Source organism: Lissotriton vulgaris, chromosome 2_1 (genome assembly GCF_964263255.1).
Source record: "Lissotriton vulgaris chromosome 2_1, aLisVul1.2, whole genome shotgun sequence".
Lineage (NCBI taxonomy): Eukaryota > Metazoa > Chordata > Amphibia > Caudata > Salamandridae > Lissotriton > Lissotriton vulgaris.
This window is the reverse complement of record NC_141687.1, coordinates 1,004,352,427-1,005,505,859: the sequence shown is the minus strand read 5'-3', so window position 1 is coordinate 1,005,505,859 and position 1,153,433 is coordinate 1,004,352,427. Positions and strand designations below refer to the sequence as shown.

Genomic DNA, 1,153,433 nt, shown 5'->3' with positions numbered 1-1,153,433 from the left:
ATTATATTCACCCAAATTCATCACTGAGCATAGCTTTTGACCATGCGCAGGAGATGAATGGATGCAAGGCCTTGCCTGTGTCGAACTTGCTCCAACCCCCAGCAAGTGACCAACACCCGCAGGCTGGCCGTAGCCGCATGCGCCATATTGCTGGCCAACTCCCAGTCATGCAGCCCCCATATACACCAACCTCACATTTTCTTATTCTTCATGGTACAATAGTAGTTATGTGGCACCTCTGCATAAGTGGCACTCCAAGGGACTGTGCATGAACCCATCAGTGGGCGCAATAGAGGTCTTAGAGGCCTTGTTTCGGTGGTCAGGAGGGACCGTGAATCATGCAACAAAGTCAACTTTTTAAATTCTTTCCTCAGAGAGGCCCTTTTGGGACCCACAACAATCAGGGGGTGCTCTCCCTTTCCCTTATGACGCTTTCATTCTTATTTTATCAAGGAACACATATTCCTATGAGATTTAAAAGGGGAGATGTTACTTTTTCACACTCTAGCTTTTTGTGTATAATGCCATTGACAGCAACGATTTCCCAGGCCTTTTCTTCGTCAAGTGTTCTTTTCGTCTGTTTCAGCATTGGCTCACAATCAGCTGGACGAAGAAGTCATTTTCTGCCAAACATGTAAATTAATCATGGGCTTCAGTTACAGTACCACTAGCTGTTTGTCATTCGGGAAAATAATGGTTTATCAATAACGAATCAATGAAGATGTGTAACGTATTAGTTTACGGCCCTTCATCATCCTATTTTCTTCAATGGCCTGTGGGCTTAGTGTTCAGTGCTCAAGGAATCGATTGCAATTGGGAGTGATCATTCAACCCCGCGTTGAGAGCTGTCAGTTGTGCTTCTTGCTACAACTTTATCCTTGTTTAATAATATTGATCTCCAACAGACAACTGAAAAGCTAGGCACTAGAGCGGCATCGTTTTGCAAGAAGTATATGCATGTCCTATTGTCGCCAAGAACGACTTTCAGTGAAAATTTAAAAAAAATTTGAATAAAGTGTTAGTTTTAGCCCTACCTGTTAGAAAGGGGAAATGACAGGGAAACAAAAGAGTTTTAGGATTTTTTTACATAAGAGATTGTCATGTTAAACACTATTTAATTTGTTTGATGACTGATAAATCGCTTTAGGATGTACAGTTTATAAAATACTTTAGATGTGCTCGTGCCTTTAAAACAGACCGCAGTGCTTATTTACAAAGAAATGACGGAGCGTGGCGTTAGCCCTCTTGGCTGAATGCCGAACTCCGCCACTTCTGAAATGCAGGGCTGCACCGTATTTACAACAATACGGTGTAGCCCGTCATTTCCACCTGTGCTGGTGCTAATTTTCAGCTGACTAGAGCCAACCATGGCACCATTGCACAATGCCTGCATTGTGGGGAATGATTGTTTATGTGCAGGAATGTGTCCCTTTCTGCAAATAAACAATCTTAAATGGTGATTTGTAACTTCTGTGTGCTGCACAAACTTCTATATGAGCTGCTTGTGCAGCACACATAGAAGTTGCAACTCTTCATTTTTAAAATGATTGTGTGCAGGAAAGGACACCTTCCGGTACATGAAATATGATGCATATGGTTTTACTGTTTTTTGTGTGCTGCACATAAAAACAGAAAAAACTATAAAAAATAAAGTATTTCTCCTTGTTGCACCCCTTTAAGACCAGGTTCACCCTGGTCTTAATTTTGGTGCTGTACCATATTTATGCCACTCTTGTAAATATAGGGTAGTGTCAAAATCAATGGGTGTTGTGGCAGAATGCCCACTGCAACACAGATTGTCCACCCCTTTCATGCTAAATATAGCGTGAAAGGGTGCCTTGTTTACAGAGCAGCATTATGCCATGTTAAGTGGCTTAACGCTGCCTTGTAAATAAGGCCAAGCTTGTATCGTCACAACAACGTAAAAAAGTGACATTCTAGTGGTGATAGGGGCTTGTAAATATGTCCCCTTATTCTTAGGTCAATGGTAATTCTGAGACAGTCATTTTGCACACAGATCTGCTGATAGATACCACAATATTCGGTAATCCTGAGATGTAGAATTAACACTGAATTCCTCCAGGTTTTACCAAGAAAATGTGTCGCTGGGAACACCTGTGGTAATTTTGCATGCTGTAAGACTGCACATGGTATTTCTTTGTCAATTGTTTTCCCGCCCAGCATTTAGCTCCCATTACAGGCTAAATGTGAAATTACAAGATGCTTTTAGGGCTCGAGAACAATGCCGGCCAGACCAGAGTCCGTCCAACATCGTTTGGGAACTGGAACCAAACGACCTCCTGTTGTTGGTTCCAGCCCAGCAAGTAAGATACAACCGAACCCAGTTCGGTCGTAATCCTGTACTTTACAATGGAAGCATGTATTTCAAATGGAATGCAGGTGCAGGGATCAACAGGGGGCACAATAAGTGCCCCCTAGGCTGACATTTGGCAGCCTTGCACCCATTGGGGCCCTCCTGGGCACCCTTAAAGGCAGATTCCCAAAGTCCTTCTGTGTCGGATAGGTTGTCACAGAAAGGCTGTGGGAATCTGCCATTGTAATCCCTCACCCAGAAAGAGCCGGCCGAGGGATTACTGAAGGCTTTCCAAATGGCAGACGGGCTCTCCCAACCCATCGGAGGCCATTCGGAAATCCTATTCAGATTCTCTTCCAAATGACCCCATCAAAATGGGTCAGTCGGAAAGGAATCTGACCAGCCGATTATGATGCGGGGGAATTAGAACTGTGGCGAAGGGGTTAAGTCACAATTCTGAAAATGCCACTTTTAGAAAATTACCATTTTCTTGCCCTAAATTGTTCATGCCAGCAGCCTGTTCCAGAGTCACATGACTATGTGTAATTGGTCTTTGTGTATTCCTCCCAGACAGCCACACAATAGAGGGTCTTGGTGTTAGTAGGTTAGGCATCCGGACTTGATGCAGGGTTGCAGAGCTGCCACATGTCACATTTTCATTTTAAAGACTCTGCCTCAGCTCACACACAACATTTTTTTAATTAACTTATTGTTCCTTGAGACAGACTGGGACCAGGCCAGGGAGGCAGGAAATCCCAGTCACCTGTGTAGTGGAAAGACTCCAGATATTTCTCACGCTTAAAATTGATCAACCGGTCTAAACATGGGACCCTTAAACCCACTCTTCAGTACACTCCTGGACCTATGGATACTACAGAAGAATGCCTGCACAGTTGATCTGCAGCGCTAGACCTGCAACTGGACCTGCCTGAGGCTTGCCTTGCACCCTTTATCCCAAGCTGAAGTAACTTCAAGGGTCAGCTGAGAGACTCCCTGTTCTGACCAATAGGGACACAACAAGCTCTAGAGGCCTCTCTGCAGCTGCTCAGCTGATCCTGCTGCGCTGAACCTGTCTGAACCTGAAACTAGCCTTGCCTGAGCCCTGTTGGGCTCTGCTGGAGTGAGTTTCAGATGTCTAGGAGGTGCCCCTCAAGTCCTGGACCCTTGGTGTGGCATCAGTTGAGTTCCTCCTAACGGAAAAAGAAAAATCTAGACATTGTGGGCTGTCGCGACTGCGAACAGGCCCATTCGCACCAAGATGTTGCCACCTGCGCCGACTGCTAACGCAAAGCCCTGGTAACCCCGACTCTTCTTGTTACAGTGACCACCGGAAACATCAGATATGCACTTCACGCGAAGCATCTACAACCCACGGTGACCGCCAATATGAATCGCCATCAACAACCTTTCATGTCACCCAACAGGATCTTTGCGCTACAGCGATGACAATCCGGTACACCTGGCATGCTCTTCCTGCTACAGCAACAGCCATCAGTGACACTCTCCCTAATCTCCACGGTCTCCTCCACCATGAACAGAACTCTTCACACTAGATTTACCAGGTAACTTATTCAGCTGTACTAACCTGTCCATGTTTCCAACCAATGCTCCATTGCGGTTGGCTTGAACTTGTGACTATCACAGAGGTACGCACAACTACATACCAGCGAGTGGCACTTTGTGCTTTTAGATATACTTGTCTGCAATCTTTGAAATTGCATATTTCTGGTTCTACCAATTGGATTTTTGTCATTTTGGTGTCAAATATTTATTACATTCAACCCTATTTTTCTAAATTAGCATGGAATTCTTCTTAAGTTTTGTTCTCAGTTTATTACAGTTTGAGTGCTACATAAATACTAGACATATTGCCTCTAAGTTAAGCCAGACTACTTTTTTGCCAAGCTACCAGAGGGTTAAGCACAAGCACAGGTTAATTAAGTGGCTTTTTGTGGTTCACCATGACAAGAACTGTTGCTGTTGCTTCATTAGAGTTTCACCGCCCTCAATCAACAACCCAATTTCATACTGGATGGGTTATGGTATGGGGGTTCTATAGATATGGAGAACCCAAGAGTCGCCTAGGAGTGCATCACATGAAACTGCCGCACTCATAGAAAGCACTGGGTTAGGTCACTTGTGTATTTACTTAAAACAAAGTTCCACCCTCTACTCATTTAGTAATGTCTGCCTGTGAGAAAATCATCCTTTTGGCCCTGATCACCCCCATTTTTTCACTGACGCTGTTTGTAACTGACACTGATTGTGCCATGGGCTCTGCTAACCAGGTCCAAGACCAGTGCTCTGATTAAAGGGTATATGGCGATAATGAGTAATTACAGTTGTTACTGACAACCCACATGTAAGTCCCTAGTATATGGTAGGTCATGTTGGTTTAGAGGCCCAGCAGAGTTAAGCCACTTAAGTGTGCACCGTTGTATTGCCTGATGTCATTTTAAAAGTAGGGTCCTTTGCAAGTTTATTTTCAATTGAAATTATGTGAAAATTTGACATTGAATTTAAAGGTACTTCCAACATACTAAACTACCCTATTTTTACATTTAGGACACTAATATGGCACTTTACAACTCATGTGTTACAACGCGTGTCATTATAACACATTTTTTACTTTGCAAAATCCATTACAACTCATGTCGTTACAATGCATAATCCATAACAACACAATTACTATTCTAACTCCGCCGGGGCGTTACTTTAGGGAATGTTTTGTAATAGATTATGCAATGTAATGACATGCGTTGTAATGGATTTCGCATTGTAAAACATTTGCTGTAATGACATGTGCTGTAATGCATGCGTTTCCCATAGGACACCCCTAGGGTCTCCCCTTGGTGCCCCCATGGTAAGGTGCATGTAAAATTAGGCAGGGACATTTAAAAAATATATTTTGCATGCCTTTGTGAGGGAAAAACTACCAATTTTGTTTTTCCCCATTGTGACATAACTATTGACAGGAGTGAGCTAAAATATTATTTCAAGGACTTAAGAGATTAGTAATGATAACTCCAACAACATGCCACTGTGGAATGTATCACAAGTAAAACAGAAAATAAATTATAGATCTTTCTTTTCTGTGTGCCAACATCCAGCCTTCTAGTAGCCTTTCCTGATCAGCCAGCCCTTGAATTGCTTTGCCAAATTGCTCTGATGAGGTAATAACTGGCCTGCATAGACCCCAAGAATACCTGGTGGGGGAGAGCTGCAGCTGCAGAGAACAGGCCGGGAAGGGGGATGGGTAAACAAATTGGCCTTCATAGAGGGCAGGACAGTAAGGATGCAAGCCAGGCCTGCCACCTCTTCATGTACCCACCAGCCAGCTGAAAGCCACAGAATAGAATTTACAGAAGGCCTGAAAGGGGAGTGTTAAGGGAAATAAGCAACATCAGTAGGTTGGCTTAACCGGATCTTAACCCTAAGGAGAAAGTTTTTCCATCTTAAATTTTAAAGTACAGTGCTTTGTGGGACAAGAATATGCCTCACTTTTGAGGAAGCAGTCATGTTTTCTGTGGCAACCTTAACGTCATTGGTTAGGGGTGCCCCCCTACTTGTTTCTCCAGAACACTGGATAATTATGGGAGGGCTGCATAGCACCTCAGATCGCCTGCCTGAAACTACAACAAGAAGGGCTTCCCTGCTGGAACTCTGGCCTGCACCAAGAGAACAGTACTCTGAATGACTGCACCTGGTACAAACTAAGGAACTACAGCCCCAAGGACTTTGCCTTGCTTCAAAAAGAGGAGTGGATTCCCTGAAAGCAACAGATTATAAGAGCTCCACCTGCATCATCTCAAGCAGGAAAAACCCAGTTGACCACCTACAGCTAGACTTTTAAGGATTTGGCCAGGTGCATTGTGGGGACTGTAGTACAAACTTCTGAGAAGCAACTCAGAGAATCTGGAACCTTGGATGTTGTTTGTGGATCCTTTGAACACCCAAAAGGAACTTTATGAAACACCTCCTTAAGTTTGGAGAACTTTTGAGAACTTTTGTGAAAAAGCTCCACAAGTGGACCGAGCCATTGATGAGAGTAAAACCCCCAACGTCGAACTGCGGCTCGGATTGGATTTCAGATTCATCTGATAAAAAGCTCTGGAACGCAAGACATCCAGGATTTCACTGAGGCCTCGCCAATTCCAAGCCGCTGCCATTTATTTAAATCCTGGCCTGACAAAGTATCCCACTCGACAACGAGAGAAAAAGTTCCAGAAAAAAGACTAAGGGGCACATTACGAGTAGGAGGGAACGTCCGCATGGACTGCGGCGTTCCCTCCTGTGCAATTAGGATGTGACCGCCATCCTGGCGGTCACATCCTCTATGTTTAACATTGCGGCGGGTGCAGCTTCAAGCTGCACCCGCTGCAATGTTAAAAATGCATACATTGCATTTGTATGCAGAAAGCGGCAGGCACCGGGCGGTGCCTGCCGATTTCTGCATACAAATGCAGGGGGGTACCATAGGTACCCCCCATGTGCACCCCACACCCTCCTTCCCCAAGGGGGCTCGCTACGGGCCCCCGAGGTGAAGATCCTATGCTTTTCCACGGCGGAGAACCCGCCACGTTAAAAGCATTTTTTGCAAGCCATCCTAATATGTCTGGCGGTGTCTGAGAGACACCGCCACCATATTAGGGCCTTTCCGCCGCGGTTGTAAGCCAACCGAGGCGGAAAAGCGGCGGACTGAAACCAAGACCCACCAGCCATCCTAATGTGGGGTTGGGTCTTTGGTGGGTCCGCAGAAGGTTTTCCACATCCTCCGGGCCCGCGGTGGCTTCCGCCGGCCCAGAGGATGCGGAAAATCCAAGATCATAATCGGCCCCTAAGTGTGAAAGTAAAAACTTTACTGGGCCTTACTGATCAGAGTATCTGACCCATGCTCCATTACTGTCGGCCTTAAACTTTGACTTTGTCCCGGTCAGGAGTGACCAGAAGTCCCAAGTTGGCGCCTTTCGTTTTAGGCACCGTAAAGCATATATTCTTTACAAATTCATATCTCCAGTTCCCTACATTGGATTTTATTTGTATTGGTGTCATTTAAATTATAATCATATTTCCGATTTGTATAGATAGTTTGTGGATTTGTGTTGTTCTTTTTACATGTTTTATATACCTGCCTCCTAAATTAAGCTTGCCTGCTCACAGTCAGATACTAAGGGAGGATCAAGGGAATAATTTATGTGGAACTTGTCTGGCCCATATATTTTGATAGTACCCTTATTGATAGTAGTAGGTGCATTCTTACTCCTACTAATAAACCACCTTCCAACACTGTCAAAGTTCAGTCTGGACGCGCCTGCATTACAGACTGCTCTCTGCATGGTTAGAGCTCCCACAATGCTGTGGGTGTTCTTAAAGGTCAATAGCCTTTGAGGGGGTGAGAAAGTGCCCATGAGGGTAGAAGCCACCACTGAATGTCTACGTTCATGGTGGCATGAAACACCCATGTCATGCAGAGATTGTCCAGTAAAAACAAAGATAGAGCTATCTCTACCAAACTGCTTTCATTGGAATTGATTTCCTTTGGTCTGCAAGACAAAGACCATTTACTAACCTCTTATCATTTTTTCTAAGCCTTAGGGATGATCTGCTTTTCTTCTCCTTTATGGTATATCTTTTGGAAAGTTAAGTACAGGTTTGTCAATGTTTGTAAGAATTCAATTCATGCTCCTGCAATATTACATGTGGCTAAACCATAGGAAGCCTTGTTGTTTAACTCTATGTCCATCCAGCCATTGACTCCATTCTTCCACCCATCCATCTACACATCCACCTGTCCATCCTTTCGCCTGTCCATCTGGCCACCATTAACCAATTTATCTCAATGGTCAATGGAAAAATAACTTTGTGTAATTTCTCTAGGCTTGTGATCCTTTCTAAATATGGTTCTTGGAAGGTTGTCTTGATGAATTTTACCGAGGTCTAGCTAGCGCTGGAACTTACAACTACTATAGCTTTGTAGGGAGACACAACAAAAGCAATGCTGCCACAATATAATCCTGAGCTGAGAGGATTTAAAAGCTGTTGTTTTCATTGTAACATAGGGGATGAATCTCAACTTTTTTGTATTTTGAAATTTCCAAGTAGAGACCTAACTGTACACTTAAGAGCCTCCATCCCCTCAAAGTGAGAAATGGAGACTCCTATGACATCATTTACTAGTGTAAACTTACTGTTGTCAACTTTCAACCTGCTTGTGGGGATCTCCACCACTGATACGGAGACCTCTCTATAGGAAAATATATAAAGACATTTAATATTTTTTTATTTTAAAGAAAAAGTAACCAAAAATAAAAATGTAAATCAATTTTAGACAAAGGCTATTGACTCAGAACTGTTTAAAGTAAAAGATACAATGTATTATCTCCTGAAACTAACTTTGCATTAAATTGTAAATTCATTTAAATGTATGAATTATATTTTAAATATTCAATATTTTTTAACCAATACTGTAAAATTTAAAACACCAACCTTAATTAACAGTTATAATTGTATTGAATTTGTAAGAAACCTGGTTATACGTTAGGTTTTTAATTCAATTTACTAATCTAGACTTTTAAACTGAGGCAAAATATCACTTTATGTGATATTTAAGTGGATCATTAAATAAAAGCAAATATAGCACCTGTAATACTTGTTTTTTTTAATGTAAAACATTGTTGATATACAGTCATACATTAAATGTAGAATTTATTTTACATTATTTCCTATACAGTGTTGCAGCCTGCCTCAATGGCTTTCTATAGGAGTGGTTATGGGATGAGCTGGAGAACATTTAAACCTGTTTTTTCACTATTAGTACTGTAGTCGAATTAGAAGTGTATTTTGTTAAAAGCAATTATCTTACAGTGTGTTTTGTATAAGTATCTGCCTCCATAATCCATCTTTAAACTTCCCTAAACCCACCCATGTTCTCGTTATGTTTCCCCAATTTTCCACCATTCCCACTTCTCCCTACCACATTTACTACTAAATCATATACTTAGGTGTGCGGAAAGCTCCGCCACTGGGGCACACCCCTCCAAACAAAAAAGATAAGAGTAGTGGAGGTGGAGATTTCCAACCATAGGTTTGTGAATTGCATTTAGTAGTATGTAAACGAGTACTCCTGTAGTAATACTTTGCGTATTCCATAAGTCTTCTTGCGACTTAGTGTGTGCCAGTGTGACTTAGTGTGTGCCAGCATCCTTTGTGGAACCCCAATATTTATTTTGCTTTTGACTTTTAGAAGTTTATTTTGTTTAATTTAGGTTGGAATTGTTTCAAAAAGAGTGGGGTTTATTTACAAGCCTATTGAGACATCATTGCATCACTTTTTTTGTTGCACCAGCGTCGCAGTGCGCCTGCCCATATTTGCAAGGCTAAGTCACCCTGAGTGACATTTAATGGCCTTGTAAATATGGGCCCCTCTCTTGCATTACTCTGCGTGAAAGGGGCATTTAATGGGTGTTGCTGTGGGTGTTACCATGCAACATCCATGGAACCTGAAACATTCCGAGATGTACAAAGTGTTGTAAACCTGTGAATGCCTCAGAATCCTATGTCTCCCCAGGGGAGGCATAGGAGTGGCCCAAAGAGGAGAAATACTTTTATTTCTCCTGATTTTTTGCTCTATCATTGTGTGATGCATTCTGCAGGACACATAAAAGGAGCAAAATGACATTAACAATTGCATTACAATTGTAAAGGAAGGTGTCCCTTTCTGCACAACAACAATCATCCCTGCAATGCAGGCACCCTTGCAAAGTGTCTGCATTAGCACACAGCTGCTGGTTGTGCGCCGACACAGGGGAGGACAGGAATGTGCAAAATCTTGTAGATACAATGTATTCCTGCTCTTTTATTTTGATGCACGGCAATGCAGAAGTAAGGCTTGCTGCGCTGCAGTACATCAAAATATAGTAAACGAGGCCCAGTGTTGTCTTATTAAATAAAATCTTATAATCTGAATGGGAGAGTGAAAGTGATGTCAATGAAGGTTTTGGCATTTTATCATTGCAATGCAACTATAAAGGCTGTTTAAGACTGTGCACGCCCTTAAGAATTGGGAGCATGGTATGTCTTCAAACTTTCCTACATAGAATTTTGGCCTTGTGACCACATTGTTACTAGTGAGTAAAACTGATAAACAGGTGCTTTGCTGGGTCTGATGTTATGACTGATTATAAGAATGCAATATGGCTACAAAAGGGCTCTTCAGATGTTTTTAATTTGAATCAGAATTGCACCGAAGGAGAAGTGGAGAAGTGTGGCTCAGGGGTTTAGAGGCGGCAGACCCGGAAGCTGGGATCGGTCCTGGACCAGGGTTCAATTCCCCGCCTCGGCGGGTCTTGGGCTCAAAAAATTCCACGGACTCGATAATTCTCGCTCCGGTGCCTTCTCAACTCATGGGTTCACACTCTGCGACTCTGGGCAATAGCTCGCTTAATCTCCACAACGGCCCCTCGCGGCGGGATGCCTGGCTTTCACCTTGTGGATACCCTGCCGGGGTTATCTCACAGGGGAATACCAGGACGGGTTCCCTAAGCAAGCGCCGGGAAACCCTTTGTGGGTAGCTGTGCGCTATATAAGCTCAAATATAAGCTCAAATACATTTACATTTACCGAAGAAAATTTGGGAAGTCTTCTTTTCGTTTCTTGTGATAATCACTAACCGTCTCATTTCTTTCATATTTGCTTGCATTTATATACTGTGGGTGTTCATACGAAAATGAAAAAAGCATCTTGAGTTGGCTGCAGACATTTTTCTTTGCCTCCTTTATTTGTAAATCATTTTTGTAAAACTTTTTTGAAAAATACCCTAAGGGCAAATCTCTGTCTGTATACATAATTGACATCTTATGTGATTAAATGGACTAGGAGTAATTTCATTATCCACAAACGGATCATACCTATTTCCACTGCACATGCACGCGCAGAGTAAACAGATAATAGTTTTCCTAATTTACTTGTAGACCAGAAATTAGGCAAAAAGGTGCAACCATATCGCTATAACGGGAGCCAGGCTGACCACTGATTTCTCCAAATACAGTACTGCCCTATTACTTACCTGTAATCTTCATTATTCTTGGGCCTGTTGTCCTCGTCCCTTTCCTTACTAATTAGAGATGAACATCTCCTCAACAGAAAAAAGAACAAGAGAATGCGGGGACACCTAACCACACTCCCTCTCACTGGGAGTACATAAGCAGTATCTACCCAGCATTCCACATGAACTACCGAGCCACCAACAGGAAGGCTGACCATCTGGGAGAGAGAGAGGGGCGTAAGGAATGGGACGAGGACAATGGGACCAGGAATAATGAAGATTACGGTAAGTAATAGGGCATTACCCCAGTGGTTCCTCCAGGCACCGTCCCATTCCTTACTAATTGAAGCATACCAAAGCCAGGAACCCGCCCTTCGGAACTCCGAAGAACATCAAGGACAATACACCAAAAAACAGCATCCCAAGTGAAGCAAATGGGAGAACCATAGGAAAAAAACACAGACAGGAACACACAACAACCTGCAATGCTCCAACCAAACAACAGAGTTGAATCTCCAAAAAACAAGCAAGAGACAACCGAGAAGAACAAAACAAGGAGTCGCCACCCAAAGGGCAGACAACCCACACCAGGAACACCCCCGAACTAACCTCAGAGGAGGAGAACCCAACAAGAAAGGACCAGAGACTGTTCCCATCCGAAGGACAGCAGAGGGGCCACCCACAGAAGAAGATCCAAGGTGACCAGACACACCAAGAAGCCAGGGCGACACCAACAGGGACACAAGACCACCAGCCAAGGACAAAAAAGAGGCAAACCACAGAGACTCAAGCCCAAAGGGAACCCACAGAGGGGCCAAAGCAACCAAGCCCCCCAAAACAACCACCAAAAGGGGGCCGAGAAGAGGAGGAAGAATACCCAGGGCATGAAGCAATAAAGCGCCCAAGGCCAGGAACATCCCCCAGCACCAGAGAGCCAGCAGCAGAAACGACAGAGAGCGACCCCCAGCAGACAAGTGAAGAATGCCCAAAATCTCGGGAAGAACCCACAACAACCCGACCAGAAAGCAGAGGGGAAGCAAGGAGAGATTAAAAAGGCCCATCCAAAGCAGGAGACAAAGGTCAAACATGACCAAGCACAGGACCAACCCCAACACACCTGGGGAGGTCCACAGTAGACCAGCCCAGTAAAAAACAGGAAGGGAGGGAGCAGCGACCAATTGCAAGACCCCCACCTGACAGTCCCGGCCACCAGATAGCCCATAGGGCAAGAGGAGGACCAGGCCCTACGGCAGGAATGCCCAGCACCAAATACAGCATAGACATGGACAACAGCCCAGACCACCCAAACCGGGAGGAGGATTCGGGGCACAGGGACAGGCCAACAGGCCAGGACCGAGGTAACCATCCCAAATGTAGGAGACACCGGGACACAAACCCTGCACTCTGCCCAACAAAGGCAAGGGAGAGGCCAGAATCCCAACCACCACCAACAGAACGTTGCCCAAGAAAGAGCAAGGGGCGAACCAAAGGCAAACTTGAACCAGACCAGAGTACAGAACCAAGAGCAAGGTGAGGCAAAAACCCCAAGACCACCGAGACCAGGGGAACCCAAAGATCAAACAGGGCCAACAGGAAAGATGCTGCTCCAAACAACCCAAACCAAGGGCTACACCCACAAACACAAACCTAGAGGCTGGCCACAGGCAAGAAACCCAGGAGCGTGGAAAATCAATCCACAAGCCGCCGGAGAGGAACCCGGAACACAGAAGGGAGGAAACCCCCAACTGAACCACAGTCAAGCAACCGGCCCAGAGGGCAAAGGACAACACCAAGGAACCACCCCAAGCAAGTCCAAAGACCAGGAGCAGAAGGGCAAAAACAGGCGAGACAAACAGGGCGGTCAACAGTGCAACCACCACGACCCCGAAACCCCTAACCACCAAGGGCACAGAGAAAGGAACATGAACCAGCTACAACCAGGCAACACAGGGAACTCAAAGTGGCAGGAAGACAAGGATGCAGCCAAGCAGCCCACACTGGCATGCCAATGCAATGGCCCGGTCTGCACCAGGGGAAGGTAGGCACAGAGGAAAGTCCAGAGGACAGGGCAACAAGGCTGGCACAGAACCCATCAATACCAGGCATGTGACATCGAACCACCAAGGGGCCGAAAGATCACAAAAAAGGCAGAAAAGGCACCACCAGCAATTCACACACAAGCAAAACAGGGTAAAACAATGAGGCAGCAAGGTCAATACAGACAGAGGCAAAGCCAAGGCCCCACCACGAGACCGGCAACATCACAACCCAAGGAGGAACGAGCCCAGAGAATCCAATAGCGCACAACCTACCGAGGGGGAACAGATCCAAAAAAAGACAGGGCAGAAACCAGATGGCAGCAGACCCAACAAAAACAGAGCCACCAAAAGACCCAGAAAGACCAGAGATGTCAAAGGCACAAAACCAGCCCGAACCAGAATGCCCCGGCCTGAAAACTAAGCAGGAAGGCACGCAGGAAAACTATAGGACCAAGCCCAAACAAGAGAAACAGAATCAAGCCAACACCGCAGGCACCCACAAAACCAGGCCAACGGCAACCCGGCACACCAGGGACATCTCGAGCACAGCCCCCATGACACCACAGCCCCGGGGCCGTGGCAAAACCAGGACAGAAAACAGATGCAGCCCAGAAATGGGGAGCAGGGCTGCCAAGAGGGAAAAAATGCCACATGGCACACACCCCAGGGTGGGCAGACACCACACCACACTGGCTGCCACACCAACACCCTCATCAGCCAGGTAGAAGCAACAGGGGAGAAACAAAAATGCTGCGGAGGCAGATGCGAAGAACGACCAAAAACCCACGGCTCCCACAGGCGGCAAATGAACCAACAGCAGGGAGGCAGAGGACCCCCACAAATGGCTAAGGCACCCAGAAATGCGCGAAAGAGGGGAGAAGGAAACTGTAATATGGCACCCACCAGCCAGCCCAAAGCTACCCACAACCCTGCTCCGGGCAATAGGCATTATGTTGGGAACTAATGCTATAAAGTCCCAGAATACCACGTTGTTTTTATTGTGCGCTAAAAAAATGGTAATTAATGGCGAAAGATGCATTAATGCATAATACATTGCATATTGTTGGATGAATGAAAACAGAATACTACATATCGGATGTTCTCTCTTATTCTTCTGGTATCGGCTTATATTTTTAAAATAATTTCCTCAGAGAATATAGAAATTTGTCATGTACATATGTAATCCTCTGCCTTATTTGTGAAGAAAAGAGAGTGTAACTTTGTTTTTCTTTGAAGGCCTACTAATTTAGACAGAGGGAGAGTTACACATGGAATTTTGATGCCAATTAAATGTGCTGCAATTAACAAGCGGGCTGTGGGCCTGTGTCTTTTGTTTTAGCTAATCTCTCTGCTCCATTTTACAGCCAGGAATAATGCCTTCATTGTAGAAGCCAAAAATCTTTTCATCTTGCAGAATGGACAATTTTCTGTAATTCCTGCGCCTATCAGTTATTACTAGTATGCAACCTGCGACCCAGCCAATGAGTTATTAACAGGTCTAGAAAGCCATAGAAACTGTGGAAAAAGGCAGCATAAATTAAGCTCGCACAGACACTAAAACACACAACACAGTTTCAGTGGACTTCCTCACTTTCAGGTTTCCTAAAGCACTTTCAAGATAGAGGCAGCAAAAATAAAGCAGCGGCCTGGTTATGTGTTGTTCAGTCTAATCTTCAAGTGAGATGGGCACCTCATCCAACTGTCTCTTTGGTGAAATGATGAACCCTAATTTTTTAAATCAATTTTAGAACCCTCTAGGGACGCATTGTAAATGATCCCAATATGATGTGCCTAGATTTAAAAAATATGTCCAATATTATTTTTTTATGAACAAAATGTAATTTATTATACAATTCTATTTAAGTGAAGGAATTATAAATGAAAAGATTTGTGGGGCATATTATCAAGGGGGTTTATCTCCGCTTTTTTGGCTTTAAAAGCCAAGAAAGCGGAGATAAAATTATCTCCCTATTACCAAGCTGTCGCTAACACCAGTTAGTGACAGCTAATAGGAGATAGCGACCATCTTGGGCCCCGCTTTGCATGTCAGTGATATTTATCACTAATGACATGCAAAGTGGGCGTGCCAAGATGTTAGCGACTGGAAACAGTCCCTAACATCGCTATCTCCTATTACCAACTTTTGGAGATATTCGCGCTAAGCGCGAATATCTCCAAAAGCTAACACCTGCCCTGAGCAGTTCTTAGCTATGTTATCCAATGGGAGGTGGATAACATGGCTAAGAGCATTTGCTCGATAATGCATGAATATCGCTGACTTTTCAGCGATATTCATGCATTGCGGCCGTTTTTTATCGCATTTGCGATAAACCTTGCTAATAGCAAGGTTTATCTGCGATAAAAATTGCCGATTTGCGGCGATAATTTTTGTCTCTAAACAAGTTAGAGACAAAAATTATCGCTAGTTGTCGGTAATATGCCCCTGTATTCCTCTTAATTCATCCACTCACATTCCGACATAGGCTCCCATCTCATTCATATACTGTATACATCACTTTACTCCCAAATACAAACATCTTAATACAACTTCATTAACTTCAAATATTAATTTGTGAAACAGCGGGAGCGCTTTTAAAAATGTTGACACTACCTTTTGTGGAATTATATCCTTCAAATCTACCTTCTTCAGGACGCTAACAGATTAGGGGCCAGATGTACAACCATAGCATTTTGCGACTCACAAGTTGCGCTCAATTGCGAGTCGCAATTTGCGACTCCCAAAATGTTATGTACAACAGTGTCTTAGACACTGTTTGCGATTCCCAATGGGGTCGTAAATTGCATGCCTCATGAATATTAATGAGGCACTCGCAATTTGCGACCCCATTGGGAATGTCTGGCCCTCCCAGGGATTGTGGCCTGGTGGGCTCAGCAGACCTCCATCTCTGGGACTGCTTTTAAATAAAGCATTTTTTTTCAAAATGCATCCCGTTTTCCTTAAATTAAAACGGGATGCAGTTAAAAAAAGGAAAAATAGACATTTTTGTTTCATTTTTTAAGGGCAAATAGTGGTTCCTGGGACCACTGCCTTGTATATCATGACAATGGATGCCAGCCACTGATCTCATCTCTGGGTAGCATACCGATCAACTTGCTTTCACAGTACATTTCAAAGAGGTGGGTGCATTGCCACCTTGGTTGCTGTTATTTTAAGGAGTTCCACAGGGATACCATTGGGACCTCCAGCCTTCCCTGAGTGATTGATGAGTATGGCGGCTGTAACCTCCTTGACTTCGATGTCGCTGTCCAGCAATTGCTGGTCATCTGGGGTTAGAGTAGGGAGTTGTATTTCGATTATTTTGTTCCGTACGTCCTCCATAGTAACTGCCGCCCCTGGTGACTAGAGTTGCATGCAATATTCTGCAAACCCATCAGCTATATGTTGCAGATCGCACAAACAGTGCCCATTCTGGTCATATATTTCTCTGAAACAGCAGCCCTCCCTTTCCTTCCTGTCCAGCTATTCTAGGAACTTACTGGCTCTGTTTCCCTGCTCATAGATTTTGAGCAGTGTGGCTTTGTGTTTAAGCCTGTCAGTTTTGTTGGCTAGATCCTTAAACTCTTTACATTTAAGTTCTAGAATGTGATTCTCTCGGTTGTCTCGTAACGTGTGTTCCCTAGCCAGGATGTTTTGCTCCAGTTCGATAAGTTGCCGGTCCCTCTCCACCACAGTTTTTTTATTATTTTATCTAGAAGTAAGAGCAGATTAAATTAGTGGAAATGTATTAATTGGTTGTAAGTCACAAATATCCACAAAAAATTTGTGAAACATAAATATTGTAACAAAAACACTGGCAACCATAATATCAAATTTCGTAAACCCCTATATAAATAATGAAAATATTGACTAAAAAAATAATGTTGTTCAAAACATCAGAAAATCACCAGTATCAAAAACCAAAAAATACTGTCTGTCAAAATATTTAGAAAACATTAAAACAAACATGAACAACAAAAACATAAATAACCAATATATTAGTATAGATATAAAATACAATAAGTATCCAGTATACTCAAATTCTGGAAGAAATGGGAATACAAACAAACAGACGCATAGCTACGGGATTTAAAAAGAAATCCAAATTTTGCCCTGCCCTTCACCCAGGAAACAAGATCGATATATTCCCTGACCTAGTGATGGGAGATCTAGATAAAATGCAAAACAACGCAAACCAAACAAATCGGGAAAATCTGACTAAGAAAGAACGCTTGGCAATACAAAACCTCAAGAACAATAACACCATTGAGATCAAACCTGCCGACAAAGGCAGAAACATAATTGTGATGGAGAAACATCATTACATAGAGGAGGCCATGCGACAATTAAGTGAAACGAAGAATTATAAATTCTTACAGAAGAATCCCATTCACAACCTCATGATGGATCTAAGCAAGAAACTGGATTTGTGGTAGAATTAGGGACTGTTAACGGAAGACGAGAACACATTCTTAATGGTTGACAACCCAATCATTCCAACCATTTACTTTCTTCTGAAAGTCCATAAGACATTGAAAAAGCCACCAGGACGGCCCGTTATTTCTAGTTGTGGGAGCCTGTATGAGAACATCTCAACTTACGTAGACTATTTAAAAGCTCCAATCGTTCCAATGCTTAGTTCCTACATAAAGGACACTGGCGATTTTTTGCGCATACTGATGAACACCGAGTGGCAACCAACGTATTTGCTACTAACAATCGACGAGCAAGAACATTCAAAGATGCTAATCGAGATGATACTGATGTGCTTATATAACAACGTATTTCTCTTTAACAAAAAGATCTATGCACAGTGTTGTGGAACAGCCATGGGAGTTTCCTTCTCTCCAAGCTATGCTAATCTCATGATGGGGTGGTGGGAGAGGAGCATAGCTTGGAGAGAAGAAAACGACCATTACATGGCAAACGTAGCACTATGGCTGCGTTTTATCGATGACTTGTTACTATTGTGAAAAGGAACAGAATCAGAGTTTCAAACCTTCTTTTCAATTCTGAATACTAATGATGTGGCCCTAAAATTTACATGCACAGTAAGTGCAAAGGAAATAGAGTTTTTAGACACCAAGGTCTATGTCAAGGACAACAAAATACAAACACTCATCCACAGAAAGAAAACAGCAATGAATAGACTGCTACATGGACTGAGCTTTCACTCTCAAAAGTTTAAAAAGAACATACCGTACGGCAAACTGTTACGGAATAAAAGAAACTGCTCAGAGGATCTAGAAATGGAAAAGAAATTTGCAGAAACCAAAATGCGTTTCCTAAAGCGTGGATACAAGCACACAGATGTACACACAGGTGAAGCCAAGGCAAGGAAGAAAACTAGAGCAGAAACATTACTGAGCAAAGAAGAAAGAGCAGACCATAAGAGAGTTGAAAGAGAGACCCAAGAAACCAGCAACATGAATGACAAAAAAGCATCAAAAGATGAACAGCCGCGAATGATAATAACCTTCAGTAAAGAAAGTTATAAAATTGAAAAGATACTCATGAAATATCGGCATGTACTCCAAAAAGATCCTGATATTGGAAACAATATAGGAGAACGCCCATTAGTCTCATACCGGAGAGCACCAAATCTTTCAGACCATCTGGTGCAAAGTCATTTTGAAATTAAAATACCTGAATCCTGGCTCTATAAAAGAACTAAAGGCTTCACAAAAGCATGACGTGCAAAGCCTGCAAAATAGGCCGCAACATAAAAAATCTCAAAGATCCAAAGGGAAAGAACTTTGAAACCATGGACAATATAACTTGTGAGTCATCCTTTGTGGTGTATATGCTGCAATGCTGTTGTGGTAAACAATACATCGGGAGCACAGTATGTCCCCTAAAGAAACGAATATTGGAGCACACTAGTGCAATGCAAAATGGGGACTACACGTATGCAATGGCCAAACACATCACTACCCATCAAGGAAAAACATGGCTAGATGTCAACTATTTTGGTCTGGCGATTATACCACACCAAGAACAAGGTAGGAATCATATTCAAAAGCTGAGAAGTTAATAATGAGATTCAGAACAAAGAAACCATAAGGTTTAAACAGGGATTAGGAGATGTACGTCATCCACCTATAGGAAATAGACTGTTGACAATATACGGACGAGTCATATTCCCAACTAAGACTGTACCTTCCTGGGTTGAAGATAGGAAGAGAGGAAAAAGATATAAGAGGACATTCTAATCCACAAGGATTATTAAAAAATATGGACATGCTATAAAGACTTCCTTCCTAAAGTGATCTATTAGTGAATATCAAAAACTCTCCTTCTAAGTGCACAATTGTATAAAATTGATATGTTACCAACTGCTGAACGGCATAAATAGAGATCGATAAAAACATACAATCCAGAGGGTGGTAAATGCACGGCGGGGGCCAAGGGCACTCAGCCCTAGAGATGCCAACAGACACTCAGTCAACAATTACTAACACGATCAATGTAAAAGCTACTGCGATATTGATCAATGTATTCATGGTGCCGCCATGACTGTAGTAAACGGTATTCATTGAACTTTAGAGAAGCGCGAAGTGTAATGTAATAATTATTCAACCCCGCTGTCTGACATTACCACCAACAGGACACACTAGTGAGTGAATATGGCCGCTCAATAAAGTTTATTGAAATATTTAAACATGCACTACATGGCCCACAATGCACCACAATAACCATTAGGGTGCAGCAATATAAAGAGAGAAAGGGAAAAGGGACAATTGTGTAACATTGACGTGAAAAGGAACTACTGGTCGAAACGCGTAGGAGTTTATCACTATCTGAAATAAACCGGTGTGCCGCGACAATTCTTTTTGTGTGGAATAAAATGCAAGACAGTGTCCTGGTCTCGACACGAGCACCGATTGAAATGTGCTCCCCATGCTACAGGACAATTTGAGTGAAAAAAAATAAAATATATATATATATATATATATATATATATATATATATATATATATATATATATATATATATATATATATATATATATATATATATATATATATCTCCTACTGGCAGTCGCCAGTAGGTATATATAGTTAGGATTTTTTCCCTATGGGATTTCTGAAAATTCTATGTCTAATAACTTTGGTGTTTGTGGACGGAATCGGCTGAAATTTTCAGGAAAATTGCACATTTTGTTTCTGAGCAGCTCCTGGAAATTTGGTAGGATCGAGAGACAAGAGGAGACCAAAACAAAGGGGGAAATGAAGGAAAGAGGGCAAGGTAGACCCCTTCTGACCCCATAGGATTGATGAGGGGGATATTATAAAGCCACGCGGGGCCAAAAAAAAAAAAAAATCTGATTTTTTCGCCGTAGAGACGCGTCTTGGTACGCGAACCGGGCAGCTAACCGGACAGCTAACCGGGAAGCTAACCGGCAGTGTAACGGGAGTCTGAGGAGTAGCTGATTGGCTGTCAACATTGTAAACAGTCCGGAGCGGCCGCCATCTTGTCTCTCGGTAGGATCGAGAGACAAGAGGTGGAAAACAAAATGGTGTAAATGAATGAAAGGAGTAAGGCAGACCCCTCCTGAACCCCTAGGATTGATGAGGGGGCTATTAAAGTTCCCTGCGGGGCAAAAGAAAAAAAAAATGCGATTTTTCGCGGTAAAGGTGCTTCCTGGTACGTTAACCGGGCAGCTAACCGGCAGCGTAACGGGAGTCCGACATATTGTGTTTTTTGAACGTTTGTGATATGTGCACGTGTGGATTTTGTCTAATTAAGGTTAAAAAAAATATATATATCTTTAAGCGTGTTCTGGCACGCTTACGTTTTGGGTTTGGTTTGCGCTGCAGAGACGATACATCACGGTTATGCGATGCATCATGAGGCGTCTCACGGGCTACGTGATACGTCACTTAATAAAGAATATATTTTACAGCTATAGATATTAGCTTTTAAAAAAACAATGAAATTCACAGAAAAAACCATAGGTTATAGACCATATATAGTTAGGAATTTGCATTTACAAAACCTTGAAAATTCACTGAAAAAACCATAGGTTATAGACCATATATAGTTAGGGATTAGCATTTAAAAAACCTTATTTTATTTGCACAAAACCATTGAAATTCCATATATAGTTAGTTGCACTAACTATATATCGCGGACCCGCAATCCACTGCTAATGATGTCACATATTACATCATTCATGACATGGTCAGTGACATCACTGATGACATCACTGATGACATCTCAAATGACATCACTGATGACATCACTGACATCTCATTTGACATTACTGATTACATCACTGATGATATCATTTATGTGATAATACATCTTCAGACTCTAATATAACCTTAGATACACTCAGTGTAAACAGGCACTCACAGACTGTCACACATCCATGGAGTTACTCACACACCTAGTCAGTCATGCAAAGAATCAATCACATCTCCATTTCCTCAACTATACAGTTATACACACCTTACTTATTCAAACATATAGTAACACATATTTACTCTCTTATACAATCCTTGATACAAGTTCACAATGATTCATACAGCCACTCACACATTCACTGGCTCTTATGTTCAGTTATTTATATATGTCAACTCTCACATGGAGTGTGTTTTACATATGTACTTACTTTGACATGTAGCACTGAGATATCCATTCACTCACCAATATACTCATGCACACAGTCAACTGTCCATACAGCTGTTTCTACATGCACTTTTGAACCCATACACCTAGGGAATCAACTGCTCACACATCTATGCACAGAGTTATACACCTCCCAGCCACCCACACACATACTCAGTCTCCCATACAAATACTTGGGCAACCATTCAATAACCCATATAGTTACTGATATAGCTACTGATTTAAACATGCAGCAGTTTACAGATCAACATAAATAATGATTGCCAAATTAAGACACTTTAATCACTAACCCATACACTCAGTGAGACACATTTAATCATTCTCTCACACAGTCAGTCATGCACCTACTAAATCCTTCATCCAGACACTTATACATCCACTCATTCTTCAATATGTAAGACATATTTTAACTTTACAGAAACATACAGTCACTGGGTGTTGTCATCAGTGATGTCATCAGTGATGTCATCAGTGATGTCATTTGAGATGTCATCAGTGATGTCATCAGTGATGTCACTGACCATGTCATGAATGATGTAATATGTGACATCATTAGCAGTGGATTGCGGGTCCGCGATATATAGTTAGTGCAACTAACTATATATGGAATTTCAATGGTTTTGTGCAAATAAAATAAGGTTTTTTAAATGCTAATCCCTAACTATATATGGTCTATAACCTATGGTTTTTTCAGTGAATTTTCAAGGTTTTGTAAATGCAAATTCCTAACTATATATGGTCTATAACCTATGGTTTTTTCTGTGAATATATATATATATATACATATATATAGATATATATATATACTACTCATACCAGAATGCCCGGGGTGTGCCCACGCCCTTGGTCACAATGTGAACATTTAAAAAGACAATTGGAGCTACGTGCAGCGAATTTCCATTGCCTCTGAAGAAATGCGCTCTGCGCATGAAACGCGTCAGGCACCTTCATTCATTTAGTAAACACCTCTTCCCAGTGCCTTGCAGCTTGCTCCAATTAAACACAGATTTGAACTTTCCTGCGAGTGGCTTCTCTGAATTTCTGGGCAAGTTATTTTTGGATGTGAAACCGGCCGGCCCTGGTTGGAGAGAAGCCCAACCATGACCTTATGGACCTGTGCAGCGTCTTGGGATGCAGCATATTTAGGGGCAGGAAGGTCGTGTGGAGGAAGTTATAATGTGCATCACGCTGCGGTTTGAAGTCTTCCTAGCCCACTGGGGTTTTAAGCTTTTGAATCTATTTCGCCATCACGAGCAATTTAATCAAGCTAAAAAATGAACGACTCATACCAGAATGCCCGGGGTGTGCCCACGCCCTTGGTCACAAGGTGAACATTTAAAAAGACAATTGGAGCTACGTGCAGCGAATTTCCATTGCCTCTGAAGAAATGCGCTCTGCGCATGAAACGCGTCAGGCACCTTCATTCATTTAGTGAACACCTCTTCCCAGCGCCTTGCAGCTTGTTCCAATTAAACACAGATTTGAACTTTCCTTCGAGTGGCTTCTCTGAATTTCTGGGCAAGTTATTTTTGGATGTGAAACCGGCCGGCCCTGGTCGGAGAGAAGCCCAACCATGACCTTATGGACCTGTGCAGCGTCTTGGGATGCAGCATATTTAGGGGCAGGAAGGTCGTGTGGAGGAAGTTATACTGTGCATCACGCTGCGGTTTGAAGTCTTCCTAGCCCACTGGGGTTTTAAGCTTTTGAATCTATTTCGCCATCACGAGCAATTTAATCAAGCTGAAAAATGAACTACTCATACCAGAATGCCCGGGGTGTGCCCACGCCCTTGGTCACGAGGTGAACATTTAAAAAGACAATTGGAGCTACGTGCAGCGAATTTCCATTGCCTCTGAAGAAATGCGCTCTGCGCATGAAACGCGTCAGGCACCTTCATTCATTTAGTGAACACCTCTTCCCAGCGCTTTGCAGCTTGCTCCAATTAAACACGGATTTGTACTTTCCTGCGAGTGGCTTCTCTGAATTTCTGGGCAAGTTATTTTTGGATATATATATATATATATATATATATATATATATATATATATATATATATATATATATATATATATATATATATATATATATATATATATATATATATATATATATATATATATATATATATATAATATAACAACCAAGTCCTTGAAAAGCACGAAGTCCTTGAAAAGCACGAAGTAGGGCAAAACTCCACCCGGCGCTTTGAAGCCAGGAACGGACCGCAACAAAATGTAAATTCTTAATTTTTTATTTTCCTCCAACATGACGCGTTTTAACCAGGTTGCCCCGGCCTTGATCACATGACATGCTTAGAGAACCCACACCCACACAATGTTGCTTTGAAGAGTGGCGGGAACGGAAGACGATTATGCTGTCTCACTGCGATTTAAGGTCAGTTACATACAGTAGAGAGTACGAAATAGATGTTACTTTAGCGGTTTTCTTTAGCGTTTTTTTTGGATACATAGACTTGAGTTAGTGCTGATAGGAAATATGGTTTTTGTCTTTTATCATTTCTACAGTATATGAAAGCTGGAATAACTCCCACGTACTAGTCAAGTATTGGCACAACACGACACGTAAGTGCAGAGTAAATGACCATTTTGGTCGTTACGGACACGGGCTAATAAGGTTACACTCTGGTGCTAGCGGTAACACATACACGTTCTTCTAGAATTGTTCCGTGACATATGCGTGATTGCTGAATATTGTGTTTTGACCCATTGGAGATACACACACGTTATTTATGGTTTGCGTTTCATTTTTCATTTATAGAATTGATTCCCTGCTGAAGGGCAGGACACACATGCCCGAAATGCATTGGATTTTAACCACTATTGTGTCGTTGATGCAAATATGAATAAATATGAATAAATTGAATTCATCATCAAAATAATGTACCATAAGATATAAAGAGACAAGAGTTACCACAATAAAGGAAATTACTTAAAATTTTATGGTTTGGAATCCTCATTCACACCGAGGAGAGAAGGTGTGCCCAAAGGGATGTCTGTAGTGCACTACTACAGACACTGGTTGTGATTTACATTGAAATTACTCCCAACAGTTAATAGAGATAGAGAACAGACTTTACAAATAAAGTGCTGAATAAATAACACACAATATTATTTGCGTTCATTGTTACATTATCGAATCCGATATATATATATCACAAGAAATAAACAATTTTAGAGTAAACACCTGGGGGCCCATTATGATAATGGGCGGATCGCCACCACCCATATGGTGGTGCCGATCTGCCCACCAATGTAAATGTAAATGTAAATGTACAGGCATTTATATAGCGCACTACTTACCCGGAGGGTCCCAAGGCGCTTCGACCGCTGCGAAACCCTTCCTGGCCTCCCTGAGAGATGGTCCCTTAATGGGTATCTCCAGGGTGAGACCAGGCATCCCCGGCGGTCTGGTGGGGCCGTTAGTGAAGATGAGGCAAGCTAATGCCCAGAGTTGCCGAGTGTGAACGCTGATCAGAGTGGGCACCGAGGTGAGAGAATTATCGAGTCCGCTGACCCTGGTCCAGAAACCTGCCGCGCCGGGAATCGAACCCTGGTCCCGGGCCGTCCGCTGCTCTCGGGTCTGACACCTCTAACCAGTGAGCCACACTACTTCACACACCAAAAACCTCTGCCCGCCTCTAATTTCCCCCCTGCCACATTACCATGGCGGGGAGCATCCCGGCGAATGGGAAAATCAGTTAATATGGTGGCGGTGTCTGGCAAACACCGCCATCCATATTTGTATGCAGGCGGGGACATGCCTTTCCGTGGTGGCAACGCTGCCACGGAAAGGCATGCAGGTTTTTGACATTCAGGGCCTGTAGCGGGCCCCCAGGGATTCTGGGGGGTGAGGGGAGCACATGAGAAGTACCTGCGGTCCCAATTACCGATAGGATGGGGGGCGGACAGAGTCCGCCCGCCATCCTAATGTGCCCCTAGATGTTAAAGCAAAAAAGAAGCAATATTAAGGTAAAGCAACTTTAGTTTCTAATGCCAAAACAATCCAAAAGCAAGATGTAAGTGGAGTAACATCAATAGCATCAATATTCAGTGGAGAAACAGCTCAGCAAGGGTCAGTTGTAAAACAGCAAACATGTGTTTTGTGACTTCTGGCACTTTTTCAAGGCTGTAATGACATAAAAGATAGATCAGCATCATCGTATATATAGTGCCACTTTTTCTTCAACAATATTATGTGAGACATGATACAGTCAGGTGTTTTTAATATAGTACTTATCATATTATAACATTGTAAAATAATACTTAATACCTAACCATGAATGCATTTTTAACATGCATCAGAATCTAACCATTACACAAAAGATAAATCAATTTTCTCCATTTATTTGTGGAGGAGAAAGATAACCTGCTATCATATAAGAATATTTCACTGGTACATATATTAATATGATGAAGCCATATATTAACAAAGTCACAAGAATCATATCTTTACATTATTTTAAATGTTTTTATCCAAGAACCTATTTTTTCCCTTAACTGTTGATATGTCATTGATTTAATCTTTTAAACAACTGCTAGGTCCAAATCGTCAAGAAAAATCAGCATGAGGGGTGATACCACCAAAAATCCTGATAAGCATTTGAAAAACTATAAATACTTAGAGACTCAAAGTAATATTAGTTGATCAGTCTCACCTTAATAATTCAACTCACAGAACCCAAAGAGAATCCCAAAAGAACATGAACTAAGTGTACAAAAATGCAAAATAATTTAAGTCAGGAGACCTACATTTTAAACAATAGCTAATGAAATTAATTGGGAACCATTCCAAAGATACATACTTTCATCACTGTAAGACATCATTAAAAGAAAAAAGCAATACCAAATAATACATGCACATGCATTATTAAGCTCAATTAAACCCTGTGAGCAAAGCGAAAAATAACATAGGCTTACATTTTTATTAAATCTTTTGCGGTTCCCCTCTAAAAATGTAGTTCCAATATCACAAATTTGAACTTCACTCATGATAAGGTGAAAGTCTCTAGAAGATAAAAGCCCTTAAGTAATCAATCCACATGAATTATTCAGTTCACTGTAAGCAAGAAATCCCCCATAATCATAAGTATACCATCAAAATCTTATGGAATCTGCCATGGATAGAAGAAAGGAGATTAGAAAGCCCTCATAGTAAAGCTTCCTTTACTTCCACCAACTCTATTTGAGAAGGGAATGTCGTCATCAAATAGCCTTGTGTTGAATCGCGGTGAGGATTTCTACGTTCGAACGTAGTCTTGGAAAGGAAAGTCAAAAATCTCCTAAGGGACGAGGAACGGAGCTGTAACGCAAAACAGTTCCACGAAGTTGGATACCCATTTCGCTAAGGACTGCTTAAACAAATGTTCTGCCCCTGAGAAGGAAGTAGTGGGAGGAGTTATGAAGTCAATCTGACGGGTGATGGACCTCGTACGGATAGGCAAGCAAGCTGGTCCCAGTCTCCTCCTAGTGGTAATAGTAGTTTTTTGCTAAAAATTTCCAAGCCCACCCACTTTTGAAATGTGCGTATCTGGGCACATTCAGCACCATATCCAAGGATCCAGGACTGAAGATCCTCCACTCACTCAGGCTGGGTCCAGGTACAGGTTCAAGATGTAGAAAGCCTATTGGGCCCCATTGGTTCTGAACAGAAGTCCAGAAAACTAGCCCTTGTGAGTCATTGACTAGGTCCTGGGACACTTGAAGATCCAGTCCTTGTCCCCAGGTAGAAGGTAGCAGAGCAGGAGTATAATCATGTTAGCAATTTAGCAGGGCAGCAGTCCAGCAGAGTGGTAGTCCTCCCAGCAGCTCAGCAGCCTTTCTTCATGGCAGAGTGTCCACAGATCAAAGAAGTGTACTGAAGAGTTGGTGTGTGAGGTCCCACTTTTATACCCTCGATCTCTGATTCTGGAAGATGGAAGAAGGTTATAGAAAGTGGCTTTGAAGTGCATGGAGTTTAATGACTCCCCTGCCCTTGTTCTAAGCTGACTGCAGTGGCAATGTGATGTTGTTAAGCTTTTTGGGGCACATGCATCAAAGGAAATAGCATTTGCAAACGGTGCGAATCGCAAAATTTGGCCGGTTGCGAATGCAATTCCCATTTTTGGGATGCATTAACATTTTTTTAATTTTTGCAATTTAAGAAATCGCAAAATTGCGATTTCTTAAATTGTGATTGCATATAAGGAATCTCAAATTGAGATTCCTTAAATGCAATGCATCAAACTCTAAAAAATTGCGAATTCCCAAATAAGGGGAGCAAATTACCATGAAGTTGACCTTCATGGTAATTTGCGAAAACTTCAAAAAATGCACTAAAGTGCGTTTTTCAAAGTTCCATTTTACACACACACATGGCCTTCGGGCATGTGAGTGTGCAAAATGTACTTCTAAGCAGATTTCAGGGGTGCAACAGGGTGTCCTTTGGACACCCCTGCACCCTTGAAATAGCATTCTCAATTTGCGAATTTGTAATGGTGAATTGCAAATTAAGAATGTCTTTCCATTCATTTCTATTGGCCTCTAGGCCCATAGGAATGGATGGGGGGTATTCCTTAATTGCGATCCTCAATTAGAGAATCGCAATTAAGGAATTTTAAGAAATCGCTATTTTTATAGCGATTTCTTGATGCATTGCAGTTTGCAATTCCTTAATTGCGATTCCTTATTTTTCGCAATTAAGGAATAGCAAAATGCAATATTGATGCATGTGCCCACTTGTGTGTAGGCAGAGCACAGGCTAGTCAGTTGCAATTGGGGCTGTGCTCAGCTACATTCCTCTATCCTACCAGCAGATGGCCTATTCAGGCACACCTAATCCCTCTATTGTGTTAAAGTCTGGGAGGAAAGCATAAAGTCTAAATGTCAGTTACACCCAGTCATGTGACCCATGCCAAGCAGGAAAGGACTATGGGCAGACAAAAATGGCAACTTTCTAGAAGGGGTGTTTTTAAAATTGTAATCAAACACCCGACTTTACCATTAAAAAGGTTTTAACATTGCAATTTGATAGATACCAAACATGATATATCTACCTGCTCCAAATTGGAAATTGCAGTTAAGCAAATGTAATAAGGAAACCCAATGTTATCATGTGGGAGAGTTGGTCCTCACAATATTGAAAAAGCAAATGTGGGAATTTTTTACTACTAGGACATCCAAAACATAAAAGTACACGTCCAAACTTTTAATTACACAGCACCCTGCCCTATGGGCTACCTAGTTCCTACCTTAGGGATGACTTATATGTAATAAACGGGTATTTCAAGGCTTGGCAAGGGGATTTTAATGCCAAATCGATATTTCAATTTTAAAACTGCATTCAAGGGTCAGTGGCTGGCCTGGGATATGTTTTGAAGTTCTACTTAAACGGGTGTCAAAATAGGTGCTGCATACCCACTAGTATCATTTAAGTTACCACCCTGGGTATATGGAATACCATTCTACGAGGGTATTACAAGTGAATGAAATATGCCAATTGGGTATAAGCCAATGTAATAATGTTTGAGGTGAGTGAGCACAAGCACGTTAGCACTGGGTAGCAGAGGTAACATGCTCGGAGTCCTATGGCCAACACAAATTCAGCACAGAGTCTGAACTACTGACGGTTAGGGAGGAGTTAGAGGAGATACTAGATGAGGGTGGGTCAACTGCTATCTTCCTACTTGATCTCAGCACAGCATTTGGCACTGTAGTTCACACTATCCTAAAAGGAAAGTAGAAATTCATGGCAAAGCCATGGACTGGCTTGCCTCTTTCTTGGAGAACAGAACCTTCCAAGTGATGGAGAGGGGCTGTTTCTCTGACCACCTCCCAATCGCATTTGGCATCCCTCAGGGCTCATCCCTCAGCCCTACCCTATGTAATATCTATGTACGACAGCTTGCCAATGCAGTATAGGAATTTGGCATATCAGTCATGTCATATGCTGACGCCATCCAGCTGGTAGTGTCTCTGACAATCGGCTCCAATCCAAGCAATAATCAGCTGACCCACTGTCTTGGGAAAGTGGTAAACTAAATGTCTAACAGCAGTTTGAAGCTGTATGGTGGGAAAACAGAGCTTATGCTACTGGGAAATCTGGCCAAACATGCACCCCTGAGACAGTAGCCCAACTTTTTGGGAGACCCACCTATCCCTAAACCAGCTATAAAAAACTTGGGAGTCTGACTGGAGGACACGCTTAAAATGGCCTATCAATATAGGAAGCTATAGGAGTTTGCTTCTCGCTTCTCAAAATGTTAAGGAACACTATTGAAGTGATTCCTGTGCACCTGAAGAAAACTGTGATTCAGTCCCTTTTAATCTCACGCTTGGATTATGGCAACGCGCTGTATCTAGGCTCGCCTAAGTATGTAACAAAGAGACTCCAAGTGGTACAGAACATGGCTGCTAGACTCTTATTAAAAATCCCCAACCGCGTATCCACCAAAGAACCACTCAAACAGCTACATTGCTTGACCATTGACGCCCGAGTCACGTTTAAAACCCTCTTTATGGTACATAGGACCATCAATATTAAAGGTCCTGTAAAGCTAGGAAATTGATATCTATGTACACCCCAACCAGACACCTCAGATCCTCCTAACATCAGCTCCTAAAGACAACCAGAGTCAAAAAGGCTAGATGGAGTGGCAGATCATTTACCCATCTGGTACTAAAGCTCTCCCACTTGAAATCAGAGCCCTACCAAATGAAACCTCCTTCAGGAAAAACTTAAAGACCTGACTGTTTCCCCACTAAGTACTCGTAGGCTCATTGCTGTACTAACAGAACCTCTCTAGCGCTGAGAAGCCTTCGAGCAGCTATGCACTCAACAAATCATAAATATAAACATAAATAAATTTAGCAAAAATGGAGCAGGTGAGGCAAAATATTTGGGGTAAGACCATCCTATAGCTGACAGGTCTAACAACTATTAACTGCATTTTAAATGGCAATAATGATTTAAAATATATTAAATCATATTATAATTATTTTTTCTCAGGGTTGAAATAAAAAATACATTCACACAAAGTAAAATAATAATATTTTTATTATTCATAAATTAAGATTAAGAGTTATGTGTATGAATCATTAAAGCTATTTAATTATATTTAATTAATTGTTACAAAAGAGTGATTAAAATATTTGTATTGTTACAGTTTATTTATTTATATTTCTAACAAGTTTAAATAATGTATTGAAATTTAATTTAACAATATTTTCAATGAAAAATTCCAGTGTCTGGCTACATTTATTTCTATGGAGGGGGCTCCAGTACCAAGGGTTAACCATGTGTGGTGCTAGATTTACTAATGTATTTTTTTTGTAGTAATTTATACTTGGAGGTTAGACTCCACTCCCTTTTTCAGGGAGTAGATACATGTAAGTCTAGACTTTTATGTAACTTTACACTCAGATTTCAGCTGTAAAGCTGCTCAAAAGTGTAAGTAAATTTACAAATGTATATTACTTACAGGTGTAATTTACATTTGGGAATAGCACCAATTGAGTTCAGACATTGGGCTTTGCATTCAACTATGAGATTGTATTAGGTGGAATAGTTTGTAAATGACTTAAAAATACTTACAAAAGAATCGAGGTTGAAGAGGCCATGTTCTTGTCAAGATAACAGCAAGGTGAAAAGTTAAACTAAGGAGTATGACGGCTGTGCATTTCATAAATGTTTGAGTACTCTTGAGGGATAAGTGAGAAAAGACCCATAGTTAAAAGGTGCTGCTCTGTTTTTAACTTTGCTTGAATCCTAATATTCTTTCGGTTGTGAGCAATACATGTGGGACTTCCTGAGCTGTGCACTTTGGCTATGTTGGGAAAAGTTACACCATTGCCCTTAGTGTGTGTTCTACAGTTTGAGAGCATGTTAATGGAGATGTAGCATAAGTGTTGGACTAGTACATTTGACTGGGTAATATCTAAGACGTAGTCTTTAGTACCACCATGCAGGAATTCTCTTATCCACCTAAGAAATCACATCAGAACAAGAAAGATATTAATATGCTCCAGAAACTAATAAACAAGATGGCACAAATCACTATAAATACCTCACAGGCAATTGAAAAAATCGAGGAGTTGACGTCGAGCATTCACGCCAAGGTCACGCACATCCAAAACGTTGTAAATTGTTCACAAAAAAAGAATAACGAAACGGTCTGGCAGCTGAAACATAATGACAACCGACCGAATAGGACAAAACCATTATCAAAAGAGGAAACTCTGGCCTTAACCCGATCGTATGAAATACTGGACCACGAGAGAGAGGAAAGAATCAAAATAGTACCACTCGACCCTAACAGAACATCGAGAAAGAATGATAGAACATCTAACCCCCACAATCTACAACAGATACAGTTCACAGCAACAGAGAATAAGATTGGCGACCTTAGCAACAAAGAAAAACCTCTGACATGTCTACTACTCAACTGTCGGTCGGCAACCAAACATTCCTCGGACATAGCTGACCTCATCATTAACAAGGACATTGATATAGCAGTCCTTACTGAAACATGGCTTACGGAATCCTCATCCCCTTCCATGGATCTCCTAGTACCACCCCAATACAACATTTTGAGACTTGATAGACCCATAAAGTTAGGAGGAGGTATAGCCTGCATTCACAGATCTGATATTGAGGTCAAACAAATCCTAACCGACCCTCTAGAATCCAGCGAATACCTAGGTCTTAATATAAGAACAACTAACAACCAAAGATGCAACCTGGACTCTTTCTACCATCCACCAGGAGACAGCGCAAAGTTTACAGAGGAGCTAATGGAGATCATAACGACCAACTCCAACGACGGCGCTAACAACATATTTCTTGGTGATTTCAACTTACATTGGGAGGACCACAACGACAAACTGGTCAAATCGCTGAAACACTTCCTTGATGAACTGAACCTTACTCAACTATGCACACAACCCACTCATTCAAAAGGAGCGACGTTAGACTGGATTATCTCACGAAACAAAGAGACATCAATCCTCTCTATAACACCATGTGACTGGTCGGATCATCATGCCATAACATTCGTGATACCTATAATGGTAAAAGGCATGACCAGACAACCCCTCAAGACCAAAAAATGGGTTAGAGACACAAGAGATGCAAACTTAAAGCTACTAGTTGAAAGCTGTGAAAGAGACCTAAAACCGCATAACAACCTGCATAATGTGAACGAGCTGACCGACCACTACATAACAACGGTCGAAAATATTGTCAACAACACCATGCCCCTAAAACTGAAAAATATCTTGGAGAAGACAAAAAATCCATGGTTTAATGAATCACTAAATGAAGAAAGGCGCAAATTGAGAATGGCCAAAAGAAAATGGAGACAACACCCTTCATCCCCAGAGCTGAAAGCACTCAGAAAAATTAGAGGCCAATATAACAAAAAGATCATCAACTCAAAACAAGAATTCATACGGTCAGAACTGGACAGTGCCAAAAACAGACCACGGAAACTCTTTGAAATCCTAAAGCAAGAATCAAACAAACTAGCCAAATCAGTCCATGAGAACTCCAAAACACCGCTAAATTGTGAAGAATTTTCTACATTTTTCACAGAGAAGGCAAAATCGCTAGAAGTAGAGCTCAAAAACGCTGTGGCAAACCTTCCCATAGATCCAATGCCTACGAGAGATACTGCTACGACAACGGAGAGTATCATGACAAAAAACGAGGCAAGGTGGGATAGGTTCGAACTATATGACCAGCACAGTATCGCCAAAACGCTTTCCGAAATAAAGCCAAACAACCACTACCAAGACCCATTACCTGCAAAATGTGTAAAAGAAATCAATTACGTTTTGGTTCCAATATGGACTGAAATTATAAATGCTTCACTATCACAAGGGGTCCTCCCAGACTGCCTGAAAACAGGTCAAGTTGCTCCCATAATCAAAAAACCCTCAGCAGATAGATCAGACCCAAACAACTTTCGCCCAGTGACCAACATCCCGCTACTGGCCAAACTAATTGAGAAATGCGTTCAGAACCAACTAAGCCGACACATCACCAAGTTCTCATTGCTCGATGAATGCCAATCAGGATTCAGAGCAGGGCACAGCACTGAAACAGCGATCCTCCATATTGTCGATGATGCTCTACAGGCACTTGACCAAAACAAAGCATGTCTACTGATTCTCCTAGATCTGTCCTTGGCCTTCGACACGGTAAATCACGAAGCTCTATTGACCAGGCTACGGGACAGGATGGGTCTGTCAGGAACCGTGCTGGAATGGTTTATCTCTTTTCTACAGAACAGGGCACAGCGATTCCTGGTCAACCAGTCTATCTCACCCCCATGCCCTATTTCAATTGGAGTCCCTCAAGGATCATCATTATCCCCAGATCTGTTTAACCTTTACGTCGAACCGCTCACAGAAATTCTCCAAAAATCACAGATATCCTATCACATGTATGCAGACGACACGCAAATATACTTAAAGATCTCTTCCCTAAAAGACATGGAGCTAATGAACGAGACTCTAAAAATGGCTCTACAATGGCTAACCACCAACCAGCTGAAGTTGAACGCCCACAAAACAGAATTTCTACTAATCGCACCAGCTAGGAGCCATACGGAAATAAAGGAATGGACGAAAGTAGTGACTGCGCTAAACTGCACCCCAACACTAATCAAGTCAGCGAAATCGCTAGGAATCACTCTCAACGAGAATCTGGACATGAAAGCCCATATCAACTCAATGGCTAAAAATGCCCGGTTCCACCTGAACTACTTAAGAAAATTGAAACCATTCATCTCGGAAGCGGATCTCAAATTAGCAATCCAATCCTTAGTTATCTCAAGGATTGAATATGGCTGCACCACCTTAGCGGGACTACCAAAATTGTCCACAGCGCCATTGAAAGCATGCCTAAACGCTGCGGCAAGAATTATCACCGGATCAAGAAAATACGATCATATATCGCCACACTTGAAAGCTTTAAGCTGGTTACCCTATGAAGCGAGAATCCAAATGAAGATGGCATGTATCACCCATAAAGCGCTACACCACAACACCCCAAGATACCTAGCGAAGAAAATCCAGCTATCGGGAGGTAATCGACCAGCGAGGAGTACTGAGGAATTCCTACTACAGCCAGCCCTTTTCCACAAGAAAAAAACCTATGACAGAGCGTTCTCAGGATCTGCCCCCAGAATATGGAACTCACTCCCTCCTAACATCAGGAAGATCCAAAATGTGGCATCATTTAAGCGAGAAGTGAAGAGCTTTCTGTTGAAGAAATACACTACCTAGAATAGAACATTCACGATCTGATAATGACCTAACTGTCAGACTTGCTTATTCATTTTACTTAAGAGAGAAATACACTCACCATTGACTATCAACGCTAACTGCACACATGATATTGTATATTTATCATCTACCTCATATTTGTTGTCCGTATAACTGTCGTATATATATGTCTTTCTCATATGCCTTCTATGTTAAGCGCTCTGATACCCACGGGTCTTGTTCGCGCTATACAAAACTTTATAATAAATAAATAAATAAATAAATAAATAAATGAATAAATAAACTATCTTGAAACATTACTTTTCTTGGCTTTCCATCCAGTCCGGAGCATTCAAATGTATACTCTTTCAAATGATAGCTCAATTATACCTGGGTTGCCTCTTACAGAAAAGTGTTATTTAATGTCCTTCCTCTGTTCAATGAGGTCATGTCATGTCTGTGTGTGGAATTAAGTTAGGCATTGCTAATAACCCTATATCAAGACTGCTTTTTAAAGAGACAGACGGACGTCTGAAGGTAAGGAGGATGTCTCTTTGATAGTTCCTACCTAAATGAGACAGTTTGGCTTCCATCTTGTTTGCTAAAGTCTTTTACATCTAGGTAGTTTATTGCCAATTTACTGACCTGTATCTTACATTTTCTAACTATGCTTGTTATCACAATCATGGACATCATTTTCTACACAGAGCCAATACTCAGCGTGCATAGTTTTATTATACCCAATGGGATAATTGTCCGACTCCCCCCACAAGGGAATTCTAAAACGCATAAAAGACAAATTCATGTAATTTACAGGTTGTGACACTTCAGACCTAATGTCATACTATTTTCAATTAGTTCTAACCCACCGAAGAAATATATGCTTACACAGACCAAACTCATATATACAGCTTCATTTCTTAACCAAGGAGTGCTTAAAGGGTATGATTCTTGAAACAATGCACATACTTTGAAATCAATTTGGGTAACAAAATCTTGGCAGGTTCAGGGAAAGGAAACCTTCTTTCGAGCCTGAATAATTTCCACACAAATGATCTTGTTGAATGACACCATCCAGCAGACAACGTATCTGGGTTTGGCATAAATTAAAGAAATGAATGCCCCAACAATACCCTCTTTTGCCTGTTTTGAAAACTTGCGTGTTGCAGAATGCTACATTTAATGCCACCTTTTCAGGTCCTAATTGGTGACTAATATGGCCAGTATACACTAATGTTTGTCATGCTCATTTTCTTAACTTCACACCTGGGTTCAATTCATACAAACCTTATCCCCGATTCCCTCAATCACCACATTCTAGTATTATTACCACCTATTCGTGGTTGGAACACTCCGCAATGTCTGCTTTGAAACAACTTCTTTCTCTTTTGTCCGAAGACATGAATTTATCAGACTTTTTTCTAAAAAATGTATTTATGCTACCTATACAGAAATGTGGAAAATATCCCAGATGGAAGCTGCTGCATATTTAAGACAAATTGTCCAAGCTAATTTGGATATGCTTGCTGTTGTTGATAATAATATTAGTACGTTGCCTTCTCATATTTACAATTTACAATACATTGCGTCCTCTGTTATCGATATCATGCAAAGTGACATGTCAACATTGTATCATGGGTAAAGTCAGCTTAGATCTATTATTCAGTTTAACTGGACTCCTCAAACACTTAAAACTGGGGATGTAACATGGGACTACTTGAACTGCAGTCATTTATTCCTCCTCTTTAGTTTAACATAGCTCATGATGATGAACGATGCAACATACACAATGCGCATTTGGAGAAATTCAAACAACTTCCATTTACTATAACTGAAACACCTTGGGGTGCATGGTTGATACACAGCGTTATTTCTTTGCCTATCTCAACATTTCAGTTCACAGCTTGCATGAAACATTTTCCTGTTGGTAGATATGAACCCCTTGGGAAGAGCTTCATTCATGAATTATGGTCACTTCCCTTTACATATAATTGTGAATGTGCCAGGAAGGAAATGTTTCTTACTGGAGAAGAATGAGACTTTTTTGTTATTTAATAAGAATTCCAGTCTGCGCAATTCTTCTTATACATTTCTTTCAAATGGGAGTTATTTAATGCTTAGCAATCAAGATTGCTGTGGAATGTGAGCTGGAGCTGGAGCTGGAGTCTCCTATATTTTGTCAGTTTCCCAGCTCGTCAATTGTAGCAACAATGTCTTGTTTTCCCCTCAGCATGGGATTGTAGATAGTTTTTGTGGCCTTCCATTCCAACTTTGAAGGCAGACTTCAACAAGCTAAACAGACTCAAAGCATTATTGTTTGAACATGAGGTAGCTCTCACATCTTCTCACAAACCCTTCAAATTACATGCGGCAGAGCTTCTACTGAAATACAGTCATTGTTAAATACAAACCTTCCCCGTCTTTTTTCAGCGAAGTCTAATATGGCCGGTCTCAAACTTTTTTATAGTAGTCGGATCTGGCCTTGTCAATTCATTCCAAACTGTCTTTTGAATAATACTAGCATTAACCATTACATTTTTTCCAGTGTATTCGAAGCATTTTGGCTGCTGTTATTCCTTGTTTGCAGCATTCTCATCCTATTTCTACTTTTCCACAATGGATTTTACGTTATGCGGGCCCTCTGGAACTACAACTGCTCCAACCTTATCGTGTGCATATGCTTCCGATTTTTTTAATATTTCTACAAAAGCTTTACTGGTCCTGTGTACATCTCATCTTCCACTGCCTCTAGTGCCCCTTCGAACGGGCACTGGATAGTTGCCTAACTTTGCCGATACTCACTGTCTTGAACATTGAAATGCTAATGAGTCCCTAAGTGACCCATTTTCAACTCTGTCCCTTGGATTTGCAACTTCTTCATAAAGCAAGGTTTGAGCCATTCACTTTGGAGTTAATATGTTCATCCCCACATGGTTCACGGAATACAGGCTCTACTAACACGGATGCAGGTTGACCAGTAAGTATTCAAGCATTGGCTGGGACTGAGAATCATGTCTGTTTTTGTGGAACTTGTGACTTCGACTATTAATCAATCGTCATTTGAGGAGTCAGACTCCTTTATGGAGTCCCTGGCCTTTGATTGGTGAGTATTATTACACCTAACAAAAGGTTCAGGAAGAGAGGTCAAATGGATTATCTAACTTTATTCATACAGTTAAAACAAAATGGAAAGAAGAAGCCTATATATACTTTAATTCAGAGAAGAATTTTATCATTTTCAAAAACAGTTGTAGTGTATTACATATATTAAAAGTTAAAAAGGAACAATTGCGCTCAAGACAAAAATGTTGGTGAACAAAAAAAAACATATCACAAACCAAACACGTGGCTTAACAAAAAACATTACATGTGTAAAGGAACAACACAAACAAGAATAATGAGTCCTTCAAAAATGATGTCCACAAGAAGCGTTGTCGGCGTTTCGACCGCTGAATTTTGTACGGTCATCATCAGGACTTGAGTTCGCTTGAGCATTACACAGCTGTACAACAGAAATATTAAAATGTGTACATTATCACATTAAGTGATGCAGGCTTCTTCAAAGGAAAAGACTAGAAAGAGCGCCCAGTGGCTAGACACAGAGAGAATTAAAAAAGGAAAGGGAGAGATAGAGCTACCACCACACCTATTGTGGTTCCATCAACCAACAAAACAATGAAAAAAATCACCTTTATAAAAGAAGACTGGCCAATCACAAATTGATGGCTGTCAATATAGTTCCAGCTCTGTATTGGGACAAAAATAACAATCAATCACACTACGCCAATTAAATAAGGCGAGAATGGATTAAAAAAATCACACCACCAAAAATAAGTGGTTCACTTACTGTAGAAAACAAATTTTCAAAGCGACAAACCGTGTCCACAAATTTCAGTTCAATCAATAGATGGCGTCCAAAATCCACCAACTAATACACCAAATTAATCGGCTGAAAACAGAGAAAGCAAAATTGGTAATAAATCTCCCACCCGAAATAAGGAAAGAGAATAAGTCATAAAAGTAATGAACCAAAAGTACTCATTCAAAGAACCAACCATTGCCCATAAAGGAGTAAGTCAAGTTCCAACTATGTTTCAGCAATGTTCAAAAATCATGTGCCACCCAAACAATTGCTCAATAACCACCCAAATGTTGTCGATGGCAATTAGGCTAAAAAACAATGCATATGGGGTATTGCACCAGTTTTTAAAAATTGCAATAGTCAGCAACCAACCCAACATAGAATGATACTAGACAGGTCTCAACCAATAAGTTCTAAAAAACGGGAGACAAAACTTTCCGGAAAACATTATACAAATCTTGTGAGCCCAATAAAGCATTACACAAACATTTTTTGTGAGCCCAATAAAGAAAAAAGAAATTACAAAGAAAATGCCCTGTAAAATGGTGAATCTACCACGCCCACATGTGCGCATATAACAGATGTTATGCGGTATCATGCGGTTTACATTTTTGAAGCACCCTTATCATAAGGATCCGTGCATGGTTGAAAAACGTCCCCGCATGAGAAAGCTTACCGGTGTAAATGTGCAGCAAACGCCTAGGGACCCGAAGTAGCCTCAATGGAATGCTAACCGTGAGGTTGGAAAGCAGTCCTTCAAATAGAGGTAAACGAGGGACCAAAACAGTAGCGTTCACTACGTCTATGGGTGCCATTTTGGAAAGGGAGAACCTCACGAATACACTACTGGGGTCTCCAAGGACAGTAACAAAACCTAATCGGTTAAATTTCTCCTAACATATTACAACGCCAATGAGATTATAGACCACAACGGATATGTGTTGCAACGCCAATGGAATGGAGAATACGCGAGTGCATACAGTGACAATTAATGTGCCACCAACTACGTCACGAACACGTGTCAATAAAGATAATAATGTATCATGGACACGTGTCTGTAAAAATGGGAATATTAAATCCCGCTGAGTTGAAATGTCAGAAAAAGGTAGGTGTAGTAAAGGGCGAGTGATTTTCTTTTGAACAGGTCTAGGTACAAAAAATAAATAAAACAGCCACAAGTACATAGTTTGACAGTATCATACAGAACGAAGTATATGCATCGTACAGGAAAATCGAAGCAGAATCTCACGTATTGAACAATGTACATACAGCATATCATTACGTAAAAGACAGAATATATATGATATTAGATTCATATATTGTGCCCAGTGTATGAAAGTTCAGTATACATCATCCTCGATAGATTAAACTACTAGTTGTAACAGTATATAAGTGTAACAACATATAAGCAGCCTGTAGACTACTGGTAACTATACAACATCCAAAATACAGTATTGAAGTCTAATCTATCAAAGACAGAATACAGTACTTCAATCTCAACAGCTGGTTATAACCGAGTGACACTCCTCCCTAGAATTAAGACCCAAGTTAATGCTGTTACTGCGAAGCATCCAATGGCATTCAGTCTTATTCAAAATGTTGGCAATGCTGCCGCCCTGTTCCGGGACTTGTGCACTTCGATAACTTGCCAGCGCATATCTCCGGGGGCATGGTTAAGCTCTAAATAATGTGCTACCAGGGGTGCATTTTCTGTTTGGCAACGGATTCTGCTTTTATGTTGCCCAAGTCGTGTTTTAATCTTTTGAGTCATTCGAACGATATAAATCAGGTCACAGGAGCACCAAATTGCATACACAACGTTAGACGTGTTGTAGTTTGAAAAATTGCGCAGGCCATGCTTACTGTTTCCATGAACCAACTGTTTTGTATCCATACTGGACCCACACGTGAGGCAGCCACCACACTTGTAGTGTCCAACAATTTTGTTTAGACCCCACATTGATGTTAGGTTTGAACTTTCAGGCCGAGGCAAAGCCGCTCGGACCAGATGGTCACGGAGGTTTTTGCAACGTTTGAAAGAAAATAGCGGCAGCTCTTGCGTGATCCCTGTAGCCACAACTAAGGGCCAGTGTCTCTTAATAATCGCAGAGATTTGGTTACTGCGAGTACCAAATGTAGTCACACATGGTATGCGAGTCATTGGTTTCATAGTTTTAGACTCAGCAATAAGTCACGGTGGTTATACCATGCTCGTTTCATAGAGCGCTTGATCAATTTACGTGGATACCCACGCTGCTGCAATTTTTTGGATAGGGTCTCTGCCTCACGGAAATAATCATCTTTAAAGAAACAATTTCTACGAATACGTAGAAATTGTCCGAAGGGAAGGCCGTCCCTAAGCCCTCTCGGATGGTTACTAGAATACTCTAAAAGAGTATGACGGGCCGTAGGTTTGGAGAACAATCTGGTGGACAGCTTCCCCTTGTGTGAAAAAATGGTAAAATCCAAAAAGTCCACATGACTGTTACTTGAGTTGGATGTAAATTTGAGCTAATTGGAACACAAATTCAACCAAATCAAAAACCTGTCTAAAGAGTGCTCAGTCCCAGTCCAAATGAAAAAAATATCATCAATGTAGCGTCGTTAATGGCGAACGCTATCAAAAAAAGGGTTATTGTTACAGTAAAAAATGAAAAGTTTTTCAAAGTCGTCCACAAACAAAATAGCAAAATTGGGGGCATAAAAAGCCCCCATTGAAGTGCCCTTAATCTGTAAATGCAAACACAACAGGTGATGGACCGAATGTGGATCAATGTCACACACTCAACCCAGTCCAAAGATCTGGGCCCAAATCCATCGTTATTTTGCACTCCACACCACCCTGCCTTAGACAATGGCGATATGCAAATCAGCTCTGACCCTGTGCCCCATGGGAACAGTCCAGTCCGAACTACAAAAGCCATGTCCTTCCCAGAACGGAATCAAGCATCCGAGGACCGGACCGGTTTCGAGGTAACACCTCTCATCAGCCCGGCTAGCTTGACTCCAGTGGTGTGGAGTGCCTGGGACCCACGTCTGGGCATCCCCAGCGCACTTAGGGCGGAATATGCAAACACAACAGGTGATGGACCGAATGTGGATCAATGTCACACACTCAACCCAGTCCAAAGATCTGGGCCCAAATCCATCGTTATTTTGCACTCCACACCACCCTGGGTTAGACAATGGCGATATGCAAATCAGCTTTGACCCTGTGCCCCATGGGAACAGTCCAGTCCGAACTACAAAAGCCATGTCCTTCCCAGAACGGAATCAAGCATCCGAGGACCGGACCGGTTTCGAGGTAACACCTCTCATCAGCCCGGCTAGCTTGACTCCAGTGGTGTGGAGTGCCTGGGACCCACGTCTGGGCAACCCCAGCGCACTTAGGGCGGAATATGCAAACACAACAGGTGATGGACCGAATGTGGATCAATGTCACACACTCAACCCAGTCCAAAGATCTGGGCCCAAATCCATCGTTATTTTGCACTCCACACCACCCTGGGTTAGACAATGGCGATATGCAAATCAGCTCTGACCCTGTGCCCCATGGGAACAGTCCAGTCCGAACTACAAAAGCCATGTCCTACCCAGAACGGAATCAAGCATCCGAGGACCGGACCGGTTTCGAGGTAACACCTCTGATCAGCCCGGCTAGCTTGACTCCAGTGGTGTGGAGTGCCTGGGACCCACGTCTGGGCATCCCCAGCGCACTTAGGGCGGAATATGCAAACACAACAGGTGATGGACCGAATGTGGATCAATGTCACACACTCAACCCAGTCCAAAGATCTGGGCCCAAATCCATCGTTATTTTGCACTCCACACCACCCTGGGTTAGACAATGGCGATATGCAAATCAGCTCTGACCCTGTGCCCCATGGGAACAGTCCAGTCCGAACTACAAAAGCCATGTCCTTCCCAGAACGGAATCAAGCATCCAAGGACCGGACCGGTTTCGAGGTAACACCTCTCATCAGCCCGGCTAGCTTGACTCCAGTGGTGTGGAGTGCCTGGGACCCACGTCTGGGCATCCCCAGCGCACTTAGGGCGGAATATGCAAACACAACAGGTGATGGACCGAATGTGGATCAATGTCACACACTCAACCCAGTCCAAAGATCTGGGCCCAAATCCATCGTTATTTTGCACTCCACACCACCCTGGGTTAGACAATGGCGATATGCAAATCAGCTCTGACCCTGTGCCCCATGGGAACAGTCCAGTCCGAACTACAAAAGCCATGTCCTTCCCAGAAAGGAATCAAGCATCCGAGGACCGGACCGGTTTCGAGGTAACACCTCTCATCAGCCCGGCTAGCTTGACTCCAGTGGTGTGGAGTGCCTGGGAACCACGTCTGGGCATCCCCAGCGCACTTAGGGCGGAATATGCAAACACAACAGGTGATGGACCGAATGTGGATCAATGTCACACACTCAACCCAGTCCAAAGATCTGGGCCAAATCCATTGTTATTTTGCACTCCACACCACCCTGGGTTAGACAATGGCGATATGCAAATCAGCTCTGACCCTGTGCCCCATGGGAACAGTCCAGGCCGAACTACAAAAGCCATGTCCTTCCCAGAACGGAATCAAGCATCCGAGGACCGGACCGGTTTCGAGGTAACACCTCTCATCAGCCCAGCTAGCTTGACTCCAGTGGTGTGGAGTGCCTGGGACCCACGTCTGGGCATCCCCAGCGCACTTAGGGCGGAATATGCAAACACAACAGGTGATGGACCGAATGTGGATCAATGTCACACACTCAACCCAGTCCAAAGATCTGGGCCCAAATCCATCGTTATTTTGCACTCCACACCACCCTGGGTTAGACAATGGCGATATGCAAATCAGCTCTGACCCTGTGCCCCATGGGAACAGTCCAGTCCGAACTACAAAAGCCATGCCCTTCAAAGAACGGAATCAAGCATCCGAGGACCGGACCGGTTTCGAGGTAACACCTCTCATCAGCCCGGCTAGCTTGACTCCAGTGGTGTGGAGTGCCTGTGACATTGATCCACATTCGGTCCATCACCTGTTGTGTTTGCATATTCCGCCCTAAGTGCGCTGGGGATGCCCAGACGTGGGTCCCAGGCACTCCACACCACTGGAGTCAAGCTAGCCGGGCTGATGAGAGGTGTTACTTCGAAACCGGTCCAGTCCTCGGATGCTTGATTCCGTTCTGGGAAGGACATGGCTTTTGTAGTTCGGACTGGACTGTTCCCATGGGGCACAGGGTCAGAGCTGATTTGCATATTGCCATTGCCTAACCCAGGGTGGTGTGGAGTGCAAAAAACGATGGATTTGGGCCCAGATCTTTGGACTGGGTTGAGTGTGTGACATTGATCCACATTCGGTCCATCACCTGTTGTGTTTGCATATTCCGCCCTAAGTGCGCTGGGGATGCCCAGACGTGGGTCCCAGGCACTCCACACCACTGGAGTCAAGCTAGCCGGGCTGATGAGAAGTGTTACCTCGAAACCGGTGCGGTCCTCTGATGCTTGATTCCGTTCTGGGAAGGACATGGCTTTTGTAGTTCGGACTGGACTGTTCCCATGGGGCACAGAGTCAGAGCTGATTTGCATATCGCCATTGTCTAACCCAGGGTGGTGTGGAGTGCAAAAAAACGATGGATTTGGGCCCAGATCTTTGGACTGGGCTGAGTGTGTGACATTGATCCACATTCGGTCCATCACCTGTTGTGTTTGCTTAATCTGTAAATAACATTGTCCATCAAACTCAAAATAATTCCTGGTCAATGATATCTTCAAAAGGTCAATGATAAAGTCAGTCGGTACTGGCATCGGAGCAATCCGCGTATCCAAGACCCTACGGATCACCTCAATCCCTTCCAATTGGGGAATGTTGGTGTATAAGGACTCAAGGTCCATACACACCAACAACTCGGTTACACGGCAAAATTGCATTACTGTCAGCTGGGAGTTAATGTCGCCACTATCACGCACATAGCTGCGGGTAGCGCAAGCGAAATCCTTAATGAATACATCAATGTACTTACATAATGGCTCCAGGACCAACCCACATCCAGAGACAATGAGTCGGCCTGGAGGATTTAAAACACTCTCATGCACTTTCGGGAGTTTGTAAAGTACAGGTGTCCGTGGTGTTTTAGCATTGAGAAATGCAAATTCTTTCTGAGTTAGAAAACCATTGGTTTTGGCTGCTGTAGTGATAGTAGCAATCATGTGTTGAATATCAGACAGGGGATTCGTTTTTAAAAATTGATAGTGATTGATGTTATTAAGTTATCGCTTTATTTTAGTCTTATAGTCGGTCTTAGAGTGCACAACCATCCCACCGCTCTTGTCGGCAGGCTTAATTATAACATCCTGATTAAGTTTCAACTTAACTAATGCCTGTCTTTCGATTAAAGAGATGTTATAAGGAATGTATTCGAAGTTTTTATTCAAAGCTGAAACCTCATTCAAAACCATGGATTCAAAGGCCAGCAATTCAATAGGTACTTGATTTGTGGGAGAATTAAGAACAGAGGGAGGCCTCAATCCAGAGAAGCTCTCAACCATATTGGTGTTTTTGTCCCGAAAAAAGGCTTTGATGCGCAAGTTCCTAAAAAATTGCAAAAGCTCCAACTGAGTATCAAACAGACAAGTTTTCTCAGTAGGCACAAAACTTAGACCCTTAGATAGAAGTGAAACCTCAGCAGAAGACAGCAAGTGTTCAGAAAGATTGAAAACCGGGATGGCATCAACAGAGGGGCAATCCTATTCTATTGTTGAGGGGGTACCCACTGGTAAAACTTCCTGCGGGTCTGTCTCTCCCCTGATTGAAAATTCCAGTGTTGTATTTGAGGATTGGGTTGTGGTGTTCGGGTTTTGAATCTGCCTCTTCCCCTCCCTCGTTGTTCTAAAAAAGGGGGTGGAGGAGGATAGTTTAAGTTTGAAGGACCAGAACGGGAACTAGTCCCAGGGTCACCCTCATCACCAGAGCTAGCTGATGAATCAGAGAATGTAACTCCAATGTTTCTTTTGAAATGTCCCCATGTCGGATAATTGTCTGAATATTGTTGTCTGGGATGGGAAAAAAATGTGTATTGTACATATGGATGAAAACGAATTTGGTCAAAATTAGCAATGTCCTTTGCATTTTATTGGTTTTCTTAGTCCGTTCAATATATTCAAACTCAGCAATAGATTTAGTTACTTTTTCAAGGGCTGCCTTAGCCCTGTGCCTAACCACATTTCCTTCACATAGTCGTTTCTCTAGATCTGCTATAATTTCCAACTCTCTTTTGCTATGTTCAAGAGCTGTATCAATGCCATGCACCAGCCAGTGGCGGGAGCATGTCACACTGATATGGCTAAAGCCATTGCGGAATTTTGGGTCATTGGTAAATATTACAGGCACATTTAGGGCCTGTATTCCCATAGGTATGACATCTTTTTTGAGGTATTCTGTCATCATTAAAGCATGTAGTGTAGTACGCACATGTTTTTTAGGGCATTGCTCCAATTCATCTAGCAATGCTTGTCCTTCATTTAGAACAGGTATTACCACTGCTGAGCCCAGCAGCGAAGGACCATTCTTGATCCGTGAGATATACTCCTCCGAGTAAGTCGGAGAATCGATATTTGCCATTTTTTTTAGACAAATACCCAGGCAAAAAGCCCTCACAACCAACCACCTGTACTTAAATCATTACAAAAGGGGGTGGTAATGGACGGAGCATCTGAACCAATCAAACTCTCACACCCAGTCAAAAGATCTGGGTTTAATCCATCACCGTTCTTTAGCCCACTCTGCCACCCCAGTTCAGACATGGCTATATGCAAATCAGTCTGACCCTGTGCCTCATGGGAACAGTCCAGCCCGAACTGCCAAGCCATGCCTTCTCTGGACCGGAAACAAGCTTCCGAGGACTGGTTTCTGGCATTCCAGCCGTCTTCAGCCCGGCTTGCTTGAATCCAGTGGCGAAGTGAGCAAGGGACTCACGTCTGAGCATACCCTGCACACTTATGGCGGCCAAAAGCGGTACAAAAGGGGGTGGTAATGGACGGAGCATCTGAACCAATCAAACACTCACACCCAGTCAAAAGATCTGGGTTTAATCCATCACCGTTCTTTAGCCCACTCTGCCACCCTAGTTCAGACATGGCTATATGCAAATCAGTCTGACCCTGTGCCTCATGGGAACAGTCCAGCCCGAACTGCCAAGCCGTGCCTTCCCTGGACCGGAAACAAGCTTCCGAGGACCGGTTTCTGGCATTCCAGCCGTCTTCAGCCCGGCTTGCTTGAATCCAGTAGCAAAGTGAGCAAGGGAATCACGTCTGAGCATACACTGCCACACTTATGGCGGCCAAAAGCGGTACAAAAGGGGGTGGTAATGGACGGAGCATCTGAACCAATCAAACACTCACACCCAGTCAAAAGATCTGGGTTTAATCCATCACCGTTCTTTAGCCCACTCTGCCACCCCAGTTCAGACATGGCTATATGCAAATCAGTCTGACCCTGTGCCTCATGAGAACAGTCCAGCCCGAACTGCCAAGCCATGCCTTCCCTGGACCGGAAACAAGCTTCCTAGGACCGGTTTTTGGCATTCCAGCCGTCTTCAGCCCGGCTTGCTTGAATCTAGTGGCAAAGTGAGCAAGGGACTCACGTCTGAACATACCCTGCCACACTTATGGCGGCCAAAAGTGGTACAAAAGGGGGTGGTAATGGACGGAGCATCTGAACGGTGATGGATTAAACCCAGATCTCTTGACTGGGTGTGAGTGTTTGATTGATTCAGATGCTCCGTCCATCACCACCCCCTTTTGTACTTAAATCAATAGCAAACCACAGGGGCTGTCCAACAACCCTGAACCAGGGACAGACCATTATTGCACCAAAAGGTTCAGGAAGAGAGGTCAAATGGATTATCTAACTTCATTCATACAGGTAAAACAAAATGGAAAGAAGAAGCCTATATATACATTAATTCAGAGACAAATTTTATCAATTTCAAAAACAGTTGTAGTTTATTACATACATTAAAAGTTAAAATGGAACAATTGCGCTCAAGACAAAAATGTTGGTGAACAAAAAAACAAACATATCACAAACCAAACACGTGGCTTAACAAAAAACATTACATGTGTGAAGGAACAACACAAACAAGAATAATGTGTCCTTCAAAAATTGATTGGTGAGTGACACAATGGATGCCTCCGAAGCAGCATGGTTCGACTCTTTTTCTAAATTGACAAATCCTTTTTTAAGATTTGAAATACGGCTTTGATCAGCTATGTTTTGAGTTTGTTTATCTTTTAGTTACATATAGTGCTTTTTATCATGCTATTTTCTTGACCAAAGGGAGGGTGTTGTGTCATTCTGGCATGGCTCATTACCGTTTTTCCAATGTTAGCGTAACTGTACATTGTAGGCTGCTTTTATTTTGCACACTTTACTACATAACATGCTTGCCTTTGTGACACATTGTATTTTCACACAGAACCTGCACCTATTTTCATATTTTATTCTTTTCCTGGGATTTACTCTGAACAAACTAGACAAGGTCAGACAGCAATGTCTGGGCATCCCCAGCGCACTTAGGGCGGAATATGCAAACACAACAGGTGATGGACCGAATGTGGATCAATGTCACACACTCAACCCAGTCCAAAGATCTGGGCCCAAATCCATCGTTATTTTGCACTCCACACCACCCTGGGTTAGACAATGGCGATATGCAAATCAGCTCTGACCCTGTGCCCCATGGGAACAGTCCAGTCCGAACTACAAAAGCCATGTCCTTCCCAGAACGGAATCAAGCATCCAAGGACCGGACCGGTTTCGAGGTAACACCTCTCATCAGCCCGGCTAGCTTGACTCCAGTGGTGTGGAGTGCCTGGGACCCACGTCTGGGCATCCCCAGCGCACTTAGGGCGGAATATGCAAACACAACAGGTGATGGACCGAATGTGGATCAATGTCACACACTCAACCCAGTCCAAAGATCTGGGCCCAAATCCATCGTTATTTTGCACTTCACACCACCCTGGGTTAGACAATGGCGATATGCAAATCAGCTCTGACCCTGTGCCCCATGGGAACAGTCCAGTCCGAACTACAAAAGCCATGTCCTTCCCAGAAAGGAATCAAGCATCCGAGGACCGGACCGGTTTCGAGGTAACACCTCTCATCAGCCCGGCTAGCTTGACTCCAGTGGTGTGGAGTGCCTGGGACCCACGTCTGGGCATCCCCAGCGCACTTAGGGCGGAATATGCAAACACAACAGGTGATGGACCGAATGTGGATCAATGTCACACACTCAACCCAGTCCAAAGATCTGGGCCAAATCCATTGTTATTTTGCACTCCACACCACCCTGGGTTAGACAATGGCGATATGCAAATCAGCTCTGACCCTGTGCCCCATGGAAACAGTCCAGGCCGAACTACAAAAGCCATGTCCTTCCCAGAACGGAATCAAGCATCCGAGGGCCGGACCGGTTTCGAGGTAACACCTCTCATCAGCCCAGCTAGCTTGACTCCAGTGGTGTGGAGTGCCTGGGACCCACGTCTTGGCATCCCCAGCGCACTTAGGGCGGAATATGCAAACACAACAGGTGATGGACCGAATGTGGATCAATGTCACACACTCAACCCAGTCCAAAGATCTGGGCCCAAATCCATCGTTATTTTGCACTCCACACCACCCTGGGTTAGACAATGGCGATATGCAAATCAGCTCTGACCCTGTGCCCCATGGGAACAGTCCAGTCCGAACTACAAAAGCCATGCCCTTCCCAGAACGGAATCAAGCATCCGAGGACCGGACCGGTTTCGAGGTAACACCTCTCATCAGCCCGGCTAGCTTGACTCCAGTGGTGTGGAGTGCCTGTGACATTGATCCACATTCGGTCCATCACCTGTTGTGTTTGCATATTCCGCCCTAAGTGCGCTGGGGATGCCCAGACGTGGGTCCCAGGCACTCCACACCACTGGAGTCAAGCTAGCCGGGCTGATGAGAGGTGTTACTTCGAAACCGGTCCAGTCCTCGGATGCTTGATTCCGTTCTGGGAAGGACATGGCTTTTGTAGTTCGGACTGGACTGTTCCCATGGGGCACAGGGTCAGAGCTGATTTGCATATTGCCATTGCCTAACCCAGGGTGGTGTGGAGTGCAAAAAACGATGGATTTGGGCCCAGATCTTTGGACTGGGTTGAGTGTGTGACATTGATCTACATTCGGTCCATCACCTGTTGTGTTTGCATATTCCGCCCTAAGTGCGCTGGGGATGCCCAGACGTGGGTCCCAGGCACTCCACACCACTGGAGTCAAGCTAGCCGGGCTGATGAGAAGTGTTACCTCGAAACCGGTGCGGTCCTCTGATGCTTGATTCCGTTCTGGGAAGGACATGGCTTTTGTAGTTCGGACTGGACTGTTCCCATGGGGCACAGAGTCAGAGCTGATTTGCATATCGCCATTGTCTAACCCAGGGTGGTGTGGAGTGCAAAAAAACGATGGATTTGGGCCCAGATCTTTGGACTGGGCTGAGTGTGTGACATTGATCCACATTCGGTCCATCACCTGTTGTGTTTGCTTAATCTGTAAATAACATTGTCCATCAAACTCAAAATAATTCCTGGTCAATGATATCTTCAAAAGGTCAATGATAAAGTCAGTCGGTACTGGCATCGGAGCAATCTGCGTATCCAAGACCCTACGGATCACCTCAATCCCTTCCAATTGGGGAATGTTGGTGTATAAGGACTCAAGGTCCATACACACCAACAACTCGGTTACACGGCAAAATTGCATTACTGTCAGCTGGGAGTTAATGTCGCCACTATCACGCACATAGCTGCGGGTAGCGCAAGCGAAATCCTTAATGAATACATCAATGTACTTACATAATGGCTCCAGGACCAACCCACATCCAGAGACAATGAGTCGGCCTGGAGGATTTAAAACACTCTCATGCACTTTCGGGAGTTTGTAAAGTACAGGTGTCCGTGGTGTTTTAGCATTGAGAAATGCAAATTCTTTCTGAGTTAGAAAACCATTGGTTTTGGCTGCTGTAGTGATAGTAGCAATCATGTGTTGAATATCAGACAGGGGATTCGTTTTTAAAAATTGATAGTGATTGATGTTATTAAGTTATCGCTTTATTTTAGTCTTATAGTCGGTCTTAGAGTGCACAACCATCCCACCGCTCTTGTCGGCAGGCTTAATTATAACATCCTGATTAAGTTTCAACTTAACTAATGCCTGTCTTTCGATTAAAGAGATGTTATAAGGAATGTATTCGAAGTTTTTATTCAAAGCTGAAACCTCATTCAAAACCATGGATTCAAAGGCCAGCAATTCAATAGGTACTTGATTTGTGGGAGAATTAAGAACAGAGGGAGGCCTCAATCCAGAGAAGCTCTCAACCATATTGGTGTTTTTGTCCCGAAAAAAGGCTTTGATGCGCAAGTTCCTAAAAAATTGCAAAAGCTCCAACTGAGTATCAAACAGACAAGTTTTCTCAGTAGGCACAAAACTTAGACCCTTAGATAGAAGTGAAACCTCAGCAGAAGACAGCAAGTGTTCAGAAAGATTGAAAACCGGGATGGCATCAACAGAGGGGCAATCCTATTCTATTGTTGAGGGGGTACCCACTGGTAAAACTTCCTGCGGGTCTGTCTCTCCCCTGATTGAAAATTCCAGTGTTGTATTTGAGGATTGGGTTGTGGTGTTCGGGTTTTGAATCTGCCTCTTCCCCTCCCCCGTTGTTCTAAAAAAGGGGGTGGAGGAGGATAGTTTAAGTTTGAAGGACCAGAACGGGAACTAGTCCCAGGGTCACCCTCATCACCAGAGCTAGCTGATGAATCAGAGAATGTAACTCCAATGTTTCTTTTGAAATGTCCCCATGTCGGATAATTGTCTGAATATTGTTGTCTGGGATGGGAAAAAAATGTGTATTGTACATATGGATGAAAACGAATTTGGTCAAAATTAGCAATGTCCTTTGCATTTTATTGGTTTTCTTAGTCCGTTCAATATATTCAAACTCAGCAATAGATTTAGTTACTTTTTCAAGGGCTGCCTTAGCCCTGTGCCTAACCACATTTCCTTCACATAGTCGTTTCTCTAGATCTGCTATAATTTCCAACTCTCTTTTGCTATGTTCAAGAGCTGTATCAATGCCATGCACCAGCCAGTGGCGGGAGCATGTCACACTGATATGGCTAAAGCCATTGCGGAATTTTGGGTCATTGGTAAATACTACAGGCACATTTAGGGCCTGTATTCCCATAGGTATGACATCTTTTTTGAGGTATTCTGTCATCATTAAAGCATGTAGTGTAGTACGCACATGTTTTTTACGGCATTGCTCCAATTCATCTAGCAATGCTTGTCCTTCATTTAGAACAGGTATTACCACTGCTGAGCCCAGCAGCGAAGGACCATTCTTGATCCGTGAGATATACTCCTCCGAGTAAGTCGGAGAATCGATATTTGCCATTTTTTTTAGACAAATACCCAGGCAAAAAGCCCTCACAACCAACCACCTGTACTTAAATCATTACAAAAGGGGGTGGTAATGGACGGAGCATCTGAACCAATCAAACTCTCACACCCAGTCAAAAGATCTGGGTTTAATCCATCACCGTTCTTTAGCCCACTCTGCCACCCCAGTTCAGACATGGCTATATGCAAATCAGTCTGACCCTGTGCCTCATGGGAACAGTCCAGCCCGAACTGCCAAGCCATGCCTTCTCTGGACCGGAAACAAGCTTCCGAGGACTGGTTTCTGGCATTCCAGCCGTCTTCAGCCCGGCTTGCTTGAATCCAGTGGCGAAGTGAGCAAGGGACTCACGTCTGAGCATACCCTGCACACTTATGGCGGCCAAAAGCGGTACAAAAGGGGGTGGTAATGGACGGAGCATCTGAACCAATCAAACACTCACACCCAGTCAAAAGATCTGGGTTTAATCCATCACCGTTCTTTAGCCCACTCTGCCACCCTAGTTCAGACATGGCTATATGCAAATCAGTCTGACCCTGTGCCTCATGGGAACAGTCCAGCCCGAACTGCCAAGCCGTGCCTTCCCTGGACCGGAAACAAGCTTCCGAGGACCGGTTTCTGGCATTCCAGCCGTCTTCAGCCCGGCTTGCTTGAATCCAGTAGCAAAGTGAGCAAGGGAATCACGTCTGAGCATACACTGCCACACTTATGGCGGCCAAAAGCGGTACAAAAGGGGGTGGTAATGGACGGAGCATCTGAACCAATCAAACACTCACACCCAGTCAAAAGATCTGGGTTTAATCCATCACCGTTCTTTAGCCCACTCTGCCACCCCAGTTCAGACATGGCTATATGCAAATCAGTCTGACCCTGTGCCTCATGAGAACAGTCCAGCCCGAACTGCCAAGCCATGCCTTCCCTGGACCGGAAACAAGCTTCCTAGGACCGGTTTTTGGCATTCCAGCCGTCTTCAGCCCGGCTTGCTTGAATCTAGTGGCAAAGTGAGCAAGGGACTCACGTCTGAACATACCCTGCCACACTTATGGCGGCCAAAAGTGGTACAAAAGGGGGTGGTAATGGACGGAGCATCTGAACGGTGATGGATTAAACCCAGATCTCTTGACTGGGTGTGAGTGTTTGATTGATTCAGATGCTCCGTCCATCACCACCCCCTTTTGTACTTAAATCAATAGCAAACCACAGGGGCTGTCCAACAACCCTGAACCAGGGACAGACCATTATTACACCAAAAGGTTCAGGAAGAGAGGTCAAATGGATTATCTAACTTCATTCATACAGGTAAAACAAAATGGAAAGAAGAAGCCTATATATACATTAATTCAGAGACAAATTTTATCAATTTCAAAAACAGTTGTAGTTTATTACATACATTAAAAGTTAAAATGGAACAATTGCGCTCAAGACAAAAATGTTGGTGAACAAAAAAACAAACATATCACAAACCAAACACGTGGCTTAACAAAAAACATTACATGTGTGAAGGAACAACACAAACACAGCGACGGCTCGTGGAGGGAGTTACGGTGGGGCAGGAGGGCGGGGAGGGGGAGGGGCAGGGTGGAGGTTGCTAAAAACCGGCATATGGATAATTGCAGGTAAGTAAACAATTTAATTAATAAAACGAATTTCGTAGCTCGCACTGCAATGCATTTTGCGATGCAAGGCGCGCTACGAAATTCGTTTGATTAATTAAATTGTTTACTTACCTGCAATTATCCATATGCCGGTTTTTAGCAACCTCCACCCTGCCCCTCCCCCTCCCCGCCCTCCTGCCCCACCGTAACTCCCTCCACGAGCCGTCGCTGCACAAACAAGAATAATGTGTCCTTCAAAAATTGATTGGTGAGTGACACAATGGATGCCTCCGAAGCAGCATGGTTCGACTCTTTTTCTAAATTGACAAATCCTTTTTTAAGATTTGAAATACGGCTTTGATCAGCTATGTTTTGAGTTTGTTTATCTTTTAGTTACATATAGTGCTTTTTATCATGCTATTTTCTTGACCAAAGGGAGGGTGTTGTGTCATTCTGGCATGGCTCATTACCGTTTTTCCAATGTTAGCCTAACTGTACATTGTAGGCTGCTTTTATTTTGCACACTTTACTACATAACATGCTTGCCTTTGTGACACATTGTATTTTCACACAGAACCTGCACCTATTTTCATATTTTATTCTTTTCCTGGGATTTACTCTGAACAAACTAGACAAGGTCAGACAGCAATGCCCTTTTATATTCTCTCTGGTCAGACACTAGCACTTAGACATAGAAAGAGAACGCAGCTGCTGTTTGTGAGCACACGTCTTGTCATATAACTGAGGGCAAGGGTTCTAAAACATACACACACTGGGCAAAGGTTCTGAAGCAAGAGTGCTGGGTCAGATGAGATGTAGAACATCCACCTTTGTATGCTATGGTATGGGGTGCGCCACTAATCCCAGAAATATATGATATATAATAATTTAGATTCAATAGAAATTGGTAGGGGGTAGGCTAATCTGTTTTATAACATGACAGGGCTTTTTAAGGTATATGGTTTGTTAAACATGCTAACGATATTTTTGGTATTCATTTGTTTTCTAATTGTGGTGCAAGGTTGCAGTCTATAGCACGATAGTTTAAATAAATATTGTAAATATCCTTTGTGTCACTTGCTTATCTTATTGTGGCTAGGTACAAGTGGGAGAACAAAAGGGTGTATCCTGTTACCGTGATCCCTGGGAGGATCGAGAGTGTTGTCTTCTGGGGTGCCAAGTCACTTGTTTCTCTGGAAAGGTTAGGAGAGCAAGTGAAGCACTTTGGGTAGTCAGACTCGGGCTCATAGATACTGTGGTGTATGGCAACTAGGTCCATTGATGCAGATGTTTTATGGTCCCAAGAATAGTTCTGTTCCTCATCAGAATCCCTGCAAATGTTTCTATTATCATTTCCAAAAGTGAAAACAAGTCTTTGGTAAGTTCACATTTGTCAATGATGATACTATGTACAAATGACAGTCCCTTGGTGAGGAGATCTTGCTCCGGTGATGCAATGCCCTGCCATATATTTACAGAGCAGCATTAAACCACTTTGCACGGCATAACGCTCCTTTGTAAATATAGCACCCTGTGACTCAGATATCTGTGTGAAAGGGGCTTGCAATGGGTGTTGCTGTGGGCATTTCACTGCAACACCCATTGCTTTTTTAAGCTGCCCCAGATTTACAAGGATGTGTCAATCTAAGGCAGCGCTTAAAACTAATGTCACTGAAAAGCAGGCGTTAAAGTGGTGCAATGAGGAGAAATACTTGTATTTCTCCTAGTTTTTGCTATTTCTATGTGTGTAGCATTCTGCAGCACAGATAGAAGGAGCAAATCACCTGTAATGATTGTTTGTGTGCCAGGAATGTGTCCCTTCCAGCACATAAACAATCATCCCTGCAACACAGACACCCATGCAACATGTTGCAGGGGGGCCTGTGTTGCAGGGATGATTCCCTACAACGCAAGCTCCCTTGTACCATGGCACAAGGGTGTCTGTGTTGGTGCTAGACAGCTTTTTGTAGGTCGGTGCAAAGGTAAAAATAGGGTGTGCTGTATAATTGTGAATTCGTGGGATCCCTGCGGTTTTGAAATGATGCAGGTCGGCACTGCTAAATTGCTTGTAGCACCATGCTGCACCATTTCTTTATGAATATGCTACATATTCTTTTGATTGCAGACAATACAATGATATCAAAAGGAGTAGGTGTGATGCTGACTTCAATTGTGAAAGGATTTTACATGTTATTCAGGGGGAAATTTGATATAAAAAATAAAAAAGAACAGGTCAAAATATATTGACATTCTCATGAGATGAGGAAAAGAGATGACAGTAGCTGCCTATTGTAAATATTTCGATGTGGAGATATTATTAATAAGAAAGGAGCAATTGGGCTCTTAATTATGTTAAATAATACAAAGCATGGACTAATACATGGAATTGCATTAGGTAAATTAAATTGTAATTTAGAGGAAATTTGCTGAAAGTACCTTCAGAGATTTGGAAAGCAAATGTGGAAGTTAGACTTATCTCAGCAATTACTGGAAAGTCGTCCTTGTAAGAACTTGGATGAGCGGCTAGATGTATGTACAACTAGTCACAATACTGTGAATAGCAAGGACCCCCTGGGTAGTAACAATCTATAGACTCCTAGGGCAGGGTAGTAACATATGTGAGAAAAATCCTAGGACGTCTAGGTATATGAGTGTACAAATAAGACAGGCCAGTTATCAAGAAGGAATAGTAGGGAAAAATTAGAGGAGTTATATAAAACGTATATTTTTATTTTGTATATTTAAAAATCATATTAGAAATGACAGGGGGTCAAACCAATATGACGGGTTTTAAAATCGCTTTGTCAAAATTACATACAATAGTCACAATGAATAAACATAAAATTCATAGTACATAAAATAATGGAATATATTAACAAAAGCATACAAATAATCACATCAAAGATAAAACAAGCATAAGAACTCGACGCGCGTTTCGGCAGGGGACCGCCTTCTTCAGGAGACACAATTTTAATTCAAAGGTGGACATCTATCCATGCAGCAAAAACACCCAAGGGGGGTCTTCATACAAACGTGATGTGTATATGGAATGGGTAATAGTAGTGGGATTCCTTATGATTCCATGAACGAAGGATACATATTGCTGACGAAGTTATTCATTAAGTAAACACTTGATAACCATGTTCGAGGTGTCCCAGACAACAGGTACCGTAAAAACACTATAGCTAGAGCCTACATTAGATGGTAGACTTGATGCTTGAAACAAGGTCGCTGTTGATGGCACCTTGTCTCGTTGGAAGTTTAACAGGCTCTTGGTGTATCCTAAAACGAAGTAGCGCCTGTGTTCAATGAAAATTAGAATGGTGGCTTTAAAATCGCGCCTTGTGATGTGGAAATATAAAACACTCGTAATGGAGTTGAATGCTGGCGGACAGCAAGATGTAGCTGCTTCGTCTTCCGGCGTGTAGGGGCTCGTCCTCCCTGGCGATACAATGTAGGGAGGACGAGCCCCTACACGCCGGAAGACGAAGCAGCTACATCTTGCTGTCCGCCAGCATTCAACTCCATTACGAGTGTTTTATATTTCCACATCACAAGGCGCGATTTTAAAGCCACCATTCTAATTTTCATTGAACACAGGCGCTACTTCGTTTTAGGATACACCAAGAGCCTGTTAAACTTCCAACGAGACAAGGTGCCATCAACAGCGACCTTGTTTCAAGCATCAAGTCTACCATCTAATGTAGGCTCTAGCTATAGTGTTTTTACGGTACCTGTTGTCTGGGACACCTCGAACATGGTTATCAAGTGTTTACTTAATGAATAACTTCGTCAGCAATATGTATCCTTCGTTCATGGAATCATAAGGAATCCCACTACTATTACCCATTCCATATACACATCACGTTTGTATGAAGACCCCCCTTGGGTGTTTTTGCTGCATGGATAGATGTCCACCTTTGAATTAAAATTGTGTCTCCTGAAGAAGGCGGTCCCCTGCCGAAACGCGCGTCGAGTTCTTATGCTTGTTTTATCTTTGATGTGATTATTTGTATGCTTTTGTTAATATATTCCATTATTTTATGTACTATGAATTTTATGTTTATTCATTGTGACTATTGTATGTAATTTTGACAAAGCGATTTTAAAACCCGTCATATTGGTTTGACCCCCTGTCATTTCTAATATGATTTTTAAATATACAAAATAAAAATATACGTTTTATATAACTCCTCTAATTTTTCCCTACTATTCCTTCTTGATAACTGGCCTGTCTTATTTGTACACTCATATACCTAGACGTCCTAGGATTTTTCTCACATATGCAACTAGTCACAATATACTGGTCGCAATTTGCAACCAGTATTTTTGCATGAAGTGTGGTAATTTGCAAAGCAACTTAAGTACTAATAGGTCAGTTTGCGAATTGCCAATTTGTAGTGGGTCGCAGTTTGACTTGCATCATGAATATAAATACGGTAAGTAAAAAATTGTGACCCACTACAAATCGCAGCCATCACAGGGATGGTGGCCAGATGAGGTTAGTAGACCACCATGTCTGTGATTGCTTTTAAATAAAGCTGTTTTTGTTTTCTTTCAATGCAACCTGGTGTCCTTACAGAAAACCAGATGCATTTAACTGAAAAGTTTAAATTTTCATATTTTAAGAGTAAGCAGGACTGTCAAAAAAAAAAATTCAACATGTAGGAAAGGCAAGGGGTCCTTTGGGGAACCCTAATCATTTGCGAATGACTTACCACCTCCTTTGGCAAGGTTTTAAAATATAACTTTTTTGAAACCGGAATTCAGCCGCAAAACATTCTGTATTTGGAAGGTGCGCCCTAAACACGCCAATATCAAATATCGAATCAATATTTGGTCGCAAACCAAAATTATCATTCGATAATGTGTTTCCAAATAGTAATTTGTGTTTTATACATCATAAACAGCCTTTTTGTTGCAAGAAATGAACCTATAAAAAGACCTCTAAAAATACCTATTGGAAAAGCTGCATTAACAGTCATTGTGAAAAAGAAGATGGCGTATAAGGCCTGGAACGAACCGTATAGAATCTGTGATCAATTGACTAAAACTGCATGCTCCAGAATTCTCGCTTAGCCCGGGATCGCATTAGAAATTGAAGGCTTGGAAAAAAAGAAAATATATTTAGCACATTACACAATATATACATTAATATAATCACGGTTTCAGAAAATAACGATTGCAACTGTTTAAAGGTAATATAGCCCACGATGAAAGGTGTAATGAGAAGGACAAAGAAAGAGAATTGTGGATGCTACACAATGAGGACAAGAATTAGGAACTGGTTTTTACTAAAATATTAATGAATTAAAGTAATGGAAGAGATCTTGTGAGGAAACGTAAACACATATGAATTAATCCATTGAGGGTGGTGGTTGGGAGTGGAAATAGCAAAATAATCTAGAGAAGTATGCAAATGCAACCACCCCCTCAGCCCCAAAGTAACTAATGTTCTATTGCTAGGATGTCACAATCAAACAAAATAAGTGTATGATCAGGCACCACGATATGGTCATATTAAAATATTTGGACATGTATTTGAACAAGCAATGATTCTGATGTTTAATTATTTGAAGGAAATATTCTAGAAAAGTAGAACTTGTAAATTCTCACTGTGTGCAAATAATAATTTCGTGTAATAGAGTACTACAGTCTAAAATAAATATCCTTTTATATCCTGTTGAAGTGACAATAAAATCTGGCATTGCATAAATATCTACTTTAACTCGCTGTTGTCCTACGCTCGGGAAAAAGTGGCACACATTAAATTACACAAAAACTACAAAGTAGTGTAGGAATTAAATATTTAACTTGTATATCTCAATAATGCTTTTACAAATTATATCAGATATCTTTGCAGAGGGTAGGAATAAAAATTCTAAGCTTCAGTAAGCAGCACTATGATAGATGTAGGTTTCTGTTACCTTCTAGGCAAGACAATATGCTCACAGAACAAAATATGTTTCAAGTCTTTAGCTACTAAGCGCTGCCATGAATACTGTATATAATTGCAATCATTCCAGTACTTGTTTCGCCTCAGGTTATTGTTCCACAATTCTATCAAGAGATGTAGTAGATCTATTTCGGTGATATTCAAAGCTAGGAAGCAGCAGCTAGTAATTGTTAATGCATTTTGTTAAGATAAATATCTGAGCTCAGAGCTGGACTGCGCTTTATCGAGAAGGCAAAAAAGCTTTGTCTGGCAACTCGTTTTAGTTCCAATAGCGCCACCTTGTGGTACAATCTTTTTAACCTCCGCAATGCACTCGCCACAAAAAATCGACAGATTCTATTTGTAGAAAACAAATAGGAAAGTGCAGCTCATAGTCAAAGCTCGCGAAAAATGAATTTATCGAGTCGTCCGGCAGACAAATAACTCGATGAATCCGACGCTCCTATTTTTAAACGCCACAGGAGCATGTTTAAGACGTGTGAAAGAGTCCTAGTGTAGATTTTGCTAATATTTGCGAGACATATTTATAGTGACAACATAAATATGAAGGCATGCAATATGTATGTTAAGAGTGGTGTGAAAACAGCCTGAGTGTGTTACATTTAATATTGCATTAAACGACATTTGGCTCTATGTACCCAGCAGTAATTATGATTTCATACGCCTAGAGCTAGATTGACGTGCACATCCACCACATACGATCATAGGCATATGTTGATGATACAATTGCATAATTAACTTAGTGTAGTTTCATGCGAGGTAGTGAATTTCGATCTCCTATCTTCGCTTTTCTTACTTTGAAAATTGATAATAATCACATCTCTAGAGGACACAAAAAATATCTCCTAAGCGTCCTCATAGAAATTGGTGGAGCACGAGCAGTGATGTAAATTGGCAGTGCTCCCACCCCGCCAAACTCGCCGTTCCTCGCCTCTGTTTAGGGTTGGGGAAAGTGCTTGGTTTACACCTGCCAAGTCTCAGTTGGTTCTCCCAGCATTAACCCTTGACCTGGAGGCCTGTATGCTTCCGGGCCAACACTTCACAGTCGTCCTCACCCCACGCTCTTCAGGACATGGGTTCTATCACTCTTTAATCCAACCTGGAGCCACACACGGAAAAATGTTGGGTGTGGACGCTCAGCAACATCAGTGCCTGCATCTTTGTCATACCTTTTTAAAAACAATCATTGGCAAAGCTCATAGGTGTAGCTTATAGCTGAAAGTACCCGTATGCCACATGCATGCAGCCACTCGTCCATTCATCCATGCGATTAAAAGCACACTATCCAAGAACTCAGTCACTCATCCTTGCATTAGTGCATCAATTCATCCAAATACTGGCGTGTTTCTCACTCACACAAAATCACCAACCATTGATAATGCACTTTAAGATATCAGTCAGACATCTGAGTTTAGTGACTACTAGTTTGTGAGGAACCTGAGAGGTCTTTTGGAAGTTCTACTGCCAGAGTGCTGCCACTAATCTCTGACTGCTAGTCTTTGGGTTTTTTGATAGTGCTGTCAGGAGTGTGTGGCTACTAGTCTTTGAGGGGAGTGAGAGTGCTTGGGTATTTTACACCGTAAATAAACACTTTCAAAGTTCCCCTTCTTTAATGACTCAGACCATAACAGAAGAAACTTAGGGGCATATTATCAAGGGGGTTTATCTCCACTTTCTTTGCTTTAAAAGCCAAGAAAGCGGAGATAAAATTATTTCCCTATTACCTAGCTGTCGCTAACACCAGTTAGCGACAGCTAGTAGGAGATAGCGACCATCTTGGGCCCCACTTTGCATGTCAGTGATATTTATCACTAATGACATGCAAAGTGGGCGTGCCAAGATGTTAGCAACTGAAAACAGTCGCTAACATCGCTATCTCCTATTACCAACTTTTGGAGATATTCGCGCTAAGCGCGAATATCTCCAAAAGCTAACACCTGCCCTGAGCAGTTCTTAGCCATGTTATCCAATGGGAGGTGGATAACATGGCTAAGAGCATTAGCTCGGTAATGCATGAATATCGCTGACTTTTCAGCGATATTCATGCATTGCGGCGATTTTTATCGCATTTGCGATAAACCTTGGTAATACCAAGGTTTATTTGCGGTAAAGTCGCCGCAGCTCAGCGTTAAATTTTTGTCTCTAACCAAGCAATAGCGATAATTATCGCTATTGCTTGGTAATATGCCCCCCTGTGTGCTTGCCTAAGGATGGACAAGTCTCACTCTTGAAACAGCCCTTGTGCAATCACTCCCAAGTGAAGTGTTCTTCCTCCAGTTGTGAGCCTTGACAGTTTGCTTTCCCTAATGAGGCTGCCCAATGTTTGGGTGGGGCATGAATAACCCAGGCTCACTATCTACCTTTAAGAACCCTTACTCGGTGACAGCTGGCAAGCAGATGCGCCCATCTACTTCCTTGGACGGACACTGACCGCCAGCGGCACGTGCACACTTTGCTGTGCTTACTGTTGCCCACAGGCACCAATAAGGTAAGTCTATAGAGTGTCAGGTACAGGTGGCGCAAGGGGCTTGCAAATAAGTCCCCAAATCTTTATTGCTTGCTGAAACTCAGATTCGGATTCAGAAAAGGCTTTCTTCGATTGATTAATAAACAAACATAAAAGCAAACAATTAAAAATACATAAAACAATTCATATGTTAAAATTCGCTACACATATTACATAGATTCCAATTCAAAATAAAACAATATTAAACTTACAAAAGCCCTCATTTCATTAAAGAAGAAACAATTAGATAAGCACATATTTCCTTAGGCTCAAGACTTTTTTCAGGAAAATTGTTATCCTTAGAACACTGTTCCCGTTGTCTAAGAATTGTGTAATGCCAAAAAGGCAGGACCACATTGACGGAGCCCATACTGTTTTAATATAGGTATCAGAAGCAGACTCCTTGCAGCGGATTCAAATTTACAAAAAAGAATAACATGAATCGTTGATTGAGGGGAAATATGATCACAGGGGCAAAGCTGGAGGTCTCGAGACCAGTCATTCATATTGATTGTAGGAAAAGTGACTAGTCTATGGAAGACCCACAACCTAAATTGAGTTAATAAGAACCTATCATGTGCACCAGAAACAAAAGTTAAATAGGGTTGAATATTAAAAGTAGTTAAAACCAACTGGTTGTGCAGGACGGTGGGCTTTAAAATCTCAGGTGACATTCTAAAGGTATCCAGCAGCAAAAATCCCTCTTTTCTTAATTTCTTTCTTGTTATTGCCCCAATAGTGGTAGGATTAGTAAAATACTCTAAATGGCCGAAACGTTTTTAAAAATTGTAAACATATCTTAGCTATGGTATCCTCATTACACCTTCCAAATTTCAAATATCTAAAAGAATTTCTCTGTTCAGTTTGGCCTCCTCTTTGGTCCAGAGCCTGTGCCATAATAGCCCAGGCTCCAGTCTGATTTGATCGCTCCAGCCTAATTAGATCAGAGATAAAGGAGAGTTCTAACTCTGCATGACCAATGCATGCTGAGGTACCCCTCGGGACAGATAGGATGTATTTTAAGAAGGAATTTTCTACTCTCTGAATTGGGAGGAGGTCAGCAAACCCCACTCCCATAAACTGCAGCAGAAACACACTTTGCCTTATAAATTTTAAGCTCCTCAGGGGGTCTTTTACCCAGTTTCCTGGCAAAGGCAGTTAGGGCAGATGTAGTACGCAAAAGTACCAATTTTTTTGCTGCTAAAGCTTGTACCCAGGCATCATTGTGGGCAAAAAGAATGCCCAAATATGAACATTTCTTTGTAGCCCTAATCTTTGGTCCAGCAACAAACATGTCTCTATATTTCTAGATGCCCTTACCACAGCGCATAATAAAAGTTTCGGATGAGTTTACCCTTAAACCTAAATCTTTCATAAAAAGGGAAAAAGGATCTAAAACACGCTGAAGGCCCACTTGTGTGCGGGACATCAGCACAGTCGGTGTCATCTGCGTACAAGAGGGCTGGAATTGGGCGACCAGCCGCTTGAGGAAAGTCTTGTTTGTTTTTAAGGGGATCCTCTCCAAGTCCATTTATATACAAATTAAAAAGGAACTGAGCCAGAACAAAACCCTGCCTGACTCTGCTCCTAATCGAATAAGCAGCCAAACGCTCGCCCTTCAGGCCACAACGCACATCTGCCTTGGAATCACTATAAAAACGCTTATGAAAATAAATAATATTTGCATCAACCTCCAAAACGTCCAAAAATAGCCATAGTTTGTGTGGACCACACAGTCAAAAGCGGCTGCGAGATCCACAAATGATAAAAATAGGTTCCCTTTCCTAGCCCTCGTGTATTTCCCTACCAGGAGAGAGAGATTCAGACCCTGCGCTACAGTCCCCACACCAGCCCGAAAGCTGTACTGCAGGTCCGACAAAACAGAGTTCTCATCAGCCAAATCCTGAAGACGTTCCAATATAACTCTTCCCGCTACCTTCGTTATAGCATCCAGCGGAGAAATTGGCCTGTAGCACCCCGGGTCTTGCCAGTCCCCCTTTTTAAAGATGGGCACAATAGTAGAGTCCAGTCAAGAGGGTAGAAAATCAGTACTACAGCTAGCATTTACCACCTGCACCAGTAGGTGCCCCCACAGATAAATGTTTGACAAACATATCTACAGGGACCCCATCCGGTCCAGGAGCCGTACCACACTGGTTTGCATGAAGGGCCCTCTCCACTTCCTCTAAAGGAAACATTAATCCCTCATAATATTGAGGATGATTTCAGCCGTGAGCCTCCTGGGGGCAATTATCCATCATAACAGAAATTCCCTCGCAAATATACACCTCAGCAAAGTGTTTTATCCACTGTTCCTCAATTATGGCTATCTCAATCGTCGGGCCGGGCTCTCTAGATAAAAATGGTGCCCTAATTGCCTTCCAAAAAGCTACACTATCCTTGGCTACTGAAGCTGAATGCAATGCCTACCATGCCTACTTCTTCATTATAGTTTTCCTGTCCCTTAATGCCTGTCTGCATGCCCCTCTAGCTCTCCTTATATCTAGGATGTTTCTCGGATGTGGTGCAGTTCTTTTTATAACTGAGAATATGCTTGAGTACACCTCGAATCAAACCACCCGTTCTGAAATCTATCACTCTCTTTGCTAGTGTATATTAGCAGGGGCAGCTTTTTCACTCAGACATGTCTCTTTGTCTGATTTACATTTACCCACCACTAATTTGATCAACGCTCCTTCATCTACCAAAGCCCAACGAAGGGAGTATCCATTAGTGCTCCGAATGGCTATAATCTCTAGCAAGTGGTCATGTTTACTAGATCTAAAAATGTTACTAGAGGGTAATGTAGTGGTCAAACAGAGAGGAAAATGATCGCTGAGTGAATTCACGGAGACGTAAAAGGAGTGGAGGCTTTGTGCATGATTACTGGATACTAAGACATAGTCAATGGTGGAACAAAATCCCCTACCATTAAATGTCCAAGGCAGGGGGGCAGGTATTGGGCACAGTTAATTTACAAAGCCCAAATCAATACTAAGAATAAGCTTATTTAGCTGCTCCCCCAAAACAGCATGACTAAAATGGGATGAGCATGCTCCTTCTTCTCGTAGGGCTCAGCATAAATTATCCTCAGCATTCTCACATAGCGTACAATTAAAGTCCCCAGCCAGAATTAACATTATGTCTTTCGTCTTGCTTTTACCTAGTAATTTCGATTCTGACATATTTTTAATAGCAGTTCCAACTAGTCCTGGGGGTATATTATTATAGAAATTAACCAAAGCTATGGAGGATATTGTATCTAAGTCCAGTCAAACTAGTTGATGATAATCCCACCACAATTGGGTATTTAGCTTAGAGCGAATTCAAGCAATATTCCATGAGACAATATTACAAAGAGGAAATTTGGCCGCAGCAGAGTGATTTTGAGGGAGGATCACTGCCCCTGGTAAACCCTCATTTGAATGTACAAATAAAGGCAAAACATTTGGTAAATGTAAATGTGTGTGTCTTGTAAAGCGCACTGCTACCCGGAGGCGTCCTGGCGCTATAGACAGCTGGGGAACCCGTCCTGGCTTTCCCTGTGAGATGTTCCCTCCTGGGTATCTCCAAGGTGAAACCAGGCATCCCCGGCGTTTGTGGGGGGCCGTTGTGGAGATGAGGCAAGCTAATGCCCAGAGTTGCCGAGTGTGATCCCTGGTCAGAGTAGGCACCGAGGCGAGAATTATCGAGTCAGCTGACCCTGGTTCACGACCCTGCTGCGTCGGGGATTGAACCCTGGTCCGGGGCCGTCCTCTGTTTCCGGGTCTGCCGTCTCTAACCAGTGAGCCACACCACTCCATATGCCCAGGGAACCGTTCAGAGCCTAATTTTTTAAATCTATAAACACTTGTGCCCCATCACTCCCACTTTCAGCAGAAACCTTGTTTGAATGTCTAGATGGAAAATGAACATTTGCAATGCCATGAGGATCAGACTCAATCTCCATCCTCAAATCCCTAGACCCACAAGGCTCATCTCTGTCACTTCCGGCAAAATATTTGGCGGCAACCTCATCATTACCCATTAAGATCAATCCTGGATTGTCCCCATTGTCATGCATGCAGGTTACACAATTATAATGGGCTGATGTCCCAGAATAAAGTCAATCACTGCCTTCCAAAGAACTTAGAGCATCAAAATGATTGTAAACTGGGATAGAGTATCTAAACTACCTAATTTCCATGTAATTATCTCCTGCAAACATAGCACCTTGATTTTTTAAGGGGTCTGGTGGTCGATAAAGGATCCCAGTGGTAATATATTTATATAATTGGGATTAACAGGCCCTTTATAGCCCCTCTCTAGGATTGTGCGCACCAAAAGTGGCGACCTGAAAGTTATTACAAAGCAATCTCCACGTAGTGATTTAACAGAAGGGCCAACCCCACCGATCCTTCGAACCATTTTAATGTCTGAAAAAAGGGGATTTTTTAAACCAGTTTTCGAGGTCAAAGGTTGTAGTGAACTATTCCTTAAGGTTGACCAGTGTTCAAAGGCGTTATGAGATGGCGGGGGACATTTGCCGAAACAACCGTGTACGGGGTCGCTACTGGAGGTAAGTTTAAATTTTGCAATGGACTATGGAAATGATCTTTATGTTCCTGATAATTTATACCGGTTGCTACCACGTCTTTGCTTCCACCTTTCATCCCAACAGTCTGTGCTCCTCTTTCTATGCCAGCAGCGTTTTTAAAGATTAATGTTGTGGTACCATCCTTATGTTGCATTTGTCCAGTACCAGTGGAACTAAAAGATAGTCCAACACCAGAACGTTCCACCCTGCTAGTTAACCCCTTCGATGCTCATGACGAGCTCAGCTCGTCATGAGGCACAGTGGAGCTGTGCTGATGACGAGCTGAGCTCGTCATGAAAAAGGGACTTTTAAATAATTCAGCACTGGAGGAAAATTGCTCTAGCAGCCAGAGCAAACACTTGGGTTAGTGCTAACTTCCTGTACAGCTGCATGTTTATTACAATCCAACTCCTCCACTTTAGCTAGCCTGGCTTCTACAGTAGTTATTTTTAAAATGATGCATTCCAAGAGGGTTGACATCATTATCTCTAGTCTACCCCAGAAGTTCCCATCTGGCATACTATCAACAGGCTTATCTGGCTCGTTCTGTTTGGCAGAACTTACTGGTCCCGGAGTGGCTTCACACATGCCAGTTGCGATTTTCACTTTCTTCCCAATAATTATCAGAGCCGGCTTACTCTGCTTTTGGGTGTTTTTGCCTTTTTTCTTTTTCTGGGGGTTTTACAGTGTGTCCTGGCCTGTGTTTACGTTTGGCCTTTTGCCCTCTAGTGATAACTTTAGACCTGGCTGGACTAGATTCAGAAGATAAGGAGGAAATTGTGTCTATAGCTTGCTGTATCACGACTTGTGCTGGAGTGCTAGTCAGTTAAGGGGATGTCTCATTATTAGCCACCACACTGGATTCCAAAAGTGCGGGGGTCAGGGAAAGTCTTCTCTGAGGAGGTGGATGTGGAGGTTCTAAAGACAAAGTTAGTTCTGTGCGCTGTATTTCATGTATGAGGACCGATTCTGCCCTCTGTAAGAAAGCATCTAAGGTCCCTACAGCGGTCCGACCTTTTACTATTTTGAGGCGTATTCATATTTGACAGTACCTAAGTACAAAATATATATTCAAGACAGCATAAACAAGTAAATGTATATTTACGATCCCAGGACCACAGTCTTTGGGGGGTTGCCCAGCCCTGCCTCTAACTGTCTCTGATGGGCTCAGACGGGCCCATCTTGGCCCAGTCTTTCCCCGGGCACCACCCATGCACGTCCCGCGCTGCGTGGGGCAAGGCGGCGCTTTAAAGCGCAATGATGATGCCTCCCCTTGCAGCAGCTGTGGCAGATAAGTAGAGGGCGGTGCACCCTGGAACAGCTAGTCCCGCCAGGGTGATGTGGCAGGGAAAAAAGCCTCCACTCACAATGCCAATACCCCAGGCTCGGGGAAAGTCCCACACGGAGAGAACAAACAGCAGCCTGTCAGCAGGAAAGGGCAATAAAGGATATCCAAGGTGTCCCATGCTGTGTGGGGCAAGGCGGGGCTTTAAAGCGCGATGATGACACCTCCCCTTGCAGCAGCTGTGACAGATACGTAGAGGGCGGTGCACCCTGGGACAGTGAGTCCCACCAGGGTGATGTGGCAGTGAAAAACACCTCCACTCACAATGCTGATACCCCAGACGCGGGGTGATTCCCACACGGAGAGAACAAACAGCAGCCTGACAGCATGAAAGTAGGAAAGGGCAATAAAGGATTTCCAACTCTCTCCAATCCATTCATGCTTCAGGGCTCTGTCTCCAGCAACACATAAAATTTGCATCAATGTCTAGCATTTGATCTCCTTGATGGATTCCCGACCCAGTGAACTAACTTACCTTATCCCCCCACATGCATGCAGATATATTGCCATTGTACATCCATGTGCATCACAGTTAGCTTGATGAGATCAACTGGTTTTCCACCAGACAGGATCACTATGCTGAACATATGCCAGAGAGAACATATGCTAGCAGGCATTGAAGACTGTTGCACGTTTGCATTGTACAAGCAAACACAATTATTAATCGAAGACCCCAATTACGGCTGTAAATACATAACACTGTCACTGATGTACATGAGGAAAACCAGAATACTTTAATTTCATTATTTGTTTTACCCCTGGGGTCATACAAAAAATACAAATCAAACAGAATACAAATATTACAGTACTCAGAGCAAATATTACAAAAATAAAAGTGCAAAGCATTAGCGTACATATTCCATGTATTGACTATGGACTCTCCAACACTCTTCTATGTATAGATATTTTAAGACTCTAAAAGGGGCAATGAGGTGTAATCAGTTTCCATTCCAGGTAAATTTAAAAGGCCACCTTCTTAAATAGAGGTTCCCAATCATTTCAAAGGCAAAGGAGTAATGCCTCGCTACACTTCCTCGTATTGTAAGTTTAAAACAATGATTGAAGGGTCTCTCCAAATTTCAAAACTGCATGACAGATGTTGTTAACTGGATGGAGGACAACTGCCTGAAGATCAACATGGACAAGACAGAGGTACTGATTTCCAGAAACAAAAGCTTCCCATGGGTGGCATCCTGGTGGCCCTCAGTACTCGGACCTACTCCTAACCCCGCTGTCTACGCTAGGAACCTAGGCATCATTCTGGACAACAAGTGTACCATAAGGACTCAGGTCAGCTCCATCTCCTCTTCCTGCTTCTTCATCCACCTCATGCTTCATAAGATATTCAAATGGCTACCCCAAAGCCCAAAATGCAACATCAACCAAGCCCTCATCTCCAGCTGACTGCACGATGGCAGCGCTCTCTAAACAGGAATTGCAGCTCACCTCCACCAACAACTACAGACCATAGAGAACACCACAGCCAAACTTGTCCTGGACATCCCTAGATGAACCCACATCATCCCCTACCTCAGGGAACTCTACTGGCTCCCTGTAAAAAAAGATGTCAGTTCAAGCTCCTTGCCCATGCATACAAGGCCCTACACAACTTCAGGCCCACCTGCTTGAACCACAGCTTGAACTTCCATCATCTCACCTGACACCTCTGCTCCACGTCCATTTCTCCAACCCTAACCCCCGCATCTGACATTGCAGATGCAGAGGTCGCTCCTTCTCCTACCTACCTGTGAAGACTTAGAACAAGCTACTCTTTCTCTATCATCTACAGACCTCCCCATCTCTTCCAGAGTTCAAAAATTCCCTTTAGACCTGGCTATTTGGCTAATCAACTGGCCCTTGCCAGTGCCTGGATATCCTCACGGGTGATAAGAAGCACTCTATAAATCTACTGATTGATTGACTGATTGACTTCTTGTCTCTAGAGTATAGGATCATAAAGCATAAAATGGGCACAGTCTCTTGGCCTCCCAGCTTGCACTTAAACAATTTAAATCCCATCACTTTGTGTTTTTGTTATACAGTTCCCAGTGTAAAGGCTCTGCTATAGTGTTTGTCAAAGAGTGCACAAAGAAAAACACCTTCCTGCCCTTTTGGCATGGGGTCATACCTTCCAAATCTCCTTCATACAGCAGGTGACACAGCGTTTATGTAAACAGTGTCACAATCAGTCATGAGCGGAGGAATTACGTTTTATGTGACAGTACATAACAGCTGCCCAATCAAATCTCATAACGATCATATAGGTGCAAGAGCCAAAGTCCTGGGCCACTTTACTATTAGTTCCAAACTGTGTATCAAGAAAAGTAACCCCCATGATTTTTAGGTAGTGAGGCAGAGCAGAAGAAGGCTTACCAAGGAAGATGGTGGGTTAGAAAACCAGAGCTCTTCAAAGCACACAAAAACACTTGGTAAATAAATTCTCCTGCCTGTCCTATTCCTTTTAAAAATAAAAGTAAAATAATTCGCACACAACTGAAAACGAAACTTAAAATAAAAATGTACACAATTAAATCCAGTTCTCACTAGACGTTACTGAACTAGGGATATCTGCAAGAAGGCCTCTCAATTTTTAACAGTACAAACTCCTTTCTATTGTGTTGGTCACAGAGTTCACAATATAAAACCCTTTCCTTCACCTTTATAAGAGTTCATAATGTAAAAGTCAATCCTTATTTATTGCATTTGTTAGAAGGTTCACAATGCAAATCCCTTTCCATGTTGTTTTTAAGAGACTACACAATTAAACAAACGTTCCTTACTGTATTTGTCACTAGTTTACATCAGGCAAAACCCCTCTTACTGCATTTGGCAAGGGGTCTGCATTATCAATATTTCTATCAAGTTCATCACAGACCGAACTTCTTTCTAGGGGGGCTAACACAACTGTTGAAATGGGAAAGATCAACACTCAAAGCTCAACTAGTGTATCAAGCAGAGTAAGCACGTTAATCCTGCCTCAACAGCACATATCCCTGGGGTTTAGTCTTACAGTAAATATTTCCAAGGAGCATATCCATCTTTATGCCTATAACTACCATTAGCAATTCCCACCAGTTTATAATTGCCCTATGTCTGTAATGCTACTCAGCCTACATCATATTCAAACTGCATGACACAACAACTGTGTGTTTAGGCATGGAAAACTGTGTACTTTCCACAACTATGGCCTAGACCAAAAAGCACTTATAATTGCTTAGTTACTGTTGTACCTTGTGTTGCAAAACTATTACAACTAACTCCCCTATTTTAATTGATGAGTTAGGAGGTACATCCACGCTGTGCCACTTTTAAAATTGCCTAATCCCTTATGTAAAACAACAGTTGTGAGACGACTAACAACACACACCCATGTGTCAGACTCAGACAAAAGAAAAAAGTGTGTGTGAGCGAGATGGCACCTCACGGGCACACCACCGACGTGAACCTGGCAGGAACTCACCAGGGAGAGGATCCAAGTGAAAAGGAAAAGTTACCTGTGTCAGAGAGAGATTTGCAGCCACACTGTTTCGTGTCCCATGAAGCCCATCATGCACTGTAAAGGATGAGTGAGTGCCGCAGAGTAATAAAGGTTCAGCAACTTCTCCTCCACAGCAGCGATGATAAATCTGTGTGTGTCTTCATGCACAAAACAAAAAGTCAAGTAGCGCAAGTGCGTCCAAAACAAGAGAAAGAGAAGATGCACTAACCAGCTCTGACGCGTCAGTCATTAGCTGTAAATGAGTAAAGCGAAAAGAAACCAAATTTCCATCTTTTCACTGCGCACCTAATTGGCATGGAAGCGTACCTTTTGTGTTGCATCTCAAGGCCATGACAGTTATTTTAATATGTGGCTTATCTGTGTGAAAAGCGGCCAAAGCTTGATTGCTTTGTTCTCTGGTCACTGCCAGTCTATGTCCACCGCACAGCATAAATTGTTAGCAGTAAAGTAAACAAGCGCGCGCCTCGGCAGCAGGGGAGGAGGCATGCGCAATGTCCTTGCGGGAGCTTGCGACCATACGGTGCCACCAGAGCTCCCGCAAGGAAATCTCCTAACGTGCACGAGTTGGCATTGCAAGCAATGCAACGCGTGCTCGTCTTTGCTGAAAAAGCAGTGCCAATAGCATTAGGTCTCTCCTAACCAGTGCATGCGCGCTGTATAGGCGAGACCTAAAAACGAAAAACCGACAAGGGAGAAAACCAGGAAAACAAAGGGAAACTTTTTGACAAAAGAGGCAAATCAGGGGAAAATGTACAAGCAAAGAAGCTGAGCCACAGGTGATTATGAGGAAAGGTCACTAAAGTAGGGCATAACGCACCCATCTCACACTAGCACACCAAAATCACAACCTACCTGCACCTGCTAAACTACCATAAAGAGAAAATATCGCCTCATACATTGCACGCTCTCACGCAGGTATGCAAATTAATGATTCTCCTACTTTCCATATGCAGTGGACATTATTGATGCTTGTATCACTCTTCCAATAGATTGTATTACTTTGATAGTAATTCACTTTAAAGAGGTCACACGAAAAAAAAATTCTTGTAAACTTACATATTATTTTAAAGTCTCCTATAACACAATGCTACATCAACTTTTGCATTGCTGAGTTGCTCTCATACAAAATAAAATGCAACAGCGTATCTCACAATAGTTAAACATCAAATATATCATAAGGCCTACCTATGATTTTAACAAATCGTGATACTCAAAGCATTATACCATGTTACAAATGTTTGAGGTTGTTTCTGCCAACAGTATTGTTCTTATGATGCAATTACTCAGGGGATTATTGTCACATGTTTGTCTGTGGTGAAAGCACTAGGATTTTCAACAGTCTTGTAGCTGTATTTCTCACAAGGCTTTTGACTGTTGCACATTATAAGTAAAATGTAGTTTTCACCTCAAAATCAAGATTTGAAATAACTGTCCTTTCACAAGCTTCAGATGTTTATCGACATCTTAAACTCTAACGTGACCTTCTGTACGGTTCCTTTGCGTCCGTGAACCACCCATTAATTGTAGGATAAACTCACATACCAACTCACATACCAAAACCGTTGTGAGATAAAATGACCTCCCGATAGGAGGCAACATATGCGACATGCCATGAATGAGGGAAGGTAAAGAAAAAGAAAACTGGTTGGTTTTTGGACTATTTCCTTGTCTGTATTGTCATTTTTCAGAGTTCTTCACTGCTTTTCATGTTTATTACTAATTAATAGGTCTTTCTGCTGCATGTTTTGTTATATCCCTATATTTGAACTTTTTAGGTCTCCTTGTGAGAAATTTAGTAGGTGGTTTAAAAGTGCTACCCAGATAGGCCACCAGCGAGCGACATGCACAGCACTGTTTCCCATCGCGCGCGCGCGCGTGTGCACAACTCGCATCACCACTCACAGTTTTTTTTCTATTTCATTTTGCGGTCGCGCGGCTTTACTTTTACGGCCGCGCAGCCAAAGCGTGTTTTTGAAGCAGCTCAGCCTAAGTAACTATGCTTTAGAAGAGCACGCAAATGACAGGCTCTAAGTTCAACAGGTTTGTCTTTGAATGCACATACATAACAACATAACAACACAAAGTTAACAGAAAGTGAAGTGCATGGGTGCCATGAGAAATGGGACCCACTAAGTCATTCCACAAGTCTGATATGCTGTCAGACATGCCACGAAGCAATCAAGTTAGCAAAAGTGTGCGAATAGAACCATGGTCACATAGAAACCGGACACTGAATGTGCGTGCATTCTATAAATGCTAGAAGTGCTTATGTATCACTGGATTGGTGGATATGCGACCCAGAAGTGTCCAAATTAAGGATAAACGACATCGATATAAGATCAACAACTGACGAATGGTGCTAGATTTATGTTATGTCTAAGCAGTGGACACGTGGACTAATGGATCATATCTGCTATAAAGACGGAAGCACCTCTTTACTCGTCACAGGAACACAGGTAAACGTTTTAACTATTGAAATCTCTGGCTAGAGTACAGCTGATGCTCTTCTTGCAGCAACTGTTTTAACCTGACAGGTGGCAGATCAAGAACTATTTGCCCTTACTACAATTTTTGGTGGGCTACGGACTGCTAGTGATGACGTGGGTGTTTTCTTTGTGGTGATTATACTCCCAGTTTGTCTCGATTTATTAAGCAGCTACTTTAAAGAAACATATTACTTGCTCATAACAAAACTGGGCTCTGTTTAGATATCATATTAGACAGTGTCAAGTTACAAAAAATGTAGGTGTGGTTTAAAGTACCCTTTTTGTTTTTGCTTTTTCCTGGGTTCAGGGAGGTGACATTACTATCTCTCTGGTTTCCAGGTCATAAAGTTGTCAGTTTACCTTTCTTAATGGAAAACTAAACATTCTGGTCTGAGGGGGATACCTGCTGTTGGACGAAAATCCTATGTGTGTGTGTTGGTTTCAGTGTAATGTGGTTTTGGTTTTAAAACAGTGTTTTGGCTATTTGAAAACAAGCATTGGCATAGCCAATAGGTCTCGCCTTTGGGGCCTTATAAGTATTTAGTTATGCAGCACAATATCCTTCCTGCAACAGCATTAATTGTTGCATGGCTAAACACTTATAAGGTCCCAAACGCGAGACCTATTGGCTATGTCAATGCTTGTTTTTCATTAGTGTTATTATGTAGCCGTGGTAGACCAGGATAGGGGTTCGGGTAGGTCTACCCCTGACATCCCAAACAAGGAAATATTTTTTCTCCAGGAGAAATTAGAGCACTTTCTTTTTGAATGCTCAAACACCTCCCCTGGTTGTTGGAGTAAGACAAGAACAGGTCTGGAAAGGATGTTCTCCTTCTGAAGTTTAGTGTCGGTGTGAGGCTTGCGTATGGGTGTGAGATAGCCCTAGCTAGAGTTGCTTTAATCCAGGGGTAAACCTGCTATGCTGGGAGACAGACCTAGTGAGCCACCTTGGAATGGATGTGGGTGCACCTCCAGGTAAGGAGTAGAAATGTGATTCTCATGAGAGTCTTTTCTTTTGTGGCACTGAATAGTTATTGCTGTATTTTCAAGGAATAGGGCGGCTTATGCCGTATACTAATTTTGCTCACAAGTGCTCTCAAAACTGAACATATGGATCCACTTATAAATGGTTCAGAGCTCATGACAGGAAATCAGAGAGATAATGGCACAACTTTGAGATAAAGTGTGGAATATTCACTAAAGTATAGAAGGTCAGACTGGTGAGGAGATGATCTGTAAGACCATAGGACAGTGTTTCCACTCAGCAGACAGCTTGCAACCCCCAACTTGGGCTGTTATAGTACAACACTCAAGCCGTACCTCTGTGCATGCTAGATCTACCACTCACATTTGTGCAGCCTTCACCACTCGTTAAAATGTGTGGATTCAGCCTAGATCAAGATTTACCAAGGGGGGAGATCTCCCTTGAAGGGTAAGACAGTCAGAGGTCACATTTGGAGGAATTCCTACAGATATACAAGCACAGCGCAGACCAGTGTGCTGGGCTGCTAAAATATTTGTTCTTTAGCACAATATTTTTGATTCCAGGGTCAGACTGTGATAGAAAATAGACCCCGAATCCAAATTAAAAGTGGCCCCTGTTGGTAAATTAGATCAATAAAAAAGTACCCCATGCTTGCAAATTGGGGAAAATCTGAACTCGTAAAGACATTATGTATGAGTCTTTTGCAATGTAGGGAAGGCTGCATGGATTGAAGCTCGCTGCAGGCAATGTCCTATACGCCAGTCTGGCCCTGGATTAAGCTATGGCAAGCATTTCGGCCCTTGAGAGGCTTTCGATGATCATATTCTTCCGTACTGTAAAGTTTATTTGTGTTCAATTAAATTCCAATTTGTATTTATGACTCTTCCATTGCTTCTTCATATTCATTGTGATTCTAATACCTTTTTTCTTTCTTTCTTTCTTTCTTTCTTTCTTTCTTTCTTTCTTTCTTTCTTTCTTTCTTTCTTTCTTTCTTTCTTTCTTTCTTCCTCTTTCCTTTGTATTTGGATGTATCTAACACTATGATGAGCCTAATTTAGCACATAGCAGACAGTCCACAATACCACTGGGAGATGGTGGCCCCACCTTTTCTAAAACAACAATTGATGGACAGAATGCAGAACAATGTCATACATTCACCCCAGTACAGAGAACTGGGCCTAAATTCATCATTTTGTTTGCTCACCATGCCATTCCAGTTTTAACCCAGCCGTATACAACTCAGTCTTGACCCTGTGCCCAATGGGAACAGTCCAGCCCAAACTGCCAGGCCTGATCCTCCCTGGAATGGAAACAAGCATCCTGGCTAGGACCGGTTTCGGGGTTTCACTCCTCTTCATCCAGGATAGCTTGATTCCAGTGGCATAGGGAGCACGGGACCCCCGTCAGGGCATACCCGTCCCATTCGGGGTGACAAATGCGAAAACTACAATTGATGGACAGAATGCAGAACAATGTCATACATTGACCCCAATACAGAGATCTGGGCCTAAATCCATCGGTTTTTTTTCATCCTGCCAACACAGTATGAACCCAGCCATATGCAAATCAGTATTGACCCTGTGCCCAATGGGAACAGTCCAGCCCGAACTGCCAGGCCAGGTCCTCACCGGACTGACAACATTCATCCTAGGACCTGTTTCGGGGTTTCGCCCCTCTTCAGCCAGGAAAGCTTAACTTCAGTGGCATGGAGAGCACGGGACCCCCAACAGCTAACTGCATGTAATACTTAGAGATCCCTGGCATTGTGGTTGGGATTGTTCTCTAAAAGTGGTACTCCTCACCTACTGGAAGGACTTGTGGAGAACATGAAATGTCAAACAGATCAGGCAGCCTGTTCTGCATTATTTTTGTTTAATGTAAACAAATGCAAAACAAGATGGGATCTCTATCAAGTCCACATGGCGATTACTGTTTATTTTTCCTATCACGAAATGCAATGGTAGACCGAGGGTGGGATATTTATGCCTGAAATCCTATCTTAAATAGGTCTGAACCTCTGACATTTTAGACCCAACAACCTTGTTGCGGATGGTTCAGCCCGCTTATGCCCAATCAGATTAAAATGGTTCCTTAGCCAGGCATATAAGATGCTTTGGTGAGGCCGGGGCCAACTCATTTTATTGGGCCCTTTTTTGTATCCCATTACATTTGCAAAATGTAATTTTAGGAAACATGTACAGTGGGTATAGGCCTATAGGGTAACCCGAGTGTTTTGTGCTATCTAGTGGTGTTGCAGCGTTTGCTTCATCAAGAAGGATGGCCCAGGCCTGCTTTTATTGTTACAAATATGCTTTGTAACACGAGCACAGGCCCAAACTTACAGGGATGCAGCTTCAGTATTTTACAAATAAACATAAGATGTTTTCGGATAAAAGACATCATGTTCAAGTGAATACTTCACAATAAGAACACCAATGTTTTTTTTTATTTTTTGTTTTTTTGTATTTGGTTTTTGAACGTTAAAACACAAATGTTTAAACCCAAATCCTGTTCCATCGTTCTCCAGTGTGTAAACATAGAAACTCTACATTAAAGGTTAGTTTCCCATTCATAGTACAAATCCCAGGAACTATGAATCATGATTTCCATGCCAGGTCATAAAACCACAACCTGATTATCAGAAAAGCAATTGCGCATAAAAAAATGGTAAAGGTTATGGCAGGTAAAAAAATGTTTACATTCGTACTCCAATCAAAATGAGTGCACATTGCAGTGATTCAACAGGCACTGACAGTAACTTCTTTAACATTGTCTAAAATATATAGAAAGGGATGTTCTGATGATATAATGTCAGATTGCATTCAAAAGCTCCTCCATAAACGGGAAATAAGGAACATGATTTAAAACGAGTTCAATTTGTCTATCTCCCTTAATCTGCAGCCGTTCCAGGATGTCTGGCGGCATGATGCATGGTTCTCCGGAAACACATTCTTCACAAGGCAAAATCAAGGCATTCTGATACAATGCTGGCAGGCATACCAGCTCTGAGACTTAGATATATCCGGAAGTGATTCCTATTGTCTGGTTCTCTAAATATTTTCATACTCGATAATGTATTTAAGTTATACAATAGCGATTCGCTATAAATCAAAAAAAGCAACCTTCACACCGTTTGAAAAAAAGCCCACAGGAGAGCTGTACCATTCAGTGACAATTCGGTTTCAGTCTGGTAAGCAAAGCCCTGTGAAAGTCCTTCGCGTTATGCTTTGTTGTCGGTGTAATTATGTGTACCGAAAACAAGAATGGGAGCTGCAAGCTATTGTATCTAGCTGCACGGGTTGTTGCTGGCAGCGTTTGTGTTTCCTTTCAAGGCAACTCCGGCGATTCTTGGCATGCCATCATGTGTTACTAATGGGTTTGCGTGACTGACTGCGGCAAATCTGTTATATAAAAGGCTGAAGCTTCGCTGCTAAATAGTCAGGAAATATTAACTGAAAAGTGGGCACTTAAAAAGGTCCCACTGGCAGCGTTTGTCTGCGCTTTTCCTCTAAGGCGAGAATAAACAACGTGTTAAATAACGCGGACGGTTTGTCACTACAGCTAACGCGCATATCACAATGTTTTTTTTAACTCAGTTATGGCAAAAAGTTACCATCAGTGTTAGCATGAATACAGATTTATGTAAGACAAGTTATCAGAACCTGATTCTATTGAAAACAAAAAAAATATTATTTTCCTGCTATTCAATCGAGTAGTCCAAGGTTAGCCATGAAATTAAATAATTACATGTATATACTACTTGTTATCAATACTGAAGACAAACTATTTTATTCCATCCAGATGCAGGAGACAGGCAAAAGGTAGCTGTGTGTGGAATTTATAATTTAAAAATGTTTGTGTTTTTCATCAAAGAATTTCTTTGTATCTGGTCCAAAAATAATTGACACACGTGGTATTAGTAACTTAATATTATGGTGGCAGGTTTTATATAACCATATAAGTAATTCAATAAAAAAGTTTTGATGTGTACAAATTATGGCCTCATCTCTCAAGGAAGCCAGTCACTGAAGAATGTAACAAACATGACGCACATAATACGATCCTTCTGCTGATGTTTAAGACACAGCATTTAAACTGACATAAAAGGAGCAACAATATGTATTATTTATTGACAATAACCACACGAAACTAAGGAAGTGACAGTTGATCATGTGCATAATGAAGGATGTTATTGGCTCGAAACCTCAATCCTTAGGCAACTTTCTGGCAAACGAGGATCTTGGCCACTAAATCCCCATGAAGATTATATGATACCCTTGGCACAAAAAGAAACCATTTATTACTGAGACTGCAAGAAACTGCCGGAGATACTTCATTGATTTTTATTTCAGAAAGAGACACATTTTTAATCCGTAACATCCACATTATATGCGACCAAGTGCACATGCCATGACTGAATAGTGTACTGTCCGCACGTTTAAGATTAACATATTTTAATAACATTCAAAACGTGTTAGCTTAGTTTGCCTCTTTTGCTCTTTGGAGCCAGACTACCTGTACCACAATCCTTTTGTGCTGAGAGGCAGGGGCTGAAACGAGCAGGGCGCTTATCTTCAGCTCGAGGACTCCATTGCGCCGGATGCGCCTGGACGAAGACCAAGCCAGGAGCGTGTCCATCTACATCCGTCATCTCCAGGAAGGGGCTGGACTTGGCCACCCTCTTTTATTTTGTATTTTTCATCTTAGTGGATTTACTGATTCTCTTTATTGACTGTGAATAATTCTGTTTTTACAACTAGGTGGACAACTGTAGGTTCTGTCCTGAAGCGTTCTGTATAAGGATTTTCCAAAGAAACTGCTCTGACTGAGAGAAGGTTGTCAATGAAAGGGGCTGGCACCACTTCTGACGGCAACTATAGTGCAACTGCTGAGTCTTGTGCTTCTGTAGACAAGGACAGTTTATATTTGACATAGAATCAGCCCCTTCATAGGAGTTTGTTATCTACAGTTAATACAACCTCATCCTCTAATGAACCACCAGTCAAAAAGAAAAAAGTGATGAAACTTTATTGAGGGGTGCTGCGGCATTGTAGAGGTTTCGAGAGCGTATGAATGTTCTGTGTGTTAGGTTTGAATTCATAATAAAAACAATTCTTAAACTCCTTTGAGATCAGTTGAACAAAATAAAAACAATTTTGGCAGCATCTACCATTTTTACAACCACCTGTGACTCGCCCATTGCTCCAGAGGGTGTTCTCCCTGATTCCCCTGTGGTTGAGAGTAGTGACTCTGTTTTGTCTCGAGGTGCACAGCAGATGGTTTATGAGAATTCTATCAACCCTTCTACCCTGTGTCCCCTCCCTCGCCCCAGTTGTTAAATACGCCGTTAGTTGGCCCAATGAATGTTGATGTTAGGTCAGGGTATGTGGTTGGCTCTGGTAATTCCACCAAGCAGGCTTCTTTGAAGGGCGATACCGCTTTGAAGTTGGCAATATTGAGCCCAGCCACTTCTGCTTTGTTCATATGTAATGCACCTGGCCAACGTTCCAAAAATAAAATGAATTAAAGAGGAGACAAGTGATCAGTTAATATTGAAAATGTTACACTGGCTTTGCAAGTGTATACGATTCAGTATTGCGAAAAGCAATCTACTAATAATGGTCAGTCGGGCCATCGCTAAAGGCTCTAAATGGGGATTGCATTGCTGTCAACTTGAGAACTCCTGAGATAGTGCGCATCTCGTTAGCTATGCCTCGTTTTGCATTTTCAGAGGGTTCTTGAATTCTTCTGCTGCATTTAGGTTCTTTTTTAAGCCTCCTATGTGGTACTTTCTATATATCCTGGTAGGATTTTCCCACCAAGTCCAAGTTTGAGCTCTTTCCAACCAGCATATAGTCTCCGTACCTTGCCTCTTTCGAATTGGTTTGTGGTACTTGACAGGTTAGCAGGGGCTGATTTACTTATACATTTGTCTGGTGTCACATGGCTCCCAAGTGTAATAGGTGCAATTGTTGATGTATTAGAGGTGGCACATAATCTTACCAGTAAGGGATCTGAGCTTTGTCTAGTTTCCTATTTTGGAATGTTGCTGAGAATCACTGTAAACTGTCTGAGCCAGACTGGATTTCTCTGCTAAGGAAATATAAGTTTTTAATCCTGCAGAAAACCTGGGCTTTTAGCCCTATTCAGTGCAATGGGGTTTCCAGTTACTCCATGCCTGCGGTTCCCTCAACTTTTGGGCGCCCAAAAGGTGACTTATCAATATGCGTCAAGCTAGGGTTACAGTGCAATTTGTTCCATTGGATTTTAGTAGCTCTGTGGTTCCAGTTCTGCAAGTAATTGATTCACAAAAGGTTTATTTTTTCATAGTTAATTTGTAGAAAAATGACTCTACTAGTACCATCATCAACCATTTTGCATCTCTTTTTAAGATATTTGACAGTCTGATGACCAGGTACAAGCCACCTTTGTCTGAGTAAATGTCAATACATGTTATGATTTTAATGCTATATGTAATATCTGTACCAACAAGTAAGTTGCCCATTGTTCCGATTCTTTCATTATGCAGGGCTCTTCTGATTGCAAGGGTGTTGAGATAGGGGTAAATTGATGTTTTTAAATCGAAGATTGATTTTTGGGCCCCATTACTTATTAATGTATTCAACAATCTCGCTATAGCTGAACTTCCACCTTCAGGGTCAAATTCGATAATTGTCCTGTTCACTCTGGTCCCACATGCTACAGACCTACTTCCTTCATCAATTCAACAGTTAAAATCTTAGGTGAGTTAATATTAACAGAATTCGGGAATGAGCACATAACAACAACATCATGTCTCCTTGCCAATATGGGTCTAGAGCGGAAGTCTTAAATCTATGGGTCGCCACCCCCAGTGGGGCCGTGGAGTACTGGGAAGGGGGTCGCTCATTTCCAGGCCCCAACCACTGCCTGGTATACAAAACATGTGCTATTCCTTTTGGACAAAGACAACCATGATCGAAAAAATACTTCAGCCGCAGTAAATTAAGTGTCGTTTGCTGTAAAACAAAGAGGCCCAGCAGACAGGTAAAACAATCCTTCAAACAAGCCTTCTTTCCAGGGTGCCTACTTGCCTGAATGAGATGCAAATGTGTGCTAGGAGTTAATCTGCAAATGTAAAGAATGCTTGGGAGGGGTTCTGGCTATAATTGCTTGAATCACTCCAAGCATTGAGATGGCAAAGATGTGTTTTTTTTTTTTGCATGGTGGTTAACAATTGGGATGTGAAGTGTGTGCTTATAATCATAACTGTATTAACACAACGTTTAGTAGCCCTGAGAAGGGGTTGAGGGACAGTTATGCAAAATTAAAATGCATTACTTTTGGTCTGATATTACTCAAATCTACATTTTTGAAGCTCCATTTTATCCTAAAACTATCTGCACAGTTAGTAGCAGTCTATGTTATAACGTGTGTAAGGCAAGTATAAAATATTGACTTACACATTCACAGTGCTTTCTGTCACCGGCTGTGACCTCACTAAAACAAGTCACTCTTCTCCACTGCACCAACCAAATTTAATTATGTGGCTCTCTGGTTAAACACAGACCTCTGCAGTGCATTAAATAAAAGAGGCTTCATAATGTACTATATAGTGCATTTCCCACTGAGTAACAACGTTTTACATTTATTTTTCATTTAAGCTACCCATGGTTTTATATATTTAGCTACCTGATGTTGAAAGACCTACAAAATAAACAAAATATTTTGGGGCTGATTTATGAGAGGCTTGCGCCCCCGGAGTGTCACATTTTTTGAAGCTTCGACGTCACAAGTGTCTAAATCATATCTATGAGGAGAGGCAAAGTCACCCTGCATGGCTTTGCATGGCCTCATAGATATGGAATAGGAGAAAGCAGCGCAAGTTGCTGCATTGCCTTACTCTATTTCAAGTTGGCATTCTATTGGCATTGCGGTGGGTGTCCCCATGCAACACCCATGGATTTTCACGTTGCCCCAGATTTGAAAACCATGTAAACGTCGGGCAGCGCCAAAACCTTATGCCTCCCCACAACAGGCGTAATGAGGAGAAATGTTTTAATTTCTCCTAATTTTTTCCTCTTTCCATGTGTGCTGCATTCTGCAGCGCACATAGAAAGGGGAAACCCCCTCTCAGGATTGTTTTTGTATAGGAAGGTGCCCCTTACTGCACAAAAACAATCCTGCCTATGTTAGCACTAGGCAGCAATTTGTGCACCAACGCAGAGAGAAAAAATATGAATGCAATATATTTATTAAACAAGGGGCATTCCTGCCTTCTCACATTGGTGAAGGGCAACGCAGCAAGAAGACTTGTGGCGCTGCCCTACGCTAATGCCTCCTAAATGAGGCATGTTATTTTTAACCACACCTTTGGCCACGCTCACTAACCTTTGGTCTGCTAAACATTGTTTAATTTATTTCCCCATTGTAAAAATGATTTGCTGCGGGAATTGATACATTTATGGTTGTTGATAGTTGCATCAGCGGCCAGTTCAGGTAAACGTGTTCTGGTGGGGCAGGGAGGGAAGTCGACAGATGACGGAATAGGTACCTATTCCATCATCCGTCGCCCCCCCCTTCCGCACCCTGCCACGCCCCACCGCACTTACCTGAGCCGGTAATCGCTGGATAGTTGGCAATGATGCGGAGGACCAAGTTCTATACATTTTTGTCAGGAGGGGTCCTTACACCTGAAACTTTTTGACAGGTGGTCTCGACATCAAAAATTTTGAAGACCTCTGGTCTAGAGAAAGAATAGGCACAACGGACCAGTACCTAAATTTACATCTGCTGGCCTTTATGGACTTGTCCTCAGCTTTTGATAAGATAATTTGTGCCAAGTTATGGATCCTCATTTTAGAGAAAGGGTTAGATGCATCTCTCCGAAACTTTCTAGTAATCGTGTCAGCTAGTATTAGATTTGGCCTTAATAGGAACCTCTCTGAACGGTTCACATTGAGTCAGTCAGGAGTGTGTTTTAGCCCTTCTTCTGTTTATTCTGTACATAAACAAACTATTTGAAAGGAGCTACTCAAGATGTTACTCGTGTTAATTCCACCCCATACCTGTACTTCTATACACAGATGATGCTGTTCTGCTTTCCCAAACTCCTAATGCTTTACTTTTGCCTGTTTAGATCCTTTTAAGATTTTATGATGGAACTTGATTTTTCTACAACTTTTCTAAGTCACATAACATGGCTTGTGGTCCTAAACGTCATCTGTTGCATACCCTTTGCATCAATGATAATACACTTGTCAGTGTGGTTGGTTTCCCCTATCTGAGGCTTATGCTCGAGTCTTGTGGTTTCTGGGCTAGAAATGTTTTATAGCGTTATGCAACATTTTCTCAGGCTGTGAGCTCACCTTTTAATGGTTGTCTGCTAGTTAGGTGGTAAGCCTATCCCGTCCCTTTTAGAGATTTATGCATAACAATGCATTCTCACTGCAAGCTTTGGGTGTGGGATATGGAGCTTTGCAGATTGTTGCGAACTTCAAACAAAGGAGAATAGATTTTGCAAGGGTCTTCTTTCTCTTCTGCATTTCTATTCCAAATGTCTTGTGTCACGAGGAGCTCTCCTTACCTTACTTTGAGGATCACATTAAGATTACGGCTATTGGTATGGAATCATTCCTGGGGCACTTTGAATCATGCTATAATTAATTCTTTCTTAAGTTGTGAGCATGGCTAGAACATTCAATGGTTAAAATTTGTTAAGCACAATGTAAGTGATCTAGGCAGATCCTCCTTATTCAATAACCCAGCATCAATATGTAAAGAAGACAAAATGAGTGTTAAACAATTGGTTCTGGATGGTGTTGTATTCAGAATAAAGGTGTGGAATTGAGTAATCCACTCGTTCAGCAATACGCTATCCTAAAAACTAATATTGGCACAGAGTCCTTTGTGTGTGATAGCTGAGCGGGTCTTGTTACTGAAGCTTAAAGCAGGTATTATTTGTTATTTATTTTCCTTCCCATTGGGCCATTTTTGTACATTAGCTGGAATGAAGTGTGCTTATGAAGGTGTCTCTGCACAATCTCTCCTGCACTTTACATGTTTTTGTAAATTTGAGTGTTTAGAATATGATTTTTATTGCTACTTTTAAAGGCACATACATTTTAACAATGTGGAGTAGTTCTGCTTCTTACAGATGTTGCTCATTGACGATGTGTATTCTAGAATGGAATGTTTTCTAAAATCTTCTGTTTTTTTACAGGAAATGTATGAATTTATAGATATATGTATTTTTTATAACATGTACGCATAGCATACTGCTTGAATTTCGCTATGAAGATAACCATTCTATTATGGAGGAAAACATTGTAAATAAATGAAAAGGTCTCTTTTATCTGATGAATGAGTGCTGTTACAATATTACATAACTCTAACACTCAGTCTGAAATATAGGGCTGGATACATGTTTGACACTATCTTCAAACGTAGGAAAACTTAACTGAAAACAATTGTTTAATTCCGGAAATTTTGTCCTCACCATTCAGACTAAGATAGTAATGGGTAAGAATGACATATTATTTCAGGATTAAAACAGCCAATTTGATTTTTTTTGTCATGAAATTACATGTTTTTATATGGAAATCATGATGAAGAAAAATAAAATATTATTTCCCAGCCTAAAAAGTAACAGTTTGGGAACCAAACCACCCGGTTAGGTGAATATGTGAGGCAATCTATGGCAAACTTTGATAGTAGTTGTAAGAAATTGGGTTGTTATTTAAGGGGGTGGAAGCCCTACTCAGGCAACCACAACAATGACCATCACTCAGATGGTGTGTCTGGATGCTCGGGGGCTGGATATAGATCAGTGCAGGGAGAGCAAGCAGATTGTTAGTGAGGAGGGAGGGGGAAAAAGGAAGTCGGGAGGGGGTTGTGGGAAAACCACATGACAGACATTCATGTGTAGTCGCTCTCAGAATAAGCAGCTGTGCATCACCCGCCTACCTGCGCCTCACCCCTCAACTAATAAAAAAGAATTCTTACACCAACACACTGAATATATTTATTAATAAAGTCAAATTCGTTTTTTTTTTCCTGTGGGTTTTTTGTCCTAGCTGTGACCCTTTAATGTAGAGACCTGCGGCTGTTCACACTTATAATTTTTGATGGGTGGTAACTTGTTACTAGGAGGCATTGCCTTTGCCTCAGGCATTCCTGAAGGGCACTCAACAGACATATGTCATGTTACATCTTTGACTGATTGTCACATCCATACTTCCATGGGCTCTGCAGGACTCAGGATTCTGCCACGTCACTGGTATCAGAATTTCATCAATAGTTCTTAGAGAATTTGGCACTTACCAGACCTTAGCGCTTGGGTCTACAGATCTCCCAGTAGTCTTATAAACGTCCCACCCTTTTTTGTGAATCTTGCTAAGTTGCAATACTGTTTTAGATGTAATCAGGAGCAAATTAAAGTTGGCTGTTTGATTAGTTGCCCATGACCTGCTTTGCCTTGGTGACCAGTTATGATGCCTGCTTGAAGTTCCATGATGCCTTATCGCAACCTTTAAGAACCTGTTTGAATGTCCTGGCATGCAGTATTCTACTAAACACGCTGTATGTGACTTTTTTTGTAAGAAACAATGGATATATTGACGTATGTGCCTCATTTTTGCCAATTGGCTTTTGAAACAACATGGGTTGATAACACTCAATGCGTGTGTTTTGATGTGGATTAAGAGAAGAGAAAAAGGATGAAATAGTTTAATCTTAGCATCATACTTCTTTTACAGCCAGACTATATTAGTTCAACACTTTTAACTGCACATTAATTACCAGAAGGAGCAGGTTTTAATGGGCTATTTGGCTTTTCCAAAGGTGTTATTAACTGGAAAATCTGAGAACTCAACAAAGTCATTGTCTTAAGAAAATCTTATTCAAATAGGATTTGTAAGGGGGCCCCTGTCTCAGAATGAAAAAAAGGCTGTCCACCTAAGGCTCTGCTATGCTTGTATTATAAGGGTGTAAGACATCCCTTACTATACTACCTCAAAATACCTTTGCAGAGGCCTGGAGAATTACAATTTCACATGTCTAATACTGAAAATCATCTGCTCCTTTTGGTCAACTAAAATAAGAACTGTTGACGGAAATGTTGTTAATACCTGTGCCTTGCTAGATATCCTATCTTATTGAATGTCTATTGAACAGCATTGGACCCACAGGAATGATGTTCTAAAGAAGTTAAAGAATACTTGAACCTTGTCTTTCTGTATATTTTGGGCACATTTACACTCTAACTGAGAAAGAGAAGGAAGTCTTAAGAGGTTATTTACAAGAGTACCTGCACAGTAGTTTGAAAGATCCACATTTTGGTGTGATTGCCTCTCACAAGTCTGCTGTCGTCATTATAATTCCTTGGTTAAAGAGATTAATCCTTATGTAAATTTATCACCTTGCACCACATCTCTATCATGATAAATGCACTTCATCAAAATGTAATGATCGCTCTCAGACAAAATAGAAGATGCTATTTCCAACTTCATAGTGGCAATTTGTGTTCTATGCCAACCATCAAAATGTTTTTTCTTCATTGTTCTCTAAACTAGAGGCTAGTGTACTGCAACCGCATAGGGAGTTTGAGTGTGTTATTCCAGTTTAACCTGGTTCTTCAGCCCCTTTTGGGAACATTGATTTTAGGATTTTTAGAGCACTTTTATGCCATGGGTCATCTTGGCACTAGCCTGTGATCAAAGTGGTGCACAATTACTTAAAATAAAGACAAGAGGGCAGATTTATGATAACTGGCGCATCCCCAGGGATGCACCAGTTATTTTGCGCCGCTGCTCCGCCACCCATGGTGCGCCGCATTTACAAAGCGACGCACCATGGGGCAAAAACGGCACAGATGCGTGACGCATCTGTGCCGTAAAGGTGGCGCATTGCTGGAGTTGCATCGCAAGCGCGACGCAGCTCCAGCAAGGCTCGAGGGTGCCCCATATTTACAATGCTGCGTCAAGACCTACGCCTGCTTCAAGCAGGCGCAGGGTTTTGACGCAGCATTGGCCTGAAAGTGACTGAGTGCAATCTTATAGATTTCACTCAGCCACTTTTGCGAGGCGCACCTGCCCCGGAACGCCCACCCTGCGCCGGAACGCCCACAAGTGGCGCAGGGCTTTACAATGTGACGCTTCTGCCTAGATGCGTCACGTTGTAAATGGGTCGTAGGGATGCGCCACGTTTACGCCGCAGTTGCGTGACGCAAACGTGGCGCATTCCCAACATAAATCTGCCCCAAGATTTCTTTTTCTGGAAGTCAAGAGGGTAGGGGCGGTTTTTATAACATGGGTCAGATCGTTCAATTGTAATGCAGTGCCTCTGATAAACATTCCACCTACGCAAGACTCTAACTTATGGGGGGAACAATTAACACCATGCGCGCTACACGTTTTCCCGCTGTGCGCTGAGTTTTTTAAAAACCCGCGGTTCATGACGAGCTCAGCTCGTCATGAGCGTACTACAGGCGTAACTCATGACGAGAGCTCGTCATGAGCGTTGAAGGGGTTAAATTGTTTGCAGAGCTGGATCGAAGGGATCTGCTTTGGGTATACCATATGAAATTCTTTTTCAAATAGTCAGGGCCTATTCCAGTTAAAGCTTTGAATGCTATTCACAGTGTTGTAAAAGTGGTGCGCCTCTTCATAGGGAGGCAAGGAAGCTCATTCAGAGCCTGAGTTGCAGAGTGGAATTTAGGTAGATTTAATAGCATTTCTAGCTGCTGAGTTTTGCACAGTCGTCAACTTGGATAACAACCTCTTTTGTAAATTTAGATAGAGTCTATTGCAGTAGTCTAAGCAAGAAATGACTAATTCAGTGACTACTGTCTTCAATAACTCAAACAGATTTAGGTGACCAATTTTCTTTATGGTTTTTAAAGCAGAGAAAGATGAGGAAATTACTGTATTAACCTAGTTTGTAAAGTTGAGACAATCGTCCTGAGTATCACCTAGATTTGTAACTTTTCCAGTAGGGAGTGGGAGTGTTCCCACTTCTTGCAGCCACTAGGAGGCAGATCAGAAGGATGCGTTGTATCCGAACAGCATCACTTCTGTCTTTGCTGAATTTAATTTAAGGCAGTTTTGGCACATCCAATCACTAACTGAGGACATGCAGTTTCGGAAAAATTCGTCTAAGACCTGATTGGTACTTGAAAGAGACACCACAATTTCGGTGTTGTCAGCGTAGGCTGCTCTCAAAAACCCAAATGATTTAATTAGTGCAGACAAAGGGGTGACACTTATATTTAATAGGGATGGACTTAGCAATGAGTCCTGTGGAACACCACAGGACAAGATATATGGTTACCAAGTGAAATTGCCGTGGGTCACCGATTGAACCCTTTTAGCTAGAAAGGACCAAAGCAAGGCTAAGGCTGGGTCTTTAACCCCTTCGCTGCGGGAGTTATTCCCCCACTGTGCTGCGGGGGGAGGGGGCGCACACAGCGCCCGCATGCTCATGACGAGCTGAGCTCGTCATGAGCTACAGTGCTCCTGTGCTCATGACGAGCTCAGCTCGTCACAGGTGCATTGGCTCCATGGAACGTTCAGAACAGCGGGGAAATTCTCCCCGCACCTGAGCGTTCCACGACGAGCTGAGCTCGTCATGAGCACCGGAGCACCCCACGGCTCATGACGAGCTCAGCTCGTCATGAGCATGGGAGGGGTTAATACCTAGCTTCCCCAATCGGGTGACCAAACATGTATGATTGGTTGTGTTGAAAGCTGCAAACAGGTCCAACAAGGCAAGCGCCACTCTGTCGCACCCTGTCCAGAATTAAACTGATTTCCTCAGAGGCCACGATAAGGGCTGTCTCCGTTCCTTGGCTACTTCAGAAACTGAACTGAATTACATCCAAATGATCATTCAGTTTAATAAATGATGAGAGCTGTGAATTCATAGCCCTTTCAATCAGTTTGGCTGGAAAGGGAAACCTTGATATAGTTCTATAACTGTTAGTGTGAAGAGGATCTAGATTTGGTTTCTTTATAAGTGTAACGACTGAGGCCTGTTTCCAATGCTTGGGAAATTTACCTGTACAGAACATAGTGTTGGACATTTTTGTTCAATGTCCAGCAATGATATTCGGTGAAACCTGGATAATGGTGGGTGGGTTATGATCTAATGGAGTTCTCGACTTGGTGGCAAGAATTAACTGCCTAACTTGCTCCGTTGACAGACTAGTACATTCTCTAAAGGAGCTAGGACTATCGCTAACTTAAGAATCAATGTTCAGAGACTGCTTACAAACTTAGCTATGGTCAGAAAGCCATCAAAAATGGCTTGAAACTTCATTTGGAAAATAATTGCCAAGGCATTACAGAAATCCTGATGGCCTCTAATAGAATTAGCAACTGGGGTGGTGGTCAGGTTAGTGACATTACAAAAATTCTCTTTAGTGGAATTTTTAGCTCGTTCAGCCTTTTTACCCTCTTACTGAGAAAGAGGTGGCAGTCTTAAGAGTTATTTACAAGAGAATCTGCAAATTAGTTTGATTGTTTGTTCTTAATAACCTGATTAGACACCTTTACTTTTTTGTACCAAAGAAAGATAGAAACATAACACCTTATATTGACTATAGAGGGTTAAACAAGATCACAGCTGAGGATAGATATCCTTTTGCCCATTTTCAAAGACAATTTTCAGTCTGTTCATGGAGCATTAGTTTTCACCAATTGGGATTTGCAGTGAGCACATAATCTGTTGTGCATTAAGAAAGGTAATAGGTACAGGACAGATTTCTTAAGCATGTTTGGGTGTTATGAATATTGGGTAATGCTGTTTGGATTGAGCAGTTCTCCTCTTATTTTTCAGCGCGTTCTACACCTAATGTCTTCTGATAAGCTAAATCAATTTGTCTTGCTGTAACCGGATTATATTTTGTGGTACTCTAAAACATTTATGGAACACAAAAAAGATGTGAGCATGGTATGGGATAAGCTCCAACAAAAGAAATTTAAAGTTTAACCAAAGAAACATAAGTTTGAAAACAAAGACATTGATGATCTGGGAACTATTTTATTTGTGCTACTGGCTTGGCTATCCACCCTTTAAGAAATAATCTGCTACTCTTGATTGGGCATCTCCTACAACTATTAAAGCACCACATACAATAGAAAAAGTTCATTGTGAAGACATATGTTTCAGAAAAAGCTATTGCAGCAGTTTTTGTTCAGAAATTAGAAGACAATGGAACAGAACATCCAGCAGTCTACTTATCTCATATCTTGTCAGAATCTGAATGAAGGTCCTCAGTTCTTGCAATGGAGTTTTTGGCTATGAAGATGGCATATAGTGAAGGAACTCTTCAACAGCTATAAATGTAGTTTCAAATGTATGTGTAAAGAAATACATTTTTGGTGGGGTCTAAAGAAAATTTTAAACATTTTGAGATTCATACTGACTACTGGAATTTACATTAACTAAGAAACTTCCAATACAGAAACGGTCATCAAGCATGATGAGCATCCTTATTTGAACAATATTATTTTATTATCACTTATATTTTGGAAAGAGTAAAGATGGTGCAAAAACTAATAAACCAAAGAGACTTGGCAGATCTTCATTTGACAACTACTTTAGTTTGGTGTAAGTAACTATAGCTCAGTCAACAACCTACTTTCACTTCTATTAGGTAAATATAGGTTTATGTAATGAGGATATATCATCACCCAGCCATTTCTGGTTCATAGAGGAGTTAAGACTACTTTGAATTCCATTTTACATCCCTTTTGGAGTCCAACTGGACATTTGAATGTACAAGAATATGCCTGTGCCATCCCGAATAATGTTCAATATAAATGCTTGCATTCCAAGCTATTTGGATTTTTGAAGACTGTACTGAATGCACCTGAAACATGATGTAGAATCTCAACTGATTTTATTACTGATTTTTCTCCTTCTGTAGAAATTTGTTTGCTAATGATTAAAGTGATATGGTGACAATGATAGAAATGTGACACAAAATAAAGTAATATGGTCTTCATACATTATGCATGGCTCTTATAATGAATAGGCCACCTAGAAAAAAACACAAGTGTTAAGTGTGCCTATTATTTTCAAATCAAATCAAAATAGTCTTTATTCGATATTTTTCAATCATAAAAGACAAATTCATCCCCCACCCCATAGATAATGAGATCCACAATTAATTAATCGTTACAACTATATCTAAAAAGAGCTTACTAGCTTATTCATAATTACAAAAGATTAAATATATCACATTTAAAAAGTTAAAACAGTATTAAAAAGGTAATTCATTCAATGCTAAGTACATCGGTTTCTCAATACATTTTGCAAAATCGGATAGCAGCATATAACAACTGGCCTTGGGGTTAATCCAAACTCATTTTACGGGCGCGAATTATCCACATCCAGTGTAAGAATTTAGACATGGCTATAACAACTGGCTGAGAAGTATCAGTTCTTAAAATCCTAATGGCCTCGCTAGCAGTTTTGAGGCCTAACTGAACACAAATCGGTTTAAGCCACGATTTTCTTGGTACATTATATTCAGGGCAGGCAAACAATACGTGCCCTATGTTTTCCCTTTGGTCAGGGCAAAAATGGCACACCGAACTTTGGTTCCCACGCCATTTTGCAATTAAAGTGTTTAGTGGTAGTGTCCCCACCCTCATTTGATGATACTTCTTCCGGTCCCCTGGAATAGTAATCCAGTCCCAGTAGGGTTCTAGGGCCGGTACGTGATTGAGCTCTAAGAAATCGGTGGTAAAGGATGATTCAATATGACATCCAAAAGTCTTAGCCTCAGCCATGTTCCAATACAGATCACAAAGTATTTTCTTGGGTGGGAAGACATTCCTCACAGGGTCATCCCATAGTGGAGATAGGCCCATAGCCATATAAATTGGTTTAACCTCCCGCATCCACTGGATTTTGTGAGATTTATCCGAATCTCTAACCTTGAGGAAGCCCTGGGCATACTGCAGGAGTTCCGGGGTTACCCATAATCTCCTCCAGTAGGCAACTGATCTATATTTTGCCATATCCTCAAAGCTATGAGATCCCAGATCGTAATGGAGGGGTATCAAGGGAGTGGATACTGGTAAGCCAGTGATGTTACGAAAAAATTTGTTTTGGGCAACCGTCAACTTAGTGAGGTTGCTGGTCCCCCAGAGTTCTGCCCCATAAAGGACCGCTGCTCCCACCTTTGCATTGTGAATCTTTAAAACAGGAGTGATAGGCCTAGTATGTGATGAATAAAATTCCTTGGTGAGTGCTCCTGCCAATTGTGCATGCCTCGTAACCAGCTGATTGGTGTGCTGTTTCCAATCTAATTTGAAAGACAGGGTAATGCCCAAGTAATTAAAAACTTGGGTCTGTTCTAATTGGACCCCGTCCATGACCACCTTCCCTCTCACATATTTCCGTTTGTGCAGAACCATGAACTTTGTTTTGGCTGTATTAATAACAAGGCCATGATCTGCACAGAACACTTCAAAGACTCCAATAGCCTTCTGGAGCCCCTGTTGTGTCTTTGATATTACAGAGTATCATCCGCAAACATCAACAGGGGGATCAGTTTTCCGGCCAACTTGGGTGCGTCGGTCGGTTGTTGTTCGAAATAACTGATCACCCTGTTGATGTACAGCGAGAAGAGGGTTGGGGCTAGTACACAGCCTTGGCGTACTCCCCTTGCAATAGGAAATTTGTCGGTTACGCTACCCTGCTGGATCCAACGGACTTGGGCAAAATTATTCTCGTGCAATCTAATTAAGAGAGATAAAATTTCATTTGGGATGCCCTGTTCTTGTAAAGCTTTCCACAACTTAGCACGAGGGACCAAGTCAAATGCTGATTTGAGATCAACAAAGGCTGCAAACAGCATACCCCCCCCAAGTAGCACTACCCTCCAGTATATTAAGACAAATCTAAAAACTTGATCAATAGTGCTAGTATGACAACGAAACCCTGCCTGTAATGGTGAATGAATATCTTGCTCGTCTATCCAGGCATGGATACGTTGCAATACAAGCCTCGCCACTACCTTTTGAATGCATGCAATAAGGCTGATAGGCCTATAATTTCCTGGGTCCGAGCTTTCCCCTTTTTTAAAGATTGGGATAATCTCGGCTCCCTTCCAGGTCTCAGGAATAGGTGAGCCCCTTGCGATGCCATTGGCTAGCAGCTGGATATAGGTTGCCCAGAGGTCCTTGTCATGCATGAATAGATCAGCAGGGACCGAATCTAGGCCTGGGGCCCTCGCTTTTGGGATGTTATGTAAAGTTTTTAGGACATCAGCTTTAGTGAAGAATAGATAGTTAATACTCAGATTTATATCCAAGGGTGTTTCGCAACCATCTTCTTCAATGTCCTCCAAAGCAAACTGGGACGCATAGTAGGAAACCCAAGCATTTGGTAACACATGATTCGTGGGTTCTCCTCTTTTAGCCCCCCTTCCCCAATTAACAATATCCCAGAAAGTGGACATGGATCTTTCTTTGCTGGCTCTCAGGAGGTCATTCCAGTAGCCATCATCCCATTCGCTTTTTGCCCTGATTTGTGTTTTTTTGTACATGACACGGGCATCCTTTATCTTCACTATATCTTTTGTCTTTACTGCCTCTGACAAGGCCCTGTAAGCAACCCTGCAGGATTTGTCATACCATTGATCCTCCTTCCTTGCTGGCCTGCTCTGTCTCTTGGTGAACTTTTTAACAAAGAAGGATCTCAATTTACTAAAAAACACGTTGTGGATCTTACTAACGTTTGATACCGGAGCCTCCGCAGCGGAGTTACTCCTTAGATCTGTAATAGCCTGGGTAGTTAAGTCCCTCATAGCTGCAACACTCTCTTCATTTGTTACACAGTTTGACCATCTGATACGTCTGTAATCATTAGAAAGGGAAATTTGCACATTATCCCTTTGTACTTCGCTATTAGATAGATCAAACAACCTGAATAACAAAACTAGTGGGTCATGGTCACTTTCGGCCCGTGGCTCTATCCACATATCGACAAGACTAGACCAATTCTCCTTATTAATAAGAATATAGTCAATGCGACTATGTGACATACCGCTATTAAAAGTAGGGGCACCCTGTGTATCAGAACCCGTTCTTCCATTAGTGGCCCGCAACCCATGCTCCACACATAAAACTTTTATTTGCAATGCGGCCTCTGACCACTTTTTTATAGGTGGTAGAGACAGCTGAGGGATTTCCCAGATACAGTCTTCTTCCAATGTGAGGTCTATATCATAATTATCTAGGGGTTCAAAACAACAGTTAAAATCACCTGCAACAATAACGTTGCCGTTCAAACAATGTTGCTTAAAAAGAATATCTAATTGATCGATTGCCTCAGTGGCTTTACCCCTTGAATAAATGTTAAAGATATAAAGATCTTTACACTGGTGTCCCTGGAGTTTGAGTAGCAAAATATCAGGGGTATTTGTAACCAACTGGACAACAGAGTACCCACTATTCTGTTTTACCCATGTCACCAGTCCCCCCTTTGACCTGCCCCGTGAGCTCGGAATAGCCGAGATATAAAAGTATAGATAACCTTGCTTCGGTTCTGGGGTTTCCTGCCTAGTTTCCTGGAGAAGGATTGTTGGAATTAGGTAGCCTGACCTAGGGCAAGACTAGCACATCAGAGGCACAGTGTAAAGGTTGCAGACCACCCAAAAGTAACTTCACGCAATAGCACTCAAAAAGAAAAACACTACACCAAAATTATGTGAAAATACGTACTGCTTTATGTAAAAATAATATTCTCTCTGTTGTCAAATTTAAGTATCTCACATGTAATTAGCTCAAAAACATTTCAGATCACTTTTAGGTTCAGCAGTTACACTCTTTAAATTACTAGCAGATTATCACTTTGGCTTTAAAACAGTTACTATATTCCTGAACTCCTATCACACTTTTGCAGTAGGATACACTGTACTGTAGAGTCAATCAGGCTAGATATTACCCCGCTAGAATCTTGGGAGAGAACTACGACTCCCTATAAGCAAAAGCAAATATCACCACAGTTTTAGCATTCTTTCAAGCAGGGTCACTGGCATTAGGAATCTACATTAACAGTATCTTTCAGTACATTCAAAAGTCCTGTAACCAGTGGTTCTATTTTTCAGGAATTAACTTATCTCAGGGTTTAGTAACAAGAATACATCTAGTCAGTTCAAGGTTGACCACATCTGATTTCAGTAATGAACTCCAGATTATCCCTTAGCTTAGTTATCAAACAGGAGGCTTTGTATTGGGCTTAAACTCTCAAGCTACTCCCTTCACCAACTCCCTTTGCAGGAGGACACAAGAACTGACCACTGTATCTCCCGGTAGGCTTGAGCACCACTCAATTGGGTGAAAGTCGCTTCCCCACTGAACTACCTCCTTACTTGTATTCCGATGGTCTGGCCCTTCTAGGAAGACGAGTGGTGAAGGCTACACAACAGATTGACTAGGCCCAATCCTGGCAAGTCTCACCGGCCCTCAGGGCACCTCCTCTCCTCCCTCTCGCTCAAGCCAGCTCCTCTGGCGGTGCCCGAGCGGAGGAAGGACTTTGCCCGCTTCCCCTGTCAGCAGTCGGCCCTTTTATCTCTCCCCTCTCGCTCGCGCCGGTCTCCCTGTGTGGCGCTCGAGCGAGGGGAAGATTTCTTCACGATTACCGCTGTAACCTGGCAGAAGGCGGGACTCTCTCTCCGAGTCTCCCGCGGCAGCCGGCGCTTCTCCTCAACACTCGGCGGGGGACGCGCTGATCTCTTGCACATGCGCGAGGCGCTCCTACTTGCTTCCCAGGGGACGCGCTGATCTCCGGGTCATGCGCGAAGCTTTTCCTCGCTCTCACCTCCCGCCTCCTCGGATCCGGCTCCGCCTCACGGAGCCCGGCGGCTCAACGGGGCATGCGCGGAGAACTAGTGTCTCTCCCACAGAGACCGCGCTGATCGTGCTGCGCCGCGTTTCTTCACCGCTCCTCACCTCAGGCTTGCAGATGCAGGTCAGAATCAGCGCCGCCTCACCCCACGTCAATCCGGGGCGAAAATACGTCACGTTGCCCACCAGCCTCAGCTTCCCCAGCGCTATCGCGACGGCCCAGAGCCAAGACAGCACGCTCTCTTGCCGCCTGCGTTCTCTCAGCCCTCAACACTTCAGGTAGGAAGGGGGTCTCGGTGGGGTCGTTATGACAGCAGTTAAGCAGGACGTTTTGTACAATTCGGGGACAGGGGCTCAAGGGTTAGCCCCACTCTGCCGGGGATTCTTACAGCAACAGTCTCTTTAGAATCCTAGGGCTGGGCAGAGGACTGCACACCGCAGCATTGCAGTCTCCTTCTCCTAAAGTCTTCCCCTTTCTGATTGAGCAAAGGGGCAAGCCAGGCGCCCAGGGTCTCCAGTAACTTCCCACAGCGGGGCCAGGACAAGTAACCAAAAGGGGAGTTATGGGCTGGGCCAAATAGACAGCTTCCAAGTCCAGGAGGTCAATCCAGAGTCCAACCTTCTCCCACCCTTAGCCACCACCTGTCCTCCAGCTGACTTCCACAGGTAGACAAAATGGCTACCCTGCATTCCGCCTTATATAGGCTGCCCTTCAGTGGTCCAGAATGGACCAGAAGGTTCTGGAATGCCCTATGTTAGGCTATGGCCAAGTTCTGTTGGTGACAGTTGGGGCAGTTGGTGGCCACCATTTTAGGTGGTGCCAACTTTCCTGTCAGAACAGGCCTCTGGGCCTGAGGTAAAATATTATGAGGGGAGAAGAAAACACCTATCCCCCTGACCAACACCTACAAAAAGTCAGTAGACACAAAAATTAACAAGGGTATGAGGGGCAAAAAGGGGACAAAATAAATAAAAATTAGGAGGGACTTCGCCAAAAAGTCAGACAGGTCTAACACGCGTCCCCCCCAGCTGAAAGTGGGGAGAACTACCCAACCCCTTGGGAGTCCTCATCACTAAGGCGGAAATACCTGGAGAGACCGTCTGCATTGGCGTGGTCCACTCCAGGCCGATGTTCCACCCGGAAGTCCATTCCCTGTAGGGAGATGGACCACCTCAACAACTTGGGATTTTCCCCCTTCATCTGCATCAGCCAACGAAGGGGTCGGTGGTCAGTCTGAACCAGGAAGTGCGAGCCAAAGAGGTATGGCCGCAGCTTCTTCAGAGCCCACACCACCGCAAAAGCTTCCCTCTCAATGGCACTCCACTTCTGTTCCCGGGGAAGCAGCCTCCTGGATAAGAAGACTACAGGTTGATCCAGGCCCTCTTCATTGAGTTGCGATAGCACTGCCCCAATGCCATGCTCTGATGCATCCGTTTGGACAATGAACTCCTTGGAGAAGTCTGGGGCCCTCAGGACCGGTGCCGCACACATTGCCTGTTTCAACTTTTCAAAGGCTTGCTGACAAGCCTTTGTCCAAACTACCCGTCGAGGTTGTTTCTTGGAGGTGAGCTCTGTGAGGGGCGCTACAATAGTGCCATACCCCTTCACAAAGCGACGGTAGTAACCTGTGAGGCCCAGGAAAGCTCGGACCTCAGTCTGTGTCTTGGGGGGTTCCCAGGCCATGATTGCCTCAATCTTCGCCTGCAGGGGCTGCACAGTCCCCCTACCCACCAAGTGTCCAAGGTACACAACCGACCCCTGCCCAATCTGGCATTTGCTGGCTTTGATGGTCAATCCAGCTTGTCTCAGGGCCTGGAGAACGGCCTGCAAATGCTGCAGATGGTCCTCCCAGCTGCTACTGAAGACAGCAATGTCATCCAGGTAGGCAGCAGAGAAACTCTCTAATCCAGAGAGGACCTGGTTCACCAGCCGCTGAAATGTGGCAGGGGCGTTCTTGAGCCCAAAGGGCATCACACAGAACTGGTAGTGTCCCTCAGGCGTGGAGAAGGCTGACCTTTCCCTTGCTCCATCTGTCAAGGAGATCTGCCAGTACCCAGAAGTGAGGTCAAAGGTACTCAGATATTGGGCAGCTCCTAGCCGGTCAATCAATTCATCCGCCCTAGGGATCGGATGAGCATCAGTCCTTGTCACTGAATTCAGTCCTCGGTAATCCACACAGAACCTCAGTTCAGGTGTGGTGCCTGGTGGTGCGGCTTTTGGCACGAGCACCACCGGACTGGACCAAGGGCTGTTGGAAGGTTCAATTACTCCCAGCTCTAGCATCTTGGCAACTTCTCCATGTATGCTAGCCTTCACCTTGTCAGACAGCCGGTAGGTCTTGGACTTCACTGGTGGGCTGTCTCCTGTGTCCACATCATGGGTACACAGGTGGGTCCTTCCCGGGACAAGGGAGAACAACGAAGAGTACTGCTCCAGTATCTGGCGGCAGTCCTCCCGTTGCTCAGGAGTGAGAGTAGGAGAGAGATTCACTCCCTCCACTGACCCATCCTTCTCTTGGGATGAAAAGAGATCTGGGAGAGGTTCGCTTTCTGCTTCCTCTCCCCCGTCAGTCACCATCATCAGCATGACTTCGGGCCTCTCATGGTGGGGCTTGAGTCTGTTGGCGTGTAGCACCCGTAGGGGCTGTCGAGGGGTCTTAAGGTCCACCAGGTATGTGGCCTTACCCTTCTTTTCCAACACCTCAAAGGGGCCTGTCCAGCGATCCTGGAGGGCGCTAAGCTCTCCAGGTTCCATCACCCACACTTTCTGTCCAGGCTCCAGTTCCACCGGGTGAGCGTTGTGGTCGTACCACTCCTTCATGACTGCCTGGCTGGCCTCCAAGTTGTCAGAAGCTTGCTTCCACAACTTCGCCATTTGGCTCCTGAAGGCCAGCATGTAGCTCACCACATCCTGGGGGGGTTTTCTGGGAGATTTCTCCCAACCATCCTTCACCAGGCTGAGAGGACCGCGTACAGGGTGCCCATACAGAAGCTCAAAGGGGCTGAAGCCCACTCCCTTCTGGGGCACTTCCCTGTAGGAGAAAAGTAAACAGGGCAGGAGGACATCCCATTTCCTCCGCAGGCTCTCGGGCAGACTTCTGATCATGCCCTTCAAGGTCTTATTGAACCTCTCAACCAGTCCATTTGACTGGGGGTGATAAGGAGTGGTGAACCGGTAGGTCACTCCACACTCCTTCCACATTGCCCGCATGTAAGCTGACAGGAAGTTGGTCCCCCTGTCGGACACAACTTCCTTGGGAAATCCCACTCGGGTAAAGATTCCCATTAGGGCTCTTGCCACTACAGGTGCAGTGACTGTCCTCAGAGGTATTGCCTCTGGGTACCGTGTGGCATGATCCACCAGGACCAGGATAAACCTGTGACCAGCTGCTGTCGGTGGATCCAAAGGCCCTACAATGTCGATGCCCACCCTCTCAAAGGGGGTGCTAACGACTGGAAGTGGTTCCAGGGGAGCCTTTAGCTTCACCCCTGTTTTCCCACTGGCCTGGCAGGTTACACAAGTCCTACAGTATGTGTTGGACGCCGCTTTCATCTGAGGCCAGTAAAAGTGGAGAACAAGCCGTGCAAAGGTCTTGTCCTGGCCTAAGTGTCCTGCCAGGGGTATGGCATGAGCCAGTTCCAAAAGAAAGGCTCTGTACTGTTGCGGGACTACCAAGGCCCTCGATGAACCAGGCGAGGGTACCTTGGGTTCACTGTAGAGGAGTCCATCCTCCCAGTAAATATGGTAATGTCCCGTAACATCACCTGCTGCTTGGGCTTCAGCCTGTCGCCTCAGTCCCTCAAGGGTGGGGCACTCCCTCTGCCCCTTACAGAATTCCTCTCTGGTAGGACCTCCCTCCACATGCCACTCCGTAGGGATGGGCAAATCCTCCAGAGAGTCTACTTCCCCCTCCACGGACTCCTGGTCCACCACCGCAGGTGGCCGATCTGTCTCATGGGGTGTGGAAGCCGGAGCAGGCTTTCTCTGTCTCCGGGTCTGTCCCTTCTTAGCAGCGGGTTGGGCCATTGTTCCAGGCTCCAACCCAGGCGAACTCCCTCTCCGGGCAGTCGCAGACCGTGTGCTGACACAGGCCCAGTCAGGTGTACCCAGCATCGCAGAATGCGTCCGGTATTCCACCTCTCTCCAAGTATTGTGTTCCATGTCATTCCCCAACAGACAATCGACTGGCACGGCAGGGCTTACGGCAACTCGAAGTGAACCTGCAACCCCCTCCCACTCAAAGGGAACCTCAGCCACTGGATAGTGGCCCATTCTGCCGTCAGCCATCGCGGCGGGGTGGAGTACATTAGGAACAACCTGCTCTGGGGACACCAGCTGACTTCTCACCATAGTCATGCTGGCTCCTGTATCCCTCAGAGCCTCCCCTCTCTGGCCATTGATGGTAACCCATTGCCCATACTTTGTAGTATTTGGGGGCACCTGGATCTTTGGCACCATCTCCCGCTCTCCCAGGGACACTAAGGTGACACCCGCCCACTCACCCCCCTTATCTAAGGGCAACTCCTCCCCGAGCGCTACACTAGCTACTCCCGGTGACTTTCCTCCGGTGGGAGGGGGTGGTCTCTTTGGGCATCTGACATCTCCCTTATAATGTCCAACGCCACCGCATTCAAAACAGTGGAGAACCCTGGGCTGCTGGCTCTGGCCAGGATGAGGGTTCCGGGGCGGGTTTGCCCTAGGGGTGAAACCTGCTCCCTTCCCTTGGAAGTTATTTTGGGGACCTTTAGAGAACTCTTTCTTTTTCTCCCCCCCTCTTTCTTCTGGGGGGCGCCCTGTCCGGCTTTTTGAGATTCCCCTCCAGTCCCCTTGGTGGACACCCGGGTACTTGTCCAGATGTCCGCCTCCTCTGCAAGCTTCCGGGGATTGGTCAGCTTGCTGTCTACCAGGTGTTGGCGCAGCTCGGGAAAACATTTCTCGAGGAGGTGTTCTCTCAAAAACAGATCATACAGCCCCTCATAATCTTTTACCTCACTGCCCTTGACCCAACCCTCTAAAGCCTTTCTGGCGTAATCAAGGAAGTCCACCCAGTTCTGAGTTCCCATCTTGTGGCTCCCCCTAAACTTCTGTCGGTACCTTTCTGGGGTGAGCCCGAACTTCCTCAATAACGCCAGCTTCATGGTGGGGTAGTTTGTCTGTTCCTCTGGCTCCAGGGCCAACAAAGTGTCCCGACCAGCAGGAGGCATGTACTTGTACAAACTACCCCCCCAGTGCTTCTCCTGCACCCCATGAACCTTCAAAGAAACCTCATAAGCGGCCAGCCACTTAGCAACATCATCCCCCTGACTGAAGCTCGCTATCAGGTCCTTTGGGATATAGGGTTTGGTCTCCCTGGCTGACTCTTTCAGTTCGCTGCCACCATTCCTAACAGGAGAGGACCCCCGTTGTAGACTTTGGAGCTCCAGTTCCTTTAGCCTAAACTCATGGACCATCCTCCTCTCCTCTTTCTCCTGTTCCAACTTAGCCAGCTCCCACTTTAGTTGTCTCCTCTCCCTCCTGTCGGTGAGCTCAGCTTCTGTTAGGCTTCTCCCAGAAATGCTACTGCCCTTTCTGGAATAGGACACTGGTCCGGTGAGCAAGTTTTCCCCCTCATGGTGGAATAACTCCTCCACCCCCCCTTCTGTGCCCTGGTCAACCTCTTCATCCTCCTCCTTTGTCTCTTGGTGTGCCTCCACCCAGGCCCTAAGGCTAGTCTGGAGCTCCCCCTTCCTAGCACCATGCTTGAAAAAGACCCCCATCTGCTGGCAGAACATTCTCAATTGGGGCACAGAATAGACTTCCAGGTTTTCCACCGCAAACTCCATGGTGAATCTGGCAAACCTGAATACACACCAGAAATTTCAGAGGGGTGAGGGTAACCTAAAACCAACTCCACCCACCACCAGGAATAAATTTAGAAAAAACAAAAAGACTAATTGGGAGGGCCGCAAGGAGAAAACTCCTGGTGTAGGTTGGGTGTATTACGCCAAATTACTAGTAAGTAGCTGCAACCAAGTCCGCAATCCCACCGCTAGGCACATCAGAGGCACAGTGTAAAGGTTGCAGACCACCCAAAAGTAACTTCACGCAATAGCACTCAAAAAGAAAAACACTACACCAAAATTATGTGAAAATACGTACTGCTTTATGTAAAAATAATATTCTCTCCGTTGTCAAATTTAAGTATCTCACATGTAATTAGCTCAAAAACATTTCAGATCACTTTTAGGTTCAGCAGTTACACTCTTTAAATTACTAGCAGATTATCACTTTGGCTTTAAAACAGTTACTATATTCCTGAACTCCTATCACACTTTTGCAGTAGGATACACTGTACTGTAGAGTCAATCAGGCTAGATATTACCCCGCTAGAATCTTGGGAGAGAACTACGACTCCCTATAAGCAAAAGCAAATATCATCACAGTTTTAGCATTCTTTCAAGCAGGGTCACTGGCATTAGGAATCTACATTAACAGTATCTTTCAGTACATTCAAAAGTCCTGTAACCAGTGGTTCTATTTTTCAGGAATTAACTTATCTCAGGGTTTAGTAACAAGAATACATCTAGTCAGTTCAAGGTTGACCACATCTGATTTCAGTAATGAACTCCAGATTATCCCTTAGCTTAGTTATCAAACAGGAGGCTTTGTATTGGGCTTAAACTCTCAAGCTACTCCCTTCACCAACTCCCTTTGCAGGAGGACACAAGAACTGACCACTGTATCTCCCGGTAGGCTTGAGCACCACTCAATTGGGTGAAAGTCGCTTCCCCACTGAACTACCTCCTTACTTGTATTCCAATGGTCTGGCCCTTCTAGGAAGACGAGTGGTGAAGGCTACACAACAGATTGACTAGGCCCAATCCTGGCAAGGCTCACCGGCCCTCAGGGCACCTCCTCTCCTCCCTCTCGCTCAAGCCAGCTCCTCTGGCGGTGCCCGAGCGGAGGAAGGACTTTGCCCGCTTCCCCTGTCAGCAGTCGGCCCTTTTATCTCTCCCCTCTCGCTCGCGCCGGTCTCCCTGTGTGGCGCTCGAGCGAGGGGAAGATTTCTTCACGATTACCGCTGTAACCTGGCAGAAGGCGGGACTCTCTCTCCGAGTCTCCCGCGGCAGCCGGCGCTTCTCCTCAACACTCGGTGGGGGATGCGCTGATCTCTTGCACATGCGCGAGGCGCTCCTACTTGCTTCCCAGGGGACGCGCTGATCTCCGGGTCATGCGCGAAGCTTTTCCTCGCTCTCACCTCCCGCCTCCTCGGATCCGGCTCCGCCTCACGGAGCCCGGCGGCTCAACGGGGCATGCGCGGAGAACTAGTGTCTCTCCCACAGAGACCGCGCTGATCGTGCTGCGCCGCGTTTCTTCACCGCTCCTCACCTCAGGCTTGCAGATGCAGGTCAGAATCAGCGCCGCCTCACCCCACGTCAATCCGGGGCGAAAATACGTCACGTTGCCCACCAGCCTCAGCTTCCCCAGCGCTATCGCGACGGCCCAGAGCCAAGACAGCACGCTCTCTTGCTGCCTGCGTTCTCTCAGCCCTCAACACTTCAGGTAGGAAGGGGGTCTCGGTGGGGTCGTTATGACAGCAGTTAAGCAGGACGTTTTGTACAATTCGGGGACAGGGGCTCAAGGGTTAGCCCCACTCTGCCGGGGATTCTTACAGCAACAGTCTCTTTAGAATCCTAGGGCTGGGCAGAGGACTGCACACCGCAGCATTGCAGTCTCCTTCTCCTAAAGTCTTCCCCTTTCTGATTGAGCAAAGGGGCAAGCCAGGCGCCCAGGGTCTCCAGTAACTTCCCACAGCGGGGCCAGGACAAGTAACCAAAAGGGGAGTTATGGGCTGGGCCAAATAGACAGCTTCCAAGTCCAGGAGGTCAATCCAGAGTCCAACCTTCTCCCACCCTTAGCCACCACCTGTCCTCCAGCTGACTTCCACAGGTAGACAAAATGGCTACCCTGCATTCCGCCTTATATAGGCTGCCCTTCAGTGGTCCAGAATGGACCAGAAGGTTCTGGAATGCCCTATGTTAGGCTATGGCCAAGTTCTGTTGGTGACAGTTGGGGCAGTTGGTGGCCACCATTTTAGGTGGTGCCAACTTTCCTGTCAGAACAGGCCTCTGGGCCTGAGGTAAAATATTATGAGGGGAGAAGAAAACACCTATCCCCCTGACCAACACCTACAAAAAGTCAGTAGACACAAAAATTAACAAGGGTATGAGGGGCAAAAAGGGGACAAAATAAATAAAAATTAGGAGGGACTTCGCCAAAAAGTCAGACAGGTCTAACAAGGATTATATCCTTTGTATCCAGAAAAGCTAGCCAGTCCAGGGATATAATTTTGCTTTTCAGACCAGCAACATTCCATGACACCAGGGTAAAATGAGCAGCAACATTGACATTAGGTTCTTCCAAGCTGGTAATTTGGCTAACCCTATGATTTTGAGGTGGAATAATTTCGTTCATGCAATTCTCAGTTACCACCAAGTTAAAAGATGTTTTGACATTTTCATTAATATTGTTATTAGATTCAGGTGGGTCATAGAGATCATTATTTTCGTATGTAACCTCCAAATTACTTTGTATACTCATTAGATTTGTCTGGTGTGTGGAAATATCGTTTTTCGTGGTATTCAACTAATCTATAACAACTCCCACTTGATATTCGCCCGGTGGGATAGAGCATGCAATGTTATTTCCCCTCTTAAGTCAATCACACTCATTTAGCCCTGATAGGGCCTCATATCTATTTCCCAAAGGCAAACCCCATTCGTTAGCTGGAGCCATTATTCCTCGTCTGTTTCTTACAGTGTCCCATAGTAGGCCCGGGGTCTTAGGGAATGTTACGTTTTGTTGTTCACCATAAAAAAATTTTAAGTGAGGGGAACAACAGTCCCATTTCTTTTTTGTGGCGGAAGTATATTGATCAATACATTGGGTAGAACAGCCGGATGGGAAAAAGTCACCGCTACACAGTCTCCTTTGAACCTTTTTGGTCTGTTCCTAATCCAGGTAACCCTTTTCACTGCCTTAATTTCGCCCGCTAGTTGCTGTTTCCCTCCAGGGGCCATCTGCATATTCCCTGTTAGCCAATGCAGCGCCTTACTGGACAATGAAGCTGGAGTTTCCAGTTGGCCTGTCGTCAAGGGTGGAACATTAGCCAACACCAGTACCACGGGAGAGGCTTCTTCTATAAATTGAAGGGGATCTGTTTCTTGGTGTAGTGCAGGCATAATATTTGGTATTACTAAACCACCATCCATTACGGCAGGGTGATTGGTAAGGCTTGATTGAACCTGAGCCGGGTGGATAGCTGGCATCGAGCCGCCCCCCCCCTCCATTGTTGTGCTCCCAGCATTTTCTTCAGTTACTTGGGCTACTTTTGTCACAAGTATTGCCAATTTATCAACCTCGTCCACTGCCTTAGTCTGGATCGCGCCCATTTTTTTTATTTCAGCGGTTAATTTATCAATCTTGGCGACCAGGGGCTTGATGATAGTTTTGATTTTAGAATCTATCATATCGGCTATCTTGAGAAGCAGTTCATCGTCCATAATGCATTTTGCACTATCAGCCCCATACTCCGTGCTTCTGGCCTTAGTTTTCCCTGGGGGAGATGCCCTTTTCTTCCTTAATCCTGATCGTAATCCTACTCGTTTTGGCTGAGTCTTTCTGGAGGTTCTGACAGGTCGAGTTTCCTCTTCATTTTCAATAAGTAAAATAAAAATACATCTCATTTTGTAGTCCACATTTGCTGTGAAGCACAGTGCTTTTGCATATAGACTCATGTTGAACATCACCAATTTGCTTTCCCTTTTATGTGTACTTAATCTAATCTAATTCCATATTATGAATTGTTAGGGCCTTGAGAAATCCTGGGGCTTTCAAGCCATAAGGGGGTGAAACACATGTTGACTGAGCATCAATACCCCCATGTAGAATGAATGCTGTAAATGTAAACTACATCAAAGGAAAACTGAATCTGTGACCATAACAATAAAAAGAAAAATAGAACGAAGTATAAGTAACTCAATTTCACGTGAAAGTTTTATCTAAAAATGTGTTGTGGCTGAACAACATACTAGAGAACATACTTAAACACATCTTTACCCTTCCTACTATGGTAGTCACTACACGTTAAGAAGAATAGGTGAGACATTTACAGCATGTAAAAAATACCATTTCCCTGGAGTGAGGCATTCACCACATTTTGTGAATACCACCGAGTCTGACATTTTAACTTGCAAATGAGACATACCATGCAGAACGCATGTATTTTACATTCTGAATTCCACGTGTTTTGCCCTTTTAACAGACATTTTCCACAAATACAGTATGAGAGGTGTTTTAACTAGGTAAAATTTTAAGGGTGTGATAATCATCGCACAACTCGTAATTCTGATCCACGTGGAAACACATTTGCACAGCGATCGGAATTCGCCCTGCACTTGTAATCATGGTCTGGACATTGTAAATAAGACAGCAATGTACGGCCACAAATTCAGCATTCTGATTAGTTCCTAGCTGGTCAATGTCTATCCCGGAGATTTATAGCTAGTATATGAGACAGGCCTAATCATTGTTTCAACCACTTATCACTATGCCTTCTTCCCATAACAGCTGCCTGTGAACATCACAATGTTCTAATAAAGTGGTTGAATATTCATCTACCTCACAGAATGTGTCCCACTGAGAGATATATTGCTTTAGAATCATTCACTTACTTGAGTAGACAAATGGAATAAACGTCCTTGAAAGCATTTCTTTGCATTTGTTTGTAATACATATTTGAAATATTTAGAGTCTATGACAATTGTGTAGCCCATGACAGTTTTCACTGTGTTCTATACCATGAGCCTTGTTTTTCTATCTGGTTTAAATTTGACCTATTTTGGAATGTGTTTTGATTAATAAACCTTTGCAGCAGTTGTTATACCATGCAGAGCAATATTTGTTATAAACAATAAATATATATTTATTGTTGATTTTTATTATTCCTATTATTTAATTCAAATTAAAAATTATTAGGAAGCCGTGCTCATTCATGCAGCCAGATACAACTACTGACAAGAAGAAATGTGAAATACAAAAAAATATAATGTTAAATGTCAAGACAGCAACTCAGTCGGTGGGTCTCAAACCCACTATAGTATAGTTACACCATCTCTTACACAGGAAATGGGTAGGCAATTCCGAATTGAGCAGGCAAACCTAGATGACCAAGAGCTTAACTTTTCTGCTGAGCAAGTTTGTAAAGCCATTGAATTAAGAAGACAAGATGGTGCACCATGTCTGAATAGAATTCCACAAGCCTTGTACAAGGTAAATCTGGCTTTTTTGGCAGAATGCTTGTCCGTAATTTTCAACAGTGCACTCCAACTACAAAAAGGTCCGGGTAAGGGGTAGTTTGACAAGGTAAGGGGTAGTTTGACATGGACCAGAACCTCATCACGTTACAAGACATTGAGGTAAAACTCTTTGCAGACACTCTTCTAGTGGAACTCTCAAGGGGGGTGGAGGAAAAACAAATGATCCCTCTCAATCAAACAGGATTTCTCCGAGGCCTTGGACGGCGACAAATATTCTAGCGCTGTCAGTACTTATTGTTAAATACAAGTCAAACAAGCAACCAATTTATTTGTGCTTTGTGGACAATGCCTTATTCTTTGTCAATAGTTATTTCACCTGGGTATACCCCCTACTTCTAAAAACAATTTAGCTGCTGTATTCAGATATCTAGGTAAGGGTGAAAATAGGGGATGGCTTTTTCCTCTCTATGAAAATGTAATGCTCCCAGGGTCTGAAGCAAAGACGCATTCTAAAACATACTTGTTTAATCTGTTTATGGGGGATTTGAATCACTGACAGAATATCGACGACCAGAATATCGATGACAGAAATATCAGCCCCGAAACATCGATGTCCTGAATATCGAAGTCCTATCTACATAATGGTAAGTACAAAAATATCGACAAAAATAATATTGTTGTTAAAAATATCGTTAAAAATATTGTTTTTTAATGTTCAAAAAATAATGTAAAATAAATTAAATAATACATATTTTAAAATAAACATTGTTAGAATTCTTTGAAAATGTTTAAAATTATAACTAATACATATAGGGGCCAAATCCGATTCGGTAAAATACCCTCCGAATAGCCGTATAAATCGTATGCAGAACCGCACCCGTACGTACGATGTAGTACAATGTGTACCCAAAGTAGTTCTCTGTACGAATCGTACGGAAGACCGTACAACTCACCAATCCATACGAATTGCATTCGGAACGCGCAGTACGCAATGTCCATACGGATCGAAGCTGCATTTTCCCACCCAGCAAGTACGAATCATATCGACAACACTCCGTACGACTCTTTTTGTACGGGAGCTTAAAACGTCTGTAAAAGCAGATTTCGCCTCAAAAAGCGTACGAAACGCCCCCCCCCCCGGGTACAGTGCATATACCCCATGATTGCAGGGGTACGGTGCATCGGGTTATGGGGCGTACACCCCTGGATTTTATGGGTACGGTGCGTATGTCCCCATGCGTAAACCCCATGATCGTAGGCGTACGGACCATAGGGGTACGGTTCGTACACCCCAAGGTCGTAGGTGTACGGTGCCTACACCCCGTGCGTACGTCGTTGATTTTAGGGGTACGATTGCTCATACGCGACGTTTACTGTACGAATCGCGTACTCATTCCCCGGTCCGGATCGTACTTGGCGGGTCATACAGCATTTTTACGGATCGTACGGTTCACTGTGCGGGTCAATGTCGTGCGGATTTCCCCTTCATTTTCGTACAGTTCTCCATGACTCAGTCGTATTTTCTCTAAACGGATCGTACTACAGGATTCGGACGGATTTGTACGGAAACGGCTACGAATACGAATCATCGTACCGATTCGTTTCCCGAATCGGAATCGACCCCATAATGCAAAAATAAATTAGATACATGTATATAAAATATAATATATATTTACTTAATAATATTAATAAATAATTATTTTAGTAAATTATAAATTGTGACAAACATATTAAAATGTATGAATAAATATATATACATATACACCAATACAAAAAAATAAAAATAAAATATATAATAAAATAAATTATTAAAATATTTTTAATCTTTAAAAAAATACATTTTACACTACATTAAGTGAAACAGTAGGTAAAATATTGGATAGCAGAGGGGATAACATTACTATTCCCAATCCACAGATGCAACAGTAGGGAAAGTGTTGGATAGCGTAGGGGTAAAAATTACTATTCCCACTCAAGAGAGTGCAACATTAGGGAAAATGTTGGATAGCGTAGGAATAAAAATTACTATTCCCACTCCAGTAAGTGCAATAGTAGGGAATGTGTTGGATACCCAAGGGGTAAAATTACTATTCCCACTTCAGAGAGTGCCACACTAGGGAAAGTGTTGGATAGCATAGGGGTAAAAGTTACTATTCCCACTCCAGAGAGTGCAACAGTAGGGAAAGCGTTGGATAGCGTAGGAATAAAAATTACTATTCCCACTCCAGTAAGTGCAACAGTAGGGAAAGTGTTCTATAGCGTAGGAATACAAATTACTATTCCCACTCCAGTGAGTGTAACAGTAGGGAAAGTTTTTGATAGCTTAGAGGTAACAATTACTATTCCCACTCCAGAGAGTGCAACAGTAGGGAAAGTGTTAGATAGCGTAGGAAAAACAATTACTATTCCCACTCCAGAAAGTGCAACAGTAGGGAAAGTGTTGGATAGCTCAGGGGTAAAAATTACTATTCCCACTCCAGAGAGTGCAACATTAGGGAAAATGTTGGATAACATAGAAATAGAGATTACTCTTCCCACTCAGTAAGTGTAACAGTAGGGAAAGTGCTGGATAGCGGAGGGGTAAAAATGACTATTCCTACTCCAGAGAGTACAACAGTAGGGAAAGTGTTGGATAGCATAGGGGTAACAATTACTATTCCTCATCCAGAGAGTGCAACAGTAGGGAAAGTGCTGGATAGCATAGGTATAAAAATTACTATTCCCACTCCAGAGAGTGCAACAGTAGGGAAAGTGTTGGATAGCGGAGGAGTAAAAATTACTATTCCCACTCCAGTGAGTGCAACAGAAGGGAAAGAATTGGATAGGGGTGGGGTATAAATCACTATTCCCTCTCCAGTGAGTGCAACAGTAGGGAAAGTGTTGGATAGCAGAGGGTTAAAATTAATATTTCCTAAAAATTAAATTAAAAAAAGACAAAATAGCAACTACAATACAAAAATTTCTAACTACAAAAAAAATATAAAATGCTAAAAAATCCCACAACATACAAAAATAATTATTCATTTGAAATGACTAAAAACTAAATACAAACAATAATTTATAAAAGTTTAAAAACAACATTTTTCAAACAAATAACTATCTTTAAAAAAAATATATTTTAATAAAAAAAGTTTATTAATATTTTTGAAATAAATTACTTCACACCGTATTCCCCTGTAAACACACAAACAACTCATACAAATTTCACAGAATTAACATATTTACCAATTAAATGTTTACAATTTTCAAACAATTAATAATTAAATAATGTTAAATAAATTAACATAAAAACAACTATAAAATAGAAATATAAAATAAATAAAAAAGAATAATTACTTTATTTAAATTAAATTACTTCCCACCCTATTCCCCTATGAATCTATAACACACTTCTTAACAAAATTAAAATATTACCATAATTAACAATTTAGGGGGTCATTAGGATGGCGGGCAGACTTTGTTCACCCGCCATCCTACCGTGGAATGGGACAGCCCGCCATTGGTGCGGGGGTCCCGTTTGTGACATTAGGATGCGCCCGCCACACTGGCAGGCACATCGTGCACTTCAATGCACAACATGGCAGGAACCACACGGTGCCTGCCATGTTGTGCATCTAACTGCAGGAGTGTACCATAGGTACCTCTCATGTGCACCCCCACCCCCCAGAATCCCTGGGGGCCTGCTACGGGCCCCCAATGGCGAAAACCACCTCAACGCCGCCACGGAAAGGCATGTCCCCGCTGCAATGCTAATATGGATGGCTGCTTTCCCGCCTGGTCAACTCTTCGACTTGGCGGAAAAACGGCGGACGGTCTTTCGGTCCGCCGGGGTCCCCCCGGCCATGGTAATGTGGCGGAGGGAATTCTAGACGGCCAGAGGTTTTTTAGCGGGTGGATCACTACCGCCATATGGGCGATGGCGATCCGCACGCTAACATAATGACCCCCTTAGTAATCATTAATGAATTAATAACCAATTAATAATTAATTACTAAATTAATTAAAAATACAAATAAATAAGATGTAACAATTACTTTACTATATTTAATTCCCACCCTATTTACCTATAAACCCACAACCCGCTAATAAAAAATAATGTAAATATCAATTAATAAAAATATTAACCAATTAATAAATATTTACAAATGAATTCATTATAAATACTAATAAATAAAAATGTAAAATCTCTTTACTATAATTACATTACTTACCACCCTATTCCCCTATGAACCCACAACCCACACCTAAAATAAATAACCCATTTATTATAATTATCAATTAATAAATTAAAAACATTATTAACAAATGAATAATTAATTAATAAATATGTATAAATACTAATAAATAAAACGCAATAATTACTTTATTATCATTACATTACTTCCCACCCTATTCCCCTATAAAACCACAACCCACTCCTAAAAAAATAACACAGATAATAAAATTATCTAATAATTAAATGATAATAATTAATAACCAATTATTAATTATTTACTAATACAATAATTATAAATACTAATAAATAGAAATTAATAATTACTTTATACTAAGGAAATTACTACCCACCCTATTCCCCTATAAACCCACAACCCGGTACAGAACTAACATATGCAAAAATTATTTAACATACAATTCATTATAGCTAGAAATATAACACATGCATTAATACAAATTGCTATACTTATACAAAAAAATTCCATCACATACTTTAAACAAACATACCAAAATACAAAACACTAATATAAATATCTATATTATTGACAACTCTATTTTTACTAACGATATTACTGTCTTCAATATTCAAAAAAATGATATTTCTTACCTTACTGTCGATATTCTGTACCACAATATTCTTGATGTCAATATTCTTGTACCTCGATCTTTAAAATCTCTATATTATTGTACATCGAATAAAAATATGATATTCTGTCTGTTTACCGGCAGATTTGACACAAAGAACGCACATCCCCCTAAGATGGGAGATAAGCATATCCAAACCTTTACTATGATGTGATTCTTTTGAGCCAAACTAAAATCGGTTTAACAATGCCATATTGACAGATTATGACATTATTCATTAGTCAATAGCTTGGTGATTATTGAAAAGAAAACTAGGATCATGGAAATGAGCAATAGGTTTCAGAAAAAGCATAAATGGTTCCTACAAGGCCAACAACTGGAACAGATCAAAACATACAGATAATTGGGAGTAGTAATCGATGACAGGAAATCCTTCAACAGTAAAAACATGACCTGCAGAGGAAGGGAAACATGCTACTCCTTGCATTTGACACACTACAAAGGTCATTGGGTTGTCCAAGCTACCTACCATTGCTGAAAGTGATATCTGCAAACTATTACCGAATATCACCTATGGAAGTGAAGCTATGAGTGGTAGAGATGCTTCAAGTTTAAATATTACTCTCTCCAAGAGATTCCAATAGCTTTTTTGTCTCCCCCATAATATGTTGCTGGCACAGATAAGGCTAGAGTTTGGCCTAGCAAATCAAACTTTTGCTAGAAAAGCAACAAATATTAAAGTATGGAATAGAATAAAGTCAAATGTTTCAAATCAGCTATGCCGAGTTCACTGGCAAGAATTACAAACAAACGCAAACACCCCATCAAGTGAGTACCTAGAAGCGGCGATTACAAATCTGGCGGTGTGTCCACTATGGGAAATGTCCGTGCCATTAAAGTCTTTTGAAAAAGCTATCAACGCTCTGATGGAAAAAACGTAATTGCTAAAAGAGCCTCTCACGCGGATCTCATTCATGGAAAGATACGAAATGTATACAAAACCCTCAAACCGCTGGCATATTTAGTAACAGGATGGGCCAGACATCTAAAAGATGATTTAATCAGGCTGCGGGTTGGCATGCTGCCTGGTCTTATCCAGATGAGGCCTTGGATTCAGAATATAAAAACTACTCACTATAGACTGTGTAAAACTGGGTAGGAAAACATTATTCATTTGGCCTGTATCTGCCCGGCACTACTGAAATTAAGACCAAGGTTGTTAAAAATATCCTGTAATCAGCAGGTCATACATGCTGGTAAGATGTAATTGCATGCTTTGTCTTTGGACACCCCTCTGAACTGTAATTTTACAATGTTTTTATAACCAGTAGCGAAAAAACTGGAAATTCACAAGATTATGTTGATCTAAATATGCCTTTAGAAATTAACTCTGTATTTATAAATGGCCATAGTTTTCTTGCCCTTACCATTGGAAAGAGGGATATAGCCCAGTTGGGGAAGGGAACTTTGCTGCCGACGATAGGGAAGTGGCGGAAAGAGATACATAAATGTAAGGGTGCAGATATGGCAGTGTTTCAAGCGAGGGGCTGCCCCCAAAAACATAGAAAGATATGGTCTTGGTGGGCTAGATACCGTGGCATTGATCTCTCTCCTCTTCCTTCGCAATCCCAAGGAACTGCCTCATGAGGAACTTGTGAGCCAAAATGTATGTTGCATCGTTTCCTTTTCTTGGACATATATGTGTACTGAATTTTGCTTGCCGATGCGGGTGGGGTGGGAATGTCTGCCTACAGTTCATAGTTTGTTTTCTTTTGTTTTGTATACAAGGTGTATCCATTGATATTTCCATTGCTGCTAATTCTTTGATATTCTGCTATGAAGTGGATTATGTCCGGCTCTCTCCAAAGTGGTACTTGAAAAATTTAATAAAAGAAGTTTTTTTTTAAATGACCTTAGTTAATAGCAAGTACATTAGTACTGTGAAGATTTCTAAATTTTTCCAAGATGTTTTAGACCTTTTTATTGTTGCCTTCTAGTACTATTTGTGACTTTTATAATAGATAATTGCAAAAACAACAAGTGATGGACCGAATGTGGATCAATGTCACACATTCCCCCAGTCAAAAGATCTGGGCCCAAATCCATCGTTTTTTTGCACTCCACACCACCCTGGGTTAGACAATGGCGATATGCAAATCAGCTCTGACCCTGTTGCCCCATGGGAACAGTCCAGTCCGAACTACAAAAGCCATGTCCTTCCCAGAACGGAATCAAGCATCCGAGGACCGAACCGGTTTCGAGGTAACACCTCTCATCAGCCCGGCTAGCTTGACTCCAAGTGGTGTGGAGTGCCTGGGACCCACGTCTGGGCATCCCCAGCGCACTTAGGGCGGCAATTGCAAAAACATTAAACGCTGTGTGACCCTGTGCACATCTACACTACATTTTTGGTCAACGGTTTTATCTCTACAGCCTGTACTAAGCCTTCTTCAACTTCAAGTCCCCGGCATCCTGTGCTCATCTACACTACGCATATTGGACTCTGTCCTACATCTACAGCGTGTGCTACTTTCATATCAACTTCTCAGTTTGAAAATTCTTCTTCTTCACTCTGGTGCACTCCCTGGCACACACTCTTCGACCCTGATGCATACAACTACATTGCGGCATGAATTGGAATCATTCTGCTGTCTACGCTGTGTGACCCTGTGCACATCTACACTACATTTTTGGTCAACGGTTTTATCTCTACAGCCTGTACTAAGCCTTCTTCAACTTCAAGTCACCTGTCTTTTCAACCACTACTTCAAAGCTGTGGAAAGAGGATGTGGTCCTGGCAGGTCTGTGTCCATTTTACATTATCCAGTATGGGAGTTACAAGAGTCCGACCAGGAACTGTGTGGATTACTGTGATATATTGCACTCTCTACATTGAGTGATCCTGCTTTAATGTATCTGGAATCGTACCAGAATTGACTTCTGCGCCAGGTCACTTTGTATATCCGAGGAAGGGTTGGTCTTAATTTGTAAGCTGTTTGATATTTTACCATTCTACCATCGACTTTATTGACTATGCGTTTGTGCCTTTAACTCTGTCTATTTGCCGGTGGACAGAGAGCACCGTTTACTGTGTATGCACATTCATATTGTGGTGAGTTGTAATTCCCTTCATAGTCTATTGCAAACCGCAAGTACATTAACCGTTTCAACAGTTATTCTGCCTCAGTTTACTTGCAGCCTCATCTTACCTCAGACTGGATGATGCGCGCCTCCCTTCAGAATCCACATTGACATCATGCAGCTCTTCGCGGAAGCACTGGCATTTTTCCACAGTTTGGCGCACCTACGGGTGGTGAGCCATCCGGACTTGCGCAACATGTGTGCTTCTCCTCAGCGATCTGCAGAGTTCTCTTCGACGTCGAGGGAGCACTCTGTGATGACATGTCCTTTGTTAGTGCATTACTAAGTATCTTTGTTCGGCGCACCTTTGCGCTGTGAACCTCCCTGAACCGCGTCTTATATGTGCTCCATTATTTTGTTGTCATCTGGTTAAACTCTTAGTTTTCTACTGAGCAAGTTTAACTGTCATTAAAAAGGAATGCGGGCAGCATTAAATTAAGGATGCTGAAGGTTAAGGCACTCCTAGCCTTCAATACAATTCAAAGTGCTCCTCTTCAGCAAGTCTTTGTACAAAAAAGATTGCCAACCTCACATTTCTTATCTCCTCGCAATTGAGGAAAACAAACTAGAATTACTCTTATAGTTTGTTTGGTATATCCACTTCATACCTTTTTATTTTTTATTTCATTATTTTTAGATCTTTCTTGTTTGAAAAAAACACAAAAACACATTTAACACTTTCTGCATGCATTCACTGTACCAATACATATACATTCCACATTACATACAAATACACTTCACATTTCACAATGACTTTTGTCAACATTAAATTCGTATTCACAAAATGATCTCTGATTAGATTTAAAACCAAAGGACAAAGTAAACACTATAGCATTTATCATTCAATATACATCAACTTGATATGTTTCCATTTTAAATGCCATTCAGTAATCAGCAATTGAATGCGTTTCTGTTTTAAATGCCGACGTGTTTCAAACCCAATTTCATCACTTTGTGGGTTCCCATCAGGGCTCTGTCTCTTTTGTTTATCTACAAAGTGTATATAAAACAAAAAGGATTCTGTTTTAGTCCTCAATTATACTTTTCAGTTATTTCCCCTCTTTGCCCCTCCATTCGCCTATGTCACTACTTTTACCTGTATTCCAGCGTTTCGCCGGTCAACTGTTGTACGATTCGCTCACTACCTCGTCTGTGTCTTTATCTACAATGTAAGTTATATACATGAAGACTTTTGTTTATACTTCATTAGTAAGCTCAGGGACTCGTTTGCAAAAGCACTGCTAAAGCATTCCTCTTGAGATATTTGTCTTCGTGTTGGCACCCTTATCAGTTGTCTATCTCTCTCCTTTTCTGTTCAGCAGCTGTAATCAATAAAACCGAGTGATTTAATATTTGTTCCCCTCTGTTTTATTCAAACAATTCTCCTGTTCTTCTAGCAGTTTAAGAGACATACCTGTTCTCGAGTAGGTGCGTTCGTGCGCAGGGTGCTACACGTCTCAACTTGAGGTAGTTGACTGTATTTTGCCTGCAAGTTATAGAGATTCCATCACCTGGGTGTCGGTATCTTTTATTTTACTGCTCGCATTTATTTACATCTGAGAGGGCATACCTGTTTTGTTTCTTACGCGGTCCAGCGCTGAGTGCTTGGCGCGTCTACCAAAAGCTCATTCGGCTTCCTCACTTTGGGATCATCGTCTCTAGCAGTTTCCTGTGTACACAGTACCCAATTTTAGTCTAACAGTCTAGTTCGTTGGTCACAAGTTACCTAGTCATGTCATGCGTGTTACCTGTCTCTCTTGTGCCGGTTGTCGATCCGCCAATTCCTTTGACATCGCGGCCATCTTTCAGTGTGTTTTTTATATGTTTGGCATTATTTGGTAAACGGCGGCAATCTTTTAACGTGCAATTTTTATTTTCAAACCTATAAGTCAGCTAGCCCAACGGCCATCTTTTAACATAGAATTCCGCTCGTATGTTGGTTATTTACCTTATACACTTGGCTATTAGAACAGCTTGGTTAGGTTTTTGATGTTATGGCACCCATTTTTAGTTGTTTGTAATTGCTACATTAAATATTGGCATTAATTTTGAATATGATTTGAACGGCACATTGTTCTAATTAGAGTCTCGAAACTTCAGACAGAGTATTAAATCCAGTTAGGGCACTGTTACATTTTAAAATCAAATACGCTTCTTTATGCAACAACAACTTCTCTGTATCTGTGGAGCATTTTAGCTGGTTGACATTACACAGGACTGACCATCTGAAGTAATTTTCCCCATGTTGTTTGTCAACAAAGTGTTCCACCATAGGGGCTGATGTCACTTTGTTTTTAATGCGGGACCTATGCTGTGTTATTCGTACATTTACTTGCTGGTTAGTCTTACCGATGTAAATTTTTGAACACCGGCGAATTACAACATACACAACATTGCGTGTCCGACAATTTGAGAATCCCACATGTTTCCATTTAGTGTTGGCATGTTGGAATTCTTTTCCCTCTATTGTGTTGGCACAGGACACACAGTTGCCACACTTGTGGTGTCCTTCGATGGGTTTCATCCCCCATTGTGATAGTAAATCGCTCTTTGGTTTGGGCAAAGCTATTTCTGCACGCACAATATTTTGGCCAATGCTTCTGTTTTTCCTGTAGGCAAACAGTGGGCGAGGAAATGGGCATTCTAAGTTCTCAAGAAGGTGTCAGTTTTTTAGGAACATTTGTCTGAACTTATGAGTGTCGGGGCCATATGTAGTCACACAGACTAGTCCATTTAGTTCTTGTTTTTCTTTTACTTCTAGTAAACACTCTCGTGGGGTGAAGCGGGCCCTCTTATAGGAATGCTTCAACATTTTCCGTGGATAGCCTCTATTTACCATTTCCCCACAGAATGTTTCTGCGTAATGGTCATAGTCTCCTATCTGCGTGCAATTCCTCCTGATCCGGAGTAGTTGGCCGTATGGCAAATTTGCCTTTAAACTCCTGGGATGTGCACTGCGATGGTGTAATATTGTGTTTTTGTCGCTTTTCTTTTTATGTAGTGAAGATTGCAGACAGCCCTCCACGCATGTAATTTGTACATCTTAGAATGTCATTCTTGTACAGCTCGACTCGATGGAAAATTTAATGTCTGGATGTTTTGAATTGAGCCACTCATGGAACTGCATCAACTCTGCGTGGCTCCCCTGCCACAGGAGCCACACGTCGTCGATGTAGCGTAGCCACTGTATTATGTGCCCCTTGTGTGGATTGTTGTTGTCCACAAATTTTCTCTCATACTCGGCCATGAACAATACTGCCATCTCCGGGGCATAAGGACATCCCATAGCTGTCCCTTTTGTTTGCATAAAGAACTGGTCATTAAATCTGAAGTAATTCTTCCTCAAAGCGACTTCTGCTAGTCAGCAGCATTTTTGGGTCCTTCGCCATTCAGCACATGAGCTGATAAGTGCTGAGAACTTCCTATTAGGAGCGCACGCACGTACTCTCAGTGTGCCCGTTTTTAGACATTATTTCACTTCAGGCTAACTAAGTTCTGCAGTGACATTTTATAGGTGTTAGCCTATCTACTGTTTATATGCATGTTCCCAACCATCGGTGCTTTAGAGGTTTCTAATCATTGTCAGTTAATTACCAGTTTATCTATGCTTTTCAGCGTGCCCACTCCTGCATGCCACACCGGACTTTGGCGACACGCTCGCCCTTTACTCTAGTCATAAAGTGTATTTTTTGATGTGCTCTGTAATTTTGCATTTTGTCTGTGTGGCATTTTGTGCATTTTATTACAGGAGCTGTCTTTATTCACCCATATTATTAAGGGGGTATATTGCCGAGTTTTGCTAGTCTCATCTTACGCACTAGGACTGTTGGCACTTATTTTCAGGAGTTCACTTTTCATTTTAAGATGTACATTTTACACTTCCTTACTAGGGGGATGTATGATGGGTGTTCCACTCATTTTCTTACCTTACTCCTGTCTTTTGGGTCACATCCCTGTTTACTCATTACATTGCGATACACATTCTTGGTTACAGTGTGTAATTAGTATTTGTTATTCCTCATATTCTGCTCTACACAGGGAAGGGCATGGACAAGATATGTTTATGTTTATACGATTTGTTGAGCGCATGACTACCCTTGGGCAGCTCAGCGCTAATAAAGAAGTTTAGCAAGAGTGGGTAACTAGTCTTGTGGGAAAAGCCAGGTCTTAAGTTTTTTCCTGAACTGTGCTTCTTCTTGGGTGGATCGAATGTCAGGATCTAGGCTGTTCCAAAGCTTAGGTATCAGATGGGAGAAAGACCTTCCACCCCATCTAGCTCTTTTAATTACAGTGTTCTTCATGAGAAACTTTGAACTTGACCTGAGCTGTCGTTGTGGTGTGTAGTGAGTGACCAGGTTTTGAATGAGTGCCGGACCTCTTCCGTGCATGTCATGATAGGCCAGATTGAGGGATTTAAATTTGATTCTGGCTTGAGCCGGAAGCCAGTGTAATTCCTTCAGTCTTGATTTAATTGATTGACGTCTGGGTACATTCAATAGTAGCCGTGCTGCTGCGTTTTGAACAACTTGAAAATGGTTGATTACATATTTCGGGGAACCAAAAAAGAGGGAGTTGCGTAGTCCAGCCTTGAGCCCACCAGGGCCTGACCACTGTTCTCCTTCCGTCTTCTGGGAGTAGGGGCATAATCTTCCTAAGCAGACGTAATGCCCCAAAGCAGGTGTCAGATAGCTTTTTGGTCTGTGTCTTCATTGTGGGATTTTGATCTAGCCACATGCCGAGGTTTTTTATGACAGGTTTGGGCGAAGGCGGTGATCCCCAACTGATAGGCCATGGAATATCCATGTGAGGGTTAAGGTTGTTACCCAGAATCATCAGTTCTGTTTTGCTGCCATTTAACTTAAGTTTACAGTCTGCCATCCAAGATCTGATTTTCTCGAGGCAGGGGACAAGCTGTCGATGATCAGAGTTAAGGGTGTCTGAGATTCAAAAGACTAATTGTGTATAATCCGCGTATGACACGACGGAGATACCAAATTCTTGGATGATAAGGGCTAATGGACTGAGGTAAATATTAAAAAGGCTAGGGCTCAGGGATGTGCCCTGAGGCACTCCCCAGGGTGCTGGGAAAGGGTCTGACTTGAACCTAGCCTCCTCACATTAAAAGGACCTGTCACTCAAAAAGGAGGCCACCCATTCTTTAGCTGTTCCGCTAATGCCCACCTTTTCCAGTCTCTGGATCAGCACTGTGTGGTCTACCGTATCGAATGCAGCGTCTAAATCGAGGAGCACCACAGCGGCCATTTTTCCTTGTTCTACGGTGGCTTTGAGTTTTTCAGTGACTACTAACAGTGCTGACTCTGAACCCCATCTGTGTCTGATGGATGACATTGTTGTTCTCGAGAAAGGTGGAGATTGCGGCATTTACGTACATTTGCCTACATAGGCCACTCACGGTTTCCACCCTTACAAAGGGCACCGTTCCATACGGTTTTAACCCTCACACAGGGCTCCATCTTATGGGTTACAGTCCCATTTACTTTTACACTGTCACCCTCACAAAGGGCGTCTTATGGGTCACAGTCCCATTTTACATTTACATATTACCCTTACACAGGGCACATTTTATGGGTCTAATACCCATTTACATTTACACAGTCTCCCTACATAGGGCAGCATAAGGGGTACAGTCCCATTCACAGTGCTCCTCACACTCTTGCGCAAGAGTAGAGGACGGTCATGGGTTTTAGTCCCATTGGCTGACATTGTCTATTTACATTCAGTAATTTTGCTGATTTGTAAAATGCAATGTTACACTTACATCGTATTGTTATTGTCTATTGAAAATAGGGAGAAGTATTAGTTATACTGTATGTATCTACTTTGCCTCGTCTCTGTTTTCCTTTTCGTCCAGCTTTCCTTGTGGTGTCATTTTTATTTTCATCCTTGGTTTCTGGATCTACACTGCTTGTTGTCTTTTGTCTCCAGCCTTTCCTAGTTTTCTTTTCCTTCCCTGTTCAGGAGGAAATCCGTTACTCCCTCTTTCCTGTGGCTGCAGTAGAGGCTAGTATCCGCTTGCGTCATGCCTTCTTCTTTCTTCCCTTCCTGCCTGCCTGCCAGTGGGTGTGTTGGGGGGTTAGTGTCTGTGTTCTTTTGCCCCTTGTTATTTCCGTCTTCATGTTACTTGTTTTTTCCTCACACCTTTTTTATGTCCTTTAGTCTGGGTTATCTCTATCAGTTTCCGCCTAACTCTTCTCTTCCTTCTCTGCTTCTTCCTCCTCATTTTCTTCCACCTGTTTCTTCGCGCTGCTTTGCTCACTCCTTTCCTTGATATTGTTTCTGTTCCTCTGCTGTTCTTCCTTGTTAGCTCTTCCTTGGTTCTCTCTCGCTATTTGTTATTCACTTATTGGTTTAATGCTTCTGTTAGAACGACAGGGGATATGTAGTATCCAGCATATTATATTGTAAGGTGTTTTACCAGCCCTGCTCAGCCAGTGCCTGAGCTCTGACTCATTGGAATTTTGGAGTCTGAAGATGCTTCGGAATGTTGAGACTGTGAGAGGCAGAGTGACAGTTGGTCATGGGCTGTGCAGCAGAGAGGCAGCTCCTGGTGGGGCTCTGATCTACCACATATCTACCTGATGTTCTGTACCTTACAACTTGTTATCTTTATAAATAAATCATCGTGAATTACTACCTTTCTGAGTGGACCTCCTTCTCCACACAGTTATCAGCGCAATTCCCCGCATTTGCTCTCCGCTTCTGCTCTAATATGTTAAAGTACATACGCTTCATCGCTCAGGCACATGGTAACAGTGCTACACTTCCAGAAATATGACTCCCTGGCTCTCAAGCTCTTATTAAATCCTCTAAATTGAAATCCTTGTCCTGGGTTCATACTCTGCAAATCATTGCCACATTTGTAGTATTTGAATGAGGCAGGATTGAGTTAAAGGTTGTAATATTTATATTTAATTCATATAATATGGCCCACAAGAGGAACGCAGGCAAAACAGTGGATGTGACTCCTCTTGAACAATATTCCTTCTCCCCTCAATATTCCACACCATTCTATAAATACCCCAAACCATGACAAATGAACATTCTATACATTCTAAACTCATTTATTTGCCAATACAACAATGGGTATCAGAGGTTCAAGCCACATAGCTGATATACTGAACTCTACACTAATCTCTTGCCCCACAAGTCTCCAGCCAAAGACATTTGGAGCACCTCAAGATCTTTCTTCTGTTACTGACACATAGGATACAGGGGTGATGAGGGTCCTAAATGACTGGGTTAACTCCACCAGAGTAGTTTGTGAATCACTGAGGTTGAAGCAGGTGCATTCACAATATTCCTCACATACTATATTACGGTATTTCTGTGTATGCTCGGCAGATTTAACCTTTATTTGTCAATATAAGAGATGAAAGGGTAGTGGGTTTTCACAGTTTCTATTGGGGAGAAACAGTAATATGTTTATGGCATGTAATTGATGTATTACCACATTTATGTACTTGCTTGTCTTGTCTTTCTTGTATGGATATGTAATGTTTTTGTATTGTGTTACATATATACAGTCGAAAAGTATTAAAAAACAATTATGGGAATGCAGGAACACAGCTTGCACTCCTCTGGGCACTGCCCACTGCTTGCACCATAGCTATCTGGGTTGAGCAGAGGTTCTCTCAGAACTGTGACCTAAAAAGAATGACTTTATTGAGTTGGTAGGGGTGCCCAGCCCGAAGGTAATAACCCTATTCTGACCAGTGTTCTACTGTAGCTTCTCCATGATGTTCTAAACAACCTCTGCATTGCTACATTCTATGTTGTAGATAAAAGTCAAATGCAAAAAGAACAATTGATGGACAGAATGCTTCAAAATTTAAAACATTCATCCCAGTACAGAGTGGTGGGCCTAAATGTTTGCTCCCCATGCCATTCCACTTCAGACCCAGCCATAGGCAAATCAGTCTTTACCCTGTTCCACATGGGAATAGTCCATCCCGAACTGCAAGCCAGGTGAACCCTTGTCTGGAAACAAGCATCCAGGGACCGTTTTGTGACATCACCCCTCATTAGCCAGGCTTACTTGACTCCAGTGGCATGGAGAGCATGGAACCCGCGTCTAAGCATACCTGTTCCTGTTCGGGGTGACAAATGGAAAAAGCACAATTGATAGACAGAATGCTGCACAATGTCAAACATTCACCCCAGTACAGAGATCTGGGCCTAAATCCATTGTTTTTTTGGCTCCCCATGCTCAGACCCAGGCATATGCAAATCAGTCTTGACCCTGATTCCCATGGGAACAGTCCAGCTCGAGCTGCCCGTCAAGGTCCTCCTTACACTTGAAACAAACATCCTGGGACTGGGTTTGGGCCATCACCCCTCATCAGCCAGGTTAGCTTGACTCCAGTGATATGGAGAGCCCGTCACCCACATCTGGGCATAACCGTCCCACTCGGGGTTACCAATGCAAAAAGAACTATTGATGGACAGAATGCTGCACAATGTCAAACATTCATCTCAGTACAGAGATCTGGGCCTAAATCCATCATTTTTTTGATCCCCATGCCATTTCAGTTCAGACTCAGCCATATGCAAATCAGTCTTGACCGTCTTCCGCAGGGAAACAGTCCAGTTCAAACTGCAAAGTGAGCTAAAGAAGGATGATGGATTTAACTCAGATCTCTGACCGGGGGTGAGTGTCTGAAAAGTTTCACCGCTCTGTCCATCATCTCCTTCTGTTTGCTTTGTTCGACCTAAGTTGGCAGGTTATACTCAGACATGAATCCCTTGCTCACTTTGCCATTACATTCAAGCTAGCCTGGCTAATGAGGGGTGGTACCCTGAAACGGATTGGTGTCAGTACAACGCAGATTTTTACGTCGCATTCCGTTACAACGGAATTTTTACAACGCAGGATCCATTACATCAGATGCCATTACAACGCATGGCATTACATAGCAGATGGTATTACAACGCATGGCATTACATCGTAAGTATAGGTAAGTATACCTTTTTTTTTAAAATGTTATTAAGTTAATTTAATTAATTTAATTTAATTAATTTAATTAAAATACATTTTAAAATAGCCATTAATTTAATTTAATAAAATAATATCTATTTAATAAATGTAATTTTAATAAAAAAAGGAAATAATTTAATGTAATTAAAAAAATAAAATTAACTTAATGTACATATTTTTATAATTGAAATTAAATTAAATTAATTGAAATAATTTATTTTATTTAAATCATTTAATTTAAAAATGTAATTAATGTAATAAAATTAATTTAATTCATTAAATATATTTTAATTAATTTAAAAATGGTAAATATAATTTAATTAACCCAAAACACAAACCTACCCCTGAACCCTAAAAACACCCCTGTACCCAAAAACCCAAACCCTGCCCTAAAGCCTAAAAACACCCCTGTACCCCAAAACCCCAACCCTGCCCTAAAACCTAAAAACACCCCTGTACCCCAAAACCCAAACCCTGCCCTAAAACCTAAAAACACCCCTGTACCCCAAAACCCAAACCCTGCCCTAAAACCTAAAAACACCCCTGTACCCCAAAACCCAAACCCTGCCCTAAAACCTAAAAACACCCCTGTACCCCAAAACTCAAACCTTGCCCTAAAACCTAAAAACACCCCTGTACCCCAAAACCCAAACCCTGCCCTAAAACCTAAAAACACCCCTGTACCCCAAAACCCAAACCCTGCCCTAAAACCTAAAAACACCCCTGTACCCCAAAACCCAAACCCTGCCCTAAAACCTAAAAACACCCCTGTACCCCAAAACCCAAACCCTGCCCTAAAACCTAAAAACACCCCTGTACCCCAAAACCCAAACCCTGCCCTAAAACCTAAAAACACCCCTGTACCCCAAAACCCAAACCCTGCCCTAAAACCTAAAAACACCCCTGTACCCCAAAACCCAAACCCTGCCCTAAAACCTAAAAATACCCAAACACCCCAAAACATATACCTCAGTACCCCAAAACATATACTCCAATACTCATACTTATTTAAAAAATTACTTAAATTAATATATTTAATTTATAATATTTAACAATGTAGTGTAGATGTGCACAATGAAATAAAAAATAAAAAGGTATGAAGTGGATATACCAAACAAACTATAAGAGTAATTCTAGTTTGTTTTCCTCAATTGCGAGGAGATAAGAAATGTGAGGTTGGCAATCTTTTTTGTACAAAGACTTGCTGAAGAGGAGCACTTTGAATTGTATTGAAGGCTAGGAGTGCCTTAACCTTCAGCATCCTTAATTTAATGCTGCCCGCATTCCTTTTTAATGACAGTTAAACTTGCTCAGTAGAAAACTAAGAGTTTAACCAGATGACAACAAAATAATGGAGCACATATAAGACGCGGTTCAGGGAGGTTCACAGCGCAAAGGTGCGCCGAACAAAGATACTTAGTAATGCACTAACAAAGGACATGTCATCACAGAGTGCTCCCTCGACGTCGAAGAGAACTCTGCAGATCGCTGAGGAGAAGCACACATGTTGCGCAAGTCCGGATGGCTCACCACCCGTAGGTGCGCCAAACTGTGGAAAAATGCCAGTGCTTCCGCGAAGAGCTGCATGATGTCAATGTGGATTCTGAAGGGAGGCGCGCATCATCCAGTCTGAGGTAAGATGAGGCTGCAAGTAAACTGAGGCAGAATAACTGTTGAAACGGTTAATGTACTTGCGGTTTGCAATAGACTATGAAGGGAATTACAACTCACCACAATATGAATGTGCATACACAGTAAACGGTGCTCTCTGTCCACAGGCAAATAGACAGAGTTAAAGGCACAAACGCATAGTCAATAAAGTCGATGGTAGAATGGTAAAATATCAAACAGCTTACAAATTAAGACCAACCCTTCCTCGGATATACAAAGTGACCTGGCGCAGAAGTCAATTCTGGTACGATTCCAGATACATTAAAGCAGGATCACTCAATGTAGAGAGTGCAATATATCACAGTAATCCACACAGTTCCTGGTCGGACTCTTGTAACTCCCATACTGGATAATGTAAAATGGACACCGACCTGCCAGGACCACATCCTCTTTCCACAGCTTTGAAGTAGTGGTTGAAAAGACAGGTGACTTGAAGTTGAAGAAGGCTTAGTACAGGCTGTAGAGATAAAACCGTTGACCAAAAATGTAGTGTAGATGTGCACAGGGTCACACAGCGTAGACAGCAGAATGATTCCAATTCATGCCGCAATGTAGTTGTATGCATCAGGGTCGAAGAGTGTGTGCCAGGGAGTGCACCAGAGTGAAGAAGAAGAATTTTCAAACTGAGAAGTTGATATGAAAGTAGCACACGCTGTAGATGTAGGACAGAGTCCAATATGCGTAGTGTAGATGAGCACAGGATGCCGGGGAAAGGGCTGGCCGATGGTGAGGCCACTGGTGGGGCTTAATGGCATAGTGCTTAAAGCTTACTTGTTTCTTGATGTCTTCTTTTCTTCCTTTGTAGTAGTTGTTTCTTCCTTGTTGGTTATCTTTGTAGTTCTTTGTTAAATACGTCTGTTTCTTTTTCTGAGAAATTACCATCTTGTGGATGCCTCCTCTGAGAATTGTGGTAGTTGCCACTTTTGTTTCTGTAAATTTCGTCATCACCAGGTCCACTTGTTAATCAGGTACCTGAGATTTGCTTGTAGCTATAGGTTCTTCGTCACCTCGTTGTCAAAATATGTGGTGAAGGAGGTCCACTCAGAAAGGTAGTAATTCACGATAATTTATTCATAAAGATAACAAGTTGTAAGGTACAGAACATCAGGTAGATATGTGGAAGATCAGAGCCCCACCAGGAGCTGCCTGTCTGCTGCTCAGCCCATGACCAACTGTCACTCTGCCACTCACAGTCCCAACATTCCAAGGCATCTTCAGACTCCAACATTCCAATGAGACTAGGCTCAGGCACTGGCTGAGCAGGGCTGGTAAAACGCCTTACAATATAATATGCAGGATACTACAAACTGTTTCAAATTTACAATTGAAATTGGCAGGCTTGTGACTTGTTGAAGCACCCTTAGACTAGAGGCCGTTTGCTTTGTTGGCTCATGGCAGCGTTGATAATAGAGGGGTGCTGAGCAAAGCGTTACGCACTATACCCTCGTGCCGAGGCTGCAATCAGTACTCGAGACGACGCTCTTGGAGTTGTGAGAGGCACACTTGTGTCTATGATGTCATTGCGCTACATTGTTAATTAACTAGAACATATCTAGTCAGGACAGTTTTCAAAGGAAAGTGACCTACACTGACCAATGAGAGTGAATCTAGGTTTCCGGCTGGCTGGGACGCATCGAAACCCATCTGTCCTAGATAGGATGAGTATAATACACATGTCCGATAACCTGTGCTCAACTTTGGGTAGCTTGGCACCGAGCAGTCAGGCTTATCCTCAGGGCCCAAGTGTAAAGTATTGGTACAACACCACCCTTAAAACACACTTCATACGCCACAAAAACACTGCTCTTGGCATTACACACACACACACATTGAAATTAAAATGAGGTACACACTGTATATATACTTTACAGGTATTTGCAATTGTCGAACTTTCCCATTAGCAGCAGAATGGCATGAATATATATGGCCTAATCCAAGGTATTTGTCCAACACAACATTCCCCAATATTGTATACCTTCAACAGCTGCAATGGTTAAGCAATCACAGGTCTTTCACTACAACTCGTGATCCAGCCCCAAAATCACTCCACTACACCAGCCAACGATACGTGTTGTCCTTGCTGGTGCCACATTGAGTAGATTGTTGGAACCACCTAAAATGGAAAGCAACTGTTAGTTTCAACTATTCGGATTAGGCGGCCAGGTACCCAGCAGCACCTGCACAAATGCAGAATCGCTATTCCCCTATAGACAAAAGGTTGTGATCCAGGAAGCTGGTGCACTTCCAAGTCTGGAGAAATGTTTCCCCTCAAGTGGAGGTGCGAGCTGCTGTAGCTCCCGACAGCCAGCCGTAGCTGCCCACAAGGCACATTGAAAACCTTCGGGCCCTGTTACGATGTTCTCCACAGCACAGTACCTTGTGGCATGGGTGCAGGGAGAGGGAGACAGCGACATTGGACAGAGGTCATGATGTCAGACACTGTCATCCTCCTGATCTGGAGGTCGAAAACAGTCTCAGTTCCTAACTCAGATCCCCCAACACCCCTCGGTCACCACATGCTCCGAAGTGCAAGCTAGCATGGGTCCCATGGTTGCAAGTACATGTTTCTAGGACTCTGCAAGCCTCCCCCACACTAATTAAACTCCTCATGTCCCGTCACCTCAGGTGGGCTGCTGATCCTTTATGAGCACACTACTCTGCAAAGTGTGATGATATGTACACCGAGACGGTCCTTGTCCAAACCGGCAATCACTTACATCTGATTCCGCCACACACTGCGCGGTCCTTATGATCTTGTGGAAAAGGGGAGATCCTTTGTGTCCCTGGGATCTTGTGGACCGGAGGCCAGCTGACTGGCCCTTGGAAAGTACTTAGGGACCCAGGCACTTAGCATCAGGCCAACAATGTCCAGGCAAAATCCACTAAGTGATAGTCCCCTTCCTGAAGCACAACAAGCTCCAGGCCACCATGAGTCTACGGATAATCCAGTTGCAGTCCCTCCTGTCCTAAAGATTCCTCTTGTTGATGTCTGAGTGTCAAACCTGAATAGTATGTTTCCCAATCCAAAAGTGTCTCTAACTTGTGAGGGGACAGCCCAAGTAGTTATACCCACAATGGTCTTTGAAGATGCAATCTGTTCAAAAGGCCACCTTTGAAATGCACAGACATACTTTTAATGTTGTCCTGTCTGCCATTCCACCCTGGGAGATTTGATCACTATCTTTAGTGGGGCCAAGACCCCACCCCTGGGAATGGAGGACCCAATTCCACCTTGGGTTGAACTTAGGCTTTGTGCAGATCTAAGATCATTAAATTAAAACATCATAGTGGATTGTCATCCTTTTCCTAAAATACAGAGGATGCCTAACTCAGTAGTTCAAATACTTTTCTATAACTGATTTTAAATCTGAGTCTCTCCAGGTGAAATTGTCTGAGAGTTCAAAAGATTTAACCACTTTTATTGCAGCTTTTGGAGCATATCGTTATGTCTGTCTACTTCTTGGTCTGGCATCAGCTGGCAGTGTGTTTCAAAAGTGAATGGATCATCTTCTAGAGAGAATGCAAGGTGTTCAAATCTTTCGAGATGATATTATGATTCATGCTAAAATAATGACATTTTGGATAAGGTATTGGAGATACCTGAAAATAGAGATATGACTGTCAATAAATCTAAATGGCTTATCACGAGTTTGGCGGTCTGTGGACTGCTGTACCCACAGTCATGGTCCGAACACAAGAGCTTGGAAGCCCATCCCCTGTATTACGAGATGGGTGCGTTGCATTTTGAAAGACTGTGGCTGAACCGCTGACACCACCAGCCCACCTCAGATCGCCGGAATCACGGTCGGGGAAAAGCAGATGCCATAGGGTGATACGGGAGATTTTCACTGCCGTCTGTATTACGAGTTTGCTTTTTAGCGAGCAGACCACAGTGGCGGGAGCGCTAGTTTCAAGTCAGCAGAAACAAAGGATTTGTGGTGCGTAATCACCTCTTTCCGGTATTTTTGATCAGAGTTCAACATGGATCCCTTTCTTCAGGGCCCCCCTTCACAGCAGCGTCTTCACCCTAAGGATTATGACCGTGTTTGTGGCGATATACAGGTGAGTCCTTTTTGTACCATCTACCGATTGCCTGGACTGCCCACATATGGGTCAGACTCCGGCAATGGGTAGGTGATATTTTTCCACATGTCTCATGCATATGTGGGCATCCAACACAAATGCAGTCAATTGCTCACGCAGGCATTGATACATATGGAAAAGTAATCACCACTGCCACAAGATCCCCGCAGCCAATCTGCAGGCACTGCAGTAAACTATAATATGACATTCAGAAAACCGCTAGGGCTGTTGTCTACTAGAGTCCGTGCTGTTTGGGTGGTCAGACCACCAAACTTGTAATGAGGCCTTAGTGTACATTTTTGCAAACAACTGTAGAATATTTGGGACTTACAGTGTCTGCTGCAGGTATCATACCTAAAGCTGATTTAGTAAAACATATTCGGAACAAAGATTCTTTAAGGTCATTGCTTGGCATGAGTGAATGTTATGCCTGTTTTATTCAAAGTTATGTAATTTTGGTTGAACCATTAAGGAGATTACTTAAAAAGAAAACTAAATTTGAATGGAGTACAGAACAAGAGAAAGCTTTCCAGGACATCAAACAAGCTATCCTATATTCCTACTGACCGACATCACGCAACAACTTCCAACTGAATACCCCTTGCAATGGGAAGGTGGCCCAGTTTGCAACCTGGACATTTGGCTCAGTCGTGACACGGAAGAGAATTGGAGTTCAAACTACAGGCGAGTCATGACTTTGCTGGAAGACAGACTACCCATGTGATCTAAATTACTCCTATCCCTGACTGGTCATATTGCAATAGCAAAGATGATCATACTTCCCAATCTATTCGCTAACATCCCACTCCCGCTTACGACTCAATTCTTCAAATGGCTAATATCTAATATGATTACCCTATTATGGGTGGGTAAACAACCAAGAGTCTCCTGGGACCTACTTTCCCTTGCACTCACACAAGGCAGAATGGGAGCACTGGACATGCCATTATATGCTTATTGCACCCAGGTCCAATATCTACATTGCTGGCTGTATCCTCCTCCTTTTCAATCACATCTGGCTATTGGGACAGGCCGAGCAGCCCCATGTCTGCTATTGACAACATTCTACTGCTGCTTTAAAGCTCCAGGAAGGAGATTGACACTGTTGAATTCGCCCGTTAGGCGTGGGAGGGTCTCAGAATGAGGGCAAAGCTCCTGCTTCTATACGCTTCCTCCATCCGTTTGATCAACAACCCCCAGCTGCTGTTGCACCTGGATAAAGGAGCTGCTTCATCTACGCATAAATTTAAGCTGAAATTATTCTCTGACCTCTACTCTAACGGGCAGTCTCTCTCATCTTTCCAGTCTACCATGTCTCTACCCCTCTTGCTTTTGGACACCCTTCTATACTACCAACTCAAGGCTACGTGTTGCACACTGCCAAATACTTTTCCTGCTCTACCCCCGGTCCTCCTTGCATTGGATTATGTACTTTCCACCCCTTCCCCACCTAATTTGATAAAGTACCTTTACAATAATATTCAAAGTTCTTCCCCAATCACTGGGCCCGATTCACAGAACTAACTTAAGACAAAATCCTATACTTACTACTTTTGGTATTCACAGAAGTTAGGATTTTGTCTTAAGTTTGTCTTAAGACAGACTTAAGTTAGGAATCTGTCTTAAGTCTGTCTTAAGCTTGTCTTAAGACAAACTTAAGATAAAATCCTAACTTCTGTGAATACCAAAAGTAGTAAGTTTAGGATTTTGTCTTAAGTTAGTTCTGTGAATCGGCCCCACTATTCCTTGGGCTGGGGTACTATGAGAATCTGACACTGACCCGGCTATCACTGATGCACAATGGTCCTATTGCTGCCGAGAAATAAAACTTCTCTCCCCGAATTACCGATTGAGATAAATTCACTTCCAATTTTTTGCATTGCACATATCACACCCCCAATAATTATCCGAATGGGTTTAGTCTCTGACCCACGCTGTGTATGCTGAATTTCACCACAGGCTTCATTCCTTCACCCTTCATGGCAGTGCACAGATGTGTCTTTTGTGTGTGTGGGGGGGGTGCTAACCCATGTTCCATTAGTCACTGGTCACAAAGTCCCATACTCTCCTCTGATAGGACTATTGGGAAACATCAAAGATGTCCCTGGCACACACTGATGACTCTTTGCCATGCTGCTCTTGCCGGCCAAACGTAAAGTGACAATACACTGGGGTAGGAAACCTGCTCCCACTATCAATGCATAGATACATGATGTTACACACTGCCAAAAACTATCTTTTGAGGCTTTATGCCACTTTATTCTCCTCCCCAAGACTCCTACACCAGCCTCAATCACATGATTAGACAGTCTGGGTTGGCAAGGTTCTGTACACACCCCCTTAATAGACTGTAGGATGTGGGCCTTTCCCCTTTGCCAACCTTGTGCTCCGGGGCCTAGTAGCTCCTCACTCCGATATATTTTTGCACTGTCGTCACTATCTATAATGTGTCTGCAACAAGGTTTAACATTCAGAAATTTAAGTAATTGACAATGTAAAATGCTTCAACATAAATTGTACAATGTGGCAATGCCCCTGGTACCTGTCCCTCCGGCCCCCTGCCAATCTATTTACCTTCCTTCGGATACAGACACTGTTGTTGTACTGTTTATAATGATAAATGATAATGAAAAGATATATTTAAAAAACAAGCCACCCTAAAAGCACCTGCACGTAAGACATATAATTCCAACAGAAGTAAATATATAATCACAGTAGATGCCTGTGGCATAGGCTTAGGAGCTGTTTTTAGCAAGGTGAATGGTGGCAAAGAATACACTATAGCCCTTATTTCAAGAGGGTTAAAAGATGCAGAAAAATGATACAGTACTATTGAACGAGAAGTTTTGACAGGGTGTTGGCTGTGGAAAAATGTAAGAGCTATTTGAGGGGGCAAAGTTTGGAAATAATAACTGATCATAAACCACTACTGTTTATGTTTGATGGTTGTGGTAAAGGAACTGCAACTGGCTCTTCGAGGTTGATCTGGTTGATGTCAAGATTACAAGAGTATAATTTTCTAGTTAGACATATTTCCGCAGGCATGAACAAAAGGGCTGATTGATTATCTAGATCACCAATTGCGGATTTGGATGAACATCTTAATATGTCTTACCAGGAGTGTGTTGTGTCAGTAGTTGATGCCACTAATGATTGTGAGGGGTCTATTTCTAATGATGAATGGTTAGGAATGTTGTTTTGAATCCGATTAAAGAGTATGTGGTGAATGGATGGCTAGTGGCCACAAATCAGGAATCTGAATAATATATTAAAAGGTTAAATACAACTAACTAATGAACTGACCATTGAGGGAGAATTACTCATGAGATATGATGTATTGTACCACCTCGTATACTAAGGAAACAATTGATGAAGTTCGCTCATGAAGGACACCCAGGAGCTACAGCTAACAAAAGACTTTTGAGGAAACTATACTGGTGACTGGGAATCAACTCCGAAGTTGAATCAAGTATTGATAGATGTGTGGAGTGTGTGAGATCAGAAAAGCATTGGAAGACCTCAAAAGAGGACGTGCAATTAGTTGCTGTCCCAGATGGACCTTGGGTGAAATTAAGTAATGAGTTTGCTGGTCCTTTTAGGTCTTTGAATGAGTATATGCATTTTTATTAGTACTAACTGAGTACTACTCAAAATGGGTGCACTATGAGTTTGGCTCTAGTTTAATCTCCAATATTATTATTGATTTTTTACAAAGAATTTCTGCTATTGATGATATTCCACGAATTGTAGTATCAGATAATGGTACTAAATTGACTTTGAAAAAAAATGGCAACATTTCTACACAAAACAGGAAAAAACATCAATGTTTAGTAAAAAGAGATAATAGATTTTTAAAGGAAGGTAATCAAATGGCTTTATACAGATCAACAAGAGAGAGAGGACTAGATAAGCTAGCCTGTATCCCCAGTTTATATATATCAATCAATAAAGGCTAGCTAGTTTAAGGGAAATATTTTAGAGACTCAGGTACGTCAGCAGTAACAATATGTGGAAAAAACACTGTTTTCCTTTGAAAGCCCTCACCCACCGACCTAGTCGGTGGAATGCTTCATCATCGGGCCCACCACAGTGGCACCGAATGTGCCCCGGGTGTGCTTCAACGCCAGGTGACTGCGGAGCTGGTATTTTGCTGAGTGTGCAGTGAAGGGGTGTGAAGGTGAGAAATTAAAATGCTATCCAGGAGGTCCCAGCACCCGAGGGTTTAGCAATATTTAATAAACTGGGCCTCTGTTAGCAGGTTAAAAAGGCAATAGGACGTTTTAAGGGAGAGTTACAATGACCTCCAGCGTCCAGTGTGGTCTACATGTTTCAGCCAGTGCCTTTTGTTGTAAGCTGGCTTTCCTCAGGACCAAAAAGAAGTGTGAAAGGTGCAAAATTATAATAAACTATATTTTAAGTGAGTGTTGTTATTTTCTCTATGTGTCGCGCACGCTAAGGCGCTGTAACTGTTAGAGGGGGATTCCCTCAAGCTTTTCTACACAGAACACATAGGACAGAGACAAGACGTACAAGGAAGAGTCATGTTAGGGTTGCATAAAGTAAAAGAACCACTTTTTGCCGGCTTATAAGGTGGTGTTCGACCTATATGCGGCTATGGTGAGCTCATGGGGGCTCCATAGAGCTTGTGAGGGTATATTAAACCGTTAGTGAGGGGTGGTGGGCTAAAAACGAAATCACAAGGTGAGGTACAGGAAAGTATTGGTACTAGATCCTCACTCTGTTATTTCTATGTAAAAAGCCTCATGGGTCGCCTGGCAGAGAAAGAGACCCTGTAGGGATAAAAATGAGATATGCAAGGCTTTCTAACCTGTAGGGAGAGAAGGTGCTTACCCCAATTGCAGGATTAGAGGGTTACTCACGAGTAGTTCGGTCTGGTTCCTCCTGGGACCTATTCGTCCATCCGCGGCACCCGAAATGCAGTGAATGGGCCGCATTGTATGTCTTTTTATACTCTTTTCGTAATCTATTTCACCTGGTTAAAATAGAAAGAGAAGGAGGTATGCGCGTAGATCGCCATGTCATGCTGCGGCGGTCTGCTCATGTGCAGGGAAGCAGCGTGTGGGATCGCGCATGCGCGGAAACGTGGTGCGCGTCAGAGCGCATGTGCAGGGACGGGTCTCCTCTGCGCATGCGCGGTGCGTCGCCGCGTCTGTTGACAACGCGAGCGCTGGGCAATGTAAACAGCCTGTTAGTGAACAGGTGTGTGCGGGCGCTGAGTGTGCGCTAGCAAGCGGGTCAGAATGAACAAAGTATTGGGCCACTGTGTGGAGATATGGGTAATGCCCATCTGTGCTTAGTATGTACTAAGTGGAAAGGGATCACTGTTGGAGAGAGAGGGTCAGGAAGGGCGCTCATGCATGGGAGCAGAGACACCAGTTTTAAACCATATGGAGTGGTATGGACGTAAAAGCTCACATAGTGTGCCAGGTGCTGCTGGGTCGGTTTGTTGAATCGGACCGGGGAGGTTTTCATTGGCTCATAGACAGAGCTGTATTAGTGGACATGCTGTGGTTATACAGTTAGGCTATTCCATGGAATGGCATCGTTCAGGCCATGGATGTGTGTGGCTAAGCGGTAAATCCAACGCTGTTCTTTTTGTAGGAGGACTCTCTCATCTTTGGCATTGTCAAATTTCTCAATGACAGTCCAGGAGAAGTCATTAGGTGTGTGGTTGTGGGTCAGGAAGTGATCTGTGAGTTTACTGATATTTTTCCCACATCTTATTGTACTCCTGTGTTCAGTCATTCTTGTGCGTACCTTGCGAGTAGTCATGCCGATGTATCTCAGGCCGCATCTGCAAGTTATCAGGTAGACCAAGTTGGTAGAGTTGCAGTTAGTGAAATTTCGCTGCGTCCAGGTTTTGCCAGGTTCCAAATTGAGTGTTTTTGACGGAGATGTAAGGTGGCATACGCTGCAGTTATTGCAGGGTTGGTGTCCGGTAATTTTGGGCAGGCCCCATGCATTGACAATTGTGTTGTCTCTGTTCTGATTGGTCGTGCGTGGCCTGGTGTTAACCAGTTGGTCTCTTAGGTTGGTGGCCCTTTTGTAAGCAAAACGCGGTTTTTCCCATTGTCTGGTGCCTGAGTTGATAATTCTCCAATTCCGTTGTATAATGTTTGAAATTTGGTTCGATGCTGTGTTGTACGTTGTTACACAGGTAAGGACTGGTTCTTCCTCAGGTTTGTCGTAGTTTTCCAGGAGGGCCTCCCGGTTTTGGTTCCTTGCTCTTTTGCGGGTTTGGTTTATTATCCTGGTAGGGTAACCACGGTCCCTGAGTTTGTGTACCAGGTCATTGGACTGTTGTTTATAGTCCTTGATATTACTGCAATTGCGCCTGATACGCAGAAACTGCCCGTAGGGCAAGTTTTCCCTCAGGTGTCGAGGGTGAAAGCTGTCAAATCTGAGCAGTGAGTTTCTTGCTGTGGGTTTGTAGTAGGTGGTGGTGGTAAGTTTCCCATTCTCAGGTTTGATGTTCAGGTCCAGGAAGGGTAGTTCAGTGGCACTGCTGGTGCACGTGAAGCGTAAGTAGGGGTCTAGTTGGTTGACCCAGAGCATGAAATTATCCAATGATTCTTGGTTTCCTTTCCATATTAAGAGTATATCGTCGATATACCGGCGCCACATTCGTATGTTGGCAGAGAAAGGGTTGGTGGGTTGTTGTACGTGAGTGTCTTCAAAGTGGGCCACATACAATCCTGCCACACTCGGGGCAAAAACACTGCCCATAGACGTTCCATTCGTCTGCAAGTAGTACGTGCCTTCATATTCGAAATAGTTCTCTTTGAGAGCCAGAGCAGCGCAGTCTAAGATGAAGCTTCGGGGGGTGTTGTATTCCCAAGGGCTTGTCATTAGGACATCATGTAACACTTGAAGTGTAGCGTCTTGTGGTAGGCTAGTATATAGACTTTCTATGTCTAGTCCTGCCATGAGTTCTGTGGTGGGGTCAAAATCAAGTTCTTGAATCACACTTAGTAGGTGTTTGGTGTCTTTTATGTAAGAGGGGGTCTTTTGGACGAGTGGGTTTAAGAAGAAATCACAGAACCGAGATAAGGGCTCTAAGAGTGACTTGATCCCCGATACGATGGGTCTCCCGGGTGGTGGGGAGATACCCTTATGTATCTTGGGGACCGTGTAGAAGTAAGGGGTCTTTATTTCTTTGGGACAAAGGTAGTCCGCCTCTTGTTTAGAGATGTGTTCGTTGTCTTTAGCATTGGTGACCAGTTGGTTGATGGTGACTTGAAGTTGTTCAGTTGGGTCTTTGGTAAGGCGTTTGTAGTTCCTAGTGTCACTGAGGAGCCTCTTACATTCGAGGTCGTAGTCTGTTTTATTCATCAGGACTATTCCTCCGCCTTTATCAGCTGGTTTGATCACCAGGGTGGGGTCACTTTGTAGGCGTTGGATGGTACTTCTATCTTTGTTGGATAGGTTGTTGAAGGTGTCCTTTTGTTGGAGGTTTTGTATATCGGTGTAGACTGCCTGTTCGAACGTCAGGATTTCGACCGGGATGCTACCCGGTGGGGGGGTGAAGGTGGATTTCATTCTCAGGCCTGTCTCATTTGGCGTGCCTGTTGTCTCCGATATGATGTTATCCTTTTTCTCAAAGAAAGCTTTTAGTTTAAGTTTTCTGAAGAACTCGGCAAGTTCAACATGTAATTTGAACATGTCTAGCCTGGGTGTGGGGACAAATGAAAGGCCTTTGTTGAGTACTTCCGTTTCTTCTGTGGTTAACTGTGTGTCTGATAGGTTGAACACCAGTGGGTGTTGGGGTGTTATTAGCTGGTTCCCGGTTGTTCCCTGGTTTTGTTTCTTGTGTTGGCGCTCACAGGTTCTTCCTCTGGGGTCCATTGGACGTGTCCCGAGTTCCGTCTCTTGCCCCGGCCTCTTCTGCCCTGGGATAAAAAAGGATACCGTGGGTTTTGGTTCCCTTGAAAAAACGGCATGTTGCCTTGGGGATACATGTGTGGGTATCCGAAATAAGGAGGTGGGAAGTGGCCTAGAAGGGGCGGTGGTGGCCCGTAATTTTGGTTTTGGGGGCCTTGCCATGGTTGTTGCCAATGTTGTCCCCGTCTGCCTCTTCCTCTTGATGTATTGGATCCTGTGCTGGAGTTGCTTGAGGTGCTTGAGACGGAGCTGTTGTCCGAATTATCAAAAGTTTTTTTGGGGGGGGGTGTAGTCGTCCTCCGAGTACGGGTAAGTTTTAGAATAGCTGAATCTCTTCAGATCTTTCTCGAATTTCTTTATTTTAGTCTGAGTTAGGTAATCTTTATATTCTGCTATTTCGCGGTTTTGGTCCTCGAGTTTCTTCTTAAAACCCGTTATGGTGGTTTTGAAATGGGACTCCGTTGCTTGAATTTCTATCATGATTGCATCTGATAGGCGTTTGGCAGTCTTGATGATTAAGACTAGCCAGTCCCTAGTACAGTGCCAGGCGATCTGGGCCCAGTCTTTACGAAATGCTGCGTCGTCCAGGAAGATCCTGGGGGCATTGGTGACTAGAAGGCCGGTAGGAGCTGTATTCGTGCGTAAATATTGTGCCAGAATGACCCCATGCAGAACAGTCCGGATCCTGTTCCTCTTTTTCTCCGTAAGTGAATCCCAGTCCGTTGTTTGTGCTACAGTGGCAGGGATATTGAAGTCTGCCAGGAGTGAGGGGTCAGCTAGAATCTCGCTGATATCCTCAGCAGTGTAAGTAAGGCCAATATTTTCGGCCATGTTGGAGGGTAGAGAGCTCTCACAGCTGCGCGCTGCTTAGTGGTATACAGATCAACAAGAGAGAGAGGACTAGATAAGCTAGCCTGTATCCCCAGTTTATATATATCAATCAATAAAGGCTAGCTAGTTTAAGGGAAATATTTTAGAGACTCAGGTACGTCAGCAGTAACAATATGTGGAAAAAACACTGTTTTCCTTTGAAAGCCCTCACCCACCGACCTAGTCGGTGGCATGCTTCATCATCGGGCCCACCACAGTGGCACCGAATGTGCCCCGGGTGTGCTTCAACGCCAGGTGACTGCGGAGCTGGTATTTTGCTGAGTGTGCAGTGAAGGGGTGTGAAGGTGAGAAATTAAAATGCTATCCAGGAGGTCCCAGCACCCGAGGGTTTAGCAATATTTAATAAACTGGGCCTCTGTTAGCAGGTTAAAAAGGCAATAGGACGTTTTAAGGGAGAGTTACAATGACCTCCAGCGTCCAGTGTGGTCTACATGTTTCAGCCAGTGCCTTTTGTTGTAAGCTGGCTTTCCTCAGGACCAAAAAGAAGTGTGAAAGGTGCAAAATTATAATAAACTATATTTTAAGTGAGTGTTGTTATTTTCTCTATGTGTCGCGCACGCTAAGGCGCTGTAACTGTTAGAGGGGGATTCCATCAAGCTTTTCTACACAGAACACATAGGACAGAGACAAGACGTACAAGGAAGAGTCATGTTAGGGTTGCATAAAGTAAAAGAACCACTTTTTGCCGGCTTATAAGGTGGTGTTCGACCTATATGCGGCTATGGTGAGCTCATGGGGGCTCCATAGAGCTTGTGAGGGTATATTAAACCGTTAGTGAGGGGTGGTGGGCTAAAAACGAAATCAGGACACCTTCAACAACCTATCCAACAAAGATAGAAGTACCATCCAACGCCTACAAAGTGACCCCACCCTGGTGATCAAACCAGCTGATAAAGGCGGAGGAATAGTCCTGATGAATAAAACAGACTACGACCTCGAATGTAAGAGGCTCCTCAGTGACACTAGGAACTACAAACGCCTTACCAAAGACCCAACTGAACAACTTCAAGTCACCATCAACCAACTGGTCACCAATGCTAAAGACAACGAACACATCTCTAAACAAGAGGCGGACTACCTTTGTCCCAAAGAAATAAAGACCCCTTACTTCTACACGGTCCCCAAGATACATAAGGGTATCTCCCCACCACCCGGGAGACCCATCGTATCGGGGATCAAGTCACTCTTAGAGCCCTTATCTCGGTTCTGTGATTTCTTCTTAAACCCACTCGTCCAAAAGACCCCCTCTTACATAAAAGACACCAAACACCTACTAAGTGTGATTCAAGAACTTGATTTTGACCCCACCACAGAACTCATGGCAGGACTAGACATAGAAAGTCTATATACTAGCCTACCACAAGACGCTACACTTCAAGTGTTACATGATGTCCTAATGACAAGCCCTTGGGAATACAACACCCCCCGAAGCTTCATCTTAGACTGCGCTGCTCTGGCTCTCAAAGAGAACTATTTCGAATATGAAGGCACGTACTACTTGCAGACGAATGGAACGTCTATGGGCAGTGTTTTTGCCCCGAGTGTGGCAGGATTGTATGTGGCCCACTTTGAAGACACTCACGTACAACAACCCACCAACCCTTTCTCTGCCAACATACGAATGTGGCGCCGGTGTATCGACGATATACTCTTAATATGGAAAGGAAACCAAGAATCATTGGATAATTTCATGCTCTGGGTCAACCAACTAGACCCCTACTTACGCTTCACGTGCACCAGCAGTGCCACTGAACTACCCTTCCTGGACCTGAACATCAAACCTGAGAATGGGAAACTTACCACCACCACCTACTACAAACCCACAGCAAGAAACTCACTGCTCAGATTTGACAGCTTTCACCCTCGACACCTGAGGGAAAGCTTGCCCTACGGGCAGTTTCTGCGTATCAGGCGCAATTGCAGTAATATCAAGGACTATAAACAACAGTCCAATGACCTGGTACACAAACTCAGGGACCGTGGTTACCCTACCAGGATAATAAACCAAACCCGCAAAAGAGCAAGGAACCAAAACCGGGAGGCCCTCCTGGAAAACTACGACAAACCTGAGGAAGAACCAGTCCTTACCTGTGTAACAACGTACAACACAGCATCGAACCAAATTTCAAACATTATACAACGGAATTGGAGAATTATCAACTCAGGCACCAGACAATGGGAAAAACCGCGTTTTGCTTACAAAAGGGCCACCAACCTAAGAGACCAACTGGTTAACACCAGGCCACGCACGACCAATCAGAACAGAGACAACACAATTGTCAATGCATGGGGCCTGCCCAAAATTACCGGACACCAACCCTGCAATAACTGCAGCGTATGCCACCTTACATCTCCGTCAAAAACACTCAATTTGGAACCTGGCAAAACCTGGACGCAGCGAAATTTCACTAACTGCAACTCTACCAACTTGGTCTACCTGATAACTTGCAGATGCGGCCTGAGATACATCGGCATGACTACTCGCAAGGTACGCACAAGAATGACTGAACACAGGAGTACAATAAGATGTGGGAAAAATATCGGTAAACTCACAGATCACTTCCTGACCCACAACCACACACCTAATGACTTCTCCTGGACTGTCATTGAGAAATTTGACAATGCCAAAGATGAGAGATTCCTCCTACAAAAAGAACAGCGTTGGATTTACCGCTTAGCCACACACATCCATGGCCTGAACGATGCCATTCCATGGAATAGCCTAACTGTATAACCACAGCATGTCCACTAATACAGCTCTGTCTATGAGCCAATGAAAACCTCCCCGGTCCGATTCAACAAACCGACCCAGCAGCACCTGGCACACTATGTGAGCTTTTACGTCCATACCACTCCATATGGCTTAAAACTGGTGTCTCTGCTCCCATGCATGAGCGCCCTTCCTGACCCTCTCTCTCCAACAGTGATCCCTTTCCACTTAGTACATACTAAGCACAGATGGGCATTACCCATATCTCCACACAGTGGCCCAATACTTTGTTCATTCTGACCCGCTTGCTAGCGCACACTCAGCGCCCGCACACACCTGTTCACTAACAGGCTGTTTACATTGCCCAGCGCTCGCGTTGTCAACAGACGCGGCGACGCACCGCGCATGCGCAGAGGAGACCCGTCCCTGCACATGCGCTCTGACGCGCACCACGTTTCCGCGCATGCGCGATCCCACACGCTGCTTCCCTGCACATGAGCAGACCGCCGCAGCATGACATGGCGATCTACGCGCATACCTCCTTCTCTTTCTATTTTAACCAGGTGAAATAGATTACGAAAAGAGTATAAAAAGACATACAATGCGGCCCATTCACTGCATTTCGGGCGCCGCGGATGGACGAATAGGTCCCAGGAGGAACCAGACCGAACTACTCGTGAGTAACCCTCTAATCCTGCAATTGGGGTAAGCACCTTCTCTCCCTACAGGTTAGAAAGCCTTGCATATCTCATTTTTATCCCTACAGGGTCTCTTTCTCTGCCAGGCGACCCATGAGGCTTTTTACATAGAAATAACAGAGTGAGGATCTAGTACCAATACTTTCCTGTACCTCACCTTGTGATTTCGTTTTTAGCCCACCACCCCTCACTAACGGTTTAATATACCCTCACAAGCTCTATGGAGCCCCCATGAGCTCACCATAGCCGCATATAGGTCGAACACCACCTTATAAGCCGGCAAAAAGTGGTTCTTTTACTTTATGCAACCCTAACATGACTCTTCCTTGTACGTCTTGTCTCTGTCCTATGTGTTCTGTGTAGAAAAGCTTGAGGGAATCCCCCTCTAACAGTTACAGCGCCTTAGCGTGTGCGACACATAGAGAAAATAACAACACTCACTTAAAATATAGTTTATTATAATTTTGCACCTTTCACACTTCTTTTTGGTCCTGAGGAAAGCCAGCTTACAACAAAAGGCACTGGCTGAAACATGTAGACCACACTGGACGCTGGAGGTCATTGTAACTCTCCCTTAAAACGTCCTATTGCCTTTTTAACCTGCTAACAGAGGCCCAGTTTATTAAATATTGCTAAACCCTCGGGTGCTGGGACCTCCTGGATAGCATTTTAATTTCTCACCTTCACACCCCTTCACTGCACACTCAGCAAAATACCAGCTCCGCAGTCACCTGGCGTTGAAGCACACCCGGGGCACATTCGGTGCCACTGTGGTGGGCCCGATGATGAAGCATGCCACCGACTAGGTCGGTGGGTGAGGGCTTTCAAAGGAAAACAGTGTTTTTTCCACATATTGTTACTGCTGACGTACCTGAGTCTCTAAAATATTTCCCTTAAACTTGCTAGCCTTTATTGATTGATATAATCAAATGGCTTTAGCATCCAATGTATGTGTCAAAGATTTTTTGAGACAAAAGATTATCAGTTATAACAATACTCCACATTCGGTTGCAGGTTCTCCCCCTTTCTTTTTGATGAGAGAAATAGAAGGGTGTACATTATTAACACCAAAGATGATGAGATGTAGAAAACATAATAGTGTGACTGAAACTGAGGACACTAAGCTAAAGAAAACATTAGGAAAAAACAAAAGAAAGGCAAAGCATTCTATGATAAATTACACAGAACAAAATATAAGCAATTCTCAAGAGCAGATTAGGTATTGGTTAGAAAACCTAGTCAAGTACAAAAATCTGTGTATTCTTCTCCAAAATGGGTTATGAAAGTATCATAAAGTGCAGTTTTATTGAAGAATAAGACATGGTGGGATGAGGGTGCACTAGTGCTGTTTGAATAGGGCCAAGAAATGTTTTCAATAACAAACAAAGAGAAGACAGCAGTAATTATTTTCATGATTTAAACAATGGTATTGTAAACCTATATTATGCACAAAACAACATTGGAAAAAGAAATGAATTTATTGAAGGAACTTAGGATGTATTTGGAAATGAAAACTATGAAAATTATTTGTTTGAAACTGACATACACACAGGCACACATGAATGTTAGTGATGATAAGAATGGTGATTTACAGAATGAACTTGTGAACACAGACATTCAAACAAGGATGAAAGTTGTTATTTCTGAGAAATTTATGGATTATATTCTATATTAAGAATTGTAATATATGCTTATTAGATTTGAAAGTTGCTTTTTTGTGGGGGGTTTTAAAGGAAAGGAGGTGTAATGGTGAGTAAATGAGTTTAGAATGTATAGAACATTCATCTTTATAAAGGGGTTTGAAATGTGGTTAGGGATATTTATGTGTTGTAGACTATTGAAGGGAGAAGAAATATTGTTCAAGAAGAGTCTCCCCCACTGTTTTGCCTTGCGTTCCTCTTGTGGGCCTTATATTAAATTATATGAATTAAATATAAATATTAAAATATTTTACTGAATCCTGCCTCACTGGAATACTACACCCATCCCAGTATTGCAATTCAGGGATCAAAGATCAGTTTGTGCCTTTTCATATATGATAAAGCAGTGATGTCCCCAATTGTCCGCATTTGGCCAAATCCACATTCTGCCGCACTCCGAATTTATGTAAATTTTCAGAGTGTAATATGGCCTATGCAGAAATATATAGTCAATCATATGCAATCTACTAGGGCTGTAACTGTAAAGATCACGGTTATGACTAAAATATCAGGGGCCAGATGTAGGAGCCCTAATACCGGTCGGTAACGGCCGAATTCAGCTGTTACCGACCGGTATTAGGGTTTTCAGATGTAGGGGGCCTATATTTTACCGATTCTGTAAATTTACTGAATCGGTAAATTTACAGAATCGGTAAAATAGTGAATCGGTATATTTACCGATTCGGTAAATCCACATGTAGGTGGCACTCCTAAGAGTGCCACAGGCCCTTAAGAATCGGTATTTTACCACCCAATCCTATTGGGTGGTAAAATACCGAATTCAGGTGTGCATGCACATCTGTGCATGCACACCTGTGCAATGTGACACACAGACATGCCCTTAGGGCATGTCTGTGTGCCACATGGCACACAAGTCCGGAATTGGGGGTGCTAGAGGGTGTCAAAGTGACACCCCCTGCACCCTAGCAGGATTCAGTATTTACTGATTCGGTAAATACTGAATCGGTATTGCCCATTGATTCCTATGGGCTTCATGGCACATAGGAGTCAATGGGCAATACCGATTCGGTAAATACCGAATCCTACTGATTCGGTAATTCTTAAATTCGAATTACCTACATCTCCCCCCTTCCTATTTACCGACTCTTAAATACCGAATCGGTAAAATTCGGTATTTAAGAGTCGGTAAATAGGAATTACCTACATCTGGCCCCAGAAGTTTAATCTGAGAACAATAATGTTGCTTTTCTCCCTGCAATTGCTGTTAATTTTGTAAACATGCAATATTCTTCACGTGAAATAACATGTATAAGATTTGTTGAATTTGCTGGAAAAGTCTGTCTTCTATGTACACTGGTGTTCATGGTCACGTGGTGTATTATTTAAAAAACAGAAAATGTTTGGCAAAATTCACTTGGACTAGGAGCACAGCGCTCCGAAATGCGTGGAGTTTTTCCTGGCTGTATTTCACACACTTGAAATGCAATTTGGGCCACGGTGTGTTTGTTCGAAAGAACTTGGTGCACATTTTTTAAGGAGGTGTAGGGGTTCGCTACCCCGCCGTGGAACGCAATTTACAAGAGGCTTGGGATTTAGTGGTAACTAAGTGATGGATATATATATATATATATATATATATATATATATATATATATATATTACCAGTTCACATCCTTTGAGAAACCGGGACCCTCGGACTGCGGTGCAAACCAGGGTCAAAGGCACCCTGTTTGTATTCTCCTTCACCACACGCTGACAAACGTGTAAATGCACTCGACCTCCAAGCAATATTCACCATTAAATTAGGCCATCCAGCAAAGTTCGTAAGTATATTCTTTTATTCCAGCATGGAACACAGTTCATAGAACTAAACCCCCAACGCGTTTCAGCGACAACTCGCCTTGGTCCGGGGTTTAGTTCTATGAACTGTGTTCCATGCTGGAATAAAAGAATATACTTACGAACTTTGCTGGATGGCCTAATTTAATGGTGAATATTGCTTGGAGGTCGAGTGCATTTACACGTTTGTCAGCGTGTGGTGAAGGAGAATATATATATATATATATATATATATATATATATATATATATATATATATATATATACTAGCAGCCCATCCAGACCTTGTCCGGGAGCATTCAGGCTTCCCCTACCCCCGCCTGCCCCGACTTTGGCAAGCAGCCCGTGCCCCCACCCGCCCCGCCCCCCGCCTGCCCCGACCCCCACCTGCCCTGACATTGCCTTTCCTCAGCCGATCTGTTTTCCTGCCTGGCCCGACCCCCACCTGGCCTGAGTCAATGGAGGTCGGACAGTACTACTTGCAAAATGTTCCACCCGTCACCCTGTAACTCCTCGTCCCCCGCCTGGCCCGACACCCGCCTGCCCCGACATTGTCCCCGGAGCCTTACCTCAGCCGCCGCTCCTTAGTTCACCACTCCTCGCCGCTCTGCTCCTCACCACCTGTGTTGTTGTAACTCCCCGTCCCCCACCTGGCCCGACACCCGCCAGCCCCGACATTGTCCCCGGAGCCTTACCTCAGCCACCGCTCCTCAGTTCACCGCTCCTCGCCGCTCTGCTACTCACCGCCTGTCCGCCGCCGCTCCTCCCCCGCGCCATGTCCCCTCTCCGCAGCTAGCACCACCGCTGGCCTGTCCGCTGCTCCTCAGGTCACCGCTCCTCCCCCGCGCCATGTCCTCCGCTCCTCGGACGCCGCTCATCCCAGTGCTCCTGACGTGAGCATGCACGTCGCGGCCGGCGCTACTTTGGAGGGACTACTTTTTTTTTTAATATAAATTTTGTAAATATTGTTTATTTTTTAAATGTATAAAGCCGATGTCCTTCTGCTTGCCCTGACGTTTTCAAACATGTATTGGGTGTTTGGATTGGTGGTGTACTTTTCGAGTTTACCTGGCTCAAAGGACACAGTTCTCTCTTTATAATAGTAGTATATATATATATATATATATATATATATATATATATATATATATATATATATATATATATATATATATATATATATATATATATATATATATTACCTACTGGCGGTCGCCAGTAGGTATATATAGTTAGGATTTTTTCTCTATGGGATTTTTGAAAATTCTATGTCTAATAACTTTGGCGTTTGTGGACGGAATTGGCTGAAATTTTCAGTAAAATGGAACATTTTGTTTCTGAGCAGCCCCTGACAATTTGGGGGGGTTTCATCAAGGGGGGGCCGAGAAAAAAGGGGGGTCCCAAAACACGTTTTTCCCATGTTAATTTCCATAGGGCGGTTGGCCTCACTTTTAGCTCGAACGGCTGAATGGATTTGCACGAAACTTGGCAAAATTGTAGGGACTGTTAGCCCGATGTGCCTTTGCTAGGTCTCAATATATGTGCTCCAGTGGATTTTGAGTAATTTAGGTTAAAAAAAAGATATATATCTGGGCGGAGCCTAACCACACATCTGATCTGATTGGCTGTCAGCACTTCATCCAAGAAGTGTTGGCAGCCATCTTGGGACCAATATACATGATAGCACCTCATTAAAAAGCATTGTAGTTAATAGAGGGTTTTAGGACTTTAGTTACATTATAAATCATTTGTTGATGGTACCATACTCGTTTTAGGAATTGTGGTGGGTTCTAAGGTGATTTTACCATGTGAAAAAACCTTCTGCTGTGATATCATGAATATTGTTTGAAAGAAAACTAATATCTCATGATTTTCCCACAGTGGTTTGGAAGGGGATCTATAAGCTAAACTGAAAGCATATTTTCTGTAAATTCACATTATCTTTCTCAGTCATGTGAAAATGAAGTCTGACATTCTCAGTAAAACATGTACATCCAACAAGGACAGAGACTGTCAGTTGATTCCTTTGTGTTCTACTGCAGCCTCCTAGAGTGTTCTAAAGAACAACTAGAGCGCTAACAGTCCTACTTATTACAAAGGTATGGCACACCTGAAGCCATCTTGATTGGAATAAAGTGGTAACTCTTAAAACATTTAATTTAAAAAGAAACAACATGAGGGGGTATATTTTGCCATAGAAAGTATGATTAGTGCTGCAGAATGAAAAATTAGGGCACATTTTGAGTGACTTCTCAAATCCTTTTCTATTTCATTAAAACATTCTGACATGCAGTCTCCCAAAATGGCCACCAGAGACAAAAGAGCCCAAATGTAGCCCAAATATCACCCAGATGTAGCCCAAGTATAGCCCAATGACAGAATGTCCCAGAGTGTTCTAAAGAACAACTAGAGCGCTAACAGTCCTACTTATTACAAAGGTATGGCACACCTGAAGCCATCTTGATTGGAATAAAGTGGTAACTCTTAAAACATTTAATTTAAAAAGAAACAACATGAGGGGGTATATTTTGCCATAGAAAGTATGATTAGTGCTGCAGAATGAAAAATTAGGGCACATTTTGAGTGACTTCTCAAATCCTTTTCTATTTCATTAAAACATTCTGACATGCAGTCTCCCAAAATGGCCACCAGAGACAAAAGAGCCCAAATGTAGCCCAAATATCACCCAGATGTAGCCCAAGTATAGCCCAATGACAGAATGTCCCAGAGTGTTCTAAAGAACAACTAGAGCGCTAACAGTCCTACTTATTACAAAGGTATAGCACACCTGGAGCCATTGTGCTGGGAATAAAGTGGTAACTCTTAAAACATTTAATTTAAAAAGGAACAAAATGAGGGCGTATATTATGCAATAGAAGGTATTATTAGTGCTGCAGAAAGAAAAATTAGGGCACATTTTGAGTGACTTTTCAAATCCTCTTCTATTTCATTAAAAAATTCTGACATGCAGTCTCCCAAAATGGCCACCAGAGACAAAAGAGCCCAAATGTAGCCCAAATATCACCCAGATGTAGCCCAAGTATAGCCCAATGACAGAATGTCCCAGAGTGTTCTAAAGAACAACTAGAGCGCTAACAGTCCTACTTATTACAAAGGTATGGCACACCTGAAGCCATCTTGATTGGAATAAAGTGGTAACTCTTAAAACATTTAATTTAAAAAGGAACAAAATGAGGGGGTATATTTTGCCATATGAATTATGATTAGTGCTGCAGAAAGAAAAATTAGGGCACATTTTGAGTGACTTCTCAAACCCTCTTCAATTTCATTAAAAAATTCTGACATACAGTTTCCCAAGATGGCCACCAGAGACAAAAGAGCCTAAATGAAGCCCAAATATCACCCAGATGTACCCCAAGTATAGCCCAATGACAGAATGTCCCAGAGTGTTCTAAAGAACAACTAGAGCGCTAACAGTCTTACTTATGACAAAAGTATGGCACACCAGAAGCCATCTTGATTGGAATGAAGTGGTAAGTCTGAAAACACTCAATTTAAAAAGGAACAACATGAGGGGGTTAATTTTGCCATAGAAAGTATGATTAGTGCTTCAGAAAGATAAATTAGGGATCATTTTGAGTGACTTCTCAAATCCTCTTCTATTTCATTAAAAAAATTCTGACATGCAGACTGAAACATGCACTTTGAATACCAGCAGCAGACGTCCCTGGTGAGCAGTAGCTTTACTACAGTGATCTAATGTGCAACTAGAGTGCTAACATTCAGAATTCATGGCAAATGTGTGACACATCTGAATGCCTTCTTGATGGAACCAAAGTAAACAAGCATTGAAAATGCAATAGATCTCGCCCTCGTTTAAGTTAAAGCCATTCTGTTTGTAATGAGGTGGCTTTTTAGCTTTGATTTTATTAGTGTTTTTTCAACTTTCATGTAAATAACATGCATCTGTATGCATATAAGTATATGTATGCATGCATTTATGTTTGTATTTATATAGATATACAGATGATATATGTTTATATATGTATGTATATATATATATATTCACTGAAAAAACCATATATAGTTAGGAATTAGCATTTACAAAACCTTGAAAATTCACTGTAGTCATGCACCTACTAAATCCTTCATCCCGACACTTATACATCCACTCATTCTTCAATATGTAAGACATATTTTAACTTTACAGAAACATACAGTCACTGGATGTTGTCATCAGTGATGTCATCAGTGATGTCATTTGAGATGTCATCAGTGATGTCATCAGTGATGTCACTGACCATGTCATGAATGATGTAATATGTGACATCATCAGCAGTGGATTGCGGGTGCGCGATATATAGTTAGTGCAACTAACTATATATGGAATTTCAATGGTTTTGTGTGAGTAAAATAAGGTTTTGTAAATGCGAATTCCTAACTATATATGGTCTATAACCTATGGTTATTTCAGTGAATTTTCAAGGTTTTGTAAATGCTAATTCCTAACTATATATGGTCTATAACCTATGGTTTTTTCAGTGAATATATATATATATATATATATATATATATATATATATATATATATATATATATATATATATATATATATATATATATATATGTATATATATAAAACCAAGATTCAGGAGCTAGTATGGAGTCCACCATATCTGCTGATGGTGCTGGATATTACCAGCTTATACACCTGTATAGAACATGGGCACGGCCTGGAGGCAATCAGACATTTTCTAGAACATCGCCAGATGAGATTTGCTAAACATAATGAAATGATTCTTGAATTCATAGAATTTTGTCTAACTCACAATATCTTTCTATTTGAAGACCAACTGTACATTCAAAGGTCCGGTACGGCGATGGGCACCTGCTTCGCTCCCAGCTACGCGAACTTGTTCGTAGGCTGGTGGGAGGAGCAGGTGCCCAGGAGCTGTGAGGTTGGACAAGATAGAGGGGAGGCAGTATGCTGGCATCGTTACATCGACGATCTATTTATCGTCTGGAACAGTGGGACAAACACAGCAGAGGAATTTATCAGGGTACTTAACAACAATGACCTAAACTTGCATTTCTCAGGTTCAATTAGTCCGGTGGCAGCAGAGTACTTGGGCCTGAGGGTGTTTGTCGAGGGGGACCATCTGCACACTGCCCTCTACAGGAAAGAAACTGCTGGCAATTCAACACTCTTTGCCAGCAGTAGTCACCCTCCCCAGCTCATAAGGAGCATTCCTTATGGAGAACTTCTTAGGCTCCAAAGGAATTGCTCAAGGGATTCAGATTTCGAGGCGGCTGCCTCAGAATGTTTAGCGCGCTTTTCTATCAGGGGTTATGGTGAGGAACTTCTAAACAAAACATTGAAGAAGGTAAGAAAGATCCACAGGGCAACATTATTGACTACCGATAATCAAGAAGGTGGTCGTGAGAAAAAAGCAGTCGCCCACAAAGGGAAGTTTAGACTGATCACTCCCTACTCATCAGGTGCTAATGATCTCAGAGCAATGCTACATAAGAACTGGCATATATTGCAAACGGACAGCATACTGAAGGAAGATCTACCTGCATATCCTCTATTAACATTCAGTAGAGCAAGATCATTAGGAGACATGCTGGTCTCCATTCACTTGGAGAAACCCGCACCCAAAACCAATACCTTAAAAGGGATGAAGGGATTCTTTCCCTGCGGGCACTGTAAAGCCTGTGCCGGCAGCAGAAGAGTGCTGTCGTATACCATACCCGACACAGGGAGAACATTGCCCATTAAGAAATTCATAACCTGCAGCTCCGAGTTTGTAGTATACTGTTCACTCTGCCCCTGTGGCCTTCGCTACATCGACAGTACAATCAAGGAGCTCAAACTGAGGATATTGGAGCACCTGCGGGCAATCGAAAAGGCGGATCCTGCCTATCCGGTTGCCCAGCATTTCGCAGAAGAGCATGGCATGGATCGTGATAAACTCCAATTCTTTGGGTTGGACATTGCCCCACCCAATGTTAGAGGAGGCGACCGCCTGAGACCGCGACCGCCTGAGAAGGCTCTGCAGGTTAGAATCGAGGTACATCATAGACCTCTCCACCAAACATCCTAGAGGACTCATAGTGAATGTTATAATCATGATGGGACATCCTGAACATAGGACATTAGCCGATCCACAGCTTTATTTTCTGTCAAAATCTTGTGACATTTTTTAAAGTAATATACCCTCCTAACATGAATACGAAGTAGATCAGTGGACGTTAAGTCCTTTTTCGTATGTGGAATAATGTTTGACACAGACATTCCAAGATGGCGCTCATGTTGATGTTTGAGGGGTCAGTCCTATGTTGATGCCATTGATTGTAAAAAACTTTATCAACATGTTGATCTTGAGTCACAATTGACACACTGACGAAGGCTCACGCCGAAACACGTCTGTGCGGTTTTCCCCTAATAAATCCTACCGAGACTTCATAACCCCTCCTTGAGTGCTGCATCTTTTCTTGGAAATACGAAAAGTTTGAGCGCAACATATATATATATCCCTCCAGTAGTTGTTGAGAAAATTGAATTTGAGCAAATTATATATCTATTTGTGCTCAACATTCTATTGGGAATAACTTTGGCGCCGATTGAGGAATCTGTGTGTAAATTTTCCAGAATTTTGGCTCCGCTGCTTCCCTGAAAGTTTTAGGGGGATTCGTCAAGCGGGGGCCGAAAGGGGGGTCCCAAAACGTGTTTTCCCCATGTTAATTTCCATAGGGACCTTTAGACATGGCTACAGCCCGAACGGCTGAATGGAATTACACCAAACTTGACAAAATGGTAGGGCTTGGTATGCAGATGTGCCTTTGCTATGTTTGGTGAAAATCCCTCCAGTAGTTCTTTAGAAAATTGAATTTGAAAGTTTTCAAATGGCATTTTCAATGGGACCTTTAGACATGGCTACAGCCCGAACGGCTGAACGGAATTACACCAAACTTGGCAAAATGGTAGGGACAGGTATGCAGTAGTGCCTTTTCTATATTTGGTGAAAATCCCTCCAGTAGTTGTTGAGAAAATTGAATTTGAGCAAATTATATATCTATATGCGCTCACCGTACGCATACCAAGCGGGTTTCTGATTGGCTGGCAGTCGACTGTCAACATTCCAAACCAGGAAGTGTTGGCCACCATCTTGTTTTTCAGGAGAACTGATGCACAAGAGAGGCCAAAACAAAAGTGGAAAACACGAAAAGGGGGCAGTGCAGAGAACCCCCAACCCTCTAGCCCTTCTCAGGGGGTCCCAAAAGGACCCCCAAGGGCAAAAAAATAAAAAGAAATTTCGAAAAAATCACGGGGTACACGCACCGTAAGCGTACGGTACGCGTACTGTGCGCGTACCCCGCAATTTTAAAAAATATATATTTTTTTTGCACTTGGTGGTCCTTCTGGGACACCCTGAGAAGGGCTAGGGGGTCAGGGGGTCTCAACCCTGCCCCCTTTTCGCGTTTTCCACTCTTGTTTTGTGCTGTCTTGTGCCTCACTTCTCCTGAGAAACAATATGGCTGCTCAGGTGGTCCCAGAAGGATAATAACATATATAAACGTTATCCGCTAATAGAATTAGAATTTACAAAACCTTTGAAATTTATTGAAAAAAAATATAGGTTTCACGCCTGATATAGTTAGGAATTAGCATTTAAAAAACCTTGCAAATTCACTGAAAAAACCATAGGTTTCAAGCCTTATATAGTTAGGAATTAGCATTTAAAAAACCTTGCAAATTCACTTAAAAAAACATAGGTTTCAGGCCTTATATAGTTAGGAATTAGCATTTAAAAAACCTTGCAAATTAACTTAAAAAACCATAGGTTTCAGGCCTTATATAGTCAGGAATTAGCATTTTAAAAACCTTGCAAATTCACGTAAAAAACCATAGGTTTCAGGCCTTATATAGTTAGGAATTAGCATTTAAAAAACCATTGAAATTACTCCTATATAGTTAGTTGTACTAACTATATTTCGCGCACCCGCAATCCACTGCTGATGATGTCACATATTACATCATTCATGAAATGGTCAGTGACATCACTGATGACATCACTGATGACATCTCAAATGACATCACTGATGACATCACTGATGACATCTCATTTGACATCACTGATCACATCACTGATGATATCAATAATGTGATAATACGATGCACCTCCTCACACTCTAATATAACCTTTGATACACCCAGTGTTAAATACAGACTACCATTCTTGAAACCATTGACACACCAATACCAGTTACTACATACGCACTCACTGATTCCTAGGTCTACACACACATTCACTCATTCACCCATAGAATCACTCATACATACAGTCACTCATCAATACAACACTATCATATGCACTCATACACCTATACAGACACTCACACACTGCCACTCATCCATGGAGTTACTCACACACCTAGTCAGTCATGCAAAGAATCAATCACACTTCCATTTCCTCAACTATACAGTTATACACACAACACCTTACTTATTCAAACATATACTAACACATACTTACTCTCTTATACAATCTCTGATACAAGTACACAATGATCCATACAGCCACTCACACATTCACTGGCTCTCATGTATAGTCATTTATATATGCCAACTCTCACATGCACTGTGTTTTACATATGTACTTACTTGGACATGTAGCACTGAGATATCCATTCACTCACCAACACACCCATGCACACAGTCAACCGCCCATATAGCTGTTTCCACATGCACTCTTGAACTCATACACCTAGTGAATCAACTGCTCACACATCTATGCACAGAGTCACACACCTCCGATCCACCCACACACACATTCAGTCTCCCATTCAAATACTTGGGCAACCAAACAATAACCCATATAGCCACTCATATAGCTACTGATCAACACATGCAACAGCTTACACAACAACAGACATACTGATGCACACATTCAGACAGTTTAGTCACTAACCCATGCATTTAGTAGGACACATTTAATCACTCACTCATACAGTCAGTCACGCACCTACTAAATCCTTCATCCAGACACTTATACATCCACTCATTCTTCAATATGTAAAACATATTTAAACTTTACCGAAACACACAGTCAACTTTTTTCTGCTCTCCAACTTTTTTAGATTTAAACTTTTTATGTTCTTTTTTCTCATTAGTTCCACCTAGCTCCTTGTGAATTTTTTCACAATGCAGTTTAGAGAACTGTTCTGGAAAAACGCTCACGTGATTTAAGTGCAGCTGAAAATAAATTGACAATCCATGACAGCCTATTGGATTGCAACATTTTCAAACCATTCTAAAGCAGCACCCATATGCGAAAAACTGATATTTTAGTCAATTAGATCTGCCTTCCTACATTCAGTAGATTTGTCCACATTCAGGGTTTTCAAACACAGTAGTTCACATATACATCAAAATAAACCTCTGAAGTTCATTTGACACCATTTTGAAACAGAAATAAGCTAAAAACTACTGAATGGATTCACACCCACCATTACATTATCCTATAAGTAAAGCTTTACCTTGGGTGATGTTTGTAGTAATTCTTCAGAGCATTGCCTATTCTGGACGAAATATGAAATAAAAAAATAAAAAAACTAAGCAGCATGGGTCGTGGGACTGCTAAATTTAATGCAGATTCGATTAATGAGCTTTTGCTACTAACAAATCGAATAGCCTGTTTTAAATAAAAGTTGCCACATAAAATGTGTGCACAGGCATCCTTTTCAATATAGTACTCACCTTAGCTAATGTATGCCTTTTCGTAGAATTATGATAACGAGAGACTAGCCGCGAGACTTTACTCTATTTGTCATACATTATTTGCACTGCTCTCTGCTCAAGAAACGCCAGCATCAGATATCAATGCCCTGCCAGGCTCAGTTTTCCTGTGATTACCCGTCTTGTGATCAGAGATCACATCAGCTGCTGAGTAGTAGAAATGAAGTTGATTAAAATTCTGCCTTTCTGCACAAAAATGTCTCTATTGTAAGACAAGCATCTGTAATCCTTTGTAACAGCAGCTATGGCACCAAAGGTAAAAATCAAACACCACATGCCTTTCATAATTCTCGATCCACTATCTTTTAAAAAATATATATATTTCAGCAAAACGTGCACTTCATATATTACCTATTCGGGGAATTTGCTTCGTTTTTAAATAGTTTTGCCCTGTTTCTTTGTCATCTCTTTATATATATTCAAAAATGAATGAATATTATACAGCTCATGCTAGATTGATGGGGGAGAAAGCTGAACGCCTTCATTTTCTAACAGAGACTGTGACCGGCAGAAAGCAGTGAGAAATATTTAACCCAAACTTCCCAGATAATCTGTCATATCCTCTCTCTAAAAGGACAGCCTCGTGGGGTAGAAAGAGATCCGAGAACAATCCCCCTTTACCAGCACCCCTTGTCCTCTACTGGACTACTCAACAATAACCTCTCAAAACAGCAAGACTCTGCATCAACATTATTCCACTCCACCCCCAATCAATACAACTGCAGTTCAAGAGCCATGTAACATATAGTGAGCACTGGAAGTGTTCAATAAATACAAGTCTCTAAAACAGCGTCGGGTTTTTGGAGCCACGTCATAAAATATTTTTGTCTGGTGCTATTTCATGTCCTTGGTTGTTGGAGAACTCAGGTACATATTACCAAGGGTAGCAATATTGAATTATCGCCGGTTTAGCTGCCGTTTTCGGCCACTAAGCGGCGATAATTCCATCGCTTTATTACCAAATTGCATGTCAGCAATATTTATCGCTAATGACATGCAAAGTGGGCGCTCCCAACCTGTTAGCGACTGAAATAGTCGCTAACCTCGCTATCTCCTATTACCAACACAGGCGTAGCGATGGAAATATTCCTGCTATCGCCAAAAACTGACACCTGCTCTGACCAGTTCTTAGCCATGTTATCCAATGGGAGGTGGATAACATGGCTAAGAGCATTTGGTCGCTAATGCATGAATATCGCTGATTTTTCAGCGATATTCATGCATTTCGCATGATTTTTATCGCTTTTGAGATAAACCTTAATAATAGCAAGGTATCTCAGCGATAAAAATTGTCGAAGCGGGGCGATAAAATTATTGCCGCTAACCCTGCTTAGCGATAAATATCACTATTTTTTGGTAATATGCCCCGAAGTCCTTTGTACACATACCCTTGCCACAGTATCATGAACGCTGGTTTCTGTAGGGGATATGTGACAAGAATGCTTGTGCATGTTTCTTTGTATACCAATCTGTTACGGTGTTAATGTGTCATGTTCTGTGCTACTGTGTTTTTCTGCTAAAATCTTACAATGCCATGCTGTTATATTGTATTGTGGTTATTGTGTTTCATTCTATTTCGATTGTATTGCTGTGCTGTTCCTTGTTGTGTTTTAAGGTTGTTTTTATTTTGACATGTGTATGTTACAGTGATATATTGTTTACTTCAGAAAGGACAACAAATGCGTCTATGTTCCCACTTAAAAGCAGCACTAGCCTTTTGAGATTATATGGCAAACTCCCAATTACCACAGATAAAGGAGGTAAAATCGCACTGCTGTAGCTCTTCGACTATTTGAGATACCAGTCATCCCAAAAAGTGGCAGAAACTGTCACATAATTGAGCTGTCCTATTGCTCACAGTATGTAGCATGGCCCTGCATGTGTTTATTAGTTAAAGAGCAGAAGCAGCAATAATTTACTGCTTTTCTCAGTGGTGATTAGCTGTTTTTCACTAGTCCTTCATTGAATGTGCTGTTCTAGGCTGGAAATATAGGAGCTTCTTTTGATAAATCTAAAGTAAATTCAGAGAACAACAAGACACAATAGCAAAAAAAAACTATCGATACGAAAATGCATCAAAAATGTAACATGGCACAGTACAACAAAACTGTCATAACAGAATGCAAGACAACAACCACAGTCCACCACAACTGTAACACAAAGAACTAATGCAGCGCAACAACAAAACATCTAAAAAAAATCATTGCACCAACAAAATGCAACATGGCGTATGTGTACAAGGATCCTTTTTGCATATTATCACCTCTTCAAATCTGCTTTCTTAATACAATGGTACAAATTATTTCCATTAAGCAATTGCTTAATTACCACCTAAGAGAGTTAGGGCCTGATTACGAGTGGAAACTCTATTTATATAGTCTGATAAATAACAAAACCATATTATATAGTATACCCAAATCCTCACAACAAGGCTAACATAATTACTCCCTTAATAGCTTCAGTCAAAAATGTTTGGTAATACGGCAATGTATTGTTAGAAGCTCTTCAGCTCTGTGCTAGATTTGCTTCTCCCCACACGAGCATGTAAAGGTTCAAGTAAACCAAGGACAATTCTTTCTTCAATAGAACAGAGATACCTGACTGTCCTCTGGAAGTGAAGTAGCCTAACATGGGTCCCATTATCAGAATTGTGGGAAAGCTGTACTTTCAGCTTCAGTTGCGTCATCAATTCAACTTCATTCTTTTACCAAGGAATATTTTTAGCTTTTTTTTAGAGATATAGATAGAGACCCATTAAGAGTATTATAAAAACAGATGCAGTTGGAATCCAGGTATGTAATGGGCCTAGAGTGGTTTAGACCAATATAATATACTATTAAAATGTTTTAAATTATAGAAGGGCAGATGTGCCACCTCATGTTCCAACTTGAATATAGAAAGATAGAAGTAACTTTGTCAGATGTCATATGCTACACATTTCATTCTAATTTCTTTGGACAAAATGTAAAAAAGTGAGGTTCTATCTTGATGTCATGTTTTCCATTAACTCTCAAGCCAAAATACATTTGAGGCATTCAGCATTGTCAATTCACAAAAATGGCAGTGGTAATGGAAGTTACATTACAAGCCCTTTGACATCACAGGAAAAACACTACAGGACCTTTGACCCTGATGACATTACAGGAGTTCCAAACCGCTACTACAGGAGAATGCTGCCTTGGCAAAACTATGCTTTGTGCAGGGGGCACCCATTTCATCCTAGAGGCTCAACCATTATGAGTTAGTTTATATAACTATCAATGTATACCCAAGTACAACAATAGTAGGGCCATATTCCTTCTAAAAGGCCCAGTTACAGCTTCAAATGTTCTAACACAATCCTATGATCTTGCACAATCATATGCCAAGACAGATCCTTATTAATCTATACATAATGATCACATGCCCAGACAATGCAATCCTTTGCCCTGACAAACACTTAATTGTGTAAGCATAGATTGAAATACATATACGCACTATTATCATTTGTCCTGGCAAAACCCAACATTCCCTGTCACTTCCTAAACATAGTCTTTATATACCAAAGTGGAACCCTAAATGTACTGTAAAGACCAAACTCAACACATATTCACAAACCCAGCATGTAGTGGGTGCAAAGATTCACCAGGGTGCAAGATCAGCAAGTCCTCGATAACCAATGTTTTGTGCATCATTATTTGCTCACGACGCTGCATTTCCTGCCACTTTTATGTGTAATCTTCAACTTCGGCACATTTCATCATTTGTAGATGACTCTTAATGTGAAAAAACAAATATCATAATGTATTTTCGAAGCAAGCTGTACATGATGTCTGAAGGCTTTTTCAAGCAAAATGTACATTTTGCAAAGTGGGCTCCACCCATGTAATCCCCCTTGATTTTTTGATGTGAGTTCCTGGTTGGACTTGTGAGCGAGTCTCACCGTCTGAGTCTCACCCTTGGTGAATTTATGATATAGGGAATGTGTCTGCCTTTTTAATAAGAGGCAACTGCAGTACAGCTAAGTTAAGAGGCTCTGGGACGGTTACATGTGCACATGTGTGGGCCCCAACTTAGTGTACCGTCTTGCACCGCCTATCATCTGCACACAGTTAGGCTGTCAAAGAAGGGACCCTTCAAGGATTGATGCTGACCTAGGGTAGGGTTTATAATGTGAGTGAGCATTGGTGGTATAGGTCTGTAGTGCTTTCTGAATTGCTTAAACTGTATTACAATCAATAGAAAAAATGTGCACTGAAATACAGTTTTGTCCCCCTTAGGCATACAGAGTTTAGAGAGATATCAAAATAAGGGTAATCATGCACAAAAAGTGTAAATCCTCAACCCGCTACATCATATATGCACTTCCTATGATTCTTTAAGAACTTTCATATTTCCCTGGCTCAGCTTTACCCCCTTACTGAGCCAAGTTAATGTATCTGCTGCCCGGCAGGAGGATCAAAGCTTCCCCACAAAATTGTGCCAATAACAGTGTTTGACCCAGTTCCTGGGAAAGAAAAAGGTGGGGAGGAAGACTTGCATCTCATAATTAGCCTCTAACACTGCACCTAGGCTGGGACAGCAAGGGCCACAGAAATAAAAGAAGGCGGTCCAAATGTCTGAAGCTAAACAAAGTTGGGGCTCCCCTTTGAAGCTTTGGTAAGAAGGTATTAGGCAGTTCTGTCAGATAAGGATGAGCTGAGGCACTCAGGGAAGCTCTTTTTGTAGAAAACATGAAGTCTCCATATTGGATTGTCCCTAAATGCTCTACAGGAGGAATGGCACAGGGGTGGAGTGATGATACGGCACTCTAGAATTGTCGAGGGGCATCTGCCTTTCAGAACTTTGTACCCCCACTTAAAAACCCCTGCACAAGGGAAAGACTGATGAGAAGACATCGGACACGGAAGTAACAATGGCAAATCAATACCAAACTAAAAGGAGAAGTCACCTTATACCAATACAAGGATGAACTGAAGGTCTTTAACTCCAGCTTATCCCCCGGAATAAGAGGAGTCTTTCCTGGATCCATTTACCACCTGAGGGAGATTTTAGGGAACAGACTTGCTGGAAGACCCTGGAGGATTACTTTCTGGCTTCTGTGGACTCGCCCCTGACTCCACTGCTGACTCATTGGTGCCCTGCTAGATGGCCAGGAGGCCATGGAACATGAGGAGTGGAGCAGCAAGGGTGTTCTCCTTGTTTGCTGTGGAGGGGCTGTGGAAGAAGCCTCCCCAGAAGGAGAGAGCCTCAGAAGCTCAAGCAGGGAACAGCTCTGGCACAGGAAGCAATGAGCTTAAGCTCTCCCTGAAAATAGTCCCTTAGAGACGCAAAAGGCCAGAAAGAAATGCCCCTGGTGGCTAGAGAGGACCACCTATATAAAAGAGAAACTTGTAACTTAGTTGATGCATGCAAAATTATGAGAATGCTTTATCACTGCATTCTACACATTCTCAAGTTGCTTAAAATTCATCTCTTCCAAGCTCTCCTGATATTTGGTCTCCAAATGTCTCCTTTCTCTCTCCTTCTACCATATCATATTCACTGTTCTAAATTATAGTTTTTGTTTACTATTCTTTCTTTTTATGCCCTAGATTTGGTCGCTGGAAAGATCTTTAGCAGTTTGGTTTTAGACAGACTTCTTTGCAACTCTCCATATTGTCTCTTCCCTTTCCTCACTTTCTCACTCTCCCTTCCCCCCACTACTTTTCTCTCTCCTTTCTCTCCTCTCCTAATGTGTTGCTGATTGTCTGATTTAATGTGTAATTGTTGATCTTTCTCTGTTATACTGTTGAACCACATTGTTCCACTTCCTTTCGTCTCTCCTGTCCTCTCCTCCCACATCCTCCCTCTATTTATGTCTCTCCTGCTCTCCTCTGTCAATGTATTGAGACTGGACTATTTTGTCTGATACCCGATGGAGCTACTTGGTTTAGCTATAGGGGAGATGGGCTGTGCATTCCCTCCTTGGTCGTCACCTACCCAGTCGGTTTTTAGACAGACTTCTTTTCGTCTCTCCTTATGGTCTCTTCCCTTATCCTCCCCCTCTCACCTCCCCTGCCCCTCCACTACTTCTCTCTCCTTTCTCTCCCCTCCTAATTGAATTGCCTATTTTTTGATATATTCTGTAATGAGTGAATTTGTTCTGCTACATCGTTGATTGTCGATTCTCATGTAAAGCGCTCTGATACCTTAGGGTCCAGCCAGCGCTATATAAAACTCTTTAAATAAAATAAAATAAATAAATAAAATGTATATAAATATTTGTATTAAACCAAAGATATAAAATTCATTACTGAAGGTAGGTTGCACTAAAACAAGCAGATGTAACCTTTGAGGTTTCTATGTTTATCTGACCATGCTGATGTTTGTTCTATCTGTATTTTAAGAGATTTGATTATTATTTATGATGGGGAACTTCCCACTTCAAGGAATAACCACAAATCTTGTCAGGGTGAACCCTTAAAGTCACTAAATTAACCTGAGCTGAACACCTTGGTAGCAATGGCACAGAGCATTTAGGCTGAACTTTGGGCAATGTGTAAATTAGATAAACTGTACCAAAACCGTGGGTCTAATATCCCACAATAAAGATCCCTAACAGAATTTGAAAATAGAGTAAAATGTAATAAATAAAATAATGAAAATTACAATGATCCAATAATATGAAGCGGGGATATGATTTTTTTAAAGATTAAGGAAACATAGAAACAAAGAGCACAAAGGGACAAGGATAGTCAGTGGTCTCAGTACACCTGAATCTAGGTGCGGATTTAGGCCAACTGCAATGGAGTTGGGGTGGGATACATCAACCAGGTTTTACCCAGTCGGAGCTTTTATCTTGGGACTTAGGGCCTGATTTAGATCGTGGTGGGACTCCCGTCATTCTTCGTGGCGGTGCCTACAGTTACTCTGTCAAGCTGACGGATTTTCACCCATGCTATTTAGATGTGTACTGGCTGATCCTCCATCCGCGTTGACAGAGTGTTTTCCATTGTGTAATCAGCTCTGTTGCTGCTGTGGACTCCTTTGCTAGCTAACATTACTCTGTCGCCAACAGGGTGGTGGGATTGCGCTGAGCCAATTTAGATTTCTCAGTTGTACTAGCATTGTCCTAGCAGTGGTTTCCAGATTGAGGGATTCTGTCGTGGAACACCTTCAACATTGCACTCTTCCTGTGGTTTTTGAATGGATGCTAGCATCACACACTGGATGTATTTTTGCTAATTATTTTCACCTGCATACCACTCTATAAATCACATTCTATTTCAGACCATGATCCTTCACCATTCGACTGCAACAGAACATTGTTCCTGAGAACTTTCTCATTGGTCAGGTTATTTATTGCTTTCTCTGTTTCTTGTTAATTTTTTTATTTTTTATTTATCGTTTAGGTATTAAATATATTTAAGCTAGTTATTTGATAATGGCAGGCAGGAGAAATCCCCATTTTACTGAAGGAGGAATGTCAGTCATGGTGGATGACATTATTAGAGTAGATCCACAATTGTTTGGAGCCCAAGTACAAAATGCAACTGTAGGTCAGAAAAGGCAAATGTGGGTCAGAATAATTGACAGAGTGAATGCTGTAGCAAGCAACCTGCACACACATGAGGACATTAGGAAGCGGTGGATCAACCTGTGGAGAAGTGTGCATTCCCTGGCCTCCAAGCGTCCACTGAAGGCCCAGAGGACTGGTGGTGGTCCTCCCTTTACAACTTTATCCCTGGGAGGAGAAGGTAAGTTATACTTTTGAGCGTATCACTAACCCCAAATGTTGTTTTTGCTTTTAATTTAGCTGATGCTAATGTGTTTTGCACCTTTTGTAAACATTTACACTTATATATTATTTATTGTTATGTAGTATTATTGTTGTTTTCCTTATTTTACAAATTGTTAGTATGTGTTGTCAATATGTGTGTTTTTCTTCACATTTTATTTTTTGTTTTTGCCTTGTTTGTTTGTTAGAATGTATTTTGTTGTATTTAAGATTACAGGTTTTAATCACCATTAAATTTCACAAGATGATATGGTGCATGTAAGTGTTTTTTCATCTAATGACATATTTTATATATATGTCATATTTTGTACATGTCTGTTCATTTTTAAGCATATTTTTAATAAGTATTTTTAACTTATAGTTTTGCAAGTGTTATTATTGTTGAAATGACTACAGCTACCATGAGGATTTGTTTTAGTTTTGTTAAAATGTCTGTAGTTTATGCTATGTTTTGAAATGTTTTGTCATTTAAGTTTGTATGTTGTAATTTTCTTGTTATTTTATTGAATTGATATTGTTTCACAAATCAAAGTATGTTGACTTAAACATTTTAATGAATGTTATTTTGTATGCTGAATATAAGTTGATTTAAAAAAAAATACTTTCCAATATTCATATGATGACTAATGCTACTTATACTTATAAGTTGTTTAACTTTCACACTTGTACTCTGCTAGGTCTTGGATTGGTTTATTTCACATTTCTCCTCTCTACTGTCTTATGTTGAATTTTTGGTATATTTTATGTATACTTTCTCATTTTTATTTTATTTCATGACATTACCTGCTTTTGTGAAGTCTTTTTGTGTGTAATATAGACTGTTTTTGTAATTTATGATAATACTACTGAAAGGTATAATCATTAAATTATTTGTCTTTTTCCTGGTGGGTTGCTTGATGTTTTGCTTCAGACTCATTTAATGTATAACTCAGAATTTTTAAATATTGTTTTTGTTATTTATAATAGGTCTAACACCCACCGAGAGTACGTGGACAATCATCTGCCACTGTTACTGATGATTCCTCCATTCCACACCAGGAACACGCCTCCAGGGAGAAATCCACTTCTGCAAATCCAGATGATGAGGAGCAGGCTGGACCATCAGGTCTTCCTGGGCAGACAGGTCCATTGAGTCTCACTTGGCCCACACCTACATCTCCCACCTCAGCTGTTACCACACCTTGTCTGCTGGATATCGCCACTTCCTGTGCCCAAAGGAACATCATGCCAATCTTGTGCTCCCCACTCCTGGCTGCAGTTGATCCAACGCCACCACCATCTCCAGTTCAGCCTGGACCCAGTGGGATTGTTAGGGTATGTACCATGGACATGGCTCTGCCCCACACTGTATATTAGTCTATGTTCTCATTGTAAGGCCTTTGTCCTTTTCATTGAATAAGGAAATATTGTTTATAAGCTAAGAAGAAATATGATTTGTTGCCTTTATCTTTATTTTTTATAAATCATGCTGATTCATATTCACAACGAACCCTGTACAAAAGTAAAACGTACGCTGAGCAGTTTGCATGTGTTTGAACACAGCACCTCGATTACATAGCCAACACATTGTCAAAATCTTGTTGCTGAGTCATTTATGCCACGTGTTTTCTCCCCAACCTACCTGATGACCCACCCACTCGAGAGCCTATAAAAGACTCATACGCCCAAATAGACGTGCTTGCGCTAGTTTCCTAATCTTCCTTACCTGATCTCCAGCGAGGCTCCTGCAGTGCGTCTTCCGGATTCCCTGTGAGGCTTTGATTCCCAGCAGTGCGTCTTCGTGCAGAGCTCATCTCCGACCTTCCCTTCAGTACCGGAAGCGTCCTGTATTTCCTTGGCAACCCTCTGACGCCGCATTTCTCCTTCCTGTTCCTGGTTTCGGTGATTACCGATCATCAGCAAAAGAAAGAACAACATAGATAAATTAGGTAAGACATTTCCAATTTCAGTTTCAGCAAGAAAAAGTTAGTGTGCATTCAAAAGACAGGCATTAAGAACTTGTCCAAGGTGCACATTATTTATCTAAATATTCCTGCACAGAAAACAGGGAATCATTTTCTTGATGAAAAGGAACTTTGTCTGCAAAACAAGGAACATAAAAAGACTTTTAAAATAAGGAACCTTTTGCAGAGAGTACTTATTTGAATATTTAAGATAGTATTTAGGAAATCTCATAAGACTGAATTGAAATAATGTTTTGTAAGTGGACAATTAAGAAGAGTTATGAGAACTCTTGGGAGTGCTGTTTTGTATTAAATAACCTCATGCTATTCCCACAGAACGTATTTAAGAAAGATATTACTCATACCAGTGTTCTAAAGAAAAAAGGAGAGAAGTTAAATGTTGTGAAAAAGACGCAATTAATAGAAAAAAGTATTTTTTGGATGTTACGCAAATCACATAAGTATGCAATTAAAAGAATATAGTAAATTAGGTTAATGTTGTATTATTGAATATAGATGTCTGATTACTACAAGAGGTCATCATTATAGAAGTAGTAAGAAAAGGATCTCAAGCAGAGAGGGAGAGTCGGGTAGACTTGATCTTCAAGCAGTGGAGTGTTTCTTTTGTTTCTTTTTTATTTTGTCCCATTTTTCCCGTTTTCTTGGAGATCTATTCTAGGCAAACTGTAATTTGTAAACGGTTTAGGCTGGTATAGATTTTTAGGGGGATTAGAGAACTGTCATTTCATCTCTCAAGTTGAACCACCTGGATTTCAGGTGAGGATGAGGGACAATGGCTCAAAGGCACAGGGTAGTGGGAGTAGGGTTAGTGGGAGGGAACCTGTGGGCCAGAAAAGTGAGGACACTGGATTCATTGTCACCGAGGCCACCATTGGTCAAGTCTTGGGATTCCTCAATCAGTCACAAGACACAATGAGGCAGGTCCTTGCAGAGCTCTGTGAGATGAATCAGTTGCAGAGGGAGCCCAATGTTAAAATGGAAAATCTCAACTCAAATTTGAGCTCACTGACTTGGGTGCTGCAGGATTGTTTGACATATATGTGCAGGAATTTTACAGCAACATCTTACCCTTTCTGTGGTCCAACAACATCTGGGCATACTACATGTGCCTCAGCCATGGAAATGGTGGCCCTGCCACAAGAGGAAACACCGGCACCCACCTCAGTCCCTGAAACTGTTGATCTACCAGTCTCCCTCAAGATGGGCCACTCATACGAACCAGCAGGAGAGGATGGCAAGACCTCCACCACCACCAGAAAGAGACTCAGAACCTAATTTCCTCCAGTGTGTGATTAGCATTCACTCTGTGGACTATTTTCTGGACTCATTTACTTGGCCTGGGCGTAGGACTATGCTACGCTCGCGGAGTGTGCGTAGTTTGTACTGCTACGCGAATTGCACGTAGCACAGTGCAAAAGCACGTAACGTTGCATAGCGGGCATTTTTTGCTTGCTCGCGGCCCTCAACATCAAGTTGGCGACCACTAGTGAGCAAAATCAACATCCCAGCGAGACTTTTTCCTTGTTCGCGATCACCAACATCAAGTTGCCGATCGCGAGCTTGGAAAATAAACCTCCTGGCAAGATTCTCAACGCGGGGAGGTCAGGTTTCTCATTGCGAGTGGTCGCGTACCAGTCGAGCGGCAAAAAATGACCACTTGCACTGTGCACAATGCCGTTTGCAATGATTGCACAGTGCAGACAAGCATCCGGCACTGTGCAATCAGTGCAAACAGCATTTCCCCACCGCACTACGCAGGTCGTAGCTTATGTACTGCGAAGTCCACTTTGCGTAGCTACGCGTAGCGCTACTACTCAAACTGCGCCCAGGGTTAACAATTACCACTTTTGAAGCCAGTTGTATTTTGTAAATGGGATTTCAAACAATTTTGGCACTTAAATAATTATTTTATTCACCATGATAGAATTTTTTTTGTTTGATTTTTTGGTTTTCATCTCGTTCTATTTAATTTTGTTTTGTTGAATTAAATAAATATTACAAATTCAAAGACTAGTGTTGTATTTCTTTTCTCAATTTGGTCCATTTCTTTGTTTTGTCATACATTTTGAAAAAATGTAAATTTAAAAAAAAATTTATTCATGAATAAACTATATGCAGGTAATGCTTTCCACAATATTATTAGGAATGACAATAAAGAACAAAAACACAAATTAAAAAGCATTATTTTATTAAATTGGAATGAACTTTTTTTTATATTTTTGCAAATGCATTAGAATCCACGCATAATCCAAAAACTTCAAGCTATATTTTCAATTACAGTTATAGACCTTGCCACCATTTAACCGAGAATAAGGCTAATGCAATCTTAAAAACTTAAATTCAGTCACTGTGCAAGTTATGTATATCCACAGTGTGTTTGTGTCTTTAACAGGATCAACCAAGGTTCCCTTTGTACTTATATTACTGCAAATGTCACAACTTTGAAATGTACAAATGAAGATGACTTGGTGAAGGAATCTAACACTGATTAAAACAATAATATATATTTTTTATTACATTACAACAGAACATAAACAATGTAAATAAACAAAGTAGTTAATGTGTCAAAACTTTGATCAGCAAATATCTTTGCCCTGGTGTGTCCTTAACTTGCCCTGTCTTAAAAATAACTAGCACAGACTTGTATACTCATTTAATTAAATGTTGGTTTAAAATGTAATGTAATAATATGTAAACATATACTATATATACTCTATATATACCACTATCTTCTTCATTTGGCATTTCAGCATCCTCACCATTGGCTTATCATGGATTCCTTCCTCTGCAAAGTACGGGATGTTCCATCTAAGGGCTATGGTATGTAATGTGCAGCATGCCGTGGTGATTTTGCATACCTTATCAGGTGAGTGGAGGAGGGATCCACCAGTCTTATCCAGACATCGAAATCTAGACTTTAGGAGCCCAAAAGCCAGCTTCACTGTCCTCTTTGTTCTTTCATGAGCCCACTGAATCGACTTCCACTAGCATTGTTGGATTCCTCAGAGGTGCTAACAACCATGGTGGGTTAGGATAAACAGTCTCCTGTATGAAAAAAATAAAATGAGCAAAACAATGTAATAATATTTAATTAAACTTGAAATCAGCTAAAACATTTATTGACAGATTGTACTGACCTACAAGCTAGGCCCTTCCAGGTCCAAGTTGTGACATTTGCAGGGGTACCAAACAGGCAAAAGTGTTATTTGTTTCAGGTGTGATGGCCCGTTACAATTGTGAAGCATGGTATGCTTCCCCATTACAAGTGACATAGCATAAAATGCACTTATGGTTATGATACAGTGGTTGTTCCAAACTTTACATTCATGAGTTAGTATTATCAACAAAAAATTGTAAACATTTGAGCCAAAATGACTAAAATCATAAGATTAAACAATCAAAATGTTGTTAATAAAAACTATTTAATTTATGTTAAATTGACAGTTTAGCATAATGTCTGACTCATTCACAAATGCGCATGTAAGCTTGTCTGTTTCTTGAAAAATGAATTCAATGGCCATACATTTTTGAAAAATCAGACAGGATTGGGAACACATTAGTGTCAGAGTAACACATACATTATTGTTATGTCCTCTGTTATTTCCAGATAATGAATCAATAAATAACAAGTACTTTATGGGACTTTTTCAGATGGAATCTTCCACAAATGAAACATATTTTTGTCCAACTTATTCCAAGGTCAATATTTTATAATGCACTTGAAATTTGATGGGTCCAAATTCTGTCACGCATATGTTGGAGTATCCCATTTGCCAAACTCTAAATTAGGTACAGAAAATGGTCCATTAGAAATATTTTAAATGCATTAAAGTAAATTGTTTTACCTTGTAAATTGCATTTAGATGTTTTATTTTAAGAATAAAAAAGGAATCAATGTATTAAAAATGTACTGTAATTTTGTGACATTTTTTGACTTAAATGAAAGCCAGAATATGTTTTTTTTTCCAAAATGGTAAAACAAACTAAAAATTAACTACAATATTTTGGATAGAAAACTATTTTTAATATCTTTATTAAAGTGTATTAAAATATACCAAGCTCTATGCTTTTACTTATGCAGTAGAAGTAATTTAAAACTAAAAAAAATAATATTTTTGGATTTCTCCAACAGCTTAGTAAATACATACGGTCTGAAACATTAAAAAGCAACGAAGTACTGAATCAAGAAAATACATTTTTCAATTTAAAAAATACTTAAGTTACCCTTAAGTTAATTGAAGTATGTTTTACCATTGTAAAATGCCCAAACAATAAAAACAAGCTTTCAGTTTACACAAACTTGGTGCAATATTGCCCAAACAATAAAAACAAGCTTTCAGTTTGTACAAACTTGGTGCAATATTGCAGTAAATATTAACACTGTGCGACTTCAGCAAGGGAGGAAGAACAGGAAGGTGAAATTAACATTTCAGAACTGCCCTTACTTTAAAACTAGCAGACTATGGAGTCACAACTAGGGGTGGGACAGTAATTTTCGTGGTTGAGGCACACAAATCATTCAGAACAGAGGTATTCTAATCATGGGTTAACTCCCTTTTTTGGATGTACGCACAAATGCATTTCATTCTTACACTGAAGATGAAACACCAGAAGAATACTGTCCATATGAGGACATTGAAGTTCCACTCACCTAGCAGGAGCATATAAACTGGTTTAAAAGTGCCCTCCCATGGATGTATGACGGTACGACGCATACCGTCATAACGCATGCTTTTGCAACGCGTCTTTAACAATGCAAGTAGTTACAACGACTTGCGTTGGGGGGCTGATAGTGAATAGTATAATTTACTATTCTAACACCAGTCCCCGTGGATTCTCGGGAAGGTGTTGGAATAGCAAATATACTATTCTTTATCCTGTAGCGCCCTCCAGCGCAAGTCGTGGTTACAACTTGCGTTTGTAACGGACGCGTTCTAAAAGTACTGCGGAGTTAAATCCGCGTTGAAAATGATGTTCTCCCCCTCCAACACACAAAAGAAAAAGTGAGACTCAGGCTGCTCGAAAGAGACAGAGCAACTTGGCCAGTCCTAGCGGCTTATACACTGCATCCAGATACTGATTCAATGTCAGTAGCAGACTTACATCCACTTCATGAAGAAATAATAAAACTGTACAGAAACCTGACACAATTCGTGATGAGAACACTCAACTGCAACTAAAATTATTCCGCAAACTCTACATGCAGTTATGGGCAAAATGCCCACTAGATGTGAGCAAATGCCATTTTGGATAGCTCAGAAAACAACACAGTTAGAGGCAGTGTTCCCACACATAAGCCCTCAAGTAAAACAGAGAATGCTAACAATATGCTTGCCAATGGGGATAGCTCCTCCTGGGGTAGAGCTTTCACTGCCATATATACCAGAACTCATGGTATCCCTTCAATAGCAGTAATACCAGATGTATTAAGGAAAATACAGAATGAGTGTGGAGCAGAACCAGGTCTGAATTTAGGGATGGACTTGTTAGGAATTTTTGTCCCGATATCAACTATTATATTAGCAACCATAAAAGGGGAGGTAGAAGCAGTGGAAGTACGCCAGCGCCTGAGACATTTCTCTCCTTTACAACAGGAATGTGAATAACCTACAATTAGCGAAGATACCCATGCCGAATTAGGTAGAGATACTTTGGGAGCTAGAGCAACAAAACCTCAACTTATGAGTGGTCCTGAAAAAGATAACACCAAATAAGCACCTGATTCTTCAAGAAGAAATGGGATAATAATAATAAAAAGCAAAAGAATAGACAAAATAGGTCACAATCCAGGAGTGGGTCTCCTCAACAGGAGCCCTTCGAAAGGAGATACAACCTTAGGAATAGAGATAACATAAAAAAACAGACAGGTATCAGGATACTGATACACATTCCTCTCATTCCTTTCATGGTTCACTAAGAAACTCCAAGAGGAAAGCAGGGTCAGAACACAGACAAGAAGAGCATACAAAGTCCAGAGACAGGCAACACACTTCAGACTATGCTTCCAAAAAAGAAGAAAAATCAAAATCAAAACCTCAATAAAAAAAAAAAAGAAAGTAGCAGGTCTTAAAGTTAGACATGCCCAGAATTCAGAAAACTCAACTTCTGAATGTGGAATGGGATCTGATGATGCTAGGCAGCGCAGCAGAAGTAACAATAGCTTGCCAGACCCTGATGGAATCTCTGGTGACAGCAGAGTTGAATGAACATATTACGGTGGAGGCATCTGATACAAGGGTAAGTGTCCCACGTAGGTTACATGAAATAACACTCCAAATGGAGGGGAACAAACCCAGAAAAATCAAAGGTATCTTTTGGGAGAATTTAACTTATGGATATGACATTCTTGTGGCAGAAAAATATTGGCTACCTGAAATTGTTATGGAGTGCCCAAAGGGAAAAACAGTAGTTTTACCAGCTTTTTCTGACTGCTCCAGTATACTTAAAACATTCATATGCTTTGGAGTCAGCAGCAGAACTCGCTCCAGCATTATATTAAGCATGGGCGTAAAATTCGTTCCGCTAGTGAATTTTGCGGATTTTCCGCAATTTCGCGATCGGCGAATCGCGCTAAATCTCGGCAAAATACACGAATCAGCAAGCGGGACGAATTTTGCTCAGGGAGCACTTACAGGGTTACAGCAGGTGCCCAAGTTGAAGCTAATTTCTTTGTAACAATTTACAAAATGGTTACAAAGAAATTAACTTCAACTTGGGCACCTGCTGTAACCCTGTAAGTGCTTCCTGAGTGGCGCCTTGTGGCCTACTTGCAACTATTCTCTGACCCTGCTCTGACCCTCGAAGCAGGGTCAGAGAATAGTTACAATCAGGCAACGAGGCTCCTGTCACTAAAATTAAACCTCAGCAGGAAGCACATACAGATAAATAAAGCAGGTGCCCGAGTTGAAGCTCAAATTCAGTAACTCATTATAATAAGCCCAAGAATCTAGTGAGCACGGTCGATGCTAGGCAGGTGTGCTTCTCCCCAGAACTACTGTCTACAATTAGCTGTAATCCGTGATGGAGCTCTAGGCATCCACGAGTTTCTCAAGCGCAAGCCCCCTGTACTTCCAGTGACCAGGAGGCTGCTTTCTCCTCATCTGCTGTGCTGATCGGCCTCTGACATTTATAAACAAGAGGCATGTGAACTCGCACAGAAGCCCGGCCCCACACACACTAGGCTATGCAACCTCTTCCCGCCCTTTCACCCACTGTGATAGTCAGCTCACTCGAGGGACCTCGGCGCCTATGGGCGCGGTGGCAAAGTTACAGACACACTGGGTCACTGGAGACAACTCTTCTGGGCCTTTACACAGCTGTAGTGCAGGAAAAGCACAATACATTTACCCAACGAGGTAGCACCTACTGCTTTCTCCTCATTTGCTGCTCTGATCGGATTCTGACCCTTTATAAACAAGAGGCATGTGAACTCGCACAGAGGCCCGGCCCCACACACAGTAGGCTATGCAACCTCTTCCCGCCCTTTCCCCCACTGTGATGGACAGCTCACTCGAGGGACCTCAGTGCCTATGGGAGCGGTGGCAAAGTTACAGACACACGGGGTCACTGGAGACAACTCTTCTGGGCCTTTACACAGCTGTAGTGCAGGAAAAGCAGAATATGTTTACCCAACGAGGTAGCACTTACTACTTTTCCCTCATTTGCTGCTCTGATTGGACTCTGACCCTTTATAAACAAGAGCAATATGAACTCGCACAGAAGCTCAGCCCTACACAAACTAGGCTATGCAACCTCTTCCCTCCCTTTCCCCCACTGTGATGGACAGCTCACTCGAGGGACCTCAGCGCCTATGGGCGCGGTGGCAAAGTCACAGACACACATGGTGACTTGCCACTCTTCTGGGCCTTTACGCAGCTCTAGTGTAGGAAAAGCACGATACATTTATCCAACGAGGTAGCACTTACTGATTAGCCAGTAGAAAGTACTCCAGCAAAGTATGGTGCAAATCGCAAAAAATCCACGATTTCGCAGGAAAGTCCACGAATTTGCAGATTTGTTTGCAATTTCACGCGAATTGGCGGACCGCTGATTCGCAAAATTCGCCCATACTTACATTATATTGCAACCATGTTGGGTGGGATGGTGAGTCACCTCACCATGTAATCCCAGTAAAAACTACTCCAACTCCACAGAGACAGTACTCAATAAAACAAGGAGCAAAAAAACAGGTCAGGGAAATCAACAGGTGACTGAAACTTGCACCTCTTCAATGAATAATCCTTTGATTCCTGTAATGAAACTCAATAATTCATACCGTCTAGTTTTAGACTACAGACATCTGAGCACATGCACTAAAACATTTGCAGGACAGAATGCACACAGAGCCGCATTAATGAATAATATTATGCGGAAAAAATACAAAACAACACCAGATATCTCAAATGGATTTTTCTGCCAACATACAGTGCCTGAAAGTAGATATTTGACAGCATTCTCAGCGACAATTTCTGAAACTCCCTCAAGGGTATATGAATAACCCTGGGATCTTCTTCGGCATTGTCCTTTGTAGTCTGCATTTATCTGATGGATGATGATTTAAAGGATCACTTGACCAGGGTGAGCAACATCATTTTGGGGTTCACCTCTGAGGGCTACCATCCTAAGAGGCAGTCACATAGCTAAATGTTCCAAATACTAAAGCTTTACATCCGCAATGAATACAATGGGCTAACTCTCTCACTGCAACAGGTGTAGATTACAAATTTGACTCTACACTTTAACGCAAGAATTTCTATAATGTGAACAAGAATATTCTCTCCTGAATGAAATAATGCCTCTAGATCGCTATGAATATATCATTTACACTGACGGATCTGCTCAGCCGGCCATAGGAAGTAAACAACAATACAGCGCCGCATGTGCGATTGTGAAGGGTCGTATGCAGTAAGGCAAGTTCCATCTTAGCAGTACGAAGACAGAGTCTCTAGGAGACTGCCCGGCACAGCTGGTAGAATGAAAAGCACTGTTACTGGCACTGATAAATACGGATTGAGAATTTCCCACACTGATTGTGTGCGATTCATTTTACTGTGTCCAATCATACAATAAATATCTCCACTACTGAGGTCAGAATGGGTTTAAAGACTCAAAAGGTTGCACAATCAAGCATAAATCACTGTGGGAATAGGCAGCTGAGTTGAACAACGAACTACCAAGAGCTCACGTGATACACACGCTGAGTCATCAACGTGCTGTTGTTCACGTTGAAGGGAATGCCTTGGCTGATGAACTGCAAAAGGGCAAGTATGAACTGCTGCGGCAGCTGTAATCACTTGCTCTAAAACGAGAATAGACTGAGAAATAATGGTAGCTGTCATTGCTTCACGCAACAACTTAGCTGTACCAAAGACATTTCCACTCAAGTACTCCTACAAGTTAGATGCAAGTTAGATGCAGTGGGGGATAGAATGTTAGAAGATCAGTTCTGTCGTCACTGGTGCAGTTTCCTGGCAGGAGATGGAGACAGCAGCATTCTTGAAGGCAGACCAGGCCCATTCAGGTGAAAGGGAATCTCCTCCCCCTACTCTAAATGCAGCCCAGGTCTATTCAGCCCAGTCCTGACTCATCAGACTTCTGGAGTCACTGCCCCTCTCCAGCCCCTGTCATACAAAAGCCAGACATGCAATACACAAACCTAGCAGAGGCACACTGGATGGTTATGCACGAAAATACCTACTTTCTAAAAGTGGTTTGTCACATACAATGTACCCTGCCCACAGAGGTACCTTAGGCATACCTTAGGAGTGACTAATACGTAGAAAAGGTAAAGGTTAGGGACTGGCAAGTGTGTGCACTTGCCAAGTCTACATGGCAGTCCCAGACTGCACACAGGCTCTGCAATGGCAGGCCAGAGTTACATTTTACTGGCTGCATCTGTGGGTGGCACAGTCAGTGCTGCATCCCACTAGCTAATTTGCAAACAAAACAGGTGATGGACCGAATGTGGATCAATGTCACACATTCACCCCAGTCCAAAGATCTGGGCCCAAATCCATCGTTTTTTTGCACTCCACACCACCCTGGGTGTAGACAATGGCGATATGCAAATCAGCTCTGACCCTGTGCCCCATGGGAACAGTCCAGTCCGAACTACAAAAGCCATGTCCTTCCCAGAACGGAATCAAGCATTCGAGGACCGAACCAGTTTTGAGGTAACACCTCTCATCAGCCCGGCTAGCTTGACTCCAGTGGTGTGGAGTGCCTGGGACCCACGTCTGGGCAAACCACACCACTGGAGTCAAGCTAGCCGGGCTGATGAGAGGTGTTACCTCGAAACCGGTCCGGTCCTCGGATGCTTGATTCCGTTCTGGGAAGGACATGGCTTTTGTAGTTCGGACTGGACTGTTCCCATGGGGCACAGGGTCAGAGCTGATTTGCATATCGCCATTGTCTAACCAAGGGTGGTGTGGAGTGCAAAAAAACGATGGATTTGGGCCCAGATCTTTGGACTGGGGTGAATGTGTGACATTGATCCACATTCTGTCCATCACCTGTTTTGTTTGCAATTGCCGCCATAAGTGCGCTGGGGATGCTCAGACGTGGGTCCCAGGCACTCCACCCCACTGGAGTCAAGCTAGCCGGGCTGATGAGAGGTGTTACCTCGAAACCGGTCCGGTCCTCGGATGCTTGATTCCGTTCTGGGAAGGACATGGCTTTTGTAGTTCGGACTGGACTGTTCCCATGGGGCATAGGGTCAGAGCTGATTTGCATATCGCCATTGTCTAACCCAGGGTGGTGTGGAGTGCAAAAAAACGATGGATTTGGGCCCAGATCTTTGGACTGGGGTGAATGTGTGACATTGATCCACATTCTGTCCATCACCTGTTTTGTTTGCAATTGCCGCCATAAGTGCGCTGGGGATGCTCAGACGTGGGTCCCAGGCACTCCACACCACTGGAGTCAAGCTAGCCGGGCTGATGAGAGGTGTTACCTCGAAACCGGTCCGTGCCTCGGATGCTTGATTCAGTTCTGGGCAGGACATGGCTTTTGTAGTTTGGACTGGACTGTTCCCATGGGGCACAGGGTCAGAGCTGATTTGCATATCGCCATTGTCTAACCCAGGGTGGTGTGGAGTGCAAAAAAACGATGGATTTGGGCCCAGATCTTTGGACTGGGGTGAATGTGTGACATTGATCCACATTCTGTCCATCACCTGTTTTGTTTGCAATTGCCACCATAAGTGCGCTGGGGATGCTCAGACGTGGGTCCCAGGCACTCCACCCCACTGGAGTCAAGCTAGCCGGGCTGATGAGAGGTGTTACCTCGAAACCGGTCCGGTCCTCGGATGCTTGATTCCGTTCTGGGAAGGACATGGCTTTTGTAGTTCGGACTGGACTGTTCCCATGGGGCACAGGGTCAGAGCTGATTTGCATATCGCCATTGTCTAACCCAGGGTGGTGTGGAGTGCAAAAAAACGATGGATTTGGGCCCAGATCTTTGGACTGGGGTGAATGTGTGACATTGATCCACATTCTGTTCATCACCTGTTTTGTTTGCAATTGCATCCCACTAGCAGCATTTGATATACAGTTCCTGGGCACACACAGTGTACTATACTAGGGTTTGACAAGTAAATCAAATATGCCAATCATGTAATCACTAATCCATAACAACAATTTAGAAAGGGAGCACTTACACATTGCATATTGGCATTGAACAGCAGTGGCAAAGTGCCCAAAGCATCTAGACAAGCAAAACGGAGTCCAACACACAACAAAAATACAGGGGGTTAAGGCAAGAATGCAGGGGAAACCCACACCAATGGTGCCAGGTCTAACATAGAGTAATACTAAACATGGATTGCAGATTAGGCTTAATGCTAACTTCACATGAGCGTCTGGGTTCTTCACATGCAGGAGTTACCGCAACAGTTTATTTACTGAAATGCAATTGGTGGCCAGGACTAACTAAACAGACAAAAGAATTTGTCTTAAAGTGCGACATCTGTCTGCAGATGAAGGGTTCCACTGTAGCACGTCCAGCACAGACACCATTATTGATATCAGACAGACCACTCGCTTGTGTCTATTTGGACCATTGCAGCCCCCTACAATCAGATGGGGCTTACAAGTATATCTTGGTGGCAGTGGATTCATGCTCTAGATTCCTGTGGGCTTGGCCTCAGCGCTTTAAGACTTAAAAGGAAGCCATGGGAAGTTTTGAAGTAGCTCTCCGGTAGTACTCTCCATATCATCCCGAGGGTAATTCGGTCATAGAGAAGAAACACTGGGACTTAAGCAATCTTTAACAGCAAGGGTATTAAGTTCGGGTGGTAGTTGGGTCAATCACTTATATGGGGTCCGAAGGGCTCTCAACAATATGCCAAGAAATTCTCTAGGAATGTCACTCCTTACGAAGTCCTATGTGGGATGACAATGTGGGTACCTGATCTCGATTAGGAAAGCACAGTGGCGGATGAAAAACCTTTTGACATCAGTGTTAGACAATGCTCCCAATGACTGACCACAAGTTCAGCACATCAATCCCTGTTGCAATAGATATATTGTCCTTTGCATCTACTTCTGGCACTCGCTGCCGTTGAGCACCATTGGAATCCAGAAAGAGCAAGATACTTTGGAATGGAAGGTGTACCAGAAATCAAGTTGGGATAGCAAGTTTAGTCCACTATCCTTCTTTATTTATAACTGAATTAAAATCACCCACCAGCCAATGCGATTCATTATTTTTGCATAAGGAACTTCATCAGGGCTTGGTCTATCTAGTAGAGTATTCACAAAGATCCTTAGTGGTCGTGGTAGTGGTATTGTTACCTTTTGACATCAATAAACGTTTGGCTGTTTTATAGGATCTCAGTGAATTCCGGGTACTACAAAGCAACAAAAAAGAAAAGAGATTCATCTCCATTGATCTGATCAAACCACACTATGTGGCTGATACTGAATAGTATGCCTTGTGGACTTCTGGGTAGCCGATGTTCTCCTCTCCCTACCATACAGGAAGTTCAGACAGAAAGACTCATAACATTTGCGGACTCACCAATACAAAGTAATGAACTTACCAACAATGAAATGGAACTCGTTCCTGTTGAAACAAAACATCAAAACACAAATGAAAGACAAGTATCAGTTTGGCCGACTACCGATATCTATATCAATATTTCTATATAAGAGATGACTTGCAGTTCAACAAAACCTGCTGAGTTACCAAAGATAGATCAAACTGCATCTGACTACTTAATCGATTATGATACCTTCTCTCTAGATCCCAGTGAACCTGAATCAATGCCAGCTCCAGTTTCCCGTAAAAAACAACTTCACAATTTCTAGATTTTTCTGAAAAAGTATTTTCTAATTTCACTATGGCTACAACTCTAGATAATAACTATAATATGTTTTTTTCAATTCTGGATTGGCCTAGTGGCATTCTTTTGCTTGCTCATGAATGGGAACTTTCTCCCAGAATGCTCTGCAGTTTCAAATGTGAACTTGGTCTGAAACCTCATATTGTCATCTCATCGTGAACAAAGAGACCTGTAATTCGTGAACATTACAGCTGTTCCAATTCCTGAGGGTAAAGTGTGTTCAAGGTTGATTATGATATATTTGGTCCCACAGTACTTTCAAAAATACCTCATGTATTTAAAATGTCTTTAAATGATATTGTTACCTCCAGTACATTTTCTGATGCTTGGAATTTTGAAACTGTAAATAAGATGTTGTCTGATTTAGAACAATTGGCTGCATTTTCAAACATTGAAATGTTAGAGGACACAACTGTTTTCGACAGTATGTACTGTTACAAACTTTATGGTCAGCACTTCTTACATAAATCCAGTTAGCCACGTTATGATTTTACATACCACCAATGGGAACATTGCCCAACATCTCCAAAAGGTAGTTCAGGAACATTTGCACAGAAGTTTTAATATTTTTTTAGGGTTTAACACTTCAAACCCGACCTCATATTACTATAAGGTTGCACCTACAACTGCACAGAAAAATATGCTAACAAACACCAAACAGATTTACTCTGCATCCTTTATTTCCCAACTGTGTGAACAGTGCTCCGACTTATGGAAGGACACTATAGACAAAATCAGTCTGGGGTTCTAAGGAATGGTAAGTTCAGGGAACAGAGGCACTATTTCGAGCATGCCTCATTCCCCAGCAAATTATCTTTCTGAAAAACAATGTGCAGCAGATTTCCTGTCTTGGACTAGCCAAGATCAAAGATTTGAACACACCTCGGATTCCCTCACCTACACACTTTGAGGGGTGGAAAAGTGGGGTGGCACTTTGAGGGGTGGCAAAACTATACAACACATGGTGGAGATACCGTAGATGACATTATACATGCAGTTTCGTGCAATGGAAGGGATGGTTAGTTTGGCCTACAGACACAAATAGATGCCAGCCAAGAATCTGGGGTACTAATGAAGGGTTTAGTATCCATAGGCCATGTCCAACGCTATGCACAAAGAGAAGATCCGGGGGTAGTGACTTCATACAGTGTTGGGAAGTTATGCCACGACTGGCTCAAAACCTCAACATTGTCACAGGTGAAACAGCACTTGTCCTAACTATGAGAAGACATGAATTTAAGGGACTTTTTATTAGGCCCCAGAAAACCGTGTCAGAATTTATTTTTATATGCTGTTTATAAAGAAATTTGGAAAATCTTTAAAGAGGAAGCTGCGGAGAGACTTGGTAAATTGACAAAATTAACCTAGAAAAGGCCTTAGCGGTTGTTGATAATGTTATGACCACATTGACATCCAGGATTTATTCACTGGGAGGCATTGTATCTTCTGCTATAGAGTAAGTAAAAGTTTAAAAGTGCTCGAATGGCAAGGCATCTTGGGGCTGGAGAGCAAAGGAGAAAAATGTGGAGCTCAGAAAATCAGATCTTACTGATTTCGAAAAAGCCAAGTTTTCAGTATCCCCCGAATTTTGGCTGGACTGGCTGGAATCTGATGTGTAAAGGCAGCTTGAGAGCTAGATATGAGAGGAATCTACCTCCCCATTTAGCTTTCTTAATTTCAGGGATGTTTACCAGTGCTTAATTGGCTTATCTTAGTGAGCGTCAAGGGGTGTACCATTGGAATAATTTATGGTATTCCGTTGGACTGCCTCCATAAAAGGTTTTATGGATCAGACACAATGCCTTGAATTCTATCAGCTCTTTAGCTGGAAGACAAAGGAGGTTTCTGATAGCACTTGAAATTCGGTTGATTTTAGGGATATTAAGTAAGGAATGGGCTGCCGCAGTCTGCAGGGATTGCAGTTGGGTTAGCTGCCGTTTATCAACCCCAAGGTAAAGGGCATTACAATAGTCGATCCGAGACAATACAAGTGCCACCACAACAGTCTTCCTCAATTCCATTGGGAGAAACGGTAGAACCTTTTCCATTATCTTTAGTGTGAAGTAGCAGGCTGAAGTGACCTGATTAATCTGAACTGAGAAGCTAAGCTGTGTGTCACAAACAATGCCCAGGTTTCTAACTTTCCCCGCTCGTGTAGGACAAACTCCTGCTGTTGCTGAACACCATGCAGAGTGCCATACGGGAGCACCAGTACCAAACTCCATGACTTCAGATATACTAGAACAGGATTTGTCCATATTAAAACACGGATAGTCTCAGTTACATACCATTATGTTGTTGAGCTGGGCACTTCAATCATTGTGTTCAGGTTATGTGTCTTGGTGATTTTATCAACAGTACGCCCGTGTTCCCTGCATATAATATGACTAACAAGCAAATAACAATGGCACAAAGAGAAGCAAAGTATACAATGCTGTGTATTGAAAAACTAGACAAATTACCTTTAGAGGATGTAGCCTTATGGCTAGAGTGGTCAAAGCTGGGGAACCAGGTAGGCATGGGCGGAAAATCCGTTCCGCTCGCGGATTTTGCGGATTTTCGGGAAATCCGCAATCCGCGAGATTTGCGAATTTCCTGCAAAATCCGCAAATCCGCGAGCAGCGGATTTTGCTCGCACTGCTCGCACTGTTCGCGTGAGTTCGCGCCCCGCGAATAAGTGCGAAATTGCAGAAATACGATCTAAGCAAAACTGAAAGTAACTACTTACCAGGTTCAAAAGTTCAGGCACATCATTAGTAGCCATTTCCTGTAGTGCTTCCTGAGGGGCCCCTCCAGAGTTCAGTTGCCAGTTGAAACTTATTATGTGACCCTGCTCTGAACCTCAGAATAGTTACACATATGCCACAAAGGTCATGAATTACAGCTAAGGGAGACAAGCAGGAGCCAGGCTGGAAGTTAAAATCCATTAATCAGCCCCTAATTCATTATTGTCAGTTGGGGCAGGGCAGGTGTTGTAACTAATTTTGCAACAATGAAAGCACTTAGCAAGTGCAAAAGATCACTAATCAGGGCGCACTAAGGAAGCAGGTGCCAGCTAAAAAAATATTCTGTGACACATTAATCAGCCCCAAATTAATTCAGGTCACTTGAGGCAGGGAAGGTGTGCTTTGCTTTGCCGAAAATAATGTACACTGGACAACCAGAGGGTGTGGTGATGAAACAGAGGGTGGCATGGGTGGGCCAGAGGGTGGCATGAGTAGTCAGAGAGTGGCAGTGGTGACAGAGAGTGGCAGTGATGAAGAAGAGTGTCCCAAACAGGTTGGACACGTAGAAACAACAAGTTTGCAAAACTTGCGACCCGACAGGTAAGTTCGCAAATTGCGAAATTGTAAAAACCCCTCGCGAACTGGCAGAAACACGGGCGAACACAAAAAAAAAAAAATCCGCAAATTCGCGGGAATTCGCGGATTTTGCGGATTGCGAATCCGCAAATCCGCAAAATTCGCGAACGCGAGATCCGCAAAATTCGCTCATGCTTAGAACCAGGTTCGAGTCTCGGCAATGACGCTCAACATCCTGTGATTCTGGGCAAATCACTTAATCTCCCCTAGTCTAACAAAAAAATATGAATGTGTCCTCATGTAAAAAAACTGGTGCTATGTAAAGCACTCTGATACCAGATATCTTCGGGTCTAGTTTGCGCTATATAAAACTATTTAAAAAAAAATAAACTGTGGCAGAATCTTCATCCACAGAATGGTTAATTTGTGACCATATAACATTACCATTCACAACTTTCCAGTTTCAGTATTGCCTAGAACAACAACAGGCTGGCAGATATGAAGAAATGGGTATGGAATTCATCAAGGAATCTTGGGATGTTCCTTATGGATTTCGATTCAGGAGTGGGGACATGGAAGTGTTTCTAAGCGGTACAGACTGGGAAAACTCCTTGAGTGGGTCGCTCATCTGCCAGGATTTCATGCTTCACAGGGTATGTAACTGTTCAGTTGCAAACTTATCCTGTCATTTGAAGGGTTCCCTAGCTGCGGTGATTAATCCAATGATCAGGCTGTTCTCGAATGGGGAATAGGACACGATACAATGCAAACATTTACAACGCATGCCTTTACAACGCAGTATTTACATCGCAACATCCATTACAATGCATGATTTTACAATGCATGCCATCACAATGCATTAGAAACTACATTTACACGTATTCCATTATAACGCATACCATTACAATGCATAATACTTTAGGGCAACAGTAGGGTAAGTGTTGGCTAGTGTAGGGGTAAAAATTACTATTCCCACTCCAGTGAGAGCAATGGTAGGGTAAGTGTTGGATAGTGAAGGGGTAAAAATTACTAATCCCACTCCAGTAAGTGCAACAGTAGGGTAAGTGTTGGATAGTGTAGGGATAAAAATTACTATCCCCCAATACTTACCTTATATTGCATTGTAATGGCATGCGTTGTAGGGATATGCGTTGTAATGGTATGCGTTGTACTGACATGCATTGTAATGGCTGCGTTGTAATGGCATGCGATGTAAAGGCAGTTGTGTTGTAGTAATGACTGCTTTGTAAATGTAGTGAGTTGTAATGACTGTGTTGTAATGGTTGTTTCCCTCGAATGAGAGTTTCTTGATGCTAAATGATCAAGGTTGTTGTGAAATGCTTCCGAGCATCGCATATCTTGTCACTGTAGGTTCCAGGGTTAAGTGCTGTATGCAAGTTTTGTTTCCGCCGACCCACACAGTCAGAGAGGTGCCGTTATGGCCTTTGTTGATGGTTTTCTTCATACGTTCTGATACTCTGAGCTGATTGAAAGCCATGCTTCAACAGAAAACTGTTCCCTTAACCTCCGCCCAAGAGATTTTTAATCTCCAGGTCTCAAAGTCCTCAGCTGAGATACAGGCACTTGTATGAACAAACTGCCTTTTCTTTAACATGTCTGATATGAAGGGTATAGTACACCCATTTAAGACCATATGTTCTGGATTGTTAAGCACCTTTCAGACAGTCTTTGGAGTGATTCCAGCATTCATACACTCCGTATTCGTAAGCATTTTTGGAGGACGTCTGCTGATCCTGTTTCTAATAGCAGGAATCCTGGTTTTAATTTTTCTGCTACGCAGTGGTCGTCCCAGTCACCAAGGAGATGGAAAAAATGCTCTTGGAGTGCCAATACCGTGATCCCATGGTACTCCATCAGGGCACACCTCGCCTTCGGGAACTGAGCAAGTCTTGGTTCCTATCATTTTGACCAGTCTGGAATGACTGGGTTCTGCCTGTTCTCAAATGCCTATTCTGCTGACAAGAATGCATGTTGAATCTCTGTCTAACACTACCATAGGTTGCGCTACTGGATGTGGATGCTTTACTGGACCCATTAAAAGCCCATGCATTGCTGTGTCCTCAGCGTATTCCCATGTTAATTTCTGCATTCTTGGAGCCATCATGGGATGCTTCATCTCCTGTTGGCACAGAGACCGGCTCCTCTACTGGCACACAAGTCATGGATACCTGCAGGCTTCCCCAGCATCAGCCGTGGGCACTACAGAAGATCCTCTGTGCTCAATTGACCTGATCTGTGAGGTGTTGCAGGGATAGTTGTCTGTAATGGCAAGCAGCAGTGATGTTGCATCTCCCACACAGGACACATAAACATTTGACTCATCGTGTGCTGGGGAAAAAGTGGTATTTTTCAAAACAAAAACACTTTTTATCTTCTCTTGCTGAAAAGCATGGTTTTCAGGCACTCATAGTGGTTTGGACTGTATATTCGAACATACTTTAATGGACTTATATGGCTTCTGATAGATGTTTTAGCATTTTTATGCATTTTTCTTTTTCTAATAGACTTGTTAGTTGCCTGCACATCTTTTAAAAATACATTATTAGACCTTTGTAGTATGTAATCCAGTCGCATGAGGAGTGGGTGTTATATTTCATACCGGTACCCAGATAAAGGCTCAGGTTATGAATATTCCTTTCAACTACATTTCCCCTGCCATTACACTATATAACGGTTCTTAGCACTGACCTTTTACCTAGTTACGGTAATACCTAAATGACCTGGAATTTCCTCCGAAAACTAGCCTCATTCATTATGCATGAGGATTCTTGGAATCTCAGCAGGACTACCATCTCCTGCATAATAACTATGTATAAGGGTCATTCATTCCATCATCCTAGTCTGACATGACACAGCAATGTATATCCCCAGAGGGTACAGCTGTGGGTATATAAACACCATATCTTTGCTGAGACAGGCAAAAGAGAAAAAGGGCTTCCATGTTGACACACTAACGCTAGACGCTGAGGTTTCTGCAAGCAAACATTCCAGTTCGCAGTGGTCTGACATCCCTTGCGGGTTGTCCATCTTGAGACCAAGATGGGGTCCCACAGTCTCTCAATTCAGGTAATGGGGTAGGCCTAATCATAGGGGGATTCTTGTCTCTACACCTAAATACATCTAGTTAGGGTTGCATCGTTGGAGTACGCATTATTACTGTCATGTATTTTTACACTTGCCTGTATTCATTGTTTTAGCACTATGGTAGGAATCTACCATCGTTTTACTCTATTGGTGCTTACAATCATTTATATCTGTTTCTGTCTTATGGTTGTTTCAGTGCACCTATTTCACATTAGAATAAATGCTTATTGAAAACATCCTCAGCATTTATTCTGTGTATTTCTTTGATACATAGTAAGCACAAGTGATTGAGCGAAAAGTACTGTACAATTTCCATGATCCCTGATGGTACAGAGTTGTCATGTTCGATAGTTGCCAAAAGCTATTCTCTCCTTTGTAAGAGGGGTTTATAGTGGCACTGGGAGCTAGCTGATATACAGGCTAACATACTCGGTGGGGGTAACCAATAAGACGTAGGGGCCCCCTGGGAGCTAACCAGGGGCAGACAAGCAGGGGAGAACAGAAACTACCAAGCACAAAATACTCGGTGGGGGTGCCAGGAATCAGACTGGACACCAATCCTGCAGTGTATGTTGTCTAAACGCGCAGATCCTGTATAGGTTTATAGGAACTACACGACACCACCACTATGAGAAGGTCATCATTTTTTGCCCTGATCACCCCCGTTTATTTGACTGATACTGGTGGTAACTGACTCTGACTGTGCCTTGTGCTCTACTCACCAGGACCAGTGCTCTGTATAAAAGGTATATGGTAATTAGGTGTAATTACAATTGGGACTGACAAACCTACCTGTAAGTTTCTAGATTTAATGCACTCTAGTGTGTACTGCTGTGTTGCATGCTGTCATTTTAAAAGTTGGCCCTGCTTCGCAAGCTGCTTGTAAATTGATATTATATGCAAATTCGACTTTGGATTTAAAGGTACTTCCAAAGTATTAAACAACATTATTTTTACAAATAAGTCACCCCTAAGTTCTATCCTAGGTGCCCCCAGGGTAAGGTGCGATGTGAAAACAAGCAGGATCTTCTTAAAATATATTTTTTTATATCCATGTGTGGGAAAAACTACCAATTTCGTATGTCCAAATTGTAGCTCCATAGGCTGGCATGGGATTACTATAATAAAGTATAACTATTGACAGGAGTAAGATAAAATAATATTTCAAGGACGTAAAAGATTATAATGACAAGTCCAACAACTTGCCACTGTTGGAGTGTTCATGACTAATACAGAACATAAGTTATAGAACTTTCTTTCCTGTGAGCCAAAATCCGGCTGTCTGGGAGCCCCTCCCGATTGGCCAGCCTTAACAGGCTTAGCCAAATTGCTATGATGAGGTGATAAGTGGCATGCACAAAGACAATGGATATCTGATTGGGGAAATCTGCAGCTGCAGAGTACAGGCTAGGAAGGGGGCTGGGTAAACAAACTTGTCTTCAAAGAGAGAAGGAAAGTAAGGTATTGATCTGAGCCTAACCCCTTTTCCTATACCCCCAAGTCAGATAGAATTTTGAGAAGTTATGGAAAGGGAGTGTTAAGGAAAATGAAACACACCATTAGTTTGGCTTAGCTTAACCCCAAGGAGAAAGTCTCTCCATCTCTAAATGTACAGTGCATTGTGGGACAATATTATGCCACACTTTGGAGGAAGCTGTCCTACATTTGGCTGGCACCATGTACCACATTGGGCAGTGCCCCCCCCCCAATTGTCTCCCCTGAACACTAGATAAATATGTGAGAGATGAATAGCAACTCAGATCCCCTGCCTGGAACTACAAGAAGAAGTAGGACTGCCTTGCTGGAACCTAGCCTGTACCAAGAGGACTGTACTCTGAATGACTGCACCTACTGAACACTAAGGAACTACCCTAAGGAATCTGCTGTGCTTCAAAAAGAGAAGGAGTGGATTCCCTGAAAGCAACAGGTTAAGAGCTCTACCTGCATCAACCCCAGCAAGAATAACCCAGCTGATCACCTTCAGCTGGACTTTAAAGGATTTGGTCAGGTGCATTTTGGGAACCGTAGTCCCAACTTCTGAGGAGCAACTCAGAAACTCTGAAATCTTGGAGTTTTGTTGTTGGTACCTTGAACCCTCAAGTGGAACTTCAGGAAGAAGTTCTAGAAGTTTGGAGGAACTTTTGGAAAAGCTCTATAAACTGATCGACCTGACGTCGACACTCAAGCCGACTATGTCAAATAGCGACTCTGCCTGGATTTCAGATTCATTCTGCTATAAGCTCCGGAGCTCAGGACTTCCAGGGTTTCACTGAGGCTGTGAGTAAATCCAAGCTACCATCATCAATCTGATTCGTGGCCTGACAAAGTACCTCACTTAACAACAAGAGAAAAAGCTCCAGAAAAACAACCAAGTCTGTAGGTAAAAACTTGACTGGGCAGTCCGTTGCGGTCAGATTTAAACTTTGACTTAGTCCAGGTCAGGCCTGACCAGATGTCCCAAGTTGGTGCTTTTCATTTGTAGGCACTATAAAGCATAAATCCTTAAAAAATTCATATCCACGATTCCCAACATTGGATTTTATTTGTTTGGGTGTAAATGTAATCATAAAAATGCTTCCTATTTTCATACATTGGTTGTGGATGTATACTGTGTGTTGTGTCTTACTTATTTAATGTATTGGTGCTTTTACATGCTTTACACCCCTGTCTCCTAAGTTAAGCCTGCCTCCTCGCCGCAAGCTACTAAGGTATTGAGACCTTGACTAGGCCTTACATTGTGTTTGTGGCCTTATTGCTAGTGGTAGGTGTTTACATACCTCTACTAACAATCTACCTTCCAACCACCACCCAGAGACACAGCTCCATGCTCCCTCTTGATGCCCCCCTCAGTTGGGCAAACCCAGACCCCTAAATGGGTTGTGGTCTCCTTTGCCACAGGCACCTCACAGCTGACCCTGTCACCCTGGCTGCACTGAGTGAGGAGTCTATTGACCTATTACACAGCATCTCTGTAGGCCAGACTGTAATACTGAATGAGATCCAGGAGCTCACCTGCCAAATGCAATAAAGGGTTGCATTTCTGAAGGACATTCAAAGGTCAACGTCTGGCATGCAGATATTGTGTGCCAAAGCAGCAGCCTCCTCAATCACCCAAGCCTCCCAACCAACCCAACCTTCTGACTCAACTCCTTCAACCCAAAGCCAAACTCTCACCCCAATCCCAAGCTTTCTCATTTCTTTGCAGGCACCCACTACATCAGACTCATTCAGCGCAATCACACACACACCCACATAAACACAAAAACACAAAGGCTAATAAACAAACATACAAAAAACATACACATACTACTGAAACTACACCCACAAGCACCACAAGTACAATATCCACAACCACCACAGCCATCACCACATACACCAAAACCATCACTACATCCACAACTACTATTACACCCTCAACAATGGCAACAAGCACAAACATGACAACCACCACTACACCCCACAAGTACTACCTCCACACCCACTACCACACCCACACGCACCACAGCCACCACCACACCCACAACTACCACCTCACCCACAAGCACCACAACCACACAAACGACCACAATAACACACTCATCAAAACTAACACACTCACACAAAAAACACCTACACACAAAACATCACCAACCAAAAGCAAATGCACACACTCACCAGAGTATATGAAAACACAGACAAAAAAACACATTCACAAAAAAACATTCATAACAAACACCAGACCCACAGGCAACTGCCAAACATACAGACCCAGCATGTCACCCACTCCAGCAACCTCTACCTCCAAAAGTCAATCCTCAACCATTCCTCCTGCCCTTACTCCTCCTTCCAAATTCCAGTCTTATATGTCCTTAACCTCTACCAAACCTAAACCCACCCCTCCCAAGTAAAACCGCATGAGGTACCTGCTCTGTGTTCAATAAATGCCCTTTCTTGAGTAGGTTTCTCTTTGGACTATGTTTAGGAGGTAAGATATGGGCAACAAAGCCACAGGGCGTTATTATGGGAAACCCTTGTCTCCTTTTTCAAATAAAAGTTAATGAGAGAAGTATCTAATTTATAAATGCTTTATTTTTATTTTGCAAAGCTTGTCCTAACATTATTATTTATTACCAGTTCATTGATTATTAAAAATGTTAATGATGAACATGTGAAATACACATTCTTACTTACATTTTTTACAGAAATCACTAAAGTTTTTTTAAATGACACATTTGTAAAGTACAAATATTAGTAAAAAAAATACATAATAACATTAAAACTTTGGTGCAAGCATTCATCATGATAATGGACACCTACATCATAAAAAGAATAGCATCTGCATTACACCTTTAAAAAAAAGACAATTAAAATACAGAAAATTCACCAGATAAGGGGAACATTTAAATAAATAAATAAATACATAAAATGACTTAAATTTAGAACAAAGAATGATTTTACATTTATGTTACCTTGTGAAGTGAAAGTACTAAATTATATTACATTTAAATTATTCAAAACTTGTGTAACGCCTATGTTTATAAATTGATAGTTCGCGAAAAGTTATTAAGCACACCTTTATGAACTAATTATGAATTTTGATTAATGTCAAATTTTGTGTAAGTATCCATTACCATAAAGGAATCTTGCACCAAATTGGAAAAAAAAAGAATACAACAAGTGTGTTTCTTTAAATGTCTTAAACCACAGCATTACACACATGCATTACACATTAGAAAAAATTGCTGTAAAAGAAATTTTAAAAAACTCAAGTCTAGAGCAAATGTAAATAGACAGTTCAAAAGAAAACAAGCAAAAAAAACCTAATCTTCAATTCTGGCGACAACAGGTTATATATGCATTACACCTTAAAAAAAAAAGACAATTAAAATACAGAAAATGCACTAGTTAAGGGGACATTTTAAATAAATAAATAAATACATTAAATGATTTAAATTTAGAACAAAGAATGATTTTACATTTTTTTTAAAACATGTTACCTTGTGCAGTGCAAGTACTAAATTTTATTAAATTGAAATTATTCAAAATTGTGTACCGCCTATGTTTATAAATTGATAGTTCACGAAAAGTTATTAAACACACCTGTAGGAACTAATTATGAATTGATTAATGTCAAATTTTGTGTAAGTATTCATTATCATAAAGGAATCTTGCACCAAATTAGGAAAAAAAATAAAACAGGTGTGTTTCTTTAAATTTCTTAAACAACAGCATTACACACATGCATTACACATTATAAAAAATTGATGTAAAGGAAATTTTAAAAAATACGAGGGCAGAGCAAATGTAAATAGACAGTTCAAAAGGAAACAAGCAAAAAAAACATTACCTTCAATTCCGGCGACAACAGGGTATATTTGCGTTATAGTCAATTAGCAGCAGCAAAGGTAGGACCTGAACGATCGGGTTCATGACAGAAAGGGAAGTGGAAAAAGAAAAAAAGATACGTTTCTACATTATATCCCTTCAAAACTGCCAACTCAGGTGTGGAGGTTTACCAGCTACAGTTAAATCAAAGGGAAAGCACAATCTGATTGGCCCGGCGGAAATATTTCGCTGAACTCCCTCTGACAGCCTCTTTTGTATATTGTGCCATTAACATTACACTCTATTTGGCATTTACTTTCACTTACACAAACCTGCTTACACATACATGTATATTCACACACTGCCTTTTACATTGTAGTGTAGTTCCTATTTTCCCAATAGGCTCTGCGCATTGGAATAACATAAACAGCAGTGTAGACGTAGGACTTAGGTCATCTAGGTCTCTACTGACTATGTTAAACTTAATTTAGATTTGCCAGCTAGCTCAGAGGTCACTAGAAACTTTCTCGAATGAACAAGGAGGAGTGAACTTCCCTGATTAGACAAGAAGAGATTCAGTTTCTGACAACCGCATAAACATGACAACTTTGCTCCCTCAGAATAAAGAGTGTATCTCTAGAGTCGTGTGAAAACAATAGACGGCTATTTCACTCAGTCAATCGTGCATTCTTAGTTTCAACAGAGTGCAGAGAAATAGAGAGACAGGCGTTTTCAATAAAAGGTGTTATTTTATTGAGCAGTCTTCTTTCTCATGCAAGAGAAATGAACTGCCACAATTGCAATACTTATTATAAAGTAAAGTGCGTCCAGTAAAAGTAGTATTATGAAATAATACTGTAAAAGCATTAATATGGTTTCTTAGCCATATGATACTTAAAATGGATAAAATATATAAAATATATACATACATAAAAACATTGACTAACAGACTAAACTGGTACTTCTAAGATACGCCTACCCCAGTGTACCTGACCTAAGCCTAATACGTGGGAAGGAGTAAGTAAGTAGCAGTTTTAAGTTAAAGTTATTTTTTTTTGCCAAGGATAGGAATCAAGAATTCTCTCTAAGGTTTTAATCAGCTCCGTACTTTGGTTATAGAATGAAGGAGGTCTTGTAGCTCGCTTCTCAGGACTCTATCTCCCAGCAACCCGCGAGGGTAACTCGGGTGCACCGGAGCTGGATTTTCTCGGCGTGAGGCTCCAGTGCGTCAAAAAGGGAGGGGCGGCTTCCTTCGGCTCTGGCAACAGCTGGGCTCTTGGACAAGTAGAACGTCGCTCTGCTCCCCACCACCATGTGTTTGCTTAAGGCAACGATGGTATATTTATACCTGAAAAGGTGTCGGGTTTGACGTAAGGTTGGACATAAGATGTCATTGAGAACTAACAGTTCTTGCTGGACTCTAGGAGTTCTTGTGCAAATCAAAACAAAAGCAGGAGGGGTATTCCCGGGCTGCTGGAGACTTGGTTTGTTTAAAGAACGCGTTGTGCTTTCTAGGAGTCTATGGGAGTAGCCTTGCCGTGCTTTGGACTGCATGGGCTATTACTAAATATGGATCTGATTCTTATGCCTTTATAAGGGTACTATTTATTAAAACCAAATAAGGGCATGAATTGGGAATGCCGAATTAGGGTCCTAGATAGAAATACAACAACATGAATACACTCTCACCCACAAGCAAGCCAATAAACATACATTTAAACTATTTCTTACTTACCTTATCTGCCGTATGAGTTCATATTCCTGGTAATTGTACACCATATTTTATTACACAAATAAAGAATAATATTATTCACTATTTGTTTAATAATACAATTGTAAAAAAAAAGACAACAAAGAGGAGCCTCAACTGATGTCCATTAGGATGACCTGCCCCTGTGTATCATGCACTAATCATGTCACCTCTGAGGCCAGGTGTTAAAAGGCAGTGCAAGAGGTCACATGGGGCTGTTCAGGGGTCATAGCTGCGACCACTAAAGGACGTCCTGGAAGTCAGATAGAGGCTAGGCGAGGTCCTGCTGAAACCTCTGGTTGTGATGGGAAAATCTCAGGCAGGAGAAATAAACATTTTGGGCCCAGAGAAGTCCTCTTACCAGCCAGATATTTTTAAAGCCTTCATCTGGTCAGTATCAATACTTTTGGACTTAGGGTCTCATTATGATGTCATACAGAAACTTTCCGCCCGACTCCGTCTTGGAGTTGGAATCGACCAACTTGTGGTCGGCGGTTCTGCCCGACCAAATACAATGCAAATGAACACTGTCCGGTCAGATTCCCATTGACTTCCATGGCTTCCATGGGAGCCTGTGCTCCTATGGGTAAATGAGGCGTGTGGGAAAAACCCTGCACCGGGTTGCCGGAAACCCATTGTGTCTGTCACGCAATGCATGGTTTTACAGTGGGGTCCCTTAGGTACCTCCTCGCCCCAAACCGGAGGCTGCAGGATGAAGGGGGCCTGCCAGGGGCCCCCAAATTCAGTTTCCGACAGCCTTTTCGTGTTGGACAGGTCAATTCAGAAAAACTGTTGGGAACCGGCATCGTAATCGCTTAGTTGGAAACGCTGTCCGCAGAGCTGTACGATGCAGTTCAGACCAACATGAATTCTCCAATAGCCGGTTGAAACCGATTCAGAAAGACCGTGAGGTTTACAATCCGACCACCAACATCATATACGCTCAGGTGAATTGTAAACTGACCGAGTCGGTCGGAAGGATTTCGACACGCTCTACGGGGATATGACTGTCAGGCCTTCCACCCCAACATTGTAAGGAGGCCCTTGGTGTCTTTTTTGGAGCTTGAAATACTCCAGCGGGACAAGTTGGCTGGTTGCATGCAATGATGGGTTCCACAAAACCGGATACCTTCTTGCACAGGGTCCACTGAATCAGATTTGCTGCTGCAGAGAAGCTTCAAGCAGAAGAAATCAGTTTTTTTAGCAGAGAGAAATCCTGCCTTGGGCCTATTGCCTTTGGTGGTTTATTCAGGTCATCAGGAGGTCTGGAAATCAACCAAGTTTGTGGGTCCCAGATTTTCTGGGGTGGAAGGAGACATTCAGGTGGAAACAGCCAAGGGTCCCAGAACCTTAGGAACAATCCTTTGAGGTCAGGAATCACTCCAGCAGAGGCCAGTGGTAGGGTCTGGGTCAGGTCCAGTTGGTACTAGTCAGCTGGGCACTTCAGGTAAAAGGCCTCTTTTAGATTGTTGTGGCCCTGTAGCTAAACAGGAGGTCAGCCATCTGATGCTTAGGGCCTCACTTATGAGGTTTTGGCTCAGCACCGTGCAGCAAGGATCCTTGCTGTGCTGCCCTGCATCAAAAGAAAAGGGCAGGGATATGCAGTATCTATGAGCTACAGAGCAGTACTGTCCTTTCCCCTGCCCTGGTAGACAATGGACTGCCATGCACCATTGCAGGCACCCTTGCCCCATGGTGCAAGCATGTATGTGTTCTAGGGGTGATTGTGTTGTGAAGGAAGGGACACCTTCCTGCACAGAACAATCACAAAAGGTGTTTTCCTCTTTCTATGTGTACTGCAGAATGCAGCACAAATAGAAATAGGAAAAATCGAGGATAAATAAGGAAATTCTCAGTGCACAAAACACCTCCCCACATCCAAGTCATTTTCTCCACTCTAGGAGCAGTTTTCACACTTCATCAGAGGTAATCCTGGCTGGGCTACTTCTAGAAAGATAATTTAAATTAGAAATTAGCTTTCATAAGCTTCAAGCACAGACAAGGTAACTTTCTAAAAGTTATTTTTCCTTAATATATATTAAAAATCCAACTTCACTATTGAGTTGGGCTATTAATAAATATTGAAAAGAGTAGTTTTACCATGTTTATAGTTGTTAACAACCCAGAGATAACAGAATCAAAATTCAACCTTGCTTCCCCGGGTTTTTTTTCTATGGGTCAACCAGAGCCTCCTTACAGTGAAAATAACTATTAGGTCCTTGACAATGTAGGGATATGGTGACGTTAATTTTCTGCATGTCCCACTTTTAAATACCACTCACCCTACCTTATAGGATAAAGGGCATATATGGAGGTTACTTGTTGAAAATGGTTATTTTAACAGGCCCCAATGCAGGTTTTACACTGTTGCCCAGGTCTAATTTCATGAAGCTGTTGAAAAGGAGGAAATGATTTGTAGACCCTTGAAGGCTTCTTACTTTTATGCTGTAGGGCTTTAATGAGAAAAGTGGAGCTTGATGACATTTGTTCTGTCAAGTAAGTAGGATGAGGTCTAAGTGAGAGTGGCACCGTCTATGCCGGATTCCAGATTTGTGTGTCATGATTGATTGTGTCAAAGGCAGCTGAAAAGTTCAAAAGAAGTAGGGCAGCAACTTCAATCTGGTCTACTGTGTTTTTAAGGCCATCTTAGATGGATTCATGTGACATGTGGGAAAAGGCTGCTCTTTCTATATGTGTACCCTTGATTGTTCTGTTAGCTATATTTCTGCACTTGCTATACCTATATGAAAGTGGTAATAGATAGAGAAATTAATCATATTTTTCCATATATTTTTAAAAAAGGTTATGGAGTACTGCAGTACAACTTAGGGAGTACTATGAAACTTAAACAAAAAAGAGCCCAGGTTCTGGTATTAACCTGGACTACTATGGGAATTCACAAGGGCATATTATCAAGCCCATTATCGCCGCTCTAGCGGCAGTTTCCTGCCGATAAAAGCGGCAATAATGTATCACCCTTTCTTGATAATATGACCCATTGTTTCATAATTTCATCAATACCAGGTAAAACAATCCATAAATAACAGCTATAAGTATAGGTACCTTCGGCTGGCCACTGCCCACAAACAGGAGGCAAGGAAATAACACACAGAGGAATATGGAACCATCTTGGGACTCGTCCAGAATTGTTTTCTTTTAAAAGGGGGGCAAGGCAAAAATACCCTGGCCCCCAGGGCCTTCTGGGGAGGGTTCCACAGGGACCCCGCAGGGACACAAAAACATGTTCTTTCTCAAATTTTTGGCAGGATCTGCTGTTCTCGACAAAACGATTTTTAAAATGAACCGCAGACTTCCAAGCTTCATTAAAAATCAGCCCCCGGGTGGGCCAGGTCTCAGGGGCATTTGTAAAAAAAAAGGAGGGGGCATATAGACCCCTCCCATCTGGGGGAATAATAATGCCCCAGGGAACCCCACCTTAAGGGGTCTTTTTGATTTATAGACCGGGGGCCTCCCCCACCTTCCAACAGGTGGGGGAGCTCCCTGTGACAACATGTCACAAAATACTGGGGGGGCCACTTGGACCCTCCCATGTCCCGGGGGCCACCATTTCCTGAGGTCAACTTATTTTATAAAGATGGGAGGGGCAACGCAGCCCCTCCTTCCAGGCCGTTTCCAGCCCGGGGACCGCCACACCTCAGAGCTGCCTCCTGCTATGTCCAGGGGTGCCCACCCCTGGAATGTGCTGCTTATAACCTTACATATTACATCACGCATGACATGGTCAGTGACATCAATGGTGACATCTCAAATGACATAACTGATGACATCATCCACAGAATCTGACGAACCCACTCACACTCCAATATAACCTTTCATATACTCCAACTTCTACACTAACATTCTCAAAAACATTGACACACCCATATCAGTACTTACACACCCACTCACTGATTCATTGGTCTGTACACGCATCTACTCGGTCACCTAAACAGCCACTCATACACCAACTCGCTCACTAATACAGCTGATGATATATCTACTCATACAACCATACAGCCACTGGCACACTGTCAGTCACACACAGAGCTACTCACACATCTCACTCACTCATAGAATCAATCACACACAGCCACTTACTCAACAATACAGTTATGCACACACACCCACTCACTTATTCATACAGGACCCAATTCACAGAATTAACTTAAGACAAAATCCTAAACGTACTACTTTTGGTATTCACAGAATGCACTTACTACTTTTGGTATTCACAGAATGGATTTACGACTACTAACTGTACGTCCGCACTCGGGCCGGAAATTCCGGCCCGGAGGCGGAGCTTCCGACTTGGAGGTGGAGCTTCCGGCCTAGAGGCGGAGCTTCTGCCCTGGAGGTGGAGCTTCCTGCTCAGAGGTAGGGATTTAGTCCGGCCCGAGTGCAGACGTAAAGTTAGTAGTCGTAAATCCATTCCGTGAATACCAAAAGTAGTAAGTGCATTCTGTGAATACCAAAAGTAGTAAGTGCATTCTGTGAATACCAAAAGTAGTAAGTTTAGGATTTTGTCTTAAGTTAGTTCTGGGAATCTGGCCCTCTGATACTAATATGTACTCACTCACCTATACAATCACTGACACAAGCATATACTTACCCATGTAGCCACTCTCATGATCAATCTCTCACACAGTCACTCGTATACTCCAACATTCACCTATACTGCCTTTCACGTATGCAATTACTCACCCATATACCACTGACACAGGCGTACACACACTCAGTCACCCATATAGCATTTACTTATACAGCCACTTAGACCCCAACTGACAGACTGATAAAGACATTCACACAACCTAGTCCCTCAACCATACATTCACTGAGACACTTAATCACTCACGTATACAGTCAGTCATGCACCCACTTAATCATCCATACAGGCACTCATACACCCTCTGGTTCACCAATACACATTGGTATATATATTTAACAATCATTAGTCAGTCACAGTCACTGGATGATGTCATGAGTTAAGCTATTTGAGATGTCATCAGTGATGACTATAACGTCCCCATTTATTATTTATATATAGTGGTGATAGGTAGGGGATAACAATAAAACCTGCTATTTAACTATGTCTAAGGCCCTAACCCAAAACACAGCCATAGCATAGTGTGGCAAAAACAACGTCTGCCTTTTACGTTTGTAAAAGCAGTCATTAGCCAGTCATATACTGCATCCCTAAGGGCCTGATTTATCATTTAATTGTTTTGCCCTTGCTTCACGCATGGTACGACAATGGCAACGCAATACTTAATTCACATTTATCAAGTAACTCAAGCCCACCAAGTGCAGCCCCGCGTTGCTTGGTAATTATGAAGTAATGCAAGGTAGAGCAAGTTGCTGCTTTGCTTAACTCTGCGCTGGAAAGTTTCTCCATGCATGGACCATGGGTGTTCCCATGCCTGGATTTTGGCATATTCACAGATTTACAAAGACTGATAAGCCTTATTCCCACGGATGCTCAATGAGGTGAACTACATTATTTCTCCTTGTTGCTTCCTCTTTCTAAGTGTGTTGCATTCTGCAGCAGACTTAGAAACAGAAAAAATCCTATAAGGATTGTTTTTATGCAGAAAGGAGTTCCTTCCTATACAAATACAATCCTGCATGCAACACAGGCACACTTTCTACATGGCACCAGGGTGCCTGCATTGGTACTAGGCAGCCACAAGTGCGCACACACAAGAAGAACATTTGACTGCACCATATCTTGATAGATGTGATGCATTCCTGCCCTCCCTGTCACACAGCGCAGACATTTAAATAAAACAGCCCCAGTGACATAATTTTAACACTACTTAACCATGTTAGAGCTACTGCAAAAAACGAGCTTTTCTAACTCATATTCTACATTCCTGACAAACTTTCATCTAGATCCGTTCAGCAATTTTCACATAATTACAGTTTAAAGTATACTCTATGACACTCCACTGTACAACATGACACTCCAATCTATGACACACCACTCCACTCTACGATAGTCCACCCAACTGTATGACAGTCCCTGCCACTCCACTCTATGACATGCGGCTCCACTTCATGACATGCCAGTGAACTCTATGACATGCCATTCCACTCTACACTAATACACTCTACACCCCTCAGCTGTATGCCACTCTGCTCTCTGCTGTTCCACTGTATGCTACTCCCCTTTGTACCATCCCACACTATTCCACTTCACTCTATGCCACTCCACTTTATGCAATCCTCTGTATGGTATTTTACTCCATGTCACTCTACTCTATGCAAATCCACTCAACGCAACTCCACCTTACACCACTACACTCTTTGCCACTCCACTGTATGCCACTCCAATTTACCCCACTCCAGTCTACGCTATTCCACTTTATGCCACTGTAGTCTATGCCACTCCACTGTAAACTATTCAACTCTACACCAATCCTCTCTATGCTACTTCACTGTATACCACTCCACTTTATGTCACTCCACTCTAGACCACACCACTGTACACCACTCCACTCTACCCTATAACTATTGCATGCCACTCCACTCTATGCAACTCCACTCTGTGCTATTCCTCTCTACAGCACTCCACTCTACTATATGACATGATAATTGACTCTACCCCACTCCAGTCTATGCCACTCTACTGTACACCACTTCACCCTACTCTATGACACGCTACTCCACCACACTCTATGACTCTCCACTGTATAATACGACATGCTACTTTACTCCATTCAAGTCATCACCATTACAGTATACACTATTCAACTGTATGCCACACCACTTCATGCCTCTCCACTCTTTGAAACTCCCCTCTACTCCACTCTATGCCACTTTACTGAATTCAATTCTACTCTACGGCACTCAAATCTACTTCACTCTGCTGTATGCCATTCCGCCATTCCACTCTACACCACTCAACTCAATGTTATTCCACTGTACACAACTCCACTCTACGCCCCTTCACTCCATGCCACTTTACTGTATGCCACTGCAATCTATGCTATTCCCCTTTATACCACTCTAATCTATGCCTCTCTACTGTATGTCACTTCACCCTATGACACTTCTGTCTACGCTGCTCCGCTCTACGCTATTCTACTCTACATCAATCCACTCTATGCCCCTCTACTTTATGCCACTCCACTATATGCCACTCCTCTGTATGCCACTCCACTCTATGTTATTTACTTTATGCCACTCCACTCTATGCCACTTTACTCTTTGCCACTCTATTCTATCCTATTCGAATGTACACACTCTACTCCATGCAACTCTACTGTATAACACTCTACTCCACTCCACACCAGTCTACACACTGGGCAATACTCCATTCAAAGATACTGCACTCAATGACAGTCCTTTGAATAGCAGACCAATGTATGACACTAAACTGCTCGAGACTCCACTCTACATCAGTCCACTCCACTCGATGACACTCCACTGTACTATATAGCATGTCACTTTACTCTACGCCACTCCACTCTACAAGACCCCACTCCAGTATATGCCCCCACTCCAGTATATGCCCCTCAACTCAACAGCAATCTACTCCACTCTTTAGCAGCCTGTGACATTCTACTCAACAACACTACACTCAATGACACTTCACTCAAAGGCACTCCTATGAATAACACACCACTGCATGACACAATGCTGTACAACAGTTCAATCAATCAATCAATCAATCACTTAGGTCATACTTGTAAAGCGCAGCTTGCCACCCAAGAGAGTATCCAGGTGCTTGCTGCAGGTATTAGTTGATGAGACAGTCTTGAGCCTCTTCCTGAACTGGGACAGCCAGGGTGCTGTGCGAAGGTGGAGTGGGAGGGTGTTTCAGGCTTTGGCTGCAAGATGGGAGATGGAGCATCCTCATGAGCGGCAGCAGCTTGTGTGAGGTTGAGGTGTGCGGAACAGTGGTTCCTGGAAGGTCTGTGGAAATGCAGACTTAGTTTATGTAGCCTGGTACTTAGTTGTGGAGGGCTTTTTAGGCATGTGTCAGGAGCTCAAATTGGCATCTCTTCTGGACCGGGAGCAAGTGGAGGTCCTTCAGGTACTGGGTAATGTGGGTTCTTTCGGGCGGGTTGAGGATCAGTCTGGCGGCTGCTTTCTGGATTGTCTGAAGTCTTTGCATGAGTTTGGTGGGGGCTTGCAACACCCTCTTCCTGGTGCTGATGGGGAGCCACTTGAAAACGTTGCGGAAGATGTGGAAGAAGGCTGAGAAGACAGCGTTGACCTGAAGTTTCATGGACAATTCACTGTCAAAGATTATGCTGAGGTTTTAGGCCTGGTCTTTTGGTGTGGGGTGGGTCTGATTTCCGACGGCTCCCAGGAGTCATTCCAGAGGGTGGTGTGTCTGCCGAAGATCAGAACTTCAGTTTTGTCTGTGTTGAAATTCAGGCAGTTGTCCTTCATCCAGACTGAAATGTTCTTAATGCAGTTGTGTAGTTGGTCTTTGTGGGGTGAGAGGACACCCTGTGAGTCATCGGCATAGGAGATAATGTTGATGTTGTGCGATCTGATGATGTCTGCAGGTGGTAACATTTAGATGATGGTGCTTGCCTTGCAAAGTGAAATGAGGGAGGCAGACTCTCTGGGTGCGCCCCATGAGAAAGAATGCCATCCATCTGAGCGCACCATCTGTGATTCCAATCTGGGATAGTCAATAAGTGCATCTCTGGTGGGAGATGGGTTTGTAGGCTATGCAGAGGTAAAGCAGGATTAGGGCTGCTGATTCTGCCCTGTCGAGTAGGGTGAGGATATCGTCTGGTGTGGCACTTAGAGCTTTCTCTGTGCTGTGATTGGCTCTGAAGCCTGATTGGGAAGGGTCCAGTAGGTTGTTTCTCTCCAGGTGTTCAGTGAGTAGGAGGTTGATGGCCTTCTCCAGGACTTTGGTGGGGATCAGGAGCAGTGAGTAGTTCTGGAGCTCGCTGGGTCTGCATAGGGCTTTTTGAGGAGGGGTCTGACCTCCAAATGTTTCCAGGCATCAGAAAAGGTGTTTATGGTTACAGATGCTGGTGTTGGCATGGGTCGGTGGGTGCTCCAGAGTGGATGGAGTTGTTGTGCTCAGAGTGCTGATTTCTTCCCATGCGGTGAGCGGGTGGTCGTCTGTGGTCAGCTATGGTGGTCAGTGGGATGGTAAGGAGGTCAGAGAGTTGGGGATTGAAGTTTCTATAGATGGTTGCTCTCTTGTTTTGGAAGAGTTAAGCAAGTGCATCGTAAAGTTCCTGTGAGAAGGTCGACTGAGATTTCAGTGGCTGACAGGCAGGTGAACTCTCTAACGATGGTGAAGAGTTTCTTGGCTTGGTTGGCACTTGGCCTCTTTTTTACATCTTTAATCTGGCAGTGGTAGTCTTTTTGGGCAAATTGGAAGGTGGCTTGGTCGGTGTGGTTCCTGCTTGTGTGCCATCTTCTCTCCAGTTGTTTGAAATTGTGTTTTGATATGCTGAGTTCCAGGGTATACCAACTGGCTTCTTTGGAGGGTCCATGAGTTTTGGCTGGTTTGGTTGGAGTGACTCAGTTGCCAAGGCTGGTGATCCAGTCGTTGAAGTTCTGTTCTGACTGATCCAGGTTGGTGGTGACGTTGGGTTGTGTGGTGCTGAGGATGTAGGTCCATTGTTGCTGAGTGACCTTGGTCCGGCTGTGGAAGGGGGTGCTTTGGTGGTTGGGTTGGTGCTAGGGGGTCCGGCAAGGGTGAAGTGTTTGATGGAGTACTCTGACCAAGTGAGTTCTGAGGTGTGGCTGTATCTTATTCTTCTGCTGGACATGAATATGGGGTCCAGTGTATGTCCTTCTTGGTGTGTATGGTCTGTGACCAGCTGCTGGAGGCCGATGTTGTCCAATCTTTCCAGGAGGATCGTGGAGTTAGTGTCAGTGAAGTCATCCAGGTGGATGTCGATGTCTCCAAGAAAGACATATTCAGATTCCATGGCCAGCAGGGTGATGATTTGATCGATGGCGTCGCTGAAGCTGGTTTTTGGACCTGCTGGTCTATAAGTGAGGGTGACTTAGTTGGTGATGTTATCCTCGGTGTGGAGCTGGAAGTTCATGTGTTCCATGATCGAATTGGCTTTGTAATCAGTGATGGTACAGGTGATTCCTTGTGTATGATAGTGATGCCGCCTCTGTGTCTATTGGTGATGGGTATTGCAGTGGCGATGTTCAAGGGTCAATACGGGGGGAGCCAGGTCTCTGTAATAAAAGTCATTTAGAGAGCCAGGGTGGAGATGTTGTCCAGACTTCAGTGGCATGTTTGCAGAGCTATCTGGCATTGATCAGGAGGCAGCTGAATTGTTCATGGGAGGTCTCAGCCTCCGCAGCTGGTGTAGTTCTAGTTGCTCCGATGGTAGTTGGTACTAGTTGGAGGGGAACCTACTGCATGAAAAGTTCCACTAGGACTGAGGCGATGTGAGGCAACAGTAGTTGTTGCATCTGGGATCCAGAGCATGTAGTTCTAAGAAGGAGTACCTTTGGGAGTGTGGAGGGCCGTGGTTCCTGGTGCTGGAATGGTCCACTCTATGACAGTCCACTCCTATCTCATTACACTGGACTATACACTATCCTACACTCCAAGCTACCACTCTCCACTGTACTCCACTCTATGGCAATCCACTGCAGAACACTCTTATCCACTCTATTCAACTACACAACACCCTACTCGATGTCACCTAACTCAACGCCACTCCACTCCAAAAGCTAAGCACGGTTCGCTTGATCAAAGGCTGAGGTAAAATCCATGAAGCTCAAAGAGAGTGTACCCTTTTTTACCATGGTATACATCTGCATTATTAGATACAAGTTCAGGCTCTGGTCGATGGTACTAGGACTAGGGCTGAACCCACACTGTAAATCAGTCTGTGAGTGGGTAGGTGAGTGGCTGTGTGGTTGTGTGATTGGGTGTGTGAATGGTTTTGTGGGTCTGTCAGTGGGTGTGTGAGTGGTTGTATGGGTGTGTGAGTGGATATGTGGATCTGTGAGTGGGTGTGTGAGTGGTTTTGTGGTTCTGTGAGTGAGTGTCTATACAGATTTTTGAGTGTGTGAGTTGGTGTATGTATCAACATTCCATGCTACACCACTCACCTAAAGTCCAGGTGGTTCCGATGGTGCAATCCTGAATCCCCTCTCTAGCAGAGCACTAACCTCAGCTTAAGATGATAGACTCTGCATTCACATCAGTACCAGAGGAGAAGGGGGTAAAATGGAATTGACGAGAGAGAGAGACATGGAACATGTTTCATTTCACCTGGTCGCGGCACAACTGCATCACCACTGATCACTGCTCATCTGCTTTAGCACCTTAGGATGTTGCACAGATACTGTACTGGCCATTGGTAAATGAAAAATCACGATTAACTCTGGCCTCCCATGAATGTACTCATGTTATACATTGGTCTAAAATTGTCTGTATCACACCACTAAATGCACAGGGTATCACCTAGCAACATAATATTAGGAACCTCTGGAGCAGCTGAATTGTCTGCCATATCATAGAACACTTTCTTGAATTATGACCATGAACAAGGAAACATGGATAAATAATGACATCATCACAAGTTGCATAATAATAATGTGAGTCATTTTTCAATGTTTTAAACAGTTCCAAACTTATACAAAAAACCTCTGAACTTCAAAGTGTGTCGTTCTGTAGCATTGGCGACAGTGTTTTTTGTGTGCTTTTATCATGCGAATCTCTGTGCGCTTGCGCTAGCGCTAGCATAATAATGTCACAAATCACAAACTGCCTCTTTGTGAGTCTCTGCAGCACTAACAATAGTGCTATAATGCCAACACAATGCATTTGCGTCATGCGAGTCTCTGAGGCGCTAAGGTTTATGATTATGCAGGCGGTGCGCAGCTCTTTGCATTTGCATCAAATCTTGTTAACATAGTATTGTTCTTTGTCCCATTTCTTTTGCAGGAAGCAGAAGGTCATGAAGACTCAAAGGCCGACGGTGCTGCCGATCAAGGAGAGAGGAAGAAGTTGTTGAATGGAAATCACTGAGTGAGCCAGGAGCAGGTAAGTGGGGCAAGATATGACAAGACCAAGCACTGCTGTGCATGTGGAAAGGGCTGTTATAGCCATGTCTACACATGGCGGCCAGAAGCAAATGAGGCAGTTGGAGCAGGTGCTCAAGTTGCTTGGTGTGGTAAGGCAAGGGGGTAAGAACATGCTGGTGTGCGCTTATGCAAGCCACATGTAAACACAATGTGCCTTTCTAGATTGTGCAGAGTTCTGTTTCAGTGCAACCACTGCCACTGGGGATATTTTACAGAAACAGTGAATCACAAATACATTATTCATTGTAAACCTACCACTGCCACCAGGGAAATGTATGGCAATACAAACTAATGTATAAATCATGAAACCTCAGTGAAGAACTTCACAAACCTTTGGAGGGGTCATTCTTTAATAAACCAAGGACCCGGTTGTCCAAGCTTCTAAGTGCACACGTTGCACACTATAGGAGCATATAGTGGTGAGAGTTGGAACCTTGACAGTGTAAGTGGGTTTGTGAGTGTGGGTGTGTAGATGGCTGGGTGAGATTGTGAGTGGGTGTCTAATTGGATGAGTGAGCCGCTCTATAGGGCTGTGAGTGCCTGTATGGATGTGTGAGTGGTTGTGTGGGCGTGTAAGTAGATATGGAAGTGTATGAGTGGGTGTGTGAGTGGATGTGTTGGTCTGTGAGTGGGTATGTGAATGGTTTTAAGGGTCTGTGAACAAGTGTGTGAGCAGCTGTATGAGTGTGTGGCTGTGTAAGTGGGTTTGTGAGTGGCTGTATAGGTCTATGAGTGAGTGTGTGAGTGGTTTTGTGGGTCTGTGAGTGGGTATGTTAGTTACTCTATGGGTGTGTGAGTGAGTATGAGTGTGGTTGTGTGGCTGTGTAAGTGAGTGTTTGAGTGAGTGTCTAAGTAGGTGTGTGGGTCTCTAAGTGGGTGTATGTGATTTTATTGGGGGTCTGAATCCAAAGACCCACTGCAGAGCACACAGGGTTTACGCTGACCACTGTGGTAGATCTGCAGATCCTTGTGCACTCAAAAAAAAGATTTTTGGGACTATTTCTTGCTCATGAGGGGCCCCTGACTGACCCCTCCATGAGACTCAGCGGGTCAGGGCACATCTATTTACTATCACATTTACATTTTAATTTCTCCTCTTGGAAACAAGTCTGGTGGCTACACAGATCTGATGTGGTGGATGTGTGTCTCTAGATATAATTACATATTTTAATTTAGCAACTTTAAAACTACTGAAAAGAATTACACCAAATTACAAAAAGCACTCTTTATGGACCATGATCTACCTTTCTACCAAATTTGGTGTACTTCCATTCAGCGGTTCGGGCTAAGGTTTTTTCTAAAATCCCTACTGGAAATTGCAAAGGAAAACATGTTTTGGGACACCCCTTTTTCTCAGCCACCACTTGACAGATCACCCCAAGGAATGGTGCCCCTGGGCCAGAAAAGGCCTGCTGAAGGGGATCACATTACTCCCCTCCCCTAAACAAATATGCTGAGCCTCAGAGGATGTGGTTCATGGGGCCAAAATAAGCGGGAACCCAGGGAATCAGGTCCCCGGTACTGAAATTGACCTGGGGAGGGGATGCGTGCCCCCTCCCAATTTGGATGCCTTTGAGGGGTTAGCCACAGAGTCTGGTAGCTGACCTGGCCTTGTGGCAAACCCCCAGCATCACACAGCCGAATGCCATGCACAACGTGGTGTTAGGTACATGCAGGGGTTGGCCGCAGGTGCCCTAAGGTAACTATACCTCACGCCCTCACCCTGTAACCTTCTATTTCCTAACTATAACATACCTGTAACCTTTGTTTTCATAAGTGAATTTCTATATTTTTTCAACAAGTAGTTGCGTTTGAAAAGTGGTGGAGAAAGGGGGCGCGGTCTCTGACCAACTCTCAAGAATCCTACTATGTCAGACTTACTGAAGGTAACAAGAGGGCTTCTTGGCCCACAAGAATCCTTTGCATCCAAGAGGACTCTCTTAACCCGCAGTGCACCAGGGGCATGTTTGCAGAGTGGTAGAGAAAGGGGGCATGGCCTCCGAACACCTCTCAACAATTCATATGTATGGCACTTATTGGAGGTAGTAGGAGAGCTTGTTGGCTGTCAAAGACCCACAGAATCCATCGGGACTTTATCCCCCAACCAGCAAGGTGCTAGGAGGCGTGTTTGCAGAGTAATGGAGAAAGGTGATGTGGTCTCTGAAGACCTTTCAGCAAACCCAATGTGTGGGACTTAGTGGAGGTAAAAGGAGGGCTTTTTGGCTCCCAAGGACCCTCTGGAGACAAGAAGACATAATCCTCCAACCAGCACAGCATCAGGAGGTCGTTTGCAGAGTGGTGGAGAAAGGGCATGTGACATCTGAAGTCCTATCAGCAATAGAGCTTGTTGGTACTTACTGGAGGTAACAGGAGAGCTTGTAGGTTCCCAGGGACAGTCAGCATACAAGGGGACTTCCTCCACCAACCAGTTGTGCACCAGAAGGTGCGTTTGCAGATTAGCAGAGAAAGAGAGCAGGCATCTGATGACCTCTCAGCAATCCAACTGTGTGGGACACACTGGTGGTAACAGATGAGGTTCTTGGTCCCAAATGCCCTCAGAATCCAAGGGGACTTCATCCCTTAACCTATAGTGCATCAGGAGGCCCCTTCTTAGGGGTGACAACAATAGAGGTTCTTGGCCCCCAACAACCCTCAGCAGCCAAAGGGACTTGATATCCCAAACAGCAGTGTGCTTGGAGGCCCCTTTGCAGAGAGGTTGAGAAAGGGGGTGGGACCTCTGATGAGTTCACAGCAACCCCACTGTAGGGGAATTACTTGTGGCAACAATAGGGATTCTTGGCCCCCAATAACCCTCAGCAGTTAAGGGGGCTTCATCCTCCAACCAATAGTGCACAAGGAGGTCCCTTTGCAGAGTGGATAAGAAAGGGTGAGAGGCCTCCAATGAGGTCTTAGCAACCCTGCTGTGGGGGACTTACTTGTGGCAACAATGGTGGTGCTTGGCCCCCAACAAACTTCAGCAGCCCAGGGGACAAAGGGGGCAGGGCCTCTGATAAGTTGCATCAGGATTCGCAGTTCCACAAGGTATCACGCTGATCACTGCGAGGGATCCACGGATTCCTGCGTGTTGAGAAAAAAAAACATTTATGAGTCTCCTTGGGACCCCCATAGCGCACAAATGGGGTCAAGGGATCTGTACCTTGCCCCCTTTATTCAATTTGCTCAGAGATCTTCAGCCCCGAGGACCTAATCCCGACAAACAAAATGGCATCTGCAACTTTTCTCTGAAGGTGTGGCTAGCCAATCAGGACTTTACTTTGGCGCATTAATCCGCAAATAACCGTGAGCGGATCAGCAGATGATTCACATGCCTATATATACAATTTGTTTTCAGTTAGTATCTCTAAAACTAATGAACAAATTTACACCAAATCACATCTGTAGAACAAAATCCATCTTTCAGACAAATTTTGTGTAATTCCTTCCATTAGTTTGGGCTGCAGTCATTCTCAAAACTCCTTTAGGAATTAACATGAGGAAAATCTGTTTAGAAACCTTCCCTTTTTCTCGGTCCCCACATCATGGATCACGTTGAAACTTTCTAGACTGCACCTGAAGTGAGCGTTGAATTCTTGGGGCGAAATTACGTGAAGCTTTGTCAACTGGTGCCAAAGATATAGGCAACCAAAAAAAAGCTTTTTAATAGCAATGATGTCCTAACTATAGACAGCTACTGGCGACCGCTAGTAGTTAATATGAATATGTATATTACCTACTGGCAGTCGCCAGTAGGTAGTTATAGTTTTTGTGTTTCCAATATCTTTGGCACCGTTCAACGGATCTTCGCGAAATTTTCAAGGACAATGGGGTGGTCTGGTCAGCTACTGTACTGAAAGATTCGGGGTGGTTTGTGAAGCGGGGGCCGAGACAAAAGTGGGGTCAAAAAATACATTTTTCCCATGTTATTTCCATAGGTAACTTTAGACAAAGCTACAGCCCGAACTGCTGAATGGAATTACACCAAATATGGCAGAAAGGTAGCTCTTGGTTCAGAAAGAGCCATTTTCATAACCTTTTCCATGCTCATGACGAGCTGAGCTCGTCATGAGGCACAGTGTGCTCCGGTGCTCATGACGAGCTCAGCTCGTCATGGGCCGTGGAACGCTCAGGTGCGGGGAGAATTCCAGTGCTGTGCTGAGCGTTCCACGGGAGCCAATGCACCTGTGACGAGCTGAGCTGGTCATGAGCACAGGAGCACTGTAGCTCATGACGAGCTTAGCTCGTCATGAGCATGCGGGCGTTGTGCGTGCCCTCTTCCCCCCCAGCACAGCGGGGGAATTACCCCCGCAGCGAAGGGGTTAAATGATGTAAATCCGATCAGTAGTTCCTGAGAAATTAAAAAAGAAAAGTTTCGATATCTGAGCACGGAGGAGGAGTCATTAACCCTCCCGGGCATGAGCTTCACTGCGATAGGCTGTCAACACTCCAAACCAGGAAGTGTTGGCAGCCATCTTGTGACTCTGTAGAACCAAGTCACAAGAAAACAATGAAAAAAATGTTTAAAGACCAGAAAAGGAGGCACGGTTGAAACACCCTGACCCTCTGGGCCTGCTCAGGGGGTACCACAAGGACCCCCAGGGCCCAAAAAAGCAGCTGGGTGTGCAAATCCTGCCGATAAAATTTAAAAAAACGAAGCGCAGGCTACTGCGCTTCGTTATTATTGAGCCTCTGGGGGGGTCAGATCCCGGGGGCATGTGCCAAAGAAATAGCAGGGGCCACGGGGCCCCCACAGCCCCAGGGATCGCCACCTACCCGGGGCTTTATTTATGGTTTGCGGGGGCATGCTGTCCCCCGCAGCCCCGGGGAACAACACCTCCCCTGGCTCTCCTGTTTTGAAAAAAATAAACCTGTGTGGGGGGCTCAAACCCCCCCACATGTCCTGGGGACCGATACCTCCCTGGGGCTTTATTTTACTTTTGTGGGAGGGGGGTGCACGCAGCCCCCCCGCAGCCCCATGGACCGAAACCTCCCCATTGATGTTGTTTTTGAAAAAGAAGAACCTGTGTGGGGGGCTCAAGCACATGACATGCTCCTGGGACCACCACCTCCCCGGTGCACTAAGCATGCAAATACTTTGTCCGTTACGGACCCTGAACCCCGGGGACCACCACCTCCCCGGGATTTTGAACACATTGGGGGGAGCCGCCATCCAGGAGCCCTTGATGGCCCTGGGGACCGATACCCCCCAGGGCCGGCTCCTACAGTGTCCTGGGGTGCCCACCCTGGGACACTGCTGTTTGCTATGGCAAGGCGGGAGCTGTGCGGCTCCCGCCCTGCCATAGAAAACCCTGCTTTGCTTCATCGGGGCTACCCGCTATCGCTACAATAAAGCAAAACAGAATTGCTTTTCCACAAGGGGAGCTGCATGTCAGCAGCTCTCCTTGTGGAAAAGCAATGCTAGCTCCCGCAGGAGGTGGGAAACCGGCGGGAACATAGAGGAATTGGGGCTCCCCCCACGGTCCCCCCTGGAGAAGCCAGGCCACGGGGGATTGGGTCCCCGTAGTAAGGATTGGGTTCGGAGGGGGCCATGCGGCCCCCCTCCTCCTCAAAAAAATAAATAAATAACAAACAAAAAATGAAAACAGCAGGCCGGCTCCAGGGGATCATGTCCCCACGGCCCCAATTGGCCTGTGGAGGGGAGCCACGCTGTCCCCCTCCGAAAAATAAAAATAAAACAGATGGCCAGGCCCTGGGGGATGGGGTCCCCAGGGCCAGGAGTGGCCTGGGAGGGGGGTCATGTGGCCCCCTGTCCCCTCAAAAAATAAATAAATAACAAAAACAAATTTTCAAAACGGCAGGCCTCAGGGATGGGGTCCCCAGGGCCATAATTGACCCTTGGAGGGGGGCCACGCGCCCCCCCCTCTGCATAATTTAAAAAAAAAACAAGGGTACCAGGCCCTGGCATATGGGGTCCTCTGGGCAAAAGTGGCCCAAGGACTGGGGCCACGAGGCCCACCTCCCACATTTAAAAAAAAAAGAAACTGGCAAATTGCCAGAGGCCCCGCCCTCTCTCTGCACCACTGTGCAAACGTTCCCTGTGTCGCGTTTTAAGGTGGAAATTAGTTCCCCTTGAATCCTTAAAGTCCCTGGGGGCCAACTAGCCCACCAGGTACCTCCAGTACACGCCACAGGGCTGTGTTGAAGAGAGGTGGTCCGAGGCCACTCCCCATTTTACACCTCTCTGCAACGCAGCTGTGTGGCGCTTACTGGAGGTACCTAGCGGGCTAATTGGACCCAGGGACCTCAGGATTTAAGGGGACTGGTATTGGTGGGTCGATGGTTTCGAAAGTGGTAGTCTGTATTTTATAGTGGGTGTATCAAAGGTTGTATTAAAGTGTGAGGAGGTGCATCAGATTTTCATGTGGATGATGTCATCATTGATGTCATCAGTGATGTCACTGACCATGCCATGAATGATGTAATATGTGACGTCATCAGCAGTGCATTGAGGGGGCTCGAGTTATAGTAAACTGAACTAACTATAACGGTGGAATTTCTCTGCTTTTGCACAAGTAAAATGTCCAACTAACTATAACGTCAATGAAACCTATGTTTTTTCAGTGAATTCTGAAGGTTTTTTAAATGCTAATTTCCATCTATAAAGTGCCTGAAACCTATGGTTTTTTCAGTGAATACATATATGGATACAGATATAGATACAGATGTAGATGTAGATTTAGATATAGATATATTGATATAGATATAAATATAAATATAGACATGGATATAGATGTAGATTACAGAGTGGCACTCGCCACTGGGTAGTTATACTTAGGACCACTTGTTCCGTAGGAAAATAATTTTTGGGTTTGTTGATAACATTGGAAGCATTTAAAAAATCTCCATGAAACTTTTAAAAAAAATTCCACTCAACCTCCGTTCCTTCGCGTAAAGTTTCGAGATTATCCATCAAGTGGATGCTGAGAAAACAGGAGGGTCCAAAAACACATTTTCCCCATTAATTTATCCATAAGAAAATTAGACAAATCTACAGCTAAAACAGCTAAATAAAATTACACCAAATTTTGCAGAAAGCTGGATCTTGCTCCAAAAAGTGAGCTTGTTGTGATTTGGTCTAATTTCATTGAGTAATTGTAAAAAAATTAAGGCTCAAAAGCTTTGCATATTTCACACTGATGAAGATCTGCAGATCCGTTCTCCCAACTCCATGTCGTGATTGGCTGGCCCAAACTGAAGGAGAAGTTTCAGCCACCACATAAGGACTTGGGGACTCAGTCCGTATTCATAAAAAATAAAAGAAAATATGATATGAAGGGGCAGGGTAGGGGTATCCTGAACCTCTGTTCCTTTTTTTGGGGAGGTCCCAGTGGAACCCTGGGGTCAAACAAAAAAACACTTTTTTTCTGTTGGGCTCCATGAATCTGCTGATCAATCGCAATACTCAGGGCAATTCCCCTGGATTCCGCGGTGCACCTAATGCAACGCCACACACAGCATTGGACATCGTACTTTACGTTTTAGAAAAAATAGAAATTCACTGGAAAAAAACAAAGTTTATAGTGACCTCATAATTAGGAATTGTAACAATATCTTACTAGAATAATCTAAAAAAAAATTGAAATTCACTCAAAAAACAAATGATAAAGTGACGTTATAGTTAGGAGAAAATGTAAGTTAAAACATGATGAACAAAACCACCCCTCCATACAGTGTTGGTTTCATGGGCAGTTCCTGCATGAGGGCACAAGTGGTGGAGCCCCACCAATCTTGGAGAAAGGCGAAGGAGATTGAAAGAATGGTATGAGGCACATATACTGTTCAGTCTAGAATTAGCAGTGCAGTATAGCCGGTAACTAACACAATTCAGGTTTCATTACTGGTTGCTAGGACATCTGGATATAATAAGTATGAAGTGTTTTATGATTTAATTGATTGTATTTTATTGTAATGTCTTTTATGACTTGTGTTGCAATAAAGACTTATTGACTGACTGACTGACTAACACGCTGCACATGCGAGGGGGACGACGTCAATATCGCCCAAATCCCACATGTGCAGTGTAAGTCTGTGAGGCAGAGGTAAGGGCAATCAGGCACTAACTAAAGTAGCAGTTTTTCCAGGGCTTCGGTCAAGTACTCGGCTTGCCCGGATCTGTTACGTAGTTAAGAACATTCTTCTAGGATATTGTCTCTTCTCTGACTGACGCACCCAAGATGGTGTGAGCCTATAAGAATAGAAGGCGGGGTTTTCATGTATCACTTCCTAATCATTGCTGGAGGATTTTGCTTCCTGTTCTTCCTTCGATCTTGACTCGATCTTCTGCAGCGTAACACCAGTTGAATAGAATCCAAGCAAAGTTAACAAATGAGCGCATCTAAAATTTCTATTCCTACTTGGGAATGGAAGCTGTGTTCTTGTCATTAATGATTATTTAATGAGGGTGCTGCGGCTGACTTAAGTACGATATCAGTTGCGCACTGAGTAAACCAAAGTGTGAGGATAAACATAGGGCGGGAAGACTATTTTATCTGTGACTCGGGAAGGGAAACAGGTGTTTCTGTGCTTTGTGAGGTTATTGTGAGAGGCTTGCTGAAGTGTTCCATACTCAGGGTTACCGCTGAACACAAAGTGCAGCAACATAAAAAGATAGACAAAGAGCCCATAGCCAATTTAAGCTGTTTAAGTGTCCCAGCACTTTGTCAAGCTTACTTTTAGCTCAGTAAAAAGTTTGATTAAATACAATGCCGGTTGTAGGTGAAGTCTGATGTAATAAACGGAACTAAGGGGCATATTACCAAGGGCCTTTTCGCTGCTTTAGCGGGACTTTTTCCCGCTAAAGCTTCAAAAATTTCATCGCCCAATTACCAAGCTGTCGCTAACAGCAGTTAGCGACAGCTTGTAGGTGATAGCTAGCATTTTGGGGCTCGCTTTGCATGTCAGCGATAATTATCGCTAATGACATGCAAAGTGGGCGTGCCAAAATGTTAGCAACTAAAAACCGTCGCTAACATCGCTATCGCCTATTACCTACAAAGGCGAAGCGATGGAAATATTTGTGCTAAACACGAATATCTCCAAAAGCTAACGCCTGCTAATACCAGTTCTTAGCCATGTTATCCAATGGGAGGTGGATAACATGGCTTAGAGCTGTTTCACGCTAATGCTTGAATATCGCTGTATTGTCAGTGATATTCACGCATTTCACCTGATTTTTATCGCTTTTGAGATAAACCTTGCTAATAGCAAGTTATCTCAGCTATAAAAATCGGTGAAGCGCGGCGATAATAATTTTGCCGCTAACCCTATTTAGCGTTAAATATCGTTGTTTGTAGGTAATATGCCCCTAAGTTTGTTGCGCATGTTTTTAAATCAACCTTCCTGATTAATAGAGGCTGACATACTAGTAAACAAAAAGGCTGAAAAATCTTTGCCGTCAGTGTGATTTTGATTAAGAGAATCTCTTGAAAAATGCAAACAAAACTTCAATGCAGTGAAAGCTCAACACTTCAAATAGCAAAAAGATGCCATAAAAATGGCTTGCATGGCAAGCTTATAATTGGAAAAAGTGTGTACCTCGTGAACGCTGTGCAGTTGTATCAGCGTCACGTATGGAGATATTGCGTCCCGCGGGCCGGAGCGGATGCTGCACAGCTGTACTCTGTCACCAGGTGAGCTGCTACAAACTGAGAATGAATCTGCATACAGCTGAGTAGAATCATCTGTGTCATCGCAAGAGATATTGTAAACCGAGGACCAGCGTGCATGTTGTAAAGTTGATCAGTGCCATGGGGTGAGATATTACAAAGTAAAGATCTGTGTTTATGCTGTTGAGTGGCATCAGGTGAGATACTGAATACCAGTATGCATGGTGCTACCCTGGAAGCGTATAATGAGGGACATTCTAGAATGAATTCTAGAATGATCACAAGTGTACAAGCTCTGGCCGTATATCACGAGGTATGATATTCTAAAAATTGTAGACTGCTATTCATGCGGTAGGGCTGAATCATGAGGTGAGATTTCTGGAAACTGAGGACTTGTGTTGCATAGTGCTGCCCAGGAAGCATATAATGAGGGAAAAATCCTAGAATGAGTATAAGTGTGCATACTCTGGATGTCTATAACGAGGTGAGATATTCTGTGAAATTAACAATGGTGTGCATAATTCTGGGGTGTGAATAACTTAATGAGTGAGGGGGGAGTTGTGTGAAAGCACTGGGTGAGTGGTGTGCCTTTGTGAGTGCAGGAAGAGTGGTATGCTTTGGTGACTGTAAGGCGAGCGAGCAATGTGCATCTGTGAGTGCAGAGTAAGCAGAGCAAAGGGAGAGTAATGTGTCTGTGTGAGTTCCGGGTGAGTGATATTTCTGTGTGAGTGCAGCTTGAGTGTAGTGGCTGTGAGAGGGCAGCTTGAATGATGTGTCTGTGAGCTCTGGGTGAGTGGTGTGTCTGTGAGCTCCGGGTGAGTGGTGTGTTTGTGAGTTCAGAGTGAGTGGTGTGTGAGTGCAGGGAGAGGGGCGTTTTGATTCAAGCTCGCTCACACTTTATACACAAAGCTTTCTGCCCACCACTTTCAAAATGCACGAGCCGCCACTGGTTGTCTTGCATGATGTAATTTCAGATGTTGCATTGATGTTATCAAAAATGTCATACAAGATATCAAGAGTGATCTAATACGTGAAATCATAAGCAGTGCATCACAAGGGTTCAAGTTATAGTCAATTCATCCCGATTACTATAATTGGTGAAATTCAGTGTTTTTGTTAATTTAAAACAGTATGATGTAACTGACATTTTCACCTAATCATAACGTCCCTTTAAGTTTGATTTTTTCAATGGATATAGATATAATATCAAAAGTATGTAATTGAAGTGTTATTTTATTTCCCTGCCTCCATTGTCTTCTATTGAACTGTGCTGCAGTGTCTGTCAGTGGGTATGTGTGGTGCTTGGCTTACTCCAAAGAAGGGATGATATACATTTACACCTTGTTTGTGTTCCTCTCGAATTCCCTCATTTTTCCCTAAACCCCTCCCATTTATTAGTAAATATTTCCCATTTTTTAGCCACGGGCCCTTGCAACATGTACTGCTGAAGAGCACATCTACCTGTAATGCACTCTGCCACTGAGGTAAAGTTCTCCACACTGACAAGACAGGAGAGGCGGAGGTATTTCCCCATACGAGCCTCATTTGTGTGACCTAATTTAAAGGTTGTTTATGTGCACTGCATTTTGGAATATAGCAACAAAAAAAAAGCTCTAGCTGGTCTGCGCATAAGACATATATAATGTTTTCACAATTCCTTTCTCAAGAATCATAGATACCTGTCAACGTGAATTCAATCACAGTACAATTTCCGAAAAACTATTTTCCTCAGAAAGCCCACCTGTGAGTCAACACAATGCTGATAGCTTACTGTACATTATGCAGTTGGCCATTCTCATCTAATACCTTTTTAATGCAGTTTTCCCATTCGGAAATACTATTTTTCACCGCCATATGTCCATATGGGTCCTGCACGTATGCTGAAACTTGTTTTGATTGGCATATTTTCAGGCACCATCTCATACATGCTTGCATTTCTGTGTTGTCCTCCTCCGCTTGTTGACTTTCTGTTGGCTGCTGATGAAAAACCAACTTCTTAATAAAATTCATTTGCTATTACTCGTACCCTTTCCTCCCCTCTAATTTCTCGTACCCCAGAGGTACACTCCTAGCTTCTTTTAATATGTTGTAATTAGTGTATTTGAGGGAAGTTAGCAGCTAACATTTCATTTATAACATCTCCAAACAGAACTTCAATGCATTGCAAGAAAAAAAACATGTTTTATTAGGAGTTCAACGTGCAATACACAAATATTGTATTTTTGTACATGGCGCTTTAATCGACAGTGCATCAACTTAGCATATGTTGTTCCCTCCACACCAGTGAGCGCTCTTTAAGCCTATATTCTCTTGTTACATTTCAAATACTCTAAGAGTTAAATGTCCAGCGCGCTATAATGGAAACAATATTTTTGTCAAAAAACAGCTACAGCATCTCTAATCATTTTTGTCCAGCATATTATAATTTTAATTAGTCATCTCCCTTATTATTCAGTAAAAATATTCCTGACGGAAACAAATTATATTCGTAACATATTTCACACGGCGTATCAAATATGCTAAAGGTTTTCTTTCATTATTTATAAGATGGTGCGCTGTCTCGCTGCTGAAAATGAGGTAGCCTTTAATGTAAAATGGTGCAAGCAATGCAGAGGAATGAAATAAAATCAGATATTCCCTAATGATACTTAAAAATAGACATTTTTGTTGCTGTTACATACAGCATGTTCCATCTTTTAAGATTTAATAGCTCTCATGTGGTTTAATGGAGAATTACTTTCAGTAATTGATTATTAAAATTTAAAATTGCTAACCATCTTCATTATTAGTTGAGCGAATATGTTATCCTTGTAATTAAAAAAGCTTGAGACTTTCATCCTGTTGACAGAATTGTCAAACAGCCTCCAAATTAATACTCAATGGTTACAAGATGCTTGCATGAAAAATGTAGCTCGCAAGTAATTTGATGATGAAAATGCACATCAGCCACAGGAAATGAGCAGAAACACTGCACATGAATACGCTAATCTGACAGTCGACTTCCATGTTAATTCATCCATTTCAGTTTTTACTTCTAAAGCTAGGCTTATTCAGACGTACTCAAAGGAGTGGTAGCTTTTTAAGGCGCTTTACATGTTTTATTTTTTTAGTTCTATAAAGATTTTTATTGTAAGACGTTTTAATTGAAAAACAAAGTGGAGATCATAGTGTTCAGCAGTAGACTGGAAGCAATTAGAGTGAGCAGACTTACAACGAGCTTAAAAATTATATATTAGGGTTAAACATCCTAGCCTCTGTTACTTCCCAAGCCTGGATTTTTCCTTACTCCCAGGACCTGAGTGAGATTTCTCAGAGTAGTTGCTCCTAACTCCTATCTTACAAGTCTAACACTGAAGAATTCCCAGCCCCGATCCACAATGGCAGAAGTAAGGCAGGAGTAAACTTGGCTTTGTTTTGGAATTCAGGACCAACCCGGGAGCACTACAATGTTAAATCATTGTGGCAGAGGCCCGTATGTGAAACTTACGGATTTTCATGCGCAATACATAATTATTCGCAGGCCTGACTCTGAAAGCCTTTTTCTTCCACAAATAAGCAGATAGTATTGCTACAATTTCCTAAGTAAGTCACACCTAGGTTCGGTGTAAGAGCAAATTCCTACATACAATTTGTTGTGAATTGGTCCTACAAATTCCTGAGTAATTCACACCCTTAAAGGAGTAAAGCACAACTACTATCAGTAAAATCTTTGTGATTGTGTCTAGAGAGGCCATTTCCAAGACCTTTCCACTTCATTGCCTTAAGAGTTCTCCTGGTTGGCATACCACCACCGAGGATGGCATCGTCATACCAGTCATTCATATATGAATAATCCGAAACGATTAATACCTGTAGGTGGATCTACATTATCCATTAGTGATAGTAATTATCTCCACCCCGTAATTACAGAGGGCAGTAGCGGTGGTAATTCCATGGTGAGGGGGAAACTGAGCAAATACTGGCCACTGTGAGTGGGCCTCTAAACTGTAAAGGAAGTGTCCCTTAGAAAGTGAACAGTACAGACAGAACAAGACAGGCAAGGAATTACCGGAATTACACTAGATTGAGTAAAACTGTTATTTTAGAACCTGATTTAAACGTTTGTGGATGTGATGGATGTACCTTGCACCTTATTGCAAAGAGTCCTAGGATATACTGGACTCTAAATAAGGCAGATCGGCTGTCCGTCATGTTTGTAATGGAGTAACCTACCCTCCAGGCTCTAAATCAGGCCATCTGTCTACAAATCGAGAATACGTTCCTTCTAATCATCCAGTGTCATAGGACCTTTTGCTTTACCTCACAATTGTTCCCATTTCCTCAAGCACTCAAGAGTTATATGTGTCTATACAGTAATGACAAACAAATCCATTGGTGTCTCAGTAACAACCTATATTTATTTTTGTATTTGCTTTTTTATGAGACTGTACAAACTGGTAAGGCAATAACATCAAGAAGTGAGTTAACCATACCCCACAACTATATAAAAAGAAACTCTCTGCCTCAACAAAAAAAACATGATCTTAGTGGTTGACATTCTCCATAGCTGGAACCCCGATGTTCCTAGCTCAAACTGTTAGAACATACCCTCTAAGAAATAGAAATCTCTGATGTTGATCCTCAGATCTATCTATTTTATATTAGCATTAACTAATTCATTGATTATGGTACCACACTCATGGGTATGCTCCACTAGACAGTAACATTTGTGTACCACATCTAACGAATATAACTGATCAGACAATCCACATGTATGTTGGACTACAGGAGGAAACTTTGTATTGACTAAACAATGTGCAGCTTGTAAAGATCCAAATCATTCTTGTGCACCTTAGTTTACATGGTAACATGCGACCAGCGTCAAATATGTTCTAACTGGTTGTTAGCGATAATAGCATCATGGTAAATGTAGGATTAGGAGCTAAAGACCCACAAGATTAAGAAATCACGTGCCTTTTAAAGACCAATCACCAAAGATTAGGTTTGAATTTATTGATTGCTTTGAACTTATTTGCCTTTTGTAAACAGCATAAATATGGACATAAATGAGGAGAACACTAAAATAAAAATGAGAAACATATTGGTAGATGATATGAACTGGAGAAAGGAGTTGAGAAGAGGAGATTCAAAGGGGGATTTTGAACCTATGCAAGACAAAAAAAGGCATTCAAATCAAATGCCTTGCTCAAACCTAAAGGACTCTATACGTACCTAATTTACCCTAATAATCTTCGGCTGACTAGAAGCAAAAATCAATGGCAAACATTTTGATGTCAGATATTCACCGAAGACTTCATGTTCATATTCTGCTTTCATGATAATACATATAAGTGCTCATAGCCAATGCTATTTGGAGCTAACACCGCATACTCACTGAATAGTAAGTGTGGTCCACAACCAGATACCAGATCAAACAGAGAAAGGGCAATGGTTATCAATTAATGTCACTATGTCAGATGGTTCAAAGTAAAGCACATTATAAAGATGTTGATACACTATGTGGAGACGATTTAGGGCAGTGCATAATATGTGCAATAATAGAAGGTCAGTATTTGCATGGAGGGAGAAAGGATGGACGTACGAATCAGAATGCACTTATGAGTTGTTTTTTTCATTTCTGCCTATTGGCGTAAATGTCAAAATTCAACTGGCTTGGAAGATCAGCTGGAATGGCATCATCATTTGAAATTTGGCATTCAATCGATGTTCCTATTTGTTTCACAATGGCATTGCCAATCCATTGAGGAAGCCTATCGGAATTTAATGAAGTTGCATTGAAAACAATCACAACCAGCGAGTGGGAGGCTCTAATGAAAGCTTGGTATAGCTGTATATAAGCATGCATTAAAGTAGGAGAATAAGAAATCATCATTTAAATGACCTAGCAGACATCTAAGGAGGTAAAACAAATAAGCTTTAATTCAGACTTTATTGGTGAGCCAGCAATGTTTTACGGTATACATATTTATATATTGTAGAGAATGGTGAGCTCCAAATCTGTTGATGTTTGGCTTTTCTCCAGGAAAAATAACATACTCTATGCACAAGGGCAGGCAAATCGATTAGATATTCAATTTCCTGGACCTATAAAGAAAGTAAAATGGTAAAATATGGGCAATAATATTAGGATTGCAACCATCAAAAAGAAAGCAGTTCCATTATGAAGCTTAGTAAACTGTAAAAATTAAACCTATGAGTGGACAATCAAAAGAACTCTATTAAAGAAACTGTCAAGATACATTCAAATGAGCTACTGTCAATGAAGATCCAGAGAAATAAGATTCCAATTATTGGGATCCCCATTGTAGCAACAATTAATGAAGACCTAGAAACTATTTGTGATTAAATTTATTTGGGAACATGTAAAAACAATGCCATCTTCAGTTGACTTGAAAATAAACTTTGGGAAATTTATTGAGATCCATCTTATGATAGACAAAAATATTGTTCTCACTCAAGAAAGATCCAATTAAATATTCGCCATATTCTGTGAAGAATCTGCTATCAGCGAAAAAACTGATCAAAGACAATGGGATTAATACTTGTATACAAACCATGGGTATGGAACATATTTTTAATGCCTTTCTAGATTGAAGGATCTGATCAATGCTCCTTCTAAATTAGTTTTTTTCTAAAGCAGAAACAAGGAAGCTACTTGAAATGCTTTCTATGCAAAAGCAAATGTAGATCAATTAAACACACTGGAGGATAAAGGTATAGCTACAGAAACAAATTGGTGTTGCCTGAGGAGGATGAGGATGATAGGTAAAGTCAACTTTTATTGATCAGAGAGGAAAAATAATTTAGTAAGGTGCACACGGTTTCACAAATTGGGGAAAAGAGAAAAGATTGAGTTCATACAGAATAGTGGGTATATGAAGATCATACAAACCGTCTTTAATTTAAGTATATGGGCTTAGAATGTGTTGCTGAGTGAATAATAAAATCTGTAATTGTACTCCAGTCTGTGCAATTAAGGAATTAATATGTTATCACCACAGTATTGCCTAACCAGGACCAGTGATATGCCGAAACACACTTAGAATACAGTAAAAACACCTACACATTTATTTGTTTGTATAGCACCTGAATCGACCCCGAAGGTGTATCTCTGCACTTTGGATGGGCAATACGCTAAGGTGCACTTTGTATTCGTGCACCCCTATGATGGTCATGACCTTCCTCATAAGGCCCTAGTACATAGTAGGGCAGGGGGGTTAAAACTACATTTAAGACCCTAATTTATAATAGAGATTGGCAGTTTAGAGGCCAGCAGCAATTTTCTGCACTTGAATGTGTGCACTACTGAGGCCTGAGGTCAGTTTAAAAGCAGCCCTGTGTTGCGGGACTTAAACATTTACATTTGTGTCCAAACTTGACTTTGGTTTTTGGGGCAATTAAATATGATATCCAACATATTTTGACATATTAGGTACCCCCAGGGATCTAACCTTCGACTTCTTGCGAAGACGAGCCCCTATGCCATTGCAATAGTTCTGTATTCCGGACCTTTGCCGTTGCCACTGGAGGAGAACGCTGTATCCCTCCCGCTCCTTTTGACCGTGAATTGCACCAACCCAGCCCACCTACATTCGCATCATCGCCCACCTTCCTCAATGGGAACTTCAAGGCAAATTGTTGGAGGTGGTCGATGAGTACAAATATCATTTTATTTTTTTATTTTTATTTATTTCTTTATTTCGGCCACTTGGCCATAAAAGACACACATATATACATGCATAAAACAGAGGATCATAACTATGTACATACACAAGTGTTTTAAAAAGGAATTGTCTCTTAAAATACAAAATTCATTTCCGGCATCCTCATTAAAAAAACACCAAGTGCTTCATTTCATTTTGCAACTGGAATCTAGGCATATACAGGGTTACTACTCAGAGTACCTGACCAAATTTCCTGCGAACAATATACACAGAATAAAGGAACCTACTGATACTAAATACAATAGACTGGGAAGTATTGGATTTAATAATCCTATATGCCGTGATACAAGATCTTGTTCCTAGGAGGTTGCACATGGGTTTGATCCATCTCTTTCGCGCTTTCGAGTATGCTTTACATATAAACAGCATGTGGACCTCATTCTCCGTCCAAGAATCTAAACACATAGGACATTTCCCATATGTAACATTTGGACATTCCAGTTTCCTCTTAGACCAACGTTCTATATTGGAATTCAGCATGAGATTCCCATACCTGAATTTCAAAAATGGAGACTTCGCGAGGGGAGGCTCTATTTCGTCTAAGAAGACTTCAAAGGAAGGTTCATCTTTAAAGGTTAAGAATTCTTGGATTAAGGACCCAGTTCTATTTTCATTCACTAACCTGTTAGTTGTATAGGACCAGAAGGCTCGTTTCACCATAGATTTGGCGAATGGTGGTAAGTTATCTGGATTCTCCCACAGCTGAGGCAAGCCCAGAATTGAAAGCCATTTTTTAATATGTCTGAGCCATAAAATGGAATGAAAAGAATCTAGATCCAATATCTCTCGAAGGCCATTCCTATAGTCAAATAGTTCTGAGGTAGACCATATCCTTATCCAGAACATTAACGGTCTAATGGTAGTAAGATTATCAGTTCTTTTAAAATTCAAATCAAGTTGAAGAGGGATCAGCGGTGTACTAGTGGGAACCCTTGCAATTGTTCTCATACATTTATTATCCAGACCGTGGAAACTATCCCTTGCCCAAAGTCCCCATATCTCAGCCCCGTAAAGGGCGGCAGATTGGATTTTAAATTTGAAGAGTTCAAGCACAGGAGTCACACTCTTACTTGTACTAGCATTAAGTTTGCTAATAACTGGCTTGACATTATGGGCATACGACACCTTGCTTTTCTCAATTTGGGCCTTCCATGTTAGATTTGAGTTGAGTACAACTCCCAAATAGGAAAAGTTGTCAACAGTTCCTAAAATTTGACCATTTAGAGTCAGGGTCCCTCTATCCGGTTTACTGGGATTCAATGCCATACACTTAGTTTTGTCAACGTTTATCCCTAATCCTTTCTTCACACAATAGCTACTGAATGAGTTAAGGAGTGCCTGGAGGCCTTTCTTGGTTTGGGATATTAAGATGGTGTCATCCGCGAAAAGCAACGCAGGCACCCTTTCTCCGTTAAGCTGAGGTGAGTCATTGGTACAGCCATTCAAATGATCAGGGATATCGTTAACAAATAATGAAAATAGGGTGGGGGCCAAGACGCATCCTTGACGGACACCACGCTCAATTGGAATATTACGCGTCAGTTCACCATTTGGGCCCCACCTAATGTTGGCATGATTCCTAGCATGTAGCTCGACTATTTGAACCAGAAGACACCCTGGCAGACCGGCTTCACTTAGGGATCTCCAGAGTAGGTTGCGAGGGACAAGGTCAAATGCCGCTCTCAGATCTACGAAAGCTACGTACAAATGACCTTTCCTAATGTGTACATATTTCCAATATATACAACAGAATCTGAAGACCTGGTCTATAGTACTGGTCTTGCTCCTAAAACCGGCTCGAAACTTTGAAAGTATTGTTTCTTCCTCCAGCCAGTCTTTTATCCGAAATAATAAATGTTTGGCATAGAGTTTTTGCAGGGTGTCCATTAGACTAATTGGTCTATAGTTCAAAGGCACAGATCTATTTCCCTTTTTAAAAATTAAAACAACTTCTGCTGCGCGCCAGCTATCGGGAAATTGACAATTATTAGATAAAGCATTGAACAAACGGTTTATATATGGAGCCCAAACTTCAATTTCATGTTTGTACAAATCGCCCGGTATTTTGTCGGGGCCAGGAGCTTTGCTATTTTTTAGTTCACTGATTGCCCTTTTCGTTTCATCTAGTGTGAAATCAAGACATTCAATCGGTGAAGGCAACCATGGAATCTCATCGACACCACTATCGTATTGTTTATAAAGAGATGTGAAGTGTGTCACCTAAGTCAATTCATCTAAAAAAATGTCCTTCACAGCTCTACCTGCGTGTCCCTCATTTGCAACCAGCCTCCAAAAACCAACATTGTCCTTAGTTTTGGCAGCAGCCAGCATATCCTCCCAGATCGACTCTTCCCATAACTTTTTTGAAGTCCTTTGGACATGCTTATATGCTTCCCTTGCGAGTCTGACATCATCCTTTGATTTATTTTTAATAGCAAACAGGAGCTCCTTCTTAGCCAGCCTACATGAATGGTCATACCATAGTTTACCATGACATCCCACTCTTACATTGTGTTGCTTTTTCTTTGGCATTTTGGACAGACAGGTTTTTAACTCATCAAAGAAAATCTTGTGTAATGCAATAAAATGATCATAACGGTCGGGTAAGAAGGGTTGACCAACTATAGGCCCGAACATTGTGCCAAAAAGTGAATAAACCAATGCTAAGGCCTTACCTTGGGCTAGAATGTACGGCCATTTTAATGCACGTCTGTTATTATTAACATGTACCTGCTCACACAATTTAGGGTTAGAAGCCTCAATAGAAGTTGAAGCAGAGGTGTCACTAAACATGAGTGCATCAATATAAAGTTCAAGGGGATAGTGGTCACTCTCATCCCTGTTTGCCACCTTAAGATCAACCATAAAATGCCAGATACTTAATGAGACAAGTATGAAGTCCAGGTTACTTTCGGACTTCGCAAAAGTTGGCTGTTTTGTTAAGTCAGAGGGAGACGGCCGTTACATGCTCTGAGACCATGATCTGCAGTTAACCTCATTATTTGGACAGCCAGAGCAGAGCATTTAACACAGTTTGAAGTCTCAAGCTGGGGAATGTTATATGCTTGATCTTTGTCCTCAAAGACATCAAGAAGCCCTAAAACGGGTTCAAAATTGCAGTTTAGGTCGCCACCCAGAATCAAAGGGACATCACCAACCACCCTCTTCAAGAAGCCATCCAAGGTTTCCAGAGTAGGAGAGACTTTGAAATGACCAAGGGGTCTATTATAAACATTAATAATGTAACATTCATCCCCATTCAGATTTACAATTTTTAATGCGAGAATGTCAGGGGTTCCTGTATCTATTAATTCGACCTTTCAATGAAATTTTGACCCATATGATCAATCCCCCAGACGGCCTCCCCCTATTAGACTGGACTGCCTCTGTACCAAAGGTTTTATATCCTATCCTGTGGGGAATATCCATCGCCCATGTCTCTTGCAATAAACAGAAATCGCTGGAGTCAACATAATCAGCCCAATCTGGGTCCATCAGATTTTTGTTGACTCCTGCAATATTCCATGACAAAACAAGTAACGGTGGTATAGCCCCATTACCAGGACGAATGGAGTCATCAATGGCCAGCACTGGTTCCACCGGAGGATTTACACCATCTAGCAGCAAGTCACCTACAATTTGGCTCTCAGGTTGAGAGACCAGAACCCCTGCTACAATGTTGGTTTCATCACCAAGACAACCCTCATCGACTCCGTAACACTGTAGGTTCGCTACTGTAATACTTTCCTTATTCTGGGAATCCCACGTTTTACAATTATTTTTGGCTCCCTCTCTCTCATTCTGTAGTTTCTTACTATTTCTGTCTCTAGGGAGGATATTCCCATCACCGGGTGAACAGTAGGTGCCATGTGACTTAGAAGTGCAATTTAGCGAGGTCTCAAGTCAGTCGATTCCATCTAAGCTGCTAAACCTATTGAAAGTGGGAATTCCATTCCACACATTTCGAACACCCTGTCTACCCAAATCGGGGGCATAACCGGAGTGATGTTTAACAGTATTCCAATTGGCCCCGTAGTTGGGGGGCCTCGTGGGGGGTAGAAAAAAGATAAGGGCCTAGCTTCAATAGATGAAGTGCCTGTATATGATTTCCATGTGCATATCTGTTGGGCACTATGGGGTTCCTCAAATGAAATAACGATACAGTCACCCGGAATTGATTTGACTATAGGACCGACCCAAGGTACCCTGCGAACCATAAGGATTCTACTTTTCATATGGTTCGGAACAGGTTTGTTTGAATTTAACCAGTAAATTACATTGTTTTTAAAGGATAGAAAATTTTCTTCAAGTTGATTGTCTATTTCAGGCACCCCAGTAAGAACAACAACGTAGGGACTGGCATCAGGGGGCAGATCTATGTATCCTCCCTTAAAGTTGTCATAAGCATAGGGTGTTTGGTAACTATGTTTGTACGTTCTGTTTGCAGAGGATCTATCAGCCAGGGACTTATTTAGACCCAGAGTAGTGTGTGCAAGAGGAAGTATGTCAACTGAAGACTTTTTTGGGCCGGGGGCTTTGGGAGCAGGGGAATAAGTGTCGACAACATTTGCTATCTGTGATTTCTTGCTTTGTACAGGACCCTTCAAAGGTGGTTTACTAGCAGAGTTAGCAATTGGCGGATTCAAAGGTGTGGCATTGGGATTTACTGCAATACTCGTTATCGGGTTTGCATTTATGTTTTTTACTACACCCTTTTTTGGGTGCTGTATGCTAGATGGATTTGTTTTTAAGGATATCAAAGGGGTAATGGCTGGGGCCAGTGTGGAGATTGCAGGTACGTCACTACCATTAAGGCTTAAGCTGGATAGGGTGATAATACTTTTTTCCACCTCAAGTAGCTGATTTTCAATGCAGGTTAGCTTAACTTCTAGCGGCCTGAGGAGTTTTTTAAGTGTCTCCCATACAAGTTTCAGAAACTCTTCTTTACCCCCCTCTGGCTCAACCATGGATGTGGAAGTTTTCTCGCCCTCGACAACGGGGTGGTCAACTCTTAAATCTAGGTTTAACGCTTCTATGTTATCATTACTAGTAGGTGTTTGCACGATTGGAAGCGTCTTGTCAGACTTGCTAGCTACAATAGTTGATTGTGAGCCCCCCCCCCCCCTGTAAGGCACTGGCTTGTGGCTACTTTTGCCTTTTTCCTGGCATACACAGCCATATTTTTCTGTTTTCTCTTTTGTTTGGGTATTGCCTTGGTGTCTCCCTGGTTATTCTTAGAATCTGCTTTCCTTTGGGCTTTCTCCCCCTTAACATCCTCCACTAGTGAATCCGAGATAGTTATGTTTTCAGATACACTTCTAATAGATAATTTATGTGAGGGATCTAAGTTAAAGTTAACAAAGGAGGCTGTTTCCTCAGGAAGAGGATGCACTTCGGCCAGAGTAATAATAGGTATGGGGCCGGTAGTGCGCTCAGGAGTTTTCGGAGAGGCAATGCTACCTAACGATGATTTTTTCTTAATGCTATGTCTATGGTCTGCCTTCTAGCTGCCTCCAACTCCAGGGACACTCAATGCTGTAGTTTTGTAATCTCATTGTCAATGGTTATGTTAGTCCTTGTGATAAAGTCGTCCAGGGTCCCTGTAACCTTTTTCACGGGCTTTGTGGACCTACTCCGAGTTTCACACAAGGACGTCATATTGTGAGAACTTAGGGATGATAAGAGCACAGTAGAACTGGATACCGTGGCTATAGCGCTCAGCCAAACGGCCAAGAGAGGTGGCCCGGTCCTGTCTTACTCGGTCTGTAACGGCCTGAAACGGCCCGCTCTTTGCCCGGTCTTCGCCCCGAGCTGCGTCCCGCGCTGCGGGAGATTAGGCCTTTGATATAGGGGGCGTTGAGGGTGGTGGGCGGGACAACAGGGAGAGCTGACCGGAAGCTGCCACTCGGTCACGCAGGGACTCCTGGGCAATGGAGTCCCCGCTACGCTCGCAGCCCCGCTGTTTGCCTCGACCCTTTTCCGCCGTCAATCTTCTCCCTCCAGGTCCGAAGTGCAGCCCCTCACGAAAGCTGGCGATGCGGCACCCGCGAAGCGGGTGCGGCGAGGTCCGGTGACAAGAAAACAGGCAAGTTCTCCTGTAGGCGATTGCTCCTGGTAATCACAGTCTTGAAATGATCCCACAGAACCTAGCAGGATAGAGGTTTATAAAGCCCTCCAGTGGGCGGTGGGCGGGACAACAGGGAGAGCGGACCGGAAGCTGCCACTCGGTCACGCAGGGACTCCTGGGCAATGGAGTCCCTGCTACGCTCGCAGCCCCGCTTTTTGCCTCGACCCTTTTCGCCGTCAATCTTCTCCCTCCAGGTCCGAAGTGCAGCCCCTCACGAAAGCTGGCGATGCAGCACCCGCGAAGCGGGTGCGGCGAGGTCCGGTGACAAGAAAACAGGCAAGTTCTCCTGTAGGCGATTGCTCCTGGTAATCACAGTCTTGAAATGATCCCACGGAAACTAGCAGGATAGAGGTTTAAAAAGCCCTCCAGTGGGCAGTGGGCGGGACAACAGGAAGAGCGGCCCGGAAGCTGCCACTCGGTCACGCAGGGACTCCTGGGCAATGGAGTCCCTGCCACGCTCGCAGCCCCGCTGTTTGCCTCGACCCTTTTCCGCAGTCAATCTTCTCCCTCCAGGTCCGAAGTGCAGCCCCTCACGAAAGCTGGCGATGCGGCACCCACCAAGCGGGTGCGGCGAGGTCCGGTGACAAGAAAACAGGCAAGTTCTCCTGTAGGTGATTGCTCCTGGTAATCACAGTCTTGAAATGATCCCACAGAACCTAGCAGGATAGAGGTTTAAAAAGCCCTCCAGTGGGCGGTGGGCGGGACAACAGGGAGAGCGGACCGGAAGCTGCCACTCGGTCACGCAGGGACTCCTGGGCAATGGAGTCCCCGCTACGCTCGCAGCCCCGCTGTTTGCCTCGACCCTTTTCCGCCGCGAATCTTCTCCCTCCAGGTCCGAAGTGCAGCCCCTCACGAAAGCTGGCGATGCGGCACCCGCCAAGTGGGTGCGGCGAGGTCCGGTGACAAGAAAACAGGCAAGTTCTCCTGTAGGCGATTGCCCCTGGTAATCACAGTCTTGCAATTATCCCACAGAACCTAGCAGGATAGAGGTTTAAAAAGCCCTCCAGTGGGTGGTGGGCGGGACAACAGGGAGAGCGGACCGGAAGCTGCCACTCGGTCACGCAGGGACTCCTGGGCAATGGAGTCCCCGCTGCGCTCGCAGCCCCACTGTTTGCCTCGACCCTTTTCCGCCGTCAATCTTCTCCCTCCAGGTCCGAAGTGTAGCCCCTCACGAAAGCTGGCGATGCGGCACCCGCGAAGCGGGTGCGGCGAGGTCCGGTGACAAGAAAACAGGCAAGTTCTCCTGTAGGCGATTGCTCCTGGTAATCACAGTCTTGAAATGATCCCACGGAACCTAGCAGGATAGAGGTTTAAAAAGCCCTCCAGTGGGCGGTGGGCGGGACAACAGGGAGAGCGGACCGGAAGCTGCCACTCGGTCACGCAGGGACTCCTGGGCAATGGAGTCCCCGCTACGCTCGCAGCCCCGCTGTTTGCCTCGACCCTTTTCCGCCGTCAATCTTCTCCCTCCAGGTCCGAAGTGCAGCCCCTCACGAAAGCTGGCGATGCGGCACCCGCGAAGCGGGTGCGACGAGGTCCGGTGACAAGAAAACAGGCAAGTTCTCCTGTAGGCGATTGCTCCTGGTAATCACAGTCTTGAAACATCATGGGTTCCTTTGGACAACACAAAGCAAGTATTAGAACAAAAGGGAATGCACTAGCAGTAGCCCTAAAAAGAATCAAGCAGACAATCACAGGCCCTGATCCATCGCCTCTTCTAGAAGTCCTTCGAGCAAAATTGCTTTACTACCATCACCCATGGAAGCGAATGCATGAGAGGAAGAGACAAAACAGTTCTGGATAAAGCAGTGTTGATATCAATTGTATTAATTTTTAACCTCCCTCAATACGTCTCTCCAGCCCAGCTAAGATTAGAATTTGGCCTCCAAAAACAGCAAGTAGCAGGGAAGGGGGCTTACTAAAGTGTTGGTACAAACTAAAGGGAGCAGAGAACAGTTCTATGAACTCATACTTATGGAAAGAGATTAACAAAGATAATCCAGCTGTAGTCTATCTACAATCGGCAATAAACCACCTAGCCCTGCAAGAGCTTTGGGAGATCAATGGCCCACAGAATACCTTTAAGCAATTAGTAAACAAAACAGTAAAGTTATTGTCTTTGGAAGAAGACAAATCTACCCTATCCAAAAGAGCACACGGGTGGTTTGTCATCCAGAGTTACACAAGAGCCGCACCGCAATCCTACTTGGGAACAGGATTGTCAAAGATTGCGAATGAATCATATCTGAAACTGAGAATGGGATTTTTACCGGTCAACTAGCAACTTCCACCTTGACAAAGGTTAGACACAATTATAAACTGTAATATCTGCGGCGAATCCAAAGACGATATCCTCCATTTGCTGTGCAGCTGCAGAGGCTTAGATAAAGAGCGCAAACTGCTATTAAAACCAGCAAGGAACGTGAGAGGGATCCGAACCCGCCGGCAAGCATTAAAAGCCTGTTTTGATGGAAGTGACATCCAATTAGCATGCAGATTGGTGAAATTTGTTAATTTTGCAAAAGCAATGTCAATTTTAACTGTAACATAACAGATCAAACACAGAGATCTGGTTTTAAAAGGTTGAAGCCGCAACTCTAAAAACTGTGGTTCTAACTGGAAATCGCAATCAAAAACCACGGAAGCACAATGCAGGGCACTGCACTACGGACACAAACAATAATTATAACAGTTAAATCAGGAGTTTTTTATTTGGTTTTACCCTAGCCAACTGTTCGATAAAACGTGTGATGTATAATGAACTGTTCCTATTGTAATGTACATTGAGGTTCTTCTAACAAATGTATTGGTACATGTGACCTAATTTAAATGTACTATTTTGCAAAGATTTTAATTAATCATGCAATAAAGATTTTACTTTACATTCGCATCAGGTTGGTCACATATTTTGTTGTTTTCCACGAGATACCTTGACTCTGTTTATCTGAATTTTATTACGATCGTTGCGAAGGGCCCCCTGGGGGTACCCCGGCTTCACCTGGATCCATTCTCTTCCCAGGACTGAACGCAGGCACTGAGATCTGCCCTCCCTTTTCCGACCTCAAGGCTTCGGATGTCTCCCTCGTCCAGCCATTACCACCCCTAGCATCTCCGGTATCCTTTCCTGTCACTTTCCCGAATTATCTCCAGACGGAATGGTGACTGGAGCTTTACTTTACTGAGCTGATATCTAAGAAAAGTGTACTCTTGATATCCTGGTTGAGTGTGACAAACCTTTCTCCCTCTGCCTGATTTTTCCCAACCCAGTGCTCATTCCCAGATTTTTATTGTTTCCAGTGCCCTGAGGAAGGTGATGGCTACTTGCTAGCCCAGCACTGAAACGCACGTCGGCACAGTGCAAGCCAGAAACCTTTGGGCCCCCAACTTCTAACAGCACTTATTAGGTGCACCAGTGCCCTGTACATTTTGCGGGATTCTGTCTTTTGAATATATTATCTGTATATAATCTGTTCTTTTGTGATTATTGCGAGAGTGTGATCTGTATGAATGCTTAGATTGGTGGAAATATACATCTATGTTTTTGTCTTTTAGGTCTTTTATAAATGTTTAGAGCTCTTTTGTCAAGTCAAGTCAAGTCAGGAATTTATATAGCGCACTACATACCCAGAGGGTCTCAAGGCGCTTAGGGAGGGGAGGAGGAATTACTTGTCAAATATCCACGTTTTAAGTTGCTTTCTGAATGCTAGGTGGTTCTGGGTAAGGCGAAGGTAAGTGGGGAGTGAGTTCCATGTTTTAGCAGCCAGGTATGAGAAGGATCTGCCTCCCATGGTGGTCTTGTTGATGCGAGGTACAGTGGCGAGGGCTTGGCTGGAAGAACGTAGTTGGCGGGAGGGGGTGTAGAAGGACAGTCGTGAGTTGAGGCATTCTGGTCCGATGTCGTAGAGTGATTTGTGTGCGTGGGTTAGCAGTCGGAAAGTGATCCTCTTATTGACGGGTAGCCAGTGGAGGTCTTTCAAGTGGCCAGAGATGTGTTCGTTGCGCGGGATGTCTAGTATGATCCTGGCTGAGGCGTTTTGGATTCGTTGGAGTTTCTTCTGGAGTTTAGCTGTAGTACCTGCGTAGAGGGTGTTTCCGTAGTCCAGTCGGCTCGTGACCAGAGCATGGGTGACTGTTTTTCTGGTTTCGGTGGGGATCCAGCGAAATGTTTTTTTGAGCATGCGGAGAATGTTGAAGCAGGATGAGGATACGGCGCTGACTTGTCTGTTCATTGAGAGTGAAGAGTCCAGGATAACGCCTAGGTTCCGTGCGTGGTCTGTCGGGATGGGTGCCTTTTCAAGGGCTTCCGGCCACCAAGAGTCGTCCCATGCAGAGGGGGATGTACCTAAGATGAGGACTTCTGTTTTATCTGAGTTCAGTTTCAAACGGCTGTGTTTCATCCAATCGGCTACTTCTTTCATTCCTTCGTGTAGGTTAGTTTTGGCGGTGCTAGGGTCATTGGTGAGTGATAGGATCAGTTGAGTGTCATCCGCGTAGGAGATGATGTTGAGGTTGTGTTGGCGTGCGATGGCCGCGAGGGGGCTCATGTATACGTTGAAGAGGGTGGGACTGAGTGAGGATCCTTGTGGTACGCCACAGATGACTCCAGTGGCCTCAGACTTGAATGGTGGAAGGCGGACTCTCTGGGTTCTTCCGGAGAGGAACGAGGTGATCCATTCAAGTGCTTTTCCTTGTATTCCGATGTTTCTGAGGCGTTGTAAAAGGGTGCTGTGGCAGACTGTGTCGAAGGCTGCAGAGAGGTCGAGGAGGATGAGGGCGACTGTGTCTCCATTGTCCAGTAGAGTTCGAATGTCGTCTGTTGCTGCGATGAGGGCGGTCTCAGTGCTGTGTTTTGCTCGGAAGCCAGATTGTGAGGAGTTGAGGGATTTGTTGGCTTCGAGGAAAGCGGCGAGCTGGTTGTTGACAGCTTTCTCGATTACTTTGGCCGGGAATGGAAGGAGCGAGATGGGGCGGTAATTTTTGAGTTCGGTGGGGTCCGCTGTGGGTTTTTTCAGAAGGGCGGTGAGTTCAGCGTGTTTCCAGCTTTCCGGGAAGGTGGCGGAGTTGAAGGAGCAGTTGATGACATCTCGGAGGTGCGGTGCTATGACGGAGTCTGCTTTGTTGAAGATGTGGTGAGGACATGGGTCTGTGGGGGATCCTGAGTGGAGGGAGTTCATCAGGCGGGTGGTGTCCTCAGTGGAGATTGGGTTCCAGTCGTTGAGGGTGTTCAAGGGGGGAGAATGTTCAGCATATGGTTGGGTGGGTTGGTCTCCGGGTTGGTTGTCGAAGCTGTTGTGGATGTCTGCAATTTTGTTGTGGAAGAATGAGGCTAGGGAGTCGCAGAGGGCTTGAGAGGGGGTGATGTCGTTGGAGTTGGCTGAGGGATTGGTAAATTCCTTGACGATGTTGAAAAGTTCCTTGCTGTTGTGGGCGTTGTTGTCAAGTCGATCCTTGAATGCTGTTTTCTTGGCCTTTCGGATTAGTTGGTGGTGTGTGCGGGTGGCGTTTTTGAAGGCGTCCTTGGTGCTAGTGGTTGGGTCTTTTTTCCAGGCCTTTTCAAGGGAGCGGCAGAGTTTCTTGGACTTCTTAAGATCATTGTTGAACCATGAAGCCTTCTTGCTGCCAGGTTTGTTTTGACGTTTTTTCAGTGGTGCTAAGGTGTCGGCGGTGTTGGATAACCATAGGGTGAAGTTGGCGGCGGCTTGGTCTGGGTTAGAAGAGTGGGCTGGGGTGTTTAGAAGGAGCGATGAGGAGATCTGGTCGATGGTGATTTTGTTCCAGTTTCTTTGCAGAGTTGGTTGGAGGTGGTTGATGGGTTTTGGCTTGTTGTAGGTGAAGTGAACGCAGCTGTGGTCAGTCCAGAGGAGATCCGTAGTGTGGCTGAAGGAGACATGATTGCTGGAGGTGAAGATGGGGTCGAGTGTGTGACCTGCGATGTGGGTGGGGGAAGTGACCAGTTGTTTGAGTCCGAGGCTGGCGAGGTTGTCCAAGAGGGTGGTGGTGTTGCGGTCGTTGATCTTTTCAAGGTGAAAGTTGAGATCTCCCAGAAGGATGTAGTCTTTGGACGGGAGTGCGTGTGGAGTGATGAAGTCCGTGATGTCTTCACTGAATTTTGCGCGGGGTCCTGGTGGTCTGTAGAGGAGGGTGCCTCTGAGTGTGGTCTTGGGGTCGATGTGGATCTGGAAGTGAAGGTGTTCGGAGTTGGCGAGGTTGGCGTCAGAGCTGGTTGAGATGCGGATTGATTTCTTATGGACGATAGCGATTCCTCCTCCTGTGTGGCCGGTACGGTCCTTGCGAATGATCTTATAGTCTTCAGGGATGGCAATGGTGATGTCTGGGGCAGAGGAAGCGTTCATCCATGTTTCCGTTAGGAAGGCGACGTCCGGAGAGATGGTGTCTAGTAGATTCCATAGGTCAATGGCGTGCCTGTGGACCGATCGGGTGTTGAGCAGGATGCATTGTAGGTGGTTGGGGTCGGGAATCTGTGGTGTGGTCGCAGCGGAGATGTTGTCGGTGCCGATGAATTTGCAGGAGTAGCAAGAGAAAGGTCCATGGGTGTGGCCAGGAGCGGCTTGGACGCAGGTGGGGGCGCGACCGGGGTTAAGGGCTAGGAGGGTGGCGGCATCGTAGGTAATGTGGGAGGGGTGGGCATTACGAGGAGCAGGGGGTCTGGCGCTGGGCGCGGTCCAGGCGCGGACGGGCGTAGACGGGCTTACCTTTGGCGCACCTTCGGCGCAAATGGGGCGCGATCGCTGCGCGCGGGAACTCCTGTCATATATGGATAGTGGAGGGGGAGGGGCGAGGGCGTCTCAGCTGGGAGGCGGGGCGGGCTAGGGACTACGACAACAACAAACAAAATGGTGGCGGAGGGGGGGAGTACAGTAAACGTGCAGCAAACAGAGTCAAAACAGCGGAAATAGCACCCAGAATTTCAGGCAAAGCTAAGCGGCGATCAGGCAGGCAGCAGGCAGAAACAACAGTGCAGAAATGAATGCAGAGCGGCACAGTGCGCAAACAGGCTGAAATCGGCAATTTTATCTATTAACTGCAAGTAGAGCTAGGCGGCGATCAGGCAAGCAGCAGGCAGCAAATGATTATGCAGTAATGCGAAGCAGAGAGGCACAACGATACCAATATCTTCGAGGGACACAGGGGAGCGACCACTCAACTCGGGGGAGAGGAGCGAGTATTCATTTGTCTATTTAGATATCCTTACAAGTCCAAATATATTTGTTTTGATTGTATAGCATAAACACATTGTTGTGTATGTTGTTTGCTCTGTAAACTGTTACTTTAAATTTAAATAAATGTATCTCTATCATTCATATATTTATATCCTTGTCTTTTGCATTTTTTTTTCCGTTTATCCTGTGTATTTGGTTCTCCCCTGAATCCAGTGAATCCACTTTCCTTCCCCACCTTCGGGGGTGGACCTGTTACCCACAGGGACTCCCCTTGGTGTCCCTACGGTGATGGGTCAGGTACTTATAAGGAGGACTCTTATAAAATAGGTAATATATGCCCTGGGGGTAGTAAAATTGCCCATTTCACTTCTCTCAGTGTAGTAAAGTGCGTCCCAAAATAGACTTTTATGCTAGGAACACCTTGGAGTGAGAATCTGCAATATCTTTACATATTCAGAACCCCTAAAATCTCCCCTAGATGTTCCAGCGGTGGGGATGTATATATATGAAGGGTCAATAAGTTATTCATTAATAACTAACACTAGGCTTTACAGAAAAAATCATTTAAGAACTTGGGAGAATGGTATTGATGAATCCAAAAATATGCTATTGTTAAATTTATCAGAACATGTAAAGAAAATTAATTATAAGACTTTCTTGTCTGTAAGCCAAAATGTAGCCTTCCAGTGGTCTGCTCTGCTTGGTCAGAGTTAAGTGGATTAGCCAGCCTGCTTTACTGAATTGCTAAGTGGCACGTCGGGTGAGGAGCCATTCTGGGAGGAGAGGGTTCTACTGCATAGGGATGCCAGAGCAAGGGGGAAGGGTCGTAAACCATGAGCTTCAAAGGCCCAGGGGGAAAGGCAAAGAAAGCCAGAGCCATCTATGCCCACCCCTAAGAACCGAGGCAGATAGCAGGCTTAAGGAAGGAATGTGCAGATGCCAGGGGGAGAGAGACAATGGAGATGAGCCATTCTGTAGGCTGGTTTAGCCGGCTCTTGCCTCTCTGCTGAGACTTGTTATGTTATGTTATGTTACCTGTTTTGTAAAGCGCAAACAGCTGCCCCAGCAACGGGGCGTCCCGGCGCTAGAACCATAACACAACCAGCTGACAACGAAAGAGGGACCTACGGGGAGGGAAAGAGATGGGTTTTGATCGATCTGCGGAAAGCTAACAAATTATCCATGCATCGGATGTGGAGAGGGAGGGAGTTCCATAACTTGGCCCCCAGTAGTTTGAAAGAGCGCCCTCCGATGCGACAGAACTTTGTATGGGGTATCAAGGCTAGGTGTTGCCCCATGGACCGGAGATTCCGTTTGGGATTATAGGGGGTCAGCAACGAACGGAGGAGCTCTGGACCTTCATTCTTCAAGATTTTAAAGGCAAATATGAGGGCCTTGAACTGGATGCGGGCTTCCATGGGCAGCCAATGTAGTCTGTAAATGGTCGCTCTCACTGAGCACCTTCTTGGAAGACCTACTATAGCTCTTGCCGCCGAATTCTGGATTCGTTGGAATCTTTTTATCTCAGCTTTGTTTGCTCCTAACAGCAGGACACTCGCGTAGTCCAGCCTGGACAAGATGGTAGATTGTACGATGAGTTGTCGTGTCTTGGAGTCGAAGTAGCCTAAGATGGGGTAGAGACTTCTCAGTAGGCCAATGCAAGTTGCGGCAACTTTTTTGGTGTGCGACTGGAAGCTAAGAGTCGAGTCCAGCCACACTCCTAGATTTTTTACTAAATTTTTTGGAGGGGGTGCTGGGCCCAGCGATTGGGGCCACCAGAGATCGTTCCAGTTGTTGCTGTTTTTCCCCATTATCAGCACCTCGGTTTTGCCACCGTTAAGTTGGAGGCAGTTTGCTGTCATCCATTTAGCGACAGCAGTCAGTCCATCCCTGAAATTGGTGGCATCAGGAGAGGGGGCCTAACTAAGGCTGATGACCAACTGAGTGTCGTCAGCGTACGACACCATTGTGAGGCCCCATGTCTTAGCAACCTCCGCCAAGGGTTGCATATATAAGTTAAACAGGGAGGGACTGAGGGCAGAGCCCTGTGGGACTCCTTGTCCTATATCTTGGGGTTGAGAGATAAACGGAGGGGCAGATACCCTGAATGATCTGTTGGTTAAAAATGATCGGAACCATTGAAGCGCCGAGTCTACGATCCCTATGTTTTCAAGGCGTTTTAGTAGAATGGCATGGGAGACCGTATCAAAGGCCGCGCTGAGATCGAGCAGTATCAGCGCGGCACTTTTGCCGGTGTCCATCATTTCCCGTAAGCTTTCCGTGGAGATGAGGAGCGCGGATTCCGTACTATGGCCCGGCCTGAACCCGTGCTGAGAGGGGTCCAGGATGTTATTTTTCGCCATATGCTCACTGAGTATTTTATTCGCGTGTGCTTCCGCTAGTTTAGCGACCCATGGAAGCAGTGAAACGGGCCGGTAATTCTCCGGTTTAGAGGGGTCTAGGGAGGGTTTTTTTTATAATCGGAGTTACCCAAGCCTGTTTCCAGCAGGTGGGTACCGTGGCCGTAGCAAATGAGAGATTAAGGATTACGGTTAAGGATGGGAGGAAGAATTCCAAGGCTCCTAGAAAGTGAATTGGTCTCATCGGGTCTGTGGGTGCACCCGATTTCACCTTCCTACAGAGTTTGGTGAGTTCTTCACCGGAGATAGCGGGTAGGCATGTGAGCCTGACGTCTCCGAAGGTGGCGTTGGGAGGGCTGATGTCCTCTGGACTGTCCTGGGTGAAGGTGTTGTATATTTTCTTCACTTCATCTGTGAAGAAGGTAGCTAGGTCTTCACATTGCTGCGTGGAGGTGATGTGAGCAGCCGGCTTACCCCCGTTTTGTAATTTTTGCACGATTTGGAAAATAGTTTTCGTGGGGTTTGAGCTAGCTTTTATTTCAGTAGCATAGAAGGCAGCACGGGCTGCCCGAATTGCCTTGTGGTATGATTTCAGAGTAGCCAAGTATACGATTTTGTCCTCCTGCTTATATTCCTTCCTCCATTGCCGTTCCGTTTTTTTGCAGGCTTTCCTCATTGTTTTGAGGTTCTCGTCATACCAGGGGTTGGAAGGAGTATTTCGCCCTTTAGTCCACTTGGTTGGTATAATGGCGTCCAGTCCCTTGGTGATCCAGTCCTGGAAAGACGCATAAGATTTTTCTATGTCGTTTATGTTCTCCAGGGTAGGTCGCCCTAGGCTGGCCGCAAGGTCACATTGTTGGAGTTTGTGCCAAGGTCGCTTTAGACAGGAGGTGGGTGGTTTTTTTACAGGAGGGGAGTTATTCGGAATAGAGAAGGTTACTAGCGAGTGATCAGTCCAGGCCATGGGTTTAGGGTCGTCAGCTCTGGCCTCGGGAATGTTAGTGAATACCGGATCAAGCAAGTGTCCCGCTACATGTGTGGGGGATTGGACGAGCTGGGTTAGTTGCAAGGCAGCTAGGTCCGCTACAAAGTTGCTGATTTTAGCATCCGACAAAATGTCTAAGTGGAGATTGAGATCTCCTAGAATCGTGAAGTTAGCCGAGCCAGTGATCAAGGCATGCGTTACTTCAATGAGCTCTTCCGTGAAATTAGTAGAGGGCCCCGGGGGTCTATAGATAAAAAGGCCCGAGAAAGTGCAATGGGGGCTCGTGGAAATTTTGAAGCGGGCGCATTCGCAGTCCGCAATACTTTCATTTTGAAAGGAGCAGGTAAAGGGGGATCTATAGATGGCTGCAATGCCACCTCCTCTTGAGTCTCTATTGATGCACATCATAGAGAACCCGTCCGGTATTGCTAGATTGCCATATTGACTTTTTGAGAAATAGTGCCACACTTTGGAGGAAATGGTCATGCTTAGGGGTGGTGACCTGCACCTCATTGAACAGAGGTGCCCTCCTGTTTGCTCCCAGAGAACACAGAATAGATATCTGAGAGGTGCAGGGGCTCTCAGATCTGCTGCTTGAAACTACAGAACAAGGAGGCACTATGCTGGAAGTTTGATTTGCACCAACCAGACCCTGCACTCTGACTCACTGTGCCTGCTTCACAATCTGGAACTACAGCCCTGTTGATCAAACCTGCTTCCAAAGTACTTTAGAGTGGAATCCCTGCAAGCATGGGCCATAATCGCCAAGACACATCAGCCAGAGATGCTTCCAGTGAATTTGTAAGGGTTTTGTACAAGTGGATTGTTGGAATTGAAGTCCCAAATGTTCAAGGACCATCTTGGAGCTTCCACACACTTGGAGTACGTTTTCAACACTTTGGGACCCTCAATGGAACTTCAGGAAAAAATTCCAAAAGTTTGAAGATGTTTGGAGCAACTTTGAAAAAAAGCTCAATGAGTGGACCGGCTCAATCTGGCCTGCCAAGCATGCAACACTCAGCCAGTCTGCCCTCCAGGTTCAACTTGCTAAAAAGCTCCAAAGGTCAGACTTCCAGAGTTTTACCGGGAGCTGGTCAAAACCAAGCCGGCCAATCCTCACCCAATCCAGCCTGGTGAAGAGCATTGAGGGGACCCGCTTGACAAAGCCCCCTAAACGTTTCTAAGTCCAAAGGTAGAAGACCAACTATGAGAATCAAGCCGCCCACCTTCAAACGCGAGCCTGCCTGGATCTTTGGTTCCTCCTGCTGAAAAGCTCTGGTGGTCTGACTTTCATAGGTTTGACCGGGAGCTCATGGCTAGGCAATCCGGCAAACCCTCAACGGATCTGGACTGGCGAAGAGCTTTGAGGGACCCCAGGAGAAAAAGATCCAGAAAAAGTTATCAAACTTACCAAGGCCTACCATGAGGGGTAGCCGCGCAGGTCTCCATCACAATTGGCCTGAAACTTTGACTTTGTCCCAGTCTAGCGCGACCACATGTCCCAATAGGCGCTATAGGTTTACATGTGCTATATATAGTGCTAAATCTTTAAAAATTCATATCTCTACATTCATATCCCACATTGGATTTGTTTTTGGTGTCTTTTTGAAGATAAAATGTTTTCCTATTGCTATAAATTAGTGTTGGATTTTTATTGTGTATTGTGTCTTAATTATTTACTGATCTGGTGTTTTAACTGCTTTACATACCTGTCTCTGAAGTTAAGCCTGCCTGCTCACAGCCAAACTACCAATGATTGAGCATGGGAATAATTTCCTGAGACCTATTATGAGCCCGAGACTGTGCTAGTAGCCTTATCACCAGTGGTAAATATATATTTACCACTACTAATAATCCACTTTCCAACATACAGGAAATTCATTTTCCGTTTAAACTTATTTAATTAGAGGAGAAGAACTGGGCTAACATTATTTCTGCCTCCAAATAAGAAACTAGATTAGGAGATTTGGCGATTAGGAAGACTCTACAGCATGTGAGATAATTAAATCGGATTTGATGGAAAGATGAGTGGATGTTCTGCTTAGTATAAGTGTAACAGTGACACTTTGAAACATTTAGGAAGGCATTACTGATGATCCTTCTACATACCAGAGGAAAATATTACAAAATAGCAGAAATGAGAGTGCTGTATAATATTGCTGGTGACTCGAATGTAGTACTAGAGTCTTTCAATCATTCTATCAAAAGATTTTCCGAACCTCACCCAAAATTAAGAGAAACGTACTAATGATAGCAGGGTCACTCTAGAGGCTAAATATCTAGGCATCAATATTAGATTGCTACCTCAACAGTTAGTTATGGCAAACTGGTCAGATATATTAGGATCAGTTAAAAGTCAACTAGAGAAAATTGAATGTCTACATCTATCATTGGTTGGGAGACATAATGTCTTAAAAATGACTATTCTACCGAAAGTTTTATATTATTTTCGAGCAATACCATTGGAAATACCTACACTACAATTGAGGAAATGGCAATCTATAACTGATCGATTTTTATGGAGTGGGAAATCATCGCGGAGAGCATTCAAATATATGACATTACCAATTTTAAGGGGGGGTTGGGGAGTCCCGAATTTTGCACTATATTATTTGGCATGCCTTATGCAAAATGTTAAATATTTTTCAATAGGCGGAACTCCACCTACATTTGAAAGCCCTGATATTTTTTCTCTTCTATTAGGCCCACAATCTTGGCAAATGCTACTCCGTTTTATAGAACCTAGTTACTATAAAAGAACCAGATTTAAACTTATAATGTCCGCCTTTAAAGCATGGCGTTCTATACGGAAGCTCATTTCACTGGGACGTATCAATTTTTATACTCCGTGCAACTCTATAGAGTTGCTCCCGTTAACATTCAGGGATCGTATTATGGTTATATGGCGGGAAAAGGGTATAATAGCCATTGGTGACATGGTTAAAAATGGTACAATCGCTTCATTCCAGGAGCTAAGAGATGAATACAGCCTTTCTAAATATGACTTCTTTAAGTATTTGCAAATACGGAACTTTATTTATACACATCCAAAAATTGTACCACTCTGTCCTAATGAATTTATGGAAATACTCAGAAAGCCAACACGCATAGGGATGATTTACAACTATCTGTTAAATTTACAGCAGGATGATACGGAAAAGCAGGTATCAAAATGGTGTATGAGATTAGGTACATCTGTAGTACCTTTTCAAGAATCAATATGTATGGCCGATAAAATTATTTTATCTGCTAATCTATATTCACAGCATTATAAAACTTTGTTTAATCTCTATCATACACCACTTAAAATGCTCAAATGGAGTAATACAAACAATGGGAAATGTTATAGATGTCAATGTGATCTGGCAGATATTATACATATATTTTCAGACTGCCTTATATTAAAACCGTTTTTTGTATCAATAGAAACCTTTCTAAGACACATTACAAAATGCGATGTTACAATTTCTAGAGAGATGATTATTTTTGGATTATCAAATGATAATGAACTGTTTCTAGGTTATCAGGAAAACAGATATATTATATTCATGGCCATGTCTGTAGCTCGCCTTTGTATATCATCAATGTGGCTAAAACCTGACGCACCTACATATGAAATGTGGCGAGCAAAGTTTTATAATATTTTTTATTTAGAATTTAAATTATATCGCATTAAATCAATTACGAAAAAGAGAAGAGGATACAAAATGTGGCAGACTTTGATAGATTATTTGGATCACTAGCTATTATTATTCATGCATTAAATAAGACAAAGCTGCTGTTCAGACTGTATTTATGTGATGTTGAAATCACTTTCTATTGTTTTTATGTTGAATATGTTAATCACTAAGATGAAATATTGATATGTTTATTTTTTCTATATATGGCTTTGAAATGAATCAATAAAGAAATTTAAAAAAAAACTAAATTAAGAGAAACACAGTTTTTAAATTTGATTGAAACAGATAGAAGACTAAGGAGCTAATTCAGAGCTTGGCAAATAGATATTTCAACACAAATTTGATGGGTAATGCAAAAAAAGTGGACAAAAAGAAATATATGTCATTGAATTGTAAATAATAAATCCACAGTAAATATGCAGTACACAATAAAAAACATATTTGTTTATGCCACCTTTTTAATGATTATATATATGTTTTTTATTGTGTACTGCATATTTACTGTGGATTTATTATTTACAATTCAATGACATATATTTCTTTTAAATTACATGATTTCAATTATGTACTTGTTTGTGATTAATTCTTTTAACTTGGTCAATAATAAAAACTAAATTTAGACCTACTCATATAATTTTTTCTTATACATCTATTTTATTATTACACAAAATGTTTGTAGTTTAAGTGCCTTGGTTGTTATTTTTCATGCTATTAATCCCTGACCTAGGACTTGTAGTATCAATTCTTTCAGAGGGTCCTTGATATTTTCACACAAAGAAGAGCAGCAGCAATGCAGGAAACTTTTCTAAGCTGGTACTAGTGGAGAACACCATGGGTCTGGTCTTAGGTAGGCAGCGGGGTTATTTAATTTATTGCCCTAATGCAATACATGCAAAGGTATTGCTGCTGTGCATAGCTGACTAGCTGTGCCTGTAGCAGGGTAGTGTCACCTCCACCAGAGGGCTGGGCACAGGCCACAGAAGGAAAATGCTTGTCTGAGTCTTGTGCCAGGGACATAAAGAATGGCTAACAAAAAAGATAACAAACTTAAAACCCCATGCATGATTGTAAAATGTGTAGCCATCTTAACTTTCACTATCAGCCAGGTCTGCCTCTTCCAACCTCTACCCGACTGCCCCCACCTCCGTGCCACCAGCAGCGACTGAGCATGTGGGGCTGGGATTGAAGCCCTAGGCGCCAGCCCAATCTGCCCCCCCCCCCCCCATTGACCTGGTGAGAGACTGTGCAGTGCCTCCAAAAGCGCCCCATGGCTCTGTAAAGTGGCAGCAAGGATGGCTTCCTTGCTGCTTCACTTTGGAGGAGTTTGATTGGGTCAGGAAAGTTTAGGAAGGGTCCAAATTGATGACACGAAGATGCAAGAAGGTTTCTGTGCATGGAAAGCTTGATTTTAGGAGGGATTCCCGCTTTCAGTGAGTCTAGAAGTGTAAATAAGAAGTGCTAGAATCACATAGTGAAATGGCCAGGGACTACCGAACATCCCCCTCCCCCGCCTTGTGTTGAACCACCATTTATTAAAGATTGACATGAGAGGGATTTCTTTTGGAGGCTGGAGTCGTACAACCCCAGGCCGTATTTATTAAACCATAAAATCAAATACAAAATTAAATAAACAATATTTACACATTTTTACACAGAAAACGTAGCCTGATATTTGATTACAATTAATGTATACAGATATCAGCAGGATAACCTTAACATACTTGTAGTACAAGGTATTTCCTAACCGATTCTAACATCTGAACCATAATCATACATTAATTACTTTTCTGTGTATCCTATTTGGGCCTACGGCAAGGTCGCTAACTGGTATCAGATTCTTATCAATTAACCACGCCCTCCCGTAGGAGTGCGCATGCGCAGAGGACACGTTTACCGTGAGGATACTTCCCCCGGTTACCCCGTACTCTCTATTAACTCTATTAAAGGGGGCCCTTGCACTCTGCGCTGTTTATTGACGTCATTGTGCACGTGCGGTGTGACCAACCAGCCTAAATAAAACCTGACTCCCCCCTCGCCCGCACCCATCCAGCCAATCGGCTGTCCTGCCCTTGGAGTTCTAGGAGAGACCACTTGTCCCTTCCCTTGGGCGACCCCATTCAAGAATGGCCCCGCCCTCTAAGGATCTTAAATATACTGCTCACCCATCATGAACTTACAGCCACAGACCAGCATAGTTGACCGAATTTCTGGCCCCCCCTACCCTCCTGCACCGAAAGGTCATACCCTGCCCTTAAAACTAACTAGCCAAGCCATTATATTTTCCAACAGGATTTCACTAACTAGTCAGGTGGACCCGTCTTTTAAGAAGAACGGCTCTCGCCTGACACTCCCATGTGCGATGTTTTGTAGCTGAGGAGACCTAAACAATTTCCCTATTATATTGTTGATCCTCCTTACTGAGTGATGCAATGCTTTCACAGATTCTCCTCCACTTATATCTTGGTACCATCTGAGACCAAAGTATGGTGCAGCCCTGGCATGCCCTAGCTAACCAGCCCACTTCAGAGATTATGTCCTCCATCAAGCCCCTTCTTCCCAGATTCACCAGACCGTTCCCACCCAAATGCAAGATAACCATAGTGGGTGGTGGACTGTGTCTACACAACAGATCTGTAATGAAAACCCTGAACTGACTGAGGCAGAGACCCCCTTTACCATGGAAAGAAACCGTGAAACCATCCTGCTCAGCTCTGTGTCTGTAATTACCTGAAAGAAAAACAGATTTCATATGCCTTACATAAGAATGACCAATGACCCAAACAACATGCGCTCCCTTGTCCCATGGATGTGCCCGTCGTTGTAAAGTATCTTGCTGGTGATGCTCCGACGGCAGTTTCCCCCCTGCATGACAGGTTTGAGAAACTGAAATTTAAGCAGACAAACAGGACAGGCATCAGCAGAAAATGCATTGCCACCCTCACAACATGTGTAACCGCACATAGCGTTTATAACAATTGGAGGACCACCTCACAATTCTCTTCACTCTGTTGCTGTGCAACCCTCTAGCTGTTGCTTCTATGTCAGCCCCTAATCTGAATGAATGAGTCCCAAATTCCTTTGGATCCAAACCTATCCTGTCTATTGCCATGGCCAATACCCTTTTAAATTGGAACCTGGTAAGAGGGGTACTGTCAGAATGCATTAGTAATGCTCCCCCTGTCGCACTATTCTGCTGTCGGAGGAAGGCTTCTAGATGCATCACTGGGCAGCATGGATTATCCTGTGCGCAGTGAAGTACTATCCTTTTGCCACTGGCTTCCTGATCAGTCTTGGATTTTAATGGTTATTAGCAAAGTGTCGCCCAGTATCCTTGTATGCTCCAGCTGGAGCCCACCTTGCACATCCTGCTTATTGCGCGCCACCAGTTCCCCCACACAAAATGCTCCATAAAAGGCCAGTGAAAAGGGGGCTTTGAATAGCAATGCCTCCCCTGTTGAACTGCAAATGCCACCAAGGGCTGCTAGCAGTGATGTCTGCCGCTCTAAGCCAATCGAGCATCTTGTGTCCGGAGCAGCCCCCTGGAGGCGCCGCCACCCCTTCAGTGCCTTCCTCACAATGAAACTATTAGTGGGGTACCTGCTGTCCTTGATTTACGCGAAGAAAGAAACCGCAGCCACACGTCGCCTGGCTGTTGCCGCAGAGCACACTCCTTTATTCAAAGTGTCTAAATACTTAAAGAATGCCCCTGACTCATGCCAGCTATCCGCCCAATCCCACCCCAGAAAAGCACTGTAAGACCAAAACGCCCCTTCATAAGCCTTCCTGGTCCTGGGTGCTAGGCTAGCTGCCACGAGGTTCTGTAGCTGGGGCACCAATCTGCCAGCGTACTTCCTGGCAGAGTGTTGGTGTCACCTCAGCAGAGGGTGGTATTCCTGAAAACCTGCATCTTGAAGTGAGAGAGTGCGTCAGCAGCATTATTCAGCACCCCCAGGGACATGTTTAGCCTTAAACTGTATGTTCAACTTCATATACAACAGCACTATTTCTTTCAACAGGCAGAGGATCATTTTACACCGTGCAGCCTGCTGGTTGATCCATTCGACCACTGTCATGTTGTCTGACCATAAAATCACAGATTGATTACGCAAATGATTAGGCCAAACAGTCAGTGTAAGCCAGATCGGAAAGAGTTCCAGAAAACCGATTTTGGCTGTCACCAACCACCCACCAAGCCGGCCAATGTTGTGCCATCCATTCATTGCCAAGTATGGCACCAAATCCCACACTGCCCGCAGTATCAGTCCATAAACATAACTCCACGGAAGTGGTAGGGGGACAGGGCCACACTACCCTGTCGTTGAAACCCTCCAGCAATGCAATCCAAATCTGCATGTCCTGGCGAACCTCAGACGACAGTCTTGTGTGATGGTGTTTTTCCTGGAGGTCTGTCATGGCCTGTGAGATGGAGCGGGAGAATGGTCGTGCCATAGGTATGACCCTTAGTGCAAAGTTTAACTGACCCACTGTCTGTTGTAGCTGATGCAAGGTTACCTTATCCTTTGCCAAACATTGCTGGAGTGCTGCTCTAAATTTGACAATTTTTCCTTAGGTAACCAGAAACACCCCTGTACAGAGTCCAACTCAATTCCTAAAAATTCTATTGTGGTTGCTGGACCCACTGTCTTCCCCGGCGCCAGAGGAACCCCGAAAGTACGCATGAGCACGCAAAATTCCTGCAATGCCCAGGCACATTCCCGGGGGCCGCCAACCCCAGAAGGAGAAAGTCATCCAGATAATGCATGACGTATTGGTGCCCTGTCGTCTGTCTCAAAACCAATTCCAGAAATGAACTGAATTTTTCAAAGTAAGCGCAGGAAACAGAGCAACCCATGGGCTTGCAGATATCCATGTAGAATTTGTCCTGAAATGTAAAGCCTAGGAGGTGGTGATCTAGAGATGTACAGGCAGCAGCCGGAAGGCGGACTCAAAATCTGATTTGGCAAGCACGGCCCCGGGTCCCAGAACCCTCAGCATATCTACAGCCTTGTCAAAAGAGGCATATTTCATGCTACAGATTTCTTTATTGATGGCGTCATTTAATGAATTGCGTCTAGGGGCTGACAGATTATGAATCAACCTGAACTCCCCTTCCTCCTTCTTTGGGACCATCCCCAGGGACGAACAAACAACATTGTATACAGGGATGTTATCAAAAGGACCAGCTATTCTGCCCAGGCGTAGTTGTTTTGCAATTTTTGCTGCTGCTACCTCTGGATTGGTCCATACAGAATGCTGATTTTTACACTCAGGTGTCCTGGTGTAGTCAAATGCAGGAAACCTAAAACCATACAAAAAACCTTCTTGTAAAATTCTAGCCGTGGCATGATCTGGGTACTGGTTTAACCAAGGAGTCATAGCCATAACGTCAATGGGTGAGGGTGTTACCAATTGTGTGTTATCCTCACTCCTGTTTCTTCTTTCCCCTATGTCCAGATTATTTGAGGCATTTTGATTCTGGGTGAGAAGGGTGATTACATATGGAGCATGTGTGCCTGAATTTTCAAGTGCCTTGGGCCCTGGTGCATGTCCGTCTATTAAAATCCCAACATGTTCCTTTCCATCCCCCACCGCTCCCTGGACTAGTGGCCGTGCCCGAGGTTTGTGGTGGCCAAAAGGGCTGAGACGCTTGGAAAGTGTGACCCTTGTTCAAATTTTTAACTGCATTGCCCGGCTGCCCTGGCCTAAACTGACCTAACCACGAGATTGTGTTGACCCAGTCCCAGGAAAGTGATAACTCAATCGCCTTGGCCTTCCTGAAATTCATTTCATAATCCTTCCACCCTACGCCCCCATATTTATCATGAGTCATAGTAACCCTGCTCTGGTAACAAGCCATTTCTGCTTGCAGATTAGGCGAACGCTCAACTATTATTGCCATAAATACAGAGAAGGCCCTAATCCAGTTGCTCAAAGTCTCCTCCACCCTGAACCTTAACATTTCAACGCGCCATTCACTAGGAAGCATCCAATCTTTCTGCTTCTTTGCATACTCCATTTCCCTGTCATCCACAAGTAAGGAGAACATATTGATGTAAGCACCAGACAATACCAATTCCTTCACTTTGCGTGTTACATGCCTGGCCAAATGTACCATTCTAGTGGGCAGCATCCCCGCGCCCAGCAATGGCAATGACACTTCCTTACCTATTGCCCCAACTCCAGCTGGCTCCCTCATCTTGTCTTTTTCATTGCTGCTCGCCTGTACCGCTGGTTGAGGTAGAAATGAAGTACTTGGCCCTTTGCCTGGCATCCCGCTTGGAGCTGCAATAATCCTTGCAACCATCCTCTGTGCCTCCGCTAACGGGTTCTCCCCTACTTCCGTTACTCCCACCGAAGTTGGCAACATCCCCCCCTTCCTAGCCAAGGGAGAACTGCTGCTATCTGCGCAGCTAGCTCCTGTGGTACCTGGTCAACACTTGCTGGTGCTGTGACGGGAATGAGGACCACTGGTTTCAGAACTGGTATCACTTGGCTAGGTATGGGCACCACAGGAATTGACGTAGGGACCACTGGGATTGATGCGGGAGCCACCGGACTTGGGGTAGGCGCCAGTGGGGTAGGAGCGGTGACCAGTGGGACACTTGCAGGGATCCCTGGTATTGGTGTAGGTCTCACTGGAACTCCTGAGGGAATCTCCTCTAAAGGCTGACACGGCACAGGTGTTTTGTCCTGATTCTTCCCCTTCTTGGGCCTAGCCCACCTGGGGAGTGGGTACAATTCCCCCCTGGGCTTTGGGGGCACTATGGTTCACTTAAGCCTGTCTGCTGCCCCACTCTGCCCATCTTCTCTTTCTCTGAGAACTGCAAGGCCCTGACTCATTTGCTCAACCTTATCCCATCTCCTATCCATTGTCGCCATCCTATGCACCATTGATTCCAACATATGTTCCATGCGGGAACGCTTTGCGCCACATTTACTGGCCATAACTCTGAGCAAAATTGCAACGTAACTTCTGCACTGATAGGCTATAACAATGCAAACACAATGTTATCTGTCACAGAGAACCTCCTCACAATGTTTGCCTGACCTAGAAACCCGTCCAGGTCCTTACCTGAGCACAGTTGGGGTACTCAAACCGGCCGTAAGCACCTCGCCACTGGGACCGCGCCACACCAGCTACCCTGGGTGTTGGCCAAATAATTCCAAGCCCGGCGGCCCACAGAAGCAGTGAAGGGCAGGCCTGCCTGTGACCTCAGATGACCAAGAAGAAACGCCCTGCGTCTCCTTTGATGCGCCACTGCCGAGAGTCTGTGCAAACGTGAATCCTGTAATTATATCAACTGATCGTTATCTGACTGATCCCTCAACAAAAATTTATTAAATCAATGGGGCAACTACCTGAAGCCACAGACACACTGCCTTATCAAACAAAACATGTATCTCAAAACAGCATTTAGTTCATACACTCCAGAATGCACTGCCCCAATAGTCTTTAACAAGGCATACAGCAATGGATGACTTTGTCACCCAAAAAGCGATCTTATTGTGCCCCAAGAAAAAACCTTATCCCGACTGCCCTCCCAACGATGCTCAAATGATTGGCAATGTGATGCAACCCAATGCCTTTTTAAATGTAACATAAAGTCTCAAATGTAGCAAAAAATGGACACTGAGTTTGTTGCCAGAGAGCCTCTTACACAAACCACCCAATTAGCTGCATGCCAGTGCCTTCGCGCTGTAATACTGCCCAAAAACACCTCTGTGTCTTTTACCGCCCTTTGGCCCCCACAACCCCCCCTCGCGGTACCTGCACAGAGCGTAGCACTCAATTCCGTCCTCCGCGCTACAGACCAAGCACTCGCAAGCTTGTGCCCTTTCGCTACCAGGCAGGACCAGCTCCAGAGTAAAGCTCCCGATATCGGTGCCTTCTTGCGAAGCAGAATCGCCTGCTGTGTGCTTAAGCCCTCCGCTGCACGGACTCCCACCACACCCTGTAGGGGGATAAAAAAACAAAACATGCAGCACCAACACTTCTTCTGGGGGCGATCCTCACGAAAACTAAGGAATCGCCTGCTGCTCCCCCGATGCTCCTGAGCCCGGCACGAGACAACAACCTGGACAGACAGAAATAAAGGGAAAAAGATTACAGCCTCCTAGAGGCTCGGTGGGGCAGATCGTGGAGCGCAGGGAAAAAAAAGGCTGACTCCCGTGCTCCCCGGCCTTTTAACCCCCCCTACAGGCCAGGCCAGTTCTAACCTCTGCTCCCCAGTGACCATCACTTTGGAGCCCTATGGCCAATCCCTGATGAGGCGCGCCCACCGCGTCATAATGACGTGGCGGGGCGCACCCCACCATGGAGAGCAGGCGGGGGAAGGAGAACCGCCAACCCCGTCTTTCTCTGAGGATGTTCCTCTCTGAACTCCATTGTGAACATGAGCATTCCTGAGCTACACTGCATTTCGAGGCAACAAGCTCTCATGGCTCCCAAACATCCTTAGGCCAGTCAGAGGAGCTGATGATATCTGAAGTAGAGCAATGCTGTAAGCAATATAAAATTAGAGATGGGCACTGGTAGACCTACAGTCAGGTCTGGAGTGGAGTATCACTCCAGAGCGGGACGCACAGCTTGATCCTTCATTCATAAAATGTACCACAATGGAATCCATTTTAATCGATTTTATTCTAAATTATTCTATATTTTCAACCAATTAATTTCTTTTTATCACATCACATGAAAGGCATTTATGTACTTGAAATCTTCTAATGCTGCAGATATGCCCATCCAGGCTTTTTTCTGGAGCACGAGGCGTACGTTCATTCTCTTCAGCAGTTAATCTTTAACACCCAATACATTTCAAGCTTTTTATAGCCCTTCGTCAGGAGGTCAATACAAATTTTAAAAAAATCATTATTAGACTTTGTATTCAGACCTCAATGCATTAAATATGTCTAATAATGCATTGTTTTTTTAAAAACACAGATCCCTCAAGCAACGTTTTCCCCCTAGGGGCCAGATATAGGTAATCCTAATTTACAGATTCTAAAATACCGAATTTTACCGATTCGGTATTTTAGAATCGGTAAATGCTATGTAGGAAATAATTCGGTAAGTATTACCGAATCGGTATTTACTGACTCGGTAATTCCCATTTATTCCTATGGGCCTGAAGGGATTTACCGAATCGGTAAATACCGATTCAGTAACGTCGGAACACATTCAAGAGTGGCAGGGTGTCACATTGACACCCTCTTGCACCCCTGAATCGTGCATATGTGCACATGTGGCACACATATATGCCCTAAGGGCATGTATGTCTGCCACATAACACTTTTGGAAATGCACAAAAATGCTTTTCCAAAGGTTTTCGATATTTATCAACAACTTTTAGTTGGTGGTAAATACTGAATCCTTAACTATGCAATTCACTCATTTGAGTACTCCCTACATTGCAGATTCAGTAATTTATCGATTTGGTATTTTAAGGAATCGGTAATTTACTGATTCCTTAAAATACCGATTCAGTAAATTACCGAATCTGTAAATTGGCCACCCACATCCCAAAAGCCTAATACCAGTCTGTAACGGCTGAAAATTGGTAATTTTGGCCGTTACCGGGCAGTATTAGGCTACCTACATCTGGCCCTAAATGCGTGAATACACGCTGCAAACAGTTGCCCAAACAAGCCTTTCCCATATTACATAACCCTCCCCAATTGGTATTTGACGCTGTTTAAAGTTAATCGAGACCCCTATGCAGAACCTCATCTATAATCTCCCATACCTTTATCATCCGACAGTGAAACCGCCTTCCCAATTCCATCTCTCCTTACACAAAGGAGTACTACACTCCCTACTGCCTTCTCACTTATCAGCTCGTGTGGCATAACCCCGCCTCTCCTAATCAGCCAATTACGTTGTCGGGCGCATAACTAACCTTATTCCTACAAATCCCATAACGCACTGCTTAGACTGCCTCGTACACACCTGTTAAATATAAGACCTATGTTTATTGACGACATTGACTCACTCATTATTACTAAAACCTACCCAGGCAACCCAAATACCCCACCCACAGGCAGATGTCAATAGACGCCGTTTCAGAAATATGACGCTTGCTTTTAAGCATGAAACTTTCACTACAGTGTGTATCATATATTGACAATGCTTATATTCTTGAACAGGATTAAGCTTATCCACCGTCCAAGCCAAAATCGTCCATCATGTTTATAACAAATGTAGTTCACAAGCTCCTACTGCTGAAATGAAATATGATGTTTCTGTCTCCCATTTGATGTTTTCACCTTTATCTTGTTTTGCTGCTAATCCGTGGGTGCCACTAGTCAAACAGGCAGAAACAAGTGCAATACTCAGCAAAGGGTGACCATGTGCACACCAGTTTCTTCCAGATATTTCTCCTGAGTTTTGCTCCTTAATTGAACATTTAGCTCGCAGCCCGGCCACGTGGTCTGCCCTGGTTCCACGTTGCTTTAATACTATCAGATCTGGAGTGGAGCATCACTCCAGAGCTGGAAGAAACTGATGTGGGCACAGTCACCCTTTTTCTGATCACTGGTAAACCTAGTGTTTGCTGTACTCCACACTCCAAGGGCAGAGTTGCAAATCTCCGCAAACTCACCCACCCCTATTTTTATGTTCTTTTAATTTTTCAAACAGTTATTTTGTTAGTTCAAAATGAATTTGCAGCACCAATTTCATTGGAAAAATAAAAAATCCATTAATGGACTAAAAAATGGGATAACATCTAATCATAATGGAATATCAGCAAGCTTTGGAAATACCTAAACAAATATATCTGTATACCATTGCAAACACTCTGCAAAGATATTTGTGAGTTTGGGACTATTCCAAGCTCTTAGAAAGGAGCTGGTCTTGCAATATTTTTAAAACCTAAGAACGATCTCATGTTTGTTTAATGTACACCTATTTCCTTATTGAAAAGTCAAGTTTAAGTCAATATACTTACAGGAAGCTTACAAAATATTCTGCATCAGTTGTTTACAGAGTTCAACAAAGCTTCATAAAATTGTGGAGCATTGTAAAGAAAGTTACAGGGGTATTAGCAAATAAAGACTATGCGGATGTTACTTCTGCATCATCAGTGGTAATCTTAGCATATGCTGATGCAATTTGATTTAGAATGCAGTGAGTATTTGTGGAACATTTTGCTACATTTTAAATTCCAAAAGACTTTGTGAAAGTCTAGTCCAGGCTTTGCATGAATAATCATTCATTTCTTATAGTTAATGGACAACAGAGTGAATGTATCTCAAAAAATAAAGTGATACGATCTCTACAAGGTCTCCACTCTTGTTTTCGATATTTATAGAACCACTTGCTTTGTCCTTAGCATATAATCAAGAAATTCCTGGATATTAGTTTAGGGAGAAATTTCAAAAGGTTAAATTACATACAGATGGTGTTTTGGTTATAATGTCGTTGACAAAAATATGAAATAATTATACAATTTTGGTAAATGTTTTGGCTATAAAAATTTTGCAGGCAAGGCAGAGCTGATGGCCTGGAATATAGATGAAAAGCTAGAAAATAACTTTTAACAATTGAAATACAGAAGAAATTAGATATTGTGTGTACACATTTCACAGAAAACTCAAGACGTTTATCAAATAAACTATTGGAGCAAATGCTCAGAGATCAAGAATCATGATCTCTAATTATCAATAGTGAGTGGAATTACTTCAATGAACATGAATATTTCACCAACATTACTATTTTTAGTTTTAGTATCTTCTAAGTTCAATATATCTTTATTCAGCAGTAAAACATAATTCTTTTTTAATGTAAAAACAAATTCTATATATACACCTGGGGCCGTATTATGGAGAGCGCCCCTAGGGGTGCAAAGGTTGGTTAATAGATTTTTATAGAAGTTACAAATCACCATTATTGATTGTTAATGTGCAGAAAGGGACACCTTCCTGCACATGAACCAGCATTCCCTGCAAAGCAGGCACCCTTGGCACTATGGTGCAAGGGTACATGCGTTCGCGTTAGGCAGGTAAATTTAGTACCAGCACTGGGGAAAACACAAGGGTGCACCACTTTCTTGTAAATACGGTTCATTCCTGCATTTTGAAACTGTCAGATCGCTGCAGTAGCAATTTTGGCTTAACTCCGCACTCTGGCAGTTTTCTTGTAACTATGCCCCTATTTTCTGTGCTATGCCTATGTGGGGATACTTGTAGAGTGCACTGTTACCCCAAAGAGTGTCCTGGTGCTGAAGCTGAGTGGTAGTAGCATGAAAGAAAGCTTAGGGGCAAGAGAAAAGCCAGGTTTTCAGTTTTTTTCTAAACAAGGGTGTGGATTCAATGCTTCTCAGATGGAGAGGCATTTTGTTCCAGTGGAAAGGCCCCAGGAAAGAGAGAGATTTACCTCCCAACCGTGACTTATTAAAACCGGGGACATAGGCGAAGAGCATATCGGAGTAGTGCAGATTTCTACGAGGAGTGTAGAAAAAATCCTACGTTTAAGGTAACCTGGTCTTTCCATGTATACAGCTTTCTATGTGACGAGCAAAGTTAAAAGAATTATTCTTTTCCTTACAGGGAGTCAGTGCATGCTCCTCAGAAGGTGGGACACATGCGCATTTCGCAGGAGATCAAAGATGTACGGGCTGCTGAATTCTGGACAAGCTGAAGCCTGTCCAGCAAAAAGCTAGGCATGCCAAGTTAGAGGCCGTTCCCATAACCCAGAATGGATATAATCAGAGCTTGAATCACCTGTAGTCTAGCAGCGCTGGGCAGAGCAAAACAGGTGCCTACTACTGCATTAACTTGAGCGTGGAATAGCAGCTGGTCGTCCAATTTAAACCCCAGATTTTTCACCAACCAAGGCTGTTCGCTGAATGGGCAGGAGCGTCTGCTTGCCAAATGTATGACGTTACAACTCATACATTTACAATGCATGCCTTTACAACACAGTTTTTAGATCGCAACATCCTTTACAATGCATTCTTTTACATAGTTTGCCATTACATCGCATTTACAGAAACAACCTTTACAACGCATTTCATTACTTCGCATTATACCTTTACAGCACATACCATTACAATGCATACCATTACGCTGTATTAAGGAACGTGTTGGACAGTATATGGGAAATAATTACTATTCTAACTCCAGTGAGTGCAACAGTAGGGTAAGTGTTGGATAGTGTAGGGGTAAAACTTACTATTCTAACTCCAGTGAGTGCCAAAGTAGGGTAAGTGTTGGATAGTGTAGGAGTATAAATTACTATTCTAACTCCGGTAAGTGCAACAGTAGGGTAAGTATCGGATTGTGTAAGGGTACTATGCGTGGTAGTGGTATGCGTTGTAATGACATACATTGTAATGACATGCGTTGTAGTGACATGCAATGTAATGGCTGTGTTGTAATGACATGCAATGTAAAGAATGTTATGATGTAATGAATACATTGTAAAGGTTGTTTCCCCCACTGGCCAGAAGACCTGTAAAGGAGTATCCATCGCTTTGCCTAAAAAGGGTAGCTCTGTCTTACCAGCATTACATTTCAGCTGGTTAGAGGCCAGCCAACCGAAGACAACTGAGAGGCAAGAACTGATAAATGTACCCCGACAAGGCTCATTAGCCTTCCATGTAAACAATAGCTGGGTGTCGTCTGCATAGGACAGGATTTTGGCCCCCAGTGATTCAGCCACCTTGCCTAAAAGAGTGAGGTAAATGTTAAACAGGGTCGGGCTCAAAGCCGAACCCTGTGGAACCCCCACCTTCAGTGAAGGGGTGGCACCAGACCTCTTGCCCCCTCCCCTCTAGAAAATATGCCAGTCATTTCCAAGCCAAACGCCTCATGCCAATCGTGTGGAGCCAGGTCAGGAGGATCTGGTGCAACACCGTAACAAGGGAGGCCGACAGATCTAACAAGATCAACAACACCTTCTCGCCTGCCTCCTGACTCAGCCAGATAGAATCCACCACATCTAACAGAGCTGTTTCTGTGCTGTGGTTAGGGCGAAAGCCCAACTGGCTGGGGTGAAGTAGGCCTTTCTTTTTCAGAAAGGACGATAGCTGCTTGTTCACATGTTTTTCCAGAAGCTTTGAAAAGGCTGGAAGCAGGGAGATCGGCCTGTAGTTGGCCGGATTAGAGGGATTAGCTTGGGCCTTTTTTAACAGTGGAATGACCTTAGTCTGTTTCCATTTAGTGGGGACCGAGGCATCTGAGAGGGAGGCATTCAATAGCTGATTCATGTGAGAGTTAATTGCCTCTGCTCCTAATGCTAGAATGGAGGTGGGCCGGATCCAATAGAAAGCCAGATTTGAGGCATTGTAGCACCCTTAAAGAATATTCCAAAGAGATGGTGTCAAAAGAATTCAGGGGACATAATTCCTTAGTAGAGGGTACAATGTCTTTGAGAATTTCTTGAATATTGTCCCCTTCTGAGGCCAGCCCTGATATACCAAGATCCACCGCAGGTGGAGGGAGACTGTTTTCATGTCAAAAGAGGCCAGCGTCTTCACCATCCCTTAGAGTTAGGCTCTATAGTGGAGCCTACTTCTGGCATTGAAAAAGGCCCTCACGATATTTAAAGATCTCTCTCGAATGATTGCCTGCCTTTACGGTTTCTGGCCTCGGAAATATTATTTTTTGCTATTTTAATTTCTATATAATTGTTACCTAGCTCTGCCTTATAGCCTGCTTTGGCCGCTGGATAGTAGTTTGTCTTCCATAGCCTCTCTTTGCGTTTACATGCCAGTTTAAAGTTTTTTTAAGGATGGGGTAAACCAGAGACTGGGTACTTTTGACCGAGACTGTTTGGTGCCGCTTTCTGCAGTCAGAGAGTGACAAGCGGACTGAATCCAGTCCTCAATTAGCCCTACATCAATGTTAATCTCGCCAGTCAGAGAAGGACTAGTGGCATTGAGCTTATTGATCAGTAGGTCTGATTTAATTTTGCCACGAGCACTGACCGCACAGGGAAAATTACTCTCTTTAAAAGGAATATTACTAAATGTTAGCCACCTGAACCTAATGAGAAATTGATCAGACCAGACCAAAGGCACGGGAGGGTCAACATCAAGGGGGATAGATGTAAATATTTGGTCCGACGTATGTCTGGCAAAATGAGTCGGGCATTAGTGGAAGGCATAAGGCCCATGGCTGTGCAGCTCTCCATCAGTGTATGGCTATCCGTTAGCTGATCACGATCCATGTGTAAATTAAAATCTCCCATCAGAACACAATGTCCGTACATCAGGACCAAAGGGGATACCATTTCACAAACAGCCGAGACGGATCCAGCTGCTGTGCCCGGTGGTCTATATATGAGGCCCCTAGAAATTGATTGTTTAGAAGAAAAAGCTAAGGTAAAACCCAATATCTCTTCCATCTCCAGGTTCACCTGGGGTAGCTGGGTCAGGGTATAGCAGTCTACAAATATAATAGCTATCCCAAAATACCTGCCCCCATTTCTGCACAATTTTATAACCCTCATGGATGGCTGTCCAAATATTGGGACCCGAAGACTTGGTAAGCCAGGAGTCTGTAACAAACAGAGCATCCAGGTCTTCCTCTCCAAGGAGGTTGTATATATCAATGGCATGCTTAGCTAGAGAGTGTGCATTTATAAGTGCCGCCTTTAGTGACGGAGCCTGCTCTGAGTAGTATCAGGGCCTGATTTTACTTTTTTTGATGAAAAAATTGCAGGAGGTACATCCGTTTACATAGAGACCTAAGGTGTCCATACTCAGGGGTGTACAGCTGGAGAAAGCATTGAACAAATTAAATTGTTGGGAAGTATTAGTCTGGCTGTGCTTACCTAATTTGCACTTTTGGGCATTGTGACTGGTACTGGTGGCTTCCAGAATGCTGACAGGTGCAGACGGGCTTGCCTTTGGCGCATCAGCAGCTTGCCTTTGGCGTCCCGGTGGCACGCCCACTGCGCGCGTCTGTGCAGCGGCCCGGTTTAAATGCATTAGCCTGATTTGAAAAGCTAGAGCACACTCTAGCAAGATGGCCACTCTAGCTATCCCTGGAGGAGAAATAACAGCCACCCACCAAACTCCTGCATCGAGCTCAGGGAAGGCGGGCTGCAAAAGTAAGTGTAGCTTAAGTGCGTGTAGTGCAAAATCACAATTCAGATTCAATTTCTGAAATTACAATTGCTATAAAAAACATACCGCCAATCCCACTGTCGTTGATAACAGTACCAAAGGAAAACAGAAGCAAGTAACATTTTTAAAAGCAAGGTGAAAAAAACAAGAGGTTCAGCGCATAACACACGCTGCTAACATTTCAGCAGCCTAGACCATGCAGCGGCCCTATCTAAATGCATTAGCCTTATTAGAAAAGCTAGAGTGCACACTAGCAAGATGGCCACTCTAGCTGTCCCTGGAGGAGAAATGGCAGCCACCCACCAAACACTAGAAATGGCAGGAAGGATGATCCCCACCAAACTCCCGCAACCAGCTCAGGGAAGGTGGGCTGCAAAATTAAGTGTTGCTTAAGCGCAAGTAGTGCGAGTTGTACTTTAAAGAGTTTCTGATTTTGAGTAGCCCCAGATACCGGTCTCATATGAGCCCACAGGTGAACACTTACTTTTATGAATAGTGAATAAATCAATGACTGCATCCTAATTGCTTCCACGGGACCCCTGCCCTTATGGTGGGCGGTCCCACTTCCTGATAGGGTGCCGCCCGCCATCCTAACGACCCCCCTAGTCTCTTAAATTAATCATGGGTTACCAGGTCAAGGACGAATTGAATAAAAAGCCTAAATAGTTAAAAGTTTTTGTTCTAACCAACCTTGACACCTTCAGCCTATTGTTCTTAATCTTTGTTTTGGCTGGGCCGCTTGTCATTACAAAGGTTTCGGTATGATTGACTTTAAGATCTAAACATTCCGTGAAGAAGGAAAAAGAGTTCAATAGGGTTTGAAGGCTGTTTGCAGTTCTTGTGATGAGCACCGGTTCATCTGCATGCAATACAATCGGGACATAGCGGCTACCCATCTTTGGCATATCAGAGCCTGAATCAAGTACACTCAGTCACCGCAGCCTTGCATCTGCTTGAATCCCATGCTTCACCTCAATGCTAGATTTTGCATTGCATGTCCTCATCGACGGTATCCTCAATGATGATGCAGGACCTCACATCGCAACCTCAGCACACCTTGGAACCAACATATGGCTGTGGCTGTGCGATGCATCTTCAATGTGGATCCTCGCAACAATCCCCAAACCAGGATTTAGAGTACTTTGTTTCAATTGGCCTCACTGGGTCCTTGTAGCCAGCCCTTCCTTCATCGCAGTCAGCCTGAACTTGTGACTGTGCCCTGGTCAGGCATTACCAGATATCCACAGTTGTCGCTTTGTGCTTTTTTGCGCTATTTTCACCAATATTTTTAAACTTGAATATTGATTGATTTTTGCTCATTTTGGTTTTGTTTTATTAATGAAAAATTACTCTATTTTTCCAACTTGGCGTGTGATCCTTCTTGTGAGATGTTTTTCACTTTATTACTGTTTGAATTATTGCACAAATACTTTAGGCGTTGCTTCTAAGTTAAGTCAGACTTCTTTGTGCCAAGCTACCAGAGGGTTGATTATTGATTAATATAGGGTTGGTTTGTGACTCATCTTTACCAGTATTGTCATTGCTGCTTGGCCAGGGCTCACTCCCCAGTCAATCAACAACCCGATTTCGTACAGCTCCCTATAGAGTCATATGGAAGCCAGCCCACCACTGGAAACATTCTTTGGTGAGCAAGGATGGCCAATGATGAAGCATGACTCCCAGAGTGTTTTGGAATTAAGCATGAGCGAATTTTGCGGATCTCGCGTTCGCGAATTTTGCGGATTTGCGGATTCGCAATCCGCAAAATCCGCGAATTTGCGGATTTTTTTTTTGTGTGTTCGCCCGTGTTTCTGCCAGTTCGCGAGGGTTTTGTACACTTTCGCAAATTGCGAACTTACCTGTCGGGTCGCAAGTTTCGCGAACTTGTTGTTTCTACGTGTCCAGCCTGTTTGGGACACTCTTCTTCATCACTGCCACTCTCTGTCACCACTGCCACTCTCTGACTACTCATGCCACCCTCTGGCCCACCCATGCCACCCTCTGTTTCATCACCACACCCTCTGGTTGTCCAGTGTACATTATTTTCGGAAAAGCAAAGCACACCTTCCCTGCCTCAAGTGACCTGAATTAATTTGGGGCTGATTAATGTGTCACAGAATATTTTTTTAGCTGGCACCTGCTTCCTTAGTGCGCCCTGATTAGTGATCTTTTGCACTTGCTAAGTGCTTTCATTGTTGAAAAATTAGTTACAACACCTGCCCTGCCCCAACTGACAATAATGAATTAGGGGCTGACTAATGGATTTTAACTTCCAGCCTGGCTCCTGCTTGTCTCCCTTAGCTGTAATTCAGGACCTTTGTGGCATATGTGTAACTATTCTGAGGTTCAGAGCAGGGTCACATAATAGTTTCAACTTGCAACCGAACTCTGGAGGGGCCCCTCAGGAAGCACTACAGGAAATGGCTACTAATGATGAGCCTGAACTTTTGAACCTGGTAAGTAGTTACTTTCAGTTTTGCTAAAATCGTATTTCTGCAATTTTGCACTTATTCGCGGGGCGCGAACTCACGCGAACAGTGCGAGCAGTGCGAGCAAAATCCGCTGCTCGCGGATTTGCGGATTTTGCGGGAGATTCGCAAATCTCGCGGATTGCGGATTTCCCGAAAATCCGCAAAATCCGCGAGCGGAACGGATTTTCCGCCCATGCCTATTTGGAATGTGGTTTATTAGCAGGTGTAGGTAGGGACCAACCACCAGTAGTAAGGACGAAATCAAAATATACGGCCCAATCAGTGGCTCAATAAATGATTCCCTTGCTCAGCCATTGGTAGCTGGCTTCGAGCAGGCAGGCTTAACTTAGAGGACAGGTTTTTAAAGCTTTTAAAAAAGACCAATTCATTAAAAAAGTAAGGCACAACGCACAATAAAAATCCAACACCAATTTATAAAAATGATACCAAAAAGACAAGTATCCGAATTAAGGAACAGGAAATATGAACTTTTAAAGATTAAATATTTTCTAATGCCTAAAAACAAAAAGAACAAATCTGGGACAGACTGTCACGCTTGACCAGGACAAAGTCAAAGTTTGAGGCTGACCGCAATAGAGCGCTGGTCGGATACACTAAGAGACCGACTATGATGTCTGTCGGAAAGGCTCAGAATGGCAATCAGTTTCACTTATCCCGTGTCGGAACCCATGTTTCCGACCAACTCGGAATCATTTCAACCAACCAATTACAATAGAAGGTAACTGTTTGGTCAGTCCGAATCGGATCTGACCAGCATTTGGAGAGTCCGAGTCGGTCAAAGACGAATCATACAGCTCCATAGATTGCGTTCTACCCAACCAATTACGATGATGGACTGACTTTGGTGGCCTGTTGCAGGCTCCCTCCACCTGGAGGCCTCCGGTTGGGGCCCATGGGGGTACCTATGGGTCCCCTCTTTACAACTATTCACCGTGTGGCAGGCACCATGGAGTGCCTGCACTGGGTGCAAGGTTATCCGCAAACACCCCTTTCTTCAATTAGACCATGTGTTGATGGTCGGAGCACAGCTCCCATTGAAGTCAATGCGAGTCCGGCCGACCTGTGTTCGGAACCACTGTAATGGGTTGTTCGGACTTCCCTAACCCGAGTCGGTCAGAAACGATTCCAAAAACGGAGTCAGGACATCGTAATGAGGCCCCAATCATTCAGCTACGGTCATGTTTTTACCCTCGGACGTAGTCATTTTTCTGTAACTTTTTCTCTTGATGTAAAGTGATGCACCTCGTCAGGTTGGGTTTCGAGTCAGTAATGGCAGCTTGGTTCATCGCCAGACCTCCCTGAATTCTTAGAAGTCTTGAGCTCAGTAAATTTCAGCAGGATGACCCTGAAATCCAGGCAGAATCGCGGTTCGATGACGGCGGCTTGACCCTCGATGAAGTGTCTGTCAACTTGCGAAGCTTTTTTCTGGCAATTATACAAACTGCTCCAAACTTCCAGGAGCTCTCAGCTGCTCCTTGGGATATTGGGATTGTGCTTCCCACAATACACCAGACCGCATCCTTAAAAGCTGGACGCCATTCTGCTAAGTACCTCTCGGTGGAGACAATGGCGGTGGAGCTCTTTTAACGTGGTGCTTTAAGGGAGTCCTCTCCTTCAACTTTCCAAGCTTGGCAAAGTCTTTTTTGGGTGGAAGACCAATGTGTGCAGCAGGCGCAGTCCTTTTGAGTGCAGTTTGCTCTAGTGCAGTCCAAGGGTCCAGCAGAGCAGTCCTCCTTCTTCTGGTAGTTTCAAGGCACGGATCGTAGGTGCTGGGCAGCTCTCCCATATTTTTCCAGTGTTCCTGAGTGGCATGCAGGGAGGAAACCCTGACCAGTGGTGTACAGGGTGAAACCCAGAAGTATGACAACTTCCTTTAATGTGTGGCATATTCTTGTCCCAGAAAGCCCTTTTCCTTTAAAATTCAAAATGGAGAAACTTTTTCCTAGAGTATAGGATCTAACTAAGGCAACCTACTGTTGTGGCTAAGTTTCCCTAACACTCCCCTTCCAGCCCCTCTACTAATTCTATTACTGGGGCTCCTTTCTATCTGGGGTGCAGGAAGTAGGGGCGAGCCTGTGTCTTTTTCTAGCTGTCATTCCCTTTTTGAAGACCAGTTTGATTGCCCAGCCCCCTTCCTGCCTTTTAGTTTGCAGCTTGCAGGTCTCTTTTCACCAGATGTCCTTTGTCTCCAAACAGGCCACGTCACACTCATCAGAGCAATTTGGCTCAGCCTGCCAATTTATGGCAAACCTGAAGAGGCTGCTGAAACGCTGGATTTTGGCTCATCCGAAAGCAAGTTCTAAAAGTTATTTTCTATTATAGCTATAATCTAACCTTGGCAAGCTGTTAGATTTATTCTAACTATCAGTTTAAGTCTTTGAATTATATTTTAGCTTACTCCTGTCAATAGATATACTTTATTTAAGTATTTCCATGTTAGCCTATAGAGCCAATGCATTAGAATGAGGAACACCGAAATTGTCAGTTTTTCCCTCACCAGGGAACTTAAAACATCTTTTATAATGTATCTGCTTATGGTTACAAGACACTCTATCCCTGGGGCAGTTAGGTGGGACTTTAAGGGTGACTTATGTCATAATAAGGCAGTTTAGGAATTTGGAAGTACCTTTCCAAAGTAATTTCAAAAGCAGCCTGTAAAGCAGGCTGACTTTAAAATGACGTGAGAAAGAACAGGAGTGGGACCATAAACCACGTTGGGATTGGGTATAGAATTTACATAAGAAACAATATCCCAACCGGTATCAGTTTAAGACAGTTTAACCATGTATGCAAACAGCATTACATAAGTACGAAACAAGGAGACTCGATTGATTTATATAAGGCTTGTAATTCACCAATTCTTAAAAGCAGTTGCACATGGAAATACAGTTAAAGCAGCACTGTACAGAGAGAATCATGTGACAACCCGGAGGCACTTGGTGAATAGTGATATATACAAGTAATAAAAAGTGACGACGCAAGTGATGAAAGTGAACAGCGTGAACGGCGCAAGGTGACCAATATATGCTGGGATGGGCGAAGTGCTCCACCGCGCCAGCGAGTCGCGTCTTCGTCCTGTGATTTACCCCATGACAGCAGCCTTGAGTCATACAGGCGCTGTATTCTCCCACCGTAGATGCCCATCCAAGCATCTATCAAGATGAGCTTTAATTGATGACGCGCTCGGACCCACGAGCCACGCGTCCCTCTTCACCAATTAGCTACCCCTGGAGCACTTGCCATCCCGGCCAGCTCCACAGGCACCTGGCATAGTAGGCGGTGCCTCTCTAGCACCCAGGAACTACGACAACCCCGTTCTGAAGACGATCCCGAATAACGAGGATCGAAACACCGTTGACATCACAGCACAATTATTTGGCGTATTTCATGCGTTTGGCTCAAAAATATGGAAAATTATGATTGCGATTCGTCTCAGTTGTCACTCATTGAGCCACCACTGTACATATATTGGTCACCTTGCGCCGTTCACGCTGTTCACTTTCATCACTTTCGTCGTCCCTTTTTATTACTTGTAAATATCACTATTCACCAAGTGCCTCCGGGTTGTCACATGATTCTCTCTGAACAGTGCTGCTTTAACTGTATTTCCATGTGCAACTACTTTTAGGAATTGGCGAATTACAAGCCTTATATAAATCAGTCGAGTCTCCATGTTTCGTACTTATGTAATGCTGTTTGCATACATCGTTAAACTGTCTTAAACTGATACCGGTTGGGATATTGTTTCCTATGTACAGACTTTAAAATGACAGCAGGCAACACAGCAGGGGACACTTAAGTGCATTAAATCTACTGAGCCTCTAGACCTACATGCCTACCATATACTAGGGACTTATAGGTATGTTCTCAGTACAAATTGTAATGATAGCTAATTTCCATTATTTTTAATTACAGCACAGGCCCTGGGTCTGTTTCGCAGAGCCCAGGAAACAATCAGAGTCGGAAAACCGGCATCTAGTAGTCAAAATGAAAGCAAAAAGTGGGGGGACACTGCTAAAATCCCTTGTTTCTCTCAGAGTCTGTGAGGCCATACCTTTCAATTTCTTGAATTGACTTCCAGAGTACACACCATTAGGAAGTACAAAACAAAATATGAATACTACTGATGAAAATTACAAACAAGTATACACAAAATTATTGTACCATCCCGATTATGAAGAAAACAAGTCCATGTTACTTTTTACAGAACTGCTAATTCAATCATTACACTAGCAATACCAATATGAATCTACAGACACACACTGGCATGCCCTAATATTGATTAGGCTCAGATGTACTTATAACCTATAACCAAGTTATACAAATATGCTACATATCACCTTATCAAAGACACGTTCACATTTGGAGATTCACATGTGACAGTTACCTTACATGAACCTCCGGTATATTGGCATCACTTTGTGACTGAGAACAAGTGTTGAAAATAGCGCTGGACTACAAGAGCCAAGATGCCTTTCAGAGAACCACGCCCAGGGGCGGGTATATATTTGATGGTGCGGACATTTGAACTTTGCATACATTACCTGCCGACATTAAGGCTGCAGAAGAAGGGACATGAGGCTCCCGAAACGCGTCCAGCGTAAGAAACTTTGATGTCAGAGCCCGTTGTAACCTGTGTTTGCAGGCTGCCAGTAACATTTTGAAAACAGATTGTTTCCTTGAGTGGCTTCCTCCAAGCGGTGCAACCCTGCCATGTTTTGGATTTATAACGGCCGGCCACGGTTATAATGCGTAACCTTTGGACATAAGGCCCATTTACAATTAAGGGCTGAGTGTCCTACGTCCCCACTGTATGTTCTGACCCATAACCTGTGTATAATTATAGTCATTGGCTGTGTGTTCCCATTGTCAACAATATAAATCAGTTTCTAGAAACAGCTATTTGCAAGTACATTTCTGTTTCTTTTGGAAAGACATTTATATAATAAATGTTCAGGCATTAGCAAGATTGTCAATTTGTACGTTTTTATAAATGAACATAAAGTTCTTCATCGACATTGAGGCCAGCCGGCTGCTTGGTTCTGAACCTCATGATTAGTTTCGATTCCAATCGTCTCAGTTTTTGTATACGGTTTCCCCCTCTTTCGTGCTGTTGGATACTTGCAAGTCCAAAGTATTTTACGTCCAGCCAAGTTTTTGTTTCATGGTTGGTCATATGTTTCGCAATGGCATAAGAATGATCGCCATTCTGAATTGCACGAATATGTTGAAGTATTCTAGTCTTGAGGGAACACGTCGTGCTTCCAATATAAGATTTGCCGCAGAAACATTGCAGCATATAAACGACGAACGATGACTCACAGGTTATACTCGTCCTAATTACGAAGTTTTTCCCTTCAGGGTCCTTTAAGTTCTTGATATTTCGTCCAATCTTGCACGCCTTGCAGATTGCACATTTGCTGAATCCTCGTTTTCTCATGTCCAGCCAGGATTCTGGTTTCTTCATTTCAAAATGACTTAGAGTTAAGTGATCTGCGAGATTGGGCGCTCTTTTGTATGAGATCAAAGGATGGTCTCCTAAGAACATGCCTATGTCCGGATCTTTCCGCAGTACATGCCAAAATTTCATCAAGGCTTTTTGTATTTTGTAGCTTTCTTTGCTGAAAGTCATTATCATCCGTGGTTGTTCATCTTTTTTGTTTGATTTTTGTGAAGATTCTTCTGTGGATTGGTTTATAGAATGTGTTTTGTTTATAAGCGTGTCCGCTCTTGTTTTCATTCTGGCTTTTGTTTCACATATATTGAGATCTGTTGTTTTGTATCCTCTCTGTTTGAAGCGTTCTTTTGTTTCTTTGAATTTCTTCTCCATTTCAGTATCCTCCGAGCAGTTTCTTTTCATCCGTAGAATGCTCTTTTTTAACTTTTGGGGGTGAAAACTCAAGCCATGGAGAAGGCTGTTAGTCGCAGTTTCTTTCCTATGGACAGTGGTTTGAATTTTCTCATTGGCTATGTAGACCTTTGTGCCCAGGAATACTATCTCCTTTGCGCTGATAGTATATGTAAATTTCAACCCCACTTGGTTATCATTGAGGATATTGAAGAATGTTTGGAATTCTGCTTCAGTACCTCTCCACAGGAGGAAGAGATCATCGATGAATCGTAGCCAAAGAGCCACTTTGGCCATATGATGATCGTTTTCTTCTCTCCAAGCCACGCTTCTCTCCCATCATCCCATGGTGAGATTAGCGTAGCTTGGAGAGAAGGAAACTCCCATCGCCGTACCACAGCATTCTTCATAGAAGATTTTATTGAAAAGAAATACGTTATTATGCAGGCACATTGAGATCATTTCCATGATCATTTTTTAATGTTCTCTCCGGGTGATGGGTTGTTGGCCAAGGAAGTAGTTAATCGCTTTCAATCCGATGTCATGATTTATAGATGTATATAGCGATATCACATTGATCGTCACCAACAGGTAATCTGTTTGCCATTCAGTTTCCATCAGGATTCGTAAGAAATCGCCCGTATCTTTTATATAAGAACTTAGAGTAGGTGCAATTGGAGCTATGAAGTAGTCCACGTAACTTGAAACATTTTCATAAAGACTGCTACAACTTGAGATTATCGGGCGTCCTGGAGGTTTATTGAGGGTCTTGTGCACTTTCGGTAGAAAGTAAATGGTCGGAGTGATCGGATTCTCGACCATTAAAAATGTCTTTTCTACATCCGTTATCAAGCCTTGTCGACACCAAGCGTTCAATTTCATTTCTAAGTTCTTATATAAAAGATACGGGCGATTTCTTACGAATCCTGATGGATTATATAAAACATATTTATTTTTCAGAAAGACACACATTCACTGGATGGTGTCATCAGTGATGTCATGAGTGATGTCACTGACCATGTCATGAGTGATGTAATATGTGACATCATCAGCAGTGCATTGCACGCGCAAGTTATAGTGAGTCCAACTAACTATAACGTGGGAATTTCAATGGTTTTATGTCGGTAAAATTTCCAGCTTACTATAACTGGTGTGAAACCTATGGCTTTTTCAGTGAATTTAATAGGTTTTTTAAATGCTGATTCCTAACTATAACTGGTGTGAAACCTATGGTTTTGTTCAGTGAATTTAATAGTTTTTTGAAATGCTAATTCCTAACTATAACTGGTGTGAAACCTATGGTTTTTTCAGTGAATTTCATAGGTTTTTAATAGCAAATCTCTATAGGTATGAAATGTAATATTTTTTATTACGAATTTTATATTGTATAATTATGTAATATATATATATATTTTTTTTTTGCCCCGGTGCGCTCCCGGGGCGCGTACCGATGCGCTCACCGGTAAGCGCAGTGCTTTTGCGCGCCCCGGGGCGCGTACCGGTGAGCTTCCCGTTAGCGCTATTGCCGCGAACGAAAACAACATCGGGACGTATTGCGTAGTCGCGTGATGCGTCATATGACGCACAGCGTAAGAGCACCCGGAAGCACTCGAGCGCATACGATCGTGAAATGTCCTGACGCGCTTACGCTACGCGCCCCGGGGCGCGTAGCGTAAGCGCGTCGGGTCATGTGACATGAAAATAACACTTTTCATTGGTTCACAACACTTTTGATTTCCAAATGATGAAAGCCCTGCTCATGTGACTTGAAAATAACACTTTTCATTGGTTCACAACACTTTTGGTTTCCAAATGAGGAAAGCCCTGGTCATGTGACTTGAAAATAACACTTTTCATTGGTCCAGAACAGTTTTTTTTCCAAATGATGAAAGCCCCCACCTTTTTTCCTTATTCTGACTTTGTCCTTTGAGTGAGGAAGACCTGTTTGAAGATCTGTCTCTAATCTTTTCTACTTTAAGATGGCTACAATAGCAGCAGCAGCTGGTTCATCTGCCCCACCACCACCACCATCAAAAAGATCACCAGAAGATCACATTGGTGGTCAAGAAGAAGAGGAGGAGGATGATGAAGAGGAGGGACAGACAAGGCATTTCCTGCCTGAAGTTAATCAGCCCTACAAACCAAAAGAGCACTTCGTATGGCAGTTCTACAAAATCCCAAGGGGTTTCCAAAAAGTCAATGCTGCGAAAGTAACTTGTCTGATTTGTGATGCTGAGCTGTCCAGGGGGAACCCGAACAAAAAATATTCCTTTGGGAATCATACCATGATTCGGCACATGATCCGTTGGCACCCAATCAACTATTCTGCTGCAGAGGTAAGGGACCTCTGCAGTAAGCTACCCCCATCAACATCTACACCCTCAACATCGAAAGAACCAACTCCATCGGGTTCAGAGGCAACAGAGACAATGCCTATCATACAACCAAAATTTAAGATTTTAAAATCATGTGCAAATATTGTGGAAAGTTAATTTGCTATTGTGAGCAAAGTATAAAACTTATCATCTGTGCTGGGGATAACCATAAGTGCCCAAAAAATCCCTAATTGTTCCTGTTTTTTTTTTGCTCCTGTTAAGCCATTTACAATTCCCTGTTTTTTGTTTCTCCCCATAAAAAATACAAAAACAATATAAAACTGTTCAGAAAACCCCAAAAAAGTAAAAATTGTTCAAAAAAATATAAAACAACAAAAAGAAGAAAAAAAACAGTTCTTTTTAGAACTACCTCCAATTTTTAAAAATAGACTACATTTTTTATAAACTCTGTCATTCTTTTTTCCCCATGGTACGCTCCCCGGTACGCTCCCCGGTGCACGTACCGGGCGCACCCCCGCGCAAATCGAAAAAAAAGTAATTTTTTTTGCCCCGCGGGGCCCTTTTATGGCCCCCACGTCAATCCTAGGGGGTCAGGGGGGGTCTACCCTGCCCCCTTTTGGTCATTTCTCCCTTTGTTTTTGCCACCTCTTGTGTCTCGATCCTACCGAGACACAAGATGGCGGCCGCTCTCGGGTGTCTGTTTACAGACACCCGAGAACCTATCAGCTTTCTGCGCGCGAACTCGCGTTGCGCGCTGGTACGCTCCCCGGTGCGCGTACCGGGGCGCGCTTACAGATATATATATATTTTTTAACCTAAATTACTCAAAATCCTCTGGAGCACATTTCTTGATACCTAGCAAAGGCACATCGGACTACCAGTCCCTACAATTTTGCTAAGTTTGGTGAAAATCCATTCAGCCATTCGGGCTAAAAGTGAGGTCGACCGCCCTATGGAAATTAACATGGGGAAAACACGTTTTGGGACCCCCCTTTTATCTCGGCCCCCGCTTCACGAATCCCCCCAAACTTTCAAGGAAGGACCAGAGCGCCGCGAGGCAAATTTGAGGACATTTTCAGGCAGATTCCTCAACCGGCGCCAAAGTTATTCACAATAGAATGTTGAGAATTTGCATTGAAAATAATCATAACTATAACTACCTACTGGCGACTGCCAGTAGGTAATATATATATATATATATATATATATATATATATATATATATATATATATATATATATATATATATATATATATATATATATATATATATATATATATATATATATATATATAAAACCAAATCCTGGGTTGAATAAAGCAAACTCCTTCACCAGGAATGGACCACCACAAAAGGTTTTAAGTTCAGTGCAATTTATTGAAGCCTTCTCACAACATGATGCGTTTCAGCCGGGTTGCCCCGGCCTTGATCACAATATACATATATATATATATATATATATATATATATATATATATATATATATATATATATATATATATATATATATATATATGTATACATATATATATATATATATATATATATATATATATATATATATATATATATATATATATATATATATATATATATATATATATATATATATATATAGTCAAGGTACATATATGTGGAGTTATATGAAGTAAAATTCAGCTTACCTATTGAAACTTACCTTCACAATACTTGTGTCCTCGATATTCATGAAACAATGGTTTTATTTATTTATTTATTTATAGGTTTATATAGCCCTGGAATCGACTCCCGGAGGAGTATCTCTGCGCTTAATTCGCCTAGTAGATAGAGAGTAATGCTCTCAGGATTTAAAGGAGGAGCTACATTTGAAACAAGAAAGTTTTCAGCAATTTCCTAAATGCCAAACGGATTCGCACAAAGCCTAAGGGTGTCGGGTAGTGTGTTCCAAAGATGTGGGCCCAGGTAGGAAAGAGCCTTTCTGCCCAGTCTAGCCCTTCTAATTGGGGGGATTTGAAGTAGGGACTGTTTGCTGGAGCGGAGAGCGCGTGTTGGATTGTAGGGAACAAACTTTTCCGCCAAATACGTGGACCCCAAGTTGCGTTTTCCCTTGTGGATGATACAACAGGTTTTGAATTTGACTCGTTGTCGAATCGGTAACCAATGAAGCTGGTCCAGTAGGGGGCGAGAGGTAAATCTGGGAGGGGCATTCAAAACCAGCCTTGCGGCGGTGTTTTGAACCACCTGGAGACTACTGAGTAAACTGTCGTTGGCAGATATAAGTAACCCGTTACAATAGTCCAGGCGACTGAGCAACAGGGCCTGAACAAGGGTTTTCTAGAGGAGTCTGGTAGTAACGGAAACACTCTTCTGAGTAGTCCAATTACGTGGAAATAGGACCCGGCTGTTTGATTTACGTGTTCTTTTAGGGACAGGCCTTGATCGAGCCGGACACCCAGGTTCTTCACAACCTGCTTAGGGCTGGGGACGTGGCCGAGGTCTAAAGGCCACCAGTCCGGGGTCCACAGCAGGGTTTCCTCCCCAAAGAGCATTACATCAGTTTTCCCTAAATTGCACTGCAGGAAATTCATGGCTATCCATTGAGATACAGACCTCATACCCTCTGAAAAGGACTGTTTAACTGCCATAGTTAGTGTCTGGAAAGGGAAGAGAAGCTGAGTGTCATCAGCATATGACACAGGAATGAATCCATAAGATCTCATAAGGTCCGCCAGGGGGGCCAAGTATATATTAAAAAGTGTGGGGCTCAAGCACGAACCCTGTGGCACCCCCTTGGTAACCTCCACAGGTGCAGAACGGAAGGAACCCATACTAACACTCTGTGTGCGGCCAGATAAAAAACTCTGCATCCAGGATAGTGCTGAATCCCCTACCCCCACCTCCATCAGGCGACTGAGCAAGATGTTGTGCGATATCGTGTTGAATGCTGCGGATAGGTCCAATAGCACTAGAATCATAGAGCTCCCTTTATCCTGCGACATTCTGATGGTGTCAGTCACAGAGAGGAGCGCTGATTTTATGCTATAGTTGGGCCTGAAACCGTAATGGGAATGATCCAAGCCCTCAGTTGACTCAATGAAGTTCGACAAATGAGTGTTGACGTGTTTTGCTCAAGTGCTGGAGGAGAGATATGGTTCGGAGGTTAGATCATTCAGGCCAAGGGATGGTGGAGTTTTTACAGATGGGTCTCACCAGAGCTTTCTTCCACTCCCGTGGTACCTCACCTTCGGAAAGAGAGAGGTTAACCAAGAATTCGACCAAGGGACCGAGTGACTTGCCCAAAAGTGGAATCATTTTGGCAGGGATAAGGTCTGAGGGAGATCCTGTCTTAATTTGACCAATTAGCGTCTCTATGTCGCTTGGACTGGTAGCTGGAAATGCCGTAAGCAAGATACGCCTTGATATTTGCCTGATGTTGAAATTTGAAATATTTTGATGAACTTTGATATGAAATAATATAAAATGCAACGCAAATCATGAATAACCTCAAATAAAACACGATCTAAGAGAACATTGAATGAAAGTGTTTTTCTGATCCAAGAGAACACAACCAAAGTGTGTGCCAACTAGGGATGACACCAGATACCATCTGGTCTCACTTATCTCGTAAGCAAGATAGAGTCAGTGGCCTTGGAACTCTGTGGTGACACAAAAGGGCAACACATAGGGCTATTTGTCTTGATAATTTTATCGTAGATCATCTCTATTTTGTTAGTAAGAAATTGAGGAATGTCATGACATAATTGTTGGGACAGCAAGTCAAGACTCTCACAAGCCGTGGGTTTGGTGAAGGAGTGAAGGATCCGGTACAGCACCTTGGAGGAGTTGCCTGCCCCAGTTAATTGAGTGGCGATATGGTTTTTCCATGCCAGTCTAATTGTTTTATGATATATAGACAGGGCAGTATGGTAGTCACTTTTGTCTTTCTCCAAGTGAGATTTCCTCCAGGCCTTTTCTAACTTTCTACAAGCCTGCTTGTAGGAGCGTAGTTGATCAGTGTACCAAACTTCTTGACAGGGTGCGGGACGCTGTCTACATAATTTCATGGGAGCTAAGAAGTCAACCCCGGTGGAGATGGCAAGATTATACTTGGATAAGGCCAGCTCGATGTTATCAGAGGCTGTAATACGGGGCTCGACTAATGCCTCCTGGAAAGAGTCTGATGACACTTTGTACCACTGTCTGTGCAGGAAAGGAGGGGATGGGGACCGTTTACTGGGTTTGTCCATGCCAAGTATGGAAAATTCCATAACAAAATGGTCGGACCAGTTCACTGCGTGGGAGGGCTACATACAATCTTGGAGGAATTACAGAAGCTCATGTCCAATGTACGGCCAACAGAGTGAGGTGGACCCTTATTGTGTGGTATTAGTCCTAGTAGAGATAAATCGGCTAAAGAGGACTGAGTTTAAGGGTTATCAGGTAGATCACCATGCACATTAAAATCTCCTAACAATAGGAAGTTGTTTTCGGATTTAAAGTGCGGGCCAGTACTTCGACTAAGGAGATTGCAAAATTGGTGCTTGGGCCCGGTGGGCGGTAGACCAGCGCCCCATACCAGCAGGCCTTTGAGGGGTATTGATCCTAAAGACCATTACTTCCATACTAGCAGTGCTCCTTTGATCCAGTATGGAGACAGTAATCCCATTTTTATAAATAATGGCGATACCGCCTTCAGTTTTAACAGGTCTGTCTAGCCTCACCATCTTAAATCCCTCTGGAATACCCTGGGTGATTGCAGGGACCGAGTGGGGTTTCAGCCAAGTCTCTGTCAGGAAGCACAGTGGGGCTGAACAGTGGAAATGAGATCCCATACTTCAGTATGATGTTTAGGCAGAGATCGAGTGTTACATAAAAGGTTCTTCCACCCATTCAGCGGGTGTGTAACCTCCGTGAGAGATGTTGCAGGTTGACTGATACAGGAGGCCTGAAACCGACAATGTCTACAAGAGATCAGACCTTCTAGGCATGGCCAGCTTTCAGGGGCACAGCCTGTCTGCAAGCTTAGTAACTCCTGAGTGGAGTAGAGTAGCTAACACGACAGTCTGTTTTACTGTCCCTAGAAAAAAGGACAGAATGGACAGAGTCCATGGCCCCAGGCCCCGTCCAGTCGCGGACGGGTGCAGACGGGCTTCTCTTTGGCTTGTCTTCGGCGCGTCTTCGGTGCGTAGACGGTGCTCCCCCTGCGCGAACACTGCGCGCTCGTAGATCCGCGAGGGCTAAATAGCCCTTGAGTTCCTGAGACTAGAGCACTAACCGCTCCAGTGGTAGGGCGGAAGTACCTGGCTCTCCCTGTCCCGCCCTCCGCGCAATGGTACTGGCTACCCCGTCGGACCGGGGCAGGCAGGAGCAGACACTGAGCCCAGGCTTCCTTGTCAAGTGTCAGCTAAGTGCCAGGCCCCCCCTTAATTATTTCCGTATGGCACAACTAAAAGGTTTTTCAAATACAAGCAGTGGTCACAAAAAATTACACTTTAAAAAGTTCCAAGTTTTAAAATGTAGCAGCAGCGAGTGGAGCTCTTAGACTCTACCTGAGGCGAGAAGCAGATCGGGAGAAACACTGCCATAAGAAAAAGATTGGCAGACACTGAAAGTCCCAGGGGGCCATCTGCAAAGGGATGGAGGAGGGAGGTCCTACGATGGGCGAACTATGAAGGGGATGTACGAATGTAACAATCCAGAAGCGTGCAAGGGTCCTTGTAAGCTGCCAGGGCATGGGAGACTCTGGCAGTAATTTTGAAGCATCCTGACTCCCCCTCTTGCGAGGAGGCGTGGGATACTCCCTGATGCTGTACCTACTCTACTACTTCCTGTTGCGCACTCCGTCCTACAGCCATGCGGTTTGCCCCCAGAATACGGCACTGGAAGGAAGTTGGCAAGACTAGAATAAGTGAATCAAAATAGGTTACCACCCCACACTATTAGTATGTTGCGTCTCTTACGGGGACATTAACCTCAGTCATGGCACACCTAGAGGGAGAGAGGAGAGCCTGGGAAGGCATCTAATTAGATTGTTTCAGTTGGAATTGCAATTAGGCTTGGGCGTAGTTCATAGAATTTTGCTACTCAGAACTTGGCGTAGTTACAAAAAAACTACGCGAAGTTCCGCGAGTGGCGGAGTGCATTGAGATCTGCAGTTTGTGCTGGTATTCCTGCCTCTCGGGTAGAAATTCTACCCAAGCGGCATCTCACGCTCACAAACTTACCATTCGCGAGCAGGGAGAAAATTTCGCTGCACATCGGGAAGCAGAGTTTTCTGCATTCTGCAAGCTCCACGAAGTGCGGAGTGCAGAAAACTCTGCAAACTCCGCGAACGAAGCAAAGTTCATTGCCCAGGCCTAATTGCAATGTGTCCTGTAGAAAAGATTTACTTGGTTGTAGACAGACGGATACCTTCATATGTATCTACATCCTGTTATATAAGATATGCAATCATGAAAGGATTATCACCTCCTTATACTTTGTTTAGCATATAGGAAAACAACCCAGTCCCTGGGAATGTTGCAGCCCCATATGCACAGTTGATTGATTGCATACTGTCTCATTGTTAACATGCCATGGGTTTGTAATCAATTACATTTGTTTTAAAAAAATATATAGTTTGGAACATGATATTTCTGTTTCCAATATTATGCCTAAATACTTAGTTGACACAGGACCCAGGCTAAGGGTGGCTACAGTTGTTGAGGGTGCTAGGCCACAGGAGATGTGTAGGGTCAGTGTTGTAGGTAATGGGGACAGGAGTTGGATCTACCTGGTGTTGTGAGGGAGGGGGAGCAACATAGGATATTGGCCACACAAACCGGATGAGCCAGACTTTTTTTCTAGAAGGTAATCATAGGCAGGAGTTTTAATCCCACCGATGGTTTCAGATCTTCTGTCCTCAGGCAGAGTGGCCAATGCAGATGATGATGTTTCATATCTGGTTGTTTGACCTTTGAGTAAAAAAAATACAGGGGCATATTCACAAGGACCGGCAATATCTATCGCAAACGCCAGTTAGCAGCAGTTTTTTTAACGCCACCTAACCCTGAAAACTATCGCCATTTTAGCGGCGAATTAGCAAGCCGTCACTACATGGTGATAGTATCACGGTGGTGAAAACTGCCGCTAACATCAGCGTGATGGCAATAGGAAATCTGGCGTTAGCGAGCGAAAACTACTGATAGGCTCATTAGCGGCAGAAAAACTCACGTCAGTCAGCCCAATGTGAGTTTTTTTGCCTCTAATGTAAAAAATAGTCTTTTAGTCAACATCCAATAGAAAATATGCATAAAAACCAAGAAGATGCAAAATTGAACAGCCAGGGCCAAGTGCACCACACATCAACAACCCCTGCAAGCCACACAACATCCAGGATGAACTGGATGAGAGCCAGGATGTCTCGATGGACCTGAGTCTGGAACCTGGATGCCTCTCTGGACCTGCTTCTTGAGCCTGGATGCCTCACTGGACCTGCTTCTGTAGCCTGGATGCCTCGTTGGACCTGCATCTGAAGCCTGGAAACCTCGCTAGAACTACTTCTGGAGTTGGGATGCCTCGCTGGAACTGCGTCTAGAGCCTGAATGCCTTGCTGAACCTGTGTTTGGAGCCAGGATGCCTCTCTGGACTTGCATCTGGAGCCTCCATGCCTCGCTTGACCTGTGTCTGGAGCCTCCAGGCCTCGCTGGACCTGAGTCTGGAGCCTGGATGCCTCGCTGGACCTGCATCTGGAGCCTGTAAGCCTCGCTGGACCTTCGTCTGGAGCCTGCATGCCTCACTGGACCGGCATATGGATTCTGGAGTGGGATGCGGAGGAGCTGTGGAGTCCATGAGCGGTAGACATTGAGGTGCAACGATCGCCTGTACCTGGTGGTGAAGTCTGGCAGGTCCTATGAAGAACCGTTAATGACCTGTGAGAGTAGACCACTTGCGTATCTTGGAGCGTTTAATAGTAGAGGTGCTCCTGCACCCCACCGTAGGGAGTTCTGCATCGCATACTATGATCCAGCACTATGCCGGGGTGCACGGAGAATATTACCAACAGTGGATGCCGCCTCTCTGTATCACAGGCAGGATGATGTTAAGCTGGCCGAACGCTATGGAGGGTGAGGCCCCTGAGCTGCACCGTACTTGTGTGGTGGGAGTTCTGCAACTTCATGCCTAAGTGGCCCTGCTGCATCAACTGCATCAGGAGGTTCATCAGCGGACTTGGCAGTAACTGCTGTACCCAGGCTTGTAAAATCCCACCTGGCATGCATGGAGAACGTGCCCACCCCGAATCTGTGATTCTATTCCGTAGCCTTTTCCTCCACAGGGAATCACAACGCGGTCAACTACAGCGTTGTGATTCTGCATACCATTACTCCGCAAGTCGCAACAACGACTTGCGAAGGGGGGGTGCTGGATGTTGGAATAGTATAATTTACTATTCCAACTCCAGTCTGTGCGGACTCTAGGGAAGGTGTTGGATTTTAAAACCAACACCTCCCCCCCGCAAGTTGTTGTTCCGACTTGCAGAGTAATGGTATGTGGAATCACAATGCGGTCATTGTAACAACCGCGTTGTGATTCCCTGCGTTAAAATGTTTTTGGGGTAAGCGTTGTTTACCAACCACCCCTCCAGCCTCTGGCTGCATGCCTTGTCACGTTGCCATTTACCAATCCCACCGCAGCATCACAGCATTGTGATTGGCTCAGGGGAGGGAGCCTGGCGGCCTACTTCCTGTTCCAGGTTGCAGACGCAGGAGAGCAGGAGCAACAAAGACACAGGACCCTGCTTTGAGGAAAGACTTCCGTTCTTAAAATATTTACAACATCCGCTTACACACACACACCCCCGTCCACGCCCCATCCAGTGTTCTTTGTGGCATTTACCACCTCCCAGTTGTCCACACCCCCTCAGCACTTCTCAATGGTAGCAGCTGTGCACCCATGTGCAGCGGGCGTACCACTTGTGTGCCAAAGGTATATGCATAGTTACGACGCATGCCATTACATGGCATTCCATTCCAATACATACTAATACTAGGCATATTGCAACAGTAGGGAAGGTGTTGCATAGCAGGGTCATAAAAATAACTATTCCCACTTCAGTAATTGCACCCAAAAAACTATCCTTTGTACCCCCAACCAAACCGTGAACCCAAAAATTCCGTTTTGAGCCCCAAAAACACACCGCAATTTCCATATTTTATCCCAGAACACACCCCAATATTCATATTTTACCCCACAATTCAACTGAATTCCCTGATCAGACATCCGAAGCCCATACCTACCCCAAAAACTTTTAATGATCCCATTACTGACCTCACAATGAATTGTAAACAAATGCAATGTAAAGGCACATGGGTTGTCGGAGTTTTGCTGTTAATGATATACTGCCTGCATTGTAATGGTCGTCTCCCGTGCCAAATGCAACCCATAGGCTACACCATTTGAGTCCGTCTGCCTCCGGACCACACTCAGCACCAAGGAGCCTTCCTCTTGGACACTCCTCCGATACGCTGGCACCCTCATCACCATCAACCCTGGACACCACCTCGCCTACCAGGCTTTACCTATGCTCCGGAAGGGACATCGCCATCGCCATCACTGATGAATGCAGTATCTCCCCCAAGGAGCACCCTGACCATCAAGGAGGAAGCATTGCCATCACCTTCCAAAGCACACTTCAACTGACCATGCATTCTAATGACCCAAGGGTGACCATGGACCACCTCAAGTCCCAGATATGGACCAAGCCCAAGTACATCCTCTTTGGCACCTTCACGTGCAGCCCCACAGGCCATGGCCCCCCATTCTCCAATACCATTGTAGACCTCATTGTACCCCAGGGTCTCCAATCCAGTGATGACATCCTACTTGGTGAACTCAAGTTCCACCTGGACAACCCCAATGACCAGAACATCACCCCCTCCTGGAGAAGGTCCCCTACATCAGACGCAAGCAGCAAGTCACCTCAACAAGTCACATAGCAGGACACACGGTCAAATACATAACCTCTGCCAGCGAGAACTTCAACTACAGCCACAACACTGTACTATCCAGGACAGACCATCATTGATAAAATCATGTCTTCACCTTGCCCACTGGACGCCACCGCCATCATCCCTCGAAGCTGGATCAAGGACACCGAAGAAGGTCTCGGCGCCTTCCTCCGCACCAACACACCACCGCAGCGCGCAACCACCACCGATGGATCTCCAACAGCTCCGACATTTGGGCACCCCTGCTGAACGGCATTGCGTCAGTGCATTCCGTCCCTTCTTCTTGGAACTGCGCATGCGCGGGAACCTGCGCGTGCATGCACAGGCTCCCACGCATGCCCAGTTCCCGGAAGAAGGCGCGATGGACAAGGAGGCGCCCGCGATAAGGTAAGTTTTATTTAAATCTTATTTCAGGCTTTTTAATGTAATTTAATACTGCAGGCGGGAGGCGGGCAGCAGGCGGGCGTCGCGTAATGGAACTATGCGGAGAGGCACGGAGATTTGTTCAATCTCCTTGCCCGTCCGCGTAAGTTCCTTACGCGACTTCCGTCCACCCCTAGTTTTAATCTTTATGCATGCAGTGGAAGTGCTTCAGTACAGCTATTTCATTTTATTGTATTTATGAATCTATATTTGACCAATTAAGAAAATTGTGAGTCAGACAGTTGAACTTTATAGTGGTTTAGAGAGACTTGAGAAACCTTTTCAAGATAAATAATGTAATATAATCATTAAATGAATACACCCTGAATTCTAACAGGAAGAAATTATTAATTGTTATGTATGCTTATAATAGCAACAAGAAATAGGGTTAGTACTTATACCAAACTGATAAACATGGTTGTATGACGATACATCGCATAGTAATACAACGCGTGTCATTACAATCTGGGTATTACTACGCGATATCAATTTCAACGACATGCCATTAAATTGCATACTATTACCTCAAGTCTACCTTTACCACGCATGCCATTACAATGTAAAGGCATGTGTGGTAAAGCTATACTCGTAGTTAAAGTTTGCAAGGTAACTGACAACGCTACACCTACACAACACACTACTCCCACCCCTACACTACCCCTAACCCTAAAACATTAGTACACTTCAACACTATCCACTCTTCTCCCACCCCTACACTACCACTAACCCTCAAACACTACTACACTACAACATTACCCCCACCCCTACACTACCCTAAACCCTAAAACACTACTACACTACAACACTACCCACACTACTTCCACCCCTACACTACCCTAAACCCTAAAACACTACTACACTATAACACTTCCCACACTACTCCCACCCCTACACTACACTAAACCCTAAAACACTACAACACTACACTAAACACTAAAACACTTCACTACACAAACACTACTATACTACACTAAAACCTACAACACTACACTACCCTAAACCCTAAAACACTACAGTACACAAACACTACAACACTACCCTAAACCCTAAACTCTAAAACACTACACTATACTAAACCCTAAAGCACTATACTACACAAACACCGCTACAGTACCCTAAACCCTAAAACACTACACTACCCTAAACCCTAAAACACTACACAAACACTACAACACTACCATAAACCCTAAAACACTACACCACACACACACTACTACACTACCCTAAACCCTAAAATACTACACTAAACCCTAAAACAGTACACTACACAAACGCTACTACACTACCCTAAACCCTAAAACACTACACTACCCTAAAACCTAAAACACTACACTACACAAACACGACTACACTACCATAAAACCTAAATCACTACACTACACAAATACTACTACACTACCCTAAACCCTAAATCACTACACTGCACAAACACTACCACACTACCCTAAAACCTAAATCCCTACAACAGTACCCTAAACCCTAATACTCTACACGGAACAAACACTACAACACTACACTGCACTACAAAAAAACACTCAAACATAAAAAAACACACAAATGTGAGAACACTACTTTTACACCTCACTCCTCTGTGTGTCTCTGTTGTGGGTGCTCCAGGCCAGAGACTGACCTGCTGTGAGGGCATTACACAAATACTGTGTCTGGAGATTAATTAAAGATGGACATTTGAAGAAAGAACCATCCTACTGCAATATATTTGTACGCTAAGTAGTGCGATTCTGCATTGTGATGAACTGTCAATAATTACTATATGATTAGGGCTCCCGGTTTTATGGTATTTGTTTTTTACATTTCCATCTGTATTTATCCATATTTATTTTTGTCAACTTTGTCAGTATTTATCCATATTTATGAAGGGTTTTGCGAAACAAGAAAGCTAAAACTGGTATATGTCCACATTTATTAAACCAGTAAATATGCAGTTATGCTAGAATGGCTGCCAGGTTTCAGTGATATGAATACCCGTAGAAGATAAATCAATGCACCTGTATGAAAACATACACATTTTAGTGTCAGCATTGTGCATATCTACTGCTGTTTGAGCCTCTGTACTAAAACTTTCTTCTTTAGCCTCCGTACCTATCAATCCACATCGTTACTGGCCTGACAGTCATGCCAAAGTGTATTAAGAATCACTCAAAAAGCACCCAATTTCCGTTTTTATCCACATTTAAAAATAAGTACAGACAAGAACCAAAATGGTTTTCTGTCTGTATGTATCTGTAAAAACCAGTAAAAACGGAAAACAGGGAGCCTTGTATATGATTCACAAAAAACAAAGAATCAGCAAATTCTGTTAAAGATTTGCGAATGCTCAATAAAAATAAATGATTGCTGTGAAAACAACGCATAATCCACAGGAATTAACGTTTCTTTGGTGCAAATAGGCTTGTAGACTGCCATCTTAAATAAGATAGTACGAGGAATGCCATATCACCCTGTGAATTGTCTGCAGTATTCATCCAAATCTGCTTTCTTGATACAATGAGCAGCGCAGAAAATAAGCGCTGTATGAGAACTCTGCTAATGTATTGATACCTAGATACTAGGGCATATTCAGGAAAGAATTTCAAGAACATCTTGTGAAGCAATTCTCAAAAATGCATAGTTGGGAACTGCTTTACTGGAAGATTGAGGTTGTGAGCGGTAGCCCCTCTTGGACAGAGTAGTTCTGTACTTATACATACTAATTTATACGTAATAACGCTTGTACGGTTGTTGAGAGCCACTACTGCTCCCATTTTTTCATTTCTGGAATTGTAAACACACTTTAGCTGTAAGAGTATGCAATACATACACTACAAATCAAGACAGAAGCATTTTTTTAAAACTCTTTGTTTGCATTGGTACTGGGACAGCATTTCATGGAGTATTTAAGATGTGCAATGTTTTATCTCTTAAATAGTTCAGGAATGGGCTAGTGCAGATTAGGAAACAAGGCATTTGCCTGTATCTCAACAAGGGCATAGCCGAGCATAATTATCGAAGCAGCAGTTTACTTACCTTGTTTGGAAGTACTCTAGACAGGTACATCAACTGTGAATCTCCTGCTGAGTAGATAAACAGTCGTGACCTGCCCCCATCAATGAACCTAGACAGGCTGAAAGGTAACACCGTGACAGCGTTAAGATGACCACATGTCCTGTATTTCTAGTGATGTAAGGTAATTAATTCTGAAGTCCATTGTCTGCTACAGAACACTTGTGTAAATAGATTGAAAATAGTGAACACATTTTGATTGGAGAAGAGGGGTAGAACAGCTCTAGGTTTTTGTCTGTAAGAGGGCCCGAAGCAGTTTGGCGCTACCCTAATTATCTCATCTTCCACAACAATTAGCTAATTTTATGAGAACCTGGCTTGTCTTCTTCCAGTCTCTTTTGGTTTTTGTAGTAACTGGCTGTGCCCCTGCTGCCTCTTGTGAGTGGAAAATGTATTGTCAGGTTTGAGAGGTGACTTTTGTAGTGGGAGCAGCAAGTAGTTTGGTAAGTTGATTTAGAGCATGTGTGTGTAAATGTTCACAGATGCATCTGCCTTCACTGGCCTCCATCCTGAGAGCCCTTCCTTACAACTCTGATGGCAGAGAACTGCAAATGGATCCCTGACAGAATCTTGCAAATAAAAATATTGTGTTAACAGAATACGGTGTCAAAAATATTGAGGACCAAAATATTAAGAAGGTGAGTGCAAATAGGTAAGCATAGATTTACTATTCTTAACTCCACAGTTACGTACCTTGAAGATATTTATATCTTCAAGGTAGGTAGATGTGTAGTTGTATTACCTACTGGCGGTTGCCAGTAGGTAGTTATAGGTAGGACCTACTTTCCATAGGAAATCCACAACATTCTATTTGGAATAACTTTGGCGCTGGTGGATGAATCTTCGTGAATTTCTACAAGAAAATGGCCCGCTCCGCTCCGTCCCTGAAAGTTTGGGAGTGATTCATCAAGTGGGGGCCAAAAAAAAAGGGGGGTCTCAAAACATGTTTACCCCATGCAACTTTCAATAGGGACCTTTAGCCAGGGTCTACAGCCCGAACTGCTGAACGGAATTACACCAAATTTGGCAAAAAGGTAGAGTTCGGTTCACAGATTGTGCTTTTTGTTAAATGATGTAAACCGTTCAGCAGTTCTTGAGAAAATCAAAAGTAAAATCATAGTGATATCTAGAGACGAAGTACCGTACTTTGTACTGTGCTCTGTACCTTCCCGAGCACGAGCTGTATGCTGATTGGCTGTCAACTGTCTGTCAACACTCCAAACCAGGAAGTGTTGGCAGCCATCTTGTGGCTCGGTAGAACCGAGGCACAAGAAAGCAGTGAAACAAATGTGCAAAACATGCAAAGGGGGCAGGGTAGAAACACCCTGATCCCCCTGGCCTGCTCAGGGGGTCCCACAAGGACCCCCAAGGCCAAATAATATGTATTTATTTTTTTAAATCGCGGGCTACGAAGTACCGTACTCTGTACCTTCCTGAGCGCATACTGGAGGTTCCTGGTGGGCTAGTTGGCCCCCAGGGACCTGCAGTATGCAAGGGGAATTAGTTCCTCCTCTGCAAACACGCCAGGGGGCTGCGTTGCAGAGAGGTGTAATGAAGTCCATTTTTACACCTCTCTGCAACGCAGCCCCCTGGCGCATACTGGAGGTTTCTGGTGGGCTAGTTGGCCCCCAAGGACCCTCTGTATGCAAGGGGACTTAATCCCCCAACTTAGAACGTGCTACAGGGCGCGTTTGCACAGTATTGAAGGTAGGGGGGGCTTGAGGTGATCTGAGTGCCAACATGTGGTGCGTTTTAAGTTGGGGAATTCATTCCTCTTCAATCCAGAGGTCCCCTAGGGGGCAATTAGTCCAACAGGTATCTCCAGTTAGCGCCACAGAGCTGTGTTGCAGAGTATTGTTAAAAGGGGCCGTGCCCTCTGAACACCTCTCTGCAACACAGCTCCTGGCGCATACTGGAGGTACCTGGTGGGCTAGTTGGCTCACAGGGGACCTCAGGATTGAAGAGGAATAATTTCCCCAATCTAAAACGCGCCACAGGGCATGTTTGCACACATGTTACCTCAGGCCCCGCCCCTTCCTTCACTATTGAGCAAAATATTCCTGTAAAATCAGCCAAACTACGAATTCCGATTTACTCACCTGTTATCACAAGAAACCTCAGTGCTGCATCTTTGAGCGCACTACTGACCCTGAAAAGTGATTCTAACCATACTTACAGTAACTTGAATTTCCTTCCATGGGCTAACATTGACTGGTTTCTAGGTGTGAGCGCAAAATCCGTTCCGCTCGCGGATTTTGCGGATTTTCGGTAAATCTGCAATGCACGAACTCCCGTGAATTTACCAAAAATCCACAAATCCGCGAGTGGCGGATCCGGGGGGCAAAAGTTCAATCCTTCAAGCTTGAACTTGTTGTAACTATTTTAGGATGGCGCCGGCAAGCTGCCAGCGCCATCCTAAAATAGTTACTAAGTTAGCTTCAACAGGAAGCACTAATACATAAAATAAAGCAGGTGCTCGAGCACATTTGAGATGTCATCAGTGATGGCATGAGTGATGTCACTGACCATGTCATGAGTGATGTAATATGTGACGTCATCAGCAGTACATTGCGGGCACGCGAGTTATAGTTAGCTGAACTAACTATAACGGGGGAATTTCAATGGTTTTGTATGAGTGAAATGTCCAGCTAACTATAACATGTGTAAAACCTATGTTTTTTTCAGTGAATTTGCAAGGTTTTTTAAATGCTAATTCCTAACTATAACGTGGCTGAAACCTATGGTTTTTTCAGTGAATATAGGTAAACTTTGCTTACCTACAGAAGCACACCTTCACTATATTTTTTTCCTCAATATTCTTGACCCAATATTTTGCTCCACAATATGTTTGTTTCCAATATTCTGTCTAAACACCACTGGAAATATTGCAAATACTTACACACCAGTAAGTAACTTTATTAACTGAGCGATTACTTAAAATCTTTACAGTATAAAACACATAAACAACACCCCCCACCCAAGGTACCCTTCCCCCAGTAAAAACCCAATGCTCAGCTTTAAAATAGCACCGTGGCTGCGCAGGCTCTATTTACTACTTTGTGTCCGTTAAAACTTCAATTAAAAGATTTGTTATTTTTTATTTTTTTATTAAAATGATGAGTTAGCACCGTTTCTCATCTGTGCACCTCCAAGGATCAAATAGTTGTATAAGAGTCCAACAGGGTTGTTCTCTTCATAATGCTAATTGTCATTAAGATAAATTCTTAACGAGCCCCTTGTCCGGCCCCAAGTTGGATTTCTGATTCCAGTGATTCCAGTGTGCCTTGGAAGAAATCCCTAAACTAGGTGATGATTAACAGGGTTAGGGCACCAGATAATTTTCATTGCAGAATGACAGGACCCCTGAGTTCTGTGGCCTTTTGATGGAAATCAAGTGCAATTCTAACTTGATGAATAAACGTGCCAACCCTGGCAAGTAAACAAGTTGTGGTTTCTGAGAAGCACCAGTCTGAGGCCTCTCTGCAAGTTCTGAAGCCCATGTTTTTAGGGCCGGGCGCAGCAGATAATGACGTTCGCTTGCCAGCTTTGAACAGCAGCATAAAAGGTGTAGCCAAGATTCTCTGTGGTAGTTGCATAACCGGCAGGAGATGGTACTGTCAGTTCGTGCCCATTTTGGGTTAAAATCCAAAATCTTAAGGGCCAGGAGGCGCAAATACAGAATTTTCTTTCTTGCTTGAGTTGAAAGTGAATCTTGCAAATATGGTTGAAGTTTGCCAGGAGTATATGACTTGTCCAGGGCCAATGTGAGAGGGTTGTAACAGAGTGATGACCGATCCAGTTCAAACGAGATGGTGTGGACTTGGCGCTTTACAGCTTGGGCCCAGGCAGAATAAGGAATTTCCTGAAGGGGCATGCTCTTTCCCTCGATTTTCAATAGGTCTATTGCTTGTTCCAACTTGGAGTTCCATGGGGAGCCCGCTACTCTGAAAATCATTTTTAGAAAGTGTTTAAGATTATTTTCAGAGACTTTCAGTACTCTGAAGTAGTATTTTATTAGGTCCCCCTGTAGTACCAACTCTGGGCGGTTCAACCCTATTTCCAGCCTTAGCCTGGTGTTCCTTGCGTGTCTGGGAGCTTGTAGCACAGTCTTGTAAGCTTTCATCTGGGCCGCATTGATGACTTTGTCAAGTGCTCCTGGGAAGGCTAAGTGACCATACATGATAGCGGGAATCAGTTTTGCCCTAAGTACAGTCAACATGGGTTCTATTGATGGACTAACTAAGCAATGGCTTAGACGTCTAAAAGACAGGATTATTTTGTTAATTCTCGGTGTAGGATGTGGCTGTCCTGATTCGGTGCTCACCCACAGACCATGTTGCTTGTTTTTTGTGAGGGTATTCACCAAAGATTACTATCTTGGTCTTGCCCTCATTAATCCATAGACTATTTTCCTTGTTGTATATTGCAAGACTATTTAATGCTCTTTGGGGCCCCACCCTGGTGTGGTCCATGACCACCGTATCGTCCGCATACTGGAGAGTTCCCAGGGCCAACTTCCCCAATCTCGGAGGTACTAAGTTGGCGTCTTTCAGGGCTTGCCCCATGTCTGCTGTGTACAAGTTGGAGAGTAGGGGGGCCAAAACACAACCCTGCTTTAGTCTGGTATTAGTTTCAATTCTTGATGTTGCGATTGTTGGACTTAATTTGACCTGGACCCATGTCCCCTCATAGAGGGTTTTTATAGCTTTTAGCAGGGTTTGAGGGATCCCCCAAGATTTGGTTTTACCCATAACCGTCTTCGATTGACTTGGTCAAAGGCAGTGGAATAGTCTATGAAGCAGCAAAACAGGGGCAGCTTGTTCCTCAAAATGGCTTGCTTCGAGAAGTAGGAGAGCGCTATGATATTGTCCATGGTGGAGCTATTGGCCCTAAAGCCAGTCTGAAAAGGCGGGAGAATGCCGTTCTTGTCCACCCAGGCCTCTAGGTCCCTTAGTAATAGGTGGGCATATACCTTGTCTTCTATATCAAGAAGGGCTATGAGCCTGTAGTTAGCCAGGTTTGAGTGGTCTCCCTTCTTATGTATTGGAAATAAGACCAAGCCTTTCCAGGATGTTGGTAAGATTGCTGTGGAGAATGAATGATTGTATCGCGGGGTAAGTGTGGATGTAAAAAAAGCAGGGGCAGTTTTGAAGACCTGGGCGGGAATACCTTTTGGGCCAGGGGCCCCATCTGTTCTTGTAGCCCTAATGTACCTTACAGTCTCCTCCTCTGTATAACTGACGGGCTGACTGGGCATTGTAATATCTTTCAGCGCGCTCTGAGATTTAATGGTTACAGCTGCCACCTGCGACCACTCTGAAATGAGAGAGTCCATCTTATTTACTCCACAGGTGTACAGACCCTTCACATACTGTTCCCACACATTGCCTGCAACACTATCCTCCTTGCGCTGGCTTCCAGAGCTCAGACTGTTTATGTATCGCCATAGCTTGCTATTGTCTTTTTCTTTAATTAGGGAGAACACTTTAAGCCAGTTCTTTTCTACCCACTGTCTTTTCAACTCCCAGACTTTCTTCTTATAAGTGGCTCGCAAGGCAGGGATGGAGGGCATCTGTGACAAGTAGATGCCTTTCTTTTTTGCCTTGATTGCCTTGTTAAGGACTTGTTTGCTTTGTGTCAGGCTCCACGCTTTTTGATGTTCTGCCCTGTATTGATTTTGACTGCTTCTTGGTTGGTTGGTGTTACCCAAGTTCTTCTGTAAATCCATTATCAGTATTTCCCAAAAATGTGTGATGTTCTTTATGTCTTGCGTCTTTAGTTCTGCCTCCCTTTTGGCTACATAATCCGACAGGCTATGACTGAGGTTGGCCGTCCATTTATTCTTTTGAGGACTAGATGATGTTCATCGCCTGTGGTTGCTCTGATTATTTCCTGGGCTTCCACCTGTTCCCACGCCAGATTAAAGGAGGTGCAGAGAGGCCTGTGGTTGCTTTCGTCTCTATCGTCCACAGTGAAGTCACATAATTTATGGGCCAGCCCTTCATTGATGAGAATATAGTCAATGATGGAGACATTCCTGAAGGTCAGTTTAGCGATCCATGAGTGATGGTTGATTTTTTTGTCCCATGAGTGGATTGTAAGTTAAAGTTTGTGAGAAGTGAAATCAGTGGGCCCGAATTCTTCCCTTGGGGTGCGACAGGGGTCTGACCCAGACCTCTTGTGTTGAAGTCTCCCGCAATTATCATGTTATGATACTTACACACCATATCATTGTTGATGAAGTTGTATCTGTCGACGGTGGACAGTGGGACCAACAGCAAAGAGCTAAGAATCAGCCAATGGCCTTTACTCTGTGATGACAGATGATGGTCCCTCAAGCCAAACTGTAAATACAGAGGATGGAAATCCATCAGTCTGATGGACAGATCAGTCCTTCAGTGATAGAGAAATGACATCCATCAAGCTACACATCAGACCTTAAGTCAGAAAGTAAAAACTCTGAAAAGGTGACTTTTGGGCCGTATTCAGCTGTTATTGGTTGGTTTACTCTGTCACAATGATGATGGATATACCGTCAACCGAAAAATAAATCCCATGGGATATAATGGGATTTATATTTTGGTGGACAGGATATCCGTCACCGTTGTGATGAAGTAACAAATCCGCCAAGATCTAGAGCAGGTCCAAAGTAAGAAAGCAAAACTTTGACCGGGATGACACTGCCCCACTCCATTGAATTAAGCCTGTAATTGCACCTCCATCCCAGTCAACAGTGAGCATGAACTTCTGATTAGCTTGTTACTGTTTGTTGGTACTTTGTGCCCAAAAACATTTAAAAGAAAAATCCTATCTCCATTCCCTCTTATTTGATTCCATTCATTTTGTAGTAATTTTTCTTATTAGATATTTTTCTTTATTGGGTGTTGGATTTTGATGTGTTGTGTTTTGGCTTTTTTAATTGCGTTGGTACTGCTAAATACTTTACACACTTTCTCTAAGTTAAGGCTATCTGCTAAGTGCCACACCTGCTAGGATTTGAGCCCACGTTTATTTACTGAGCTTATACATTGATCATGATAAGATTTTTGACTTGAGAAGGACTCATATCTTCCCTAACTAAAGGCCAATTTTCTTGCAGGACTCAAACTCAGATGGCAAATATTTGTGGATATATTATTGTTCAGTAACAGCTTCCTTAGTACAGTGTTTCCTCTTTCCATTAGCTAGGAGTTGTGCATTCTGTAAAAATAAAAATGGACTGAAATTCAATATGTATTACATTGAATTTAGAATTCTGTATATTCACTGTTGCTGTGAGCATGCACCTAAAAAAGTGCAATCAGATCTATGTGCACTGTAAATATTCATGCCCTTGTCTCTTTATGGCAGTCACAACTAGTTTGTGTCTGTCATTTTGCTTCAGGACAAAAGACTGTAACTGAGATTTGGCAAAATATTAGTAACCCATTCCTAAATAAGCTAAATAAGCAGATGTGCATTTTCCATGAACCTCCACTCTCCTCATCACCACTGGCTTCTAGCCGTCAACCCACATATATTTTAAATGTCAATGTGACATTACAGTTAATTGGGATCTCAAGAATAAAAAATAGAATCAATACTCAAACAACATACTGCGTGTAACTTGGCCTAACATACTCACCTCTGTAAAAAGGTTTGAGGAACCAATTATAGTGTTTTGGCTTTTGGGAGATTGTCAATATGAGCAACATCCATTACATGCAACTTCTAAGTTCTACTTGACTTTTCTGCCCAGAATAGCCAGTTGCAGTTCATCAATTCACAACCTCACTATGCAATGCTCTGCTCCAAAGGGAATACACACAATAGTCGGAAAAAGTAGAGGGCTGGTCTTCTAGCACTGTTTAGAGAAATGGATCACAAAGGAGGGCGTTTCCAAACCAAGTGCCTCTGGTCAGCAAGACTTCATGGAATATTGACATCAGAAGGCGTTTTCTTCCCATTTGAGGGGCCTCTGTACACTTCCATGGGAAGAAAAACTCTCTAGCTACCATTCTCAACACTGCTTTCTCAAAATGTAGAAAAAATATCGCTCTAAGTGAATGCGGGTGCCTCTAAATGAGGGACTGCATGACTCTGCACATTGGTTTAGAATCACCCACCAATGACGTGCCCTTTTAAGAACCCTTGTTGGCCTGCAGGTACTTCAGAACTTGCTTTGAACAAGGAAATGAAGATTGGTCTCTTTCATTCTGAAAAAAGCCCAAAAGCCCTGTAACTGTCTTACAAGAGATAGGGAGAGATGTTGTTATACCTCTACCTTATATTTCTGCACCTAGGACGTTTTCCATAACTGGACTCGTGACCTTCCTGGTCTCCTCTACTGGACAATTTGGAATTGTCTCTGTAGGCAAAATGATTTGGTGGAATGAGTTTGCTTCAGGAACCTAAGTGGAGGGAAGCAGGAAAGAACCTGGATACAAAGCAAAAAGGTGAACCAAATGAACTTTGATCCTCGTGGATTGTGTGCTGAAAATCCGAATCCGAAGATAAGCGAGTTTGGATTAAAAGTTTCTATGAAGCAAAAAACGAGTTCTATTGTTCGGCAAGCAAGTATTTATGAACGACTTGTGTAGGGATCTGAAAGGAAACAGCAATCCATCAAAGTAGAAGGTAATAGCATAACCATTCACATAGAACTAGGAAAGATGTGGAACTTACCCTGAATCATTTGAAGAACGATAAATCTCTGAAAACGTTTTGGTAATCTCTCAACAGAGGAGCTGTGTGTGCCAAATCAACGTAATTAAGTATGACCCAGGTCTTTTTGGTGAACTAAAGACTTTCACAAGAACAAGTTTGCGAATATGCAGACTTCTAACTTTCTCTTATCATCGCAGATGGTCTTTCTAACCCACCATGGGAAATCAAATTCTTTAGATACTTAGGGGCATATTTACAAGGGCAACGTGCTACCGAAGCGTCACTTTTTCTGATTCTGATACTGTGGTGGTGCAATGCCCTGCTCCAGATTTACAAAGTGGCACTAAGCCACTTTGCAGGCTTGATGCCGCTTTATAAATATGGCCCGCCTCACCGCATAGGGGTGTGCAATGGGTGTTGCAGTGGACATTACCACGCAACACCCCATTGCCTTTTGGCACAGCCTGGATTTACAAGGATCTGTAAATCTAATGCAGCAGCAAAAATTAACAGCTTTCAAAAGGAGGCATTAGAGTGGCGCAACGAGGAGAAAACCTTTTATTTTTCCTTGGTTTTTGCACTTTCTATGTGTGCAGCATTCTGCAGCCCACGTAGAAGAGCAAAATGCCATTATTGATTGTTATTGAGCACGAAGATATCCCAATCATCCCTGCAACGCAGGCACCCTTGCACCATGGTGCAGGGGTGCTTTTGCTGTTGATGGGTAGCTTTTTTAGGACCTGGGCAAGGGAAAACACAGGGGTGTGCTTTATTCTTATAAATACAGTGCATCCCTACATTTTTTAAATGATGCAGTGCGGCACAGCTAAATTGCTTGCAGCACCACACCATTTCATACCTCTGTTTGGGATTGGTACATGGAGGGCTTCTTCAAAAAATCTGCAGATATGCTGTCCTCCAACCATCTTTAGAGCATCTCAAAGACTCATTTACAGTATACCTTCTGGCTCGCTTTTTTCTGTTTGTGAACACCTTGGAAGAACAATGTTACCCAAATACTGGGGAAAATGTTGCATTGTAAGAAATGGTATTAATAATTAGGGGGATCAGAGGCTACAACAAGTATTAAGGCCACAAGCTAGTTATGGCAAAACACAGTTTCAATAATTTAAAGCTGGGCTAAACCCCTTGTACCTATGGAGGAGAGCAGACAAGCTTACCAGGGGAAAATGTCTGAAATATTTAGCAGTAACAAAACAGCTTTAACGCCAAAAGACAACAAATACCAACATAAATTTAGTACTGAGAACTAGGGTTATGATTTTTTAGATATTAAATGAAAAGGCACATAGAAAAAAGTGTCAATCAGTAGTCGATGTTGATGATTGAGACCATGGCCCAATTCCAGACTGACCGTGATGGGGTTCTGCAGGTTGACTATATCAAGCAGGTTTGTCCAGGTCAAATATTTTGCCTTCGACTTAGTCTCTGAAATAGGAGTCAAAATTGTTCAGCTAGACAGAGTTGCAGGTTGTATCTCCTTTCAAAGTAGGAAAGCGAATGGACGAGGTCCTGCTGAAGCTATACTTTCTGTCAGGAAAAGCTGAGAATGAGAGAAATTCAAATTTAGCAGACACCAAAGTCCTTGCATTGGGTGGATACCTTTTGCACGTTGACCAAGCCCTAATGTTTGCTTTCAGAATTAGGGACATATTTACAAGCCCCTATCACCACCAAGTGACGTTGTGATGGTGATAGGGGCTTTGCCTTATTTACAAGGCAACGTTAAGCCACTCAACATGGCTTAACGCTACCTTGTAAATAATTTCCTCTTTCACGCTACACTTAGCTTGAAATAGGCGGGAAATGGGTGTTGTGGTGGGTGTTCCACTTCAACACCCATTGATTTTGACGCTGCCCCACATGTACAAGAGCAGCATAAATAGGGGCAGCACCAAATTTATGACCAGGGAAAACCTGTCTTAAACAGGCGAAATGAGGAGAAATGTTTATTTCTCATCGTTTTTGCTGCTTCCATCTGTGTTGCCTTGGGCAGCAAACATAGAAACAGAAAAAAAACACTAATGAAGGCTTATGTGCAGGAAAGACCACCTTTTTTTTAAAATTATTGTTTATGTGCAGGAAGGCAGCACACATGGACGTTACAAAACAGCATTTAAAGATAGTTTATGCGCAGGAAAGCGGACCTTCCTGTATATAAAGACTCTTCCCCTCAACACAAATACCTTTGCACTATGGTGTAAGGGTGCCTGTGTTGGCATGAGGCAGTTTAATTTAGTGTCAGTGAGACAGTGTGCACAGGGTCCACTTCTAGGCATACCCATCCCACTCCAAATGGAACAGACCATCCCAAACTGAGGTGGCGTGTTGAGTGAAAAATTATGGATTGGGATCAGCCCGAGCAATTGCCAGTGGTGGAGATTAATTAAAGCATTCAAGCCATCGCTTCATTTCCTTCAATGATTTAAGTTGCAGCAGTCACTGATCTTGAAAAGCTCTAAAATAACTGAAGTACTCTAGTCACAAAAGTAAACTCAGTTGTAAATGTCAGTTTATGACCAAATGCACCTGTTTTAAGCCTGCCACAAATTTGTGCATGAGTGCAGAGTTCTCTCCACTCATGAATCTCATTCAAGGAATTGGAATATCAGCGTGTGGTGGTCTGAATATTTTCAAACACGTACAAACACTTATGTTTGTGGGTGCTCACAAACTTCTCTCAATACCCTTTCCACCCTGGAAATGGTAGGAGATTTACTTCAGGCAAGAGTTGATAAAAATACCTCACAGGATTGGTAAGGTAAATGGATGAATCTCGGATTTGCTGGGTCAGTCGGTAAAGTAGTTTTGCAATGGGGAAACATATTTTTCCTGTGGTGGAAACAGATATGGCTTTGCACTGGGGATCTTATTCCCACTGTGTAGATGTATTGCCTATAGAGAAAGCTGCACAATAGGATATAATCCAGATGGATAAATTATAAGGCCGTCCCAGAAGTACGTTTAGAGGTCAGCAACTGGTACAGCTGTCCGGGCATAATTCTGTAAATATTTATGAAGTCCAAGAAGTTGGAAAATATATGTGCAGACAGTGGTGGATATCTCCACCCCTAATTTTATCACTTTCTTTTTTTCAATCGGCCCATTGAGAATAAACATTACAAAGACAATTAAATAAAAAAGCCATTTCTTTCTTTTATTCAAAATGGGAGATGTTAAAAGAAAATAGAAAAATCCAGAGATAATCTTAGGGCTAGGAATTTGAAAATACAAATTTTGCCTGCTGTTAAAAGTATAAGTTAAGATCCTGTTTGCTTAAAAAATCTTACTTATGTATTAAAGTATATTGGAAACGTGAATGTTAGTTTTGTTTTATTTGTTGTCTTAAAGTGCTCCATATCAAAATTTTGCCACAATCGTCGCACTCACACTACACATTTTTTATACAACTGCTTAGAAATAATACAAACTGTTATGATCCTTATGCGCATGTGAAAATGAATTGTTATTTCTAGTAACAACACAATCCTTGAAATTGCATTACCCAAACGGTACTCACGATAATATCACAAATTTAGCTCTCAATGGGAAATAATATTCCAACCCAGGCCCAGATTTACAAAGGTTTTGCCTCAGGTTTGCATTCCTTTTTTAATGGAGACCTGATGCGCAGTTTTTTCCAGGATTTTCAAACCAACACAAATTCATATTTGTGTTGGTTTGTACCTAAAAAGTAACTTAACTCTATGTCAAGGGAGTGTTCCAAGGGTAGTACATGGGTGTTCCCGTACTATAAACCCATGGTTTTTTATCCAAAACTCTATCTACTATATATACTATAGTACACAGGTTTTTGCACCAATAATTAACGCCATGCAAAAACAGGTATTAAAAGAAGAAAAGCTTTTATTCCAACTTTTTCTGACTTTTCATGTGTGCTGCACTGTGCAGCACACATACAACATAGAAAAAGTTAAGACTAAGTATAGTGTTTTGTATTGGAAATGGTGTATGTTCAGTACAAAACCTATGCTTGTTTCACACAGACATCTTTGGTGTGTGTGTGTGTGGGTGGGTTTGTGTGTGTGTGTGCCACTCAGCAGCATACTTCTGTGCTGGCACTAGTGAGAGGGGGGGAGAATGTCATACCTCTGTAGATATGTTGCTGTCCTGTCTCTAACCTCTCTTGCAATGCAGTGCAGCAACTTTGGGTGCTGCGTTATTTTGCATCACAGTTTTGTAAATTTCCCCCACAGAGTTTCCACATTCAGCTGACAAGAGTTAGAGAAGGTTTTTTCTAATGCTAACAGGCATGCCATATTCGTGGGGTGGAATGATCCAGTCAAGTGGTATTACTATATTTTGATATGCAGTAATTTCTCTTTTCATAAATATAAAAATAATGTCAAATGCATGAAAGTTGGTTTATCACTCAGTCAGCACAACAGTTTATACAAATGAGGGCAACAAGAAACCAAACAAATAACATTTTAGTTTTGGAAAAGGAAACACATTGGGGCAAATTCACAAGCCCCTATCACCCCCACAACACCACTTTCGGTGACTTTGTGACGGCGATACAGGCCTCGCCTTATTCACAAGGCATTGTTAAGCCACTTAACACGGCTTATTGCTGCCTTGTGACTAAGGCACCCTTTCACGCTGTATTTAGCATGAAAAGGGCGTGCAGTGGGTGTTGCAGGTGGCGTTCCACCACAACATCCATTGATTATGACGCTGCCCCATATTTACGAGGGCAGTATAAAAAGGAGGCAGCGCCAAAATTAAGACCAGCAAAATCCTTGTTTTAAACAGGAGAAACGAGGAGAAATGCTTTATTACTCCTCGTTTTTGCTTTTCCCATGTGTGCTGCCTTGTGCAGCACACATGGAATAAGCAAATTGCCACAGTTTGTGTATGTGTAGGAAGGTGTCCCTTCCTGTACATAAACAAACCTTTTTTTTAAATGCCAATCTGTCACTTTCATGTGTGCTGCATAAAGCAGCACACATGAAAGTGAGAGAATTGCATTTAGGATTATTTATGTGCAGCAAGGGACACCTTACTACACATACACAATCCTCCCCTGCACATAGACACCCTTGCAGTCTGGTGCAAGGGTGCTGCTTTGGTGCTAAGTTGTTGAACTTAGAGCCATCGCAGGGGGAAACGCAAGGCTGCACCATATCCTTGTGAATATGGTGCAGCCTTGCGTCTCCGAAGTGGCGGAGAGAGGCGTTAAACCAACAAGGCTAACGCCTCTCTCCGCCACTTCCTTGTGCATATCCCCCATTGTCTATACTCAATGTGATACCTTTAAACAAAGGACATTCGATTGCTGGTGAAACTCTAAGACTATTTTCAAGTAGGTCAGCATGTTCTGTGGAGTCTTACTTGCAAGCTGTCTTTTCCTAGGAAAGAGTAACAACAGATTTCGTTCATGTGGCAGCTGGTTAGGTGTCCTATATCAATTGCCGGGGCATATCTTCTGAAGTGATGCTGAGGGGGCAAACACATGGCATTTGAGGGTTAATTAGCTTTAGGCTGACTATCACATTTGCATATTTTGAATCTTCATATTGAAAGGATTTGTTTCTCCTTTTCAACGACTTTTCTTAAGTGGGTTTACATGATGAAGTCAATTCTTCATTACAGCGGTGTAACGCAAAATGCTGGCCCCCACCCTAAACAAAATTTGGTAAGGGATCTCAGAGACTGCCATAACCTGCAAATATTCAAAATCATTTCGCCTAATGGGGTCTCATGAATGGAGGGGGCGCCTGCACCGCAGAGGCTTCCGGCACGTGCATTACCTCCTGCTTCATTATTGATAAGACTAACTATGACAGAAATATGAAAAGATTGCAATGCAATAACAGTAAATCCTGAGATTGAATTAAGAGAACGATAAAGGGGAATAAACCAGACGTTGAAACTGACAAAGCAGTAAAGCATTCCAACTGAATTGAGAATTATGTTTTGATCCTATCAGAGTATTATGAGTAGGCACATTGGCACAACTTAAAAAGCACAGACTGAAGATGTAAGTATGTTTATGAATATCTCTGATGACAAGGAAACTGTGTAAAATGAGCATTAAATTCAATATCAAGGTGAGGGGATAGCACCATACTGTATATAGCATTTAAAATATTAAATCTATCATTAACAAAAGTGTAAAGGGTGTTCTGTTGTTGTATGCAGGTAAATGTATTGTGTCATCTAAAGAATCTGGTGAAATACTGTTGCTTTTTTTCGAAATAGAAGAGAAAACCATAAGGATGTGATAAGGGAATAGTCGCTGCGGACTGAGAACAGACATGGAAAGAAAAATAAGTTTGAAACGAGGAAAATGCCTTCCTTGATGAATTATGTAAAGGATGTCGGGTGGCCATTAAATTCTCTACATAAATGATTGATAGCCACAAGGAAAGACAACGAGTCTATTGTGAAGCTTGTTATAAATGTGAAGAAAGGAACAATATATCGGTTTTGTTTTAGTTATAGTTATCAGTGCGTGTTAAGAAGATTCGACTGCACAATGTATATGTCGTTAATTCAGAATCTTCGCTGTTCTTGTCCATACTGGTCGAATGATTTTATAATTTGTTGTCACCTGGAATCGGACGTTAAATTCTGCCTTTAAGTTTTCTAAGAGTAGCACATTTCCTTTATCCACAGGCTTTCCTATACAGTATCTTTATATGTTTTACACTAAGTTAACCTTACCTGCTACATCTGTGAACAAAATGTCACCATTAAAAGTGAAAGCAGAACAAGGACATTCGCTGGTCCTGGAGACATCGCTGAATGGCTCCCAAAGCCTACTGTACACTGCTACTTTACACAATATGTATACTGCAAAATAGTAAAGAAAAGTTAAAGAAATAGAGGTTGGGTTTTAAAACAAACAAGCAAAGTAATGAGTAGGAAGACTCTGAGACTGCTTAAGGATTAGAGAAAAGGGACGCTTATATCGTACACTCCTGACTGCCTCCACTCCAGAGAAAGTTGTGTGCAATTGGTAAGGTTCTAGTCATTACCAATAGCTGGGATTTTCGAAGAAACCTACCTACAGCAGGCCCGGACAGTACTAGATTGGACAAGTGCAAATAATGTATTGTGTAGTTATTGTATATGCATATAAAACCATAAGAACACATCAACAGTAACACAGAATAACAAATTATAAAACATATACATGAAAAAGTTAAAATATATTCTCAAAAGAGTTTATCAACAGTAACTGAAATCAAAGATGTGTCCTGTGGCCTACATTACAGAAGCTCAAAAGCTAGTTAGTCAAACAGGGTGCCAACAATACTATATAAACACTCCCTTGGAGGGTTAACGCTAATTCCTTAAATTTATTGGCGACTGGCCATCCGTTAATCAGAAAATTATGGTTTATCAACAACTATATCAAACAGTACAAATAAAGGGTAGAAACATTTCCCCCATAGGGGCAGTAGCGTGGAACATGGGCCCAAGATCTGGGCTGGGTATCACTTTATAGTAGCATAGCCTACAGGCAGTTTCCACTTCACAGCAAAATCTGATTAAGATAAAACTCAATCGGAAGAAAAGCAGTGTATATTTAACGTATGCTGAAGCATATAGGTAAGACTGTCTATGGTTTTTTTTTATAACTGTTAATCACAAGCCAAGCATGGTTTTTCTTTACAAAGACCACCAGATCAATTGTCCCTTAATAACAGATTTTCAGATCGTAAATAGGGGAAGGTTGTTCTCCCAGATCTCCAATAAAGATAGTATTTCTGTTCGAAGACAGGCATAAAAAAAAATCCACCAAGACCTTTGAGCTGATGGGCACCTTCAAATGCTCCCTTTAATACCAGAGACTTTAGGTTGCCATTTTTTGCGGATCTTATAATATAATTTGATATAAGCCACCATCAATACTATTGACCCTTTGAACATCCTAAATTCTAGTTTCCTCTCTGCTTGAGAGGTTACCCTATGTAAATTTAGTAGGGCCCTAAATGGTCTTAAGGACTCTGCTCCATAGGGCGTTGTAGACAAATGTTTTGATTCACTTACAGACAGAAATGGTTCTAGGAGGGATTTGCCATTCTCTAAGCCAGGATGCACTGACCATAGTGTAGAGAGTGGGCCTATGTCTTCTCAGCTGCCAAATGATCGTGGTGGATGCTTCTTTCCTCCAGGTATACTATAAGGTATTATTAGCATACAACTCGCTCAACCTTTGTACAATTTAGGTTCCTTTTTTCGTACTTGTTCTTGATGTGTTTCCCAGATATTATTATCGAATTTTTGTCTACGATGACAAGCGTTATTCTTGTCACAGTCCAAGGCTTAATAGGTTTCTGTAGCCCAATACCCATTCTGCCCAGAAGCCCAAGTCAATCAGCATTTTTTTACAATGTTTTTCTTTGATAGGCCACCTTTGTGAAGTGTGAAATTGTATATCTGAGTGAACTATCTAATTCTGCTAAGAACAGAGCGAATAAAGGTGGCGAAAACAAACAGCCCTGCTTCAGACAACAGGTTGTTAGAATAGATACTCTATGCCTAATTTCATTGTGTAGGTGTATACACGTTGAATGACCCTAAAATGGTGTTCAGGGATGTGTCAGGCCAACAACTGGGACCTAAGTAAACTTCTGACTACCATAGCCAATGCTGAGCTAAAGTCTACAATTCTAACACATATTGGTGTTTTTGTTTGAATCGCCTCATCAACTAAAATAGAAAGTGGCTAGATGTTATTCTGAGTGCCTGAAATGGATTGAAAACCTGTCTGATTGAAATTACCACACATTTTTCAGGAGGTTGAAAGCTCTAGCACCACCTTTGCAAATAAAATAGGGTTCAATACTCAGGAGTCAACTTTAGCTAAACTTTTTGGTGCCTGAAAGTAACCCATTTTTAAATGAAGGATGAAGCAACAACCCTTGCCAGGATTTCTGAAATAGACCGTATATGCATACACAGTTGAAGAATACCTTCCCACAAATCTGACTCATACTTAAAATGGCAATTGGGGAGGCAGGCCATTGAGACCCAGTGGGGTTTTGCTCTATTATCTGTTAATGACCTTTACCTCACATGCGACATTAGAATCGAAGTAATCCGCATTATGGACAATGTGTGCCATCCAATTTTCACGGATACATTATTATTACTGATATTACTATCATTTATTTCCTTTTATTAATAATTGCCAACATTGTCCCGTTTTTCATTCATCTTTGCTTGCTTGCACTCCTTTTGTAGCATTCACATCTTATGACCAATGACGAGAAATTCTATATTTTCTATATACGTTTTCAATTTTCCTTCAATGTTTGAATATATAAACCGATGAATGGGGGAGTTCTCCTGAATAAAAAGTATTCTTTGAAGCTGCAATGCAGCAGTTTAACTGCATTGCTATGTGTTTCCAACTAACAAAACTTTAATTGCATACCTGTCAATCCGCCATTGAGCCTGATATAATAGAAGTTTCCTTTTTGCTCCTTGATTCCCTTCCACTGTCGAGGCCGACCATACACTCATTCTGAGGGGAAGCCTGACTTACTGTTTGCTTTTGTAATGTTAAACGTTGGAGGAAAATGGTGAATTTCCTAATCTTTGTGAATCTGAAACGCATCTAAATAACCAGGTAACTGCAAAATGCAAAAATATTAGTCCAACAAAATATTTCTATTGATAGTTGTGAGTAAGATATGAGTATAATGTAGACTAGGAAATCCTGTCTTTGTTATCTTGATGAAGTACAGGCAGATGGTGTTTCTGAGCTATGGTGGGTGATGGAACTTGTGCTTGTAGCTGTAAGCTCTGAATGTGACTATTTAGAACGTCTTCAAATATGATCTTATTCTTCTTCAAACTCATATTGATGAATTTATCTAAGGTGAGGGTGACTTTTACAATTAAAATATATATATAACATGGGCTGTTATATATGTAATGGTAGTGTGAAAGTTGTAGTGGGTGTATGAAAGGTTACACAGGGGTGTGAGTGGGTGCGTCGGAGATTCAGTGGATTATGAAATCAGTGATGTCATTTGAGATGTCATCAGTGATGTCACTGACCATGTCATGAGTGATGTAATATGTGAGGTCATAAGCAGTGCATTGTGGGGGCGCTAGTTAGCTCAGCTAACTGTAACCGAAAACTGAGCTTAACTATAGCGTCCCTGTAACATTTGTTTTTTTCTGTGAACATATATATTCCCTGTAACCATTCGTTTTTTGTGAATATATATATATATATATATATATATATATATATATATATATATATATATATATATATATATGACCCCAACACTCACCTAAACTGCCTTTCACATATGCAGTTACTCACCCATATACCACTAACACATCCATTCACTCACTGACACAGTCCTACACACCGTCACTCACCCCTGCACAGACGCACTCACAAGCCCATATAGCTACTGATTCACCCACTCACTCATCCATGCAGGGTGTCACACACTTCCTTATCTACCATACAGACACTCGTACACCGATACACCTATACAGGTATTCAGACAACCAATCAGTAACCTATATAGCCACTCATGTACCTACTCACCAACCCATGAGCCACTTACACACCAGCTGAAAGACTGATACAGACATTCATGCAAATTATAGTCACTCACCCATACATTCACTGAGACACATATAATCACTTACTTATACAGTCATTCATGCACCCACAAAATCATCCATATAGGCACTCATACACCCACTGATTCATCAATACACCTTGGTGTAAAAATATTTGACACTCATAAACTTTTTAGAAACACTCACATTCACCAAATGATGGCATCAGTGATGTCATTTGAGATGTCATGAGTGATGTCATCAGTGATGTCTTGACCATGTCATCAGTGATGTCACTGACCATGCCATGAGTGGTGTAATATGTGAGGTAATAAGCAGTGCATTATAGGGGCGCAAGTTATAGTTAGTTCAGCTAACTATAACTACTGAATTTCTCTGGTTTTGTGCATGTGAAATCTGAGCCTAACTATGACAACCCTGTAACTTTTGTTTTTTTCAGTGAATTTCCTCGTGTTTTTATCCTATTTCCTAACTATAACAACCCTGTAACCTTTGGGGTTTTCATTGAATTTCTAAGGTTTTTTAAATGCTAATTCCTAACTGAAATTTACCTGTAACGTTTGTTTTTCTTCAGTGAATTTCCATGTTTTTGAAGTAGCAATGCTGTTTGCAGAATGGTGTGGAAAGGCGGCTGGCCTCTGACCAGCACTCAGGATTCCTGCTGTGTAGGATCAGTAGGGCTTCTTGGTCCCCAAGGACCTTTAGCATCCAAAATAATTTTATTTGCCAACCAGCAGTGAGCCTGGATATGAGTTTGCAGAGTGGTGCAGAAAGGGGGCATGGCCTTTGAAACCTCTTACCAAACTGACTGTGTGGGACTTGCTGGAGGTGACAGGAGGGATAGTTCCCCCCAAATACCATCAATAGCCAAGGGGGCTTCATCTCCCAACTAGTAACATGCCAGGATGCATGTTTGCAGAGTGGTAGAGAAAGGGCATCCTTGAATATTGCACAGGTCCTGCCTGTATGATTCTATGACTGTTATTGCCTAGGACACACTGTGAATACCGGGTGTTTTTAACAAAGTGTAAAACACATATATACACATATTTTACATAAGGTTTCAGAGTTGCTATTTAGTACGATATTAATGTAATGCTTCACTTTGTATTCATTTGATGAAATAACTAAATCAAAAAGGCATTATCCTTCTTCACAGCAATACCAGAGGTCACAATGACATCAGTAGTCATGACTACAAATGACAGAGCGTAAAACAGATATATAGTCTTTACACAAAGTTTGAGTCTAGCTGTTTAGTAACATATTGGTATAACTTTATTTTAACAACTCATTTATAAAAAAGAACATTTTCAAAAAATAACTCAACATCTGAACTCACGAATAGAACATAACTACAAACACACATCAAAGTACCCATTGGTATCCACAGTCATGGGGAATTAAAACCTGCTGCAAAACTATTGCAATGCACAATCTGCAAACATCACATGACCAGAAAAGAAAGGAATATAACTGAATAATATACTTTCAGTAAAATGAATTTGAAGTATACACTCACTCCTCCTTCTTGAATCTTCGGATTCCAGTGCTTTATTGTGAGCAAGTGGTAGATTTTGGCTGGAGACTTTTTTGGACTCATGTGGGACAACGTTCATGCCATATCATCTGAAAACCTATTATAAATAACATCTCCAACTGCTTATCATGCTGTGGGAAGTTGGAGGACCATCTACATCAGGGCAGCAGCAACAATTCCCAGCCAGAATGTCCCTTCAGAGGTACAGACTAACAACAGATATGGCTCCAGAGTTTTCAAGAATGGGCACGAATAGGATGGACTGTAGTGTTGTTATAAGAGCAGGTGAGCAGTGTGTTACAGCTATTCGCAATGCTGCAAAAATCATACTTGCTAATTTTTTTCTCCTTTTACATTTTTTGCACACTTCTCAGGGCACATTTATTGAATTCCTTCTGTCTCAGTTGCCATTTTTTGTACCATAAAAAAGAACAACATTTTCTTTTAAACTTTATAAAACCACAAAAAAACAAAAACAAAACAGAGAATCATGTCACCCTGAAATAGAGGTATGTCATTGAATAATACACATTTCAACTAAAAGAATAAGAAGAACACACTCATTTATCTATCTAGAACATTGTTTAATAAGAGTTCACAGTGAGCAGCAAGAAGGCAATGGAAAGCGGAAGAACCCTCCACTTTGATAGCAGCCACAACAAAACCGAAGCAGAGAGCCAATTCAAAAGTGCAATCTCAACTTCAAGATTTGGATCCACAGTTTTCCCTGATGCCATCATACTGCATGGATTGTGGAGTTGTAGTGAGTACTGGAGAGCAGTCCATAACAGCTCTTCACAATGCTGCAAAGAATAATGAATGTTGACTTTTTGTTTTGTTTTTGGCCCTTCATAGTTTTTCTACATTAGCAGGCATTTTATTATCATACACAATGGGTGTCCTATATCTATGTGGCAAATTCACAAATGTAATCTGAAACAAAAGTCTAACTGTACAACTTCTGTTATTCACAGAGATCATTTACTAGTCATATCTTTAAGTCCGCAGTCGAGCTGGAATCGCCGCACCCGAGCCGTACTCTCCGCACCCGGCCATACTCTAAAGCTCGGGCCATACTTTCTGACTCAGGCTGTGCTCTCCCTTCAGCCGGATGTGGTGTAATCAATGGGCCACAATGCAATTTTAACAAAAGGGAACATTAGGAACGTGTAATATATGGTAGAGGAGGTCATGAGAATCAGTTTAGGCAGGGAAAAGGGTGAGGCAAAACACTACATTATATGTGTTTAATAGATGATTTTGTCCTCTTACAAGTAGCACTTTTTTCTTTCAGCACCTTTTCTACATTTTGCCCCCTTTGTCACTCATTTATGCAGAGATACAGGAGTTGCTTCTGTTGCTTTTTTGTCTGACCTTTTGTAGGCATTCTAACTGTGTGTAGGTATGCATATATTGTTCTGTAATAAAAGGGTATTATGACCCTAGCCAACATACAAACTACTTAACTACTGACTTATACTTAATACAAAAACTGTTTTTATGGTATGTTGCAGTTTTAAATCTGCAGATTAACCTGGCTATATTACTACATGCACTTACTTCAAAATAGCAAACCCAAAGCAAAACACAAAAGTTATTTATTAGTTACCTTTTAACATATTAGCACCTTGTCCTACAACAAAGTGGCACCATATCTCACTTCCAACTTATACATGGTGAAAGACTAGTTTATCCCTTCTGTATTAAACTTTAAAATGAAGGCAAGGAAGTGTATTTACAAGCCCCATGCGACAAAGCATCACTTTTTTGACACACCAATGCATAGTGTGATGATCCATATTTTCAAGACCACGTAAAGCCACTCTGCGTATCTTTTTGTGGCCTTGTAAATACAAGCCCTTTTCACGCAGCACTTTGCATCAAAGAAGCATGTCATGGGAGTTGCTGTGTTGTTACCATGCAACAACCATGCATTTTGCCACATTCCCAGATTGACAAAGATTCGTACACCTGGGAATGCATCAGAATTCAATGCCTCCCCAAGGGAGGTGTAGGGAGGCACAACAAGGAGCTATACTGTTATTTCTCCTCATTTGTTCCTATTTCTATGTGTGCTGTGTTCTGCAGCACACATAAAAAGAGGAAAACACCTCTTGTCATTGTAATTGTTCAGGAAGGTGTGCCTTCCTTAACAAAACAATTTATCCCTGAAACACAGGCACCCTTGCACCAAGGTGAAAGGGTGCCTCCATTGCAGCATGGCAGCCAGTTGTGCACCAGTGGAGAGCACAGGGCTCCTTCATATTGTTGTAAATATGATGTATCCCTGTGCTTTGAAAGTAATGCAGCACAGCAAAATGGCTTGCATTACCCTAGTGTAGAAGTACATATAGTGTCTCAACACTGTGAATCCAAAAACACAACAGAAGAGTTTTTTGCATGCCTCTCTATCACTGTCTCACTGTTGTATTTAGTATCTCAGTCATTTTGTACTTAACTGTATTTGAATTTTGAGAAACACTGCATATACAAATCTGCACATTAATCTATATTCAACCATATAGCTTACTAATTTGTCTGAGTACTTGCAAAGAGTGTTTGACAGGTTGCATACATAATTCCCCACATGGTTCTAAAAGACTACATATACCTCAGTAAAACCTGTAAATACATGGGTTTGTGGTTGAATACATCAATACTACCTGGATGATTGAATGAGTGCACATGTAGTGCCTAGGTGATTCTGTGTTGATACAAGAAGGGCCTAGTTGATTCCCTGACTATTTCATAACTCCATGGGCCATTCCATATCTGAATACTAAATGCCAGTGTGTTTGCATGAGTATACCACTAGTATCTGGGTGTTTGAATGAGTTCATGAGTAGAGCCTAAATGATTAGACAAGTGCGTGACTAATGCTTCAATAATTCAATACTTCAATAATAATTCAATACATGAATAGAAACTAGTGGGATTATTAAATAAGTGCAACTCTGGTGCCTGGATGATTTCAACAGTGCATACCTAGTATATAGGTGATTTATAGAGTGCATGGATAGTGCATATATATTTGTTTAAGTCCATGCATTGCACCTAGCCTACTGAATAAGTGCAGTAATAGTGTCAGAGATTGGATGCTGCCTATTTGTTTTTGGTTTAGTGAACAGGTAGTGCCTAGATGTTTAGATAACTACATCGATAGTACCTGGTTTAATTGAATAAGTGTGTCAATAGTGCCTGGCTAATTAGATGAGTGCATGACAAGTGTCTGAGTGACTGCTTGAGTCTATTGTGAAAGCTTGAGAGATTGGAAGAAAGTAAGTTACTGCTGTGGTGATTGTATTAGTACAAGACTAGAGCAAGACTATTGCCTCAGTAATTAAATCACTGCATAGGTACTGGATGGGTTTACAACAATGGAACTCTCCAAGTAATTAGATGAGTGCATGAGTGGTGCCTGAGTGTTTCATAAGTGCACGTTTGTTCCTCAGTATTTCAATAACTGCATGGGTTGTAAGTGGGTGCTTAGATGCTGCATAGGTTCTGTGCAAATGTTATAATGATGGTATAGTTACAGCCTTGTTAATTGTACAAGTGATTAGTTAGTACCTAGGTGATTAGATGAATATAGATGGAGTGCCTGCATACTTCAATGACTACATAATTTCTGCCCACCTGATTGCATGAGTTCATGTGTAGTGTCTGGGTATTTGAATAACTCCATGGATTGTAAATCACTGATTTGATGAAAACCTGATTGGGTGATTGTATGTGTGTCTGAATATTGCCTGACTGGCAGTGGAAGTACCTTCGATGCTGTTAGATACATAATGGTTGGAAGCACTTGCAGTCGTCTGTTAAGGCTCGTGAGGAATCAGCCCATTGTTGGTGCCTCAACCACTCCACGGGGAGATTGATCTCCGTGGCATACCTGCCTGAAACCCAACCCTGCCAGAAACGTAATCACCGTTCAAGTTGCCCGTTTAAATTGGGACTATCCGGTTCCTCCGCGGATAACGACTGCCCCCTACTCCCTGCCACCGGCCGGCACCCACTGTGTGCGCCTCGCCCAATGCTACTATCATGGCTAGGAATGATTAGGCTTTACTCAATCCTGATGATGATCCCTGTAACTATGTAATGGGATTGAAACGCCGTCGACAACTTCTACACCATATACTCTGTTGTGTATCTGTTACTATATTTCAAGTAATGGTGTAAATGTGAATTCTGTTATTGCTATATGCACAGAAAACAAAAGCTTTTGCCTAAAAACCTTTCTCTACCTTCTATCCACTCCGCTAACCATGACAATTTGTAAACGTCTGGGCACAGGCTTGTGCCCATCTCCAAGAAATTGTTGAAGGTATCTCCTAATATTGTGGTTCTAAATTAAATATTAGACCTCTGCCCGGCTGGGCAAGTCAATTTACAATATAGTTTCCATTGTGTCTATATTTACCTTTTGACTATATGCCTCCTTGCATAGGACCGCTGTTGTCTTTACTCATATGTTCCCCGAGGTCCTGTGCTGACTCGATTGGGTGCCCTTGTTGTTTTTTATAATTTCTCTAGAATCATAAGTTGCTTTATTACTGAGTGTGCACATGCATCAGTAAGTTTATAAAAGGAAAACAACATTTTTAAATTTTACAAAGCACAAAACCTTTTGTGAATGGCATACCTACATAATTTCTCAAATACTTCTGCTTCTAAAGCATATATTCAGCATATCTCAAACAAAAGTTACACTTGAAATGAAGCTAGCAAAAGAACTCTCAAGGCATTCTGCACTATTAATCCTCCACAATTTTGAACAAACCATGTTTAAAGAAAAAGCACTACCCACACCACATACAAGAAATTTTCATCACCCTTACTGAACATAGTTCACCATATAAACAGATTTCTTAATAGATGTACACCTTCAAGTCATCTTTCCGAAAACATATAACTCTCTGCATCTTTAAGTAAACTCAAGCTTCCCACTGTCTTTATATGTACCATCTGAGCATATGCAAAAGTCATTTAAGTTAAAAACCACATTGACAAACGCTTCCCAATACATACCTTACAAAGTATTATGTCTTTCTAATTATATACAAGTGGACAACATGTTCTCATCTTTTACTTCTCACTACACCATTCCTGTTTAATAATGTTACTAAAAGTACTACCACTCCCAGAATGCAAATAACAGATGTATCTATTCTACACATGATGTTTAGACATTTAAAACAAGCTTAGTTCCTCATTGAAACTTTCCACAATGCTATACAGTTATTTTCCAATAAAATATACAATGTACGAAAAAGGCACCAATTCATTTTTCTCTTACTTCCCAAAATATTCACCACTAACCTCTTAAACACATACCCTCTAATAGATACAGTTCTTCTCATATACTCTTTCACATCACCATGATACTCTTTTTTATGAAACTCCCATATACATCTTCATTTCTGTGGTAGTTAGTTTCAAGGATTAAAAAGGTATGTACAAATCAGTGAATTGAGTTTGAAGATTATATTGTTGTTTTTGCTCTCTGTAGGTACTTCTGACACTTTTGGAATTTGTAAAAACTAAGCACGGGAATGGTACACCACTGTCATAGAAGGCAACTCTAAAATGGCAACCTCTACAACTTTCCACTCTATCATCATGAGAAATGCAGCAAATGAAATCATGTCTTTCATGTTCGACTACTGCATCTCCACTTCTGAATGGTTAGCATCATGATCATCGCAGAGAAATCACAATAAGAAAACAGGAGTTCAAACGTATGTCCAGGTTCATTTTCTGAAATTTGTCTCAAGCGCCTTGAGACCCTATGGGTAAGTAGTGCGCTATATAAATGCCGAACTTGAACTTGAACTTACATAGTCCTGAGTTGGAAATTAAAACTTGTAGTTACTTAAATTGTGTCATCACTGCTAAACTTAAAAAAATAATGTTCTGTCTCTTTAACACCCTTCCCCCAATGCACTCTTAGGTTAGTGTACCTAGCAACCAAGTGGAACCAGTGGGTCACAAGTTCACAGCACATTCTAGAAGGAACATGCTGCTTCTAAATAAGATACTGCAGGCGTACTTTACTCTACAGATTCAAAAGCATATCTCTGGCTGTTTTACATTTGCATTTTTAAACAACAGCCAATAATAAGACTTCTTGGTAAAGCATCCAACACACTACCTAATTCTTATCACTTTCATGCTGACAGCATCCAATGAAATATATATTTAAAAAAATACAAAATCTCCATTTTAACGGCTTTTCCTTTGAAAAACTACCTCATACAGCTCTAGACTTCTCCTGACTACTATTGCTCCTTCATTTCAAAATGCTTAGAGTATGCATTGTGGGCCACAGCTATATCTATTGGGCTAAAGAGGCTGCACAAAAGAGAGCTATTGACAGGGACTTGGGTTTGCCAAATGTGCAGATTACTTGGTTTGGCCTGAGAGGGTTAAAGTTTCATCAGTTGCTGGTTTTCGTTAAATCCATTTTGGATTCCCAATCTCCTCACCTCATGATTGTGCACTGCACTGGCTATGACCTAGGCACATTGACCGGGATGGGGCTGGAAATCCTAATGAAAGAAAACTTTGCAAAACTGATGTTGCTTTTCTCTTACACTGTCTTGGGGTACTCTAATAAATGCCAAAGACAGAAATGGAAGTGGTCAAATCAATTCTGTCCACAGCTTGACAAAGCCAGGAAACATGATAATGAAACATGCATGGAACTTATAGAAATGATGGAGTGCACTTTACAGATGAAGGCAACAGGCTGTTTCTAAGTAACCTGAAACTCTGTATCAGGTCTTATGTATAGCAGCCATATACACACAACCAACAAAATAGCTCTTGTCAGGGCAACCCTAGTACCCAAAATGTTGTGCCTTTTTTGTAAAAGGTTTTTTGTTTCCTTTAGTTTTTGACAATCTTCTCTAAAGTCATGTTTTTGTAGAGAGTTTCTATAAAAACCATCCCTAAAACCTATTTTCTGTTTTCGCAGTGACGCTGGAGATCGCAATGATGTCAGTAATCATGATTCTCTCAGACACATCACAAAAACAGAATCAAAAGGAGACATTCAATGACTACCAACCCATCCAAAAATATTATGTAAAAAAAATCAATTCGGAACATTGCACTACACATATTACCATATACATAGTTATTTCAAAGCATGTTTAAACTCATATTTTTGCACTAAGTTTTTTAAAAAGACATCTTTTGTACCTATTTTCGCTGTTTGCGGTTATTCAGGACTTCGTGATGACATTGTTAACAGTGATGATCGAGCTTTTTTTCCATAAAGTGAAAACACATATGTGCACACATATTACAGCATTTTACACACTAGGAGTTTATTATTGTACACTTCAAACTCATGTTTTTCTAGTGTATTTCTAAAACAACCATCTCTAAAACATGTTTTACGTTTTCACAGTGAGGCCGGAGATTGCGATTACGTCAGTAATCGTGATCTCTGTGGTTACGTCGCGAAAGCGGAAAGCAAAAGCAGATACTCAATAGCAACCGCCACATTAAAAAATTATAGTAATATAATTAATGGTAACCATCGCAGTTGATAACTCACTATATAAATAGCTCTATAAAAACATTTGTCAAAATCTCTATAACAATGCATATTATAGATTCACTGATATATTATTTTATATTTCCACCAATATTCACAACATCATCGGTAGTCGCAATCTCCCTGTGACGGTACATGGGTGGGTTGCACTGGCAGTCATGACTTTGATGCGAATATCTTGCGGAATAAAAAAAATCTATTTTGGACACGTAACTTGTGTCAAGTAACACGCCCATTTCTCAACCATAGGGTTAGAGTATATCCACCCTGACCACTTATGTGGACTTTCACACAAATTTTCAGCCCCAGGAACCATTTCTGATAGATAAAATGGCGGCTGTAACTGTCTGCTCAGGTTGCGTCCAGCCAATCAGAGCAATTCCGTTGGTGCGTGCATTCGCAAATGCTAACGAAACTGTCTCGAAATATCCACGGTCAGAGATATCACTATAATTTTTGGCTTAAATTTTGCAAAAACAACTGAACAGATTTACACCAAATTTGGTGGAAGTCCATTCAGCGGTTTGGGCTGTAGGTGTGGCTAAAGTATCCTATGGGAATTACCATTACAAACGTAACCTTATATCACGCCACAAATTCTCAGTCCCCACTGCACAGATCACCCGTAAACTTTCCACGACAACCAGAACCTACATTGGTACTTTTTTGGAAAAATTTAATGAAGATTGGTCAAACAACGCCAAGGTTATAGGCAAGTCAAAAAATGCTTTTTCTATGGAAACTAGGTTCTAACTATAACTACCTACTAGACACTGCCAGTAGGTAATTTATATATAATATATATATATATATATATCTTTCACATATGTAGGTACTCACTCATACACCACTGACACATCCATTCACTCACCAACACAGCCATACACACACCCAGTCACCTATGCAGCCCTTCTCTCACACACTCTCTAACTCATTCGCCCACTGACTCACCAACTCATGCATCCATGTAGGTACTCACACACCCTCTCACCCACCCACGCAGACACTTATATACCCATGCAGGTACTCAGATAACCAATCAATCACCCATACAGACACTCATGCACCCACTCACCAAACCATACAGCCACTTAGATAACCAACTAACAGACTGATACAGCCATTCCCACAACCTAGCCACTCAGCTATACATTCACTGAGACACCTAATCACTGAGTTATATAGTCAGTCACCCACACACTGGATCATCAATACAGGCACTCATACCCCTACCGATTCATCAATACACCTTGGTATATATATTTAACATAGCAGACACAAGGAAATATGGATGGAGTGCTGAAACTTTTCAGATACTCACCCACAGTCACAGATCTGGATTGAATCCATCATCCTTCTTAATCTCACTTCGCACTTCAGTCTAGACACAGCTATATGCAAATCAGTCTTGTCCCTGTGCCTCATGAGAACAGCTCAGATCGAACTGTCAAACCTGTACATAGCACGGTTCGGCCGAACCGAGTTTATTCAAAACACATATACATTCTGACATCAATTATGTTGTGTATAGTGAGATAGAAAGTGGTAGCAGACCCCCAAGTGTGTAGTCAGCCAAGACAAAGGAAAAATTGAAGGAAGTGAAAAAATGGAAATAAGCTAAAGAAGTGATTGACTGATACACATGTGAGACAGCAAATTCAGGTACAAACAGTCATGGATACAATAGTGCAATAATTGTGTCTACTAAAAGCGAGAAACTTTGTCAGACTCTATACTCATGTTGACTCCGTTTCGACCCTTTTAGAATAATAGGGTCTCATCAGAACTGAAGATACCAGGGGTCTAGGGAAAAAAAGAGCAGTGTGAGGGAGCATTTCTGAGAGTGAAAGAGACAACGAGTTTGGTGAGGAGAGCAAGAAGCAGCAAAATTACAAAGACCATCACTTTAGATCAATTGGAAATTAGGGAAGAACTGATAAGGTGATGAAAATAGTTTTTTGTGTAAATGCAAATTTTGAGTTCCAAACAAAGTAAAGCTTGTGTGACATACCCTTGAGCTTGAAATATCTTTTTCATTTAGAGTTGATACAGCTCAGGTCCATGAAAGCCTGCGGTCCTCATTGTCTTTCAATGCTTTTAGGAAACAGAGATTTCTCTTCAATCTCAGTTGCTTCACTTAAAGCTTAACTCCACTCCATGAAAGTCTATAGTTCCCATTGTGGTTCAGTGCTATCACCACACAGGGTATGCTTCCAAAAACAGCTGTTAATTATTAGGGGTGGGCATAACTTGTATAATTCTGTGTAGCATAATCTCGCAGATTTGCCTAGGAAATCTGCAATATTATTCTTCAATTTTACAAGAAGAGTAACTCTGCGTTTAATGCTATTTCTTAACCAACAATGCCCCTTCGTGCCCATTGTGGGCTAAGAAATAGTGCTAAACAGAACAGAACACAAATTATGAGTGCGAGCAGCCTCGCACTCACAATTTGTGTTCACTAAATGTGGTCTGGGACTGGATTTCCTCAAACTTACTACCGTATTTAGCGCTACTTTCTTAGTGCAAAACATACACTAGCGTCCAAAATGGATGCACTTGTGCATTTTGCGCTAGGAAACAGCGCAGAACACAAAAGTGAGTGAGCAGCTGCTCGCACTCGCTAAATTTTCTCTGGTGATAAACATTTTTCCCCCAAATTATTCTTTATTACACAAGCAGGAGTAATCACTTAATTATCGGTATTTCCATGTCAAAGAATAACATGGAAATACTGAAATTATTCTGATTACTCCAGCATAATCCAAATCATTGGGCTTCAACTATGGTAGTTTTTCTAATTAACATTACCGCCATGTGTGAGTTACTACCAAGACAAGCTCCTTTCCTGTAGACTTGACTCAACTTCATAAAGTCCATTGCCGTTCTGTAAGAGCCACATTTAATAGGATAAAGGCGATATGGTTCAATACATATAACTGAAGAGCAGCAAACTTGATACCAATTCACTGGGAATCACAGGTCTTCTAGACCTTTTACAATGCTGACCTAGAGACATGTAGATCACTCTCAACTTCTATCCACAAGCCTCTAATTCAGGCAATGAACAGAAGTTTCTTAATCCTGCAGAGTCTTGGTAAATTACTTCAGCATCAATGGGACTTCCGTTATCATATTACTGGCCTTGTATCTATCTACTCATGGAGTCAAAATGCCAAATTCACACATAGATGTCAAATTCAATGTCATTCAAAATCTCTAAATGTAAGGGTGATGAAATAAAATGTATAGTGTAAAATTAAAATCAGTAAACAATATTACAGATTAGAAAATACATGATATGAAAATGTAGACATCCATCAGCAAAACATATTTAAACTCATCGGGGACAATTCACAAACATATTTATGAGTATATGAAAAAGCCCTACCAGATTACTGTTTCAATTACTCATAAATACCCTTGCATTTAAAAGCTGAAACTTTGAAATATCTGTTAAGTGTTGCGCTTAGTTAGATGTATGATTCTTCCATAAAAATTAAGAATTCTTTGAATTACAACATTCAAGGAGGTCATCATCAAACCTATTTATCCTCTTCCCTCCATCATAACCAGCATGATGTAGGATTCAGCATCAGTTCGAAATATATTAAACATGTTAAAATACCACAGTTTGACACCACCACTACACTGTTCATGCCACTCTGACCATAAAATTGTCTATGCTCTGAATAGGATATGAGATGCAGTCTCTGAGGGTCGTTTTGCCTTCTTTGTGCAAGTGTTGGTACCTTGTCTTAGTCTTTTGGGATATAGTGCTCATTTGTGTTGATGTGCGGACGTTATTATACATGAACATATGGGGGCCTGTCCTGTTTTTTGATACAACCTCACCATCAGTTCATAAACAATTTTTCACTTTTCAAGAACAGGCAGACATGCTTGTCAGTCAAAGTAAGAATTACTACTTGGGATCTGTAGGATTGTTAATGTTATTACCACCTAGGGCCTGATTATGACGTCAGTCAGAAAGCCTCCGACCGCTGGTCAGAGGCTTTCGGACAGACATGGTAGTTTTAAAGTCCGATCGCCTTATTGTGATGATGGTGGTCGGAATTACAACCAGCCGTGGACTCCGACGTGGTTCTTGAGCCCGTTGGCCAGTTGTAAAGCCTTCGTAATCGTTTAAGGACGGCGTTTTAGCCGTCAGGATTATGGTGGCGATTTTGGAAAGCCAGTGCCTTTATAGCCTTTCCAACATGGATTGGCTATGGGAAACTGACTTTGGGGGCCACTAGGAGGGTCCCAAGCCCCACTGGCCCTCCGCATTTGGCCCTGGGGGGGCACCACTTCAATGCACTTTATGCAGGCACCATGAGGCCAGCCTCACGGTGCAGAGATGTTTCAATACTTCAATTTTTCAATGGGCACCTATGCTGCGGGCGGCTTCATCTCAACGCACAAGCTATCATTGAAAATTGGAAGTTTGCAAGCGCACCATGTGCGGTCGCATCCTAGTTGTGTGGTCAGAATCTTTGACCTTTTGCAGTTGCTTCCACGAAATGATGTTGGTCGGAGGAAACTCTGACTTACATCATAATGAGAGCCATAGACTATATCTTTTAGTTCTTTTTGTGAACGGTCCATGCAAATCAAAATATAGATGTGAAGGAGGGTAACCTAACAAGAACTCTAACCGTGCTCTTTGCTTTCTTGCCGTACGAGTAAAAAGTGACAATATCATTTTAGAACCAGAAAAGGCTCTAAAGTTAGTTCCTGAGAAATGTGGCAAAACTGCCCATTACAATGTTATTGTATTCAAATTATAGAGTGCTGAATAGGAGTAACTACAAACTTACCTTCACAATATTGTGGTAATTGATATTTGGCGAATGGTTTATCAACAGGGAGGGATGAGGAATTGATGTGTCCGTTTCTTTCCCCAGGGTAAGTATTCAAGTTTATCAAAAAGTGAAAATGGACACTTGTTACACTTTTCAACCTTAGATTTAAGGAAGAAGAGTACCCTAAAAAAACTCAATGCTGATTGGAGTGCGGTATATATGGTTCATCCGCCCCGCATTGTAGTTATGGCAGTTATCATAGGGTTTTCTTCAGTGTGTTAACTGCCAGCCTCATCCAGAGGCACCTCTGGTTTCAAGTGCAGTGTCCAGAGATTTGAGGGTTTCCCCACTTATAACGTGCAAAACAAAAAGTGCAGAATAATATTGTAAAAATTAGAAAAGAATCCCAGTGGTTTATTAAGGGGTAAATTCCCAATAGAATAAAATGGTGTTATACTTGAAACAGACCGAGTTACTGGGTCTGTAGGTATTGTTATGGATTTGTCGACATGTTTCAGCTCCTTAGGCCCTAGGGGTCTGTGGAGCTTTCGTCAGGACTTACAAACAAGTAGATATACTCACACAATTTGTGCAGTATCGTATTCCAATGAAATTTATTTCAAGGTAGAATCAGATCTCCAAATTCTGAAAAGAAATGTTATGGTAAATACGAACAACTATAGTTTGGTGTTCAGTACAGAGTGGGGAATATTATCCTTATGTGGAGTAGGTCTATTTTCTATTCTGTTACATATAAGGAAAGGAAGGTTACAGGGCAGAATTGTTCTGTTCTTGTGTAGGTCTGAATTGCGATATAGGCATATATATAACATTCAGCATGTACATCCTAAGCTGTATAGAAAGGTTTCTATAGTTAATCATGGGCGATAATGTAAGATGAAGCGCTCCTCGAGTAAGTTCTTATACCTCTTAGGGCACTACATGTCTGGGTTTTAGTCAGTTGTTACCACAAAAATTATACATAACATTCAGCATGCACATCCTAAGCTGTATAGAAAGGTTTCTGTAGTTAATCATGGGCGATAATGTAAGATGAAGCGCTCCTCGAGTGGGTTCTTATACCTCTTAAGGTGCTACATGTCTGGGTTTTAGTCAGTTGTTACCACAAAAATTAGGGTAGGGGCTTATTTAAGTATATACGGTAATGCAGACTCTCATGAGAAAGCGCTGAGCGAAGTAGGCATCCCGTATTTAAAGAATTTTGCTCCCGCCCATGTTAAGACACGCAGTTCAGCTCACCACGTTTAACTACGATTAAGAAAGTCCTACCTGAATTTGTAGGACTCGTTGGTTGCTTCGGGGGAATCACTTCCTTAAGCGCAGAGCTAGCATAAATGAAAGGGGAGTCCGGCATTAAATAAACACATGCACAGCGTCTTACCAGATATATGAAGATCTCACCCGGCGCCATTACCCGCGTGTGGATAGTTTTCCGACTGGTGCTGGCTCTGCCCCCGGATACCGGATGCATGCCGGTTGCTCAGATTTAAAGGGGCCTGGATTGAGCGAACGTCTGAGATTAAAGGAGCCTTGTATATGGATGGGTGACGGTACAACGCGAACCGCCACAACGCGTGCTGTTACAACGCGTCCCTTACAACGCAAGTCGTTACCACGACTTGCGTTGGGGGAGCGGATATCAAATAGTATAATTTACTATTCTAACACCAGTCCCCGTGGACACTAGGGAAGGTGTTGGAATAGTAAATTTACTATTTTTAATCTTCTAGCGCCCTCCAGCGCAAGTCGTGGTAACGACTTGCGTTGTTACGGATGCGTCGTAACAGCACCGCGTTGAAACCTCCGCGTTGTAACGGATGTTTCCCTTGTATATATTTCATGTATCCGGCAATTTGATTATGAATTGAATTTGAATTTAAAATACTTACAAAGCGCTGCGTTCACCATACGGTTTCTTGGCGCTATGGAGGCAAAATTAGCAGAGGAGGGCAATAGAAACTGATTCAGTGAGAGGGAGCACTGAGGACAATTTAAAGCGGGAAAGCCTGATTGAATAAAAAGGTTTTGAGGCCTTTACGGAAAAGAGAATAGTGCTTGGCCGACCGAAGGTGGTCGGGGAGGGAATTCCAAAAAGTGGGTGCCAAGAATGAGAAGTTGGCCCCTCCCCACTTTTTGCGCTTGTAGCGGGGTACCTGCAAAAGAGATTGGTAGGATGAGCGAAGCTCTCTGGCAGGGACATACTCCCTTATCAAAGAGGAAATGAAGGCGGGAGCTGAGCCCTGGCGTGCCTGGAAGACGATGCAGCCAGTTTTAAAAAGGGATCGCTCCCTGACAGGTAGCCAGTGAAGCGCCTTCAATAACGGAGTTGAGTGGTGGGAGCGGGAAAGGCCGTACACTAGTCGGGCCGCCTGGTTTTGAACCAGTTGGAGCTTTCGTAAGCTGTAAGCTGGAATGCCGTTGTACAGGGCATTGGCGTAGTCCAGCCGGGAGATCACTAAGGCGGACATGACCAGTTTAAGTGCCAGGGGAGAAAAGAAACGGGAAACAGTGCGGATAGTGCGAACTGCCTTAACTATTGTTATTAAAGATTGAATTCACTCAAAAAGGTGCAATTTGATCGGGAAAAAATTCGATTTACATATATCGTGATGGTGCCCCAGTCATTTAGGAGCCGTTTTTTTTCTCTTTGGAATGTGTTAATTGCTGTAAATGCATTATTAACTGTGCAGTTACACTGTCAGTGAGCAAAGTGATGCCATGAAATGTTCTCATTAAGGCCATGTTCATGGGTGCGCAATCGGTTCACCCACCTCTGCTCCTTTTCATACAATATTTTTTCTGCATTCTGAGATTTATCCATCAGCATCTCTATCACTGTCCAGTGAATTTCATCGCAAGAGTGGTTCATTTCTATGAAGCGGGAGCATAGTTTGGTGGTATTCTTTTTCAGTCTGATGTTACTTTTGTGCTCACTTATCCTTGTTTTTATTTTGCGCCATGTCATTCCTATATATCGCTTTTGACAGGGGCAGCTCACCATGTAGATAACATGGGAAGAGTTGCAGGTGGTATGTTGTTTTTGTGTCCATACAAGAGTTTCCGATAATTGCAGTGTTTTGGAGGCTGAGGTGGGTTTACATGCAACACACATCCCACAGGGGTAATGTCCTGTTATAGGTGTCATTGTTATATTTCTCATTATGGTCGCTGGTCTGTTTTTAGGGGGGCGAGTGTGCACCAAAGCGTCTTTTAGGTTCTTGGATCTTCGGTTAGCAAATCTCGGTTTTGGCCAATCAAATTTACCAGTATTGAGAATTTGCCAGTTTTTATTTATCAGTTTTTGTACGGCATATGTGGCTGGATTGAAAGTCGTCACACAAGTGGTGAGATCTTGTATAGGTTCTTTTTGGTAGGGTTGTAGCAGGCATTCTCTCTGTTGGTTGTTGGCTCTTTTTCTACAATTTCTGATTGTTTTTTCAGTGTAGTCTCTATTTCTCAATTTTATACTGAGTTCTTCTGCTTGGATCTTATAATCTTCTTTTTTACTACAATTTCTTTTAAGCCGCAGAAATTAGCTATAAGGTAAGTTATCTCTGAGTGGTTTTGGATGATAACTTTTGTACGATAGAAGGCTGTTCTTGGCCGTAGGCTTTGTGTAGGTCTTGGTTTGTAGGCTGTTGTTTTCATTGAAGATCGTGAGGTCTAAGAAATCCAGTTTGATGTTGTTAGAAGTATACGTAAATTTCAGCCAGGGGTCCAAACTGTTGAGCCAGACTATGAACTGGGTTAGATCTTTTGCAATGTCCCAAATCAATAAGATGTCATCAATATATCTCTTCCAGTATATTATACTGGATGAGTATGGATTCGTTTCATTGAGGACATATTGGTTTTCGAATTGGCTGACATACAGTCCTGCCACCGAAGGCGCAAAAGCGCTGCCCATGGATGTTTCATGGACTTGTATGTACAGTTCGCCGTCATATTCGAAAAAGTTCTTTTTTAATGCCAATTTACAGCACTCGAGGATGAAGTGCCTAGGGGTGTTATAGTCCCATTCTTTCATGTAAAGGGCATCTTCCAACATTTGGATAGTCTCATCCTGTGGTAGGCTGGTGAACAATGATTCAACATCTAACCCAACCAAAAGCATTGTATTTGGGTCAAATGGGGTATCCGTTATTTGTGACAAAAGGTCCCTGGTGTCTTTAATATAGGTTTGAGTTTTTTGAACCATTGGCTTGAGGTATTCGTCAGCGAATTTTGATAATGGCTCGAGGATCGACCCTATCCTGGAGACTATAGGTCGTCCCGGGGGTGGTGACCTATTTTTATGGGTTTTTGGGAGGGAATAGAAATACAGAGTTTTTGGTTTCTTAGCAACAAGGAATTCAGCTTCTTTTTTGGATATCCACATCTTTGTCTCCGCTTCATACACCATTATTGAGATAGTGTTTTGTAATCTTTCTGTGGGATCTATAGTGATCCTTTTGTAGAATCTTGTGTCCGACAGAAGGGTGAGGCATTGTTGATTGTAACCTGTTTTATTCAGGATTACAATGCTTCCGCCCTTATCGGCAGGTTTGATCACGATTTCCGCATTTTTCTGTAGTGCCTCCATTGCCAGCCGTTCCTTTTTGGTGAGATTCTGGTAGGTTCTGTTTTTAGTTGTTTCTATTGCATCCACATCTTTCAGTAGGGCTTGTTCAAAAGTATGTAATTCTGGAGGGACACTGAATGCGGGTGGATTAAAGGTAGACTTTCTCCGTAGTGTGGTGTCTCCTTCCTTAGTCAGGCTTGGACTGTTTGAGAAAAAAGCTTTTAGTTTCAATGTCCTGCAAAACTCGGATAACTCACACTTGAGTTTGAAGGTATCTGTTTTGGGAGTTGGTACAAACCCCAATCCTTTGTTCAGGATGGTAATTTGGTCTTCCGATAATTCTGTATCGGAAAGATTGACAATCAGCGATTGGTCTTGCTGGTTGACGGTTGGGCTGCTGCCATACTCCGCGTTTGTACGTTCCTTTGTTGGTCGCGCCATGTTAGAGACTTTCGTTTGCCTCGGGGTTGATTGTGGCCCCTGGATAAAAAAGGCTGCTCCTGTTGGTGTGGATTTTGTTGTCCTGTCAAATGCTGGTCTCCTGTGTGAGGTATCTGTTGCATCCCTTGATTGAAAGGGTCCATCCAACCTCCATATTGTGGGATGAACGGCTGGTAGTAGGGTATATTGTAAGACGGGTGGTATGGTCGTTGCCATCTATTCCCCCTTCTTGGCCGTTGATATCTAAAGTTGTTGTGGCCTCTTTTTGGGGTGTAGTCATCGGAACTGTAAGATGAGTTATTTGAGGAATTTTTACCTATAGATTCATCATCTGTGGTCTGTTCCGGTAGGGTGTAGTCATCCTTTGAATAGGGGTGCATCTTCTCCTGACTGAACTTTTTTAAGTCTTTTCCAAGTTTTTGGAGTTTACTTCGCATGATGAACTCTTTAGTTTCTTCCATCTCTTTGGTTATTTCATCCAGTCTTTTTTTGTATACCAATGGGTGGATTCCTTTCCTTAACTCATTTTCGCACTCTTGGATTTCTGCCAAAAGGGCTTCTGAGAGACGTTTGGCTGTCTTAATAATCAATACCAGATAGTCTAGGGTACACTTCCAAGAGATGGAAGACCAGTCTTTACGGAATACTAAATCATGCAAAAAGATTTGTGGTGCATTGCTGACCCACAATCCTCTAGGCGCTGTTTTTGACCTCAGATATTCGGTCATGATTATCCCATGTATGGCGGTTCGTATTTGGTCTCGTTTCTTTTCAGTCAATGTCTCCCAATCATCTGTCTTGGCCAGTGCTTCTGTAAGATCTGTGTTGTGTAAAAGTGGTTGGGCTGCCAAGATTTCATCTATGTCGCTAGCATCAAAACTTAGTCCTGTATTTCCTTCCATGTTTCCTTATTTTTGCGCAGAATTTTCTTAAGAACTACTTGTTCAGATGAATCCCGCAGCTGTGCGCTGCTTTCATAATGGTTTATCAACAGGGAGGGATGAGGAATTGATGTGTCCGTTTCTTTCCCCAGGGTAAGTATTCAAGTTTATCAAAAAGTGAAAATGGACACTTGTTACACTTTTCAACCTTAGGTTTAAGGAAGAAGAGTACCCTCAAAAAACTCAATGCTGATTGGAGTGTGGTATATATGGTTCATCCGCCCCGCATTGTAGTTATGGCAGTTATCATAGGGTTTTCTTCAGTGTGTTAACTGCCAGCCTCATCCAGAGGCACCTCTGGTTTCAAGTGCAGTGTCCAGAGATTTGAGGGTTTCCCCACTTATAACGTGCAAAACAAAAAGTGCAGAATAATATTGTAAAAATTGGAAAAGAATCCCAGTGGTTTATTAAGGGGTAAATTCCCAATAGAATAAAATGGTGTTATACTTGAAACAGACCGAGTTACTGGGTCTGTAGGTATTGTTATGGATTTGTCGACATGTTTCAGCTCCTTAGGCCCTAGGGGTCTGTGAAGCTTTCGTCAGGACTTACGAACAAGTAGATGTACTCACACAATTTGTGCAGTATCGTATTCCAATGAAATTTATTTCATGGTGGAATCAGCTCTCCAAATTCTTAAAAGAAATGTTATGTTAAATACGAACAACTATAGTTTGGTGTTCAGTACAGAGTGGGGAATATTATCCTTATGTGGAGTAGGTCTATTTTCTTTTCTGTTACATATAAGGAAAGGAAGGTTACAGGGCAGAATTGTTCTGTTCTTGTGTAGGTCTGAATAGCGATATAGGCATATATATAACATTCAGCATGCACATCCTAAGCTGTATAGAAAGGTTTCTATAGTTAATCATGGGCGATAATGTAAGATGAAGCGCTCCTCGAGTAAGTTCTTATACCTCTTAGGGCGCTACATGTCTGGGTTTTAGTCAGTTGTTACCACAAAAATTATACATAACATTCAGCATGCACATCCTAAGCTGTATAGAAAGGTTTCTGTAGTTAATCATGGGCGATAATGTAAGATGAAGCGCTCCTCGAGTGGGTTCTTATACCTCTTAAGGCGCTACATGTCTGGGTTTTAGTCAGTTGTTACCACAAAAATTAGGGTAGGGGCTTATTTAAGTGTATACGGTAATGCAGACTCTCATGAGAAAGCGCTGAGTGAAATAGGCATTCCGTATTTAAAGAATTTTGCTCCCGCCCATGTTAAGACACGCAGTTCAGCTCACCACGTTTAACTGCGATTAAGAAAGTCCTACCTGAGTTTGTAGGACTCGTTGGTTGCTTCGGGGGAATCACTTCCTTAAGCACAGAGCTAGCATAAATGAAGAGGGAGTCCGGCATTAAATAAACACATGCACAGCGTCTTACCAGATATATGAAGATCTCACCCGGCGCCATTACCCGTGTGTGGATAGTTTTCCGACTGGTGCTGGCTCTGCCCCCGGATACCGGATGCATACCGGTTCCTCAGATTTAAAGGGGCCCGGATTGAGCGAGCGTCTGAGATTAAAGGAGCCTTGTATATATTTCATGTATCCGGCGATTTGATTATGAACTGTCTTAACTATTGTTATTAAAGATTGACTTCACTCAAAAAGGGGCAATTAGATCGGGAAAAAATTCGATTTACATATATCGTGATGGTGCCCCAGTCATTTAGGAGCCGTTTTTTTCTCTTTGGAATGTGTTAATTGCTGTAAATGCATTATTAACTGTGCAGTTACACTGTCAGTGAGCAAAGTGATGCCATGAAATGTTCTCATTAAGGCCATGTTCATGGGTGCGCAATCGGTTCACCCACCTCTGCTCCTTTTCATACAATATTTTTTCTGCATTCTGAGATTTATCCATCAGCATCTCTATCACTGTCCAGTGAATTTCATCGCAAGAGTGGTTCATTTCTATGAAGTGGGAGCATAGTTTGGTGGTATTCTTTTTCAGTCTGATGTTACTTTTGTGCTCACTTATCCTTGTTTTTATTTTGCGACATGTCGTTCCTATATATCGCTTTTGACAGGGGCAGCTCACCATGTAGATAACATGGGAAGAGTTGCAGGTGGTATGTTGTTTTTGTGTCCATACAAGAGTTTCCGATAATTGCAGTGTTTTGGAGGCTGAGGTGGTTTTACATGCAACACACATCCCACAGGGGTAATGTCCTGTTATAGGTGTCATTGTTATATTTCTCATTATGGTCGCTGGTCTGTTTTTAGGGGGGCGAGTGTGCACCAAAGCGTCTTTTAGGTTCTTGGATCTTCGGGTGGCAAATCTCGGTTTTGGCCAATCAAATTTACCAGTATTGAGAATGTGCCAGTTTTTGTTTATCAGTTTTATTACGGCATATGTGGCTGGATTGAAAGTCGTCACACAAGTGGTGAGATCTTGTATAGGTTCTTTTTGGTAGGTTTGTAGCAGGCATTCTCTCTGTTGTTTGTTGGCTCTTTTTCTACAATTTCTGATTGTTTTTTCAGTGTAGTCTCTATTTCTCAATTTTATACTGAGTTCTTCTGCTTGGATCTTATAATCTTCTTTTTTACTACAATTTCTTTTAAGCCGCAGAAATTGGCTATAAGGTAAGTTATCTCTGAGTGGTTTTGGATGATAACTTTTGTACGATAGAAGGCTGTTCTTGGCCGTAGGCTTTGTATAGGTCTTGGTTTGTAGGCTGTTGTTTTCATTGAAGATCGTGAGGTCTAAGAAATCCAGTTTGATTTTGCTAGAAGTATACGTAAATTTCAGTCAGGGGTCCAAACTGTTGAGCCAGACTATGAACTGGGTTAGATCTTTTGCAATGTCCCAAATCAATAAGATGTCATCAATATATCTCTTACTAGTATACTTCTAGCAACATCAAACTGGATTTCTTAGACCTCACGATCTTCAATGAAAACAACAGCCTACAAACCAAGACCTACACAAAGCCTACGGCCAAGAACAGCCTTCTATTGTACAAAAGTTATCATCCAAAACCACTCAGACATAACTTACCTTATAGCCAATTTCTGCGGCTTAAAAGAAATTGTAGTAAAAAAGAAGATTATAAGATCCAAGCAGAAGAACTCAGTATAAAATTGAGAAATAGAGACTACACTGAAAAAACAATAAGAAATTGTAGATAAAGAGCCAACAACCAACAGAGAGAATGCCTGCTACAAACCTACCAAAAAGAACCTATACAAGATCTCACCACTTGTGTGACGACTTTCAATCCAGCCACATATGCCGTACAAAAACTGATAAACAAAAACTGGCACATTCTCAATACTGGTAAATTTGATTGGCCAAAACCGAGATTTGCCAACCGAAGATCCAAGAACCTAAAAGACGCTTTGGTGCACACTCGCCCCCCTAAAAACAGACCAGCGACCATAATGAGAAATATAACAATGACACCTATAACAGGACATTACCCCTGTGGGATGTGTGTTGCATGTAAAACCACCTCAGCCTCCAAAACACTGCAATTATCAGAAACTCTTGTATGGACACAAAAACAACACACCACCTGCAACTCTTCCCATGTTATCTACATGGTGAGCTGCCCCTGTCAAAAGCGATATATAGGAATGACATGTCGCAAAATAAAAACAAGGATAAGTGAGCACAAAAGTAACATCAGACTGAAAAATAATACCACCAAACTATGCTCCCACTTCATAGAAATGAACCACTCTTGCGATGAAATTCACTGGACAGTGATAGAGATGCTGATGGATAAATCTCAGAATGCAGAAAAAATATTGTATGAAAAGGAGCAGAGGTGGGTGAACCGATTGCGCACCCATGAACATGGCCTTAATGAGAACATTTCATGGCATCACTTTGCTCACTGACAGTGTAACTGCACAGTTAATAATGCATTTACGGCAATTAACACATTCCAAAGAGAAAAAAAACGGCTCCTAAATGACTGGGGCACCATCACGATATATGTAAATCGAATTTTTTCCCGATCAAATTGCACCTTTTTGAGTGAAGTCAATCTTTAATAACAATAGGTAAGGCAGTTCATAATCAAATCGCCTGATACATGAAATATATACAAGGCTCCTTTAATCTCAGACGCTCGCTCAATCCAGGCCCCTTTAAATCTGAGCAACCGGCATGCATCCGGTATCCGGGGGCAGAGCCAGCACCAGTCGGAAAACTATCCACACGCGGTTAATGGCGCCGGGTGAGATCTTCATATATCTGGTAAGACGCTGTGCATGTGTTTATTTAACGCCGGACTCCCTCTTCATTTATGCTAGCTCTGCGCTTAAGGAAGTGATTCCCCCGAAGCAACCAACGAGTCTTACTTATTCAGGTAGGACTTTCTTAATCGTAATAAAACGTGGTGAGCTGAACTGCGTGTCTTAACATGGGCGGGAGCAAAATTCTTTTAATACGGGATGCCTATTTCGCTCAGCGCTTTCTCATGAGAGTCTGCATTACCGTATATACTTAAATAAGCCCCTACCCTAATTTTTGTGGTAACAACTGACTAAAACCCAGACATGTAGCGCCTTAAGAGGTATAAGAACCCACTCGAGGAGCGCTTCATCTTACATTATCGCCCATGATTAACTACAGAAACCTTTCTATACAGCTTAGGATGTGCATGCTGAATGTTATGTATAATTTTTGTGGTAACAACTGACTAAAACCCAGACATGTAGCGCCCTAAGAGGTATAAGAACTTACTCGAGGAGCGCTTCATCTTACATTATCGCCCATGATTAACTATAGAAACCTTTCTATACAGCTTAGGATGTGCATGCTGAATGTTATATATATGCCTATATCGCAATTCAGACCTACACAAGAACAGAACAATTCTGCCCTGTAACCTTCCTTTCCTTATATGTAACAGAATAGAAAATAGACCTACTCCACATAAGGATAATATTCCCCACTATGTACTGAACACCAAACTATAGTTGTTCGTATTTAACATAACATTTCTTTTCAGAATTTGGAGAACTGATTCTACCTTGAAATAAATTTCATTGGAATACGATACTGCACAAATTGTGTGAGTACATCTACTTGTTCGTAAGTCCTGACGAAAGCTCCACAGACCCCTAGGGCCTAAGGAGCTGAAACATGTTGACAAATCCATAACAATACCTACAGACCCAGTAACTCGGTCTGTTTCAAGTATAACACCATTTTATTCTATTGGGAATTTACCCCTTAATAAACCACTGGGATTCTTTTCCAAGTTTTACAATATTATTCTGCACTTTTTGTTTTGCACGTTATAAGTGGGGAAACCCTCAAATCTCTGGACACTGCACTTGAAACCAGAGGTGCCTCTGGATGAGGCTGGCAGTTAACACACTGAAGAAAACCCTATGATAACTGCCATAACTACAATGCGGGGCGGATGAACCATATATACCGCACTCCAATCAGCATTGAGTTTTTTGAGGCTACTCTTCTTCCTTAAACCTAAGGTTGAAAAGTGTAACAAGTGTCCATTTTCACTTTTTGATAAACTTGAATTGATATTTGGCCACAATAATTTGTTAGGTCGATATTAACAGCTTGATATTCTTGATATTGTGGTAGAAAACCCCTAGCAGTAAATACTAAGTGGTATTTTACTAATTGAAAGGTGAACTGAGAAGTATTTAGATTTGTCCTATTTATGTTACACTGGATATTAAAGGGATGATATACAGTAGGGTGGAACATTCTTACATTACTGCAGAAAAGGTGGAAGAAAAAAAGGAAGAAATGGCAGGTCTGAATTTTGAGAACAAGTGTTGTGGATAAAACAGGATGTCTGACGTTACAACGCATGCTTTTACCACGCATGCCTTTACAATCCATAGTGCTTTGGGGCGCTGGATAGTGAATAGTTTAATTTACTATTCCAACTCCAGTCCCCGTGGATAGTAGGGAAGGTGTTGGATAGTACATTAAACCTATTCCCTATCCTAGAGCGCCCCCCAGCGCAATGCGTTGTAATGGTTTGCGTTGTAAAAGTTGCGTCGTAATGGTAGTGCGTTGTAAAAGTTTTGTTGTAAAGGTTGTTTACCGATAAAACAATATTAAATAACGATACAAGAATGGTTAAGAATGGTTCGGTAAGACTGATACAAAGAGAGCAATACCATACCATTTGAAGTAATCTGATTTAGACAGCAATTCAGGAATCGTATAAAAGATTGGAAACAAACCGTTCACGTCCTTAACAGCGAGCAACTGATAACTGCAATTTAATCAGTGGATCCCAATTAAATCCGAAGTTCGTATTCAGTGCCACAAATGATAAAGACGCTTATTAGATGCTCAATTATGTCCTTTTGAAAAATGGGAAAGAATAATCCCCCTACATGGTCATGAGTTACATAGAATACAGATAAATAATTTGAGACAAATGCGTATTTATCAACTATTTAACGACATCTAAAACCGTAGGCCTGAATAACTGGGTGAATCTAACATAAATATGAATACTCTTGGTTGGTCTAATTTCTGAGGCCATGTGGAAGGTGGTCATGAAGAATTGCAACTGTGTCACAAAAAAGGACCTTTATTTACAAAAGGGTGAGCAAGAAAATCATTGCCCTTTCAGGCTGGTTTTATAACAGAGAATTACAGGCAACCCCAAGAATGATTTTCAATACATGCTTGTCTCTCCAAAAAAGTATTTCAAATTATTTTCAACCACTCCCATAATTTCTGTCACAATATGTTTTTTTTCTTCAGGAAGGCCCCTTTATTGGCGGGAAAACCTTTGTGTTTCCCAGGCACATGAAAAAGCAATTTCACTGCTTATACCAATTGCCTCCTAAGGGGCAGATGTATCAAAGGGGGTTACCCATTCTGTGTCTATGTGCAAATACTGTAGTACATATGGCGCTAAGTTATTTGCATTGAAACAAACTTCACTTGCCTACCCTTTTCAATTCCTCTAAAGGGACAAACCTCCCTGTCAAGTCATTTACTATACTACCAAAAGATGTACATTGTGAACTGAAAAGCTCTTAGACACTTGCGATATCTCTATACTGTTAGCACTGACTGCATAAAATGTAGCATTGCCACCACAGACCTTGATAAGGCGTAGCTAAATTTACAGTTTGTGGCCTCTAAAAGCATTGTTCATTGGTCATTAGGATGATTCTGGAAGTTGTACCCAGGAAAATTTGTTTTGTGAAAAGAGGTTTAAGGGTCCTTAAAAACATTTGAGCCTAGGAATCCATGCAAGTAGCCATGTGATGAACATTGCATATCATGGCATTATGCACCCACTCGGAACATGAAATAAATCAATATGTTTCCTCTCTTGTTCTAATCATCCTCATAGTCACTCTTGACACATCAAATTTTACGATAGGGTTCCAATGCCTGTTTTTCACTGAATGAGCTTTAAATTGGGAGTGAGCTGTCAATAAATAAAAATTTAAAGAGACCTTACAAATTCGAAGACACTTGGGGGCAAAAGTGTCAGTTTAAGTCATAGTTTATGGCCTTCTTCAGAAAAAGCAGGTCATTTATTACATCTCCATAATATGGCACAGAAGCAAGCAATATCATATTTTCAATAATATTAGTTTGTCATAACATTGTAAACAAAGGTGTGCAAAGGTCAATGAGCTATGTGTGTGCTTGTTTTTGCCATCACTGTTTGTGGTATATGTATTGTTTTTTTATCTCTTTGGTGTGTCACTTTAAAAAGATGGTGCAGTGTTAGAAGATGTTTCTATTGGAATCCCTCCAAAAACTCTCAGATGTCTGAGCTGGATTATGCAGCACGTTGGCTGAAGCAAACTCTCAAGTCTTATTTCAAGCATTGTGGATAGATCCTGTGTACAGTTATTGCGCAGAACACAAAAAACTAAATGAGTAGTTACTATACTTTATGTTTAACTAAAGAATTGTGAGAAAATTGATTATTGGCTTACTCAGATGTAAGCCATGACCAAGCAACATCCACAATCCCTGACAGCGTGAACCAGAAAAGTCAGTAAACAAACCTGTGCTTTACATTCGGTAACTTGGCACAAAATGCAGAGATTTTAAGATAGAGGTAATGTGTAAAGTGCAGCACACAAACAGTAATAAAGTGAAAAGACAACACAAGAAAACTTCCACACTTATTTTCAAAAATTGAGTAAACTTAAATAAATGATTTGACACCAAAATGACAAAAATCCAATAGGTAGAACCATAGTTATAAATGATTTAACTTTTTATAAAAATTACCGCTTAAAACATCAAAACGCCAACCATAGACATCGAGTCACATGAGAGCAGGTCAAAGTCCAAAAATATGGCCTGCCCCGATGGAGTGAGGTTGGATACAACAAGTGGATTGGATCCCATCAGCTCCTACCTTCTGATTTGGAGCAAGTTAAAAAAAATTATCTGAGAAGGTAAAATTCAACAGAGCAAGGCTGCAGGTGGTGTTCAAGGAGGAGGCATTGTTGTCAAGGAGCCTTAGGTCAAACCTGTGGTACAGATTTCTACATCAAAAATTTCCAGCAGGACAAGGCAGGAGACTGTAGCCAAAGACAGTTCCAGGGGCTCAGATACTGCCTTCGTGAAGGACCACTGAACAGGAATTTTTGATGCGGAGAAGAACATAGTAGTAGCAGCTTTGAAATTAGTCCCTCTAGGAGTCGCTAAAATCAAGGGATTGGTGGCCTGATGAGATCAGCAGACCACCATGTCTGTGATTGCTTTTCAATAAAGCAAATTATTATTTTTTTGTAAAGGAACCCGTTTTCCTTAAAGGAAAATTAGATGCTTTACAAAATTAAAAATTAAAAGTTTTCTTTTAATTTTTTTAAGATCAGGCAGTGGTCTGTGGGACCACTGCCTGCTCTTAAAATTGTTTTACAAACATTCACAAAGGGGGAAGGGTCCCTTGGGGACCCCTTCTTATTTGCGAATGGGTTACCACCTACTTGAAGTAGGTGGTAAAATACGAATGTTTTGCGTCTGCAATTGCGGTCACAAAACATTCATACATACCAATGCGATTCGGTATTAGGAAGAGAGCCCTAAACAAGCCCCTTCCTAATTCCAAATCGCAAACCCATTTTGCATGTTATCCAATTGCAAAATTAGGTTTGCTGCATCGGAAAAGCAATTTTTGCAAAAAAGCTGGATACATCTGCCCCCAGGAGTTCAGGACTCAGTCACACTGGTTTCTAGTTGCGGGTTTAAGATGGTGGGAGCCTGTGGCTCTGAACAGTAGGACAGTAAACTAGCCCTTGGAGTCACTCTGGTAGTCCTGGGTTCAGGTGAAGATGGAGGGCTCAACTGCAGGGCTGGTCTCTGGAAGTGCAAGGCAATCTCCAGGCAGCAAAGCAGTCCTTGCAGGTACAGCAAGGCAGTGTTGCAGAGTGCACAGCAGGTCACAGCAGTAGGCAGCCCTTGAAAGTCATACCACAGGTTCAGAACGTGAACTGAAGAGTGGGTCTGAGGGCTCTATTCTTATACCCATTGCCTCCATTGAAGTTGGTAAGTGTTTCTAGAGGTTTCTATTTGACGTGCTTTGAATTCCCAAACTTCCTTGCCCTGGCTCCAAGCTGGCTACAGTAACAATGTGAAGAGGATAAGCCCTTTGTGTGAAGGCAGAGCACAGCCTATTCAGTTGCAAATGGGGCTGTGCCCAGCTCCGTCCCCACATCCTGCCAGCAGATGGCCCATTTAGACACACCTATTCCCTCTATTGTTTGACTGTCTGGGAGGAATTAACAAAATCTGTCAGCTACACCCAATCATGTGTCGAAAAATGATGACTTGTTAAGTATTCTACACCACTGTACAAGGGACTTCTAATTAAATTAAATATATATAATGGGCCTATCAGGAGTAAACCACTTTGACCATGCTTAGGGAAGTGACCACAAGCACTTTAGCACTGGTCAGCAGTGGTAAAGGACACAGAGTCGGAAGGCTAACAAAAATTAAGTTCAACAGAAAATGGAGGCAAGTAAGAAAAAGGTTTGGGGATGACCCTGCAGAGAGGGTCAGGTTCAACAAGCACCCAGAGGGTCAGGTTCAACAAACACCCATAAGGCTAGAGAAGCAGTTTTACTACATTAATTGTATGCTTTGGTTATAGTTTTTGGCCTATCTACAGCATTGTTTTGAGTATAAGCGGTCATGGGGGCAGAAGCAAAACGATTCCACCATTTGCATGAGGCCAACTCTCAAATGCAAATGAGGGAACAACCTCACAAGATTGCCCTGGCACTACATGAGTGGAGATGCAAACGGTTTTACAAAATGGGCTGCACAACCGTCTACAGCTCCATCTGTGAACTAAAGTGCCTCAGCAGTGTACAATGTAGGTGCACAGGCCCGTTACACCCCTAGGGCACTGCTAGCCCCAGGTGAGCCACTGTGACCAGTAATGAGTTGCAAGAGGTTTTAAATGAATTTGTAGAATTATTGTGTTACTTGTGAGGCACTGATGATCCCAATGTGTTTTTCAGAGCTTCAGAAATGTATTCAAAACAGTGTATTGCTCTTGTAATATCCGCACATATTTCCATGTCACATGCACACTTCATTGGTTCTGCATGCATAGCTTACTTTTGAGTTTATGGTACAATTCCACACATTGTTCTTGCTTCTTAGTAGAAATGATATTTCAAGTTGCTGTCCATCTTCAAACCTCATTATACATATTTACGAGATCACAGTCAATTGGCAAATTTGTAATTTCATTTTCATTTGCACTATTTCATTTTATACAAATCTTAAGTCTTTACAGTACTGTAATATTTAATCGAAATATCTGGTATTAGAAATGGTGTTCCGATGGCTCTCTTAATAGCTGATTTCATGTGAATCTACAGGATGATTTTCAGCAATTATTAATCATTTACCAGATTTCCATTTTAGTCTTCAAATCGACTTCATAGCACATCTTTAAACTGTCATCCTAATTGGTGCAAGGCAAATAAATAATATATCTGTCAAGTAAAATAGGCAGGATTTTCAAAGGTGTGTTAAAAAAATAAGAGGCATGTATAATGTGGCCTTGTCTGATAACAAAGATTTACTCATGGTTCAATGCTGACACCCAGAGGCCATAATTTACAAGGATGAAATACATTGTATTTGCATTCAAAAGACCATTTGTTCTCTATCACATTAACAAAAACAAAGCATATCATATTAAACGGTATTTAAAATGTATATATTCATAATCAATGTACTTGGCTTGGTCTCTATATTGGTCAGTCTCTGTGCTGCAAAATTAATTACATGCATTTAATAATTATGGATGTAATATAAATCACAGCCGTGATAAGTTGTTGTAATGGTGAAAATATGGAAATGTTGACGAAATTATGATAAAAAATCGAATGAAGAAAGAGCACAATGGTACAGGTGCCATTACTAGCAACTGACTAATGCGGGAATGTACTGTTTAAAGCATGGTTGTCTTTCAAAAGATATGAAGCATGGATACAATTTGTATAAGGTTTGTGTTTTCTAGTCCATTGCACCTTTTTTGGGGTTCAAGAATTCTAAATGGAATATTTAGATATTAATAGGCTCAGTACACTCAAAACCCCTCACCAAAATTAAATAGGCAAAAATGAGCAAATAGAAATGGGGTTGGGAAGTAAGAGTGACAGAAAGAACCAACAAAGCACTGCACTGAATTTCCATATAATTATATTTCAGCATCCCTTTTGGGCGTTGACATATAGGAAGCACTGAGAAACTCATTAGGTTTGCTAGTGTGGTATAGTCCATGCAGACATATGCACACGCAGTGTGCAAGTGTGCAGACACACAACACCTCACCAACACAACTAAAGCCCTTTTTGCAAAGCCTACATAGATATAGGCATCGATGTACACGAACAAACATACAGGCATCACTGAACATAGAAAGTCAGCATAACGTTGTACAGAAGGGAGCACATTATGATGTACATTGGAAAACATGAATTGTTGGGTAACGCGGGTACAAAGGGTGATGTTTAGCATGGGAGCACAGAGTTATGTGCACCATAGGAGCGAAGGGTGATATGCATTAGGAGAGCACTTCTTATGACGCCAATCTAACGCCTGGTTTTGAATAGAGTTAGATTTCAGCGCTGCCTCAGATTTATAGATCCTTGTAAAGGGGACCAATGAGCCCCCCAGACATCCCCTTGCCGGCGGGTGCAGTGAAATACTGCCCTGCCTGCAAGGGGATCTCTAATCCTCTTTATACGTGCAGGCGGGTTGCCGCCTGCACTGTGAAGAGACGGAGCGGCCTCAGAGCAGCTGCCCGTTTATTCATATGAATGGCAGGCCAGCACGAGTTTGTGGCTACACTCAGGGCAGTGCAGTCATCATAATATGGCACAATTTCCTTCATTGTATTGGGTGCACCTTTTAAAAGGTGAGCTCAGCGCAATGAAAGAAAATGTGCCGAATGTATAATGCCTCTTGGTGGCTGGTATTCAATGTCCCACAATGCACCCGCACAGTCCATGAAAAATCCACCTGCAACCTGCTCAGCTGGGGGGATCCTCTCTTTGGCTTTGTAACCGACTTCTTCCAGCTCTGTTGCACCTGTTGCTGATCATGGAGTTCACTCCAGTGCTTCCAAAGTGCAAGCCTTCTATGGAGCATTCCAAGGGTCCAGCAGGGCAGTCCTTCTTCCTCTTTTTTCTAGGTAGTGTTCCGAGAAGTTCCAACAGCTCGCCCAAATTTAGCCTTCATTTCGGATTTCAAAAAGAGGAGGGCACCCCAACCAATAGGGGTAAATTTACCCCCTCTGTTATGACCACGTTCTGCAAATTGTAGCTTATATTTGATTCTGAATGCACTATATTCATAAAACTCTAAATGGAGTAAGTCTCTCGTTGGTGTGTGTGTCTGTGTAACCCAACCCAAACTCCTCTTCCAGCCCCTCTCCTAATAGTATTAGGGGGGCTCCTATCTGGCTGGGGATCACGGAAGTGGGAGCTAGCCTGTGCCCTGTGAAATCTGTTCTCCTGTCTTTGAAGTCCAGCTTATCTCCCCGCCCCCTTCCTTTACTAGGCTTCTCCAAGAAGCAAATCTCTTCCCACCAAATGGCTGTATTGTTTCAGCCCCAGGCCTCTTCACACCTGCTCAGGGAGCAGCTTGGTTCACGTTGTCAAAGGCTAACCAATCAGAAGAGGCTTCTGAAAGGACTTCTGTAGGTAACTTTAGGATAATACGTTCTAAAACTACTTTCCTGTAATAGTTGTCATACCTCTGACCTTGGCACATTTTGGATTTATTGTAACCATTATATTGATACTTTGAATGAAATTGCTAGCTAGATCCCAAGCAAAGATAGACTATATTATTTTAATAACATCTTTCCATGTTAGCCTATGGGACTAGACACACTACAATAGGGAAAAACAACTTTGGATATTTATTTATCCCTACATTGGCATACAAAACATATTTTATATTGTCCGTGCATTTTGTAACAATGCGGCCTACCCTAGGGAGACCTAGGGTTCACCTCAGGGGTGACTTCTAAGTAATAAAAAGGTAGTTTTGAACTTTGGAAATACTTTTGATTCCAAAGTCGAATTTCAAAATATTTTATTGTAAAACTAGCCTGCATGGTCAGCCTGGCTTTAAAATGATACCAGATACCACAGCAGTTCACACTTTAGTGCATAAAGTTCACTGAGGTCCCTTAATTGACATTCCCCACCATATACTAGAGACTTAGAGGTAGGTTGTCTTTGCCGATTAGAATTATACCAATTGCTATATACCTTTAGAAGACAAACCACTGACCCTGGGCCTGGTTATGCAGAGCCTGGCACACTTTCAGAGACAATAACCACCAGCATCAGTCAAAGAAATTTGGGTGATCAGGTCAAACAGGATGACTTTCCTACAATTTTGAGGAGATTGCACAAGCACTGTAGCACTGGTTAGGATGGAAACCACACAGTGCCAACAAAAAGAGGTAATCAAAGTAAGGGAATGAAAGCAAGACTTTGGAGGAGTACCACACCAAAGATGTCAGATCAAACATGGGACACATGACTATGTTGGAATGGGAAAATATGATGTCAATGAATACCATGAAATGTGCAGACCCAGCAACAGCAATACCAATAAATACAATGTCAATGTATGCCATAAAATGTGCCCACATAGCCATGTCATTGCCCATCAACACAATTCCAATATGTGCCATAACCAGTGCCAACACAACAGTGTTGATACCAGCAGTAACAATGTCAATGTTTGCCATAATCCATGCAAGGATGCTAATGTTGTTACCATTATAAACAATGTTGATTTCCGCTATGACCTAGGCAATAATAACAGTGTCAATATCAATAAAGACAATGTTGATGTATGCTATGACAACTATACGCACAATGTTGAGAAGGTCAATAAATATGTTCCCAGTAATTGCCATATTATTTTCAGAAGTTCCAATGAACTTGTATCATTGCTGTTGGATTCACCCAAGCTGACCTCCCCATCAACCAGAGTCAGAGGTACATGGTCATTCAGGTCCTACGACCCGCACACACTCCTACAGAATGACAGGTCAAAGGTGGAGGTTTGCCTTAACCCAAAGACAAACGCGCACACAGGGAAAACTGTGATCCATTCAACAGATAGATAGTTACAGCACAAACAGGTCTGAGGAAATTAGCTTCAATAAAACACATTTGGTCAAGGGCTTGTGTAGTGAGGGGCGACCTCTGCTTGCGCACATTGCTATGTTAGCATAAGCTTATAAGAAGTTAAATGCCATTTTGCCCTTTTGCCGCTTTTGCCCACGACAATGCAGGTAGCTGTTGTTGTAAGTTTGCATGAATATCTTCATGAGAATGGCTTGTTTTCAACATCTCTAGACTTACACCGCAACCTTAGTCTGCACAGTGAGTGCTAAAGCCTCCAAGGTTATCAAAACAAATGTAAGGTGTTATTTGGGCTGATTGGCTCACGCTTAGACACAACATACACACAGCTGCAGTTAACTGAAATTCTGGAGCCTTAAATATGGCACTGTATACATGATTTGAGGCACTTGGAAGAATTCTGTTTCCAGAGAGACAGAGAGCTTTTGCAGATCCTGATGTGATTCACTCCTGCTGATCTTGGAGCTGTGGGGTCCCCTATTCAAGCCTAAGAGACCTTCTATATTTTATAAAACTCTGGGGCATATTACCAACAACTAGCGATAATTTTTGTCTCTAACTTGTTTAGAGACAAAAATTATCGCCGCACATCGGCGATTTTTATCGCAGATAAACCTTGCTATTAGCAAGGTTTATCGCAAATGCGATAAAAAACGGCCGCAATGCATGAATATCGCTGAAAAGTCAGCGATATTCATGCATTATCGAGCAAATGCTCTTAGCCATGTTATCCACCTCCCATTGGATAACATGGCTAAGAACTGCTCAGGGCAGGTGTTAGCTTTTGGAGATATTCGCGCTTAGCGCGAATATCTCCAAAAGTTGGTAATAGGAGATAGCGATGTTAGGGACTGTTTCCAGTCGCTAACATCTTGGCACGCCCACTTTGCATGTCATTAGTGATAAATATCACTAACATGCAAAGCGGGGCCCAAGATGGTCGCTATCTCCTATTAGCTGTCACTAACTGGTGTTAGCGACAGCTTGGTAATAGGGAGATAATTTTATCTCCGCTTTCTTGGCTTTTAAAGCCAAAAAAGCGGAGATAAACCCCCTTGATAATATGCCCCACAGTTCCTAGCTAGGGAGGGTGGCATACAAGGCGCTATAAGACCTGTTTCCACCATCATTATAATATGATTTCTCCTTTTGTGTTTTATGGAATTGTAACAATGCTGATCATATTATTATCTTCTCTACTGTGTTGATATGGCTGACGTTGACATCCCACAGCATAGTAGGGTGGCCGTCTGTAACCATTTGCAGACGTATGGCGTCACTGTGGATGGCTTGGCAGTCGTTACTGTGGTGAGTGCTGAAGCAGCTTACCCGTTTGAGCTTTTCTACTCATGGGTTACCGGTTGATGCTGGTACCGGTTTGTTTCACATTCATACTCCCACAGTCGTGCCTCTACTTTACACCTCGTATAGCACACTGGAGATCCCTATTAATGCTTGACAGCATCGCGTTTGGTTTGATGGCGCCCTTCCCCAATCTTTAACGGTGGTTCGGTTAGGCCCTTTGTCTATTCCCGGGGCCACGTGGCTGCTTTTGGCCAGTTTCACACCGCATCCGCATTATCAACAAGTCACTATAGAAGAGTTGCGTGTGCTCTATACCTCTTTGGTTAGAGTGCACTGGGCTTTAGTGCAATATGTAACACGCAACGTCCAGGCGGGGGCACCTAGTGCTGCGGTGCCTACAGTTGGACCGGTCAGGATAAAAATGAATCCTGTCATGGTGAATTTGGTTATGGGCAAGCGGCCCTAAGATAAGGATGATGTGGCTTTCTGGCTTGCTGAGAAATTTGACCAACTGGAAGCAGTGTTTGCAGAAAGTCTTAATACCGGAGGTTCCTGATTGTGAAACCTGGGGTAAGATTTTTGCGGCAGTATATTCTAAGTGCTTCGGCACTTTGTCTATGGCTGTTCTACCCTCCGTCATTAAGCGTGTCCAGGATGAACACGGAGCGGAGGCGGCTGTTGAATTGGGAATGAGACTTGTGGGAGTGTTTGACGTAGTTTCCGGTCTAGTCCTTGCTAATGTCAAGGGTGATGCGGTGAGCTTCCAGGTGTCTATTGCTTTGCACGATGTCCCTGATGCCGATAAGCCCCGGCAGTTGCCGAAAATTATTGCGGCTTCTTATGAGACCATTGGCCGGAATAGTCTGGGTGTTAAGCCTTTTGTGAAGACAGCGCAGAAGCAAACTCAGTAGCAGAAGTCTAATAAAGACGACCGCTTTGATTTTTCAAAGCATTGGAATAAGAATAAGAAACAGAGGAAAAGGCAACAGAAACAGGGGTCAGTTCCTTCTTCACCAATACCTGTGTCTACTGAGCACACATATGATTTGCGTGACCGCGCTACTATTAAGTCACCTGATCGTTTCCAGTTTCCTGATCAACGTTCTCTTCGCTCTTTGCAGGATACATCGGTCTCACCAACCGGTGGAGGAGACGGCGGCAAAGGTCGGGGTGCCCAGCAAAGCCGTGGGCAGCCCCGCCAGACTGACAGTATAGGCAAGAAAGACGACTCTCAACGTCTTCGACCCCAGTTTCAGAAAAAGAAAGTTGCTGCTTTAACAGCGAGATATGCCATGGATAGTGAGAACACAGCTTCGTAATCTGACATGGGCGCTGACGCTGTTAGACAGCGGAAATTACTGTAGTGCGGGAAGCATTGCGTCCATTTCTGAAGGTGACAGCAACTAACAAGTTTGTTGCTGTTGACACAGCTGACACTAGAGTGGCTCCACCTGAACGACTCTATGAAATTGTCCTTTTAATTGAAGGCGACATACAACGTACTATAAAAGGGGTATTTTGGGAAAATATTACGACTACCTAAGACATTTTGTTAGCGGAAGTAGATTGGCCACCGCCTTTCGTTCTAGCTGCTCCGCACGGTGAGGAGGTAATCCTCTCTGCTTTTGCACATACTGTGCCAGTGAAGCAGGACCTGCATATTGCAGAAGAGTGGGCTAAGGTGCTTGCACCGGCAGTGTACCATACTCAATGTGGATGAGGCGAATTTTCTCCCAGACATGAGATTCCATTATGGTCTATGCCACAGCCTCAACCCCAATACCCCATGCGACGTGAAGCAAAAGCTCCCGTGGTAGAAATCCTTGAAAAATTGGAATATCAAAGTGTGATGAAAAACGTGTGTGTCTCCGATGTATAATCCGCTTTTTACTGTGACCAAGCCTGATGGTTCGTACCCTTTGGTATTGGATTACTGGCACTTAAACTTCAATTGTCGCACCTGCGCGGTACAAAATACTCACAGTTCTGCCCTTGTGGATAGTCCTGTGCGCAAAAGGTTTAAGACCACACTTGACATATCCGATGGCATTTTTAGCCATAACCTGTCCTCTGTTAGTAGTGAATGGACAGCTTTTACCTGTGACGGCAAACATAAACAGTTCTGAAGATTAGTTATGGGTTATAAGAACAGTCTTGGCGTCTTTGCCGCCCGCATAGTCTCCCTTTTGGAGAGGCTTGACCCTGATGCATGCTCGTATGTGGATGACATTTATCTCACAGACGACGAATTGTGGACGCATCTGTGTCGCATGACCGCACCATTTGTATGTTTGCGGACTTTGGTTACAAATTTAACTTTGCAAAGTCACACATTGTAGAGTACACAGTGTTGTTCTTGGGCTATGAGCTCAACAATGAAGGTCGAGGTTTGGCACCTCACTTCCTGGAGAAATGCGCTCAATTGCGCGTTCCTACAACTCTGAAGAAACTACAATCTTTACTGGGTTTTTTAAACTTCAGGCGTACTTACATTCCCGATTAGGCCCAGCGTTTCAAGCCGCTTCATGCCTTGGTAAAACCTACTTTCTCCATATCTTGCTGGCTGCCTGAACATTAAGCAATTTTGCAATCTTTGCAGTCTGATCTTCTTGAATCTAAATTCTTACAGACCCGTGACAACCACACCAACCTGGTAATAAGAATTGTGCCTGGGGCAGTGGGTTTCACGTACCTGACTTTTAATGAGAGTGACACAGTCACTATCGCTTACAAGTCACACTTGTACACTTCGGCTGAAATGTGATTTTCTTCTGTGGAAAAAGTGTTGACTGCGGTGCAGATGGTGATTCTGAAAGAAAGTGCACTGTCGCAGGGGAAACGCATGTTGGTTGTTACACTGTATCCTGCCTTGGAGGCAGTGACGAAAGCTAGTGTACCTAATTTGAAAGCTTTACCCCCACGATGGATACAATGGGCCACATCTTTGATGTCTCCGGATGTCACCTTTATTTTTGATTCCTCTTTGCAGACTCAAGAGTTCTTGCAGTATGAATTTGTTCATCCTGTTCTCTGACCATGCGCCCGCTGAAGGATTTCCATTGTATCATTTACACAGACGGATCGGTGCAACCGGCGACGGGGTCTAAACATGCTTATTCAGCGGCCTGCACAATAGTGGCTGGTACCATGATGAATGGAGAGTTCAAGTCAGATGTTGTGCATATACAGACATTAGGGGACTGTACCGCCCAATTGGCAGAGCTCCGTGCTCTGGTGCTTGCACTGGAGTACGCCGATCCTAGTGTGACTACTCTTATTGTAAGCAACTCTTACTACTGTGTACAGTCTTACAACGACAACTTGTTCTTTTGGACTCAGAATGACTATTGTGATTCCAAAGGTAGCCCAATTAAACACAAAATGCTTTGGGTTCAAGTGGCTGAGCTTAAAGAACGGCTCCCACTTGTGTTTGTAATTCATACTCTTGGTCACCAATGCATGGGGGTATACGCTGTTGGTAACGGTCTTGCTGATGAAGCACCGAAGACAGCAATTGCGACATACTTAGTAGCAGCAGTAACACGTTCCAAAAGTAAGATTGATGATGACATCTTGGCAGCTATTGCCGCAATTGAGAAGAGCAGTAATCACCCGAAAGGTTTCCCTTCTAAATACTCTTATCATTTAAGTCCTAATAAAGTTCCCTATGTGAGAATTAACAACATTGGTGACAGGTTGATTCCCAACGCGGACCACAGGCAGGCTTTGATAACAGCGGCTCATGAGGGTGTGCCTCGGCTCATGCCGGCGTGTCAGCTACTGTATCTCTCCTACAACAACGTTACTGGTGGCGCGGATTGTACAAACAGACGCATGATTATGTCATTCATTGTGACATATGCCAGCAGAATAAACCTTCAACTGCTGCGCGCCCGCCCCAGACACAGTTGTACATATCTAATGAACCACTTGGGTGTGTTTATTTAGATCACTGCAGTTCTTTCTTCTCAGATACTGCATATAAGTAAATCTTAGTTGCAGTAGACTTGTGCACACGATTTGCTTGGGTGTGGCCACAAAGAAGTGCTGATGCCCGCACTGTCATCAGGGATTTCATTCGGGCCAGGGTCCAGCGTTCGCCTCTAAGGCGTACAAGGATGCCATGGTTTTATTGGGGTTCCAAGTCAAATTTTCGTCTCCATACAGGCCTGAGGGCAATAGTGTTGTGGATCGGATGAACCATAATAATAATAATAATAAAAACATTTATTGAGCGCCTGGTTACACAGAGAAACAGTGCGTCCCCGCGCTATGAATGCAATCCGTCAGTACTCCCAAAACAAATCAAGCAGAGGGGGAAAGGAAGAAGGGAATTACAATCACTAGACTTTGGGGAACAGATATGTTTTCAATTTCAGCCTGAACCGTAGTTCAGATGGTTCCATCCTAAGTTCAATAGGAAGTTCGTTCCAGTATTTACTGTCTAGGAACGTAAAAGACCGCCCTCCCATCCACGCTCTGCAGATACGGGGCACCACCAACTGCATGCTGCCCATGGATCTAAGCAATCGTTTGGGACGGTATATAGTCAGCATATTTTGAAGATAGACAGGGCCGCGGCCATGTGCTATACGGTGGGTGATGCACATGGTTTGAAACCGAACGTGTTCCTGCATGGGAAGCCAGTGCAAGGTTTGTAATGCTCGCTTCCCAGAGGACTTCCTGGGTAGGTTCAAAACCAAACAAGCCGCCGCATTCTGGACACATTGGAGTTGGTTTAGGCCCTTTTTACTGATTCCACAGAGAAGTGAGTTCCCATAATCGAGATGGGAGGTAACTAAGGCATGTACCAGGGTTTTCCGCGATTTGATGGGAAGAAGATCTAGAATTTTGCGGAGAACCTTTAGTATGCCATAGCATTTCCCGGCTACCATTCCAACATGTTGGGAGTAGGAGACGGCGGCAAAGGTCGGGGTGCCCAGCAAAGCCGTGGGCAGCCCCGCCAGACTGACAGTATAGGCAAGAAAGACGACTCTCAACGTCTTCGACCCCAGTTTCAGAAAAAGAAAGTTGCTGCTTTAACAGCGAGATATGCCATGGATAGTGAGAACACAGCTTCGTAATCTGACATGGGCGCTGACGCTGTTAGACAGCGGAAATTACTGTAGTGCAGGAAGCATTGCGTCCATTTCTGAAGGTGACAGCAACTAACAAGTTTGTTGCTGTTGACACAGCTGACACTAGAGTGGCTCCACCTGAACGACTCTATGAAATTGTCCTTTTAATTGAAGGCGACATACAACGTACTATAAAAGGGGTATTTTGGGAAAATATGATGACTACCTAAGACATTTTGTTAGCGGAAGTAGATTGGCCACCGCCTTTCGTTCTAGCTGCTCCGCACGGTGAGGAGGTAATCCTCCCTGCTTTTGCACATACTGTGCCAGTGAAGCAGGACCTGCATATTGCAGAAGAGTGGGCTAAGGTGCTTGCACCGGCAGTGTACCATACTCAATGTGGATGAGGCGAATTTTCTCCCAGACATGAGATTCCATTATGGTCTATGCCACAGCCTCAACCCCAATACCCCATGCGACGTGAAGCAAAAGCTCCCGTGGTAGAAATCCTTGAAAAATTGGAATATCAAAGTGTGATGAAAAACGTGTGTGTCTCCGATGTATAATCCGCTTTTTACTGTGACCAAGCCTGATGGTTCGTACCCTTTGGTATTGGATTACTGGCACTTAAACTTCAATTGTCGCACCTGCGCGGTACAAAATACTCACAGTTCTGCCCTTGTGGATAGTCCTGTGCGCAAAAGGTTTAAGACCACACTTGACATATCCGATGGCATTTTTAGCCATAACCTGTCCTCTGTTAGTAGTGAATGGACAGCTTTTACCTGTGACGGCAAACATAAACAGTTCTGAAGATTAGTTATGGGTTATAAGAACAGTCTTGGCGTCTTTGCCGCCCGCATAGTCTCCCTTTTGGAGAGGCTTGACCCTGATGCATGCTCGTATGTGGATGACATTTATCTCACAGACGACGAATTGTGGACGCATCTGTGTCGCATGACCGCACCATTTGTATGTTTGCGGACTTTGGTTACAAATTTAACTTTGCAAAGTCACACATTGTAGAGTACACAGTGTTATTCTTGGGCTATGAGCTCAACAATGAAGGTCGAGGTTTGGCACCTCACTTCCTGGAGAAATGCGCTCAATTGCGCGTTCCTACAACTCTGAAGAAACTACAATCTTTACTGGGTTTTTTAAACTTCAGGCGTACTTACATTCCCGATTAGGCCCAGCGTTTCAAGCCGCTTCATGCCTTGGTAAAACCTACTTTCTCCATATCTTGCTGGCTGCCTGAACATTAAGCAATTTTGCAATCTTTGCAGTCTGATCTTCTTGAATCTAAATTCTTACAGACCCGTGACAACCACACCAACCTGGTAATAAGAATTGTGCCTGGGGCAGTGGGTTTCACGTACCTGACTTTTAATGAGAGTGACACAGTCACTATCGCTTACAAGTCACACTTGTACACTTCGGCTGAAATGTGATTTTCTTCTGTGGAAAAAGTGTTGACTGCGGTGCAGATGGTGATTCTGAAAGAAAGTGCACTGTCGCAGGGGAAACGCATGTTGGTTGTTACACTGTATCCTGCCTTGGAGGCAGTGACGAAAGCTAGTGTACCTAATTTGAAAGCTTTACCCCCACGATGGATACAATGGGCCACATCTTTGATGTCTCCGGATGTCACCTTTATTTTTGATTCCTCTTTGCAGACTCAAGAGTTCTTGCAGTATGAATTTGTTCATCCTGTTCTCTGACCATGCGCCCGCTGAAGGATTTCCATTGTATCATTTACACAGACGGATCGGTGCAACCGGCGACGGGGTCTAAACATGCTTATTCAGCGGCCTGCACAATAGTGGCTGGTACCATGATGAATGGAGAGTTCAAGTCAGATGTTGTGCATATACAGACATTAGGGGACTGTACCGCCCAATTGGCAGAGCTCCGTGCTCTGGTGCTTGCACTGGAGTACGCCGATCCTAGTGTGACTACTCTTATTGTAAGCAACTCTTACTACTGTGTACAGTCTTACAACGACAACTTGTTCTTTTGGACTCAGAATGACTATTGTGATTCCAAAGGTAGCCCAATTAAACACAAAATGCTTTGGGTTCAAGTGGCTGAGCTTAAAGAACGGCTCCCACTTGTGTTTGTAATTCATACTCTTGGTCACCAATGCATGGGGGTATACGCTGTTGGTAACAGTCTTGCTGATGAAGCACCGAAGACAGCAATTGCGACATACTTAGTAGCAGCAGTAACACGTTCCAAAAGTAAGATTGATGATGACATCTTGGCAGCTATTGCCGCAATTGAGAAGAGCAGTAATCACCCGAAAGGTTTCCCTTCTAAATACTCTTATCATTTAAGTCCTAATAAAGTTCCCTATGTGAGAATTAACAACATTGGTGACAGGTTGATTCCCAACGCGGACCACAGGCAGGCTTTGATAACAGCGGCTCATGAGGGTGTGCCTCGGCTCATGCCGGCGTGTCAGCTACTGTATCTCTCCTACAACAACGTTACTGGTGGCGCGGATTGTACAAACAGACGCATGATTATGTCATTCATTGTGACATATGCCAGCAGAATAAACCTTCAACTGCTACGCGCCCGCCCCAGACACAGTTGTACATATCTAATGAACCACTTGGGTGTGTTTATTTAGATCACTGCAGTTCTTTCTTCTCAGATACTGCGTATAAGTAAATCTTAGTTGCAGTAGACTTGTGCACACGATTTGCTTGGGTGTGGCCACAAAGAAGTACTGATGCCCGCACTGTCATCAGGGATTTCATTCGGGCCAGGGTCCAGCGTTCGCCTCTAAGGCGTACAAGGATGCCATGGTTTTATTGGGGTTCCAAGTCAAATTTTCGTCTCCATACAGGCCTGAGGGCAATAGTGTTGTGGATCGGATGAACCATAATAATAATAATAATAAAAACATTTATTGAGCGCCTGGTTACACAGAGAAACAGTGCGTCCCCGCGCTATGAATGCAATCCGTCAGTACTCCCAAAACAAATCAAGCAGAGGGGGAAAGGAAGAAGGGAATTACAATCACTAGACTTTGGGGAACAGATATGTCTTCAATTTCAGCCTGAACCGTAGTTCAGATGGTTCCATCCTAATTTTCAATAGGAAGTTCGTTCCAGTATTTACTGTCTAGGAACGTAAAAGACCGCCCTCCCATCCACGCTCTGCAGATACGGGGCACCACCAACTGCATGCTGCCCATGGATCTAAGCAATCGTTTGGGACGGTATATAGTCAGCATATTTTGAAGATAGACAGGGCCGCGGCCATGTGCTATACGGTGGGTGATGCACATGGTTTGAAACCGAACGTGTTCCTGCATGGGAAGCCAGTGCAAGGTTTGTAATGCTCGCTTCCCAGAGGACTTCCTGGGTAGGTTCAAAACCAAATGAGCCGCCGCATTCTGGACACATTGGAGTTGGTTTAGGCCCTTTTTACTGATTCCACAGAGAAGTGAGTTCCCATAATCGAGATGGGAGGTAACTAAGGCATGTACCAGGGTTTTCCGCGATTTGATGGGAAGAAGATCTAGAATTTTGCGGAGAACCTTTAGTATGCCATAGCATTTCCCGGCTACCATTCCAACATGTTGGGAGTATAAAAGATTGTAATCCAGACAGACACCCATGTTTTTCACCGTATCAGAGGGAGATGGCATATTACCCAAATCCGCTGGCCACCAAGCTGATGTCCAGATCGAGGGAGACAAACCAATAATTAAAAGTTCTGTCTTGTTCCCGTTGAGGCGCAAACAGTTATTCTTCATCCAGCCAGCAAGTTCCACAAGACAAGCAGAGAGATTCTCGGCTGCCTCAACTGGATTATGAGATAAGGTGACCACCAGTTGAGTGTCATCCGCGTATGACACAATATCCACCCCATAAGGTTCTACCATGCGTGCCAGGGGCTCCATGTAAAGATTGAACAACGTAGGGCTCAATATAGAGCCCTGTGGAACCCCTTGCCTGAGAGAACGAGGTGTGGATTTGAATGGGGGCAGTGCACTTGAAATTTCCTGTCAGCTAAAAAGGAGCACATCCATTCATAGGCTGGGCCGGCTATCTCTATCTCACTTAAGCGAGCAAGGAGCCCTGAGGTCGATACGGTGTCAAATGCCGCACTCAGGTCTAATAGTATCAAAGCAGCTGTATGTCCCTCATCTACTTTGCTACAGAGCAATTCAGTGGAAAACAGAAGGGCAGTCTCCGTAGAGTGCTGCGCCCTAAAACCCGATTGGAAGGCATGAAGAAGGAGATTATCCTCCACAAAGGTGACTAGTTGGTTATTAACCAATTTCTCCACCACTTTGGCGCAGAAAGGTAGGAGGGAAATGGGGCGGAGATTATCCAACTGAGTCATACTCATATTGGCTTTTTTTTATGGGCACAACCTGGGCCTGTTTCCATTCCTCAAGCACGAAACTTTCTTGAAAGCACAGAGTCGCCAGATTGCCTATATAATCACTCAAAAGAGGTAGATGACTTCTGAGGATCTTAGCAGGGGCGACATCCATAGGAGATCCAGAATGGATACCCATAATTATTTTATCAACTCCTTCCGTGGAGGGACCTTAAATTCCATGAGACGGCCAGTTTTCATAGGCCCATGGCAGGTCTCCCCCGCCGAGATGTCTTCGGCTGAGCTCTGCTGAAAAGATTCATAGATCTTCTCCACTTTGCTCACAAAGTGGTCAGCAATGGCTTCGCGCAACTCAATGGAAAGAGGATCTTTTATCATTGTTGCCGTAAGAGAAGTTAACTCCTTATAGATTAGGAAAAGCTCTTTGGAGAAGTTATCAGATAAATCAATCCTCTCTTTTATATAATACCTCTTAGCCTTTCTTATCAGACTATGGTATTCCCTCAGACTGCTCCTATAGGCTTCTTTGCGGACAGGGTCGTAGTCTTTCCGCCAGAGGCGTTCTAGGACCTTACATTTAGCCTTAGTTGTGCGCAAATCCTCGCTGAACCATGGAGCTGATCTAGCTCCGTGCACTGAGGCTGTATGTGTCCAAGGGGCCACCTTATCTAGAGCCTTAGCTACCCAGTCTTCATAGTCCTTCCAAGCTACCATGAGAGTCTTGCTGAGCGGAGGGGATTCCTCGCTTAAAGTAGAATCAAATACCTCATGGCGGAATTTTCTCCAATCCCTACGCTTGGGTAAGGGGGATCGCTTGGGTTTTTCCTCTCTAGACATACCCAAGACAGTGAATGGAATTAGATAATGGTCAGACCATACTATCCTAATAGGGGGGAGCGCTCTAATATCATCCCAATTAGAAAGGATGGGATTGAGAAGATGCCCTGCTTGATGGGTAGGCCTTACATTAGACAATCTAATCATCAGGGCTTTGAAGGAGGTAATTACAGTTTGTGCCTCAGTGCAGTTTACATCCTCAAAATGCAGGTTGAGATCCCCTACTATGAGGAGTTTACTGTACCGTAGGGCTGGCTGAGTCACCGTTTCCAGAAGACTTTCAGCAAATTGTGAAGATCCCCCTGGAGGGCGATAAATAAGATAGCCCTTGATGGTACACTCAGGGGAAGCTTTGATGGAAAATAAGCCTGCTTCACAATTGCTGATATTTACTTGCTCCAAGGAGCACTCAATTTCCATTTTATAAACAATGGCAATACCGCCCCCTCTTTGAATTCCTCTGTCGTTTCTTAATAGGCCGTATGTTGAGGGAAGGGCCTCCAGAATATCGGGAGCAGAGGCCTCATCTAACCAGGTCTCCGTAAGAAACAGCAAATCTGGTTGATAGTCGACAAGGATATCCAAAATGTTCAAACTATGTTTTTTAAAAGAGAGGCAATTCAATAAAAACATGGCAAGTTGATCAGTCCCACTCACAGTCTCTGAGTCGGTGAATGGGTGAAAATGGCACTCCCTACACTCTCGAGGCATAAAATCAGGCATCATCTTATGAGTACATACGGCTCTAGGACTAGGGCGTAGACAAATTAATTCATCATGGGAGTATCGCAAGTCTCTTACATGCTCACTAGCAACAGAAACAGAGGTACTGGCCCCTGACCGCGTCCAGTTGCGGACGGGCGCAGACTGGCTTGCCTTCGGCGCGCACTCGGCGCGGCCGCTGTGCGGCCGCTGGCTCATCCTCCTAAATAGGGGTAGGTCAGCAAAAAACTAGAGCGATAACCCAAGCGCTGGTGAGTCAGGAAGTGGTGGGTTCCTCACCCTCCGCTCAAACGCCCACAATGGACGCGGCGGAACGGGCGGGATCAGGGAGCAGGTAGGGATTATAAAATTAAGAGCAAAGCAAGCTCGCACCAAATATTACATTTAGTATTTTTAAAATTGCATACACATTTAAAAACGTTACAATCTGACTAGCAATTTCATACAAAAAATGGCCCAAATTGCAGCGTGAGTCTCCCCTTAACCCCCTCGCACTGAGACTGTCCCCAGAGATTAACCAACGGCAGTAACTGTCCCTGCCACGGACAGCATAACATTCACCATGACTTAAATCAATCCTTGACAGCTAAGGTTTTGGGTACAGGCCAGAACTGGCTAGTCCATCTCTATAGCGTACAGCGTGCATTAATTAATCTCCCTAAAAGGTCTCTGGTTGGGTGGACCCCATACGAAATGCTCTTTGGCATCAAAATTTTTGTTCCGGACCTTGAGGGTCTAGACATGGTAGTGTCTGCCGCATCCTTTGATGTAGATGAACATTCTAATGTTTTACAGAACCTACAAAAGACCAGAGACAGTCTTGCAAAGGAACATTTTCCCTCCACATCTGATGCTGTTCTTAAGATTCCGGTAGTTGGCTGGCTACCCCGAGTTGGTGATCTGGTCAGTGAAAAGGTGGAGAACAAGAAGAAGTTTGGCCCTTCATATCGAGCACCTGTTCCTGTACTTGGCGTGCAGGGTACAAGAACAGTCATTTTACCACCACTTCCTAGTCGCAAGGAAAACAGGTACATCGCCATTGACAATGTCAAATTACAGTGAGTGCCCGATTCTTCTTAGTATGACACCTGTGGTCTCTTGTCCAGCGATGCTGAGAAATTCTGTTTTGGCTTTGGCTAGTAACACCGACCCTGGCGTTGCCATCGAGATACCTACAGTTACAAATTCTTTTTTGAGTTCACCGGCTGGTGATCCCCTTGATGTTACTGAGTATACTTACCTTACAGACTTGTCAATGCCTGATTTGCAAACATCTGCAGTTAACCAGTCACGCTTTTCATTTGACACTGACTCGACCACATCAAAGTCACCCTTAAAGATTTCTATTTTTGCTGTTTGTTTTAAGAAACATTTTTTGATACCCCCTTGAATTTACATTTGGCTGGTGCTTTTCTCAAATTTTTTATTCATGTCTATTGGATTTGTGGCATATTTTTTCCGCTTTGTGAACTTTCATTATGTTAAAGAAAGATCTACAATTAGACTTATTTATGGAACTTTTGTACCCGACTCCTCATCTCACATCATGAAGAGGAGCCAGACTTTCGTTAATATCACTGCTTGGCCCGTATTAGATGGGATTGTATGGGATGCTGTCAGATTTCATATCCACGGCCTTATTAATGTTCCCAATGTACTACGTGTCTCAATCGGGGATGTGGATAAACAAAATATACGCTCTGATGATTGGGATGTCCAAGCCTTAGAGGCTCAGTTTTCTGATTTGAAATATTATGCTGCTTTTGATGCTGACGATTTGTATTTAGACTCTGCAAATTATGCTGATTTATTCTGTTACCAGCACTGTTGCAATCATTTTCTACACAAAGCAAACACATTTAGAAATGTGGTTAATTATACACAATGGGAACATTGTCCCGCTCCCTTGAGGGAAGCTCAAAGACTCTTTTGAAAAAGTTTACATATTTTACTGATTTTAATCAATCTAATCCTGACGCATTTTATTTTAAGATGACTGGCAAGTCCTCTTCCCAAGTTATGTTATGTTATGGTATGAGCTTTTGTATTGCGCACAGCTGCCCCAGCTAAGGGGCGTCCTGGCGCATGGCAAGAAAAAAGCAACACCTACAGGGAACATAACAGCAAAGGGGACAAAGGCAAATTATTCAAACAGAAAAGTTTTTAAAGTTTTACGGAAAGCTAAAAGATCAACGAGCAACCGCATCTCAACAGGAAGAGAATTCCAAAGCTCGGCCGCTCTAACCCTAAAAGAGCGGCCGCCAACCCGACACAGCCTGTATCGGGGAATCACCGTAAGAGCTTGACCCAGGGATCTCAAGGACCGGGTAGGCACATACCAAGTCAAAAGGTTCGCAAGAATTTGAGGACTCCCACCCCTCAGAATCTTGAACGCCTGACACAGCACTTTAAACTGGATTCTTGCCCTGATGGGCAACCAGTGCAGGGATCTCAATGTGCCGGAGACGGAACAGGTTCGAGGTAGGCCAACAATGGCTCTCGCCGCGGCATTCTGAACGCGTTGGAGGCGAGTGACCTCCCCCACGTTAGCCCCTACCAGGAGCGAGCTGGCATAGTCCAGGCGAGATAGCACTGTAGCCTGGACTATCAGCTGCCTGGTGTGATGGTCAAAGAACTTCAAAACAGGGCGCAGCGACTGTAGTATGCCAAAGCAACAGGCCGCGGTTTTCTTCGTATGGCCCACAAAGCTGAGGGAGGGATCCATCCATACTCCAAGGTTCTTCAGTTCTGTGAAACCTGGGGGCATCCCGGTCCGCATCCCCGCTGATCGTAACCGCTAGCTGAGTGTCGTCGGCATATGAGACCATGGTCATGCCCCATTGCTTGACGACCTCAGCCAGCGGTCTCGCGTAGAGATTGAACAACGTGGGACTCAGCGAGGAGCCTTGCGGCACCCCCTGTTTCAAAGGATGGAATTGGGACTGGAACGGTGGGATGGCAACGCTAAAGAAACGATCGTCTAAGAAGGACCGGAACCATTGGAGAGCCAAACCACTCAGACCAATCTCCTCCAGGCGATGCAATAGGATGGGATGCGAGACAGTATCAAATGCGGCGCTCAGATCTAATAAGACAAGCGCCGCTGTCTGCCCCGCATCCATCACCATGCGAAGATGTTCGGCCATGGAGAGAAGGGCGGTCTCCGTGCTGTGCCCGGCACGGAACCCGTTCTGGGTGGGATCCAAGATGTTAGCATGGATGAGGTGGGCCGAAAGAACTTTGTTGACGTGGGCCTCCAACACCTTGGTCGGCCACGGGAGCAAGGAGATGGGCCGATCATTTTCAGGTTTCTCTGGATCCAGGGAGGGTTTCTTTAAGATGGGAGAAACCACCGCCCGCTTCCAGCTAGCAGGTACCGTGCCTGACTCCAGCGAGATATTAATCAAGGAGTGTACCGCGGTCCGGCCCACGAACGCCTGATCTCTGAAAACAGTCGGTCTGAGCGGATCAGCGGGGGACCCTGATTTAACCTGCTGAGCCAGGAGGTCAAACCCCTCGGATGTCAATGGGGGCAGCACGTGCAAAGAGGTACCTCCATAGATGTTAATCGGAGACTCAACTGGAGGCCCTGTGTAAGGGAACGTCTTATAGATGTTTTGGACCTTCTCCAGAAAAAACTAAGCAAGAGCCTCACAGTGAGTGGTCGAGCCAGTCGTCGGAGTACAGGCTCGCTTTGCTAGAAGATCTTTCATCACTTTAAAGATGGTTTTGGAGGGGTTAGAGCTGTTACCGAATTCAGCGGCATAGTAGGCTGCCCGCGCTCGACAAACAGCCCGATGGTAAGTTTTGACAACGGCGAGATATATAGCTTTTTTACCGTTATCGTACACCTTCCGCCAAGCTCTCTCCGCTCGCCGACAACTACCCTTGAGTGTACGTAAGGCGCCATCGTACCACGGACTTGTGTCCCTGGAGCTGATCTTACGAGCGGTGATAGGAATAAGAGCGTCAAGCGCCTTGGAGATCCAGGAGCAGAACCTATCGTAGCCTGTGTCAACATCGACCAAAGGTTCTAAAGGCTCCGCGGCGAGGACACAGTGTAAGTCCTCTAGCCGTAATTTACTCCAATGCCGACTCGCGACCAACTTAGCAGGGGGAGTAGTAATCACTCCCGGCAAGGGGGTACAGATGGCAACCAAAGAGTGATCCGACCAGCCAAGGGGAGTGACGGCCGTGACAGAAGCGTCTGCCAAGTTTGTAAAAAACGGGTCTAGAGTATGGCCGCCTGTCTGAGTAGGCTGCCGAACCAATTGCACAAGCTGAAGGGCCTCCAAGTCAGCAAGGAGACCGCTAACAGTAGAGATGCTCGGGTTATCAAAGTGTAAGTTGAGGTCTCCCAGGATGGAAAAGTTGGGGCAGCCTACCGCGAGAGAGCTGACCACGTCGGGGAAGGCAGCTCTAAACGCCACATCGCTCCCAGGGGGGCGATAGACCACCATCCCCGAGAGTGAAAAATGTGGGGTGACCAGAATCTTGAATACCGCACTTTCACATCCCGCAATAGTCAGCTCCGACCAATTACAAGTGAAGCTGGAACGCATAGCAAGAGCGATGCCCCCTCCCCTAGTAGATCGATTCAGGGTAAAGACAGAAAAGTCAGAGGGGAACGCCAAATTGATGATAGCCGCATCGTCGTCCTTCAGCCACGTCTCTGTAATGGCCACGATGTCCGGGGCCTCCTGCTGTATCAGGTCGTATACGTCCTGATAATGTTGTACCAGAGACCTAGCATTAAGACTATAGATGCGAAGGGCATGCTCAGGGCGATTGCTGCAGAGTGCAGCCGTTGAATTTTCCTGTACGATCGAGGTGGGAGGATCAAGAGTCCACCTGCCGCACTCACAATGATACGGGCCGACCAAAGGGTGTATAGGAGGAAGGCTGCAACTTAACGTCGAGCGTCCTATGTCCCGCAGAGTTTCACTAGTGTACACAAACATGGCAGGGAGAGCCGCGATCACCACAGAAGAACAGCAGGTGCCCCCTGAGCCCTGCGCGCCCGGCGCGTCCTCAGCGCGGACGGGCGCAGACGGGCAGGACTCAGGCACGACTCCGGCTAAGCGATGGCGTCCCACTGCGCGTTCCCGCTGCGCGGGAAAGGACGACTTTAAATAGGCGCGTCGAATGGCACCACGAGCGAAAAGACGCTCCAAGATGGCGCCCGTCTAACAAGCTACCCAGCCCAAGGCAAGATGGCGCCCACCGATCCAACCCCGGGACCCGGACCCGCCAAACGGCGGTGCTTTAACCTTTTAAATGCAAGTAAGAGGGCAAGGGCTATACCCAAGTGCAGACGCCTAAAAGCAGGGGACAATGCAAATAAAGATAAATAAAATGGAAAACAGGTAGATTAAAAATGCAGCGCGGCCACAGCGCGACCTGCATGAAGCCAAATCCTTGACCAAATGAAAAAGTCAAGGTCCGCCTTAAATAGGCGCGTCGAATGGCACCACGAGCGAAAAGACGCTCCAAGATGGCGCCCGTCTAACAAGCTACCCAGCCCAAGGCAAGATGGCGCCCACCGATCCAACCCCGGGACCCGGACCCGTAGGTAAGTTAGACTTACCTACACAAAATTACTGTATTCTAAGCCCTGTATTGACCAATTGGCTATAAGGGGCAATGAGCTGTAGAAAGACACTGTTAAATCTGTTTGGGATTCCAAAGGCTGGCAAGTACAAGACACTTAGGCTTTGCATCGTGCATGTCTCATCACGCACCATATGTTGTTTCTGAATTCCACTATTTCACAAACCACCTACTATGGATTGGCTATGTCTAAAAAATGGAAATGCTCCTTCTATTACTGATTTGGGAAAATACCCTACATGGTACAATCCCAGCGATAAGTCCCTTGCTGAGTTACAGTCTCTAATGACAAATTCCTCCTTTACTATTTCCAGTTTGGATTCCTGAGGTTGGATGTTATGGTAAAAAAAATGTATGTCAACGTTGGCTCAAACATTCAACCTTAGCGTCAGTTAAACTCCATTTGTCCAAATTGACTGATGATGTCGATCAGAATGATTTTGTTAAAGGCCCTGCAGGTGGCAGGTCGAAAAGATTTATTAATGGTTTATATGCTGTTTACAATGGAGTTTGAAAGCTGTAGCAAATAGAAGCGATTCAGAAAAGGGTGTGGTGATGAACAGAGTGTCGGAATTAAGCAGACCACTCTTACCCAGTCCAAAGATCAGGGCTTGATCCATCACCGTTATTTATCTCACTGCACCATCCCAGCTCAGAACCTGGCTATATGCAAATCAGTCTGTCCCTGGCCCAGTGCATCATGGGAACAGTATATGAAACTAACAAACTTAAGGGTCTAGATTGAGAATCTAATTGTGATCTCTTGTCAGTTCTCCTGATGTCTCATTGAGTACATCAAGGAGGAGATATATCACTCATTGAATAAACAGACCAAATCACCAAAATATGGGCCACTTGTGATTGTCAAACTTACTTAGGATTCCCATCAAAGACTTGTATGGATCAATATTTTCATCTGGTAATCCTGCCAGGGTATCGTGCCTCTTGATCATTGAGACATTAAAATACCCTCATGGTCGGCTTGGGGTAACGACCCACAATCACTTTGTTGTACCATATGACGTTGATCTGATGGAAAAAGTGCAGTGCACAAATAATAATGAAAGTGGTGATTAAAAAAGGATAGGGAACTTACTACAAGGACTATTTATTCAACATAAGCCCCTTCCACTCTAAAAACCAGAACAGTGCAAAACATTAATCGCAGTACAAACAAATAGCTGCGAGAGAGCCAACATGTTTCAGCCTATCATGGAAAGGGACCTTAGGCTTTCGTCAGGGCCTCTGTTCTATGGAAATGCTACTGCCTATTAGTGACTGAATGTGTGAAAAATAATTATAAAAAACACACAAGTGAAACATCAACAGTAAAGGATATGATTCTCCTTCCACTGTCTGAATTCCTCCTTGGCACCTGGTGTATGGATTATATCTGGTAAAGACAAACAAACAAATGGACCCAAATGAGTCGACATGGTCTGTCTGATACTGTCTTATCTGTAGTCTTTTATTATGAAATCAATACTCACCCAGTGTGCCCGGGGAAAGGACCTCACCTCTTCCTGGACCTGGCTCAGGATATGGGAGACCCCGCTCTGTAAGAACAAAGTAACCCCGCACTTACGCTGGGCAGAGATAGCTTAAAATAACTTACTCTGTCCTGTAACTGTGCTAGGGTAAACTAATCAATTGAACCCAGAGCAAACCTGCTAGTGTACACCCGTCTCAAATCAGGCCCCACCATACCCCCGCACCCTGGATAAGTGCTTGCAGTAAAGGAGTTCCAACAATCTCATCACTCTAGTGCCATGTAACTTAACTAGTCTCTCAGTTATATCAGAACCCATTCGTTTTCATTAAGCATCCCCTTAATATTCCCCATTGACATTCCTAGTTGTTTAGACGTAGGAACATCCAGGAAAGCAAAAGGGACATGAAGGTTAGCCCACTTAGTCTCTGTGCCTACCTGTCCGTCGTTGTCTCGATCAGAATCTGAGTCAGGGGGAGGCACAGGACTATCGTGTAAGCTCCCATATGAGTGGTTGAATCACAGCATGGACATCCAATCGGAGTAGGCATATATATTTTTTGATATATTTTTTGATATATATGACCACGTGACGACCTGGTGAGTAGCGATCAGGTAAACTCATTGAACTACACATATTGCGGAATAGATGTCACACTGTAGTTCCACATGTGATCTCGCGAGACTACGCGAGTCTGAGACCAAGGAAGCGATCTGTCCAATATCGGAGAGTGTGGGTGGCTTAAACGTGTTGGGTGCTTTGACGCAATGTTGATCACTAGAAGATAATTGAGGGTGGAACACCGATATTTCCACTTGGGATTGAGAAACAGTAATCCCTAAGTTGCTTTCCACCAATTGGATGTCCATGCTGTGATTCAACCACTCATATTGGAGCTTACACGATAGTCCTGTGCCTCCCCCTGACTCAGATTCTGATCGAGACAACGACGGACAGGTAGGCACAGAGACTAAGTGGGCTAACCTTCATGTCCCTTTTGCTTTCCTGGATGTTCCTACGTCTAAACAACTAGGAATGTCAATGGGGAATATTAAGGGGATGCTTAATGAAAACAAATGGGTTCTGATATAACTGAGAGACTAGTTAAGTTACATGGCACTAGAGTGATGAGATTGTTGGAACTCCTTTACTGCAAGCACTTATCCAGGGTGCGGGGGTGTGGTGGGGCCTGATTTGAGATGGGTGTACACTAGCAGGTTTGCTCTGGGTTCAATTGATTAGTTTACCCTAGCACTGTTACAGGACAGAGTAAGTTATTTTAAGCTATCTCTGCCCAGGGTAAGTGCGGGGTTACTTTGTTCTTACAGAGCGGGGTCTCCCATATCCTGAGCCAGGTCCAGGAAGAGGTGAGGTCCTTTCCCCGGGCACACTGGGTGAGTATTGATTTCATAATAAAAGACTACAGATAAGACAGTATCAGACAGACCATGTCGACTCATTTGGGTCCATTTGTTTGTTTGTCTTTACCAGATATAATCCATACACCAGGTGCCAAGGAGGAATTCAGACAGTGGAAGGAGAATCATATCCTTTACTGTTGATGTTTCACTTGTGTGTTTTTTATAATTATTTTTCACACATTCAGTCACTAATAGGCAGTAGCATTTCCATAGAACAGAGGCCCTGACGAAAGCCTAAGGTCCCTTTCCATGATAGGCTGAAACATGTTGGCTCTCTCGCAGCTATTTGTTTGTACTGCGATTAATGTTTTGCACTGTTCTGGTTTTTAGAGTGGAAGGGGCTTATGTTGAATAAATAGTCCTTGTAGTAAGTTCCCTATCCTTTTTTAATCACCACTTTCATTATTATTTGTGCACTGCACTTTTTCCATCAGATCAACGTCATATGGTACAACAAAGTGATTGTGGGTCGTTACCCCAAGCCGACCATGAGGGTATTTTAATGTCTCAATGATCAAGAGGCACGATACCCTGGCAGGATTACCAGATGAAAATATTGATCCATACAAGTCATTGATGGGAATCCTAAGTAAGATTGCCAATCACAAGTGGCCCATATTTTGGTGATTTGGTCTGTTTATTCAATGAGTGATATATCTCCTCCTTGATGTACTCAATGAGACATCAGGAGAACTGACAAGAGATCACAATTAGATTCTCAATCTAGACCCTTAAGTTTGTTAGTTTCATATACTGTTCCTTTGGGGGATAAAACTTAGGCTAGGTCTTTAAATATCCCTCTAGCCCTCCATTACCGTTGTGTTATTTTTTCATCATGGGAACAGGGCAGACTAAACTACCAAGCCAATTCTTCACCAGAAAGGAGACAAGCTACCGGGGACCGGTTTCTGGCATTTCAGCCGTCTTCGGCCCGGCTTGCTTGAATCCTGATGGTGCAGTGAGAAAGGGACTCATGTCTGAGTATACCCTGCCACACCTATAGTGGCCAAAAACGATTCAGAAAAGCGGGTGGTGATGAACAGAGTGTCTGAATTAAGCAGACCACTCTTACCCAGTCCAAAGATCAGGGCTTGATCCATCACCGTTATTTATCTCACTGCACCATCCCAGCTCAGAACCTGGCTATATGCAAATCAGTCTGTCCCTGGCCCAGTGCATCATGGGAACAGGGCAGACTAAACTACCAAGCCAATTCTTCACCAGAAAGGAGACAAGCTACCGGGGACCGGTTTCTGGCATTTCAGCCGTCTTCTGCCCGGCTTGCTTGAATCCTGATGGTGCAGTGAGAAAGGGACTCATGTCTGAATATACCCTGCCACACCTATAGTGGCCAAAAACGATTCAGAAAAGGGGGTGGTGATGAACAGAGTGTCTGAATTAAGCAGACCACTTTTACCCAGTCCAAAGATCAGGGCTTGATCCATCACCGTTATTTATCTCACTGCACCATCCCAGCTCAGAACCTGGCTATATGCAAATCAGTCTGTCCCTGGCCCAGTGCATTATGGGAACAGGGCAGACTAACCTACCAAGCCAATTCTTCACCAGAAAGGAGACAAGCTACCGGGGACCGGTTTCTGGCATTTCAGCCGTCTTCGGCCCGGCTTGCTTGAATCCTGATGGTGCAGTGAGAAAGGGACTCATGTCTGAGTATACCCTGCCACACCTATAGTGGCCAAAAACGATTCAGAAAAGGGGGTGGTGATGAACAGAGTGTCTGAATTAAGCAGACCACTCTTACCCAGTCCAAAGATCAGGGCTTGATCCATCACCGTTATTTATCTCACTGCACCATCCCAGCTCAGAACCTGGCTATATGCAAATCAGTCGGTCCCTGGCCCAGTGCATCATGGGAACAGGGCAGACTAAACTACCAAGCCAATTCTTCACCAGAGAGGAGACAAGCTACCGGGGACCGGTTTCTGGCATTTCAGCCGTCTTCGGCCCGGCTTGCTTGAATCCTGATGGTGCAGTGAGAAAGGGACTCATGTCTGAGTATACCCTGCCACACCTATAGTGGCCAAAAACGATTCAGAAAAGGGGGTGGTGATGAACAGAGTGTCTGAATTAAGCAGACCACTCTTACCCAGTCCAAAGATCAGGGCTTGATCCATCACCGTTATTTATCTCACTGCACCATCCCAGCTCAGAACCTGGCTATATGCAAATCAGTCTGTCCCTGGCCCAGTGCATCATGGGAACAGGGCAGACTAAACTACCAAGCCAATTCTTCACCAGAAAGGAGACAAGCTACCGGGGACCGGTTTCTGGCATTTCAGCCGTCTTCGGCCCGGCTTGCTTGAATCCTGATGGTGCAGTGAGAAAGGGACTCATGTCTGAGTATACCCTGCCACACCTATAGTGGCCAAAAACGATTCAGAAAAGGGGGTGGTGATGAACAGAGTGTCTGAATTAAGCAGACCACTCTTACCCAGTCCAAAGATCAGGGCTTGATCCATCACCGTTATTTATCTCACTGCACCATCCCAGCTCAGAACCTGGCTTTATGCAAATCAGTCTGTCCCTGGCCCAGTGCATCATGGGAACAGGGCAGACTAAACTACCAAGCCAATTCTTCACCAGAAAGGAGACAAGCTACCGGGGACCGGTTTCTGGCATTTCAGCCGTCTTCGACCCGGCTTGCTTGAATCCTGATGGTGCAGTGAGAAAGGGACTCATGTCTGAGTATACCCTGCCACACCTATAGTGGCCAAAAACGATTCAGAAAAGGGGGTGGTGATGAATAGAGTGTCTGAATTAAGCAGACCACTCTTACCCAGTCCAAAGATCAGGGCTTGATCCATCACCGTTATTTATCTCACTGCACCATCCCAGCTCAGAACCTGGCTATATGCAAATAGAAGCTGCATCTAGATCACGTGCTGTCGACCAGGCCAATTTAGAAAAAGTACTTGCAGTTGTTGATAACAGTATTAACACCCTTTCTTCCCAAATTTACACATTGGATAATATTTTTTAATCTGTTGTTGATATAGTGCAGGATGATGTATTCGTTTTGTATCATGGTCAAATTCAATTACGTTCCATCATGCAATTTGCTTGGACACTACAAACATTGAAGGCTGGTAAAGTTCCTTGGGACTACATGAACACTTCTTCTCTATTTTCACCTTTTAATTTGACTGTTAAGCAACAATTTATGTCTATGAAGGATGCTACGTATTCCCTTTTGCATATTGAAAAACTGGAACCTTTACCATTTTCTGTGGCAGAATATAATTCAGCTATATGGCTCATTCATGGGTTAATAACGTTGCCTTTTCCCTTATTCAAATTCGATTCATGTATGAAGTACTATGCCATTGGCAGATATGAACCTTTGGGAAGTGCCTTTCTCCATGAAGTTTGGTCACTACCATTCACCTATTGGTGCCGGATGTATGACATTACAACGCATGCTTTTACCACGCATGCCTTTACAACGCGTTTTTACAACGCAAACCTTTACAACGCATAGCGCTTTGGGGTGCTGGATAGTGAATAGTTTAATTTACTATTCCAACTCCAGTCCCCGTGGACACTAGGGAAGGTGTTGGATAGTAAATTAAACGTATTCCCTATCCTAGAGCACCCCCCAGCGCAATGCATTATAATGGTTTGCGTTGTAAAAGTTGCGTTGTAAAGATGCTGCGTGGTAAAAATTGCGTTGTAAAGGATGTTTCCCATAGGTGCCTGAGGGAGGGTAAAGAAGTTTATTTGAAGGGTGAGGATTGCACTTTAACACCTGATCATTCATTAGTCTGCAGGAACATCCAATTGCACAGCTTTTGTAATTCAGACGCCCCGAATTTAGCCTGCATTTTAAAGGGAAATCTTGTACGGGCTATATCTTCGACTTTCACATTGTTAGCAAACAGTAGTTACTAGCTTTTAAATAATGAAGATTGCTGTGGTATGCTGGCAGGCATACCGTACATTGCGACTGTTTCCCAACGTGTAGTCTGTTGCAAAAATGTGCTATTCTCTCCTCCGCATTGGAATCTCGATGTATCCATCTGGCCTTCTATTCGGACCTTGAAAGCAGAGTTCAACAAGATGAGTCGAATAAGGGCTCTTTTGTCTCAAAAAGAAGTCGCCCTTACATCTGCGCATGAAACATTTGTCCTTCATGTGGCAAACACTCGCACCGAGATGCATGCCCTTTCAAATACTGATCTCCCCCTGCATTTTGGGGCTTTGATTCACATTATATTCAATGACTCGTCAACGACAGGCTTGGGGCAGTTTTTTAAATTAGTAAGTTCTGGCCTTGTGACCTCATTCCAAACTATTTTTGGTGTGATACCGTTAATTCTTGCTTTGGCTGCCGGTGTACTGCTGTTAATTTGCTTGCTCAAAAATGGTTGCACATTCTGTGCCACACGACAAGTTGCCCCGGCTGCTGCAACTTCGTAACCGGATGCTTGAATACTATGGAGCGCTACTGTTAAAAAGAGGTTCAGACACTGGATGGGTTGAAGTTAAGTTTTAATAGTGAAAACATCACCAACAGCTCTCCAAGTCACAGCTAACTCCTCCAGGCTCCAAGGCTCCAGTGCCATTGGAATGACCAGGAGTAGAACCAAATGAACTAGTAAAAGAATGCAACTATGTCATAACATAAGTAGAAAGAAACACGCATATGTACATTACAACACATCCCCATTACTATAGAAAAAGGAGAAACAAGGAGAGAATAAAAGCAAAAACAAAAACTAATCATTGAAGCATGAGGAACACACCTGAAAAGGAAACAAAAAGGTAAAGCAAACTAAACATAGTCTCTGAAACGAGTAGGAGCTTGATGAGTTCTCTGAGGAAACCTTCTAAAAGGGACAACACCATGAGCATCAGGAGGGGCGGAGGGACAGGAAGAAACCACATGGGAAGAAGAAGAAGAATCCCCAGGAGAGAACTTAACAAGCCTAGACATGCTCCATTTACAACCATTTTGCAAGGTAACAACATTGTTGTGAATCTTGGTAATCCTGAAAGGACCCATGAAGAACCTTTTTTAGAAAATCTTGGTTTTTTAACAAGGACCCAATCTCCCACACTCCACAACATAGGTTTGGTAGAATTCTTCAGATCATAACGCTCTTTGTACCTTTGTTGGTGAGAAAGAATTCTATCCCCCACACTTCCCCTATCCAAGGGAAGAGAAGATTGAAGAGGAAGCCAAGGGGGGTTCAATTTAGAAGAGGCTTGCCTACCTCGTAGTAGAAAAAATGGAGAAGACTTCGTCGCCAGTGTTAAAAAGAGGTTAAGACACTGGATGGGTTGAAGTTAAGTTTTAATAGTGAAAGTTAAGTTTTAATAGTGAAAACATCACCAACAGCTCTCCAAGTCACAGCTAACTCCTCCAGGCTCCAAGGCTCCGGTGCCATTGGAATGACCAGGAGTAGAACCAAATGAACTAGTAAAAGAATGCAACTATGTCATAACATAAGTAGAAAGAAACAAGCATATGTACATTACAACACATACCTCTGGCTACATTGAGTGTGGTGTATGGATTATCTTTCCGGTTTTCGTACTTTACATGCGTGCATCCTATCTTCCATAGCCTGGATTGCAGTTTTGAATGGGCTCTGGATTTTTACCTCTGCAATACGGTGTCTCCTAATCCGGATTTTGATCTACTAATGAGTCCCTTAGTTGCTCATGAACTAGACTGTTCTGGTATCGGGATTATGGCCTGCGCAGCGGCTCATGGAGTCCTAGGTAATTGGAATATATGGACTGCAGCCCATGACTTTCTGGCACGCAGTTATCTCCAAGAACACCCGAGTTGTCCTCTGATGGTGCTAGAGGCTCCAGCTGTTGAAGAGCATGAGTGTTCTTTTCCATTACTGAATTGGGTGGCTGAAATGTTCACTGATGATAACAACGACTTCCTATTGGAGGCGGTTGCAACATGCTGTGCCTATACGCTGTTGGATTGAAGTGACATATTTTTTCTACTTCATAGACACGTACTGGACTCATGATTTGTTTCTTTTTCATTTTTTCATTCTACGCATTACATGTGTTCGACACTGTACAACCCTGTTAGGTTTTGATTTTCTGTGGTTACTAATTCAGATTTTTTCTCCCTATTATCCAGTTTGGCAAAATTTTGAACTTGGTTCTGTCTCATTCGAACTTGAACTCTGCGTTCTAAAATTGCCCCCCTTCATGTGCATTTTCCAATCAATTGAGGGTGTAGTGAGGGCAGACCTCTGCTTGCGCAAATAGCTATAGCATAAGCCTATTAGAAGTTAAACACCATTTTGCCCTTTTGCCGCTTTTGCACATGACACTGATGCCCAGCATTCCTGAGAGTAACCTAAGTTGGATGTTCTGGGTTGTCTAATCATTGGTTACTTTGCTATAGGACGAAGAGCCAATGTGACACTGATGGTATTCGGTTAGGGGTTCTAGGTACTAAGAAGAGTTTTTTGGTCCACCACAATTCCCTGAGGTCCTGGTTCTCTATGCGCAGTTCTGTGTATGAGCAGAATCCCTTCAACACTTGCAATCCCCAAAAATAGTGCAAAGTTAGAGGCAATATGTAAAAAGGAACAGTCAGCCAATTAGGACAATTTGATAATTACTACTATATTGTGTATTTTTTAATTTTAAATGATTTTTTATGTGGATTTTATGTACTGTTTTAATTAGATTTGATTTGTTATGTCATTCTTCTCCAACATATTAGAGTTGGTACATACTATACAATAAAATATGCTGTACTTTTGACATTGGATTCTGTTTTTTGTTGAGCCCTCCATGCAGTATGGTTATTATTATCCTATAATTGCCTAGGAAATATATGTTTTTCACATTGTAGCCAATTAGGACTTGACATGCACCACCACACACAGAGATCACATGCTCCTCATGCCATACATCTGGACACATACACACTTGGCAACACTAGCTCTCCCTGAGTTCGAGAGCCATCTGTGTCCTGTATCCCTATCTGATACCCACACTTGTTAATTTATGACTGACTTGCATTTCAGGAATGCAGAAATTACTTTATTGTACCTCACAAAATGTATATATTGCCAGCCAAATCGTTGTACATGGAGAGACTTTCCTCAAAAACATTCTGTTGAGACTCTCCCAGATGCTGGATTTAATTAAACCACATTTTTTTTGGTCCTCATTCTGCCAATTCTCTTGTTGGCAATACTCCATTCCCAACAGTGCCCATATTTTCTCCTGACTGCTTGGATCACACGCTATATGAAATTGGTTTATAGATATGATATTCTTCTTACACTCCGATGAAAGGGGGGGGAATCCTGATTTCCAAGACCTGCAAATCTCCCGTCTTCCCAATAAATTCACATAAAAAATAAATCTTGAAATAAGATTATTAGGTCGAATGACACAGTCCTGACATAAACCCAAAAATATAAGTAAAAGGCTTACCTTCACTTGTATGCCTGTTACTTCCGTAAAAAATGTACACACCTCAATCCAATAGTTTGTGATCTTGGTGCATGTCAAAAACATGTGCATGTCCTCTGCCAGGGGGTAAATACAGCTTGGGCATGCATACTGTGTTCCTGAAAATTTTGATAATTTTGCTGGGGACCAATATACCCTATAGACAGTAAAAAGATGGTTATGTTAAAAAAAAAAGGGTTTTACTATCTCCCGGAGCATTGCGAATGAACCAATCCAAGCCTCACTTAGGTTTAGGTTGGCTACATCGTCTCCCCAGAGCCTATGGATGTTTTTATCCAATTCATTGTCCCCCTCTGCCACAGTACGATACCACAGAGAGACCTCCTTTTTAATAGCGCCAAATTTTATCACCTGATCCAACCAGGAATCCTCTTCTTCCTCATCCCAAGCTTTTTGTATCCACCATGCGGAAACTTGATAGTACTTTAATCTAGTTAATTGGCCCTTTGTGAATAGACCCAAAGTTTCCCAGCTAACCAACGCTGACTCTAACTTAAGATCCCCCCCATCAGGAAATCCCCACAGTTTTCAGAGGAAGACTAGGCTGATCATTTAAAAACTCTGGGGTTCCTGGTGAATCCCATATCGGCGCCATAGAGGAATAGTACGGAACTCCTAGTTTTTTCCAAATGAAAACCCACATTATCAATGCCCCCCAAAAAATCTTCAGTCTCACTTTTTTTTTAAACTTTGGGTCTCCATATTTAAATAGAAACTGATCTTGTCCTTCCCTCAGTCTGTTCAACATTGCCCCATTCCTAGTGATGACCCATCGACTTTATTTAACAACATACGAAAGTTCTGAAATAAATGCATACCAATATATCGTCAGATCAGGAAGAGCCAGCCCCCCCTTCTCCAACCACCTCCTTAGCTTTTTCCAGGATATCCGGGGACCCTTTGAAGACCAGATAAAACTGTCTATTTTCCCCTGCAATTTAGCAATCTCTCCTTCATCAAACGGTAAGGGTATAGAATTAAAAAGGAAAGTAACCTTTGGGAGAGCAATCATTTTAATGAGATTTACCCTGCCATATGGGCTTAGGGGTAGATTCGCCTATCTAACCAACAATCTCCCGACCTCCTGACTTATCTTCCTCCAGTTGACAGTAGGCATCTCCACTAGTTTCTGTGTGATTATTATACTCAAGTTGTGCATATGTGATTTCACCCCCGGGGTTTGCCTTGGCTGATTCCATTCCATAACTTCTTTCTTTTCTCTGTTTATCTTGTACCCAAATATCTTCCCAAAGGATTCCGCCTTAGCCATTAAGTTAGAGATAGCCATCTCAGGGTTGACAGTATAAAGTATAAGATCATCTGCATATGGGGCTAATTTTGCCACTAAGCCTGCAAACCTAAACGGAAAAATGGTATCATCATTTCTAATCCAGGACGCTAACGGTTCAATATAAAGACTGAATAAAAGCAGGGACAGGGGGCACCCCTTCCTAGTTCCCTTCGTTATATTGAACCAGTCTGATAGCTCCTTGTTAACCAGAACCCTGGCTCCAGGCAAACAGTATAGGTGTTGGACTGCCCTTATAATGTTCTCAGGGAACCCAAAGATCTTTAGAGCCTCCCAGAGATAGGGAAAATGAACTTGATCGAAAGCCTTAGCGCCGTCAACTGACACGACTGTTACGGGTAAATTATAGGCTTCCGTCAAGTCAATGACCCCGAGCATCCCGAAAGGGAATTCATTGAGCTGTCTCCTGGGGATAAATCCTCTCTGATCTTGGTGTATAACCCTTTTATTAATCCTAGCAACCCTAGCAGCCAATATCTCTGAAAAACCTTATAATCAGTGTTCAAAAGCGATATTGGCAATAGGAATCTACTGCCAGGGGATCCTTGTTGGGTTTCAGAATCAGAGTTACTGGGACTTCTGCCCAAGACAGCTGAGAATTTTCCCCTTCTAGCAGTACAGTGTTAAATAGACCTTTCAGCACTGGTACAATACAGTCCAGAAGGCTAAGATTTATCTCCACCCGAAAGCCATTCGGGGCCGGCTGCCTTCCCCCTGTCCATCTTTATCAGCTGAGCTCGGACTTCATCCTCTATTATCTCAGCCATTAGGGTCATCCTTTGCTCCTCGTTTAATTTCGGGAGTTTGATTTTCTTCAGCCAAACCTCTATATTCTCTTTCCCTGGGGAGATGTCTTCTTTATATAGCTGACTCATATACCTACAGGCTTCCAAGCCAATTTTAAAGTTGGTATCTAATATGGCTCCTGTTTCACCATCTCTTCAACTGCCTATTAACTTTTGGGATTTATCTACTTTAGCTTTCCAAGCTAAAAGTGAGCCAATCTTCTCCCCATATGCGAAGTGTTGTAATTTACTGACCCTCTATCTTTCCTCAAAAACATTCTGTTGAGACTCTCCCAGATGCTGGGTTTAATTAAACCAACTTTTGCCAAACATCTCTTGTCTTTTCAATCCTTTAAAGTAAATTGATATCTGAGCAACATTCTGGCAAGCCAGCCAGGAGGGATTGCTTTATCTAGCCCAACTGCTGCCGAAGTTTCTGCTGAATCCGCAGGGCGTTACAAGGAAGGATCAACCCAAACAAAGCCACTGGGACCTGGGTAAGTAGTGTTACAGTAAGAGGGGTCCCGGACAGAAAGGACAGAAATATTAATGGGTCAAAAGAAAATTAAGTAAATACAATAGATTTGAGCGAGTACAATGTTGTTTAATCACAGAGTACTCAACCGCTGATTACTTTACATTTGCAAAGAGGCATCACTCTGTAAACATTAGTGCCCAAGAAGGTAAGGGTATTAGGAAGGGAAAAGTGAAGTGGTAGGAAGTGTGATTGGGTTAGGAGAGTGATACATGTAAAACATAGTCATTTATAAATGAACAACATTTAATTTGGCTTCACCGGGGAGCCAGACACCAATATCAAAAATGATCGTAGTGTTACAGAAGACCAGACATCAGAAAAAACAGCAGTACAATCTCTGCTGGCGGTAGACGCTGGTACGGGGAATGATAGTCTACGTTCCGACCCTGGATATTGTAAGATGGCTATTTCTTTACAGGCGGGTCTTCATCAGGACGGTAGAAACAAAGGGGGGTGGCAGTTGGGCAAGTACCTATTGAAGAGCATATAAAAACACAAAATTAGAAGCGTCCGCATGGGATCGTGGTAAGTAGGTGGAGAGCAAGAGAATAAAATAATTTAAAATGGGGGATGTGGCAAATTACAGGATTTAAACTGGTAATGGTGGAATGTGAACTAACACCAATGTGGGCGTACCTAAGACAAGATGAGTAATGGTTTAAAAGAACAACAACCAGGTTACAAAGCATTGTGTGATCCCAAAAAACAACACCAAGGCAGAACTCCCAGACACACTCAGGAGACAAAGACTCAATCACACAAGGAATACGCAAACTTACTAGTTGTCTCATTCACTGCTCATAGGTAGTCAACGGGGCTACCGGGAAAACAGGAGGGTGGTATGGTCCACGGGGGGGAATGAAAAAAGCCTCATATTACTGGGAATTGCAAAAAACCCAGTTGATGGACAGAATGCAGAACAATGTCTTACATTCACCCCAGTACAAAGATCTGGGCCTAAATCCATCGTTTGTTTGCTCTCCACACCACCCTAGGTCAGACAATGACTATATGGAAATCAGCCTTGACCCTGTGCCTCATGGGAACAGTCCAGCCCGAACTACCAAGCCATGTCTTTCCTAGACCGGAATCAAGCATCCAAGGACCGGTTTCTGTCTATCAGACTTCTTTAGCCTGGATAGACATTGTTCTGCAGGCCTGGGGTGAATGTAAGACATTGTTCTGCATTCTGTCCATCAACTGTGTTTTTTGCAATTTTCACCCCGAGAGGGCTGGGTATGCTCAGACGTGAGTCCCAGGCACTCCACATCACTGGAGTCAAGCTATCCAGGCTGAAGAAGGCTGATAGCCAGAAACCGGTCCTTGGATGCTTGATTCCGGTCTAGGAAAGACATGGCTTGGTAGTTCGGGCTGGACTGTTCCCATGAGGCACAGGGTCAAGGCTGATTTGCATATAGCCATTGCCTGACCTAGGGTGGTGTGGAGTGCAAAAAATGATGAATTTAGGCCCAGATCTTTGCACTGGGGTGAATGTAAGACATTGTTCTGCATTCTGTCCATCAACTGGGTTTTTTGCAATTCCCAGTAATATGAGGCTTTTTTCATTCCCCCCCGTGGAAATAGCCCTCCTACACTATCCAGGGTCGAAACGTAGACTATCATTCCCCGTACCAGCGTCTACCCCCAGCGCAGATTGTACTGCTGTTTTTTCTGATGTCTGGTCTTCTGTAACACTATGATCATTTTTGATATTGATGTCTGGCTCCCAGGTGAAGCCAAATAAAATTGTGTTCATTTATAAATGAGTATGTTTTACATGTATCACGCTTCTAACCCAATCACACTTCCTACCACTTCACGTTACCCTTCCCAATCCCCTTACCTTCTTGGGCACTAATGTTTACTAAGTGATGCCTCTATGCAAATGTAAAGTAATCTGCGGTTGAGTACTCTGTGATTAAACAACATTGTGTTCGCTCAAATCTATTGTATTTACTTTATTTTCTTTTGATCCATTAATATTTCTGTCCTTTAAATCCGCAGGGCAGACTCCATCTGGAGGTCACCATCACAAGATTAAGAGACTACATCTGATCTGAGGTCACCATCACAAGATTAAGAGACTACATCTGATCTTAAGTTCCAGCATGTGGTGTATAGTAAACTAAGACAAGCGCTTAGAACATGTTTCCCTAGACGCACGCACGCACCCCCCACGCCCCCCCCCAAACTCACCGGGCTCTTTTAGCGTGTTCCGTGCACCCGCGTAGCTAGGGGGAGGGGGGTTTAGGGTCGGTCTGTTCAAATGCTATTCTGGTGATTAGTGTCTCTGACGTGACCTTACGCTGCGTCACGTGAGTGCTGTATCTGCGCTTCTCCTGGAGATGAGTATTTCCCGTTCTGTGCATGAATATACTCTTAGTTCTACAAAAAGTATTGTTTATAGTGCATTGTGTACATAGAGCAAGCTGCATACTTTTCTAGCCTATACGTCACAATCGCTTCCCTTCTGCCTGGGAGTTTATTAGAACCAGAATTTCAGAAGACATCACTGCAAGGAGTCTTTGATTAGGAAAGCCATCTTCCCTGTTCAGCGGAGAATAATATCTGTGCATCATGGAGACGAGGTTAGTTATGAGGTTTACGATTTTCTGAACGATTGCGAACAAAAAATTCCGATTGGAGGAGTTCTGTGCTATTCCGTACCTCCTGTTGTCGCCCCAGCCTGACACCTACCTCTCCACATCCTGCCCAAGTTATGTTCCAGATTCAGAACTCTAACGTTTCCCAGTCCTATTATTCGTTGGATTCTGGGACGATTCTATAATTAAATAAACTGGAATACAGATCCCAGAATCCAAAGTAAAAAAAAAAAAAGATAAGCCACTCGTGCGTGGGTCATGTTGTTTTACCGAAACATGTCAATTTACAGAGAACTCTTCTTGGCCCCCATACTTGGAAATGCTCCTTTAACCCTGGGCTTCCGCAATCGCGTATTCCTGGGGCCGCCACTATTGTTATATGACCAGGGCGGTTATATTTTTATGTGAAAGCAGAAAGCAAGTAAAAAGGCAGAATACGATCCCTTTTAAAAAAACATCAAAGTCGAGAAGAAAACACTACAGAAGTGTTTAAGAGCTTTCCCAGAATGTTTAATAAAGCGGACAGGGGCAGAATTGCCAAGCTAACCAAGAATCCCCTGCGATTTTAAAGCAATTCTTAACCAGGTACCTATGCCTTGCCTTTTTACAAACTAAAGACCTGGAAAGGTCGGTATTTTTTCCCCTGAGAATGTGAAGATCTAACACTGACAACCAGAAACCCATTACTTCTGTTCTTCACCCCTCTTTCTTGTTACAGTCTTACAAGTCAGGATTTTGGAAGCATTACAGCCAGGTCCGGCCAAAAGGAAATAATGACACAGGGAGCTGCAATCACACGTGACATTTTTAATGAATATTGGCATTATACAGCAACCAAATTGGAGAACTAATGAAGCAGAGGAAGAAGCAATGCCCAAGGCACCTGCCCCAAAACAAACAACCGAATCTGTCAGTTGAAACTGACACTGGTGTGTGGGAGTCTTGAACAGACATGAAATGGGCAGATCGGTTGACACTAGATGACACAGTGTCACACACATCCAAGTAATGGGAAACGGCATAGGATTAACAGCCTTATACATTGGGAGGAGATGTAGCTTAATGGCCGGAGCTCAGAGAGCTGCCGATTTAGAATTTTGGGAACCAGGTGCGTGTCTTGACATTGGTTGAACATCCGCCCCACAGCTTTGCAGTTGCAGATTCAGAGTGCAGATTCAGAGTGCAGATGCAGAGTGCAGATTGTGAGTGCAGAGTGCAGATTGTGAGTGCAGATGCAGAGTGCAGATTGTGAGTGCAGAGTGCAGATTGTGAGTGCAGAGTGCAGATTGTGAGTACAGAGTGCAGATTGTGAGTACAGAGTGCAGAGTGCAGATTCAGAGTGCAGAGTGCAGATTCAGAGTGCCGAGTGCAGGTGCCGAGTGCAGGTTCAGAGTGCAGATTGTGAGTGCAGATTGTGAGTGCAGATTGTGAGTGCAGATTGTGAGTGCAGATTCAGAGTGCAGATTCAGAGTGCAGATTCAGAGTGCAGATTGTGAGTGCAGATTGTGAGTGCAGATTGTGAGTGCAGATTCAGAGTGCAGATTCAGAGTGCAGATTCAGAGTGCAGATTCAGAGTACAGATTCAGAGTGCAGATTGCAGATTCAGAGTGCAGGGTGCAGAGTGCAGATTCAGAGTGCAGATTCAGAGTGCAGATTCAGAGTGCAGATTGTGAGTGCAGATTGTGAGTGCAGATTGTGAGTGCAGATTGTGAGTGCAGATTGTGAGTGCAGATTCAGAGTGCAGATTCAGAGTGCAGATTCAGAGTGCAGATTCAGAGTGCAGATTCAGAGTGCAGATTCAGGGTGCAGATTCAGAGTGCAGATTCAGAGTGCAGATTCAGAGTGCAGAGTGCAGATTGTGAGTGCAAAGTGCAGATTGTGAGTGCAAAGTGCAGATTGTGAGTACAGAGTGCAGATTCAGAGTGCAGAGTGCAGATTGTGAGTGCAACGTGCAGATTGTGAGTGCAAAGTACAGATTGTGAGTACAGAGTGCAGATTCAGAGTGCAGAGTGCAGATTCAGAGTGCAGGGTGCAGAGTGCAGATTCAGAGTGCAGATTCAGAGTGCAGATTCAGAGTGCAGAGTGCAGATTCAGAGTGCAGATTCAGAGTGCAGATTCAGAGTGCAGAGTGCAGATTCAGAGTGCAGAGTGCAGATTGTGAGTGCAGATTGTGAGTGCAGAGTGCAGATTGTGAGTGCAAAGTGCAGATTGTGAGTACAGAGTGCAGATTCAGAGTGCAGAGTGCAGATTGTGAGTGCAAAGTGCAGATTGTGAGTGCAAAGTGCAGATTGTGAGTACAGAGTGCAGATTCAGAGTGCAGAGTGCAGATTCAGAGTGCAGGGTGCAGAGTGCAGATTCAGAGTGCAGATTCAGAGTGCAGATTCAGAGTGCAGATTCAAAGTGCAGAGTGCAGATTCAGAGTGCAGATTCAGAGTGCAGAGTGCAGATTCAGAGTGCAGAGTGCAGATTCAGAGTGCAGAGTGCAGATTCAGAGTGCAGAGTGCAGATTGTGAGTGCAGAGTGCAGATTCAGAGTGCAGAGTGCAGATTCAGAGTGCAGATTCAGAGTGCAGATTCAGAGTGCAGATTCAGAGTGCAGATTCAGGATGCAGATTCAGAGTGCAGATTCAGAGTGCAGATGCAGAGTGCAGATTGTGAGTGCAGAGTGCAGATTGTGAGTGCAGAGTGCAGATTGTGAGTGCAGATTGCAGATTGTGAGTACAGAGTGCAGAGTGCAGATTCAGAGTGCAGAGTGCAGATTCAGAGTGCCGAGTGCAGGTGCCGAGTGCAGGTTCAGAGTGCAGATTGTGAGTGCAGATTGTGAGTGCAGATTGTGAGTGCAGATTCAGAGTGCAGATTCAGAGTGCAGATTCAGAGTGCAGATTGTGAGTGCAGATTGTGAGTGCAGATTGTGAGTGCAGATTGTGAGTGCAGATTCAGAGTGCAGATTCAGAGTGCAGATTCAGAGTACAGATTCAGAGTGCAGATTGCAGATTCAGAGTGCAGGGTGCAGAGTGCAGATTCAGAGTGCAGATTCAGAGTGCAGATTCAGAGTGCAGATTCAGAGTGCAGATTCAGAGTGCAGATTGTGAGTGCAGATTGTGAGTGCAGATTGTGAGTGCAGATTCAGAGTGCAGATTCAGAGTGCAGATTCAGAGTGCAGATTCAGAGTGCAGATTCAGAGTGCAGATTCAGAGTGCAGATTCAGGGTGCAGATTCAGAGTGCAGATTCAGAGTGCAGATTCAGAGTGCAGAGTGCAGATTGTGAGTGCAAAGTGCAGATTGTGAGTGCAAAGTGCAGATTGTGAGTACAGAGTGCAGATTCAGAGTGCAGAGTGCAGATTGTGAGTGCAAAGTGCAGATTGTGAGTGCAAAGTGCAGATTGTGAGTACAGAGTGCAGATTCAGAGTGCAGAGTGCAGATTCAGAGTGCAGGGTGCAGAGTGCAGATTCAGAGTGCAGATTCAGAGTGCAGATTCAGAGTGCAGAGTGCAGATTCAGAGTGCAGATTCAGAGTGCAGATTCAGAGTGCAGAGTGCAGATTCAGAGTGCAGAGTGCAGATTGTGAGTGCAGAGTGCAGATTGTGAGTGCAAAGTGCAGATTGTGAGTACAGAGTGCAGATTCAGAGTGCAGAGTGCAGATTGTGAGTGCAAAGTGCAGATTGTGAGTGCAAAGTGCAGATTGTGAGTACAGAGTGCAGATTCAGAGTGCAGAGTGCAGATTCAGAGTGCAGGGTGCAGAGTGCAGATTCAGAGTGCAGATTCAGAGTGCAGATTCAGAGTGCAGAGTGCAGATTCAGAGTGCAGATTCAGAGTGCAGAGTGCAGATTCAGAGTGCAGAGTGCAGATTCAGAGTGCAGAGTGCAGATTCAGAGTGCAGAGTGCAGATTGTGAGTGCAGAGTGCAGATTCAGAGTACAGAGTGCAGATTCAGAGTGCAGATTCAGAGTGCAGATTCAGAGTGCAGATTCAGAGTGCAGATTCAGGATGCAGATTCAGAGTGCAGATTCAGAGTGCAGATTCAGAGTGCAGATTCAGAGTGCAGATGCAGAGTGCAGATTCAGAGTGCAGATGCAGAGTGCAGATTGTGAGTGCAGAGTGCAGATTGTGAGTGCAGATTGTGAGCGCAGAGTGCAGATTCAGAGTGCAGATTCAGAGTGCAGATTCAGAGTGCAGATTCAGAGTGCAGAGTGCAGATTCAGAGTGCAGATTCAGAGTGCAGATTCAGAGTGCAGAGTGCAGATTCAGAGTGCAGATTCAGAGTGCAGATTCAGAGTGCAGATTCAGAGTGCAGATTCAGAGCGCAGATTCAGAGTGCAGAGTGCAGATTCAGAGTGCAGATTCAGAGTGCAGATTCAGAGTGCAGATTCAGAGTGCAGATTCAGAGTGCAGAGTGCAGATTCAGAGTGCAGATTCAGAGTGCAGATTCAGAGTGCAGATTCAGAGTGCAGAGTGCAGATTCAGAGTGCAGATTCAGAGTGCAGAGTGCAGATTCAGAGTGCAGAGTGCAGATTGTGAGTGCAGAGTGCAGATTGTGAGTGCAGATTCAGAGTGCAGATTGTGAGTGCAGATTGTGAGTGCAGAGTGCAGATTGTGAGTGCAAAGTGCAGATTGTGAGTACAGAGTGCAGATTCAGAGTGCAGATTGTGAGTGCAAAGTGCAGATTGTGAGTGCAAAGTGCAGATTGTGAGTACAGAGTGCAGATTCAGAGTGCAGATTCAGAGTGCAGGGTGCAGAGTGCAGATTCAGAGTGCAGATTCAGAGTGCAGAGTGCAGATTCAGAGTGCAGATTCAGAGTGCAGAGTGCAGATTCAGAGTGCAGAGTGCAGATTCAGAGTGCAGATTCAGAGTGCAGATTCAGAGTGCAGATTCAGAGTGCAGATTCAGAGTGCAGATTCAGAGTGCAGAGTGCAGATTCAGAGTGCAGAGTGCAGATTCAGAGTGCAGATTGCAGATTCAGAGTGCAGATTCAGAGTGCAGATTCAGAGTGCAGATTCAGAGTGCAGAGTGCAGATTCAGAGTGCAGATTCAGAGTGCAGATTCAGAGTGCAGATTCAGAGTGCAGATTCAGAGTGCAGAGTGCAGATTCAGAGTGCAGATTCAGAGTGCAGAGTGCAGACTCAGAGTGCAGATTCAGAGTGCAGATTCAGAGTGCAGATTCAGAGTGCAGAGTGCAGATTCAGAGTGCAGATTCAGAGTGCAGAGTGCAGATTCAGAGTGCAGAGTGCAGATTCAGAGTGCAGAGTGCAGATTGTGAGTGCAGAGTGCAGATTGTGAGTGCAGATTCAGAGTGCAGATTCAGAGTGCAGAGTGCAGATTCAGAGTGCAGAGTGCAGATTGTGAGTGCAGAGTGCAGATTGTGAGTGCAGATTCAGAGTGCAGATTGTGAGTGTAGATTGTGAGTGCAGAGTGCAGATTGTGAGTGCAAAGTGCAGATTGTGAGTACAGAGTGCAGATTCAGAGTGCAGATTGTGAGTGCAAAGTGCAGATTGTAAGTGCAAAGTGCAGATTGTGAGTACAGAGTGCAGATTCAGAGTGCAGAGTGCAGATTCAGAGTGCAGGGTGCAGAGTGCAGATTCAGAGTGCAGATTCAGAGTGCACAGTGCAGATTCAGAGTGCAGATTCAGAGTGCAGAGTGCAGATTCAGAGTGCAGAGTGCAGATTCAGAGTGCAGATTCAGAGTGCAGATTGTGAGTGCAGAGTGCAGATTCAGAGTGCAGAGTGCAGATTGTGAGTGCAGAGTGCAGATTCAGAGTGCAGAGTGCAGATTCAGAGTGCAGAGTGCAGATTCAGAGTGCAGATTCAGAGTGCAGATTGTGAGTGCAGAGTGCAGATTCAGAGTGCAGAGTGCAGATTGTGAGTGCAGAGTGCAGATTCAGAGTGCAGAGTGCAGATTCAGAGTGCAGAGTGCAGATTCAGAATGCAGATTCAGAGTGCAGATTCAGAGTGCAGATTCAGAGTGCAGATTCAGAGTGCAGAGTGCAGATTGTGAGTGCAGAGTGCAGATTGTGAGTGCAGATTCAGAGTGCAGATTGTGAGTGCAGATTGTGAGTGCAGAGTGCAGATTGTGAGTTTAAAGTGCAGATTGTGAGTACAGAGTGCAGATTCAGAGTGCAGATTGTGAGTGCAAAGTGCAGATTGTGAGTGCAAAGTGCAGATTGTGAGTACAGAGTGCAGATTCATAGTGCAGAGTGCAGATTCAGAGTGCAGGGTGCAGAGTGCAGATTCAGAGTGCAGATTCAGAGTGCAGAGTGCAGATTCAGAGTGCAGATTCAGAGTGCAGAGTGCAGATTCAGAGTGCAGAGTGCAGATTCAGAGTGCAGATTCAGAGTGCAGATTGTGAGTGCAGAGTGCAGATTCAGAGTGCAGATTCAGAGTGCAGATTGTGAGTGCAGAGTGCAGATTCAGAGTGCAGAGTGCAGATTCAGAGTGCAGAGTGCAGATTCAGAGTGCAGATTCAGAGTGCAGATTCAGAGTGCAGAGTGCAGATTCAGAGTGCAGATTCAGAGTGCAGAGTGCAGATTCAGAGTGCAGAGTGCAGATTCAGAGTGCAGATTCAGAGTGCAGAGTGCAGATTGTGAGTGCAGAGTGCAGATTGTGGGTGCAGATTCAGAGTGCAGATTGTGAGTGCAGATTGTGAGTGCAGAGTGCAGATTGTGAGTGCAAAGTGCAGATTGTGAGTACAGAGTGCAGATTCAGAGTGCAGATTGTGAGTGCAAAGTGCAGATTGTGAGTGCAAAGTGCAGATTGTGAGTACAGAGTGCAGATTCAGAGTGCAGAGTGCAGATTCAGAGTGCAGGGTGCAGAGTGCAGATTCAGAGTGCAGATTCAGAGTGCAGAGTGCAGATTCAGAGTGCAGATTCAGAGTGCAGAGTGCAGATTCAGAGTGCAGAGTGCAGATTCAGAGTGCAGATTCAGAGTGCAGATTCAGAGTGCAGATTCAGAGTGCAGATTGTGAGTGCAGAGTGCAGATTCAGAGTGCAGAGTGCAGATTGTGAGTGCAGATTCAGAGTGCAGATTCAGAGTGCAGAGTGCAGAGTGCAGAGTGCAGATTGTGAGTGCAAAGTGCAGATTGTGAGTACAGAGTGCAGATTCAGAGTGCAGAGTGCAGATTCAGAGTGCAGGGTGCAGAGTGCAGATTCAGAGTGCAGATTCAGAGTGCAGAGTGCAGATTCAGAGTGCAGAGTGCAGATTCAGAGTGCAGAGTGCAGATTCAGAGTGCAGAGTGCAGATTCAGAGTGCAGATTCAGAGTGCAGAGTGCAGATTCAGAGTGCAGATTCAGAGTGCAGAGTGCAGATTCAGAGTGCAGAGTGCAGATTGTGAGTGCAGAGTGCAGATTCAGAGTGCAGAGTGCAGAGTGCAGATTGTGAGTGCAGAGTGCAGATTGTGAGTGCAGATTGTGAGCGCAGAGTGCAGATTGTGAGTGCAGATTGTGAGCGCAGAGTGCAGATTCAGAGTGCAGATTCAGAGTGCAGATTCAGAGTGCAGATTCAGAGTGCAGATTCAGAGTGCAGAGTGCAGATTCAGAGTGCAGATTCAGAGTGCAGATTCAGAGTGCAGATTCAGAGTGCAGATTCAGAGTGCAGAGTGCAGAGTGCAGAGTGCAGATTCAAAGTGCAGATGCAGAGTGCAGTTAAAATGTTGCTAGGCTAGGGCTTTAAAGACACCCCAAACGTGGAAAAGACTGCTGTTTTTCTTTGGTTTTGTCCAATCTTGTCCATACGGTCACGCCTAGTATTTTTTTGCAACTATCTTTTCTCCTAAAACATTAAAATGCAGGATTGCTGAGGGGCCTCCCCTGTCAGTCCTCGTGGTTGTTTTTTGTGAAGCCCCTGCAAGAAATGGCCATAAAACAATTGGCTGTTTCAGTTGTCTAGAAACACCACAGATTCTACTTGACCTGGGCGTGCTCCATGACTTGCAAGTGGAAGTTCACAGACAACTACATAAAAAAAAGCATTTGCAATGCAATAGGTCTCGCATTTGCGAGAGTTTAACCTATTGGCATTGTAAATGACAATGCCTTTTATTTATGTTTTAAAAACCAACACATAAATAAAAGACATTGCCATTTACAATGCCAATAGCTCAAACTCTAACAACTGCGAGACCTATTGCATTGTAAATGCTTGTTGATTTTCCATTTTAAGCATTCATTGATGTTGCAATGCTGTTATATTTTGCAGTATGCTTCATGTTTGAATGTAATGACATGTTAATTAGTCTATGCTTTATGAAATAATAACCAATTTTTTTCCAGATCAGAATTTCACATTTGCTAGTTTACTGCTACAAATCAACTCATACTGCTCTTAACTAACAATTGCATTGTGTTACAGGTCGTTACTATTTCATTGCATATGTATTTTGTTTAGTGTTGAATGTCCTTTTTCTCATGCATTGATTTTGTATTTAGCTCAATACCAGCAGATTGTTTTTGGTACCACCATGTGTTCACTGTTACCCAAAATTAGAGTAGAATTTAATTACATTACAATTCACGAATATTTAAATAATCTTTAGACAATCCAAATTTGCTAAGTTCTGAAAACAAGTACCCTAATCCATCATAGAGACTCCACTAAGCCAAATTTAAGCAAAATTCCCCAACCAGGCTTGGAAAATAGAGAGGCGCTGCCATGAGTGGTATAATCATACCAAAGACTACGAATTTCCCTTGCCTGGGGGGTAACATTCAACACCAACATCATAGAAAGTACCAAAACGTACATTCAGGCCTCACATGTGGGCCAAAAAAGCAATACGAAAATAGCCTTGTTAAGACTATGGGCTGGCCGCAGGTTGGCCTCTACACACCACATATACAACCCCAGGGCTAGCACCATCAGAAAGGAAGGCTCTGATTCCTCTGACTCCCATAGTGAGGACGGAAGCATAGGGTAGAGCCCGCACATACAGGGGAAAGGCAGGGTGTGCACACCAAGGATCATCCACTAACTTAAAGACACTCTCACCCCACTGACAGCCCAGGACAACCCTGAGGAGGGCCCTTGGTCACAATGCTAATAAATGAGAGACCATACTACTTCCTGGTGGATACAGGTGTGGCACGATCATGCTTATGGGAAGGAGTAGACCCTATATCCAAGATCACCATCCAAGTGCAGGGAATCCCAAGGTCTTTACGCAAGGATCCCCATACAGAACCCCTCAAGCTGGAAGTAGGAGGGAAGAAGATTAGGGAACAGCTTTTGTACTATTCATCCTCCCCCAACTAACAAATTGGGGTGGGGCCTATTGTCCAAATGTCCATCCAGTTCACTGAAGATGGAACTATAGCCTTTTCTTCCTTTGGAGCCTCCCCTCTAGGGCACAAACCAGCAACTTCCTCCCATACCAAGGGAACGCCAGCCAGAGTGAACCTGGACCGTCGAACGCCTGTCAAGAGGGTAGTCCTGGACTATACAGGAAACCTCTAAGAGTTATATAAACTAGCGCAGCAGTGGACTAGCCTTGCACACCACCTCTTTCTAGAAGTGGGCAAAAGAGTAAAAGGTAGAATGCACATTGAAGAGGAGACCCACAATTGCAACAACCACAGGCCCACTACACCCAGTGGATAAGTGGAAATGGGGGTAGCAACCAGACCATGCAAACCCCTGAGCCTACCCTGTCCAGACTTTGTCACCACCCTGGCACCACCTCAAGGGAGGAATGGGTACAAGCCAGGCGGTGCCGTTACAAAAGTTATGTTACCCACACTCGCAGCCCCCTCCCTATCACCAAGCGTAGCACCCAGGTGAGTGACCGCAGTAAGAAATATGGCATCCCCGACTGGCAGAGTGACATCCGAAGGAGATTTCCCCACCTACCACATGGGAAAGATTCAATGGTCTAGGATAGACAGGCTGCTGACAGCTTCTCCTATGCCTGGGCACCATTAGAGTGACCCTGAAACAGGCTAAAGGCCCCAGAAAGAGACCGACACAATCACATACATACAAGGGGTGTCCAGCTGGGTAGGGACTCAACCACAGGCTCCCAGAGGGTTCCAACTGAGTACTTGTACCAGAAAGCCAAAAGGCTGGCAAACACCAAATGTTCAAGAATGCCACTATTGTCACTGAAGAAATCACAAGGCTGACTATTTTCATCTAGAAATGTACCACAAACAAAATAGATTATTACCAAGGTAGTTCGCACAGAATACCTACCCACCAAAAAAAACCTAGAACAAGCCAAGTATGCAGTATATCCAAGACTGCAGTACAGCACCCACTCCATACCCACCCCAGAATGCTCACTATAACAATAATGGCTAGTGATACAGCAGTAGGAAAGACTTTACTTACACACAAGGCAACCTCAGGGTGGCCGTACTATGTTGACTGGGAATCCACACTGGAGTTCAACATCCGGATGCCCGCGAGGGCCCAGGGCCCCCACTGCTGTTGATCCTCCGGGGAGGGATTGGCTGACCACACCCCCGGGTGAGGACCTTCTGATGAGTGATCATGGCAGCCCCCAGCTGGTACATAGAAGCAGGCACACAGGCCCCTTTGTCCAATTCACTAGAGCATGCCCCAATTTAAAGGACTTCAATACCTTTTTACCCCCCTCCAAAATTGATGCCCTCCTAGAGTTCCAAAAGGAGGTGGATGCTCCAGTGATGAAAGCCAGGGTTTCCACAGACTTGGGAGAAGGGGATTGAGAAGACCAGAGAGCCTAATCAGCCATGCCCAAAACGGACCCCTAGTCAATAGACAAATCCACCTGGGCAATCTGCCAGTTCAGTTCACTTACTCGGCACGTCCCAGCTGCACACCTGACCCCATGGATGCCAAGCATTCTGCCTCCTCCTCCTCTCCCCAGATATTTTCAAACATCCAAAATGTCAGCTTATTGGAACATGCCCCTCCAAAGCAGCAGGAGTAGCGTACCATCAAATAAGAAGCCCCTGATTCCCATTCAGGGTAACAGCTCATAAATATCCCAGATTTTGGAATGAGGGTCTTCATCAATGGCCCTCGCAGCCCACGCACCGGTGCAGGGATAGGCTCACCAACTGGGGCCCGGCTGGCCAAATGATATTTACTGGGCCTCATGAAAGTAAGAGGCCCTATCCCATTCATAGTCGCATCCAGGTCACAGGAGCCACAGAATGTCTTCCCAGCGATCACAAGACCCCATTCCAATAAATTCATTAATGCCATCTCCAACATTACCAATGAGATACCTGACCCTTGCCAAAGAAAAAACACTGCAAACAAACAGCAGTTACAGCAATTTTCCATAGGTCCCTATGGGGGTCCACACACAACCTTCCAATCACCTCAGGTGTACTTTACTAAAATTAGCAACAGCCAAAAACACAGGTAACTGCCAACCAGGACCCAGAAAAAACAGCCTAAAAACAGCCCAAAAATTATTGATTCTTCCAGAAGGAGTGTGTAACCCAGGATCTCTGCCTAATTAGAGAAAAACCTTGTTCAACGCCATGTGCAGAGACCCAAGGGATGACTATGTGGCAACGAAAACATTAGCCTAAAATCCAAACATCCACTTAACTTCAAAATTGCATGCATCACATGCAGAACAAAAAAACACCGCTGCCCCGATATAAACATAACACCTTTAAATGGAGCTGCCCACAGGAAATGAGTACTTTCCCCACCACAGCTAGGAGAGGGGGAACCCAAAAATACAAAGAGCATTAAAACTGTTTAAAACTCACCATTTGCCGTAAAAATGTAACACTTCCTTTTCAGTACCCCATTTGGAAAACGTAGTTCACAGTTGAACCATTGAGTGCATCAGTAAAATGTTAATGCTGATATTTTTCAGACTACTGCCTAATGATGTATTTGTTCTGAACTAACATACATCCCAAGGCTCTTAACCTACAGGTCTGTGATCGAACTGAAAGTGCACCAACCCTGCCCTGGCCCGCCATTCCCTCAATTAAAACTTTCAAAAGGGCTTTCTTTCACAAAGTCAATCACTCATGTAATACAAGATGCATTGACTTTTGCAACACCCTTCGAGAGATATGTTTTGCAATGCACAAAGACAAGACACCGCCGGGCATCCAGAAGACAGACACCTCAACGGAAGACGACCCAACAGCCTACAGATGCTTATTAAGTTGTGCCTTGTTGTATTGCTGTACAGGCTCTATTTAGCCGGGATGCTCTTGAGCTCCTCCAGAGCTAGATGATGCCTTATCCCATAGACTCTACTTTCTTGCAACACATGCACAGTGACCTCTCTCACCTCACATACACCTGCACTGAAACAAACACTAGTATTCCTCACACACTACACAGCACACTCCTACACCTGGTAGTAACACATGGCTCCCGTAGGCACTCAAACTACAAACTGGTCCCTTATACCCTATACCGTAGGTAAAGACAGCTTTACCTATCCCAGGAGATATCCCCTGAAAGAGCAAAACACCTCATCCGTCTGTACTTATGTAGGATCAGGGCAAAGATCCAACCCAATAGATTAGAACCCTGTAAGACACTAGTAAGCATCACCTGGTATGTTACCAACCCCGCTGCACTGTATCTCTTCACCGAGCCTAGTGACATCCAATCTGAGGTAGACAGGATGGGCAGAAAGGGCACTATAAAGCAGGACACTTTTTTGCCCCGGGACGTCTTAGAAAAGAGGATCCAGGAGTTAGCAAGACCACCACACCAGTGCACAAATACATCCACTCCCGCCTCTGTCTGCAGTCCCAGGGTGGCCATTAACATCTTTGGAGCCACCTCTTTAAAGACAAGTGGGCCCGAACATGGAATTCCAGTGCAGGGCTGCTCATCTTAATCACGTGGGGGAAATGAGTTCCACGGGAGGGGGTCCAATGCTAGCAAAGACACCCCATTCTGAGAAATATGGGATAGGGAGATTAATTATATAGTTACACATGGTTGGAGGTAAAGGGGCAACCCCTAATTGTTTGGAAAATTACACTGAACTCTTTATGTTTAAGAGGCAAAGGAACCATAACGTTGAGCAATAATGAGAACTGTGGAGTGATACTACACATACCGGACCTGCAATGGGGCATCTCCACGTTAATGGATTTCTACTGGCAATGTGGCAACCTTGCCTACAGCCAGATCATTGCCAGATGGTGTGGCCTTTGCACCCTTGTGACCATACAGACCCAAACCCTTGTAATCCATGGAGAAGATCTTTCCGAGCTGAGGTATCGCTACATCAGTTACAGAGGAAAACAACTCTTTTAGATCTGGCTCAAAGGAGAACCACTGATTGTTTTGGCTGGGCTCAGTACAAGGGCACTCCAGAAAAATGTTGACTGTTCACAGAAACTCAAGTATAAGCCAGAGGGTAAATACCCTTCTTCATCATGCAAAAGCTCGCTGGTTATAAATAACCAGGTGGTAGATGATCAAGATGATCAACAATACTGAGCCTGGCCCAAATGCTGTCAAGGAAGAACTAAGAGCTCTCCACTTTATGTAAATGCAACATAGGTACATGTTGGACTTGATGACCACAATGGAGGGTGGGGTGTGAGCCAAGATTGTTGCTTCCTGTTGCACTTGTTTTTACCAGAAATGAAATGGACAATGGGAAATTACCTCGTGCCATCCGAGAACTGCACTTTCTGAAAGCCAACATGAAGAAGGAGGGAAGTGCCCCAGAGCAGGACTGGTTGCATAGTATCTTTTCGTGGATCCCTCTATGAGTGTCCAAACTATTAATGTCACTAATGCCAGTTTTTATTATTGTACATCTGTTATGTGATTTCCTTCAAGTGGGGGTTTTGTGCTGTAAAAATGAAGTCCTCAAATTCAGTGGTATGCACATGGCTAAGGAAAAGGAAAAAGACATTAAGGGGAAAAGAACCTTAGCAAGTGTACAAAATTCAAACTGCCATGCTTACCACTATTCGACAACACAATTGTATATTTTGATTTAAGAAAATATATTTTTCAGTTTTTATTCCATTTATTAAAAGGTGAACCTTGGTGTATACTTTATATTATTGAAAATATCAATTCATTTTCATACATTGTGCAGCATTATTATGTCCATGAAGAGCAGTATATTTCCAATTCACATTTATAAGTTTTCTTTTAACCTTGTACTGTACATATACATGTCAACATAATACAAAATCAAAGAATGAGAGAAGCAAATTGCAGAGCTTAGGTATTCTAAATGGTTGAGAAAGCTGGTGGTAGGGAAAATATATAGATGCACATCATCTTTTGGTTTGCCTGTAATTACTTATCAAATATGTCCTTTATTTTACACTGTATGTGCTTTTGTGGTGTTTATAATTGTGCCAAAGCATATACAGTGCATGATAAAGGACATTTTTACAACTCTTATATTTTAAATTTTTTAAAAATGTCTCAATTTTTTCTGTCTTCTTTTTCTCACATTCTTTTGGTTTAAGGATACTTTGGGAACTACTTTTAACAAATAACCCTATTATCTATTCACACCATACACATTGTTGTATAGCCATTCCTTAGATTGCACCTTCCTAAACCCCACTCTATTAAACTAGTTAAGTTTGGATGATCTTTTTACTGACGCCAATATTTGATAAGTAATTATGGGCAAACCAAAATATAATGTGCATCTATTTGTTTTTCCTTTGTATCTTGTGTTCCATGCAGCAAATGTTATGAAGGCCCCCTGATGAAGGCATTTCAGCCAAAACGCACATAGTGTGTTTAACCTAGAGCCAGCTTTCTCATCCATTTAGCATACCTAAGCTCTGGATCTCGCCTCTCTCAGTCTTTGATATTGTGTTATGTTGAAATGCATATGTACTGTACAAGGTTAAAAGAAAACTGATAAATGTGAAATGAAAATATACTGCTCTTCATGGACATAATAATGCTGCACAATGTATGAAAATGAATTGATATTTCAACTTTTGATAAATGGAATAAAAACATTCTTATATCAAAATATACAAGCGTGTTGTTGAATAGTGGTAAGCATGGCAGATTTATCTGCAATATGTAATTATTGGTTTGCCTGTATATAGTTTGAATTTTGTACACTTGCTAAGGTTCTTTTCCCCTTTGTGCTAGTTAATCCCTACGCTTGGCAAGTATTCAAATAATATAACTTTTATGACATACAAGGAAGATAGAGTAGTTGAGGAAACAACTAGATGGAGGAGTGTTGAAATGGGTAAATATGATGTCAATGAATACCATGATATGTGTAGACCCAACAATGTTAATACCAAGAAATGCTATGTCAAAGTATGCCATAAACCATGCCGCCTAACCACGTCAATGCCATCAATACAATGTCAGTATATGCCATTACCTGTACCTGCACAACCGTGTTGATACTGACAATATTGATTTCAATGAAAGCCATATTCCATGCATGAATGACAATGTTGTTACCAGTAGAAACAATGTTGATGTACGCTATGACCTAGGGAAGTTTAACGGTGTCAATATCAGTAAAGACAAGGTTGATGTATGCTATGACAACTGTCTGCACAATGTTGAGAAGGTCAATAAAAATTATACCATGGATTGCCATATTATTTTCAGGAGTTCCAATGAACTCGTATCTTGCTGACAGATTCACCAAGGCGATCTCCCCTTCAAACCCTGAGTCAGAGATATGTGATCAGCCAGGTCCATCGATTCCCACTCACGCCGATCAAAACACAGCTCACAGGTGGGGTCTCTCTTAACCCAAAGACAAACCTGCACCCAGGGAAAACCCTGATCTATTCAACAGATAGATAGTTGCACCACAAACAGGTCAGTGGAAATTGGCCCCAATGAAACATGTAGATAGGACACTCAGACAGGACATGCACACCACACGTGATCAAGCGGTCTTCATGCCGGACGTCTAGACACATACACACTGACCGACACCAGCTCTCCTCAAGGTCAAGAGCTATCTCTGTCCTGATCTGATGCCCACACTTGTTAATTTATGACTGAGATTCTTTTCAATAATACAGAAATAACTTTCCTGTACCCCACAAAATGTATGTAATGTCATCCAAAACTTTGTACACAGAGATACTATCCTCAAACGCATTCTGTCGAGACTCACCTGGCCGCTGTGTTCATTTAAACCAACTTGTTCCTGTTTGGGGGATTTTTTTGTCCTCATTTACCGCCCATCTCACTTTGAGTGTGGTTTTCCAGCCTGTCCGTACTCACACTCAGCGAACTGAGAGGCATAGGTGGCTAGGGATTTATCCTCGGCCCCCTACCAGCACCAAGACTGGCTGGTATATGCACTCAAAAATCCACTGAGATATCTCTATTTCGTAAGCTTCTTGAGCTAGATGACCTATCTTGAAAACTCCCCCCAACCGCTGGGAGTAGTTCGAACCTGGCCATAGAGACTTCAGGTAGCATAATCGGACCCCAGAGGTAGAAAAAAAAAAAACTCCAGGTCTCATCGTGATTTTAAGATATTCCAAAAACTTGTCTTCTTTTGACTGCCTGTTCTTAGTAAGTCCAACTTCGAAGTCGCCAGGAGCGAAGATTGCCATTCAAAGAAGGAAGGAGGGATAGAAATCTGTCCACTTTATGCAGATTTGCCTCCTAGCCAGGAGTACAGCATAAAAGAGTAAAGATCTTGCTTGTCCTTTGACATTATCTTGAAGACCGAAGAAAACTAGGGAAAAGTCCAAAATAACCAGGGTGCTAATTAGGTCGGACATATATTTGCCGAAGCTATCTCAAAAGGAGGCCAATGCAGGGCATTCTTTAAACATATGGATGTCCGAAGCTAGTGCCAGACCGCATTTCTTACAACTTACAGGCTGCTCTTTGTTGATTTTTGATAGCTTCAGTGAGGTAAAATAAACCCTTTGGATAGTATATAGATGGTTTCTTTTTAGCCATGCAGGCTTTACTATATCATATAACAGATTACAAGAAGTTAGCCACAGGGTATCAAGCTCTTGTTCTGGCAAGACACTCCCCCACATATCTTGCGCAAGTTTAAACTCTCCGTCCACTGCCTCCAACACTGCCTGATACCAAAAGGAGACTTATTTTTTCCCTTGTGGTCTGGACAGGAGATTAAACTCTAAATCGGTGCCTACCCCTAATAAGCAGCCTCTAGTAGTCTGTGACTGAGCCTGAACCCAGCTAGCCAGCTGGAGGTATTTAAACCTAGATAAACCTGTCCCAACCCTCTCCCTGAGTTGTTCCCATGTTAATAGTGTACCTTCTATGAACACGTCCCCCCAAACTGCCAGGCCCGATTCCCTTAAAGGGGCTGCCAAGCTATCTCTCAGACATTCTGGACTCCTGGGTGAATCCCACATCGGAGCCTTGTTAGAAAAATAACCCAAAGAGGCAGCCTTCCTTAAATCTGCCCAAGATTTTGCAAAGCCCTGGAGCACCTTTAGCCTAACCTTCTTGAAAAATTTAACATCCCCAAACTTAAACAAAAAGCCCTCCACCGATAAATGCTCCCCCCGAAGCATTGCTAAAAACATCCCTCCTATCCCAGTATTGGCCCGCATTTTTAAAAGCATCCGGGCATGAGAAAATTGGAATGCCCAAACGTAAAATTGAATGGCAGGTAAAGCCAGACCCCCCCTTCTCTCTATGACGCCTCAGCTTTTTCCAGGCCAATCTCGCATATTTATAAACCCCACACAAAAGAATTCATCTCCCTCTGAATTTTATCAATTAATATTTTATCAAAGTGCAGAGGAATACAATTAAAAAGAAAAGAGATTTTAGGGAGTATCGTGGAGTGGAGAAGTGTGGCTCAATGATTAGAGCGGCATACCCTGATGCAGAGGTCTAGCCCGGGACCAGGGTTCAATTCCCCACCTCGGCGGGTCTTGGGCTCAAAATTCCACGGACCTGATAATTCTCGTCTCGGTGCCTATTCCAATCATGGAGTCCCACTCTGCAACTCTGGGCAATAGCTTGCTTAATCTCCACAATGGCCCCCACAATGCTAAAAGGATGCCTGGCCTCCACCTTGGGGGTGCCCAGGAGTGGACGCCTCACAGGGAAAGCCAGGATGGGTACCACAGCTGTATTCCTACAAGTGCCTTGAGACCCTTGCGGGTGAGTAGTGCGCTATACAAGTATCAATTTACATTTATCGTCATTTTAGTCAGATTGGCCCTACCAATAATTAAGAGGGGTAGAGAAGTCCAGGTGCGCATCAGTTTTACACATTCTCTCGACATTGCCATCAGATTTGTTTCCGCAATCTTAGCTATATCTTGGACTATTTTAACTCCCAGATATCTCATAGTAGAACTTATTTGATACTGTTGCCACGTGGTTTCAGACCATAACCTCAGTTTTGGTCGCGTTGACTTCGTACCCCAAAACCAAACCAAAATCTTGGGCTTGACTAATAACCGCTGGAAAGGCCCTGTCATGGTCAGCCGTAAGAATTAAGATGTCATCGGCATAGAGGCCTACCTTCCTCTCCCATACCTAAAAGATTGAATGTTAATATTCTCCTTTAGCTGATGGGCAAATGGCTCGATATACAGATCAAAAAGGAGAGGGGAGAGTGGGCAGCCCTGTCCAGTGCCCCTAGATATATTAAAGGGTCCCGTGAGACCACCATTTACCAGCAGCCTAGCTGAAGGGCTCCAATAGATGGATTGTACGGTGCAACAGAACTTCTCACCGAGATTAAATTTCTTCAAGGCCTCCGACAGGTACAACCAATTTACTCTGTGGAAGGCGGACACTAGATCTATTGCCCCAATAGGATCGTAAGTTAAATGTGATAACTGTCGTTCCGTTACAAAGCCCTTCTGATCTTGGTGCAGGACATCCCCCACCACTGTACCCAGTTGAGCTGCCATTATAGATGTAAGGATTTTATAGTCAGCGCAGAGTAGGGAACTCATCGTGAGCCTTACCAGTGTGGAGGTGATGCGTAGATTCTCGGCCTGCGGGCCCGTTGCAGTGCGCAAGATGGCACCTTGAAGCAATGCTACGATCCGGTTCCGATGCGTGAAGATGGCGCCCTTGATGCGGCGATGCGATGATGATGACGCCCTGGCAGCCTTGCGATGACTCTGTACTTTGGAGCCGCGACAGGCCCTGCGACACGCCTCTCAGGTGATGCGATGGCGACTCTTTCCATGGCGTCACACTTTTACGGTGATGCGACAGCAGGCAGCTTCGATGAACACACGCTTATAGGGAGATGCGATGAAGGCCTGCTTCTCCGGCATTGCGATGATTTCAGCTGCGACGGCGACACGCTTCTTCTTGATGCGTCGCGCTTCCAGCTCCCAGCAGCACTGACTGGAGTCAGAATTCCCAGCAAGGAAATTCAGGAGGGAGCTGGAGGTGAAGTCTTTTGTCCCTGAGACTTCAGCAAGAGGCAAGCACAATTCAAGCTCTTGGAGAATATTCTGTAGATAAAAGCCCCTGCAAAGTTCCTTCTCCTTTCCCTTGGCAATGAAGCAACCACTGCAGGCCAACCCAGCAAACAGCACACTGGCAGAGGGGCAGTCAAACTCCTGCAGCTTCCTTGGTTCTTCTCCTTGGCAGAAAGGTTTCTTGTTTCAGAAGTGATATAATTTCTTGGGATCAGGGTCCCAATATTTATACCCAAAATCCTTTGTTCTCTGAAGGCAGAGAGGCCTCTGCCTAGTCCAAACCAGTTCCTGAGCACTTTGTTTACATGACTCTCTTCTTCTTTTCACTGTGCAGGGCAGAGACATCAGACAAACCACAGGGGGTGGAGCCAGCATTTTAGAGGGAAGGCCCAGCCCTATTCAGGTCCCAGGTGCAACTCCTCCCTCCCATCTCTCTATTCACCACTGGGCTGCCCCAGCCTGTCTCCTGGAATACCCCAGCCCTGTCACTCACAAACCCAGACAAGGAATACACAACCCAGCAGAGGCAGGCCTGGATAGTTAGGCAAGAAAATACCTACTTTCTAAAAGTGGTATTTTCAAACACAGAATATTAAAACCATTTTTACTAAAAGATGTATTTTACTATTCTGAGTTCAGGCATACTAAATTCTTATTTCTACAGCATTCCCTGAGTCAGTTAGGATTATAAGAATGTAATAATCTAACTGCCCATTCTGACCTATGAGAACAGGTAGCCTTCAATAGTGAAAAACGAAAATGGCTGTAATTCACTATAAGAACATGCTACACACATCAGAGCATGTCCTACCTAATACTTACAACACACTCTGCCCTTGGACCTACCATAGGGGTGTCTAATATGAAGCAAAGGGAAGGTTTAGGGACTGGCAAGTGGGTACACTTGGCCAGGTCGACATGGCAGTGCTAGACTGCACACAGGCCTTGCTATGGCAGGTCTGAGACACACTTTACAAGCTGCTTCTTTGGGTGGAACAACCAGTGCTGCAAGCCCACCAGCAGCATTTGATTTACAAGCCCTGGGCACACATGGTGCACTGTACTAGGGGCTGACAGGTAAATCAAATAACCCAATCATGGAATAACCAATTAGTACATTAATTTAACATAGGGAGCACTTGCACTGTGGAACTGATTAGCTGTGGCACAGTGCCCAAAGCATAAACCCAGCAAAAACATATCAAAACAGAGGAGGCAATCCGTCAAAATGAAAGGGAGACTCATGCCAATGATGCCAGGTCTAACACTACTTGTCTGGGCTGCTACTGGCTTGGATACGCTATTGTACAGCGGGTGGCTGTCCTAGGCATTGTGGGCAGGAGGGCATCTTCATCCATACTCTCTGGGGTTGTCCGTCTGTCCAACAATACTGGGCGGCTGTGGTGGGGTGCATGGAAGAAGTGTTGGTGCAGAAGATAGACTGCAATATTAAGCTGGCTATCTTGAGCGCCTGGGACCTAACAGACCTGAACTCCAAGGAGCGTATATGGGTAACTTTGTGATTGACGGTGGCTAAGTGAAATATTGTGCGACTGTGGAGGGCAGAGGACCCGCCACGACTAGTTGATTGGGGCAAAGACATGGACTGGTGCATGATCACTGAAAAGACTGTATATGAAGCCAGAGGGTGTCCCACCAAATGGACGCAGATCTGGGAGAACTGGAATGACTATAGGTGAGGGTTATGTGAGCCCCCGCACACGAGGGACGCTGCTGTTGCATTAGGTCTGAACACAATGGAACTGTGATTATTCTATCATATTTTGCACTTACTGTGTTTAATGTCTATCCCGCCTCATGAGTATGTTGCTTTCATCTATGTATGTTATTTTTCTTGATTGTCATACCTTGATTTCAATAAAAAGAGTTATTAAAAAAAATGTCTGGCTATGGCTTCCAACCCTGCCCACTGGTGAATTTTGATTTGGACCAGAGCAAAGTACCATATCTTTTCAACCTGCAAATTGACAGTGGCAGCTATTAAATTCAGATTTGTCCACTGCTGGGCTTTCATGCCAAAACAGGTTCAGCATCAGTAGTTTGACTACATATCCATCTTTAAGAGATCCTGACCAACTACAGTTTTGGACTTTACCCAACTAAAAGAACGTTTCAGAAACTAAGTCCAAAAGTTCAATCTTTAACCAAGAGGACCCACTTGGTATATCCAACAACTGATCCATTGCAGTCAGATGAAATCACACCTAGGCTCTGGTCAATCATGACATATATTTTGACTTTTTAGTTGCATTTTACATTTTCTTGTATTTTTCTCAAATATTTCAAATAAATCATATCTTAGTGTCCCCAATCTATTTTGATTATCTTGGTGTCATTTTGCTCATTAAACCTTTCTCTATTTTTAAACTGGTTCTTCACTTTAACATGATTTGTACTGCACTATAGTGTATTAACTTTGCATGCAGTTCTCTTGTGTATGCCTGCTGCTTGTGCCATAGTTACCAGAGAGTCCGTAAATATTCTTTCAGAACTGTGTTTTGCTCTTACCATAGTGGGTTTATTGCGTTGGTTAGTGTACCCCCTCCTAATTTAATAAACTCTTTCCTGAATGCAGGCCCTAAACAATTTATTTAAGGTCCCATCAGTCAAAGGTTACCTGCGCTCAGATACTGTAATGAGATAGACAATATTCCTACATACTTAATAGGCACATGAGTGCACTTGAATGTGCTCATTGTTCACACTGAACCAGTGCAAACGACCTTACTTTAGAAGGTGGGCACTGGTGGTCAACGCCATTTTAGTAGAACTTGCATACATAACTTTAATTGCTACAGCTGTATTTCCTCTCACTGCTAACCATGCCTTCAAGTTGTGCCCATCTATGCCATGCAAAGCCTCGTTCTCACCTTTGTTCTGTATGAGGTAGAGGGTTGTTGCACATTCAGCCAAGATTGTAGATCTTGCACTTGTGAAGCACCATTAATTCGGTCTCTCACCCTGATTTCCTTTGGTGCCCTTTGCATGAATACATATACATTTATGTTTTTTCTCCTTTTGGATAGTTTCATGTTTATTGGGGGGTGTGGGTATATTTTTGTTGCCTGATACTGTGATTCCCAGTTTAACATTCGCAGAGTTTGGCTGGGAAGTACCTATGCTTGACAAGAAGCAGGGAGCGCATCTAGACTGGACTACATACAATTGCCCCAGGTGTCAGAGATAAGGGAGACATATCTCTGCTTCGCATCTTGGGTGGAAGACTGTCTTAATTCAACAAACTATTCAAGTTATACACTTCTAGTGCACTTCCAACATTTATGGACTGTGAAATCTGATTGAGTTTAATTAGAACTTTGAGACAAGTGACAGTGCCTTCCATAACACCCTGGTGGAGAAGTGTGGCTCAGGGGTTAGAGGCGGCAGACCCGGAAGCTGAGATCGGCCCTGGACCAGGGTTCTATTCCCCGCCTCCACGGGGCTTGGGCTCAATAATTCCACGGACTCGATAATTCTCGCTCCGGTGCCTACTCGATACACGGGTTCACACTCTGCGACTCTGGGCAATAGCTTGCTTAATCTCCACAACGGCCCCTCGCGGCGGGATGCCTGGCTTTCACCTTGTGGATACCCTGCCGGGGTTATCTCACAGGGGAATACCAGGACGGGTTCCCTAAGCAAGCGCTTAGATGCCTGCGATGTGGGTGGTTTGCGCTATATAAATACATGTACATTTACATCTGAAGCCCCAACTTGAACACTGCTTCTTTGGTTCCCAGTGTTCAGGATGCGAAACCATAAGATGCAAAACCACATGACACGTTCTCTGCAATTTTTCATTTCACCAAGCCCTATATTGATCTCACTCATGCATCAATACCCAAATGTGATCCTTTTTTATGTTAATGGTGCTTCCCTAAGAAATGACCGTGGCTCACTAATGACTGGATCCAAATGCACCATATGCACTTTGCATGTAGTAAAGAATCAATGTTTTCCTCAATGCACTCTGATCAAGTGACTGAATTTGCCGCTTTCACACATGCCTGCCTTCTCCTTGCCCAAAGCCCAAAAAATTGTTGCGATAGTTATAGACTATGCTTTTGGAGCAGCCCATGATTTTGAATCCCTGAATACAACTTGGTTTCCTTACTTCTGCAGAGACCCCTATCAAGAACAGTGCATACGTTCAATGATTACTTGGTGCATTTTTCTTGCCCTCTTTACTTACAATTTTTAAGCATGTTGCACACAAACTGTTTCAAGTTGAGGGATTTAGAGTGAAGGGTTTTGCTGATAAATGCTAATAAATGGTGCACTGTGTATGATCTTCAAAGTGTATGTTTCTCAATCTTTTGAGTCTGCTAATCCTACCTTAAAAGATTTGCCTGAATTTCAGAAATGTGCGTCTGAGGCTGAGAAGTAGGCTTTAACCCCTTCGATGCTGATGACGAGCTCAGCTCGCCATCAGCCACGGGGGGCGTGTGCGGATGACGAGCTGAGCTCGTCATCTAACGCGGCTTTTCAAAAAAAGCCGCGTAGGGGAAAAATCACAGCAGCAGCGATGCGGTTAATAAAACAGGACTTTGAAAGATATCCGGACGGAGAGTAAGAGTAGGAATGGCATGATTCTTACCCAATGATTTGCTTATTTTTTTCCTTCCGGTGCCCAACAACATTGACTCTTGTATCACTTGCCAATCTCACAACATTAAGACGGGAGCCAAAACCTCTCCCTCTGTCCACAGACCTCCAAGTGGCCCTTTTTTCCACAGTCACATGTACTTCATCCAAATGCCCAAATGATGTACATACTTGTTTTTGCCTGTATGCTATCTGGATGGATTAGAATCCTCCCTATATGCCCATGCTGATGTGACTACAGTTGCAAAAAGGCTCATAAGGGATTTAATTCCTAATTTTGGGGTCGCCTTTCATGTAGGAAATGACCAGGATATCCATACTGTGTCTGCTTTTGTTCAAGGACTGTGCAAAGCTTTAGGAATTAAAGCATACAAAAAGTAATGGATAAAATGTTTGAATTAATCTCAGCCACTTTTTTTTTTAAATTACTCGGGCCGCATCACAGTCCATTATTATTTTACACACACCAAGCTACCTCAGTTTGGACCCAGCCATATGCAAATCAGTCTTGACCCTGCTCCAGTAAGAACAGTCCAGCCCGAACTGCCAGGCTACGTCGTCCTTGTACCAGAATACCTTTAGTTGAGCGCAAAGGGATCCCTGTATTACTCTATGCTGACGATGCTGTTCTCATATCTAGAACAGCAATCGGTCTGCAGAAATTATTAAATTCCTTTTATAAATTTATGGAGTCACGTGGCCTAAGTATAAATAATTCCAAGTCCTACGTCATGAAAACAGGAAAGGGTACCCGGAAAACAGATTCCTTTAGCATAAATGGGGAGAAAATCCCATCAACTAACTCCTTCTCATACCTTGGGGTCCTGCTAGACCATAAACTATTGTGGGGCCCAGCAGTCTCTAAAAAGAAGGGCGAAACAACAAGGGTTAATGCGGCCATTCTTGGCTTTGCAAAAAAAATCGGCAATTGCCCTATGGCCGCATTACTTAAATTGTATCAGGCAAAAAGTGTTGCTGTCGCCTGCTATGGGAGTGAGCTCTGGGGCTATCGCAAGATTAAAGACCTAGAGGTTACAGAAAATAACTTCCTAAAAAAGACTCTGAGGCTGCCAAGGGGTATTGGGAACTATTCTATACATGAGGAGCTGGGGATCCCCTATTTAGGCGATAGAATAGCAGCAAATCCTGTTTTGTGTTGGTTGAATTGTTGGCTTAACACTGACATCCCACTAACACATGCTATATTGAAAGAAACTTTACAGCTAGACGGGAGGTTCAAAGTACCATGGGTGAAGTACATAAAGGATTGTTTAACGGCAATTGGTCGCCCGGACCTGTTTCATGCTCCAAACTCAATTACAAAATCTGATGTTATTTCTGTCAAGAACGCTATATTATTGTTAAGATGTACTGACAGAGAAGAGGTTGAGATACAGAAGGTTAGTGTAAGGAAACACCTTTATTATTAAAAACATGCCCACAAATGGAACCTTACCTGACATGGCCCATGACTAGCTATGAACGGTTTTTGCTAATAAGGTTCCGTTTTGATCTATATCATCTTCTACTGGCAGTACCAAGTGGGGCACAACGGGGTGCAGTGTTGCCAGCTTGTGGCTGCGACGGAAAGTCTCCTCAAGATCTGGCACACTTTCCTTTCATCTGCCCCTATTATTCCATCCCACGGAAATTATATCTTAAACCGTGCCTTAAAAAATTGAGTTTTGCACAAATTAAACCTGCACTTTACTATTTACAACTACTGAATAGCGATTGTACATTATTTGTCTGTAACTTTTTTTAAAAAGCCATCTGTTTTAGGAAAAGTATGGATGGTTAATTATGCTGCAAATGTTTTAGGTGCCTTTTTAAGAATACAGTTATTTATGTTTTTAACTAAATATTGCTCATGCCCATTGTGTCTGACGTACCACCCTTTTTCTTTGTACTGTATACTGTGTCATCTTTATTTGCCATATGAAATGAATTGTTTGTAATGTTTTTAAATGTGTACTTAAAACTGTACTTTTATGATTGTAAAATCTACAATCGAATAAAGGTTTTTTGATTTGATTTACCTGTTTTACTCTTATTATGGTTCATCATTCAGTGTAGCTTGGTTCCAGTATGCACATCCAATCCCATACCCATCCCACAGTGCTGCAGTGACATTCTCAGTGTTCTGATGCTTGATTGAACGCTAGAGAGCAGCAGTGAGCCGCCAGAACGAGCGGAGAGCAGAGCAGAGAGCAGTCACAGCACAAGCAAAGCGGCGGGCAGGTCGACGAGCGAACGCCATCACCTTCGCCAAACCCAGCAGCACGGCGTGCAAGGCCCTGCGCAAAGCCCTGCTCAAGCCGATTGTCCCGTTACTGATAGAGGGGCCCAGCAGCCAGCCAGCCACGGCAGAGCCACGGTAGATTGCAAGGAGTGCAAGGAGGGTGCCGCATCTACCCTGCCGTATCGCCGCTGAATCGCTGCCCAAGTCTGCTGCAAGGCTCCCACTCCCGCTACGCAGAACTGTAACCCACCCGCAGCCATCTCGCAGCACCTGCACCCCAGCCCCGGAGAAAGTGGTGAGTGGCAGCAAAGCGGTCAGAGCATTGCTACGCTCTCGTAGACTGCAGCCTGCTGTGTCTGCTTGCCTCTCGTCTGTAGCTCCTGCGGTGCCTACGTTGTGTGCCGGAGAGAGCAGAGCAGAGAGCTGTGCGTGCTGCCAGATTGTCCCTGAGAGCAGAGTGGAGTAGTGTGGAAGGGGTCACGGCACAGGGCGGAGTAGAGGCGCGCAGTGTGGTGTCTACTGCCTTCAACAGGCCCGGGAATCAGCAGCGGCAACCGGCAAACCGAGACCAGTGGAAACGCCGTGGAGAGAACCGTGAAAAACATGAAAAACGAAAACCCCGCAATTTCAGCAACTCCGCCACTTTTGATAATCCCCCAGCCACAGCGCAGCAAGCAAGAATACGTGGGAGGGGGAGACCCAACCAAAGGAGAAAAAAGTAAATTCGGACAGTTGGTTAACTAACCCCCCCCCCATTCAGGGGACTCAGCCCACAACCCAGCACAGCCCAGCAAAGCCGTTGACCACCAAAACCACCTCTTCCAGAGAGACAACGTCACTATATCATTGTTCTTTGACATGAGGCGACACCGGCTTCCGAAGATTCGCACCAATTTTAAAAGTTGTTTCACTGATTTCCTCCAGAGCTCGGCAAAATCATCTCTCTGTCACTTCCTTGGCCTTGTAGAAATAACATCCAGAGGAGTCCGTGCACAAGTCTCTTTTGTCTGAGCCACAGTCCATTCAAAAGTATAGCTTTCCATGGAAAAGTTCCAATATGACTGAGCTTGGCTCTGACTCTGCTCACGTACAGGCCAACCAATATTCTCCAGTACTAGTACTAGGCCTCAAGCCTTTCTCTCGGGCTAGTATTTAAACAAACACAAAAAGTTGATTAATTCAGGTAAAATAAACACTTCTGTTACCCACCCGACCATTGCTAATAATTAACCCATTAATAAATGACATCTAGCAGAAACAAACAAATAAAGCAGCACATAAAATATCTACCATTCTTCATATAGTCCAGCTTTAAGTTTCTGAAAGAGTAAAAAGATGAGATTAAATAATACACGGACAGACAATCACAACATAGGACAAACATATAAGCACATATAATAAAAGCACATGCCATAAATGATCAGCCGCATATTAGTAGTGACAAAGATAATAGGAAGAACATGACTAACAAAACAATATTAATCATGTGTTACAAAACAGACTCGTAAATGCAACAAGAGCACATATCATTAGTTCCCGCGTGTTCGAGTGTGTGGTGCAATCTTATACTAAGTTGGATTAATTAAACAAATCATGCAACAATCCATTAATAGATTAATTCATGTTACAGGGAATGGATTTCACGAGTCAGAATAAAACAATTTCTGAAGCTTGCTCCATCACAGCGCCAGTTGCACCAGACCGGGTCCGGGTCCGGGCGGGACCGGCGGTACTGAGCGGTATCGGGCTGCAACAGGCACACACCCGGACTAAGCCGGTGAGTGGTGTGTTGGCGCGCGGGGTGCGCGGGGGGGTGCTAAAGGACTAGCGCTTCTGCCACTGAGTCAGCAAAACCACGGTCAGTGTGCACTCTAAGCTTCCCCAGCTTTCCCTAGTTTCTACCTTCCACCGTTGTCGGCCGTTTTGCAACCTAGGGTCAATAGCCCAACATGAGATCTGGTAAGATCCGAGGGAGCCAAACGAATAAGGGAGGGCCAAATAAGCGGAAACAAAATTCTAAACCAACTAAGGGGGAGATTGAGGCTCAAACAGATATGTTTACAGCTATAGTGAAGAGCCCCTTACTAGAAATAATCGACCAAACAGTCACAAGTGAGTCAACGGATCCAATACAGGTCCAAACTGCCACAAACAAACAAATAAGAAACACGTTGATGAATAAGGAAGGGGGAAATAAAATGAACATAACTTTGGTTCAGCCTAAAATTTACACAAAATTCTGCTTTCTAAAGAATCCAGGGGACGTTTTATTCTCAAAGATCAACAAAATATCAGGCCTTCAATCACCTCTTGAACCATTCCAATCAACCCTGCACCACCATCCCAGCGATAAGCAGCCCGGACCGGACGACAGCTATAGTAAAAGCATCAGTAACAGCAGAGGAGACAAAAGTATAACATCTATAACATCACCCCAAAAAACATCAACACCTCAGCGCAACAACATCAAATCGGGGCAAAAACCTGAGATGACAGGCACCCCGGCAGGACGGAAAATGATTATAGACGCCAATTTAATACAAGTACACCGGCCCAATGAAGCCATGGACATGTTGCCACCAAACTTGGAGGAGCACATCTTTAACACCAACAGCAACAACGTCAGCACGAGCAATGAATTCGGCCATGAGAGCATAAGCAACAACAATGAAGTGGGCATGAGGAAAGAGGAAACTGTAACCGTACCAGCACGGTCAACAGAGATGGAACCCTCATTAGTAGTCCTAGACAAAATAAACAACGAACCGACACCAGTACCCAAGGCGTCAGAAGGGACGCGAAACAAAGACGTAAGCCAGAAGATTCGCACCCCAGAGGTGATCGAAATCTCTTCTTACCTAAAGAATGAGGAGAGGGAGGAACTCATAGTGGCTTACCCCAAAGACCTGAGTATAAGCAGGACGGCCAGTGAGACATCAAAATGTAGAATGGCCCACTTGCAGGCAAATATAGCAGGAATGGAGGGGTCAGAAATAGCGCAAACCATCAAAGTACCGCCCGCGTCTCAAGAAGCAGGGCTTAAAGAGAGTCATGGAAACCAGGATGCAACTCCAGCTCAAGCCAGGCAAGAAAGCGCTTGGCCCAGTCTCCTCAATACTGTACAACTCCTGGTGGATGCAGCACATTACCAGTCGGAGAAAATGGACGCCCAATTAACGTTGCTAGACACGCTGGCAGTATTCGTAGTTGCAATAGATGGGAAGCTGGGCACGTGAAATTCGCTTCTTCAGAGTAAATTTAACCAACTTGGGGATACCAAAAGGAGAAATGACATTGAGTGTGAATGCGGCCCAATCATTGACAAGATGGCCACCGTGCAAACATTAATGTCAGACTTATGTGGACATCTTAAACGATCTGCGGAATATAGCCAGAAGACAAGCACAGACGTACTGGGTTGCCCAAAATCAAATGGACTCGGCAAAGTGACTTCTGCACAAGCAGGGGCGGCCGAGGCTGACACCACCCTCAGCAAGGACACTGCAGCCAAACGGTATGATACAACATCGATGATTTGTGGCCATGATCACCCCAGGACGAAAGAGGTAACCCATGACACAGGGGAGAACAGGATGGAGCCAAACACGCCTCTATCAGCAGGCGTCGAAGACGACGCTGTCACAAACCAGAAATAAAACGCCAAACAGAGGCGTGCGAAAAAACGCAAAGGGAGAAAACATAAGCTCTGCTCTAAACGTGAAGGCTTTAGGCAACTCTTTGGGCAAACTAAGATTGCAGAACAAAGCATGAGCAACCTGGTGGAAGCAACATCATCAAATCGTGATCACGATGAAAGGAGCGGCACATCAGAAGATAAAGCCCAACCAGCAAATAAAAGTACAGTGAAAACAGTAGCTGAGTCACAAAGAAATCAAGCTGCTTTGCCCCAACACTCTGGGTTCATCACTTCATCGGCTGACCCTGGGTCACAGAACTTGCAAACGCATAACATCCAGCCTTGTAAAAAAACCATGGGAAGCCCAAAAGCTTTTATAAGCTCAATGGGAGAAAAAACAGGAAGACAAGATCTAGGACTCACTGAAAACCAAATATCAGCCATCACCAAAGAAACCGTGTCAACTTATCTACAGGTGGAACAGTCAATGTCAACAATTGCCCCCGTAGCCCCGATTTCAAACACGCAGCATCTACGCTGCGAAACCTCTGGTCAGACCGTATGTGCAAGGGATCAAACCTTAGCATGGGAGTACAACCGAGTGGGCTACCGGGCACCAGCAAATATAATAAGTAATACGAAGCGGACAGCTACACTAAATACGGACAACGTATCTGGAGGTGCTACCAATCAAGGGGAAGTTTCGGATGCCACATGGTTCACCCCAGATTTTACTTCCAAAGGAAGTCACGACATCCTTAATAGAGGCAACATCTTGCGATTATTGGCCCACATCCCTTCACTGTCATTTGTGGCAAGCTCTGACCTGAAGTCTATTGAATTTATAGCTGCGGAAGGCACAAGAAAAGAGGCGACGAAGGTGACTTGGGCTTCGGCAGACCTGGCACAAAAGATCCTAACGGAATCCGAGACCTTTAAAAACTGGGGCATCATGTTGCAGCCCTTTACAAAGCCACGATACCCGGATGTATTGTGCTCTGAGAGAAGCCTGAACCTGAGGGAGCACACAGAAGGCAGTAAAATCTCGCTTCTCAGGGGTGCTGTTGTTGCCAAGCTGTACCGGCTGGTAATGGGTTCATCGAACGCACTCTCGGGGAACGACATGGAGGACAAGCTCCAAACGGGTGGCAGGAACAAAGACGGTTTGTGAGAACAATAACAAACAGCAATTGACAAGTGGAGCTGAGAACAACGGAGCATCCACAGGATCAACTGCGTTTATGTTCCTGGAATATAAATGGCCAAGCATCCAAAATGCTTGACTTGGACTTCATAACTTATATTCGATCCTTTGACTTAATTGCGCTACAAGAAACCTGGCTTGCCGAGCCCCCGCACCTTCAGGGGTACCTACGCTTTTTCTCTGGCGCAAAGAGCTTAGCCAAGTATGGGCACTTAAGAGGAGGCTTGGCAATATATGTAGCTACAACTAGCTTTGTGATGGCTAAAGAAACCAGGCCCTCGGCGACAGCGGCACTCGCAGTTAACCTGACTCTGACAACAGGCCCAGGCAAAACAACTAATAACTGCATCCTGGTCAATGCTTATATTCACCCTAAAGGAAAGAAAAAAGCAGCGGAGGACTTATATGCATTCATAGAAGAGTGCATTACGGGGGAAAAAACAGTGAACCTAGTACTCACTGGGGATTTCAACCTCAATCTCATGGGAACAACACAAGAGGAGGACACCATGGCACAAAATACATTCTGGGCCCTTCCACAACAAGGAAAGGCACAAACAGCCAAACAATCAAAACTGGGAAAGAAGGTACTCGAGGCATTAGAAAACTTCAACATCAGGGCACTAAATGGCAGGTTTGCAGGAGATAACCCGCCAGCCTCAACCTTTCACTAAAGAAATGTGAACAGCACACTAGATTATACCTTTATGTCACTTCCACTTTTCCAACACATAATATCCTATCGGATAGGGAACCAAACAGATAGCGATCACTGCCCTCAGGAAATCACTATGGACATTGCTAAACCAACTTACGAGCGCTCGACGGCTCCCAAAGAGTCCATTTATACCGTAAACTTTAGAAATATTAAGTATTCGGCCGCAACGGGTGAAATTTTGATTGGACTGGCAAAACAACATTATATGGAGCGTACAGGCCCCAATGAAGTAGCGAAATGGGTGCAGTTCACTACCACCCTGGGGCAATATGCAACAAAGCCCAAAGCGTGCATAAGGACAAACAAGCTGGGTACCCTTCCCCAAGCTTACAGGGGGAAAATTACAGAAATGAAATACTCAATCTCTAAATTAATGAGAGCAGCACAGCTGAACCATAATAACAAAAGGATGCTGGATCAACTCTCTAAATTAAAAGCTGCATTGAAGAAACTAAAATGGGAAGCAAACAGAACAAAAGAGGAACAACTTTGGGCAACACTTCATGAGGACATAAAAAAGAATGACGGTGCAAGGTTCTGGAAAACAATAAATTCATTAACGCATCCTGCAAAAATGGAGATCACATCAAACATTACAGAGGCAACTTGGGCAGTTTATCTCGATAACCACTTTAACCGAGATCTGTCGGCTAATCAGAATATGAGCAAACCTATTCCCGGACAAGCCTATGATGTTGGCAATAGGCTACAAAGGTGCCCAATCGACCAGGACACGGTGGGGGACACAGATCAAATATTATTGCAACCTAAAACTAAGCGGCAAATAAAGAAAGGAAGAAGGGAAGGTGCGCCGGGTCCAAACGGGATCCCGCCCGTCCTTTTCAAACAAGATATGGTCTATTGGGCAGAGGCACTTGAACCCCTTTTTCGGGAGATCAGGCACACTAACATCTTGCCAGACACTTGAAAGGGCTCTATCATTGCCCCCATATATAAAGCAGGGGACAGAGGCCTTCCTCAAAATTATCGGCTAGTTGCCCTAATTGATAATGATGCAAAGTATTTTGCAGGACTAGTACTGGAAGAACTAAAGGCATGGGCCACGAGGAAATCTCTTATACCTGTTAATCAAACAGGCTTCGTCAAGGCAGTGGGGACAACAACAAACATATTGACTATGGGTATGCTTATAGATAAGGCTGAGATGAAAAAACTGCCCCTGCACCTCTGCTACATTGATTATAAAGCGGCATTCGACAACATCAACCGCAAACTACTATGGACAAAACTAAATGACTGGGGCATCCCAAAAGTTTTGTTGGAGCTGTTAATTAATCTACATACAGATACTTGGATTCAGATTAAGGTGGGGGATGGCTCAATGCTGTCAAGGCGGATACAAACTAACAACGGCCTTAAGCAGGGTTGTGTGTTGGCCCCCACACTGTTCAACCTGTTTCTGGGGGACTTGGTGCCCCTATTAAACAACTGTAATTCAAACTCGCCAAAATTAGGAGGCCTCAATCTACCATGCCTCCTATATGCAGACGACTTGGTGCTAATAAGCCATACAAGAGTAGGGCTCCAAAACCTCCTAAATACGACCCAGAGATATTCTGAGTCAAATGACTTAACAGCGAATCTTGAGAAAACGCAAACAATGACAATCAGTAAGAACAAAAAAAAGAAAGTCTTCTCGTGGTTCTGGAATAACACCCGCATTAAAGACACCTCGTCGTACAAATATATAGGTGTGAATATAGACAGTGGCGGCCAATTCAGCGCACAAAGAGCTAGTATAAGAGGCAAAGGCCTCGCTCTGGCAATCGCCTTAAAAACATTAAACAACAACCTCTCCGGCCCTTCTCTGACTCCTTTACTACATGTCATACGCGCCGAACTGTTACCAACACTAACTTATGGGAGTGAGGCTCACCGAGGCAGAGATGCCATAACACTTGATAGTACAATCGTGTCAGCATATAGAATCATCTTCAGCCTCCCAAAGCGATCCTCCCCAGCACAGATTAGATTGGAGTTTGGAATTCAGTCACAGCTTTTGGCACGACAGGGGGCATATATCTGCTCATGGGATAAAGTAAGAAAAACGACCGAAGGAACGCTGAATGAATATTTATGGAAAGAGCTTGAGCATACCCAAAACTCACCAGCTGCAAAATACCTGGCAAAAAGCATAGTAAACACCGGGCTGGCAGAGCTCTGGGCGTCCCCCGTGGATCACAAATCACTCAATAAACTGGTAAAGAAATCGATCAAGCTACAGTCATGGGTCCAGGATAAAGCCATCCTATCAAAAAGATCTCACGCATGGATGGTATTAAATACATACCAGACACAAGCCGCCCAGCCTTATCTCGGTCTAGGTTACGCCAAAAAAACCAAACTGTCTTTCTTAAGATACAGACTGGGCCTGCTACCATGCATTCAACATCTTCCTCACTGGCTGAGATCGGAAGCAGGAACACTATGCAGGCTATGTGGCATCGGGGTAGAAGATATGCTGCACCTGCTATGCTCGTGTGAGGAACTGCAAGAAGAAAGGAAGCGCCTGCTGAAACGCCATTTTATTCTATAGGGGGTACGCACACGAAGGAGCGCAGTGCTAACCTGCTTCTCAGCACAGGACCCTCAGCTGAGCTGCAGCTTCGTGAAATTTTTAAAAGCAGTGGAAAAAAAATTACTAAAAATTGTTCCATGAAAAATCCACAAAATAGGACATCTGTTTTAACTTACATTGTGGAACCATCTATGTTGCAAATTTAATGAATTTTATGGAAAACATGAATAGACTAGCAGGCCTACAAACTGGATGGGAAGTACAGTACGGCCCAATGTAGGCGGCCTGCAAACAAAATCACTTTTTATGCTGAATTGTTTAAGCTTATCTTACTATAGTACAGCATTGATCTTAAACGCATGTCTTTTATGCAGCATTTTAATTTTAATTTCTTTATTGTGTTATTGTATCGCATTGGTTTTAATTAAATGTGCAATAAACTATAAACTGAAACTGAAACTGAAACATCCCCATCCCACTTAGGACGTAACACTGAAATATACAAAAAAAAGTGATGGATGAACTGCTTGAACTAATATTTTCCACTGATAATTACTCAGGACTGCATCCCAGTCCATCATTATTTTGCACACCATGCCACCTCAGTTTGAACCCAGCCATGTGCAAATCAGTCTTGACACTGCTGCAAAAGGAGCATGTCAGCCTCTACTGCCAGGCCAGGTACTCCCTGAGCCAGAACACAAGCAACCCAAGACAGTCTTCACTCTCCATAGGGCCCATTAGTTGGGTATAGTTTGGTTCCAGTCGAACAGTATGCACAGGACCCACATCGGGCATACCTATCCCACTTAGGGCATCACACTGAAGTATACAAAACAGTGATGGATAGAATGCTTGAATTAATCTAAGCCACTGGCAATTACTAGGGTTGCATCCCAGTTTATCGCTATTTTGCGCATCATGCCACCTTAGTTGGACCCACCCATATGCAAATCAGTTTTGACCCTGCTTCAATTGGAATAGTCCAGTCCAAACTGCACTGAACCATAACAAAAGCTACACAAGCCCAGGTTTGCTCTTATTAGGACTCATCAGGCAGGTATAGCTTGGTTCCAGTGTCACATTGTGCACAGGAAACACATCTGGGCAACTCATCCCACGTAGGGTGTCCCGCTGAAGTAAACAAAAAAGTATATGCAAGACATAGAAAAGATCTTCAACATTGTTTTGCTATTTGGATGTCATCAATGAGATACAGATTGAGATTTTAGACACAGGGAGACTCAGTAGATATTACCAATTTGTAATGAAGGTGTAGAATGCAACAGTTCTAAAACACCAATATTCTTCTATTGTCTATTCATTATTACATTATTTTTTCATTCGGCTGCACCATTACATACTGGTCTGCACCATACTTAAATGGGTCCAATCTCACTCTAACTAATGAAGCTAGTTCAATTCCCCTCTAAAAGATAAAACAAGGAACATCTTGCTTGTAGTTCTACTTAACTGAGCTGTATCCTTCATCTTCAGCATCCAGACTTGCTGAGGAAGTACAGTTGCATAGTTACAACTAACTCTAGGATGTGCATATTGGCTGGTAGTGTAATCATCTGTATGGCCAATCCTTCATTATTATCATGCTAAGAGACAAAGGCCCATTCATAGGTTCTGAAGCAATGCCACCCTCCCCCTTCCCAACAATTTTGTCCTGCTCTCTCTTTTTTCCACTCGTGGATCAAACAGTCTGTTAGTCTACTTGAAGCTTTCTTTGATGTTTGCTTTCACAAGTGAGATAAAAGCCAATACTTTGCTGCACATGGGGTGTATTTCAAATGATACATGGATAGTGAAGAGATGCACTCCTTTGTTCTCTGGTAATTAATTATTCAACAATACTTATAATGTCCACTTTCAACTTTGTCGGCGTGCTAGCTCTCCGCGCTCCGCCCATTTGCGCTGCAAACAAGTGAAAACACAAGGGAAGCGAGTTCCGGTCCCCATAGAGCTGCGCAAGCCTATTATAATGAATTTAATGAATTAAATTCTGAATCAACCTTTTCATTATGTATTTCAAATGAACCACAGTCATGTTCAAGTACCAATACTTATCCATCAAATCAAGCAATTCTGATTGTAGACTGAAGGAATACACCTTTTTATGGTATATATTTAACAGAAAGGGGATATTTCACTTTTCCCAAACTATGCATGCAGTACCCAAAAAATGAAGTGCAGCCCCCTTACCTCCTACCTGGTCTGCAGAGTGCAGGGCTCTACAGGTAGTGTGCTACACAGTGTACGTACCCTTACACTCTGTGAAGGGTGAATAGTTTACATGGAGGACAGGGTGAAGGTCTAGCCCTAGCAAATGCTGTGATTCCTCTGAAGCTTATCGTTTTCCTCCACTTATATGTGGCAACCTGAATGTGCTTTAAAGCTGGGCACCCAACCTTCAATATATTGAGATGTTTAGTGGGCTGGAGTATCTAAATCTTCTGCACAACAGACAGGATTCAGTCAAACACAATACTTAAGTTTCCCTTTCGCATTCCTGCAAGGTGCTGAGTACTGCTCAACACTGAAGGCCTTCCCCTAGCTGATACCATCTTCTACCCATGAAAAATCATGGAATGATACACCCTGCTCTCAAAGTAATCGTTTTGACATCTTAAAGCTAGCCCACCTTTTAGTTGGGCCTCAATTACCACCAGTGCATTCAATCCTGAAATCCTGAAATTAAGTTGATTTTTAACTCCCAACTGCTAGATCCTTACTGATTTTGTTAATCAACCACCAATATGTTTTGTCAGAATTTAAAAAAAAAATCTTTTTATTGGAAAGACCAGCTCCATAACATTGCACATCGGTCAGCATCGGAGGTTTATTGACAATTGCGAACAGAATCAATCATAGAATTGCTGTAAATAATTGGACCTACATACCTAGGCCAGGCCCCGAACAGACATTGATGTAACAGCAAAGGCGCCCCAATTACCACAGGAACAAGGCAGACCACCTTCAAATCATCATCCACAGTTCGCCCCTCCCGTCCCTCCGAATCCATATTGTGTCCATCGTGATACACAGTAGCCCGAGTGGCTCAAAGTAGGCAGTGACACAGAACATCATCATATACAGTGCATTCAAGAAATAAAGATCTGCACCCATATTTTGCATTAATCAAGTGCAGACACAGACTGGGAATCCATCAAATCTCCCCTGTACCTCCCCCATGCCGCCCATATTTTCTCCCATTTCTTGGGGCAACCTCAGCTGTTATAGATAACTTTCTCAGCCCGTTGGCACCAGTCTAGATCTCGCTCCCACTCTTCCACCGTTGGCAAAAGATCACTTCCACATAACCTTGCTATGTTTCTCCTGGCCACCATACTCGCCAGAGCCAGCCATATGTTGTCCCATTTCGGCCAAGTGATGTCGCTTGTCACCCCCAAAACATGCGTTTTGTCCGAATTTTAAGCATTTAGCTGGACACGTACCCATACAGGCTTAGACTCAGTTGTTCTGACCTGAACCAGGGTTAACAAGAAACTAGGGAAAATGGCAAACATCTCACAGCAAGCTTGATTTATTACACACTTGTCTGCCACACCTCTTCACCATCGGCTGCTTATTGCAAATAAACATAATTGAATACCTGAGAGCCTACAAAGGTTTTTGAAGACACATAAAACCCTTTCCGTTAAACTTAAAACAGGTCCCCTCCATCCCTTTAATTTAATGGTGATCACAGAACAGGCGAGGCCCCTGGGGATAGTCAGGTACATTGACTTCATGACAGAGCAGCAATTTGTATGGACACGCGACATTAATGCAAATTGATGAGGCTGTGGCTTTGCTGAGTTCACTCCTACTCTTTTCATTTATCCAAGCCACTACATAGGAACAAACAGACACCTTTGAAACCAAGTTCACTGTTTCATGAATTCTCTTTAATCTTCACAAAAGATAGTTGTGCGGATATAGCAAATTACTGAATTACACAAATGCAATTTATGCTGTATTTATACACAGTATTAAAACACACACAGCATATCTCAAATTTAATTAATTGGTAGAGGGGAACAAATTTCAGTAGATCTGTGATTTACTCGAGTTATTGCTATACATTTCTATTTTTTGAGTGCAGCAATGACCAACTTAGGTTTAAGCAGGCCAAATCCATGCCAGGCACATAGATGTCAGCGGTGATGCCGAGATTATGGCACCCAGACGGTGGGGTGTGGGTCAAGCCATCTCTATACTGGCAGCAGCTAAATTACAGGTCACCCACTCTGGATAAATTAAAAAACACAGATTCCCGGCACGGTTTACTCTTGTGGGAGGGGTGCCGCTTGGAGGGATTGGGTAAGAAAGATTAGAGGATATGCGGGACATGGGAAAGAGAGAGGAAATGTATGAATGAAAAGGAAAGGTTAAATTAGGAAGGAGGTGATAAGAATGATCAAATGAGACAGAGAAGAGCAAGAGAAACAGGCAAGAAATAAGGTTGCCAGGAAAAGAACAGAAGGAAAGAGAAGGACGATAGCAAGAGGAGAGAAGAGAAATGACAGAGAAGGAGATCGGGAGCACAGGTAGATTAAGCAGGGGATGCAGGAGAGAAGGGTAGGATGCTAATTGTAGAGAGAGGAAACAAGAAAATTGAAGGAAAGAGGAATCGGAAGTTAGAGGCGAGGTCTTAAGGGAGAAGTGTGGCTCAATGGTTAGAGCGGCAGACCCTGATGCAGAAGTCTAGCCCGGGGCCAGGGTTCAATTCCCCACCTCGGCGGGTCTTGGACTCAAAATTCCACGGACCTGATCATTCTCACCCCGGTGCCTATTCCAATCATGGTGTCCCACTCTGCAACTCTGGGCAATAGCTTGCTTAATCTCCACAACGCCCCCACAATGCTAAGGATGCCTGGCCTCCACCTTGGGGGTGACCAGGAGTGGACGCCTCACAGGGAAAGCCAGGATGGGTTCCACAGCGGTATTCGCACAAGTGTCTTGAGACCCTTGAGGGTGAGTAGTGTGCTATTCAAGTATCCATTTACATTTACAAGGGGAGTAAGAAAAGATAAGAGAGAGAAAGGGAGGAGCAGAGAAGGGCGATCTTGAGGCAGGAAAGGAAGAATGAGGTATGAAATGAAATATGCAGGAGAGAGGGAAAAGCAATTGGAATGTAGAACGTGAAGACATGTCGCCGTCATTAGTGCAATAGATGTCCACTACAACCCAATTAAAGTTGTCTTTTATTCACGACCAAGGGTGCAGGGGTCTGAATTTACATTTGCATGTTACCCTTGATAGGCAGCACCCAACATAATAAAGATTTTTGAATAATAAGAACATAGATGGAAATATTTACATTGCTACTGGTTTTACCTTGAAAATCGTACGTGAATTCTTTTGTTTTGAACCTAAGAAGGACACATCTGATTTACTGTTTCACAACAGATTTCTGAAGCTGATCAGTAAAGGTAATACTTGACTCTAAAAGACCTTTTCAGTGCAGGATGTGATGCAAACACATTCCATTTGTGGTCCTCCAAAGCTGGCGTCACAGTTACTAACTACAATATATGTAACGTTTCCTAGAACTTTAATATTATTTTAGGATGTTGGTCACTAGTTTAGGGAAAAATGCATTTTGGTTAAAATGTTGTCCGAGAACAGTGATGTTTTAACTTGCAAGGCAACACTCCTTTGTTGAGCTGGTAGAATTCCACAAGCTGGATGAGATCAGAAAATCTTGTGTGGCCTTCGTCCAGTGTGTATAACCGTTCACCAGCGTCATCCAGCTGTTATTGAGAGAGAAGGCAATGGTGAATCATATGTTGATATTGCAAACAGCGTAATTAAGTATTTCTTATGATTAAGAGGCAATTTAGAGAAGATAAAAAAATTGTTATCTTTTAATTCAAGCTCTATTTACAGTTAAAAAACTTGAATTTGGGGCACAAAAATTAAATTTGTATAAGTAAATTTCTCCATACTACATACCATGGAAAGGAACACAGCATTACCATGAGACAGAAATACTAAGCTACTGATCCACAATGGTCTGTCTGTGTGTAGGTAGGACTTCCTCCATAAATATTGGTTCCTTCTTTCTGAGTTACATAAAGAAAGCCACAGAAACATGAAAATAAGCTTTATGGGCTTGGCCACGAAGGCTAAATGTCATATTTTGCTGTTTGACGACTGTTCAAACTGAAGAAGAATGGGCAGCCGTGTATGATGGCCGCAGCCTAGAGGAGCTCCAGGACTACCGAGAAGTCCTCCAGCAATCTGTCAACTAATCCGCACTGAAAACCAACCCCAAAGCCTGAAATCCCAAACCGGAACATGGGGAGCATCCACCAACCACACTTGAAGGCAGGAATATTGCCTCCGCACTCCCCCAGAGACGCGAAAACTGTGAGGCCTACCTGCCTGACTGCAGCAGCGGCCTCGATTAGCATGGCAACCCAGCGCAGCAGCGCCTGGATCGCGGTGGCCACATCCGGAACGGCAAGTGGCCAAGTGAAAACACAAGGGAAGCGAGTTCCGGTCCCCATAGAGCTGCGCAAGCCTATTATAATGAATTTAATGAATTAAATTCTGAATCAACCTTTTCATTATGTATTTCAAATGAACCACAGTCATGTTCAAGTACCAATACTTATCCATCAAATCAAGCAATTCTGATTGTAGACTGAAGGAATACACCTTTTTATGGTATATATTTAACAGAAAGGGGATATTTCACTTTTCCCAAACTATGCATGCAGTACCCAAAAAATGAAGTGCAGCCCCCTTACCTCCTACCTGGTCTGCAGAGTGCAGGGCTCTACAGGTAGTGTGCTACACAGTGTACGTACCCTTACACTCTGTGAAGGGTGAATAGTTTACATGGAGGACAGGGTGAAGGTCTAGCCCTAGCAAATGCTGTGATTCCTCTGAAGCTTATCGTTTTCCTCCACTTATATGTGGCAACCTGAATGTGCTTTAAAGCTGGGCACCCAACCTTCAATATATTGAGATGTTTAGTGGGCTGGAGTATCTAAATCTTCTGCACAACAGACAGGATTCAGTCAAACACAATACTTAAGTTTCCCTTTCGCATTCCTGCAAGGTGCTGAGTACTGCTCAACACTGAAGGCCTTCCCCTAGCTGATACCATCTTCTACCCATGAAAAATCATGGAATGATACACCCTGCTCTCAAAGTAATCGTTTTGACATCTTAAAGCTAGCCCACCTTTTAGTTGGGCCTCAATTACCACCAGTGCATTCAATCCTGAAATCCTGAAATTAAGTTGATTTTTAACTCCCAACTGCTAGATCCTTACTGATTTTGTTAATCAACCACCAATATGTTTTGTCAGAATTTAAAAAAAAAATCTTTTTATTGGAAAGACCAGCTCCATAACATTGCACATCGGTCAGCATCGGAGGTTTATTGACAATTGCGAACAGAATCAATCATAGAATTGCTGTAAATAATTGGACCTACATACCTAGGCCAGGCCCCGAACAGACATTGATGTAACAGCAAAGGCGCCCCAATTACCACAGGAACAAGGCAGACCACCTTCAAATCATCATCCACAGTTCGCCCCTCCCGTCCCTCCGAATCCATATTGTGTCCATCGTGATACACAGTAGCCCGAGTGGCTCAAAGTAGGCAGTGACACAGAACATCATCATATACAGTGCATTCAAGAAATAAAGATCTGCACCCATATTTTGCATTAATCAAGTGCAGACACAGACTGGGAATCCATCAAATCTCCCCTGTACCTCCCCCATGCCGCCCATATTTTCTCCCATTTCTTGGGGCAACCTCAGCTGTTATAGATAACTTTCTCAGCCCGTTGGCACCAGTCTAGATCTCGCTCCCACTCTTCCACCGTTGGCAAAAGATCACTTCCACATAACCTTGCTATGTTTCTCCTGGCCACCATACTCGCCAGAGCCAGCCATATGTTGTCCCATTTCGGTCAAGTGATGTCGCTTGTCACCCCCAAAACATGCGTTTTGTCCGAATTTTAAGCATTTAGCTGGACACGTACCCATACAGGCTTAGACTCAGTTGTTCTGACCTGAACCAGGGTTAACAAGAAACTAGGGAAAATGGCAAACATCTCACAGCAAGCTTGATTTATTACACACTTGTCTGCCACACCTCTTCACCATCGGCTGCTTATTGCAAATAAACATAATTGAATACCTGAGAGCCTACAAAGGTTTTTGAAGACACATAAAACCCTTTCCGTTAAACTTAAAACAGGTCCCCTCCATCCCTTTAATTTAATGGTGATCACAGAACAGGCGAGGCCCCTGGGGATAGTCAGGTACATTGACTTCATGACAGAGCAGCAATTTGTATGGACACGCGACATTAATGCAAATTGATGAGGCTGTGGCTTTGCTGAGTTCACTCCTACTCTTTTCATTTATCCAAGCCACTACATAGGAACAAACAGACACCTTTGAAACCAAGTTCACTGTTTCATGAATTCTCTTTAATCTTCACAAAAGATAGTTGTGCGGATATAGCAAATTACTGAATTACACAAATGCAATTTATGCTGTATTTATACACAGTATTAAAACACACACAGCATATCTCAAATTTAATTAATTGGTAGAGGGGAACAAATTTCAGTAGATCTGTGATTTACTCGAGTTATTGCTATACATTTCTATTTTTTGAGTGCAGCAATGACCAACTTAGGTTTAAGCAGGCCAAATCCATGCCAGGCACATAGATGTCAGCGGTGATGCCGAGATTATGGCACCCAGACGGTGGGGTGTGGGTCAAGCCATCTCTATACTGGCAGCAGCTAAATTACAGGTCACCCACTCTGGATAAATTAAAAAACACAGATTCCCGGCACGGTTTACTCTTGTGGGAGGGGTGCCGCTTGGAGGGATTGGGTAAGAAAGATTAGAGGATATGCGGGACATGGGAAAGAGAGAGGAAATGTATGAATGAAAAGGAAAGGTTAAATTAGGAAGGAGGTGATAAGAATGATCAAATGAGACAGAGAAGAGCAAGAGAAACAGGCAAGAAATAAGGTTGCCAGGAAAAGAACAAAAGGAAAGAGAAGGACGATAGCAAGAGGAGAGAAGAGAAATGACAGAGAAGGAGATCGGGAGCACAGGTAGATTAAGCAGGGGATGCAGGAGAGAAGGGTAGGATGCTAATTGTAGAGAGAGGAAACAAGAAAATTGAAGGAAAGAGGAATCGGAAGTTAGAGGCGAGGTCTTAAGGGAGAAGTGTGGCTCAATGGTTAGAGCGGCAGACCCTGATGCAGAAGTCTAGCCCGGGGCCAGGGTTCAATTCCCCACCTCGGCGGGTCTTGGACTCAAAATTCCACGGACCTGATCATTCTCACCCCGGTGCCTATTCCAATCATGGTGTCCCACTCTGCAACTCTGGGCAATAGCTTGCTTAATCTCCACAACGCCCCCACAATGCTAAGGATGCCTGGCCTCCACCTTGGGGGTGACCAGGAGTGGACGCCTCACAGGGAAAGCCAGGATGGGTTCCACAGCGGTATTCGCACAAGTGTCTTGAGACCCTTGAGGGTGAGTAGTGTGCTATTCAAGTATCCATTTACATTTACAAGGGGAGTAAGAAAAGATAAGAGAGAGAAAGGGAGGAGCAGAGAAGGGCGATCTTGAGGCAGGAAAGGAAGAATGAGGTATGAAATGAAATATGCAGGAGAGAGGGAAAAGCAATTGGAATGTAGAACGTGAAGACATGTCGCCATCATTAGTGCAATAGATGTCCACTACAACCCAATTAAAGTTGTCTTTTATTCACGACCAAGGGTGCAGGGGTCTGAATTTACATTTGCATGTTACCCTTGATAGGCAGCACCCAACATAATAAAGATTTTTGAATAATAAGAACATAGATGGAAATATTTACATTGCTACTGGTTTTACCTTGAAAATCGTACGTGAATTCTTTTGTTTTGAACCTAAGAAGGACACATCTGATTTACTGTTTCACAACAGATTTCTGAAGCTGATCAGTAAAGGTAATACTTGACTCTAAAAGACCTTTTCAGTGCAGGATGTGATGCAAACACATTCCATTTGTGGTCCTCCAAAGCTGGCGTCACAGTTACTAACTACAATATATGTAACGTTTCCTAGAACTTTAATATTATTTTAGGATGTTGGTCACTAGTTTAGGGAAAAATGCATTTTGGTTAAAATGTTGTCCGAGAACAGTGATGTTTTAACTTGCAAGGCAACACTCCTTTGTTGAGCTGGTAGAATTCCACAAGCTGGATGAGATCAGAAAATCTTGTGTGGCCTTCGTCCAGTGTGTATAACCGTTCACCAGCGTCATCCAGCTGTTATTGAGAGAGAAGGCAATGGTGAATCATATGTTGATATTGCAAACAGCGTAATTAAGTATTTCTTATGATTAAGAGGCAATTTAGAGAAGATAAAAAAATTGTTATCTTTTAATTCAAGCTCTATTTACAGTTAAAAAACTTGAATTTGGGGCACAAAAATTAAATTTGTATAAGTAAATTTCTCCATACTACATACCATGGAAAGGAACACAGCATTACCATGAGACAGAAATACTAAGCTACTGATCCACAATGGTCTGTCTGTGTGTAGGTAGGACTTCCTCCATAAATATTGGTTCCTTCTTTCTGAGTTACATAAAGAAAGCCACAGAAACATGAAAATAAGCTTTATGGGCTTGGCCACGAAGGCTAAATGTCATATTTTGCTGTTTGACGACTGTTCAAACTGAAGAAGAATGGGCAGCCGTGTATGATGGCCGCAGCCTAGAGGAGCTCCAGGACTACCGAGAAGTCCTCCAGCAATCTGTCAACTAATCCGCACTGAAAACCAACCCCAAAGCCTGAAATCCCAAACCGGAACATGGGGAGCATCCACCAACCACACTTGAAGGCAGGAATATTGCCTCTGCACTCCCCCAGAGACGCGAAAACTGTGAGGCCTAGCTGCCTGACTGCAGCAGCGGCCTCGATTAGCATGGCAACCCAGCGCAGCAGCGCCTGGATCGCGGTGGCCACATCCGGAACGGCAGGTGGCGCAATTCGCAAGGAACAACCCAACAGCAGCAGGTGGCCCTGCCTACATAGTGCCCCGAGGACAGTGTGGGCCCTGACGCCTCTCCGGGATGGCAAGACAAAGAAAGATCGGCGGCGGTGGAAAACCCGCGTCAGAGTGACCGGGTGCGGGCAGACTACCACCGTCCTCGCATAGAGGTACCCAGGGCGGACCCAGGGGGGCACCATTCTTAGCCACCAATAGAGCGGATCAACAGATTGAACAGGTGCAAAGCGCGGAACTAGGAGAAAGGCCATCGCTGCACACGTGGGCGCAGGGAGGCCCTGAGCTTGCAGGCAGCGCGCAAGCACCTTGGTGCATCACCATTTGAGTTCCCAGCTACGAGCAACACAAGTATACTGGCGGGAAAGATCCTGCCGCGGTGCCCGCACCCAGACATGACAAATTGAGGAGACTTTAATCACCACGGGGCACCACGCCCGTGGGCCTAGCCACGGGCCTACACTACTGTCCCCCCACTGTCGCCGTTCACACTGCATAGCGGGAAAACCGAAAGGCCGAGTGTGACGCACAATCACACGGCAGGCAGTATCGAGTATTGCTCTGCACTCCGACTAGGCACCCCTTGCCCGTCAATCGTACACTAATGGGGTGCAGAGGCCAGCGCGCAACCCAGCAGATTAAGATAGACAAGTATGCTTATTCTAAAGACTTTCCGGCCCTGCCTGATAAGACTGCCTCCAATGAAAAGGTCCCCACGCAGGAGGGCCAGCCAGAAGTCACATTACAGGACATTATGTCCGCCCTCACCAGTGTCCAGACAACAGTGGGATCAATCTCGGCGGACATCTCCTTCCTTCGTGCTGACCTTCAGAAAATGGCCACAAGAGTTACAGAGGTAGAAAACGTAACGACGTCCCTTGTTAAAGATACTACCACTTTTCAACGGAAAGTCAGTCAACTAGAAGTGGAAAACAGGCTAATGGCTGCGAAGCTGGGTGACCAAGAAGGACGCTCTCGGCGCAATAATGTCAGGATTACGGGCATTCCGGAAAGCAAAGGGGGACCAGCAACGGACCTGTACATTGAAGAGCTCATCAAGACAAGGCTTCAGCCGGGAGGACTATCCAGTTTTTTCTTGGTCGAGAGGGTGCACAGAGTACTGGGGGGCAGGCCCAAGCCAGGGGCTCCCTCAAGACCCGTGCTGGCTCGCATTTTTAACTTTTGCAACCGTGATGCCATTATACAGATGGCGCGGGAGGCCCCACCGCTGCGCATTGTGAACTCAGTGGTATCATTTTTCCCTGATTACACATCCACAGTCACCAGGAAGAGAAGGAGCTTCCTTGAGGTGAAAAAAGAACTCAGGTGCAGAGAAATCACCTACTCTATGTTGTTCCCGGTAAAACTGCGGGTAGTGGCAGACGGCAAAACCTGGGGGCATATTACCAAGAAATAGCGATAATTATCGCTATTGCTTGGTTAGCGGGAAAAAAATATCGCCGAGCACCGAGGATTTTTACCGCTGAGATACCTTGATATTATCAAGGTTTATCTTAAAAGCGGTAAAAATCCTGCGAAATGCATGAATATCGCTGAAAAATCAGCGATATTCATGCATTATCGTGACAATGCTCTTAGCCATGTTATCCACCTTCCATTGGATAACATGGCTAATAACTGCTTTTAGCAGGCGTTAGCTTTTGGAGATATTCGCGCTTAGCGCGAATTTTTCCAAAAGTTGTTAATAGGAGTTAGAGATGTTAGCAACTGTTTTCAGTCGCTAACATCTTGGCACGCCCACTTTGCATGTCATTAGCGATAATTATTGCTGACATGCAAAGTGGGCCCCTAAATGCCCGCTATCGCCTACAAGCTGTCGCTAACTGGTGTTAGCGACAGCTTGGTAATAGGGCGATAAAATTATCGCCGCATTAGCGGGAAAAAGTCCTGCTAATGCAGCGATAATGCTCTTGGTAATATGCCCCCTGGTTCTTTGTTGTGCCTGAGGAGCCACATGACTGGCTGGAGGACTTGCAGCAGGTGGGAAGCTTGAGACGGACTGTGAGACAACAACAAAGACGTCCACTAAGGGAGACCTCACCAAGCAAGAGAGAGGATGGCGGGGAACAGGACCCACCACAGGAGAAGGCTGGAAGATGAGAAAGGGCCACATCCAGAATTGAAGGTCGCACAACAACAGAGGGACTTGCTGGGAGAGGACGGCGAGACTTGAGGTCCAAATGAACAGCACCACAAAACTGAACCAGGCCGGCTGGCTCTGGTTCAGTGCTATAAGGGATATACGTTGGTACACGTACTGTTATGTACTATATATGTTGGGGGCAGTGGGGGACTTCGAGGGACATCTCGGACTTCACCTCCCGCGCACAAGTACTGTTCATGGCATTGAAGGACTCTGCACTGTTGGGGTGGCGGGTAGTTGGGAATCCAACTTGCAGGGGAGCAGGGAGGCGGGTGGAGGGAGGGGTGCAGTTCAAGTTCGATTTCATTAATTTTAAGTTATTTACAAATGAATATTCACAGCTGATGCAACTTGCCATAAGGACGGTGCCACACATAGTCAAAACCTCACGGTTCCCATGTCAACCGATCACTCACAGAGTCAGGAGACTGTAAGGGATAGCCCTTCAAGTTCACAGCCTAAAGACCCGCACACACTGAGTTCCCCACTAAAGGTAATATCCTGGAATGTATATGGCCTGTGAAACAAAATAAAGAGGGGATTAGTATTACAATACCTCAAGAGACACACCCCATTAGTCGCCTTCATCCAATTATTCCACCTGGTCGGCACGGCCACTTAGGCGTTGGATAGATGGGGGTTTAAAATTGCTGTCCACTCTGACTTTGCTGCGGGTTCCAGAGAGGTGGGGATCCTGATCAGGAAAAGCTGCCCTATAGTAATAACCAAGACATGGACAGACGATCAGGGGTACTTTGCAGCACTCTCCTGTCAATGGGAAGGGCGACCATACAATCTTGTAATGGTATATATTCCTACGGCGCTTCACAGTCTCGCCCTCCCGGCCCTTGGTAAGTTTCTGTTGGCACTAGCGCCCGGGGAGTTGATCACATGGGGCGATTTTAATGCCACAATAGACGCTGCACTAGACAGACACCCACATAGGGAACAGGGGACGACCTCATCACCCTTCCGTGAATTCCTGGATGCGCTCAGGCTGGTGGACGTGTGGCGCGCACAATATCGCGAAGTACACGAGTACATCTACCACTCAGGGGCACACAATAGCCTATCGCAAATTGATTATATATTTACTTCTCCACAAGTATGGGGAAAATATTAGAGATCAAATAACTCCCTAGAGGTATCTCTGACCATGCCCCCATGTACATGACATATACATTGCACCTCATGGGGGGACAAGGCGGGCAGGCTCTTAGCCTGGTTAGATAAAAAAGAACGGGCCATTCGTTGGGTGGCACAGCTCCATCTTCCCTCAGGGGAGACACTAACAGATCCAAACAACATAGTCACATCATTTGCACACCACTATGAAACAGTATATACCCCCGTAGCAACGACTTCTGTAGAAGAAAATATGGCCTATATCAAAGACATACGTCTGCCAACATTGGTATCACAAGACATTCAGGCGTTGGAGGCTACCTTACGGTGGATGAAATCACTGCAGCCATTAAAGGGCTTCAGTCAGGGAAGGCACTGGGTCCCAACGGTATTCCTATAGAACTTTATAAAAAAGAGCTTGACATGTTGGCACCCCACTTGTTGAGAATGTATGAGGCCAGCCTAGAAATAGGAATACTCCCTAAAGACCAGCGAGTAGCAACACTTATCACGATTCCAAAACCAGGGAAGCCCCCAAAGGAGTGTGCCTCCTACCGTCCAATTTCGCTTTTTAACGCAGAGGCGAAAATGCTTGCAAAAGTACTGGCAGCCAGGCTACAGTCCCACCATATGACCCTGATACATCCCAACCAATCCGCTTCATGTCGGGTAGAAACACGGCAATGAACCTCCGGAGACTTTATGATGTGTTAGCCAGAATACCCACCATCCAGGAAGATGCGTCATTCGCTCTTTGAATGTCAGTATGGCCTTTGACTGAGTTGAATGGCCCTTCCTTTTCGCGGTACTGCAGCACTTTGGTTTTGGGCCCAAATTCTGTGCCTGCATTAGGTTGCTCTACACACGACCACTGACGCAAGTGGTAGTCAATGGACGGCTCTCAGAGGAATTTCCTTTGGGGAGTGGAACCAGGTAATGGGGCCCCCTATCCCCTCTCCTATTTGCTTTAGTGCTTGAACCCTTGACAGCATGAATAAGGTGGGATCCAGTAATATGTGGGTTAAGGTGGACAGAGGGTTGGGAAGACCGTATTTGCATCTTCGCATATGATATCTTGATATATATGGCAAACCCGAAGGTCCCTCATCTGCCTGCTTGACATCTGCGAGGCCTACGGCAGAGTCTCCGGTTACACCATTAACTGGTCGAAATCGGTGTTATGCATACTTAAGTGTCCCCCTCCACGTTTGCCCCGGGGCGTGGAGATATTGCCAGCGGATAATGGATTTAAATACCTCATCTGCCTGCTTGACATCTGCGAGACCTACGGCAGAGTCTCCGGCTACACCATTAACTGGTCGAAATCGGTGTTATACATACTTAAGGGTCCTCCTCCACGTTTGCCCCGGGCGTGGAGATATTGCCAGCGGTGATAGATTTAAATACCTAGGCATACATATCACGCCACACCCCACACGATTTTACGAGCGCAATCTCCTGCCCCCACTGAAGAGACTCTGCAGTGATGTGAAATGGTGGCACTCCCTGTCGCTGACTCTACTGGGGAGAGAGCGGCCCTGTTCAAGATGATGGCTCTACCCAGGTTTTCATATGCACTGCAAAACACCCCAGTCCCTGTCCCAAACTCCTACTTCAAGTCAATTGAGGCAGAGGTGGAACACCTCCTTTGGGGGGGAAGCCCCCACGGATAGCGATGTGTAAACTTACACGGAGTGGGTATGAAGGGGGAATTGTCCTTCCCAGCATTCAATTATATTATTGGGCCTTGCAGCTTATAGTGATCAATCAATGGTTCCATGCTCAGCAAGAGGAACCAGCATTGCGTATGGACAGGCACACTCTAGGCACTGATGGAATCATGGGTGCCCTGTATGATGAAACTCGGAAACAAGTACTGATTGGCACCATGGTACTCACCGTACATGTCTGGTTTGTGGCACAGAGAGCGCTTGGTTGGGAGGGAGTGATAACACAAGGTAACACACCCCTAGGTTGGGTAAGCTGCGCACCAGTAAAGGTTTCTCCCGTTGGGATCAAATAGGCATTCCCATGGTGGGGGACCTATGGAAAAAGGGGGGAGTAGTCACTTTTACACAGCTGCAAGCAACATACCAGATGGTAGGGACAGAGCACTACAGATACATTCGAATAAAACACGCACTAACAAAAGCCATACCTCCGGGAATTAACCTCCCTGAGTCCTTGCCACTCGAATATCGACTATTGATGGACCACCTCACCAAAAAGGCAATCTCTTTGACCTATCGCAAATTGGTCAATAACCAAAACGATCCCACTCACAATCTCAGAGAGAAGTGGCAAGCCGAGGTGGGTGAGATGGATGACCAAGACTAGCAGGAGGCCCGGGCGTCCCCGCGTGAGGTGGCAATCCCATCCAGACTAAAGCTCATGCTACTTAAAATATTGCACAGAGCATATTACACAAGGACCACATTTTACAAAATAGGGAGGGCGGATTCACTGCGTTGTCTTAAAGGGGGCGGAGAAGCGGGCTCCTTTTATCATACACTATGAGACTGTCCCCACATCACTTTGTACTGGAGGGCAGTAATGGATACGATCACTCTAGTGAGTGGCTTTGATGTCTCCCCGGAACACAAGGAGATGACTACTCAATGTGTGGGAGCCAACAGACCTCAACCACCTGGAGCAGAGCTGGGCGACCATGTGTATTGCACTAGCAAAACAGAATTTTGCTCAACAATGGGGGGCACAGACTGGCCCCTCCCATCAACAGTGGTGTCGTGAATTAGACAGCGCAATGGTAGCAGAGAAAACAGTGTTTGTTCATAGAGGGTGTCCACGAAAATGAAGGAGAGTGTGGGGCAAATGGAATACATATCGAGGGAATGTGTGCGCCCTTCCTCCAGAGGTATCAGATCTGGAACTGAGCGAATGACAAACGCAATGGATGCACTATTGGGGACGATTTTAAGTACTGTACGGTTAATGGGCAGGAGCATTATAGAGGAACGGATTTGTACATATGTAGTGTTCTGTGTTGCACTGGTGTGGATAACGTTAGATGTTATAAGGGGCAGGATACACATGATTGTCATCGGCTGTGATTTGATGCAAATGTTAATAAAAAAATTACAAAAAAGAAACTGAAGAAGAATGTATTGTATAAATGTATGATGGTCAATCGTGAACAATGCTTTGTTTAAGCCAAAATGCCTATATGTGTTCACTTTTGGAGTAAAAATATATTAAATGAATGTAGACCATTTCTCGAGAGACAGTACATCTTGCATGGAGTGAGTGGTTTAGAAGATTTTATGCGGTGAAGGCAGTCCCATTACTTACAGGGTACCAACAAAGGTTTGGAATCAGCTGGCAACTGCTGTTTGGTCACCAAACTACTGTTGGTGCTGCACTCCTCCCCCCTTAAAAGGTGATGTGGCCCTGGGGAATGGGGGCCCAGAACCTTCAGAAGCCCACGCACCCCTCCCCTAAACAATCTATTGCAGCATCCCTATGGGCACTGGACCACCCCAAGGGGGCTTTAAAAAGGGTGATAGCCTGATTTGTTTTTCAAAAAAAGGTACCACTGATCTACATATTGTCTGCAAATTCACTGCAAAATCTTTTGAGAAATAAATCTTTTTGGCCACAGGGCTATCCCTACCCTCACACCATGTATATGTTTATACTCATTGTCAAGACAGGGGCCTGAGTTCCCCAAGTCCTAAAATGGCTGCCATCATATTTTTTTCATGTGGTGGTAGCCCATCAAATCTTATTTCTAGATCTGACAGCTCCACGAAACCTCAGTGGCGTGGTATACATATATATATATATACATTTTGAACCTTAATTTCTCAAAAAATATGAAATAGATTTGCATCAAATAAAAAAGCATGCTTTCTGGACTAAGATGTAGCTTTATGTCAAATTTTGTATAATTCTGTTGAATTATTTAGGCTGTGTCAGTGTCTAATTTTCCTATGGCAAAATGGATTGCTGAAAAACCGTTTTGAGAACCCCCTTGTTCTTGTCTTGCTTGCCAACCCACCCCAAAGCTGTCCAGGAAGGAGTTGACATGGATGAACATTTTTGGAAATACATTTTCTGTCATTGTTGCACACTTTTTATATTTATTGTTTATCAGTTTTTTTTTTCAGTCTTGAAAAATTGCTTATTTGGTCAAGCGTGCGTTGGTTGTAAAAAAGGCCGTAGAAGAGGATAAATCTGAAATTTGTATATTTTTTATGCAGATGTATTAAACAGCATCTCCTCATGCTTATCTTTTTGATGAACTGAGTTAATTTGATAATAAATATATACAATGATAATATATATTGTATCCCTCATCACCTTCCAATCTATAAATATTTGTGGTTAAATCATATAGGTGCCATAGAGGGTGACTAGGGTTTATAGTGGTGTAGTTCCATTCAGTTTTTCTTGGTCTACATTCATACACACACACATATATATATATATTTGTGCTTGCCTTCACACCAGGCAAGATGGCATCCAGGCTAGCAAAAACATCTTTCACAAAATATCTACCTCCTTGGTAGAAAAAAGTTGGCACTCTAGAAGGACATTTTCTCCAATCTTTTTAATGTGGCACACAAATAAAACCACAGTTGTGTGTTTTGTCAGTCACTGCCTATTTCAAACTGGAAGCTTGTAGCACAATGAATTCACTTCATATGTATCCCACAAACAACAAGTGAAGAAAGACAATGCCAAACAGTGATTCAACTAAGTGCAAACAAACAAGTATGGAATACATATTCTCAACCAAATCTTAAAACCGAGTTCACATTTCTACGAAAAACAATGTTGTCTGTGTGCTATGACACAATTTTTGCTTAAGCTTAACAAACAATTGGCATATGTAATTCATGTCATCAGACAAAATGGGCTCTTCCACCAAAGCCATGTATGTGCAAATGTCTGTCATTCCCAAATGAGCCGGTGTGTGAATAGTTGTGTGGTTGTGTAAGTGGGTGTGTGAGTATGTGATGGGTGTGTCAGTGTGTGTGTGGCTGGCTGTGTGGTTGTCGGAGTAGCTGTGTGGGTGTGTGAGTGGCTGGATGAAGTGTGAGAGGTTTTGAATGTCTGTGAGTGGGTGTGTGAGAGGCTCTGTGGATGAGTGAGTGGGTGTGTGAGTGGTTATGTGGGTGTGTGAGTTGTGTGGGTGTGTAAGTGGTTGTGTGTGTGGGGTGTGAAAGCTGTGTGGGTCTGTGACTGGGTGTGTGAGTGGTGTTGAGGGTCTGTGAGTGGGTGTGTGAGTGGTTGTGTGGGTGTGGGAGTGGTTCAATCTGCACCTGAATCTGGGAGGATCCGCAAGGATCTGGGTAGGATCTGCAGATCATCATGAAAAAAGGGGTTTTGGACAATTTCTTACCCATGAAGACCCCTCCACTATTCCCATAAAATCAGGGTACCTCTACCCTGACATCTTCTTTCACTTTTTAACGTTATTTTCCCCACTGGGAACCGAGTCCCGATGAACAAAATGGCAACCACAGCTTTCTCCAAGGTTACCACCAGCCAATCACAGCATTGCTGTTGGTGTGTGGATTTACGAATGCAAGGAGGATCCAAAGAGGATCTGCGGAGGATCTGCATCCCTAGATACACAAATTTGGATTTCAGTTAATATCTCACAAACTCACTGTACGGATTTACATCAAATCACAAAAAGTTTGCTTTCTATGCCAAGATCTACGATTCTATCAAATTTGGTGTAATTCTGTGGCCTGGTGGCTTAGTGTCCATGTAGGGACCTGTCTTTGACCTCATGGTCACAGGTTCAAATTCTGGCAGGTCCACACAGCCTTTCATCCCTCTAAGGTTGATAAAATGAGTATCATTGAGTTGGGTAACAATTAACATCTGTTATTCAGCACCAAGCTACCCTTGGGTAGACTTGTGCTCTACAAATACATATGTTATGTTATATATATTTACATATTAATTATTACAACTAAAATGAAAAATGTCAAACATTTGATAATCAACACATTATCTTAATAAACACAAAAATAATTAAACATATAAAATCAAACGCACTATGAAAAATACATACCATATAACACAAATATTAGTACATACAGCAATATTTTCTAATTGTAATATTTTTTTAAGACACTATTAAAAACAACACTTAAAGTGATATTCTTACTTTTGATATTCCTGTTGACAATATTGTTGTCATCCTGATATTCGTGTCACAATATTTTTGTATCACGATATTGTTTATTCAAGTCAAGTCAAAAGAAGTCTTTATTTCATCACAAAAGACATACTACACAAATCAATCGTAAAAACAATTCAGTCTATAATTGTTGTGGGCCCTTTCATTTCAACAGGCTGATAGAGGCACCAGTTTGCTTTCCAGAGGTTGGTAAAGACACTACTTCAATGATTCTTTCCTCTTCAAGTTGCACATTTGTCATCTATAAGTTCTTTCTTGACAAATCAATTCTTGGAAATGGAGATATGCAGCACTGAAAAAAGGGATTAAAGTAAACAGCATGTTTGCCGTGTGGATCTAATACTTTGTGAAGATGTACTCTTTGAAGGCCATGCTCGTTCACTGCAGCTTGGCATTTGTATCCAGATAAGGAGAAACTTGTTGGCTAAACCAGTGACTTCATCATTAACATTCCAGAATGCTTCTTCCACCATCCGCAAATAGGCATGCATCACGTGCAGCAATGCAATTACTTGGGTCAAGGTACAATCTTCCTTGCTGACATCTTGCATCAAATTATCAAAGGGTGTGAGCCTTTTAACCAGGCATTCTATTAGCCTTCATTTGCCAACATCCATTGACGTGGATCATAAATCCATGCTGAACATAGATATGATGGTGCTTTCATTTTTTGTGAGTGCCAGAACTGACAATAATGCCACCACAAGTTATGTCTGGCAAGGTATGATGCTTTGCAGTGACCTAATAATATTCTCCACTTCCTTCTGTCAAGCAGAGGTTATAGTTGGCACAGACTGCATGGTATGAGCAGGGACACCAATCCTTTTTAGGTGCTGTTTTCATAGGATTGTTTGCTTATCATATTTGTTAATTGGCCCCTCAGCACCTGACCTCTCACAAGGCACTGCTTTGTGGCAATCTGTGCAGCCTGCAATAAATTTAACTTGTTATGGCCAAAGGCAGAGTTTACTTTTACTTAGGTCAGGCTGGGAATCTGTTGGGGGCTAAAATAGTTTTTTTGGTGGGAATTTATAGAAACGGCAGCAAGTGGTGATGATACATGAGATGGTTGAAGAGAAGTGATTTGCACTTTCACAGAGCCACTCTCATCATGGATAATCACTGATTAATTTTCCTCTCTGCTAACTAGGCATTCTGGAACCTTCTTTTTGCATGGTATCTGTTGTGTGACTCAGTGGTAAACTTCATATTACCTTCATCTGAAGGGGGGCTCAGAAAAGATGGGGGAGTGGTCCTTCCTTCCCTCAGAGGAGATGATGAAGACAATGTGTCCGAAGTATGAGCAAGATCAGCATCCTCCTGTGCAGCAATCTCAACTTCCTGCACTGCTCCTAGCACAGGAAGATCATCTTTAGAAGGCTCTTGTTCCTGTTGAGATTCCTATGAAGTTTTGGTTTGCTCAGACAATCCCATTTAAGACACACTGGTCTCAACTGTGACTGCAGCCATTGCAGCACTAAGAGACAACTTTGGTTCTGGACCTGGTGGTGCAATTGTGAATCCAATGTCTTCCTTTCTAGAAGCGGGTGCATCGATTATACTGCATTCTGCAGCTTGAAGGAAAAAAGAAGCAGCCTTAATGCCAGAGGTGGCAACAGACTTCTCCTCACTGGCTGCTTTATTCCAACAAACCCGTTTCCTGCAAGCCATTTTCTTCACTTCTTGTTGGTAAGCAATAGGATTAGTACTTAGTGGAGAGGTCTCTGGACTTCAGAGGCAGCTAATTCACAGAATTGCCACCATCTCAATCTCAACCACCTGCAGGTAATACAAAATAAGAAAGAAGACAGCCAGACTTGGCCAATATAGTGAATGAAATAAAATACATAATAAAGTGTAATAAAAATATACCCATGAGTAAACTTATTGTTTTGTTAGATGAGGTACCACTAAAAACAAAAGTAAATGGAAAGCGACATACATAATAAATATGTGGTGTCCTGAGAGGATCATGGGAATCCAGAGAAGCTGTTAAATGAATAAAAATAGTAACCATGTCCAGAAAGCCCAATCAAAATATAAATACATATAAAAATATAAAAAAAGAAAATATGTGTAAAAAAAAGAAAATGAGCAGAAAATATATGTGGTCTCTTACAGGGCCATAACATACAATGCTCCCAGCTGAAGCGTTTTAAAAGTGCCAGACAATGGATAATAATAAAAAATCAGAAATACTCACTGTTTTCTCAGAAAAGTAGCAAGAATAAGGCTTGACAAGACAGAGTGCATGGAGAACAAAGACAAAATGGCCGCCTGTGAGACAGAGAGAGATAGACACACACACACACACACACACACACACAGTAGTTTCACAAATGGTGTACGAGAACATGGCAAGTAAGGAGGCATGGACAACAAAGACAAAATGGTTGCCTATATGACACACACATGTTTTACAAAATGGTGGATGGGGTCATGGTAAGTAAAGAGTAGGCATGGAAAACAAAGACAAAACCATCATCAATGAGTCACACACAGATTTAATCAAATGGCATGTGAACATTTGGCAAGGAAAGATGACGTATAGAGAACAAATAGAACAGGATTGCCTGGCATGAAGCCCCTTCTTTTGCTTCCACCAATGAATACAGGCAGCACTGGAGGAATATGATTGCACAAATATATATCCAATTTATGCCTGGTGTTATTCAGATGCCTATACAACATCTCTAGAAAAGCAGTAATGAGAATGTAAAAAATCAAATATGATAAAATCTTTAACAACACATCAGCATACCAACTGCCAGAAAATCATTTAAATTGAACTTTAAATATGGCCCTGACAAAAAGTCCTAGTTAAAAATTTCCCTAGCCCAAAAACCTTTGAGCATCGTTCTTGTGATAATTTTTTCAGTTTGATGGAATTTTGTTTGTGTGATATTGCATAGTATTTGGCATTAAGAGTCACAGCTGTAACATGAAATACAAGGAAGTATGCAAGAGTACATTATAGCCAAGAACATGCTTTCTCATCAATGCCATGATTAACACTGCTTCATTGGCTGGTGTTGAACCATCAAACAATTCTTCTTTTACAATAGCACTCCAATGGCAGAATTATCTGGGTGCAGTTGAAGAAAACAAAAATACCTTGCCACCCACAGCCTTCATGATTGTTCCATCCATCTGATTCCAGTAGCTTGCATTCCCCATGGTCGAATATATGCCCTCACAGTATGTGAAGAAGACAAACTGAATAAGCACATTGAAGATTCCTTTGCTAATGGATTTATTAGGCACTTCACATTCCACGCTGTGGTACCTTTCTTCTTCATTCCTTATCCTTAAATAGAATTGAGATCAACTTCAACAAGCATAATGGCTCGCCAAGTAGAATGTTTGAGGTGCTTACTACCTGGTATGGCTAGAGAAGGGAATGTATGGAAAACTGCTTTCAACTCCATTCATCTACTAAGAATATTTTGCAGTGCCATTGAACTTAGCACTGCATCATCTGCATCTGAGAGAGAATGAATCACAGTTAAAGACTTTTGCACATAGATGTCATTCCTAGAAGGGTCAAAGAGCCTAGCTGTAACAATGAGTCACTGTCAACATTGGATGTGGCTCACACAAAAGAAAAGGGGGGGATATCCTTTTTCCTTAGTCCCCTCACTCACAGGAATTTCCTCACGGTGACATGCTTCATCATAGGGGCTTCCCAACCCGCTGCGGGTTGAGGCGTGCTGCGACTTGCGCCACTACGTAGGAGCACTTTTAATTGAGGACTATGTGTGGTTTCATGTGAAAAGGGAAGTGAGTGGAGTGGTGTGAGTTAAAAATATCATACTAGTGGGTGGAAAAGACTTTATTCGTGCTCCTAGTAGATATATTAAAAATGGGGTGATTCTCTAGGTGAGCTGGTTCACTTATGAAACCGGGACCCTAGTAAAAAGCCAACTAGTTTCGAGCTGTACCCCTCAGCTCTTCTTCAGGACGTCACAGGGTCCAGCCCTGTGAGTACCACTCCAAAAAGTGAATAGTATGCCTACCAATGAGCTTTTCCTAATAATATTTATACATACGACTCTTCTGTAATTCAGTGTTAAAGTGCAGACCCTAGACATCTGCCAGGTCTCTTCCTATTTCACTGTAAACTAGATGAGCAGGTAAATGTGCATATTTGCTCCGTTATGTGGCGCTCGTGAATATGAGTTTTACATGGATAGCCTCATGCTTTACTGATCCGCGCTAAACTAACAATCAACCATTTAACATTTACAGATGGTTCCCGCGGACCTCTTTTATCCCTTGTAAGATCCAGAGGCCCATTAGAGCCTTAAAAAACGCATGTTAACCCCTGTTGTACGTCTGTTTCTTGTGTATGTATTACCTATAGGCACTGCACTAATTACGGGTCTGTGTGTATATATGTATATAGTTTCTTTGTCTTTCCGCACTCGAGCTCCTCAATTTCAGGAAAACACGAGGGTTAAGCGGTGCATGAGGCTATCCATGTAAAATGGTGTCTTTTAACATATATTCCTTTCCTCATCGCTGTCGAAAGTCGACGTCAAGATCCCCACAACGTCGTAGGCGATCAACGTCGAGACCAACATCGAGGAGGGGACGGCGTTCCCAAAGCAGATCACCGCGCACATCGACGCCAAAGGTGACACAGACCTCATCAAGGCATTCAACGTCGAGGGAAAAAGTTGCAGAGGCCACTGAAAAGGCCCAGCACAAGTCAACGTCGAGTTCCCGATCAACGTCAAGAGCCCAGTCATCATCACCAGGGCTGCATATTGTGCAGATTTCTCCAGAGAGATCTCCTAAAGCTGGCGAGCAGAGGGCCTACGGTCTGTCGCCCCGATGGCTGGAGGGTGTCAGAGCAGGTGACCGCAGAAGTCCGGGCTCGGACTATTCTTGGACATACTCACTTCCAGAACCTCTCTGGATAGAAGTGCTCCTGCAATGCCTTCAAAGTACCCCCCTCAGATGACCAAGATCTCCTTCCACGCGCAGATCATGGTCCAGGGGTCATCACTGCTTGCATCACAAACGTCCACATATGATGGAGACGCAGGAGATCGTCCACCTGGTCTTCTTCCACAAGGTCTTCTGTTCAGGACCATTTGCCTACCTTCTCATCGCCCTCACCATCAAGAGTGTCTCTGATCGATGACATCAGAACTTTCTCTGACGTACTTGGTAGAGGATTGAAGAAGCTGAATATCACCTTGCAAACTGTAATCCCTATGTCGATTATTTTTGACACATTGCCCATCGTACAGCTCCTCGACCGCTGCTACCTCTGGTGCCAGGTTTTTTAGAACCAGCTATGGCCACGTTCCTCACCCCTGCCACAGTGGGGTCAGTACCATCGAGGATCTCTAAAAAGTACAAGGCTCTAGCTGAAGATCCCTTGTTTCTTAAGTCTGATCCGCCAGCAGATTCCGTCATTGTGGCAGCCGCCATGAGATCACACTCTGCATCCTCATCAGCTGCAGTCTCTCCTGAAAAGGACAGTAAGCAGATGGACTCTTATGGCAGGAAAATGTGCAGTACTTCTGCATCATCTATGAAGACTGCAAGTGCCATAGCCCCCCTCGGGCGATATGACCAATCTCTTTGGTACTCTCTGGTATACTTTACGGACAAGCTCCCCAAAGAGGATTGGCAGGACTTCCATGAGATCCTACAGGAGGGGGTCTAGTAGCCAATCAAGTCATCAGCGGAGCAGCGGACGCCTCAGATCTCGCCACTCATGGCTACTCACATGGAATCTGTTCGAGGCGCTCAGCTTGGTTACGCCTCACAGGTCTCAAGCAGGATGCACAGAAGAAGATCCTTAATCTACCTTTTAACGGATCCTCCTTATTCAGGGCTCATGCCGATGAGGAGATGAATAAGATGAAGGCTGAGCTGGATAGGGTAAAAGCAATTGGGCTGGAGAAATGGAAGGAGTTCCGCAAACGTTTTTCATCAGAACGACAAACGTTCCTTCCAACAGAGGGTTCAAACCCTTCAATGGTCATCCCAGAACCAACAGAGGTCTCAATTCCAGCAGAAACATCCTGGTAGAGGAAGGGGGAACAACAAGCAACAACAGTCCTCCTCCAAGCAGCCTCCCAAGCAGTGAGGCATTGCTTCCTCCACACCCGTTTGCCACTCCGGTAGGAGGGAGTATCGTTTTTCACCTGGAAGAGTGGGAAACCATTACAAAAGACAAATGGGTGCTGAATATTGTGCAGCATGGTTACTTGCTGAAGTTCATATCTCTCCCCCGCAAGTGCCCCCCCAATTGAAGTGCCTTCCTCAACAACACAATCTGCTACTATGAAGCGAAGGTCTACCCTCCTCTCCAAAAGGCCATAGAGGAGGTCCCACTTCACCAGAAAAACCAGGGGGTATACTCATGGTACTTCCTGGCCCAAAAATGAGGAGTAGCCAAAGAGTACAGACCTATCCTCGACCTGCGCCTGCTGAACAGGTTTATAAGGAAAGAGAAATTTTGAATGCTAGCCCTGCACGAGATTTTCCCACATCTTCACCAGGGAGACTGGATGTGTGCCATCGACCTGCAGGACGCCTACTTTCACTTTCCTGTTTCTGTGAAAATTCCTCAGATTCCAGATTTCTCGCCAGCACTACCAGTACCGAGTACTTCTGTTCAGGCTCAAATCCGCTCCCTGGATGTTCTCCAAGTGCATGGCGGTGGTGGCTGCCTTCCTCCGCAGGCGGAAGAGACGACTGGCTCCTCAAGAGTTCCACACCTGCACTACTCCAGAGCCATCTCTCTTACTGTCTCAATCTGCTGCATTCCCTGGGGTTACAAGTCAACTACAAGAAGTCAGTGCTCAACCCCACACAACTTGTGTGGAGAAGTGTGGCTCAATGGTTAGAGCGTGCAGATCTCAATGCAGAGCTCTGGCCAGGGACCAGGGTTCGATTCCTGCCCCGGCGGGTCTTGGGCTTATTAATTCCCCTGACCGGATATTCTCGCCTCAGTGCCTATTCTGATCATGGGTCCCACGCTGCAACTCTGGGCAATAGCTTGCTTAGTCTCCGCAACGGCCCCCACAACGCGAGGGATGCCTGGTCTGCACCATGGGGGTGCCCAGGAGTGGACACTTCACAGGGAAAGCCAGGAAGGGTTCCCTTGCGGTATTCGTACAAGCGCCGGGAAACCCACAGCGGGTAGCTGTGCGCTATACAAGTACAAAAACATTTACATTTACATTTATCTGGGCGCTTCCCTGGACTCCGCAAGGGCAAGCGTGTGTCCTTCGGAGGAAAGGTTGTCATCAATGCTGATCAAGTGCCGCACTCTTCTCAGCTCTACACGTCCCACAGCAAGGCAGGTGTCCTCACTGCTGGGATCAATGGCCTCATGCATATGCATTGTGCCCAAGGCAAGACTTCACATGCGTCCTCTACAACACTCCCTTGAAGATCAATGGACACAGAGGTCAGGGCGTTGGGATGATTAAGTCTCTCTTCCTCAGACTGCCTAGGACTCCTTCAAGTGGTGGATGAAACGCTCACATCTTCTACAAGGGGTTCCTTTTCATCAGGCTCCTCCGACCCAGACAGTGGTCACAGATGCCTCTCTGTAGGGTTGGGGAGCTCACATGGACCAGCTTCAGGTACAAGGTCTCTGGTCCGAGACAGAGAGAAGTTATCACATCAACTTCTTGGAACTAAGGGCAGTCCATCTTGCGCTCAAGTCGCTGTACCCATCCCTACAGTCCAGATCCATTCAAATTTAGACAGACAACACAACAACAATGTTCTATCTGAACAAGCAGGGAGGCACCAGGTCATGGGTCCTGTCTCTGGAGGCCCAGACCATGTGGAAGTGGCTTCTGGAGAGGAGTCTCATGATCGTAGCCGTTCATCTTCCAGGAACTTTGAATGTGCAGGCAGATGTTCTCAGCAGAGACTTCCTAGAAGCGCACAACTGGGTGCTCAAGGAAGAGGTCAATCAGGACGTCTTTCGGCAATGGGGGCTGCCAGATATCGACCTGTTCACAGACGCAGCAAATACAAAATGTCCCGTCTCGCGTCCAGATTCCCTCAGCAAGGGTCTCAGGGGAATGCACTTTCGATCAGCTGGTCGCAATCATTGCTGTGTGCTTTTCCTCCACTCCCTCTGATCCTGGTGTTCATACAGAAGTTCTACAGGACCAACACCTGAATGATCCTAATAGCACCAGAGTGGCCAGTGGTGGTATCCGGATATCCTACAACTGTCAGAAGCTCCACACCGGAGGCTGCCCTGCCGACTGGACTTGCTGACCAAGAATGAGGGGAGAGTATTTCATCCCAACCTCCCATCTCTGAGATTGACTGCTTGGCTCCTGAAGTCATCCAGTACGGACATCTAGACCTCTCTGCCGACTGCATGCACATTCTCAGGGAAGCAAAGAGACCCTCCACCAGAAAGACTTCTGCTTTCAGGTGGAAGAGATTCTACCTGTAGTGTAAAGACAACGTTTTTGATCAGACCAAGGGTCAGGAGCAAATGATCCTCCCCTACTTACTGTACTTGGCGAAGTCAGGCCTGAAATACCCCTCCATCAGGGTCCACCTGGCTCCTATTACAGCTTACAGGTAGTCTCCTACCCAGACTTCTTTTTTACAAATGCCAGTAGTAAAGGATTTTCGAGAGGGACTCAGGAAGGTATACCCACCAGTGAGATCCCCTTCTCCACCTTGTGAACTTAACATTGTCCTTACTTTACTAATGAGTGCTCCTTCCGAGACTATTCATAAGGCGTCTTTGCAGCATTTAACCTGGAAGGCTGCATTTTTAGTAGCCATCACTTCCGCCCGCAAGGTGAGTGAGATTCAGGCGCTGTGCTGCAAGGAACCTTACACTGTGTTTCATGCCAATAGAGTGGTGCTGCGTACACAACCAAGCTTCCTTCATAAGGTAGTCTCGGATTTTCACCATCAATCAAGTTATTACTCTGCCCACTTTCTTTCCTCAACCATCTACTCCCCCGGAGAGATCATTACACTCTTTAGACCTCCTTACCTGGCCAAAACTCTTACGCTTAGGAAATCTGACCGACTCATTGTCAACTACGGCTCCACAAACACCAGTCTAGCAGCATCTAAAAGATCTATTTCTTGATGGATCTTCTCTTGTATAGCTTTATCCTACCAGTTAGCTAACAAGAACTTTCAAGGCCGACCTAAAGCACACTCTACCAGAGGGAAAGCTTCTACCACAGCTCTCCTTCGCAACATTCCTATGTCTAAAATCTGCAAGGCAGCGACATGGCGTTCAGTGCATACCTTCACACGCCATTACTGTCTAGATTTTGACGCTCAAACTGATTCCCAGGTTGGGCAGGCTTCATTAAGGAATTTGTTTGCCATAATTGCAATGTGAATATGATGTTTTTCCATGTTCTGTATACTCTATTGCTCGCCCGCGAGACTTTGGGTATGGGCTTGCTACTCTATTCATAGATTATGACTATTGATGAGTATCCCCTGGATGAAAAGGATTAGTTAGTTACCTGTAATCCTAGTTCTCATCCAGGAGTATACTCATCAAAGTCATAAGTGACCCTCCCTCCTCCCCGGACGAGCATTATTGGAGTTGTTTTTAATGTTAATTGCATGTCTACTCAGGTGTCTCTACATAGTACACCGTCAAAAAGAACTGACCTAAATGTCACCTGTGGTGCATCATGGGACCAGGGGGTCTCCTGCAGGTCTTAAAGGCATGGTACCCTAACCCTTGAATGCCTTAAAGGCAAGGTGTCAGTTTTTTCTTTGTTTTCATTGCTCTGCTATGCAGCCTACAGGCAACTGCCTGTAATTACAAGCTTTCCTTAAGGCAATAAAGCATTGTTGTATGACAATTTATCACTGCTTCCTCTGTTCCTTATTGGTTAGGAGGGTATTCTTTTTTACAATGCAAACCTATGTAATTTCGGCAGTTTTGCCATGTTGGAAACCTTCTAGGCTGCATGTATATGTTTTCACATAATATATATACACATATGTAAAATATATATATATATATATATATTCCACCGATTGCAGGTACCCAAATTGAGTGAGACCACACGAGAAACTTATCTCCGTTATTTTATTGACTGCCTGCTGACATACAATCTCAGCTGCTTTCTCTCGTCAATTCATCTGCTGGACGCGTTTCGGGACCCAGTCCCTTCTTCGGCAGCATTTAGTTTGTTGAAGATCGCAGCGCATGAACACGCACTACCTGCTTTAGTGCCTGCCTCCTGGGCGTGGCACCGCGTTGCCTGCTGGATACTGTAGTGCGCAACTTGATCCCCTGTTTGGGTGCGCTATGCAGTCTTCTGAATGCAAACATAAAATCCCCAGTGGGTCGAGATACAGTCCTGCTGACCTTGTATGCCCCGCTCTGTGTTAGTCAATCCGGACGGGCGGGCCACCTCCTGCACACGGTGCCAGCTCCGTTCTCGTTCCCAGAGTGGAACGCCCCTTGGCGCTGTCTGGGAGCCAGGTTACTGTGGCGGGTCTCACTCACGACCGAGGCCAGCCGTTACTATTCCACCGATTGCAGGTACCCAAATTGAGTGAGACCACACGAGAAACTTATCTCCGTTATTTTATTGACTGCCTGCTGACATACAATCTCAGCTGCTTTCTCTCGTCAATTCATCTGCTGGACGCGTTTCGGGACCCAGTCCCTTCTTCGGCAGCATTTAGTTTGTTGAAGATCGCAGCGCATGAACACGCACTACCTGCTTTAGTGCCTGCCTCCTGGGCGTGGCACCGCGTTGCCTGCTGGATACTGTAGTGCGCAACTTGATCCCCTGTTTGGGTGCGCTATGCAGTCTTCTGAATGCAAACATAAAATCCCCAGTGGGTCGAGATACAGTCCTGCTGACCTTGTATGCCCCGCCCTGTGTTAGTCAATCCGGATGGGCGGGCCACCTCCTGCACACGGTGCCAGCTCCGTTATCGTTCCCAGAGTGGAACACCCCTTGGCGCTGTCTGGGAGCCAGGTTACTGTGGCGGGTCTCACTCACGACCGAGGCCAGCCGTTACTATTCCACCGATTGCAGGTACCCAAATTGAGTGAGACCACACGAGAAACTTATCTCCGTTATTTTATTGACTGCCTGCTGACATACAATCTCAGCTGCTTTCTCTCGTCAATTCATCTGCTGGACGCGTTTCGGGACCCAGTCCCTTCTTCGGCAGCATTTAGTTTGTTGAAGATCGCAGCGCATGAACACGCACTACCTGCTTTAGTGCCTGCCTCCTGGGCGTGGCACCGCGTTGCCTGCTGGATACTGTAGTGCGCAACTTGATCCCCTGTTTGGGTGCGCTATGCAGTCTTCTGAATGCAAACATAAAATCCCCAGTGGGTCGAGATACAGTCCTGCTGACCTTGTATGCCCCGCTCTGTGTTAGTCAATCCGGACGGGCGGGCCACCTCCTGCACACGGTGCCAGCTCCGTTCTCGTTCCCAGAGTGGAACGCCCCTTGGCGCTGTCTGGGAGCCAGGTTACTGTGGCGGGTCTCACTCACGACCGAGGCCAGCCGTTACTATTCCACCGATTGCAGGTACCCAAATTGAGTGAGACCACACGAGAAACTTATCTCCGTTATTTTATTGACTGCCTGCTGACATACAATCTCAGCTGCTTTCTCTCGTCAATTCATCTGCTGGACGCGTTTCGGGACCCAGTCCCTTCTTCGGCAGCATTTAGTTTGTTGAAGATCGCAGCGCATGAACACGCACTACCTGCTTTAGTGCCTGCCTCCTGGGCGTGGCACCGCGTTGCCTGCTGGATACTGTAGTGCGCAACTTGATCCCCTGTTTGGGTGCGCTATGCAGTCTTCTGAATGCAAACATAAAATCCCCAGTGGGTCGAGATACAGTCCTGCTGACCTTGTATGCCCCGCTCTGTGTTAGTCAATCCGGACGGGCGGGCCACCTCCTGCACACGGTGCCAGCTCCGTTCTCGTTCCCAGATTGGAACGCCCCTTGGCGCTGTCTGGGAGCCAGGTTACTGTGGCGGGTCTCACTCACGACCGAGGCCAGCCGTTACTATTCCACCGATTGCAGGTACCCAAATTGAGTGAGACCACACGAGAAACTTATCTCCGTTATTTTATTGACTGCCTGCTGACATACAATCTCAGCTGCTTTCTCTCGTCAATTCATCTGCTGGACGCGTTTCGGGAGGTCAGCAGGACTGTATCTCGACCCACTGGGGATTTTATGTTTGCATTCAGAAGACTGCATAGCGCACCCAAACAGGGGATCAAGTTGCACTACAGTATCCAGCAGGCAACGCGGTGCCACGCCCAGGAGGCAGGCACTAAAGCAGGTAGTGCGTGTTCATGCGCTGCGATCTTCAACAAACTAAATGCTGCCGAAGAAGGGACTGGGTCCCGAAACGCGTCCAGCAGATGAATTGACGAGAGAAAGCAGCTGAGATTGCATGTCAGCAGGCAGTCAATAAAATAACGGAGATACGTTTCTCGTGTGGTCTCACTCAATTTGTGTACCTGCAATCGGTGGAATAGTAACGGCTGGCCTCGGTCGTGAGTGAGACCCGCCACAGTAACCTGGCTCCCAGACAGCGCCAAGGGGCGTTCCACTCTGGGAACGAGAACGGAGCTGGCACCGTGTGCAGGAGGTGGCCCGCCCGTCCGGATTGACTAACACAGAGCGGTGCATACAAGGTCAGCAGGACTGTATCTCGACCCACTGGGGATTTTATGTTTGCATTCAGAAGACTGCATAGCGCACCCAAACAGGGGATCAAGTTGCGCACTACAGTATCCAGCAGGCAACGCGGTGCCACGCCCAGGAGGCAGGCACTAAAGCAGGTAGTGCGTGTTCATGCGCTGCGATCTTCAACAAACTAAATGCTGCCGAAGAAGGGACTGGGTCCCGAAACGCGTCCAGCAGATGAATTGACGAGAGAAAGCAGCTGAGATTGCATGTCAGCAGGCAGTCAATAAAATAACGGAGATAAGATTCTCGTGTGGTCTCACTCAATTTGGGTACCTGCAATCGGTGGAATAGTAACGGCTGGCCTCGGTCGTGAGTGAGACCCGCCACAGTAACCTGGCTCCCAGACAGCGCCAAGGGGCGTTCCACTCTGGGAACGAGAACGGAGCTGGCACCGTGTGCAGGAGGTGGCCCGCCCGTCCGGATTGACTAACACAGAGCGGGGCATACATGGTCAGCAGGACTGTATCTCGACCCACTGGGGATTTTATGTTTGCATTCAGAAGACTGCATAGCGCACCCAAACAGGGGATCAAGTTGCGCACTACAGTATCCAGCAGGCAACGCGGTGCCACGCCCAGGAGGCAGGCACTAAAGCAGGTAGTGCGTGTTCATGCGCTGCGATCTTCAACAAACTAAATGCTGCCGAAGAAGGGACTGGGTCCCGAAACGCGTCCAGCAGATGAATTGACGAGAGAAAGCAGCTGAGATTGCATGTCAGCAGGCAGTCAATAAAATAACGGAGATAAGTTTCTCGTGTGGTCTCACTCAATTTGGGTACCTGCAATCGGTGGAATAGTAACGGCTGGCCTCGGTCGTGAGTGAGACCCGCCACAGTAACCTGGCTCCCAGACAGCGCCAAGGGGCGTTCCACTCTGGGAACGAGAACGGAGCTGGCACCGTGTGCAGGAGGTGGCCCGCCCGTCCGGATTGACTAACACAGAGCGGGGCATACAAGGTCAGCAGGACTGTATCTCGACCCACTGGGGATTTTATGTTTGCATTCAGAAGACTGCATAGCGCACCCAAACAGGGGATCAAGTTGCGCACTACAGTATCCAGCAGGCAACGCGGTGCCACGCCCAGGAGGCAGGCACTAAAGCAGGTAGTGCGTGTTCATGCGCTGCGATCTTCAACAAACTAAATGCTGCCGAAGAAGGGACTGGGTCCCGAAACGCGTCCAGCAGATGAATTGACGAGAGAAAGCAGCTGAGATTGCATGTCAGCAGGCAGTCAATAAAATAACGGAGATAAGTTTCTCGTGTGGTCTCACTCAATTTGGGTACCTGCAATCGGTGGAATAGTAACGGCTGGCCTCGGTCGTGAGTGAGACCCGCCACAGTAACCTGGCTCCCAGACAGCGCCAAGGGGCGTTCCACTCTGGGAACGAGAACGGAGCTGGCACCGTGTGCAGGAGGTGGCCCGCCCGTCCGGATTGACTAACACAGAGCGGGGCATACAAGGTCAGCAGGACTGTATCTCGACCCACTGGGGATTTTATGTTTGCATTCAGAAGACTGCATAGCGCACCCAAACAGGGGATCAAGTTGCGCACTACAGTATCCAGCAGGCAACGCGGTGCCACGCCCAGGAGGCAGGCACTAAAGCAGGTAGTGCGTGTTCATGCGCTGCGATCTTCAACAAACTAAATGCTGCCGAAGAAGGGACTGGGTCCCGAAACGCGTCCAGCAGATGAATTGACGAGAGAAAGCAGCTGAGATTGCATGTCAGCAGGCAGTCAATAAAATAACGGAGATAAGTTTCTCGTGTGGTCTCACTCAATTTGGGTACCTGCAATCGGTGGAATATATATATATATATACATATATATATATATATATATATAAATATATATATAAATTTATATTTACATTTTTTTATATATATATATATATATATATATATATATATATATATTACCTACTGGCGGTTGCCAGTAGGTAGTTATAGTTAGGATCTATTTTCCATAGGAAATCCGCAACATTCTATTGGGAATAACTTTGGCGCCGGTGGACGAATCTTCGCGAATTTCTCCAAGAAAATGGCCCGCTCCGCTCCACTCCTTCCCTGAAAGTTTGGGGGGGATTAGTCAAGCTTGGGCCGAGATAAAAGGGGGGTCCCAAAACGTGTTTTCCCCATTTTAATTTCCATAGGGCAGTCGACTTCACTTTTAGCCTGAACGGCTGAATGGATTTCCACCAAACTTGACAAAATTGTAGGGACTGGTAGCCCGATGTGCCTTTGCTATTTCTCAAGATATGTGCTCCAGTGGATTTTGAGTAATTTAGGTTCAAAAAAATATATATATCTATGGTAGCGCCCCGGTACGCACACCGGGGCGCATACCGGGCGCGCTACGCGACTTGCGTGTGGAAAGCTGATTGGATCTCGGGTGTCTGTAAACATTCGAAACAGTCTGGAGCGGCCGCCATCTTGTCTCTCGGTAAAATCGAGACACAAGAGGTGGCAAAAACAAAGGGGGAATTGACCATAATGGGGCAGGGTAGATCCCCCCTGAACCCCTAGGTTTGATGTGGGGGCCATAAAAGGGACCCGCGGGGTCAAGAAAAAAAAAAAAACGATTTTTGCTGTGGGGGCGGGAGCGCCCGGTACGCGCACCAGGGAGCACACCAGGGAGCGTACCATGGGGAAAAAAGAATGACAGAATTTGCAAAAATTGTATGTTTATTAATTGTTCGTTTTTTTATTTTTTTATTATTAAGTACCAACATGCAGAGTCTAAAATTTAATATACACCGTCTCCTTTGTAGATACCTTGCATGTTGGTATACAAGTTATTGTGGTATATGGAATTCATACCATAGTCTGTCAGGAAAGCAGAAACAACATGGAGGAAGGAGATGTTAAAGAGATGTTAAATACACATTGGAGATAATATAGTGGGAGAAAGGAAGTAACTATGAGCAAACTTACTATGTAACACAAAAAAGTTGCACAGTATACTATAAGTCTCACTTTATATTATAAACATTTTGGAAATACTTGATGAATTACATATTAAAATGAATAATGGCTCGAACAATTTTTGATTATTAAATATAAATTTATTTTTCTGATTCTTTTTCAAAATTTAATAAAACTTCTAACAATATATTGTCGGGAATGTCCTCATTTTCATTTTGTGATTCTATTGATTCCACACACTGAACTAATTGTTGGTCCAGAGAGTCATCCATAAAATCAAAGTTATCATTCTCAGCAATTTTTTCTTCAGGGTTGCTGTTCAAAACAATTTCGAAAGAAATATTCTGTTCTCCTTCCATTTTGTTGCTGTAAATTGCATAAAAAATAAATATATCAGTAGAGATAGGGCACTGTTGGGTTTAAGTTCAGACAGGTACTTGTGAGTTTTTAACAGTGAAGTTATCTTTGGGCAGTGTATGGTTTCAGGCAGGAAGTAGAACTATTACAAAGTGCCTGTGATGAAGCCTAAGTAAATTCATAATTATATCAGAGAAGCCTAACTCAATTCATAATTATAACAGAGAAGCCTATCTCAATCTCTAACTCTTACAGAGGGACAGTATATAACTATCTGAAAACGTTAAACCAAATTAATTTAAAGTGCATAACACAGTTTTCCTTTCAAATTAACAACTTACCTATTTCAAAGTAGTTGAAGTTTTCTGTCAAAATTCTTTCCAAATGTACCTTAGGTAGTGTTAGTCAAAATGGCTGTGTTTCCCTCTTATTTTTCATATATATTCATGTACTTAACCAATCAAATGTCAGCACATAAAAGTACAAAATGTAAGTATCATTTTAATTGGTTGAAAATTCAAACAGTTTCATATGTGTTTTTGTCATGTAATTTACCTCAGGATATTTAGACAGGGCTACAGCCCAAATGGCTCAATGGAATACCACCAAATTTGGGTAAATGGTAGGGACTGCTATCTAGTAGGGCCTATTCTATATTTGGTGTAAGTGTCTCCAGTGGTTTTTATGTAAATTACTTTCCCACATTTTTTTGGTGAGCACTACCCGGTGCGCTCCCCAGTACGCTCACCGGGAGTGCTACGCAAGTCCACCATTTTGTGTTTCTGTAGAATTGAGACGCAAGATGGAGGTCAAACAACGTTGGGAATGTGTAGAAGGGGGCACGGTAGACACTTCCTGACCCTCTAGGTTTTCTGAGGGGAGTTTAGGAGGGGCATATATGCCAAAATAAAAAAAAAATTAAATTTCGCGGGGGGAGCGCCCGGTACGCGTATTGGGAGGGCTCAAAGGCAAAAAAATTTAAAAAAATAAAAACCATGAACAATATATATTAAAAAAAATAGTATTACATAAATATACAATATAGGATTCATTTTAGAAAATATTACATTTCATAGCTATAGAAATTTGCTATTAAAAAACCTATGAAATTCACTGAAAAAACCATAGGTTTCACACCAGTTATAGTTAGGAATTAGCATTTAAAAAACCTTTTAAATTCACTGAAAAAAGCATAGGTTTCACACCAGTTATAGTTAGGAATTAGCATTTAAAAAAACTATTAAATTCACTGAAAAAACCATAGGTTTCACACCAGTTATAGTTAGCTGGAAATTTTACTGACATAAAACCCATGAAATTCCACGTTATAGTTAGTTGGACTCACTATAACTTGCGCGTGTAATGCACTGCTGATGACATCACATATTACATCACTCATGACATGGTCAGTGACATCACTCATGACATCACTGATGACACTATCCTTGTGACAGAGTGACAGACCTCCTTTCACTGTAAAGTAACCCTTGAAACATATATTCAAAAATAGAAACTAACATTTTCAAAAAAGTGGATATACCCATACCAGTTACAACAACCAATTCAGTAATTCCACCATCTATATACACATCCACTCATTCACCAACAGTTCTATATAGTCACTCATACATATACTCACTCATCATATGTAGTGATACACCTATACATCCTGTTACACACAGACAGTCATCAAAAAGTTACTCACACACATATTCACACATGCAAATAAACTAATAAACATCCATGTATTTACATATACAGATATACACACACTACCACCTTACTTCTAAGGAAACGTACACATACTTACTCTCTTAAACAATCACTTATAGAAACACATACTTATTTAAACAGGAACTGTTTCAATCTCTCACTCTCACATATACTGACTTATATATATCAATACTCACATAAACTAGATTAAAACATATGTAGTTACTGATAAAGACACTAGTGAGGCAGTCATTCACTCACTAACACACACATATACACACTCATCCACCCATACAGTCCTGCACATATGCTGTCTTCAAAAAACATATAAACAGTGAGTCAGTCATTGATGCATCTATATGCTAAGTAACACCCCCACCAAACCATACAGACACTCATACTGATACTAAAAAAAATCTAATAACCCATATACACACACATGTAGCTACTCACCAACCCATGTAGCCATTTATACACAAAGTGAAACACTGATACAAACATTTAAATATTTAAACATTACTCGCTAATATATGTATTCACTAAGATACACTTAATAAGTCAGTTATCCAATCATTTTTTTTTTAAAACATTCATTAAGACAATAATTTAAACATTTCTTTTTCCATCGACCTTTACATATACGTATATAAAACATATTTATTTTTCAGAAAGAAACACATTCACTGGATGGTGTCATGAGTGATGTCATGAGTGATGTCACTGACCATGTCATGAGTGATGTAATATGTGATGTCATCAGCAGTGCATTACACGCGCAAGTTATAGTGAGTCCAACTAACTATAACGTGGAATTTCATTGGTTTTATGTCAGTATTCATCCCGCTATTTTTATGACTGCTTTGCTCATAGAAACTTTTCTACAGTTATTCAAAAAAGAACAACAAAAATTGTCTGAGTAGAAGGAGCTTCTTATCTATTTACTACTAAAATACTGAGGGCAGATTTACAAGCCCCTTGTGTCACTTTTGCGCCGCCATTGTGTCAGCGGTGACATAAAAGTTGCAGCCCATTTACAACGTGACATATCTAGGGAGATGTGTCACGTTGTAAAGCCCTGCATCACATTATACCTGCACCAGGTATAATGTATGCAGGGTGGGCGTTCCCATGCTAAAAGCCAAGTGGAACTGGCGCAGTGAAATTTACAAGATTTGACTGCGTCACTCTACTCCTTCACTGCATCAAAATCCGTACGCCTGCTCAGACCAGGCGTAAGGATTGACACAGGGCATTTTACATGGGATCTACCTATGTTTTCTGGCGCATTGCAGGAGTTGTGTCACTTTTATGACAAGCTTCAACAATGCTTCACTTTTACTCCAACAGATGCGTCAGAATTTCTGACGCATCTGTAATTCCTTGCGCCATGGTGCACTGTATTGTAAATACAGTGCATTCATGGTGGCGCAAGGACATTTGGAGGTGACGCAAGGAAACTGAAGCATCAATGCAGATGCGTGAGTTCCTTGTAAATCTGCCCCTAAAGGAGCAAACATCAAACTAGAATATTGAAAGAAAGGTTTACCTTAAGGTGACATTACAGTCTATAAGAATGAGAAAGTGTTCCAGATAAAGACAGAAGGTTCAGGGGTGACCTCAGCAGGTGAAGACTCTTGATTGAACCAGGTTTGGGCATTGGAGAAATGGAATCTGGGATTCATTCAAATGAAATTCTTCATAAGAAGAAAAGTTCGAATGCAATTCCTATGTGGATGTTACACTTTCTCATTGCATTCACCGGTGAAAAGGAGTCACAGTCAACAACCTCTTACTGAGTTGTGGCACTCGTGGATATATTTCTAAAAATATTTTTTTCACTTACAAGTTGCACTAATTCTTGCTATTGGCTTCTTGGAGACCCTTGAGACGAAATGATTAAAGCCCTTGCACTAACCGCATAATGATTAGAGGACAGAACCCAATGATGGCTTTATTCTTTGTGGTAACCGAGTAAGGGAACAGCCTGATTCTAGAAATAATAATTTAATCCTGCAAAGCTCTCGTAGGCAACAAAGCACTTGGCACGCACAGTTGCATGTTAAATAAAACAATGGCGGACGATGGTGGCCCTCAGTTGACTTTTTTATCCAAAAATCTGGCCATGTGCTTTTTATCTGCTTTCATGATTCTCTCTGGCTTAGAAATATTTTTCAAAATGTTCAAATTAGAATCATGTGTTGTACTCTAATTCCAAAAGGTACGCAACCTTTTGTACAAATTCATTAATGCCACTGGCAATTAAGAAATCATAAGATTATTATGTTTTTTGGCTTTTACGAGGGTCTTTGAGCGCTGGCTTAGTTCACAGAGGTATTAGCTAGCAGAGTGTCACTTTATTTTCTTTGAGAATATGCTATGTTTCATCCTATAACAGGGTTTGTCCGCTCCTAGGCCCTCCATCTTTGTTGACAGGCTAAACCGAGTCATCCTCTAACAAAAGTATACAGGATATAGATTCAGCTTTACTCGGCCAGAATCTAAACTGAGAGATGGAGGGGGGATACTGAATACAGTAAAACTGTAAACAAGTAGGTTGACTACACCAATCTTTTTACTGCCGATGCGATAGGAATAAGAGAGTAAATATTCATGCAGCCAACATTTTCAATAGGAACACAATTGGTGTATTAGGCATGTTGCAAAACCAGCATCCCAATCAGGGGAGAGAGTACGCCTCTTGCCAAATATCACTCTTGCAGTGACATTTGGAAAAACCATATTAACTTATATGCAAAATGGGCTGAGTAAAAAAGATACCTCTATAATATATGTTAAATGTGTCAGCGGATTTATACATTTTAAGAGTGTTTTTCATATTGCAAGATATTAGAGCCTTTCCTGGAAAGAGATATAATGAGAATCTCCAACGGTCTTATAAAAGTGTTTATTGATTAACAATCAAGGGAATGAATTATAGTGAAGGGTTAGCTCGCTCAAAGTTACTTGTAGAAGCAGTCTAAATGACACTGCTTACTCCCTCTCTGCCGTTCTCCAACTTTTTCAGTGCTCTCCAGTGCTTAATTTGTGCCAGTGGTTGTCGGTCGGCACATATATTAGGTCCCTAGGACCTTGCAGCTTTTCTTGTGGGTACAGTACTCTTTGTTTTCTGTACCCCGCGGAAGCTCTGGGTGCCTGAGGTGCCGTGCGGCTCTGTGTGCTTGACCACTTTGTTGCCCTCCACCCAGAAAGATCAGTTTTTGTCTGTGGTTGCTGACCACGTCTGGTCCAAGAACTAACAGAAAACAAGAAGCGGAAATATGAGGAAGAGAAGGGAAAGAAAAGGAAAGGCAGGAGCAGAAAAGTGAAAGTATGTAGGAAAGAGAAGGAATGCAAGAGGGAAGGAAAATAAGAGAAGGTTTTGTAGAGAAATAATAAGGGCAAAAAGGGAAAAACTGCAGAGAGAATGGGAAATAAGAGAAGGAAGGATAAAAGCAAAGAAGATGAGAAAAATGAGAAATAGAAGACAAGATGAAAGAAGGTGAACGAAGGGAAAGTAGGAAGAAAGAATGATAATGACTCACCAAGGACAGAAGACATGGAGAAAGGGAAGGAGGAAGAAAGCGTGGGTGAAACGAGAAAGTAATTAAACAAACGATGAAAGAGTAAATAGCGCAAGAAATTAAGATGTTCATACATTAAATGAACAGGTGAAGTAGGTAGAGCAGGGATCATCAAGTGAAGGAGGGGACTGCAAAACAAAAAAGCAGAGGGGCTGTACAGGACATGAGAGTGTTGTAAATAGAAGTCCTGAGCCGGATGTATTATTATGGTTTCTTTATTAAAGATAGTTGCAAGTCAAGTCTTCAAGATGGTAATAATAAAAGACCCACCAGGAGTGACCTCCTTGTCACTCAGCCTGCCTGGTGCCAACTGTCAGTAGAGACCAGGGCAAGCCCCCACCACTCCATGATGTCACCAAAGGTTCTAGTGGTGACATCATGTGGGTGACAATGAAAACCCACAGACAGAAAATAGGCAGGCTAAATATAACACATCTCCTTTCTTTAGGGAAATCAAAAAGATGAATAAGAATAAGTAAGATTAGCTTCAGTGTACACATCCATATAAAAGTACACAGTACATTCCAAAAATAGACCATTGAAAATAACGTACACATGGATATAAAAGTACACAACACATTCAAAAGATAGAGCATTAAGATATCAATAGCACTACCTTACATCTTAAGGTAATCAGTAACAAGTCCCAAAGGTAATAACTAACAAATGTCAAACACAACTATTCCCAAGTCCCATCCCCTTTCCTTGGGAAACACAAACACAAATTGATTTTGTGATAAAATGAAGTCCGCATTGCTCTGTAACGGGTACAACTCAGCCCGTGAACCACACCTTGGAGTACATATTGCTCCGCCACCAAATAAGTCAGGGTACTCACCACCCCTAAAACTAAATTTGGAGTACACTTTACTCTATCACGGAGTACATCTAACCCCGCAAACCACCTCTTGGAGTACATATTGCTCCGCCCCCAAATATGTAATGGGGTACTCACCATCCTCTAAACTAAAATCGGAGCACACTCTGCACCGTAACGGGGTACAACTCTCCCCGTGAACCACCTCTTGGAGTACACATTGCTCCCTCCCAAAATATGTAATGGGGTACTCACAACTCTTAAAACTAAAAAAAAAAGGAGCAGCACACTGTGCACCGTAATGGGGTACAACTCTCCCCGTGAACCATACCTTGGAGTAGCAATTGCTCCGCCCCCAAATATGTAATGGGGTACACTCCGTCTCCAAACAATTGATGGGGAACTCACCACCCCTGAACTAATTCAAATACCAGGGCACACAACATCCTAAGAACCACAACTCCATAACTAGGACACATATAGTCCCATGCACCTCACCCCGTGAACCTAAAACAATTTGAGCATTTAGCTTCCATCTCAAAAATAAAATAAAAACATCAAGGTATCTCTTTGAATTCAAACTTGAATATACCCAGCTATAATAAACACATCACCCCAAAAGTACACAACTTCACGCCACCCCCAGGACACAAAATTGCGGCACTCATCACTCTCTTGCCACTCACCACACCTGAAATTTACTGCATGAAATTAAACAGCAATGTCTACTATTGATTCACCATTGACCCCACACGGACAACAAGACAAACATTACATTGACCAGCAAAGTATTGCAAGAGAAAGTCTTGTACCCGGTGAGCGGTCTCTCACCCGAGGTAAGCATTGAACTGGGAATAGCTGCTCTGCAAAAGCTTCAAACGCCAGTATCCCATGTAGCAGTAGAGATGCAAAGTACCTTTTCTTTGAACCCCTGTATTGTCCAAAACGAACAGCCTCCAATCTTAACGGCATGGCCCAAAAACTGCTTGAATCGTGCAGAAAAAGGGCACCATCTGCCAGTTCTCTCAGCAGCAACCAACCAATCAAATAACCAAAAGTTTCATATAAACCCCAAAGGCTCGTTTCCTTGGTGATGCTCCCAACAAAGGCTCCTCCGTAATGCGACATCAGCCCAAGATGGCTGCACGCATCCTGCGTCACACCGGGTGGCTCTAGGGACGCCTCTGCAACCAAACGTGCAAGTGCAGCACAGGGAGGAATCACTACGTCACAGCTGAAACGCGAAGGTAGGTTTCTCACGTTCCTCGTGCACCTCTCTTTCAAACATGAAGGTGATAGTTAAGCATTTATGGCGCACTCGGCATTGCGCAGTTGAAATTAAGTTGGTTTAATAAACAAGAACCAAGTATTGTATGACTTGTTTTCCGCATGACCCCGCTCAGCCTCTGAAACACAGCCGTCGGATTTCTACTCATTCAAGCTCACTGCTCACGATCCCAACGGCCTCTTAACAACAGCACTGTGAATTAGTTTAGATGCTTGTCCTTCAGCATATCAAACTTTGCCTCTTACGCTCGATCACAGGCAGCGATCACAGTCTATAATAGCAGACCAAAAGCGCATGCTGAGTTCACCGCACCTCCACCTCCCAATCACTAGTAAAATGAAGGGTAGGACCTTGACAGTAGAGGAAGTGTGCTGTGCCTTGTGTTTAAAGTAGGTAGTGTCTGCCTATGAAACATATTGGGCACCTGCATCAATTTTTCTCTTTTACAAATAAAGCACTAGTGGTTTTCCTGAATGTTTGATCTCTTTTTTTACCCTGAGGTTAGGTAAGAGATGCAGAAGCTTTGGAACTCTCTTTTGGTTGTTTCCCCAACATATACATATATGCCTCTGCAGTTTAAAATCTTGCTCTGATTGTAGGTACACAGGGTGTAGATTTACTAAGATTTTGCGATGTGTTTGCATCACAAAAGGGACTCAAATCAGTGCAAAATCTTTTTTTCCCTATTTACTTTCCAGTGCTAGACTTGTTTAGCGCTGGAAAAAATGGAAAAGTAATGGGAAGCAGCGCAAAGTGCTGCTTCGCATCACTTTGCACCATGGGGATGTACAAAGGGCTGAGCGTGGGCGTTCTCATGCAACCACCCAAGGTTTCTCACACTTAACCCAATTTACTAAATGAAGTAGATTGGGTTTAGCATGAGAACACTGCACCCTTTTCAAGTAGGCACACATAAAGAGAAATGCTTTCATTTCTCCTTCCATTTCCTGATTTGCATGTGTGCTGCACTTTGCAGCACACATAAAAAGTGGGAAAAACTTAGTATTGTGTCTGGGCATCGGACTTTGTACTGAGGGTTACCTTTCCTGTACAAAAGCTATGCTAGACTAATGCACACAGCCTAGCGCTATGGTGCCGAGGTGTATGTGTGGTGCACAGCAGGTGTAATCAGCACTGGCGCAAGAGACAGAGGAGGAGAGAGCCATATCGCTGAAGATATGGTCCTCTCCTGCTCCCTCCCCGTCGCGCAACGCAGCGCAGCCTCGTGGGGGCTGCGCTGAATGATTTTTTTGTAAATCTCCCCCTCAGACTGAAACTGAGACTGTGTGCCCAATTGTGATGCAAATCATGGGAGTCACAGGCAGGAAGAATCCAACAATGGCCCCACCCTCTGTGATAAAGCTCATTGGGCACCAAGGATAATGAATCTGAGGTAGAACTTTATGCTTTTAAAAAACAAACTCTCACTTTGTGAATGTGCATCTGAGAAAAACCATAATGCTGTCTGGTCCACTTTACCACAATTACATGGTGGGGTGGGCCAGGCAGCATTAAGCATTGTTAGCAAAAGTGTATCAGTCAATGACAGATCACTGCAAGGGCTGCTGAGAAGCCTAAACTGGGCAGACAGGATGTGGCTGCTCTTAATGCAGTTTCTACGCCTGATCAGTCACTTGGCAGTCAGTACGTGGTGGTATTGATTCTCAGAGAAATTTATATTTTTTTCTTACGACATGCAACTGATAAAGTTCAATAAACTGTAAAAATATGTTACATAAAAGAAGAAAAATGTTAAAACCCGTCGGAATACTAATGCATTGAAGAAAAGGACTTGATGTTGTTCTCATATACATTTGAAAGATCTTTTAAGCATTCTAGATAACATTCCAATCAAAGCAACAAAAAACTGAGCTTACTTGTATGAAGATATTACTGATGAATGAAGTTGATGGTGAGCATGTTGAGTAAGTGTTTCTCCTGTCCCCATATAACTCATTTACAGCTTGAAACATCAAAAAGTGACTTAGGGTGTATGAAAATTCTACTTAAAGTCATCTTTGTTACGTTATGGTTGATATGTTGTAGTTTATATATAGCGCTTGATTATTGCATCTGGTATTGTTAGACCTGTCAGCCCGAAGGTGGTCTTCCCCAAAAAATGTTGCCTGATTGCCTCCAATTTTACTGAATTGTTGCTTCTATTGCCCTTAAGTTTCTGTGCGCTTGCCCATTGCTAACCAATGTTAAAGCGTGTGTTCTCATGGTCCTAAACATGGTTTGATTGGCATATCCACAATTGGTATATTTCATTTATTTACAAATCTCTAGTAATGTGCCCTACTTGTGCCCAGCGCCTATACATTAAAAGCTACTAGTGGGCATGCAGCAATTATTGTGCAACCCACTTAAGTAGCTCTCTAAACCTGTCTCAGGCCTGCCATTCCAGAGCCTGTGTGTGCACATTAAACTGCCATGTCATACCGGACCTGCATCATTTAAATCCAGAACCCAAAGTGCCTCCTGATCTGAAGCATCAGGGAGACAACAGGCTTCCAACTACCTTGAATCTGCACCTGGGCTCGGCCATCTGTGAGTCTTCCCTGCCAAGTGGTACCACCCAAGTCCTGGACACTTGCAAGTAGGCCTATTTTGCTTACTATAGCGTCCTCCCTGGCTAGATAGCCTGCAAAATGAACACACCACACACAGAGTTCAAAAGTCTTTATTCACCAGCATGCAATGTTAAACTGAGCTTCTCTTTATCTCCTAACCAGTAATGACCACATCTTATTACCTCCCCAAAATGGTTACATACATCTCTAATTGAGTCCGCCCAGAATTGTGGGGTCCTTATGCTCATTGTCTTAAGATATTACAATTGCAAGCCAAACTGACGCATCTTATCTGCTGAGTGGCGCACCCTTGAGCTGAATCGATGCGTCTCCTCAACTAAGCCGCCCAACAGCGAGCAGAACAGTTTCATTGCCCCTGCGTTGATTGGGCCCAGTGCATAAGGCCCACATCACCTTGCATCTTTTGAACTGATGCATCGCAGACAGTGCAGTACATCTCTGACCCAGGTCCTCGCATCCCTCGTCGACTGCAGCTTGATGATGATGCTAACCTCCACATAGTAGCTTCACAGCTCGTTGGAACTAACGCATCACCTCAGCTGCGCACTGCATTCTCAATGCTAGGACTTTACATCGCAAGCCCTGTTGACAAGATCCTCGATGTCTATGCAAAAGAACCCCGCTCCAAAGCCTTACCACATCTCAGAACTGGCGCATTGCTACAGCTGCATGAGGCTTCTTCGCATCAATGCTCTGTAACCAGGTTTTAAGGTATTTTGATCAGTGGGCCTACCCTAGTCCCTGTAGCTGATCCACGCTCCATCACAGTCAACCTGAACTTGTGACTTGGTGTGGGATCGTTTTTGTGGTATATTCACAGTTTTTCTGTTTGAAGGGTTGCACAAATACTTTACACATTGCCTCCAATCTTAGCCTGACTGTTCTGTGCCAAGCTACCACAGGGTGAGCAGAGGCTAATTTAGGGTTTGACTGCCTCGTACCCTGACTAGGATTGTGATGCTGTTTGATCAGGGCTCACACCCCAGTCAACCAGTAACCCATTTTCTAACAGGTATCTTGGTACTTATACTGATAGCTTGTCTTAATAAGCCTGAGGAATTAAAGACATCCTGAGTCAGGCAGGGTATCCTGACTACCTGATAAAGATCAAAGTTTTAGTTCTTTTCTGGAGAGTTCGATCATTCAGGAAGGTATTAACTTTGGAAGGAATTATGACAGGTTATCTGTCTGATATTGGGAGACTAAATAGCACAAACCAGCACCAACCCTGACATGAATTGTTAATTGATTTTCAAAAAGAAAATATTTAGCTGCAAGAAACATAAATCTACAAAACAGAGAAATAGTAGAGAAGGCTTCCACCATCCTGTGAATGGAATAAGATAAACAGGATGCAACTGTATACCTATATTGTTATGACCTTTACAACAGGTAGGGCTTTGCAAATTAAAACAAGCAAAAAGTCTAGTTTAATATTTGTAGAGTGTGTATATAGTGATTACCCCATGTAATTTATCTACTGTGATACATTTTGCACTGTGATTTGTAATACCAAAGGCAATGTTTTCAATGCAAAGCAACACATTGATTCAGGGTGAAAATTAGGGGTGGGCGGTGAGCTCCGGTCTGCCAGCAGAGTTTGTGGAGTTTGCCCACTCCATGATCAACTTGAAGCATGAAGTTTGACAAAACTCCGCCAAACAACAGACAGAGTGGAGTGTACCAGCACGCGCCCACAGGAATCAGGGTTATTGCAGCCCTTTTGGGGAGACAACATTTCCCCCTCCTCCAATAGAAAAATATATCCCCCCAGAACCTAGCCCACGAGGGGGGCAGAAAGAAAAGAAAGTGCAGGAAAATGTGCTTGTTTTTTTTTGTTGCTGCAGATTCTTCGAGAACTTGTTTCAGCATTTGGCTCCATGCAGGGTTCCTGTGGGACTTCAACCTCAGACCTCGGCAATAAGGGTATTCGTAAACTTTCCTGTTCTGTTTTTTTCTCCATTTGTGGGGGGACTTTGGCTGAGTCCCGAGTCGGCTGCCATCACTTCCTAGTTGAAGTGTTGGCAGCCAATCAGATTTCATCATGAGATCTGTCATATCCATGGAGGCTCCACATCCCTAGATATACATAGATCTTTTTTCTTCAATAACTCCAAAACCTTTAAACAGACTTGCACAAACTTACAAAAAGACAACTTTCTGCATCAATCTTTCAGCCAAATTTGGTGTAATTCTGTTCAGTGGTTGTAGTCAAGTTCAAAATCCCTATGGGAAATTGGATAGAGAAAATGCTTTTTAGGACCCCCCACTTTTTCTCAGACCCCACTTGATGAATCACCTCAAAACTTTCCAAACAGCAGCTGAAGCAAGTGGTAAACTAGTTTTTAAAATTTCGTGAAGATTTGTCAAATGGCGCCAAAGTTATTAGCATAGCTAAAAAACTTTTATTATGTTCACATGGTCCTAACCTTAACTACCTACTGGCAATCACCAGTAGGTAGTTATACTTAGGACCATGTTCCTATAGAAAAAGTGTTTTTTGACTTGCCTGTATCTTTGGTGTCATTTGAATAATCTTCACCAAATGTTCAATAAAAAAGTGTCATAGTGAGCCTTGTTGTGCATGGAAAGTTTCAGGGTCATCCGTCAAGTGGGGGGCTGAGAAAAAGGGAGGTGAACAAAAATATGGTTTACCCTTAATTCCCATAGGAGTTATGAACATGACTACATCTCATACCATTCAACGGAATTACAACAAATTTGGCAGAAAGTAAAATTTTGGTTCGCAGATCACTCTTCCAGTTATTTATTCATTCAGTAGTTGTTGAGGAATTTAAGGGAAAGCATATAAGGATGACTGGGTGAAGCCTAAGCACAGATCTAATGGTGATATCTGCACTTCAAACAGAAAGTGCTGTCAAACATTTTGGGACCAATATACACGATAGCTCCTCATTGAAATACATTGCAGTGATTGTCAGGTGTTGAGGGTCACAAAAAGGAGAAATAATGTATTGCTTGTACCATACTAATTTCAGGAACTGTGGTGTGTTCCAAGGTGTTTTTGCACTGTGAAAAAGCCTTCTGCTTAGGGTACATCAATCATGTTTTGGAGAAAACTGTTTTCTCATGATTTTCTGATAGAGGTTATGGAAGGTATACCAGAAAAGCTAAAGTTAGTGCATAGCTCCATAATAAATAAGTATCCCAAGATGACCACCAGAGAGAAAAGAGCTGAAATGTATTACAAATATCACCCACATATAGCCCAATGTCAGAAGTGTACAAAACACCTACTCATATTGGGCTCCATCATAAAAGTGGATGAAAAAAGGTACTAAGGGGCAGATTTACAAGCCCCTTGCGCCACTTTTGCATCATTTGTAACAAGGGGAAAATGACGCAATAGTGGTGCAAGGAGCTTGTAAATCTGCCCCCAACAATTCAGGAATGGAGTGACAAAATAAAAAACATTTATGATATGTTTTTATTTGCTGCCTTCCACACTATCAGAGGGAACAACGTTGAAAATGTTGCCCTTAATGGTTGCTTTGTGTGAGAGTGGTGTGCCATTCTTATGCTTGGTTTGTACATTTCCTGACAGTATTATATCTATCTGATAAGACCAAAAAATAATATTTGATCAATGAGCTCAATTTTCAGGTATGTGAATTACATTTAATTTGGAGAAAAACATGATTGAAAAGATGTATGTGAGAATGTTATAAGAGAGTATACATTTTATTTAGAAAATATTGGAACTATATGAGGTGCTGTATGAGTGGTGTTGTGAGTGACTTTGTATGTTGAATAACAGGTGAGTAAGACTCTTTATGAGTGTATGAGAATTTATATTTATAGTTTTTCTGATTTGCAGACCAGATGTGTGAGAAGTTGGTTCACAATCTGTTACTTTGAATTAGTATGTTGTACACTTGCTGTTTACTACATGGTGTATTTGGTAGTGAGAAAACTGTAGATTAAGAGTTACATTTTTAGTTATGAAGGCATTAGATTTGGAAATATTTACGTGTTTATATGCGGTGTTGTTCTCAAAGAGTGCTTTTCTTTGAATTCTCGCTAGTGTGGTTCTGTTACTCTGCTCTGTCACACAGCTACAGAAACAAATATGCATGCAGTCACCTACCCAGAAACTACTTGTGCATGCAGCAAATTCAAACATAGTTGCAGTCACATCTATATTGCTCTCTTTTCTGTAACACAGGCACTGAGGTATTTTTTTATAACCCTTCCATAGATATGTAGCAAGCCACAGAGATACTAAAATAGACAATCACAATCCGCCACATTTACTTAAAGGTCTCATGGCACTGCTTCAGGTGTACTCCTAAAATTCCTCAGATATGTTGGCAAGTACTGGGACAACCTTCTCATTCATTTAGAGAATGACTCTCCCAAACATGGGCGATGCTTGGTAGTACAGGTAGTACAGGTCCTGTGTGTGCACTTTGGTTTATAGCTTAAATTGCCATGAAAAAGCTGTTTGTCAAGTCTTATTCCCAGTTTTTGCATGCTGGGTTGTGCTTAAAAGATGGGAGATGTTCTTTTCAGTTCACGAAGTTACTTTCCCCTTTGCTAAGTAGTACATAGAGTAGGGGGTCTCTAAAGCAACTGATGTACATGTTCAGAAAAAAATAAAGCCTCTGCTTCAGCTTTTGAGACAGCTATAGAAGCACATATAGATTCAGTCACTAACCAGAAACTATTTATACATGCACCAGACTCAAAGGTAGTTGCAATCACACCTACGTAGCTCTGATTTGCCTAACATAGACACAGACAGATTTCTGCACCCACTTACATGCACATTTCCACAGCCATAGCTCTATTACAACAGGTAGTTACATACCATCACATTCAAGTAAACATCTCATGGAACTGATAGAGGTGTATTTGTATATTCCCTCAGATATGTAGGCAAGTACTGACATAATCTTCTCAACCATGCAAAGAAATGGTATTTCAAAATCAGTGATGGCTACTAGTACAGGACCTATTTGTGCACTATCACTGAAAGCTTCACTTGGCACATTATAGGTGGTTCTGAAGATTCAAACCCACGTTTTAGTACACTTCTAAGATATGCTATACGTATGCCATAAAGGATGCTGTTTTGTGCTCAAGAGATTGACAGATGTCCTTTGAGTTGAATATTGTTACTTGAGCACTTGTATGCCCCTATGCGAAGTACTACTTTGAGTATGGCATCCCTAGAACAATTGATATAGATGTTCACAAAAGCATAGAGCCTCCTTTTCTGTTTCAGAGACTGCTACAGAAGCACTTATACATTCAGTCACTCATCAGAAACTATTTTTGCATGCTGCAGACTCCAAGGTAGTTGCAGTGACACCTACATATCTATCTATTGCCTAACACAGGCACTTAAGTATTTATGGAGCCACGTACGTAGACATTTAGGCAGTCATGGAGGTTTTATAGCAGGTAGTTACATACCAGCACATTTACTTAAAAATTCATATCACTGATCAAGTTGTACTACTACACTCTTTGATATATGTAGGTAGGTACTGACATAACCTTCTCAACCATGTTCAGAAATAGTCCCTCAAACGTGGGTGATGGTTAATAGTGCAGACCCTGGTTGTGCTCTCCAACAGCAAGCTTTACATGGCATGGTAAAGGTATTTCTCAGCCCTTTCAAAAACCCATGTACCCATTCACTGACCCACTTAGGTACTCATGCACCCACTTAGACATGTACCTAAATAGTCAGAGACTGGGTGTGTGATGCACCCAATCACACACCCAGTGAGGCAATCACACTCTCAGTTAATCAGTTAAACACTAATTTTCAATGTGTTACACGTAGGAAATAGATTTTTTTTAAACTTAGAAAACCAAAGGATACAGGGCTACTAAAGTTACGAAATGGAATTTAAAAAACCTTAGAAATTGACTGAAAAAAACAAAGGTTACAGGGACATTATAGTTAGGAAATTGAATTAAAAAAAAAGTATAAATTCACCAAAAAAACAAAGGTTAGAGGGAAGCTATATTTAGCACACATTTCTCTCATACGAAACCAGTAAATTACAGCATTTATAGTTAAACGACCTAACTATGACTTACGTCCCCATAAAACACTGCGTATGACCTCACATATTACATCACTCATGACATGGTCATTGACTTCACTGATGACATCTCAAATTACATCACCCAGTAGCTGTTAAATATATATCCCTTACTATAAATTATATACTAAGATACTACAAAACTTATAGTATGTGCCTTACTAAAGATTAATACTATTTGTAACACATATTATGCAAGTGGCTGTATGACTATGTGTATCTATGTGTTAGTAGATGTCTGAGTAGCTCTATGGGTGTGTGAGTGGTTGTATGAGTGAGTGAGTGGCTGAGTGGATGGCTGTAAGGATGAGTGAGTGACTGACTGTGTTTATGGCTTTGTGGGTGAGTGATTGAGTGTGTCAGTTGTGTATGGCTGAGTAAGTGAGTATTGGAGAGGTTATATAGGTGAGTGATAGGATGGGTAAGTAGCTGTATGAATAAGTGAGTGGGTGTGTAAGTGGTATATGGATGAGTGTGTGGATGTGCGAGTGACTGTATGAGTGATTGAGTAAATATGAGAGTAGCTGTATGGGTGAGTGTGTGCTTGTGTCAGTGACTGTATAGGTGAGTGAGGACATGTGTTAGTATCTGTATGGGTGACTGACTCAGTGTGTGAGTGGCATTGTGGATGACTGAGTGGGTGTGTGATTGTCCGTATGACTTTATGGCTGGATGTGAGTGAGTGGGTGTATGAGTTGCTGTGTGTGTGAGTTAGTGGTTGAGCTGCACATGCAGCTCCCTGGATCTCAAAGCAATTTGTCTGCTTTCTTGCTCGCTTCACAAAGAGCAGTGAAACAGACACATGCTTCGCTTTCAGCAAGCAAGAGCATTTTCTGCTTTCACTTGCTAAATGTGGACCAGTGTGGACCGATGTTTGCTAGGGCTTGGCAGGAATGGTGCCCCCACTAAACCATAGCAAACTGCAATGTCCTGGGGTTAGGTACCTTGGGACATTGCTGGAGCTGGCCCAAGGGGGGTGGCTTGCCGAAGAACTACCTAGAGCTCCGGGGGGGCGTGCGCCCCCCCTCCTTTCTTTCATGATACCCAAGGAGGTGGTGGTACCCAGGGCCTTGGGTCCACAACAGACCCCCTTAATTACTGTGAAACCAAAGGGGATGATGGATGGAGTGTTAAACATTGCAAGCACTCACCCCCAGTCAACTGATCTGGGTTTAATCCATCATCATTCTTTAGCTCACTCTGCCACCCCAGTTCAGACATGGCCATGTGCAAACCAGTTTGACCCAGTGCCTCATGGGAACAGTACAGCCCAAACTGCCAAGCAATGTCTTCCCTGGACTGGAAACAAGCATCCTGGGACCGGTTTCTGGCTAATCAGCGGTCATCAGCCAGACTAGCTTGAATCCAGTGGCAAAGTGAGCAAGGGACCCACGTCTGGGCATACCCTGCCAACTTAGGGCGAACAAAGCAAAACCAAAGGGGATGATGGACGGAGTGTTGAACATTGCAAGCACTCACCCCCAGTCAATTGATCTGGGTTTAATCCATCAGCATTCTTTAGCTCACTCCGCCACCCCAGTTCAGACATGGCCATATGCAAATCAGTCTGACCCTGTGCCTCATGGGAACAGTTCAGCACGTGCTCTCCATGCCACTGGAATTAAGCTGTCCTGGCTGAAGAGGGGTGAAACCCCGAAACTGGTCTTAGGATGCTTGTTTCCAGTCCAGAGAGGACCTGGCTTGGCAGTTCTGGCTGGACTGTTACCATGAGGCACAGGGTCAAGACTGATTTGCATATGGCTGGGTTCAAACTGGAATGGCATGGTGAGCAAAAAAATGATGGATTTAGGCCCAGATCTCTGTACTGGGGTGAATGCATGACATTGTTCTGCATTCTGTCCATCAATAGTTCTTTCTGCATTTGTCACCCCAAGTGGGACGGGTATGCTCAGACGTGGGTCCTGTGCTCTCCATGCCACTGGAATGAAGCTATCCTTGCTGAAGAAGGGTGAAACCCCAAAACCGGTCCTAGGATGCTTGTTTCCAGTCCAGGGAGGACCTGGCCTGGCAGTTCGAGCTGCATTATTCCCATTGGGCGCAGGGTCAAGACTGATTTTCATATGGCTGGGTCCAAACTGGAATAGCATGGTGAGCAAAAAAACTATGGATTTAGGCCCATATCTCTGTACAAAGGTGGATGTATGACATTATTCTGCATTCTGCCCATCAACTGTTGTTTTTGGTCTTAATTATTTGATTTGTGCACCAAGGTGGTGGTCCCTGGGGCTGTGGGAGAGATCATGGGCCTCACGCACATTTTGGTTTAATAATGTATGTGCCCAGGGAGGTGGTGCTCCTTGGGCAGCAGGGGAGGCTAGAGGGCCTTCCCCACATTTCTTTTAAAAGAATCAGTGTGCCCCAGGGACATGACAGTCCCCGGGGTAGCGGGAATCTGGGTGGGCCACATCGAGATTCCTATTCTTAAGTGCCCTAGTGATGAGGCAGGCCCCAGGGCAGCCGGGGTGGCCAAGCGGGACCTCCGCATTTCTAGTATTGAATGCCCTGGGGAGGTGGTGGTCCATGGGGCTTGGTGTAAGCCTAACAGGGGGCCCCATGAGCCCCTTCCTTCATTTTGTTCATGCCCCGGGATTTGGTCAACCAAGGGGCTGTGAGTCCACCTGTAAATTCACCGCAAAATTGACATTGAAAAAAATACTTTTTTCTCCCACCATATCTAGGTTGTCAAGGTATTCCTACCAATCCCCCCTTTTCATAAGCTTTAACTTGTTTTAGGACTTTTAAGATGATGGTCAACAATTCCTGGTTGAAGTGTTGGCAGCCAATTAAATTTTAGAAGGATCTGCAAGTCCACTGCAAAGATATCCACATCTCTTTTTTTAAAACCTTTATTATCTTTGAAACTACTGAACAGATTTACACCAAATCACAACAAATTGGCTTTCTGGACCAACATCTAATGTTCTTCCAAATTTGGTGTAATTCCATTCAGCAGTTCGACCTGTAGTCGTGTTCAAGAAATGAAAAATCCCCATAAAAATAACATGGGTAAAATGCGTTTTGGGCCCCCCTTTTCTCTTAGCAAACATATGACGGTTTCATGATTTTTCCTATGGAAACTTTGGTCCCAACTATAACTGTGAATAAATTAACTTTGTTCCCCCTCTGCAAACGCACCAGGCGGCTGCGTTGCAGAGAGGTGTAATTAGGCCACACCTCTTTTTACAACTCTCTGCAAGGCAGCCCCCTGGCGCACCCTGGAGGTTCCTGACCCCCTAGGCCTGCTCATGGGGTTCCACAAGTACCCCAAGGCCTTCATGCGTAGGGTACGCGTACCCTGCTGATCCCAAAAACAATTAAGGCACCATTCTGCAAACGCGCCCCCAGGAATGTTTGCAGAGGGGGAAATAATTCCCCTTGAATACTGGGGTTCCCTGGGGCCAAGTAGCCCACCAGGAACCTCCAGTATGCGCCAGGGGGCTGCCTTGCAGAGACGTGTAAAGAGGCCAGTCCCCTTTTTAGACCTCTCTGCAACCCAGCACCCTGGAGCATATTGGAGGTTCCTGGTGGGCCAGTTGACCCCCAGGGACCCCCAGTATTCAAGGGGAATTAGTTCCCCCTCTGCAAACGCGCCAGGGGGCTGTGTTGCAGAGATGTGTAAAGAGGCCACACCCCTTTTTACACCTCTCTGCAACGCAGCCCCCTGGCGCATACTGGAGGTTCCTGGTGGGCTAGTTAGCCCCCAGGGATCCCCAGTATTCAAGGGGAATTAGTTCCCCTCTGCAAACGTGCCAGGGGGCTGTCTTGCAGAAACATATAAAGAGGCCACGCCCCTTTTTACACCTGTCTGCAAGGCAGCCCCCTGGTGCATACTGGAGGTTCCAGACCCCCTAGGCCTGCTCAGGGGGTCCCACAAGGACACCCAAGGCCTAAACATTATTTATTTATTTATTTTAAATCATGGGATACACGTACGCTGCCCATCCCCCAAAAAATAAAGGCACCACTCTGCAAATGCGCCCCCTGGCGCGTTTGGAGAGGGGGAACTAATTCCCCTTGAATACTGGGGGTCCCTAGGGGCCAAGTAACCCACCAGGAACCTCCAGTATGCGCCAGGGGGCTGCCTTGCAGAGATGTGTAAAGAGGCCACGCCCCTTTTTACACCTGGTGGGATAGTTGGCCCACAGGGACCCCAGTATTCAAGGGGAATTCGTTCCCCCTCTGAAAATGTGCCAGGGGGCTGCCTTGCAGAGACGTGTAAAGAGGTGTCATCAGTGATGTCATGAGTGATGTCACTGATCATGTCGTGAGTGATGTAATATGTGACGTCTGCCCTGTTCCCATGATGCACTGGGCCAGGGACAGACTGATTTGCATATAGCCAGGTTCTGAGCTGGGATGGGGCAGTGAGATAAATAACGGTGATGGATCAAGCCCTGATCTTTGGACTGGGTAAGAGTGGTCTGTTTAACTCAGACACTCTGTTCATCACCACCCCCTTTTTGTAAATCGTAATATGTGACGTCATCAGCAGTGCATTGTGGGCGCGCAAGTTATAGTTAGCTGAACTAACTATAACGAGGGAATTTAAATGGTTTTGTATGAGTGAAATGTCCAGCTAACTATAACATGTATGAAACCTATGTTTTTTTCAATGAATTTCTATGTTTTTTTAAGTGCTAATTCCTAACTATAACATGTGTGAAACCTATGTTTTTTTCAATGATTAAATATATATATATATATATATATATATATATATATATATATATATATATATATATATATATATATATATATATATATATATATATATATATTACCTACTGGCGGTCGCCAGTAGATAGTTATAGTTAGGATTGGTTACCATAGGAAATTCTGAACATTCTATTGGGAATAACTTTGGCGCCGATTGAGGGATCCGCCTGTAATTTTCCTTAAAATGGTCTCGCTGCGCTCCACTCCTTCCCTGAAAGCTTCGGGGGGATTCGTGAAGTGGGGCTGAGAAAAAAAGGGGGTCCCAAAACGTGTTTTCTCCATGTTAATTTCCATAGGACGGTCTGACAAGTCTACAGCCCGAACCGCTGAACGGAATTATGCCAAACTTGGCAAAATTGTAGGGACTGGTACGCAGATGTGCCTTTGCTATGTTTGGTGAAAATTGCTCCAGTGGTTTTTATGAAAATTAGGTTAAAAAACACATATATATCTATAGGTGCGCTGCCGGCGCTCCCCGATGTGCGTACCGGGGAGCGCACACGGCGCGCTACGGGAGTGTGCGAGCGAAAGCTGGTTGGCTGTCGGGTGTCTGTCAACATTCTAAACAGTCCGGAGAGTCCGCCATCTTGTGTCTCGGTAGAATCGAGACACAAGAGGTGAAAAATGAAAGGGGGATATAATTAAAAGGGGGCAGAGTAGACACCCTCTCACCCCCTAGGTTTTCTGAGGGGGGCCTTGAAGGACCATGAAGGGCTAAAAAACTTTTTATTTTTTTATTTTTGCGGGGTGAGCACTGGCGGCGCTCCCCGGTACGCTCTCCCGTAAGCGGACCCTGAGTGCCCACGGGGAAAAAGAGTGTAAAAAAAATAGAGAAAAAAAAATGTTGAGTGTTTAGAGGAAAGTGAGGCATTGCTGGAGTGTGACAAAAAAATGATGCAACTCCAGCAATGCATCCTTTCAAATGGGGCCGGGCTCATGTGAAAGGGCCGGCATCAGTCTTACGCCTGCTGTGAAACAGGCGCAAGATTTGGACGCAACAGCGTCATAAAAGTGACACAGTGATATCTCTCAGATTTCACTGCGTCACCTCTACAACCCTTTCTTGCGTCTATACACCCCTTTTGTATATATTACACCTGACGTAGGTATAATGTGGCGCAGGGGTTTACAAAGTGACGCATCTACCTAGATGCGTTACTTTGTAAATATGACTCAATAAGGTGCATTTTTAACAGCACTGGTGCGTCACAAAAAGTGACGTACCGGTGGCGTAAAAGTGACACATGGCCTCATAAATGAGGCCTTCAATCTTCTACTCATGCGTCATATTAATTATATGACGCATTATGTCGTAAGTACTTACAGGTACGTCAGTATTTCAGACGTATCTGTAAGCGCAAAAGTGATGCATTGCTGGAGTGTGTCACAAAAATGATGCAACTCCAGCAATGCATCCTTTCACATGGGGCCAGGCCCATGTAAAAGGGCCTGTATCAGTCTTACGCCTGCTGTGAAACAGGCGCAAGATTTGGATGCAACAGCGTCATAAAAGTGACGCAGTGATATCTCATAGATTTCACTGCATCACCTCTACAACCCTTTCTTGCGTCAATACACCCCTTTTGTATACATTACACCTGACGTAGGTATAATGTGGCGCAGGGGTTTACAAAGTGACGCATCTACCTAGATGCGTCACTTTGTAAATATGACTCAATAAGGTGCATTTTTAACAGCACTGGTGCGTCACAAAAAGTGACGTACCGGTGGCGTAAAAGTGACGCATGGCCTCATAAATGAGGCCTTCAGTCTTCTACTCATGCTTCATATTAAATATATGATGCATTATGTTGTAAGTACTTACACATACGTCAGTATTTCAGATGTATCTGTAAGCGCAAAAGTGATGCATTGCTGGAGTGTGTCACAAAAATGATGTAACTTCAGCAATGCATCCTTTCACATGGGGCCAGGCCCATGTGAAAGGGCCTGCATCAGTCTTACGCCTGCTGTGAAACAGGCGCAAGATTTGGACGCAACCGCATCACAAAAGTGACACAGTGATATCTCATAGATTGCACTGCGTCACCTCTACGACCCTTTCTTGCGTCAATACGTCCCTTTTGCATACATTACACCTGACGTAGGTATAATGTGGCGCAGGGGTTTACAAAGTGACGCATCTACCTAGATGCGTCCCTTTGTAAATATGATTCAATAAGGTGTATTTTTAACAGCACTGGTGCGTCACAAAAAGTGACGTACAGGTGGCGTAAAAGTGACGCATGGTCTCATAAATGAGGCCTTCAGTCTTCTACTCATGCGTCATATTAATTATATGATGCATTATGTCGCAAGTACTTACAGACGTCAGTATTTCATACGTATCTGTAAGCGCAAAAGTGATGCATTTCTGGAGTGTGTCACAAAAATGATGCAACTCCAGCAATGCATCCTTTCACATGGGTACAGGCCCATGTGAAAGGGCCTGCATCAGTCTTATGCCTGCTGTGAAACAGGCGCAAGATTTGGACGCAACAGCGTCATAAAAGTGATGCAGTGATATCTCATAGATTTCACTGCGTCACCTCTACGACCCTTTCTTGCGTCAATACGTCCCTTTTGCATACATTACACCTGACGTAGGTATAATGTGGCACAGGGGTTTACAAAGTGACGCATCTACCTAGATGCGTCACTTTGTAAATATGACTCAATAAGGTGCATTTTTAACAGCACTGGTGCGTCACAAAAAGTGAGTACCGGTGGCGTAAAAGTGACGCATGACCTCATAAATGAGGCCTTCAGTCTTCTACTCATGCATCATATTAAATATATGACGTATTATGTCGCAAGTACTAACAGATACGCCAGTATTTCAGACGTATCTGTAAGCACAAAAGTGATGCATTGCTGGAGTGTGTCACAAAAATGATGCAACTCCAGCAATGCATCTTTTCTTACCCTTTTCTACATTTTCTTTGAATATCCACATTCCCCATGTTCACTCTCCTTCTCCTTACTTTCCTTCCCAACACTCACTTTCTTTCAGTCCCCCTACTTCACTTCTTTTCTCCTCTCATACCTTTCTGTTCTTTCTTACTCATTTTGCTCTCCTTTATCAATGTACTCCACTTCACTTATTATTTTTCATTTAAGCTCTTTGATGAGAATTGGAGGTAGTTCTGAAAAGAACTTTTTTTTTTCTTCTTTTTTCTTTTTTTAGAACAAAAACAAAAACAGGGAATGGAAACTGCTCAACAGGAGCAAAAAAAAAAATGTTGGGCTGGTAACGGCAGCGATGGTTTTCCAATGCTCGAACCATGAGCAGAGCACTTTGCTCCCCATAGCAAAGTAGCTGATCACAGTCTCTGCATTTAAGGACACCTTTGTTAAATGCAGGCTGAATGTTCGGAACCAGCTCTTGTGTTCTGTCCCTCACCGATGTTGTTGTTCTTCCGGTTGATGTAGAGGCCTCATCACTGGGAACCTCTTGTGCCAGAGCCCTGACACTTTCCGGGGCAAAATTCTGGGGGTGCCTCCTCTCCACTTGGCGAATCATTGTGGAGTTACCAAAATAATATTTTTTAGTGGGGTCACCCCGTGACAGGACTGTGTGACAGATCCTGCACCCCACTTTTGGAGCATTTACCTTCTTCTGGTCATCAGGTATAGAAAAACATTTCCAGATGAAATGTTCTTTCACCTTCGGCTGAGGAGGCTCTTCATCGATGAAATCATTGGTGTCATCTTCACTGCTGGATGGTCTGGCAGCCATGATAATCCAAGCTATCCAACAAAGAACCGAGAGCAAAAAGGCAGGTCTTGCAGTCACAAAAGTGAAAGAAGAAGTGAAGGAAATGGGTGGGGATTTCATTCTTTGTAAAAAAAACTGCTAGCAACCAATGAAAAGTGTTATTTTAAGGTCACATGACTTGCCGCGCTTACGCTGCGTGCACCGAAGCGCTTCCGGGGGCGCTTACGCGGCGCGAACGTAGGCGCTTTCGGGGCACATACGAGGCGCAAACGAAGGCGCTTCCGGGGGCGCTTACGCGGCGCGCCTAAGTGACGTTTTGATAGTTTCACGGAAATGCTAAATCATTTTCATTTCGTAAATCAAAAATACTGCTTTTATATGTATGGTACTAAATGTCTTGCGTTATTATTTACTTTTCATTCATATTTTTTTACACAAACGCAGAAGTAGCTCTCTGGGTGCGCTCTCCGGAGAGCTTACTGGTGCGCGCACCCAGAGCGCCCCAGGAAAAAATGATTAAAAAAAAAAAAACAACATTTAAAGAGTATTGTTATTATAAAAAAAAAAATATTAATACTTACACAAAACAGCAAATAAAAAAAATAAAAATCATAGGTTACAAACTCGATATAGAAAGGAATTAGCATTTAAAAAACCATTGAAATTCACTGAAAAAACCATAGCTTTCACACCAGTTATAGTTAGCTGAACAGTTTACTCGTACAAAACCATTGAAATTCCCACGTTATAGTTAGTTGGACTCACTATAACTCGCACGCCCGCAATCCACTGCTGATGATGTCACATAATACATCATTCATGACATGGTCAGTGACATCACTGATGACTTCACTGATCTGGAGATGTGGGCCCCCATGCCACCAATGTAAACACCCATTATTCCTCAACTTTCTTTCCGCATACCATGACTCCGCAATGCCATTAGAACGCATGGCATTACATTTTATATGCTTTTACCACGCATACATTTACAAAATTAGTTGTAAATGCGTGAATGGTAAAAGCATGTTTTTTTAATGTTTGGATAAGGTAAGTATGGGTATAGGGGTATATGTTTTGGGCTACTGAGGTATATGTTTTGGGGTGTTTGGGTGTTTTAAGGTTTTAGATATAGTTTTGGGTTATGGGGTACAGGGGTAGTGTTAGGGTTTAGGGATAGGTATGGGTTTTGGGGTACAGGGGTATTTTTAGGGTTCAGGGCTAGGTTTGGGTTTTGGGGTATAGGGGTATTTTTAGGGTTCAGGGGTAGGTTTGGGTTTTGGGGTACAGGGGTATTTTAAGGGTTCAGAGCTAGGTTTGGGTTTTGGGGCACAAGGGTATTTTTAGGGTTCAGGGCTAGGTTTGGGTTTTGGGGTACAGGGGTATTTTAGGAATCAGAGGTCATTTGGGTTTTCGGGTACAGGGGTATTTTTAGGGTTCAGGGCTAGATTTGGGTTTTGGGGTCACTGGGAGCGCAGGGCAAGCACACCCGGAGCTGGAATGTACAGAACCTAGGAAGAAAAAACAATGAAATATTGGGCACAATGCTCGCTTTTTTTTCCCGTAATCCCGCGCCCCGCACACGCCCATGCCCCCAGCACACGCCCACAGCACACAATATGAGACATGGCATGAAGGGCGGAACGTACCACACCCCCCCAGCGTTTGTCACGCCCCCAGCACACGCCCACAGCACAACGCAGACACGCCCACAAGAGACTACTTTGCTGGCACAATTCTTTTACCTTTTAAATGTATATGTTGGGCGTCTGCAAAGCCTATGTCCTTCTGCTGCAACTGCCCTTTCCAATGTATTGGGTGTTGTGTTTGGTGCTGTGGTTCCTGAGATTACCCGCCTCAAAGGTTTGGGCTCTCTCTTTATTACATTAGTATAGATTGCTTTTTTGGCACCGGGGGGTCCCTGTGGGGCCCCCCTAGAGGCCTAGGTGATCACAGTGTTTCTACCCTGCCCCCTTTTCCTCAAGTTTTTTCTGTGACTCAGTTGAACCGTGACGCAAAATGGCCCGCTAACACTTCCTGGTTAAAGTTTTTGCAGCCAATCAGAGCAGTGCATTTCACTGCACGAGCACGTCTTTGTTTGCGAAGGCTTCACAATCTGAGAAATCACTATAATTTTGGCCTTAAATTTCTCAAAAACTACTAAACGGATTTACACCAAACTAGGCAAAAGGCACTTCCTTAAATTAACGTCAGCCTCCCTGCCAAATCTGGTCCCGAACAGCTGAAGTCCATTCAGCTGTTCGGGCTGTAACTGTGGCTAAAGGTTCCTATGGGAATTAACATTACAAACGCACACTTATTTCTTGCCCCAAATTCTCAGTCACCACTGCAAGGATCACCCCAAAATTTCCATTACAACCAGAACCTACCTTGAATTTTTTTTTCAAAAACTTCATGAAGATTTGTCAATCAAAGCCAAGTTATAGGCAAGAAAAAAATGCTTTTCCTGTTGACTGCCACTAGGTAATATATGCATTATATTTACTTAGCTATTTATATTTACCGTCACAGTATTCTGGGAGTTGATATTTATGCCACAATATTTTGGCAAATTGTTATTTTTCACCTGGATATTTTGACATACTCTCCCTCTAAGTTTCAGATGGTGACATAACTAGAGGCATATGATTGTTTTTTCCTACTGAGATTTTTTCCAGTCCTGCCAATAAAGAGACGGATATTACATATATTAGGAAAGAAAGATGGCTAAAGAATAAGGGTGTTCTAAAGACTTCACTAAGTTGCTCTTTTTTAAAATGAGAAATGTTTTAGAATCCTGCTTATACACAGAACCAGCAAAATCAGCATATATACAGTATGCCAATATCTGCTGAGGTGTGGCTTATCTGTTACTTGTATATTTTTTTAATTCACTGCCACTTACCACAACAACCTGAAAATGCTTTATCTTCTTCCCATGGCACAGAGAAAGTACAAAGTGTTTTGGATTGCTCTGGCTGTCTCTTAAGAGAAATACACTATACAAAAGGGAAACAATTAATGGAAGAAAAATTCAATAAATTATTCAGTGCATCCAGAGAATGTCTTAGCTAATAAATAAATCATAAAAATTAACGCTCTAAAATGAAAAGCAATAAATCACACACATACAAAATAATTATGAACACATTGCGAATTATTAAACATGATTTACATGTTTATTGCCAGATTAATGGTATCTCAATGAAGTACCAAACTTAACAATTTTAAAAGATTCATCCACATGATGATGTTGTTTCCCAATGAAGGGACTGCCTTTAAATGGCAAACTGTAAGTGACTTCAAAGAAAGACCAAAAACCCAAGTTCTAGTTGTACATGAGAAATAGTAGCTGATAACTGTACACTATAAGGGGATTATAAGACAATGAGATGTGGCCGTTGAGCACCATGAGGTGAACTGTGATATGCTGCTAATGTGTGTTTTATCTCATTATTTTTAAAAGGCATTTTGAAAGGCAGGAACCACCACTCTGGCCAGGGTAAGTCAGATATACACTAAAAGATAACCTGTACTCACCCTCTGGTAGCTTGGCATAGCGCAGCCAAGCGTATCTTAAGAAGCAATGTGTAAAGTGCACACACACAGAAACACAATGAATGCACCACAAAAAGACTCCACACAGGTTTAGAAAAATAGGATTACATTCTGAACAAAACAAGACCAAAATGTCAAAAATCCAATGTACAGAAGTTGAGATATTGAATTTTCAGAAGAATAAATGCAGTAAAGTGCCAAAAAGCAAGTAAAGCAAAAAAGGTTACTTTAGGTAACGCTGCATCAGGCCAACCATAATGGAGTGTTGGCCAGCCGGCTACAGGATCCATGGAGGTCCCGTTAAAAAAGAGTACCTTTCCTGGTCACAAACAGCAAGATGTGTTGGTTGATGTTGAAGCTTGCAGGTGTATGTTTAGCCGATCTTCTACACACAGTGTAGGCGATGCCTTAGTTCAAAAGAGGCATGAAGCAATGCACTGGATTTAACCATGCTCTCAAGGGGATGCATTGGTCTTACCAAGCTGCAGCAGTGGCAATACGCTCTCTGATGTGTCGATCTCTGCCCGCAAACCGCTGGTTTTTAGGAAATAAGCCAATTTTACTCCACAACCTGGTCTACGCACCAGTTCTGCTATACATGGTCAGGAGGTGCCACTCGTAGGCTGGGACTGTGTGCTGTATTTGCCATCCAAGCACTTCTTGCCACTGCTATCAACCGGGGAACAGGACCTCGCCCGTCAGGAGGAGGAGAGCAGGGACTCAGGACTGCGAGGTCCAGAAGGCCTTGCACCAACACTATTGGCCGCAGCTGGGGCCTCTTCTAGAACCCTCCTATCAACTATTTAAGACACGCCCAACCACGCGAATGCGGGACGCGCGCGGGACGGAGCACGGGGCAAAGCCTGGGCAAAGGGCGGGCCGTTTGAAGCCGTTCGAGAACGGACAAGACCGGCACCGGGCCACCCCCCTTGCTCCTGTTACTAACCCTGAGTTTTATCACCGCGCTCCAAAAACGAACTATGGCGACCTGAGAAACCAGGAACAAGAGCACGCTGACTGCCGGAGCAGAAAAAGGTACTTTGGATAATTACATTGCCAAAGCTGGGTCTCTCTGGATCGATGAGATAACAATACTGGAAAGGCGCATATCCCAAGAAATAGAATGGGTTCGGAGATCTTTTATAGGGCCCATAGCGCATGCAAAGACTCCGGAAAACAAACTGGATTGTGTTGTCCCAGAGAACAGGGAAAATGCGACTGGTGGGATGTTACCTTTATCTAACTTAACTAACTCTACCCTGTACAACATTGATAATGATATGAGTGTTCCTGATGAGCTTAGCCTTTTACCCCTACCCCTATCCCATACCCAAGAACCACAGATCCTCCCCTCTCCCATTGACACTATGGCTAATACAGATGTTATCACTGATAGCACAGGCTGACTCATGCAGGGAGAAAGGGAAGGTGCCATACCAAAAAGGAAAAGAGAGGCGCAAAACAATGGAGGGCGTAAAGCGAAATTCCCCAAGCATAATGGAGCAGTGGAGGGCAGTAGACAAGGACCAAGTAAAAAGGGGCTCACTCCATACCTCCAACCACTGTATCACTGCCACCGCAGAAACCAAATTTGGCAATTTTTTCCCCGCCTGTAACCACAGATGCTCATGATCTGACTCTACTCAGGATTGAAGCACTCCTTAAGACACTACTAAGCCCCTTAGACACACACCTATCAAAGATTGAAGCCAGGCTAGCGACGATAGAAAAAACAACGGTACAGCTTGCTGACACTCATAAGATAAACAATACTACAGCGAAAGGTGGGATTGAGCTTAGGAGTAAGAAGGCCACAACCAAGCCCCCACTCAAGGATGCTGGGCTAGCTCCAAAAGTACTACATACACAACCTCTCTCAGCACACATTGCTACTTCTCTGGCTACCGATCTTACTTTACAAACACTACCTCTGTCAGCACTTACTGTCACTCCCGAGGTGACTGACGGTAATTCAAGATCTAGCTGCCCACAAAAAGAAGTTGCTGCCACACAAGATGTGTATGCCACCACTAAAAAACCCAGGTCTGTGAATCTGCCACCAGAGGCAAGCCCGTACACAGTCACTTTGGCTGGTGTACCAGAGTTGAAGCCTGATTCTAAAGAATCCATCTTCGCTCTCAAGAACAAGGTCACCAATTGGCTTTCTACGAATAGACCCTTACCTCATGGAATTACTAGCGGGGTCTTCATGGTTAGGAGAGTCCCATGGTTGGGTCACACAGAGAAATCAATTAATGGAGATTGCTTTATAATTAATTTCAGAGATCCTAGGACTGTCTCCCATATCTGTAGTTGGCCACACTTCGAACAGGGGACATCCATCCAGTCACTATCCCTATCTTTCTTTTATCCACCACTGTATAATCCATACGAGGAAGAGGGCTGGCATACTAATCCCAGGTGGGGGAGAGGTTGGGTCGATAGACCCAGGGGTGACTTTCACTACCCCAGACCACACCAGCCAGACTTCTTTCCAACATTCAATAGATACAGTTGTCTGGACATGGTGGACTGACACAATCGGGGTAGGAGGTGGGAGATGGGTGACTTTCAGGGAACACACAATGAAGGAAACATCAGTCCCCACATTACAAGCTCAGTTAGTTTTCTGAAGAACATTCAATGTGGTGAGGCTCATAATAACACTATAGTGACTTATCCAAATAACATGGGTTCCCTACCAAACCCCTAGGATCCCAGAATTGAGACATGGGAACAACCCTCTAGTGTTCAATCACAGTTTAGCAGAATGGACATAGTGACATCTACTGCTCCTGCCTCGAATTCCAGATCATCTTCACTCAAGATACTGTCCTGGAATGTGGCCGGTTTGGGGAATAAATTGAACTGTCCTGACTGGAGTTCGTTTATCGAGGGTAAAGACATATGCCTGTTTCAGGAAACCTGGGCCAGAGAAGTTGTCCTTTGAACAGGCTTCGCAGCTTTTTTCGAACCCGGCGAAGTGGGGAGGGAAGGGGCGTCCCTCGGGAGGCCTTGTAATCTGGGTGGTCGCCGACCTCGGATGCAAGGCTTCACCCATCCCCTCAGCTTCCAATGACATCCTAGGGGTCTTGCTGGAGTGGCCAAACTCGAGTAGGCTGATTGTGATAAATGTCTACACCCAGACCAGTAAATATCACACAGGAGTCAGACACCATTGATCAACTCTCGGCTTTCCTCAGTGACATCCCCCAGTGCACACCATTCTTAGTGGGAGGCGACTTCAACTGTCACTTTGAGCCCCTCCCAGTTTTATTGGATGGACTATCTCAGGAGGAGGATGCGGTGTGGCTGGTACCTCCTTCGGTAGCCCCTCCCCCCAGAGCCTGGACACCTCTAGCTCTTCAAATCACTGCCCTAACTCTGAAGTGGGGCATGCGGGCCTGTAACGGACGTATGGGCTCAGACATCCCACCCAAATGCACTGACCATAGAGAGGGCAGGGAGTCCAGACTGGACTACATCTTGGTTCAACTCTCCATGTGGTCGCATATTACTGACTTCCAGGTAATATCTAGGGAAGACAGCGACCACAATGCCCTAGAACTGGAATATGCGATTCCCGAGTTAGAGGACAGAGGAGACGAGCTAGATGACGTTGCCCCAGGGCTGGTGTTGACTAACAACAGACGGCGAGTGAGGTGGGAGAAACTAGCATCCAACTCGGAGAAGGTCTGTGAACTTTACTCCCGGCTCATACCGACCCTTGAAATGGTCTGCATGATAATGGAGCTCCCTACCCTTCAGGACATACACAAGGAGCTATGGATGGCACACGAGAATCTTATTGAGTCCGTGGCTGAGGTCCTTTTCACCACAGGAAAGAGGCGTCATCACGACCGCCTCAGCTGGTATAATCAGGCTTGCCAGAAGGCCAAATAAGATCTTCTGACATCAATTAAGGATGGTGCAGACAGGCATGTCTTCCAGGCAAGAAGAAGGGACTACAAGTGCCTGATCACCAATGCCAAAAGCGAATGGGAACACGAAAAATGGCAAAACCTTGCTACAACATTGGCTATCAGGGACTCCTGCAAATTTTGGCGTATTGTTAATACGGGGTCTGAGGAGCTAGCCTCGGCAATTGAACCCAACATTTCAGCTAAGACCTGGCAGGACAATTTCCAGAACCTTTACAAGGTTCCCGACGATGCCATCAATGACATTCCTCCTAATATTAATGCAACAGTGGAGGGGGATCTCTTCACAGAGATGGAAGTCCGAGAAGCCATCGCTGGGCTGGCAACAGGCAATGTGCCCGGACTCGACGGCCTGCCGGGCGACCTATTCAAGCAGTAGCCTGACGTATGGGCTCCCTACTTGGCCCTGATATTCAATGCTGTTCTCAGGGGTATGGAGGTTCCCTGTACATGGCTGGGTGCAGAGATTGTTCCCATATTCAAGAAGGGATCACCTCTGCTCCCAGCCAACTACAGGCCTATTAGCCTCGTAGATGTATCCCAGAAGCTATTCGGCAGGCTGATATTAGATCGCCTCCAAAATTGGATAGAGGAATTCTCCATTCTTAGTCCCTATCAGGCGGGATTCAGGAGAGGGGTTTCCACCATGGACCAGATATTCCGCCTGAACCTCCTGTATTGGAAGACTGCGGTAATCGAGGGCGGCAGCTTGTACACGGTATTCGTGGACTTGCGAGCCACCTTCGACTTAGTACCCAGAGATAGACTTTGGACGGTACTGTTGGAGCTGGCATCCTGGTTGATATCCTGACTATCTTGATAAGATTGCACCATGGAAATTCCGCACGCGTCAGGTGCGTAACAAACGGGGCACTCTCCGACAGGTTCTCCGTTGACAGGGGGGTTAGACAGGGTTGTGTGCTCGCACCGACCCTGTTCTGCCTCTTTGTCAAAAGGGTAATTGCCCACCTGACCAGGATCAATGACATTGATGCTCCCAAGTTGAACGGCAGCAGGGTGCTCGCTATCATGTTTGCGGACGACACCCTGCTGCTGTCCAAATCCCCAATGGGAATACAAAGAGTCCTGAATGGGTTTTCAGCGTTCTGTGTACAGCGGGGGCTTGAGATCAATGCGTCTAAAACCAAATTTATGATTCTCAACCCCCCTCCCTCAACACGCCCCAACCCTACTATAGGTTCATCAAGACTAGAGAGGGTTTTTACCTTCGAATATCTGGGTGTAACCATCAATCAGGATATGACATGGGACACGCACCGGACCAAGGCCAACATGAAACTGGTCCAATTAACGGGTGGTATCTCTAGGATGACAAGCAGGTCGACCTATAAACCTTTTAGCGCCGCCCTTGAAATTTATAAAATGCAGGCTAGAGGGGCAGTTCTATATGGAGGGGAATTGTGGGGTCACACTCCCGCTCAAAACCTCAACACCACTAAAAATAATTTTATCAGGCAGTTGGCGGCATTACCTGCAAGCACCCCGCCTCTCCCGTTGAGACTCGACCTAGGTCTAAGACCTATTTCGGATGAACTGGGATTAAGACCAATTACCTTCTGGCGCCGTATCTGGAGCACGCCTGAACTTATGAACTACAGGAACGAGCTCCAAGAGATTCTCTGTCTGCCCAAATCAAGACAAATCCCATGGTTAAGGTACATCAAGCAAACATGTGAGAAATTAGGTAGACCAGAACTATGGCTAGATCCAGCTAATACATGCACCAGGATTCCACGTAAACTCCTAGTGAAGGACTTTCATGAGCTGAAGCTAAAAGTTACAATGAGGAATATACGGGAGGGGTCCCTGACAGAATTGTCCTTACTAGAAATAATGTGTGCAATGGCGCTATGGCACACTTCCCAAAAGGGCTTTTACCAAACACTGGGCCCAGTCCCCATCTAGAGAGCATTGCCCGTCATGCTCACACCATATGGAAGATGAACTGCACATTACATTTTTCTGTAAGGCTTACCAAAGACCCAGGAAATACTGGCTAGCCCCCTTTCTTAAAAATTTGGGCTTCACCCGATACCTCCCTGCTTACAGGATTCCAAAAACGGACCTTTCACCTCCCATTGTGTTTACGGTAGCAAACTTTTTAACTGCGATGTGGCACATCCGCACCCGTTTTCTGAAACTTGAGTAAGATTTGGTTTAAATGAAGTGCATAGGTGATTTGTAACTGTAATATATAGCAAATGTTTTTAATAATATCTTTTTTAATGTTTTTAATGATGTTTGGTGGATATCATCTGTATTGTAATTGAATATCTATTTGTATATCTTTTATGATCTAAAATTGATCGAAATAAAAATTGAAATGAATGCATTAAATCTATGTTGAATGTATCCGGGCCGCTTCCAGTGAGCCAGGCATAGGAGCAAGGGTAGATACTTTGATATCCCTTAGTCTAGAACAACAGGAGGAGACAACAAACCCTTGTAGATCACTTGGATTGAAGGCAGAGTACAGCTCTCTTTCAGTAGAGTCATAGAGCCGCAGGCAGCAGGGCAACAAACATAAAAACAGTCCTTCAATATCAGAAATCCAGTTAAGTTATTTAAGCACAGCAGTTCATCTAGAGAGCTTCAGTTAAAAGTCCAGTAATGTCTGATTATAGGTGTCAGAGACCCAGTACTTATACCCAAAAGTGCATTTGATGTGGGGTTGACTTTAAAGCAGCTCACTGAAGTGTGCAAGTATGCCTTTCAACCAAGGCTTGTCTGCCAGGCTATCTATGGGGGGTAATTAGTCCTTTGTGTGCAAACAGGATGCAGCCTATTTAAGTGAAGAGTTATCCCCTCTCTTCCATCCTGGCCAGGCAAGGCCATCAGAAGTATGTAAATTAGTACTGAGACACACCTATCCTTACTGTGTTGTGGCTGTATATAAGAAATGTACTAAGTGTGGCTGTCACCGACCCCAGACATGTATTGGAGGCAGACTGTCAGGCACACAGAGCAGTAAGTACAGAGAAATGTTTACTCTCTAAAAGTGGCATTTCTAAAACAGTGATGTTAAATCTAACTTCACGTGTAAGGAGGAGTTATCATTACCATTTCAAAGTTATTAAACATGAAAAAGCTACTTCTCTCTGATCAGAAATTACAGCTTAAATGTGTACGAAGGAATTCCCTATGTTAGCCTATAAGAGGGGTAGGCCTCACTGTAGTGTAAACAAATTTGGGTGTTTGTCACTACCAGGACAAGTGGAGATTACATACACATTTTCTACCTTTAATTGACATGGCACCCTCTGTGTAGGGGTACTTAGGACCTACATTAAGGGTCACTCATATATAATAAAAGGGTGGTATAAAGCTTGGCAAGTTGCTTTAAATGCCAAGTTGAAGTGGCAGTACTGCACACACAGGCCCTGCAATGGCAGGACTGAGACAGGGTTGAAAGGCTACTTATGTTTGTGGCACAATCAGTGCTGCAGCCCACTAGTAGAGTTTAATTGACATGTCCTGGAGATATGTTATACCATATTACAAGGAACTTACAAGTAAAGTAAATATGCAAATCAGGTATACACCAATGCCACCATGTTTGGGGAGAATTAAATGTACTTTAGCACTGGTTAGCAGAGATAAAGTTCTCAGGGCCAGATGTAGGTAATCCCAATTTACCAATTCTTAAATACTGAATTTTACTGATTCGGTATTTAAGAATAGGTAAATGGGATGTAGATACATTTTTGTTAAAAATTACCGAATCGGTAAGATTCGGTATTTACCATACCAATTCGGTAATTGCCATTCATTCCAATGGGCCTGGAGGCCCATAGGAATGAATGGCAATTACCGAATCGGTAAATACCGATTCGGTAAAATGGAGAAAACATTCAAGGGTGCCAGGGTGTCACTTTGACACCCTGTTGCACCCCTAAATCATGCTTGTGTGCAGATGTGGCACACATACATGCCCTAAGGGCATGTATGTCTGCCACATGGCACAGTTGAAAATGCACAGATTTGCATTTTCACAGGTATTCCTTATTTACCATCAACTTATAGTTGGTGGTAAATAACGAATCCTAAAATGGGAAAAGCACTCACTTGAGTGCTCCCTACATTGCAAATTTGGTAATTTACCAATTCGGTATTTTAAGGAATCGGTAATTTACAGATTCCTTAAAATATCGAATCGGTAAATTACCGAATTTGCAATTTAGGCCACCTACATCCCAAATGCCCAATACCGGTCGATAACAGCCTAAATTCGGTAATTTCGGCCGTTACCGACTGGTATTGGGCCACCTACATCTGGCCCTCAGTGTCCTAAGACCAACACAAATAATCAGCAAAAACAGAACGTAAGAGGCAAGTGGTCTGGGGAAAGACCACCCTAACGATGACAGGTGTAACAGCAACCATGCTGATCATTGAATTGTCTTAGATCATTGTATCAGTGGTCTTGCTCGAAATGATTCTTGTTTTCAGCTGCTGCTATTTTTGTGGTTCTGCATTTATTATGAAAGATAGTGTGCTGAGCCTGTAAATACGCCTCTATGTTCAGGCAGAATTACAAGACTTTTAATATCTCTGTCCATCTGTTGTACAGAGAGTGCAGTTGGGAGACCACTCAACATCTTTTGTGGCCTAGCAAGGCTGTCATATGCCACAATCCGTGCAAGGAAATATTTTCATATCTGCCTCCTGACTTGATCGAAAAAGAAAGCCATACATGGGATTCAATGTACCGCTTTAACTGTATGCCTCCTGCCAAGGATTTCTGCTAGCTCTGACCTTATTTTGTTTATTTATTAATGGCTCCATATGTTTCAGCTGTGAACATTATGCTCCCAGACTGCCAGGGTAGAAAGTACCAGCCTTACTTATTGCTGATGACAACTTGCTCATTTTAAAATTCCTGAAAGGACTAGGAGGTTCTGTGTTTTCTGTTATATGAACGGGCTAAAAGTTAAACCACAGAAGCCCAAATTCATCATGGATGTCACGAATCACAAAAAGATGCCCTTCTTATAAAGCAGAGAGTCTTGGCCATCCTTAGATTTGCCAATTGCATCTCTGCACATCTCATTTCCCTGCAATAGAAATGTACAAAGTTCTAGCAATTAACGCTGCTCTTTATAGTGCTGAACTTTGGTGTCACTGTTATATATCAAATTTGGGGAAGGCAGAGAATCAATTTATGAGGTCTTTGATGAATCTTCACCAGAGTACCCCTCTGCTTTCTGTGCAAATAGATCTTGCATTAAAACTTATTGTAGAATTTACCGAACTGAGGCCTATATCATACTGGATTCGTGCTTGGACCACTACCGTGCTCAATCCCTTCAGGAATGCATTGCAAGATATTACTACTCTATCTCAATTTTCAAAGAAACTTTGGTTAAGCTAAATTAAAACCATGTTAGATCTCACCTGAGAGGATATTGGCAAAATCATTCTTCCATTAGCCTAAATGCAGAGAGTAGAAGCCAGATACTGGGAATACTTATGGAGAGAAGGAAATCATCTAGGTACTTCATTGCAAGCATTCTTTCAAATAAAGCTTTGTTTATGTACGAGGACATTTTAGATTTAGTTAACTCCCTTCCTAGGTTCTTGTACCTGAAGTTCAGATATGGTGTTTTGCCCGTAGCCAAATTTACTAAATCATAGCCTTTGATTTTGTGAGAAATTGGGTTGTTGGATGGCTGGGGTGTGAGCCTTCATCAAGCAACAGCCACAGTCCCTTGCAGGGTGAAATACAAGAAAGACACTAAATGAGCCAGTACTTAACCCTGGGTAGATTAGTACAAAAAGCAGTCTGGCTTAACTTAGAGGCTATGTGTAAAGTATTTATGCTGTACACAAAAAGCAATAACGTAAAAACATCACACAAGAAAAATCCCAGACCAATTTAAATAATAAGGTAAATTATAAATAATTATTTTTACTCCCCAAATGACAAAAATCCAATCAGTAGAGCCGCAGTTATTCATTTTAAAAGATTTTAGTGAAAATAGCTCCAAAAGGCACAAGGCACCAATTACGGATATCTAGTCGTGTTGGACTGGGTCTAAATCACAAGTTCAGGTCAACTGTGATCAAGCACCGGTCGGCTATAGTCACCAGATTAGTCCTGCTGAAAGTTTTACCTTCTCATATCAGCACCAAGAGTCCTATTCACAATGGAGGGGCCACAAAGAGCTGGGAGAGTGTCAAAGTAGTGCAAAGAGAAGGCAGACATCGCAAATGGTTGTTGCTGAAGCGCAAAAATCCTGTATGTATTGTGCATGGGCATTGCTGGAGCCTTGCGCTGGTGGTCCCCACAAACAGTGATGCTGTGGTGCAAAGAGGTGACTGACATGCCGGAACTTCCTGTTTAATGGCAATGAAGGTGGCACGAACAGGCCTGCTTGCAGTCGCGAAGAGACCAAAACTTCAATACAGCTATCTGATGCCGCACTAAAAGTCCAGGGCCTGATGGGGTACCACACAGGGATCAGGAACTCACTGCAGCTGGGTCCAGGTGCTGGTGCAAGATGCTTATGAGCCTTTTATGTCCCTAAGGCTCAGACCAGGAAGCCAGTAGAATAGCTCTTTATGTTACTTTGATAACCCTGTGTTCAAGATAAAGTTGCAGGCCCAGTTCCCCTCACTCAGGCCAGCAGGGCAGCAATCCAGAAGAGTGGCAGTCCTTTCAGCAGTGCAGGAGCCCTTCTTCTTGGGTCCAAAAGTGTACTGAAGAGATGGTGTCTGAGGTCCTTTATTTATAACCTGGTGGGAGAAGTTTCTAGACAATGACTCTGAAGTGCATGGAATTTTCTGACTCCCCTGCCCTGGATACAAGCTGGCTGCAGGGACAATGTAGAGGTACTAGGTCCTTTCTGTGAGGGCAATCTACTCCCTATTCAATTGCAAGTGTGGCTATGCTCAGCTCTGTCCCCTCATCCTGCCAGTGAATGGCCCATCCAGGCACACCTAATCCCTTTATTGTGTGACCGTCTGGGAGTAATTAACAAAGTCTAACTAACAATCACACCCAGTCATGTTACACAGGCCAGGGCACAGGCACAAATGGGCTGAGGGCAGAAAATGTCAACTTTATAAAAAGCGGAATTTTCAAAAACGTATAAAAAATTAACTTTACCATTAAATAGAGTTTTTCCTTATAATTCCAAAGACACCAAACACATCATTGCTACCTGCTCCCAATCAAAATAATTTCCAGCTTAATAAATGTGATAAGGAACCCTCAATGTTATCCTAAGGTAGGGGTAGGCCTCACATTAAATGGCCTAGTTATTGGTCATTTTGAACATATGTAGCGGCATTAGATTGAGTTTATGAGATTTCGGACTTCTGTTAATGTTCCCTATACTTCTGCCAAGAGGCAATGCAACTATTGGCTCACCATTTATTGAGAAGTCAACTTCTTTAGTACATCCACAAGGGATCCTACACTATTTGGGAATTCAGAAACATTGTCCAAAATATGCGAGTGTGCCCTTTTGAGGAGAGTGAACATTGGCCATCTTACCTTATATTCACCTTCTCTACACTGACATTACTGCTTCCATCCGTCTGGCAGATTCAACCTCACAGAAATTTTCCATTGGGCGGGGAACTGGCCAAGAATGTCCCCTCTCTCCTTACCCTTGTGCACTGGCTATGTAACTGCTTGCAGCTTGGGTGATGATAGACGCACAATTCTGTGGTTTTGAGTGATCACATGAATTCTCGGATCGACGTCCTTGCGTTCCTTACACACCCTAACAGATTTGTTCTGAGACTCCTTAGGATAATGCTGATTTTTGTAGAGACCTCCAGATTATATATGAACGCTTGTAAGTCCTTCCTATGGCCATTACTGGATGGATGCCTATTGGGCGAATGGAAACGTGAGGTGACGGTGGTCCCGGATGGGTCAAATACCTTGGGGTGTTTCTATCAGCCTCTCAGCCTGCTGCATGGGAAAAGAATCTAGCACCACTATGAATACAGATCACTGAGCAGGTGCACTCTTGGTTGCACTCACGGCTTTCCCTATTTGACAGATCCGTCATTTTTAAGATGGTCTCCCAACCCCACCTTCAGTATCAACTTCAAAACTACTCCTACCCAATATCGCCCTTCTGGTTTTGACAACTGAACGCAACTCTTAGTCACTTCCTCTGGGATGGGAGCTTGGTGTGGGTGGCCCTGAGAACGTGTTTTCAGTCTACAACCTGCAGCGGTATAGTGTTGCCTGATATCCAGACATATCATGCTGTCTCACACCTTCTCATCTTGAGCGACTGGTGTTACGGCGACAGATGGGATCCCATGTATTTTTTCAAATGCTGGTTGATGGACACTATGTCCCTAAACACGTTCCTTTTTTCAGGTCCGATGCTCCAAATTTTACAGCCAGCAACTAAGACGGTGTTTGTGATTTGGAAGCAATCACTGCGTCAGATTGGGTGGTGGGGTAGTTTGACGAGGGAGTCTCCCCTCTGGCACAACAACCTTTTACCTCAGCTATCAATGCTGTCTGGTTTTGGGGGCTGGGAGGACATCGACATATCTAGGGTGGGAAATGACCTTTATGATCAGACTCTAAAGTTATTCCAAGAGTTCCAAAAAGAATATGATATGCCACGCTCGCTGTTTTATAAATACCTCAAAATCCAACATGCCTTTTCCCCTTATATCACTCACTTAGAAGAGGTACCTGAATTTAATTCTATAGAGGCCAATGTCTTCACAGGGGAACTAGGTGATCACGAGCTAACCAAGATATACTGAACACTCGTGACTAATAGTCCCACCACACTTGACACAACACGCCATGCCTGGCAAAAAGACTTTGGCCCTATTGATGATGACGACTGGACCGAGGCACTGGAGTCTCCGCATGGGGTGGCTATCTTGGCATGCCTGAGACTCATACAATTTCAATACCTCCATAGGGTCTATTTCACTAGGTACAGATGATGGCGGGCCGGACTAGTTGACTCTTCTCTCTGCCTACGCTGTAAAATCGTGGTTGGCTCTCGTATACACATTGTGTGGCAATGCACAGCACTCTCGAAGTTCTGGCGGTGTGATCACGTGCCTTTCAGAAGTATTGGGTTGGGATATCCCATATTCACCATGATTAGCCTTTCTCCATATCACAGACGGTATTGGGGCAATGTATACAAGCACCATCTATTACTTCTTGGCCTTACACTGGCAAAATGCAATATTGCTAGGGCAAGGAAAGCGGAGTCCCCGCCATTAGTAGGGGGGTAGAAGAGGGGACTTGATTTCTGCATGGGACTGGAGATACCAGTATTCAAGGCAAGGAGGTGCCCCCAGAAGCATCCTAAGATTTGGAGGAGGTGGGCGGAATATCGTGGATTATATCTAGAGCCCATTCCGGATGTATCAACAAGTGTGTAATTTGTGTGATGACAAGCTGATAACTGACAAATCCTGTTGTAAATGTATAGTCATTAGATCTGGGTGGCTGAGAACTGCATGCGTTGAATTATATATTATTGGTATGGCACTGCTGTTTACTGTTGGGGTACTAAGTTTGATTCTACCCCTGATCTGCTGATCCTAACGGAGACATGGTTGTCTGAAGCATCCAATCCTACGATTTCCAGTGCAACCCCCCCTGGTTCTCTTATTCTGAGGAAAAACCGAGATGAAGGTAGAGGAGGGGGTTGACCCTGATTTACCAGAGCTCCTTTAACTGTGTTGTGTTACCCACTCTGAAGTTAGTGGGAGCTGAGAGCTTGGGCTTCCTTCTAACTATCTCGGCTCAACAGTCTATTTCTGGTCCTGTCATCTATTGTCTTCTGGGGCCAGCTGGAAATATTTTAGAATCACTCAGCCATGTTAATCCCCCATAGCAGCTAAATATAGCCATTGCTTAGTTCTGGGGGATTTCAATGTACACATGGATATTATTTCAGATCCAGGGTTAGTAAGGTTGTATGAATGTATGAATATACTGAATATGACCCTGTATGTCATCTATCTACTCATGATAAGAGGCATACGTTAAATCAGATTTTTTCATCTAAAGAAATCGAAATTGACGCTCCCCTTCCCTTAGTGTGGTCGGACCATTGCTTGTTAGGTTTTAGAGTTTCCAGAGAGCCTGACAAGCATCTTTCTATAGGCCAGGCCCGTGCTAATAATTACAGACCTTTCCACTTGTTTTCCCCAGAGGCTATGCAGGAAGCACTAAGTCACAATCCTATTCCCCTGAGTGGGAATCTAGAGAGCGATGTGCTCTCCTTAGAGCATTGGCTCCAACAACGCGCTTTGGAAATTACTCCCCCTACTATGCGCCCAACTATAACTAACTGAGTCTCCGCCCCCTGGTTCTCGGTGGCCCTGAAGGCAAGTAAAAGTGAGTGCAAACGCCTTGAAAGGAAATAGCGTGTGATTTGCAATCCCATAGACAAAGGCATTTATAAGCAGGCCTTGAGAGAGCATTATAGAAATGTTCGTGAGGGGAAGACATTTTTCTTCTCCACTAAAATCGATGAGGCTAGTAATAAAAGCAGAGAACTTTTTATCAAAAAAAGTTTTGTAGCTCCTAAGTCCACCGGCAGCCGGTTTACGGCGATGAACGAATGGACTAATCTGCTGGAATGGTTCTTTCATGCTAAAATCAAAATTATCCTAGACTCTTTTGACACAGAGCCCCCAGCACCCGTTGCTGCCACTGTTTTAGTGCCTGTTGCTAGGCGCTTCATTGACCCATCTTGGTCGCAGTTCCCTGCTATTTCTATGGAAAAATCTGCCTCAATTATGAAGGCTCTCAAATCTGGCTCACCCTCTGACCCCTGTCTGGTCAAAATACTATCATCTACTGCAGTGGTACTTAATCCTGCAGTACATTTTATTCTTAATACCGCTGTCCTAGAGGCCTTATGCCTCAGTCCTGAAAGCATGCCAAAATCCTCCCGCTGCTGGAAAAAACATCGGCCGACCCTAGTGCAGCTTGTAATTACAGACCCATCTCTTTATTGCCTTTTTTCTCCAAGGCCTTGGAGAAATATGTCAATATGATCACAACAGAGTATGTGGAGGCCAATCATTTGCTTCATTCTAGCCAGTCCGGTTTTAGGGCTAACTTCAGCATGGAAACTGCATTTCTAGAAGTTGCTGAAGCTATTAAAACCCAATTGGATAAAGGAGGCAATGCAGCACTGGTGTTGTTGGACCTCTCTGGTGCCTTCGACACCGTACCCCATAACAGACTGCTGGGCAAACTTGAGGAGTGCGGTGTCGTAGGTACCGTATTGAGATGGTTCACCTCCTTCCTTAACCGTAAACAAACGATTTGGTTGCATCCTTTTACCATTGATATACTGACTATGAACGTCGGAGTTCCACATGGCTCAATTTTGAGCCCTACTCTGATCAATCTGTATATGACCCCTCTCACACTCATAGCCAAGAAGCATAGTGCGAAAATAATTTCGTATGTGGATGATACTCAATTGTTCGATGTGGGAAGGTGGCTGAATTCAATGGCAATGCTATTAAAAATTGTTTATCCAAGGTTTTTTCCTGGTTCAGAATTAACCAATTGAAATATGTCTCAGACAAATCAGAGATTTTTTTCTTTGGCTCCAGCCCTTGTGATACTTGGCTTAACTGGTAGCCGCAAGATGTGTCTCCCACTTCAGCACCAGTGACTACAGTAAAAAATGAAGGGGTTAAACTGGATGCTACACTCTCAATGAAGGCCCAGATACAATCAGTGGCTGGAAACTGTTTTGGGGTGTTGAGAATGTTGCAAAACTTTCTCCCACTACTTCCTGTCTCGCATAGAAAGACGGTCGTACAGGCCTTGGTGATCTCTAGGCTGGATTACGTCAACTCTCTTTACCATGGCCTTTCGGCGTATCTGGTTGGTCATCTTCAAATGATACAGAACGCTGCAGCTATAGCCATTTTTCTTGCAGGTCCTAGGACACCATACGACCCCTTTGCTGGTTTCCCTACACTGGATTCCAGTTCAGAAACGTCTTCATTTTAAATCATTGGTGCTGGTCTTTAAAGCCTTTCATAAGATTGGGGCTCCTTACCTCAATGAAAGATTTCAACATTACATTCCCCAACCCACACTGAGGTCTTCCGCTCAGGTTCTGACCTCCACTCCTAAGGTCAGGCTGTCTAGGATCAGGGGCAGATCCTTCCAAGTGGCAGCTTCTTGTTTATGGAACACTCTGCCTCTCGGTCTCAGACCGACCTCCTCATGTTTAGACAGAAATTAAAGACCTGGCTGTTTCACCTGTAAGTCTTCGGACTACTATTCGCAAGTTGGGTTTCTCTTTCTGTTGGCTGTTACATGGTCTTTGTTTCAGCGCCAGGACACTCCTGGCAGTAGCTGCGTGCTTTATAAGTGCCATATAACATAACATAACAAAACATTCTCAGATTCTGCAAAGTTTTATTTTGCAATAGTAAAAGTCGGCATTACTACTGCTATGATGTACACTGTATTATGGAAAACCCTGGATGCCCCAGGGCCGCTACAGCTGTTGACAATAACATCTGTGATGAAAAAGAAAGATATGCAAGCATGTGCACTTTATTAGTTGGTTGTTGATATCTGATTGAGCTCTTATTACCAGATTAGTTAAATTATCCAATTTGGAATATATACCAGCAACATGCAGGGCTAGGGTATTTAATAGATCCACCTGGCTATCCAATTCATTTGAATGAAGATTTAACACTGATGGTATAGCATCAATTTTTCCAACAAATTCCTCCATGCACCATTATCAGCTATTTTTTGATGTTTGGACATTCTTGTATCCCCAGAGTTATGTACATCATACTTATCCCACAAAAGAGAGATCAGCAGAGTTTAATGGGTTGTCCATTTGGATAGCTGTCATAGGACCTTGACTCGACTCAATACGTTTAATATTTTAAGGAGCTAGTATTGGTCGTGAAGCTGAAATATTGCAGCTCCCCACTGGAACATGACTAAACGGATCAAAACCTATCTTAAATTTCAGTGACTGATCAATGGACTCACTTGAGCCCAAATTTTGATGGTAAATTTTATTCTCTATTACATTTAAAGTTGATGTCAGCAACATCTACTCGTGAGGCACTTTTTGGTTTCGAAGCTTAATATTATCACTAAGACTGGGATCAAATTTGAGGTTCTGTAGACCCTGGGGAATTTAATAGATTTAGATCTGGTAGTGCATTGTCTGGACATAAAGCTGAATTCATAGTCTTTACTTTCTTAGAGAACTTTGAAGCCTTGATACAACTTTTATTTAATTGGGTATCATTGAGGCATATAATAGAATAGCCTTCATTCCCTCACTAGATCTAAGTAACTTAGATTGTTTTCGATTTAATTGGATATCACCCAGATAATAGAATCATCACATTCATTCAAGTAGTTATGCTGTTTTAATCAGATTGGCACTGCATCATCCATTTTATGTAAACAGCTTTGTTGGGCTGGTATCTTTGTTAAACCTAAAGATACATTACCTACATGGCCTACACAATCTGCACAAGTAGCTTAATTGTTTTTCTTCATAACTAGGAGTAAACAATTGGCACATTACTTTTATCTCTATCAAGGGAACCACAGATTAAATTGATTTTTGGTACCCCTTAGGTATTTTAGCTCACCCTTATACTTATCCTACACACCTGTACTAATCATCAAGGCTATTTGTTGAAAAGATCCCCGCTAAAGAGCCCTCTCGCGGAGCCCATAGGGTACTGCAGTGCCGCGGCGCTGACCACACGAGAAGCTAAACCCATTGATGAAGCATGACATCCTCACGGGTGTGTAAGGGTACCAATTCCTAAATAGGAAATCCCCTCACTTGTTCCATTATTCCAACCTGAGATACACTCCTCCAGGAACAGTTACACTACCAGTATTTTGGTACTATAGTGGGAATTAGGAATGGAACACAATACTCCGGATCAGGATCCCCATTAGTTTGGGCCTTAACAGTCAGAGCATGCGCCCTTCCCTTTAACTGAACCAGGTATTGTTATCTATGTTTCACCACCAGTTAATAGTGTAGACACTCGTTCAAGTCAGATCACTGAAATAGCATGGCAGTGCATGAGGATAGGACATAATACTGCTGGGGCTGGCTTGGGTAATGAAAGACCATCATCACATTGAGCTTTTCCCGCTTGTTTAAAATAATCCATATTATGGGACTGGGAAGGCTGGATCAGAATGTTTTTTTTTTAATTGGCGGTGAAAGAACACTCTCACCAGAATCCATTATTGATGTTGACACTTGTGGATCTTGAAGTTCTTCCACATTAGAAACTACTTTGGCCTCCTGGGCTTTCTTGGTGGTCTTCCATCTTTTTTGTGGCTGTAATATCCATTGTGAGCCTCCGGACTGCATGATTTGTTCTGCTATAATGGATGCCACAATTGTCACTTGGCACCCACACCCTTCGACGAAGACATAATCAAACACTATAGCATTATAAAGGAGCAGCAAATATATTGGTGTAAACCAGTGCAGCCTACACAAACTCTATAAAATTCTAAAACGCCAGAAGAGGCACAAGCACATCGGCAGACACCAACACACCTTAGTCCTGAATACCTGAACAAATGAGCTGCACCAACAAGTTAAGTTATCTCTCTGTATAGTATCCTTTGATGGACTGAAGCCATCAACCTGTGCAATTCTTAAAACAGGCCACACCGCAGAGGGCATCAATATAGAAACAGCCAACACAAAAATATTTTTTTATTGAAATTGGGAAAAATTGAAGAATGAGACACTCACTGCTATTGTAGCAGGCATGGCACAGTGCAGCAAAATGCAGCAGATGGGTGGGTGCGGTCTCATCAGTACGCTCTTCTCAACTTGGTGCTATTCCATGCTGCTCAGTACTGCTCAAGGATTCCTGCTCAGTTCCTCCTCGGCCCCCAGCACCCTGCCCAGGTTGCCCATCTGGGGACTTAAACCTGCTGCGTCTAAGCGGTTCAACTGAAAGCTGCTCCCGATACCAAGACCTGCAGTTGCTCCGCTCCTCTAAACTCCTCTAAGCCATGAAGCAAAACCACACCCAGGAACTTCCACTTCCAATCATATTGAAAGTAGAATGTTACTTTTTTCCTACCAAAAACTCCTAGAGAATAACTTTCATTAATTCCATAGCACATCCCAGCCTGTGTTTGTCCTTAATATGGTGTGAATGATGTGTGAAATTCCTCTAAGGAGCTACACATTAGGCCACCCTGACAGGTAAACCTTATAATCCAGGGATGTCTCAATTGAGCTCAACATAAGGGTGTGGGATGTTCCCATCCAGCTGGCACCCTACTGTCAATTCCTGCTTGTCGGGTAAGTTGAGCTCCATACATTACTTAGAACACACTTGAAAGGGGAGAGAAAAGCCTACCAAGACAATTCTTCCAGATACACAGTGTGGTCGCTAAAGAACTCTGTTTTTTAACCACCAGACGTTTGACTCTGGGTTTGCATATAACCTTTGGGGCAGACTTGATTCATTAGAGAACAGGATGCTAGGACAACTCTTGTGGATCCACTGTCTTGTTACTGAAGGACTCTGATTATGTCCTACCAGGTGTCTATTTCTGGGTGTGTTATAGATGAAGTGGCTCCTTTAAATTGGATTTTAGTGATAGCTGTGATAGGACACTATGATTACAATATTACCCTCCCCCCCCACACACACAACTAGCCCTCGTTGATCAGGTTTAGTATGAAAGAAGAATTTTGCATCTTGAAAATACTCAAAATGGGTAGGGCTGGCCCAAGGAACATTTATCCAATTATTTAGGGTGTACCCATGTGCCATTTCCACCCACTAGCTAGAGCCAGCCATAAATGTCGTACCTCTAGGCATTCACTCTAGAATGCCACTGAACCTGAACAGAAACAGAAGAGAACTAGATGTACTGTAAGCGATATGAGTAAATCCCTAGAGGACTGGGCATGCTTCCTCTTGTAACCAGGACAAATAATTGGACTCCAGGCTGGCCTCCTGTTTGGCAACAGTGCTGGAAAAAGCTACAAAACATCTTTCCTTCGTGGTACTCACAAGTGACCAGTGTCAACTGGACCTGAACGAACTTTGCTGTTGACCTCTCCCTGACACCCTATGAGTCTGAGTGCGCTCCTTGAGGTACTAAGGGGCTTTAGAAATGTACTACTGTAGTGGATTGGGAGTTAGAGCACTCTGTCAGAAGGTAAAATATTTGACCAGGACAAACCTGGTTGGTGTATCCGAGCCGCCCTCCATCAAGTCATCTTCAAATTAAGCTTGGTTCCTGGTCTACTGCAACCAGAGACTTTCATTAGCGCTTTGTTCTTTTTGGTGCTAATTTCCCTTAAATGTTTAGAAACGTATATCAATGGTTCCTGTCATCATGGCACAATATTCTCACATTGCTCTTAGGGTACCTCAATGTACTGTATGTATCTTCTAGAACTACATGCAGTTTTGTCATCCAGCAATGAATGAAGTGGCACTTTGGAATAGTATGCCATGCTAACCATGACTTTCGATATGTTTCCAGTTAGAAATCACTTTTACATATTACATGAAGATAATTTGTGTATGATTTCCGATAGTCCTCGATGATGCCATGAATTTTTGGTATCATTGGCAAACAGATGGGTTGCAGTGGAAGCACAATTCCATATTGGCGAATTGCAATCAGTCACAATATAACCATTGCGTTTTACAATGCACAGTCTATACATTTTTTGTAATTGGTTATATTACCACTTGTGCTGCAACTAGAATGCCACTAAAAATAAGTGTATGCCTCTACCACCATGTGCCTTCATGACTCAGGTTTAATCCAAAGGAAGAATTATTTAAGAATGATTTTTTCCAAGAGGTTCTACCTACTGCGTTCACATTTGATCCATCAAATGTATACAAAGGCATGTGTTGTACAACGGGTTCCAATAGCTTAACAAAGCAATTTTATGAAATTGCATCACTAATTATTTTCCAGTTGAAATCAAATATTTTGAAGATTGATAGAGACTTAGATTGGTTTATTTGAATGGGATTACTTGTGTATTGGCAAGCAAGGAATATATGAATGGAGTAGAAAATATGAAGTCCACGTTATGAGAATACAATACAAAAAGGTGGCTATGAAAACCTAGCAATTTTTAAATGATACCCATGTAATTTAATTCCATCTGAAATTAATTATTTCTATTTTCTGTGTATGTTTTATTATTGCTTTGCATGATTTTAACTTGACTTCAAATTTCCCTGAATGTGCTTATATGATTAAAATTAGACTTGAACTTCTTCTTGCCTCTGTATAGGGATTTGTCAACCACCCCAAATAATAATCCATTTTTCTACACTAATAGAAAACTAATCTTTTCTGGCTTGTGACACATGTTGTGCAGATTCATCAAACAGTGCCAAACTTTTTAGCAAGTGGGCACTTTCTTTGTTGCCCTCCCTTTTAACTGACCCGCCCCCCTTATGGCTATACTCAAATTTCAAATTACCAATAGTATTCTGAACGTACTAAGGGCTTCGTTATGATGTCAGTTGGAAAGCATTCCGACTGACTCCTTGTCAGAATTGGTTCTAACCAACTCAGGTCTGGTGAGTGCAACCCACCGATTACGATGTTTCCGAACACGTTCATTCGGACTCCCATTGACTTCAATGGGAGTCTGTGTTCTGACCGACAGTACATGATCCCATTGAAAATAGGAGTGGTTGCGGGAAACCTTGCACCCCATGGTGCCTGCCACACTGTGCATTGTTGTTAAGAGGTTCCCAACCAGAGGACTCCGGGCGAAGGAGAAAAGTCAGTTTCCGGCAGCCTTTCTGTGTCAGACAAACCAATTCGGTACGGTTGTCCTAATCCGAGATCGTAATTTGTTGGTCAGAAATGCGGTCCATAGAGCTGTACAAAATCATCTCCTGACGATTCAGAGTCTCCGAATGCCGGTCGCAAGCAAATCGGAAAGACCAAACGTTTACCTTCTATCGTAATCTGTCGGTCGAAAGTGTTTCCAAGCCAGTCTGGAAACATGGGTTCCAACACTGGTTAGGAAAACCCGAATGCTGTTCGGAGCCTTTCCAAATGACATCGTAACGAGGCCCTAAGGGTTGCCAAATAGCTGGCATATTCGTCAAACAATGACTAAGTTATCAGTAAATTAACAAATGGCTTTTAGAATTGACAAGATATTCAAAAGAGTTAACCCTTGAAATCCTGTGAGCACCTTTTTTAAAAGCAAATATCTCAACAACCCCTGAATGGATCAATAAAAGCACACCTTTTGAGTAAAGTTCTACTGTCATGCAAAGTTTGGTGTAAATCCCTCCACGAGGTCAATAGTTATAAGGATATCGAAACCTGCCTTTTCAATAGAGAGTACAGCTGAAGTCACTTGACACTGTGTAGCTATAGTTATATTTTTTGGTTTTGCCAATAAACTTTGGTGCTGTCTGCCAAATCTTCAAGAAACCTTCCAAACAAAAAAAACATTCAACCACCTCAGCTCCTTACTGCAAAGTTTTGATTCAATCCATTAAGCAGGGGCTAGTATAAGGTAGGCTCCAATCATATTATTCAAATGTTAATTCCTATACGAAAATTCAGTCGTAGCTACAGAAACAACAGCCAAATGGAACTATACTACATTTGGTAAAAAGTTTCGAATGTACTCAGAAAGTGTGCTTTTGTGATTTAGTGTAAATCTGGTTAGCCACTTTCCAGTAATTAGCATTTATAAAGAACTAAGGTTGGACATGAAATGGTGAACCCGTTGGGTACATTTGTACTGTTGGTGTCAGAATATGCTCTGATTGGCCACCTAAAGGAGGGCTAGTCAATCCTGATTGGCGGACAACAACCTGAACAATATGTTACAGCAGCCATTACAGGACTCAGAAACATGGTCCCTCTGCCGAATAAATGAATTTAAAAAAAGGGGCAGGGTGAGCACATCCTGACTCCAAGGAGCATGTGATGGGTTCCCAATGCTTCCCTCTCCCCCCCAAATGGCAGGACAGAACATGGACAACATGCTGTAGTAGACCGTACAGAGAAATTGTGCAGTTTGAAATGCATGTAGTTAAAGACTGTTTTTGATGGTCACAAAAAGGAGCACATACAAAGGGTGATATTCATAATATAAATCCTTAGTTAGTAGCACCATATTAATTTTAGGAATTGTGTTATATTCTATGGTGAATTTACCCAGTGAAAAATGGTGAGCCTCTGCTATGATTTGATGCACTATAAGATAAAAATATTTTCTGATATGATTTTCTCTTTGAGGTTCTGGAAGCTGTTCTAGAGGCTAAAATAAGAGCACATTTCTGTAAGTGCCCATTATCTTCCTCAACCATGTGAGAATAAAGTTTGAAATATGGAGTACAACATGAAATTCAAACAGTAGAAGCAACCTGTCAGTTGGGTCTACTGCAGCTTCCCATAGTGTTCTACTGAACAGTTAGGGCTATAAAATTCTGCACATATGAAAAAATGTGCAGTAGAACAAGCCTTCGTTGAACTTTTATCACTACACAATAATCCCCCATTGCTCTTAGGATACCTCAATGTACTGTATGTATCTTCGAGAACTACATGCTGTTTTGCCATCCAGCAGTGAAGTAAGTGGTACTTTGAAATGGTGTGCCTCACCGGTATGCGCCATGCTAACTATGACTTTCTATATGTTTCCAGTTAGAAATTCCTTTTACATAGTACATGCAGATAATTTTTGTATGATTTCCGATAGTCCTCGATGATGCCATGAATTTTTGGTATCATTGGCCAACAGATGGGTGTCAGAGGAAGCACAATTCCATATTTGCGATTGCAATGAGTCACAATTTAACCATTGCGTTTTACAATGCAGTCTATAAATTCTTTGTACTCGGTTATATTCCCACTTTGCTGCACGAGAAATAAGTGTATGCCTCTCCCAACATGTGTCTTAATGACTCAGGTTTAATCCAAAGGAAGAATTGTTTAAGAATAATTTTTTTCAGCTACTGCGTTCACATTTGATCCATCAAATATATACACAGACATGTGATGTACAAAGGGTTCCATTAGCTTAACAAGGCAATTTTATGAAATTGCATCACTAATTATGTTCCATTTGAAATCAAATATTTTGAAGACTGAAATTGGTTTATTTTGAATGGGATTACTTGGGTATGAGACTCCAGGCCTTGGCAAGCAAAGAATGAATGAATGGGTTAGAACATATGAAGGCCACTTTATGAGAATACAATACAAGGTGGCAATGAAAACCTTGCATTTTTTAAATGATACCCAAGTATTTTCATTCAGTCTGAAATTAATAAACTCTATTTTCTGTGCATGTTTTAATATTGCTTTGCATGATTTTAACTTGATTTCAAATTTCTCAGAATTTGCTTATTTGCTTAACATTAGCCTTGAACTTATTCTTGCCTCTGCATAGGGATCACTCCATCTTTGCCATGTTTTAAGGGTTAGAAAATAACAATGACAAAAATTTTAAACTGTTAAAATGGTTGGGGGTGTGGTCAAGCCGCTGACCAACATGGCTGTCCTGGCTTGAAGCCCAGCCGAAGATCTTTGACGTAGCACCCTCCCCGGGGGCAGATCCGGATGCCTGTTGGGCATGGTGTGGTGTGTGGCGGTGTGAGGACTGATCCGCTGTCTTGCCGCGCGATCTGGAGTGCGGCGATGAAGAGCTGTGCTTTCTGAGGCCGACTTGACCTATGAGGCATGGAGGCGTGGAATGGAGCCTGGGCCTCATGTGATTAAGACGGCGGTCCCTCAGTGATTCAAGATGGAGGCACGGGTGGGGGTAGGGTGTTGAGGAAGGGGGCTGCTGCAGCTTGCTTCTCTCTTCCTCCTCAGCATGCAGGCACACCCCGGAGACCCTGCGGCGACATGAGCCATGGGTGAGCCTTGAGACCGGCCAATGGGCTGGGTGCTGCAGTGGCCTAGTTGGTGGGCTCCCCTTCCATCCACCCACATACAGAAATGGCAGATTGTATCTTCATGCACCACACCTCAGACCAGCTCACTAATGTACCCATGGGTCTTTAAGTGCCCCTTCGCAGCCCTGAACAGATTAGGTGACATCTGGGTGCTGCCAATGTGGGTTACGTACTCTGGCCAATGGTCACTGGAGATCTGATCGTCCCATCTTTGCCATCTTGTTGTAGACCCCTGTTTCCCTCCCCCACTTGCTCCAGCATTGGATGCTGGCGCCTCCCACACATTTCCTACCAGCGGCCTACACCTACGTATATTTGGAGAAACGCCCCGGTGTGGCCTGGGACAGCACGCAGTTGAAGCTCTGTAGGATTTGGTGACTGGGGCATGGGTCACAAGGACCCCAAACAAAGCACCCTCTCCTTTTTGCCACCTGGAAGCATGGCGGCTTCGAAGCAAGCAAGCATGGCGGATGGGGGGATCCTCTACTACTGAACCACGGGGCCTGATGCTATCCTTGCTGAACTGAGGACTGGGCTAGGATGGAGGTGATGGGGGCCCGACTGGACAAACAGGAGGGGTGCTAAACTACAACAGAAGGGAGAATATCGGACTTGGAGGATGGTACTGCTCAATCTACCAGGTGACTGGAATGTGTGGAGAAGATCCTTAAGGCCATCGCAGAAAAAAACAAAGATTTGGAAGCTAGGGGACGCCTCAACAATGTTCGCTTTGTAGGTGTGCCCGAGTCCACAAATACAGGGCAACTGGACAGATTTGTTGAAACCCTGTTCACTGATTTGTTCGGTGCGGAGACCTTCAACTCCACTTACGTGGTGGAACATGCACATCGTATACTTGGGCCCCGGCCCACTCTGGGCTGCCCACCGAGACCGATAATAGCATGCCTGCTTAACTTCAGAGACAGAGACAGGTTCTTGAGAATGACACAGGAGAAAGGCAACTTGGAATGGCAGAGCTCTGCCATTTCCATGTATCCGGACTTTACGGCGATGGTGCAGGAGGCACAGAGGAAATACGCTGGAGTCAAAACTAGTCTTCACAAAATGGGCCTGTGGTATGGAGTGTTGTATCCTGCGCGTCTCAAGGTGGATGTGGATGGACGATCCCGTGACTTTGATTCACCACATGAGGCCATTTTGTCAGAACTACTCCAAGTCGGTGCAACAGCGCAACACTCCCTCCCCATCACAATGGCAGAGTGTACAGTGCTCTAGTACCAGCATAGATCTTTTTACCGCTAGCTGAGTCTCCACCATAACCTCTGCATACTGACAATGGACCAGATGTGTTTGCTTGCTGAGAGGTCAAGCATAAATAGTGGTTTACTTAAGTTGTCTTTTATCACTTTCTCCCCTGGGTAGGGATATTAGATTTGTTTCTTTACTGTTTTCAACACGCCTTATAGAGATGCTGTGGCGGGGTGTTGCCAACTCCTATGTCCGTATGCACTACTTCAATTGGCTCTGTATTGTTGTTATTGTTGATGTGGTTTATATCTTTCATCTTAATTGATTGGCGTTGGAATCCTCCCTGTATGTTTAGTATGCGGGATGGGTGGGGGTTGGGGATGGAGGGGGTACTCTTCAACGATGGCGGTCTTTATAGCTTAATGGATCTGTTCAACTACAGTGCACATTTAATACTAATAATAATAATAATAATAAAGGGGTTTATAAAGCGCCTGGTGACGCCTCCCGGCGTATCCCCGCGCTGTGGAGAAGGGTCAGAGTGCAGTAAGAGGGAGAGGGCCTAAAGGGCAAATAGGTAAGTTTTTAACAGTTTTCTGAATGTGGCTTAATTGTTCGCTAGCCTAATATTGGTGGGAAGGGAGTTCCATTTGTTGGCTGCCAGTGAACGGAAAGAGCGACCTCCCATTCTGGATGGTTTTATACGGGGGATCTTGAGAAGGCCCGTTCCCATCAAGCGAAGGGTTCTGTTAGGCTCGTAAGGAACAGCTAGGTCAGACAAGTAGGACGGTGCTTTATAAGAGATGATTCTATAGCACATGAGGAGTGCTTTAAATAGAATTCTCTTCCTAATAGGCAACCAGTGTAGGGTTGCCAGGGTGGGTTTAGAAGCAACTCTTCTAGGTAGTCTCAGCACTAGCTGTGCTGCTGAGTTTTGTAGCACCTGCAGTCTCCTGACGTTCTTTTCCGAAGTTCCAAGAAGAAGCACGTTGCCATAGTCCATTCGAGAGGTTACTAGGGCCTGAGTCATGGTACGCCTGGCCTCCAAGGGGAGGAGGTCCAGGGTGCGGTTGAGAGTTTTCATGACCCCAAAGCACTTCCCTACAATTTTATTTACATGGCTGTCAAATGAAAGTTTGGTATCCACCCAGACACCTAGGTTCTTCGCTTCCCTGCCAGGAGTGGGTAGAGGCCCCAGACAGGGTGGCCACCAGTCTTTGGTCCAGCTAGTGTCCTTACCTCCTATTATTAACACCTCAGTTTTAGAGCCGTTAAGTTTGAGGCAGTGTTGGGTCATCCAATCTGCAAGATCGCTCATACAGGTTTTGAAATTTTCAGCAGCCAAGGAGGGATCTTGGGACAGGGAGATCAGCAGTTGGGTATCGTCGGCGTAAGAGACTAGCTCTACGCCGTACGATTGGACCACCCCTGCCAGCGGTGACATATAGAGGTTGAACAGGGTGGGACTCAGGGCAGAGCCCTGAGGTACCCCCTGTTCTAAAGCTATGCTGTCTGAGAGAAAATTGCCTCTCTGAACCTGAAAGCAGCGGTTGGTTAGAAAAGCTTTCAGCCAACCCAATGCCTCCCTGGTGACCCCAGCTTTGTTTAGACACTGTAGCAATATGGAGTGTGCTACAGTGTCAAACGCGGCACTGAGGTCCAGCATAATGAGTGCCATGGTCTTACCCTCATCTGCTCCTTCCCGTAAAGTTTCGGTCGCTCTCAAGAGCGCTGTCTCTGTAGAGTAATATGAGAGCTATGTAGAGCATTTTGATATTCGAGGTGAGCCATGAGTTGAGTGTTGGCTATTTTCTCCGCAACTTTAGCTAGGTAGGGTAGCAGAGATATAGGTCGTAGATTATCTAGGGTGTCCTGGCTCACATTGGGTTTTTTCTTTATAGGAAGTACGATTGCTTTCTTCCAGTCTTCAGGCAGACAGGCTGTGGAAAAGGAAACATGGAGCACGTGTCTAAGGTACGGCTCCAAGACAGCTAGACTAGCTACTAATACTTTGGGAGGAGCATGATCCCGAGGGGAGCCTGATTTAATGCTTTGGCAGGTTTTCACGAAGATTTCCGGGGGAGGGACAGTAAAATTACGTAGGCATGATTCTGTGGGAGCGGCATCTTCCCTCTCAACAAAGTCGTGGCCTGATTTTATGTTACCAGAGAAGTTGGCATAGATGTCGGTGATCTTGCCTGCAAAATACTTAGCAATTTTGTTGCAAGTATCCACCGAATCATTATGGGATGTATTGTTCGAGGTTATTACAGAGATTTCTTTGAAGATCTTAAAGAGCTCTTTCGAGGAACTCTCTGCTTCCACGATGCGATTGTTATAGTGGGATGCTTTGGAGACTCAAATCTTTTTATTATAGTCTTTTTGTGCTTTTTTGTAAAGGGTTTTGATTTTTGGGCGAAAAATTGGTATGCCATGCCCGCTCAAGTTTTTTGCATGCAGATTTGCCTAAATGTAGTTCCTGGGTAAACCACAGATTATTTTCCTGGCCCTCTTAGTGTTGGCTAGCGTATGAATCGGGGCAGTGCTATCTAAAGCAGTTATGATGCATTTTTGTAGCTGATTATAGGCTGTCTCACAGTCAGACCCTCCTGGACGTCCAGCATTATCAAGTAACTTTATGAAGGTGTCAAGGGAGACATTTTTCCATTTCCTACATTGATAGCGTTGAGCACTATCAGTGTTGAGTTCGGTATCAGCAATCTGTATTTGCATCGGAATTACGAAATGATCAGACCAGGGTACCGGTTGTGGAGACAGAGGGTGTACTCCAGTCCAGTTCCCAAATATGGGGTCCAGCAAATGTCCTAGTTGGTGAGATGGGTCCTGGTTCTTAAGCTCTAGCTGTAAGGAGAGCAATTCAGACTTTATGTCCGAGGCCTCATTATCAAGGGGATCATCAAAGTGGACATTCATGTCTCCCAGCACTAGCAATCTGGTTTTTCTTAGTGCTAAATGAGTTGCAGCCTCCATAAGGCTAGATGTAAAATCGTGAAGCCTTCCTGGGGGTCGATATACAAGGACACCCGAGAGGGAGTATTTCGGCCCTATTATGATGGTGAAGGAACCGGCTTCACTATGATCTATCGTGAGAGGAGATAAGGAGCATTCTAAGGGTGCTTTGGTTGCAATAGCAATTCCCCCACCTCTGCCATCCTTCCTATCAAGTCTGGAGAGGGAGTATCCAGGTGGCATGGCCTCTATTATATCAGGGTCAGAATGTTCACCTAACCAGGTCTCGGTAAGAAGCAAGATGTTGAGAGCCTCATCCTCAAGTAGATGATAAATTTGAGTGCAATGTTTCCTAAGGGATCTGCAATTTAGCAGTGCCGCTTTTAGCAGCCCTTTCGTGTTAGATGTAGTAAGGGTGTTTTCAGGAGTAAAGGGCCATATGGTGCAGCTATGTAGCGATATAGCCTCCATAGAGTGTTTACATGGAAGGGTAGTGATAGGACATAGATCCAACAATTCTTGTCTATCATACCGTAAATCGTGGGAATTTGAAATGCCAGAGTTCGTGGCCCCGCGCCCCGTCCGGCCGCGGACGGGCGCAGACGGGCTTGACTTTGGCTCGACTTCGGCGCGCTTCCGGCGCGCCCGCTGCACGCGGTCGCTGACCAAAACACATTTATAGGGGAGGTAGGGGCCGCTAGAGCGCTGACCTGTCAGCCCTGAGCCCAGAAGTGCTAGGCTCCTCCTCACCCTCCGCTTCAAACGCCCATGAATGGACGCAGCGGACCGGGGCAGGAGTGGGCGGAATGCGTGGTCCCCCAAGCTCTGAGATCAGCCTGGAGGTGAGGTGCAATTACAAAATTACAAAATAGTGACACACAAAGAAACGTTTTTAAAAATTAGCCTTAACTCGCTAAATTAAAAACAGTACGCTATTACAACAGCGCAAGCAGTGTGACCGCCTGGATCAAAAGCACTAAGTAGATAGAGCCCGCCTCTGCCACCGGCAAGACTCTTCTCCACTACCTATGCAGGTACTTTCAAGGATTGTTTCATTGGGAAATGGTTAATATGGTACAGACTGGAGTGCAGATAGGGTTAAAGACTTGGAAGGTAAGGGGGCTCAACAACGCTCGTAAATGCAGGTTAGTAGCTAACTATATACAGCGTAACCAGGTTGATGTTGTGCATAGCTATTACGCTGGACACACTTTGTACACTAGGGGGGTAGCAATACTAATACATAGAAGAGTACCATTCAGGGAGCTAGAGGTGGTCCGTGATCATGGGAGTCGCTACATTCTACTTAATGGTTCACTGCTGGAGCACTCTGTATTTTTTGGGAATGTGTATGCACCAAATGTTGATGACCCAGAGTTTTTTTTAAACCATTCATACACACATACTGTGCATGGGGGTTGACCTGATTTGTATGGGAGGAGATTTCAACGTATTGTTTAACCCAGTGCAAGTCAGCACTTCCTCCACAGCAGACATGAAGCAGAGGGCTAGGAAGGCATTGTCAGACATTATTGATAGTTATGGGCTGGTGGATGCGTGGAGGTACTGTAATAGCGGACAGGATGGATGCACTCATTATTCTGCACCCCACAACATGTGGACCCGACTCGATTACTGGTTCCTCTCACCCAGTATGGCACTTTGGGTGACGGAAATGTTGACCCCTCCACATACCCTATCTGATCACTTGCCAGAGGTGGCAAATATGCATGTGCCCTGTGTGGGAGGGTGGAGCACCCATGGCGATTGCCTGACATGGCATTGAAGGATGTGGTATTTGTCACGGAATTAGGAGCCGCAATCAATGAATACTTCACACTGAATGAGGGCTCTGTATCGTCTAAGGCCACGCTATGGGAGGCATTTAAACATACACTAGAGGTGTGTGCATATCCAAGAATGTGGGGATCCTGCGAGACCTCCAACGCACTCTTGCCCATATTGAATCTCAATTGGCCAATTTAGATCAGCAAGATGGTTGTTATATAAACCCTTCAAGTTTACGGCAATGAGCGACATTTATGGCAGAGTTCTGGCAATCGGCAGAACAGGAGGCGCATTCCCTTGGTAACTGCGCAACAGCAAGGGGATATGGTGAAGTTAGATATCCTGGACGGACACTTGCCAATATCCTAAGGCATTCTTGTAATCCACATATATTGCGGAATTAGCGGGCAGAGATGATCAGAATATAGTTGGGACGGTGAGTATATTAGAGGAAGTGCTTGCATATTACAAGGCACTTTACACAACTAGAGAGGCTGAGCAGTTGGGGACCTTCGCGGACTATCTTGATGAGGTAACTATGGTTTGGATGGAAAAAGCTCATCAGGAGTTTCTCGCTGAACCTTTTTCGTTAGAGGAAGTGACTGAGGCTATCAATGCGCTGGATGGCACAAAGGCTCCGGGACTAGATATTTTTACTGGCTGCTTGTACAAGCAGTTTAAGGATATACTTGAGCCTCACTTAATGGATGTATACCAGGAGGCCATGGACGCAATGGTGCTTCTACCCACCCTAAGGCAAGCAGTCATCATTTTATTTCCAAAGCCAGGTAAGGATACCTTACGATGTGGGTCATACAGACCCATGTCGCTTTTAAACTTCGACTACAAGGTGTTGTCCAAAATGCTGGCCACACACCTTGCACTCATCGATGAGAAACTGATTTCCCCTGCACAATCGGGATTCATACCCACTAAGTCCACAGCACTATATCTTCACACCTTGTTTGCGACCTTTCATAGAATAGACCCATTGGTGCTACTTGATGCCGAAAAGGCATTCGACTCGCTCAAATGGCCTTTCCTCTATGCTAAAATGAGCAGGTTAGGAGTGTCGGACCGATTCTTGCTGATTGTACGATTGCTGTACCCTCAAATAAAGCATGCATTTGACTCAATGAGATGCTGTCGCCGGAATTTCTTCTTGAACGCAGCACCAGACAGGGATGTCCTGTGTCCCCACTGTTGTTCATTCTGGCCTTGTATCCATTGGTGCATCACCTACTGGAGTGACATTCCCATAGGGGTTTACAGTTTAATACTGACCCGCTGTTACTTACACTATATATGGATGACATTATTTTATATGTCCGGCGCCCTGATGATAATTTGACGCCGACACTGGCTGAGGTCACCAGGTATGGAGGGCTCTCCAGGTTGTGAAACGAGAGGTGTTCATCTCACAATGGCGCCTTGTCGTAAATATTGTGAATACCCCCTGCTCTGGAATGATGACTCTGTTAGGCACCTCGGAATCCAGATTCATAGGGGCATATTCTGCAATTAAACTATGGTCCAGTGCTTGAGCGGCTAGGGCAGAATATAGAGAGATGGCTGGCCTTGCCCTTGTCCATGGTGGGGAGAATAGCAATTATTAAAATGTTAGTTCTCCACCAGTTCCTGTACTTATTTATTAACATCCCAATTCCATTGTATAATAGCTTTTTTTCCAATCTTCGCACCCCACTGATACGGTTAGTGTGGGGAGGTAAACATACCCACATTAGCTGGGATGCCCTTATGCTGCCTTATGAAAGGGGGGGGTTTGGGTGCCTAATTTCCAAGTGTATTACCTGGTGAGGCAGGCCTGTTTTGCTTGCTTCTGGTATCATGTGGATATTCGTATACCCTATCATCGTCCGGAAGCTGATTTGGCACACCCCGCATCCCTTGGATCCCTGCTGCCTGTGGGAAATCGCGGGACCCTAATGATATTCAATTCTGTCTACCACTAGTTGGGCATGTCATAAGTTATTGAAACTGACTGGCTTTCGGATTTCGTATTCTTCCGCATTGCCAGTGGCAGGTAATGGTTGGATCCCTAACCTGCAGGAGGCGTTAGAGAAGCGCACATTGAGCATGTTTCATCTGGTGTTCTTCAGTGACCTTTTCCCTGAGGGGCATGTGTTCTCCCATACTGAGGACCCTCGCTTTTGGAATGCAACGGTTATGGATCACTTCATACTTCAGAGATTACAGGGTGCCCTGAGGGCCGTTACATACAGCTACCTGTTGGAACCCCCAGAGTTCCTACTATTGACTGGTCTTATCAAGGATGGTGATGGCACACACTTGGCGACTAGATGATATAAGGTCACAGTGGCACTGTTGCCTTCTCGTGATGCAGGAGTGCGTAGGGCATGTGAGAATGATTTTGGACACCCCATTACTGATACACAGTGGGGTAGGTGCTGTGCGCAAATTTGTCGAGTCTCTACGAATCAAAGGCATAAATTGTGCATTTTAAGTTTTTGGGGAGTGAATACAAACCCCCCCCAGTGTGCTACACCGTATTGACCCATCTAGACCTCATCTATGTCCGAAATGTCAATCCCCAGATGCATACTGCACATCTTACTTCAACTTGTGTGAAGGTTGGGAGGTTCTGGTTAGCTGTGTTCGTGGAACTTTCCAAGATGCTAGATTTTACAGTTGCACCCTTGCCCCTAGTGGCGCTCCTTGGGTATGTTCACGACCAACCTAGATCCAAGCGGTGATTCGCCACCATTGCATTGCTTATTGCTAAGAGTGAGGTGGCCATAAACTGGGGTAGTAAGCATACACCTACAATCAAGTCATGGCTGCCTAGTATGTCATACTTAGCAGTACAATTTCAATAACCTGCGGCAAGACCCTTGGATATATGGCAACCATTATTACCTGTATCTTCAGGATATATTGGATACCACAACTACACCAGCAAACACACAACCCAAAAATGTACCTTTTGTGAATGGAATGGTTGGCACGGAGGGGGATATGGTATTATACTCATTGTAAAATTGGTACAGTGTTCTGCTCTGCCTGCCTCTTGTGGTGGCATTGATCTCACTTTGATATGATCTGTATGTACCTGCACGTTGTATAGTGATCAACATGAGACTTAATGTATCTTGCACTGTAACTGTTCTTATTTTTGTTATAAAATTAATAAACAAATTTTTTTTTAAACTGTGGAAATAGTTGTGAAACCGCCAGGAAACTTAATTGCTGCATATCTTCTATTAAAAACCTGTCAATACATCTATGTAGGACGTCATTTATTTACCACCAACAAACAAGGGTACTTCAACCCTGTCTTCCACTAATGTTGAAACCTTTGCAACATCCTAAAAGCGTATGTTTTTCTGGCATTTCCTCAATTATATATTATCTATATATCCTTGATATTAACCACCTATTTTCAGAGCTGTGAAGGGCTATGAATTTGTTGATGGGGTTTATCTCACAGCTTTTGAAATGCTTTCATTCAAGCCTTAATCATTGACCCTCTGACTTTTGGAATTCTACCCTTATCTGCCTCCCAATATGGACTCTCCAAATGCTATTCTTCATGAAAATATATGCATTAATTCAATCTCCAGAAAAATAATCCAGATTGTATCAGTTTTAAATTGCACCAGATGCACGAGTTTCTCTCGGAATCCAGGACAAGGTATCTGCCTAATTGGCAGAGGTATTTGTTCACATAACCCTGTAAACTTGGCCGACCTAATCAGCAATTTTGAAGACATGGAAAACTAAGAAGCAATACACTCTAGTACTGGAATTTCTTCATTTCAAAATAGCTATGCTCTGAATTACTTTGGGTTCCCCCGCCTCTTGGAATAGCAATGAAATAAATTGCTGGACTGCAAAATGTCCTGCACTAGTTATATCTTATTGACTGAAGTCTCTGATGATGATGCATTTCAACATTTCTTGTCTGTAACACTAACTGCTAAGAAATTCCTACAGTTTAATCGCCTGGGCCATCACCTGAGGTTGCTGTTTTAAAGCTGAGTGAATGGAATTGTGCATTCTTCAAGCTTTACTTAAATGTGTGCTGGAATGTGGGTTATTAACATAAGGCTTCCAATTGAGTATGCCTCCTTCAGCATTATAACTGACTTACCCCTCAACATTCTTCATAAGCAAAGTTTACTTACAGGAAAAAATATAAAACAGGGATTAGAGGGAAATGATTACTTTTTCCAGTTGTTAACTTTTAGGTGAATGAGGCACCAAACATTAAGAAACATCAATCATTTATTGACAATAAAAAATGAATTAACAAAAATATCAGTTGAAGAATCTCACACAATATTCAATTGAGTGTATTGACCTTGCCTGGTGGCACCTGGTTATTGCTGTCAAATGAAACCTGGATACCATAAGCTTGATTACAACAAAAGGGTCAACGCCTTCCAATAAATATCTTAAAATTGGTGATCTCTGAAGACAGAACAACGCTATTCACTGATGCGTCAGAATTACACATTTGTTTCTATTGAGATCACATTGTAATCAGATCAAGAGTGATTAAGTACTGAGGTGTGTGCCCAAGAGACAAAAACAAAAAGATAAAAAAGTGTTGTTATATTTCTGTGTTTTAGAGTCTGATCTTGCAGTGGCATTCCTCCATCTGCATCATCTCCTCTTCTCCCTCCACAATGGATTCAATCATGCTACCTGACTTAGCTTTTTGAACCATTGACGTCTGCGTCTTCTTCACCACTGGAGTGCGGGAGGGCTCTTCCTATTCCTAGGATTGTATATGAGTGGATGTTGGGTTCCATTTTGGAGCTACTCTTGAAATTTTCATATTTTAGTAGGTTAATATTTTATGCTGTCTGAATAGGGGGGTCATATGGAGTGATTCTAAAGCTACTAGTTAGGTCACATTAGTGACATCCTCTCCTGCAGTCGAGTGAGCATGAGCTCACGGAAAAAGATCCTGCTCACCTTGCATATTGGCAGCCATTTTCTTTCACCATGGTCGGATGAAAGAATACACACAAAGGTGGAAAATTAGGAGATGCCAAGTGCCTCTGCTACACTGTTTCTGAGCACAGCAAATACCTTATTAACACAGCTTCCTCTATACATGCAAAGTGACGCTCAAGAGGAGATCTTGTCAGATATGGAATCCTAGACAATGCAGAGTAAAACATTTAAGGAAATATTGATGCTACATGACCAGAAGTTAAAATTGATGGTCAAGCAGATTCAAAAAGGGGTCAGGAGGCATCCCCAAAGTCTAAAACATCCATCTGAAGTAGGAAAGAAAACTTAAACAAAACGTAAAAACAGAAACAGGACATACTAGCTATTCTTGAGCTAAAGCAAGCTGAATGCTATTTTCTGTGGGAACAGACAGGGGAAAATCAGGAAGGTCTAGCCTCAACAGAATAAAGAAGAGAGGTTCATAATGACGCTGGGGGAAGAACAAGGGACAGAGCAGACACTACGAGCAGGAAAGAATTAATTAAAAATGTAGGACCAAATAAAGCAAAACACCACGCTGTCAGTTAAAGATCTAGTCAATCAGAGTGAAATATGCACTGTTCCACCCCAAATGTAGAGGCAATAACACAGGCATACATGTATAAATCGACCAGAACATGTACTCTGTTCACAAGGGCTTGATCTACGAATATCTTTGGAAAACAAAGAGAACAAGAAATACAAAATCCTAGCCAAAGCTGTACCCCCATTAAAAAATACCTGAAGAATTGCAGATACCAAAATCAGATTTCAAAAATCCCCAAATAATCATCCCAAGAAGAGTTTTCTCTTGTACAACATTTTTGAATAGAAGTAGAACCCTACTGTTGATGGCCAATAAAAACTACGATGACCTTCAATGAAAATAAAAACCTAAATGTATATGTGATCCCCAAATTATCCCAGGCCTAACAACTGTACAAACAGCAGCAGTGGGTTAGGTAGCCAATATAATTATTTTTTTCAATAACTCTTTTCATTAAACATCACTTGTCAGACAGGGAATAGAGTACTTGGAGCAATCATTTAGTGTACACTTTCATCAGAGCAGACTGCAACAAGAATAGGCATTGTTATAAGTTTGAAATGCAGTCTTTATAGAGTTTACAATTTTAGCAAAAGACACACAGTGGATTGACGGAACGCAGAGCACATCAAATATTCTCCCCAATCAATAGATCTGGGTTAAATCCATTGTTCTTTTGTTCACCATGCCACCCCAGTTTATACCCAGTTGTATGGAAATCAGTCTTAACCCTGTGCTTCATGGGAACAGTCCAGACCAAACTGCCAAGCTAGGTCCTCCCTGGACCAGAAACAAGCATCCTGGGACCGGTTTTGGGACATCACCCCTCATCAGCCAGACTAACTTGAATCCAGTGGCACGGTGATTCCAGGACCCACGTCTGGGCATTCACACTTAGTGTGAGAAAGAAAAAGACACACAGATGATGGATGAAATGCAGATCAAATCAAACATTCTCCCCCAGTCAATAGATCTGGGTTAAATCCATCGTTCTTTTACTCAACATGCCACCCCAGTTTAGACTCAGCCATATGCAAATCAGTTTTGACCCTGTGCGTCATTGGAACAGTCCAGCCCGAACTGCCATGTCAGGTCTTCCCTGAACCGGGAATAAGCATCCTGGGAACGATTTCAGGATAACACCCCTCATCAGACAGGCTAGCTTGAATCCAGTGATAAAGTAAGCAAGGGGCCCACGTCTGGGCATACCCAGCGAACTTAGGGTGAACAAAGTAAACACAAGGCGATGATGGATGGATAGCTGAAACTTTTCAGACACTCACCCCAGTCACAGATCTGGGTTAAATCTATCATCATTCTTTAGCTCACTTTGCCACCTCAGTTCAGACTCAGCTTTCTGCAAATCAGTCTTGACCTTGTGCCTCATGGGAACACTCAAGCCCGAATTGTCAAGCCAGGTCTTCCCTGAACCAGAAACAATCATCTTGGGACCGGTTTCGGGGTAACACCCCTCATCAGCCAGGTTAGCTTGAATCCAGTGACAAAGTGAGCAAGGGACCCACGTCTGGGCATACCCTGCTAACTTAGGGTGAACACACCAAACACAAGGAATTGATTGATGGAGCACTGAAAGTTTTCAGACACTCACCCCCAGTCACAGGTCTGAGTTAAATCCATCATCGTTCTTTAGCTCACTTTGCCATCACAGTTCAGACCCAGGCATAAGCAAATCAGTCTTTACCCTGTGCCTCATGGGAACAGTCAAGCCTGAACTGCCAAGCCAGTTCTTTCCTGAAAGGTGTATTAGTGGAGAATATGTCTGCTTCTATACCCTTAGGTGACCAGCAACTGTGTTCTGCTCCCGCATTACATATTCCAGTTCAACTCTGCCCAGAATCAATGCATATAGCAATATTGGAAATGAAACAACAACCAGAAGTTCAAAAACAGTTTTCCTCTCCCTGATACCCTGCACCGCAGGCCAAGAACTGCCCACCACCCCAACATGCAGAGTTCCTGTCGCCACAAAGAAATCATCAACAACAGTGCATAGGCTAAGATCCCCTGCTGCCGAATCTGGCAGCAGGGGACGGCGGCACCCACGCAAACATAGGATGGCCGGGCACAGATATTCGGGGGAATGGTAAGGATTTCCTACTGGCAGTTAAGGAACCATCGTAGTGCGCAGCCATCATGGTTGGCATCTAGCCACCACCCTGAGATAATAGAAATTTAAAGAAGCATGTCTCATCTGAACATGCAAAACCAGAGCCTTATCAAACAGGCAAAAAAAAGATCATTTCCACATCAAATATCTCAGATATTCCCACGACAAACTAATTTCACACTCCTGATCAAGAGAAAAAGAATTGATGGAAATGTTGAAATCATTTCGTAACACAATCCAAAATGAAAGAATAAAAATAGTACAACTGGACAATGTAGAATAAAAATCTTTAAAATCTCTCAGAAAAGACTTCAAAACTGAAGTAATATTTAAACTGGCTGACATGAGGTGTAATGAGTGGCAATTAATTATTGAAAAGTAGATAAGAAAGCTTAAATATAAATAGGAGGATCTTGAAATTAGATCCCACCGACAGAACCTTAGATTTATTAGCATCCTAGAAGATATGGAAGGATGTGGATCAGTAGAAAAATACACAACAAAATAAAAAAGACTTTGTTGTCAAGATGAGAGAATTACTATAACAGCAGTAGTGTATGATGCCTGTAATGAGGAGTCAAACCTCTGTCTCTGTGAAGTGGTTCTTATGCATGGATTACGTAAATGCATGTTTACATTTGCTTTCCCAAGCTTATATATTTTCATGTTATTTTCCCTCATTTAAATCAGATTAAATCTGGTTTGAGGAGAAAAAGTCTTTGTTAACTGAGAAAGCATGGATGACAGGGTCTGAACAGCATGCTTGCACTGAGGGTCCCTGTTAGATAGTCTCATGCTGGTGATGTCATACGAGTGACCACAATTGCAGCCGGAGATGAGTGTTGGAGGTGCAGAAAGTTCTCTGTTGCTGTTGCCAGTGTCCCGGCATCCCAGCATCCCAGCATCGACCCCTCCAAAGCAGACACTAGGACTTGGCCCTCCTTTTTTACTCAAGGCGCCAGTGAAGAGGGGATGCACTGTTCTCGAGTGTGGGCCGAAAGGTGGCTGGAGACCTGAGGCTGTGTTGGCAGCATAGGTGGGAGAAAGGAGATTGCTGGGCTCCATTTTTTTGGTGCAAAAGCGGCTGCCCTTAGGTTGTTGTGGCTTGCACCTTTGGAGGTCCGCTCCTGCAGTCCTCCTCACCACTGTTCACCACTGCACACCACTTGTGGTTTCCCTTGCTGCCTCCCTTGCTGCCTGTTGCCCCCTACCTCCCCTACGCTTGCTTGTATATTGTTATCAATCAATTCCCATCTGCCAAATTAGGCTGAAGCTAGGGGCTTACTGGCCCCCATCTCTTTGCCTTCTTGACCCACCAGGCCATAGTTGATCTCAATCGTTGAGCTCTGGGTGGTGCCTGTATCTGAGTGCTCAGGCGACTCCTAAGCATAGGGCTTGGTGATACCAGTTGGGGATAGGGCTGCTCCCATAATCATTGATAGGGTAGACAGTAGATGTGGATGGGGTGCTTAGGTGGTTCTGTGGTTGATACAGAGCAAATCTATCTTTCACGGCAAAGCGTCGAGGTTGGTCAGAACTGGTGCTGCTTTAAGTGCTAGTCCTCCAGTTCTTCAGTCCTGTGCGCTAAATGAAGCTGCATGTCATTTACCATTGACACAAAAACAGGCAATTTCCATGCCCTATGGAAAGGCAGTAACTCAACTCAGCAGTCTTGGTCCGTTCACTTCAAGCAGTAGTCAATGCTCTAACATACCTGTCAAGTAAGTTAGATCTACATGTGGATATTTTTAACACAATGTCTATCTATTTATCTGTAAGTGATTAAAAAAATTGGTGCACTAAATTCATTGATCCAGAGGGTCCAAGCTGAACTTCAACTTGTTTTGCCCTGTGCATGCAGCCCAGTTCTTGACAAACAGGAATGCGTCCCAGGCATTCTAGATTGAGAGATAACAGACATTAAACAGCAATTGAAATCAGTATCTTACACAGCAGAAATACCTATGGTAACTATACCTGGGGGTTTAGATCAGCAGGGCAACTTGGCTGTAAGGCCCTCCAACAGTAAGCTCTCTTAGACAGTTGGTTGCAATGTGAGAAATAAGTAACCCTGGGCGTAGTACTACGCTACGCTCACGGAGATTGCGTAGTTTGCTCTACTATGCGAATTGCACGTAGCACAGTGCAGAAACGCGTAGCATAGAGGGCATTTTTTGCTGCTTGCGGTCCTCAACATCAAGTTGGCGACTGCGAGCGAACAAAATCAACATCCCGGCAAGACTTTTTTCCTCGCTAGTGATCAGCAACATCAAGTTGCCCATCATGAGCGTGGAAAATGAGTGGTCGCGTATGCCCTCAACAGCTCGCGATGAGAAACTATCAGTATGCGTTGATGAAGCTGCCGCTCGAGTACAAATCTACTTGAGCGGCAGAAAACAACCACTTGTACTGTGCAAGATGCCGTTTGCAATGATTGCACAATGCAGACAAGCATCCGGCACTGAGCAATCAGTGCGAACAGCATTTCCCTACCGCACTACGCAGTTCGCATAGCTACTCGTAGCATGCGAAGTACACTTTGCGTAGCTAGGCATAGCGCGACTACTCAAACTACGCTCAGAGTTTGAAATAAGCACCAAATACTCTCAAACAAAAATTCGTGACTTAGTGAGACTGAAATATCTTCCATTCCAGTGTCAGTTTTACCTGCTGTGCCTGTTCAGTTTACGAAAAGACAGCATGGGAGGGTTTTGAAATCCCACAGGAAAAAAGCTGCTACTGGCTCAGGTAAATTACATTCTGAACGGTCTGATTAAGTCTATTCCATTTCAAGACCGCCTGTCAATAGAGCAAGTTGAGTGCTCAGGAGATGAAGTGGTGCCAAAGATAAGGCCAAAGCCTCTCCTAAAGAAGCCATTATAGAATCCTTGAATAGCTTAAATAGATCTAAACCGCAATTCGCCTCAAACTTTCAGATTGGTAATCCTCCCCCACAGGGGGTGCAACAAAAGAGGATCCCAGCAGTTTGTGACCGGAATACAGGAGGGGCTACAACAAACAACCAGGCCTTAATCACAACCAGTCTTGGAGATACTCAGGTGTCTTATTACAAGTGGTCGTGTATGCTGGCGATGAGAAACTACCAGTCCGCGTTGAGAAAATGGCCAAGTTAGATTGAATCCAGTGGCACAGCGAGCAAGAGGCCCACGTATGGGCATACCCATGTTTGACAAATGATATGGAAAAGTGAGCTATTCAGCATGATTTTTAAGGGTTTTATCTTTAAACATGAATGTAACAGTTAAGTATGACTGACCTCGCTAAATCATGACTTTTTTTCTTGCAGTTCTGCTCTCATAAGAAAAGTTTGAATATGAAGTAGGAATTTTAGTGAAGGCATGTAGCACTTTGTTCTGACTACTTTGCACGATTAGACTTTCATGAGTTAACATTGCCTGTCGGGCTATTTTAAATATTAGTTTATATCAAATGGGACCAATAAATCTCCTGTTCCATATTATTTGAATATTAAAGCGCTTTTTCTCCAAACCTTAACTGGACTAAGTTAACAGGATTATATTCCATTGTGGATGGTTCAATGTTGAAGAGTGTTATGATTTACATATGATTTAGGATATTGGTTTTTATTTTGAGTTTTAATGAAGTGACGTAGGGTATTCCAAATGATTAAAAATGGAATTTATGATGTGACTTATTGATGAAATTTTATATGGTGATCAGGTTGTGATGTATTGTAAGTTTTTAATAACTAAGAAATAATGGGGCATATTATCAAGGGGGTTTATCTCCGCTTTTTTGGCTTTAAAAGCCAAGAAAGCGGAGATAAAATTATCTCCCTATTACCTAGATGTCGCTAACACCAGTTAGCGACAGCTATTAGGAGATAGCGACCATCTTGGGCCCCACTTTGCATGTCAGTGATATTTATCACTAATGACATGCAAAGTGGGCGTGCCAAGATGTTAGTGACTGGAAACAGTCGCTAACATCGCTATCTCCTATTACCAACTTTTGGAGATATTTGCGCTAAGAGCGAATATCTCCAAAAGCTAACACCTGCCCTGAGCAGTTCTTAGCCATGTTATCCAAAGGGAGATGGATAACATTGCTAAGAGCATTAGCTCGGTAATGCATGGATATCGCTGCCTTTTCAGCAATATTCATGCATTGCGGCCGATTTTTATCGCATTTGCGATAAACCTTGGGAATACCAAGGTTTATTTGCGATAAAAATCGCCGCAGCTCAGCGGTACATTTTTGTCTCTAACCAAGCAATAGCGATAATTATCGCTATTGCTTGGTAATATGCCCCAATGTCTTACTTATTACTGGGTCCCTGTTTGGTCATGGTCTTAGCCGAAAACGAAGAACCAAGCTCGAGCTGATTCGAAGGCTGATCCAGAGACGTTTTAAAGCATAGGCAAAATGGGCTCTGGCCCAGGGCCCCAACATTTCTGCAGAGTATTTCCCTGATTACCATAAATAATTCTTAAACAGATAGTTTTAAATACCGTTTTCTTTATTTTAAATGTTGGTGTGGAGTCTATTACAGACATTTTGCAGATAAATGTTGTGTTTTTTTTTAATCAAAATAGGTCCTCACAAATGAGGAATGGGGGGGTCATAAAGATTATTTCTATTATTATTAGTGAGATACTGTTGTGCAACAACATTGAAAACGCACGCCACTGTCCCTGAATAGTATGTGTAAACACATTTCGAATTTGGATGACTGAGCCTATGCACTGTCAGTGACCTGGTCAACTGGGCATGAACAAGGTGAAATTGGATCCTAAATTCTAAGTGTTCTGAAGACAGGTCCCCAAAATATCTTTTGCCCAGGTCCCCCAAAATCCTTAAGATGTCCCTGGATTGATCAGCCAGGCATTTAGATTCTTAAAGGGCTGCCATGTTGAGCAGGTGGGATAGTTATTATTGGGCGCTGAGTGGAGAAAATGATTGCCAGACAAGAGAACCTTTGCCTACATATTTTGGCCTACAGCCATTGTCATATGCCTTGCATTTCTCAAACAAGGACGACAAGTATGCCAACCACTGGATCAGAGAGGAAGACTGACACCACAACTTGTTTCCTGATTAGTTGATGTCTCACCGCTTATCAGAGTGAGTGTTTATACCTGACTTTCACAAGACATATGGTGGGTTTTATACATTAAGCAAAAATTCGTCTATTTTTATTCATTTTCCATGCAATGAAAGAATCAAAACTATCAACTCTTATTGTTTTCTTGTTTCCTTCCTTTCACTTGATTGAAAGAAAAAAACAACATCATGACTTACCCATCTACAAGTCCTTGCTGTGATATCAATCTCTGGGCTTCATCTCTTGAAATTCTGTGGTGAAACCAAGGTTGTGATATGTGTATAGCTATAAAAAGTAAACAAACACATGTCAATATCCCTCATTTATAATACTCATTTTCTTTAGCTACATCTCAATTAATCGAAATATTTCATTTTACTGTTTTGTGCTACAGATTGGGAAATACGTAGAAGTATTTTTTGCAATTATTAACTTTTTATTAGGCAGTGCTCAGTGAGAGTGAAAAGATAGCTCATTTATATTTTGAAGCATAGCACACTCTGAGTTACTTGACAATGACAATCATAGTTCACAATATAATAATCCAAATTGGAATATACATTTTGCTTAATAATATGTATTCATAAGTATTTTGTCAACTGTGCTATCCAAAACATCAATAAGATAACATTAATCCGACTTCTCCTCCCTCACGAAATGTTCACTCTTTTGTTGTTTTTGACTAGCCAAAACATCTCCAACAACTTGGGGGCTAAGCTGGATGTGATATGTGATAACACCTGTCTGTACATGGACAATACCAAGCAAACTATGTGTCCGTTTAACACTGATAATCTCATGTTAATTATAAAACAATGCACAAAATATCTCAATAGTATGTCCATAAAAGGTGTACTGAACATCCATAACGAAATGTTGACTCTTACTTTCAAAGCAGTGAAATGGTGTGAGTGCAGAAGAAAAGGAAATGGTTTGACTGCACTTGAATTATTCTGACTTGTTGTGAGAAATTGGGATGTTGGTTGACTGGGGTGTGAACCCTAGTCAAGCAACAGTTACAACTCCTTGCAGGGTGAACCAGAAAAAGTCACTATCCTGTGCTTAAACCTAGGTAGATTGGCGCACAAGCACTCAGGCTTAACTTAGAAGCAATTTGTAAAGCATTTATGCAGCACACAAACAGTAATGAAGTGAAAACACAACACAAGAAAATTCCCAAACCAATTTGTAAAAATAGATTATATTTCAATAAATTATTTAACACCGAAACAACAACACTACAATTAGTTAAATCCTAGATATTGATTTTGAAAGTTGTGAGTTAAAATAACACCAAAAAGCACTAAGCACCATCAAGAGATAGCTGGTTGCAATGGACCAGGACAAAGTCAAAAGTTCTGGTCAACTGCAATGGAGTGCCGGCTGGTTACAGGGACTAGATTGGGCCTCTGAGCAAAAGTGCCTTAGTCTAGTCTGAGTCAATGTTGAGGATCCTGTCAATGGAGAGGATGCTGAGTGCAGAGATGGTGATGCACCAGTATCAATCTACTGGTCGTCGGCGGTTTGCTGGTCCTGGTCGCGTAACAGTGGCAATGCGTTGGCTCCAATGAGCGGGTTGCTGCAATGTGGAGTTTCAGCTTCGTCATCAATGCTGTCGTCAACGGAGATGCAAGGACTTTACTTTAGAAGAGCGTAGTACAGTGGTGGTTCTGAAGGCTGACCGATGCCTCTGAACCATGCAAAAGAAGCAATGCACCAGTTCTGGTTCTCGAAATAGGGGCAATGTGGCGGTTCGATCCACACAGTGGAGAAGATGCATCAATGCTGACCATGCAGTGATGGAGATGCACTAGTTCTTTCCCTGCAGTGGTGATGATGTGTTGGTTCTGCTGAGTAAGCACCTTACACCCACTTCCAAGGGTCCAGGACTGGAGTGAGACCACTTGGCAGGATAGACGTACAGAAGGTAGAGTCCATGTTCAGCAGCAGGATAGTTGGAAGTATTTCATGTCCCGAGACTTCAGATCAGTAGGACCAGACAATTAGCCCTTGGAGTTTCTCTGAGTTCCGAGGGTTAAATGATGCAGGGCCAGTCCTTCACACCCATACCAGGAGGACGGCAGGTCAGCACAGCAAGAACACGATTATTACAGAGCCGAAGTCCAGCAGAGTAGCAGTCCTTCAGCAGCACAGCAGTCCTTCTTCCTGGTGGATTAGCCACAGGTCCTGAAGTGCACGGAAGCGATGGGGGTCTGAGAAACAATTCTTATACCCAGTGGGGCCTTTGAAGTGGGGGAGACTTCAAAGAAGGGCCTTTGAAGTGCACAGAGGCACCTCCTTCCTGCCCTGGCTCTAGACTCACTACAGGAAGGGATGCAGCCCTTAATATGGGCACAGGTCACAGTCTATTCAGGTGCACGTGTGAGGCTGTACCCAGATCCTCCTTCCCATCCTCTCAGAATGGCCCTTTAGGTCACATTTAACCTCCCATTGAGTGTGACTGTCTAGGTGGACTACACTCAGCCCATCTGTCACCCACCCCAGTGCTAAGAGCAGAAAAATGCCAACTTTCTAAAAGTGGCATTTCAAAAATTGTAATCTGACTTTACCATTAAAGAGGATTTATCATTACAATTCCATAGGTACCAAACAAGACAGATCCACCTCCTTTAAATTAGGATCTACATCTTATTAAATGTGATATTATCCTATAAGATGTTATCCTATGAGAGGGGAAGTCCACACAGCAGTGAAACATGAATTTGGAAGCTTTTCACTACCAGGACATGTAACAGTTAAAAGCACAAGTCCTGCCTTTACTTAAAAGCACTGTGCCCCATGGGCTACCAAGTGCCTTCCTTAGGAGTGATTTATCTATATATATAAAAATGAAATTATGTCTGTCTGTCTGTTTGTCCTTTATGCATTACTACACCATTCATCCGATCGCCATGAAACTTTGGGCAGTTGTTGAGTACACTCCCGCAAAGGTTTCTGTCAAAAACATTTTTTTTAAATCGCCCCCCCCAGGGCCCTCATAATCTTTTGAATACTGGAATAGACAGCGAATTTCCGAGCATCGTCGACAGTTATGACCCCCAAACAGAAATCGATTGGTCAATCTACATCAGAAGCACGAAAGAAAAAGGCATTACGAGCTTCAGAAACAGACGAACAAGGGGAAGCAAGATTAGAAACTGTTCGACTACAAACTGCTCATGCCCGTACTGCTGTTCGAATACAAACTGCTCAAGCCTGTAATTCTCAAACGAACGAGCAAAGAGAATCAAGATTGGAAGCCGATTGAGTACGCACTGCTCAAGCCTGTTCTTCTCAAACGAACAAGAAACGAGAATCAAGATTGGAAACAGATTGATTATGCACTGCTCAAGCCTGCTCAAATGAAACAGGAGAGCAACGAGAATCAAGATTGGAAAACGATCAATTATGCACTGCTCAAGCCTGCTCGAATGAAACAGGAGAGCAACCAGAATCAAGATTGGAAGCCAATCGAGGACGCACTGCTCAAGCCATGTAAATGTAATGTTATCATAACGAGTTTCCTTGAATTTCCTTTCTTCTGAGATCGCAGCAACACGCAACTGGTAAGCTAGTCTATATATATATAAAAACGAAAGTATGTCTGTTTGTCCTTTATGCATTACTACACCATTCATCCAAATGCCATGAAACTTTAGGAAGTTGTTGAGTACACTCCCGCGAAGGTTTCTGGCAAAAAAAAATAATAATAATAATTGTTAAAAGTTGTTGCGTACACTCCTGCGAAAATTTCTGGCAAAAAATAAAAATTGTTAAATATTGGCCCCCAGCCCCCCAGGGCCCTCATAATCTTTCCAATACTGAACGTTACAGTTTACGGTGCGACTCGCTTTTGCAATGACCATCAACAAAGCACAAGGACAATCGCTGCAAGTGTGTGGACTACATTTGGAGAATCCGTGCTTCTCATGTGGACAACTGTATGTGGCCAGCTCACGCATCAGAAAACGTTCTGATTTATTCCTGTACGCACCAGACGGAAACAAAAATACTGTGTATCCACAAGCACTCGAATAAATAAACAGAATTAAAACAACACTTTATTTATTTATTTATTTATTTATTTTTAATATTTATAAAGCGCTACTTATACCCGTGGGCGTCAAGGCGCTAAAAACCAATATTAACTAAGGAAATATGAGGGCAGAGGTTGAATGGATCAGATATGACGGAGTGGAAAAAGAGATTACTGAGAGAACAGCCATGTTCTCCAAAATGTTTTCCATATTAAAATGAATAAGTTTCAATAAAAATGACACAATGTAAATTGAATGTTATCATAACAAGTTTCCTTAAATTTCCTTTCTTCTGAGATCGCAGCAACGCACGACGGGTAAGCTAGTCTATATATATAAAAACGAAAATATGTCTGTCTGTCTGTTTGTCCTTTATGCATTACTACACCATTCATCCAATCGCCATGAAACTTTGGGAAAGTTGTTGAGTACACTCCCGCAAAGGATTCTGTCCATTTTTTTTTTATATCGCCCCCCCGGGCCCTCATAATCTTTTGAATACTGACATAGACAGCGAATTTCCAAGCATCGTCGACAATTATGACCCACAAATGGAAATCGATTGGACAATCTACATCGGAAGCACGAAAGAAAAAGGCATTACGAGCTTCAGAAACAGACGAGCAACGGGAAGCGAGATTAGGAGCTGTTCGTATACAAACTGCTCAAGCCCATAATTCTCAAACGAACGAGCAACAAGAATCAAGATTGGAAACAGATCGATTATGCACTGCTCAAGCCTGCGCGAATGAAACAGGAGAGCAACGAGAATCAAGATTTGAAAACAATCAATTACGAACTGCTCAAGCCTGCTCAAATGAAACAAGAGAGCAATCAGAATCAAGATTGGAAGCCAATCGAGGACGCACTGCTCAAGCCACACTTAGAAATGTTTTAAAAAATAAAATGAATAAGTTTCAATAACAATGGCACAATGTAAATTTAATGTTACCATAACAAGTTTCCTTGAATTTCCTTTCTTCTAAGATCGCAGCAACGCACGACGGGTAAGCTAGTATGTAATAAAACAGGAGCTTATGGCTTGGCAATAGGGTTTAAATGCCAAGATCGACAAGGCAGTGGGTCATTGCATTCAGGCTGCAATGGCTGGCCGGAGAAACATTTTAGAGTGCTACTTAGGTGGGTGGAACAATGAGTGCTGCAGGACCACTAGTGCATTTAATTTACAGGCCCTGGGTATATTGTATACCACTCTACAAGGGGCCTACAGGTAAATTAAATAGGTCAATTAGGTATATGCCAATTCAACCATGTTCTAGGGGAGTGAGCACAAGCACCTTAGCACTGGATAACAGCTCTAGGTAGACCTGAAGCAATATGGCCGGTTTTAGCCAGCTATATACCACATCCTGAAATTGATGAAATGTCAGATGTAAACTTATGAGCTCAACTCAAAGAGGTATTCAAAATCTATAGACAATTGGTTCAATATGTCATGCGGACTCTCACAGTCCAACATGCAACAGTGATTCCACAACTTACATCTCACCAGGGGAATACACCACAAATTACACCCAGTCATTGGTAAATTACCTGACAAAAGGGAACAAATTCCATTCTGGATAGCTAAAAGAATTAATCAAATTGAAGCAGTATTTCCTAATACTACCCCTCATGAGAAACATAGAATTTTAACAATCTGTTTACCAATGGGGATCGCACCACATATGGAGGACTGCAACACTTGGGGTACAGTATTCGCTGCTATCTACACTAAAACACATGGTGTCCCATCTATGGCGGTAATACCTGATGTCCTGAAACAGATTCAAAATTAATACGGGGCAGAGCCTGCTTTAAATTTAGGTATGAAATTACTGAAAGATTTCAAACAGGTCTCAGCAATAATATTAGCTAATATTAAAGGTGAAGCAGCATCAAAGGCGATCCACCAGAATTAAGGGAATTTGATGTAACTGAGCAACAACAAGAACTGGCCAGAATAATTGAAAAATCCTATGAAGAATTAGGCAAAGACAGTCTGTGTGGGAAACAAGTGAAACCCCAACTGTCTGAAAGTCCTGAAAAGGTCTTTTCTAAAAACACTCCTACTCCTTCTAAAAGGAAGTGGGAAAATAGCAAACAAACTTCTAAAGAGTAGCGTTCTTCTCATACCTTTCAGACTTCATCACAGAAATCCAAAAGAAGAGGATGGTGAGAAAACAAGGAAGAACGTGTGAAGTCCAAAGACAATCAGCACGTTCAGAAAAACAAGAAAACTCAATTCACCAAAAAGAAGGTGGCAGGTCTAAAAATCAGGCATGCCGAGGATCTTGAGGACACAACTCAAGAACGGGGAATGGGCTCAGACAACGTTGGATAGCACAGCAGAAGTCCCCATAGCTCGCAAGAACTTGAAGGATCATCTGGAGACAGTGGACTTGAATGAATTCATTCAAGTTGAAACTGCAGATACCAGGGTTAGTTATCCACATAGGTTATAACACTCCGGATGGAGGGAGACATAACAAGAAAGATAAGAACACTCTTTTGGGAGAGACTCTCTAAGGGTTATGACATTCTCCTAGCTGAACAAGACTGGCCACCACAATTTGTCAGGTAGTGCCCACATGGGGAAGACATCATTATGCCAGCCTTCTCTAACCACATTCCAATTCATTTAAAGTATACATATGCCTGAAAATGGGCAGTCGCCCAGGCTCCAGCATTATACAAAAATCATGTAGGATGGGATGAGGACTCTCCTCACCATAGAATCCAGTTAAAAAATCAACCAACTGCACACATGCAGTACCCAGTTAAGCAGGAAGCTAAAAATCAGGTCAGGGAGATCTTAGATCAACTTGAATATCAGGGGGTGATTGAAACATGCACCTCGTCAATGAACAATCCTTTGTTTCTTGTCTCCAAACCATACAATACATACCGTCTAGTATTGGATTACAGACATCTAAATTCTTGTTGCAAAACATTTGCAGTACAAAATGCACACAGTGCAGCATTAATGGATAACATTGTGTGTAAAAAATATAAAACCACATTAGATATTCTTTTTGACCTCTTTCTCAATTATAGGGACACAGCGTCACTTCTGTCGTCTCCAACAGGGATTCAAGAATAGTCCTGGGTTATTTTCAGCAAGGGTAACAGAGTTACTACAAACATATGATGATGATGCATTGTCATATGTCGATGACATCTATCTAACAGATGATGACTTGGATAGGCACTTGAATAGGGTGAATACAATTATATTGGGATTTGCCTCTGAGGGTTACAAATTCAATAAAAAAATCTAGAATTGCCCATTTAAATGTCCTGTTCTTAGGATGTGAATTATCAAGTGAAGGCAAAAGCCTGGCAGCAAACTTTCTAGAAAAGTGTGCGCTGCTCCAACCACCAAAAACACTGAAACATTTACAGTTGATTCTAGGTTTCCTGAATTTTGGAAGAACATACTTCCTAAATTACACAGAAAGGGTAAAACCTCTCTACAAATTAATTAAACCTGCTTTCAAAACAGTTAATTGGGCACAAAAACACACAGACGTTTTGCAGGCAGGAAAATAATGTGCAGATAGGAGATTTTGGTTGCAAAATGATAAGTTCTATGTGGCCAAAGAGGATGATCATACCTTTGTAGAGGAGTTGTTAGATACTTAACCAACACCTCCTTATGCCCCGCAGAGGATATACCCAGTGGTCTCTTTGAAGAGACAGCCGCCTGTCTCGTCTGCTTAAGTTGCTCATGTATCTACGACTATTGTATCTTCAGCTCCAGTAACCATGCCTCTTTCTATCCCTTTACCATCTTTTTCGACTGTGACCTTTATTACATCCACCACCCATACTCTGGTGACCACTGTTCTTTCTCCTCTGGTACAAGCATTGACTACAATTCTGCCTACTACTTCCATCACCCCTCCTCCTGCAGTTATACCTCTACCGACATTTTTGGATACTGATACTCCTATACGAGGGTTTGACGACAGGAATTGTGTGAGATTTAGGGAACACATGGGTCCATTGAAGCGGTCTGAACTAGGGGAGGAAGAAAAGAGGACGATAGCGAGTCAGGCCATGCAGTGGGCAAGTAATGCAATTGATAGTGTAGAGGATATTTGCCGGGTTATAAGTGATTTTGACAGCATGCTCTTCAACATATGTCTGCTACCTTGATGGATATGTGGCATACATACATTGGGTTAGATGCTCCCCAAATACTATTTGATATTAGAGATCGTGAGTATGTTTCTGATATGGACCTGGGACAAGTGTTCGGTAATGTTACTACCATAGTTTCTTATAGAGTTCGGTAGTATGATTAAGAGTCCTACTCAAACAACGCAGTTCTCTATACATGAAGTACACCCAATGTATCATCCAGAAATACCGGCATTGATGGATCTGCACAGTGCGACCACAAGGCCGGCCATGGCTGCCCGTTTTCAGGAACATTGGGTTTACACTCCATGGTAAAGAAGTACGGTTTTAGCCCTTCAGACTATGCCCAATCCCAGGAAAAATCCCACTGCCTATTATACTGAATTAACAGAGGCTGCTTCTTCTACTGTAATGACTCCTGCTGATATTGAAATGTTTTTTGGTCTTCTGGTTCTGGTTAATATTTGGAGGCAGGTGCATACTCAAGATCATGTAACAGAATTAGGCGGTACCTGGGATGTGATTAAAGGATGGGATCAGGAAAGGAAGCCTGGTGATAGCCCCATGCTGAGATACTTGCTTTGCCTGGTCATATTATTACATATATGCTCACACTTATTCTACCTAAGAAGATACATTCAGACAGATCAACGGCTTGTCGACCCAGTTTGAGAACACATTTTTGGATTATAGTGGACAGGATATGTCCACTGAGGGAGGAGTTTGTAAGGTTTGTTGATAGGTCTGTTACTAATCTTCTTCCTGAAATAATGACTTGTGTGCAGGCATCTGGGAGTAATTGGTCTACATCTTCTCCCTCTGTTATTTTGATTATGGCCCAATATTATGAACATCGAGATCAGGAGGAAAAGGATAAAACTGATAAGAAACATAAGGATCTAAAGACAATGATGTTGTTTCAGCAAGCATTTAGTGTAAATAACAGGGAACGAGGAGGTCCTTCTTGACAACTGCCATGTACTAGGCAGCCTTCCATGACACCTTTGGGGCAGAATCAGTGTGCGTATTGTAAGGAAGAAGGACATTGGCGCAGCCAGTGCCCTGTGCCTATACATAAGGTTGCGTCCTCTCGAGGAGGGGGTACTGGTGGAAGGGGTCGTGGGACCAAATCAGAATGCTGTGGCACCTGCGGGCCATTCTGATAATATTTATTTTAATGACCCCAGAGATGGAAAGCACTATCATGATGATTATGATGTGGATGATGTGACAAGTATATCATATAGCTGGGACAGCCAGGGACAGAGTGAGGGACCAGTTCTGATACCTGTTGACCAGTGTGTTCCTTATGTCTCAGTGGATTTGTAGGGTTCAACTAAGGACTTTTTGGTGGACATAGGTGCAACAAAGAGTTCTGTTTCAGGTGTACGGGTTGTAAGCCCCATTTCACTACCCTTGCATTTACTGTTGGTCCTTTCACTGTGGAATCTCCGTTTTTGTTAACATCTAATTGTGGTGAAAATGTGATGGGTTTTGATCTGTTAAAGAAATTGCATGCTACTATTTATTGCTTCCCTGCAGGTGTTTGTACTATTATGGGTCCAGATGTGAGTACTAGGCAGTGTTTGTCTCTGGATGCGCCCCTTCAAGCTGAATTTGCTCTGGTACCACCCTCTCAATGGGCCGCATGTGATACAGATGTGAGTCTGTTGCATATGTCACAAGTTTCTATACAAGTTAAAGTTAATGCTGTCATACCAGGCATTCCTCAATATAGGATACCACAGGCAGGATAATGGGCCCTTTTTCAGATTATTGAGGATTTAATAAGAAAGTGAGTAGTTGAAGAAAAGTCTGCCAACATTTTGTAATGGTCCTATTCTTCCAGTCCTTAAGAGAACACCTTCGGGTTCCCTTGATGCTGTTGATGATGTTTACCGCTTTGTGATTGATTTGCGAGAGGTTAATAAAATTGTATTTCCACAGTTTCCGCTGGTTCCTGATTTCACTATGCTTTTAACGATGATTCCATCTCCAGCTAAGTTCTTTTCTGTCATTGATCGGAAAAACGCATTTTTTAGAATTCCTATCCACCCAGACAGTAGGTATTTGTTTAGATTTACACTAGCCGGCAGAAACTTTAGATTATGCTGTGCTCCTCAAGGCTATCTGGAGAGTCCTAGTATTTCTAGTCAGGCATCAAAAAGCCAGTTGGATTCCATCTTGCTACCTCCAGGTAATGTATTAGTGCAGTATGTCGATGATCTGCTAATCGCTTCTGATACAGAACAAGGTTATAGAGACTGTACAGTCAAATTGCTGTGGCGTTTGGCACATCATGGACATAGGGTTTCTCTTTCAAATTGTCGGTTTATTTGACAGGAGGTCATCTATTTAGGTCACCTACTGTCAAAGGAGGGTAGCAGGTTGATCTTGAGTGTATCAGTACTCTTGCTAAAATGTCTATTCCACAAAATCAGAAAACTTTACGTGCTTTTATAGGTATTAATTCCAACTGTCACCAGTGGATCCTGTTGGACCTGGCAGGCTCAATAAATAACTTTGACCCCTAAGAGCCCGCTAGGCTCTTAACTAATATGTGCATTGGGGCCACAGATGCTCTAAAAATCAATTGCCCAACCGTTGGAGCCCCACGGGGCTCTACTCAGATCCCAACTACTTTTTACTAATCAAACCTTTGCTTGCATTAACAACAAAAGCAGGGCATGAGACTTTGCCTTGGACACTAGAATATCAGCAGTCTTTTGAGCAATTAAAAACTGTGCTTTGTTCGGCTCCGGTGCTTGGAACACCAAATCATAACAAACATTTGTGCTCTATGTTCATGAGATGGCTCGTTGCGCACTTTCTATTTTAGCACAGAAGTTTGGGGACAAACAGAGGCCTTGTGCTCTTTTTTCTGCTTTTCCTGATCCTGTTGCTAGAGCCCTCCTGAGTTGTCTGAGAGCGGTGCAGCTGTGGCCACTTCAATTAGGCAATCATCTGGACTCGTACTTGATAATGACCTCACAGTTATAGTACCCCATGCTGTGGATACACTCTGAATAAGACAAAGTCACAGCACCTCACCAGTGCACGTCTTACTCACCATGAATTGACAATGTTTGCTAAGCATATTACAATCAAAAGATGTGCCACTCTAAACCCAGCCACATTACTACCCCTACCTTCTGAGAATGATGCTTTCGAAAAACATACCTGTATTTTCCGGAGTGGAAGAAGAGACAAAAGGACGGGTAGACCTGACTGATATTCCTTTATCTAACCCTCAAGGGGAACTATATGTTGATGGCTTCTGTTGTAAATTACCAGATGGCACCACCACTGCAGCTTATGCTATCACTACGTTGCAAACGGTGGTAGAGACATCATGGGTCCCTTATCAGTCAGCTCAAGCTGCTGAGCTTGCTACCCTTATTCAAGCTTGCAAAATGAGTGAAGGGTTGGATGTCAATATTTATACTGACAGCCAGTATACATTTGGCGGTCGCGCATAATTTTGGACGACTCTGGGAAGAGAGAGGGTTTCTTACCTCCCTTGGTACCAAGATTCAGCATGGGCGCCTTATATTGCATCTTTTGTCTACTTTTTTGCTCCCCAGGAAATTGGCAATAATGAATTGCAGTGCTCATAGAAAGGTTATTGATGATGTGGGTAGAGGAAATGCTTTTGCAGATCAGATAACTAAGGAAACGGCACAAAGTAAAATGAAATGAATGTTTGTCGCAGTTCCAGCTAGGTGGGTTCTCAAGGTTGTTATGTTTGAAAATACCCTTGAGAGTGTAAAGGAGATACAAAGTGAAGCCACAATAGAAGAATAAGGTAAATGGCAGGACAGTACAGCACAGTTGAATGAGGAAGGGTGTGGGATTGATACATTTGGAGAACAGAAATGGATGTTGCTGGATCCATATGTTCTTCTGTGGTTACTATAGCATGGTCCAGCTCATATTAGTGCAAAAGGCATTTGTAAATTGTTAGCCCCTGTATGGCAAATTGATAACATCTCCAAGACAGCTGCATATTTGGTGAAGTACCATATGGTCTGTATGATGCATAGTCCAGGGAAGGGTACCCCTACACCACCTGATAATTTTGCACCACCTACATTTCCTTTTGAAGTCCTCCAAATGGACTATTTTGAATTAGAGAGATGTAATAATCTTAAGTATGTTTTGGTGGTTCATGTGCGTTCAGTAAATGGTTTAAGGCCTACCCCACTAAGGATAATACGGCCATTACGACTGTGAAGGTACTCCTTAAAGAGTATTTCCTCATTTCGGCTTGCCCCTAACTATCTGGAGTGACAACAGAAGTCATTTATTGGGAAAGTGATTAAATTAACTTGTGAAGGTTTGCAAGTCAAACAGAAATGTCATGCTGACAATAATCCACAATCAGCGGGTTTGGTTGAGAAGTACAATGGTACTTTCAAACTCAACTTAGCTAAAATTCAGGAGACAACAGGGTTGAAATGGCCCGATGCTCTACCATTAGCTCTTCTGTCAACAAGAGCCACAGCTCATTCTAGAACAGAATTGTCACCTTATGAGGTCGTGTTCGGATGTCCGGCAAATGTCTGCGTTGCTTGATTATCTTGGCCATTTAAAAGAAAGTTTACATTCTTTTCACCAATCAATCAATCAATCAAGGAATTTGTAGAGTGCGCTACTCACCTGTTAGGGTCTCAAGGCGCTGGGGGGGGTCGCTATTGCTCGAACAATTAGGTCTTGAGTTGTTTCCTGAAGGCAAGATGGTCCTGGGTCAGCGGGAGGTGGGTGGGGAGGGAGTTCCATGTCTTGCCTGCCAGATAGGAGAAGGATCTTCCTCCGGCGGTGGCTTTGCGAATACGTGGGACGGTGACGAGGGCGAGGCTGGCGGAGCGGAGTTGACGGGTCGGTGTGTAGAATGCAAGGCGGTTGTTGAGGTACATGGGGCCCGCGTCGTGGAGAGCCTTGTGTGCATAGGTGAGGAGTCGGAATGTGATTCTCTTGCTGACGGGGAGCCAGTGCAGGTTCTTCAGATGGGCAGAGTTGTGGCTGTGGCATGGGATGTCCAGGATGAGTCTTGCCGAGGCGTTTTGTATGCGCTGTAGTCTTTTCTGGAGCTTGGCTGTGGTTCAGGCATAGAGGGTGTTTCCGTAGTCCAGGTGGCTGGTGACAAGGGCCTGGATGACCGTCTTCCTGGTTGCGGTGGGGATCCATCGGAAGATTTTTCGGAGCATGCGCAGGGTGTTCAAACAGGATGATGAGACGGCGTTGATGGTCATCTTGAGAAATGAGTCCGGGATGAAGCCCAGGTTGAGTGCGTGGTCAGTGGGTTTGGGGGCGGTGCCCAGGGCAGGTGGCCACCAGGAGTCTTCCCAGGCCGAGGGGGATGGTCCCAGGATGAGGACTTCCGTCTTGTCTGAGTTCAGTTTCAGACGGCTGAGCTTCATCCATTCCGCGACGTCCTTCATTCCTTCCCGGAGGCTGGCTCTGGCGGTGTCTGGGTCGTTGGTGAGTGAGAGGATCAGCTGTGTGTCGTCGGCGTAGGAGATGAAGTTGAGGTTGTGTTTGCGTGCGATGGCTGGGAGGGTGCTCATGTAGACGTTGAAGAGGGTGGGGCTGAGCGAGGATCCTTGTGGGATGCCGCAGATGACTTCGGTGGCCGTGGACCGGAACCGGGGGAGCCGAACTCTCTGGGTTCTGCCGGCGAGGAACGAGATGATCCACTCCAGGCCGTGCCTTGGATCCTGGTGTCGCTGAGGCGTTGTATCAGGGTGTGGTGGCATACCGTGTCGAAGGCTGCTGAGACATCCAGGAGGATGAGTGCAGTGGTTTCCCCGTTGTCGAGCATGGACCTGATGTCATTGGTAGCTGCGATGAGGGTGGTCTTGATGCTGTGGTTTGCTCGGAAACCGGACTTCGACGGGTCGAGGGCTTCGTTTGCCTCGAGGAAGGCGGAGAGTTGTTTGTTTACCGTCTTCTCGATGACTTTGGCAGGAAAAGGGAGGAGCGAGATGGGTCGAAAGTTCTTGAGGTCCGTGGGGTCCGCCGTGGGATTGTTCAGGAGGGTGCTGAGCTCGGCATGCTTTCAGCTCTCTGGGAAGGTGGCGGATGCGAAGGAGCAGTTGATGACGTCCTGGAGTTGGGGTGTGATGAAGGAGTCAACTTTGTTGAAGATGTGGTGTGGGCATGGGTCGGTAGTAGAGCCGGAGTGGATGGTGCTCATAGTGCGGGCTGTGTCTTCGGTGCTGACCGGGGTCCAGGCGCTCAGGGTGGCGGTTGGGTGCGCTGGTTGGGTGGTTGGTCTGTGTGCCGAAGCTGTCGTGTATGTCGGCGATCTTGCGGTGAAAGAACGAGGCGAGTGAGTCGCAGAGGTCTTGCGAGGGTGTAATGTCATTGTTGCAGGCACTGGGGTTGGAGAGTTCTTTAACGATGCTGAAGAGTTCCTTGCTGTTGTGGGTGATGTTGTCCAGACGTTGTTTGTAAGTAGTTCTCTTGGTGGTACGGATCAGTTGGTGGTGCTTGCGGGTGGCGCTCTTGAGGGCAGTCATGTTCTCTGTCGTCTGGTCCTGTCGCCAGGTTTTCTCCAGGGAGCGGCAGGTTTTCTTTGAGTTTATGAGGTCGTCCGTGAACCACGAGGCTTTCTTGCTGTGGGGTCTGTTGGGTGGTTTCTTTAGTGGTGCGAGTTCGTCGGCGCAGGTGGCGAGCATTGGGCGAGGTTGCGGGCTGCTTCGTTGGGGTCCGTCGTGTTGGGGGGTGGGTTTCGGCTGAGGGAGGTGGGGAGCTGGTCGGCGGTGATCTTGCTCCAGCTTCTGCGGGTTGTGGTGGGTCCTGGTTTTCCTGAAGGAGAAGTGGAAGCAGCTGTGGTCTGTCCAGTGGAGCCCGGCAGAGTGGCTGAAGGAGATGTGCTTGCTGGAGGAGAAGACGGGGTCAAGCGTGTGGCCGGCGTAGTGGGTGGGGGTGTTCACCAGTTGCTTGAGTCCGAGGTTGGCGAGGTTGTCCAGCAGGGCGGTGGTGTTGCTGTTGTTCTCCAGGTGGAAGTTGAGGTCCCCTAGTAGGATGTAGTCAATGGAGGTGAGGGCGTGCAGGCTTACGAAGTCTGTGATGGCTTTGGTGAATTGAATTCGTGGTCCCGGGGGTCTGTAGATTAGGGTGCCTCTGAGGGTAGTCCTGGGGTTGGTGTGTATCTGGAAGTGTAGGTGTTCGGCGGTTGTGAGGGTGTCTTCCGCGTTGGTCGTGATGCGGATGGTGTTTCTGTGGATGATGGCGATGCCTCCTCCGGTTTGGTTGGTGTGGGCCTTCCGGATGATCTTGTAGCCATCCGGGATGGCTATGGCGATGTCGGGGGCTGAGGAGGCGTTCATCGAGGTTTCTGTGAGGAAGGCGACGTCAGGTGCTGTTGTGTCCAGGAGGTTCCAGAGTTCGACTGCGTGTCTGTGGACGGAGCGGTTGTTGAGCAGGATGCAGTTGAGGTGATTCTTGCTGGTGGTAGGCTTGGCGGGTGCTGGCCCGGGACGGATGCAGGTGAATTTGCACTCCTGGCAGGTGAAGGGTCCGTGGGTGCGTTTCGGGGTAGCCAGGTGGCAGGCGGGGTTCCGGCCAGTGTTGAGTGCATGGAGGGTGGCGGCATCGTAGGTTTGTTGGGTGCTTTGGCATCGTCGAGATCCAGGGTTCCTGGTGCTGGGCGCGGTCCAGGCGCGGACGGGTGCGGACGGGCTTGCCTTTGGCGCGCCTTTGGCGCACAATCGGCGCGTCCGCTGCGCGCGTCCATTGCCCGGTCACTCTGAGATCTTCATAAGTAAGGAGCCGGGAGGGAGGAGCAGCTGGGTGGCGGGAGCAGGGTGGCGAATGGGCTGGAGGGGGGCGGGGCCGCAGGGAGGCAGCAGCGGGAATAGGAGTCTTGAGTTGGGTGGCTCAGCGGCGGCTGGGTCGTCCGGGCAGGAAGCGGCAGGGAGCGGCAATCAGCGAGGCAGTATGGAAGGCAGCAGTGCGTGGGGGTGACCTAGCCTGGTGGCAAGGTCAACGGTCGCTCCCTACTCCAGCTACGCGGTCCCCTTAAGTAAGGAGCCGGGAGGGAGGAGCAGCTGGTTGGCGGGAGTGGGGTGGCGAATGGGCTGAAGGGGGGCGGGGCCGCAGGTAGGCAGCGGCGGGAAGAGGAGTCTTGAGTTGGGCGGCTCAGCGGCAGCTGGGTCGTCCGGGCAGGAAGCGGCAGGGAGCGGCAATCAGCGAGGCAGGCTGGAAGGCAGCAGTGCATGGGGGCAACCTAGCCTGGTGGCAAGGTCAACGGTCGCTCCCTACTCCAGCTACGCGGTCCCCTTAAGTAGGGAGCCGGGAGGGAGGAGCAGTTGGGTGGCGGGAGCGGGGCGGCGAACGGGCTGGAGGGGGCGGGGCCGCAGGGAGGCAGCGGCGGGAAGAGGAGTCTTGAGTTGGGCGGCTCAGCGGCGGCTGGGTCCTCCATGCAGGAAGCGGCAGGGAGCGGCAATCAGCGAGGCAGGCTGGAAGGCAGCAGTGCGTGGGGGCGACCTAGCCTGGTGGCAGGGTCAACGGTCGCTCCCTACTCCAGCTACGTGGTCCCCTTAAGTAAGGATCTGGGAGGGAGGAGCAACTGGGTGGCGGGAGCGGTCGGCGAATTGGCTGGAGGGGGCGGGCTGCAGGGAGGCAGCAGCGGGAAGAGGAGTCTTGAGTTGGGCGGCTCAGCGGCAGCTGGGTTGTCTGGGCAGGAAGCGGCAGGGAGCGGCAATCAGCAAGGTAGGCTGGAAGGCAGCAGTGCGTGGGGGCAACCTAGCCTGGTGGCAGGGTCAACGGTCGGGAGTCCCTACCTTCTGTACCAGTGGGGCCCAGCAACGACATTCAGCCTGGAAATTTTATTTTAATCAGTTTGGAGCTGCGTTGAAAGGATCCTGAGCAGGTTCTGTGGGTGACACGGATGGCTGTAAAGGTTGCTGGTCGAAGGAAGTGGGTGCACGCCACCCACTGCAAGAGGATTCCTTTGTCATTGCCATATGCCCAGTGGATCAAGGAGCGCACTGGTGACAGCAAGTGTGAGCATGTGCCCAGGTTTGTTCTATGGTGATGCCAAGTATACTTGGACGCAGACAGATAAGGAGAACGAAGATGTTTTGAATAAGCTGTTCCCTCAGAAATACGAGGTATTCAGGAGCCTTTGTTCGTTGATCACAAGGTGCCTGAGGGTGCCAAATACAATTTGTTACCTCAGCTGAGGGACACTGCGTCCAAGGAGAAAAAAGATTAGGGATGAGACAGGTAGTGCTGAGTAACAGTACCAACGGAATTAATTGAAATTAGTGGAAAATGTTGCGCTTACTTTGCCTTTGTTGTTTGAACATTAGCTAGGGAGAACAGAAGTATACATTGAAGGTATACCATCTTTATCAATGTGGAATTGATTAAAAGAGCTTGGGACAGAGCAAGCTCTGCTGCCGGTGCTCAAGAGCGCCAACTTAATGATGGACAGTAGGAGCCTGTACCAGTGAGGCACTGACGGACACTGAGAACTTGTATATTTTCTTGAATTTTCCTTTTTTGTTTTGATTCATAATGCAACCTTTTGGTAGGAAGGTTGCTGAAGAGGAACAGCCAGTGGTTCTTGTTGTGCAGTATAATATGATTTGGACCCAGAAAAAAAAATATTATGTGTTGTTTTTCTGATTCTGCTGATAATAATATTGTGTGGGGTGTCATGGGTTCTGGAAAGTGATCAAAGTGTGCCTTTACGCAGCAAGGGTAAGGTTATTTACCCGAAAAAGAAATAAAAGAACTGCTCCGAGTAATGTATTTTTGGATACACAGAAGAGGTTCTTCAGAGAAGGGACCACTTGTTACCCCACTGAATCTGTTACTAGCTTGTGGACTGCATATCCACTGTCATTCGTAAATTATATATATACTCGACCACCTCAATTTACAGAAGTGAAAGGAGTGTTTGGTTTTTGTTATCCAGGACCATTTCAATACCATAGAAAGACACTTGGAATGGGTTATTCAGGTAGTGATAACAATACATATTGTGACAATTTTTGTGTGGAACAACAGAATATCACATTGGTGGGTTAGCAATTACAAGGAATTGATAGTTACCAGAGAGGCCAGTTATTACCCTGCCTATTGCCCTATTGGGAAGAGCACTGATACTTCACTATATATAAATTGCTCTGGAATAGTGTTGTATAACAATAAGATCCCCATGGTAAATGACGAGGATCCAAATACTTTTGGAATATACTCCAGGTATGCAGCAGTGGATTATGAGGGACAGATTTATGCACACCCAGGGCACGATTCACAGAACTAATCTGAGACTACATCCTAAACGCACTACTTTTGGTATTCACAGAAGGCATTTAGTCGTAGTAAAGTTAGGATTTTGTCTTAAGCCTGTCCTAAGTTTATCTTAAGTTTGTCTTAAGTCTGTCTTAAGTCTGTCTTAAGTCAAACTTAAGACAAAATCCTAACTTTACTATTACTAAATGCCTTCTGTGAATACCAAAAGTGGTAAGTTTAGGATTTTGGCTAAGATTAGTTCTGTGAATCGGCCCCAAGAGTTTTTCTTCTTGTCTAATGGGACGTATGCTAATGTTCATAATGGTACAGATGATGTAGCTCTTGAAATGGTATTACCCATTGGGTGTAACTTGTAAATATGCTAAGCCTAACATACGACAGGTTAAAAGGACCCTGACTAAAGAATTCTGTGAGGGAGTGACTGATATAGAGGTCAATAATTACAGTAATGGGATCACTTTGGATACATCCTTTCTTAAATTTTCACCTTGGGTGGTACTTCCATGGCCAGGGGTGAAAATGCTAGAGAATATTTTGAGTGTAAGCTGTAAATGTTATCGAATACCACAGAAGCAGGTTTGCGTGGCAATACTACTCAGTTGGAGAGTATGCAAATATATTCGAACAGACCAGATATGCAGTTGATTTTATTCTAGCTGAGAGTGGTGGTGTATGCGCAGTGGATGGTGATCAGTGTGTAGTCGGGATCAAGAATATGGAAAAGAATATTACCAAACAAATTTTAGATATCCTTGAAAATGTCAAAGGAATGCAGAGTGGACATTGGAATTGGTCTATTTTTGCCAGCTCGGGCTGAACACTTGAAAAAGTGATTTATCTGATTGTCGTATTGGTGCTCTGCTGTGCTCCAACTCAGTGTCTTCCCTTCTGCTGCTCCTACTGTCCCACTATTCTCACACCTAAACAGAAGATATCAATTCATGACACAAATGGCTCTATAATGATTCAAAAGGATAGTGAGGATCTGATTATTATCAATGAGGGAATATTCGAGAATTCCTCCCTCTCCGCTGTTTCACTTTCTGATGCTGATGGTATGGAGTGCTCATAACTGTTTAGTAATGTGGATTATTATCGCTGTTTGTAGTTTGGTTTCCTTTTTTTGCCGTTTGAAAATATTTTAGCTCTTGTTAAAAGGAGGGTCTGTTAGAATAGAAACTGTTTATGGTTACGCAATGCTTCATGTAAGTCAGAATTCGCTGCACCATTTTCTTTTTAGGCACCATTTCAGGATGCTCGAAACTGATCTCATCCAATTCCAGGAAAAACTCCCCTCTGAGTTTTGTTTCTTCACTTAGGTTTTGTTTCAGTAATGAGTGCACAGTTCATATTAGCACATACCTTTCCCTCTAGATAGAGGCCCTCTCCCACTTGTCTGGTGGAGTGCCCAGGATGGAACGACTTTGGTTTGTTAGTTTGGGTCAGATACGAGAATGTGAAACTTTTTTTTGTATTTCACTGTTTAGCACATGCTTGGAGAATTCCACTGTGGGCCTGTTTCTGCTTGATACGAAAAGTACATAATGTATCTTTATGGCTGCCATTTTCAGTTCCCTTTGTAGCACTCTAAGCTACTGAGAAGATAGGGCTCCACTCTGAGTATATATGAATAAACAGTTTTTAGTTTGTATTCTCTACTGTCTGACCGACTCTTCATTTAGTAGGGAAGGATGAGTGGTGGTCATTAGTGACCAGGTGGCCCTAAATAGGTTACTTTCTTCACTGTTGATCCACACAGTCTGTCAAAGTGATGTTGTTGATCGGCTCCTGTGTCAGCGGCGAAGGAAATGCATCGCTTTCAATCAGTTCAAAGCCGTCACTGCATTGATGTTAATGGTTCTGGACAGCTGAAATCACCTTTCAAGGGCCCAGGACTGGATTGGTACCACTTGGCAGTGCACGAATCCCAGATGGCAGAGTCTTGGTGCTATTGCGGGGTTGAAAGAACTCCTTGATGGTCCTGAGATTTCAGAACAGGGGGCAAGTCAGCAATCCCTTGGAGTCCCTCTGAGTTCAAGTGAGACGGCAGTAGTGCAGACCAGCAAAGCAGAAAAAAGCAGTTCTTCCAGAGCAGCAGTCAAGCAGAATGACAATCCTTGTAGCACAGCAGTCATAACTCCTGGCAGAGTTCTTCATGGACCCAATAGTGTACTGTCTTTGTAGGGTAAGAGCCCCAGTTCTTATTTCCAGCTATGCCTTTGAAGTGGAGGTTACTTCAAAGCAGATCCTTGAAGTGCACAGGTGCTCCTTTCTTCCTAGCCCTGGCTCCAGACTACCAGTAGGCGGTAATCAGCAATTTGTGTAGGAAACATGACACTGCCTATTCAGGTGTAAGGGTCAGCTCCCACTCTCTCTTCCTGCCCAGGAAGAGCTATAAGAATGCAGGTGAATGCACAAGTTATCTGTCACACCCACCCTTACTGTGTTTGGGGCTGTCTATAGGGAATGCGCCATGTGTAGCTGTCACCTACCCCAAATGTGTATTGGAGACAAGCTACATGGCACACAGAGCAGTAGGAGCAGAAAAATTTTGACTTTCTAAAAGTGGCATTTTTAAAACAGTAATGTTAAATCCAACTTTACCAGTCAAGAGGATGTATCATTACAATTACAAATATATAAACCATGAGGCAGCTGCTCCTTTCTAATTGGGAATTACAGTTAAAAAATATATTAAGGAATTTCCAATTCTGCCCTATGAAAAGGCATAGGGCTCAAAGTAGTGAAAAACAAATATGGGTGTTTGTCACTACCAGGACATTTAAAACTTGAAAGTACATGCACTACATTTTACTTACACAGCGCCATCCCGGTGGGCTACCTAGGGCCTACCTTAACCCCTTCCGTGCTCATGACGCGCTCAGCCCGTCATGAGGCACAGTGCTCGTGTGCTCATGACGAGCTGAAGTTGTCATGACCACACCCAATTCTATTAGGGCTCAGCACAGGAGAGGAATATCTCAAGCAGCCAATTGTTAAGGGTAACTTGTATAATAAAAGGGATGCTTTAGGTTTGGCAAGTGATTTTAACTGACACGTTGTATTGGCAGTAATCTCCACACACAGGCCTTGCAATGGCGAGATTGAGACAGGTTTGAAAGCTACTTGTGTGAGGGGCACCACCATTGCAGCAGTCCCACTAGTAGCATTTAGATTACAGACCCTGGGTTTATGGTATATCAATTTTCAAGGGATGTATAAGTAAACTAAATATGCCAATTGTGTGCACACGGATGTTTAATGTTTAGGAGAGAAGCACAGGCACTGGTTAGCAGTAGTAAAGTGCTCAGAGACCTAAGTCCACCAAGAAGATACAACAGAAAGAGGAGGTAAGCCGGCAAAATGTTCAGGAAAAGACCACCCTAAGGATGACAGATCTAACACCCTTGAAGTCACTTTGGGGTCCTAGGTACAACAGATACAAGCCCAGTCCTTCTCACCCAGACAAGAGGGAAGCAGGAAGCAGATGAACACAGCAGGTCAGCAGCCCTTGTTATGTTATGTTATATTATATATACTTCTATAGCGCTCGACTCAACTGGGGGCGTCTCAGCGCTTGACTAGAAATATTCCTGAGACTGAAAAGAAGACAAGAGAGATTAGAATAGGAATTAGAATAGGAAGGTTTTTAGCTGTTTCCTAAATGTGCTATAAATAGCAATTTTGCGAAGGGGATCTGGTAGCTCATTCCAGTATCTTGGCGCTAGATACGAGAAAGATTTATCTCCAGAGCGACACAGCCTTATACGTGGTACTTGTAGGAGACCCCGCGCCCCGGACCTAAGGTTTCTATTAGGTACGTGTGTAGAGGCTCTTTTCGAGGTATTTGGGACCTCTTCCATTAAGTGCTGTGTAAGTGAGACAACAGATCTTAAAGAACGATCTCTTTCTCACTGTTAGCCAGTGGAGTACTCGCAATAAGGGCGCCGATGCGGCGCACACTGGGCGATTAATACCATCCTAGCTGCAGTATTTTGAATCACCTGCAGTTTGCTCAGCAGGGTCTCTCCTACCCCTGCCAACATGGCGTTGCCATAGTCCAGGCGGCTGATGACCATAGACTGGGCCAAGGTTTTATGATGTTTAGTAGGCATAAAGGGGAGGATTTTGGCAGCAGGCGCAAGCTATAGTAGCATGAGCTGGTCGTCGTGGCAATGTGGTCTTTCATAGATAGAGATTGGTCTAGTTTTAGCCCTAAATTATTGACACATTGAGTAGGAACAGGGGAAGTAGGGGAAATAATCAAACAGCCTGACAACTCACCAGGAGCAGAGTCGCTATCATTGTCAGCGGAGCCATTCAGGAGCACCACCACCACTGCCGCCGACCTTGCCGCAGCTCCATTGTCGAGTACCTCCCCCCCCGCCGCAGCCTCGCAACAACTGTGCTGCCGCCGAGTGGGGGTGAGGGAAAGACTACACCTCCCAGCAGCCTCCGCGACCGGAAGTCGCGTCGAGGCGGAGCGCGCCAGGAGGCGCTTAAAAGCAGCCCTTAATTTTCAAAGTGCTGGGAAATAATCAAACAGCCTGACAACTCACCAGGAGCAGAGTCGCTATCATTGTCAGCGGAGCCATTCAGGAGCACCACCACCACTGCCGCCGACCTTGCCGCAGCTCCATTGTCGAGTACCTCCCCCCCCGCCGCAGCCTCGCAACAACTGTGCTGCCGCCGAGTGGGGGTGAGGGAAAGACTACACCTCCCAGCAGCCTCCGCGACCGGAAGTCGCGTCGAGGCGGAGCGCGCCAGGAGGCGCTTAAAAGCAACCCTTAACACCCGCATCGCGGGAGCGCGCGGGGCAGCGCCGGGCTAAGCCCGGGCAAAGGGCGGGCCCTCTGTGGCCCTCAGGGGCCTGAGGCGGCCGGGACGGGCCACCATTCCAAGTTCATTTCCAAACCAGTACCCTTGAAAAGCAAAGGGGCTGCAACCACTGTTCAACGATGTCTAAAATAACTAAAACACCGATGGCGACAAGATCTACCAGCAGACTAAAAACAGTGAGTACACCATTGCCCACTATAACCGCCATAGATAAAATGCTCCAAAAAACCATCAATGTCGTGGCGGATGCTATTCAGGACACTGAGAGGAGACTCTCCTTGACACCTAACTTATGTTTCCCTGACCTGTCCTCTCATATTACCTCTGATGATCAAAATATGGATGACACTATCTCATCCCAGGAGTCTCTACTCACACAATCTTTCTCGGAGTTACCCGGTTCACATATTAAAGAAAAACCCTCTAACTCTTTTTCCTTGGAGTTATTAGTTAACAATCAGGATAACAGTATTATGGCCATATCTAACAGCGCAAAAAATGACCAGCAGTCAATGGATATCCCCATGTTATCGGAGGATGGGACCGAGGAAAATGTCCTACCGGTCATTGTCTTAACAGAATCACAACCACCAATACTACATAAATCGCCAAAGATTAAACGGAAAAAGCTTAGAACCAAACTCCCTACGAGGAAAACCCACCTACCCTCTAGTAAACCCAAACGATCACTTAAAGACATGTGGCAGAAGAAAGGTATAGTGGAACCCATTGGACCAAAACGCGGGGGAACCCTATCAACCTCCCCAGATCTATACGACCCAGATGGAAAAGCTAAGACCAATTTGGGAAATCCTGTAGTTAATGAGGAAACAGGACATATTGATAAGAAGAGTACCTCGAGTTTCCCTTTTATGAGAGAGATTGAAACTCTAATTAAAACTCTCCTTCAACCTATTAGTCATCAAATAGATACCTTAGAAAAGGCTTTGAGTAAATTTGAGAGGACCCAAAATGACATATCTTCCAGTATTCTTAGATTGCTCAACTCAACTAACACGCCCTCTCTTTTTGTTCCTTCATCAACTACACTTAATGTAAAAAATTCCCAAAAAACTGGCAATGCAGTAAAGAACATAGAAAAACAAAATAAACCACAGTCAAAGTGCCTACCTACAACAGACCAAACAATAAAGTCTCAAACAGTTCCTAAACTTACTGTGAACATAACGACTCCTACAACCAATAAACCAAAAAACCAAATTGAGGAGGATGACGAGGCCAGTGAGTGGGCTACAGAAGGTCATTCACCTAATACAAACATAGGTGCACCGAAGAATAAGATTTGCACGGCGTCTTCTAAAAATAATACTCAAGAAACAGGAGCTCATCCTACCAAACCTTCCACTACGAGTTCACTATTACATATCAACCTTCCCCCACAGGCCAACCCCTATACGATAGTTATGATTGGGGTGCCCAAAGTTGATGATAACAGGGAGGAAACGCGGGAGGAATTGAGGAATAAAGTCATGCAATGGCTTTCCATACATAGGCCCCTCCCTCAAAATATAATAGGAACTATACACCAAGTCAAAAGGGTAGAGTGGGTGGGCACTCGCTTCAAATCTACAGATGGTGACTGCATCGTGGTCACCTTTAAATATCTAGGACCGGCAAAATTCATCGCAGATTGGAGGAGCCTGGGGACAAGTAGCCTGATTAGGACTATGGGATTGAGCTATTTCTACCCAGCCCGCTCAGATTCACGTAGGAACAAAACCAAACATAACTACACTAAAGAAGGATGGCATAAGACACAGCCTAATCTCCAATCTTGGCCGGCCCCTGCCCTACTCAGACCTGATACCCCAGTGGGTTTAGATCTCCATCCATACACTCAACCATGGGGACCCAAAGTATACAACCAGCAATCATTTGAAACAGCTGTACGGCAAAGGCACGGTCTTTACCGCGCCTATAACCCTGTTACTGTTCAATTCGAGGAATACGGGTTTCCTACTGCTAATAGATATGATGCTCTTTACAACTACGACCATTTGGACGAGGTTGACTGACTGTCATCTGATCCTTTCCCTGAAACTCTTTCTGTTAAAACAAGGAATCTCTCAGAAAATGATATTATTGCAGTGAAAATAGCCACCCCCCATCTAGCCTGCCTAGTAACTTCCACCTCTACAACGACATCGAGCTACACAGTCAGCCCCCGAGTACATCAAGCTCATGCTCCGTCAGTGATCGAAGTAGGTAGTCCATCTAAGACCTTAGCTTTACAATCTTACTCATTACCTGAGAATCCAAGGTCTAAGTATATGACAGGGACCACCTCAGAACCGCACTCCCTCTCTAACATAAACTCTGATCTCAAAGCAGAGCAGATTATTTCAAACCCCATCAAAATTTTATCCTGGAATATTGCTGGACTGGCCTCTAAAATCGACGACCCATCATGGGTGGCCTTTGTCAGGAAGTACACTATTTTGTGTTTTCAAGAAACCTGGCTGATAAATGGCAACACTTTCATTGAGGGATTCCAAAGTTTCTTTGTCCACGCATCCCCTTCACCTAGTGGTAGGGCAAAGGGGGGCCTGGCAATATTTATCAGTCTGTCCCTTAAAATGCTGATTAATCATGTGCAGTTGGATAGCAGGAGTACCCAGATCGTTACACTCAAAAGGGGGAAAAAAGTTATAACGTTGATTAATTTCTATAACTCTGTTGCAAACCCAAGTGATTGCAATATCGACAACCTTGCAAACTGTCTAGCTGAAAATTGGACTAAATTATCACAGGACAAAATACTCCTCGGCGACTTCAATACGCACATTTGCGGTAACCCTCTTCTGACAACCTTGGGATCGTTGGGCTGTGATCTTAAAACAGGTCTTCATTTCACACACTGCCACCGTGGATCAAAACTAAACACCTTAATGGATTCCACGAATATGACCTTGGCACTATCTCTGAAAGAGGACTCCTTCATCTATGAAAATCCCTCCTATAAAGGATCTGAGTCAGGGTCCATCATAGACCATATCCTTCTTTCTGCAGAAGTGGCCCAACTGGTTCTTAAGTTTGATATCCTTATGAGCACTCATAGTGATCATAATCCCTTACATCTTGAGCTACAATGTGACTCTTCCATACTCCGAAAGAATATCAAGGATCCAGGGATACTTAAGCCAGTAAACAACAACCGTCGCCTGAAGTGGAACCTGGTAAATAGTGACAAGCTGTATGAGATAGTCACCAAAGACTGTGAACCTGAACTCAAGCTCTGTGCCACAGACTCTGCCTCACCCGAATGCGTTCTATCTGCCTTTGCTGTGGTGACTAGAAGGATAGAAAAATTTCTGACTGTCAATGCCAAGGGACCGAATATTCACAACCCACGATGGTTTGATCATGCCTGTTCCTCTGCCAACCGAAAATTAAAGGCTGCTCTCAAAAGTAAACCAAGAGACTTAGCATTGGTAAAGGCCCTCAGAGCAGACTACAAAAATGCAATTGCCTCATGCAAAAAATCTATAAAAACTAAAATATGGGAATCTCTGCTCGACCCCTCTATTTTGGGCAATAGCTCAAAGTTCTGGAAAATAATTAATAAACCTCTCTTTGACGACCCGACCGCTGAGAGTCTCGGCACAGTCATCCCAGAGAATGACTGGATCACCCATTTCGGATCTATCTTTAAGAGTGAAGCTCCACAGTCAAAAAAATTACCTCATTTCCCCGAATGCAGCCCTCTACATTTCTCTATTAAAGAAATTGAATTAGGGATTCTTGGTCTTTCTAGCAACAAAGCACCGGGCCCTGATGGTCTCCCACCAGACCTTTTCAAATCCAACATCGCCTTATGGGCTCCAATTCTTACGTCTGTCATCAATGCCGGGGTTGAAGTGGGAGCCCCTAAATCCTGGGGAGCATCCACTATCGTCCCGGTTTACAAAAAGGGCGACAGAACAAAAGCCGTCTGCTACAGACCGATCTCCCTAATAAACTCAGTTGCGAAGGTAGTGGGAGGGGTTCTTCTAAATCGGCTGAATGCTTGGGCCAAGCAAAATAACATAATGACCCCAGTGCAGTATGGATTCAGACCGGGACATGCAACAACTACACAATGTCTGAATCTATACCTAATAAGTGGTAAATACACCCAAGCCAGAGAGGGAACGTTGTATATGGCCTTTATGGACCTTTCCTCGGCCTTCGACTGTGTCGAGAGGAGCAAACTATGGGAAATCCTGCAAAACATGGGTGTAGAAAATAATCTAATCAATTTCCTGGCCGACCTACATAATGACACACGTGCCAATGTACGGTACACAAAAGACCTGAAAGTCACGAGAGAGTTTAATATTAACCGGGGCGTCAGACAGGGCTGTATTCTAGCACCCTTTCTTTTTAACTTGTACATCAATGGACTTGAGGATCATTTGGTAAAAACTGACACAGATTACCCTCGTATTGGGAAAACAGGGGTGCCGGTCCTACTATATGCGGACGACGCCGTGTTGATATCCAGAACCGCATTAGGACTTCAAAAGCTGTTGAGTTCTTTCTTCCAGTTCATGACCTCACGCGATTTGAATATTAATAACTCCAAATCTTTTATTATGACGGTCGGAAAAAACCCCAAAAAACGATATCCCTTTTCAGTCAACGGAGAAAGCATACCGTTAACAAAAACTTTTTCATATCTGGGAGTACTATTTGATCACAAACTCTCTTGGAGCCCTGCTATAAATAAAAAGAAAGGCGAGTTATTAAGAACCAATTTCGGGATATTGGACTTTGCACGTAAAATAGGTAACACCCCAGTGTCCGCCATAATGAAATTATATCAGGCAAAAAGTGTAGCGGTGGCATGTTATGGGAGTGAGCTGTGGGGTTTCGCATCAGTAGAAGCTCTGGTAACACTAGAAAATAACTTTTTAAAACAGGTTCTGAGCTTGCCCAAAAGCACCGCAAACTTCTCTGTACATGAGGAATTGGGCACTCCGTACCTAGGAGACAGAATTGCTGCAAACCCATTACTCTGCTGGCTAAACTGTTGGCGCAATGCACTTATACCCCTGACGCACAGCATCCTCGCTGAAGCCCTCACCTGGGAAGGACATCTTAAAATACCTTGGATGAACTATATTAAAAACTGTTGCAAAGACCTGGGTAGATTGGACTTATATTTAACACCACAGCATGTTACAAAGAGTGATGTTGATTTTGGAAAAAACACTTTCATGTTAAAACGACAACTTGCCAGGGAAGACACTGAGATGAAGAAGTCTAGTGTTAGGAATCATACATTAACAAAGACAGGTGTGTTCTGTGAACCATACTTATCATGGAACATTTCTAGATACGACCGCTTTCTGTTGAGCAGATTCCGATTTGGTCTCTACCACTTGATTTTAGCTGTGCCAAGTGGAGCACATAAAGGCCAAGTGTTGCCAGCTTGCGGCTGCGACAATATGTCTCCGCAAGATCTGGCTCACTTTTTATTTTTATGTCCTTATTATTCAAGTCCTAGACAAATGTTTTTAAAACCCTTGCTTAAAAAGCTGAACTTTGTACAGATTAAGCCTGCACTTTTATATCTTCAGATGCTGCCTGATGACAGTACCTTTTTTATCTGCAAGTTTTTAAAAACAGCCAGGAAGTTCAGATTAAGCATGGAAGGTTGATCCCTAGATGACTTGTACTAAACCTGAAATCATGTCTTAAACAGGCATTTTCATTCTCATTTTGCATTGGCCTGCTGCATTTTAATCTTACCGCATTCTAACTCTCTTGTGAACTGCTAATTTATATAAAATTGTGTGTTTTTATAAATCCTGCATGAATTGTATAATAATGTATTTTTGTGCTTTTATGACTGCTTTTCTGACAGTCGAATAAAGGATTTTGAACTTGACTTGACTTAGTTGTTTATTGATCATGCTTTCCAGCACCTTGCCCAGTAAAGGTAAAAGAGAGATCGGACGATAGTTGCCGAGTTCTTGTGGGTCTGCCGTTGGTTTCTTCAAGGTAGGATGCACGAATGCTTCCTTCCATGTTCTTGGAATATTCCCAGATTGTATAGATGAGTTATACAGTTGGAGAATAGCTGGCGCACAACTGGTGGCTAAGAGAGCCTCATCTTGGGTAGACAGAGATCAGTTGGTGAGCCGTTTTAGCTGAGGCAAGTGCTTTAGAAACTTCCTCAAGGGTGATTGGGTGGAAACAGTCCAAAGTACTTCCTGTCCTTTTTTCCAGATCCATGTGTCTGCTAGGGCTATCAACAACTTGCGCAATTTCAGATGGAACGTTAGCGTAGATTCTAATGATCTTTTCTTGAAAGCAGCTTGCTAGCTGATTACAAAAGTCTTGAGTTTCTATGGGGGATTGCCTGCAAGCGTGAGGAGACACAAATTATTTTACTATGTTGAAGAGGGCTTTAGGGGCATTAGTGGCACCTTCAATTTGGTTAATGATAAATTGGTGTCTTGCCAATTTTAAATTGAGATGATAAGTGGTCAGGGATTGTTTATACTGCGTTCTATCTTGTGTTGCTTTACTGACGTGCCAGACTCTCTCCAATCTTTTGCATTTGGACTTTTCCGTTCTAAGCTCGCTGGCGTACCAGGGGGCTGATGGGTGGCTTTGCGACTGAACCATGTTTTTTTTAGGGATCACTGCATCCAAGGCAGTGATGAACTCCTCCAGCGTTAGCTCATTTCCCATCTCCATTTTCCCCATTTCTGATTGAAAAACCTCCTCAAAAGGCTTCAACTGAAAGATTGCGCCAGGGCCTAAGCATAATATGTTTCTTACCCGAGCTTAAGGTTGAAGTCTTCGGGCAAGACATATTGATGACAAAACTGATCATAGCATGGTCTGACCATGTGAGAGGCTCTGGGTTGCTGCATGTTAGATGGTCGATGTTAGAAAAGATAAGATCTAACATGTGCCCGGGGATTTGGGTTGGACCAGTCACTCTTTGGGTCAGGCCAAGCATATCAAGCGTGGACATGAGTTTGTTCACCTCCAGGCTCATTGGGTTTTCCCCGTGGAAGTTAAAATCCCCCAATAGGAGGAACTTATTTTCAGCAAGCACGTGCATGGCAATTAATTTGATCAATTTCTCCGCAAAATTGGTCTTTAAGCCCGGGGGGCGATATAATAAGGCTCCATTCTAGCTGTCTGTAGGTGAGGTTGTAATCTTGGAAATTCCTAGTTCCATACTATCATTTCTTAGTGTGGTAATCCAATTTATTGAAAGATGATTTTTAAATGCTACCGCTATCCTGCCACCTGTCTTTTCCTCCCTATCCACATGCAAAAAGGTGTACTCAGGAATAGCCACTTCAATCAGTGGATAGTTAGTGCAATTTAACCATGTTTCCGTAAAAAAACATATGTCTGGGATGTTCGATGAGATCATGTCCCAGATTTCAAAAGGGTGCTATGCAAGTGATCTCACATATAATATGCACTTTAGACCACTCTCAGATTGCTCCATTAGGTTGTTCCTAATCTAAGGGCCAGCAAACATCTGGGGACCTTGAAATTTACAATAACTACAAGCCACTGGGCCCTCCAGTATGCTAGGGAATTTCTGCAGACAACACAGGTGGATCTGGTGATTGTCTGGCTCCCTCGTTCTGAGCCTCCGTAAGGCACTGCCAGAGTAGGAAATACGAGAGGCAGGGGGAATATTTACCTCCATTCAGGCAGGGTTTGTCGCCTATGGTTGGGTGAGGACGGTCGCAGACGGGCTTGTCTTCAGCGCACCAGTGGCGCACCCGCTGCGCGCGTCCGCTGCACGTGTGCACTGACACTCATTTTGTGTCATCAGAATTGCTCCCACAACTAGCCCGCCGCCCTTCTCTACCCGCAAGATGGCTGCTCGCTCCACCGGCCACCTCTGGGGTAGTCAGGTGTTCTCACCACCCAGCGCCTCGATCGACTGAGTGAGGTGAGTGGGGGGGATGTGTGAAACAGCCTGACAATTGTGAAAAGTATTTAAAAAAGATGATTTTAAAATAGAACAAACAGTGCATGTTAGGCAATGCAAAGGTTTAAAATACACTTCTCCCGGCTTTCTGCTTCAGGAGATTCCAAAAATGAGCAAATAGAGCAAACAGTGCATGTTAGGCAATGCAAAGGTTTAAAATACACTTCTCCCGTATTATTGCCTTAGGAGATTCCAGATATGCTCCAACAACTAGCCCGCCACCCTTTTCTACCCGCAAGATGGCTGCTCGCTCCACCGGCCGACTCTGGGGTAGTCAGGTGTTCTCACCGCCCATCGCCTCGATCGGCTGAGTGAGGTGAGTGGGGGAATGTGTGAAACAGCCTGACAGTTGTGAAAAGTATTTAAAAAAAGACGATTTTAAAATAGAGCAAACAGTGCAAGTTAGGTAATGCAAAGGTTTAAAATACACTTCTCCCGACTTTCCGCCTCAGGAGATTCTAGTACTGCGCGAGCGCCCTGACACGCTCTTTTATGTAATCAGAAATGCTCCCACAACTAGCCCGCCACCCTTCTCTACCCGCAAGATGGCTGCTCGCTCCACCGGCCACCCTTCAGAGCAACAGTCCTTTCAGCAGCTCAGTAATCTTTCTATCCACAGATCCAGAAGTATACTGAAAAGTTGGTGTCTAATATACAATATTTATACCTAGTTGTGCCTTTGAAGTGGGAAGAAGTGTCTAGAGTCAGACCTTTGATGTGCACAGGTGCCCTACCTTTCTTGCCCTGGATCCATACTAACTATAAATGATATGTAGCCCTTTGTGTGGAGGCAGGACACAACCTATTCATGTGCCCGGCTCCCTCCTTCCATTCTGCCAGTGATGGCCCATCCAGGCACAGATAAGCTCCCTATTGTTTGAGGCTGTCTGGGAGGAACACATAAAGCCCAACTGTCAACTATTGTCACGATGTCCTGGTGCTCCAACGCTTCGCAGGGGCAGTACTGACGAATGTCCCAATCACCCTTCCACCGGTACCCTCCCTTCAAGAGCAAGACCACCAGCAGCAGGGAAAGGGGAAGTGGACAGAGAAGAGAATGCCTGTACTTCGACTGGCACCCCTTTCTTCTAGTGACTGCTAAATTTCTTGCCGTCAACTCTGAAGGTGCCTAATACACAGAAGGGAAAGAGGCAGAGAATATACCACAAACCTTCCTTCACTACGCAGACTGTTCTTAAAAGGTAAACAAAACTTGTCCTACCAGTTTCTGCCCAGGTATTTGCCTCTCTTCTATAATGTGTATTGTTATCTGGCTGAGCTTCCTGCAGTGAAGACATATGCGAACATTAAGATCTCTACCCAGATAATTCCTCCCACACTCTCTCACTCTCTCTCTGACTGAACTTGTACCTGTGAAGCCTTTTGCCAGACTTGGTCTCGGGGGTTCTATGAAGAGGTGTTCTTCTTGACAGTTGTACAAGAAAGAGTTCAACAGACTTTCCGTAGCACGCAAAAGGATACAGGAAGGTACAAGGGGGGAGGAAAAGAAAGGAAAATCGCAAGGGGGAATGTCCGGGGGAAGATACAAATGCAGGACTCTATAGTTCTTGTACTTGCTGACTTGACGAGAAGATATAACACCTTACTTGTAGAGTTCTGGAATCTCTTCGGTTGGATACTTGACTTTGACGAGTCCTGTCGAGTACTCTAGGAAACACGTCTTCACAGGAAAACAGCTTTGATATCTGGTTGACAGTTGTCACCACTCTTGGACAGCGGCCGGGAACTTGGTCAGGACTGAGGTGCCTCTCTGAGCTGTGAGAGCGCACGAAAGGAATTTATCTTACGAAAGTCTCTGTAAACCCAATTCCTATAACTCTCTGACTATCTACTATAATTGCTGTAATTCTCCCGTCATGAATAGTTGACGCGGAGCAGCGGCAAGGAAAAGCTTCTCGAACGGAATCTTCGTTGAAGTGCGCAGTTAGAAGCGCGCGCCTTCCAGAAGCCCACTAGAGGGGGCACCTCTCGATTCCTCTAAATGGGACATTGAGCAGCCATCTTAGGGAGGGGAATTATATACAATCTTATCAGTGCTCTAGTTCAATGACTCGAATTACCTCTGGAATTTCTCAGTTTACCAGAGGAGCAAGGGAACCACACATTGGCTCGTGTAGAGCGGGGCCATGACAGGGATTTAGATAACTGTCCTGAGGTAACTACAGTGGCTACTCGATGAATCCTGACAACTATAACCAGTCATGTGACCCAGAGACAGGCTGTAGGCACCAAATAGGTAAGGCAGGAAAATGACAACTTTTTAAAAGTGGCATTTTCAAAATGTTAATTTAAAATCTGACTTCATTATAGGTTAGGGTTTCTTATTACCATTCCAAGGACACCAAACATGAGTCGGGTACATGTTCCCATTTGGAAATTACAGCGTATTAAATGTAATGCCGTAACTCCAATGTTATCCTATGGGAGAGGTAGACCTTACAGTAATGAAATATGAATTTGAGAGTTATTCACCACCTGGACATGTACAGCTTTGTAAAGCTTAAAAGAGCATGTCTAACATTTTAAATACAATGAACCCTGCCATGTAAGCTATCCGGGGCCTATGTGTGATAAAAAGGATTTTTTGGGCCTGGCAAAAGATTTATTATGCCAAGTCAACATGGCGGTTTAAAACTAACCACACAGGCTGCAATGGTAGGCCTAAGACATGTTTAAAGTACTATCTACGTGGGTTGCACAATCAGTGTGCATGCCTAGTAGCAGCATTTAATTTACCAGAGCTAGGCATAGGTAGGGTCACTTTACTAGGGACCCACAAGTAAATTTAAATGGGCCAATTGGGTATAAGCCAATTCGTCCATGTTCTGAGGAGAGCACAAGCACTTTAGCACTTGTTAGCAGTTGTAAAGTGCACAGAGTCCTAAAGCCAGCAAAAACAATGTCAGCAAATAGGAGGTCTGTGAGAAAAATGTTAGGGAACAAACCACGCCAAGGATGCCAGGTCTAAAGGGTTTTACTTTGTAAACTTTAATCTTTTAATAACCTGAACAAGCTGAAAACTAAATCACTCTCTGTCTCCCTGTGCAGCCGAATGGGCTTAACTTTATGTAAATGTAATGATTTGATGATTAGCCCCAGTCATGGATTTTGATTAATCAGATAACGCCTTATGTGCCCCAATTTCGTACAAAGAAAAGGACTACAACAGGTGTGTCCAGTGTAATATAAAAAGGTTCAACATTTTGTGATCTATTCATAATGCTCTAAAATGTCAGTGATGGGGAGTATATATACATATATATATATATATATATATACATGTGTGTGTATGTGTGTGTGTTTTTTACCAATCCTTCAATCCCTAGTCTTGTAGTTGTAACCAACAATATTTTGCATTTCACAATGATGTCCAACAATATAGCCTTATAGCCCGCCGTAGCGGGCTATACCGGCTATTAAAGGCCCGCTGAATCGGGGACTTTAACGAGACAGCGGGACTTTAATTGCCGGTATAGCCCTGCTACGAAGGGCTATAAGGCTATTAGAACATTCTGCCACTAGAGGGCCGAATGTTCTAACAAATTAAACAAAGGGTTCTCGAAGCTCGAGGGAATATAAATCCCCTTGAGCTTCGAGAACCTTTTGTAGAACATTGGAATGTGGCTCTGTGGGCCTTTACCGGCCCGTAGAAGCAGGGAGCACTCCATTGTCTGCAATGGAGCTCCCAACATTCCAATGTTTTAATAATGTATAATGATTAGTAATGATAACTTTTTTGTTTCCAAATCATTGTAAAGTCATGCAATCTTCTTTATGGGATGTACTGTACCTATGTTTGTTGTTGAACTTTGAGGTGTTGCTGGGATGCCATGCATATTTAGACGTGTGCAGCTTTTCCTCTATAAAAGAAAATACATTTGATGGTTCTGTGTTCCACAAACTAAAACAAAGGAAATAATAATGAAATAAAAATAGGCATAAAACGAAGATTACCCGCCACAATAAACCTTCTTGGACTGCAACAGAAAGCGCTTCAGATGGATTTTCTATTACCCGACTTCTTTTACCAGAAAAATCCATTGCAACAAGGGAATTTTCTGAGCTGCTTCTCTGGAAAAAAGGGGTTGCATTAGAATATGCACAAATTGTACAGGTGTACCATGCAGATTACAATGTAAATAGGTCAGTGTGTTACTGCTTCTGTCAGAGAGCTCCTTTAGTTCCCTACAGTTTATAAGTCCATAACCTTAACTCGACAGAACCGCTCCGTCATCAGCTGCGGGTGCGCTGTGCTGATGACGGAGCGGTTCCGTCATGGCCCGCTCGGAACGCCTGCGCGGCGCGAATTCCGCGCCTGCGCTGGACGTTCCACTGAGCGGGGCGGGGCGGGCCATGACGGAACCGCTCCGTCATGAGCACAGCTCAACCGAGGCTGGTGACGGAGCGGTTCCGTCACCAGCATGCGGGCGCCGCGCGGCCGCCCGCCCCCTTAGCACTGCGGCTGAATAGCCGCCGCAGTGAAGGGGATAATATTAATATAGAACAATGAGCTATTAACTGTCATCAAAGAGCTACATGCAAACTGCAAGGTATAGACTAGAGCGTTTTGATTTTTTCCCCGAAGTCTTTCATTATCCTAATGTTGCAAAAAGGGTTCACTTGGGTAGAAATAAATTCTTATTAGTAAAGCCAACCATGGTGATACATTTTAAATTCTGAGTTTGTGCTTCTCTAGACCAAGCACTCTTAAACTATAGTCTACGAGCAGGATGACATGTGAAACTTACACTTTGTAGTCTTCTCTCTGATGTAACATTTCCTATACACTGATTTACACACATGATTCATTGTCTCTGTGTAATGTGTATGTGATGTAAAGTGCTTTGACACCTTAAATTAGTATGAGTGGTTCTATAAAACAAAAAAAAAAGGATGAAAGAAAGAGTGGTTATGGAGACTTGAGGGGCACTGTTAAAGTGCACTATTGAGGGAATACGTGAAGAAGGGGGTCATTGGGGGGCGCCAATAAACACTGTCACACCCGGCGCCACGCCACCAGAGATAACGCTGGCCCTGACCAAATTTGTTCAGATATGCTCTAAACTATCCAGACTATAAAACATGTTTACATTCATCAAATTACACAGAGATACATAGTAACGAAACGTGTTTGTTGCGAGCAAAGACAAGTCCTTATTTTTGATGCAGTTCCTAATAAAAGTATTTTTGTGTACTCAAATTCGTAAAGGACGTAGGAGTGATCAAACTGGATCTTGTTTTTCAAATTTTGCAAAGATCTGTAGTTTGCAATTTTTTTGCTTTGCCACGTCTGTGCTTACTCAAGACTTCGCCATGACGTGTATTGCACATGTATTTATTTAATTCTAACAAAGATGCTCTGCATAACAAATACTTAGTAGGAAAAATGAGGACTTGATTCTTAAATATATTTACATTTGTAGGTCAGACTTATACATGATGCAACTAGCTTTATTTCAGAATGTAAAATAACTCCTCCACTTCAGAGAAGTTGTTTTGCAGCCGCAAATCAATTTATCCTTATGATAAATTACAAGGTAGTAAGTCAATGAGAGTGTGCAGGGAGGGGTTGTTAAGAATGGAGGAAACACCTGTGAACTTCAACATGCCAACATTCATAAGAACGTAGGTACACAAATTGGTCTCGTTCTCTTCCCACTGTGCAAAATATGTCAAATGTACTTATGTGAGGGGTGGAAAATGGTATGAAACAGACTCAAACGTGAGTAGAGGGAATGGATACAATTGCTCGACATTGAAAACACTTTTTCCTGAAGAAGAATAAAAGAAAAGAAAGCAATTATTAGCAAATACATTTGTACTAGTACTGACAATTTTCTCATAAAAAAAATACCATCAGGATCATTTCTAACGAGAAAATCTAATTCACAAACTTTTTCTAAGCAAACACCTGGACAAATGTTTCCAGATGTAACCTGACAAACATTTGCCAGTAAAAAAAATGTTGGCCATCTGTACCCTTATGAGTCCAGAAATCTGAAGTTTCAGACTTCACACTTTTGGTAAATAAGGACATGAGTGCTTTTCTCCTGTTCCATGCCACTGTGCACAGACAAACTCCACTAAATGTAAAGATAAAGATAAACATTATTCATAAATATTTCAGCTTGGTTTTAGTCAATTCGACTGAAAACTACACCTTCTGTGCAGAGAAACTTTTCTTGTAATGCAGAGAAAAACTGATTAAAATAAACTGGAAAATTTCACAGGTGTCACATAGGACAACAATGAGGTACTTCATAAAACGTTACAAATAAGAAAGTACATAATCTTAGTAGCAGATGCAAGCAAATGAATATTTTACCGATTATGTGCCAGTAGTCTTCAATACTACTAGTCCTACATATCCACCCCAGTCATTACTTATGAGATGAATGTCTCCTCCTCGAGACAAGGTCACTTCAGGAAACTAATATACCAAGCCTAGAAAAAAAGGCTGAATTGTCATGCGATGGTGGGTGGGACTTAATGACTCAGGCACAGAGGAGTCGAACTGGGAGTAAAGAAGATGGCAGAAACTATTCAAGACATTATCCTCACCCCAGACATTACATATGAGGAATACCAAAGCAACAACACACTCCATTTCAAAGAAACAGACAACAGCAAATATCACTGCAAGCCAATTTACTTTAATATGATAAATCATTTAAGAAATTCATAACAGGATTCAACTAAGCACGCCAAATCCAATGTTACTGCCATCCTTCTTTAAATCTTAGATCCTATAATGATGAGCAAAATTGTAAGGTGTCAGGTATGAATCATCATTTACTGATACTAAGGATTAACCTTAAGGGGAAGTGGTCAAAGTTCTTTACTTCTGCAGAAGTCTGGGGACTTCAGGTATGTAGCACTTGGTTTGACACCCGAGTCGGAGAGGAGTGTCTGCCAAAGAATATGCCATAGCAAAAGTAGATTCAATGCGCCTATTTGTTGTCAAGGAGGACACCTACATTGACCTGCTGCTCCAAAAGCTACAGATAAATGATCAGTCTGGTGGAGGAAACATGAAAGGTCCATGACTAAAAGAACCATTCTAATAATCAAAGCATGAAGAAGCCTCCAGTAGAAAAAGAGGACTGAAAGAATACAGGAAGAACAACATCATGATTGTTATGAAGATTTTTGGGAAGAAGTACCTAAGAAGAGAAATAAATGAAAGACAAACCCCAAAAGTACCCAGATAGATATGTAAGCTGATGTACTCATGAAGGCAATCTTGAGAGAAATTAAATGGCCTCCAAAAATGAAAGCTGACTGTGAGAAAACAGGATCTGTTTGTATTGTCCCCCACTCTCTGCCCCCATTTTTACTAATTCATGCTGCTTGTCTTACTCTGACTGTGCCCTAGGCTCTACTAACCAAACCTAGGGTCTGTACTCTGTGGTAAAGTGAATGGCAATGAGGTACAATTACAATTGGTACAGTCAGCCTACCTGTATGTACCTAGTACTTTGTAGGGCATGTAGGTCTGGAGGCACAGTTCATTTAATGCACTTAAGTGTGCGCTACTGTGGGGCCTAATGTCATTTAAAAGCCAACCCTGCCTTGCAGGTTGCTTTTAATTTGAAATTATATGCAAATTCAACTGTGGAATTAAACATAGTTCCAAAGTCTCAAACTACCTTATTGTTACATACAAGTCACCTTTAAGGCCTCCAATAGGTGCTGGAGGAGTAACTACAAGCAGGGACATTATGAAATATGTTTGATATGCCATGGTGAGAGAAAAACTGCCAGTTTCCTTTTTCTCCATTGTAGGAAACTAGCTCCATAGGCTTACATGGAAATATTCTATTTAGGTGTTGTAGTGTCATTCAAAGACTCAAAATCATAGTTATGATACATCCAAAAACTTGCCACTGTTAGATTTGTAATAACTATTACAGAAAAGAAGTTATAAAATGTTCTTTTCTGTCAGCCAAAATCCAGCCTTAAAACTGCCCTCTCCTGATTTGCCAGCCTCTGCCAGGCTGTTATAATGAGGTGTGAAGTGGCCGGCTAGAGAGACAAAGGATTTCTCATGGGTGGAGAACTAAAGGCTGCAGAAACAAAAGGGAGTAGGGGGTTGGAGTGGCCAAACTGGTCTTCGAAGGGTTGCCACTTTGCTGGACACCCAAGAACACTGAATGAATATGAGAGGGTTGCCAAGCAACTCAGATCTTCTGCCTGAAACAACAGGGAGAAGGACCTCCCTGCTGGAATGCACCAACAGGACTACAGTCTGAAGGACTGCACTTGCTGCATAATCTAGTACTAAGGACTTTGCCTGGTTTCCAAGGATTAAGGAGTAGTCTCCCAGAAAGCTTCTAGTTAACAGAACCCAGCTGCACCAGCTTCTCCGTGAAGCCCTCATGCTTGAGTGTGTCTAGTGGACTTTTAAGGACTTGTCTAGGTACATTGAGGAAATTATAGTCCTAACATCCCAAGGGCCATCTCAGAGCTTCTAGGCCCTTGGATTGGTGTTTTAGACACTTTTAACCCACAAGAGGAACTTCAGAAAGACGGTCCAGAAGTTTGGGGAAGGTTGGAGCAACGTTTGCAAAAAGCTCTCTAAGATGACCAGGTGCATTCTGGGAGATGTAGTCCCAGATCCCAAGAGTCAAGCCAGCACATCTAAACCCCTGGTTGTTGCTGTGGACCACTTTCCTCTATCAAGAAAAACTTCTGGAAGTAAGTGTAAAAGGGCTTCATCATGGGTGGCCTGAAATCTGTACTTTGCCCTGGTCCAGCACAACCTTTTTTATCCCTTTGAACACTATTTGCTTCTAAGCGCTAGTTTTACTTTAAATCTTTAAAAATTCATATCTCTGGTTCCCTACATTGGATTGTTGTCATCTTTGTGTCTATTTCTTCATAAACATATAACCTATGCATATAAACTAATGTTGGATTTTATTGTGTATTATGTATTACATATTTAATGTGCTGGTGTTTTTAAATGCTTTGTTCATCGGTCTCCCAAGTTAATCTTGCCTGCTTGTTGCCAGCTACCAAGTGTTGAGCAAGGGAATAATTTATTGAGTCCTTGACGGAACCTTTTATTGTGTTTATGGCATTATTACTAGTGGTAGGTCTGTACTTATAATAAACCACTTTCCAACACTGACTTTGAAGCTTTTTTGACCAATGTCAAATTCCAAAGAGAAGAACCAGGCATAAACAAATGACTAGCAAAAAAAAAACTTTTCAAAAGTCATGAAGGCAACTTTCCTCATCCCCCAAGGAGCAACAAGGCCCTTTCAAAGTTATGATGGCTGCTCACTGTTCTTTCGGAGAGAGTAGAAATGCAATGGTTTAGACTAAAGCTATCCCAAATAAATAGGAGATTAGTTAGAAACTCACACTCCAAAGTAGAAACGCCATTAGCATCACATTAGTTCTGAAAAATTTCAATGATGGGAATAAGATTTAAAGATGAAAGTCCTTTAAAAAAATGTGAATGGCTTTGCTAGGTGAGGTAGAAGGCCCATGTTTCTGCAAACCCTCCTCTCAAATTCCATGCCAAAAATGACAACCTCTGTGGAAATGGTAACCCAATTGGATAAAGATGGAAAAGAGTTTACATGAGTTTCTTTAGAGGGCACACAGATAGAGTAGAGGAGTGGGAATGATGACGGCAGGGTCAAGAATGGAACAGCTACAATTACATTCCTTTGCTCCCATACAATCCTGGTTAGCAATTTGTGAATGGCAGGGAAAGGAGGTAAAGCACAAACGAATTCCTGAAGCTAGTCCAAAAGTAACACATCCATCCCTCAAGCTCCAACTATGTGCTGTTGGATGCCAAAAAGAGGAACTTGAGCAGTCTCTTGAGGTGCAAAAAATTGATGGATGGGTTCCTGAACCTCCTGTAGATTTCCTGAAAGGGGAAAGAGGGCAAGACTATATTCTGGGATACAGAAAAACTCCTGCCCATAAGATCTACTTGTAAGTTATCACACCCAAGACTTCAGCATATATGTCCCTTGGTGATTTTGTGTGGCACTGTCACTATATTATAAAACCTCACTAACACATAGTATTCAGAAAGTGAGTCTGGATATACAATGCAGGTTTTAGGACTGCTGACAACACTCTCAATTGAAGAATGCTTAGTCTCCATCGGTGATCAGCAACCTTGAGTTCACGTTCTCCAGGGAAACTCCTCAACCTTGTATCCTGGTACCTGATATTTCAAGGGCTTGGATGCTAGAAATACTTTTTGAAGATGTAAAGAACCCAGCAAACAACTAAGAGATGTTCTGAAGTTTAGTGGTAATAGACTCTGAGTTCTTAGATCCAAAATACATCTTTTTCAGGGCATGCATCGTCTGACACAGATGTTATTCCCACAAACCTGCTTGCCATTGAGTCTTGATTCTGTATGGGTCCTTTCACTTTCACTTTTCACAAAAAAACAAGAATGAAAGGGAAAGACTGATTGTGGAGAGCACTAAAAAAAGTGTTGCAAAGTTATAGCAAAGTCTTCAAACAAGGTTCTTCAATTGTGAGAAAGCCTATATTTTCTTCTCCATGCTTCAAAATCCTGGGAAGAAGATTTTTCCTATCACACTTGCCCTACAAATCAGAAGCAGAAGTTTTGTTGTCATGACATTCCCATCTTTGAATTGAACATTCATTACTGGGGACCCTAATGACATGACCAGGGGGATTTTAAGCATCATAAGTCAACGTAAAGGGATGACGGAGAAGTCGATGGTCAACCTTTACCTCAGCACACTATAGAGTGCTTCACCTTCTCCAACTTTATGGGTGGTATGGGCCCAGCCAGTGGAATTGAAAGCCCCATAAGTCAATATGAGAGGGTGGAAGATGAGAAGTTAACCCCTGACCTCTGTGATCTATAAAGCTCTTCGGTTTTTCCTACCTCTGAACACTAAAAATATAGCCAGGGGGACTGCAAGCCCCATAAGTCAACGCAAGTGGGCAGAGGAGGAGATGGTGACCCCTAAGATCTGTGTGATGTAACGCTCTTTGGTTTCTCCCACCATGTGGAACCCTAGGGACATGACCAGGGGGACTACAAGCCCAATAAGTCATAAACGCGAGGGTCAACCTTGATCTCTACATGCTATTAAGTGGTTTGGCTTCTCCTGCTGCATCAGACTTGTGGGCCATGTCAAGCCCGGGCCAAGGGTGGGCCCGTCGTCGCCCATCATTGTCTGGAGGAGGCTGGGTTGGGCCACCCTTCTTTGTCTGCTGATTCGGTGACCTAGTTGCTCTGACTATTTCTGTGAAAAACCAGAGATAACTGTTTTACTTCCCATAAGATGGAAAGGTGCTTATGTATTTCATTCTTTCACTTTTGATCCAAATAAAATCTTAGTGATTAACTGGGACCTATTTCCTACCCTTTATTTAGTGGCAACAACTATGGGGGAAATTAAGGTGATTTCTAGTTTGCATGGACTCCAAAACAGGAATAAGTTAACAAAACATGCCAATGAGAACTTTGTGAAGGATGAGACTGATGATCTGATTGAGGAGGTTGAGTCGATGTTGGGCAAAAACCGCCCGACGGACAATCTACTAAAAATGCAAAAACGATGGCAACAATTTTGAAAATAAGAAAACATGTTTACAAGGACCAACTGCTACCCTTTTAATTTTAGAACCAGACAGTTCCAATAATCCAGATGCATCCAATGTTCTTCCTTTAGAAGCTCCTTTGCATGTGATATCCAAATTCACATGCTCTAAGAAGTATGATGCTCTCAAATGGTAGGGAACTGGAGATAGCCTGGAGACAAGGGGGGTATAGATGATACTATGCGGACAGAATCACAATTAGGCTTATTGGAGATGTTGAAATGCCCTTTGAATTTAAAAAAGGCGGAAGATTCAATTGATTTCTTTAAAGCCGAAATTGCAGATCTGATACATAAGGTAATATTGTTGAGTAATCCCAAGTAGCCCATTAACAATGGAAGGAATTAAAGTTCAGAATCTTAATTCTGGTCATTTGCAAACAAATGAACATTTAGAAATAAATGGGGAAGGGTGGGCCTGGTTTGCATACTAGTAGACAAACCTAAACTGCACAAAACATAAGGCCCTTCAACTTCAAGAAAATGTGATGGGAAAACAGAGACATCTCACCCCAAAAGAGATAATTACTGGAGGGAGATGGTTCCAGCAAATAACCACAACCGACCAGAGACAGATACAGTTTATAAGAAAATCCTGAAATTTTAGGCTGTTGTGTACGAAATAGCAACCTCTTTAAAAAACAAGGTAAATACAGTGTATATGATGAAATTCCCGAAAAAGCAGGCTGGTGTTTATGAAACAGAAACTTCATTAAAAAACAAGGTAGCTCACTGGATTAGGAGTGTTAGGCTGTGTCACTCAGCAGTGTATAGCAAGATAGTAAAACCATTGCAAAAGACCCTTATCTTGCCGATGGCTTAGTTATGCTTGGCACAAGGTCCACCCCATCACACAAGGTTGTGAGATACAGTTCAAATCTGATACTTCCTGTTGCTTTTAATTTCCCATTTTGAACAGAGAGCCATGAAAATTGGACTTGCCATCCAACAGTTGGGAAACCAAAAATCAAAGGAAGGAACATAAAAGAAACCTATGACTCAGAGGAGTAGAGAATTTAGCCTATGGTGTTTCAATATAGTTTGAATGGAAACTGGTTAAGAATGCCTTGTGTCATGTGTGTATGGGGAGTCAGGCACTTGTGGGTTCAATATTAGCGTCTCAGTTACACAGTGCAGAGGTAGGGGAACCAGAATTGAACCCACTAATCCAGGGCAACTTTGCATAAAAAATCTCACATTGATCAGCTCGAATATTCCAGGGTTAAAATCTAAGATAGGTGACAGTGACTGTGGTTTATTTATAGGTAGGTCTGATTTATGTTTTTGCAAGAGAGGTGGGCTATAAGAGAGTACCATTGGTTGGGATATAAAGGATTACACACACCAGCAGTGACATCTAGTGTAGGAAGACCATCAGACGGATTATACATCTGGGTAGAATATGGCTAAAATATACCAGAACATTAAAAATACAAATTATTGGATATCTTGAGCATAAGTCTTTCAGTAGGGAATTGAAAACCCACTTTGATTGTCAAAATATAAATAAAAGTGTAATTAAGTCCACTGATTCTGATACATTGCAGTTATTGAATATTGTCTTAAATACCTATTGCAAAGATAATGGTACCATAATTAGGGGAGATTGCAGCACTGTTTTGACCCTTGAAGGCTGCTGAGAGAAATAGTTAAAGATGAAGAAGCATTTTTGGGGGAGTCATGACCCGCAAGCCCCAACACCATTTTACATATCTAGATCAGCAATGCAAATGGTAGATATTTATATGACATACAGCCTTAGGGAATGCAATGGTTGCACTCCTTCGGAGATTCTGGCAGCACCAACATTTAAAAGAGGCCAATACAGAAGTAACATTGATTGCATACTGTTAGATGTTCATCTATGGTCAGAAATAATTGATATGATGGTTTCCCCCACACATGAATGTGATCATGATGCATTAATACTGCTTGTAGAGTGAATCCTATTGAGGTACTGTGTTGATAGGATCTGTGCTATAAGCATTGAATTGATTATTGCTATGACTCAGGGGAGTAGAGAATTCAGAGAAGGTAATTCACATCCCAGGGGCGGAGATATAACATCTATTTTAAGATATAACATCTACCTTAAACATGAGAGCTTGCAAGTGGATACATGTGTTCAACACAGTTGAACATGGTCTGAACGAGTCAGAGGAGGTATGCAGAGAAGTGGCTCACTTGAACATGGGATAGGACAATTGTGGGTCCCTATATCTGCCTTAGTCACATCTGATGGCCCTCTGGTTAGACATCCACCCTTCTATACTGTGATATGTTGCTAAACTATATACATTTCAGCAATGTAAATATGTCCCATTATGTTCGCTGCTGTGATACTATTCAAGGTGTTGCGATTAATGATGTCACTGTTAAAACTTTAGCATATGCAGATGATGTGTTATTATTTATTAGCAATCCTCTCTCCTCTGTTCCCTCCCTCTTAGACATTATTACTAATTATTCTGTAATTTCAGGTTACAAGTTAAATGTAAGTAAAACTGAATTTTTTCCTTTAAATGCTTTTTGTACACCGGATATGCTAACAAACGCTAACATTCTTTGGCAAAACATTAAGCTTAAGTACTTGGGTATTCTATTTGCCTCTTCATTGCATGCTACATTAAAATTAAATACAGATTTTATACTTGACTATATCAAAGGCAAAACGTCCAAATGGTCTCCCCTTCATTCACCTGGTGGGGAAGAATGGAGGCTATAAAAATGAATATTGCACCAAAAATCTTTTATTCTTTAGCTATGATTCCCACTCAATTTCCTCTAAAATTCTATAAAGATGTTGATAAACTCCTATCTAAATTCCTTTGGTCCAACAAAGTTCCTCGTATTGCTTACAGAAAATTAAAACTCCCCAGACTTTGCCCTTCCAGACTTTTACCTTTATCATAAAGCTTTTATCTTAAAACAAAGTTCTTTGTGGTTTTCAAATTCACCTATAGTCAAGCCTCCAATTTGGATAGATATTGAAACCTCAATTGTACGCTCCTTTACTTTCCTCTCTTTATTGTCAATGTCCTCTGCCTCTAAGGTAGTTTATCAGTCATCTATAATTAAATCTTTGAGATTAATACTTAATGACTTAGACTCTAATTTTGAATTACCCTTACTCTCTACAGTCCACTTGTCTTTATGGCATAGTGCTCTACTTAAACTAAACAGGAACATTAATATTTGGTCCTCGTGGATTTCAAAAGAAATTTTATATCTTAAAGATGTCTTTTCTAACAATGCCTTTATCTCTTTCGAGCAACTGCAATTACAGTTCGATATCCCGGTTTCTGATTTTTCAAAATACCAGTCTTTATGTAATTTTATTTTAGACTCCTTTCCAGATGGTATTCCTTCTTCCACCACCAACGACCTTTTGATTTACCTTCAGGCTGTTACGCCAACTATCAAAGCTGTCTCTGTTTTTTATTTAAAAAAATCTACTTTCCAGGGCTCTAATGTTAGTGCAATATCATCATTTTGGAATGCTGAACTTTCCATTTCCCTATCAGATGACTCATGGTCCTCAATACGGCTCAACAGCATCTCCGGTTGGCTTCCAGTGTCCCTTTATCAGACTAACGCTTATATCTTATTTAATGCTTTATGGACCCCATCTCGATTAAGTCATGCTAAATTGATACCATCTGATGTTTGTTGGCACTGCAAGTTAACTTCTGGATCACTTCGTCATATGTTATTTGAATGTACAATTATTATAAAATTTTGGTTAAATGTTTGGAATGTCATTTTGAAAATTTTGCCTATACATGATGATATTTCCTATGCTGTGTTAATATGCAAATCGGTTGCCCTCTCCCATCCTCTTACTGATTCGGAGACAAAGTTATTTAATTTTTTAATAACGGCTGCTTTAAAATCCATTACTTTTTGTTGGAAAGACGCTTCTTCTCTTTCAGTTCATGCTTGGTGGTCTTGGATTACCTTTACCAGAAGAGGAGCTCAACTAGCTCTTAAAGGTGTTACTCACAATTCACAGTCATTTCAAGCTTTTTGGTCTCCTATTGATTTGTATGTTTTGCAATGATATGCTTAGTGTGTTTTTGTGTCTCTTGATGATTCATTTGTCTTTATTGCTTTCTTGGTTATATTCAACTAATTGGTAACTCTATATGTTCTGATTTTATAATTCTAGGATATGTTCTTCCCCCCTTTCTCCCTTCCTCTCTCCCCCCTTTCCCTTCCTTTTCATTTTTTGAATTATTGCATTCTCTAATGCTCAATTGCTCATTTACATATGTAGGAATTATTCTTTCTGTACTCTACTTGTGTTTTCTTGTGTTGCATAAACTTCAATAAAAACATTTTGAACACAAAAAAAACAACAACAAAAAATATATACACCAGTGAATGTTGAAAATTCCCCATCTTCTATATCAGTGAACAGGATCCTGCGTCCACAGCACAAAGACCTATGTTCGCACATTGTGGAAGAAGTATGGATCAATTATCTTTTTAGCTCTTCAATGACTATCCGGAATACACAGGAGCACAAAAAACCAACAACACAGAGCTAGATTCTACAACGTTCTTGCCGGGGTACCTGATCAAGAGAGAGCCAGGCCTACCCAAAAACGTCCTGGACACATCAGCCTCTCAGCAAATATCATTAATAACAAAGCAGATTCATAAGTGCAGGGAAGATGGTGCTCTAGGACCTAACGGTATACCGCCAGCCCTTTTTAAGGAAAAGAACAGAGAATGGGCTATTATCATGCAACTGCCATTCTTGGAAGTCAGACTCCTAAATAATATCCCAGAATCCTGGAGAGGGTCGACAGTCACCCCCATAGACAAAAAAGGCAACAAAATGGACCCTAACAACTATCGCCTAGTAGCCCTCATTGATAATGAGGCAAAATACTTTGCGGGAACCATCTTAGAGGAGATTGTGCTATGGGCGGACTAAAATCAGATCATACCATTGAACCAGACCGATTTCCGGAAAAATACTGGAGCAGCTACCAACATCCTGGCTATCTCTCTAATGATTAATGTAGCAAAAACAAAAAAACTGCCGCTGCACATGTGCTACATCTATGTTAGTGCATCGTTTGATAACATCGAGAGAGGCAGACTCTGGGGGAAACTGGCACAATGGGGAATACCGCAGCAGATTCTAAGTATGCTGAAACTTCTCCACTCTGACACCTGGGTGCAGGTGAAGCTAGGAGGCGGCACACATCTGTCATCTAAAGTTCGCACCACTAAAGGCCTTAAGCAAGGATGCGTGCTTGCCCCAATATTGTTTAATCTGTTCATGGCGGATCTATCAGGCTTACTCAACACATGCAACTCCCACTCTCCGAGGTTGGAAGGGAAAACTTTGAGCAATCTTTTGTACACGGATGACGTCGTGCTACTCAGCCACACCTACATCGGCCTCCAGCAGCTTCTGAACCAAATGCACAGTTATGCCACGGAAAACAAACTAAAAATAAATCTGAGCAAGACACGCACCATGTCGATTAACACCAATAAGAAACTTCAGAAATCATGGGCCCTAGGTGGCCAAAAAATAGAGCCAGCATTTGTCTACAAATACCTGGGAGTCATCTTTGACAGAGATGGAACATTTGCACAGCAAAAGCAGGAAGCAAAAAGGAGAGGGGCTTGCATTGCCATCACACAAAAAAATATAGCCAATCAGCTGACTGGGCCAATTCTGACCCCTCATCTGAAAGTTATCCAGGCTAAGCTACTCTCTTCTATCTGCTATGGCAGCGAGGCACTACGTGGGAGAGACTTCAAGAACCTGGACACAATCCAGACAAAAGCTTACAGAACAATGTTTTCGCTCTCGTCCTACACATCGCCCGCCCAACTTAGGTTGGAATTTGGATTGCAAAAACAAGTTCTTGCTAGACAGGGAGCTTACATCATTTGCTTCCAAAAACTTTGCTCTGCTACTACCAACACACTAAATTCGTTGCTATGGCAAGATATTCAAAGCAGGGACGTATCTCAGGCAAGATCTTATCTGAAGGCAGCCCTGGGGGCCACTAAACTATCCCCGATCTGGGATATGCAACTTGGGCATAATCCGTTTAAAAAACTAGTCTGGAAAACCGTCTAATCTCTATCATTATTAGAGGATAAGGTCACATTCGCCAAAAGAAACCACGCATGGATGACATTAAATTTGTATAAATCCCTGACACCACAATCATACTTCATTTAGGGTTATCCTAGGACCACAAAACTGAAGTTCTTGAAACACAGACTAGGGGTCTTGCCTAGCAGAGAGCATCTTCCACCATGGCTCAGGAGCAACGGCCACGAAGCTTGTCCTTTTTGTAACATAGAGAAGGGTGACATTCTTCACATGACCTGTCTTTGTGAAGAGCTTCGGCCAGCCCGCCAACAGCTCCTAAAGGATCAGTTTAAGCAGATAGGGACTCGCACTAGAAGGCAAGCGGTGCTCGTCTGCCTGAATCCTGCAAACACGAAACTGAACTGCAGGTATTTTAAGTTCCTTGCGATGATCGAGCAAAAACTGTTAAAACATTTCGACCATTGACACAGGCAATAAGTAGGCGGCCATCAGGACTCAAGGGAATATGCTGCCCTGCCTTAAGAGAAATGCTCCTGGACAATCAGACTGGGTCTTTTATTGTATGTTTTTTTTAATGATGATTATAAGGAACACATTTTATGATATTTAACTTTTTCTGTAAAACGTTTTGCACTGGTTTTAACTAACTATGCATAATAAACTTACCTTACCTTACCCATCTTGTATACTGTTACATGTTGCTGAATAAAGTAAATTTCAACAATGGGAATGTTTCCCATTACTATACACCACTGAATGTTTTTGTTTTACTAATTAATATTAAATACCACTATTAACCCTGATTTGTTAAATGCGACATAACCGGATACGCAGAGGGTAGTTTATGGAGTTTAAAAGTGGTAATATGTGATTTAAAAAAAAATATATGTGGACTAAATACTGGATGTACATCCACTGCAATGATATAACGTAAGGTGTAATCTGACACTATCCTTCTGTACTAACATAGACTTGTTTTACTTCACCATTTGGAAATGCAATCACTGTTCCTTTTTTTTACTATGATGTATGTATCCTTTTAGTCCCTGAACAGTAGAATCCTTCTAATTTTTTATATTGGTATAACAAAACTGGACATGTTGTCATAACGACAATGAATCTGTAACCGTGCCTGTAATAGTGACTTAAACTTGCTCATAAACCTTCTGAACAGAAGAATCCTTTATAACTGTTTAGTCGCTAGCAGAGTCTTAATGGTTGCACTGGGTAACAGGAAGCTGCATCCGTGCTTGCCACAATGACGCAGACATCCCTGTAATTTGCCTTGCACCTAATGACAGCTTGAATTCTGCCGTGCATAGAGGAATTTTCCCCATGATGCACAGCAGGACCAGCAGGCACACTGACACAGCAGCCGCTTAGAATACTTTGTCTTTGCTCAGCTGCACATTAGCGTGGAAGAAGCTAAACGCCAGAGGTAAGATTCATTCCATCTCTCGGCCCTCAAAAATTAAAGTGAGCTGCTTTTATGAACACACTAGCTGGATAGGGTTGAAACGTCGATGATAAAAAAAGGTGTTCCATATCATTATCTCACATACCTATCAACAGGAAATGAGGAAATATGTTTGAGTAGATTGATGAATTGTAAACAGACGCCCAATTGAATTTTCTGTTTTTTTTGTATATTGTCATGAGTCTTGTATTACGTTACATGGTAAGAACAATAGTTTATAGCACTAATTTATGTTATTCATGTCTTGTGTTCTTTTTGCTATGTAACATTTGTGTTTCTCAAAGAAATACAAGAAGAATTAATATATCTGATTAGGTAGGTTGATTTGTTTGTGTCAGTATCAAGTACTTTCTTGTGTTTGTCAAGATGTATACGTCCTTCCATACATTTTATTTCCTAGGTTACCAGGATATAAATGATTTAAAAAATAAATGTTACAGCACCTCACAGAACCAATTGTTCTCATATATTCCTAGTCCCTTGATTTTGGGGGTCGTTGGGTCACCCCTTTGATTTTGAAGGTACATTGGGCTTTGTTCCATATGGATCCCGAAGCAAAGATATGGGATGTGCTATCCAAATTGGGGGCTCAGATCTCATGACAATTGTAAGAAGGCTCCAGACAGCAAAATACGCCCCGGTGCATTGTGGCCAAAATGCAACTAACTAAGGAAATCAAGATTAAGAAGTCGTACCCCAAGGATGTCTGGTCACCCACCATTTTTTTCTTTTTTGATAAATAACTATACAGATTATTTAATGACCTGTGATGATAACTCTCCCATTTTGACAGATATTAAGGTGCCTGAATTATTACTGTTTGTGTGCTGCATAAATACTTTACACATTTTCTCTATGTTAAGTCTGATTGCTTTTTGTGCCAGACTACCCATGGATATGCACATATTTAGTGACTGATTGTGGCTTACCCTGCAAGGGGCTGTGGCTATTGCTTGATCAGAGCTCACACCCTAACCCATTTTCTCACATGATGTTTATCTAAATCGTATTACAAACAGTTAAAAATAAACGACACAATCACACAGAAAAACCAAAAGTCACTAAAATACAGAAACCGCATTTAAAATTATCTTACAACTAGAATCTGAACACATTGAAAATTGCATCTTTGCATATAGAAGTAGTAGAACACAAGGATCAATTGCAATGGGGCATAGAAATGAGGATTTAAAGCAATTGGTTAATTTCAATCAGAAAACCATTTGATCTCAAACTAAATTTGCCATCTGCAGTTTCTGTGCAAACCACTTGAGTGAACACTCTTTCATTTCAATACCAAATATAAAACTTATAGGCATAAATTTGAGCTTTCGTTATCATCTAGGCAAATATATGTCAATAAATTACGCAGAGGTTCTTGAAATGCCAGATAAAGTATAATAGTATTTAGTAAAGTTTTGCAGTCCAAAACGGCATCTTGGTTAGACACTGACATTTTTCCAGTAGCCATTATATCTGAGATCTCAATCTGACAGAATCAACATTTTAATAATTTGCACTTTACTGTTTATTTATTGTTAGAAATGGGGGTCTCTAGTTGGCAGAGGTAGGTACCTTTGACCAAATAGGGACCCTTGCTTCTAGTCAGGGTAAGGGGAAAACACACTGTAGATAACCCCTGCTCACCCCCTTGGTCGCTTGGCATGAGCAAACAGGCTTATTCCCAAGGCAATGTGTAAGGTAATTGAACCAACACGCACAGTAACACAGTGAAACACCACAAATGGACACCACACAGGTTGTTATAAAAAATAAAGTTATCTTTATCAAATTTTAGGCAAGATCAAAACGACCAAAATCCAACATATGCATATACTTGTAATTGACTTTTCACGATGATATGCAAAAACAACTTGTAGGTTCGTCTTCTGACTTATGGTTAGTTCAAATGTCACAGCACAGTTTGCTTTCCCACCGACACGTGGTTGTGGCGCGCTCACCACGTTCGTAGCTGACCTACGCGGTCAGCGCGTGCAAAGTTAAGCCCCCAAGTAGATGGAAAAAGGAATCAAAAGGCAAAAGGGTGGCCCGGTACTGCAGTCAAATTTCTCGACAAGTACAGGCCGGCAAAGGGAACTCAGAATAGAGGTGTAATGAAGCAGGGATGACCGAAGCAGCCTCTCCGATTACCAGCTCGCCCCCAGGTGACGCACACAGCAGCTCAAAACCGAAGTCCAAGTCTTAGCTGAGAGGTCCTCCGCTCTCCTCCTCCTATACATCGGACATCCTGATTGACAGCTCCGATGTCAGCAGCAGCTCTGATGCTGGGGCACTCTGTTGCTAGGCGATGCTGTAGCCGGACGTGTTACAGTGCTTCCTCTTCTTCCTTCATGATTCTTGGGCCAGCGGCGGTGACGGTCACTCTCAGCTCTTCAACTTCTCAGCTCGCAGAAATAATTTTGCAAGTTGCAGCTCGGGCCGGCGGCGGTGACAGGCACTTGCAGTAGCTTTACAGATGACGGCCCGGGGTGGTGAATCAGCAGCGATACGATGATTTACGCTGCAGGGGCAATGCGGTCATGGTGCGTTTCAAGTACAGGCACCATGGACCCCACAGCAGTCTCAGGATACAAAAGCACACACACACATTGTCACTGATAGAGAATGGAGACTTTGATGTTCCTGAGTTTCCACAACAGGAGGCCAGCTCTTCTCAGGTCCTTGGAGACTTGTTCCTTCAGGACACAGAAAACAGCAATGTCCTTAGCAAGCAGGGCGGACACAGAACACAGCAAAGTCCCTTGCCCTCTCCTCAGATTAATCAGCAAACTGCAGGCCAGCCCCCGAGCACCCAGCAAGGGCAATACTTTTCCTCAGTCTCTTCAGCTGTTCTTCTTTGGCAGAAGTTCTGCTTGCTCACAAAGTAGTCTAATTTTCAGGGGTTTCAGCTCTTATTTTTATACCCCAAATGTCTTTGTTCTTTATGTGCTAGGGGTCCTGGGCACAGTTCAAACCAGTTCTGGGTATACTCTGCCATTGTACAACTTCTTCCTTTGTGAATGTGGGTCAGGGTCTTCAAACGCACTGCAGGAGGTAGAGCCAGCATTGTGGAAGGCAGGCACAGCCCTATTCAGGCCCAGGTGCTGCTCCTACCACCAGTCCAAATGCAGATAGGTCAATTAAGCCTAGTGCTGATGCACCGAGACCCCTGGAGCCACCCCACCCCCTGTCACTTTCAAGCCGGACAGTCAATACACAAATAGGCACACAGAAAGTTTGAACATGAAAACAGCCACTTTCTAAAAGTGCTATTTTCAAACACAGAATTTAAAAGCCATCTTTTGCTAAAAGATGTATTATTAAATTCTGAGTTCAGGGATACCAAACTCCAATTTTCTATCTTACTCCTGTGGGGAGATATGCAGGTAAACATGTTACAAAGCATTCCCCATTCTGTCCTATGGGCAAGATAGTCTTTCGATAGTGAAAAACGATATTGGCAGTATTTCACTATCAAGATATGTTACACAAACCAGAACATGTCCTACCTTTCACATACATTGCACCCTGGCCAGGGGGGTACTGTGGGCCTACCATAGGGGTGTCCTATTTGTAAGAAAAGGGAAGGGTAGGACCTGGCAAGTGGGTACACTGGCCAGGTCAAAATGGCAGTTGACAAACTGCGCACAGGCACTGCGGTGGCAAGCCTGAGACATATTTTCAGGGCTACTTATATGGGTGGCACAAGCAGTGCTGCAAGCCCACTAGTAGCATTTGCGTTACCCGCCCTGGCACACTTGGTGCACTTTACTAGGGACCTACTGGTAAGACAAATATGCCAATCATGGATAACCAATAACAATTTACACAGAGAGCATAGGCACTTTAGCACTGATCAGCAGTGGTAAAATGCCCGGAGTTCAATAGCCAACAACCACATGTCAGGTAAAACAAAGAAGGAAGAAGCGAAAAGGTTAGGGATAACCCTGCAAAAAGGGTAATTTCCAACATTTATGACTTGACAGAGGAAAACTAGATCCTTATGGTATACCTGTATTTATTATCGATGATAAACAGCAATTCTACTAAAATTCAAATGTATGGTTTTATTTAAGGATTGCATGGCTGTTGTTTAAGAATGTGGGATCTTTCAAGAGATCTTCTAAATTTGTTTTACTAATTAGTTGCATAAAATATGATAAAGGTGAGTTTTTATTGATTAGCAAAAGCATGGTCACAAATATATTTATAGAAACCTCCACTTGATGCAGGCATTTCTGAGGGGTCATCAGGAAATGCCAAAATATCCAGGAAAAGTACAGTCTAATTTCACGCACAATGTAGGGACTGGATATTAGAAATGCATTGGCCCAACACGTTCTACACCTTGAAGAATTGAATACTTTCTCGTCAATTGTGACAAGTAAGAAGGATAGTTAAAAGTAAAAAAGCACACATTTTGCTAGAAAAAGCACCAAACAGGGTGACATGTGATAGTCTTCCATATGGGTGATAAATGCTGTAGATCAAAACAGGACACTGATAGCTTTTATTCAAAGCTCTTTAGATTCATGGTTCACTTGAGGTGTAAATACGCGGTTCACTTCAGGTACAGTGATAAATAGCGCCGATGACTGGGTTTTCAGTGTCAGCATTTGTTTTGTTGTCAATAAAACAAGAGTGGCGATTTTGCAGGCAACCAAAAAAGCATCACTTTTTACTTTGTATATTCAATGAAAAAAAGCCTGGTCTATTATTTCTTGAGAAGGCTGTAAGATAATATTTGTACGGGTGTGACTAAGGAGTAGCAAAATGTCAAGATACAATTGTACCAGCATTGGCTTTATAGTCACATTGTTTACTGATGGGAAGATATTATGTCAACCATGTGCAGGTTAAATAGGGTAAGGGCCTTTTCTCAACCTTATTTTATGCCATTTTTGTCCCTTTTTATTGTTTTTTTGTTGATTTTATACACAAAGGATTGTGATCTGAAATTACTCATGGGAATTATTCGATCACAGTTTTGTTAATTAGGGCAGTGGAGAAGATAAGAAAATAAACAAGTCATACATGAGTGTTATGGGTGGCAGAGAAAAAGGTGCATCCCCAGTCTAAAGCCTGCAGTTTCTGCTAGACATCTACTATCCCATGATTACGCATTTGAGGTTGAAGGGCAGGGAAGAAATTCAGTTTATTGCCTGAGTAGGAGCCTTTGAATTGAGAACTCAAACTGACATCTTCAAATCCCCACATAAAATAATTGGGGACGGCCATAAAGCCAGCTCGAGATTCAACAAATCAAAGATACTAGGATCATCCAAACAGAACATAGAATTAAAGTGTGAGTAGAGAGCTGGCATTCTATAACAGCCATCTTCCATAATTTAGCTAAACACACATTCCGGCGGGCCAGAATAGTCACCCCCATGTTGTAGTTCCTTGTGGGGTATAAGCTAATAATGTAAAACCTAGGATCCCAACAGATCTTTCCGCGATGCATCAATATGAGTCTCTTGAATGCAGATTATAACGGCACTTAACACCCTCATAATTTCTGCAACTTTCCTTCATTTTCCATAGTCATTCAAACCACAGACATTAACTGAGGCAATACAGAGTTTAGATGTAGTTGTCATCTTCAAATCTAAATGATTAAATTATGCTGAGTCTTGGAATGAATCTACTGGTCAGAGCCAGCAATTAGACAGAGCATCTCAAACCTAGCACCAAATATTACCAAAAAATACTTCTCATTTGTTTTTTGCCCCCCTCCGACCTACACCACCCCAAACTCCCAAACTGTCCTACCTCCCTACCCCCACAAGCCCATAGCCCCCTCAACCCCAACCTCCCCACCCACCTTCCCCCAACCTCTAGAAGCAGTTAGTCCAATGGCCTGAGTGATGAAGCCTGAGCCCACCCTCCTCCCCTACCAGTCATCTTGCATACCCCACAGCACAAAGTGTAAGAGACATCATGTCAATTCGTAATATCTTTCCCAATAGCACATATAAAATACAAAGATATTCAGCCAAAAGCGGGTCTGGATAAAAACCAAACAGAAGATAAAGGGGAAAGGAGAAATCCCAGCCAAACCCTGTCAGAGGCTGACACCCCCAGTTAATAACCAGTAGTTCTAGAGCCCAGCTCATTCATTCTTTTCATTTATCCTTGACTTTGAGGTAAAGACCCAAGCGTTTATGCTGAAGGCAAATTTCAGCCAATCAAGATGCAAAAATAGCCCTCTGTGCCCTTTCAGTTGATAAGGGGTGATCAGTTGCCTCAACCAGCATCTTCATTCCACAGTGACATGACATTCGTTTTGTGTCTGTTTCTATGTTGATCAACAATAAGAGAGGTAAGGAGAACACAGTGGTACACTATTAATCCCCAAATATATCATTCAAACAAGGAAAGAGTGTAGAGAGACTTTCAATAGGGCAACCTGAACAAAAAAAGGGTATACAAATCCAGTTGGGTTTGTATAGAAGGCCCTCACTCACCAACCTAGTTGGTGACATGCTTCATCATCGGGCCCCACTGGGAGAGGCCGAATGCCTCCCCAGTGTGCTTCAATGCCAGATTGACTGCGGAGCGGGTAAAGTGAAATTGTGAGTGCTAGGTGATAGTGTTGATGGTGAGATTAAAAATGTCTAAAAGTATCAAAAAATAGTTTATTAATTGATCAATTGGACATGTTTAAAACAATGTGTTGGAAACTAAGCCAAATAGATTGTTTGGTTGTTTCCCATAGACTTAAGTGGTGGTCAACATGTTTCTGCCAATGTAGGTGTTGATTTACCTGCCATTCATCAGGACCTATCGTGGACTATACCCCAGCGGTATGGGGACGCTTAGGCCCACCCTGACCTAGGGACGTGAAAGTGAAAAAATTTGTGAAAAAGTGCATGCAAAGGGAATTAAAATCCCTTCAAATACTCGCAATTATGGAGTTAAAAAATTAAAATGCACCTGTGGAAAATGACAAAGACACACATGTAGAGACAAACAGACAATTAGGTTTCTCTATTCAAAGGTATGTCAGATAAGTCAGAAAGTGACTTTGTGTTCTGGTCGTAAGAAAAACACTCCCCTAAAACAATAGCGGTACATTATGCATCCAAACAAGGGGTGGGTATCACTCTGCGCCCAGAGTGGGTAACTAAGTGCTTAGTTGATCAATGGATAATGCCAGTGGCGATAAACACTTAACTCAATGACCTAGCAAAGGCGCGTGTGCATGGCGGGATCAATGGGCCAAGAGCCAGTGGACCCCGGCGCTCAGTGTCAAGGATTAAAATACAAATAAAGTAAAACATTTAAATTCTCACTTTGATAGTGACACAATCTCACGTCATGGACCTCGGGAGGGGGGTGGTGGCGAAATCGGCACACCCTTGAACGATAGAAGGGGAAATATTCAGCAGGAAAGATAACACACAGTCGGTACTTAGCTCAAATTAGAGTCGATGGAAGTGGAGGACTTACGCCCTCAACGCCAGGCACCCTCTGGAAACCTGCATACACCCCCTGAAACCGGGTCCCGAAGATGGGGCTCGGAGGATGTACACCGGTATAAGTAAGCCGATGGGGAGAAAGCGTTCAGTTCCGGCGTGGGCGTGGCTAGCATCAGGAGGCGCCGTATTACCCAATCCCTTGGCACGCTTAGGTGAGGATGAACGCGTCTAGATCCTACAACTAGACCGTGTTCTGCTGATTTGTGGAGTACTAGTAACTAAGGCAAAAATAAAGGAGGGATTGAAAAACTTTATGGTACTATGTTGTACACGGGCACTTTACCTGCGAAGTGTAACTGTGTAGAAAAAAGGAAGAATAAAGCTAATGGGCTTGTTCCAAAAGTGTATGATGAGATATCACGACAGAAAGGACTTACAATACTGAAAGAGACTGACAAAGCAGAAACATACTCGAAAAACGGCCCCTACAATCGGCAAGTGGACAAAGGTGTCAGTCACTTGAGAGGGTAAACACAATGATGGTTGGTACATACAGTTGCTTCCATATTCCAAGGGTGAAAATGGAATTAGAAACAAATGAGATTACCCTTAAAACGATGGGTGTTATTGTCAGGACCTTGTACTATGCCACAGTTATGAAGAGCCGCTATTCATAATTATTTTAAGACTTGGCACAGTGTAGAGCTAGGCGTTAAAACTTGCTGAAACCAAATGGGTTACAACGAACTTTAGCCAAAGAAGATCCTATAGCCAAAAAAAGTTATTTTGTAAAAAAGATATTAGCAAAAAAAGTTCTTTTGTAAAAAAGATATTAGCAAAAAAAGTTATTTTGTAAAAAAGATATTAGCAAAAACTATGTGGGCCGAGTAGTCAGAACAGAGCGGCCACGTTGGGGCATCTACAGTAAATGGCGCATGCCCAACTTGAAATATCACCTAGTTAACAGAAGTAGTTTACTTCAGTATTGATGACCAAGGGATCTCATCATTGAGACCCTGTTTATGGGTTCCTAGAAGGTACACCCATCTCTGTTCTTTTTCAAAGAGTCTGTTAGTTATGTTGGTTCCCCCAGAGATTTGTTCAATTATTGTCCATCGTAGGTCGTTGGTGGTATGGTTAGACTGAAGGAAATGGTCACTTATTTTGGTAGTGGCTTTGCGGCACCTTATGTTGCTTCTGTGCTCACACATTCTTTCCTTGATCTTCCTGGTGGTCATCCCTATGTAGTATAAATCCCAGGGGCAAGTTATTAGGTATATGACGTTAGTCGAGTTACAGTTGGTGTGGACTCATTGTGTCAATGTTTTGCCTGGTTCCAAGGATAGTTGTTTGGTCGCATTTGTAAGGTGGCAGATGCTACAATTTGAGCAAGAGAAGTGACCAACAATTCTGGGCAGACCCCATGTGTCTGTAATGCTGCGGGTCACTGTCGGCATGATTTCTTTCGGTCTGGTGTGGACTAGGGAATCTTTTAGACTATAACCCTGTCTGAAAGAAAACAATAGTTTTTGCCAGGTCTTATTGGTACTAGAGATTATTCTCCAATTCTTGTTGATGGATTTTTTCATTAAGTTAGATATGCTACTGTATGTGGTCACACATGTCAGGGGTACTTCCTGTGGTTTTCTCTGGTTGGTCTCTAGGAGGACCTCACGTGCCTGATTGCGTGCACGTTTGTATCCTTTATTCAAAATGTTTGTGGGGCACCCTCTTGCCTGTAATTTTTCTGTGAGGCCCGAGATTGTACCTTGAAATCTTTAATGTTGCTGCAGTTGCGCCTGATTCATAGGGTAGGTTCTCCTTCAATGGTCGTGGGTGAAAGCTTGTAAATTCCAACAAATTCTTTTTTGCGGTTGGTTTGTAATGTGTTTTTGCTGTCAATGATGTGCCATTGATTGTTATGACTACATCCAAAAGACCACTTTGGTGTGGCTGACAGTGTGGGTGAACTTTAGGTTTGGATCAATCGTGTTAATCCATTCCAGAAATTCTTCTAGGAGGGCCAGATTACCTCTCCAAATTAAAAACATATCATCGATATATCTCCTCCAAAAGAAAATGGAATGAGAGAACCGATTTGTGGTTGGTAAGATGTGTTTAGCTTCAAAATTGTAAACATACAGGCCCGTCACACTGGGGGCAAAAGTACTGCCCATAGATGTGCCTGTGCTTTGTAAGTAGAGTTGTACTTTGTAGGCAAAAAAAAATTCTTTCAATGCTATAGTAGCACAGGCCAGGATAAACTCATTTGGAGTATTATAATTCCAGACAATTGAGTCTAGTGCAGAGCCAAGGACTTTGATTGTATCGTCCTGGGGGATGCTGGTGTATAGGCTCTCTATGTCTAAGGTTACTAGGATTAGAGTACCTTCTTCAAAAGATATTTCTTGGAGGAGTTGGAGAAGACTCTTGGTATCCCTCAAATAGGTTGGTGTGTTCTGAATGATTGGTTTCAGAAATTGATCACAAAAGGCCGAGAGGGGTTCGAGCAAAGACACAATACTAGACACAATCGGCCTACCCGGTGGCAGTAGTTTGTGTTTGTGTGTCTTTGGTAGTGTATAAAAGTATGGAATTACGCTGTCACTTTTGCTAAGGAAATCCGCCTCATTTTTAGATAGGTGGCCATTTTCTTCTGCTGTCTTCACCAGTTTAGTGATATGGCATTGAAGTTTCACTGTTGGGTCTTGAATCAGAGGGATGTAGTTTTCTCTTATAATTCAAGAGGTCTTGACAGACTTTCTCGTAATCTTTGGTGTTCTGAATTACTATTCCGCCGCCAACAGAGAGCTAGCAAGGAGGCAGTCACTGTATAAGTTGTTGTTAGCAATCTCTGCATTATAGATGTAAGAAAAACCTTGATATAAGCACTACTAGACTTTTGTCCGCAGTTGGTCTTGTTACCCAAGAAGTCTTTCTTGACTCCTTTGGAAAATGTGTTGTTTCAGGGCAATGTTTTGAAATGGTTTTCATCATACTTACATCACCAATCTAACTTTATCAAAATGGGTGAATCTATATCCCGCTCCATGCTGAGACAACTTTTAGGATACCAGGCGTCAACTCTATTCAATTTGTCCATGAAACCAAGAGAACTCAAAGATGGTTTGGCTCTACAGATGCATTAATGACAATTCTTGAGTTGTCCATGGTCTAGCACTATGTCATACAACTTCATCTATATTTTGGCAACGGTCAGCCATAGTAAACAAGTACCTACAGACCTTCTCTTATCATGCTAGCAGAGCATGAGCAAACCGTAAATGTTTTGCTTTTACACCCTAAATAACCTTAAATTCTTGTAACTTTCCATCTAAAGCATTCAAAATGTATTGTTAATCATTAATGCTCTCACGATATTGAACTCTACTCTTGTCTGTCCACTGACTGGAGGGCTTCAGGCTGGGGTACTCATTTACAATTGCAATTACTTTCTTCATATAGTTTGTAACTACTGCTTAACATTCGGCACCATGCAACTCGTCTTACTGTTCTCTTTACTATAGGATGGGAACTGGTTTGTTTTTGCTTCACTTCTACATATCTAACCACATAAATTCTACTTCTTGAAAATGTTAATTCAATCCTCCCACCAGTTATCTATAACAGAAGTTTCTAACCTTTTCCATAGTGAGAGCTACTTCTGCTCAAGGAAAGTCTTCTGGAGATACTAGGAAATTATAAATGTAAAATAGTAATGATACTTGTATCCATTACACTATGACCAGTCTAAGCAGGATTATCGGTAGTTACCCAAGTGTTCCAGTTGAGGGTTACCAACAGAAATTCCAGGGATATATTTATCAATATTAAATGCTACCACCTGACTAATACATTCAAATTCAAATCTTCACATGCCTTGTGGCACCTAGGATATAACCACAGCAGTGAGTCTCCCCAACTATTCAACTATCAACTTCAAATGTGTTTTGGAATTTCACCCTTTTGTCTTTGTCAACATATCAATTTAAATACACATATGTTTCTATCAAAAATCACATTCCACTCAATTTTCCAGAACAACACCTTTTTGGGAAAACATTGTCTTTAAAAATATCAATTCCCAAACACCAGTACTCACCTAAACAAATGCCTCACATGGACAGACTGCTTTGAATGCCCTGGTAATTGCAGCCCTATGCCATGGATGCTCACCATAGCACTAAGAAATCTGTATTATGCCAATAATGCCCACCATGAAACCAGGGCCAAAAATATGACATGGCTGGACACCATAAGGTGCACGGTTAAGGTAGGGCAGTCAAGCTCTTACAATGTCAATGATAGCTGTTAGTATGCCACATCTAGACCAAAATGCCCAAAATGTTTAAAAATTACCTTTATTATACTATTGTCACTTTTATGGCTTCAGCAGACATGATTGTGCCTTAAATAAATTAATTTTGATGTGGGCGAGCATGCACATTTGGTGGTCCTTGACTCCAAGGTAGCTTCCAGCATGCAATAGTTTTTATTATGTATGCACACATACATGATTGCAGGTGATGCTCTTAATTTGATATCTCTGGATCATACACAGCTCTCCTCAACTCTTGGTCTGGTCATGCACCCAACTGACTCATTTTCACTCTGATTCCTGCAGTCCTAGACTTTTGTGGGTCAACACAGATTACTGATCAGGCTATTGGTGCCACTCTTCCTTAATGGTCCATTGTTCACACGGGAGGAAAAAAGGAAGAAAAGCATTTCTGACTCAAAAACGTCATTTTACAAATTGGGATACTATTGAGTGGTCTCAAAGCGTGTGATCAAAGGCTTTGCAACAGCAAAATAGACTTTACAGCTAGCCCATGTTACTTTTATACATTTAGAGAGATATATTTAAAGATATGTTAGTTGTCCGAAAAATAAAATCATACATTCACGACAAAGGAGAAAAGAATCATTCACTTTGTCACAAATATAGTTATAAAATCTTCAGTGTTAAGATCCTATTAAAAAGAATGGCAAAGATTTTTATTAAATTAGTTTAATAGTAAGGGACTTCTGCAAATTTACAACCTATTATTAAAATGGAGATATATTATAATGCAAATGCATCCATTGTCTCACATGGCTGCAATGTGTCACTTGTCTTTCCTTTTTTCTTACAAGCAAATGAAATGCGATCAATCATTTATCAATCAATCAATAGATTTATTGAGTGCTTCTTGTCACCCGAGAGGGTATCTGGGCACAGTCAGGGTACAACTGACTAGCCGAAAATAGAGATCTTCAAGGTCTTTTGGAACTCTGGAAGAGATGTGAAGGTCAGTAGATGATAGGATAGCTTGTTCCATGTCTTCACTGCTAGGTAGGAGAAGTAGCGACCTCCCCAACTGCTACATCGAATGCATGGGGTGAGGGTTAGAGAAAGGGACACGGAGCTGCGGTATCTGGTGGGCTGATAGAAGTTCAGGCGGTAGCTCAAGTATGCAGGTCTGCAGTTGTGTAGGGCTTTGTATGAGTGGGTTAGAAGGTTGAACAGGCATTTTGCCTGCACATAGAGCCAGTGGAGCTGTCTTTGGAATGCAAGAATAAGGCTGCAAATGAAGCACGCAATGTACAGAAAATAATCTTTTGAAGGAGCTAAAAGTTATAAACTCCACGGGCCCAATTCACACCGAGTTTTCTGTTGCATACTCATGTAGTATTCTAGCTTACATATGAATTACAGGAATAAAATAATTGCAAGCCAGAATTACTTCTGGTTTAATCCCAAAATTCAGTATTAAGTCGGGAAACTGCAAGGTTAAGTTACACCTATTCATAACAAAACCATTGTGAATTGGGTTTTCTTGGTCATGCCATAGTGCAAATATGGTCTGCCCATAATTATTGGGTATCATCAAAGAGGTGCAATTTGAAATATGGTACCTTAATGTCATGATATTGTAACAGGGATTCTGCTCCTACACAGAATTGTGCATAGAGACTTGGAACCTCAATGAATTAGGCTGTGCCACAGCTCATCTTAGTACCCAACATCCCCTACCAGACTAGCATCAGTGTCTCATTGGCTCTTCCATAATACCAATGATTAGACAACACAGAACATGGAACTTAGATTACCTCAGGCAATATGGAACACATGAACACTCTTTCGTTATACTCTCATACCAGTCCAAAACAGGGAGTAAATGAAGACACATGCAAGTTTGAAATGTTTATTTCTAATACTGTGTTCTCATGCGCAGTATCTTAGCTAATACAAGCAGACATATTATCAGCAACAAGATTATCAGCATAGTTACCATTCCATAAAATACAAAGGGAGAAAGCATGTTATAATGCTAAATGGAAACAGGTTTTAAAATATACCTATATTTCACCCTCCCTTGCTAGTAGGTTATTTTATATCTACAGAAGGTCTCTTGGGATTACAAAGGCGGCCCCATACCTCTGGTACAAGCAGAAATGGATCACATCAGATTCTGCACCAGATCTCAGCATGCAAATGTTCTCCAAGTGTGTGTGATCATGCCTACGCAGCGCATTATGAAATGCTCCAAAATCAGAGGTGGCCACATCTGCATATATGTTATGTCTAAGACGTGCGCTGATCAGTCCGAACAACAACCACTGTGTTGAAATAACCTTGAAGGCCTCGGGACTCACTGTTCAGACAAAGCTTACCAAGTAAGGCTGCTAATATAGAAAAACATATTATTCTCGTGTGAAGCAAAACACTCTGCTAGACTCTAAAGATTTATTATAATGTGTGCCGTGTGCAAAAGGCAGCAGAAAGGAAAAATGGCGTTTAAACTTCTAATAAGCTCATGTCAACTTAACACAATGTGAATGCAAGGCTCAGCCCCACGACAATATAAATATAATTTGACAAAAATATAATGTCTTAATATGAATTGCCCCATTGGCATTACAATACAACACGTATTCGATGTTGAAAAGTAAGGTGAAATGAAAATAATTTCTTCTCCATTATCCCTGTTTTACATTGGCCAACTCTCCAATGCAAATGTTGAAATAAATCTGGGCCATTATGAATATCTTGATGCCTTAGGAGTGAATAGGTAAACAATGCACAGTTGTATATGAGATGCACAAGCTATACATGTGCAAAAGCCCTGTAAAAATATTGTGTGGTTAATTTGCAGTTTTTTTAATTTTTAAATGTACAATGTACATGCCAATTAAAAGTGCATTTATGAACCAGTGTTATCATGTAGCCTAAAAGTGCTGCTTTAGACTTGTAAATGAAAAGTACTCTCATTAGCCATCGACATAAATTATACATCCTTGGGAACTAGAGGCAAAACATTGTTTTGGGTAGAATGTGTTGAAGACATAGAGCAAATAGATCACACAGATGTTATGGGCCCAAATCACAAACTGTATTTTGTAGTAGGTAAAGTAGCATAATACTAGTGCTGCTTACTTACTACAAAATGCAATTCAGAAATTTGAGTAGAAATCTCAATCTTCACCTCTCTTATCTTTTTTAAGTGGAAATTCTCACATGTGTAAGTTTACAACTTAGGACCTCATGACGATGCCGGTTGGACGAGCGTCCGACCAACATCGTTTCGGGATCAGGACCGCTGACAAGTAGGCAGCAGGCCGAGCTTCAAATTACCCTCTGACTGCTGTGTAGGCAGTTAAAAACATGCCTTTTTGCATTGAGGCATGTGCTGCGGCCAATAAAAAGACATGTTTGGAAACATCCCTGCACTGTGTGCCAGACACCATGTGGTGCTTGGCACAGGGTGCATGAATGTGGTGCTCCCGGGACACATAGCCAAGGCCCAGGGGCACTTACTAATATACTTACATTTTTGGACACTCAGCGTTGGGTCTGAGATCTCCACATAGAAGAATTAGGAGAGGAGGACATGGAACCTCCACACCTATGATTTTAAATACCACTTTAGATCATGTTTGCAGTACTATTATAGTATTACACAATGTACTACAAAATGCAGTTCTGTAATCGAAAGGTTGGATCCATATCTTGTGCAGAAATCTCACACCTAATGCTTCATATCTGCCTACTAGATAGTGTTGTAAGCAGTTCATAATGTGGAATGTTGAAATTAGCAGAGATATAAACCAATGAATTATCCAATTGGCAGACAGTGTTTCTGCCACAGTGAACAGTAATTTCTCTAGATGGTCTATGTTTAATATTGTGTATGTCCGGTCCTTCTTTGCAATAATCTTCGAATCTCTTGAGAAATTGAATGCCAGAAATAAATCTGTTGTGCTCAAATGCTTTGATGACACTTTCACCATCGGCCACTGCTAGATCCTTTTCTAAATTTGCTTTGTCAATTTCAGGTATCAGGTCAGCAGCTTCCTGCTGTAAAAGGTTCTACAATTGGTTTTAAACACCATACATAAAGTGCTTTTGACATGGCTTTTTAAGGACCTAACCAAAAATCTTGTAAATGTATGTCATTGGAAAGGAGAGACAAGTGTTCCTCTACCCTATCCAACGTGGAATGTTTTAGCCATTTGAGGCATAATCTTACATGCTATATGTTGTTATTACTCCAGAGTGTTGTGTTTGTGCATTTCGTAAGTCTGGACTATTTATTTTAAACCCCTTTATAACATTTAGAAAATGTGCAAGACAGACATTTGTATCTAATTGCCATACTAGCCATCCCTCTGGACTGAAATTCGAAGAATTATATGTACTATTCTTGAGCACGTTGTTGAACGTTTCCTGTGCGTAATTTGTGAACTGTTGCCAATTCTCAAAACTTGCAAATGTGGGAGTGTTTGGTGTAGCCATATCCTTTATCTTGGCCAGGCTGAGGTAGGATGTTTGTTGCATAGTTTTGTTCAGAAAAATAATTTACCTTGGTATAAGACACACTCTAAAAAAAGCCTTGAACTTTCCAGTCTTTTGTGCTCCAAACAGATTTTAAATAAAGATTGTCCTTCTAAAAGCCATACAATTGTATAGACACCTGGGAAATAAAGTAGGCAGAATAGATTACGTTTTTATCGGTCAGTATACTTTTCTTTACTTGGGAAGGGAGAAGTTTATAATAATAAGACTCTGGGTCTATAGGGTTTTGTCAGAAAAATATGAAAACATCTGTGTGAATGTTTTGGAGCTACACGAAAATGGTGTAAGGAAATGTTCCCGTTGTGTATAATTAAATATTGCATGTTGAGTACTAGCTCTGTGTAAGTAATAGTGCACATAGAGGTGAAAAACAAACGTTTAATCACAATTAGATGTTCCACTATACATATCTTCACTTTTAGGCACAGCATAATTTTCTAGACTCAAAGGCGAGGGCAAGATGGCCGCAAGTGGTCCGTAGCACACAGTCGCAGACATTCCTCCTCCTGACCTAATGCCCTTGAAAGATTTCCAGAAGGATGCGGTGGACCCTTATACACCAGGAGCACAGCGCATACCAGAAGCAGCAGAGATCAAGTTTGGTGCGGTGGATTCTGCATTCAGCAGGGTCACTTTTCTCGCTGATCCGGTTGGGATACATCATAAGGATCGTGGCGTGGTTAACGAGGCCTGCAGTAAAGGCAGAAAGGATGGCACCATGAGTGCCAAAACCATTTAAAGAAACAAAAGAAGTGAAAGACGCTAAGGCCCTGGCTGGGGCGGCGGACGGTGGTACCAGCACCATCAAAGTTCCGCAACCGCAACCAGCAAATGCTCTTCTACGGTCCGCAGGAGGAGTAGGGAGACCCCCAGCAATATCAACTAAAAAGACGAATGGACAGCAAGCGCTTGGCGGTCAGGGCCGGAGCACCGGGAATCGAGGTTCCAAAGCCATGTCAAACTCACTAAACATGGGGGCAGGTGATCGTAACCTAATACACCGTACGACAAAAGAAGCAAAGGAGGATAAAGATATCAAACTCTGGCAACCAACCTTGAATGAAGCTTTCTCCAACAAGGCACAAGATCCAGCGCAGTACAGCAAGGTACAGGATTCAACACCGGGGAGTGTAGACGGCGCGCTTAGAAGATGAGAGAACGATGCTGGGGCTCACCGCGAGGACGCTGCAGCGCTGGTTGCCAGGCAACACCGGCAATGCATGCCGCCTGTGAGTTTGGTGAGAGACGAGCAGAGCAGCGATCAGAGATAGGAACTGATGGATAGGGGCAAGGAGAGAGCCTCAGTGAATAAGGAGAGGGAGGAAGTCCGTAACCAGGAGGAGAATAATCCTGCTATATCAAAGGGAACTGTGAGTGCAATGCAAATGTGTCCGGGCCTGGTGATAGAGGAGAGGTGGGGGCAGGATCAACGGAGGGTGACTGTTTCTACTCCTTAAATGAAGACTCAGAATCCCTAATGTCTAGCGAGGAGGACTCGTTAAGAGACACAGGCACTGACTCGGCCTCTGGAAACTCCTCATCTGATCATAGGGAGACACAAAAAAGGAGGTCTAAGGGCAAGGATAAGGACAGAAGGAAATCAGCTAACACTGCCAGGAAGTTGGTGTGGGATTACTCTGCCACCTCGAAAATATATCAGGAGAGCGGATTAGTAGATGAACAACCAGGGCACGGTACGCCCCTCCCACAGACTCAGCCACAGGCCGCCACACTGGATTAGGTAATGACTACCCTGAAACAGATGCAGGGGGAGGCAAGGGTGGAAAATCGCAGGGCCAAACAGGCAACGAAGAAGATTCAAGCCTCCTTAAGAAAAATGAACAAACTATATGAAGATATGGCAACTAGGGTGACCGAGGTAGAGGAAAGGACTGGGAAACTCGAGATGATGTAACCAGATGGGACTCTTTCAGACAAGCTCAAGAGAAGATATCAGAGGATGTGCAGTGGAAGATGGAGGAATTCGAGAACCACAAGTGGCGGAATAACATAAGACTACTGGGGGTGGCTGAGGGGATGGAAGGGCCGGACGTAAGTCACTTTGTGGTCGATCTGCTTAAGAGGGCATTTCCCGAGATGACAGGGTGGAACTGGGAAACTGAGGTGCAGAGAGTGCACAGATATCCTCTGGCACTAAAAAAGGGGCCTGGTGCACCTCGGCTTGACAGACCTAGGGCTATATTGGTGTATGTGGGGAACTACTTTTTGAGGCAGGATATTGTGGATAAAGCTAAGCCCGAGTCAAAATGCACATATAATCAGATCACGTTCTTTGCTCGCCCCGACTTCTGCCACGCCACCGTAGAGAGGAGGTGGAGACTTAGGCAACTGATAACTCCATTCCAGGGTCTTGGGGCAGAGGCTTTCTTGTTGTTTCCAGCCAAACTCAAGGTGATCTCAAAAGGGCAGACTAATTTCTTTTTTCTCTGAGGTAAAAGCGCAGCAATATATGGAGGAATTGAAAGGGGTGGGGAGGGTTTGAAAAAGGCGACCTTTGATGTAAGAGTACGGAACACAGGTCCCTCCCATTAACAAAACAGTTAAGTGATAACGTAGATACTGGGGTAGGAAAAGGGACACCACCAAGATATATTACAGCTTTCGGCGGGAGGAGGCTGCGATGGCTGCGAACTACTACAACCACACATAGGTCATGGTTGACCTATTTGCCTGTGATGGGGGAGGTCTCTAGGGTGGGCTTGGGGAAGGGTGAGACGGGGACAGGGACAGGGACAGGGTAAGGGGAGAGGGGGGGCACAAGGAGGGACACCCGTACCATGTACAGCACAGCACAATTCAAGATGGTGGTGGTGGAAACAAGTTTTTGGGAAAGTGAAAAAGGTGGGATTCCCGTTTAAGATACATTAATGAGTGTCTGGATCGCGTCCATAAATGTATGTGGGTTCAATGGTGAAACAAAGAGGCTGCAGATTGCGTCAATGCAAAAAGCCATGCGGCTAGATGTGATATGCCTACAAGAGGCTCATATTGAAGGAACAGGGTCTTATTTGTTAGAGCAACTAGGATTCTCTCGATTGGCAAGTAATATTCAAGTCAGTAGGACTAGGGGGGTGGCTGTACTAGCTAAGAGGGGGCACATACGGGTTAGGAGAAAACTGGTGGATCAAGGGGGAAGATGGGTTCTTCTAGAGTGTGAAATACATGGGGAAGTATACACTGTTGTTTCAGTTTACGGGTCAACAGAAGATGATCCAGAGGTTTTCGAGTACTTGGATAACGAATTAGCCTTGTGGCCGGAACCCATAATATGTTGTGGTGACTTTAACATTAATGGCTTAGCCGGATTGTGGATAAACAGGGGACAGGTATATACTGGACTTAAAAAAAAAACAGGTGCAGCAATAGTAAACCTGGCCCGACACACTTCACTGGTGGATGCTTGGGCACGCTTAAATCCTCAAGGTACCGGCATCACATTTTACTCAGCACCACACAAAGTTTGTGTAAGGATAGACTACTTCCTAATCACCAACTCATTAATGTCTAGAGTACAGATCGAGAAATGACCCAGGATATCTCAGACCATAGCCCATTGGTTATTACCCTTAAATATGATAAATTACTTAAAAAGAAGGAGAACACATGGTCATTCGAAAAGGCCCTATTAAAAGATAAGGATTATATTGAGTTTATGAGTAACTGGATAGTTAACTTTTGGTACGTTAATAGGGGAAGTACAACTGCTAGGATGCATTTAAAACAAGTATAAGAGGGGAAACCCTGAGCTTCAGTTTATGCAGAAGGTGGAAAGGTCAAGAGCGGTAGAGCTTAGCAAGCGGGTGGAACTGGTGGAAGAAGAAATGTGTGCTGCAATATAACAGGGGATACCAATAGAGCAAACTTTACTTAAGCTAACAGCCACCAAGGCCGACGCAGAGGAGAATGTTGCCAAAAAAGCCACAGCAAACGTTTTAATTAAGAAAGAACTATGCCACGAATTAAGTGAAAAGGTGGGGCATACATTGGCAATACGCACAAGACAAAAGGCAGCAGCCGGGGAAATAGGAGAAATTTCTGACGGCAAGGGAAGTAACATAACAGATCCCTGTGGGATTCGCGAAGTATTTAGGCATTTCTATGTTGACCTGTATAGAGAGGAACAGTCAGAGGATAGTACAGAGACCCAGGGGTATCTAAGGGAGGCGCCGGTTCCTGGGCTTCCGGAAAAAGAAAAGGAGATATTGGATCTTCCTATTACAATGGAGGAGGTTTTACTGGCATTGAATGGTCTCGCAACGGGTAAGGCAGCAGGCCCCGATTTGATACCCCTTGAATTTTATAAGACTTTTCAAAAAAATCAAAGTAAAGATATGAGAGATACAATGCTGAGGGCACAGACAGGTGATTCTATACCAAATTCATGGGCAGGAGCAGACATAATTGTTATCTTAAAAAAGGGTAAGCCTCCTGTTGAGCCAGGGTCATATAGACCTATAACTCTGACGAATGCCGACGCGAAAATAATTCTAAGATCCTGGCACTGAGACTAGCTAGAGTAATAGAAGGACTGGTTAGCCCTGCTCAGCATGGATTTATTCCAGGAAAAGGCACCACCCAGCATATAAGACAGGTTATTATCCTCTTTGATGCGATGGCGGTCTCAGGAGACCCTATGGCTGTCCTTTTATTAGAAGCAGAGAAGGCATTTGATAGGGTCTCCTGGGACTACCTTTTGACCACAATGAGACAGAATGGTCTAGGAGAGGGGTATGTCAGGGCCATACAGGCTCTCTATACTGGTCCAACAGTGTGATTAAGAATAAACAAAGGATATACGGATTCCCTGCAGATACAGCGTGGGAATCGTCAGGGGTGTCCGTGCTCGCCGCTCCTGTTCGCTCTGTAGATTGACCCAGTCCTGCGGAGACTGGAGTCAAACAATAGGATTATGGCAGTCAAGGTTCAGGGGCAAGATTGTAAAATATTTGCATACGCGGACGACGTGGCAATCGTCACAGCAGCACCAGGTATTACCATCATGGAAGTAGAACCCAAGGCCCAAGTGTTTGGAAGAGTTTCAGGTTACTCCCTTAATAGGGCTAAAACACAAATAGTTAAGAACAGCAGGACAGTGTGCGATGATGTCAGGGTTACTACTTCTGCAAAATATCTGGGTATTACCATCTCAGCAGACCTGGATAAGTTAGTTGAAGAGAATATTGGGCCCATAATTACCAAGACTAAGCAAGATTTGGACAGGATGCATAATCTCCATCTATCATTGGAAGGCAGGGCAAACGTGATTAAAATGATTATCCTTCCCAAATTTTTGTACCTATTCAGGACAATCTCACTTTTTTTTTAAATAAATGGTTTATCACAATAGAGCAAATATGGAATAGGTTCATATGGGGACATGGTAGGACTAGGAGAGCGCTTCGTTACATGACATTGTCTAGGGCTAGAGGTGGATGGGCTGTTCCGGACCTCAAAATGTACTACTGGGCAGCCGCTACCCAGTATATGCAGGGACTGTTAGGGCGACCAGCGTGGGATTTAGAAGTAAAGGCGAGATCAACGGATGTATATGCTGCAGTACTGGATGAGAAAGCAGAAGACTAGTTGCTGAAAGGGGCAGACTCTAGCAATTACAAGAGAATAAGGTTTAAAACACTTTATGGCGGCGTGCAGGATTTGGACAGCTTTTTCTAAAAAACATGGTCTTGGTAGATTTAATAGATATACGGGGATGTGTAGGAATCCAGCATTCCCCGATTATATTTTTGCAGCCGCAGTCATGGCAGGGTGGACCAGGAAAGGAATTTCAAGGGCGGGTGATCTGATTGGGGCAAATGGGGTTTAATTTAATTTAATTTAATTTGCGTGTTTATATAGCGCTAGAATCACTCCCAGGGGAGTATCTCCGCGCTTCGACCGCTGCGAAACCCTTCCTGGCTTCCCTGAGAGATGGTCCCTTAATGGGTATCTCCAGGGTGAGACCAGGCATCCCCGGCGGTCTGGTGGGGCCGTTAGTGAAGATGAGGCAAGCTAATGCCCAGAGTTGCCGAGTGTGATCGCTGATCAGAGTGGGCACCGAGGCGAGAGAATTATCGAGTCCGCTGACCCTGGTCCAGAAACCTGCCGCGCCGGGAATCGAACCCTGGTCCCGGGCCGTCCTCTGCTCTCGGGTCTGCCGCCTCTAACCAGTGAGCCACGCTACCTCACTATGGATGCACCAATTCACGGAATTACAAGTGATGTACGGGATAGAGCAAAGGACCTTTTTCAAATATCTCCAGGTCAGGAACTTTCTTTGGAATAAGCAGGGAGGTTCGGCAGGGTTTGGCCGGAATAAAATACGCGACACCATTGAGAGCGGGGGAGAATGCTTTATTTGCAGACTTTACGCAGAGTTATGTGAGACAAAGCCAGAAGACAGGGAAAAATATGGGGTTAAATGGTCTAGAAAACTGGGGGTAGAGGAAGACTGCTTCCGGGAATCTCTAGAACTAGGACAGACCGTACTGTGCTCAGCTAGATTACAAGCTCAGCAGTATAAAACAATTTACTCCCTATACTATACTCTGGCAAAAATAGCGCAGTGGGGAGGAAACACAGGGGCTTTATGCCCCCACTGCGATTCCCAAGAAGCAGATATAGTGCTAAAAATTCCACGGACTCGATAATTCTCGCTCCGGTGCCTTCTCGACTCACGGGTTCACACTCTGCGACTCTGGGCAATAGCTTGCTTAATCTCCACAACGGCCCCTCGCGGCGGGATGCCTGACTTTCACCTTGTGGATACCTGCTGGGGCTATCACACAGGGGAATATCAGGACGGGTTCCCTAAGCAAGCGCCGGGACACCCACTGCGGGTAGCTGTGCGCTATATAAGCTCAACTACATATGTTTGCAACATGCCCATAGCTATTTACTCTTCATGGGGCTATAGAAACATTCATGTCTGCAACCTTAGGAATCAATGTGGCTCTCACACCAGTTTGGCTTATCCTCAGGGTCAGCAGGGAGAGTGAGCAGAGCGCTGATGCACAGTTTTTATTCAAGGCCATGGCAGTTCTAAGGATGTGTATAGCAAGGGGCTGGCTAGACAAAACACCACCAACGTTACATCAATGGTTAGCTAATCTACTGGTGGTTTACAATTTAGAAAAAGGGATATATGCAAGGAAGGGGAGAAGGGGAAGGATACTAGGCAAAAAAATATGGGAACGCATTCAGAGATGGAAGGACGATGTTGAAAATCCATAGTGTGATCCACGTTGAAGCGAGATGGTGTAAATATTGTTTTACGGTTAAAAAAAAAATGTCTTTCCTTTTTTTTTTTACACTGTAAGTAAAATGCCTAGGTTATAGGAGTATAATTTTTGTATTTTAACACAGATTAGTGTCGTATTTTTTTTTACTTTTAATGTTTATAGTTTCTACGTAATACTGTATTGTAATTGTGGTTCTGCAGTGCTGTAACATGGAAAAACTTGTAATCAAAAAATAAATAAATACACCGTAAGTAAAATGCCTAGGTTATAGGAGTTTAATTTTTGTATTTTAACACAGATTAGTGTCGTATTTTTTTTTACTTTTAATGTTTATAGTTTCTACGTAATACTGTATTGTAATTGTGGTTGTGCAGTGCTGTAACATGGAAAAACTTGTAATCAAAAAATAAATAAATAAAGCTTTGAGAAGTACATACAAAAATAATAATAATAATTTTCTAGACTCACACACAAGGAAGGACTGAAATAACCTCAACCTAAATGGGGCTGCTCAGGGAAAAAAAGGAAGCAGAAAGGAAAATCTAATTCCCTAATGGGCAACCCATATAATTGTTAAGATTGCCCTCATGCACTGATAGTGGCAGGCTTCATAATTGGGCTGCTACTACACTATGGAGCAAACCAATGCTCTTGGTGGAGCACTATTTTTTCCTGCCAAGCCTGCAAGTTCACCTGCCTCCGGACCATCACCGCACCCGAAAGGCCAGGCACCAGTAACAGGTTCCCCGCAGAAGCTGGAGCAAGATCACCGACGACCAGCTCACCACCTCCCTCAGCCAGAACCCTCCCACCCACACGACGGACCCCAACGAAGCAGCCCGCATCTTCACACAGTGGCTCATCAACTGCGACGATGACCTCGCACCACTAAAGAACCCTCCCAGCAGACACGGCAGCAAAAAAGCCTTGTGATTCACCAACGAACTCAAAACATCCAAGAAAAACTGCCGCACCCTCGAAAAAGCCTGGCGCCATGACCAGACCACAGAAAACATGAATGCCCTCAAGAATGCCACCCGCACACACCACCAGCTGATCCGCACCACCAAAAGGACATCATTCAAAGAACGCCTGGACAACAACACCCACAACAGCAAGGAACTCTTCAGCATTGTCAAAGAGCTCTCCAACCCAAGTGCAGGAAACAACAACATCACACCCTCGCAAGACCTCTGCAACACACTCGCCTCCTTCAAGATCGCCGACATACACAACAGCTTTGACGCACCAACCACACACCCGACTACCGAAACAACGCCCCCCACCACCACCCTCTGTAACTCTACCCCGGTCAGTGCCGAAGACACCACCCGCACAATGAACACCATCCACTCCAGATGCCCTACCGAACCCTGTCCACACCACGTCTTCAACAAGGCCTGCTCCATCATCGCACCCCAACTCCGGAACATCATCAACATCTCCTTCAACACCACCACCTTCCCGGAGTGCTGGAAGCATGCCGAGCTCAGCGCCCTCCTGAAGAAACCAACAGCGGACCCCACCGACCTCAAAAACTTCTGCCCCATCTTGCTCCTCTCTTTTCCTTCCAAAGTCATCGAGAAGACCGTCAACATACAGCTCACCTCCTTCAACCCCTCACAGTCTGGTTTCCGAGCCAACCACAGCACCGAGACCGTCCTCATCGCAGTCACCGATGACATCAGATCCCTGCTCGACAATGGGGAAACAGCTGCCCTCATCCTCCTGAACCTCTCTGCAGCATTCCACACAGTCTGCCACCGCACCCTAATACAGCGCCTCAGCAACATCGGAATCCAAGGGAAAGCACTGGAGTGGATCACCTCGTTCCTCGCCGGAAGAACCCAGAGAGTCCGCCTCCCCCGTTCCGATCTGCGGCCACTGAAGTCATCTGCGGCATACCTCAAGGATCCTCGCTCAGCCCCACCCTCTTCAACATCTACATGAGCCCCCTCGCAGCCATTGCACGCCAACACAACCTTAACATCATCTCATACGCCGACGACACCTAGCTGATCCTCTCCCTCACCAACGACCCGGCCAACGCCAGAGCCAGCCTACACGAGGGAATGAAGGACGTCGCCGAATGGATGGAGAACAGCCGCCTGAAGCTGAACTCAGACAAGACGGCAGTCCTCATCCTGGGTATAATCCCCCTCTGCCTGGGACTACTCCTGGTGGCCCTCTGCCCTGGGCACCACCCCCAAGCCAACGGACCACGCACAAAAACTGGGCTTCATCCTGGACTCCGCCCTCGCAATGACCAGACAAGTCAACGCCGTATCGTCATCCTGCTTCAACACCCTGCGCATGCTCCGTAAGATCTTCCGATGGATCCCACCGAAACCAGGAAGACGGTCATCCAGGCACTCGTCACCAGCCGAATGGACTACGGGAACACCCTCTACGCGGGACTTCAACGCATTCAGAACGCCTCTGCAAGACTCATCCTGGACATCCCCCGCCACAACCACATCTCCGCCCACCTGAGAGACCTGTACTGGCTCCCCGTCAGCAAGAGGATCACGTTCAGACTCCTCACCCATGCACACAAAGCTCTCCACGACCTGGGCCCCAAATACCTCAACAACCGCCTCACTTTCTACACGCCCACCCGCCAGCTGCAATCGACCAGCCTCGCCCTCGCAACGGTACCACGCATCCGCAGAGCCACCGCCGGAGGAAGATCCTTCTCCTACCTTGCGGCCAAGACATGGAACTCCCTCCCCATCCACCTACGGCTGACCTAGGACCATCTCTCCTTCAGGAAGCAACTCAAGACCTGGCTTTTCGAGCAGTAACGGACCCCCCCAGCGCCTTGAGACCCTTCCGGGTGAGTAGCGCGCTTTACAAATTGTTCTGATTGATTGATGCGTCATGTTTATGCCTACTTGATTTATGCTTTATGCCTATTGCAAGGTCGCTAAGTGCATGATCTAGCCAGTAGGTACTGGCCGTTACACATTTATTACTGGACTTACATTATCTTGGTCCTTTTGTGATGGTTCTGGCAGCGGCCCGATTGGCGCTGCACTGTATATAGTTCCCCTGTGTATGGTTACCCTGTGCCGGCTGGCACGGAAGATATGCACCTGTGTTCTGCATCCTAATGTGTTTTATGAATACACAAGTTATTTTTCATGCAACCTAGTGTGGAGTATCTTTTTGTAGTGTGCCTGGTGTGTTGCCTGTCTGTGATGCTTTACACATTTCCTCCAGAATTCAGCCCACCCGCTCTGCACCACGCTACCCATTTCTAACAGGAAGCAGGTAACTACCCAAAGTCCCTCATTGCCTACTGTGCAGAACTTGTCACATAGTGTGGTTTGATTAGGTCAATCAGCACAAATCTTATGTATTTACAACCAGCAAGGGGCAGTAAAAGTACAGTTCTGGTACTTTTAACTGCCCAGACTGGTACAGACTTTCTGTAAGATGGACCAAACTTGTTCTTGTCCACAATCTTCTCTCGAACCAGGTCCCTGATCTTTGGAATCCAGCCACAAGTTAGTGGCTGTCCCTCACTTTGCTAGTACCAGAATATTTCTTGAGCTCAGTGCTTTGCTCATCCCGGAAGTTTTTAACTTCCTGTAAGACATTCAATGATATCAAAAGGCGTTTCCGCAACCACTGTACTAGGAATGTCAAGATCTGGAACCCGCATCTTGAACCCAAAACAGGACACCATAGGAAGTCCAACCAGACAGTGATCTTCTTGGCAGATTGTTTAAGGCTCTCTGTACCCCATACAGGTGGTGGATCCAACTGCGACCTGAATCTAAAACTCTAGCTGTTAAGACTGCTTTAAGTCATGACTTTTCTACTCCACTATTAAATTTGCCTCAGGATGATAGGTGGAGGAGTAGTGCACAGTCACACCTAATGTTCCCTTGGTATCCCAGTGAGCCTTAGAGGCAAACTTTGGGCCCTGGTCCCAATGGAATGAAAATACTGCATATGTGCTGATGAAGACTTGCAAATCTTTCATAACAGTGCGAGCGTCAGCTGATCGCTGTAGCCATATCCATAGTAACCGAGAACAGAAATCCACTACTAACAGAATGTATTTAAAAGAGCCATCAGTATGTGGAACAGATAAATGCAGGCCATAAGATTGGTTGAAATATGAGAGGTGTCTTTGGTGGACATGCTGTGGCAAAGACTTTTATTTATTAACGAATGTCACATTAAAGACATAGGGCATAATTACAAACCTGACGGTCAGACTACCAGACCCGGCAGAATACTGACTGCCGTATAATGACATGGGCACCACAACCACGGGGATCTGTCAGAGGTGGCATGTTCAGGCTCACTATATGAGGCTGAAGTCTATGCCGCTGCCACGCAGCGCCTGAACTGTTGTGCGCGCACTGTTGCCATGCACCATGTTGTGCTTGGCACACAGTGCATGTAGAGGAGGGCTCAACATGTGCCCCCATTCACTGCCACCCTGGGCAAAATCACCCAGGGGGCCTGTTTGGGGCCCCCTCTTCACTTTTCCAACAGCTGTTATTTTGTGGGGTCATCACCATGTAAAGGATGTCAGAAATGGAGATTGTAGTATGCATGATGCAGCCTTTCTCTGCACCGCTGCTATTCCCCTCAACCATTCTCACCGCCACACTGTAGAGATTCATTATCTTGGAGGAGGTGGCAGTGTGTCATTGGGTTGATGTCGGTACAACCGCTGTACCCCTGATCCAGCATTCAGACTGACGGACCTCGGACCGCCATCAACAGGCTGGCAGCAATCTGACTGTTAAAGTCATATTCAGGCCCCTTGTCCTTAGTCAGTGTGAAAACACTCAGCCACCAGTAGCATTACTGGAATATTGAAACTCTAGCCATATCTCTAGTGTGGGCAGATGCTTGACCCTCATGTGTTCCAATAATTAATTCTGGCCTGTGGTTTAAATGTGGAAATACCCTATCCCTTACTCCGGAAAGATGAGCAAATAAAATGTTTTACACAGTTACCTGGTAGGAGTATTTTGATGGAAAATATGTTGGTATGGGGTCGCCCCAGCACAAAGCTGTGACTAGGACTGGGGGGTATTCAGAAAAAGTATTGAGTTAAAATATGGAGTTGCAGACATTTCAACTTTTTAATATCATGACACAGAAATATTGGGTGAAAAAATATTGATGATAAAAACATCAAATTTTTAATGTGTTTTATATTGTTTGTGTAATTGTTGATGTTTTTAAATATAGTTTGCAATTTTAAGTACATTGTATTTTTAATTCAAATGTTAAATAGTACTCTATAGTGCTGTAGTGGGTTGTGAGGTTGGTATGGGTACAGGGTGGGAAGTCAATTAAGTATAATTAATTAAAATTTGTATTTAATATTCAATTGATTTTTAAGTAAGTCAATTGTGTAAATAATATTTTTGTAAAGCTATATGTTTAGGTGCAGGTTGCTGGGTTTTAATGGGGTATAGGGTGGGAAGTTAATTAAAAAATAATGTATGCATTATTAATTGTTGATACATTATTAATTAATTAATTGTTAATTAATTATGTAAATTGTGTCATTATTATATTTTTTTATTTATATTTTATGAGTGGGTTGTTGGATTTGTAGGGGTAAAGGGTGGAAAGCTAATTCATTCAGTTGTTCCTTTAAGGCTGCACCCAGCATCATTATATAGCCTAGGCACCACCATCTTAGAATGGAGTCATTCACACAGGGAGCAGACAGGCCCACACCACACTAAAATTGTTGCCATCCATTGGAAAACCTGTGCATCTCCATTGAAGGTCCCCTATATTCCATATTTTAACAACTTCAGACCCAGGTAGTTGATAGGAAGGCGAACACTACAATACTATCACTGTCTGGATAGTGTGAGCTCTGATTCAGAGTGAGGAACTTGAGTTTATTATGGAAGGCCTTTTCCAATAGTGACACGATTTGAAGTACAAGTCTCTTGTCTATTCCCCATCATGTCTACCAGCTAAAACAGGCAGAATTATAATTATTGAGGGTATTCCCCTGCACTTTTAATTTGTACTTGAGTAGGTTTCCAGTCAAATTTAATAATCCCATTCTGAACTTGAAATAAATCAACAAAATGTTATACTTTCATGACATTTTACAAAATATATATATATATATATATATATATATATATATATATATATATATATATTCACTGAAAAAAAACGATAGGCTTCACATACGGTATAGTTAAAAATTACCATTTAAAAAACCTTCGAAATTCACTGAAAAACCATACGTTTCACACATGTTATAGTTAGCTGGACATTTCACTCATACAAAACCATTGGAATTCCCCCCTTATAGTTAACTATAACTCGCGTACCAGCAATGCACTGCTGATGACATCACACATTACATCACTCATGACATGGTCAGTGACATCACTCATGACATCACTGATGACATCTCAAATGACATAACTGATGACATCATCCTTGTGAAAGAGTGGCAGACCCCTCTCACCCTAATATAACCTTTGATACACACATTAAAAAATAGAAAATAACATTTTCAATAAAATTGAGATACCAATACCAGTTACAACAACCTATTCAGTAATTCCAACATCTACATACACATCCACTCATTCACCAACATTTCTTTACAGTTACTCATACATGTACTCACTCATCACATGTACTCATACAACTATACATCCTGTTACACACAGATACTCATCCATAGAGTTACTCACACACATACTCACACATGCAAATAAACTATCAAACATCCATTTACTTGCATATCCAGCTATACACACACCACTACACTTACTTTTACCGAAACATACACATACTTACTCTCTTAAACAATCACTTATAGAAACAAAAACTTATTTATATAGGAACTCTTCCAATCTCTCACTCTCATATAGACTCACTTATATACATCAATACTCACATATACTAGATTAAAACATATGTACTTACTCATAAAGACACTATTGGGACATTCATTCACTCACTAACACACCCATATACAAACTCATTCACCCATACAGTCTTGCACACATGCTGTCTTCAAAACACATACAAACAGTGAGTCAGTCATTCATGCATCTATACGCTAAGTAATATCCCCCACCGAACCATACAGACACTCATACTGATACTCAAACCAACTAATAATGTTGCTCATGTCCTCATGTTGCTACTCACCAACCTATGCAGCCACTTATACACAAAGTGAGACACTAATACAGGTATTTACATATTTAAACATTACTCGCTAATACATGTATTTACTAAGATACACTTAATAAGTCAGTTATACAATCAATTTTACAAAGAAAACATCCATTTAGACACTTATTTACCCATTTATTCTTCCATCGACCTTTAGATACACATATATGAAAAATATTTATTTTTCAGAAAGACACACATTCCCTGGATGATGCCATCTGTGATGTCATCAGTGATGTCATTTGAGATGTCATCAGTGATGTCATGAGTGATGTCACTGACCGTGTCATGAGTGATGTAGTATGACGTCATCAGCAGTGCATTGCAGGCCCTCGAGTTAAAGTTGACAATAACGGGGGAATTTCAATGGTTTTGTATGAGTGAAATGTCCAGCTAACTGTAACATGTGTGAAACCTATGGTTTTTCAGTGAATTTCTAGGGTTTTTTAAATGCTAATTTGTAACTATAACGTGTGTGAAACCTATGGTTCTTTCAGTGAATTTCAAAGGTTTTTTAAATGCAAATTTTTAATTATAACATGTGTGAACCCTATGTTTTTTCAGTGAATTTCAAAGGTTTTTTAAATGCTTTTTTATAACTATAACGTGTGTGAAACCTATGGTATTTTCAGTGACTTTCAAAGGTTTTGTAAATGATAATTTTTAAATGTATTAATTGTTATATTTTTTATACTGATTTACTACACTTTTTTGAATGATTTATTTTTAGATATTTTAATTTTTAAATTACATTACATATTTTTATATACATTAAAAAATAAATGCTTTAATTTTTTTTTAAATTGTAATATTTTTATATTTTTTATATTTTTTTAATTTATATATATTTTATATAACAGGCAATGTTATCCTATGGAAGGAAATTCAAGTTACTATAACTCCGATTAGAATTACTTTTCAGGATCAATAGTGGGCTGAAAGATGCAGCACTGAGGTCTCTCCTGATAACAGGTGAGTAAATCAGAATTCGTAGTTCGGCTGATTTTTGCGTAGTTATTTAAAGTTCCAAAACTCCACACTTAGAAGAATTTCCAAGTAAAACATGTCAATGTTAGCCTATGACAGGAAATTCAAGTTACTATAACTATGATTAGAATTACTTTTCAGGATCAATAGTGGGCTGAAAGATGCAGCACCGAGATCTCTCCTGATAACAGGTGAGTAAATCAGAATTCGTAGTTTGGCTGATTTCTGAGGAATTTTTTAAAGTTCCAAAACTCCACACTTAGAAAAAATTTCAAGTGAAACCAGTCAATGTTAACCTATGGAAGGAAATTCAAGTTACTGTAAGTATGGTTAAAATTACTTTTCAGGATCAGTTGTGGGCTGAAAGATGCAGCACTGGGGTCTCTCCCGATAACAGGTGAGTAAATCGGAATTTGTAGTTCGGCTGATTTTTGAGGAATTTTTTAAAGTTCAAAAACTCCACACTTAGAAAAATGTTCAAGTGAAACCAGTCAATGTTAGCCTATGAAAGGAAATTCAAGTTACTGTAAGTATGGTTACAATTACTTTTCAGGATCAGTAGTGGGCTGAAAGATGCAGCACTGAGGTCTCTCCTGATAACACGGGAGTAAATCGGAATTTGTAATTTGGCTGATTTTTGAGGAATTTTTTAAAGTTTAAAAACTCCACAATTAGAAAAATGTTCAAGTGAAACCAGTCAATGTTAGCTTAAGGAAAGAAATTCAAGTTACTGTAAGTATGGTTACAATTACCTTTCAGGATCAGTAGTGGGCTGAAAGATGCAGCACTGAGGTCTCTCCCGATAACAGGTGAGTAAATCGGAATTCGTAGTTCAGCTGATTTTTGCGTAATTTTTAAAGTTCCAAAACTCCACACTTAGAAGAATTTCCAAGTAAAACATGTCAATGTTAGCCTATGAAAGGAAATTCAAGTTACTATAACTATGATTAGAATTACTTTTCAGGATCAATAGTGGGCTGAAAGATGCAGCACTGAGTTCTCTCCTGATAACAGGTGAGTAAATCGGAATTCGTAGTTCAGCTGATTTTTGCGTAATTTTTTAAAGTTCCAAAACTCCACACTTAGAAGAATTTCCAAGTAAAACATGTCAATGTTAGCCTATGAAAGGAAATTCAAGTTACTATAACTATGATTAGAATTACTTTTCAGGATCAATAGTGGGCTGAAAGATGCAGCACTGAGGTCTCTCCTGATAACAGGTGAGTAAATCAGAATTCGTAGTTCGGCTGAGTTCTGAGGAATTTTTTAAAGTTCCAAAACTCCACACTTAAAATTGTTTTCAATTGAAACCAGTCAATGTTAGCCTATGGTAGGAATTTCAAGTTACTGTAAGTAAGGTTACAATTACTTTTCAGGATCAGTCGTGGGCTGAAAGATGCAGCACTGAGGTCTCTCCTGATAACTGATGAGTAAATCGGAATTTGTAGTTCGGCTGATTTATGAGGAATTTTTTAAAGTTCATAAACTCCATACAGAAGAATTTTCAAGTAAAACATGTCAATGTTAGCCTATGAAAGGAAATTCAAGTTACTGTAACTACGATTAGAATTACTTTTCAGGATCAATAGTGAGTTTAAAAGATGCAGCATTGAGGTCTCTCCTGATAACAGGTGAGTAAATCAGAATTCGTAGTTTCGCTGATTTTTGAGGAATTTTTTAAAGTTCAAAAACTCCACACCTAGAAAAATGTTCAAGTGAAACCAGTCAATGTTAACCTATGGAAGGAAATTCAAGTTACTGTAAGTATGGTTACAATTACTTTTCAGGATCAGTAGTGGGCTGAAAGATGCAGCACTGAGGTCTCTCCTGATAACAGGTGAGTAAATCGGAATTTGCAGTTAGGCTGATTTCTGAGGAATTTTTTAAAGTTCCAAAACTCCACACTTAGAAAAAATTTCAAGTGAAACCAGTCAATGTTAACCTATGGAAGGAAATTCAAGTTACTGTAAGTATGGTTACAATTACTTTTCAGGATCAGTTGTGGGCTGAAAGATGCAGCACTGACCTCTCTAGTGATAACAGGTGAGTAAATCGGAATTCGTACTTCGGCTGATTTTAGAGGAATATTTTGCTCAATAGTGAAGGAAGGGGTTGTGGCCTGAAGAGACATATGTGCAAACACGCCCCGTGGGGAATATATTCCTCTTCAATCCTGAGGTCATATGTGAGCCAACTAGCCCATCATGTACCCCCAGTTTGCGCCAAGGAGCTGCGTTGCAGGGAGGTGTTCGGAGGGCACGCCCCCTTTTTACAATACTCTGCAACGCAGCTCCGTGGCACTTACTAGAGGTACCCGTTGGACTAGTTGGCCCCTAGGGGACCTCTGGGTTGAACACATGTCACCTCAACCCCGCCCCTACCTTCACCACTGTTCAAACATGCCCCGTAACGCGTTCTAAGTTGGGGGATTAAGTCCCCTTGCATACTGGGGGTCTCTGGGGGCCAACTAGCACACCAAAAACCTCCAGTATGCGCCAGGGGTCTGTGTTACAGAGAGGTGTAAAAAGGGGCGTGGCCTCATTAAACCTCTCTGTAACACAGCCCCCTGGCGCTTTTTCAGAGGGGGAACTGATTCCCCCTGCATACTGGGGGTCCCTGGGCGCCAACTTGCCTACCAGGAACCTCCAGTGTGCGCCATGGGGCTGCGTTGCAGAGATGTGGAAAAAGAGGCGTTGCCTCATTACACCTCTCTGCAACGTAGCCCCCTGGCGCGTTTGCAGAGGGAGAACTAATTCTCCTTGCATACTGGGGGTCCCTGGGGTCAACTAGCCCACCAGGAACCTCCAGTATGCGCCAGGGGGCTGCGTTGCAGAGAGGTGTAATGAGGCCATGCCTCTTTTTACACCTCTCTGCAACGCAGCCCCCTGGCGCTTTTTCAGAGGGGGAACTAATGCCCCTTGCATACTGGGGTCCCTGGGGGCCAACTAGACCACCAGGAACCTCCAGTATGCGCCAGGGGGCTGCGTTGCTGAGAGGTGTAAAGAGGCCACGCCCCTTTTTACACCTCTCTGCAAAGCATCCCCCTGGTGCTTTTTGCGAGGGGGAAGTAATTCCCCTCGCATACTGGAGGTACCTGGGCGCCAACTAGCCCACCAGCAATGTTCAGTATGCGCCAGGGGGCTCCATTGCAGAGAGGTATAAAAAGGGGCGTGGCCTCTTTACACGTCTCTGCAAGGGAGCCCCCTGGCCCATACTGGAGGCTCCTGGTGGGCAAGTTGGCCCCAGGGGACCCCCAGTATGTGAGGGGATTTACTTCCCACTCTGCAAACGTGCCAAGGGGCGCATTTGCAGAGAGGTGCAGGGAGAGGGTGTGGCCTCCTCCCGTTCTCGTTTGTATTTTTTTATTTTTTATTTTAAGGGGGCTGTGTAGCCCCCCTTCTTTTTCTTTTTTTTGGCCCTGGGGACCCTGTCCCCCAGTGCCTGCCCCCAAATCTTTTTTAAAATTTTGATGGGAAGGGGGCCCCCTACCCGTGGCCAATTCCAGCCCCGGGGACCCCATCCCCCGGGGCATGGCTAACTTCATTTTTATTTATTTATTTTTTATACTGGAGGGGGGCTGCGGCCCCCCTCCTATGGGGCCTTACTTTTTTTATTTTGAGGGAGGGGGCTGTGTCGCCCCCCTCCCGGGCCACATCTGGCCGTGGGGGGTCCTTAAACCCCCCACGGTCCCTGCCGGCTCCCCGCATCCTGTGTCTGAGATGACTGATGTTTCTTCATCACCAGCAGAATTGGAGAACTTTGTACCACAAGAAGCAGTGGAAGCAGTGGAAGAAGTAGAGAACTCTTTTTCTTTGTCTGATCCCTCTTCAGACGAGACCATGAACCATAGTAAAAATTGGGCAGACTACGGTGAAGAAAGTAGTTCTGTCGAAGTTGATTCTGAGGAATCAAGACTCAATGTAGTATCACCACATTCAAATGCTTCCACCATTAAAAGGTGAAAGAAAAGGGACGTGCAACGCGTAACTGGTAGGATCAGTGACGACTCTGCTGAAACATGTCAAGGCCCAGAAAACAGTTACTTCTGCATCATTGGAACTAACCGAACAAGAGGGATTAATAATTGGAGAAGGTTCCGGAAAAGAGATCTTTCCAGTGAACCAACAAGAGATAACCCTTACTACAATTTAACATACTATGATGACTCGCCGCGCCGAAAGTAAGCTAGAAAATCAGCGTACTCAGGCAACTTGCTCCAAAGTTAAAAATGCCGTGCGACGAGCTATTAAACTTTGCACTGAGACGGCTAGCAGAGTATCAGAGGCTGAGGCAAGAATTTTGGCACTCGAGGAAGAGACTATGGCACAAAAGCATGAACTTGAGAGTGTCAAAGTGCATAAAGAGGATATCTCATATAAACTGGCTGGGCTGGAAAATCAGGCACGGAGGAACAATTTGCGCTTCCTCGGAATACCAGAGAAAAAGGAAGGGGCGGTTGTAAGAAGATTTATCATCGAATTATTGACTGAAGCATTTCCCCACCTCACATCCTGGGACTGGTCAAAAGAAGTGCAAAGAGCGCACAGATTGCGTTTAGTATAGGCAGGGCGAGGAGGAATATCCTAGGGCTATACTAGTCTCTTTCAATAATGTTCTCGCCAGGGAAGAAATTTATAGTCTAGCCCGTCCCAATAAAAATGTCACGGCCAAGAGCTGCGTTTTTTTCGTACGACCCGATTTCTGCCAGGCCAGTTTCCCAGCACTGGCATTTAAGGAAGTTAATCACAGCATTTCAAAAGAAGGGGGCTACTGTTTTTTTGCAAAATCCAGCTAAATTAAAAATAGTGATCAAAGGGCAGATTAAATTTTTTCTTTCTGAAATCAAAGCTAAGGAATACTTAGATTCTCTATGAGGTGTAAAAATTAAGGCTCTGATCAAGTATCAACCAAGAAGCTTAGTTAGAAGCCACTAAACATAGATTTGGTATTGTTATTGGGATGTGAATATCGGCTGAGCTGGTCTATGTTATACGATCTATGCTATATGTATGCTAAATATATGCTAGATGTATGTTATATGTATTCATTGGGACGCTCTTTGATTGCAATATGGTTTGATTTCTTTTTCTGGGTTTTTTTCCCCAGGGGTGCCCGCGGGTGGGGGGACATGGCACTTCATACTTAACAGGAGCTGATTGTTCCTGAGCCTCATATGTTGGGGAGGGGGGTTGGTTGTGGGATGGGGGAATGTTGGGCACGGGGGTGGTGGGGGTGTAAGGCAGTGATAGTTGTTAAGGTACAGAAAGTCAAGAAAACTGATATAATCGGTACGAATTTTTGCAGAGGAAGATCAATGATGACCCTAAAAAGATAGGGATTTTGTCCAGATTAATTCAGTTGACACAAATCGATATACTGTGTTTACAGGAGATGCACATTTCTTGGGACAAAAGAAATATATTGAATACGCTGGGTCTTGACTTTTAATTTGTTCTAAGCAGACCGGTATTAAAAGAGGGATTGCGATATTTATGAGAAAAGGGGTTGGGAAATGTGTCAGAACATTAGCCGACAAGTGGGGGAGATGGGGGCTCGCAGAATTGATTATAGAAGGCAACAAATTTACAATGTGCTGTCTATACGGTCCGAATCTTGATGACATTGAGGTATTAGACACTATGAATCTAGAACTTGCTACCTGGTGTCAACCGCTAATTCTTTGTGGTGATTTGAATATAAACATTGAGTCTGATTGTAATACCTGTGTTCAAGGGAGGTATACTGGCCGGAAGACCAGGATGTATAGACCTTTGAGAGCCTTAGCGGTAGGCAATGGGTTGTTTGATGCATGGAATAAATTTTTCCCTACCGATCCTGGATACACCTTTTTTTCACCGCCACATCGAAAATTCGTCCGATTAGATTATTTTTTTATTTCTCCCTTTTTTTTGGAAAGGTCCAATATAGATAATATGCCTCAATTAGTCTCGGATCACAATCCTCTCATATTAGAGTTATTATTACCTTCTCAGATCTCCAACTCAAATTGTCAATGATCATTCCGAAGGAGTCTACTCTTAAATGGTCAATATTTGTTATACATGGCTAAAATCATTCAGGATTTTTTTCTATGTAATGATGGGACGGCCTCAACCCAGATTGTATGGGATACATTTAAGTCCGTCATTAGAGGGGAAACTATACATTTTTCTAACTTTTATCGGAGAAAAATACAGGAAGAATTTAAGAACTAATTTGACCAAGTCAGGGGGCAGAGTTGAAATTAGCTATTACCATAAGTAGGGGTCATGGAGTTGAAGAAGCACAGCGCCTTTTAACTATTGAACGGGCTGCCCTATATGCTTATTTAGCTGACCAGATTGCCATTAAGTATAAACAATATAAGGCAGAACGCTATGAATTAAATGATCAGACAGGCACAATTTTAGCACAAAGGCTAAGACAAAAAGCAGTCACGAACGACTTAACAAAAATCATTGACCTAGCTGGTGAAACCCAAGAAAATCAAATAGGGATATTAAAGGCATTCAGCGGTTTTTATAAATCATTATATAATAAAACGGCGATGAAGTCATCCAAAACAGGGTACCATTGGATTACCTGAGGAACATTGATAATCTCCCTATTACTGATGCGGACATAATATCTTTAAGTGTTCCTATTTCTTTGGATGAAATTGAAATGGCTATTTTGAGTTTAGCTCCAGGCAAAGCAATGGGGCTAGATATGATCCCCCTAGAATTTTACCGGGCTTTTCGAAATATGCTTAAACCCCACTTGCTTGAGATATTTCAACAAGCCTTTCCAGGACCGCCACCTATCTCTTGGTATTTGGCTACTAATAGTGAAATTCAAAAAAAGGGGGAAGGATAGCAAGGAAATGGGATCTTACAGGCCGATTTCTTTAATTACATCAGATAGTAAAGTGTTTTCAAAAATACTAGCAAACAGACTGATTGATATAATGCCAACGATAGTATCCAAGATCCATCACAGCTTTATAAAAAAGAGGGATACTACTGACCATGTCACACGTATTATTACATTATTGGACTGGGCGCAGGCCACAGGATCCCCAGTCAGCGTTATATTGCTGGACGCTGAAAAAGCTTTTGACAGGGTCGACTGGGTATTCCTGTGGTCTGTTTTAGCATGGAAAAGGTTTCCTAAAGAGTATATTCAAGCAGTCCAGGCGTTATATAATAATCCAAAAGCCGTAATACGCGTTGCTACTGGCAAATCTGATCCTTTTTTGATCCCAAGGGGGACAAGGTAGGGGTGTCCCTGCTCCCCCCTGTTGTTTGCGCTCTATATCGAGCTGTATTTAATTTGATTAATAACAGAAATTTGGATCACCCCGGTCATGCTACACCACGTGGCCCATAAAGTTCTGGCATACGCCGATGATGTGGCTGTTGTCACGACAGACGTAGCATCAGCTTTACCTAAAATAATAGAACTCGCTCAAGAATATGGGGAATTTTCCAGATACAAACTAAATATTTCGAAAACCCAGCTCATACACTCGCCTGCAGGCAGGCCAGATGATCTACTATTTTCCTTTACAGCTTCATATCTCGGCGTGACAATCTCTGCTAAAATCGAAGACATTGTTGGATTGAATACAGATTTGTTACTATCCTCTGTTAATAGGACTCTTGAGAGGCTGGACAATTTACATTTATCACTATACGGCCGCAGAAACGCAGTAAAAATGGTTATATTGCCCACATTTTTGTACTTATTTCGTACTATACCATTACTGTTTTCCTCTGCCTTTTTTAGTAAATTACTACTTCTAGGTTGTTATGGGGCTATCGGAGAGTTAGAAGATCTCTGAAAATATTGCACCTTGCCTAAATTAAGAGGAGGACTGGGGGTTCCGAATTTTAGATTATATTATTGGGCAATCTTTTTAAAAGCTATGGGTATTATGATTTTTCCAGATTGTTGTTTGGATGAAGCAATGGCCCGCTCTATTTACGAGATGCTGCTAGGAGTAGAAGCCCGACAGTGTTTACTCAGATTGATAGAACCTAGTTATTATAAAAAAACAAAGTTCAAGGTTCTGATCACAGCATTTCAAATTTGGAAACAATTTAATAAAAACTTTTGTTTTAATATGAAGTTGAACTATTATACACCGTTTCTGAAAAATCTCTCGCTCCCCGAAATTTTCAGGGAGCCCGTCATGCAGAGGTGGATAGACCTTAAGATTAGCTCATTTGGAGATCTGTTTCAGAATAGGCAAATGGTATCATATTCATATTTGCAGGGTAACTATAGTTTAACAAGGGGAGATTTTTTCAAATATCTCCAAATCTGAAGTTTTATAGAGTCTAAAAATCTTATTAATACCAGTTCTATGAATAAAATAGACTTGCTGGAAAGTTGTATTAGGAAAAATAGAATTGGCACGATATACCAACTGATGTTAAATAGAATAAAAGACGACCTTGAGATATACTAACAAATGGCAAGTGAATCTGGGAATCGAAAAGGTCAATATATCTAGATCTTTAGAAATGGCCAGCATGGTTTTATTCCATGGGTCTTTTAAAAGCCAGCACTTTATGGCTGTTTTCGACTTATACTATACACTGTCGAAATGGGTACTATGGAAAGCCAAGGGGGGCACGAATTGTAGTCGCTGTGGGTTCGCAGCGGCCAATTCAATCCACATGTTTGTTCAATGTCCAAAATTGAATCAATTTATACAAGAAGTACAAAGTTTTTTAGATAGCGTTTTAGAGTCATCACTGGTATTACTACCAGAATTAGTGGTACTGGGAATCCAAGACGACCAAACTGGTATTAGAACGGTTGAAGAAGAAGGCTTTTTATTTATAGCCATGTCAGTGTATAGATATTGCATAACTTCTCGTTGGCTTGATGTCGATCCTTCAGCTTTCCATCATTGGCAGTCAAAGTTATTAAGTGTCTATTGGCTCGAAAGTGCTGTATATAGACTTAAGGGCAGACGGAAGAGGATGTTTGGTAAGAAATTATGGTCACCCATTTATAATTGGGTTTAACAGGTTTATTATGACTCTATAAACTAACTGAATTTGCTTTTTCTTTTGTATAATGCTACGTTGTACTCAATGCAATGTGTTTTTGTAACATCATTAGGAAACTGTGTTCTACTTTCTTTTTATTATTATAAATGTTTTCTGTAAAATGTACTTTACAACTCTCCACTGCCAAAGTAAATCAATAAAAATAAATAAAAAAAAGAAAAAAAAGAAAAAGTGCTGATGTTGTTATCTATATATTTTCATTCTTAACATGTAGATCTTGTTTTAATAGTTGTCAGAAAATACCAGTCACATGGAATAGTCATTATTCTTATCTGGATATATTTTTATTCTGGCCCTCACACCTCTTCCTTATATTCTGTGCATTTTGTATTCAGTTTGTAGAGCTCAGTTTCAGCTGTTGGAATTACCAGTTTGCTTGAGTTATGGTGATCAATCAAACAGGGGGTTTAAAACATGCTACTCACCCGTGAGGGTCTCAAGGTGCTGGGGCGGCGCAGCTCTGAGTCATCAGTGCATGGTCTTGAGTGCATGGGTGACAACATCAACAGTTCATTTATACCAAGATATGGTAGGATACAGCCTAATAGTTTTTGATATTAAAGATCACATTGTTGTATGATGGATCACGAGTAAAAGACAAAGGACATTGTCCACCTGTTATGACATAAAGTATCTTATTGTTCTTCATTTTTGTAAAAACTTAGGATGGAAAGATTGTTATCTTCACTGTTAACTGTGGGTTTTCAGCATTGTCATTGAGTGAACTATAGGTGGTAACTAGACTGAGAATGATTATCAGTTCCTGTTCAATGATGAGATAAGCATGCACCCCAAAAGATGACCTTTCTCATCTCCAGGCCTTGATGTAGTCTATTTCTTTCTCAATGGCCAATACATCATCAATAGAGTCCACAGCTCCACAATAATTAAAAATAGTTACATCTAAAATAGCATAATTTCTCTGCAGTAATTCTATAAATAAAACAGAGTAGATTAAGAAATGCAAGAATAATAAAGAAGTGCAAGGCTTTCTAAGTGTTTGCTTTCCCATTTACAAAACTGATTTTTTACTACCTTCTGGAGTCGTTTGTGCTTCAGAAACTACATAACATTATGGCTTCCATCTTCACAATAAAAATACATATGATGAGGACCCTCATACAGCATAGTTGCACATGATGAAGTAAATTTAGTGCCATGGAAGGCTGTATGCCCCAGCATGCCTTTAATTCCTAGATAGCAGCTGTGAGTGTTGCTCTGTGTTTTGTCCTTCTGCAACTTGAGGACTATTTTTGCCTAGCACATTTTGCACTTTCACAACATACATGCAGTTCCAGCCATCACAAGGCACTTAGTTATACCCCACCCTACTTACCTCACAAACATTGGTTATATAAATCATTTTCTACTCTTGCATCTGATCCACAGATTTTGGCCAGCATGTCTTGCACTCCAATAATTTACCCTTAGCTCTTGTCAAGCAACTCTATGTTTCAAGTTCTAGTTCAGCCAAACACATTATATGCTCCCATGCCAACTTTCTGTTTGTTTTACTTCAAGGCATTCTCCCATCAACTTAATAACAAATCAGACATGTGCCTCACCTCTGCTGCCTCCAATCTTGCTTACCAGCTCAAGATATGATAAAAAAAGATTTTCCACATTTTGTATAAGGAATTTCCTATGTAAGAATCTGTTACCCCCCACTCTTACTCTGAATGTAATATTAGATTTTACATCTGAAAGAAGCCACATACTTTAAAATCTACTCTACTCAGTGCAAATGCATGCAAATCATGTCTGGATGAAACTGGATAATCGGTGGAGGTGGACTTGAGTTGACCATAATGAATAAGGCCACAAACTTGTCAAGGTAAAGCACAGTTCAAATAATTTAGACCATAGCTCTGCCACTCTGGATCTATAGCACAGAGCTTAACTTAGGAAAATGTGTAAAGTATTTAGCAGTAACATAATAGTTAAAAAGTCATATTGGAACACAACAAAGTACCACAATAACTTTAGAAAAATTGAATGAGGGGAATTGGAGATATGAAGTATTAAGGATTTGAGGCAAAAAGCACCAAGAATAAGAAAAGTGACATTCAATAGTCAAAGTCCATTGTTAACATGTTACCTTTACACGATTTCAGACTGACTTCAATGGAGAGCAGGCCCGATACAGGAAGTAGGTTCTGCCAGTCAAAAATGTTACCTTCTGACAGTTCCAGAAATGGATGTTGATATCGTCCAGTGTGCAATGGTTGCAGTCTGTATCCACCAAAGTGCTCTTCAAGCTGCATAGCCTCCAGACGAGGTTTAGCGTAAGTCATTGGTTTAGATGGAAAAAGTTCCAAGCACAATAAATTTGAATTTTGTTGCCACCAAAGTCTCCATTTTGGGTTGATACTTTTCACACCTTCAACCTATGAAGATTTCCACTTACAGATTTAGGGCCTTATTACAAGTAAGGTGGTCCTGGGACCTCTGTACCCGCAGTGGCAGTCTGATGACCTACACCCAGTGGTCTTGTGGGACCATCACAAGACCACTGCCTCTGTGGGATCAAGTGGTCTAGAAGTCAGCCACTTTTGCCAAAAGGTATTCTGAATCTCTGAAGGTCTTGGGAATCCAAAAATGTCTAAATTTGCAGACTTTCTGGAGTGGCTTCTCTTTGTCACTGCCAAGTTTTCCAGGACATCAGGGGCAGGCACTTAGGGGCCAAGATTAACTTCAGCAGAGGCCACCTACAGAGTACAGTCCAGTTACATTTGATACTGGTCAGGAAAAAGGCCTATTGCAGGTTGTTGTGTTCATGTACCCACCAAAAAAATCAACTAAATGACCTTTGAAGTCCACTTCTCAGTCCAGCCCTGGGTACAAGTGGGAGCAGGTCCAGACATTCGAACCTTCACACAAGTCTAAATAAGCAAACTCCCATCCACTTCTGTAGATTCAGAGAGTGTTCTGATGGGCTGTGTGTGAGGTGGCAGGTTTTTAGGGTTTGCTATCCAGCTAAACAATCTCTAACCAATGAGAAAAAAAAAATCCCTGGGATAACCCTTCCCACCGGTACATCACATCCTGTTTGCCTTATTTTATGACATCTCACAGTGCACTACTATGTGGCAAATCTAACATGGCCAAAACTTTCTGGCCTGAAGAAAGCTTGCGTGCCAGCTGGTGATGAGTGTAGTGAAATGAGAAGGCCCCTCTTCTTCAGCTACACCAAAAAAGTCCTAGGACCAGTTCCCCATCCCACTGGGCTTGAACAAAACTGGCTACAGAGGGCCACTGACATAAAGGGCTTCTCTTTCCTTGGCCTCCCTTAATACTGAACTATAAATAGACAAGGTAATGTAGTTCCTCGACACTCCACAGCTTTCATTGCTGAGATGATATCTGTCACATACCTCCCACTTAGGTCGTCCTGTGAAAAGGTCTTATCCATTGTTTCTGCTCTAGGTGCAGTTTTCATGCTTCATTAATGGGAAGTGCTTGCAGGTCCATCTGATAACAGGCTAAATAGATGCTAATAAGCCTAATGAAGGCTCTGGCAGGAAAAGTATTACTTGTTAAAAGTACATTTTTCTAAACATTCATTAAGATACTGGTGTCAGAAAGGAATTCACTCTTACGATCCTGAAGGCACAGTAGGTTGGAAGGAGTCTAGGACTCGAGAGGGCTCCTGATAAATTCACAAAAGACAGGTTTACTGATGTTCTGCTGGAGGTGTGGGAATGTGAAGACCCATGCCCAGCTAATGTTTTATACATTTTATTTGCCTTTCCAATGGCAAAATCTAGGCCTGATCTTGATTAATTAGCAATTAACGTCATTGTTGTCATGTTGATTAGTTAAACATAACACCTCATGCTTAAGCATTAATGCTGGAGAAAAAGAATTACACTACATTGATGGAGAGGTGTGTTGTTTGAATTATACAGAGTATGTAGCTTGACAACATGAGGAACATGATAGTAGTGAGAGAATGCTGGTTGGCTGGCTAGGACTAACATTTGGACTGTCATTAATAAAATCAAAGATGTGGAGGGTCTAACACATTATACACAATCTGAGATCCAGAGTACCATGAACAATTATATCCACAGTGGGAAGAATTACCCGACCACACTGTGGAAATGCATATTGACATAAGGCTGAGGGAGGTACAGTGAGAAACTGTGAACCAATTAGAGGCACCAATCTTCTCACAAGAAACTTACACAACAATAGAAGGAATGGTGAGGTTGAAGATACTGGGAACTGATTGCCTGCTGGTTGAATTCTACCTTGCTTAATCTGACTAGCTTGCACCTCACCTGACTAAATGGTTTGCAACAGTGAATGACTAAGGTATGCAGTCCCCAGGAAAAAAAGAGTTTCTTGCATCTTCCTTGCTGAAGCCGCATTAAGATGTTTTGGACTGGACATCTTATAGACCATTGTCCCTGTTAACCACTTTTTGTTAACAACTGAGCAGAGTGTTCGCAAACAGAGTCCTACCACTGATGGACTCCTTGATATACATGGATAAAACAAGGTTCATACCTGTTTGCAACACGTCTCCAAACATAAGGAGCCCATTTAAAATAATGGTAGAGGTGCCTTGTGGCATTAGAGGGAGTGCCATGATTCTTGGTGCTGACCTAAAAAAGATGTTCAGCAAACTGAGGTGGAAGTTTTTACAGTTAGTCCTTAAACAAATGGGCATGGGTGGGGGTGGGATCTGATGGATACAACAACTGTACAAAAACCCTATAACAAGAGCTGGAACTGGTCAGTTGATCTCACTGTCATATAACATTTAAAGAGATACTAAGCAGAGGATGCCCAATTGTTAGGATGGGCAAGTGAATGATGTTAGCAGATAGGAAGCATCCTATCACATTGCATGCAGATGATATGCTCCTGTTCTTTAGGGACGACCAAAGAGATCCTACTGACTCAATACAATTGTTAGATGAATTCCTCAGTCTTTCCCAACTTAACTCGAACTGGGTCAAAACATACGCTTTTCCATTTGATGCAGAGGCTGGAACTGGTGGACTGAAGTGTCGGACACTTATCCTGACATGGTCACACATTGTGATACCTGGAACTTAAGACATATCAGGAGTGATTTAATGATAATATGAGAGCAGCAATTAGGACCCTGAAGGGCAAAGTGCTTTTTGGCAGATGCTGCTATTATTGGTGCTGGCTCTTATTGCCCTGTTGAAAATGGTAACACTTCCTAGGTTGCTATATTATTTTGTGAATCACCCAGTCTGAAAAAGCCCCCACAGGATTCAGCTTTACATATTAGAATAAAAGATTTTATTTGGGGTGCCAGTTAAATAAAGGAAATGTGGCCAATTGCAAACTGCTTGATACCCTAATTAGGAACTAAATTATTTAGCTGCCCTGTTACAGTGGTTGTCACGATGGTTAGATGCAAATAATCTTTCGGAGACCACAGGCAGACAGGGTCCGGAGGTAGACCGATAGTTAATAAACATGATACTACAAAAGCAAGCAAATTTTAGCCCATTAACCAGGCGGGTGCAAGTAGCAAGGAGATACTGACACAGATAGTTGTAAAAGACCAAAGACAAGCTATTATATGAAACTAATATATGACCTATATATGAGCTGCTTTGACTAAGAGGTAGCGTGACATTTGAGCAAGCATGCAGTTGGGAAGATGTAGGATTCAGAATATAGGTGATTGCTCTAGGGAGAGGATGCTATTGATCTTTGAAGACAGGGCTTCCTACAGGGCAGTTTTTGGTGTATGGTAGAATGATGGAAGCTTTTAGCGAAAACTGAGGTCTGGATACATAAGAGCCTTCCACACCTGAAATTCTGCATTTACTCTTCAGAATAGAGGCTGGGAGATGGTTATTGTTATAGTTTTACAAATTTCAGAATACAAAGTCTAAACCTCCACTACAAAGGCTTGGGCTAAAGTTAGAGATGAATAGCAATATGAACCTCACTGATATTGAATAGGTGAGGGCCTTGGAATATACTCAACAGGTGTTCAGAAACGCACAGTTAAAATATACACAATTTTATTATTTACACCATAACATCTCAACAGAGCATTAGGAATGGACAAGCAAAAATCCCCAACATGTGATCCACTTTATGGTCTTTTTCCTAACATGGCGTTTGTTAGAAAGGACCCTTTCTGCAGGGTTACCCCCAGACCTTTTGCCTTCCTCCTCCCCTTTATGCTGCATTCATTTTTGTTGCCATTTCTTGTCGGCCTAAGAGTACAGTTTTAAGCTGTTATGTTGACCTACCAAGTTAACCCTCTTGCCAGGCACACAACTTCCTTTTTAATACACATGAGTCCCCCCCCCAAAAGTAGGCAGTGGGCAGCCCAAGGGCAGGGTGTAATATGTATAAAAAGTAGGACATATCATTTTAAGTGGTATGTGCCCTTGTAGTTGAAAACACTTTAATTTGTGTTTCTCTATTGCAAGGCCTATTGCTCCTATAGGATAACATTGGGATTACCTTACTAGATTTTCTAAGTGTAATATCCAATTGGGAAGAGATTGTACCCCTAAGTTTGATGCCTCTGGATCACAATTTAACATCACAACTTATTGTGAAGTCAGATTTAAAATTTGAATTCTGAAAATGCCACTTTTAGAAAGTTCTGTGTGAATTGTGGGGTGTGGCCTTACCTACAACCACCTTGGGTCTTAGGCAATTGTATACACAAAACAACATCAGGGGTTGTGAGATTTAAACACATCTTTACTTATGCATGAGGTACATTTTACTCAATAATCATGACCTCAAATTTCTTTTAGTAATGAGTGAACACAAACATTTTTTAAACTTTCACATTTGGTGTGATGAAAGAAAGGACAATCCTGATTCAACTCAATGGATTTACAGTGAAAAATATTTGAAAAAGTTGTGAAAGATGGAAAGATAAATCAAATATACATTTTGAATAATGCAAAATATATACATGAACTAGGCAAAAATTGCATCTTCACCAATCCAAGATTTTACAAGACCAGAGCATTTCATTCACAGAAAGTGCTCTTAGTACTGGAATGTATAAAGGGCCCAAAGGGGATCCTAGTTCAACCTGTATAAATAGGGACATATAAATTCATTTATCTAAAGTAACTATTGGAAGCCCATATTAGATACCTTGGAACCCTTTATACGTTCCAGTACTAAAAGCACTTTCTGAAAATGTTATGGTCTAGTCTTGTAAAACCTCCACATCCTGATCGGCCATCCTGTGCAGGAAGGGAGGGTGGAGCTAGACACAGCCTCACATATAAACCTGAATAGGCTGTGTCTGGGCCCCACATAATAAAGGGCTGCATACCCTCATGTAGTGAGTCTGAAGCCAGGGCAGGAAGGGCATCTCTTTGAAGTCTCCCCACTTTCAAGGCCCAATTGGGTATAAGTACTGGACCTCAGACACATTACTTCAGTGTACTTCTGGACCTGTGGTACTCTGCCAGGAAGAAGAAGTGCTGTGCTGCTGAAAGGACTGCTAGTCTGGTGGGCTCCTGATATGCTGTGCAGTCCTGCTGCCCTCTGTGCCTGGGTAAGAAGGACTGGACCCACAACACTTGAACCCAGAACTAGAGTGACTCCAAGGGCTTACCTCTTGATTGAAGTCTCAGGGACATAAATGGCTTCCAACTCACCTTCTACAGCACTTGGACTTTGCCATCTATGAGTATGCACTGCCAAGCGGTGCCACCCCAGTTCTGGATCCTGGGAAGCGGGTCCAAGGTGCCTGTTCAACCAACTGCCACTGCACAGATGGAACAGACATATTGACGTGCTTGCCCGGTTAGCACTAGTGCATCTTAGACACTGCATGTATTGGAACAGGTACATAGCCTCTGGAGGATCAGAACCAGTGCATCACTGCCTCTGCATGGATCGTAGCCTCCCCTCTGCCTTCGGAACCACCACTGCTTGACTCATTGGCCCCAGTGCACCGCAGCCCTTCTGTCGACATGATAGCAATAATTTATAAAGACCAGTTTAAACTTAAAACAACACAATCTAATTGCCCTGAATATGAGGCGTTCCTTTTCACATTAGGCCTCTCGGCCAAATCATCGTTTAAGGGCATGCTAATCTATCGCCCTCCTGGGTCAAGATCTAAGTTTTTAGCCAACATAGGCAACATGATTGAAGCAGCTGCAGGCTCCCCACACTTTACCATACTAGGTGATTTTAACTTTCACCTAGAAGCCTTCAACGACTATGATACAATTCAGCTAACTACAGACTTAGAAACTGCCGGCTTGCTGCAATTGATAAAAGCACCCACGCACCAAGCAGGCCACACACTAGATGGCCTATTTACTAATAGTCCCTAAATAGCCGTTACCCAAGTAATCCCTCTGATTTGGACAGACCACGCAGCGATCAATTTCTCTGTTGAAATCAACCCCACCAAACCTCCTCTTACATCCTCCTCTCAATTTTCCTACAGAGACTGGAAACATATTAATCTAACTCATTTAACAGAGATGATGCAAGAAAGTCATATCCCCAACGAACAGGACCCCACTCTAGCGTCTTCTAATTACTTGACGAACTTAAACATGGCTTGCAACAAACTAGCCCCGATCAAAACCTCCCACCGTAACAGGAAAATGCCATCAGCTCAGTGGTTTACTGAGCCCCTTCGGATTCAGAGACAATACTGCAGGAACCTTGAAAGGCAGTGGCGCCGCCACTATAGCCCTGCAGACAAAACAACCTATAAAAACGCCCTTTCCATCTACAAAAGACTTATAGTTTCTGAAAAGAGTCGCTATTATACTTCAGAAATCAACCAGGCGAAAAACTCGGTAGGAGAACTATTCCAGGTGGTTACAAATCTGTCTAATCCCCCTGCCCCGCGCCTAGAAGGCTCTCAGTCTCTATCGGACGCTCTGGCCAGCTTCTTTGAGGATAAGATTAGCTCCATTTTCCTTACTTTCTCTCATTCCTCCTCTCCCCCCTCCCCTGTGGCACTTCCCACCAGCAATCCTCCCATCTTTTCATCTTTCGACACCACCAACCGGGAACAGATTCAACACCTGGTAGCCAGCACCAAATCTGGATCCTCCCTCGACCCATGTCCCCCAGCTATTCTGAATCTTAGCCCAGAAGCTGTTTCTCCCGCGTTGTCTACTATCTGCAATGCCATGTTTTTAACAGGCATTTACCCATCTGTTTGGAAGGAGGCTATTATTAAGCCACTTCTAAAAAAGCCAACTTTGGACCCTCTTCTACCTGCCAGTTATAGACCTATTGCCTGTCTCCCCTTCCCAGCCAAGATTTTCGAAAAAATTATGAACATCCAACTTTCGAAATTCATTAATGATAACGACCTACTAGATGACACCCAGTTTGGCTTCAGACAGGGGCACGGAACGGAGACAGCATTGCTTAAAGCTGCAGATGAAATTAGAGCAACAATGGACAAGGGAGGAGCGGCGGTCCTAATACTTCTGGACCTCTCCGCTGCATTTGACACGGTCGATCATGTCACTCTGATCGACCGTGTCTCGGCTTTAGGAATAAGAGGCAAGGCCAAAGATCTTATTGCTTCATTCTTGGCCAACCGCCCTCAGACAGTTAAGATGGGTAATTTCACCTCCCAGACCTTCTCCCTCCCCTGCGGAGTTCCACAGGGCTCCTCGCTAAGTCCGACGCTTTTTAATATCTATGTATCGGACTTAGCGAGGGTGATAAAATCTTATGGAATTGCCCTTACAACGTACTCCGACGATACCCAATTAGTATTATCGGTGCACAACAATGGAACATCTGTCGCAGCCAATATCCAAGAGGGAATGAAGGCGATAAGCTCCTGGATGTCATCAAACTGCCTCAAACTAAACTCTGATAAAACGGAGGTGATGACATTCGGGAACTTACAGCCGGCATGGTCCCCACAGTGGTGGCCATCTCAGCTGGGTCCCCCACCCCAACCGGTAGTCAAGGTCCGTAATTTGGGAGTCACATTCGACAACAAGTTGACTTTCCTACATCACGCCAACGCTGTGGTATCATCTGCCTTCTACACCCTAAAAAGAATAAAAAAAATACTTCCTTACCTACCGCAGTCCGCTGGCAAAACTCTGATCAGCACCTTAGTGTTCTCAAGAACCAATTATTGTAACTCCCTTCTCCTGAATGCTCAGGAAAAGGTACTCAATAAACTCCAGACGGTGCAGAACGCCGCGGCTAGAATCCTACTATCCATCCCCAAATTCACGTCAATTACCCCCTACATCAAAGAGCTACATTGGCTCCCTATCAGGAGCCGAATCAAATTTAAGGCTTTGTGTATAGCCTACAAAACTTTGAACAATTCCGCACCACAGTTCCTAAAAAAAGCCCTCTGTCCAGTGGAACAACTTAGGACCTTACGATCGTCCTCAGCCTACTTGCTAAAAGTCCCACGGACAAGAAAGGCTAACTGGGGAGATAGATGCTTCACCATCGCAACTGCCAAACTGTGGAATACTCTACCACTCCACATTAAAACTGCCCCAACGCTATTCAAATTCAGAAAGAGCCTCAAAACATGGTTGTTTTCTTCCTAAATTCCCCCTCATCGCAAGAAGTGAGTTCTGTAACAATAGCGCCGAGACACCCGTAAGGGTATTTGCGCGCTTTAAAAATTGCATAAAATACATAAATAAATAAATCTTCAATGTCAACGCAACCAAGGTAATTCGCAGCAGCCCATGACTGGTCCTTGTATCTGACCCATGCCCCATAGTGGTTTGCCTGAAATGTTGGATTTTACTTGGTGTAGCGCAACCAGATATCGCTGGTTGGCTCTTTATGCTTATATGCTTAGAACCACTATGTTTCTGTTTATTCTTTAAAAATTCATAACTATATTTCTACTTATTGGATTTTTGCCATTTGGTCTTATTTTATTAATTAAATTAACCTCTATTATTCTGAACAGATATCTTTTGTGTGGTGTTTTTACTGTTTTACTGATTGAAGTGTTGCACAAATGCTTTACATATTGCCTCTTAAGTTATACATGATTACTGTTTACCAGGTTAATTTATGGTGTGTTTATGACCTACATTGACTAGGATTGTGGTTCCAGCTTGGACAGGGTGCATACCTCTGCCCACCAGAAACCCAATTTCTAACAGTGTGGAATTGCAGGAAAGTGGTCACTGCCGGAGGTGATTGACGTGGTGGCAGGGGAGATTGCAGATAGGTGCCTGCTAGGACTGTTTCTCACAGCAAGAGGAAGTTGGCAAGTGACAGATGTATTGGTCTAGCCCTGGTGTTTGCAAAGAGACGTATATCCATGAACTGGAGGGAACGTTCCTTCGCTCCAGTGACAAGTTTTAAGGGAAATATGATCAAGTGGGACTGAAGTGAGAGGTGGGAAGAGGCTGTAGTAAGTATCAAAATGTGCAAGCTTGAGATGACTGCCTGTTGCCTTTTGTACACCAGGGGTGCACACGCCCTATCATGACAAATCGACTAATGAGTACATAGGGGTACAAACACACACACATGAAAGATGAAGGTTTTGATCTAGAGCCTTGATTGAAGATGAGTGTGGAAATGGCATAGACATGTTAATGTTCCTAGGGTTGATGGAGCTAGACAAATGTTATCAATTACATTTGTATTCCTCTTTTGTGTTTTCTCATGAATGAATAGCATACTGGCTGCAATAGAAACTAATATTAATACTACTCAGATATATTTGGTGCTATGTTAATAGAATAATGGGCATATTGATGAACACTGTACACATTTTACAAATGACTAACTGTGTTAGAGAATACATGTTGGAAAATGTATGCAAAAGATTAACAAAAAAATGAATGCTTTTCAATTGTGGACTGCCTTGCTTCTCAGGTCAAGTTTCCAAATGAGAGCCAAGGCAATCCTTTAGTTTGCTTATGTTTAAACATTGTTTGAATTGCCATTGCGTAAATACAAATATCGAGCGCACACAAAAGTACATCTGGTAAAAAGGGGGTGATATGTTATTATTGTATGTAGGAGAATGGTTTCATTAGAACAAGAACCCTCACCCACCTGAGGGCGGAATGCTTCATCATTGGGTTCCCTCCTCACACATGTATCAAATGGTGCCTGGTTTGGGCTCCAACTCCCCAATGGAGAGGACCTGAAGTGTTTTCAGTTTCTGATGAGTGCTATGTATGGGTGAGAGGAAAAGTTACATTACCTAATGGCGGTCGCCGGTAGGTAATTATAGTTAGGACCCATTATCCATAGGAAATCCACAACATTCTATTTGGAATAACTTTGACGCCGATTAACGAATCTGCACGAAATTTTCAAAACTTTTGGCCAGCTCCGGTCCGCTCCTATCCTGACAGTTTCTCGATGATTCATCAAGAGGGGGCCAAGAAAAAAGGGGGATCCCAAAACACATTTTCCCCATGCAATTTCCCATTAGCCGCAGCTACAGCCCGAACTGCTGAACGGAATTACACCAAATTTGGCAAAGTGGTAGCCCTTGGTTTAAACTTGTGCCTTTTGCTTTCTTGGTGTAAATCCTTTCAGTAGTCAGTAGTTCCTGAGAAAATGACAGTTAAAGTCATTTATATATTTATGGGCTTGGAGGGTCCGCTTACTCTAAGCGCAGCCTGCACGCACCCTGCTGTGCATGAGCTGTATTTTAATTGGCTCTCAACACTCCAAATCAGGAAGTGCTGGCAGCCATCTTGTGCCTCGGTAGAACCGAGGCACAAGAAACCCAAAACAAACACCGCAAAACGTGAAAAGGGGGCAGGGTAGACATCCTCACCCCCTATGCCTTCTCAGGGAGTCCCACAAGGACCCCCAGGGCCCCAAAATATATATATGTTTTTTAAATCACAGGATGCTCATAGGATCCGCATCCTACCAATTAAATAAAAAAGAAACGCGGTCTCCCGCGCTAAATATTGTACTTTGCCCCCGGGGCCAAATCCCGGGGGCATTATTTAAAAAATAGTGTGGGGGGTCCCAATCCCCCCCCACACTAACCCAGGGACTGCCACCCCCGGGGCTCTTAGTTAATATATGCGGGGAAATCACGGCCACCCACGCAGCCCCAGGGAAAGCCACCCCCAGGGCTTGTTTAAAATGGGTGGGGCCCAACCCGGGTGGGGCCCAACCCTGGGGACCGCCACCCCTGGGGCTTTAAAACATTAGCTGGGGGGCTCTGAGACCCCTCTGCCCCTGGGACCGCCACCCCTGGGGCTCTAATTTAATGTATGTGGGTGACTCACAGGGCCTCCCACAGCCCCAGGGACTACCAGCCCCCAGGGCTTCTTTGAAATGGGGGGAGCTCTTTGCCCCCCCCAGCCCCAGGGACTGCCACCCTCGGGGCTTAAAAATATTTGTAAAGGGGGTTTCTGAGGCCCCCCCAACCCCGGGGACCGCCGACCACCGGGGATTCTGAAATAATGTGGGAGGGGGCCGTGCAGCCCCCCTCCTGGAGCCTTGTCTAGGCCCTGGGGACCGCCACCACCCAGGGTTGGCTCCTGCAGTGTCCCGGGGTGCCCACCCCGGGACACTGCTGTTTGCAATGGCAGGGCGTGAGCCTCGCGGCTCCCACCCTGACATTTCGAACTGCTTTGCTTCATTGAAGCGAGAGCAGGGAAACCTGCTCTCGCTTCAATGAAGCAAAGCAAATTGCTTTTCCATATGGGGAGCAGCATGTTACCTGCTCCCCATATGGAAAAGCAATGCCGGCTCCCGCAGGAGGCAGGAAGCCGGCGAGACCCAATCCCCCCACGGTCCCCAACGGTGAGGACCATTAAAAAGTCCGGCCCCGGGGGATGTGTCCGTGGGGCCTTGAGGTGGTGTGAGGAGGGGGACTATGCAGCCCCCCTCCATAAAAAAAATGAATTGGCCATGCCCCTGGGGATGGGGCCACGTGGCCCCCTTCCTATAGAAAAAATGAAAAAATATATTTGGGGGTCAGGTCCTAGAGGATTGGGTCCCCAGGGCCCAAAAAATGTAAAATGAAGGGGGCCACACAGCCCCACTTTCAAATTTTTTTTTTAAAAAGCCGCGATCGTCCCTAGGCTCTGCCCCCTCACAAAAACACACTCAGCAAACGCGCCCTGTGGCCCGTTTGAAGTTGGAGAATTAATTCTCTTCAATACTGAGGGTCCTTGAGGGCCAAATAAGCCAAGAGGTAACTCCATTATATTCCAGGGAGCTGCGTTGCAGACAGGTGTTCAGAGGCCACTCCCCTTTTTACACCTCGTTGCAATGCAGCTCTGTGGCGCTTACTGGAGGTACCTAGTGGGCTAGTTTGACCCTAGGGACCCTTAGGATTGAAGGGGATTTAGGGCCAGATGTAGGTAGCCAAATACCGGTCGGTAACTGCCCAAAATCGGTAAAATTGGCCGTTACTGACCGGTTTGAGAAAAAGAGATGCAGGTGTCAAAAATATACCGAATCAGTAAATATGAATTGGTAAAATACCGATTCTGTATTTTCCGAATACATATTTACCGAATCGTTATTTAAGGATAACTTATTTACCGAGTCCTTAATCACCGAATCGGTAAATAAGAAATCGGAAAAAATGCCCATCGAGATGTAGGAAAGCCCAAAAATACCGAATTCAATGAAATTCGGTATTTAAGAGTCGGTATTTACCATGGACTGAAAGCAGGTGGTAACCATGTGCATGCTATAAAAAAGGGCCCAAAATGCAACAGTGTTGGAAAAATGGCGGGAATCTATGTGATTGCGAGGAGGCGAAGGCTACAGGCTGCAGGTCTGAGGGTATGGCAAAGGGAGGAGCAGGTGTACAGGCAGAGGATCACTCTGTTACAATTGACTGAGCCTGAGATACTCCAGAGGTACAGGCTGCACCCCACAACCATCATTGACCTAATAAGGGACCTCCACCCATATCTGGATCACCCAACACCCAGGGCCCACGCCATCCCACCCCATGTCCAGGTGCTGTGTAGCTTACACCTGCTGGCCTCTGGGAGCTACCAGAGTGTGATAGCTGCAGTAGGAGGTGTATCCCAGAGCTTTCTGTCCCGTTTTTTCAGGAAGTTCCTGGATGCCATGACACAGAGAATGGGACATTACATCCAGTTCCCTGACACACCTGCGGAACTTGCTAAAACAAAAAACTGACTTTTTTGGACCGGCACACTTCCTGCATGTGATAGGCTGCATTGATGGCACCCACATTCCCCTATGACCACCTGCAGCCACCGAACACATATACAGAAACCGTAAGTCTACGCACTCCATCAATGTGCAGGTGATATGCAATGCAGGGAACATCATCACCGACATAGTTGCCAAACTCCCTGGGAGCACGCAAGACTCCTACATTTTCCAGAACAGCGGAATATATACACGGCTAGTTGCTGGAGATTTTGGAGATGGATATCTGCTAGGTAAAAAAGTGTAACACACCCTGAAATGAATGTCAGCTGAATGTGCAATGTGAATGTAACTCATGTACCTCTCATTCCCTCCCAGGTGATAGTGCATATGCCCTGCGTTCTTTTGTGCTCACACCGTACCTCAACCCAACCAACAGAGTAGAAAGGCGATACAATGTGGCACACAGGTCTACTCGCAACGTAGTGGAGCGAACATATGGACTCCTCAAGAGCAGGTTCCGCTGCCTCCACAAGAGTGGAGGTGCACAACAGTACACCCCATCCTGTGCTGCAAGATAATAGTGACCTGTGCCATTTTTCACAATCTTGCTACCAAGGAAGGCACAGAGGTGGAGTTGACACATCACGAGAACATCGCAAGAACATACAGAGCCCCAGGCAACAGGACCTACAGCACTAGATGGTAGATTGAGACGGACAGAAATTACACGACAATATTTCTAGGTAATTTATGACACATAGACAGGTGTAGTTTATGACAAGTGTAGTTTAATCTTCACTACATCATCATTGTCACATCTAAAGAGGATCCATTAATCTAAGTCAATGTCTCTGGCTGCTCCTGCTCAGTTGCCGTCACTGTGTGCAGTTGAGTCAATCTGCCGCATAGGTCAGTGCTTGCGTCCATGCACTACATTGCGGGATTGTTGTGCCTGGCCTTCAGATTCCCTGCTGGTGCCTGACTCAGCACGGCTGCGCCTGTCGCTCCTGCGCACCTCCGGCACAGGTGTGCTGGAGCCACTCCTGCTGGTTGACCCCTCTGTCTCCTCCACACCCGTGTCACCAGCATTGCCTGTGCTGGTGTTGAGCACCGTAGTGCTGTATTAGTTGCAAACCTATTCATAGCCTTTGTTTGTTGGCGCATACACTGTTGTTCCCTGCCACGCTGTAGATGATCCCTGTCCAACTTATCCGACAGTACTCCCATGTATGTGGAGATGTCTGTAATCCCCTTTGAAATTTGCTCCAGACTCGATGCAATGTGGCCTATGCCCTTGTCCATGTTGGACATTTTGTTGTTCATGCAGCGAACCTGCCTATGCATGGCTAAGAGTGCTTTGGCCTGCTGGTGCTGTACCTTTACCATTGTGCCCTCCAGGCCACAGAAGACGCTCTCCCCTTTCTGCCCCTCCCCACCCTCACGTGCCCTCCTGCCAAGAACACTGGTACGCGCAGCGCCTGCTGCAATCGGTGGTCTTGGCCTGTCAGCCACAGGTGCACTCTTTTGGGGGACATCATCCTCATCCTCAGAATCAGAGGTTTGCAGGATCCTCTGAGGGGGCTCTGCATGCCTACTTGCCCCTCCCGGCATGGACACCCTGGACATTGCAATGGGTGTGTTTGACAGGTCAGGAGATCCGAACAACAGAGGGGAAAGTGGGACAGGTGTTGTGGGTCGGTCTGGAGATGAGGCCTCCTGGGTGGTGTTGTTGCCTCCTTCTACCGTGCTGTGACCAGATTTTCTCTTCTCTTTCTCCCCTCTCTTAGTTGCTGGTGCCCTCTTCTCCCTTGGTGGTGCTGAACTGCGTGACGACTCTCCTGTGGAATGAAATTGACATAGGGTCAATGTTGTTGTTCATCTGTGTGTAGTTCTTAATTAAATAGTCTAGACACCTTTGCACAGTGCACATTGTGTGTTTGGAGATGTGTGTGGCATGCCTTGCTGAGTCATGTGTTGTATACTTTTCATCTATGTATTCATGACTACGTCTACCAGGATGAATTGCTGCCACCAAGTCTGGGCTGTTATGCAGTGTGATGTTTGTACACAGTGGGGTACGGGGTCAGGTTGATGGGTGTGGATAAGGGTACCTGCCTCTTACCTTGTTTCTTTGTAGCTTTTGCTGTGATATCCAGGTCTCCTATCCCATGGATCCATTCTGGCTCCATGGTGGTTTCCACCAGCTCCTCAATCGGTGTCATCTTTGGTGCTTTGCTCCTGCCACCTCCAGTCACACCAGCATCCTTTTTCTGGGTAGCAATCTTTTTTTTGTCACGATGCGCAGGTCATACCACCTCTTTTTTATGTCCTCAATCTCCCGGTGGGTCACACCAATGGCATTGACTTTGGCCTGTATTGCAATCCAAATGTTCCTCTTTACAGTCTCTGCAACATGCAGAGACTGCCTCCCGAAAATTCGGCTGTTGTGGCTTACAATTTCATCTACAGCCACCTGTAGTTCCTCTGGGCTAAACTTGATCTTCCTATTTCTCTCCCCACCATCCTTTTGGCCTTCATGTGTCTCCATTCTGTCGCACTGCTTGCCTGTGGATGCTCTGCTCCTCTCACATCTGCTGAATTGTTTGTTCTGTTGGTTTGCACCTGCATGGGTGTGGCCACTCCCAGGTACTGGGGTGGGGTGCTTCAATCTGATTGGTTGGATTCACAGGGCCTTGGTTGTGGGGTGTGTAGGCTGTCCCTGATTGGTTGGCAGGCTCACATGGCGTTTTTCAAACTCCTGAATCAGTAATTACTGAATCGGTAAATTCCGATTCGGTAAATTCCGATTCGGATTTTTCCGATTCGGTGAATCCCATTCATTCCTATGGGCCAGGAGGCCCATAGGGATGCTTGGGTTTCACTGACTCGGAATTTACCGGCTCGGATTTTTCCGATTCGGTAATTACCGATTTGGGTTACCGAGTCATACCAATTCGGTAACTTTTACCGATTTTTTACCTACATACCATTTACCGATTCAGGAATACCGATTCAGTATGAGTCGGTATTTATGAATCGATAAATGGAAATTACCTACATCTGGCCCTTAATCTCATTACTTAGAACGGTGACAGGTTGCATTTACACAGTGGTGTAGGGAGGGGAGGGGCCTGACGTGATGTGTGCAAACACGCCCTGTGGCGCGTTTTAAGTTGGGGAAAAAATTACACTTCAAACCTGAGGGACCATATGGGCCAAGTAGCCTACCAGGTGCTTCCAGGAAGCGCCACTGCACTGCGTTGCAGAGAGGTGGTGCAGGCCGTGCCCCTTTTTACATCCTTCTGCTACACAGCTCTGGGGCGCTTACTGGCTGTACTACGAATTCCGATTTACTCACCTGTTATCAGGAGAGACCTCAGTGCAGCATCTTTGAGCCCAGTACTGATCCTGAAAAGTAGTTCTAACCATACTGACCAGTAACTTGAATTTCCTTCCATAGGCTAACATTGACTGGTTTCACTTTGAAATTCTTTTAAGTGTGGAGTTTTGGAACTTTTAAATATCCACCTAAAATCATCTGAACAACGAATTCCGATTTCCTCACCTGTTATCACAAGATAACCCAGTGCTGCATCTTTTAGCCCAGCACTGACCCTAAATAGTCATTCTAACCATACTTACTAGTAACTTGTATTTCCTTCCATAGGAATCCATAGTCTGGTTTTCACCAGAAAAGTTTCTAAGTGTCTATTTTCACAAACTACAAATATTCCTAAAAAATCACCTGTATGACTTAAACACATTCTTTCAACTGTTTACAGGAGATGCACCAGTGCTAGATCCAGGATCCACCACTGAGTAAGAAAAAGTAACGATAACACTACTTACCTGCTAAGTGAATTTCCATCCGTAGGAAAACATTGGTGATTCTATGTGAAAATGTTTCTAAGTGTCAACTTTTAAAATACAATAATATTCCTTAAAATCACTACTGTAACCAAAATGCTTTTTGTCAACTGTTTACAGGAGATGTCCCAGGACTGAATCTAGGATCTAGTCCTGTGGCTAGAAAAGTAATCCATAAAGTAACTAATTGGATTTAACTAGAAATTCCCATTCAGCTCAATGTTGCATTGTGTTTGAAATTGTGTTGTCCATTGCAACAACTGTAACTACTGTACTTAAAACTCTATTGCGTATTTGAAAAGTATTTAAACTAAAGTAATTCATTCTGAGAAAGTATATTTTGTAATGTAATGTATAATGTCATTATAATGTAATTTAAAAGATAAAATATCTAAAATAGTTTAAACAAATGTAGTAAATCAGTTTAAAATAAATAAATATAAGGATTAATACATTAAAAAGTTGTCATTTACAAAACCTTTGAAATTCACTGAAAAAACCATAGGTTTCAGACATGTTATAGTTAGGAATTAGCATATAAAAAACCTTTGAAATTCACTGAAAAAACATAGGTTTCAGACATGTTATAGTTAGGAATTAGCATTTAAAAAAACCTTAGAAATTCACTAAAAAAACATAGGGTTTAGGGGTGTTATAGTTAGTTGGACTAGTTAATACTTAGTTAATACAACTAACTATAACGCGGGAATTTCAATAGTTTTGTACGCGTGAAATGTCCAACTAACTATAACACCCCTAAAACCTATGTTTTTTTCAGGGAATATATAAATATATATATTGTATTGCTGATTGTAATTAACAATGTATTAAGCTGTTACAATTACATTACCTTTTATGTAAACACATGACAGGGATGTAATTTCTAAACATATATCTGCAGTCGTATGTCAGACTTTTCAGTAAAATACCACTTAAAAATGGTCGACTCCTTTACCAGGTTTAACATCATGACAGAATATGTGGACGTTTTCACTGTCGATTACACCTTCCATTTTCTGTGTTTACTTAAACAAGCAAAATGTTGTGTTAGGTAACGTGTGAACAAGACACACTTGGTGTCGAAACGCGTAACGTTTTTTGAGAATAAATAATTGCATCTGTACTACCGAGTGCGCGTGATACTTCTAAGCAAACTGTGGATTGAAAATTAATCTTTCGGCATTTGGGTTCACCGACAACGCGCCACCTGACTACGGGAGCAGGATCCCGGAAGGACCCTTTTTGTTGGATAGACTAATAAATATATATATATAGAGTCTGGAGAGAGTAAAACTATCTTGTGGTGGGCTGAATGTCAGTTGTATTCTGGTGCCCCCAGTGGATAGTTTTAAAAACAGAAGGAGTTTGGAAAATATTCTCCCTTTACAACGTCAACATTTTTCTGCCCCAGAATGACCCAGTTCAGGGTTTAGTGCATTCGTCAGGACCAGTTGGTATAGTCCAGGCGTTCCTAACCTTTCCTTTAGTGAGAGCTACTTCTGATCTCTGAAAACCATTGTGAGTTGCTGAAGGCCTACCAAATTCTGCATTGTTACCGCACTGAATTCCAAGGTAAACATAATGTCCATAAACCCAGATATTATCGTTTGAACAAAATCCTTTGACTAAGTGGAATATGGCTGGACTACCACATGTGTCAGTGAGAGTGTGGTCTTTAGGGATGTATGAACATGTTAGCGTATGAATGGGATACATGTGTTCGGTGTCAGAGAGACTATGTGATATGTACTTGTGGCACTGGCACTGGAATGCCTTTCATTATATGTGGCAGTTACATGTATAATACAAACATATAACCATCTTTTTTTTTAAATTGGAGAAATCTAAAGTACAGAAAAAGTTCTGCAAAAATGTTCATGATATAGAACGTTTTTCTACACCTTAAATTACTTCCACTTAAAATAATGGCTGTATTATTTACTTATAAATATGGCATTGTGTCTACCAGCCACTGGGCGCAAGATTCTTTCTGTGTATAAAGGCAGTTAAACTTAAGGGTTAATTGTATGTTTGTGACGGGGTTATTCAAGATTTGAATACCTCAGTGCTTCAGTTCTTCACCTCTGTGCACTGGGTCATAAATCTGAATCCAGCACTGCTCATTATAAGCCCATGCTATCTGTAGCCTGAAGATAATAAAGCAAAATAAATACAACCTTTTCCTTAACTTCAAAGGAAAAATGTGACAATATGCTTTTTTTAAACTTAACTTAAGGCTGTGAGCAACTCTGAAGGTATCATTGAGCTACTAGTAGCTCACCCTAGACTGGTTTGAGATACCTGGTATTATCCCTCTGAAATAACAAACATAAGTGTAAAACCTGGTGCTGGTCTAAAAATACCTACTTATAGCACTCTCCCATAATCCCATATAGCACTTTTAGCAGAAGTTCTTTTGTATGTGCTCGATTATTTAGGGAGTATGGTTTCTGGTTGGGTTTAAATCACAAGTACATTTTACAGTAGATTATTGTATGTTTCCAGACATACCCCTGGAAACATTTTTTTTTAATTCCTTACATTTTACAATCTCTTCCAATGCTAAGTTACTAACTTGTAGGATGCATTTTTACGTATTTTCCATGACCTGAGCCCATACACCATAGCAAATATGTGCTCATAACCTGAACATAACATGACAAGTATATACTTTTTACTTCTGTTAAGATTTAAACTGTGAACTCTCTCTGTAATTCTGTAAGCATGAATTATACTACTGACATACACTGGATGTTTATTTTCTTAATTTCTCCTCTATGCTGTCTATAGGGTAAGCTCATACTACATTGTATTTGCCCAATCACAACAGGAAACTGCTTCATTTAACATTCATATATATATTTCCTGTAAACACACTGATAATGCATACCGTAGGTGACACATTCTGGGAATTGGGTTCACTTTTTGTTTGAAGTGGCTTCAAGTAATTCTGATACAGCTGAATTCCATACTGAAATAGAAAGATGACAGATAATTACTTTTGTGTTCAGAGATGGGTCATTTTGCATGTTTATGATTGTTTTGCCACATGTCACTTATCTTTACTTTATTATACAACATTACAGCAGTTCTGAATGGTGTGAAAATTGGGGTAATTTCTCTCACCTGATCAATATTGTTCTATGGGTTGGGTATGTGTTTGGCAAATAAATACATGCTGTGCCTTATTTTCCAGAGGAAAATGAGAAATAACTTCCAGATTTGTGAATTCCAATCCTTGTGCTAACTCTTCCTTGCACAGATATCCAAAAGCATCCTTCTAATCAGAATCAGAGACTCATATGGAACAATTCATTCAAATAAATGTGAAGATGTGAAACAAAGACACCAATGCTGCCCTAATGTTTGCTGTAGGGAAAACTTAACAAATGTCTCATTTTATGTTGAACATCAATATTTATCTAGAACTATAGCCTCATTTTAGGATTGATAGATGTTGTGCCAGCCCATCAGTTCAGCATAGACCCTGGCCTCCATGTCAAATGGCAGACATTGTGCCATAATAAGAGAGTGTCACCTGCCTGGTGAGCATCTCTATGCAGTGTGTCTGCTGCTGCGCCAAATGTGCAGGTAAGTCATTGCCTGAAATTACAAATACTAGTGGCCTTACAAAATAAGAATGGCATGTTGGTTAATGAACTGGGATGCATTTATTCATAGGCACCATAGGGGTTTAAGGGTTTTAAGCCTATTCTACTTTTATACCACAAATACTTTCTGACAATATAGATTTCTCCCATGATTTGATTTAGTTTTATTTGAAACTGCTTATATCTATGAGGTACTGGAAAATTAGCTATCCAATACATGCACAGAGAGAACTATTTCACATTATAATGATGAAAAATTAGATATTTGAAGCATGTTATGTCTGATGTCCTTTTTGTGTCACACCTAAGATTTCTTGAAAGAGGTTTATGATTTGGACTGTCAAAAAGATTTTGTAATGGAACACTCAATGTGGCCACCTTATATATGAGTACCAGGCAACAAATGTGTCTGAAAGTGAAAATGTTTTATTTGGGTAAAAGGTCCGCTATATACTACAAGCATACACAGATAAAACTGTCACTGATTGACTTTTGCCTATAACATACCAATTTTTGTTTCATAAGGCATAATGCTAACAGCTGACTGAAACAGGCATGGGTGCTTACTTCACACGCATGTCTGCTAATTTATATATCGGCATGTGTAAAGTGTAAATAAATGGCAGAAGATACACAAGTACCTGATGGGTTTGACAAGGCACATTGATATGTTTTATATATGGAAAGAAAGAGGAAGACAAAGTATATTTTTATATTTTTTCTTGCTTCATTTTCTATCATAAAAGGATTTTTAAATATATTTGCAGAAACACACCAACAGGTTAAGGTCTTAAAACACTACACACACACCAAAGGAACAATCTAAATACTATTTCCTAAATATACAACTTACACTCCACATCACAGAAAAATATTGACAGTCCTTAAAGACAGGTATGGCAAGCACGTTTTGCCAAGAGTAGTTTCTTGTCCTTGAAAGTTAGCAGTACGGGCAGACCTTATGTGAAGTCTGATGTAGAGGACCTGTTGTGAAGGTGTTGTAGAGGTGGATGGTGGGGTTAACTGACTACTTGTCCTGCTGTTTGGAGGATGGATAGACCTCTGTGGCGTTTGTTTCAATTGCCCCTCCAGAAAGGCATGAGAATGTTCTTGCTCTTCCAGTGAATGTGAATCTTTGGATGTCCCTCATTAACCATACTTATGAATTCTCTTACTCATGCATCATTCAGTATATTGTACTTCATTTAACCCGTTGTTCAGCAAGGTCTACTAAACATTGCCATTGAGTGAACTCGTGTCTCATCCCTCTGATTACCTCACTTATGAAGTGTCAATGTGGCAGATCATTGTGAAGTCTCTAAAAAGGTGTGTCCTACAAAAGTAGTTGTTACAGATAGTGGAACGTCAGCTGGTACAGGATAAATGTCGTCCTCTGCTGATAGGCTTCACTCTATGTCTGCCAAGCCATGTGGCTGTCTCATGCCCTCATACTTTTTTTCTTTTTCCTCTTCTTCATGAAGAATGGAGACATATAACTTTGGTTAATTTATCCAGACTAATTTATTGGAAAGTAGAGACTTTTCCAGTTGTAATTATCGTAGAAGGAGTGGGTACAGTGCTCACAATTCCATAGGCAGTCTGAGTGGGTGTTTTTGTGCAGGTATTGCTGGTAATTTTTGATTCATTGGTGGTAGATATCATGGCTGTGGTCATAGATGGAGTGGCAGTTGGTTGACTAATGGCCAGTGCAAAAAACACAGTTGATGGACAGAATGTAGGACAATGTCATACATTCACCCCAGTACAAGGATCTGAGCCTAAATCTATCGGTTTTTTGCACTCCACACCACACTGGGTTAGACACTGGCTATATGCAAATCAGCTCTGACCCTGTGCCTCATGGGAACAGTTCAGTCCGAACTACCAAGCCATGTCTTTCCCAGACCGGATTGAAGCATCCAAGGACCGGTTTCTGGCTATCAGCCTTCATCAGCCTGGATAGCTTGACTCCAGTGGTGTGGAGAGCCTGGGACTCACGTCTGAGTATACCCAGCACACTCGGGGTGAAAATTGCAAAAAACACAGTTGATGGACAGAATGTAGAACAATGTCATACATTCACCCGAGTACAAGGTTCTGGGCCTAAATCCATCGTTTTTTTGCACTCCATACCACCCTGGGTTAGACACTGGCTATATGCAAATCAGCTCTGACCCTGTGCCTCATGGGAACAGTCCAGTCCGAACTACCAAGCCATGTCTTTCCCAGACCGGAATCAAGCATTCAAGGACCGGTTTCTGGCATTCCATAGGCAGTATGTGTGGGTGTTTTTGTGCAGGTATTGCTGGTAATTTTTGATTCATTGGTGGTAGATATCATGGCTGTGGTCATAGATGGAGTGGCAGTTGGTTGACTAATGGCCAGTGTCAGTGCTGTTTTTACAATAGTGGCTCCAGTTTCTCTGGTACTCTGCCTTTATGTGCTGTGAAGTTGGTACTTGTGAAGGTGCGACTTGTGGAGAAGCAGAACTTGAAGAAGGGTAATAAAGAGTTATTTATATTATATGCTTCCTGTAATATTAAAGCTAATAACTTCTGTATTATTTTTAAAAAGGTAATCTCAGAACATACCCCTTAAAGTTAAATGTGATCCTTGACCCACAATACTATCTGTCAATTGTAATAACAATTTTGTAAAATATTTTTAAGAAGCCATGCAAACATCAATCTTTGAAAGTCAACATGCCATGTAGACTCCTGGTCCTCAATATGAATTGGACAGAATTAGTGTAGGGTAGACTGGGATGCCAGAAGCTATAATTACCCCAGACCACATTTTATTCCATTCAAGGGTAAAGTCCCTGGCATTTCTTACCTACTAGGAACATGTGGAAAGTGTCAGCAGGGTGGGAGGAGAGGAGATTGGAAGAATGGATGCAGTTCAGCCTTGAGAATATCTGGGGCTAATTGTCTGCTCCTTTTGGACTGCTGGAGGAAGCGAGCGGGGTTGGGCAATGCTACTGTCTTCATTTCCTGACTCTGAAGCATCTGAAAGGCTCTGGTGTCTCTACACCCATAATTGTCAAGTCTAGAATTTGCAGACACTATACATCTGGGACCAAAGAAACTTGGAATTGTGAGTAGCTGTATTTTTTCAGGATTTATCACTCTAGGTGACATAACCCCTACTCGTAATCAGGGCTTTAGGGCCAGATTTAGTAAGAACATGTTTCATCCTAGTATCACATAAGTTGACGTAAAGCCAGAAAATTTCAATGACATTTACAAAGTCACGTAAACTGATATTTGAGTGGCTGACCTGACCTTGGTATAACAGGGAGAAATATCTTTATTTCTCCCTGTTACTTCCTTGCTGCATTTATGCTGCATACTACAGCACACATACAAAGTAGAATAAGCAATGTATTCTTTTGTGCAGGAAGCACAAAATGATTTCTGACCACAATGTGAGGCGCAAAGGTGTCTGCATAGGTGCTAAGCTGACACAAGCGGGCCAGTGTAAAGTGAGAGCAGAAGTGTGCCATATTTTAGTACATATGGTGCATTTCTGTTTTCACCCTTTCATGCACCACTGTGCAGCAAGTTCTCTTGATAAGTTGCATTGCATGAAAGTTTGGTAAATCTGGGATTTTATGTTTTACTAATGTATATATACAGGGCCCGTGAAGATAAAACAGTGCGAGGCAGCATTACAAACTTGATGCAGGTTCAAAGCCATTGAGAAAGGGAACCGAAGTTCCCGAAACGCCTCTGGCAAGAGTGGCAAGAGACACTTGGAAGCTTTTTGTTCACGTTGAACTTTGCTGGCAAGTCGAGCCTCAATAAAATTGATTTATTGCAACTGCCTGAGGCTTCCTTTCATTTGGGCTACCCTTTGTGTTGTTGATATATATATATATATATATTTATTTATTTAGCATACTTATAGAGCGCAAACCTGTCACCCAGAGGGCATCCTGGCGCTTTGATCAGAGAACCCCCACACTAGACAAGCACAGACGCACAACCATTACTTGGGAAAGAGATAGGTCTTTAAAGCCTTCCTGAATGGAAGATAGTCCTGGTAGCTCCTAAGAGTGAGTGGGAGAGAATTCCACAATTTGGCTGCCGCCACTCTAAATGAGCGGCCATATATATATGTATATTCACTGAAAAAACCATAGGTTTCACACCAGTTATAGTTAGCTGGAAATTTTAATGACATAAAACCATTGAAATTCCCACGTTATAGTTAGTTGGACTCACTATAACTTGCGCGCCTGCAATGCACTGCTGATGACGTCACATATTACATCACTCATGACATGGTCAGTGACATCACTCATGACATAACTGATGACACCATCCTTGTGACAGAGTGACAGACCTCCTCTCAGTGTAATGTAACCCTTGAAACACATATTCAAAATAGAAACTAACATTTTCACAAAAATGGACATACCCAACACAACAACCAATTCAGTAATTCCACCATCTATATACACATCCACTCATTCACCAACAGTTCTATAGAGTCACTCATACATATACTCACTCATCATATGTAGTGATACACATATACATCCTGTTACACACCGACAGTCAACCAAAAGTTACTCACACACATACAGACACATGCAAATAAACTATTGAACATCCATTTATTTGCATATGCAGCTATACACACACTACCACCTTACTTCTAAGGAAACTTACGCATACTTACTCTCTTAAACAATCACTTATAGAAACACATACTTATTTAAACAGGTACTCTTACTATCTCTAACTCTCACATATACTCACTTATATACATCAATACTCACATATACTAGATTAAAACATATGTAGTTACTGATAAAGACACTAGTGAGACAGTCATTCACTCACTAACACACACATATACACACTCATCCACCCATACAGTCCTGCACATATGCTGTCTTCAAAACACATACAAACAGTGAGTCAGTCATTGATGCATCTATGTGCTAAGTAATACCCCCACCAAACCATACAGACACTCATACTGATACTAAAAAATATAAAACAACAAAAAAGAATAAAAAAAACAGTGACACCATCCTTGTGACCGAGTGACAGACCTCCTTTCAGTGTAATGTAAGCCTTGAAACACATATTCAAAAATAGACACTAAAATATAAAACATATTTATTTTTAAGAAAGACACACATTCACTGGATGGTGTCATCAGTGATGTCATGAGTGATGTCACTGACCATGTCATGAGTGATGTAATATGTGACGTCATCAGCAGTGCATTGCAGGCGCGCAAGTTATAGTGAGTCCAACTAACTATAACGTGGGAATTTCAATGGTTTTATGTCAGTCAAATTTCCAGCTAACTATAACTGGTGTGAAACCTATGGTTTTTTCAGTGTATTTAATAGGTTTTTGTAATGCTAAATTTCATAGGTTTTTAAGATGCGAATTCCTAACTATATATAGGGCCTCAAACCTATGTTTTTTTCAGTGAATTTCAAAGGTTTTTTAATGGCAAATGTCTATAGCTATGAAATGTAGTATTTTTTGAATGAATCCAATATTGTATATTTATGTAATACTATTTTTTTTATGTATACGCTCCCCCCGCGAAATTTTTATTTTTTAATTTTTTTGGCATATATGCCCCTCCCAAACTCCCCTCAGAAAACCTAGAGGGTCAGGTGGTGTCTACTGTGCCCCTTTTTACCCATTCCCAATGTTGTTTGTCCTCCATCTTGTGTCTCAATTCGACCAAAACACAAAATGGCGGACTCCCGTAGCCCTGCTGGTATGCATACCGGGGCGCGCACCGGTGAGCGCTCCCCAAAAAAATGTGGGAAACGAAATTACATAAAAACCACTTGACAGACTTTCACCACATTTAGCATAGACCCTACTATATACCAGTCCCTACTATTATCCCACATTTGATGGTATTCCATCAGCCATTTGGGCTGTAGCCCTGTCTAAATATCCTGAGGTAAATTACATGACAAAAACACATATGAAAGTGTTGGAATTTACAACCAATTAAAATGTTACTTTCATTTCCTACTTTTTTTCCTGACATTTGATTGGTTATGTACATGAATATAAATGAAAAATGAGAGGGCAACACGGCCATTTTGACTACAACTACCTGAGATACATCTTTAAAAGATTTTCTCATTTATCTTTATCACCTTTCTATAAGGTAAATTATAAATTTGTGAAGGGGCACTTTAAGTTCATTTGTAAAAACGTTTTCTGACAGTTATTTACTATCCCTCTGTTATAATTACAGATTGAGAGAGGCTTCTCTGTTATAGTTATAGATTGAATTAGGCTTCTCGGGTATAATTATGAATTTTATTAGGCTTCTTCACATACACTTTTTTATATCTCTACTTCCTACCTCATACCATACACTGCCCAAAGATAACTTCACTGTTAAAAACTCACAAGTACCCGTCTGAACTTAAACCCAACAGTGCACTACCTCTACTGATATATTTATTTTTTATGCAATTTACAGAAAGAAAATGGAAGGAGAACAAAATAAAATTAATATTTCATTTGAAATTGATCTGGAGAACAATCCTAAGGAAGAGATTGATGAATTAGACTTTTTGGATCAGTCTCTGGACCAAGACTTACTTAATTGTGTGGAAGAAATTGAATCATGGAATCCAAATGAGGACATACCTGACGAAATATTGTTGGATTTTCTTTTAGAGTTTGAAAAATCACAGCAATAAATGTTTATTTAAATATTAAAAATTGTTCGAGACATTATTCTTTTTTATATGTAAATTATGAAATAGTACCAAAATAGATATAATATAAAGTGAGACTTATAGTATACTGTGCAACTTTTTTATATTACATAGTAATTTTGCTCATAGTTACTTCCTTTCTCCCACTATATTATCTCCAATGTGTATTTAACATCTCTTTATCATCTCCTGCCTCCATGTTGTTTCTGCTTTCCTGACAGACTATGGTATGAAATCCATATACCACAATAACTTCTGTAACAACATGCAAAATATCTACAAAGGAGACGGTGTACATTAAATTTTAGACTCTGCATTGGTACCTACATGTTGGTACTTAAATAAAAAAAAAAACAAAAAGAACAATTTTATTAATAAACCTACATTTTTTGAAAAGTCTGTCATTCTTTTTTCCCCATGGTACGCTCCCTGGTGCGCTCCCCGGTGAGCGTACCGGGCGCTCCCCCCGCAAAAATTGAAAAAAGAATATTTTTTTTTGCCCCTCGGGGCCCTTTTATAGCCCCCACATCAAACCTATGGGGTCAGGGGGGGTCTACTCTGCCCCCTTATGGTAAATTCCCCCTTTGTTTTTGCCACCTCTTGTGTCTCGATCCTACCGAGACACAAGATGGCGGCCGCTCCGTACTGTTTAGAATGTTTACAGACACCCGAGAGCCAATCAGCTTTCCGCACGCAAGTCGCGTAGCGCGCCCGGTGCGCTCCCCGGTGTGCATACCGGGGCGTGCCTATAGATATATATATTTTTTGGAACATAAATTACTCAAAATCCTATGGAGCACATTTCTTGAGACCTAGCAAAGGCACATCGGGCTACCAGTCCCTACAATTTTGCCAAGTTTGGTGGAAATCCATTCAGCTGTTCGGGCTAAAAGTGAGTTCGACTGCCCTATGGAAATTAACATGGGGAAAACACGTTTTGGGGCCCCTTTTATCTCGGCCCCAACTTCACAAATCCGCCCCAAACTTTAAAGGAAGGACTGAAGCTACGCGAGGCAAATTTGAGGAAATTTTCAGGCAGATTCGTCAACCGGTGCCAAAGTTATTCACAATAGAATTTTGAGATTTTGCATTGAAAAAAGAATGTAGCCTTTTTTTATAAATTGCAGGTAGTTCTGAAAACAACTGTTTTTTTTCTTCTTTTTGTTGTTTTATATTTTTTTTAATGTTTTTTTGAAAATGTTGTACTTTTTTTGGCTTTTATGAACTATTTTATATTTTTTTGTTATTTTTATGGGGAGAAACAAAAATCAAGGAATGGAAAACGGCTCAACTGGAGCAAAAAAAAAACAGGAAAAAATTATGGATTTTTGGGGCATTTGTGGTTGTCACCAGCACGGTTGATGAGCTTTATGCTTTGCTTACCATAGGTGAGGGTTTTCCCACAAAAAATACAAGTGATCTTGTATTTCCCAAACTGGGGTTGAATGTTTGGGACCATCTCTCTTGTGTCTTGTCCCAATGGAGTGGGTTGCTTTCTTTTTGATGTGCTGGGTGAAGATTGGGGAGGGTTACTGGCCAGTTCTCTCACCTCTGCCGCAGCATAGTTGTTGGGATGCCTGCGCTGCATGTGGCGAATCATGGTGTTATTGCCAAATGAGTATTTTTTTTTAGGGTTCCCACTTGAAAGTTCCATGTTACAGATTAGGCAAGTCACCTTTGGCGCATTCACCTTTTTTTGGCCACTTGGGATGGAAAAAAACTCCCATACAATGTGTGGCTTTGGCCTATATGGGGTATTGTCTTCTGGCAGGAATGTCCTCCTCCCCTCCTCTTCCTCCTCCTCCTCTTCCTCTTCTTCATCTCCACCAGTGTGGTGTTGTGGTGGTCCTCTTGGTGGTGGTGGTGGTAGTGGTGGCTAAGATGCTCCTGCTGCTGCTGCTACTGAAGCCATTTTTCAGTCCAAAAAACTACAGAGAGGTCTTTCAACAGGTCTTCTTCATTCAAAGTACAAAGAGAGAATGAGGAAAAAAGGTGGGGTGAAAAGTGTTAATTTCAGGTCACATGACCAGGGCTTTCATCACTTGGAAACCAAAACTGTCCTGCACCAATAAAAAGTGTTATTTTTAGGTCACATGACCCGACGCGCCTACGCTACGCCCTGGGGCGCGTTTCGTAAGCACGTCGGATGCTTACTTTGCGCGATCGTATGCGCTCGAGTGCGCTTACGCCCTGCGTATCACAAGGACGCGGCTACGCGATACGTCACGATGATGTTTTCGTTCACGGCAAAAGCGCTAACAGGACGCTCACCGGTACACGCCCTGGGGCGCACCGCAAGACTGCGCTTTCTGGTGCGCTCACCGGGACATGCACCAGGAGCGCTCCAGGGCAAAAAAAAAAACAAAAAAAAACCATGAACAATATACATAAAAAAAATTGTATTACATAAATATACAATATAGGATTCATTATAAAAAATATTACATTTCATAGATATAGAAATTTGCTATTCAAAAACCTATGAAATTCACTGAAAAAACCAAAGGTTTCACACCGGTTATAGTTAGGAATTAGCATTTAAAAAACCTTTGAAATTCACTGGAAAAACCATAGGTTTCACACCAGTTATAGTTAGGAATTAGCATTTAAAAAACCTTTGAAATTCACAGAAAAAACCATAGGTTTCACACCAGTTATAGTTAGCTGGAAATTTTACTGACATAAAACCATTGAAATTCCCACGTTATAGTTAGTTGAACTCACAATAACTTGCGCGCCTGCAATGCACTGCTGATGACGTCACATATTACATCACTCATGACATGGTCAGGGACATCACTCATGACATGGTCAGTGACATCACTCATGACATCACTGATGACACCATCCTTGTGACAGAGTGACAGACCTCCTTTCAGTTTAATATAACCCTTGAAACACATATTCAAAAATAGAAACTAACATTTTCAAAAAAATGGAGATACCCATACCAGTTACAACAACCAATTCAGTAATACCACCATCTATATACACATCCACTCAATCAGTCAGTCAAAATACTTTATTTCGATAAATCAATATCATAAAAAGACAATAGCACTATACAAAATTTACATATACTAACATACATAATTTATACAAGGTAAAATCACAATTAATATACACAGTAAGAAATATGTACAAAAGTTTTTTTTTAAATATTTCCCTTTAGAAATACATTAAAAATACATTAAAAAAGAGGTCAGTTAAAAAAAATACAAGTCACAAACATTATAGATTCCCACATTTCATTCTCAATCATCAAACATTCCCGTAATGTAAACATAGTACTCGATTTCATCCACTATAAGTCAACATTATAGGAGTTATTGGTCATCTTCCTATTCTTAATCCTAGCAGCTCCCACTAAGAAACTGACAACATGGAACATAATCCTAGGGGTCTGCAGTAATTGCAGAAACAAAAGTGCTGGCTTTACTTGAATAAACCCAGCCTCCTTTAGAATGGGGATCAGATATTTCGCCCTTATAGCAGTGTAGTGACCACAGAACATTAGAAAGTGCATTGTATTCTGGGTGGAAAAATTGTCACAAGAACACGGCATTGCTTTTTCAGGGATACTCCAAGTTGGAAAATGACCAAGGTTCAGGTGGATCAAGTTAAAACGGAATCGAGTTAAAAGGAACCGGTGATATGGTCGATTCACAATGGTTAAATACAATTCAGGGCCTTCTTGGGTGCTCATAATAATGTTAGCCCTCACCGTAGGTTTTTTTAATTCCATTTGTTCCCTCTCCAGACTTAGCATTCCTCCCATTGTACCCTTAATCAGAGTCCTTTGTTGTTATAGATCTGGGGATGAAAAAAGCTCTGGTCTCCCTAATTTGGCAAAACGGTCTTTAATGTATGCTAGCCACAAAATTTTGTTAGATCTATCTAGCTGTAAGCAGTCTTTCAAGATAATGTGATTACGGGGAATTTCCTGATTCAACCAGATCTTCAGCCATGCTAGTAGAGGGGCCATTTTTATCATGTCTGAAATAAAACCTACTCCAAGTTCAGTGTGGATTGTATATGATGGGGTAGACTGTGGCACAGAGAGAACAGCTCTTAAAAATGTATTCTCTGTAGTCTGTATACTATCCGGGGAACAATATCCCCAAAGTGAACTACCATATGTGGCCACCGCAAGGCATTTTGCTTTATAGATTTTCATTAATGTTGCTATTGGCCTTGCTTCCAATTTTTTCGAGAAGCCCTTCTTGCAAGGGAGATGTTTCTGTTTTTTAACTGTGGTCCCCAGTTCCCTCTCTCATCAAAAGTGATCCCCAAATATGGGAAGGTGGCTACTCTACAGAGTTCTTCTTTACCACAGGTAAATGTTTTTAGGTTCTTATTCTTTATGCTTCTACCCATTATCATGATTTGTGACTTATTGACATTTATCTTAAGGTCCAGGGAACCGATAACATTCTCAAATACATCCAGAAGGCGTTGTAAACCAACTCCAGTCCGCGGAAGCAAGACGGCTACATCCGTGTATAGGAGAACTGGAATTCCAAGTTCTCCTACACGCGGAATGTCGAGGGAAGCCTCTTTTAACGCTGGTTCCAGGGCATTTATGTAAATGGTAAATAGGAGGGGTGCCAGGATGCACCCCTGCCTAACACCCCTTTCGGAGTTAAAGTGACTAGTGCAACGGCCCTCCGAGGTAACCCTGACGGACGCTAAAAGCCCAGAATGTAAATCTGGCAGGAGATTGACTAAAGCCTTGTCCAGACCCATATCAAGAAGGATTTGCCACAACTTTGATCGGTTAACAAGGTCAAAGGCTGACAAGAGGTCACATCCACTCATTCAGCCACAGTTCTATATAGTCACTCATACATATACTCACTCATCATATGTAGTGATAGACATATACATCCTGTTACACACCGACAGTCTTCCGAAAGTTACTCACACACATACTCACACATGCAAATAAACTATTGAACATCCATTTATTAGCATATACAACTATACACACACTACCACCTTACTTCTAAGGAAACTTACACATACTTACTCTCTTAAACAATCACTTATAGAAACAAATACTTATTTAAACAGGAACTCTTACAATCTCTCACTCTCACATATACTCACTTATATACATCAATACTCACATATACAAGATTAAAACATATGTTTTTACTGATAAAGACACTAGTGAGACAGTCATTCACTCACTAACACACACATATACACACTCATCCACCCGTACAGTCCTGCACATATGTTGTGTTCAAAACACATACAAACAGAGAGTCAGTCATTGATGCATCTATGTGCTAAGTCATACCCCCACCAAACCATACAGACACTCATACTGATACTAAAAACAACATCTAATAACCCATATACACACACATGTAGCTACTCACAAACCCATGCAGCCACGTATACACAAAGTGAAACACTAATACATATATTTAAATATTTAAACATTTCTCACTAATATATGTATTCACTAAGATACACTTAATAAGCCAGTTAACCAATCAATTTAAAAAAAAAAAAACATTTAGACACTTATTTCAACATTCATTCTTCCATTGACTTTTACATATACATATATAAAACATATTTATTTTTCAGAAAGACACACATTCATCAGTGATGTCATGAGTGATGTCACTTACCATGTCATGAGTGATGTAATATAATCCGGGGGAGACGGCAGCCCAGAGTTTAGGTTTGAGGCGGGGAGCCGCGAGTAAAGCAACAGTTACCGCGTGAAGCGTAACCGTGCTGTCTTCACCTAAGGGGGATTTAATACTGCCCCAATTTCACACTTTGAGCCTCACAGTAGGGTGCGCCTTAGTGCGCGCATACCACTGGGGGTCTAATTTTAGGTCCTGACGAATGCTTAGCAAATCGCAGTCTAACAGCAGAAACATGTTGACCATCATTTTTGTATAATCATTAAGGACATTGGTTTCCTAACATAGAACCTATCAGTCCGTTCACTTGTTTTTAACAAATACAGGTTGGTCATTATTAAAATAGGTATAAAGACTACAACCTAGTATTTTTTTTAAATTGCACCTACTATCACCACACTTTGATTTGGGCACTGTTGCATCCACCACGGCAAACAGGCGTTGTAGCATGCTGGGGAGGTACTAGATCACCCCAGCGGGGAGGTACTAGATCACCCCAGCGGGGACCCCGTGATGGAGCATGTCACCAGCTAGTGGTGAGTGAGGGTCCTTCTACAACAGGTTGGTACAGTATATGTAATATGTGACTTCATCAGCGGTGCATTGCAGGCGCGCAAGTTATAGTGAGTCCAACTAATTATAACGTGGGAATTTCAATGGTTTTATGTCAGTAAAATTTCCAGCTAACTATAACTGGTGTGAAACATATGGTTTTTTCAGTGAATTTAATAGGTTTTTTAAATGCTAATTCCTAACTATAACTGGTGTGAAACCTATGGTTTTTTCAGTGAATTTCAAAGGTTTTTTAAATGCTAATTCCTAACTATAACTGGTGTGAAACCTTTGGTTTTTTCAGTGAATATATATATATATATATATATATATATATATATATATATATATATATATATATATATATATATATATATATATATATATATATATAATGTTATATAAGAAAGTTACCTTTGTCCTCTACAGCTCCAGCGTTTGCTGCTCCTTCAATTTACTCAATGCGAGTATTATTTATAATTCCCCAAACTGCTTCTTCACAGGGAATTACCTTGAGTTATGGAGCGCACCCACCAACAGTAGCCAGACACACGACACACATGGTTGTGCTTTCATAGCAGGTCACAAACTAAACATTTGAAAGCCAGGAAGATCTTTTTTGATTCATCCACAGCCCTGTGGTGTCCAGACACAACACTGACTTCTGCTGTAATTTGTAGGCATCGTTTTGGACCTGCATTGGCACTGGTCTTATTGTCCATATGCTCAACCATCATTCCTTCTCTTTTGCCACCTCCTCCACATGCACAAGATAAATAATTGTTTGTTTTGCAGAATTACAATGGATTTTAAATCCACACTATAACTGCCAGATGGTGAAAGAAATCAAGGTTACTCTCAGAAAAAGGTGTTGTTTGGTTATCGTGAACAAACGTCTCTCCTCTAAACAGGCAATGTGTTTTAAAGCAAGAAATGACATACTTCAAGCTTTTATATGTTATTTGGTGTTACCTTGTATTTCTGTACATGTACATTTTTTCACGTGACTTTACCTGCCAGTAGCACCTCATGTGAAAGGACCTCATGCAATAAAATCAAGTGCAACAAAATTGCACCCACTAATCCAACTCCACAGGAAATGGAAAATAATAAAATACTATAATAGTAGTAAGATACATGTAACAGGGATTGTTAAAAGCAGTTTTAATTTCAGTGCACTAGATTTAATGTGCAACTCATAATCATGGCTTGAGTCTTCTATGTGAGTCCATGATCTCACAGATCTTTGTATCCTTCCTTTCACAGTGTGTCTTTTTGTGCCTTTTCTATCACTGTGTACCCTTATTCTAAGTACATGAGGACCGTCATAACACTTCTCTAATTCAGAATAGTTGAAGATGCACTTCTATAAAGACCATTACATGATCATGCAGTAATAGTCCACACACCAGATACCTCTCATATCACTCACTTACTCAATGTAATTTTTCATTTACCATATACTGCGCTCCGCTGTCTTTGGCTAAGTTTGCGATACACAAACACAACATAAATACATGCATACTGCATGCTTTTCATAGCTTTAGAATTCTGATTTTGATTTAAATCCGGCATTTATTGGTCGTTATGAAATGAAACAAAAGAATAGTAGGGATTTGTAATCAATCTTGTCATTGTGTGTGTTTGTGTATGCATGAGTTTGCTTGTGTGTGTGTGTGTGTATGTGTGTGTGTGTTTGATGGAAAACCATGCCCTCCTGTGTTTACGCAATCTCTCAGGTCCCACGTCAGCTTAAAAACCAATTGGCCAATGTATCCGGTTGCAACCATATGTCACTGTGTCTGGATGTTCAGAGACCTCTTTGAGTCAGTATAGTCTTGCGGCATGCTCAGGAGTGGTTCATGTGGTGGCACGGTCCTCCCTTGTCAACGGCATTAAGGAGAAACACAGCGGACTGACATAGACCTGTGAATAATAGCACGGGACACGGGAATGCCTAAATGCTAGTCGAGAAGCAAGGGTCTCTACTGACTACACCCTGTCACACCGCAGCCTTTGATTACTCTAGACCTACATGGTCGCTGAACGTTTCATTACAGCTCCAACGGGCGGTACACTCCTGAACTTCTCCTCTTTTCACTCCAGTCCATGGTGCTCATCAGTTACACCACTGGTAACCACTACAGTTCAGTTCTATGAATTCTTTATTGAAGGCATTAGTTTCCAGACAAGCATGTGACCAACGGACTTGCTCCCTGCCCAACCAAGCATTCAGAAAACAAGACTAATGGTTGACAATTTATAACATGGTTTCACTAGATTTTCAAGGGCACAAGTCTGGCATTTAATTGACTCTGCCCAAGTTAAAAGAGCCATTCAGAGGTATCACTTGAAAACTGACTTACTATGCCAGTGATACTCAAAGTACGGCCTGGGCCACATGCAGCCCTTCTGACTGTTACATGCAGCCCACTAGTCAACAGCAGCACTGGGCACTGTGGTTTACTGCCCTCAGCAATAACATCAAAAAGATGTTAAATAAACAGCCAAACATGTATTTAAAGGTAAAGGAATTAGCTAGGTTGTCCTGCACCACTTAACTTTAGGAACACTTTCATTTTTAAAGACATCTTGTAGCCAAAGTGTAACAATATGTTAAAGTAGCTTCAAAATTCAAAAGGGGTGGTTCATTAACATGCAGAACAATTTCACGTTCGTACATCAGATTATATCAGTGCATGGAGAAGCACTAATTTTTAAAGTAATCGTTTTTAAATATGAATTTCGAAACATTCATTCTTTCCCCTGCCCTGACAACACTGCAAACAGTAAACTAAGAGGTAAGCCAGTTGTTATGTGCACTCTTTGGATGGCCTGGTCTCCTGTTATACATAAACACAATTATAGTTTATTAAATCAGACACAGAAGACGGTTTTGAACGTCCCACATCCTAATGTCATATATTTCGAGGGCCTCTTATATGTGGTAGTGAAGGAAAAGGAAGGAAAGTGAACTTAATCAATTGCCTAGGATCAGACAGTTTGGTTAAATTGAGAGGCTGGGATTGATCCCTTGGTTTCTGGTTTCATATTGTGCCATTCAGCCACTAGATGTATATTGTTTTGTTTCCCTGCACCCACCTTTCCGCCAACCCCTTCTCCCCCAAATCACAGACTGTCACCATTCTGGTGTTTCTGACGGATTCTTATCTAGGTTCTTCCCCTTGTCTTACCAACCTTTAGAACCCTCGGTCGGCTGGACCATTTTTGTCTGCTAAGAAGTGTAAAGGGTAAAACATAAAATTCATAATAACTTTGCATACAACCAAATCAATCCAATTTAAAGGACCACAGACTACGAAATAAAATGTAAAGGTTTATTACAAAGCCAAGAATAACTGAATATACAGGTACCTCAGCTAGAGGTTAAAAAAATAAACGGGCAGTAATACAAACATAATCCTACGCGAGAGTCTTAGACGAATCAAGATTATAATTAAGGTGATCTCCAAAAGCATCAGTCAAATGATGACAGTCCCTGCTTGAAGCTTTTAGCTGCATTCACCTAAAGAAAATAAAGAATATTAGTCTGTCGCTACACTAACTCTAAAGTGACATCCCTAATTAGCATCCCTCCCAGGCAAGAGAAAAAAGGTGTCAGCAGTGAAGACTTCCTCAGAAGTACATTCACTTTCCATGGGTAAGTAGCCTAAAGTACAGAGCTCATTCTAAGTAGCTCCCTCTTGCTTCCCCTCTAGCCCTTCTCCTCTCCACCCTTGGGATACTGTCACTAACACAAAATCCCCCAAAAACATAAAAACACGCTCTAAACACACCCCTTCAGGCAGGCCTTCTTCTTTAGTACTTTTCCACCGAAACTTTAACTTCATCCAAAAACCGCTGGTGTGTCCTTCGGTCCCAGGCACCTTCTCTGCTAAAGGCATCGTTTTGGCATTCCTGTTCCCTCCCACAATGCTTGCCGCTACCATCCTAACTCCTAAAACAAAGGGTTATTCTGCCTAATGAAATGTGTGTCTTGCACCTACAACAGAAAGCCTGAGAGCAAATCGCCCTTGCACACACACAAGTCTACAATCCAAAATTCGAAAAGAAGCCTTCCCGAGGAAAATATGTTTAGGGTCTACAATATTCAGACAACCTAAGAAATCACAATTAGGCCTCTATTGGTGCTTTCATACAATCAGGCCTTTACACATTTAAGCACATTTCTAAAACTACATTATAAGCATTATATTCAAAATCATTTTAAAGCATTACATTTAGCTCGTGAATGAGTAAACCTACATGTGCAACTTTTGACATGTGCACGTTTAATCCTAATGCAACATCTCATACGTGAAGCAATAATTTCTGCATTACTTAAGGCATATTCTCGGTTAAACACTACATTAGTCTTTAAACGATATGAATACTCCTAAACACTCTAACATAAATTACTGCATTTCTAATAATCACACGTTAATACAGTCCTCTAATATGTGGGTGCTAACTACCCATGATTATGACACACCCCTACAAATTTCAGAATAACATGCCGCTTTATCACTGGCATCAGTACGGCCCTTGGTCACATCACAGGCCAAACCTTTTGGAAGCTGGGAAAATGTTCGTGAGTACCTATGTACTATGCTTTAGTTCTATAAGATTATTAGAGGCAGAACTCACAGTTGAATAGCTATCTCTCCATTTCAATCAATTAAGGCACACCTCTGATTATGTTGTGTGCTGTGAGTGACTTTGAGCATGGGTAGACACCTCAAGCCTCAATAACCTCAATAATCTCATATGCTCACATGATGAAGTGAGTTTGAATGAGCTACAAACAAATAAAAAGAGAATTAAAAAAATAAATTGCTGAGGAGGGGATACATTTGAGTAATAACACAAATCTGTGGATGTCGTTGGGGGCAGATGGTAAAAGACAAAACCAAAAATAAACACAGGCTGATTAAGATAAGAATTATTAGGAAACTTAAATATGACTGTAGAAAAAATCTAAACATGGAGTAATGATGAGCAGAAACCAAACGCAGGCTTTCCCTGTGTCATTCCCTACCTTCCTAAATCCAGATTTATAGAAATCAGTAAAGGGCATGGAGGGGACTCATTGTTTGGCCTAGGTGAAATTTACAGTCCAAAAGTTCAATTTGCTTAATTTCAGGAATTTCAAATTATACACAAAACTCCCACATCTATGCCATTTACGGGTGTACATGCCATTAGCAGTAAAAAATTCAACATAAAAGCGCAAGTCGGGATAAAAATGTATTGCAAATGCATGGAAACAACATAAAGCAAGAAGCTCTTGGTGCTTTTGTTTAAATGCATCCTTGCGCCATAATTGACGTGAGGGTGCATTTCACTCTAATATATAGCATAAAATGATGGGTTTGTATTTCACATAAGTAAGCATAATTTCACAGACGTTTGACGTAATTTGGCGTAATTAAGCGAAATAACATTTTGTGAATTTCACACACCCCTATTCTTAGTGCTGGATAGCAGAAAAAATGAGGGGCAGTGAACTAAAACAGAGAAGCATTGGCAGGGCAAATGGCCTCACACATGAAACCTATTAGAGTACCCCATGCTTTTCTCTGTAGTAGATGTTTGACTCAATTGTGCACTCATTTCAGGAGGCTATCTTTTGATTGGGTCTCTTACAATGTAACAAAATGAATTAAAAAATCGCCACTGCAGATGTGAGTGCTTCCACAGTAGTTATCATTGGATGACATTTCTTAATGTACAAGAAATTGTAGTCAAAGATATCTGTGGAAGCATTGAGGTATATATATAAATATTAATAGAATATGGTAAAATTTGCGGGAACCATTGCTCAAGCAATAATTTCCAAAGTAGTTTCCTATTCTATATGTGAAAAAGTCATAATGTTGTGGTAATACTGAACCCAGTAATTAATGCACTCCACGATATCTATAATTCTGCATGTTTTTAGCACCGGATCAGTTTTATCCAGCATATGGTAACAAAAGCCTATACGGCCAGCTGATTCTAAGATAAGAAACGACTCATTCATATTTACAAAGGTGAACTGATTACTACATTAACCAGCAACTTTGTAGATAAAATTGATTTCAAATAGATCCCAAAAATGTTGGCTTTACTAACCACTGAGCTAGCAATGTGTTCATGAAGAGAGTTAATACCTATGTTGATATTATTCAAACTGGCTCAGCCTTATCTAGGATTGACATTTCCTGTAAAATTCTTATATTCATGACAAACCAGATTATATACAGCTAACAAATGTAAAAATCACCACTTGTCCTTGTGGAATAATATGGGAAAGTATATATCCTGGAGAAGTGGATATTATTGCAAATGCGTGTTAAACATAGCACGAGAAAAACACAACCCTGGTGGAAACCAGTATAAAATTGGAGAACATGTTGACTGAAAGATTCTGAAGTAATTCAGCTTTATGGTTGGTGAAAAAGGAAACCAAACACTCCTTATGAAATGCTGACATTTCCACCACTTAAAAAATATCAAACTATCTCTAGGATACTGCTGTGGAGACCAGGCAAGGCTGTTTCTGCCCCTCTCCTGGCATGGAAGATGAATTGTTTATCACTAAGGATCCACCAGGGCTTGACAAAATCTAAGGGTTGATGGTGCTATAGATAACAACATAATTAATGAAGGAAACCTATGGGAGATCTGGTGTAGCTTTGCTTACTAAGAAGAGCTATTGAGGTCCTCAATGAAACTGAGCATAAGTCAACGTGGCACAATTTAGAGTTCAAAGCACCAATACTGGTACATCATTCATCATCTGTTATAGACATGAACTCAAGATGCATTTGCTGTTTAATTAATAGACCAGGTGTTATATAGAGATGCAAATTAAATCTGAGCATGGCACAATCCGTGCGACTTATGCTCAATGCATTCATCCTATTAATAATTCAGATTGTGTAGATTGTATTGTTATAAAAGGCCATAGGTTATTATCTCACACATTGTTAACACATAATTATCTAGCACAGAAAGTCATAATGTATTGAATAGTTTAGCAATTATGCTTTTGATGTGATTTCCACTTTTGTCTGGACTTATTTTGTACATAGTTTGCCTCTGTGCACTGTGACTCTTCCATTGGGTGTCAGAGTACATAGGCTCTGTCCATATAACATGTGGGAAAACTGTCTTATCAGCATTTGGCATATTCAACCTTAGGGTACGGCCATGGTAAGTTGGAGCAGGAAGTGTACTAGTGGCATGAAAATACTATGGCACAAGTGATAACTTACTTAAAAGTATTTTTTTTAATATTTATCAAATATGTATCTCAATGATATGAATTGACACTGGATATCTATAGTGGGAAGGCAACTTTTAAGAATTTTACTTTATGCTACCTGGAGGTCTGGGAGTAATATGTTAGCTCCCCTGATTTTCCTTGCCTCCAGTGGCAGTTTTTGGCTTCTCAATGCTGTGTGAAATTGTGCTCGACATTAAGAACATAAAGGCCAGCTTCCCTGGGCAGAAACAGTGGAGCTGCATTATTATGGGATGCGTAATTTGGAAGCTGACAGGATCAGATGGCATCACAAAGGGTCAGACCAGATACCTGTCTTTTGAAATGAAGATGAGTCAGGGAGGCTTACATTACCGAAGACTTTTATCAGGATAGGGTTTTCAGATATTCGTCTCTACTCAGTACAATTAGAAAGGTTGCTCACTTCCTTAGGGCTGTATCTATTAAGGGATTTGGAGCATCTTAGAGGGGAGTCTGACTTCTGCAGTTTGGATTCCGGCTTTTGGAAAGGAATATTTTCAAATAAGACAGGGCATGCTGGAAATGGGAAGGAGGTTTGGTGGGAGTTCGGCAGAAACTGGCCTATTGAATCTTACCAATCACTGGGTAGGATACAATGGGCACCCATCATTAGCTTCTCAGATCACTACTAGACTTTGGGAGTAACAAGAAGAGAAGAGGATGACATTGTGTTCTCTGTTATCTGCACTGATGAGAACTGAAAGGTGTGGCCTGCTTTTTCATTGTATCCAGGGACTAGCAATGCTTTCCAGGAGTGAGTTAGTTTACCACTGGTACTTCTGGTAACTTTTTATTGTTATTATTTTGTTGTAAAATTGGCCTCCAATCACGTTGTTTTGCTATTGCACATTTATAAGATCACTTTCCACCTCCTGCTCCATGTTATCAGTTGTTGTAATTAATTTGAGAATTGTATTCTGCTCTTCTCTTGACTATAATGTTATTTGCCACTGCTTGGACCTTTTACACACTTCTCTAGGGACATTCCTGCTACTTGGACCATAGCTGCAAGAGAATGAGAGTTTTCTCAGTAACCTGTCTTATAACCTAACAGTAATGTTATATTAGTATCGGTATTGTAACATTCTCTGAAATTAATAAACCACATACACTTTCTAAGCACATTGAAATTTTTGGGGCTCTATTTGTCTGGCTATTGAAATTGGTTCTGAGTATGGTTGTAAGGACATTTACAGGAGAGTGACAGTATACACAAATGTTGCACAACCTTTTTAAGACAGTTTTTGTTACTCCAGATGAGCAGTAAGTGTTTTTCTAGCTTTTATAAATGTTAGATTATCGCATGCCTGTTTTAGAGTTGTGTCATGAAGGTCATCGATGGTCTTTAGATTTTACTGATCAAAGCAAGACCAAAAGTGTGACTAGATACTTCAGAAGTGAGTACCTTGCAGTTATTAGAGAAGGCTTCCTTTGTTGTTTGGAAAGTAAACGTGTTATTGGTAGTAATGCTATGAATGATCAGTGCTTGCTATGTTGTTCATTCCAATAGAGTAAAAGCTATATCAATGAAACAAAGAATAACAGTACAAGCCAACATAGTCACTTTATAATGTATAGTGTGAACAAGATAAATTATATCAATTATATCAATGCTTATGAATTCATAAGATAAGAAGTGATTAGATCTCTGGTTATTTTGGTAATGTATACACAAAAGTTAAAAAGTTTAATAAGCTTGAAAAAAATAGCACACATTAATAATAAATATATTTTGTATTTATAATAAATGTACACTAAAATAAAACATGTTACAGAATTAATAAAGTAGGGCCTAATTTAGAATTTGGTAAACAGGTTATTACAAGTGCCAATGGATATAATTTCCTTATTTAAATTCAAATTTAGGTATTTTAATTATATTTAAACAAATACAAAATATTTTCTGTAGTATAAATTAAATAAAAATTTCCACCTAAGCTAAAAAATATATATTTTAAAGATGTATTAATAATGCATAATTAATGACTGAAAATGATGTGGAGAATACATTACAAGTAATTTAATAATATTTCAATAAAAGTAATGTGACATAAAGATGTAAAATTGATAAAAGTTATAAAAATAAAATAGAATTATTGTAGACATTTTTTTTAACAATAAATACATTTTAAATACATTTAAATAATGTCATTTCATTTAACATTATTTGGTATAAGTCCCTACCTCCATTATTTTCTATGGGAGGGTGTTTCAGTAAATGTTGTTAGCCAAGTGTGGTGCTGCACTAATTCCATCGCTAAGCTGGAGTGCACCTGCTACTGCTACTGCTTTTGGTCAATTGTAGCTACAGTAACTTTAGAAGTGCAGTTTGTGAATTGGAATGGCCTTATTTTTTCTTGGATCGGTGCACATCCCATCCTAAGTTCCTCCTTAACACTCCTAAACCCCCTTACTCCTCCCTAAACCCCACTTATTTTACAGTAAACAAGCCTTATTGTTCAAACTCTATGCCAGTGCCTCCCACATTTGTTAGGTAGTAACCTTACATGTTGGAGGATCATGCCAAAGAAAAGATATGAGAGGTAGAGGTGGAAATTTACACTCGTAGATTTGTGAATAGCATTTTGTAGTACTTTAGTAGTCCTACCTTAGCACTACTGTATGTACTACAAAATTCAATTTGTGAATTGGCCCTAGTCTTTTTATTTGAGCCTCTCCACTGGAAGGTCATCAATATCATCCAGAGTCAAGTGTGGCGGTGTGCCTAGAAATTTAAAATGGAGACAGTTGTAGAACCCACTCCTTGGGTGAGGTCAGTGGAGATGGAGCTAGGATCAAATCAAGAATGGACAGTCAATAGATTTTTAAATAGTTACTCATTATCAGAGGAAAAGAAAACACAAAGAGACCCATGAAGGCAACATGCTGAAAGTGGTTCTTCTCCCATATCTGCACATCAGCAACCAAGGAGCAAAGGTAAGGGCGAAGAGAATATTCCTTGGACATAGTAGTTCAGAATCAGGACCAGCTCGATGAGTGCATCAAAAGAGGGGAAAGAAGCCTAGGGATAAGGTGAACTCAAGTGAAAAAGTACATTTCCTACTCATTCAACCTGCCTGCGACTTCTAGAATGTAGCTCATCCTAATGGAGATGTTTGCTTGCATCCAATGAGAGAGATGAAAGTTTACTTTTGCCACCCGGACTCTTACTCTTCTACAATCATAATGATTTATAGAGCCGATGTTGATCCTGTCGTCAATCCACATCAAAATAGCATGATCAATGTGTGAGGAAGAAAATGTTTGGTTGGCAATCATGATTCCTGATCATTCCTGTTAGTTCAAAGGTCTTGCGGCTTCTTAAGCAGGGGCTGCAGTGATACTTTGGTGTAGGGGTAGCTCAAGGTCCTTCTCCAATCTAATATGTTTATGTCTATTGACATCTCCTGGGGAGAAGATGGCTTCCAGTCCAACAACTTTGGCAGGTTTCCGTCATTATCCACCACTGTAATGAATTAGAAATGGACTGAGTCACTTAGATGAACTAAATATTGTACTGTGAGTATAGCTACCAGTTGGAGAATGCGTAATGCACTAATTGCTGCATATGTATACAGGACCATGAGACTATGTAAAAATAGAAAACTGTTTCCATTGTTCCTCTAGTAACTGTCTGTCTGGAAGCTAAAGATTATGAGATAATGATGTAGAGGTGGGACTGCATTTTTCAAATCACAATAGAACAAAGGAAATTATTACCAATCACAGGATCAGACTATGTGCAGTTCAAGACCAGGGCCCAGCCCAGATTTCCCTTGGATTTCCCTTGCGTCACACAAGGTGGCACAAGACAGTTCAAGTCCTTTAATGGGACTTACTAAACCACACAAATCATCATGAAAGCCACCTAAATCCAGAGTAACTCAAGGTAGCGTAAATCACTGCCTAGCATTACTCTGATGTTGTGAAGGTGCTTCATGGATGGTGCATGGGTGTTCCCATTCATTCATCCATGGATTTTGATTCAAACCCAGATTAACTTAGACCTGTAAATCTGGGATTGCATCAAAATAGTACCCCTTCCCAACAGCGATGTAATGAGGAGACATATCTTTATTTCTCCTCATTATTTGCTATTTCTGCAAGTGCTGCATTCTGAAGCACACATCAAAAGAGGAAAATGTATCAAATGAGTGTTTTTGTGCAGCATGGTTCCCATACTGTACAAAAACAATCCTGCCTGTAATACATGCACCCTTGCATTGTGCAAGAGTGCCTGCATTGGTGCTAGGCAGTACTTTGTAGGTCTATGGGCATTGCATTGAGCTACTTTTTGATAAAACTCCTGAAGGTTTTGAACTGAAACCATCTTTATTATGTTCATTAATCACTTGCAAAAAATGAATAACATTGCAGACCTGATCAGTAGACATTCTCTACTATCCACAGACACCCACTGCTTTGTTAAACACTATGGGGCAGATGTACAATGATTAGGAATAGCTATTTACTAATTGCAAATCATGGCAAATTACAATTAGGAAATCATTATTGCTAATGTATGAAACTGTTTTGAGTTTCATTTTGGATTCTAAGTAAGTCGGAAATAGACCTCCCTCATGAATAATAATGAAGTTGTTTGCAATTTGTGGCCGAGTAGAAATCGCAGACTTCACAAGGATGGCGGCCTGCTGGGGTCAGCAAACCAACAGATCTGTGATTGCTTTTATTTAAAGCAAATTTGTATTTAAATGCAGCCCTTTTTCCTTTAAAACGAGTTTAAAAAGAAAAAATTGAACTTTGAAGTATCATTTTCTATGAGTAGGCAGTGGTCAGTTCACATGGGATTCTCAACGGGAAAGGGAATGCTTTGGTACCCCTTCCATAAGTGAATGGGTTACCACCAAATTTGAGTTGGTGGTAAAGGGCGTATTTCGGTTGCAAAACATTCATACATACAATTTCTATTCTGTATGTGGAAGAGACACCCAAAACATTACCCTTCCAAATAGCAAACAGCAAAACCCAAATTACGAGTCAGAAACGAGTTACTGATTTTCAATTTGGGCTTAGTTTGTATATCCCAAAAGCATTTATCTGGTCCTCACCACACAAAAGCTTTGAACTTGTGGCCTTATTTTCTTTCTGAAAAGGTTAGCAATGAATATCCATAAATTGACAGTCTCAATGTGCATTTTGAGGCAAATTTACATTTGTTCGGAAAGTAACGGTTGGCCAATAGGAACGGTTAGCCAATAGGGTGGTCAAAAAGCACCTATTTCCTCTGAACCAAAGAGGATTTAGACATATGGCCTAAAAACTAACCTTTATGTCTTTTTCACAGACTATAGTTCCACCTTTGGCACTGTAGACAAGGGGATGCTATGCTCAACATTTTTAAGATGGTTATATACTCTTAGCTGCTTCAACTAATAATCATTTTACAAACCAATAATTACGTGTATGTCATCAATGGTGCAAGGTTGTGTATAAAGGATCCATAGCACAGGTGTGTTTTGGCCCTCTCATTATAAGCGCTATATGAGTAATTTGACGGATAAACACATTTAACCTACTCTGTTCTCAGCTATATTGGGTGGTACACCATTTGCATGCATATTGTGTAGAATGTTGACAATAAACACCCAAATGGGATTTAGAAATCTCTGAGTTAGCTTTGGTTGTACATTAGAAAGCTAAGTTAACTAAAATATCCTCACAAAAATATTGCCCCTTTGTGTGTATTTATTTATTTATTTATTTATTTTAAAAATTTATAGAGCGCGGCGTATACCCGTGGGTGTCTTGGCGCTATAATTTGCTGAAAATCCCAGAATAAGGTGGTAGATTTTTTACCAACTCAAATATGGCACTATTTTGGCAAATAATTTTAAGAATAAGTAATTTTTTCAGATGATATTTTGGTTAACATATTTTAGTATCATGCACTAGATTCACCCGCGCAATTATGAGAATAAATTCATGACCAATGCCAGAAAGACTAAAGCTATGTTTTCGGCTGTGGGAATACTAATCTAAATAGTTCCAGAAGCTGATAGCTGGTGGTCACCTTGAACTACAAAAGCTCAAAGCTTTGGCAAGTTACAGCAGGACTCATTCTATTTTGTAGAACTTTTGGGTACGGTTCTTTAGCTTTCTGGTGATGGCCCTGGAGTAAAGCTTTTTCCTTTAAATATCTATTTTGCCATCTTTTGGTTGGATTAAATGTGCCCTAACCTCAATGTTATCTTGGTAAATTCAGCACATAAATTGGTGGGGGTCAAACAATCAACAACACAACCACTTTCTCAGATGGAATTTGTTTAGCCGTAATGGACCAAAGCCTGGAAGAACAGTTTCTCCTGTATTTTATAGGAATTTCTCAGAAATCATCAGCCCTCCTTTGCAGCTATTTGTGGCACAACCTTCATAAGTTTTTCCCCATGAAAAGAAGCGTCCTTGCATTGTACCAGTCAATAGAATAAAAACTGAGCTTCAGGTGTTACACCCTTGTGACTCCTTGCTACCTCAGACTACATTGGACCATGTAGTCTGCCAACATTTTATCTGACTCATGGTCATGCAACTGCACTTGTTCAAAGTGGGCTAGCTGGGGGTAGCTCTTGGTGCAGACATAGGGGCAGATTTATGAAGGACTTGCGCCGCCGGTGCGTCACTTTTTCCCATGTTAAAAATTACGCACCGGCGGCGCAAGGCCTTCATAAATCTGCCCCATAGTCTTTGCTACCCCTCTTGCATACTCTTGTGATTAATCTAGAATTGTTAGCCCTTAGGAAACCTATCTTTACCTGTTTTTATAAGTGGCAATTCTCTCATCTGTAAAGAGGAACATTGATATGGTTTGTGGCAGAGTCGCAAACATTGTCAAGGAATTTCTTACTTTATTATCTGAATAGACTTTTTGATTTTTGAATGTAGGTCTATATTCTGAAGTCACTCTTTCTCATGAAGTCATATATTTTTTTCTTTAAAAAAATATTAATCTGTTTGCCATCGTTTTTATGCTTACCATGAACTTAAATAATATTAATAATAATACATACTTTCATTTGTTTGAATTGCATGTGTTACGTAGAGGTTCCTGTACTAATGTGTTCTTAACCTCCTCTTAGGAAGTTAGCGCTAAGATGTGTTGCTAATTTAATTAATGTACTATTTAGCTTTAATTAGAAAAAGAAACAAACGGCCCGATTATGATGTTGGACAGACTGCAACCAAATGAGAGCTGGTTGCGGTCCACCCGACATTTCACATTGCGGTCGGCCCAACGCAGTATGATGCGGCGGGCGGAGGGACCATACGCTGCACTTTTGAAGGGCACCATAATCCTCTAATGACGGCATAGCCAGGCTCAGCTCCACCATTGAGATTATGATGACAGTTTGCAACAGCCCATTTATTTCAGTCTTCCCAACATGGAAAGGTTGTCGGAAAGTGTCAGAAAGCATTTGTGAGGGTCCCTGGCAGGGCCCCCTTCTGCCCAGGCCCTCAGCTATGGGGCTGGTGGACACCTATGGTGCCCTCTTTACATCCATGCACTATGTGGCAGACACCATGAGAGGCCTACCACACGGTGCAGGGATGTTTCGAAACATGCATTTTACAATGGAAGCTTGTGCTACAGGCTTTTTCTGCCCACCGCACAAACTTCCATTGTGAAATGCATGTTTGCGACTGCCCTATGGGTGTTGCATCATAATACCGAGGCCAGAACAGCCTGACCCAGACCGCTATGATGTACATCCGTCTGACATCGTAATCAGGCCAAGTTATTCAAAACTAACTTTACTCTTGTTTCTGCTTGTTGTTCATGGCCACAACACCTAGACCATTTGTCTCTGTTTCAATTTTATGTATAGCACTATCATACTTACATAGTTAACGCAAAATTTGAATTGGTTATGGGTAGTAGTAGCTGCTGGATCCTAAAGGTGGCAGGGCAGACAATAAAAATCCAAGTACCACATGCGAATGAGCACATTGAGCGACCATGAACTGAACAAGGATGGAGAAGTGGGTTGTGTAGTCTGGAGCACCATTACTGAGCATCAATCACATCAACTAAGATTGAACTCAGTCTCTCCGATTGTAACCGGTCTCTGGTTGAGTGAGCAGAGTGCAAGCATGCATGTGCCTTTCTTGCTTCTGCCGCTGTAAATGAAAGGCTGGCTGTAAATAGGCAATGTATGAGACCAGCAGCTGGTGTCAAATGTGACGCCAGGCAGCTCGTGCTGTCCATTCTGGTCTTGAGAAATAAAACGGAACATATGAGACACACACGCCTGCAAAGCTCCAAACACATGCATTTCTCCATCCTGGTAAATGTTTTTTTTTTAATTTAAAAACATTTCTATAGCGCACTTTTACCACGCGGTTTCTTGGCGCTGTTAGATTGTGAGAAGCAGGCAGGAGCAGAGGGGGATTAAGCATTGTAGGCTCGGGAAAAAAGAAAAGTTTTAAGACCCTTCCGGAACTCAATATAGGAAGATGACATACGGAGTTCCGGGGGGAGGGAGTTCCAAAACGCAGGAGCAAGCACTGCGAATTTCGTACCGCCAGTCTTTTTCTTACTGAAACGGGGGATGGTTAACAAAGCCTGATGAGTGGACCTAAGCTCTCGTCCAGGTATGTAGGGGGTGATGGCAGAACAGATAAATTCCGGGGCAGTGCCTGTTTTAGCCTGGAAAGTGGTGCAGCCAAGCTTGAACAGAGCACGCTCTTTCACCGGCAGCCAGTGCAAGGCCTGCAATAGGGGAGTAGCTCTATGGTATTTAGGCAGGCCGTGAATCAGGCGGGCAGCCTGATTCTGCACTAGCTGCAAACGGCGAATGGCGTAAGCTGGAGCGCCATTGTAAATGATGTTCCCATAGTCGAGGCGCGAAAGCACCATGGCCATCACTATAATTTTTAGGGCGGATAAAGAAAAAAAAAAAAAAAAAAAAAAAAACGAGAAATCTTCCTGATGATTCGAAGGGAAAAGAAACAGGAGGAAACAACTGAATTGACCTGAGAGTGAACGGAAAGTGAGGGATCCAGGAAGATGCCAAGGGTCTTGACCTTAGGAACTGGGAGCGGGGGAACACCAAGGGAGGAGGGCCAGTGAGAAGGGGACCAGGGACTGCAACCACCTCTGGTCAAGACTAATTCCGTCTTGTCCAGGTTGAGTTTGAGGTGGTTGCAGTTCATCCAATCCTGGATGAACAGCATGACGGATTGGGCATTTGAAGCGGAGGAAGGGGAGTGGGAAAGGTCGAAAATTAGCTGGAGGTCATCGGCGTAATTGAACACCGTGACCTCGAGCTGCTGTAACATAAAAATGAGGGGGTAAATGTATAAATTAAACAAAAGAGGGGAGAGGGAAGAGCCTTGGGGAACTCCACATGCAACCTTACGAGAGGCAGCGGTGAAACCAGCAAGATGGACTGCCTGAGCCCTGTCACTCAGGAAGGACTTAAGCCAGGCGAGGGCCAGGCCCTCTATGCCCGCCGCCTTGACACGGGTGAGGAGGATGGAGTGGTCCACCGTGTCAAATGCGGTGGATAGGTCTAAAAGAATGAGGGCCTGGGGGACGTTGGTATCAATGCCCTCGCGTAGGCTGTCCATCACTGAGATCACTACCTTCTCCGTCGAGTGGAGGGGGCGAAAGCCCGCCTGCCGGGGGGAGAGGCAGTGGTTGGCTTCCACATAGGTGCTCAGGGTGCTGGTTACATGGGTCTCCAAAACCTTGGCCAGGTAGGGTAAAAGGGAGATGGGACGGTAATTGGAAGGGGATGAAGGGTCGGCACCGGGTTTTTTTAGAATGGGAATGACTGCCGCAAATTTGTGGGCAGTGGGGACCACTCCGGATTTGAGTGAGTCATTTAAAAGTGTAAGGGGTGGGGTAGGGCAGTGTAGGAAGACTTCTCGCAAGATACGAGCAGGGGCAAAGTCTAGGGGGGAACCTGACTTTACCTTTTGGAGCAGGGGAGAAAGAGTAGCTGTGGTCAGAGGGGGGAAGGAAGTGAGTTTGGAAGTGATGGCAGGGGGGGAGGGATTAGTGAAGGTGGGGGAAGGGGGAGAGATATTAGCCTTGATCGTTGCGACCTTATCAACGAAGAAGTCGTTGAGGGAGTCGCAAAGCGGTTGAGAAGGGGGGATCGAGGCCGTGGCTCTGTTAGATGAGGCAAGCTCATGTACTGTGGCAAAAATCTCTTTAGATTGAGATTCAGCTGCTAGTATCCTGTTTGAGTAAAACAGGGTCTTGGCATCAAGTATGCTTTGTTTATATACTTTGAGCACGGAGAGGTAGATGGTTTTTTTGGCGGGACAGTATTCTCTTCTCCATGCGCGCTCTGCTCTGCGTGCGGCTAATTTCTTCTCCTTGAGATCGGAGGTAAACCAGCGATTGGCAGCATGGGCACGCTTCACCGTGATCCGTCTCAGGGGAGCAAAATCGCCGCCTGCCCGGGTCAGCCAGCCATCGATGGTAGTCAGTTGGTCCGGGGCGGCGAGGCCCGAGAGGTCAGGGCAGGAATTGGCCAGGGATGAGCAAAAAGATGGCATGTCTGCCTTACCCCATTTTCTAGCCCAGGTGTTCTTTGGGAGAAGAGGTTTAGACACTGGGGCTAACGCGAGGGAGAAAGAGATTGAAAAATGGTCCGACCAAGAGCAGGGGGAGATGACAGGAGAAGTGGTGGGGATATTTAGGGTCCAAACCTGGTCGAGCGAGTGGCCATGAACATGGGTGGGGCTGTGAACGAGGGGACAAAAGTTAAGACTGGTCATGAGGCTGGTGAATTCTTTGGAAAGGGGGGTTTCGGCGGGATCGTTGGGCCAAAAATTGAAGTCACCCAACACCAACACTGAGGAGTTGTTGATAACCAGTGTGGCGAGGATGTCTTGAAGGCAGGAAACAAAATTGGAAGATGTGTGAGGGGGTCGATAGATGAGAACAGCAGTAAGGGGGGTCGAGTAAGAGCTAGCACGAAGTATTAGGCAGTCTACCTCAGGGATAGGGGGAGAGGGGAGTATTTGAAAGTGGGAGTCAGTATGTGTTATCAGGGCTACTCCACCGCCTCTCCTGCCCTCCGGGCGATCCGCACGAATGATGGAGTAAGAAGGGGGGAGTGCGGCTAGGACGTTGGGAAGGGAGTCTGCCTTAAGCCAGGTCTCTGTTAAGAACAAGAGGTCTGGGTTGTGGCTGTCAAGAAAATCGTGTAGCTCATGCTGATGGCTAACGACAGATCTGGTGTTGAGGAGCGTGGCAGTGGTGTTATAGGACGGCGTGTGGGGAACAGGCAAGATGGAATGAGTAGGCGCTGCGGCCCGAGGCCGAGGAAGACAACTTTGAATAACGGCGGGGGGCAGCGGGGGGGCTCGTAAGGAGTTTAAAATGTTGTAATAAGTTAGTCACAGTAGGACTAATGGTGCCAGGGATCCAGTGAGAAAGAAGCTCAGAGGAAGTGTATGACAGCGGGAGGGCATAAGGGGGTGCCCCCTGCCCCGGCCTGCCGCGGACGGGCGCAGACGGGCAGGACTCTGGCTTGACTCCGGCGAGCCTACGGCGCGCCCGCTGCGCTCGTCCGCTGCGCTGACAAATGGGGGACGTTTAAATAGAGGAGCAGCGTGGGGGGAGTGGCGTGGGTGGGGTCGGGCGAACCAGCCCGATCCAAGATGGCGGCCACTACCGCTAGGCGCCTGAGGTGGAATCAGCTGCCAGCCAGCCTCGCTGGGCCCCTGAAAAAGGTGAGGGTTAAAAGGTACCTGTTGATTTTCAGGACAGGTTATTCAACAGAATTAAGCAATTTAAAAGCGAGTGCGTGTCGCCGCTTTTAATCGGCGTGACAACGCGCTAAAAGCACTTAGAAGCTCAGTCGCAGCCCTCAGCTCCCACGAGCAAGCCCACTGCCACCGGGCTGCTCGCAATCGCTGGGGAGACTGTGAAACACTCCTAAATAGAGGAGCAGCGTGGGGGGAGTGGCGTGGGTGGGGTCGGGCGAACCAGCCCGATCCAAGATGGCGGCCACTACCGCTAGGCGCCTGAGGTAGAATCAGCTGCCAGCCAGCCTCGCTGGGCCCCTGAAAAAGCAAGGTGAGGGTTAAAAGGTACCTGTTGATTTTCAGGACAGGTTATTCAACAGAATTAAGCAATTTAAAAGCGAGTGCGTGTCGCCGCTTTTAATCGGCGTGACAACGCGCTAAAAGCACTTAGGAGCTCAGTCGCAGCCCTCAGCTCCCACGAGCAAGCCCACTGCCACCGGGCTGCTCGCAAGGGTTGTAACCTCAAAGTGAAGCCTTGAAGCATCATCGCCAACTCTAATTCCCCAACCAAAAGCAAATTATTAATTGGTGTGGGAGGAGTCTGCACTTTGGTTACTTGCCCCAGCTTTTTAAATGAGTTACTTGCCCCAGCTTTTTAAATGAATGGCACTCTGGCCGTGTGCTGACCCAGCCCAGGGCCAAAGCTGATACCGCCCAAACACAAACATATCCCGTGGCACTTATGTCATTCACGGCCACATATCTAACCTCATACCTCTACATTGTGCCTTCAGGGCGAGTAGTTCATCACCTGGCATATGTACAGTATCACCCTGCACCCTGAAAATACAGTGTCCTAAGCAATTTTTTTGACTTAGCAGGCAGCTCTTTTCTTTGAGCTGGTTACGCTGCTCAGTGACTTTCTTTTCCTCCTTCTTCTATCCTAGCAGGGCAACGCCCATTTCGCCCTTGAATATCAGTCATCCCTAGTAATGGGTTTCTGAACCCTTTCTGAGGTTCAGTAACCTCTTAACCGAATCACAAAATAGGTTTAGTACATGACAATGGCCACTTTGCTGTCACAAATCAGGTGACTTTGCGAACTGTTGGCTTTTTGACTGCATATTGCTTTTTACATCGATTCCAAAATATGGCCTTTGATATTTTCCTTGTTTGTGAGGTAGACAGGAAGCTGTTATATTAATTAGTAAGTGTATTATGTGTGTTGTTACCACATGAAACGTCAAGTTAAATTAACCACAATAAACATTGATCTCAAGGATTTTTCTGTTTCACTTCTTGCATACTTGATCATCTATGTTGGCAGTGTGGGAAATAAAACTAGATCAGTATATATATATATATATATATATATATATATATATACATACATACATACATACATACATACATACATACATACATACATACATATATATATATATATATATATATATATATATATATATATATATATATATATATATATATATATATAAAAGTGTATTAATATGAATCACTTCTACCTATTGAGGATTATATGAATCTTACTTTATAGTTCAATCAACAATTATACTTTATGTATATGTAAGATTTGGCCCTTTTACAAAGGATAAAATATAAATTCACTTAAACTGAAGTTTCTGTACTTGTGGTTGTTTAATCTTTCTTCAGTCCAGACAAACAATTTATAAGGTATTAAAAAATGCTATCCTCTTTGCACAGTCTTCTGGATCACGCATATCATTTAGGGAAATGAATATATGTGATTCCAACTTTCTGATAGAATCTCACTATTAGTCAATGGTGTTTCATTAGACTGAATTATGCTACATTACAGAAAATAAGATACTGTATACTGACTAATACTGCAAAGCCATCCACAGGCATGATTCTCCAAACATTTATCATATTTTTTTATTATGAAAATAATTATTTTAGAAATAGCTGAAAGGAAAGGAATTGAAAATTTGACATTACCTTAAACATTCTAATTGCTGTCACCCAGCAGGTCCTACTTTCTTCATCATCCGCGCAAAGCAGTTTCAAGTCGCTGGTCCGTCCTGCTTTGTTATTCTGGAAAAACATATCATATTACTTAGCATTTATACATATATTGAAGATACGACCTGTTGACATCAAACCCACTGATGTTTTTTCAGTTATTGTTTTATTAAACAACCCCTACTTTCAAAAATGAACATTAAATATAATTATGGGTTTTTGTTACATGTCTTAAACCAGAATCCATATTTTATTGGCCCAGTCTATTAATTTATTTTAATGTACCTTAAAACAGAATCCATATTTTGTTGGTGCTCCATGTGTCTGTTTGACTGACACTAGTAAGTAAACACCAGCGTTGTTAAATTCACTGAAAAAATGTAGATATCTTGGCTCCTGTAAAGATATTAAATACAACTTGTTACAGACATACAAATTCTACATATGAAAGTTAAGGGTACTTTTGAATGCATTAACACTACCATTGCATGGTGAAAAATCATTGGAATGCCCTTCTGTATCCGAAACAATTGTTCATTTGTGGCCAGATCAATCTACATTTGTCTTTCAGTTTCAAAAGTGTGGAAAGGAGGTTACTGCTGATTTTACCTGATTGAGCAATGTGCAATATTGAGCAACTTTGTTCCCCAATGGACGGAACTGACCCACTCTCTAAATGGGAAGTAATCCTAAACTATTTAGTTCAGGAGTACTTCCCATGTCGAGGTTGGGTCAATTAGACACAGGTAGCAAGGCACCGAGAACCAGAAGCATCTTTGACAATGGATAAAAGGTTCCTAAGTGAATGCAATCTTTATGAAGCTGTTACTTTGCATTGAACAAACTTCAAAAGGAAACAAGCTTCAAAATTCACTGAAAAAACAACGGTTAAAGGAACATTATAGACCGATGAAAATGTCAGTTAATACTTACAGTTTTAAACAGATGTGACCACTAAAATACACCAGCTATAGTTATCTCAAGTAACTATGACTCGTGCCCTATAGTAAATATAACTTGCGCCGAGTTATGCAGTGTTGTCATCAATAATGTCATTTCAGATATTGCAGTCATGTAATCAATGATGTCCTAGAAAATGTCATGAGTGATGTCATATATGTGGTCATAAGCGGTGCATGGCAAGGACATGAGTTATAGTTACTTTAGTGCACAGATTATGGATAAATGAATGGTTTGTTGAATGGATAAGCCCACAACTTAACAGGAATTATATGAAGTGGAATAAAAAAAATTTTGGGGGGGGGGAGGCTGAAATTTTGTGAAAAATTCATCAAATGGCACCAGATTTATAGGAAAAACAAAACATGTTTTTCCTATGGGAGCGTAGACATAACTACCGGGTGGAGACCACTATTCGGTAACATTTATATATATAAACAGATTAAGACAGACTGGGTCTGTCGAAACGCGTCATGCTGGGGCACTGGCCAGGACTAACTGGATGCCATCAATCAAATCAATAGAGCACTGAGAAACTTTATTTGAGTCCCTCGAGTGGTCCGTATCTGTTATTCATCGCGCTGAAGGATGTTGGCATATTGCAGGTTTTTGCGCTATATATATATATATATATATTGAAGCTCTAGCTTGAGTCCGTAGTACTAGGAATCACTCGAACTACATCGAAGGCTCCAAGCAACAGCCTTTATATATATATGAATCAAAGCGTTGTCTTCTGTCAAAACACAACCACCACGGACGCCCAATGCGTTCAGCAGTATTTTATTTGAAGACAAAATTAGGCAAAACTCACTCGACGCGTTTCGAGACCTTGTCTCTTGGTCACTAGTCTATATATATAAAGTTAAACAGTTACTGTAGAAAGGAATATTTTACTTATTTTTTCCATGCAAAGTCACTTAAAATACAGAATTAAGTTCACAACGTCAACCATTCATGTGTGGCTACATAGTTGAATACACTGTGTATGGAGGTGCGTAAGTTATAAAATTTGGTGTTGCATGAATTATAGATTTATTGTATGAGTAGAAATTTAAAAAAAGTTTTAGACATTTTCTTTTTTAGTTTTAATTTAGCACAATTGCAACACATAATTCTTTTCAGAAAGTTGCCAAAGCTCATCAAAACATATCAATCATAAGTTTCAACACAACATACATAGTCTGATCGTACTTTGTATCATCGTCCATCAACTTCCCAGTCACCAACTCCCCTCTGCTATGAGCTCTGATAGGAAAGATGTTTGTGGGTCCTCCCTGTGTGTCCAGTAGATGGTGTGGAGGCCCACAACCCACGATTGTGTATTATGGACTATGCCTGATAGGTTTTCCATCATATAAATGGACCATATCTTACTCCACGTCAAGTGCATTGATGATGTGAAGCACTGGCTCATCTCCCGAGCGAACACCTCTCTGGCCGCAACAAGAAGCTGTGAAATCAATTTGACTTGTGGGGTCACTGGAGAAAGTGACTCGTCTTCTGGGTCACCTAACAGTGGCGTCAGGGGATCCAGCGGGATCCAGGTGCCAGTGATTTATTGGATCTGTTGCACAATTCCCTCCCAGTACCACTGAGTGTGTGTGCAAGTCCACCACATATGAATAAAGGTGACCTTCCCCGCTCACTCTTTCCAACAAAGTTCAAAGGTCCCTATCATGGAAAGCAGATGGGTGGGGGAAGAGATACCAGATGTCAGCAATTTATACACAATCTCTTTAAGGTAAATGCTAATGCAATCCTTAACAGTTCTTCTCCAGATTTAAACCCAGGGATTCTTTGTAATTTCTTTCCCTAAATCCTGTTCCCATTGTGTTATGTACTTATGTTTTTGTGTCATGTATAGGTCTATCAGGGTGCGTTGCAGCCAAGTGATGCCTTTGCTCAGTATTATGTACACGAACAAGGCCTCATGAGGAGTTCCCCCCCCCCTGTGGCTCCCTCTTAGGTAAGCTGCTCAATGGAGAAGTTGTTTCATGCAATAATGGTCTTGGCGTATGAGAAGCTATCACACCGTCATTTCCTATCTTGTGATGAAACCCCCATCTACATACAGCTCACTGGGCATGTGAGGGTGATTCTTATACCAGGTTTTACATTTTGGGTCATGGATGCCGGAAGAAAGTCAAGATTATGCATGATGGGAGACATTGGAGAGCGAAAGCAAGTGGAGCCCCGCCTCCATGCCACTGTTGCAAGTATTTTAGGATGATGGTGGTAGAGGAAAGGGGTGGGGTAGTCTGTCTCCTGACCCACCTCAGAAGCCCTTGTAGAACTTGGAGGGAAGCCCTGGGAAGCTTTGATCCACCAACCTCCAACCCTGGAGGTGGGGGGTGATTGTAGTTTAATTCCAGTGCTGGGTGAATTGGCACTGCATGCACATACTTTTTTATATTATATCCTAATCCTGCCTGAGGATTAGGCATCATGGGGGTCACTCAGGGGGCCCTGGAGGAATGATATTTCCACACAAATGCTAACAGGATTTTGTGTCTGGAGTCCAGGGTGGAGCTATGGATAAGCAGTGGGGGGCACTTTATAATGTAGAGAATGTGGGCAGAAAGTTCATCTTAATGCTTGCCATTTGCACAAATCATGAGAATTCTAGCTTTCCCCACCAACTGAGATTCTTAAATAATGTGCATAGTACTGGTTGGGTATTGGCTCTATATAAGTGCTACTTCTTCTGTGATAGATTAATGCCTGATTTAAGAGGATGTGGTGACCATGTGAAACTATTATGATTGAGCACTGCATGAACTTTCTGATGCAGCCCTACAACACTGATGCCAGTTTACTTCAATAGGTTTACCCAAAAGAAGGGAGGCCGCTGAAAAGGCATCCACCTACTCCCTGAGGGCTGGAAAAGAGAAGTGTGCTCTGGTAGGAAGCAGAGGATGTCATCAGCATAAAAAGATAGTTTAAACTATTGCAAGCTCACTGTAAAGCTGTGTATGGCAGGGGTGTGTGGGTTTCTATTGAGAGAGAAAACATTGATGGGAAAGGTGGGCATCCCTGAAGTGGACCCTGGGTTTGTGATAATTTCAGTAACAGATCACTGTTTATCCTTATCCTAGTTTTCGGGGTCTTGTAGCTGGCTATAATCCAAATGGATATTTTAGGACCCACCGGTGCCTTTTGAAGGTTTTTTTTCATGAACGCCTAATGGACACAGTTGAAGGCCTTCTCCACATCTAGCAAGAAAAGGACCATTGTTTTTTGTTGATGTTCCCCTGCCTCAATAAGGAGGAGCACCAGTCTTGTATTGTCCCTTGCATGTCTGGATTTTATTAACCCACTCTGTTGGGGTGAGATAATTGTAGACCAGAAGTCTTGTAGCCTTTCTAATAAGATCACTGTAAAGATTTTCATGTTGGTGTTCAATAACTCAATAGGCCGGTACAATGAGCAGAGCATAGGATTCTTGTTGGGCTTCGCTATAGGCGTCAGTCTGTTTTCGATCATTGTGAGCATCACCATACCAGTGGTAAGAATATAGTTAAAGACTGTGCAGCACCAGCAAAAGTCTTCTGCCCAGAGAGGTGTTTGATCACTCTCAAGACCTCCTCCTTAGATATGGCCTCCTCCAGTTCCAAAAAATCCTCCTTCCGCAAAGAGCAACGAAAGTTCTCCAAATATTCATCCTGAGTGTCCAGGTGAAGGCCTGGTTTGGTGAACAGGGAGTAATAATAATCCGTAAAAACTACCAAAATGTCTGGAGTATTCATGTGGGTCTGCCCTCTCTCATGTTTGATTGCTTTGATTTCTGGTGTGTAGATGTTTGAGTTTGTAGGCTAGAATCCTTTTGGCTTTATCACCTTTCTCATAATATTTTTGCTTGGTATATAGTGATGTTTCTTGCCCTCTGCTTGCATTATTATCTGTTCATGCTCTCTCCTGGATTTCCTGAGGGCCCTATTTTATTTATTTATTTATGCGACTTTTAAAGCGCGCAACTACCCGTGGGTGTCTCGGCGCTATAGATCAAAGTAGTCAGACAGAAAGTGGTTGAACCGAAAGGGCAATTTACTGAGTAAAAAGCCACGTTTTCAGCTGTCTCCTGAAGGTCATGAGGGTGGGGCTGGTTTTGATGTAAGTGGGGAGAGAATTCCAAAGTTTGGCGGTGGCTATGACAAAGCATCTGTCTCCCCAGTTAACTCTTCGGGTGCAAGGAATATTGACACAATGATAGGAAGAGGAGCGCAGGGTTCTAGGATTGTTTTTAGGTTTAAAGGCCTCTCTGAGAAAAGCAGGACCTATGTTGTTGATTGCTTTGTATGCTATGCAGAGGGACTTAAATCTGGTGCGGTTTTTGATGGAAAGCCAATGAAGGTTTTGCAGGTGGGAAGAGATGGATTGAAATTTGGGAATCTTGAGAAGGACTCTGGCTGCCGCATTCTGCACTAGCTGAAGTTTGTTAGTAATTTTGGCCTGTGCATTCAAAAAAAGAGCATTGCAATAATCTATACGTGAAAAAATCAAGGAGGTGATGAGTGTTTTAGCATGAGTACTGGGGATATAAGGTAGTAGCTTTTTTATTTTCCGTAACATAAAAAATGAAGAGGACACCACATTGTTCGCATGGTGGGTAAATAGCAATTTGTCATCAAATATTATCCCTAAGTTCCTCACCTTGGTGACCGGGGTAGGGGGAGGACCCAACTTGTCAGGCCACCAAACAGGAGACCAGATGGGTTCCAGTTTACCGAACACCATTATCTCTGGTTCGGAGGAATTCAACTTTAAGCAGTTGGCAGCCATCCAGTCGCTTATTGCTAACATACCTAATTGAAAGTTAGCGGCCACCTCAGCGCCATCTTGATGGATAGATAAGACGAGCTGTGTGTCGTCGGCGTAGGTTGTAAGGCTGATATTGTGGGCTTTGATTACCCTCGCCAGGTCCGACACGTATATATTAAACAATGTCGGACTTAGCGAGGATCCTTGAGGGACGCCGCATGGAAGTGAGAAAGTGGGCGAACAAAATTGTCCTAGTTTGACTGTTAGGGATCGATTCTCAAGGAATGAAGAGATGAGATTTTTTGCTTTGTGTGTAATCCCCAAGGCAGAGACACGGTCGACCAAGGTGGTATGGTCGACCGTGTCGAAGGCTGCGGACAAGTCCAATAATATCAGGACCGCCGCTCCCCCTTTGTCCATAGTAGACCTAATCTCATCAGCCGCTTTAATGAGTGCTGTTTCTGTGCCATGTGCCTGTCTGAAACCAAATTGTGTGTCATCTAAAAGGTCGTTGGTTTCAATGAAGTTGGAGAGTTGTGTGTTCATAAGACTCTCAAATATCTTAGACGGAAAGGGTAGGCAGGCAATAGGCCTGTAGCTAGCTGGATCTCCAGGGTCTAGGTTAGGCTTTTTAAGAAGTGGGCGTATGACTGCTTATTTCCATACTGAGGGGTATATTCCTGTACTGAACATGGTGTTACAGATGTTGGCAATTGCTGGTGTAATATTGTGTGCGATCGAATTAAGGATGGAAGGTGGACATGGGTCAGTGGGGGAGCCGGATTTGATTTTGGTTATAAGGTGTTGGATGCACTCTTGGGAAGTTTCTTGAAAATGAGAAAATGTGACTGAGGTGTTTGAAGGGTCAGGTGAAGATGTTGATGAACCAGAAAGAGTGGATGGGGAGAAAGTGCTAAAGATTGACATAACCTTGTTCGTAAAAAACTTGGCAAGAGAGTCACAGAGTTGTTGGGATGTGTCCTCCGGGGGTACCGGGGGATTGGAAAGCTGGTTCACTACCTGAAACAATTGTTTAGTAGAATTTTGTGCGGAGTTAATTTGTGACACAAAGTAGTTAGTCTTCTGGGTGAAGATTATTTGTTTGTAATTGGTTAAGGCTGATTTATAAATTAATTTGTCGGATTAATATGTTCCTGGTGAAGTGTCTGTTTTATGTTGGGACTCTAAACTATTTTTTTTCTTATTCAGGTCCATTTTTTTCTGCTTGCTTATCCGCTCAAATGTGGTAGTTTGAGCAATGAGGTCACCAGTATGACCACCTGTGCAGCATCCCAATGTGTACTCCAGTTGAACTCAGGTGTGATGTTTTCTTGGAAGTAATGCATTATGGTTTCCCTGATCCATTCCTACAGCACTGGGTCCTTCAGAACTACCATACAGGCCTGCCATTGTCTACTAAGAAGCTTTTATGGAGTCGTCAGGATGAGCTCTATCCTAACTGATGCATGGTTGGACAATATTTTAGGCTCTAGATCAAAAGTGAGACTTGCCTGCAGTAGGTCGCAGGATAATAGGAAATAGTCTTATCTGTGCGTAAATCCTATGGACAGGTGAAATATTGTATAGTTATGTTCAGCTGGGTGGTGGTGACACCACACATTCACCATATCCAGATCTACCATTCTTTGAAGTAACAAGGGTGGAGGTGAGGGGCATGCATATTGCTTCAGGTCTCTATCCTCGTATACCTTCAAAATCAGATTAAAGTTGCCCCCAATTAGAAAGTTCCCTCAAGAAAAGCCTGACAGTTTGGACTAAGGTAAAAAAATAAATGTTGCTAGCCTTCAATGGGCGCATATATGGTGATGAGCGTAAATCTCAAGTCTCCAAGAAGCATCTGTAGCCCCATGTATCTGCCCTCTCTATCCCATAGTTGGGCCGCAACACACACTAGAGTCTCCTGCAAACCAAGATGGCCACCCCTTTTGCTTTTGTTCTGTAAGTGACATGGAACTGGTCTGAGAAGCAATAGGATCATAATTGACTCATGTCTGTATGCAGTAAGTGTGTTTCTTGTAGTAATAACTATCTCTATGTCTTTACATTTTAACCATTGGAACAGAGCCCATCTTTTGATGGGGAAAATAAGGACTTGTACATTAAGGAAGCTCACCATCAGGGCACCTATAACTTGAAGTCATCATTCGTCATAGGGGCCCCCGATCATCAATGAGGTAGTGGCCAGTGATGCTGTCACATTTATTTATGGTGATAGAGCATGAGGAGTTGAACGGCATGTGGCGTGTAAGGCATGTGGCGTGTAATGTGTGGCATAAGGAAATAGGATCACCAACCTGTAGAGGTGTAATAGTGTAAAACAGGTTTCTCCAAAGTCAGTCGTGGAGGGCCGAATCCATGTCAGATTTTTAGCATATCCGCATTTAGATAAATGTAGTTGTCTTGAGAATCTGGCATGGATCTGGCCCTCCAGGACTGACTTTAGAGAACCATGGTGTTAAATCATAATCCACAAACATGAACATTGGTGCAAGCAGCACCCCAAATAAAAGGATAAAGGAAAGTAATTTCAGTGCAGCCCGATTGGCTGCAGTAAGGGCTAGCTCATTTAGAAGTCATTTGAGCCTCTGCTGGCATTGAAAGACATCTCTCACTGTAGGTCTGGAGAGCCTTAAGAGGCTCATGGGCCCAAATTATTCTCTGGGAGTGGCATGTTCCCTCTGCCCTTGGCCTCAGTGCTGTCCACTGTGTCTCAATCTGAGGGGATGAGGACGAGCACTCCACTCTGCCTCGCTGGCATCGCAGTTGTTGTTTGTCTTTATGAGATTTATTAGTTCTAGTACTGCGCCATGCCTCAAAAGTGCTGATCATTGCCTGTGAGCCCTTAGGTAAATGTTTGCCAGTTACCTCTGCAAGGTACAGTACATCTTTCGCCTCTTGAATCTTGCTAACCATATGCTGAGACTATTTATATGTGTAGCATAGGTTAAGGGGGTGTCCCCAATGATATTGGGTGCCTTCTTTTTTGAGATTGGCCATAAAGTCCTTGGTTGCCCATCATCGCACCTGTGTTTGCACAGAGAGGTCCTGAAAGAGCGCTAAGGTGCTGCACTGAAATACTGGTTCCTGTCAACAGGCAGGTAACATGATGGCTTCTTTGTCTTAAAATGCGAGTGTGGGTGTCCAGGGTCAAATTTAGGTTTTACTGGAATGATAAAAACCCTGTGAGTTCGATCCAGATGTAAACTTAGCTATTCAGGTCTTGGTTTGATGCCTTCTGTTGAATTCCACGTATATGGATATTATTTGTCCATGAGCCGTTTTCCACATCTTTCAGCTTGTCCCAAATGTCATTTTTATGTTTTGTGTCCAATAACGTGAGTGTGCAGGACATTGTTTCTTGCTCTCTGGTTGTAGTGGAAATGATTCTACCAGACGCAATTGCTCCTCAGTTAGCTGCATTTGGGTGTTGATGTACCCGAGTGCCTTGCTCACATCATGCTTTCATGTGGAGAAGTCCTTGTGAAACTCCAGTAGAAGGGAAAGGATATCACCCTTGGTGGACATAGCATTTAATGTGGGATCCCCTTCCCACTGGGAATTCTCAGCTAACCCCCTGAAAGCATCAGCCTTCACTCTGCTGCCTTTCCTTTGGCTAAGGAGCATGTCTATAATGCTGGCGACTTTGTGGACTTCCTTTAGCAGAGGCCATATCAAGCTGCAGTCTCTCCCACTGAGGTGCTAATTTTTCTAACTCCCTGCGGACCCTACATGGGCCCACACACTCCCGGTGACTATTGTGCAGGCAGGGGATACTTTTCACCGGCCAGCTACAGGGAAACCCAGCGGGTACCCCCCTCTACTGCAGGCACCCATCCAGACAAACCTAAGTCCTCTCAGCATGCTCCCTGAGGTAGGGAAGGTTCATAGTTCCCTTAAGGCCTGCTGCCCACCCAACAACCGAGCTGGTGTGCGTCCTTAGGAGCCCTCATCCCTCTGGCTCAACCTCAGCTACTCATGGGAGGTGTAGGGCCGGTGGAGAAGGTTGGCTTTGTTGAAGGTTGGCCACACTCAGCAATCTGCCATTTAAGGGGGCCATGGGAGCCTGGCTCCCATACGTGGCTGGGGCTGTGCTCTCCGATGTCCAGTCCAGCCACGTGCTCCTGCTGCTCTGCGATCAAACACCAATTAAGGCCATTTTTGGGCATCTGAAGGAGTATGTCATATGGCCCATATGCTGCACTACACATGCTGATTTAATCAACACTGCTTGGTCAATCATGTTTAGGTAATGCATAGCAGCCCCCCTCTTGATTGGGAATCTCACCCCTCTCGATCCTCCTTCTTTTGACGGGATGCCTGGCACTTTTTGATTCCAGGACACTAATCTTCCCTGGAGCAATAAGGTACGCCATCTAAAGTTGGCACCGGCAGTACTTTGTCTTTCTTCTGTCCTGAAGAGTCCTGCAGTTTCATCGACACTTTTAACGAAGAAGTCTCTGTAATTTTCATTACATTTTCAAAGACATTTTGATACACATCCAAGAATATAGGAGGCAAAATTGCTCCTGACTTGTGTACAATCCACAGACTATTAGGCACATGCATCAAGGTAGGATTTTGCGAGTCCTTAATTGCGATAATTAAGGAATCGCAATTAAGGACTCGCAAAAGCCTATGCATATAGGAATCGCTATAAAAATAGCGGTTCCTACTCATGCCTTATTTGCGAGTCGCAAATAGGGAATGGCTTCCCATTCATTCCTATGGGCCTACTTAAATTGCGATTTTTGCATTTGGGATGATGCATCCCAAATGCAAAAATAGCATTCGCAAAAGGGCAGTTTGCGACCGGTTTTTCTTTTGATGCATGTGCCTGGTGCTCTTTTAGAACCACCAAATACCTTAAAAAAGCTCCAATCTCTTTTGGGTTTACTACATTTTTGAAGAAAATACATTCCAGACTATGCACAATGCCTTAACCCGTTGTACGATTCATTTTGTCCTTCTTTTCCCACAAATCATTAGGCTACTAAACTTACAAATATTCTCAGATATTTACAAGCAGACATGCTTGAGTCCAAACACTTACACACTTGTGTTAATACTACCAACTTAGTGATCTGCATAATTGCAGGTTCCAGTGTTTACACGTTTTATTCCCTGTAGGAGAAACAGTGCAATTTGCATATGAATCACATGAATATGGCAATGTGGAGATGCGTTTTGCATCCACAAAAAAAGGTTGACTGCTGTTCAGACTTCCTTAACAGCTTCTGATTTTTTATCCTACCTTGCAAACAGAGGAAATCTTCAGTATGAACAGAAATACCCCATGTCCAGTGAAATTAAGCCTCTAGAGGAATATGCTTTCATAATCTATAATCTATATTGAAGTTTCAGCCTAGCATGAGGTTGATACTAAGTCAGCAGCATGTGCTGCATTGAAGGGTGTTATGAACAAGGGTGTTTTGAGGCACAAACACATATACAGAACCTTGAGGTGACTGTACTGTTCTGCTGGACGAATTGAAAGCTTTGGTTCTGACTATTGGTGCTTGAATGGATTCACAGATTCTAAAAGAAAGGCTATCAGGCATGAACTGCTTTGGAGAAATGTGGTGGCACTTACGGATGCTTTACGACTTTACCACGGGCTAATGTAGTTCACAAGTTGAGCCATCAAAGTATATGTGTACACATTGCTGGGAATTAATAGGCTGGTAACGCTGCCAAGGCGGCTGTTCATACTGTTTTAGGAGATTTAATTACTCATTCACATACGAGGATTGATGAGGGCATAATGGTTTGGTGACTGCTTCAGCTAGTCTGAGAGAAGATTGGAGAAAAAAGAGCTTGGCCCATTCTACTGTGCACCGATGTCTGTCCTTGCTGTCTATGGTACTAAAACTGTGCATTTTGCTACCTCTTGCTCGTTCTAAACTAAAATAGCAAGTTTCCAATCCATCAAGTTACACTTTGGCTAGTCATCCATAGAATGCCACATAGGTTTCGGGGTAGTTCCTTTACACCTCTGCCTACCATACACAGTATCCCTCTAGAAGTACTGAGTATTTCTAATCTTTCTACTTCCCAACTTTCAATTATTCCAGATAATGATGATAAAATAGGATGTATTTCTGACCTGGCTGTGCCGTTTTCTACTGGTGCACCTTGTAATAAAATGATATACTATCAATCGCCTTTGCCAGATGGGGTCCCTGTTTTTACTCAGAGTGCCTTATGGTATTTTGTCAACTTTGAAGACTTTTCAGTAGATTCTTTGCCTACTTCCTTGCATGGTATATGTGCACTTTTCCTTTGGCTACAACAGACTTATCTGATTCTTCCCAGGTCCTGCTGTTGGATTTTTCTTTCCTTGTTTTTTTCTCCTCCTCTGGATTGGATTCATTACAGTTTTCTATCTAATATTGAATGGACACGTTCTCCCAGATTGTGCATAACCAGGACTTGTAGCTGAGGTGCTTACCCCCCATTCTTCATCAGATTAGGTCCTAAGAGACTAATCCAGTTGAATATTCCTGCTTTCCCTGTGTCTGATGGCATTGTTTAGAAAATGTACCCAATGACATTGTTGGTCTCACAGAAACATTGCAAATTCTATATGTTTGATGATGGTATTACCGCAGGTTCCATTACTGACAATTGGGATTTATGACTGTTTCTAATATGCTATCTGAATTAGCATCATATATATGTATTTTAATTTTGTGAATTATGGGGAAAGTTTTGTTACCATCATTATGAACATGTTTTCTTACACAGAGCTTGTACTCCTCCTGCTATTTTTTATTATTCACAGTGAGAACACTGCCTGACACTACCTGTGGCTAGTTCTATCACATATTTCAAGTTTCCATATTTTTCTGACTAGGTTTCATATTTATATAAGTTTATGACTATCCCACTGAAGAAAATATGCTCACTCAAACTAAATTAATGTATTTGCATTCATTCATTTTACAACTTGCACTAAAAGGTAATGAGTATTGGAAGGAAAACACTAAGGTAAAATTGTATGGAGTGCACAACACAGGCAGGACCAAGGCACTGATGCTTTATTTAGGGCTTGTCTTATCCCTTGCCAAATGATCTTTTTAAAAGAAAGAGTATGTTCTGACTACATGGCTTGGGTTGTCCAATATTTAAAATTTTAATACGTCAAGCATTCCCTCTGTTGCAAAAACAGATAACAGTTTATTAATCTAACAGAAAAAAACATAATGAAAGTGTGCAGAATGCATTGTTCACTTCTTATCTTTCTGGTTCAGATAGGTGGTTACTGTGGCCAGTGGATACCCTTGACTGCAAGGCCGTTTTTTTAAACTCTTCCAAGAGGTTTACAGTAAACAGGTCATACCCCTGGTATATTGAGTCACAACACACCGGAGTAGTTACTACCAATAGTGTAGGAAATGTTTGCCAGCAATGTTTAGAACATACCACCTTGTCAATTGTTAAAGACCACTTATCCCTCCTTTCTGATGATATGGGCTTACAGGATTTTTTGTTCGGTCCCAGATCTCCTCATTTTAAATGTTTTATATCAAATTTAATAGCTTATGTTGACTGAAAGCCTTATTTTTTCAAAAAGTTGTGGCACTAACAACTGGTTGAGAAGTTGCACATTCCTCCTCTGAGGACTCCTCCGGCATGCAAAAGTGACAAATGAAAGGGTTATATCTCAATTTCCTTCGGAATATGAATGCCCATGTTCAGGCTTCCTGACAATATCTCTAACTCTGTAAGGATAGGCGTTTAGATGTGGTACTCTGAGCTTGCCAGGAAAACTAACATTTACTGATTATATAGAAATATTTGGTGTCTGTATTATAACATTTTGTTGACCTAATACACAGTCCTACTAAATTTGTAGGAATAGTATAATATTATCTACCTAAGATCCTCTAAAATCTTAATAGGTACAGTCAGGATGCTTTGGTGACCAGCAGCTACATGCACATTGTCCTTCTGTTTCAACATATACATAAACACACAGAGGGTCTCCATAGGGTGATGGTCATCGCAGAGATGGTATTTGTCTGGTTTTGTAGCGATTTACCAACACTACGTGTGCTGTTCTGGTCTCCACAGTGTGTGATAAGCATGCACACATGTACACACACACACACAAACATATGTACATGCAGATACACGTATTGCATAATATTATCTTTACGTTACTTTTACTTACCTTTGAGGTTCCTTTAGTAGAATAATACAAGCCTGATCGCCGTAAAAGAAAGAACACTTTTTTCCATGATTTCTTTCCATTATCCTTCACATGTAGATATCCATGGATTTCAGGAAATGTACTTGAGCTCAGCAACTTCTAGAAACCAATTGTTTTATTATCAATTGTAAATAACATTTTATGACGTGTATAACAAGCATTATTTACAATATGGTTTTTACTGGTATCCCAAAAAGTTATCTTACATGTCTACAGAGTACAGAGAGTACAGATCCAAGTAGTGAGAATCTGCTTTGGCCTGAATAAGCTTGATTATATCATTTCTACTTTGAAAGTCAAGTAAGATTCAATGCACGGATTGCCATAAAAAATATTCATATTGAATGTGGACTTGTCTAATTTAGCAATTTTGGCAGCCACAGAGTTACTGCATTTGCAATCAGAGAGTTTGGCATCTAGGTCCCCATTATCAAAATAAGCCCATATTTAAATTCTAAGGCCCTCATTTTGAGTGGCCTCTAAATTTGACTTGGCCTGTATCAGCAATTATCTGTCCCATCAGAATTATGATATCTGTGGAAACACAACGGAACTCTTAACTAAGGGTGGGCCTAGTGCTCCGCCCCATCCACGGAGTGTGCGTAGTGTTGGCTACTTCGCGATTTGCAAAGTAGGCATAGTAGGCAACTCTACGCACACACCATGGCGGAGCGAAGTTGCCTGCCACCTAAGCATGGGCGAATTTTGCGGATCTCGCGTTCGCGAATTTTGCGGATTTGCGGATTCGCAATCCTCAAAATCCGCGAATTCCCGCGAATTTGCGGATTTTTTTTTTTTGTGTTCGCCCGTGTTTCTGCCAGTTCGCGAGGGTTTTTACAATTTCGCAATTTGCGAACTTACCTGTCGGGTCACAAGTTTTGCGAACTTGTTGTTTCTACGTGTCCAGCCTGTTTGGGACACTCTTCTTCATCACTGCCACTCTCTGTCACCACTGCCACTCTCTGACTACTCATGCCACCCTCTGGCCCACCCATGCCACCCTCTGTTTCATCACCACACCCTCTGGTTGTCCAGTGTACATTATTTTCGGCAAAGCAAAGCACACCTTCCCTGCCTCAAGTGACCTGAATTAATTTGGGGCTGATTAATGTGTCACAGAATATTTTTTTAGCTGGCACCTGCTTCCTTAGTGCGCCCTGATTAGTGATCTTTTGCACTTGCTAAGTGCTTTCATTGTTGCAAAATTAGTTACAACACCTGCCCTGCCCCAACTGACAATAATGAATTAGGGGCTGATTAATGGATTTTAACTTCCAGCCTGGCTCCTGCTTGTCTCCCTTAGCTGTAATTCAGGACCTTTGTGGCATATGTGTAACTATTCTGAGGTTCAGAGCAGGGTCACACAATAGTTTCAACTGGCAACTGAACTCTGGAGGGGCCCCTCAGGAAGCACTACAGGAAATGGCTACTAATGATGAGCCTGAACTTTTGAACCTGGTAAGTAGTTACTTTCAGTTTTGCTAAGATCGTATTTCTGCAATTTTGCACTTATTCGCGGGGCGCGAACTCACGCGAACAGTGCGAGCAGTGCGAGCAAAATCCGCTGCTCGCGGATTTGCGGATTTTGCGGGAGATTCGCGAATCTCGCGGATTGCGAATTTCCCGAAAATCCGCAAAATCCGCGAGCGGAACGGATTTTCCGCCCATGCTTACTGCCACCCGCCTCCCTCCCGCCCTCTTCTAAATGACCAACATTTTTGCGAGAAATGCGCATGCGCGGACGCCGGCGCATTTGTCAGGAAGAAGTCAGCGAGAAACCAGGAAGAGGGATCCCCGGGACGCCGCATCTCAGGTAAGTCATTTTAATTACTTTTAAAATGTTTTAAATTATGTTGGGCATTTAGAAGAGGGCAGGAGGGAGGCGGGCGGCGCGTAGTGGGGCTACGCAAAGTGTGTGGGTGGGCGTAGATTTCCTCCCACTTTGTGGTGCTTTGCATAGCCCCACTACGCCCACAACGCCCAGGGTTACTCTTATCTTTCACCCAGAGATTTTGGCTGGTAAATGCAGCCAAAATCTCTAGGTGAAAATGTAGCTCAAAAGGTGAAATTACCGATTCCCTGGTAATTACTAATTTCTTAGTGTACACTTGAGTTCCAAAACATAAAGGGTCACATTTTCCTCACTGCGTTACATGTATCCCTTTAACTCTCATAATGACGGACTGACTGTTCTTTATTTTTTGAGAGCTGGTTGTAGAGTGTGAACCTCACCTAAGTGTTTGAGAGCACTATACAGTTCAGAGGAAGTAACCTGTAATTACAAATGTGGAGAGATCTGCATCAAAATCTATGCACATGAGAAGCTGCATAGAGCAACAGTTTCACTTGTTCTCTTCTAACATGGTAATGTGCTTATCTTTGGTGAAATATTTGTAATGGTCTCAACTGTAACCCTTTTTTTATCACTGTAGTATTATATTTTTTCAATAAGAATTAAAAATGAAATAAAATATGGAATATAACTATAGTAAACAGAGCTTTAAGAAGTATGCAGAACAGACATGGCTGACAAGAGAAAGAAGCAGTGGGTTACACTGCAGGTCTATGAACATGAATAACTCATAAAGCTACAAAAATACATCAGACACAGTATTTACACTTGGCAGTCATGCAAATAGACTAGTTAAAAACAGTCAGGGTTGGCAGCACTAGTTAGTGGTAGGGCGGCCAAATGGCTGTGTACCTGTATAAAAACAGTTAATACAGACTCACCTAACCAATCCTGGTGCTACTCTCATACTGTTAACCTGACTGCCAGTCAAATGGACATGCACACTTTGATCTTCCCAGACAGCCCACCCTCTTCCCTGCTGCTGTCAGGTCGCAGGTCCCAACCCATCCTGACCATCGGTTCGTAAAGAATGGATGAAAAATAAAATGGCAATAAATGAAGTTTATTTGCTATTTTATTTTTCATCTCAGTGGTTTCTTTCTGGAATTCTGCTCGAAAGGAGGAGCCACCCCTGGTTTAAAAGGACTAATGATATAATGGACTGCAACAGTAGCAATAGCTCAATTAATTTTAGATCTTGCTACAGGTAAACTCAGCATTTTGTCAAAGCCCATGTCTTCAACCCAAATATTCTCAACAAGAAATACACAGAAAGGGGCCTTGGGTGAGACCCTAACAGATATTGTGCTGCCACTGCTTGTTTGATGTTTGTAAAATTGAACATGACATTTAGCAACTACTTACCTTTACCCAATTCACATTTTTGGATTGCTGAATGAGTCTCAAAGTATCCATATGAAATGCTATGGTGGCTCCTGCCTGCTGTCTCCCAACTCTGTAGGAGGGATACATTAATGAAAGTACCTAAGTGGGTTGTTTCTGATCCATGTGCTTGTTGTGAAGCAGGCCAATGATAGTGCTCTGGCTCATGTTGCTGCACCACAAAATCCACTGGAAACAAATTGTCCAATGGGATCCCAGCAAATCTCGTTGGATTAAAAGGGGAATATTTTAGTCTATGAATGTCCCTAAATGAATATGATGCTGCTGCAGTGTTGATGTGGCGCATCACCTTACAATACAATGGTCCTTTCACATACACCAATCAGCACCATCACAGGGAGTTACATTTTCAATGAAACTGCAAGGCAAGTGAGGGACATGCAGGGCAAAGTTGGCCCCCACCACCCCACAATTGTAGTAATGTTCTAAAGTTGTAGTAGTAAATTGTAAGTAACATTTCAGACTAGTCTCATACATTATGTAAGTCCAGTGCCAGCAAGATCAGTATACACAGGTGTTTCTGAATGGCACTTAAAAATTACCTCCAAATTTACTTAGTTTTTACAAGCTCCAAGATTGGAAGCCAGTTATGGGCTGCCTCACACTTCCTGTTCATAGCAATTAATTACCAGGCTAACAATGGCATTCAGGAGTGACTAAGAGACTTCAGGCACCCTTGGCCCCTCAGTGGCAGCTGATGTGTCAGTACACATTAACATGGCAGAGTACTCCGAGACCTGGTGGTGAACCATGCCTCCTGTACAAAGGGCTTCTCCAGCCAGGCTCTTCAGTTCATCAGAGCTGCAGTGCAGTCAAGCTGAATGACACCAACACTGCCAGGAAAGTACATAATCCTTCATACTCTAGCACAGACCCTGGCAACCTGGCTCTGGCCATACTGTTCTATTAGACCTACCTCATTCAGGCCTCAGATGTGGGGAGCATGTGCAAGGTGTAGCCGCCTCACCAGCTGGATACATATATATGATCATGCCACACATAGAGCTGGGTATTACACATCTTTGTTTTTCAGAGTGGTACCGTTAACTGCCCATACTATGTCATGAAGTTTCTTAACCTCACCCACTCACCTACGTCACTATTCTATGGAGTCTGTCAGGGGGCCAGAGAGTCCCACTATCTCTAACATACACAACACTATGGCCCTGATTTTGATGTCAGGCAGACCGACTCGGTCCAGGGAGGACCGATTCCCGGTCAGCGGTTCCGACCATTTCATTAGGATGCGACCGAACACTGTTCGGACGTATCCCCAGCATTCGTTCCGGCCGTAACCAGCTATCCGTGCACCCGGTGGCAGGTACCTCAAGGTGCACCAAAGGGGGCCCTGCTTTCCGACATGGTTTCCATGGTTTCCATGTTTGATAGGTTGACATGGAAACCATGTAAGAAATCGTGCATTGTAATCTGAAGGGATTACTGGCCGGATTCCGACTGGCCAACGGGCTCTCTGAGCCCATTGGAAGCCAGCCAGAATGACCTGCCGGTTTACCTCCTGACCGCCTATATCCTAATCAGGGGGACAGAAAGTAAACCAAGGAGCCCATTATGATGCCGCACGGAAGGCTTTTGAGCCAAAGCAGGTCCGCATATTGCTGACATGATTACACAGCTGAATGGAGCCAAAGTCGTTTCCCACCTTGATTTGAATAAAGGGTGTCACCAACTTGAACTGGAAGAAAAATTGCAGGTACAGTACTACCTTTCCGACTCGTGTTGGTTTATTTGGATATAAAAGACTACGTTTCGGAGTGTTCTCAGCTGCAGAACTCTTTCAGGATGTCATTGATCATCTTAAGGAATCAGAAAGACAAACATCTACTACTCTGGGATGCTTGACCTCTCCATCATTAAACTCATTGAACTTGCAATAATTGATGAGGGAATTAAGTGTTTCTACAAACTCATCCAGCATTTCAGCAGCTTTCATAGTCAACATTCGGTATTGGATTTAACGTGATGCTTGACACCTCTTGATTTGACGGTTCATCAGTATTCAGTCAAAATATTGAGTATAAAATGTTGCCTTACACAAATATTGAGTTTTAAACATTGTGACACAGAAATATCAACAGCGAGAATATTGTGGTCATGAATATCGAATAAAGTAAGGAATATCGTTTGGTGGGTAGTGCATTATTTTTTATTTATTAATAATTGATTGTTAAATAATATTAACTAATTAATTAATTATGGTAATTGTGTAAATGATTTTTGTGTGCGAGTTGTGGGGTTTGTAGGGGTAAAGTGTGGGAAGTAATCTGTTTTTAATTATTCATAATTCATTGTTAATTAATATGAATTCATTAATTGACAATTATGGCAATTGTGTAATTCATTTTAGGTGTGGGTTGTGTTTTTTTAGGGCTAATGGGTGGGAAGTAATTTATTTTTAATTAATTACTGTTTAGTTGACAATAAATATGAATTAATTAATTGATTATTGATTTTTGCAATTGTTTTATTTTTTTTGGGGGGGGGTTGGGGTTAAAGAGGTAAAGGGTGAGGAGTAAATTAATTTTACTTACTTTATAATTGATTGTTAAATACTATTAGTTATATAATTGAAAAGGTTTTTCAATTGTGTAATAACTGATTTACAGTTTATTTTAATAGTGGGTTGTGGGGATCATAGATGTAAAGGGTGGGAAGTTAATAACATTTAAAAGTTTTTTAATTTGTGTTTTAATAAATAATTTTTGTTTAATTGATAGTTCATTATGTTAATTATGCAATTATTATTTTTTCAATGTGCGTTGGGAGTTGTGTTGTGTTATCGGGTAGGAAGTAAATAGACTTAATTTATGTAATAATTAATGTTTTTGTTAATAAATAATTTCTGAATAAAATGTGTGAAAATTATTTTTGTATTTTATTTAATATATTAATTGTAGGTTTTAGTGATATTTACTTAACATTATAATTTTTTTTACATTAAATATATTTAGTATTTTAACTTTTAACATATTTGTATTTTTTATTTACTTTTTTCACAAATATATATATATTTTTAATGATATTTTGTTTGTTTTAAATGTTGAACTGACTGCAGTTAGAATTGTAAATGTTCCCCTTTGCAATCCAACACTTTCCTTATTGATGCACTGACTTGATGGGGAATAGTAAATGTTATCCCTCCGCTAGCCAACACTTTCCCTACTGTTGCACTCACTGGAGGGGAAATAGTAAATGTTATCAATCCGCTATCCGACACTTTCCCTACTGTTGCACTCACTGGAGTGGGAAGAGTAATTATTACCCCTCCGCTATCCAACAATTTTGCAACTGTCGCACTCATTGAAGTGAAAATAGTAATTTTTACACCTCAGCTATTCAACACTTTCCCTACTGTTGCACTCATTGGAGTGGGAATAGTAATTTTTACCCCACTGCTATCTAACACTTTCCCTACTGTTGCATTTATTGGAGTGGGAATAGTACATTTTATCCCACTGCTATCCAACACTTTCCCCACTGTTGCACTCATTGAAGTGGGAATAGTAATTTTTACCCCTCTGCTAACTAACAATTTCCCTACAGTTGCACTCATTGTAGTAGGAGTACTAATTTTTACCACTTCGCTATCCAACTCTTTCCCTACTGTTGGAATTTAGTACTTTTTTTAAATTATAAAATTCATTAAAACTATTAGTTTACTTATTGTTTTAAAGTTGAAAAAAAAAATATATATATATATAAATTATTTTATATGTGTGTTTAACTTTTTTTAAATTAAGTGTATTTGTTATATTTGTTAAAATGCATATTAAATATAATTAATGTTTTATTATTGTTATTCTCTAGTATATTTAATATGTATTAATTTATTTTATACATATATACATATAAAAAACGATATTTTGTACAACTATATTTATGGCATTGATAATTTTTTTTTCAATATTTTTGTATTGACCATTAGTAATATAAGATGCACATATTTTTTACATCGATATTTTGGTCACGATATTTTTGTATGAGGATATTTTGGGTGTCAATATTTTGTCAGTGTACCTGTTACATCACATCATAACCGTGTGGTATTTTCTTTATCACTTCTTTTACTCGTCCACCCACCAAATCCTTTATTTAATGATCTTTTTGTAATTTGCTTCTTCCAGCGCATCAATAAACTCATTGACAGATTCGATCCAGGCAGTCCATCGGTCACCTATATTCTGATTTTTGGTGGTATTGGAGGGAGACAGTAGTTTTAAAAAGGGAGGACCGCTATATTGTGCACTCTTTTTAGTAGCCATTGAAAATCTTCACTATTCCGACTGCCACAAATAGCCTTTCAGTCTTCCCAACATGATTCACCAGCTTTGTAAGCACAACCCTTGTGCTTCTTCTTGGGCTGTGGAGCCTGCTGCTGAGGTTTGATGGCACTCTTTACTCTTGTTCTGGAAAACATAATCATATTCTCTTTACCTCTCATTATCGTCACCTCTAATGTTTCTCTGCGTATTTCTGCTTCTGCTCACAGCATTTTCTTGCACCTGGTTGTTGTCAATTGTTGCACTTTCCTTACCTAGTTGTCACTGCCTTTAGCGTTTCTTTGTGTCAGAAGGCTTCCGCTTTCAGCACCTCCTTGCACTTGGCAATCAATGCCTTTGGCACTTCTCTGGTTGTCTCTGTCTTTAGTGTCACAATATATGATTGACGCCTCTGTATTAGGCTGGGGAACAGTCTCAACAAGCAAAATTCTAGCAGACTACAAATAAACTTTCTGTACTTCTTGCAGGCCTTGCACTGGATGGTGTGGTGCTTTGTAATCTTCCTAGGATCTGGGGATCGGGGAGACGATAATAGCCACACAACAACAAGGTGTTAGGTTTGCTTACACAGCAACTGTTTAATGTACACAGTATTTAAGGGCAAAGGAAATAATGAATAAGTGCTTCACTGTCTCGCTATGGTGAGGGTACTCCCATCCATCTATAACTAAATAATAATGAAACAAAAAAGTATAACGATACCCATTAGCCGTCGCCCTGGTCCTTGGCAGGGCTGAGTTCCAACCGTCCTCCGCATAAATACCGGTCCCGGTATTTCTCCAACGGAGGGCACCGGGCAGAGTAACGGCCGAAAATGCCATTCGAATACGGCTAATGGGGCTGGTTCTGTCCTCTGCGTGGCAGCGCTTAAGTTGATGACCTTTGCGCTGAGGTAAGCAGCACTCGGGAATGCCCCGCCGTGCACTCTACCGTAGTGTCCTGTTTGTGTTCAAGGGAGCGGCCGCTCTACCTTCGGCGTCTAAAAGCAGGGTAGCTCTACACCGGTTGATATGCAGTGCACGAGGGTTAGTGACAGCTACTACACCCTTTGGTTTCTCTCCGGTAAGCTTCCAACAATACCCAAGCAGAGACGCGGCAAACACCTCCCTTGGTGCGTGTCTCTGCCCAATCTCCGTCCTGTGAGTGTAGAAAGCAACACTCCGTCTCGGATATAGAGTCTCTGTAAAGCGGGTCCACGGTCTTCCGCAATACAACACGGGTCTGGCTTCTACGGACAACAAGTTTTCTACAGTAAACAGGGAGGCCAGCAAGGATAAAAAATATCCGACACAGTCCCTTGTTCCTGTGCGCCTTAAATACGCGTTTCCGTGCGCACACTAGTCGCGCCAGGCATGCTGGTCTTCGTAGTTCCTGGTACGCCTGCCGATACCAGGCTCTGCGACTGTCCTACGCTGTCATGCCCCGTTGAGCCACACAGCAGACCAGGAATTCTTGACATGCTTTGACTCCACATACACCAACCATCAATTTTCTACTTTGACTGAGACACACATGGCTCACACGACCAGTTTGCTGGACTACAGCAAATACTCCAGGAGAGCAATCTCGGTTCTTCTAGCTGCCGGGTTTAAGTAGTTCCCTATCTTGTCACCAGTTGCAGCATCCTTCCCAGCCTGGGTACATATAAATGATCATGTCATACATGTAGCTCTTTATTACACATCTTTATTCTTCAGAGTGTAACCATTAGCTGCCTATACTATGTCATGAATTTTCTTAACCACACTCAATTACTTATGTCACTATTCTACAGAGTTTGACATGGGCCAGAGAGGTCCCGCTATCTCTAACGTACACTGCACTGCATTGTGTTCTCTAGCAGTGCCATTCTTAGGTCATCCTCTAAGGTGTTACTCCCTCTTAAGCCCTGAAGATCAGGGTATCCTATTCTCTCCTACTCATACCTCAATGTTCTGCTGCACCTTCCTTGGCTTCCCTGGCCTGCCGTGCCCTATTTCTAAATGCAAGTGGAACACACCTGAGAGACGTTGAGGCTGTTGCTCCTGTACCAGCATCATAATTTAGCCCTCTACAAGAATAGTTGCCAGTTAAGTGAGAGAGGCTGTCTCCTCTCTAAGAAGGAGGTGTGAGTGGTACCAGCATGCTTGATTTGTGTTGGTCTTTGAGGAACTCCTTTCATGTTAGAGAGGGGTGAGTTGAATGATAGACTTATACAATTGGAGCTTCAAAGCTCTCTTGCGAGAAAGTGGGTTATTAGTTGGGATAGAGAGAAGTCCACCTCTATTAATAAGTACACTATTCTTGTTATGACCAGCAAATGTTTCAGTTATTTAAACTTTAGCTGAAACCCTTTTGGCTATGCCACAGAGCAGACAGGGCTAAAACAGGAAAATATGTAAAGCATTTCGAAGTACTAAACCAGCTACATAGCACAAAAAAATCCCACTCCAATGTATAAAAATAGAGAATTATTGAATGAACAAAAAAACACCAAAACAATATAAATCCAATCAGGGAAATTGGAGTTAAGAGGCCCAGGCCAGTTTCTTTTTCTCCATTGCAAGTTTCTTTGCCTCCGGTGCTATGGCTTCCAATTTGTCCTGCAGCTCTCTTGCTGATTGCTAGTCAGTGAGCTCCAACTGACAGATGGCAGTTCAGAAGGGCTTATAGTGGTATAGCATGTTTCAATTGCAGCCCTGGATAGTACACCATAAAATACATTTTAGGACAGGTTGCCACTTGCCCCTTTATCTTCTGGGGCAGAATCCACTGCTCCATCCTCAGAGGGGATCTCTGCTTGGTAGACTACTTTCCAGACATTGAGCACTGTTTTATAATTCACCTTTCTGGTATTCTAGTCACTCTTAAACTGTGTTTCTCTGCATGTGACCTTTATGTTACCACTGTGAGAGTTGTAAGGGTATTGAGATCCAACTTCATGTCCCATATAAAAAGTGCAAAATCAATTTTATTTTCAGTTTAATTGCGGGATTTTTTATTTCCAACTTGTTAGCTAAGTGGTACTCCTAAACATAAGTTCTGGAGTACACTGCTGAACACCAATGTGAGTACTCTGGATCCCACTGCTGAACATCAATGTGAGCAAGTAGATTAGTAGTTGGGGTGTATGGCAGTCCGCCTCAAATAAAGTAACTATTCTTGTTAGCTCCAGTAAAAGTTTCAGTAATTCAGTAATTTAATTTAAACCTGAACTCAACCCCTGGCAGCTATGGCACAAAACAGACAGTCGTAACTTAACAAAATGTGTAAAGCATTTAGAAGCGCCAAAATATATATTTTTAATTTGAAATCACAGCACAATAAAAATTCCACTCCACGTATAACAATAGAGAATCGTTTAAGAAACAAATTTGCTTGAAACGCTAAACATCCATTTCGGGTAAAAAGAGAAATTAATTTTTAATAATTTAAATAATAGCAGCAAATAGCATAAAGCTCCAACTGGAGTCATCAGGTTGCTCTTGACTGGGACCAACACGCAATATAAGGCCGTCTGTGATGGAAACCAGCTTTGTCCCCTGCAGAGGTTTTACCTTTTGACTTAGGGTCTGATTCCAAAACTGACGGTCTTGCGACTGCCAGACTGGAGATGGTGCAGGTGTGCTGGTCCACCATTTTGCCGATAACGACTCTGAAAATCATATCAGCGGTGGACCGCCAGCTGCACCAGGGAACAGTCATTCTCTGGCGGTGGTGCAGGAGCGCCACAATGCATTACACTGAGAAGGGACTGGCATATTTTGAGCACCTATACCCCCAGCCTTTTCATGGCAGAGCCCCACCATGAAAAGGCAGGTGGTGCAGGAACAAAGGGGGCCCTACAGGGCATCTATGCCCCACATCATGGGGAAAAATTCAGGGGGCACAACAAGTGCCCCCTGTCCGTATTCCCCCCCAGTTCCACCATGGCATGGATGTCATAATCCATGCCATGCTGGAATTTTGTGGCCTTTCCCATTGCGATGCCTGTTTTCAAGGCACCACCATGGTAAAAGGCCAAAGGACCGCCAACCGTATCACAAGTTGTGCTGTTTCAACTCATAATATGGCTGGCTATTCATGAGCAGGTTTGGCATAGCGGAGGTGTCGTATAGCCGTCGCCACTGACCCAAACTCGTAATCAGGAACTAAGGGGTCTATTAGTATGGTGGGGGGATCTGCCCGCCATAACAGACCGCCTGCATACAATTTACAACCGCCATATTATGATGGCAGGGGGTACTGCGGCAGACAGGAAGACCATATTCAACCCTTTTCCAGGAAAACCATATTCAACCCTTTTACGCCCAGTCGACTCATCAAATGGGTCCAAAGGGTTGAATATGGTGGCGGTGTCTGCAAGACACCGCCATCCATATTACAATGTATGCGGGAAACAGCCTTTCCATGGTGGCGTTGCTGCCATGGAAAGGCATGCAGTGTTTGCAGTTGGGGTCCCATTGCGGGCCCCAAGGATGTTGAGGGTTTTTTGGGACACATGGGGGGTTCCTTTGGTACCCCCTGCATTTGCATGTACAAGGAGGCAGGCACCGCAATGTGCCTGCCACATTGTGCATGCAAATGCACAACATGCATTTTTCACATTGTGGCAGGTGCTGCATACATCACCGCTCGCCGCAATCTGAAAAATGCGGAATGCTCCCGCCAGTATGGCGGGTGCATCCTAATTGGATTTGTGGGACTACGGCACATATAGCGGGCAGTCCCATTTGCCGTTACAATGGTGGGTGGACTTTTTCCACCCGCCATCGTAATAGACCACTAAGGGCCATATGTACGTGGCAAAATACCGGTCGGTAACGGCCGATTTCGGCTGTTACCGACAGGTATTTGTAATTCCAGATGTAGGGGGCCTGAAAATTACCGATTCTGTATATTTACCGAATCGGTAATTTTACCGAATCGGTAAATTACCGATTCGGTAAATGTACAGAATCGCAAATTTGGGATGTAGGTGGCACTGGAAACAGTGCCACAGGCCCTTAGAAATTCGTTATTTACCATGAAATACAATGGCATGGTAAATAACGAATTTCTGTGTACATGCACATCTGTGCTTGTACACCTGTGCCATGTGGCACACATACATGCCCTAAGGGCATGTATGTGTGTCACATTGCACACAAGCCAAAATCAGGGGTGCAACAGGGTGTCATAGTGACACCCTGTACCTCTTGACAAATCGGTAAAATTACCGAATCGGTATTTACCGATTCGGTAATTGCCCTTGATTCCTATGGGCCTCAAGGCCCATAGGAATCAAGGGCAATTACCGAATCGGTAAATACCGATTTGGTAATTACTGAATATTACAGAATCGGTAATATTTAAAGAATTATTACCTACATGGCATTTACCGAATTGTAAATACTGAATCGGTAAAATTCGGTATTTACGATTCAGTAAATGCCATTTACCTACATATGGCCCAATGTCTCTGAAATGGAAGACAAAAATTGTCACCAGGCAATGGAAAGTCAGAAAGCCATCAGGCAAGATCCCGGTAATGGAGTTGACTTTTATTGGGAAAGCTCGGTGGGATAAATTCAGAATTCAGACCCAAGGAAGGTCTCTCATTGGCTGGCTACTTTTGGCACCTTCACCGATGAAGGTTTTTATGTTCAGACTCAGTCACTTTTTGGAGCTACGATTCCTCCTGTGGGGCAAGTCTCCAAACTGCTGCTGAACATATATATATGTGTAAATATTCTGTATGTATTATCTAAACCTGCATTTATATGTTTGTTTATAACCCTGAAGAAGTCCCATAGGGACAAAATGCGTTGGCTACTTTGTTTCCTTTTTTAACACCTTAGCTGCGTGTAAACATTTCTCCCCAGTGCCTCGCTGTCCATTAGAACTAGTGCTGAATGGACGTTCAATGGTCGTGCGCAGCACTGGGGAGGTAGCGCTGCTGACGACCATTGGCCGTCAGCAGCACTTAAGGGGTTAAAGAAGAATTTTGAATAAAGATAAGTTATACAATGACCTGCTGATTTGTTTCTGAAATGTTGTCATCTATTATATATGCTATTAATGAGTTGAGTGCCGGATCTTTGTTTGTTTATAATTATTTCTGAGGAGTCTTCCAACGGGGACAAAGGGGTATTGCGTCTCAGGTCTCTGGCACCCAAGCAAACCACCTTAACCCAACTAGGGGATAGGTGCAGTCACTGTTGTCCCATACCCTGTGAGTTTTTGTGTTAATATGCTACTAAACAATGCTCCATGAGACCGAATACCATCTCTGCAATGTCCCACTTGAACACATTTGCTGCTACTGAAAAGCTCCAAGTGGAAACAACTTGAATTGTTGGACAAAAGGTAAAGCACTTCTGTTAGATTGACTTGGCAGGTTTTTAACAGTCCTCTGGAAATCTTTAGAATCAAAAGGTTTCTAGTCCTAGGTTTGTCAGGATACAGCCAAGGGTCCCAGGACCTCAGGAACAGCACTTTGGGGTCGATACTCACTCCCGCAGAAGCCAGAGGTCCATATGGAACTGGTCAGATGGGCCCTTCAGGAAAAGGGTTTCTAGCAGTTGTTGTGTACTTGTTGCTCATCAACAGGTCAGCCAAGTGAATCTTGGAGTCCAGCTATTTGTCTTGGGCACAAACCAAAGCAGGCCCAGCCTTTCGGGTATCCGCACAGGTCTCAAAAGCAAGTGCAGTTCTTTTGTCTTCCACAGGCCTAGTGGTGTTAAAAGGGGAGTGTCCAGGGGTACCACATGTATGCCTGGCACAGGCCTGTGGAAATTTGTGATGCCTGCAAACAATCCTACAGTGCACCTCTTAGCCCAATCTACGACGAAGACCGTCTATATGCCCCTCACAGAGGTGTGACCATAGAAATGATCAACCCCTCCTCTGCGGTCACTTCAAACCAGTTTTTAAGGCAACTCTCCTCCTACTGAGATTGGTTCCTCCCTGCTAGAACAAGGAAACGCCCTGCACAGGTGTCAGATAACACTTGCCTGTGACAGAGGAGGTTTCTTTAAAATATTCAACTTCCTGGTCACAGCCCAGATGGTAATGGTGTCAGAGGAACTGAAACAACTCCCCACACCCAATGCCTTTGTTCTGGTCTGGGATCAGTTTTTACAACTCATGAAGGGACTATTATGTTCACAGATGAGAGTTTGAGGTCATGCAATTGTGCTTCCAAAGCCTGTAAGCAGGGAAAAGTTAACTTTCTAAAAGTAGATTCTCCAAAAAAACGTGTTACAAATCCAACTTCACCAGTGAACTAGACTTGTAATAAAATTTACAAAAGTCCAAGAATGAACTTTTGAAGCGGTTTTCTAGAAGGAGATAACATTGTTTAATGCAATATGTATCCCAGTGCTTTCCTATGGAACAGCCAACCCCGTCACAGTGAAAATACCCGCTGGGGACTTTTGACTGTAAGAACTTGCTTAACATCAACCTTTTACATGGTCTACTTTTAAATACCATGTACTCGGCCTTATGGGAGGACCGCCTACTTCGGTGTGACTTAGTAATATTTGAAATGAAGGTTTAGGCATATCAAAAGTGGTAATTTGGCTGGTCAAAGTTGCAGTTTTAAAACTGTACAGCCAGGCTTCAATGTTAGCCCTGCAGTCATGTTTGCACTGTCAATGTAGTGGATGACACAATGAGTGCTACAGTCCAGTAGTGACATTTAACTTACAGACCCTGTACAATGAAATATATCCCAGGGACTGATAGATACGCTCTATATGCCAATTAGGATGTGGACATTTCTACTTCTATTAGGGGTTAGAGCACATGCACTGGGTCCTGGTTGGCAGTGCCCTACTGCACATAGTCAAAACAAAAACAGCAGCAGTGTTCCAAAACATGATGGTAATAATGAAAAAAGAGGCATTTCCCTACATCTCTGAATGACTGAATGCATATTTTCACAGCTTAGTAGCGACACATATTGCAATACGCTCTTGGTTCTCATCTTTGAAACAACATCCAAGGATGCACGGCACCAGACCTAGCATCAACTGTTTCTATAACTCCCTGGTAACATAATGCTTCTTTGCGCTTTGAGGGTCTCAGGCTTGGAAATCACAGAAAGAAAACTCGGAATAGGTGGACTACAATCCTTTTGTCCTGCACTTTCATCTAAATCACCATTGCATCACAGGATTCAAAATTACAACACCCTCTACGTACTGATTCATTTAAAATGGTATGGTGTAACTATGTTTGCCTGGCCTATTATGTCACAAGCCTGGGCCACGCCCAGACCCCAGTTCACATTAAGAAGCGTCTCAAAAGCTATGTGCCACGACGTACCCTCCGATCATCTGAAGCAGGCCTCTTGGCATGCCCTTGCTTCAATACGTCCACCAAAGGGGGCAGACCCTTTTCTGTAGTGATCCACAACTGTGGAACGGGCTGCCAGACAGCCTTCGTAAGGAACCCACCCTCCTTCCATTTAGGCCATGCTGATCTTGGTGAGGTTTAGACTCTGTCTCATAGCGCTAAGAGACCTGTTGGTGAGCATACACTCTATATGTCACAGTTAACAATAACAACAGTATTTAGCAAGATGTAGGAAGATGGGTTATTATTTGTGCAGTTTTTGAGTCCTGTGCAAATAATAGGTCCATCCTTTCCCCTTACTGGGAACCAAACACCTTATTGTAGTGCTTGCCTCTCTCAGGGTAGCAATACAGAGCAGTTAAGGCCTACTCAGGGGGAAATTGTAGGCTTGTAATCGCCGTTTGTGGACACACAATAATAATACTCAATAAATGATATTCCGGTCTGTGACTTTTTGGATCCTCCATAATTGGTTATGGTGCTCTTGTTCCACCCCATTTTTATTAGGTCGAGCCTAGGCAGCGCATGCATTGCTCTGCGAGGAATGCTGTATTTTGTATGTGTGCTATCAGGGACTTTGGACACAGCCACCGCTGTTGGTTGGTTACTGGGGCTACTTTTTAAAATTATTTTTTTCTGTTTGGTTACTTTTGTGCATTTTTCTTGCCTTTTAGCGCTTGGTTCCCTCCCAGTGGACATCACCAGTTGATTATTTTGATTGTCCAGTTCTGGCCATCGCTTGACTCTGCTCGCTCACCCTACACCCCCCATCATGCACAAATGCAGTGTCCATCTATGTTGTTATCGGAAGGGAGAACATTTAGGCCCTCTTCTACAGGCTACTAGCCTGACAAAGAACGTCATGGGATCCCTGAAGTAAGATCAAGATTAAACAAGTTTTGCCATGCAATAGGTTTCGCATTACTGAAAGTTTGACCTATTGGCTTTGCAAATAATAATGCAATGCCAATAGCTCAAACCTTGGGTAATGCAAGACCTTTTGCCTTGAAAATGCTTATATGTCAATGGAATTTGTAGGCCAAAGGGAAGAAATAAGCACTCCAAGGAAGTATACCCCCTATGTGTATAATAAAGTGTATTTTATTCAGCTGGACAGGGCTGTCCCCAGCCCTTGGATAGTGTGACAAATAATTAGCAGATGCAGATTTATTATCCTCACCCTTTCCTCCTAAGGAACTGAGGAAAGCACAGGTAATTACTCTTTTTGTGTGGGGTGGCCTTTATTCCCTCTGATGGGGAGAAATGTAACTTGTCACAGCAGGATAACAAAAGGCCTGGGTCCTGATCCTGAGCTGTGCCAGGGAAATACGACCATGTTGAATGATGCATATGTTGCACTGATACCTTCTTGGAACCTGCATATTTGGTTTTGCCCCATTTTTTTATGTCACTGGAACTAGTAGGTCAAAGGGTAGCAAAAATGCACTCCAAGGAAGGGTATCCCCTATGTGTTTTATGAAGAACCACTGCTGAGAAAACAGTAAACCACAATGATTTTCCCTATGAGTGTACACTAACATTATAAGGCCTACCCCTGCTGAATGTCTAATCCTGCGGAGTCCCCTCTACACCATCTCTTTTATATTATTGAAAATAAAACCACGGTGTTTGCGCCAGTGTGACTTACCTTCAAAGTTTCTGTTGGGGTCATCTGTTCAGGTACTTCGTTTGTAAACGACACCATATGAGTGGGAAAATAAGTCTGATAGATAAAACACATTAAACAAAAACAGATTCATAACATTTCTGTATTGTTCCTTCAGATGAATTGTGATAGTTATTTTTAGTAGTTAAACATAAAGAACTTCACACAGAGGTTTATAATTTAACAATCAATTAACGCACTGGTGTTATTGTTACTCAGAACTCATGATTCCAACGTTTTTGCTATGTTTTATTAAAGGTAATACAACCTTATGCAAATACTGTGTACATAATTGTACAATTATAACGGAGCTTTAGAGAAATAAAAAATGATTAACCATATTAACAATGGCAAATATCACAAAGTGAAAACACATATGTCAAAGGCAATAACTAGTATTGCACCTGCTGCTTGAGTTCCTTCTAAGCCCTCTGATAGTTGATGAAAGGCGAATCAAGTGGGGAAAAGGCTTTAAAAAATGTAGGGGCATATTACCAAGCAATAGCGATAATTATCGCTATTGCTTGGTTAGAGACAAAAAATTACCGCTGACCTGCGGCGATTTTTATCGCAAATAAACCTTGGTATTACCAAGATTTATCGCAAATGCGATAACAAACGGCCGCAATGCATGAATATCTCTGAAAAGTCAACGATATTCATGCATTACCGAGCTAATGCTCTTAGCCATGTTATCCACCTCCCATTGGATAACATGGCAAAGAACTGCTCAGGGCAGGTGTTAACTTTTGGAGATATTCACGCTTAGCACGAATATCTCCAAAAGTATTAATAGGAGATAGCGATGTTAGCAACTGTTTCCAGTCGCTAACAGCTTGGCACGCCCACTTTGCATGTCAATAGTGATAAATATCACTGACATGCAAAGCGGGGCCCAAGATGGTCACTATCTCCTACTAGCTGTTGCTAACTGGTGTTAGCGACAGCTAGGTAATAGGGAGATAATTTTATCTCCGCTTTCTTGGCTTTTAAAGCCAAAAAAACGGAGATAAACCCCCTGATAATATGCCCCATAGACCCTTGAATAAATAAAATGTAAATTGGATGTAATACAAGGATCTGTTAAGAGACCAAGGGCCTTTATCACAATAAGATAGTAAAATTTCCTCCATCGCAACATACTTTATTTTAGTCGATAGTCAACTTTTTGGGAACTCTCAAATAATTTGATGGACACACATTGAGTGCTCAAATGCATAGGTGTCACAAATTTGTAAAAATAACAGGTGTACATTTATTCATATATAAACACCACACACAAGTGCATTTGCATGCACTAACTTTATTTTGTTTTCTACATAGTGAAAATTATTTTTGCTTCTGCAGTAACCCTTGCTTTAAGGCTGGTGCCAGTGCTAGGGGTATGCCCTCCTTGTTTTAGACCATAAATAGGTATAAAGTGATAGGGACCTCATTTGGAGTTTTGTTGTGGGCTATCAAACAGCAGTGCTGGTTATGCCACCAACTTCACTTCCCCTCCCTGTATGCCATGAGAGAAATCCGGGTCAGAGAGTCCATGGGCAGTTAGAATGTGCTGGATGCCTCCAGAGCCCTGGATCAAACTGGGTACCAAATACCCACTTTTAGCATTTGACTCTCAGGCTAGCAGGGCAGAGCAATCCACTCCATGACATCCTTTGGAGGTGGTGCTGGGGGTTAGAGACTCAGAATTCAGCAACATAACCATCACCACTTTACAAATTGCTGCCTAGTCAGAGCTTTTACATTTAAAAAATAAAGTGCACTTTATTCCACATCAGATAAATGCTATGCTCATTTGTAAAACTATATACACGCTGGCTGATGGAGAAGGCTATGCTGATAACATCTAAGGGACAACACAGTCAGCAAGGGGACATAACAAAGAAAGGTCATACAAGGCCAGTAACCCCAAAAGGTCATTGGTTCTCATTAGCCAGAGGCATCCCTAGTGGTTTACAAAACAGCAGGGTCTAGGACCTAGGAAAATACTTCCTGTCCATGTGCCTTAAACAAACATAGAAGTGGATTAGCCTACGTCAGGCCTACTGGCTTAGTCAGGGTCCACTACAGAACATAAACCCTTCACTCATAATGCATTTAATCATGAAAATCATTCCAAGGGGGTAGCAGAGTTATGCAGTGGTTATCTTTTCAATTGTGCCAAAAATATGCATTTTATTTGCACACATCATTCCAGTATCAATATGGCATGCACAATTGAATATTTTGTATACAAACCTCATTTCTACATTAAGCAGGCTACCCATCAACTAAAGGAAACATAGCAATAAAGATGAATGGACCCCATAGCGTCTGGGCAAAAGCCCCAATTAATAGGAGGGCTTATTCACAATAAAATTAGAATGCTGCATTTAAAATTAGCTAGAAGAACTCCTCAGAGATATACTATTTTCTGGGGTGGCCGGCAGTGTTTCTGTGGTGCCACATCCCCCCTGCAGTACCGTACACCAACTATTCTTATTTTTCGTATGTGGTCCCATTGCTTTCTGGAGTGAGCCATTCGCCCACTGCAATCCTAACCCACCTGTATATTGTAAGGAAATATTTTCCTTTTTAGGCACATTTTTGATATGTGCTCTCTGGGGGTGGTTGCTACTTGCAGGTGCTGCTGCCCTTGTGGGCACCCGCGTGTAGAGCCATGTTTGTACTCTTCCACTTCCAGCACTAAACACTGCTGCATTTGGCTTGTAGGGAAGTCTGTAGTTTCTAGTTCTATCACCCATTTGGGAGACAGCAAGAAAATAGAAGCACAGTAGCACTACTCATGCAGGCTGCCCCTGGGTGCAAAGCCAGTTCTGTAAGCAACTTCCAGGTTCCCCCACCCCTAAATCTTAGACACAAATCTTGACGGTGCTTGTGAGGAATTGGGATCTGAACCTCTTTACTCGCCCAGATTTTTAGGGTTTGGACCACATAGCTATTGGAACTCTGCTCTAAGTGAGTCTCAATAACTAAATCTCAACGTAAGCACTGGTAAAATGTTTGAACCACCAGTGCTTTTCTTCTAAAATAAGGTCTGCTTCTGGGCAGCTGCGACAAGAGACTGCATTGTTTACATGAGTCTAAGTATCATATGAATGTGCACTTGTGTGCGGACTGAGCAAGTGGGACTCCAGTTTAACTTAGCCTGCTATCTGTTGGCAGGTATCCTTTTGCACATGAGACCTTTAATATATGAATTAGGACCTGTGCGGGCCTTACAATTTAATTGAGCTTCTAAAGAGAAATATCCCTACTTCTTTTTGACTATATATGTTAGTCGGAGGTGCTTTATTGCGAGCTTTTATTGCTTTACTGTAAGTTTGTAGTGCTTTATTGTACTCCCACTGTAGTTGGAAGCTGCCCCAACCTATTAACGTTGCATTTGCTCAACCTAGAGAACAGACTGTCATCGCTTTTCATGGGAATATAATATTTCTTTCCATATTTGCACACCTTCACTCACTTTTTGTTTGGGAGTAATTTCCAGAGTCAGGCCTTAATGTGATTTACAATTTGAATTACCCTTCTAGCTTAAGGTAATTACTCTGCTAGTCCAAAGGTGGATCAAATCCCCCAGCACACAACAGGCCAATTTTTCGGGGGATTAGGGTTAGCCTTCTCCTAGGAGAGGAAGAGGGTGGGGAAGATATGTTAATGGTCCAATTAAACTTCACGTACTGGCAAACCTGGGAATGCCCTCCCTTAGAGAAACAAGAAGGGAGGCAGCCAGACCTCCGGCACCACTAATAGAAAGGACTCTCTTTTAAAGATTTGAAGAGAAGGGTCCAGCTTGCTGCATCATTTAGTGGCAGACTAAAAGCTCCAGAGGAGATGTGGCTTACCAAGAATTGTTTCTGCTATCTTGAAACCTCCCGTCAGACAGTGCAGAGGATGTGGATTATGGATGGAGGAATAATATGGCATTGTTGGCCACCCAAATTACAGCATTTTCCACCTCCTTTTTCAAACCGCATGCAGAAGGCAAGATCTCTGAGAAGTAGTGGGAACTGCAGAAGACCTGGACAGGTGGAACACTTGCGGATGAACCTCTGTATGGAGTGAAATGGCACTCTGAATGAGTACTAGCTTGGACTCTGTTAAGCCGGTGTCTCCAGGGTCAGTGGCATCGAGTTGCCCATTTCCTGGAAAGAGCCCACATGCCGAACCACCCATAGAAAGCTTCTTGCTTTTTTTAAATTAAAGATAACATATTCAAGGGACAGTCTTTAAAACCTCTCCCTGTAGCTGCACTCTAAACTTACACGCAAAATTGGAACTCCTAGTGAGACTGTTGTCAGTGTACTGTAATCTCTCCCTTTGTTCCTGTGAGAAAGGTTTGTTAGTTAGTTTCTGCTCGTCACCTAATTCAGATTTTTCTCTCACAGACCCTTCCTCCACCAGGAGAATTCAAATTCCTCTCAGATGGGCCTACTTTCCAGGGGAGGATTTGAATTGCAAACTGGTCATCAAATAATTAATCTGGTCTAGCAGGGAAGCTGAAATCCTGACTTTCAGTATGGCTGGCTCAATGATATGTAGTGAATGCCAAAGTACATCATGGAGCACAGATATGGCCAAATTATTTATGTATATGATGGAACAACATTTTTAGACATAATCCAAAAAAATATTTTAGACATTTTGTATCTAATGTGTAAAAGCAATTAACACTGCCAGGGTTTATTATGTACACCCTGACAGGCAGCCCGCCACCTGTCAGGGTGATGGAGATCATCTCCTCTGCTAGGTTGGAGGGACTACTGCTCACCAATTTAAGAGCTTACTGCTTGTCAAGTCGATCTCTGCTCCTCCATAGAAGCTGCTGCCACAGGAGCTGCTGTGAGGGCTCAGAAAGTTTGGTGCAGGGCTGTCATATTTATGATAGCCACACACCAAACTTTTTTGTATTTCTGAAAATAGAAAGCCCCTAGTATATGGTACCTTAGGTACCAAGGGCATAGGTACCCCAGAGGCCTACCAGGGGCTGACGCATGTATTATGCCCCCCCTGGGAAGCCCTCGAAAATGGCAACACAGGTCTGCACTTGCAGCCTGGGTAAGGTGGTGTAAGCACCCCTTACTGGGATATAGTATACCTATATCCACCATTTAAAACAGACACATATTAACCTATAAGTTACTCCTATGGCAGGCCTTGACAATCCTGAACGCAAAGTGCTTGGTTGTGTGTGAGAGGGTGCCCTAGCATGAGCTGAGCCCCTCCGCAGCTTTCGGGATCCCTTCCTTATTGCTGTTCTGCTATCTGGCCATACCATATACTCTTAAGTGCATTATAATTCTCATGGTTAATGCTAACTTTGGTTTGGATTTATCAAAACATGTTGTGTTTGGTGTCAAACACTTTGGGATACTACCCCTTCCGCCAGTTCTGGCGGCGGGGGTAGCATCCCACCCTTCTAGAGGGAAAAGGCATGTACACACTGGTATACCCGGTTAAAGTTTTACAGAGCCTCAGCATCACAAAATGGAGACTGCTGCCACAGACATAGTCTAACCTCCTGCTGCTAGACGAAACCCTGGCAGGGGAGGCCTGGACAATAGGTTTCCTGTCCAGGGAGGTGCCAGCACCTCCCCAGACAGGTTTTAGTGTATTGGGGCAGGGTGGGTTGCAGTTCAGTTCAGTTCTTTATCATAACAAATACAAGAAAATACATCATCAGATAAAAACCTGACAGTATAAATTGGGTGCATGATTATTAATATTTCAGATAATAATGACTTCGCTCATAATAAAATATGTCAAAATACCATTAAATCATTATACATTTTTCAAATACATCAGGGGGCTCAGGGATCCAACATAGACTTGCGTGTTCTAATAGCTATTCTAAGAAAAGTGCATGTGCGAAAGATCAAATCTTCATCATCCATGGTTACTATACGCAAATAAGCCTCGTCCAGACTAATAGGCTGTTTCTGTTTAAAATAAGAATTTAAAAGCCACATGGAATATTTAATATAGTATTTACAGAAAAATAAAAAATGTATAATTGCTTGTCCACTCCTCCCATCACATTGACAGGGTATTTGATTAAGATTAGGGTGGTAACCAAGGGGAAAACAAAGTGCAAATCTGATGGTGCCAGCTCTTAGACGGCATAATAAAGTCCTCTCCCAGCGACTCATAGGTAGAGTGAGATATAAATGAAGGGGGGAGCAAAACTGTTCAATAGACATATAGTTGTGCGCACAAATGTTTTCCAAGATTCTAAATCGATCCTCTCTTCATTATAACAAGAGTAAAGAGCGTTCCTCAATTCCTTTTTAGGCTCTACTTCTGCTGTGCTAGGATCTAGGAAAATTCCTCCTTTATTAATGCTGGGCAAGCTTTGTTGCACACCTCTTAACCATGGGATTTCCATCCCCTTATCAAACTTTAGACAGTCCTCAATAATCTGGCGGGTGAGGGAGGCTGCTTCATTCTTCCACACTGAAAGCCAAAAAGAGCAGATCGAGCACAAATGAAATCAGATATAAAATTAATATTTCGTTCCCTGTGGCATATGTATTGAGGGGTCGAGATTGGGACACACAACAGTTTCCTACAGAACCTGTTTTCTTCTTGTTGGATTAGCTTTTTATTATGCCCCAAATCTCAGCACCATATGTGGCCACCGGGATACACTGCAGTTTATACATTTTCTGAATTGCTAAAATGGCCCCGGTAGTCTTAGGACGAGGAAGACTCAGAATTGAATTGGTGGCCTTTGAGAACTTGCTCCTGGTGTTCCAGGAGCCGTTCGCAGCAAAGACCAACCCCAAATAAATAAACGAACGTGTACATGTCAGTTTTTGGCTATCTACTGTGATAGTACCTAGCTCTCTCTTCCCCGGCCCAGTGCACATTAAAAAAGATTTCTTAAAATAAACACGTAAGTCTAAGTCATTCATATACTTATTACAATTTTGTACCAGATTGCGCAGGGAAATGGGGGTCCATCCAATAAGGACAGTGTCATCCGCGAATAAAAGTATGGGAATTGATTTTCCATTAATTTTAGGGACGTCTTGGGCGGCTGTTTTCAGAGAATTATTCAGCCCATTAATATAGATGATGAAGAGAAGGGGGGCCAAGACACATCCCTGTCTGACCCCACTTCCCACGTCAAATACCCCTGAGACCTCCCCTCCCATACCGATCCTCACCCGTGCCTTAAGATCCGCTAGAAAATGTACCAACGGCTCATCCAGCCCACCCACCAGAAGGATTTTCCACAACTTTACCCTGTTAACAAGGTCAAAAGCTGTGAACAGATCCATAAATGCCATATAAATCGGTGACTTCCGTGCAATGGTGTATTTGCCAAAAACCAAATTAAGGTTGAGGCATTGTTTAACTGTTCCCACTGGAGAACCAGGCCTTATGGGCCTGGCGGCGCAGGGCATGCCTTAAATCCCCGAGTTCACCTGCCTTGTCGAACAGAGACACAAGACACTCTGTTGGGCGTAGAAAAGCAGGTTTATTAGCTGCAGCCACACACAGTTGTCCTAGAAGTACATACAGAGTGTATATTCTAAGGAGACTGTCACTTCAATCCGTGGCGCACAATCTCTTATAGTACACATATTTACGACATATACTCCCAACACACACAAAGCTGACCAATAGGAAAAATTGGAAAACAAGCTATCAGGTGTCTCAAATACGCCCCTTTCTCGAACCCCGTGTGTTACCTCTCCCAACAAATTAATCAGTGCTAGTACCGACAATCCAATTTGCAGGTGGCAGGACGCATTTGTGTGCCTCAAAGGATAGTTGTGTAACAAGAGAATACAAGGAGAGAATTGCGAAGGCCAGTCGGATAAGATAATGTAAGGAAAGAATAGGAGAAGCCAAATAGTCAGTCGAGACAGGGATCAATCAACCCAGACATGGATTAACGAACTCGGCCAGACCCTGACATCGGTTTCGTAAACAAGGGCAGGGAGTTACTCTTTAACAGAAGGGACACGTAGCAGCTGAGAAAAGCAAAAACACTCAGTTCGCCGTGCTGCCTGAGTGAGGGCAACACAAAATAGCAATGAAATACAAAATGGCGGCCAAATATGGGACGAAGCGAGAAACCAAAGAACCTCACCACCTTGCTCCGGAATCCTAGCTGGCATGGTTCCAAAATATAGTTATCCTCCGTCCATGTTAGAATTTTACTATACAAGACTCTCCCTAATATTTTTAGCGTATTATCTATTAGGGAAATAGGTCTGTAATTGCATGGCTGGGACCTGTCTCCTTTCTTAAAAACCGGTACGATTATACTCTTGGCCCATGTAGCGGGTAAATTGGCAAGAGTCAGGTTGTTAAAATTGTTTAAAAGTAGTGGGCCCCAAAAATCAGGGTTCCATTTAATTAAATCAATTGGGAACCTGTATGGCCCAGGAGCTTTATTCCCTAGACTCTGCCGAATCGCTTCTTGAACTTCTGTAATGGTTATCTCTATTGGAACTAAAGGGCCGGGTGCATAAGTTTCTACCTCCGCTAATTGGGTAGTACATATTGATGAAAAATAGTTTACCCAGGCATCACTAGAGATATTACAGCTTATCGGAGTTGATAGCTGGCCCATTGATCGGAGGTCCTTCACTGCTGCCCAAAAAGTATTACCTTTTTTTTGAACTGGCTGCCTCAGAGATGGTTTCTTTTTTTTTTTCTTTTTTTTTTTTAACCAAGTCATAGCAGGAGTCAGACAAAAGAAAGAACATATCAGAGAAAAAAATACAGTACAGATAGTTCAAACATAACTAGAGACTGTAAATGACAAATAATAAAGATGAACAAAATAGAAATAAATAAAGAGGCGGGCCGGAGAGGAAGCTATGGCACTGGTAGCACAGACACATAATACAAAGTAGTCATAGTTTCAATAAAACATATTATTAGAAGAGTTTAGTTGTTCAACAGTAACTAATAACACTAGGGGTTGGGTTGATACCAGCCTTCCAGTTGGTAACGGGAAGCCAAATTGCCTCCCCCAGTTTCTTTGCTTTGTATCCCCTTGTGGCATATATGAGATGGTTTCTCAGTGTTCAGTCAGGAGGGCCTTCTTTCTATTTACAGTCGCCATATTATATTTCTTTCTGGCTAGTTGTACGTCCGTTGCACACATCGGAATAGCTACTTGTGCCCTGCGTAGGTTCCTATTTGCAAGTGTACATTCATGGTCGAACCACCTTGGGCTACTTTCTGTTTGGGGTATAGGTTTTGATAGAAGTGTTTTTATAGCTTGACATAAGAGGTTATAATCCTGGATTATCTTTGTGTGTGGGGATTGCAGTGACAGGCAGGAATCAACCCTGAGTACTTTACCACTGTCAGCTCCCTTCCAGTGTAATCTTAACTTATTATTCGTTAGTGTCAGATTCGAAGCCCCGCTTTCAATCTGGAATACAGGTCTAGATGCCGAGTTTAATAATATTCTAATGGGGCTGTGATCCCCATGATTTGATGCAATAACTTTTGCCGCTTTTAATAGATCTTCAAGTAGAGGAGAAATAAAAACAAAGTAAATCGTGCGGCGACAGCCCCTGCCCCTAAATGTTGGTTGCGTATGGTCAGTTGTATTTAGCCCGCCAACCAGATCGATAACATTAGCCAAATTATTTGATCTTAAGAGCAGAGCAAGTTCAACACCCCTACGAGCTGAATGCCCGGGATATCCTGACCCTCCGTCAATGCCCCTGCTAATAATTTTAGCGTTAAAATTCCCCCTCCCCAACAGAAACCCTATTAGGTCCCCCTATTGGACTGTGTTTCCAGATTTTAAATAAAATCAAAGAGCCTAATACATTTGGCATTTGGGACAGAGCGAAAATCATTATTATAAAAATTCACCAAATAGAAACAGACTTTCCTTTTAAAAAACACCACTTGAAAATTATGGCTGATGGGTGAAACAACCTTAAAACTCCCGCCATTGGCCACATTAATCCCTATGAATAGGCCTCCTGATGGTCTGCCTGTCTTTGGTGTTAAGGCTGTCATGCTAAAACAGTGGAACCCTTCAATATACAGTTCTTCTGTGGCCCAAGTTTCCTGAAACATCACAATGTCATGTTTCCTTATCAAGCTTTTCCAGTCATGGTTGTCAAGCTTTGAGTGTAGACCCGCCACATTCCAGCTAAGGACACTCAGATCATCCCCACTGCTAAATCTGGGTACGGCTGCCTTCACTATGGTATTGTTGAATATATGGTTTCTACATAGCAATGGCCCTTCAGGAGGTTGTGTGTTAGATGTCAGAGTAGGTAGTCAGTCCTGACTATCAAGGTTGGAAAGTGCATAAAACCTGTTAGTTGTTGGTACATGTGCTTCGGGACTCCTTATTGATATTACAGAGGGTTTGTAAAAATAGCCCAAAGAAAGTGCACTAATATCTGTTGTGGCGGTGAATGACTGCTCTCTAATAGATAGTAAACGGCGGACCATTTGTGCTCTGCGTGAATTGGGGACAATATAATCACCATCAATGTTCTTATTTGATTTACCAACCCACCCCACTCTCCTAGCCATGATTATTTCATCTATTAGACAAGAGTCGAAATTTCTATGTTTTCGGAGCCTGTCTATGGATTTGTTACGCAGATCTGACCATTCTTCACTCTGACCATCAGCAAGGTTTGGAACGCCAGTACTAGCACATAAGGGCTGGCGGTGGGTGGCAAGTTTAACACATCAGGGTTAGGATTTATGTTTATGTTACGGGGGTATGCTCTGATGTCTTTAACAGAATCAACCACAGCAGTACTCAGCTGTGGCTGTCTGTCAGTGGCCCTTCCTATTACCATATTCTGGTTAACCAAATTATCTATTCCCGATGTCCCCTGGCAGGCTCTCTCAATGTAATCAGTATTGGGCATGAGACCAGCTCCTTGCTTCCCGCAGGTTACAAATGAAATAAGTGAGGGGATGAACATAGTGGGCACGGTTCTTAATGATTGCTTCCTCACTAATGTGATAGGCTGCTGCAGTAGATATAGATTTAGTTGCCATAGTGGCACCCTTAATCAACTTTTCCCCATTTCCCCCGTTTTTCTCGACCAGAAATGAATTGATATGCAACAATTTCCCCCAAAGTAAGTAAATTTTTTTATCAAGCTCCCCCCTTATGCAATCCAGTCTTGATTCCAGCCCTTCCATTATAAGGTCCATGGTTACCGTGCCCATATCTGTTACATGGCGGCCATTATCTTGACTATTTTCTGTCTGTGTAGCGACTGAGTTTGTATTTACAGTCTCAACCACTTCTGTGTTGCTACTGAGTGCTCCCTTGTTGACATTTTTAGCTTTCAGTTTAGACCTTGCATAGCTTGATTTGACAGCATTTTTCTTCCCTTTAGCTGATCTGGCAGTTTTTTGGGCATTCCCTCGTGTATTGATAGCAAAGGTACTTGCATTAGGAGGGGGCTGAGATGGTGTTGATGACATATTTAGGTTAGGAGTGCCGGGCCCTTATATTGCTGTTGATATGTTTTCAATGTCCAGTGTACAGGGATTAGCTTGGCCCTCCATCGGTAACCCTAATTGCAATGCAGCTTTGTCCAGAGAAAATCTTCTCTTATCTGGAGCTCATGCATAAGTACTGACTCAGCCCTTATGATGAAATCGTCCAATGTTTCTGCTACTCCCCTCCGTTTACTCATTATGAGACAGGTAGGCAGGTAAGCCCTGATCAAATAACTTAGGCTTTCAAGCGTACACAATAAAAATTGATGGTGGCAAAGTACTCACGTTTGTCGTACTCATTTATATTTCTTCTATGCCAGCAAAACCAAATGGAGTGGCCCAGCCCAGCCTCCTTCGGCCTTTGACGGCCTTAGATGAGCCCGACCGTCCTTTTCAAGCCTCCTGGCGCTATCTGGCAGCATCAGCGGGGTGCGTGCAGCAGGGGATACTGGGAGGCGTAGTTCACCTCTCTTCCGGCGTCCGTCCTCCTGGGAGTGGTGCCGGTGGCTCTCAGCGGTGGCGGCTCCTCCAACAATCCCCCAGCAAAGGTGAGAGTGACTCTCAGCGGTGGCGGCTCCCAGATCGATACCCCATGTAAGGCTTGCGGCTTTACAACAAGTGGGCGTTTCCCCAGTTGTGCCGCTTGGGACATGTAGCCCCAGCACAAAGCTGTGGCACAAATGACTCTCTCGGCGGTGGTCGGCGTAAAAGCAGTGTCCCTGCTATGCAGGGTGACACAAAGCGCCAAGGATTCTCCTCCGGTACGTATAGACAATATTGCCAATGTTACCAAAAAGTTCATTCAATGAATACTTTTGAGACACTGCCTAGGGCACACAAGGTGCTCCATGCATTTCCCAGTTCAAACCGGTTGCTGGGGCACTCAGCCCCAGCTCTGGCATGAAACTGGACAAAGGGGGAGGGGTGTAGCCACCCCCTCCTCAGGTCCTCCCATAGGTGGGACCCTAGAGGTATTCCATCCCCTAAACTTAGTATAAGTATAGGAACCCTGTCCCTAAGACTTTAGATTACCCTGGATGAAACTCTTAAAACAAAATCCTGGACCTTCGACATTCTATATCAACTGGAAGACAGAAGAAATCTCCCTTGGGGTCAAGAAGTGAACCCCCTGTTTAAACAGGCACCTAAGAGAATCTTGCTGGTCTGCATTTTCGAGGCACCCGTAAGATCCTGAAGAATCTGCGACACAGGACACAGACTTCCAGACTTTTCTGAATCTGACACGAGATCCCAGCAAAGCTGAGACCCACAGCCATTACGAGAGACGTGGGACTGGAACTCCTGGACAACCTGCAATTTTGAAACTGCACCTACTTCCCCGAGTTTCCCAAAGTTGTGCATTAGGCTATTTATTGCCCTTGCCCTGAGCACCATTTGCACCGAAGCTGAGAGGCCTACACTCCACAAAAGTCCTGTGAGTCTACTTTCTTCACCGCAGCTTGAGGCTCCTTTGTGATTCCTAGTCTGTCGGCTAGTGGGTCCCCACGAAGGACAATCCTTTGTCTCTTGAGCTTTCCTGGTTGCTCCAGAAGTGCTCTGACTCCCCTTCAAAGGGTGAGTCCCTCAGACCTTGCTCGTCTGCCCCGGAGCCAATCTTGTCATCTTGCCTGGGTTGCTGTTGCCAGGGCTTGTAAGTCCAATCCGGATATCAACACTGAAACACTCGACATCCTTTGTGGGTCAGCTCCAATCCAGCTCATGGTCCTCGTGGCTGAAGAGTCAAGCTTCACCTACTTCACCTTAAAGCACCAGACATCGGCTGGCATCTTCCTGTCGCCATCATGGTCACTGGCTAATGACCCAGACTCTGTCCCCTCTGCTTTCAGGTTCACCAGAACTCCAATCTACCCTTGGATCCACCCGGACACTTTTCCTCTGGTCGCCTGCAGCACTTCTTCACAGCTCTCCATTGGAATCGACAACGAAACCCGACACCAAAAGACACCTATGCACCCAGCTTCCCTGGGTGAGGTAACACGAGTACTCTGGTGCTCCCATGGGTCTTGAAGTCTAAAGGGGTTTCATTGTAGTTCACTCTGAAGTGTCCTTAATCTTTAAAATTGTAACTTGCTTTTCCTCCATAGTAGTCAACGGTGATTCGCGGCTATGTTTAGACACTGCATGTGTCCCCTGTGGGTTTCCTGCGTGCCTACTTGGGTGGTTCCGTGTTGCCCTTTCTACTCTTGCCTCCACTCTGCAGGTGCACATGATTATCTAATCAATCACAGTATATAACACTCAGCAGAACCGGCCATTACTTACCGGTATGCGAAGGAGGCTTTACAGGTCCAGAGCAGGCTCTGCCCAGAAAAGCTGTGAGTATGAGAAACAACCACCACTACTACTGGTAAGCGCTACCTTTCCTCCCTACAGGTCTCCTAATGTGAGTGGCCAAAACCTTTCTTTCCCACAGGGTCAACCCCTTGCCACTTCTCAACCTTGGAGCAAAAACTGCTAAAACTAGCGTAAGAAACAATTCTTGCGCCTCATTACACATATGCACTATGTATGTGAAAATCGTGTTTTAGCCACTCCACTCCCGAACTAAAAGTGCGAATCTCACCCTAATGGTACCACCAATACCATTACACTATAGCCGTCTATAGCCTACACCCCATTCGCTAAAGTGTCGGCAATCAGATGTATATAATGCCATACATTTTAGTGACTCTCTTTTTTCCTTGTATGTTTTGTCCTTGTCCATATATGTTACATGTACTGGTGTTTTGAGAAGGGAATCCCCCTCTCACACATAGAAAAACACTTTAGGGCGTGTATACACATAGTCTGAATTACACACCCACTAGTTTAATCACATACACTCCACGTCCAATCCTACCAGTAGTTGTGTGTCGGTATCGAAAGCCATATTGTTTATGACCTGTAGGAGATGTTTGGTATCTTTGATATATGTGGGTGTTCTTTGCACTAGAGGATTCAAGAAGAAGCCACAGTACCGTGACAATGGTTCAAGCAAGGAGTTTATGCCTGACACGATAGGTCTGCCGGGAGGAGGGGTTATGCCCTTATGCACTTTGGGTACTGTGTAAAAGTACGGAATCCTGGTGTGCTGGGGGCATAAGTAGTCTGCTTCCTATTTAGAAATGTGCTCTGCATCTCCAGCCCTCTTGACTAGTGCGTGGATTGTTGTCCGTAATCCTTCTGTTGGGTCATGTTCCAATCTGCGGTAATTCCTGTTGTCACTCAATAGTCTGCGACACTCTGTGTCGTAGTCTTTTTTGTCCTGTAAGACGATGCCTCCCCCTTTGTCTGCCGGTTTTATGAGAATTGTGGGGTTGTTTTGTAGGCGTTGTATAGTCTTCCTGTCTTCCCAGGACAAGTTGTTAAAATGGTTGGTAGGGTTGAGATTCTCTATGTCATTGTACAAAGCTTGTTCAAACGTTGTGATTTCAGGAGGGATGGTAGAGGGAGGTGGGACAACCGTGGATTTTGTTCTGAGGCCCGTGATGTTGGGATTCTCGTTGATTTGGTCAATCTCGGGGATCGGTTTCTCGAAGAAGGATTTTAGTTTTAGTTTTCTAAAGAATTGGGCCAATTCTACATGTAATTTGAATTTGTCGAGCTTGGTGGTGGGGACAAATGATAGGCCTTTTTCCAGGACTGACTGTTCTTTGTTGGTCAGGGGGGTGCTGGATAGGTTAAACACTAATGATGGTTGGTCATTGGGCCTCAATTTTGGCTGGGTCCTGGTGTTGTCTCTTTCGCCTTCTGGCGTGTGTTCGAACTCACTGGGTTCTCTTCCTCGGCCCAGTGAACCTGCGGTTGTTGTTCATTTGGTCTTCTTCTGCCCCGTGCTCTTCGGCCCTGTCCGAAAAAAGGAATGTGTGGTCCCTGGTTGCCTGCGAATAGTGGCATGGGTCCTTGGGGATACATTGGTGGGAAACCGTAGTAGGGATTTTGCATGTGACCAAAATTTGGTGGGAGGCCGTAGAAATGTCCATGTTGTCCTCCTTGCCATGTATTAGGCCAGCGTTGTCCATGTCTTCCTCTTCCTCCCCGTTTGTGTGAGCCAGTGCTGGAATCACTGGAAACAATTCTTGCGCCTCATTACACATATGCACTATGTATGTGAAAATCGTGTTTTAGCCACTCCACTCCCAAACTAAAAGTGCGAATCTCACCCTAATGGTACCACCAATACCATTACACTATAGCCGTCTATAGCCTACACCCCATTCGCTATAGTGTCGGCAATCAGATGTATATAATGCCATACATTTTAGTGACTCTCTTTTTTCCTTGTATGTTTTGTCCTTGTCCATATATGTTACATGTACAGGTGTTTTGAGAAGGGAATCCCCCTCTCACACATAGAAAAACACTTTAGGGCATGTATACACATAGTCTGAATTACACACCCACTAGTTTAATCACATACACATTTTTAATATAGGTCCTGAAGAAGGCCAGCATATTCATAAGGCACTGGCTGAAACATGTTGACCCACCACTGGATGTGGGAGGTCGTAACTCGCCTCTAACATCCAACAGCCTTATTTTTAACCGCTGAAGGTGGCCCAGGTATTAAAGTTTAATTTACCTTTGGGTACTGGGACCCCTGCCAAGCCGTTTTAAAATCACTATCATAACACTCTTCACTGCACACTCAGCGACATACCTGCTCCGCTGTAATCAGGCGTCGAAGCACACCCGGGACACACTAGGTGTCACTGGGTGGGCCTGATGATGTAGCATGCCATCAACTAGGTTGGTGGGTGAGGGCTTCATGAGCACACTTACCAGGTGTTCCTACCCCCTGACGAAACTTAACATTTTTAACATACAAAACCACTGAAATTCACCAGTAATAGTTAGTGCTGGGAACTATAATTTGTGATCTAAGGAACTATAACTGGCACTCCAGCCATGCTCTGCTAATTACCCCACATTTTGCATAACTCATGACATCTTATAGGATACTATTGATAATATTACTGCAACATTTGCAATTAAATTATTGATGAGAAAACTATGCATGGCGTGTGAGTTTTGGTATATACTACACTCAACTTTGGCCTTAAATAAAAAACAACTAAAAATGTTGATAAACACTGACAGCAAAAAAATCTATACACTGCTTCTTTTTAATTATTATATCTGATCACAAAGTGAATATAAAAAATGGGATGTCGAAATTCTTATCTAAGCATTCAGATGTTAAAGAAGGGAAGGATGGTGCATCTACGCTATTGATTGCAGAATGTAACTCTCCAAATAATGTATGGTAACTTGAACCAGCCCTAGATTGTGGAATTTTCTAAATTTCCATTGAAGCATCCCAATTTCTTCAATAGCACCACAATGAAAACACGTTAGGTTCCATCTTCCAATTGCATAGCTATGGATTAAGGGCTTTGAACTGCCAATTTATGTCGGATATACCAATTAGGTATACACATATATCACTTCAAAGATGAGTAGTGTTACATTATACCTTTTGGTAGGTGAAATTGTTCTCCTGTATTTCTGATCTTGTAATTTTAGAAATAATAGGGCATGAACATTTCCCCCAAACCTTTAGTTGAGAAGACTGAATGAGGAAAAATTATCAAATCATCTTATGGAGCCACATGGATAGATAATGTGTGGTTCCTTTTGCATGAAGTCTGCAAATCTTGTGACCCTAGGACATTCTGCAGTTTTATAAATACACTTGATAACAGTACTATAAAAGCAAAAGAGCTAAGCAAAATAAAAGATCCCTGGAGGAAAATCTCATACACTTTCACTATTCACACAGTCATAAAACCAAAGGAGAACGGTGTTACTTCTTTCCTATGGGTCAGTTTAATTGAATCTCATTATGTTGTATCCCAGCCGAAGACTTCTACTATTAAAAAGGTGAAGACCATAACGAAATACATTTTATAGTTCACAATGAAATGATATATGTGATATAGAAAGTCGATCTGATGAGGTCATCCATTCTGATCTAATGGAATGCCATGCATAACATATAAACATAATCCTCATTGTTGGGCACTTTTTATCTATAATTATACGGCACCCATCATTTTTTATTCTGAGATATACTTTATTCTAGAACAATTCAAAAGAAAGCATTAATGTTGAGTCCTAAAAATTACAGACATTTAGCTTTACAAAATGCTGACACAAATACCAACACAAATGTGTTATTGAACGGCCTAATGGTTTGGTCATAAGAAAACAAATTGATTTCCTGGATTTAAGCTGTTGTTTTGGCGCTGAGAATGCTAATGCTCAAAATTGCGATCAATCAAAATTGCTTGATGTACACATGTTCTATAGACTTCAAAACCTCAGGTGACAGGACTCACAGAGCATGTCTATTGTATGAAACTTTGGGACATTCCCCTTTTAATATGTCCATTCAACTTCTCTACCAGTTACATAGGTGCATGTTACATTGGGCAACAATTTCATGTTATCTAAACCGATTTCTACGAATAGAAGATTGAGCAGCCGCAGCCGTGCAGGTAGGAGTGGTGGGGTAGTGGGGCCAGGTGCGGGGGGGGGGGGGATTCCGACAGATGACCATGAGGGAAAATTAAATAAATAATTAATTTTCACTCGTTGTCCTCCCTCGAAAACCCACCCCACCAGGTCCCACCGCTCTTACCTTTACAAGCCATGGCTGGGATTAAGGCAAGGCTGAAGTTTCATCCCTATGCTTTTTTAATATTTATGTGGTGATCTGGGCCAAGCTCTTGTAAATCATAGATTCTCTGTACCAAAACTTCGGGGCCAGCATGGATAAATCCTGCAATCTGCTGATGACTCCACTCTAATAGACAAGACAAATATTGGCTAACATGCTACTACACTTGTGGAAAAGCATTGTAAAGGAAATGACTTGGTGGTCAAAGGTGAAAAACAAACTGGTAATTTTTTTTATATATTATTTTTATGTTATATTTAGGATACATGAATGATAAATCAAAGCACCAAACAGCGTTTAATCGATGAGGTCAATACAGACATAATACAGTAAAAAGAGGAAAGAAAATGTCAAAAGAAAACTGAAAATATGGAGCAAGGAGGCAGGGAGATAAAGAGAACTAAAAATCCTATTTTACTTTTATCCCAGAACACCAGGGGCTAAAGATAGTATTTGCATACATGATATGTTAGTCTTTATCATACAGAACATGATAACCACAAACTTTGCTGGAACTACTTTGGACCAACCAGATATTACCAGTTGTGAACTCTGCATATAGACCCCAAGCTCCAAGTGGCCCCCTCAGCACAGTAACCTGGCTGGAGAGCTCCTGATTGAGCACAAAGAAAGCCCCTCTACTTACCTTGCAGTGGGATCCCTCAAGTTTTGTTATGCCCCTGGCTGACCCTTGGTCCTTCCCTACTGCCAGGCCGCCCCCCACCAGGTGTCAACCTCGGGGACATGCAGGGCTCTCAAGTGAAGTGTAAGGGTTAGCTTAGCTTGGCTTGGCCAGAAGGAGTGCAAGAATGGCAAAATCTCCCCTCACACCTGTACTTTTACTTCACTTAAAATGCCCCGGGCTGCGGCTACCCCAGAGTAAATGTCAGGGAGTTCTGTGACCCAACTGAGGGCTTCATGGATGGCGTACCAGTATTGAGAGAGACCTGAAAATGACCATATCATAAAGCGCAAGTTCACGGAGGGTGTGTTGCACTGGGAGCAGCAAAGGAGAGCAAACTCCAAATAGAACAAACTCTAGAAAAATGCTGGACACCAAACGATAAAAAATTACAATTGCAACTCCAAACTCCAAACTAACTAAATTCAGGGAAAGTGCTGGACAATAAATCCTAAAAAATTACTCTTCAAACTCCAAACGGACAAACTTCAGCAAAGGTTCTGGACAATAAAATCTAACAAATTACTATTCCAACCTCAAACCAACTAAATTCAGGGAAAGTGCTGGATATTAAAACCTAACAAATTACTATGCCAACTCCAAACAAACTAAATTCATGAAAAATACCACACCCTAATCCAGAAAAACATATAACTAATCAATTTCACAATATTAAAACTGAAAAAAATGAGTAAACACTAAACAAAAAACAATTGCTAGTTTGAAACCAAATTAATTAAATAATCATTACATGCAGCAGCAAGAGCGATCGTGGGATTGCCCAGATTTTGCTCTACGGCCAATACCTTGCGCTCGCTGCATTGGCTCCCGATCGCTCGGAGAATTCAGTTTAAGGTCCTTTGTCTTGCTTTTAAAATTATTAAGGGAGCAACTGCCTTGATTCTTGCTAACTTTCTGTCTCGTTACACCCCGGGCCGTGCCCTACGATCCTCTGATCTGCAACTAGCGGTTGTTCCCCGGTTCAAGCGCTGCCGGGCCGGCGGCCGTTCATTTCAAGTCTGTGCCGCCGTATTATGGAATTCTCTTCCTTTTGAGATTCGGACACTCTGTGATCTGCTTTCCTTTCGGCGGGCAGTAAAAACCTTTTTATTTCCTTAGCCCCCTTGTTTTCTTTCGTGCCTTGTTGTGTTGTGCTGCTACCTGGCGGGCGCCAGGACGCTCCTTTGCTGGAGCATCTGTCCGCCTTATAAATTAGCGTAACATAACATAACATATAATGAATAAAATGATAAATATATTTATACTAGTCATACCCCAAAAAAACTACAAAAAAATGATCATATGGTTACCTAAAATAGATTTTTTATTACATTTTAAATAAAGTTATACAAACTAAAATATACAAATTAACTTTTAATTGACAAACATAATAATACAAATGCAGATAAAATTAAAATTCACACAGTTTCAAACACAAAATATTTTTTCAATCAAATATAAACAAAATTCTATCAAATTATATTGTAAATAAATTGAAAATCAACTTTTTTTATTTTACAAAATATTTTTCAAGGTAATAAAAAAAATGAAGTTTAAAATTGATATTTTTGCAACATTTAAAAATAAATGACATTCTTTCAAAATTAAAAATGTGTACATTTTTGTAAAAATTTAAAAATACACAAATCTTTTTTTATATAAAAAATGTCACATTTACCGAAACATTTTTCAGACACTAATAACAATTGCCAAACATATTTTATTTATATTACTCATAGAATGAACTTGAATACATTTAACTATTTCAAATATAACTTGAACTAACAAAAAGAGTTACACTCAAAATCATTTTTAAATCATAAAACAAAAATAATTTTCATAATTTCTTTATTTATTATCAACCCCTAAAAAAAGAAAACAAAATACAATTCAATTCAAAAACAGCTTCCTCTCAATGGCTTTGCTGTTGTGATTTGTATATTCCTGTTAGACAGTGAGACAAAGGGGACTGGGTGCTAGCAAGGTGGGCTTCACCAGGTCTCAAATACTTCCTAGGTCCCAGTTTAACATAAGTACCATTGTTGCCTTGCACATTTAAGTGCTATTTGTACCAAAAACTTTATGAATGCATACGTGCAGGTCCCCCTATTGGATATTTATTGTTTTGGTATAATTTTTTTAATCGATTTGTATTTATTTCTTTATTTTTACAGCTGCCCCCTGGAGTAATAACCCACTATCTTACAGGTGTAACGTGCAAAGAATGCTAAACACTGTTTCCTCACTTTCTCCTCAAAGGCAATGCTTGCTTGGAGGACACAGAAAGGAATAGGTTACACATATCTGCTCCAGAACTTTTTTTCAGTATTTCTTCTAAGTTTGTAGGTAAGCTAAGATGGGGCCCAATCAACCTTTTGTATATGACCAGCTTTAAATTTTGACTGTTACAAGGTTTCACATGACAAGATATCCACGGTTGTCGGTTCGATCTTTAGTTGCTTTTATCTTTGAAGTGCTACATTCCCCTAAAAACTTAAAAACTGCAAATCTCTGGTTCTACAAATTGGATTTAAGTTGTTTTGGTGTAATTTGTGTACATTGGAAATAACTCTATTTTTCTAAATTGGTTTGGGATTTTTCTTGTGTTGTGTTTTAATTTGTTACTTTTTGTGAGCTACATAAATACATTACACATTGCCTTTAAGGTAAGGCTACCTGCATTTGTGCCAAGCTAGGAGAGGGTTAAGCACTGGTTAGTTTAGTGACTTTTGTGGTTCACCCTGACAAGAATTGTGGTTATTACACGAGTGGGACTTTCACCCCCCTTAATCAACAATCCAGTTTCTACACAGTGCAAGTGTTGTTATCCGTGCATGCCACACAAATCTTGGTTTCAGGACTAGGAATGGCTTGTTAAATGCTTAGTTTGCAAAGGAACTGGTGCACAAAGAGTAATGCTTGCAGATACAATATGGTAAGACCCAGGTGACTGTAATATGCAGATGCCTCACCACAAGGCAAACTGGTGACAGAAGGGAGTTCTTTATTTCTTTTAAATAAAGGATTACATCTAACAGCCTCACAAGATAGAACAAATTGTGCATTTGTCTTAACTGCTTATTGTTGTGTTGCAGCATCTGAGACATGCTGTGTTGTAAAGAAAGATGCTTAGCAATTGGAATAGCTTTGCCAATACCAAGTTAGGACATTTTTGAATGGCGGTTCTGTAGACAGCTGTACAGGTGGTGACAGTCAAAGCGTGGTGAGCTCGGTGGTACGAGTTAGGCAGATCCTCTTTGGGAAGGCTCCCGCTGGATCGCTGAGACTGCCAGCAGACTGCTGACCGCCAAAGACTGCCAACCGCCGGGTTCAAGGTTGGTGGAAGACAGCCAAATTAGGGTGGTACAGGGGAGCCTTTCTTTTTCATCAAGGCTGATTCCCATGTGGATCCATTCCTCCAGGTCCCTCCTTCACAGCAGGGTCTTCACCCCGAGGATTACAACCCTGTTTGCAGTGATCTTCAGGTGAGTACATTTCAAACCATATACCCATTGACAGCACTGAACACATATGGTCTGAACCCCGGTAATTGGTATATGGTATTTTTCCACACATATCATGCATATGTGTGCATCTGAAACATTTGCAGTCTAAGGGCCCAATTACGTTGGCGTACGGAAAAGCCCTCTGAATGTCATGGTTTTGGGAAAAATCCCCCCCCTGCATGACCCGCAGCATTTACGTCGGACAAATTACCATGCAATGTACGCAAAATCATACCATGGCAGATGGATGTCACAAAAGACCGTCCACCACAATTGGAAAAGCTGCAAATCCGCACTGTGGCAGCCGGGGAAAGCTGGTCAAGAGCTTTAAAAGGCTGCTCCCGCTGTGGCATGACGGCACATCGAATTACGATGAGAATGCGGAGCTGGCGGACTGAGTGCTGCGTCCGATCGCCACGCATGCACATCGGCCAATGATGCCGGGTTGCAGTTGCAGCTTCCTGGCAACCGCGGTGTGGCAAACATTATGCGAATGAGCAATCAGCCAATGCGGCGTACATACTTTGATATTGCGGTGTGCACTACTGCAACTGTGCGGCTCGGCATTGGCCTCCAATTGCCTTCAGGGGCACCATGGGTCACTCATAGGGATTGGGTGGGCCTCGCACTTTGCATTTGGCAGGTTGCCACATTCATCGTGGTGACGCAACGCTTGCTGGGAGTTGTAGTTGTTGAGGGGTTGCATGCATGAAGATGTTTGGTACGTACCTCTGCTGTCGGGCGCATCAGCGTCTTGTCTGCAAGGGGTGCATCAGATAGAGCTGCGGGAAAGCCTGTAGCGCAGGATCCATGGCCATGGCCGTTCCGGTGGTTTAGATGGGTTCTGCATTGATTCTTCCTCTCCGTTGTTGTGTTTCTGCCTTCCGCAACAAGGTGGTTTTTACGTAGCAGTGGGAAGGGTTGTTTGCCACATCGTAATCTGGTTTGCAGACGTTACGTGTTTCCGCACGCCAGTCTTGCTCTGTTGGCTCCATCTGCCACCCTTGCGTAAGCAAAAAGCATGCGGAGCCTGAAACTCCGCAACGACCTCTGTTGTACAATTGTAATTTGGTGGTCGCAGTGTCCACACCTGGGGCTGGAAGGTGAACGTTTTCCGCCACCAGTTCAGATGGGCTGTCGTCCATCATGGTAGTGAGCCCCTAAATGCACAGACAGGCATTAATATGTTAGAAAAAAAGGCTCACCACTGCTGCAAGATCCCCACCAGTGAACTCGTAATATGGCGGTCTTTGGACCACCAGGGCTGTGGGCGGTTGGCTGGGGCAGTACTACAGTCAGACAACCAAACTCATAAAAAAATGCCCTTAGCAAGTTTCAGGTAAACGTAAGTAAGTTAGAGCTGAATAAGTAGATATGATTACATTCAATTCAATGTTTATTGCAGCTAGGTTTAATCCTACTATAGCAGATAAACACACTTATACATTAAAACTAGCAGAGTGTGAAACCAGATATTTCTTCATGACACTTTGCAAAGTTTCATGAAATTTGAGATGTAGCTTGCGGGGATCTTCGGTGAAATATTCATGATAGGTCCCTGAGCAGAAGGGCAAGGAAGGTACCAGTGGAGATATGTTTGAGCAGAATAATTCTCTTATTATGACAATTTCTCCTCAAACCAGAGTTCAAAGAAATAAACTTATGTGAAATGGTATAATGCGGAGGTTGGTGAATTTTACGAACATTGTGTAGTAAGAAATGTTACAAATTCTGTAAATTTCACAGCATTAATTAAACATTTGCACGGACTGAAATTAAATAGCAACAAAGCAGATGTACCATAATAGTTGCAAAGCATAACATTCATTCTCAAACTAGTGTAATAAACACCCAATGGCCTGTAACAGAATCTAAAATGTATTGATCTCTACTAAGGGGAATGAAGAGTAAATTTCGATTACAATGATTTCAAATTCTACTCGACGTTTTTAATTTCTTGATAGACAATTCTGGGATGCATTTACTGCTTATTAGGGAAGAGAAGCTTATACAATTGTATTGCTTCCAATGTTGTCCAAACGTTGTCGTTGTTTAAATCTCTCATTGTATAACAAGAACATACATCTGCTAGCCCTGGAGAAATACACCCATATGTAAAACAGTCTTTGTAACAAAGTTGAATAAGTGAAACAGATCATCATCATTCACATGTTCCCCTTAGGAACTTTTATATGCAATAATGGGTCAAGTGTTTTAATCCATACCACTAATTGACCCAAATGCGAAATGGGTTACACTGGGGAGCCTTGTACCTTCAAAAAATCATTTGTAAAAACAACCATTCCCCAGTTTAGCAATGCTTGTAGTTGCCAGAACTGTTTTTCCAATATGACATGAGCACTGACAAAGTCAATACCTGTGGCCAGGTACCTTTGAATGTCGACACACAATATAACAGCCATACAAGAAGCATAGAAATGTACATTCCAGTACATCCTTTTGCTGTTACTGCTGAATTTTACAAGTATATGAAAAGCAAATACCAGTGAGCAGGTGAGGCCTAAGAGGGTAGAGCAGAAAGTGAGGCATCCAGCAGCAGCAGTGCTTGGTTTCGGGGGCAGAGGACCAAGGATGACTAGGTTGATGAGGGGACAACAGGCATAAGAAAGAATGGTATACAGAAAAACAGTGTGCAAGAGAGAGCTGGAGAGTGAGCATGCAGGGAAAGAGAGTGTGAGTGTGAGAGTGAGAGAGAGGGACAGAGCGAGTGGGAAAGATAAGTACATACATTTCTATCAAGGCTACATTAGAACTGCCACACAAAGATGCAGAAAGAAGAGCAATGCCCTGGTTGAGTATACACTCAACCAATCAGAAACAAAGGTGAAACACATATGCTTCAGGGACGGTACAGACCATTAGGGGTAAAAGCAATCAAATCAGGAGCAGGGAATTTAAATAAACAAAAAAGATGTCCAATCATGAGCAAGGGGAACATCCAAAGTCCAATATAAGGGGTCAATTCTGATCTCGGTCCGAAGGGCTCATAGTCGGATTCGGCTTTGGCTAAACAGATCCAGAGCACTTGTTTCCGACCGACTCATTCCCAGTTCAGAATGACCCAGTACGATGCCTGTAAACCCTTAGCGCTGACCGTATCGGTTTCCGGAAGGTATTCGGGTAGATATAGCCTTCCCGGAGCTGACTCATACAGCTCTATGGACTTGTTTTTCGAGTGAGCAAGTACAATGAACGATTCGGACAGCCTTTCTGATTCTGTTTGCCCGGAACAAAAAAGCTGCCGGAACCGGTCTTTGGGGGCCTGTAGCAGGCCATCCTTCACCTGGGGCCCTCCGAATCAGGCCCATGGGGGTCCCAATGTGAACCCCCTTAAGACCATGCACAGTGTTGCAGGCACCATGGGGTGCCTGCCACAGGGTGCACGATTTTCCTCAACCACTCCTTTCTTCATTAGGAGTCTGTGTTCACGTATGAAACACAGACTCTCATTGAAGCCAATGGAAGTCCGACCGAATTGTATCCGGATGCATACGAATGCATCGTACTTGTTCGGTCGGACTCCCCCAATCCGAGTTGTATGGAAAGCATTCCAGAACCGAGTCATTCAGAATTCTTTCCGAACGATACCGGACTCAGGCCCTAAGTGTATGTTCAGATACTGGTTACACTGCTGTCTGCGATAGACTAGCAAGACTACAAAAATCTTGAAAGGTGCCTATGGACCTATGGGTGCGCCTATTCCCTTGAAAGCTATACTTACATTTTGTAGAATTCACTATAGTCTCAGATTCATCTTATCAAGGCTCCTTTAAAGCATATTTTGGATACCATTGTTCTCATGTAACCAGCGGGCTAAAGGCCTCTGTTTTTATTGGGTTCTCTATTACATATTGAATGTGTTTACATCTCAGTAGAGCACCGCTGAAATTCTCTAACAAGAACAGACACTTTATTTAGGTCTTTTATAGAGAAAGCTTATTTTCCCTTTTACTGTTTAATTATGATTACATTGGCAAATTCTAATACAAGGCAGCACATCTGGAAAGCAAACAAGGTGTTTCACCAGTAATGGTGCTACCGAACACCACTCTGAGCTAATTAAGAACAAAGCATTACAATTTCTTAGAACAGTTATGCCAGCCCTGACAAAAAAATCAGATTTTTTTTTCATGTTGTTAGTTTAGAAATGCACTCTTATGCCTAACCGTTTCTGCATTCAAAAGGGATGAGAAACACTTTCATAAAAATAATATGTTTGTCTTGACATTTAGAATTCCAGTCCATTAAACAGATTTTTCCTATTAACATCAGCCATTTTATTGTTGATTTGTAGTAAAGATGCAAGGGTAATCCTCACTTCTTTTAAATGGTTTTCCTCTAAACACTCCCAGCATTTTCCTCCATTGAGATAGAAACCTCTGAGCAAGCAGCGAGTAACACGCAGCCCGGAACTCTTTGTCCTCAAGCTACGAGGATAAATACCACTGTCAGCCACTTTTTCTAATGGAACTGCAGCCCTATCAAAAATACCCTCCCCATTTCATCTACTTGCAGAAAAACAGGAAGTGAGTGGGGTTTTATTTCACCTTCTACATTGTGATGTCTTTTTGTTCTTGCCTATAAATCGAACAAAATTTTGAAAAAAAGGAAAAAATAATGGAATAATAATGAAAACAGGTCAAACCCATACACTATGCCTGGCTCAAATGGTGCGAGTGCCTTTTGCTGCATAGTTTAAAGCTTGTTCCAGGAATAGAAAAAACCAATTTCCTATCCATTGCCCTCGTCGTATCGTAAGGTCACAAGGTAGTTGTTTACTCGGACAATGTTCTGTTTCTAAAATTTCCCTTCGAGAACTTTGATATATCAGTGCTCGCCCCTGATGGGTCTGCACAGTAGGAAAACCCAAGTTGCCGTTAAGTGGCTATTATATTTTAAGGAAGGGGATTGCAGACTATACTTTTTCCCTCTTAAAAATATCCGAAAAGTATAAACATAAAAATGTCCTGAAAAATAAAGTTTTGAACACTTAAACCATTTCCCTTTCATCTGAGCCGATATAAAGGAAGCAGAATTATAGATTTTATTTCCAAGATGCTGTAGTCACAGCAAGGGGTGTATAAGGTGAGATAAAAATATTGTTGCGTACTTTTATTTCTCAAAGGCCTTTCATAACCACATTCACTGTGCAAAAATAAGTGAACATGTGACATGCCCACAAGGGAGGTTATCAAAGCTGAGGAAAAGTCAATCTTTGAATTACATGAGTGAGTGCAAACGTCTTGACTTTTAAGTTCAGTACATGACAATCTGTTCTTACAGCGTTGATGCTCATCATTACAGAACGCTCGTACATAAATAACTCGAGGACACGAAATTAATTTTTTTACCGACTAAAAAATAGCCTTTTTTTGTTCCTGGATTAAAATGTATGACTTCACAATTTGGGGTGTGCGTAGGAGTATCAGACATGGAGGTTAAAATCAAGTGTTTGAAAATGAGGTGTGGGTAACTTGGAGTAATATATAATACTCAATACAGCTACAAATAAGTGCCTGGATACTTGTGGATTCTTTTTGCTTGTGAAAGTTTGAATGAATTAATGATACAGGTCTGGATCAGAAAACATTTTTGACTGGTGCTGTCATATTTACAGGGTTTTAAATAAATCATTGCTTGTTGCAAATTGCTTTTAGCACCGTATTCTGAATATAAGTTTGGGTAGGTGGTAATATTTTGTGGTCAGGTCGTATTTTTTGTGTTGTTTTTTCTGCAGCATTTTTGATTGAGCTGTTGCATGTTACTGTGGCCCTTGTGCTGTTCAACTTTTTAAGATACCAGTCAGCTTAAAATGGTTTTTAAAGAATTGAAAGGGTTATGGACAGGGCAGAGCCTTTGGGAGACAACAACATTCCCACCGAAGAGTGGCTCAAATCTGACATTCTCGGCGCCGTTTGCCAAGAATGATTTAAATCAGTGCAGTGTCCTTATTTTCATATTTAGCAGGTGTTTCACTTGTAGAGCCGACTGGTGAAAAAAATAGCCCCACCGAGGCACCAAAGCCATGGAGAATGACGGGAGATTTCCTTGTTGGATATGCACATGTGCATGTTTTCAGCAAAGGAATTCTGGTGATTCCCTAGGACACAAATGTCCCAAAGATTCTGCTAATCCCAAGGATTACCTTCATTGGAGGGCATGTACCCCCTTAATAAAAAGGGAAGTCCCTTGTCCACATTAAAAACTACAACGAAAACTCAGCTGTATTGCATATCCAGCTAGGGGACTCCTAGGATTGTCCTTATTTAGGATTGTAGCGGTTTTTATTGATTTTGATTTACAAAACCTTGCGCCTACATCCATTGGCCAGCGAGGTAGTTGAGAAGCAAGGGGGAGGGGAGGGGGGAGACAGGAGTGGAGGGAGATAAGGAACCATAATCCATATCAACAGCAAACAGTGAGTAAAAAAAACAATATGTGTTCTTGTTACAGGTGTTGTAGTCATCACTCCTTCTTTTCCCCTGGGTCTACTGTGGTTGTAGAGGGTGTAATCTGCAGTAAGCGCAAATATATCGGGCACGTGAGTTGTTGACATTCTCCTGAAAGGTGGTTAATGCATTTTCTTTTTTCGAACTTGGGTAAGGTGTGGCTAAAGGCGTCTGTCAATTTCTCCATCCCTAATAAATCCCAAAGCTTGTGAAGCCAATCTGTATGTGTTGGAACTACATTGGTACCCCATTTTGATAACAGGACTTGCTTCGCTGCACACAGTGCTAATGTAATGGCCTTACCCCTTTTGTAGTGTAATGGATATGTTTGGACATTGGGTAACCCCAACACTACATAGCTGGGAAAGCAGGGTATTTCCGTATTGAACATCATGTCAATAGCAACCAGAGCTTCCGTTTAATACCTATGAAGCATGGGGCACTGCCACAATAGGTGAGTGAGTGTGCCCGAATGAGCGCAGTGTCTCCAACATGTGTCCACCCTTCCCTTCTGCCATTGAGCCAGTTGGGGCCAGGGTATAATACCATTAGTGTGCTAATTTTAATAGTGTTTCTTTGCCAACAGCGCTAATGCCAGAGATGCATGCACAGTGCAAAATATCTGTCCATTCCTTATCTGTAAAACTGTGTTCGCACTCTCGCTCCCATCTCTTCCTAGCTGGAGTCTTTAGAGGTGGAGTCTGTGTATTTAAGAACGAATATATGTCTGATAAAATGCGGGAATCATCTTTCCTGGATAAAAGCCAGCGTTCAAACAGTGTTAGTCATCTGTTAGCATGCGGCTTGATTGCGGGAAGAGACACCCATGTCGGACTGCTAGGTAAGGCCAGTACACCGAGTCCAGGAGCCAAAAGTTTTGTTGGAGTGCACCAAAGTCCAACAAGCCTTGAATATCAAATAGGTCTCCAATCCTCTTGCACTGCTCCTCCTGGCAGAATGCAAAGGCTTTCTTTGGTATGGCCTGAGGGAAATCTGGGTTCCCTATGATTGGTGTGAGTGGAGTGATCTGCATGGATAACTGATGAGTGGAGAACACCTTGTCCCAAACCCCAACCGTTGCTCTGACCACTGGTGATATGTATACGCCTGGCCGACGATGATTACGTTGGAACCACGGGATTTCCCAAATATGGATTCCCGCGACTGCTTGATCCAAGAAGCACTAGTGTTTTTTGGTCATTGGGCATTGCCATTCAACTATATAGCCTAACTGGGCAGCCTGGTAATATTTTGTCAGATTTGGTATACCCAGTCCACCCTTGGCAATTGGCAGATATGCTCGCTCTTTTGCCATACGGGCCCGTTAACCCACCCATATGAAGGCTTCAAGGGCATCCTGTAACGTCTTCTAAATGAGCGAGGGTGTGGAAATGGCATCACCTGCATAAGATAGACATTTTTCAGCAGCAGGGTTATTTGTACTGCCGCGGTGCAGCTCACCCAGGAAAGTGGACCACCATGCCAGATTGGATAAGGGATCTCACTGCATGCAACAGGTCTGTGTAGTTTTGTGTGAGCGAACTTTCTGTTGTGGGAAATATTTGAATACCCTGACACTGGATACCCCGCTGTGCCCAGTGAAAGTGGGAAATCTGACTCCAAGCGAGTTTGTTCCTCATGTGGAATAGTGATATTCATGGCTTGAGTCATGGCTGTGTTCCCTTTCAAGCTGGAGGCCTCCCCAAACCTTGCAAGATTGATTAGGCTCTATCAGCACTGGCATAAGTCCACCTAGTCTGCCCGCTAGAATCCCTGTAAAAATCCCTGTTGGCATCTACGTTCAGGAGGGATTTGGGGCGATATGATGAGCAGTGTTTTGTGGCTCGTTCTTTATTGAGTTTGGCCTCTATTGCCATATATACGTGCCTCTAACGACTACCTTGAGAGCCTCCCATAGCGTCGCTATCGCTATATCAGGTGTGTTGTCTACTATGGCCTATTCCACTTCCTGTACCATAACATCATAAGATAACAGTTTAGGATTGAGACACCATGTTTTGTTGTTCCGATTTGTAGTGGGGAGGTGTAAGTCCAAGTGAACCGGAGCATGGTCAGATATGGCATGGCTGCCACCTCAATCTTGGCCTGGACTACTCTCGGGCATAAGGGAGCAGAGACCAAGAAGTAATCAATTCTAGCATAAGATTGATGGGCAGCTGAAAAGAAGGAGTGAGACTGTGTGATCGTATTTAGTGTCTGCCAAATATCGGCTAGTCCAGCCTCCGCAAGCCAGCTCACCCCTTTTGGAGAAAACATCCCTGTGTGCCCTGGGTGTGAAGGAGACCTATCTATGGAGGCGTCCATAACCAGATTCAAATCACCCCTATTATCAAGTTGTAGTCCGGGGAGGCAAGCACTGCACCTAGCGCCTGACAGATAAAAGGTTCCTGCCGTTTATTGGGTGCTTAGATGGATCTAGAGTGAATGTATGCTGAGCACGAGATACCCTCAGGGAAAACAACTGACCTGCAATTTCAGATTGTACCCCATCGATCTTCCCTTTGAAGTGTGTTGCCACAAGTATCGCAACCTACGCCTTTTTCCCTTGGCCAGAGGACCAGTACTGACTGTCAAACCATCTCGACCGCATCCTGTGCCAATCTTGTTTCAAAAGATGAATCTCCTGTAGGAGATATATATCACATCAGGCCACCCTTAGCTGGTTATGGATAGCTATTCTTTTGGCTGGTGAATCAAGACCCCTTACATTCAGGAAAATGATACGCACCATGGTTCAGAGAGGGTAGGACTGCTATGAGAGCCCTCGGCAACTCATTCATTGCCCCAACCCCCAACGCGTGTGTGGAGTGTTACAGACCGATTAAACATTGAGTAAACATGAGAACAAAAACAGAGAATAAAACAAAGGCACCACTAGGTGCACAACTTGCAGTTCTGCAGTGAGGGTCCATGTCGTTCGCGGCATTTGTGAAGAAGAGTAGGGAATTGGTCTATAAGCTCCAGACTCTCTCTGCTGTACCCCTCTATCTCCTCTTCTCTAGAATCCCCAGCACGCTCTACAGAGTCCACTCTCTGCTGTAATTCCCCCATATCATGACGCAGATCTTTAATTTTGGTGGTCACTTCTGCTCGGAAGGCTGCTATATCGTCCCACAGCGTGACAAAGAGTGCTTCCATAAAGCCCTGTGTGATCGGGGCCTCCTCCTTCACCTCTTGTCACGCCGGGGGCTACCTCACCTACATCTAGGGAGTCGAGACGTTCCCAGCTTTTTTGGCGGCACCCTTAACCAGGAGGTCCTTAATACTGGCAATGTGTTTTACTTTGGAGACCGTGCGCTCTAGAGGTCCCAGCTCAATGGGTGTGAAAAGGAATGTCAATGCCAGGCCGCTTCCAAATAGAGAAATTCCGATCACCCAGTGTCGGCCCTCCCACGCTGGTTCCAGACACAGTTTTCTCAGGCGCCCAGGGGCTCACAAGTGGCTTTAACCTTATAGGGCTCTGCAATGCCTGTACGCCAATACTCAGGTATAGTTCTAATGTCTCTGTAGGCCCCAAGTGTGCTGTATGTTTGCCCCCCGCACCTCCCTTAATGTGGCGGTCACGATTTGGCCATACGGACCCCTCAACAGGACACTTCTCTTTCCAACCACTGTGGGCAAATGGCACTAGATTGCAAGTTTGAGGGGCAGGGGACGCAAAGGTCATAGCATTACTTCACACCGGCCGCCGTCAGCCCCGCAGCACCTTCTATATTCTTGCTTGTCAGTCCCTTACTCTTTAGGGGGCTACTGTGTTGCTATTGCAGATTGGCACCATCTGAGCTGAATGGGCAGCATTGTGCCTCCCCTGGTGTGCGTGGCCTTGAAGATCAATCAGCCGCCTTTTGGCACTTCACCGGCCGGCCACACGTCTTCCATCACACCATCGAGTCGTCCGAGCAGGGCCCGCCTATGTCCCCGGATGCCCCAGGTGTCTCCGCTCAACTTCTGCCTTGTTGTGTGCTGCTGTTGCTGGGTTGCAAAGCTGATGGATAGAAGTCGCCTCGCTGCGCGCATCAGCGGAGTTCCCCAGTGCTTGACTTTAGCCTGCACCGGTCGCCGTGAAACCTATGGCACCATTTGCTCTCAAGTTCACCGGATCTTTTACATAGGCACTGTGCTGCTTAGGTAGGCTTGCCCGGGGATATGAGGCACACTCTTCCGATCCGGGTCACCTCTTCTGGCCCAGCCCGTGCCGCACAGGCTGCCTTTCACCAGCAGAACAACTCCTGTTCGGCAGGGCTTGGGAGCTCATATGGCCACCATATTCTTGCCTCTTACCTCCCAGCCGGCCGATGCTCTTTAGCTGCTCCGCTCACCTGCACTGCTGTTAGATTGGGGCAGGCATTCTCCCGGGGACCGCTAAAACACAATCCAGCATGGCGGAGATCCGTGACTTTGCTACCATCCGGGCGCCGTTTCGGACACGACCCGGATTGCCCTTTTTTAATGAAGTTCACATACACACACACCACATAAAAGATAATCTTTGGAATTAGTAGTGGGCCTCACTCTGAAATGTAAAGGGAGTTGTATGCCAGTCTCTGGGTCTGCAGGATTACGTTGGGTGCCACGGAGCATACTGTGCATGTGAGATAATGTTTGAATCCCCATGGATTTTCTGCACCCTTACGAGGGGATATGGAGGGTTGCCAAAAGCTGCGAGCCCCCTCTCTGCTATTCCAGTACCACCTTTCCTTCCAACCGGGCCATGTCAGACTGGTGTAGCAAACGCCAATTTACAATACTGACACCGCAGCAGTTAGCTGGATTTCGAGCAGGGCGATATGGAGAAAAAGCCATGTGGGTGGTGCTATCCCTGCCTTCTACAATGCCTAATTGGCAACCAGGTAGTGGTTGGCTCATGAGAGACGATATGTGGTAAAAATTAGGGACTCAAATGATTCTTTATGAAGGGCTTGCCTCCAAAACATTGATGTATGATCACTGCAGTCAGTTCATCCCCCAAAATACAGGTTCCATTCGTAAATATAGGGTTTGCATAGAATTGAATGACAAGCAAGATGGCGGCTATGTGAGAGGAGCCGCGGAGCAGTAGCGGGGATACGGTGTGACTGAAAACGTTTAGACCCCCCTCCCCAACAGAAGAAGAGATTATTGGGTTTTTTCGGCTGACCTACCTCAATGTTGTACCGCTTGTGCCAGAGCGGGATAGCGGATGTTGCCGCGGCGTGTGGGCATTCTGCGAGCACGTTTAGGATCCTTAGACCGCTGGTCGCTGCTCTGACACTCTGGGTCTGGCGGCAGCGGTGCTGTGGGCGTGGCGGTTGGCTGAAGCGACTCGAGGACGCCATGGAGGATGCTGAACGGTCGGCGGTTCATAGTCGACCTCGGCAGTGGAGAAGGCACCCGGCTCCAGATATAGCGATAATGGCACCTAAACCGACAGCGGGGCTGTCAGCAAAAGCAGCGGCTGCTGCGAAAAAGAAAGCCCAGGCAGCTCAGGCAGCGCAGGCTGCTCAGGTGGCTCCAGGTACGGCTTCAGCTACGGGAGAGCCTCAGGAGGATCCACTGAAGACCTTTCCTACTACAGACGGCCCGCCAGCGGTGGGATCAGGAGATTTACCTGAAGTAACAAAAAAGGGGAGGCAAGCTACGACGCGTTCAAGACAGACCCCCTCTATTTCGGAGCTGCTGGTACGAAGCGGAAAAAGCCAGAAAAACGCTGTGGTACCCCATTCTCCAGCCCAGGAAGCAGTACCTCAGGAGGCCAAAATCTCAGGTACCAGCGTTGTGCATACCCCCTTGCCTGAGGATCTAGATACTGAGGCTTTGGAAGACACCGCAGAGCAGACTGTTGGTCAGCCCGTTGGGCTGCCCGAAGATTTGACTGAATATCGGAGGCAAGAGTCAGTACAGGGAATCTTAGATCCTCCGGGGATAGTCGAGCAAGTCAATGAGGCCACTGCCGGCAATGTAGTTTCTAGCAAAGACACACCTCAAGTGGCGCAGACACCCTTATTGACAAGCACTGGGCAACAAGAGGTGGATCTGGGTCAAGTAAGGGTAACAGGAGGAGATGTGGCAAAAGATGGGGGTAAGGAGAAAGCGAGCACACTGTTATGTCCCCCCTGTCTCAAGCAACCCTAACAGACCATAAAGACAAGGAGCAGGAGAAGGAAAAGGACAGCAGTGAGTGCTTTTTCACTGTCTCAGAATGGTCTGACGATGAGAGGAGCTCCTCTCAGGAGGGGCTTGACTTGGAGTCTGATAGCGATCTGAAACAGAACCCCCCTAGTACGACCAAAAGACCAGCTGCCCAGGGGCAGAGGTATGCTCATGCACAAACCTCTTGGGGTTTGACCTGGGACCATTCTTCAGCTATGCCGCTCCAGGGGAGCCCTAATGCTGAGGCGACTGCGACCTTACCCTCCTTGACGTCATCTACCAGACTATCCTCACGCACAGGTAAGAAGCTCGACTTGACACCCGGAAGTCACAGGCGGCAATGTGCAAGATGCAAGGTGTTGTGCAAAAACTATCTAAGGCATATGCTAATATGGGTGACAGGGTGACCAATCTAGAGGAACGGATTGTGGCAACCGAAACAGAAGCTGCTGCAGCTTCACTCAAAGTTGACTCTCAGAGCGCCCAGGAGGGTCGATATCCAGTGGAAACTGGAGGACATGGAAAACAGGCTAAGGCATAACAACCTACGGGTACTGGGGGTTCCAGAAGGGCTGGAGGGCGCAGATATGAGGGCCTATATGATAAATCATTTCAAAACAGCATTTCCGGAACTCTCGGAATGGAATTGGGCAGCGGAAATCCAGAGAGCCCACCGCACCCCGTTCAAAGTCCGTTCTGGGGCAGGAAGGGACGACAAGCCAAGAGCAGTTTTAATCTTTTTAGGGAACTTCATTCTCCGACAAATGATTTCTGAAAAGGCTCGACCTGATGCAAGAAGATCCTGTGAGGGAGTGTCCTTTTTTGTTAGACCGGACTATTGTCATGCAACGGTCGAGAGGCGCTGGAGACTCCGACAGCTGATCAAGCCGTTCCAAGATAAACATATGCAGGTTTACTTAGTTAATCCAGCACAGCTTAAGGTAGTGAGAGATGGCAGGACTCAATTCTTCTCGTCTGAAGTAAAGGCAAAGGAGTTCCTGGACTCTCTGTAACCTATTTAAGATTGCTTAAGAGAGTGCTTGGTCCTGGTCCAGGGACTTGAAAAATTACAAATAGTATTTGTCTTTTATACTTGACAATTGACTTAGGTAGACGGTTTTCTCACTTTCTACTTGACTGTTTTTCTATTTATGCGGGTGTTCTTTTTTTTCTTTTTTCTCTCTCCTGGGGGTCAGGAGGGAGTCGGGGAGGTTGGTTACGGTACTAATGGTATATATGTCTTAAATGGCAGTTGCACCGATCTACCACACTACTGCACACATCCATCAAAAGCCAAGACCTCGGTCTGAGCGCTCCCAGTGGGAGGAGGGGGGAAAGGGGGAGAGGGAGGATGGGGCAGGCTCTCAGGGTGGGGTTGGGGTCACTGGGTCGTTGGGTTAGGGGGGTGAAAAGCATTAAAAAAAATAGAATCTATGGTACAAAGCTGTTTCTTTCCTATGGGGGACACAGTGTATATGCTATGGGAATCGCTTCTTTTTCAATCTTTGGTGACAAGATCGTGGAGACTATTGAAAAATAAGGATGTCGAGTCTTAATATATATTCAATCAATATTGGGGGGTTGAATGATTGGAGAAAGAGAGCTAGACTGGCAGAGTTTGTTAAATCTGAGCCCATAGATATTCTGTCCCTTTAGGAAACGCATTTACCCTGGGCGAAAAACAGTTTCTCAGGGTTGGTGGGTTTGATATTCTGGCATGCTCCTCTCAGACCTCTACAGTCAGGGGGGTAGCTATATTAGGCAAAACAATGCTGGGGGGAGCCAAACGGGTTAAATCAGATGCATTGGGTAGATGGGCCTTGGCTGAGTTGGAGTGTGGTTTAAAGATTTGTGGGATATATGGGTCAAACCAGGATGATCCAGAGGTATATGAAATACTGGAGGGGAAATTGACAACATGGCCCTTGCCTATTTTGGTGTGTGGGGATTTTAATATAGATATTGATCTGACTGAGAGAAGTCCAAATCCATATATGGGTAGTAAGCAAAGGGTTTCTGGGGCACTCCGCTCAATGATACAGTCACCGGGGCTAATAGATGTCTGGGGGGCAAAAGAGTCTGATAATCCTGGGTTTACATATTTTTCGTGCCCCCACCAGAAATATAGCAAGCTGGATTATTTTTTAATTTCATCAGCAGGGATTAATAGGGTTAATATCAGGAAGCTTCCCAAGGTCCTCTCGGACCACAACCCTTTGGTAATTAGATATAACGGCGTAGGGCCAGTCAGGAAAGCAAGGGCATGGACATTTAATTGGAAACTCCTAGCTGATCCCCCGTTTGTTGAGCACCTGCAGAAATGGGCTCGAGAATTCTTCGACGCCAATCGCTTTAGCTCATCAAGGAATTGTGTCTGGGACTCGTTTAAAGCTGCACTGAGGGGAGAGGTCACCACTCAGTCTGGGAAAAAATTGCAGGCTGGAAAGAACAAGCTTTTAGCAGATTTAGTTAATGCAGAAGAACAGCACTGTCATGATCTAAGGCAAGGGAAGGAAGGCAAGGAGAGCCAAACTAGTATCTGCCTCATTAAAGCGGAATTACAAAAACAGCTGGCGGAGAAAGCGGCAACAGAATATTGGACGTCTAGGAGGAAACTATATGAGACGGGGGAGCAGGCAGGGAAGGCACTGGAGCTGAGAATTAGACAAGATAACACCAAAAATGTAATAACTAATATCCATGCGAACGGACGGGATTTTGTGGAGCCCCAAGACATTCTTTCGGTATTTGCAGAATTCTATCAAACCCTGTATAAGGAAGAAATAGGGGGTTAGCGCCCACTTGGCAGATATACGGATACAGGGCCCAAATTGGGATCGTCCGAGATAGAAAACCTAGAGCTGGATGTAACGGCTGGTGAGATTCGGGAGGCTCTACTTGACATGGCTGTCGGTAAAGCCCCAGGGCCAGATAGCATCCCTCTGGAGCTGTACAAGTGCCTATCGGTCAAGGTAGCTCTGATGCTGTTAGATTTATTTAATGCAATCATCTGTACGGGTAACATCCCAGAATCATGGAAGGACACTAATATAGTGGTCTTCCATAAAAATGGAAAGCCAAGAGAAAGCCCTGGAAATTCGGATAATAAGCTATATGCAAAGATCTTGGCTACGCAGTTGGGGAGGGTTATTAGTGGGCTCGTCTCGCCCTGGCAGCATGGGTTCATCCGTGGACGAGGGACAATGGAACATATCAGAAAAGCAATTACGTTGTTCGAGGCTCATGGTGCGGGGGGGTTGCTATGATCCTCCTCGACATGGAAAAAGCGTTCGACCGCGTCAGATGGCAGTATCTGTGGGATGTTCTCGCTGGTAGAGGGTTAGGCCCAAAAATTCTGAAGGCTATGAAGGCTATGTATTGCGATCCAGTTGCCAGAATTCAGATGATGGGTCAAAGTTCAGAAAAGATTACTATAAGTAGGGTCGCCCATCTTGTTTGCATTGTACATCGACCCGCTGGTCAGGCAAATTCTGGGGAATCATGAAATCAAGCCAGTGACTACTAGCGGATTCGAGAGTAAGATCCTAGCATATGCTGACGATTTGGCAGTGATCACACCCGAGCTTGCCGAGACTATGCAAATTCTGGTGGAAGTTACTAGGGAATTTGGATGTCACTCCGGATATCGCCTCAACGAGGCGAAAACCCAGATAATTTGTTCAAAGGATGTTGTGAAAGTTGATCAAAGGTATGTCGATTCAGCGACATATCTTGGGGTAATAATTAATGCATCAACAAGTTCAATTGTCCAGGATAATTCTAACCCACTCCTCAAAAAAATGGAGATGGATTTGAAGCGTATGGATGTATTACATCTGTCCCTCATAGGAAGGACAAATGTGCTAAAAATGACGATGCTGCCCAAGCTTCTCTATCTGTTTAGATCTATTCCCTATTTGATCGAGGAGAAGGTGTTAAAAAAAATTTAGTCTATTTTTAATAGCTTCTTATGGCAGTATGGTAAGACCAGGCGGTCAACAAGATTCATGACTTTCCCTCAGGAAGGTGGAGGTTTAGGAGTCCTAAACATAAGGTTCTACCACTGGGCCTGTCTGCTGGCACAGATGCCCTTTCTATTTGAATCAGCACCTAACGAAAGATAGATTAACATGCACACGCCGTTATGGAAATCAGGTAACTTTCCAAATTTAAGTATGGACGGAGCATGGAAACTCTGGAAACAGCAGGGTATCCAGACGGTGGGTGACGTAATGCAGAATGGTAGCATCATGAGCTTTGCCGCCATACAGCAGAAGTATGGTCTATCTAGCGGCCAAAGCTTTAAGTATCTCCAGGTTTCGCAAACGCTTATTGCTGCTAGTTCTTATGTAGCCATTGGTGCCCAATGCCCTACAATTGAATATCTTGTAACAGATGGGAATAGGATTCGGGTTCTATATCAGAACCTAATCGAAAGGGTGTCTGATGACCTCGAGAAGCATGAGGCCGCCTGGGAAGTTAAATTGCAAGACTCGGATGTGGATCTAGATAAAGCTCTATATCTGGATAAACAGATACTGCGGTCCTCAAATATGAAGGTGCAGCATTTTAAAACACTCTTCAATCTGTACTATACACCATCTAAGCTACATGATTGGGGTATGAGGACGGACAGTAACTGCCCCAGGTGTCAGAAAGGGCCCGGGGATCTCTTGCACATGTTTTTTTACTGCGAGAAGCTTAGCATAATCAAAACTGACATTGAGAAATTCCTGGAGGGGCTGCTAGGCTCCAAGGTCAGTCTATCCCCGACAGTGATGATTCTTGGCAGAGATAGTAAGCTTGGCCTTAATAATATTGAAAAAGAGGCATTAGTCTTCTGAGCTGTCGCTGTACTGCGTATTCTGCTACCGGCGGCCTGGAAAGACTCAAATGCCCCAACTTTTCAAATGTGGCTGACTAGGCTTCTCGGAATCCATATTATTGAATCCGCATTGTATTTGCACAAGGGTAGGAAATTGCGTGATCTTGGATGTAAAATCTGGGCTCCCCTGAAAGCCTGGAGGGAGGGTCAGCTATAATTAATCAGGTTTGGGTGTGTGGGGACCCGAAACCTATGTTTGTAAAATTTTCCTGGATATTTTTTATGGATCCCTTGTAAATACTTGAAAAGCTCCCCCCCCCCTGTCTAGTCAGCTAGCTTCATACATATTTATATGGATATTTATATACTTATTTATATATGTCTTTTTATGGATTATCTGTGATGTTTTTTATTAACTGTTTTCTAATATAACGTAACTTTCTAACATTTTGAAGAGTTGCTGTATTATTCATCTGATTCCTCTGCACATTGTATTTCTTTTTTGTACCACATGAATTCTCAATCAAAAAAAATTAAACAAAAAAGAATTGAATGACATTAGTACATCTATGTTGTGATCTATTTGCTAACAGAAAATGTAACCAATGTTTTGTAAATCATAACCATGAAGCTTAGCCAGCAAGATCATTACGAACCCACCAATCAACCTGTTGTTCTGCATTAATTAAGATCCTTTGATGACTCCTGCTGTATCATACTTTGCTTGCCGTACAAGTCTCCATGCCACTTTCATGTAATTGATTATGGGATTTTGTTGAACATCTTGCACTGCTATGTGTCCACCTGTGGCAGTTTTCAGTTATTTATCTTCTAACCCATCAGTCTTATCAATTAAAATTAGGTTGGTATATCACTAATACACTCGAAGAGCACTGTTGAGTTTGTCCTAAGTTATAGCAATGTCACATTTATGCATTATGTACATTTACTCACAGGCAGAGGAGGATATTTAAACTTTGCTACAACCTACTATGCACATGACGTCTAGCGAACAATACATTTCCCATATCTACAGCACCATCTTTGGGCAATTTAATTACAGAAGACTCAATATTGTTAAAAAATTAATATCGAGTGAAAATTAAATGCAAATTCACCAACCGACTGAGCGTTATGTATTAAATTGCAAACACGTACCATCCCAACCCAGTTTGTGGATCCCTCATGTTAGTTTCGTACTGGAAAGTGGATCATTAGTAGTGATAAGTAGGGACTACCACTAGTAATAAGGCCACAAACAGAATTAAGGGGTCAGTCTAGGTCTCAATAAATTATTCCCTTACTCAACCCTCAGTGAATGGCAATGAGCAGGCAGGCGTAACTTAGGAGACAGGTGTGTAAAGCATTTAAAAACACGAGTACATTAAATAAGTAAGACACAACACACAATAAAAATCCAAACTGCACTTTAGAAACATAAACCATATATTTATGAAAAATAGACACCAAAACCTTAAAAACACAATGTAGGGAACTGGTGATATGAATTTGTAAAGAATAATTACCTTCTTGTGCTTAAAAACCTATAGTGCCACAGTGGGACATCTCGTGTTGCTTGGCCAGGACAAAGTCAAAGTTTAAGGTCATTCACCATAATGCCCTGTTTGGATACACTAAGCAGGAGACCTCGGTCAAACTTTTAACTTTGGATTTAGAAACCTTACTGGAGGATTTTTTCTCTACATCTAGCGGTCTTCTCCAGCAGGCCGATTTTGATGCAATGTTGTTGGATTGCTTCTCCATGTGGTCCCTGCCCAATCCTGGAAGTCTGGAGCTCAGAGGGTTTCAGTGGGACAATCCTGAAATCCAGGCCAGGTCACAGGTGAAGATAGTTGGCTCTTGACGCCGAGTTGATCACTTTATGAAGCTTTTACTAAAAGTTGATCCAAACTTCTGGAACTTCTTCCCAAAGGTACTCTTGAGGGTTCAAAGTGTCCAAAAACACAAATCCAATGGTTTGGAATCTCCTAGATGGTCTTTTGGGATATCTGGACTACAATTTCTCACAATGTTCCACCACCAAATTCTCAAATGTCCACTGGACGCACTCCAGGATGGGACTCTAGGTGGAGATGATGCAGGTGGGCTCTGTTCAGCTGTGGCATGCAGGGAGTCAACTCCTTAATCCTTCTTGAAGCAAGGCAAAGTCCTTAGGACTGTAATACCTGATTGTGCAGGAGGTGCATTACTTCAGAGTGAAGTCCTTCGGGAGCAGATCCAGATTCCAGCATGGCAGTCCTTCCTCTCTTAGTAATTTCATACAGCAGATCTCAGGAGCTAACCCTCTCTTCCATATTTATCCAGTTTTCCTGGGAGTCGATGAGGGTGGCCCCCCTGACCAGTGGGACACAGAGTGCCACACAGGTGCATGCCCATTTCCCCCAAATTGTGGTATATTCTTGTCCCAGAAAGCACTATTCTCTCAAATTCCAAAATGGACAAAGTCTCTCCAGAAAAGCTGGATCAGGCTAACCCAACCTACTGGTGTGGCTAATTTTCTAAACACTCTCCTTCCAATCCTCTGCGTAATCCAATTGAAGAGGCTCCTGTGTGGCTGGGGTTTCAGGGTGTGGGGTCAGCCTGGTCTGTCCTAAAATGCCATTCTCCCTTTGAATACCTTCCTGCCCTCTGCTCTGCAGCTTGTGCTTCTCTGCCCCCAGGAAACCCATTGTCTCTCTAGCAGGGTTTTTCCCACCTCATTAGATCAGCCTAGGCAGAGTTTGGCCAATAAGGAGAGAGCAGCTAAAAGGCTGGATTTTGGCTCAAAGAAAAGAAAGTTTAATAACTTATTTTCTGTCCTAGGTATTATAAATCTAACAGGGACAAGTTGTTGGATTTCTCTTAACTATTAATTTGATACCTTAAAGTATATTTCACGTGGCTCCTACCAATATTTATACCTGAATAAAATATTACAATGTTAGCCGGTGGAGCCGTTCAGTACAATGGGAAAAAACCAATATTGGCAGTTACATCACTTTGCTAATCTGGAGCAGCATCGAATTCCATGGGTGTTGCATGTGAAAATCCACCACAACACCCATGGAACGCCTCTGAGGTGCGGAGTACGGCGACGCAGCGATTTGAGCTGCAACGCCTTACTCCTGTTTCATTAGGCCACCCATAGCCATGCAAGCCGGTGTTGTGTGACTTCATAAATCTTTATGAGAGCCCTGCTTCATGCATTTACCACTCTACAATGTGCAAAAGTGATGCAGGGCTCTCATAACTAAGGCCCCAGTATCTTTGAAAAGGTGAAAAGTAGGTAATAATTAGTGGTAAATGTGCATCTACCACTGGCAATAGGACCACTTACACAGTCTAGGGCTCAGACTCGGTCTCAATAAATTATTACCACCTGCAACCCTTGGTAGCTTGGCAGCGAACAGGCAGTCTTAACTTAAGAGACAGGTATGTAAAGCATTTGGAAACAGTAATTCACAACACCTAATAAAATCCCACACCAATTTATACAAATTGCACAAATTTTGTATTTTTAAAACGACACCAAAAGCGAAAAATCTAATGTGGGGAACTGGAGATGTGAATTTTTAAAGATTTAGCACTACATAGCACTTAGAAACCTATAGCGCCACTTTGGGACATCTGGGCTTGCTTGACCGGGGCAAAGTAAAAGTTTCAGGCTGACCACATGGGGTCATCCTTGGATACCCCTCGTGGTAGGCCACAGGCAGAATTTCACCTTCAGAATTAAATATTTTCTGGAGATTTTTCTGCTGGGTTCCCTCGATGCTCATCACCAGTCCCGGTTTGGTGAAGGTTTGCTTCTTAATTTCCAGGGAGCTTCCAGTCAAACTCTGGAAGTCAGACCTCCAGAGCTTTTTAGATGGAGGAATCAGCAGGGCAGGCTGGCTCACTGTTAAAGGTTGCCAGCTTGGATCTCTCGGTTGAGTCGGTTCCCCCTGGAGCTTTTTTCCAAAGTTGCTCCAAACTTCTCCAAACTTCTGTAACTTCTTCCTGAAGTTCCTCTCGGGGTCCCAAAGGGTCCAAAGCACAATCTAAGAGTCTGTAATTCCAAGATGCTCATTGAAAGTAAGAGACTTTAGCTCTCACAATCAACTTGGACAAAACCCTTGCACTCCAGGCTGGGGATTCTTGGTGGTGATGGTCCAGGTGAGCTCTGTTAACTGATAGCTTGCAGGGAGTCCACTCTTTTTCCCCCTTGAAGCAAGGTACATAAGTCGAGTTTGGGCCCAATTTACATTTAAATGCAGTGCTGCAACACAGGACTGCATTTAAAATTACTCAGGTGCTCAGCAGTGCACACATGCAAGTGCAGAAAGGGCTTCTGGCCCTTTAAACCACCATTCCCTATTGTATACAAGGGTCTTAAAGATAGTTTCAATTCCCCTGCCCTACTATGTACTGGGGGCTTATGGGGTAGGTCATGCCAATCATAGGGGTATCCTAGCACACAGTGTACACTAATGTATATGTGTGTTTTCACTGTAACAGTGTGTGTTTTCAACATAGCACTGGCACTGGCCCTGGACCTGCCCAGCAAAGCCCAGGGCATTCTGGAAGCGAGAAAAACCAGCATCCAGGGGTCTCAAATGGGGCAAACAGTGGGGGGACCACTGCAAACAGACCCTGATTGGCAACAGTGATGAAGCAAATCTACCCCTTAAGGGATGGGTGCATTTTTTCCAGTCACAGATCCATTTGGTGTAATCTGTCCATTACCAGGACCGGTATCAGGAAGCCTGGGGGGAAGAAGACCTTCCTTTTGGGGACGGCTGCTGGAGGGACTACTGTTATGTTATGTTATGTTGAATTTTAGAGCGCACAGCTACTTAAAGTGTCCCAGCGCTAGCTCCTGAAGAAAGAAGTGTCTGATTGTCTGATTAAAACAGCAAAGTCTTGAGATTCTTTTTGAAGCTCAATGGGTCTTGAATAGTCCACAGGGCTAAGGGCAGCAAATTCCAGGCCAGGCCAGCCCTGCGCACAAAGGAATTGCCACCGAGACGCTGACGCTTAAACTTAGGGGTCTGCTCAGCCATTGGGCGGAAGACCGAAGTAATCGCACTGGCACATAGAAGGCAAATCTCTTTTGTAGGTATAAGGGGCCGGTACCATATAGGGCCCGATGGGCAATAGTCTGCATTTTGAATCTCAGGCTTGATTCAACTGGCAGCCAGTGCAGGGCACGCAGATGTGACCGTACACTGTTCCTGGGAGATAGTCCCATAAGAAGTTTGACCGCAGAGTTCTGCACCACCTGCAATTTCTTGACCAGGGACTCTGAGCAGCCGACCAGGTGGGCATTGGCGTAGTCCAAGCGGGACAAGATTAGCGCACAAACCACTGTTTCTCTGGCAGAACTTGGCAAGAGGGGAAGAAACTTCCTCAAGCTCTTAAGAATGCCGATACAAGTGCCGGCTAATTTCTTCACATGCTGACCTCCACAAACCTCCTACCAATGTCTTGCAAAGTTTAGAGCATTTAAAATGTACGTCATCCACTGAGTGTATGCATTACATGCATCCCTCTGAGAGATTTGTTAGCAAAAAATGAATGCAGAGGGACAATTCACATTTCCCTATTTGCATGAAGACACTTTTTTCAGACGAGAGGACAACCATTATTAAATGCATCTGCACTTCATCAGCACCTACAAATTAGTAAGACAGGAGTGGTATTAATAGCCATTTTTGGTAATAATAACATGGGTGCCAAACATCATCTAGATTTTGCATAAGCCACACAGATTATGACAATAGATCCTGGTCATAGAGCTGCAGTCCTTTGCATTTTTGTCTGACAGCGCACGGACCAAAAGCAGATTAAAGCTCAAGAGTATTAAGCTATCCAGTACTGGGAAGAACTAATAGCATGAAGTTAACACTCTTCAAACAAAGTTGAACATTCAGCAACATTGTATGGGTCAAAGGGAGCATTTTGACAGGAAGATACTTTAAGAATCCACAAACGTGTATGTTCTAAAGTGAGGAAGAGCTTTTCCCCCAAAAAACATACAACTTCAGTACGAAGATTTTATTTTTCAATTAATTCAAATAACCAACAGTGGGCAAGATTACTTCAATTATACCATATATCAGTTTTTGTTTTCCTCTCTAATTATGACACAATTAATATATGCAAACTACTCTTTATATCCTTCCTGTGCTTCACACAGTCTTTGACTTGAGGCTCGAAACAGCAGGGACAGATTTGCACCCTCTGATTGCCTGACATACTTGATCATTTTCGTCTTTGCCACTGAATTGTTTACCTTGAATGTTTTACTACAAACGCATAAACATGTTTAGCCTGGTCACAAAAGTTGTTTGAGCAAAATATCAAATTTGGAACATTGTAGGACTTTAGAAATTATAGCTACTACCTGTTGGACTTTGCCCTCTCTGCCTTTTTCCTTTATCACTCCTATTTTTGCTTAATTCGTTACTGTTGGCTCTAGGACTCTATGCACTTTACCACTGCTAACCAATGTTAAAGTACTTCTGCTCTCTAATTTAAACAGAGTAAAATTAGCTTACATCTGATTGGCATACTAAATGTACTTATTAGTCCCTGATTGAGTGGTATATCATATATCAAGGGCCTGTACATCAAATGCCACTAATGTGTCTGAAGCACTTATTGTGCCTGCCATTCCAACCTGAATTCAGTTTAAAATTTTCCATTCGACATGGCAATACAATTCTCCAGCCAAACTTTAAACTCCCCCTTTATTGAATACAGGTCACCCCTAAGGTAGGCCCATGGTTGCCCATAGGACAATGTAATTAAAAGGTTAGACGTGTATCTTTAAGTTTTACATGTAATAGTAGTGAAAAACTCAAATTAATGTTTTACTGCTGTGGGGCCTCTCTGTCCCATAGCACAACATTGGTTACCTTATTACATTTAATCAGTGCTAACTTTTGATTCAGAACAGATAAGCATTTCATGTTTGGTATCTATGAACAATGAAACAAATAATCCTCTTCAATAGTCGTCAGATTTTAAATTAGAATTTTGAAAATGCCACTTTTGGAAAGTTAAAAAAGTCAAAACATCTAGCTGATCATTTGTAGGATGCTAACCTTTAGGCAGACTCAAACCAAATCCACAAATCAGTTGGTCTATTCTGTTTACTTATTCATTTTCAATCATTTTATTTTATAAATCCTCAAGGCAGAGGTCAGATACACATAATGTTCACATTACATCAAAGCAACAAAATTGAGACACAGTGACAAATAACATTTTGAGATGGTTTCCAGTCCAAAAACAGAAAAAACAGGTTACCCACCGATCAAGTTTTCAAGAAGAACGGAGGTAAACAACATTTCATGTAACAAAGGTTTACAGTATTCGATACATATATTTTCCTAAGTTGCTACACATTCTTATTTAAATTCTTCCCATGTTGGTTATAAGTACCAACACATTTCAAGTCCCACTCTATTTTGGGGGTTCTCTTCAGGGCTGTGACTGGATTCTGTAAAACCAATAAACACATGTGTATTGTTTTAGAATCACTCCTCATTCTCTATCATCTCTATTACACTAACAAGATCATGATTTTGCTTGTGCTTTCTTTAAGATAAAGCCATGATTATTAACATGAGTGATAAAGATCCTTGTATTTCTGCAACAGTGAGCTCTAACTGTCAGTAGTAACTTCAACAGCAAGTAAGTGCTAAAATGAAGGATTTTACACGTATGTGCTTGCCTTTCAATCAAAAGCCTAGAGCCTCCATTCCACTATTGATAACAATTTTGTGTTTGCAGGCTCATAAACAAATTGGCACTACAAGCCACATTAAACATAACATTAAGCTGAAGAATAGGTGACTGTTGAAGCCAAAGGGAAGTTTTTCCAAGTAAGTGGAACCTGTGACAAGTCCACAACTAATTATTAAGAATATAAAAATGGGCAATGAGTAATTAAATTACCTTGTTCTTTTAGGATAACAACCTCACAACATTCTGCAGGTTCCTTGAAGGGATGTCCAAGACCAATTTGAGGTAGATGCAATCCTGAAATATCTACGAGTGTAATAGGGATGATAGAGAATGAGGAGCGTGTACTAAAACAATACACCTGTGTTTATTGGTTTTATAGAAATCAGACCTATTGCAACAAGCTCGGCTCCTGCTTCTACCTGAAAGTCAAGGCCCTCTACGACAACCTCAGCGAACAAACTCCTGAAACCACCCTCACCACCGGCAATGACAGCCAGCCCACCATCACCACATGGACACCGGTCACCACCAAAGACACCACCACAACCATGAAGAGCACCCACTCAGGAGCCCCCATGGACCTCTGCCCATTGCACATCTTCCACAAGGTCACCACTGCCATAGCACCTGAACTACGCTGCACCATCAATGCCTCCTTCGAATCCGGCATTTGCCCTGACAACTGGAAGTGGGCAGAGGTCAAGCTCGCCTCAAGAAACAGGCAGCTGAGCCGACGGACCTGAAAAACTACCAGCCCATCTCTCTCCTTCCCTTCACAGCTAAAGTCACAGAGAAATTGGTCAACGCCCAGCTGATCACCTTCATCGTAGGAAAACACCATCCTCGACTCATCCCAGTCCGGATTACGCAGTAACCACAGCACTGAGGCCGAACTCCTTGCCACCACCGATGACATCTGTGTGCTATTCAACAAGGGCCCCACCGCAGACCTCCTCCTGCTAGACCTCTCTGCAGCCTTCAACACAGTCTCCCACTGCACTCTCTCAGCCAAACTCCACAATGCCAGCATACGGGAACCTTCCTCTCTGAACCCACAGAGATCAACTGTGGAGTACCCAAACGATCATTACTCATCCCCACGCTTTTCAACATCTACATGGCTCCCCTCGCCGCCATCGTCAGACAGCATGGGCTCAGCATAATATCCTACGCCGATAACACCCAGCTCATTCTCTCCCTGACAAAGAACCCCAAAGACGCCAGACTCAGCTTACAGAAAGGAATGAAAAACGTCACAGTCTGGATGAGCAACTGCTGCCTAAAGCTCAACTCAGAGAAAACAGAAGTCCTCGTCCTTGGACCCTCCCCCACCGCTTGGGACAACACTTGGTCACACTCTGCCCTCGGTAACCCACCCACTCCGACGGACCATGCCCAGAACCTCAGGATCAATCTAGACTCCTCCCTCACCATGACTTGCCAGATCAATGCCGTCACCTCTACTGGCTTCAACTCCCTCCCCATCCCTTGCCTTCAAATGGATCCCCCCAAAGCCAGAAAGACCGTCACCCACACACTCACAACCAGCAGACTGTACTACGGTAATGTTCTCTTCCCTGGAATCAACAAACCCCTGCTACAAAAACTCCATACCAACCAGAACACAGCAGCCAGACTCGTCCTCAGCACTGCATTACATGAGCACATGACCCAACACCTGCGAGACCTCCACGGGCTCATGGTCGAGAGGAAAGTATCCTTCAAGCTACTCACCCAAACCTACAAATCGCTCCACAACATCAGACCCAAAGACCTCAATGGAAGAGTCTCTTTCCACATAACCAAAGGAAACCTCTGCTCCACCGACCCAGCCCTAGCAGAGACCCAGCACATCCGCAGATCCAGAGCAGGTGGAAAAGCCTTCTCCTACGTCATGAGCAAGGCCTCTAATGAGTGTCCAGTCAATATCAGATGCTCCCCCACCCTGCACACCACAAGTCATGTTAGGCTGACCCAGAGCTGCACGCCCCCAGCGCTTTGAGACTCTCACAGGTGAGTAGTGCACTTTAGAAGCCCTTGATTGATTGATTAATTGATTTATTGATTGATTGATTGATTGAATAGGCTGTGCTCTGTCTTCATACAAATGCCTTGTCACCACAACACTGTCTCTTCAGCCAGCTTAGAGCCAGGGAAGTCAGGAAATTCCAATCACTTCAAAGAGACCTTTCTAGAAACATCTCCTACAGCAAAGAATATACCAGGTGTAAAAATAGGGCTATCAGAATCATCCTTCAGTTCACTCTCTGGACCTGTGGATGGACTCTCAGAGTACTGCCTGTTGCTGTGGACTGCTGTGTACTCCACAAGACTGCTTTGCTGTGCCTGGAATGCTTGAGCCCTGCTTGTTCATGTGAACCCAGTACTAGTAGAGTGATTCAAATGCTAGTTTCCTGGCCTCCTGTTCAGAGCTACAGAGTCATAACTAGGCCTGGGTCTGAAATTCCGCTCTGCTCATGAAGTTTGCTGAGTTTTTCCCACTCCATGCTCCACGTAGCGCACGGAGTTCCGGGAAAGTGGAGTTTTTTCCCCCCTTGCGCTTGCCAACATTAAGTTGGTGAACATGAATGAGGAAAGTCTTATTCCAGGCCACCTCACAGTGAAATTTCTCAAAGTGGTGTGTCATAGATGGTTGCTACCGCTCGTGTTGAGAAACCTTCCGTTCATGGTGAGGAAGCTGCAGCTCGAGCAGAACATCTACTCGAGTGGCAGAGTGCGCTGTGCTTGGTGCCATTCCAGCTGATTTAACACTGCATAACAAATCCCAGGCACTAACAACCAGCATGACGTAACACACTCCCCATTTGGAGAACTCCATGTAGCACAGTGGAGCTTGTTGATCACTTCAGAAACCCACAAACTCTTCCCAGGCCTAGTCATAGCAGGCTTCCACTATCTTGAACGTGCACCTGAACTCAGCCTGAGTGAGTAATAACGCCCAAGGTGGTTCCCCTCCAGTCCTGTGCCCCTGGTGGAGGTGCTAAAGGTGCCCAGCTAGCCAAAATAAAAAACGTCAGAATTACACAATTTTTGGCATAAATAGCTCTGAGAACTGAGGCAATACCTGGACCAACCTGCTCGAAGATTCACTTGAGGCGAATCAGCAGTCAGCCTGACTTCACGTTAGCTCCCGCTATGTTGTTCTCGGCAGCAGCAAATCCTATTCAGCAATCCTTCACCAAAGGTGTATCCAGCCTTCTGGAACTCTCATTGGCTACAGCCTCTTGCCTCGTCCCACAGCAAATTTTCAACTTCCAAAAGGTGACCAAGTCCAAATGTAGAAAGCTTCACAGGCAATTCTTCCAGAGGCTCCCCGACTACTATGCTCCCTCCTTGGATACTGCCTTCAGCCTTGCCTCACTAAACTTTACATTCACAGAACTGTTTCTTTAAAATTTCTACTAAATCCTTAGGTAAGCACTGCCAAGACCCAATCAACTTTTTGCAGCAGCCTGTGCACTATAGCAGTTGCTCCTATTTTTCTAATTTGATCAGGTATGGAGTTGGCGCTCTGATCTTTTAGTCGCTAGTTTTCGCTTAAAATGTTAACAATTCTTAACCCTGGCTCAACTGATTTTTGAAGTTTTGATGTCAAGGGATTTATTAAACTTTACTATATTTTTTATAAATTAGTGCTGGATTTTTATTGTGTTGTGCTTTCATTCTGTTGCTGTTTGTGTGCTGCATAAATACTTTAGACATTGCCTCTAAGTTAAACCTGACTAATTTTGGCTGTTGCTTTGCCAGGGCTAACAACTCAGTCAAAGAACAACCCAATTTCTCACAAAATATCATGGGACAGAATGTTGTTGGAAAGAATATAATATTTTTTTATTTGGTATATGTTAGACCTGTCAGCCCTTTGGGTGGTCCCTCCTATTTATTTATTAATTTTTGTCCCCTTTTTGCCCCTCAATCCTTTTATTTTGTTTATGTCCACTGGACTTTTCAGGTGTTGACCTAGGGGTTAGGTGCTTTTTGCCCTCATAGACTTTTTTTTGAAGCCCTAGGTGCCTTTCTGACTAAAATCTATCAGACCTACAAAATGGTGGCTCACAACTGCCACAACTGTCACCTCAGAACCTAGGGTCATTGGGAACTATGAGGGGTTCCAGAACTTTCTGGTCCACTCTAGACCCTCTGGACCTAGGCTATAAATAGCGGAATGGTAGGCAGCCATTTTAGGTGTGACCAGAGTGAGGGTGGCATGAACTGGTGAGGAGTGAGGCGACTTAGTAAGGAGGAAGGCGCACTGAGAGGGGATAGACTGATCTGCGGGTCAGCTGCTCTTTTCTACTGTTGTGACCCCTTTCCGGTTGACCAAGCCCGGCCATCGTGATTCCATCCCAACCTCGAAATTATTCCCTCCTTTTGACCCTAATTGGCCAGTAAAGGGAGTTGATGCTGCTGGTAAGAGAACGGAAAGGAAACTGACTTTACAGCATTACTAATCGCAGCTGTGAACCCTTACTCGGCAGTGCTGAAAGGAACTTTACCAGCAGCGCAGACAGACCAGGCCATTTCTGTCAGGCTGCGTGAGGGAGGCGGAGAACGGTCCCGGTGAAGGAGGAGTGGGACTCACCGTGTGCAGGTCCCGTTGTGCCAGCTGACAACTCCGCAGTGTTGAAGCGCCTCTTCCTTCCCGCGTCCTGGTCACGGATTCCTGGCGCTGCCGGGTGGAAGCGAGAGACAGCAGGCACCGCCGGAGGACCCCGGAAGCTCTGGAGGCGGATCGGCGGTGACGTCGGAAGGTGTGGAGGTGCCGAGAGAGGCCGGGTAAAGGCGGAGCTCTTCAAGAGAGGAGCCGGCGTGAGGAGGAGTGACGGAAGTGCCGAGGAAGGGTCGCATCGGATCCTGTCAGGTAGACAGACGAGACCCGACTACAGAGTGAGGCCGCCAGCCCTCGGGAACCTGCACCAACTGAAGAACGGGACCAGGCTGAGGAGACTCCATCGCGGACCGGTGGGTTTGGCGGAACTGCCGAACTTAGGAAGTAAGCGGGGAACGTTGTCAGGAGGGGGAGGGAGAGTCGTCAGAAGCCCCTAATCCCCCCGTGTAAAACGAACCCAGCCCGGATGAAGGGGAAATGCTGCAGGCTGCAGGGTGGCTCAGACTTTGTGAACTTCGTCCTGAATAGGTCTACCAGAGTACGGGACTTGTTCTCAGACAAATCTGTTGCCTAGGAAGAGACTTCCTTAAACAAGGCATTCCCCAGTCATAGTTGAGGGAGCCTCTAACAGATTAATTGAGGGGAATGTTTTTGAGTAGGCTATCCAGCACCTGGTAGGTTCCCTGAGCTATTCTGCTAAGCTTATGTGATCAGGGGGAGAACCAAAAGAAAGTGGTTTAAGATAAGGAATTAACCTGCCTGTATTTATTTAGATAAACAGTTGCTGTGATAATGAAAGAAATGTGTTATTGATGAACCTGTTGACGGAACCTGTACCTTCCTACCAATAGTACTAATGAGATCCTAAGGGTAATGTATTGCCTTGCATTTTTGTACAAAGGGTTTGGATAGTGCTGTATCTTTCAACTTAAGCTGAGAAATCCACTCTGACTCAATACGATAAATTTTGCTGAAGCTCCTTTTATTGGGGTGAAGAATGGTGTCAAACATGCTAACTGTAAATGTGTAAATGGAAACAAAAAAATGTAGAGTAAAATTTTATGAACTGAAACTAAATACTGCCAAGAAGCAGAAAGAAAAACAACAAAGAGATTTTTATAAAACAGCTCGTATTTTCCCAAGATTGGTGTGGTGTCTTCTTTTTCCTAGTGGATGAGCGCTGAGTTACTGAAGGGTATGACGCAAACTTAACACATGTACCTTTGGGATAAGCCTACCTACTTTGTGCCAAGCTACCCTATGTAGGCTGGTAACCCCAGGTCCAACAGTATACAATATAATTTTCAAAATATTGTTAGATTTAATAGTGTTTTTTTTTATATGGTTGTAAAAAAACAGTTTTTAAAATAATTCAATGTTTTAGTTAATATATTATTTTAGGTGTTACTATTGTGTGGATGATTGTTTTCAGACGCCAACGAAGGCCCATCCAGTGAATCCCAGGAGGGGGAAAAAACATGCATGATTTGCCGATATCACAGAGGGAACTTCACATCCCCTGTGTCTGAGTAAAGCGCTCTTAAGCGTGATGCCAGTCCGCTGCACTTTGTAGCCGCCAGCCAGAGCCCTTCTAGTAAATACCCAGGACGGGAAAAAACAGTGCACAGCATGCTGACATCGCAGGGGGGACTTCACATTCCATCACCCGCTGCATCTGAGTAAAGCGCTCTAAAGTGCAACACCGGTCCGCAGTGCTTTGTAGCCGCCAACGGTAGCCCATCCAGTGAATCCTAAGAAGGAGAGAAAACCATGCACAAATTGCCGACATCGCAGGAGGGACTTCACATTCCATTACCCCTTATGTCCGAGTGAAGCACTCCTAAGCGTGATGCCGGTCCGTGGTGCGGGAAGCGTTTGTGGTAGCGCCCTTTGCCACACCAGGGCCCTTCTAAAACCATCATCACCCGGAGGAGGCTATGCTAGTCCATCCCCCTTTCATCAGGGCTTTGAAGTTTGAGGGCTTGGACATGGGAAAGCAGAATACAAAGCCCACTGAAGCAGGAGGGGAGATCATAACCACTCTGAGCTCTTTTTTGATAAGAGCAGCTGACGGCCTCTCAAAGGAGATCGAGAGCACTGAACGCCGCCTCTCGCTGGAAGAGGTAAGGTTACCTATTACTAACCACATGGAGATGGGGAGGGGTTCCCTGACCCCTAGGGAGGATCCTCCTATTAAATCAGCTCCAAGTTCGATGGCCTTGAGGGAGAGCCTCAATTTATCCAACTCCATTGAGACCGAGTGCAGTCCGGTTACGGAACCCCCAGAAAGATAAATTAAAAATACGGTTCTGAACCCCCCGCAAAGGGAAATCACAAATATAAGTTTCTTACCAGCTCTACCTCAGCGCCCCATAGAGGATGTTATATGCCAAAAAATGGAAAAAATCATCAGTACTTTATTACAGCCAATCACGGATAGGTTAACAAAGACAGTAGAAGGCCTTAAGTTTCACCTTAGTGATGACCAAAGGTATGGCCAACCACTGTCATTAAGGTCACTTGATGGAAAGCTTGGCCATCTTGGCCCCCAACACTGCCAATAGGGGGTCTCAGAGGACACAGTATCCACCCAGATGCTGCCAGGCAGAGCCCCAGACAGACCCCAAATAGGCAACTCTACCACCAACAGCGAACTTGAGGGCGATATTAACCATTACAGAGTGCGATTGTCCTCGTCTGGAGGGGGAGACAAACGGGGATTGGAAAAGGTTGGAACCATCTGTGACGAAAAAAGTAGAAGCAACAGAGGCAACAACGTGGATACACCCACAGACGGTTCTATGGCCTTTGAAGGATCAAATACCACATCGCACGGCGGGCGGTTGGCATTACCTCCGGCAGCATGCCCTTATGTTGTTATCCTAGCCAAAACGCCCAAACTTAAACTGCAGCAGCAGGAGTCGACAACGCAACTGATGGACAAGGCCCTGCACTGGCTTTCCAAATATAATATGGGGGACCTTATGCTCTATAACCACATCATAAGGATAGACTGGTAAATTGGATGGGCCATGGTACAAAATCTATTGGGGGACTGCGTGATCATAAACTTTAATAATCATAGGTTGGTTGTGCATCTATCGAATGTATTGCTTGCCTACTGCCCCTCGATCTGACTCACATATGTTTGCATTGACCTTTGGCTTTTTTTATCAACCATTTTGGCACTCCTGTATCGCTCAAGACAGGACCCCTTTCAATTCAAATCATAATCAACACTTTGATGATTGGCCAGTGATCCCAATTAAAAATAGATATGAACCTACTAACTGATCGCGAAGCCTGTGATTGACTCTCTATCCTAATTGAACAGCAGGTCGCTAATACCGAACCCCCTACTCAAAATACAAGTCCCACCTTGGGTCCAGAGTTGTATACCTAAAGGTAATCACTTGGAATATAGTGGGATATAGACAGAAAATACAGGATCAGGAATGGTTACGACTTGTATTAAACTATGATAGTCTGTGTTTCCAAGAAACATGGGAAATCAACACGATCAGCATAGATGGCTATAGAACCTCTTGAATGGATGCTGTTCCATCCAGAGCAAAGCGTGCAAGTGGGAGGCTAGTTACCCTAATAGCTAGCACAGTTGGGGTCAAGGTAAGAAGGTTTATAAATACATCGCCCTACTACCACATCCTTTTATGTGCTGGCCAGCATGGAAGGGATTGGCTTTTAATTAACCTGTACAAAAATAACTGTACAGGAGATATGGCAGTGGTGGTAGAAATAATTAAGAAAGATATTGACCACCTCTTGAAAAACCACCACACTTCCTTAGAGAGTTTATGGATGAGCAACTTTAACATCCGTAGCTGCAACAGGATAGAGCCTGCTGCCTCTGGTATGATAAAGGACATAGGGGAGCCTATTCACCATTTTATCCATTGTAGCTATGGCTGTGTACTAAATGGACAATTAGTGATCCATAATCTTGAGATAATTAATTCAGTAGAGCCCAGTAGTGCCCAACTAGATCACACATTCTTTGCTCGATCCCATTATCGATGGATTGATTATTCTGACTTCCAAAACTCTAAGAACACGGGTCTCCCTCATTGAGACAGTAATTCATTCATTTAGTGATAACGCGGCAACTACTTTTCCAATACCCTGGGGTCTTAAGAATACTATTCCCAAAGCCATTAATTGCAAGGAAAAATTGAGTTGTTGTGAAATGGCAGATACATCAAAATTCACTCATAGTATTGTCTCCACTATGATCCAGGATGTCTCAATCTGTCTGGACCATGCTCACAGCCCGACAAACCCCCCGTAGCCTTTGAACGAATTATAGCTGAAATTAATTCAAATCTTTTACAGCCCTGAACGGAAAAAGCCAGGGGAACAGTATGCTGGTTCAATGGCTGTTGCAACAAAGCATTAAAAAACCTCGGCATTGCCCTCAGAATAAAACCAAGATATATCGTGCTGGTAAAATCGTTACGCTCCATTTTCAAAGCAGAAAGAGATAATAGACTAAGGGCTTGAAAAGAAGAAGCATGGGATAAATTAACAAAAACAGCTATGCTAAAAAATAGCTGGGATTTCTGGCTTATAATTAACACCCCATTCCTTAAAGGTGAGACAGATATCTCCCTAGAACAGCATGTAACAGAGGACGACTGGGTGAGTTACTTCACTGGGGTGTTTGTCATAGAAGGGGGTGGGGGGTCCTTTAACAATATCATGTTGTCAGAGTCACCCAGAGGAAGTTAAATTATTTTTTACCCTGGATGAATTGAAAAATGCACTGAACCAATGTAGCAGATTGAGGGCAGCTCGGCCAGACGGTGTACCAATAGACTTCTTTTTAATGAACCAGGAGCTTTGGGCCCGATACTTGATGATATTTTTAATGCCATATCACAAACGAATGTTCCCCCTTCTTGGAAAAAATCTGTGATTATACCGATCTATAAAAAGGGGAGCAAATCAGTAGTGAAACACTATTGACCAATACCGCTGTTAGTTAGTACAGCAAAATTAATGGGCCATCTCTTGCTAAATAGGTTGGAGGATTGGGCTCAAGAAAATAAGATATTAATTCAAACCCAGTACGGTTTTAGAAAGAATAAAGGGAGTGTGTACCAGTGTCTCACCTCAAACTTATTGATCGCCAAATACACAGCAGTAAAGGAAGGCCATCTTTATATGCCCGTCATGGACCTATCAGCCGCGTTTGACTGAGTGGCCATTACGAAGTTATGGTCTGTTATGGAAAACATGGGCATAGACAAACCAATACTTAACTTTATTCGAGGATTTTACTCCCCAGCTACGGCCTGCATTCACCTGGGGAGTGAGGGGTAGTGCTCCAGACACTTCCACTCGCTCACTGTGTCAGGCAAGGGTGCATACTTGCGCCCTTTTTATTCTCTCTATACAAATGGCGTGGAAGCCGCACTAGTTGTGTCTGCCAGTGACGTCCCCATTATTATATTCTGCTCCTGTGCCTCTACTTCTTTACGCAGATGATGCAGTATTGCTGGCTCGGACTGGAAATGTGTTGCAGATGCATATAAACACCTATGTGAGATTTATGAATAATCTAGATCTTCAAGTAAATGAAACTAAATGATTTGTGCTTGTGGCAAGAGCAAGATTAGGAAGCCCACCTAGCTGGAACATAGAAGTGAGGACATTGGATTTATTTGAATCACTCTGTTATTTGTTCGATTAAAAAAATACATGGCACAACATGGTGGCCAATAGAGGCCTTATGATGGAAAGAGCGTGGGGGCAATCTTTAGCTTCCTCAAGAAACTAGGGTCCAAACCGGTAGAAACCATGAAAACGACATATGAAGCAAAAGCAATGTCTATGGCAGCATACGGAGCGTCAGTGTGGGGTGTCACTACTGTTTCTAGTTTTCAACAGATTTAGAAGATTTTTGGGAAATGCCTGATTGGTGTTACACATTCTTGTTCCTCCTATAATTGCCATACTGAATTGGAAGATCCTTTTGTTACAGACCATATTCATTCTGCCCCCCGCCTTTGTGGTACGCAATATGGAGTAGGGAAACACTGAATCTAACGCATTAAATTCTACATGATTGCCTAGAGCTTGATGGGTCTTGCAGAATAAAATGGTTGCAGTTTGTCAAGAACAGCCTGCACACTATTGACAAGTTATTTGATGATCCTATTACCAGCACCTCCTTCTCTATGTCAGAACTGAAAAAACTTTTAACTGAAAAACAGAGGGAAATGGGATGGGAAGCCAAATGTTGTAAACCAAGGGTCAAACAATACCATCTAGAGCCTAAAATAAACACACCTGATCTTAATTGCTTATCTTTTGTGACTAACACTCACCATAGATTTCTGTTAGTGAGGTTCTGATTGAACTACATTCCCCTAAGCCTTGGCTATCCTGCTAATATCCACCCTATGAATGCATTGTCTGTTTGCCCATGTGACTCCTGATCAGCCCAATGTGAGCTCCACTTGTTATTTTGTCAATTCCATAGTGAGGAGAGGAAGAATTGTGTCCGCCCAATCTGATGCAGATATAGGGTGAGGCAATGTCAACCAGGTTTATACCTTCTAAAATAGCTGTCTGATTCCTTTATCTGCCGTTTTCTGGCTCTGTGCCATAAAGAGACGTAAGCAGTATTTGTAACATAAAAAATGAAATTGTTCCCCTCTTTGTGCCATGTTTTAATTGTATAATAGTTTTATCTGTATCCTTTTTTTCCGCCTGTTTTAATGTATACCATGATTTTACTGCATGTAGAATACTTTTTACGCCGTCTTATCAACTGATGAACTAAAGTGATTTTTGACTGACTGTTTATTTTTTTTTTATATATTTATTAAATATATTTTGTCATTTTAATTTTTTTGTAATTATTTTCAAACTTTATTAGTAATCTATAGTGTAGTAGGGGTTGTTGGATTCATAAGGGAATAGGGTGAAAAGTTAATGAAATTATGAATAATCGATAAATAATCTCAATTTAATTGTAATTGTTTTTTATTGCAAAATAAATATTTATTCTATTATTAGTTATGCATATCATTTATTTGATTTATTATTGTCATGTTATTTTATATCCAATAGTTTCAGGTTAATGTATTCCTTTCAAAGCATATATCAAATTTATATTTAGTAATTCTAAGTTATATTTTAGTATCAGGTTGTTGGGTTTGTAGGGGAATTAAAAGCATGTTAAATTATTTGGTATGGTAATTAGATATGTATTGAATATTAATTATGTAGATTACTTAATTGCTTTTATTTGTTTGAATTATTGTAGTGTTTTATGCCTTCTAAAGTGTATTTTAATTTGATATGCTTATTAGACGTCTTTTTTAAAATGTTTTTATATATTTGTTGGGGACTAGGGTGAGAATACATTAAAGGTAAAATATTTTTATATTAATCCTTATTTTTATGTTGTTGCTCAATTGACAATTATGTATATTTTACGTTTGTACTTGCTATGTTAATCATTTGTTTTATTTGAATTCTTGTAATGGCAAGTGATTTTAAAATGTTGCCATTGGAATGATTTTCATTTTTACATTCATTCTTGTAATGGCAAGTGGGTTTAAAATGTTGCTGTTGTAATGTTTTTCTTTTTTTACATTTTATTTGTATTTAAGTAGTATCCTAAATTGATTTCTTTTATAGTTAGACAAGTAATACCACCAAAAGTAATTTTATTTTTTAATCTATTTTTCCATGTACTATAATTCTGTTATTTTTTATTAGCTATTGAAATATTTTTTGTAAATAATTAGGACATGTATTCTTATACACAGTCACTTTGAAGTCCAACACAATGCATACTGTTGCCTAGATTGGGGTGGGAATAGTAAATCTAATTCCACCAAAATCCAACATGTTCCACCGTTCTTTAGACTGGAGGGGGAATAAATAGTAAACCTAACTCCTCTGAAGTTCAACATTTTCTCTACTGTTGCTTAGACGGAGTGCGCATAGTAAATCTAAAGCCTCAGAAGTCCAACATGTTCCCTGCTATTGCTGGAGTTTTGAACAGAGATCAGATAGATAGATAGATAGATAGATAGATAGATAGATAGATAGATAGATAGATAGATAGATAGATAGGTAGATAGATAGGTAGATAGGTAGATCTGTGTGTGTGTGTGTGTGTAATGAAATAGTTTTTCAAATCAGCATATTCATTTTATATTTTAGAATTTGAAGTGTACATATATTAAAACATTATAATATTGTTCCTCTTTTTGGGCGATATTCCCTTCCACTATATTTTTGAGTCGATATAACTGTCATTTCTATTTTATGTATAAGAACACTATATTGTTGTCAACAATAGTTTTGGCACAGTACTTTTGTCAACTATATTTTATTACCACGATATTGTGTCAGAGAACATCAGAAACAGCACCTCTGTTTAGATTGTTCTTGAAAAGTATGGGGTGCAACTCAAGTTCACACAGTAGGTAACTTTTTTCAAAGGGTATATGTAAGGTTTCTTCTAAACAGATTCATCCAAACAGAACACCTATTTTTGCATTAATTATCAAAGTTCTGTATTGCAGAGAGGGTTTCAGTCTCTCCACTGTCATTTGATATTCTGTCCAGTATTTCAAAGCTCTATGGATTGGTGTGTTCAGTCACTCAGGAGAAAGGCGTGGTGATTTATTTTTTTATTATTCTTTCTTCCTTTTGTTATATGGAAAGAGGGGATAGTAATGCTCAGATATGTTCCATTTACTCAATCTGATGCTCTGTAAATTAAGTTAAAAGTACTTTGAAAGGCATATTTGGTTACTTTTATTTAATAAATATATTTATATACTGCAGACCTAGCCACATAGGCTTCACAAGAAACGTACAGCAAGTATGTTAACAATAAACATTAACCGTTATCAGGTAAAGTATTAATATTTATAGGTGGCAATATCCAGATTGCTAGGTGCAATTTAAATGGGAGTGTTTTGGGGCTTCCGAAATGCTCACAGATTAGGGATAAATTGCATGTCCAGTGGGAGCTCATTCAAAAATCTTGTGGCTCGGCAGAAGACCCCCTCTTTCAGTAGCTTTCTCTTATGGCTCTCCTATCTGAGGGTGAATTTACGTTTAGATATCCTCTGACCACCTGAGGCATGTAGGTTTTCTGGAGAGACCACGAAGTAGTGCCTTTTGAGTGTGATGATCACCTGATGGTCAAGTCAACCATCAAGGAGAAATGCCTGCAGTTGTTTTAGAATTGTGATTATGCGGTGTGATCTTTTTGCCATTTGGACTACGTGAGATGCAACACTGAGATTTTAATTTCAGCTGATTTCAGGAGATGTGAATGTAGGGTGTTGCCCCCATCAAAGTGAGAAAAGACTAGGAACTGCTCCTGTCAGGACACAGAGAGTGCTAGGGAAGAAAGTCACCTGTTTCAGAATAACTTTGTCTTGTTCTACGTCCACTTAATTACTATTCCCTTGTTTTTTCTCATGTCTCTGCTTGATATTGCCTTGTGATTTGTAACTGAGAGTTTCTTTTGCTTATTACCCTTTTTCCTCTCTTAAGGGGCTACCTGTGTTCTATTAGAATAGCATACTTTCATTATCTTCCTTTGCATTATCTTGCTTCTTCTCTAGTTGGTTTCAGAGTAGCTATGGTAGCATCTGGCGAGGATAATTTTTTAAACAGTATATTGTTTTCAATATAGCTTTGTGAAATAAGGATGCCACTCACCACAGGGTTTTCAAAAAAATCATACTTGGCAAAATGTTTCCTGAAATAGAACCGACTTTCCTCCATTCCCCAACTTGACTGTATTTCAATAACCATTTCATGGTCTTCTATAGTTCTTTCTACAAAAACAGATAAAGAAAAGAAGATTATATTCATGTAGTCATCTTGCAGCAATCTAGAAAACCTCTGGGAGCAGACAATGAGAAATAGACAAATACAAGAAATTGTAAAAAGTCTGAGTTACTCAAATTACCATTTCAAAGGTTAGTTTGTGTAAGTACCACAAGGAAAATGGTCACCACGTGTAATGGAAAAGTAGCACACATTTCAAACCAGTTAATTGCATTTATATGATGATACATTGTTTTGACAATCTTAGAAGGGGAGCATTAAAGGATTAGCAAACTTAACCAAGTCTCTGCAGGACTGACAATCAAGCATTGAGACTCCAATTCCTTAGGAGTAAATAGGTTACAGTGTGGTTCCATAAGGTCCTACTCCATCACTTAGCATGGTAACCTTCCCTGAGAGGGCATGTTACTTTACCACATAGGGGCCAATTCTGATCTGGGTGGGAAAGCTCTCTGACCGAGCCGGATCTGGAGTGTTTTCCGACTAAGCCAGAGTCCTGCAGTCCGACCGAGCGAGTACGATGCGGCCACAAGTTGCCTGAATTGGTTCGGTCAGACTTCCATAGAAGTCAATGGGAGCCGGCCATACGGCACGTACATGGGCTCCCACTGACTGAATTGGTACGTCTCACACAAGGGTGCCCCCTATAGTGGGTACGCATTGGTGCCATCCGCACCGTACATGCCTGTGTTGGAGAGACCCTTGGGTCTCCCCCTGTGTCCAACTCGTAAGGCTGCGGGTGACAGGGGTTCCGACATGGACCCCCAAAGGCAACTTCCCGGATGTTTTGCAAGCCAAAAACTTCGATTCGCACTGGCTGTCCGACGCGTGCATCGTACTGGCCGGTCGTTAATCGCATCCATTGCACGGAACAGTTTACTTACAGATGAGACGTACGGAGTGGTTCGGACTCGGTTGGTGAATTTCACGTTGCTCGCATCGTACTTGCTAGCTCGTACAGATGTACGAGTCGGGCGGTAACCACGCATACGGCTTGTACTTTTTCCGGCCGGATCGCGTTCGGTGCCCTTCCGAGTGAGATCTGAATCAGCCCGTAAATGCTAGGCAATGCAATGCAAACCACTTTCACTTTCCAAATTCTGAAGAAGAGTCCAGTCCAAACCAACTGTTCAAATAAACTGAAAATCTATATGGATGAGAGAAGGAGGATCAGCCTTAAATTCATGCCCAAATCCCTAAAGAAAATACAGCAAATAAAAAAGAAATGAAAACAAGGCAACTAATAAAGAAGAAATGCTTATTTTTAGGATTTAGGGACAAGATACGGCAGAAGAGAATAAAGATGACCTGAATAAAAACATTAATGGTATTTGGGAATATAGCGCAGTACTCTCAGCGCACATAACAAAATTCAAATAAAAACAACTAGAATATATTGTCGTGGAAAAAATCTGAAGAAAATGAAGGAACATTGTACCTTGGAGAAAAACTACCAAAGAAACTTAAAATAATACTCAAAAAGCAAAAAACTGAAATTAGAGGATTGAATAAAAAATTAATATGGGCACAGTAATTGGTATGTTTCAGAAAATTCACATGAGAAGACCATTAATGAAATTACGTTCAGAATGTACTTAGAGAAAAAAACAGAGAAACACATGAAATACAAGGTCATTTTAAAATACTAGAAAATCGAACTTTTTAAATTTGTGTCATTCCTAAGGGTCATAAAAATAATGCAGGAGCTAATTTATTGAGCGAAGTTATTGAGTAAGGCACTGCAATTAGAAGGCTGGATTGATATAAAGGCAGCTTCTGAGAGATGTAATAACTCAAGATCTAGGTGCACCCCAATCAACTTGTATAAGCATGCAGTAAAGTAGGTGATATCGAGATTTTCATTGAATAAAACATGAAGGCGAAAATATGTCTTAACATTCTTGATTAGGCCTGATACACCCCCAGGCATTGATCTTAAAATGATGAGAACTTACATCAATAAATTAGGCAAATCCAAACCTTTAGAAGTGCAACTCTATAAAGTTTGAAATTTAGTAGAACCCACCCCCACCTCCTCTCTGGGTAATGTAAAAAATATAGTTGCCCTCCTTACTTTGCCGTAAAACAACATAAATCTAGAAATAAGGGTATCCAGTGCTTTAAACCAGACATTTTCAAAACCCAATGGGAGGGATCTGGAGAGGTATAAAATATTTGGCAGGAGCAGGATCTTTATTTTATTGCAGTGGTCTACAATCGACAGGTGAAGATTGTGCTCTCTTTCACCATCTTGTTTTGCCTTAACTAATATTGGTCCAATATTATTCTTGGCCACCTGATAAATCTTTGCACTTATCTTATTTCCAGGTAGACTGACTGCTCTACGACCCTTGGATCCTGACTAACAATGAATAGATTCAGTACCAGTTACATTTTCTGTCTAGTAAGGGTACAACCTGAAATTTCCCAGACTCTATGACCTCATGCTCTACTATCTGCATAGCAGTCTCTTGGTCTGTCAATGCAACCAGGATGTTATCTGCATAGGCCAATGCTAATTAATCCTGATTGACCACCCATGATTTTCAACCTGGCCACTGGATTCCTGTAGAATTCTTGTATTGCTTTTATGATGCGCATCCTAATCCAATCCTTCTCATAAGTTCCCATAGATATGCCCATGTGACCCAGTTGAATGCCTTCTCAGCATCCAACAAGGTCACAGCAAAGGTTCCTTAACCACCTTGGCTACGTCAAAAAGCGTAATTACATGACAGATGTGGTTCATGGTGCTCCTGCCTAGTATAAATACATGTTGGTTCAGCGATACCAACTTGGCTATAATTTGGCTCATTCGAGTGGCCAGCATCTTAGAGTAAAGGTTAATGTCACTATTAATCAGTGTTACAGGGCAATATGATCCTGGATCGACCAGTGTTTTATCTTTTTTTAAGAACACCACAACATTGGCACTCCTCCAAGATTCAGAAACCATACCCCCCTTGCACCTAAACAAAAAGTTCCATCATGTCTGAAATTAAGAATGAGCAGAACATTTTATAAAACTCCAATGGGATTTGGTTAGTCCTACAAGCTTTCCCTGATGGTACCTCTTTCAGGGATACTCTCCATTCCTCAACCATAAATATTGCCCCTAGCAGATCCTGCTCCTTCTGAGTTAGTCTTTCCAGAGACATTGAGGCCACAGCTTGCTCTATCCTCTGTTCATCCACTTGAGGTTGAGTTTGATAAAAACTTGCATAATAGTCTCAGAATACTTCCGGTATATCCTCAGGTTTCTAGTCCAATTTGCCACCCATATCTTTAATTTCCTTAATATGGTCTCCAGCCACCTTCAGTTGAGTGCATATTGCTAATAGATGTCCCATCCTTTCATTATATTATCTGCTGCTAAGCCTCTTCAACATTAATTCCTCCCTCCCTTAGCATGGTGATGGGCAAGGGCTTTGCTTTGGTAAGATTTCATATATAGTTCCGTTAGCTGTAATTTCTCCTGTTTCTGCTGGTTCAAACTAGACCTCAGGGTTTCCCCTCTTATACCTGTTGTAAAGGCATCCCAGGCAACTCCCTGGGGGCACTCCCGCTATTTAGATTAAAAAGAATTGGGAATCCATGTCTTCCAATGGGAAATATAGCTCGGTTCCAGCAAAAAACCTCTCTCGAAGGTCCAGCTGCTAGTATTCCTAGTAATCCCGTCCATAGAAAGTTTTTATACTATAGGGCTATGATCTGACATTACTCTGAGTTATAATTTGATCTGGGTGTCCCTTAATAACTGTGATGGCAGCAAAAAAAAATTCAACTGGGCAAAAGTCTGTTGGGGAGCCGAGTAATAAGTACAGCCTAAATTAGGTGCCCTTAACTCCTCCCATAAGTCTTTCAGACCTATTCCTCTTTTCAAGCTTATACAAACTTTAAACACCCATGGTTTCCCTCCTATATAATTGCTTGATATGCCTAATTGCAGACATACTGATCTGTTAAAATTAAAATCCCCACAGATGATGGAGTGGGGAGGCCAAATTGGTAATCCTACTGCTAAAATATCCAGCAAACTAGGATCATCAAGAACCGCTCCATATACTGTACATAAGGTAAAAGACCCATTGCCATATCACCACTTGACGATAATCCAGGGTCCATATCTACCTGCTTTACTTCAAATGTACTTCAAATTCATTCTCCCACCCCTCTTAGTGCTAATATTGCCACCCGCCTTTGTTTTGGTGTCTTGCATAGTGCTTACAATTAATTCTAAGCCCAGGGTCTCAAACACCTTCACATATGATTACTCTACATGTATATCTTTTAAACAATAAGGTTCTACTTTAAGAGCTTTTAGATCCTGCATTACCCTCCTTCGCTTGTCTCTGTCATTGAGACCACATTTATTTATAGTTGCAAAACGGATCTTAGTCATTAGCTTGACATTTCATAAAGCCTTCTAGTCCTTTTTGGGAGATCCTACCAGGCTCACGCCATTTCAGTAATCCACTCTCTATTCTTGCACCTGTTAAGAGATACAGCTTGAAGCCCATCCTCATATTGTCTACCAGCTTCCCCGCTTTTCCACCTTCCCACTGCAAGACCCACCCATGAACCTCAACACTAGAACCCTGGCCCACCTTCCCTACACTCCCACATGCTCTCTGTACCACCCCAACCACCCCAGCTTGACAACCCCCTCTCCCACGTACCACTTGAGGCAATTGTCTCCTTGGTATGCCTCTATCAGCTCCCCCCTCCAGCTCTCCGACCATAGATCAGCCCCACAGTTCTCCTTGAAATCTTAAAGTCAGAGAACAAAGACATAAAGGAGCAACACAAACACCCTCCACAAGAACAAAATCTCTACTGTGCCCCTGTTATTTCAATAATAATAATGTTCACTTTATCAGGCCTTAATCACATTTATAAGCTGCTGATGAAACCGAGAGTTGTGGCCCAAGCTGATTAAATATTCTTTGGCCTGTATTTCTGAGGTAAATGCTCTAGTTTTACCCTTAACAATAGTTTTAAGTCGAGCTGGGTCAAGCAGAAAAGCTTCTTCTCCAGCTTCCTGAAAAAGCTTTATAAGCCGCCACCTGTGTTTCACCGTGGCATGGCTGAAATTAGGGTACACGAAGAACTAAAAATCTTTAAAGTTCTACTGGGCATCCAGGCGAACCTTCTCAAACATGATTTGTCAGAGGAAAAAATTCCCCAAATTCACCAAAACTGCCCAAGTTCGGCTTCTAGTGCTCCTACTGAAGAATTCTGATTCCTGCACACGAGTGGATATCTATGCACCCTTGGTATTTCTGTCTCCCAGTTCCAAGACCCAAGTTCTGCGAAGGCAGTCTTTAGTAAATCAAGCATAAAAGATCTAATATCGCTGCCCTCCACCCCTTCCTTTAATCAGAGATACCAAAGAATATTTCGCCTTGGTCCTCGATCTTCCATAAGATATCTGACAGTTGATCATACTGCATCTCAAACTGACCCTTAAGCCTCCCCAGTTATATTTCAGCTTATTGTGTCCTCTCTTCTATGGTGCTAAGTTTTTCTCCATCCTCGACACAAGATTTTGCCACTTTTTTGTTGCACCTTGACATTGTTTAGTGGCTAATATGGCTCTCCAACTCTCGGCGCTAGTTTCTGTTCGATGTTCCTTGATAGTACTCAGAATAAGCTTTAGTGCAGACTCTCCAGGTTCCTTTCCAGTGCTTGCGGCGGCATTCCCTCCCGGGCCGCAGGAGATCCCATACCTGCCAGCCTGGCTAACCAGTCATGTGTCTGAGTAGTTCAATTTTAATACTTCTGCCAGCTAGGAACATTTCTCAGTTTTACCGTCCATGGAGAGGGGCTTTCCCTGCATCCCTTGCGTACTCTGTGATTTAAGATACTTCCTCCTTTTCACAGTGTCCCCCTTTATTCTAGAGATGCTACCACCACTCGCACCTAATGGGGAATTACTGAGCTCATCATCGCTTGTTTCGAGACTCACATCGGTAGGTTCTGACATATTCATGTGGGAATTTAATTTTTCAGCACCCTCCAGGATAAATTGAGGTTTTGGTTATCCCCTACCCCATTGGACTCAACATGCCCCTCCTTCCTTTGTACAATAGTCATTCCCTTAGTCTCTAATTCAGCACACTCTAAATTCTTCTCCAAGCCAGCGTTATTGCAGTTCCTTGCCCTTTCAACATCATCAATATTCATATCATTCAATCATAAAGAGATCTCACCTTTACGTTCAGTCTCATGTGGCTTATTCTTCTTCACGGCAGTCAGTTCCTTTCCCCTATACACTGCTCCCAAACTTCAAACTTCATCAATTAGTTGCTGCTCTTCAGTATATGAGGGTGAGTAATTGAGAGGAAATACCTGAATCTATACGGGGTGTGCCATCGACCTATGAGCTCACAATAGGATCTGAAGCTAAAGAATGTCTGCTAAGACTGCTAGAACCCAGATATTACAAGAAAGTTAGGTTTAAGGTGTTGGGGGCAGCCTTTAAAAACGTGGTTGATTGGAGAAAGAAGTTTGGAATTGGGAGGTGGAATTGGTATCCCTCAATCCCAGAAACATTCCAGAATGCCTGTCTGGCCAGATGGGAGAAATTTGGATTATGTTAACTGAGGGATCTCTTCCGGGAACAGAGGTTTGCATCATTTGAGGAACTGAAGTTCAAATCCACACTAAATCACAAGGAATATCTGCAAATGTGCAGCTTTTTATACAAAACAACTAGTGGATCGTTCTTAGATCTCTCGCTTGGGGGAGAAAAACGTTCTATTATTAAAATATATGGTAAATTATGAAATTTGGTACCAGACGATCTTGAGAAGCATTACGATAAATGGTAATCAAAGATTGAATTAGATGATTTTACTTTTTATGATTCTGTGAAGCTAAGTCGTATGGTTTTGTACTCTTTGGGGTTGCAAGCACAGCACTACAAGTCAATTTTTTTACTTAGATTTTACTCAGCAAAGATTGCAAGGTTGGGGGGAGGCTGAGGGAATAAACTATCCACGCTGTCAGTCTCATGGGCAGACTTAGTTCATATCTTTGGCACATGTCTGGTTTTAGACACACTGAGATCACAGATGTGGGTCAGTGGAGGAAGCAAGATGGCGGTCAGCTGAAGTGACCACTTGCAGCTCGCAGCAGAATAATCCAGTAGACCCCTACAGCAAGAGTAAAGAAACCAGCTGAGTAGGAGGATATGATCGCACTGATACGAACAATCCTCGAGGCATTTGCGAGAGTATTGACAGTTTGAGCAACAGAGTGTAAGTGCACAGCAGGATGCCTCAAGCTATTTGCTGCGTTCGAGACATTGACGAGCATGCTGAAAACAATACCCCCTCCCGGGTCGCACTAACCGGGCAGTATGTAGCCGAAATCAGCTTCTAAGACGATCAGAAGAGGCTCAGCAACTGCCGGGGTTGGACAAGCTATGGAGGCTCCTGGAGGTGTCGATGCAATGAATCGCTCGGAGGTGAAGCCAGGAGCTCTAGCTGTGCGTTACCAGGGCCGCCGAGGTCAAGGCGTGAACTGGAGTGAATTTGCCCTGAAGGTGAAGGGGAAGTCTGGAACAACTCATCTGCAATGCCAGCCCAGCAGCCCAGTAGTGGATCTACTAAAGGGTTCTAAGAAGGGCATTGTGGTCAGGGAACTTGGAGGCACCCCCACAGGGTCCTCAGTGGTGGAAAAACGGGCTGAAGGAAAAGGAGGAAGTGATCTGAGGAATGCAGACAACTGGAGAGAGTAGACCTTCTGTAAAGGTACTCCGCAACTGTCATTTCCAAAGGGGGCGATTGTACTTGAAGAGGGGGATGGTGTGGGTAAAGGGATACACTGACAGGTACATTGATAGACAGTACCCCTCCACACCTGCTAGTCTGCCAGCAGCTAAACCTGCAAACTTATACTCCCCAACAGCAAGCACCTGACAAGCCAGGCTTAATAACAGCTGTGGACCCAGAAGAGGGGGAGGAAAAAGCATAAAGGAAAGAATGCAAGCACCCCTGCACCCCTTGCAACATTGTGTCGGGCTGATTGATGTTTTGGATATGGATCTAGCGGTAAACCATAGTGATGTTATGAGAGGGGAAAAGGGGAATGATGCTGAAGCGGTAGATTGCTTTTATTAACTATCAGATGCTACATGCTCAGTGGATGACTCTATATCACTCTCTGGATCTAGTGAAGCCGGACAAGCGAGGTAGATTCAGCTGCAACTACACATAAGGCACGCAGGAGGTTGAGTCAGGGAGAAAAGGCTGCAAAGATAAAAGCCACTGTACTAGAAGAGCAGAACTGGGATTATTTCCCAACTCCACATTGGTTACCGGTATAGTAGGCAGGGCAGGTGCAGAGGACCAGGAGAATGCAACATCAACTTTGGAAGTCATGCTGCAAGCAATCTCATCACGTCGTGAAGAGGCAAGGCAAGACAGCAGACACTCCCAGTCGGCCCTCTGGAAGATGCAAGGCTCTGTTCGTAAAGTGCCTAAAATCTGTAACTCTATTAGTGAACGACTAACTGAGCTGGAGACACGTACTAGAGTCCTTGAAGAGGATGTATCACCTGTACAGACGCATTCAGAGAAACATGAAGCCAGATTATCAGACATGCAGTGAAAGCTAGAAGAGCAAGAAAATCGCCAACAGCAAAATAATTTGAACGTTTTTTAGACATTCCAGAAGGGCACGAAGGTTCTGATGCACGCCTCTGTATAATAGACCTACTCAGTAAAGCATTTCCAGATCTGGAAGCCTGGAATTGGCAGCAGGAAGTCCAACGTGCCATCAGAATCCCTTTCAACTTAGGAAAACCAACAGGACCAGACACTAAACTCAGGGCTATCCTGGTATTTTTCAGGAATTTCCTACTACGGCAAAACATCTGGGAGAAAGCCAAACCAGAAGCTAAATGGAGGGTAGATGATGTTGCCTTCTTTGCAAGGCCAGATTTTTGCCACATCACTGTGGAGAGACGCTGGAGGCTACGACAGATGATTGCCGCTTTCCAGACTAAGAGGGCGCAAGCCTGTCTGATGAACCCTGCCAAATTAAAAATAATTATAGGAGGCCGCACATACTAATATAACTCTGAGATCAAAGCAAAGGAGGCCTTGGAAGAGTTAAGGGGCTAGGCTTGTAAGGTCACGTAACTGGAAAAGGAGCGAAGGGTACTCAGAATATATCCTGGAAATGTTTGGGAAATAAAGTTGCTGGGCCGGCATAGAGGATAACACAAGGTAGGGAGGTGCTTGGAGGAGGTCAGCAATTCAATTTTAATGGGTATTGAATGGTGGATGGTTGATGTAATATGGGTTACAATAAGATGCAGGGACAATACATGAAAGAGAATCATTTAGATCCTATTTTTGTTTCTCTTTCTCTTGATGTTTAATTTATGTGGCATCTACTTAGCCATTATATTTGTATTTCTTCTTTTCTCTCTAATTCTTTTTTTGTTTAGGACAGTACTGGGGTGCTGCTGATCATGTTGCTGCACTGCTTCATTGTACACACAGACCTAGGTCTGGAAGCTTCCACGGTGGAGGGTGAGCATGGGGCACGGGGGCAGGGGCAGGTAGTGGTGGAGGGGCGGTGGGGGTCAAAGGGGGGTCAGAAAAGCAGAAAAGGAAAGGCAGGTATAAAATCTACAAACAATGTAAAAATGAATGAGGAGGACGCTAAACTGATAATGGCAATTTGGACAAGTATAACTCAATATGAGTAGTATTAAGATTTGTAAAATTAATGTGGGTGGACTAAACGATAAGAACAAATGCGGAAGAGCGTATGAGATACTTAGAACCATCAACTCAGATGTAATGTGTTTCCAGGAAACACATATTCCTTGGAATAATAAAGATGTTCTGGGGATCAGGTGCTACAATTTGGTGGATTGCTCCACTCAAACTTCCATGATTAGAGGAGTAGCAATTTATACTAAACAATTTATGTGAAAGGCCAAGAAGGTTGCAGCTGATAATTGGGGACACTGGGCAATAGCAAGGTTGGGTATGGGGTTATTAGTGGTCGATATATATTGGGCAAACTAGGATGATCCAGAAATTTTGGAGAAGCATGAAGTGGGACTCGCCTCCTGGCCGGAGCCAGTGATAGTGTGTGGCGACTTAAATATACACTTAGAGACCACTAAAAAACAGACCCAGAAATATGTAGGAAGGAAGCCATGGATTTACAGAGCACAGACTAATTTTAAAACTACTCATGGGCTAACTGACATATGGAAAGAGAAAAATTCTGGGGATCCTGGATATACATACTACTCGCACCCCCACAGCCAATTTTTTAGCTTGACGTAAAATAATAGATAGGGTTAAAATTAGGTAGCTCCCGCAATTATTCTCGGACCAAAATCTGCTTATGTTAGAGCTAATAGGATTTAGCAAGGGAAGGCAATCGAGCGTTTGCTCCTTCAATAAAAAATTACTCGCTAGTGAAGACTTTTGCACTCACATTAAGTGTTGGTCTATTGAGTTTTTTTATTTTAATAGGTACAGTGCCTCGTGCAGGATGGTATGGGACTCTTTCAAGGCTGGGTTGAGGGGAGAAGTAATAAGCTACATGGGACAAGCACGCAAGCAGAGAAAGACTGAGGTTGACATGGGGAAACTAGCTGGGTTGGAGGCTGAACATGAGATAATGATTAGTAAGGGGGAACAGGAAGAGCAAATCAGGGAAAATATGCTGAAATTAGCAGTAACAAATACGGAATTGAATAGCTTTTTTCAGAAAAGGTTGGCCCAGACATATCAAATTCATCAGGGGGAAATTTATGAATATGGAGAGACAGCAGGAAGGCTTCTCGCACTATGCGCATGGCAGAAAAGTGTTAGAAATAAAATACAGATAATCATGAACAATCAGGGTCAAATTGTGACCGGCCCGGATAAAATTACGGATGTTTTTGAAGAATTTTACAGAAAGCTATATCAGGCAGATATGCAAGGAATAAACTTGGCAGATCAGGAGGATAGGTGGCCAAGTTTAACAAAAATAGACAAAGTCACAGCGCAGGTACTGGAACGAGAAGTTACTTTGGAAGAGGTTCAGAAGGCTATCAGTGCTTTATCTGCATGGAATGCAGCAGGCCCAGGTAAGATCTAGCTTGAAGTATATAAAATATTGATGCATGAAATTGCTCCAATTTTGCATGATCTGTTTCTGGGGGTCCAGTATAGTGGGATACCCACTGTATCATGGCAGGGAATGGATGTGGTGATTTTTCCCAAGAATGGGAACCCAGAAGAACTGCCGGCTTCATATCGGCCAATATCTCTTATGAACTCCAACGCTAAACTGTATTAAAAAATTATGGCCAAGCATCTTCAAGAGGTTATACTGACTTTGGTATATCCTTGGCAGCACAGCGTTGTCCCGGGCAGGGGGACCATAGACCATGTTAGACGGGTAATTGCAATTCTAGATATAGCAGAAGCAGAATCTAGTGCAGTGGCTGTGGTCCTCCTGGATGCTGAAAAAGCATTTCACTGGGTATCATGGCAATATCTATGGGATACTTTGGTAGAAAGGGGACTAGGTCCATGGATGATTCGGGCTATACAAGCAATGTACTATCAACCTTATGCCCAGCTACAAATAATGGGTAATACCTCAAGGAGAATTGAGATATCCAGAGTGACGAGACAAGGCTGCCCGTGCTCGACAATATTATTCGCCCTATCTATGGATCCATTTATAATGCAAATTGTACAGAACCAAACAATGAAACCTGTAATTACCATGGGCTTTGAAACCAAGATTTTAGCACATGCTTATTATGTCGCAATAATAACAAGCGAGCCAGCAAGTGCAGTTAGAGAGATAGAAAGGATGGCGGAGGGATTTGGTAGGAGAGCAGGTTACCTATTAAATAAGGGAAAAACTCAAATTATTTGCTTATCACAGTGTCAACTACAAGATCCCCGTAGATGTGAAGAGGCCACATATCCGGTGATAGATAAAATATCTATGGAACTCAATCGATTGGATAAACTGTACCTCACAATTGGTGGTAGAATTAATGTAATAAACATGATAATGTTTTCAAAAGTATTACACCTCCTCCGAGTGATACCATTAGATTTGGCAGAAGATAGGGTAAATAAAGTTAATGCCATGTGTTCCAATTTTATATGGGGTATCAAAAAACACATCGAGATTTGAAATTCTTGACTCTACTAAGAGAACGGGGAGGAGGGGGCACCAAATATGTTATTTTATTACTGGGCAACTGCATTACAACAGATCGGAGGTCTAATTTTTCCCAGGCAAAGTAGAGGTACTCCCACGGCATTACCCACAAAATATCAATTGTCCCTAGGAAATGAAGCAGATGGGCTCTTTCTGAGGCAGATCTAACCAAGCTATTTAAAAAAAATAAGGTTTAAGTGTATCAAAGGCACTTGCAAGGTCTGGAAGAAGGCCAGTAAGACCCCGAAGATTCCCAGACAAAACAGATATTCCCCTTTGTGGTGATCAACCATTTTACCAGAAGTCATCTATGATAGTATTGCTAGGAGCTAGGACAATGCCGGTATAATTAGTGTGGCAGATCTACTTCAGAATAATGAATTTATGTCATTTGCAGAGCTGGTACAGAAGTCCGGGGCTAAGAACAATACACAGTATAAATATGTACAGGTGCAAAGGTTCTTAAAACAATTCCTCCAGGATCCTAACAAGTTGGAGAAGATACCACTGATTGAAATTTTTAAACAACATAATAGTAGAATCAGGAGCTAATAAAGACTCTCCCAGATGATATTGAAAAAACAGAAACTAAGTGGGTAGTGAAACTGGGGGACGGGGATGTGGATTTGGACATGGCAATCAAACTAGGAGCAAACATCTTCCTCTCTGCCAATTTAAAAGTCCCGAGTGCAAAACTTTGTTTAACCTATATTATACGCCGGCTAAGTTGCATGGATGGGGAACGAGGGGGGATGATAAATATCAAAGATGCCAGATAGGCCTTGCTGACATAGTGCATATGTGTTACTCCTGTACCAAGCTTTTATTGTTTAGAAAAAGCATAGAGGAATTTTGGGTACAAACACTTAATAAGCAAATAACGATTACTCCAGCATTAATGATATTAGGATACAATAGTGGGGCAAATCTTTATACATTACAGAGGGATTTTGTGTTTATGACAATAGCTGTAGCCCGGCTGCTGATACCGACAGCTTGGAAAGATACAGAGCCACTTACTTACCAACTATGGCTGCATAGAATGTTGAGTATTAGTGTGCAGGAAATATCATTGTATAAATGTAAAGGGCGAAAAGCAAAGAAGAAGGGTATGAAATCACGGGAACATTTATTACTATGGCGGAATAGTAAAAGTGTATAAAGTAAACATGTAAAGTGTATATATGTATATATTTGGAGCTTTATGTACAGTATTGACTGTGGCGGAATTCATAATACAATGTAATAATGTAATATTTGTTCTTCACCTGACCTTTCAATAAAAAAAAGAGATATCACAGATGTGGGGTCACCTTGTGGAATGGTTTTGGTCTCTGAAATAGAACAGAAAATTAGTTGGGAGAGATCTTAAGTCATGGTCAAAGATGGTATACTCAAGGGGAATAATGGAAAATTTGATGTTGGCAAATTAGGTAGCTCTCATTGCACATGCACCTTTGCTAGTTACAGTACTGTATATTAATATGAATTTAGTGTGATATTTGATTTTGAACTTTTCAATATTTTTTCAATAGAGGATGATATATTACTGAGCGCAATCTTATCTTGTTATATATATTGTAATCTCTTTTTACCACTTCTTAACAACCTTCCCAGTCTATGTAACGATGAAATATGTAGAAGCATTTATAAAGATAATTTTAAAAAGTGCAAGTTTATACTCAGTGATCCACTGAAACTAAAGTGTTCAATAATATTGGTGAGATCTGTAATTTATTTTCAGTTAATCTTGAAACAGGACACCATAAATCAAAAGTAATTTCCTATACAACCATTAGAAAACAGAAGGTAAATCTAGATAAGAGTACAATCTAATTGTGCAAACATGGAAGTGTAGTATGGCAGGACAAATACCAGCACCAACACATTGAAGGACCTGGCGAAATAAAGAATCCATCAGCAAAACTTAAAATTGGACTGATAGGCCAAGATTATTTGAAATGCAATACATGATAAGGGATCTGGAGACAGAAAATATTAGCTTAAAGTAATAAGCATCAATTAGTAATGTGGAACATCAACAGTCTGAATGGTCATTGGAAGCAACAGACATATAGAAGTGAATTTCCTGGAAAATAATATTAGTTGAAACTCACATAACTAGTAGAAATTGACCGTATGCAAGCACAATGAATTGAAATGTGAATTTTGAAATCAGGATGTGAGAACAAATGGGTTTGCTATAATCATAAAGACAAATGCTAAGATATGAACTCATGATACCATGAGTTAAAAATGGGAAGATAGTTCATATTAGAGGCAACTATATTTTAATTGTGTGCTTTTAATATGGGAAACACATATGTTTGTGGAGACTATTTATAGAACTTAGCAGAGTCCCAAAAAACATATCTACTAAGGGGATACTTTAACAAGATTCAATAACCACTTCTAAATAGCATCTCTTAATAGTAGTAGTAGTAACATATCTTTATTCTGTTGAATATTGAACCATAAAAGATATAAAAACAGATAAAAACTCATGAAATATACAAATCTATTCACAGTTAGATAAAATGCATTAAGTGCAATCCATAAAATGTAAGTGATAAAACAAGTACCGTTATTGCCTATATCAGTAAAAAGAAAGTGGATTCAATATATGGAGCTGAAGGGCAGGTGATAAAATACAATCAATTAGTGCAGACAATTAAGGCCAAGCCCCTTGAATCTTAACAATACTGCTTAAAAATAGCTCATGTTGACACAGCTGCTCATCTCTCTCAACATAGAGTGGAACACCATTACTAACCTTAATTGTTGAACCTGAGCCTCTCTCAGAATGGGAACCATAAACCTTCAACTTGGAATAGTGTATAAGCTGGAGAACTTTATGGACTGAGCTGAAGTTTTATAACATTCACAAGGTTCCTAAAGAGCTGTCTACAGCCAAACCATTTGAAAAACTGACCAGAAAAAGAAATGAATCCAACCTAAACGTGTATAAAAGCTGACAACGGTATACATTATTAACCCTGGTCAGTTATGGTTTGATTAAACTAACCGTTTTTATCAAACAGTGCACTTGGACAGCTGGTTTGCACAATTCCTGCTCCTCCCTGAGTGCAGAGAGTCAAGACAGAAAATTCTGTTTGACCCGAGGTAGTCAGCCTTAGCAATTTTCTCAGACTGTGTGAAAAGGCTGCGGCGGCCCAAGGCTGTTAATGCAGACTGGATGCAAGACAGCCAGGGAATTGCTTTAAAGTTGACTAAGAAAAGAGAATCTTGCAGAATCAGTCTATTAAGAGTTGACTTTCTCTTATACCATGTTGAGAGCCAACATAGTATAGGCCTGAGATTGACAAAATCCAAGATTTAATTGAGGCCAAGTTCCTCATGTACTGCAATGTTTGGTGAACTTCGGGGCACCACAAGCAACAACCTAAGAAACGTTTTTTCCTCTAATGGAAGGGGACTGCAATCACGATACCCCTAGATATTACAGATATACTTAGCCTTATAAGCATGAAGCAGCGCTTTTACTGGTTTCTTGCCCTTCCTTAGGCTGAAATTCAGGAACACTCCACATAGTCTGGTTAGAGGGAGCCTTTTCAATTGAGAAGAGGAGCCCCAAGAGGACTTATCATGGTACAAGATGCCCAAATAGTTCAAAGAATGAAATTAAGTGAGTTTAGCTTTAAGGCAAAATGGCTCTTGATTTTGGTGGGCTTAGTAGCCACAAGCATCACAAAAGATTTAGAGGTGTTCACCGAGAGATCCAAGCCCTCCATAAACTTAACATAAGAATCTAAAAGCTGTTGAAGGCCCAATGCCTTCAACAGCTGACATAAGTATAGTATTATCAGCATATAAGAGGAGGATCTCCTTATGCTTTCATCAAAGCAGCCTCTAAGCAATTGATGTAAATGGTGAATTAAAAGAGGGCTACGATACACCCCTGTCTCACACCTCTAGTGAGGGAAAATCTTTTGGTACAAGTGCCATCCTCCCTAAATCTGACAGCTGCAGATATATCCATATGGATGCCTGCCAAAACAGAAACAAGGGATTGACCCAATCGTAAAGACACACAACTTTGAGCAGCTTAGGCCAAAGAGAGATCCACAAATTCAAAAAAGAGGTGACCCTTTTTGGCCATCGTATACTTTTGGATTAGGAGTTGTAAATTTGATGGTGCCCAGACTGGGCCTAAACACATACTGAGAGTCAATAATTATGTTTTTCTATTTGGCCCAGATTACCAGCATTTTTAAGCAACCTGGCCCAAAACCTTGTCCGTGGTGGCAATGAGCATGCTTGGCCTGTGGTATTTTGGTTCCCCTCCGGCGACCCTTTTTAAATTCTGGCACTATGATGCATTAAGACCAAGAGTTTATGGGGCTAATTGATGCAGCAGCATTTAAGATGTTTGTCAAAAAGGCTGCCCAGATGGCTACCTCACTCTTGAAAAGGCCAGCTGGCACACCGTCTGCCTCAGGAGCCTTTTTGTGGGACAGGCGTCTATGGTACAAATAACTTCCATGATATAAAAGGTGAGGCAGCAAGGACTAACACCTCTGTGCCAGTATTAGAGGTCATTAACTCCTCAATCATTGAAGGAAATAATGTGGGGGAAATGGTCAAACCATTTAGTTTCTGTTATAGCAGTGGTCAAGCTAGACATAATATGCTCAGTCAGGAAAGGGTGGTTTACAGCTCTCCAGAATGCTGCATAGTCATTAGAATCACTAGCGCAAATTAGCTGGTCACAAATATCATCCGTAAGAGAGTCTTTTCTCTCCTTCAGCATCTTCTTGTAATAAATTCTTCAGGTGTATATCGCCTTCCTATATTTTGGGAAGAGTTTAAGGGCTAGTTTTTAGGGCATCAAGGGCTTTTGAGAATGCCTTGTTAAACCACTGGGGTCTAGTAGAGGCTGAGGAGCCTTGACTAGGAGTAGTGAGGGTAGACCTTACCCTGGCACAAAGTTCTGAGAACATGGTGAGAACGTCCTTAGGACAAAGGTCAGGATTAAGACAATATTCGACCTCTGGGTTGAACTGCCTTAAGAGAGTCCTGCAAAGTTCCTCTGGGTTGATTTTAGACCACTTCAGGCACCTACCCTGATCTGTGGGAGTCAATTGTTGCAAAGACACTGACTCTGGAAATTTAGGGCTAACACTAAGGGATTATGATTGCTCCATCCTCTCCATTTAATCTGATAACTTCCCAGAGATCTAGAGAGTGACATTAATATCAAAATGCAATGCACAATGGATTCGTCCCCTCTACCAACATAAGTGGGGACTACCTGGACACCAGGTATGGTCATGTTCTGGGTGGGAATGAGTCAAACAGTGGAGCAGTGGGGACTCGTCGATGGCCAAAGGGTTTTGAAAAACAAAACAAGGGCCTGTACAAGGGTGGATATTAAAGTCACCCATAAATATTATCAAGACCTTTCTTGCCGGTCTGCTCCACAAAGAAAGAATGAGTACCTAAATTTCTCAATTACCGAGCCGGTGTTAAGAATGGTATCAGAGTGAGGAGAATAACCATTATGATTGTAACTATTCACAATTAAAATCAAGGATTTGTCAGAAAAAGTGAGGAAACTGGCCCTTACATGTGGGCAATCTGTCTCCACCTCAGGCATCACAAAATGTAATGCTAGGGAGATACACAACCCAGCCTTGGCTCACCCAGAGGGAGAATGTATCACTGGCCAGAAGAAATGGACAAAAGTAGCTAAAAATTGGGTGGTTTTGAGGGATAATGTTCCTTGAAAGTCTAAGATCTGGAAATGGTTAATGAAATCTAGGGTCCCTAGTCTTAGCATCTAGCCCGGCTATATTCCAGGAGAGGAAACCCACTGATCTCTAGTGCAAGATTCTGATGGTCCACCCCTCACCTCTACTTTCATCAATTTCTCCTCTGCCGCAGATTTGGTACTAGGTAGTCAATATGCCCCCTCCAGAGACCCAACAGTTTCAAATCTATTAGAGGTGATGAAGGGGTCAAAGTTCACCCCAGAAGGCATGCCATAAGACGGGGAGCCACAGGATGTCGGACCCTATTCTCCCCTGAAGCAGAAAAGATGAGATGAGCAGATTGCTCCCAAACTTGAGAGGATTGAGGCACCCTGGGATAGTAGTTGCGACTCATTGCATAATACCTCTTTGTTTTAGAAAAGAACCCTAGCGGGCGCAAACCAAATCCCCTAGCGCTTTGAATGTTGGAAAGAAGCCAGGATTCTGGCAGCAGCCCACCTAGTGTTAATATTTACTACCACACAATCTTCCTATATCAACTTGGGGCCATGTCCCACCCACCCCACTCTACGGACCCTTTTTTATCTGCGTATGAAAACTGACAAACACCCCTACCTTCTTGACAACCAGTGGGACATCTTATTCTTAAGGTGTAAAAAACGCGTAAATGTATTGGAATTGATAGGAGGCACATCCACTAGGACTACCCTGTTGGGGGTACAATCAGGCGAGAGATCTAAAGAAATATCCCAAGTGGAAGGAGCCCCAGGACCATTTTCTGTTAGGGGGAACCTCAGAGTGGGCCCGTAAATAGTGTCGCTAATGGTTCCATGTCCTAATGTCACAGGTTGAGGTGCACTGGAGTGAGTGTGGATGCCAATGGGTGCATTATCGGGGCTGGTGTTCATGCTCAATTGTAGGTCCTCTTGTCATGGAGGATGAGGAAAATACCAGTAAAGGCTGAAGAAGTTGCACTAATAGGGGAATGGAGGAGAGAGGATGGTCCCAATGGCAGGGGCATCCAACATCGTGAGACCAGAGGGACAGGGTATATGAGTAAGGGATGCATTACTCAGGTAAGGTTAGTACAAAGGTCCCATTCCTTGAGCTTTTCCAGTAGACCATTGTTGATACTAATGAGATCCAACACCCTTGAACATAATGAAAGGACAACATCTTTAAGAAACTTAAGTTCAGCTCTAAGGTGTACACCAGGCACCTGAGACCATCTGGACAAGCCAGGTCACCAGCAGCGGAATCTGAGCCAGCATCCTGCTGCACGTTGAGGCTAGTTAGATCAAAGGGGGTGGAGGCATAAGATTGTGAAGGTAATGATACAACCGGAAGATTTTCTGTTAGGGGGAACCTCAGAGTGGGCCCGTAAATAGTGTCGCTAATGGTTCCATGTCCTAATGTCACAGGTTGAGGTGCACTGGAGTGAGTGTGGATGCCAATGGGTGCATTATCGGGGCTGGTGTTCATGCTCAATTGTAGGTCCTCTTGTCATGGAGGATGAGGAAAAGACCAGTAAAGGCTGAAGAAGTTGCACTAATAGGGGAATGGAGGAGAGAGGATGGTCCCAATGGCAGGGGCATCCAACATCGTGAGACCAGAGGGACAGGGTATATGAGTAAGGGATGCATTACTCAGGTAAGGTTAGTACAAAGGTCCCATTCCTTGAGCTTTTCCAGTAGACCATTGTTGATACTAATGAGATCCAACACCCTTGAACATAATGAAAGGACAACATCTTTAAGAAACTTAAGTTCAGCTCTAAGGTGTACACCAGGCACCTGAGACCATCTGGACAAGCCAGGTCACCAGCAGCGGAATCTGAGCCAGCATCCTGCTGCACGTTGAGGCTAGTTAGATCAAAGGGGGTGGAGGCATAAGATTGTGAAGGTAATGATACAACCGGAAGATCTTGAGTGGGCAACACCCCAGCAGACAGGGGCCCAAGGCAATGATGGGTGAGGGGGGTGTCTGAGCCCCTCAGAGTTGGATCTGGTTGGGCTGGACCTCCCCCTTGGCTCTTCATGGAAGGTACTGTTGTCCTTTCCTTAATACTAATGGTTCCTCAATTTGCTGGAAACAGTCCCTGTCCATGTATGTAGTAACTAATATTGGCCAAAGAGGACTTGCAGTATTTGGTCTCCCATACATAGAGACTGTGGCGCATTGTATTTTTCTTTTCTTGTGTCTACACAGAACACCTCAGCTTTATTCCTTTGGTCTAGGTAGATCTTTGACAGTTTAGCGTGGAGCCCCTATTAGAGTGAAGTTTCCAATTGCCATCTAAGGGACCTTAAAGTGTTGGTTTTGTACCAAATTGCATAACTGGTTATTATTGGACCCTGCTGTTTTTAATCCTTACGTGTTCCTTTTTGACCTGGTGGTAAACACATAACCCTTGTTTGAGGCACTGTGAATTGTGCCCTGTGCAATTAACGCTGTGTTTTTCTGATATAGGGAAAAATGGGGAAACGAAAAGCTGCGGACAATGCGGAGGAGAATGGCAAAGCTAAAAAGCAGGCTAAACATGCAGCTAAAAATTGCACACTTGATGAAAATGATATCCTATTTGAGAAAGCTGTGGGAATGTTGAGTGTGAAGGATAAAGGGGGCAATTCAACAGTGACTAAAACTAAAAAAGGGGACACAAACTCCTACGTAACCAACCCCTGCACTAACATTGGGTAGGATTGCATCACCTAAATCTTCCCCCTTATGATACTGGGGTTTCAGCAAATGCTTTGGCGGCCTTGTTAGTTGTCATAGGGATGGATGAAGAACAATCATATTTTATCATAACTTACATAGAGTGCAGCAGTATATTTTCAGTTTTGTGATTAACCAAGGGCAGCTCTAGTGTGGCTGATCCAGCACAATGCCTCACTAACGTGACCCCTAATCAATATCTGGCTCCCAGTACTGATGTGAATCATGTACTTCATCTGAAAAGTGAAAAAGTTGAGCTAAGAAGGTTATAACTACTCTTCTGCAGACTTAGTCTGGAAAAGTAGATAAATTAACAGTGTTACTGACAAAGCTCAATCTGGAGGGGCAGAATAGGCTTCCTAACAACACTAACGGGCTGAAACTGATCTCTGTGAGTCCTGTACTAAACATTGACCACAACATTTAGGAACAGCTATTTATTCCCCTACCTGGAGTGACAAAACCCTGAGGATCAGTTTCCCAAGACATAATGTTATATTAATAAAAATAGTTAAGAGCACAAATACCCAGATGTGTCAAGGCGCTAGCTCTGAAAGTATAGGCGAGGATCAATATAAAGATTGGACAAAGAGCCATGTTTTGAGTGCCTTTCTAAAAGCTATTAAACTAGGCATGGCTCTGATATTAAGGGGTAGTTTGCTGCCCAATTTGACTGTGCCCAATACAAATCTTCTGCCTCCCCAATTGACTCTATATATTCTAGGGAAAACCAGATTATTTGCACCAGATGAGCGCAGGTATCTAGGTGGGTAAAATTTTTTAAAACAGTTTTTTAGGAAGGCTGTTTTTTCTCCCTGCAGAGCCTTATAGACAGTGTACAAGTCTTTGAATGTAGTGTGTTGTCTAATGGGGAGCCAGTGTAGACAGCAAAGACCTTGTCAGGCTGAGTAAAATTCAGGGACTCTGGGGCCAGATGTACGACCGTGGAAATAGCGCCTCGCAAATTGCGAGTTTTATGCGACTCACAATTTGCGAGGCGCTATTTCCAATGTACAACAGTGTTTTTCACACTGGTAGCGATTTCCAAAGGGATTGCAAATATAGAGGCTCATGAATATTAATGAGCCTCTCGCAATTTGAGACCCCATTGGGTATGGCAGGCCCTCCCAGGTAAGGTGGCCTGCTGGGCTCAGTAGACCACCATGTCTGGGACTGCTTTTAAATAAAGCATTTTTTTTTAAATGCAGCCCGTTTTCCATAAAGGAAAATGGGATGCATTTAAAAAGAAAAAAATGAAAAGTTTTTGTTTCATTTTCTAGGGGATGGCAGTTCCCTGGGACCACTGCCTGTCCTTACAAATATTTTCCCCTGCATTTGAAAAGGAGAAGGAATCCCCTGGGGACCCCATTACCACCCTTTTGAAGAGGGTGGTAATTTATGAGAGTTTTGCGCCTGCCAAACATTCTGATATAGGGTTGCTCTCGCTATCAGGAAGGGATTGCCCTTCCTAATAGCGAGACGCAGAACCCTATTTTGCGAGCCGTAAAAACAATTGTGACTCGCAAAATCAGGTTTGTACATTCCCCATGCTGTTTTTGCATGCGCAAACAGGTTCGTAAACCTGCTTGCGCATGCACAAATGGCCGTTCATCTGGCCCTTGGTAAGCAGTCTTGCTGTGGCATTTTGAAGGACTCGCAGTTTATTGAAATATTGCTTCTGAATGTTAGATAGAGAGCATTGCCGTAGTCCAATTTAGATGGCGTAAGAGCGTACTGTCTTATTAGAGTCTTCCAAAATGAAAGGGAGGACTTTCCTAACTGTCCTCACAATGTGAAATGCTGACAAAGTCACTGCATTGACTTGTTCTTTAAAGATAAGCTTATTGTCCACCAAGACTCTCATTTTTTTTTCTTTCTTAACCGGAACTGGTAGCGTACTCAGCTCTTCTAGCCACCATGATGGGTCCAAAACGAGGGGTGGTTCCCAAACAGGATGATGTCTTACCGAATTTAAGACTCAAGCAATTACTATCCATCCAGTTGCTGATTGTTATGATGCAGCTTTGACATCTTTCACCCATATTGGAATCTGTTGCTGCCACTGATACAACTATCTGCGTGTCATCCACATGAGATGTAAGAGCAAACCCAAATGATCTTATGATAGGTGCGAGTGTTGTAAATGAATCAAGGACCCTAGTGTAATTTTCCCGATTCATGCCTTTATATAGGTATAAATTACCCGATCCTTATATAGGCATAGAAATCATTACCATACTTGGACTGAGCCTATGCAACCCAAATACGGCATGGCTACTTCCACTAAGTTCAAAGAATCAACAACGATTTCTTAGAAAAACCCACCTTCAGCAGTTAGGCACTTCCGCTCGCCTGAACACAAATTTATCTAGGAAATCATGGAGTTTTCAAAGAACTGAGTCTTTGAGTGACGTTATTAAGTCCAATCATATGTCAAACTCGGCACCTTCAAAGTATAAATATGCCTACATTTGCCCAGACAAACACACGGTGGTTTGGAGCATATCGACTAACTACTTGCCCGACGCCCTGCAGAAACAACTGCCGAAGGAAGCCGACCCTCTAGCTGACGCACTGAGAGACGCTGTCTTTTCTCCTGCCGAGAAATCCAGCTCCAGTGTTTCCAGGCTACCCTTGCGGGTTGCTGGGAAATTGAGTCCTGAGAGACAGGTACAAGACCGTTCATTCTAAAACCAAGGTACGGAGCTGATTAGACCCTTAGAGAATTCTTGGATAGATCCTTGGCAGAGAAATACTAAACTTTAGCTACTCCTCACTTACTTCTTCCCTTGTACTAGACTTAGGTTAGGTACACCGGGGTAGGCGTATTTTAGAAGCACCAGTTGAGTACTTTTAGTCATTATTTTATTACTGTATGTATTTTATATGTTTTAGGCAACTTATGGCTTAGAAACCATATCGTGCTTTTATAGTAGTACTTTATAATACTTTTCGTATTATATACCCTGTACTTTATAACCAATATTACGACTGTAGCAGTACTTTTCTTTTGTTGAGAAAGGAGACTGTTCAATAAATACCTTTTATTGAAAACGCCTGTCTCTCTATTTTCTCAGCACCTCTGGTGAAACAAAGCATGCATGATTGACTGAGTAAAATAGTTATCTATTGTTTCCACAACTCTAGAGATTGATTTCTTATTCTTGGGAAACAAAGTTGTCATGTTTATGTGGTTATCAGAAACTAATCCCTTCTTGTTTATTCAAGAAAGTTTCTAGTGACCTCTGAGCTAGCTGGCACTCACAATTAAGATTAATATATACGATAGAGACCTAGTCGACCTCAGTCCTATGTCTAAACTATAGTATATGTTATTCCAATGCACAGAGCCTATTGGGAATATAGAAACTACACTACACGAGTGCAGTGACATGTATATTAAACAGGATTGGGCTGGTGGACAAGCCCTGGAGAACCCCACATGGGAGAGAAAAGGTGTCCGAGACATAAAGATCAAGGGCCACTGTCTGAATCTCTCTGGTGGAAAGGATTTTAATAGGGAAAGTGCTGAACAGTCTATCCCTATCGCCTGGAGATGGTCGATCGGCAAGTTATGGTTGATCGTGTCAAATGTGGCTGATAGGTCAAGAAGCACAAGGGCAGCCTTTCTTCCCTTATCAATGGTCATCTTGATTTCTTCAATTGATTTGATTTAAGCAGTCTCTGTGCTATGACCTGATGTACAACCAAATTGAGAGTCATCTAGTAGCTGATTATTCTGGATGAATTGTGCAAGTTGTTTATTAATTTCTCTTTCTACTAGTTTTACGGGTAGGAAGCTAGGAAATCAGTCGATTATTACCGGGATTTGTCGGATTCAGGCTGGGTTTCTTCAAAAGAGGGAGCGTAGATCACCTCTTCCACTGCTTTTCAAAATAGTCTATCCTAAACATGGCATTGAACATTTCTGTAGGATGTGGGGCGATGGTTTCAGTGGTTAACTTGATTATAGCCAGAGGACATGGGTCAGAAGGTGATCCTGACTTACAGCCTTGAATCAACTTCCAGACCTATGACAAGGTCAGAGTAGAGAAGGAGGAAAAAGTGACTTGGTTAGCCTCTCTAGTAGTCTGTATTGGAGTAATGATCATCATTGTGATTATTCTCAAAATTTGTTATGGATATGCTCTATTTCTCACGAAAAAACTTTGCAAGAGTATTACAAAAATCCTGATTATTTCCTAGTCTGTTAGTTCCAGACACAGTGGTGAGTTCAGCTACTACCTGTAAGAGTTCTTAGATAGATTTTTTGCTGATTCGATTTTTATTGTAATAAAAGTGGCTTTTTCTTGAAAAACTAAATATTTATAGCTGTTAATAGCTGCTTTGTATTTTGCCTTTCCTACCTCACAACACTCCTTGTGCCATTACTGTTCTTGCCTTCTGCAAGATTGGCTCATCAATCTCAGATTTCCAGAAAAACACAGTGCGGAAGGTTTACCCCGATGTGTGTTGGTAGTCTTGGGGGGGAATGATCTAGTTATGGCTGAGGACAGCCAGTCCGTATAGGAGGTGGTAGCTAAATCATGGACCTCTGTGACCCTTAAATGACCTTGCTCAAGAGCTTGAATCAGTTCCTTCACCTGACTTTTATTCCAAGCCATGTTTTTTTATTCTGTACCTGCACTTTTTTTAATTGGACTAATGTTTGGCCATTTAACCCAAAAAATGGCTGCCTGTTGGTCCATCCACATCAGTGGCCAGCGTTCCACCATTGCTAATGCAGGGTAGTTAGAACATATCCTCTCCAGAATGTGGCTGTCTTTATGGGTAGGGCCATCCACTAGCTGGGTCAGGCCAAAGCTTGCCAATAAATTAAAGAGTTCTTCTGTGTCTTTATCCCTGAGATTTAAAGATAGTAGTTGAAATCTCATAGAATTGGAACATTATTTGCCTGGAGGCTAGCTTCCAAAAGAGCACTAATTGAAGGGAAAAAACTTTTCCTGTTGCCAGGTGGACAATATATTATCAACACTTTAAAGGACTAGGTTTTAGTTGTCAATGTTAAAGGACAGAGCTTCACAATCTGGCCTGGAAGCGGGCTCAAAGATAGCTGTGAAAGTATCTCTATAAATCACAGCCAGACGGCCACCTCATTTAAGAGGCCTGTCTAGCCTATATAGGGTATAGTTTGGGGAGGACTGTAACTAGGTCAGGGTAATGTAAACTCACACCAATTGGGAAGTGAGTGGAGGAGGGAGGCAGGACTATTCTACCAACACTGCCCCCAAGGTACCCTACGACCGTAAAACCACCTTTTAAATCTATCGGTCAGGCACCTAACTCTATCCCCAAGAAGACTATGGTGGCCCTAGGATGGACATACGCCCAGGAAGAGAGGAGTACTACTGTAACAACAGCTAGTGAAATCTTCCAGATAAACATCCCAAAGTTTAGGCCAGTGACTTCTGAAAACAGAGACTCACTAATTAGTAAAATCACCCACTTGTTGCGCCAAGTGTGCAGTTGCAGATCAATAATTAGGGAAGATATTGTAGCGGTGAGATGATGCAGTAATATACATACTCCCATGAATCATATTGGCATAAGATTCACCGATAAAAGAATCAATGAAGGCCTGATTTCTCTGGAACATGGATTCGCACCACTCAAGAGCTCAAAGATAGCGACCTACCTTGCGAGGTAGGACGCTCCCCCATGCTGCAGCTCCACCAGTGCTTGAGTGCCCCTTGCCTCAGTTGCTCCTGAGGCCCACTCTTTTACCCTCTGTCCCCACGCTGCCAGCCGCAATTTACGCCACTGCTGCCCCCGTGGCCCGCCCGGTGCCCATTTGCTTGCCCCTGCCACTCGCCTCCCGCCTCCCAGCTGCTCCTCCCTCCCACCTCCCCATAAAGTGGCGGCCGCTGCACAGTGAGGAGGGTGACCCTTGACCTTGCCAGGTAGGTCACTCCCCCGCTGCAGCTCTGCCAGCGCTTGAGTGCCCCTTGCCTCAGCTGCTCCTGGTGGCCACTCTTTTCCCCTCTGTTCCCCGCTCCCAGCCGCAGTTCCTGCCGCTGCTGCCCCTGCGGCCTCGCCCCCGTGCCCATTCGCTCGCCCCTGCCACCTGCCTCCTGTCTCCCAGCTGCTCCTCCCTCCCACCTCCCCATAAAATGGCAGCCGCTGCGCACCTAAGGCAAGCCCGTCTGCGCCCGTCCACGCCTGGACCGGGCCCAGCGCCAGAACCCCTCGCCCCCACACCAGCTGTGATGACCGCCTCTGATACGACGCCAGCACCCTCATCGCTCTCAACCCAGCACGAACCCCCACCTGCTGCCGGGCCACCCCGATGCGCACCCACGGTCCCTTCACCTGCCAGAACTGTAGCTTCTCCTGCATCGAAGACGCTGAGAAACCCACCACAACAACACACAACCAGCTCTGTTGCATCCGGATTAACACCCGCTCCGCATGCAAACACGCCGTCGAGCTCTGGGACCTACTCGACACCGCATCTCCAGACGTCGCCTTCCTGACCAAGACCTGGATGAACGAAACCTCCTCCCCTGACATTGCAATAGCCATCCCCGATGACTACAAGATCACCCGCAGACCACACCAACAGAGTCGGAGGAGGTATCGCCATCGTCCACAAGAAGACCATCAGGGTCTCAACAAACACCGACAACACTCTCAGCACCGCCGAGCACATGCACTTCCAGATCCACACGGACCCCAAGACCACCCTTAGAGGCACCTCATCTACAGACCACCCGGACCCTGACCACAATTCTGTAACACCATCGCCGACTTCATCAGCGCGCACGCAGTGACCTTCACCAACTACATCCTCCTCAGAGACCTGAACTTCCATCTGGAGAATATAGAAGACAGCAACTCCTCCACCCTAATAGACAACCTCGCCAACCTTTGACTGGAACAGCTCGTCATGTCGCCGACCCACATCGCCGGACCCACAGTCAACGCCATCTTCTCCTCAAGCCCACACGTCTCTTTCAGCCACGTCTCCAAACCCACTTGGACCGCGCACCACTGTATCCACTTCACCTTCTGGAAACCAGTCGCACATCCCCGCAACCTACAGTTCCCCGTCGCTGCTGGGGCAGAATCACGGAAGTAGAACTATAGACAAACCTAGCACTCAACCCACCGACCAACCCTTCCAACCCCGACGTTGGCGCGCGCGCCCTCAGACGATGGATGGATGCCTGCGCCAACACCCTAGCCCCGCTGAAAAAACAAACCCTCAAAGACACCAGCAAGAGAGCCAACTGGTTCACCCTGGAACTCCTAGCGTCCAAGCGCACCTGCCGGAAATTGGAGAACATATGGCATAGTGAGAAGTCGCCTGGCAGCCGCGCAGCCCACAAAGACGCTATCCGCAACCACCACCACATCATCAGGACCGCCAAGAGGTCCTCCTTTAAAGACCGCCTCAACAACAACGCACACAACAGCAAGGAGCTCTTCAACATCGTGAAGGAACTCTCCAACCTCAGCCCCCGGCCAACAACATCCCGCCGTCGCAAACCCTGTGCGTTTCCCTCGCCACCTTCTTCCACCGCAAGATTGCTGACATCCACAACAGCTTCAACCCCCAGTTAACCCCTACAGGCCCCAACACATAACATTGTTTCTTCAGTGGTTGATATTGTAAATGGTGAGGTGTCTGTTTTATACCATGGCCAAAATCAATTGCGTTCTGTAATGCAGTTTGCGTGGACTCTGCAGACTCTTAATTCTGGCCGTGTGCCCTGGAATTACATGAACGTTTCCTCCCTCTTTTCCCCGTTTAATTTGACTGACAAACAGCGCATGCTTTCAATGCGAGATGCATCATTTTCCATGTTACACATTGAGAGGTTGGAATCTTTACCGTTCTTTGTTGCTGAGGCTACTGATGCAACGTGGCTTATCCACGGATTAATTACATTACCATTCGCCTTGTACAAATTCACTAGTTGTATGCGACATGTTGCAACAGGACGGTATGAACGGTTAGGTGGTGCCTTCCTCCATGAAGCATGGTCTCTTCCTTTCACATATAGGTGCCTGAAAGACGGCAAAGAAGTTTATCTAAATGGGGAGGAATGCACTGAGTCCCCTGACCATTCTTTAATATGCAGACACATTCAATTGCATGGTTACTGCAACCAGGAACGGCCTAATCTGGCCTGTGTTTTAAAAGGGACTCCTGTACCCGCAATTGTTCCCATATTTACACTTTTGGCAAATGGTAGTTATTTGCTGTTGAATAACGAGGAGTGTTGTGGTTTAATTGTCGGTATCGCTTATGTGGTAACTGTATCTGAACGTGTTGTGTGCTGCAAAAACGTTATGTATCCCCCTACGCATGGGAATTCAGATGTTGCCATCTGGCCGCGCATCCCAACCTTGAAGGCAGAGTTCAATGGTATGACTAGAATAAGAGCCCTTTTGTCTCAAAAAGAAGTGGCCCTGAGTTCGGCCCGAGAAACATTTGTCCTTCACATAGCTAACACACGCACAGAAGTGCAGGCGCTTTTAAATACTGATTTACCGTTACATTTCAGCGAGCTGGTTCATCAAATCTGTAATGCCTCCTCCACTTCCGGGCTCGCTCACTTTTTCAAATTAGTTAGCAGCGGTCTCGTGACTTCATTTGAAAAAATATTTGGGGTCATCCCTGCCTTTTTTCATTCTATTTTTTCGAGTTTGTTTGGAGGCTTCCCTGTCTTGCTGGCTTTAGCTGCAGGCGTTTTGGTGATATTTTGCTTTATTACAAATGGATGCCCATCCTGCATTAGGAGCAGAAGAGCCCCTCCTGTCACTGTTGCGCAACCGGATGCTTGATTACTATGGCACCCTGCCGCTTGCGACTTTAAGCACGGCGTTTGGGTTATCGTTTCAGTTTTCCTATTTCACATGTGTTCAGCCTGTGTTTCATTGCCTGAGCTTCGATTTCCACTGGGCCCTTGATTTGTGTCTCTGCTTGACGGTATCTCCTGACATTGACTTTAATCAGCTGATGAGCCCCGTAGTTGCTCACGAGTTGGTTTGTTCTGGTGAAAGGATTATGGCCTTGGCAGCGATGCATGGACTAATGGGTCGTTGGGATGTAATCGCAGCAGCGAATGAGTTCTTGGCAAGGAGCTTTCTTGAAAACCAACCGAGTTGTCCTCTGATGTTAATAGAGGATCCAGTGACGGAGCAGCACGTATGTTCCTTCCCACTACTTAATTGGATGGCTGAACTGTTTTCAGATGATGACAGTGATTTCTTGTTGGAGGCTGTGGCTGCATATTTTGCATATACAGTTCTATCGTGAGATGCCATGTAAGTTTATTGTACTTATTTCGGCACGTGCATTTTTATATTTTTGGACAGTGCCTTTTTTCATGTGTGAACAATTTTTTATATGCGTCCCAGACCCATTGACTTATATTTTCAAAGGTTGGATCATTTACGTTTGGTCACTATAGGCCTACATATATACGTTTGGAGATTAGATTAGTTCATTATTATTGAACTCTGTTTTCAGGTTAAGCCCCTTCCAGGTTATGCCTTTACATAATTTTTGACAGTGATCATTGGGGGGGGGTGTCATATAGATACTTCTTTTCTACATACTGTGTTAAGTTAGCATGAGTTTATTAAATGTTTGCATTCAGTTTTCATTCTTGCTTCACTTTTGCACACGACACATAATTGTTGTTTTAGCTTTCAACCTAGAAGAGCTTCGTGATTTACTAGAGAAATAATATGTTATTGCTCTGATATCAGTTTTGTTCTGCACTGTGTCTGCACAGTGAGTGCTGAAGGCTACACGGATAGCTTAACCCAGTGTTGTTGTAAGGTCTGATCTTCGCACCCTTATAGACATAACACACATGCTGCTGCCAAAATCTGGCTCTAGGTGAGTTTTATATTGTTGTGAGGAACGCACAAAAACACACTTGATATGCTTCGCATGCAGAGAGCTGGTGGAAGATGATGTGATCCTCCTGCCACTGAGATTTTGAGGTATGGGCCTGCCCTGCTAAAACCCAAATGAGACCTTCATAGATATAAAATACTATGCTAAATAGGGAGGGTGTGAATTAGACGTTATTAATTTCTATTCATTTCAGCATATTAGTATGCTGTCACCATTCGCCTTTTATGGACTGATAACTATGCTAATAACTTTGTTGCTTATAATATGTTTGCTAGTATTATACAAGATACTGTGTTTGAGAACCTTGCATTAGTAAATAAATATTTCAAACATGCAGGTGTCCTCTTTTACTCCACGTTCTGGTTTGGGAGGATTATATAACGAAAGAGTGTTCATGTGTTCCACGATACCTGAGGTATTCTAAGTTCATGTTCTGGTCTGTCTAAGCATTGGGAGTTTGTTATGACCAATGAGACACTGTAGCTAGCTCGGTAAGGGGATTTTGGGTACTGAGGTGAGTTTTGGGCCATCCTAATTCACCGAGGTTCCAGGTCTCTATGCACAGTTCTGTAGGAGAACGGAATTTCCGCTACACCACATCATTCACAGACACCACCACATCACTCACAGACACCACCACATCATTACAAATGCTATAGGTGTCACATTTGCAAAAGTTAAAGCTATTGGCATTGTAAATGACAAAGCTATTAATTTCGCTATTTTCGAAACCAACACATAAATAAAAAAATTGTCATGTAAAATACCAATAGCTCAAACTTTCCTAATGCGAGACCTTTTGCATTGCAAATGCTTGTTAGTAATGCCATCCTTGCAAGCTCAGGTTGAGCCTTAGCGGGCTTAATAATTTGGATACAAAATATTAAGTATCTTAAAGTGAAAGTCTTATATTTGGGGTCAAAGCACAGCCTGGAGATTACTGGTACATCTTGTAGTCTCGCCCCGATAAAGCATATTATACTCATAAATAATTATATACGTTCAGTGCAGTGTAATAACAAACCTCCTACTTTACATGCCTTACTGACTTTCCTAGATCGTAAATTACAACATACCTGACCTGTTATCATAGCTAGAGAGTGTAATACAAAATGTGAACCAATTGAGCTCTTTATTGAATTAATGAAACCAGAAGATAAAAAATGCGGCTTACCTGAGCTCATAATCCAACCAGTCAAGCCAACTCTTCCTGACATATGTCATGCAAGCTGCAAATGCGCACACTAGGTCAGATCACTGCCCACAATCCACTCTTAGAAGGGGATTTTACGCCAATCACATAAAGTATATACTATTAGATTTGAGAACATGGCATTACATGGACGATTTGAAAATCAAAGCATGAGTGGACAGTGATCACTACGCTCTTGTTGCAGAATTTAATCCAGATCAAATCTTCAAGCCCCATGAGCATTATGATAACATCTTTCCAACAACATTAGCCCTTTAGCCTTTAGAAATGTAAAAGGGGCGAAATGTTAACAGCAATGAACATGCTAAGGCTGAGATCTATTATTCTCTAGTGACCCATTCTAGAATCATATCAGTGGTATTATTGAGTTTGTTCAAAAACACCATTTTTTTAAACCTTAAAATGTATGTTTAAGAAGCAATCATTTAAGACAAAGAATGCAAGGTTGCAGAGAGGGGTCTTGATCAGGGCTATCAAAGAGGGTGCTAAAGTAGGTATAACAAGTGCCAGTGAACTCTATCAGAAGATTTTGACTACTTCTAAAAGCAAATGGGAGGAGGACCAGTGGGCTGACCTTTTAGAAGCATTGAGGAAAGGAGACTTCAGAGCCTTCTGGAGAACTATTGCCAACGTCAGTAACTCTGGATATACCTCCCCACCTATGTCTTTGTCCAGGTAGGCAAATGGGTTGAGCACTTTTCTACTCTTTATAACATTAGGGACATTGCCAGCTCCCATTATGTGGAAGAGAGGCTGGCCTAAACACTGGCGGTGCCTTCGAGTGCAAGTAGTCCTCCATTATAAAGAAAAGGCTCCTGGCCCCGATGACATACCAGGGGGCCAGCTGCATTCAGAGCCAGACATCTGGGTTCTCTACCCGAATACTCTCAGTAATGCTGTAGCTAGTGGCAGGAATTCCCAGAGACATGTCATGGGGCAGTTGTCGTGCTAATTCATAAGAAGGGCCCTAAAGACAACCCTTCAAATTATAGGCCAATTAGCCTTAAGGATAGTACAAAGAAGATCTTTTGCCCACAAGCCCTCCTTTGTTTCCAGAAGTGATGGCTGACCATGATGCCTTGTTGACATTCCAAGCAAGTTATTGGGAGAAAACCAGTACAATTAATCGAGCCTTCCATTTTATGACCACGTGTTGGAAGTACATCACTGATAATAAAAATCCCTTGTATGTAGCCTTCATGTATATGAGAGAAATCTTCTGGTAGGTGTTGGGCCAGTATGGAATGCCACAAGACTTGCTCAATCTGCTAATTAGACTGCAGCAGACACCTGCGCCCAGGTTAGGTGGAATTTATTTAAGGAACAATGGTTCAGATTAGGCCTAATTAGGTCCTGAGAACAAAGGCAAAATAGCGAGTATTTAATAAACGCTGGGGAGCAGGAATTGTATGTACAAGTAGGATTTTTATTTTACTCTTTCTTTTTTAGATATACATAAATATTTATACTGTAGTTCAGGTGCTCAAGTGAATAGTAAGGTGCAGGACGTGACATAAGTGATCAAAGTGAACGGACTGTCACACAACAACAACAAGGTTAAAAACACAACAGTTATATACAATAGAATGAGTGGAAATCCTTGGGTAGGTCGACGGCGTTTCGATCTATATAGCTTTAGATCATCATCAGGACTGATGAGCTTCCTGAAACTGTAAGATTAGGGATTTTAGTTGTACGTTATTTTCCTACATGTATACTTGAACTGGTTATGTGCTCCCCGGGATTGGTGAATTATCATGCACATGTTTGTGTATTTCCACATGCGCATTTGATCGAATTTTTTGAGATCTAAAGGTGCATGATTTCCTCACCTTGATGTGCAGCGTATCTTTAGCAAAAAGGGGGTTTGACCATATATAGACACATGCATTTATTTAGAACAGTTTAGATTGCTGAGTTTTTTACTTTCCACTTGCCAGCGCAATATCAGGCAAGGATGGTTTTGGTCATACATAGACACATGCACTTATTTAAAGCAGTTAGATGGCTGATTGTCTCACTTTACCTTGCCAATGCATTATCAGGCAAGGATGGTTTTGACACTGCAACTGAATTGGAGGTCGCTTTTCTGGAGAGAGTCTGGTGATAATATGAATTAATTTAACATCACAGAAGTTATGGCTATACTTATTCAGAAAATTTATTCTCTAAGTCTATGACATTGGATGTATTTAAATGTTGCTAAAATGTAAAGTAGCAACCTCAAGGAGTCACGCTATTTGTTAAAGAATCGTTTTTAAAAAGTGAAAGCAGGCGCATTTGATAACAAATATTCGCAGGGGACAAGAACTTACATTCAATTAAAACAAATAAGGTCTCTCAATGGGATGATCCAAGTAGCGCTCAGTCACTTATGGTTTGGACGAGGGTCCTACTTGAACTTCTTTATAAATGAAAGATAGTGGTTAGAACATTTAAGTTGCTATTTGGTAATTCTACTAAAAGGTGGTGGCGAAAAATCAACTTACTTGAAGAGTTAAAAAGTGTGAGGTAATCCGTCTAGCGCGTTCGTCGCTATGGCAACTTTTTTAAATCTTGGCGCCTGGAACTTTAAAGGTACGTTTTCAGTACGCAGTTAGAATTACAACTAGAGATATAAAATGCTAAGTATAGCTAGCTGGGCAGGGGTACACTTACTTTAGTACCGGCGTGTGGGCATAGCAGCGGAGGGGGTCCGAGTTCCTCACCGACAACTGCTCACGGCTTGTTAGCCGCTAGAGCCTCCATTAATAGCGTGTATTTTGGGTGCGCACGCAGACACAGTAGTGTGTCAGAGCGGCGCATGCGCAGCAGAGCCCAGCCGGGCTCGCGCGAGGAAAGACTAGCGTCAGTTAAGGTGCACTTGCACGGGGAGATGCTGTAGTGCAGCTAAGCTAGAGTTTTCCTAAAATTAATTAGAGTAATGTTTACGCGCGGGGAATTTATGATTTATTTAGTGCAAGACATATGCACGGGAAAAATCTGAACATGCTAAGTGATTTCAAACCTTCTAAACAGTTATAACACAACATTGGACACATCTTTTAGTGATCCCTATTATGGACAATATATTCAATTGAACAGTAAAGGGCTACTTTTTCAGGTGCACTGTTGTAAACATGATTAGAAAAGGAGCAAAACGTCTCAATACATTTTATACCGAACAACATTCAGTGTGGTTCAAATGCACATGTTCCATTCGTCAAGTGAATTGAGTCCTTTCTCAATGGTCTTACAATAAAAAATCCATTTACATTCCAACCGATTCAGAATTGTTTGTTGATTGCCACCTCTGGCATTTGGCACAAGTTTGTCTATAACCTGCCACTTCAGGTCATTTTCAGAGTGACCCAGTTCGAGGAAGTGTTCAACCAACGGAGCCGTTGTCACTTTGCATCGGATCCTGCTCCTGTGTTGAGATATCCTTGTCTTTATCTGTTGAGTCGTCTGTCCGATGTAGAGCAATTTGCACGGACACTCTATACAGTAAATCACATTTTTTGAATTACAATTTGTGAAAAAGTTTAGAGTGTGCTTACAACTTCCATACTCGAATACTTTGGTGTTCGTGGTGAATTCGCATGTTAGGTGGAATGACCATGCCAAGTTGATTGCTAGGATTCCCAGTAAGCGAGAGGTGAGGCAGAGGTGTGCCCTGACCCCCACAATGTTCTCACTGTATTTGAATGGTGTGGTGGACTATTGAACAAGTGCCGTCATGAGGCACCTAAGTTAGCCGTGCTAGCACCCATGTCCTGCTGTTCACTGATGACACTCACATACTATCGCCTTGTGGGTTTCAGCAAGGCCAGGGGACTAGAGATAAATGCAGGAAAGGCTATAAATCCCCATTGCACATTTAGAAACAAGTCAGGCTCATGAACACTACCAGCTTTCCAAAAGTAAATCTATTCTCATACACAGATCATACACAGATCGGCGGCAACTGTGAGGAAACTGAAGGCAACAACTAGTAGAGCTATCTCACCACCCATTGAGGTTTATAGAGCTGTGGCCCTTGAGGGAGCATTGCATGGGGCATAAATAAGGGGGTGTTGTGACACCATGGAAATTCAACATTGTGGAAAATTGGTTTGTAAGATCTCTCCTGAATGTTCCAGCTAGGAAACCCCTTGTACCTCTCAGGTGGGATCTGAATCTGCAAAGAATTTACCACATAGCCCTTAAAATCTTGCTCATTATATTAGATAAACACTGTATTACCCCTTGGCTCAGAGCCATGAAAGCTGTGTGTATCCAATTGAAGTGAATGGGAGTGTGGGAAGACCCCACTAAACTGGGGAAAATTTCAGAGAATTGGATCAAGGAAATATATTGGGATCATGGTGTGTTTATTACAAAACCAAATTATGTTTGTGATTGCCTATACAAAGCAATCTTTTTTTAAGTGCAGACAGTTTTCCTAAAAGGAATATTGGACTCATTTACAAAAAATCAAAAATGAAACAAATCATTTTAGGAGGAAGCAGTGGTCCCATCGATCAAAGCAGTGGTGGATCGCACAGGTAACGCTTTGGGGCATTGGGGCGAGGCTTGGTTGGGGGTAGTGGAGTGTGACATTGCAACAAAACTTTCCCGAATCATTAATTGCGTTTAGGAAATTACATATAATGTTCAGCTGTCGTAAACCCTCAGATTTGCTGAATCAGAGGTTTTGTGACCATTGAAACATTTTGTAAATCTGGACCCCTTGTGTGGGAAGCGATTTTTGATGACACAATGCCACCTAATTCTGAAATTTAATCTGGTTAGGTTCAAGTTCTTTCCGGTCCACTCTGGAGATCGACCCCTAGTTCTAAATTCTTTGGAGTCTGAAAGCCAATGGCCAAAATAAGTTGGCCGAATAAAACAAATAGCTAAACAAGTTGGACCTACATCTCACTCTACATATATTGTTAGCATTAGGTCTGTTAGACCACAAAAAGTAAATTAAAGTGTATTGCCATTTTGAAAATAAAATGTCCTAGAGACGTAAATTGCCATCCGTGGCTATCATGCAAGACACACGCGTGCACAAATGAACCTCTGAAGAGTGCTTGTGCAAGTCATTTTACAGCACTCGTCTTTACTCCATAATTTATGTAAAGACAACTAATATTCTGAAAATGTGCATGTTTTAGAATACAATCTAAATCTGCTTCTTTTTCTGTTTAACAGTACTTGTTAACAAACTGCCTTTAACAAACGTTTTTGATTCAGCTACAGGGTTCCCTGTTCATGACATCATTACACAATGGCTTGATAGGCAGAAAAGAAACCATTTCGTTTCTAACCTATGAGAGACTGAATGAGATGTATTTGACCTGTTGGTCAAGAATTAATACTTGTGCTAGCGGGGAAAAGGGAAGAATATGCATTAGCAGCAAGCATCATTAAATCCTAATTTCTAGTTCCCAGCGATGGGAATATACAATAAATCCGTTTGAGTGAAAGGGTCATGCTTCTGCAATATTTCTGTCTCTTTGGGATGTATTCTAAAATGGTCACATAATTTCTTGCTAATGTGTGAAAAAACATTCTACTTTTGCTTTCAATTAGATCTTTCTTAAAACTCCCAAAGAAACCTAGTTGTACATTTGGTACATTCAATACAAAAGACGGCCATTGATTGCCGTAAATGACATTCAATCATGCTTGACAATCCGCTACGAGCCTTTTGAAAGGTAAATACAAAAGATAAAAGCATCATTTGTCTAGTGCCCTTCGGTAAGGGTCAGAATCAAAAAGGAAGTAAGTCACGCATGCATCCAATCCACATGCAAGAACTGTACAGCCTGGTCTCTGTGCACAAGGGATTACTAGAGGGATGCCCCCTGCTTCCACATGCATTGGCTCCCATGAGCAATGCTTTTGTAGGTACAGAAGACCTACCTGAGGAAGTCATCAGGCTCTCTGAGTCCGTCCTGGTTAGAGGAGGGCAGGGGAGTGGGCAGAAATCACAGTTCACTGCAACCTTGTCAAAGGGCGCGAAGACAAAAAAAATCATTTCTATCTGTGTATCACAGAGAGGAGATTTTTGAACTCTCAGTGCCGTGCACCTTTTCCTGTGTCAGATCTCAAGAAATGGGGCGGCAGGTTGGTCTCAGAAACAGTGTTCTACATATATGCTTTCACCCAATAGCTCATGAGGAATTGGGACTATATGGAAACACATATGCTACAAAGAAGGTGATTCCTGAAACTCGTTCAAAAACATTTGAAATTTAAGCACAGAAGAAGAAACTGTTTATTTTTATTATTGAAGGCAATCTACAACTCATCCAGAAAGATATATTTAAAGGTTCGAATGTACTTCCAAAAAGTTTAAATTGTTTTTTAAGAACATCAACTTGAGTGAAAACAGATGAAGAAAATATGTGTAAAAAGAGTGATTAAGAAATGTAAGTCCTCAAGCACCAGTTCCAGGGAGGGTGGTGTGCTATTCATCACAAATATTAAACATCGAAAAAAGCCTTGGGCATGGCCGTCTCTACCATTAACTACTGGTTTACATACAGCTTTATACAGTGATCCCATTTTGGAATATGGCTGGATCCTAAGTGGATGCTTTGGAGTCCATATTCTTCTGGATTATATGGTTGAACTAAACAGAGAATATGTATTTGTACTCACTTGACTCAGCCCCCTGGACTTCCCTGGACTCACATAATTGCCAGGTGTTAAAATTAATTAATGTGCTATTGAGTTTTGGTTTCGGGAAATTATTAATTGTCCTGATGATGATCCCAGATTACAAAGGGGTCAAAACACTGTTCTTGAAATGAGTGACCCTGACTTTGCACATAATTGCTGGTCATACTTTGTTCTTTGCCTGTATGTTTTTGCTTTGTCTGGTTTTAACACTTGCTTTGAAATTACCCGAGCAGGGCTATATTCTTTAATGTGAATTTTACTAAAAAAAATAATATTTTTCCTTATAGTCGTTGGAACAATTTCTGGGAACTCTTACTTTTCCAACCTTATTATGTTCACATTTATTGCTTAGGGACCGGAATTCATTTAACTACAGATTACCCTTGGTCCCTAATGATGCTTGGGTTCCCTTGTTTTTTAAATTAACGTTCTAAAAGTTATATTTTCAGAATAGCAATTTAAAATGTAACTTCACCATAAGTTAGGATTTAATATTGTGATTCCAGAGACACAAAACTTAGGGGAGGGGGATCCCATCTCTTCTCAACAGGAAATTACACTTATACCATGTAATGAGGTCATCGCAATGGTAACCTATGGTAGAGATAGGCCTTGAAGAAGTGAAAAATAAATGTAAGTGTTTTTCACTACTAGAACATGCAAGACTTAAAAGTACATGTCCTACATTTTTAACACACTGCACTCTGCCCTTGTGCTGTCCAGATCCCGCCTTAGGGGTGACCTATATGTATTAAAAAGAAAGGATTGGGCCGGGCAGAAGGGTTAACTTGCCAGGCCGACATGGCAGTTTAAATTTGCGTTTACAGGCTGTGCATTGGCAGGCCTGTGATATGGTTAAAGGGTCACTGAAGTGGGTGACACAATCAGAGCTGCAGGCCCACTGGTAGAATTTAATGTATAGGTTATAGGCACATAAAGTGCACTTTATTTGAGAGTCATAAGTAAATTAAATATGCCAACTGTGGATAAGCCAATGTTACCAGCAGAGAGGATATACACTTTACCACTGGTTTGCATTAGTAAAGTACCAGGCCAGCAAAAATCAAGTCAGCAAAAACAGGTGGTCTGAAGGCAAAAAGGCATGAGAAAGCACACCAAGGATGCCAGGTCTCACAGTGAAACACTGAGTGAAAGGATTGACATTCACTAGATAGAGACAAGTCTTCTTGCTGGAAGGACTGATGCTATCCTGCCACTGATGGGTAAGAGGAAAGTGTATTTTCAATCAGAATAGGGAATAAAATACTGACATTTCATCTACAAAAAGAAAGTCGTATTACGCCATACTCCAATATTCCAAATCAAGTATAGTTGGCTCAAAAGTTATGATTCCCAAGAGACAGACATTTCTACTTTCACAAGTGGTGAAAGAGCCCTAAGGACCTTGCTTGAGACATTGTGCTGCAAGTCATATTCACTGGATACAAAGCTAACCTATTTGCAGGTGAAAATGCAAACTCTAACCCCACGAATCACAGTTGAAGGAGGAAAGATTTCTGAAAAGGGTGTTTCTTTCAAAGAGGTACAGGGTATTAAAAAGTAAGATGCTCGAATTGTATAAAAACAGGAGAATTTATTCATAGGTTAAGGGAAGAAGCACAGCACGTCCGTTATACAGTAGGTCCTGGATAGAAAACAGTTGAATAAAGAATCTGGAACCCAGCATGTAAGATGCAGGCACGCATCATACATTACAGGCTCCAGCAACCAGGAGGAAGTAGTAAAAATAGAAAACATAACTTAATAAAGAGAGAATGCAACACATCTTATCTTTAAACAAAAGAAGTTAACACAGGTACCTACTAGGCATCCTTTTGGGTCTAACATCAGCTTTAACTCTAGATGCAATCGACAAACCATTATGAAGAGAACCTTGAGGACACTTATTAACATTGCGTGTCAACATGCCTAGAGCATCATCAGGACAAGACATTTGAGAGGAATGTGGCTTAAAAGAATCAGGACATTTGGCCACTCTTCGAACATTCCAAACTCTTCCATCTTGAGTGACAATACTGTTTTTGAAAACTTTAACCACTTTAATGGGAGGAAAGAATTTAGAAAACACTTTAACAAGAAAACCAGGTTTTTTAATCCTCACCCATTCATCAACCACAAAATCATGAATTTTTACATTCATTTTTGAATCAAACAAGACCTTCATACTTTGTTGCTTATCTTCAACACGTTTAGCAACGCTCTCAAGATCAACCTAGAATCATTTTTGTTCAACTTTTTAATCCACCAGGGACAAATAACAGAAGAAGGTTCCCTTCCTTTCAGAAGTTTGAAAGGACTTACACCAGTGACCGAGTGAGGTGTGATGCGATATGTCCATAACCTTTTCCTGACAACATCCAACCAATCATCATCAGAAGAACTTACACTACTAATAGAATCCTTAAGAACTCGGTTGAAACGTTCAACTTGACCATTTTCCCTAGGCTCATATAAGGAGACAGTATGATGTTTAATACCACAACTCTTAAGGAACTCTTCAATATCAGAGGAAACAAGTTGTGCACCATTATCAGTGATAAATGTATCAGGGAAACCTTCTCTAGCAAAAATCTCTTTCAAGAAAACCATAATAACCTGTGAAGAGGCATTACTAACAAACTTCACTTCAGGCCATTTCGAATGGTAATCAACCAAAACTAAAGCAAATCGAGCATTTAAAGGCAAATGTCTGAAAGGACCAGAGATGTCAAAAGCCACTTTCTGCCAAGGAAAATTAGGCCAACTCACAGGCTTAAGGGGAGCAGAAGATAGATGAAGCATCTTATCACTACTAATACATTGTGAACAGTCCCTCACCATTCTGTCAACCATCTTATCAATGCCAGGCCACCAAAAATTTTCCCTAACCAGGCGTTTCATAGAAGACATACCAATATGACCTTGGTGAGAAAGCAACAAAATTTTCTCCTGTAAGGAAGAAGGAGGAATTATCTTACCAGTTTTAAACAAAAGACTACCAAACTCTTCAATTTCAGAAGCAACCTGACAAAAAGGGGCTAACTCTGCAGAAACGCACTTACTGTTTGGCCATCCTACTCTTACATAGTCAAAAATCTGCTGGCACACAGCATCCTTATTCAATTCCTCAAACCACTCTTCTTCACTTAAAGTTAAAAACTCCTGAGAAATGCAATCACTAATGGAAGCAACAACATCAACATCCAGATCTATAGTAGGAACCTTTTCATCACTACAGAGTAATCTGGAGAGAAAATCCGCCGTAACATTGCTCTTTCCCGGTACATAAACGATTTCAAAATCATATTCCTGAAGACGTGAAGATAACCGAGCTATCCGCGCTGTAGAGTTCCATCCACCACCAGGAGACAAAATCCCTACCAACGGTTTGTGGTCTGTTCTCAAAATGAACCTATTTCCCCACACATAATTTCTAAAATGTTCCACAGCCCAAATACAAGCTAGCAGCTCTTTTTCAATAACCGAGTACCTTCTTTCTGTGGAAGATAAGGTTCTTGATGCGAATGCCACACACCACTCATCCTTACCCGAACACTGACTTAGAACTCCTTCAATCCTACATAGACTGGCATCCACAGTAACAATGCATTTCTTATTAATGCAGAACGATTTTAGTGTGGGAGCATTGACAATCTCATTCTTGATTTGCTTAAAAGCAATATCTTGTTTGTCCGCCCAAACAAATTTAGCAGAACTTCTGGTCAACTCTCTCAGCCGTTCCATTTTGTTAGCAAAATTTTGAATACATTTGCTATAATACTCACATAACCCTGCAAATGAGAGTAACTTTTCCTTATTATCAGGAGCTGGCGCTTTCATAATAGCATCCACAAGATTTTTCTTTGGTACAACCCCTTCTCCAGAAAGAGTATGTCCCAAATACTCAACAGATTTACAGAAAGATTTACATTTGCTAGCCTTAATCGTTAGACCATATTGTTCTAACTTAGAACAAACTTCTTTAAGGTGAGAACAGTGTTCAGAATTATTCTTTGAAAAAACAAGTATATCGTCTTGAAAACATTTGACGAATGACCCTAGATCTTTAAAGATGTGATACATGGCCCTTTGAAAGACTGAAGCAGCCGAAGCCAAACCAAATGGCATTCTCTTGAACTGAAATAACCCATGAGGGGTGATAAATGCTGTAAATTGTTTAGAGTCTTCAGTGAGCTTGATCTGGTGATACGCAGATCTAAGATCTAACGTCGAAAACACACATGCACCATCCAACATACACAGCATTTCATTAATGGTGGGAAGTGGGTGACAGTCAGTAACTAAACTCTTATTAAGCGCTCTTAAATCCACACATAACCTAATACTTTTATCAGGTTTAATGGCTAAAACAGTGGGAAAAACCCACTATGATGATTCCACTTCTTCAATTATATTATCTTTCACCATGGTATCTAACATATCTCTAAGCTCATTCCTAATACTAATTGGAACACCTCTTAGTTTTTGCTTCACCGGAACAGAATTAGGCTTGACCTTGATCCTGTGACTAAAACCATTCAATTTAGCTAATTTATCGGAAAACACATTAGGAAAAGAACTGGCAATTTCAGTGAAATCAGGTAAATCACTAGATTCAGAATCAGATATCGCAAGAACTGATACAGGATCTTTTAACGTAGGATTCAATGTAACTCCTAATTTTGCTTGATCTCTCCAACCCAAGACATTCACTCCTTTCCATGCCACATATAGTTTGATAAAAGCAGAACTACTTTTGATAGAAAGTAGAACTTCCTTAAAACCAATAAAATTGATTTTGGATCCATCAAAATTGTAAGCACAAATATCAGGTTTAGACAATGCATTGACATCAATTAGATCTCCAAACGATTCTATACAATATTCCTGAGTGATAATAGTCCATGGAGAACATGAGTCCACCATAAGTTCTAATACCTTCCCCAAAATATTAACACAAGCTTTAGGAGAAGATAAAGTATCAGTTTGTGAAATATCAAATGACTCTTGTACAGATATAACAATACCAAATTCCTTAATATCTGTATTATTACACCCTTCATCATTAACATATGAGACATTACCACCTGGGTGTTTAGGAGAAGAAAAGGCAGATTTCTTAGTGTCTTGGAAAGACTTTGTAGGAATTTTACACATTTTCGAAAAATGCCCAGTACGTCCACATTTATTGCATTGTCTACTAATAGCTGGACACTGCGGAAAAGAAGCAATATGGTCAGGATTGCCACACCTGAAACAAAAAAACTGTTTAGTCTTACCCTCATTCCTATTGGAATAATAATTAGTCTTAGACTCATGAGGTTTAACAACACTGACCTCATTACTAGAACTACAAGGAGTAGACGTAGATGCTTTATCTAAAGATTTTATCCACTTATCTGACTGTTCAAGAGCTTTTGCAGTACTGATAGCTGTTTCTAAACTAGGGTCACATAAAATCCATAACTGTTCCTGAACTTTTTTACTTTTAACATGCACAATGATCTGATTCCTGATCATTTCATCTGTCATAAGACCAAAGTTACAATGTAATGATAATGCTCGTAAAGCTGTAAGAAAATCATCAAAACATTCTTTATCATCCTGAACTCTAGTCTAAAATTTGAATCTATTAAGTGCTACACTAGTAATAGGTTTAAATCTCCCTTCAATCCTAGAAACAGCTTCATCATACACATTACTATCACCACCAGACCTAACAGGAGGCAATGTTCTAAATACCAACTGTCCTTCTGAACCAAGACAATGTAAAAAAATGTTCTTTTTTCTCTCTGAGGACATCCGTTCACCGTCCATTGCTTTGAGGTAAGTAAAAAATTCTTCTTTCCATCTTGTCCATGGAATAGGTGGATCACCTTTGGACTGCAAAAATTTCGATGGAGGATCAAATTGCATCTTAAATGATATATTAATTTTCAAATGTACAGTGGCTCATTAAAATAAATGAAATAAAGAAAGAAGGAAAAATAATATCAGCATTAAGGGCCTCATTATGATTGCGGTGAATCCGCATACTCCGGGCCAGCGGAAGCCACCGCCGTCCCGGAGTATGCGGATTCACCGCTGCAGCCACATAGAACACCCACCGCCAGATTAGGATGCCGGTGGGATTGCGGATGGACCAGCGGCGGACTGCAGGTCCGTCCGCCACTGATCCGCGGGGAGGGGAGGGCGATTTGGTGACGGTGTCTGCAAGACACAGTCAGCCAAATTAGGATTTGCACGGAGACATGCTTTTCCGCGGCGGCTTTTCCGCCGTGGAAAAGCATGTGGACTTTGGCTTTTGGGGGCCCGTTGCGGGCCCCCAGAGTGTCGGGGGTGGGGGGTGCACATGGGGGGTACCTATGGTACCCCCCAACATTTACATGCACAAAGCGGCAGGCACCGCGCGGTGCCTGCCTCTTTGTGCATATAAATGTAATACATGCATTTTTAACATTGCGGCGGGTGCAGCTTGAAGCTGCACCCGCCGCAATGTTAAAAATAGAGGATGTGACCGCCACCCTGGCGGTCACATCCTAATCTGCATGGAGGGACCGCTGCTGCCCCTGCGGACGGTCCCTCCTTCTCTATGGTGGCGGACGGACTCAGGTCCGTCCGCCATCATAATCGGCCCCTAACTGTTTAAAATGAAATAATTTAAAAAAAAAAATCCAGTAGATGGCAGTCTTGTATAAGCATAAAATGAGCTCCTTTTGAAGTCTTCACTAAACTGAGCTCCAATGATATAATGCAATGTGGATAGTATAGTTAGTCTTAAAATAAAATTGACAAACAGTTTGTAAAATACTTGAAGAATAAATAACAGTCGTTTAGGTAGAAAAGAAAATTCCTCAAAATAATAACCATTTCCGATGTAACACGCAAAGAATTCTATAGCGTGTAAAAGTGTACTTTTTTTTTAAATGGGAAACCAATTTCGATGTAACACGCAAAGAATTCAATAGGGTGTAAAAGTGTACCTTTTTTTTAAAATGGGAAAGTAAAAGCGATCTCGATCTCCTTTCACCGGCAGCTATAAGTGGAAAGCTTCGTGTTTTTCACTCCGGTAACTTCGGTTACCATAGAAACAAAATGGCGTTTGGTGCAGAACGTGATGACACACTACGCTAATCCACGTCTATCTTGATGACGCTGGATGAAGTGTCACACAATAGGCGCAAAGGGTGACGTAAGGAATCTGTCGCGAGAAGACTCGGCAGCTTCACAAACCAAAACACCGAAAATACGAAGAAATGCACCAAAGCCTCCAAATTCCACGAAACTTCACCATAGCAAGAAGGAAATGGACACAATACAAACTGCTTCACTTCTGGAGTAAACGATGCAGTTCAAAGGTCAATATTTCGTGGATTCCCAAAATTCCTGCTCCTGTGCTTCACAAACGCGGCAGAAATCAGGTGGAGGTCCCTCGTCGCCAATATTAAAAAGTAAGATGCTCGAATTGTATAAAAATAGGAGAATTTATTCATAGGTTAAGGGAAGAAGCTCAACACGTCCGTTATACAGTAGGTCCTGGATAGAAAATAGTTGAATAAAGAATCTGGAACCCAGCATGTAAGATGCAGGCACGCATCATACATTCCAGGCTCCAGCAACCAGGAGGAAGTAGTAAAAATAGAAAACATAACTTAATAAAGAGAGAATGCAACACAGGGTAAACTGGAGAAATTTGAAAAGAAGGCAGAAAGAAATGGGTAATTTCAATAATAGAGTGCTTTTAACTGTACAGTTGGAGGATAAAATAGAGAAGAATTAAATCTAGAGAGCAGCCAATTTGAGGATCTGTGGGATACTTACAATGTGTGATGGGTCATAACTGAAGACCCATGTGAGCAACTTTTTCTTAAACATTCTCCATGTCTACTGTCGAGGCTGAGACAAAACAAATCCTACTTGTAGGAGGGAAATGGCAGGTTGATCTTGTGAGATACAAATATATTAAAAGTAATCCTGCTTGAGCTAATCATACCAAAGAATACCAGGGTAAGAAGAAGAATGTATTATGCTAGGAATATGTACCGGAAAAAGAAAATGGGGATCTCCAAAAAAGAACTGAGAAACATGGAAATTAAAGCTTCAGTTTGCAACATGCCATGGTAGGGAATACATTACATTTCATGACATAACCCACAATTTACCCATCTAGAAGTAGTCAAGTGTTATTCTGAGAAACAACCAAACAAGGAAAGGGTGCAACTGACAGCCTGTTGGATGAAATGGGTTGTGTAATTCAGGGAAAGGGACATCTTTAGTTTATTGAATCTATTTTTTTAAGACTTTTCGTAGAAGTGTTTATGTTTCTAGTTCTAATTAGTCCCAGGTGAAATGTTAAATTCTGCTCACAGAATTGGCAGAATTTGGTGACTCTGCATTACTCTTTTAACACAGAGGTCTTGCCAAATTTCGCCAATTGCCATGAGGCAAAATTATTTTCCTGTTCTAGCAACACGATGACAATGAGCAAGAAAGCAGACAAATGAGATTTGATTTCCCTTAGCGTGAATTCCCCTCACTAGGAAGGCTTCCGGAGTGATTTTCTCATGTGAGTGGTCGTGGGCGCAGTTGCGGTCAGAGAGCTGCTTCTCGAGTTGACTTATACACGCACGGTTGGAATGTAATATTTAAGACTAGTGTTTTTTTAATTTGTTTACTTATATTGATTACATATGTTATTTTATATGATTGCTCTCTTAATCAATTCATATTGTCCTAAAACGTACTGATTACAGTGGCTACTTGTTCCCTGATTTTATAGAGATTATAACATGATGGCCACGTCTTTTGTAACGCATTAGTCCGTTCTCAAATATAGTGCTTTAGATATTGGAGAAGAGATGGTGCCTGAGTAGTCAGGAGTACTCCCCGGTGCAGTAAGCGTTATTACCTAATTTGAGTCCATAGTAAAGGTGAGGGACTTGCCGAATTTTTACTTGTTGACAAAATGGTGTGTTCAGATTTGATGGCGCCTTGATAAATTGTCTTCTTGATAAGACTTGCTCTACGTTAAAAGTAACTTTTTGTGGCTACATGATAAAAGCAGTTGATATTTCGTGTGATTTTCAGATGTTAACGGACATATGAGAGATAAAGATATTTTCTTATGTGGAAACATACTTTATACTGAGTGAATGAGAAAGTTTTATGATTAATTGTACTTATTACTATTAGATTCGAATTGATGAGATGTTCACATATGATTTAGCATTACTTGGCTTTCTAGTACAAAATCGGCCATTATCTGTTATTAAGGTATGTTGAATGTGGTCACATTCGATGGCACCAGGGTAGGTTCCGGGTGTATACTATCTCTTTTATCTATTTATGTTTGCACTTGGTGATGGAGAGGCAATTTATTTGTGTCACACTTGGATGTTAATTCAAAATACTATATTGGTGGATTGTATAGTTTGGTCATGACCAGTTGTGTTTCTTGAGTTCACTTGTGTTAATGTATTTATGGGTTTCCACACTGGATGAATTCACACTATTACTATATATGTATTATCCAATAAGATGTTGATTTCTAATAGAATGGGATTTTAGTTTATTGTGGATGTCATTTCAGGTAAATAGTGATTTTTTGTTTACTCTTAGCCCTGATAAGTTTGTGGGCGATACGTCAATGAAATGCGTGTTAGCTAGAAGCTTTAAGAACAAAGATCTTATTAAAGAATGGAATGTTGATGCAATTATTGTGGACTCTTAAGTTTTGTGTACTCAAAGGCGCTTTTTAATATTTTAACTTGTATGGTTCATAAAGGTTGCTTGGTGGCCACCTTTCCTTTTAGAGCACTGTGGTATAAAATATAATATGACTACCCAATTCTAGAACTGTTAGTGTGTGCCAGCCACTATGAGACTTGTTATTTGCTTCTCGAGTAGCTTTTTGACTTGAGCGGCAGCAAAATCAACTTGAATGGCAGGACGCTCTTGTGCACCACGTGTTGCCGTTCTTGCTGATTTAGCAGTACAGAATGCACTCCGGCCACTAAATCGCAGTGCAAGTGGGGTGACATGCATGTTTACCACCCATTTGAGGAACTCCACAAAACCTTATGAGGTCTTATGTGACTCTGCGGAATGCTGCAAGTTCCACCCACCCCTACTTCTATCGTTACCATCAAGGGAGAGGGAATTTTCCCTGCATAAGTCATACTTTGCCTCGTTGAGCTTTGGACAAAGGCATTTTGTTCAACTGAGGCTTATTTTATGTTGGCCCTCATTATGAGTGATACAGTTAGTTGAGATATGGGCTCTAATGGCTGTTATCACACATATCACAATTGTGAGTATTGTCATAAATATTGGCAGGTCAAACAAGCTTATATTGGATGAAAATACTAGGTATTTACAGGAACTTGCAGATTTTGTTGCATAAGCACCAAAATCTGGATGTTGTTCTACAAAAACTTTTAATTATCGCACAGGATACATTCTGACTCTGCAGAGGGATTTTTATCAGGTGCAATAAATATCAGGCCAATTACTGCGCCACCAATAAAGATGGCCTAAGAATTGAACATGGTGGGCTCTGGTTCATTTTACCACACTTTGGCCATTAACTGTTGGTGCATTAGTATTTCTAGAACCCTATGGACTATCTTATGACATAATAAAAGGACTGAGGGAATAAAGAGTAGAGATAGGAACATGAAAGTGAATTAAAAGAGGGCTGTACATTAGGATGGAGCCCACACTTTGATATAAAACCACATTTGGTGGAAATGTCTCAAAAGAATAATCTTTTATTTCTTTATATAAATGCATCGGGCCAAACCCCAGATTAGGAAATCAAAGTGTTCGTTTTCTCCAATTCTAAAAAAAACTTCCAGAGTTATTGCAAATGAAAAGTTAAAATGGGCAGTTTCTTGGGGAGCAGTGAGAAAAGAAGGCAGGGTTAACACACTTGAAACAGAGTAGAGAGAACAATAATGACATAGCCACTTTGAGAAATCTATGGGCACCTACAAAAACCTTACAGAGCTTTTTCATAGTTGATACTGTGCTCAAAGGACTTTGGCTTCTATTCAATAACACTGGTAGATTGGTTTGGCAACAACAGATTAGAATATAGTTGTTTATTGGTCCTAGCCTGGAATGTAGATTCTGTTCACAAATTTCCAAGTCTGCAAGTAAAACATGACGTGGTTCTCTCTTAAAGATTTGTAGTACATGTTTAGATACCAGATTTTTTTGTATCTGCATTTAAGGACTTTGAAAATGTTATACCCAAAATGCCCTCCTCTGAAACATTAAACGTCTGATACATTCATTTTTGGCATATTTTTAGATGGCTCACCCTTTGCTTACTGGTATTTCTCAGAATGAGACTCTTTGGATGTGTACATAATAATGTGTTTGAGTAGTTCAATTACCTGTGGGTACCAGTTAATTATCACTAAACATGGTATTTATGAGACACATTTGACCACCATTTTAGGCAAGTGACCTTTTTCAATTGTATCAAAATTTGGGGTTTACTGAATACGTTTTACCTAAGGAACAATTCAGGGAGATGCTCTATTGAGTTCCCTGGTTTCATGGTTGTACACATTAACTTCCAGAAGTCATGTCATTTCTGATACCTCTTCAGTTAGGAACACAGTCAGCCTACATTAGGAAGTTAATATGGAATGGTAGCAGGGTCTGTGGTTTATGAGCGATAAAGTGCCCAAATTGATATTCAAATATGGCCCTCCTTGGTTATTGTAGATTGTGTTAGCTCCTTCCTCATTCAATGTGAAAATGTTGTGGCATTGTACTCTCTGAACTAGAACGGCCAGTTTTACCACTGCAATCATCAACCCCCTACAAATCCTTGTTTGACCTACAGGTCCAATCTGCGGGACATGCAGCAGGACCTTCAGATTGACAATGGGGATTGTTTATAGTACCAACCCAAAAGTGTTGCCCTCATTCTTAGAGAGAGAAATCCGCTTACTGATGAAGAAGAAAAAAAATTCAACATGTAGAGATATGGCATTGCTAGTGCTACATCACTGATCTATTGATAATTTGGTCTGGAACAAAAAAGACAGCTCAAAAAGAAAGCTATGCAATTTGTGAACATGTGTAACAATGAAGCTCTAAGTCTTACATTCAGAAAACATTTGAAAATATACTATGGACTTTTTGGATTTGCAGGTCAAAAATCATTGATGGATCCCTATAGACATGACTTTATCGCAAGAAAACTAGCGGGAATAGCATGTTGCACACTGACAGTTCAAACCCTAAGGCACTGAAACAAAGAGTTTCTTATGGAGAATTGATTAGAATAAAGAAAAAATGTAGTTTACATTCTGATTATGAAAATTATGAAAAAGAAAATAGATATGGTACCAACAGTTTAGAGAACGAGGATACTCTGATTCAGTTTTGAAAGATGCAATCTTGGAAACGGGTAGCATAGAAAGAAACAACCTTCGATATCTCAAACAATAAAAGTACCGAAGAACAAACAGCACCTATAGAACTCAAAACAGGATAGAGTACTTACTCAACCGAAATAAACACTGGAGCAAATCTGTTGACATACCATATTCTTAAAGGGAATATTACCTCAAAACAAGCATCACTTACAGAAAAACAATATCACTGAAAGATGGCTTGGTTCAGTCACCACAGAAAGAATGATACTGAAACAACTTGGATACAAAAAACAAAAGGCGTCTTTCCATGTAAAAGATACAAGGCTGGCATAAAAAGAAAGGACTGTAGAGAAATTTCAGTTCTGCATCGGGAACAGGGAATATATAAACTGATTATCTGCTACACAGAGTTAGATGTATACATGCTAGAATATCCATATAAAAACTGTATATAGGAAGAACAAAGATGAAAGGGAAAATACAAATCCTACAACATAAAAAGTCTATCACAAATAAAGATTTTACTTATCCAGTAGTTAGAAACTTTTTTCAAGAACATGAAAACAATGCTAGTTTTGAAACTCATTGAAATTGATCAAGTTATGAGAAAACAAAGAGGAGGAGAAAGGACAAAATCACTTTAAAGGTTGGAATCAGAGATTATCATCTTCCTAGTTAATACATATCCAAAAGGACAAAACGAGGAAAAAGAACTATGTGTACCTTTAGAATAAACTTCAGAGAAGCTGAAAAAGTGGGTGTTCTAGTAATATAAACATCACCATTAATGGGAATATACAACATGTGATATTTAGTGAATCATGAAAATAAATCTCAGACTTTATGATTAGTAATGAACAATGACTGCTATTATTTGAATAGTGGAAAACAAAAAGATGACTGGGCTGTTCCTATAGAAAAAAAAGAAGGAAACAGTCACTAAGGTGCAAGGGCTAGTGCTCAATGGAGGACCACCCCTGGGTATCCAATTTGTTGGATATAATGGCCTCACACACCCTTGCGAGTGTCATGCTTCATCATCGGCAATGCTCCTCATAGGGCAGGCGGTGCAATGCTCAACGGGCTCACCTCAAAGAGGGGGTCTTTATCGAAGATCTTTTATCCAACTGCCTATGGGTGAAGTGTGGGTGGTGAGCCAAAACAGAGTAGATGGTGTGGGTGAGGATAAAATGTGGCACAAGGTACCGGAAAACAATTTTATTCTGGTGGTCCTCTGCCGCAAGTAAAATCAAGGATAGCCTGTAATCGCTGGAACTAAGGTTTCCAAGGACAATACAGAACTAAGGTGCAAATGGTGTGGTCAACATGTTTCTCGCTTCTAGTTCATTGACTGCGATTCTTCAGGACCTAATGAAAAGTCTACTATCTACAAAAACATGACCGGCAGCAAGGGCCATTTTTGGCCTCCAAGGGCGAGCCAGTACCTCTGGCCTCCTGCAGTCACTCCATTGGCTACCTATCCGGAAGCGGATAGTTTTTAAGGCCTTGACCTTGGCTCATAAGGCTCTCTATGCTTCTGGAGCGAAATATCTTCAAAAGAGGCTAGCTTTCTACCATCCTGCCCGATCCCTGAGAACACTTTTACTTCAGGCCATTTGGTGCACAGCCATTTTGAAATGCGAAAAGAGAAAGACTGGCTGGGATCAAAACAAATAGGCTTTACAAAATGCCTAGTGTGCAAAGCATGCAAGATTGGCAGGAATCTCAAAAGCCTACTGGAACCATCTGGCAGAAAATTTGAAATAAAACAGCAAATTACATGTGAAACTCCATTTGCAGTATACCTACTACAATGCCAATGTGGAAAAAGGTATATAGGGAGCACGACATGCCCTCTGAAAAAACGGATCTTTGAACACACCAGGGCTATACAGAAAAAGGACCCTGCCTATGCCATGGCCAAGCACATGATGAGCCACCCTGGGTATACTTGGACAAATATGACATACTCTGGCTTAGCTGCAATCCCTCCGAACGAACGTGGAGGAGATAGAAAATTGCAACTAAGAAGACTAGAATCGAAATTAATCATGAAATTCAAGACCACGCAACCGATGGGACTGAATGCAGATGCAGAACTTCATGTTCACTTATAATTGACACTTGTAATACAAGAAATATGTCTTGTTTTCTGAAAATTAAGAGTACTACAACAAAGCAAACATACACATCTAAGTACTAGTGGCAAGTCAATAGCGGTGGCCAGGGCACTCAGCCCTATAAACACGGAATAGCCATCCTCCTTTTTGCTAAAGAACAGTAGTTGCATACATATAAAAGCGAACACATTTCGCGAACAACACTGTATTATTATTAATAATAGCACACAGGATGCATTCTCCACCGCTAAAGCCACATACACTTGGATACCAATTTCACTATCACACAAAACGCTGAAATCAACACCTTATGCATGACATCAAAAGGGCACTCAGCCCTATAAACAAATAGAGAAACACCACAGATTTACAGAAATCTTAGTCATTTCCGCATTTTATCAAAATAGATAGGAAATTTTGTGTAAAAGTTAAATGATTCTAATTTAACTACAATGCCCATAATGCATAGGGTGTAATGTGTGTATATATGGCAAAAGTGAAAAAGGACTCATTGTTCAAACTTTTACCGTGATCAAGAACGCCACGTTCGAAACGCGTAGGTCTGCACAGCCTGAAATAAATGCTGTTTAAAAGTGTTCCCGAGTGGAGTGCCATCATTTGTTGAACTTTGAGTTGATAATTTACGGGACCCTGCCTTGGTCCCGTGGCTTGGCACCAGCTTGTCTGTGCTCCCCCTGCGACGAGGCAAGTTGCGATTATATGAAATATACAAGGGAGAGCCCAACGTCAGAACTGCAGAAGAAAAAAGCAACCAAGTACTGTTTCCAGCCGAGCGGTATTGAAGGCGCAGGAGAGTGCACCAAGATTCATCGCGAGGAGGCGGAAGCACGGAAATCAGTACCTGCAGAACGGAAAGGCGGAAAACATCCCTTTGCCGCACTGGTTGAGCGCCGACGTGCTGGGTCGGAGGACGCTTCACGGCCGGGAGTCTCCCAGGTAAGACGCTGCTGACAAGGGGTTATACGCCTTCCCACAGAGACGTTGAAAGCGGGGTGGATATACAAGTACGGAGGGCACTAGCAACCCCGCAGTATTACAATAGAAATCCAGCGAAGCGATCTGGATAAACCCACCCGACTCGGGAAATAAACCGAGGCTGTGTTTACATGAGGATTTACAAAAGGAAACACTAATCCTCCTTTGTTTGAATAATCAGTCACAAACTCACTGTAATCAAACAACATGCCGAGTAAAGTGAAACTGACTTTGTTGTTTACACGTAACTCACGCACAAGGTACAACGTGAGAACAAAAAAAACAAGCACAAACTACTGAAAAAACAAGCGGAAATATGGAGGAAAGAAACGCAAAGCGGGCATCTAAAGCAGAGAACATGTTCAAAAAACCTCCCCCTGGCTATAAACGTGGAGAAACGACCAATAAAACTACAACAGCGACACCTTCAAACACTAAACAATTATTTATTAAATTGGAAAAATTGCAGAGAAAGGAAATATCACGCTCATGGGAAATCATTACATTAGAAAAGTATGTAGAATGTGCAATGGTCCCAAGAGGACTTCGAATCTTCACATTACCGAATCACCCGGATACCCGCCCGGAAATGCTGGAGGAATGGGGTCAAAACAATATGGCTTGTTCTAAAAATATGCTACTAATAATCATCAAATATGCCCGCATTGAAGTAAGCGAATTACACACAGCCATAGCGGATATTGAAAAAGCGATATCAGACTTACAGGAAGATCCAGAAAATGTCAAGAAAATGAGAACAGATATGGACAAAAATTTGGATAAACATGAGGAAGAAGTACAGATGAGGAAACAACGAAAATTTAGAAGAGATGAAGACGATTATGAGTTTGGCACAATTTTTACATTTGCCAAAAAATATGATGTGTACAAAAAACAATGGAAGCAACCTCCTGCAGGAACTAATGAAAATTCCACCACTGAAGAAGAATCGGACTGGAGTGAGGGGGAACAACGTCAACGACAACCAGGAGATCGCAGGTTCAATTTTTTAGACGAGCTTCAGATGCTCCATATGGAACAACTAGCGCCAAAAGCAACTACACAGAGAGGAAGATCCAATTGGTACCGGGGAAGAGGAAGAGGCTACTCCCAACCAAAAAAACAGGGTGCAAAACCAGGAGAAGCAGGAAATCAAGGGGGAGCATACAATCTGAGAAACAGAACAATAGTGAAAAAATTAGATTCAACAAGAATAATCAATACAGAACCCAGAAACCTCTAAACCTGGTAATTAATTTATCGAGATACACCCTGTCAAAAACTGAACATGCGCTACTCAACAAGGGCTTAAGTTTCTGCCCGGAAATACATCAGGAAATCACTGACACTAAAATTGACCTCTACAAGTATATAAGAAAGTTGAAATTAAAAAAACATTTCAAAAAATATCCCAAACCTCCAGAATCATTAAAAGGAAGAAATAATGTGGAAACTAATGAGCAATTCCATATACAGGAAATTCCACAATTACGCACAGCATACGATTTGGCAAATGAAACCAACAGCACTCAAATCAGTAACACTCAAATGCTTGGTGAAATGGAAGTAACCACTAACAAAACTGTGAAAACAACCTTTAAACCCACCTCCAAATTTTGTCCTGTGTTATACCCAGGGAACAAGATAGACGTCTATCATGACCTAGTACTGGGGGAAATTGACAAAATGACGAATGTGAGTCACAATGGATTGGAAAACCTCAACAAGAAAGAGCGATCAGCGATACAGTCTCTTAAATTAAATACAAACATCGAGATCAAACCCGCTGACAAAGGGGGAAACATTGTCATCCAAGAGAGAACTGATTACATCATGAAGGCAATGAGACAACTTGAGGATAAGTCAAAGCACACTGAACTTGAGAAAAATCCAACAAAGGCATTAACAACTGACCTGAGCAATAAACTAGATGAATGGAAAAAAGCTGGTTTATTAACGGAACAAGAAAGGAAATATCTTATGGTGGAGAATCCGATTGTGCCAACCATATACTTTCTTCCGAAAGTGCACATAACACTCAATAAACCACCAGGGAGGCCAATAATCTCCAGCTGCGGTATCTTATATGAGAAATCATCAGTATATGTTGACAGCTTCCTGGCCCCAATAGTGCCCACCCTATCATCTTTCATTAAAGACACAGGAGACTTTCTGCAAATCTTATCTGATACAGAATGGCAACCGAATTACTACATGATAACGATCGATGTTGTATCGTTATACACCTCCATAGACCATGAAATTGGACTGAAGGCTATCCAATATTTCCTACAACAAAGACCAGTCAACCTCTATGAACACTCAAAAATGCTCGTACAAATGATATCACTCTGTTTGTACAATAACGTATTTGTCTTCAACAAAAAAACATATAAACAGCGCTGTGGAACCGCCATGGGAGTTTCCTTCTCCCCAAGGTATGCTAATCTCATGATGGGGTGGTGGGAGAGGTGCATAGCTTGGGGAGAAGAAAACGACCAATACATGGCCAACGTGGCACTATGGATCCGTTTCATAGATGACCTTTTCCTGCTTTGGAAAGGTACCGAACAGGAATTTAAAGACTTTTTTGTCATCCTGAAAACCAACACAGTGGGCTTACAGTTCACTTATAACATCAGTAAAAAAGAAATTGAGTTTTTAGACACCAAAGTCTACATCAAAAACAATCAACTGGAGACAACTGTCCATCGCAAGAAAACAGCCACCAACAGTCTGTTACATGGACCAAGCTATCATCCCAATAGCTTAAAGAGAAGTATTCCTTACGGTGAGCTATTAAGGATGAAGCGGAACTGTTCAGAAGCAAGTGAAATGGAGCGCAAATTTGAGGAAACAAAAATACGATTTCAACAGAGAGGTTATAAAAGAATTGACATAAAAAGAGGGGAAATAGCGGCCAGAACAAAAAACAGACAAGAAATGCTAACCTCGAACAACAGAACCCAACTAGGAAAAAGAAAAAGTCCGAATCAGAACTCAACAACTGATGAGAATGAAATGGAAATGAATACATTGGAAGAACATCCGAGAATGATAATCAGGTATACCAAGGAGAGCTTCAAGATTAGAAAAATCATGAGCAAATATTGGCATGTATTGCAATCAGACATTGACATTGGAAAAGATATAGGAGAGACACCATCAATCACATATAGAAGAGCACCCAACCTATCGGACCATTTGGTGCACAGCCATTTTGAAATGCGAAAAGAGAAAGACTGGCTTGGATCAAAACAAATAGGCTTTACAAAATGCCTAGTGTGCAAAGCATGCAAGATTGGCAGGAATCTCAAAAGCCTACTGGAACCATCTGGCAGAAAATTTGAAATAAAACAGCAAATTACATGTGAAACTCCATTTGCAGTATACCTACTACAATGCCAATGTGGAAAAAGGTATATAGGGAGCACGACATGCCCTCTGAAAAAACGGATCTTGGAACACACCAGGGCTATACAGAAAAAGGACCCTGCCTATGCCATGGCCAAGCACATGATGAGCCACCCTGGGTATACTTGGACAAATATGACATACTCTGGCTTAGCTGCAATCCCTCCGAACGAACGTGGAGGAGATAGAAAATTGCAACTAAGAAGACTAGAATCGAAATTAATCATGAAATTCAAGACCACACAACCGATGGGACTGAATGCAGATGCAGAACTTCATGTTCACTTATAATTGACGCTTGTAATACAAGAAATATGTCTTGATTTCTGAAAATTAAGAGTACTACAACAAAGCAAACATACACATCTAAGTACTAGTGGCAAGTCAATAGCGGTGGCCAGGGCACTCAGCCCTGGAAACACGGAATAGCCATCCTCCTTTTTGCTAAATAACAGTAGTTGCATACATATAAAAGCGAACACATTTCGCGAACAACACTGTATTATTATTAATAATAGCACACAGGATGCATTCTCCACCGCTAAAGCCACATACACTTGGATACCAATTTCACTATCACACAAAACGCTGAAATCGACAGCTTATGCATGACATCAAAAGGGCACTCAGCCCTATAAACAAATAGAGAAACACCACAGATTTACAGAAATCTTAGTCATTTCCGCATTTTATCAAAATAGATAGGAAATGTTGTGTAAAAGTTAAATGATTCTAATTTAACTACAATGCCCATAATGCATAGGGTGTAATGTGTGTATATATGGCAAAAGTGAAAAAGGACTCATTGTTCAAACTTTTACCGTGATCAAGAATGCCACGTTCGAAACGCGTAGGTCTGCACAGCCTGAAATAAATGCTGTTTAAAAGTGTTCCCGAGTGGAGTGCCATCATTTGTTGAACTTTGAGTTGATAAATTACGGGACCCTGCCTTGGTCCCGTGGCTTGGCACCAGCTTGTCTGTGCTCCCCCTGCGACGAGGCAAGTTGCGATTATATATATATATATATTCACTGAAAAAACCATAGGTTTCACACCAGTTATAGTTAGGAATTAGCATTTAAAAAACCTATGAAATTCACTGAAAAAACCATAGGTTTCACACCGGTTATAGTTAGGAACTATCATTTAAAAAACCTATTAAATTCACTGAAAAAACCATAGGTTTCACACCAGTTATAGTTAGCTGGAAATTTTACTGATATAAAACCATTGAAATTCCCACGTTATAGTTAGTCGGACTCACTATAACTTGCGCGTGCAATGCACTGCTGATGACATCACATATTACATCACTCATGACATGGTGAGTGACATCACTCATGACATCACTGATGACACCATCCTTGTGACACAGAGACAGACCTCCTCTCAGTGTAAAGTAACCCTTGAGACACATATTCAAACATAGAAACTGAAATTTTTAAAAAATGGACATACCTATATCAGTTACAACAAGCAATTCTGTACTTCCACTATCTATATACACATCCACTCATTCACCAACAGTTCTATATAGTCACTCATACATATACTCACTCATCATATGAAGAGATACACCTATACATCCTGTTACACACCAACATTCATCCAAAAGTTATTCACACACATATTCACACGTGCAAATAAACTATTGAACAACCATTTATTTGAATATAGAGTTATACACACACTTCCACCTTACTTCTATTGAAAATTACACATATTTATTCTCTTAAACAATCACTTATAGAAACACATACTTATTTAAACAGGAACTCTTACAATCTCTTACTCTCACATATACTCACTTATATACATCAATATTCATATATACTAGATTAAACCATATGTAGTTACTGATAAAGACACTAGTGAGACAGTCATTCACTCACTAACAAACACATATAGACACTCATCCACCCATACAGTCCTGTACATATGCTGTCTTCAAAACACATACAAACAAAGAGTCAGTCACTCATGCATCTATGTGCTAAGTAATACCCCCACCAAACCATATAGACACTCAAACTGATACTAATAAAAATATCAAATAACCCATATACATACGCATGTAGCTACTTATCAACACATGTAGCCACTTATACACAAAGTGAAACACTAATATATGTATTTAAATATTTAAACATAACTCACTAATATTTATTTTTCAGAAAGACACATATTCACTGGATGGTGTCATCAGTGATGTCATGAGTGATGTCACTCACCATGTCATGAGTGATGTAATATGTGATGTCATCAGCAGTGCATTGCACGCGCAAGTTATAGTGAGTCCGACTAACTATAACGTGGGAATTTCAATGGTTTTATATCAGTAAAATTTCCAGCTAACTATAACTGGTGTGAAACCTATGGTTTTTTCAGTGAATTTAATAGGTTTTTTAAATGATAATTCCTAACTATAACCGGTGTGAAACCTATGGTTTTTTCAGTGAATTTCATAGGTTTTTTAAATGCTAATTCCTAACTATAACTGGTGTGAAACCTATGGTTTTTTCAGTGAATTTCATAGGTTTTGTTAATGCTAATTCCTAACTATAAGTTTCACTTTATAAATAAGACTGTTAGCACTCTAGTTGTTCTTTTTAACACTCTGGTACATTCTGTCATTGGGCTACAGTTGGGCTACATCTAGTTGAAATTTGGGCTACATTTACAATTTTTGGTCTCTGGTGGCCATCTTTGGGCTACATTGGGCTACTTTGGGCTACATTTGGGCTACATTTTGGCTCTAACATATATTAAGCCCAATGTAGCACAATACATATTTTTATAAAGTTAATTTTTTTACAAACCACTTCAGAATAGGGCTACCTGTCCCTACAATTATCCCATTTTTTTTTTTTTAATTTTTGGGGGGAGCGCTCCCAGAGCGCGCCCCGGAGTGCGCCCCGAAAAGCGTATTTCTGAAAAGCGCCCCCGGGCGCGCTCCGGGGAGCGTCTCGTGAGCGCCAATATCGCAAACGAAAACATGATCGTGACGTATCGCGTAGCCGCGACCGCGTGATACGCACGGCGTAAGCGCACCCGGAAGTACTCGAGCGAATACGATCGCACAACGTAAACTTCCGACGCGCTTACGCTGCGCGCCCCCGTGCGCGTAGCGTAAGCGCGTCGGGTCATGTGAGCAGAAAATAACACTTTTCATTGGTTCATAACAGTTTTAGTTTCATAATGATGAAGCCCCTGGTCTTGTGACCTGAAAATAACACTTCTCATTGGTTCAGGACAGTTTTTTTTTCTAAATGATGAAAGACCCCACCTTTTTTCCTTATTCTGACTTTGTCCTTTGACTGAGGAAGACCTGTTTGTTGCTCTCTCTACTTTTTTGCTCCAAATAATGGCTTCAGTAGTAGCATCAGCTGGTGCATCTGCCCCACCACCACCACCACAACCACCAAGAGGACCAGCTCCAAATTATATTGGTGGTCAAGAACAGGAGGAGGAGGAAGAGGAAGAGGAGGAGGGGAGAAGAAGATGGCTGCCAGAAGAAAATACACCTTACAAACCCAAACCACACATTGTATGGCAGTTTTTTTCAATCCCAGAGGGGCAAAAAAAGGTGAATGCGCCCAAGGTGACTTGCCTCATCTGCAATGATGAACTTTCACGGGGCAACCCAAACAAAAAATATTCTTTTGGTAACTATACCATGATTCGGCACATGACCAGAAAGCACCCAAACAACTACTCTCGAGCAGAGTTCAGGGAACTGCCCAGTAACCTCCCCCAGTCATCAAGGACCCCCTCCCAAAGAAACCAACCCACCTCATCAGAACCAGAAACATCCGAGGTGATGCCTTGCATTCAGCCGAGATTTGCTGATTTTAAAATCACTTGTTCTGCATGTGGCAAGCTTATCGCCTATGGCGAAAAAAGCGTTAAGCTCATCGTCCTTGCAGGTGATAATCACAAGTGCCCCAAAAAGAAGTAATTTTTTGGGTTTTTTGTTTTTTTGCTCCAGTTGAGCCAGTTTCAATTCCCTTTTTTTGTTTCTCCCCCTAAAAAAATACAAAAAAAATATAAAACTGTTTTGAAAAGCCAAAAAAAGTTCAAAAAGTTCAAAAAACACAAAAAAAATATAAAACAACAAAAAGAAGAAAAAAAAAAGTTCTTTTTAGAACTACCTCCAATTTCTAAATAAAAACTTCATTTTTTAAAAAACTCTGTCATCTTTTTCCCTCATTTTACGCTCCCCGGTGCGCTACCTGGTGCGCGCACCGGGCGCTTCCCCCGCGCAAAACGAAAAAAAAAAAAATATTTTAAATGCCCCGCGGGGCCCTTTTATAGCCCCCACATCAAACCTAGGGGGTCAAAGGGGTCTATCCCTGACGCCTTATGGTCAGTTCCCCCTTTGTTTTAGCCACCTCTTATGTCTCGATTTTACCGAGACACAAGATGGCGGCCGCTCTGGACTGTTTCGAATGTTTGCAGACACCCGAGAGCCAATCAGCTTTCCATGCGCACCTCGCGTCACGCGCCCTGAGCGCTCCCTGGTGCGCGCACCGCTGCGCTGCTATAGATATATATATTTTTTGTAACCTAAATTACTCAAAATCCACTGCAGCACATATCTTGAGACATAGCAAAGGCACATCAGGCTACCAATCCCTACAATTTTGCCAAATTTGGTGGAAATCCATTCAGCCGTTCGGGTTAAAAGTGAAATCGACCGCCCTATGGAAATTAACATGGGGAAAACGCGTTTTGGGACCCCCCTTTTATCTCGGCCCCCGCTTGACGTATCCCCCCCAAACTTTCAAGGAAGGACCGGAGCTCGACGAGGCCATTTTCAGGAAATTTTCAGGCAGATTCGTCAACCGGTGCCAAAGTTATTCCAAATAGAATTTTGAGATTTAACATTGAAAAAAATCCTAACTATAACCACCTACTGGCGACCGCCAGTAGGTAATATATATATATATATATATATATATATATATATATATATATATATATATATATATATATATTCACTGAAAAAACCATAGGTTTCACACCAGTTATAGTTAGCTGAACATTTTACTCACACAAAACCATTGAAATTCCCACGTTATAGTTAGTTGGACTCACTATAACTCGCGCGCCCGCAATCCACTGCTGATGATGTCACATATTACATCATTCATGACATGGTCAGTGACATCAATGATGACATCACTGATGACATCTCAAATGACATCACTGATGACATCTCAAATGACATGTCAAATGGCCCACCACGTGCCGGCGGAAGCTCCTGGGCCGAGGTCTCCAAGCTCGGAAGGCTCCTGAGATTAAAACTGGGTACCGCGACACAGGCACACAGTGCCCAGCCTGAGGCCCAGTACCGTGGAGTGCTCTGTAATTGGAATTGGAATTGGAAGTGGATTTGTAGAGCGCATAGCTACCCGTGGGTGTCCCAGCGCTGGACTCGTAAGATTATATCTGGAACAGAGTGACCTAGGGGAACAGCCAAGTTTTCAATAGCCTGCGGAATTTGAGTAGATTGGTCTCCCCACGGATGTATCTGAATCCCTTGCCGACACCTGTCCGGCCCCAACGATGGAGTTAGAAGCGACTGTTGACGCATTCAATTCCTGGATAGCAAATGGTGTCGCTTCCTCCACTAATGCGGGGGGCGTCCGGCGAATGCGGTCTCGTCCCTCTCAACCATGGTTCACGCATGCCCTGCGAGAACAGAAGCTGGTCTGTAAAAAATTAGAGCGAGCATGGAGACAAGCATACCTGCCTGTCGCTAAGAAAGCTTTACGTGCAGCCCAAATGGATTACTATGCTGCGATTAAGTCAGCTAAAAGTAGGTATTTTTCGGACAGAATTGAGAAGGCCGAAAACAACAGCAAAGAGATCTTCTCAATTGTCCAAAACTTCCTATCTCCCTGTGCTGCCCAACCCCAGCTCCCTTCTTCCGCCCAATGGTGTGAAAAACTGTCCTGCTATTTTACGGACAAAATAGCAAAAATACAATCTGACCTAGAAATGGCTCAAAAGACCGTTATGACCCCTCCTGCCTTACTCGGACCGGACAGATTATGTCAACGTGACCAACTTGTTGCCTTTCTTCCGGCCTCGGAACTGGACATACGGCAAATCCTGACGGCTTTAAAATCTGGATCTCCCTCAGACCCTTGCCCTGCCAGGGTTTTGGGCGGGATAACGGACACCATTTCTCAAGAGGTGACTCACATCATCAACCTCTCCCTTTCCACGGCCAGGATCCCGAGAAGTTGGAAGGAGGCAAAGCTGCTCCCTTTATTAAAAAAGGCCGGTTTAGACCCAGCACTACCATCGAGCTATCGGCCCATTTCATTGTTGCCAGCTCTGGCGAAGGTGTGTGAAAAGGTGGCCTTTAAACAACTGGACAGCTTCATTGAGTCTACCCACGCTCTACATCCTGCTCAGTCTGGATTCAGAGCTGCCTACAGTACCGAGACTGCTCTAGTTGAGGTATCGGAGGCTGTCCGTGAGTGCCTGGACGGAGGTGGCAGAGCGGTCCTGATTTTATTGGACCTCTCTGCCGCCTTCGATACGGTCCCGCATGCCCTACTGATGGACAGACTATGTGCTGTTGGAATATCTGGGCTGGCTCTTGACTGGCTGTCATCATTCCTGAGTGACAGAACTCAACAGGTCTGGATGCCCCCCTACTCTTCGGCCCCTAAAAAATTGTCAACTGGTGTCCCGCAGGGCTCTACGTTAAGCCCGTTATTGTTTAACGTTTACATGACCCCGCTACTCTATCTGGCTGAACATCTGGGAGCCAAGATAATAGCATATGCTGATGATACTCAGCTGCTATTCACATGGCCTAAGGGTGTGTCCGACTCATCAGCAGTCCAACATTGTCTGTCGGAAGTCTTCAGGTGGCTTGCACAAGTCCAACTTAAGTGCAATGAAGACAAGTCCGAGGTTTTATTCTTTGGCCCCTTCCCTGACAATTTCAAGGACCAGATCTGGCCCCCGGACCTGCCCTGTCCCAGCGTGACTGGTGGCCCAGCTAAGAACTTGGGGGTCTGGTTCGGTCAAGATCTAAAGTTTGCTGATCATATAAAAAAATTGACCGGCATCTGTTTTGGCACCCTGCGTGCCTTGAGGAAATTCTTTCCTCTTCTGCCTAGGGCAGCCAAGGAGTCTGTCCTTCGAGCTCTGATTTTATCCCGGCTCGACTACGCCAACGCCTTATTTAGTGGTCTACCTGCGTACATGGTTCACCGCCTGCAGGTGATACAAAACGCCGCAGTACGTTTGCTTTTCTCCCTCCCAAGGAGATCTAGCGTGCGTAGCCACTTACGCAGCTTGCACTGGCTTCCAGTACCTCACCGAATTTTGTTTAAAATTCTTGTGTTGGCATTCAGAGCAGTCCATGGCCAGGGACCAACATACCTGCAGAAAAGGTTTTCATTTTACACTCCTAACCGAGCCCTTCGATCGGCCAACCTCTGTTTTTTAATCACCCCCAAATTCAAATACGCACGCATAGGAGGCCAATCCATTTCAGTCAAAGCTGCCTCTGCCTGGAATGCTCTCCCTTTTTCTCTTAGAGCTTCGCCAACCATTGCTTTGTTTAAAAAAGATCTCAAGACCCATTTGTTCAATGCCCCTTACTAGTAGTTCCTCCAGACTCTGTTTTCAGTTCTTCTGTTCTCAAAATTCACTCACCGCGCCAGGATACCCCGTGGTAACAGAGCGCGCTACAAAAGTTTTAATAAACATAAACATAAACATAAACATGTTGAGGGGTAGGGAGTTCCAAAGCTTGGAGGCGCTGTATGAAAATAGGCGTCCCCCTGATCGTGCTCTCTTGATTCTGGGGTAGGTGTGGGCGGAAAATCCGTTCCGCTCGCGGATTTTGCGGATTTTCGGGAAATCCGCAATCCGCGAGATTTGCGAATTTCCCGCAAAATCCGCAAATCCGCGAGCAGCGGATTTTGCTCGCGCTGCTCGCACTGTTAGCGTGAGTTCGCGCCCCGCGAATAAGTGCGAAATTGCAGAAATACGATCTTGGCAAAACTGAAAGTAACTACTTACCAGGTTCAAAAGTTCAGGCACATCATTAGTAGCCATTTCCTGTAGGGCTTCCTGAGGGGCCCCTCCAGAGTTCAGTTGCCAGTTGAAACTATTATGTGACCCTGCTCTGAACCTCAGAATAGTTACACATATGCCACAAAGGTCCTGAATTACAGCTAAGGGAGACAAGCAGGAGCCAGGCTGGAAGTTAAAATCCATTAATCAGCCCCTAATTCATTATTGTCAGTTGGGGCAGGGCAGGTGTTGTAACTAATTTTGCAACAATGAAAGCACTTAGCAAGTGCAAAAGATCACTAATCAGGGCGCACTAAGGAAGCAGGTGCCAGCTAAAAAAATATTCTGTGACACATTAATCAGCCCCAAATTAATTCAGGTCACTTGAGGCAGGGAAGGTGTGCTTTGCTTTGCCGAAAATAATGTACACTGGACAACCAGAGGGTGTAGTGATGAAACAGAGGGTGGCATGGGTGGGCCAGAGGGTGGCATGAGTAGTCAGAGAGTGGCAGTGGTGACAGAGAGTGGCAGTGATGAAGAAGAGTGTCCCAAACAGGCTGGACACGTAGAAACAACAAGTTCGCAAAACTTGCGACCCGACAGGTAAGTTCGCAAATTGCGAAATTGTAAAAACCCTCGCGAACTGGCAGAAACACGGGCGAACACAAAAAAAAAAAAAATCCGCAAATTCGCGGGAATTCGCGGATTTTGCGGATTGCGAATCCGCAAATCCGCAAAATTCGCGGATTGCCAATCCGCAAAATCCGCTCATGCTTATTCTGGGGACGCTTGACAAGGAAAGGAGGTCGGATCTTAGCTTCCTGTTAGCTTTGTATGGTTTGACCAGGGATCTCAAGATGGGGTGTCCCTTGTCTTGAAGGATTTTGTGTGTGATGCAGAGGGTTTTAAAAGTGATTCTTTCTAGAGATTGGGAGCCAATGTAGGGAGTTTAGGGCAGGCTTCGCAGAGCATCGGTGTTTTGTGCCTGTTAGCAGCCTGGCTGCTGCGTTCTAGACATGTTAAAGTTTGTTGACGACCGATTTCGAAGCGCCAAGGTATAGAGTGTTTCCGTAATCTAGTCTGGACACAATAAGGCCCTGAATGAGGAGTTTCCTGGAGTGAGGGGCTAAGAGGGGGAGGATTTTGCATGCGGTGCGTAAGAGGCCAAAGCAGGTTCCAGCGGTTTTCCTCGCATGATGGCCACAAAAGTTTGGTGGGGAGTTTGGAATGATTGCCTAGCAATAGGATCTCTGATTTCTCACCATTGAGTTTGAGGAGAGATTTGCTCATCCACTTGGAGATGTTTTTGAGGTATACTACTGTACACTACTAACACAGTAGTCCGGCAGGTACCAGCAGTGGAGCGGTGTTTTTGATACCATAGTGGGCGAAGCTAGAACTGTATCTGAGAGTGGAGATGAAGGTACTCCCTTTAACTAGGTGTAAGAAACTTAAGGTCCCAACAGTGGAACGGTGTGTTGATCACACAATGGACGGTGTCTGATATTACCTGTTGCTGGTTTTTCACAGAACTCCCTCAGTTGAGGTGCATCAGACTCTGTGCTTTTGTAGTTAACTGCTGCACATGGTTATTGGGCTTAGTTGACTGCTATCACTGGAATACACCGTGGTACAGCAGGTCCAAACAGTGAAACGAGGTCCTAATTCTATGATTGAGGATGTCAGAAGTTAAAGTTTGTGATGATTTCTGTGCACCCTCTCTGATGAGGTGCAAGCAACTCTAGGTCCCAACAGTGGAACGGTGTCTTGATCCCACAATGGACAATGTCCAATATTACCTGCTGCTTGCTTTTCTCAGAAGTTTGTGTGTTGAGGTGCATAACACTCCGTGCTTCCATAGCTAACTGCTGCACATGGTTATTGGGCTTGGTTGACAGTTGTCGGTGGAGTATACTGTGGTACAGCAGGTGCGAACAGTGAAATGGGGCCTTGATTGTATGATTGAGGATGTCATAAGTTGAAGTCTGTGATGATTTCTGTGTACCCTCTCTGATCAGGTGCAACCAACACCGTGCTTTCAAATTGAACGGTATGTGGCTGTGAGGTGTTAATGACCACTGCATCTGGTCTAGGCTGTGGTTCGCAGGGTTCAAAATTTAGATTGAGTGGTGATTGTTTAATTACAGAATCCAGTAGTTAAGCAATTAGAACGCATATTGAAACATTAACAATATTGTTTTATTAGAACATTGGAATGTTGGGAGCTCTATTGAAAAAAATGGAGTAGCTCCATTCTTATAATGGCTTGTATAAGGCTGGAGCTCCAACATTGCAAAGTTTTTTTGTTCACAGCTCTGGCTGCAAACAAATGCTTCAGGGAGCCTGAAGGGATTCCAATCCCCTTGCGCTCTCTTAAGGCTTTGCTTTATTTGTTAGAACATTCTATTCTCTAGTGGCAGAATGTTCAAATAGCCTTATAGCCCTTTGTAACTGGGCCATAGTGTCTATTAAAGTCCCTCTCCCTTGTTAATGGCCCTCGCCTTTGGCCTGGGCCTTTAATGCTGGAGAGGGCCTTTAATAGTCAGTACAGCCTGCTATGGCCTGCTATAAGGGTATAGTATACTTGCTTGAAGAAGTTTTTTTAGATGAGTTAAAGGGTTTAGTAAAATGACCACATTCATCTTGCAAGTTGAAAAGAACAGTGAATAGTGTAGACTGTGGACAGATGAAATCCCAATTCAAATTGTTTTGATTTATCTTTTGTACAGTTTTATGTAATTTATAATGTTGTCTTTTGTAAAGAGGGAGTGAGAAAAAGTATTGATGGTTGTGTGTTAGTACTGCCTTCAATTAACAATGCAAAGAGTAGTGTTCAAAATTCAGATTGAGTCGCTATTGTCGATGATGCAGGCCTGTAATAGAAAAGATTGTTGTAGTGTGCTCTGTCTGCACCACTCATACGCATCATTGCAGGCTTTGCTCACTTTTTTTTGCTTTTGCTTCTCGTATTGCAAACTGTAGAGCTTAGGTCAAAGCCATGTGGCTGTGGGCCCTTGGTGAGTGCTCTCTCTGGCCTACACTGCAGACAGCAGTGTTCACAATTGAGATGGGGGGCTATTGTAGATGAGGTAGTTCTGTAGGAAAAGACATTGCGCCAATGGGTTCTGTCTGCACCACTCATATGCATCATTGCAGGCTCTGCACATGTTTTCTTTGTTTCGCGTATTGCAAACTGTAGAGCTCAAGTCAATGCCATGTGGCTGTGGGCCCTTGCTGTCTGTTCTCTCTGGCTTACACTGCAGATAGCAGTGTTCACAATTGAGATCGAGTTGATATTGAAGATGAGGTAGTCTTGTACAAAAAGACATTGCTCCAGTGCGAACTGTCTGCACCACTCATATGCATCATTGAAGGCTCTGCACACGTTTTTTTTGCTTCGCGTATTGCAAACTGTAGAGCTCAAGTCAATGCCACGTGGCTATGGGCCCTTGCTGAACACTCTCTCTGGCCTATACTGCAGACTTCAGTGTTCACATTTGACATTGAGTCCGTATTGTAGATGATGCAGTTCTGTAGGAAAAGACATTGCTCCAGTGTGCTGTGTCTGCACCACTCATACACATCATTGCAGGCTCTGCACACGTTTTGTTGCTTTGTGTATTGCACACTGTAGTGCCCAAGTTAATGCCACGTGGCTGTGGGCCCTTGCGGACTGCTTATTCTGGCCTACACTGGAGACAGCAGTGTTCACAATTGAGATCGAGTCGCTATTGCAGATGAGGTAGTCCTGTAAGAAAAGACATTGTTCTAGTGCGTACTGTCTGAACCAAGCATACGTATCATTGCAGGCTCCGCACACGCTTTTTTGTTGCTTTGCTTATGACACGCTGGGCAGCTCAAGTCACCTTATGTAGCTGTGGGTCATTGCTGACCGCTCTCTGTGGCCAACACTGCAGACAGCAGTGTTCACAATTCAGATTGAGTCGCTATTGCAGATGATGCAGTGTTGATGGCATCAGATATTGCTCCTAGTACGACCTGTCTACAGCACGCATTATCGCTGGCTGTGCACATGCTGAATGCTTTTGATATGGCTATGTGAGTGCACTAGAACTGATGGAGCATTTATGATATAATCTTTTTGTGTATTAATTCAGATCTATTTGATTGTCAGTATACCACAAGTTGTGGTTCTTTTACGATAGAATTATTACTGTATACTCCTGAGACGTGAGCTAGGAGAGGTTAGGCTGCAACAGCTACATTTCCAAACCACCAATTTGCACATCTCAGTATTTTGCTGCCTTTTAGACTTTTGTTCATTTTAAATTGTATATGGCATGTTTTTAAACTCACCTCGGCTGTGGGCTACTAAGCCGTTCCCATTAAGTGCTTGAGGTTTGAAGGGGTAAGGACTTCGGGCGGGTAGCTACCCGGACGGATGCCATTTTGTAGGTGGTCCAGGGTCAGCGCTCTAGTCCTCCACCCCAGAACTAGGTAAAAGCAGGGCTGGAGCGAGCGCGCAGCCCTGTATACTCCTGAGGCGTGAGCCGGGAGAGGTTAGGCTGCAACAGCTAAATTTTCAAACCGCCAATTTGCACATTTCAGTATTTCACCACCTTTTAGACTTTTGTTCATTTTAAATTGTATATGGCATGTTTTTATACTCACCTGGGCTGTGCGATACTAAGCCGGTCCCATTAAGCGCTTGAGGCTTGAAGGGGGAAGGACTTCCGGCGGGTAGCTACCCAGACAGATGCCATTTTGGAGGTGGTCCAGAGTCAGCGCTCTAGTCCTCCACCCCAGAACTAGGTAAAAGCAGGGTCGACGCGAGCGCGCAGCCCTGTATACTTCTGAGGCGTGAGCCGGGAGAGGTTAGGCTGCAACAGCTAAATTTCCAAACCGCCAATTTGCACATCTCAGTATTTCGCCGCCTTTTAGACTTTTGTTCATTTAAAAAAATATATGGCATGTTTTTAAACTCACCTGGGCTGTGCGCTACTAAGCCGGTCCCATTAAGCGCTTCAGGCTTGAAGGGGGAAAGACTTCGGGCGGGTAGCTACCCGGACGGACGCCATTTTGGAGGTAGTCCAGGGTCAGCGCTCTAGTCCTCCTCCCTAGAACCAGGTAAAAGCAGGGCTGGCGGGTGCGTGCGCTGGCGCGCCAAAGGCAAGCCCGTCTGTGCCCGTTAGCGCGGGGCCCGCGCACAGCCCCAGGACCCCTGGGGGTGGCAGTCGCTGGATGCCTTCTATTATCACCTATGACGCAGATACACTCAAAAGGCTTAATGTCGTGGGAAGGGAAACAAACGGTATCTGCTTGGAACCAGGTAAAGGCTCTATGAGAAGTTCTTCTACCTGCCCAGCCTGCCTGATGCCTATCCCGACAATTCTGATGTTCCCGATCCAGGCTCTGCTTGAAGCCAAAGAAGAGGGAGTTGGAGGAATAGTGCAAAATCTTAAGTGCCTCCTACTGAATGCCAGATCACTGGTGAAGCACAGTCTGGACTGTGCTGAGCTAATGCAGGATGAAGAGATTAAAATTGCTTTTGTCACTGAATCCTGGACTGATGCGGCCTATGGCCCGGACCTACTCAAAGCCACCCCGCCAGGTTATCTCATTTTCACATTGGATAGGCCACTGAGGAAAGGAGGGGGATTGGCAGTGATATACCATGACTCTCTCAGTGTCAATTTTCAACCTTTAGTCTTGGACACGTGCGAAGCATTGGCTTTTAATTTCACTCTCTTCAACCACCATTCCTTTAGAGGAGGTTTAGTGTACAGACCTCCGGGTCCGAAAATTACTTTTTTAAGCTCAGTTGGGAGCATATTGGAGGAGGGCCTATGTGCCAAGGCCTTTACGGTGTTAGGGGATTTTAACTTCCACTTAGAAAACCTTGTGGATGCTGACACCAGAGCACTAATCGACTTGATGGATGGTGCTGATTTAAAGCAACTGGTGAAGGGACCCTCCCACAAGGCGGGCCATACCCTGGATGGCATCTTTTCTAACCATCCTGCCCTAGAATTTGCAAACACATTACGGGTTACGTGGTCAGACCACGCTGCCGTATTGTTTACTATCTCGGTGCTGAGGCCGCAGAGGTCGGATCGATCGCCTAAATCCGCCAAGATTTTTAGGGCCTGGAATAAAATAGATGGGACATTATTGGAAGACCTCCTGACTGCATCCATAGAGGTACTCCCTCTGGAGGTGGAGGAGGCGTCTCTGGCCTATACAAAATGGATTGAAAAAGCCTGTGCCACTCTTGTTCCTCCCAAACTCTGCCTCCCCACCAGGTCGCAGCCCTCAGTTCCCTGGTTCTCTTATAAACTTAGAAAACAGAAACAGGGTAGTAAGAGACTGGAAAGGTTATGGCGCAAAGAGTATAACGAAACTGATAAAAGACTATTTAAAGAAAGCCTGTTAGTTTATAAAAAAATGGTGATTGCGGCAAAACAAGGTTTTTTCACTAACCGCATTAACCTAGCTTAAATTTCGGCAAAAGAACTGTTTAAAACGGTTTCCTGTCTGGCCTCCCCTAAACCCGCAGCTACACCTCCTAGCCTCGAGCTATGTGAGCAGTTAACAAAGTTTTTTTCGGACAAGGTAGAGTCCATCTTCAAGGCCTTTTCTGACCTGGACATGTTGAACCGTCCGCTGATTAGAGTGGAAAACACTACCGATTATCCCCTGGGGCAAACTTAAAGTGTTTTACCCCAGTGAATGTTGAGGATATAAGGGGACTGCTTCAAGTTGTAAAATCAGGTTCACCCTTAGACCCATGTCTGGCAACTGTGATCAAGTTGGCTTCCACCCCGATTGCCACCTCGTTGACTGCCTTGTTCAATAACATGTTTGTGACCGGAGACTTTCTGTCTTGCTGGAAACGAGCTTCAATTTTGCCTCTATTAAAAAAGCCAAATTTGGATACCAGGGACCCCAACAATTACCGCCCTATAGCAAGACTCTCCCTCCCAGCTAAAATTATAGAAAAGGTGATGAATGTCCAACTCAGTGCGTTCTTAATGGCCACTCAGGCGTTAGATCCATCGCAACACGGCTTCAGACCCAGCCATAGCATGGAATCAGTACTAGTTAAAGCTACTGAGGAAATCAGAGCAGTAACAGATGCTGGTGGTAGAGCAGCATTGTTCCTTTTGGACCTCTCAGCGGCCTTCGATACGGTCCACCATGTGATATTGTTGGGCCATTTGAAGGCATGTGGGGTACAAGGGAAAGCGCTTAACATCTTGGAAGCTTTTCTTACCAACAGAGGTCAGAGTGTGGCACTTGGTGACTACGATTCTAAACCTTTCGTTCTACCTTGTGGGGTGCCTCAGGGCTCGTCCCTGAGCCCCACCCTGTTCAATGTTTACGTTACCTCACTTGCCCCAGTAATTCAAGCATTCGGCTTTGAACTTACCTCTTACGCCGATGACACCCAGATAGTGGTGTCACTGTTACTGGGAAAAGAGGAAGGAGTAGCAAATACATTTCAGGACTGTATGTTGGCAGTGGGAAAGTGGATGGCCGGAATTTGCCTTAAATTGAATTCGGCAAAAATGGAAGTTATAGTGTTTGATTCAAACGCTAGCTTCTGGAGTCCAAATTGGTGGCCTGAAGGCATGGGCAGTGTTCCTACCCCTGTGTCCATAGCTAACTGCTGCACATGGTTATTGGGCTTGGTTGACAGTTGTCGGTGGAGTATACTGTGGTACAGCAGGTGCGAACAGTGAAATGGGGCCTTGATTGTATGATTGAGGATGTCATAAGTTGAAGTCTGTGATGATTTCTGTGTACCCTCTCTGATCAGGTGCAACCAACACCGTGCTTTCAAATTGAACGGTATGTTGCTGTGAGGTGTTAATGACCACTGCATCTGGTCTAGGCTGTGGTTCGCAGGGTTCAAAATTTAGATTGAGTGGTGATTGTTTAATTACAGAATCCAGTAGTTAAGCAATTAGAACGCATATTGAAACATTAACAATATTGTTTTATTAGAACATTGGAATGTTGGGAGCTCTATTGAAAAAAATGGAGTAGCTCCATTCTTATAATGGCTTGTATAAGGCTGGAGCTCCAACATTGCAAAGTTTTTTTGTTCACAGCTCTGGCTGTAAACAAATGCTTCAGAGAGCCTGAAGGGATTCCAATCCCCTTGCGCTCTCTTAAGGCTTTGCTTTATTTGTTAGAACATTCTATTCTCTAGTGGCAGAATGTTCAAATAGCCTTATAGCCCTTTGTAACTGGGCCATAGTGTCTATTAAAGTCCCTCTCCCTTGTTAATGGCCCTCGCCTTCGGCTTGGGCCTTTAATGCTGGAGAGGGCCTTTAATAACCAGTACAGCCTGCTATGGCCTGCTATAAGGGTATAGTATACTTGCTTGAAGAAGTTATTTTAGATGAGTTAAAGGGTTTAGTAAAATGACCACATTCATCTTGCAAGTTGAAAAGAACAGTGAATAGTGTAGACTGTGGACAGATGAAATCCCAATTCAAATTGTTTTGATTTATCTTTTGTACAGTTTTATGTAATTTATAATGTTGTCTTTTGTAAAGAGGGAGTGAGAAAAAGTATTGATGGTTGTGTGTTAGTACTGCCTTCAATTAACAATGCAAACAGTAGTGTTCAAAATTCAGATTGAGTCGCTATTGTCGATGATGCAGGCCTGTAATAGAAAAGATTGTTGTAGTGTGCTCTGTCTGCACCACTCATACGCATCATTGCAGGCTTTGCTCACTTTTTTTTACTTTTGCTTCTCGTATTGCAAACTGTAGAGCTTAGGTCAAAGCCATGTGGCTGTGGGCCCTTGCTGACTGCTCTCTATGGCCTACACTGCAGACAGCAGTGCTCACAATTGAGATGGGGGGCTATTGTAGATGAGGTAGTTCTGTAGGAAAAGACATTGTGCCAGTGTGTTCTGTGTGCACCACTCATATGCATCATTGCAGGCTCTGCACATGTTTTCTTTGTTTCGCGTATTGCAAACTGTAGAGCTCAAGTCAATGCCATGTGGCTGTGGGCCCTTGCTGACTGTTCTCTCTGGCTTACACTGCAGATAGCAGTGTTCACAATTGAGATCGAGTTGATATTGAAGATGAGGTAGTCTTGTACAAAAAGACATTGCTCCAGTGCGAACTGTCTGCACCACTCATATGCATCATTGAAGGCTCTGCACACGTTTTTTTTGCTTCGCGTATTGCAAACTGTAGAGCTCAAGTCAATGCCACTTGGCTATGGGCCCTTGCTGAACACTCTCTCTGGCCTATACTGCAGACTTCAGTGTTCACATTTGACATTGAGTCCGTATTGTAGATGATGCAGTTCTGTAGGAAAAGACATTGCTCCAGTGTGCTGTGTCTGCACCACTCATACACATCATTGCAGGCTCTGCACACGTTTTTTTGCTTTGTATATTGCACACTGTAGTGCCCAAGTTAATGCCACGTGGCTGTGGGCCCTTGCTGACTGCTTATTCTGGCCTACACTGGAGAGAGCAGTGTTCACAATTGAGATCGAGTCGCTATTGTAGATGAGGTAGTCCTGTAAGAAAAGACATTGCTCTAGTGCGTACTGTCTGAACCAAGCATACGTATCATTGCAGGCTCCGCACACGCTTTTTTGTTGCTTTGCTTATGACACACTGGGCAGCTCAAGTCACCTGATGTAGCTGTGGGTCATTGCTGACCACTCTCTGTGGCCAACACTGCAGACAGCAGTGTTCACAATTCAGATTGTGTCGCTATTGCAGATGATGCAGTGTTGATGGCATCAGATATTGCTCCTAGTACAGCCTGTCTACAGCACGCATTATCGCTGGCTGTGCACATGCTGAATGCTTTTGATATGGCTATGTGAGTGCACTAGAACTGATGGAGCATTTATGATATAATCTTTTTGTGTATTAATTCAGATCTATTTGATTGTCAGTATACCACAAGTTGTGGTTCTTTTACAATAGAATTATTACTGTATACTCCTGAGACGTGAGCTAGGAGAGGTTAGGCTGCAACAGCTACATTTCCAAACCACCAATTTGCACATCTCAGTATTTCGCTGCCTTTTAGACTTTTGTTCATTTTAAATTGTATATGGCATGTTTTTAAACTCACCTCGGCTGTGGGCTACTAAGCCGTTCCCATTAAGTGCTTGAGGCTTGAAGGGGTAAGGACTTCGGGCGGGTAGCTACCCGGACGGATGCCATTTTGTAGGTGGTCCAGGGTCAGCGCTCTAGTCCTCCACCCCAGAACTAGGTAAAAGCAGGGCTGGAGCGAGCGCGCAGCCCTGTATACTCCTGAGGCGTGAGCCGGGAGAGGTTAGGCTGCAACAGCTAAATTTCCAAACCGCCAATTTGCACATCTCAGTATTTCACCACCTTTTAGACTTTTGTTCATTTTAAATTGTATATGGCATGTTTTTATACTCACCTGGGCTGTGCGCTACTAAGCCGGTCCCATTAAGCGCTTGAGGCTTGAAGGGGGAAGGACTTCGGGCGGGTAGCTACCCGGACAGATGCCATTTTGGAGGTGGTCCAGAGTCAGCGCTCTAGTCCTCCACCCCAGAACTAGGTAAAAGCAGGGTCGACGCGAGCGCGCAGCCCTGTATACTTCTGAGGCGTGAGCCGGGAGAGGTTAGGCTGCAACAGCTAAATTTCCTCCTCCCCAGAACTAGGTAAAAGCAGGGCTGGCGGGTGCGCCCAGCGGGCGCGCCGCTGGCGCGCCAAAGGCAAGCCCATCTGTGCCCGTCCGCGCAGGGCCCGCGCACAGCCCCAGGACCCCTGGGGGTGGCAGTCGCTGGATGCCTTCTATTATCACCTATGACGCAGATACACCTCCTAGCCTCGAGCTATGTGAGCAGTTAGCAAAGTTTTTTTCGGACAAGTTAGAGTCCATCTTCAAGGCCTTTTCTGACCTGGACATGTTGAACCGTCCGCTGATTAGAGTGGAAAACACTACCGATTATCCCCTGGGGGCAAACTTAAAGTGTTTTACCCCAGTGAATGTTGAGGATATAAGGGGACTGCTTCAAGTTGTAAAATCAGGTTCACCCTTAGACCCATGTCCGGCAACTGTGATCAAGTTGGCTTCAACCCCGATTGCCACCTCGTTGACTGCCTTGTTCAATAACATGTTTGTGACCGGAGACTTTCCGTCTTGCTGGAAACGAGCTTCAATTTTGCCTCTATTAAAAAAGCCAAATTTGGATACCAGGGACCCCAACAATTACCGCCCTATAGCAAGACTCTCCCTCCCAGCTAAAATTATAGAAAAGGTGATGAATGTCCAACTCAGTGCGTTCTTAATGGCCACTCAGGCGTTAGATCCATCGCAACACGGCTTCAGACCCAGCCATAGCATGGAATCAGTACTAATTAAAGCTACTGAGGAAATCAGAGCAGTAACAGATGCTGGTGGGAGAGCAGCATTGTTCCTTTTGGACCTCTCAGCGGCCTTCGATACGGTCCACCATGTGATATTGTTGGGCCATTTGAAGGCATGTGGGGTACAAGGGAAAGCACTTAACATCTTGGAAGCTTTTCTTACCAACAGAGTTCAGAGTGTGGCACTTGGTGACTACAATTCTAAACCTTTCGTTCTACCTTGTGGGGTGCCTCAGGGCTCGTCCCTGAGCCCCACCCTGTTCAATGTTTACGTTACCTCACTTGCCCCAGTAATTCGAGCATTCGGCTTTGAACTTACCTCTTACGCCGATGACACCCAGATAGTGGTGTCACTGTTACTGGGAAAAGAGGAAGGAGTAGCAAATACATTTCAGGACTGTATGTTGGCAGTGGGAAAGTGGATGGCCGGAAATTGCCTTAAATTGAATTCGGCAAAAATGGAAGTTATAGTGTTTGATTCAAACGCTAGCTTCTGGAGTCCAAATTGGTGGCCTGAAGGCATGGGCAGTGTTCCTACCCCTGTGTCCAAGGTTAAGAACCTAGGGGTACTGATTGATGGACAGCTTTCCCTTGGACCGCAGGTCAATGCGCTGTCCTCCTCCATATTCTTCCTGCTCAAGACTATCCGTAAAATGTTCCCCTTCCTTCCAGAAAGCTGCAAGAAAACAGTAGTCACTACGCTGGTTCTACCACGCTTGGACTATTGTAACAGCTTGTTTCTCAATGCGCAACAGGGCATTCTGAACAAAATGCAGGTTCTGCAAAATGCCGCAGCACGCCTGATTACAGCATTCCTAAGTATGCCTCTGTTACCCAGAAGCTAGATAAACTTCACTGGCTCCCGGTGCGAAAGCGGATCTCCTTCAAGGCTCTTTGTAAAGTATTCAAGGCCTTGCGAGGTTTAGGTCCGTCTCCTCTTCAGCAGTATTTTCGTTGGTATCAGCCTGCAAGACGCCTTAGATCATCTGAGGCAGGGCTGATTGCGGTACCTTGAATTAGGAAAGCACGGTGGGGGGGCAGCCCTTCTTAAAGCTCTTCTAGAGACTTTGGTTCCCCGAGCAGTGAGGTTTTCGCATTTTTTACTGCTTAGTGAACTTAATATCCATGTTGATCGTCTTGAACTTCACGAAAGTAAGCTTCTAAATGATTCCTTTGATCTGGCCTCTCTAACTCAATGGGTTTCCTCCCCTACACATATAGGTGGGCACACTCTTGATGTCATATGTTCTAACTTTCATGTGAAGGTTGATGCCCCTCAAATTCTAACTTGGACTGATCATCGGCTGATTAGATTTACTTGGTCGACCAGGAAGGATATACCCAAGTCTTGCAAGAATACGTTCCCCCCAAGATTAATGTAGGTAATCTTAATACCTGGCTAGATCAGAATAGACCCATCCAGGGAGGGGAATTGGATCCAGCACTTCAAGTTTTTGATGGTTGGCTGCAAGCAGGGATCTCCGCCTCATCGAAAGGGTCAAAATCGGGTAGAGATAGGATGACTCCCTCGCAACCCTGGTATTCGCCCCAATTACGCATTCTTAAACTTGCTTGTAAGAAATTGGAGCGAGCATGGAGGGTGCTCTATTGCCCACAAGCCAAGGTAGCTTACCGCTCGGCACAACGGGATTACTATGTTAGTATTAAACTGGCTAAATCTGTATACTTTGCCAGAAGAATTGAGAAAGCTAATAATAACAGTCGGGGAATTTTTTCCATAGTTAAGAGCTTTCTCTCCCCTTGTGCTGAACAAATAGTGGTGAAACCTTCTACTGAATGGTGTGAAAACCTCTCCTCTTTTTTTCTAACAAAAATTGCTAAAATACAGCAGAGTCTTAGAGCTGTCAGTGGGGAGAGCAGGCTTGCTGATAATGTTAGCTCTATAGTACCGCCTATTTACACTATGGAGAGATTTACCCCCCCCCTCAGTAGAAGACACCCTGTCTGCAATTAAATCTTTGAGATCCGGTGCCCCCGGTGATATTTGCCCGGCCCGGGTGTTGGCTGAAGTGGCAGAATCAGTGGCATTAGAGGTCTCACAAATAATGGGTCTATCCTTTAAAACATCCAAGGTTCCCGAGGAATGGAAACATGCTAAGCTTCTTCCTTTGTTGAAGAAAACGGGCGCCGATCCTGCTGTGCCAGGCAACTATAGACCCATATCTCTGCTTCCAGCCATGGCGAAAATTGGAGAGAAACTTGCCTTTTGTCAGCTGAATGCCTTTGTGGAATCATCGGAGGCTCTCCACCCTGCTCAGTCCGGCTTTCGTGCAGCTCATAGCACGGAGTCGGCCCTGGTGGAGATCACAGAGGCAATTAGAGAGTGTTTGGACAGTGGCGGCAGAGCGGCTCTAATTTTATTGGACCTCTCTGCCGCGTTTGACACTGTCCCGCACTCACTCCTCCTGCCTCGATTGGCTGAGATTGGTGTGCTGGGCTCAGCACTAGAATGGTTGAAATCTTTTTTGTCCGATAGGTCCCAGCAGGTTTGGATCCCACCTTTTTCTTCCTCGGCCAAACCTCTTACTACTGGGGTTCCCCAGGGGTCCACATTAAGTCCCTTGCTTTTTAATGTGTACCTTACTCCACTCATTGTGCTGGCCGAACAAATGGGGGCCAAAATTATAGCGTATGCAGACGATACGCAACTCTTATTTACATGGCCCGATGAAGCACTTAACACTGAGGTCATTTGTTCTTGTCTTTCTGCGGTTTTTAACTGGTTAGCTATGGCACAGCTAAAATGCAACGAAGACAAAACTGAAATTCTGTTGTATGGCCAATTTCCGCCCAATTTTAGAGAACTCTTATGGCCTTCTGATTTTCCTCATCCAAGTTCAGTTACCATCCCTGCGAAGAACTTGGGTGTATGGTTTGGGGAGGATCTGAGGTTTAAGGCACACATAAAAAAAATCACAGGGCTGTGCTTCGGATCTCTCAAGGCTATGAGAAAGTTCTTTCCATATCTTCCATCTTCAGCAAGAGAGTCGGTTGCGAGAGCTTTAATATTATCTCGGCTCGATTATGCCAACTCTCTTCTTAGTGGAATGCCAGCCTTCCTAGTCGCAAGATTACAGATCATCCAAAATGCGACGGCGAGACTTCTGTGCAATGTGCCTAGTAGAGAGAGTGCACGTATCTATTTGAAGAAACTTCATTGGCTGCAAGTGGCTCAAAGGATTACCTTTAAAATCCTATTACTAGCATTTAAAGCAGTCAATAATCTTGGGCCCTCCTATCTGAAAAAAAGATTCCGTTGCTACACCCCCACTCGTTCTTTACGATCGGCTGACTGTAATTTTCTGAGTGTACCCCGTTTTCGACGAGTGCGCCTTGGAGGCCAGTCAATTGCCGTTCTCGCGGCTTCAACCTGGAACACTTTATCTTTGAGACTGATCCAGAATTTTGTTCCTTTTAAGAAGGCTCTGAAGACGCATCTTTTCAGATCTGCTTACTAGACTTTTTTAGATTCCTCTATTTTCTTCTGGCCACCTGCTGTTTTTCCCTTTTTTCGCGCCAGGATACTCTGGTAGTAACAGAGCGCGTTATAAAACAGCTAATAATAAAAAAAAATAAAAAAGCTAATAAAGAAGCTTTGTGCTGGGTGCAGCCAAAGCCTGGAGCCCTGCCCCTGGGTCTTAGGAAGGTGACTGATCTGATGGCCTTTAGGAGAGGTCTTAAGGCTTGGCTGTTTGCTCTCTAAATCTCTTCATGGCCTCTGCATTGGAGTATTACTTAGCGCCAGGACACCCACGGATAACAGTGCGCTGTATAGATTTAAAAAATAAATAAATAAATAAAATAAATAAATTACTGTATTATTTCACATTTACTGTCCCTACCTTACAGCAGCACAAATTGTCAATTCTTTTAATATTGAATCTGTGTGTGATCCAATGATTACTGTTGTAGTTGATGCTAGCAGCAACCACTCCCTGAAGGCTAGTTTACACTCAGCCTACACGCATCCAGCACAGACCTCACTGGATATGTCACCCTGGTAATAAAAAGGAGTCGAGCGTACATGCCCGTACCCACTTCCACTATCTATGCATGATACTGTCTCTGGGCCATAATATATTACGTTGTGCTGTGGACAGAGTATGCAACCATGTTAACTCTGGTATTTTGGTAATGTAACTTTTAGGTGTATGGCTATCACAAGTGGAAGGCTACTTTACAGAGCATGAATATTGATGAAAATGATGGTTGCATGTTGTGTGTAGTGCAAGATATGTGTATATTGCAAAACGTTTAGAACAAAGCCCTCTAAGCAGAAGAGGTGTGTCGCATGAAATGCAGTTCAGATATTGACTAAAATGGGTGGCGTTTTCAAACTGTTACAATGGTTTAAGGTTCAAAGCTTTATTTCGATAAACATGTGATATCATAAAAGCACATACACAAAATAAAAACCATAATTCATTGGTCATTACAATTTACAGAATTAAATAGCAATAAAATACGTCCATACTACAATAAATAGGTTAAGAAGCATATTAAACAGTATAAAGCTTTGCAAAAGTAAAAATGAAGGATGTTTAGTTAAAAAGTGATTCATCACAAGGATTTTACTCTTATTACCCAGGCCCAGCTCAAGAACTTAGCAACCCCACAGACCAAACGTGTGCTAGTGTCAGACTTAAGAATTCTCAAGGCTACGGAATGACTCCTGGTGCCGAGCAATAAGCATGTGGGTTTTAGCCATCTCTGCCTGGGCTTTGCGTATGCCGGGCACACAAATAAGACATGGGCAATGGTTTCGATGACGCCTTTACAAGTAGGACACTCAGAAGAGGTTTGGTACGGGGGCTTCCATTTACAGGTGTAATCATGTAAAGGTAAATTTCCCAACCTGAACTGGATGAACAGGGATCTATCCCTTGGTTTTACAATAAGGTCCAGGTAAGGCTCCCAACGAGGCTGAGTTTTATGCTGTTTAAACTCCTCAGTCAGCCTACCCTGGTTACTGTCCCTTAGATCTTGCTCATCCACCCAATACAATGGGAAATGTTATGAATTAATGAAATTGGTTTTTTATGGTCACATGGCAATCGCGCAGCCAGTGTGCAATGAGATCGCACCCGAAGTGATTTTAAGAAAATATATTTACTATAGTATAAGTTTATTACAGTTAGAAATATTTAACAGTTTAAAATATTTTTAATTATCGCTTGCTCTCATATACACTTTAAAGTTATTTAGATGTAGTTTTGAGACAATAACGTATGCAGTGCGATTTTGTATATCTATGCATGGCAGCGTGCATTCGCCGCATTTGGAACGCGCAGCGGGAGCCACTCCATACGTACATGACGTAACGCGCCGCTTGGTAGTGCGTACTGGTCGCATACCACAGTAGCAGCTGGCGTGACCTTATACGTACATGTTGTTACGCAGGACGTGGTGTCACGGACCCATCAGATACAAAATGCGCATCATTTCAATGTGGTGGATAGGATTCGCGTGCTGATCAAGGTTGGAAGACTACCAGTACGGGACTGTAGTTTTCACCCCAAAAAAAGTTTGATATGCATATTTTTGGGGGTAGATATAAAACATTACATAATTTTTAAAGTTAAAAAAAGGATAATAGAGTTGCAAAATATTTTAAAAAACTAGAAAAAAATATAGGTTTTATAAATAATAAAATATGAAATTAACATTTAAAAAACCTTTGAAATTCACTGAAAAAACCATAGGTTTTAAAGACGTTATAGTTAGGAATTAGCATTTAAAAACCTTCGAAATTCTCTGACAAAACTATAGGTTTCATGGACGTTATACTTAGTTGGACATTTGACTCATATAAATCCAGAGAAATTTGCCAGTTATAGTTAGTTGAGCTAACTATAACTTGCGCCCGCAATGCACTGCTGATGACGTCACATATTACATCACTCATGACATGGTCAGTGACATCACTGATGACATCACTGATGACATCTCAAATTACATCACTGATGACATCACTGATGACATCACCCACATGATAATTTGATGCACATACTGATGCCGTAATATAAACTATGATATACGCACTCTAAAATACAGACTACTATTTTTGAAACCATACACACAAGAATGCCAGATACTACATACCACCAACTATTTCCTAGGTCTATATACACATCCAGTGTCTTATACATAGAGTTACTCATCAATACAGTACTATAATATGTACTGATACACCTATACATACAGTCATACTCTTCCACTCATCCGTATCCATAGAGTTAGTCACACACCTAGTCAGTCATGCAAAGAATGAATTACATACTCATTTACTCATGTATACAGTTATATACACCAACTGAGTTATTTATACACACACCACATTACTTATTTATGCAGATACTAAGACATAATTAGTGTCTTATGCAATCACTGATACAAGCAGACAGCGATTTATACACCCACTCTTCAAATAGGTTACTCTCATGTATACTCATTTATATACTCCAACACTGATATATACTGCCTAAAACATATGTAGTTATTTACACATATTCCACTGAGACATTCATTCATTCATAAACACACCAATACACACACCAAGTCACCCATACAGCCCTTTACAGATGCACTTTTGAATCCATACAACTAGTGAATCACCCCACCCACTCACACAGACACTCAGGCACCCATACAGATACTCACACAACAAATCAATAATCTATCTAGACGGTCATGTAGCTAATCACTAACTCATGCAGCCGCTTGCACACCAACTGAGAGACTAATACAGACTTTCACACAGTTTCGTCACTAACCCATGCATTCAGTAAGACATGTTTAATCACTTACTTATACAGTCAGTCACGCACCTACTAAATAATCCATTCAGGCACTTGTAAATCCACTCATTCTTCAATACACCTTGGCATAGATATATATGAAAAAAATTTAAACTTTATAGAAAAACACACATTCACTGGATGATGTCATCAGTGATGTCATTTGAGATGTCATCAGTGATGTCACTGACCATGTCATGAGTGATGTAATATGTGATGTCATCAGCAGTGCATTGCGGGTGCTCGAGTTAATAGTTAGCTCAACAAACTATATCTGGCAAATTTCTCTGGTTTTATATGAGTCAAATGCCAACTAACTATATTTCAGTGAATTTTCAAGGTTTTTTAAATGCTAATTCCTAACTATACCGTCTGTAAAAAATATGTTTTTTTTTCAGTGAATACATATATATATATATATATATATATTAATTGAAAAAGCCATAGGTTTTAGGGGTGTTATAGTTAGCTGGACATTTCACTCATACAAAACCATTGAAATTCCTCCTTTATAGTTAGTTGTACTAACTGTAACTCTCGCGCCCGCAATCCACTGGTGATGATGTCACATATTACATCATTCATGACATGGTCAGTGACATTACTGATGACATCACTGATGACATCATCCAGTGAATGTGGTTAGGTTTGTTATTTAAATATGTAGTATATATACACCAATCTGCATTGAAAAATCAGTGGACATATAAATATCTGGATAGAGGATTTAGTAGCAGTGTGATTGTTTACTTGAGTAATTTATAGTATCTCACTAAATATATTGGATAGTGACTAAACTGTGTGAATATCTGTATTACTTTGTCAGTTGTTGTGTAAACTGCTGCACCAGTTGGTTACTAGCTATGTGAAAGTCTATATTAGTTATTGATTAGTTAACGGATTATTTGTATGGGAGAGTGTATGTATTTGTGGTTCGGTGGGGGATCTGTGACTGCCCAAAGATATGTGAATAGTTAATTCAGTACGTATATGAGGTTAAGACTGCGTGTTATGATAGTTGTTTGGGTGAGTAAATATCTTTATGGGTGTGGTGATGAGCAAATATATTTCTCAATGGTACATGTCCAACAAAGTAGAAAAAATAAAAGGCAGTGTATGTGACAGTTTTTGTATATAAATAAGTATACATACTACTCACTCATCGATTGCATGAGTGACTGTATAGATAACTGTATACTTGCAATAGTGATTTCATAACACACTAGGTATGAGTTACTAATTACTATCTATATGAATAGATAAAGTGCTATTTTTATAAGTGTGTAGCTGAGTAAATGTAAATAGGATACATTGTTTGCAAAAGTGAGTAGAATGACTGCATAACTGAATAGGATGTGTGCTGGTGTGTAATGTCGATATAGGTGTATAAGTATATTTGATAGCGTTCTATTGATCATTGACAACATCTATGAGTGAATCTATAGGTAATTGATTAGATGTGTGTGTAGATCTAGGAATCACTGAGTGGGTTTTTAGATACTTGTATTGCTGTGTCAATAGATTCATATATGGTACTCTGTATTTTACAGTGAGTGATGAAAGGTTATACTAGTGTATGATGAGGTGTATCTGATTGTCACGTGGATGATGTCATCAGTGGTGTCATTTGAGATGTCATCAGTGAAGTCATCAGTGATGTCACTGACCATGTCATGAATTATGTAATATGTGACAACATCATCAGTGGATTGCGGGCGCGAGAGTTACAGTTAGTACAACTAACTATAATGGAGCGATTTCAATGGTTTTGTATGAGTGAAATGTCCATCTAACTATAACACCCCTGAAAACTTTGGTTTTTTCAATGAATTTCTAAGGTTTTTTAAATGATAATACCTAACTATAACCTGCCTGAAACCTATGGTTTCCCCAGTAAATTTCAAATGTTTTTTAAATGATAATTCCTAACTATAACCTGCCTGAAACCTATGTTTTTTCAATGAATTTCAAAGGTTTTTTAAATGATAATTCCTAATTATAATGTTCATTATGCATATCTGTTTTTTCTTTCTTTTTTAATTATCATCCCAATCTCAATCTAGTAAAAACTGCAAATATCACCACTCTTCAATTGATTCCTTCTGCCAACAAAATCAACACAAACCACTAAAAAAACAGGCAATAGCTCCACTTACCAGTAACAAATTATTATCAACATTTAACCCTTTCCATGCTCATGACAAGGTCAGCTTGTCATGCAGTACACTGGAGCTGTGCTTATGACGAGCTGACCTTGTCATGAACAATTGGGACTGAGTAAATGCAGCACAGGAGGGGAATTCCCTTAGCAGTCAAGGTGTTAACTAGTGTATGGACGTCGACTATGTACTGTGTGAATTACATCCAACTCACACCCATATCTAAAGACAAATATGTAATAGAGGTACTAATTATGCACTTCCAATACCCAACAAAATCACAACACCTAGTGCCACCACCACTACAACGAACTCCTCCTGACCCCTCCCCCTCTACTACCTCAGAGGCAGCGCAAAACAGGACAACGGACCTTCCCAAAATAATATATCCCCTCAACAGCACACTAGCTAAATGTTCAGAGATGTGGCAATCAACTATGTACAAGGGAAGGAACTCAACAATAATGTACACAATGCTAACACTACCGGTGATATGCTATACACAACTCACTATACAAACCAAAAACTTTTCCGTGTGAGGATATACTATTGATACCTGTAGTGTACTGCACAGTGGACACAACCATATTATCTCAGACTCTGGGGAATATCTCGGTCATGTAGCTGTGTTGTCTCCCCCCTTGAAGCAGAAGCGGAGTGGGCTGGTCCAACATACGCAACTACAGTGTAAGACTATAAATAATTAGCCTATGCCTTGGGTGTGGTTCTCTTCTGCAAAGAGAAAAGACTCTGCCACAGCTGTCGCCATGACAACATGCCTCCTCGATACAGGCCCATTGCGGACTCAGCACCACAGCAGCCCGGACTTATGTCTGTATCGACTACTGCCTTCGATCTACACTGCGGACAGCAGGGTTCACAACTTGAACTCAGCTTTGGATCTACACTACGGACAGCAAGATATTCAGCCTTGATTTATTTAAGACAGAGGCAATTGTACTCTAAGTCCTCAGATTTTGTTAAAGGATGCGACAAAAAACATTCCTCAATGTCTGTACTGACTACTGCCTTCGATCTACACTGCGGTCAGCAGAGTTTACACCTTGATACCAGTTTCACATCAACACTACAGACAACATTGAATTCAGTCTCGATTTATTTAAGGCAGAGACAATTGTACTCTGTCCTCAGATTTTGTTAAAGGATGTGACAAAAAGGATTCCTCGATGTTTGTGTCGACTACTGCCTTCGATCTATACTGCGGACAGCAGGGTTCACAACTTGAATTCAGCTTTGGATCTACACTCCAGACAGCATGAAATTCAGCCTTGATTTATTTCATGCAAAGATAATGGTACTCTATGTCCTCAGATTTTGTTAAAGGATACGACAAAAAGAATTTCTTTATGACTGTGCTAACTACTGCCTTCGATCAACAGTGAGGACAGCAGGGTTCACAACTTGAATTCAGCTTTGGATCTTCATTATGGACAGCATTCAATTTAGCCTTGATTTATTTAAGGCAGAGACAATTGTACTCTATGTCCTCATATTTTGTTAAAGGATGTGACAAAAAACATTCCTCAATGTCTGTACTGAATACTGCCTTTGATCTACATTGTGACGGCTCACTCTTCACATGGAATGGCGATTGCACATGACGCATTACAGTAAGAAAGAGACATTTTACCAGTGCGACCCACCCAAACCACAAATCATCGCAGGTACCACTAACTTACTGCACCACAAGTCATCTCCCCGTGGCCTTATTAAGGCAGAATTCACTAGGCAAAAAACACTACTCCCAGTGCGGCCTACCCGGACCACGCATCATCACAGATTACGTACACGCTCAGTGCCAAAGGTACTACTAACTCAATGCACCATAATTCATCGCCACGTGGCCGTATTCAGGCAGAATTCAACAGACAAAAGACATTGTTCTGAATGCGACCCCCCTGGACCACGCATTATTCCAGGGTACGTACAAGCTCAGCGCCAAAGATACTGCTAACTCAGTGCACCATAAATCATCGCAAAGAAGAGTGAACAGTTTTATGTCAGCAATGAGGAATACTATCACTTTTAAATGGAATTCATGCAGAATTCAATTAACAAAAGACATTACTCCAATTACTGCGCCTCCCCCCAACCACGCATCATCGCAGGGTACATAAAAGCTAAGCGCCAAAGGTACTACTAACTCAGTGCACCAAAATTCATCGCCACGTGGCCTTACTAAAGCAGAATTCACAAGACAAAAAACATTACTAACAGTACGGCCTGCCCGGACCACGCATCATCCCAGGCTCCACAGAACCTTGTTGTTTCAGGTGCCACTAACTCAGTGCACCACTAAGTTACCAATACTGTGCAGCTCTACTCAACCCCACGTGGCCGTGGGCTCTTGCTAACTGCTGCCTCCTGCCTACACTGCGGTCATCAGAGCTCACAATTAAATAGACTGTTGATTCAATATTTGCAAGTACAATACCAAACTAAGTATAACACCTATCAAACCTATACAATATCCCTTAAGTATGCTTCCTTCAAAAAGTTCTTTTATATCAGTTATAGATTTAGTTGAATAATAAAATTCACGCTGCAAGTGCAAAGGCACACTTAATGGCAGTCTACACTGCGGACAGCACAGGTCACAATTTGAAATATAATGTCCCTGAAACATACATATTTCGACAATGTATTCCATACATGTTTCTTCTTTTATTTCAATCATGATTACAGATAATGCAGTCCAGCCTAAGATCTACACTGCAGGCATCAGGGTTTACAACTTGAATTCTACTTTGCATCTACACTACAGACAGTAGGGAATTTAGCCTTGATGTACTTAATGCAGAGACAATTATACTGAATGTATTCAGATTGTGTTAAAATAAGTGAAAAAAAAACATTCTTCTATAACTGTGCTGACTACTGCTTTCGATGTACACTGGGGACAGTAGGGTTCACAACTTGAATTCAGATTGGGATCTACACTACAGACAGCATTGAATGCAGCCTGAATTTATTTAAGGCAGATACAAAAAATACTCCTGTGTCACTGCTAGTATGAGCAAGCACCTTCAATCCCTGCATCCTGTGAACTATGCTCACAAAGAATGTAGAAGACTGCGCCAAAATGTACCTCCACCACCAGCAATACCAAGTACCTCTGGGGCACCACCTTCAACATCGCCACCAGACATACGTCCCCAATTTGGGAAAGTCAGAATGTACTGCTTGAAGTGCAATTGTTTAACTTGTTATGGGGAGCAATCAGTAGACCTAGTTTGCAGAGCAATTGATAACCATCAACACTAGTTTTTCCCCCTCAAAGTTCACGCAGTCCAGTATGCTACAGTCAATACTTTGAGTGCAGCCCGTTCAGACCACACATCTTCGCAGGGTGAGCACACGCTAAACACCAGACGTTCCACTAACTCAGTACACCATAAATAATCACCATGTGGCCTTATTAAGGTAAAATTCAGTAGTCAAAATACATTCTTACCAGTGCGGTCTGCCTGAACCATGCATCATCGCAGGCTCCACACAAACGCCCCTACCTCAGTATACCACAACTCATGAACCCGTTACGATAGAATCTTCTGTGTATTATTTCACATATAGTGCTCCTACCTTTGTACAGCAGAAGTCCTAAACCGTTTACGATTGAATATCTGTGTATGATATCATGATTACTATTCTACTTGTTACCAACAGCAACATAATAAAATGGAGTCGAGCACACGTGCCCGTACCCACTTCAACTATCTATCTGTGTCTGTGTATTTATTATGTTTGTAAAAGGCTGCTCCTGCGCCCTACCACATTATATTGTGCTGTAAACAGTGTATGCAACCATCTTACCCCTGCCAGTAACAAAAACTTAGATTATATATTTTTCTCTCTCTCATTCTACGAATACGAGCGTACAAACTGGATCATTACAATACTGCAAACAAAGTTTATAGTAAATTTATAAGTGTGTGCTATTGCTCAATTTAAAAACATTTTTTTTGCATATTTATATAGCAAGAAGTCGACCCAAAACTATGTCAGCAATTTATATGAGCACTGTATTTACAGTACATTTTCAGGCACGCATAGATTACGTCCTTTCTCTACAATAACAGGATGTGGACGCGACTCTGAGCCTCAAACACTGATTTCTAGAACCAAGTTCAACAGTATACCAAAATGACCACATACATATATATATTAGCTGCCATGTGCCAAAAACTGCAACCTAAAGCTTTCATAGACCTGTATTACTACAGCTACAACACTCCAATGAATGTACAACAAACATTCATATTCCCACAAATGCGTCATGTCCACCATCTTTTATCTGTGCAACTATGGATGAATATTGGGTCAGTGAAGCCCCGTACCTTCCATGTTAGCCATGTTGTGAGACTTTACAGACATAATGACACATTTGTGTTTAAGACCCGGGAGACAGCAGCACTACAACACAGACACCCGAATCAGTTGATTTGTCGTATAGCTCATGAAGGAGCCACGCCCATAGCTCCGGAGTCATTGTTCACATCTTCGCGCAGCATTGGCATACATCAGTCCAGCCCACTCCGCTTACGATTCCAGGAAAACACAACAACGCAACATGGCCCAGATTTCCATTGTAGTGATTTCATAGTTCCAGGTCTAGTTGTCAGAACGGAACACACACACTCCCTCATGGCTGGTATACACCCACAGCACATGCGTCACAACACACATGACCCTACCAATAAAAAAGATAGGGGATAGGGGTTTGAAGCAGTCCATGTGCTAAGGCCTGGGTCACTGAATGAGTACTTGGGTACTGACTGAATGATGAGAGTACTGCAAAGAGAGAGCCTGGGTGAATTTATAAGTGTTTGGGTTTTGGCGCAGTGAATATATTAGTACATTGTGCTAAATGGGTCACTGGAGGAGTGCAATGGGAGTGACAGGGTGTTTGCTGAAGTGTATGAATACAGACTAGGGAATTGAAGGTGTGAAAGACAAGTATGTAGGTGGTTAGAGGACTGCATGCATAGTGGATAGGCATCTGAAGCAGTCCATGTGCTAAAGCCTGGCTCACTGCATGAGAACTTGGGTACTGACTGAATGATTAGAGTACTGCAAGGAGAGTGCCTGGGTGAATGTATAAGTGGTTGGCTTTTGGAGCAGTGAATGGATTAGTACATGGTGCTGAATTGGACACTGGAGGAGTGCAAGGGGAGTAACACAGTGTCTGCTGGAGTGTATATATACTCAATGGGGAAAGGAAGGTGTGAAAGACAAGTGTGTAGGTGGTAAGAGGACTTCAAGCAGAGTGGATAGGGGTTTGAAGCAGTCCATGTGCTAAGGCCTGGCTCACTGCATAAGTACTTGGGTACTGACGGAATGATTAGAGTACTGCAAGGAGAGCGCCTGGGTGAATTTATAAGTGTTTGGGGTTCGGCGCAGTGAATGGATTAGTACATGGTGCTGAATGGGTCACTGGAGGAGTGCAAGTGGAGTGACAGGGTGTTTGCTGGAGTGTATGGATACTGACTGGGGAATTGAAGGTGTGAAAGACAAGTGTGTAGGTGGTTAGAGTACTGCATGCATAGTGGATAGGCATTTGAAGCAGTCCATGTGCTAAGGCCTGGCTCAGTGCATGATTACTTGGGTACTTACTGAATGATTAGAGTACTGCAAGGAGAGTGCCTGGGTGAATTTATAAGTGGTTGGGTTTTGGCGCAGTGAAAATATTAGTACATTGTGCTAAATGGGTCACTGGAGGAGTGCAAGGGGAGTGACAGGGTGTTTGCTGAAGTGTATGAATACAGACTAGGGAATTGAAGGTGTGAAAGACAAGTATGTAGGTGGTTAGAGGACTGCATGCATAGTGGATAGGCATCTGAAGCAGTCCATGTGCTAAAGCCTGGCTCACTGCATGAGAACTTGGGTACTGACTGAATGATTAGAGTACTGCAAGGAGAGTGCCTGGGTGAATGTATAAGTGGTTGGCTTTTGGAGCAGTGAATGGATTAGTACATGGTGCTGAATTGGACACTGGAGGAGTGCAAGGGGAGTAACACAGTGTCTGCTGGAGTGCGTGTATACTCAATGGGGAAAGGAAGGTGTGAAAGACAAGTGTGTAGGTGGTAAGAGGACTTAAAGCAGAGTTGATAGGGGTTTGAAGCAGTCCATGTGCTAAGGCCTGGCTCACTGCATAAGTACTTGGGTACTGACGGAATGATTAGAGTACTGCAAGGAGAGCGCCTGGGTGAATTTATAAGTGTTTGGGGTTCGGCGCAGTGAATGGATTAGTACATGGTGCTGAATGGGTCACTGGAGGAGTGCAAGTGGAGTGACAGGGTGTTTGCTGGAGTGTATGGATACTGACTGGGGAATTGAAGGTGTGAAAGACAAGTGTGTAGGTGGTTAAGAGTACTGCATGCATAGTGGATAGGCGTTTGAAGCAGTCCATGTGCTAAGGCCTGGCTCAGTGCATGATTACTTGGGTACTTACTGAATGATTAGAGTACTGCAAGGAGAGTGCCTGGGTGAATTTATAAGTGGTTGGGTTTTGGCGCAGTGAATATATTAGTACATTGAGCTAAATGGATCACTGGAGGAGTGCAAGGGGAGGGACAGGGTGTTTGCTAGAGTGTATGTATACTAACTGGGGAAACGAAGGTGTGAAAGACAAGTGTGTAGGAGGTTAGAGGACTTCAAGCATAGTGGATAGGGGTTTGAAGCAGTCCATGTGCTAAGGCCTGACTCACTGCATAAGTACTTGGGTACTGACTGAATGATTAGAGTACTGCAAGGAGAGTGCCTGAGTGAATTTATAAGTGTTTGGGGTTCGACGCAGTGAATGGATTACTACATGGTGCTGAATGGGTCACTGGAGGAGTGCAAGTGGAATGCCTGGGTGTTTGCTGGAGTGTATGGATACTGACTGGGGAATTGAAGGTGTGAAAGACAAGTGTGTAGGTGGTTAGAGTACTGCATGCATAGTGGATAGGCGTTTGAAGCAGTCCATGTGCTAAGGCCTGGCTCAGTGCATGATTACTTGGGTACTGACTGAATGACTAGAGTACTGCAAGGAGAGTGCCTGGGTGAATTTATAAGTGGTTGGGTTTTGGCGCAGTGAATATATTAGTACATTGTGCTAAATGGGTCACTGGAGGAGTGCAAGGGGAGTGACAGGGTGTTTGCTAGAGTGTATGAATACAGACTAGGGAATTGAAGGTGTGAAAGACAAGTATGTAGGTGGTTAGAGGACTGCATGCATAGTGGATAGGCATCTGAAGCAGTCCATGTGCTAAGGCCTGGCTCACTGCATGAGAACTTGGGTACTGACTGAATGATTAGAGTACTGCAAGGAGAGTGCCTGGGTGAATGTATAAGTGGTTGGCTTTTGGTGCAGTGAATGGATTAGTACATGGTGCTGAATGGGACACTGGAGGAGTGCAAGGGGAGTGACACAGTGTCTGCTGGAGTGTATGTATACTAACTGGGGAAACGAAGGTGTGAAAGACAAGTGTGTAGGAGGTTAGAGGACTTCAAGCATAGTGGATAGGGGTTTGAAGCAGTCCATGTGCTAAGGCCTGACTCACTGCATAAGTACTTGGGTACTGACTGAATGATTAGAGTACTGCAAGGAGTGTGCCTGGCTGAATTTATAAGTGGTTGGGTTTTGAGGCAGTGAATATATTAGTACATGGTGCTAAATGGGTCACTGGAGGAGTGCAAGGGGAGTGACAGGGTGTTTGCTGGAGTGTATGGATACTGACAGGGGAATTGAAGGAGTGAAAGACAAGTGTGTAGGTGGTTAGAGGACTGATTGCATAGTGGATAGGGGTTTGAAGCAGTCCATGTGCGAATGCCTGGGTCACTAGATGAGTACTTGGATACTGACTGAATGATTTGAGTACTGCAAGAAGAGTGCCTGGGAGAATTTATGAGTGGTTGGGTTTTGGCGCAGTGAATGTATTAAAACATGGTGCTGAATGGTCACTAGAGGAGTGCAAGAGGAGTTACAGGGTGTTTGCTGGAAGTGTATTGATAATGAATGGAGAATTGAAGGTGTGAAAGACAAGTGTGTAGGTGGTTAGAACGTAGTGATGGGGGATTGAAGCAGTCCATGTGCCAAGGCCTGGCTCACTGCATGAATACTTGGGTACTGACTGAATGATTAGAGTACTGCAAGGAGAGTGCCTGGGTGAATTTATAAGTGGTTCGGTTTTGGCACAGTGAATGGATTAGTACATGATGCTGAATGGGTAACTAGGAGAGTGCAAGGGGAGTGACAGGGTGTTTTCTGAAGTGTATGAATACAGACTAGGGAATTGAAGGTGTGAAAGACATGTATGTAGGTGGTTAGAGGACTGCATGCATAGTGGATGCGCGTCTGAAGCAGTCCAAGTGCTAAGGCCTGGTACACTGCATGAGAACTTAGGTACTGACTGAATGATTAGAGTACTGCAAGGAGAGTGCCTGGGTGAATGTATAAGTGGTTGGCTTTTGGCACAGTGTATGGATTAGTACATGGTGTTGAATGGGTCACTAGAGGAGTGCAAGAGGAGTGACAGGGTGTTTGCTGGAAGTGTATGGATACTGACTGGGGAATATAATTTGCTAAAGACAAGTGTGTAGGTGGTTAGAGGACTGCATGCATAGCGGATAGGCGTTTGAAGCAGTCCATGTGCTAAGGCCTTGCTCACTGCATAAGTACTTAGGTACTGACTGAACGATTAGAGTACTGCAAGGAGAGTGCCTGGGTGAATTTATAAGTGTTTGGGGTTCGGCGCAGTGAATGGATTAGTACATGGTGCTGAATTGGTCACTGGAGGAGTGCAAGTGGAGTGACAGGGTGTTTGCTGGAGTATATGGATACTGACTGGGAAATTGAAGGTTTGAAAGACAAGTGTGTAGGTGGTAAGAGTACTGCATGCATAGTGTATATGTGTTTGAAGCAGTCCATGTGCTAAGGCCTGGCTCAGTGCATGATTACTTGGGTACTGACTGAATGATTAGAGTACTACAAGGAGAGTGCCTGGGTGAATTTATAAGTGGTTGGGTTTTGGCGCAGTGAATATATTAGTACATTGTGCTAAATGGGTTACTGGAGGAGTGCAAGGGGAGTGACAGGGTGTTTGCTAGAGTGTATGAATAATGACTAGGGAATTGAAGGTGTGAAAGAAAAGTATGTAGGTGGTTAGAGGACTGCATGCATAGTGGATAGGCATCTGAAGCAGTCCATGTGCTAAGGCCTGGCTCACTGCATGAGAACTTGGGTACTGACTGAATGATTAGAGTACTGCAAGGAGAGTGCCTGGGTGAATGTATAACTGGTTGGCTTTTGGCGCAGTGAATGGATTAGTACATGGTGCTGAATGGGACACTGGAGGAGTGCAAGGGGAGTGACACAGTGTCTGCTGGAGTGTATGTATACTAACTGGGGAAATGAAGGTGTGAAAGACAAGTGTGTAGGTGGTTAGAGGACTTCAAGCATAATGGATAGGGGTTTGAAGCAGTCCATGTGCTAAGGCCTGGCTCACTGCATAAGTACTTGGGTACTGACTGAATGATTAGAGTACTGCAAGGAGTGTGCCTGGCTGAATTTATGAGTGGTTGGGTTTTGGGGCAGTGAATATATTAGTACATGGAGGAGTGCAAGGGGAGTGACAGGGTGTTTGCTGGAAGTGTATGGATAATGACTGGGGAATTGAAGGTGTGAAAGACAAGTGTGTAGGTGGTTAGAAAAATGCATGCATAGTGATGGGGGATTGAAGCGGTCCATGTGCCAAGGCCTGGCTCACTGAATGAATACTTGGGTACTAACTGAATGATTAGAGTACTGCAATGAGAGTGCCTGGGTGAATTTATAAGTGGTTCAGTTTTGGCACAGTGAATGGATTAGTACATGATGCTGAATGGGTCACTAGAAGAGTGCAAGGGGAGTGACAGGGTGTTTTCTGAAGTGTATGAATACAGACTAGGGAATTTAAGGTGTGAAAGACAAGTATGTAGGTTGTTAGCGGACTGCAAGCATAGTGAATTGGCGTTTGAAGCAGTCCTTGTGCTTAGGCCTGGCTCACTGCATGAGTACTTGGATACTGACTGAACCATTAGAGTACTGCAATGAGAGTGCCTGGGTGAATTTATCAGTGTTTGGGGTTCGGCGCAGTGAATGGATTAGTACATGGTGCTGAATTGGTCACTGGAGGAGTGCAAGGGGAGTGACAGTGTGTTTGCTGGACTGTATGGATACTGACTGGGGAATTGAAGGTGTTAAAGACAAGTGTGTAGGTGGTTAGGGGACTGCATGCATAGTGGATAGGAGTTTGAAGCAGTCCATGTGCTAAGGTCTGGTTCATTGCATGAGTACTTGGGTACTGACTGAATGATTAGAGTATTGCAAGGAGAGTGCCTGGGTGAATTTATAAGTGGTTGGGTTTGGCGCAGTAAGTGGGTTAATACATGGTGATGAATGGGTCACTGGAGGAGTGCAAGGGGAGTGACAGGGTGTTTGCTGGAGTGTATGGATACTGACCGGGGAATTGAAGGTGTGAAAGACAAGTGTGTAGGTGGTTAGAAGACTGCATGCATAGTGGATTGGGGATTGGAGCAGTCCATGTGCTAAGGCCTGGCTCACTGCATGAATACTTTGGTACTGACTGAATGATTAGAGTACTGCAAGGAGAGTGCCTGGGTGAATTTATAAGTGGTTGGGTTTTGGCGGAGTGAATGGATGAGTACATTGTGCTGAATGGGTGACTAGAGGAGTGCAAGGGGAGTGACAGGGTGTTTGCTGGAATTGTATGAATGTGGACTAGGGAATTGAAGGTGTGGAAGACAAGGGTGTAGGTGGTTAGAGGACTGCAAGCATAGTGAATTGGCATTTGAAGCAGTCCATGTGCTAAGGCCTGGCTCACTGCATAAGTACTTGGGTACTGACTGAATGATTAGAGTACTACAAGGAGAGTGCCTGGGTGAATTTATAAGTGGTTGGGTTTTGGCGCAGTGAATATATTAGTACATTGTGCTAAATGGGTTACTGGAGGAGTGCAAGGGGAGTGACAGGGTGTTTGCTAGAGTGTATGAATAATGACTAGGGAATTGAAGGTGTGAAAGAAAAGTATGTAGGTGGTTAGAGGACTGCATGCATAGTGGATAGGCATCTGAAGCAGTCCATGTGCTAAGGCCTGGCTCACTGCATGAGAACTTGGGTACTGACTGAATGATTAGAGTACTGCAAGGAGAGTGCCTGGGTGAATGTATAACTGGTTGGCTTTTGGCGCAGTGAATGGATTAGTACATGGTGCTGAATGGGACACTGGAGGAGTGCAAGGGGAGTGACACAGTGTCTGCTGGAGTGTATGTATACTAACTGGGGAAATGAAGGTGTGAAAGACAAGTGTGTAGGTGGTTAGAGGACTTCAAGCATAATGGATAGGGGTTTGAAGCAGTCCATGTGCTAAGGCCTGGCTCACTGCATAAGTACTTGGGTACTGACTGAATGATTAGAGTACTGCAAGGAGTGTGCCTGGCTGAATTTATGAGTGGTTGGGTTTTGGGGCAGTGAATATATTAGTACATGGAGGAGTGCAAGGGGAGTGACAGGGTGTTTGCTGGAAGTGTATGGATAATGACTGGGGAATTGAAGGTGTGAAAGACAAGTGTGTAGGTGGTTAGAAAAATGCATGCATAGTGATGGGGGATTGAAGCGGTCCATGTGCCAAGGCCTGGCTCACTGAATGAATACTTGGGTACTAACTGAATGATTAGAGTACTGCAATGAGAGTGCCTGGGTGAATTTATAAGTGGTTCAGTTTTGGCACAGTGAATGGATTAGTACATGATGCTGAATGGGTCACTAGAAGAGTGCAAGGGGAGTGACAGGGTGTTTTCTGAAGTGTATGAATACAGACTAGGGAATTTAAGGTGTGAAAGACAAGTATGTAGGTTGTTAGCGGACTGCAAGCATAGTGAATTGGCGTTTGAAGCAGTCCTTGTGCTTAGGCCTGGCTCACTGCATGAGTACTTGGATACTGACTGAACCATTAGAGTACTGCAAGGAGAGTGCCTGGGTGAATTTATCAGTGTTTGGGGTTCGGCGCAGTGAATGGATTAGTACATGGTGCTGAATTGGTCACTGGAGGAGTGCAAGGGGAGTGACAGTGTGTTTGCTGGACTGTATGGATACTGACTGGGGAATTGAAGGTGTTAAAGACAAGTGTGTAGGTGGTTAGGGGACTGCATGCATAGTGGATAGGAGTTTGAAGCAGTCCATGTGCTAAGGTCTGGTTCATTGCATGAGTACTTGGGTACTGACTGAATGATTAGAGTATTGCAAGGAGAGTGCCTGGGTGAATTTATAATTGGTTGGGTTTGGCGCAGTAAGTGGGTTAATACATGGTGATGAATGGGTCACTGGAGGAGTGCAAGGGGAGTGACAGGGTGTTTGCTGGAGTGTATGGATACTGACCGGGGAATTGAAGGTGTGAAAGACAAGTGTGTAGGTGGTTAGAAGACTGCATGCATAGTGGATTGGGGATTGGAGCAGTCCATGTGCTAAGGCCTGGCTCACTGCATGAATACTTTGGTACTGACTGAATGATTAGAGTACTGCAAGGAGAGTGCCTGGGTGAATTTATAAGTGGTTGGGTTTTGGCGGAGTGAATGGATGAGTACATTGTGCTGAATGGGTGACTAGAGGAGTGCAAGGGGAGTGACAGGGTGTTTGCTGGAATTGTATGAATATGGACTAGGGAATTGAAGGTGTGAAAGACAAGGGTGTAGGTGGTTAGAGGACTGCAAGCATAGTGAATTGGCATTTGAAGCAGTCCATGTGCTAAGGCCTGGCTCACTGCATGAGTACTTGGGTACTGACTGAATGATTAGAGTATTGCAAGGAGAGTGCCTGGCTGTATGTATAAGTGGTTGGCTTTTGGCGCAGTGACTGGATTAGTACATGGTGCTGAATGGGATACTGGAGGAGTGCAAGGGAGTGACACGGTGTTTGCTGGAGTGTATGTATACTGACTGGGGAAACGTAGGTATGAAAGACAAGTGTGTAGGTGGTTAGAGGACAGCATGCAAAGTGGATAGGGGTTTGAAGCAGTCCATGTGCTAAGGTCTGGCTCGCTGCATGAATACCTGGGTACTGACTGAATGATTAGAGTACTGCAAGGAGAGTGCCTGGGTGAATTTATAAGTGGTTGGGTTGTGGCACAGTGAATGGATTAGTACATGGTGCTGAATGGGTCACTGGAGGAGTCCAAGGGGAGTTACATGGTGTTTGCTGGAGTGTATGGATACTGAAGGTGTGAAAGACAAGTGTGTAGGTGGTTAGAGGACTGCATGCAAAGTGGATAGGCGTTTGAAGCAGTCCATGTCTAAGGCCTGGCTCAGTGAATGAGTACTAGGGTACTGACTGAATGATTAGAGTACTGCAAGGAGAGTGCCTGGGTGAATTTATAAGTGGTTGGGTTTTGGTGCAGTTTAAAAAAAATATTCAAAAGGGGACTGGTGGTAACTGACTCGGACTAACCAGTCCTAGGCCAGTGCTATGCTAAAAGACACTTAGAATGCAGTTAAAACACTTGCATACACTAGGGAACACTTTGTGTTTTAGTACCCCTGTGATTAGAATGACCTCCTCTGTAAGCCCCTAGTACATAATAGGGCAGGGATATTAAAACTACAACTTAAAATGCATCACAGGGCGCGTTTGCACACTGGTTAAGGGAGTGGGGGGGGCTAAGCTGACGTGTGCCAACACGTCCTGTTGCCGTTTTCATTTGGGGGATAAAGTCCCCTTGAATCCTGAGTGTCCCTTGGGTCCAACTAGCCCACCAGGTATCTCCAGTTAGCGCCACAGAGCTGCGTTGCAGAGAGGTGTAAAAAGTGACACGGCCTGGATCCCCTCTCTGCAACACAGCGCAGTGGCGCTTACTTGAAGCACCTGGTGGACTAGTTGGCCCCCAGGGTCCCTCAGTATTGAAGGGGAATTATTTCCCCATCTTAAAACGCGCCACAGGGCATGTTTGCACATGTCACCTTAGGCCCGATCTTCTGCCTTTACCATTTTATAAATGAGCCCTTTGGCCATTTTAATCTGGGAGATTAAGTCCCCTTGAATCCTGAGGGTCCCTAGGGTCCAAGTAGCGCACTAGGTACCTCCAGTAAGCACCAGAGAGATGCATTGATGAGAGGTGTAAAAAAGGGCACGGCCTGGACCACCTCTGTGCAATTCAGCGCAGTGGCGCTTAATGGAAGCACCTGGTGGACTAGTTGGCCCCCAGGGTGCCTCAGGATTGATGGGGAATTATTTACCCAACTTAAAATGCGCCACAGGGCATGTTATTATCCCACGTCACCTCTGGCCCCATCCCCTCCCTTCACCACTTTGTAAGTGCGCCCTGTGTCCGTTTTAATTTGGGAGATTAAGTCCTCTTGAATCCTGAGTGTCCCTAGGGTCCACGTAGCCCACTAGGTACCTCCAGTAAGCGCCACATCCTCTCCCTTCACCACTGTGTAAATGCGCCCTGTGACCATTTTAAGTTGGGAGATAATGTACCCATGAAGCCTGAGTGTCCCTTGGGTCCAACTAGCAAACTAGCCCACTAGGTACCTCCAGTAAGCGCCACAGAGCTGCAATGCAGAGAGGTGTAAAAAAGGGCACGGCCTGAGCCACCTCTCTGAAACACAGCACAGTGTCACTTACTGGAAGCACCTGGCAGGTTAGTTGGCCCCCAGGGCCCCTCAGGATTGAAGGGGAATTAATTCCCCAACTTACAACACTCCACAGGGCGTGTTTGCACACGTCACCTCAGGCCCCGTCCCCTCTCTTCACCACTATGTAAATGCGCCCTGTGTCCATTCTAAGTTGGGAAATTAGGTCCCCTTGAATCCCAAGGGTCCCTAGGGTCAAACTAGCCCACTAGGTACCTCCAGTAAGTGCCACAGAGCTGCGTTGCAGAGAAGTGTAAAAAGGGGCGTAGTCTCTGAACACCTGTCTGCAAAGCAGCTCCCTGGCGCATACTGGAGATACCTGGTGGGCTAGTTGGCCCTCTGGGACCCTCAGTGTTGAAGGGAAATTAATTCCTCAACTTACAACTCGCCCGGGGGCACGTTTGCACAATGGTGAAGGAAGGGGGCCGGGTCTGAGGTGACATGTGTGCAAACACACCCTGTGGTGCATTTTAAGTTGGGGGAATTAATTCATCTTCAATCCTGAGGGTCTCTGGGGACAACTAGCCCACCAAGTACCTTCAGTATGCGCCAGGAAGCTGCTTTGCAGAGAGGTGTTCAGAGGCCATGCCCCTTTTTACAACACTCTGCATATATATATATATATATCTACATTGAGGTGATAACCATAAATTCAAAGTTTTCTATTTGGCTTTTTTAAGGTCTTTCTGGAGTTTTAATTCTATCCCACATTCATGAATTCCTTGTGGTCAGTCCCATAAGTAATGTTCACTGGTGGCTGGCCAAAGCACCTGGCCAGTCCAACTTGTTGTGGGTGTCCAGCTCCTGCTGTGCACAGCCTTTGATCCTTCTCAAAAGGGGATAATAGCAGGCATGGTCTTTGACTAGGCATTTGTCCAACCCACCATAAGCAGTCAATCTCCACTGCACACTGCTAAAGACCATGCATACCCGGTGTTAGTCAAATGAAGAAGTATTCACCAAATTCTATTTCAAAATTGAATTTGCTAATTATGTGCATGATTTGACAATCTTGACACCACAGGAAGGTCTGTGGGATTTGTGGAGAACCTAGACTTCTCATCGAATTAAGGAGCATAGGGCTGGGTACATTATTTGTGAATCTTATGATAAAGAATTTATTTTTAATGTTAATTTTAATCTGGGAGAGTCATTTTGAGGATCCCTCACATAGCCCTAGTGCTCAGAGTAGAATTATCCTGACTTCTATTGTCTTTCATTCTTTAATTTTTCCCACCATTGTTCAGTGCACTGTGTTAGGTAATAGTGGTAGCAAAAAACGTTTTCCTGTGACAGCCACCCAATCAGAATTTGGCACATTTGCTAATCCACAGTCAAATTTGTGAATGTGCAATTCCTATATTTTTGGAATTGAGTTTATGGATCCTCTGTAGATTTGTGAATCTACGAATTAGCAACCAGTGTATCTCCATAATTTAATCCATTTATGTCCACCCTGAAATACTTTTTAAATGCTAGTGTCTCAAAAATTATTGAACAGCTTTACACCAAACCAAGCAAAGGCACTTTCTTGAGTAAAGTGCTATGTTCATGACTGCTCCTTGTGCTACTCCTCATTTTAAATACATACATATTTTTATTTATTTATGTTATGAGGGCCAACATCTGTTAAGTGATACGGCCACTTGCCTTCTATTTTTGCGATAGTGCACACTTTGCTTTTCACTTTTTATTGTCAGTTTACTGATATAAAATGTTTTATTTGTAATGTTGTCATGATGCATGCAAACGCAGCAGCAGCTGTTTTGAAGTGGGTTTTTTCTTAACAGAAAAGCCATTCTAAGAATACTTCCCAAGCCTGCAGTTGCGTATGACACATATGTTCCCATGTTAATATCAGTATAACAAACCACTGGCAAATCCAATACCTTGACTTAGAGCTGAGATCAATTGGATTTACCATTGCTGGTTTTGAATTTCCAGATCCCTAGCCCCTCAGTAGAGCCAGGGAACCGCTCCTCCCCAAAGCATCCAGGCAGGATGACCGGTCCTGCCTACACCCAGTCCCCTTTTTCTCATTGTCTGGCAGTAATACACAAACCACAGCAGCAGAGCCATTCATAGTCATGTGATCCAGAATACTGGCAAATGGCAGAAATGGATAGGAGAAGAAAATGCCAACCTTTTGTCATGAGTTTTAGGATCGGTCATAGTTTGTCACACTTTAAAGGGTGAAGGGGTTTGAAGGTGAGGTTGGGTTAGGTATCTGTGTTAAATTTTCGTAGAACATGCAGTTTTACTGCATTAGGAATTTGAGTTTAATTGGAGAGGCATGTTTTGTTAAGGTCAACAGTGTATGGATAGTTGAAATGTGTTTTTGTTTCATTACAGAGACCCCTGACGAAGAGCCAGTTATGGCTCGAAATGCATTGGGCAGATAAAATTAGTCATTTTTTGCTGAAAGTGTTTATCTTGATCTTTATGCTAACGTGTCACTGTGAAATGCCTTGCGAGCACTCAGTGGACATATGAAAAATGAAATAAAGAAACAGGGTGGAACTCCGCTGTCTCTGCAGTGATTCATAAAGTTTTGAAGGAAGAAAGAATAAGGACCAGTATGTTTAAAGATATTAATAATGGCGAAAATGGATACATTTACAACAATTGCTTAATATGAGGGAAGTTTACCATACAGCAGTGCGACCGATGGGTGCGGCAGTTTGCGCTCAACTTTTTACTAACCTTTTAAAAGTGGCATTTTCAGAACTGTGATTTAAAATATGACTTTACCATTAAAGAGGATTTTAAATTAAAATTCATGTGAGTCTAAACAGCATATCTCTTTCCACACCCAATGAAAAGTTATGGCTTATTTAATATAGTAAGGGAACCCTTTGTTAGTCAATGAGACAGATAGGCATTATAGTCTTGAAAAATGACTGTAGAGGTTTTTCATTACCAGGACATATAAAACTGAAGTACACATGTCCTACTTTTTAAATACAATACACCATGAACCATGAGCCTTTATGGCCTACCCTAGGGGTGTCTTGCCTACCCTAGGGGTGTCTTCTATGTATTTAAAATAAATGTTTGGGTCTGGCACAAGGTTTATGTTGCTATGTCGAAATGGTAGTTTAAAATCGTACTACAGGCTTTAGTGGCAGGTCTGAGGCAGGTCTGAGACATGTTGTAAAGTGTTAAGTGGGTGGTACAATGAGTTCTACAGCCCACTTGTAACTTTTAATTTACAGGCCCTAGGTACAGTTTACTAACATATACTAGGGACCTAAAAGTAATTTTAAAATGCCAATTCGGTGTTAGACAATTTTACCATGTTCAAGGGAGAGAGCACAAATACTTTACTACTGGCGATCAGGGAAAACGTGCATAGAGTTCTAATTCCAATAAAAAGGATTCAGCAACAGAAGGCAAAAGTCTTGGGGAGACCCTGCGAAAAGGGCAGGGACCAACACTGACGGATTTGGCTTTTTGTTGGGGGAAAGTTTGGGAAATAGTTGGGTGGCCTTTTGTTCAATGTTTTCAACTGGCCAAGAAAGAATATCCCATTTCAAAGCAACATCTTGGGCTACATGTGGAAGCTGGGAGTAGAGCACCTCTGCTAAACAGACTGAATTAGGCGAGTTAAGTTGTATCCTCAAAGATCAGTATTATGAAAATGAGAAGATTAAGTTTGTGCTGTAAGCCTACATATCACATTATTGCATGGCAAATACTTCACACCAGGGGCTCCAGCGTTCCCTGTAGTGAAATCTACTTTTGAACATAGAAAGCCATCTTCAGCTACCAACTAAAATAGGGCGTTAATAGAACAGAAAGACAAAGTAACTTATACACTGGTCCTGGTGTTCCCCAGTCATTCAACAGTAAGAATAGAGCATTATTGGCACTACAGCCATATTGCAAATGTTACCTTGGGGGGGGTCCTAAAGGATCAATGTTGTCCCCTTGTTCTTTCACCTTTGAGAGTAGAGAGTCTCACTTAGTTTTATGTTTCCCACCCCAGGTCAGACTCTCCCCCTCCTATCTGGAGTTTCGCAAATCTCTCAAGACTTTTTTGTTCCAACAAGCTTTCAGCTTATAGCCCCCAGTGTCCGCCTCAGCTTAAGAACCCTCTAGCGCCAAGAAACTGCACAGTGAACGTGCGCTTTATACATTTTTCAAAATTCAAAATTCAAATTCAAATTATGTTGTAATTGCAATGCAATACATACGTTATTTTCAGAGCTAGGGCTCGAATGACTGCCACTGTCTGGATACCTGCCGTAAAGTCAGTTGGCTGATGTCCACAGTTGAGTAAATCAGAAGGCTAAGTCAACATGAATATTGTACCTGTAACTAGGACCTTGTGCAATTTACATTTTGCAAGTCCCAGGATCTACAAGAGAACATATCTTTGCAGTGACCCCAATGTGTTTAACAGTCAGACAATAATGGTACACAAATTAATTCATGGCAATATTGCTTTAAGAAGCTAAGCAATCCTCGAAGAAAGGAAGAGAGAAAAGGAGAAAGGAAGGAAGGGAAAGGAAAGAATGGAAGAAAGAAAGAAATAGAAAATAAGGAGAGAGGAAAGGAAAAGAAAAAGGAAAGCGGAAGAAAACACCCACTTCCTAGAAAAGTAATCTCTGCCATTAAAATGCTGTCATGTCAGCAAAGTTAAAACATCAAAGAGAATGCACCGGCTCTAGTCTAACAAAAGGATTCCTTGATGCCAAATTACCAAAATCTCATATGAGATCGCATGGAGATCAATATAACTGTCCACAAAATGTCATGGTTTTAATGGATAGCTGATCCAAACAAAGCAAAACTACGATAAACAAACAAAAGTCAATGACTGAAGGGGCTGATCCAAAGCTCACTTTTCTCTTTCTTCAATTCTTATTGGCCCATATTGGGGTATTTTACCCAGAGCGAAAACTTTGGTTTAAATTTCCCAAGTAGCAATAAGTCTTGGGGCTCAGATTAGTTGGGTATGAAAAATCTGGACCCGATAAAACTAGGTACGCTGATACTGAGCCTTGCACTTTAACAGCAGGGTGCTAGCACCCGGTACTAGAAGGCATCGACAGGTCAGTACAGCAAGAAATTACTATTGTGAGCTTTTGTGTCGTGGTTACCCAACAATCACCTTGCCACAGTCGTGGCAGAGAAGGCAATGGATGGTGCAAAAATGTGATGTCATTGAAGGTTTTACCAGTGAGCTTGTGGTCATTGACTACACAGTGCACATCAGGCACCCCTGGACAGATGGTAGAATTTGTAATTTACTCCATTGGCACTCCATTAATGTGGAAATTGTCTGCAATTCTTTGAGAGCGCTTCTCATATGTGTAGGTCACTTTTCCTGATAAAAGACATGACAGTTTCATCTCCCATCAAGCCGAGGTCGCACATCAGTTGTTTGATGCAGATTACAGCGACGTGCAGCTGCTACGTGAGCACAACAAACACACACACTGACTACATTTTTTGCTCAGGGCATGACTTCAGAGTGACAGGTATACCTCACAACACTATTCCCTACATTACACCTGATGGAAGTTGGTAATGGATGCATGAGTGGAATGTAACACAATGTGAAGCGAGAAAAATGGTATGTCCTTGTTGCAGGTGATGCTGTTTCTCTCTCCCCATTTTCTCATTCCCATCAAACATCCAACCATTATTCACAGCAGAAGTGTAACAGAGAAGACACACTGCACGAAGCATCATAGAGTACTCATTTGGCAACCTGAAGATGCTCACCAGATGTCTGCATTGCACAGGAGTGGGAGTGGGGGGGGGGGGGGCTACTGTACTCCTTTGAAGTAAGTGTGCAAGATCATTGGCACATGTTGTATGTTACACAATATTGTTCTTCAAAAGGGCATTCACAGCGAGAAACGCCTAGCACTCCAGCCTAGTCAGTTTCCTAATGTCCGAAGGCCTATTTTAGGGCTCAAAGGTACACTCAGTCATCAGACATTAAATCTTTTATCTCTTACAAACATTGTGCAACAGAAGTAATCTGTTTTTAATTGTTTTATTCAGTAAAGGCATAAAGGGATTAGGATTTCGCATTTTTAAAGCTATTTGGCCAGCACAATAAAAACATACATGGGGCCTAGTTACTGTATCTTAGTACCACAAGTAAAACTCTCCATTTAGGCAATTTTCTCAGAGCAGCAACATGTGAACGTTCCTGAAGACACACCAGAAAGGACAAAAATGTACTCCCATAGAGTGCTTTACGTGCTGCGCTTAAAGTATCGATGAGGCGCCCTGGTGAGAAATGGTGCAAGTACACATCCGGAAGGTGCTACCCCGCGATGGCTGCCCGCAGTATGCCCTCATACGTCGCCCCTCATACCTCGACACTTATATATATGTCTGATTGCTGTGAATCCTGTATGCTCAGAAAACTAAAGTCAGGTCTAGGTGTGCGCAGTTTTCAGAACGTGCTTTTCCGCTTGTGATTGAGCCCCTGGGTTTTAGCTTGATTTACAACAGGGACAGGAATACAACGTTACCCACAGACAGCGGGGAAAGTGAGACTATTCAGGTATCAGTTTCCCACATTCAGACCAGACACTCAGGGATAAATATTTGATTTTCGTGTGCCTGTTTAATGAAGCAGCTCCAAAATAATTAGTTGTTTTAATAACCTTGAATATTTGCTGCAAGAAAAGATTTATGTTGGTGTGAAAGCATCATTAGGAATGTGTCTGAAGAAAATAAAAATAGCATCGGTCCGAGAAAGTATTTAAAAATCCTTTAAAAACGTAGACGTGACACTTTTCTGCCACGTTTGTAACTTGGGAAATATTTTGGATGTTAACTCACAACTGGAGATAGTAGTAGTTAGATGTTAAAATAGTATCTGTTGTTGCATTTTCCCTGCCAATCTTCAGCATTGTTCTCTTTTTATTTCACTTGCAATTTCAGTCTTTATTTGATGTGCACTCTTGCTTTGGTGCGTCTTGGATTCCTGTTACAGATCTCCCAAACAAATTTACCGTGTGAGGAGGGTGTAGGGCTCTGTAGGGGACAGGGCTTCATCCTGAGAACTGTACGAAAGGCACATATGCCCCTTCCCTGACCAACTTCTCCCACCCCTCCAAAAAGAAAAGCTTGCTGAGGCCGTCCTGGGGAGTTTTCCCACTCTCTCATGGTGTGGTGTGGCTCACTGGTTAGAGGCGGCAGACCTGTAAGCAGAGAACGGCTTGGGACCAGGGTTCAATTCCCGATGCGGCAGGAAGGGTCAACGGACTCGATAATTCTCGCCTCAGTGCCTACTCTAACCAGGGAACACACTCAGCAACTCTGGGCATTAAGCTTGCCTCATCTCCACAACGGCCCCCCACAGACGCAGGGGATGCCTTGTTCCACCCTGGAGATACCCAGAAAGGGACCATCTCACAGGGAAAACCAGGACGGGTTCCCCAGCGGTCTACAGCGCCAGGACACTCGGGTAGAGTAACAGTGCGCTTTACAAGAATCCCACATTTACATTTACATTTACATCGCCTGCTTAGACTCTCCAAAGACGAGCTGGAAACCCACTCTATGGAGATGACTGTGTGAAGGGTTACACACAGAGGCACCACATGATTTGTCAGGCATGCTGTTCAATCATGGAGGGCCTGAGTGGAAGGCAGGTCACTTGCAGTGCTGGAAACATCTGCCCAAAGTAAATATATTTCTCAATCTTGTGCTTTCTATGATGTATGAGTGTCAGTTCACCCTTAAGATTGTTGAGGCACTGCCCTTCTTGTTGTCGTCCTCCTTTTTTGTACCTTACTGTGAGCAAGTATGCCTTTTAACTTGGTCACTCCCACTTTATCTAGACTCATACTGTTGAATATTTGGCTCTGTGGAATTAGATGCTCCTAACCAGACACAGTGATGAGCTCTGACCCTTAAAAAAAGATAAAAATCGTCTAACTCGTGTTAAATATTGGGTTTCTGGCTGACTCTAGTGGAAGCCCTGGTCAAGCAGCAACCACTATCCTAGTCAGGGTAAGGCAGGTAAGGCATGAGCAACCCCAAATTAACCTCTGCTTAACCCCCTGGTACCTCAGCACAGAGAAGTCACGCGTAACTTGAAGAAAATGTGTAAAGTATTGGTGCAACACTTCAAACAGTAAAGCAATGAAAACACCACACAACCCATAGTACATGCCATTCACCTTTCGGTCTTGAAAATTTTGAACTATAGGTTGGTACATATTAACATCTTTCTCACAATGGTTTCCTTGCCGGGCAGTGTGAGGAGCATTCCTCTTCCATGTGAATTACTAATAGCTATAAGGATTACCAGTGCTAACTAGCACATTTTTTGGCACAGTCTGCATGTAGCCATGAGGCGCCTATAAATTTACCATTTTAAGAAATTCATAACACAACACGAATACAAGACACTTGGGGCCAGATTTAGGAGCCCAAATACCGGTCGGTAACGCCCGAATTCGGCCGTTACCGACCGGTATTTGGTGATTGGGATGTAGGGGCATCATTTTACCGATTCGGTAAATTTACCGAATCGGTAAATTTACCGATTCTGTAAAACCCAGATGTAGGTGGGACTCTTCTGAGTCCCAAAGGCCTTACAGATTCGGTATTTTACCACCCAATCCAATTGGGTGGTAAAATACCGAATCCTGGTGTGCATGCACATGTGTGCATGCACACCTGTGCAATGTGACACACAGACATGCCCTTAGGGCATGTCTGTGTGTCACATGGCACACAAGTCCGGAATTGGGGTGCTAGAGGGTGTTAAAGTGACACCCCCTGCACCCTTGCAGAATTCGGTATTTACCGCTTCGGTAAATACTGAATCGGTATTGCCCATTGATTCCTATGGGCTTCATGGCCCATAGGAATCAATGGGCAATACCGATTCGGTATTTACCGGATCGGTAAATACCGAATCCTACAGATTCGGTAATTCTCTATTTGGAATTACCTACATCTCCCCCCTTCATATTTACCGACTCTTAAATACCGAATCGGTAAAATTCGGTATTTAAGAGTCGGTAAATATGATTTACCTACATCTGGCCCTTGGTGAACGTTCCATTACAGTGAAGTGTTGACAACAGTTAATTTTACCTGTTTTAATTTGTGCAATTTGAGTTAATTGGCACCGAAGTATGTTCTGTAATTTCAGGATACCTACGTGATTTTACAGTAAACATGGCATTTTTCCTGATGAAGGCATTGAGTCTCTGAAAAGCGCGTAGACAGATGGCACAGGACATTTATGAATAGAAGCCACAGTTGGTAGATCTACAAAGGGCTTTCACTCAAATAAGTGTATGGAATAGACACTGAATTCAACCATTGTGTTATTGATTTTTTATTAAATCAATTAATGAATTATAATGCTGCATCATTGAATAATAAGAAATATAAATCAAGTACTGTTTATGTTAGGTATCTTCTGCTGTCATTGCAAAGGTTAGGTATGCAAAGTTGATTACAAAGGATGACATGAATGAATGATTGTATGACTGGTGTGAAAACTGTACCAATGTTTTCTGTTTTAGTAATGTCTGAGTGCACAATTGCAAAATGACAAAATTCCATTTGTCTGTATTTTTGTAAACTTTTCAATGTTGATTGTCAATACAAATTTAAGCTAATACCAGATTCATGTTGTCTGGGCCCTGAAAGGAGTGTGGAAGCTGCCTAGAAGTTATCTGGGTTTTTGTACATTTTGGTTCCAGAGACTGCAGGGGTGATGCAGACCTCATGCTGCAGGTACAATCCATGCAGCAGCAGCTACCCACCGGTTCTGCTTGAGGATGCGCCGCTCAGCCAAGGAGATGCATCAGTTCAGCTCAATGACGCACTGCTCAGCATAGAAGACGCATCAGTTCCACGGGAAAGCACCTTAGGTCCACTTCCAAGGGTCCTGGACTGAGGTGGAACCACTTGGCAAGGTAGACTCACAGAAGGCAAAGTCCAGGTGCAGATGAAAGGTGGTTGAAAACCTGTTATATCCCTGAGGCTTCAGATCAGGAGGCCAGTCAACTAGTCCATGGAGTCGCTCTGGGTTCTGGGACCAAGAGATGCAGGTCCAATCCTTCTCACCCAGGGAATGAGGGCAACAGGTCAACATAAAAGGGCAGCAGTTCTTCCAAAGCAGCAGCCCAGCACAGTGGCAGCCCTTCAGCAACGCAGCAGCCCTTCTTCCTGGCAGAGTAGCCACAGGTCCAGAAGTGTACTGAAGTGGTGGTTTTGGAGGCCCTTCTTTTATAAATAGTTACGTCTATTAAGTGGGGAGAAGCTTATAGAAGCATGCCTTTTATATGTACAGATGCCCTGCCAGCCCTTGCTCCAGTCTAACTACAAGGGGCATGCAGCTCTTTGTGTGGGGACAGGAGACAGACTATTAAGGTGTTAGTTAGGCTAGGTTCGGGTCCTCCCTCCCATTCTATCAGGATAGCACACTCAGTCACACCTACGCTCCCATTGTGTGTGAATTTCTAGGTAGAATACTCAAATCCCAACAGCCAACTGCACTCAGTCATGTGACTAGAGATAAGCTACAGGCACCAGATGGCTAAGGCGAAAAAATGCCAACTCTCTAAAACTGGTATTTTCAGAATTCTAATTCAAAATATGACTTCACCATAAATTAGGATTTTAAATTAGGATTGCCGAGACACCAAACATGAATCAATTATATCTTCCCATTTAGAAATTACACTAATAAAATGTAATAAGGTAACCCCAATGTTATCCTATGGGAGATATGGTATCCTATGGGAGATATGGGCCTTGCAGTAGTTCACATTGCCAGATTTGTAAATTGCTTCCTTTTGTATCTCTACTGAATAGTCCATTTCTTTCGTAATTATTTTTTGTTGCTGTTTTTCACCAGCTCTCTCCCTCAAGGTTCCCAACCTCAGCCAGCCCTGACCACTGCCTCCCAGCACCCCTCCCTCCCCAGGACCTACTTAATGGAGGTTGCTGCGCTGTCCCAATGAATTGATCCTCATGTCAGCTTCTCTTCGCTGCTGTGTGTCGCTCGCCCCAGCTGTTTGTGTTTCTCTAGCTGTATTCTGTCTAAATTGTTAAAATATAAACATCGCAGTATTACCGCCTAGCCATTAGTTCGGCCATTGTTTTTGTTTGTCTATTGGTCAATTACGTTTAGCCAACTAACTGTTTTCCTGTATTCCTTTAGCCTCTCATAGTCATTTTCTTCGTGTTTACATTGGCAGAATTGTAAATTGCTTCCTTTTGTAACTCTGCTGAATAGTCCCTTTCTTTTGTGCGTACTTACATTGTCTTATTTGTACTTGCATCTTTATATCTTTGCTGTTTTGTCTGCCATTCCCCCGCAGCAGTCTGCTTTTCCTGTATGTTTCTTTTGTACCTACATTGTCTTTTCCTGCCGTTTTTCAGCCACTCTCTCCCTTCCACCCTAAGCCAGCCTCGCCCCTGCCTCCCAGCATCCCTCCCTTCCCCAGGATCTACTTAAGGAGGCCAAAGTGCGGTGTGCAGTGGACGTGTGCATTGGATGTTTGCAGTGGGCGCACTAAAGGCAAGCCTGTCTGGGCCTGTTCTGGCCTGGACAGTTGCCAGCAACAGGAATCCTGGTTCCTCCATCATGCAAAGCTACTCTGCCACTGTGCTCCAAGCCCTGGACCACAGACCCCTCAACAACAACTGCTGCTGAACCTACCCCTGATTGGAGGTAGCATACTTCATCTGCCATCACTGCCTCTTCTCTGCAACACCAGAACACCTGCACACATGACGACCACTACTGTGCCAACCACAACGACCCCAGGACATCTCCACTGACTCCTGCTTAATGCACAATCTCTCTGTAAAGACGCCACTGAGATCTGGGACACCATCACCTCTCTCACTCAAATGTCACCTTCAGTGATGCATGGCTCAACCCCTCATCAGCACTCGCCATTGCCTGCTCAAGACCTGAAGGCTACAAGACAACACACAAGACTGCATCAACAAACATGGAGGGGGTATAGCCATCATCCACAAGGAAACCATTTACTGCACCACCATAGCAGATGACACCACCCCGATCATGGAACAACTCAACTTCCAACTACACACCGACAGCAAAACCACTATCAGAGGCATCCTCGCCTACAGACCCCCCGAACTCAACTCCAGCATCTGCAATGTCGTACCTGATTTCATCGCCCTTCTTGCCATTGACCCCAAACACTACATCATCCTCAGAGACCTCAACTTCCACTGTGATGACCCTGCTGGGACCAACACCGCTAACCTACCTGAAAGCATGAACACCCTCAACCTCGCACAACTAGTCACCAACCCCACTCACATCGCAGGACACACACCTGAGCCTATCTTCTTGGCCAGTGACAGAGTCAAGCACAGCCATGTCACCGATCTCATCAGGACAGACCACGCCATCATCCACTTCACCATCTCAAGTCCCCCCTGCACCACCACCAAACCACCCAGCACTGCGCACTGAAGCTGGAACAAAATATCATAGAGCCAATAGACCAACACCCTCAGCACCTTCCACCCGGCCACCTCAACCAACCTACAGGCTGTCAAGAACGTCTCTGCCTGAATCACCATCTGCACTGATAGTCACCCCATTGAGTTCATCAGACCTAAGAGACCCTCCAAACAGGCCAGTTGGTACACCACAGAACTCAGAACCACAAAAAGCAACTGATAACTCAAAAGAAGATGGCATGTCAGCAAGAATCCTACAGACTGAACCTTCTTCAAAACATCACTCAACTAATACCAGCAATTACTGAAAAGTACAAAAAGGAGTGCCCTTGCCAACCTCATTGCAGCAAGTTCCAACCACAGTAAAGAACTATTCAGCATTGTCAGAGAGTTCTCCCACCTGTCAGCCACATAAAAAATGTGTCATACCCTGCCAGGAACTCTGCGACACCCTAGCTGACTTCTTCTACGACAAGATCTCCACCATCTATAAAAACATCAAACCTCCAACCAACTGCCACTGACACGCTCAGCCTCATCCCACTCATAGATGTAAACCCCAACCATCTGCTTACCACCAGGGAACAGCTCACCACTCAAAACACTACTGCCATCATGAACTCCATCCATTTAGGAGCTCCCATAGACCCCTGTCCTCCCCACAATTTCAACATCGGCAGCAAGAAAATAAGTATCCAGCTTATCACCATTCTCAAAGCATCCATCACAGTGGTCACCTCCCCCGATGAATGGAAGCATGTTGAAGTAAAGCCCCTCCTCAAGAAACCATCTGCAGACCCCGGCCAACTCAAGAACTACAGTCCCATCTCTCTGCTCCCCTATCCCACCAAGGTCCCAGAGAAAGTCATTAATCACCAACTCACTGTACACCTGGAGAACAACAACCTTCTGTACATCTCCCAGTCAGAGTTTCACAACAACCACAGCACTGAAACCACCCTCATTGCTGCCACCTACGACATCAGAGCCCTTCTGGACCAAGGAGGAACAAAGGCCCTGATCTACCTGATCTGTCAGTGGCATGCATCACCTTATCCCACTAGCACTGATCGAGAGGCTTCACCACATCCGAATTCAAGAAGACGCCCTTGGAAGGATTGCCCCCTTCCTCACCGGAAGACCACAGAGAATCAACTTTCCACCTTCACTTCTTAACATAAGGAAATCATATGCAGTGTCCCACAAGGCTCATCCCTCAGCCCCCACTCTGTTCAACACATAGATGACCCCTTGGCCAATATCATCGGAACCCAGGGACGAAACATCATATGCTATGCCGACGACACCTAGCTCTTCCTCTCACAATCAGAAGACCCCTCCACCATGAAGGTCAACTTCACAGGTGCATGTCAAGCATTGCCGACTGGATGAAAGACCCCTAAAACCTCAACACAGACAAAATGGAAGTACTGATCTTCAGGCATAACACCTCCCCTTTGGACGAATCCTGGTGGCCCTGTGAAATAGGAACCCTCACCCACGCTGACAGACCACGCCCACAACCCCAGCATTATCCTGGACAGTAAACTGACCATGAAAAAACAGATCAACGCAACCTGCTCTGCCTATTTCCTCACTATTCACATGCTGCACAAGATCTGCAGATGGCTCCCCATCAACACCAGACATACAGTCACTCAAGAGCTAGTCACTAGCCAGCTGGACTACGGCACCACATTCTAACGCAGCAATTACCTTGCACCTCCTGAAGAGACTACAGACCAGACAGAATGCAGCAGCCAGACATCCTCGACCTCCCTAAGCAGACTCACATCACTTCCACCTCAGGAAACTTCACTGGCTCCTCATTCAGAAGAGATGTCACTTCAAAATGATGACCCACACTTACAGAGCCCTACACAACCCAGGACCAACATACCTCAACCACCACCTGGATTTCCACCAGCCCTCCAGATAATTGTGCTCCACCTCCCTCTGCTTTGCTCACACCCCTCGCATAAGTTGAAGCATTATCGAAGGATGCTCCTTCTCCTACCTCTAACAACCTCCCCTTTCACCTCCAGACCTCACCCTCTCTGCTTGGATTCAGGGTAGGACTCAAGACCTGACTGTTTGACTGAGACCCCCCTTCAGCAGGATTTTTATTGAGTGGATATACTCACAGGTGATTAGATGCATTCCACATGTCTAATTGATTAATTTAAGGTTAAGGCCTGGCCAGAGGTTTACCTTGCCAGGTCAACATGGCAGTTTAAAACTGCAACCCACACAGACCCTGCAATGAGCAGGCCTGACACATGTCTACAGGGCTACTTAAGAGGGTGGCACAATCAGTGCTGCACAGGCCCACCAGTAGCATTTAATTTACTGGCCATGGGCACATGAAATAAATTATTGAAATATGGCAATTGTGGATAAGCCAATACTACCATGTTTTAGGTAGAGAGCACAAGCACTTTAGCACTGGTTAGCAGTGGTGCAGTGCACAGAGTATCAAGGCCAACAAAAAAATGTCAGCAAAAACTGGGAGGAGGAAGGCAACATGTTTGAAGGGTGAGCTTGCAGAGAGGGCCATTTCCATCAACTCCATATTAGCATATTTGACTTCCCTTTAAGGTCATACTACACAACACAGAAATACATCCCTAGCATGGGAAGTTAAATCTCACCTGTGGAGTGCAGTACGTATTGTCATATTCTGTTATCCACTAGTGTATGAAAGGAAAACATAGCATCGAGCCAACCATTATAGATGGCTGATGTAATTTATACCTACAGCCCAACCTGTCAGTATAACCTTTTTAACAGGGGGAAAACCTTCCTTTCAAATATTAATAAGCCACCCTATATAGGCCTAATAGCCTCAAATGAAAGGTGCAAGGTAGTTAAAAGTAAGTAATGCAGAGATTTAATGTTGCCATACCCCTACAGTGACAAGCCCCAAAAGTCTGTTTTCACCTGTAATATGCTCTGGCTAACCTATGAAGAAACACATTTTGTGGTTTGTGGTTTTGGATAAGACAGAAACTAGATAGAGAAATGGTTCAACCACTATTTCTAGGCTCAAGACCTGGCTTTTGGCTAACTTGGAGCTGCCCCCCCCCCTTAGCCCCCAGCGCCTTGAGACCTCAAGGGTGAGTAGCGCGCTTTAAAATTCCCTGATTGATTGATTGAGTATTTATGAAAAATCCAATTCAAAGGTGAAGTTAGAGTTTTAATAAATATTTAGGTAACATAACTTTTTGAAAGTTACCTTTTACCTCCTGGAAACCTTTGGAGGCTAATTTACATTAGCCTACCAGCAACTGCCTCCACAAGTGCTTGACTTTAAAGAGGTGGAAAAACTGCTCATAGCAGTACAGTGGCTCAGGCTTGTTGACAGGAGGGGCTTGTTATGAGGCACATGAGCCCTATCAGGTAAAGAAGAGCAGCTGGCCAGGTTCCAGAAACATCATTAACTTGAAAGCCTGCCCATTCATAGTTTAGTATAAGGACTGGGAGGGGGAAACTCTTGATCCAGGACACATGGTAGCCAGCCTGGTTCTGTCCTGGTATGCGGGAAGCTGGTTCCAGAACCATTTTGGAGTAGCTTTACAGGATGGGGCTACTCATTTCCCTAACCACATCCCTGACTGGTGCACAAGCGATCTTCAAGGGCTGAAGGCATGTCCCATCTTGGATTTCCCTCAGAATAACACACTCTGGAATAGTTTTCAGAAAGGCAAACAGGATGTGCATTAAAAGTGGGTAGGGGTGCCACTATGAAATTTGATCCCATTGGCTAGAGAATGTCCAATACTCATCCCTACCCACTGGCTACTCAACTATACAAAAATGGACCTCACCACCATCTCCCAAGAAGACTTTCTGGACCCACAGAAGCACTGAAGAGTCCTACACTGGCTGGCTGAAACCTGTGAGAAGACATGAAGGTCGAGGCCTGCTCCTCCTTGTGCCATGGACAAAGAAGCAGACAACAAGGGTCAGTTGGCTGACTGCCTGAGTACTCATGGGAAGCAAACAACTACATGATGTATTTTTCCAAAGTTGTCCAACTGACCAGTAGCCACTCAAACTGAACTAAACCCTGCTGGTATCCTCTGTCCCAGTAAGTTCTGGTGCTAAGTTCTGTCCACCATGTCCTGGGAGCCTTAGATGTTGCCAACAGTAGCAGAATCAAAATGTCTGACAACATGGGACTTCAAACTTTTTTGGACTTCCAAGACTTCCACAGTGACAGCAGCAACTAGTGGCAAAAGTGTCTGACTTTGAGGCAACTTTATTGGCTATAGCTTCATGCTTGCCCATCTGGAGGATTTTGAGATCCACAAAACATTAAGTTCAAAGGTAGAGATCATGATCAGACGAAGACACAAAAATGATCAGGTTATGGAAGAACTTTGTGGAACTCCAAATTTAATACTCTCCCCATCAGAGCTTTGTCCTCCAAACCCAACGGTTATGGTGGGACCTCATCCCATGGCTACCAAGCTTACAGAGGACATCAGTGGCTACAGCTTGCAGCCTTGCCCAACTAAAGGATTCTGACTTCCATTTCAGAGACTAAATCTCAAGGTAAAACCTCTGATCAGGACCATCTGCTCAGCGTCTCCAACCCAAGTTCTATCGTGGTCAGCATGAAATCACGCTTAAGTCCTGGTCCAGGGAATAGAACTTCACAATGGCACTTTAATTTGTAATTTTCTCTTAAATCTTACAAAAATCCTTTTAACATTTTAGTACTTCTAACTGCTCACAGATTTCCTCTAAGTTACATCTTTCTGGTGTGCCATAGCTACCAGTGGTTGAGCTCAGGTTTAAATTACTGAAACTTTTGCCTGGCCCTAACAGGTTAGTGATTAATATGTGTGGTAGACTACCATCCATCCCAATTAGTAAGCCCTTACATATACCAATTGTGAATAATAGACTTTTATTTACTACTGATATAATCAAAAATGCAGACCCTTACTGCGTGTAAGGAACACTCAGCAGTCTAGCAGACAAAAGCTTATAGAAGCACCTGCAGCAGGCATCAGACAAATACTGATTGTACAGGGCTAGCCAAGTCCCAGCTCCGACTATAATGGCCTGCCACACCTAAGGGTTGACTATCTGTGACATGCTTCAGTATTACCTGTAAAGATGGTCCTGGGCACTATAGGATTCTGTCCTGTAGTTCCCTGCGCTTCACTGCAATCAGGCAGTCACCTCACCCTCTCCTAGGGTGGGTATCAGGGGCCTCACTAACCCCACCCTGCCTATGATGAGTTTGAAAAGGGAAAGGCAAAAGAAAATGACTGAAATTGTCTATGGCAGTGTTTTCCAAGCTTTTTAGACCTGCAACTCCCTTTGTACAGCAACAAACTTACGCAACACACCTAGCTTTAATGGTCATGAGGCAAAAAAACCCATGTTAAAATACGTAAGCTACAATTTATCAGAATATAAAGGGCATGATTACGATGTCGGTCAGACCAACGTGGTAGGTTTAAAGTCTGACCATCATATTATGATGACAGCGGTCAGAGTTTAAACCAGCCAGAGAATCAGATGTGGTCCCAACGGGCCTGTCATTCACTCAAAATGCCCTCATAATCCCATAAGGACAGCGTTTCTACCTTCAGGATTATGATGTCGGTTTCAGACAGCCAGTCCATGTCGACCTTTCCGACATGGATTTGATGTCAGAAACTGACTATGGGGGCCCCTAGCAGGGCGCCCTCCCCCTTGTCCTCTGCATTTGGCCCTGGGGGGGGGAGGGGGCACCTATGGTGCTCCCCTTAACATCCCTTCACCGTATGGCAGGCACTGTGAGGTTCCTGCCACACCGTGCAGAGATGCTTAAAAACTTAAATTTTTCAATGGGAGCTTATCCTACGGGCAGTTTCAGCACACCACCAAGCTCCCATTGAAAAAAGGAAGTTTGCGAATGCACTATGTGCAGTCGCATCCTAGTTACAAGGTTGAATCGTTCGGCTGTATGGTCAGTCGGTTTCTTCCACGAAACGGTGTTGGTTGGAGGCAACTCCAACCAACATCGTAATGAGGCCTTACCCCTATTATTGACCTCTGTCTTTAAAGCACAGCAAATGTGACAAGATTAACAAAGAATTTAAAGGCACCTGTATTTATTGCTTGGACTTTAACAACCCACCAAAAATCGGCTCATGACCCACCCGTAGGTCACAATTTGAGAAACACTGGTCTATGGTTTACACGGCTATTTGTACAGCACTTGTTTACCAAAGCAACTGCTGCTAATAGAGAATTGCTAGGACTAACTCAGTGAGAGATTAGCTGTTAGCCTTGAAATAAGAATGTTTTTTTACGATTTTCTGATTGGGGTTCATCCATAGGCAGAGGGGAAGAGAGATTCAGGTCTTGGTAGTGGTTAAGAAAATAATTTTTCACCATAGGAAGCCATTCAAGTTATCACAACAATGAATAACAATTGCTGGGCTGAGTGGAAGGCCCACTGACAAGCACATTATTCAAACATCTTTGCTAACATATCACAAATATTTTGAACTATGGCTTTGTGTACAATGACCAGATCTTCAAAAGTGAATGTACTTACGACTGGAAGCTACTGCAACTGTTTCAAGATGGGAGATATGTGACATTATTTAAGAATATGAGAAATAAGTTGGACAGCAGCATTTTGCACCAGGTGAAGTGTGTGCACCAGCGTTCAGAGGCCATTAGATTTATAGATTTACCATAGGCCAGCCTAAAATGGGGGAGAAGAGTTGACCTAATGGCTAGGGCGATCGACCTTGGAATCTGAGGAACTGGGATTGAGTCTCAGCAATGACGCTGAACATCCTGTGATTCTGGGCTAATCACCTGGGGGCATATGTATGAAAATCCGTGTTTGCGATTGTCAAATAGCGATTTTTTGAGAATCGCTATTTGAGAATTGAAAAACGGGTTGTATTTAAAAAATCAAAATTTTTTTGCGACTTCTCGGTATTCCTTAATTGCGATTAGCAAATTGCAAAATCGCAATTACGGAATACCTTCCCATTTATTTCTATGGGCCAGGAGGCCCATAGGAATGAATGGGAAGTCATTCTCAATTTGAGATTCGCAATTTGAGAATGGCAAATTGAGAATAATTTCAAGGGTGCAAGGGTGTCATAAGAACACCCTGATGCACCCCTGAAATTAGCATGTGTGCGCATATGGCGCACATACATGCCCTAGGGGCATGTATGTGCGCCACATGGCACCTTGACAAATGCCAAAAAGTGCCTTTGTGAAAGAAATCGCAAATTACTACCAACTTGAAGTTGGTGGTAATTTGCGATTTCTTAAGGATAAGTCGCCCAACTTGAGTGCTTGTTGCATAGCACCTAAGGAATTGCAATTTGCGATTCCTTAAACATTTACGCAAATTAAGAAATCGCTAATTTTGTTATTCCTTAATTTCGCAATACAATTTTCCTAATACATCCCGTTTTGCAAATTTTTAGTCAGAAACGCTGTTTTTTTGCGATTCGCAGCATTTGCGACTAAAAATTAGTTTGCCCCCTGATCTCCCCGTGCCTCACAAAAATTCATGTGTCCTCATGTAATGCAACTGGTGCTATGTAGAATGCTCTGATACCAGATTCAGGTCAAGTTCACGCTATATAAAACTCTGTAAAATAAAAAAAAAATTAAAAAAAAAGTATTTATGACAGTTACATACAGATAGGTGTTAATAAACGATCATACAAACGTCTCTGTCTTTAGTTGTTATGGCTTATTTGACAACTTGCATCTTCAAGGATAAACTGTCGTCAATATGGATGTCAAGGTTTTGAAATTAATCTAGGGGAATGGGTAATGTACCCATTACAAAGGGCCACATGTGAGAGTCACTAAACAATTTTAGATGGAAGTGAGAATTTCAATTTTGATTCTTAGAATTGGAGACCATCTACCAATAGGAAACTGATAGGTCGGCCAAAGAAATGCGTGCATCAGTATATTGGTCTGCAGTGCTGGAGAGACAAGAGATTAGTTGGTTTATTCTCAGCTAACATATACAAATGTGCTTCCAATCATGGGACACTGAGGTATTCCAACACAGAGGCACTCGGGTTCGGTGAGACAGGAAATCAATATATTGGTTGTCAATCTTCCTGAAAGGACTCGATCACTTTACTACTTTTATGCTTATAACAGACACCTTGGCAATAAGTATGGAGTGGTTGATAGAGTGGAGAGATTGAGTAAGATCAGGACTCCAACACTAGCCCATCCCCAATTCTGCACAGATCATCAACTAATTCTCTGTTACTATGGGTTGAAAGTCCATCAAATAGCTATCCAAAAAAATCGGCACTGCTGCCTTCCCCTCCTTGCTCTATCTCTAACTTTTCTTCCATTCATTCACTCTCTCCTTCAATCCTCTCTCTCTCTTCTCCCGCACTAATCTCTCATTGCGTCTCCGTCCCTGTCTCTCCCTCTTGCCCCCTGTGCCTGTTGTAATTCATGCGAGGGATCTGGGGAAGTGAAAGAGGTACCAACAGAGAAACATAGACACTGTGACCACTCACCCAGACCTTACAAAATCTGGAAACCAGCTATAGGAAATGTTGAGAGGAGCTCAGAGTCCTTATCTGAATGTGGCAAACGTGGTCCTTGAGAAATGAAAGAGGGAGAAGATCCATATCGAGAATGATAAACAATGCAAAACAACTTAAATATAATATGGTTGTGCATTTAGAGACAGTGAGCGGTTTGCAAACTGTTATAGACAGAAGTGAAGTTTAGAGCTCCCACCAACATTCTAGCTGCCAAAGTTTAACTGATTGCAGCAAATCTAACAAAGATCTTTTATTATTAAGATAGATCCTGTTACAGTAGTCAAGTGTAGATCCCATATCAGAGATTACTTTAATTGTACCTGAAGGGGATAAACGAGGCAGGATTACCTGAAGCTAAAGAAAGGTGACAGGTACTAGAAGAGATAACTGAAGCAACGTGAGTGTACCATTGAAGGGTGTCATCAGTTTCACCCCAGGGCTTTTGACAGTGTCAGTGACGGGAAGAAGGTGCCGCAGGTAGATGACCATTGTGAGTGCAAAAGTGATGTAGCTATAGGACCCACCATAATGATCTCAATTTTATTCATGTTTAATTTGAGCCATTTTTACCTTATCATGGAACAGTCTGCCAATAGGTAGTTCTGTATGGACAATAGGGTTGCGGCGGGGACACTCATTTTAGGAATGAGGTTCTTGTTGCCATAACTGTACTTATCTAGCTCAAAAGAATAACCCAGGGCCTGAAGAAAAGACAACTAAACATTAAACAAATACGGGGACAGAATGAACCCTGGGAAACCACATATTTTATTTGTTTTGGTGCTGAATGTTTGTCAAGTAGCGCTTGTTGAGAGCTACCATTTAAAAGGGATGAAAGCCATTGGTAACAGAACCATTCTGCTGCAAATTTTGAAGCAAGATTTAATAGTCAATGGTGTCAAATGTTGCAGAGAGATCCAATAAAATCAACATTTAAGAGATATTTCCATCCACACCCAAATGCAGGTCATCTAAAACAGGCAAAGGGCCAGTTCTGTGCTTAGGTTTAGAGAGGTCTCCATCCTGGGAGTCGTCTAACACAGTCTTGGATTCTAGATCAAATCAAAATATATTTATTCAATTTGCAAAATCAATCATAAAAGTACAATAAAACAAGTTTAAAATCATCAATAAATTCATATTCAGTCCATATAATACAGCTTCATAAATTAGCATAAAACACCCCGGATGAGAACCTAGATAGATAACCGCATACATTAAAATTATCTAAAACATTGCAAATACAGTAAGGCTGGTCTTGCTTGCTTAAAATCCAAAAGCAAAAGAAGAGAGCGAATATAGTTGTGTCACTGACCAGCCCATTTAGGGCAGATAAGGACAATATGTAAAGTGTCTAATGCAGAGGTCATGTCACATGTGCACATGTGTAGGGGTCTGATGGCGTATGGTACACCACTAACAGCTGATAAAACAAATTTAAATGAAAATACATTAAAAACCTTCTTTGCAAAACCGGCATATCCAGCTTTAATGCAGGTCTATTTTATTCATCATCACATAATGAGTATAACGGCTGTTAAACTGAGAGCCTAAGGCTGTTGCTTCTCGAGTATGAACCATACATGCTTTTTTAACCCCCACAAAATCTGATTTGGAAAATTATAGAGTTGGGGTTTACCGTGTTCTCTCAGAGTAGGTTTTATATAGCTCAAAAATAGTATATGCTGACTATATTCCATATTCATACAATTTCTCAGGATCTTCCTGTTAAGCTCCAGATCATACTTTTGAGCCATATGGAAAGAGTATGGGTTGCAATTGTATATAATCTGCAATAACGCTTTCTCCCAGCTTATCATGCACTATCTTTGCCGGATACATTCTGGGGAATGTGCAACATACTTCAGGTCATACTGTAGGTTTTACACTGTAGTAGTTATGCTCCAATGGTAGGCCTGAAGCCATGTTTTCCTTTGTCACACTAGTGGGTGGCACAATAGGAGCTGCAGTCCAGAGTTGACCTTTTACTTTTCATGTTATGGGTTCATATTCTGCACCATGTACTATGGCTTTATAGAAAAGTGAAGGTTGGTAATTAATAGTTAGCCAGTTTTGTAAAACCTTAGAAATCAGAGCACAGGCACTGGGACCCGTAGAACAGTGTCCCAAATTCCAGAGTAAAGAAAAAACAGCAGCATTGTTCCAGAAAAAATGGGAGTGGTCATACCAAAAATTGAGCTTTCCTACTCTCAGAATCTGGCAAAGGTAGAGACTTAGGAACAGAGAAGGAAACAGAGATTGCAAATGTAATAGACAGGAAGGGGACACGGTGTCACATGCAGCATAAAGGTCCAGCAAGACCAAGATGGAACAGCATCCCTGATCTACCTGACAGCGGATGGCATCCGTCACCGCTAGCAGAGTGGATTCCATGTTGTGGCCACACCGAAACCCATTACGCGAAGGATCCAAAAAATAAAGAAAGACAATAAACTCTACCAGTTCCTGATTGAGATATTTTTCAAATATCTTCCAAAGTGCAGGTAAAAGAGAGATAGGGTGCAGATTACATAAATCTTTAGAGTCACCGTTAGTTTCCTTTTAAGGGGAAAACTATTGCCTCCTTCCAAGCCTGAGGACACATTTCTGTTGAAAGGTTTTGATTGTAGACTTTTTCAAGGAAGGGAGCAATCAGGTCAGGTACAAATTGCCTGATTCTGAGAGGACATGGATCGTCTGGTGTGCCAGACCTCAAATGCCAGAGAAACTTCTTACCTAACAAGATTGTTCACAAAACCAAAGCCCACTCTTTCCCCACCCACCACTCACAACTCCCCTCCCTCATAAACCTCTCAACTGCCCAATTCCGAAATGAGCAGTTGGCGCATCACCCCTCTCAATAACCAATATCACAGACCGAAAAGAGCAAAACCTGAGATTTCCTTGAGCGAGGCAATGAATCTTGCTAATACCTACAACCCTAGAACAACGCAACCACCCCTCCAACATCCAGGTAATCATCGAAATTGGCAGAGTAAACAACCAATTTAGGGCTACAAGACTTCCTTCTCAAAACACACACACCCCTCCTTCCAGAACGACTCCATCAGCTGCAAGATTAACTGCATGCTTGTTAACAGCAGATCTGCAATCAAGCATGCAACAAAGTTGACTGATGTCATACTGAACTATGACATTGTCATCGTGTTCATTAGCGAAACGTGCTCAATGAATCATCCTACCCGGGGCGTGGCTTGGACGCCGATCGGGATGGCGGCGTGAGCTCGAGCTCCGCGCGGAATCCCGCTAATTCTCCTGCTTTTTGCACCCTGGGCGACCCGAGGTCGACACTCCTGCCTTCTGAAGTGTGTGGGGACCGCTGGGCACAGGCAGAAGGTTGCTGGGGGACTGCTGGCCCCGAGGAGACTGAGTTGGGCGACGGCCGAGGTGTTGCCGAGAGTGAGAAGAAAATGGCGGCGATGAGGTCGGGCAGCCCCGGACATCAGCTTTGAGCCGAGTTGTCGCCGACTGGCGGGAGGCCCTGCAGCCGATAGACCGAGGCGTTGGGGACAGTTCCAGAGGTCAGGGGACAGTGATTCGCCCCGCCCGGACTTTGGGGCCCCTCGCTGGCCGCCTTCTCTATCTCCTTCCTTCCCCCCTCAGGCTTCCGAGGGGGTCGGCTGAACAGTGCTCACCACGCTGGCCATTGGCCCTGAGGGCATCGGCGGTGGCACTTGATCCTGCGCAGTATCGGAGAGTTGGTGCCGAACTACGAGTGCAGAGGCTGGACGGGCTTTCTGGCCTGTGACGCAGCATCCTGAAATGGCGGCGGCCGGGGGGCTGGTGGCCGAGGAGCGCGCTGAAGGGGACCTGGCGGCATCGTCTCAGATGGGTGAGACTTCCCCGCCGGAGTCGGACCAGGAGCAGCGGCTGAACCGACGTCTAGACGCCATACTGCGATCACCTCAACCAAGGAGGCGCTGCACCAGGACATCGCACAAGTGGCCACGGGACTGGGGCTACTGTGAGCGGACCACGCGAAGCTGGCGGATAGGGTCAAGGACCATGATCAGTTGTTAGCGGACCTAAAACCGTCGGTGGTGACCGCGGAACACAAGATCACAGACATACTGGCCCGGTTGGACTCGCTGGAACGACGGGCGGAGGATGCCGAAGGCCGCAATAGGCGAAACAACGTGCGGGTCGTAGGCCTGCCGGAACGAATTGAGGGGGAGGATGCGGTGGCCTACATGGAGAACTGGTTCCGCACAGTGGTGGCACCGGAGGGGCTTACTCCTTTCTTTACTCTGGAGCGAGCCCACAGGGTGCCTGCTCGCCCACCAGAGCTTGGCCGCCCTCCCCGACCGATGGTGGTGCGGCTCCTCCACTATAAGGACCGGGACCTCCTCATCCAGAGGGCTAGGATGTCGGGCCCGTATGAGGTTGAAAACAGCAAGGTCACGATCTTCCCGGACTACACCCAGACGGTCCAGAAGAACAGGGCATCGTTCCTAGCGGTAAAGAAGGAGCTACGGGAAGAGGGCATTCAATATTCCATGCTCTTCCCGGCCAAGCTGCGGGTCATACTGGATGAGACAACGCACTTCTTATAGACTCCGGACGAAGTATGGCAGTGGCTGGAGTCGTATAGAGCGGGGACAGACAGATCGCATAAAAGTAGGCGAGATCAGCCTAAGCAACCCAGGATCAGACAATCGCAGCGCATCCGGTCCCGTAACAGGCGCCAGCGGGAGAAACGGGAGGCTCAAATGGCTGCGGAAAAGAGAGATGCGCTCGCAGCAACGGCGGCCATCACGGGATCGCAGCAGAACAATGATCTGGTGGAAACGGACTCGGGCGGGGAAGGCAGCAGGACAGGAGAGGACCTCTCGGAAGCGGAAAGCTCGAAGGGGCCGGTGGTGACCCCCCAGACCTCTGATGGAATATTTTGCGGTTGAGACTATGTTGGGACTTGATCGAGACTTAATGGTAGGGCGGTATCCTATTGGCGATGAGTGGGTTGCCGGGAGGGGGGCTGAGTGCGCAGAGTGGGATGAGGGCGCGGGGTGTGGGCTCCGCTAGCTGGGGTCGGCGATAACTCACCCCCCTTTGGCCCTTAAGGCCTTCTGTGGTGGAGACCACAGGGTAGGAGAATGGTTAGTTGGTTCGAGGTTTGGATGAGGGCTGACATTGGGTTCGTAGGCTCTGTCCTGGGGAGTGGGGTTTGGGGTGTTTTTCTGTTTAGGGGGTGTTCTGGGGGGGGCAACTGCTTAGGGGGGGATGTGTACTTTTGTTATTTGGCTCGGACTGATCGATGCTGGTATGGGGACATTACCTAACTTGAAATGCCTGACGTGGAATGTCCGGGGGCTGCGAACTATGGTTAAACGCCACAAAGTACACGCATACCTGGTACGAAGGGGGGTTCAGATTGCTATGCTACAAGAAACCCATCTGACCAAAAAAGAGTGCGCTGCGTTGCAAAAAAGATGGCGGGCCAGGTGTTCGGCACCACTTATTCAGCGTATGCCAGGGGGGTACTGATCTGGGTGAGAGCGGGGATATCGTTCCAGGTATTGAATCAAGTAGTGGACGCTGATGGTAGGTTCAGTGGAGGCGAGGCTGTATGGCAGGGATGTGGTTCTCTGTTGCGTGTATGCGCCAAATACTGATCAGGCTCGCTATTTTGATGGCCTGTCTGGGTCATTAGCCTCTTTCCTGGCGGGCCCGATAGTGTTAGTGTTAGGGGGGACTTCAACTCGATTACGGATGTGGCTCTGGATAGGTCCCACCCTCCCCTTGTAGACTCCCCGGTGCGCAAGTTGGCCATGCACAGGAAGGACTGGCAGGACAGATGGGGGTTGCTGGATGTTTGGCGGGAGCAGCACAGAGACACCAGGGATTACTCCTTTTATTCTGCTCTCCACGCACTACATGTGAGGATAGATTCAGTGCTCTGTAGTGGGTCCCTAGCCCCTTTGATTTCCCATACGGAGTACCTGGCTAGAACCATCTCGGACCATAACCCCCTATTGGTACACATCCAGTGGCAGCAGGAGCGCTCAGCGATACCAACATGGCGGCTCCGGCCGGACACGCTGGAGGACTCGGTATTCAGTGACGCTGTCCAGCAAGGCATAGACCGTTATTTCGGCGAGAATGAGGGTACGGCCACGAGTAGGTCCACTGAATGGGATGCAATGAAAGTGGTGGTGAGAGGGGTGTGTCTGGGTACGTTTTCGAATGCTCGTACGACTGTGTTGAATGCACTCATGAAAGCGGAAGAGACTCTGAGAGATTTGGAGCGCCGCAGGCCGGCCAGGCCGGACTTACAGACCCAGTTATTGGAAGCGAAGGAAGTGGTCGCCACCGAGACGGAACGGTTGAGGTGTTACGACTACAGGCAATACGTCGTCAGAGCGCATGCAGAACGGGACAAGGTGGGCACGCTCTTGGCCAGACTTGCTAACCCGGAACTTAGGGGCTGCCCGATCCTTAGCATTAGCAACGCACGGGGGGAGATGGTGTATTCCCAGACAGCGGTGTTGGAGTGCTTTCGGGTGTATTATCAGGAATTGTACCAGAGTCAGTTGGGAGTGGAGGTCCAGGAAATAGCGGAGTGCCTAGGGGCGAGGCAGCTTCCGGTCCTAGACGAGGAGGACGCGAAAATGTTGGGCGGTCCGATCACGCTCACTGAAATACGGGTGGCCATTAAACATATGGCTCGTAATAAAACGCCCGGGGTGGACGGGTTACCAATAGAATTTTATCAGCAATATGTCGACAGCCTGGCCCCCAGGCTACTGGTGGTGTACACGGAAGCTTATGAGACAGGGGGTTTGCCTGGGTCCATGCGTGAGGCCTTGATTGTGCCGCTCCTAAAGCCTGGCAGGGATGCAACAGATGTGAGGTCCTATCGCCCGCTGTCCATGTTGACGGTGGACTACAAGATCCTGAGCCGAATTCTAGCCTCCAGACTGGCCCCACACATGACGGGCCTGGTGCACAGGGATCAGGCTGGGTTTATCCCCACGAGGAGCACGGCGCTGAATATTCGCCGCCTGGTGGAGATAATGGACGCCATCTTGGATGGGGATGGGGACCAAGCGGTCCTGTCCGTGGACATTGAGAAGGCCTTTGATAGTTTGGAATGGACTTTCCTGGATGGCGTACTGGAGAGGTTTGGCATAGGTGAGGGGTTCCGCCGGTGGACGAGGGTCTTGTATGCCTCGGCGACGGCGCGGGTGCGTTTGGGTGGTCTGGTGTCTGCGGCATACCCGGTGGGTAGGGGCACGAGACAGGGGTGCTCCCTTTCCCCCCTATTGTTTGCGCTGGCGATGGAGCCTTTGGCGGTCCATGCGAGGTCGGGTGACAAATACGCGGGAATAGCCAGCGGCGGGCAGCAGCATCACATATCGCTGTATGCGGACGACCTACTCCTGTACCTCGATGATACGGCGCGGGCCCTGGAGGGAGCGATGGACCTGTTGTCGGAGTTTGGCCGGCTGTCGGGCCTTAAGGTCAACTGGGCGAAGACCTGTGTGTTTCCGCTGAGAGCGGGATCACCCAACCCTGCTCGCGACCTGGGGTGGTCTGGGAGCCATCTTGTTTCATGTATCTGGGAGTCCGTATTTACCACGCGACCGCGGACCTATTAGTGGGCAATATTGGTCGGTGCATTCGGGCACTGAGGGGCAGCATTTCCTTCTGGTCGACCCTCCCGCTGACAGTTCTGGGTAGGATTGCTCTTTTGAAGATGGTGGCGCTCCCCCGCTTCCTGTACTACTTCTGGACATTGCCTGTCTGGATTCCTCAGGGGATCTTTAGAGACCTGAGGACGATGAATATTGGTTTCCTATGGGGACATGGCCGCCGTAGAGTGGCTCTGAGCACGCTGCTTCGCCCCAAGATTGAGGGGGGCATGGCTGTCCCCGACTTTGAACTGTATTATTTGGCGGCGCAACTGCAGGTCCTTACGCAACATGTGGCCAGGGTGTTCAGGGGTCCGGAGGAGGACCGAGAGCTGGGGATACCACGCCATGTGCTGTCCTATATCGTCAAGCAGCAGAGACTTGAGCTACGGGGCCTCACCATGGAGGAACGGACACTCAGGCTGTGCTGGCAGAGGAGCCTTAGGAGAGCGAAGGCGACGTGGCCTTATGCGCCGGAAATTCCGATCGGTATGCTGACGGCCCTGCCGCATGGGGGTGATTGGTCCCCATTGCTGGACTGGGAAGATGCGGGCCTACAGATGGTAGGTGACCTGTACATAGATGGGGCTCTGGTACCCTTCGAAGTGCTTCGGGAACAGTTCGGGCTGCCTGAAGGGGGGTTCCTCCTGCATGCGGCGGTGGTAGCGGCTATACAGAAGCACTGGAAAGGAGGGCTCATGGAACCGACCACGACTATGGCGTGCCAGTATGTGGTGATGGCAGCGGGCACATTCAAGGCTGTGACATGCCTCCATAACAGGATGCTGAACGAGGGACTGGAACCGCTCCAGGGGCTAAAGGCTAAATGGAAGGAGAGTGTGGGCAGGCCCATCCCAGACACGGCGTGGGGTCACATTTTACGGCGTACGTAGAAAGGCACGAGAAATGCGCGCTTCCAGCAAGTGCATTTCTATGTGCTCCATAGGGCCTACCTGACCCCCGAAAAAATACGGCGGTACTTCCAGGTACAAGACGCTCGGTGCCCGCGGTGTTCGTCTCCAGGGGCGGACATGGATCATTTGTTCTGGGGTTGCCCGCACTTGGAGGCCTATTGGGCGGAGGTGGGGGACCTCCTAAACGATGTGACCGACAGGGAGGTGGATTTTGACATGGCGGCGTGTTTGTTGCTCTGGTTCCTGCACACCAAACACACCAAGGTGACGAGCAAATTTATTGATCTGGGTCTGATAGTGGCGCAAAGAGAGATATCATGGCATTGGAAGTCTAGGGGCGGGCCGTCAACACGGAGATGGAAGAATGAGTTGCTGCGGTGGTCTGAATGCGAGAGTGTGCTCCGGATGAAGCAGGCTATCAAGCTTGGTAATGAGAAGGCCTTGGATGCAGCGCGTGCGTGGGAGTTGGTGGTGCAGGCTTTGCGTGACTCTTTGGTGGAGGATGAAGACTGAGGGACTGGGGCCAGTGGACACTGCGGGGCACACGAACACAGAGTTATCATTGACACTGTAGTGGATCCATCCAACATATCAGGACGAAGCACACACCATTAGCAGTTGCCGGGGTGGGGACATAGGGGGGTTGTTCAGTGGGAGTTTGGGGTGGGCCGGAAGCCAAGAAGCTGGTTGTCCGCGATGGCGACTTCGAGTTCAATAGGACCAGTAGGACACTGCGCGGAGCAAGAGAGGGTTGGGGGGAGCGGCCAGGCATGGTAGGCTCTACAGCGCTTGGGGGTGGGTCCGGATGCGGACAGTAGTATTGGTCACGCAAGTGGAATGGCTGACGGAGGCATTGTTGAGGGTGGGGGGTAAAATGCAGATACGTAAAACGATCTTTCGACCATGGTCCCTATGGGACGCTCACTGTGATGTTTTCCTACTAAGTAGAGTACTATGCCGCCCGGCCTCCGGGATGCGGGCTGAATGGCTGTGTATGATATACGTTGTATTGTTGATCGGGGGGACGTCACGAGTGGACTGGTTGGCTAACTGTATTCTGTGGTTTCTAACTCTGCAATAAAAACAAATAAAAAAAAAAATGAATCATCCTACCCAATCCTTGACCTTCTAGTCTCCCCTGGTTTATCATTAAGAAGGACAGAATAAATCAACATAACGGCGGCATTACCATCATTCGTAAGAACATCCTTAAAATAGTAAAACTAAAACCCACTCCTTTTCCACATTCGAATACCTCAACACCAACCTAACACAACAAGACAACAAAGTAACTATATGCAATCTCATCGACTTCAGAAAACATTCTCGCTTTCGCAGAACAACTATCTGACCTACTTACACACTGCTTCCTATCCAACTCCGACAACATTATCCTAAGGGATGTCAATCTCCACTGGAATAACGAAAAGGACACTTAAGTACAGTCACTTAATTAACTCTTCTCACCAATGAGCTTACCCAGCACTGCAAGGGATGCGATCATAGCCAAAAATGAAATAATAAGCAAAAAAAACATTCTCCCAATCGACTGGTCAGACCACCACATCATTCTATTTAACATCAACCTAACTCCAGTGCCACCAGTCAGTGCCTAGATTACCCATCAATGGAGTAGAAACCTCAATCCCATTCCCCCTCTCTGACTCCGAAGAAAAAATGTCTCTTAATCTCTTATTGTAGCTGAATAAAGTCACAGCCTAGCTAACACTGTAGCCAGTTTAAAACTTTCACATCACAGCACTGCACTTTTTTACCCACACCAGTCTCACATAGGGGTTTAGTACACCCCGCCTGACTCAATAAAAACATCCCTGAGCTCCTCCCTCGTAGAGAGGGGGTGGTAGCCCAAGCAAAGACTAGGTCTTTCACATGAGGAGGCACCCCTATGATGAAGCATGACACCTCTGGTGTGTGAGGGAAACTGTCCTGAAAAGGGAAACCCCTATCTTGAATGACAGAGCACACTCAGACAGCTATATAATGGCTCTTTTTGTGTGACATTAATTTGGTTGGGAGTTGGCTCACACAGGTCCTAAAAACTCCTCTAGCCTCCAAGTGTAGTTATTATCCATCAAACACCTCACTCAACCAAACAAAAAACAACATTTTTGTTTTCTCCAATCACGACCAACCCCTTCAGATCCAAAAATGGATAAACAACCTAGACTCCCTAAACTGCAAGCTTACCCTAGCAAAGTCCGCTAAATCTCTGGGGGTTGCTCTGGATACAAGATTAAACGTGAGCTCCCACATAAGCTTCTCTGCAAACTGTGCCTTCTACTGCCTAAAACTTCTCAACAGAATCAAGCCTTTCATACCCCCAATGACCTAAACTAAAAATCGCAACTTAAGCTCTAGTTCTGTCCACCCTTGACTATGGAAACGCCACACTAACTGGGGCAGCTAAAACACACATAGCCCCCCTGAGAGCCACCCTAAACACAGCTGCAAGAATAATCACAGGATCCAAGAAACACAACCACACCCCCCCTGTGTTGCAAAGCCTAAAATGGCTACCAATAGAAGCACGCTGCTGTTTCAAAATGGCACGTCTAACCCACAAAGCCCTACACACTGGCAAACCAGATTACCTCACAGCCAAACTCACTAAAGCAGGACAATCAAGAAACCTAAGAAGCTCCAACATGGTCAATCCCACCCAAAAGACATGAACAAAAAAACCCTGTCCCGCTCTTTCTCAGGCAAGAGTCCCAAAATCTGGAACTCTCTCTCAATTCATATTAGAACCAACTCCTCCTTCACGAGTTTCACTAGACAACTAAAAGAATTTCTCTCAACCTTCATATCAATGCCTCTGGAAAATACCCTCCCAAAGTTTTCCTCTTAATCCCCTACGCATTGAACTGCGAAAACTCCATAATCTACTTGTATCATTGTACTATGACTGTTTATGCTTCTATGCATGTATGTTGTTGTAAAGCGCTCTGATACCCCTCTGGTTTTGTAAGTGCTATATAAAATAAAACTTTGATAGGCAAAATAGTTGGGAAGGCAGATAAAGAAGAAGTGGGGCAAAATGTATCACCTCCTCCTCTTCATCTGTTGGGCAACTGTCCTCATTACAATTAAAACAGGAGACATTCTCAGGAATCTTGTCCCTGGAGTAAGTTGCCACACAGTTACAGAAGCTGTGGGAACTTTCTTTTGGCTTGCTGATCTGGTGGAGTGGAAAGACATTGAACCACTTTGAAAAGTTACATAGGATTTTCAGTGGCTAACGTTATTTTCAGATGGAAATATGCAGACTTTGAAAGCATGATGGCACACATTTTTGTGCATCGGTTCTGTATGCTTATCTTTTTCTTCAGTGGAGGGAGTAAGCCTTCACTTACATTCTAGCCTCCTGTACCAATGTTTAAACTCGTTTAAATCATCTAAGAACCAAGGAGCAGATGCTCTGGTTCTGGTTAGTATTAGAGGCAAGGTGGGTGATTTGATCAATAGGGGTCCCTATTCACCTGTGAAAGTTCTCTGCAGTAAATTCCAATTGGCTATTATTCCATTCTAAGAAATCACATAATGCCACTTCTAAATTTTCCATGGAAATTTTATTCCACCTCCTGAAAGTCGTAGTGGAATTCTGCATCTGACCTCCGTCCCTCAGAAGGATAATTTAATAGGTACCTATAAATGATCAGACCAGCACAGCTGGAGAGGGTCTCCCATCCTCAAGGCCCTATGTTTGACGAAAATAACTTCTAAAGTGTGTCCTACTGTAAAGGTGGTGAGTTGACTAATTGCATAAAACCAAAATCCTTCACAATTTCCAAAAGCCTAGCAGAGTCAATGCAATCAGTGTCTTCCAAGGGAAAGTTGAAATCCCCCAAAATAGTAAATTTGGTGCACGCAATGTATGGTTCTAATGCTAGACTCCATGCCTCATGAAATTTGGTATGGGAGCTAGGAGAGCGATAAACCAGGAGTGCAAAAAAACATAGATTTATTATTAATTTTGAGTCTAAAACGTGCCATCTCATACATATTAGGTGGACCCTAGCATGTGGGCTCAAGAGAGCAGTTAAAAACATGTTTAAAAGTGATAACTAGTCCTCTTCCCCTACGAAGGTGTCTATCTATCCTAGCAATAGCATAGTCTGGGGGTAAGGCGGCTACAATATCTGGGCCAGAATCTTCTCTTCCCCAGGTCTCAGAGATAAAAAGGCATTCTAAATTGTGGTCAAGGATCAACTCACTGATCTTAATACTGTGCTGAAGCATGGAACACGCATTGATCAAGGCACAGGAGAATTCCTCAGGACCAGGGATACCTTTGGCCCTCCAGCTTTCTTTGATATTGGATGTAGGAGAACCACCATTAGCACCGAGTGCTATTACAATGTGAGCAAAGCCCCAAGTGAGTAAGTATGGCGTTAAATATATTAAATGTGAATTGATACTTGTATAGTGCACCACTCACCCACAAGGGTCTCAAAGCGCTTGTACGAATACCGCTGTGGAACCCATCCTGGCGTTCCCTGTGAGGCGTCCACTCCTGGGCACCCCCAAGGTGGAGGCCAGGCATCCTTAGCGTTGTGGGGGCTGTTGTGGAGATTAAGCAAGCTATTGCCCAGAGTTGCAGAGTGGGACTCCATGATTGGAATAGGCAGTGAGGCGAGAATTATCAGGTCTGTGGAATTTTGAGCCCAAGACCCGCCGTGGCGGGGTATTGAACCCTGGTCCCGGGCCAGACCTCTGCATCAGGGTCCGCCGCTCTAGCCATTGAGCCACACTTCTCCTCTATATTGCACTCTCTCTTCTCAGTTTTTGGGCACTAGCCCATGAACTCAGCGCATGAATATAGATTGTGTTTACCATTATTAAAGTGAACCCTAACAAATGTGTTATATTCGGAATCCTGGGTTTGTGCTTCTTCAGACCAAGCAGTCTTAAAGCGTGCCTACCAGTATGCATGGAATGTAAATCCTACACCTTGTAGTCCCCTAGTAATATTTTCTATACACTTATTTACAGTTTTATTATTCATTGTCTCTGTATGTGTGCGATGTAAAGTGCACCGACATCCTATAGTGGTATGAGAGGCGCTATTAAACAAACAAAATACATGTGAGAGAGGGGCTATGGAGACCTGAGAGGCACTGTTGGAGGGTGATAGTGAGGGAATCATTGAAGAGCCCCAACAAAGATTGTCTCATCCTGGTGCACAGTTCGTTCATCATTTACTATGCTTTAAAAACAAATACAATTAAAAATATAATGACTAATGTGTTACAGAATGCACCATTTTTTTCCCATATTCACTTGGGGAAGAACCCCACAAAAACCCCTCTTTGTAGTTGTCAGGCTCCCTTTCTGAACCCGCTATGCATTATACGGGAACGGATTTGAAAACATTTGCCAAGGCTGCTTTGGGTTCCCAATCCGGCCCTGCTGTCAACCCAGGAACCTTTCCAATAGAAGAGCACAAGCTGGCAAAACTATTGGAAAGTGAAGGGAGTCTTTCACTGTGGGAGGCCTAAGGACACAACAACGAATCCTTGTGCATGGAGGTAAGTAATTAACATTTAAGATCGGCAATACTACACCACTATATGAATCCAATTGAAGAAAAAAGCTACAATTGGTCATCATGTTAATAGCTACACCATCAACCGAGGAAAGCAGGAGCGTGCACAGGCTTCCGCTTTCAATTTCCTGTATTACTATGTTGATGTGGTAGGGAGGTGTGTACTGGATGCAGACTACAGTTGACAGCTGAAGGCACATATGAATGGGTTTGTGTGTTTTGGTGGTGTGTGTGTAAGCATGTGAGTGAGTGAGTATTGATTAGATTTGACACAATTTACCTCTAACCCTATTTCCCTCATCTATTATTTCCCTTATGTACAAAATGTTCTGACTCGGTGTTATTGCTTCACAGCGGACAAATTGTATTATTTACTTATTTAATAAAATAATTGAAGAAACTTGGTTCAAAAATAAAATGCCTGTTTAATTCAAGTGTTCCAGGGGACATTGTGCAGGTTACTTTGAAATGTACAAGTATATAATAAAATAGATCCCTGACCCAGCAAACAAAAGATTCCAGCCAAATTCGTAGCATGATGATTGCACATGTGACCCTGGAGTAAGGCAGCTTTCCATCTAAATGAATTAATATCATACTGGATAAAGAGTTCCCTGCTTTAAAATCTACCCAAACGCCAAGACGTGCCCTAGATAAGATACTTTCAGTTAAGCTTCAGACTTTTCAATAAATATTTTTTTCCTCTGTGCTTCATAAAATCCTCTTAAAGCCTATACATTCAATTAAGCAAAAGCGATAAACAAAAGACGTTAATATTGATCAACCACTGATCTACAGAATGGGGGTGCATATTTAGACTCCATCTGCCCCACTATTTTATAATAGTGGGGCAGATTTAAATAATTACTTGCTACAAGTAAACGGACACCCACCAAAGTTGGCAAATGAGTCAATCAAATTTCTGCAATACGCAGATGATATTGTGGTGGTGAGCCAAACTCCGATTGGGCTGCAAAGGACCATAAACAAACTCATAGACTACCTGGATACCCAAGGTCTGGAATTGAATAAATCAAAAACCAAGGTGGTAAGACTAGCGGGCTCGAGACAAGGGAAGTATAAATGGTACGCAAAGAACACACAATAGAGGAAATAGGGGCCTATAAATATTTGGGCATCAAAATGGCAAGAAATCTGTCTCGGATAGACCAGACAAATGAGATCACAGCAGAAGCCAATTCATTAATATTTGCCTACAAACAGTTACACAAGAAATTGGAATGCCCTTCACATGGGCATCTCCTAAAAATCATGGCAGCACAATTGCTCCCAACCTTGTCCTATGGATTGGAAACATGGCATGGCCAAGAAATTAACATCTTAAACAAATTACAAATCAAGGTCTAAAAACAGTATTTAATCTCTTTAAAGGTTCCTAGCCGGCACAGATACGTTTGGAATTTGGACTCCAGAATCAAGAATTTCAAAGGAAAGCAACCTAGGTAAAATTAAGCTGGAAACTTAGAGCAGCGGAACTGGGAACATTGAACAACCTATGTTGGACAGAAATAAAACTACAACATGATCAAAGAAATCCAAACACGTGGGGTGACCATTTGCGGATTGCCCTGGAAGAACTGGAGATTGAGGAAGCATGGAAAAGCAAGCTGGAAAGGGCGTCATTCAACGAAGTCTGCAACAACAGGGCAAAAGCATTATCCTTTGTGGAAGACAAAAGGAGATTAGCAAAATGCCGCCATGCTTGAGTTATAATAAATTCATATATAAGCTTAAAACCGCAACCCTATCTAGCAGCCCATTTCCGACTGTCACTCAAAAGAAAGTTCATGGCATATAGATTCGGTGATTATTGCTCGAAGGACTTAGTTCCCTCCTGGAAAAGTAAACATCAAAAAAGGCATGTCGTTTATGTGGGTACCATATAGAAACATTAAGCCACTTACTGTGCGTCTGTGAAACAGTAAAAGCAGAAAGAAGGAACTTGCTAAAAACACCCTTCATTGATTTAACATTCGCACTTGTAGACATGCGGTGACAAGTTGGATGGGCGCCACATCAAACATTTTAATATGCCGGGGGGTAAAATTCATGATAATAGTAGAAAACGTACTTACGAAAGCTGAAAAAGACTAAAGGTCCGGTGTCAGATAAGAAATTTTAATAGTATTTGTAAATATTTTAATTGAGCAGAAAATGTTTCTCTTTTAATCTTTGTAAGAAATGAAATGTGTTTTATATGCTTTATGGTTATGATAAACCAAATAAAGTTAGTTTTGACTGACTGACTATTTTATAATCCACCAAACAAACCTGAGGCAACTTTGTTGCTACATTCAATAGATAAGTCTGTTTTCATTAAAAACAGAAACACAAGATATTTTTGGAGATAAAGACTTTTGGGGGAAATGAACATGTGTAGGATAACAACTGTATAGCTTTTCTTGTCTTGGTTTTTTCTCGATTTGTTGTAGGGCTTGGGCAGCCATTACTCAAATTTGAAGAGCCACTTCGATACCTGAATATGGGGAGGTTACCCCGGCAATGTGGGGTATTTCAGGAAGAAGGGGATACACTTGTGCAACCAGTCGTACACACAAACTATTTTAGGGAGGAAGTGAGAATGTAGTCATGTGTCAGCATGAGGAGTTAGCACAATCTGACAGGTTTTTTTTAGGCGCTAGTTGGAAATGTAGAAGGGAGGAGGATAACAATGGAAAAACAACATTCAAACATTCAGCCTCGGTATAAAAATCAGAGAAAAGTGTATATTTCCATGCTGTAGATCTAGACAATTGCAGGAATAGAAGGAACGTCTTAGAATATATAAATCTGAAAAATTTGGAAATTAGTTTTTATGAATCCACAGTGCTACATTAATTTTGGTAGACATCTCAGTGGCATTTGACACAATCTTGCTTCACCGAGTTGGCCATTTTGGGGTGGAGCGGAAGGCTCTAGCATGGCTGGGTTCCTTTCTAAAGCACAGGGAACAGGTAGTATGTGCAAAGCTATTTTTCTCTAAAGCAAAACCCTCAAGTATGGAGTGCCTAAGGGCTCTGCCCTAATCCTCACACTTTTTGAAATATATATTGGATGCTTCTGGCACACCGTAGCGATTTCTTTGGTATCCAGGTGGCCTCCTAAGCAGATGATACCCAGCTTCTGAGGACCTATAATAACAATGAGTTGGAGGACAAAGCTACATTTGTGGCCTGTATTGTAGCAGTGATGGGTTGGCTTAAAACCAACTCTTTACAATGCAACCCTGAAAAAACTGAGGTCCTGCTGCCTGGATGGTCAGGGGACATGTCCAGCCAGCTGCACTGCACCTCCCCCTCGCTGAGGAGGCCAGGAACATAGGAGTACTTGTCGACACATTTTTATCCCAAAAACTCCAGATCTCAGCTGTGGGTAAAACTGCATGCTAGATACTAAGAATGCTAAGTAAATTCTTGCCCTGGGAAGCCCAGAAAACAGTGGTACAGGAGCTGATCCTATCTAGGCTGGACTATTTCAATATATTGTACGTAGGTGTCTCAGAATATCTTATCCAGAGACAGCAAAATATATAAGACATGGCAGTCTGCCTTTTGTTTAACCTTTCCAAACTCTTCTTGATTTCCCTAAACCATGCCCAGTTGCACTGGCTACCAGTAAAGAAAAGGGTCATTGTTAAAGCCTTAAAAAGGTGGCACATTTGGCTTTCTATGAGACAGGCCCATTTACCTACGTGAAAGAATGACCGTATGCTGCCCTAAAATCCTTGTGCTCACAGTGGGTCCGACTGCTGACCATCCCCTTCACCAAAAGAAAGTGATGGGGTGGTTCTGCCTGTTCGGTTCTGGCAGCTAAACATAACAAGTTCCCCTTTACTCTCAGAGGTAAACTAGATAATAAGCTGTTCTGCAAACTATCGAAAACCTATCTGTTTATGGGGTAAGGTGATTATGATCCTCCTAATGGCTATCTATCTCATCACCAGGATTCTTGTGTAGTAGCCGAGTGCTCTACAAATCCCTTCATTCATTCATAGTGCCCTTCTTGGGCAACCAATATGGACTCTGATGGCACTCCAGGGTCTGGCTGCTTCGGGTAGTACCTTGGCCATTGAGGATCGGTGTCTTGGGGTGCCCCCAGCAGCTCACAGCAAATCTTATGCATTGACTAGCAACTTGCTGGTGTGGGCAGCTTAGGCTGGGCTGACCCAGTTACAAATTCCAGGGTATCAGTCCATGGTTACTTTGAGTCACTCCTTTGGTCTGTGGCTTGGGCATGACTTTTACCAGCGACAGGAGCGAAATGCACAGTTTTCTCCTTGCTATCCCATGGTGCAGCAGGTGCAGATGGTGCAGCCTCTCTTTGTGCGATCCAGGGGGCAGCAGGGCAGTCCTTCTTTGATCCTTGTTCCAGTCTGACCTGATCTGATTTAGAGGGTGCCAGGAGTGCAATATTTATTCCCAGAAAGTGCCATGATGGGATGATGCGGTCAATAGTCAATGGTCTACCAGACCTACTCCTTCTTGGTTTTGACTTTCTAGCTATGTGTGGCATCTAGCAATCCCAGATTGCACTATTTGTCCCCTCTCAATCTTTCAGGACTCTTCCTTGGATGTCAGGAGCTTGGCAGTCATCGTTGAGGTGTGGCAACCTGAGGACTACACGCCCACGGGAAAACTGGTTTGGACACTGGGTTCCCATCTCTGTCCCTGTCTCCGGCTTGTCTACCTGAACAAAGGGCAGCCCCTCAAGAGTGTGAAAGCTATCTGCCCATCAAAGGTGGCTTAGTCTTTGAAGCTTGCATTTTGAGCTAGCACCTTGAGTGGCTTCCTGCAAAGGGGAGGTAACATCTGTAACAGGCTGCTATTGTTCCGAAGCCGGGGAGTAATGAATGATACTCCCCGGGTGGGCAGAATGCTATCTGTTAGCAAGTGCCCAGGTGAGGCTACTGGACAACTGGGTCACAGAGTGGCAGCTTTCTAAAAGTTGCCTTACTTCAATAGTAACATTAATTTAGTGATGGGCATCAGGTCCGGATTAATACCACAATTAATTTGAAACACTTAACCACAATTAATCAGAAAGGTAGTCCCATTCAGAAGTTAGACAGGCTGAGATGTCAGTCAGGAACTATGTGTTAGCCAATGGGGCTACTAGCCTTTCCATAGCAAAATGACAATTTAGAAGTGCTGCTGATAGGACATATAAAAAATACATACCTTACATAATAATCCACAGATCCCTGCCTTAGGGCTCTATAGGCCTTTGTTAAGGGAGATTTTGATAGATTCTCAAGGGAAGTGGGGGCTCTTTCATTAATTGAAGTTGCAAAGTCGAAATAGCAAAGTCACTACTGCCCTTACAGTCAGCAGTGTAGACTGGGAAACATTTCCCACAATGTAACACACAGGGTTTCACAAACAGTGCTGCATCCCTGGGTGGACACACTCTCTTACATGCCCTAGATACCCTGGGTACCACATACTAGGGGCTTATAAATAAGTCAGTTCTTGCCAATTGGGATAGCCACTTCGGCCTATACTTTGCAATGGGTTAGAAAACTGGCACCGAGGTCTGATTGGCAGGCCTCAGTACACTCACAGATTTGATAAACCAGAAGAATCAGTCCTGAAATGTGAGGGTGAGCATGCAAAATTAGGCATTTCCTTACATAGCCCAGATATTGAGAATGTATAGACAAAAACCACACGTCAAATGCCAAGGCCTGTCACTAATTACCTGTGCAAATCTTTAATGTGTTACTAGTGCACAAGGAAAGTTTTGCAGTGTCAGGTAGAATTGTTTCACTACTGTGATAATCCAGGGCCTGTTTGAAACGCCCCCACACCCACACTTTTTGCCGCCATTTGGACTTTCATGATGCTGGTTTTCTGACTCTGATTGTACCCTGGGCTCTGATAACCAGACCTGATAAGACAACCTACCTGTAGGACCCTAGCATATGGTAGGGCATGTAGGTTTAGAGATGCAGAAGACTTAATGCACTTAAGTATGCACTATATTGGTACCTGCTGTCATTTTACATGCCAGCCCTGCCTTCCAGGCTTCTTTTAAAAGTAAACTATATACAATTTCGACTTTGGAATTAAAGGTATTTCCAAAGTCACATACTACCTTATTTTTACAGATACCCCCCCCCCTAAGGACTCCTGTAGGTGCCACAGGGGTAGGGTGCATAGCAACTATAAGCAGGGACAGTATAAAATATATTTTATATGCCCAGGTGAGGAAAAAACTTGCAAATTTAGTTTCCCCCCATTGTAGCACAATGAATTCATAGATTAACATGGTAATACTTTATTAAAGTGTAACTATTCAAAGAAAGGAGCTAAAAAGATACTTCAAAGTATCAAAATGAAAGTTAGAATGAATCCAGCAAATTGCTACAGTTAGGTTTATTATAACTATCACAAAAATGAAGTTATAGAACTTTTTTTCTGTATGCCAAAATCCAGCCTTCCAACTGAGCCAAGCTGTCTTTAATGAAGTGTGATGTACCCTGACTAGAGACAAAGGATTTCCTATGGGAGGAGTACTGCAAACTGCAGAGCAAAAGGAAGGATGGTGTGGAGTAGCCAAACTGGTCTTCAAAACAGGAATGACAGTTTGAGACAGCACAGGCTCACCTCAACATACTGCAACCCCAGCCAACCAGGATCCCCAGTAATTAGATTAGTTAAGGGGCTGGAAGGGGAGTGTTAGGGAAACTTAGCCACACCTGTGAGTTGGCTTAGCCGGATCTAACTCTTCAGGAAAATATCTCCACATTTTTGATTTGGGAAGATTAGTGCTTTCTGTGACAAGAATATGCCACACTTTCGATGAAGTGGTTATACCTGAGGGTGTCACCCTGCATCCCATTTGTCAGGGGGGCTCCCCTGCTTGACGCCCAGGAGCACTGAATAAATATGGGAGAGCTGCATAGCAACTCAGATCTGCTGCCTGAAACAAGAAGGAAAAGAAGGGCTGCCCTGTTGGAACTCTGATCTGTACCCAAAGGTTTGCCCCTGAAGGACTGCACCTGCTGCACAATCTGGTACTACAGCCCTAAGGACTTTTCCTGGCTTCACAAGGATTAAGGATTGGACTCCCTGAAATCGACAAGCTAACAGAGCCCACCTGCCTCATCTCCACCAAGAAGCCTCCATTGTGGATTGCATCCAGTGTACGTCCAGGTGCATTGTGGGAATTGCAGTCCCAACATCCCAGGGACCATCTCAGAGCTTCTAGACACTAGATTGGTGTTTCGTACACAAGTTCCAGATGTTTGGAGGCGTTTGGAGTAACTTTTGTAAAAAGCTCCATAAGCTGACCAGGTACATTGTAGGAGTTGTAGTCCCAGACCCCAAGAGGCAAACCAGAGAATCTTAAGCCTTGACTGGTGTTGTGGACCACTTTCCTGCATCAAGAAACCCTTCTGGAAGTCAGAATAAAAATGTTACATCATAGATGGCCTGAATTCTGGACTTTGCCCTGGTCCAGCACAACCTTTTTAACCCTTTGAGTGTTTGCTTCTAAGCGCTAATTTTACTTTTAGTCTTAAATTAATATCTCTGGTTCCCTACAGTGAATTTCTGTTGATTTGATTTCTATTTGTTCATAAAAGTGGAGTCTATTTTATAAATTGGAGTTGGATTTTTATTGTGTGTTGTATCTCACTTATTTAATGTTGCAGGGTTTTTAAATGCTTTACACATCTGTCTCCTAAGTTAAGTCTGCCTGTTCTTTGCCAGCTACCAAAGGGTTGAGCAATGGAATATTGTATTGAGACCTTGGCTGAACCTTTTATTGTGTTTGAGGCCGTATTACTAGTGGTAGGTACCTACTTATCACTACTTTTAAAACACTTTCCAACACTTACTATAAAAGGCAATTGGGCCAAGATGTCTAACCCCATCTTTAGAGAGCTCCCTCAGCAACCTCCATCCTCTGAGCCTAAACCTCTCTGATCCACCTTGGCATCCAACATCTGTCCTCCCTGTTCTTGAATTATTCCTATACATGGCTATTAAATAGACACACTTTCAATTCCATCTCCCGGCACCAAACGTTCTTCCACAGGCTGTCAAATGAAAATCCTATGGCATTGGCATAAATTCTAGAATTATATATTTTGTGATGAATGGCTTATCAATCATTGCACATAATTCTAAGAAAGCCCTTAGTTAGGGTATTCAGTATGCGTTAACTATCGCTATCACTTTCAAAGATAAATATCATTTATCTTTTGGTCTTAAAAATGATTCATGTACAAATAGAAATACACTGACATCTAGTGATTTTTCTAAAAATGATCTGCACAATGTATTTTATTGCGGTAACTCACAGTGTAATCATCTGTGGTCATTAGGCATTGATTGCCTTTGTTATCGCAGAATAGTGCTGTGCATTCCATAACGGGTTCCTTAGGAATAATATTGCTCAGGGTTGACTTTTGAGATACTTGATATGTAGATTCTTCCAATACACAGTTCTGAGTTTAGCAGAGAAATGCTAACCAACGCTATTAGGTGTTGATGTAAATGTAGAACCCTTGGCCCCGTTCACATAGATGTGGGAACATTACATTTAAGATGTCGATCTTCGTCTGCAAGCCCCGTTGGAGGCAGTTCAGACGTTTATCTACACTACCAGAATTTCCCTAGTTCCAATAGTAATATGCACTGGCAATACCAGGAGCTTTCATATTTTTAATTTGCCAACGTTTTGAGTCGATGCTGAGCAGCTTCAGAAAAAAAGGGAAAAAACAGTTATTGCCGCTACTGATCACCATTGACAAAAAAGTGGGTTGTGGCATACCTGCGTATGCGCCATCACGAGTGCACATATCTATCTCAATGTATTGGCAGTCCCAGAATGATGATTTATGCATGATCATGCAGATCCTAGCATTCATATGCATAAGTTATGACGAGGGCGTCAATTTTGTTTCTTTTTTCGATTTACTATTCCAAATGGTGAAAGACCATCTTGGAGTGGTAAATTAAAGAAAAAGAATAAACAGTGCAGCAAAGCACATCTAAGCAAAAGAGCAGTCCAGTAGCAAATTGCAGATGCTGGGCTTTCCCAAAACGTTAGAGGAAGTATTTAATTGAAAATCAAAACTAGAAAGGAGAGGTGGAGACTGTAGGGAGAAGAACTGGGAGAGGGAGCGGGGGATGCAGCACACAGGGAGAGGATCAGTGTGCTGAAAACAAAGACACAACTAATTCCGTGAATATAAGCAATGGAAAGTCACAAGTCATCCAATCGAAAGGATACAAAAGAAGCTATGCTCAAGGGGAAGAGCAAAAACAAGGGGAAGGAAAACCATCAAATAGGAAGCGAGCAAATTAAATGGATCATGGGTAATATAGCTAACCAGTGATAACCAAAGGGCTGGTCCGAAGCCCGCTGTACGTATTAGTATTGTTCACAATAGGTGTTCGACAAAAGACAGCTTGGTGAGACCTAAAAAATAAGAAAGCATTTGATTCTGAGGTGAAGAAGATCTATTCAATTTCTTGAATGTCACAGGGAAGCATCAGGAGGAAGACGACAGGTGCACAAACACAATAGGACGATAAATCCATTACATGGTAACCTGGCACTAAATCTACGGCCTTCTCTAGATTCTCGTTGTTCAAAAGAAATAAACTTCTTTATGTCGCTTACAGTTAAGTGGATAGCAGGAGGAAAATTAGGTCATTATGACGATGGAGGCTGAAAATACCAACTGAAAAGAGGATAAAAGACTGTCTGGCCAGACCTTATCATGCTTGACGGGAATGGCCAAAATATCTGAAGTGTGAGGTGCCACCTCAGAACGCACACCTCAAACTACATCCAAAAGGTTTCTGGAAAGTACTGGGCTATGAAGGCTGAGCGGCGCACATCTGAGGCGGTCAGCAGCCCAGTTTACCCGTAAGCATGCACACATATATTGTGCACCAAAGGCATCAGGTGTGACAGTTCGGCTCAGAGAGTTCCCTAAGGTAGGAGAAGAATTTCAGTTATAAATGAGTTATGAATGTATCTGCCAATTGCCTTGTCTCTTTGTACTGGAGAGATCCTGGGCTCCTTCATGCATCATATGAATCTGAACTGCCCCCCCTCCCTCAGAAAGCATATACTACCCAACTAATAGCAAGCACTGATTTTATCTGCAAATTTAAAGTAAGTGCAGTTTGGGTTGGCCCATAAACAAAGCAGGCTCATACCATAATACTAGGTGGGCAGTGTGTGTGTAGATGTAATGTGTAATGGGCCTTGTAAAGAAGCTTTAAAGGAAGCTTGCAACATACTGTGGCTCTGCGCACTCCCATCGTAATTGGTGTTATTAATTTCATAGAGATAGAGCCATGGATGTGAGGCATGGGTGTGAGCAGTAAAAACAACCACAGCTGAATGTTCAGGCAATCTCACACACCCACTGCAACTCCTAAAGGCTCCATCACTCCACTAGATTGAACAGTCCCTACTATAAGAGTACAAACTACAAAACGGGACATATCACAAAAGCATACAGGTGCAGAGTGTCTCACGCATGAGAAAATGGTGCACAGACCATGGGCTGGAATACCCACATGTCCAAAGACAGCAACAAAGGGGTGAATGCAGAAATCAGTAATTTGCTGGATGAATGAATGCATGGATGAAGCGTGTGTCACTGAGCCTATGCATGTATATAAATGAGTGCATGGCTTGTTGACTGAATAAATACATGGATGGGTGAATGAATGGGTGAGTAGTTTCCCAGCTGCATGGCTGGACAAATGAGTATACTGCTATACGGACGGAGTGAAGGGAGAGTGAGTAGATGGATGAATGAGTTATGATTGAGTGAGTACATGGGTAGATGTGCATGTGAGTTAGCTGATGTGTCAGTGAATGTATGCATGGTTTATCTATACACCCACACATAAGCATTTCTCTTGCAATCTGTAGTGTCTTGTAATAAAAGAATGCTGGAACTCTTCTGGTTCCCACTGTAAACCATAGGCCTGTGACATAAGCGCTGGAGTGATGAGTTAAAGGCAGGCTTAGACTGCTGAGTTTGGACTTGCCCACAGCCGAATAAAGATGTGTAAAATTACTCTGTGCATGTGGCATAGTTATTGGCGAGGTTGTCAGGATGCTACACAATTCATCTATTCACCAAATGTAATATACTTATCCCATAATCAACCAACATACTCATCCATGCATCCTTCATGTATATCTCCACACCATCCTTCAAGTATCATGTACTCACCCACACTCATACAGACTTCTAGACATCCATGTTTCCGTTCATGCTCAAGCATCAACTTATTTTTCATCCCCTCACATACATTCCTGAATCCAATAAGCTACCTGTTAACACCTAGAGAAGTCCTGCTCCACCCAATGACAATCAACACTCTTCCTAAAATTAACAACTAGTTAGCCAACTGCTTGAATATTTTTACTTTTTTTGCTAAGGTTGGTCACACATAAGAGGAGAAAAGAGAATCGTGAATATACTTGTGTGGATTCGTATATCTGCTGTCAAAATAAATGGTAGAGTGTCAGTACTAAATTAATACTCAAAACAACATGAGTGACAGTCAAAATCAAACAAATGGCTGGTAAATGTAGGCAAAAAATGTGACTGACATTTACAAACAACAAATTTGAAGAGGGCTGTTCTTTAGCTCTCTTATATATGTGTGCCAATTTTAAGGTCTTCTAAACAACTAACATTGTCTCTAACATAAAAATACAAATGTGATTGTGGCACTGCACAACAGTGCTGAGAAACAAAAAAGCAACGGGACTCGCCACAGATTCAGAATTTAGCTAAGTAGAGGGTAACTGGGCAACACAAAATGAAAATAGTACAACTACAGAGGAGGAGATTAAAAGAAGTTAAAGTGAATTTGAAATTATGTTAAATGAGAACTACTGGCCCATCTCTCTCCTCCCCTTCGCAGCCAAAGTCAACAAGAGACTCGTAAAGGCCCAGCTGACCACCTTTGTGAAAGAGAACTCCATCCTAAACACCTCCCAGTCTGGATTCCACTTCAATTAGAGCACTGCAACCGTCCTCCTAGCCACCACAGATGACATCCACAGGCTACTCGACCAGGGACACACCGAGGACCTCATCCTTCTAGACCTCTCCTCAGCCTTCGACACCGTCTCACTTCGCACTCTCACAACCAGACTTCACAACGCAGGGATACAAGTAGTCGCCCTACACTGCATCCAATCCATTCTCTCCGGCAGAACCCAGTGGACCAGACTCCCTCCCTTCCTCTCTGATCCCACAGATACCTTCTGTGGAGTACCCCAGGGATCATCGCTCTGCCCCACGCTCTTCAACAGTAGCATGGCCCCCCTCACTGCCATCGTCACATAGCATGGGCTCGGCATCGTATCCTATGCCGACGACACCCAGCTTGTCCTCTCTCACGAAGAACCCCGAAGACACCAGACTCTGCTTCCAGGAAGGAATGAAGAATGTGGCAGCTTGGATGAATGACAGGTGTCTAAAGCTCAACTCAGATAAGACTGATGTCCTCATCCTCGGACCCTGCACCTCTGCCTTGAACAACACCTGGTGGCCAACCACCTTCGGGAACCCACAGACCCCGACAGACCACGGAGGAAACTTCAGCATCATCCTCAACTATTCCCTCTCCATGAACCGCCAGATCAACGCCATCACATCCACTGGCTTCAACTGCCTGTGCACCCTCCGCAAGACCTTTAAATTGATCCCCCGTGACTGAAGAAGGACCGTCACCCACACACTCATAACCAGCAGACTGGACTACGGCAAAGCCCTATACGCCGGAATCACCAGGACTCTCCTACACAGGCTCCAGACCATCCAGAACCCCATAGCCAGACTTGTCCTCAGGACACCGCGCCACAAACACATGTACCAACACCTAAGAGCCCTCCACTAGCTCCCCTTTGAGAAGAGGGTCACCTTCAAACTCCTCACCCACGCCTACAAATCCCTCAACAACATCGGACCCAAATACCTCAACAAGAGAGTATCCTTCCACGTGCCCAAGAGAAACCTCAGTTCCACCCACCTCGCCCTGGCAGAGGTCCCCTGCATCAGCAGAAACAGAACAGAAGGGAGAGCCTTCTCCTACATCGCGGTCAAGACCTGGAACGAGCTCCCGGTGAACATCAGATGCTCCCCCATCCTGCACTCGATAAGGAAGGACATAAAGACCTGACTGATCCTGAGCTGCCATCCCCCTCCAGCGCCTTGAGACCCTTGCGGGTGAGTAGCACACTTCATAAACCCCTGATTGATTGATTGATTACTAGGTGCTGTGCTGCTTATATGGTGTTGTTCTGGACTACACAACCAAATCGATTCATACTATGATGATGATGACATGACGTTAGAAAGATTTATATAGTTTTCTACTATTCAAAGGGAGACATAAACCATGAGTGAATAATCTGACAAAAGAAGCAACAAATCCTACATGCATAATTCAAAGTATCACTTTTAAAATGTTTAAGCAATTCTATTGATAGAACTCTATGGATGCGGTGATTTTAGCTCAAAGTACCCGTCAAAATCCAAGACGTCAACACAGCCACAAAGGAGGAAAGCGTCAGAAAGCACAATGATGCATCAGTTCTTGAGTCCTTGGTGAATGGATGCATCAGTTTTGCTGCACGCAGGCGACTAGAGGCGACTACTTTCAGATGGTCGATGCGCTCGAAATGTGGTGAACAGATGCGATGCATGTGAAAATTCAGATGCTCTGGGTCAATGTGGTGGCGAAACAGGTGCTGCATCAATTTTCATTTCAGCAGACAGGTGATGTGTCGATTTCTTTAACTGCACAACAGGGCTTGCAATGAAGTAGGAGCAGGGGTCTTGGACATAGGAGACTAGGTGCTCGGGAATCGATCTGTTGTTTGGGCTACAAACATGCACCATGCCGATCTTTCAGCCGCACCACAGAGGTGCTTTAGTTTCAACCACACAGCAAACTTGAGGCTGAAAAAATGGCGCTGGAAGGTTGATGCATGGATTTTCAAGTCTTGAAGCAGCAGACCCACCTCCAAGGGCCCAGAACTGGAATCAGCACCACTTGGCAGGTCAGAACTCCCAGCAAAGGAGATGCTGCAGATAATAGCTTTGATGCCCCTGAGACATCCAGCAGGTGGCAAGCACACACAGGTCCTTGGAGAACCATGGAAAATAAGGATACAATAACACAAAGTCCAGTTCTTTCACTGCCAACAGACAGAAGCAGCAACTGCAGGTCAACCGAGCAAAGCAACACATAGCAAATGGGCAGTATTCCTCCTAACAGCTCTTCTTCTTGGTGGAGCCCTCAGTCCCGAAGTGTTCTAAAGATGTGGGGTTATGGGTCGAATACTTATACCCCTTTTGGCCTTTGATGAAGTAGGCATAATTCAAAGGAAATGTTTTGTTGTCCACAAGATCCTGTCTTACTCTGCCTTTCCTCCAGTCACACTACAGGAGGGCAAAGTTAGCATTGTGAGAGGCCAGCTACAGCCCTAGTCAGGTGTCAGTGACAACCCCTTCCACCATTCTAGTTCAGGGAGGCCCATCAGCCTGGTGATAGTTCATTAGGATGTTAGGATTGTGTGTCTGTCTAAAAAGAATGCACAAACAACCCGACTTTCTGTCTAAACCAGAAATTGATTCCACAGGAAGGCAGAGACACAGAATGGTAACGCAAGAAAAAGCCCATTTTCTAGAAGTGGCATTTTCAAACATACAATTTTAAAACCACCTTCACTAAAAGATGTATTTTTAAATCCTGAGTTCAGGAAACACAAATAACACATCTCTGTTGCTTCCCCATTGAAAGATACACTTGTAGGGTGCAACAAAGCATTTTCAATGATAACCTATTGGAGAGATAGTCCTTTCAATAGTGTAAACTGAAATTAGCAGTATTTCACTATCAGGACAAGTAAAACACACCAGTACATATTCTGCCTTTCAGATACACTGCACCCTCCCCATGGAGCTACCGTGGGCCTACTGTAAGAGTTCCTTACATGTACGAAAAGGGAAGGTTTGGGCCTGGCAAGTGGGTACACTTGCATGGTGAACATGTCAATTTAAAACTGTACTTACAGACACTGCAGTGTCAGGCCTGAGACTTGTTTACAGGGATACTCATGTGGGTGGCACAATCAGGGCTGCAGGCCAAATAGTAGCATTTGATTTACATGCCCTGGTGACACGCAGTGCACTTTACTAGGGACTTACCAGTAAATCAAATATGTTAATCAAGGATAACCAAACATAATCACAATCTACACAGGGAGCACTTGCACTTTAGCACTGATCACTGACACGATACGAGAAGGCCTAAAAGTGAAATTATATGTGGACGACTGCCTTCTTCATAGTAGTGATTGTCATTGCACACTAATATACAAATGCCATGCACTTCAAATTTAATAGGTTCACTTTCAAGATGTGATATATTGCAAAACAAATCTGAAGAAATACAGTGGAGATCCAAACACTGACCAGCCTCTAGAAACCTTTGATTAAATACTAATATGTTTCTTTATATTAAAGAGCAGGACAACTTAGCCACTTCACCACTAATGTAGGAAGGTGTTCTGTAAAAACACAAATCTTTCAAATCTGCAGACTATCTTCTCTTCATTGCTTTTAGACAGGATAACACACAATTAAGAAATTGAGCGTGTCAGAATTTTTGTACAATGTTATACTCATAATTCAGTTTGGGGATTCTAATCTATGTAGAATCCAGTTGGTATTACTCAATCTGTCCAATCAAAAATTACTGAAGCTATTTTTCAACAATATAAAGTCATCACTGAAGAAATGGGGGTAAGCCCATTTACCTATTCTAATGCTTTAGCCAACTCAGTTCTCGTAGAAAAATATTAAGACAAAACACCTCATTAGGAATCCAAACTTTTCTACTTCCAAGATGGCTCATGAGCAAGATCGAGGAGAGAGATGATGACAGAGAGAGAACAGGATCAGAAGCAATGGGAAACAGCAGTCAGTGGGGACCTGCAAAGTCCACAAGGCTAGCGCACAATATAATCTGTGAGGTCACTTATGCAACCAACGTGATGGCGCCAACCCAGGAAGAGGAGGAGAACTTTACAATAAACTGCTCAGACAATGGAACATAAGGGAATTAAGAATGGTGCACAAGATGTACTAGAGGGAGCAAACTAATAATGCTTCATGTACAGTGGAAGAGATGTTCACAATAGCCCCTCAAGCACAGATAGAGACCAACACGCGGAGCACAAAAGAAAGTGGAGCTCGCCCATGCCCAAGCCTGGTCCAACCCTGGCTCTCCTAATAATGGCTCAGCCGAACCCTCATATAAATGGACCAATTTACATGGAGGCTTCTTGCTCAGAAATATATCAACACCAAACTTGGTCCCCTCACATCCACAAGCAGAGCAAGCCCTTCTTGGAAGCAAAATCACTTAATCTCTCCTGGCAACAACACAGTCTCAGTCTCCAAGTAAAGTCACTCCAAGCAAAGCCACCTGCAACTTCCTAATGCAATATAGGTCCAATACGCAGGAAACCAACTTTCACATATACTACCTCATAACAGAGGAATGGTAAGAGCTGGTAGCCTCGTGCACTCCACATAACATTGACTTATCCTGGTGAAAAATAGCAAGATGCCTGAATTTAACACTAATCAGGCAAAAACAAAAGGGACAGACAACACATGGGCCTCGTTACATAACACTTAGCAACTTTCAGCTAATTCGATGCAATATCATTCTGACAAAATGGACATACACCTATTAGTTTTAAACTCATTGGGGCATATTATCAAGGACAGGCGATACATTATAAAAAAAAGAGCCACGACTGAGGGGGATAGCAGAATTTTGACATGGGTGTCCCTTCATCTCAACAAATGCTCAAGTTGGTCACCTTAAGGAAGAAAGAAATCAAGCAAACTGGGGCTGCAAAGATGCTGCTCGGATGCCAAAATCCAAATACATCTAAGACAATTAAAAGCAATGTGTAAAAAGCTACTCTGGCAACTCAAAAAAGAGTCAGAAAAGAGTCTCTAGGCTAGGCTTCTATATGACATTAAGAGCAACAATAATGTGTGATCCTGGCACACGATCAATACGCTACAAAAGCCAACAACCCATGTGATCAGCTCACACCTGACAGGAGGGTCAAGCTTCCTCCATAATCACTTCAACAAGTAACCCGGCTGCAATTCTAGTCCAAACGTTACAGATCAACTGAAGGAAGCTAGAATCCACAAAACACACAACAATCAGGCATCTACCACAATCATGATCGCTGCAAACCAAATATCTTAGAGAATAGCCAAGGGCAGATGAAAGGGATCACTGGGTCAAACCGTATACCCCGAGCTTGTTAAAACTAGACCGTGACTACTGCATGGAAGTACTGAAATCAGTCTTTGAATGAATTCACTAAACAGAGTTAATTTTGGCCTCATGGAGGGGCTTAATCATCTCCTCAATCGACAAAAAGGGCGACAGGAATGAGGCTAGAAACCACAGATTTGTAGCCCTGATAGACAATGACTCCAAATATTATGCTGGCTCATACTACAAGAACTGACAACCTGGGAAACGGAAAATGCAGTCATCCCTCTTAACCAAACAGGCATTAGTAGGCACATGGGAACTACCACTAACATTCCAACTCTCTCCCTGATGGTTGATGCCTCAATAGCAGCTAAACTGCCACTGTATGTCTGCTTTATCAAGTACAGCTCTGCGTTGCACCGCATTGATAGAAATAAACTGTGGTGCAAACCTACTAAACAGAATATTCCATCCCTCCTATTGGAACAGCTAATACTTCTCCACACTGACACTGAGTTCATGTGTAAACCTGGGGGCTGGAGATCACCTCTCAAGAAGGATTCCAACCACCATTAGGCTAAAACACGGCTGCATACTGGCTCCAACTCTGCCTAACCTCTTAATGACAGACCTGTCAACCATGCTAGATAAGTGCAACTTTCATGCCCCAAAGATGGGGCCTCATCCATTTGAATCTACTATATGTGGACGATCTCATACTAAACAGTATGACACCAATAGGCCTTCAACACTTAATGGACATTACACAAAGCTACACAGTCGAAATTGAAAAATCAACGAATGGCTAAAGGAGCTTACCGCTGGCACATAGCTAAACAACAGCTGGAAATCCCCGAAGAATGCAAATACTTGGGCGTTATTATAGACAGTAAAAGAACCTTCACGGCCCACAAGGAATCGTTAAAGAGGAAAGGTACATCGACAGCAGTGGCATTAAGAAACCTAAAAAACTAAATTGCTGGCATAAGCTTTTTTTTACTGGTCCAAGTAAATTAGATGAAACTTATACCAATAATCACTTATGCAAGCGAAGCATGAGAGGGAGAGACGTGGCTATACTAGAAGGCATTGTAACAGGAGCACTCCAAATGATCTTCAATCTACCCAAATATGCGTCACCAGCTCAAATAAGATTAGAATTTGGTATGCAGAGGCAAGGACTGGCCCGCAGGGGAGCGTACATCAAATGATGGCATAAGATCTAAAGAGCGGAGCCAGGGACACTAAACGCTAATCTACGGCTCGAACTGTCCACTAAGGAGAAAGGCGCAGCAAGGGGCGATCGGGAAGACTCTCTACATCAGTTAGGCCTGCAGGGCCTCTGGGAGACCTCAGTGACACATGATGGCTTTAAAAAGCTTGCTAATAAAACTGTCAAAAGAGTCTCCTTGGTGGAGGACAAAGGATTACTGGCGGCAAGGGTGTACCTCCAAAGAGAAATACCTACAGTACTATCTAGTCCTCATGCACAGAGGTCTTAACCACTCTGAACCTAAATACTTCTCTTCAGGAACCAATGTTACACTCCCCTTAGATGTCTGTGCCATAGCCACCTGGCCAAAGTTCTCAGTGTTAGGCGAGCGAGAACTAGAGGTAGATCTTTCTCCATCCTGGACCCTGTAGCCTGGAACAGCTTGCCTGCCATATTATGCCAAATCAGAAGCAAGCAGTTGTTCAGAAAACTACTCAAGACCTGCCTTTTTACCCTCTAATTATGACTTTCAGTGCCTTCTTACTTTCCATTTAGAGCCAGTACACTCCTTCGGCTAGCTGTATGCACTTGAAATTTCTGCAATCATTCATTCACAAAGGGTTTAGTGGGCAGAATCATCAGTTTATGATTGCCCACCTATTTCCTTATTAGCCCAACAATTTTCAGACCCAATTACCATAGTTTTTGCGTAGTCAATTACTATAGGAGAGATGTGTTCCGCCAGGCAATGTGGGAAGTGGGGCATATGATCAGTGGGTCTATATACCCAAACACAAGTTAAAGATGAAGATAAAGAGTCATTTTAATTAAAAGGTTAACAGCGGCTGTAATATCAAGTATTGCAAGGCAGGTAAACTTCAAATTTCATTAAATTATAGCTGCTGCACCTCCACCTATTTTACCAATAGGATCGTTAGCGTGAAGTTGGTAGCAATTTTATGGGAGAGCAGCCGATATGTCAGGGGACAATTCAGTCAATAGCCAGGTTTCATTTAACAATAAGGTGTCTATCTTTTCAGAGACCTGCTACTTAAATGTTTCTATTTGGTGTTTAACTACTGATCTAGTTTTCAGGGAGATAACCATAAGCTGGTTAGCCGAGTTATCAATCCCTGTAGGGGCACTGGGTGCTTGCTTAGTTCAATAGTTGATCTTTTTTTTATTTAGCAGTCCTAAGTTAGATGGATGTGACAAAATGGTGAGTGTGAGTTGATATCCTACCAAGTGTGTTTAAGATCGTTAGCGGTATAGGCGGGATTTTAGGCACAGTAACTCACCCCGGCCGGCCGTGGACGGGTCCCATTGGCGCACCGGCAATGCATCCGTGCCACTGCCACCATTTAAAGGGCTGAGAGCTTTAACAGGCTCCGCCCCTTTCAAGTTGGTTGGTTCCTCCTATACAATCAGCAGAGAGCTTGATGCATCTACAAGCGGCAATTACATGTGCAGAGAGCAGCCTTCAAGCAGCAATTTCTAAAGTGCAAAGCGGTAACATGCAAGATAGATCATTAAAAACTAAAGTGTGATTACAAGAATATTTTTTTAAAAAAAAGTGACTTGTGCAGCTTCTATGACAACGCAAGTTGCAAAGGGGAAGCTAAAAGTAGAAATGAAAAAGAGAGAGAAAAAGCGACAGAGCCTCTGTGAATGCTTGTGTGTGTGCGTCTAAGCATTTATGTGAAGGTGTGAGTGAGTGTCCTGCTGTCTCATAGCAACAGTGGGTGTGATATAAATTATGGATATTCAGCCCTGATTGTTTGAACTCCCATTTCTTAAAGGAGGAGTTTTGGTCGGCAATAGGGTAAGATATTTTCTTTTCTAGTCTTGTCATAATAGAGACATATCTACCCAGGCAAAGCTATAAGGCTGGACAGTTTTTGTCCCATAGCAGGGGAGAGATCCAACATTTGCAATCACTCCAGGTTCAGAGCTGCAGAAGATCAAGTGAGTCTGCAGGTTGAGGCGAAATAACAAGGGCCTTAGTATAGGGTTTTGTGGCTACATGGGGTGTTAGATCTGGGGGCAGAGGTAGGTACCAATGTCCAAATATGGACCCTTGCTTCTAGTCAGGGTAAATGGGATACACTCTTTTGATAACCTCTGCTCACCCCCTTGGTAGCTTGGCACGAGCAGACAGGCTTATCAAAGGCAATGTGTAAAGTATTTGTACCAACACTCACAGTAACACAATGAAAACACCACAAATGGACTCCACACCAGTTTAGAAAAATAAAGTATCTTTATCTAAACTACACAAGCCCAAAATGACAAAAAACAACACACACAGTTCAAGAATAAGTCTTTAAAATGAGTTCAAGGGTCTACGTCAAAATAATCCACAGTTGCGACAAAAGTTCCATGGGGTAGTTGCAGCATTGGAAAACAAGCGATGCGTCACTCCTGAGACCCTGGGGAGGCGATGCGACAACCCCGCTGCAGGCTCGCACAGGCACGATGCGATGATCTTCGGGACGGCTACGATCTTGGGTGCGGCGATGAAGCGCAGCGCAGCTTTGATCTTCTCTCGCGGCCCCTCGATGCGTTGCTCTGCGACAATGTTCGCAGCGACGGGATGCAATCTGCAAGCAAGTGGTGCAATGGTTTCTCATAGAGACGGCAGGCTCTGCGACGATACTCGCTGCCCACAATCTTTCCGCACCGGTGCGATGCCTGCACATTGTAGATCTTCTTCTTTTCTTCTTGTCCAGATCCCCAAACAGCAGGCAACAACCTCCAGAGGCCCCTCAAATGGATCAAGCACTCTAGGAAGGGCAGAACTCACTCAGCAGAGTTCAGGGGGAAGCTGGGGGTGAAGTCCTTTTGTTCCTCGGACTTCTTAGCAGGAGGCCAGCTCTTCTCAGGCCCTTGGAGATCTCTTCAAGCAAGGGGACACATCAACAGCAAAGTCCGTTCCCTCTTCTTGGCAGAAAAGCAACTGCAGGTCAGCCCACAAACACACAGCAGGACAGTCCTTCCTTTTCAGTCTTCCGGCTTTCTCCTTGGCAGAGGTTCCTTCTTAATTCCAGGATGATCTAATTTTCTAGGGTCTGGGAATCCCTTTTTATACCAATATTCTCTTTATTCTCTGAGGGCAGAGAAGCCTTGGCCTAGTCCAAACCAGTTCTGGTCAGTCCTCGATCACTCTGTTTACATGGCTCCTTCGTTCCTTTGAGAGAGAGTGGCAGGGTCATCAGCCGCCCAGCAGGAAGTGGAGCCAGCATTGTGGAAGGCAGGCACATCCCTATTCAGGCCCAGGTGCTATCCCCTCCCACCACCCAAGATGCAGATGAAGCTATTCAGCCTAGGGCTGACTCACTCAGCTCCTTGGAGCCAACCCAGTCCCTGTCACTCACAAACCAGACAGTCAATTCACAAACAGGCCAAGGCACACAGAAAGGTCAGACAAGAAAACAGACACTTTCTAAAAGTGCTGTTTTCAAACACTGGATTTAAAAACCACCCTTCCTAAAATATGTGTTATTAAATTCTGAGTTCAGGGATACCAGATTTTCATTTTCTTTCTTGCTACTATGGGAAGATATGCCGGTAAACATAATACACAGCATTCCCCATTATAGCCTATGGGCAAGATAGCCTTTCAATAGTGAAAAACGAAATTGGCAGTATTTCACTATCAGAGCATGTCACCCACATTAATACATGCTCTAACTTTCACATACATTGCACCCTGCCCAGGGGGATACCTTGGGCCTTCCATAGGGGTATCCAATGTGCACAGAGAGGGAGAGGTTAGGCCTGGCTAGTGAGGACAATGGTCAGATCAGCATGGGAGTTAGCAACTGCACACAGGCACTGCAGTGGCAGGCCTGAGACACCATTTTAGGGCTACGCATGTGGGTGGCACAACCAGTGCTGCAGGCCCACTAGTAGCATTTGAATCACCAGCCCTGGCACACTCAGTGTGCTTTACTAGGGACCTACTGATTAAACAAATATGCCAATCATGGATAACCAATCATAATAGCAATTTATACAGAGAGCATATGCACTTTAGCACTGATCAGCAGTGGTAAAGGGCCCAGAGTCCTATTGCCAATAACCACATGTCAGGAAAAACAAGGGAGGAAGAAGCAAAGAGTTTGGGGATAACCCTGCAAAAAGGGCCATTTCCAACATGGGGCAAGCTACATAAAAAGATTAGACATGGCTTATGTGAAAAGGCAGACTGGAGAGGGATCATTTGGGGCAGAAAATTGCCATTGGTTGTCACAGAGTGACGTTCTTGTGGAAACAAACAAGATATTTCTAATACTGAGAGGACCGCTAACACCTTTAGGTACTAAGGAAGACGGGATCGTTGGCAGATATAAGATGGATGGTTTGCGGAAAATGCAATGAGGTTTTGGTGGAACAAGTTTTGACCAGAGAGTAGAAGAAGGTTTTTGGAAGGCACTTGTTAGAAGTTTGAGCTTAGTATCAGGGTGGGAGTAAGAGGTATGGAAAGAGCCAAGTAAGTGGTGAGAAAATGGAATATCAAGTTCCGCTGATCATCAATTAGACCAAGGCATTTTGTTGCCTCCCGACATCATAGCAATTAATTTCAATGTCAGCCAAATGAGTGCTCCTGTGTCCATTGCCACTGCGTTAGGCATTCTGGCGCAGCAGGGCATTTTATAGCCAGGTGAACTGCCAGCTAGAATACAAAGGGAGGCTTGGGCACTAAGAGTGTTGAGTGGTAGCCATGGCACACAGCTGATAGTGCACTTATCTTGTAGTTAAGGCCTCTGGGAGCTCCATTGTAATCACCCAGCTCAATATTCCACCCGATTCACGTCATATTCACTTTAAGGAGAGCTTCTAAATCATGAATACACAGGGAAAGGGATCAAATCTAGATTTAAGAGTTCTCCGCGTAGTGCTCAGTAAATGGTGTTATCTTTTCTATGGAATAATAGCCAAAAAACACACTACCTGCTGTGTGAGGCGACTCCTCTAAGTCTTTCAGCATGCGACCTCGATGAGTAGTACTGAATTACAGCGAACAGTAATAGTAATTAAACTGAAGACATGCATAGAACAGAAATTGTAATTATTAAAAAAAGTGGCTAACAGGCACGCACAACAAAATAAGGCACTGTTTGAACGATAAATCACCTTATATTTAAAAGGGCACTCGAGACTTTACATTTTGACACCATGCCTATTAAGAATATTACCAATATGGCACAGCTCTTTAAAAAGGCAAAGGGCTTTTATGAACAAAGATACATTACAAAAAATGGCGCACAAAATCACTGTAAATAATGTGGCGATCAGCATCTGAAACAATGGAAGAGACAAGAGAGACCAGAACGAATAAGAATGTTATACCATACACTGCACGGGTGGTATAGGATCAGTTAATCATGATGTGTGTTTAGTTCAGCTTCATAGTTAAAGTCCAGGCATCCAGTACTGGGACGTCATCACTGTGTGCTAATGTCATAAGTACAACGGAAGGAAGGAAAGGAAAAATAAAATAGGAAAGAAACAAATTCGGAAGAAAAAGGAAGGAAATGCACGACTGGAGGGAATGAGGGGGGATACAGATGGGCAGGGAAGAGTGAAAGGTTGAGAAGTAGGATGCTGCCTGGTGTTCAAAGAGGCAGGCCATCATTCTAAAGGAAGGAGGCACTGATTCTGTACTCACCGTTCAAGACCTTGACACTCACACAACAATCTTTGCCACTACAGCTACTAAAACAGATGGTATTCCTTCTATGCAAACACGCATTGGCACAGTCATGATATCTCGCCAAGACTGGCTGGTAGGGTGGTTAGTTATTTCTATTTTATTGCAAATATAAGCCACAAAAGTAAAATGGGAAAACAAAAATATGCCACTGTCTAAATAGAACCTCCATAAACTTGTAATACTAAATTAACATTTAAGAAACCTTCAGTGGTGTGGCTGCTATACTGGTGATGCTTTAAAATAACAGGCCTTCCAGCTGCCCCATACATTATTTTAATTTCATTGTTTGTCTCGCAACCTAACCAAGGACTCAAGCCGGATTCAGCTCGAAAAGTTATAATGTCCCTGAAACACTTTAGAGCTGCAATTTCAAAGATAGACACAACATATATTTCCATCTAACTGAGCAGCCGAGTGCAGGCAAGAAAAACTGTTGAATAAAAAAACAATAAACCTAATTTCACATTAACCTTGTCTCTAGAAGGAATGGAACTATCTTTTAGGTATGTGTAAACAACATGCACAGGCATGGGGTGGACACTTAAAGTAAAGGGAGCCAATGGCTAAAGTAGGCTGACCTGTTTGCCCCATGCTGTATTCTGTGATGGCAGAAGTAAAATGTGATGACAGTTTAAGTGACCAATGAATGAAGCCTGCTGACCAAAAACTCATCTATGTGTGTATATTATGTATTTTTTGAAGAACACGAGCCTGGTGAGACCAATAAAGCTGTCTCAAAGGCCAGGCCTAAAAAGCAGGATGCCATGACTCCCTCCAGAACCTGTCATTTATTAACCCTGGGCAAAGCACTAGGCTACGCTCGCGTATTTTGCGAAGTTTGCGCTACTTCGCACTACGCGAACTGCACGTAGCACAGTGCAAACATGCGTAGCATAGCGTAGCGTAGTGCAGCAGTCATTTTTTGCTTGCTTGCGGTCCTCAATGTCCAAGTTGGCGACTGAGAGTAAGCAAAATTACATCCCAGCGAGACTTTTTCCTCGTTCGCGATCAGCAACATCAAGTTGCCGATCGCGAGCGTGGAAAATAAACCTCCCAGCGAGATTCTCAACGAGGGAAGGTCAGGTTTCTCATTGCAAGTGGTCGCGTATGCTCGTGACCGCTCGCGATGAGAAACTACCAGTCCACGTTGAGAAAGCTGCTGCTCGAGTAAAAATATACCCGAGCGGCAGAAAACTAAAGCTCGCACTGTTTTCAATGATTGCACTGTGCCGGATGCTTGTCCGCACTGTGCAATCATTGAAAACGGCATCTTGCACAGTGCGAACAGGGTACTACGCAGTTCGCTTAGTGCTACACCTAGCTCGCATAGTGCGAAGTGCACTTCGCATAGCTACGCGTATTGCTACTTTGCGAACTACGCCCAGCCCTATGTCAAAACAATTAGCTTTGCAAGGAGATAACCTGAAATCCAGTTTGTTTGTTTTTTGGGGACAACACATGAGGTGCTAAGCAGGAAAAACAGGGTCGCTCAGTGTATGAAAGGATCACTTGACCAAAAACTGGGTTTACCCCAAGTTACTGTTAGCTGGCAAGGGGACAAAGTGACTTTTGAGAATGAATGAGAGTGAGGTGCAGCAGCCATTTCACAAAAAGAGTAAATTAATTCAGTCTAATCTTACCAGCAGGTCCACTCGTATCCAAATCACATGTACTTATACATCTCTGGGGGACATGGTAAGATAGACAGAGGTTATGGATCATGGTTCCACTATGCCCGTGATATCTTTATTAACTGATCTACATGGAATCATGCATGTGCTTTCATCAGACTTACTCTAGACTACAGAATGCAATGGCGTCCTCAAAACTGAGAGTCAGCTAATACAATGAACATGTGAAAAGCATCTCTTGTTGCTACTCAGGTCACAAGTATTATTATAGCCTGCTGGCGACAAAAATGGGTAGACTATTGAAATTAGATAAGAGGCAGGTATGTGTTTATAATAATTTGAACAAGAAAAGAAATAGAGCTCATGCTAATGGAATGATATTTCTGAAATTCAAATGCAAGACCTGAAATATGGGGAGTATCGGTCAAATCTTAAAATGTTTGGTATCCCAGATTTGCAGGAGGGAACCATAGCATAGGCTTTATGGGTAGAGCATTGGCAAAAATGTTGAACATCTTGCAGGAGTGAGGCAAATCCACTCCACCTCGATTGGATCAACCACTAAATGAGAAAGAGGTTTGAGACTAGAGTGGGGTAAGAGGGTTGGAATGAGAAAGAGGAAGAACAAGATGTGGCCTGTATTAACGTGTTCTCACTTCTTGGTCTGCATTCTGCTGTCTAAACGATAATCACTGCACTGAATTCTGCTCAAGCATGCTGAACCAGATATCTGTGTTGCTTGATAAGAAAAGGAAAGGCAGGAGATGGTAGATGAGACATCACTTATCAGGTTGAAGGCCTTATTGGTTCTGAGATTTACCTGCTGCCCACATAAATTTGGCTCAACTCAGAGAAATGCACAGTTTGATGACACTGCAGCTCACTAGTGTACTATAGGTTACCTGCATAACAAAGACTAAGTTATCAACTATTCATTAGTCTCTAACTCAGTGTCTAGAACTAAACTCTTTAGTCAGCAACTTTAGCTATCAAAAAGAGTGCTTTGTTTTTCCTTAGTATTGTCCTGTAATACACCAATGATTGTGTACTGACTCTAACACACATCGGTACCCAAAACAAAAGAATGTCTCTTAAACTCCATGTGTATTGATTTCAGTAACTGCATGAGTATCAATGCCAATGTTTCACAAACTGCACAATATAGCAGGGTACTATGAATCACCATGTATTGCTGTGTAAAGCACAGCACTAGCAAATATGTTCTCTATTTCTTACCACAGCCTGGGAAGAGGAAATGCAGTGAAGTTCGGAGCAGTAGAAAGAACTTGAGTTGGAGAAGATGAGGCCACTGGAAATTCTTGGGGAAGGAGAGTGTGGATGTGAGCAGTAGAAGATTTTCACAGGTCCAGAACAATTACCAACACAAGGGTGTGAGTGGCTTAAATACTGAATACTGAATCTATAATCAAAATGGCAGCTGGTCTCATCAGTAGATGTTGAATCCCACAATATTTGGTGGTCCTGCTAAAACCCCTGTGAGATTTGGTGAAATGTGCTCATTTCCTGTAAGAACATCACAACACAATTACCATCCCTCACAGTGGTGCCATTATATAGAGCAAGGCCATGACCTTGCTGCAGTGTGTGGCCTTGTAGTCTGCTGGGTTATTCTAGGCACAAGGGCTGATGGGTGTTTAGTTTAAGTTTATTTGTTTGATTAATTAAAATCTTACAAAAATGTGACTTTAGAGAAAATATCAGCATCAATACACAATTAAAACATCATGCAAATAGTAAATGTAATTAAAAAGAGAGAGAAACAGAGAAAAATATAACTAGATAAAATTTTCGTTAAGACTTTTGGCAATCACATTTAAAAATTTTACAAAAGCAACATTCATTGGTAGGTAATTCGGGTTTAAGCACGCCATTATTGCTTGTCTGCAGGTTCTTATTTCTCGTGCGTTTAACAACCTCCTGAGGATTAACCTCCTTTCTGAGTCTATGGCAGGGCACAGACATACCAAGTGCACAATGTCTTCTTTTCCCCCCTTGCACAGTCTACATAACGTATGCCCCTCGTTTGACTTCCAGGGTGGAAGATGACACAAACCTGGCCATAGACCAAAGCGTGCTCCTATAAATGTTCGCTTACTTTGGACTGACCATGCGGTATGAAGGTATGGTTGGACTTGTTTTTTTTTGTAGCCGTTTATGATTGGCCATGAGTGCTTACGTTTTACTAATAGAGCTTTGTCTTTTAGCAGCGATAGGTGAGTAACCAGCTTATTGATTGTTTTTTTAAAGCTTTCCTGCGTTATTGTGTTTTCCCAGATTGCTGATATTCCGAATTCTTCTTTTGCGTTGTTTAGGTATTTCCACGCTTGCAGTTTCTGGTTATCTTTCACCTCTCTCCACAAAGCTATAGACAATTGATTATCCTGATCATTCTTTACTCTATTCCAAACTTTTAATATTTGGCCTTGCCGGACATATAGCTGATTGTTCATACCGAATTCCATCCTTATTTGCGCTTGTGAGGCATTACATGGTAGGGTGAATAATATTTTAAAGGTTTTTGCCACAGCATTATTGATAAGTACGGCATCCTTACCATTTAGCACTTCAGCACCATATGTTAAGGATGGTAATAGCTTGGCAGCTATGATTTTTAACAGTGGCCCGTATGACAGTGCAGATAGATTCTTTTGAAGGGTTCTAAATGCCGAAATCAAGCTGTTCGCCTTCCTTACAATATCTTCCCTTTGTGGTACAAAACTTCCGGTCTCATTGAAAAGGACACCGAGATATCGATAACTCTCCACTTGCTCTAGTTGTGTTTGTCCCAGCAACCATTTCATCTTTTGTCTTTTTCTTCCTGTCACAACCATTATTTTTGTTTTAGTCTCGTTTATTGTCATTTGGTTATCCTTTGCATATTTAACTGTACGATCGATCAGTCTTTGCAGTCCCACTTTTGTGTGGCTCAGCAATACCACGTCGTCTGCGTATAGCAAGTTAGACATTTGTTTTCCAGCTACCCTAGGTGGATGTGAGTTTACCTCATTTAATGACTTAGTAAGATCGGCCACAAATAAGTTGAAGAGTAAAGGTGCAAGCACGCATCCCTGCTTAAGGCCACGAGTCACCAGTATTTTGCTAGTCAGAGCTCGGCCATCACCTATCCTCACCTTGACCCAGTTTTCAGAATATAATAGCTTAATAAGAGTCAGTAGTGAGCCTGGGATTCCGTAGCCCTCGAGTTTTTTCCATAGGAGGGATCTATTTACTAGATCAAAGGCCGATCTGAAATTGACAAAACAAAAATAAAGTGACTGTTTAGATAAAAGTGTCTTATCTATTAAAACTGATAAAATTAACAAATTGGTTGTGGTGCCTAAGCCCTTAATGAAGCCGGTTTGGTTTGGGGGAAGTATTGACTTTTCCTTGACCCAATCTGTCAGGATTGATAATAAGAGACCAGCGAATAACTTGGCGTCCGTATCTTGCAGGGTGATCAGGCGGTAATTCTCCGGTAGTTGCCAATTACCCTTTTTGAACACGGGCGATATAATTGACCCTCTCCAGGATTGTGGTATTTGCCCTGTGTGGATAATTTCATTGAAAACCTTTGTCAGATAGGTGGCCCATAGTAGGGGGTCCTCTTTGTAGAGGGCGAAAGGGATACCGTTGGGGCCCGGAGCTCCATCCTTTTGTCTCTTTATTAAGTTTGCTACCTCAGTGATTGTGAAATGTATCATCTGATCCGTTTCAATTGGTCTTTCAGTGGGCTCTTTGTGGCCCCCACCGTTGGTAAATGATTCAATTTCGGCGAAAAGGGTTTTTTTAAGAAACCTTACCCAGTCCTCTTCTGATATTGGCGAGGCTATTACATGCTTGTTTGGTCTGTTTATTTCGTTAATAATTTTCCAAAAATCTCTGGAATTTGGTTGGTTACTAGCGTAAAAGATTTTTGTCCATAGCTCTTGTTGGGTTTTGTTTTTTTCAGACCATATTAATTTCCTCAAATTACTATTCGTATTTCTGAGTTGTATCCTAACATCCTCATTATCCGGCATCTTGGTTAGTTGTTTCCTCAATTTGTTACGGGTCCACCTCACTTTTTTAATTGTGTATGGAAGATTGATTTTGTTGTCACTTTTTATTATTTTTTTTTCCCTAAATTTCGATTTCTTATAAGTTGTGTTTTCGTTATCCAACTCCACTGCCTTTTCGGTAAATTGTTCCCAACATAATATTGCTGACTGTGTTGCATGCTTTTCAAAACATTCAACTGCCAATTTTTGGGCCCTTTTTTCCACAACATATTTTTTATCCGGTTTCCAGATTAGTTTCTTATGATTAATTGACGTAATCTGTCCTCGTGTGGTTAAATAACTTTGGTGTCTAGAGAAATCAAAACACAATTCCACTATTTGCTGGCAGTGGTCACTGTCGATTCGCTTATTGAGTCGGTAGGAACCAATTTTATCAAACATGTCTAATGACATTAATGTGAAATCAATTCTTGATTTAGATTCATGGTTGTGAAATGACCAGCCGGGAGGTTGATCCGTTGGGAACCTTCCGTTAAGAGCACGTAAACCTATTGCCTCCAGATCCATCAGTAGGTTTTTCCCAATTAAATTTACCTTACGAATTGGACTTTGATCCATTGATTGTTCCGGGATGGACCATTCATAGTTTTGGGAGTGAACCAAATCATTCCGTGTCATGTTAATCAGCAAGTTTATATTAAAATCCCCTGTGGCTAGAATACTTACAGTCGGATCAATCATTAGTTGTTCCAGTAGGAATGATACTAGATCAAAACTTATGTTCTTGCGTGATGTCTTGTTTGGTGGAATATATATATTAAGTATTAGTAAGTTAATCCTGTTTTTTTGCTCATCATGCCCCATAGTTATCTTGACAGCTTGTATGTTCGCGTTGTTGGTGTCCAGTTGTTCGTGGTTGATTTTCAGGTCTAGACCAATAAATATTGCCAGACCCCCACATGGGCGTCCAAACTTGGTATATTTGATGGCTGGTACATAGAACCCTTTATAACCTTGTAAGAAGAAAGCTTCCGTATTCCATGTCTCTTGTAGACATATGATTTGATAAATATTTGACAGGGATTCTATTCCAGCGTTTTGGATTTTTTTTCCCAGACCATTGATGTTCCATGAACATATGATTACCGGCTGCGGATGATCTCTTCGCTCCTTCAATTTGTTATGGTTATTACCCGGTCAGAGATCGTGCAGAGCATTCCGTATCCAACTTTCATTTATTTGCCGAGGTTCTACCAGTTTTATTTCTTCCGGGCTCTCCTTATTAATCTGATGTGATCTACCCTGTGGGTTTTTTAATATTGAATATACTGGGATGTCCGTTACTTCCTTAGAGTCGTTTTTTGAGAGATTTCTTTTGAACGGACTCGGGTAAGGTTTGGGAGGTGGATGAGCAATTTTGATCCCCAAACCATCGAAAATATCTTGCTGTTTTATAATATGCTCCGCTAGATGAGGGGTGTTGACCGTTAGGACTGTATGCGGCTGAGAGCCGTCCATATTATGTGCAAATCCCACCGACTCAATGTCTTTTGATGTTATTTTTTCTAGCTCGGGAATCGATTTGAATAGATGTAAAATGTTCCCTCTATTAAGGATGTCACTAGAACCTCTTGAGCTGTATACTGGTGTCAATATTATTTGTGCCAATTTCTTTGAATTAATTGATGCCATCTTATTTTCGCTTTTTTTTTGCATAGTTTTGCAGATAATTTGTTTTTCTATTCCAGTCCTTGTAACTGTTAATTCCTCATTGTTACTGTGATAATCTCCAATGTACCTCTTATTGTTTGTTGTTTCTCCACAAGTTGCAATGTCTTCAGGCTGATTTCCAATACCAGGTCGGTGATCTTCCCTTTGGTAGGAATTTGTAAGATCATTCAGTGGGTTGAATTTTTCTTGACAAATTGTTCTCCGTATCCTTAGGCCTGAGCGGTTGTTTCCTTCGTTTAGTGCAGTGTTAGGCTCTACTTTAGGTAGCACTGTTTGAGTATCACTAGTGTCGCTTTGTATATTGCATGGATAATTCCAGGCTATACATCCCTTTCCCTTTTGAGTATTTATTACTATAGGGTCCTGGACTGCTTTCTGGCTATCGTGTGCCTGCAAACTATTTCCAATGGGTACATTTTCACCGTTTTTTTTGGGCACATTATCATTCTGTTTGATTTCTGTGTGGGTATTTGGCTTGTTTCCAGTCTGCTTATTGTTCTGATTATTAAAGATATCATAGTATTTTTCACCTTTTACACTCTTGCCCTCGGTATTAAGCCGGATCTCCTCCATCTCACTTTTTGTCAGAGCTGGTTCTTCTTCGATTAAGTCTTCCGGATCGGAATCCTGAGATTCTTCTGAAGGAGGGTATACGTTTACTGTGTTTTGAGTTCTTAACTTATTTCTAGCCTTACGGATTTTTTTCCTTTGTCTCTTTGAGAGTTTATATCCTTGGCAATTTAATTTTTCCTTTTCTGCAATTGTTTGTCCATAAAGTTTTTGCGTGTCTGCGGGTGGTGATTCAGTTTCCACATTCTGCCCGATTGTTTTTCCTTGATGTTTTGGTTTATTTATCTCTTCAATACTTCTTTTTTTTGTTTGAGTGATGTTATGCTCTTCAGCGGGCTGTGTGGTTTGACCTGCTCCGGCTTCTTTGCCCGTGTTTTTAGTGAGAATTAGATCTTTTACGTCTTCCAATATTAAGTTTACTACATCGGGTATGGTTGAAAGTTTATTTATAATTGGTTCACAGGGACACTCGAAATAGTTAATTGCTGCGTGTTCTTGGGCTTTAGTTATTAAGCAGTTCAGTGCCGACAACTTTCTGTCTATTCCGGAAACTGTATTAGCCATTACTCCGAGTATATCAATTTGAGTATCCATTTTGTTTGACTGATATGTCAGTGCTTCTAGTATTAGAGTAGAAGTTTGGTAAAATATGTCCCATGTAGCTCCAGAATCGCTTTTTTCCTTTGCCTCTTTTATGGTGTTATAATCTTTAATTGGACAAGTGACATCCCCGTTTTTCGGGGTCGCACAGATTTGCTCCCTTTCCCTGTAAGTTGAGTAATTGGTTTCAAGAATTTTTATCGGTGTAGGTTCTACCACTTGGCTTTTTGATATCTCCAAGTCATTGTTTCTTAATTCAAGCAATTTCCGTTTTTTAGTTTTACCAACTTCGACCTCCGCTGGTGATTGTAGTAACGTTTCCCGTGCAATATTCCTGGGTTCCCATTCGAGCTTGTTTGAATGTGGAGAAACTGCTGCCAATGCTGTCGTGCTGTCAGTAACCTTATTGCTTGTTTCATGGAGTTTCCTCTTAGTTATAATGTCCACATTAATCTCTAATGGTATTGACCTTTTCAAGTCTTTGGGTTGTTGACGCATAGGAGTAGTTAGTATTGGGTCACCGATCTCTCTTTTAATAATGCCAGTCGGATCTGCGTCATTTAGCTGTAATTCGTGCTTTGTAGTATGATCTATAGGGTCTCTATCGAGGTTCAATGTTTCACTTGCTGCGCACTTTAAGTTCATTTCTTCGTTTAAAATTTTTCCATTCTCTAGATCTTCTATGTCCATACCTTTTTCTTCAAGGAGACTTGATGGTTCAATTGGGATTTGTAATTGATGTTTAGATGTGTCTGATACCATTGACAATAAAACCCCGGTAGGATCGGTCAGGAAGTCAAATTTCTGTGGTATTTTTGTTGACTTTTCAAACATCCGTGCAATTGGTGAGATTAGAGTTTGGATTTGGTTTAATCCCTTTGTCTGTGCTTTAATGTTTTTTTGTAACTTAAGCGCTTGGGTTTTGCGTGCCTTTTTAGTCTGGGTACCTGATGATCTTATCTTCCCAGAACGCATCCCTGCTTGCTTTGATGCCAATATATCACTTAGGGCTGCACTCCCAAATTTAAGAAAATGATTGATGGTGGCCAAAATTGATGAAAAAAGTGGTGGAGTTCAGATAATCGCTCTTCTGCCTTTGTACAGCCTTTGTACAGCCTTCAATCTTCTGCCATTGGTCCTACCCTTCAGCTCACCCTTGCCCTCCCAAGCCCGTCTACCCCAGAGTTAGGGCAGCTGCCGTCGGGGAGGGTACGGGGCGAGAGTTAGATCTGACAGTGGGGTTGCGATGTTAATACTATAGTGCTATTTGCTTTTTCTTAAGTCAGTGTGAATACAAGGCTCAACACCGCTGAAGCGAATCTTCCAGAACTGCAGCTCAGCCTATTTAAAGAAGGGTTTTGAATGTTTATGTTTGTATATGCTCTGTATGCTCTGTATGTATTCTGAGCCCTTTATTCTCTAGACAACTGTCTGCTCCTACTGCAGCTGTCTGTCCTTAAAATCCTTAAGGGGTTCAGTGGCTTTCTTAGCGGGTTTAGTGGCTTTCTTAGCGCCGTGCTGCACAGCCCCCCTTGCCCTCTCACCTGATCACTCGGTCACCTGTGATGTGAAGTGAGGGGCAGCTGATATGTGCAGCTGTTAGATCCAGTTTGCTAAAAGGAGGCTTTTGTGGCTTCTATGGCTCCTGCCTGCTCCTGCCTCTGCCTCTGCAGCTCCTGCCAACAGTAACGCCTCAATGGGGTCTTTGCGAGAGCTATACTGGATTTCGCCTTCCTCTCCCTCTCCCTCTGCTGGAGAGCCCCCAAAGACGCCAAAGGATGCCAAATAAGATACCAAATTACCCCTCGTGGTACTAGCCGTGGCACCATCTGCCAGTAGGGGGCTTTAGTCTCCTGTCTTTTCGTTTTGGATGTTTTCTCCGCCGCCAGCAGCTGAAAGGAAAGCTTGGAGAGACGTGCCTGGTTCCCCAGGGGGAGACGTGCACTCTGAGCTCACTCCACTGCCTGCAGTTCTAACACGGGGCAGTATCTCTGCTGTTAGTTCTATGGTATGACCGTAGTAATCCTCGGTTAACGGCCGTTACAGCCCTTCACTCGCTGCTCATCTCTACTCTTCTCTGTTTCGGGGCTCCGCCAACACCTCTGTGTGCTCAACTTCGTGTGGGCGGATGGCGCTCTCGTGCTTAACTCACCGGCGTCTGGCTGGCACCTTGCACCTGGCACCTGGCACCTTAGCTGACACTGTGACTGGCCGGCCGACGGGCGGGCGAGTGAGCAGGACTCCCCCCCGGTCCTCAAGGCTCGCCTCACTCACTACCGGCTGATGGGTGTAGAATGTCCATGACACAAGAACGAACAAGTACAGATAGCGCCACTAGAGATGCATTGGGCAATGAGCTGTGCATAGAGAACACAATCTATGCTAGAAAATTAGCTGATGCACATTTTAAGGGGATGAGTTTAGCTGTCGTACTCAACGCTGTAAAACACTCCATTGGCTCTGGGTCTAGGCTTTTCCTATAGAAATGCCACATACATACATATATACATACATATTAGTTTTTGGCTGATGTCTTTTACACTGTGGGAGGAGAATGAGGTTTCGTACAAAGCAGCTAAAATTAAGAAAAGGGATAAGGATGATATAAAGTAATTCTGTTTCTTTTTCTCTTCAAGATTGGAAGTTGAAATAGTAGCATACCCCCACAAGGCAATGGCCTGCAAAGTACTGTAGCAAGGTAGGTAAGGGGGTACATCAGGCTTTGTGGGTGGGTTTCAGAGAGTGGGGAGCAAGTAGAGGAATAGTGGTGATCAAAGGGTTGTACATGTGTGTATCAAGGGGACAATCGTTAGAGTAAGTTGCAAGTGGGACACAGATATCAGACAAAGACATTTCAAAGCATTATTATAATATGTCTTTTTAACTATAGTCATGACTTTCTTATACCTCTGAAATGCTTAGGTTTATAAACAAGGTTCATACAATTAATGGCTTGCAGTTATATAGCAGATGGAGATGGACCACCCAGTAATTTGAAATTAAAGCAAATTGATATGGCAGTCTTGCAGAACCCATATTACACACAAGGACTTAAAGCTAATAGATGAAAATGTTTCTAGACTGTATTGGGTAGCAAATTAGGAAGATAACCCTAGAGGTGTTTTTTGCAAGATTGCACAAATGCTACAATGTATCTCCGATCCTGAATATGCTGAGTAATTAAGATAGCCAAATAAGTCCTCCTTGCATTTTCATTATGCGCTTTATATGTTTAGAATTTCACTTCATTGAGAGCTTGGCAGTCAGGAGAACAACCTTAAATTAGTAATGATTTCGCCCCAGCAAACTTGAGTTTCCAACTCCTCTTCTAGAGTTATGTGAACCACCGGGCTTTCTAAAGGCTGAACCTGAGGTGGCTCCACCATTGGAAAACCTTGATCAGGCAATATGGCCGATTTCTGACCACCAGGTCACAGTGTGAGTCGACGCTCCCTATTTGGGGTAAGGTTACTAATGCACCCTATTTAGGGAAAGGTGGCCATCGCTGACTTTCCGTACACATGTTTACAATATATGGCATCCGGGCAGACAAAATAACCTGAGCACCCGGGCCTTTTTAATGTACTGGCAACTTATCTTTCTTCCATTCAATTTCCCTACCTTGATTGGCAATAAAAGGCAGAAGGGCCCAGGCTAGGAAAGCAAAAAATGGCCCCTATATACAGAGAGAAAAACACCGTGCAAGTCAACGCAATTGCATTTTTTTGTTTGGAAGTGTGTATCAGTGAAACAAAAAAATTAATAGTTAAAGGGCAAAACAAAAGGGGCATGTTAGCAAGGAATTGCGATATCTATCGCAAAACGCGCTTAGTGCGTTTATTGTTATCGCTGCCTATCGCTGGATATGTTAGCCGTGAAAACATGCTATTAGCAACGTTTATCTCCATCGTGCTAATTTATCCACTAATAACGGCGAAATGCCTGAATATCGCTGGAAATCCAGCGAGATTCACGCATTAACGCCAATGAGGACTTAGCCTGACAATCCACTTCCCATTGAAAAAACAGGTAAGTCATGTTTTTAGCAGGCGTTAGATTCTAGCAATATTCGGACTTAGCACAACTTTTTTTATGGCTTCCCCTGCGTTGCTAATAGGCGATAGCTGTGTTAGCGACTGCTTTCAGTCGCTAACAGTCTGGGTACACCCACTTTGAATGTCATTAGCGATAAATATCGCTGACATGCAAAGCGGGCCCCAAACCGGTTGCTATCACCTGAAAGCTGTCGCTGACTGCTGTTAGCGACAGCTTGCTGATAGGGCAATGAAAATATTGCTGCTTTAGCGGCAAAAAATACTGCTAAAGCGGCAATATTGCCCTTGCTAATATGCCCTAAAGTTGGCAACTAATCAACTTTTTGTGATGTGACACTCAAAAAAAGCTCCTGTATCTATCATTATTACAGTTAACTGCATATATAAAGGCTTGCAAGCAGCAATAGTTGTGAGTAACGTCGTGTCAGAAGTCTACTCCAATAGGAGCTGCACGCTAGATGGGTGCACTCTGTCTTCTAGACATTATGGTACGCCCCTTGAACCCGTACAACACTATCTACCCTTTAACCACAGAAACTAAACATATTTATAATCAGATTATTTACAGTTTTAAAGTCTTGAATGTCTAAACGGGCATGTAGGTGTCCACTTTAACAGCTGCATAGATAATCAACAGTATTTCAAACTGTTGCTGATTCAGGGAATCAGTCTGGATATAAATATAACTGTGAAAAGGTGTTCACAATAAATATAGCTCAGAAAAAGTCTGAGAGCATTTCGTTTTTAAGATGCTAGTACATATTTGAAACAGTGGACTAATCTTCCTCTACCTGCTTTAGGGAGAATTAGTTTAACCAAATGTCCATACTCCAATTTTTTACACATAGTTTCAATTTTTTTAGCCATATACATTTTCTAAATATAATGCCGTAAGGAGAACCAAAGAAACAGGCAGCACACTACCATCAACATTGGTACAAGGCAAATGGTGCATCACACTCATTAGTAGGAATTGTACACTACACATCTGCTATAATGGGATATTCTAGCTAAATGACACACATCTTTATATGTTTGCTGGGGCAACCCTGGATTTATAAACATGTTTTTCTGCTATGGCGCACCAGCCCATCCCGTTGATCAATTCTCGCACAGGGGTGCCTTGGAAAAACGGCAGTTTCATGCTATATTTCGTTCGGCTAGTAATAGTCCATGCTAATATTAGACCATGCGCTACCAAAGTTCTCAGGGCCCGAGGACCTCCCTTTCCCTCCATCACTCCAAGAAGTGTCATCCTGGGGTCTGCTACAATGGTCCTGCCGAACAGATTTGAAAGGGTCGCGTGGATATGGTACCATTATGTTTTCATCACGGGACATGTCTATATCATGTGAAAGAAGGTCTATGGTTCCATGTTTGGGGTGGGTGGAACTCGTGAAGTTTCCATCTGTGGAATTTCGTGGAGTTAGCGGAATTCCGCGGAGTTTCGCCCAATGCAATCAAAGAAGCTTATATTAAATAGACCTCAAAATAGGGTCATGCAGCACTATAAACAGAAAGACAAGCAATTCTTACAGACTCACAGTGAAATCATTCCATTCAGTGGGACAGATTTTGCACATTGATATCTCACATTGCCAGGGAAGGTTCTACGCACGCATCAGTGGATAAATGAAGTCACATACAACTAGGATTCCGCGTATCTTGCAATGCTGACCATGTTCTGCACTAGGCCCTCCCGGATCTGGTACTTCCTCTCATGCACTGGAAGTCATCCCTCAGATGTGAGACCTTGGCTTGGGCAGGGTGCTGCCACAGACCAAGACTCTGGCTCAGGTTGTGCGAGGGAGGTATACCAGGCCCCCTGTGGGTCAGAGCAGGAAATGTACTGTGTCATTGTCACAGCTGCCCAGGCACCAGCAGTCTGGCTGATCAAGCTCTGGAAGTCCAGCAGCAGCGGGCTGGGGTCTCCCCCACCAAACCCATCTGGATCTGAAGCTAAGCCCTGGGGAGGGAGGAGCAGCCAGCGCCGAGCCATTCCCCTTCAGCTTCAGGGGCTCAGATCCTCTCAGCTCTGTAGCCAAGCCACCGCAAGTCGATCACATGGTGGAGGGCTCACTCTGCCGCAGGAGTGTCCCCGCCTACCTAACTTGGGCAACAACACCAGCGGAGTGTCAGGAGTGCACAGCCCCGGGCACTGGGGAATAGACATCTGTGCGCATGAGGACGGAGGAGGCTGGACGACAGGAAGCACTCAAGGACACCAGCTGTACCTAGGACTGGTCATTGTACCTGCAGCCTATGGTGTACCCTGCAGCCATTGGCGGGTTGCTCCCTTTACTGTACAGGTCCGATGCAGCAACCACAGACCATTCTCTTCCATGTCGGCTAACTCTAGTGCTCTTTTGTAAGGTGGCACAAACATTTCCTGTGCAAGATGCATGATTGCTTTCCTGCCCAAAGGAACCATAGCAGTGTAGTGCATATAGTTTGGAGGAAGGTTGCAGGACTTTGGGGGGGATCTTGCACAGTGTAAATCATCTAGGGGGGAGAGAACATCACGAACACATTCTCCCCCTGTTTGCTATATTGAGCAACAGAGAGTCTCACGTGTCTGTGTCCTGTTTTAATAATCAAAAGAAGAGTGTCTTCAAAGTAGGCTAGGCCACGGTAGGGAGCACAAAAAACAACCACACTGGGATGTTGAAGAAAGCCCTCACTCACCACCTAGTGATGACATGCTTCATCATCGGGCCCCACCAAAGAGACCGAGTGTCTCTTTGGTGTGCTGCAACGCCAGTTTTACTGCGGAGCGGGATGGTGAGTTCAGGACGTGTTGAGTGCAATTAGATTAGTGAGTGGTGAAGGTAGTAAAATTGTCAGTAGTGTGTCTGAAGTAATTATTTTATTCTATGACCACTAAAGACAGAGATTTTAAAATATGTGTAAGGAAACAGTCCACTTTAATTGAGTGGTGGGTTCCTATACGTTAGTCAACATGTTCCTTGCCATCGAAACGGTGTGAATTTACCCGGCAATTCTTCAGGACTGTGTGTGATAAACCCTGGCGGTATGGGCGCGCTAAGGCCCACCCTTACCTAGGGGCGTGAAAGTGAAAATAAATTAAAAGTGAAAAAGTGCAAAAAAATTAGGAAGGAACAAACTCTTCCTAATTAATCCTGGTTTAGGAGGCTTCTACTTTTCGTTTTCTGCACTTTATAGGTATTAGGATCAAACACCATGGGTCTCAGGAGGGGGGTGGAAGCGTATTCGGCACACCGCCCTTGACGCTTTGCACCCTCGGTCTGGTTCGAGGGCGACGTAGGCCAGAAACATGTTGACTAACGTATAGGAACCCACCACTCAATTAAAGTGGACTGTTTCCTTACACATATTTTAAAATCTCTGTCTTTAGTGGTCATAGAATAAAATAATTACTTCAGACACACTACTGACAATTTTACTACCTTCACCACTCACTAATCTAATTGCACTCAACACGTCCTGAACTCACCATCCCACTCCGCAGTAAAACTGGCGCTGCAGCACACCAAAGAGACACTAGGTCTCTTTGGTGGGGCCCGATGATGAAGCATGTCATCACTAGGTGGTGAGTGAGGGCTTTCTTCAACATCCCAGTGTGGTTGTTTTTCGTGCTCCCTACCGTGGCCTAGCCTACTTTGAAGACACTCTTCTTTTGATTATTGATTATTAACCGGGGAACAAGAGTGTCAATCTACTCTCCCTACCTCTCTCCTTGTCAAACATGTGTTCTGTTTTATTCAGGAAATTAACAGTGCAATGTTGAGGTGCCATTACAGCTGTTTGCCTAAGGTTACCTGGATGAACAGATATTTGAAGTGCCCAGGAGCCCAGCTCAGGGGATTAGAGTGCTGGTAATCATATTGGTTTCCGGACACTGGAAAGTATATAGTCTTTAACCAAATCTCTGACAGGTCTGAACCCTCACCATAAATGCATAGCATTTCCATTAATTGGGGGTCATTTGGGGGAAGTCATTAAAGTTCACCAGAAAATGTTCTGCTTGTAAGGAGGGTCTGCCTCTCCTCCCAGATGGGCAGAAGAGCCTGCTAAGTTGCATATCTCAGCGGATCCTTTCTGACAGGGGTTTGATCAATAGTGAGAACAGGAGTGGGGATAAGGGGCATCCCTGTCTGGTGCCTCTCTGGATATGGAGGGCAGCGGGAAAAGTACTGCTCACCTCAACAAGTGCCCAGGGCTCCATGTACAGTAGCGGCATGTAGCATTGAAAAATGAGGCTGAAGTTTATCCTCTCAAGGAGGTGAAACATAAAGGGCTAATGTATTTAGTGGAAGGCATTTTCAAATTCAATGGAGACTAGGGCTTGAGTCCCCTGGAAGCGTCAGAGTTAGCTAAGATTGCGTATAGCTGTTAAAGGTAATGCCTGGTGCTATGGCTTGGTAGAAAACCATTCTGGTCATAGGCAACCAGGTCTCTGATTACTGTCAATGGTCTATAGGGCAATACTTTGACCAGTATCTTAGCCTCTAGATTTATAAAGACTATGGGTTGATAGAAGCCGCAGTCATCAGGTGGTTCACTTGGTTTCATTATGACGGGTATGGTGGCACCAAGGAGGTCCCGTGATGGCATCCCAGTTTCACATGCCTCTTTGCAGGCCTCTTCGTACATTTTGAGGAGGTGTGGGATGAGGAGTGACACGTCCACCCGGAACATCTCTATGGGGAACCCATTGAGATCCAGAATTTTCCAATGTGGTAGTCCATCTATGGCCTCACATATTTTGGCCACACTGAGCAGATCCTCCATCTGTCAGTGATCCACCTGGGGAGGGTTTGTATAGGTAGGTCTTCCACAATTGAGTTTTCTCTTTCAAACATCGGAGGGTCCATCGCTGCATATCTGGGGTCAAAGTAGCACGCAATCTCCTGGTCCATAGCATGCACACCTTCTAGATTATTCAGGCCCAAAATGAATTTCATGGGTAGGTCCCTGCTGACCAGCCAATGCCGAACTTGACTGGATTTGATACCGATCTCATATATTTGGAATTGTAAGGAGATTTCAACTGAGGCAGTGGTGTCCATCCGTTTTTCTCTGAGCGAAAGAGTGTTGTAGCTGGTTATTGTTGGAACTCATAAGTCAAACCTCTGCATTTGCCATCTGTGTTTCCAGGTTGGTTACCTCTTTATTCTTCAGTTTTTTGGTGGTTGTTTGGCAGTATATCATCCGTCCTTTGTGGCTTGCTTTGAATGCCTCCCACAGCAGGAAAGGGAAAGAGACAGAGTCAACATTAAGTGTGAAATACTCCTCGATGTGGTTTCTGGTGTAGTCTGCAAAGTCGCCATTAGAGCTTGATTAGTCAGGGCTTGAGGAAGTAGCCGCGAACCTGGCCTGTAGCTAATAGGAGTGGATGGGATAAAGATATGGTTCAATCATGCTGACGAGTTGTGATCATGTGAGTAGTGTGTGAATTGGATGTCTGAAGGGTAAATTGCTTGCCATGTGTCCACAAGGGCAAGGGAAGTGGCCCATCATGCTAGTAATGGGGATATATGAGTTTTAGACTGTACGCTAACATTGTTGTGAATGTACATGATCAATTGAAGTCACCCTAATAATTAGGAGCCCTGTCAGAGACTTCAGTATATGTGTTGTTCTAGAGTGTCTCTCACCAGAGTTGGCAGTGCATATACAGGGAACAACAGCCATGGTTTGTACCTACCATACCCTCCACCATTGTAAATGTGTAAATCTACCCCAGTTATCATGGGTGGTCTTTGTCACATGCATCAGGAATTGATTGTGGAGTAGCGCTGCCATGCTACCGGAGGTGGTTGAGTAACAGAAATGCTAGACCCCTAAAGTGCCGACCATTTAGCACCCAATAAATGTGTTTCTTTCCTGGAATATCACCCAGGATGTTTATCATTTGATGTATTGGAAGATGATGCCACCATTTTTTGGTGGGATAACTGATAGTTGGTACGAAACTCTATCTAGTAAAGTACAAAATGGTGTTGGACTAAAATAGAGATAAGACTAGCGCAATTAGTAAGTTCCAGTGAACTGCTTCAAGGGTTTTGCGGAATAGGAGTAAACAGAGGACTTAATCTAATGAAGATTGAGTGGAAACCAAAAGAGGACTGTTTCTTTAAGGAATCTGATCCATTAACAGGGACAAAGGTCTACACTCCAGTCTGTGGCTGTAGGGGAAGCCATCTTGGTAGGGGCAGAACATTTCTAATAACAAATATACTGCTTTCTGAACCATGGCAGGGTATCATCTTAAATTTGTAGGAATTAATTCACTCTCAATAATTTACCCGCCCAGACTCACTAAAAATGCATCCAAAGCTTTTAAACAAAACCTTCTCAGATCTAATCCAGAAATGCTAATACGAGATCTCTCCTTCAACTTAAAAAAATGTATGATTTTTAATGACCTTATCTTCTTTACTACTAAAATGGCCAAATGGAGAAATACTTTAAATAATTTGCTGGAATCAAGGAATCAAAAAACATTCCCTATGGAACGGAGTTGCTCTTTACACCTTCTCGAAAACTAAGAGCAACATTAAATATAACATGCTATAAAAATGGAACGATTCTCATCCAAGCTGCCAACAAAGATCTAGAACGCTTTGACGAATTTTTCGCTACATTAAAAAACCTTGTTCACAGCGGTCCCACCTCAGGAAGTAACCAACCTAATATGAACTATCAAGTCATTGACGCACAGGGGAACCAACCGGCTGTGTCGAAATTAGGCAGTGCGAGGGATCCCCAACAGTCTAATCAAACTATAGCACTGGATGACATTAACACTAATGAAGAGCCCCTCCCATTGAATAAGGTAGACAGGATAGGGCAGGATAATACTAATAGAAGAGATAGGGCGTTAGGTTACATAAACCTCAATGTTGAACCCCAATTGTTACTTCTGGAACTCATTGCCCCGAACGATGGCGAAACAGGAACTGCCAGGGCGATTGAATCCCAACAGATGGTTCATGAGGTGGCATTAAAAGGCACTTCCACTAACGATGAGCCCCAGGAAGTGAATCATGAAACCAACAAGCCAGAAGACAGGGGCCTCAACACTCAACTAGCATTAGTTACTTCACCCATAGATTCTAGCTCCCCTACTGCGCCTGACTTTAAACCTGACCAGCTGACAGGATCTGTAAGCAGGTTGGAAAACACACAAGTCAAACAATTTAACTGGAGAGGAACGCATGTGACCTGCACAGGGAATTTCAGATCCGGTTCCAGTCTCAATAAAACAGGCACAGATCCAGCAGAGATGTGCAAAGCTAGCCCCCCAATAGGGACGAAACCCACAACCACTTTACATAATAGGCTAGACTCGGAAAAGACTAGAACCACACAAACAAATGGGGATCTTAATTAACTCAGTTCACAATGTTGCAAGACCTACAAAGCCATGCTTGCCGCCATCAGAGATATGAAGAACCTGCTGTGCTTATCAGAAAATTGGCTGGCAAAAATGGAGGCTCTTCAGTCTTCCTCTTTTGTAACAAATGTTAATCGCTGTTTCACCCCTATGGCGTCGTCAAACAGAATTTGCCACCCACGCACGCAACTCAACTATCTGATAGACAGTGAGTTAGCATCCATTCTGTCTACATCTGATCCTATTCACACTTCGCAAACTAAGATAGGCGAAAACGCTATCCAAACTATTGTATCAAATAGGGATAGAACATCCCCGGCTAAAAATAGAAGGACTAATGTGAGCAACCTAAAGATGGTGACACTAATGACTGAAATGTCTGTTCCGCCAATGACCAACTCCCAGAAACATTTTCGTTGCATATTCCTCAACTGTAGCTCAGCAAACAAACACGCGGCGGACATAGCTGACCTCATACTGAATCATGAAATTGACGTAACCATCTTTACCGAAACCTGGCTTTCCGACTCGTCTTCCCCATGCTTAGACCTGTTAGTCCCCCCAAACTACAAAATTATGAGACTGCACAGACAAGTCAGATTGGGTGGAGGCATTGCTTGTATTCATAGGTCATACAATTAAGTATGGGCGGAAAATCCGTTCCGCTCGCGGATTTTGCGGATTTTCGGTAAATTCGCAATCCGCGAGATTCGCGAATTTCCCGCAAAATCCGCAAATCCGCGAGCAGCGGATTTTATGGCTTGCTCGCACTGTTCGCGTGAGTTCGCGGCTTCCCAGTTTAACTTCGCGTCCCGCAAATAAGCGCTAAATTGCAGAAATACGATCTTAGCAAAACTGAAACTACTTACCAGGTTCAAAAGTTCAAGCTCATCATTAGTAGCCATTTCCTGTAGTGCTTCCTGAGGGGCCCCTCCAGAGTTCAGTTGCCTACTTGCAACTATTATGTGACCCTGCTCTGACCCTCAGAATAGTTACACATATGCCACAAAGGTCCTGAATTACAGCTAAGGGAGACAAGCAGGAGCCAGGCTGGAAGTTCAAATCCAGTGACACATTAATCAGCCCCTAATTCATTATTGTCAGTTGGGTCAGGGCAGGTGTTGTAACTAATTTTGCAACAATGAAATCACTTAGCAAGTGCAAAAGATCACTAATCAGGAAGCACTAAGGAAGCAGGTGCCAGCTAAAAAAATATTCTGTGACACATTAATCAGCCCCAAATTAATTCATGTCACTTGAGGCAGGGAAGGTGTGCTTTGCTTTGGCACAATAATGTACACTGGACAACCAGAGGGTGCTGTGATGAAACAGAGGGTGGCATGGGTGGGCCAGAGGGTGGCATGAGTAGTCAGAGAGTGGCAGTGGTGACAGAGGGTGGCAGTGATGAAGAAGAGTGTCCCAAACAAGCTGGACACGTAGAAACAACAAGTTCGCAAAACTTGCGACCCGACAGGTAAGTTCGCGTTCGCGAAATTGTACAAAACCCTCGCAAACTGGCAGAAACCCGCGCGAACACAAAAAAAAAACCCGCAAATTCGCGAGAATTTGCGGATTTTGCGGATTGCGAGTTCGCAAATCCGCAAAATTCGCGAACGCGAGATTCGCAAAATTCGCCCATGCTTACAGACAATACTATTACCAAAATTCATTCGGACCCTTTAGAGTCTTGCAAATATCTAGGCATGTCTTTAAGATCAGCAGACAACCAAAACTGTAAAAGGCCATACATTCTACCACCCGCCTGGTACAAAGACCAAGTTCCTAGACCAATTGATGCAAATCATTACCATCAACTCTAGTCCTCAGTCAAATATCTTCTTAGGTGACTTCAATATTCACTGGGAGGATCAGGCTGACAATCAAATCACACTCCTTAAAACCTTCCTGGAAGAGCAATGTTTAGTCCAGGGATGTCATCTCCCCACCCACTCCAAAGGTTCAACCTTAGACTGGATCATAGCCAAAGAAAAAGCAATCGAGAATATTATAATCACACCATGCGATTCGTCTGATCATCACATAATTACATTTGAAATTCCCTTGAGAAAAACAAAATCGACCTCACAAACTAATAAGCCAAATAAATTGACCATGAACACTAGAGGAATCAACTTGGAAAACATAGCAGCTCGCTGTGAAAGAGAGTTGCAGCCACCCAAGAACATGGTTGACTTCAGTGAACTCACTTTGCATTATAACAAGTCAATGTCAAGCATCATCGAGGAATTAGCCCCTCTAAAACTGAAATGGATCTCTGACAAAGATAAAACTCTGTGATTCAATAGTTCCCTAAATGAGGTAAGCCGATCACTCAGACTCTCAGAGCGCAAATGGCGTCAATACCCTACCTCACCCCACTGAAGCCAACTGAGACAATCCAGGAAAGCTTATAACAAAAGCATCCTTAAATCTAAAAAATACTTTTTTAGGAAAGAATTGGCCAATGCATTAAATAGACCAAGGAAACTATTTGATATACTTAAAGAACAATCAAATAAATCTGCCAAATCAGCACTGGTCATCATCAAAACAGGCTTGAATAGTGAGGATTTCTCCGTCTCCTTTACCGACAAAGCTAACACACTGGAGAGGGAACTCAAAAAATCAGCTGAAGACTTTGAAAAGGAGAAGGGTTCCTCAGATGAACCTCAGCTCCAACAAGAATTGGACAAACCAAAAAACAATGCTCGATGGACAGAATTTAAAAAAATCTGTGAATTAGAAATCTCAAAGATCATGTCATCCACTAAACCTAACAACCACTATAAGGACCCCCTACCAGCAAAGTGCTGGTCTTCTCTAAACCACCTGTTAATCCCGTCTTGGACTAAGATCATAAATGCCTCGTTATCACAAGGCAAAATACCGGACTGCCTAAAAACAGGGCAAGTCATTGTTGTTCTTAAAAAAAACAACAGAAAACCCTTCTGATGCAAACAACTTCAGACCTGTAACTAACATTCCCATGCTTGCAAAAGTTCTGGAAAAATGTGTCCAACAACAATTGAGGCTTCACATTTCAGATTTCAATCTACTAAATGATTGCCAATCTGGGTGCAGACCGAACCATAGTACAGAAACTGCAATCTGCAAATATTAGATGACGCATTACTGGCTTTCGACCACAACGACACATGTCTCCAAATATTGTTGGACTTGTCGTCTGCTTTTGACACGGTAAACCATGCCAAAATTCTGTATAGGTTGAAAAACAGAATAGGGCTAGATGGTACAGTCCTAAAGTAGTTCAGCTCCTTCCAAGAGAATAGATCACAAAAATTCATTGTCAACCAAACCCTATCAGATTTTAACAGAAATACAATTGGAGTTCCACAAGGTTCAATGTTATCCCCAGCACTTTTCAATCTTTATGTAGAACCACTAAGGGTTATACTACAAAAAGCGAACATTTCATTCCATATGTACATAGATGACACGCAGCTGTATATCAAGGTGGCATCAACAGGAGATATAAAAACTATGAACCAAGCCCTAACGAGAACCCTCCAAAGGCTAACCATGAATCACCTGAAGCTACATCAGCAGAAAACGGAATTCTTACTGATTACACCTCAGAAAAGTAAATTTAAGATAGCAGAATAGTCCAACCTTATCACTGCTATAAAATGTACCCCGAAGATTGTCGACTCCACTAAATTTTTGGGAATTACTCTTGACAAAAATCTGACCATGATTGCACATATCAACACAATGGCAAAGAACGCCCGTTTCCATCTAAGCTACCTGGGGAAACTAAAACCATTCCTAAATAAAACAGAATAGTCCGCAATTTTTATAACGTGGACGTAAAGTCACCTCCTCAGTTTCTCTACTCCGTTACTGATTCCGATAATATTAACTGGTCCCAAAAGAAGATAATCTGCGATCTCTATAACGTGGTCTTTAAAGTCACCATTTGCGAACACGAGTACGTGTATCGCTTCCAAGGCACGCAGTATCCCGTAAACTCGAAGGGTTCGAGTTTACGGTATACTGCGTGCCTCCGAAGCGATACGCGGAACACTGAGCATATTGGTGAATACTCTGATTTACATTGATTACTTTTGCGATCAAAACACATGGAATAATAATCTTTGTGAAGAGTTATTATATTTTTCTGAGCCCTGATGAAGTCATGGATGCATGGAAAAAAATGTGTGACGAAACACGTGTTGGCTGCTAAGGAAGTCTTTTGGAAGATAATTATTAAACTACTTCTGGATATACTTTCCAAGATGGATACCTGAGTTTTGTGTTCTTCAATTGGATATTTTTTACATGGATACTTCGCTTTGTTAAAGGAAGAAAAGAATATTTGTATTGCTTCTGCACTTATATAACTAATTCTTTGGACAAGAATATATGCACTGAACATTTTATACGCTTGAAGAGCTCGGGGAGAACTTCTGTGTCCATCCAATACTATCTAGCTTGTCGATGATTGCTAAATGATCACTGTGTCTCATACGTAAAAAAACATGCATATAGCTAATTATATGTGATTTATGTATGCTTTTCGATGATTAGCATGTTCTGAAGTGGTCTCAAGCCTGGTCAATGTCCTATTTTCACTATAAAAAGCAGCAAATAAATAAATACAAGCATAAATAGAAAAACTTGTTGTGACTTCTGTTATATAAGTAATTGTTTTCACAACACCCAAAAGACGATTGTATTACATATTTTATACTTCTATATAGGTATCACACTTTCCTTTAACATTTAAACACATTGCATTTAAATGGAAATGCCAGTGGTCTTGTGGCCCCAACCATCTCTAACTTCAAGGAAAAAAACATTACTTTAAACAATATATAATTCCTAAAACATTTAGACAATCTTCCCATTTTGCAACCAATGATGAATTTGCAAATATGATGGGGTAAGATCTATTTGTCTATTCCTCTCTCTTAGAATTTCAGTTCAGTAGCGAGGTGGCCAGTTCTTCACTACCAAACCTGCTCAGACCTTTGGTATACAGCACAGCGGTGCCAGATCACTCCTCATTTCAGTCTTGGAATCACATAATTTAAACATATGAGACACTGGGCTGCTAACCATCAGAGAGGTGGAATCCTCCTGGATCGTGGTTCACAAATGGTGAACAGTAGCAGAATCAGTTCTTAAACACACTGCATAAATCTCCTTGCCTGGCATAATTTCATGGTTGCATTGACTCGACACTTTCATTCTGTTTATGCATTCAACCATATGTCCCATGATCTTTGCTGTTTTCATCCTTCCACCTCCGGTAGTCTTCTCCCTTTCCCTTCAGGCTTTGTAACCCTACATTGTTTTTATGCAGTTTGTACAACCACTTTAATGTTGCGGAGCTGGAGTCCTCTGCTCCTTGGCGTGTTGGAGATCAGAGATGGTCTCCTGGTTGACATCTGGTCTCAAAGCTTCCATCAGAGTAAGCTACTCCCTCTGGTTGTGGATCACTCCTCTCTGTACCTGCTCCTGTATGGTAATTAGTGTGCACTGACCTGTTGGCTAATAACTTACTTATTTAGAAAACTCCATACAACCGCCACCCGAGGTCACAGCGGCAGATCAGAACGCTAACAAGTGTCAGTTTATGCCAGGATTCCTGAACGCTAAACCTGAGCAAGCATTCCTGTGTATTTTCTTTCCCATCCCTATTTTCCCTTTCTTTCTCTTGTGAGATATTAGAGCTCTCGATACCTTCAGAAATACTCAGGGAAGGCAAGGATTCTATTTAAATCTACATCTGTGAGCAAAGCCTGATATTCTCTCTCTGCTATTACCACCTGCTCAGAGTGGTACTAGTATGCACTGTCTCTGTGTCACAATCCTTTTTAATGCATTCATACAATGTAGTGAGAACGTGGAAATTCAATTTTTCCTTTACTCTCGGGTACTCCATTATCCATTCCAACTCTTTTACAAATCTTTCATCTTTATGCCAAATTGATCAGAAATCTGGTGTATAGTTATTTGCACCCACATTCCCAGGAGTGTTAATAAACATTCACGATAGAGCTACATTGTGATCTCATCAAAACACGTTTCCAATCATGTGTGCACTGTGATAAAAGCATTTGTCAAATGAAAAAGAATAACACTGCATTAAATAGTGAAGAAAATTACGCATTGTCGAAGTCTGATTCATTTTTCGCCCTAAAAGCTTTACACGTTATTTATACTTACCCAGGCCCAAGTGAGGAAGATGTTCAAACAGAGTCCAACTGTGGTCATCAATGTAATGATGCTTCAGAATTAACAGCTGGCACACATCCCTAGCTGGAATGTCATTAGGTACTTCCAATGCTCTGCTGGTATCATCTTCACTGTAAACTTTAATGACCTGTAAGAGGAGCAAGGTGACATTTTTTTAGACAAAATTAGCCTACGTATTTTATTTTGTACCACTCAACATATTTTTGACATCTTATTGCTCTATTCAACGGAATATTTTTATTTTTAACACATCCGCAAATGCAACATCCTTATTGGAGAAACAAGAGACCACAACATCCAGAAAACGAATATTGAAAATTTCACGGGATACATGATACTCCAAGAGGAGAAACAAAGACCCTGAAAGTAGGACGGAGCGGAATGATGTTAAGAAATATTTTTTTATTGTTGAAATCCGTAATGGAAAATTGTGACTTGGTTTTGGAAGATCCTCTGTTGTTATAGACAGTTGTGGAAATGTGTGATTGCATTAGCTCTGCAAATTTGCCTCATTGTACTTGGCCCGCTAATTGGCTACTGATATCAAACCTTGCACAAACAGTTTTTGCATTCAATTTGGCACTGCAAATTGTGCACAAATTTTGTGAGGATGTATGACGTTACAACGCATGCTTTTACCACGCATGCCTTTACAACGCGGTTTTTACAATGCATGCCTTTAAAACGCATAGTGCTTTGGGGTGCTGGATAGTGAATAGTTTAATTTACTATTCCAACTCCAGTCCCCGTGGATAGTAGGGAAGGTGTTGGATAGTAAATTAAACCTATTCCCTATCCTAGAGCGCCCCCCAGTGCAATGCGTTGTAATGGTTTGCGTTGTAAAAGTTGCGTCGTAAAGGCACTGCGTGGTAAAAGTTGCGTTGTAAAGGATGTTTCCCATTTTGTGACCTGCCAGTTTTGTTGCCTTACAGATTTCGGTAAAACCTGGCCAAATGTGTGCATGAAAAAGAATAGCACAATGAATTTTGTAGCATGGAACAAGTAAAAATATATAGTACTATCATGATGATGCCTAATTTCCCATTTGAATTCATACTGGAGCAGCAAACGAGTACGAGGAAAAAATGCTCTGGGTAGCCTTCCTCAACCAAATATATAAGCCTTTGCAAACTCTCCTTGCGCTGTTGTACGTTTGGCTCCCTAGTAGCAATGCAGGCACCTAGGGTGCCTATGTTGCAGACAGTAGTGTTTTTGTGCAAGAACTGCCACCTTCCAGCACAAAAACAATCCTTTGAGCCTTTTTCGCTGTAGCACACGTAGAAAGAGGAAAAACGAGGGGCAAAACAGATATTTTGAGAAGGCGTAGCATTTGAAAGCATTCTCAGGTCTACCAACCATGGCAAATCTTGGTATGTGCCAAAATCCAGGGGTGGATGCATGAGAACACCCATGCTCCTCAATGGTATGCCTCCCTGAGGCAGAGTTACCCAAGGCAGCAACTTGCGCTGTCTTGTGTTACACCAAATTTACCAGACATAGCAAGGCCATGCAAGCTGGCCTTGTGTGGCTTGGTAAATCTCATCTAGGTTTTACTTTGCCCTTGTGGTCCCTTGCTTGGAACAAGGGCAATGCTAAATGTTTATAAATATGCCCCTCAATGTGCTATAATGATTGTGATGCAAGTCACATTTCTCTTCATGGGGAAATAACATGATTTTAACATTTGGCACATGGAATGCCTTCGTTTTTCTTTTACCAATAGTCTTTCAGTGGAACTTTGGATCCTTCAGAGTAACACTTTCCCCTAAAGAGTCAGATATACATGTATTGACGATTTGGGGGCCAACTGGGTTCGGTATAAATATGCCAGTTTTTTTCTACTGGTAATTCTAACTGGTAACACATTTATAGAAAAGCTAGAGTTTTTGGTGTGATGTTCTTACCACTGCTTTTACATTTGGTTCTAGAGAGAGTTCTGTAGAAATCCAGAAGACTACACCCTTGACATTCCTTTGATGGGTGGTATGAAACCGGAGCATTGTAGGTTTTCAATGCAAGAGTGTGTGTACAGCACTATGTGAGGGAGGTGGAAAAACATAACAGCTCATTTGTGGAATTATTGAACCTGAGCCAGCCTCAGGTCACTTTTGCCACTGGTAAGAAGTTTTTGTTGCTGCATCTGCTACTTTCTGTGACTCAAGAAGGATTGGAAGCGCCATACACCTTTATTGAAAACATCATATTGCCCCAAGCGTGTGTGATTCTGACCTCGGTCAGTCAGCATGCTCCCCGGCAGCTCTGCCGGTAATCTCCCGCAGCTCCCGGCCCAGCAGCAGAGTTCGAGCCTTGCGCCCGACTCTACAACAGGTTTTTGCTCTGCCTCTTTGGTTTTAGCGCTCTGACAGTGTGTGTTCTGTGCTGTGTCTCTGTGTTCTTATTTTCGGGGCTCTGCCCCTTCTGCCTCATTGTTAAGTGCCGTAGCACCTTGCCGCCTCCCGCCCCGAGTAGCGGTGATTTTCCCCATAGCCCCGCCGCCACCAGTCTCCCGCCCACCTCCTCCTCTAGCCCGCCCCCTCCCCTTTATACCTGCGACCGCTGCATGGTCGCGCAGCGGATGCACGCAGCGGGCGCGCTAAAGGCAAGCCCGTCTGCGCCCGTTCGTGCCTGGACCGCACTCAGCTCCACAACCCCTGGACCCCGCACACGCCATGACGCCAGACTCCGTTACGACACCAACACCCTCCTCACTCTCAACACCGGCCAAGACCACCGCTGCTTCCAGTCCGCCCTGAAACGCACCCACGGACTCTTCTCCTGCAACACCTGCAACTTCACCTGCGACAGGACCAACAAACTTCAAGGACCAGACCCAACCACCTCCGCTGCATCCTCCTCAACACCCGCTCCGCACGTAAACACGCCGTCGAGCTCTGGAATCTGCCCGGCACCTCCGCTCCAGACGTTGCCTTTCTGACCGAGACATGGTGGAACAACGCCTCGGCCCCTGACATCGCCATAGCCATGCCGGACTGCTACAAGATCTCCCGCAAAGACCGCACCAACGGAATCGGAGGAGGAGTAGCCATCGTCCACAAGTCCACCCTCCAGGTTCACACCCTCACAGATGACTGCCTCAACTCCGTCGAACACATTTACTTCTTGATCCACACCGACCCCAACACCACCCTCAGAGGAACTCTCATCTACAGACCTCCCGGACCCCGGGCCCCCTTCAGCGACTCCATCGCCGACCTCACCAGCACCCAAGCTCTCGCCTTCATGGACTACATCCTCCTCAGAGACCTGAACTTTCACCTCGAGAACAACAACGATGCCAACACCACCGCCCTGATCGACAACCTCGCCAACCTTGGCCTCCGACAACTTGTCACCGAACCCACCCACGCCGCCGGCCACAAGCTCGACCCCGTCTTCTCCACAAGCACCCACATCACCTTCAACCACACCACCAAACTCCACTGGACCGACCACCGATGCATCCACTTCACCTTCAAGAAACCAACCACGCACTACCACACCCAACAGCTCCCCCCCATTGCTGGAGCAAAGTCACCAAAAACCAGCTGTCCTCCACCCTCGCCCAGGACCCACCCACCGACCCTACCAACACAGACGCCACCACCCGAAACTTCAGACAGTGGATCGACAACTGCGCCAACACCCTCGCCCCGCTAAAGAAACCCTTCACCAACAACTCCAGCAGGAAAGCTGCCTGGTTCACCGAAGAACTCCAGTCCTCCAAACGCACATGCCGGAAGCTGGAGAAGAAATCGCTCCACGACCGCACCCCCGACAGCCACGCAACCCACAAAGACGCCATCCGCAGACATCACCACCTTCACAGAACAGCTAAAAGATCTTCCTTCAAAGCCTGCATGGACAACAACGCACACGACAACAAAGAACTTTTCATCAGTGAAAGAACTCTCCAACCCAACCACCAACACCAACGACGTCCCGCCCTCGCAAGATCTGTGCGACTTACTGGCCACCTTCTTCCACCGTAAGATCGCTGACATTCACGACAGCTTCAACACCCCATCCACCCGGACCTCCAATGATCCCACCCCGAACTCCACCAGCATCGCCCAGCTGACTTCCTGGTACAACGTCAACGACGATGAGAAACGCAAGGTCATGAACTCCATCCACTCAGGATCTCCATAAAACCCATGCCCGCACCACGTTTTCAACAAAGCAGATGGAACCATCGCACCCCAGCTACGGAAGGTCATCAACATCTCCTTCGACACAGCGACATTCCCGGAAAGTTGGAAGCACGCCGAAATCAACGCCCTCCTCAAGAAGCCCAAGGCGGACCCCAAAGACCTGAAGAACTTCTGGCCCATCTCCCTGCTCCCCTTCCCGGTGAAGATCATCGAGAAAATCACCAACACCCAGCTGACCCGCTACCTCGAGGACAACAACATCCTAGACCAATCCCAGTCTGGATTCAGACAGAACCACAGCACCGAGACAGCTCTCATCGCCGCCACAGACATCAGGCGCCAACTAGACAATGGCGAAACCTCAGCCCTCATCCTCCTGGACCTGTCAGCAGCCTTCGACGCGGTCTGCCACCGCACACCGCCTCCAAGAAGCCGGAATCCAGAAGAAGGCCCTGGAATGGACCATGTCCTTCCTCTCCAGCAGAACACAGCGAGTCTGCCCTCCACCCTTCCGATCCGAAGCCACCAACATCATCTGTGGCGTCCCCCAGGGCTCATCACTCACCCCCACCTTGTTCAACGTCTACATGGCCCCCTCTCACAAGTGGCCCGCCAGCACAACCTGAACATCATCTCTTACACTGCTGACACCCAGCTCATCCTCTCCCTCACCAAGGACCCTCACACCACCAAAACAAACCTCCATGAGGGAATAAAGGCCATCGCCGGCTTGATGAGGAACAGCCGCCTCATACTGAACTTGGACAAGACAGAAGTCTTCATCCTCAGCCCCAACCCCTCCGTGTGGGATGGCTCCTGGTGGCCAACCACACTGGGAACAGCACCAGCGCCCACAGGCCATGCACACAACCTAGGATTCGTCCTTGACTCATCACTCTCCATGTCAAAGCAAGTCAACACCATCTCCTCCTCTTGCTACAACACCCTCCGCATGCTTCGCAGGATCTACAAGTGGATCCCGACCGAAACCAGAAGAACGGTGACCCAAGCTCTCGTCAGCAGCAGGCTGGACTACGGCAATGCAATCTATGCAGGAACCCCGGCCAAACACCTACAACGACTACAACGCATCCAAAACGCCTCCACCCGACTGATCCTTAACGTCCCCCACCGCAACCACATCACCTCCCACCTCAGATACCTGCACTGGCTCCCCGTCAACAAAAGGATCACCTTCAAGCTCCTCACCCATGCACACAAAGCTCTCCACAACACCGGCCCAGTCTACCTGAACAACAGACTCAACTTCTACACCCCCACCCACCAGCTCCGCTCCACCCTTGCCGCCTTCCCATGAATAAAACGAATATCCTCCGGCGGCAGATCCTTCTCCTTCCTCGCACTAAGACCTGGAACTCCCTCCCCACCCATCTACGGCAGACTCAAGACCTGCTCACCTTCAGAAGGTTCCTCAAGACCTGGCTCTTCGGGCAGTAGCAGCCCCCCCAACCCCAGCGCCTTGAGACCCTCGCGGTATGTAGTGCGCTTTACAAGTTTGTTTGATTGAGTGGATGGAGTTCATAGCAGAAGGTGTTTAAAGCCCGGAAGAAGTCTAGTTATACATCTACAAACATTTGCCACATAAAATCTTTGGTAATCTAGTCTCTTTTGGCTTGCATTGCTGGTCTCATAATGATGTTACTGAGGGCAAGATGTACGAAGCAGTTTTATGGTCACCAACTCTTTGATTTGGAATTTGTCAATGCAAAAATGTTTTTTTAAACATACAGATCCAATTTTAGGAGTTAGTAAACTTTTACTGACACCCAAAACCAGGATTCTAATCCCTTAACAAATTACAGTTCATGCGGCGCATGTTGTAGGCATCCCTTCCACATGTGGATTTGGTTTCCTGTGTATCAATGCTTTACAACTGTTAGCTGGTCGTGAAATATTGACTTGCAAGTTGGAGTGGTAAATCATTCACAAAGGTAAAAGGGTCACTGGGGACCCTTTCCTATTACTGAATTTTCTAAGAGAGTTTGTTGGGGAGTTGGCAGTAGTTCTGAGGACCACTTCTGACTGCCAAAAAATATTTCTACTTTAAAGTACTCTTATTTTAACGCAGCCCCATTCCCGTTAAGAAAAACATGCTGCATTAAAAAAATATATACTTTATTGTAAAGCCTTCATAGGTGTGGTCTGCTGACAGTAGCAGGCTAACTTTCATGTGATGGAGACCAAGCAGAGGAAATCACAATTTGCAACTATCCTCAGTAATATTGATGAGGTATGCCAGAATACAAGCAAATAGATCCTAATTTTTGAAATATGACCTAGTAATACATACATCAGTAACCAGATTTTGGCAGCCAGATGTTTGTACATCTGGCCTTTATTATAAGTGGCCTTGCTTGTTTTCATCATTTCCTGGGAGAACTATCTTCAGTACACCTGAAACGTATGTTGAGACCCCAAAAATGTCAACTGAATAATAAGGCTGGTAAGTCACAAAAAGGGAAGATCGTTGTAAGTTACTAAAGGTGAGTGGGGGAGGGGGGTATATAGTGCATGCCTGAGTGTATGCAGCTGAGATTCGAGAATTGTTGCATTTTGCATGTACTGCTGTCATATCCCCAATTATCAAAAATGAAGCACTTTTCCTTTAACAAGCACTAGAAGCCATTGTGAGCACCAATTTACCTAAAGTGCAGAAAACATTCAAGGTGGAGTCACCAGTCAACCCACCACTTCATTACTGTTTATCTAGAGCCACTTTATTGATACTGCACACTGTTCCACTCTGCACCAAATGAAAAGTTGGGCAAAGTTCCCTTTCACAGTAAACATGCAGTTCACAGTGCCGAAACAAGGTCAGTCCTGCATTATAATCATTGCATTAGTGAAAGGCTGACCAGCTGTTTCATGATACAGGACCACTATTGAAAGATGGTGAGGACCCAACCTCTCTTTTAAAGGGGGGGGGAGGTAGATGCAATGAATGACTACACCTATCTGCCTTAGAGTTTGCGGGACACCTCCACCTAATGGGCATGCGGGTGGGGGGTGACCTTACTGTGTGCCACCTTTATTTGACACACAGCCAGTGCACATCTGCTGATGCCTCTTTGCCTATGCACCAGAAACTAATATGATGCAGGAATATAGGAAAGGGATTCCCTCACTGTTAATGTTACCCCTACTTTGAGATCAAGCCAGTGCACATTTAGTCAATCCATCAAGCACCTGCAGCCCCTTCTGTAATATCAAAGTGCCTAGAGACTTTAAAAGTGGGCACGCAATAAAACTGCAGCCCTCTGGCACTTTATATAATACAGGCCCTGGTGCATGACTGATCCCAAGCGTGGGCCCTGGGGGCACCTATCAGGGAACATACCATCCAAGACTGCACCCACCCACACATATGGGCATTCATCAGGGCACTCTTCTAAGGTTACAAGCATAATGTGCTTTCACAGATATTGCATGAGAATGGTGGTACTAGTGTCTCATGTAATAGAGGTATAAGTAAGAAATTATCTTCAATGCAAAATCATATGTAACGGAAGATATTTCATATTCTGCAGAAGAGATATAGACATACCTTGGTAAAGAGTCATAATATTGATTTTTAAATATCGATATAGCATAATATTGATTTTTAAATATCGATGTGACACAATATCGACCTGCAAGAATATCGTCTACCAGAATATCGACATGCAGGTAAGAAATATTGTTATTGTTAGTAATATCGTTAGTCAAAATATCTTTGTTAATAATATCGAAATTTAATTTAGTGTTCTGTATTTTAGTATATGTGTTAAAAATATAGTTTCTAATGTATGTTTGAAATTTTTAGAAGTAATTAATTTTATGTTAAGTACTTTTTGCGTATTTTAGTTCCGTTGCGGGTTGTGGGTTCATAGGGGAATAGGGTGGGAAGTAATTTAATTAAAATTAATTAATTCATCATGTAAAGTTTTTTTTATATTTTTGTGTTTAATCATTTATCTTGCTAATTGTGTTAATTATGTTATTATTAATTAGTTATTAATTGGTCATTTATTAATAATTAATTGCTAAATATGTTATTTGTGTCATTTTTTGGGGAGCAGGTTGTGGGTTTATAGGGGAGTAGAGTGGGAAATAATTTGATTATAATTAGTTAATAATTTCATTAATTAATATTTATGTATTTAATATTTTGGTGTTAATTGGTGCTGAGGGCAGAAGGGCACAAAAGTGGGACAGAGGACAGAAGGGGATAAAAAAATGAGTGGGGCAGAGGGCAGAAGGGCACAGAAACGAGAGGTACAGAGGGCAGAAGGGCATAAAAAACGAGAGGGTGGCAGTGATTAACCAAGCAAAAAAAAAACCCGCGAATACGCAAAGCGCCCCGCGAACACCCGCGAATACGCAAAGTGCCCCTCGAACACCTGCGAACATGCAAAAATAAAAAAATCCACGAATTTGCGAATTTTGTGGATTGCGAATTTGCAAATCCGCAAATTCACGGATCGCGAATTCGCAAAATTTACCCATGCTTAATATTTTGTTATTTAATAATTGGTTATTAATTATTAATAATTAGTTGGGGAATATGTAAATTGTGTCAATTTTATATGAGCGAGTTGTGTATTTAGAGGGGAGTAGTGTGGCAAGTAATTAAAAATTAGTATAAATGTTACTTTTTTCAGATAATATTTATTATTATAAAGTCTTAATAGTATGAATTAATGTATTACTCATTGTTTTTAGTTGTATTGTTTATTGTTATTAGTTAATTAATTAATTGTTAAGCAGCTATGTTAATTGTGTCATGTTTTACAATAGTGATGGTGTTATTTATCGGGGTATTGATGAGAGGTAAATTATCTTTTATTATTTAAGTATTTGTTAGGTAATGTTTATTATTTTGCTGGAGTGTGAATAGTAAATTATTAACCTCGGCAATCCAACACTTTCTCTATTTTTCCAATTGTTGGAGTGGGAATAGTAATTGTATCCCCTCCACTATCCAACACTTTCCTTACTGTTGCACTCTGTGGAGTAGGAATAGTAATGTTATCCCCTCCACTATCCAAAACTTTCCCTACTGTTGCACTCTGTGGAGTGGGAATAGTAAATTATTTCCCTCCGCTATCCAACACTTTCCCTACTATTGCACTCCCTGGAGTGGGAATAGTAAATTATTCCCCTCCGCTATCCAACACTTTCCCTACTGTTGCACTCACCGGAGTGGGAATAGTAATTTTATCTCCTCTGCTATCCAACACTTTCCCAACTGTTGCACTCCATGGAGTGGGAATAGTAAAATATTCCCCTCAGCTATCCAACACTTTCCCTACTGTTGCAGTTGCTGGAGTGGGAATAGTAAGTTATTCCTCTCCGCTATCCAACACTTTCCCTACTGTTGCACTCCTTGGAGTGGCAATAGTAATTTTATCCCCTACGCTGTCCAATATTTTCCCTACTGTTTTAGTTAATGTAGTGTAAAATGTTGTTTTAAAGATAAATATGTATTTTAATATTTTATTTTATTATATATATAATTTGCTTTTACATTTATCTTACAGCTTTGTATATATATATATATATATATAAACATATATATATATATATTTATAAATATATACACATATATGTATTTGTAATTTTTATTTGTGTTAGTAACGTTTTATAATTTAATAAAATCATTTTTATTAATATTAAGTAAATATATATATATATATAATGTTTTATATATGTATGTTTAATTTATTTGTATATTACATTTATTATTTATCATTGTTAACATTAAAATAATTCTATGTTTTTAATAATTAGATGTATTATTTAATTTATTTTATATTATTTTCACGGCATTTAAAAAAAACGATATTTTGAACAACGATTTTTGGGTTTCGATATTTTTGTACGTACCTTTGTAGAGATAGGATGTCGATATTTTGTCCATCAATATTCTTGACGCAATATATTGGTAGGTCGATATTGTTGTCATCGATATTATGTCAGTGATCCAAATCCATTATATGTTTGGATAAAAGAACATTTCTTCATTCACGGCAATTAAGTACAAATGTATTGACTGCATGTCACATCCAAATAAAGATGCTCTTAAAACACTTGGAACCTGGGCCGATACTTAGATATGGAGTTTCCAAATTCATGTCAAGAACAGAAGCGGGTTGGGCTTAATTGACATCAGTGAAAGAGACTTAAAGAAGAGGACAGAGTACCCATCACATTCAGGGGTCCAGTCTCCATGGGAAAACACTTTGGCCGGTATGTTCCCCTGGACTGGTTCTAGCTACCTTGTATCTTATAGGCCAAAACATATTTAACTTTCAAAAGATTTTGAGGCTGCACAGCCGGGTAGCAAAGACCTTCAGATGTTGAGGGATTGCCTTGCCCGCCTCATATCTTTCTGCAGAATGTTTCCCAGAGCCTGTCCTTGCCACAGGACCCTCTACGGAGAGCCCTCCAGGGTGACAGAATGTAAGCCCTCCGAACTACAGACTTCAGCATTGTTACTGTCTCTCTCTGATACATTCAAGTTTGTCCCAGAATCTCTCACCAAAGCAAAAGGTATTCAATATGCGGCCATGCTCACCCATTTTCCTTAAATGGATTCTGATGGTATGTTTTCTGTTAGGCCCATTACCATCAATACTCAAGTTTTGCAGTACCTGCTGTTTTCTCTCACACTGAACAGTGATCCTTACTTAGCAAATCTCATTTACTTAAGGGTTCCATGACAAGAGTTCAAAATGGTAAGGATGGGCAAATTATGAACAATTATAATGTTATCAGTAAAGTTAATGCCTAGTTTAGACACATGAAAGGCTTCAACTCACTTATTAAAAATGTTGCCCCTGATGTTACTCACCTGCCAGCAACTCCTTATCCCCAAAACTTAAATGCAAATAACAAGAACTGAGAGCCTCTTACATCATGCCATTTTATGGTCAGTAAGGCTCAGGGGCCTCATTTATGAGAAATGGCGCATCGCTTCGTGAAAGCAGGGATGCGTCACTTCTCAGTGCGCACTCCTTGCGACATTCCTGATGCGTCATATTTAATGTATGACGCATCATGTCGGAAGGAGTTACAGATACGTCAGTATTTCTGACGTATCTGTAAGCGCAAAAGTGACGCATTGCTGGAGTGTGTCACAAAAGTGACGCAACTCCAGCAATGAATCCTTTCACATGGGGCAAGCCCCATGTGAAAGGGCCATAGCTGAGAAACAACAAGGGCACCCAACGAGTCAGCACAGGACCTCGGGGAACATAGTTTATATCTAACAACAGTGGTCCTATGCATAGGTAAGAATGAAATGCAATTGAAATATAGACACAATGGAACTATATTGGTTGTTGTGATTTGTCCAGCCGGACAGTGATCACAGAAATCTTTTACTATATAAAAAATAAACAGGAAAATTCTCTTACATTCACAAAGAGTGAGACACAAGCCTGTGCCTTCACGCGTACAAATTGGCAACGAAGAAGAATAGGGAAAGGCAAAGAAGGAAAATATTTAGGCAGAAAGTGAGCGATTTCTGAGAAATGAAAAAATAACAGAAATTCAGTTACACCATTGATCGCATATCTCATTCAATATACATTTGCATATATGGTGTGACAAAGGGTCGACGACGTTTCGATTCCATAAACACATTACACGGAATTATCATCAGGACAAAAAGTATTGTGCCTAAAAACGCTTAACACAATAGCCTAAAGAGAAAGAGGGAAAAAATGGAATAATTCAGTCAAGGAACAACAGAACAGAGCGTATATTGTGACATCAAGTGAGATTAAGTGACGAAAAAGTCCTTAAGGAACAACTAATCTTGACACGCGTGGTCATGAAGGTGATAGACCAATGGGACTTGCGGCGAGTGTCTAAAAGTGAGGGGATGCTTCTTAAGTGTAAAAACCTAGTGCCCGATGTTGCCAGAATAGGGAGGAAGTTGGTGAAACGTTTAAAGGTGATAGTGTCCACGATGGAAACCATTGTGTGCGTGCGAATGACTCAAGAGAAGTCACAAGGTGCGGGGTTTACCTGTGAGGATCAGGGAAGATAACCCTGAGGGTCTAGTAAGGGGAGGCGCCAGTATTGCTGCTGGGATGAGGCTGTAGGGGTGAAAAAAGGGGTTCAGTCAGTGTAGATCCCCCAGAAGTATCTAAGCAGGTGGTTATAAGAAGAAACTCACCAGGGGATGGTGGTTCCAATAGCTCACAGTAGATGTAGCTCGTACAGTGCGGCGGTTCCGGGGCAAACTCCTCATATATGGAGGTGTTTGGTGGTGAACCTAATAAGAAAGACGATCTACAATGAGGAGCAGGAGGGATTTCGAACATCACGATTGGCGAGAATGTAGCCAAACTTACCAGAGGTTAAAAATAATAGTCCCTGGTTGAACTTTATAGTTGGGACGTGATGTTGCCCGCAATGGGGAGGTTTTTTCAACGCCAAAAATAAGGCGCGACGGAGCGAGCCTGTGGACAATTATACAAAGGGTCAGCGATAGAAAGCGAGGCGCGTTGTCACTAAGGCGTCTGCGGGGGTTCTGCACTTACAGAGGGCTTCGCTGTAAGGCGCTTCACAATGCAGCGATCCTGCATTGTCCCGGTCGAGTGTTGAGCCGGATTGTTAAACAGAGCCAGCTGGCTGCTGATTGGTCGGCAAACCAAAACAGTAATAAACGAAGGACTGGCAGCGGCGGCCATCTTAGGTGAAGTGAACTATCAAAATGTGAAAGTGAGGAAGGGGAAGAATGGGGCAGACGTGGTGGCCATCTTATATGAGTGGGTGAACGCATGCAATAGCACAGTGAAGTGCAGGCAATTTACAGTTCATAAATAAACACTGACACATTTACACATACAGCTGACATGTCAATTCATGGGACCCAATTATAATAGGCTAGTCCAATCCTCCTGTAGATTAAGTCCTGTATTGAGACTATCAGTTCTCAGTATCCATTTCAATTCTTCTTTGTTCAACATCCTGGTAAGATCACCTCCTCGGGGTGGTATAGTGATTTGGCTGATTACTGTCCATTTCAGTTGATTCTCTGAATGTCCTTTCTCCAAGAAATGTTCGACCAGTGGTGCGTTGGCGGTTTTGCACCTGATTCTGCTCCGATGTTGTGATATCCTGAGTTTAATTTTTAGTTTCGTTTGGCCCACATAAATCATGTTACAGGGACAAAAAATTGCGTAGATCAGGTTGGAGCTATTGCAGTTGGTGAAGGTCCTAAGTACATTTCTAGTATCCTTAAACACAAATTCCTTAGTCTCAATACAAAAATCACAGACCACACACGTACCGCATTTAGAGTGGCCTCTCAAGGGTGGAAGACCCCAATGGTCGTTTAAAGTGGTGTTGGTTTTTTCGGGAGGAGGTAGTGCTGCTCTCACCAGCTGGTCTTTTAGATTTTTATTGCGTTTAAAAGCAAAAAGGGGTAATTCAAGTGGAAGATTTCCAGAGTTGATGATATGCCAGTTTCTTTTGATGCTTTTCTTTATTTTGTTTGAGGCAGAAGAGAAGGTATTCACACAGACCAGCTTGTTAGACTCCTTCTTAGCCTTGGGTTCAAGCAATGTATCGCGGGGGCAGTACCACGCCCGCTTCATGGCATTTTTAACCAGTCGTTTTGGGTAGCCCCTGAATTTAAGTTTGCTAGCTAGGATGTTTGCCTCCCTAAAGTAATCAGGTTTTTGAAAGCAGTTTCTGCGTAACCTTAAAAACTGTGAGTACGGGAGACTGTCCCTGAGAGCTCGGGGTGGCAGCTATCATAACACAGGAGCGTGTTCCTTTCTGTTGGCTTGCGAAACAGTGAGGTGAATAGTACGCCCTCTTTATGTTGGACACAGAGATCCAGAAATGGAATACTGATTTTACTGTGGTCTATAGTGAAAGTTAGTCCGTTACAGGTGCTGTTTAGCCAGTGTACAAAAGTGGGCAGGATTTCCTCAGGGCCCCCCCCATATCATGAAAACATCATCGATGTAGCGTTTCCACATGAGGAGGCCTGAGTGGAACGGATTGGTGGCAGGGAGGATGGTGGTACATTCTAACCAGTCCATATACAAAATAGCCAACGTGGGAGCAAAAACTGCTCCCATCGAAGTTCCTTTGTTCTGTTGGAAATACTGGTCTTCAAACATAAAATAGTTGCGGGTCAGACATATTTCCAAAAGTTGGATTATAAACAAAGTAGGCACTGGATGTGGTTGTGGGCATTTGTTTAATATTGCCTCCATCACGAATAGTGAGTCTCTCTGGGGAATGTTAGTGTACAGTGACTCAACGTCAAGTGTACACAAGGTTTGTGAGTCAGGGTCAAAGGGTAGATTTTCAATGAGATTTATCATGTTCATGCTGTCCCTAACATAACAGATGGTGTTTGGTACATTGTCTTTTAAGAAGAAATGTACATATTGACCCAGAGGTTCCAAGACCGAACCACAACCAGAGACGATGGGGCGGCCTGGTGGGTTGTCTTGGCGTTTATGAATTTTGGGTAATGTACAAATTACCGGTATGCGTGGGTGGCTGACATTCAGATAGTTAAATTCATGCTTTGAAATGAAGCCGGTGTCTAGGGCCTCAGAGGTAACTTGTTTTATCAGGGTTTGTAGTTCTTTGGTTGGGTTGGTAGGGAGTCGACTATAATGATCGGTGTTGGAGACTTGGCGAGAAAGTTCCGCCCTGTAGTTGGACAAAACCATTTCTGAATTTATACATTACCCAAAATTTATAAACGCCAAGACTTTGTACCAAACACCATCTGTTATGTTAGGGACAGCATGAACATGTTAAATCTCATTGAAAATCTACCCTTTGACCCTGACTCACAAACCTCCCTGCCACCAATCCGTTCCACTCAGGCCTCCTCATGTGGAAACGCTACATCAATGATGTTTTCATGATATGGGGGGGCCCTGAGGAAATCCTGCCCACTTTTGTACACTGGCTAAACAGCAACTGTAACGGACTAACTTTCACTATAGACCACAGTAAAATCAGTAATCCATTTCTGGATCTCTGTATCCAACATAAAGAGGGCGTACTATTCACCTCACTGTTTTGCAAGCCAACAGAAAGGAACACGCTCCTGTGTTATGATAGCTGCCACCCCGGAGCTCTCAGGGACAGTCTCCCGTACTCACAGTTTTTAAGGTTACGCAGAAACTGCTTTCAAAAACCTGATTACTTTAGGGAAGCAAACATCCTAGCGAGCAAACTTAAATTCAGGGGCTACCCAAAACGACTGGTTAAAAATGCCATGAAGCAGGCGTGGTACTGCCCCCGCGATACATTGCTTGAACCCAAGGCTAAGAAGGAGTCTAACAAGCTGGTCTGTGTGACTACCTTCTCTTCTGCCTCAAACAAAATAAAGAAAAGCATCAAAAGAAACTGGCATATCATCAACTCTGGAAATCTTTCTCTTGAATTACCCCTTTTTGCTTTTAAACGCAATAAAAATCTAAAAGACCAGCTGGTGAGACCAGCACTACCTCCTCCCGAAAAAACTAACACCACTTTAAACGACCATTGGGGTCTTCCACCCTTGAGAGGCCACTCTAAATGCGGTACGTGTGTGGTCTGTGATTTTTGTATTGAGACTAAGGAATTTGTGTTTAAGGATACTAGAAATGTACTTAGGACCTTCACCAACTGCAATAGCTCCAACCTGATCTACGCAATTTTTTGTCCCTGTAACATGATTTATGTGGGTCAAACGAAACAAAAAATTAAACTCAGGATATCACAACACCGGAGCAGAATCAGGTGCAGAATCAGGTGCAAAACCGCCAACGCACCACTGGTCGAGCATTTCTTGGAGAAAGGACATTCAGAGAATCAACTGAAATGGACAGTAATCAGCCAAATCACTATACCACCTCGAGGAAGTGATCTTACCAGGATGTTTAACAAAGAAGAATTGAAATGGATACTGAGAACTGATAGTCTCAATACAGGACTTAATCTACAGGAGGATTGGACTAGCCTATTATAATTGGGTCCCATGAATTGACATGTCAGCTGTATGTGTAAATGTGTCAGTGTTTATTTATGAACTGTAAATTGCCTGCACTTCACTGTGCTATTGCATGCGTTCACCCACTCATATAAGATGGCCACCACGTCTGCCCCATTCTTCCCCTTCCTCACTTTCACATTTTGATAGTTCACTTCACCTAAGATGGGCGCCTCTGCAAGTCCTTTGTTTATTACTGTTTTGGTTTGCCGACCAATCAGCAGCCAGCTGGCTCTGTTTAACAATCCGGCTCAACACTCGACTGGGACAACGCAGGATCGCTGCATTGTGAAGCGCCTTACAGCGAAGCCCTCGGTGAGTGCAGAACCCCCGCAGACGCCTTAGTCACAACGCGCCTCGCTTTCTATCGCTGACCCTTTGTATAATTGTCCACAGGCTCGCTCCGTCGCGCCTTATTTTTGGCGTTGAAAAAACCTCCCCATTGCGGGCAACATCACGTCCTAACTATAAAGTTCAACCAGGGACTATTATTTTTAACCTCTGGTAAGTTTGGCTACATTCTCGCCAATCGTGATGTGCGAAATCCCTCCTGCTCCTCATTGTAGATCGTCCTTCTTATTAGGTTCACCACCAAACACCTCCATATATGAGGAGTTTGTCCCGGAACCGCCGCACTGTACGAGCTACATCTACTGTGAGCTATTGGAACCACCATCCCCTGGTGAGTTTCTTCTTATAACCACCTGCTTAGATACTTCTGGGGGATCTACACTGACTGAACCCCTTTTTTCACCCCTACAGCCTCATCCCAGCAGCAATACTGGCGCCTCCCCTTACTAGACCCCCAGGGTTATCTTCCCTGATCCTCACAGGTAAACCCCAGCACCTTGTGACTTCTCTTGAGTCATTCGCACGCACACAATGGTTTCCATCGTGGACACTATCACCTTTAAACGTTTCACCAACTTCCTCCCTATTCTGGCAACATTGGGCACTAGGTTTTTACACTTAAGAAGCATCCCCTCACTTTTAGACACTCGCCGCAAGTCCCATTGGTCTATCACCTTCATGACCACGCGTGTCAAGATTAGTTGTTCCTTAAGGACTTTTTAGTCACTTAATCTCACTTGATGTCACAAGATACGCTCTGTTCTGTTGTTCCTTGACTGAATTATTCAATTGTTTCCCTCTTTCTCTTTAGGCTATTGTGTTAAGCGTTTTTAGGCACAATACTTTTTGTCCTGATGATGATTCCGTGTAATGTGTTTATGGAATCGAAACGTCGTCGACCCTTTGTCACACCATATATGCAAATGTATATTGAGATATGCGATCAATGGTGTAACTGATTTTCTGTTATTTTTTCATTTCTCAGAAATCGCTCACTTTCTGCCTAAATATTTTCCTTCTTTGCCTTTCCCTATTCTTCTACGTTGCCAATTTGTAACCGTAAAGGCACAGGCTTGTGTCTCACTCTTTGTGAATGTAAGAGAATTTTCCTGTTTATTTTTTATATAGTAAAAGATTTCTGTGATCACTGTCCGGCTGGACAAATCACAACAACCAATATAGTTCCATTGTGTCTATATTTCTATTCCATGTGAAAGGGCCTGCATGAGTCTTACGCCTGTTGTGAGGCAGGCGCAGGATTTTGACGCAACGGTGTCCTAAAAGTGACGCAGTGAAATCTCATAGATTTCACTGCGTCACTTCTACGACCCTTCCTTGCATCAATACGCCCCCCTTGCATACATTAAACCTGGCGCAGGTATAATGTGGCGCAGGGGTTTACAAAGTGACTCATCTACCTAGATGCGTCACTTTGTAAATATGACGCAACAAGGCGCATTTTTTAAACCACTGGTGAGTCACAAAAAGTGACGCACCGGCGGCGTAAAAGTGACGCAAGGGCTCATAAATGAGGCCGATGATTCGTAAAATCAGAGCCTTTCCGAATGCAAATGGAATGTTATTATTCACCAAACCCAATAAGTGATTCGATAATATGTTACCACATATTATCGAACTGCTAATTGATTCTGGAAATAGATACCAAACCAGTATTTGGAAGAGGCGTGTTAAGCGTGTCCTTTCCAAATACCATTTCCTATAGGGATGTATTAATGTTTTGAGACAGGATTTCAAAGGAGGTGGTAAGTCATTCACAAATGGGAAGTGGCCCACATGGGATCCTTTCCTTATGTGACTATTCCCAAAAACGTTTTTATGAGCAAGCTGTGATCCATTAGACCTCTGCCTGTGCATAAAATAGGTTTGTTTAACTTTTGTACACACATCCTGTTTTCCTTTAAAAGAAATGGGTTGCATTTAAAAAAAAATATTGCTTCATTTAAAGGCAATCACAGACATTGAGGTAATTGCAGCCATTTGTAGTGGGTCTCAATGTATGACCTACCTCATGCATTTTAAGGAAATAGTTCGAACTGTCATCCACTACAAATTGATATTTTGAGAACCAAAATAATTATACGTAGGCGGGTTCTCAAAATGCCAGTGTATTCATTAGCAGTCGCTGCACGAATTCCAGTCACTTCTAATAAATCATTTTTGTACATTCCATTTAAGGAATGCAAATTGACATTTTCGTAATTCATGATTCCTTACTTGGAATCTTTGGACATGAGGCCATAAGTTTCTTATTTAGGCACAGGCAGGCTGTACTCCATCCTGTCTGGGCAGTTAAGCGATTTACTCTGCTATGGAGGTGGATTGCAGCCAACCACATTTAGAAATCTGCACATGTCTATTTGAAATCTTTGTGCCTTTAAGATAGCTGCTGCTATGTCTGCTCTGCTGCGGAAGAACAACATATCCCTGACAAAGGTGAATGACACAAATATTGATTTAAATATATTGTGTGACTTGAATATCAGGTCAAAAATATTATCACTACAAAAATATCTTAGGACAGAATATCTAACATGAGAATATCATTTGTTTGTTATATAATACTGTTTTTAAGAATGTTGTTTGGTTTAATATATTTTAGTTTATTATAGTTATAGATAGCATAGCATTTTAGGTGTTAGAATTGCAAAATAATTGTTATTATTCATTTATAAATTTCTTTCTTTTTAACTGTGCAGTTTATTTTTTTTATTTAATCAGTAATTTCTAATTAAGTAGCACATTGTAGGGTTTGTAAGGGAATAGAGTGGGTAGTAAATTAAATTATAATTGATTTACTTTGAATGTTAATTCTTTTTTAATTTACATTATATAGTGAATTTATTATTATATAACATGCTGAATTGCTTGTTTAATATTTTATTTCTTTAAGTTTCATTTGTTAATTTTAATGTATATTTTAATTTTTATTTTTTTGTTAGTAATTTGTATTTGAGTAGCAGGCTGTTGGTAATGTAGGGTAATTTGGCGTAAGCTAAATACATGATAATTTAGTGGTAATGTTAAAAGTACTATTCTAAATTAAATGTAATTGATTCATAAATATTTAAATTGTTTAATTGCTGTTTTATTTATTTGAGGTTAATTTTTAAAATGTAATGTATATTTCATGTTTATACTTTTGTTAGTAATTAATATTTTTGTAGTGGTCTGTTAGTTTTGTAAGGGGCTAGGGAGGAAAGGTATTGAAATTATATTACAAGAAGCAATGTCAACATTTTTGTAAGGGCCAGAAAAGGTTCCAGTAATTTAAACCTGAGCTCAACTCTTGGTAGCTGAGGCACAGAAGAAAATGAGTAAAGCATTTCGAATAAATAAAACAGATAAAAAGCCAGCAATACAACATACAAATCGTATTCCAATTTAATAAAACAGAGAATACTTTGACAAACAAAATGGCTCTAAAAATCCAATAAGGAGAACTACAGGTGTGAATCTTTGAAGTTTGAAAAAAAACACCAAAAAGTGTTAAGGGCCCTGCTGGCTGTGCTTGTCAGGAACAATGAACAATTTAAGGCTGACAGTGATGGAGCATGGGTTGGATACAGAAACCCGGTTCGCCCCAATTCTAAATTTTACCTCCTGATTTCATATATGAAATGGAAGTCAACAATGCTCCATTGGGCAAGGCTGCAGACTGTGGCCAAGAAAGCACCATGATGCCAGATAGTCTTCGGATAAGGTCCCAGTGAAGCCATTGGCTTTTGGTTGGAAATCTCAAAGCAAGAGTAATACAAATTCTGCAGAAGGATGTTCATTCTATGGATTGATACTTTTGGCAACTTTGCTGGTGCAACTTTGCTTTTGCTACTTTTACACATCCAAGGGTCCCAGGACCTCAGAAACACCACTTGGTGTTCAAGACTCACTCCCGCTGAATCAAACAGCGGGGTCCTGGGCAGATCCAGTTGGAACCGGTGAGCTAGGCTCACCAGTGTCCCTTTAGGTTAACAGGAGATCATCCAACTGGCTTGGAGTCTGCTTCTTTGTACTGAGCAAAAGTGGAGCAGGTCCAGCCTTAAACGTCTCCTCACAGGGTTTAACAGCAGGTGCAGTCCTTCTTCTGTCATCCACTGGTCCAGTAATTTATCTGAAGAGGGTGCCCAGGGGTGCAAAAAGCATGCCTAGCCCTAGCCTGTGGGTATGAGTGGCTCCAAGCCTCTCGCTAGCCAATAGGAAAAAAGGTTTCATTTGGTAATCCTACATACTTTGCAAGCAGTTCCTGTGTTCTCAACTGCAAACAGTTCCACAGTGCCCCTGGCTACATAAATCCAACATGGCAGAACCTTTTTTTCGCCTGTTCAGAGCTCCTGTGCTTACCCCATATGTGTAGCTATGAAAATGAGAACTCCTCTTCTATGGTTAATGCAAATCAGTTCTAGGGGCAGCTCCTCATCCACTGAGGTTGGTGCCTGGCTAACTAGGGGTAAAAGGAGGGACAGGTAAAGTATCAGCTGTACCTGCCTGTGACAGGGTAGCCCTCTGAAGTTAATTAAGTTCCGGGGCACAGCTCTAATGGTCATCTTGTCAGGGGGAAAAAACACCTCCCCAGTCCCAAGGCCTTTGTCTCAGCACTGGGAGGAAGTTCATTCTTCTTCAAAGGGGCTATTATGCTGGTGGGTGACAGTTTGAAGCTCATGAAAATGGGCTTCTCGAAGTTTTAGGCAGGTATAAGGTGACTGTGAAGAAATTATTTTGCAAAATATTTTTTGCAAATACGACTTTACCAAGATATTTGGTTTGCAATAGATATTTTAGACAATCCAAGAATAAACTTTGTAGTGGTATTTGATTTTACCCATGCATTTTATTTGTAACTAGCAGCCCGTCCCGACCTTGTCCGGGAGCAATCAGGCTTCCCTGACCCCCCCTGCCCCGACATTGCCCAGCAGCCCGGTTCCCCGGCCGCTCTGTCCCCCGCCTGCCCCGACGCCCGCCTGGCCCGACATTGTCCCCCTGATGTCACAAAGGCCCAGTGTTGAGGCGCTCTGCATAAAGCTCCATGGCAGATGCTGTAAGTCTCTGTCCCCCGCCTGCCCCGACCCCCGCCTGCCCCGACATTGTCCCCCGGAGCCTTTCCCAGCCGATGTAAATTGTACCTTTCTGTTTTGTTGTAACTCCCCGACCCCCGCCTGGCCCGACATTGTCCCCCGGAGCCTTACCTCAGCCGCCGCTCCTCAGTTCACCGCTCCTCGCTGCTGCTCACCGTTCCTCCCGCAGGTCCATTGCTCCTCACCTCCTCCCACGCGCCATGTCCGCCGCTCGTCACCGCACCATGTCCACTGCTCCTCCTCGCGCTCCTGGACGCCGCACCTCCCCGCGCTCCTGACGTCAGCACGCAGGTCGCGGCCTGCGCTACTTCGAGGGGACTACTTTTTTTATAATGTAAATTTTTTAAATATAACTTATTTTTTAACTTTATATAGCCTATGTCCATCTGCACACCCTGAGGATTATAACAATGTATGGGGTGTGTGGATTGGCGCTGTGGTTCCCGAGTTTACCCGCCTCAAAGCCTCAAAGTTCTTCCTTTATAATAGTAGTATAGATAGATATTTTAGAAAGTCCAAGAATAAAGTTTGAAGTAGTTTCCTAGATAGAGATAACCTTAATTAATTTTTAATAAAATATTTCAATATTTTCTCATAGAGCAGTTAGCCCTACTACAGTGAAAATTGTTTTGAGGTCTTGTCACTGTAAGAATATATTTTACATTAAACTTCTACATGTCCTACTTTTAACTACTATGCATCGTGATTTATGGGCTTCAAGGCTAACTCAGGGGTAATAATATTTAAAAGGAGGGTCAAGGCCTGTGAAAAAGGGTTATTTTGGCAGGTCAAGTACAGTCAATTTTCATGATTGAGGGGTAAGAGGATGAGCCCTGATGCCATGATAGCAGATTAAACAGTGCATAGAGTAAAAGAAAACAGCAGCGTCAGTTCAAACAAAATAGAAGCTATCATGAAAAATGAGGTATTATCCCACATGTACATTTTTAATTGTTTGTTTTAATTCAATTATTTTATAATTTATTGCTATGTGTTTTTAATCTTATTTGTAAAATGTATTTTTATGTATTGTAGCTTTGATTTTATTTGCTTTACTCAAGTTTTATATTAATTTAAACATTTTTAATTTATAATTTTCTATTTTTAAATGCATGTGGTTTTATTGGGTTGGCAGAGGGAAGTGGGCTTAACCACTTCCATACGCCACGGTGCGCGTGTGCATTCCGTCCGATCTGCCCATGCGCCAAATTTGGCCGCACCGCGGCGGAATGACTGCCGCTGCAAAGCGGCTAGATTTACTTAATTAAAAACAATTTATTTTTATTCATTTGTATTATATTTTTGTATAGTATATATTTCTTTAAAATATGGTTTAATCATTTCATGTTGCTAGATATTTAAATGCTTTCTAAATGAATGTGAGTTGGAATTGAATATTTAATCCCTATGAAGGTCAACACATTCCCTACTGCTGCTTACTCTGGAGTTGGAATAATAAATATAACCTCTCTGAAGTTTAACACTTTCCCTGCTATTTCCTAGGCTGGAGTGGGAATTGTAAATCTAACCCTTCTGAAGTCCAACACTTTACATACTTTTGCCTAACCAGGACTGGGAATAGCAAAACTAACCTCTCGGAAGTCCTTTCCTTACTGTTCTATAAATTGGTGTGGGAATAGTAAATTCAACTACTGTGAAGTCCAACATGTTCCCTACTGTTTCTTTGATTTGAGTGGGAATAGTAAATCTAACCCCTCCGAAGTCCAACACCTTCTCTACTGTTGCTTAGATTGGAATAGTACACCTATCCCCTCTGAAGGCCAATTCATTCTTTATTGTTGTTTAGATTGTAGTGGGAGTAGTACATTTAACTCCTCCTAAGTCCTACACCTTCCTCACTGTTGATTAGTTTGAAGTGGGAATAGTAATTGTACCCCTCTTAAGTCCAACACTTTCTGTATTGCTGATTAGGAGGGATTTATAGTAATTTGAATTTCATTGTTGTTTAATTTCCTTTATTTTTTTAATAATTCATTTTTTAAATGTTTTCACAATTTTTGAAAATTTGAAGGAATTATTTTCTGAATTTCGTTAGAGAAATAAGGCACTTAGAAAATCACTATGAACATATCTATAGCTAATTTTAAAGTGTACTAACTTTCTGGTTTTTTGCATAGTGCACTAGAATTTAAAAAATGTAAGCTTTTCTAAGATGATTTATGACAATAATCCTATTTTAGGAATAATCAGCAAGTTTAAATACAGAACTACTTTAATAACTAAATAATCAACAAAAGTTCATTATATGATTATCCAATTCTTTTTTTTAAAGGAAAGAACTCTTTTAATAACTTTTCTATCCCACTAATGCATTCCAAAACCAGTTTATTACAATATTTAATATTTCAAGAGCAATGATTCCAAACTAAAATCAGAATATTTGAGAAATATATATGATAATAGAAATTTCTGACTTCACAACACAACTATGTTTGATACTCAGGTCTTTCTAAAAAAAAATTGGGAAAGATCACAAACCCTGATTTTGGTGTCATATAGTCATCTAGTCAGATTCACTGTTTATTAGACTTGGCAGAGCTCATGTAGTTTAACTCTGTGGAATTCCACAGAGTTGCAGAAAAAGTCACCAAATTCTGCAGAGTTCCATGAGTGGGCGGAGTATTGCTCTGCCATCCCTAATGAAGTCCCTTTGGCTGCTGAGGGTCGTTTTGGGCCAAGAACCCCTATTGTTTCCACAAATAAGCCCCCACAGCCAGATTGATGAGACGTCCTCTGAGGCCTGCCCCCTTTCTTCAGCCACTCTGCAAAGAGGCCTCCTGGCGCACTACTGATTGGGGGATGAAGTCCTCCTTCACTGCAGAGAATTGTGGGGAAGCCAAGGCTTCCTATTGTTGCGACAAGTAAGTCCCCCACAGCGGGACTGCTTTGACATAGTTAGAGGCCCGCCCCCATTCTCAGCAACTCTTCAAAGGGGCCTCCTGGTGCACTACTGGTTGGGGAATGAAGTCCCCTTGGCTGGTGTGGGTAGCACAAGAACACCAATTGTTTCGACAAGTAAGTCTTCCAAAGGGGGACTGCTGAGATGTCATCAGAGGACCCTCCTCCTTTTCTCAATCACTCTGCAAAGGGGCCACATGGCACCCTACTGGTTGGGGGATGAAGTCCCCTTAGCTGCTGAGGGTTGTTAGGGGCCAAGAACCCCTATTGTTTCCACAAGTAAGTCCCCTGCAGCCAGACTGCTGAGATGTTGTCAGAGGGCCCATCTCCTTTCTCAAACACTCTGCAAATGGGCCTCCTGGTACACTACTGGTTGGGGAATGAAGTAACCTTGCTTGTTGTGGGTTGTTGGGGGACAAGAACCCCTATTGTTGCCACAAGTAAGTCCCTCACAGCCGGATTGCTGAGACGTTGTCGGAGGCCCCACCCCCTTTCTCAACCACTCTGCAAAAGGCCTCCTGGCACACTACTGGTTGAGGGATAAAGTCCCCTAGACTTCTGAGGGTTGTTGGAGGCCAAGAGCCCCTATTGTTGCCACAAGTATGTCCCCCCACAGCTGGACTGCTGAAACATCAGAAGACCGTCCTTTTTGCAACCACTCTGAAAAGTGGCCTCCTTATGCGTTATTGGTTGGGGGATGAAGTACCCTTGCTTGTTATGGGCCGATGGGGACTAATAACCACTACTGTGCCCAGAAGTAAGTCCGGAACAGCCGGTTTGCTGGGACGTTAGAGGACCCACCCCTTTCTCAACCACCCTTCAAAGGGGTCTCCTGGGGCACTACTGTTTGGGAGTTGAGGTCACCTTTGCTGCTGAGGGTTGTTGGGGGCCAAGAACCCCTATTTTTGCCACAAGCAGTTCCTCCACAGCGCTATTGCTGAAATGTTGTCAGAGGCCCTTCCCCCTTTCTCAACCACCCTGCAAAGGGGCCACCTGGTGGACTACTGGTTGGGTGGAGAGGTCTCCTTGGCTGCTAAGTGCCTTTGGCAGCCAAGAACCCTTATTGTTACCACAAATAAGTCCTTCACAGCGGGATTGCTGAGAAGTCAGAAGCCCTTCCCTTTCTCAACCACTCTGCAAAGGGGCCTCCTTGTGCATTACTTGTCTGGGGAAGAAATCACCTTGGCTGCTGAGAGTTGGCCCACTGTTCGTGACTACCCATAAAGTCTTGTTGCACTCATCGTGCTCCCTGTTCACACATAATGATTTGATGAGCGCGCTAAATTCTGGTAACTCCATGAGTGGAGCGGAATTTTAAGACAAGGCCTTCTGTTTATTATCTGAAGAAGGTCCAGTCTTTATTAAAAATTGGCCTATGTAATACTGATATTCTTGTGAATGAAAGGAAAAGGAGAAAATCAATTAAATAAATGATATTTACTTTAGGGGTAGTAATTTTAAAAAAATGAAACTTTTTGCAAAATGGTTAATTTAGCACTTCTGCTTTTTTCACAAGCTCAATGTGAAAGTGGAATCTTTCTGTTTCAGATTCTTAACTTACTTCGATAGTAGTTATTTCCTTACAGCTTGATTCGGTGAGGCTCAAACACAGTTAGAATTGTGTTGAAATAGAGTTTCTTTAACTACATGCTCCAAATGTTGTGTTGCTGGTAGATGTGTTATATATTAATAGCATGTCAAATAAAAATATGATACTTTATATGGCTATGTTAATTGCAATGTATAAAATAATATATTAGTGGCATATGCAGCACATACCAAGTTTTACAGAATGGTTGGAAAAATTGTATAAGTTTAGAAAATGAGAACACTTATGTGTTATTAGATTGCAAACAAGTAAAAATTTTAAGTGCTATGGATGGGCGTTATTTTAAGCACTGAAGACATTGTTAAACGTAATGATTGTTAATTATGTCATGAAATGATTATGAAATACTTTATTACAGTCTTTGTAAATTGTTGAACTTATTTATTGTAGTTTAAATAAAACTCTCTAACAAAATTTTTTAGCCTAACCAGATTGTATTTCTCAAGTTGATAAGGTTCAGCTTCTCCCAAATAAATTATTCAATATCTGACACCTTCATTTTAGACAAATGGCAGTCTAAATTATAGACATCTGAAGGAAAATATCAGGAGGTCAAGAACAAAAAGTTTGGGCAGATTCTTACTGTGTAAATATTCATTTAGATGGTGCTTTAATTTCTTGACAAACAATGTGTAAAAGTGGTTCATTTTATTTACTGGCGCCAAATTTTACTTTCATGAATATGCACTATTGATTCTGCTGATCCTAAGCATCAAAAAGCCAGATGCTAGCTGGAGATTGTAGTAGACACTTTAAGGAAAAGGTCTTATGTCATGACATCTGTATGTCGTGTGCTGCCTGATTGTGAACCACAATCATCATCTCCTTTTAAAACTTCAGGCAGTGTGTCTTCTGAAGACATTGAACCAGGAGTCTACCTACATTGTTGCTTCTTTGAATGAGGTTCCCAGAGGACAGGGTGTTAGACATCCACCTTGAAACCAAGGTTTGACCAACGGCGAGTCGAGACCAAACGCTGCCTATTACCCTACGAAACAGGAGTTATAGAGCCCTGGGAGTCGGAGGATATATCGAACAACTACAAATAAAACATTCGAATTGCACAGAACAAGTACGGTCGGCCTTTGGGTGATATAACCACTGCGGAGAGATATGTATAGGACAACAAACAGTGCGAGATAAATCGCATGTCGGAGAACATTGTTCCGCTGTCCTGAAGGCCCCTTACGTTTCCTCAAATAGAATATATACGGAAGACATGAGTAAGATAAGTGGCAGCTTGATATTGCCACAGGTGTTTTTAATATAAGAGACTATATATTTAGCAGGCGGAAGATCGCATAAAGCAGTGCTGAAGTTATATATTGACTACTTTTCGTGTTTTTTAAAAAAAAGATAACAATGAGAGCAGTAAAAGAGGAAGGATCTCTATTGTAATTTGTCCTGAAGAAGGTGGAAGAAAATATTATAACTCCACCGAAACACGTTGACCCTTATATTGATGTTAAATCTGAAGCAGGACACAGAAGTAGAATAACTGAACTTTGTTCTTGGATGTGTCTTCAGTGTGATACAGATTAACACCTCAAGGGCCAAAACTGATGGTCTTGGTTTTGTTTTCCTTCCTTATGTTGTTTTAATTGTTTTGATATTGCTTTTTATGTTTTTTGTCCTATGTTCATAGGAATTTTAATATGAATTGATAAGATGCTTTTCTAATGAAATTTTTGAAGTATTGTGATTAGAAGTGGTTCTCTTCGAGATATGATATATGTCTTTTTTTTAATAATTGTATGGCATTGAATACATTTTACAAAACGGATAGTATATTGTTCTTTGAGTGGTTCCAAATACATGAGTGTGGTGTGCATGACTCGGATTAATAATAGATTAGTCCATAGGGAAAATGTTCTTATTAAAACTGTTAAACATCCATGACACTACATCAGCTGCTAGTGCCATCAAGGTTGTAAATCTTCCGATGATTATTCTCCTTGTCACAGTTAGTGCACATTGTAATACGGCTATGGTCCTTGAAAAAATAATGCGAAATACTAAACTTGCTATGGGTTTCTATGGGTGGTGCCATCAGAATTGACAATTCTTATTGCTTTGATGCTGGCTATCCCACCTGGTCTTGAAGTCTGGAGTAAAAGACATTTCAAAAGCTGTCTTCTGCTGTTACAGTTATTGCAGTGGCATTGCAACATATTTTTTCTGTTACACAAAAAGGACACAACTGGTATGAGAAGCTTCCTTGATCTTAACGGAAATCAGGTATACAGTTCTAGAACAAACATTAGCACTAACACTATTTGTAACGATGCTTTTCTATGGCGGCCTTTTTGTATGTCTCCATCAGCTCCTGCCCGTATTACCCGAGGAGGGCCTGTTGGAGATAAGTGAGCATCTTTATATCAGCAGCAAGCTCTTCTGCTAGCACAGATCTATCATCTTCCTATTCTGTTGTCAACAGTCTGCTTCCAGAAACTGTCATGGGTCAGCCACAATTGCAATGGCAGAAAGAAGAGGTGAATCGTTCCCAGGTTAGATGAATGATGATACATCCAAAAAGTATCCAGGCTGCCTACTATGCATGAAGACTGTAGCGATTATAATTTCAAAATAAGCTGCAACAGATGTGCTGATCTTGAAGGGGTTTGTGGGAGTGATCATTTTCTTGGCAGACCCTGCTTTGTTACATGTCATGATCAGTTGGGCATGTTTCAGAAAGGTTTTTAAAATGTTGTCAGAACAATGTGTCATGTAAGTAAAATGAAATAGGAAGATGCAATGAGACTTTGAAAAACATACACATAACCCATCTACAGAGTGATCCATATATTTAGAGCAGTCTAAAACGGCCCCTGACCTGGCCAATGAACATGAGTCTGAAACCATATTTTGTATACCTACAGTTATTCAGAGCACCTCACTAACACTGAAGCACTCTGGCAAAGATAACCTTATGGGAAAGTTAAAGGAAAATACAATGGTTCTAGCGCCTGCAACAACGACATCACACCCTCGCAAGACCTCTGCGACTCACTCGCCTCGTTCTTCCAGCGCAAGATCGCCGACATACACAACAGCTTCGGCGCGCAGACCATGGACCCAACCACCGAACCAACGCCCCCCACCACCACCCTCTGCACCTGAACCCCGGTCAGCACTGAAGACACCACCCGCCTGATGAACACCATCCACTCCGGCTCCCCTACCGACCCTTGCCCACACCACATCTTCAACAAAGCCGACTCCATCATCGCACCCCAACTCCGGAACATCATCAACAGCTCCTTTGCATCCGCCACCTTCCCGGAGAGTTGGAAACATGCCGAGCTGAGCGCCCTCCTGACGAAACTTACCGCGGACCCCACGGACCTCAAGAACTTCCGCCCCATCTCGCTCCTCCCCTTTCCAGCCAAAGTCATCGAGAAGACCGTCAACAGACAACTCTCCGCCTTCCTCGAGACCAACAGATCCCCCGACTCCTCACAGTCCGGGTTCCGAGCAAACCACAGCACCGAGACCGCCCTCATCGCAGCGACCGACGACATCAGGTCCCTGCTCGACAACGGAGAAACTGCTGCCTTCATCCTCCTGGACCTCTCAGCAGCCTTCGACACCGTATGCCACCGCACCCTGATACAGCGCCCCAGCACACCGGAATCCAAGGAGCGGCCCTGGAGTGGATCATCTCGTTCCTCGACGGAAGAACCCAGAGAGTCCGTCTCCCCTGTTCCGCTCCTCTGCCACCGAACTCATCTGCGGAGTTTCGCAAGGATCCTCACTCAGCCCCACCCTCTTCAACGTCTACATGAGCCCTCTCACAGCCATCGCACGCCAAAACAACCTCAACATCATCTCCTACGCCGACGACACCCAGCTGATCCTCTCCCTCACCAACGACCCCACCTCCGCCAAAGCCAACCTACAGGAAGGAATGAAAGACGTCGCGGAATGGATGAAGATCAGCCGTCTGAATCTGAACTCAGACAAGACGGAAGTCCTCATCCTCGGACCATCTCCCTCCGCCAGGGATGACTCCTGGTGGCCCCCTGCCCTGGGCACCGCACCCAAGCCAACGGACCACGCACGCAACCTGGGCTTCATCCTGGACTCCTCCCTCATGATGACCAAGCAAGTCAATGCCGTCTCGTCATCCTGCTTCAACACCCTGCGCATGCTCCGAAAGATCTTCTGATGAATCCCCACTGAAACCAGGAAGACGGTCACCCAGCCCCTCGTCACCAGCCCTCTGGACTACGGGAACACCCTCTACGCTGGAACCACAGCCAAACTCCAGAAAAGACTCCAGCGCATTCAGAACGCCTCAGCACGACTCATCCTGGACATCCCTCGCCACAGCCACATCTCTGCCCACCTGAAAGACCTGCACTGGCTCCGCGTCAACAAGAGGATCACGTTCAGAGTAGACTCCTCACCCACGCACAAAAGGCTCTCCACGACACGGGCCCGAAGTACCTCAACAGCCGACTCACATTCTACACAATCACCCGCCAGCTCCATTACGCCAGCCTCGCCCTCGCCTTCGTCCCACGAATTCGCAAATTCACTGTCAAAGAAAGATCCTTCTCCTACCTGGCAGCCAAGACTTGGAACTCCCTCCCCACCCACCTACGGCTGACCCTGGACCATCTCTTCTTCAGGAAACAACTCATGACCAGGCTGTTCGAGGTATATCCCCCCCCCCGCCCCTCAGCGCCTTGAGACCCTAACGGGTGAGTAGCGCGCTATACAAATTAAACACATTATAGCAACAGCTAAAAGTGTATTGGATATGCAGAATAAATCTAGCAGTGCACCACCAGTATATTGTCAACAAATATCAGCAACAGCAGTCCGAAATTGAGGATGAATCTCGCTACTGCCCTCCACTATCACTCAAAAACATGACAATAAAATAAGAAATTAACCTAAAAACGAAGGATAATTCTTGGATCATGCCCATACTTGCATTGCATCACTGACTTATTACCAACTGCAAAAAATGGACAAGGTAAATCTAAGAATACCCTTACCATTTTATTTACCCCAAACACATACCAGCAAAAGCAAAGATATCTTTAAAATTGACTATAAATTATAGGGCACCTCGACTCTACCCTACACCACTAATAGGACGCCGCTCATATCAAGGATACATATTAGGACAATCCTCCCCTCGTTCGACTGATCTCCTGATACATACCTCCAGGAGCATAAATATCCCTAAAATCTTGGGAAAATATCGGATAACAGTTCCCCTTCTGTCTCTCTCTCAATTGTGCTAAAAAAGAATAGTAAATCACGCAGTCCCCAGTATGCAACAGATGCAGTACAACAAACTTGCTCTTCCGCTTTAACTAGGATCCAAGATGGATATGCTTCACTTAAACAAGGAGAAATATAACAATACTACGAAAGCCTATGAAAAGAGGGCCTGCCACAGAATGAGTACACTTCTGCAACTAGGTGATCTAACAAACACATCTGGAAAATAAGAAACACTTACCTGATTTTTCCTAAAAAAAGAGGAGGTGCTGCAGTTAGTTAATATATTACCATGTGATACTTTGTTTCAAGTGTCAAAATCAACGGTAACCAGACAAGTGGAAAGCAGGGAGGTATTTGGCACTGTCTATGCAATAGGTACAGTTGACGTTTGTGGCAAGGCTTTTTATTCATCCTTCCTTAGTTGCATACAACATAGGACTTGCTGTATGTTAACTTGGTCATTTTACCTGCAGTGCATAATTGATGATGAAGGTATGAGGCCTAGGAAATAGGTCTGCTTTTTTACTAACAAGAGCTTTTCAGACTGTACTAATTAATAACATATGTAAAAGCAAATACAATAAAATGCAGTGTATTGCAATGGTAATTCTGCAAAAATAACTCAGCAACAATTGTGTTTGAAAACAATGACAGCTGCGAGAATATTTTTAGCACATCTATCCAGTTTGAATACAGTCTTGATGAAGAAAGACATTTGCAATCTAGTTTTCAATGGAAGTCCTTTTTGTTGCGTCACACAACATAGTTTGAGGAACTAGCTTACCCACTAAACATGTAGTGGTGTTAGGGTGTATCTATTGGGCCAAAGATGTTGAAAAAAATTAAAACCTGCCCAAGTTTCATAAAGAATGATCATGAGGACCTTTTCAAACATGAGTGAAAACAAAAGGCTGTAGGTTAGAATATTGTGAGCAAATATAACGTCTGACCGAAATCTTGGGTTAGATTTAGACAAAGTGACTCTGTGCTGCTTCTCACAGAAAATAAAAAGTGCAGAGTTGCACAACTTTAAAATCATGGACAGCGCCATATTTACAACGCATTGTCATATTAGACCAAGTATAGCGGCATAGCAAAAACATTTGTCTTGTAATTCATCATTATATTGCACAGTGCATTATTGCATGACACAATGCACCATTGCATTGCACATCTGTTTTAAAAATGGTCAAAAATGGTGCTAAAGCTTTTGGGGCCAGATGTATGACTCTAAATTGCATGCGCAAATTGGTCTGTGACCCGTTTGCTCAGGCAAAATGACCCAGGGCCATGTACAATTCCTAAATAGCGAGTTGCAATGCATTTGCAACTCACTATTTATTAATTGCTTCCACATATCAATGTACGAATGGTGGTAATGCAGTCGCAATTTGGAAGGGGACCCCTTCCACTTTGTGACTGTCTCTAAGAATATTTTTTAAGGGCAGGCAGTGGTCCCAGGGACCACTATCTGCCTTTATAAAATGTATTTGCAACTCGCTATTTAGGAATTTCGAGTCGTAATTAGGAAGGGGCAGTCCCTTCTTAATTGCATCTGCAAATCAATGTATGAATGTTTTGTGACCACAATTGCGTTGGCAAACACTCGCAAATTACCACTCTCTTCAACAGGGTGGTAATGCAGTCGCAATTTAGAAGGGGTCCCTAGGGGACCCCTTCCACTTTGTAACTGTCTCTAAAAATATTTTTTAAGGGCAGGCAGTGGTCCCAGTGACCACTACCTGCCTTTTAAAAATGAAACAACTACTTCTTAAGGGAGTATTTTGTCATGAATGCTCACTCTTTCCTTCCCATCTAAACTTTTATCTGTGAAAAGCCCTCTCAACATTGGCACTTGAGACAGGCAATGCCAAAATAGCCAGTAAGCAATTTGCTAACTCTGTCCACTGACAAAGCTATCCATGCCAATACTGGTGTACCTGAAGATTGTGATTCTCTACATGCATTGAACTGGGTGCATATGCCCTCAGAGGTATTGAAGCGGTCAAAAATGAGGCAGCACTTTTGAAACTCCAGAGAAAGTTTCCCTTTACGGAAGGGATCTATAACTTGTGCAGAGTACCACAGTGAGGCTTCATCGACTTCAAATGCCATGGTTGGTGAAGGGAGTTTTCTCATATATTGTAAAATAAAAGTTCCTGAATTGCTCCTCAACATTTCTCTGCTTACCAAGTGGCAAACACTCTAACAAGGAATATGTTGCAGTGCCAAAGTCACTAAACGTGTCACCCAGTCTACTCTCAAGGAGATGTTTCACATCTACACCAATTGTGCTGAACATGGTAGACAAATGTGTTTTTACTTATAGATTATGGGGCAGATGTATCAACCGTTTTTTTAGTCGCAAACGCTGCGATTCGCAAAAAAAGCAGCGTTTGCGACTAAAAAAGTGGAAAAAGGTATGTATGACACAAATCGCATTACAAAATACGTTTGAAGAACATGAAATCTGCGAATTATATTGTGATTTCTTAATTTGCAATGTTCTCTGTTTGCAAAATTTGCAAACTGGCTATTGCAAATTAAGAAATCGCAATGATATGTAACAATAATTTGAAAATTGTGAGTTTGTGAAAATTGCTATTTAAGAAATCGCTATGACCACCAAGTACATGCAGGTGGTAACCAGGTGGAAGGTATAAAAAGCAGCCCACAATGCAACCGAAACTCCCACAATGGCAGCACTATATGTGATAGCCAGGAAGCTGCGTATCCGTGCCCTTGCACAGAGGAGACTGAGACAGGAGCGTATAGTCAGACTGCGCATCACGCTGTTCCAGCAGACTGAAGAGGACATTCATGAGAAGTATAGACTGCACCCACACACCATCTTGGACCTCATTGATGAGCTGAAACCCTTTTTGGAACACCCAACAGGCAGGACACAATCAATTCCCACCCATGTGCAGGTATTGTGCTCACTGCACCTTCTGGCCTCAGGGAGTTTTCAAGGAGTCATAGCAGAGGTTTGTGGGGTGTCACAGAGTGCTCTTTCTCGCTATTTTCATGCCTTTTTGGATGCAATGCTGAACAGGCTAGTACATCACATATACTTCCCAAGCACCCAACAGGCATTACAAGAAACCAAACTTGACTTCTATCAAATTGCACGTTTCCCCCATGTCATTGGCTGCATTGATGGGACCCATATCGCCATCACACCGCCGGCAGCAACAGAATATGTGTTCAGGAACTGGAAATGCTACCATTCCCTGAATATCCAGATTGTGTGCAATGCCAAATACATCATCAATGACATTGTGGCAAAATACCCTGGCAGCACACATGACTCTTTCATCTTCCGACATAGTGACATACATGGACGTCTGAGTACTGGAGAGTTTGGAGAGGGATACCTGCTAGGTAAATAAATAGCACACATCCATCCATCCATACATTACTCATTTCGGGAGGAACATTGACTTACCTTTCCTTTTCATCCATGCAGGTGATAGTGCCTACGCAGTGCGAGACTTCATCCTAACACCATATCTGAATCCCACAAATGCAAGTGAGAGGAGGTATAACAGGGCACACAGGTCAACGTGCAGCGTCATAGAACGCACATTTGGCATCTTGAAGAGCCGTTTCAGATGCCTGCATAAAAGTGGAGGGGCACTGCACTATAGCCCTGAGACATGTTGTAAAATAGTGACAAGCTGCGCAATGCTTCACAACATGCCAATGAGGAAAGGGACCGAAATTGATGTGAGCCACGCTGACACATCGGATGATGACTGGACACCTCCCCCTGGCAGCAGCAGGAGTAGGGGCAGCAGCTGGACGCCAGAGACGGTCTGAGATCACACAGAACTACTTTTAGGTAAGAAATGAATGGATTGTACAACAAATATATGTGTAACAGGTGATGTGTTTATTCACACTTCACACACATTTATGTTTTCAGAACCCATGACATGTTACAACACGGTGATGGCACTGATAAGTAATGTAATGAAAACACTTTAAGTCGGTTACTACACCAGTTTAAACATTAGTGTCATTATCCACTTCACCTCCTACGGTGACGGCTGTGTGCAGGGCGGTGTTCTGCCTATGTGCCCTCCGTTGCATGGCTAGCTGCAGAACCATATCTGGCACTGCGACGTTGTGTAAGTGGCAATGTAGGAGTGTTGCTGGTCCTACTGGAGGTCTCGTCACTCTCCCCAGAGACCATTAGGGTGCTGCCACCAGAGTTAGCGGTTTGCAACAGTTCCACAGCATAGGTAACTTGCTCTAGCCCTCTGCTAACGTCTTGGCGGCAGTGAGTCATCTGCATCTGCATGGTGATGCTGCGACGTGTTATGTTGCTGGTTGTTGTGCAGAGGCGGTTCACAGCCTTAGTATAACTGTGCATGTGTACATGGGCACGTTGTGCAGCCCTGTTCCTGGCACGTTCAGTGCGATCTAATGTAGCACATAGTTTTTCAATGGCACCTGCCATGGCCATCATGCCCTCACCCATGTGACCCTGATTTTTATTTAATGTGGTCAGCTGGCTGTTTATTGAACGCAGTGCCTTATGTTGCAGTTGCTGCACTTGAAGAATGTTCTGCTCCAGTCCTGCGAAAACAGTGCTTTCCTCTACATTGCCACTACTGCTCCTGGACAAGGACCTATGTGCTCCATTTGTGTGAGACCTTTTCTATGGTTGCTGTTGTCCACGACTCTCACATACTTCCTGATTAACCTGACTATTGTCTCTTGCATCCTCAGTGTCATTTATGTCATCCTCCAAAGGAGTAAGTGGTGGCACATATGTACGCTTCCTACGCATTATGGGTGTGTGGTTTGATTCTTCACTGCTTTCCCCTTCATTGGAGTAGTCCACATTAATTTGGGAGTTCTCTCCATCAGCAATGTCCCCTGGTGCCCTGGAATGTGCTGTGGATGTAAAGGGGGGACATATGAGTTTGTGTTTTGTCATGCATTTTGGACTAAATAAAGTTTTCAAATTTGAAGTTGTATTAATCCTGACACTCTCATTTTGCCTTCACTGCAACCCACAATCAAAGCATGTGTTTTATTAGTCTCATTCACAAACTATCCGTCATGCAACTACAACTCCCATGATGCATTTCTATGTGTGTTGTAAGGAGTGGACCAGAGTCAAATGTGTTTACTTCATGTCTCTCATACTACACAGTGTGCATGCTATGTGTAGCTGTTTAAAGATTATTTGCCATGCATCTAACCTTGACTACTGGATGCAGGGTCGGAGCTGTCAATCTCAGCCACTCCACACACACTCTCAGGCAGGAGGGTGGCCTCCACAAGCTCCTCATGGGGTGTTGGTTGTTCAGCAGTTGAAGTTCCTCCACCGGTCTTGTGTGCCTCCTGCAACCTGGCTGCCACCCTCTCCTACGACCTTTGGCGCATATTTTACCCTCTTTTTCGCAGCTCATCAATGGTACGGATGGTGACTACCACTGCATTTACCTTTTCCTGGATTTTCAGCCATATCTTTCTTTTCCTTGACTCCTGTACCTTCAAGGGTTTTTCCCAAACTGGAGTTCATGGCTGCAGACCATTTCTTCAATTAGAACCTCCTGTTCTTTTTCAGAAAACGTGTGTTTCCTTTTTCTTTTTTCAGGCTCCATGCCCTCCCGTGGCCTCTGTGACTCCAATGTAGAACTTGCAATGCTGTGCAGCCTCCAAACACACTCCTAACTGCCACTAGGTGTGGCTCAGGCAAGCAGGTGCAGCTAATCACTCCCACTTCCTGGTTGTGATGTCATCAAGCTGCACCTGTATTGCAGATTCCCGGATTTGCGAGTTCTTAATTTGCGAATTTGGCTATTAAGGAATCGCAAAACAGGATTCTGCGATTTTTTTGCGATATTTAAGAAATTGCAAACATTTTGCGATTTATTACATACATCCCGTTTTGCGAATCTGAAACTGCGAATTGCAAATTTCCGCAATTTGAGATTCGCAAAATGGAATCTTGATACTTCAGCCCCATAGTTAGCTATTCAATTTATGTTACTAACGTCTCTTTTGTAGAATTTGTCTAAGAAACCCAGCCCTATCCCTTTAACAACAAATGATATACTCACAGATCAAAATAATAAAGACACTCGGGTCATTTAGTGTTTGGTGGAGTGGGAGGACTCCTTTAAATCAGCAGTGCGTCTGCCCCTTAGTACTTGCTGCGTCTACACCCTATTTAGAATAGGGTCAGTACTGAGTTTCCACTGGTGGAACCTCTGCTAGATTCACCGTCAGAAAGCTTTCACCTGATGGCCCAACCCAAAGCGGGTCACCAGACCATTGTAAGAGTCATGACACCTTATTTAAGGTCGGGTAGTCATCATTTGAGTTCCCTGTTTTATACTGCTAACCAAAGTATGGTGGTTCCAGGCATGGGAATCTCTCAACTGACCCCATGTGCACTGGAGAAACCCCCATGTGTATCAGTGTATTTATTTATTATTTGCTTTTCAAGAATAAACTATCACTTTTGAAATACAAACATCTTTGCAGGGTGGGCGCAAAAACACACTTCTCACTTAGCAATTCTTCACAGCCTTCAATGTAACAACTCTACCAGCAGTTACATTGAAGGCAGCGAGATGTCCACCTAACTAGAAGAGATCTTTAAGTGTACAATGGCCTTCGCCAACCTGGCAGATAGATGCTTACTTTAAAAGACCTGCATAGGCATATAAGCCAGAAACAGAGCAAAATATGAGTTACGTAACATGATAAGCAGATTCTATGGTCTGCAATGACAACCCTGAAGCACTGTGCAAGTTGTCCTGGCTAGCAGAAATGCTATACGACTATGCTTGTGGCAGAATGTGTGCCATACAGATGCTAACAAAACATATCTTGGATTAGAAATTGAGTACATCTACTTTAGCAGGATACTGAACCCTGCGCAAACAGGCAGACTCGTCTGCTCCCTCTCTACCATGCCAACATCCCAAGTCATGTCATTTGCAATACATTTAGCAGAAATATTAAGGGACCTTTCTGGAAGCAGTGGAAGGAAAGTTGTAATTACATTCAGGATACAAACATCCGAATAATGCGAATTTATATGTCCTGCTACATCCATCACTTTTTAGGTTTCGCTGGGGGGCGGAGCCGTTAGGCTCCTCCTCCAGCGAAATCTGTAGTTTCTAGTATGGGTGACTTTAACCCGCCTCTCTGCTTCATTGGCTAGCTCCATAAATGGAGGCTAGCCATTGGAACAGAGAGGCGTCCGTCAATGCCGGACCAGACACGGGGGCGTTCCCGAGATTCTTTGGCTTTTGCCGACGTCACGCGACGCCGGGAACGCCCCCGTGTCTGGTCCGGCATTGCCGGCACCCGCCTTCCGTCGTCAGCGTCTCTCCTCCCCCTTTCCCGCCCCCTCCCGCTTGTTATATTTTTATTTACGGGTGCCACCCCGTTTTTATTTAATTATTGGAGGCCGGTGCCCACCCGGCATTGCTCCGTGTTGATTTCACCGCCGCTGGCCCGGAGATCGCGCAAGAGGAGCTGCGCCCGCCTCCCTGCCAAGGGCCGCGCTGCCATTGGCGGCCCTCAGCGCAGGAAGCCAGGCACGCAGTGGTGCGACGTGGGCGGGGCCTCGAGGCGGCCATTTCCGCTTCCCCCTGCCCGGGGGAAGCCTGCTGGTGGTTCGTTGCCGGTCTCCCGTGTGGAGAGGGAGACCGGAACTGCTGGGGAAGCCGCCGCGGATGCGAGAAGAAGGGTGGCCTGTATTAGCAGCCAAAGGAGAGAACTCTTGGCTTCTCCAACTAATTCTCTGTCTCAGTAGGCTTCTGCTTCATAGTCGTTTCACCTCCCCTGCTGCCAGAATTCCGCCTCTGCCTCATCCCTGCTTTCAACCCCCACTTTGCTGTGGGACCTCGCCCCCACTTCAGGTAAGTGTCCCTCCTGCGCTCTTCTCCACTCTTCCTTGCTGCAGAGTCTGCATGCTTCACCGCAGCTCACTCGAGGACGTTCTCGATACTTGCGGCCTTCTCCCCGTTGTCATCCGCCTCCGCACTGTCTCCGCCTCCTCACCCTCCGCTCCTGCTCCATTGCGGTGTGCTCCGCTCTCCGACATCAGTTGAGCACCCCTCTTTTTGCCGCAGTGCTTCTCATCACCTCTGGGGTTTATTGATTTGTCCTGGGGCCTCCCAACTCTCACCTCCCCTGCTGCCAGAATTCCGCCTCTGCCTCATCCCTGCTTTCAACCCCCACTTTGCTGTGGGACCTCGCCCCCACTTCAGGTAAGTGTCCCTCCTGCGCTCTTCTCCACTCTTCCTTGCTGCAGAGTCTGCATGCTTCACCGCAGCTCACTCGAGGACGTTCTCGATACTTGCGGCCTTCTCCCCGTTGTCATCCGCCTCCGCACTGTCTCCGCCTCCTCACCCTCCGCTCCTGCTCCATTGCGGTGTGCTCCGCTCTCCGACATCAGTTGAGCACCCCTCTTTTCGCCGCAGTGCTTCTCATCACCTCTGGGGTTTATTGATTTGTCCTGGGGCCTCCCAACTCCGTCGTCAGGCCGCCTTTGGTTACCTCTGCCTGACAGCAGCGTCTACCACAACAGACTACCCCTGCCTCGAGTTGCTTTAGAGGGGGCCTTGAGTCGTCGGTCTCGGCATCCTCAGGGCTAACGACACTCTTTGTCGGCCGCAGCCTCCATGGATCACACGGCAGCGGCACAGTCCCGCCATAGTTGCCTCTTCGCAGGTCTCCAATACGAGCCTTCGGGGTCGGAATGCCGCCTGGTTCCTGCCGCAGCTTGCCTGCCGCGGGGCTCCATTCATTGGAGCTGATCCTAGATGTACTGCATCGGACTTGGCTAGGGGACAGATCACCTCTCTCCTACCTCTGTATCTGCATCCGGACTCTTCACTCCTCAGCTAGCGGCCACTGTTCTTGGCTACCATGAGACCGTCTCTTCATTTCCCTTGTGTGTAGAGCCCCCCTCTCACTTCATTGCTATTTCTCCTTCTTTCTTTTTCTTACTCTCTCTCCATCCCTTCCTCTCCCTCCCTAACTCTTTTCTTCCCTCCCTTCGTCTCCCCCTCTCTCTCCCTCCCTCCTTCCTCTCTCCCTCCCAGCCTCCCTCCCTGCCTCTCTTTGTCCCTCCTACTCATCATCCCTCCCTCCTTTCCTCTCTCGCTCCCTTTCTTCCTCCCTCCCTTTCTTCCTCCCTCCCTCTCCCTCCCCTCCCTCCCTCCTTTCCTCCCTCCGTCCCTCTTTTCTTCCATTCCTCTCTCCAGTCCCCCTCTCTCAACACCTCCCTCCCTCTCCACCTCCCACCCCACCTCACTCCCTCTCCCTCACTACCTCTCTCCATCCCTCCCTCTCTCCGTCCGTCCCTCTCTCTACCACCCTTCGTCTCTCTACCTTCCTCCGTCCATCCCTCTCTCCCTCCCTGCCTTCCTCTCTCCCTCCCTCTCTGTCCCGCCCCCTCCCTCTCTGTCCCTCCCTCTCCCTCGCTGCCTCCCTCTCTCCCCCTCGCTGCCTTCCTCTCTCCCCCGTCCCTCTCTCTCTCCCTCCCTCGTCTCTCTCTCCCTCCCTCCCTCTCTCCATCTCTCCCTCTACCTCCCCCCTTCCGTCCCTCCCTCTCTCCCTCCCTCTCTCCCTCCCTCTCTCCCTGCCTCTCTCCCCCCTGCCTCCCTTCCTCTCTTCCTCCCTCACACTCTCCGTACCCCCCTCTCTGTACCCCCTCTCTCCCTCTCGCTCTCCCTCTCTCCCTCCCTCTCTCCCCCTCTCCCCATCTCTCCCTCTCTCCCTCCGCCCCTCCCTCTCTCCCCTGCCCCCCTCCCTTCCTCTCTTCTTCCCTCACACTCTCCGTACCCCCTCTCTCCCTACCTCTCTTCCTCACTCTTTTGCTCTCATTCGCTTTCACCCTCTGTGTCTCGGAGACTCCCTCATGCTATCGGTCCATAAGCCTGAAGACTACTTAAGGAAGCCTGGGACCCACAATTCCCTGGAGCTCGTGGGGGATCAGTACCACTGAACCCCCTGAGATGTGAAACCGAACCCACTGCACCCTCTTATGTGTGAGCTGCTGCTATGTTACGATATTCTAAATACACCTCACTGTCTCCGAATATTACATATAAACACACATTTTGAATTTGGACGAGTGCCCCTGTGCACTGTCAGTGATCTGGCCAAAGAGGGCACGAACTACCTGAAACTGGATCATAAATCCAAGATGTTCCAAACAGGGTCCCCAAAAATACGTTTGGCCCAGAGCCCCCAAAATCCTTAAAATGTCCCTGATGACAGCACTGTAGTGATGGACTTCCATTCCTGGAACGTGCCAAACCTGGACCATAGGGCATCCCGACTGACCATACATCCTCCTCCCGGTGACGGGATCAAGTTCCTTCATAGCTCATCCTGCAAAGTGGTTCACTTCAAGGCGTTCAGGTGCGTTCATTGTGTCTGGTGGTTTTGAAAAGCGCCAGATTAGGAATATTGGGGTTTTAAGCGTTGTACAATACAGCGCCCCTACACTCAAATCACACAAGGTCAGGTAGGTGAAAGGAGAGATGAGACTTCATGCCCATTCAATCCACAGGGTTTATTCTAATACTGGCAGCGGGAGGAGCTTGTGTACCAATTACATAGATGCCGCCAAAAGGGAACAAGCATTTACAATGCAATGGTCTCGGCATTCTTAAAGTTAGAGCTATTGGCATTGCTCATGACATTATTTTTATTTATGCTTTTGTTTTTAAAACATAAATAAATGGCATTGTCATTTACAATGCCTATAGCAGGTCATAAGCCTCCTTTTGTTGGAGTCTCCTGGCTGTCAGCAGTCAGGAGCCTCACACCTGATGCAAATGGAGCAGAGGGCTCTGTGCGTGTGTTTGGGGAGCTCTTTGCGTGTGTGTGGGGGGCTCTTGTGTGTGGGGGGCTCTTGTGTGTGGGGGGCTCTTGTGTGTGGGGGGCTCTTGTGTGTGGGGGGCTCTTGCGTGTGGGGGAATCTTGCGTGTGCGTGGGGGGCTCTTGTGTCTGTGGGGGGCTCTTGCGTGTGTGGGGGCTTTTGCGTGTGTGGGGGTCTATTGCATGTGTGGGGGGCTCTTGCATGTGTGTGGGGGGGCTCTTGTGTGGTGTGTGGGGGGGCTCTTGCGTGTGTGTGTGGGGGGGGGGCTCTTGCGTGTGTGTGTGGGGGGGCTCTTGTGTGGTCTGTGTAGGGGGCTCTTGTGTGGTGTGTGTGTGGGCCTCGTGTGTGTGTGGGGGGCTCTTGTGTGTGTGTGGGGCTCTTGTGTGGGTGTGTGTGTGTGCAAATGCAATACGTCTCGCATTTGCGACAGAGTAAGCTATTGGCATTGTAAATGACAATGCCATATATTTATCTGTTTTCAAAACCAACACATAAATAAAAAGTTTGTCATTTACAATGCCAATAGCTCTAACTTTTCCGAAGGCGAAACCGTTGCATTGTAAATGCTTGTTAAGAACTGCAAACCTGAGCATGCCAGCATATCTTTTTGTATGACAGCCACGTCATCATAGCCATCCTTAGATCGATTGTGCATCTGACTGTTTCTTACCATCTGCAAGCGTGTGAATTTTGAGAAGAGAAATGGTTTAAGGCTCAAGCTTTCCTCAATTGTGCCATCTGTATTTTAGGTCCAGCTACAGGCAACTTCAGCTTTCTGGAAAAACTCTTTTATCAAAACCTTTAAAAAATGCAATCAGAAATGTATACAGAGTGTGGACTTTTGGTAAATCACCTTTAGCCATTGGCTTTCATGTGTTTGTTACAGTTCCCCAGTGCTTAGATGGCCTGTCCGTCAAGCCCATGTGATTTTGTGGAAGGTTACATTGTCCAATTTCTTGTTGCCCATAGGTTTTGATTATGATAATCAATAGTCCTGTTAGGCCCCAGATGAAACATGGATGAAACACGTAGTGCAGAATGCAATTGGAATTCAATTTGTGTGTTTTGGTCTGGTTTAAATACTCGTTAGATTAAACCTTTATTGCTGATGCATATCTTTAAGTCTCACATACAGACAGCTTTTTTGCCACTAATAAATTAAAATATATGCACACACATGCTCCAGGTCAGCCCCTCGCTCATGACTTAATTTCTATATAATTTCCTTGTTCCTTATTTGATGGATTTTCTCACTATTCTGTGTTTGTCCCAATTCTGGAGCAGTTCTTCTTTAATATATTCTATGTACCATGTACTTTAAACAATTTTCTTTAGCATGCAATGGGATCAAATGTCTTTTTTTGGTCTCTCCCTCTGTGTGCTGCATCCTCCTCAAACACCTTCCTCCCTGCAATCCCCATGCTCCCACCTTTTTTTGGTGCTGCCCCATACCTTGTAAATATGGGTCAGCATCAAAAAGCTATGGGTGTTGCGGTGGTATGCCCACTTCAACACGCCCCTCTCACGCTAAGAGATGTGTGAATAGGGGCATTAGTTACAAGGCTAAGCCACATTAAGGCTAAGCCACATGTGGGGTTAAGCCACATTAAGTGGCTTAACCCCACCTTGTAAATAAGGCAAAGAAGTTAACGCCACCAGAACGTCACAAAAAGTGATGTTCTGGTGGGGTTAAGTCCCTGTAAATATGACCCATGATTTCCTCACTCTTTTTCCAGGGCCTGGCGGCTGCAGTTTGCTCCCTCGATACTCCTTACTGATCCAATATTGAAGCAGTAAGTAAACAAAACAACCAGAATGGAAACCACGTATTAACATACACACCAAAGCTGAACTGTATCAGGAAAAGACACTGTCAAAGACAAAAAAGTCTGCATTAGCAATCGAAATGGAGGTGCTGTTAGTGTTGCCAATGCTTGTTTTTCTTTAGAACCTGTCCGCTGCATGCCTTCGCCTGCATTAAAGTGTTGTGTGCTAAACTGTTTTGCTCATTCTTTAGTTTAAGTTTGAATGTGAAGCTAGCATGACTTCATAATGCCCTTTGGCTGCTGAGGGTGATTGAGGGTCAAGAACCCCCTATTTTTGCCAAGTAAGTAAGTCCCCCACAACGGGAAAGCTGAGACTAGGGGTCAGTATGCCGGTAAGGTCTGCTCTACCGGTGTGTTGGTGGAGGTTTGCTGAACTCCGTGTTCCAAGCAGAGCATGGAGTGGCAAAACTGTGCAAACTTTGCCTCGGATTGGAGTTTACCGCCCTCCCCTTCATAAGACACTTCTATAGGATTAGACTGATATAGCCAGAAGGAGACCTAGGAGTAGACTCATGCATTTGGGAAAATGGGTGCATGCCATTAACCCCGCTGCACTGCTCTCAAAGGGCTTCAGTAGCTCTAGTCAGTGCACAATGATTGCACCCTTTGTCCCTGTGGGGCTCATGCTCCTTTACCTAAACAGATGACTGGTCCTCTCTTGCAGGAAGATGGAAGGTACAACTAGCAGTATAAGGGAGTACTCAGTGCACTGATGAACCATAATTTGAGGGCACCATGATTGGTATCCTTCCCTTTGCTTGGGGTGGCACCAAGCCATAGATTAGATTCCAGGGGCCTCATTTATGAAAAGTGACACATCGCTGCGTGAAAACAGCGATGCGTCACTTTTCACTGCGCACTCCTTGCGACACCAATGATGCGTCATATTTAATGTATGACGCATCATGTCGCAAGGACTTACAGATACGTCAGTATTTCTGACGCATCTGTAAGCGCAAAAGTGACGCATTGCTGGAGTGTGTCACAAAAGTGACGCAACTCCAGCAATGCGTCCTTTCACATGGGGAAAGCCCCATGTGAAAGGGCTTGCGTCAGTCTTACGCCTGCTGTGAGGCAGGCGCAAGATTTTGACGCAACAGCATCCTAAAAGTGACGCAGTGAAATCTCATAGATTTCACTGCGTCACTATTACGAGGCTTTTTGCGGGGGAACGCCCCCTCTGCATACATTATACCCGACGCAGGTATAATGTGGCGCAGGGGTTTAAAAAGTGACGCATCTACCTAGATGCGTCACTTTTTAAATATGGCGCAACAAGGCGCATTTTGTACGGCGCTGGTGCGTCACAAAAAGTGACGCACCGGCGGCGCAAAACTGACGCAGGGCCTCATAAATAAGGGCCCAGAACTTTCCATCACAGAAATGTGAGTCCCTGCCTATTAAAAAGTTGGGAGAGGTATTGAGGTGGGTCTTCTCCTTTTCACTCCTGCTGCTTCATCTGGCTCTCGTTAGGAATCATGCTTGCCGGTTGCTATGCTCAGCACCAGAATTCTTGTTTTGCTGCTCACGTGGAGCCTACTCGTTGCAAGCTAAGTAAGACAGTTAGCAAAACAAAAATGTTATTTCTCTATGGATTTGTCTATGTGTTTGTGAGTGATTGAGAGTAAATGAGATAAAGTGAAAGAGTATGTGTTTGAGAATGTCAATGAAAGTGAAAGTGAGTACGAGGTAGTGAGTGAAGGAGGATGAATGTGCTAGAACGTTTAACTGATTGGAGGTTGTGAGAGGGAGTGGTAGTAAATTGTGGGTGTCGTTATCAATGGTGCAGTTGCACCAGGGCCCAGAGCTAGTGAGTGTGCCAAAGGGTGTTAGTTAAAATGAGAATCAGTGAGTATGAGTACATTTGTAACAGTGAGTGAGTGCGAGTATGATTGAGAATGGGCAAGTGGGAGAATGTGAGTTAGCGTGCATGATCGGAAGAGGATAAAGCCCAAATTATCAAAACTTTCACACAACACAGTGCAGCAGCCAAAGCTGCTTCGCTGCATTGATGGAGAGAGCTGGAAAGCGCCATATCTAAAAAGATATGGCACTATCCTGCTCTCTCCCTTAAGCTGGCGAACAATTAGGCTCTTGAGCGCCACGCACACACCTTTACGCCATAATGCAATGGTGTCTATGTAAGCCTAGCATAGGTTTGTGATGGAAAGATGTCCTTACACTGCAAAATGCTATGCTTTGACTTACTTTAAAACTTCTCCTACTTTGAATTTGTGCTGTACAGTCAGTACACATGCAAATTTGGAAAAGCTAGGAGAAACAAAGTCATTTCTCCCTTTTAACGTCTGCTTTCAAGTGAATTTCACTTTTTGACCCAAAACACACTCTACTATTGTTAGTAGATATGTTTTACATCAAAATCCATGGTTGGTTGCAAGGGAAGGTACAGGTACTACTCATGGAACGCGCTCTTGATGCAGAGTAACACAACACAGCACATTGCACTACTTAGCATTTCCTTCAAGCATTTTTACAGTGCAAAATATGTTTTGCACTGGAAAGTACATTTTTAAAAAACATTTTGTGCAGGTTTGCATTACTTTTGTGAGAAAACCCCAGCACAATATGGTTGTTAATCTGGGTCTAAATGTGAGAGGGAACGACTATGAGTGAAGCAAAGTTTGAAAAAAAATGGTGTAAACTCGTAGGTAGTATTACGCCTCTACACTTTCAAAGATCACCAACAGCCACTGACGACGATACTAACTGATGAGATGCGGCCTAACGGCCTGAGTTGCCAACTTTGGAATTAGGGAACAAGGTCTGAATCCCAGCATCAGCTCAACAATGCTCTGATACTGGGCAAATTACTTAGAGGCTAATTACGAGTCTGACTGTCCATGGACCTCCAGACTTAATGGAGCACGGTGATCTTTCGACCCCCCTATTCCAACTAGGGTGGTCACGCCACCCTGGGACCACGGCAACTGCCAGGGATCAAAGATCCCTGGCAGTGGCGCAGTGGTCTTGAAACCGCAATATGCTTGGCGGGATGGCTGTGATCCCACCAAGCATATTACGAGTTTCCTCTCAGCTGCAGTTACACCTCCATGACAAACTGTAGTAGAGAGGAAACAGAGGGGGCCCTACAACTCTCCTGTGTGCCTCTGGGCCAGGGGATACATGCAGGTGGGCACATAGTATGCCCCCCTGTGTGCAAGCATCCCAGTATCGGCACAGTATGGACTGCAGCAGTCCATGCCGTTCAGTTACACCTCCATGACAAACTGTAGCAAAGAGGAAACAGAGGGGGCCCTACAACTCTCCTTTGTGCCTCTGGGCCAGGGGATACATGCAGGTGGGCACATAGTATGCCCCCCTGTGTGCAAGCATCCCAGTATCAGCACAGCATGGACTGCAGCAGTCCATGCCGCTCAGTTACACCTCCATGACAAATTGTAGCAGAGAGGAAACAGAGGGGGCCCTAAAACTCTCCTTTGCGCCTCTGGGCCAGGGGAAACATGCAGGTGGGCACATAGTATGCCCCCGTGTGTGCAAGCATCCCAGTATCAGCACAGCATGGACTGCAGCAGTCCATGCCGTGCAGGTACTGATTTGACGTTCCCATTGTTGTGCCTATTTCATAGGCACTGCCACGGGAATGCCAAAGAACCATCTGCCAGACCAGGAGAAAACTCCTAATCTGGCAGTTCAACCACAGGGTTGGCAGCGCTCCCACACCTCCAAACTCAGGCTCTTAATCTCCCTGTGCCTAAAAAAAATCTGATTTTGTGTAATGTAAGCTGGTGCACATCTAAAGCATCCTTTTGCCTTTGTCCGAGTTTGCTCTATAAAAACTGCTCAACTAAAAAATGACAGGCAACCAGGAACATTTTACCGGAGTATTGGAACTGCTACCCACTGGCCTTCTTTGCTATCCATCCCACCCCTATTTTGTCAAAATAATTTTGTTCTCATGTTTTAGTCAGTACTTGGCACTCTTAGTACCAAGCCACAAAGCCCCTCCCCCCTCCAGGCAGAAGAGTCTAGACTGCTGAATAGATGATCACTGCATTAAAAATAAATGTTTTCTTCCCCTTTTAGCATTAGCACTTAATACCCCTCAATGGAGCAGTAATCACTATATAAATGTGAATGTAAAGAAAGACAATTTGGGAGTTCTGCCTTGTTTGCTTGGAAGTATAGGAAGACGGCAGAGATTACCTTTATAGTGCCCATGTGAGGTCTTACATACCAGCGTTAATGGGAAAACATTATCTCTCCTTAAAACAGAGTGATCAGTAGATCACACTGTCTTGCACAGTTAGGAGCCCCACTGTTACTTTTTTGTCCTGAATGCTGTGAATCCCCCTCCTCCCAAAACCTCACCCCCTCACCCTCCTCTCCCTCCTACACACACACATCGCCTCCGTTGGAGACACAGCAAGCAGCAAGATAAGCTGAAGGCCTTTGTAAGAGAAAATAAAATGTTTATTCCTGCGCGTTCTTCGCCCATGCTTTTCCAGGGATAGGCACACACATAGCTTCATCCCAGGCTACAGAACACAAGGGGGGCTGAAGCCCTTTCAGCCCAATGGGCGTTGGGGCCTGCAGTCAATACACTATCAGAGGCACTTCCACACGATTCACAGACTACATCACAGAACACCCGATAGCCCTCTTACCCCTCACAGCGTACCAGTCACGCACTCAAACACAACGAGAAGCAGTCTCACACTCCTCACAGATTAGCAGCCACACGCTCAGGGAACAGCACCATTAACAAGATAGTTAAGAGTAATTGTGCATTATTTAATCTTTATAAAGAAAGAAATGATTGCAGAGAGTTGAAACAGTTTGGTGAAGGACAGACATGCTCGGTGTGTGCACACACATCTTCAGAACTCTGTACGTGTACATTGTCCTTTTACTACAGACAAACGAAATAGACCTATATAAGAGAGAAATGCAATTATGTTCAATTAATCATCAATTGCGTGGAACAGACTTTTTCTAGAGTGAACACTGTGTTTTGCATTTTACGCGCTTGATAGGAATTGAATTGCGTGATAATGGACTGGGTAACTTTTTTGAGGGCATACTGGCGATAGTTAATTGACGTCCTTTACCATTCTGATTCCAAAAGCAATTTGAATAAGAGCTTTTAACAATAACCAGGTTAAAGGGGTTGTTAATGATTTTTAAAGCCTGGTGAGGAAATATTGTGTGCATTAACAAGACCAGCTATTACTTGAATTTCAAAAGCTAGAAAAAAAAACAGATACTTTCCCATTCATCAGTCTGTACTTCGCCTTTTGCATTTTATATTGGAGACGACGTGCTGCAGAATGGAATGTCCTCATCGTTCCTCGACAATGTTTAGGACAAATAAGAACTGGTATACATTCTGTGTAGCTGCACAATCAATATTTCTTCTGAACTATCTCTTTGCCATTTTTAAATATAAAGAAACATCTAAGAACTTAAATTCATAAATAAATAGAAATTACAGTTTTTTTTTATTGAGACGTGTATGTTTATTCTTTTTATAGAGTGCATAATTGCTTCATATGAGGCGACGTCACCCGCCAGGCTTCTGTCCTTTAGGGAGCTTCTCCTAGGCAGCATGAAGAGGAAACCAATGTCGAAAAAGCCATATTTTCAGATTTTTCTTAAAGACTGAGGGTTTAAGCACTGGCGTAGCTAGGGGGGGGGGGGGGGGGGGGGGCGGTCCGCCCCAGGCGGCACTATTTTGGGGGTGGCGGCCTTTATAATTTATTTGGGGACAGTTGTGTCAGTGTCCCAATTAGATTATAAAGGTGGTCGCTATGAGCCACCAGTGCCACGCCGGTCTCCGCCCCGACACTAGAGATGTCCAAGTTTTTAAACTACGTATTTATTGTACAATGAAATACAATAACAGTAGTAAGTAAAGTGCAAATGCATCTGCTTGCAAAATGCTGCAACGCACACAACACCAAGTGTAGTGGTGGCGCTGCCGTGCGCGACGTCCCGTGTCTGTGGATCCCAGGGCCGTCAATCTCGTAGCGCATAAGCGCTACCAATGACGGCCTGGGCATCATATGTGTCCCGCCTCCGCGCTGAAAATGCACGCAGCAGTGACGCACACCATCATGACTCCATCTCTTCGTGAATGGAGTCGAGTCCGGGGAGTGCTGTGCAATCAGCAGAACCTACCCCTACCGTAGGGGCCCTGCCACCGCGGTGCAGTCTACACACGACCGACGAGACAGAGCACGAGGTGAGAGCTCATAAAAACGGTAGTCCTCAACAATGGAATTTTATGACAAGAAAAAAGGAATCATCCCTCCGTGCCAAGAGGCACCGCTCTAGCCCTGAGGCTATGTCCTCTCCAACGTGTTGCTTACATTTCCTGTGCTCTGTTTCGTATGAATGAAATAATTCAGTTCCAATTGCACATGCTACTCTCAGTACAATTCTGCTTCTCTGACCGTTTGTTTTCTAATATAGTTAACAGGGGACTCTAACCATTGAATTGACCTGCACAGCGGAAGGTGAAATCTAACTCCAAATTAGTTTCCAACATTGTGTTGTATTCAATGTAATATATGTTTTAAATAGTAATACATTAGGTTTGAAATTTTAAAGGATACTTCGAAGCACACGTGATTGAGTATTCACGTTACAGTGCTCTCCAGGTGCCAGACTGTACCCAGAACACTTGTCTCAATAGGAGTGCTGCCCTGAGCCGTAAGGTAGGCTGTGTTGCTCTGCGCTGACTCCACGTCACCCTTTAAGTTTTTAAATGAAGCACATACAAGTGCAAAACATGCATACTGACACCAGATATTTTCTTTCACTGTCTTCACTGCATACCAGTAGGCTCTGTTTCTGTCTGCTAACAGCTTTATATTTTGGTTTAGGCGCCTTGACGCCCACTGGGCATAGCTGCGCGTTATAAATAATATTTCATTCATTCATTCATTTTGACATAGATCGGAAGCTCTGCTCTCAACTTGTCGCATTTTTTTCCAGACTACAAAACTATTTAATCAGTGTTAGGGATCAATGTCCACACCAAAACAGGCTGCAAACCATGCCGCTATTGCAGGAAGCATACCCGGCACGGACCAGCTTGAGATGAATGAGCCTTTAGTGTCTGTGGTCATCCCAAAAACAATAATCCAGAAAGACAGACTGGTGCTGCACCGGAGGAGAATGGTGAACGGCCCTTGGAGATGGCACTTTGTCCAGAGCCTTTGCAAGCGCTGCACTTATCTATGGAGGGAGGCAAGAACACATGCTTATTTCTTGGTTTTAGAAAGTAAATGAAGGCTGGCAATGGTGCTGTGATATACTGAATGCAGTGTTGGTGTGTGTACGATCATTTGTTTGCCTTGAGCTCATTGAAGGACTTGCATAACTAGTATCACTGCAGTGTTGACAGTAAGGATTGGGTGTTGTAATACCAGATTGAAAAGTGTTTTGGATGAATTATGTCATTGACACAACATGGCTGCAGTTTTATGTAGCAGCCTTGGGTCTGTAAAGAAGCAGTCTCAAATTGATACTGCATTTCTGGAATGAGTGGGCCCATGCAGCTTACTTCCCTTGTGAAGCCTGTACAACTGTTGAATTTATCTGAAGAGGAAATTAAGAAACACTTGATTGTTCGCTAAGAATGAGGAGTAAGTGAAGTGCAGTGAAAAATGTCTCTGCTGTGCTTTGGTGTGTGGGGATGGGTGGCATTTGATTGAAAGTCACAGGAGAATGAAAGTAGTCTCAAGCTGGTACAGTATTTTGTGCACAGATGTTTACTTTGAATTTAGAATGGAATTGCAAAGTTCTCCCAGCAAAACATGTGTAGAGAAGGTAATTTTTTGCATGACAAGATGTTAATGATAGATTAGCCTGTTCCAAAAATTATTTCTTGCTTGTGGCTAAAGTGGATGTATGATGTTACAACGCGTACTTTTAGCACGCATACCATTACATCGGATTTTTTACAACGCAGGTCATTTTACAATGGATACCATTACAACGCAATAAAACGACAACGCACATACTATTACAACGCATACCATTACAACGTAAGTATAGGTAAGTATATGATAATAATATATTATTTTAAAATATGTTGTAAATATTTATTAATGTATTATTTAATTTAATTATTTGTTATATATTATTTATTTGAAATTAGTAATTAAAATAATTTTAATTTTTTATTTTGTAAAAATAGATTAAAAATACCCCTCTACCCCAAAACCCAAACCCAACCCTAAAACCTAAAAATACCCCTGTACCCCAAAACCCAAACCCAGCCCTAAAACCTAAAAATACCCCTGTACCCCAAAACCCAAACCCAACCCTAAAACCTAAAAATACCCCTGCACCCCAAAACCCAAACCCAGCCCTAAAACCTAAAAATACCCCTGTACCCCAAAACCCAAACCCAGCCCTAAAACCTAAAAATACCCCTGTACCCCAAAACCCAAACCCAGCCCTAAAACCTAAAAATACCCCTGTACCCCAAAACCCAACCCTAAAACCTAAAAATACCCCTGTACCCCAAAACCCAACCCTAAAACCTAAAAATACCCCTGTACCCCAAAACCCAAAACCAGCCCTAAAACCTAAAAATACCCCTGTACCCCAAACCCAGCCCTAAAACCTAAAAATACCCCTGTACCCCAAAACCCAAACCCAGCCCTAAAACCTAAAAATACCCCTGTACCCCAAAACCCAAACCCAACCCTAAAACCTAAAAATACCCCTGTACCCCAAAACCCAAACCCAGCCCTAAAACCTAAAAATACCCCTGTACCCCAAAACCCAAACCCAGCCCTAAAACCTAAAAATACCCCTGTACCCCAAAACCCAAACCCAGCCCTAAAACCTAAAAATACCCCTGTACCCCAAAACCCAAACCCAGCCCTAAAACCTAAAAATACCCCTGTACCCCAAAACCCAATGTTTAGAAAAAAAGAAAAACTTACCTATAATTATACTTACGATGTAATGGTATGCGTTGTAATAGTATGTGCGTTGTAGTGTAATGCGATGTAAAAGTATCCGTTGTAAAATGACCTGCGTTGTAATTAAGCATGGGCGAATTTTGTGAATCTGCCGTTCGCGAATTTTGCGAATTTGCGAACTCGCAATCCGCAAATCCGCGAATTCTCGGATTTATTTTTTGTGTGTTCGCAAGGATTTCTGCCAGTTCGCGAGGGTTTTGTACCAGTTCGCAATTGCGAACTTACATGTCGGCTCGCAACGGTCACGAATATGTTGTTTCTACGTCTGGTTCATCATCACAGGTTCCCAGAACCCTCTGTTTCACCCCTGCCACCCTCTGTTTTACCCATGCCATCCTCTGGTGCATCAATGCCACCCTCTGGTTCATCATCACTGTAGATTATGGGGGGGGAAAAGCAAGCACACCTGCCTGCTTCAACTGACATGAATTAATTTGGGGTTGATTTATTAATGTGTCACTGTTTTAAAATTCCAGTCTGGCACCTGCTTCCTTATCTGTAATTTGCTTTCTGTTGCAGTGCAATTTTTTTTCCAGGACCTTTGTGGCCTACTTGTAGCTATTCTATGAGCCTGCTGTGAGGGTTCAGAGCAGGGTCATATAATTGTTGCAACTAGCAACTGAACTCTGGAGGGGCCCTTGTCAGGAAGCACTACAGGGAATGGTTACTAATGATGAGTTTGAACTTTTGAACCTGCTGAATGCTTTTTTTGTGTTCGCAAGGATTTCTGCCAGTTCGCAAGGATTTCTGCCAGTTCACAAGGGTTTTGTACCAGTTCGCAATTGCGAACTTACATGTCAGCTCGCAACGGTCACGATTATGTTGTTTCTACGTCTGGTTCATCATCACAGGTTCCCAGAACCCTCTGTTTCACCCCTGCCACCCTCTGTTTTACCCATGCCATCCTCTGGTGCATCAATGCCACCCTCTGGTTCATCATCACTGTAGATTATGGGGGGGAAAAGCAAGCACACCTGCCTGCTTCAACTGACATGAATTAATTTGGGGTTGATTTATTAATGCGTCACTGTTTTAAAATTCCAGTCTGGCACCTGCTTCCTTATCTGTAATTTGCTTTCTGTTGCAGTGCAATTTTTTTTCCAGGACCTTTGTGGCCTACTTGTAGCTATTCTATGAGCCTGCTGTGAGGGTCAGAGCAGGGTCATATAATTGTTGCAACTAGCAACTGAACTCTGGAGGGGCCCTTGTCAGGAAGCACTACAGGGAATGGTTACTAATGATGAGTTTGAACTTTTGAACCTGCTGAATGCTTTTTTTGTGTTCGCGAGGAATTCTGCCAGTTCGCAAGGATTTCTGCCAGTTTGCGAGGGTTTTGTGTAAGTTCACAATTGCGAACTTACACCGCACGCAGCAAAAAATCCACTGCGTGCGAATTTGCGGATTTTGCTGGAAATTCGCGGATCTCGCGGATTGCGAATTTACCGAAAATCCGCAAAATCCGCGAGCGTAACGGATTTTCCGCCCATGCTTAGTTGTAATGGTATCCGTTGTAATGGTATGCGTTGTAAAAAATCCGTGGTAACAGTTGCATACCGGCTAAAGTCAATTAGGCATAAATCGCCACAGTGCAAAAGCAATGTAAGACAATGATTGCTCATACCAGCTTTCATTATGCTCTTTGGGTCTGTTTGTTCAAGTCCATAGACTGAAGCATTTCTGAATTCTTGGAATATTCGCACAAGTTACTACTTGTGTAACAATATATCTGTAAGAGACATTAGTTAGTGATAGATTCCTTACCTTAGAATATCCCCAGGCGTCAGACTGGATCCGGAAACTTTTGCGTAGCAGTACCCTTGCGCGTCAGTAGGCGTCGTCTGCGGCTCCGCGTCCGTCGTCGGCGTCGTGGGCGCCGTGATGACGTCGTCGGAGTATATAGACGCCGCCTCCGCGTGCCGACGTCAGTTCTTAGCCACAGCTTTTCCGCGCCAGAAGCGCAGAGCCATGACAAAAACCAACACTGGTGCCAAGAAACTAGGGCCCTGAAAGGGGATGACCTTAACCCTAGATATCGGTTCGCAGAACGGGGAGTATGGGTGGGTCGGTAAGGAATCTATCACTAACTAATGTCTCTTACAGATATATCGTTACACAAGTAGTAACTTGTGCATCTGAAAAAGACACGTTAGTGATAGATTCCTTACCTTAGAATAGATACCCCAGCAATACCAACCCCGTGGTGGTGGGACAGCGAACCAATATTACACCAGAAAGTCCTGGAGGACGGAACGGCCAAAGCGGCCATCCCTCTGGACTTGACTGTCCAGGCAATAATGTCTTGCAAACGTGTGCAGCGAGGCCCACGTAGCTGCCTGGCAAGTGTCCTGCAAGGGCACACCTCGCCCCAAAGCAGTCGTAGTGGCTGTAGCTCGAGTGGAATGAGCTCTCAGCCCAACAGGGGGTTCCTTCTTAGCCAAGGAGTGACACGCCTGGATACACAAGATGATCCACCGAGAGATGGTCCTCTTGTGCACCGCTTTCCCTTTCTTAGCGCCCGCGTATCCAACAAAGAGTTGATCATCCACCCGGAACTGCTGTGTGCGATTCAAATAGAATGAGAGCACACGTTTTGGGTCCAGACGGTGGAGCCTCTCCTCTCTCGAGGGGTGCGGAGGCGGAAAGAAAGTGGGCAAGGTGATAGATTGCCCAATGTGGAAGGCCGTGACTACCTTGGGTAGGAAGGAGGGCCTTGTCCGCAACACTACCTTGTCCGGATGGACTGAAAGGAAGGGAGGTTTACAAGACAGAGCCTGGAGCTCACTCACTCTCCTGGCAGAGGTGATGGCTACCAGGAAGGCAGTCTTCAACGAAAGAAGGCGAAGAGGACAGTTGTGAAGTGGCTCAAAGGGAGCGCACATCAGAAATGTAAGAACCAGGTTCAAGTCCCACTGAGGCATCACAAAGGGAACAGGAGGAAACGTATGAGTGATGCCCTTCAGGAATCGATTAACGATAGGGGACTTGAACAAAGAAGGTTGGTCAGGCAGCCTCAGAAAGGCTGAAAGAGCTGAAAGGTAGCCCTTGATAGTGCCCAGAGCAGAGCCCTGCTGGGCAAGAGAGAGAAGAAAGAGGAGAACCTCAGAAAGAGGGGCATTAAGGGGATCCACAGCCTTTGCTGTGCACCATGCCACAAATCTGTTCCACCTGCAGGCGTATATCGACTTTGTGGAGGGGCGCCTGGCTGCCAGAATGATGTTGCAAACTTCAGGAGGCAAGTCAAATGGCCTCAACTGTTGCCGCTCAATCTCCAAGCATGGAGGTGGAGACTGGACAGGTTCGGGTGGAGGACCGTCCCCTGCTGCTGCGACAGAAGGTCCTCCTGAAGAGGCAGAGGAACCGGGGGATCGACTGACATACTGAGTAGCTCGGGATACCAGTACCTTCGTGCCCAGTCCGGAGCCACAAGGATGACTTGTGCCCGGTCGCGCTTGATCTTCTTCAGCACTCTGGGCAGAAGTGGTATAGGCGGAAAGGCGTAGAACAGACCGCAACTCCACTCGCGACGAAAAGCGTCTCCGAGGGAGTGCCGCCTTGGAAATTCCAACGCGCAGAACTGATGACATTGCGCGTTCTCTTCGGTGGCGAATAGATCTAACCAAGGCTCTCCCCACTGCAGAAAGAGACCTTGCGCCACGTCCGAGTTCAGACGCCATTCGTGATCCATCGAGCACCGTCGGCTGAGTTCGTCCGCTCTGGCGTTCAGAGAACCTGCCAGGTGTTGAACCATCAGAGTCACGCCCTGATGTTCCGGCCATTGCCAGAGGCGCAGAGCCTCCTGGCAGAGGGTCCACGACCCCACCCCGCCCTGTTTGTTGCAATACCACATGGCGGTGGTGTTGTCCGTGAACACCTGCACTGCACTCCCTCGGACAGACGGGAGGAATGCCTTCAGTGCCAGACGAAGCGCCCGCAGCTGCAACAGGTTGATATGGAGCCGGGACTCCGCCGGAGACCAGAGGCCTCTGATCTCCGCCTCTCCCAAGTGGCCTCACCAGCCCTGGAGGGACGCGTCCGTCACAACTACGTGCTCCGGTTGGGGAAGGGAGAGGGATCTGCCGTTGACCCAATCGCGGTCCGTGAGCCGCCACTGCAGCTGTCTCGCAGTGCCCTCCGAGATCAGGACATGGTCGGACAGGTTGCCCTGATGCTGGGCCCACTGAAACTTCAGGTCCCACTGCAGAACTCGCATCCGCCACCTTGCGTGATGCACCAGAAGGATGCAGGAGGCCATCAGCCCCAGAAGCCGCAGCGTCAACCTGACCGAAACTCGGGATAAAGGCCCGAAGATCGGAATCAGAGCCTGTATATCCCGAACCCGCAGTTCGGGCGGGTAAACCCGGAACTGCGCCGAGTCTAGAACTGCTCCAATGAAAAGGAGCTTCTGAGAGGGGCACAGGTGTGACTTCGGCACATTGATGGAAAATCCCAGCTGGTGCAGGAGATCCGCCGTAGTCTGGAGGTGGCTGACGACTGTCTGGGGCGAGCCCGCCTTCAACAACCAGTCGTCGAGGTTAGGGGAAGACTGAGACCCCCAACCTGCGCAGATGAGCTGCGACCACCGCCATCACCTTCGTGAACACCCGTGGGGCACTGGTAAGGCCGAAGGGGAGCACAGTAAACTGAAAGTGCTCGTGGCCTACCGTGAACCGCAGGTAACGCCGGTGGGCCGGCAGGACGGGGATGTGGAAATATGCGTCCTGCAAGTCCAACGCTACCATCCAGTCTCCTGGGTCTAGGGCAGCTAAGACCAGAGTCAGCATTTTGAACTTCTGCTTCCGGAGGAAGCCGTTGACGTTCCTCAGATCCAAGATAGGGTGTAGGCCCCCTTTGCCCTTCTTGGGTACCAGAAAGTAGTGGGAGTAGCAACCACGTCCTACTTCTGGCCCAGGAACGCGCTCAATGGCCCCCTTGGCCAAGAGGGCCGAAACTTCCTCCTGCAGGAGCCGCAAGTGATCCCCCGATACGCGGTGGTGTAGCGGTGGCATGGCTTGAGGAGTCGTCTCGAAGGGGAGGGAGTAGCCCCTTCGGACGATCTGCAGCACCCACCTGTCCGAAGTGCGCCAGTGAGAGTGGTGATGGCGAACCCTGCCTCCCACTGGCGTCCCATGGGCTGAAAAGCACGGACTAGGAGGGTTTAGAGGCGGATGCTGCGGGGGAAGGTGTGGACTGACCTCGCCTGTTTCCCTGACCACCGCCGCTGCGGTTTCCACGGCCGCCGCCGCGCTGGACGACAGTCTGCGGCGAGTGGCTGGCGGCACGTGTGGGGACACCCCTTCCTTGGCCACGAAAGGAACCCGTTTGCTGGCGCGGGGCCGAGAAGCCCAAGGACTTGGCCATAGCCCTGGAGTCCTTAAAGCTCTCAAGCACGTGGTCCGCTTTGTCGCCAAAGAGGCGACGGCCATCGAACGGCAGGTCCATCAGAGTGTTCTGGATATCTGCTGAAAAATTGGCGGATCTCAGCCAGGCGTGGCGTCTCACCGCCACCGTCGTAGCCATCGATCTGCCTAGCGAATCGGTGGTATCCAGCCCACACCTAATAGAATATTTGGCTGCATCTCGGCCTTCCACAAGGGCTTGGCCGAGTTTGGCCCGTACCTCCAACGGGCACTCTGGCAGCACTTCCGCCACCGTCTCCCACAGAGAGTGGGTGTAGCGGCCCAAGAGGCATGCGGTGTTGCAAGACCGCAGTCCCAAACTTAGGGAGGAGAACATCTTCTTGCCATAGTTCTCATACCTCTTGGATTCCCTGTCCGGCGGGGCCGTCGGGAATGCGGTCTGGGAATTAGAGGCCTGGATGACCAGGCTCTCGGGGGTGGGGTGGGTGGACAGGAAACATGGGTCGCCCGGAGCCGGGCGGTGGCGTCTGGCCACATTCCTATCTACGGGCGAACCCGTAGCGGGCCTGGACCAAGTGCCCAGAAGAACGTCGGACAAGGCCTCATTAAAAGGCAGCAGAGGCTCAGCCGAGCATGACTGCGGTTTAAGGACCTCTGTGAGGAGGTTAGTCCTCACGGCCGCGACGGGGAGCTGAAGGCCCAAGGCCTTAGCCGCCCTCGTCAACACCACACCATACGTAGCTCCCTCCTCCGAAGCCACGGTAGGAGGAGAGACAAATCCAGTGTCTGGAGAAGTGTCCAGGCCACTGGCCTCCCCAAGGTCTCCTGACCAGTCCATATTAGACTGCCACTCCCTGGTCAGAGGGTCCTCAGACCCCTCCCAATCCTCCCCTTCACCCATCCCCTGAGACTCAGGGTCGTAAAACGAGGTGGTCGGTTCATAGAAGACGAAATCTCCAACCGGCGTCGGATGCGACGCCCAGCGGCGCCGCTCCGACGTCGGAACCGAAGTAAAGGAGGCATCGGGGACGGCGCCGCCCGTGTACGGCGCCGGGGGTGACACCATGCAGACCGACGCCGGGGGGGTCGTAAGGTCCACCGGAGACGATCCATCGCCCGAAGAGGGCCCAGCAGCTCCCTGTGGCGCCGGGCCCGAAGGCACCGGCGGCGCCGGAGCCGCTGTACCCTGCGGCGCCGGGCCCGAGGGCACCGGCGGTGTCGGGATCATGGGGCCTTGCGGCGCCGAGCCCGAAGGCATCGGGGCCGAAGCACCCGACGGCGCCGGGGTCGAAGCCCCCGACCCACTAGGGCCCCTATACGGATCCGCTGGGCCCGAAGGCGCCATGGAGTCCATGGGAGGAGAAAGGGACCTCATGGCCATGAGGAAACGCTCAATCTCCTCTGGCGTCGCGTGCAGCCCAGGGACCACCGGGTATGGGGCCGGACGCGACGCCCGCGTCACCCGAACCCCCGGCCGCATCGCGCGAGCGTCGGGGGGAGTCGGAAGAGCGATGATGTCTCTTCGACTTCTTGTGTTTCTTACCTGACGACTTGGACCCGGAGGAGTGGTGCCGACTCCCGGAGCTGTGATGGCTCCGTCCCCGCGACCTGTCCCTCGACCTCCCGTGGGACCAGGACCTCACTCGGCGTGGGCCGACTGTCGGATTTTGTGTCGCATGCGGGACCGCTCTCGCCTGGCTTTCTTCGAAAGGGCCCGACAGTCGGGGCAGGCCTCGTCGTCGTGGTCGATGCCCAAACACGTCAGACACTGGCGGTGCGGATCCGTAACCGACATGGTGCCGTCGCAATCTACACAATGTTTGAATCCGGGCATCCCTACGGCACCGTCGGAGTCGATACAGACTTCGAAAAAGATCAAAAAGATCTCCAAAACTTAGTCAAAAATTGACTAGAGTACTGCTCTTTCCAGATCTGCGCTGGCTGGCGCGGAAAAAAGAACTGACGTCAGCACGCGGAGGCGGCGTCTATATACTCCGACGACATCATCACGGCGCCCACGACGCCGACGACGGACGCGGAGCCGCAGACGACGCCTACCGACGCGCAAGGGTACTGCTACGCAAAAGTTTCCGGATCCAGTCTGACGCCTGGGGATATTCTAAGGTAAGGAATCTATCACTAACGTGTCTCTTTCAGATAAAAACTTTACAAGAAGCTTACTTTGACACTTGCACATAAAGCTTATGAAGTTCTGAATTATCCTGCACAGGTTGTTGCTCAATTTAAGCATACTCTTCCTGCTTACAGACCAATATATTCCTTCGCTATCGCGGTAACGTAAGGAGATATTAGGGTAATAGGACAGTCTAAGAAACAGAGATTTTATACTCCCTAAACGGTTGCTTTTCGAATCACAGTTCTAAAGAAGCAATGCTTAAATGTAAATAAAATGTGATACCAAGGGAATATGTTACGTTTTGACACTTTACACATGAGAAGCCATTGTAAGTGAAAAATTTGTGTGTACTCAAAAAATGAAAACCCGAGACTTCATATTGCACTATCCTAATTCTCACCCTATACCTCTCTCAATATATCTTTTACCTCAACTCTACACCTCTACCAATATAGCCCCAACATCCACTCATTCATTTTAACCCCCATACCACTACTATGACCCCCAAAATAGCCCTTTCTAGACTCTCCCCTACTCTACCCCTCCTTGCACCATCTGACACCTCTGGATGGCAAGAACAACAGCGACATTGGGCGAAATAACGCTAGAAAGCAACTAAGAACAAATCAAGCTAAACTTGCGAACATCATCCTGGTGCATGCTGGGACCCGTAGTTCAGCCGCTGCGGGACCAAGTCCACTTGGGATTAATTGGACACACCTACCTATGATTAAGGCGAAGTCACGCCGAAACGCGTCAGGACTACATTAGGTGTCACGTGCTACAATGTTTAAGACGAATAAAGTCGGCTTTTGCTGTGAGACGAAGTTGGGCTCTGGTGTGTTTTTGTGAGGAGCAACGAGCGGCAGGATCTCCATTCCTGCCTTTTAAGAGCCCGCCCTGCAGGGTCGGGCCCCCGGTTAAATGGAACTTTGTTGGAATGTTTATGGAGGGGGATGACCCGCTTGCAACGCTACCAGCCACACTTGGATTTCCTGGGCTATTTGGTATTCCGTTGGAGAAAGGGAGAGGAGAGGGGTGTCTTCCCTTCACCTACAACTTCGCTGCTGAAGCACATATTTTGAACACTGCAGCAATCAAAGCACTTAGCAATAGACATGTTTGTGCACCGTTTGGATGGCAAGAACAACAGCGACATTGGGCGAAATAACGCTAGAAAGCAAATAAGAACAAATCAAGCTAAACTTGCGAACATCATCCTGGTGCATGCTGGGACCCGTAGTTCAGCCGCTGCGGGACAAAGTCCACTTGGGATTAATTGGACACACCTACCTATCATATATGTATATATATATATGTGTGTGTGTGTGTGTGTGTATGTGTATTTAAATGTGATTCATTTTGGCACCTGGGAAAGACTTTCGATTAGAGAGGATTGCATAAATAGAAACTCCAAGCCTTATTCCAAAAAGAGAGTCTTTGAATTTTGTAAAATAAAACCCTTTTCTAGGTATTGGTGTGTATTATGTCTTCTGCTTCGCCTTGTTGCGCCACTGTGTGATGGTCTGAAAGACGAAGCAAGACAGGTACTCATTCTTGTCACCTAGCAGCTGAATCTATCTACATCAATAGTACTCACTTGGCATTGTTCCAAGTTTTTGGAAGGACAAAATGAAGGATGAATTGATTGGATCATAGCATTCTGATTCTTTTTCTGAACCTATTGATTTAACACTTTTGATTGAACTCAGATTACCACATGGATGAAGGGAAAGGAAAATATTTCAGTGCAATCATTCTAATTTACCTACAATTTCTTTTTTCTGGTCAGTCTGACCAGTCTATGTACCTACTGTCTCAAGAAGAGCCTTTGCAGGCTTCAGCAGTGAAGGGTACGTCACTACAAGAAAGAAAGAGTGCCGGCCTAAGGCTGATTTACATCTACATTGTGGAAAGGCTAAGCATATCATTCGTGCCTATCCTAAACAGCTTTTGCGGAGTGCTGGAAGTTTTCAAACCTCTCCAAAGAAGAAGACAGGAGTGTGGTGGTTTCCATATGTTGGATCTTTTATAAATGATGCTGTTAATCTCATTCGCTCTTCTTGCCAATTGCTATGAGAATAGAAGGAAAGGTGTTGATTTATATGACTTATCTAATAGTGATGCCTGTGGAATGTCTGCTGATATTGATTTGTGCACATAGAACAATATTCATAAGAGACTTAATATGTCCTCTCAATTGATTACAACTGATGGTTCACCATTAACTTTGGACCAAAATGTGAGGTTTCTTTTTCATTACAAGTCTCTTTCGGTGTTCATCCATATTTGTTATCGCTTGAACTTATTGTCTCCTAATTATCATAATCTGAATGTTAACTGGTAAACTCAAACAGTAATTTTAATCATTGTTTTCTCGTGACCATTGATACACCCCTGCAAGTTATTGATCGCCAACTGATGAGATATGCAATTTCCTATTAAACAGTGACTAGCCATTATTCTGTGCCATTGCAGTGCTATGCTTTCCTTCAGTGTTCCTAAGCCTGAACTCTATCTACAACCTGCTGATAGGGTGTATGACCTCATCTTACCAACTGAACCTAATGCTATTGGTCCTTTTGGATGCATTTATTCTCAAACCCTGAAGGAGAGGCTAAAGACTTAAACACAAGAAATGGTTAATCATGCCATTTTCATCACATTTTGGGGCACCTTTGTTTTTGTACCCAAGACAGTATTTATTAAGCTTGTCTTACAAAGGACTTATCTTTGTCTGCTATACCTAAGGAAGGCAACAAGTTGAAGAATTCTTTCAGCACCTGATTTTGGCATTAAATAATATTTAAGGCCATTTCTGCATTGCAATGATACTGTCATCTTTAAAGCCATCATGGAATCAATATTCTCGTATTTCTTGAATCAGTTTGTCTTGCTCTAATAGGGTGATGTTATAGTGCTTTCAAAGATTCTTGTGGAATATGCAAGTTTGGTGCTACCAAGACAACTGAAACATAATTTGTCCTGTGAACCTAGAATTGTGAGTCTTGGATTTAGATTGAAAACCTCTCGTCTTCCTTTGGATCTAAAAAAGGCATCTCCACCACTTGCATGACATTCCCAGATACTTGGAAGCATGCAAATGTCCTCCCGTTGCTGAAGAAACCCTCTGCGGACCTTTGAGCACGTCAACTACAGACCTATCTCCCTGCTACCATTTCCAGCCAAGGTCTTAGATAAAATCATCAACAGACACCTCAACAAATACCTCGATGACCATAAACTCCTCGGCACAACTCCATCTTGTTTCAGACCCAACCACAACAGGGAAACAGCCCTCATTGCTGCCACAGATGATTTTTGCATGACTCTTCACAGAGGAAACACGGCAGCCCTCATCCTCGGGACCTTTCCACAACATTTGACACTGTCTCCCATCTCATCCTCAACCAACGCCTACATGCCATCAAAACACAAGGATACACACTACGATGGATCTTCTCCTTTCTGACTGGAAGGATACTAGCAACCTTGTCAGCTTAGTTCTGCAAGGATTCTTCCAGAGCCTGTCCCTTTTCAATGCATACATGATCACTCCAGTCAGCATCTTCCGCTCTCACGTTATCAATGTTCTCTCCTACTCCGACAACACTCAACTCATTCTCTCCCTCACGTACAGGACACCCAGTACCCATTCAATACTTTCATTGCAGGAAAATGCCCAATGGATGAAGACCAACTGTCTAAAGCTGAACACTGACAGGGCTGAATTAGTAATCTTCAGGAAAAGCACCTGGTGCCCAACAGAACCAGGACTCAAAGATTCCTTGGATTTACAAAGCTTCATTAACAATTCATCAAGGCCTTTGCAGAGATCACAGTCAACATTACTCAAATCCTAGAAAAGGAGGATATGTCGAAGGGTTTTTGCTGGGGTGATCTAGCTGAAAGAGGTTTCAGTAAACCGAAACAAATGTTTTTCCATGGCCAATTTTGATACTTCAAAGTAATACATTGTGGGCAAAGATGCTTCAGAAAGAATAGCTGGAGCACTTTTATTACAGAAGCAGAAAGATGATGGACAAAAGCATCCTAATGTTTATCTGGCTTGGATTCTGTCACAGTCAGATTGCAATTACTTAGTTCTTGAAAGAGAGCTACAAAGATGGCTTGTACAAAACAGGTAAATTTTTGACACATTTTAGAGAGTCGTTTAAAGTTCAAACTGATTATCGTAATTTGCACTGTTTAGAAAATCTTTGAAGCAGAAATAGTCATCAAATTCAGTGGTAATTTGATTTGCACAGTATGATTTATCATCAAATTTGTTTCCTGGCTCAAAGAATATTTTAGTTGATGCCTTGTCCCATCATTAACCAGTGTAATTGTTCACTTATGAGCAGCCTGTAATTTTTTGTCAACATGTTTTGTTTACATAGTTCACTCTTTTTTAAATAAGGTCAGGATGGCACAAGAAAAGCTGGAACGAAAGGATTTAGAAGATCACAATCTAAAGGCTTCTTTTGTTTAATGAAATAAACTGTATTTCAGTCACCATGTTGTCTTTGTTCTCACTAAGGAATTGCAGTTAGATATTATGAAAATGTGTCATGACTGAGCTACTTCTGGTTTTATAATGAATTAAGACTTCTATAATCCTTTAGTTAGCCAACTGTTCATTCTGATGGCGAGGTATATTTTCTTGTTTGTGCTATTCGTGCCTAAGGTATGGTATTGTACTATAAGCCTTTTGGGTATTCTTAGCTTTTAGCAGTGGCTCATGAATCTTAGCATTTGATTTCTACAGATTTTATAACAGAAGGGTGCATGTGTTAATAGTTACAAAAGATAATTTTTCTAAGACACCTCATTTTAGTCCATTTTTAAAATTACCACCAGCAGAAGACAGACCAACATGCTCTGACTGATATGCCTCCTATTATTATCTATATATATAAAACCGAACGTATGATTGTTTGCCCTTTATGCATTACTACAACATTCAACCGATCGGCATGAAACTTTAGGAAGTTGTTGAGTACACTCCGGCGAAGGTTTCTGGCAAAAAATAAAATAAATAAATAAAAATAAAGAAATTGGTAAAAGTTGTTGAGTACACTCCCGCGAAGGTTTCTGGCAAACAAGAAAAAACAGAAAAATGTGTTAAATATCGTCCCCCGTCCCCCCAGGGCCCTCATAATCTTTCCAATACTGAACGTTTACAGTTTCCGGTGAGACTCGCTTTTTCAATGACCATCAACAAAGCACCAGGACAATCGCTGCAAGTGTGTGGACTAGATTTGGAGAATCCGTGCTTCTCACATGGACAACTGTATGTGGCCAGCTCACGCGTAGGAAAACCTTCTGATTTATTTGTGTACGCACCAGACGGAAAAACAAAAAATACCGTGTATCCACAAGCACTCGAATAAATAAACCGAATTAAAACAACACTTTAAAATGTTTTACATATTAAAATGAATAAGTTTCAACAAAAATGACACAATGTAAATTAAATGTTATCATAACAAGTTTCCTTACATTTCCTTTCTTCTGAGATCACAGCAACGCGCAATGGCTAAGCTAGTCTATACATATAAAAACGAAAGTATGTCTGTTTGTCCTTTATGCATTACTACACCACTCATCCGATCGCCATGAAACTTTGGGAAGTTGTTGAGTACACTCCCGTGAGGGTTTCTGGCAAAAAACAAAAAATAATAAATTGTGAAGTATCGGCCCCCCGGCCCCACAGGGCCCTCATAATCTTTCCAATACTGAACGTTTACAGTTTATGGTGCAACTCGCTTTTGCAATGACCATCAACAAAGCACAAGGACAATCGCTGCAAGTGTGTGGACTAGATTTGAAGAATCCGTGCTTCTCACATGGACAACTGTATGTAGCCAGCTCACGCGTCGAAAAACCTTCTGATTTATTTGTGTACGCACCAGACGGAAAAAAAATACTGTGTATCCACAAGCACTCGAATAAATAAACAGAATTAAAACAACACTTTAAAATGTTTTCCATAATAAAATGAATAAGTTTCAATAAAAATGACACAATGTAAATTGAATGGTATTATAACAAGTTTCCTTAAATTTCCTTTCTTCTGAGATCGCAGCAACGCACGACGAGTAAGCTAGTCTCTAATAAAAATATTTAAAATCTATCACTTTTTGGAACACTTTATATAAGGCATTGAGAGTGGAGTAAGCTTGATCTTCGGGTTATCATCCCCAGCCTAATAACCAAACAGAGAGAACTAATCAAAGTATGGAGCCAATTTTACAATGCTATTCAAGACAATTAGTATTCCTATTTACCAGTTGTGGAATTGTATTACAAAAGTGCATCTCATAGTGCTACCAAAGTTCCATCTTTCTTTTTTATACATGGTTTCCATTTCAGGATTTGTCCATCTTCTCGTTGCATTGATTTTTCTGTAAGTTGTCTACGGAAGCTTGGACCACTTGTATCAGAAATTGAATATCTTCCCATATTCAAGATGAAGAAACATATTGATGAATTAAGATCAAATTCTATTTCTTTTCGTCCTGGAAAGAAAATGTGTCTGTCTTCTTTTCTCCCAATTTATATTTTGGCAGTTAAATTCTGACCATGGTTTTTTGATACATTTGTGATACCTCATCAGATCAATCCTGTAGCTCTCTAGTTGGAGCTGTGTACTACCTGGAAATTCTATTATCTTTTTCATTCACCTAAACTGGCACTGTATTAACAGATCTTTTTCATCGACCACGGAACTGTAAAGCAAATTTAACTTAGACTTTTCTATACTTTGTGTCTGCTTCAATAGCTTGCATGGAGTAATGGTAACTTAACTTGCATGCACATGGGATGCATTCTATATGTGTAATGAGGCTTGACTAATAGGTCCTTTGCCTTCTCGCGGCCCTTATCAGAAGACTTACCGCTGCCCTGCTGGTTCCTCTCAATCCAGTCCAAGGTGGGACTGCAACTGCAACCTGAAACCTTTTCTGCATTAATAGTACTTGCCCTGTGTGTCCGCTCCCCTCCCCAGCACCAGGGCGTCGATTTAATTGCGACGCTAAAATCGCACCGAATTAAGGGTGTAGATTACATTTTTAAAAGCACATTTGCACTTTAGTTTTAATTACCTAGCAAGCGCTGCCTCCCCCCAGAATTTACAGCCGATTTTAGGGCTGGGATTCCAGGGACTCGGGTGGAAGTGACTACGGCAGCCATCTTGGGTGAGTCACCGGTATAAAATCAAACGGCCATGGCTCCGCGCAGCGGACGCGTTTAGCGGGCGCGCCGCAATCGCGCCGGAGGTGCGCCAGAGGTAAGCCCGTCTGTGCCCGTCCGTGCCACGGCCGGGCACAGGGACCCTCCCCCTGGTCAATATGTTCCTATAACTCCATACACTAGACAGGAGCTACTCTCATTAAACATTCCTAATGAGAAATGTCTAAATACCATAAATGTTGCTAACTGTCAGGGTCCGATTAAGTGTAGTTACTGCGGCCCGCTTACATTCCCTGAAAACTGTAAAACCACACCTCGACCTTCCAAAACTATGAAGGGAGGCTTAATCAATGTTAGATCCATGTGCAAACATGCTGCACATATCCACGATATGATCGAAGAGAATGACCTTGATTGGCTCTTCATCACAGAAACGTGGCTGAAGGACTGGTGCACCCCCGATGTGGTCAACGCCTTACCACAGGGTTATCATATCCAACGCTCTGACAGGCAAATTAAACAAGGAGGAGGAATTGCTATTGTGCACCGAGATTCCATAAAGTGTACCACCTTCGACCTCCCTGACGTAAAAGGAGCAGAGTGTCTAGGTTTTTGCCTTCACACACATGAATCTAATATCTTCTCCGGAGCTCTGTTATATCGCCCTCCCGGTTCTCATAAGGAGTTTCTGGAGAGTTTTACCGAAACATTCAGTAATATCATCCCTAAATATGCAAATTTTACTATCCTGGGTGATATAAACTTCCACTTGGACACAATTACTGACCCTAACACTAGGGAGTTTCTAGAACTTCTCAATATGTGGGGGCTATCGTTACTAAATAGAGACCCTACTCATGAAGCTGGTCATATGTTAGACTGTATCTGTACAAATCTAATGACCCTTAAGGCAAATAAACCATGCCCCCAGACATGGACTGACCATTCGCTGATTCCCTTGGAACTAACTATAACAAAGGAACCAGCGAACAAAAGGCAGCTAATTGTACCCCCCCAAAATAAATATGACTGGAGCAAAATTAGTCAGGACCCAGACTTTCAGGATCTTATAATACAGGGCAAACCCACCCTGACGGGGGACACTGAGGTAGATAATGAGATCTTTAATCACTGGATTACGACTAGCCTAGAACAAATTAGCACTAAAGGATCTAAGAACATGTCTAAGAAAAAGAAAAAAATAGCACCCTGGTTCTCACAATCTCTTAGAGACAAGCAGGTTGAGGTCAGACTATTGGAGAGGAAATGGAGACACTCATACACAATGGAAGAACGACAAATTTACAAGGAAGCAAGAAATCAGTATCATGTGCTGATTAAAAACGCCAAAAAAGCATTCTTCTCTGAGGCAATCTTGTCGGCAGAAAATAAGCAGAAGGAGATCTTTAAAATAGTGGATGACTTTCTAAATCCTAAGATTACCAGACAAGACATTCCCCCCTCTCAGACCCTCTGTGACTCCATTGCGAACTATTTTGAGGCAAAGGTCCAGGATCTCACAAAAGCCTTCCCCACACCATTGTTGAGATATAAAATAGGAACTTCAGACCCAGATACCAGAAAGGCGGAGCTGAATGAATTTCTGCCAATTAGTCTGGAAGACAGCCGCCAGGCAATCTTGACTGGAAGATCCGGTTCACCTTTTGATCCATGCCCCCCCAAGATACTACACTCTTTGATTGACCTAGTGAACCCGATTATTAATAACATAATAAATTCCTCTCTTACATCAGCTAAAATCCCTCAGGAATGGAAGTTAGCGGCGGTCAAACCCCTACAGAAGAAAGCGATGGCCGATCCCACCACTCTATCAAACTTACGGCCAATCTCATTACTACCGTTTCTCTTCAAACTCACCGAGGCAGTTGTAAACAAACAACTGACCAAATTTCTGGAGGATGAGGATCTTTTACACCACAATCAATCGGGTTTCAGAGCCGCCCACTCAACGGAATCAGCTCTCCTTTATACAACAGAGACACTGAGGGCCGCCATGGATCAGGGGGACAGGGCAGTCCTTGTTCTCCTGGATCTGTCGGCGGCCTTCGACACGATCTCACATGAGATACTGATTAACCGTTTAACTACGGTGGGCATAGGGGGCACGGCTTTGGCATGGATGGAAAATCTCCTTGCGGATAGGAAACAGACTACTGTCCTTGGACAGTATTTATCAGCAAAAAAATCTAATCCAACAGGTGTACCCCAGGGATCAAGGCTAAGCCCGGTGCTGTTTAATCTATATATGACACCTCTAGTTGAGCTAATAACATCATTTAACATCAATACAGTATCATACGCAGATGATACTCAGCTCATCTTAGTCTTAGACAGCAAATCTACAAGAGCGGAGGAGAATCTTGGAAAGTGCCTCACCGCTACCTTTAACTGGATGAAGACTAACCATCTGAAATGCAACACGGGCAAGACTGAAATTCTCCCTGTGGGTCCCCAAAATCTCTTCTCCCCCCAGCTATGGTGGCCCCCAAATGAGGAAATCCCGCCAAAAACAGTACTATCCGCACGTAACCTGGGAGTCAGATTTGATGAAAAACTCTGTTTTAAACAACAAGTGAATGCAGTGGCAGGATCGTGTTTCAACATCATACGTGGTCTTCGAAAGTTTTTCAACTTCATCCCTTTGGAAGCAAAGAAGACAGTTGCAGTGGCACTAATTTCATCACGTTTAGACTACTGCAACAGCATATATGCAGGAGTGAATAGATCTACCCTGCACAGGTTGCAGGTTGTCCAAAATGCTGCTGCACGCCTGGTGCTTAATCTTCCAAGGAGATCTTCTGCTTCTGCTGCCTTAAAGCAGTTACACTGGCTCCCCATACACAAGCGAGTGCTCTTTAAGATACTGGTAATTACTTTTAGAGCATACCACAAAAAAGGGCCTAAATATCTGCTCCCACGGTTCAAGCCGTACATACCAAGTCGGAACTTGAGGTCATCAGACATGTGTCTCCTAACAGTCCCCAGATTTAGACTAGCCACCAAAGGAGGAAGATCTCTTGCCGTCCTTGGTACTAAAGCCTGGAATAAACTCCCACAAAGCCTACGGCAAATCCCCACTGAAATCGAATTCAGGAAAGCCCTGAAAACCTGGATTTTTAATCTACCAGACACGGCTAGTAAACAGTTAGTCTAGGCTCAAATAAACCTTCAGGTACTTTGAAAGTGATGTGAGTAGTATTTCCGGCCCACCATTCTAGGCTACGGTTTTTACAGCGCCAAGATGCTCCGTGGAGCGATAGCATGCGCTCTATAAAAACTATTTTACAATTACAATTACAATTACAATTACTGCTTCCGGCGACCGCCACCGCTACTACCGTGACAAGAAGAGGACGGGGACTACATCCCCCAGAATCCCCTAGTGGTGCGAGCCAACGCGTCAGAACACAGCGCCAGGAGGTGCTCAAAAACACCGGAGGCCTCCCGCAGCGCCCAGAGGAGGCCGGGCTGGGCCACGTTATTGACATTTATTCCGGTGTACTGTAAGCATTCTGTTTTTTGCTTAGGGTCTTTTCTTTGTAAGCTAGTCTGCTTCCTGTTAATTGTGTGGCATTGAGGTCTCTAAAATATGAGCAAAAGGATAGGGTGGTGGGCACATTAGATGCTTTCCTAAATAGAGCAGAATCTTCATTAATGCATGAGATCCAAGCAACAGAGCGAAGGCTCTCGCTGGAATCTGCACCACCTAGGGGAGGCCCAGTGCCCAGATACCCCAACCATTGTCAAGTAACAAATTAGAATCTGCTTGTGATAGAACATCTCCTAGCTTGACATGTGAGGTGTCTATGTCCCACACCCCGGGTACCCCGCAAGTCCAGTGCAGCACACAGAACCCTGCTATGGTAAAGACCAGGGGGAAGAAAGCTATGGGGGGGTCAGGGGCTGAACTGCCTACTAAAAAAAGGAAAGGTCGGAGTACAGTTAAACAAAATTCACTGGCCGCCATTAATGAATCTAGTAGGGTACATGTCTGTGGGAAGCCGGGTGTTAACATCTTGGCTGTTAATCAAGATGCTAACATAACACCGATATTAATAGCTTCCCAACCCAAGCAGTCAACCTGTACAAATATTCAGTTCAATCTATAAGAACTGTGCTCATTTTAAGAGAACAAATAGTAGCCCTTATTGATCCAATACTTAAAAGATTAGACTTAGTTGATGAAAGGCTTAATAAGATCAAACAATGCCTATCCTGTAGTAACCAAAGGAACTTCGCCCAACCTACCATTCATGCTAATCGGGGGGGTCCAATGTAACACTTCAGGGGCTGTACCTAACACGCAGCTTGGAAATTTGGTAAATGCTCAAACAAGTCTTGATCTGGTACAACCGGTGATAAGTTCAGCCTGCCCTCCTACTTCTAGTTCAAACAATGGTACCACCGTAACGATGGTGCAGCAATGTGGGTTCGAAGATAATAGAAGGAGGCAGGTTGAGCAGGGGACAGAAGGATTTTTAAATGCTACCCAGTCTCCATCTCCCCCCTGAAGCTACGCCTTATATGGTTGTCTTAGCCAACGTGCCCCCACTTCCCCCGGGTACGCGAGAGCATTGGTCAACGCTTACAAATAAGGCTCTCCACTTAGTGAGCAAAAAGACAGGGATTAGACATCAATTATTTGATGAATTTAAAATAGTGCAACAAATTAACTGGGTAGGCCACTCATATAAATCCATGGCTGGCAATTGTGTGGTACTGAGCTTTAGGTCACCCTTCTTCGTACAATATATTTTAGAGCTGGATGGTCACTATCCCCCTGCAGTAGAGGAAATCAGACTACTTTCCTTAGGGTTTTTCTATAATCCACGGAAGATGCCTAGACATAAGGAAGCGTGGGTCCCTAACAGGGTTCACAACTTGTTTGATTATCCCGTACAAACCAATAATTATTTCGAGTTACTATCAACTCTCGAACATATCGACTGACTGAGAGGGAGTGACACCATACTGTGGTTTGTAGGCAGTGGGATGAAAAAGATGGTTGATAGGAATCTAGCAATTTGCACTAGTAACATACTGGGAAGTGTGAGTGTTTCCCCACGTGCCACACCGATAGTTGGCACAAGAAGTGGCCGTATGGGCAGTGAACCACGGGAAAATCTCACTGAATTTGATGTCCAACCCCTTTTAAGAACCCCTAGCAAAGGTCACCCTTTAACATCTGATGTGAATACAAAGGAGGTTTTGATAGGCCCTAGTCCCTCGAAACCGTGTATGACTCTATCCTCTTGGAATATAGCAGGATTAGAAACAAAAACAAAGTCCACAGATTGGTCATCATACATAGAGTCTACTGATGTGTGGGCTTTCCAAGGGACGTGGTCTGTAGAAGGAGTTTTCATGCAGGTTATCTAAATTTCATTAAAGCAGCGACCAGGGGGCCGAGGGGGTAGACCAGTTGGTGGGTTGACCTGTTGGGTGAGACAATTTGAGGGGATAAGGGTGGATGAGCTAATTATTGATAGCCAGGACATTATGGCCATACGGTTAGCTCACCAAAAGGCTTAGACATAATGTCTACTCGCTGGGCCAACCGGGTGGCAGGAGTTCAAATGTTATCACAATCCTTGAAAGGTATCTGATTCAAGATGCAAACACTAGAAACCTGATCATTGCTGGTGATTTGAACACTTGTTTTGAACCCTTGGATTTCAAAGATGGAAAGCTCAGTGAAAATGTTGATGCATTATGGGGCGTCCCTCATTTGGACCTTCAACCCAAGAGGAAATGAAGGGGTTGTGCTTGGAAAGGGGTTTGAGGGCGGTTAACGGGAGGACGCAGTCTGATAGGCAGGGCGCAAAGACATTTGACAATGGAAGAACTGATAGTTGTATAGATTACATACTTGTCAATGTGGAACTATGGCCTTCAGTTTTAGACATGGAGGCCAGTAAGTGATCACAACCCTTTGGTTTTAAAAATTAATGACAGAAGCTTTTGTAGTTTTTCACAGAGGAAAGGTGACATTATCTCTGAAACAGTAACTATTACTAATGATCTAAGAAGGGTTCGGTGGGTAAGGGTAGCTAATAATGATAGTAATGTTGCGCAAATTAGGGTCATGGTCTCAGTTTCCTTGTCGAAACGTTCTGATTGTAAGTCCCAGGAGACGTTAAACGCCACCCTATCGGGTGTCCACAACGAACTTTTCATGGGTTTGAAAAAGATTTTCATTAAAGAAAACTCTTGTAAAAAGACTAGACCCCTGAAGCCAAGTTCGTGGTACAACAACACCTGTAGAAAGGCTCATAAAGCCCATGTGGAAGCTATAAAATTGAGGTCACAGGGTAACATCGAGCAGTGTAAAGCTAATTATAAAGCTTCACAGAGACAACCTAATAGAGGCTGGGATGAAGAAAGATGTTAGGACTTGTTACAGGCATGTAATGGGAGAAACATGACCCAATTTTGGCACCTATTTAAATGGGGGAACAGTTCGCAGTCACAGATCCCGAGTAATGGGTGACATATTTCGAAGCTCAGTTTAAGGCAGCATATAGTAGCAATGAAATTGTCCCGCCTATTTTATCTGAAGAACCACTGAAGTTCACATGCAGAGAGGGGGAGTCTGTGTTAAAAATAGTCCAGAGTGGCTGCGCCCCGGGGCCAGACTGCATCCCTGCAGATCTGTTTAAACAAGATCAAGATCTATGGGTCCCATACATAAAGCTATTAGCAAATGTTATAGCTAGTGGAGCCCCGCTCCCAGCATCCTGGTCTGGTGCAGAGATCATACCGATTTATAAGAAGGGGGATCGCTCTGCACCAGCAAATTATAGACCTATCAGTCTAATCGACGCTGTTCAAAAGATCGTAGCGAGATTAGTACTTTGGAGGATACAGGGATGGATGACCGAAGCCCATATTTGAACACCCTTACAGGCATGGTTTTGGTCTCATACAGGGACCCTTGATCAGGCCTTCAGATTTGTATTAATTTACTGGAAGGAGGTGGCTTTAGGTGGTGGCATGCTTTATGCGGTATTTGTGGATTTAAAATCTGCATTCGATCTCAATCCTATGGTAAAACTGTGGAAGGCACTATTGAAAATGGGGATGCCCCAAGATTTGGTTGCAATTTTGGTTAAATTCCATGAATATACCTATGCGCAGGTTCGTTGGGGCAAACCAAGTTGCCCCAAGTTGAAATGCTAGCGCTAAAGCACACCCAGCTGGCCGGTGCCCTGATTAAGGAGCACAGGTTGTCTCTAACCAAACCTATTACCCCTATTGTTAAGATATACACAACCAAAATCTGCCCAGCCATACTATATGGAGCTGAAATCTGGGTTTTTTGTAATTTATCTCCACTTTCTTTAGCCCAAAATAAGTTTAAGAGATCGCTAGTAGGCTTGCCGAAATCGTCCCCCCTAATACCATTGTTTCTTGATCTGGGCTGTCATGCACTTGAAGACGTAGCACGCTATAGACCGCTGGCATTTCAGAGTCGACTCTGGATCACTCCGGAACTCTCCTTGTATGCCAAGGCCCTATTGGAAGTGAGGGGGTTAAGTCGATCACATAAGATCCCATGGTTGACTGTAATTAGGTCCTTGTTGACTGATATGGGGATGAGGAATCTATGGGAACATCCAGAGGCTGCGGAATTTCCATCGAAAAGGTCCTATAGAGCAGCATACTGGGAGTTGGTTAAAATTAAGAGATTCTCCTCCCATATCTGCCAGTCATTGTCAAGGGATTTCCTTGATATCAAGGATGAACCGCGTTTGGAAGGTTATTGGGATCTTATCACAAAGCCTCGTGATCGCAAACTTTACCATCAGTTCAGGATAGGCACTTTACCCTTACGATGGTTTACAAGCAAATGGAACCCTGCTAGTAGTGATAAGTGCGTATTCTGCCAAGATCATATTGAAAATATTGATAATTTTTTATTTGTATGTCCTGCATACCATCAACCGAGGACTATCTGGCTGAAACCAGTATGTTTGCCCATGAATACAAGATCGGCGATGGTTGCAAGGAGAATATTGAAATCTGATATTTCCAACCTCGATGTAATTGGTGTAACAAAGTTCTTGAGTTGGGGGTGGGACTTACGCAATACAAATTGGCAAAAGTAGCTGTGTAACGATAAGATGGGCCCTTGTAAACAGGGGTTGGAGCTGGTATAGTAATACCTTATTTTAGAAGAGTACTCACCCCTTGTAAATGAATTGATGTAGAAATAAGTCTCTATGCTGGTTTATATATTTAATCCTTTTTAAGAATTTGTTTTAAAATTGTGTATATATATATATATATATATATATATATATATATATATATATATATATATATATATATATATATATATATATATATATATTAATCATGGTTGATGTGGTATACTACTAAGTTTTAGATTTTTGAATATGATGCTGTATTTTAAAGTGAATGAAAGCTGTATTAATTTTGGATATTTACTGTCTTTTATGATGAAGAATTGCAATAAAGACTTAATGAAATGAAAAAAAATGAATATGTTATATAAATACCACTGAGATAAGTATGACTAGGAGACTCAAATTTCATCAAAAGATATTAAGTGAACACAAATATAAGTAAAGAAAATAGGTGATAACTTGAAGCTGTTAGCTAGGAACAATAGATCTTTGCACTACCAATCTGTTAATTATTTGTATTGACAGCACTATTGACAGCACTATTCAAATTGTCCAAATCAATGCATCAAATATGTAAATACAGGTTTTGAAGGAGTGCAGCCTCCTTACACCAAATCCATTTGAGCCGATTCACAAAAGCATTATTGAGTACTGGAAACATAACTACAGGAGTACTCTTATACATACCCTTAAATGCCTTTGGGTAACAGATTCTGTATGGGGCCCATTCATAGAGGCATTTTACTGTACATAAAGTAGTACTTCTGTAGTACTCTTTCAGGTACTCTTAAAATTCTTTATGAATTGATACTAAACATCTAAAATGGGAATTGTTAGTTCTGCATTAGGGTGGTCTTCTCCCCAACTTTTTGTCTGCTCCCCTCCTGTTTGCTGAATGTAGTTTTTTTTTTACTTTAGGAATCTGTGCACTTTGACTGCTTGTCAGTGCTCAAGTGCTTGCACTTACTCTTTTAAACATGATAAAAGCAGCCTACACCCAATTGTCATATTTAATTTACCTATATGTCCCTAGTAAAGTGGTAATACATCTACCAAGGGCCTGTGCCTTAAATATTAATGTTGGGCCCAAAGCACTTATTGTGTCACCCACTAAAGTAGTCCTTTAAACCACGGAACAGACCTGCCATTGCAGCCTGTGTGCAGTGTTTAAACTAGCAATTCAACATGGTACAACAAACTTTTTTCTAGGTATAAACCTCGCTTTTGAAGACTTATAAGTCATACCTCCATGTATAAAAATAGAACTCTCAGACCCACCCTTCAGTTCACTCCTGGACACGTGGAGGACACTCGCCCTGCACTTCAGAGGACTGCCCTGCTGCTTGAGGGCTGCTTTGTATTCAGAGAAGTACCCTGCTGCTCCGAGAGGACTGACTTACTGCTTGAAGCCTGCCTTTGACATGTTTAAGAACATGTTAATTTAGTGACTTTTGTGGTTCACCATGACAGGATTGTAGTTGTTGCTTGAGAAGGGTCGTCACCTCCCTCAATCAAAAACCTAATTTCAAACGGGAATAAAATGAGAATATTTATGAAATAATATGTAAATAGTGTTGGTGCATGTAAAATGGACTTTTACTGGTGGGAAGTTAAGTGTTTCAGGGACAATTCACAAATGCATGTAAGGGAACATAAAGGAGTACAGTAGTAGCACTTTCCATACTCATAAATGTTTTTTGTGATTCGACCCCTCGTGTATTGGTAAGAGGGGCACCGCAGTGGTACTGTGAGCACCAATGCTGGGTCTCGTACCAAGGAACGTTCTGAATAACAATGCAATGTAGTTACAATGGAGACTTAATCAAGATTATAAAGGGGAGTTGGCAACACATGGCAGCAACAAGTACTTCAGTACAAAGTTTAAGTTGTTTCACAACGTCATAGAGTCTTATCCTTGATAGCCAAATGCCAGGCATAATTAAGCGTTACCTGGAACAGCTTTGTATAACAGATTACTGCTGCTGGTTTTATTATCCAGAGCTCTGCTTGTGTGTCAGGCTGCAAAGTAACAGCATTTTTTAAGGACACGTTAGCTAGGGATTAGGAGAGAGTCAGCTGAGAGAGATATGAATCAGGTCCGTCAGGATATGCAAGTATAAACATCAACTTTTTTCTTTCTGAATTGTACATTTTATTTGATTGCAACAAAGCAGGCCCTATGTAATAACAGTAAATTGGATATTTTATGAGTTATTATGAATGTTTTATCAACAGGGTTTTGCCTTCAATAGTGGCATTCTGCACTTTAAGATATTGCAAGATATACAGCAGGTGCAAAAACACACACTACTACTTGCGTAAATGTGTCTGCTGGAAATGTTGTAAAAACGAAATGTGCAGAGGGTCAAAAGGGGAAATAATTTATCGACCTGTCAACTCATGCCCCTATGATCAAGGTAAAAAACACAGAAAGAGAAGACCAGGTCCAAAGTAGTGTGCTGCCTTGTGTGGTGACCGAGGATCACACGGGTGCATGCGTGAAAGAGTGTATTGAGTCACACTGGGCTGTGAAATTCCCATAAGACCACCCTTGTGGCGGCATTTCATCATATCATATGGGAATAGGCAGTCGCTCAATGCGCCGCCCATACCATCAAGTGACGGTGCGGAAGTGGATAGCGGCACATTAGCCACAGTGTTGCTCAGAGAGTGATACAGAATGGGTGCAGTGCTCTAATAGTGGTGCTTGCTAAAATTGACTACCTAGACTAAAGGGATTTGCTAATAAGGGGTAGTGTAGGTGTCAAGATTAAAAACACGCCTAGTAGTAGATAGGTGAGACTACACTATGGCGCTGTGCAGGGTGGTCAACTAGTTTCAGCTTCTTGGAGTATTACTCCAGCTTTCGTCAGGACCTTATAGATGATAGGCTACTGCACCAAAATGTGATATGTGCACAAATAAAGAAGGAAATTGCTTAATCAATAACATACAATGTACTTGAGAAAGTCATGTGTCTCCCAGGAACTTGGAGCCCCAATGTCCACTGGAGACAAGAAAGAAATCTTCTTCCCAGCTTTGTGTGGGTGAAGACCTCATCTCGCCCGGCAACCGCTCGGGAAATTGAGGCGCCGCTCTCTGCTGGAAGAGGCGGCAGCTGGCAATCTGCCTGCGCAGCTCATTCCTCATGCTCCAGAACTCGCCATCTAGGTAGCGCGACAGGGACCCGCAGGTGATGCCCGCCTCGCACTCCTTCTGCTCCATGTCTCCTTCTGCTGGAAATGTTACATAAGACAATAAGGATTGCACGGTGTAGGAGTCACATGGCAACCATGCCATTTGGCAGTATATATTAAGAGTGTTTGGTTTGGAGAAGCACAAACTCAGGATCTAAAATGTACCACAGTGGTTGGGGTTGGAATTGTTCCTACTTAACCATCAATCAATCAGTTTTTGTATAACACGACTAATCACCCAGGGGGTATCCAAGGGCTGTGCTGCAGGTATCAGTCAAAGAGCCAGGCCTTGATTCCCTTCCTGAAGTTTGCCACCGAGGGTGCAGGGGGAGGGGTTTCCAGGCTTTAGCAGTGAGCTGGGAGAAGGTGCTTCCTCGGAAGCGGCATGTGGCAGATACTTGGTGTCTGAGTGAAGGTGATGTGTGCAGAACAGAGGTTACTGGTAGGTTGGTGGAGGATCAGGTGGTGGTTCATGTTGGCTGCTCCTTGGTTGTGGAGGACTTTGTAGGCATGGGTCAGGAACTTGAAATGGCATCTCTTCTGGATGGGGAGCCAGTGGAGGTCTTTTAGATGCTAGGTGATGTGAGTCCTCTTCTCTTGAGCAGGTTGAGGATCAGTCTGGCAGCTGCATTCCGGAATGTCTGGAGTCTTTGCATGTGTTTGATGGTGGTGCTGGCATAGAGTGTGTTGCTGTAGTCAAGCCGGCTTATGATGAGGGCCTTCGTCACAGTTTTTGTGCTGATGGGGAGCCATCTGAACATTTTACAGAGCATGTAGATTGTCTGAAAGCAGGCTGAGGATATGGATTTGCCCTGATATTTTGTGCATGGAGAGTTTGCTTTCCAGGATGATATCAAGGTTGAGTGTGTGGTCTTTTGGTGTGGGGTTAGGTCCAAGTCCGCACGCCAACAGGAATCGTTCAAAAGCACGGTGTGTCTGCCCGAAGTTCAGAACGTCTGTTTTGTCCATGTTGAGATTCAGGCAGTTGTCTTTAATGTATGTCACAACGTTCTCCATACAGTTATGGAAGTTGGTTTTCATCGAGGTGGGGTCCGCTGAGAGTGAGAGGACAAGCTGTGTGTTGTTGGCCTAGGAGATGATGTTGTGTGACCTGACAATGTCTACGAGTTGTGTCATGTCTATGTTGAAGTGGGTAGAGCTAAGGGATGAGCCTTGAGGCACTCGGCAGATGGTGTGCTTGGGCTGCGAGGTGTAGGAAGGGAGGCAAACTCTCTGGATGTGTCCGGTGAGGAAGGATGTCATCCATCTGTGATTCCAATTCGGCATACTCGATTGATGAGTGGTTGGAAAGGTTGGAAATGGTATTATTAGCAATACAATAATTTATTAAGTGGATATCCCTTTATAGCTTTTGGTTAACCAATGAGAAAAGGATCATTTAACAAAGACTACCTGATAGAAATATCTTTTTCAATGTTAAGCTTTAAAATCACTGAGACAGATCTGGTATTGTAATTAATACTATTTCCAACATTAGACAAGTCAATTTGTTGCGGAACCTATAACTAATTGCAATACAATTTTTGTGAGTGGATTGTTATATAGAAAACGATGGTGAAAATTCTACCACTCTATCATGACGCGTTAATCCAATATGGTGGATTTTTCAAAATGGCTGCCCATTATTTGAGATATAGGGTATAACTGGTTTTATGCCCATGTGTGGTATCATTTTATATGTTTTTAGGGATGGGAAAGTAAAAAATAACATCGAAAATTGTTTCTGATGACCATAATATCAAATAATCGCGGAATATGTCAGATAGACAAAGTTTGTATACTTTTTCCGTTGACTTATATGACAAAGTGTGAAGAATGTAAATATTACAATTAACTTTTGAAATGAAAAGTTTGCTATTGTTTGTGTTTTGTTTTGTAACTTTGTTGTTATTGTTTGTTTTTTTGTTAATCAAAAATGTTTCATTTATGTGTTACAGGTTCCTGCGAGTTGCTTTGAGATACAGTGAAAATGGACGTAGAAAAGTGTTTCATTTGTGATGTGGTGTTTCAAGAAGATGACGATGTATCTGTACTCACTGAAAGAGGAGTGACTGGAATTCAAAAAACATGCAAGGAGAGAAAAATATCTGAGTTTCACGTTTGTGTTGGGCAGAAAGTTCACAAGAAATGTAGAGCGCGTTTTGTGAACTTGAAAACTCCGTTCCAGGAGAAAGAATCAGATCCCACAACTTCTCGTGTTCTACGGTCGTGTGAAACCCCGTTTGATTTTAGAAAAAATAGTTTTTTCTGTGGGACTGAGTTAAGTTTATACTTCAGGGAGAGGGAAAAAAATGCGTGGTTAAATGCACGAACAGTTGAATTCAAATCAGCAGTTTTACAAAAATGCAACAAACCCAATGATGAATGGGCAGACAACGTTAAGAGACGTATCCAAAATGTGTCTGATTTACATGATGTAGATGCATGCTACCACAAACAGTGTTCCGTCAATTTTTATACTGGAACATTCATTCCCGGGCAGTTCACTGATAACCCTCCAATATCCTGACGCAGACCAAACTGCAAAAGTTAGCTAAAGAACTTAAAAAATTCCCCCTGGAGAAGGTGCATCCTTACAGTAGCAAGGACTACAAGACAGATGACAACGCCTCCAACTATGGATCAAACAGTGGTGCATCAAGTACGAGTTCGGACCAAGGAGGAGATGAATTCAACAATCCCAATAAAAAACACTATCAGAACAAAAGAGGAAATCGACGAGGACGTAAACTTTTGGCGCCCCCCCATTTTTTCAGATGGGCAATCAAGGGATGCCTTTCCAACCCTTTAATCCGCATTTTCAAGGTTGGATGAACCCCTACTTTCAAGGTCCCCAGATTATGAACCATCAGATGCAACACCAGGCAGGCCAGAATTTTCAACAACATATTCCTTTTTTAGGGAATGGCCCAACATCACAAAGAACACGGAGGAGAGGAGTAACCTGGTCCGACCAAACCAGGCAAGTACAAACCAGGAGTGTAACCAAAGCCAAAACCGGAACAACCACGAATCCCTCATCGTGAATCTTACAGAAAAGATTATAAACAAAGACGAAGAAAGTGTGCTCAACAAGGGTCTGGGATATGTTCCCACACCGAAACTAGATCTATTTAAAACCAAATGTGAAGTGGCAGAATTCTGCCGAAAGCTGAAATTAAAAGCCTTTTTTAAAGAAGATCAACCTCCGATCAGAGAAGGAGACACAACTTTAAGAAACAAATCGTCTTTTTGCCCACTCAATTCCCAAATCCCAATTGAAATACAAACCTTCGAACAGGCCATCTTTAAAGGAATTGATGAACTAGCTGACGGACTCCAGAAACCCTTCCAGAACATCACTAGAGCAGAACAACAAGCAATGAATGCCTTAAAAGAAGACCGAAATATAGTCATCAAACCCGCCGATAAAGGCGGAGGAGTGGTTCTCCTCACGGCTGAAGGATATGATCAAGAATGTATGGACCTACTCTCAAATGACAAATTCTACAAAGTCTTAACAACAGACCCCACACCGAGACTACAGAGGACTATTGCGATGATGATAGAAGAGGGAGAGACCAACAACTGGATCTCAAAGAAAGAAGGGGAATATCTAGGGACCACCACACCACGAACCCCCTACTTCTATTCTTTACCGAAGACGCACAAAGGGCGAATACCACCACCTGGACGACCAATCGTGTCAGGCATTGGTTCAATCCTGGAACCCCTTTCCCAGTTTGCAAATCAATATCTCAGACCTCTAGTTCAAAAGACCCCTACATATCTAAAGGATACTAGAGAACTCCTTAACCAATTACAAAACATCGAGTACTCTCCGACCACCATGCTCCTGGTCGGATTCGATGTGGTAAGCTTGTATACTAGCCTTCCACAGGGGAAACCCATGGACACTCTTGAAAACATACTCTTCAACTCTGTATGGACCTACAAAACTCCAAGACACTTTGTACTGGAATGCTGCCGGATGGCACTTATGGAAAACTTCTTCCAATACAAAGACACCCTGTACCTGGAATCCACGGCACTTCGATGGCCAGCACATTTGCCCCCAGCGTGGCAGGACTCTATGTCAGCACCTTTGAGGACTTACACATCCTAAACGAGGATAACAATCATTATCGTCATCATATACTGTTCTTGAAACGGTATATTGATGACATCTTCGTTATCTGGCAAGGAGACCAAAGCAACCTACTAGAATTTCACACCTGGCTCAACCAGAAAGATGAATGCTTGAAATTTACCTACTGTGCAGACAAAAAGAGCATTGACTTTCTAGATGTAACCATCTATGCCGAGGCTGGCACTCTCCAAACTCAAACTTTTTTCAAGACAACTGCTAAGAATAGCCTTCTCTCTTACAAGAGCTTCCATCCCCGCCCTCTGAGGGAGAATTTACCATACAGCCAGTTCCTCAGACTATGGCGAAATTGCAGCAATACCACTGAGTATAAATCACAGGCTAACGACCTCTGCAGTAAATTGGAAGCCCGGGACTACCCAAGGAAGGTTATTAACAAATGTAAAAAACGTGCCAGAAACCAGAACAGAGAGGCGCTCCTCGAAAGTGTACCAAAAACACCCTCTGAAGAAGTCCTAACGTGTGTAACTACATATAGCCCAGTGACTAACAGCATCAAAAAGATCATCAACAAGAACTGGCGAATATTGACATCAGGTAACCTCTCATGGCCGAAACCAAGGTTTGCAAACAAGAGAAGTAGGAATTTAAAAGATATTCTAGTCCACACAAACCTGCCCCAAGAATACCCAGAGAGCACACAAATCTATGGGGCAACCCCCAAGTGACAGGACACTATCCGTGTGGCTCTTGTTCTGTATGTAGCCTCACAAAACATACCAAAGAATTACAGCTACTGCCAAATTTCAAATGGACCCTGAGAAGCCACACAAATTGCAACACCAGCCACGTGGTCTATATGATCACTTGTCCTTGTAACCTTAGATACATCGGCATGACATGCAGGAAAGCTAAACAAAGACTATGTGAACATCGGAGCAACGTAAAATACAGAAAGAGTAACACGAAAATGGCCAATCACTATCTAGAAAAGGGCCATACAATACAAGATCTACATTGTATATAAGAGTGGAGAGGCGCACACAATGAAGTCAGTGATACAAGAGAGTCCATGAAATGCGTACATCTTCTGTTCTTTTGTTTAAAGTATTCTTTATTTTCACATTCGTGCCTTGGGAATTTCATCAGGGCTGCAAAAGGATATTAACATGCATAAGTATTCAAAAAATCTATTGTTTAAACATACACATAAGATGGCACAAGTCCAAGTCAGTTTGCATAGAAAAGATTTTCATAGGTTTCAAAAGACGCACCCGTAGATCCAAACTTATTGAACAAATTTTGATATCTGCCAAGTGACAGGTTTTAATAATCTCCTTGTGAAAGCAGGTACACCCTCACCGGTACATTGCAATCACAAGGCCAGTTCAAGCCATAATGCTTGACCCTGGCTGAAAGCACCAAACTATGCCTATTGGAGAAATAGGCACCCGAAAAATACAAGTGGTTATACCATGCAAAAAATTGAAGAAAAAGGGGTGTGAGATTCAAGTACCCATAGTCCAAGATTTAAAAGTGAAAGGCAAGATAAAGGGAGTCCCTTAGGGTGCAAAAGACCCGATGTGCAGTGGTCCAGGAGACCCTCAAGTATCTTGAAGTATGATTAAAAGATTCTAAGGCTCACCATATACTAGTCAGTCAAGTCCGTGCGATGATTCTCGATGTGGTTCCTCTTAGGAAACAGGTGTAGAAGGATGATCACAGTAGATCACAAAGTATTCCTATCGTGGAAGTATAGTAATATGGTTTATAATTCAAGTCATCCCCATGGAAGCGCCAGATTCCCGATTGTAACGATGGAAAAAAGGCGAACTTGTCTATATGTCCTATGTTAATTAGGGCGATTTATATTCAAAAGAGCCTATAACAAATTTAATGTTACACTTATTAAAATGTGGTTCAATATAAGGAGTGCAAGGAACCTAAAAATATGACACTCCTGAACCCAGAGTGACTTTTATTTATATAAAAAATCAGGAAAAAGGGGGGATAAGCAAGAAAGAGGGTAAGGTAGTCCCTTATGGATTAATTTGTAGCAGCGAGGCCATATTGTACCTGAAAAGTGCTTCACACTCAATTCCAAGTGGAATGGTGGTTCGAGTCCCCCGTATTGGCTGGAAAATATCACTATGGAGAGTCAAGAAGCATATTGATTCCGGACCCCTATATATGAGAAGTGAAAAAAGTATTAAGATGTGAGCCCCATATAGGGAAATGAAATACTTAATGTCATGATCCTACATTAAGAAAAAGTTTTTCCAATAATATGAATGTTTTGAAAAAACGTATATGTTTAGTCCGGAAAACTACCAACATTATTTCATAATGACAGGTGCAATCCTCCTTCTGTTGGTTGCACTAGATTGCATTATCACCTGTTTGTTATAAACCCCCCTTTTTTTTTTTTTTTTTTTTTGCTGATGGCGATAATTTACATTCTCCCCCCGTTTGTTAAAAGGTAATACATAGCTGCCAACCAGTTATGGGTAACATATAGCTAGATAATACCAGGCTTAAGATTAGACAATAAGTAGCTGCCAACCAGTTATGGGTAACATATAGCTAGATAATACCAGGCTTAAGATTAGAGCATCCAAACATTTCGAAACAACCACTACATAAGGAAGTAAAGTGGGGCAGTAGACAGGCATCTGTGGTTAGATTGCGGCAAGGGTAGCCTAGCAACAAGTGTTCAATATCGACCTTGACTTCATGACAAGCGGTTAGCCTCCACCTCGGTTCGCTTGCTCCCCCAGTAATCAAAAGACCCCCAACATAGAATTAGTACCTTAGGGGGGCTCCAAGGCGGAGAGGGGGTCGGTAAGCTCGGGAAGATAACCGGCTTCGGTGGGGGTGATGTCCGCGTTAGTACGAGACGGTGCCTGCAAATGGCAAATTGACATGAAGTTGCCATAAGTAAAAGTCCACAAAAACGCATGACAGGCAAACCCAGAAATGCCTGGCAATATCACTTACCTGTGATATGGTCTCCGTTCTCCGCCGCTCCTCCTCGTGGAATGTTGGATGCACCGAAGAGTCGCCGGGTGCCATATTTAAAGCGAAGTGTGTCAACTCTAAAAGGTGGTCACATGATGCCGAGACCAGCCTGTGCCAATAATGGGGGATCCCGTGTCCAACGGGGCGGCCATCTTTAAGTGTGGCGAGGGGTGAAATATTTACTGGGTTTTGTTGATATATCGCAATATGATGACGATTAAAACGAATAAACGGGGTAGAATGCAACTGGAAATCAATTATATAAAATTAAGAAGAGGAGTCCTCTTGTTCCCAATAGGGTATTTGATTGTACGGTCGCTTGTATTGGGTGATGCGGTTGTACCTATTAAAATATAAAGGATTGAGTAGAGACCGATTTTAGACCAAGTGTACCGATACCAAGAAACGTTCACATAGAACCGGGGTCAACCCACAGTGGTTACCGGGGATCCTATGTTTGAAAAAGGCAGCCATGTTTACATATCGAAAAAATGACATGTTTTCGGTTTTTAATAGTAAAAAGTGTCGTGTTAAGTCGGCGTTTAAAAGAATAACGAAACTTAAAAGAAGTGGCAATGAGTAGAAATAACTTGGAGGGCAGTATCCTATTAATCCCAAATGCCTTACCAGTTGCATGATCCCTCATCATAATTAGTGTGCACATACAGATGGGGATATGTATAAAATATTGGCATATTTTGTCCTACTAAGCAAAGTCAAACCAGATATAGTCCAACAGCGAAATCTAATGTTGACGTATCTAAAATTAATGTGACCGAAATAGGGTACAGAGAATGAAATGATATTTCCGAATATGGTCAATAGATAGAAAGTGATAGGCAGAGCAAAGTACCATACCAAGAGTTCTCCCAATGTGACAAAGTATCCCTCAAGAAAGGTCCGATGTGTCATAGAGAGATTTACAACATAAGAGAATAGCAAGTAGTCAAATGTATCACAGAAAAGTTGCAATGTATAGAAGATCCATCTTACTATGCAGGCATTGCAATGTAAAAAAGATAGATGTCACACATGTGAAGGGCAAGAGCAGCATGGAAGAAAACTGTTACAGCAATTTGTTTCTTACAGAGTAACATAATACACTTCCAGTTATTCAAGCAAGCCTTATGAACATCTCCTGCATCTAACGGTAGCAAGACCTCCAATGTAAATTACATATTTGGAATCTTAATACTTTTTTCACTTCTCATATATAGGGGTCCGGAATCAATATACTTCTTGACTCTCCACAGTGATATTTTCCAGCCAATCCGGGGGACTCGAACCACCATTCCACTTGGAATTGAGTGTGAAGCACTTTTCAGGTACAATATGGCCTCGCTGCTACAAATTAATCCATAAGGGACTACCTTACCCTTCTTGCTTATCCCCCCTTTTTCCTGATTTTTTATATAAATAAAAGTCACTCTGGGTTCAGGAGTGTCATATTTTTAGGTTCCTTGCACTCCTTATATTGAACCACATTTTAATAAGTGTAACATTAAATTTGTTATAGGCTCTTTTGAATATAAATCGCCCTAATAAACATAGGACATATAGACAAGTTCGCCTTTTTTCCATCGTTACAATCGGGAATCTGGCGCTTCCATGGGTATGACTTGAATTACAAACCATATTACTATACTTCCACCATAGGAATACTTTGTGATCTACTGTGATCATCCTTCTACACCTGTTTCCTAAGAGGAACCACATCGAGAATCATCGCACGGACTTGACTGACTAGTATATGGTGAGCCTTAGAATCTTTTAATCATACTTCAAGATACTTGAGGGTCTCCTGGACCACTGCACATCGGGTCTTTTGCACCCTAAGGGACTCCCTTTATCTTGCCTTTCACTTTTAAATCTTGGACTATGGGTACTTGAATCTCACACCCCTTTTTCTTTAATTTTTTGCATGGTATAACCACTTGTATTTTTCGGGTGCCTATTTCTCCAATAGGCATAGTTTGGTGCTTTCATCCAGGGTCAAGCATTATGGCTTGAACTGGCCTTGTGATTGCAATGTACCGGTGAGGGTGTACCTGCTTTCACAAGGAGATTATTAAAACCTATCACTTGGCAGATATCAAAATTTGTTCAATAAGTTTGGATCTACGGGTGCGTCTTTTGAAACCTATAAAAATCTTTTCTATGCAAACTGGCTTGGACTTGTGCCATCTTATGTGTATGTTTAAACAATAGATTTGTTGAATACTTATGCATGTTAATATCCTTTTGCAGCCCTGATGAAATTCCCAAGGCACGAATGGGAATGAAACGCGTTGGCTGTGCTGTTGTATGTGAAAATAAAGAATACTTTTAAAAAAAGAACAGAAGATCTACGCATTTCATGGACTCTCTTGTATCACTGACTTCATTGTGTGCGCCTCTCCACTCTTATATACTATTGCTCAGATACACATCCTCGGCAGCGGATGGTGAGAGTAGCCGCACCACCAAATTTTTCTGAAACAGACAAAGTTAATGTGTGAAACCCTGGTCAGCTGCTGTGTGCTTTTGTTCATTGTCAAGATCTACATTGGGTCATCCTTGAGACTTTACCCAATAAAGACAGAAATGCCGAAAAGACCCTCTTTGAGAAAGAGCAAAGGTGGGTACATAGGCTCAGAACTGACAGTGAAGGGTTGAATGATAATATCCCCTGGCTCAGCCTGGCAAGAAGATGAAGTCACAGCACCTAGTCTGAACATTCTATGTCTCTCTGAGAAGTTAATGCATACCCTCTCGAACTCTGTCCCTCGCCCTAAAACCAAACAACTTACTGAACACTGTTTCTTGACATTACATGATGTCTACATGTTCCAGCCTAAACATCGGACTAAAACACCATGTTACCAAACAATGTCTCCAATGTACCTACAATGCGCAAACAAGATATGACAATCATCAATACCGGGAATAAAAATGCACTGTACATTGTGTTACACTTTAACACCACTACAGCCCTTATATCGAAATAAATGTCACAAAATGACTATCCTTAAAGCCCCCTAGCTATGGCTTCCCTGTCCCTGCCGCGTTATAATATTATATCATTATCATTTTCCACACGGCGAAACAATTTACTAAGGAGGTAGGAGTAAACATCCAAGGTTTCCATAACAACACATAGAAAGGCCAATGGGATCACTTCCCAACGTAACCACCGCCTTTAATATCGACCCGGAAACAGAATTGACCGTTTCCGGGTTGGCGAGAGCAGCGCGTACACAGAGGACGCCAGGATCGAACGCAATAGGTAGCGAGACCGGAGGAATGAGAACGCTGAAAACCGCAAGTATCTTGCAACGCTTAACCTTAATTCAAGCTTTCTCTTTCTTTAGTCCTCCTGAAGCTCGGCCACCCGACTGGAGCGCGTTAGATATATGCGCGAGGTGGTAACAATTTCCCAAATGCGTTTATAACAGACAACGGTCTATCAGTGTCATACTTGATAAACAACGCGCGTGATTATACACCATATTATGTCGCCTTAAATACCTTCACGTTAGAATAAGGGAAGGTGTGGATTTATGTGTTCATTATGATGCACAATACGAGAACCTTATGCACAATCACCGAATTATAAAGAGATAAAACAACTCTAAGAATTACTCTACACCTAGAAGTATGTTGAGAGTACATGCATGCATCACCAACTCTAAGCATGCTATAGCCCTTTGCATGAGTTTGGAGTGTTGAAGAGAGAGTTGACATTGCCATATATACCTGCCGGTACATGAAGTATTGCCATTTTTTAGTTGTTATGAAATCTATCAATGGATAGACGTGTTAAGCAGATTTCTGCTTGGTGTGTGTCCCTTTGTACCCCCTCCCTTGTGTGTTGTAAAGCAATTGTGTTTATTCTTTTACAGGTACACTGAGACCTCCAATACAGTGAAACAGGTTAACATCCCTATTTCTTATCACTTTTTGAGAGCACAATATTTATATCCTTATTTCACGTTACTCACCTAACGGTCCTGATGAATGCCTGTAAGTCCTAATCAAGGCGATTGAGGCAGAAACATGTCGACCAATTTTTAACTCCCCCCCCCCCCCACTATTTATGATCTCTATACTCTGAGTGCACCTATTACTCATAACCAAGTTCACGAGATGCACTAATTCAGAGTTTACCAGACCCGAACCCAGACCCAATAAAACTTTCCTATATCTGGTTTTACGGGCCTTTTAATACCCCTTATCACTGGCTCACTACTGCATCAACCTTGGGTAAGAACCTCCTGGTGGAGGCTGCATAACCTGATCGACCTGATGATTATGCACACACGTGATTAGATAGCGGAGAATCAAGATATACCGCTAAAGATACCACCATACCCATCACGTGCATGAGGGTCTTTTAAATTGGGACACCCCTCGTTCTTCCTGCATACCTAAGGTTGTGCAGGACGAGTGATCCTTTCTCATTTGATTAGCATATGTACTCTGGAAACTGAATGGATCAGCCTTCCACCTCCCCCCTCTTTGATTAGAAGAACCCTCCAATATCTTCAGGTCAACCAGAGGACTCAGTTCGCCAGGAAACTTTTCTTCAAGTAGTTAAATACATGGAGGAAAATGATGAGGAACAAACTACTGTTAAAGATTATGTTAATAAAATGCGAGAATTACTGCCAGAAGATAGCGAACCATACAGTTCGAAGTATATGAAACAAAAACTCAAAGAGCATTTCGAAGATGAAATCTTCATCGGAACAGTTGCAGGGACTGCTGATGTTGTTACTTTTAAAAGTACAGCTGCTCATGTATTGCAAGAGTACCACAGTCATAGCCATGAAGATGTTGAAGAGGATCGAAACAATCTCCTTATGGCAGCTGCTGAAATATTAAGAAATGATATTAAAGACATCCCTGTAGAACCAGAAATATATCCACCCATTGAAAACATGAGTAGTGTTGACTATAATGTGAGCTATATTCCTGATTCGTTAAGGCTCTTATTATCAGTTTTTGTCACTGATAAAAACAACAGAGAGGGAAAAGTAGCTTCTATAGGGCAGGCAATTATGTTAGCTGTGCGCCCACGAGTCTTAGTTGCACCGTTGCAGTTAGGGTTGGCAGAAGGTTTTCCTCCTCCAGCATCAGATCATTTATTAAAATTTGTGAAATGTGGCTGTATCAAGAGTCAATGTGCGACTCTGCAATGTATATGCAAAAGACAGGGAATAGTGTGTACAGATGCATGCACGGATTGTCGAGGAATAAGCTGTTGCAATTCCATGGAAGTGAACATGGACGAAGGCTGAAATCATACTATTATACTAAGGAGCGCTGTTTGAATTTATCTCTTTAACAATTTTCATTTGTCAGTGTCATATTGAGAAGTGCTATATTATCTATTTGAAATTTGTTTATCCTTTTCAAATGATGTTAAAAAAATGTAAATAAAAAATGTCAAAACTATGTTCGGCATATTAACATATAATTATCGTTGTTTATTGTATTAATTCCAATTTGATGTTATAGTCATCAGAAACAATTTTTTATGTTATTTTTGACTTTCCGGTCCTTAAAAACATATAAAATGATACAACACCTGGGCATATAAACAGTTATACCCTATATCTCAAATAATGGGCAGCCATTTAAAAAAATCCGCCATATTGGATTAACACGTCATGATAGAGTGGTAGACTTTTCACCATCGTTTTCTATGGAAAATTTTCACTAAGAATCCACTCAGAAATTGTATTGCAATTAGTTCTAGGTTAGCCCATTTTTTTAACTAATTTGACTAGACTACATATCCACTGGATAGTTGCAGTTTTACAAATAATTCCCTATAAACTATTATTCCTGTGATGCGCAGGATGCCCCGGTACTTCTTTACCGGATGACGTCTTCTACTTGCACCTGGAAGTTGATTACCATTGTTAACTTTGTGCGCCCGGGAATTAATTGGCTGTGGCAACCACCTCAGTTAAAGATAACAAGTCCTTAGTCGCCATGTTAATGGGATTACAACAAGATATGCCATGAGATGGGAATCTTATTAATAATATATTACATTATGGTAAGAATGGTTAAACGTAACCCTTCTATCTTCAGCATATTGGCAGCGAGGTTTTAATGCCGCGGGTAGAAAACTACAACTACCATGATGCGCATGACGGTTCGGTAGTTCTAAACCAGATCACATCATTAATGCCATACATCTGGGTTCAGAATGGCTTTAAAAAGAAAGGGGTCCAACTAGCGTTACCGCCACATATGGTTCAGTTTGGCAACGAGGTAACGATGGACAGGTAAGGCTCAAACCGCATTATGGCTGAGTGTTTTTTCTTGTCTGTTTGAGTTTAGCGGGAGGCGTGTTTGAGTTATTTTCTGCCTATGGCTGCATGCTGTTCTCGTATGAGAGCATTGAAATAACATAGCGGCGATACGCCGCTTTCCTCACAGATTAGTAAATCGCCCTAAATATTGGTCCTTTGTCTTACTAAATTTAGGTGAATGCGTGGTTAAACTAAGGCCAAATGCCGGTCAATAACACCTTTACCCTGCAGTGTAACACACACAATTTTCAGTGGTGAAGAGATTGTCTTAAACTCGATATACTGCATCATTGTACCTGCAAGACCACACTGCTAATACCCTAAATGAGAAACTGATGTTACTTAGATTGCCGATACATACAAGGTATCGTTTTACACAATGGCAACTTGCCCTTTTTATAAAATAACATACTTACCAGAATAATTGCTGTTGTTTAATTTTCTGAAATCATGCTGCTTATACCCTAGAGAACAAGTTGGTGAGATTGCCTATAAAAATAAAGCTATCTTCTTGATGAGGTTGACTTCACCTTTTCATACTAATTGTTAACATCTTTGATAAATGAAGAGGTTGTTGCAAGCATATACTACCCAGTTAAACCAGGGAGTGTCTACTCACTGAGAGCCTCCACTAGCATATTACATGATCACCAAGTTTGATGTGAGTGCTAGGTTTTTCTTTCCTTTTGCAGCCTTATATCTTTGCCGTATACGCCTGCACGCATTTTCTTACAACCACTGTCTTATGTCGTCTCCCTGTCTCTCCACACATGATTAGTCACTAGTAGGTCGAGGAATAGAAGTTTGATCAGGTGATTAGTTCTGAGACAAATCTCATTTAACGCAAATCACTACTAGGTTCTCTCTTCTTCCTCAGAGCGTGGCCTCTTTTTCCTGAGCCGTTGCCAGGTGAGGTGGGGTCTACTTCTCGTCAAAAACTGGTGAAAATAAATGTTTTGAAATTATTTGATGCACAATGTAGTGGCAGATATGGCCTGATGTAGATTTATTATGCATCACAATGTACGATAATAGAGCTCTAGAACTCTTCTCTCTGGTTACTGTAAATGGATTTTATTTTCACAGGTATGACCTGTGTCCTATATCTGACAGAGGATTTGAACACCTGAAAGCCAGTTTATATGGTTGTATCTTTCCAACCTTATAATAGATAGAGATTCTTTATAATCTTTGCAATTTTTCACACATCGCAGTAGCAATATATGATTTTTGTGGTCCTGAAGAAAGTCTAGGATTAACTATCCCAATGGCCAAAACCTGTTGACCTATTATTGCAGTTATTATTTATAACTGTTTTGCGCTGTTTGTAGTGGGGGTAACAAGAAATACTTAATAAACAAACTTTTCTCTTGTGACCCACTTTTAATGTTATGTTATGTTATTTATGTTATGTTATGTTATTTGGTATTTTTATAGCGCACAGCTGCCCCAGCAAAGGGGCGTCCTGGCGCTCTGACAGATGCTGTAACATAACACATAGTAAAAGAAAAGGAATTACCTAGATGCCGGGAACAGGAAGGTTTTAATCGCCTGCCTGAAGGTGAGCAAATCTTCAAGAGCTCGAATGTGAACAGGGAGCGAATTCCATAAACTTGCCGCTAGCACCCTAAAGGAGCGGCCACCCATTCTGCTCAGCTTGAAGCGTGGACAGATGGCTAGATGAAGCCCCTCTGATCTCAAGGATCTAGAAGGCTTGTAGGGTGTAAGAAGAGGAGCAAGTGCCGGCGGCGACGAAAATTTTAGAATTTTAAAGGCCAGACACAGCGCCTTGAATTTAATGCGCTGTCTGACCGGGAGCCAGTGCAAGGCCGTGATGGTACCAGACACTGAACAGTGTCTGGGAAGGCCCACAATGGCTCGTGCCGCGGCATTTTGTACTCTTTGGAGCCTAGAGGCCTCCGCTTGATTCACCCCTAATAGCAGTGAACTGCCGTAGTCCAGCCGAGAAAGTATTGAGGCTTGGACTACAAGCTGTCTGGTAGGGGGATCAAAGTACTTTAGGACCGGCCTAGTACCACGCAGAATTCCGTAGCACGTGGCAGCCACCTTCTTGGTGTGATCTCTGAAGGTCAACGCAGAGTCTACCCATACTCCTAAATTTCTCACTCCAGCAGCTGGAATAGGAGTGACACCAAGCTCCGAAGGCCACCACTGATTTCCCCATTGCTCCGCGTGCTTCCCTAGAACCAATACCTCCGTTTTGGTGGCATTCAACTGGAGGCAGTTGGTGCGGAGCCAGCCGGCTACTGCCAAGAGACCCGCACGGAATCTGGGGGCCTCCACCTCAGGGTCTTCACTAAGTGTCACCGCTAGCTGTGTGTCGTCAGCGTATGAGGCCATCGTAAGACCCCACTGTTTGACGACACCAGCCAACGGTTTCACATAGAGGTTGAACATTGTTGGGCTCAACGAAGATCCCTGTGGTACCCCGAGCTCCAAAGGATAGGTGGCAGATTGACCAGGTGGTATAGCCACTTTAAAGGAGCGGTCTGCCAGAAAGGACCGAAACCACTGGAGAGCGACATCCGTCACTCCCGCCTCCTGTAAGCGTTGGATAAGTATATGGTGGGACACAGTATCGAAGGCAGCGCTTAGATCTAATAGTATAAGCGCTGCAGTATGACCTGAGTCAAGTACCTGGCGAAGATGTTCCGTGATGTAAAGTAATGCCGTCTCGGTACTGTGTCCTGACCGGAAGCCGTTCTGACTGGAATCCAGAATCTGGTTGCGAGCCAGATGTTCGGACAGAACAGAGTTGACATGGGCTTCTGTTACTTTGGCGATCCAAGGCAGCAGGGAGATAGGTCGATAGTTTTCTGGCAGTCGGGGATCAGAGTTGGCTTTTTTTAATATCGGAGTGACCACTGCCTGTTTCCATGCCACAGGTACCGTTCCACAAGACAGTGACATATTGATAAGGTTCAATATGGGGTCACGGCAAAGCGGGGAAAGTGTATTAATGAAGGCTGGCTTTAACGGGTCCGCAGGAGAGCCTGACTTGACCTTGAGGCTGAACCTGTCAAAGGCCTCACTAGACAGTTCAGGTAGAATGGCCAGAGGCTCAAAATCTGCCGTGACAGGGGTAAAAGCCAATCGATCCTTGTGGAGTGTGTCAAACCCACGATAGATTTTTGCCACTTTCTCCACAAAAAAGGAGGCCAATTTGTCACAGTGCAAGTCTGTGCAAATCACCTCTGATGAGGATCTGTTTTTCATAAGGTCCTTCAATACCTTAAAAATCAGTTTTGAAGGATTGGGGCTGGTAGCAAATTCTTGCGCGTAAAATGCAGCTCTTGCTCTGCAGATAGCTCTATGATAGAGCTTCAGCTCAGTGAAATATCGAGTTTTCAGCGCAGGGTCATAGGAACGTCTCCATTCCCTCTCTGTTTTACGGCAGGATTTCTTCAATTCTGCGAGAGATTCATTATACCAGGGGCTAGGTGTTTTTGTCCGGCCTTTCGACCACCGCAAAGGTATAAGAGCGTCCAAGGCATCTGTAATCCAAGCGCAGAACTGTTGATATCCTTGATCCACATTCGTGAAGGTACTCAGCGGTTTTCGCTCTAGTATACCGTAGAACTCTTCCAACGTAAGCTTATGCCAAGGCCTTTTAAAGATAGGCCTGTCTGTGGATATAAAAGGCTTATCGTGGACTGGACAGAAAGCTTCTATTAACAGGTGATCAGTCCACCCCATCAGCCTCGGTTCTGACAACCTTAACCCATCTAGTGTGGAGAAGAAGGGGTCAAGAATATGGCCTCCCGAGTGGGTTGGAAGGGTAACGAGCTGAGTCAGTTGGAGAGCTTCCAGATCCGCCAGCAAGGAGCTCACGATAGTGGAAGATCCATTATCAAAATGGATGTTAAGGTCACCCAAAATATTAAAATTGGCACAGCCGAGTGCTATAGGACTGACCATGTCTGCCAGCGCAGACCTAAAAACCGAATCATTGCCGGGGGGGCGGTATACAAGGAGGCCACTGAAAGTAAATTGATGGGAAAAGGCAACTTTAAAAATGGCGCTTTCACAAGCGGGTAGCCCTGACGGCTTCCATTCCGCCGGAAAACAGGATTTGACTGCCATAGCAATACCGCCACCTCTTGTGGTCCTGTTAGAAGTGAAGATGGTATAGTTCTGAGGGAATGCAAGATTCAATATGGCAGAGTCGGAGTCCTGGAGCCAAGTTTCTGTCATTAAGAAAACATCGGGATCCTCTTTCTCTATCAGGTCATAGATAGACAAGTGATGTTTTACAAGTGATCTAACATTAAGGCACCAAATACGTGGATCTCGCGATGCAACACGTAATCGTGTGGTTGGGGCGGCATTCTCCAAGGAGCATATTTTAGTAGGGCTCTTAAGAGACCAGCCATTACAGGCGCAGCTGTATGGGCCAATTAAAGGGTCCACAGGCTTACACGCACCTCCTTTGGACGTTTGCCCTATGGCCAGCAGCTCTGACCGTGTGTAGGAAATCATACCAGCCAGGGGCGACGAAACAATGATGTGTTGATATACAGAGCCTGCCCAGCCTCGTGCTGCCTCGACGCGGACGAGCGCAGACGGGCAGGACTCTGGCACGACTCCGGCTAAGCGACGGCGTCCTCACCTGCGCGTCCCGCTGCGCGGGAGATGGGAGCTTTAAGTAGGCTCGCCAATTAAAGCGCGAGCGCGAGGACGCTCCAAGATGGCGCCCAAAGCTATCTTTCTATTCCCTACCCAAAATGGCGCCCACAATGAGCCACCCCCGGGATCCAGACCCGCCAAAACGGCGGTGAGGGAGCCGATTATGTGCAGTAAGAGGAGGGGGCCAGGACCCTGCTAAAATCAGGGAATAAGTGCAGAAATTAAAATCCAAACAAGATACAAAACGAGGAAAGTTAAAAGCGCGGCGAAGCGCCTGCAGCAGCGCCAGCAGCAGCGTGTGTCCAATCAGGTAAGCATCTGTCAAGGCCTGCCCTGAAATTGAGTTCGCCTTAAGTAGGCTCGCCAATTGAAGCGCGAGCGCGAGGACGCTCCAAGATGGCGCCCAAAGCTATCTTTCTATTCCCTACCCAAAATGGCGCCCACAATGAGCCACCCCCGGGATCCAGACCCGCCAAAACGGCGGTGAGGGAGCCGATTATGTGCAGTAAGAGGAGGGGGCCAGGACCCTGCTAAAATCAGGGAATAAGTGCAGAAATTAAAATCCAAACAAGATACAAAACGAGGAAAGTTAAAAGCGCGGCGAAGCGCCTGCAGCAGCGCCAGCAGCAGCGTGTGTCCAATCAGGTAAGCATCTGTCAATCTCACTAACACTTGCTATGCACTGCGACCATCACTTTTAGAACTACCTCTTCACATCTGCGATATTCAGGAGAGCTACCTCTCTTGAATACCTAAAAAACATCCATGAGCTCCCTTCTCAGTGCGAGAAGGTTGTAGCCCTTGGTTACACTAGTGTGTGGCCAGGAGGAGACCCAAATGATTAAGCATGTCACCTCTGGTGAGTGATGGGAATCCGTCCTTTTTTAAATGATTGTCCACACTAAATGTGTTCTTTCCTGAGCTATATCTTCCCTCTATTTATCATACCATTGAGTCAAAGTCAAAGTCAAAAAGTACTTTATTCGGTTAAAAAATAATAACCATAAAAGTTCACAACATGATTTACAATTTACACAGGGAAAATTTTAAAAATACTAATCCATTACATTTCATTATAACCAATTGTTTTCCGCAGTTTTAAAACAAGTTTAAAAAAGCCTAAAACTACAGCAACAGTTAAAACAGTGTTCATTCTCTGAAGTTCTAAAAATGCTGTGCGGCACCTATTTAAATTCATTTCTTTGAGAATCGGGATAAGGAATTTTCTACGAGGTAAAATATAAAATTTACAGAAAAATAAAATATGGATATCAGATTGGGACGACAATTCATCACAGGGACACATAGGCAAATTTTGAGACCATGAATTCATTTCCGGGAAGGATAGGAGTCTAAAAACAATGTTTAGTCTAAAACGGGTCAAGAGAAATCGATCATAATTGGACATTGGTAGCGTTAAGTACGGCTGTATCTTGTCACCAGTTGTTATTAGGATGTGCGAGGTAACTGTCTTTTTTTTCTCTTCATCTCGCCTTCTCCTCACCTCTAGGTATTCCATACATTGCTTACTCAACATTTTTCTAGATATGTTAACCATAGTGAGTGGATCATCATAATATTGTTGGCGACCAATTTCAACAAGAAAATGTTTTACATACGTTAGCCACTCAAACCTACCCACATTTAGCAAACTTAACATATCCTGAAACATAGCCCGATTCATGACACACTCATTCGTTGTCCACACCCTATGCCACAAAAGGATGGGTTGTATTCTAATTATGTCTGATATATGAGGTTGTCCTAGCTCAGTGTGGCAAATATAAGTCGCCACACTTTGTGGTACTGCTAGCACATCCCTCAAAAACTTGTTTTCGGCTATTTGAATTGAGTTTATGTTCGAATATCCCCATAAACCCGAGCCATACAATGCTACCGATCTACACGTGGCATTATATATAGTTAAAGTTTCTCTTATCGGCTTTTTACCCAGCTTTTTTATAAAATTCTTTAAGGCCATTATTGTTTTTAGAAATAAAAGACTTCTGGCCTTGACTGCACTTGTCCATCCCCCCGATTCATGGAGCAATATGCCAAGATAAGGGAAAGAAGAGGTGTTTTCCAAAGGAACATTATTTATGTACATTCTTCTTATTTGCTTTACAGGTCTTTTGCCACAGTTCATGGAGAAGGTTTTACTACAATTAATTTTCAGATCCAAACTCATCATGAACTTTTCAAAGGCTATTATCAAGTTTTGAAGAGCCAAGGGGGACCGAGCCATCAGGACTGCATCATCTGCATACAAGAGTGCAGGGATAGATCTCCTGCCAATTCTAGGTATATCCCTGCACTCCTGTAGCAGGCGATGCTCTAGTCCATTAATGTAAACCAGAAATAGAAAAGGGGCCAGGACACACCCCTGGCGTACTCCTCGTCCAACACCAAATTTCCTGGTACATTCCCCCCTCTTTCCATAACGGACCGAAGCCGTGGCTCCCGCATATAAATCTCGTAAAAAGCAAATGATTGAAGGTTCCACACTCACACCTTTTAAAATTTCCCACAATTTCACATGTGACACACAGTCGAATGCCGACGTAAGGTCAACAAACGTGAGATAAAGGCATTCGCCCTTTACCCTTGTGTATTTTTGTTGAACCATCATCAAATTTAAACATTGTTCAATTGTGCCTATACCCTTCTGGAATCCAAACTGTAGGTCACTCATTATCTCGTTCTCTTCAGCCCAGCTTTGGAGTCTTGCCAGGATAACTCTGCCAAGGATTTTTATGGAGGAGTCTAAAAGGGAGATTGGTCTATAGCAGGCACAATCTTGCCTATCTCCCTTCTTATAAATCGGTACAATGACCGAGGTAAACCAAGACGGGTTCAGTCCCCTTGCTAAGGCTGCATTAAAGAGTTGTACTAGCATAGGGCCCCAGATCTCGCTATTGGCTTTGTATAGGTCTGCTGGGATCCCGTCAGGGCCTGCGGCCTTGCCTCCTTTAGTTGCTTTCAGGGCCGACATAACCTCCTCCAATGTTATCACCAGTTTTTCAACCCCTGGCTCTGTATTGTCCCTTAAAATTGGGCCTTCTGTAGGAAGTACCATTGAGTCACAGCTCTTTTATAGTTCATTGCAATCCTCCTCGATTCAGTAGACCTCCTGGTCTATTTACGTTTTTGTGAGATGGGACAGTAGTTCTGGTGCTCGCTGTATTCTGCCCAAGCTTTCCTGAGGAGGCGTCTGACTTCCGCATGTTTCCATGCATTGGGAAAGATGGCTTCAGTTATGTAGGAGTTTATAGGATGGTGGTGAGCTGATGGCTTGTTGCTTCTGAGGTTGAAGAATAGATGGGGGCATGGGTTGGTGGGTGCCCCTGAATGGATGGAGTTCATAAGGGTGGTTTTGTCAGTGTGCCAAGTTCTTCCTATGCGGTGAGCGGGTGGTTGCTGGTTGTGCTCGATTGGTTGCTGAAGAGGTCAGAGGGTTGGGGCTAAACGTTTCTGTAGATAGTTGCTATCTTGTTGCGGAAGTGGTCTGCAAGGGTGTCAGAGTTGTAACAAACCCTTTGTAGCATATTAGGATAATGAAAGACTTTGGGGGGGGGGAAGCGTACCGTTCTAACCTCAACCATGCAGTTGCATTCAGTTTTTTTTATGACAGTTCATAGTTTACTGTGCTATACTAGAATTGTAACTTCTGAACTACAAGCAACAAAAGGATTTCTGTGATAAAAGCAGTAACTCACTGAGCTTTCCACATGAATTGCAGTTCTATAATCTACATGAATCAAAATTGCCACTAGTCATATCTCTGATTTCTCTCCAGAAGGAGCACTAATCACCAGTTATATTGTCTTTTTTATTGTTGTCTGAAACTGCTGGACACCAAAGGAACTATGCAGCAGGTGCTTTTAAATCCATAAATTATTCTAATCTCAGCGCCCCCATCCGCCCCAGCTCAGCAACAGATTCGGCTGAACCGGTGGCACCACCCTTATGTCAGCCCTAGTTACCGCTTGTTGGCCACAAGTTCCGACATGTGTTACAAATAAATGAATAATTGACAACACAAGCTGAACAATATGTACTGTTTGATTGCAGTTCCCCTCGGTGCCGCAGTATGCAGCAGCATAGGACAAACTACATGGAGGACTGTGCAGAATGCATAAATACAAATAACGCCAACCCTCCACAAACTCATTAAACGAGAACTAATATAACCAAAGTCCAGAAAGAGCACTTTGTAGCATTTAACATTGACTTAAATACCTCAAAATGTTCTAATTAAAAACAGATTGTGAGAAGATGCAGATGGCTGCACGAGCGCTGAATATTGCAGAATTAAAAACACATCTTTTGGAAGGAAAAGTTTATTTTCTCTAGCCGTGACCAACTCCTGATGTGCAGAACCCTCACGAAAGACAGATCGACACACTAGCCAGAATAATTATAATGTATGCCAACAGATGAAAAGATTATAGAAAGACTAAATGGATGCAGAGTGACAGTACGATGGAAATCACAAGGGTGATCTGCACTGTCTAGTCTACTGTGACTTCTGCAAGAAGCATAGATAGTCTCTGTAAAAAAGAGTCAATAAAAAAATAAAGTCTGCAGACATTCTATATTTTGAGCATATAGCAAATAACCTAGAAAGAGACTTTTTACAGGCGGTGAAATGAAAAGTACCCATCTTCCTAAAATGTCCAATGAAAGAGAGGCAAAGGAAACATCCTATCAAGACTACATGCAATACACAAAATACCAAACAACACCAAAGAAGTAATCATTGATTAAATTGATGGCTAAGACTCTGTAGCTGCAATCAAAGAACACTGAGCCTAGTAATAAGTGACAGAGATCATAAAGAGAGTAAACATAAAACGTCCCATATAAGTACATCACGTTCCTACTGAACTGGATCCCTATCGCGAAAGGCTCCACTGCCTCAGTGAAGAGCCCAGCATCTGTTTTAATGCAACAACAGTGTTGTTCTGTTATCCAGATTTGTGGCGCGCACTATCACTCATGACGGTATCCTAGTGCTGACCAGGTGTGAGCCTAGCCAAACATTGGGCCTAGTGGGATTACCTAAAAAGCTGGATCTTCAGCTTCTTGCCGAATTCAAGAATTGAGTTGAAGGCAGGTCATTCCATGCTTTAGGAGCTATGTAGGAGAAGGCTCAAATGTCATTTCTAGGCTTCCCTATGTGAGGGATGTGTGCAAGTAGAAGTCTGGACAAGTAGAGGAGTCTGGAAAGTTTGTGAAGGCAGATTTGATTGTTGAGGTAAGCTGAACCAGTGTTACGTAGTGCCTTGAAAGTGTGGAAGGAAGTTTGAATTGTGCTTGTCTGTACATGGGGAGCCAATACAGCTCCACAAGTTGTGGTGTGATCTGAGCAGGGCATGAGAGGTTGAGAGGGATTCTGGCTGGGGAAACAGTCAAAACAACGCAGACAGAGCCACACATGTTCCAAAAACGCAAGTGCTACCAGGCTTACCTTAAGCACGCATTTGTGTGGTCAAGTTAATGCACGGTCTGGATGCACGGGTTGGCGAGAGAGGAACCGGAAGTATCAGAATTGAAGGCTTGACACACATAGGTAAGAGGGGCTGGGGATGAGTTTGGGGAGGGGAATAGTCTTCTTGTGGGGGTCAGGGTAGTTTGTAGGACTTAGGGTTGCTGTGGGCTAGTGATCCCAGAGTCAATGGCTCATGGTCTGTTTTAGTTTTATGAATTTGGGAGTCAGCAAGATTTGTCTGAAATTGAGGGTTGGTGTGGGATAGGGTTCTTTAGGTCTAGGGCTCATTTTAGTTTTGTGCATATTGGAGTTTGCAAGATTTGCCATGGATTTGCTGTGTTTTTTCGATTTGTTTTGGCTGACTTCTGCTTGTTTTTCAAAGTGCGGGGTTGGGGTATCTTTGGGTCAAAAGTGAAACCACTTCCCGTGATACGATCAGGACGTGGCTTGGTGTGGTACTTGTGGATAAGTAGGAAACGCCTCCTTCCAATTTTCAATAGGATAAAAGTAGTGGAAGGGGTCAAAACACAATTGTTTGCGAATGTCCGGTTTGCAATATTATCGAATGGGACCATTTTAGGGGCTTCAATAAAGGCTTTTGGGGGTTCTAGTTGCTCCAAGTGAAAACGACTTCTGTCTGATTGCTAGGGATGTCTGCTGTGCCTGTGATTTTTTGGGAGGAAATCGATCATCAGGAAGGGTGGTATTGGTTCTAGTTTTTAAATGGGAAATCGCCTGCATTGGGGCCGATGGAAAGGAGAGGTTTTCTACATTTTCGGGGTGCTATGAGAGGGTGTATCAGGTAGTTCAGAAAGAATGTGCTTGGATGGATGAGTAACTGGGAACCTCTAGTTTTAATTTTAGCATACATATTCCTTTAACAAACAAGCCTTTACAACGAATATCATTGTAAAGGCATCAGTGGTAAAGGCATGCATGGTAAACGAATATGTAGTTAAGACGCTTCCGAGGTTGGGACTGCACTGTAGAAGCACACGCGATTCAGCCATGCATGTCTCAGTCATACCACCTTCTGGCTGCTGAGTTTTGTTGTTTCTTGCATAGAGGGTTTTCAATCCCAGCATAGAGGGTTTTCCCGAAGTTCTTGCTTGTGACTGGGGCACATGTTACTATTTTCCAGCTGCTGATTGGGACTCATTTAAAAATCTTCCGAAACCTCTTCAGGGTATGAAAGCATGATGTACTGATAGCTTAGGCAGAGGAGAGGCACAGCTAGGGGGAACATGGCGGCCGTTAGGTAGTTTCGATTGCAAGCTCTCGTATACTGGTGGCGCGATGTAACTTATTACAAGTCGGGAGTGCCTGCTAACCGTAAAAATTCTGTAAGCGTTGTAAAGCTTATTAATGGGGAGCCTGAAGGAGCGCCTTTTTGTGGCTTTTCCTTCATTTTGGGAACTCCGACAACCGGCAACTCCGCAAGAGATACTGTCAGAGTCACTGCTGGAGAAGCACTGGGAGGAGTTTGGACGGAGGCTGTGTCGCAGCTCAGCTGGAGCCGCCATGTCGCTGCCAGGATCGGCTTCCCGCGGAAAGGCGGCAGTGAATTCCAGTATGTCGGGCATACGAACACTAGAGCACAAACCTCAGGACGTACCGCAAAAACCCTTCAGAAACTGGGCGATGCCGGCAGAGAACCTTCGATGACCCCAGTAGGGAGGAGGGAGCAGGTTTTGCTTGAGGAGTGTGGTGACCCTGCTGAGAGCTCTGACAAAGGGCAAAAGGGCAGAAAGAGCTGTAGTTAAGGAGAGAAGGGGGAGACAGTGCCTCACATCAAGAACAGTGAGGGAGATCAACAGGTACCCCTTAAGGAGCAGTGGGTTCAGGAGTAAAGAGGAGCCCAGCGTCTCCTCTGTCAAAAATTCTCTCATTAAAGGTCAGATAGCCTCACCATCAGAACAGTCAGAACTGTGTGCAAATCGCCCGATGGTTTTGCAACTAAAGAAAACGGCACCAGAATCCACAGGTGTTAGGACAAACACAAAGAGACAAACAAAGAGGATACCTGAAAAAATAAAAGTCACCCTATCACTCCGCTCATATTTTAAAGGGAAAGCCCAGGGCCCAGCGGCCATGGCAGACTCTTGAACAGTACTCTTCAAATCTCAGCTGGAGAACCAAAATACTCAAGCAGGGATGGCATCCGACACTAAGGAAGTAATCCCAAAACAGATTGTGTTAAAAAACAGATATGACCCCTTGCTTAGTATCGATGAAAACACCATTTCCTCCCCGGGGAAGTGTTCTTCCCAAAGATCATGATCTCGGTCATGTCGGTGTTCCTCTTTAGACAGTTGGTCTCCATCCATTGGGTGATTTCAGTCATGCAGGCATTGAACCTGATCCCGGTACTGGGAAGTCTTGTGTATGTGGGAGAGAATGAGTTGCATGTCGTCAACATTAGAGAGGGAATTGATGTTGTGAGAGTGGATGATGTTGGCTAGAAAGATCATGTATGCATTGGAGAGGGTTGGGCCTAGAGAGGACCCTTGCAGAACTCTGCAGATGAGGTCGCTGATGTTCAAGGTGTACAGTGACAGGCTAATTGACATGGTCCTTCCAGTCAGGAAGGAACAGATCCATTGGAGTGTGTGTCCTTGTATTCCGATGTTGTGTAGGCATTGGATGAGGATGAGGAGTGAGACCGTATTGAATGCTGTGGAGAGGTCCATGAAGATGAGGGCCTCCATGTCTCCACTGTCCAGAGTCACGCTGATGTCATCCGTGTCGGTGATGAGGGTAGTTTCCATGCTGAGGTTGGGTCTGAAACCAGACTGGATGGTGTCAAGGATTGGTGGCCTTTGAGGGTATTCGTGAAGCATCTGTTGATGATTTTCTCTATGTCCTGGGCTGGGAATGGCATCAGGGAGATTAGCCATTAGTTTGCCAGCACTGAAAGGTCCATGGAGGGCACTTCCAGCTAGGATAGTACAGTGGTGTGTTTCGAAGCATCTGTTGGAGGTCACAGAAGAGGTGGAGGCATTCAGAATGGGTATTAGCATTGTGATAATAGGTTGCAGTCTTCTTTAGTGGGCATGATAAGGGCCAGGTTCCGATGGGGCCCCTGAGTGGATGCACTTCATGGTTGGGGTGATTTCTTTTGTGGTGATGACAGGCCATCTGGGTAGCATTGGTTCTTTGTATAAGATTCCGGAGGCATTTGGGCAGGTCTTTATGGTTTGATTGAGGGTTGTAGTTGCTGTAAATGGTGGTGATTTTGATGCTGAAGAATTGAGAGAGATTGTTGCAGAAGTCCTACGAGGGTGTAATAAAGCTGGATGCAGCTATTGGTGAGGTAAAATCCTTCCCAGTGGCGAAGATTTCAATGCTTTTGTTGGTGCTGGCATCGATGCAGTCCATCAGAGTGGTGCTTTTGGTTGTCTGAATCATTTGGTGGTAGATTTTCAAGGGGGATTGAATATGCTTCTTTCTGTATCGTTCTGCCTCATTCTCTATTTGCTCCAGTTACAGTGTGCAGTCATTAAATCAATTTCTATCTGAGTTAGAGCATTATTTGACATCACAGCTCAGAATCATAAAGAGGTAGACCCTTCTCAATGTTTCCAACCTGTACTGCCTGAAAATGAAGCTCTAACTGGGAGAAAAATCAGGTAAAATGAATTCAGTTTATCAACTGTGGCACATAAAAACAGGACCTCTCCTCTGCACGAGGGCAGAAGAGACGATCATGATACAATCCCTGATATTAGGTTGGACAGTAGATAGCAAAACAGACATACTTCAATGTCCTTGAGTGCAGCTGCAATTAGCGATGCACAGTACGAAAAAAACACAAAAGAGCTATGCTGCTTCAGCTGCCTGTTTCTTTTTTTTGTGTTTGAGATGTCTAAATTTCATCCATAAAACTAGACATTTCTGTGAGTTACTGCTGTCTGCTTTTCATTTATTAACACAGCGGCATTCTGGGTCTTATGCATGAAATGCAGACATGTCAAATGCAAAAGAAAATGCTCGGCCTTGCACGGAGCCAGCGCAGCTGTTAATGATATGGCACTTAGGGCCCCATCATCATCCCGTTTCCTGTGCTGCATCAATTCATACATGGTCTGCGTGTTTCCTTTTCCCAGCATCAGGGCGTAGATTAGCTCTACCTGCCATTACAACAGCCTAGGTATGTTTCTTGAACAAGAGTTGATGAGAGCACACGTGATGTTGAACACTACATCGGATTCCAGTCCAGAGGAACATTCTGGACGCTCGTTCAGCCTGCTGACACTGTCGTACATTCAAAATTATGCAGTTGTTTTTAACATTCCTGCACTGTTACAGTGTCTCTTCGTGCTCTAAAATTACCCGATTGATAGACATCATATAGACATTATTAGAAAGACAGAAAATAAATAATGAAGTGTTTACTTCCATTTCTATTTCTGTCCCTATTTAATGTCTACTTGCTAGGCTCTCCCGTCACCAATTTGTGCCACCCCGTCTCCGTTTTGACCACCACAACTTCTCAATTAGCGCCCTCATTAGTAATCTCTTTTTGGGTTTACTTCTATGCCCATCTTTACTTCTGTCTAAAGCCACTGTTTTTTCCACCACAACAAAGCATTACAACTACTCCTCATTCACTACCCTCATTACTCTATCGCTCAAAGGGATGCCATACATGTTGGTGCTATTCAAAGAACACAAAGCACATGTATACTTTTTATAGCTTAAGCTCATGGTTAGGTACCTTTCCCGTGCAGATTCATCATCTACTAATTGACCCCACTGCCCTCTCCATGAAGGTGGTGCACAGACTACTATAGCTCTGTAGAAAAAAAAGGACTATAAAGGGATTCCCAAGTCAGCAGAGACACCAGCCCTTTGCTTCCCTGGCGAAGGACCATCCTCCATATTTTGAGACACTCACCTGCCTGGCGGAGATCTCACTGCTTTCGTTGGAACAGTCAGTGCAGTGGTTGCACCGAAAGTAGAGGAGATTCCCAAATGAGCGCCATGGTTTTTTTGCAACACTTCGCAATTTTTGTTTGTTTTACTAAACAAATGGCAGACGCCACCCGCACCTAGAGGCATGGCGCCCTCAGTGGCATCTCGGGCTGGAGTCGGTCCTGCAATCCGGTTCATCCGGTTCAAGGGAGGCAGATGGCGCCAGAAGCAAAGGTGGGCAGGTATGCACGTAATCAAGGTGTGCAGGTGGCCCCTCCCCCCTGGAAAGAATAAAAGTGGAGAACAAGTGGAGAAAGCCCTCTTTTGGAATAACAAACCAAGCCATCAAGATGCTTCCAGATGCTGCAGTGGAACAACTTACAGAGATATTCAATGCGTGTATGCAGCAGCAGTACTTCCCCAAAGCCTGGAAAGAGGCAAGAGTCATTGTTTTCCCTAAAGCTGGAAAACCACTACGAGACCCTGCAAACTACCGACCCATAAGTCTGCTATCAGGCCTATCGAAGCTCTTTGAAAAGGTTATTCTCGCTCGCCTCACTGACTTTGCCTCAAGTGAAAACCTCCTCTCCAGAGAACAGTTTGGATTCCGGAAAGACCATTCAACAAATCATCAATTTCTCAGAGTTGTGGACATCATCAGCCATGGATTCAACATCCATAAGTCTACAGGAGTAGTCTTTCTGGATGTAGTCAAAGCATTCGACCGAGTATGGCACAAGGGACTGCTCTACAAACTCATCAAGCTCAAGTTTCCAAGCTACCTGGTTAATCTGCTGTCTAGCTACTTGTTGGAACGGATCTTCCACATGGCGGTACAGGAGGAATGCTCAACGACATGCCCTATCCTCGCTGGAGTACCTCAGGGATCAATCCTTGGACCTTTTCTCTTTAATAGATTTACCAATGATATCCCCACGGACTTAAAGAAGACTGATCTTGCTCTTTTCGCCGATGATGTTGCAGTCATCTCCCAATCCTTCAGCGAAATAGAAATGGCTAAGAACCTCGAGGTATCACTCAGCAAACTCTCTGAATGGTACAGCAACTGGCAGATCACCCTGAACACAAGCAAAACCACAGCAACACTATTCACCAGAAAGCTAAACAGGAAACACCCACAGATGGGAAACAAGCAGCTCCTACCTAGAGGTGACTCTGGACTCTAAACTCAGCTGGAGAAACCACGTGGAGAAGACCTGCCAGAAAGCAGCAACTAAACTGGCTGCATTGTACCCACTCCTAAAGACCAAGTCGATGCCCATACAGAGTAAGGTGCGAGTAATCAACGCAATAATACGACCAACAATGACGTATGCTTCATCAGTTTGGAGTGGCTGCCATCTGAGGTATCAACAAGACTTGATGAAAGTACAGAGCAAGGCCTTACGTATTGCAGCAGGGGCTTCTAACTTCACAAGAATAGCAGACCTCCACAGAGTCCTGGGCGTTGATATGCTGGACGACCATCTTCGCAAACTCAACAAGAATTTCTACAAAGAACTGGATCAAAAAGAAAACCCACTGATCAGTACACTTGCCAACATCTCTGCAAACCCATTTGACCGCTACCCGTGGCCCATCAAAGCACTAACCTTGTGAAACTGAAACAGCAACGCAGCATCCAAAAACTCATCACGGCATAATCGCCTCAGCAGGCAACCAAAACCCTTTCACTGCCTGACGGCATAATCGCCTCGGCAGGCAACCAAATCCCTTTCACTGTCTGACGGCATAATTGCCACAGCAGGCACTCAAAATTCAACACTATCATAAGGTACTTGATAGACAAAGACAAGACTCTACGTGGAAACATGCTGACAATTCTGCAAAAACTCAATTGACCGCTACCCGCGGCCCATCACTGAGCTGACCTTGTGATAGAACCTCAACTGTGACAAAGCGTCACACATCAATAAGACAACCTAAATAGCGACTAAAGAATTCAAAATGAATGTGGAGTAATGAGTCTACTGCCTCGGTATCCAAAAACTCACCACTGTCAGAAGGAATCTGACAGACGAAAACAAGACGCATGCATGCAGGAATCCCTCTTTGTCGTCTCCAGCGGATGTCAAGACATCAGACCAGCAACAAGTTGCGGCCTCGTCATTCCACTGCGGAGACTAATCAACAAACTAGCGGGTAGAGTACGATAATGGTGGAGGTGAAGGATAATAAGCTGGTTTGTGGCATTGTTTAAGGTGAGAGGGCCTCACAGCCTAGTCGGGCAATGAATTAGGGTTTAAAGTGTTTCAGCATTTCAAATAAAAAGGGGCTAAGCCTTTGGTTTACAAAAGCAGTTCTCAGGCCACCTCGGGGCACAAAGGTAGTGAGTATTTCCGATGCCTCGGGGGATCGGTGGCCAGCGCGCTGGCCTCAAAGGGGGGTTGGCTGCAGTGATGCATGGGGATGGTGAGCTACACCCAGCAGAGCATGGCGCAGTTATTCATCTGTCATGAGTTTGTTTATTATAACAGGCAGCGCTGGACATCCTTTGGTTAAAACAGTATGGTAACCTGGGGCACTGGGCTTGTGAGTAGGCTGGGTGCCCCAGGATTTGCCTCAACGTGCCATCAGTAGCACATGAGTAGTATGTTATAACTAGCAGCGCTTTTCTGGTTGCGGAATTTTGGTTGAAACTGCATGTTAACCCAGGGTACTTGGCTCGTGAGTGGGCTGGGTGCCCCTGAGATTTGGTGCATGATTTTGCGGGTCGCAAGGGGATAATAAGCAGGAGGGGAGGATGCCGGGGGAACTGGGATCGTGAGTAGTTCCGGTGCCTCAGGTGTTTATCTTACGAGCAGTGCAAAGCGAAATACCCGCTGGATTAAGAGCAGAAATAAGACCGTTGGCAGAAAAGGAATTCTCTTTTGCTTTCTCTAGTGCACTGGTACAGAGGGGGGCTTTCAGGCATTATAATAGTCGGGATGCCGCCAAATGGCGCCGGAGTCAACAAAGATGCCTCAGCTACCGCAGAGGAATTTCGATCGCTATCAGCACTTTGGGAGGTCGCAAAGACGGTTGGCATTCAGTGAGTCTTGATGAAAAACCACAACAAGAGGCTCCATTAGCCAAACATACGAGAAGAATTCCAGCGTCTTACCAGGAAGCACAGCTTGAAACAGCTAAGCAGGGCTCGGATGGGCCGGTCTACAGTCCAGGTGAGGCGTTGGAAACGGGCCGGCCCATGACAACGGTAGACATTAATCAGGGCTCTGGCACAGTAGTGCATAATGGCCAGACAAAAGGAGGGTCACCCCCAACAGGGGAGCACTCAGAGGACAATTACAGTTGGTGTCGCTACTCAGAACAATGTACCTCATACAAATCAAATAGCGGCAAGTGCGCCTCAAATCTCGGCAGCACAGGGGGAGTGGCCGCAGGAGGCCAGATCATGGCGCAATCTCCACAATGTTAATAGTGCAGCAAAGCAGTGGGGTAACACACGTGTGGGTACAATCAGGGGAGGTGCAAGCTCCGCTAGTGGTAGCTGCTACATCACAGGCTCCACACACTAATCCTGTCATCACTTGGCCGGTGGTAGTAGTGTCGGTGCAGACACCTCTTTCACAGATCCCCATGCTTTATGGTTCTGCCACGCCCGCTTTAGCCCCATCAGCAGGTAATGTAAATGTAAATGTGTTGTATTTGTATAGCGCGAACAGTAACCCATAAGCATCCCGGCTAGGTATGGGCGGAAAATCCGTTTCGCTCGCGGATTTTGCGGATTTTCGGGAAATTCGCAATCCGCGAGATTCGCGAATCTCCCGCAAAATCCGCAAATCCGCGAGCAGCGGATTTTGCTCGCACTGTTCGCGTGAGTTCGCGGCTTCCCAGTACAACTTCGCGCCCCGCGAATAAGTGCTAAATTGCAGAAATACGATCTTAGCAAAACTGAAACTACTTACCAGGTTCAAAAGTTCAGGCTCATCATTAGTAGCCATTTCCTGTAGTGCTTCCTGAGGGGCCCCTCCAGAGTTCAGTTGCCAGTTGCAACTATTATGTGACCCTGCTCTGAACCTCAGAATAGTTACACATATGTCACAAAGGTCCTGAATTACAGCTAAGGGAGACAAGCAGGAGCCAGGCTGGAAGTTAAAATCCATTAATCAGCCCCTAATTCATTATTGTCAGCTGGGGCAGGGCAGGTGTTGTAACTAATTTTGCAACAATGAAAGCACTTAGCAAGTGCAAAAGATCACTAATCAGGGCGCACTAAGGAAGCAGGTGCCAGCTAAAAAAATATTCTGTGACACATTAATCAGCCCCAAATTAATTCAGGTCACTTGAGGAAGGGAAGGTGTGCTTTGCTTTGCCGAAAATAATGTACACTGGACAACCAGAGGGTGTGGTGATGAAACAGAGGGTGGCATGGGTGGGCCAGAGGGTGGCATGAGTAGTCAGAGAGTGGCAGTGGTGACAGAGAGTGGCAGTGATGAAGAAGAGTGTCCCAAACAGGCTGGACACGTAGAAACAACAAGTTCGCAAAACTTGCGACCCAACAGGTAAGTTCGCAAATTGCGAAATTGTAAAAACCCTCGCGAACTGGCAGAAACACGGGCGAACACAAAAAAAAAAAATCCGCAAATTCGCGGGAATTCGCGGATTTTGCGGATTGCGAGTTCGCAAATCCGCAAAATTTGCGAATGCGAGATTCGCAAAATTCGCCCATGCTTAATCCCGGCGCTTGTACTCCTACCACAAGGGAACCCCTCCTGGCTTTTCCTTGTGAGGTGTCCACTCCTGGGCATCCCATGGAGAAACCAGGCATCCCTTGTGTATCGGGGGCCATTGTGGAGACTAAGCAAGCTATTGCCCAGAGTTGCAGCGTGGGGCCCATGCTTAGATTCGGCACTGAGGCGAGAATATCCGGTCAGAGGAATTTAAGCCTGATCCCGCCGAGGCGGGAATCGAACCCTGGTCCCTGGCCAGCGCTCTGCATCAAGGTCTGCCGCTCTAACCATTGAGCCACACTTCTCCACTTATTATTGCATTATTGCATGGCATGTGCCAGCAGAAACTAGAGAGTAGATTTTCAGGGGGAAATATGTGGATGTTTTTGACCTTATTAATGCAGGAGTGGTCCCAGGGAAAATCAGAGCAGGCAAGGATGGGGAGTTCAAACAGAAGAAGGTTTGGGTTGAATGGTCCATCAAGAATTGGGAGACTGGTTTTGCCATTTACGCAGCAATCATGGTAGAGAGATTCCCAGCAGTGGCAGCTCAGTTGATTAGCTACATGTCAATGATCCATGAGGCAGGGGCAGAATTCCAAGGCACGGCCTGGCTGCAATTTGACAACAGATTAGGCAAATGACGGCTTTAAGGCCAGTAATGGCACAGGAACAGTGGGAGACTAACATATGGCATGTGGAATTCTATCTGGCACCGCCAGTTACCAAAACCACTCACTCCTTTTGAGGGGAGAAAGGGGCAGGGGACAAGAAACAGGCTTGCTGGCAGTTTCATAAAAATGAATGCAGTAGGGGGTCTACCTGCAAATCCCAACACTTATGTTCCTTCCGTGGCACCCAAGGTCCCCCTGAAAGCAAGTGATTCAAGAAATAAGGAAAACCAAAGGAACAGCATATTCACTCCCATACCCAGAAGAGAGGCCGCAATTCCCAGCCATCATAGGAAACTACCCACGCCCATACGTTTGCATGTCTTGGCTCATCTCCTCAATAGATACAATCATAGACAAGAAGCTCAACTTTTATACCACGGGTACAAATATGGCTTCCATATTCCGTCTAAAGCTCCCCCTTCTACAGTACCCCCACACAACCAGTTCTCAGTCTTGCACAACCCTGAGGTCACTAGGGAAAAAATCATGAAGGAGGTGGCACTGGGGAGGGTGGCTGCGCCCTTTCAGGAGACTCCAAGACCAGATCTGGTGTGTTTACCGGCAAAACATCACAACACCAGGCTTTCCTCAGAGGTAAAAGACGACTGAAGAACTTGGAAGGAATTTTTGTTGGGATTCAATGGTTCTTTGCTGTGGCAGCAACCGGTGCAATCTAATGTGGAAATTGAACCTTACACAGATGCAGCAAGAACTTTAGGGTTCGGTACAGTGCTACGCACAAAGTGGTGCATGAAACACTGGCCGGCGGAGTGGGTCAGGACGGGGTTTACACGCAATGTAACATTCTTAGAGTTGTTTCCTATCATTGTAGCATTTCACATCTGGGGCACCTTCTTTGAGAATAAGCGCATCGTGTTCTGGTCTGGCCGTATGTCTGCAGTGATGGCGGTGAACAATCAGAGGGCCAAATGCTCTTTGGTACTTCGCCTGCTTAAGGAACTCATTTGTGGGTGCCTCAAATGTAATGTATATTTTATCACCAAACATGTGCCAGGGGTGGACAATGCAGTAGCTGATGCACTGTCTTGTTCTAAGTTACCAGAGTTCAGAGAACGATGGCCGCAAGCAGACAACTGGATGGTGTTCTTCCCGAAGGAATTATGGAAACTCGGTGCCCCATTGCCCCCAAACTGATATCAGGTTCCCTTGCTCCAAAGACTAAGAGTATGTATGAGAAGGCATAGCAGATACATTTGGGATTCATACATAGTGCAGGGAAGACAGAGACATCTTGACTACAGGCAGTGCTGCTATTCATAGTCAAACAGAAAGAGAATGTGAAATCATTATCTCTTGTTAGGAGACAGTTGTCAGTGATAGCCTTTTTCACAGGACTGGAGGGGGTGGCGGATCCTACCAAGGACTCTCGGGTCCGACGAGCTTTGAAGGGTTGGGAACATTTGGCCCCGGGGGTAAAGGATGGCAGGAGACCAATAGACGCCAGTAGATTGTCAGGTATTTTGGGGATTTTGCCCCAGTTTTGCACATCCCCTTATGAGAAGCAACTGCTGAGGTAAGCATATTCGCTGGCATTCTTTGGGGTTTTCTGAATTTCTGAACTCATACCGGCCTCAAAGACGGATAGTGAGGGAGCTATGAGAAAAGCAGATGTGATTGTATCAGCAGGCAGTTTGAAGGTCAGGGTAAGGAAGTCAAAGACCGATCCCTTGAGCAAAGAAGCATGGGTGCAACTGAGGGTAGCTCCTGGTACCACTTACTGTCTAGTGACATTGATGTAGGCATTCCGCCAAATACGTCCAGGAGAGGGGGATACTAAGCTGTTGATATATGCAGATGGTTCCCCCTTGACAAGATTTCAGTCCACACGCCTATGCAAGTGCTCCCTGACGTTATCGGGAGTAGAGACATCGCTTTTTACGTCCCACTCATTTCATAGCCTCCTTTGGTTTGCCATTTGAAGCCATTAAAATGGTAGGCAGATGGAAGTCATCCTGTTTTGAACGGTATGTGAGACCACAGTTAGCATAGGCAGCTTCTGGGTTTCAGCAGTGCAAGGGTCCCCTGCCTAATCCTGTTTCATTCTCTGTTTCTTAACTTCCCTACAGCCTTCAAGAGGCAGTGGACACAGGTATGCTAGTGTGGCCATTCTTTTATACGCAGAGCAGGGCAGTTTTTTCGCGAATATGGGGGTGGGGAGATTACCGAGCGCGAAGGGAATAAATCACCACTGGATTGGGATTGGAGGGCAGCAGTTGGATGAAGGGACTTACCATTTACGGAAGGCATTGGACAAGGACGGCAGACCCATACAGGATGTGCGGGTGATCCATTCGGGGGGCAATGACGTGATTCCTGCTGGAGGGAGGGGGGTTATGGAAGCACTCTTCTCTATGCTTTTGCGGGTGAGGAATTCCCTGCTGGATGCGATGATATTCTGGTCAGAGGTAATTCCATGTTGGGTTTGGGCTAATAATTCTCCGTGGACAGCAGTGAACAGGTCGGTGAAGAAATTAAATCAAGCAGTGGCTAAATTACAGGCAGGCTCACCAATGCGTACCATTAGGCACAACCTGATACAGGCCACTAATGCAGATTTATACTTAACAGATGGAGTTAATTGGTCTAGCACAGGGCTTAAAATTTTGGGTGGTCGGCTGGATGGTCAAGCGTTGGCTGGGGGAGGGCGAGAACCCCAGTAAACTTCTTTTCCTGTGGCAGGGTCCCGGGCAAGAGAAATGGTAGGGTCTCTTTTTTGGAATTAACTGTCTGGCCCTGGAACAGGGCTAGGCCTTCAACAGGGGCTTGGGACTGGCCTGCTGGTGGTCCTGGACTCTCCTGCCCTATCTGAGATACCGGTGTGTGTGGCAAGAAACTTTGGAGAGGGTATCTGGTAAGCAGATATCCTGTGGGGGCCACGGCGTTAAGCAGTGCCCAAGTGGTAGTGTCTCTGGAATGGAGGACTGGTAGCCATCCCAGATAAAAACAGTACAAGTTGGTTGTGGCCTGCTGGCACAACAAGCATCAAAGTGTGACTCTAGAGATCCTGAAATGTAAATACAATCTCAACCTGATGGCAGAAGGGTATACCTCACAAGCCTAATTTCCTTTCCCTAATATGTGTGTTGGTTTTGGTTTTTCGCATAAAAAATTGGTCAAGTGTTGACAGTCTATCAAGAATTAAAGATTGCGTTATTTGAAGGTTTAATAAAAGACTACGCAGTCTGATGTTTTCTGTGGGGCAAAGAGGGTGATGTGGACATATTTTGCTGGGGTGACGTCCACGTTGTATGCACAGATAGAAAAATGTACAGGATTTTTTCTCAATGGATCCCAGGGCAATTGTTTGAGTTTCCCAATTGGAAACACCATGCCTTGCATTTAGGACACAGGCATGGAAATTCAGTATGTCACCCCTCCTTGGTTAGGCTTTGACTCTGCCGTCAGATGCCGAGTGGTGCTTACCCCACCTCTAAATGTGGCATGGGAATCGCACGTGTAGGTGACATAATTTTTGGTGGATGGTCCAGATCCACCAAACTCAAAATGAATCCCTTTATTCCTGCTTCTCCATATTGTCAACTTAACTGGATGAACTAACTTTGGGGCATATTAACCGCATCGCTGCTGCGGCGATTTTTGCGCTGTGCGGCTTTTTTCGATTTACCGCGTTACATGACGAGCTCAGCTCGTCATCAGCACACGCCACCCATGGCTGATGACGAGCTGAGCTCGTCATCAGCAGCGAAGGGGTTAACAAGGGGGGTTTATCTCTGCTTTTTTGGCTTTAAAAGGAAAGCTGAGATAAAATTATCTCCCTATTACCACAGCTAGTAGGAGATAGCGACCATCTTGGGCCCCACTTTGCATGTCAGTGATATTTATCACTAATGACATGCAAAGTGGGCGTGCCAAGATGTTAGCGACTGGAAACAGTCGCTAACATCGCTATCTCCTATTACCAACTTTTGGAGATATTCGCGCTAAGCGCAAATATCTCCAAAGCTAACACCTGCCCTGAGCAGTTCTTAGCCATGTTATCCAATGGGAGGTGGATAACATGGCTAAGAGCATTAGCTCGGTAATGCATGAATATCGCTGACTTTTCAGCGATATTCATGCATTGCGGCCGATTTTTATTGCATTTGCGATAAAAATCGCCGCAGCTCAGCAGTAAATCTTTGTCTCTAACCAAGCAATAGCGATAATGATCGCTATTGCTTAGTAATATGCCCCTTTATCTGTAGTATAAATATAGTAGCAACCATAAATTTACATAAGCTAAAGAGCTGTTTTGTTGAATGTATTATTCATTTTATTCACTTACTTTTTGGCATATCTTTCACTTCGTCGTAACACGCTTTTACTCCATACCGCGGACGCGCACTGCTCTTGACGCGTGTTTGCCTTTTTTAGTATCGGAGAGGACCCGATTTAACTAATACCTCCTACCGGGTCCGCCGTACCGATACTTAAACCGACCTCCCTGTCTGTCGAGTTACCATCATGTGGTACTGAAGAAGGGGTTTAGGGGACACCTGGAAACATGTCGAAAAAATATTAGGGACAGTGATCACATAACAACTACTTTTTCTCCTAATATTAACCCCTTTTTATCCATACCAACTAGGAGCAAGAATAAAACATTAGCTCACTAGCTAGGTATTTTTAACGTCACTTTACTCCGCACCCGCAACACTGCACTACATATTTTTCACATGTAAGTGCTCCTACGTAATTTCGCAAGTCGCAGCACACCCCAAACAGTAGCTGTTTGGGACGACCCCAATGATGAAGCATGTCACCTAGGGGAAACGCTGGGTGAGTGAGGGGACACAAGAAAAGGTTTCTTCTTTTCTCAGTACAGGGGTGTGTTTTAGCGCATTTGCTGAAACCCCCGCTCCCCAGATTAGGTACAGCAATCAGTCATTTACGGATTTGTGTTACATTACATATATTTAGGAGGGTGAACTTAACCATAACCTCCTTTGCTCCCTAATTTTTTTTGTCAAATGTACATTAGCCACTGTGGGTGGCAGGCAGACAGGGGTCGCTAAAGTGGTACACAGTCCTTGACCCAAGGGGAAGAGGCAAGGTCTTCCATTGACTTTGTGACCGGTGGGCCAAACAGAAAGCTCTAAATAAGCCTCTCGTTGTTTAGGTGGGTACAGCGGTGCATGCAAGGAAAACTGGGCACAGGTTTAGTGGTGAGAAAATTAGGCCTCAATATTCTGTTAATTGGCTGTCGCAACCCTAGTGCTCTCCTGTTCTCCGGCCTAAATGTGTGTAATAATTCCACCTGCTATTAATTAGGGATCTATATGTCATAATGTCATACATGAAATAATTATCTTAAGTTGATATCATGAAAGCTAATTTGTGGAAGCAATAGTAGTTTCCCACATTGAGCACTTCATGTCTGCTTATTTTAAAATATTATAAAATCAGTTAACATTTCAAATTGCAAGGCATTCAATATCAAGCCATGAGCTTTAGTGCCTTGTGCCCATGACCTTCCATGATTTGCAAAGTTTCTTGTTGGCAACCCTACTACTGTGAAGCTGCATAAGCTCAGAATATTTTGTTCATGTATCGCTTAATGGTATCAGCATTGGAATAATCTCTCGATTTTCTTTAATGCTCTATTTACTTTATTCATGGTCTCCTCTCATTAAAGGCGAAGGCCCAGTCAATGCTTAACTTTTACAGGCTATGAGATCTCTATCTCACTCAGATCATAAGAGACAGACCCTTTCATTATGTGTACAATATATTTGAGCTCTTGGCAGGACTGTAACCTGATAAGACTGTGATGAGAAGCTATTTATTTCCTGTTGCAACATTGGTATTACATATTTACTAGTTTTATCAATGGGAAATTAACTGAGGGATGCTCATTCCTCTGACTTTGACTGGAAGCCTTGGTCATAGCGTTTCCATTGGCTGATTGTGTGAGGTAGGTATCGTTTAATGTTATTGACCAAGTAATTAAATAAATAAAACAATTTACCTTGCACGCGCTGCATCGCCAACTCAACGATGCAGTGCTCGCAAGGTAAATTGTTTTATTTATTTAATTAATTCCTTAACTCCTGTCCGTCGTATGTCGGACTCCATTACCCCCAGCCTGCCACTACACCGCCCCACCCCACCCACCATCCCGCAACACTCCCTCGGCGAGCCGCCACTGGCTAGACAGCATGACAAGGGGAAGATGTACATAGAATGCATTGCCTCTCCAACTAGGAACACGTACTAAATAGAAAGGCATAGAACATGTTGCAAAACCCGAAAGTTAAATCATCTCTAGCCAATAGAAAAGAATCTGCCATCTTCTTTCTCGATTCCCGCAGTGAACATCCATATCGAGATGATGTTATTTGAATGCGACTACAGCGTATTACAAAAAGATACATCTAGAAATGTTCTCATGTGAACCTTTGTAAGCCTACTCTGTTAGCTGTTCAGTGTCCCATTGTTATACAATGGGCTGCTCTATAAAATGAAGCATACCCCGGTTAGATCATGAGACTTGAGTCTATAGCAATATCCTTGTTCATTATAATCATGTGGCAGAGTAACTATCTAAAATACAAAGAAGTCATAATGTGTGAGTAGGAAAACAAATACATTTCGCAGCGAACAGCGCATTTCAAGAAGATGTTAGGTTCTACAGTTCAAACATAACATTAAGTCAGTATGTACAAAAAGGCATTACTTTTAATAAATGGAAAGGAAGGAATAACAGAAAATATTGAGGTCTAGCAGTGAAAGAACAACAGGAATGGGACTTTCTGCAGACAAAAGCAGCATTTTGTCTTTTTAATTTTTTTATAAAAGCACACTTTCTCTAACCTCTATATTGACACGCATTTCCTACAATAATGTCAAAAGGCTTTTCTAAATTGTCATGTGGTAAAAAATTTTAACTTCCTCACGGGTCTATAGAAGACGTATAATATACAAGACTTGAAAAAGGGTTTGAGATCTATTCCGATTAGCAATTTGGAGGTGGAATAAACCATTTGCAACGTTATGTGTCAATGGTTTGCAACTACAATTGTGGTTGAAATGCAGTGACTCCATGATATATTTTGCTTGACTCATACCATATCATCTTTATTAATTAGATTACATTGTTTTTAACCCTATAACAAAAGAAGTTTCATGATAAATATTATTGTATATTGTAAATTCATTTTACATCTTTATTTCAAATGTAGAATGTAAGACAATAATGCTATAGCACTGTTAATTTAATATTAAATAAAATATGTAATTATTTTAAATATAATAATGTAAACAACATTTTTTTTTCTGAAGCTTTATTCAGAAAAAAATCCCAACTAAAGTAATAAAATAGTTTTTATTATGCATCAATAATTAAAACTGATGTATAGAATTCATTAAACATATTTTCATTATAATTAATAAAATGCAATGTTATATTCATTTCTTAATTTAACCCGTTCAATGAGTCCGACGGCCCCGGCCGTCCAACGTCACGGTGGGCGTGTGTGGAGGGCGGCCGGGGGTCATCCGAACCACACCCACTCATTATTCCACCCACACAGCGGCGGAATTCCCCGAGGTCAACGGGTTAACAGAGGTTATTCAAATATTGTATAGGTAAATTCAAATGTTTTATTTTTATAATGCTTACTATTAAATTATATATATATATGTCTGTTTTTTGCCGTTTTAAAGAATTTTACATTATTCTCTATCAGGTTTTATTTTAAGTCCCCGTCTCCTTTATTTTCTGTGGAGAAGTGTTGCAGTATTAGTAGTTGGCCATGTGTAGCGCTGGACTTACTCCTGCTCTGAGGTGGAGTAATTTACTATTGTTTGGGGTCCCTTTGTTGATTAAGGTTTACTCTTTTGTGAGTGGGTGCACGTACCTCCCTAAAGCCCCCTAACCCACTCAAAGACCTGCGTTATTCCTTCCTAATTCTCTCTCCTTCAGTCATAATAATTTTCCATTATCCAGCCACTTCACTCTGTCCCACCAACATTTACTACTAAAATGCATACTTAAGTGTGTGGTGACTCGCTGAGGGGCAGATGTTTTGTGATTCTTCATTTCCCTTGAATTTCTTCATTCACATGATAAATAAAATGTATTGTCGTAATGTCTGGCCTTTAAGTGAAAACACAGAAACTTACTGGTCAATAGTAATAAACATCCTACAGAACTTGAGAGGTTTTTCTTTCTTTTGATTCTTGAGAAAGATGTCAAAAGATGTGGCAGGGATCAGCCACCATTTTTCTCTTTGTCATATCCCACACCAAACTGAGCCGAGAGACATTCCTGAGCTTGATAAGAAGATACAAGGTGTACAGACCACCAGGAAACTCCTGAAATACAGGTATCCAGCTTTGGTTGTAGTCAGATGGAAACCATAAGATTGTGAGTATTATTGTGTTATGTTATGTTATGTTATGTTATGTTAAATTAACTTTTAAAGCCCACGTACACCAAACGGTTTCATGGCGCTGGACTCTAGGGGATACTGCCGCTTGAAATGTTTAGTCATATGCCTGGTGGAAGATTCAGGTCTTTAAAAGTTTCCTAAACTGAGCGTAGGAGGTTAGTGAACTAATATGCAGAGGGAGAGAATTCCAAAATTGGAAGCCAAGTCTGCAACTCTTAGTCCCCCATGTTTCTTGCTTTTAAAGGACGGGACGACCAGAAGATTCAGATAGAAAGACCTGAGATCCCGAGAAGGGACGTAATGCTGAACTCGAGAGGATAGAAACACCTGGCTGTTGCCATAAAGAGCTTTGAAGGTAATACACCCCAGCTTAAACGCACCACGTTTGGCTACTGGAAGCCAGTGTAATCTTTACATTAGTGGACTAGCATGGTGCCATTTAGGCTGATGATTGATTAGTCTGGCCACCTGGTTTTACGTCAGTTGCTGTCGTATTAATTGATATGCCGGAATGCCAACATAAATGTGCATTCCGCTCGACAACGGGGAAACAGCGGCACTCATCCTCCTGGACCTCTCCGCGGCGTTCGACACGGTCCGCCACCGCACCCTAGTGCAGCGCCTCAACAACATCGGAATCCAGGAGAAGGCACTGGAATGGATCATCTCCTTCCTCGCCGGAAGAACACAGAGAGTCCGCCTCCCCCGTTCAGATCAGAGGCCACCGAAGTCATCTGCGGTGTACCACAAGGATCATCACTCAGCCCCACACTGTTCAACATCTACATGAGCCCCCTTGCAGCCATCGCACGCCAACACAACGTCAACATCATCTCCTACGCCGACGACAACCAGCTGATCCTCTCCCTCACCAAAGACCCCGCCACCGCCAGAACCAACCTACACGAAGGGATAAAAGACGTAGCCGAGTGGATGATGAACAGCCGCTTGAAACTAAACTCAGATAAGACGGAAGTCCTCATCCTGGGATCTTCGCCCTCCGCCTGGGATGACTCGTGGTGGCCCCCTGCCCTGGGCAGCGCACCCAAACCAACAGACCACGCACGCAACCTGGGCTTCATCCTGGACTCCTCCCTCTCCATGACCAGACAAGTCAACGCCGTCTCCTCGTCCTGCTTCAACATCCTGCGCATGCTACGTAAGATCTTCCGGTGGATCCCCACCGAAACCAGGAAGACGGTCACCCAGGCCCTCGTCACCAGCCGACTGGACTATGGCAACACCCTCTACGCCGGGACCACAGCAAAACTCCAGAAAAAGACTCCAGCGCATTCAGAACGCCTCAGCACGGCTCATCCTGGACATTCCCCGACACAGCCACATCTCCGTACACCTGAAAAACCTGCACTGGCTCCCCGTCAGCAAGAGAATCACGTTCCGACTCCTCACCCACGCACACAAAGCTCTCCACAACCAAGGCCCAAGATACCTCAACGACCGCCTGACCTTCTACACTCCCACCCGCCAGCTTCGATCGACCAGCCACGCCCTCGCCGCCGTCCCCCGCATCCGAAGAGCCACTACGGGAGGAAGATCCTTCTCCTACCTGGCTGCCAAGACATGGAACTCCCTTGCCATCCACCTCCGCCTGACCCAAGACCACCTCGCCTTCAGGAAGCAACTCAAGACCTGGCTGTTCGAGCAGTAGTGGACACCCCTCCACAAGCGCCTTGAGACCCTCTGGGGGAGTAGCGCGCTATACAAATGCTTGATTGATTGATTGATAAATGGAGTTGTCATAGTCAATGTGGGAGATGACTATGGCCAGTACTACTTGGGTCGGGGCATCTGTAGTAAAGAATCTACTGATCTTCCTGATCCTGCGAAGCTGAAAGAAACAGGAAGAAACCACTGTCCCAATATGGGCTTTCATAGATAGATCATTGTTGATGGTGATGCCCAGACTTTTGATTGAGCACACAGGGAGTGGAGGGTTTCCCAATTCGATGGCCAGAAGTTGGAGTTCCCGGGGTTAGTTGGCCCGCCGATTAGGATCAGCTCTTTTTTATCGGGGTTCAATTTCAGTTGGTTACTATTCATCCACTCACTTATAAATTGTATGGTGAATTGAAAATTGGAAACAGAAGATGCAGACTGATCGATATCAAATATCAGTTGAAGGCCGTCGGGGTAGTTGAAGTTAAGAACCTTCCTTTCTCTGAAGGAGCGAATAACGGGCAGTAAGTGCAGATTAAAAAAAAGCAGTGAGAGAGAAGAGCCCTGCGACACCCCATAGGTTAGTTTGACTTTGGATAAGAGCCACTTAAAGGCCAGGCCCTGGATCCCCGTATTGCTGACACGGTCCGCTAGAAGATCATGGTCGACCATGTCAAATGCTGCAGATCGATCAAGAAGTACCAGGGCCTGGGTAATACCCTTGTCGGCTCCCTTCCTAAGTTCATTCAGAACCGTGAGGATGACGGTCTCTGTGGAATGAGCCAGTCTGAAGCCCGCCTGATTGGGGTCAAGATAATAGGAATGTTCAATAAAGGAGCTGAAGCAACTTGCCACATGTGCTTCCAACACCTGGGCTAAGTAGGGGAGCAGGGATGAGGGGTGGTAGTTTGTGAGAACTAAGGGGTCTGACCCTGTTTTCTTTAGAATGGGAACAAATTCTGCTTCTTTAAATACTATTGGAACAATGCCCTGCTTCAGAGAGTTATTCAGAAGCGTGAGAGGAGGATCCGGACAAGTGGGAAAAGCTTCTCTTTAAATGTGCGGTGGACAATAGTCATTAGGGGAGCCGGATCCCACCTTCCTTAGAAGGCTGAAAAAGGCTTCCCTGGTAATGAGAGGGGCCTTTTCTAGCAACTGAGGATTCCTAAAGGTGGATGGTTGGGATATAGGAGGGGTATTGGCAGCTATTCTAGACCTAATGGTGGCAATTTTTTTCGCTAAAGTAGGTGTTGAGGGAGTCATATAGTGCTTAAGTGGGGGCGAGCTTTGCTGTGACTCTATCTGGCTTGGTTAGTTCAGCCACAATAGCGAAGATTTCCTTAGATTTTTTCGTGGAGCTTAAAATTTGTTTTGTCTCCAGTCATGTTCTGCTTGACATAGGCTCTTAGTTCTAAAACTATAGGTTTTACTATACGTTGCTCTTTGCTCCCATAAAGACACCTGTAGGTGTCCTGAAAAGCCTGGATCTCTCAGACATCCCTCACATTTTGAAATCCCTTGGCAATTGTTTTTGTCCTAAATGCCAGTTTCAAGATTCGTCATGACCCAATAACCATATTTCACACCATTATGAAAGTCCAGCTACGTTCTTGGAGTCAACCAACAATATAGGCTCCATAGTCTGGCAGGTAAATTGTGGTACCAACAACAAGTTGACTGGTAGCACAGAGTGTACTCACCCAACTAAAATGCCTGCACTTCTGGTGAATTAAATTGGGATAAATCAAATATTTTAATAAACTTACAAATAGCATCTTTAAATAGTAAGTGAAAAGTTTAACTTGGACCAAATAACATCAAAAACATCTAACTATGGTATCTCTCAGCTAGTTTGTAAAAATGAGGTCTTCATCATATCTGTGCAGCAACGCAAGATTAGGTGGGACAAGGTGTGCCAAGCTCACTCCTGCCCCATCACAATCTCTTGCTCAATTTGCATATTTTTATTGGTTCCTTTTTTTATGCATTTGGTAAACACTAAATTCAGATCTTTGTGTTAGAAAAAGCCATATCAACAATAAATAGTCCACAGATTTGTACATATAGACATTAACCAAATATAATAATACAAAGTTGCTGTGGAACATGAGCACCACTCTATGTGTTTCTAAATTAATCCTGGTTCTTGTCTTTCAAGTCTCAGCAATCAGATATGCATGTGTGGCTCGCCTTTGCTTTGCAATGTCTATATTGTTAAATGACAGGAGATAAAGTACCAGCAACTAAAAGTTGCCTTCCACCAAACCACAGCCTAACCATCAATTGCTAATTGACATCTAAGTACAATAATGCCACTCAGCTTGCAGGCAATGAATATTTCAAGATAAATCTAATAGCATACTACTGTGCTATGATTCTTGGCTCTGCATCAGTTATGTATAGGAAGTAATGGATAATGTTTAGTGGCAAAGCTAACCACAGTACAAAATACTGCTGCATTGTCAATGGGTCCCTTTTTCTGGACCTGGACCCACGTTTATTATATTATTGGATTGTTTGATCATCAAATAAAACCCATATTTCCCTCCATCACTGAGTTAGGGCTGCGGGTTTCCTCCCCTGAAAAGCTTCACCCCAGAAGCAGAGAAAGCCCCTTGGAACGCATGGGAACTTGGAAATAGTGGGGGAAGCAAACCAGCATGGGGCCGAACTCATTTCAAAGCACAAAATACTCACAGACTTTCCCACCACCAGGAGGCGGATCAATCTGGAGGTAGAAATGACCCCCAGATTAACGGAGCAAGTCAGTGGATAATACTCCCAAACTATTGAGATGCAGGTGGTGGGTAGTGACCAGTGAGAGGCATCCCTTAGGCTGGATAGACCGGTTTACTACCAGGGCTGTGCAAAATTCACGTAATTTGCCTTTGCTTTAGCATGTGAAAGATTGGAAAAATTATGCGAATGTATACGTAATTACACAAAATGCAGAACTGACATTACGCTCTGTATTTTAGTGTGAAATTCATCCTCATGTCCACTTTTAACACACGGAAGTTTGGTGCTGAAAAAGTTGTGGAAAAAAAACAAAAACATTGAAATCAACAGCTGTTTGTGTTCTGTTATTCGCATTGTGCCTGTGCGTATGGGTACATTGTTAACACAAATGGCGCACTTGCAGTACATTTTTACCACAAACAGCACGGAATTTTGCAATGTGGCATAATAACGTAAATTCGGGAATTTTACGTAACATTAATGCAAAATTACCAAAATTACGCTAAATTACGCTAAATTACATCACCGTAAAGAACATTTTTCCCATGCCTACCAGATACTACCAGATACTCTTTTCCTATTTTTTCACATTAAAAAAATTATCCATGGTGACCAGCGAGCCATTCAGATCCCCTAAAGGGGCCTAATTTCAGGGTAACATTATGACAGGAACCCATTTCCCTACATCCAAATATTAAGATGGCCAAAAATGATCTCAGATATAAAGGGAGAAATTTAGATAAGCTAAGGAGCTAGACGCGGCAGGGTCTGAGCCCAAGTGTCCACGGACTCGATAATTCTCATTTCGGTGCCTACTCGAATCACGGGTTCACACTCTGCAACTCTGGGCAATAGCTTGCTTAATCTCCACTACGGCTCCCCCGCGGCGGGATGCCTGGCTGTCACCTTGGGGATGCTCAGTACGTGTTATCTCACAGGGAAAAAGCCAGGACGGGTTCCCATTGCAAGCGCCGAGATGCCCAAGGGTAAGTTGAGCGCTATATAAGAACACACATACATACATACATTTGTGGTTAATATGTGGAGCGCATTCGCTCATCGCACGTTGCCGATGCTTGTCGTGTAGCTCGCTTAGTCGACTGGATTAATAATGTGGCACTCCAATAGGAATTGGCTAACATGAAGAAGAAAAAAACAGTGAACATATGTTGTAGCAGAGCCTGCGTGTGCCTATCCCTAGGTTTAATTAAGGAGGGCTGTTAGGAAGTCATGTGCTTGGACGGGGCTGCAGCATATTTGGCCAGGAGATGCAACGGAGAGCCTGAAACAAGGCAAACACGATCGAAGGTATAATCGAGCCTTGAGTGCAAGTGTGACATTTGGAAAAATAACAAGTAGAGAAAACAACTTTACCCTGTGTAGTATGTACAATCACTGTGAGTTTTTGAATTGTTTGCTAAATAGCTCTGCCCCTTATTCTGCAAGAGAGGTAATGGGATAGCCGATCTGTGCAGGAAAGTAATCTGGAAGGAAAGCTAGAGCGCTGACCTGGCAAAGGGGAACAGTTTGCGTGCAGTGAGAACTAAAGCGCCAACCTTTTGAATGAGGTTAAAGGAAGGACCTTCCATTAAATATACGGAAAATACTTTGGCGATGCTTTTGGGTCAGAGGTTTCTCACCAGAGGGGAGGATATTGTGTTATTACAATTTTTGAATGCCATGTTGGCATTGCGGCAGAGTATTGTTTCATTTGTACCACTTTAACCCGTTCGGTGCTGAGAACGTCCCGGGCCGTCCCACCTGACGGAGGGCGTGTGCTGAGGGCGGCCCCCAGCCGTCCGAACCCCGCCCACTGATTAAAATGCCAGCACCACAGTGGAATTCGCACCATGGTCAAGGGGTTAAAGAAAATGCTGTTTTGTATCAGTATATATTGTGTCCCTGGTCCTGAAAGATATTCAGTAGAGAGTGTGTGTTGTATCCCTGGCCCTGCAAGGTATACAGTAGAAGGTGTCCCTGGTCCCGCAAGGTATGCAGTAGAGGGTGAATGTTATGTCCCTGGTGCTGCAAGGTATGCGGTTGAGGGCGAGTGTTATTGCAGTCTTTAATTTAGGATGAGCCTTCATCAGGGGTTGAGAAGAGATCTGTTAGGGTCATGTTGTGTTGCACACTAAATTTACAAAAGTCCTTCCTCAGTGATGAAGGATACACAGATTTCCATGTTGTATAGTAGTCCATCTTTGATTCCTCTTTCAGTGGTTGAGGAACAATCCTTCCATATAGTATTATGTGTGGCTATTATTTACTCTGTGGCCAGATATTTGTGTGTGTGAATGTTTAGTTAGTGGACCTGACTGAATAATGTATAAGGTTCAGTATTTTATGGGATTTCCACAGCCACATATTTGTGTGTGTGAAGGTTTTGCTATAGGACCTGTCTGAATAATTTATAGGGTTCAATAATTTGTAGGATTTATCGACTGAATCATTTTCTATTTTATTTCTTCTTTTTGTATTTTTATTATTTTCTAAGTGAAGGAGATGTGATATAATCTGCTACGCTTTAGATGGATAGAGTGGGATAGAGTGGGATGAGCAGGGATGCTGCTGCTCCTGGTAGGGTAAAATGTAGCCTGTAACTAACTGATAATCCTCTTAAAAAAACCTACAACTTGTTAATACATGAACTGGCAATATGATTCCTGCTTACCCAGAGGGTGCCTTCATTTACAACACTGTGATTTAAGTCATACTCTGCAGTTTTCAGGTTTTCTGGGTAAGGAAAGAAGTGAGATCCCTAGATTTAGAGTCTTCCAAAATGCTTTTGGTTTTTAGAATTGTGAGAGTGTGTGACCATCAGTGACTCAAAAATGAAGCCATTACTCTCCGGAATTTTCTACAATTTCTTCTGCTCCTAATCACACTTCCCTTGATTAAAGTTTAGGTCCTTTCCTTAGCCTCGTGTGGGTGATGTCTTGACCTTAAGAAGGGTGGGAAAACTTGAAGGGACACTTGATGGTAGGACTTTTGCCAGTGGCTACAAATTCCACTATTTTACCCATAATTAGCTGTTTCAATGGCATTTGGTTAAAATAAAACAAACATTTTCTTTTACAGCGTGTTTTCTATTTTTCAAAGTAGAAACAACCATACTTTGGATATTTTTGCACCCCACTAACCTCAAAATCTGCAAAAAAGAATGCACATTTCGCTATGGATAAAGCTACGGAGAGGTAGGCACAAAAAGTCTCAAATGTCAAATATAGCATCTGCAATGCAATAGATCTTACATTTACGCAAGGTGGAGCTATTGGCATTATAAATGACAATGCCTTTCATTTATATTTTGTTTTTTAAAACATAAATAAAAGGCATGTCATTGTTAATGCCAATAGCTTAAACTCTCGCAAATGTGAGACCTATTGCATTCCAAATACTTGAAGGCATCGCTGAGTTGCCCCCTTTTGTCTCCCGTGGCCCCTGAAGAGCTCCCCGTTTGCTACAAGTTAAATAAATGAGCAGGTAGTCGCAACTGCGAACCAGAGACCCCACCCCCCCGACCTCCTGCAGTAAGAGAAACTCATTACAGAAAATAGCGCTTACAGACTAAAGAAGACATACCATGTAACAACCAAAGTAAAAGGCCCAGTCCTCAGGGGAGGTTACAAATGAAGACAAGGCGGTACCAAGGAGAGACTAACAAGTCTAATAACAAATCAGAAGCCATCATTTATGATGGACAATGACACAAGCCAATGACAAATAAGGGCGAAGAGTGGGCAGGGCTTCAAGTACATACTCCAATACAGCATGGCTCGCAGAGCAGCATGTGCGCTGCCCAGGCTCGACGTAAAAAGGGCTCAGCACTCCTAGGCCCTTAGTCTAAGGTTTGTAGAATAGAGTGAGGTAGTTACCACACTCGTTAAATACAATTACCATGTGGTACTGCAATTACTTGGAGTGTGGTAAATGCTTCCTATTGCAAGTGTTGAACTTAAAAATGCAGAATAGTTATTTAAGATACTATTTTCCAAATGCTTTCCACTGGCTTTTCTCTCAATAAATTTAGGCAGGCTTGACCTACAGGAATATATTAGGGAGAAACTACTAGGTGTGATAACTATCATAAAACTACTGTTTGCCGTGAACTTGTAATCATGGCCTTGCCTTAGTAATTAAGGGGTTAATTTAGGTTTAAAATATAAATGTTTCGAAGACCATGAGGAGTCACAAAGAGTGCATCCCCCGCCCCAACCTAAAACCCAGTACCCAGAATCCTTGTGGAGGCCACGATGAAAAACAGGCAGTCACAAAATCTCCAGCTTTAAATAAGACCACCATGTATTTCACCTAAATCTCTGGCTGGGAAAGCATGGATGGCGATAGTATTATCGCTTTTTGACCGAGTGCACAAAACATTCAGATACACTGCATAAAATTCGAAGAATACCAAAAAAAAATACATTTTGACTCTGATTTAAAGGTAGCATAATTGGTTGCCTTTTAGAACCCATTGCCTTTTTAAAAAGTAAGCAAATGCCACTACTTTAAGAACTGGCTTTTAATTAAACATTCGATTTTCCCTACTCTGAAACGTGGTCGTCATGTTACTTCAATGGTATTTTATTTTAAACGTAAAAGAGCGTTTTGAAAGTTAATTGTGATTTAACACGCTGTTTGCCTGGTATTTGTAAGCTGCTATAAAGGTCAAAACATGATTCCGTCGAGTACGTGCTGAAAACTTGTTGCGCTCAAAACTGAAGGACATTTTATCAGTAAAGAACCTTCAGTTTAAAAACTGACCACTTGAATTATAATGTCACTTGTCTCCGTTGCTCTGCTTTAGTAAAAGGATCAAAGGTTGAGATCCCGAATTCTGGCATGCGGTCCAATTGGCAGACTTGCCTGAAGTACAATTTCAACAAAGTCTTTTGTACAATAGTATTAAAGGCTCCTGGGAATGTTTTAATATCTTCCTCATTAAAACAAAAAGAAAGGCTGCATAATTTATTAAACTATGAGCATATTTTAAGGATAGTACATTTTTTTAGCATGAGAGACAAAATGTTATATTCATCTGAACCTTGACGATCTTTTGTGATTCAATCCATTGGCACACACACATTGAGCCATTTTGATCACGTCTTCATAAAACTTCCTTGAGGGACCGAAGATTGAAACTAGCCGTCTCACAGAATTAACCTTTGTAATTTCCAAGATTAACTGAGTGTATGAGCTAAGCAAGCATGCAAGCCTGTTACAGGAAGCCCTATAAACAACGACTAATGCTTGTATTTAGTTTGGAACTAATCTTAATATGGGTAAGGAATTTCGTAGCAAAATAGGATGACAGTTTTTAATGAGAAATGTAGAGGCAGTCTGTCAATCTGCACACCATGGGAAGAAAATCAGTAGTCTCCTTGTGTGGAGTTAAATACGGATTAAGTAAGAAATGAGTGTAGTACGCTTTTGCCAACTATAATAAGATTTCAGAATGACATCATGTTCAGTCCAGTGATCTACTAATTAATGATTCTCTCGCACCACTTGACTGGTATTTGTTATTAGTTAATGTTCAATTACATTTTTTAAAGAAACCTTAACGGCAACATACATCAAAATATATTATAAACAGAGGTACAAAGTTTACTTTATTAAAAAAAACATGATTTTATAATATGTTTAAATGTTTATAAGGTTTAAAATTATGGATAGATGGGTATCCAAAAGAATGGAGGGAAAGTCACTGTGGTGGGTAATGATGGGGAAATGTTAGTTATGGTTTACTGATGTTACTAAATGGGGCTGGAGATATTCTTGAAAGAGAGGTAATGTTTAACTATCTAGAATTAGGAACTGATTATGATTTTGGAGAATGGGATACTCCATCACTAACATGATGGATATCTCAGCTGCCGTATTTCAAGTTCCATTAAATCCTATAAAACTTGTAATATAGCAGACAGAACATCCTTCACGTTTGTGATGGAGTATCCCATCCGCTAAGATCATAATAAGGCCCTTAGTCTTGTTCTTGCAATAACTGTTGTGTCTTGATTCTGGTCTGAACAACAATAAAAAAAGGGTTTTTAAAAAAGTACTATGTTAAGAAAGGACTCCACACGGTGTGAGGTGAGAAGGAGTTTAATGCGAACCAGATCCTTCACTGCCAACCACTAGAGTGAGCTCACCAACATTCCAAGGCGAGCTTCACTCCAACATTCTAAGGTAGGTGAAACCAACAGGGGGAAGGGGGGATCAGGGGGAGGGAAGGGGCGTACCAAGTTATAACATACTAGTTTTGTAAGGAAGAGGGGGTGGGATTGGTAAATAGAGCTGGGTTAGTGGAGGAAGTTTTTAATGGTATAACTACTGTTGTTCTTAAATAGAGAACGTAGATGACCATAAGTTAAAATCAAATTGTGTATTTTGAGCTGTAGAGTAGGCTCACACTGAGTAGGCTGGGAGTAGACTCTTATCTGTGAGAGAGCTATGTGTTGTGGAACACATTCTCTCATCACTATCACTTTTCACATTCTTTTCCAGTGGCAGGAGGCATCAACATACCACTTTGAAAAATGTACCAGTATAAAGCATCTGTTTCGAGAGGTGTCAAACCAAGGTCCCTCTTCTCAATTCCCAGGATTTCTACAGAAGCAAATATTTTCCACCACTTCTCCTTGAAGTTAATCCTTTGCATCAGAAGAAATGACTGATACTGGTGATTGACCCCAGGGGGAAAGGAATTCGAAATAGGGAGGGCAATTGTTCTGATGTACCTTGACTCTTCTGTGAACAGGATGATGGTGGGTGTTAATCTTTCTGAGCAGTACCCCTAAAGTTCTAGTGGCAAGTTGCACTCTTTTTGTAAGGATAAGTACTCTGAAACAAGAGCACAATAATTTCAGACCTTTACAATCAGTCTGAGGTGTGAGTCCTTAATGAAACATACTAAACAAGATCCACTGTAAGAAACTCAAGTCCATGCGAAGGTGCCTTGCACACATCCTTCCTCACTGAATACTGAGTGCATATCCCTTTCCCCCATTAAGATGATTCCGAAATCATTATTTTTCTATAACGTAGTGTTACTTCGCACCACTAGCCTTTTTCTTTTAGCCAAGGATTTCTTATTCAAACTCAAATTGCTAAGGTGTCCTTGAAGAAAAAAGGGATACCCTAACTAGAAGCGCCCGATAAGTGAACTAACCTAATGGCAGAGTAAAGGACTGGAATAGCTGGAGCATCAAACAGTGAGAAAAGGGACTTAGTGAAGGTGATAGGAGGGATGGCAGTGCAAGGTGATCGCAAGGTGATCGGCCAGGTTCCAAGGTTATTGAAAGGTATCTTGAAGGGACGGAGTTCCAAGAGAGATTGCTGGCTGATCAACCAGGTTACAGGGTTCAAGATTTTGGAAGCTATCTCAAAAGGACGGAGTTCCAAAAGGAGTTACTGGCCCCCAGGTTAGTATTGTTGTAGGCAGCAGGGCCCGGAACCCAAGGAAGCTGCTGATGGGGGGGCACAGCTTTCAGAGTGACCACAGGCCCTTCAGGTGGCTCATGCAAATGAAAGGTGAGAATTGAAAATTGTTGAGGTACCCTACAGGTAATGGACTTCACGTGGAAGACAGACAAGGAATAGACCACACCAGTGCTGAGGGTCTGTCCAGGTTCTTCCGCCTTAGTGATGAGAACTCCCTAGAGGTTGAGTAGCCCTCCGCACTTTCAGCTGGGGGGACACTTGTTAGACGTGTCATCCTTAGGGTGGTCTTCCCCCAACATTTTGCCTGCTTACATCCACTTTTAGCTGTATCTTTTTTTATGGCCTTAGGACTTGGAGCACTTTACGACTGCTGAGCAGTGATAAAGTGAATGGGCTTCTCCCCCAAACAAGATAACATTGATGTACACCTGATTGGCTTGTCATAATAATAATTTAATAAGTTTATTGTTTCAACCACACTGGCCATAACAATCAATATTACATTATACAGAAAATCACCTTTAATTCTTAAAAAAGGGCAACAGTTAAAAGTGATACAAAACAACCAATAATCAATAAAAATAATTTAATTTTGATCATTTGTCAAAATAGAAGCATAACATTTTAAAATCATTGATCACAATTCAGACAAATACGTCTTGACTATTACAGTCCCAGTATTTATACAGTAAGTATTATGACTAAATCAATATAGAAACAGATTTGATTAACTGACAATCAAGAAATACGCTAATCAAAAAGTGCTCATAATATTGTGACTAGATCGCATAAGATGCTAATTTGTAAAGCCCATCCAGTATTGGGCCCAACAACTACTGAAACAAGGCATAGATTTGAAGTCTTCATATATTTATCAAAATATATCTCCTCATCATCCAACAACCAATCAAAAGTAGGCATCAAAAATCCAAATATGCAAATGTCAGCCCCATTTTCACTAGAAATACAGGGAAAAATAAGCATTTGCCAAACAAAGCCATCTTGATGATTACGCCCTACATTTTATTTAGCTTGAGTTATACTAATATTTTTGATGAAGGACCTCTGTTGATTCATTATTACAAAAACAAAAATGTTCAATTTCGTTGCTTCAAGTGTAGCCCACACTTTGATAATTTAGAAGAACATATGACCAATATCCCCAACACAGCTTTACAGGTATTGTCTATCTGCATTCAATGTTTTTATGCACTCCTGCTCTTTGTTTCCAGGCTGCATAGTTATGGGATGAAACAGCCAGCACAACGGCTCTGTGGTCAGATCTCATACACAGACCCTCAGCCTTGTTACACTTACTGACTTTGAACTTTAAAAAGAGTGATCATAGACAGTACTTAGGAAGGCATAACGTAAAGTGGCACAACAAGAGGAAATGAGGTACTGTATCTTGGCCACCCAAACGACACAGACATTGATCTGACCCCTCATTTGAAAATGTTGACCACCTTTTGGTTACAGAGGCCACTCATAATACTCCTGGTCGAAATTTTAGACAAAGAGATATTTTTTCTACTGGGTAGATGTCATTGAGGCAGGCAGTGGGAGCCCGGTCTTGATTGAATGAAAAATAGCATTTTGAAAGGGGGCCTAATTAGTCAACGTTTGTTTCGGTTTTGTAGTCTCAGTCTACCTTCATTACCACTTCAAGGCTATCCTTCGTGATTATTCCAAGATGAAGCCAGTATTCCTTCAGTCCAGTGCTGACAAGAACATTTGACAGATGAATAAACCATGGTAACTTGTAATGATCTTGTTGCTTCATGATGTCTATTAAAATTGATCTATAGGATATGAGTTCCTCCTTGGACCATATGCAGAGCCAATATTTTAATGGTGACAAATCAGTGAAGAGTTTGGGAATAATTCTGGACCACTCTTTAACGATGAAAGAACAGATTGCAGCTGTAACCAGCTCATGTTTTTATAGTCTTCGCCTCCTGCGTAAGATTTTACCCTATTTACAGATTAAACATCGCAGAATTCTGGTCCAGGCCATGGTTACTAGCCGCCTCGACTATCGAAACGCTCTTCTGGCTGAAGTCGGAACAACGCAACTGGCCAAATTACAGGTTGTCCAAAACATGGCAGCAAGAATGATCCTGAACCGCCCCGCTAGAACACCATCAGGCCCCCTGCTGAGAGAGCTTCATTGGCTCCCAATAAGAAAGTGATCTAAATTTAAGATCTGCTGCCTAACTTACAATTCGTTTAGAAGGAAAGGCCCCGACTATTGCGTAGAAAGCTTATTAAACACACTCTGGACAGGACTCTCAGATCCAATTCCTTGGCCCTTTTAAAAGTCCCCAGGATTCGTCTTAGTCGTACTGATTTTATGGCTTTCTCTTTTCTCGCCCAACGCTACTGGAACTCTCTGCCCCTCGCCTTACAAGAATGTCCCTCCTATAACATCTTCAGGAAACAACTAAAAGTACTTCTCTTTTAATATACACAGTCCTAGCCCTGCTTTAGCGACCTCCTGTCACTAAGTAAGCGCTATATTAAGTTTTCCTAACATAACATAACATAACAAAGTGATATATTCCTCAATTTTTTGAATGCTTACATCTGTTCTCACAACAAGTATTGCATACCATGACACTGTTGTAATAGCCGTCGTATAAAATTGTTTTCATGATTTGTAATGAAGCGGTCTATATATGACCCCAAATCTTAGTGTCAAATAGACAAGCCACACCTGGTTTTATTTTGTAGGCCAGCACTGCTGATCCCACAAAATGATTGCCTCCCAAATTTGAAAATTTCAACTGCTGGGCCAGGGAGGTGTTGCTTTTGGATAGCTGTGAAGACCACAAAAGTTGTCCATCCATCCGGATACCTAGATAGTCATATACGAGTACTTGATTCAAAGATGTATTGTAGAACTTAAAGATAGCAAATACTTTCTACTTTTGGTTTAGAATCATATATTTTGTTTGCCTGATGTTGATGAACAATCTTCTGGCAGTGCAGAAGGACTCAAAACCTTCCAGCAAACAGTGCATAGATATCTCTAGTCTAGCCAATGGCACCGCATTGTCAGCAAAGAGCAATATTGGTATATATTCATTGCCTAATTTGGGTATATCAAGATTAAGATCCTACGAGATTTTTACAACATCATTTATGTAGCAATTAAAAAGGGTTGGTGCTAAGATGCAGCCTTGCTTCACCCCTCGCTGTATTGGGTTCTCTATCGCATATTCACCTCTGGCGCTGTATCTTATCCTTGTGGTATTACCAGAGTGCAGCGCAATTAATAACTTCAGGATCTTCTCTGGGACACTCATTCCCCTCAAGATTTGCCATAGAATTCGGTGATGACACTGTCGAAAGCTGTTTGGAGGTTGACAAAAACCAAGTAAAGGGAAGACTTCTTTACGCAAGCATATTTAGAGCAGATTAGGTTCAATCTAAAAACCTGATATACTGTGCTCTGACCCCTCCTGAATTCTGCTTGATACAGTGAAATTAGATCCCTTTCATCCAACCACTGATTTAAATGAGATAAGAGCAGCTTTCCAAACATTTTGCCGACGCCGTCAAGCAGCGAGATCGGGCGATAATTAGAAACAAGATCTCTTGATCCTTTTTTGTGGAGAGGCACAATTATTGATTTTCTCCATTATGGAGGAATTTCTCATAGAGACCAGATGTTATTAAAGGTGAGAGTCAAAATTAGTAACCATAGTATTAGCCCATTTTGAAAGACATATGAGGGGATTTTTCCGGGGCCAGTTGCCTTATGAGGTGTTTGAGCCATGATCGCTTGTGCAACTTCCTTTTCACTAAATTTGAGCAGTTGCGTCAAAGTCAATGAATTACCAGGAGTTGTGGAAACTATTGTAGGGAGTATGTGGTATGCTATTCACTGTTATAAGCCTTCATGCATATTAACTGTTGACTTTGGATCTGAGTTACTGCTATGATTTTCAGATTGGGGTATCTCAATGGGGATGTGGTCACCCAAAAGTAATTGGCTGGTGTTGTGCTAGCAGGCTGTTCGGTCCATACGACAGAGCTTCGCCATCTCTACGGGACAGAATAGTAAAGTGATTGATCCAAAGTTGCGGGCTGATGTTCAGCTCCACGTTCTTTGGTGCAACCTCGTAGCCACATCAAATTATTTCCCAGAATATCTTTGGGTTTCATGAGAATATTGCATCCCACAGTCCTTGCCACAGCGTATGTCCATGGTGCTTCTTTTTATATTTTAGTAGCCCCTTATACTGCTTTCTTCTATCAAGAAATAGCTGTTCATTAAGTGCAGACAACTTTTGGTTCTTTAGGGCTAATAACAAAGATTTTTTAGAATTTCACACACTCCACTTCGAACCATTCCTGGCCCTCATGAGAAAGATATGCGGGAACAGTATTTGTTCTATTCTCTCTTTCCATAGTTGCCTACAGTGGTAGCTCCTCAAACATTTGCAGCTGCTGCTGCGGCTGTTGCTGCTGTTGCCCCATATCATTTGCCAGAAGGGTTAGGGTTGTAGAATGAAATAGCAACCATTTGTGACATGTAGCATGGATGTTTGAATCGCACTTATCGTCAATCCTGATAAAGTTCTTCCTATTCAGTATTTGGGCGAATTTGATACCTCTTTGGTTTTGGCTAAGAGTTGACGTCAAAGAGCCTGGACTCGGGTGCTCCAAAACCAAAAACAGTGGATCGTGATCGCTTTCAATCCTATTGATTACTCCCATATCCATAATGAGATGCCATGCTTCGTTATTATTTGCCATTTAATCAATGACACTTTGCCTACCATCTGCTTGAAAGGAGATTTAGGAGGCTCATTCGATTTAATTTGACTGTTAAATGGGAGCAGACGTCCCTGAGTTAGAGCCTTGAAGATTAATTTGCCCTTCTTTGTGCTTTTACAATGGTCTGTAAGTGGTAGGGGTAAATCCCAGGTGCCATTTTCTTCGATTATCAATTTATCCCACATTTGGGGGTGCAATTCGGTATTGAAATCACTAAATACCAATATACAGTCTGTTCTAGACTGGGTAGGACCTCCCATAATAATTTCAGATTGAGGAATCAATGGTTATTCCAATCTTTTCATCAAGAGATGATCTTTGAAAGACAGGGTGTCAGGTTTAACTTGTGTGCAACAGCCGGTGGAAAGTGCACATTGATGATCCCAAGCGACCATGCCTAACTTCTTAGATTAATGATATCAGTGTTCTTATTTAGCATTGTAGGAATTGTTTCAGTGTTTTCAAGAATACACGTTCTGATTCAAGTAGTCAGGCCCCCCACTGGCCTGCCTTTTTGCTGTTTAATTGCAGATAGAAGATATTTTGAGTAACCATCTAGATCAATGGCATCTATGGTCCGCGTTTCCTGAAAACAGTGAATATCTTGTTGCACTAGGAAAGACATCCAGCCCTTATCCTCTATCTTGAATTTAATGCCTGCTGTGATCCATCTCATTATGTTTAAACACGGTTTTGATCTAATTTCCGATTTGATAATTCTGGGTTTATTCTACAGGCATCTTCCTTCTTGGTCAGCTGACAGCAGTCTTGATGATGGTTGAAGATCGTATCACTGTTGATTCTGTGTCATGTTATTTACTTAGCAAAATTTCTACTCTGTTAAGTTAGACTGCTTGGGGAGCCACTGACACAAACTTGCAGATTCTTGCAACACTGAACCTGGATTTTGGCTATGCCCATATTTGTCCCAAAGAACGTTTGTTCAACAAATATAGATGACATACTTGGGTGTCCCCCATTCTTAATAAACCCACACTGGACCCGTCCAAATTGGAAAACTTTAGGCCTATTTCCCTGCTCCCTTGGGTGGCTAAGGTTGCAGAGGCACACAATAACAGCGTGCTTACCCCATTTCTAATTTCCAATGATATCTGGGATAGTTCCCAGAATGGGTTTCAATCGGGACATAGTACGGAGACCGCTCTTCTTGCCACTACAGAGCACCTGCGGTACATTCTTGATGCTGGTCAAAGTGCGGCACTTATTTTGTTAGATCTTAGTGTCGCCTTTGACACGGTTTCGCATGATATGCTGTTACAATGGCTGAAGAAGGCTGGTGTGGTTGGGTCTGCTCTGAAATGGTTCATATCTTTTCTGACCGAAAGATCTTTCAGAGTATACGCACCTCCGTTTCTTTCTCAGGCCCATTCTATTGATCAGGGGGTACCCCAGGGCTCAGCTCTAAGCCCGGCATTGTTCAATCTTTATGTTCAACCTCTGGCAGCGGTCGCTAGGCAATTGGATCTGGTGATGGTCTCATATGCCGACGACACGCAGCTGGTTGTTACTTTGGCGAGCGATCCTCCCCTAATGCCTCTAGGTTTAGAGATGGGATGGTGGCTGTGGCTCAATGGATGGCTTTCAATAGTTTACAACTTAATGCCAACAAAACAGAGGTTATGTTGGCTGGGAAGAATACCAATCTATGGAGTCAGCAGTGTTGGCCTACTGTTCTGGGTGTAGCCCCACATCCAAGATGTTGGTTAAAAATCTTGGGGTGTGGATGGACTCATCCCTTAGTTTCTGAGACCACACTAGGAAAATTGCGGGTACGTGTTTTGGCCTGCTGCGGGGACTTAAACCCCTCCTGAAATTCTTTGATCCTACTGCACGTCAGCTGGTCATACAGGCCACCATCCTCTCTTGCCTTGACTATGCCAGCTCTCTTTTACTTGGGGCAAATAAGGCCGAGATTTGTCGGTTGCAGCGTGTCCAGAATTCTGCAGCCCGAGTCTTGGTAGGCCTGCCGCGTTTTTGTCAAGCTGTCGACACCATTCGGATGCTGCATTGGCTTCCTATGGAAAAACTGATACAATTCAAGGCCTTGTGCCTATCTTTTAAGATCGTGAAACTGGCTAGTCCCAGCCTGCTGTGCAATCTGCTCACTGTGTATGTTCCTACGCGCAGGCTGCGGTCAGCAGGGCAGCAGTTGGTCGCTGTCCCGCGGGTTAAGCGCAGCCGCACGGGAGGTCGTTCCTTTCGCTATTTGGCTGCGAGGTTATGGAACTCTTTGCCGGAACAGATCCGTGGTATAGACTGTTTACTTGCTTTCAGGAAAGCAGTCAAAACTTTCCTTTTTCCTGCAGTCTAATTGGATACGTCTGATAGCTTTTATGATCTGTGATTTCTGTGCGTTTTTCACACTCTTTAGCTACAGCGCCGGGACGCCCCTTTGCTGGGGCAGCTGCGCACTATACAAGCCATACTAACATAACATAACATACTTAGCTTACCTGTAAGTCCCTTGTAAAGTGGTATACCATATACGCAGGTCCTATAATCTAAATACTTCTAGTGGGCCTGGAGCACTCATTGTGCCACCCACACAGGTAGCCTTTCAACCCTGTCTCAGGCTTGCCATTCCAGGCCTGTGTGTGAAATGTACTGCCACTTCAACTTGGCATTTAGAACCACTTCCCAAGCCTTAAACTCCCCTTTTATTACACCTAAGTCACCCTAAAGTAGGTCCTAGGTCACCCTAAGGGCAGCGTTCTCTGTAACTAAAATTGATGCAAACAAGGTGGTCCCAGATACTAGAACGAATAAACCATAGCTAAACAACTTTAATAAATTCAAAGAAAATATAACAACATTGTTTTTATTCACAACGTGTACCATAAACAATTATTCATAAAATACATCCATAATTGATCACATTTAATGCCCCTAAAGAGATGGAAAGGGAAGGGTAGTGTTTGGATAGTGAAGGTACTGAATGAGTAATAGAACAGAGGTCACTATGACCTCAATAAACCAGAAATAATGATTGATTGGCAAACTGAAAATCACAATTCATAAATTAATTGAAACAAAATCATGCCTCAGAAAAACAAAATCACAAATGATAAATCAGGAAAGAGGCTGAAGATAGGAAGGAGTGTCGACGTTTCGACCCAAACTGATGCAGGCATAGAGTGAAACCTTGCTAGAGGGTCTTCATCAGGACAAGGGCGCGAAAGGGGGCAGTGAATCTGCATAGAAAGTTAATAGATCAATATTAGTGATGGTCAAAATGATCCCTATTAATCAAAAAATAATTATAAATGGCCGAGAAGGGAACAGTTGTTTTGAACACACAATCGTTGAAAAAGGTCAAAAGGAGGAATACATTAAAAGAACAACCAGTGTTAGCCAAGAAATGGTTGAACACCACACGGGGGTGATATCATGACCCCATCCTAATTCAGTGGGCAGTGCCCAATATCATTTACGGTTAGCTGTTGCTAATACATGTGATATCAAGCATAATAAAACCTTACCAAAATCAAGGTCTCTTTGAGATTTGGTAACGAGCTTTCAGAAATGGTTTGTCACAGATAGAATAACATGAACGACCAATTAGTATTGTGCAATATGTCAACAACCATAGGTGTGAAATAACAACCATAATAGGCACATTAGACTGATTACCTTGTCAAAGGGACGTAAACAGAGATGGAAAGGGAATCCGTCACGTAGATCAGGATCCTACAAAAAGTAGATTATCAGGCATGGAATCATTGGCGATTGGGTTAAAGGAGTTTGTCATAATAAACAACAATTACCAATTCGCCTACCTGAAATTCTTAATAAGGCTGTAGGACCCAAGGGGTTCCTATGTGATTAATCTCTCCAATAGTGCAGTCGGTTTGGTTCTATAAAATCCAAAGAGTTGAGTGCTTAATATCGGTTGCACGAGTGTGGCCACAGTGGTGTGTTTACTATAGTAAAATAATGGTAGAGTCTTGCATACCTGACACGTTCAAAACGCTGGACTCTAATGAGGAGATCTGAATTGGAGGTTGATTGGGATTGAAGGTGACGACAACCGTCGAGAGGTGTCCAGCTTCTAAAAAGTATAGAAGTGACTATGTTGAGTTATATGCACAGATACTGCCCAGTACCTAAATTGCCGCATAGCAAAGTCATAGGTGGCCTACCTTTAAAAAGGTTCTCGGGCTGTCTCGAGGGTTTAAAGTATCGTAGTGAGATGGCCACACACGTAGGTGAGGAATCTGCAAAAACATGAAGCCGACGGGTAATTATTACCGTTTCATCGGAAATAAAAAGTGCTACTATTTAAAGTAAATTTCCAACTTGCATACCTGCTGGAGAGACAATCACTGGCTTACACGGGGGTTCAGTTCATCAACATTAGTCGGCGTTCGCCGTCCAAATGAGAAAGGATATTGACTTCCTGATGGAAGTTCCGATCACGTGACCACCGATGATCATGGAAACGGAAAAAAGACTACCGAGGGTTGTTTAGAGTGAATGGTCTGATGCATTCCAAAATAGATCTAAAGTTGAATGGCTCCTCGGAAAATTGTTACTTACACTTGAATGAGTTAGACCATTTTCACATTATTGTTATAGGTGGTGTATATCGCGTAGTTCCCCAAAACGGTGTTACGTGAGGGACGCTCGATACAATGCATTGATCTACCATTCAAAACATTAAGACATAACTAATTAGGGGCGGTGTGTGACAGACTGCGAGGGGTCTATTTATACACCATTTTAGCGTCATTGTTTGTAATGTCATAGATCCCGACTGAAATAAAATTTAGTAGGGTGTCCCAATTTGATATATCTAGGACAGAAATTGGCACATGAGTCGGGTAGCAGAAATATAGAATGAATATAAGAAGTCCAATTGTTGACTGTTATCACTAATAATCCATTCTAAGCACCCAGATACCCCGAAATAAGGGCACAGTAGGGCGTACCTATCATGCAAAATGGTAAGGCCGTCACATCGTTGGATGTTTAGCTGTCATGTCGGTCAAACAATCAGGATACACATTCACAATCTTAGGCTGCATATATAGTACAGAATTGAGAGTTTTGGATAACCAACATATGGCGTACCTATCCGGCACGATGGTAAAAGCCATATGGTTACCAAGGTCAACATCAACAGTAACCTGCATAATCAGAAATCATTATGTACATAATAGTTGATCTTATAAATGCTCAGAAATCTAAATGTACATAGTAATGGATCTTATAAATTCGCCATTTGGGCAAAGGTACTTTCTGTTTCATTAAGACCTGACTTTACAGAGTCAAACAGGAACATCCATTTGGCTTCTCGGATGTTGAGAATATTAGAGATACTAATCTCTATCGCTTTGGAATCTCCCACCAGTGACATGTCACCACAGATGCACCAAGTGCAAAGCTTGTAATAATTCTATTCAGACAAAGGTTTTCGAGTATAAGGATCACAAGATCCCTTTAAAATCACACACAAACTGCAACACCTCTAATGTTATTTATGCCATCATTTGTGAATGTGATCTAATCTATGTAGGTCAGACTCAACAGAAGGCAAAAGTCAGGATTTTGCAGCATACCAGCAGGATTAGATGTGAGGTAGTAGGAGCCACTAGTGGACCATTTTAAAACTGAAAAACATTCACCAGACAATTTTAAGGGGGTTGTCTTGGAGAAAGTCACACTGGGCCCCAGAGGTGGAAGTATCTCTAATATTCTCAACATCCGAGAAGACAAATGGATGTTCCTGTTTGACTCTGTAAAGTCAGGTCTTAATGAAACAGAAAGTACCTTTGCCCAAATGGCGAATTTATAAGATCCATTACTATGTACATTTAGATTTCTGAGCATTTATAAGATCAACTATTATGTACATTTTGATTTCTGATTATGCAGGTTACTGTTGATGTTGACCTTGGTAACCATCCAGCTTTTACCATCGTGCCGGATAGGTACGCCGTATGTTGGTTATCCAAAACTCTCAATTCTGTACTATATATGCAACCTAAGATTGTGAATGTGTATCCTGATTGTTTGACCGACATGACAGCTAAACATCCAACAATGTGACGGCCTTACCATCTTGCATGATAGGTACGCAGTACTGTGCCCTTATGTCGGGGTATCTGGGTGCTTAGAATGGATTATTAGTGATAACAGTCAACAATTGGACGTCTTATATTCATTCTATATTCCTGCCCCCAGACTCATGTGCCAATTTCTGTCCTAGATATATCAAATTGGGACACCCTACTAATTTAATTTCAGTCGGGATCTATGACATTACAAACAATGACGTTAAAATGGTGTATAAATAGACCCCTTGCAGTCTGTCACACACCGCCCCAAATTAATTATGTCTTAATGTTTTGAATGGTAGATCAATGCATTGTATCGAGTGTCCCTCACGTAACACCGTTTTGGGGAACTACACGATATACACCACCTATAACAATAATGTGAAAATGGTCTAACTCATTCAAGTGTAAGTAACAATTTTCCGAGGAGCCATTCAACTTTAGATCTATTTTGGAATGCATCGGACCATTCACTCTAAACAACCCTCCGGAGTCTTTTTTCCGTTTCCATGATCATCGGTGGTCACATGATTGGAACTTCCATCAGGAAGTCAATATCCTTTCTCATTTGGACGGCGAACGCCGACTAATGTTGATGAACTGAACCCCCGTGTAAGCCCGTGATTGTCTCTCCAGCAGGTATGCAAGTTGGAAATTTACTTTAAATAGTAGCACTTTTTATTTCCGATGAAACGGTAATCATTACCTGTCGGCTTCATGTTTTTGCAGATTCCTCACCTACGTGTGTGGCCATCTCACTACGATACTTTATACCCCCGAGACAGCCCGAGAACCTTCTTAAAGGTAGGCCACCTATGACTTTGCTATGCGGCAATTTAGGTACTGGGCAGTATCTGTGCATATAACTCAACACAGTCACTTCTATACTTTTTAGAAGCTGGACACCTCTTGACGGTTGTCGTCACCTTCAATCCCAATTAACGTCCAATTCCGATCCCCTCATTAGAGTCCAGCGTTTTGAACGTGTCAGGTATGTGAGACTCTACCATTATTTTACTATAGTAAACACACCACTGTGGCCACACTCGTGCAACCGATATTAAGCACTCAACTCTTTGCATTTTATAGAACCAAACCGCCTGCACTATTGGAGAGATTAATCACATAGGAACCCTTGGGTCCTACAGCCTTATTAAGAATTTCAGGTAGGCAAATTGGTAATTGTTGTTTATTTTGACAAACTCCTTTAACCCAATCGCCAATGATTCCATCTCTGATAATCTACTTTCTGTAGGATCCTGATCTACGTGACGGATTCCCTTTCCATCTCTGATTACGTCCCATTGACAAGGTAATCAGTCTAATGTGCCCATAATGGTTGTTATTTAACACCTATGGTTGTTGACATATTGCACGATACTAATTAGTCGTTCATGTTATTCTATCTGTGACAAACCATTTCTGAAAGCTCGTTACCAAATCTCAAAGAGACCTTGATTTTGGTAAGGTTTTATTTCGCTTGATATCACATGTAGTAGCAACAGCTAACCGTAAATGATAGTGGGCACTGTCCACTCAATTAGGATAGGGGCATGATATCACCCCATGCGGTGTTCAACCATTTCTTGGCTAACACCAGTTGTTCTTTTAATGTATTCCTCCTTTTGACCTTTTTCAACGGTTGTGTGTTCAAAACAACTGTTCCCTTCTCGGCCATTTATAATTATTTTTTGATTAATAGGGATCATTTTGACCATCACTAATATTGATCTATTAACTTTCTATGCAGATTCACTGGCCCCTTTCACGCCCTTGTCCTGATGAAGACCCTCTAGCAAGGTTTCACTCTATGCCTGCATCAGTTTGGGTCGAAACATCGACACTCCTTCCTATCTTCAGCCTCTTTCCTTATTTATCATTTGTGATTTTGTTTTTCTGAGGCATGATTTTGTTTCAATTATTTTATGAATTGTGATTTTCAGTTTGCCAATCAATCATTATTTCTGGTTTATTGAGGTCATAGTGACCTCTGTTCTATTACTCATTCAGTACCTTCACTATCCAAACACTACCCTTCCCTTTCCATCTCTTTAGGGGCATTAAATGTGATCAATTATGGATGTATTTTATGAATAATTGTTTATGGTACACGTTGTGAATAAAAACAATGTTGTTATATTTTCTTTGAATTTATTCAAGTTGTTTAGCTATGGTTTATTCTTTCTAGTATCTGGGACCACCTTGTTTGTATCAATTATTCACCCAGGTCCCAGCGACTCATTGGGTCAACCCGTGTTTTTACAGCACTCTGTAACTAAAAGGCAGGACATGTACTTTTAAGTTTTACCAGTCCTGGTAGTAAATACCAGTTACATTCATTTTTCACTGCTGTGAGGCCTGCTCCTCTCTTAGGCTATCATTGGAGATTCCTTAAAATACTTTCAATCTGTAATTCCTGATTGGAGAGCAGTAACTACTTCATGGTTAATATCTTTGGAATGGTGATGATAACTCCTCTTTAGTGGTAAAGTTGGATTTGACATTACCATTTTAGAAATGCTACTTTTAGAAATTGGACATTTCTCTCCTCATAACTTACCTCTGTGTGCCTGCAGCCTATCTCCAATACACATTGGGCTGGGTGACTGCTATACTTTGTGCATTCCCTGTAGACAGCCACAAACACAGGAAGGGGTGGGTGTGACAGAGGACCATCTGCATTCATCTGCTCCCTGGGCAGAAAGGGGGAGAGGTGGCTCACACTTACATCTGAATAGGCTGTATCCTGTCCTCAGACAAAGGTCTGATTACTCCCCACTTATATCCTGCCAGACAGGACTTGGTTGAAAGGGATCCTTGTGCACTTCAGAGAGTTCCTTTGAATGCAACCGCTACATCAAAGGCACTTTTAAGTATACGTACTGTGCTGTAAGGATTGCAACTTTCATGTGATAGACTGTTCTGAGGAACTGCTTCTCTGCTTTTCTGAGCTACCCTAATGCTTGCTGATCTCTGCCCTGCTGAGGGAAAGGACTGGCCCCATCTCTCTTGAAACCGGTGTGACTCCTGGGGCTTGCTGGCTTACCTCCTGTTTTCTTAAGTCCTGGGGACACAAAAGACTGAAATCCTGCTGGTGCTGCAGGAGTCTGCCTTCTGTTAGTTTTACCCTTGCCTGAGGTGCCCCCTATAGTTCTGGGCCTCAGAAGTGGGTTCTGCAGCTGATTTCTGCAAAATCCAACACATCAACTCAACTGAGAATTTCTGCCACATTGCCCTTCGACGCAGAGGCTGCTCAATGACGATGGAGCCACAGCCTGCACGACCTGATGATGATGCTCTGCGTGGCTCAATGACGACGCATTGCATTTTCCTTCAACTGAGCTCCACAATAAAGCAGGACCCCCTTTGCACAGCTCAATGATGACGCAGTAGGCTCTCGACGTTGACAAAGGCTCTATCCAAGGTATTTCTTTAGTGTGTACTGTCTGGGTCCTGTAGCCGGCCTGCCCTCCACCGCGTCGGTCTGAACCGTGAAGTTGCACCGGTCCCTCGCAACCTTAAGTACCATTTTGACCGCTAGTGAAGAACAATTTTTACATTTAATCTTTAGAAAGTTATATCTTGACTTCTACTTATTGGATTGTTGTCATTTTGATCTTGTTTTATTCAGATAAATATTATCTATTTTTCTAAAACTGTGTAGCGTATGATTGTGGCTTTCCCATTGAGTTACTGTAATTTAAATGTTGCACAAATACTTTACACATCACCTCTTAAGTTAATTCTGACTGCTCTGTGCCACGCTACCAGATGGGGGAGCACAGATTAATTTAAGGTGTGTCTTGGAAGGGGGTGATGAGTGCGTTTGATCAAATTGTAAATATCCTTAGGCCGAATCCTTGCTCTTTTAATCAGAATCAGGAGTCCAAGTGATGTAGAAAAAATACTTTTATTACATAAGGTTTAAAACATGAACAGCCGACACGTGTTTCGCCCCCTGTGGCGAATTGCGCCGGGGCTTTTTCAAGGCTATTTATAGTTTCATATATTCATTAATGCAAATCCTCAAAGAGTTTTTCAAAATATCTTATTGTATATCAGGTTTCAATTTCTCGGGGATTAATCCTCGGTTCTCATCTTCGCTCGCAAGACGGCCGCTTTCGCTTTTTTTTTTTTGAGTGTGTTTTTCCCAATACATGAAACGTGAAAACTGATATAGACTTGGTATTTTCTGTGGACCACTCCCTTTTCCTAGTAATTTAAGGTGTGTATCTGACTTACCCTGATATAAAGTGGTGGTCCCTTCTTGGACAGGATGCAAAACTCTGCCAACTACAGGCCCCATTTCTGAGAGGGCCTTTAACAACTAGTATAGCCCGAGGTAGAAGGGCGATAAAGCTACTAGAACATTCTACCCAGTAAGGGTAGATTGTTCTAAATTAAAAAGGGAGAAACAGAAAAACAAGCATTTGAATGCTGGAGGTCCGGCTTATACCAGCCGTTATAACCCCAGAGCGTCCCAACATTCCGGTGTTCTAAAGTTCCTTCATTTCTTGATGACGAATAAGGGAACCTACCATTCATCTCTATAGAAGATAGTTGTCCTAATATGTCAACTACACTAAAGACATCCACGAAAACCTCCCTCTTACAACAGGCATAGAAAGTAGTTTTGCAAAGTATTCCAACAGAATATTGAGTACACAATATTGTGGCCTAAGCATTAAAATCCAAAATGTTGTGAAGGTAAGTACAAATATAAGTATTGGTTTACTAATCATAACGTCTAATATATGAATTTGAAGATACAGACATGTGGAGCTAACACTATTAAATGCATTTCTAGAAAATCTAATCAGTCTGTTGATTTCAAATCAACAAGGTAAGTGGAACCACTTTATATTATGACAGGCAAGCCAATTAGGACACTCTCAGCACAATTTGTTTCAATCTCTGTATGAATGATAGGGGGTCAAGAATTGAATGAATATTTAATGGGAATGCTCTAACAATTTTGGAAGGTCTCTCAATCCCGGATGGAAAGTGAAGATGTCTGCATACTGCTTTAGTTAAAATCACTGTAAATATTTAAACCATTAGAAAATGGAACCTTGACTTTTAGTAGCATAGTTTAATATCATTTTAGCATCAAAAGTAAACAGTTCGACCAACAGTTCACAGGAGAGCCTGGGTCTTTAGATAAACATAAAAAGATGGCATGTGTTGATGTCTCTGCCATAACGCCATAGCGCGAGATCTTTCAGAGTCAAATGTTTTTGAATAGCCTTCTTGTATTGGGTCATCCAACACAAATGTTTTCAAAGTTCTTTGTTTTTTTTTGTTTAAAGCATGATGTCTGGTGAAAGGTTCTATTGGGGCCTCTGCCTATTAAATAGAGGGATGGTTGGTCCCTGAGGAATCCTGGTTGGTCCCTGAGGAATGCTTTTAAAAGACACTGAGATTACTTGGCTTCCTCAGATAAGATGTTCATGAGTTTCACAAGTGTACACCTAGAGATCTGAGTATTCATCCTCCATTAAGCTTCTTGGTCAATACATTCTGATTTGTTGAGTCTGAAGTTGTGGTTGGGAATATAGGGCAGGTAGCTCTTATTAAGTCTAGTCCTCCTATGTTTGTGAAAATGGTGCAGGGATTTTGAATATAATGCTATGGTCCACCTAAAGCCAATGGAGATCTTTTAAGAGCTGGGGTATTGTGGCTAGATCTTTTCAGAGGTAGACGGAGAGCAGGCAAATAAAAGGAGATTGTTTTTGAAGGGTAATACTAGGAGAGGTTTTGGAAGTTTAACATTGTGAGATTTGGGAAATTTGGATACTGATATGATGCATTTATTCCTGAAAACGATCATTTTATTAATCTGGAGAATTATATGTTGGCCCTAATATTCTCAATATGACGAATTCATCTGATTTTAGAGAATCTTACTTCAAGAAAAATACTCATAACTTACCATATAGAAGCCTTCAAGGGTTCACAAGGCCAGTGAGATAACAAATGAAGTTCATTGTTGGTGCTTATATAGTGGGGAAGAATTTTGAGCCCACATTTTAACCCAGCAATAAAGGCTGAAAGGCTCCTTGAATCATTATAAAGGTATTATACACTTTATTCTGTTTTTTACAGTAAGTCTAAGAATCCCCTTGGCAATTACCATTTACATTTTGCAACATATGGAAAGGCTGAACAAAAATGTATTTATACAAACTTACCAGAGAGCTTTTCAAAAAGTAACAATCGCAATTGTACTATACACTATTCTGTAGACTAAAAATAATACTTTTCTTGGTTTTAAGTCACCATTTTATTAAAAGAATAGATACAGACTCTGGCAAGAAGAGAACACCATTGGTATCTAAAAGGGGCCAATATTCTCCTTCTTTTTTCTTGATCTTTCACTACTGCTGAAGATACTGTCATTCTTTTACTATTTTGCATTTCAGCTAGAGCTCTTACTTGGCTGTAATCCTTTCTATGCCATCACTAACAGTCCATTTTCTGACCTCTTCTTAAACTGCTCACCTCCTTCTATTTTGCCATCCCTCAATCCTCAATTCTCAGGCCCCTCCTGTTCCCTATCCACACTGATAAATCAAAAGTCAACTACAGTCTACTTTTATATCTTTAATCCATTTCTTTGTCTGCAAGCTAACTAGGATGCAGTAGTGCTCTCTTCGATCTCTAACATTAGTGAGATTCTGTTATTCTTAGTCCATCTTCAAACGCTTGATTTTTATCCACTTTCTCTTCTACCTGTCACACCCTCAGCCCACAGTCATAAGGTGATGTTTGACTCTATTCAATATGTTTGACTATAGTTCACTATTCTGTTGCTCTCAACTGCCTACTTTTTCCAGTCTAGTTAAAAGATACTTCCTCTTGTCAGACTTCCTCTTAACCGCATCGCTGCGGCGGCTTTTCCCGCTGTGTGCGGCAAATTTGAAAAAGCCGCGTTACATGACGAGCTCAGCTCATCATCCGCACACGACCACCGTGGCTGATGATCAGCAGCGAAGAGGATAATACTGTCTACCCACTTCCATTGTTTTTTAATTAAAGAATTCACCTACTTTTTAATATCCCCTTCACCTCTCCCGGAGACATGCTTCCAGAAAATTGCTTTTCTGTCTCTGCTTTTTCAATTTCTGCATAGGTTCTATGTTTGTGCGTGACTTTCTACCCTTATCTTTCATCTCTTGTTTAAAATCAGAGTTGTATTGTTAGAATACCATTAGTAAAAAATATTCTCAGACTGAAATATTGTGTACTTAATATGGTTTACAAAAATATCGTCACATTGGGTGAGATTTTCATAATTAACTCTATATTATTATTCTAAACACCATTTGCAATGCAATGTTTCTGTAAGGCAATATTTTGGTAACATTATTCTGATACATTACCAAAATCATACTCATTCACCACCCTACCTTCCAATTTGTGTTATCCACTCCCCTTATTTTTCTGCTTTACACTATCTTTTCCATTCTTGCTCCTAAACCTACAGGGGAATGGTAGTTACACCCATGTGAACATTGTCAGCAGCAGGTTTGCCAAGGGGGTCTGTGTTTTCATAGTGTGCAGGCACATGAAACTAGTGTCTTATTCTGGCATCACTCTGTCTGTATCGATGACCTGTACATGACTGTTGCAGTAGGATTTCACCCATTTAGTATGGTCAGATTTTTTTCTTTTTTAATTACCCGGTTTTGGAGTTTTTACAGTGGGTGAGTCTCACTACTTGTGTGTCACTGCACAATAATCACATGGTAAGTGAACCACCAATGTCCACCTTTTAATATAAGGCTGCTGCGACACAGGTAGGGTAAGGGGCACTTGGCTGGTTACACGTGGACATGTGTTCACAAGTGTGTACACATGTGTGAGGGATGTGTGTGTCAGGTTACTGTGGTGCGCAGTCCGGTTACTGTATGCAGGTAGCCTGTCAGAGGGGGTACTCTGAAAGGTTAGGTGGCGATCTGGGATAGGGCTTATGATCTTAGTGGGCAATCATAAATAAAGTCAGTATGGTTTACTGTTTTGTCTGCAATGACACTGCATTGCTCATATTGGGGGTATTTCCCTCTGAATGCAGGTTCACTTATCTTAGGCTTACAAATGCCTGTTAGGTATGAAACAGGGTTGAAACATGTGTGTCCAGTCTGACAACGTAGGTCACAAGATCAGACATGTGCACTTTATGGGTTGTCCAAAATGTTCATATTTCTCTTGCTCAGCTCAAGTTAATTACATTGCTCTCCAGCAGAAAGAAAAAAGGCCTCCTCACACAAATAGAGTAAATATCAGTACTTCCCTCAGCTCCCGAGGAGGAATGGATGGGGAAGAAAATCTGCATCTGTTAATTAGCTGTCACACTGTACCAGGGCTTGGGACAACCCTGGCCCCCTGAACAAAAGAGGAATCCCACACAACTGGAGCCAATTCAGGAGGCTACTCCTGTTTAAAGTTTTGGTTGGAGAAACTCTGACAGTGATGTAAGCTAGGGGCAGAACTGAGGCTCCCAGGGGAGATGTGATCAGTGACTTCTGTACGGTGCCATCTTGAACTCCCCCAGCATGCTGTGCAGGAGGGTTTAGATGGGGTGCCCAGTGATTGGCTAAGGGTGCCAGAAGTCTTATTGAACCTTTCGCCTCCTTTAAAAAGAGCAAAGATAGGGCTTTTTACTGAAACAAAATGGCAGAAGCAGTCATGGACAACTGAAAGGACAAGCCCGCTGATCTCCTGAGGAACTCTGCCCACACTTAACCCCAGAACCAGTGGATCTCTCCAAAGGTCAGTGTGGATGGCCCCTGTGAACATCCTGAGGACCAGTTAGAAGAAAACCTGTAGTTCTGTACCCAAGAAAAAGGTTAGGAGCTCCAGAGACAGAGAAAAGGAGGAAAGCTGCCACAGAGAAAAGCCAGCTCCGTGCAGATTATCTCACTTTTGCTGCCAGAAAGCCTGATGGAACTGCTCCTGGTTGCTAAAGCACACCACCAGGAGTAAACTGAGCACAGGGTCATCCATATCAGTGCAACAGGCCTGAGTTATGGCCGTTTTAAGATTGGTAAACTTTGACCCCCCCAACGAGGTTCGAAGCAGGTGGGGCTCCTCTGCATCCTTAAAAATTACTCCTCGGGGTATCAGTGGAAGGTAGATTTATTAATTTATTCCAGGGAGAGGGTGTGTGTGGGACCCCCAGACCTTCATTTACCCCCAGAGGCACCCATTCCACCAGGGGCTGACACAATAAAAACAAAGAGAATGACATTGCATCCCACAAAGATGGAAAAAAGAGACCTAGGACCCCATCTCTGAGTCCCGATGACAAATCAGCATTCACACTCCTTCCAACTGTGGTGGGCTCGCTTTCGCTCCCCGTGTCTGTGTCTAGGGGGAGCAGAATGGCCACTACACTGAAGATACCCAGCCCGCATGGAGCAGGCAGGGGAGAAGCATGCTTCCGGCTCCCACGCCAACAGAGATGGATGCCAGCAGGGTAGTGAGTCAGCAGAGGCATCCAGAAGTGGGTTCCCTGAGCCACATCAATGAGAATGCAAGGCAGGGTTCCCTGTGGGACTGAGCTCCCCACTAAAAATAAAATGAGGCACACACTACTACTGAGGGAGCACCCCATATTATCCTGAGGGGCCTTCAAAAGAGAGTGTTTCCTCACTTTCTGGTGGTCCCAGGAAGGCAGGAGCACCTAAAGTGTGTTGTGAGCGGCTGCAGGTGGCATAGCAGCCCCAATCCAGTGATTTGAAAGAGAAAAATACTGACCCTAAGTTTAAAGAGTAAAGGAAACTAAAACACCCCTTCTGCTTTTTGGCTGAATTTTCAAGCATTCCCAAGGCTAGAGCTTTTGCTCTGCAGCTGGGAGTGAAGTGCCCCTTAGGGGCTGGTTAGATTTTTGCATTTTGTGTGGCCTGAAAGTGTATAAAAACACAGACACAGTTGATGTATATTTTATAAAAAATTATTAACTATTTATGTTGTTAGTGATTGTTGAATTATGTTGAAATGCTTTATTGACAAATATTGAATTCATATAGGGTTATTATTAATTTTGCTAGTGGTTTTTAACATGCAAATTATTTGTCTTTTAATGTGGTGACCCTTGACAAAGTAAATAGGTCTATTTTATTTAATGGAATAGGTGTGATTGTGATGGTCATGACCGATTCGGGGACAAATATGTTTTACAGAATGTCATCTAAGATATCTTTAGTCCGCCTCATGTAAATATTTGTAAATAAATGTGTGGTATTTAGTAGTGTGTGTGTGTCTGTGTGTAATAAACTTACTTTTCATTTCCTAAAGAAAAAGCACTGACTAGACAATCATTTATTGGTTGTTATTATTGCATTCCACTGAATGGTGATTAATAGCCCACCACTTCCCACAAATAGATCCTTGAACGACTCTACTTCACTACCCTGAGAGAGTCAAGTGCTACAATGGGGGGCTTGGTTCCAAGTAAGGAAATTGTGGACTTATTACTTGTGCAGGCCTCACACTCTGTCCAAGTAATAACCCAATTTCCTACACTGACAAGTTGAGCAAAACCGTTTTTATCATGTCCAGCTTCAGCCCTATATAAAATGCTGTCACTCATATCTGTGCATGCTACAATTAGGCTGAGCTATGTTCCTTAAGTCATGGTTACTGCCTATTATTTTACTCATATCCCCCCACCAATCTGCTTTAGCAATTTGCCTCTTAGTTTTGTGTATGCTTCTCCTTGAAACCCATATTTTTTCCTGTGAGCTTCCGGGCCACTGATCCTGTTTCTCTGGTCAGATTTTAGCATTTCTGTGTTCTATACTGCTATTGAGTCTTGGAATGGATTCTAAGGTGTTCTTCCAAAATTTCCCTTTTTTTTTAAAGCCAAATGTTCTCGCATTTGCTGATCCTGACAGCACCCTTCATAAATACCAATTCTAGTCTCTCTAGACTAATTTTTCAGTAATTTTTCTACCATGTCATTGATTATTCAAACCTATTTAACTATACCAATTGAATAATAAATGCAGGGTTTTGGTTGAACCGATTATATGAGATCAATTACAACTATAAATAGTTTCATTAATTATGGTATTTTGCCCCTGAAGGTAGAGTATCAACTGGACGATAAGGAGTATTTTCGGTATCTTCAGGTGCGTCACGCCCTGCTCTCTGCCTCCCCCCCCTGGTACGGAAGTCCCCCAGTCGTCCCCGCTGGAGGATCGTATTCTGGACGGCCATGTGCCGGACAGTACGATTTCTTTAATTTATAAAAAGCTCATTAACACCAGGGCTGATCTTCTGGTGAAACTTAGGGCCTCTTGGATAGCAGATGGCCTCGAATTGGATGACGAGGACTGGCAAATGGCGATTTCCTCCCCCAAGGAGGTGGCTATTCCAGCTCAACTTCGTTTTGTGCAATTGAAGATCCTCCACCGAGTCTACATGACTGATATGCGTCTGGTTCGGATGGGGTTCTCAACTGATGGATTGTGTAGGCGTGGCTGTGGTATGAATGGCACCTTTCTTCATATTCTAATGGAATGTCCGGTTATTTCCGCTTTTTGGTCTAGGGTGCATGATGTAATGGGGCGAGTCACTGGGGTCTCCCTCCTTCCTGAGGCGAGGCGCTGCCTGCTTAATGTGTGGGAGCCTACGGATTGTACGGCCGCTCAGACCTTTTGGATCACCCTGGGCAACATGGTTGCCAAGAGGGGTATAGGGCAACTCTGGGGCTCCCACAGACCACCTGGAATAAGTGTCTGGAAAGATAACATGGATTGGTGCATGTTTCGGGAAAAGACAGTTTATGAGGCTCGGGGTCGTCCCAAGAAATGGGGTAGGATCTGGTCACAATGGAACGAATACCGTGGAGACATCTGTACCCCACCACTTGATTACCCTGCTAACATTCCCTCATCCCCGTAATTGACGTTCCCTTAGACTAGCTACCATTCCTTTCTAATGCCCCTTTTCACCATCTCCCCGCCCCTTGGAGAACTGGTTTCATTCTTAGAGATTGATTTCCCCTTTTCCCCCCCTCTCATGATCTAGACATTGTTTTCACCATGTGAGTGTTGCTGTTGTTTGTTTGAACTTCATCAAAATTATAAAATTAAACCTTTGTGATCCTTTTTATGATGTTTTATGCCACTACACCGTAATGAACCGACTTATGGCTTTGTCTGCAACGTAATGTGGTTGATTACTCTGTCGATTGTCATAGCGGCCGGCCCGATTGGGTTGTAGGCAGACGCTGTGTACTGTGCATTTGATAATAAAGGTTTTCAAAAAAAAAAAAATTATGGTATTTTGCCACAAATAAGGCATGCAATAAATAGGTGTTCAATACAAAAATAGAAAATGCTGACAGTGTAACGCAAGGAAGAAACCTACGCCAGGGAAGGCACAGTCGGATGATGGGGGCCCGGGCAAAACGCCGGCCAGAGAAGGGAAGCCCTCAATCCCTCGCCGCGGAAGTCCGCGAAAGAGGGGGTGATCAGGATTAAACGCCCGAGGTAGCCGCTGGCCCCCCAATCAGGGAGCGAGAAGGCTAGCGGCTGGGGGCGTTAAGAAAGGGCACAAGGCCCAGAGTTAGCACTCAACCCCCCCAGCAAGACGAGGACAGAATCGCCGCAGAAGAGGAGCAGCTTACCAGCAGGGACGAGGCCTTGGTCAAGGAGTCGACCGGAGAAGCAACAAAGGTCGGCGACAACAAAGGGAGAGGCAAGAGGAAGAAAAGGGACCCCAAGGGGTCAACGGGCAGGGGGCAGGAGAACCCCCAACGGAAGAATCGGAATGAAGAGACGGGGACTGAGGAAGCCCCATGGGGGGACAGCCCTGGAGGGATGCGTTGTAGGAAAAAACTGAACAGGTGAGGGCCCGGACCCAAGGGGGAAACCGGCCAACGAATACATGACCCCCTCTCCGGGAGAGCGCCACCACCACAAAAATACTAGGCCTGGTGAACTTCATACCGCTAACAGTAAAGGGACAGATTTGGTGAAAAAAATGTATAGATATTTTTTCGTTGCTAGAGGTGCGCAAGGCAGGCTTGGACCTGAAAACGCAGGACAAAAATGGTGAGAACGGGAGGGATAGACTCAAACCCAGGGTAGACAGGACATGTGAAAATTGGTTAAGAGCATTCAGGACCCTGGCATACGTATTCATAGAGAAGTTCCACCAAAGTGCAGCAGCACTACTTTTATATGAACAGAAGGTGCATGATGCACAGCTAAGATACCAGGGTGACACATAGTTGAAGTATGATGAGCGTTTCAGTGAATGTGACTGCCAAGACATAGAGGGGTTCATGACTCACATGGTAGCAGCCAGAGAAGGGCTCAGCACGCGGGAGTCCAATTTTCATCCCCATGGGGCCAAAGGGAAATACGAAGGTCAGGGACAGTATGTCAAATGAAAAAGCCAATATGGTAAAACGACAGGAAAATCCTGCTGGCAATATGACAAGGATGAGTGTAAGTGGGTGACCGCATGTGGGTTTAAGCACAGCTGTGGGACCTGAAGGGGGAACCACCCTGCCATGCGCTGCAGACAGGCCCAAGGGGCAGAGGCCGGCAAGGACAAGGGTAACACAAAGAAATAACAGATAAGGTGCAACAGAAGGGGTGCAGGCAGGGGACATTTACTGCCTACTCCCATAAAAATAAGCAGACTGCTTTCATTAAGCTATTATCCCAAATCATCTGACACACAGACATTAGCAGAAGGTTTCATGATGGGCTTCCCCATCCCCTATAGGGGATCTTTGGTTGCACGGGAAAGCCGCAACCTGAAATCAATATGAGACAACCCGGGTGCGGCAAGGCAGAAAGTGGACACAGAAGTCCATCTGGGTAGAGTAGCTGGCCCAATCCCCCCCCCCCACGCCCCCCCACTAAAAAATGTGATAGTTTGTCCATTGGGCGTGGTGCCCAAATAAGAAGCAGGCAAGTTCAGGGTAATACACCATCTGTCACACCCCAGGGGGATTCCATAAATGAGTTGCACTATGTGTATACTGTGCAAGGAAGTTGCACAGTATACACATCGGTGGATGATGCATGAGAACTGGTCAGACAAGCAGGAAAAGGGCTCTATTGACTCACACATGGTCCTTGGGATGCAGCAGGGCAGGGGCCGTGATGAGCAGGCGAGTGGCCAACAAAAGGTCCAGGGCAAGCGGAACAGCACTTGCAGCCCGGGCAGGTCCTGACGGACGCCCATAAAAATCGGTACCAAGGGGAAGCCTGGAACCGCAAACACAGAGGCCTGGTACAAGGGGTCCTCTCAAAACTGTACTTTCCGGGAGCAAACAACGACAAGTAATGTGCAAGGACAATGAGGGTATACAATAGCATGGATGTTTATGAATGACCAAATAAAATTGTGGCATGCACAACCATGTTATGTTTAAATAAACTGCTACCTTTCAAGGCACCAAATCACGTTGTCAATGGAGTAATTAAAGGAGAAAGGGACGAGGGGCGTGGCCAAGATGGCGACGGAGTGAGACGTCCTTTCGAGTCCCTCCGGCGCCGGGCCCAGCTTAGCTTTGTACAGCACTGATAGCGACGTGCTGTTCGACTTTCGGTGATCGGCGGCGTGCCCCGGAGCGGAGGGGCAGGGTCCGGTGCCGCGATCACGGCTGGGAGCTGCCTGGAGGCGGACTTGGGCGTGGCGGCAGACTGCGGCCCTGTGAGCCTCGACCTCAAGTAGAGAGAGGGGCCGGACCTCCTGCTACGCGGCAGTGCGGGCTTCACCGGCGGAGAGCCGCAGCGGACACAGAGCTTTCGGCTCCCGCCCCACCACCTGCGGGGGAGACTGCGCACGTCCCCGGGGGGGACCAGCTTCATCGGGAGCCCCCGCTGCAGACGGCGGACAAGTGCCAGCAAGGTAGGCCGGCGGGGAACCGTGAGCGCGGCAGCCGCGGCACAGCCCCCCCGCCGCCTCTAATTTGACTTCTTGGGCGGGGCCGCCCAACCGAGCTCCCTCACCCGAAGGGGCCCTGGCATGGATTTCTGCCCAGAGTAGTGGGGCCGGCGATATCTTCTGCCCAGCGGAGGCCTGAGGAGGAGCTGTGGGGATTTGGCGGACTGCGGCCTAGAGATCCCCGGCCTGTGGTGATCGAGGGGCCCGGGCTCACTGATCTCGAGTTTTTGACTTGCATCCTTGGAGTGGGGCCACAACTGAGTAGGCTCTCGGCACCTTGCCATCTAGGGCTCCCAGTTGCCGGGGGAGTTGCGCGGAGTGACGAGGGGATGCCCTCTCTGCATCGCGTGGGCCTGGGCCCCTGGAGATTTTCTTCGGACCTTAGTGCACCTGAGGAGGAGGAGTGGAGGACACGAGTGCGGGGCGGAGGGCCCCCGAACTAAGGGGGAGCAGCGGAGGGTCCGGTCGGGCCTGGGGGTGCACCTGCCTCCCCCCCTGTAGTGGAGAACTTGACCCTGCGATTGGGGCACTGCGCTGAGGAGGTGGAACCCGGAGTGGGGCTGCGCTAGATGAGGGGCACCGTGCGGGGCCTGAGGAAGGTCACCTCTAGCTGGACGGTGATGGATCCTGGCCTGGTGCTCCCGGCTGGAGAGGAGGTTCTCTGAGCGCTATTCCTTCTATGATCCCTACTCTTTGCGGACACTTGGCGGCAGCCCGCACGTTACTGATTGGGCCGTTTGGCACCATACAAGGCTGGGAAGGCGTGCGGTTGCCACGGCGGAGCTCCGCCTGAACGGACTAGAGAGCCTACGCATTGACCTCCAGACGGACTAGGGGGGCTGTGATGTCCTCCGTGTCGCGCAAGGGGGAGCCTGGCAGAGATGGCCAACCCAAGGGCTCCCAGCAACCGGCGTCTCCTGGCGCTAGCTCTTCACCCCGGAAGTCGGACGACGAAGCTCCAGCAACCAAGGCTTTCATGTCGGAACTCTTCGCGTCCATAAAGGAGGATATTTCCGAACTCCGTGCTCAACTGGCATCTGATCTCCGTGAGGTGCGCAGGGATGTAGACGGAATCGGTGAGCGGGTGGCTACTCTAGAGGATCATGACCTCAGCATGGCCAACGATGTCCACCAATTGCAGCAGGATGTGCTTCGGCTCACCGAACAGAACCTGGACCTGCAGTCACACGCAGAAGATTTGGAGAACCGATCCCGTAGGAACAACATCCGCATACGGGCGGTTCTGTGGGATGGCGAAGCAGGCGACCTACGGGGCTATGTGCAGGCGCTCTTCCTGCAGGTCCTGGGCGAGGAGGATTTTCATGAGATCAAGATGGACAGAGTCCACAGGGTGGGCCTTCCTCGGCGGGGGGGTGGGCCGCCACCTGACATCCTGGTCTGCGTGCATGACTTTCAAATGAAGTAGTGGATTTTCCGGAAGGTACGGGACATTCAATCCTTGCAGTTCCGCAAGCACCGGCCCCAGCTCTATCAGGACCTGGCGGCGACAACACTTCAGAAGCGGCGCGAATTCCGGCCAGTGACTGCCTTCCTGCGTGAACATAGCATTCCCTACTCGTGGGGACACCCTTTCCGCATTGTCTTCCGGTGGCAGAATAAGTTGGTACAGATCCGTTCTCTACAGGTGGCGAAAGAGCTTCTGGGCATCGAGGATACGACTCCTGCTCCTACAGCTGGCAGCCCTTCATCGCGGAGACGGCGCAGATCCTCCTCTTGGCACAGAGTGGGGTCGGAGATGGATCGAGGAAGGCCTGATCGCACAACTAGTCTGCTGGAGAGGGGGGAAGTGGTGGCGTCAGTAGCTTCAGCGACAGTGATGTCTTCCCAGCAGAGCTCCGGGGCGGCCTGATCTTCGACTAATGGCCGTTGGCACCGGAGGGGCGCAGGAACTCCGGCCCGTGGCTATGGATGTACTTTCTGAGAAGACAACCCGGGCCGTGGCCGTGGGAGACCCTTTGGGGGTTTCCCGCCCCCATCCCAGGGATTGTTCTATGTTCTACTTCAGACTGGGATTGATAAGTACTTTTTTCTTGTTTACTTGCTTGGTGGGGGGAGTGGGGGAGGGGGGACTTGGGGGTGGATTGCGCAGGGGGGACGTTTGGGCTCAGGGTGGGGGTGGGCGGGGGGGTGATGGCAACCTATGGATGCTTGTGGCGAGTGTTGGCCCTCCTGGAGGAGAGTTAAATGGGCCTTTGGTTGCAGGGGATGTGTGCAGTTGCTATCAATGTTTCTTGCGGTAGTCGGGCACCTCTTCCTACTATTGTATGATTGGATCTGGAGGAATGCTGAGTGGGCCTTTGGTAACGGAGTTTCTGTGCGGGAGCTACAGCGGTCCCTGACTGGGATGGGGGCCTTATGCTTATTGCCGAATGATTGGAGTGCGGGAGCCTATTGGGCTCGGGGCCTGAGGTGGGAGAGGGGGGTTGGGGGTTCAGGGGGGGAACTCGAGAGCGGGACTGGATCCTGGGAGGAGGCCTGGAGGTTGGTGAGGGAAAGGGGACGGGGTCAGGTTAACATGTCGAGTGCACAGCATTGGGATTTCATGACTCCCTATGCCTATTAGCGTTGGCACTTGGAATGTAAAAGGTCTCAACTCCCCACAGAAACGCCAGAAACTCTGGAAATACCTGTCTGACCATCATATGGATGTGGTGGGCCTCAAGGAGACTCATCTGGCTAGGAAAGATGAAGCTCAGGCATAGACACTTTCCTCTCATCTATAGGGCTTCTGCACCCACCAAGCACAGGGGGGTGGCTCTACTCTTCCGGGCGTCCCTTCACTTCCAGCCTGTGGGGATGTGTAGCGATAAGGAGGGCCGGTGGTTGATGGTGAAAGGGTCATTGTATGGCAGATTATGTACCTTTGTTGTGGTGTATGTTCCCAATGCCAGACAGAATAACTTTCTACAGGACTTGTTGGACAAGGTTGAGGACTTTCTGGAAGGGCACTTGTTCCTCTTGGGGGATTTTAACATGGTGTGGGACAAAGCTTTGGATAGCTCCTGTGCACAGAGGGCGGAAGCTGGGGTCTTTTCCGCTGCAACGCAGCAACAGGTGGGTGAGCTGGGGCTGATTGATAGCTGGCGCTTCCTGTACCCCCAGACCAGGGATTACACCTTCTTCTCCCACGTCCATCATTCCTACTCTCGCTTAGATCATATATTCATGAGTCAGGCCCTTAGAGGAGACATCCGTGTCACCAGCCTCTTTCCTCTCTCCGTGTCGGACCATAGCCTGGTGGTTCTCGGGCTGCATTAGTCGATGGGGGGGACGGGTGGCGGAAGTGGTATTTTCCAGCGGCACTGGTACGGGACGATGTCTCTTGCAGGGAACTGTGGAAGGCCATTAGGGAGTTCCTGGTTCTTAACCCGCCGTCGGACACTTTGGTGTACAACACTTGGGACGCATGTAAGGCTTCGTTAAGGGGCACCTGCCTATGCCTAAATGCGAACCTCAACAAATTAAGGAGGAGGGAGCGTGAGGACCTCGAGGCGGAACTTGCTATATTGGAACAGGCGCACAAATCGAATCCATCCAGGGTGACCCTCCGACCTCTAACAGCGGTGCGGGGGAAGCTGAAAGCCCATTACAATAACCGAGCTGAATTCACTCTCTTGCGCTTGCGGCGTGTTTCCTACTCGCAGGGGAACAAGGTTGGGCGGCATTTGGCCCGGCAACTTCGGGACAAGAGAGAGAGGGACTACATTGGAGGGATTCAGGATTCGACGGGGTCCCTGCGGCACCGAGATGCTGACAAAGCGAATATCTTTGGCCGCTTCTATGCCGAACTTTATAGGAGCGGCGCCCTAGATCGGGATGCCCAATCTGAGTTCCTGGCTGGCCTTCCTCTACCGCAGGTCTCCAAGGAATGGATTGAGTTGCTGTCTGCCCCTATAACCAGGGAGGAGGTGCTGGACGCTATCAAGGCCCTGAAGCTCCACAAGGCTCCGGATGGCTACACCACCTTGTTTTATAAAACGTTTGCGACTGAGCTAAGCGATTATCTGGTCTCCCTCTTTAATGAGATGGCGGTCACCGGGCTGACATCTGGGACCATGGCTGAGGCCATGATTACTGTGCTCCCCAACCAGGGAAGGATCCCACCAAATGCTCGTCATATCGCCCGATAGCTCTGCTCAACGTGGATGCTAAATTGTATTCCTTGATTATCGCAAGTAGGATCCAGGACTTGATGCCGGCCCTCATTCATCCGGACCAGTCTGGATTTATAAAGGGGCGACAAACACACAACAACCTGAGACGGGTGCTACATCTGATAGAAAAGGCCGACAGGTTCCGTCTCCCGGCGGTGCTGGTGGGGCTCGACGCGGAAAAAGCCTTTGACCGCGTAGACTGGGGATTCTTGCACCGCACTCTTGAAGCCTTTGGCTTCTCACAACAATTCATAAAAATGATCAGTGCCAATTACAACAAGCCTACCTCTAGGGTGATGGTCAATGGGCATCGATCTGCCTGCTTCCCACACTCCAGCGGAACGAGACAGGTTTGTCCTCTCTCCCCTCTTCTCTTTGCTTTAAGTATCGAGCCTTTGGCTCTTGCAATCCGGGAGGAGGAGCAAATCAAGGGTCTTCCCTTTACGGGTGAGCAGCACAAAATTTCTCTCTTCGCAGACGATGTGCTGCTGTCGGTGGGGGACCCGGCCCAATCGCTACCTCACATTCAAAAGGTGCTCTCTGACTTTGAAGCGGTGGCGGGATTCAAGGTCAACTTTGACAAATCGTACATACTGAACTTGACTCTTCCCCCCGTGGAGGTGGATCGGGTGCGCGCGCTCACGCCCTTATCATGGACGTCTACCTCTCTGTTGTACCTGGGCATTCGGCTAACACCTACCCTAGGCCATTATTATTGGCTAACTTCCCCCCAATGTTGATGGCAGTGCGCGCTGAGCTGGAGCGATGGAAACCCAAATACATCTCTTGGCTAGGTAGGATCCACGCTATCAAAATGGTCCTACTTCCTAAGTTCCTATATCTCTTCCAGGCTCTGCCCATACCGGTGGAGTTGGATTTTTTTCGCCACCTCAAGACCTTGATGCTGAAGTTTGTGTGGCAGGGAGGCCGGGCACGATTCTCGTTTGCAACACTGAGGCGACCGCGGAGGGAGGGAGGAGTGGGGTTCCCGGACATGCACTTGTACTATAAAGCCGCGCAGTTGAGGGTTCTGGTGGAATGGTCCCAGCAGCTATCTGAAAAACACTGGCTGCATATGGATCGGAGTGTGGCCGGGAGATCCATATGGGATCTGGCCTGGAAGCCTAAGGTGGACCGACCCAGGAATACATATATCAGCACTCCCACCAGCACAGTCCTGAAAGTATGGGACACGGTCAGTGGCGATGACCGCTGGACCACGTTTCCATCCCCATTTACGCCCATTCACTTCAACCCGGCATTTCCTCCGGCTCTGAGAGAGGGGCCCTTTGAACTATGGAGAGAAGGGGGCTGTAGAGCCCTTACACATTTGTTTCATGGTACAGCGCCCCTCACCTTTCATAATTGTATGTGAGACTATGGTGTTCCGCCCACTGAACGCTTCCGCCACATTCAACTCCTGCATTGGGCAACCTCGGCGGGAGTGGTGGACGCCGCCACAAGACCATTGACACCATTTGAGGCATTTATCCTTCGCACGTCCACTATGAAGGGGACGATCTCCTTCCTATATGGGTTGTTGCTGGACACAGCAGTATCCCCACGTCCCCGCTATATGGAACACTGGGAGACCCTTCTAGGCAGGGACGTCTCTGACAGAGAGTGGAAAAGCCTCTGGTGGGACATAGCGGCGCATAATCATTCGATGGACCTTAGAGAGGCTCACTTGAAACTCATGTTCGATTGGTACCTCTACCCGTCCAAGCTGCATCGGATATTCCCGGCCACCTCCGACAGGTGCTGGAGAGGTTGCGGTCTGTTAGGAGACTTCCGCCATATCTGGTGGGATTGTCCTGTTATCCGCCCGTTTTGGTCTGAGATTCTGTCCCACATCAAGGATGTCCTGGGTTATCTGATTCCGGAGTCGATGGATTATGTCCTGTTGGGACTTCGAGACCCGATGTTGGAACACCAAACTAAGGCCGACAAACGTATTGTATGGCTGTGTCTGGGAGCAGCCAAACTAACACTAGCGGCGGCCTGGAAGAAACCGGCTGCTCCGGCTATATCATTGTGGCACGCGAGGCTTTGGCGATTGCTGAGCATGGAGAGAATATTTACAACAAGGGGTGGTGAGGGACAGAGTCTCTGAATTAAACAGAATACTCTCACCCAGTCAAGAGATCAGGGCTAGATCCAACACCGTTTTTTAGCTCACTGCACCATCCCAGTTTCAGAACCTGGCTGTATGCAAATTAGTCTGTTCCTGTCCCAGTGCATGATGGGAACAGGGCAAACCAAACTACAAAAGCCAATTCTTACACTGGGAAGGAAACAAGCTACCGGGGACCGGTTTCTGGCATTTCAGCCGTCTTCGGCCCGGCTTGCTTGAATCCTGATGGTGCAATGAGCAAGGGACTCACATCTGAGTATACCCTTCCACGCTTAGGGTGGACAAAAATATTTACAACAAGGGGTGGTGAGGGACAGAGTCTCTGAATTAAACAGAATACTCTCACCCAGTCAAGAGATATGGGCTAGATCCAACACCGTTATTTAGCTCACTGCACCATCCCAGTTTCAGAACCTGGCTGTATGCAAATTAGTCTGTTCCTGTCCCAGTGCATGATGGGAACAGGGCAAACCAAACTACAAAAGCCAATTCTTACACTGGGAAGGAAACAAGCTACCGGGGACCGGTTTCTGGCATTTCAGCCGTCTTCGGCCCGGCTTGCTTGAATCCTGATGGTGCAATGAGCAAGGGACTCACATCTGAGTATACCCTTCCACGCTTAGGGTGGACAAAAATATTTACAACAAGGGGTGGTGAGGGACAGAGTCTCTGAATTAAACAGAATACTCTCACCCAGTCAAGAGATCAGGGCTAGATCCAACACCGTTTTTTAGCTCACTGCACCATCCCAGTTTCAGAACCTGGCTGTATGCAAATTAGTCTGTTCCTGTCCCAGTGCATGATGGGAACAGGGCAAACCAAACTACAAAAGCCAATTCTTACACTGGGAAGGAAACAAGCTACCGGGGACCGGTTTCTGGCATTTCAGCCGTCTTCGGCCCGGCTTGCTTGAATCCTGATGGTGCAATGAGCAAGGGACTCACATCTGAGTATACCCTTCCACGCTTAGGGTGGACAAAAATATTTACAACAAGGGGTGGTGAGGGACAGAGTCTCTGAATTAAACAGAATACTCTCACCCAGTCAAGAGATCAGGGCTAGATCCAACACCGTTTTTTAGCTCACTGCACCATCCCAGTTTCAGAACCTGGCTGTATGCAAATTAGTCTGTTCCTGTCCCAGTGCATGATGGGAACAGGGCAAACCAAACTACAAAAGCCAATTCTTACACTGGGAAGGAAACAAGCTACCGGGGACCGGTTTCTGGCATTTCAGCCGTCTTCGGCCCGGCTTGCTTGAATCCTGATGGTGCAATGAGCAAGGGACTCACATCTGAGTATACCCTTCCACGCTTAGGGTGGACAAAAATATTTACAACAAGGGGTGGTGAGGGACAGAGTCTCTGAATTAAACAGAATACTCTCACCCAGTCAAGAGATCAGGGCTAGATCCAACACCGTTTTTTAGCTCACTGCACCATCCCAGTTTCAGAACCTGGCTGTATGCAAATTAGTCTGTTCCTGTCCCAGTGCATGATGGGAACAGGGCAAACCAAACTACAAAAGCCAATTCTTACACTGGGAAGGAAACAAGCTACCGGGGACCGGTTTCTGGCATTTCAGCCGTCTTCGGCCCGGCTTGCTTGAATCCTGATGGTGCAATGAGCAAGGGACTCACATCTGAGTATACCCTTCCACGCTTAGGGTGGACAAAAATATTTACAACAAGGGGTGGTGAGGGACAGAGTCTCTGAATTAAACAGAATACTCTCACCCAGTCAAGAGATCAGGGCTAGATCCAACACCGTTTTTTAGCTCACTGCACCATCCCAGTTTCAGAACCTGGCTGTATGCAAATTAGTCTGTTCCTGTCCCAGTGCATGATGGGAACAGGGCAAACCAAACTACAAAAGCCAATTCTTACACTGGGAAGGAAACAAGCTACCGGGGACCGGTTTCTGGCATTTCAGCCGTCTTCGGCCCGGCTTGCTTGAATCCTGATGGTGCAATGAGCAAGGGACTCACATCTGAGTATACCCTTCCACGCTTAGGGTGGACAAAAATATTTACAACAAGGGGTGGTGAGGGACAGAGTCTCTGAATTAAACAGAATACTCTCACCCAGTCAAGCATGGAGAGAATGTCAGATATATTTTTGGGCAATTTTAAGAATTTGTTGTTCCAATGGGGACCTCTGGTCTGCTTTTTGTCTCAGGGGCTACCATCTGTCCCTCCGCATTCCGTGCTCTTCACCTCTTCCAGATTTAACTAGCTGGTCGGTACGAATGCCTGGAGTGAATGAATGAATGGTCGCCACCACCGGGGAGGGGGGTGGAGGGGGGAGGGGGTGGAGGGGGGAAGGGGTGGAGTGGGGGGGGTTGTTGTTGGGGTTGTTGGTTCTTCTCTGTTGCGACACTGCTTAGCCTATGGAGACTGACTGTTGTTGGAACCTTATGCAGATCTGTCCCCCAATCGGGGTTGTCGCCTCTAATGACAATATTACAGCCGATCGGCTAATCGTGAAGGGGTTTGAACCTAATTCTCCTTCTGCTTTGGCGAACATTGACTTTGATACCTGCATTTAACGCTTATACATGCTGCTTCCATTGCCTTATTTGTGAAAGCATTCTCCAGCTCCCCTTGTGTGGGGTTATTTGCGGATTGTCCCCTGTACTTTCCCTTTTTCCCTCCTTTCTTTCCCCTTGTTCTTTCTTTTTTCCGTCTTTCTTCCTGTAAAACTAAATAAAAAAAATTATAAAAAAGGAGAAAGGGACACAGTATGTGGGCACGGGGGGAGGAAGGCTCGCCCCTGGGAGGGGTTCCATCACTGCCCCCACTGTAAATGATTTTTGGGGTGTAAGGGAGGGGGAGGATACATTACATAAGGTAAATTCATATCATTTTCCCGTTCTAAAGGCTTCCAGGCAATACGTACCCTTTAGGTACACAATGAGAACTACCAAAAAAAGTCGAAAATATAGTTTTTTTCGGTTAAAAATAAATCAAGCCTTTACAAGGACATCAATAAAATACATTAAAACATATTTTACACGCACACAAAGAATGAAAACTCTTTCATCTAAAACTTGATTTGGCATTTGCAAAAATTACTGATATGAAATTACAGTATCGCTATAATTGAAACTGCAGATGTTAAACACCTGGCGATTGAAAAAGAACAATTGGGAATATCAGCAGAATAACTTAGTAGAAGAACCTCCGTTAGAGGTCATGCACTACAAAACCTGAAAAGAGGAAGGAGACACATTTTTTCTTTCAATACAGTAAAAACAGATATAATTGTAAAAAATTACTCGTTTTGCTTCAATCACATTGTTACTTACACAAACAGGCCGCCGAAAAGGATATAGCACTACTTTATTACCATGTGACATCAACAACTGGCAAAACTTGTAATCGAACATAAATTGATTTGTGCGTGAGGCGGAGGGTACCTAATCTCAGTTTAAGCCCCTGACCCATGTATTAGTAAAGTAGCTGTTATCTATCTACTCAGGGACAGGAGCTCCTGGTTACCATTCTGGACCCATTCCTAGTACTAGTTAACTCTGAGTCCAGCCTTTCCTTGTAGAGACACAACACTTTATGAAGTAGGAGCAGCTTGATGGAGTGAGAGACGCCATTTTAAAAATGTCTTTTCAGCTAAGGGTAAACATTTCACATTAGTCTGTCCCCAAAGTTTCCCCTGGAAAGTGCTGCACAGGCTTAGCGCCAGGTGTTATCATCATAGACATTAACTGTACTCGTTTTATCAATCTCGTTTGGAGAAAGGGCAAAGTCTGCAGACAGGTTTAGATTGTGAGCTATTGGTGACTCACAGATCTGAACCCTGAACTCTCAACCCACTAAATGATCTTATCACATTTTTGTCCAATTGGCCATTGTTGCTTTTTACAGTACCCAGAATAATCCTGGCATAGATACAATTACACGAAAATGGCTAGCAATGCTGATTATGAAAGTAAATATTGCATTTAATTCTCGTTATAGTCGTAACTCGTGATCGTCCTGAAAGCAGACTTGCAAACCTTGGCTTCCTGCTCTCTTTGTGATCTTTGAATCGGACTAAAGATACCAGGTGTAATGTATTTTGCTCTGACTGATGTCTGGGGATTTCTTTTTCTAAACCCTCTACCACTGAACTCTATGTGCTCTCTGACACAGTGACTCGGAACACCAACATTCCCATAACTATCTCTCCGTTTGTAGGTTAGCTGGGGCCTTCTCTCTATGGAGCAGTACACTTTCTCTGGAATCTCAACATTATCTAGCCAGACTGCATCAGTAGCAAAATGACCCTGTCAGATGCAAATTCAATCGCTTGAAACACAGCTGGACTAATAAACCCTGGGTAATGTAAGGTTGGCCTGCTGAGCTGTGCCTGTCATGTTTGTGTGTGCGAAGCTTGTACACCTTTAACTGTTTTCTATGCAGGTTCTGTTGTTACTGCGGCAATCTTTAGTGGACTTTTTCTGTGTGTGAAGAAAGTTTGAACTATCGTTGTCATGGTATGCCTGTTATGTGTTAAGGAATGGGGTGCCCGTTGCTGCACCTGTTTTCTGAGTTGAAGGGAAGCATATAAGGTTGTTGCAAGTTCCATGTCTGATGTGTGTGTGAATGACTGTCATGCTGCTTTCTGTGCTGTATGGCTGTATGTGCTTTCCACGTTTGTGTGTGTGTGTGTTTGTTCTACCTATCTGCATCGTACTGTATGTATAAAGAAGGCCTTATCTTTAACTGCTGTGCTATACCTTATCTGTGCATCATGGAGGCTTGCAATGTTGTTATGCCTGATCTATATGCATGTGTGCCTGTGTGAGAGAGAGAGATACCCCATATCTCTCTCATACAGAAACACATATACAGACGCCTTTACCACTGCATGAAGTCTTTACACTTTTTTTATGTAACATGGGAAGACCAGCCCTATTGTTGCCAGTTCTGTCTATTGCAAGTAATGGGAGAGCATAACCATAGAATCGCATGTGATGAGAGTACTCTGCTAGCAACGCCCTGTCATAAAACTGCAACATTTCATTTATAATGTTATTTTCATTAAAAAGTCTCCATGAAGCCTATGAGGTTTTGATGAATACATTTTTACAATTGTGCTGTGAATTGCAGCAGGTTTCTTGTTCTGCCTAGCTTTGAAGACCACGAAGTAATTCACACTTTCATGACCGTTCAAGACTACCTGTAAAACTTATTTTTACCTAACCATAATTCGGTTGTAAAATCAGCCACATGCCGACATATTTTAAATGTCCAAGCTGGGATATCCCACCCCCGCGAACTAAGCCTGTGGGACACGGGTTTGAGTAATGGAGGGGGGAGGGAGGTCAGGCTCTCTCACTTTGCTTGCCCTGCGATATTCAGGACAGATGATGAAGGACTGTGTCAAGAGCTAGAAGCAATCTCCTGAAACAAGAGGCTTTAGGCATCAGATGTCTAAGGGCCTAACCCAACCTGGTACCAGAACCAAGGAGGATACATGCTCACATGTACAATGTCTCACTCCACCCCTTGCATTTATTACAGCTATCGGACTGCATCAACAACAGCAAGCTGCTACTCATTAGGGATGAGACACACTTCACATCTGCAAGACCCAGACCTACACTGCTTGAATGAGGCATAACAATAGTATGGTTTAGGAATACCATTTCCCACTCCTCTTCACTCTATTACATGTTCAAACCCTATGATGTATGACGCAATAGGAGTACTACACTTCCCAACATTGCCACAAACCCTCTGTATTCCCACAATAAAAACCCACATCCTTCCATCCAAAGACAGTCTAAGAAGTAAAGTTCTGCTCATCTGAAAGCACTTTTGAAACTTGTCAGGGGCGCAAAGTCCTGAAGAGACAAGTATACTACACATATTCTTACATGGCATCACTCAATAGTAGTACATTTATGATTTCAACAATTTTTAATACAAGCGGCTGCGCCCTTCAAAAATCCTACTTGGATAGTTTATTAATATATTGTGCTACATTCTGTTCTAAAGTGTCAAAAATAATTATTTCTGGGTGATGCTTCACTGAAAGTGGTCCCTAGCAACATCCAAAAACAAAAAAAGGGGCTTAAAGTCATAGGATTGCTTCATCTGACTGTTTTATTATAATCTCTACACTGATGCACATCAGCCGATGAAAGTACCACAAAAAGTGTAGAGTAAGCGGTACCCTCTGATTTGGATACAATATCATTAAATCCACGCTACCCATTGTAAGAAAGGGAAGTCTTGATATCCACAGCCTGTGGTGGGTTTACAAACCTTGTCATTCCTCAACCAAAACAATTTTATCATCAAATATCATCCAAAATTTCATTTACAAATAAAATGTGAAGTCTTTCTCATGTTGATATTTCACAAAATGTAATAATTTTAGTTCATTCTCCTATTCTCCTACAATAACATCATTATTCTGATCCATCCACGATGCACTTGTTTGCTGATATACAAATTACAGTACCCCAATGCACTTCATCTGGAGATATTATCATTTGGGACTTCTAATGATTTACCAACAAAGAGCGGAACACAACTTCCCAATCCAGTGCTGCAATGCCATAAGCAGTCTTGATATGGCTTATTGCTACTCCACAGGTCCAGACAACTGCAGCCTACCAAGCTTTCCACCACTTGGAAAAGTTCCATAAAGGCCATAAATTATTCCTGGGGCTTCAGTCTTATGCTGCTTCACATCACAAGCCAATGCACTTGGAAAGGCCACACGATGTACTTAAACTCCACAGGCCCATTCAATCTTGAACTACCATGATTTCACAACACATTGAACAGGTTTAAGAAGACTGAAGTGTGAGCCCAAGGCTTCAGTCTCACCCACAAGCCAGCGGGGTCATCTGATCTACTTACTGCCCCTCCACAGCCCAGGACAATAGCAGCCTGTCCAACTTTTCTGACACCAGGAACAGGTTCAAGAAGATTAACAATAAGGCTTATCTTGGCCCACAATTCAGCATATTTATGGTGGTTACTTAGCCGAGTGCTACACCAGAGCGCAGCCAAAAATGATCTGACCAGCCTTCCTGTCACTGGTTGGAGGGCCAAGAAAGACAACCTACCTGCTTAAGGCCTAAATCTACCCAAACGAGCAAACTTGCTACAGAGGTCATGTAACCTACTGCTACAACACAGTGGTAACGAATCATGGACCTTTCAGAGCTCCTACCAAAAGGTCCAGCTTCAAGAAGGATCCAGCATGCCCATGTTTTGTCTCACTCCACAAGCCAATGCGCTTACAAAGAAAGGTTACATGACATACTGCACCACTGCTGGCCCAAGCACTCGTGTCCCACCAAGCTTTCCCACCACTTAGGACATGTTCAAGAAAACCAACCAGATGACATAGGGTCTCTGTCAGACCCAAAAGCCAGAAGGATAAAGGAGTTCAAATGACCTGTTGAACTCCGCAGCCCCAGCCAATTGCACCTTGCCCACCTTTCCCATCACTAATAACATGAAGGCCAACTAGCATGCACAAGACCTCATTTTAACCACACATACCTGCACACTCATGGAACCCATGTGATATATGGCTCTGTCAAATGCACAGGCAATCATGGCCTCCTAAGCATTCCCACCATCACGAACAGCGTAGCAAAGTCCAGCCAGCCTCCTCAAGGACTCAGGGGAATATTTACAAGTCCCTATCGCCACTGGAATGTCACGTTTAGTAACATTCCTGTGGCGATTTGTGCTTCGCCTTATTTGCAAGGGTGCATTAAGCCGTTTACCGTGGCTTAACGCTGCATCTGAGATTTACAAACTTTGAAAGACCCGTTGTAACCTTTTGTAGCCGCAGATCATAAGGATCACCGTGCCTGTAGGCGTTTTAGGACTAGAGTTCTCTGTATGTTACACAACAAACGTTGTGTCTTTAAGTAGTTCGGACATACATCTCATGTTTATGGGCGGTCCCCTGAGATTGAGCCGCTTATAGCTGAGTGATTCCATAGATTACTGGCATTCTTCCACGGCGCCTGCGCGGGTGAACAGTGCTCCATTAACGCTGTCAGAGAACGCCGGTCGGCTTTTGCGGCTCGAGACGTCTTTTCCTCGGTAAGATCCTCACTCGTAAACCTGAGAGCAGAGGCTTCGTTCTCCTCTGTTTTGGAAACTTTCCAATGTTAACAGATGTCTTTTATGTCTTGTTTTAGACTCGCACAGTTTATCACGTAATCTTTGTTCTGTCAAGCCTCAAACTCTCGCTTCTGCGCATGTCAATTGGATAAGCGCTCCGAGCCACGCTAAACTAGGTATTTTGCTAACTAGCCTTAGCTCCTTGAACTTTCGTGTCTAACCCTATTACTTGGCTAAGTAATGTGTATTTGGCATTTTAGGAATCTTCCACCATACACGAAACACGTTGTTCTGTGGCTCCAATTACAGGACTGGACCAAATTACCATGTCCCTCCGGTAAGACATTTACCTGTTCCTTTTTTTGTCTATTAGAGGCCGGTTCACCCTAGACTTTCAGATGTTAACGGAAACTCTTGTTTTTTTGCTTTCAGCAATTAAAACAAGCTGCTCGCCTTCCCCGCTGCCATTAACAGACAACCCCCGGTTCCCCGCCTTTGAAATTAAAAATACATAGATGCCTTTGCCGTGGAATTTCCATTTTCACTGAGAGGTAAATCGCAACCCACACTTCATTTAGCATGCTTTTACCCCACTTAATAGAGCATGGTTAAATCCTCTTTTTCCATCCCCTTTTTTTCTCACAGAACTCTGTCAACGCAACACCTTTAATTCGCCTCACATACCAGAAGGGTAAGCTGTGTGGTATACTGGTGGCTTTCACTTATTGGTTTTTTGATAAACACTCAGAATAGGCCGACATGTAGAATTTATTTTTCTGTCTTTCAGAAACATGCTGGCCCTGAGGAGAATCCCTTTTGTGACCTGCTGGGATTCGAAACGCGTAGGCCTCTGTCCTAAGAGTTGCTCTAATATAAACTCAAGTGTGGAGTGACACTTCACTAGAGTTGTACTGTACATATTACTACTACAAATTAGCGTTGAATAACTATTACTGATACCAAATTTTTCTGTATGTACTGTTTCCTTGAAAAATATTTTGCTTATAACATTTGTTTGATTTACAGAGCAATTCTACTTGTGTTTTCATTTCCTTTACACTGGCACATCCGTGATTTTAGGGTGTGTCAGGTCTTGTATGAATGTATGCATGTGATTTGAATGACTGTGATATGTCTGACTAGTGTAAATGTGTATATATTATTATCCTTTATTGTGTTGTGTCCAATTTAATTTTTGATTCTATGTATGTAATTTGTCATGAATTTTTGTATTGCATCTTTTCTATTTAAAATGATTAAATAGCTATTAAATAGCAAATCTCCAGTAGAAATGAGTTGTTCTTCCGTTTGAGCTAAATTACTGTTTTGACAAGTGTATCAGTTTAGGCATTTCTTCTTGTTATATTGGCATTGCAAATAAGGCCCCCTTTCATGCTATACTTAGCGTGAAAGGGGTGGGCAACGAGTGTTGCAGTGGGCGTTCCACCGCAACACCCATAGATTTTGACACTACCCTATATTTACAAGGGCGGCATAAATATGAGGCAGTGCCAAGATTAAGACCAAGGAAAACCTGGTCTTAAAAAGGTGCAGCACACATAGAAACAGCAAAAGGCCTTAGATTGTTTATGTGTAGGAAGGTGTCCTACACATACACAAAAAAATATGTTTTGCAACTGCTATGTGTGATGCATAAAGCATCACAAATAGATGTTTCAAAACTTCATCTAAAGATTGTTCATGGGCAGGAAGGCACACCTTCCTGCACAAAAACAACCTTCCACTCATCGCAGATACCCTTGCACTATGGTACAAGGGTATCTGTGTTTGCACTAGGCTGCTAAATTCAGAGCTAGCGCAGGGGGAAACACAGGGCTGCACCATATTGTTGTAAATATGGTGAAGCCCTGTGATTTAGAAGTGGCAAACTAGCAATTTCAGGAAGGATGGGGGAGAGGATGTAGTCTTACGGCTAGAGCGGTCATCCTCGAAGCTGGGGAACAAGGTTCGAGTCTCAGCAACGACGCTCAACATCCTGTGATTCTGGGCAAATCACTTAATCTCCCCGTGCCTAACAAATTGAATGTGTACTTCTGTAACAAAAGTGGTGTTATGTAAACCGCTTTGATACCCGATGTCTCGGGTCTAGTTTTTCCGGGTCTTGTTCGCGCTATATAAAACTCTAATAAAAAAATTAATGAGTAGTGATCTGCTGCTACTTTGCAGCCCAAACATATTGCAACCCAACCAACTAAATCATAATCACGAACAATTAAAGGCCAAGTCTCAGTCTCACCCCAAAGATAGTGTGGTCATAGTGGTAATGTGATCTACTGCTACTCTGCAGTCACAGGTAAAACATGACCCATTAAGTTTCCCCTCAGTAAGTACTAGTTCGATAAGGCCAAACAATATGTCCAAGTTCTCAATCTTGCCTCAGAAGCCAGTGTGCTCACAGACATCTCATGATCTCCCACAAGTCGGCAGTCCCAGGCAATCATGGCTCACAATGTTTTCATGCCACCAGGAAGAGGTGTAAGGTCAGCCAGTGTATCCAAGATCTCATACTCACACCAGAAGCCAAGGCACTCAGAGTAGTCACACAGAATGAACTACTACCCTGCAGCCTGAGCCAATTGTGAAAAAACAGGTACCCAGACACCAGGAGAAGACTCATGGAGACCAACCAATGTGCCAAAGTCTTGGTCTTGCTCGAAAGGCCAGAACACTCAAGGAGATAAAATGACTTACAGCTACTCTGTATTAGTAGGAAGTGTGAACTGCTCAGCTTTTCCGTCAAAAGACATTGGTTCAAGAAGGCCAATCAGTGTGGCCCAAACTCTCAAAAAGTATCCCATATATAACTTATTTGCTGCAGGGAAAATAATCTATCTCTATTTAAGCACCCTGTTGGCAAAGATTTTTTTTTTCTTTGTTCGACCTTAACCCACTCTAGTAGTTCAAGTTCAAGTTCAAGTTCAGGAATTTGTATAGCGCACTAGTCACCCAGAGGGTCTCAAGGCGCTTGGGGAGGGGTTCATTATTTATCGAATAGCCAGGTTTTAAGTTCTTTTCTGAAGGAGATGTGGTTCTGTGTAAGGCGGAGGTGAGTGGGGAGTGAGTTCCAGGTCATGGCCGCCAAGTAGGAGAAGGATCTACCTCCCATGGTGGATCTTTGGATACGCGGGACTGCGGCGAGGCCTTGATTGGAGGATCTTAGTTGGCGGGTGGGTGTATAGAAGGATAGTCGAGTGTTGAGGCATTTGGGTCCTAGTTTGTAGAGGGCCTTGTGTGCGTGGGTGAGGAGACGGAATGTTATTCTCTTGTTGACGGGAAGCCAGTGGAGGTCTTTCAGGTGGCCGGTAATGTGATCTTGGCGAGGGATGTCCAAAATGAGTCTCGCCGATGCGTTTTGGATGCGTTGGAGTTTTTTCTGTAATTTGGCTGTAATTCCGGCGTAGAGGGTGTTTCCGTAGTCTAGTCGACTTGTAACCAGTGCGTGGGTGACAGTCTTTCTTGTCTCGGTGGGGATCCAATGGAAGATTTTTTTGAGCACGTTGAAGCAGGAGGATGAGACGGCGTTGACTTGTCTGGTCATCGAGAGGGAGGAGTCTAGGATGAAGCCTAGGTTACGTGCGTGGTCTGTTGGTATGGGTGCGGAGCCCAGATCCGAAGGCCACCATGGGTCGTCCCAGGCAGAGGGGGATGATCCTAGGATGAGCACTTCCGTTTTGTCTGAGTTAAGTTTTAGGCAGCTGTTTTTCATTCATATGGCTACTTCTTTCATGCCTTCGTGAAGATTGGTTTTGGCGGTGTTGGGGTCTTTGGTGAGGGAAAGGATCAGCTGGGTGTCGTCAGCGTAGGAGATGATGTTGAGGTTGTGTTGGCGCGCGATGGAAGCGAGTGGACTCATGTAAACGTTGAAGAGGGTTGGACTAAGTGATGATCCTTGTGGAACACCGCAGATGACTTCGGTGGCCTCTGATTTGAATGGGGGGAGGTGGACTCTCTGGGTTCTTCCGGCGAGGAACGAGATGATCCAGTCCAAGGCTTTACCTTTTATGCCGATGTTGGTGAGGCGTTGTATGAGGGTGCTGTGACAGACAGTGTCGAAGGCGGCGGAGAGGTCGAGTAGAATGAGGGCCACTGTTTCTCCATTGTCCAGTAGTGTTCGGATGTCGTCTGTTGCTGCGATGAGGGCGGTTTCGGTGCTGTGTTTGGCTCGAAAGCCGGATTGTGAGGGATCGAGGGAGTTGTTGGATTCGAGGAAGGCGGCGAGTTGGCTATTGACGGCTTTCTCAATGACTTTGGCCGGGAATGGGAGGAGGGATATGGGGCGGTAGTTTTTAAGTTCAGAGGGGTCTGCTGTGGGTTTCTTCAGGAGGGCGCTGACTTCGGTATGTTTCCAACTTTCTGGGAAGGTAGCAGAGTTGAAGGAGCAGTTGATGACATCACGGAGATGGGGTGCGACGATGGAGTCTGCTTTGTTGTAGATGTGGTGGGGACATGGGTCGGTTGGCGAGCCAGAGTGGATGGAATTCATTAGGCGGATGGTGTCTTCAGTGGTGATTGGGTTCCAGGCGTTGAGGTTGTTAGAGGGCGGTTTAGGTTCTGAGGGGGGGTGGAGAGGATTATTCGTTGGAACTGTTTTCGAAGCTGTTATGTATGTCGGCAATTTTGTAGTAGAAGAAGGAGAATAACGAGTTGCAGAGGTCTTGGGAGGGAGTGATGTCGTTTGAGGCTGCGGTGGGGTTGGTGAATTCTTTGACGATGTTGAATAGTTCCTTGCTGTTATGTGCGTTGTTGTCGAGTCGATTCTTGAAAGCTGATTTCTTGGTGGATCGAATCAGCTGGTGGTGTTTGCGGGTGGCTGCCTTGAAGGTGGTCCCATCCTGGTCCATAAAAACCAGGATGGGCTCAACTATATTCCAGAGAGCACTTTGAATATTTTTCTAGCAGTGGATTCATTTAGATAACAAAAGTACTTCAAACAGCAAGGGAATCCCTTTATTTGACGTTGTTTGGGTATGGTTAAAATATCTGTTACAAGGAGGTATGGAAATAATGTCCCTAGAACCCTACAATGGTCAGTTAGCATAGCCAAATCTCACTCTTGCCTGCGACTCAAGTACATTCATGAAGGGCACAATATTGACCTCTACTCTAAAACCCCAGAAAATTGGGCTCCTCCAAAATTTACGGCCACCATGAACAGATTCAAGACCACCAGTCAGTGAGCCCAAAGCCTATCTTGCTCTACATGCTAGCTTGCTCAAAAAGATCAGCCCTACTACTACTTCAAACTCCCAGCCAATCACATAATTCCCTGGTCTCCTTTCACCAGCAATACGTTTAAGAAGGCTCACCATTATGCACAAGGCCTCAATCTCCCCAAATAAGCCATCAAACTCACTAGGTCTCTAGACCTACTGCTACTCGACAGTCCAATCCATTTGTAGCATATCCAGCTACCTCCCCCTCACCAGGAACATGCTTGCATAGGCCAGCAGGTGTTCCCTAGGCCTCTGTCTTGCTTCAAAAGCCAGCATTCTCAAGGAGGTCAGATGATTTACTGCTACTCCTCAGGCATAGTCTACTGTGGACCACCCAGCTTTCCCCAAAAGGGGCAGATTCCTGAAAGCCAGCCATGTTGCCCAAGACCTCTCTTGTCCAATAAACCAGTTTACTCTTGGAGGATAAATGACCTACCACTACTTCTCAGACCCAGCCAACTGTAGCCCATTCAGCATTCCCACCAACAGGAACAGTTTAAGGGAAGTCAACCAGCATGTACAAGGCCGTAATCGTGCCCAACAGACTTGTACTCTGATGTAGGTCACATGACCTATTGCCACTCTGTCCCTGCAGCCAATTTGTGCACCTGTGTATGATGTCCTCATATCTTATGGGTAATGCTCAGAGCACACTATAGATGCCATTATTATTGAGTGATAGTGGGAATCTAACAAGAATATAGATGGGAATCATTGACATAGTGTGGGCATTCTTGGCAAGATGGTGCTCAGCCATGCTTCAAATCTTCCTCTAGCCTAATATTGGTAATTCCTGTCTTGTTGAACGCAATAGCCATGGTGTAGTGTTATGTACATGAGTCATATCAGCAAGGGTATTTAGAAGAAAATGTAGTATTTTCAGTGTGTTAGCATATAGAGATATTAAAGTTCCATTTGTTGCACGATATAAGTCTCATAAGTCACTCACTCACTCACTCATAGTGACTTCAGCCTTGATGACAAGGCCATGATCATGGAGCAGGTTAGTCCTGCCTCTAACAACAGCGGCATCTTGACCATATTACATCGAACACCACTGATCACTCAATGACGCCGCAACCATCACCTCAAATGAATCCATAATCCTCTTTCCAAACTGCATGGTTTCACTGCACCACCATTAAAGATAACATCACAGAATTAATACATTTTACAATATTGTGAAATAACAGTACTAACCATAATAAACATATAGCACTGGTGCAATGGTATGTGTGCATCCAAGTTTGATTGAGCAACAACCTAAATTATTGACCCATCGCTAGAACATTGTGACTTGTTGATTTGTCAGAGTACAATGCTGTGCTTTGAGCTCCAGTCAAATATATTAAAGGACGGTATCTGTGAGCTCCAAGGAGGCTTGCAATAGCTAACATATGATGAGAGCCCACGTTGACCTTCATATTCCAGCTCATTGAAGTTGTTCATTCCTTGACTTTGTGCTTTGCAGGTTAACTCGTTCATTCTGGACATGATCTACTATATTAAGGGCCACTGCCTCGCTTAGCGTTGTAGACGTTATATGTGATGATATTTGTGGGTATTCTTTCTTTGATGGAAGCTTCAAAGCAATTTGAAGATCTTAAACTAAATAGTCTGAGGGTCTGCTCGCTCAAAATATCCTTTAACATACTTCTTTTTCAGCCTTGCCTGAAGACTGAAGAGTCTATTTCAATTACAACTTTGTTCTACTGACTTCTTTTATGTCTATAGCTGCACAAAGCAATAACCCAGAGCGATGGACTTCATGGATGGAGATGTCTTGTTTGATGTATTAAAGTTTATTAGCTCGCAGTATACTTAGCACGATCATTTCACTTTTGTCAAAACTTAAAGACAGAGACACATTTTGTTTCTTTTTGTGCTTTTCTTTTGTTGCCTTCTGTGCTGCAATGCTGTTTCCTTTCGTGGGATATCACAAAGTATGGACCATACTCACTAATCCTAAGTGGATACATCATGGACTCACTTAGAGTAAAATTATAGGTTTATGAATTTGGAGAGATTTTTAACACGGCTGTTTTACTGTGCAATGGTTTTATGTATACATGCAAATAAAGATTTGCTTACTAACTACTAGTATCTCAAAGGCAATTAAAAGCAGTATCGATGCCCAAATTCCAGAGAGGCCATCCTTGTACCCCACAGTGAACATAAAGGCAGCATTTAACTTTACAGTATGCAAAACTATCAAATGTCTTGGCATGCACAAATTTGAAGGAAGACAATTTGTATCAAAAAGTTCCCATCAACAATTTTTCTAGATCTATTTATGTTATGCCACTATACAACGCCTCCCATATTTAATCTGTACTTGAGCATTTATTAGGCACACAGTTGGTGTGTCTTCGTCTTCATGGCATAGACATATAAAGAATCGAGGTAGAAATCTTTGTTTGAAATAACATATAGCTAGATGAAATTATTCTCTACTCTTTGTCATAGCTGCACCATAATATACAAACCTATACTTTAAATAAAAGTTGGAAGCAGAATTCTCATCTGGCTTCCGGTGTTTTTTTCAGTTTCATCGATTATATAGGCATTATTAAAAAAAAAGCCAATCCAACTTTTCTGTGGCATTTATAAAACAAATTAAAAACGGTGTCAGTTCGAAATTAGATCGACATACGTCAAACATACCCTTTTTAAAGAAAAAAACGGTCGTCTACAGTACACGATAAAATGTGAAGACATGACAACTTTATTTTGTGTTGAAATTACCCTGAACTCCTAAAAAAGAAACGCATTTTCGCGGTAATAAAATTCATTCTTTTACGTACCCCGACTGTTGTGTTTCAACAAATTTAGCTTTAATTGATGAATAAACTGAAAACAATATTTGCATGTTCTCTCCCGCGTTGAAGCTGCAAAATTACAAAGTTTTTTTTTTTACTGATGCAAAGGGCACGGCTTTCCATGCTCTGCTGTGGTATCACCCTAATTATTCATATGGTAAGATACCGAGGCTGATGGAACAACAGAAGGACCTTAAAATTCCCACAGTGGATAATGCAGGTTAAGCCAGATAGTTTTATTTTCTTGTGTTAAACGACATTGGAATGGACAGAATTCTGAACTTCCTTCTTACCACTTTTAAATGACTGAATTCAACTTTGCAATCTTCTTCTGTGAAATAAACGCACTTTGAACACTGTGCCGTGCTCTAACGTCCCACTACTAGTAAAAACTGATACAAACATAGCAACACAAACAGCAATAATAATAAAAATAAAAAAGCCCTACCCTTTTTTGCAGAACTAGCGGAGTTATCGCGGGCAAAGTTACTCTTCGCGCATACCAGCTCATGTCTGCTCTTCAGAGATTCACAAACCAGCCGCCTGGGCAGGTCATTCGGGATATGAAACTAGCCGCTGGCAGTCAGTATCCCTTCGCTTCTTGGCCCGCAGCACGTCATCCCTTGCAAAGGAAGAACACGGAATGCAAAAAATGCCGCCCTGTTTATCCGAATCCAAGCCTACATAAAGCCAATTACGGATGACTGTGGGATAGGCCAAGCTCGAAGCCAATGGCAGGCCTTTGTCCTTGGAAACACATTCTGTTACTTGTGTTTATGATATTTGAAGAACCAGATTAACAGTCATTTTAATCACATCTTTGCTGTTCAAAGGCCAGTCACTCTGAGCCTGCCTTGTCAGCTTGGAACACATTCTTTCCTGAAGCAGATGTGAAGTGTGCTTGCTGCATAACATTGATTTTCATACTCAGGCAGTCTAATCAATTCCTGGATGCAATAAACGGGTGTGCGGATCGTCACAGAAAAATTGTTCGTTTAAACATTTCCTTTTTTGCACCGAATTTCATGCACATTACTTAAATTACTGCCTTTTTATTTAGGGTAACCTTGGTACAGCAAACATTTCAACTTATAAATGTTCAGTTCACTGCAAAACGGCATTAGCACTGTAGCTCTACCTCATTTTTCAGAACTCCCTGCAAGAAATATAAATTGATTTAGCAAATCTCTCACAAGCACATATCCTTGAAATGTTCAAAGTTAACTTGGCAAGCACAGCGAGACTGAGTGCCAAACGTACTTTATCAGGCTCCTTTTAATAGTTTTTTTCCAGCAATACTGTAATTGGAAAATGAAGACAAGTCCCAATCAGCAGAGGACAGCGAAGACGTACACTGAAATATTTAAGTCATTCTGAATCCTTTATTTCTGTCTGTCCATTGATCTTCTTGTCCCTCTGCTTCCCTACTCGCATGCCTGTCTGTCTGTCTGGTCGGCCTTCTGGATACATCTTGACTGCTTACATCTGCCAATGTGTGGACTAGCACGCAACACACACCACCATTTTAGCAAGAGGCCCAGAAGAGCACAAACAATCAGGCTATAGAGTAGTTTATGCAGCTTGGTGCAGATTTGTGTGCGTGACCTAGCATTACTTTGCAAACTTTGGTGTACATTTAAAAACAAAAATTTATAGAAATCCTTCCGCATTAATACGTCATGTGCATAAGTGGTTTCGTTTTTAAAATGTGCAAGTGATTAATCAGTACAGGATTCTGGCTTTGCAACACCTTTTTACTCAGCTGGCCCACAAACAGGCAAGCAGGAGTTGATGATGAAAGCAGTGTCTGCATATTCAGTGATCTACTTCACATGAGGAGAAGTAGGAGTGATTCACACGATAGGATGCTTATTTGAAAATAATTACACATTTGCATACCCATTCTACATTTCTCAAATGAGTAAGATTGCACTTTTGTGGTCTAATTTATTTAGATCGAATAACGTTGGTATTGAATTTACTAAGATGTCTGTTTCTGTTAGAAATGGGGATCTCTAGTTGGCAGTGGCGTGCACACTATCCAAGTAGGGACCCTTCCTTCTAGTCAGGGTAAGGGAGTTACACACCCAAGATAACCTCTGCTCATCCCCCTGTTAACTTGGCATAAGAAGTCAGGCTAATCTCAGTGGCTATGTGTAAAGCACTTGGACATAAACACCCAGTAACACAGTGAAACTACTACAAATGGACACACCAGTTTAGAAAGATAAACAGTTCAGTTCAGTTCAAAAAGACAAGATACGCAATCTTTATCTACCTAACTCAAACTATCACTTTTAAAAGTTTAAGCAATTCTGTCAATAGAACTCTATGGATGATTTGAATTTAGCTCAAAGTTCCTTTGATGCGTCTAAAATCCAAGACGGAAAACAGACGCAAAGGAGGAAATCAGAAAACACAGCGATGTATCAGTTCTTGAGTCCCAGGGGAATGAATGGATCAGTTCTGCTGCACGCAGAAGTGTTGCATTGATTCCTCACTGCGAAGCGAAGCAATGCATCAATGTTCGAAGATGACTCCTTTCAGGGGGCGATGCGTTGGAAACTTTTGTGCACAAGCGCAGTGCGTAAGAAAATCTTGGCGCTGTGGGTCGATTCTGCAGACAAGTGATGCATCGACTCCATCAACTGCACAACAGGGCCTGCATAAAAGTCTGATCGAGGGTCTTAGACATCGGAGATTCAGTGCTCTGAATTCGGGCTGCAGTTGGTTCCTCAAGTTGCGAACAGGCGCTGCGTCAATTTTTCAGTCGCAACATGGTGATGCATTGGTTTTTCAACGGCACGGCAAGCTTGAGGCAGGAAAAACAGTGCTGGAAGATTAATGCATGGATTTTCAAGTATTGTAGCAGCAGAACCACCTCCAAGGCCCCAGCACTGGAATTGGCACCACTTGGCAGGTCAGAACTCCCAGCAGAGGAGTCCAGAGATACTGCAGTGGCGTCTTTGATGACCCTGAGACTTCCAACAGGAGGCAGGCACACACAAGCCCTTGGAGAACCTTGAAAAAGCAGAATACAAGAAAGCAAAGTCCAGTTCTTTTAGTGCTCACAGACAGAAGCAGCAACTGCAGGCTAACACATCAAAGCAACACACAGCAAAGGGGAAGCACTCCTCCTGACAGCTCTTCAGCTCTTCTTCTTGGCAGAGTCCTCAGTCCAGAAGTTTTCTTAAAATGTTGGGTATAGGTCCAACACTTATACCCCTTTAGGCCTTTGAAGTAGACAATCTTGGAAGGAAAGTCTTTGATGTCCACAAGATCCTTCCTTGCCCTGCCTTGGCTTTAGACACACTACAGGGAGAGGAGAAAGCATTATGAGAGGGCAGGTACAGGCCTATTCAGGTGTTAGTGCCATATCCCAGCACTGTAGCTCAGGAAACCCCATCAGCCTGGTCATTGGCCATCATGACGTACAGCGCACACCGCAGCTCCCTTTGTGTGGCTGTCTAGAGTAAATGCAGACACAGCCTCTGTCAGTCTAAACCAGATGTTGATTCCACAGGCAGGCAAATGCACAGGAAGGTAAAAGGACTGTTGGAGGGCTCTATCACCCCTAACTGTAGCATCTTGGAAACCTCTTCCTAGATGCTGGCTTTGATCTTGTCATTCAACCTGTAGATTTTATGTCTCCCCCGATGTCAGATCTCTGTTAGGTTAGGCTGATTTGTAAAGCGCAACAGCTGCCCCAGCAAAGGGGTTTCCCGGCGCTCTGTGCACTGGTGGATGGCCACAGACAACCTTGGCAAGGGAATAGTGATGCTTCCAGACCCTCTATTGGTTGTGACAACAGATGCGGGTGCTGTGAGTGGGTGTTTATCATTTTGGACCCTCTCAGTCCAAGCAAAATGGTCTGGGGCAGAAAAACAGAGGTCAAAGAATAGTAAAGAATTGATGCCAGTTCTCCTGGCTTTTTTCATTTCAGTCATTACCTTTTCTACCGGCATGAGTTGATAATGTTGGACAACACAGTGATGTTGGCATTTATCAATGACTAGGGGAGTACCACTTGCAGATCACTGAACAAGTTGGCCTGCAGTCTGTGTGGTTGGCAGACACTCATCTTCTCTTGATGACAGCTGTTAACATCAAATGTCTGGACAATGTGGTGGCAGACACTTTGAGTCAGAGGTTTCGCTCTTCCCAAGATCTACAGCAGACAAAGTCCATCTTAAGGATCTGTTTGCCTCTAGAATCTGCGTGCTTCTACTGAGGTTTTGCTCCAGGTTCTCTGATGAAAAAGCTAGGGGTGTAGATGCACTGACCTTGAAATGGGCCTGAAAGCTTATTTTTGCTTTCCCTCCAATTGCTGTGATTTAGAGACTCTTGTGCAGGATTCAGCAGGAGAAAACTTAAGTAATTGTGGTGATTCACTACAGGCCCAGACCCAGTAGTTCCCGTTCCTGAGACGCATGGCACAGGACTTTCGGTGGTTCTTTCCTCTCTCTCCTACTCCCCTGACATCTTGCACACAGTTTCAGCTTCATCGACTTTCACTCTCGGTTTGGAGACTGAAAGGAGGAGGTTGGAGGAACAAGGTCTATGTCCCCATATTATTGATGTGGTTCAGAAATCTAGAACATCTTCGAATCTCACTTCCTATTGTAGTGTAGTTCCTATGTTCCAATAGGCTCTGCGCATTGGAATAACATAAACAGCAGTGTAGACGTAGGACTGAGGTCTCTAGGTCTCTACTGACTATGTTAGACTTAATTAGTTTTGCCAGCTAGCTCAGAGGTCACTAGAAACTTTCTCGAATGAATAGGTAGGAGTTAACTTCCCTAATTTAGACAAGAAGGGATTAGCTTCTGACAACCATATAACATGACAACTTTGCTCCCCCAGAATAAGGAGTGAATCTCCAGAGTCGTGTGAAAACATGGACAGATATTTTACTCAGTCAATCGTGCATGCTTAGTTCCACCAGAGTGCAGAGAAATAGAGAGACGGGCGTTTTCAATAAAAAGGTGTTATTTTAATGAGCAGTCTTCTTTCTCGTGCAAGAGAAGTGAATTGCTATGATTGCAATACTTATCATAAAGTAAAGTGCGTACAGTAAAAGGAGTATTATAAAAATAACATTGTAAAAGCATTGATATGGTTTCTTAGCCATATGTCACTTTAAAATATATAAAATATGTACATACATAAAAACATTGACTAAACTAACTCAACTGGTGCTTCTAAGATACGCCTACCCCGGTGTACCTGGCCTAAGCCTAATACGTGGGAAGGAGTAAGTAAGCTGCAGTTTTAAGGTAAGTTGGGTTTTTTGCCAAGAATCTGAATCAAGAATTCTCTCTAAGGTTTGAATCAGCTCCGTACCTTGGTTATAGAATGAAGGAGGTCTTGTATCTCGTTTCTCAGGATGGGATCTTCCAGTAACCTGCAAGGGTGACTGGAAACACCGGAGCTGGATTTCTCGGTGTGAGAAAAGGCAGCTTCTCCAGCGTGTCAAAGGGGAGGGGCGGCTTACTTCGGCTCTCGCATCAGCTGGGCTTTGGATAAGTAGATAGCAGCTCTGCTCCACACCACCGTGTGTTTGCTTAAGGCAAGTGTTGGTATATTTGTACTGGAAGGTGCCATGTTTGACGAAAGGTTGGATATAAGACGTCAATTAAGATGTCACTAAGAACTGACTGTTCCTTTAGTGCTCGCAGGAGTTTAATGACAAATCAAAACAAAGTCATGGGGAATTCCCAGGTTACTGAAGGTTTGGTGTGTCGAAAGAACTCGTTGTGCTCTCTAGGAATCTAAGGAAGTAGCCTTGCCGTATTTGGGCTGCGTGGGCTATTGCTGAATATGGGTAAGATTCGTATGTCTTCATTAGGACATGATTTATCATAACCGCATAAGGACATGAATCAGGGATAATTAATTAGGGTCCTAGATACAATCACAACACTATTCTAAATACTGGTGGTCTTTTATTCCTGGTGTTCTGCTCAAGGTGTTTCTTCAGTGGATTGTTCTGTCTCTTCCATTCTTAAGTTTCTCTTCGATGGGTTTCATAAATATCTTTCCCTTTCGACTATTAAGTCAAAATGGTATGCAATTCAGGAATTCCATGTAAAACATGATTTTATAACTGGTGCAGTGCCATTGGTTTCTCAGTTATTCATGAGCGTTGCTATCTAATGTCCTTTGGTGAAGTCTACAGTTCAGTCTTGGGAACTTCCTTTGGTTTTGAAGGCTTTACAGAACCCCCCTTTCGAACCTTTGAATATTGTAGATCTTAAGTTTCTTTCATTTAGGCTCTTATTCTTGGTGGCTGTCACTTGTGCCCGTCGGTTGGGGGAAATGTCAGATTTGCTCTGTCATCCTCCTTTTCTTTCTTTTCTGGATGATGCTATGGGTCTTCGTCCTGATTCCTCCTTCCTTCAAAAATTCCATGTCTCTCATGATCTATTTCTCCCTGCTTGTTTTCCCAACCCTTCTTCTGCAGAGTAATGTAGGTAGCACTTGTTGGATGTTAAAGATGCTCTCTTGATTTACCTTGACATATTCAATGATTACCGAAAATCTAATTCTCTGTTCATCACTTTTGGCATCGATCGGAAGGGGAAGAAGGCATCTAATACCACGTTAAGATGTTGGATAAAAGACTATTTTCTTGGCATATACTGGCTTCCAAAACATTTGGGCCTACAGGGCCATTCCACAACAACTGTAGCTGCTTCTTGGGCTGCACTTCAAGATGTCTTTTTGGGGAAAATTTTCAGGGCCCCCAGTTGGGCTTCAGAGCAAGCTTTTGTGAAGCATTACAGGTTGAATAAGCTTTTGCATTGACACCAGAATTTTGGCTCTGGTATTTTACAATTCAGTGTTACCTTGATGGTTTGATTACATATAGCTGATTGATAGTGTTCTTGGGAATCTTGCCATTAAATCACTTGGTGTTGCAGTATGTCTGGATCTCCTGGTGTTTTTTGTCAAAAGGCCTGTTCACTGCTTTGTCATACCTCATGGTTAAGGACTGAGTATAGGACGAGGGATGTAGAGGTAGTGCCTGGATTACTTATGTAATCTTCATTAATCTTAGTCCCACACGTTTTTGACCCAGTCATTTGTTTGTGATAGTGGCCTTCTGATCTGAGGCTTGATATTACAGGAAGTACTGGGGGAGAGCTATGTTCTTGTAGCCCCAGTGGAGGGTGTGTGGCTTGGTAGCATTTCCTGTTTGGTTTCCTGTCCTGGGATTGGGTAACTAACCTCATGACTAAAAATGGGGTCAAGGACGAGTAGGCCTAAGTCATGAACATTACAGGTAAGTGATTGGGGCATTTCTAGTCTTGTGCTGTTATACTGTTCCCACTAGAAAAGGTAGGAATGTGTATTAGGACAACAGGACATCAGAGTGCAGGCACTGAGTCCATCTACATCATAAAAGATTGTTGGCCGAATTCCTAGCTAGTTCACAGTGCTTCATCCGAACCGCTAACCTTCATGGGGTGGCAGTGATTTTGACAGCCTCAAACATGATACTCTCATCCCCAAGGGAATCATTGAAACAGATCTTAACCCTTTCATTGTTTACTCATGCATGCCCTTGGTGAACATAAGAAACATACAAAGGAAGTTTTCAATCCATTTATTGAAACAATTGTAATCTTGCATAGAAAGAGTGAGCTGCAATTATTAGACATCTAAAACAAAGCAATGTAACCAGCATTTGGAACAATGCTGTTAAAGTTAGTTGAGATAACTGTAACTCGTGCCCCAGCAATGCACTGCTGAAGACGTCACATATTATATGACTCATGATATGATCAATGGCATCACTGATGACATCACTGTGCAGAGTGAATAAATGTTTTTTCTTTAAGGATGAGTATTTTACAAATGAGCACATTGTGTTCATAGATAGGTTGCCACAGGGTTGTTAAATCGACGTCTGGAAGGGCCCCTTTCCACGTTTCCTCCAGTGGGAACATATTCGAGTCTTCTTCTTGGTCTAGCATCCAGTACCATTTAGCAGTTTCCTTTTTCTGTGCAGGATTGTCATGTAAAAATGTTTCTGACTCATTTGAGGCTCTTACCTATGATTGGCTTTGGGTCTAGCTTGTTAATTGCAAGTATTTGAATCTTGACAATAAGGGAACATCCCACAGGAATCGTGTGTATACTGTGGCCTCTAAACCTAACATGCACTGTAACAAACACCTTTGGATTGTCGCATATGAGGACCAAAAAAAAATGTAAAAAGAAATGTACAGAAAGAGGGAACAGGGGTGCAGAAAGAGGTAAGAGGGATACAGAAATTTGTAAGAGATGTGCAGAAAGAAGCAAGAGCAGTGCAGAAAGAAGCAAGAGAAGTGCAGAAAGAAGCAAGAGAGGTAGAGAAATGGGGGAGAGGGGTACAGGAAGAGGCAACTGAGGTGCAGAAAGACGCAAGAGAATTGCAGAAACAATCAAGAGAAGTGCAGAAAGAGGCAAGAGAATTGTTGAAATAAGCAAAAGATGTGTGGAAGGCTGCAAGAGAAGAGCAGAAAGAGGCAAGTGAGGTGCAGAAAGAAGCAAGAACAGTGCAGAAAGATCTAACAGAGGTGCAAAAAGAGGCAAGAGGGTGCAGAAAGAGGTAAGAGAGGTGCACAAAGAGGCAAGGGGGTAGAGAAATAGGCAAGATGGGTGCAGAAATAAGGAAGAGAAATGCAGAACGAAGTAAGAGAGGTGCTGAAAGAGATAAGAAGGGAGCAAAAAGAAGTAGGAGAAGTGCAGAAAGAAGCAACAGAGGTGCAGAAATAGGCAAGAGAATTGAGAAAAAACAAACAAGAAAAGTGCAGAAAGAGGCAAGAGAATTGCTGAAATAGGCAACAGAGGTGTAGAAAGAAGCAAGATAAGTGCAGAAAGAGGCAAGTGAGGTACAGAAAGAAGCAAGAGTAGTGCAGAAAGAACCAACAGAGGTGCAGAAAGAGGCAGGAGAGGTCTAGAAAGAGGCACAAAAGGTACAGAAAGAGGCAGGAGGGGTATAGAAAGAAGGAAGAGAAGTGCAGAAAGAAACAACAGAGGTGCTGAAAGAGGCGCGAAGGGTGCAAAAAGAGCAAGAGAAGTCCAGAAAGAAGCAACAGAGGTACAGAAAGAGGCAGGAGAGGTGTAGAAACAGGCAGGAAATGAGCAGAAAGATGCAAGAGAGATGTAGAAAGAGAAACGAAGGGTGCCAAAAGAGGCAAGAAGGGGGCAGAAAGAAGCAAGTAAGGTGCAGAAAGAGGTACCAAAGGTGCAGAAAGAAGCAAGAGAGGTACAGAAACATGCCAGAGAAGTGCAGAAAGAGCCAAGAAAATTGCTGAAAGAAGCAACAGAGGTGTGGAAAGAAGCAAGAGAAGTGCAGAAAGAGGCAAGTGATGTACAGAAAGAGGCAAGAGGGGTGCAGAAAATGGCAAGAGAACAGCAGAAAGAGGCAAGAGGGATGTAAAAAAGAAAAAAAGGATGCAGAAAGAAGCTAGAGAAGTGTAGAAAGAAGCAAGAGTAGTGCAGAAAGAAGCAAGAAAGGTATAGAAAGAGGGAAGACAAGTGCAGAAAGAGGCAAGAGAACTGCAGAAAGAGGGAAGATAGTTGTGGAAACAGGCAAAAGGAATGCAGTAAGAGGGAACATGTGTGCAGACAGAAGCAAGAGAGGTGCAGAAAGAGGGAAGAGGGGTACAGAAAAAGGCAAGAGGGATGCAGAAATTTGCAAAAGCAGTGCAGAAAGAAGCAAGAGCTTTATAGAAAGCCCCAACAGAGGTGCAAGAAGCAAGAGTTGTACAGAAAGAGATAGGAGAGGAGGACAAAGGTGCAAAAGGGGTACAGAAGGAAGCAAGAGGGGTGCAGATAGAAGGGAGAGAAGTGCAGAAAGAAGCAACAGAGGTGCTTAAAGAGACAAGAAGGATGCAGAAAGAGGCAAGAGAAATGTAGAAAGAAGCAACAGAGGTGTAGGAAGAGGCAATAGAGGTGCAGAAAGAGGCAAGACAGATGCAGAAAGAAGCAAGTGAGGTACAGAAAGAGGCAAGAGAGGTGCAGGAAGAAGAGAGTGAGATTCAGAAAGAAGCAAGAGAAGAGCATAAAGTGGCAAGTTAGGAGCAGATAGAGGCAGTAGAGGTATAGAAAGAGGCAAGATAAGTGTTGAAAGAGGAAAGAGAAGTGCAGAAAGATGCACTTGAGGTGCAGAAAAAGGAAAGAGAGGCACAAATGAGACTCAAGAGATCCAGAAAGAGGCAAGAGAAGTGCAGAAAGAGGCAAGAGAGGTTCAGAAGCAAAAGAGTAAAGGTGCAGAAAGAGGCAAGTGAAAATCAGAAAGAGGCAAGAGAGGCACAGTAAGAGGCAAGGGAAGTGCAGAAACAGGCAAGAGAAATGCCCTAAGAGGCGAGGTGAAGGAACAGAAAGTGGCAAGAGAGGTATAGAATTAAGCAATAGAGGTGCAGAAAGAGGCAAGTTAGGTGCAGAAAGAGGCAAGAGAGGTGCAAAAAGAGGCAAGACAGGTGCAGAAAGAGGCAATCAATCTACAGAAAAAAGCAACAGAGGTGCTGAAAGAGGAAAGTGAGGTGCAGAAAAGGGCAAGAGAAGTGCAGAAAGAGGCAAGTGACGTGCAGAAAGAAGACAGTGAGGTGAAGAAAAAGTAAGAAAGGTGCAGCAAGATGCAAGAGAAATACAGAAAGAGGCAAAAGAGGCACAGAAAGAAGAGAGGTTTGTGCTCCATTAGTACCAATTCGACATCCACATTTAGCAGTAAGTAACACGTGACCATTCCAGATTTGCAAAGGGCCTTCCACCACACTGTAACACATCAAGCTGCTTTTTTGGGAACATTTCAGCAGTTTGAGCTTGTAACAAGTTTTTTTTGTTCAAATCTGCAGATTAGGCAGCAGATGATGGAATATTTGGTAAATCAGGAAAATGTCACAGTCACATAATTCAGTGGCCCTGCTCATACCTCTGACTAAGTCCAGAAGTGGTTCCTTCTGTTTTTTGTGTCTCTTTGAGTTTATAGGTTAGCTTCTATGGAAACGAGGAAGACTAAACCTGAGGTTACCACTCCACAACACAGACTACAATACCACATAATTACTCTCCAAAACACATTATCCCACTCCACATAATTCCTATACACTAAATACCACATACTTTCTATTCACATCATAATTTCACTGCACAACATACCACATGATTCCACTACACACAGTGTACACAATGTACATCCACTCTACACCAAAAAACATTAGTAAAAAGCTTTTACATTTACAATGCCAATAGCTCTAACTCTCGCAAATGCGACCTATTACATTGAAAATGCTTCTTTAACTAGTAGTCACATTTGCAGAGTGGTGGGGAAAGGGTGCTGGGCCTCCGACCAGCGCTCAGGAATTCCGCTGCGTAGGACTTACAGGAGGTACCAGGAGGGCTTCTTGGCCCCCAAAGTCCCTCAGGAGAAAGTGGACTTCATCCCCATCCCTTAGTCTGCCAGGAGGCACGTTTACAGAGTGGTGGAGAAGGAGGGCCTGGCATGCCCTCTTAAGACCTCTTAGCAATCCTACCGTGTGGGACTTACTAGAGGTAACAAGAGGGGTAGTAGGCCCCCAAGGGCATCCTTGCGGGCCAACTACACCACCTATTACCTCCAGTAAGTCCCACACGCAGGATTGCTAAGTTCTTATAGCAGACCACGCCTGCTTTGCCCACCACTCTGTAAACATGCTCCCTGGGGTGCTCTTGAATGAGGATTGAAGTCCCCTTCACTGCTGGGGGTCCTTAGGGGCCAACTAGCCTACCTCTTACCTCCAGTGAGCCCCACACAGTAAGATTGCTGAGAGGTGGACACAGGCCACATCCCCTTTCTCCACCACTTTACAAACACGCCTCCTGGCATGCTCTTCATATGGGATGAAGTCCCTTTTTCCTTCTGAGGGTCTCTGGTCTCCAGTAAGCCCCATACAGCTGGTTTGCTGAGAGTGCTCAAAGTCCACACCCCATTTTTACACCACTCTGCAAACGCGGCTCCTGGCGCACTGTTGCTCAGGGAATGAAGTCTACTTGTGTCCTGAGGTCCTCAGGACACAAGAGGACCTCATCACCCACCCAGCAGTGCGCCAAGAGGCACATTTGCAGAGTAGTGTAAAACGGGCATAGCCTAGGACCACCTCTCAGCAATCCCACTGTGTGGGGCTTATTGGAGGTACCTGATTGGCTTGTTGGCCCCCAGGGACCCTCAGGAATGATAGAGACTTAACCCCCTACCTTTGAATGCACCAGGGGGCGTGTTTGCAGAGTGGTGCAGGGCCTCCGGTGAGATGCCACCTTTTCTTTTTTTATAATATTTTTAGAAGGTAGGCTGTGTGGCCCCCCTTCTTTTAATATTTTTGGGCCCTGGCGACCCCAACCCCCAGGGCCTAAGTATTTAGGAGGTGTATGGTCAGCATTTCAAAATATGAATTGGGAGGGAGGCCACGTGGCCCCGTCCTGAGGCCAATAATGGCCCTCGGGGCAATGCCTCTTTTTTTAATAATGAGTATGGGAGGGTGGCCATGGGGCCCCCTTACCTTGGCCACTTCTGGGCCCTGGGACCCTATCCCCCTGGGCCTGGCCAGCCTGGATTTTTGGGGAGGAAGGGGCACCACGTGGCCCCCTCCTAAGGCCAAATATGGCCCGGGACCCAATCCCCCGAGACCGGTCTTCCTTTTTTAAATATTATTATTTTTGCCCCGGAGGGGGGCGATGTGACCCCACCTCCCCATGGCCCCTTCTGGCCCCTGAGGCTGGCCCTCAAGTAGAGGACCTTGGGGGAAACTCCAATGCCCCCATGGTCCCTGCCGGCTCCCCGCCTACTGCGGTAGCTGGCATTGATTTTGGGCAAGGGTAGTTGCTAACATGCAGCTACCCTTGCCCAAAAGCAATACTGCTTTGCTTCATGGAAGTGAGAGCAGGTTTCCTGTTCTCGCTTCCATGAAGCAAAGCAGCGGTTTGCAGTGACAGGACGGGAGGCCTGGCAAACACCATTTTAAAAAAATCACGCTTTCTAGACCAATACCTATCTTTTTGCCAAATTTGGTGTAATTCCGTTGAGCATTTCGGGCTGTAGCTTTGTCTAAAGTTTCCGATGGAAATTAACATGGCGGAAACATGTTTTAGGACCCCCCTTTTCTCTCGGCCACCTCTTGACAAATCACCCCCAAACTTTCATGACAGGCGCTGACCTGAACTGGGTAATAGTTTCCTGAAGATTCGTCAAACAGCGGCAAATATATTGGCAAAAGAGAAAATGCTTTTTAAATAGAAACAAGGTCCTAACTTTAACTACCAACTGGCGACTGCCAGTAGGTAAAATATATTTATATATATATATATATAGAGAGAATATATTGTAAATATTGTATATATTACAATGTCAAAAAGAGAAAAAATATTCAGAATATTGTTTTGGAACCATATATTAATTTTGTTTGGCCACTAGGGGGGCAATTATGTATAAATATAAACATAAATGTAAACAATAATAATTTTTATTGTAAAAATATGTAATAACACCATTGAGATTAATAATGATGTAACATTCCTCATGGAGTCATACCGATTGGGTTTTCAAACTTCTGAATTCATGAGCTTTAAAAAAAAAAGAAATATTACTATGAACTGAAGTAACACTTTAAAATGGATGCCACTTTCAACAAACCATAGATGTGGTGCACTAGTCCTATTTTCATGTCCACGTTGTTGTGATGTTTTTTCACTCTTTTTTTATTGTTTAAATACTTTATTGAAAACAAATGAAATTGACCCGTGACAAAGGAGCTTGGCTCCGAAACGCTTCGGGCAAGGATTTGCCGATGGTTGGAAATAAATAATTAATCCACTCATAATGGAGTTTGGGCTCAGTTCTTTTGTATGACAAACGAAAGATTTGTCATATATATATATATATATATATATATATATATATATATTACCTACTGGCTATCGCCAGTAGGTATATATAGTTAGGATTTATTCCCTATGGGATTTTTGAAAATTCTATGTCTAATAACTTTGGCGTTTGTGGACGGAATCGGCTGAAATTTTCAGGAAAATGGCACATTTTGTTTCTGAGCAGCCCTTGAAAATCTGGGGGGGTTTCATCAAGGGGGGGCCGAGAAAAAAGGGGGGTCCCAAAACGCGTTTTTCCCATGTTAATTTCCATAGGGCGGTTGGACTCACTTTTAGCTCGAACGGCTGAATGGATTTGCACGAAACTTGGCAAAATTGTAGGGACTGTTAGCCCGATGTGCCTTTGCTAGGTCTCAATATATGTGCTCCAGTAGTTTTTGAGAAATTAACGTTCAAAACAAGATATATATCTGTAACAGCGCTCCAGGCTGCGCTCCGGTTCGCTTACTTTTCGCGAAACGGAACTTTGCGTGCAGAAAGCTGATTGGCTGTCAACATTCTAAACAGTCCGGAGCGGCCGCCATCTTATCTCTCGGTAGGATCGAGAGAGAAGAAGAGGTGAAAAACGAAGGGGGAATTTAATGAAAGGGGGCAAGGTATACCCCTCTTGACCCCCTAGGAATGTTGTTGGGGTTATTAAAGGGTCCCGTGGGGAAAAAAAAAAAAAAAAAGATTTTTCACGGTAGAAGCGCTTCACGGGCCGCGAACTGGGCCGCAAACTGGTAGCGAAACGGGAATTCGCCATTTTGTGCTTCGTTAATTAAATTACTAGGTATAAGGGGGTGCGGGAGACGTATCCTAATCCCCTATGTTTCCTGAGGGTGGCTGAGGAGGCTCATATATGTTGATACATCTCTTCCAGCGGCTGCGCCATCTTGCCTTTTTTCCAATGCCACAATTTTGTCGTGCACGGCAGCCATTTTAGATGCCAGGCTGGTCCCAGGCTATCACCTACCCCTGCGGATGTAGTTTATGGCCCCAGCTGTAGAGAATCCAGACATGCCAACCCTCCCGATTCAGGCGTGAGACTACTGATTTTAGTGCTAGTCTCCCGCCTCCCGATTTCTGCAAGCAAAAACCCGGGGGCATATTACGAACAACTAGCGATAATTTTTGTCTCTAACTTGTTTAGAGACAAAAATTATCGCCGCACATCGGCGATTTTTATCGCAGATAAACCTTGCTATTATCGCAGAAAAGTCAGCGATATTCATGTATTATCGAGCAAATGCTCTTAGCCATGTTATCCACCTCCCATTGGATAACATGGCTAAGAACTGCTCAGGGCAGGTGTTAGCTTTTGGAGATATTCGCGCTTAGCGCGAATATCTCCAAAAGTTGGTAATAGGAGATAGCGATGTTAGGGACTGTTTCCAGTCGCTAACATCTTGGCACGCCCACTTTGCATGTCATTAGTGATAAGTATCACTGACATGCAAAGCGGGGCCCAAGATGGTCGCTATCTCCTTTTAGCTGTCACTAACTGGTGTTAGCGACAGCTTGGTAATAGGGAGATAATTTTATCTCCGCTTTCATGGTTTTTAAAGCCAAAAAAGCGGCGATAAACCCCCTTGATAATATGCCCCATGATTCCTCGGGGGTTTCAGCTGACAGGGCTTGGTATTGTGTTACGTGGTAATTTTTCCAGGAAACGTCAGAGGTTCGATGCAGGGGTTCTAGAAGAGGTGATAAACCATTTAAGCCTCATGAACAAGCGCATGGTCTTTTAAAGATTTGTGAAGTACTCGGGGCGGCGGCGGTGTGTGTGTGCTCTCTTTCAGGAGCGGGCGGGGGGGCACTGCCAGCAACTTGCCAGGTCAGGTAGTGTTCAACACGTGCATCACCCTTTCTCTGCCTGCTATTGCGCTCCATGCTTCGGAAAGGTAAGAAAAAGAACGTGCATTTGAGTTTGAAATGTCCGATCCTGCAGCAGCACACTTCCAAAGCCCACACATGACAATAACCCGATTCCAGGCCCCATTCACCCGTTTTTAAAAAAAATATATAACACTCCAACAAAGTAAGATTATAAAACTTTATTAACTTTTAAATATAATGAACGGAACAAAAACTGTAAAAACATTTAAACATTTTTCACCCAAAAAAGCAACAATGGTCAGAAGCTGTTTTTTGTGCGAATAGTCCCAAGGCAGCACAACGTGCTGAGTTCTGGACGGCACCCAGGTGATGTCGCCTGGGTGCCGCACTGGTTTTGGGATCCTACAATGCTGCTCCGAAAATTGGCGTGGGGCGTCCCGGGTGGTGCGGGGGGAGGCCTCGTCAGTAGCGGTCTGTTGTGCGAATAGTCCCAAGGCAGCAGAACGCGCTGAGATGTTGATGGCACCCAGGTGATGTCCAGTAAACTGCCGCACTGGTTTTGGTATCCTACAATGCTGCTCCGAAAATTGGCGTGGGGCGGCCCGGGGAGGGGGGCGTGGGGGAGGCGGCGTGAACGGGCCTCCCCAGGTGGCGGCCATCCAGCTGAGTTGCGCCCGCTCTTGCGGCTACAGCGTCTCGCTCACCATGTTGTTGAGTTGCTCCCACTCTTGCAGTGCAGCGATAGGCGGCTGCCACATGACTCTTAAAATGGCGGACGGCTCTTCGGTTTTGGGCCTGGTCCACTGAAATGGCCCTGGGACACCTTGGAACTCGGACGCTTGCCTGCTAGGGCTTGGGCTCCATTCTCGAAAAGCGTCCCCTCAGCCGTGAAGATTCTACAAAAGTCTTGGGGGCCCCTGACTCCCGCAGGCTTCCGGTGGGGAGCGGCTGCCATGATTGCTCGCGGAATGACCACGACGGAGCCACGAGATGGTGGTGCTCTCATGCTGACGCCAGCTTCAGTCTGAATGATCCAGAAACAAGGTGGGGCTTTCATCGTTTGGGAAAAAAAAATGTTCTAAACCAATGAAAAGTGTTATTTTTAGGTCATATGACCAAGCCTTCCATCTTTAGGAAACCAAAAGTAAAATGAACCAATGAAAAGTTTTATAAACAAGTCACATGACCTGTTATGCGGCATAGGGCTACAAAAAGCGTAGAAAATCCGTTGGCATGTGAGGCGGCGTCAGTAGCGGACCGATGTGCGAATAGGCCGAAGGCAGCACAACGCGTCGAGATCCGGATGGCACCGAGGTGGTGTCCAGCAAATTGCCGCACTGGTGTGGCCATCCTACAATGCTGCGCCGAAAGACGGCGTGTCCAGCTGAGTTGCGGTCACTCTTGTGGTACAGTGACTCGAACACGCCGAGATCCGGATGGCACCGAGGTGGTGTCCAGCAAGTTGCCGCACTGGTGTGGCCATCCTACAATGCTGCGCCGAAAGACGGCGTGTCCAGCTGAGTTCCGGTCACTCTTGCGGTACAGTGAGTCGAACGCGCCGAGATCCGGATGGCACCGAGGTTGTGTCCAGCAAGTTGCCGCACTGGTGTGGCCATCCTACAATGCTGCGCCGAAAGTCGACGTGGGGTGCCCCGTTGGCTTATGACGTGATGTCAGTAGTGGACCGATGTGTGAATAGGTCGGAACCAGCACAAGGCGCCAAGATCCGAATGGCAAGTCCTGGATGTTGAGTGCCATAGTTGAGAGTTCTGAGCAGTGCTTGTAAGACTGTCTGAAGCTTATTTGCACCTGCTGCAGCTTCACTATTGCCCTGGTGTGGCCAAAGGTCGCACATGACATAGGCGGCCGGCTCCCGAGGTCCGGCGGAACTTTTTTCCTTTTCCTTTCTGCTTCTTTTCCTACAATCCGTTTCATCTGAAGACACGACCAGGTCCCTGAATGTGTGCAGGGGGACGCTATTGATTGAATGAAAATGGCGGCTTGACACAAAGCTGACTCAAGCGTTGCTGTTGATGCTATACAGACAAAAATTGGTTTTCAGTTTGTACATTCTTCAGGATTTTTTTTCCATCCAAGTCTGATTGAGAGTTTGTAGAAAAATGGCTTCAGATTTTCCACATACTACTCTTCAACATTCTTCCTAAATGTAACAATGTGAAACTCACTAGGAGAACGGCTGTTTCTGTTTCCTTTCAAAATGCTGCCAACAATATTTTCTGAATGGAAGACACCATCTTGTAGCATAAAGGGCCGAAAGGGGTTCTGGTCTGGCCGATGGTTGGTGGAGACATTTTGACTATATCTTGGACCTGCCCGGACTCGCCCAAAATGGCGCCGGTATAAATGGGACTCGTAACTCATTGTTGTGTACTAGTTGAACAACCTTGATATCATGAGATATGAATGCAGTTTTGATGCTCATGGCGGGCGGGGACGAGAATTGATTGAATATTTCGACATCCCTATTGATATTAAGTTCTGATGTGTTATTGATTACTGTACTATTGAAAGTTCGAATTAACGTCCCCCATGGTACTTGCACGCAAATGTATATCTAGATAACTTTTTTGTAAGTGGCCCTGTCGTATTTTAATTACAAAATGTACGTCCACCGATTCCGCAACTGTTAGACACCTTAGTTCTTGCAACCTAATGGCCCGCTCGTTACGTTCCTCTACAATGTAAATGTCTCCTCATCATATACGATTCCAGTTTGCTCCGTGGCCGGCCCACGTGGTTATAGGCCCGTATTTGTATACTGACATTTTCACAATAAAGGTTTTTAAAACAAAACATGGTAGTAGTATTTACATTGGTAAAGTTTTTACTTTTAGTCACTGTTTTCGAATCAGTAAAAGGCAAGTGAAATAAAGTAGTCCAATTACATGACGGATAAAAGGTATAATATGTAGGAACGCAGTAAAGATAAATGGTCAAGGGCAGTTGTGTTTTTCACTCCTGCAACATAAAGTGATCGATAAGAATCTGATATTCAGGCGTATCAGCGACTAAGACAGCAGGCCGAGCCTCTTTTGCTCAACGGCTCCGTCATGGGACGAAGAAACGCCCTTTTTCTCGAAAAAGGAATATATTTTACTTGCAGGACAGTTGTAAATTTTCCGGGAAAGTACATTAGCCTGGAATATTATAACCTATATGTTTAAAAAAAATAATGTTCGAAAACAATAAAAAGCGTAATTTTTAGGTCATATGACCAAGCTTTTCATCATTAAAATAACAAAAGTAAAATGAACCAATGAAAAGTTTTATTAACAAGTCACATGACCTGTTATGCTTACGTTGCGCGCTGCGCGCCGCGCCCCGGATCACTTCCGGGTGCGCTAACGCGGCGTGTCATATAACGCATTACGCGACAACGTACGTCAAGAATATAGTCAAAATGTCTCCACCAACCAGCGTTCGGAACACAACCCCTTTCAGCAGTCCAAAAAGTTCTGTTAAATGACAACAGAGGGGACAGGCAACAAGAACCATCAGTCAAAGAGGGGAGGGCAAGTTCTTCTCTTCCGGGTCATGTTGGGGCGCTACCGGAACTGATCGAATTGGTAGTCTACAGTGTTTCTGGATGTTTCAGACTAAAGCTGGCGTCAGCATGAGAGCACTACCATCTCGTAGCTCCGTCGTGGCCATTCCACGAGCAGACATGGCAGCCGCTCCCCACCAGAAGCCTGCGGGAGTCGGGGGCCCCCAAGACTTTTGTAGAATCTTCACGGCTGAGGGGACGCTTTCGAGAATGGGACCCAAGCCCTATCAGGGAAGCGTCCGAGTTCCAAGGTGTCCCAGGGCCATTTTAGTGGACCAGGCCCAAAACCGAAGAGCCGGCCGCCATTTTGAGAGTACTGTGGCAGCCGCCTATCGCTGCACCGCAAGAGCGGGAGCAACTTAACTACATGGTGAGCGAGACGCTGTAGTAGCAAGAGCGGGCGGTTAACAGCTGAATGGCGGAAGATGCACAGTGTAGCAAAAGCGGGCGGAATGGCAACTAAAACGGTAAAGGGGCGCCCCACTACAGCGTGTCTTCAGGTGAAACGGATTGTGGGACAAAGTCCAGAATAGAAGAGTCATCAAAAGGCAAAAAGTTCCGCCGGACCCCGCGAGCCGGCCGCCTATGTCGGGGGCGATCTCAGGCTACACCAGTGCTATAAGACTTGGGGAGGGGGTCGGAGCCAAGCGTCTTCTCCGAGTCCGTGCCATCACACCGTCCCTCGGGGGCCTCCGTCAAGCGGTTTAGGGAGGTACCATATAACATTGTTTTCAAATGCAGTCAGGTCCACAAACGACCCTCACTTACTTTGAGAATAGTGAAGCTGCAGTAGGTGGAAATAAGCTTCAGACAGTCTTACAAGCACTGCTTTTGTAAACATTTTTTGTTTTTTTGGTATTTTTGCACAGTTTTATATATTTTTTTTGTTTTTGATGGAGGGGAAACAACAAAGCACAGGCATTGAAAAAGGCTCAAACTCAGAACTCTGAACTATGGCACCCAACATCCAGGACTTGCCATCCGGATCTTGGCGCCTTGTGCTGCTTCCGACCTATTCACACATCGGTCCACTACTGACATCATCTTATAAACCAACGTTATGTAAATAGTTATTTAATAAAATGTTTTACCCTGTTTCTTTGCTGGTGTGTTGTCTATATTTTTAATATTTGCATAGGGTTTGTCGTTATTTTGGGCGGGATGGGTGATGGAGCCGAGCTGTCTTGCAGCCCTCATGGTGTGGAGCTCAGTTCATCTCACTATTTTCGTATTTCTCATGAAGGGTTGTTTATAATATTTCTATTTTAGCGAAGTCAAAAAAAGATCCAATTAGTGGCGTACTGATTTTGCTCGATTACTTTTATTTTTTTACACGATTTTTCCCGATCTGCAAAGACTAAACAGAGTATTGCGACTTTGTGCTTGTTTGTAAATAGAGAATGAACCAAAGAGAATCAATTGTAAAACAGTAAATGCTTGGATAATAATCAATCAAATGGAGAGACAAGCAGGCAGGACGGATTACAACGGGGGTAAAGGCCTGCGTTAACTACTCTTCAGTATCTGCAAAGAGAGAGTACTACTAAGAGAAAAGAGGGGAGGGGGCAGCGTTCAAAGCACATCAGCGTGCATAAACACGAAAAAGTTTTTATCTATCACGTACTTGACATTTTAAAGCTTTTCATATTTGCTATTAAAAAACCATTGAAATTCACTGAAAAAACCATAGGTTATAGTCGATATATAGTTAGGAATTTGCATTTACAAAACCTTGAAAATTCAATGAAAAAACCATTGGTTTTAGGCCATATATAGTTAGGGATTTGCATTTACAAAACCTTATTTTACTCGCATAAAACCATTGAAATTCCATATATAGTTAGATGCGCTAACTATATATCGCGCACCCGCAATCCACTGCTGATGATGTCACATATTACATCATTCATGACATGGTCAGTGACATCACTGATGACATCACTGATGACAACTCAAATGACATCACTGATGACATCTCATTTGACATCACTGATCACATCACTGATGACATCAGTCATGTGATAATACAATGAACCTCTTCAGACTCTAATATAATCTTACATACACTCAGTATAAACAGACACTCACAGACTGTCACTCATCCATGGAGTTACTCACACACCCAGTCAGTCATGGAAAGAATCAATCACACCTCCATTTCCTCAACTATACAGTTATACACACCTTACTTATTCAAACATATTCTAACACATATTTACTCTCTTATACAATCCCTGATACAAGCTCACAGTGATCCATACAGCCACTCACACATTCACTGGCTCTTATCCACAGTTATTTATATATGTCAACTCTCAGATGTATTGTGTTTTACATACGTATTTACTTGCACATGTAGCACTGAGATATCCATTCACTCACCAAGACACCCATGCACAGTCAACCGCCCATATAGCTGTTTCCACATGCACTCTTGAACTCATACACCTAGTGAATCAACTGCTTACACATCTATGCACAGACTGACACACCTCCCAGCCACCCACACACATACTCAGTCTCCCATACAAATACTTGAGCAACCAATCAATAACCCATATAGTTATTCATATAGCTACTGATCAACACATGCTGTAGGTTACACAACAACAGACATACTGATGCACAAATTAAGACAGTTTAGTCACTAACCCATGCACTCAGTGAGACACATTTAATCACTCTTTCATACAGTCAGTCATGCACCTACTAAATTCTTCATCCAGACACTTATACATCCACTCATTCTTCAATATGTAAAACATATTTAAACTTTACAGAAACATAGTCACTGGATGTTGTCATCAGTGATGTCATCAGTGATGTCACTGACCATGTCATGAATGATGTAATATGTGACATCATCAGCAGTGGATTGCGGGTGCGCGATATATAGTTAGCGCATCTAACTATATATGGAATTTCAATGGTTTTATGCGAGTAAAATAAGGTTTTGTAAATGCAAATCCCTAACTATATATGGCCTAAAACCAATGGTTTTTTCATTGAATATATATATATATATATATATTCACTGGAAAAAACCATAGGTTTCAGCCATGTTATAGTTAGGAATTAGCATTTAAAAAAACCTTAGAAATTTGCTAAAAAAAACATAGGTTTCACACATGTTATAGTTAGCTGGACATTTCATCATACCCATTTATTCTTGCATCGACCTTTAGATATACATATATTAAAAATATTTATTTTTCAGAAAGACATACATTCACTGGATGATGTCATCAGTGATGTCATTTGAAATGTCATCAGTGATGTCATGAGTGATGTCACTGACCATGTCATGAGTGATGTAATATGTGGTGTCATTAGCAGTGTATTGCGGGTGCACGAGTTATAGATTGCTGAACTAACTATAACTGGGGAATTTCAATGGTTTTGTATGAGTAAAATGTCCAGCTAACTATAACATGTGTGAAACCTATGGTTTTTTCAGTGAATTTCTAAGGTTTTTTAAATGATAATTCCTAACTATAACGTGGCTGAAACCTATGGTTTTTTCAGTGAATGTCTAAGGTTTTTTAAATGCTAATTCCTAACTATAACATGTGTGTAAACTATGTTTTTTTCAGTGAATTTGCAAGGTTTTATAAATCCTAATTCCTAACTATAACGTGCCTAAAACCTACGTTTTTTTCAGTGAACTTCATAGGTTTTATAAATGGCAATGTTTATATCTATTAATTATTATATTTATTTTTTTGATAGTAATTTAGTAAATGTTTTATAATAATTATTTTTAGCTATTTCATTTTTTAAATTACATTACATATTTTTAATGTAAAGTCATAAAAAACTAAATGTAAAAAAGATTTTTTATTCATTTTTTTTCAATATATTAAAATTAATTTCTATATATTTTTTTGCATTTTTTTGTGGTAAATGTATGGTACACATACTGTCTTTGCATTATCCTTCGCACCTGTACACGTACCAGCACATACGTTACGAATACATTTTGACGTTATGCGTCGCATCAGCGCTCCCGCGTGACGTTATGTGCGTTTCTACAGCGTACGCTACGCATACCCCGCAATTTTTTTAATGCTTAAAGAGATATATTTACGTATTTAATGTCAATTTTAAGGCAAGACATTATCTGAGGTTATCATAAAAATAGTATTCATTCAGTTTTAATAAGTGTATATTACTTTTAAAAGCAATTACGCAAAGCGCAGGGTACGTCATACGTACTCGCATCGTAAGCGCAGCCTACGTGACTTCAAAACAAGAGGTTTGATTAGTTCATAATACTTCCTATTCTAACTGTTGAAGTACCCCTCTCATTTTAATCATTCTTCTTTCACCTTCAATGAAGAACCATCTGTTTTGAGAAGTTCCTGTGTTTTCCAAAACCTCTTTAATATGGCTTTACAGTAGAATGAAAGTTTATCTGAAAAACTCTTCAGAAGAAGAATTTGTGCAGGGAGACCCAGCCCCGAAGAGGGAGGAGGCACTAATCTGGAAAAAAAAATATTTTCCAGAATGAGAAAATAAAGTGAATGCTGCCAAGGTCACCTGTAAGGTGTGTGGGACCATGCTTTCTAGAGGTGATCCGAATACAAAATATTCATTTGGAACCGCCAGCATGGTAAGACACGTGAAGACAGTTCATCCCCGCAATTATGCGAGAGCTGCAAGAGACAGGCTGCGGGAAAACCCTCCACCAGCTGTAGCCAGGACTTACACAGCACCATCGAGTCCGTATCCGGACATCCGTTCCAATTTAGAAGACCTTATCATTCTTTACAAATTTTGTAAAGAGACAATATGTTATGGTGAACAGTCCATTGATTTGATTTGCAGGCGCAAACAAGAGCACAGTTGCTCCCGCCGTTAATTTTTTTTGTTTATTTGTTCCAATCAGACACTGTTTTCTTTGCGCACTTCCATTTTTTTCCTTTCAAATAAAAAAAAAATGTTCAAAAAATCCAAATGAATGGATAAGCACATACTGCTGAATGGGCCACTACAATAGTGCAACAGCAGTGACAGACTGTTTGGTGAAAGTGTAAGGATACAGAGTGGAGAATTGAAGATGTGAAAGACAAGTGTGCACGTGGATAGAAGACTGTATGCATACAGCATACAGTTTTGAAGCAGTCCTTGTCCTAAGGCCTACTTCGCTACATGAGTACTTGGGTACTGAGTGAATTACACTACTGTAAGGAGAGTGTCTGAGTGAATCTATAAGTACTTGATTTTTAGCGCACTGAATGATTAGTACATACCGCTGAATGGGTCACTATAACAGTACAAGGTCAGTAACAGTGTTTGCTGGAAGTGTAAGGATACAGACTGGGGAATTGAATGTATAAAATACAAGTATGCAGGTAGATCCAAGACTGCATGCATAGTACATAGGAGTTTCAAGCAGTCCATACCCTAAGGCGTACTTCCAAAAAATCAGCATCATTGCTTTCATTTTCAAAATCACAGGTGATATCTGCAGTACTGATGGCCTCTAATTCAGTCTCGCTGCCTGTTATAGGTAGATTTTGTACTTCAATTAAAATGTTGCTCATTTTCATTGTGTCTTCAGTAATATTCTCCTCTTTATCCACAAAAGTAACCTGGAGGTCGTCTGAAATTGCAAGCAAAATCCTGGAGGAGCAAACCACCCTCAAAGCATGTGGGATCCAATCTGCCCTACACCACAACACAGGATATCCGTTCCCCCTGCTTGAGAGACAACTGTACAGACCAACTGAGGAAACCTCCAAGACCACAACAGTGCTCAGGGGTGCCCTCGGACGATCACCACCAAAAACTCAGGCAACTAACACTCAAAAGAGTATAACGGCTTTTAATTCATACAACCCAGACGATCTTCGGCCGTTCAGAACAATAAACACCTTGAGTTACCCACAATGACAGGGCAACCAAAAAGGGGTGGGTTTGATTTTGGATATTCTGCTACTGAAATTGTGCTCATGGAACGTAAACGGGCACAATAATAAGGCAGCAGACACCGAATTCCTTCAATACAAAAAATCATTTGACATTATCCTATTTCAGGAAACATGGCTGGAGAAGCCTATTCACATAGAAGGCTACATCTGCTATCACTCTCCAGCCACAAGGAAGAGTAAATTCGGCTGGCTAGCGGGTGGTTTGGCTACCTACATTAAAATCACAAAAATTTATAGCGCGCAGGAATTAACATCCCACTCTCCGGCCATAAACAGTGTTCAGATTAAACTAAATCTTAGTGGGAAAAAAGAAGAGGTGCTGCTGACTAACATCTATATCAATTCAAAAAAGAAGAAACAGGAGTTGAAATCTCTAATGGACCATCTACACCAATTAATGACCATGTACACTCCAATTTCATTCTGTCTGGGGACTTCAACCAACATATTCTAGGCTCCTCCACAAACAAGGACACACAGGCCCAGTCTTACGATTGGAATATTCCAACCCAATCCTTTAGTGGGCAGAGAAAAACTTCTAAGCTGGGGAAAGAGCTGCTAGAAGTCCTGGAGCAAATCGGCCTGAGGGTTTTGAATGGAAGATTTGCTGATGACTCACCATCTGTTGCTTCATTCTACTCAGGCAACTCAACTTCCACAATAGATTACACACTAGTGTCCCTTTCATTTCTTCATCACATACTAGGCTTTAGCCTAGGAGATAAGGGGGATAGTGACCATTGTCCCCTGGAAGTTTCCATTCTTGCCTCTCCGGATCCATCTTTCCTCAGTCCAACAGGATCACATGCCTGTTACACCATAAATCTCAAAATAATTAAATCTTCTGTTGCAAATACTAGGGAGGGATGCACAGACATAATATCAAGTCCAAAATATCGTTTGGACATAATATTGTGTATTTAATATCGAGTGGACAAAATATCGACAGGACAGAATATCGACTACAAAAATATCGTTTTTAAGGTAAGTGAAGTAATATCGACTGTAAAAAATATAGATAGTTAAAATATTGAAGTATATAATATAGATAGTACAATATATCGAATTTTTAATATTATATAATTATGTATAGAGTCTTTTTATGTTATTATATGTGTGAACATTGTGTATTAATGTTATAAATATTTATATTTAACAATTTTTGTGTAATTTTAATCTGTAGCGGGTTGTGGGTTTATAGGGGAATAGGGTGGGAAGTAATTTAATTATAATTAATTAAATATGTAAATTTATTTATTGATAGTAATTAGTAATTAATTGCTAATTATTCATATTTGTTAGTTAATTAAAATAAAATTGTTAATTAATTTAGAGTAATAGATTAATTGTTAATTATGTAAATTTAAATAATTTAATTCTGTAGCGGGTTGTGGTTTTATAGGGGAATAGGGTGGGAAGTAATTTAATTATAATTAATTAAATATGTAAATTTATTTATTGATAGTAATTAGTCATTAATTGCTAATTATTCGTATTTGTTAATTAATTTAAATAAAAGTGTTAATTAATTTAGAGTAATAGATCAATTGTTAATTATGTAAATTTAAATAATTTAATTCTGTAGCGGGTTGTGGGTTTATAGGGGAATAGGGTGGGAAGTAATTTATTTATAATTAATTAAATATGTACATTTATTTATTGATAGTAATTAGTAATTAAGTGTTAATTAATTTATATTTGTTAAATAATTAATTTAAAATAGTTAATTAATTTATATTAATTGATTAATTGGTAATTATGTAGATGTAACTAATTTAATTTATGTAGCGGGTAGTGGGTTTATAGGGGCATAGGGTGGAAATTAAATTAATAATTATTAATTAAATAATAAAACTACAATTTATTTATTTGCAAATAATTGTTATATTTGTTTAAGTTATAAAATATTAAATTGTTAATGTTTAATTAATTAGTATTAATAGGTGATTAATTTAAATATTTATTGTTAATTTTTTGTTTAAAATTAATTATTTATAGATATTTTTTTGTAGATTTTTGAATAATATATGAATTATTTAATTTCCCTAATGTTGTCTTCTCTGGAGTGGGAATAGTAATTTTAACCCCTACGCTATCCAACGCTTTCCCTACTGTTGCACCCACTGGAGTGGGAATAGTAATTTTTACCCCTACGCTATCCAACGCTTTCCCTACTGTTGCACCCACTGGAGTGGGAATAGTAATTTTAACCCCTACGCTATCCAACGCTTTCCCTACTGTTGCACCCACTGGAGTGGGAATAGTAATTTTAACCCCTACACTATCCAACTCTTTCCCTACTGTTGCACCCACTGGAGTGGGAATAGTAATTTTAACCCCTACGCTATCCAACTCTTTCCCTACTGTTGCACTCACTGGAGTGGGAATAGTAATTTTAACCCCTACGCTATCCAACGCTTTCCCTACTGTTGCACCCACTGGAGTGGGAATAGTAATTTTAACCCCTACGCTATCCAACTCTTTCCCTACTGTTGCACCCACTGGAGTGGGAATAGTAATTTTAACCCCTACGCTATCCAACGCTTTCCCTACTGTTGCACCCACTGGAGTGGGAATAGTAATTTAAACCTCTACGCTATCCAACGTTTTCCCTACTGTTGCACCCTCTGGAGTGGGAATAGTAATTTTAACCCCTACGCTATCCAACGCTTTCCCTACTGTTGCACTCTTTGGAGTGGGAATAGTAATTTTAACCCCTACGCTATCCAACGCTTTCCCTACTGTTGCACCCACTGGAGTGGGAATAGTAATTTAAACCCCTACGCTATCCAACGTTTTCCCTACTGTTGCACCCACTGGAGTGGGAATAGTAATTTTAACCCCTACGCTATCCAACGCTTTCCCTACTGTTGCATTCTTTGGAGTCGGAATAGTAATTTTAACCCCTACGCTATCCAACGCTTTCCCTACTGTTGCACCCACTGGAGTGGGAATAGTAATTTTTATTCTTTTGTTATTGTAAGTTAATAATATTGGCTATTATTTAATTATATTTTGTTACTATATATATATGTTTTAAGAAATATGAGTAAAAAAAATTTATTTTGTTACTTTCATTAATTATTTAATTATCATTAGTTAATTTAAGTATTCTTAAGTATATTTTAGTACTTAGTTTTTAATATTAATTTAATTTAATAGTGTTTTTAGTAAAGTCGATATTTTTTAATACTATATTTTTGTAAATGATATTTTAAACTCGATATTTTTGTACTTACCTGTTTGTAGATAGAAACTCGATATTTTGTCAGTCGATATTTTTTACACGATATTTTTGCTGGTCGATATTTTGGCATTCGATATTATTTCAGTGATCCCTAGGGAGGTACTTCTAGCAGCAACATTACAACTAAACAGCTTAACCTATCCCCTGGGTAACCCAATGACTGTATGGGAAACCTTTACGGACGAATTTGAAAATTCATATTCAACTCCAGTACGGCACCTCCCGTCCCTTGGCCTCATGGTCACAGGGAAGACGTCAAGCACCCAAAAATTGGCAATGAAAAATCACAAAAAAGTGATAAACTAATCACTAAGGTTACTGAGAATGGGCCCAGGGGAAAGCGGTCTTCTCCAACAGCTTTGCAAGCTCCAGGCTGACCTTAAAAAACTTAAGTGGGAGATCAAAAGATCCAACAAAGAAGTTTTTTGGGCCAAACTTCATCACGACTCTAAGGGAAACAATAGCGCCTGATTCTGGTCCACACTGAACACATTTTTAAACCCAAAACAAGGTGGACTAACATCAAATATATCTGAAAACTCCTGGGAATCCTATTTAGACATTCACTTCAACCAACAGGCTGTTGGAACAAACACGCTTCAGGACATCCAGGAGGCATATCCTTCACAAACAGTAAAACCATATGAAAAAGCAGAAATTGAAATCAATGCTGTTACGATTAGGAAACTAATTTCCGAAGGAAGGAAAGACGGAGCACCAGGACCAAATGAAATTCTCCCAGCCCACTTCGAATTTGATCCGGAATACTGGGCAAAATCTCTAACCCCACTTTACATGTCGGTCAGCCATTCCGGCACCTCCCAGCATCATGGAAGGGCTCAATTATATCACCTATATACAAAGGAGGGGATAGAACCTTACAAAAAAATTACCGACTGATAGCCTTACTGGACATTGAGGCAAAATACTTTGCAGGGCTTTTACTGACACAGCTGCGCGAATGGGCAACCAAGTACAATATAATTCCACCTAGCCAAACTGGATTTTGCAGGGACGCCGGAACCACAACAAACCTCCTGGCAGTATCACTACTTATAGAAAAAAGCAAAACTGACCCAACAAACCCTTCACCTTTGCTTTGTGGACTTCAAAGCGGCCTTCGACAACGTCAATCGAGCCAATCTTTGGAGAAAATTTGCCTTTTGGGGGATCTCTGCTCCTCTTCTAAACCTCTTGATCGAACTGCACTCTAACACGTTGGTTCAGGTGAAGCTCGGGTATGGCACCCACCTCTCGAGGCGCATACCAACTACAGAAGGCCTCAAGCAGGGGTGCGTTTTAGTGCCAACCCTTTTTTATTTATTTACAGCCGATCTGCCACCTGCGTTAGAAGCCTGCAATGCGCATGCCCCCTGATTAGGGGGTCAAGCCCTGCCTAGCATATCCTACACAGACAATGTGGTCCTGGTCAGTCACACCAAAGTAGGACGACAGCATCTCATCAACACACTGCATGGATACGCTGAAGAGAACCTACTTGAAGTAAATATTGACAAAACTAATGTACTGTCAATAACTGGGAATAAAAAAGTCCCACTCCTGGCCCCTTGGAACAAAGGCCATCGCGAACTGCTCTGAATACAAATATCTAGGCATTATAGTTTACAAAGGAGGCCACTTCTCAAACCACCTTGAGGCCACAAAGAGAAAAGGCAGGCTGATTGCAACAACACTTAGACAACTTAAAACCAAGATGACCGGTCCCACTTTTCTTCGTGTTGCCCAAGTTAAAATACAGTCATCCATTACCTGTGGCAGGGAAGCATTAGGAGGCACAGATGCGATATTGTTGGACACAATTATTTCAAAAGCGTACAGACTTCTCATAAATCTGCCACCTTATACCTCACAAGCCCAGATCCGGTTAGAATTTGAACTAACAAAACAATTGCTAGCAAGTAGAGGATCGTACATTAAGTGTTGATACAAAATAAAGAATTCACCCGAGAACACACTGAACCATCAACTCTGGCAAGATTTGTGCAGTTGCTCCAAAATGCCGGGAAAAAAGTACTTAGAGGAGTCACTGGCTATTACTGGACTAAAAGAACTATGGGAAACCCTACTACCACACGAACAATTTAAGCACATAGTAAATGAGAGCATAAAGAGACTCTCTTTTATAGAGGACAAAGCCAACATTGCCCATAGGCGCCACGCCTGGATGACTCTGAGCACATATAAATCACCCGGGCTACAGGCTTACTTTGGACTGGGGTACTGCAGGAAATCAAAAGAAGCCTTCCTAAAACACAGGCTAGGAATCTTACCAGCTATACCTCATCTACAACCATGACTGAGAAGGAATTGTGGGACAACATGCAGGCTCTGCAGTGCAGGGAAAGAAGATATTGAACACTTGCTATGCTCCTGCTCGAAGTTAAAAGAGGAAAGAGTAGCTCTCCTAAAAACAACTTTTAACGAACACAGAATACACACTGAGACAAGCAGTCCTTACATGTTTTGATCCAAGACTTCCGCTACTAAATGGGATATTGGTAAAAATTTTGAAATTTGTGGTGCTCAAACTAACAAACCAAGATGTCGGTGGCTTAGACAAAAAATAAGGAATTATGGACACTCCTCAAACCCTAATTTTTAGAATTACTGAACTTTGTAATAATTAAGATCTCTCTTTTTAAGATTTTTACTGACAAAATGCGCATTCTAATGTATTTTTGTAATGGTTTTAATTAATCAGAAACAATACATTTTTACTTACTATCCTCTTTATGTATAACAAATCTGTTATGTTCCAGTTCCTTGCACAAAAACATAAACACTTCACTTTAACAGTTTTCTTAGTACATAATACAAAAGTAGGTTTATCAACTATTTTGGCCCCAAAAAAATATTATGTAAATACCATTGTCTAATAACATTCCAACAGTAGAGTTTAAGTACTTCATAAGGTTATATAAATATAATTGCTTATAAACATATCTTGTTCTTAAGTTTTCGTAAAATTTGAAACTTGTCACTGCTTATGACTATGGAAAATGACTCAGGCTCTTATACTAAAATGCAGTACTAAAAATGTAGAATATGTCTATTCACCTTACCCCTTCCAAACTAGTAAA

The 1,153,433-nt window shown here is 43.3% G+C and overlaps 1 protein-coding gene across 1 annotated transcript; it reads right to left on the bottom strand.

Annotated features, from left to right (window-relative positions):
- Nucleotides 1–414,589: 414,589 nt before the first annotated feature.
- On the bottom strand, nucleotides 414,590–1,122,758 carry GRB14 (growth factor receptor bound protein 14). Its single transcript, XM_086956601.1, has 13 exons — nucleotides 1,122,310–1,122,758; nucleotides 940,357–940,513; nucleotides 754,242–754,360; nucleotides 692,362–692,436; nucleotides 674,799–674,936; nucleotides 661,169–661,279; nucleotides 660,860–660,955; nucleotides 626,211–626,291; nucleotides 548,379–548,495; nucleotides 548,215–548,284; nucleotides 513,332–513,419; nucleotides 468,875–468,968; nucleotides 414,590–415,226 (listed from the first exon to the last, which is right to left on the bottom strand). Exons 1-13 carry the CDS (start codon nucleotides 1,122,370–1,122,372, stop codon nucleotides 415,080–415,082), a joined length of 1,356 nt encoding a protein of 451 aa, XP_086812727.1. The 5' UTR covers nucleotides 1,122,373–1,122,758; the 3' UTR covers nucleotides 414,590–415,079.
- Nucleotides 1,122,759–1,153,433: the final 30,675 nt, after the last annotated feature.

Bases quoted from the DNA above. Each gene is read 5' to 3' on its own strand.
- GRB14 (XM_086956601.1), bottom strand. From the start codon at position 1,122,372: ATGAGCTGGTATGCGCGAAGAGTAACTTTGCCCGCGATAACTCCGCTA. The intron at 513,420-548,214 runs GTACAGTACATC...TACTTTTTATAG, and splicing joins AAGTTCAACAACAAACATAG to CTATACACATATCACAACCT. The intron at 468,969-513,331 runs GTAAGTCATGAT...CCTTTTGTATAG, and splicing joins CAGCAAGGACTTGTAGATGG to TGTATTTCTCTTAAGAGACA.